Raw genomic sequence first — 1,082,124 nt, 5'->3', positions numbered from 1 at the left:
TGATGGATTGCAATGAGGAACACAACCTTGAGAAAGATCAGAAAGGGGAAAGCCTCTGATATGTTTTGAAGGGCAGTTTTTGAGACTCTGCGCAAACCAGTCTTTAAAACACATACATTAAGGATAATCCTAACAGAGGATTTGCCCCTTCCTGCTGGAAACTAACACCCCATCGTGTTTATGAATTATGATATACAGTATATACTAGCACTATATCAACTCTAGACTTGGTGTCAAAGTGTCAACAATTTAAATTTCACAATTATTTCCCATCAAAAAAACAAATGCATCAGGGGGCGTGACCGGAAGCCGAGCTGGAAGGACGCTGTGAGTGAGAGCTCTCCTCCAGCCCAGCGCTACAACGGCCTAATTCGGGGGTTATATAGCACAGCACGATGGGGAGATCGCGAGCCACCAGGTCCTCGTCTGCCCGGGGATCATCCCAGCCACCCCCGGGCCCGTCATCCTCCCTGAAATCATATTTCCAGCCGCCCGTGCTCCCGCCGGGCGAAGGCCGCAAGATGGCGCCGGACGACCCGACCACGATGCCGCGGGACCTCCCACCGCCGCCGCCGCTGATGGGCGAACGCCGAGCGGCGCACCTGCACCCGTCTGCCGTGGACCCCCCTTGGGAGAGGGAAGACCTGGGACACCCCCCGTGTGAATCCGGCCGTAGCCAGGCCGCAGGTGTGAGCGGGCCGCGATCCGGCCTAGGCCGAGCGGACGGCGTGGAGCCTGCAAGCCTGGAGGCCCAGCGCAGGCACACAGAGCCTCTTTACCCTCCTGGCCACACGGGTTCCTGGGATGGCCGGAGAGCCCAACAGGAGCCTCTGCTCGCTGCATCTGCACAAGGGGTGAGTCAACAGCCTTCCCCCCACGCCTCCTCCCCCACCTCTCCAGGGACTCATACTGCCACCCTGCAGCCCCACCTGCCCTTCACACAATGCTCAGAAGCATTCCCCCGTCTGTTGAGAACGGCCTCGGACCCAGAGATGAGAGGGTCCCTCACCCCCGTTTCCTCAGGAGCCACAGGAGATCCCCATGGCCTCCCCAGCCGAGCGGTAGCAGCAGCTCTCCCCCTCTCTGATGTGGGGCCCCGAGATGCCTTGAGGCTGCTCGCTCCCCCCAAGGCCCAGAGACAGCCCCGCTCCCGGGAATCCAGCGCAGTCAGAGGCCAGGACACTGCCCGTCTTTCTTATGCCCAGGCAGCCCACCCCCGCTCCCCACGGTCCCAAGGGGCCTCTCCGGACCCTATGACCCTCTCTCCCCATGCTACATCCTGGCCGGACCACGGACACCCTTTGTCCCCCTGGCCCCCCTCCACGGCCTCGGGACCCCCGCAGGGAGGATCCCCCCACCGTCCCCCCCAAGGTCCTGCGAGTCCCCGCTTCCCCACGGAGCGACAAGGGGATGGACACCCCCCCTGGCACGCATATTTGACCGCTATCCCAACTAAGGACGACTTCAAACAACTGGTGGCAGACGTGAAAGCCACCTGCCGAGCTGAAATCCAGACTCTGCATGCTGGCCTTAAACACCTAGCTGAAAGGGTCGAGATGGCGGAGGAAGAGATTCAGGAGACTAAAATGGCTGTACACCGCACCCAACTGGAGAACTCGGATCACCGCCTCCTCCTGCGGGACATGCAGCGCCATGTAGAGGACCTGGATAATAGAGGTCGCAGGAACAACATTCGAGTTCGGGGACTCCCGGAGACAGATGGACCCGAGGACCTACAGACATCCCTGCAAACGCTATTTAACTAAATGCTGGGAGAGGACCCGGCCAAACATATTGAGATGGACAGAGCACACCGGGCCCTACGTCCTAAAGGCCCTGCTTCCAAACCAAGAGATGTTGTTTGCAGGATACACTCCTTCCCCCTCAAGGAAGACATTATGTCCAAATCCCGATCAATTCGCAACCTCATGTTTGACAACGCCCCGATCCAGGTGTACCCGGACCTCTCCTGGATAACCCTCCAAAAACGTCGGATGCTGCAGCCTCTCCTCCGCACCTTGCAAGACAGGAACATGCCATACAGATGGGGTTTCCCCTTCTGCCTCACGGCCAGACATCAAGGGAAATCGGCCTCCCTTCGCTACCCAGAGGACCTCGACTCCTTTTGTGACACCCTGGGCATACCGGTCCCTAAACTCCCGGCCTGGGACTTGATAGCCTCCCCGCCACCCCCGCCAGTGCTCTGGCAGAAGGTACCCTCGGCCAAGAGACACAGAGGACCGGACCCGGATCGCAGATCGCCTACGCACAAATGACATGGATTCCCCCACCGGTGGAACTCCCTGCAGTTTATTTTTGACCCGCTTTCCTCCTTTTTTCTTTTTTGTCCTCCCCGGAGTGCTCTCTCTCACTTTTTTCTCCCCACATAGGGTCTGCTCCCCATTCCCTCCCCCGAGGGCCTGAGCTTTACAAGGTTTCTACTTGGAACTGTCTTTTACCTAGGGCTGGACTAGGAAGAGTCCGAGACCAGTTCGACTCCCAGGTTACTGATCCCCCCCGTGGTTCATTCCACCCTTTGGTTCCTCCAAAGACTATTAACTGTTGGTGTCTACCTGCCCGGACCCCCCCCTCCCCCCTTTTTTTTTTTGGTGTTTCCGGGCCAGGAGACCTATTGGAACCGCTTAGGCTCGGTGTCCCTGTAGGGCACCCGGACCTAGCATATGTTACAGCTAATGCTGGTTATGTTCTTTGTCTGTGTTTCTCTCTTTTCTTTCTTTTCTAGGTCTTCTCTCTACCCCGCCCTCTGTGTGGATATCGCTCAGAAGTCATCTTGGTCGCCAGTCCTTCCCCGACGGTCGCCTCTCTCCCCGGGACATTCGTCGCTTCATCGGTATCAGCTAAGTATGACTACCCCCGACCACCCCCCTGATTATGGCTAAAATACTGTCACTCAATGTCCATGGGCTAAACTCCAACAAAAAACGCCATCTTGCGCTTCGGGAATTCCGGCAATCCGGGGCGGACATAGTGATGGTCCAGGAAACTCACTTTAACCAGGGCGATTCCTTTAAGTTTGCCTCTAGACATTTCCCCCAGGTCTTTCAGGCCTTCAGTATACGCAAGCGGGCGGGGGTGGCTATACTTGTCCGGAAGGGTTCCCCCTTTACGTGCACGTCGACATACCTAGACCCAAAGGGCCACTATGTCATACTCCGAGGTACCTGGCACACGCAGGCCCTCACCCTGTGTGCCCTTTATGCCCCTAACGCACGCCAGCACCGTTTTCTGTCCGGAGTTTTGTCCCGCCTTTTTAAAACACACTCCGAGCTTCTGGTGATAGGGGGGGACTTCAATCTTGCTCAGTCAGTCCCACAGGATCGCCATGTGGGAAATCCACAGGCGCCTCAGCCCAGAGTCCTGAGGGACTCCAAGTTGTTCCGCCAGATCACCAGAAGACGAGCCTTGTTTGACGTTTGGCGAACCCTGCACCCCCAAGCCCGCCAATATACGTTCGACTCGGCCCCCCACCGCACTCACTCACGCATTGACCACTTTTTTGTAAACAATCACACGTTGAGGGCTGTCCGCTCCGCACACATCCTACCTATTTCCTGGTCTGACCACGCCCCGATAACCATGACGCTAGACATTGGGGTCCCGCTTCGCAAGCCTTGCAACTGGCGACTGAATAATTACTTATTGCAGCATCTCCCGTCCAAAGCGGAGCTGGAGTCTTCACTCCAACTGTACTTCGCTGAAAATGACACTCCAGACGTTACCCCCCCCCCACCTTGTGGGCTGCCCACAAAGCCGTTATAAGGGGTCGCTGCCTTGCCCTCTCCTCGGCACTGAAGAGAGACGCACAGGCCGCCAGGCTGCTGGCTGAAGGTCGATTGAAGACCCTCGAGGCTAAGCTCCAAGGAGCCCCTTCCCTGACACTGATTAAGAAAATCGTACAGACGAGAATGACTCTAAGGGATCTTGCTCTGGGATCAGTGGAGAAGGCGCTTGTCCGTCTGCGACAGCTCTATTATGATAAGGGGAATAAAGCACAAACCCTGCTGGCTAGGAAACTGGCTGATCAAACACAAGCCTCTACGCCTTCCCAAATCAAAACCAATAAAGGGGACCTTCTGTCTCATCCACAGGCCATCGCGGACACATTTGCGGCCTTTTACACTGATCTCTATAACAAGCAGGATATACCCCATAATCCACCCTCCCCCGCATTGACTGCCCGCATTAACAGTTACCTGGAAAATATGACACTGCCCCGACTGAAGGACTCGGACCTTCACGACCTTAACGCCCAAATTACAGATGAGGAACTGCTGGAGACTGTAAAAGCGCTCCCAGCTCACAAATCCCCAGGCCCTGACGGATTCCCATACGAGTACTATAAGACATTCCTACCTATCCTGAGTCCCTACATGACCAAGTTGTTCAACTCCTTCCTAGCGCGCACCCCGGCCCCGACTGAGATGCTGGCCTCCTTTATCTCTGTCATTCCGAAGCCAGACAAGGACCCGACTCTCTGTGCCAGCTACAGGCCTATTGCTCTATTGAATTCAGATTTGAAAATTTTTACAAAAATTCTAGCGAATCGCCTTAACGCGATTCTTCCGGCTCTGATCCATAAGGATCAGGTGGGCTTCGTACCTTGCAGACAGGCGGGTGATAACACTAGGAAAGTCATCGACCTAATAGATGTAGCTAATAAGACTGCTCTCCCCTCCCTGGCCCTGAGTTTAGACGCAGAAAAGGCATTTGACCGCCTGAGCTGGCCTTTCATGATGGCGACTTTACGCCACATGGGATTTCAGGGTCCTTTCCTGCAAGCAATACGGCACCTCTATACCACCCCCACCTCGCAAGTTAAAACGCCGTATGCTACGTCTCCAACCTTCTCTATTGCCAATGGCACCCGCCAGGGCTGCCCCCTTTCTCCTTTGCTGTTTGCTCTCTGTGTAGAGCCCTTGGCGGAGGCCATTAGAAGCAATCCAGACATCAGGGGCATTTTAGTTTGGGATAGGGAATTTAAAATATCTTTATTCGCTGACGATGTCATCCTCACCCTGACTCAGCCTAGGACATCCCTGCCCATCTTGAGTGCGGAGCTGCAGCGATACGGGGAGATCTCGGGTTACAAAATCAATGCCTCCAAATCAGTGGCCCTCCCGATTAATATGCCAGCGACGGAAGAGGCTCACCTACGAGCGGTGTTTCCCTACAGATGGGAGAAATCCTCTCTTAAATACCTGGGGGTTCTCATTACCCCCTCCTTCCGCACCCTCTACCAGGCCAACTTCCCCCCCCTCTATAGGGAGATCAGGGCACTTCTCCATAAATGGAAGGCTCACCAAATATCGCTCTTAGGGCGGCTCGCTTCTATTAAAATGGTGATCCTCCCCAAACTTCTTTACTTATTCCAGACGCTCCCAATCCCGATCCCTTACGCGCACCTCCGTATGCTCCAGAGGGACTTATTGAAGTTCCTATGGAACTATAAAAAACATCGGGTTCCCGCCTCTGTCATGATTGCCTCGCGCTCAGATGGGGGTCTGGCGTTTCCCGACCTGGTTAGGTATTACCAAGCGACGCAATTACGGGCTATAGTCTCATGGTACACGCAGTGGTCATACAACAAATGGTCGGAGATAGAGAAGCTATGGTTAGCCCCGATGCACCCGAATAGCCTCCTCTGGGGCACGGACACACAGGTTGATACGAATCGCCTACTGGGGCCGATGGTCCAGCTTAATCAGCTCTGGAGGAAAATCTCCCGGGAACACAGGCTCCACTCGGAGGCATCCTTGCTAACCTCGTTTCTTTGTAACCCTAAACTCCCGGACGGCCTTACCCACCAGATGTCTTGGCCCTGGGCGTCCCGGGGTCTATTTCATCTGGGACATCTAGTGGACCCCAGATCGAGAAAACTGCTGTCTTTCTCGGACCTACAGACTAAACACGACCTCCCCCAACGGACGTTCTATAGTTATCTACAGATCAGACATTTTGCGCAAACAATAGCTCCGAGACTCCAATTTTCCCCACCCACCCCCTTTGAACTGATCACACTTGAGGGACGGAATCGTCGGGGCATCATATCAGATATATACCGCATCCTTAACGCGCACCACTTTCCCACAAAGGGCAAGCACAAGTATATGCTGAGATGGGAAAGAGAGCTGGGTGAGGAACTCCCCCTCGAAGCTTGGCAGGGGGTGTGGAGGCAGGCGGCCAAATCCTCCTTGTGCACACTTTACAAGGAAAATTTTTATAAAATTCTCTACCACTGGTACCAGACCCCAGCCGTGCTCCACAAAATCTATCCCTCTGCCTCTGATCGATGCTGGCGCTGTCTACAGGATAGAGGTACCCTACTCCATATATATTGGGCTTGCCCTTTGATTGCCCCATTCTGGACATCAACCCAACAGCTCCTTGGCCGGGTATTTGAGGTGCCTATCCCGTTTACGCCCAAGTTCTATCTCTTTGGCCTGTCCCAACCGCGGATGGCTAAGCCGTCGCGGCAGCTCCTGCGGCATATCCTTACTGCAGCTCGTTGTCTAATAGCCCTTAACTGGAAGAGTCGACTGGCCCCATCTATGGAGGCCCTCTACTCCAGGATTAAGGATGTAGAATTAATGGAGAAGATGACGGCCAGACTGAGGGACAGGCTGGAGGAATTTGACCGAATATGGGAGAGATGGCGACTGCGGGAAGACTAGGGGCGAAACGGGTGAGGTATGACGACCTGGATTTCTGGCACTTTCTCCTCTTTCTTTTCTTTCTTTTCTTTCCCCTTTCTTGGTTTTTCTTTCTCATCTCTCCAGTTTTTATAGCGATTCTCACTTGCTATGCATTTTATGTTTGGTTTAGGCCACTTGGCAGCACGTACTGGGTCGTGGGGGCTATGGGGTGGATGGCTGATTTTTGGTGCCTCCCGCCCCGTGACACTCCATCGCCCGAAACACTGGACTCTATTGCACAGGTCTGTGCTCCGCTGTTGCCTGTCACATATCTATGTTTACTTTTGTATAGCCCTATATGTGATTGTCTTCTATTGCACTACTGTACTGTTTCTATGCCTCTGTTTTCACTGATGGTGAATAAAACGTTATTTGATAAAAAAAAAAAAAAAAAAAAAAAAAAACAAATGCATGAAGTCAGTGGAAAAAAAGAACAAAAGACTCTAACCAGTCTGTGTTCAATGCCACCACTTTAATTCCACCTTTGTGCTCTTATCTGATAGAAGTAGATGACAGGCTCACCGGATTCTCGTGACCCTTTTATAGCCAAGTGAGCCATGAAACGGTTATCTTCCATGAATGTAGGTGGCAGGACATCAGAATTGTTGGATTCTGCCCAAAAAGCTTTTTCTGGATTGAAAGTTCCTGGTCTCACAGCAAAGAAAACCTCCATGAAGAATGGTAGATCTTACAAGAAGTAGATTTCCTAGCTGTCACTATTGTGGGAATCAACAATTCACATATGCCCCGTCTCTTAGAAAGTGCGCTTCAGCAGCCATGCCGTTAAAGCCAACAACTGTGAAGTTGGATGGACTTTGAGACAACATCTGGAAGAACAAATGGGGCATCTGCCAGGAGTTTCATCAGGTCAGAGTACCACATCCACCTGGGACAATTTTGGTGCTACTAGAATAATTGAGACACCCGCCACCTTGATCCTGCAGAGCAGAATAGAAAGAAGTTTAGGTGGAGGAAAGGCATAGATCAGGCCATACTTATCCCACAAGAATACCAGAGCATCCGCTGCTTCTGCCAGATGATCACAGTACCTGGAGACAAACTGTGCTTGACATTCTCTTCCAGTCTGGGAGTAAGAGCGGATGCCTGTGGCTTCTCAGGTGTGTAAAAAAAAAATTATGAACTCAAGGAGCTCAACATCCTGTTAAAGACTTAAAAACTTGTCCCATGATGGCATAATTTTTATGTTGAAGGGGTTTGGAGTGAAACTAAGCAAACAGGATTGCCTACAAGATCCCTGGAAGGCTATCATCAGCCCCAGGGCTCTCATGCAGGATTCAAGAGTCGGTAGACTGCTGGACTGAAGAGTGAGTCTGCGGACAGAGAATTTGAGGTTTCTTATGGAAGAGAAAAGCTCAGACTATGGTCAAGGGGTGATTCTTCCCAGCCTGAAATCTAGCCTTCTTTTTCTGAGGAATATGAGTACTCTTGTCACTGGTGAAATCCTTGATGAGGTCTTCCTGGGCAACCCCCAAAAGGTGTTGTCCCTAAAAGCAAGTGCTTTCTCCATGTGGCCCCACACCCAAAAATTCAAATGAGAGATGAGGCAAAACTCTTAACCTGTACATGCTGTAGTTCAAGGCTGCCTGCATGAGTTCCAAATGCTCGTTTACAGTTATACGGTCAACTGCTGTAATAATCTGTTATAGACCCTAGACCAGTCAACTAGTGTTTGACAAATTGGGTCACGGCAAAGACCAGTTGTATTTTAAGAGCTCGCGAGGGAGAACAGAGCTCTAGCAAGGGCCTCCAGCAACTTGGTGGCCCCTTATAAAAATCTAAATGCCAGAGGTGTTTCCTGTGTTTCTCGACCATGTCACTACTGTGACTAGCTGTAAAAGTGATCACACGATTGGGAGTTCAACTGCCTCCTGATTAATTGACCAGAAACTGTCGATGACAACAAAGTCACAGGGCGGAGGGTTATGTGATTGAACATGCTGTCTGTACAAAACAGCAATGTTGGATATATATATTATGCAGTTTGGGGTTGAAGCCCACTATCATGCTCATGTAAAAGTGTGCAGTTGGTACAAGACCGGTACATTCTCCACAGCACATGGTACAAGGCTGATGGAATGCGTGGGAGGTACAAACATCTTGCCAGGACTTATTCAGTCTCCATAAAAGATGTCAAACAGTGGGTTCACCGGAAAGGTCCTTTCTGCCTTAGGACCCCTAAAGATCCGTTGTTGTCAGGCATCTCGGAAGGCATTTTAAAAGGTAGTAGATATGCACACTGCAAGGCAAAAGGCAATGCAGCTCAGGGAGCAGAGCAAGGCCTTGTGTGCTTATGAACCCAGCTGCTTGGGTAGCAGATTCAGGGTCAGGCAGCCAATGGTGACCAGGTCACAGTAGACTGATAGCAGAAATGAACTGAGAACCAGAGGTCCACAAGTCTCTTGAAAGCAGGGGCAGCAGCAAGAAGATGTTTCTTTAGGGTTGAATGGTGGGAAGAGAGCATACATGTGACACTCCACCCAGAGGATGACATCAGTGCGCAACCTCTCAGCATTAATCCTTTCTTTTACAAAACTGTCAACGATATTGCTGATGTGAAGAACTGGAAAATGTCCAGTGCATGAAGGCCACATACCAGACTAGCCTTGCGTCCAGTCCATCAGGGTCTGGGTACAGCACTCTAAAGTCAGGTTTAGAAAAAGGCCAATCTGGATAGCTGCATATAGAGACCACTTCGCCAATTATGGAGCAGGAATCTTGATTTGAAGAAGAAGAAAAAAAATAGCAAAAAAATAACTATGAAAAGACATCCATACTTCTACACTAGCAAAAATTTAGGCTTGCTGGGAGTAGTTGTTTGCCAGTACCGCCAACAGTACAAGACGTTCTCAATAGACATGAAAGAAATATATGTCACTTCTGGGATGACATTTTGAAAAGGTAAGTTTAGGGGGGTTGTCAGAGCTTTCACAGACTTTTAGGCCCAATTAAAAAAAAGTTTAATAACCACTCAGACTGCATCTTATGTATAATTTCTGTACAAAAAGTATCTATATTGCCCATAGCAAGCAATCATCTTCATTGTTGCACACTGCATATCACAAAATTAAACTATTTGAGGGCAAAACAGGTCCTTTTGGACAATCAAACATTTTTTTTTTTAGGATAATGTCAACTGGTTTTCCAATTCACAATGAGCAAACACAAACCTTCCCTTAACACTCCTCTTTATTGGTCCTGAAGTAAAAAACATGGTTGGCTTTAAAGCAATGCCACCATGTTATAAAGAAGAAGAGATAAAAGCATAATGAAGTATGTTTATAAAAAAATGTGAATCAGTGTGCCCTCCTCCTCTCCACAGCGCCAGCACTGGTCAGAGGAGGAGGGAAAGCACCTATGAAGTCTGGAGGGTGTCAGGTACCAGCGGGTGAGGAGTTTGAAATTTGATTCTTGTATTTTAGTGCAAAGGGAAGTTTTAAGTGCTAAAGTGATAATAAGCTGACTCTATGCCGGGGAAAACGTGCACCCTAGATCCTTTTCCCACTTGGAGAGGCAGGGTAACTGTAACTGAACTGGAGAAGTGTTCAGGAGGGAGTATGTTTGGGAGAGGGTATGTGCTAATGGGTCTGTGCCCGTACAAAGGTCTTCAAACACCGTCTGTTGTCGTAAAAAGTCCTGGGGATTGGGAATGGAATGTAGGAAGTGGTGCAACTGCACCGCTCTCCAAAAGGGTAACTTAAAGGTCCCCATTGAGTCTGTCAAAGCTGTTATGGAAGGCCATTTCCCATCAGTTACAACCCCAGCTGCACGTTCTAGATTGGAGTCTCTGAGAGAAGTATATTCTGAAGGGAGCAACCCTGGTTCAAAATTCGGGTGACCAAGAATGGGGAGCAGAGGAGAGGTAGAAGTCGTAAGGGAAGCCTGGCTCACCACTAGGAAGCTGTGTTTCAGGGTGGTCCCTATGGTCGGGTGAGTGTCTGGGTTAAATCCCTAAAACACTGCAGGGCGCTTTTCAAGGGTATGCACGTTTTGAGGTTGCTCAACTTGCACCCAAAGTTTAGAAAGTTTGTTACGATTCCACTCAAGAATGCTGCCGAGGTGGGAGGCAAGGTAGTACTGGCAAAGGTCAGGTAGTGTCATTTGTGAGCATTTAAGTCTGTCTTTTTTATGGGCCCAAACAAAGCAGGTAAAAAGGGCCTATGCTCGCTTAACGTATGAGACTGGTATATGTATCGGTAAGGCTTGGTTGAGTTAGATGAACTTGGATAGTATGCTCATTTTAATGAGATTGCACTTCCCAAACCAGGAGTGAAGACCTACGTGACACTTCTCTAGTAAACTACGTGTCTTAATCAGCGGGGGGGTCGTTCAATTTAAATGTATGTGAGATCTCTGTTGGAATGACTGTACCCAAGTATTTTAATTCCGTGGTGGTCCATTTAAGGCAATGATTAGATTGTAAATCCCGTAGCATTTGAGGGGGGATTGTGACTGCCATGACCTCTGATTTAGAAAGATTTATTTTTAACTGGGAGAGAGTCCCATAGGATGTGAATTCTCTGAGAAGATTTGGAAGGGAGATTCTGGGTTTTGTTAAGGAGAACAACATATCAGCGTAAGCCAAAAATTTTCAGTGTATGGTACCCACCTAGAGACCAGATATATCTGGGTTCAGCCTTATTGTAGAGAGGAAAGGTTCCAGTGACAGGGCGAATAGGAGGGGGGACAGGGGACATCGTCTGGTTCCATTCCCAATAGTAAAGGGATGAAAGCGCTCCATTTGCTTTTACTTGGGCCGAGGGTCTCGAATAGCTATTACCTATTCACTTCATCATTCTGTCGCCCAGGCCAATATGCCTGAGGACTAAGAACATGAAGTCCCAGTTCACACGGTCAAAAGCCTTTTCAGCGTCTGTGCTCACAAAGACACAAGGGGTATGTGTGGATTTTGCTACATGTAGGAGATTAAGCACTTTCGCCGTGTTGTCTCTTGCCTCTCTGGTGGGTATGAAACCGACTTGATCTAGATGTATAAGGGACTGAAGGTGCTGTGCAAGTCTAGTCGTTAAGATTTTGGAAAACCACTTCAAATCTAGATTTAGGAGGGAGATGGGCCTGTAGCTCCCACAAAGGCCTGGGTCTTTCCCTTCCTTGTAAATCAAGGAAATGTGGGTGTTTCCAGGAAAACTCCTATCTGTACCTAAGGCGTTGAAGAGTGTCACCAGGCGTGGTCCAAGGATGTGGATGAAGGTCTTGTAATATTGGACTGTAAAGCCATCTGGGCCGGGGCTTTACTGAGCTTCAGTGATCCTATTGCTCTCTGCACTTCTAAAGTAATCGGCCCGTCCAAGACTTCCTGGGTCTCTGGGGGAAGTGAGGGAAGATGGGAGTTGGCAATGTAGTTGTCTATGTCTTCTTGTTTGGTACCTGAGGACAATAGGTTGTAGAGATTGGTGTAAAAATCACCAAAGCTTCTTGCTTTCTGTGCAGGGGTAGAAGCTTTGTCCCTTCGGGTCCACAATCTAGGGAATGTAGGATTTAGATTTAAAGCCTTTGACTGAATTGGCCAAACTTTTCCCGCATTTATCCCCAGACTTGTATGTCATTTTGTGGCAGAATTGTAGCTCCGCCTTTGCTTTGTAATGTAACAGATCTTTAATCTGTGCACGTAAAGCCTTTAACTCTAGATCTAAGGGTTGCGAAGGAGCGTGTTTGTGCTTTGCTTCTAGTGAGGCCAATTTAGAAAGTAATGCAGCAAGTTGCTCATTTTGAGTCTTTTTAATGTGTTCCCCAAGCTTAATGAGGGTTCCCCGGATGACACATTTATGGGCCCCCACACAATCACAGGGTCGCTTCCTTATGAGTAATTTTCCCGAAAATAGAGGTCTAGTTCTTTAGACACTTCTGTTAATACATCAGGTAGTTGGAGGAGGCTTTCGTTAAGGCTCCAGAACATGGATCTAGGTGAAGGGTTGGCAGATGGTGTATAGGTGAGGGAGATGGGTGCGTGGTCGGACCATGTAATTAGCCCAATGGCGGGAGAGCTCACAAAATGTAGTTGATCGTGTGGTATCAAGAAAAGATCTATCCTCGAGTACAGTTTGTGTGGCGGGGAATAAAAGGTGTAGTTCCTTTCTCCAGCATGTAGCAAGTGCCAAATGTCAACTAACTGGGCTCTAAGAAAAGATTTCGCTATACCCGTTATGTTCGCCATGGGAATCGAGGAACTATCCATGGAAGTGTCTGAGGAGGGGGTCATAGGAACGTTAAAATCCCCTCCCAGGATTAAGTGGCCTGTCTTGTAATCTATCTAGAGTGGCTCTGATAAATCTGTCTTGATGGTCATTGGGGGCGTAGATTGAGGCAAATGTGAACTGGGCGTCCCAAATCTGGCCTTTTAAGAAAGGTGTAATGACCTTCAGGGTCAGCTAATATGCCTTGGCAGTGCCAGGGTAGTCTATTAGAGATCAAGATGGAAACCCCTTTGGTCTTAGATGAAGGGTTAGTGGAGTGATATGGTTGAGGGAAGAGTCTGGTCGAAGAAGGGGGAGCTTGTCATTTTTAAAATGTGTTTCCTGAATAAAGGCCACATCGGTATGCGATTTCCTAAGGTCCTGTGGCAACATGCGTCTTTTCAGGGATGTTCAGCCCCTTAGCATTAAGGGGGGGTCACTGTAATAGAGTCTGCCAATGCGTCTCAGGGAGGGGGGGTTTAGGGATCAGGGGAGTGGGAGTACAGCTGTTAGGGGATAGTCGTGGTCTAGGAGGTGGGAACGGGGGAGGGTAAAGAGAGGGACGGTATTAAAAAGGAAGAAAAATGGGAAAAGCAGGAGAGGTAAAGAACGTGGGCCACAGACCCGAAGGAGAAGAACAAGGGTTAGAGTGCCAACACGGGGAAGTGCAGCTAGAACAGTACTATAACAGTAATTATCTGCTTATGCACTCACCAGTACGCTACCGGGTATAGAGTGCGGTCCTTGTGGGACGGTGGATAGACAGGGTCGAGAGGCGAACCCCCGGACCTCCCCATCCGCCCCAGGCAAACACATATGTCATATAATGCAGCGGTACGCCAAAAATTAGAAAGGGAAATAAACACAACATTTGTCAACTAATAACTTGAGCCTTTTAAAATGTATGCATAGGAAAAACTAGCCCAAACATTAATTTCCAGCCACCTAAAACAAAGAAGACAAAAAGCAAGATGGAGAGAAAGGCAACTAGCATTTGCATGCATGTTATGCAATAAAAACCCTCCCTCCACCTCACCACCCCGCAACGCCCGCAAGATTTTAGTCCCCCAGGGCTAAAAGATCCCCTTCATCAACGTGTATACTTGGCCTTAGCATCAGCGTAGAGCCATAGCTGGGTTCATTCTTTGCCAGGTAGAAAAAATGTGGGTAACGATCCCCCTCCCCTCACCCCGGGCTCCTCAAATGTAGACCCTATTTCCTCGGTCTCTGTAAAGGAGATGGAAATGTCACGTGCCTCCGCTCTCTCCCAATTAACCAGGGGCAGTGGCTGTCCCGCTAGGAGACCCGTGGTGCTCCCCAGCCTCCTGGTGCAAAACGTATAACATCATGGCAGTATCCCAGAGAGTGCAGACTGAGCCCCAGGAATATAGCAAGGGTCAGAACACCACCGGGCTCGAATGAGCATCAGGACCGAGGTAGGCAAATCCATTAGTCTGCACTGGCCCGCTGAAACGTCAGAACTATAGCTGTGAGGATTAATAAATGAAGACCCAAAAACTCAAGGGGGAAGGGGGGGAGGGTAGTGAGGTTGCATCAAGGGCTACAAAAGTACTTGTTCAACCCGCCACCGCTAGAATAAAGAGAGTACAAACGGCTCTGTAGAATGTGCCCTGGGGATGGGGAAAACTTTTAGCAGATTGGCGGGTGATGGTGGGCAGGGGTGGAAGGTATAGAGGTTACTCACTCTAAGCATCTCTTGAGGCCTATCGCCGTCTCCGTCCTGCTCTCTGTTGGCAGTGAGGAAGTGGGCCACGGATCAAAAGGAGCCCTGTCTGCCAGTTGGGTGGGGAAGAATCTGCAGCCAATCCAGGATTGGGATTGGGTCAGTGTCCAGGAACCGAAAGAGGGCCGGTAAATCCGAAGGGGTCTGCAGAATGTAACCATTGGCTTCTTTTCAGAATGTCACGGAAAGTGGATACCCCCAGCGGTAGGTGAAGCCTCTCTGCTTTGCAAGATCCAGGAGGGAGCAAAGTAAAGCCCTGCGTTTAAGAGTCGCCCTGGACAGATCCGGCAGGAGTTTAACCTGCGCACCCTCCACGTCCACATCCCCATGTTCCCATGCCCGGCGCAGGACATTTTCTTTTTGGGAATAGCGATGGAATCTGCACACCACATTGCAAGGTCTACTTGGGTCTGCTGACCTCAGGCCCAGAGTTCTGTGGACTCTGTCCAGTTCAACAACCAGCTCCGGATCGGCTACTACCGTTCGAAAGATGCCTAGCACCATAGCCCCCAGGTCCACCATCTCCAAGCTGTCTGGGATCCCATGGAGCCGCAAGTTATTACGGCAGCTCTGATCTTCAATATCCTCTAGGTGGAGCTGAAGAGCGATGGCTGGGTCCTGGTGCTGGTCTCTCGCCTGTTCCAGTGCCAAAACCCGACCTTCCAGGGAAGAGACAGAGGCCTCTCCCGTCGATACCCGGTTCGCCAGATTTGAGACCTCACCCCTCACTTCCTGGATATCCCTCCGGTGGGTTTCTTCAAGGCGGAGAATCAGCGCCTCGATGTCAGACCGGGTGGGGAAGAGCCTGAAGTAGGGCCCTAATGTCCCAGTCCATCTCATTCTGTTTGGGAGGAGGGGTAGAGGCCAGCATTACCTCCGGGGTGCCCTCCGGTAGTTTCTTAGAGTTGTCATGTGGGGAAGAAGGGTTAGGCAGTGTAGCTCTAGTGTGCTGCTGACGGGTCCTCTGATCGGTGTCCCGCATGGGGGCCTCGAGGAGCCGTAACTATGGCTCCTGACGAAGCGCCCCGGATCTGCTTAAAAAAGCAATGAATTTCGCCCGGATTTCTGGCGGCAGGCATCCCCCACATTGCTGCTCTCGTTCTATGCTTTTTGGCAGGAAGCATACCGTTTTTTAGAATAATAAATGCCGAGATAGGACGGCGAAGCCGGGAGCTCTGGAAATAGTCTACTTCACACGGCCATGTCCAGGCAACGCCCCCTACTTTTTCTGATTTTTATTGTGACTTGCATAGTCTTCTGTTAAATGAACTCATAAGCCGCAATTAAATCAATGGTGCACATTGCACAGATCTGAAGCTTTAAAATTGTGCTAAAGTAGCACGATTTCGAAGCCGCACCAGTGTGAACCAGGGCTTATTGTTCATTTAGAAACAGGAAAAAAAATATAGTACCTTACTGTACCTTTTCTCCCAGGCTATGCTAACAAGCCATGACTTTTACATAGGGAACAGACACATAATTTAGTAACGCCTTAAAAGAAAGTTTTTCTGACATCACCTAGGGCAGTGATAGTCAACCTTGGCCCCCCAGATGTTTTTAAACTATATTTCCCATGAGGCTCATGCACTCTGCAGTGTAGTTGAGCATCATGGGAAATGTAGTTCGACAACATCTGGGGTGCCAAGGTTCTCCATCACTGCCCTAGGGTCTTTAAGTAAAAGTAAAGTCCTAAAAAACACAGGATGTATCTTGGCAAAACAGAGGGCAATACACATTACTACTTTTTCAGTAAAGAATGACCAAGGATTTAGTTTGTAATTTCTGAGGTACATTTTCTGCAGAGAGATGTACCAGTGAGTACTGATGCACTTGTTTTGCCCAAAGAGATCGGAGATTTAGACTAAGCTGAACCCTGAAGATCTGTCCCTAACTAAGCTCATCTCGCGGTGGTACCTTGATGTTCATTACCCTCCTCTTCAAAGTAAGCAAGCCTTCTGAAACAACCCATCTTTGGTGTAATGTGGAAAGTGAACACTTTCTTCACCAGTGACAGCTTGGCGACTAACAGTGTCACATGAGAGGCATGCTTACAGTGTAAGTTCACCCCACCTGCCCATGCAATTCCAGATCCCATAAGTAGTACATACCAGCAGACTCATTTAAAAATGCTGCTCCTGCTTTCTTTTATAGATGCAACCATGAGGGCCTTTCTGCAGAAACTTCTGGCCCTTCGAATCCCCTCTGTCATGCCATTTGCTAGACACTACAAGTACGGGCCTCCTAGCTGAAGTTCCTGCCCACTCAAACTGCGTTTCTAGCTGCAGTGGGCGAGCCCAGACACCACACCTAGAGAAAGAGAAAGTACACTGCATACTTGCACAAAGAATGAGCTGGATGGGCCGTTAGGGGGCACACACTTGTAGCAGCCAACCCATCCTGAAAATAGAAAAACAGGGAGGGGCTGGCAGTTTTTGTGCAGAACACCTCCCCCCCCCATATGTGAAAGAAAGGAGAAGCAGCATTTTAAAATGAGGGCCAGTGGTATACTGTATACCATTTTTCGGGAATCTGCAGTTACACAGGGGAATGTTCATAAAAAAGTTACTAAAAGTGAATTTTACATTTTTGGATCTTATAAATACTGGCTTTCAGAAAGTCAGTGTCTATAAAGGAACGTCTGAAGACTATCGACTCGACTTGAAGAGGTGACACCAAACATGGAACTACCTTATTGTCTCCACTATCCTGTGCTAAGCTTTGCTGATCATGTTTCTTTATAATAAAGGAATACTATAGGGTGACCTTTTGACACTGTTAAAAATATAGCATCATTTTAGAATATTGTTGTTCTTTTTTCTTTTTTTTAAAATAAATACACAATAACAGCATGTCTGATATCACTGTTTCCTCCCAACTCATCAATTCAGAAATGATAGTGGTAGACTGACAAAATTCATCAGATTGCACACCAGCCCCTTGGTACAGTCTCTACTAGGTGTGGTTATTAACCCTTTCATTTTCAGGGAACAGTGGACTGTAAAGTGTAGTCATACAATAATATGCATATATTTATTTGAAACTGTTACTATCAAACTGTACATACCACAAACAAATATACAGTTACTTTATTGCAATGAAAATGATCTTGTTGGCATTGATGCATTAAGAGTAAAACAATGGCTAAAATATTTATCCTGCACAAAATGCTGCTACCAGTTCCCTTCAATGCTGGTCACATGTTTGAAGGCCTAGGCCAGAGATGGCGAACCTTGGCACCCCAGATGTTTTGGAATTACATTTCCCATGATGCTCATGCACTCTGCAGTGTAGTTGAGCATCATGGGAAATGTAGCTCCAAAACATCTGGGGTGCCAAGGTTTGCCATCACTGGCTTAGGCACTTGGTTATGTAATCTCTGTTGAAAGGGACAGAGTTCAGATTTGTTGGTCTTCCTGTTCCATACAAACAGGTGGAGCAGAACTTCATCCAGAAAAGGTATGTATTCAAGCCCTCTTGTCACCCATCTATCTATCTATCCTAACAAGACTATGTTAAGATTGTGTTATCATTTCACTATAGGCCAATTTTATTGTTTAATTCCTGGATACCACAAAAGCTGAAATTAAAAGCTTACATTTGCAACTGAAGTTCACATTGGCCTATTATGGTGCAACACATCTCCAACCTGGAAACCAGTGTGTTGCTGGTGGTGCACTTTGCTTATTATATTTAGGTACTAAAATCATTAAAAATTAACTTTGTTCACGTATGTTTATGCAAATGTAGCACAAAAGTGTAAACCATATACAGTATATCATGGTTTGAAATGAGGAAGTTAATTCTAGAATCTCTAATGCAGTATCATGTCAACTGGTAGATAAAACATTTTAAAAAAGATGGAAAAGATAACTACAGCATTGTATTCTAATGCCTACTAAAAAGTCTATATTACTCAAAAGATGTATGTTAAACTGGAGAAGCTGTCGATGAGCTTTTAGGTCCTTCTGGAAGTGTGAAGATCTGTTTGTACATAGGTGGCCGGAGCTGTTTTTTAGGGGTTTTTTCCCATTGGATTTTTCTCTATTTGTTCAATTAATCAAAAAACGAATTCTCGAAGAGTATGTAACTATACAAAAGGGAATTCATTCCTTTCTGTATCTGTTGTCCAAAGGCTTTGTCCATTGTAATACATGATCTGTAAAACAAACATACACTGTTATCATTCCTGTTGAGGTTGGACAGTTGCACAAGTTAATAACTGACTGATATAAGGGGGTAATAAACAATCTATGCTGTTGTATTACTGGGAAAGTACAGTTTAAAGTCTGTAGTCTTGATATCAAACCTGGTTCCTATTTTTTTCCCAAGCTATTAAGGTTTTGGTGTATTTAATAAAATGTATGTTGCTTCAGACATCCAGTTATAGTGGCAAGAAAAAGTATGTAAACCCCTTGAAATTAAAACAGTATTAAACCCAAAAGTAAACATTATATTGCAACTTGCCAATTATTAGATGTGATGGCTGCATTTGTTTTCAAAAGAACTAGCTCTCTTGCATATGTACCAGTTACAAGGATGAGACAAACGATTTAACACTGAGAAGTGCTTACAATAGTCAGCTTTTTTTTAATGTAAGACCTTTATCCCAACAGGAAAACACAGTTGCTCTAACTGCTTATAAGGAGTTAGCTGGAATTTGGCTTCAATGTGTTAGCCCCTGTACACACGGTCGGACATTCTGCCAACCAAATCCGTTGGATTTTGTCCGACGGATTGTGTCCGAAACTGTTGTATACACACGGTCGGACCAAGTTGTCGGAAAATCCGATCATTCAGAACGTGATGACATTATTTCATTACGATGGGACTATGTTCAGGCTAGTAGCCAATAGCTTTGCTGTAGGAATTTGATCTGAGCATGCGTGGCACTTTGTCCGATCGGAATTCTCTACACATGAACGGAGTATGTCCGATCGGACCAGTTTGTTGTACAATATTTCCAACAAGTTGGAAAATTGGGTCCGACGGATATTCCGACGGAATCAGTCCGATGCATACCACACACAGTCGGATTATCTGACAAACACGGTCGATAGTACACATTCCGACGGATTCTCCGACTGTGTGTACAAGGGCTTAGCGTGTTTAAATCTAAATCCTCTCCCCCAGACTGACAATGCTACTGTCCAAATGTGCCCCTGTGCGCCTTCATCCAGAGTTGGAGCACTCTTACACAGGAGGTGTTACTGATCAGATCACCAGGTGAAAGCAGAGGGAAAAACACCTAAAAAAAGATGAATGCAGCCAACACATATAATGATTGGTAAGCAGAAATATACTACATTTCTGGTTTTGTGGTTAATGCCACTTTAACTGGTTTTCTGCAGTAATTTGCCATAAAATGTGATCTGATCCTCCTCTAATTCCCAACAATAGACAAGCACAATGTTCTTAAAGCAGCACTTCACCCAAAAGGGGAAGTTCCGCTTGTATGCATTCTCCCCTCCCCCTACACTGCCACTTTTTGGGGAGGTGGAGGGAGTGGGTACCTTGTTTTGACAGGTTCTTGTCCCCACTTCCGGGTCACATCTCCGTGGCGATCTACGAAGATGTTCAGCCCCCTCCTCCTTCCCCTGCAGCCTTCTGGGACACAGACAGGTGACCCAGAAGACTGCAGGACCATTCATGAAGCCCAGCACGGATCGTGCATGCACAGTAGGAAACTTTCTGTAAAGCCGGAAGGCTTCACTGCCGGTTTCCATTACCTAAGATGTTGGCGCCTTCACACAAAGCCGATTAAAGAATTGGCTCGGGTGTGGATATCACTGGATCCCTGGACAGGTAGGTGTCCTTATATTAAAAGTCAGTGATTACAGTACTTGTTTTAGGGGAAGACTGGAGCTCCTGCACTGTCCCTCACTGGCATTCAGTGCCCCACATGCATCCGGGACTGGTATTGTGAAACAGGGAACCTATGAATCATTTTTTGGTACTAAGAGAGAGAAAAGTAGACCCACAGAGTTAACGCTGTTCTATATTGTCCCTGGACATGAGGTGGCAGATTATGGTTAAGCTGGTGAAGCGGGACACAGGCCCTGCCGTGTCCCCTCAAAATGCTGCATTCGGGAAGGAAGGTGTACAGTGTCAAGGGAAGAGTGCTCAGTGAATTAAGGGTTTCTGTGCAAAGGGGAACGGCTTTAATGCTGATTTTCACATAACCATGGCCTTTGCCTATCTCCCAGGCATTAGCGCATCAGCGAAGGGTTCCTGCCTAGGGAAAGTAGGCCCCTACCACACGATCACCGCCAATTGCGGGTGTAAAGCTTTGCAGGCTCCTATAGGAACAAATAATAAATGCAATTTTTTTTCTCCTGCACAAAGATGTACATTAATTATTTATGTATATGTTACACAGTTGGCATGAGATTACCTAGTGATGGCCATAAACTACTTTAACAAACCGGGATTAAAAACCTGACACATGTTCTAACCCTTCCACATAAGTTTTGGCTTTAGATACACTTTAATTCGTATAAAACAACGGAAGCATTTTTCAATGGATGTTATCTCAGTTAACTAAACTAGTATTAGTAAAAATAGCCATTTCAAACTGTAAATCCATTTTGTTTCATGATACAGCTCTGATTGATAAACACTGCTGTGAATGCCAAGACAAACTGCCAACTCTACAGAGTCTGTGTGTTCACCACTCCTTCACCTATTGTTTTACCTTACAAAACAACTTTACCTGGCCGTAGCTAGAACAGTTTTCTCTTTCAAACCAACTGTTAAATCGTAACAGTAGGAGATATATGGCATGACCTTCTATTGTAAATGCTGCCTGCCTCTGACTTCAAATTTGTTACTAACATTTTTTTTTTCTTTTAAATAACAAACAGGTTATACTCACCTCCTCTTCTCGGGTCCTCTGGCGGCGATCTTGGCTCATCCTCTTCTAAGTGTCCCCATAGCAAGCTGTTTGCTATGGGGAACACGTTGTCCACGCGCTCCCACTTCTTCACTGTTGTGGGTTTAGTAACACTTTAAAAAGGACTTGTAAAGTCTCAAGGTATTTCACCTTAATGCTGCAGCAGCCCCCCCCCCCCCCAGAGCTCCCCTTTTTCTTACCTTAACCGGCTCCAGGCACTGTCTCTGTCCTCATTAAAAAGATTGAAAGCAGCGGGAGCCATTGACTCCCAAGAGTGCCCCCAGGGAATATGGGTCTCTGTGGGGCACCCAATGAAGAGGAGAAGCCAGGAGGACCAACAGGACACCCCAGAAGAGGAGGATCGGGGCTGCTCTCTGCAAAACCCTTGCACAGAGCAGGTAAGTATAATGTGTTTGTCATTTAAAAAATAAAACCTTTACAATCACTTTAAGGCTTCATTCACACGGCTGTAAAAAAAAAAAAAAAAAAAAAAAAAAAAAGAAAGAAAGAATAAACAAGCATTTTTTGATTACAGATCTGTATGTAGCTGCATTGTTTTTAATAGAGCCGTTCACGCAGGTCTGTACACATGAGCTGCTTTTAGATCCGTAACGCAGAATCCAAAAATCTGCATCTAAGAAAATGCGCTTTACACATGTATATGAGTTTGTAGTTGTGTAAATTAAGTATAAACAAAGGGGAAGAATAAATGTATCATTATGTACACTTGCCTGTCTTTACACGTTTATATATACCTGTACATCTATGCGCAAGTATTTTGCTGATTATTACACAGGAGCTTTTCTCGTAAAAAACACGTGTAATAACATTGGTAAAATTTGACGGCCCTGTGAATAAAGCCTAATGCCTCGTACACACAATCTGACTTTCCGACAACAAAACCGTGGTTGTTGAAGGTTGTTGGTTCCAACTTGTCTTGCATACACATGGTCACACAAATGTGGGCCAATATTTACGTACGTAGTGACGTACAAGACGTATGGCGAGCCAATAAAAAGGAAGCTCAATAGTCATGTGATATCTCCATTACAAGCGCTAGTTTTAGAAGACCGAGCGCTGCCAGCTCATACATGATTGTACTTTGGACTTTTGCCTGACAGACTTTTGTACACACGATCGGATAGTCCGACAACACACATTTGTTGGCGGAATATTTGAGAGCATGCTAGCCAACATTTGTTGGTGGAAAGTCCAACAACAATTGTCCGATGGAGCATACACATGGTTGGACTTAGCGCCAACAAGCTCACATCCAACATTTCCCGTCGGAAAATCTGATCGTGTGTACATGGCATTAGGGTACTTGCACACTGTACTATTATATGGACATCAGACATTCCTGGCAGAAAAAAATGTGAGGATGGGCTGTATAGCACTTGTGCCTATTTGTGGGTATACTTGCACACAAGCATAAAAATTCTTCTAGCTTTATTTTAATGATAAGATAACAGTAAAGTTATCCCACTTTTTTTTATACTAGTTGCATGTTTTTCGTTACAGAGGAGGGCTAGGGCTAGAACTATTGCTCGCGCTCTACCGATCGTGGCAATACTTCACATGTGTGGTTTGAACCCCGTTTTCATACGTGGTCATATGCTTCTGGACGGGAGCTCGGCGGGACAGAGCGCGTTTAAAAAAAAAAATAAAATTCCCTTATTTATTTCACCTTTTACTTTTTATTTTTACACTGTTTAAAAACAAAAAGAAAAATCTGTCACTTTTATTCCTATTACAAGGAATTTAAACATTCCTTGTAATAGAAAAAAGCATGACAGGGCCTCTTAAATGAGATCTGGGACAAAAAGACCTCAGATCTCATATTTATACTAAAATGCCATACAAACATTTTTTTTCGTCATTTAAAAAAATGGAAAAAATAAAATGCCCCTTTAAGTTCTATGGGCGGAAGTGACGTTATGACGTCGCTTCCGCCCTGCAGTGTTATGGAGACAGGGCCTCTTAAATGAGATCTGGGGTCAAAAAGACCTCAGATCTCATATTTATACTAAAATGCAATCCAAACATTTTTTTTCGTCAAAAAAAATGGAAAAAATAAAATGCCCCTTTAAGTTCTATGGGCGGAAGTGACGTTATGACGTCGCTTCCGCCCTGCAGTGTTATGGAGACTGGTGGTGGCCATTTTCCCCTCACTCATCTCCATGTCAGCCCAGGGGACAGACGCGATTGCCTCCGCTGCTGCCGACAGCTCTGGTAAGTGATGGAGGGTACTAGATCGTGGCGGTAGGGGTGCCCCTCTCCCACCATAGATAAGTGATCTCGCAGCGAATCCGCTGCAGAGAACACTTTTATCTTGTACCTGACCACCGGCCGAACACAGGGATACTAGGGTTATGGCAGCTAGCTGCTACCATAACAACGATATCTGTCCCCAAAGGGACGTACATCAGCGTGCTGTGGTCCAGAAGTGGTTAAAAACTACGGGATAATGGTGTTGTGGTAACTTGCACCAAAAAATAAAATAACAAGCATAATAATATTATTCTTAATATCACTAGAAAAAAAAAGCCTTTGAAAATTTGTTTGCCATAACTCCATCAGTATCACCAGCAAAGTAGCTTCATTATTATCCCATTGACCACTGGGCACTTAAACCCCTTTCCTAACCAGATCAATTTTCAGCTTTCGGTGCTCTCACACTTTGAATGACAATTACTCAATCATGCAACACTGTACCCATATGAATTTTTTGTCCTTTTTTTCTACACCACTGGGTTTTTATTTTTTGTGCTATAAATCAAAAAATACAGAAAATTATGTATATAAAAAAAAAAAAGTCTGAGTTTCTGTTAAAATTTAGCAACTTTTTTTGGCCAAAATTTATACTGCTACGTATCTTTGGTAAAAAAATAATCAAAATCGGTGTATATTATTTGCTCTGTGTGAAAGTTATAGAGTCCACAAGCTATGGTGCCAATCTCTGAAAATTGATCACACCTGAAGTACTGATCTAATTTCTTGAGACCCTAACATGCCAGGAAAGTACAAATACCCCCCAAATGACCCCTTTTTGGAAAGTAGACATTCCAAGGTATTTCGAAAGAGGCATGGTGAGGTTTTTGAAGTTGTAATTTTTCCCACAATTCTTTGCAATATCAAGTTTTCTTTTTTTGTTCACAAAATTGTCATGTTATCAGGTTTTTTCCTCACACACAGCATATGCATACCACAAAGTAACCCCCAAAATACATTCTGCTACTCCTCCTGAGTATAGCAATACCTCATGTGAGACTTTTACACAGCATGGCCACATACAGAGGCCCAACATGCAGGGAGCACCAGCAGGCGTTGTAGTGGCATACATTTCTTATTACACATTGAGGCACTGTTGTAGCATGGATGTAAACTGATGTGGCATGGATGTGGATGGCTGGGTGGGTATGGCTGAGTGTGGGTGGGGTGGCTGAGTATGGATGAATGAGTATTGCAGAGTATGGATGAATATTCCTTAGTAGGGCAGAGTATTGCAGAGTATTTCAGGGTATTGCAGAATATTGGCAGAGTCAGAGTATGGGCAGAGTATGGATGTGGCTGGAATGGGCACTGAGCAGCACCGTGGGCACTACACATCCAGCCCACAGCGCTGCTGTTAACAATCTCTCCCCTCACACTGTACTGATCGGTACAGAGAGGGGAAGAAGGAACCTGACATGACGCCAGTCTGTTGTAATTGCTCCATCATTTGACAGAGTGATCACGTGGTAAACGGCTGATATCAGTGGCCATTTACCGTGATCCATTATGCACTGAGTCTTCTGGACCCGGCGGTCACGGATGTTTCCGGGTGCGCACCCCAGGGGGCGCGCAGGAGCAAGATTCTGTGAGGACGTCCATAGACGCCCTCCCAGAATAAGCCGACCATGATGTAGCCTTCTTTCGGCTATGGCCCGGGCAGCGTGTGGCTAAAGAAGAAGAGAATGTGCGCTGCATTTGGAGATTTCATAATTTGCCATGTCATGAATGTTAATTCTCCATTACAAACTAGTTTACAAGACCAACCGCTTCTGGCTCATCCTTGTTTCCGAGGATGCGTGCTTGTACTTTGGACTTTTGTCTGATGGACTTGTGTACACACGATTGTAAAATCCGACAACAGATATTTTAAAGACTGCCATCCAACATTTCAACAACAATTGTCCAATGGAGCATACAAACGGTCGGATTTTCCACCAACAGCCTGTCATCACACAATTCCTGTCAGAAAATCCGATCGTGTGTACGAGGCTTTAGAGCAGGGGTCTCAAACTGGAGGCCCTCCAGCTGTTGCAAAACTACAAGTCCCATCATGCATCTGCCTGAGGGAGTCATGCTTGTAACTGTCAGCCTTGCAATGCCTCATGGGACTTGTAGTTTCGCAACAGCTGGAGGGCCACCAGTTTGAGACCCCTGCTTTAGAGCATATGCCTGTAAACTCCTGAAAAAGCCATAGTGAGCATAAACACATTGGCCAACATAGAGGGGAGTTTCCAGACAGAAAAGCTTTAAAGGCCTGTAGGAGCAGCTTCTTCGAGATGCAGTGTGCGTGAGCCCAACAGTTTCAGGTCAGTGACTAAAAATGTACAGTAGTAGGCAATGGGGGTCAGCATGGCAACCAAGGAATTAGCAGTCTTTCGAGGAGAGATCAACAATGACCTTTTCGGAGGGTGTTTTATAGGCAGTGAGAAAGCGTTATGTTACCTCCCCACCACTTGTTTTACCACTAAAAACCTGCACCACCACACCACAATGAGGTTGTAGGCCAGTTACGGCATGGCTCTATTCAGTTGGATGGGTTGCATTCAACAGGTGGTACTATTCCCCAAAGGGGGATTATTTTTTCCATTTTGCACTGTTGTCACAGCATGTGCACACACTATGCACTGCATTTTCAGCTGAAGTGGTTGGGGGTCATAAAAATGCAGCTCATGTTTTTACCGGCCCCCCAATTGCAAGTGTGAACTGCAGCAAGCGGCTACATACACTGATGAAATACATACTGCATACTGTAAGGCCTAGTTTACACTTGTGTTCGAGGTGGGGCAGTAAAAATAAAATATGGTTTTACTGCCCTCCGACTGCCCCCATAAGCTGTAGAGGCAGCTGGATGGGGCTGTATACATTCCATGGCTGCAAAGCAAAGTATACCCTTTCAGCTGGCAACCCCTACTCATTCAGCTGGCCACCAGCAAACGTGACTCATTCATATTACGATAGGAAGCTAATAGTGCTTTCATGGAAAAAGTCTGCCCCTCTGACTATTTCAGCACGGAAGGCTCTTGTTAACAAAGCTGCCCCCTTATACTAGGCTACTTACACTAGCAGAGGAATACCACATAAGTTTGATAAAGTGTGAGGTAGTTGGATGAACATTACATCCACAGTGTCTGATTAAGTGCCTATTTTTTAAATGACAATGTTGTTGGTATATTGAAGGAAGGGGTTGTATATTGGATGGCTGAAGGAAATATTTACTCTCTTACTACGATTTATGTATTGTACATGGGAGTCTTTGATCTTGTTCTTATATCCATGGGTATTGGTCACGGGGTTATACAATGAGCCCAATGCTGAAGAAGTGTATGTTGAGTTCTTGTGTGTGGCCCATTTGGGCTATTTTTTCCATTGTATTTGTAATTGTTATTGCAAAACTTGGAAAAAAAACACAATACGACCTATTCAAGTAAGTGAGGCCCTGCCACAATGGTACCTTGTTGCAGTGTGGGGTTGCAAGTTTTTGAGGGTTAAAACTGGCAGTGAGGAAACAACAGCTGCCACATCTGTAAACAAGCTGTAAGGTCTTTTAACTGCTTTCTATTTCTGTCCATCCAGTTGTGAAATTTACACAGCTCTGACACATAGCACATCCCTCACTGGCAAGAGAGTGGACCTGACCCTTCTCTGCTATAGCTTCACTTTCACTTACAAGTCTAACCCCTCATATCCGGAATTCCTTAACAAATGGGAGTCCGACTTGAACTCTCACCTTTCTGATGAACAGAGAGATAAAATATTACAGCTTGCTCATGTTTCTTTAATTTCCTCTAAGAAAGCCAAAATGAACTACAAGTTGTTGACAAGATGGCACTATACCCCAGCTGGAACAAATTTAAAAGTTCTGCTAGATACAAGGACATTATGTTTGTGACCCCTGAAAGTGCATAACCAACCCCTCCCTCTTAACCATTTAGTCTCTAGATATGTAGACTTAGCTCATTGTTATGCAACCTTGCTAGAGTTGTGATGCCATGCGAAGTCCATCGACTACCAGCCTCTTATATTCTTTTCTTCTTATTTCCTCTCTTTCTGATCTCACCCTTTCCCCTCCATTTGTTCTTTTACAATTCCTCATATCCCTCCTCTTCTTATATCTATCTCCCTATTCCCCCAAAATCTTCAACTGTTCCCTTCATTTATACGTGAAATTGCACTTGCTAACCTCCCACCCTCCTAGACGCAGGTCAATACTCAGAATTGTATGTTCTTTAATATCTGTTTTTTTCCATTCCTGTGTGTCTCTGGACAATGTTTACTTTATACGTTCATGCATTTGTTTTTCTACTTTGCAACCTTCATGTCATACATTTTGTTTGCCTTTTTCTTTGATCATTAAACACTTACAAGTCCCCAACCCAACCCTGTGACTGGACATTGAAAGGAAGAGCAGCACACTGATTAACTCATCTCTCTGTTACTTCTCTCTCCTCTCATAAGAGCATGTTCCTTGAACTGTAGCACACTCAATTGTCTACTGTTGCTGATTCTCCCTCCTCTCTCTAAGCTCCGCTGTAGAGATTATACAGTATACTGAAAGAGGCTGATACTTGGTCAAATTAAGGTACACTGCTTACAAAAATACATTTGATAATGTATTAATTATCAAAGAGCTGCATTCATTAGTGCCCTTTTATATCTACCATGTGTTCAGCTATAAACGCTTGTCTGAGCATGGTTCCAAGATTCTGAATCCAGTCCCAACATGTATAAGCCTTAATTATTACATGTACCCTTTCCATGTGCTAATCTATAATGTATGGATGCAAAGAATGTTCCTGCAGATGTATGCACATTTATTACTGCACATGTGATTAGCATTTTTATTGTTGTGCGATAGTAAAATGGCAAGAATTGTCTGAAATGCTGCAATATAAAAGGTTATTGTTTTACATGAACATAACTTACCAAAATTCCCCAACTATATGTGTATCACCTGAATCCTAGTTTCCTGGAAATACTGATAAAGAAAATGGTTTAATTAATTACTGTAGGTCACAAAGAAGGTTTTCTAAGTCCTCAAAACTGCATATAAACAGAGAATGAACACCAGCATAGCAATGTCCGTAAAGCATTTGAAAAGTAATGAGCTGAACATACCTGGGTTCGGAGAACATGCCTAAGGTTTGGGCACTGAAGCTAAATCCCATTGAAGTCAATGGGAACCAAATGTTAAAAAACAGTAATGCACAAATTTCTAGGCTAATCGTCAGGATGTCAGGAGATTGAAAAAAAAAAATGGAACGAGGGCTGAGCACCGCCCTGGGGAACATGGACCAAAGGAAAAACAAAAAGTTAAAAATCAGTTTGGCAAGGAACATCAGTTTTAGTAATGCTTTAACTAGATAAAAATAAAGATGTAGGCATGATAAAGGGAATCTATGCTGATATATTTGCTGCACTGCTGACTTCCCCTTTTGGCTCCAAAAGGTTCCATATAACTGTCCCGGAACAAGTATACAGACAAGGAGTTCTGTGTTATCTCTGACTTCCCAGGCAAAACTTATTTTGAGTCACTGAGGTTGATTTACTAAAGGCAAAGAAAGTTTGCAAGGGATTTATTCCCAGAACTTGGGGCTGGTGCAATCTGCATCAAAAATGCATGCAGTGTTTTCCATGTATTCCAATGACCCTCGTTCACACCAGTGCAGTGTGTTCTGGTACAGTCAACAAAAGTAAAACATTTTTTTCTGCATGGAATGCATCTGGAATATGGCAAAACACATCAAAAACCAGGGTGGATAATAATCGATTATTTAAAAAAAAAAAGTTTTTTTTGATTTAAAACAGATTTTTTTTTTATTTTATATCCAATGTATTTAAATAAAATGCTTTTGTAGTTTTTTTTTTTTAATTTAAGGTACATTATTAATTTAGATTATTCAGCATGAAATGAAGCTTAGTTACAGTATGTAGCATGAGGCTGTATATTTGAGGCTGTATATTCTGCAATATTTACTTTTTAATTTTTTTTATTTGCATTTTTGGTAAACTTATTCACTGCATTAATACATTTCACAGTAACCATGACATAAAACAAAGTTCAGGATTATTCCTTTATCCTATTGTTTTGCAAATCTATGTACACTACAAACAATAATGTGCGCTCAAACAAAACAAACAAAAGAAAATCCAGGAAAAAACATATGTGACTATATAAACCTAGGTGGCCCAAGGTATAAATGAATATATGGTGGATGAACAATCACTGACGTGAAAATGTAGAATAATAAAAAAAGGATGATAAGTGTAATATAGGTGAAAAAAAAATTAGGCAATGTTCGAAGTTACTCAAAGTTCATGACTGAACATCATAGGTAGTGCATCATAGAAAATAAATCCCATAAGGTGAATGAAAACGTGATCTTTAAAGTGCAACCACAAGTGATACGGTTTGCATGCATACCAGAAATGGTGGACTTATATACTGTACAGCATGTGAGTCAAACAGGCAATCATGAGGGAAAACCTCAATAGGATCCAACCCGGAACAGTCGATGTTTAGAAAATGAACCCCCTCTGTTATTTATTGTATTGTATCCTTCAATTATATGGGCAAATCACTATGACTCTACGAGCATCACTCCACGAGCGATTTGCCTTTACAATTACAGATGCAATCGTATTTTTATTGGTAGAAAAATAATACCCTAATTATACATTAAACCTACCATACAGTGTTACACTATGTGCGGCTGTTTGTTTTTATATATATATCTATCTATATATATATATATATATATATATATATATATATATATATATATATATATATATATATATATATATTTATATATCATTGCCAAACACTGCAACATCTGACAGGGTCCACCGCACTTCTCCTGCCTTCTAATGTTGGAACCTCTCTCTCAATACCAGATGGGGCTCATTTTCTAAACATCGACTGTTCCGGGTTGGATCCTATTGAAGTTTTCCCTCATGATTGCCTGTTTGACTCACATGCTGTACAGTATGAGTCCACAATTTCTTTTTTTAAATCAGAAGAAGGTTTTTATTGACAAAACAGTAGCGTATGTATGCTATGCATTACATTGTAACATGTTGCACTGTCGCCAACACACATTACCCGCAAGTAACTTATCGACAATAGGTTAAATGATAACTTATTGATGAAGCATATAAGAAATAATCATACACATCTTCATGACGTTTGCTGTGTATCTATGTAAAGATATTCGATGAAAAAAATAGAACCTCTAAAAACAAACAAAAAACAAACATCTATACCTATTAAAATAACTTTTAGAAGATAGATACATATTTTCATGTGCCAACCTTTCTCTAACAAGATAATTCCTTGCCATCTATTGCTCAACCCTCCAATAATCTATCTAACACTAGTTGATATGGCGCAAGCCCTGCAATGTCTAGCCATGTGTCAGGGCTGGCTTAGCCCTTCCTCCTCTGGGCTGGCCACTCAGCTGTCGGCTAATTGCCAGCTCTCTTCTCTTTCCACAGTTACCAGCTGTTCCCGATGATGCTTGTCTGTCCTGCCTATTTAAAGCCTTCCAGATCACTCTTTCCTTTGCCTTCGCGTTGGTCACATCACAAGGAACCATCTCCTGCTGTTTGTTTCAAGACTGGTTTGCTGACATCCCTCCTGGCTTCTTATCCTGCTTGCAGTTGCTCTCCTTTGATCCCTGACTTCTGGACTGGCTGATTACCCGTCCTGGTTTATGAACTTTGGACTGGCTGACTACCCGATCTGGCTACTGGACTCTGGCTATGCTTGACAACGCTTTTTTCTATTTACCTTTTTATTTTTATTAATAAACAAATGTGATTTGATTGTACTTCTGTCTCAGTATGTTTCATGGTTCCTGACACCATGGCTGCCATATGGAAAAAAAATTTGGAGATTTTCTATGGAGATTAATGGAGGTTAATTCTTCTCTAATAATCATGGAATTGGGGGGCGTGGCCTGAGGCTGCATGAGGTAAGACGTTCCTGAGCTGAGCTCCGCTGGAGAGATCCTGATTCTATGATCCTGTCCCTCTTTTTTGTAGAGCTAATCACCTGGTACTTTACCTGCAGTGCCTCGGGGAACCCTGGAGAGATGTCACTGCCTCGCAAACAGGCGACACAGTCACAAAACTTGACAGATTCCGCCGTCAGGGCGGAGACACATAGGCTAAAGATGGCGGCTCTCCCTCCTCCTGTTCTACCTCCCGCACTACTGTTAAGGCAGAAATCCTGGAGGCGAACGCTACCTGCCAGACCTTTCTCACTACGAGGATTGAAGAAGTGAAGGTGGATATCTCCCTACTTCACCAGGTTATGCAGTGTTATATTCTTAATATCTAAAATTTAATTTGGCTTTATTATACTTTATTTAGAATATGAATTCTCCATAATTGTGTGTATGGTAACTCTGAATCAATTAATCTCCATATTATGACTTGCTGAAACTGAAGTAAACATTTAAAACTTGTCAGGATTTTGATGAATATAGTAAATCTTATATATGCTTTTAAAGACATATTCCTATGTAACTGATATTTTGTTTAAAGTCTAAGATTCTGCTTCCCCCACTTCCTGTCATTATAATAGTAGTCTGTATGTCTGAGTGATACCAGATGTTAAATAGCTATGGTAACCACTCCTTAGCATACACCCTTGGGAGGGAGTGTTAATTAGAAGGGTGGGTTTATTCTTTTGGCGCAAATTTAGAAGCTTTGAGTTGATATAAGCAAAAGCTAGTTCGAAGACGGTCCTTCTGCACCTACACTCAGCTATGAATATATCCATCTATTTCAGCACACAGACTTTCAGCTACTCCTCAGCATACAAAGGGTTATTCCACCATTTGTAAAAGGGAAGACAATAGAACACATGGTCTAACTTGAAGAACTCTTTTTATACCTTTTGAAACGAATGAACAATACTAGAATTTTATCATTGTACTATTTTTGTAAGTTTTTTTTTTTCTATTTTGGTGTGTACAATAAAACACACATTTTGATTTACGCTGACTCAGAACTAATTAATAAAATTCGTCTCACAATCACAAGTTTGTCTTATCAACGATATATATATATATATATATATATATATATATATATATATATACACATATATATATATGACACTTTTTACATGCAGCACCTGCGGGAAAGAGTTGGTGAGTCGGAGCAACATCTGGGACGCGTGGAGGAAACCCTCCTGCATGAGTCGGCAGATCAGGCACACCGCTTCATTGCCCAGTTTCAGCAGAAACGGGATTATTTGGAGAATCGCCCAAGGTGGAACAATCGTCACTTCATAGGCCTCCCGGAAGGTCAAGAGTGTAATAACCCGTCCACATTTCTGGAAGATCTGCTCATCAATACCTATGGCAAGGAGGCCTTCTCGCAATCGTTTGTTGTGGAGCGCGCTCATTGGATGCCTTAAAAAAAAACACTTCATGGAGCGCCTCCATGTGTCTTTATTGCCAAGTTTCTAAACTACAGAGATTGTGATGTTATCCTACGCCTAGCCAGGGAAAAGGGTAATATCCCCCTGTACAACCATCAAATATTTGCCTTCTCCACGGAAGTGCAGAGAAAATGCAGTCAGTTCACCTAGATCAAGCAGCGTTTGCAAGTCCGCCACCTGAAATATGCCATGCTATTTCCCGCTCGTCGCCGCGTGGTCGGAGAGGACCGCATCCATTTCTATGAGGAACCAGGAGCTGCCTTAGACTGGCTCGATCAATTAAATCCTGCTTGAGCCGTGAGTACTGTGCAATCACCTGCTTTGAATTTCCCCTACCTACTTACAGTGGTGTGAAAAAGTGTTTGCCCCCTTCCTCATTTCCTGTTCCTTTACATGTTTGTCACACTTAAGTGTTTCGGAACATCAAACCAATTTAAACAATAGTCAAGGACAACACAAGTAAACACAAAATGCAATTTGTAAATGAAGGTGTTTATTATTAAAGGTGAAAAAAAATCCAAACCATCATGGCCCTGTGTGAAAAAGTGATTGCCCCCTAAACCTAATAACTGGTTGGGCCACCCTTAGCAGCAACAACTGCAACCAAGCGTTTGCGATAACGTGCAATGAGGCTTTTACAGCGTCCTGGAGGAATTTTGGCCCACTCATCTTTGCAGAATTGTCCTAATTCAGTTACATTAGAGGGTTTTCGAGCATGAACGGCCTTTTTAAGGTCATACCACAACATCTCAATAGGATTCAGGTCAGGACTTTGGCTAGGCCACTCCAAAGTCTTCATTTTGTTTTTCTTCAGCCATTCGGTGGTGGACTTGCTGGTGTGTTTAGGATCATTGTCCTGCTGCAGAACCCAAGTTCGTTTCAGCTTGAGTACACGAACAGATGGTCGGACATTCTCCTTCAGGATCTCTTGGTAGACAGCAGAATTCATAGTTCCTTTTATCACGGCAAGTCTTCCAGGTCCTGAAGCAGCAAAACAGCCCCAGACCATCACACTACCACCACCATATTTTACTGTTGGTATAATGTTCTTTTTATGAAATGCAGTGTTCCTTCTACGCCAGATATACTTGGACACACACCTTCCAAAAAGTTCCACTTTTGTCTCATCGGTCCACAGAATGTTGTCCCAAAAGTCTTGGGGATCATCAAGATGTGTTGTGGAGAAATTGAGACGAGCTTTGATGTTCTTTTTGCTCAGCAGTGGTTTTCTCCTTGGAACTCTGCCATGCAGGCCATTTTTGCCAAGTCTTTTCCTGATGGTGGAGGCATGAACGCTGACCTTAACTGAGGCAAGTGAGGCCTGCAGTTCCTTGGACGTTGTTGTGGGGTCTTTTGTGACCTCTTGGATGAGTCGTCGCTGCGCTCTTGGGGTAATTTTGGGCGGCCGGCCACTCCTGGGAAGGTTCACCACTGTTCCATGTCTTCGCCATTTGTGGATAATGGCTCTCACTGTGGTTCGCTGGATTCCCAAAGCTTTGGAAATGGCTTTATAACCCTTTCCAGACTGATAGATCTCAATTACTTTCTCTTTCTCAATTGTTCCTGAATTTCTTTGGGTCTCGGCATGATGTGTAGCTTTTAAGGATCTTCTGGTGGACCTTACTGTGTCAAGCAGCTCCTATTTAAGTGATGCTTTGATTGTGAACAGGTGTGGCAATAATCAGGCCTGGGTGTGGCTAGAGAAATTGAACTCAGGTGTGGACAACCACAGTTATAGTATGTTTTAACAAGGGGGGCAATCACTTTTTCACACAGGGCCATGATGGTTTGGATTTTTTTTCACCTTTAATAATAAACACCTTCATTTACAAATTGCATTTTGTGTTTACTTGTGTTGTCCTTGACTATTGTTTAAATTGGTTTGATGTTCCGAAACACTTAAGTGTGACAAACATGTAAAGGAACAGGAAATGAGGAAGGGGGCAAACACTTTTTCACACCACTGTATATGATGCTGCCCACAACCCCTGTTTACCAGTTTCTCGTTCACTGGGGGCACTGAACTTGTGTGTGTTTTTTTAGCCCCTGATATGGTGCATATGCTACTTTTCTTTTATTCTAGTGTACCCTACTTATTAATACTTCTGGGCAGCTTATTGACCGGGTTGCAACATCTTTAACCTATAGAACCACACTATAGATATCATCCTTGGCCGCCGGCAGGCATGGAACAGCTCTAGGTTTGGATTTGCATCTCAAATCTGCTCGGGAATAGGGTGCCTTTGTCCTTCCTTACGCTTATACTATGGCCAGGCTGAAGTTTCTCACGTGGAATGTGCATGGTCTACGTGTTAAATTGAAACACACTGCTGCTCTGTCCTTTGTAAAGATACAACATGCAGACATCATAGTTTTTCATGCAGCAGGCACTGCGGCAGCCCTGGATTGGATGGGCATTTCATGCCACGTGCACATTCTTTTCCAGGGGTGTCTGTGCTCATGGCCAAATCAGTGTACTTCGAACTTCACACAGTGGTGTCAAACCCCCAGGCCAGATATATTTTCTTGCTTGCCAAGATGAAGGGTGATTTATTGCTATTATTAGCATGGTATGTTCCACCTTATAATTCCACTATCCTCAGAGAAGGTTTTTCATTTATGGCCAAGTATCCATCTATACCAGCTGTCTGCCTGAGAGACTTTAATATGGTTGCAAATCTGTGTCTGAACCGAATGTCCCAGGGGCTACAGTCTCAAATGCCAGCCCGTGACACCAGGTTAAATTGCCTATTGACTAGTTTTAACTTGGTTAATACTTGCCAATACTTACATCCCACCCTTCAGGCTTATTGCTGCTTCTCTAGCTCACACTCCTCTATGTCTCATATAGACTTTATATGGCTGTCCCATACTTTAAACCCCAGGTTGCGGGCTGGCGCGAATACTATCAGATCATTCCCCGTATTGGATAGAATTATCCTCATATACTGCCCCCCATCCTTGAATTGGAAATTGAATCCATTCTGGCTAACTATTCTCCCTGATAGTGACAGATTGGCCCTGGAGTGGACAATCTTCTTCAATAACAATGCAGATACAGCCTCTCCTCAAGTGATCTTGGAAAACTTTAAGAAACATGTTAGACTACTACTTACTGAATCCATCTCTAGGTTTAAACTAAATTCTAAGCCTGATTATGTTAATGCCGTGACTCAGTTGATGATGTCGGAGGACCGATATGCCTCCTCGCCATCGCCTGACTCCTTGGCACAATTGAAACTGCATACCAGGGTGGTGGATCAGCTGTGTCAGGAACGGCTAAACATGTTGTTTTTTAGCAAAATTAAGATCTTTGAACAGGGAGAGCGCCCTGATAAACTACTGGCCTATCTGGCGCATCTGGACTCCAGACCCCCAGTGGTAATTACAGTACACTCAGACATGGCAGGTGACATTACAGACCCCGCTGCTATCGCCAGGGAATTTGTGCACTTCTTTCAGGAAGTCTACACGTCTAAAGTGCATTATCCCCACAGGATCTCTAGAACTTTATTGAGACACTAGATCTCCCCAAGTTAAATGCTAAACAAGTGGATGTGTTGGAGGCTCTGATCTCAGAGGATGACATTACCCTTGCCCTAGCTCAGTTTACAAAGGCTAAAGCTCCTGGCTCTGATGGCCCGCCCATTGAATTCTATGGCCATCTTTCCGATATCCTGGTCCCTAGACTTCTAGCCCTTTATAATGCTATATTTGAAGCTGCTACCCTTCCTGAATCTATTCAGGAAGCTGTCATAGCCCTTATCCCTAAACCAGGTAAGAACCCCCATCACCCAGAATCTTACAGCCCCATTCCCTGCTCCAAACAGACATTAAAATCTTGTCCAAAATCCCAGCTCTACGCTTAAATAAGGTTATTCTTTCATTGATACATTCCGATTAAACAGGCTTCATGCCGGCAAAAAACACAGCACTCAATACCAGACACCTCTTCATGAACCTAGGCTAGGGTGGTAGCAAATGGTTTGACGTCTGGCGCTTTCCCACTTTCAAGGGGGATGTGGCAGGGCTTCCCCATATAGCCCCTTCTATAAGCACTGGCTGTGGAACCCTTGGCGGTGGCCCTTAGGGAGCCCCCTGATGTTAGAGGGTTAAGATCTGGATCTGTGGTGGAAAAGGTAGGGCTATATGCAGACAACATGATCCTTTACCTGGCTGACTCTGGCCCCTCCCTTTCAACTGCGTTACAGATCATAGAAAACTTCAGTAGATTCTCAAGCCTTAAAATAAACTGGGACAAGTCCCAGATTCTCCCTATGGATATGTTTCCCCCATCTGAAGACCAGGCTAACATGCCCTTACTCAGAGTTAGCACTTTTAAACACTTTCAGCAACACACAAGTGGACATGCCCACACACGACCAGACTTTTCCGGCGGACTAGGAGCGGCGGACAAACCACCGGACTATGGCGGGAGTCCGCCAGACTTTTGAAATGAACGGACTTGCCCACACACGGAGGAAAGTCCGTTCATTTTGAACGCTGCTCCAGGTAGACGGAACTAGCGGAGGAAGTCAATGTTGCCACCTTCGGTCGTTGGCCCCGTCACCTGGTATGGACTTAAAGGGGAAGCCCTACGCCAAAAAAACGGCATGGGGGTCCCCCCAAAGTCCATATGAGACCCTTATCCGAGCATGCAGCCTGGCCAGTCAGGAAAGGGGATGGGGACAAGCGAGCGCCCCCCCCCTCCTGAGCCGTACCAGGCCGCATGACCTCAACATAGGGGGGTGCTTTGGGGAAGGGGGGCCCTGCAGCCCCCACACCCCAAAGCACCTTGTCCCCATGTTGATTAGGACAAGGGCCTCTTCGCGACAACCCTGGCCATTGGTTGTCGGGGTCTGCAGGCGGGGGGCTTATCGGAATCCGGGAGCCCCCTTTAATAAGGTGGCCCCCAGATACCGGCCCCCCACCCTATATGAATGAGTATGGGGTACAATGTACCCCTACCCATTCACCTGGTGAAAAAAGTGTAAATAAAACACAACACAAGGTTTTAAAATAATTTATTGCACAGCCCCGGTGGTCTTCTGTCTTGGTGGTCTTCTCACCGGACTCCTCTGCTATCTTCTGCTAGCTCTTTTACTAGCGGAGGAGCCCGGCTTTCTTCTTCGCCACCGCCGCTGCCGTCTGGGGGTCTTCTTCTGACTTCGGGGGTTTTGTCCCCAGCTTCGGTTCTTCTTGCCGGGCCTCTGCTTCCTTCTTCCAGCTCTTTTACTTGGGGTGGCCCGGTCTTCTGTCGCCGCTGTCGCCGCCTTCTCTTCTTCTTCCTTGAGATGTTGACTCAACGCTGTCTCTGGCCGCAATGACAGGGACGCGTTGTGCGGCGACTTATATAGGGACAAGGGGAGGGGTCACCGGGTGATGTCCCCGCCCCTTATGATGTCACAGTCCCGGAGGATGCTGGGACTGTGACATCATAAGGGATGTCGTAAGGGATTCCGATAAGCTGTCCGCAGACCCCGACAACCAACGGCCAGGGTTGTCGGAAAAAGGCCCTTGTCCTCATCAACATGGGGACAAGGTGCTTTGAGGTAGGGGGGGCCGCAGGGCCCCCCCTTCCCCAAAGCACCCCCCCATGTTGAGGGCACGTGGCCTGGTATGGCTCAGGAGGGGGGTGCTCACTCGTCCCCACCACCTGCTCGGACAAGGGTCTGATATGGACTTTGGGGGGACCCCTACGCTGTTTTTTCAGAGTGGGGCTTCCCCTTTAAGTCCATAGCACGATGGGGCCAGCGACGTGTCAATCTCGCCGTTGACTTCCTTCGCTAGTCCCGTCTACCTGGAGCCACATTCAAAATGAATGGACTTTCTTCCATCTGTGGGCAAATCCGTTCATTTCAAAAGTCTGGCGGACTAGCACACACATGGGCAGATTGTCTGCCAGATAGTCTGATCGTTTGTACGTGGCATTAGGTGTTCAGGTTTCTAGGGATGTAGCTGATTAGGTCTCACTGAATGTGGAGCCCCTTCTTCTGATTAAAGCTAAAACACAGACGTTGGCCAAATTGCCGTTGGGAGTTATGGGCCGATTGGGACTAGTCAAAATTATACTTTTACCTAAAATTCTTTATGTACTATGGCACTCCCGGTTTACATTCCTCTTAAATACTTTAAAAACTATGGACGCTTTGTTACAATCTTTCATTTGGCGGCCCAGTAGACACAAACTATCCTGGAAGGATCTTCAGATCCCAACTTCCCTGGGGGGCTTTGCAGTTCCGGACTTCGAATCATATTACCTGGGGGTGCAGCTCTCTCATTTTTATCATATTGATAAGACTGACAAATGTAGCTTTGGTATGTCACCCAGCGGACGATTTTCACAACCATTTTGTATGCGACCTGCTGTGTGGCCTGCATGGCTCATTGGAGCTCCAGACCGCTCTGGCCTTTTATTTCAGCTACGGATCTGGGATCTGGCAGTGTCCAAGATGGGGAAAGACCGGGTTCCATGTTAATACTCCCTTGTGGTACAACAATAGACATGTGCAGACTGAAATATTTTGTTTTGGAATTTCATTTTCGTCCAAAAAATACATTTATTTAGTTACTACCGAAATTCATTTTTATTTATTTTGTTTTTCGTTAAAAAATTGCATTCGTTCGAAAATCCAAATGGATTAAGGTCGAATCTGTCACTGAAGGCTTATGGTGTCTGTCGAATGTTTAAAGAAGATTCGGTGGAGCAGCGAAACTCACATTCCCGGTCGAATATTTTGACTACAAGCTATAGTAGGATTCTAATGTTGTACGTCTTCTATGGTTTTTTTAAGGCTATTTGCATTGCACACAGGTCATGTTAGCATTAAGAAAAAAACAAAATTAAGAAAAAAAATGCGTGGGGGTCCCCCGAAATTCCATACCAGGCCCTTCGGGTCTGGTATGGATATTAAGGGGAACCCCGTGCCAACAAAAAAAATGGCGTAGGGGTCCCCCTCAAAATCCATACCAGGCCCTTCAGGTCTGGCATGGATTTTAAAGGGAACTCCGCTCCCCAAAAAAAGGTGTGGTGGTCCCCCTCAAAATCCATACCAGACCCTTATATGAGCACGCAACCTGGCAGGCCACAGGAAAATATGGGGAACGAGAGAGCGCCCCCCCCTCCTGAACCATACCAGGCCACATGCCCTCAACATTGAGTGGATTCTTTGGGGTCCTCAAAGGGACAAGGGCCTCATCCCCACAACCCTGGCGGGTGGTTGTGGGGGTCTGCGGGCAGGGGGCTTATTGGAATCTGGAAGCCCCCTTTACCAAGGGGACCCCCAGATCCCGGCCCCCCCCCCGTTATGAAATGGTAAGGGGGTACAAAAGTACAAAAAAGTGACAAAAGTGTTAAAAATGACAGGAGACGTTTTTGACAATTCCTTTATTAAAGTCTTCTTTCATCTTCATTCTTCTGGTCTTCTTCCTTCTTCCTTTCTTCATCCTTCGGTTTCTTCCTCCATCTTCTTCTTCCTCCGATCCTCTTCTTCCTCCGATCCGTGTCTTCTTGCTCCGGTGTTCTCGTCCGGCATCCATGGCGTCTGTTCTTTGTTGTCGGGCCACTCCGCGCAATAGGAGGCTCCCGCTGTGTGACGCTTCTCTTCTTATATAACGGAGGGCGGGGCCATCCGGTGACTCCGCCCCCTCTGACGCACAGTTCCTAGGTTTATATATTCACATATGTTTTTTCTGGATTTTATTTTTGTTTCAGCATTTGAGCACCACATTATTGTTGTTTATGTTTTTTTGCACTATATGTCTAGTGGAGTGTTGGCAGCTTATCAGCCTCTAAGCGTAGTTTTTCTACTTTTTTATCTCTATGTACACTACAAACTGTAATTTTGATTGAATCGGCTATGATATCGCTGTGTTACTAACCTGACAGCTTATTATTCTAAATAGGAAACCTTCATTTTGTTTGCAAATATTAAAGATTCAAACTACAAAATAAGAATGATTCCTTACATTTAACCACTTAAGGACCGGAAGAATTTGCCCCTTAATGACCTGACCATTTTTTGCGATACAGCACTGCTTAGCTTTAACTGACAATTGTGCGGACACACAATGCTGTACCCAAACAAAATTAATGTGCCTTTTTCCCTACAAATAGAGCTTTCTGTTGGTGATATTTAATCACCTCTGAGGGTTTTTTCCCCACTAGAAACAAAAAAAAACAACAATAATGAAAAAAAAACAATATTTTTTACTTTTTTCTATAATAAATATCCACCCCCCAAAAAATGCAAAAAAAAAAACACAAAAAAAATGCAATAAGCGTACATTGATGTGTTTGCACAAAAGTTATAGTGTCTACAAAATAGGGAGTTTATTTATAACATTTTTATTATACATTTTTTTTTTACTAGTAGATCATCGATTTTTAGCTAGACTGCGACATTGCAGCAGACAGATCAGACACTTTTGACACTTTTTTGGGACCAGTGACATTTAAACAGCGATAAAAATAGCCACTGATTACTGTATAAATGTCACTGGCAGGGAAGGGATTAACACTAGGGGCAATCAAAGGGTTAAGTGTTCCCTAGGGAGGTGTTTATAACTGTAATCTGTCTCTCCTCCCCTGACAGAAAGAGGATCTGTCTGTTTACATTGACAGATCACCATTCTGTCTCTCCCAGGAGCGATCATGGGTGGCTGGCAATCATCGCGGCTGAGCACATCGGCTCCGGGGTCGCGCTGTGTGTGCGTGCCCCCTAGAGGTCTTACAGGCGTCAATGTATAATGATGGTGATTTGCCCAGGAGAGCCAACCTGCCACAGTACAACTGCAGCGGTTGGTCTTTAAGTGGTTAAAGAGCATCTGTAATTTCAGACCCATCATGGCAGCGCCTGTTAGCGAGCATCCACTCACCTGCTGTCGCCACGTCCCTCCCCTTGTTGTGTCACTGCCGCATCACCAGCTGTCCCATTAAAGTGAATAGGACTATTGGCGAGTCAACAGCAAGTTAGAGGAGGAGCCGCTGCGGGACAGAGATGACAGTTGTCCCCAGAGATTTAAATCGATTTGATTTAAATCAAGCCTTTTTACTAGTGAATTAAATCGAGTTGATTTAAATCAAATCCACCCTGTCAAAAACGCATCAAAAAAGCACATGTCCTGAATTGAGAAAAAAAAAACACCAGAATGCTTTAAAAACAAGCATGCAGAAATGCACCCAGAATGCAGAAATGATGGTGTGAACTGACCCTTAGTGAATGAAGTGAAGTGCTGCTGACTTCCATCATTCAACCATTTGTAAGCAAAAATTATGTCTTTTATTTTCCTTAGGATCTATGCACACTGGCTTAAAACATTTTTTGTTTCTACAGGAATTCTGCATACCTCCCGACTTTTTGAGATGGGAACAAGGGACACCTATAAGCAAAAGTATGTAGGCATAAGACACATCCCTGCCACACCCCTTTAAAGAAGGATTATATACATCAGGCCAAAATGAGGAACAAATAAGGATAAAAGTCCCTCTAATTCAGAGACAGTTGGGAGCTATGGTTTTGTGTTTTGCCTGTAGAAGCAGCTCAATGTTATCCTATGTGTCCATGCACATTAGGGTGTTTAGAGGCATATTTTAAGCTCAGTGTTTAGGGGCAGGAAAAGAAAACCCTTCTGGTTTGCGTTTAAGGCATTTTCTTGCAGAAAGAAACGCTGAATGCTCCTAAACGCCTGTACAAAAACACTCTATATGAGTGTTTTTTATCTGCCAAGGTGTGCATGGACCCTGAATGGGATCGGGTACTCTTTGCAGAGTGAAATTTTACCCCATTTACTGATATCTATGGAAAATTCCCTTGCAAAGTGCAACTTGCCTTGCAAAGTGGACAACCTATTTGTCTTTAGTAAATCAACTCCAGTGAGCACATAAACCCAAAAAGGCGGCTGGTGTATTGATTAATGCATCCACAATATACAGATCATAAAAATCATGTAATTAAAGTTCTACAATGTAGAAAAGGGGCGATCCTGTAAATGTTTGGTCTCGGTATATGTATCGTGACATTTATCAGTACATGGTAGAACTTGGCTTACATGTTTTTTATGTTCTTTATATTGTAGATGCATTAACCAATTCACCATCTGCCTTTATTTGGTTTTATGTGTATGTTTAATAAAACTTACATTGTGATTTTATACTTCTGTCAGTATTATATTCAACTATATTTCTATGTTGTACTCATTTACTCGGCCTAAAAAGTCCCGTCAGGGTTTTTTTTCTTTGATCTCTTGTTTGTTGTGGGATGTTGGCCTACCTCTTCTCCTGACCTGATTCCTTCCTTCCCCCTAATACACTCAGAATGGAAGAGAAACAGGGATACCCTTGGACAGCAGCATCGTCGGTCTGGGGTGAGGTTAATTAAAGTGATTGTAAATGCAACTTATTTTTTGTTTTTTAATAACAAACAGGTTTATGCTTACCTGCTCTGTGCAACAGAATTGAACAGAGCGGCCCCAATCTACTCAGGTCCCTCACTGGACCTCCTGGCTCCTCCTCTTAAATGTCCCACCATTGGAAGCAGCTGTCTATCTCGTGATACACCTGCAGGCTGGATCCCGAGCTGTGCTTTCTCTGTTCATAGACAAAGACAGTACGGCATGGTACCACCCCTTGCTCCTGTGTCCCAGGATTTGACTGGCAACAGCAGGAGCCAATAGCCCCCAATGTCTCAGCAAAGTCTGTGAGACCGGGAAGTGAGAGGCTAGAGCCTCTGCACATGGGCACAGTGCTGGATTGAGTGAGAACTCGGGCAGGTATTGTAAGTATTACCAATTCTAAAGGTGGTTCGTTCTAATTTACATGATATGGTCCCAGGGCTGGCTTCAATGTAGAGGAGATTTACAATATATTGGCTTAATTTACCACAAACCAGCCTGTATCAATATGTCAGGAATCAGCAGCAAAGATGGCCAGATCTGCGTGGCTACACTCAGGAAACTGGGACCAGACGGTATGCTTTATTTACAGTAAGACAAAATCCTTCCAAACAGCATCACTCAGCGAACATGAAAATATAAGTGAACCAAAAAACCCAGTGACAGAATACCTGACTAATAACTAGTGAGTAGAAGCCTAACAACTATCTATATTAAGTTTACCGAACAAGGTATGTCTTTTTGCTAATGGAAGATTGGTCGAAGGAGTGGAAACTGCAGTTCAGTATTTCTAACTGCAAAACAACACACTTATGGGAAAATAATCCCCCAACAGTACAATATTGGGAGAACAGAAGATTGTAAATGAGCAAATGGAGTGTGGTCAAGCAGTGGACAAAGCAAATAGAATTCTGGGGGTGCTACCATCAGGATTACCAGAAGGAGGAAGAAGGTCCTAATTTCCCTATACAGATCTCCGAAAACCTAATTTAAAAAGCAGTCCAGAGATTGGCAATCAAAAATGATGAGGTCTGAGGGATATAACATAACTGGAGAGACTTTAGGAACGTAAAGGCCCATACACACGATCAGACTTTTTGACAACAAACATGCAAATTATCTGTTTTGAAGCAACATCCAACCGTGTGTATGCTCCATCGGACAAACTTTTTCAGTTTTCATTGGACTTTTGTTGGCTGTGCGAACGGACAAACTTTCTGGCAACAAAAGTCCGATGAAGCAAAGTCCGATCTTGTGTAGAGAAAACCATAGGACTTTTGTACAAAGTACAAACATGCATGCTCAGAACCAATGCAAAAGATCAGACAACAATACAGAAGTTGACCAAAGGTGACGGTAAAGAGCAGAAAAACCACATGATTTGGTGAAAGTTAGCTGAAAAAGTCCTGCCGTGTGTATGCAATACAAATTCACAGCCGACGCCCTTTGTACAAAAATCCACAGGAAAGTTTGCACAAAGTCCGATCGTGTGTATGAGGCTTAACAGTTGTTATAATCCTTCTCCACTCTATCCAAATATACAAAAAGGTTTTACCTTTAATTATATTTTACATTGGGCCATATTGTATAAAGTAGCATAATTTTGTTATGCTTCACAGCCTTAACAAAGTCATTATGGTATTTTAAATAGGTTAGATTTTCTACTTGTCACCACATGCAGTAAGTAATTCCCCTAAAAAATGTCATTCTAAATGTGCATGCAATTAATGTACTTATATAAGAAGAAGAAAAAACAAAATCACCATTCACATAGGCGTTTTCCCTTCCACGCTGTGCTGGCACAATTTTGTCTATAGACAATTGGTTCAGTAAGTTTCTTACATTAGACTGAGGATTTGTCTTCTTAGTTTCCACTTTAACAGCATAATCTGTAAGGCAATAATAACGGGAAATTGGAAATGTACATGTGCCCATTCAGATATACCAGAATCTACCAATTTGAACTAAATGTATAGTAAATTAAGAACACCATTTTACTAATGAAAAAAGATTATTGTGTTAAACTTAGGAGCTAGCCTATCTTACCCCTTTCACTACTCTTGCACTATTAGAGATACATTTTTTTGTTATGTAAAATAAGGTCTGGCATGTATTCATTTATTTATGGATTTATTTGCACCCTATCTATCACTGCTGAGCGGTCAAAAAGCGGCGTTCGATAACAAATCTTTCATTCACTGCAGATGTTGACATTGCTTTATCACCTCTACATAAAAGTAATATTGGGGGAAATAACCAAACATTAACTAAAATATATGCTTTCAAATGTGCTTCTAAACTAAAGCCATATACTCCCAGGTCTATAAAAACTAAACTAAATATGTTTGCATCTTAAATAACCACATAACAACCCAAATAAAAAATAAATAAAAAATAAAAAGGAACACAGAAGTTGTAGACAAATGGGTTATACTGCTAACTAAAGGAAGTTGGGACACTGGCAAACAAAAATTGTCAAGCCAAGCCCTTGTATAATGTCACTTCCAGACACCATGCCTCAGCTTTTGTGAGCAAGCAGTACATAAGGCAAATAGGCAAATAATGTGGGGGGGGGGGGGGGGGGGGAGCGGGATCTGTGTCTTTGAAGGGAAATTGGGACATCCAAAAAAACAACTGTTTGACTGAGGGGCGGCAACAGGCACTGAGGCGAAAATCGTACTACCGTATATATATATAGTATAGACAAAATCAAACCTTAAAAGAAGGCTGGATACTAAAGAGCCTTTTCAAATGGAGAAGTTCTGACTAAAAGATAAAGCTCAGAGGAGAAAATGCAGCTATGACTCAGAACAGAATATAACTTCAAGGGGGAAACTGCACCTAAGAACTATGGGGGTAAAACATGAAATGTACAACCAAGAGAAGCATTCCACCAAAAATATAGGTAGGACAGTAGAACTCCTGGTACAGTAGGTTGATTTGTTTGTTTATAAAGCTGATTTTTTTGGGGGGCTTGTGAATATTTGTAAAATATACAGTGTGGCCTTGTATTGAAAAGTTTGGAGATCTCTGCTCTGGATGCATAGTAGAGTGTACTGAAATCAGTCAGGTTGGAAACAACAGCTTGCAAGTCTGGGTAGGCTGTAAAGACTCCAACTTTGAGTCAGCAATGTTAATATAGGCCTCAGGCACAATGAGAGATGAACGCCTAGTAAGGCGAGAGATGGACTGTGCCCTGGGTGGCACTGGAGCACATTTATGGCGTCTGTGAGCAGATTTCTGTATTATTTGTGCACAAATCAACAAAATCTGCAGTGGATGTAATAGGCCTTGTAGACATAGTTTGAAGTTCAGGCTCATTCAGCTGAGCTATAAATTCCACTGATTAGGATGACCCTATAGGGAAAGGGGTCCTTGGATCCAAGTTACAGGCATTGGATTCCTTCTCAAGATACCAAAGAGTTACCTCCAGAAACAGTAAGAAAGTAATGGATAAGGTTACCCATTACAGCGGACTGTCCTCAGAGTTTCTAAGAAAAGACACCACATAGCAGAATTACAGCTAGTGCCAAAGTGAGATCTGAAAAGTCTGATAAATGCCATAAAGCAGAACTCAGGTCTATCTACCATGCTATGTTTGCCCTAGAGTTTCAAGAGACACACTGAGACTGTGCCATAGCTCTGGGCCTTAAAGCTCCCTGCAGCTAATTAACCCAGTACACTAAGGTTTAGACAGTGCCATTTTGCAAAGTCTAGTGCCCGAAGGTCACATTCAAGGCTAAATCTTTGGACTGGCACGGTCCAGTTACAAGCTCTAAAGCTATTGCTGAGGGAACACTGCTCCAGGTAACCGGCGTATAGAAAAAACTCAAACAGTGTAACAGGTATTTTGATTGTGGAAAAAAATACCTGGAGAAGTGAGCATGTTTTTCTCAACAGAACTGAGGAAAAGGCACCCAACGTCCTAGGACACTAGCAAAGAACTGATGTCTAACAGTTGGGGGCAGGGTTATACAGGGGGTGGCTTAACATTTTTGGTTTGCCATTGCCCCAACCTGCTGTAGGTGGGAATATCACCCATAATCTACAATACTTGTGTTCCTCAATGGATGTTAAAGAAACATAACCTGTGCACAAATACTTTGCAGTTATGGTTTTAAATGGCTACTTCATAAGGAACATGTGGAAGAATTAAAAAAAATGGCTTATGTATGTAGTAATTCTCCTACAGCATATCACAGATAAATAGGTGTACATCAGGAACTTCCATTCTGTACTTTATTTTATTATTACAGGTGCTCACTTTATGCTTGGCTGTTTCAAATAGCTAACTTTTACAACATACAGTATCTCACAAAAAAGAGTACACCCCTCACATTTGTTTAAGTATTTTATTATATATTTTTATGTGACAACATGAAACAATGTAAAGTAGTGAGTGTACAGCTTGTATAACAATGTACATTTGCTGTCCCCTCAAAATAACTCAACACACAGCCATTAATGTCTAAACCACGGGCAACAAAAGTGAGTACACCCCTAAGTGAAAATTTCAAAAATTGGGCCCAAAGTGTCAATAATTTGTGTGTCCACCTTTATTTTCCAGCACTGCCTTAACCCTCTTGGGCATGGAGTTCACCAGAGCTTCACAGGTTGCCACTGGGGTCCTCTTGCACTCCTCCATGACGACATCTCGGGGCTGGTGGATATTAGAGACCTTACACTCCTCCACCTTCTGTTTGAGGATACCCCACAGATGCTCAGTAGGGTTTAGGCCTGGAGACATGCTTGGCCAGTCCATCACCTTTACCCTCAGCTTATTTAGCAAAGCAGTGGTCATCTTGCAGGTGTGTTTGGGGTCATTATCATGTTGGAGTACTGCCCTGTGGCCCAGTCTCCGAAGGGAGGGGATCACGCTCTGCTTCAGTATGTCACAGTACATGTTGGCATTCATGAACTGTAGCTCCCCAGTGCTGGCAGCCCTTATGCAGCCCCAAACCATGACACCCCCACCACCATGCTTGACTGTAGGCAAGACACACTTGTCTTTGTACTCCTCACCTGGTTGCCGCGACACACTCTTGACACCATCTGAACCAAATACATCTATCTTGGTCTCATCAGACCACAAGACAGGGTTCCAGTAATCGGTGTCCTTAGTCTGCTTGTCTTCAGTAAACTTTTTGAAGGCTTTCTTGTGCATCATCTTTAGAAGAGGCTTCCTTCTGGGACAACTGCCCTCCCTATATAACCCCTCCCACTGGTGGGAGTACCTCAGTTTTTTCGCCAGGGTCTAAGGTGTTGGCATAAGTGAAGATGTGCTGTTCTGAGCTCCACTGGAGCAATCCTTGCTGGGGCTAGCCATGCTGATGGATCCATTCAAAGTGTCTCTTTTGGCTGAATTGAATGGTATACGGGCCTTATAACTGATAAAAACAAGGTTTTGCCTGTGAATGCTTCTCTTTTAGAGAGCTGGACCCTGGGATCCAATACTTTTTGGTAGTGAGGCCATAAAGTTTTTACTGGTAGGGTGCTGTTGCAGGCCCAGGATAGTGGGTTTCCTCTAGGATCCCCAGCTCCTGAAGGTTTATCGGAAACCACGTGAAGGGTGAAGATTTGGTCTGTTGGTTTACCACAAAAAAACATGCGGCGGGAAAGGTGTGTAGTTTTCTAAGAAATTAAAATTTGTTTTATGAATGCCTCCTTTAAAATTGTTAATGTTGTCATGCCTATGTAATCACCACTAGAGGCTGTATTGAGCACTTACTTGACTTATGTTTCTCAGAAAGCCACGATGTGATTCAGGAAGCAGAAAGTTCTTCCTCCTCCGAAAGGCAGCGAGTCCTCCTGTACACCCCATGTGCAGCCTGTTTTCTCCCCCTCTTCTCCGGGGGAAAAAAACGGCATTTAAAAAAAAAGGAAGAAAAGAAATGGCACGAATAGACGCCGCTCGGAGGCTTCCCTTTCCTCCCTCGCCATGCCTGCCTCTGCCTGGGATCCTCCATAGGACCAGCAGCGTGGAAAAAGCTTGCATTTTTTTAAAAACGAGGGGGGCTGTAGATGCTGGGGTGGGGCTTAGCACTGCGTTGGTGTCCTCCAACATCCAGCGTGGGAAGGGAGGCTTTTAAAGGCTTTTACCATTGTGTCTGTTCATGCTGCTGGAGGGACACAGGAGCAGAGGTGGTTTTTAAAAGGTTTGGTGACACAGGCATTCCCTTTGACACATTTACGGCATCAGGCTGAGCATTAATAGCAGCAATTAAGCTGGACTATTGTTCATGCAGTTGATGCACTGCTTCTGGTAGTACCTCTGTTTTGTGCATCAGGCTATGAGAGGAAGGAGGGTAAAAAACACCTAGAGTCACATGGCAGCCTAGAAATATCTAAAAAAAGATGTCATCGTCCCCTGAGAGTGATATGGCTGATCAGAGTGATCTGAGTGAGCTATCAGGAGGGACAAGTGTCACAGCTGTTCTTGATGCTGCAGCCCCTATGTATATTACCCAGGTGGTTTTTTCTTCAACCATTTCAAGCTTTGAGCAAAAAAATTGATGCTTTGTTTGCATTCCAGACTGGGGCTAAGTGTAGCAGGTCCCCGTCCATTGCTCAGGACCCTCATTCTGAGGAGCAAGGAGCAAGAGAAGATGATAGCCTTCCAAGGACCTGGAAGAGGCTAACATCTCTGCATCTGAGGAACCTGATACAGAAATATCAGGTCCGCAGGAAAGAGTGTTGGTACAATCTCTCACTGGGTTGGTCTGCTCTACTTTTTCACTGCCAGGAGCGCAGTCACTAGATGAGCCCACGTCTGGTTTTGGTTCACTAAAGCCTCCCCAATCTGATCATTCTTTTCCTATTCATTCGTGGCTAAGGAAGTTTATGTATTCTGAATGGGAGCATCCAGATAAACAATTTTCCCTCCAAAAAAGTTTTATATGCTTTATCCTATGGAGGAAGACTTTTATAAAAAAATGGGGAATTCCAGCAATTGACGCTGCTATATCCTCTGTGAATAAAAATCTGACTTGTCCAGTTGACAATGCTCAGATGTTAAAGGATTCAACAGATAAGAAGTTGGAATTCCTTTTTAAGAACTATATTTCACTCGCAGGTTCAGTTGTTCAACCTACGCTGGCAGCGATCGGAGTATCTCAGTCCTTAATGGACCAGTTTACAGATGTACTCAAAGTTATTCCTGATCAGCAGGCCCAGGATTTGGCTGGTATATCAGAAGCATTGTGATTCACAGTATACGCTATGAGAGATTCTATTCTCCAGACCTCACGCCTTATGCTTGGGCTGGTACATGTGCATAGAATCCTATGGTTGAAAAAGTGGTCAGCTGAAGTGCCACGCAAAAAGCTCTTGGCCAGTTTCCCCTTTTATGGTGAACGATTGTTCAAGGATGATCTGGATAAGTATATCCAAAGAATTTCTAAGTTCCCTTTTACCAGTTAAGAAAAAGTTTAAACATTTTACTTTTAAACGTACTTCTTCAGTGCCAGGGGCAGCTGCCTCCAAGCAGTCTCGACAGCCTCCATCGTCAGATTCTAGAGGTAAACCTCTTGGTCAGTCCCAGGGCCAAAAGAGGACCCGGGGGAGGAAGCTCACAAAACAAAATACTAAAGCCTCCTTATGAAGGGACGCCCTCCGTTCGCTCGGGTGGGGGAAAGGCTTCTGCCGTTTTCAAGAGTCTGGCAGGAACATTGTCAAGACAGATGGGTGGCTTCCTCAATTTCTCTAGGTTACAAACTAGTTCCGAGAGTTCCCGTATGCTTGTTTTCTCAGATCAAACATACCCAAAGATCCAATGAAAAAGAAGTCTCTCTTTCTAGCTCTGGATCATCTCTTATCTCAAGGGGTGATTTTGGCGGTCCCTTTGGAAGAATGAGGTTTGGGTTTTTATTCAAACCTTTTCATAGTTCCAAAACCAAACGGGGATGTCAGACCCATTTTAAATTTAAAACATCTAAACTGGTTTTTAAACATCCGTTCCTTTCACATGGAGTCAATCCGATCTGTAGTCTCCTTCCTACAAGGTAGAGAACTTCTGGCGTCAATCGACATCAAGGATGCTAATCTCCGTGTGCCGATTTTCCCTGCGATTTTCCCTGCTCAACAGAAATTTCTACAATTCAAGGTAGAAAATCATCACTTTCAGTTTGTAGCTCTACCTTTCGGACTGGCTACTGCACCTCAAGTGTTTACAAAGATCCTGGCTCCTCTTTTAGCCAGGTAAAGGGTCAAAGGTATAACAATACTAACCTACTTAGATGATCTACTCTTGATAGATCAATCGGTAGCCCGGTTAAACCAAACTTTGGTCACCACAGTCAACTACCTGGAAGACCTAGGTTGGATTCTCAACCTAGAAAAATCCTCCTTAAAGCCATAAAGGAGTTTGCAGTACTTGGGGCTGATCATAGATACAGCTCAAAAGAGGGTCTTTCTGCCCCAGGAAAGGATCAGTTCCATAAAGGAACTGATCCAGGTGGTCAAAGCAAAGATGAATCCTTCTAATCGCCTTTGCATGAAATTGCTGGGAAAGATGGTGGCTTCTTTCAAGGCCCTTCCTTATGCGCAGTTTCAATCAAGACTGCTACAGTATCCTATCTACTTGGAACAAGAAGGTCCATGCTCTGGACTCTCCAATGCATTTATCCCCCAGTGTGCCAAAGAAGTGGCCTACATCAATCAGCAAAGGGGCAGGAGAAGTCGTGCGGCACAGGGAGAGGTGAATCATATTCTTTCTTGGGCAGAAAGCAACATTCCTTCTCTATCAGCAATTTTCATTACAGGGATAGAGAATTTGCAGGCGGACTACTTGAATCACCAACAATTTTTCCCGGGAGAATGGTCAATGGTCCCTTCATCCCGACATGTTTCTGTTAATATGTCAAAAATGGGGAGTTCCAGATGTGGATCTGTTTGCGTCCAGGTTCAACAACAAGATCGACAAATTTATTTCAAGGACAAGGGATCCGATAGCATGTGGAACAGATGCCTTGGTCTTTCCTTGGGATCAGTTCTCACTGATCTATGTGTTCCCTCCTGTTCTGCTGCTTCCACGGCTTCTTTGCAGCATCAAGCAAGAAAGGAAGGAGGTGATTCTTGTGGCCCACTGCAATACTCTGCCAATACTCTGCAACTCTGAAATATTCTACCAATACTCTGCCAATACTCGCCAATACTCTGCGATAAATTTTAACAGAAAGAAAGATTTTTTATTTATTTTTTTTTACCAAATTTTCAGTCTTTTTTGATTTATAGCGCAAAAAATAAAACACCCAGCGGTGATTAAATACCACCAAAAGAAAGCTCTATTTGTGTGAAAAAAGGACAAAAATTTAATATGGATACAGTGTTGCATGACTGAGTAATTGTAAGCTGAAAATTGGTCTGGTTAGGAAGGGTGTTTAAGTGCCCAGTGGTCAAGGGGTTAAAGCACACTCAACCAGGGCTGTTAGTGCTTCTTGGGCAGTGCATAACCAAGCCTCCATGGCTTAGATCTGCATGGCCGGCAACTTGGTCTTCAGTCCACACATTTACCAAATTCTATCAAGTAGATGTGAGAGGTCATGAGGATGCCTTTGGGCGCAGTGTACTGCAGACTGCAGTATGAGTTCTCTGGTCTCTTGGTGCCCTACTTTTGTTGTGTCTCGCTCCCTTCAGTTGGCATTGCTATGGGACATCCCACATAGTAAGTACTATGGCTCTGTGTCCCGTGATGTAGGATAAGAAAATAGGATTTTTAAAACAGCTTACTGTAAAATACTTTTCTCTGAGTTACATCACGGGACACAGAGGTCCCTCCCTTCTTTGGTATACACATGTATTGCTTTGCTACAAAACTGAGGTACCCCCACCAGTGGGAGGGGTTATATAGGGAGGGCATGTTTTAAATTAGGGCGTGCCAGTGTCCAGCACCTGAAGGTGGCCTATTAAACCCACATAGTAAGTACTATGTGTCCCGTGATGTACCTCAAAGAAAAGGATTTTACAGGTAAGCTGTTTTAAAATCCTATTTTTTTCAGCTCCTCAGAGAGTTCTTTGCCATGAGGTGTCATATTGAACTTCCAGTGACTGGTATGAGAGAATGAGAGAATGAGAGCGATAACACTATATTTAACACACCTGCTCCCCATTCACACCCGAGACATTGTACCACTAATGATTCACATGACACCGAGGAGGGAAAACAGCTAATTGGGCCCAATTGGGACATTTTCACTTAGGGGTGTACTCACTTTTGTTTCCAGCGGTTTAGACATTAATGGATGTGTGTTGAGTTATTTTGAGGGGACAGACAATTGACACTGTTATACAAGCTGTACACTCACTACTTTACATTGTTGCAAAGTGTAATTTCTTCAGTGTTGTCACAAGAAAAGATATAATAAAATATTTACAAAAATGTGGTGGATGTACTCACTTTTGTGAGATAATGTAACTAGTGTAGCAATAGGACTACAGTATCTCACAAAAGTGAGTACACCCACCACATTTTTGTAAATATTTTAGTATATCTTTTCATGTGACAACACTGAAGAAATTACACTTTGCTATACTTCTTCACTTGCTTAGACAAGTGGCTGAAAGCAATATAAAAAATGTACAAAATGATCATCACAAACATTTATCCAGCAGTAAAACATTAGACACCATCTCTCAGAGTCAGGAAAATGCATTTTTCCCCCCTTCTTTTTATTTCTTAATCTCCCCCCCCCCCCATTTTAGCCCAATCCCAAAGAAGGGCAACAGGCCCCAACCTCAATACATAAATCAATATACAAAAAAAAAAAAAGAATGAAACCAGGACAACCATCAGAAAAATTTAAACCAGGGAAAGTATACCCCGGCCCCTTAATTCTAGCAAGTGTGCAATACCATACCCCCAGCAAAGACCACTCAGACAGACATATCACATCTTGGGTCCATGTATATATCTCATATAGCCACCTCTCCTTCTAATTAGGGATGAGCCGAATACCCCCCGGTTTGGTTCCCAGCAGAAAATGCGAACAAGCAAAAAATTTGTTTGAACAGTTAAAGTATATGGGACACGAACCTGAAAAAATATAAAGTGCTAATTTTAAAGGCTTTTATGCAAGTTATTGCCATAAAACGTGTTTGGGGACCTGGGTCCTGCCCCAGGGGACATGTATCAATGCAAAAAAAGTTTTAAAAACAACCTTTTTTTTCGGGAGCAGCAATTTTAATAATGCTTTAATTGAAACAATAAAAATTAAATATTCCTTTAAATATTGTGCCTGGGGGGTGTCCTTAGTATGCCTGTAAAGTAGCGCATCTTTTCCATGTTTATAACAGTGCCACAGCAAAATGACATTTCTAAAGGAAAAAAATGCTTGCGGCTGTAATGTATTGATGGAAACCGGCAATATAGATAAAAACTACCAAAAATACCCCCAGAATTGGCGTGGATGTCACCCCCTTCGGGTCTGGTATGGAAATTAAGAGGAACCCCTCACCCAAATTTTTTTTTTTAAATGGCGTGGGGGTCCCCCAGGCACTATATACTCTGAACATCAGTATATATACTATACGGCCTGTCCTATATACGCTATAAATTGGGCCTCAGGTGTTTGTGGTATCAGAACACTGTAAGCCCTCACAGTTACTCTTGTTGGGCACAGGAACAGGCCCTGCTGTGAAATATTAGATCAAAAATTGTAATTACATGCCCCTGTTAAACATGGGCAGAAAAACTGGGCCTTGAATGGTGGTGGTGTGCCCTAAACCAAAAATATTGTTGGAAGCTAGCATGATCAAGATTGAGGAGGAGTAGGTTAGTCAGCATAGACAGTCTTCAAGGGATCCAACATCCACAGCAAATTCAATCAGTTACATCAGCATCAGGTGCTTGATACCTGCTGATCCAAGACTGATTAATTTTTATGAATGTGATCCTATCAATGGAGTCTGTTGACAGGCGCATTCTTTGTTCCATTGCAAACCCTCCAGTGGCACTTGTGCATTCAGAAAGCACTGGATGCAGGATAGGCCAGTAGCTCAACTGCATATTAAGCAAGTTCTGGCCAGTGGTCCATCCTCAAGATCCAGTAACCCAGTGGATGCTCTGTTGGAATGGTCTCCAAGTCTGCTCTTGCTCCTAGATATTCCTGCACCATGTAATGCAGATGCTGGCGATGGTTGCTTGAACCGCTCAGACCTCAGCGCTGAGGACTGAAAAATTCTTTAAAAGGCATTGGTCATCCGGCCAACTTCTCCACCACTCTTCCTCTGACTGAATGAAGCCTCAGCAACACGTTGTCCAGTACCAGGAAATTGTAGCCTCCCAGGGTCTTGAAATGCATTGCACAAACCTTTCTTCAAGGCCTCATGAAGATATTTCATCCTCTGCTTCCTCTGCGAAGGCAGGATGAGTTCTGCAACCTTACCCTTGTAACGTGAATCAAGAAGGGTTACCAGCCATTGATGATCCCTTTCCTTGATACCACAAATCCTAGGGTCCTTTTGCAAGCTTTGCAGAATCAGGGAGGACATGCAGGGTAAGTTTGCAGAGGCATTCGAATTCTGAGTCCTCTGGATCACTAAGGAACACATGATATGTAACTAACTCCCCCCAGTCATGTACAACTGATTGGGTTTCTGGGGACTGAAAACCTCCAGATTGGCTGCAAGTACTTGGGATACCTATTGCTATACCTTCATTCCTCTCAGTGCAGGTTTTTTTTTTTTTTTAGCAGGGTTGGAGATCCCAGATGAGGAGCAAGGAGAAGTCCGCCTTTTTCTTTGATGTGGATCTTTCGAGTGCTGTTGCCAACGGACTGCATTGCAGGTCGTCATATGTCTGGTCAAGCATGTGGTGCCCAAGCGGCTGCTGTTCTGGCCACCCTTGATCCGCTTCAGACATAGGTTGCAAACAGCAATGATGTGATCTGCTGCACACGTGTCGAAAAAGGCCCACACCAAGGAACTTTTAAAAGTCAACGGGGAATTGGCAGCACCCTGCACCTACGGAGCTCTGCGGTGTGATGCAATAGGGTGGCTGCCCTTAAACTGCCCCCTAGAGTTCATCCTACCTCATTGGATTTGTGCCACTTCCTCCTCCTCCTCCTTTCTCCTTTCAGGCACCCAAGTACAGTCAGTGACCTCATCATCCCCTCCCTCCTCGTCACTGGAGCAAACTTGGAAGTATGCTGCAGCTGGGGAACATGACTGCCAGTTTTTTGTCCTTCAGGGAGGAGGAGCGACGCACTGACGTCACTGCTACGCGCTGAGTCCTGGAAGCAACGGGCTTACTCAAGCCCTACTGGCTCGATGGTTTTTATATGCTGTTCTTATCTACATCAATGTAAGTGCGCATTTGTTATATGCTCAGTTGGAATAAATGTTAAAGGTTTTACACTATTGTGAGCTTTTATTATTATATGGGGATCCTATTATCATGCTTGATCTCATCTGTATGGAGCGTCTGTCTCTCCTTGGTGGCCTTCCAAACATGATGTATTTTTGTTTTGCAACACCACACTACACTACACTGTATTAGGCACTACACCTTCTGTACCATCTTCAGGGGTGTACAGCACTTAGCCGCACGGGGAGTCCTCTCGGCACTTTGGCCTCCAACCAGGTATGTGACAGGTAGAAACTGTACACACTGTATTAGATACTGTGTAAACCACCAGAAAAGTAGTAGAAATTGTACAAACTGTATTTGAAACTGTACACACTGTATTAGATACTGTGTACTAGGGATGAGCTTCGAGTTCGAGTCGAACTCATGTTCTACTCGAACATTGCCTGTTCGCCTGTTCAGCGAACAGTGAACAATTTGGGCTGTTCGCAGCAAATTCGAAAAGCCGGAACATCCTATACAAGTCTATGGGAGAAATCTAAAGTGCTAATTTTAAAGGGTAATATGCAGGTTACTGTCCTAAAAAGTGTTTGGGGACCCGGGTCCTGCCCCAGGGGACATGGATCAATGCAAAAAAAAGTTTTAAAAACGGCCGTTTTTTCAGGAGCAGTGATTTTAATAATGATTAAAGTGAAACAATAAAAGTGTAATATTCCTTTAAATTTCGTAGCTGGGGGGTATCTATAGTATGCCTGTAAAGGGGCGCTTGTTTCTGCTGCTTAGAACTGTCCCTGCACAAAGTGTCGTTTGTGCAGGAAAAAAAGTATTTTAAAATCACTTGCGGCTATTGTCGGGTCCCGTAATACAGAGAACACTCAATGAGTGTTCTCTGCATTAGCCGACAATTCATTCATTCATTGATAAAAAAAAAAAAAAGCGTGGGGGTTCCCCTAAATTCAATTACCAGGCCCTTCAGGTCTGACATGGATATTAAGGGGAACCCGGTGTCAAATTTTTAAAAAAAATTGACGTGGGGTCCCCCTAAATATCCATAACCAGACCCTTCAGGTCTGATATGGATATTAAGGGGAACCCCGCATCAAATTAAAAAAAAATTGACGTGGGGTCCCCCTAAAAATCCATATCAGACCCTTTATCCGAGCACGCAACCTGGCAGGCCGCAGGAAAAGAGGGGGGGACGAGAGAGCGGCCCCCCCTCCCTCCTGAACCGTACCAGGCCACATACCCTCAACATTGGGAGGATGCTTTGGGGGTCTGTGACCCCTCAAAGCACCTTGTCCCCATGTTGATGAAGACAAGGGCCTCATCCTCACAACCCTGGCCGTTGGTTGTGAGGGTCTGCGGGCGGGGGGCTTATCAGAATCTGGAAGCCCCCTTTAACAAGGGGACCCCCAGATCCCGCCCCCCCCTGTTTGAAATGGTAAGGGGGTACAAAAGTACCCCTACCATTTCACAAAGAAAGTGTCAAAATGGTTAAATAAGACAAACACACTTTTGAAAAAAAAAAAAATTCCAGCGGTGCTAATCCACTCTTGCTATCCAGCGACGGGTCTCCGGGGTCCAGCGATGGATGATCATATCCAGCGATGGGGGATCTCTCAGTCCAGCGCTGTCCATATATCCGTCTTCTGTCTCCACTCCGGAGACACTGCAGAGAGCCCAGCGCTGACGTTTCTTATATTAGGAGGGCGGGGCCACCCGTCACCTGACCCCGCCCCTCTGACGCTGGAGAGAGAAGCCAGGGGTTCCCCAGTGACGTGTGGGTGACCCCACCCCCTCTGATGTAACGCAGGTTTCCGTTACATCAGAGGGGGCGGGGTCACCCATACGTCACTGGGGAACCCCTGGCTCCCTTCACCAGCGTCAGAGGGGGCGGGGTCAGGTGACGGGTGGCCCCGCCCTCCTAATATAAGAAACGTCAGCGCTGGGCTTTCTGCAGTGTCTCCGCAGTGGAGACAGAAGAAGAATGTATGGACAGCGCTGGACTGAGAGATCCCCCGTCGCTGGATATGATCATCCATCGTTGGACCCCGGAGACCCGTCGCTGGATAGCAAGAGTGGATTAGCACCGCTGGAATTTTTTTTTTTTTTTTTTTTTTTTTAATAAAGGAATTTTTCAAAAGTGTGTTTGTCTTATTTAACCATTTTGACACTTTCTTTGTGAAATGGTAGGGGTACTTTTGTACCCCCTTACCATTTCAAACAGGGGGGGCCGGGATCTGGGGGTCCCCTTGTTAAAGGGGGCTTCCAGATTCTGATAAGCCCCCCGCCCGCAGACCCTCACAACCAACGGCCAGGGTTGTGAGGATGAGGCCCTTGTCTTCATCAACATGGGGACAAGGTGCTTTGAGGGGTCACAGACCCCCAAAGCATCCTCCCAATGTTGAGGGTATGTGGCCTGGTACGGTTCAGGAGGGAGGGGGGGCCGCTCTCTCGTCCCCCCCTCTTTTCCTGCGGCCTGCCAGGTTGCGTGCTCGGATAAAGGGTCTGATATGGATTTTTAGGGGGACCCCCACGTCAATTTTTTTTTAATTTGATGCGGGGTTCCCCTTAATATCCATATCAGACCTGAAGGGTCTGGTTATGGATATTTAGGGGGACCCCCACATCAATTTTTTTTTTAATTTGACACGGGGTTCCCCTTAATATCCATGTCAGACCTGAAGGGCCTGGTAATTGAATTTAGGGGAACCCCCACGCTTTTTTTTTTTTTTTTTTTATCAATGAATGAATGAATTGTCGGCTAATGCAGAGAACACTCATTGAGTGTTCTCTGTATTACGGGACCCAACAATAGCCGCAAGTGATTTTAAAAGACTTTTTTTCCTGCACAAATGACACTTTGTGCAGGGACAGTTCTAAGCAGCAGAAACATGCGCCCCTTCACAGGCATACTATAGATACCCCCCAGCTATGAAATTTAAAGGAATATTACACTTTTATTGTTTCACTTTAATCATTATTAAAATCACTGCTCCTGAAAAAACGGCCGTTTTTAAAACTTTTTTTTGCATTGATCCATGTCCCCTGGGGCAGGACCCGGGTCCCCAAACACTTTTTAGGACAGTAACCTGCATATTACCCTTTAAAATTAACACTTTAGATTGTGAACGTTCGAGTCCCATAGACTTTAATAGGGTTCTAAAGTTCACACGAAGTTTAGGTCTGTTCGCAGGTTCTGGTGCGAACCGAACAGGGGGGTGTTCGGCTCATCCCTACTGTGTACGCAACCAGAAAAGTAATATAAACTGTACACTCTGTATTAGATACTGTGTACACTGCCTGGACTGTATTAGCAACTGTACAACGGCTGCACTGTATTGTATAAACCACCAGAAGTGTAGTAGAAACTGAACACACTGTATTAGATACTATGCACACCACCTGCACTTTATTAGAAACTGTACTACAGCTGCACTGTATTGTGTACACCACCAGAAGTGTAGTAGGAACTGTGCACACTGTATACACCACAAGAAAAGTAGTAGAAACTGTACCACGGCTGTACTGTATTGTGTACTGTCTACACCACTAGAAGTGTAGTAGAAACTGCAAACACTGTATTAGATACTGTGTACACCACCAGAAATGTAGTAGAAACTGCACTGCGGCTGGACTGTATTGTGTACTGTGTACACCACCAGAAGTGTAGTAGAAACTGTACACACTGTATTAGGTACTGTGTACACTGCCTGCACTGTATTAGAAACTGCACAATGGCTGCACTGTATACACCACCAGATTTGTTACGTCACTTGGCTGACTCTTCCAACTCACTCAGTGTTTGTGGCTTTCGGTTCTGTGTTCGTGTTTTTTTTGTAGATCAAGTCTTTCTCAAACTGGTAGGATTCATATATCATTTCACGCATCATTGTTTGCTAGGTACCTCGTATCACTGAAACCCCACCTCGAAACTTATGAATCAATCATTTTTTAATTCTCCGTATGCAGGCTTTTTAGCCTCGTGCTGAGTATACAAACTCGTGGTTCAGTTTGTGAACACAAACACAGAGCCGTTTTTCATTGGTTTCATTTGTACTTTCTCGTACGTTGTTGTTTGATGCCACAGTTGGCCCATTTCACTTAAAAAACACTGTCTATCATTTCAGTTATTTTAGTTCACATTACCCTACACTCCAGTCTGTATCCAGTTGCATAAGTGACTCACTGTTCTGTCCCGGCTAGTTTTGTCATCACATGCCATGCTCTGCAATTTGGTTCACAATCGCGGTACACTGATTCGGGTCTCTGTCATAGCATCCATTGTTTTTTCGCATACCTTTCACTCCGGTTCAAATCCAGTCGCATCTGCAATGCACTGATTCGGTTTGTTCTAGCCGTTCCATCTCATTCCTTTCCATGCTCCGGTTCATTGTCAGTCGCAATTGCGCCACACTGATTTGTGTCTCTGTCATGGCAAATTATTTCATTTATTATTTCCCATACCCTTCGCAATCTGTGACGCACCAATTCATGTTGGCTCATTCTAGTCGTTCCATCTCATTCCATTCCATGCTCCACAGTCTGGTTCATTATCAGTCAAAAATTGCAGCACATCGATTTGTGAAACTGATTAAAGAAAATTGTAGGTGTGGCGCTGTTCTGATTAAAAAGTGCTTAGGTGTTTGGTTTAAACCTATTGTAGTAATACTTCTGTGTTGCACCCTCTGCAGGTTGCAATCTTAGAAACTTTAAAAAAACAAAAATTAGAGAATAATGGGAATTGAATATACACTGGCTTGGTGTGCCAGTAATCAATATATATATCCTCTGCAAGGTGCGATGTCTAATGACTTATATGCTGGTAATCAATGTGTTATAACCTCTGCTGGGTACAACAAGTCAGAACAGAGGCCTGTGGAAGAGTAATTGGTAATATCACTTAATGAGATGAACCAAAGTGGTATAAACCAGAAATTAAGGGAGTGCAGCGCCTATAATGTGGATGTGCTACTGTTCTACACCCTCTGTATGAATGCCGTGTGTTTAGTCTTAAACCCCACGTATTTCTGGTGAACGAAACTTTAATAGCAGATGGTGTAAGTGTTATACCCTCAGCCTATCTGGAGTATACTGAAGAAATAAAAATAAAATAAAATGTGTTTTTCAATAAAACTAATTTATAAAGGTATTGCACTTACAACCGTGAAAAGATAACAATGATAAAAGTATGCTAATGTGAATTAAATAAGTGCTAGTGCAATGAAATTGTTAGAATTGTCATTTCATGTGTTACACCCTCTGGCAGGTGTTTTTCACAAAAATTTATTTTGCAGCCAATTGAGAAAATATTTTATCCAAAAGGATTAGGTGCCTGTGCTGTGGTAGTTATAATTGGCTTGGCAATGCAAATGATGAGGTAATAAATATATACAAATTGCTTGTGACAATATAAAATTCAATATAAAAGTCCAGAAACAAACAAAGTGACTGGTGCTCAAAAAGTGTCCAGTGCATGCTGAGAAATAATTTCTCAAAAAACTTCTTATTTAGGTGACAGCTGGTGTTGGTGATTCTTATCCATGCTCCTATTATGAATGCACTCACCAAATAGCCTCACCCCTCCAGGGGTACTGCGCAGTCACAGTATATGCCACTGTGTAGCAATACTTGGAACCCCTGGTGCGTGCTTCAATGATATTGGCAGTATTTCACTCATTTGCCATATGGAGAAGAGAAGGGATGCATAGTGTAAATCCGTATTAAAAATTTCATAAAAAATAAAAAATTCACCAGGTGAATGAATAGGTGTACATTGTATCCCATACTCATTCACATAGGGTGGGGAGCCGGTATCTGGGGGCCCCCCGCCCGCAGACCCCGACAACCAACGGCCAGGGTTGTCGGGAAGAGGCCATTGTCCTCATCAACATGGGGACAAGGTGCTTTGGGGTGGGGGGCCTCATGGCCCCCCTTTCCCCAAAGCACCCCCCCATGTTGAGGGCACGCGGCCTGGTACGGCTCAGGAGGGGGGACGCTTGCTCGTCCCCACCCCCTTTTCTGACCGGCCGGGCTGCGTGCTCGGATAAGGGTCTGATATAGACCTGGGGGGGACCCCCACGCCATTTTTTCGGCGTAGGGCTTCCCCTTTAAGTCCACACCAGGTGACGGGGCCAGCGACTTGTCAATCTCGCCACCGAAGGCAGTGACATTGACTTCCTTCGCTAGTCCTGGCTACCTGGAGCCGCGTTCAAAATGAACGGATTTTCCTCCGTGTGCGGGAAAGTCCGTTCATTTCAAAAGTCCGGCGGACTAGCACACACACGGCCAGATTGTCCGCCGGACTGCAATTTTTGAGTCAAAACTACTTTCTAAGTAGTTTGGGGAAAAAAAGTCAGTCGGAGCCCACATACGGGCGGATTGTCCGGCAGCCTCTGGTCTCTGGTCTCCTAGTTTGATCGTGTGTACATGGCATAAGTGGAACCTGTCCTGTTAAACCTCTGTATGGTCTTGGCCACCGTGCTGCAGCTCAGTTTCAGGGTCTTGCCAATCTTCTTATAGCCTAGGCCATCTTTATGTAGAGCAACAATTCTTTTTTTCAGATCTTCAGAGTGTTCTTTGCCATGAGGTGCCATGTTGAACTTCCAGTGACCAGTATGAGAGAGTGAGAACGATAACACCAAATTTAACACACCTGCTCCCCATTCACACCTGAGACCTTGTAACATTAACGAATCACATGACCTTGAGGAGGGAAAATGGCTAATTGGGCCCAATTTGGACATTTTCACTTAGGGGTGTACTGACTTTTGTTTCCAGCGGTTTAGACATTAATGGCTGTGTGTTGAGTTATTTTGAAGGGACAGCAAATTTGCACTGTTATACCAACTGTACACTCACTACTTTACATTGTAGCAAGGTATCATTTCTTCAGTGTTTCTCACATGAAAAGATATAATAAAATATTTACATAAATGTGAGGGGTGTACTCACTTTTGTGAGATACTATGTATGTGTATATATATATATATATATATATATATATATATATATATATATATATATATATATATATATATATATATATACACATACATACATACATACACTGCCACTAACTGAATAATCTGCCTGCTTAATCTAAATCAAGCTCTCTGTCCAAGCCAACAACACTACACACAGCGGCCGTGTAAGCAGCCTTATATATTGTGGGGCGTTTGGCCTATTATGGCTCTCTTAGCAGAGGGCGCTGCGATTGGCCAAAGCATGCAGGTCAGGTGCATACTTTGGCCAATCATCCTACAGCAGTGCACTGCGATCTCACGTTGCATTCCGCAGTGCTCAAATTTTCCAAGAATGCCTCATAATGTTCACTCTTCGGCGAACGGGAGAACACCCGATGTTCGAGCCAAACTTATGTTCCACCGGAACATCAAGCTCATCCCTACTTTTTTTTTTTTTCAATTATTTGTTCAAGGAACACGGTTAAAGACAGACATCCGGGCAATCACAGTTTGTTATCTTACAACAAATTGCATGTATACATTATATATGCAAACATTTTCTTACATCCAAAGGGCAACATAACATTTTACTCAACTGAAGCGTCTCTTCATTTTATGTGCTATGTGCTAAAAAAACAACTTCTTGGTACTGACTGTGCATAGGGCAGTAAAACTATTGGTGCAAGTGTGTTGCCCTTTAGTGGGTCCCAAACCGGTCTATGCCGGTTTTTGATTGATATACTAGCAAAGTTTGGATCCTGTTAATTTGGGTCGATAGAGCCAAGAAACAAGTATAGAAAGAAAGGATTGTTAGATGTTATATAGAGGAAAAGAGGAAGGAGAAGGAGAAGTCAGAGAAGAGGGGTTGAGGGGGGGAGGGGTAAGGGACAGGTGGGGGGTGGGTGTCTGGAGGATAATTCTGTGTGAGCCACCTACTCATCCCTACGTCTAATGTATCCATGGAGTCTACCCACAGAAACCTTCCTGAACTTTTTGGGGGGATCCTCGTGCCTCATTTGTCATATGATATAGCGCAATATCAGCATTTACAACTTTCATCCACATCCCTAACATCAGCCTTAAAGTGCCAAGTCCTGAGTACCCTGACCTGCCCTTGCAGCTGCTCAAAAGTACATAGTCTACCCTCTGGAAATATGTGATGTATGTATTTAATTCCATAATGGGCCCACAGAAAACCATCCTGCAGCTTAAAATGTATTCTAGGGACACATTAAACCATATGGGATTATTAGGAGATAAGGAGCTGTCACCAACAATTCGGGAGCAAAAAATCTTCCTAGGGAGAGCCATCACTGAATCCACTTCTCTACCAGGGACGCCACCCCTATAGAGCATATTAAGTAAAGCCTCAAAGGACGTGGTGACTGCTACCTACCACAGAGTGATCGCATTTGGGTTCTGTGGGGAAAAAACGCCAATGAACCAAAATCAGGTGAGAGGCAAAACAATATGACCAGGGATGATGCATTGCCAGTCCCCTCCCCATGGCAATAGGTAATTTCAGAACAGCCAGTGAGAGCCTGGAAATATGCGATCCCCACAGCAGACCAATGCTGATAGTCTATACCAGTGATGGCGAACCTTGGCACTCCAGATGTTTTGAAACTACATTTCCCATGATGCTTAACTACACTGCAGAGTGCATGAGCATCATGGGAAATGTAGTTCCAAAACATCTGGGGTGCCAAGGTTCGCCATCACTGGTCTATACCCTTAAAAACCCTTTTTGCTACATATATAGGAGAATTGGATAAGACACAGAAATGTAGAAGGGAATATAATTTTGAATAAATGTATGTGCCCCATCAAGGTGAGTGGTAATGCCTGCCATTTGTGCACCCTAAACGCCCCTATGGGTCAAATTTAGAGATTGGGAGCTGAATTTAAATCCCCAGATATCAAAAATAGCTGGTCAGTGGAATGGGGCAGTCCCCCGATACTGTTGAGACTACATCAATAGGGCATAAAAGAGGTTTTGGACCAGTTCATACGGAACCCAGAATAATTTGCAAACTCCTGAATCAGGGCGAATGCAGCAGATATTAAGGGGCCCAGGTCTTTTAAATACAGGAGCATATCATCCACATAAAGTGACACAAGTTCCTTCATTTGACCCAAGCGAAAACCCATAAAGGATGTACTCGAGCATAATTTGGCAGCCAGAGCTTGTCAATTGTTTTTGCTGTCTGTGCCCTCGTTAAGGAGATTCACCCCCTCTATTTGTCCTGTTTACCATTATCATTGAAAGTGAAAGGAAAGGAAAATCCCACATTTTGGGTTTTCCCCAAAAAAGTAATAGAGGGGAAATCTTCCAATGAGGACACTAGTTCTGGTGACTTAGGGGTCCCTAAGGAATTACCCTAATTTTCAGGAATTTCCTCTAACTTCCTGTTTGGTTATGGGACAGGAAGTGAAGAAAAATCTCTACAATGGGACACAGATGGCAAAAAAACATCTGACGAGGTTATAACCCTCCCTTGCTCTAGCAAAAATGAAAAAAAAAGTTTTGCCTATAGTTCTACTTTAACCACTGGGTGGTCTTTAACGCCAAGAGGCCACCCTTTTTTTAAAACATTTTCTGTGCTGAGAGTGTGCACCCTGTGAGCTTCGAGCACCGTCGCAGATGGGGACCAGAAAGCTGCTGATGTATACTTGCGATAGACATGGAACTACTTTATGTCATATATCAAGTTAGCATAAAATCTCTTATTAGCGTGCTCCCTTGCATGTTTATATCATTTACTAGAAACAGATTCCATTTGATCACCTGCCAAACCAAAAGTAATGTTTTCTAAAGTTTCTATGCTGTGTAAAATAAATTGTGTGTGCTCTGTCCTGTGTATCCACTGTATCCTCTTGTGTTTGTGCTCTGTACACGTGCATGCATGCATGCGTGTGCATTTTCCCACTCTTATGCTGTACATGGGCCCAACCTTCCTAAGCTTACAATCACTCACACAGTTAGTGCACCCTTTTGGGAACAAAAGAAGTAAAGTCAGCTTATCCTCAAATAATGTGACCTAAATGGGATTCCTAGCCTCTGTGAACTAGGACTTTACATGTGCTAGTTCAATTTAGTTGTAATTAAATAAAAATAAATACTGAATAACGAACAACAAGAATAAACTTTACCTTTAACAAATATTTGTTTTGCCGAAAAGGGCAAATATAAAATGGCACCCAAAAAGTCCCAGTCCCTTGGGTTTTCCCTTTTTGTTTATCCTATAATGATATATTGTTAAGCTCATACAACCTGAAAGGTAGGACACCACACCTAGAACACAAAATTTCACTGGTAACTTAGCACAGTTTTGATAACATGGCTCTGATCTTGTCTATCAGGGCTATTTATACAGTGGGGAAAATAATTATTTGATCCCCTGCAGATTTTGTAAGTTTGCCCACTTACAAAGAAATGAAGGGTCATAGGTGTATTTTAAATGACAGAGACAGAATATCAACCAAAAATCCAGAAAGAACGCATAAAACAAATGTTATAAATTGAGTGGTAGTTCAGTGAGTAAAATAAGTATTTGATACTCAAGCAAAACATGACTTAGTACTTGGTGGAGAAACCCTTGTTGGCAAGCACAGAGGTGAGACAGTAGTTGGTGGCCAGGTTTGCACACATCTCAGATGGGATTTTGGTCCACTCTTCTTTACAGATCTTCTCTAAAGCCTTAAGGTTTCTTGTCTGTCTCTTGGCAACTAGAAGTTTTAGCTCCCTCCATAACTTTTCTATGGGATTAAGGCCTAGAGACTGACTAGGCCACTCCATGACCTTAATGTGCTTCTTCTTGAGCCACTCCTTTGTTGCCTTGGCTGTATGTTTTTGGTTATTGTCATGCTGAAAGATCCATCCATGATCCATCTTCAGTCTTCTGGCTGAGGGAAGAAGGTTCTCATCTAAGATTTCACAATACATGGCCCAATCCATTGGCTCCTCAATACAGTAAAGTTGTCCTGTACCTTTAGCAGAGAAACAGCCCCAAAGCATCATGCTTCCACTTGTGGTGTGCTTGACTGTATGGATGGTGTTCTTAGGGATATAGTCATCATTTTTCTTCCTCGATACATGGCGAGTCGAGCTAATGCCAAAAGCTCAATTTTGGGCTCATCTGACCACAGCACTTTCTCACAATCCTTCTCTGAATCATTTGAATGTTCATTGGCATGACTGTACATGTACCTTTTTGAGGGGGGCGATTCGCCGTATTTGGAGGAAGAAAAATGCTGACTATGACCCTAAGAACACCATCCCTGCAGTCAAGCATGGAGGTGGAAACATTAAGTTTTGAGGCTGTTTGTCTGCTTAAGGTACAGGCCAACTTTGCCGCAATAAGGAGCCAATGGTTGGGGTCATGCATTGTAAAATCTTGGATGAGAACCTTCTCCTCCATCCAGAACACTGAAGATGTGTCTTTCAGTATAACAATGACCCAAAACATACCACCCAGGCAACAAAGGAGTGGCTCAAGAAGAAACACATTAAGGTCATGGTGTGGCCTAGCCAGTCTCCAGACCTTAATCCTATAGAAAATTTATGGAGGGAGCTGAAACTTCAAGTTGCCAAGCAACAGCCAAGAAAGCTTAAGGGTTTGGAGAAGATCTGTAAAGAAGAGTGGACCAAAATCTCTCCTGAGATGTGTGTAAACCTGATAACCAACTACAAGAAACGTCTTACCCCTGTGCATACCAACAAGGGTTACTCCACCTAGTATTAAGCCATGTTTTGCTTGGGGATCAAATACTTATTTTACTCACTGAATTGCAACTCAATGTTTTACATTTGTCTCATGTGTGTTTTTTTCTGGATTTTTGGTTGATATTCTGTCTATCATTTAAAATACACCTATGATATAAATTATGGATCCTTCATTTCTTTGTAAGTTGGCAAACTTACAAAGTCTGCAGGGGATCAAAAAAATATTTTCCCCACTGTACCATTAGGCACAATAAGCCTGGTCAGATAGGTAAAAAGGAGGTTTTCTTATCTATTTAGTATCAGCCACACATATTTTCTTATGAGCAGTAGAAATATAGTCATCTCATAGGGTTATTTACCCACGGTATTCAAATTGGGGTTAGGGATGGTAAAATAAATAGTTCTGGGTAAAGGGGGAGATCCTAGCAGAGAAGTTTTGCATCAGTCACCAAAATAGTGTTTTTTTTTCCATGTCAACATGATTAGTAGATCATATCTGGATAATAAAGATGTCATACCAATATTTGTGTCATATATGTTTGAAACATATGGTTTCAACTTTCCTCTGGTTTCAGTAATAAAGTGATTCACAACATCCTCAAGGTTGTTCAATGTGACCTAGAGAAGGAAGAAAATGCTATGTTTTAACTGAAACATAAAGGTGGCTTTTACACAAAATTTATAAAATTACATAATAGACACATTGACCCTGGCTTCCTAAAGGACTAGAGCATGTTCACTTTCAAAGTGTTCACTTATCTATATATAAATGCGATGAAACAATGTGAAAATTCATTTTGCAAAGAATATCCCGTGATGTGCAAGGAAAAATAAAAAATGAAAACAGGATTTTTACTTGTACATGATCAGACGATTGAAGTCTGATCATGTGCAATGAGGATTGAACATAACCTCATTCACTAAGCTAAGTGAAAATTTATTTTCTGAGAGAAAATTCACTTTTCCCTGAGCTAGTTCACACCTTAGCAAATTAAATGTCGCTGGTGTGCAGCTTTTGACATTGACATTATGATCAATGTATATTTATCAGCTTCCCAGAAGTATGTACTTCTAATGCCGCGTACACACAATTTAATTATCCGGCGGACCAGAGTCTGCCAGGACAATCCAGCCACATGTGGGCTCCGGCGGACTTTTTCTTCCCAAAAGTCTGGCGGACTTAGCAAGAAGTTTTGACTCAAAATTGTCCGCCAGACTGCCGATCCACCCGTCTGTGTGCTAGTCCGCCAGACTTTTGAAATGAACGGACTTTTCTCCGTGTGTGATTTTGAACGTGGCTCCAGGTAGATGGAACTAGCGAAAGAAGTGACTGTCGCCGCCTCCATCGGCGAGATTAACACATCGCTAGCCCCGTCACCTGGTATGGATTTAAAAGTCAAGCCCTACGCCGAAAAAACGGCATGGGGTCCCCCCAAAGTCCATAGCAGACCCTTATCTGAGCCCTGCGGCCCCCCCTACCACAAAGCACCTTGTCCCCATGTTGATGAGGACAAAGGCCTCTTCCCGACAACCCTGGCCGTTGGTTGTAGGGGTCTGCAGGTGGGGGAGTTAACAGAATCTGGGAGCCCCCTTTAATAAGGGGGCCCCCAGATTCCAGCCCCCTAACCTATGTGAATGAGTATGGGGTACATTGTACTCCTACCCATTCACCTGGTGAAAAAAAGTGTACAGAAAAAAAACACAACACAGTTTTTTAAAATACTTTATTAGACAGTTCTGGTGGTCTTTTCTTCTTCCGTCTTCGGGGGCCTTCTCGCCGCTATCTTCTGCTCTTTTGCTAGCTCTTTTACTAGCGGAGGAGCCTGGCTTTCTCCTTCATCGCTGCCGTCCGGGGGTGTTCTTCCGACTTCGGGGGTCTTGTCCCGCTCTTCAGTTCTTCTTGCCGGGCCTCTGCTTTCTTCTTCCAGCTCTTTTACTTGCGTTGGCCCGGTCTTCTGTTTCTTCTTTTTCTTCTTCCTTCTTCCGATGTTGACATGACGCTCTCTCTGGCCGTAATGCTGGGGACGCGTTGTGCGGCGACTTATATATGGACAAGGGGCGGGTCACGGGTGATGTCACAGTCCCAGCATCCTCCGGGGCTCCCAAGAATCCTTCCCTCCTGCACAAACTTATACTGTAGCACATTGATTTCTTGTCACATCTTCTTCTATATGCAAAAGATCCCACTCTGAATACTCTCTAATGCTGACTCTGGTTGCTGCTACTAGGCCAGTAGTTTAATAGCATGTGCTGAATGATGGACTACTGTTGCCAGCTAACCCAGCTTGCAAATCCTGCGCCCTCGGGCCACATAGATTTGACACTATTCCCCACAGTCTCTCTTCTGGTCCAGGACTTCTCATCAGTGACCCTGTAATGATGAGGACTTCACCAATGACCATGTAAAGCTGAAGTTCCCTCACAGACTTCCTGGCATGTCTCCACATCCAGCCCTCCACTGTGGTATATTTACCGACCTTCTTCTGCCCCGAGTCCAAGGTGAAGTTCAGACAGCTTCTCCTGCCTCTCTGCTCCAGGAATTCCTCATCAATGACCGTGTAATGATGAAGACTTCACCCATGACCATGTAAGGGTGATGTTCCCTCGCAGCTCTCCCGTAATCAATGCACCCCCCCAGATGGGGGTGCTCTCCTGCTGCTGTCTAGTACTCCATTCTACACTTCTCCCGACCGACAACTGCTCCCAGTGGCCTGTTACCTCAGCTTATGTGGGAGGCCTGCCCCCTGCCAATACTCCTCACATGAGCTGCCTGCCACTCCAGTTCCAGGCCCTGTCCCTCTTCCAGAACATTCTCCCTGGAAGCAGGGGAGGCGCCTCAGTACTAAAATACAGGTGGTCACACCCACTGCTACACTAATCACTCCCTGCCCCCAGATAAAAAGCATAGGCCTGCCTAAATTTACCTGTGCTGACAGTTTCCCTAACAAAACTCCTATGCTAGCACCTACCGATGGTAGAGGGTGCTACATCTATATACAGCAAAGTGTTGAGTGTGGTAGACTATGCATATTGTGCTTGGTTTAATAAAGCTGGAGAATGTAAAATCTGGTGCAGCTCTGCATTGAAACCAATCAACTTCCATTTTTATTTTTTTGTCAAAGCTTAATTGAACACACTGAAGTTAGACGCTATTTGGCTACCTTGCACAGCTGCACCAGATTTTGCACTCTCCAGTTTTAGCAAATCAACCCCACTGTGCTGTATGTAATATGCTGGCATCTTTTTCTACCCCTCTATGCCCACTATACACTGTATACACCCCTCCTATCTTCACACTACATTGTCCATTCTGCATTAGTCCACTTTCCGCACTGCGTTGTACAATGTACAGTATACTCTATACCACTCAAGTGACTCCACTGCTATACATTCCTAAATTCACACCATTTCACTTTGTACTCTGTGCTATACACTTTACACTACCACACTCCTGTACACTGTGTACATTCTATACTTCACACTGTTCCATTCCACACAGTGCACTGTCCATTATATGCTGTACACCACACTATACTATGTTCAGTGAACTGTGGTGTACATTTTGTAGTGCAGCTCATGACATTAATTTCATGCACCTTTCAAATTGAATTTGTTGTCTATAATCCCCAATAGTATTAGTAACATTGTATGTAAATTCCTAGGAGCATTTTGCAATACTGTTAAAGAGGAAGTAAACCCTGATGGGTTTACTTCCTCTTTCATTCCCTGCAAAGGCAAAGCATAATGGACTACTATGCATCGCATAGTAGCCCATTATGTGTCACTTACCTGACACAGGAGCCAGCAATGTCACCGCTGTCCCCTGTAGTCCGGCGCATCCATCTTTTCGGTGGGGTCTCGCAGCTCCGCCGCTGTCATTCGGCGGAGCCGCGATGACGTCACTCCCGCGCATGCGCACGGGAGCCGACACGCGCGGCAGCTCCATTGTTGGAAATGCCGCGCTCAGTGCGCCGCTGTCTACGGCGCATGCGCCATAGACAGCGGTGCCTGTCTTTCGGCAAATATCTCCTAAACCGTGTAGGTTTAGGAGATATTTCTTGGACCTACAGGTAAGCCTTAATCTAGGCTTACCTGTAGGTCAAAGTGGTTTGTAAGGGTTTACAACCGCTTTAATAATACTGATGCTTTCTTCTCATTTCTTTTATTTACACTCACATGTCTCAGTCAATTTCGATAATCATCCAGGATTAGTAAGCAGTCACTGTTATTACTAGGTACTGACAACACATTCCATATGATGATGTAACATTGGATATTGGGTTCGCACTATTGCAATATCAGACATTGCATGTGATTCGCAGCGCATTGCTGTGCAGATCACATGCAATGCCTGTGCGATGCAAATTCAGCCAAACAGGTTGTATGGCTGAATTTGCATTGCATTTGGATCAAAATGGTGCAGGACCCTTTTTTTAGATTTTTGGAAATCCTGCACCATTTCACAGTTTGCACTGCAATCTGCAAACCGATCTGGGGGTGTCATTAAGTTTGTATTGACACTTGCAGCGGTTCACATAGGGCAGTGTGAACTGCCTGCAAGAGACATACCAGGAACCCGCACAGGAATTGCGCTGGTTCCCACATCACATATGTGTGAATCCAGCCTTAATCTATATTGCTAGAGACAAACAAGACTATAAACTTTCATGTGGTCTCTGATTTTACCTTGAAGTAGAACTAAAAGGCAATTTTTTATTTTTTATTTTTTTGTATAGAGTAAGGAAGGGTTTTAACCCAGGTGAGTTATTTTTGCTATCTGTGCCCCATTGGGGAGATTTCCCTTCACTTCCTGTCCAATAGCCAAACCAGGAGAGGAGATCCCTCCACCAGGGTCACCAGAACTAGTGTCCCCATTGGATGATTTCCCCTCTATTACTGTTCTGGTGTTAAACCAAAATTTGGAATTTTGATAATAATAAACAGGACAAATAGAGAGGGTGAATATCCCTAACGTGGACACCGACAGCAATAAAAAAAATGTAATCCCTCTCCGCTCTGTGCAAAACTGAAAGAAACAAAAAGAAAATAAATCAAAAAATCAAATTGAGTTTAGTTAAACTTAAAGAGGTGTTCCCATTATAAAAAATAAATAAATAAAAGTCAGCAGCTACAAATACTGCAACTGCTGACTTTTAAAAATCAGACACTTGTCCCAGGGTCCAGAGATGTGGGGGGATCGAAGCCCCGCTTGTCTCCCCCTCTGTTCAGCGGTGCTGGCATTGTAACTGTGCCAGGTGCCCACTGTGTATTGTCATGTCACGTATCCCAGATGATTGACAAGAGGGAGGGGGCAGAGCTGAGTCCTTCCTGCCCCGAGGGGAAGTGCCGTCAAGAGCCCAGGCACTGAAGGAGGCAGACTACGAGGGATCCCCTAGCAACAGCCATTTAGATGTAAGTAAAAAAAAAATCCCAAATGTTTATTTTTTTTTTAGGCACATTCATGCATTTTTTTGGGGGTGGAACACAACTTTAAATTTCTCAAGCTCAGGCAGTGCTAGCTGTTTTGTGGCCTTGACATACAGTAAAATCTATAAACACTAGCTATACTTACAGGCTTGTCCAGTTCAATAGTGAAACCATGGTCTGTTTTAAGAACCCTGTAATGTTTGACTTGGGACCTGTTTGTTGGAAAAAAATACAGATGTATGTATCAATAATCAATTCATGCCCGAGTGCTCTGCTTGCTTTAAATGAGATGCCATGTAGTATAATGTTAAAGAAGTACAATACCTGCAGATAAACCATTTAAATGAATTATGTAAGATCATGCAAGAATATCAGTTAGAGTGATAAAAAAATGTACGTGAACCCCTTGGAATTACCTGATTTTCTGCAGTAATTTGTCATAAAATGTGATCTGATCACAACAGACAACAAATTTACTTTACCAGTTCAGTTCTGGAAGGTTTTACCCCCTTCATGACCAGGCCATGTTTTTCTTTGCAGCACTGCACTACATTAATTGAAAACTCAATCTCTGTATTTGCGGATGATACTAAGCTAAGCAGGGCAATAACTTCTCTGCAGGATGTTGAAACCTTGCGAAAAGATCTGAACAAATTAATGGGGTGGGAAACTACATGGCAAATGAGGTTTAATGTTGAAAAATGTGAAATAATGCATCTAAGTAGAATCTAGGATGGAAAAGGACCTGGGGGTCCTAGTAGGCTCAGAAATGGCATGCAATGCCAAGCTGCTGCTAACAAAGCAAACAGAATAATGGCATGCCTTAAAGTGGTTGTAAACCCTTACAACACACTTTGACCTACAGGTAAGCCTAGATTAAGGCTTACCTGTAGGTCCAAGAAATATCTCCTAAACCTACACGGTTTAGGGGATATTTGCCGAAAGACAGGCACCGCTGTCTACGGCGCATGCGCCGTAGACAGCGGCTCGCAGGCGCACTGAGCGCGCCGTGGTCAACGGCGATATGCCGCGAGTGGCGGCTCCCGTGCGCATTGCGCGGAAGTGACGGCTTCGCCGAATCACAGCGGCGGAGCAGCGAGACCCACCGAGAAGATGGATGCGGCGGACTACAGGGGACAGCGGTGACTTCGCTGGCTCCTGTGTCAGGTAAGTGACACATAATGGGCTACTATGCGATGCATAGTAGTCCATTATGCTTTACCTTTGCAAGGAATGAAAGAGGAAGTAAACTCATCAGGGTTTACTTCCTCTTTAAAAAGGTGATTAATTCCATAGATAAAAAAGATAATTCTCCCGCTCTACAAGACTCTGGTCCGGCCACACCTGGAATATGCTCTTCAGTTCTGGGCACCAGTCCTCAGGAAGGATGTACTGGAAATGGAGCAAGTACAAAGAAGGGCAACAAAGCTAATAAAGGGTCTGGAGGATATGAGGAAAGGTTGCGAGCACTGAACTTATTCTCTCTGGAAAAGAGACGCTTGAGAGGGGATATGATTTCAATATACAAATACCATACTGGTGACCCCACAATAGGGATAAAACCTTTTCGCAGAAGGGAGTGTAATAAGACTCGTGGCCACTCAATAAAATTAAAAGAAAAGAGGTTTAACCTTAAACTACATACAGGGTTCTTTACTGTAAGAGCAGCAAGGATGTGGAATTCCCTTCCACAGGTGGTTGTCTCAGCAGGGAGCACCGATAGTTTCAAGAAGTTATTAGATAAGCACCTGAACGACCACAACATACAGTGATATACAATGTAATACTGACATATAATCACAAACACAGGTTGGACTTGATGGACTTTTTTCAGCCTCACGTACTATGTAAAACTGCGTGGTCATACAATGTTGTATCCAAACAAAATTGATATAATTTTATTTTTACACAAATAGAGCTTTCTTTTGGTGGCATTTGATCACAACTGGGTTTTTTATTTCTTTATTATATAAATGAAAAAAGACCGACAATTAAAAAAAAAAAAAAAAAAAAAAATGTTTATTATAAAACATATCCCATACAAATCTAAAAAAAAAAAATCGAATCTCTTAATAAGTTTAGGCCAAAATGTATTCTGCTACATGTCTTTGATTTACGTGAAAGTTATAGCATCTACAAACTATGGAGTATATACTGGAATTTTTGTTTATTTATTTATTTCTGTTATGCTAGTAATGGTGGCGATCAGCGGTTTATAACGGGCCTGTGATAGTGCGGTGGACAATCTGACACTAACTGACACTGGGGGGAACTAACTGCCACGGACATTATTACAATGATCAGTACTAAGAATATGCACTGTCACTGTACTAATGATACTGGGCAGGAAGGGGTTAACATCTAGGGTGATCAAAGGGTTAAATGTGTACCTAACAAGTGCTTGTGTGTGTTCTGTGTGCTGCTTTTATTGGGATCTAATTATTTGCTTAGCAAGGAATGAACAAACAACGGGATCCCCTTTTACTGAACACAGCTCTGTGTTTACATTCACAGAGCTGTGTTTGGGGAAAATCATAGCCAATCATTGGCTTGGACCCAGTGATCGGAATGTGCTGTGTGACAAGTAACAGCACAGACGGGCGGGCGCCCCCTACCCGGAAATGCATATGTGTGTGTGTGTGTATATATATATATATATATATATATATATATATATATATATATATATATATATATATATATATATATATATATATATATATATATAATATGTGATTCTCTGCAGCCGGCCTGCACTGTAGCAGTAAAACTACATGGCTGGCAAGTGCTTAAGATGATAACACACAGTCAATTCTTTTTTTTTTTTTTTTTTTTTTTTTAACATAAAGTTTTTATTACATTTTTCACAGTACATGTCAGAACAGTGTTACAATCTCAACAATGATAATTATAGCAGTTTACAGCGGTACATCAAGAGAAAGAAAAAGTCAAATTTGGGCTAAGCAGCATAGCAACATATCTGATTACAGCATACAGTTAGGCAGTGTTTCCAATAAGCCAGAATTGTACTCAGAGAGCAAGATTCGTGGGCTACACATCATCACAGGTGGGATACCAACATCTATATCAAACACAAAGCATTCCTACGCAACTGAAAGGGCATACAGCGGTCTGGGGAGTAGTAAGCTCGGTGGATAAATCTAAGTTGTGTATATCTGTCTTTAGAGGAGATCATGAGGGGTAGATATTGCTGGACACCCTCCTCCCAGTCATCCTCCGCTAATTCCGGTATATCCCGCTGCCATCTGGTGAACAGCCGGGAGACAACAGATGTATCAATACTATTTAGAACAGCATATAGGGTCGATAGCGTTTTTTTTCATTCGGGAGGGCCAGAATGGTCTCCACAGGGGTCGCCTGCAGAGTAATAGCACATGGAAACTGTGCACGGTAGGCATGCCTGAGCTGTATGTATCGAAAAAACATGGAGTTAGGTAGCCCGTGCCTACATTTCAGTTCATCATATGAAAGCAACCCCTGCGGGTAGGAAACATCCGCCAAGGTTTTGATACCACTCGGGGCCCACAGCATCGGGTCCGGAATGGTTCGAAAGTGGGGCAGCCGCGGGTTCCCCCACAGCGGAGTATCGGGGGACCAACTATGCGGTTTCCCTATTCTAGCCCTAACTACATCCCAAACCCTCAGCGTGGTGCGCATCGAGGAGGTAACCCCAGGATTGGACTTAGGGCCTCTGTGGACCAGACTCCGGAGTTCGGAGTAAGAGCCCAAGAGTGGCGCCTCAAGGGTTCGCCGGCTCATCTGACAGCCACCACCGCACCGTTACCAAGACTGCGGCCCAGTAGTATTTCACAAAGCACGGTAAAGCCAAACCCCCCAAAGAGAGCGGAAGCTGAAGCGTGCTCTGCGCTATACTCATGGTGCCGCCGTTCCAGATAAAGGAAATAATCAGACTATTTAAATATAAACAAAAAGTACTAATGCGCTCCACCTAACCGATATAAATACTAACTATCTAAGGATGTGGAAGCTGCCAGCATAAATAGTGATCTCAGCACCAATAGATAAATAAAAATAAAAATATATATGCGGCGCTACCTAAGCTATTAAATACAAACCAAATAAAATAATTTACTAAAGTGCGAAAACTGCAATAAGTTGCAGACCAAAAGTGCAAAAGTGTATCCACCTCACTATAGTGGTATAATGTGCAATAATATGCCAATAAATATAATACATCTAATATAGAATAATATAATGAATGAAAAGTCAATAATCATATACGTGCATAAATATCCAAAAATCCATATGTGAAACACATTACAAAAAATAAAAAAATGAAGATGCTTAGTAAGCAATAATGTGCCAAATACAATAATAAATAGTGATCATCAAGCAAAAGTCCATGCAGGTAAGTAGTGACCATAAAGCAAAGTCCATGCAAAAAAATATATATAATAGCTTCCAATGCGTGACACTCCACCACAAACTTCAGTGCTCAACTTGTGCACCACCAGTTTCCCCCAGCCTCTCACCTCAAATATATAGCATTAAAGCGCTGTATATACACAGATGCCACTCCGTCCTTATCCGTCCAGCCTCAGATCTATAACGCTGTACGTGTATAGGTATCACTTCCCCAATTTCTCCACATGCATCCAGTTAATAAAATGGTACATAGGGAATGGAAGAAAGACAAGGGGGGCTCCCATGTGAAGTATCAAAACACAGCTTTAATAAAACAATATCCACACTTACATGTAGGCAGATAACAGCGAATTCGTAGCAACACCGACTTCCGGTCTCGGCCGCGACCGGAAGTAATATGTGTAACACCTAGCTCCTTCCCTGACGCGTTGCGTCACAACCTCGTGACTTTATCAGGACCGTCATCTAACTAAGTTAACTCTACCCACTGGCGAAAGAGGCAAAGTCTTCCAGCCCGAGCACTGTCGCGTCAGTGAAGACAGAACCGGGTCAAGGTTAAGGGGTATGAATCGGGACAGGTCTCTGTGAATTATTACCCCCAAATATTTAAATTGGGTGACCAGTTGAAGTGGGGCGCTAATCGGGAGCCCAGCCTCCGAGGGGTGAAGAGCAAACAGGACAGACTTGTCCCAGTTTACTTGGACCCCTGAGTACCTGCCAAAGGTATCGATAAGGGAGAGGGCTTCCTCCAGTGACGTGGACACCTCCCGGAGGTACGAAAGGGTATCATCAGCATAAAGGAAAATTTTCTCCTCCACAGGGCCCAAGGGGATGCCACGGATCGCCGTGGAAGATCTAATCATAATGGCCATTGGTTCTATAGCTAACGCAAAAAGCGCCGGGGAGAGCGGGCATCCGTGCCGAGTACCCCTGCGAAGGAGAAAAGGGGGAGAGATGACCGATCCTGTGCGCACTCGTGCCCTAGGGGCACCGTAGATAGCCTTTACCCAGGAAACAAATCTGGGGCCAAAGCCAAAGCGGAGCAGAACCTCCCAAAGATTCTCCCACTCGACAGAGTCGAATGCTTTTTCAGCATCCAGGGAGGCTACTGCATCCGCCGGGGCCAGATGGGCATCAGATCCCAGAACCGTGTATAACCTCTGGAGGTTGATATCCGTACCCTTGCCCGGCATGAAACCCGACTGGTCCTCGTGAACCAGGGTAAGGATAACCTCATTTAATCTCCACGCCAAGATTTTAGTAAGCGCCTTGGCGTTGGCATTAAGTAAGGATATAGGGCGATAGGAGGAACACAGCTCCGGGTCCCTACCCGGTTTGGGTATAACCACTATAATCGCCTCCACCATGGACGCCGGTAGGGCCTCCCCCCGAAGAGACTGGACTATCATAGAGTGCAGCTTGGGGACCAACTCGTCCCCATACTGCCTATAGAATTCCGGAGGAATCCCATCGAGGCCTGGAGTTTTCCCCGCCTGGAGTTCCCCCAGCGCCCACCAAACCTCCTCTTCCACTATGGGGGCCTCCAAGGAGTCCCGGTCCTCAGGAGAGAGAGTAAGGAACTGTATACGGTCTAGGAACCGGTCAAGGTCCGCTTCGGAGTAGTCTACTCGAGAGCTATAGAGATCGCTATAGTAGGAGGTGAACCGGGCATTTATGAGTGAGGGGTCCACCAGCACCATGCCATCCGGGCCCCTAATACGGGCAATAGAGGTGGTAGGCTGTTGCTCTCTAGCCAGCCAGGCTAGCAAACGGCCGGTTTCCCCCCCTGCTCAAAAATGCGGTGCGTCTGAGCCAATTGTTGCTTGTTCGCCCCCGCCACCCTAATAAGCATCACCTCCCTGTAGGCTGTTTGCATGTCTAAATAGGTAACGGGGTTCTGGGTGGAGGCGAAACAAGCCTCCAGCTCCCTGGCAGACGCCTCAGCCTCTGCCAAGGTAATCGCTGAGTCATGCCGGGCCCTGGCTATAGAGGATTGGTATGCCCCCCTAATATATGCCTTAAACGGATCCCACTCAATAAGTGTTGAGGTCGAACCCGCATTTGTCAGCCAATAGGTCTGAATATGTTTAGAAATCTCTATCTCCACCAGTGGATCAGAGATCCAGTATCTGGACAAGCGCCATATTCTCTCCGTGGGTGGAGTCAGCATTTGAAAGGTGCATAGCATGGGGGCATGATCCGAGATTCGTCTCGGAAGCATGTCCACCACCCACACCCGTGAGAGCATCCCGCCACTAACCAACACCAGGTCAATCCGTGACATAGCTCTATAAGATGTAGAGTGACATGTGTAGGCCCTCTCCCCCGGGTATCGCCACCGCCAAACATCAGTAAAGCCATACAAGTCCGCCCATTTTGATAGCGGGGAGTCCACTCCACCCCCCAGGGACAGCCTATCCAGTGCAGGGTTTGGAACCATGTTAAAGTCAACCGCGATAATAATGTTATCAGTGGGGTAGCTAGAGATAAGGGGGACCAAAAGCTTCAACAGGGCAGTGGCAGCCAGTGGTGGAATATAAAGGCCCACAATTACCATTTCCACCGTGTCTATAACAGCATGTAGGATGACATATCTGCCCCCTGGGTCCAGCTGCACATTTAATATTTCACACGTCAGGGATTTATGTATCAATATGCTAACCCCTCGGGTGTAACAGGAATAAGTGGAGTGATAACCCCTGCCCACCCACTGCCTCCACATGCTCAAGATCCTACCCCCATGAGATGTGTTTCCTGCAGGATGCACACATGTGGGCTATGCTGCTTAAGATAGGCCCATACCAAGGAGCGTTTCAATTTATCGTTCAAGCCCTGGACGTTCCAGGACAGCAGCCTCATCTGAGTCATAGTGAGACTTGCCGCAGATGAACACCAGGGGAACACTGCATCTCTGGACCCGAGTGGAGACAAGTGTCACTCCGCCCCCTCCCCGGCACCAGCCTGGAAGCCCAGACCGCCAGCAGCAACCACTGCCAACGGTGGGGGTCCCACCCGAGAAAGGTACCACTATGAAACCATTCCAACATGTACAGTAATGTAAAACAAAACAACCCAAACCCCCCCTCCCCCCACCCTGCACTGCCGTTGGGGAACTCGGAGTGCCCATTCCCAGAACCAAAACTCAGCTCAACCAGAGCAAATCAGGTATTACTCCTGCGGGGGCGCAGAGAGAACTAAGAGGGGTAGCCCGAGGTGGAGCTGTGAGCCAAAATTTGCACGGTCGCTGACGTCTGCGCGGCACCAGCCCCAGCCCGGGAGACCAAGAACAAAAGACCAGCATAGACAGACTCATGAATCGGGATCACTTGACCAAAGTCAAGGGCACACACTTAAAAACATTACAGTAAATTAAGGCATAGAACATTAACTGCAGCATAGCGCTCCATTTGCATGAAGACTCCGTTAACGTTGAGTATACCCCCCCACCACCCCCCAGCAGTGTCCAGGACCCCCACCGGGAATCGAGTCCAGTCAGCTCCTAGGCCCAGCACTAGTAGAAGCCAGGATCCGGGGAGGGAGAGAGGGGATGAGCCATGATGTCTCAGGCAGGGGGACAACCAACCCAAGTAGTAGAGCTCAAGGCCCACACACACCGGGGCCTAAGGCACATAGTCCTCCTCGGTAGAATGGTACAGCAGAGGAATCAGTAAATAAGGGGGGAGGGAAAAAAGAGCAGGAGACATCATGGAACAACAGTAAAAGCGTAGGTTGTAAAGGGCACCATAGTTACCGGGGGCCTGGGTAGAGTGTGCAGCCATTGTGAAGCCTCTTCCGGCAAAGTAAAGTAGCGGGTGGACTCCCCATCGATCACCCGAAGGCGGGCAGGGAACATCATACCATATTTGATGTTTTTCGCACGTAACTGGGCCTTGACATGGTCAAAAGTCTTCCTCTGCCGCTGGGTCTCTACGGAGTAGTCCGGAAACAGCATGAGACGGGCATTGGCAAACCGTAGTTCAGGGATTTTCCGCGCCTCGCGGAGGACCAGATCCCGATCCCTGAAGTTTAGTAATCGCATAATAAAGGTGCGGGGAGGGGCACCAGGCGGTCCCCGCATGGATGGCCTTCTGTGGGCCCTCTCCACCGCACAATGGGTAGAGAACGCTGCTGCTGGTAAGAGAGTGTGGAGAAGATGCTCAGCAAAAGATGCAGGGTCTTGTCCCTCCTCCCCCTCCGGTAGGCCCACCACGCGGAGGTTGTTCCTTCTACTCCTATTTTCACTGTCCCCTGCTTGGGACTCTAGCGCCCGCACGCGCACCTGAAGAGTATGGCGGGAGGCACGATGGTCTCTGAGGACATCTTTGGTGTCACCCACCCTCCGCTCCACCTCCCCCACCTGCTCCCGGAACTTTTCCATATCGCGATGCACCAACCCCACATCCGTCTGCGGGAGGTCAATTTTTGCTGTCAGGGTCATTTTGCACCCTGAAATAGCCTGCATCAGCGCTTGAAATCTGTCCTCCTCCACGGTGGCCGGGTCTTGCGGCGGGGTTTGAGTCGCCATGTTGGCGCCAACAGGCGGGGGTTGCTGCTGATGCACGTGCTGCGGGGACGGTACCGGGGCAGAAAAAAGTCTGGAGTTATGCTTACCCCCTCTCATGCCCAAAAGGCCAGTTCAATGGTGCCAGGACTCAGATGTGGACAGAGGAAGACAGTACAGCATTGGTGGAACACAGATGCTAGTATAGGGAGGCAGTTCAGTATCGCTATGTCACAGGCAATAGCGCAGTGAGGCAGTTCAACAGCTCTGTGGCACAGGTGGAAGCACGGAAAGGCAGTTCAGGATAGCTGTGGCACAGAGCATAACACAGGGAGGCAGGTCAGTACCTGGGTGCAGTTCAGTAAAGCTGTAGCAGAAATAGCAGTACAGGGAAGCAGTTCAATATGGCTTGTGCACAGATGGTGACATGAGGCAGACAGCCCAACACAGCTGAGGCTCAGGGGGTGACACAGGGGAGGCCAGTGCAGAGGTGGTGGCTATGGGGGAACAGGCTCGACAAGCAGAAGCAGAGTACCTGAGGTCTTCCCGGTCACAGTAGGCCACAAGATGGCGGCGGGCCTCAGACGTCGGAAACTGGCCGCCACGGGGCCGCCAGCAGCCGATGGGGGCCCCCACAGCTCACAGCATCTCCCGGGGGATCACCGCCAACGAGATGCCCAGGATGGCGCCGCTCGGTCCGCTGATCGCGGCACGCGAGCCCGCGGATGGCGGAGGCCTCGTAGGCCTCAAGATGGCGGCGGGTCTCCGCCGTGTAGTAGCTCTCCGGTGCGGCCGATCCGGACGATTTCTGGTGGGACAGGAGCCCGGTCTGTCTGGCAGCTGATGTGGAGGGTTTGGAGGGTCTCCCGGTCAGCGGTGCCGAAGGATGGCGGTGGATGGAAGGAGGATCAGCGGAGCTCCCCCCCCCCCACACACACACAGACAATTCTAATTTGTTTGTTTTTTCTACCCACCCATTAAACATTAACAGTGCTGGAGGAAAAAGTAAACCCATAGACTAATTACTTCAATGAAATCTAATTGGAGTCAGTAGTTTGCACATCTGAAGTCCAATGAATACAGTTAGTTTGGATATGTGGTTTGAAGCTGAAACTTTTTAAGATTGCTGTTCATAAGAAGCATCAGCTTCATCAGCAAATGTGCTCTCTGAAGACATACAATATAGAGCAGTTGATTTGTGTAAAGCTGGGAAGGGATAAAAAGCAATTTCAAAATGTTTAAGCATCCATCAATCGACAGATAAATTGTCTATAAAATGGAGACAGTTTAGTGCTGTGGCTACTCTTTCTAGAAGAAGTAGGGACCCAGCCAAGATGACTCCCAAGGCACAACACAGAATACTCAATGAGGTAAAGAAGAACTCAGGAGTTACAACTAAAGGCTTAAATACATCACTTGAACTGGCAAACATCTCTGTTCATGAGTCTACATAAGTCTGAACAGGCAGGATGTCTATGTCAAAACACCACGGAGCAAGCCGCTGCTCTCCAAAAAAAACAATACTGCGCACCTGAAGTTTGCCAAAGAGCACCCTGAATATAGAATATAATAAAAAAAAATATTTTAAGTTATACTTTTTCATACCTATGTTCAGAAGGTTCTCGAATAGTTACAGCATAGTTCTTGCTGTCTGCCCCAGGCCGCAGAATTAAGTTGCCATTGCCTTCGTCCTTCATGAGCATTTCTGCAGCTTCTGAACGTGTCACTTCGTAAAAGCATCTGTACAAGATTGAAGATCAATGTAATCACAGAATTTTGCAAGATATTGTACAGTGCATGCATAGCTACATGTATATAGTACAGAGCCATATATCTCAAAGAAATTCCTTGTAGTGCTGGGACACCTGTTCTACAGAGCAGGATGAGGTGAATATGCATTAGAACAGTGTTGTAGTGTTGGGGTAATTAGGTGCTAATGCTAAGGGTTAGGTTCAAGTTTGGGAGGGGGAATATGTTAGGAGGGTTTAGGTGAAAACGTAAAACATATGAAAAAAAAAATAGTTGCAGCACATCTCTAAGGCCGCGTACACACGCGTGGACTGTTCGCCCAACTTTGTCCGTCCAACAGTTTCGGCAAACAGTCCGCTCAAACTTAGCATGGACGGACATGGCCACACACGACGGACGAACAGTTTGCTGAAACCGTGCGCGATGACGTGAACGGCACGTACGACGGGACGAAAAATACGACGTCCTATACACTGCATTATAGCTTTCGGCGTGAAAATCCTTTCTGAGCATGCGCGCAACTGTTTGACGAACAAGCCTACACACGGGCGGACTGTTCGCTCAAACAAGGTTTCAGCGGACAGTTTTTCGGAAATTCCGAAAAACCTTGTCCGTCCAACTGTCCGCTGAAACTGTCCGCTGAAAGCCCACACACGAGCGGACTGTCCGCCCAAACACTGTTCAGCGGACAAAGTTGGGCGAACAGTCCGCCCGTGTGTACGCGGCCTAATTCATGCACATTTCACAGTGTTTTTGCCCTTTAAAGACACCACAACTACAGAAAAGTACTGGTGGATCTGCAAGAAATGCAAGCAACTCCTCAATTCCTATTGTGGGCTGACAACACATTTTTTTTTGACTGAGGAATGTCATCCCTGCCCAGTTTTCTTTTGCTAAACTACTCAAATCATTCCACTATCTTCTTCAAAGCACAGGCATGAGTTCCCTGATAGCCCCAAGAGTAAAACATTTAAACTCTTAGGGCCGGTTCACACAGCGGGCGATGCGAGGCGACACGACTCGCCTCGCCTCGCTCCCGCAAGTCGCCCCCGTTCTGTACAATGGAACCGTTCTGAGAGGAGCGACTCGAGTCGCTCCGACTCAGAAAAAAGGTTCCTGTACTACTTCTGGGCGACTTCGGGGGCGACTTGCATTGACTTCTATACAGAAGTCATCTGCAAGTCGCCGCTGAGGTCGCCGCAGGTCGCGGCGAGGCAAGTCGGAGACGCCTCGCCGCGCCTGCAGTGTGAACCGGCCCTTACGGATAACACAAGAAGTGTGCACAGGACAAGGAACAGCTCTGTATTTTTGACAAGGTCAACAGTTTGTTGTACTTATAAAAAAAATACATAAAATGAAATTAATACAATAAACAGTAACATTATTTCAATTGTATATTTAGGAAACCAATAATGGCGCAAATAATAGAAGTTGTTTAAAGCGGTTGTATACTCTTTTTTTTTACTGTTACCTACAGGAAAGCCTATAATAAGGCTTACCTGTAGGTAAAAAAAATATCTCCTAAACCTGTACGGTTTAGGAGATATTCCCCTCGGTATGCGCCGCTGACTGCAGCGGCGCATGCACACAAGGGGATTCTCTGCTGAAAGTCCGGCAGAGGCCGGACACGGCCGGGATGAAATCTCCCGCGCGCAGGCGCGGGAGTGACGATATCGTGGCTCCGGCCACTCACATCGCCGGAGCTGCGATACCCAGAAGAAACGCTGAGGGAGAATGTCAGCTCCCTCGGCGTGGATCGGGCCAGATGTCGGGGCCTCGTTCTAAGGTAAGTATTTCATAATGAGCTAGTATGCTGTGCAGAAGTTGCTAGGGGTTCCTTCAGCATTGGGCTATTTCTGCCACTCAGATAAGTTTCCACTGACACCATTGATCTTTTTAGCTATCTGTAAGGAGGTAATTCTTCCCAATGATCACAAGTGTAAGGACCATTCTTCCCACTGACCATCACACTAATGTATCATGAGTTGTAGATTTCTAATATTTAGCAGGGGTTCCCCGAGACTGGACAACTCAAGGGTTCCTGTGTTGAAAAGGTTGAGGAAGGCTAGTTTAAGGGCTCACTTTATGGACTGTTATGGACCTATGTGTTAAATGTTCCCTTAGATTAGATGGAATTAATGTACATGTATAGTAAAACTTTTTTTTTTTTAAACTGAACTCTAGGATGAAAAGAACCCCTCTGCAATGGTTAAATGCTTGTTAACTCTAATGCCCCATACACACGATCGGATTTTCCGACAACAAAACCGTGATTTTTCCTGAAGGATGTTGGCTCAAACTTGTCTTGCATACACACGGTCACACAAATGTAGGCCCAAAATTCCGAACGTGGGAACGCGGTGACGTACAAGACATACAACGAGCCGAGAAAAAGGAAGTTCAATAGCCAGTTCAATAGCCTTCTGCTTGATTTAGAGCATGCACAAACTTTTGCGTGACAGACTTGTGTGCACACGATCGGACTTACTGACGACAAAACTTGGAAAATTTGAGAAACTGCTCTCAAACATTTGTGTGTGGAAATTCCACAGCAAATGTTCGATGGAGCATACACACGGTTTTGACTATCTGACAACAAGCTTACATTGAACATTTCCTGACGGAAATTCCGATTGTGTGTATGCGGCATTAGGCTGTTCATATATTCTTCTTTTTTTTTTTTTTATCGTTCAGCCAATGGGCTGAACAAGGTGGAAAGAGGAATCCTCCCTGTTGTTCAGGGCTCCCCCTCTGTCGGAACACACTGATTGACAAAAGTTTTCCAGCATTCTCATACTATTTTTGTCAAGCGGGAATGGCTATAGATGGATCGAAATGCGACTGGCCCCTGATAAACTATGGCCAGCTTAAAGTGGTTATAAACCCTTAAGGTTTTTCACCTTAAAGTGTTAGTAAACTTCGTTGACTTGTACCTACAGAAAAGCTGTGGCGGAGCCGCCACGCGTGGCATATCGCCGTTGACGGGTGCCGCGCTCAGTGCGCCTGCGCGCCATACACAGCGATGCCTGTCTTTCGGCAAATATCTCCTAAACCGTGTAGGTTTAGGAGATATTTCTTGGACCTACAGGTAAGCCTTAATCTAGGCTTACCTGTAGGTCAAAGTGTCTTGTAAGGGTTTACAACCACTTTAAGGCTTGGTTCACACTGCTGCAATTGGAAAGTCGCACGGCCTAAAAGGCGACTTCAGTGCAGTTTGCTAGCGACTTCATTAACAGATGTCAATGGAAGACGCTCCAAAGTAGTGCAGGAACCTTTTTCAAATTAACTGTGACTCGAGTCGCAGCGATTATAACGGTTTGATTGCAGTTATTAGGGTGTGACTTGTCATGCAACTTTGAACTCACAAGACACATGACAAGTCACGGCAGAGTGAGCCAAGCCTTAGTGCAATAGAAAATGTGTTTTGTAATTGATTACTGAATAAATTATACAAATTATACCATGCATACATACACACTAAGGCTCCAGTCACACAAGCGATTATCACCCCCTACAGATTACTGAGTCTGGAATGACCGGTATGTGTAAATAGCTGCGAACGCTCAGCCCATACAATGCAAATGAGAGGCTGACAGGTGACTGTTCACACAACCAGTAATTACTTACAGTGATCCTGGCTGGATGCAGGTTGTGACCAAAAGCTGCATGGGCTGAATGGCTGCAGTTTTTAATACACACCTGTCAATCCAGAAATCACCAGTCTGCAAATGGGTATAGTTATTTTTTTTCCTGGATTTGGACAAGTTGTAACTGATTATTTTTAAAATGAATTAGACAAATTATACCCCACTCATCTAATTTATTTGCAAACAGATTACCAGTTGGTAAAGTGGATATAAGTTTTTTAATTCCCGATTACAACAATAGTTTGTTTTGTGAGTAAGCAGGTTGCTCCGGGAACAATGAACTTACAAAGGCATTTGATCTGGATCATTTAGTTTGTCACATTCTTCATAAGTTCCAGGGACAGGCATATCCCCAGAAAGTCTTATAGGTGGAGACACAGGACTTTTTTCTTCTTCTGCTCTCCTGGCTGTTTCTTTTTCTAGAATTTCTTTTAGCCTAATGAGTTGTCCGGGTAACAAAGTCAACCAGCTTGGAACAGATTGCTATATACAAAAAGAAACAGATATTTAAACAAGGTATTCGGATATGGCAACTATTCAAACCTGCACCTTTGCTTCATTCATAAACATAATGTTGAGAGGGAATTGGGTGGAGAGGTCCATACTTTTATTGTTAGCAGATACGATATAAGGACATAGCTTCTCTTTCTACAAATACTGTATAAGGACATAGAGAAGCTATCTACATCACGACAATACATTGCTAACTCCAAAACTACAGCTGTCATTAAATAAATCTGAATATTGTACATGACATAAAAAGTTTAGTTTTGTTAGTACAATGTCATACAGGTTACCCAACGAATGCAGAACTGACTTGGGCAGGGGGCTTGTGGAACCCAGGTTACCTAGAAGAGCGCTGGAAGCTCCCTGTCCAGCTCCCCCAACCCCTCCTATGTGTAAGTCACCCTGTGTCTATTATGGGCACACTGTGACCGAGAACCCCAGTTTGACCTCAATAATATACAAGATAAAGTACACCGTTCATCAGAGACCACTGCTAGATGGTTTGAGGTGAGGTGGGGGTTGCTATGTGTTTGTTAGGTGTGGCTGTATCCCATTGTTCTATTGTGTCTGTCTGCCTTGTGAGCAACCCATTATGGGATGTATATGTCAATGTAGATTAGCTGTGAAAGGGGAGGGGATTCCCCCAGCAGCTCTCCCTGCTGATTGGAGAGTCTACTGCTGAGAAGTTTGAATATCTCTGTGTGCATGTGTTCAAATAAACAGTTCCATGTTCCAGCTTTGCAACTGAGCTAGTCTCTCCTTTTTTTTTTTTTTAATACAATATATGGCTGTAAGATCTGATATCTATATTCAGACTGGAAGGCTGGAAGCACTCAAGCGGAGTGTGGTACATTTCGTTACATTGGTGACAGCACAGTTGGAGACATCCAAACCTCCACCGGGATCCAAGATCAGCATAGCAGACTTCGGTCACCCCAGGGGAGATATAGATCTGGCATCAGGGTTCCCGGGGCTGCTGTGGATCATCCTTTCAGCATACTCCAGGACTGTGTCTGCAGATGAATACCTGGAGCTCAGGCAGATTCGGATAGAGCTCTGGATTGGAGCCCTCCAGGTCGCTGGTATGCAACAGGGCAAGTGCTTTCCAACCCCAGAGCAAATGGAAAGTGACCAGCGGGTGTTGCGGATGGCATTCCTGGGAGAGCGGCCCCAGGAGTAATGGGTGACTGAGTTGGACAGGCCGGTCCAGCAGGAGATCGAGCTGGACAATCATTCTCGGGCTCTGCAATGGTACGCAGAGCAGGAATATTTAGGGGAGACAACAGAATGCTCTCTGGGAGGGATATGACTTTGGCAGCTTGGATTACTGTGGGATAGCCTTACAGATCGTTTTTGTGTTTGGCGATGAAGAGGAACCTACCCTTGAGGACCTGCAAGAATACAGAGAGGCTATGCTTAGTCTTGCAGAGTCTCAGAGCTTAGACCCAATCTGGACTATTTGATAAGGAAGGAAAAGCATCTGGAAAGGCCATACAAGAAACTGCTAGAACACGTTCAGCAGCATGCAAGAGAAATGCCAGTGGAAACTCTGGAGATTGCCGTATCCAAAAGCTGAAGTGCTGACAATAGGGCAGAGCTCTGCTAACCTTTGCCCAGCACCAATAACATCTTCTTGGTTCTACCGACAGGAGATGTTGAACCTCTATCCCCAGACACCAGTTCCAGAGACTGGGGATTTAATAGATTTCTCTGCTGAGGAAGGACAACCTGGTGAGCCTACAGCAGAAGAGCTGGCATCAGGGCCAATTATCACTGAGCTCTGCCCAGCACCAACAGCAGCTTCAGCCTCCCCGAGAGAAGGGGCAGTTGGCCTTTCTCCCATAATACTGACAGAGCTGTGGGATTTTCTGCCAGCAGTATCTGGAGTTACCAGAAATGTCTCCAGCTGAAGTGCTGGCAACTGTACAGAGAGTCCAAGATCTCTACCCCACACCTGCAGCAGTTCCGGAGGCCCAGGGTGAGAAGGAGATGGTCACTTCCCAGCTACAGATTGATATCCAGGGGGAAAAGGGAGAGGAGGTGTTCATCCTCCCTTCCCAACAGTTGGCCAGAGTGGAGAAAGCGATCTTTCCTCCCCAGCAAAGATCAGTGCACCTGGGAGACATGTTATCCCAGCAGTCAGATGAGGATAAGGGAGTTAAAGCAGCTGGCTTTCCTTCACAGCAGCAGATGGCAACCCAGAATGATGCCACCAATGCAGGAATTCCTGTGGTAGTGCATGGGACTTTGATCTCCACTGACCCAACCCCAGAAAAAGTTCTTACATTGGGATAGGAGGATGTCAGCCTCGCTCTGCAAACACTGGGGGATGTTCATCTAGTAACAATGGAGGGGACTTCAGTCTCCACCTGTATACCCCAGGGATGTTGGGCAGTCGGCCCAGATCCCCAACATCCTGATAGAATAAGCCCAGTCACCCTGTCTTCTCTCTTCCTCTGAAAGGACTCTAGGGAGAAGGACCAGTCCGTCATTCTCCCCAGTGGTGGTTATGTTTAACGAGAGAGGCAGAGGTTGGCTGGGTGAGTAATGTTCTGTTTGGGACAATTTGTTTGGGGAACTGTGTGGGTATGGGCATTGCGCGATTGAAACTACGGATTAACTTCAAAGTCAACCCATGTGGGATGTCCTCCTGTGCTAGTCCCATTGTTTTGTTCTATTGTGTCTGTCTGCCTTGTGAGCAACCTATTATGGGATGCATATGTCTATGTAGATTAGCTGTGAGACACATACATACACATATACACACATACATATATACATACATACACAGTTTCTCACAAAAGTGACATTTTTGGAAATATTTTATTAGATCTTTTCATGTGGCAACACTGAAGAAATGACACTTTGCTACAATGTAAAGTAGTGAGTGTACAGCTTGTATAAGAGTGTAAATTTGCTGTCCCCTCAATAACTCACACAGCCATTAATGTCTAAACCGCTGGCAACAAAAGTGAGTACACCCCTAGGTGAAAATGTCCAAATTGGGCCCAATTAGCCATTTTCCCTCCGTGGTGTCCTGCGACTCGTTAGTATTACAATGTCTCAGATTTGAATGGGGAGCAGGTGTATTAAATGTGGAGCTATCGCTCTCATATACTGGTCACTGGAAGTTCAACATGGCACCTCATGACAAAGAACTCTCTGAGGATCTGAAAAAAAGAATTGTTGCTCTGCATGAAGATGGCCTAGGCTATAAGAAGATTGCCAAGACCCTAAAACTGAGCTGTAGCACAGTGGCCAAGACCATGCAGTGGTTTAGACATATGAGTGCTGCCAGCATTGCTGCAGAGGTTTCAGGGGTGGGAGATCAGCCTGTCAGTGCTCAGACCATACACTGCATCAAATTGGTTTGCATGGCTATCATCCCTGAACAAAGCCTCTTCTAAAGATAATGCACAAGAAAGCCCGCACACAGTTTGCTGAAGACAAGCAGACTAAGCACATGGATTGCTGGAACCATGTCCTGTGGTCTGAGACCAAGATAAACATATTTGGTTCAGATGGTGTCAAGCGTGTGTGAGGTGACAATGAGTGAGGAGAACAAAGACAAGTGTTTCTTGCCTACAGTCAAGCATAGTGGTGGGAGTGTCATGGTCTGGGGCTGCATGAGTGCTGCCGGCACTGGGGAGGTACAGTTCCTTGAGGAAATCATGAATGCCAACATGTACTGTGACATACTGAAGAGCATGATCCCCCCTCCCTTCAGAGACTGGGCTGCAGGATTCCAACATGATAACGACCCCAAACACACCTCCAAGATGACCACTGCCTTGCTAAAGAATCTGAGGGTAAAGGTGATGCACTGGCCAAGCATGTCTCCGGATTTAAACCCTATTGAGCATCTGTGGGACATCCTCAAATGGAAGGTGGAGGAGCGTAAGGTCTCCAACATCCACCAGCTTCTCATCATCTCATCATGGAGGAGTGGAAAAGGAATCCAGTAGCAACCTGTGAAGCTCTGGTGAACTCCATGCCCAAAAGGGTTAAAGCAGAAGTAAGCTCATCCATTTACCAGTTTCAAAAAACTGTTTCATTTCCAGCATGTGCCGGAAATGTAAGACTCCCATTGTTTGTGCTCTCAACCAAACTGTCAAACCCTCCAATGGCTGGTGTCATAACTGAACACATGTGCAGCATCATGGCAGTTGTAGATTAAACAGAGGCAAAGATGGCAGCTTCCTTGGCTGAAAACGGTAGGGGGGGTCTACTTACACTTTAAGGCAGTGCTGGAAAATAATGGTGGTTACATTATAGCAAAGTGTAATTTCTCCAGTGTTGTTACATGAAACTATATAATAAAATATTTACAAAAATGTGATGGGTGTACTAACTTTTGTGAAATACTATAAAATTATATATATATATATATATATATATATATATATATATATATATATATATATATATACACACACACACACACACACACACACACACGCACACACACACACACACACACACACACACACACACACACACACTGTATATAGCAGCAATAATTTTAACGAGCAGACAGATAGTAAGAGTGCCTGCCCTGACCAACTTTTGTAATAAGGAAGCAAGGTGAGACAGGGATTTAAACAAGACATAGGAGGTCAAAAAGTTTATTGTTTGGAAAACAACACTGAGACTCCCTAAAGAAATCATTGTAGCTTTGGAGAATTGGAGTCTCTTTTGGATAAGTAACGCCAAGTACATAACCAGAATTTAGGGCTTAATGGCAGTAGGGCTGAACAAGAAAAACTGAAAGCTCAGGAGGATCTGCTGTACTAACTATCCCAAGTTAGTACAGTGATCTCCCCTGCTGTTTTATTGTGTTTCCACCCCAACCCCCCCAGCTAGAACACTCGGTCAGCACTCTCAACCATTGGCTTCTGTTGGGCCGACTCAAGTACACGTGGGCCGAATGTCAGCCGGTTTCTATTTAACCAGCCAATACTACCCGGCATTCGACTCGTGTTTACTAGGCTTAAGTCATACAAGTAATAATATAATAAAATTAAAAAGATACAGGTAAACAGTGGTCAGTCTAGTCACTGGAAAACAGGGACTTTGTTATCGATTGGAATCCCTCATAAGGAGGCATGAGTTTTAATAATGGATTGAAAAAAATATTTTTTTTAATTGTACCTCAACCACGGTCAATATAAAGCCTTTCCACTCTTCAGCATCTTCAGCAATTTCTGTCTGCAAGATAATTCAAGTAAAAAGAAAATGCCTTTTATTTAGCATTAACAACTTATTGTCACTTTATTTAGCATTGTAGACATATTCAAAAAAGCTTACAGCTGTAGAAAGAAATGATCCAATGTCTGCATTTATTAGTGGCAGTATTGTTTAGGTCCATGTCACACCAGTCTTCCTTTCAATAATGTCAACTTGCTTAGGGAGCACTTATTTTTAAGGCCGTGTCACACTAGTCATCCTATCACTGGTGCCACTGACATCAACCTGCTTTGAGAGCATTTACCTGCTCCCACGGCATCACTCCTTCACTATATATATTCTTTAGGACCATGTCACACTAGTCAACCTATCATTGACCACAGCTGCCATTACAATTCAGCAACCCAACAGCTCCTATCATAAGCTTCTTCTAGGGAACTGATAGGCATTACAGGAGAGTGATACTGAACCACAGGGAGAGGAAAGAGCCAAAGGCCGACTCTGCTGGGCCCAGGTCCCCCTGGTGACCCAAAGGGGCCTGGAACCAGTATGAGAGGACTGACAGTACCCTCCTATTGACAGCCCAGACACTGACTTGGTAAGAGATCAATAACTGGCTCCTACATCATCACTACAAACCAGCAAGATGTCAATCCAGTTCTGCTCCCTCACTGGCAAATACAATTTTGCAGTAATTTGGCATGGTAGTAGCAGTTGAAAGGTCTCTTCGGCAATGCTGCTGTTGGCAAGTTGCCTCCAGTGACAGGTTTGCTAATGTGGCATTGGTCTTGAAAAGCACAGTAGTGATATACAGACAATCATATACAGACAAGTTCTACAGTATTTGAAATACAATTTAAGATTATGTTTGAGAATACAGTGCCTTGAAAAAGTATTCACACCCCTTTAAATTTCCCACATTTTGTCATGTTACAACCAAAAACGTAAATGTATTTTATTGGGATTTTATGTGATAGAGCAACACAAAGAGGCACATAATTGTGAAGTGGAAGGACAATTATAAATGGTTTTAAATTTTGTTTTTTACAAATCAATATCTAGAAAGTGTGGTGTGCATTTGCATTCGCCCCCCCGAGTCAGTACTTTGTAGAACCACCTTTCAGTTTACAGCTGCAAGTCTTTTGGGGATGTCTCTACCAGCTTTGCACATCTAGAGAGTAAAATTTTTGCCCATTCTTTTCAAAATAGTTCAAGCTCTGTCAGATTGGATGGGGTGCATCTGAACAGCAGTTTTCAAGTTTCAGGTCTTGCCACAGATTCTCATTTGCATTTAGGTCTGGACTTTGACTGGGCCAGTCTAACACATGAATAGATTTTGATTCTAAACCATTCCATTGTAGCTCTGGCTGTATGTTTAGGGTCGTTGTCCTGCTGGAAGGTGTCTTTTTGCAGACTCTAACAGGTTTTCTTCTGTATTTGGCTCCATCCATCTTACCATCAACTCTGACCAGTTTCCCTGTCCCTGCTGAAGAAAACCATCCCCACAACATGATTCTGCCACCACCATGTTTCACTTTGGTGTGTTCAGGGTGATGTGCAGTGTTCGTTTTACACCACACATAGGGTTTTACGTTTAGGCCAAAACATTTAAGTTTGGTCTCATCTGACCAGAGCACCTTCTTCCACATGTTTGCTGTGTCCCTGTCAGGGCTGGGCTCATCCCTTCCTTCTCTGAACTGGCCACTCAGCTGTTGGCTAATTGCCAGCTTCTATCTATCCACAGTGACTCACCTGTTGATGATATCCTGCTTGTCAGTCTTGCCTACTTAAACCGTCCATCCCAGATGATCTCTGCCTTCTCCTTGGTCACATCTCTGGAGATGCTCTCCTGTGTTCCTGTTAAAGACTTGCTTGGCTGACATTCCTTCTGGCTCCAGATCCTGCTTGCTGTTCTATTACGCTCATCTCTGGCTCCCTGACGTTTTGGCTTGTCTGACTATCTGTTCCGGTTCCTAAACTCTGGCTATGTTTTGATTATGTTTACTCTGTTTACCTTTTATTATTATTAAACAAGTGAGATTTAACTGTACTTCTGTCTCAGTCTGATTTATGATTTCTGACAGTCCCCCACTTGGCTTCATGCAAACAAGACTTCTTATGGCTTTCTTTCAACAAGGACTTTCTTCTTGCCACTCTTCCATAAAGACCAGATTTGTGGAGTGCATGACCAATAGTTGTCCTGTGGACAGATTCTCCCACCTGTGTTCCCACCTGAGCTGTGGATCTCTGCTACTCCTCCAGAGTTACCATGGGCCTCTCGGCTGCTTCTTGATTAATGTTCTCCTTGCCTGGCCTGCCAGTTTAAGTGGACAGCCATGTGTTGGTAGGTTTGCAGTTGTGCCATACTCTTTCCATTTTCAGATGATGGATTGAACAGTGCTCTGTGAGATGTTCAAAGCTTGGGATTTTTTTTATAACCTAACCCTGCTTTAAACTTCTCCTCAACTTTATCCCTGACCTGTCTGGTGTGTTCCTTGGCCTTCATGATGCTGTTTGCTCACTAGGGTTCTCTAACAAACCTCTGAGGGCTTCACAGAACAGCTGAATTTATACTGAGATTAAATTACACACAGGTGGACTCTATTTACTAATTAGGTGGCTTCTGAAGGCAATTGGTTCTACTATATTTTAGTTAGGGGTATCAGAGTAAAGGGAGCTCAATACAAATGCACGCCACACTTTTCAAATATTTGTTTGTAAAAAATGTGAAAACCGTTTATCATTTTCCTTCCACTTCACAATTATGTGCCACTTTGTGTTGGTCTATCACATAAAATCCCAATAAAATATGAATGAACATCAGTGTGAACCAGGACTCATTCTCTATAGTTGTAATGTAATGATAAGATAGTAAGTGGTAGGGTATAGGTCAGTTCAGATCTGAACTCCAAAACAGGAAGTTAAAGATGTAAGAAGTTTCAAACATACTCCACACATCTATATTTTTGTTAAAAATAAAAAATAACATTTGACTCTTGTGCGAACCAAGGCTTGCATAGGGGCCTGCTTGACAGGTCCTATATATGAAGTATTTCTTATGCCGCGTACACACGAGCGAATTGTCTGGCGTACTTAGTCCGGCAAACAATCCGGCGGATAGTCCGGCGGACTTTCTACCGAACGGACTTGGCCACACACGGATACAAAGAAAGTTCGGCGTTTGCTAGCGCGATGACGTACAGCACGTACGACGGGACTAGAAAAAGGAAGTTCAATAGCCAGTAGCCAATAGCGTCCTTTTCGTACTTGCTTCTGAGCATGCGTCATTCTTAGTCCGCCGGACTAGCATACTGACGAACGTATTGTCCGCTGAAACCCAAGTCCGCTGGAAAAGTCCGCTGAAGCCCACACACAATTAAATTGTCCGTTGAAATGCGTTTCGGCGGACTAAGTATACCGGACAATTTGATCGTGTGTACGCGGCATAAGGTTTCCAGTGCTGACAAAGGTGATGAAGCAACAATGAAGTGGGGAGTCAGGACCTGGAGCTGTCAGCGTTGATCATCTTGATAAATTTTACATCTATTTCTCATTAAGTTTATTCATACCATTTGCACCACAGCTTATGATTTCATTTAAGAATACAAAAAAGAATAATGCCATTATTTTTGTTCATTAAGCAGAAACAGAAATCATTCATTTCAGCATGAGTCAATATTATTTGCTGTCTGCTTATGTAATTAAACTCACCTTTATGATCACTTCCTCCTTGTCCAAGGTCAATATAACTTCAGCCCATTGTTTCTGATTAGCAGGTCCATCATTTATAGTTGACATGTTTCGCAATTCAATGCTGTCCGTGTACTATTACAAGCAAGATATATTGTTACGTATACATGTTAAAACGTTCATGACTATTTTCTCATCAGTCTAGGTAAGGTGAGAAGAACAATAGTATTAAAAAAATTGTATTGTTTTATATATTGCCTTGCTCATGCACACCTTTCCCTCTTTGCTAGTTTTAAATTGATCACTGCGTCTGCTATCATTGCTTCAGCTGCCGATGAACCTTTGGTGTAAGTACATTTTCTGCAAGCACAGAAAAATACCTGTTGATTCTATTAGAAACCTTGTGTTCTTGTAAGATGTATGTGGCCTGAGCTGAAATTTTAATCAAAGCAAACCCTCTGTATGTGTGGGGTGGGGGGGTGGGGGGGTTGTATTGCAAATAAGAAGAGCAACCTAGGGTGACAGTGCTGCTCCTCCATAGATACAGTATGATTAACAAGCGTAGCCTGCCTAGGACAACAAGTGTGTTATTGGCAGGATCACCATGTGGAAATGAAGCAAAAGTAAAAAGCCTGAAAAGTAGCAAACAAATAGAAACACAACATCCAACCGATTATCTGAGGATTTGGGGATTTACCCCCTTCCTGACCAGAGCACTTTTTGCGATTTGGCACTGCATCGCTTTAACTGACAGTTGCGCAGTTGTGCAACGTGGCTCCCAAAAAATTTACATCCTTTTTTTCCCACAAATAGAGCTTTCTTTTGGTGGTATTTGATCACCTCTGCAGTTTTTATTTTTTACGCTATAAACAAAAAAAGAGCGACAATTATAAAAAAAAAGCATTATTTTTTTACTTTTTGCTATAATAAATATCCCCCAAAAATATATAAAAAAACGTTTCTTTTCCTCAGTTTAGGGCGATTTTGTATTCTTCTACATATTTTTGGTAAAAAAAAATCGCAATAAGCATTTATTGATTGTTTTGCGCAAATGGTATAGCGTCTACAAAATAGGGGATAGTTTTATGGCATTTTTATTAATAGTTTTTTTTTTTTACTAGTAAAGGCGGCGATATGCAATTTTTAGTGTACTGCGACATTATTGCGGACACATCGGACAATTTTTACACATTTTTAGGACCATTGGCATTAATACAGCGACCAATGCTATAAAATTGCATTTATTACTGTAAAAATGTCACTGGGAGTGAAGGGGTTAACACTAAGGGGCAGGGGAGAGGTTAAGTGTGTCCTAGGGTAGTGTTTCTAACTGTCTGGGGGATGGGCTGTGTGTGACGTGACACTGATCGCTGCTCTCGATGACAGGGAGCAGACGATCAGTGTCCTGTCACTAGGCAGAATGAGGAGATGCTGTTTACATCTGCATTTCCCCATTCTATAGCTCCATGACATGATCATGGGTATCCCAGCGACGATCGAGTCACGGTCATGGAGATTGCAGCAGGCGCGCGCATGGCGGGAAATTCAAAGTAACGTACAGGTACGTTACTTTGCCCAGCCGTGCCATTCTGCCGACGTATAATTGCTGACATCAGTCGGCAAGTGGTTAAACAGACAAACATTAGATCTTGATTCAAATAGTGCCTAAAGATAAAGGTAATTTGCTTAAACAAAATGACATGAGCTTCCTCCTACACCCCATGTGACATCACATGCAGTATAAAGCAAGGCATGGGACAGCATTACTGCAGTCTTATCAGCTGAAGCTGATAAGACTCACACAGGCAAACACTAAATAATCAGCACAAGTAAATACTATGAAATAAAACAAGTCAGCTATGAACACTGAAGTAGGGTTGCCATAGAAAACGTTGGATTGAGAAGGAGACTTGTTTAACAGTACAGGAATTGCTCAATGTAAGGACGGAAATGCACTCCACTGTGGACTCAGAAAACAATACTTAAGATGGTGCTGCCTAACCCCTGGAAACAAGTTTTTTTTAAAGTTTCTTTAAACAGTAAGTAATATGCAATTTGGGCTGGATTACAGTGGCTATAGTTTGATAATTGCTTATTATAATGGATTAAATGAAAAGAAGCATCAGAGTGGGAGAGTTTACTTCCTCTTTAACCACTTCCCGACTGGTGCACGCCGATGTACGTCAGCAGAATGGCATGGGAAGGCATATAGGTGTACGGGTACGTCCATTTTTAAATGCGCCCTGCCATCGGGTGCGCGCCGCCGGCGGCGCTCTCGCGTGCCGGTCGGGACCCCCGTGAGTCCCGCGATCGTCTAACGGGGCGGCTGAACGAGGAGATGCCATTATAAACGGCATCTCCCCATTCTGCCTAGCAACAAGTGACCCTGATCTCTGCTTCATGTGATTGGAGCAGAGATCAGTGTTCTCTAAAACAAAGCCCAGCCCCCCACAGTTAGTAACACGCCCCTAGGAACACTTAACCCCTCCACTGCCACCCCCTGGTTAACCCCTTCACTGCCAGTGTCATTTACACAGGAATCACTGCATTTGTGTAGCGGTGATTGCTGTATAACTGACAATGGTCACAAAAATGTGTCAAAAATGTCTTTATGTTGCAGTCACAATAAAAATTGCTGATCGCTGCCATTACTAGTAAAAAAAAATTATTAATAAAAATGCCATAAAACTATCCCCTATTTTGTAAACGCTATAACTTTTGCGCAAACCAATCATTAATCGCTTATTGCGATTTTTTTTTTACCAAAAATATGTAGAAGAATACGTATCGCCCTAAACTGAGGGAAAAAAATGTTTTTTTATATATTTTTGGGGGATATTTATATAACAAAAAGTAAAAAATAAAGCATTTTTTTCAAAATTGTTGCTCTATTTTTGTTTATAGCGCAAAAAAGAAAAAAAAGGACGTCAATTTTGTTTGGGAACCACGTCGCACGACCGCGCAATTGCCAGTTAAAGCGGCGCAGTGCCGAATCGCAAAAAGTGGTCTGGTCTTAAGCCAGCAAAATGGTCCGGTCTGAAAGTGTTAAAGTGCTGCACTATCAAACAATCCCAATGCGCAAAGAAAACTATAGTGACATCAAGCCAATGCAAGTATTTTTATGGTTACAACATTCAGATATTCAGAATTTAACTATTTATGGTGCACTGTGGACCAACAATAGGTCTTTCCATGCATCAGTCCTTCTTTGTCAAACAGTGTAAAAATGACTAACTCATTAATCTTCACTGAAACTCCACTGTACCAGTGAAAGGAATTCCACTACCAGAAGGCAAAGGATGGCTGCTCACCATATAAAAGGTCTGCACCCACTTCCGGGCAGACCGCCGCAGACCCCCGCAGACGCCCCACCTCCCCCTGTTGTGTTCTGGGAAACACACAGTTCCCAGGACACAGCGGGGGACCAGAAGAGACGCGCAGCACGACTCGCGCATGCGCAGTAGGGAACCGGGCAGTGAAGCCGCAATGTTTCACTTCCCGATTCCCTTACAGAGGATGGCGGCGGGGGCAGCAGCGAGACGAGCGATCGCTCGTCATCTTCCGCCCACATCGCTGGACCCTGGCACAGGTAAGTGTGAATTTATTAAAAGTCAGCAACTGCAATATTAGTAGCTGCTGGCTTTTAATATATTTTTTTTAGGTGCAGAACCACTTTAAATATAGAGTACTGTCCTATATTTACGTCCTAGACACTGTACCTATGTCCCACCCCCCTTTTTTTTCTTTCTCCCCAACTCCCCCCATCGTCTCAATATTTAACAATTTCTGCATTCACCCACGCAAGGTTCATGTTATTTTTGGTACTGACTGTAATTTTGAGGACTGTGTTACAGATGTATATTTTTATGTCTAGTATTGTATGCTTAATGGTATTTGTTTACCACTGCTCTCCCTTCCCTTTTTCTTTAATTTGTATCCCCTATTGCTTTACTTAAAAATGATTAATAAAAAATATCCTCAACCTTAAAATCCGCTCCCTTCAATTTCAAGGTTAGAAAATGCAGCTCAAAAAAAAATATAAAAAAAAGACTAAATAGTGCTATCTGTGTAAAATACTAGGTCTCTTTTGTTCAATATCAAAACTGGACTTACAAAGCAAATTGAAATGAATGCAGGGCATGTAATCACAGAGCAGGATCAGAGTCGTGGCTCGCCATTGGCTGGAATCTCTGGCCGACAGCTCAGATGTGAACACAAGATGGGCTATGGCTGGACAGAAAGAATCATCTGATTTGGATCATAAAGAAAAGCATAAAAAAAGGCTCTGCCCCATGAGTTACATTGGAAAACAACTTATTCAAAGAATTTGACATAGAAGGACTGATGCATGGAAATACTTGGTTCACAGTGCACCATGAATTGTCAAATTCTTGGATATTTGTTATCACCACAAAAAAAATTCACATTGGTTTGATGTCACTTTAATTTTGTTTGTACATTGGAATATTTGATAATGTGGAACTTTATGGTATAGTTATGATTAGAACCTCCTTAGGGATCATAAATCTAAAGGGAGGTTACATAGTAAGTGAGGTTTAAAAAAGACACAAGTCCATCAAGTCCAACCTATGTGTGTGATTATGTAGCACCCTGACTTGACTGGGCTGGTCTTCCCTTTCTCCTGCCAGGTTATATAAACTAGGGGTGGAACTAAGTGTAGGATGGATGGGGACAGTGAGGCCATGGGGAACGCCAAAGACTAGTGGTAAGCTGGCCACATGCTCCTCTCAGTAGGCTCCCTGCTTTGGGCCCAACCAACTCAGTAAATTGGAGTCTATCCAAGAGCATAGCCCAAGGCAGATTGGAGAGACTTTGACCATGGGCCATTTACCTCTGAGAAGGACTGTTTATTATACTGATGAGAGACAGTACTGTACCCTGAACATGTTTAACCACTTGAGATCCGCGCTATAGTCAATTGACGGCTACAGCGCGGATCTCCTTTTCCGGGACTTCTATTGACGTCGTCCCGTGCACGAGCGGCCTGCGTGCGCCCTGAGGGGCGCGCGCAGCGCGCTCTGTGATCGGCGAGTCCATGAGACTCGCCTGATCACCGATCCGTGCAAGGGGTCGGTCCCGACCCCTTATCACGTGATCAGCTGTCAGCCAATGACAGCTGATCAGGTGACATAACGGAGCCGGTAATCGGCTAGTATTCCTCCTCGCGCTGACAGCGCGAGGAGAGAAAAAAAAAGCCGATCACCGGCGGCCGCTGTCAGCGCGAGGAGAAAAAAAAAAGCCGATCACCGGCGGCCGTGATCGGGACATCAGTCCCGATCACGGCCAGCAATGCAAGCGCCCACCTGCCCCCTGCCAGTGCCCACCTGCCCCCTGCAGTGCCACCCTAATTAAAAGTTAGTGCCCCCCGTCAGTGCCACCCAGCAGTGCCCATAGTGCCACCCAGCAGTGCCCACAGTGCCACCCAGCAGTGCCCACAGTGCCACCCAGCAGTGCCACCCACAGTGCCCACAATCTGCCTCAAAGGTGCTGCACCCCAGTGCTGCCCATCAGTGCCCAGCAGTGCCGCCCATCAGTGCCCAGCAGTGCCGCCCATCAGTGCCCAGCAGTGCCACCTATCAGAGCCACCTATCAGTGCCACCTATCAGTGCCCATCAGTCCCATCTATCAGTGGTACCTATCAGTGCCCATCCGTGCCACCCATCCGTGCCACCCATCCGTGCCACCCATCCGTGCCATCTTATCTGTGCCCATCTTTGCCCATCAGTGCCGCCTTATCTGTGCCCATCGGTGCCGCCTTATCTGTGCCTATTAGTGCCGCCTTGACTATGCCTATCAGTGCCCACCAGTGCAGCCTATCAGTGCCCACCAATGCAGCCTATCAGTGCCCACCAATGCAGCCCATCAGTGCCCACCAATGCAGCCTATCAGTGCCGCCTAATCAGCGCACTTCAATGAAGGAGAAAAATGACCCGTTTGCAAAATTTTATAACAAACTATTAAAACATGATTTTTTTTTTTTTTTTGCATCTTTTTTTGTTTGTTTAGCAAAAAATAAAACTCCGAGCTGTAACTAAATACCACCAAAAGAAAGCTCTATTTGTGGGAAAAAAATTATAAAAATTTCATTTGGGTACAGTGTTGTATGCCCGCGCAATTGTCATTCAAAGTGTATCAGCGCTGAAAGCTGAAAATTGGTCTGGGACTGAGGGGGGTTTAAGTGCCCAGTAAGCAAGTGGTTAATGCACTGCCATTATTCAGATTCTGTTTATTTATTTAGTAAAAAGCCAAAAAGGAGGGTGTCAGGCTGAACATTCTATTACTGCCCAAGTTGGGATGTGTGTGGTGCAGTGTATGGTGTGAAGGGTTTATTTGCCTATGTACAGTGAGGACAAGTATACTGGTAACTTCCCTGTGGCCCTCAGGGTGTCAGGCAGAGCAAAGAGGATTCAGCTGCTGTTAGGGATATAAAAAGAGAGCAAGAGAGACTGTCCTGTGGATGCTTTGTGCACATTAAGTCTCTATAATTATACAGGTAAAGCACCTATGGACTGTGAGGCTGATTGTCATTCTGGGCCTTGTGGCCATCCACTACCTGCCAGGACCCAGAGGTCATATACAGTAGTGGTGATGAGTACTCCAGCTGAAAGGAGAAGACGGTCCAGACCCCTTGTACACAAATTTTACAGTAGGGCCCCAACAGTATTTGCTAGAGGTTGCTACAAGCAGGTGCAACTTGTTTTATTTAAACATCGGACTTCTGGGTTCTGGTGTTCTCTTTGGTATTAAATAAAATCAACAATAGGTGCGCTGTCACTTGAAACCCACAAATATCTGGCAGCTGAAGGAATTTAGCAGTCAAAATGTCAAGGAGTTGATAGTGGGCACTTATACAATATACCTACAAGACATAATTTCTTCTACCAGGGGGCAACACCAGCTTTTTTGCTAATGCCAAAGACATACTTTTTTCCACTGTAAACCATTACATGTATTGGAATTTTTGTTAAATAACAGATTGCAAATGTAACATTTTCTTGTGTTCCTATTTAAAACATATCATCTTTACCTGTAAGCACTGTTTGAATAAAGATCTAATGTTTGTGTGTTCAAATGTACCGAAAAAGTCAAGAATTTTTATTTGGCATACATACAGGCTATACTGTATATGGTCAAAATGTAAAATCATATATTAATTTCCACATTGTATTTGAATTATTTCTAGCCTACTCCTATTAACCACTTGCTTACTGGGCACTTAAACCCCCCTCAGTCCCAGACCAATTTTCAGCTTTCAGCGCTGATGCACTTTGAATGACAATTGCGCGGGCATACAACACTGTACCCAAATGAAATTTTTATCATTTTTTTCCCACAAATAGAGCTTTCTTTTGGTGGTATTTAGTTACAGCTCGGAGTTTTATTTTTTGCTAAACAAACAAAAAAAGATGCAAAAAAAAAAAAAAAAAAAAAATCATGTTTTAATAGTTTGTAATAAAATTTTGCAAACGGGTCATTTTTCTCCTTCATTGAAGTGCGCTGATTAGGCGGCACTGATGGCTGCATTGGTGGGCACTGATGGGCTGCATTGGTGGGCACTGATGGGCTGCATTGGTGTGCACTGATAGGCTGCACTGGTGGGCACTGATAGGCATAGTTAAGGCGGCACTAATAGGCACAGATAAGGCGGCACCGATGGGCACAGATAAGGCGGCACTGATGGGCAAAGATGGGCACAGATAAGATGGCATGGATGGGTGGCACGGATAAGTGGCACGGATGGGTGGCACGGATGGGCACTGATAGGTACCACTGATAGATGGGACTGATGGGCACTGATAGGTGGCACTGATAGGTGGCTCTGATAGGTGGCACTGCTGGGCACTGATGGGCGGCACTGCTGGGCACTGATGGGCGGCACTGCTGGGCACTGATGGGCGGCACTGGGTCGCAGCACCTTTGAGGCAGATTGTGGGCACTGTGGGTGGCACTGTTGGTGGCACTGCTGGATGGCATTGTGGGTGGCATTGTGGGTGGCACTGTAGGTGGCACTGTGGGCACTATGGGCACTGATGGGGGGCACTTACTTTTATTCAGGATGGCACGGTGGTGGGCAGGTGGGCACTGGCAGGGGGCAGGTGGTCAGCTGTATTGCTGGCCGTGATCGGGACTGATGTCCCGATCACGGCCGCCGGTGATCGGCTTTTTTTTTCTCTCCTCGCGCTGTCAGCGCGAGGAGGAATAATAGCCGATTACCGGCTCCGTTCTATCACATGATCAGCTGTCATTGGCTGACAGCTGATCACGTGATAAGGGGTCGGGATCGACCCCTTGCACGGATCGGTGATCAGGCGAGTCTCACGGACTCGCCGATCACAGAGCGCGCCGCGCGCTCCCCTCAGGGGGCGCGCAGGCCGCTCGTATCCGGGACGACGTCAATAGACGTAGTCCCGGAAATGTAGGTCCGCGCTAATGCCGTCATTTGGCAATAGCGCGGATCTGTAGTGGTTAACCTAAAAAATATTGAAGTTTGTAAACTTACTTTGTGACGATCCCCACACATTTACTTCCCTGAATTTTGTGACACATACTACTATGCCCTGTCAGGGCCGGTGCTACCATTAGGCAAACTAGGCAGCCGCCTAGGGCGCACTGCTGCCTAGGGGCGCCCGGCCATGGGTGTCCCTACGCTCTTCTCTCTGAAGCAAGCAACTAAGTCTCAACATCAGCAGGCAGCCACCGCTTCATTCGCACAGTGTCAAAGGCACAGCAGAGGCGGAGGACTGTGTTTGTGTCCTGACTCCCAAATTAATGAAAGCAAGCAAACATTCATTGATGGGCGCTGGTGTGGCTGCATTTGATGGGCACTGGTGGGCTCCATTTGATGTTCACTTCATTAAATAGGTGGGGTATACATGGGCAGGGTAAAGGGGATGGAGTCAGGGGTGGAGCCGATGGGGGCGGCAAAATGAGGTTTCACCTAGGGTGCCAAAAATCCTTGCACCAGCCCTGTGCCCTGTAGATAGCCAATGCTGTGTCACAGAATTCATAGAGCCTGCCTTCTGAACTATAGAGGTGCTGAGAGGAGGAATTTCAGGAGGCGGGGACAGTACAGGATTCACTGCTTGCAGGCAGCAAGGTACCATAGGATATGTAGTCCTATGAAATACAAAGTAAACAGCAGAGGAGAAACTGCAAAGCATGCAGAGAATAAGGATGAGCCGAACACTCCCCGGTTCAGTTCACACCAGAATCTGCGAACAGACCTAAACTTCGTGTGAACTTTAGAACCCTATTAAAGTCTATGGGACTCGAATGTTCAAAATCAAAAGTGCTAATTTTAAAGGCTAATATGCAAGTTATTGTCCTAAAAAATGTTTGGGGACCGGGGTCCTGCTCCAGGGAACATGTATCAATGCAAAAAAAAAGTTTTAAAAACGGACGGTTTTTTCGGGAGCAGTGATTTTAACCCTTTCATGACTAAGGCCGCGTACACACGGGCGGACTGTTCGCCCAACTTTGTCCGCTGAACAGTGTTTGGGCGGACAGTCCGCTCGTGTGTGGGCTTTCAGCGGAAAGTTTCAGCGGACAGTTTGACGGACAAGGTTTTTCGGAAATTCCGTAAAACTGTCCGCTGAAACCTTGTTTCAGCGAACAGTCCGCTCGTGTGTAGGCTTGTTCGTCAAACAAAGTTGCGCGCATGCTCAGAAAGGATTTTCACACCGAAAGCTATAATGCAGTGTATTTTTCGTCCCGTCGTACGTGCCGTTCACGTCATCGCGCACGGTTTCAGCAAACTGTTCGTCCGTCGTGTGTGGCCATGTCCGTCCATGCTAAGTTTGAGCGGACTGTTTGCCGAAACTGTTTGACGGACAAAGTTGGGCAAACAGTCCGCGCGTGTGTACGCGGCCTAAGCCTATTTTTGGCATTTGGTGTTTACAAGTTAAAATCCATATTTTTTGCTAGAAAGTTACTTGGAACCCCCAAACATTATATATATATATATATATATATTTTTTTTAGCAGAGACTCTAGAGAATAAAACAGCGATTGTTGCAATATTTTATGTCACGCGGTATTTGCGCAGCGGTGTTTTAAACGCAACTTTTTGGGAAAAGGGACACTTTCATGAATTTAAAAAAAACGAAACAGTAAAATTAGCCCAATTTTTTTGCGTAATGTGAAAGATAATGTTACGCCGAGTAAATAGATACCAAACATGTCACACTTTATAATTGCACGCACTCGTGGATTGACGACAAAGTACGGTACCTAAAAAATCTCAATATGTGACGCTTTCATTTTTTTTTACGGTTACCAGGTTAGCGTTGCAGAGGAGTGCTAGTGCTAGAATTATTGCTCTCGCTCTGACGATCACGGCGATACCTCACATGTGTGATTTGAACACCGTTTACATATGCGAGCGCGACTTCCGTATGCGTTTTCTTTGCTTCGCGAGCTCGCAGGGACGGTGGGCGCTTTAAAAAATTTTTTTATTTTATTTTATTTATTTAAAAATTAATAAATTGTTGTAAAAAAAAAAAAATTTATCACTTTTATTGCTGTCACAAGGAATGTAAACATCCCTTGTGACAGTAATAGGTGATGACAGGTACTCTTTATGGAGGGATCGGGGGTCTAAAAGACCCCCCACCCCTCCTTTACTCTTCAAAGTATTCAGATCGCTGAAAACAGCGATTCTGAATACCGTATATCTTTTTAAAACCGGCGCCATTGGCAGCCGAGTAAATGGGAAGTGATGTCATGACGTCGCTTCCGTGTTTACTATGAGGAGACTGGAACGAAGCCACTTACGGAACATGAATTCGACTCGAACTTGAAGCTCATCCCTAGCAGAGAATATAGGAAGTGGTGGAAAGAGGTAACCAGTAGACAGGAGGAACTCACAACATGAAAGGAGATTTTTTTTTGAGTAAGCGTATGTTTGATTGTGAAAAATAACTATTGTTTGTATTAGTATTATAATGCTGATATAATAAAATAAAAAGGTATGCTGTAACCAGGGCTGCTGATAAGGGGGTACCACTGGTCCCCTTGTACTGGGCCAGGCACACAGGGGGGACTGGGCAGCAGGGGAAATCTCATGTGGGCATGATAGGAAGGATGATCGGCAAGGGAATCCCCTGTGCAGCGCTCTGCAACAGCTGAAAGCCGGCTTCTCCCCCTCCCACTGGCTGCTAGAGGGAGAGACACATAGGGCATCTTTCCTGCAGTTGCTCCCCCACCGCACCAATCTCCCTCCCTGTCCTGTTCATATCTGATTCCCATGTTTGCTGTACCCAGTTTATCCCAGTATATCTCAGTAAATCCCCAGCTGCTTTGTATCCACACCAATCAGTGGACCAGGGAGGGAATGTCAGCCGGGGGGAGGCACAGAGAGAGGGAGGGATACCTTCTAGATGGCTAAAGGAGTTGAAAGTCAGGAGGATACAGGGGGAGTCTGGAGGATGGTAAGGGATGGTCGTCACTCAGGATGACATCCAAAAAAATTTTATTTCTTTATTAAGTAAACATGTACAATGCTGTTTGGATGTTAGTCCTTAGTCATGACTTAGTTGCCTGAAACAGTTATTTCAGGCTATCTGGCTACCATCAGTACAGTTTGAAATAAATAATTCTATAACATTAGACCGTATTTGCACTACACAAAACAAGATGATGAAGGGTCCACTGATAGCACCTCTACCATGAATGTTAAAAAATACAGACCGGGTGCCGTTCACCCACAGGGGGTGTTGCTTGCTGCCGTAGCCAAGCATACTGAACCAAAACAAAAATTGGGAGAACCCTTCAATGGGGGAATCCCAAAGAGTAAAGCGGCTACCAAGGTGGCAAAAGGCAATACTGGAGTCTGGTAATGAAGTGCAAAAATGTATTTATGAATTTTTAAATAAATAAAAACATTGCTGAGATAGCTTGGATAGGAGTGTGGCACTTAAACATACATAATGGACATACAACCAAGTAAAGAAAAACGAACAAAACAAATAACAAAAGGTTCGGACACCAAATTACCATACCCAGTTTGGTAATTTGGTGTCTGGACCTTTTGTTATACGTTTTGTTCGATTTTCCTTACTTGGTTGTATGTCCATTGTTTAAGTGCCACACTCCTATCCAGCAGTGTGGATCTTAACAAGCTATAACCAGTGTGGATATGAATTGTCTCCAAACAATCTCAGCAATGTTTTTATTTATTAAAAAATTCATAAATACATTTTTTCACTTCATTACCAGACTCCATTATTGCCTTTTGCCGCCTTAGTGGGCGCTTTACTCTTTGGGATTCCCCCATTCGTGGGTTCTCCTAATTTTTCTTTTGGTTTTCATATTTGCACTATACACCATGGAATGTGCATCCAGCCAATGGAGCATAAAACAATGATTTTAATGACTCCACCAACTTTCCTAAAATGAAAGATATGTAAATATGTTTTGTTTTAAGAAGCCTTTAGTGTGCAAGACACTGAATAGAGTGAGGACTATATGTTTGCTTTAGTGTCTTTCCCCCCATAACATATACTTAGTAATGCAATCTTTCTTCAACACCTTGGTCAGGATTGCCAGCTCACCACTAATTTAACTAATTAATAACATATGACATTTTGCTGATTAAATGTTGCCAGTATTCTAAGAGGAACTAAAGGCAAAACACAACCGGATGTATACTGATGTTAAAAGCAGATGCATTATTTTGTATGTTCTTCCTACTTGCCTAATAAAAATCTTTATTGGAAAAAAAAAAAAGCCAAAAAGCCAAAACACTTTCCTGACAGACTCCATGGCAGCCACCGTGTGGTTTAGTCCCGCCTCCTTTACCCTATAGGACAATACTCCCATAAATCTTTGCTCCCTGCCAGAGGCCGTGTTCTTTTTTTGTCCTCCTCCTAAGGACCTAGCATGTGTCTTTTTGTACCCTGAAGACTTGCATATTTTCCTGCAATGCAGACCGGCTGAGCAACTTGGAGTCGCATATTTCCAATAAGCTCTAGCTACTAGCGGAGTATGGAAAGGGGCATATGGAAGAGGCGCTGAAGAGGTGTATTCCTGGTCACTGACAGGTTAAACCGCGTTCTAGTCGTGAGCCTAGCTACTAGCAGGTGACTACCGCCCCCCCCAGAAGTCCAGCATGTGTTTGGGGACCTACCTCGGCTGGTGTCCGTGTACAGGAGTGAGGAGCTTTATTTCTCTTTCCATGGCAGCCGTTCTCTGTTGTTCTGTGCCTATTGTTGTTTCCCTGTGTTTTCCCCATACACCGTTCGTGCGGTGTGTCTGGCAAGCTGGGCAGCTGGTTTCCTTGTGTTCCAGCCACCCAGCTACTTCCTCGTTCACTGCTCGGTCTTTCTGCGCATGCGCTGGACCGGCGTGAGGACAAGGCTTGGTTCGTGCATGCCGTTGCGGGCTTCGCGCATGCGCACTAGCATTTTTATGGCGTAATTGATTACGTCATTTAGGCGCCAGTTTTAAAAACAGAGAACAGCTTGCAGAGCTTCTGGGATGCTTGTAAAGCCTGCAGTGCCATTCCTGAGTCCTGATTACTTCAGCAATAGGTATGTGTCTGTGGGGGAAGGAACATACTATCTGTTTTTTTCCCTAGCTGTTCTCTGTGTTTAACGGGGGCTGTTTTATTCCAGCCCTGATGGACCCTTACAGAATTTTGGATTCCTCGCCGCCTGCTAGTGGCCAGCCCTCTCATAGCAGGTATTTTGTTCCTGGGTTTACCTGCCGGGGGGGTAGTGGAACATTAGTGTATGTTCCGCTAACACAGTTGTTTTTTTTCCTTTTCACCCCTTCTAGGTCTACCCAATGCCGGAGTTCTCACGGAGGAAGTGATTCATCTAAGTCCCACCACCGGCATTCCTCTTTCAGATCCAGACGTCATGGTTCTCCTGCGAGAACTAGTCACCCTGGCCGTGAACCATCCCGCCCTTCCACGGCTTGCTCCAGTCATGCAGCTGAAGGATTATGTTGGGGGTGTGGGACGCATGTTCCTGCTGACAAGTCCCTTCGTGATGCCTGCTATGTCAAGGCCGATGGGCGAAAGGAGTGACTCTGACCAGCAACTGAAGTCTCTGGTTGAGAAGTTAGTCAAGGACAGTTTAAAGAAATTTGAAGCCCCCCATTTGTCTCCCGTAGAGTCTCCAAGGTCTCCAGGGAGGGATGTTCAGGCCCAGGACACGTGGGATTCCTCTTTGCCTAGCCATCCGTCTGCTGTCCTCTCAGATAGTGAATCCGAGGAAGAAGAGACTGGTTCTGGTTTTGACTTTTCCTTGCTCCCTCCTTTGGTCAAAGCCATCAAGGAAATGCTGAACTGGGAAGAGCCGGTAGTGGCTCCGGCAAAGCAAAGCTAATTTTTTAACCAACTAAAGAAGGAGCGTATTAGCTTTCCCTTTCTCTCAGAGTTGGGGGAAGTGATCTCGGATGAGTGGAACAAAGTAGAGAAAAAGAATTCTCTTCTATCCAAGATTCAGAGGCTTTACCCTTTCAAGGAGGAAGAAGTTAAACATTTGGAGTCTTCCCCTCTGGTGGACGCAGCAGTAATGAGACTGGTCAGACATGTGACCCTTCCTCTAGAGGATACAGTCTCTTTCAAGGACGCTCTGGATAGGAGAATTGATTCTGATCTGAAAAGGATCTATCTTACGGCTGGCATGGCCTGTAAACCAGCTCTGGCCTTAGCTGCTCTATCTAGAGCAATGGAAGTTTGGTCTGATAGTGTTGATGAGACACTTAGAAACGTCTCGGAAGACCTTGCCAAGGGTTCTCCCATTCAGGAACTGAGGCTGGCTTTGGCTTTCTTGGGGGAGGCCTCGATTGATATTATCCGGCTGGTGGCTCTAGTTATGCTTTCCTCTGTAACTGCCAAGCGTGCCCTGTGGCTCCGTCATTGGCTAGCTGATCCCGCTTCTAAGCAGGTCTGGTGCCGTATTCCCTTTGATGGTTCTTCCCTTTTCGGCAATAAGCTGGTTAGTGCCAAAATTTGGGCCACTGGGGGTAAGTCGGGGTTTCTCCCCCAGGACAGGCGTCTGCAGAGTCAAAGGAGATCGTTTCCAAGAAAGCAGGGTCAAGACCGTGCCAGGAAGGCACGCAGTTACAGGCCTGGACGGGAATTCTCCAGATCTTGGAGGTCCAGACAGACGTCTCTCAAAAAATCTGCAAAGGTCAGTTCGATGGGGGAAAAGGAGCCTACCAAGTCCTTTTGAGATCGGGCCCGCCCAGACGATCCGGGTAGGAGCTCGTTTGTTCCACTTTCGGCACGTCTGGGCGGCCTCGATCCAGGTTTTTTGGTCCATCAGGACGGTCTCTTTTGGGCACACTTGGACGTTCAGCAGTGTCCCCAAACTCAAATGTGTCCCCACATCCATTCCAATGTCAGAAGAAAAAAGGCAAATTCTGTTAGCCTACATAAAATCTTTGTTGAATCAAGGTGCCACTATTCCCGTTCCAAGCAACCAACGCGGCATGGGAATATGTTCCCCTCTTTTCTTGGTCCAGAAGAAGAACAGCGCATGGAGACCTGTAATAGACTTGACGCATCTAAATCGCTTCATTAGAAAGGAGAAGTTTAAGATGGAAACTCTGTCCACGATCCAACAGTCAGTGCAGCCAGGGGACTGGCTTGTCTCAATAGATCTCAAGGACGCCTATTTCCACATCCCGGTGGCAACAGAGTTCCAACAATTTCTTCGTTTCTCCATAGGCCAGCTTCATTTGCAGTTTACATGCCTTCCCTTCGGTCTGTCAACTTCTCCTCGTACATTCTCAAAGGTCCTGCTAGCAGTCATAGCATTATTAAGAATCAGGAAAATCCAGATTCATCATTACCTGGATGATCTGCTTCTTCTGGCTCAGGACAGAGATTGTCTCTTGGAACACAGGGATCAGGTCATCGCAACCCTCAAGAAATTCAGGTGGCTCCTGAATTTGGAGAAAAGCCAGTTAGTTTCTGCGCAGTCTCTCGTGTTCCTGGGAGCTCTTTTCGACACGGCAAGAGGTACCATCTCTCTGCCCGAGGAGAAGGTTGCAGTAGTGCGGAACAGGGTTCGCCTGGCTCTCTCTTCTTCTCATCTCAGTGCTCTTCATTGCCTAAAGATCATAGGCACCATTGTGTCCACCATACCGATGGTGAAGTGGGCACAATGGAGGATGTGCCCTTTTCAGATGGGCTTCCTTCGCCAATGGTCGGGAGAGAAAGTCCAGTCCATCGATATCACTCCTCTGGTGGCTTCGTCGAGAGAACCTGCTGAATTGCCACTCTCTTCTTCCAATCAAATGGATCACAGTGAGGTCAGATGCCAGCAACAAGGGTTGGGGGGCGCATTGTCTGATGGAGGTGGCCCAGGGCATTTGGGACTTTCCCTCTCGGGGAATAGTGTCAAATGTTCTAGAATTACGTGCAGCCTTTCTAGCATTGTTGGCCTTCCCGCATCTGATAGTGGGAACATCCATAGTCCTCAGGCTGGACAATACGACTGCGGTAGCCTACATAAGGAAGCAAGGGGGCACCAGAAGTCGGTCTCTGCTGCGGGAAGTAGATCCAATCATGCGTTGGGCCCAGAAGAATTTGGCCAACTTAACGGCAGCCTATGTGCCTGGAGTTCTCAACGTCCAAGCGGACTTTCTCTCACGAGTCCACTTGGACAACAACGAGTGGGCTCTTCATGAAGATGTCTTTCAGTGGGTTCTAACCTTGGGGATTTCTCCAGAAGTGGATCTCTTCTCCTCCCGTTACAACAGGAAGCTAACAAAGTTCTATTCGAGGTTCAAGGATCCGCAAGCCTACGGGATAGATGCCCTAACAGAGCAGTGGTGGTTCCACAAGGCATACACCTTCCCTCCAATCCCGATTGTCTTTCAATTTCTGAGGAGACTCAGATGGGAAGAAGTAGAGGTAATAGCAATAATTCCGCATTGGCCCAACAGGCCTTGGTTTCCTCTCCTATCTTTCCTCGGTTTCCAGGATCCGGTTCCTTTCCCATCCAGATGGGATCTGCTCTCCCAAGGCTCGATTCTCCATCCATGTCCGGCTCACCTACAGTTGAGGGCCTGGTTCTTGAGAGGGAAGGTTGGAAGCACTAGGGTGTCCTAAGGAGGCCATTCCTACTCTCTTAAGTGCAAGGAGACAAAGCACTAATAAAGTATATGAATGGATCTGGGCTAAGTTTGTATCCTATATGTCCTCCAGAACTAATTCCTACGCATCACCTACAGTTCAAGATGTTTTGGGTTTTCTGCAATTAGGCCTGGACCTACCCTTGTCTGTTAGTTCCCTTTGTGTTCAAGTTTCCGCTATCTCCGCATTCACAGGGATCTCGTGGGCCAAGCACGCCCTTATCCAACAGTTCTTCAAAGGCGCAGTGAGACTGAGACCCCAGAGGAAACCCAGGTTCCCTAAATGGGACATACCACTAGTTTTGGACTTTTTTTCCCATTTTGATAAGTCTCTTTCTATCAGAGAACTCACCATGAAAACTGCCTTTCTGGTGGCGGTCCCCTCGGCAAAGAGGGTATCAGAGATCCAGGTTCTAGGAGTCAAAGAGCCTTTTCTAACAATCTTCCCGGACAGGGTGGTCCTAGTTCCAATGTTGGGGTCAGGAGATCTCTCTTCCCACATTCAGGTCCTCGGGTTCCTCGGATGTTCATCCGCTTGATGTTGGTCGCTCATTAAAGCTATACCTGGAAGCTACAGCTCCATTTTGTCAGTCTGATTTCCTGTTCGTTCTGTTCTGTGGGAAGAAAAAGGGCACCAGGGCGTCAGTCAGATCAATTGCGGCATGGATAGTTCAAGCAATCCAGTGGGCATACAGAGAAAAGGGCTTGGCTCTTCCTCAGGCGGTAACGGCGCATTCAACCAGAAGTCTTTCTACCTCGTGGGCGGCCTCTCACCATGTGGCTCCTGACATTATCTGCAGGGCGGCTTTGTGGTCTTCAATCCACTCCTTTATGACTCATTATTGTGTTGAGCCGACGGCTCTATCCTAAGTTGACTTTGCTGTTAAAGTTTTGTCGGTTGACGGTGTCAAATAAATCTTTGTTTATTCAGCATTTTTCCCACCCGGGTGTGTTTTGGCGAGTTATTTCCCACACGTTGGCTGCCACGGAGTCTGTCAGGAAAACCGAAAATTTATGTCAAAATACTTACTGTAATTTTCCTTTCCTGATGGACTCCATGGCAGCAGGAGTTCCCTCCCAAATGTCTGGAGTAGGATAGTTACCGAACACGGCCTCTGGCAGGGAGCAAAGATTTATGGGAGTATCGTCCTATAGGGTAATGGAGGCGGGACTAAACCACACGTTGGCTGCCATGGAGTCCATCAGGAATGGAAAATTACGGTAAGTATTTTGACATAAATTTTCAGGTTTTTTTATTTTGAGTAAGAGAGGATTATAACCAGTCAGTTTTCTTTTTTTTTTTTTTTTGCCACCTGTGTCCCATTGGGGAAGATTTCCCTTTACTTTCTGTCCCATAGTAAAAACAGAAAGTGAGAGGAGTGAGGGAATACCATAATAACAATATGGTGACAGCCAAAAATTAAGGATTTTCTTTTACTCTTGGTGACAACAATAAACAGGACAAATAGAGAGGGTGAATCTCCCTAACAGGGGAACAGACAGTAATAAAAACCTGACATGGGTTCTAATCCCTTACTGCATCAGTTTTTGTATGTAGTAGTGCCATATTGAAATAGTAAATCGTAAAATATGGAGAGACAATTATATGGTGAAAAATTTAAACATAATTGATATTTTACCTTTTCTTGTTTTTTATCACTATAAAGAAAGAGTTTTGTTCCTCGTAGTTCAGTCCAATACTTTGCTTCCTGTGGGTAAAACAAACATTTTACTTAGTCATTTAAAAAATGAATTATGTAATATAAAGAAAATATATAATATATATATATAATAAATAATATAAAGAAACAAATTAAAGTAAGAATATGCAGTATACACCAAATTCTAGTGTATATGGGCACCCTGAGTAGGTGGCCCCAGTCTCCTGAGTTAAAGGAAACCTAGAGATATAAACTGTAGATTGTCTTATTGATTGTCATGGTGACTCTCTTATGCCGCGTACTCACGATCGGATTATCCGGCGGACTTGAACTCGGCAGTCTGGAGGACAATCCGCCCGTCTGTGTGCTAGTCCGCTGGACTTTTGAAATGTCCGTTCATTTTGAAGGTGGTTCCAGGTAGACTGGACTAGCGAAATAAGTCAATGTCGCCACTACCATTGGCCAGATTGACACCTTGTGAGCCCCGTTGCCTGGTATGGGTTTAAAGGGGAAGCCCTACGCCGAAAAAACAGCGTGGGGGTCCTCCCAAAGTCCATAGCAGACCCTTATCCGAGCATGCAGCCTGGCCTGCCAGGAAAGGGGGTGGGGACCAGCGAGCGCCCCCCTCCTGAGCCATACCAGGCCACGTGCCCTCAACATGGGGGGTGCTTTGGGGAAGGGGGGCCCTGCGACCCCCCACCCCAAAGCACCTTGTCCCCATGTTGATGAGGACAAGGGCCTCTTGCCGACAACCCTGGCCTTTGGTTGTCGGGTTCTGCAGGTGGGGGGCTTATCAGAATCCGGGAGCCCCCTATATGAATGAGTATGGGGTACATGGTACCCCTACCCATTCACCGAGGGGAAAAAAGTGTACATAAAAAAAACACAACACAGGTTTTTAAAATACTTTATTAGACAGCTCTGGAGGTCTTCTCTTCTTCCGTCTTTAGGGGTTTTCTCGCCGGACTCCTCCCCTATCTTCTGCTAGCTGTTTTACTACCGGAGGAGCCCGGCTTTCTCCTTCGTCACCGCTGCCGTCCGGGGGTCTTCTTCCGACTTCGGGTGTCCTGTACCGCTCTTCGGTTCTTTTGCCGGGGATTCCCTTCTTCCAGCTCTTTTACTAGCGTTGGCCGGGTCTTCTGTCGCCATTTCCACCGCCTTCTGCTTCTTCTTCCTTCTTCCGATGTTGACACAACGCTCTCTTCAGCCTCAATGGCAGGAACGCATTGTGCTGCGACTTATATAGTGACAAGGGCGGGGTCACCGGGTAATGTCACATGGTGACCTCGCCCCTTATGATGTCACAGTCCCAGCATCATCCGGACCTAGTGTGCCAGAAAAGTCCGGTTGTGTGTGGGCAGGTCCGCTCATTCGGAAAGTCCGGCGGACCTCCGCTGCAAAGTCTGGTGGGTTGTCCGCCGGACTAAGTCTGCTGGATAGTCCCATCGTGTGTACGCGGCATTACTCTAACCCAGAATAAGTATGCCGATTAAAGCTTATTACTCTGAATTTCCCATATTGACTATGGTTAAAGTGTAGTCAATTCAAAACTTTTTTTAAAAAAATTTTTGTAGACAGACTGTGGAAGGCTTTAAAACTCATATTCCTGCATTTTTTATTTTTTTTTTGCTTCCTGTGTCCTACTGGGGAGATTCCCCCTCACACCCTGTTCTGGGAATGTAACAGGAAATGAGATGAAATCTTCCTAAAATGAACGAAATGTCCATCCTAAAGAATTGTCACAGGACCAAGTGTCCCCATTAGATGATTTTAACTCTCCTCTTGTTTTAATGACAACTCAAAGATGTTGGGATTTCCCCTCACTTTCTGTCTCCATGATGATGGTCACTAGGACAAACAGACAAATCTCCCCAATGAGTATATACACAGCAATAAAAACCTGACAAAGAATCTAACATTTCTCTATTCTACCCGAACACAAAAAAGTTATCCTTTATGGAGAGTGAGAGCAAGATTCAATCTGTGATTGCATGAAAAGGCCCCATTTACACTATTGTTGTTTCTCCTGTGTCTGTCGTCATGCCGCCATGCACCACAATGGAAATCGCATTTTTTATATGGTGCCCATTTTTATTTATGCAATACAGTGTAGTGCAACTTTTGGAAAAGTGCAGATATAATTTTTGGTGCAGTATAGTGTGTTTTTGGAACCATAGACTTTAATGGGAGTACATGTAAAGCTCATAAAATAATGCATGTGTAGTACCCTCCTAGCATAGCATGCTAGGCAAATGTCGTTTTTGTTTCCTTCTCTAGTCAAGAGAGCAGTGATTGTTTGTTCTGGTCTGTTCAGAGTTTAACAGGCTGGCAGTTTGATTGCATCCCCTTGCCTCTGTAAGAAGCTTCCAGAACAAAGGGAGGGAGATTCAAATGAACATTCTGAATATTTATCATGGCCTGGCCAATCCTTGGAGATGAGAGTCCAGAAGGTGGCTGGGAAGGTGATAAATAGCCTGAAGCTCTGGAGAGATTGTGCTTTCTCCCCAGGAGGGTTTTTGTGGGGGAAGGGGAGCTGCTGCCCCTTTAAGGGTAGTCAGTGGACTGTGCAGCTGTTCCTGAGGCCTCAGCAGTGTCAGGGCTGAGGGCCTGGATGGATCTTCCTGAGGAGCTGGCTGTGGAACTTCACCATAGGGATTGGTCTGGAGAAGGCTTGTCCCCCTCAATAGACCATGTCTGGAAGTGCAGCTGTCCATGGAGGGGAGGGAATACTCACACATACTGGGAAAGGGGGGTGGTCATATAAACAAAAATAATCTGTGTTGTGACGGGGCTGCTATGGCTGACCTGACCCCCTTCTAGAAATATGTATTGTCTGGTTTAAAGGGGAACTCTGCAGACTCTGGGGTAAAGGGGAACTCTGATGTAAGTGGGATCTCAGTGGACTCTGTGGTAACCAGAAACCCCCTCACATCAGAGCCCCCCCCCCCACATCACAGTCTGAAGAGATCCCCTTTGTGTCAGAGCCCCCCTTACAGTGTATATAAAGTGTATATAAAGGGAGACTCTGGGTCCCTGATATAAGAGGAAATGCTGGGGACTCTCGTGACCAAAGACCCCTTATATGAAAGTTCCCCTTTACACCAGAGCCCACAGCATTCTTTACATCAGGTTTCCCAGCTTAAAGGGGAAATCTGGGGACTCTGATGTAAGGGGGGAACTGTGATATAAGATGTAACTCTGTTGACTCTGCTGTAAGGGGGAATGCTGTGGACTCTGATGTAAAGGAGGACTCAGATTTGAGGGGAGAACTGTGGTATATGTAGGGTAACATTCACAAATGATTTGATTTCTTAAGAGTGATCCTCAAACAAATTCACTTGAATGGGTCACAGTTAGCAGGTGCTACACCTGCTGAAAGCAAAAAGGGGTATAACTGCAGCTGAGGCATGTAAACATGCCCAGCCGCTGCCTCTACAGCTAAAAGGTGGTAGCGGTTAAGAGGTGGTAAAAGAATGGCTCAGCTGCAGAGTTTTCCTGCTCCTCAACCACTAGTGTAAGCAATTAAATGTTTTAATAAGTTAAAAAAAATAAAGTGTTTTTAAATGTTTTAATACATTTTAAAATGTTTGTTCACATTTATTTATGAGTGCGTTTGTATATGTGTGTATATATTTAAAAATATATATATACACACACGTGTGTGTGTTTGAGCTTTGGGGTGCACACCCTAATGCAATAGGCTGCGCACGCCTATGCTTACAACAGAAAAACGTCCAAAAACTCCTAAAGCCTCGTACACACGATCGGATTGTTGGCCAACAAAACTGTGGAATTATGTCTGAAGGGCGTTGGCCCAAACTTGTCTTGCATACACACAGCACACAATTGTTGGCCAACAATCACGAACGTAGTGACGTACTACATGGTTTTTCAGCTCTTTAGCACCACCCTTTGGGCTCCTTCTGCTAGTTTTGTGTTAGTAAAAGTTTGGCGAGTGTTGATTCGTGCTTTTCTTTTTGCGATTTTCATTTAAAGCTTTTCAGATTGCGCTTTTCATTTTGTGCTTTTCAGTTAGTTTCTGAACGGCCATTGGTAAACCAGACATGTTGCGGAATCCGCGGAGATAGCGCGTTATTTATTATTGGCCTTGGAGTTATTGCTTTGACATTATTTTTTGGTTGAATAATGATTTGATTTGGTATATTTTCTATATTTTTGGATGCATATAATGCACTTTTTGGTTAAGTTCTATTGGCAGATAGCATGTCTAATTTTTAGGGCTGTTACTGATTAAAATTTTCATTAATCGTTTTTTTATTTTTATTGATTAATCAAATAATTTTGATTAATTATAACGCACATACAGATTCAACTACTTTTAGCTGATCTCCTTGCATTGCAACTCTGCATTAGTCAGTGGTAAATGGGGTATACGCTATATACAATCACCAGACACTAGTTAGTTTCCACAATCCATGACTTAACTTCACAGTTCACACAAATACATTTTAAATTCAAACTGTAGCACTGACGTAAGTCTTTTTTTTTTTCCACAGTAGCGTCAGCCCTTGTACACACGGTCGGAGAATCTGTCGGAATGAGTCTTATCGGACCGTGTCATCAGATAATCCGACTGTGTGTGGTATGCATCGGACTGATTCCGTCCGAATCTCCGTCCGATCCAAATTTCCAACATGTTGGAAAGATTTCCCGACCAACTGGGCCGGACGGACCTAATCCGATCATGTGTACAGCATTTTCATCGGACTAAGTGCCACGCATGCTCAGATCAAATTCCTACATCAAAGCTATTGGCTACTAGCCTGAATGTAGTCCCATCGTAACGAAATTACGTCATCACGTTCTGAAAGATCGGATTTTTCGCCAACTTGACCCGACCGTGTGTATGCAACAGTTTCGGACACAATCCGTCGGACTAAATCCGACGGGCAAAATCCGACGGATTTGGTTGGCAAAATCTCCGACCGTGTGTACGTGGGCTGACAATCCCTCCACCTCCGGTCTAACTAATCATTCTCACCTTATGGCATGAACCCCTGTGTAAACAGGTATCAAAAGGGTTAACACAGACCATAAACTTCTCTCACGTCTCCTTAGATCTCAGCAAGGACACCAGGTCATAGGTAGAAAGAAAAGATCTAAGTGCTCACCAATTAAGTATAAGATTTCATTTTTGTGTTCAAACACAAACTACTCACATAAAGATGATAAAAACACAGCATGTAAAGCGGACAATCTTGTTAGTTCCGTAGGGCAGGAGCGGATGAAGTCATGCGTAGCCCCTCCCCCGTACGTGTTACGTTCAATCAGAACTTCAACGTCACCGGACTCCTCCCCCTTCCCTTCGTTAGCAAACGGAGGCACTTGGGGAAGGGGGGAGGAGTCCGGTGACATTGATGTCCGGGACGTCACCGGATCTCCGACGGAACTCCCTAAAGACCCGGAAGCTGGCAGAGAGATGAATACCGATCAAAAGAATTTTGATCGCTCAAAAAAACGAATCTTTAATTTCCACAGCCCTACTAATTTTATTTGTTTTCTTTTTTTAATGTTTTAAAAAAAGGCAAAAAAGTTCCAAAAGAGTAGGTTCTTTCTAGCTTAAAGCGGGAGTCCGCCGGGAGTCTGACGTTTTTTTTTTTAAAAGCCAGCAGCTACAAATACTGCAGCTGCTGACTTTTAAAATAGTGACACTTACTCGCCCAGCGTGCCTGCAATGTCGGCACCCGAAGCCGATCTCTCGATTGTCTCTCGGGTGCTGCCACCGCCATCTTGGGTATGGGAATCAGGAAGTGGAGCCTTTTGGCTTCATTTCCCGGTTCCTTACTGTGCATGCGCGAGTCGCGCTGCGCAATAAGGATGGTCCCCGCTGTCTCTGGGATCTGTGTGTTTCCCAGCAGGCAGCGGGGGACTTTTGGAAAGGGGCGTAGATTCTGCGGAAAGGGGCGTACCTTCTGCAGAATCTACGCCGGAAGTGGGTGCAGATACCTGTACTGTACAGGTACCTGCACCCCCCTCCCCCCTGAAAGGTGCCAATTGTGGCGCCGGAGGGGGGGGGGATTCCAATGAGCGGGAGGTCCACTTTAGGGTGGACCTCCGCTTTATGCAGCGCTCAAAAAACAAAACTCATAAAATTATAAATAAAAATTTATTAAAAGAACGTATGAGCAAAAACAAACTATTTAAAATTATAAAAATTGTGACGGTCCTGGTGTTGAGTAATTTCTCATATTAGAAAGCAGTTCATATCACTGAAGAGATGTTCCAACGTCACCACACCATGTGAATCCGCTCCCAATAGGAATTGCACTCACCGAACTCCTAAAAAAAACGATTGCCTTAATGGATGAATCCAGATTTAATCTCAGCAACTACAGGATATCAGCATGGGAATTCAGTAACGATCAACCCAACAGATGAATGACATCCTGATCCTGACCCAGGGGCGTAACTATAGGGGGTGCAGCAGTCGCGACCGCAACTGGGCCCTGTGCTGCAGGGGGCCCATGCAGCCCCCCTCTACATATGGCCGGCAGCAGTGAAGGGGTTAACCAGTGGGTGGCAGTGTAGGGGTTAAGTGTTCCTAGGGGCATGTTACAAACTGTGGGGGGCTGGGATTTGTTTTAGTGAACACTGATCTCTGCTGCAATCACATGGAGCACAGATCAGCGTCACTTGTTGCTAGGCAGAACGGGGAGATGCTGTTTACAACGGCATCTCCTCATTCAGCCGCCCCGTGAGACGATCACGGGTATCCCCGTGGCGATCGAGTCCGCGGGACCCGCAACCGGGCTCGCGGGGGTCCCGACCGTCATGCGAGCGCGCCGGCGGCGGCGCACATTCGATGGCAGGGTGGCATTTAAAAATGGATGTACCTGTACACCAATATGTCTGCCCGTGCCATTCTGCTGACGTACATTGTAGTGCGCCGGCCGGGAAGTGGTTAAAGAAGAAGAGAATGTGCGCTGCATTTCGAGATTTCATAATTTGCCACAGCACGAATGTTAATTCTCCATTATGAATGCCAATTTACAAGACCGGCCACTTCTGGCTCATCCTTGCTTCTAAGCATGCGTGTTTGTACTTTGGATTTTTGTCCGATGGACTTGTGTACACACGCTTGGAAAATCTGCCAACAGGCATTTGTCCCCGGGAAAATGTTAAAACCTCCAAAGACATGCTGGTAGGTTAATTGGATTCTGTCTAAATTGTCTTTAGTATGTATGAATGTTTATTAGGGACCTTAGATTGTAAGCCCCTTGAGGGTAGGGACCAGGGCCATCTTTAATATTGATTGGACCCTGGGCAAAATTTTTCTTAGGGCCCCCCTCCCCCCATGCAATTTTGCTCTCCACCTTCTCTGAGACATACAATAAATAGCAGCTAGACTTAAAATCAGATGTATCAAGATGCTGTATCAGATCAGGCAGCGATTGCAATTGGTTGCCAGAGGTTACAGCATATCATTACTGCTTACTGACTGGTTGCTAGAGGTTACAGCATACATTACGGCTCACTGATTAGTTGCTAGAGGTTACAGCACATTTCTGCTTATTGATTGGCTGCTAGAGATTACTGTACAGTAATACTGCTCACTGGTTGCTATAGGTTACAGCACATCTTCTCCTCACTGCAGGGGGCATGATATAGCTATGAATGCTGCCTTTATTTACATGTCAATGCTGTTGGCCTCAGCTATTTACGAATGCATGTCACTGCTATTTACATATGAATGCCAGTATTTACATGTAAACACAGGGTCTGCAGGTGAGTCATCTGTACACAACAATAGGGCAGAGCTGGGCAGCATTAGTAGCAGCACAGGACTAAAACTTCAAGGGACAAGGGAATGTAAACTGGGATAGTTGGCAAGTATGAGGCAGCTTCTTTGGGCCCCACAACAATGACAGGGCCCAGGGCAGCTGCCCCCTTTGCCCTGCCTTAAAGACGGCCCTGGTAGGGACTGATGTGAATGTGCAATGTATATGTAAAGCGCTGTGCAAATTGACGGCGCTATATAAGTACCTTAAATAAATTAAATAAATAAATAAAACCTGCCATCCAACATTTGTCTGCGGAAAATCCGACAATTGTCTGATGGAGCATTCACATTTCAGCAGCCTGACATCACACGTTTCCCATCAGAAAATCCGATCGTGTGTATGTGACTTACATGTGACTGGAGCCTCAGAGGAATATTATGAGCTCCACGCTTAGAGGCAGAAAAAAAAACCCTTCTGGTTCACATTTCTGATTGGAGCTTGGAGGCAGAAAAAACGTAAAACTTTCCTAAACTCGTTTCAACTTTGTACAAATAATGCTCTATATGAGTGTTTTTTTACTTTCTGAGAGAACAGATGTTTTTTTTAAGCCCAGTGTGCATGGAGCCTAAAAAAGCATTATTGTAGCAGGGAATTGGGTCCAATTGGAGGGTGTGACCATAGGGACCATGCCTGTGCATGTGTTGTCAGAACTTCTTGTATTCACCACTAGGGGCTGATTGAGGAGTCCAATTGGGAGGAGCGTTCTCATCCATAACAGGAAGTCCCTGAACAAGAACCCTCATGACAGGATCACAGGGAATCAGCAGATTTACCAAGAGGGAAAACAACTAACGTTACCACGTTCCATCTTATGAGGGCACTGAGGGGGGTGGCTTTCGAACCACTTTAACCCCTTCAGATCCACGCTATAGCCAAATGACAGATACAGTGTGGATCAATAGACGTCCTACCCTTTGCACACTCTCCACATGCCCCCTACAGGGCGCGTGCTGTGATCGCCAAGTTAATGAGACTTGGGTGATCACAGATCGGAGGAAGGGTTCGATCCTGGGCCCCTTACCACGTATTCAGCTCTCAGCCAATGACAGCTGATCATGTGATGTAAACAGAAGATCGGTAATTGTTTTTTTTTCTCCTTACGCTGACAGCACGAGAACTAAAAAAAGCTGATCACCGGCTTCTGTGCAAGGGACCTCGGTCCCGAAGAGAAAAAGCTGCCTCATCTGTTCCAACCAGTACTGCCTGCCAGTGCCCACAGTGCCACGAATCAGTGCCCACCAGGGCATAACAATGCCAGCAATCAGTGCCACCTATCAATGCCCACTAGTGGTGCCAATCAGTGCTGCCTATCAGTGTCACCTACCAGTGCCCATCACTGCCACCCATCACTGCCAGCTATCAGTGTCACCTATTAGTGCCCACCAATGCCACCTCATCAATGCCCACCAGTGCTGTCTATTAGTGCCCATTGGTGCCGCCTTATCAGTGCCCATCTATCTGCTTTTTTAACAACAAAAAAACCCCAGAGATGATCAAATACCATCAAAAGAAAGCTGTATTTGTGGGGGAAAAAATGATAAAAATTGAATTTGGGTAGTGTTGTATGACCGCGCAATTGTCGTTTAAATAGTTACAGCACTGAAAATTGGTCTGGGCAGGAGGGGGTTTAGGTGCCCAGTAAGCAAGTGGTTAAATAATGCAAGTTCTAGTGTTCTGTACTGTGAACCCTCAGAAGGAAGTAGGTCTCTGAATGGGGCACACTTAGCAGCTGCGTGTTTATTTTTGTATTGTTCTTCATTATTGCCTTCTTGTGTAAACTGGGGGGGCGAGTGGATGGGGCTGTGAGAGAAGCGGCGCTGCAATACTAAAGAGTGAACGGGGCCGAGAAGGAAAGGCTTCACAATGCGCGGGAAATGAAAGGGAGTGGGCGGAGCTGGAAGGAGCGTCGTCGTGAAGATAGGGCGGAGAAGGGGCGGAGCAGGGTAGGAAGACGCATGGCATAGAGAGAAGAGGCTGCGCGGAGGAAAGTCTATCGATTTGTGCTGGGAAGTAAGTGTAACACCTAATGGATGATTGGTAGAAGTCTTGATTATTAATATACTATAATACTGACGTTTAGGTATGGATAGTTACGTTGGATCAATAGAAGTAAGTGTATATTATACTGTGTGCTATACATACTAGAAGCAACAAATCCCTCTGATAGGCAGGGAGGCCTGCTTCAGCCATTCAGCACGAGTTCTAGTTGTATGTTTTCAGTGAATGCAAGGCATTCTCTGATTGGGCAGGGTGACATCACGACTCCCCCCTCATCCAATCAGAAAAGACTTGAATTCATTGAGTAAATGCAAAGAGATCTCTGATTGGCCCCTGTGCTGAGTGGCCGACCCCCTCTGCACACTAAGCAGCCGTGTAGCTGTTTGGGACAGGACCAATAAGTTAAGTTTTTTTTTTTTTTTTTTTTGCGAATAGGCACTGCGTCACTTTAGCTGACAATTGCGCAACGCTGTACCCAAACAAAATTGACGTCCTTTTTTTTCCCCACAAATAGAACTTTCTTTTGGTGGTATGTTTTTTTTTTTGCAGAAAATATTTTTATATTATATAATCAATTTCTATATTATATAATCAATTTTTTTAATGATATGATTTATTGGTTTAGTCTAGTGTTTTTTACACCGTTTGTTGGTACTGATTCAGTATCGTTAATTTTAGTGATGCACCGAAATTTCGGCCGCCGAAACATATCGGCCGAAAATGCCCTTTTCGGCAATTTGCCGAAAGAGAAAAACAGCCGATAATGGAGCCGAAAATGGGGCGTGGCCTGGGTGGGGACGGGGCCCCGCCCCTGGTGACGCCCATCATGGGGGGTGCATAGTGCAGGAGAGCCGCCTCCGTCGCCTGTTTGATCACAGCGCCGGGAACATCACAGCTTTCATTTCAATAGCTGTGTGTTCCCGGCCACGCGCCGTCACACACAGCCCCTCCCTCTTGTCCGGACACTTAGATAGACAGATCATCTGCAGGATTGGACGGATGATCTGTCTATCAAAGTGCCCGGACAAGGGGGAGGGGCTGTGTGTGACGGCGCGCGGCCTGGGGAACACACAGCTATTGAAATGAAAGCTGTGATGTTCCCGGCGCTGTGATCAAACAGGCGACGGAGGCGGCTCTCTTCCCTGCACAGGCTGGCTGCAATGGGACACACTTGGCTGCAATGGGGGACACACTTGGCTGCAAAGGGGGACACACTTGGCTACAAAGGGGGACACACTTGGCTACAAAGGGGGACACACTGGCTGCAAAGGGGGACACACTGGCTGCAAAGGGGGACACACTGGCTGCAAAGGGGGACACACTGGCTGCAAAGGGGGACACACTGGCTGCAAAATGGGACACACTGGCTGCAAAGGGGGAGACACTGGCTGCAAAGGGGGAGACACTGGCTGCAAAATGGGACACACTGGCTGCAAAGGGGGACACACTGGCTGCAAAGGGGGACACACTGGCTGCAAAATGGCACACAGGCACACTGGCTGCAAAGGGGGACACACTGGCTGCAAAGGGGGACACACTGGCTGCAAAGGGGGACACACTGGCTGCAAAATGGGGCACACTGGCTGCAAAATGGCACACTGGCTGCAAAATGGCACACTGGCTGCAATGGGACACTGGCACACTGGCTGCAATGGGGGACACTGGCCTGCAATGGGAGATGGCGTTCTCTGACCATCTTCTGTACCATGTCCCCAGTCTGACCATCTCCTGTACCACGTCCCCAGTCTCTGACCATCTCCTGTACCACGTCCCCAGTCTCTGACCATCTCCTGTACCACGTCCCCAGTCTCTGACCATCTCCTGTACCACGTCCCCAGTCTTTGACCATCTCCTGTACCACGTCCCCAGTCTTTGACCATCTCCTGTACCGTGTCCCCAGTCTTTGACCATCTCCTTTACCGTGTCCCCAGTCTTTGACCATCTCCTGTACCGTGTCCCCAGTCTCTGACCATCTCCTGTACTGTGTCCCCAGTCTCTGACCATCTCCTGTACCGTGTCCCCAGTCTCTGACCATCTCCTGTACCGTGTCCCCAGTCTCTGACCATCTCCTGTACCGTGTCCCCAGTCTCTGACCATCTCCTGTACCGTGTCCCCAGTCTCTGACCATCTCCTGTACCGTGTCCCCAGTCTCTGACCATCTCCTGTACCGTGTCCCCAGTCTCTGACCATCTCCTGTACCGTGTCCCCAGTCTCTGACCATCTCCTGTACCGTGTCCCCAGTCTCTGACCATCTCCTGTACCGTGTCCCCAGTCTCTGACCATCTCCTGTACCGCGTCCCCAGTCTCTGACCATCTCCTGTACCGCGTCCCCAGTCTCTGACCATCTCCTGTACCGTGTCCCCAGTCTCTGACCATCTCCTGTACCGTGTCCCCAGTCTCTGACCATCTCCTGTACCGTGTCCCCAGTCTCTGACCATCTCCTGTACCGCGTCCCCAGTCTCTGACCATCTCCTGTACCGCGTCCCCAGTCTCTGACCATCTCCTGTACCGCGTCCCCAGTCTCTGACCATCTCCTGTACCGCGTCCCCAGTCTCTGACCATCTCCTGTACCGTGTCCCCAGTCTCTGACCATCTCCTGTACCGTGTCCCCAGTCTCTGACCATCTCCTGTACCGTGTCCCCAGTCTCTGACCATCTCCTGTACCGTGTCCCCAGTCTCTGACCATCTCCTGTACCGTGTCCCCAGTCTCTGACCATCTCCTGTACCGTGTCCCCAGTCTCTGACCATCTCCTGTACCGTGTCCCCAGTCTCTGACCATCTCCTGTACCGTGTCCCCAGTCTCTGACCACCTCCTGTACCATGCATGCAGTCTCTGACCACTTCCTGTACCATGCATGCAGTCTCTGACCACTTCCTGTACCATGCATGCAGTCTCTGACCACCTCCTGAACCATGCATGCAGTCTCTGACCACCTCCTGTACCATGTCCCCAGTCTCTGACCACCTCCTGTACCATGTCCCCAGTCTCTGACCACCTCCTGTACCATGTCCCCAGTCTCTGACCACCTCCTGTATAAAAATATTTTTTAAAAACAGTCATTTTCGGTATCGGTGCTGTTTCGGTATCGGTTTCGGTTTTCGGCCTAGTGTATTTTTCATTTTCGGTATCGGTTTCGGCACCAAAAAACCCGTTCGGTGCATCCCTAGTTAATTTCTACATACTATACTTACACCGTCATCTTGATTCACTTAATAAATTGATATTTAATATACTTTTATATATCGTTTCATCACTTGTCATATCAATGGTAATTATTTGTCAGCGCTGCTACATTTTGTCTACGTGTTTTTGTGTGTATCGCACTTCTAGCAGCTGTTTGTTTTTTTAATTTTAATTTTATTTTTATTTACGTTTTTGGTTTAGGGTTAGCGTGGTATTCACCTTTCTGTTTCATTTTTTGCGCTATAAACAGAAAAAGACAGACAATTTTGTAAAAACAAAAACAAAAAAAACTATATATTTTTACTTTTTTGCCATAATAAATATCCCCAAAAAAAAAAAATATATTTCTTCATCGGTTTAGGCCGATATGTATTCTTCTACATATTTTTGGTAAAAAAAATTGCAGCAAGCGTATATTGGTTTGCACAAAAGTTATAGCATCTACAAATTAGGGGATAGATTTATGGCATTTTTATTATTATTTTTTTTATTAGTAATGGCGGTGATCAGCGATCTTTAGCGGTGCTGCAACATTGTGGCGGACAGATCGGACACCTTTGCCACTTTTTTGGGACCAGTGACGTTTATACAGCGATCAGTGCTATAAAAATGCACTAATTACTGTATACATTACACTGGCAGGGAAGGGGTTAACACTAAGGGGTGATCAGGGGGTTAAGTGTTCCCTAGGGAGAACGGGGATCTGTTTGTTTACATTAACAGATCCCCATGCTGGCTCTCTGTGGAGCAATCGTGGGTGGCCGGTGGACATCACAGCCACCGGCCCCTGGTGACACGATATGCATGCATGCCTGATATAGCCTTTATAGCCTAGCATAACTGCGGCAGCTAGTTGGCAAGTGGTTAAGGTGTTAGTAAAATCAGTCTGTATATGCAGTAAAGTATGTGTATTATACTCACGGTGGAACCTAAGGGGTTAAAGTGGTTGTAAACCCTTACAAACCACTTTGACCTACAGGTAAGCCTAGATTAAGGCTTACCTGTAGGTCCAAGCAATATCTCCTAAACCTATATGGTTTAGGAGATATTTGCCCGAAAACGGGCACCGCTATCTACGGCGCATGCGCCGCAGACAGCGGCGCAGGCGCACTGAGCGCGGCATTCTCAGCGACGGAGCTGCCGCGCGTGTCTGCTCCCGTGCGCATGCGCGGAAGTGACGTCATCGTGGCTTCGCCGAATGACAGCGGCGGAGCTGCGAGACCCCACCAACAAGATGGATGCGGCGGATTACAGGGGACAGCGGCGACTTCGCTGGCTCCTGTGTCAGGTAAGTGACACATAATGGGCTACTATGCGATGCATAGTAGTCCATTATGCTTTGCCTTTGCAGGGAATGAAAGAGGAAGTAAACTCATCAGGGTTTACTTCCTCTTTAATCCTCTGCATTGTGTAAAAAGGCTGTTTGATCCTGTCTTCTTTGGTCCTCCCCTCTTCCAAAACATGTCCAGATAAGACTAATGCCCTGTACACACGGTCGGAAATTCCAACGGGAAAAGTCAGATTGGATTATGTTGTCGGAAAATCCGATCGTGTGTGCGCTCTAGCAGGCAGGACTTTTTCTGATCGTCTGTTTAGAATTCCAACGCCCAAAGTGCCACGCATGCTCAGAATAAATTTGGGGTCGAAAGCTATTGGCTACTGGCCTCTATGTAGTCCCGTCGTACACGTTTTACGTCACCTCGTTCAAAACGATCGGAAACGTGTATGCAAGACTAGTTTTGGCCAAAGTCCGTCGGAAAAAATCTGACGGATTTTGTGGTCGGAATGTCCGACCGTATCTACAGGGCATAAGTTACTGGAGTCAGGCTGCACATGCTCAGTTTAGTGTGTATTGTTAGAGAGTTTTTTATTTTCTCTTTTGTTCACTGAGGCCGCGTACACACGGGCGGACTGTTCGCCCAACTTTGTCCGCTGAACAGTGTTTCAGTGGACAGTTTCAGCGGACAGTCTGACGAACAAAGTTTTTCGGAATTCCCGTAAGACAGTCCGCTGAAACTTGGTTTGAGCGGACAGTCCGCTCGTGTGTAGGCTTGTTCGACAAACTAAGTTTTGCGCATGCTCAGAAAGGATTTACACGGCGAAGGTTGCATTGCAGTGTATTGGACGTCAAATTTTTCGTCCCGTCGTACGTGCCGTTCACCTCATCGCGCACGGTTTCAGCGGACTGTTCGTTCATCGTGTGTGGTCAAGTCCGCTCATGCAAATTTTGAGTGGACTGTTTGTCGGATTGTTTGACAAACTAAGTTGGGCGAACAGTCCGCCCGTGTGTACGCGGCCTGACTGACACAGCTCCATTAATCTTGACCATGGGGTTGTTACCCAACCTTTAGGAGAGGACTAGGCAGAACATGTTATACATGTGAAAAAACAGAACTTTACAGTTCTGCCCAGGGGGCGGTCCCTCTAGTAACATCCCCGCAGCCTGCTTCCTGCAGCTCAGTTTTTTTTCTGCCTAGTGAAGGAGATGGACCTAGGAACCCTGCGGGACCATCGGTCCGTGGATTTTTTTGCGGAAGTTTGCCTTTTTGCGTAAGATTTTTGGATCCTGTGATCTACTATCAACAGCCGGCTGGGTGACAGGTTGGATATCCTTATAGTCTCCCCAGCCTGGCCATCGAGCGCATGCAGACCATAGCTACGCACTGGGCCGACCACGACATGCTCCTCAGGCTCCAGGGGCGGCCGGTGAGTGCAACGCTCCGAGGCACACATATGACTGGACTACTGATGACTTTGTCACAGTGTGCCATGGCCAGCAGCCACCCCGTACTGATCTGAGAGTGGGTCTGCCATGGGATGTCCCCAGCTCGTCCGGATGGTAAGTACAGCTCTCCCTGCCTCGGCGGGATGGAGCAGCTGGGCATTCCCTGGGAGGTCGGTTCGGGGGGCCCTCTCCTCCCTCTCTTCTCTCCCTGTCCCTATTTTCCCTCCTCCCCCGTGGGGGATGCTGCATGATGGGCTGCTGAGTGGTGTGTGTGCCTGTAGCCAGGGGTCCCCTTGGGGGCTCTCACCTTGGATGGGGGGCTGCACTGGGTGGCTGTGTCCCTGGGTGTCTGTGGTCTCCCCGCTAGGTGTAGAGGTCTGCATGTGCTGATCGTCATAGCGCTGTTCTGCCGCCATTTTCACTGTCCTTTCTCTGCGTACAGTTGTTTGTCGGACATTTTTTTGTGTGCCTCAGTGGAAAGCATGGTCAGGGGACATTTTGCTGTAGTTCGGCGGCCATTTTCCCTGTGAGTATGTCCCTTATACTGGGCGGCAGGCAGCCATTTTTTTGTAGCCCAGCACAGTTTTTATGCTCAGCACTGGTCCCTGATGCTCAGAACAGCTCGCTTTCTCACTCAGGACACCTGGGAGCTGACACAGGATGCAGCCACTTGTAGCTGAACGGCGCAGAACTCTGTCAGGGTGGTGAGTCCTGCGGTGGGGGCCCCTCAGTCTACATCAGCTAGGAGGGTGGGACTGTGCACCTGTCCTAAGTCCCCAAGGGTGGCAGACAGGGTGGGTCAGCATGGCTTCAAAAACTGAGGTTTCTTCCCCTGAACTCCCTGCAATTGCAACCGGCTCATCTGCAAACAGTGCAGTGCAGTGCCTTTGGACGCTTCCTTTGGGCGGTCCTTAAAATGTTTGTTGCCAGGGTGGACGCGGTGTGCAGGCGCAAAGGTGGTAAAAAGCGGCCTCTGTCCCCTCCGTCCCCTGGGGAGAGCTCTGACGCATACTCGGGCCCCGCTGAGACTGGCGGCCCCTGCTCTGTGTTTCAGATGACTCTGACCAGGACCGATCGGACAGTGAGGATGAGTCCTCTGTCCGGGTCCGCGCAAGAAAGGTGCTAGTTGGAGCACTTATCACAGCTGTGCGTGATACCCTGAAGATTCAGGATACACCAGGTCCTTCTGCTGAAGTTCTTTTTGGAACCAGCTCGTGCTTCCCCGTGCTTCCCTAAGGTGTTTCCATATCTGACTTATATCGACAAGTTCATATACAAGGAATGGGGGCGACCAAAAAAAAGCATGGCGGTGTCTTACCCCTTTGAGGAGAGCCTTCTTAAATAATGGTCGGCTCCTCTGGTCGTGAACCCCCCAGTATCCAGGTTAAATAAAGTAACCATGATCCTGGTAGAGGGGACTCCTGTGTTTGAGGACTCCATGGGCAGGAAGGCCGAGGCAGTGACTCGTACCTTGTTTACGGTTGTGGGGGTCAGCAATACGACCAGTACTGGCCACAGCACTTGTGTCGCAGACACTTAGGCCGCGTACACACGCGGGGACTGTTCGCCCAACTTTGTCCGTCAAACAGTTTCGGCAAACAGTCCGCTCAAAATTAGCATGGACGGACATGGCCACACACGACGGACGAACAATTTGCTGAAACCGTGCGCGATGACGTGAACGGCACGTACGACGGGACGAAAAATACGACGTCCTATACACTGCATTATAACTTTCGGCGTGAAAATCCTTTCTGAGCATGCGCGCAACTTTGTTTGACGAACAAGCCTACACACGCGGGGACTGTCCGCTGAAACAAGGTTTCAGCGGACAGTTTTTCTGAATTTCCGAAAAACCTTGTTCAGCGGACTGTTCGCTGAAACTGTCCGCTGAAAGCCCACACACGAGCGGACTGTCCGCTGAAACTTGGTTTCAGCGGACAGTTTCAGCGAACAGTCCCCGCGTGTGTACGCGGCCTTACTGTTTGGTCAAAACGTTTGCACCGTGAATGGAGAAGCAGCAGGCTACTCCCGTCTGCGTGGAACTAGCAGACCAGTTAGTGCACGGCCTTAAGTACATTTGCGACGCAGCTCTGGATACACTTCCTCTGCTAGCCAGGGCTTCAGTGTCAGCAGTGGCGCTGAGGCACCTGATTTGGCTAAAATGCTGGTCTGCGGACCAGGCATCTAAAAAAGCCTTGACGGATCTACCCTTCCTTGGTGAGTGGCTCTTTGGAGCCTCGTTGGAGGACATTTTTTAAGAAAGTCACAGGTGGGAAGAGTACCTTGCTCTCACAGGCCGGGAAGACTAAGGAACCATGCCGCAGGCAAGGGCCCTCATTTTCCGCTCAGAGGTTTTTTTGTCCGTCCGGGACTTCGACTAAATGCTCCCAGTCCAACAGGACAACCTCTCACGACAAAAGCGTCCCTGGAACCACAAGCCTAAAAAGCCTGCGAGAAAAAGTGCTACGTCATGAAGGTTTGTCCCTGCCCGCCATACGGGTGGGGGGTCATCTTCGGGACTTTGCAGCCCAATGGGCCCCTCGGCTATCTGACCAATGGGTCTGCGAACTGATTTCCTCTGGCTACAAGATAGAGTTCCTCTCTTGGCCACCAAACAGATTCTTCCCCTCCAGCATACCCTTATTCCTGGCTCGCTGGGAGGCCCTTTTGGGGGCAGTATGGGACCTGCTAAGCCACAGGAATAGTGCCTGTTTTGGGCTCGGACAGGTTCCAGGGGTTCTACTCCAATCTGTTTGGACGTACCCCTTCCTTTTTTGGGGACTACAATCTTGGACCTAAAAGCCTCAATTGCTTTGTTAAAGTACAGAGGTTCAGAGTGGAATCAGTTCGCTCAGTAGTCGCTGCATTCTATCAACGGGACTCCCTGGTGTCTGTGGACATCCAGGATGCGTACCTGCACATACCCATATGCCTCAGGCATCAGAGGGTTCTGCAATTTGCAGTTGGGGAAGCCCACTACCAGTTTGTGGCTATCCCTTTTGGCTTGGCTTCAGGTTACCTGGACGATCTCCTTCTGAGAGCAGCTTCCACCTCAGAATTAGAGGAGGTGGTGATCACCATGCAAACCCTGCAGGAATTTGGGTGGCTGTTGAACCTAAAAGAGTTGGTGCTCATACCGATTCAGCACTTGGAGTACCTAGGCTTACGAGACTCTATGGAAGCGAGAGTTTTCTCCCTTCAGACAAGCTGCAGACTCTCAGAGTCACGGTAAAAGTATTGCTGAACTGCAGGTGGTCGTCGCTGCGCTTCTGCATGCGAGTTCTGGGCCTCATGGTTGATTCCTTCGAGGTGGTACCGTACGCCCAGTTTCACACCAGATTCTTGCAGAAGGAGATATTGACATAATGGGACAAATCTCCGTTATCCCTGGATCGGCAGATTCGGGTGAGCCAGTCAGTCAGGGACTCCCTGATCTGGTGCCTGAGGTCCCCGGCACTTCGGTCCGGGAAGTCGTTCCTACCTCTACATGGACTGTGATCACAACATGCGGTAGCCTGACTGGCTGGGGTGGAGTACTGGGAGTACAGTCGACCCAGGGCCTCTGGTCGGGGGAGGAATCCAGGTTGCCAATCAATGTGCTTGAACTCCGAGCGATCAGGCTATGCCTCTCCACATGGTCGATGAGACTACGAGGGCATTTGTCAACCATCAAGGAGGAACAAGAAGCTTGGCTGCAGCATGGGAGGTTGCTCACATCCTTCAGTGATCAGAGCGACATGCATCGGCCTTGTCGGCCATTTACATCCAGGGAGTAGAAAGCTGGCGGGCAGACTACCTAAGTCGCCAAATGCTGGACCCAGGTGAATGGGCGTTGCATCCAGAGATGTTCAGGCTACTGTACTGTGTGATTTCAACTATGTTGAGGACATGAAAATCTTCTTCTCGGAAGATATACCATCGTACCTGGAAGGCCTACATCTCCATGTATGAGGAGATGGGGTGGTGTTCGTGCACCTATTCCGTTTCCAGGATCCTGCTGTTCCTACAACGAGGGGTAGACCAGAAATTGGTCTTAAGCATCATTGAGGGACAAATTTCTGTTTTTTTCCAATGACCCCAGGCGTCTCACTCTCTAGTGACCACTTTTATTCAAGGGGTCCGGCATGTAGTTCCTCCGGTGTGTCCACCTTTACCCCCATGGGATCTGAACCTGGTGTTATCGGCACTCAGGAACCGCCGTTTGAGAACATCAGGGAAATCCCCTTGTTGACTCTTTCTCAGAAAGAGGTCTTCCTAGTGGCCATTATTTGGCCAGGATGGTTTCGGAACTGGCGGCCTTATCTTGCAAGTCGCCCCATCTGGTTATCCATAAAGATAAAGGGGTGTTGCATTCGCAACCTTCTTTTCTGCCGAAGGTGAGACATCAATGAAGACATTGGTTACCATCTCTGTGTCCTAAACCAACACATCCTAAAGAGGAGGCCCTTGATTCCCTGGACGTGTCCAGGGCTCTAAGGGTGTATTTGTCTGCCACGGCTCCCTTCTGGAAGTCAAGACTCTCTGTTCATTTCGGTAGCTGGTCCGAAAAAAGGTATAGCGGTCTCGTCGGCCACCATTTCTAGGTGGATCAGACAAATTGTGGTACATGCCTACGCCTTGAAGGGGCAGGTGTCCCCCTTTAATGTCACGACCTATTCCACCAAGGCAATTGGAACCTCTTGGGCTTTCGACATCAAGCGTCAGTTGCTCAAGTGTGTAGGCGGCGGTTTGGTTGTCCGTTCACACTTTAACCAAATTCTACAAAGTGGATGTAAGCGCATCGTCTGATGCCTGCTTTGGCAAAATTTCGCAAAGTTTTTGCAGGCAGCCATGTAATTTTGCAATTCTGCACTCATTTTTCTGTTTTAAAGGAAATACAGTTACTTTGAGTATAATACATTGTGGCATTGTTGACCGCAAGTCCTGATGCGGCTAGATAAGGTGGTGACTCCCTTGTTAGGGAGCACTTCTGGTTGTGGGTGAAGTTTTGTTATGCTGTTCCCACCCCTCGTTATGACACTGCTTGGGGACATCCCTATGGTCAAGATTAATGGCGCTTTGTCAGTCAGTGAACGAAAGAGAAAATAGGATTTTTGTACTCACTGTAAAATACTTTTCTCTGAAGTCCACTGACTGACACAGCACCCGCCCCTGCCATTGTTTTAAGTTATACTACTTGTTGACGTACTGAGCTGCAGGAAGCAGGCTGTTGGGATGTTACTAGAGGGACCGACCCCTGGGTGGAACTGTAAAGTTCTGTTTTTTCACATGTATAACATGTTCTGCCTAGTCCTCTCGTAAAGGTGGCGTAACAACCCTATGGTAAAGATTAATGGAGCTGTGTCAGTCAGTGAACTTCAGAGAAAAGGATTTTACGGTGAGTACAAAAATCCTATTTTTCCTTGGGAGGGTGCATGTGTTCAGCACAGGGCCAATCAGCACTGTCCAGACAGGATCAGGGATCCTGCAGCCTCATAGGACAGTCAGAGTAGAATGAAAACCCCTACTACAAGCTCAGACACTGATAGAAGTCACAGGACTATATATACTGCTGATGAGAAAAGGTATTTAGCAGTTTAAATATACTAAAATAATAGCATTTCCTTGTTCTGTGTACAGTGGAAGACCAGATATAGTGAATTCAAGGTCCTGGTTTTCGTAACACTTTAGGCCCCTTTCACACTCCTGTGAATTGTCCTGCGACTTGGGACTGCAAAGTTGCATGAGAAGTTGCACTTCATGATTTCCAATGAGCACCATTCATATCTGTGCATTTTCAAGTTGCAGCCACTTCAAAATAATCCCTGCATTACTTTGGTCCGACTTCCATAGACCTCAAGATTACGCAGGCATTGCTTCAAGTCACAACAAAGTTGCGCGACTTTCAGGTCACACAAGTGTGAAGGGGGCATTAGCCCCCTTTCACACGTGCAGACAGTATGTCCGTATTTCATCCATCCGTTTTCAGATGAAATACGGGCATACATGCATCCCTATGGGATAGCGGAGTGGGTGTCAGCAGATGAACATTATCCGTCCCTGCTATGGTCCGATTCTGCAGGCGGAGGAAAATCCTATTTTTCTATCCGTCTGCAGAGCGGATCGGATGAACACGGACAGATGGTCCGGTCCATGTTCATCCGATCCCACCATGGGGGAGAGCGGAGATCTGACAGGGCGGTCCCTGCACAGTGTGCAGGGACCACCCTGTCATCCACCGGCTCAGCAGGGATCAACGGAGCGATCCCTGCTGAGCAAGAGGATGTTCACGGGCGGATCATCAGGAATCCGTCCCGTGCGAAAGGAACAAATGGCATACCTGGCATTCAGCTTTAACCACGTAGCTTTTTTTTTTTCATTTTATACACATATTTTAAAATCCGCACTGGAAATGACCATCAACTCCACAAAAAGTATACATTTTTTGAAAGCAGAGGCCCTGGAGGTAGTTACAGTTTTATGTCGCATGTTATTTGTGTGTGTGATCTGCAAATAGTACAGTAAAATAAATTTTTTGAAAAACATACACAATGTAATACCCAAATTTTTTTTGTAAAAGATGGGATTGCGTTGAATAGATAAATACCAAACATGTCAAATAAAAAAATTGCGCACACCCATGGAATCGCAAAAAAACCCAACCCAAAATTCTCTATAGGCAACATTTTAAAAGCCTGCACAGGTCATCTGTTTAGAGTTAAAGTGGTTGTAAACCCTTACAAACCACTTTGACCTACAGGTAAGCCTAGATTAAGGCTTACCTGTAGGTCCAAGAAATATCTCCTAAACCTATACGGTTTAGGAGATATTTACAAAAAGACAGGCACCGCTGTCTACGGCGCTTGCGCCGTAGACAGCGGCGTGCAGGCGCACTGAGCAGGCCACAGATCCCGGCGATATGCCGCTCGTGTCGGCTCCCGTGCGCATGCGCAGGAGTGACATCATCGCGGCTCCGGCGAATCACAGCGCCGGAGCAACGAGACCCGGAAGTCACTCCGGGATACATGGCAGCGGCAAAGATGAAGAAGGAGGACCGATTTGGGGGCTTCGTTCTCAGGTAAGTTATTCATAATGAGCTAGTATGCTATGCATACTAGCTCATTATGCCTTTGCCTTGCAGGTTGCATTTTTTATTTAAAAAAAAAAAAAGTTCCTTCCTCTTTAAAGTGTTACTAAAATCACAACAGTAAAATCAGTCTGTAAATGCAGTAAAGCATGCTTGTTATTCGCACTGTGGAACCTAAGGGGTTAATCCTGCCCGTTGTGTAAAAAGGCTGTTTGAACCTGTCTTCTCTGATCCTTCCCTTCTTCCACTGTCCCCAATTCATCTGCTGATAGAACAGAGCCCTGGAGGCACTCTGTACCTGCACAGTTTGGTGTGTATTGCTAGAGAGTTGTTTTTTTTCTAAATTTATTCTGGGAGAGTGCATGTGATCAGCACAGTGCCAATCAGCACTCTCCAGACAGAAAGTCAGGGATCATGCAGCCTCAGAGCACAATGAAAACTCCTCCTACAAGATTTACCAGTGCTCGAGCAGACACTGATAGAAGTCACTAGACTGCTATATACAGTATTGCTGATAAGAAAAGGTATTTAGCAGTTTATATTTAAAAGATAATTGCATTTTCATGTTCTATTTAATGTGGGAGACCAGATATAGTGAGTGCAAGGTCCTGGGTTTAGTAACACTTTAACAATGAGCTATGGCCCTAAAATTATTGCTCATCTACGTTTGCATCGATACCTCACATACAGTGCCTTGAAAAAGTATTCATACCCATTGAAATTTTCCACATTTTGTCATGTTGCAAACAAAAACGTAAATGTATTTTATTGAGATTTTATGTGATAGACCAACACAAAGTGGCCCATAATTGTAAAGTGGAAGGAAAATTCTAAATGGTTTTAAATTTATTTTACAAATACATTTCTGAAAAGTGTGGTGTGCATTTGTATTCAGCCCCCTTTACTCTGGTACCCCTTAGGCCCCTTTACACTTGTGCGACTTGTCCTGGGACTTGGGACTGCAAAGTCGCATGACAAGTCGTACCCCATGATGAACCATTCATATCTGTGCGAGTTCAAGTCGCAGCGACTTCAAAGTAGTTCCTACACTACATTGGTCTGACTTTGATGCATCTTGAGGTCCATAGACATCAACATTACACAGGCATTGCTTCAAGTTGCATCAAAATCGTGGCAAAATTGCAAGACTTTTAGGTCACACAAATGTGAAAGGGGCCTAAATAAAGTGTAGTGGAACCATTTGCCTTCAGAACTCACCTAATTAGTAAATAGAGGCCACCTATGTGTAATTTAGTCTCAGTATAAATACAGCTATTCTGTGAACCCCTCAGAGGTTTGTTAGAGAACCTTAGTGAACAAACAGCATCATGAAGGCCAAGGAGAACGCCATGTTTAAAGCAGAGTTAGGCTATAAAAAATATCTCAAGCTTTGAACATCTCACAGAGCACTGTTCAATACATCATCTGAAAATGGAAATTATGGCACAACTGCAAACCTACCAAGACATGTCTGTCTGCCTAAACTGACAGGCTGGGCAAGAAGAGCATTAACCAGAGAAGCAGCCAAGAGGCCCATGGTAACTCTAGAGGAGGTGAAGAGATCCACAGCTCAGGTGGGAGAATCTGTCCACAGGACAACTATAAGTCATATACTCCACAAATCTGGCCTTTATGGAAGAGTGGCAATAAGAAAGCCATTGTTGAAAGGAAGCCATAAGAAGTCTCGTTTGCAGTTTGCAAGAATCCATATGGGGACACAGCAAATATTTGGAAGAAAGTGCTTTGGTCAGATGAGACCAAAATTTTACTTTTTGGCCTAAAAGCAAAACGCTAGGTTTAGCAGAAAACTTAAGCCCCATACACACCATCAGATTTTCTGCTGATTTTTGTCTTCAGATTTACCAAAACCATGTAGTGGAAGGGCCTGCCTGATTGCATACACATTGAAACTCCTAAGGTTTGACCTTATATTATATGGTTTTGGTAAATCTAATGGAAAAAATCAGCAGAAAATCTGATAGTGTGTATGGGGCTTAAAGAGGAAGTAAAGCCTGATGAGTTTACTTCCTCTTTCATTCCCTGCAAAGGCAAAGCATAATGGACTACTATGCATCGCATAGTAGCCCATTATGTGTCACTTACCTGACACAGACACTCTCCATCCAATCTGACAGAGCCTGAGCTATTTTGCAAAGAAGAATGGGAAAAAATATCACTCTCTAGATGTGCAAAGCTGGTAGAGACATCCCCAAAAAGACTTACAGCTGTAATTGCAGCAAAAGGTGGTTCTACAAAGTATTAAATCAGGGGGGCTGAATACAAATGCACGCCACACTTTTCACATATTTATTTGTAAAGAAATTCGAAAACCATTTATTATTTTCCTTCCACTTCACAATTATGTGCCACTTTGTGTTGGTCTATCACATAAAATCCCAATAAAATACATTTATGTTTTTGGTTGTAACATGACAAAATGTGGAACATTTCAAGGGGTATGAATACGTTTTCAGGGCACTGTATGTGGCACAGTTGATGTTTATATAAATATTCTCACCCTATGCTGTGCTTGTGTGGAGGGGTGCTTTAGAAAAATGTTTTAAAATAGTTTTTATTTATTTTAGGTGAATGGTCTCCAAACTGCGGCCTGGGTGCCAGATGAAGACCCTTACTTGTCTTAATCTGGCCCTCGGGCCACTTTTTCTCCCCCTGAAACAAGACATTATTCCTCACACTAACACCAACAATAGGGCTATATTCTTGCTAATGACATCAACAACGGGCACTATCCTTTTTTACTGACACCGATGTTGGGGCACTATTCAATCCACTGACACCAACCAATAGGCACTACTCCTCCCACTTACACCAACAACTTTGCACTCTTCCTCCCACTGACACCAACAACGGTGCACACTCTTTTGCCGCGTACACACGATCAAACAAGCAGGTGGAAAAGTCCGGCAAACTCAAGTCCGCCAAACAATCCCCCCGTGTGTAGCCTCCGGCATACTTTTTTGACCCGAAAGTACGGCGGACTTAGAATGTAGTTTTACACTCCAATCTTCCCGCCGGACTCGCATTTCGACAGACAATCCGGCCGTGTGTATGCCAGTCCGCCGTACTTTTGAAATGAACGGACTTTTCCCGCCCGGAGAAAAGTCCGCTCATTTCGAGCGGGTCTCCAGGTAGGCCCGCGAAGGAGACGTCGCTGGCCCCGCCGCCTGGTATGGACTTAAAGGGGAACCCCAACGCCGAAAAAAATTGGCGTGGGGGTCCCCCCAAAGTCCACAACAGACCCTTGTCCGAGCACGCTACCCGGCCGGCCAGGAAAGGAGGGCGAGCGAGCGCCCCCCCCCCCCCTCCTGAGCCGTACCAGGTCGCGTGCCCTCAACATGGGGGGTGCCTTGGGGAAGGGGGGGCCGCGCGGCCCCCCCCACCCCAAAGCACCTTGTCCCCATGTTGATGAGGACAAGGGCCTCTTCCCGACAACCGCCAGGGTTGTCGGGGTCTGCGGGGGGCTTATCGGAATCCGGGAGCCCCCTTTAATAAGGGGGCCCCCGGATACCGGCCCCCCACCCTATGTGAATGAGTATGGGGTACAATGTACCCCTACCCATTCACCTGTAAAATAAAGTACAAAAAAAAACACAACACACAAGATAAAATAATTTATTGCACAGCTCCGTCTTCGGGGGTCTTCTCCCTGGACTCCTCTGCTGTCTTCTTGTAGCTCTTTTACTAGCGGAGGAGCCCGGCATTCTTCTTCGTCGCCGCGGCCTCTTCTTCCGACTTCGGGGGTCTTGTCCCCCTCTTCGGTTCTTCTGCTGGGCCACCGCGCCTTCTTATAGCTCTTTTTCAGGCGGTGGCCCGGTCTTCTGTCGCCGCCGCCGCCTTCCGTTCTTCTTCTTCTTCTTCTTCTTCTTCTTCTCCTGGAGATGTTGACTCGACGTTCTCTCCGGCCGCAATGCCAGGGACGCGCTGCGCTGCCACTTATATAGGGACAAGGGGCGGTGTCACATGGGTTGATGTCACATGGGTTGGTCACATGGGTTGATGTCACATGGCGACAGTCCCAGCATCCTCCGGGACTGTGACATCGTAAGGGGGCGGGGTCACCATGTGACACCAACCCATGTGACATCAACCCATGTGACATCGCCCCTTGTCCCTATATAAGTGGCAGTGCAGCGCGTCCCTGGCATTGCGGCCGGAGAGAACGTCGAGTCAACATCTCCAGGAGAAGAAGAAGAAGAACGGAAGGCGGCGGCGGCGACAGAAGACCGGGCCACCGCCTGTAAAAGAGCTATAAGAAGGCGCTGTGGACCGGCAGAAGAACCGAAGAGGGGGACAAGACCCTCGAAGTCGGAAGAAAAGGCCGCGGCGACGAAAAAGAATGCCGGGCTCCTCCGCTAGTAAAAGAGCTACAAGAAGATAGCGGAGGAGTCCGGCGAGAAGACCCCCGGAGCTGTGCAATAAATTATTTTATCTTGTGTGTTGTGTTTTTTATTGTACTTTATTTTACAGGTGAATGGGTAGGGGTACATTGTACCCCATACTCATTCACATAGGGTGGGGGGCTGGTATCCGGGGGCCCCCTTATTAAAGGGGGCTCCCAGATTCCGATAAGCCCCCCGCCCGCAGACCCCGACAACCAACGGCCAGGGTTGTCGGGAAGAGGCCCTTGTCCTCATCAACACGGGGACAAGGTGCTTTGGGGTGTGGGGGGCCGCGCGGCCCCCCTTCCCCAAGGCACCCCCCATGTTGAGGGCACGCGGCCTGGTACGGCTCAGGAGGGGCGCTCGCTCGCCCTCCTTTCCTGGCCGGCCGGGTAGCGTGCTCGGACAAGGGTCTTTTGTGGACTTTGGGGGGACCCCCACGCCGATTTTTTTTCGGCGTTGGGGTTCCCCTTTAAGTCCATACCAGGCGGCGGGGCCAGCGACGTCTCCTTCGCGGGCCCCGCCTACCTGGAGCGCGCTCGAAATGAGCGGACTTTCCTCCGCGTGTGTGGGCGAGTCCGTTCATTTCAAAAGTAGGGCGGATAGTACGGCGAACTTAGTACGCCGTATTAGTCCGCTGAAAAAGTGCATGTGTGGGCAAGTAGCCCGTTCGGAAAGTCTGACGGACAGTCTGGCGGGAAGTCCACCAGACTAAGTACGTCGGACAGACGACTACGTGTGTACGCGGCTTTTCTCCCACTGACACCAACAACTTTGCACTCTTCCTCCCATAATTAGTAATATTTTGATACATTCTGGCTAGAAAATTACATAGAACCCCAAAACATTATATTTTGTTTAGCAAAGACCCTAGAGAATACAATGGCGGTCGTTGCAACTTTTTATCTTGCACGGTACTTGCGCAACAATTTTTCGAATGTGTCTTTTTGGAAAAAAAACTGTTTTGTGCTTTACAAAAAACAAAACAGTAAAGTTAGCCCAATGTTTTTGCATAATGGGAAAGATGAAGTTATGCAGAGTAAATAGATACCTAACATGTCACTCTTCAGAATTGCACACGCTCGTGGAATGGCACCAAACTTTGCTACTTAAAAATCCCCAATTTTTTACTGGTTACATGAAGAGGTCTAGGGCCAAAATTATTGTTCTCGCTCTAACGTTTGCAGCGATACCTCACATGGTATGCAAGCACACGGGACAGGGGTGCTTTAAATATATATATCTTTTTTTATTATTGTTCATTTTACCTTATTTTATTTTGATACTTTTTCCCCAAAAATAATTTTTTTGATCACTTTTATTACTATTACAAGGAATGTAAGCATCCCTTGTAATAGGAATATGGTATGACAGGTCCTCCTTACAGTGAGATATGGGGTCAATAAGACCCCGCATCTCACCTCTAGGCTGGAAAGCCTGAAATTAAAAAAACAAAAAACAATCTTGGCTTTGATCGTAGCGGTGAGTCGGTAGAAGCAGCAGAGGACGGCGGGGGAACAGCCGTTATGATCGTTATGGTGTAGGGAATCGCCGGCTGAAAAAGCTGATATCTGAATGATGCCTGTAGCTGCAGGCATCATTCAGATTTCCCCGCACAAAGTCAAGGACGACATATGACGGCCGGCAGGCGGCAAGTGGTTAAAACAAATTTTTTTTCTTTTGACACAAAGTTGTCCATTTATACAATATTTCTAACACATAGCATGTACATACCAAAAACAACACCCCAAAATAGATTCTCCTACTCCTCCTGAGTACGGCGATACCACATATGTGAGACTTCCACAGCCTGGCCACATACAGAGGCCAAATACAGCCGGGTATGGCTGAGCATGGCCGAGTATGGCTGGGTATCGCTGAGTATGGCTGGGTATCGCTGAGTATGGCTGGGTATCGCTGAGTATGGCTGGGTATCGCTGAGTATGGCTGGGTATCGCTGAGTATGGCTGGGTATCGCTGAGTATGGCTGGGTATCGCTGAGTCCGGCTGGGTATCACCGAGTATTGCAGAGTATGGCTCGGTATTGCAGAGTATGTTTGGGTATCGCAGGGTATTGCAGGGTATTGCAGGGTATTGCAGCGTATCGCAGGGTATTGCAGCGTATCGCAGGGTATTGCAGGGTATTGCAGGGTATTGCAGCGTATTGCAGGGTATCGCAGGGTATCGCAGGGTATTGCAGGGTATCGCAGGGTATCGCAGGGTATCGCAGGGTATCGCAGGGTATTGCAGAGTATCGCAGGGTATTGCAGAGTATCGCAGGGTATTGCAGAGTATCACAGGGTATTTCTGAGCATGGAGGGATGGCTGAGCATGGATGGATGTATGGCTGGATGTGACTGCAATTGTCACAGAGCAGCGCTATGGGCACTATAGATCCATCCCACAGTGCTGCTGCCATCCGTTTACAAGTGAAATGCTCCGTCATTTGATGGAGCGATCACGTGGTAAATGGCCGACGATCACAGATGTTCTCGGGTGCGCACCCCAGGGGACGCGCGAGAGTGGAATTCTGGGAGGACGTCATAGTACGCCCTCCCGGAGTTAAGCAACCACCCTGTAGCCGTCATTCGGCTATGGGCCGGTTGCTAAGTGGTTAAAGTGATACTAAAGTTTTTTTTGTTTTTCACTTAAAAATAACAAACATGTTATATTTACTTGCTCTGTGCAGTGGTCTTGCACAGAGCAGCCCAGATCTTCCTCTTCCCGGGTTCCGCGCCGCAGCTCCTGGTCCCTCCCTCCTGCCGAGTGCCCTCACAGCAAGCAGCCGAGCCGCTGCTCTGTGTGTCCATTCAGACACAGAGCCGTGGCTCAACCCCGCCCCCTCTCTCTCCTCATTGGCTCACTGACTTTGTCTCAGCTACTGAGAAGGTAGAGTCCCGGGCAGCTGAGACTCTCAGGAAACATCGCTGGATCGAGCGTGTCCCCATCTTTCTAGAACATAATTTCCTGCAATTTCAGTTTGTGGTCCTTATTGAGTCTCTCATATGCACCTTGGGTGGGATAGCTAGATAACCTCCTGTTGAGGGAACAGGAGATGCAAATGCTATAATGAAATATGACTCCAGACATTATTGGTTCAGATGGATGTCGAAGCTTGGAAAATCAGTACTGGAAATAACGTATTGTTTTTAGTATCTGAGGCTAGTTCCCTAGAAACTTCAGATGCTCCGATCTCAGACTTCTGTCCTTCAATACAGGTTTTGTCCTACTTTCCACTTTTGTATGAGAGTCCTGAGTCTAATTGTAACTTCATTCAGGGCAGTCCCATTTGCCCTGTTTCACTCTAGACCCCTAAAACACAATATTCTGTCATTGTGGGACAAGCCAGTCTAGTCCATGTGGCCCTATCATGCCAAAGACCCTTTCTGTTCTTGCACAGGAACAAAGTGGCTTTGAGGCCCAGGGCTTCTTACCTAAGCGTGTTTCAGCCTTTTGCCCCAACCAGGACATTGTTTCTCCATTCCACTGTCTGGCTCCAGTTCACCCAAAGAAAAATTCCCTCCATTTTGTGAGTGTGGTTCAGGCTGTGGTCTGTGGTTCAGGTTGTGAGTGTGGGTCTATCCTAGCTACTGCTCCCTTCAGACGGACTGATATGCTTTTGGTCATCCCCGATAGTCCCTGCAAGGGGGCACAGCTTCTCGTTCTGCCACCTCTAGATGACTGACAGGTCATTATTAAAGCTTATGGCCTCCAGGATTGAGTTCCACTCTTTTCTGTCAAGAAGCACTTTACTAGATCTGTGAGTGCTTTTGGGCTTTTCTACATCAGGTTACTGTTTCCTACATTAGCAAAGCTGCCACCTGGTCTTCTACAGATGTTCTCTAAGTGTACCATGTGGATGTTCAAACCTCATCTGTTGCCAGCTTTGGGTGTAAGGTCCTTCAGGCAGATTTTGAGCTGCAGCCTGTTCCCAGTTCTTTTTTATTTTTTATTTTATTAAAGCTATTAGCATTTGTTTGCTGTGTTGCCCACAATAAAGGTCGATTTGAATTACAGAAGCACTGTAAATGTAAATATTTTGTTCTTTACCAAGGTGATTGGAAAGGCACTAAAATCAAAAGTAATCGAGGGAACAGTTCAGACAGGTCAAAAATAAAAGTAATAATTTCCAACAAAAAGCCTACTAACTACAGATTTGACAACAAGCCAAGTGGCTCATTGCGCCAAATTAATAGTTTCAGACAATTTATGCAAATCATTTGTTAAACACTTTACAGCATAATTAAATTTTAAGTGGCAGGCATAATTTTATTGAAGCATTACAGGACTGATAATACTAAACAGAATAGAGAATACACTCAAATTAAATGCTGGCAAAATGAAAACTAAAGAAAACAGACACTAGAAAATGGGCATTTTTTATCATTTGTTGAAGGCCACAGAAATTCTATTACAGTTGGAGTTATGCTGCCGCATACAGGAAGTTGGGACACTGCCAAGTCAGCTCTTCCATAACCCCTTCCCTATACAGCATGTGTCAGTTTTTTTGTAGTCATAGGATATTGGCTTCTAACTTTGGTGTGGAGGCTGTATCTGTACCCCACTGGACGAGTGCAGGGGCCAGCCTGAAATGTGACCTGGACTTTGTGTTTGTCACTTTCCAGACCCAAGTGCACTGGTTAGTTAACTGTGGAGTGTTATAATGCCTTTCAGTTTTTTGGGGGCAGAGGTAATAAAAACATAATAAGTGTTCTAATCCCTCTTCATGCTATCCAAAACTGGAAAAAAAAGTTTTGCCTTTTAGTTACACTTTATTTGCTGGTCTAAATTAGTTTCCTGTTTGGTTTGGTTCTACAGTATTTGTGTTTCCCTCATGGTGAATGTTGGCTTTTCCTCCATTTTGTTGGTAAAGGATATGGGTCTTTTCTGTCATAAAAAACCCTGCCCATCAGTGGTCCTATGTACACCTACTGTGGCAGGGCGGCCACTGTGTGCTGGATCACTTATCTACGTGATCTGTGCTTCCAGGTAAGGTGTCCTGCTGCCCTGGCTCCGCTGTGATTTGTTACAACACAAGCCGGTCAGTGGGTCCTGGCCAATGATTGATCGTTGGGACCTGCTGATTGGTTCCATCATTCACAAAAGATAGCTCTGTGTTGGTAAACAACACAGAACTCTGTACACTGATGCTGCGTACACACGATCAGACTTTTTCTTTCCAAAAGAAAAGAAGAAGTTTTGACTCAAAATTGTCCACCGGACTATTCGGTCGTCTGTGTGCTAGTCTGCAGGACTTTGGAAATGAACGGACTTGCCCACACACGGAGTAAAGTCCATTCATTTTGAACGCAGCTCCAGGTAGACGGGACTAGCACAGGAAGTCAATGTCGCCGCCTACATTGGTGAGATTTACACCTTGCTAGCCTCGTCACTTGGTATGGACTTAAAGGGGAAGCCCTACGTCGAAAAAATGGCTTGGGGATCCCCCCAAAGTCCATATCAGACCCTGACCCGAGCACGCAGCCCGGCCGAGCAGGAAAGGGGGTGAGGACGAGCAAGCGCCCCCCCTCCTGAGCCGTACCAGGCTGCGTGCCCTCAACATGGGGGGGTGCTTTGGGGAAGGGGGGGCCCTCCGGTCCCCCCACCCCAAAGCACCTTGACCCAATGTTGATGAGGACAAGGGCCTCTTCCCGTCAACCCTGGCCGTTGGTTGTCGGGGTCTGCGGGCGGGGGGCTTATCGGAATCCGGGGGCCCCCAGATACCAGCCCCCCCACCCTATGTGAATGAATATGGGGTACATTGTACCCCTACCCATTCGCCAGGTGAAAAAAAGTGTACATAAAAAACACAACACATGTTTTTAAAATAATTTATTGAACAGCTCCAGTGGTCTTCCGTCTTGGGGGTCTTCTCACCGGACTCCTCCGCTATCTTCTGCTCTTTTACTAGCGGAGGAGCCCGGCTTTCTTCTTCATTGCCGCCACCATCCAGGGGTCTTCTTCTGATTTCAGGGGTCTTGTCCCCCTCTTCGGTTGTTCTTGCCAGGCCTCCGCTATCTTCTTATAACTCTTTTACTAGCGGTGGCCCGGTCTTCTGTCACCGCGTGCTTTCTTCTCTTCTTCTCCCTTGCGATGTTGACACGACACTCTCTCTGGCCGCAATGGCAGGGACGCGTTGTGCGGTGACTTATATAGGGACAAGGGGTGGGGTCACTGGGTGATGTCACATGGTAACCCCGCCCCTTATGATGTCACAGTCCCGGAGGATGTTGAGGGCATGCGGCCTGGTACGGCTCAAATGGGGGGGGGGGGCGCTCGCTCGTCCCCACCCCCTTTCCTGTGTGCTAGGATAAGGGCCTGATATGGACTTTGGGGGGACCCCCACGCCGTTTTTTTTGGTGTAGGGCTTCCCCTTTAAGTCCATACCAGATGATGGGGCTCGCCGATGGAGGCAGCGATAGCGATTGACCTCCTCCGCTAGTCCCGGATACCTGGAGCCGCGTTCAAAATGAACGGACTTTTCTCCGTGTGTGGGCAAGTCCGTTCATTTCAAAAGTCCGGCGGACCTAGCCCCCCGGAAAAGTCTGGTTGTGTGTGGGCAGGTCCGCTTGTTTGGAAAGTCCGGCGGACCTCCGCTGCAAAGTCCGCCGGATAGTCCGATCGTGTGTACGCGGCATGACAGGCAATTTTGCTGTTTTTTAATCCCTGCAGGGAAAAAGCAGGGAAAGCAACAAGTTTCCCAATATTATACACATCACACATTGTAAGGCAGTTAACCCTTTGATCGCCATAGGGAAAAACAAAAACAAAAAACAAGCCATAACAACCATTGGCAAATTTGTAGGGATTTGCAGACACGAGGACAAGTTCAAATGTACCAGCGTATAGAAATACAAAAATACAAGCTATCAAATTAAAAAAGAAAAGGATATAACACAACCACTGGAGGGCTAACTCTCAATTGAGCCAGAATCAACCCTGAAGGCAGGCATACTGACCTAGCCATATAAAAGTCCTGACAGGTAGATCCAAGAGCCAAAATAAGCAATCGAGGGAAGCCCAATGCTAAAATAGCTGCAAAGTGGTCCCACTGGCTTCACTGTTGGTGGAGAGGGGTCACAAAAACCTCCATCAAACCTCCTTCAATAGGTCACCATATCGGGGGACAGACATGAACCTGTACAGGACAAGAACCTTGATTACTTAGCAGAACATTAGGTCAGAATGCTACAAACGACAGGGTGGTCAGATGTGAACAAGGGCTACTGAAAACAATGGGTTTTTGCTTGTTGAGCATTTTTGATCTTTGAAAAGCCACAAAATTCTCAAGTATGAACGGGGGCCTCAAAGCGTATTTTGATGAGCCAGATTATATTCACAAAAAGTATGGCCAGCTTTAGACAGCTGTCTCTAAAGCACATCTTCATTGGAAGATTTTATTTGTATCCCTGCTCCAGTGACAAGTAGAGGGGACATGGACAGCAAATTAAAAAAAGAAAAACTTTGGTTATAACCACTCCCACTCTATTCAAAATGTCCTGACATGTTAATACTTATGGGCACTCCTGTGCCTACAGTCTCATAGCTGTATATATGTGATGTAGTATATCCCCTTAGCACCGACCGTACGCACATATGTGGCCTCGGCTTTAAGGGGTTATACTGGGGTGATGCCTGCAGCTGCCATTTTTTTAGAGTGGACGGTCAGCTCTTCAGGGATAACAACCAATGTGGCTAAAAGCCGCTCGTCTGTTATCCCAGAGGAGCGGGAGGGGATGCCCCCCCTCCCACTGCCTTCCGCCACTCTTCCTGTCCCACCGGGAGACTCGATTCACGATCCGGCACTTCTGCCAGCTAGAGTGAGATTGGAGAGAAGCCAGAAACGGCTTCCTTCCAGTCTCCTATGTGTAAACACGAAGCAACGTCACAACATCACTTCTGGTTTACTTGGCTGCTAATGTCGCTGATTTAAAAAAAAAAGACAGTATTCTGAATCGCAGTTTTTGGTGATCTGAATACTTTCAAGTGCAAAGTAGGTAGTTACAATGTTTATAGTTATGTACCAGTAGACAATGTTGTGAAAAACTTGGCAGACTGCCTGTTTCTTTTTCTTTTGACAGCTGAGTGAGCAGAAAACTCTACACTTGTTAAATGAATGAATCAGGAAATTCTGCATAGAGATTGTGAGGGGGGGTTGAATCGAGATTGCGATTTTTTAAGGGTTAATTGTGCAGCTCTAAAAAAAAAAAAAGCCTATCGCCGGCTTCTGTGCAAGGGACATCGGTCTTGAAGACAAAGATGCACAGCCATCTCGTCTGTGCCCACTAGTGCCACCTGCCAGTGCCCACAGTGCCACGAATCAGCGCCCACCAGTGCATAACAGTGCCAGCAATCAGTGGCACATATCAATGCCCACAGGTGCCACCTATCAATGCCTCATCAGTGCCACTTACAGTGTCTATCAGTGCCCATCACTGCCACCCATCAGTGCCCATCACTGCCACCTATCAGTGCCAGGTATCAGTGCCACCAATAAGTGCCCTTCAGTGCCACCTATCAATGGCCTTCAGTGCCACCTCATCAGTGCCACCTTATCAGTGCCCATCAGTGCCGACTTATCAGTAGCTATCAGTGCCCATTAGTACATCCTATCAGTGCCCATCACTGCAGTATTCTCAGCGTACATCAATGGGGAAAAATTACCAGTTTGAAAAATGTAATAACAAAATATGAAACAGATTTGTATTTTTATTTATTTTTTTAATCGGTCTTTTTACATTTTTTAAGAAAAAATAAAAAATCCAGAGGTGGTCAAATACCACCAAAAGAAATTTCTATTTGTGAGCAAAAAATTTCATTTGGGTACAGTGTTGTATGACCGCGCAATTGTCGTTTAAATAGTGACAGCGCTGAAAGCTGAAAATTGGTCTGGGCAGGAGGGGGTTTAGGTGCCCAGTAAGCAAGTGGTTAAATAATACATGTTCTAGTGTTCTGTACTGTGAACACTTAGAAGGAAGTAGGTTTCGGTGCCCAGAAAGCAAATGTTTAAGTATAAAGCCGTTTAAATTATTGGGTAAGGTTTTGGACTTTTTCTAATCTGCTAACAGGGTTATATTTACCTTCCCCTTGCTCCCCTACCAAACCAATCTGCTGATATTGCTCCCCAAAGTCTTGCTTTACTTTAGGCTGGGTTCACACCATAGCGATGCGGGAACGCCGCGAATCCGCTGCGTTTTCCCGCATCGCATGCCTCCCGCCGGCAGTTCACACTGCCCTATGCGGACTGCTGGGAGTGTCAATGAAATGTTAATGACACCCCCAGATCCGTCCGCATATCGCAGTGCGATCTGCACACTCGCACAGGAATTCCGATTCTGGAAGTCCGATTCTGCTGCGGACCAAAAAAAGGGTCCCGTGCGAGTTTGCGGCGGGAGCGATGCGAATTCAGCCATACTATCTGTATGGCTGAACTCGCATCGCTACGGAGATCGGATGTGATTTGCACTGCAGTGCGGTGCGAATCACATCCGGATCTCTCACCCGCAGCGGTGTGAACCGGACCTTAGAGTGTCATAATTTACACAGCTGTGTACAGTTCCCAGCTTCCCGCTTCCTCCAATCTGACTGCTCTCAGGCCTTGGAAATGGCTGTTCATGCATGGAGCACTGCATAGTGGAGTGGCAAGCGGGGTGCCGTATATGTTTTGCTATACCTAAAAGAACTAGGTATTTCTCCAGGTTCCAGCTGCGGATACTTGCATTGGCAGAACATGTGGATGAAAAACATAATCCTCTTAAGATCCCAAAAGTAAACTAATATTGTTATTGTTGTTTACCTGTAGCTATGCATGTTTATCAGCTAAAACTGTACTTCTGTATGTAGTATGGGGCATGAAAAAAATCCCAGTATCCAAGCCACATGGTTAATATGAATTACAGCCTGTCTTGCAGAACGTTTGGAGTTTAAAGTGATACACTTTATTGGCCAAACTTAAAGTGGAACTCCAGATGAAAAGACTATTATTGATGTTTGCCAATTCTTGGTATGTCATGGCCAGAGGGATGCTGGTGACTCTTAGAATCTTAGATGTATTTTTACTGGATACTACTATTAGCTTTAATCTTCTGGCTCATCTACTGTGAGTGCTGCTGCTTGTACAATGATGCTGGTGGGTTACTCACCCTCCGCCTTGTCTGTTCAGAAAATATCCTGTATTCTTTTCATAGAATACAAGATGCTCTGTGATTGGACAAAGGCATATTGTGACATTCACAAGACCCCTCCTGTCCCTTCATCCATTTAGAGTGTTGTGTATTCTGTGAAAAGAATACAAGATGTTTTATGAGCAAACAAGATGAAGAGCGAGTCACTCACTAACATCGCTGTACGAGTGTTGGAACTCAAAGCAGCATAACCGGAAGATCACAGCTGACAGTGAAAAAAATGTGTAAATCTCCTGCGCTGCCAACACCAATAATGCCCTGTACACACGATCGGACTATCCGGCGGACAATACACCGGTGTGTGGGCTCCGGTGGACTTTTTCTTCCCAGAAGTCCGGCCGACTTTGAAAGAAGACTTGACTCAAAATTGTCTGTTGGACTCCGGCTTTCCGGCGGAGAATCCGTCCATCTGTGTGCTAGTCCGCCAGACTTGGCAAATGAACGGACTAGCCCACACACGGACTAAAGTCCGTTCATTTTGGATGTGACTTCAGGTACGACGGGATTGGCGAAGGAAGTCAATGTCGCCGCTTTCAACTGCGAGATTGACACCTCGCGAGCCCCGTCTCCTGATGTGGTTTTTAAGGGTCCCCCCGAAGTCCATACCAGACCTTTATCTGAGCACGTAGCCCGGCTGGTCAGGAAAGGGGGTGGGGATGAGCGAGTGGCCCCCCTCCTGAACCGTACCAGGCCGCGTGCCCTCAACATGGGGGGGCTGGGCTGCGCGCTCGGATAAGGGTCTGATATGGACTTTGGGGGGACCCCACGCCGTTTATTCGGCGTAGGGGTTACCCTTAAAACCCATACCAGGTGACGGGGCTCGCAGGGTGTCAGTCTCGCCGATGGAGGCGGCGAGATTGACTTCCTTCTCCAGTCCCGTCGTACCTGGAGTCACGTTCAAAATGAACAGACTTTAGCATGTGTGTGGGCAAGTCCATTCATTTGGAAAGTCCGGCGGACCTCTGCCAAAATTCCGGCAGATTGTCATTGTCAATGGAAAAGTCAGTTCGTGTGTGGTCGTGTGTGGGCAAGTACGCTCGTTCTAAAAGTCCGGTGGACCTCTGCTGGAAATTCCGGCAGATTGTCCTCCGGACTAAATCCGCTGGATAGTCCGATCGTGTGTACAGGGCAATTCCTTTATTTTTCAAAGAGGATGCGGTTTACAACCCGAGTAAATGACATAAAACATATAATACGATCATGTAACAGGAACAATAGGGTCACATCAGCAAATGTACAAGTCAATCGTCCCAGCAATGCCCTAATCAGGTGGGCACATAGGATACCTGAACAGCAGGTAGAGCTGGGGGAATCCACAAGCAACTATAAGGGGGACCCTAGCATAAAACATAAATGTCAAGCTGTGCTTGAAAATAAGATTTAAACAGTATCGGGATGCTGAGCTTCCCAATGGCCAGTTGGATTACGATATAACATAAAGTTAACATAAAAATAAAAATAAAGGTGGATGCGGATATAAGTGTAGTGCACTACTCCCGTAGGAGCTGCTGGTTTAGTTGTAATATCTGCCAATCACCCCTAATGCCATACACATCGCAACCTATAGAAATTGAGACAGTCCGTATAGGAATTTTATACTTGGTTTTATTTGCATAACTTGAACTTGGATAGGAGGAGGATTGTTTGAGATGCTCTTTTGCTGCTTATCAATTCTTCCCTTGACTTCTTGTGCAAATTCTTAGTGCAATGCTGTGATAGAGTCACTCTGAATAAGTCTTTACAGATCGACTTTAGTAGAATTATCTCTGAGGATACACAGGTTGGATAATAAAGAGTCACTCTGAATCACCCTTAACCCGTAGACCTTTTCCTTTAGAACAATTCTGTGCCCCCTCCAGTCATACTTGCTGATCTACCTCCGCCAGCTGACCCTTACTTCCGTTTGTGCAGCACTCCCAAGTTAAACAAAAGGGGATTACTCTGAGTAATTCCCTCCTGCCCGACAGAATATATTTCCTTGGGTGTTGAACCTAAAGCCACAGGCCATCACCGCCTATTTCCATGACTCACGTGCCAACATCCCTCAGTCTTTGGAAGTACTGTTATGTAATTTATACCGTGGTCCATAGATTCACAGTATGTATCTCCATCCTATAAAGAACATGGTTATACAAAAAGTTGGTGATAGGCAAGTAGCGTTACACTGGTTTATAGCATACAAAGCCAACAGTGGTATCCAGCATGCTGGATTTTAATCACGTTATCTCTATTTCATAGAGGACGAAGAGATTAATACTATGCCTAAGAAAAATATGTTTGTTTTACCCTCTGTGCAAGAGCAGAAAGTGACAAGGACACTGCATTTCTGCCAAGATTAGGAATGTTTTTCTGTACTTTGTGAAAATGTTCTGAAAATTAGAAACCAATGTAGCCACCGCATCTAAGGACAATTAATCATATTTAAAATGTTTCTTTTTTGTTTTAGTTATTCTTTAACCACTTGCCTACAGTGCACTTTCACCCCCTTCCTGCCCAGACCAATTTTCAGCTTTCAGCGCTCTCACAGTTTGAATGACAATTACTCAGTCATGCAACACTGTACCCAAATGAAATTTACGTCAAATTTCACACAAACATAGCTTTATTTTGGTGGTATTTAATCACTAGTGGGTTTTTTTGTTTTTTTGTGCTATAAATAAAAAATTTGGTGAAAAAATGCCTTTTTCTTTGTTTCTGTCATAAAATGTAGCAAATTAGTAATTTTTCTTCATAAATTTTTGCCAAAATGTATACAGCTACATATCTTAAAAATAACCCAAATTAGTGGATATTATTTGGTCTTTGTGAAAGTTATAGTCTACAAGCTGTGGTGCCAATCACTGAAAATTGATCACACCTGATGTACTGAAGGCCTATCTCATTTCTTGAGACACTAACAAGCTAGGAAAGTAGACATCCCAAGGTTTTTGGTAAGTCACATGGAATGTTTTTGAAGTTGTATATTTTTTCCCACAATTCCTGGCAAACTGAAGATTTGTGTTTTTTTTTTTTCGTTTACAAAATTGTCATATTAACAGGTTATTTCTCTCACACAGCATATGCATGCTTGCAACTACACAGCAAAACACATTTTGCGCCTCCTCCTGAGTATGGCGATACCGCTTAGGTGAGACTTTTTCACAGCCTGGCCACATACAGAGGCCCGACATGCAAGAAGCACCATCAAGTGTTCTGGGAACATAAATTACACATATAAGTTCATGACGACCTATCACACTTTTGAAGGCCCTGGGGCACCAGGGCAATGGAAACGCCCACAAAATGACCCCATTATGGAAATCAAACATCCCAATATATAATCTATGAGGCATAATGAGTCTTGTGAACGGTTCATTTTTTCACAGAAGTTTTTCGAAAATGTGGAAAAAATATGAAAACGCATTTTTTTTTTACACAAAGTTATAAATGTATAATATATTTCCAGCACATAGCATGTACATATCAAAAAATTACACCCCAAAATACATTCTACTACTCCTCCTGAGTAAGGCGATACCACATGTGTGAGACTTTTACACAGCCTGGCCACATAGAGAGGCCCACCATTGAAGTAGCACCTTCAGGCGTTCTACAAGCATAAATTACACATCCAATTTCCTGACAACCTATAATTTTTGAAGGCCCTTCGTAATTCTAACACATAGCATTTACATACCAAAAATTACACTCCAAAATAAATTCTATTGAGGAAAGGGGGAAAATAAAAAGTATTACCTGTGGTTTTAGTAGTGTCCACAGAAGAGAGAATTGGTCCAGGCAGCAGGCAGCAGGCAGGGATGTGCTTAGCGACAACAATAGTAGTTATCCAGGCAGCAGGCAGGAATATTGTCTATAGTCAGCACAATGATATTGTCAGCATAAGGATATCATCAGCGCAGCCAAAGCATTTGTCCATATAAATTGTCCAGACAGAGACACTCATTGTACTACTCGCCAGCCCTTCATAAACATACTGCCTCTTGCTACAGTTAATTATTTGCATAGTCCAGAGGCATGATGGCAGTAAGTCAGCAGCAGGCCGAGGGCTGCAATCAGGTAAAACCTGTGCACTGGGGCACAGGTTTAGAGGCTTCACCCACCTTATGAAGCCTGCGGACTCCAGACCCTAATCTGAAAATTCCAAAACCTGGAGACAATAAACAAAAATTGTTCTCTCCATCAAAAAAAACATTTCTGGAGCCCCTCAAATGTGAGACCCCTGTGTACTACAGTAGCAGGGCAACAGACCAGTCCAAGCGGTAAGCAAAAGCATAGTCCATAAAACAGGCCAGGGTCAGTTCACATGCAAGCAGTCCAAGCAGTGTGCAGAAGCGTAGCTGATAAAACAGGCCAGGGTCAGTTCACTTTATGGAAGCAGTCCAAGCAGTAGGCAGAAGCGTAATTGATAAAACAGGCCAGGGTCAGTTCACGTGGAAGCAGTCCAAATGGTAGGCAGAGGCATAGTCAAAAAACAGGCCAGGGTAAGATCACGTGGAAGGCAGTGACATGGTTATTTGAGGAAGCATGGTAAATGGTCAGCACAAATTATGAAAATGGGGAAATGGTTAAGAATATGGGCTAATATTTTAGGGATGTGTGATATAGTTGGAAGCATTCACCAATGCAAAGGCCTTGTTCAAAGGGACACTGGGGACAATGGTAGCTGGCATCTCTTTAAAATCCTCTTTTTCTGCATACTCAACATCTTTTCTTCAGCCTGCTTCAGATGGTGGAATGTTGTCTGGGAAATGGTGCTCAAGAAGTTTGCTAACAGCATCAGAGTGAAGGTTTTCGGGGGGGGGGGGGGGTCTCTGTTGGTGAATGAGGACCACCTTATTAACAAATAGTGCTGAAGCATTTGGTCGTTGAAATCCCCCCCCCCCCCCATGTAGAGATTGTAATCTTGAACACATGTTGGCTTTTCAGTAGGAACTCATCTTCTCTGAACTTCAACTGTAGTGTCATCATGGATGGTGGACATCATCTACACATCCCTGGTATCCCTCTATCTCAAGGCCAGCACTTCATTGCATCTCCAAGTTGCTCTTTCTCCCCTTCGCAGTTTTTTATTCACTATGGCTTTTTATTCACTGTAAGCCCTTACTATTCTTTCTGGAGGTTGCGCGGGTCAGGGTTTCTGCGAGGTATAGGTGTTTGAAAGGGGGCAGGTTGGCGAACAAGTTATCCAGGTATATGTGGTGACCTTTTTTCAGCAGTGGGTATGCCAGGTCCCATACAGTTTTACCAGTTATGCACAAGTAGGCCGAGCACTCGGGGCTGAAGCTGGGAATCTCTTCCTTTGTATATGCATAACGCAAACAGATATTCCGTGACTCTCTCGCTTATAAAATTTCACTCCATATTCCTAGCCTCTTCCTTTGTATATGCGGAATGCATACAGATATCCCGTGACTCTCTTGCTTATAAAATTTCACTCCGTATTTGGCACTTTTGCTAGGAATGTATTGCTTTATTTCTAGCCGGCCTGAAAAGGGTACCAGAGACTCATTTATACATATATGCTGATCAGGGACATTGAGTTCTGCAAATTTTTGGGAAAAGAAATTTATGAGTGGGCAAATTTTATATAACTTATCGTAATTTTGATGATTGCGGGGAGGGCACTGGGTGTTGTCGCTGAAATGAAGGAAGCGCATAATCACCTCGTATTGGGACCTGGACATTACTGAAGAATAAATAGATATGTGGTGGTTGGGTTTGGTGGACCAATAGGCATGTCCTTCATTTTTTTGTAAGCCCCATGTTTATGGTGAGGCCCATAAATACTTTGAACTCTTCCAGAGTCAAATCCTTCCACTCAGACAGGCGTATGATGATTGGGAATTTGTTGCCAATATGCTGCTGGGAATATAAATTGGTCTGGTCCACGATGAATTTCAGCAAAGTGTCGGGCAAAAATAAAAACAATCGATTTCTGGAAAATTTGGGGTATTGGCCTGCACACCTGGCTGTGTGGTAAAAGGGGGAATTCTTGCTGATCCTGACTCGGAAGGCAGCCATGTGTCGGAAACCATGAATGAGACTGAGGCAGAAGTACAGTTAAATCACACTTGTTTAATAATAATAAAAAAGGGTACACAGAGTAAATGTAGTCAAAACATAGCCAGAGTTCAGGAATCAGAATGGATAGTCAGACAAGCCAAAATGTCAGGGAGCCAGAGAACAGCGTAGTACAACAGCAAGCATGATCTGGAGCCAGAAAGAATGTCAGCCAAGCAAGTCTTTAACAGGAACACAGGAGAGCGTCTCTAGAGATGTGACCAAGGCAAAGGCAGAGATAATCTGGATGTGAACATCTTAAGTAGGCAGGACTGACGATCAGGATCATGAACAATTAGCCGACAGCTGAACGGCCAGCTCAGAGAAGGAAGGGCTGAGTTCAGCCCTGACACCATGTTGGGTTGGCAAGACCAGATGGAAGATGTGTAGCAGCCCTTGCTCTTCAGGGACATGGCACTCCAATGCCGGTAGTTGGGGGATTTGAATTTCCTGTGCTGGCATTTGGGTGTGATGCTGCAGCAGCGCTGGTACTGGGCCTGGGCAGTTCTTTATCTCTTTCCCTGATAGTGGGCCTTTGATTTTGGGGTCTGTCGCTGGCGGCAGCTCTGGTACTGGACCTTTGTCCTCGGGGTCTATTGCTGGCGGCAGTGCTGGTAGTGGGCCTTTGGTTTTGGGGTCTATCGCTGGCGGCAGCTCTGGTACTGGGCCTTTGTTCTTGGGGGCCTATTGCTGGCGGCAGCGCTGGTACTAGGCCTGGTAATTTGATCCTGGGGTATATTGATGGTGGCTGCCTGGTTTCCAGAGCACAGTGCCCTTTTAGAAGGGATCCATTCTTCCTCTGATTCATTTGCCGATCCACTACTATCTGTATTGGTTCAAATGCTGAATTTGATTCAGAATCAGAATTGGCATTTGACTCTGATGAGAACTCCCCGCTGCTCTCATAAGTCATGGAGAGGATCTGGAACGACTCCTCACTGGTATATACTCTTTTGGACATTTTTCTAATGGGCTGTGCGACGGGTGGCAGGTGACAGTCACTGATGGGCTGTGTGACGGATGACAGATTGGTGGCTGGTGGCGTTCACTGATAGTTGACAGGTGACACGTGATGGCTGTTTACCCTTGTCAATGACAAGCAGTGTTCCTGGGAACACGCCCCCACTGACATGACAGAGCTGCATGTACCCGATCGTGCGCATTCATGGTCTTAGGAAGGGAGTACCCTTTGTGATCGGCCATGATGTAATTGCGGCTGATCACATGGTAAACAACCATGCCCAATGGCTGTTCACCCCTGTCAGTGACACGCGGTGTCTCGCGGACACACTGACTGCGCGCCTGCGATCGCACACATGCCCTGTTTGAATGAACCGCCGTCATATGACATCGGCCCAGAATGAGAGCTGCCCCACCGTCATATGACAGTGGGGCAGGCAGAAACAGGTTAAAGTGGTTGTGAAGGTAAAAGGCTTTTTTCTACCCTAATGCATTCTTTGCAAAAGAAAAACCTTACAATGTGAGCTCCCCCCCAGTTCCGCCTAAATATTTATTTGAGCCTGATCTCGGTCCAGCACTGTGTAGTGCTGCTATTCTCTCCCCTCTCTCACAGGTAGCTCGTGGCAGTGGGAGCCATTAGCTCCTGCTATCAATAAAATACAGTGAGGAAAGAGCAGGGCTGAGCCACAGTGTGTGTGTCAATAAACGCACATAGTGCGGCTCGGGGTCAAGCTTGAATGGTGAACGAGTGTCTTGATAACAAGCGGGTTGCTATGGGGGCACTCAGAGAGGAGGAGGGGCCGTGACTGCCAGCAAGGGACACCAAAAAGAGAGGATAGGGGCTGCTCCGTGCAAAACCACTGCACAGAGCAGGTAAGTATACAATATTTGTTATTTTTGAAAAAAAATTATAAAATCAATGCTTACAATCTTTTTAATGTATCAGTCTTTATCATTGTTATCACTGAATGAAGCTCATGCTTTCTGAAAACCCTGCTCAGCACTTATTTATAATTCTAGTGATTTCATGGGTTTAACATGTTTCCTGAAAAAGCAGAGAGTAATGGAGATAACCTAGAATGTTCTGCTGGATATTACCTGACATGAACTGAATTGTAGACATGCATAGCTATTTAAAAGAATGTATTTCAAAGGTATGCTTGCTGTTTTGTGAACACATTCTTCTGTGTATAGACATCTTTAGCAGAATACCTTTTGAGGTAATTCCTGTAAAGCTGGCAATCGTCCCACAGTCCTCTTGTATTTAGCTTGTCTTTTTTGATTCTTAAAGTGGTATTAACCCTTTCATGACTAAGCCTATTTTTGGCATTTGGTGTTTACAAGTTAAAATCCATATTTTTTGCTAGAAAATTACTTGGAACCCCCAAATATTATATATATATTTTTTTTTTTTATCAGAGACTAGAGAATAAAACGGCGATTGTTGCAATATTTTATGTTGCGCGGTATTTGCGCAGTGGTGTTTTAAACGCAACTTTTTGGGAAAAGGGACACTTTCATGAATAAAAAAAAAAAAAAAAAAAAACAGTAAAATTAGCCCAATTTTTTTGCATAATGTAAAAGATAATGTTATACCAAGTAAATAGATACCAAACATGTCACACTTTATAATTGCACGCAGTTGTGGAATAAAAACAAACTACGGTACGTAAAAATCTCAATAGGCGACGCTTGAAATTTTTTTATGGTTACCATGTTAGAGTGACAGAGGAGGTCTAGTGCTAGAATTATTGCTCTCGCTCTGAAAATCGCGGTGATACCTCACATGTGTGATTTGAACACCGTTTACATATGCGGGCGCGACTTCCATATGCGTTTTTTTTGCTTCGCAAGCTCGTGGGGACGGCGGGCACTTTAAAATTTTTAAATTTTTTCTTTATTTATTTTAAAATCAATAAATCGTTTTTTTTTTTTTTTTTTTACATTTTTGATCACTTTTATTGCTGTCACAGGGAATGTAAACATAGGTTGTGACAGGTACTCTTTATGGAGGGATCGGGGGTCTAAAAGACCCCCCACCCCTCCTTTACACTTCAATGTATTCAGATCACCAAAAATGGCGATTCTGAATACTGTATATTTTTTTTAAACCGGCGCCATTGGCAGCCGAGTAAACGTCATGACGTCGCTTCCGTGTTTACAATTAGGAGACTGGAATGAAGCCGCTTACGGCTTCATTCCAGTCCCTGCCCAGCAGCTGGAGGCATCCGATCGTGTAAGAGCGGCGGGAGGGGGGGACGTCCCCTCCCGCTCCTCCGGCATAATAGGCGAGCGGCTTTTAGCCGCATCGGTTGTTATGGCTGGATAGCTGATCGCCCGCTGGGAAAAACGGTATCGGGATGATGCCTGCAGGTGCGGGCATCATCCCGGTATAACCTCCGGAAGCCGAGTACGCACATCTGCGTACGCTCTGCTGGAATTGGTTACATTAGTTTTTATTGTAATTAAATGGGCCCCCTGGTGGGTGTGCTATGATGTGTTAGTATGCACTGGATAATAACACATTATGGCAGATTTACCTCTCAAATAAAGCCTTCTAGCCCTGCACTGTCACCTTTCCAGTTTGTCTCGGGTGCTTCCATCTCCATCCAGTCTTCCTTCTTTTGAATTTGTGGGCTGTGATGACGTCACTCGTGCATACGCCATTGGTGTGTAACATTTTTTGGGGGGCGCAAAACGAGCTGAAAAATTCTGAAAAATACTGAAACAAAAAAATCAATTGCAGCCACTGTACCATCAAATGCAGCCACTGTGACATCAAATGCAGCCACTCTGCTCATCATATGCAGCCAACTCTGCTCATCATATGCAGCCAACTCTGCCCATCATATGCAGCCAACTCTGCCCATCATATGCAGCCACTCTGCCCATCATATGCAGCTACTCTGCCCATCATATGCAGCCACTCTGCCCATCATATGCAGCCAACTATGCTCATCACATGCAGCCACTGTGCCCATCAAATGCAGCAAACTGTTCCCATCATATACAGCCAACTGTGCCCATATTATGCAGCCAACTGTGTCCATAGTATGCAGCAAACTATGCCCATAATATGCAGCCAACTGTGCCCATCAAATACAGCCTCTGTGTCCCATCAATTGCAGCCTCTGTGCCCATAATATGCAGCCACTGTGCCCAGCAAATGCAGCCAACTGTGCCCCTTCAATTGCAGCCTTTGTGCTCATAATATGCAGCCACTGTGCCCAACAAATGCAGCCAACCGTGCCCATCAATTGCAGCCTCTGTGTCCATAATATGCAGTCACTATGCCCAGCAAATGCAGCCAGCTGTGCCCCATCCAATAATATGCAGCCACTGTTATTGTCTGTTGACAGAAAATTCTTCTCACCCTAAAATCTTACCGTTAGTATGCTCCTTTTGACAATTGTTGTCCAACTTTCGACCAACAAATGTTGGATGACAGGCTATTAAATTTTCGGCAGACAACGGTTTGATGTCAGATTTTTGGAATGGTCAGTACACAAATTTGTTACACAAAAGTCAAAAGTACAAACATGCATACTCGGAATCAATGCTCACCAAACATGAAATTAGCAGAAGGGGCCCAAAGGGTGGCACTCAAGAGCTGAAATTCCTCGTAGTACATCACTGTATTTGTGTTTGTGGCATGACAATTGTGTACCGCTAGTATGCAAGATAAGATCCTGGCACATTCTCTTTTGACAAAGATCAGACGCTCAGTTGGCCAACAACTCTACCGTGTGTACGAGGATTAAGGCTGGTCTCACACTTATGCGAAATGGATTTGGGTTTCCCTATATCCAATTCACATGACAGGAGACTATGATTGGCTCTCAATGGAGCCGGTTCACTCATCTCTGGGATGGCTGTGAAACAGATTGCACAAGGGTCCTGTACATCTTTGGCTGTGTTTCAGGACCGAATTCAGGCAACAATCAGGGCCTGATTCATCCCTGAAATGGAGAAGAGGGATGCATTGGACCCCTGCTGTGAGCCGCATCTGATTTAAGTGTGAACGCAGCCTAATGGCCCGTACACACAATCCGAATAACGTACGATATGACTTTTCCGCTTAATAGTCGCAAGTAGAAATGGAATAGGTTGATTCAGGATGATGAACAGCGTCCTCGGTACAGTAAGCTGTTGCTCTCCCTCCTGGTGTTTTACGCCCGGAGGGAGATCCTTCGGCATTGGATATCGTCCTCTCCCCCTACGGTGGAACTGTGGGATGCTGCGGTTAATGCTGTCCTCCCCCTATACAAATTGACTTACCTGGTAAGAGGGTGCCCGCAGAAGTTTGACCGGGTATGGTTACCTTGGGTGGAACAGTTTTGATTTCTTGAAATGTTGAAGTTGAGCCTCCCTCCCCCCCCCCCCTTTTCCTCCGTACTGGTATTTTTGGAATGGGTATGTTGGGGGTTTGTATGTGAGCCTGCTGTATAGGCACACTCCTTTTTTCTTTTTCATGTGCAATTTTGCTGTTCTGGCTCATTTGTTATGTTATAGTATTTTTGGATTACTTCTGTGCTGTACAAGTCTGCTGAGATGTATGCATATTGCTTGCTATGGTCTGTCTTCTCAATAAAACCAACCGTGTTGTTAAAAAATAAAAGAAATGGAATAGGTTACTAAAGTCACGAGTACGACAGAAAAAAAAAATAGGAAGTTATGCCATCTGCTGTAATGTATTTGTATTGTATTTTTGGACGACAACTGAATAAATGAAAATCGTTGCTCTGGTATCGTACGAGGAACATTTTCGTGCTTATCCGATCAAATATCGGATAAATTGTCGTGATCGTTTCTCGAAAGCTCTGTATTAAGGATCCGATTATCGTACGTTCGCGTTGAAAGTGGTATTTCACAGGCTGGATTCACACCTATACCTTTTTTGTGCTTTTTGCATTTTGCAGATTTGCACTACAGAACGTGTTCCATAGGAAACCATGATAAATAGACTGTAGTGCAAATCTGCAAAATGCAAAAAGCACTAAAAATGCATAGGTGTGAATCAGGCCTTAAGCAGGTAAAATGGTTGCAGCTGGTTTCTTATTATAAGTGGAATGGAATGCAGTCACTGACTCATAAGCAACCAAGTTAAGCTGGCCATACATGAGTAATTATTTTTTTTTGCTCAACCAGCTGATTGAACAAAAAGAAAACTACTCGATTTTCCAGTCCACTCACTCAAGGTGGATGGGAAATCCCTTCTGCTATGCGTTTGTTTTCTGACAGCGGGGAGACTACACTGATCAGCACTGGCGGCGCTGACCAAGAGAAAATGTTTCAACGGGATTTGTACAGAAGTCAGTTGATAGATTGAGTTGAGTTCAACCAGCTTGCCCATCAATGGATTGAAATTCAGCTGGTGCCTGCAAAACTGGCCAAATTTCAATACATGTTTGGCCCGGCTTTAGTTATCTTGTGCAATCTCAGATGCCTCACCAGTAGTGTCCTTTTTTTAAGTGTTAGGATATCAGCATCTGGATTTATGTTCCCAGGCTGGTAAGTGACTGTAGTGTCACTTCTTAGGTACAACAATGTCCTTTGTAGGCTAACTGGGGCAGATGCAAGAGCTTTATTTGGGCTTCATTCACATGAATGAATGAATGAAATACTTGTATAGCGCACAATGCCAACTGAATCGCCTCTAGGCGCTATGCACACCTATGCATTTCTAGTGCTTTTTGCATTTTGCAGATTTGCACTACAGATATTGGGCCATAGGAAACCATGTTGAATGGACTGTAGTGCAAATCTGCAAAATGCAAAAAGCACTAAAACTGCATAGGTGTGAATCCAGCCTTAGTAAATAAACCTAAAAGGTGAGAAAGCTGACTTTTAACCTCCCTAGCGGTAATCCCGAGTCTGGCTCGGGCTGCAATTTCAGTACCACGAGCGGTAACCCCGAGCCAGACTCAGGATCATATCACTGGATACAGGGAGGACACAGGGAGAGTTTACTTACCTTGTCCCCTGGATCCAGCGATGTCCTCCCTGCTGTGTGTGCGAGCTCCTCCGCTCGATTCACACAGTGCCCGAGTGCCGCCAAGCTCCATTCTCTGCGACGTTATGATGCACGGGAGCAGAGATCGGCGCCAAATTCAAAAAAGTAAAAATACACAACACATACAGTACTGTAATCTTACAGATTACAGTACTGTATAAAAAAATACACACCCCCTTTGTCCCTAGTGGTCTGTGCAGTGCCCTGCATGCACTTTTATATTATAAATACTGTTTTTTCTGCCTGGAATTTGGAGATTGTCCATAGCAACCAAAAAGTGTCCCTTTATGTCAAAAGTGATTTTAGACCAACTAGAAAACAGCGATAATAAATTAGAATCACTTGCAGAATTGAGCGATAAGGATTTGTGGGGAGATCCGTCATCAAAGACTAAATCTAATGACAGCGACAATTCTGCAAATGAGCAAATTTCAGTGTTTTTGGATTTGATTACATTATTGAATCATTTGTATTATTATTTATTATCATTATTTATTATATTATAAACTTTCTCATACCCAGGATGTCTACTAGACTCTGGTTTGAACAGATTTAAGAGAGTTATTCCTAAGAATTGCAGGCCTGCAATATAAAACGCCAAATTTTCATGCAAAATAATTGTACCGCTTTCAGCACCTAAAATCAGAAATAATCATACCGCCAGGGAGGTTAAGAAACGTAACAATGACTGGAACTCATTTGAGTGGAACAAATTTGGAGATACCAGAGTCAGCTATGCTAAGTTACTAGCCTGGAGTCTCTAAACAAGACCCCAGTGACTGATCTAACCCGGAAGTCTGAACTTCTCCTAAGTGATTTCGCCAGAAATACCTTTTCGAATTGAGGTTCCTAAAAAAGTGGTCTATCCTTGTGGACCCATTTCTTGTCTTAACAAGGCACTTGACTGTCCCGGTTGAGGATACCACCGTAGCTAAAAGGCTAGAAGCCCATTCTAATGCCTTATAGTCCTTCACAGGACCTGCCCCGCAACCTGCTATTGCAACCATGTCTATCTGACAGATCTTAGCTGTCTGGTTCAAGGTTATGTCCCAAGTCCTGGATCTTCCTTAACATATTCGTCTGTCTTTCAGCAGCTGTAGCTCATCACTGCATGTCAGACACCCTCTAAAAAGTGATCCACCGCAGATCACTCCTCAAAGGGCAACATATATGGAAACAAGCCCTTTAATACCTGGTTTCTAATTTGTTTCTACTGCTGAAGGAAATGCATTTTCTTATGACTCTGTTTCCAGACTTATACATTATATGGACCAATTCATGAATGCTACATTGCTGTACCCACACTGGGTACAGTTTTGCTTACAAGTTTATATACCCTGGCAGAATTTATGATTTCTTGGCCATTTTGTCAGAGAATATGAATGATCACACAAAAAAAATTCTTTCACTCATGGTTAGTGTTTGGCTGAAGCCATTTATTATCAATCAACTGTATTTGCACTCTTTAAATGAGATATAATAACAACAGAAACTACCAAATGACCTTGATCAAAAGTTTGCATACCCTGGTGATTTTGGCCTAATAACATGCACACAAGTTGACACAAAGGGGTTTGAATGGCTATTAAAGATAACCATCCTTACCTGTGATCTGTTTGCTTGTAATTAGCTTGTGTGTGTGTATAAAAGGCCAATCAGTTTCTGGAGCCCTGACAGACCCTTGCAACTTTCATCTAGTGCTGTACTAACATTTCTGGATTCTGATTTATGGGGAATCAAAAAAATTGTCAAAGGATCTGCAGGAAAAGGTAGTTGAACTATGTAAAACAGGAAAGGGATATATAAAGATATCGAAAGAATTAAGAATGCCAATCAGCAGTGTTTAAACTCTAATGAAGAAGTGGAAAATGAGGGGTTCTGTCAGGTAGACCAACTAAAATTTCAGCCACAACTGCCAGAAAAATTGTTCAGGATGCAAAGAAAAAAACCCACAAATAAATTCAGGTGAAATACAGGACTCTCAAAACGTGTGGTATGGCTGTTTCAAGTTGCACAATAAGGAGGCACTTGAAGAAAGATGGGGTGCATGGTCGAATTGCAAGAAGAAAGCCGTTACTATGCAAATGCCACAAAGTATCCTGCTTACAATACGCCAAACAGCACAGAGACAAGCCTCAAACCTTCTGACACAAAGTCATTTGCAGTGATGATACCAAAATGTTGCTTTTTGGTCACAACAATAAACACTACATTTGGAGAGGAGCCAACAAGGCCTATGATGAAAGGTACACCATTCCAACTGTGAAACAGGGAGGTGGATCGCTGATGTTTTGGGGATGTGTGAGCTACAAAGACACATGAAATTTGGTTAAAATTGATGGCAAGATGAATGCAGTATGTTATCAAAAATACTGGAGGAACATTTACATTCATCAGCCAGGAAGCTGCGCATGGGACATACTTGGACATTCCAACATGACAATGATTAAAAACACAAGGCCAAGTCAACCTGTCATTGGCTACAGCAGAATAAAATGAAGGTTTTGGAGTAGTCACCTCAGTCTCCTGACCTCAGTATCATTGAGCCACTCTGGGGAGATCTCAAACTTGCAGGTCATACAAGACAGTCCAAGAATTTACGGGAACTGAAGGCTTTTTGCCAAAAGGAATGGGCAGCTTTACCATCTGAGAAGATAAAAAGCCTCATCCACAAATACCACAGAAGACTTCAAGCTGTCATTGATGTTAAAGGGGGCAATACAGGATATTAAAGAGGAAGTAAACCCTGATGGGTTTACTTCCTCTTTTTTTCCCTGCAAAGGTAAAGCATAATGGACTACTATGCATCGCATAGTAGCTCATTATGTGTCACTTACCTGACACAGGAGCCAGCGAAGTCGCCGCTGATCCCTGTAGTCCGCCGCATCCATCTTGCTAGTGGCGTCTCGCAGCTCCGACGAATCACAGCGGCGCAACCGCGATGACGTCACTCCCGCGCATGCGCACGGGAGTCGCGCCTCGCAGCTCCGCCACTGTCATACGGCGAAGACGTCACTCCCGCGCATGCGCACGGGAGTCGACAAATTTGGCAAATCCATTCTTGGATTTGCCGCATTTAGTGCGCCTGCGCGCCGCTGTCTACGGCGCATGCGCCGTAGACAGCGGTGCCCATTTTCGGGCAAATATCTCCTAAACCATATAGGTTTAGGAGATATTGCTTGGACCTACAGGTAAGCCTTAATCTAGGCTTACCTATAGGTCCAAGTTGTTTGGAAGGGTTTACTTCCTCTTTAAGAACTGGGGTATGTAAACTTATGAGCACAACTGTATATGCACATGCTGGTGCAAGCAGTTGGAAATGTTTTTCAACCTTTTTTTATTTTATTTTTATTTTTTTTGTTCTATGAAGTCTGTAACATAAGTATACCCTACTAGTAGTATACTGATGTTCATGTAACAAAATGTCTCATTTGACATCTTTAAAAATCTGCAACCTCAAAGTTCACCAGTGGGTAATCAGCATGCAATTATATTTATGACCATTATAAACAATGCTTGTATAACTTTAGTTAACCTATTAAAGAGGAAGTAAACCCTGATGAGTTTACTTCCTCTTTCATTCCCTGCAAAGGCAAAGCATAATGGACTACTATGCATCGCATAGTAGCCCATTATGTGTCACTTACCTGACACAGGAGCCAGCGAAGTCGCCGCTGTCCCCTGTAGTCCGCAGCATCCATCTTGTTGGTGGGGTCTCGCAGCTCCGCCGCTGTCATTCGGCGATGACGTCACTCCCGCGCATGCGCACGGGAGCCGACACGCGCGGCAGCTCCGTCGCTGAGAATGCCACGCTCAGTGCGCCTGCGCGCCGCTGTCTACGGCGCATGCGCCGTAGACAGCGGTGCCCGTTTTTGGGCAAATATCTCCTAAACCATATAGGTTTAGGAGATATTGCTTGGACCTACAGGTAAGCCTTAATCTAGGCTTACCTGTAGGTCAAAGTGGTTTGTAAGGGTTTACAACCACTTTAAGTACTGCTGTGAAATAACCAAATGTGCAGAGCTGTACAAAACCTAGAAGCTTGGTAATCAGTGCACATAAGAGATTACTATGGACTTCCCAATGTTTGATAAATGCTGGTGCTGACATCTAGGCACTGCTGATGGCATGGGGCCTTCATGCACACCATGAAAAGAGGGTCTTAGTGCAAAATGAGGTGAGTATGCAGCAGAACAAGGGTTCATTGTGGTTAGTTTTTGTTAGTGGTTGACTCTAGGATTTAGTGTTTTAGATGTTCAGTATTTTAAAGCATACTTTTTTAAAGCTTGGGTTAGGGTTTGGGGGTATTAAGACTGTATTGCAGTGGAAGAAGTGGTTAAAGGATAACTGAAAGAATTGGTTAAAGATTAAAGGGGTTGTAAAGCTTTGTTTTTTATTTTCTAAATAGGTTCATTTAAGCTAGTGCATTGTTGGTTCACTTACCTTTTCCTTAGATTTCCCTTCTAAATGTTTTTTTTTTTTTGTCTGAATTTCTCACTTCCTGTTTCTCCTCAGTAAACTTCACACCATCATCCGAGCGGTGTTTAGTCAGCCAGAACAGCTTACTGAGGAGGAACAGGAAGTGAGAAATTCAGACAAAGAAAACAAAGAAAAAAAAAAATTTAGAAGAGAAATCGAAGAAAAAGGTAAGTGAACCAACAATGTACTAGCTTAACCACTTAAGGACCAGGCCTCTTTTTCAGACTTGGTGTTTACATGTTTAAAACAGTTTTTTTTGCTAGAAAATTACTTAGAACCCCCAAACATTTTATATTGTTTTTTTTCTAACACCCTAGAGAATAAAATGGCGGTCATTGAAATACTTTTTTTCACACCGCATTTGCGCAGCGGTCTTACAAGCGCACTTTTTTTGGAAAAAACTCACTTTTTTGAATAAAAAAATAAGACAACAGTAAAATTAGCCCAATTTTTTTTATATTGTGAAAGATAATGGTACGCTGAGTAAATTGATACCCAACCTGTCACGCTTCAAAATTGCGCCCGCTCGTGGAATGGCGTCAAACTTTTAGCCTCAAAAATCTCCATAAGCGACATTTAAAAAATTCTACAGGTTGCATTTTTTGCGTTACAGAGGAGGTTTAGGGCTAGAATTATTGCTCTCGCTCTACCGATCGCGGCGATACCTGACATGTGTGGTTTGACCACCGTTTTCATATGCGGGCGCTACTCACGTATGCGCTCGCTTCTGTGCGCAAGCTCGTCGTGACGGGGTGTTTTTAAAAAACTTTTTTTTTTCTTATTTATTTTAATTGATTTTATTTATTTTTACACTGTTTTAAAAAAAAAATAAAAAAAATGGATCACTTTTATTCCTATTACAAGGAATGTAAACATCCCTTGTAATAGAAAAAAGCATGACAGGTCCTCTTAAATATGAGATCTGGGGTCAAAAAGTCCTCAGATCTCATATTTGGGCTAAAATGCAAAAAAAAAAAAAAAAAAAATGACATTTAAAAAAAATATACCTTTAAGAGGTATGGGCGGAAGTGACGTTTTGACGTCGCTTCCGCCCTCCTATGGTATAGAGACGAGTGGGGGCCATCTTAGCCTCACTTGTCTCTATGCCCAGCTAGGAAGAGGACCCGATCGCCTCCACCGCTACCGACGGCTCCGGTAAGCGGCGGAAGGTGCGGGAGGGCGGCGGGAGGGGGGGTGGCACCTCTCCCGCCGCTGATAGTGGTGATCTCGCGGCAAATCCGCCGCGGAGACCACCGTTATCGTACAGCCGACCGCCGCCTGAAGAGATGGATATCTCGGTTGTGGCAGCAGCTGCTGCCGTTACCGAGATATCCCTCTTCAAAAATAGGACGTACATCGTCGTGCGGCGGTCGGCAAGTGGTTAAAGGAACCTATTTAGAAAATAAAAAACAAACCTTTACAACCCCTTTAATGTACTTTTAGTAGAAGATTTTTTAAGAGAGGATGGGTTACATTATTGCAGCTCTGTATTTATTAATACATAAATAAAGGGTAATTGAGCATCGTAGGCCCTAAGACAGAGCTTAGACTGGGAGAGAAGAAAAGCAATAAAATGAGCCAGTCGGTTGTGCAGTACTTGTCAGTGTTCTACTTCTTATTTCACTGTTCAGTCACAGATGGGGAGGGACTCTCCTTCTGTCAGACAGGATGGTGTTGTGCAACAGAGCTGTGTAAATTAACAGTACTGAATAACAAATGCAAATACGTTTCCAGGTTAAACATCTCTGCTGAGAAAAGTCTAACCAATTTTTGCTAGCTTTTTTTCTTTAATTTTGTTATTGGATCTATTCTTTCAATGACTTAAGCTTAGAGGTTGTAACCCTAAAAAAATGTTCTCTTTATAGCATGTTAAAAAGCACAGTTCTTGTGCTGTCTAATCTGTCTCTTTCTATGCTGTAAGAAACCTGGTTAATCCTGCCTGTTCCTGTGTCCACCTATGTTTACAGACCATGGTAATCATGGCTGCTGATCCATGGTACCATGGTCAGTTTATATGCCTCTCATCCCACTGCTCTCCTCTCTCCCCCTCCCTCCCTGCCTGTCAGCTGTCTGAACGATTTATTCTCTGCCTCTCCTCTCCCCTCCCCTCCTGCCACTATTAGCAGCTGGTAGTAAAGTTAAAGAAGCATTATTGCCAGCCTCTCTGGTCTACCAATCTATTCTACATAGTGTAAATGTTTGTATAAAATTATGCCTCTAAATACCTTATTTCAGATCTGTTCTGTTCGGTCATATGACCTCTGCCCACTCTCCTCCCCAATCTAAGGGCTGCAGCGGAAGGGGCTGAGCAGACAGCACAATGGTCACGTGACCTCCTGGCTGACATCAGAGGATGATTTCAACCCCTCCCTCTGTAGCCCTTAGATCAGAGGAGTAGAGTGGCCCCGAGGTCACGTGACAGAACAGAAACAATCTGAAATAGGATATTTAGAGGTATAATTTTATACAAACATTTACACTGTGTAGTATGGCCTGGTAAAACCGAGGGGCTTGTAGTAATCCTTCTTTGACTTTACAACCACGTTAAACTTCTTCTTACAATAACTTAAGCCGATCTCTATAAAGCAGCGATCCAGATTGCCCTTTCTCAGCCTGAATTTGACACCACATGCGCATAGAAGTTAGCCTTGGAGTGCTTTCCAAATCCAGAGCCAGCAATTGCCTTAGTACTTGCTTTGTCTTTGAAGACATACTAAGTAAATTTATCTGGCTGATCTACCTGCTTTTTCACCACTAGGCTACTGCTAACTACAACTTAAAGGGTTATCACTGAGGGACTGATCATTTGTGTCCAACTGCTGGGCAGTGTCATGTGATTGCGCTCTTTTGTCCTCTTTGACCCTAACACCATAGAGGAAGCATCATCCTGTTCCTATTCCTGATTTGCAGCACACCACCAGGAACTCTTGTCTTTTCCTAGTATGTCTAGAGTGACCTAGTCACCTATGGTTGTCTTATACTCAGCCACCAACTGCCTGGGTTTGTGAGTACCTGGGGCCTTACCTCCTTGGGCCTAGTTGCATCACCACTTTCCGGTCACAACATGCCTGTTCATAGATGCAGAGGAGGCAGTCCCACTGACATGGGTAACACCAGCCCATACTTCCCTAATAATTCCAGGGACATCTACTCTGTACTCTGTAAGGGCACTTCAATCTGGAATCCAGTGACCCTGAGGTTATAAGGTCTACATTATCAGAGTCTTTATCAGCTCAGTCAGGTCAGGCTGTTGTCCCTTAATCTATGGACAGATCTCTACTGAAATCACAGAAGACCTATAGGCCAATCCATCCGGTTTCTCCTGGATGCTGACTGCAGGTTCCAAATACACCTCAGTGACTTCCCCTGCAGTCTATCTGTGACATTACTGAGGCCCAAGAACAGTCCAGGCAGCTGGTCGCTGTGAGAATCTCCGACTATGATTCAGAATCCCAACAGTCTATCTTTGAAGAGACTCCACAGTCTCTTGCTGTCATCTCATAATTGCCAGAGAATGTTTCTGCCCTTATTGATACAGTACATACTGCCCTACTTTGTCCGACGGATTTTGTCCGAAACTGTTGCATACACACGGTCGGACAAAGTTGTCGGAAAATCCGACGTGATCACGTTATTTCGTTACGACGGGACTACGTTCACACTAGTAGCCAATAGCTTTGGTCTAGGAATTTGATCTGAGCATGCGTGGCACTTTGTCCGATCGGAATTCTCTACACATGATCAGAGTATGTCCGATCGGAGCATTTTGTCGGAAAATTTTACCAGCAAGTTGGAAAACTTGGTCCGTCGGATACTCCGATGGAAACAGCCCGATGTAGACCACATACAGTCGGAATATCCGACAAAACGGTCCAATCGGGCACATTCTGTCGGAATCTCCGACCGTGTGTACAAGGGCTTAGGCTTAATGTACACAGGACATTTTTACAACTTCTCCTGAACAATTTAACTTGACAGATAGTAACCCACTTTTAAAATGTCTGTTTTGCCGCTTTTACATGCCACGTTTAGTCGTGTTTAGCCGCGTTTGCTTTTAGAAGCATTTGAAAAAAATATTTTTTTTTTTTAACCACTTGCTTACTGGGCACTTAAACACCCTTCCTGCCCAGACCAATTTTCAGCTTTCGGTGCTCTCACACTTTGAATGACAATTACTCAGTCATACAACACTGTACCCAAATAAATTTTTTGTCCTTTTTTTCCCACAAATAGAGATTTCTTTTGGTGGTATTTGATCACCTCTGGGGTTTTTATTTTTTGCGCTATAAATGAAAAAAGACCGAAAATTTTGAAAAAAAAGCATATTTCTTTGTTTCTGTGACAAAATTATGCAAATGATAAATTTTTCGTCATAAATTTTGGCCACTATTTATACTGCTACATATCTTTGGTAAAAATAACCCAAATTAGTGGATATTATTTGGTCTTTGAGAAAGTTATAGAGTCTACAAGCTGTGGTGCGCACAAAATTGATCACATCTGATGTACTGGTGGACTATCTCACTTCTTGCGACCCGAACAAGTCAGGAAAGTACAAATACCCCCCAAATGACCCCTTTTTGGAAAGTAGACATTCCAAGGTATTTAGTAAGAGGCATGGTGAGCTTTTTGATGTTGTAATTTTTTCCCACAACTCTTTGTTTTTTTTTGTTTTGTTTTTTCCACAAAATTGTCATTGTAATAGGTTATTTCTCTCACGTGGCATGTGTATACCACAAATGACACCCCCAAAAAAATTCTGCTACTCATTACAATACCACATGTGTGGGACTTTTTCACAGCCTGGCCACATAGAGAGGCCCAACATGCAGGGAGCGCGTCACATGTTCTAGGAGCATAAATTACACATCTAACTTGTTGACTACCTATTACACTTTTGAAGGCCCTGGAGCACCAGGACAATGACAAGTGTCACTGATGACAGATGGCACTGATACGTGGCACTGATGACACTTATACGTGGCACTGATGACACGTGGCACTGATGACAGATGGCACTAATATGTGGCACTGATGACAGATGGCACATTGTACGTGGCACTGATGACACGTGGCACTAATACGTGGCACTGATGACAGATGGCACTAATACGTGGCACTAATGTGGCACCGATGACAGATGGCACTAATACGTGGCACCGATGACGCCTGACACTGATGACAGATGGCACTGATAAGTGGCATTGATGACACGTGACACTGACAACAGATAGCACGTGACACTGACAGGTGGCACTGATGACAAATGACACTGATACGTGGCACTGATGACAGATGGCACTAATATGTGGCACTGATGACACGTGGCACTGATGACAGATGGCACTTATACGTGGCACTGATGACAGATGGCACTGGGGACAAATGGCACTGACAACAGGTGACACTGTTTACATATGAGATCATCTCACATTGGACACTCCGATCGAGCTGTAAATGGCCACTGTGATTGGCCGTTTACAGCGATCTGTGACTGGCTGTGTCCGAGGGACACAGCCACAGTGTCCGAGGGGCACAAAACTTCCCCGATGCGCGCTCGCGGTAGCACGCCTTGCAGAAGTAAACAGAAGGCCGTTCAGGAACGGCCTCCCGGCAGTTAGCGTCCGCTCTGCAGCCGTATTTCGGCTATAGGGCGGGCGTGAATCAGTTAAATAGCCAAAAATTTAAAATGCCTGTAAACAAAAACAATTTCACTTTGCCTCCCATGTAAAGTAGTGAGTGTACAGCTTGTATAACAGTGTAAATTTGCTGTCCCCTTAAAATAACTCAACACACAGCCATTAATATCTAAAGTTCTGGTAACAAAAGTGAGTACAACCCTAAGGGAAAATGTCCAAATTGGGCCCAAAGTGTCAATAATTTGTGTGGCCACCATTATTTTCCAGCACTGCCTTAACCCTCTTGGGCACGGAGTTCACCAGAGCTTCACAGGTTGCCACTGGATTCCTCTTCTATGATGTCATCACTGAGCTGGTGGATGTTAGAGACCTTGTGCTCCTCCCCCTTCCATTTGAGGATGCCCCACGGATGCTCAATAGGGTTTTGGTCTGAAGACATGCTTGGCCAGTCCATCACCTTTACTCTCAGCTTCTTTAGCCAGGCAGTGGTTGTCTTGTAAGTGTGTTTGGGGTTGATATCATGTTGGATTACTGCCCTGCGGCCCAGTCTCCACAGGGAGGGGATCATGCTTTGCCTCAGTATGTCACAGTACATGTTGCCATTCGTGGTTCCCTCAATGAACTGTAGCTTCCCAGTGCCGGCAGCACTCATACAGCCCCAGACCATGACACTCCCACCACCACGCTTGACTTTGTACTCCTCACCTGGTTGGCGCCACACACGCTTGACACTATCTGAACCAAGTAAGTTTATCTTGGTCTCATCTGACCACAGGACATGGTCCAGTAATCCATGTCCTTAGTCTGCTTGTCTTCAGCAAACTACGTGCTTTCTTGTGCATCATCTTTAGAAGAGGCTTCCTTCTTGGACTGCAGCCATGCAGATTCATTTGATGTAGTGTGTGGCGTATGGCCTGAGCACTGACAGGCTGATCCCCCACCCCTTCAACCTCTGCAGCAATGCTGGCAGCACTCGTATGTCTATTTCCCAAAGACAACCTCTGGATATGACGCTGAGCACGTACACTCAACTTCTTTGGTCGACCATGGCGAGGCCTGTTCTGAGTGCAAGTTATCCTCTTAAACTGCTGTATGGTCTTGGCCACCGTGCTGCAGCTCAGTTTCAGGGTCTTGGCAATCTTCATATAGCCTAGGCCATCTTTATGTAGAGCAACAATTCTTTTTTTCAGATCCTCAGAGAGTTTTTTGCCCTGAGGTGCCATGTTGAACTTAAAGTGACCAGTATGAGAGAGTGAGAGCGATAACACCAAATTTAACACACCTGCTCCCCATTCACACCTGAGACCTTGTAACACTTAACGAGTCACATGACACTGGGAGGAAAAATGGCTAATTGGGCCCAATTTGGAAATTTTCACTTAGGCGTGTACTCACTTTTGTTGCCAGCGGTTTAGATATTAATGGCTGTGTGTTTTTATTTTTAAGGGACAGCAAATTGACACTGTTATACAAGCTGTACACTCACTACTTTACATTGTAGCAAAGTGTCATTTCTTCAGTGTTGTCACATGAAAAGATATAATAAAATATTTACAAAAATGTGAGGGGTTTTGTGAGTTACTGTTTATGTGACAGAGAGGACACTGAGAAAAGGGAGAGTTTCTGGAAGGGCTGAAGTGATTTCAGAGGGAGAGGGAGAGGGAGAGGGAGAGGGGGAGAGGGAGAGAGGGAGAGGGAGAGGGGGAGAGGGAGAGGGAGAGGGAGAGAAAGAGAGAGACTAGGAGCCCAGAAAAAAAAAAGAGCTGTGACAGGACAGTGCAGAGAGTCTGAGTCGGCAGACATCCCCAGCTATTTGGGGAATCTCCTGAGTCTGCAGCGAGTTATCGGAGCCATTGTGGTGAGAGGATCGGGTGTCACCTACAGAGTCCAGAGACGGAGGGAGGCCATGCCATTGGAAGCTACTATAGTGTGGGAAAGCAGTTCTGAGACCAGAAAATATGCTGCCTGCCAGAGTCGCACTAAGCAACCTAAGCAAGTGGATGCCTGATCGGAGGGCCAACAAACAGTGTTACCAGGACCGGTGAGTGGGCCTTACAGCCATTACTTGCTACCACTGCTAGGGAATAAAGCCACTAGGAGCTACTTAACCAGTTATCCCATAGCTCTAATACTGCTTGCAGACCTTACTGATGGCCGCAACGCACACCAACTAGCTCCAACTTAAAGCGGTTTGGTACCTAAAAATGAAACTTCATGTTATTAAAATCACCAGATAGAATACTTACCTAAATGAACCCTGAAAAAAAAAATATTCTTTACTTACCTTTTATTTCAGATGTTTCTGCTGACTTCCGGGTTGTCCTCCCGTGGGAGTAGGTGTGGTTATTGTCCTCGCAATGGTCCCTGGGAAATTTCTAAGCTATTTCCCAAGAATCCATGGGGGGGACAATGAAATTGCGAAATCTCGCGAGATTTCGTTAGGACGCCGGTCACGTGACGAGGGCGTGTCCGAATTTGCCATTTTTAAAGTGGGCAGGCAGCTGTATCTGCCATTACCGCTGCTATCACTGAGCATGCGCGAGATGGAGCGGAGCATGCTGGGAGCCGAGCGTCATCGATATACAGGAAGTAAATGCCTGTGGGCTTCAGACGCCCACACTTAAAATGGAAAACGCCAGAGCACTTTTTTAAAAGTCATCCCGAGGAAAAGAATCGTCGCACCGGGGGTCAAAAAAACGCCGGACGTGGATGCTAAGCGAAGGTAGCAGTCGCCCACCTGTGACACAGGTAAGAAAAAAAAAAAAAAAGAGCAGGATCCCGCTTTAATGTAGAACCCCTGGTTGGAACTACCTTAAAGCTCCATCTGCTGGCTAGTTAAGATGGTGTCCTGCCCCTGTCTATTCATATGAGTGCACTCAGAACTAGTATAGGGCTGCTATCATTCTAAACGCTTCTAGAGTTGTTATATATTTCTTTTATCTAATGATATAGAAGTGTACTGTTCTTTTTTTTTTTATCCTTTCCAATTTTTTAATTGGGTATAGTTATTTTACCCTGTTTAGCAGCCTGTGTCTAAATTTGCCTGATCTGTTGTTTAATTCTGCTGAAATTGCAATTTATGCTAATCTGCAATCTGCATTAATAGATTAAGCAAATTAACCCTAACCTGTGTGTGTTTTTTCTCCTGGAAATACCTCACAGCTAGGTAAAGTGTATTTTACATCTGTGGTGTTACTTGTGCTCACAGAAGGTATGTCAGAGGGGCTGAGATTGCTCTTGGAGTCGAGGCATGGAACAAGAATCCCAAAATTACCAAGCGGCTCCTTTCACATTGTTGTAAATATTTTATTATAACTTTTCATGTGACAACACTGAAGAAAATACACTTTGCTACAATGTAAAGTAGTGAGTGTACAGCTTGTATAACAGTGTAAATTTGCTGCCCCCTCAAAATAACTCAACACGCAGCCATTTTTACAGCTGTTTTTTTGGGAATCAGACATTTTTATTTTTAATCTGCCTCTAAACTCCCCTGCATGTTATCTTATGTGTTTATGCATACAAAGCCATTAATGTCTAAACCGCTGGCAACAAAAGTGAGTACACTCCTAAGTGAAAATGTCCAAATTGGGCCCAAAGATTCAATATTTTGTGTGGCTGCCATTATTTTCCAGCACTGTCTTAACCCTCTTGGAGATGGAGTTCACCAGAGCTTCACAGGTTTTCCACTCCTCCATGACGACATCACAGAGCTGGTGGATGATAGAGACCTTGCGCTCCTCCACCTTCTGTTTGAGGATGCCCCACAGATGCTCAATAGGGTTTAGATCCATCACCTTTACACTCAGCTTCTTTAGCAAGCCAGTGGTCATCCTGGAGGTGTGTTTGGAGTCGTTATTTTGGAATATTGCCCTGTGGCTCAGTCTCCGAAACAGAGGGGACTATGGAGAGGCATTTTATCTAGTATGCCAGCCACTCCTCTGCTCAAGGTGGCAAGAAGTATATAGAAGATGTGACCCATGAGCTAGTAGAGCCAGAGCAGAGAGAAGGAGAACTTTATTGGGAGAGGAAGATGATGACAAGGAGGAAGCAGTGGATTCTCCAAACCAAACAAAATCCCCCCATTTATAGAAGTGGGAGGCACACCATAATGCAGAAGGCTTTTAAAGCGGTAGTAAACCCGCAAATTTTTTATTTATTTTTTTTAAACCTGCAAAGCAAAAGGCATAATGAGCTAGTATGCACCGCATACTAGCTCATTATGAAATACTTACCTTAGAACGAGGCCCCGACATCTGGCCTGATCCACGCCGAGGGAGCTGACATGCTCCCTCGGCGTCTCTTCCGGGCATCGCGGCTCCGGCACTGTGAGTGGCCAGAGCCGCGATATCGTCACTCCCGCGCTTGCGCGCGGGAGATTTCAGTCCGGCCCGACGAGCGCTGCCGGATTTTCACGGCGAGAACCCCCTTGTGCACATGCGCCGCTGCAGTCAGCGGCGCATACCGAGGGGAATATCTCCTAAACCGTACAGGTTTAGGAGATATTTTTTTTACCTACAGGTAATCCTTATTAAAGGCTTTCCTCTAGGTAAAAGTTAAAAAATTGACCATACAACCACTTTAAGAGAGGATAGCTAATCTCTTACTTCTAGCCATGTGGGCTGTAAGAGTGTCAGGTTCTGCAGACGTAGATTAAAGTGTTACTAAACCCAGGACCCTACAGTCAATATATCTGGTCTCCTACAGTACACAGAACATAGAAATGCAATTATTTTAGTAAATATAAACTGCTAAATACCATATATATATATATATATATATATATATATATATATATATATATATATATAGTAGTTGGCAGGGGGGAGTGTGGCCACTAGAGCAGATGGGAGTGCCCGGCAGTCACGATCACAGCCGAGCTCCCGCGATCGTTTGGGGCACACGGAGAATCGAGATCTGTGTGTGTAAACACACAGTTTCCGGTTCTTTGAGTGGAGAAGTGACAGATCGTCTGTTCATACAAAATATGAACAGTGATCTATCTCTTTCCCTACACAGTCCCCTCCCCCCTTCAATTACAATACACACTAGGGAACACATTAACCCCTTAATTGTCCCCTAGTGGCTAACCCCTTCACTGCCAGTGACATTTTTACAGTAATCAATGCATTTTTATAGCTCTGATCACTGTAAAAATGCCAGTGGCTCCAAAAATGTGCCAAAATTGTCCAACGTGTCACATATAATGTCACAGTCCCCAAAAAATCACAGATTGCCACCATTACTAAAAATAAAAAAAAATAAAAATTTATAATAAAAATGCCATAAAACTATGCTCTATTTTGTAGACGCTATAACTTTTGCGCAAACCAATCAATATACGTTTATTGCAATTTTTTTAACCAAAAATATGTAGAATACATATCGGCCTAAACTGAGGAAAAAACATTTTTTTTATATATTTTTTGGGGATATTTATTATAGCAAAAAGTAAAAAATAATGCTTTTTTTTCGAAATTGTCGCTCTTTTTTTGTTTATAGCGTAAAAAATAAAAAACGCAGGTGATCAAATACCACCAAAAGAAATCTCTATTTGTGGGAAGAAAAGGATGTCAATTTTGTTTGGGTGCAAGTTGCACGACCGCGCAATTGTCAGTTAAAGCGACGCAGTGCCAAATCGCAAAAAGTGCTCTGGTCAAGAAGGGGCTAAAATCCTAAATGAATAGGGGCTGTCAATTTTATGCCAAAATAAAACATTACTGCTGTGAGATCTGGCTGTACTTTTATTCAGTTTTACCTTATATATTACCTTATGTTACTGATTTTTTTTTTACTTTAAAATACACATTTGTGCAACCTCTAATATGACTTAAAGCAGAGTACCACCCAAGAATGGAACTTCCGCATTGACCCCCTGACATGCCACATTTGGGGGGGGGGGGAGCTGATACCCTCTTTTTAGAGGGTTCTCCCACTTCCGGCGCACCGTGACGCCGGAAGCAAGTTCACTCTCCCCCCTCCCTCTCGGCAATCATCTGGGACTAGTCACAGGTCCCAGATGCTTGCCCAGGCAGTCACACTGTGCCACACAGCTTGTGCATGCGCAGTGCGTGCCCGGCTGTGAAGCCACAGCCAGGCGCCCAGGGTGACAATGCCGGCACCGCAGAGAGGATGGGGAGAAGAACGGGGCTTTGTTCCCCCACATCGCTGAATCCTGGGACAGGTAAGTGTCCGATTATTAAAAGTCAGCAGCTGCAGTATTTGTAGCTGCTGACTTTTATTTTATTTTTTTTAAGTGGAACTCTGCTTCAGAGCAGAACTACACTGCATCTGAGCACTATAAAACAAAAACCCTATTTTATTCTGTTTTAATGTTCAAAGCAAACTCTCCCCATCCATCAATGTCTCCTTGCTTTACTTTGCTGAGAAATCACTTTGAAAAACACCCCCTAACATTTCTAGGCCAATTACCATCTTGGTAAATGATGTAGCATTTACAAATCCATCTACCCTTAGCTCAAACATACAGGTAGGAGGTGCTTAGCTGAGAAAACCCATCCTCCTCTCCTGAAGACTCCTGGGATGTATGACATCATTTGCCTAGGCATTGAAACCAGGAAGTAACTAAAGACATGTAAAAAAAAGGTTAAAATAAATAAATAGAATATTTTTTTATTATATTGTAATATATCTATTTACTAGTGCTAGCAGCATAAGGATTACAAATAGTCAATGTTTATTGCGAGTTTGAAGTCCTGCTTTAGATGTTCTTAAAAAGGAAATAAACCCTCTCTTAACCTCCCTGGCAGTAATCCCGAGTCGGGTTGGGATTTTACTAACAGGACCCGTAACCCAGAGCCAAACTCGGGATCGCATTGATGGATGCAGGGGAGGACACAGGGAGACTTACTCACCTTGTCCCCTGGATCCAGCGATGTCCGCTGCGCTGTGTGATCGAGCTGTCCTCCGCTCGATTCACAGTGCCGAATGCCGCCGAGCTCCGTTCCTTGCGACGTTACGGCGCACGGGAGTGGAGAACGGCGGTAAATTCAAAAAAGTAAAAAGACACAAAACACAAACAGCACTGTAATCTTACAGATTAAAGTACTGTATTAAAATTACACACCCCCTTTGTCCCTAGTGGTCTGTGCAGTGCCCTGCATGCACTTTTATATTATAAATACTGTTTTTTGGGTACTGAAATTTGGAGATTGTCCATAGTAACCAAAAAGTGTACCTTTTTCAGTGTTTTAGGATTTGATTACATTATTGAATAATTTTTATTATTATTTATTATATTATAAACTTTATCATACCCAGGATGTCTGCTAGACTCTGGTTTGAACAGATTTAAGTGAGTTATTCCTAAGAATTGCAGGCCTACAATATAAAACGCCAAATTTCCATGCAAAATAATTGTACCGCTTTCATCACCTAAAACCAGACTGAATCATACCGCCAGGGAGGTTAAAAACAAACAAACAAAAAAACACCCTGCAGAACAAAGGCATAATGAACTAGTATGCATAGCATAGTAAGTCATTATAAATTACTTACCTGAGATCGAAGCCCCCGAAGCGACCCTCATTCACCTCCTCTGTCGCTGACATGTTGACTCAACGTGTCTTCTGGATGACGTCACCCCCGCGCATGCACGCTGGTGCCGCCACTAACGGCATGAGAAATGGCACGCTCAGTGCACCTGCGCCCATCTGTGCTGCTATTTCTTCAAATACCTCCTAAACCTTTTAGGTTTGGGAGATATTTCTTGCACCTACAGGTAAGCCTTAATCTAGGCTTACCTGTAGGTTAAAAGTGGTTGTAATCGGTTTACAACCACTTTAATATTTATTAATACTTTATATTTCCCTCTTAGGTGATCACATGAAAGGTGAAAATGTTATACTAACAAAATTACAGTTAATAAAAGTTTCAAATAAGCAATCTAAAACTTTACATGATTAACTTCCCTTTTATGCATTTGTACCCAAGCATGTGTACCATACAAGAAGAACTCAAATCATGATCTTACCTTACTTCTAGGTCGTTTAATCCACAAAAACCCCTCATAATATAAAGGTAGTGATGTGAGCTTAGATCTTTGTTGATAAATCCTCCTAGGCGCTGGTTCGAGTGCTGCCATATTCACTTTTTTTGTTTAATCCACGTATCACTTTAGCTTTTATCCCTCTTAGTGAATAGAAGTACAATACGCTGTCTGTAGAAGGAAGTCAGGACATAAAAAAAGTTGTGCAGATTGTTTGTGCTGTTGTCCAGCCCAACCCATCTCTGCAGGTGGGAGGAGAGAAAGGTGTAAGATTAAAGGACAGTTCTATGTCCAAATTCCATTAATCATTAGAAGAATGCAGATTTTGCTGCTTCCAGAAATAGGACACTTCCAGAAAGAAGCAGCCATAGTCTAATAGAAATACATAAAAAGAATATTTATAATTATATTTACACAATCACTCTCTCTTACAAGGGAGAATAGCATTGTTAAGCCTAATAATAGACACTAGTGTTCTGTACAATTAGGTGATCTTCAGACCTTCCCTGCTCATACATAACTCCAACACAACTCATAGCTAGAGTTTATTGCAATGTGGTAAAATTGATGTACATGATCAACATGCATTATGTACATATTTAAACGGCAATACAGGCTATATTGTGGTTTTGCTGCATGTTTGAAAGGTGTTGTCTTGTATATGCTAGTTTTATAAAATGTGTTGTATTCGTTTCAATGAATAACATAATATATACAGTATCTCACAAATGTGAGTACATGCCCCACATTTTTGTAACTATTTTATTATATCTTTTCATGTGACAACACCAAAGAAATTACACTTTTGGGTTTACTTACTAAAGGCAACTGCACTTTGCAGCATTTTTGCTTGTTCGTGATTGGATGATAAATTCAGCAGAGCTTTCCCTCATTTCAGATCTTTCCCTCAGATCTAAAGTGACTGCACTTCCAAGTGCACTTGCAGTGCAAAGTGGATTTGCCTTTAGTAAATCAACCACTTTGCTACAAGGTAAAGTAGTGAGTGTACAGTTTGTGTAACAGTGTAAATTTGCTGTCCCATCAAAATAACTCAACACATAGCCATTATTATCGAAATCGCTGGCAACAAAAGTGAGTACACCCCTAAGTGAAAATCTCCAAATTGGGTCAAAATGTCTTTGTACTCCTCCCCTGGTTGCCGCCACACACGCTTGACACCATCTGAACCAAATACGTTTATCTTGGTTTTATCAGACCACAGGACATGGTTCCAGTTCCCTTTATAGGATTCAGGTGTATCCACTCTTCATTATAATTATTTCAAAACGAATACAATGCATTAAACAAAACTGGTGGATGCAGTTAGCATAACAGATGTGCTGCCGAATATTTACTGTATTACATAGTGTGAAGCAGCCTTAATGCACTCGTTACTAATGTTTGTATTGTTGGCTGCAGCTCTTTATTTTCATTGGCAGTATTATTAACATGAGGGAATTGTGTGGGGAAAAAAAAAAAAAGATTCAAAGTGGTAACACTGGTTTGCACAGTTGTCTAGTAATGTTGTACTGAAACCTGTTCATAGTAGCTACACCAAAAATGTAGATATCTCTGGGTGAAAGTTAATTTCTAGCATTAACAATTATGTATACTTACTATTCAAACATGTTTAGTGGAATCTTTTATTCTCCTTTTAAAAATTAGGGATTGTAAGATGGGAAGATGAGATGAGAAAAGTATTTGTAATATGCCTTTTTGTTTATTTTAACACACTTTATTCATGCGTATGTAGATATGGCTTTCCATTTTATGAATGCATCAACAAAAATATTTACAGTATGTGTGAGGTTAGATGGTAATTTCAAAGAGACAAGGCATACTCCTGGTTGATTTCTCTGAAAAAGAAAACTACAAAGTAGGGTTCTATGGTTTAAATCCTGAAAGTCCATGTGAAAAATATGTGTTAAATAAAAAATGAGTTTATTGCACTCTAGGCTGAATGAACAAAAGCTGCAGAAAACTAAAATCTTTAAATACTGCAATAAACAATTATGCAGGTGTGTAAGCTAAAAATTGGATTTTCAAAGCAAACGGTACCACTGGCGACATCCAGGTGGAGAAGGGTTAATGTCATCCAAAAGGCTTGCTGGTCAGACATGGTAAAGGGCCCCATAAGCCATGTTGAAATAGATGGAAACCTGTGAGGAGGATGGCAGTCCACTGCCTGCAAACTTGTGGTCAGACTGTACCTGCATCAAGGAAGAATGGGACAGGGTACAGAGGAACGCTGTGCCAATCACTGTGGGAACCTGAGTTTGGGGCCAGAGGAAACCAGGTCGGGTTGCGGGCGGTTAGATGTGAAAGCTGCCTTAAGATGGTGTGGACTGGGAGAGCCGAGCAGGAGCTGAATGAGCCAGGCACGCTAAGAGATGTCAGTCCCGCGCCGGAGACAAAGGAAGTAGGAAGCCCATAGTGCACAGTGGACTGTAAGAAGTGGCAATGGCAGTATTTAAGCCCATTGTGAGGGGTGGGGAGGGAGCTGCAATATCTAGCCTGAAAATGTTCATTAACCCATCTCAACCCTGTAGTATAAAAGGAGAGAGAGCTCATGAAATCATTGCACATGTTTCTTTTTTTTCTTCATCATGACCACAGACAGGTCCAATAGATTACAGTCCATCTTTGATAGCATTAATAAGTTCAGTATTTCCAACATTATAAACGTTGTAACCAATACATCAATTCCAGACAAAAACACACCTCCCCACACTAATGCCTTCCAGATCCAGATGACGAAGGCAGGATGCCAAACAGTATGAAAATGCTCAATAGTGGGATCTTGCTTTTTCCCTAAAATATTTTGATCTAGGGATTACTCCTAGGGGCCTTCACATCAAAAAGCAATGTAGCTTCTTGAATGAAGATCTCAATAAGAAGTGACGAATGGTCTTGGAATTTTGTACAATGAAATAGATCAAAATTTTTGTCCTACAGAGAGAAGAATTTAAAGGCAGCAAAGCAGCAGGTACTGGAGGGGGATCAGGCAGCCCAGATCTTCAGCTCATCCTGCCTCTTCTCCAAATGGGCACAGATTTTAGACAATAATATGAAGAAAGATGAGGACAACATAATTTTCAAAAAAAACAAAACAAGGAAGCAGAATGTGACATCACTGATTACAAAACTGGGCAGATTTTTGAGTGGAAACATTCCACTCAAGACCACCCAGATAAAACAACACAGGACTGTCATGGTTATGCAGTGATATTCCTGTGTTTGCTTACCTCCCCTCATGTGTTCAGACTAAGAGGCCAGCCACTTCTACCTGGTGGTTTTTATAACCTCTCCTCTAAGCATGGCTCCACCCCAGGCCCTATCAGGGAGCCCTATATTAACCTGTGCACTGCAGGCCATCAGGGCTGATCAACAATTGTGTATTCCTTTGTGTGTTTGGCTTCCTGTTACCTGCCGTGTGCTCTTCTGTTGTTCCGTTACCGACTTTGGCGTGTCTTGACTATCCCTGTTTGCCTGTGATCCTGACCTTTTGGCGTGTCCCTGACTATTTCTGTCTGCTTGTGGCCCCAAACCTTGGCTTTGTCCCCCCTCACCATCCCTATCCTCCTGTTGCCTACTGTGGGTGTGAGCTGGGGGACCCTGGGGGTCGCGACCTGGAGCCAGTTGCAGCCAAGTCCATCCTCACCACTCGAGGCTCTGGTGAACACCTGCTGGCTCTTAGACTCCGTGCCCCAGGGAATCTTACGCTCTAACCCCGGTGGGACCTGTCTACCGTCCGCAGCAGTCAGTCGTAGGGTCCACAACCTTGCGGTGCACTCCTGATCCCTACGGTGTGCATCTGTCACCTCGCCTCAAGGTGACCTGACAAGGACAGACATGAGGCAGGTAAACATCCAATCCGACCATTGAAAAATCTCCACAGAAATAAGAACAATAAGAAAAAAAGATAAAAATAAACATAAACCAAAATTTGCACATACATATGTGACCAGTACAATTCTGGTAACATTCAGACAGTTCGGCACAAGCTACATCTTCGGCACCTGATTCTTTGCCCACATATACAATATCATTATTGGAGCCAAATGATGGTACTTGCATATCATCCATTTTTTTCTGTTACAACATTAAATAGATACAGTCCTTTATCTAGAGACCTTGATGTTTATATTAAAGAGGGGGCCCGACCTAGAACTAATGGGTTGCCGGACCTTCATCTATAATCACAAATAATGATAATGACACATTATTCGAGGAAGAGAATTTTTTATTACACTCTCCAAAGGGAGCTCAATAACAAAAGTAGAAAAGGCAAGGTAGAAGAGGAGATAGACAATCCAAGACTAAACAAAAAAGAGAGGACAGATACAATTTAGAAGCAAGTACCATTAGGATTTATAACCTCTTCTCACATACCCTTACACCTGCAGAACTCTTCTTACTTCAAAAGGATCTTAGTTTTTCTTTTGCTGTGGGACCTAAGCAATTTGGTCTTTTTAAGGATATAAACAAATTTACTCGTCTACTCACTTTGAAACAACATTATGCCAGGAATCACATTACAAACAACCCAAGTGAGAATACAATACCGCAGGCTGCTATTGACGAGGTTCCTTCCCAGTCTCAAGATGATATTTTACAGGTCTTAAAAGATTTATGGATGAAGGGTAATGTAGAAAGTCAAACCCAGGGCCCCTTCCTGGACCCAGAGATTATACACACCAGTTTCAAGCCCCCATCCATATTTAATCCTACACAATCCAAAGGTCCATATATTGAGATTTTTTACCAGGCGGTGTACAAGGATTTCATACAACTTTATGATACCCCTGGTAAACATGGCTCTTCCAATTTAAATACAGCTGAACGCCAAGCACTCAAAGATTTAACATCTAATAAACGCATCATGCAAAGGGGGCAGTTTGGTAGTCCAAAACAAAACAAACTACCTACGAGAGGCCCATCGGTTATTGGCTGATACTGACACTTATTCCAAACTCCCTTCTGATCCCCTTACCCAGTATCAGTTAGAGCTCACAGCCCTGGTTGACATGGCCTGGAGAGAGGGGGTGCTCAACAAGGAGAGACGGTTTTTGCTTTTTGCTCCCATTGGTGTGTAGCACTCCCTATTTTTACCATCTCACCAAGGTGCACAAAGCCTTGATGGATCCTCCAGGTAGGCCGATTATGGCTAGTACCAACAATTTCACCAGTGGTCTGTCGGTCTACATAGATTTTTTGTTACAGCCTATAGTCTGCCAGCTTTCATCGTATATCATGGACTCCACTCGTGTCATTGACATTTTCCAGCACTATTCCTGGAAAGAGGGCTATATGTGGGCATCCTTGGATGTTGCTTCCTTGTATGCGTCCATACCCGACGAGATTGGACTTTCAATACTTTCTTACTAAAAATGGGGATATGAATTCTCAGCAATCAGAATTTTTGCTTAACAGTACAGATTTGTGCCTGCGATCTTTATCTTCAACTCAAGGGCACAGCCATGGTAGCAAACTTTGCCCCAGTCTATGCCAATCTTGCCAACAACCCCTTTGCAGCACATCGTCTTCTATAGAAGATACATTGATGATGTCCTGCTTATATGGAGTGGGGGCCCGGACATGTTCTCTTGCTTCGTAGCTCATTGCAATGAATAAGGTTTGTCTTTCATGCATGTGTTAGATCCCAAAGAGCTAGTCTTCCTAGATTTGCTCCTGTCTCATGACCAACAAGAAATTGTCACCAGTAATCATGCCAAACCCACAAGTGGCAACTCTTACCTTCAGTTGCCATCATCCTACCTGGAAGAAGAACATCCCCATTGGGCAGTTTCACAAGTTGAGGAGAAACTGTTCAAAGTTGGAAGACTACACGACAAGGCAAGCATATGCAGAGAAAATTTGAAGAGAAGGACTACCCCAGAGATCTGATCCAATATGATTTTGTTTCCCATATGGACATGCCATTAAAATCCAAAGACAATACTGATAGCCAATCAGACAATAAAGCTAGATTTGTGTCCACTTTTAATACTAAATATAGGACCATTTCAAAAATCATTCATAAACACTATAAGGTCTTATAGTTTGATTAATGTATGGCTCCTCTGTTGCCTCCCAATCCCCAAATAACTTTAAGAAAATGACGCACAATAAAAAATATTCTTGCTAAAAGCAAGTTACAAAGTTCCAACAAAAGACTTCTATTTGATATTAGAGCCTATTTTGACAATAGGACGGGCATTTTTCAATGTTGGAAAAGAGGTTGTCTCACCTGTCAATTTATCACCCATGGCTTCCCTGAGATTGTCACCAATAAGGGTACCACTTTCCAGATTAAGCAGTTTATTTCTTGCTCAGCTGACTTGGTCATTAATATCCTGCGGTGCCCCTGCAACCTATTGTATGTAGGTTGTAGGATACGTTCCTTGCATACAAGGGTTGGTGAGCATGGGAGGTTTATTAAAAAGGGATTTGACAAACACAGCGTCCCACGCCATTTTTCAGACACACAATAAAAATATCAAATGTCTGGAGGTATTGGCGATTTAATCCATTCTAAGGGTACACTAATGCCCCATACACACGGTCAGACATTCCGACCACAAAATCCATTGGATTTTTTCCGACAGATTTTGGGCCAAACTTTTCTTGCATACACATGGTCGCACAAAGTTGTCGGAAAATCTGATCGTTCGGAACGAGGTGACGTCAAACACGTACGTCGGGAGTATAAACGGGTAGCTAATAGCTCTCGTCTCTTAGTTTATTCTGAGCATGCGTGGCACTGTCTCCGTCGGAATCATCTACACACGATCGGAATTTAAACGTTTCGGATTTTGTTGACGGAAAATTTTAGATCCTGCTCTCAAACTTTGTGCGTCGGAAAATCCAATGGAAAAGTCCGATAGAGCCCACACACGATCGGATTTTCCGACAACATAATTCGATCTGACTTTTTCCATAGGAATTTCCGACTGTGTGTATGGGACATAACTGACAACGAGAGATTTTCCCTTCTTTGCAGGAGGGAAACCTTTTGGATGTATGTTAGGATCTCTTTCGCCTGAAGGCCTTAATGAAGATCTTGAAAATCACACTATCATGTAACATTCACATAGTTGGCACTCGGGGTCAGGTGTTATCAGCAACAGGCTTGCTCTATATTCATTGTAAACCTATCTTTTTATTTTGTTTTATTGGTTATTATTGGTGATTTTTAATTCATAATTTACTATGGATTTTTATCAGTATATATGGATGTCTATATAATATTTACTTGAGAGGCTTACATTAATTTTATCATGAATTTATTTTTGTGAGTGCAATATGTGTTTCATGAGCTCTCTCCTCCTTTTAAAGTACGTTGAGATGGGTTAATGACCATTTTCAGGCTAGATATTCCTGCCCCCTCCCCTCTCCTCACATACTGCTGTTGCTGCTTCTTCTGTGACTTTGATAAAGCGCAGATGCGTGAAACATGTAGTCGCAGCAACCCAGCAGCTTGCGGTCCACTGTGCACTACGGACTTCCTGCTTCCTTTGTCTCTGGTGCGGGGCTGATGTCACTCAGCGCACCTGGCTCCTTCGGATCTCGCTAGGCTCTTCCGGTCAACACCATCTTATGGTGGCATTCACATTTCACCGGCTTCCTCTGGCCACCAGCTCAGGTTTCCACAGTGGTTGGCGCAGCGTTTTCCTGCGTCCCACAGTCCCATTCTTCCTGGACGCAGGTACAGTATCACCATGAGTTTGCAGGCAGTGGACTACCATCCTCCTCGCTGGGTGTCCATCTATTTCAACATGGCTTATGGCGCCCCTTACCATGTCTGACCAGCAAGCCTTTTGGATGACTTTAACCCTTCTCCACCCGGATGTCACCAGTGGTACCATTTGCTTTTAAACATCATTATTTTGATTACACACCCGCATAATTGTTTACTGCAGTATTTGAAGCTTTTAGTTTTCTGCAGTTTTTGTTCATTCAGCCTAGAGTGCAATAAACAATTTTTTTAATTCAACACGTTTTTCACATGGACTTTCTGGATTTAACCCATAGAGTGCTGCTTTGTAGTTTTCTTTTTCTGTTTATCCATTTTCCAGTGGTTGGCAGCTGCACTGGGTCCCAGTTCATCAAACCTTGTTGGTTCATGACACCTTTATATGGCTGACAGTCTTAAGCGCTTTGGAAACTTATTGTCTTGGTTGATTTCTCTGTACCAACCTAGGATATGTACATGGGGCAGGCCCACTTGGTTTGCACGTGGTGGTACCTTTTTCACATGGGTGCACTCATCGATGCCCAGCACCAAGCAGGAAATTTTAAAATCGAACATTATGGCGGTTCCCTGACTTGGAGATAAGCCATAAACAGTGTGCAGCAGTAAAGGTACTTCTGTAAAAGTGCTTTCCCATGTCAGTACACATCTTCCTTGTGATATGTTGCATTTAGGAGAGACACCACTGTGTCCATGCTCTCTCCAACAGTCCAGTGTAGCTCTGCCACCACACTCAGTGACAGAATAGGCCCCGCCATGCACCTACCTTGGACCTCATGTGTGCACTTTATTAACTCCAACTCTTCGGTACCATGTGGACAGGTACTTGAGGTCTCTTTACCGCAGGTTTGCTCCCAGATACTTTTTGGAGTAATCGACTGCTAAGGGGAACCAGAACACTGATCCCCTCACCATCAGAGGACCTGTCACCTACACCAGGTACCACGCTTCATGACTGGCTGCAATGTATTTTGCACTAGTTCTTGTTTACCCATAATAATTACATTCCTCCTCCACTTGTCTTGTCAAGTAAACCTTTTGTAGTGGCTTTGCTTCATACCCCACATGTGCTTTACTGACCCTGTTCCTTCATATGCCAGAAACCTTCATACACCCCTTTGAATGACTTTAGACCAGGTTTAGAACAGTTTGACAATGTTTACTGTGCTTCTAATGACAGAATAACGAGCCTAACAAAGTCCAGTCTAAATTGACTAAGAGGGGTGGTTGCCCAGGCACACATTTACAGGTGCTAGTCCAAAGCTGGCGATCCCCAAAAGCTGAATGTGTCCATCGGAACACCAGTATCTTGTGTTGATCACATGCTGATTCTTGGGTTCTCAGATTCCCTGTACCTTGGTGCACCTTCGTTCTCAAGTTCCCACTGGACTAAGAAGGTCCCCTGAACCAAACCTTCCTCCTATTTATATATCACACAGGGAGAAAAGCCAGCCCAGGACCAGAAAGTATAGGAACTTAGCACTAAGGCCTCACGCACACTGGACATTTTTACAGCTGTTTTTTGGGGAATCAGACATTTTTATTTTTAATCTGCCTCTAAACTCCCCTGCATGTTATCTTATGTGTTTATGCACACAAAGCCATTAATGTCTAAACCGCTGGCAACAAAAGTGAGTACACCCCTAAGTGAAAATGTCCAAATTGGGCCCAAAGTGTCAATAGTTTGTGTGGCTGCAATTATTTTGCAGCACTGCCTTAATCCTCATGGGCATGAAGTTCACCAGAGCTTCACAGGTTTCCACTGGAGACCTCTTCCACTCCTCCATGATGACATCACAGAGCTGGTGGATGTTAGAGACCTTAAGCTCCTCCACCTTTCATTTGAGGATGTCCCACAGATGCTCAATAGGGTTTAGGTCTGGAGACGTTTGGCCAGTCCATCACCTTTACCCTCAGCTTCTTTAGCAAGGGAGTGGTTGTCTTGGAGGTGTGTTTGAGGTCATTATCATGTTGGAATACTGCCATGCGGCCCAGTCTCCGAAGGGAGGGGATCAGGCTCTGCTTCAGTATGTCACAGTATATGTTGCCATACATAGTTCCCTCAATGAACTGTAGCTCCCAGAGTGCCAGCAGCAATCATGCAGCACCAGACCAAGACAATAATCCCACCACCATGCTTGACTGTAGGCAAGACAAACTTGTCTTTGTACTCCTCCTGGTTGCCGCTTGACACCATCTGAACCAAATAGGTTTATCTTGGTCTCATCAGACCACAGGACATCTGTTTGTGGGCTTTCTTATGCACCATCTTTAGAAGAGGCTTCCTTCTGGGACGCCAGCCATGCAGACCAATTTGATAGCGTGTGCGGCATATGGTCTGAGCACTGACAGGCTGACTCCCTCCCACTCCTTCAACCCCTGCAGCAATGCTGGTAGCATTCATACGTCTATCTCCCAAAGACAACCTCTGGATGTGACGCTGAGCATGTGCACTCAACTTCTTTGGTCGACCGTGGCCGGGCCTGTTCTGAGTGGAACCTGTCCTTTTAAATCACCGTATGGTCTGGTCTTGTCCACCATGCTGCAGCTCAGTTTCAACGTCTTGGCAATCTTCTTATAGCCTAGGCCATATTTATGTAGAGTCAGGTTGAGCTTCCAGTGACCAGTATGAGAGAGCGAGAGCGATAACACCAAATTTAACACCTACTCTCCATTCACACCTGAAACCTTGTAACGCTAACAAGTCACATGATACCGGGGAGGGAAAATGGATAATTGGGCCCAATTTCACAGCGGTTTAGACATTAATGGCTGTGTGTTGAGTTATTTTGAGGGGACAGCAAATTTCCACTGTTATACAAGCTGTACACTCACTACTTTACATTGTAGCAAAGTGTAATTTCTTCAGTGTTGTCACATGAAAAGATATAATAAAATATTTACAAAAATGTGAGGGGTGTACTCATGTGAAATACTGTAGGCTTTTATCAACATTTTTTGCAGGAGAGTTTAATGGCAGAAAAAAAAACCTCTGCCAGTACTTTCTGGAGCAGCAGCGTTTTGGCAGAAAAAAACACTGACAGTTCCAAAATTCTACTGAACTCTGATAAACTCTGCTAAATCCAGCTACACATCTTCTAAACAGCAGAGTTTTTTTTTCCCCTTTAACCACTTTCAGACCGGACCATTTTGCTGGTAAACGACCAGAGGTCTTTTTACACTTTGGCACTGCGCTGCTTTAACTGGTAATTGCGCGGTCATGCAATGTTGTACCCAAACAAAATTTGCGTCCTTTTCTTCCCACAAATAGAGCTTTCTTTTGATGGTATTTGATTGCCTCTGCGATTTTTATTTTTTGCGATATAAACGTAAAAAGACCACAAATTTTGAAAAAAAATTATATTTTCTACTTTTTGTTATTAGAAAAATCCAATAAACTCAATTTTAGTCATACATTTAGGCCAAAATGTATTCAGCCACATGTCTTTGGTAAAAAAAAAGTCAATAATTGTATATTTATTGGTTTGCGCAAAAGTTGTCACATCTACAAACTAAGGTACGTTTTCTAGAATTTACGCAGCTTTTAGTTTACGACTGCCTATCTCATTTCTTGAGGTGCTAAAATGGCAGGGCAGTACAAAACCCCCCCAAATGACCCCATTTTGGAAAGTCGACCCCCTAAGGAAATTGATAAGAGGCATGTTGAGCCCATTGAATATTTTATTTTTTTGCCTCAAGCGATTGAATAATGACAAAAAAAAATTTTTATTTTTTTTTTTACACAAAGTTGTCACTAAATGATATATTGCTCACACATGCTATGGGCGTATGTGAAATGACACCCCAAAATAAATTCTGCTGCTTCTCCTGAGTACGGGGATACCACATATGTGGGACTTTTTGGGAGCCTAGCCGCGTACGGGGCCCCGAAAACCAAGCACCGCCTTCAGGCTTTCTAAGGGCGTACATTTTTGAGTTCACTTCTCACTACCTATTACAGTTTTGAAGGCCATAAAATGCCAAGATGGCACAAAACCCCCACAAATGACCCCATTTTAGAAAGTAGACACCCCAAGCTATTTGCTGAGAGGCATGTTGAGTTCATGGAATATTTTATATTTTGCCACAAGTTGCGGGAAAATTACAAACTTTTTTTTTTTTTTTTTTTTTCACAAAGTTGTCACTAAATGATATATTGCTCACACATGCCATGGGCATATGTGAAATGACACCCCAAAATAAATTCTGCTGCTTCTCCTGAGTACGGGGATACCACATATGTGGGACTTTTTGGGAGCCTAGCCGCGTACGGGGCCCCGAAAACCAAGCACCGCCTTCAGGCTTTCTAAGGGCGTACATTTTTGAGTTCACTTCTCACTACCTATTACAGTTTTGAAGGCCATAAAATGCCAAGATGGCACAAAACCCCCACAAATGACCCCATTTTAGAAAGTAGACACCCCAAGCTATTTGCTGAGAGGCATGTTGAGTCCATGGAATATTTTATATTTTGCCACAAGTTGCGGGAAAATTACAAACTTTTTTTTTTTTTTTTTTTTCACAAAGTTGTCACTAAATGATATATTGCTCACGCATGCCATGGGCATATGTGAAATGACACCCCAAAATAAATTCTGCTGCTTCTCCTGAGTACGGGGATACCGCATATGTGGGACTTTTTGGGAGCCTAGCCGCGTACGGGGCCCCGAAAACCAAGCACCGCCTTCAGGCTTTCTAAGGGCGTTACAGTTTTGAAGGCCATAAAATGCCAAGATGGCACAAACCCCCCCCCAAATGACCCCATTTTGGAAAGTAGACACCCCTAAATTTAGGGGTACACTAGTGAGACTAGGTAATAAATGGCGGGTGCCCTGAAACTATAAAAAAATAACTAACCAACCAGCGTCACCTGTAACAGTTATATGGTGATCACTGGTGAAAGGGTTAACTAGGGGGCAATCAGGGGGCTTTATGCGGTAGTATATGGGGGTCCCTGGCGCTATAAAAAGCTGCGGCGAACCTAAATACCTACCTGCCTAACTAGCGTCACCTGTGACACTAATACAGCGATCAGAAAAACGATCGCTTATTAGGCTGGGTTCACACTGGAGCGATGCGGGAACGCCACGAATGCGCGGCGGGTTCCCGCATCGCATGCCTCCCGGCGGCAGTTCACACTGCCCTATGCGAACTGCTGGGAGTGTCAGTGAAATGTTACTGACACCCCCAGATCAGTTCGCATATCGCAGTGCGATCTGCAAACTCGGATCGCATGGTGTGAACACCCATGCGATCCGATTCTGCTGCGGGCCAAAAAAAGGGTCCCGTGCGAATTTGCGGCGGGTGCGGCGGGTGTGGCGGGTGCGGCGGGTGCGGCGAATGGCTGAACTCGAATCGCACAGAGATCGGATGTGATTTGCACTGCAGTGCGGTGCGAATCACATTCGTTCTCATAAACCGCTGCAATGTGAACCCAGCCTTAGTGACACTGGCGACGGGGGGTGATCACGGGGTTAAACCTTTATTGGGGGGGTTAGGGGGGTACATTAGAACTAAAGGGGGCTAACTCTAACTGCCCTAACAGTTATTACAGTCACAAATGACACCAATGCAAAAAAAAAAAAAATGACATTGGTGTCACTGTGACTGGGGGGCAGGGGTAATTGGGGGGGTGATCGGGGGGTAAAGGGGGGGTGTGAGTGTGCCTGGCATGTTCTACTGTGTGTGTAGAGTGTTGGTGCAACTCACCGATCCGCTCTCCTCCGTGTCGGAACGAAAAATACCGACACGGAGGAGAGAATACATCACTTCCTCTCCTGTGTTTACATTACAGGAGAGGAAGTGATGTCACGGGGGATTTCCATTCGTCGAGAGCGATCGCGAGGGGGTGGCCATGAATGAATGGCCGCCCCCTCATCCCGGATCGCTCTCGAAGGAATGCCGACCGCCGCAGGCACCGGGGGGGGGGCCCGATCGGGCCCCCCACCCGCGGGCAGGCAGGGACTTATATATACGCCCATATGCCTGCCCGTGCCATTCTGCCGACGTATATCGTCGTGCGGCGGTCGGCAAGTGGTTAAAGTGGAGGCTTCCGACATCCTTAACAACCAGTGATTAGCTGGTTTTTAAGGGGCGGGCCAATGTTTTGTCAGACTAGGCGACCCGTCAGAATTTGTAACATAAGTGACGTTACATCAGGGCCATCTTGGTACACCCCACACTCAGCCGCAGTAATGATGCAGTGAGAAGGCCCCTAACATACATATTTTTACAGTCTTGCATTTCACAGTTTTTATCAGTAAATTGAGCTTGTGTAGTGAAATACAGTATTTAGCGTTTAGTATTCTGTCAGATTAGCAAACCTGTGAGATCAGCAGGCTTGCCATTGCTTTTCCAATTCAATATCAAAACAGACAGATTTCCAAATATTGTATTTCTCTATAGTAGCACAGTTAACTAGTAAAAATAACTGTGAAATGCAAGAGTCCGGTGGGTGTACAAATATGTCCACTTCGCTGCCTTCTAACTGTATCCTTACTGCGGCCAAGTGCAGGTTGTACCAAGATGGCCCTGACGTAAAGCCACTTCCATTACAAAATCTGACGAATCGCCTAATCTGATGAAACACCGGAAACCCGGATGAGTCATCTGATGATCCGTATCCTTTCATGCTCTGTACACATACAGAGGCTAAAATAAGTATTGAACACATCACCATTTATTTAGGTTAAAGTGGTTGTATACCCTTTTTTGTAACTTTTACCTACAGGAAAGCCTATAATAAGGCTTACCTGTAGGTAAAAAAATATCTCCTAAACCTGTATGGTTTAGGAGATATTCCCCTCGGTATGCGCCGCTGACTGCAGCGGCGCATGCGCACGAGGGGATTTTCGGCCTGAAAATCCGGCAGTGGCCGGCGGCCGGAAAGAAATCTCCCGCGCGCATGCGCGGGAGTGACGATATCGCGGCTCCGGCCACTCAGCGCCGGAGCCGCGATACCCGGAAGAAACGCCGAGGGAGCATGTCAGCGCCCTCGGCGTGGATCGTGCCAGATGTCGGGGCCTCGTTCTAAGGTAAGTATTTCATAATGAGCTAGTATGCGGTGCATACTAGCTCATTATGCCTTTTGCTTTGCAGGTGTTAAAAAAAAAATAAATAAATAGCGGGTTTACTACCGCTTTAATATATTTCTCAAGGTGCTATTGACAAGAAATTTTCACCACAAGTCAGTAACAACCCATTCAATCCATACATACAAAGAAACCAAAACAAAAAAGTTCAAAAACCAAGTTATAATAAAATGAAATGAAACAGGGAAAAAGTTTGGAACCCGCTAACTGAAATGTATTTAATACTTTGTACAAAATCCTTTGTTGGTAATGACAGCTTCAAGATGCCCCCTGTATGGAGAAATTAGTCACATCCATTGCTCAGGTGTAATTTCCCATTTTTCCACACAGTCTTCAAATCTTGAATGTTCCGTGGGCCTCTCTTCTATGAATTGTGATCTTCAGTTCTGATAGATTTTCTATTGGATTCAAGTCAGGTGATTGGCTGGGCCATTCTAGCAGCTTTATTTTATTTCTTTGAAACCAATTAAGAGTTTCCTTGGCTTTCTGTTTGGGATCATTGTCCTGCTGAAATGTCCACCCTTGTTTCATCTTCATCATCCTGGTAGATGGGCAGCAGATTTTTATCAAGAATGTCTTGGTACATTTTTAAATGTATCCTTCCTTCAATCGCATGAAGTTTTCCAGTACCAAATGCTGAATAACAGCCCCACACCATGATATTCCCACCTCCAAACTTCACTGTTAGTATGGTGTTTTTGGAGTGATGTGCAGTGCCATTTGACCTCCAACCATGGTGTGTATTATGGATTCCAAAGAGTTAAACTTTGGTCTCATCTGACCATACTATATTCTCCCAGTATTTCACAGGCTTGTCTAAATATTGTATAAGAATATGAAGAGATTTGGAAAACAAACAATCAAATTAAGCGGTAATGCCACAAGGCACTCATCCACTCACCCCATATGAGGGTGGGGCTCAATGGCTAAGCAACATAGAAAAAAAACGCTATAGGGTTTGTGGGGAAACTGGGCTCCTAGTTTAGGTTTGACCTTGAAGGCTGAAGCCTGGGAGTAACAAAAGGAACGCTTTTTTTGCCTCAGAGAAGTAGGTATTTCCTGTCGCATCATGGCAGCATACACCTATGGGTTGTGGCTCCGCCCCCGCAACCTGATAGGACCGTTTAACTATTAAATCTTGAGAGAGCCTCTGCCTCAGCATTCTCCTTTTTTTCCTCACCTGAGAAGACCGGACATCACCCCTTACCGCTATCGCCCCAGCCAGGTTCAATCCTCTCCTGGGTGGAAGTCCTACCTGTACAGCCTCTAAATGAGCTTAATGGAGGAATCCCCACTCTGATGGTCTCAGGGGTACCATTCTTATCTTTACAAATCTTAAATAGATTTATCATGCAGCGGCCTCTAACCTGTGTTTTTTTCGTATGTTCTGTACTTTTTCCCTGCTGAGCTCTGTAGTTCCTCTCTCCTTGGGCGCCAATGTTTGGACTGTTCAGCGCATGCGTTGGCGCCCAGTACCTCGCTGTTCTATTGGTTCGCCAGTTTCCAAGATGGAGCCGGACGTCGCGGGACATTTTTGCGCATGCGCGGGATGACGTCGATGTTGCGGACGGCGGTGGCACTGAATTAAAAAAAACTGCATTTTTTTCATTGTGTACTGTGGCTGCCGCTGCATTTCTAATAAGATCGTTTTGAAGTCTTTCCGATCGTTTTCCATCTTGTTTCCTTCGGATCTTAAGGTCAGTCTCTTCGTTTCTTAGGTTTTTTCTTTCTTGCAACTTTGCATATCTCCCTACCTGCCTTTTTGCACACTGACTTCCGTTCGTTCTAGGATTCACTCTTCATGGAGGCCGCTGCCCCAGCAGACCATCGCCAGCCTAATAGGTAAGTGGGGTCAACTTGGTAAGTACGAAGAGGAAAAAGAGAGCCTGTCACTAACGCTGTCTAAATTGCACAGCCCTATCAGGTTATCCAGATCATCGCACTCAAGGCGCTCAAGAAGAAGTCGCTCAAGTCATAGATGAGACCGAGACCATGGCAGAAGCCGTTCAAGGCACAGAGAGAGTGGAGGTCACAGGAGGAGTCGATCAAGGTCCTACTCTCAACATGGCCACTCCTACCACAGAAGATCCCCTACACGCAGACATTCTTCTCGCGCTCGAAGTCTCCGTCCCTCTGGGAATTCATGCTGGGTTTGTGGCGCAATAGCACTCCCAGATAAGCTGGCTTGTCGTTCATGCTTCAATGAAGCAACCAAAGACAGAGAATTAGATCCTAGTATTCCAGCTATTGAATCGCCCCTCCAAATCGCAGGGCCAGAAACTAGCAGACCTTTGCAAGGTACCACATCTGCTGCCCCTTCCTCTTCAAAGATGTCAGATCGTTTGTCAGATAATGATGACATTAACACTTCTACCGGCTTCGACTTTGCACTGGTCAAACCCTTCATTAAATCAGTGAAGGAAGCGATCGATTGGGTGGAAGAAAAACAAACTCCTCAAAAAGTGAGGAAAGATTTTCCAAATCTCAAAAAAGATCCTGAGACCTTCCCATTTATTGATGAACTAGAGGATTTGATTAAGGAGGAGTGGCAAAAGCCGGAAAAGAAGATCAGCCTGACTAACAGGTTAGCAAAACTTTACCCCCTGAAGGAGCCTAGTGTCACTCCATTAGTGACCCCGCCAGTGGTGGATTCTTCTCTGATGCGTCTTGCCAGACATGTGACACTTCCAATCGAAGATGCTGTTACATTTAAAGATGTACTGGATAGAAAAATTGACTTAGATCTTAAAAGATCTTACCTATCGGCAGGAGGCGCATGCAGACCAGCTTTGGCTCTAGCAGCTGTCGGTAGAGCCATTTCCAACTGGTCCGCCAATGCCGAGAGGCTGGTATCAGAAGGAGTGGAACAAGAGAAAGTAATCTCAGCCCTCCAGGAACTGTCTCTCGCAGGCGATTTTGTAGCAGAAGCCTCTGTAGACATAAGTAATAAACATCAAGAGCAATGCTGAGCTCAGTAATGGCCAGAAGGGCACTTTGGCTAAAACCGTGGTCAGCAAACCCATCCTCGAAGTCAAACTGGTGCAAGATTCCCTTTGATGGAGTAAATCTCTTTGGAGAGAAACTAGATTCAGCGATTTTAAAAAGTTACCGGGGGAAAATCGGGTCTGATCCCTTCAGCTGGGAGATCTAAACAGCGAAGACCTCCAGCCTCCAGACGAAACCTCCCAGACAAATATAGGGAGGCAAGATCCTACAGACCTGGCAGAGAGTATAGGAGGAACTGGAAGAACCCTCAGTCATCCTTCCTCAAGCTCCAGAAAGCCAAGACCCCTACTACAGGGGATCAAAAGTCTTTTTGAAGGTGCGTCCGCCCAACCAGGTGTAGTAGGAGGCAGGTATGGGCGGAGGCAATAAAGGATCCATGGGCAGTGGTGACTGTCCAGTTCGGCCACAAATGGAGGTTCCGAAAGCACCCAAGGGACCATTTCCGGGTAACAAAGTTACCGTCATCTCACCAAAAGAGGTTGCTACTGAACGAATATGTTCAGGGCCTCATCCAGAAACAAGCCATAAGGGAAGTTCCACTGCCACAGAGAAGGAAAGGATTCTATTCTCTTCTATTTCTGGTAAAAAAGAAAATAGGAGACTTACGTCCTGTCATGGACTTAAAAAAACCTAATCACCGAATCCTGGTGGAAACATTCAAAATGGAGAGCCTGCAGACAATTCTCCAGGCCATCAACATAGGAGATTGGATGCTCTCCATCGATTTACAAGACGCCTACCTGCATGTTCCCATTCACACCTCATTTCAGAAATTTCTCCGCTTTGTAGTAGGTCATCAACATTTCCAATTCCAAAGTCTCCCGTTCGGAATATCCACTGCTCCGAGAACATTTACAAACGTTTTACTCCCAGTAATAGCCCTATTAAGGGAACAAGGCCTGAGAGTGCACCACTATCTAGACAATATCCTTCTGCTGGCCGACAACCAAGATTGCCTCCTTCTTCATCACGCAATCCTAATCTCCACCCTGCAAAAATTCGGGTGGCTGATAAACTGGGGGAAGAGCAGTCTAAGTCCCACGCAGAGAATGATCTTTTTGGGCGCGGAACTGGATACCCGACTCAATACAGTAGAGCTCCCGGATGAGAAAATTCCCATCCTGATCCAGAAAGCAAAGAGACTACTCGTGGCCACTACCATTCCCGCCACGGAATGTCTCAGTATTCTAGGGTCATTCTCAGCAACTATTCCGATGGTACAATGGGCCCAGTGGAATGCCAGACCTCTTCAAATATCATTTCTGAAGCAATGGAATGGCGTGTCAATGACCCAGCCGATAGTCATTCGGAAAGAGGTGAAGCAATCACTATCATGGTGGACCAAACCACACAATCTGAATAAGTGCAAACGCATAGTCCTTCCCTCTCAAGAGGTAATCACCTGGGATGCCAGCATGGAAGGATGGGGAGCACACTACTATCACCACGCAGTCCAAGGTCGTTGGCAATTCAAGACACACAATGTGGTCTCCAACATATTGGAGATGAAAGCAGCATTCCAGGCACTACTAGCCTTCAGCCCATTTCTGGAGGGGAAAGAAGTCCTACTAAAGATGGACAATCGAGTGGCAGTGGCCTATATCAACAGGCAGGGAGGCACCAGGAGCCGCTCCATGTTGCAGGAAGTCCAACCAGTCTTCCAATGGGCACAGCTGAATTTAGCCAGTCTCAGGGCAACATACGTGCCAGGTGTCCAGAATCGGATAGCAGACATCTTGAGCCGAGAGTTCGTATCCAACCACGAATGGGCCCTAAGCCGTCAGGCTTTTTCTCTGATAAAGAAAATTTGGGGAGTTCTGGATATCGATCTGGCAGCAACTCCGAACAACGCAAAGTGTCAGAGGTACCTGGCGAGGATTTCCTTTCCTTAGGCAGAAGGCACGGATTGTTTACAACACAACTGGAACTTCCACCTAGGTTTTGTGTTTCCACCAACTCCAATCAGGCTTCTACTCAGACTCAGGAACTCAAGTTCCACAGTATTAGCAGTCCTGCCCTTTTGGCCAAGGAGACCATGGTTCACGACCCTGCTTCAGTTGAATACATGAATACAGCAGAACCATTGCCGCTTCCCGTGACAGCGGACCTACTCTCTCAAGGTCAACTCCTCCATCCATGCCCAGAGAAATTACACCTAACAGCCTGGAGACTGAAAGGGCTAGGTTCATAGCTCATGGCTGTTCCCACAAAGTGGTAAACACCCTTCTCCAAGCCAGAAGGGTTACCACTAATAACACCTACAAGAGAATCTGGGATAAGTTCCTCTCGATCGCACAACAACAAGCCTGGGACCCTTCATCCCCTACAGTTGCTCAGATCCTAGAGTTCCTGCAGCTAGGTCTCGACAAAGGTCTTGGATCAAATACCCTGAAGGTGCACGTTTCAGCTCTATCAGCCATAATGGAGGTGAAATGGGCTCAAGAGCCTCTTATTTCTCAATTCCAGAAGGCCTGTGTAAGATTAAGACCTCCCAGGAAACCCTCCTTTCCAACTTGGGATCTTTCGGTAGTGCTGGATTTCCTATCCCGTGATCCGTTCTTTCCAGTTGAGGGAGCTTCTCTTTGGGATCTAACCCTCAAAATCAACTTCCTGATAGCGATTACATCAGCCAAGAGGGTGTCGGAAATGCATGCTCTAATGGCAAAGGAACCATACCTAACCATCTACCCAGACAAGGCAGTTCTGAAACCTTCAGACCGCTTCATCCCAAAAGTGGCTTCCTCCTTTCATTTTAATCCGGAAATATGCCTTCCCGTTCTTTCCACAGAGCAGGGGAACCCACATCCACTTGATGTAAAATCTAACTTACTGGCCTACCTCTCAAGAACCAGTGACCTCAGGAAAGTGGAAAATCTCCTAGTCATCCCTCACGGCTCCAGAAGAGGACAGGCGGCTACTTCCCACACTATCGCAGCATGGCTGGTAAAACCATAAAGAAATCTTACTCATCTAATCAAGCTCAAATACCTGAGGGGCTTAAGGGCGCATTCTACAAGGGCGATGGCAACTTCCTGGGCAGCCTTCTGCAGAGTCTCCTCAGAAACCATCTGCAGGGCAGCCACATGGTCTTCAAAAAGCACTTTTATATCCCACTACAAAGTGGACTCCGCTAGGCTGTCCACGGTGGAATTTGGAAGAGCAATTATTCAGTCCAATTCCTCCATTCCTTGTAAATAAACTTCTTCTGCTCATACCCACCCAGCTTTGCGAGTTATTCCCCATAGGTGTATGCTGCTATGATGCGACAGGAAAACGGAAAATTGTATACTCACCTTTCCGTAATTTTCCTTTCCTGTTGCATCTCATGGCAGCATACAGATGCCCACCCGTCTAAGGTGAGGTATCTATATATTGAGAATGCTGAGGCAGAGGCCCTCTCAAGATTTAATAGTTAAACGATCCTATCAGGTTGTGGGGGCGGAGCCACAACCCATAGGTGTATGCTGCCATGAGATGCAACAGGAAAGGAAAAGAAAGTTATTAGCCCCTATTCACACAAGTATGTTTCTCCTGCTTTTGCCGTTACGCTGCACTGCACTGCAAGACAAGGGAAATTACATTATTCTATATCTATGCTGCCTGTTCACATCAATGCAGCTCTTTTTTAGAAAAGGTACAGGCACTTTTTTGGCGCAGTGCAGCACATTTTCTTGCTCCATAGACTTCAATAGAAATGCTCCAAAAACTCATGTAAAACACATGAAAAATACATGCATTTTGGTGTGTTTTCGGGAGAGTTTTGTGCACAAAATCCACTCTGTCTCCTACAAACACATGAAGCATCAAAAACACACAAAGTCACATAACAAAAACGCCCTGAAAAAACGCATCATCGAGCAGCAGCACTAGTGTAAACCTAGGCTTAGTTTATTATACAGTACATGGCACAGGCTGGATATTTATAGACCCTGGGTTATAGGCTGCTACCTTTAGGTGATTGGACACTGGCAAAGCTTTTGGACATGATTTCTGGGTGTACTCCAATAACCCCTCCCCACTCTGTGAGACCTGTCTTTTTTTCCAATGTCCAAAGGATGGACCCTTATGAAGAATCTTCTGTACTTAACCAGTTCTTTTTCATTTCAATTTTTTCAATAAATTCTTCAGTGCATTTTACTGTAACAATAGAAGCAGTGCATCTGGATCAGGGCAACCTCAGTAAAGCCCTTCTTGGAATACCTGGACTCAACACAATGGGATGGGTTTTAATGTTGCTTCAGGTACTCAATCCTGCTTGGGAGGTCACCTTGAGACTAATACCCTGTACACACAATCGGAAAATCCGCCAGCAAAAGTCCGATGGGAACTGTTGGTCGGAAATTCCGACCGTGTGTATGCTCCATCAGAGGGTGAATCTTCTTAACTGTGGCACAGAAAGCAATAAAAACCTGATGTGTTCTAAACCATCTCAGCTCAATCCAAAACTTAAAAAAATGTTTAGCCTTTAGTTATAATTTAACTTTCAAAACTTGATGGTAAAATTTCCACCATTCAGAGCTTAGTCTTAGGTGGATGACTAGGTGTTGCATCACATCACAGGCCACACTATTACTACCACTTCTGCCCAGAGCCCCTTTGAGGTACTTAGGCACTTCTTTACACCCTTTTGCTATAAGGACTTGTCTACAGGGTGATCAACATGTTGGGTGCTGTGTATATTTCTCCAGCCACTCTTACCCCATTTCAACACCTTACTCTCTCTCTTACTCATACCCCACAGGGGAATACCCTTGCTAATAGCAATGGCAGAAACCAAGTGCAAGGGAACGGCAAAAAAAAAAAATTGCTCTGCCAATGGGTTGCAAAACACTGAAAGCAGAGTAATGACTCTTCCCTTGCAATGAAGCAGGACACTGTATCAACACCAGTCTCTGCATCTGATTCTAGCTCTATCTCAGCCATGCAACAAGTGTCCTGCAAATCCGGGCTGAGTCCCACAGCAGAGCCAAGTGCCCAGAATTGACTCCACTAATCCTCCTGGCTTGTGCACGTCGCTCTGCACTCAGTGCTCAGCCAGCACAACCCCCCCCCCCCCCCCCACCTCCCTTGCCCGCTTGCTCTACATTAAGTACAAACAGAGGAGGAGGGAGGCTAGTTCTTCACCTCCTACCCCTGTCCCCCTGTGCCTGCCCACAACCCCCACCGTGCAGCCAGTGCTGTGCCTGTGAAGGGGTTGTGTGGAACTTTAAAGCAGTGCTCATGTACGAGTAAGCTCTCCCCTCTCGCTTCCTTCCATGTGCCATAGTGATCCATCCTTCCTGTCTTCCATGTGCTATAGTGACCCTTCCTTCCTGATTTCAATGTGCCATAGTGATCTCTCTCTTCCTTCCATGTGCCATAGTGATCCTTCCTTCCATGTGCCACAGTGATCCTTCCTTCCTACCTCCCATGTGTCAGTGATCCTCCCTGCCTTCCTCCCATTTGTCAAAGTGATCATTCATGCCCTCTATGTGTCCATGGTTGGTAGGCAGTAGTCCCCAGTGCATCTCCTGCTGTAGCCAAGAAGAAAAGCTTTGTGGCTGCAGCATATATAAAGGTGTTAAAACCCTGTTGTTAAGTCATGGTTTTACCAACCCTAGAACCACTAGTGTGAATGAACCCAAAGTGTTATTTTGCATATTTCTGACATTTGAGATAAAATTTCCTTCTAGTGTTCATTTGTTCAAGCAATGCTGCACTATATACAGAAACTAGGTTCCGCTTCTGTTTAATAATCTCTCTTTAAGCCACTTTGACTATTGGACCATCATTTGGTACTATGTGCTGCACCCACAGGAGTACTTATTTTTTGGCTCCATCCCAGCCGCCTCAGGTCCTTCATAATCTTCTATTTTAAGCTCTTAGTCTATTTTCAGTATAAACAAAACCAGATGTATTGGAAGTATTTTTAAAATTATTGTGTTGAGGTTTATATGTATCCCTGAGACTCCATCTTGTGGCACAGCAATCAAAGCATATTTTATAGGTACAAGGAAGCCCAGGTTTTGTTTAACCATGGCCCTTAAGCCCCTCCCACTGTCAAGTCAGGCCACACCCACTTTATATTCCCCCTGAAATGCCCCCCGTTCTCAAGTTCAAAAGTTGGGAAGGATGTATTCGGATACACGCATCCGCACTTACATGGATGTCAAATTGGCACCAGCAGCAATTAACATGAATGGGACTGCCTGCATATGGATGACCATAGTACCAGTGCATCTTGTGTGGGCAAAGACAGACTCGTCGAAAGTGTACACATTGATACACACCTTGTGAACAAGGCCCTACACTGCTGAGAGAACCAATATACCAAGCCCTATGGTTTAAGGCTGGATTCACACCTATGCATTTTTAGTGCTTTTGCATTTTGCAGATTTGCACTACAGTCGATTTAACATGGTTTCCTATGGAACTCGTTCTGTAGTGCAAATTTGCAAAATGCAAAAAGCACAAAAAATGCATAGGTGTGAATCCAGCCTTAGTGGGTCAGAGACATGAGCCAGATGATCTTTGGCTCCTGTAAGCAAGGTCATTTATGAGTACATATCCAATTAACAGGAGAGAAATGGATACGATTTGAGTTGAAGAAGAATTCATAAAAAAGTAGACTGTTCCAGTAGTAGACTATTTATTTTTGTCTATTGGTTGATCCCAATGGATTTGGCTCCTTTCACAGCCATTCTGATCAGGTCCACATGTCAATTTTTCTGGCGGACCTGATTGGATGGTCTATTCACCCCTATGGACCAGGGGGTGTAAATTGACTTATGTCCGCCTACCTGGCTGCCCATAGAGTAGAGCGGGCCCTGTGTGTGCCCTCTCTGCAGAAACTGAATGGATACGGAGCTGTCATCCACCTGCTCAGCTGTGATTAGCAGGGAATCAGCAGACAGATCACTTGCTGATCAAAACAGAAGATGTCTGTGTGAAAGGGGCCCATTGTCTTCTTTCAAGCTTTGTAACCATAAATACTGTTGTGCATCTGCCTTGTAATCATCCATGATATGACTAGCTGTCCTTATCTCATGTTTAAGTTTCTGCTCCTGTTATATTGTTTACTTTTTTTTTTTTTTTTGTAAAATCTTTTTTATTGAGTTTTTCAACAGCATAGAAAATCGCCCACACCCGGGCCAACAGTACCCACGCAGGGGCAAACTCTCCGCTACGGCTACAACCGCAGCAGGGCATATCAGGTAACACAACATGATCGGTCTGCCTCTGAGGCAACAACAGGCCTCAACCAGGCAGACCGATAAAAACAAAACTAAACGTATCTAAGCTCCCATGGGGGGAGGGTTAACAGCAGGAGAATCCGTGCTCAAAAGCATAAGTACACGATGTCAAAGCATAGAAGTACAAGTAATACCTGGGTCAGTCTATTACCATATCAGGACCTTAATGTTGGTCTAAGGGTTAGTTACTGCATCAGTCGCTATCAGCTAACCAACAAGTCCACACCTTTTCAAATTTTTTTGGGCATCCCCTACCCTCGTAGGTAGCTCTATAAAGGGGCAAACTAGCATTCACTAGACCCTTCCAGAACGTGACAGAGGGGGGAGATGATTGCTTCCAATTCATCGTGATGGCCTTACGTGCATAGTATAGTAGTAAGGATATGAGTATTTTCCTAGCTCTGTGGATTATCAACTGCTCCACCAGCCCCAGCAGACAACATTTAGGATCATAAGGAATACTAATCTTAGTAATGTTAGCTATTACCTGGAGAACTTCCTTCCAGTAATGCCCAATTGCTGGACAAGCCCAGAAAATGTGAAAAAACTCCCCTGGCTGATACGAGCATCTCCAGCACGCCGGGGAATGTGTCGGCGACATCTGGTGCATTCTATGGGGTGTGTAGTGCGCTCTGTGTATAATTTTATACTGAACAAGTTTGTCCCTGGCCGAGACCAGTGGAGAGAACGGGAACACCCAGATTTCCCTCCAATCATCATCGTCCAGTTCCGGTATGTCCCCCACCCACTTCCTGCGTAGGGAGGACAGTTCGGGGATGGCAGCAACCAACAGGGACCCATTAATCTGAGAAGTGGGTTTCTCCAAATCCTTCACCCGAAGGGTGGACTCGAGCTCCGAGTATTCCATTATGACTGGTTGACCTAAGAACTGACATCTATGGGCATGGGCGATCTGGAGATACCTGAAATGAGCCCATGCAGGCACGTTGAACTTCGTACACAATACATGAAAGGGAGCAAGCTCCCCATTGGTGATAACATGCTCCAGAGTCAGTATTTTGTATCTGGCCCAGGCCTGAGGATCCGGGATAGTGGTGAACTGTGGTAGGTTGGGATTCAGCCACAGGGGTGTGTGAGGAGACCAGGTGTTCGGCGGGGACTCTCTCAGCGCCTCCCCCACCCTCCATGCCCTCATAGTGGTGCGCATGGAAGGGGTGAGGCAATGAGGTGTTTTTGGCCCCCTGAATACCAAACCTTTCAAGGCCTCCAGAGACCCCACTATAGCTGCCTCCAACACCGTAGCAGAGTTGGTCAGATCTGGCAGCAACCACCAGTGGACAGTTACAAGCTGAGTAGCCAAAAAGTATTTGTGGCAGTCCGGGAGAGCCAAGCCCCCATCGTCCACAGGCCTGGTCAGAGTGGTATACTTGAATCTAGGCGTTCCAGATCCCCAAATAAATGAAAGGAAGAGTTGTTTAAGAGAATTAAAGAAAGTTTTATTTAGCCATTGTGGGGAATTCCTAAATATGTACATTAGTTTGGGGAGGACTTTCATTTTGAGAAGGTTAATGCGCCCCATGAGGGAGAGGGGAAGATTACCCCATGCCCTTAGTTTGGATTTAATCCCTATCAGGACAGGTTCAAGATTAAGCCGGACAAAATCCCGGCTCTCCCTTGAAATAATGATACCTAAATAGGTGAACCTATCCACCCATTGAAGCGGGGTAGAGGGGGACGAGGAGGACCTGGCCCCCGCATCCACTGGGAAAAGCTGAGACTTATGCCAGTTAACCCTCAACCCGGTGAAGGCGGAAAAATCATCCATAATTCCGAGTGCTCCCCGCAAAGAGTCACCAGCATCGTTTAAAAAAAGCAGTAAATCATCCGCATAGAGAGCCACTCTCTCCTCCAGCCAGCCCACCCTAAGGCCACGGATGTCGGCCGAGCACCTAAGGGCCTCCGCAATAGGTTCCATTGCCAGGGCGAACAAGGATGGGGAGAGAGGGCATCCCTGCCTGGTGCCCCTCCGCAGGGGGAACTGAGGAGACAAGGAGCCATTCAGTTTAATGCATGCTAGGGGACCGGTGTACAATGTGCGTAACCAGGCAATAAACTTCAGTGGAAAACCCATTCTTCTGAGCACCTCCCACAGATACACCCACTCTACCGTGTCAAATGCCTTCTCCATATCAAGGGTGGCAATAGTCCTAGTGCCTTGATTAGTATGGGGGGCATTGATATTAGAAAATAGTCTACGGATGTTGATGTCTGTGGATCTACCCGGCATAAAGCCTGTTTGGTCCGGGTCAATCAAAGATTTATACACCTTATTGAGTCTGGTGGCCAGTATTTTGGTTAGTATTTTTAAGTCACAATTCAGGAGTGCTATTGGCCTGTAGGAGGCGCACAACCTGGGGTCCTTATTAGGTTTTGGGATGAGGACAATATGGGCCTCCCTCATAGAGGACGGCAGGGAACCCTGTTGAAGGCACTCACGATACAGCTGAGCCAACCTAGGGGCAAGCAGTTCTATGTGGGCTCTGTAATATTCTATGGGTAGCCCATCTGGCCCCGGGGTCTTCCCAGCCAGGAAAGACCCGATGGCCATCACCACCTCCTCCGGAGTGATCTCTGAGACAAGGAGTAGTCTCTCTGCATCAGAGAGCCATCCCAGTGCTAACGTGTCCAACCTGGCGGTCATAGGAGTGGGATCAAAATCATCGGGGAGCGAGGAAGCATATAGGGAGGTGTAAAACCCCGTGAAGGCAAGTAGAATGTCCTCCGGAGAGGTAACCAACGCCCCATCAGCCGTGAGTATTTCTGAAATAACCACTAAAGACCTATCCTGCCGTGCTAACATCGCTAGTAGCTTACTGTTCTTATCCCCATGTTCAAAGTACTTCTGTCTACTAAGCTGTATACCAAGCCTGGTAGTGTCCGAAACATGGAGATGTAAGTCTCGCCGAAGCGATGAAAGGTGTTCAAAGTTAGATACCGTAGCTGAGTATTGCCTGAGTATATTGTTTACTTTAACAGTATTTGCATTGGTCTAATGGTCTGTGTCATATACCATTATGTTGGTTTCAAAATTTCTCTGTCAGGAAAGAGCTAACATGGCAAGCCATAATCACTTCCTTGTTTGGGTTGCATTCCTGTTGTGTGACATCAGATAGTAATGACAATGCTCACCAAAACCAGCCGCAGGTAGCAGCGGTTCATGACTTTTGCCATTTTCTGTACAGTATACATATAAATATATATACACACACATACATTCATATCGTTGTATATACTTATTCTATAGGTAGTTCAGATATAGTCTATGGACACACTCATAAATGAACAAAGTCACAACAAATATGCAAAAAAGTGATGAAGATTTAAAAAAAACATTATTGTAAAGATAATTGTAATGATTAATATACGGTAAATTGTATGATTATTTTGTGTGACCTGAGCACTTGGTAATTACCTTATAAAACTTATACTCAATGCGTAATTTAGATTGTAATTTAACCACTTTCAGACCGGACCATTTTGCTGGTAAATGACCAGAGGTCTTTTTACAATTTGGCACTGCGCTGCTTTAACTGGTAATTACGCGGTCATGCAATGTTGTACCCAAACAAAATTTGCGTCCTTTTCTTCCCACAAATAGAGCTTTCTTTTGATGGTATTTGATTGCCTCTGCGATTTTTATTTTTTGCGATATAAATGGAAAAAGACCGCAAATTTTGAAAAAAAATGATATTTTCTACTTTTTGTTATTAGAAAAATCCAATAAATTCAATTTTAGTCATACATTTAGGCCAAAATGTATTCAGCCACATGTCTTTGGTAAAAAAAAAGTCAATAACTGTATATTTATTGGTTTGCGCAAAAGTTGTCACATCTACAAACTAAGGTACGTTTTCTGGAATTTACGCAGCTTTTAGTTTACGACTGCCTATCTCAGTTCTTGAGGTGCTAAAATGGCAGGGCAGTACAAAACCCCCCCAAATGACCCCATTTTGGAAAGTAGACCCCCTAAGGAAATTGATAAGTGGCATGTTGAGCCCATCGAATATTTTATTTTTTTGCCTCAAGCGATTGAATAATGACAAAAAAATAATTTTTTTTTTTTTTTTACACAAAGTTGTCACTAAATGATATATTGCTCACACATGCTATGGGCATATGTGAAATGACACCCCAAAATAAATTCTGCTGCTTCTCCTGAGTACGGGGATACCACACGTGTGGGATTTTTTGGGAGCCTAGCCGCGTACGGGGCCCCGAAAGCCAAGAACCGCCTTCAGGTTTTCTAAGGGCGTAAATATTTGACTTCACTCCTCACTACCTATTACAGTTTTGAAGGCCATAAAATGCCAAGATGGCACAAAACCCCCACAAATGACCCCATTTTAGAAAGTAGACACCCCAAGCTATTTGCTGAGAGGCATTTTGAGTCCATGGAATATTTTATATTTTGCCACAAGTTGCGGGAATATTACAAACTTTAATTTTTTTTTAATTTTTTTTCACAAAGTTGTCACTAAATGATATATTGCTCACACATGCTATGGGCATATGTGAAATGACACCCCAAAATAAATTCTGCTGCTTCTCCTGAGTACGGGGATACCACATATGTGGGACTTTTTGGGAGCCTAGCCACGTACGGGGCCCCGAAAACCAAGAACCGCCTTCAGGTTTTCTAAGGGCGTAAATATTTGACTTCACTCCTCACTACCTATTACAGTTTTGAAGGCCATAAAATGCCAAGATGGCACAAAACCCCCACAAATGACCCCATTTTAGAAAGTAGACACCCCAAGCTATTTGCTGAGAGGCATTTTGAGTCCATGGAATATTTTATATTTTGCCACAAGTTGCGGGAAAATTACAAACTTTTTTTTTTTTTTTTTTTTTTTCACAAAGTTGTCACTAAATGATATATTGCTCACGCATGCCATGGGCATATGTGAAATGACACCCCAAAATAAATTCTGCTGCTTCTCCTGAGTACGGGGATACCACATATGTGGGACTTTTTGGGAGCCTAGCCGCGTACGGGGCCCCGAAAATCAAGCACCGCCTTCAGGCTTTCTAAGGGCGTTACAGTTTTGAAAGCCATAAAATGCCAAGATGGCACAAACCCCCCCAAATGACCCCATTTTGGAAAGTAGACACCCCTAAATTTAGGGGTACACTAGTGAGACTAGGTAATAAATGGCGGGTGCCCTGAAACTATAAAAAAAATAACTAACCAACCAGCGTCACCTGTAACAGTTATATGGTGATCACTGGTGAAAGGGTTAACTAGGGGGCAATCAGGGGGCTTTATGCGGTAGTATATGGGGGTCCCTGGCGCTATAAAAAGCTGCGGCGAACCTAAATACCTACCTGCCTAACTAGCGTCACCTGTGACACTAATACAGCGATCAGAAAAACGATCGCTTATTAGGCTGGGTTCACACTGGAGCGATGTGGGAACGCCACGAATGCGCGGCGGGTTCCCGCATCACATGCCTCCCGTCGGCAGTTCACACTGCCCTATGCGAACTGCTGGGAGTGTCAGTGAAATGTTAATGACACCCCCAGATCAGTTCGCATATCGCAGTGCGATCTGCAAACTCGGATCGCATGGTGTGAACACCCATGCGATCCGATTCTGCTGCGGACCAAAAAAAGGGTCCCGTGCGAGTTTGCGGCGGGTGTGGCGGGTGCGGCGAATGGCTGAACTCGAATCGCACAGAGATCGGATGTGATTTGCACTGCAGTGCGGTGCGAATCACATTCGTTCTCATAAACCGCTGCAATGTGAACCCAGCCTTAGTGACACTGGCGACGGGGGGTGATCACGGGGTTAAACCTTTATTGGGGGGGTTAGGGGGGTACCTTAGAACTAAAGGAGGCTAACCCTAACTGCCCTAACAGTTATTACAGTCACAAATGACACCCGCCGGGTGATCAGGGGGTTAAACCTTTATTAGGTAATAAATGGCGGGTGCCCTGAAACTATAAAAAAATAACTAACCAACCAGCGTCACCTGTAACAGTTATATGGTGATCACTGGTGAAAGGGTTAACTAGGGGGCAATCAGGGGGCTTTATGCGGTAGTATATGGGGGTCCCTGGCGCTATAAAAAGTTGCGGCGAACCTAAATACCTACCTGCCTAACTAGCGTCACCTGTGACACTAATACAGCGATCAGAAAAATGATCGCTTATTAGGCTGGGTTCACACTGGAGCGATGCGGGAACGCCACGAATCCGCGGCGGGTTCCCGCATCGCATGCCTCCCGGCGGCAGTTCACACTGCCCTATGCGAACTGCTGGGAGTGTCAGTGAAATAATGACACCCCCAGATCAGTTCGCATATCGCAGTGCGATCTGCAAACTCGGATCGCATGGTGTGAACACCCATGCGATCCGATTCTGCTGCGCACCAAAAAAAGGGTCTCGTGCGAGTTTGCGGCGGGTGCGACACGAATTCAGCCATACTATCTGTATGGCTGAACTCGAATCGCACAGAGATCGGATGTGATTTGCACTGCAGTGCGGTGCGAATCACATCCATTCTCAAACCGCTGCAATGTGAACCCAGCCTTAGTGACACTGGCGACGGGGGGTGATCACGGGGTTAAACCTTTATTGGGGGGGTTAGGGGGGTACATTAGAACTAAAGGGGGCTAACCCTAACTGCCCTAACAGTTATTACAGTCACAAATGACACCAATGCAAAAAAAAAAAAAAAAAAAAAGCAATTGGTGTCACTGTGACTGGGGGGGCAGGGGTAATTGGGGGGGTGATCGGGGGGTAAAGGGGGGGTGTGAGTGTGCCTGGCATGTTCTACTGTATGTGTGGTGTGTTGGTGCAACTCACCGAACCTCTCTCCTCGGTGCCGGAACGAAAAATACCGACACGGAGGAGAGAATACATCACTTCCTCTCCTGTGTTTACATTACAGGAGAGGAAGTGATGTCACGGAGGATTTCCATTCGTCGAGAGCGATCGCGAGGGGGTGGCCATGAATGAATGGCCGCCCCCTCATCCCGGATCGCTCTCGAAGGAATGCCGACAGCCGCAGGCACCGGGGGGGGGGCCCGATCGGGCCCCCCACCCGCGGGCAGGCAGGGACTTATATATACGCCCATATGCCTGCCCGTGCCATTCTGCCGACGTATATCGTCGTGCGGCGGTCGGCAAGTGGTTAAAAGGAAACTAAACCTTTAGATTTTTTAATAAAAGTATTATAATATAGAGCTATATATATATATATATATATATATTTTATAAAAATGCTATCCCCACCTGCTCTGAGCAAGTATATTGGACAGAGTGATAGCTTATTGACGCTTTTTCAATTACCCACCAGCGCTGGCTGCTACTCCCTGCGTGCTCCCTTAGGCCTGGTTCACACCTATGCATTTTTTAGTGCATTTTCAGTTTTGCAGAAACACACTACATTGGGGCTGAAACGATTAATCGATATTATCAATAATAATCTATAATGAAAATCGTTGTCAACGATTTTCATTATCAATTAGTTGGTCTGCACCATGTGGTCCGCAGAGCGGGCCGCGGCCTTAGGAAAGACCGTGACTTCGGCCTAGCTCCGGAGCTGGCGGCCATCTTGGTACAGCCGACGGCGGTGAGCTGACGTCACCCCCAGCGCGGCGTTCAGCCTGTGTCAACCCAAGTGAAGGAATTCTGGAGGAGTCACGCTGGATGCCTTGCCTGCCCTCATTCAAAACTTTTATGCAGGTACCACTACATTTATTACCTAATCTAACCTAATAACTAACTACTATCTATTAGATAGTAGTTAGTTATTATCTAATCCTATCTATGCCTTTCCACTTGCTTGGCACAACCACATTGTTGATTTAAATAAAAAGGCACAACACTATCTCCCCCCCCCCAATAAAATGCGGCTTATGACAAGCATAAAAACATAGCATATCACTGACGATTTGCGCCAATAGGCATCCCGGGACTCAACACGGCGGTCTGTTTGGAGGAACTTTGATCAGTGGTGAGCTTGGCGCAAAACATCAGTGATATGCTGACTATGTTTTTATGCTTGTAATAAGCTGCATTTTATGGGGGGGGGGGGCGGAGATAGTGTTATACCTTTTATTTAAATAAACAATGTGGCTGTGGGGGGCGGGGATAGTGTTATTTTTTATTTTTTGCTGATCCGATAATTGATCCGATCCGTGACTCTGATCCGAGGAACGATCCGATCCGTGAGTTTTTTGATCCGTTGCACCCCTAGTCTGCACCTTCCCCCCTGCCTGTGTATCCTCCCGTGTCCTACGCATGCACCACGTCCAAGACCACGCAGCTACGCCTGCTTGCATTCTCCACCCAGCTGACGTCCTGCCATCAACGTGCCTGCGCTGCTTTCGGCTCCTCCTCCCCCCTCTACCCAGCAGCCATCTGATAGGCCTGCCGCAGAGCGCAGGAGCGTTAAGCCCTCGCCGGGCAGTTTTCCAGTGCTGCCGTGATTGGAGGTTGTGCTCTGCACATGCGTGCATCCATCTCCCGGCTTCGGGGTGCCCTTCGCTCCATTTGGAGGAGTCGGCCGAGTCACGTGTGGGGCGGGTCCGGACTGAGACTCCGCCCCACACCATCCCGGCACACCGAGGAGGAGCCGCTGTCACCATGAAGGGGTGAGAAAACCCGAGACACCGGAGGGGGGGGGGGGGGGGGGGGGAGCACTGAGAGGAGGTGGGGCAGTGACACCATGTGAGAGGGGAGGAATGTGTCATCTATACTGGGGGGGGGACACGTGTGTGTGTGTGTGTGTGTGTGTGTGTGTGTGTGTGTGTGTGTGTGTGTGTGTGTGTGTGTGTGTGTGTGTGTGTGTGCGCGCGCGCGCGCGTGTGCGTATATATATATTTCTCCCTTTTCAGTTTTTTTTTAATCCGATTAATCGAAAAAATAATCGGCCGATTAATCGATTATGAAAATAATCGTTAGTTGCAGCCCTACACTACATACAGTCCATTTAACGTGGTTTGTAGTTCACATCTGTGCATTTTATGGAACAAAGACTTTTTTCTGGTTTTTGGTTCCAAAGACTTCAATGGATCAAAAACGTATATTGAAAAATGCAAACTGCAACCTGCATAGGTGAGGCTCAGGTCTAAGGCTGGATTCACACCTATGCAGTTTTAGTGCTTTTTGCATTTTTCAGATTTGCACTACAGAACGTGTTCCATAGGAAACCATGTTAAATGGATTGTAGGACAAATCTGCAAAATGCAAAAAGCACTAAAAATGCATAGGTGTGAATTCAGCCTATGCATGTTGCTTTTGAGCGTTTCTGCAGGGCTTTTTGCAGTGCTTGCTGCATTTTTGGACACGCGTTTTTACCATGTTTTTTGCCACGTTTAGCGTTTTTTTAAACTTTTTTATTTTTTTACAGTGTGGTTGCTTAGCAAACAGTTATTTACAGTGTAAAAAAAACGAGCAAAACGCAAATTGTGGCAAAATCGTGGTAAAAACGCGGTACTTGCGTTTTGGATGTGGGTCCATTGACTTCTATTACGTGCAAAAAGCTGCATTTTGCATGAAAAAAAGTCCCAGACCCGTTCCAAAAACGCAGAGGCACAAAAATGCATTGATGTGAACATGTTCCATAGGAACCCATGTTAACCTCCCTGGAGGTATGATTCTGTCAGGAATTTTGTACCAAAAGCGGTACAATTCTTTGTTGCATGGAAATTTGGTGTTATGTATTATAGGCCTGCAATTCTTAGTAATTACTTACTAAAACCTGACCAAACAAGACTCTAGTAGACATCCCAGATGTGATAAAGTTTGAAACACAAAATCATGAATTATAATCTAATAAATTATATTATTTTATTCAATAATGTCATGCAAAATAATGAAATTTGTCAAACAAAGAAAATTCAATAAACATCCTGAGTGTGATAAATTTTGAAGCAAGGTACAGCACACAGTCCAACATCACAATCCGGACAATAGAACCGGCTTTCTTTTCGGACTTTTTTTCCACTGCTATCTCTCTTTGAACAGCAAACCACACACATCCTGGTAGGTGCTGCCTTTTTTGCGGTTGATGGTATGTAGTCCACAAAGTGACGACCTGTTAGGCGTTCTGGGTTGGCAACGTCAACAGCACGTCGTCCAGGTCTGTTCGCAGCTCCTGATGGTGTCTGGTGTTTGACGAAAATCTGCTCAGCCACCTTCCAGGTAAAATCGGCATGAATAAGAGGATTGTCACTCTTTGCTCTGGATAGAACATATGCATTCCAAAGGCATTGTTCCAGAAGATGCTGGAAAATCTTTTTATAATATTTTCTTTGCTGTTTGCACATAGCCGGATAAAATGTCATTGCCTGATCGGCTCTGTCGACACCTCCTATAGTGCAATTATAGTCTATCACGACTTGTGGCTTCAGCACATCTTTCCCATGTTTGGTGTGGACCATGGCAGTGGAGGTATTGTGCACAGTGCTCATGAGACACATGTCCTTCTTGTCTTGCCATCGCATTGCCATCATCTTACCCTTCTGCCAGGCAACCATTTCTCCGGTTTTTAGCTTTTTCCTGGAGAACATAGATGGCATGTCACGTCGGTTAGGCCTAACAGTACCATACGCATCAGTACTGTTTTGTAGCAAAACCTCAAAAAGTTCCGGAGACGTATAGAAATTGTCCATGGTCACACAATATCCCTGGTTCAGCAATGGCTCCAGTAGTGTAAGGACTGATGATGTGGCCATCCCATAGCCACTGTACCTGGGGTTGAACTTCGTGCCTTTACCGGTGTAAATGACCGAATTCCAGATGTAGCCGGTGGATGATTCGCAGAGCATGTAGGATTGTATGCCAAACCGTGCTCTTTTGGATGCCATAAATTGTATCCAGCTCAGGCGTTCCTTGTAGGCCATCAAGCTTTCATCCACGCAGATGTCCCTTTCTGGCACGTAGGTCCGCTGGAAATTGGTCACAATAATTTGCCATACCTCCCAGATTTTTTTTAGTTTTAGTGCAGGATGCGTGACCTCATCAAATTCTTCATTGTTTGTGAAGTGGAAATATTTCATGATGAGGGAAAAACGGTATTCGGACATCACGGCGCCAAAAAACGGAGTGGCCAGTAATTTATTGGTGGTCCAGTACCATTTCTGGAGCGGTTTCCCCACCACCCCCTGAAGAATAATGAGTCCCAGGAACTGCCAGATGTCCTCTTTGGTCACTGGTTCCCACTTTCTGCTTTGGGAAAACCTGGCATGCAGCGGTTTCCCCACCACCCCCTGAAGAATAATGAGTCCCAGGAACTGCCAGATGTCCTCTTTGGTCACTGGTTCCCACTCTGCTTCGGGAAAACCTGGCATGCAGTGTAGCGGATTGCTGTTCTTGGTAGCGATTTGTCTCTGTGACAATTTTTTCAATTACATCCTCAGTGAGGAATAATTGCAGGTATGCCAGAGGGTTGTCACGCTCGACATCTACCTTCATCCCAGATAATCCAGTGAAGGAGAATCTTGGCGGCGCTACCTGGTCTGTATCGCAGTCGATAGGCACCAATTGCGCACATCGCTGAGGTCAGGTGCAGGATCATCACCGCTGTCACTTGTCAGATCCATGTCAGTGTCAGACAACAATTCTCCCCACGACTCACTATCACTAAATTCTGCGAGCAACTCCGTGTCACTGCCGCTGTCACTCAGCTGGTCCAATGGCGGTTTTGTAGCGAAGTGGCGCTTTTTTGATGCCATGTTAGATTTTATTGGCTATTTTATTGGAGGCAAGGGGCACTGTACAGTTATCAGTTAGATAAAGAGATGATACAGTGTAATCCTCTCAGATTACAGTGTATCACCTCTTTTTATGTGTTTGTGTTATGTTTTACTTTTTGAATTTCCCGCCCAGTTCCGCTCCCATGCGCCGCTGCTGCTCGCAGGGAACGGAACCAGGATGTGAGATGCCGGTGATCTCGCCGGCGATAGCGTCGGCGATCACAGCGGAGGATAGCGGAGCTGGAGCGCCAGGAGAAGGTAAGATCTCCGTTGGCCGCTCTGCAATGTTACCCTGAGCATGACTCAGGATTACTGCTTCTACAAGAAAAAAACAAACCCGAGTCATGCTCGGGGATACCACCAAGGAGGTTAAAAAATTTCCCTGCATTTCTGCAAAATGCAAAATGCATCAAAAAACGAATTAGTGTGAATCAAGCCTAAGCAAGCAATGTGCTAGGCTGTGTGTGTTCACAGACGCACACAGTGCAAATCAGCTCCCACCTCCACCCCAACAGGTTTTGACTGCTGCTCTCAGTGGGGTTGATTTACTAAAACCGGAGAGTGCAAAATCTGGGGCAGCTTTGGAAAGAAAACAATCAGCTTCCAGGTTTTTTGTTTTTTTGTTAAAGCATAAGCAAACTACAAAAAACAAAAAAAAAACTTCTCCCTGTAAGTTAATGTCATAATGTGCAAGTATACATCTTATACTAGCATATTATGAAAGACTTACCTGAAAAGGAATCCCTCCGGTGGCGTGCTGTCAATACTGATAGGGCTTCCATCTTCACCCGGTCTTCCTTCCGGTTGGCCGAGCTGTGATGTCATCACTCCTGAGTATGCACACATGAGTCACAGCGAGTGGACAGCTATCAATGGACAGATGGGCAGCACGTCGTCCACGGAAAGCACAGTGTGCATGCGCCGGTGACATCACCAGCACTGCTTAAGTAAATATCTTTTTAAATGGTAGACATACATGCCATATATAGACTTTACCTGTAGGTATACATCAACAAAAACACCTTTACTACCACTTTAACCTCCTTTCCGGTTTTCCCGAGTGTGGCTTTGAGGTTAAATTTCAGTACCATTAGTGGTAATCCCAAGCCACACTCGGGATTGCATTACAGGATCCTGGGGCAGGTTACTTACCCTGTCCCCAAGATCCTGTGATGTCCCCCCACTGTGTCCACAGGCTCTGGCTGATGCCTCTGTGTGCTGGGCTCCATTCCCTGCAAGCGCTGCGACGCATGGAGGTGGAGCCCGGCGGCAAATTCTAAAAAATAGAAAATTCATAACACATACAGTACACTGTAATCTTACAGATTACATTGCTGTATCAAATGATTTCACCTCCCTTTTGTCCCTAGTGCTTTGTCCAGTGCCCTGCATGCAGTTTTATATTATATATACATACTGTTTCTGCATGGAAACTTGAGATTGTCCATGGAAACCAAAAAGTGTCCCTTTTATGTCAAAAGTGGTTTTAGATCAACTAGAAAACAGCGATAGTAAATTAAAACACTTGCAGAATTGAGCGATAGTGAATCGTGGGGAAATGTATTTTATTATTATTATATTCTTTTTTTTATAAATATTTATAGTTATTTATTATATTATAATTTATGACTTTGTGTTTCAAATGTTATCATACCTGGTATGTCTACTAGACTCTTGTTTGGACAGATTTAAGTGTGTTATTGCTAAGAATTACAGGCCTGCAATATAAAATGCCACATTTCTATGCAAAACAATTGTACCGCTTTGACACGCAAAAATCTGACATAATCATACCACCAGGGAGGTTAATCAAGCTGAAGTTAGAAGCTGATTGGCTACCGTAAACAGTTGCACCAGATTTTGCACTCTTCAGTTTTAGCAAATCAGCTGCGGCTCGGCTTGCTGTGGGGGCACTCGACAGGTGGAAGGGGCCAGGGGTGCCGGTGAGGGACCCGAGAAGTGGAGGATCCAGGCCGCACTGTGCAAAACCACTGCATAGAGCAGGTAAGTATAACATGTTTGTTATTTTTAAAGAAAAAAAAAAGAGACTTTAGTATAATTTCAAGGTAAAAAAAACTAAAAAACTTTAGAATCACTTTAAGTTATTTCCATTTTAACTACTCCTGGCATATTTCTATGCAAGACTTTTGCAAATTCCTAGTCACTGACTTTAACCGATTCCGAACCAGCCGCTGCAGTTTTACTGTGGCAGGTTGGCTCCCTTGCGCGAAACCACATTACTGTGCATGGTCTCGCAGGGTCCGGATAGCAGGCACACACGCCGCCCACTGCTGAGCGGGGGTGCCCATGCTAATGACCGCCGAGAAATCGTGACCAGGAGACACAGAACAGGGACGAGTGTGTGTAAACACACTGTTCTGTTCTGACAGGAGTGACAGATCGTGTGTTCCTATTAGCTAGGAACCATGATCCATCACTTCCTCTAGTTAGTCCCCTCCCCTTCAGTTAGAATCACCTCCCTGGGAACACCGTTAACCCCTTCACCGCCCCCAAGTGTTAACCATTTCACTGCCAGTGACATTTTTACAGTAATCAATGCATTTGTAATCGCATTGATCGCTGTATTAATGCCAATGGTTCCAAAAATGTGTCAAAATTTTCCGATGTGTCCACTATAATGTGGCAGTCATGATAAAAATCAAAGATCGTTGCCATTACTAGTAAAAAAAAAATAATAATAAAATGCTATAAATCTATCCCCTATTTTGTAGACGCTATAACTTTTGCGCAATCCAATCAATATACGCTTATTGCGTTTTTATGTACGAAAAATATGTAGAAGAATACATATCGGCCTAAACTGAGGAAAAAAATTGTTTTTCTATATATTTTTTGGGGGTATTTTTTATAGCAAAAAGTAAAAAATATGTTTTTTTTTCCAAAATTGTCGCTTTTTTTTGTCAATAGCGCAAAAAATAAAAACCACAGAGGCGATCAAATACCACCGAATGAAAGCTCTACTTGTGGGAAAAAAAGGAGGTAAATTTTGTTTGGGTACGACGCCGCACAATGTCTGTTAAAGCGACGCAGTGCCGAATCGAAAAAAGTGCTCTGGTCAGGAAGGGGGTAAATTCTTGGGGGATTGAAGTGGTTAAAGACAGCACCTTTTTATTGGGTAACTATGCCAATATGAGTTTCACCTTTCAGCTGATTAAGTATTTCCTCCAATAGTATAATGTAACCTAAGTACTTTCTACTCTGTTGTTAAGAAACAGCACCATCTAGAGGTAACTCATTAATGCTGCTTTTAAGAATGTCAATACCTTACAGACACCTCATTTACTGAAGAAGTGAAGTGCAATGACCTACAGTGATCCTGGGCAAGATTTAAAGTGATCTGCAATTAACTTCAGATATCCAGTAATGAATAATAAAAAAAATATTTTTGTTTTTTAGGTCCCTTACAAATAATTTGATATTTGATGTGAAAAAGTCATTAATTAATTTAACTCATCTGGTACAGTTTACTACACTTCAAACTTTTGAAAATTGGTTCTACAGCATGTCCATGTTCACATTCATGGATAATAACGGGATACGATTAGATAAAAGGGATAATACACTACTTCTAATTTCATTCCATCATATATACTAGGGAGAGTACAACTGGGGGAATCCATAGTAGAGAAGGATCTGGGTGTTCTGGTATATCATAAGCTTAATAATAGCATGCAATGCCAAGCTGCGGTTTCCAAAGTGCGCAAAGTCCTTTCTTGTATTAAGAAAGGTATAGACTTCAGAGAGAGACATAATTTTGCCCCTGTACAAATCATTATTAAGACCTCATCTGGAATATGCAGTTCAGTTTTGGGCACCAGTTCTCAAAAAAGATATCGGGAACTGAAGAAAATGCCTTCATAAACGCCAAAGCTGAATGACGCAACAGCGTGGCTCGATAACTCTGGGAGGGCGTACTATGCATCCTCACAGAATCTTGCTCCTGCGTGCCCCTCGGGGTACGCAACTGGGAATATCCGTGCACCACGGATCACGGTAAAGGGCCGATGACAGCGGCCCTTTATCACGTGATCGCTCTATCAAATGATGGAGTGATCAGTTTTAAACAAGCTGGCACATGTCTGGCTTAGCTCTCCCCCTCCATGCCAATCGGTACAGTGCGAGGGGAGAGGGGAGACATTGGTTGCAGCAGCGTAGTGGGCTGGATCTGTAGTGCCCACAGCGCTGATCTGTGCCCACTCCTGCACTTATCCATCCATCCATACTCAGCCATACAGTCCATACTCAACCATCCCATCTATCCTGTATGTGGCCAGGCTGCGTAAAAGTCTCACACATGTTGTATCGCCATACTCAGGAGGAGTAGCAGAATGTATTTTGGGGTGTCATTTTGCAATGTACATGTGTTAGAAATATTGTATAAATGGACAACTTTGTGTGTAAAAAAAAATGTGTTTTTATTTTTTTCCCACATTTTCCAAAATGCTCCCTGCATGTTGGGCCTCTGTATGTGGTCATGCTGTATAAAAAGTCTTACACATATGATATTGCCATACTCAGGAGGAATAGGAGAATGTTTTGGGGTGTAATTTGTGGTATGCATATGTTGTGTGTGAGAAATAACCTGTTAATGTGACAATTTTGTAGAAAAAGAAAGAAAAGAAAAACAAAAAATCTTAATTTTGCAAAGAATTGTGGGAAAAAATTACAACTTCAAAAAACTCACCATGCCTCCTACTAAATACTTTGGAATGTCTACTTCCTAAAAAGGGATCATTTGGGGGGTATTTGTACTTCCCTGGCTTGTTAGGCTCCATGCACACTGGAGCTCATAAACTGACGTTTTTTGGAGTTTGGGCGTTTTTTTTTTTAAAAGCCCTTAAACTCCACTCTATGTTATCCTATGTGTCCATGCACACATGGACGTTATATAAAGGGTGTGATGCCTTATGAGGGGTTAGAAATGTAATATATAGATTGGTATCCTCATCCTGATTAGGTTAATGCAAAGGGGTGGGTTAGCATGGGCTACTTCATATAAGTTACCATGCAACACCTGTGGTGATTAAAGGACTATCTTGATACCCAATAATTGAACACAAATAAGTAAAAAGATAATACATACATTTTTATTTATAAAAACAACAAATAAAAGGATTTAGTAAACAACCGATCAAAGGTTGTTATATCATCATTACATAGACAATTTGCGTTTTGAACAATTTTCATCCCCCCATTAAGTGGAAAGGGGGGGACTGGTGCAAAAGCTAACAATGTCCTCTACTAGTTTTGTGACTAAGTCGCTTCTTCAGGAGGTATCTCGATGCATCTAAAATGAAATAAATACAGTCTCATAGTTATATGCTTCACAACTGAATTGCTACAACATATTTACAATACAATCTAACAGCATTAGATAAATGGAGTAAATTACATAGATAACAGCGCAACTTACCACCAAAGTCCCCAAAGGAAGCCCACAAAACAGGCACGGGTTGCACCTCAACAAGGGTGTCACAACCCCGGGACCCCCTTTTCCCCCCTTCCCCTCTCCTCCCCCCCTTCCCTTTCCATCCCTTCCCCCCCTTTCCTTCCTCCCTTCTGCCCCCCATTCCCCCTTTCTCCTCCCCCCCTTTCCCCCTTCTCCCCCTTTCCCCCCTGAAAGGTTTCAGGTATTCTACTCCAATCTGTTTGTAGTCCTAAAGAAGGAAGGGATCCCTCCGGGCCTGGATCTCAAGGCCCTCAACAGCTTTGTGAAAGTACAAAGGTTCAGGATGGAATCAGTTTGCTCCGTGGTCGCTGCTCTCGATCAGGGGGATTTCCAGGCGTCCCTGGACATCAAGGACACATACTTGCATGTCCCCATATGGGTCAGGCATCAGAGGTTTCTGCGATTTGCGGTCAGGGAAGACCACTACCAATTTGTAGCTCTCCCTTTTGGCCTGGCGTCGGCACCAAGGGTCTTCACCAAGGTGCTAGCCCCATTTTTGGCTTTGCTAAGGCAGCGAGGGTTCGCAATTGTGGGTTACCTGGACAACCTCCTTCTGAGAGCAGCTTCCGCCTCAGAATTAAGGGAGGATGTGACAATCACCATGAAAACGCTTCGGGAGTTTGGCTGGGTACTGAACCTCCAGAAGTCGGTGTTGGTGCCGAGTCAACACTTGGAGTACCTGCGCTTTCTTCTGGATTCTTCAGAGTGCGAGAGTCTTTCTGCCTTCGGGCAAGCTGCAGACTCTTCAAGCTGCGGTGAAGTTGTTGGTGTCTCGCAGGTGGTCGTCACTGTGTTTTTGCATGCGAGGCCTGGGTCTCATGGTAGCCACTTTCGAGGCGGTACCGTATGCTCAATTCCACACTCGAGTCTTGCAAAAAGAGATCCTGTCCAAATGGGACAAATCTCTGTTATCTCTGGATTTTCAAATTCGGGTAAGCCAGTTAGTCAGGAAATTCCCTGCTCCGGTGGCTGAGGTCTCTGGCCCTTTGGTCCGGGAAGTTGTTTCTTCCTCTTCATTGGACAATGATCACAACGGACTCCAGCCTGACCGGTTGGGGGGAATTTGAGGCTTACAGTCGGCCCAGGGTCGCTGGACGCAGGAAGAATCCCGCCTGTCGATCAATTTGCTGGAACTTTGGGCGATCGGGTGGTGCCTGATCGCTGCAGGGGCATCCGGTCAGGATCCAGTGAGACAACTCCACGACGGTGGCATATGTCAACCATCACCATCGGCTGCAGCCCTGGAGGTCACTCACATCCTGTGGTGGGCAGAGCGGCGCGTGCCGGCTCTGTCGACTGTGTACATTCTGGGCGTAGAAAACTGGCAAGCAGACTACTTAAATTGTCAGATGCTGCACGAAGAGGAATGGTCATCTTCTCGGAAGATTTATCATCGTACGTGGAAGGCTTACACCTCCATGTGTGAGGAGATGGGGTGGCGTCCGCGTAAATATTCAGTTTCCAGGATCCTGCTGTTTTTGCAGCACGAAGTGGATCAGAAACTTGTCTTAAGCACCATTAAGGGGCAGGTATCAGCTTTGGCTGTCTATTTTCAGTGACCCTTGGCGACTCATTCGTTTTTTTTTGTTTGTTCAGGGTGTTCGACATGTGTACGTTTGTTCAGGGTGTTCGACATGTGTACGTTTGTTCAGGGTGCTTGACTTATGACCCCTCCGGTTCGACCACTGCTCCCTCCATGGGATCTGAATCTGGTGCTCTCGGTGCTTAAGAAACCGCCGTTTGAAAACATTAGGGAGATCCCCTTATTGACACTCTCTCAGAAAGTAGTCTTTCTAGTGGCTATTACATCTGCCAGGAGGGTTTCTGAGTTGGCGGCCTTGTCATGCAAGTCTCCCTATTTTGTCCCCCACAAGGATAGGGCAGCCTTCTTTTCTTCTAAAGGTGGTTTCTGCCTTTCATCTAAATGAGGACATTGTGCTTCCATCCTTATGTCCTTGGCCGTCACACTCCAAAGAGGTTGCTTTGCATTCCGTGGACATGGTCTGGGCTCTGCAGGTGTATCTGTCTGCTACAGCTCCTTTTCGGAGGTCGGACTCGCTGTTTTTATTGGTCCGAAGAAGGGCTTGCCGGTCTCGTCTTCCACCATTTCTCGGTAGAACAGACAGATCGTGGTTCAGGCTTATGCCTTAAGGGGGCGGGCGCCCCCCTTTCCTGTTGCGGCGCATTCGACCAGGGCAATTGGTGCCTCCTGGGCTTTCCGACATCAAGCGTCAGTTTCCCAGGTGTGTAAAGCGGTGACCTGGTTGTCCGTTCACACTTTCACTAAATTTTACAAGGTTGATGTGAGCGCATCTTCGGATGTTTGCTTCGGCCGCAACGTTTTGCAGGTGACTGTTTAAGGTTGCAACCTCTCCATTGAGGAGCTCTGGTTGTTATGAATGGAGTTATTTTCTTGCTGTTCCCACCCCTCCTTTTTTTACACTGCTTGAGGACATTCCTAAGGTCAAGATGAAGATGCTGTATCTGTCAAGGAACAAAAGAGAAAAAAGGATTTTTGTACTCACCGTAAAATCCTTTTCTCTGAAGTCCCTACTGTATTGCCATGAATGCAGCCCCCACACTGACATGAATGCAACCCACATATTGACATGAATGCAGCCCCCACACTGACATGAATGCAGCCCACACATTGACATGAACGCAGCCCCCACACTGACATGAACGCAGCCCCCACACTGACATGAATGCAGCCCTCACCGTATTGCCATGAATGCACCCCCCACGGTATTGCCATGAATGCAGCCCCCATACTGACATGAATGAAGCCCACATAGTGACATGAATGCAGCCCCCACACTGACATGAAAGCAGCCCACACATTGACATGAATGCAGCCCCCACACTGACATGAATGCAGCCCACACATTGACATGAATGCAGCCCCCACATTGACTTGAATGCAGCCCCCACACTGACATGAATGCAGCCCTCACCTTATTGCCATGAATGCACCCCCCCACGGTATTGCCATGAATGCAGCCCCCACACTGACATGAATGCAGCCCACACATTAACATGAATGCAGCCCCCACACTGACATGAATGCAACCCACACACTGACATGAATGCAGCCCCCATACTGACATGAATGCAGCCCCCACACTGACATGAATGCAGCCCCCACATTGACATGAATGCAGACTCACCATTGCCATCAGTGCAGCCTGATTCATGTCCATCTGCAGCCTTGGAGGAGACAGGGAGGGGGGCGGGATGAGCGCCGACAGACATACAGGAGAAAAGCCTGTTTTTATTGACGGCCTCTTTAATTGAAAGTCCTGCCTCCTATGATGGACAAAACAGTTGTCCAATGGCAGTGCAGGAGACGGGACTTCATTTTACACAGGACGCTGTGTAAACAGGAAATACTCCTGTATCCTGTATGCACGGCACTCGTCCCGCCCCCTCCATGGCAGCCAACATATCTATCTTTTATGGCCCCCGATGCTCGGGGATTCGTTGGGGGCCATAAAAGATATATATATATCAACATTAATAGGTGGGCTGTCCAAAACCGGAACGATTGGCCCACGGGCCGGACTTTGGACATGCCTGCCCTAAGGTCAAGATGAAGATGCTGTGTCCGTCAATGAACTTCAGAGGAAAGGATTTTATGATGAGTACAAAAATCCTATTTTCTCTTTCGTTTGTATTTTTTTTTCTCACAAAATTGTCAGCTTGGAAGATTTTTCTAACACATAGCATGTACATGGCTAAAATGACACCCCAAAATACATTCTGCTACTCATCCTGAGTATGGCGATACTCCATGTGTGACAATTTTGCACAACCTGGCCACATACAGAGGCCCAAATCCATATACCACCATCAGGCGTTCTAAATGCATAAATTACACATTTCATTTCCTGAGTACCTATCACATTTTTGAAGGCCCTAGAGCACCAGGACAATGGAATTACCCACAAAATGACTCAATTTTGGAAAGAAAACAACCCAAAGTATATTCTATGAGGCATAATGAGTTTTTTGAACATTTTGGAGAATATGGAAAGAAAATTAAAACCTATTTTTTTCTCAAAAAGTTGTCAATTTAGAAGATCTTTCTAACACATAGCATGTACATAGCCAAAATGACACCCCAAAATACATTCTGCTACTCGTACTGTGTATGGCGATACCCCATGTGTGAGAGTTTTCCACTACCTGGTCACATACAGAGGCCCAACATGCAAGTAGCCACTTATGTGCCACTTTGGGGGTTATTTACGAAAGGCAAATCCACTTTGCACTGCACGTGCACTTGAAAGTGCAGTCGCTGTAAATCTGAGGGGTTGATCTGAAATGAGGGGAAGCTCTGCTGATTTTATCATCCAATCATGTGCAAGCTAAAATTCAGTTTTTTATTTTACTTGCATGTCCCCCTTAGATCTACAGTGACTGCACTTCCAAGTGCACTTTCAGTGCAAAGTGGAATTGCCTTTAGTAAATAACCCCCTTTGTGTTGGTCAATCACATAAAATCCCAATAAAATACATTTGCGTTTTTGGTTGTAACATGACAAAATGTTAAAAATGTCAAGGGGTAGGAATACTTTTCAAGGCACTGTATGTGTATTTTCATTAATTTCCATAGTCTTCATTAGGCCTGAAAACGCGTATAAATTCTTGTAAAATTAGACATGCCACATTTGTAACAACACGCATATGAGAACTATCTCATTGAACTGTATTGTTGTGACTTTTTTATGCTGTACAAAACACACATAAAACAAATATATGAACTAGCCCTTGAAATGTTTCTAATGCCGCATACACACGATCAAACAATCGGGTGGAAAAGTCTGGCAAACTCAAGTCTGCCGGACAATCCCCCCGTGTGTAGCCTCCGGCATACTTTTTTGACCCGAAAGTACGGCGGACTTAGAAAGTAGTTTTGCACTCCAATCTTCCCGCCGGACTCGCATTTCGGCGGACAATCCGGCCGTGTGTATGCCAGTCCGCCGTACTTTTGAAATGAACGGACTTTTCCCGCCCGGAGAAAAGTCTGCTCATTTCGAGCGGGTCTCCAGGTAGGCGGGGCCCGCGAAGGAGACATCGCTGGCCCCGCCACCTGGTATGGACTTAAAGGGGAACCCCAACGCCGAAAAAAACGGCGTGGGGGTTCCCCCCAGGTCCACATCAGACCCTTGTCCGAGCATGCTTCCCGGCCGGCCAGGAAAGGGGGGGACGAGCGAGCGCCCCCCCCCCCCTCCTGAGCCGTACCAGGCTGTGTGCCCTCAACATGGGGGGTGCCTTGGGGAAGGGGGGGCGCGTGGTCCCCCCACCCCAAAGCACCTTGTCCCCATGTTGATGAGGACAAGGGCCTCTTCCCAACAACCCTAGCCGTTGGTTGTCGGGGTCTGCGGGCGGGGGGCTTATCGGAATCCGGGAGCCCCCTTTAATTAGGGGGCCCCCGGATACCGGCCCCCACCCTATGTGAATGAGTATGGGGTACAATGTACCCCTACCCATTCACCTGTGGAAAAAAAAGTACAAAAAAAAAACACAACACGGGGTAAAAATAGTTTATTGCACAGCTCCGGGGGTCTTCCGCCTTCGGGGGTCTTCTCGCCGGACTCCTCCGCTTTCTTCTGCTAGCTCTTTTGCTAGCGGAGGAGCCTGGCTTTCTTCCTCGCCGTCGGCCTCTTCTTCCAACTTTGGGGGTCTTGCCCCCCTCTTCAGTTATTCTGCCGGGCCACCGCGCCTTCTTATAGCTCTTTTACAGGCGGTGGCTTTGTCTTCTGTCGCCGCTGTCGTCGCCGCCACCTTCTGGCCTTCTGTTCTTCTGTTCTTGTCTTCAGATGTTGATTTGTCGCATGCTTCGCTCACAATGGCTCAGACGCGATGCACGGCGACTTACATAGGGACATCACCGGATGATGTCCCCGCCCATTATGGTGTTACAGTCCCAGAGGATGCTGGGACTGTGACATCATAATAGGCGGGGACATTCCGGTGATGTCCCTATATAAGTCGCCGCGCATTGCGTCGGAGCCATTGTGAGCGAAGCATGCGACGAGTCAACATCTGAAGAGAAGAACAGAAGGCCAGAAGGCGGCGGCAACGACAGCGGCGACAGAAGACCGGGCCACCGCCTGTAAAAGAGCTATAAGAAGGCACGGTGGCCCGGCAGAAGAACCGAAGAGGGGGGCAAGACCCCCGAAGAGGGGGACAAGACCCCCGAAGTCGGAAGAAGAGGCCAACGGCGAGGAAGAAAGCAGGGCTCCTCCGCTAGCAAAAGAGCTAGCAGAAGATATCGGAGGAGTCCGGCGAGAAGACCCCCGAAGACGGAAGACCCCCGGAGCTGTGCAATAAACTATGTTTACCCTGTGTTGTGTTTTTTTTTTTTGTACTTTTTTTCACAGGTGAATGGGTAGGGGTACATTGAAAGTTTTTAACCTTCTGCTTTCTGTGCATGAAGATAAAAAACCTTCTCTGTGCAGCAGCCCCCCCCCCCCCATACTTACTCGCTATCCAGCGATGTGCACAAGAGCCTCAGTTATCCGGGGACTCTCCTCTTCATTGGCTGAGACAGGGGTGGAGCCCTTTGTCAATCACAGCCAGTGAGCCAATGAGGAGAGAGGGATGGGCTGAGCAGCGGCTCTGTGTGTGAATGGACATGCAGAGCAGCAGCTGCTTGCTTTGGGGGCACTTAGAGGGAGGGAGAGGCCAGGAGCACTAGAGGGGGACCCAATACGAGGAGGATCCGAGCTGCTCTGTGAAAAACCATTACTTAGAGCAGGCGTGTATGACATATTTGCTATTTTTTTTTTTTTTAAATGCCTTTAATATCACTTTAAGGCCTCTTGGCCACTGCAGCTTGAAAAAACTCAGTACAGCACAGCATTTTTTTTTTTTTTTACTGAGCTAAAATGTAGCCCATTATTTAAATTGTGCCTGTGCACACAGGCGCGTAAACAAGCACAGAGTATGTGTTCCCGGTCAGTATCTTGTGCAAATATGCTCACAGATACGCGCATATGAGCATAAATATGAATTAATTTCCCTAGGAAGGTATTGTGCGTGCAAACGCACATAAGTATGTGCAAAACAAGCACCGGAAATTACGTCCAAAAAAGCAGAAGCTCAAACATCAGTATCATGTGCAAGAGGCCTAAAGGCTAAATTCACCTTTAGGAACATGTTCCTAAGCAGACTCACACCACCCCCAGACACACCTCTTTCCTCTGTGACAGCCGGCATGTCTTCTTTACTGCAACTGTGGTCAGATTTAAAATCAGCAGTGCATCATTCATTCAAAGGGATTTGTGAATGAATAATATACAGGTCCCGACTGTACCTCCACAGCAGTTCTCAATGGACTGACTATGCATAGTTGGCAACATTGTAAAAAAAAAAATTCGTGACACTTTTTTGGCAGTAGGCGGAGTTGTATTATAATTAGGAGGCGGGGGCATGTGGTTATAGGTGTGGCATAGGGAAAGGTGAAAATGCGTCACGCGCAGGGGCAAAATATGGGCGTGGTTTACGTAAAATAGTGGGCGTGGCTTACATGGGCTATGGCTCAAAGGGGTGTGGTTAGTGTCTGAGATGAATGCGGGATGGAGAGGGAGGGGGGGAGGGTGGAGGGATGGAGGGACAGCAGCCCCCCGATCCTACACCACAATAGCAATGTGTTTTCCAGAGTTTGACAATCAGCAGATAAAGATACTCCAAGTACCTGGTGTTAGCGCTTCAATCATCCCAGCGCCATGATTGTTATGGTGCCAGGATGATTGAAGCGCATTATTTCTATTATTACATTGTAATATGAAATGAAATCATTCAACTCACCATAATGCAGAATCAGTGGGAGCCATGAGCGCGTCACTAGCCATGTTGCCTACCACCAGATGCCATCAAGTGCCCCCAGCAGAGTCCCTCCTTACATCAGGTGCCCCATCAGAGGTACCTTCCTCACATCTGTGTCCATCAGAGCAGCCATCCTCACATCTGGTGTCCATCAGAGCAGCCTTCCTCACATCTGGTGTCCATCAGAGCAGCCTTCCTCACATCTGGTGTCCATCAGCGGAGCCCCTCCTTACATCTGGTGTCCCCATCAGTCCTCCTAACATCTGGTGCCCCTCTGACATCCAGACTCTGCGCCCCTCTGACATCCAGACTCTGACTGCGCCCCTCTGACATCCAGACTGGCCCCCTCTGACAACCAGAATGGCCCCCAACATCCAGACTGGCCCCCGAAATACACAGACTGGCCCCCGACATACACAGACTGGCCCCGACTTCCAGAGACTGGCCCCCGACTTCCACAGACTGGCCCCCGACATCCACAGAATGGACCCGACATACCACTGGCCCCCGACATCCACAGACTGGCCCCGACATTCCACTGGCCCCGACATTCCACTGGCCCCTGACATCCACAGACTGGCCCCTGACATACCACTGGCCCCCGACATCCACAGACTGGCCCCGACATCCACAGACTAGCCCCCGACATCCACAGACTGGCCCCTGACATACCACTGGCCCCCGACATAGCACTGGCACCCGACATCCACAGACTGGCCCCCGACACCCCGTCGTTGCCGCGCAAGAACTTTGAACTGTGGCGCCGCCCACTGCACTTCACACACACACTGGCAGCGGGGGTGGGCGGCGCCACAGGTTCTCTATTGAAGACCAGCTTCTGGTCTTCTTAAAAATTGAATGTCTCTGCCGGCCGCGGACCTCTAGCGGCCGGCGGTGAAAAACAGGAAATTTGAATTTCCCGGGACAAACCGAATTTCCCGGGACAAAATTAATTTGGGACAAATGTCCTAATCCTGGGAATGTCCTGGGAAATTCGGGACCGTTGGCAACTATGACTATGATGATCTGCGCGCTTTTAGTCCAGAGAACATTCTTACAGCTTTCTAACTGAAAGCCCTTACAGAGATACAGGCAATGGTGTATTTTGGTTTTGTGCTGCCCTAGGCAAGGCTAAAATCGGATGCCCCCCATCCAGATGTGTTCCACCCCTTCCTCTGTAAACTCCACCCCTTCCTCTTTAGGCTCCACCTAAAGTGGAGTGAGAGAGAAAGTGAGAGTTGGAGAGAGAGTGAGATCACACAGGGATCCGGTAGAGGAGGGTGTAAGTTGCAATCTCTATAAACAGATTAGGCACATCACTTGCTGTGTTCAGCTATTCAGGTCGGACTCACCTCAGTGTTGGGGTGTCCAGTGCTTGTAGCTCTTCACCCCAGGGACTCTGTCCACTTTAGGATCCGTGACACCACATACCACCCGATAATCACTCTGGACATACCCCGCACACCACCTAATGCAAGGTGACCAGATTTTTTAAATGAATTCCGGGGACATACTTATATTTTTACCAGTAATGGCAGCAATCAGCGACTCATAGCAGGACTGCGATATTGCGGTGGACAAATCGGAAACTAATGCCACGCACACACGACTGGTTTTCCCATTGAAATAAACTCTGAAGGTTTTTCTGACAGTTCCGACAGAGTTCCACTGAAACTGTCTTGGCTACACACAATCACACCAAAGTCCAATCATCTAGAATGCAGTGACGTGCAACATGTACGACGGGACTAGAATAAGGAAGTTCAATAGCCAGTAGCCAATAGCTGCCGTCTCGTACTTGCTTCAGAGCATGCGTCATTTTTGGTCCTTCGGAACAACATACAGTCGAGCAGTTTTCGAACATGTTCTATTTCTAGGTCCATCAGAATTTTTCTAAAAAAGTCAGATGAGCATACACACAATCAGAATATCCGATGAAAAGATTCTGTTGGACTTTTTCTGTCGGACATTCCGCTCGTGTGTACGCGGCATTAGTGACACTTTTGATAGTTTGTGGGAACCAGTGACACTAATTTGGTGATCAGTGCTAAAAATATGTACTGTCACTGTACTAAAGATACTAGCTGGGAAGGGGATAACATCTAGGGCAATCAATGGGTTAAATGTGTGCCTAACAACAGGGCTGTCTTTAATATTGATTGGACCCTGGGCAAACGTTTTCTTGGGCCCCTCCCATAAGATTTGACTCTACACCTGCTCTGAGACATACAATAAATAGCAGCTAGACTTAAAATCAGTTTACTGTATCAGATCAGGCAGCGATTGCGATTGGTTGCCAGAGGTTACAGTGTGTCATTACTGCTTACGGACTGGTTGCTAGAGGTTACAGCACACATTACAGCTCACTGATTAGTTGCTAGATGTTACAGCACATGATTTCTGCTTCTTGATTGGTTGCTAGAGATTACTGTACATTAATACTGCTCACTGATTGGTTACTAGAGGTTACAGCACATCATCTCCTCACTGCAGGGGGAATGACATACATATGAATGCCACCTTTATTTACATATCTATGCTGCTGGCTGCAGCTATTTACATAGGAATTCCGGTTATTTACATGTAAACACAGGGTCTGCAGGTGAATCATCTGTACACAACAATAGGGCAGAGCTGAGCAGCATTAGTAGCAGCTAAGATATCAGGACACAGCAAGGGACTAAAACTTCAAGGGACAAGGAATTTAAACTGGGATGGTTGGCAAGTATGAGCCAGCTGCTTCGGGCCCCACAACAATGACGGGGCCCAGGGCAGCTGCCCCTTCTGCCCTGCCTTAAAGACAGCCCTGCCTAACAAGTGTTTTCTCACTGTGGGGGAGGTGCTTTTACTAAGGGAAGACATAGACCCCTTTACTTGCTTTGCAGGAACACAGGATCAATGTCTTCCATACTGACAGAATGGCAAACTGCCTTGTTTACATAGGCAGACCACTAGGCGAGTCCGCCAGATCCGCTGATTGGCTCTGACACCCAGAAATGCAGGATCGCGTATATAAGTGATCCTGCGCAGCGTGACCACACTGTAGCAGTAAATCTGCTATCAGGCGATTGGAAACTGGATAAGATCATCAGCATTATGATAACTCACAGGCAGTCTATCATGGCTCTGGCTGGCTCTGTCACAGTGTGTCACATCACATGGCTGCTGGGGCTGGCTGTGTCACAGTGTGTCACATCACATGGCTGCTGGGTGCTGATTTTGTGAACTTCTGACCAATAAGTGCTGCTGCCTGTGAGTTCTGATACCATCCATCATTCCAGAGAGACAGACACAGTGCAATGTAGTCTATTCACAGACACCCCTAAAGCACACCTGTGTTGAAGCCTTGAAGGCACTGGCAGCCCCAGTAAACAATACACCCCCTAAGCTAGTAGGAGCAGGGGTGTGTAATTCAGATTATTTTTTCATTCTGCACTGACTATCTTTGAAAATTGCCCCAGCTTCTGTTGAAGTCAAATCCGGGGACAAAACCGGGGACAGAATTGGTCCGGGGACAGTGTCCTCAATCCGGGGACTGTCCCCTGAAACCGGGGACATCTGGTCACCCTAACCTAATGTTCTCTGAGGACCAGACAGGGATCAGACTGGTGGTGTGTCCGGTGTGACCTGTGTGCCGCCACCTCTTCCCCCTTCTGCTTGACATAGCCTCTTCCCATCCCTACATGTGGGCAGGGGTGTCACCAGGTTTGGTGTCACATGGTTCAGTAAAGCATGGTGTCATCACCCCCCATATCATGGTGCTTGGCCTTTTAAGGAACCCTGGATCTGGACCCCCCTTTAAAGAACCAGTAGATGGTTTCATCTTCTGGTGGGGAACCCCTAATCTGGACCCCCCTAAAGAACCAGTATATGATTTCCCCCTCTAGGGAACACCCACCTGGACTCTGGATTCCCTCTAAGGAACCAGTACAACATTCCCCCTTCTGAGGATCCCCTGATCTATACACTGGACCCCACTTCTGAGGAACTCCTAATCTCAACTATGAACCCCCATCTCAGGAACCCCATTCAACCATACAATGACCAATGGTTAAAAGGACATATAAAACATACTACACGAATATACAAAAATAAGACAATATACACAAGTTACAAAAAAAGTAGTTGTTACTCTCCGGTATATAATGATCTCCGGTACCCGACACGTTTCTGGTTCAAGCACTTTCGTCAGGGGTATTAGATTAGAGTATATGCAGGACATTATAAAAAGTCCTGCAAGCAGCATCTTTGGAGCGGTGTATATATACACCGCTCCTCTACCGCCCCTGCCCATAGAAATCAATGGGCACCGCTGCCGAATCGCCTGCAAAGCTTTTCGGTTAAAAGCGTGATAAAACAATGGTAAAGTGCCACTAAAACTAGCGGCACTTTGCCGCTAACGTGGCAGCACTGTGAGTGTGAAAAGGGTCTAATTTTCTCTTTGTAGAGGAAAACAAATAAAAAAAAGCCAGGTCACCTGAGCCAGCTGGCCTATCTATTTCTCTCAGGACTGTTTTTTTCCCATAAATATGGTGTTGTATACAAATAATTCCTAAACCATTCCCCTCTCCAGCTAAATAAAGCGTGCTAAAACAGTGCACATTCCATTGCGTGTTGTAAGTTCTCTGACACACTATGGAAGCCGTGCTGTTCTCAGGGAAGGTGACACAGAGCCACACCACACTCCTATCCTTTCCCCACTGTCACAGGCAGTAAGTGAAGTGTTCTGTCAGATTTGGCGACCCTGCAGAATTGGTAACTGCAATGACGTTCTGTCGCCGCCATCTTGCTACACCCCGCACTCCTCTGCAGTAACAATACACCGAGAATGGGGTGTTTTGTCACATTCTGCTACCCATCACATTTTGCTACCCACTGAATTGCGTATGCAAGACGCCGCCATATGCGTTCCAATACTGTTGTAAGACCACTTTGCCACAGGTCCCCGCGGGCTCGCAATGCTTCAGGCACGACAAAATGATAATTTATCTCTATGTCCACTTGGATGGTGGGCTTGAACCTGGACTCAGGGGTGTGGCCAAAATTCTGCGCAAGCTCAGATCGCCACAGTGTTGGAACACATATGGCGGCGTCGCACATGTGCAGCCCAGCGGGTAGCCAAATGTGATGGGTCGCCATATGTGAGGATACGGGGCAAGTGGACATCTTATTACACCCACCGGAGTTTTGTATTTCACAGTTATTGTTACCAGGAAACGAAAATGATAAGATGAAATACAGTATTTAGAAATTGGGTGGACTTTACATGTTGAATTTTAAAAGCAGCAGCAAACCTGCTGATCTCACAGGTTTGCTAATGTGACAGAACACGGCTGCTTTTATAATTCAACATGTAAACAGTCCGATGGATTTCCAAACACTGTCTTTCACCATATATGTTCCGTTTACTGTTAAAAAAATAACTGAGAAATGCAAAACTGCGGTGAGTGTAACAAGATGTCCGCTTGCCCCCTTCTCGGTATATTGTTACTGTGGAGGAGTGCAGGGTGTAGCAAGATGGCGGCGACGATACGTCACTTCCGTTACCAATTCTGACGGTAATCTGACGGAACAACGGCAGTACAGGAAGGCGTGATCGCACATGCGCGGTGTGGCGCCGTGTAAACTCAGGAAACTAGCAGGGCAGTTTGAGTTTCTCAGTAGCGCCACTGTAGGCTTACGTTGTCGGACAGTCTATGGTTCGCACTTCAGCGGCACAACGACCATGGGGGACAGCATGACTCTGGTAAGCTGTAAGCGCCTTTGGAATAGAGGAATAAAGCGGACTTTTATTTCTTGTACGTAGTGTGTAACTGAAGCCGACCTAGCTTAGGCATAGCGCTCACAGATGCAGTGGAGCATCAAGTTGTAAGGTGCGTGGACAAAGGGTTAAGGAATCTAGTGTCCTATTGGGTAATTAGATGCAATAACCTATAGCAACCAATCAGACGTTCTCACACTGTGGGATGCACCCCATCACATTGCAATGTCAGCCAGGCTCCTGGAGATAGTAAAGCCCACCTAATGTGGGGGGCTCACACTTGCAGTCAGGGGGTGCTACTACTAGGTGATTGAGCCACAGTTTTACAGTCCGTTTAAGCTGGAGGGTCCCAGGTTGCCAACCCCTCTTACTGTAAACCCAGAGTAGTGACTGCAGCAGGCACAAAATAAAGCATTCTTTCAGATTTTAACTTCTGTTGCATTTGACAGCAGAACTGCAAATGAGTGGGGTTGTGCTGCAAACGTGAGGCCATGGTATTCCCATTCACAAGCCCTGAACAGAGTGGGGAGGTTGAAGGAGTCAGTCAGGCAAAGAGCATGCTGTTAGGAGGAGAGAGCTCCTTGCTGTCCAGTCGTGGGGGGTGGAAGAGACCTGTAAGTGGAACAATGGCAGAAAAATTGAGGTCTAGCTTGCTAGACAGGGCTGCGTGGTTTGGCAGATCTGTGTAAATCTCTGGACTAGTTTGACAATAATATATATTGTAACCCCAAAAAGTACAGCGCTATTCTTCAATAAATTAGTGATAAATGAAAATATATATGAAAAAAGAAATTTATATCGTGAATGAAGCAGCAACTTATTATGTGAGATACCCACAAACCAAATCCTAGTTAATTTTCAAAAAAGCTGCGCTGAGAATGATCCAAAAATTATTCGTGAAAAATAAAGTGCTAAAAAAACAATATTATACCAACTCTAATTAAAGAATGTGTATATTCAAAAAATAATTCGAAAAAAAATAAAATATTAATTATATTAATTTTCCATATCACCATCTACACAAAAAAGAGTTCATTTCATATAGAAAAAAATAATAATAGATCCTCTTTGATTGTAGTTCCCACCGTGAAACACACCACACCGGTAAAGGGAAAAGGGTGTCCTCAAAGATGCAGAAAACAGAACTCCACCACCAATATCACTGCCGCTTACCAGCTAGACTGGTCCCATCACAGAGACCAGATATGGCCACACATAAGAAAACACTCCTTCTGCACATGGACCACCAGGAGGATACAGCTCTGTTCAGGCGTTTGGACTGATCATACGGCTACACCACTCATTGCCCGGTACATACAAAAACAAGAAGGGTCGCCATAGTGTAATAAATTCTTAGGTTTAATAAATAAATAAAAGATTGCACTTACATCCAATTAGGAAAATAGGTCGCTGTATAACAAGTAACAATATTGCCGGCCGGCTTCGTGAACGCTGCCCGTTGCTTCCGGGTTCAGCGTGGAACGCGATGACGTCAATACGCCACTCCTCCCTACGCCGTTTCGTCACAACTGACGTCTTCCAGGTGCCCCTGGAAGACGTCAGTTGTGACGAAACGGCGTAGGGAGGAGTGGCGTATTGACGTCATCGCGTTCCACGCTGAACCCGGAAGCAACGGGCAGCGTTCACGAAGCCGGCCGGCAATATTGTTACTTGTTATACAGCGACCTATTTTCCTAATTGGATGTAAGTGCAATCTTTTATTTATTTATTAAACCTAAGAATTTATTACACTATGGCGACCCTTCTTGTTTTTGTATGTACCGGGCAATGAGTGGTGTAGCCGTATGATCAGTCCAAACGCCTGAACAGAGCTGTATCCTCCTGGTGGTCCATGTGCAGAAGGAGTGTTTTCTTATGTGTGGCCATATCTGGTCTCTGTGATGGGACCAGTCTAGCTGGTAAGCGGCAGTGATATTGGTGGTGGAGTTCTGTTTTCTGCATCTTTGAGGACACCCTTTTCCCTTTACCGGTGTGGTGTGTTTCACGGTGGGAACTACAATCAAAGAGGATCTATTATTATTTTTTTCTATATGAAATGAACTCTTTTTTGTGTAGATGGTGATATGGAAAATTAATATAATTAATATTTTATTTTTTTTCGAATTATTTTTTGAATATACACATTCTTTAATTAGAGTTGGTATAATATTGTTTTTTTAGCACTTTATTTTTCACGAATAATTTTTGGATCATTCTCAGCGCAGCTTTTTTGAAAATTAAATAATATATATTATTTGGCTAGTAAAACAGCTCTCCTAGATCTATTTATTCTGTGCCTTACTTGCTTAGAGTTCAGCTTTAAATTTAAAGGGGAGCTCCAGCCTCGTAAAAAATAAGTCAGCAGCTACAAATCCTGTAGCTGCTGACATTTATTAACCACTTACTGGGCACTTAAACCCTCTTCCTGCCAAGGCCAATTTTTCAGCTTTCAGCGCTGTCACTCTTTGAATGATAATTGCGCGGTCATATAACACTGTACCCATATGACATTTTTATCGTTCCCCCCCCAAGAATAGAGCTTTATTTTGGTGGTATTTACATTTATACTGCTGGGTTTTTTATTTTTTGCTAAAAAACAAAACAAAAAATTTTTTGGGAAAAAAATAACATTTTTTTTTTTTTTATAGTTTGTTAGAAAATTTTGCAAACGGGTAATTTTTGTCCTTTGTTGATGTATGCTGATGGACCGCACTGATTGGCACCATTGCTATGCACTGGCAGGCAGCACTGATGGACACAGATACTCGGGTTATGTCTCACCCTATTCGGGACTGCTGTCCCTCTGACACAAGCCAGTGAGCATTTTTTCTTCTTCTGCTCACGCTGTCAGAGTGAGAAGGAAAAAAAAGCAGATTACCGATCTTTTGTTTACATCACGTGATCAGCTGTCATTGGCCGACATCTCATCACATGGTAAGGGCCTGGGATCGGCCGAGTCTCGTTGACTCCGTGATCACAGAGCACGCCCCGCAGGCAGCTCATGCATGGGAAGACGTCTGTTGATGGCCTCCCGGCAATTAAGGAGCACGCTGTAGCACTATAGCGTGGGCGCAAAGCGGTTAAAGAGATGCTTAACTGGATTCAGCAGTGTCCTCGCTTGGGCCAGTCCTTCGTCAGGCCTTTAGATCCCTGGTGCCCCATGTAGATTGTGGGAAGCTGGCTGTGACTCCCTGCCGCTTCACGATTGTCTCCCCACTGCACATGGGGAAGCCACTCTGCTTTCTGAACGATTACACAGCCTCCTGGGATCTGTGACGTGTCCTAGGAGGTTGCAGGCAGCTGAATTTCTGATCTGCTCGCCTAGGCTAGCCACGTTTAACTTATATTTAACAGCTCAAAAGAGAGCAAATGAGAAGGTAATTGTTAGGCTTTGCCTACACTTTAACTGCAGCAGAGAGAAATCAGGTCTTCTGCTTTACCAGGCAAGTAACTGGATGGATGGAGATACAAATCCTTATCTATTTGGCTGGAGTACATCTTTGAGATCCTTACATTTTGCATTGTAGACCTATGTATAATGCAGTTGAGCCAAAGGTTATAGCGGGAGTCTTCAAACTTTTTAGTTTGAGGGGCCCATTGTGTATTTTACAAATTTTTGCAGGCCGGAAAAATCATTTATAAATCCACAGTAGAAGAATAGAATAGAATTTGCTGACAGTGGGGCTGGATGGTGCTCCTGTGTTCTTTGCTGGCACCTAAATGCTGGAGAATCATTAGTCTCTCAATATATCTGTGTCCCCACCAGTCTCTCCATACATTTGTGCACCCATTACTCATAGTATCCATGCTAATTGGTGTCCCCATTAGAGCCCCTCCGTGTTTGTGTATCCATCAGTCTCCCAGCACATTTGTGTCCTTATTAGAGCCCACCCCACCTGCATTTCTGTGTCCCCATCAGAGCCTTCACTTCCCCCCGCATATTTGTGTCCCCATCAGAGCCATCACCTTCGTCTATTTGTGTTTCCACCAGAGTCATGCTCCCATCAGAGCTATCGGGACCCCCCACCTGTTTGTGTCCCCATCCGAGTGATCAACCCCCCCGAGATGTTTGTCCCTCCCCATCAGAGCCACCAGCTCCCCTCACATATTTGTGTCCCAATCAGTGCCACCAGCCCACCGTATGTCTGTGCCCTCATCAGTGCCATCTGCCCCCCATATGTTTGAGTCCCTATCAGAGCAATTAAACCCACCCCCAGCACATTTGTAACTATTTCACAGCACCTCAATGGTTCCCAGGATGCCAGTGGTCAACACAATGAGACGCCGGGAGGGGGTGCAGGACTTGCGCTGCATACTGTTGGGGGTGAATATTTAGCGCAGGTTCCACAACCGACAGACTGTTCCTGCAGTGAGGCTGAGGATTCCACTCTCATATAAATGCATAGCAGTAGGCTCTCTCCTTGTAGTCCTCTATTAGATAGAGCAGCGATGTTCACAGGTACAACCAGGCATTTCCATTTAAAACATAGCTATCTCCTCCACTTTTTACCACCAAGGCTCACGTGTAATGAAAATAGGTCTCCATGTATAGTATTCCAGTAAAATCATTTTTTAAAAATTTTACCCACTCACATGTAAAAAAAACAGTCAACAGTTTTCTTGTGTATCAGGGACTTGCGGTCTCGGCCAGAAGTGATGTTCACCCGTCTGCTCCCTACGTGCTACGTCACCATTCACATGACTTCATCAAGGGTATGGAGTCAGGTGAACAAGGCTGCCTTAAATACAATCCTTTGTTGCCATAACAACAATCTACCTCATATAACATATATAAATACCGCTCTTAATAGCGGGGACATCTAGTGGTAAAAATGGTCAATGACAGGGTTGTAACCACACTCTCTCAAATCAGACATCTAGTGGTGAAACAATGACAGGTATAAATTGGTAGCTACTATTGGGTATTGATTTGCGTATTAGTATATTCTTTTTATCATTTATTACCTTATCCTTATTTCACTTGTGTAGCAACCATGGATATTTTTGGGTTCTTAGAAAATAGGACCATAGATTTAGATAATATCGTTGAGAAACGAGATTAATTTAGTAGGAGTTATTGAAAATAGTTTCAGAAAAATGGGACACCTATTGGAGAAAAAAAAATAATAATGCATGGTGGGATATTGCTGCCAATGAAAAATATATTAAGGACAAATTGATATCGAAGACTAAGATGGGTTGTGCCCATTAATGATGGTTTGATGGATAAAGAATCAAAAGATGAATGGTTTAATTTTTTTTATGAATATAAACAATGAGAACATATAAACCTATATATATATATATATATATCTATATCAATGAAGTGGTGCAAATCTTCTATATAGTGTTCCTCCAACACCGTGCCTTTTTAAGAACTTGCTTACTGGGCACTTAAACCCCCCTCCTATCCAGACCAATTTTCAGCTTTCAGTGCTGATTTATTTTGAATGACAATTGTGCACTGTACCCAAATGAAATTTTTAGCATAGAGCTTTCTTTTGGTGGTATTTGATCACCTGTGCAATTTTTATTTTGTTAAAAAAAAAATGTAAAAAGACAGAATTCTTTAAAAAAAAAATATTTGTTATTAAATATATTTTTTTATTTTGTTATAAAATTTTAAAACGGTTAATTTTTGTCCGTCATTGATGTACACTGGTGAGGCGGCAGTGATGGGTTCTGATCGATTACACTGATAGGCAGCACTTTTAGGTGGCACTGGCACCACTTGTGGGCATTGATAGGTGGCACCTGTGGGCACTTTCAGGTGGTAATTATAAGGCATAATGCCTCTTACGTTTCGGGACCGATGTCCCTTTAAGGTGAGCCGGTGATCGCTTTTTTTTTTTTTTTTCTCTTCACGCTGACAACGTAGGAGGGAAAAAAAAGCCGATCACCGAGCTTTTGTTTTGATCATGTGATCAGCTGTCATTGGCTGACAGCTGATCACATGGTAAGGGGCCCGGGATACTCAGATCGGTGATCACCCGAGTCTCATTGACTCGGTGATCACAGTGCGCGCAGGGAGCGTGCACAGGGGAGGCCATCATATGACGGCCTCCTGGGAATTCACATCCGCGCTGTGGCCATCATTCGACCATAGTGTGGATGTCAAGTGGTTAAAGTACAATGTGCTTAAATCTTCAAAATCGTGCTTCATCAGAAGTGACATATAGATGTACTCACCAGATATCTCTGGCCACAGAGTGACCACTAGGCATATAATGGAGAGAATTCTTTCACATTTAAATCAAACTTTCCAAGCCACATGCGATTCTGATCGACTGTTTCCACTCTACTTCAATCATGAATTTATAAGAAATCTTCCAACTAGTACATTCTAGGATCCACAGCTCCTTCCATAGAAATCTGTGAATTTGGGCTCCCCAAAAACGAGTCACAGAGAGGCAATATGGTATAATATTGTCTTTAATAAAAGCACTTACATACATATGTAAAGCACAAGTAGATAGATGTAGTGCCTTACGTATGTATGTGCTTTTATTAAAGACAATATTATACCATATTGCCTCTCTGTGACTCGTTTTTGGGGAGCCCAAATTCACAGATTTCTATGGAAGGAGCTGTGGATATGCATCCTAGAATGTACTAGTTGGAAGATTTTTTGTACATTCATGATTGAAGTGGAGTCTGATTTCTGGAAACAACCGATCAGAATCGCATGTGGCTTGGAAAGTTTGATTTAAATGAGAAAGGATTCTCTCCATTATATGCCTGGTGGTCACTCTGTGGCCGGAGATATCTGGTGAGCACATCTATGTCACTTCAGGTGAAACACGTTTGATTATTTGAAGATTTAAGCACATTGCACTTTAAAAGGCACAAGATAGTGTGTATGGGGCTTTAATGGGGGAATGGTTGTAGGAAAGAAATTCCCACCCTCTATATGGCCTTCTTTAGATTTCAGTTTACCATAGGAGGGTCACTGTATTTTGCTCCTCATTGACTTAAAAAAATTTGTTTTTAATTGAGGGAAAATGTATAGTGTGTTTTTTTTTTTTTTTTTTTTTTTTAAGCAATGGTTTGCTAAATGCTCTCCTCCATTTCGTGAATTGCTTCAAACAGATTGGAAACTTGAAAACTAACTCATATTTCTTTATACAGGACCAACTTAAAACCCAATATAGAATACGATTTTATCGGGATAGGTAAGTGTGTTCATTTCCATGTTAAACATATTAAAAAGTTAAGTTCACTTTTTGATTAAAATTGACTGTGCAGTCAAGGGGCCCCAGTAGAATAAAAAGCATCATGCAGCTTTGAAAAATCTTCCCATTTTTAATGCCATACCAGTAATTCATCAGTGCCACCCCTGAAGTCTGGGCGAATATCCCCTACATCCTACCTAGAAGCTAAGACACTCCACACACTAAGCGCTTGCCTCCAGCCTCCTTACAGTAATAAGTGGTCTCTGTTTAAGTGCCGGTTCACACTTGTGCAAGAACACTGTAAATCCACTGCAGATTCCCACATCGCACCCGACAGACAGGGCAGTTCACACTGCCAAATGCGAACTGCTGGGAAGTGTCATTATATGTTAACGACACCCCCATTTCAGCTCGCGTATCGCACTGCGAACTGACAGTTCGGACATGAATCTGATCACATATGTGTGAACACACATGCTATCCGATTCTGGTGCAAACAGACAAAAGGGTTCTGTGCGTGCTTGGACTGAATGCGGTGCAATATCAGCCATACTATCTGTATGGCTGATATCGCACCGCACAGACATCACATGTAATGTGAACAGCAGTGCGCTGCAAATTACATGCAATGTCTGGCATCGCACAAGTGTGAACCGGCCCTAAAACCCATTCCTGTGCAGTTCTCTCTTACTCCCCCTATAGCAACAAGGCTGGTGCCTCCTAGCTTTTAGGCAGAATGGGGCTGATTGCTTAAAGTTGGGATTTATGTGACTAGACTTTGGGGGTGCCACTCATGGTCTACAGGTACAGAAAGTTGAGATCTGCATATGTTTCCCAGGTCCCCTTATTTCCTAAACACTAATCTGGAAAGTGTACTCATCTGCATTTAACCACTTCGCCCCTCACACCTGTAAACCCCCTATGGACCCAGAGCAGTTTTTACATTTATGGTATGAACCTGTTTATTCAGCGATTTTCTTTGTAATCCCCAAAGATAACAAGGTAATACAGATTGTGTGTTTTTTATTTATTTATTTATGTTTATGGGCGAACAAGGCTTTCTTTTAATGATATTGTCTTGCAACAATCATGATTATTTTTATTATTTTTGCAATCTTTTGACAATAAAATGCAAGAAAACTAGACAAAATGCATTTTTTATTTTTTGCGTTTATAGCAATGTTTGTTTAAAAAGAAATCGTGCTACTGCAGATACAGTGTGCCATTTTATTCTGTAGTTTGTCCTACCACTTACTGCCTGCCCACAGTACATTTACAACAGCAGCACTTTGATGTACTGGTACATTGCAGCATACATGCGCAGGGGTGTGATCCTGTGACCACTGCAGATCAAAGCACTCAGCGGCTGTGCATGGTCATATTGATCACAGGATACCCCAGCCAATCATAGTGATTTCAAGATTACGTATAAACAAAACCGTCATGAATGGCTTAAATTTATGACCACTTGCTTAATATTGTGATGCTGTGATTGGCCCACAGCTTTCACATGTATCTGGCACCCTGTACCATCTGGCTGTTGCCAATCACAGATCACAATAGTAAGCAAGTTGTCATTCATGGCAGTTATAGCAGTATTAAACCAACAGAAAACTTATATTATATTGCAGGTTACCAATTCTTAGATGTGTTGGCTGCATTCGTTTTCTGTTTTTTTAGCTTGCTTTCTTTCTTATACTTTTTGTCTGCTGATTCAGCCAGCAATAGCCGCTGTCTTCAGAAGTTCAAGCTCTTCCAGCAGAGTATATCTGCCTACATGGTTGAGACCATCTATTTACCACTGGCAGGAGTGAATAAAATTAACAGCTTTTATTTATTCATGCAAAACCTTTATCCCAAATGGGGAAAAAAAAATGTTTGCTGTAACTGATTCTAAAGTGTTAGCTCTGTCTGTTTTCAAATCAGCTAATAAATTTAACACTCCCGTTACCCCCCCTCCCCCTCCCGGACTGGGTGGTGTCTCATTAAGCCCTGTGTGTGTGTGTGTGTGTGTGTGTGTGTATATACAGTATATAGAGCTGCACAATTAATTTTAAAGAATCGTTATAGCAATCTTGACTAAAGTGTTTCACAATTCTTTATGCAAAGCATTCTCTCTGCTCTTCTGAAGCCCCAGCCCTCAAAAGAAAGGAAGAGAAAAATTGGGCAGTCTGCCAAGAATCAAAATATTCTTTATCAGTTGAACTTAAGTATAAACATTGTAACAGTTAGTGCCCGTTCACACAGGGGCGACGCGACTTGCAGCGCGTCTCACAGACGCGACCTGCACACGACTTCAACGGCAACTTGCAAAATGACTTCTGTATAGAAGTCAATGCAAGTCGCCTGAAGTCGCCCCGAAAATACTACAGGAACCTTTTTCTAAGTCGGAGCGACTTGAGTCGCTCCTATTAGAACGGTTCCATAGTACAGAACGGAGCGCGACTTGTCAGGCGGCTAAGTCGCCTGACAAGTCGCGGTAGTGTGAACGGGCACGTAGTCAACGGAATAGACTGTGTGTAAGTGAAAAAAGTTTAACTACTTAAACACTAAACCTTTTTCTGACATTTTGTTTGTTTCAAGTTAAAATAATTATAATTTTTTTGCTAGAAAGTTACTTAGAACCCCCAAACATTATATATATTTCTCTTACATTCACCGACTGACACAGCTCCTCTTAGACCATTGGGTTGTTACGCCACCTTCAGGAGAGGACTAGGCATAACGTGTAATATAAAAACTAGAGCTTTCTAGTTCCACCCAAGGGGGGGTCCCTTAGGTAACAACCCCACAGCCTGCCTTGCAGCTTCAGTTTTTTTTCTGCCTAGTGAAGGAGAAGGACCTATGAACTCTGCGGGCTCATCGGTCCGTGGATTTTTTTTTGCTTTTTGCGCAAGATTAAAGATCCTGTGATCTGCTATCAACAGCCGGCTGGGTGACAGGCTGGATACTCTTATCCTTGTAGTCTCCCCAGCCTGACCAGCCAGTGTGTGCAGACCAGAGTTCCGCGCTGGGTTAGCCACGACATACCTCAGCTCCAGAAGCAGTCAGTGAGCGTAAATGCTCCGGGGCACACATGACCGGACTACTGATGTCTATGTCACAGTGTGCCGGGCCAGCAGCCACCCGTACTGATCGGAGAGTGGGTCTGTGAGTACAGCTCTCCTTGCCTCGATGGGGCTGAGCAGCTGGGTATTCCCTGGGAGGTCGATTCGGGGGTCCCTCACCTCCCTCTCTTCTCTCCCTGTGCCTATCTCCCCCCCCCCCCCGTGGGGGATGCTGCATGGGCTGCTGAGCGGTGTGTGTGCCATATACAGGGGCTCTCCGGGGGGGGGGGGGGCTCTCATCTGTGGGGGGGGGGGGGGGGGACTGCGCTGGCTGGCTGTGCCCTGGATGTGTGTAGGTCTCTTCCCCTGAGGTGTCTAGAGGTTGTATCTGTTCGCTGTAGCGCGGTTATGAGGGTGGGACCATCACTGTCCTAAGTCCCCATTAGGTGGCAGAAAGGGTAGGGTCAGCATGGCTTCAGAAACTGGTGTTTCTTCCTTCGAAATCCAGGCAATTGCAACCGGTTCGCCTGCAGACAGTGCAGTGCCTCTGGACACTTTGTCGGCGGTCCTCAATTCGTTCGTTGCCAAGATGGAGGCGGTGCGTGGTCGCAAAGGTGGTAAAAAACAACCCCTGCCCCCCCTCCTCCGGGGAGAGCTCTGACGCAGACTCAGGCCCCGCTGAGGCTTGTGGCCCCTGCTCTTTCGTTTCGGATGATGCTGACCAGGACCGATCGGACAGTGAGGATGAGCCCCTGTCCGGGTCTGTGTGCGATAAAGCGCTTGTTGGAGCACTTAGCACAGCTGTGCGTGATACCCTGAAGATTCAGGAGCCAGCAGATCCCTCTGCTGATGTAGCGGTCCCTTTTGGGTCCCGTAAGTCAGCCCGTTCACCTAAGGTGTTCCCATATCTCACTTATTTTGACAAGTTCATTTACAGGGAATGGGGTCGACCAGAACGGACCTTTTCGGTCCCCAAATATATGGCGGTGCGTTGCCCCTTTTGAAGAGAGCCTTCTCAAAAAGTGGTCGGCTCCTCCGGTCATGGACCCTCAAGTATCCAGGTTAAACAAAGCAACCATGATCCCGGTAGAGGGGACTCCTGCCTTTATGGACCCCACGGACAGGAAGGCTGAAGCAGTGGCTCGTTCCTTCTTTATTGTTGTGGGGTCAACTATGCGACCAGTACTGGCATCCACACTTGTACCTCACACACTGAGTGGGTAAAACTTTTGTGCTGTGAATTGGGAGAGCAACAGGCTTCTCCTGTCTGCGTGGAACTAGCAGACCAACTAGTGCAAGGCCTGAAGTACATTTGTGAAGCAGCCCTGAATACCCTTCCTCTGTTATCCAGGGCTTCAGTGTCAGCAGTGGTGCTGAGGTGCTTGATTTGGCTAAAATGCTGGTCTGCTGACCAGGCATCCAAAAAAGCCCTGACAGATCTTCCCTTCCTTGGCGACCTGCTCTTTGGAGCCTCATTGGATGACATTATTAAAAATGCCACAGGTGGTAAGAGTACACTACTGTCACAGGCCAGGAAGGCTAAGGAGCCACGCCGTAGGCAAGGGCCCTCATTCGGCTTTTTTGTCCGCCCGGGGCTTCAACCAAGCGTCCTCAGGACGACCTCTGAAGGACCGAAGCATCACTGGAAGCACAAGCCTAACAAGCCTGCAAGCAAAAGTGCTACCGCATGAAGGTTTGCCCCCGCCCGCAACACGGGTGGGGGGGGTCGCCTTTGAGAGTTTGCAGCCCGGTGGGCCTCTCGGCTGTCCGACCAATGGGTCTGCGATCTTATTTCCTCAGGCTACAAGATAGAGTTCCTTTCTTGGCCACAAAACAGATTCTTCATCTCCAGCATACCCGTACTCCGGTAAGGGGTCGGCTGAGTCACGGGGTGATAGTACCTGTTCCAGAATCGGGATTACAATCTTGGACCTGAAATCCCTCAATTACTTTGTAAAAGTACAGAGGTTCAGAATGGAATCAGTTCGCTCAGTAGTCACTGCACTCCATCAAGGAGACTCTCTGGCGTCCTTGGACATCCAGGATGCGTACCTGCACATACCCATATGCCTTCAGCATCAGAGGTTTCTGCGATCTGCAGTCAGGGAAGCCCACTACCAGTTTGTGGCTCTCCCTTTTGGCTTGGCATCAGCCCCCCGAGTCTTTACCAAGTTATTGGCTCCTGTTTTGGCGTTGCTGCGGCAACATGGGATCGCGATCGTGGGATACCTAGATGATCTCCTCCTGAGAGCATCTTCCACCTCAGAGTTACAGGAGGATGTGGCGATCACCATGCAGACCCTGCAGGAATTTGGGTGGCTGTAGAACCTATAAATGTCGGTGATCGTACCGACTCAGCATTTGGAGTACTCAGGCTTACTGCTGGACTCTATGGAAGCGAGAGTCTCTCCCTTCAGACAAGCTGCAGACTCTCAGAGCCGCGGTAAAGCTGTTGACCTGCAGGTGGTCGTCGCTACGCTTCTGCATGCGAGTTCTGGGCCTCATGGTGGCCTCCTTCGAGGCAGTACCGTATGCCCAGTTTCACACCAGAGTCCTGCAGAAGGAGATTTTGACAAAATGGGACAAATCTCCGTTGCCCCTGGATCGGCAGATTCAGGTGAGCCAGTTAGTCAGGGATTTCCTGCTCTGGTGGTTGAGGTCCCTGGCACTTCGATCTTGGAAGTCGTTCCTACCTCTGAAATGGACAGTGATCACTATGGATCCCAGCCTAACTGGCTGGGGTGGAGTAATGGGAGATCAGTTGACCCAGGGCCTCTGGTCGGTGGAGGAATCCAAGTTGCCGATCAATCTGCTCGAACTGAGAGCGATTTATTAGGCAATGCCTCTCCACATGGTCACTTCGAGGGCATCCGATCAGGATCCAGTCAGACAACGCCACGTCGGTGGCATACGTCAATCACCAAGGAGGAACAAGAAGCTCGGCCACCGCACGGGAGGTTGCTTACATCCTTCAGTGGGAAGAGCGTCATGTACTGGCCCCGTTGGCCATTTACATCCTGGGAGTGCAGAACTGGCAGGCGGACTACCTAAGTCGCCAGATGCTGGACCCAGGAGAATGGGCATTGCATCCGCAGGTGTTCAGGCTACTGTGCCTGTGATGGGGCACACCAGACGTGGATCATCTGGCCTCCCATCTCAATCAGAAAGTGCATAGATTCATGTCTAGGATGAGAAATCCTTGGGCAGACGCGCTGGTGGCTCCGTGGGATCAGTACCAGCTGATCTATGCATTTCCTCCGCTGAAACTGTTACCACGTCTGCTCTGCAGAGTGGGGGCCGAAGGGATTCGAGTAATACCGATTTGCCCCAGTTTGGGCGCAGCATCCCTGGTACGCAGATTTAGTGCGCCTGGCGGCAGACGCCCCATGGCGACTGCCGTTACGAGAAGACCTTCTGTCTCAAGGTCCGATTCTCCATCCTGCTTTACCATGCTGGTTTTAACGGCATGACTATTGAGAGCCAGTTTTTCGGGAACTGGGCTCTTTCAGACTCGGTGATCCCAACTATGCTGAGAGCATGGAAATCTTCTCGGAAGATATATCATCGTACCTACACCTCCATGTGTGAGGAGAAAGGATGGTGTCCATGCTCCTTTTCTATATCCAGGATCCTGCTGTTTCTACAGCAAGGAGTAGACCAGAAATTGCCTTTAAGCACCATTAAAGGACAAATATCAGCTTTGGCTGTCTTTTTTTCAGCGACCCTTGGCATCTCTCTCTAGTGAACACTTTTGTTCAAGGGGTCCGACATGTAGTTCCTCCCGTGCGTCTACGGTTACCCCCATGGGATCTGAACTTGGTGTTATAGGCACTTCAAAAACCGCCATTTGAAAATATCAGAGAAATCCCTCTATTGACTCTTTCCCAGAAAGTGGTCCTTCTAGTGGCCATTACTTCTGCCAGGAGGGTTTTGGAACTGGTGGCCTTGTCTTGCAAGTCACCCTATCTGGTTATCCACAAGGATAAGGTGGTTTTGCGTCCAAAACCTTCTTTTCTGCCGAAGGTGGTTTCGTCGTTCCACATCAATGAAGACATTGTGTTACCATCTCTGTGTCCTAAGCCGACACATCCTAAGGCGGTGGCCCTTCATGCCCTGGACGTGGTTCGGGCTCTGAGGGTGTATTTGTCTGCTATGGCTCCCTTGTTTGTTTTGGTGGCGGGTCTGAAAAAAAGGCATGGCGGTCTTGTCGCCCACCATTTCCAGGTAAATCAGATTGTAGTACAGGCCTACACCTTGAAGGGGCAGCCCCCCCCCCCCCCCTTTCCGGTCACGGCCCACTCCACAAGGACAATCGGAATGTCTTGGGCCTTCTGACATCAAGCATCTATCGCTCAAGCGTGTAAAGCGGCGACTTGGTCGTCTGTTCACTCTTTTACAAAATTCTACAAGGTAGATGTCAGTGCATCGGCTGATGCCTGTTTTGGCCGCAAAGTTTTGCAGGCGCCTGTATAATTGCAAGTGCACTTTTTTTTATTTTTTTTTTACTGTTTTTTGGTAAAAACGCAGTACCTTTTTAAGTAATGCACTGTTGCATTTGTTATCGCAGTTCTGGTGCGGTTTGGAGGTAGTGCCTCTCAGTTGAGGAGCACCCTGTTTTTTGTGGGTAAAAAAGTTTTTTGGGTTATTCCCACACACTGTCTTTTTTCTGGGTAAAGTTTCTACTAGTTCCCACATGCCATTGTGGGTGAAGTTTTATGCTGTTTTCCCACCCCTTGTTTTGGTACTGCTTGGGGACATCCCAATGGTCTAAGAGAGGAGCTGTGTCAGTCGGTGAATATGAGAGAAAATATTTTTTTTTTTGTACTCGCTGTAAAATCCTTTTCTCTGTAATTCACCGACTGACTCAGCACCCTCCCCTCCTATTTTTCTCTACGTTATACTGCTTTTTGACATACAAAAGCTGCAATGCAGGCTGTAGGGTCGTTACCTTAGGGACCGCCCCTTGGGTGGAACTAGAAAGTTCTAGTTTTATTATTATTACATGTTAATATGTTATGCCTAGTCCTCTCCTGAACGTGGTGTAACAACCCAATGGTCTAAGAGAGGAGCTGTGTCAGTCAGTGAACTACAGAGAAAAGGATTTTACGGTGAGTACAAAAAATCCTATTTTTATCTTGGGTATAGAGCTGTGTTATTTATAGACACTGATTCGGACTACTTTTTTGACAGGTGCAGCTGCTGACACCTTCTCTAAATGCACAGCAACCCAGGGTTTGTGTCATGGTTATGCAGGGATCTTCCTGTGTTTGCTTACCTTCCCTCATGTCTTCAGACTAAGAGGTCAGCCACTTCCACCTGGTGGTTTTTATAACCTCTCCTCTAAGCATGGCTCCACCCCAGGCCCTATCGGGGAGCCCTATATTAACCTGTGCACTGCAGGCCATCAGTGCTGATCAACCATTGTGTATTCCTTTGTGTGTTAGCTTCCTGTTTCCTGCCGTGTGCTCTGCTTCTGTTTTCCGTTACCGACTTTGGCGTGTCTTGACTATCCCTGTTTGCCTGTGATCCTGACCTTTTGGCGTGTACCTGACTATGCTTGTCTGCTTGTGGCCCGACCTTGGCTTTGTCCCTCACCATCCCTATCCTCCTGTTACCTACTGTGGGTGTGAGCTGGGGGACCCTGGGGGTCGCGACCTGGAGCCAGTTGCAGCCAAGTCCATCCTCACCACAAGAGGCGCTGATGAACACCTGCTGGCTCTTAGACTCTGCACCCCAGGGAAGCTTACGCTCTAACCCCAGTGGGATCTGTCCCCCGTCTGCAGCAGTCAGCCGTAGGGTCCACAACCTTGCGGTGCACTCCTGATCCCTACGGTGTGCACCTGTCACCTCGCCTCAAGGTGACCTGACAGTTTGATCAGCCATGGACCCGGCTGACGTGCCGCTTCCTGCAGATGATCCATTGCAGAGCTTAGTTTGGCGACTTGAGACCCAAGAATCGCATCAGACCCAGGTGATGCGATTCCTTCAGGATTTGGCATCCCCCGGTTCAACAACCTCAACCGCTATCTGCTGCTGCACCTATCGCATCAGTCGCAGCCACACATTCATTACAACTACCAGTTCCGGTCCGTTTCTCTGGGGACCCCAAGGCTTGCAGGGGATTCCTTAGCCAGTGCACAATTCATTTTGAACTTCAGCCCCAAAACTTCCTGTCCGATCGGGCAAAAGTCGCATATATCATATCCCTCCTGTCCGGCGAGGTGTTAGCTTGGGAACTGTATGATCCAGTGGTTTCTAGCCTGTCTGTCTGATTTCTTGAAACTTTTTCGGAATATCTTTGAGGAACCGGGTCGTGTCTCCTCAGTGGCTAGCACTCTTTTATGTCTCCGTCAAGAGTCTGCGTCTGTGGGACAGTATGCTCTTCAGTTCCGTATCCTCACAGCTGAATTGAGCTGGAATAATGAGGCCCTAGTTGCAACCTTTTTACATGGCCTCTCTGATAGAGTGAAGGATGAATTAGCAGGAAGATCCCTTCCTGCTGGTCTGGACAGTGTCATCACCTTGTGTAACCAGATCGATATTCGCTTTCAGGAGAGGGCCCTGGAAAAAAGACGCCAGCACTCCCCGTTCTTTAGGCAGTCTGAGCCCCCAGTCCCTTCTCTTCGATCCGAGGAGCACCCCCTGCCTGCTGAGGAACCTATGCAGTTGGGCTGGACTAAATTATCTCCCGAAGAACGTGCTAGGCGCAGAACTCTGGGCCTATGCCTCTACTGTGGGGCCAAAGGTCATTTCCGTGATACTTGTTCTCTTCCGGAAAAACGCTCAGGGCTAATACATCTGGAAGGTGGAGTATTAGACCCTGAAATATCACCATCACCTTCTCGTCTTCTCCTTTCCGTGTTGCTTCATGTCGGTGTTTCCTCTTTTTCGGTCTCAGCATATCTGGATTCCGGGGCCGCTGCCAATTTCATGGATTGGGAAACTGCATCCTCCATGAGACTTACCCTTTTGCTCCTTACAACGCCATTGGTGGTCTTGGCGATTGATGGCACTGTTCTCCCAGGGGGCCCTATCCGCTTCCAGACTCTTCCTGTTAAGATGTCAGTAGGGACACTCCACCAGGAGTGGGTATCCTTCCTTGTCTTACCTAAGGCTTCATCTCCTATCATATTAGGTCTTCCTTGGTTACGGCTCCATTCTCCACACGTCGACTGGTCTGCTGGTCAGATCCTCGCTTGGGGTTCCTCCTGTTCCTCTTCCTGCTTACATAAGGGTACCCCAAAAGAAACTTCCTGTTACCACCATCCCAGTATCTTCTGCTATTCCCACTTTATATAGCGATCTCTGGGACGCGTCCTGCAATAGTTGGACTGATGCACTCTCTAGGTCATGTGGTACTCTGGATGAGGAGCCCACCTATCAACCTGAGTCGATCATTCACTCCAGTTTGCATGGCCATTTACCTTTTGCCTGTCCCTCATCTCCCTTGGACGCACAGCCAGGCTAACTTGTCTGCAAGTTCCACAGTTGCTATGCCCTGTGAGGCGATTGAGATGGTCGCTACGCCTGACAATACTATTCAGCCGGCCTCTGCACCAGTTATGCCAGTCCAGTCCAGCCCATGCCCAATGAGCTTCCTGCTTCTTATTCAGGACCTTCTGTGACCTGGCCTCACCCTACTGCTACTATGTCCGTTCAAACCCGTTTAAGAGGTTCAATCCATCCTTTGGATAGAATACCTCATTCGGCCAGGAGGGGTTTTCAATCTTTTTCTCAGGGTTCTCTGCATTCTGTTTGTGTTGCAGCTATCCAGCTTGACTCTTGTGACATGTCACTTTCTAACCAACATGACCTCAGGGATCCACTGACCTCTGCCCAGTCTGGTGGTCCTGTAATGGATGCCCAGCTCATCTTTAAGGGTGTGGGGGACCCTGCTCAGACTCCTGATCTTCTCATGCCCTTACCCATTCCTAAAAAGCCTTTAGTCCTCAAGTCCTCTCGTCCTCTCCCTACCTCTGTTTCGGTCTCTGAGGATAATCTAAAATACGAGGTTAGTCAAGTTTTGGATTCCCGGCTCCGTAAAGGCATTCTTCAGTACCTCGTACTTTGGAAAGGGTTGGGTCCTGAGGAGAGGTCTTGGATCACTGCATCTGAGGACTTTTCTCCCCGAGGTTCCATCGGGAGTTTCCCTTTAAGCCTGGACCCAGGCGGGGGAGGGGGGAGTCCTCATAAGAGGGAGGGTACTGTCATGGTTATGCAGTGATCTTCCTGTGTTTGCTTACCTTCCCTCATGTCTTCAGACTGGAGGCCAGCCACTTCCACCTGGTGGTTTTTATAACCTCTCCTCTAAGCATGGCTCCACCCCAGGCCCCATCAGGGAGCCCTATATTAACCTGTTCACTGCAGGCCATCAGTGCTGATCAACCATTGTGTATTCCTTTGTGTGTTAGCTTCCTGTTTCCTGCCGTGTGCTCTGCTTCTACTTTGGCGTGCCTTGACTATCCCCCGTTTGCCTGTGATCCTGACCTTCTTGTCTGCTTCTGGCCCTGACCTTGACTTTGTCCCTCACCATCCCTATCCTCCTGTTGCCTACTGTGGGTGTGAGCTGGGGGACCCTGGGGGTCGCGACCTAGAGCCAGTTGCAGCCAAGTCCATCCTCACCACAAGAGGCGCTGGTGAACACCTGCTGGCTCTTAGACTCCGCGCCCCAGGGAATCTTACGCTCTAACCCCAGTGGGATCTGTCCCCCGTCTGCAGCAGTCAGCCGTAGGGTCCACAAACTTGCGGTGAACTCCTGATCCCTACGGTGTGCACCTGTCACCTCACCTCAAGGTGACCTGACAGTTTGATTAATCAAAGTCGACAATTGCTGTATAATGGGAGGTGGCGACCCCAGCAGCAGTGCAGAGACACTGGATGTGGGTGTGTCCTCACCCTATGTCTGGATCTAGTTATGCAGCTAGCCCAAACTATTGTGCTGATTCAACTGAAGTAGATCAAGATGACCATGGCATGTGATGTTCTGGCTATGCATGATGTTTCCTAACCATTGCGTAACACTGTATCCTCGTAGACTCTTCAGCCAAAAGCACACAGGATGGCTTGCCAGCTAATGGTCTGCATTCAGCAACAGTTGTAAGAGGGTCTAAGTGTCCTATTGCTTCATGGACAGTGTATTAATGCATATAACCTACTTTGATATTTTCTTACAGATCTGAAGGTTTACCTGAATTTCAGCCTGGGACTAATGTATTGTCTGCAATAAAGGATTATTTTCATGATACAAGTAAGTTGCATAACCAGTTAGTGCATGTAAAGGTGTACAAATTGTGTAATATGTTGTGTGATATATAGAAAATATCAGGCAATATAAACGAGAGGTTTTAAAGTATATGTATGTAATTCAACTCCTTTATTTAGGGAAGTAAAAAGCCAAAATGTTTTGGATAGAGTGAAGATTTTTTTGATTATTTTTTTTATTTTTATTTTTTTTGCTGTGTCCTGGAGGTACCACAGAAATTAAGAGGAAATCTTTTGCTGGATAGCTTCTAATAGAACTGGTATTGCCATTAGATTTCTGCTAAACTCTTCTGCTAATGACTGTGACATTTTGGATTTTCCATCACTTTCTGTCCCATTGACAGTGGTCCACAATACCAATAGAGAGGGTGCCTCTCCCCAGTATGGACACAGACCAAAGCAAAAACCTAACCGGTTTTATTTTAACCATTCCCTGCTCAATCCAAAACTTAAGTTTTCACTTTATATACTTTTTAGCATTTGAGTTTCCATGCTATACATGCCTGTTTTTTTGTTTCGTCGTAGGTTTACTGTATATAAACCAAACTGTTTTGAAAAACAGATGGTGTGGTTGGACAGCTCTCTTTGGTGTAGTACAAGCACACCTTCTATATCTTTGAAGTGCAAGCTACTGGCATTTGGCAGAAATCCAGAAAAAAACAACAAAACAAAAAAAACAAAACGAGGGCAAATCCAGACAAAATTAGCACCACATCCCTAAAGTACGAATGCACAAACAAAAGGGGACAATGGGGTCCATAAACCCCGGGACGTTAAAGGTGTTGAGTAATTTGTAGTGGATTAAATCAAATCAAAAGGAGCATGTAACATATACCATATACATTTTTTATTTATAAACAATAAAACAATGTTTAACAATTTAGGTTAAAAATAGGTTTGTGTTGTCTACTACATCCAGTATATTGCACCATACAGTACTACACAAATAATTTGTTATTGCAAGATATACCACTCGACATGTTTCACTGGGTTGAGCTTCATCAGGAGTATTACGGTACACTATATGAATGAACCAAAAATACAGACACAAACAAAATCAATCAAGGAAAAATATATACAATGGACATGATTTTATATTTATATATTTTCCAGTGAATTAGTGAGAGACTCTGCTCCCAATATAATTCTAATTAAAACAGATCCAATCATTTATTAAATACATACATTATAAATGTAATTTTAAATTGTGTATAGTATCAATTCAATAGGTCTATATAGGATCTTACCAAAAACGTGCCAAAAATTGCATTACATCTCGACCAATCAAGATACTGGCCAGAAAGTTGTGTATTAATTTGATTTCTGAATCCCCAAGCAATGATGTGCGCCTATATAAATGGACCAAAGGAAGGCTGCTAGCATAGATAATGAACCTAGAGAGACAATAAGTAATCATAGTAATGGGACATAGATTTTATGTATATATATATATCTCTCTATCTATCTATCTATCTCTCTCTATATATATATATATATATATATATATATATATATATATATATATCTATCTCAGCAAAGGCTCAAAATAGGTGTAGAGTAATAATATACTATGTATGCCTCAGTTGGTAAGTGCTGAAATTGAATCCGATAAATCCTATAATGCGGAAAAAATAATCAAACTGTAGATTGAGCCAATACCAGGACATGGAGATAAAGCTAGTCCAAAAAGGGGGGGGTCTGGAAAAAATTTAGAGAAAATATATTTTATATGCCGAACAGCAAGGCCATAAGTCGGTAATTGATGTATGTTTTAAGTCCCATGCCTTACTGAAGGTTCAGAGATAGTTAAAATAAACATACCTTGAATAGTATGAGATTAGGGCAAACAAAGCAACGGGTGGTCGATAGATACACTCTGGTATACGCCGAGAGCCCGACAGAACCATGGCGGTGAAAACACTGCACTTAAGTAGCCCTCCCAGACCGGCGGTGTTTGACGTCACCGGCGGGCTGGGGGCGCTTACAGGGATAGGCTCGCTAGAATAGCTGACCCCCTCCTTTGAGGTACGTGACGTGTATAACGTCGAACAGGGAGCCATACGCGCATGTGCTCGTTCAGCCGTCAAGCAGTGAGAGACTTCCAGGAGTGACGCATCCAGCGTCAAAACAACCCGGAAGACACGCGCGCAACGCTCATAGGGGAAAAGGGCAAAGGCAATCATAAATTTATCACTAACTCGCACCATCTTCGATACTGGAAAGTTCGGTTATCAAAACCAAGCTCTACAATAATGTGGTGCAACATAATTAATTTTGGGTAATGTAAATAATATAGATAAAACTATAAACGAGCCGGAAAACCTGTTATATGAGGCATAGGGAGAACAGAACGACTGATTTTTTCCTTCCAATCCTACTATGCCCCGGGCGCCTGTGTGGCCCTCCATCAAACGAAAGATGGATAATAGGCCCATCATGCAAAGGGATCCATCCATATCAATAAAATTAACATAAAAATTTTGTTTCATATTAGGCACATGGTATAAGGAATCTATACAAATGGGAAAAATATATATATATTTTTGAAAAATTAATTTACAAAAAACATTTTATAGATAAGATCCTATATAGACCTATTGAATTGATGATACTATACAAAATGTAAACATTTATATTTATAATGTATGTATTTAATAAATGATTGGATCTGGTTTAATTAGAATTATATTGGGAGCAGAGTCTCCCACTAATTCATTGGAACATGTATGTATAATCATGTCCGTTGTATATATTTTTCCTTGATTGATTTTGTTTTTGTGTTTGTATTTTTAGTTCATTCATATAGTGTACCGTAATACTCCTGAGGAAGCTCAACTGAGCGAAACATGTCGAGTGGTATATCTTGCAATAACAAATTATTTGTGTATTACTGTATGGTGTAATATACTGGATGTAGTAGACAATACAAACCTATTTTTAACCTAAATTGTTAAACATTGTTTTATTGTTTATAAATAAAAATTTATATTGTATATGCTCCTTTTGATTTGATTTAATCCATTACAAATTACTCAGCACCTTTTAAAGTCCCGGGGTTTATGGACCCCATTGTCCCCTTTTCTGGTTGGCAGAAATCCAGGTTCAGCATCTTGGGAAGTAATATAGTCAAAAGTGGCCACAACAGCTTTTGGTTGTGCGCAGCCTTTTCTTAAGTGAAAAATTGGTCTATTAAGTATTAAAAATGACCATTTAAATTTCTAAAGTGGGAATGCTTGTTTAAGGAGTTAGTGTTACTAAACCCACAACAGTAAAAATCAGTCTGTTTATGCAGTAAAGCATGCTTGTTATGATCACTGTGGAACCTAAAGGGTTAATCCTCTGCATTATGTAAAAAGGCCATTTGATCTTGTCTTCTCTGATCCTCCCCTTCTTCCACTGACTCCAAAACAGGTGTGGATAAGAGCGAGTCTATAGAAGCACCCTGCACATGTTAAGTTTGGTGTGTATTGCTAGAGAGGTTTTTGATCGGACATTTACCTGTCCCGAGGTGAAGCCACAAAAAGTCAGCAGCTGCAGTATTTGTAGCTGCTGACTTTTATTTATTTATTTTTTAGTCAGAACTCCGCTCTAAGAGCATGGTTTGACAGCACTACACGTGTACGTTATTGTGAGAGCTGCTGTCAGTCACAGATCATCCGTGTTGTTTATATAATTTTATTTACTTTTTACGCACTAAGCGCAATATCACGTTTACTATACATTGATAATGATGAAGGATGATAGAGCATGCTCTGCGAATGCACGAGCCGCGCTGTGCCGCTGTGACTGGCCGGGCAATCATCTGGGACCTGTGACGTGTCCCAGATGATTGCCAAGAGGGAGGGGGGAGAGGTGAACTTCCGGTGCCATGGTGCCTCGGGAGGAAGTGAGAGCTGGAACCCTCTAAAAAGAGGGTTTCCGCTCCCCCCCCAAAAATGACATGCCAAATGTGGCATGTTAGGGGGTCACCTTCCCTTAAAGCGGAAGTTTCATTTTTGGGTGGAACTCCGCTTTAATGATTAAAGTGCAAAAAATATCTAATAAATGCAATAAAGATGAAAACGTGAAAAATGAAAAAAGAAAAATTAATAGTCCAAGTGTCCCAATTTCACATCCATAAAATGAACTCAAAACGTTCTGATCCAATGTTCAATTGGTGTAGACACCCGGTGCTCCCCACAGGATAAGAGTAAGTATATCGGCTTACCAGATTTTTAGACCCTCCAGGCTCTATATGCGCATTTAGTTAGCTTTTCATACCTCACGATGGCCTCAACCGTATCCACTACCCAGCCTGCTCAATTGGATTCCACGGATGTATACCCCACTGTCAATCAGTCAAGGAAACTTCAGAGTCCGGTCACACATTCCCTATCTATCCTGTGGGGAGTTTTGAGTTCATTTTATGGATGTGGAATTGGGACACTTTGACTATTAACAATTTTTATATTTTTTTTTCATTTTTCAAGTTTTCATCTTTAGTGCATTTATTAAACCAGTTTTGCACTTTAATCATTAAGGGCATGGTTTGACAGTGCTACATGTTTTTCATTATCAATGTATGCAAGTAATGTAATCACCTGAATCTGACTTGGCATCAACCAAGTTACTGGATAGTAGAGCTGTAGTGTGAGAAGGAGAAGCAGCACAAGGAGCCAAGCAGTTAATGTGGAATTCCAGTTGAAGGGTAACTCCACTTTCGTGGACAAAAAAAATGGCAAAAAAATAAATAAAAATATATTGTAATCGAATGTTAATAAAAATTACCTCCCCCCCAAATCTGCAGCTCTGTGATTTTCTGTGGCATGCAGTGCAGTATGGCTCTCTGGAGATGTCCTGTATGTGTACAGAACACACCCACGAAACATCATTTCCTGTTTAATTGGCTCACTGATTTTTCTCAAAGGTCTGCACTAAGATAAAATGTCTTGTATCCCCTGTAACAAAATGGCATTTTTGGTAATATATACTTTTAATAGGAAATCACATCTAAAGGGATGCAAGCCCTGCAATTTTCCTCATTAAAGCTTTGGTGCAGCAGCTTTATTGATGAAGAAAACACTCCCATTAGACCCACTTTCCCACATGAAAGCAAACACAGGGATTTCTTCTGAATAACAAAAGGCAAAAATCTGCAACATTTTGTCAAAAACCTTGCAATGTACAAAGATCACCCAGAAGAGAATGTTGTTGTTTTTTTTCCTCAACAAAAGTGGCGTTTACACTTTGAATTCTTAAGAAGCCTGAGCCTCGGTTCACACAGGACGCGGCACGACTTGCAGCGCCACGACCTGCCGCGACCTGCCGCGACCTCAGCGGCGACTTGCAAAACGACTTCTGTATAGAAGTCAATGCAAGTCGCCCGAAGTCGCCGCCAAAGTAGTACAGGAACCTTTTTTCTAAGTCGGAGCGACTCGAGTCGCTCCTATTAGAACGGTTCCGTAGTACAGAACGGGGGCGACTTGTCAGGCGGCGAAGTCGCCTGGACAAGTGGCCCCTGTGTGAACCGAGCCTAAGTAGTTTGAGTGTTGCTGACCATTAGACTGATGACATCCATTGGCAGAAAAAAATACTGTGTAGGAAATCTCTGGATTGAAGGTGAATAAATGCAGCAAAAACTGGTGGTGTTTTAGCTTTTATTGGGCTAATAATTTTTTTGGCTGCTTTAACCCCTTGCCGCCGAGCGTACGCAGATATGCGTACTCGGCTTCCGGGGGTTATACCGGGATGATGCCCGCAGTTGCAGGCAACATCCCGGTACTGTTTTTCAGAGCCAGCGATTGGCTTTTCAGCCATAACCACCAATGTGGCTAAAAGCCGCTTAGCTGTTATGCTGGAGGAGCGGGAGGGGACACCCCCCCCTCCTGCCGCTCTTACCGGGGCTCCCATTCCATCGGGAGCCACAATGAACAAACCGCCGCTTCTGGCGGCTAGGGACAAACTGGAATGAAGTCGTAAGCGGCTTCATTCCAGCCTCCTAATCGTAAAAGAAAACACTTAGGCACTTTTACTTTTTACTCAATCCGGAGTGCGGCTATCCAGAGTTTTCTCCTAATCATAAACACGGAAGCGACATCACGATGTCGCTTCCGGTTTACTCGGCTGCCTATGGCAGTGAATTTAAAAAGAAAAAAAGGTATTCAGAATCGCCAAAAATGGCAGTCTGAATACTTTGAAGTGCAAAGGGGGGATTGGAGGTCTTTTAGACCCCCGATCCCTCCATAAACAGTACCTGTCACCACCTATTACTGTCACAAGGGATGTTTACATTTAAAAAAAACAAAAAGCAATTTATTCATTTTAAAATAAATAAGAATTTTTTTTAAAGCGCCCCTGTCGCCGCGAGCTTGCGCAGCAAAGAAAATGCATATGGAAGTTGCGCTCGCATATGTAAAAGGTGTTCAAATCACAATAACACAATAATCACATGTAAGGTATCGCCGCGATCATCAGAGCGAGAGCAATAATTCTTGCACTAGACCTCTGTAACCCTAACCTGGCAACCGGAATTTTTTTTTTTAAAACTTCGCCTATTGTGATTTTTAGATGCCGTAGTTTGTCATCATTCCACGAGTGCGTGCAATTATAAAGCGTGGCATGTTTGGTATCTATTTACTCGGCGTACCATCATCTTTCACATTATACAAAAAAATTTGGCTAATTTTACTGTTTAGTTTTTTATAAATTCATGAAAGTGTCCCTTTTCCCAAAAAGTTGCGTTTAAAACACCACTGCACAAATACTGTGTGACATAAAATATTGCAACAATCACCATTTTATTCTCTAGATTCTCTGCAAAAAAAAAAAAAATATATAATGTTTGGGGGTTCCAAGTAATTTACTAGCAAAAAATACGGATTTTAACTTGTAAACACCAAATGTCAAAAGTTGGCTTAGCCATGAAAGTGTTAATACATTCATTGATTCATTACGTACGCAAATTTTTTTATATAAAACAGATTGCAATATATTGATATAAAGTAGGATCATTTGCATAATTCTAACGTTTTCATCTGTAGGTGGTGAAGAATCGCCTGGTAGTAGGTCATCATTTTTTGCAGACAGTGAAACAAATATTAACATTCCAGGAAGTATGATGGTAAGACAAAATGTGTGTGTGTGTTGTGTAAAATGTATGTTTTTGAGTGCGTAATATAGCTGTTAGAATACTGGATGCCAGACAATGTGCTCAAATGTGTGTTTTTCTTAGTTTTTTTTTTTTTTTTTTTGTTTTTTTTTTCTGAGCATATTGGGAGGAGAAAGTATAGCGGCCAAATGATTGCACTACACTGCAGGAGCATTTCTTTAATCGTACATCATGGGACACAGAGCCATAGTAATTACTATGTGGGTTAGAGTCCACCTCCAGGTGCTGGACACTGGCACACCCTAAACAGGAAGTTGCCTCCCTATATAACTCCTCCCACTACTGGGAGTATCTGTTTTTTCGCCACTGTCTAAGGTGTTGGTCACGAGTGAAGATGTGCTGTGCTCCTCTGGAGCAATACTTGCTGGGGCTAGCTATGCAGCTGGATCCATTCAAAGTGTCTTTTAGGCCGAATTGAATGGTACCTGGGACTCTTGTCTGAAGAAACGAGATTTTGCCTGTAAAAGCTTTTCTTTTTAGAGAGCTGGACCCTAGGATCCAGTACTTTTGGTATTAAGGCCATAAAGTTTTACTGGCGGAGGTGCTTTTTAAAGGTCCAGGATTGTGGGTTCCCCGAGGGTCCCCGGTTCCTGAAGGTTTGTTAACGGAACCCACTGTGAAGGGTGAAGATTGGGTCTGTTGGTTTTACCACAGAAAACCCTGCGGCAGGAAAGGTGAGTGGAGTTTTTCTAAGAAATTTTTACATTTTCTTATGCAATGTCTCCTTTAAAGTAAATGTTGTCATGCGTAAGTGTCATCACTGGGGGCTGTATGGAGCACTTACCGTCTCATGCTTTGCTCAGAGATCACGCTGTGTCACAGAAGCAGCAGGTTTTTTTTTTCCCTCCGTTGGGGATTTTGCTTCCTCCAGACACCCCCACCTGAGCTCCCCTCTTCAAGAGGCTGAGTATAAAGGAGAACTAAAAACGATCGCCAATTCCAATTTTTCACCTCCCCTACACGGCTTCCAGGTCTCCTCCACGCCATCCTTCCCTCACTCGGCCGATCCCGTCTGATTGGAGGCCCCTGCTTGCGTGGGAAAACTTAATTTTTTTTAAAAGAAAGGGTGGGGGCGGGGCTTAGCATTGTGTTGGCGTCCTCCAATGCAGCAGTGTGTTTAACCACTTGCTTACTGGGCACTTAAACACCCTTCCTGCCCAGACCAATTTTCAGCTTTCGGTGCTCTCACACTTTGAATGACAATTACTCAGTCATGCAATACTGTACCCAAATTAATTTTTTGTCCTTTTTTTCCCCACAAATAGAGCTTTCTTTTGGTGGTATTTGATCACCACTGTGGTTTTTATTTTTTGCGCTATAAATGAAAAAAGACCGATTTTTTTTTAAAAAAAAAAGCATATTTCTTTGTTTCTGTGACAGAATTATGCAAATTATTAATTTTTCTTCATAAATTTTGGCCACAATTTATACTGCTACATATCTTTGGTAAAAATAACCCAAATTAGTGGATATTATTTGGTCTTTGTTAAAGTTAGAGAGTCTACAAGCTGTAGTGCGAATCGCACAATCTCGCTTCTTGTGACCCGAACAAGTCAGGAAAGTACAAATACCCCCCAAATGACCCCTTTTTTGGAAAGTAGACATTCCAAGGTATTTAGTAAGAGGCATAGTGAGCTTTTTGATGTTGTCATTTTTTCCCCACAATTCTTTGCAAAATTAAGATTTTTCATTTTTTTTCTCCACAAAATTGTCATTGTAATAGGGTATTTCTCTCACATGACATGTGTATACCACAAATGACACCCCCCAAAAAATTCTGCTACTCCTCCTGAGTATTACAATACCACATGTGTGGGACTGTTTCACAGCCTGGCCACATAGAGAGGCCCAACATGCAGGTAGCGCCATCATGTGTTCTAGGAACATAAATTGCACATCTAACTTGTTGACTATTTATTACACTTTTGAAGCACCAGGACAGTGACACGTGACACTGATGACAGATGGCACTGATACGTGGCAATGATGACACTTATACGTGGCACTGATGACAGATGGCACCAATACGTGGCACTGATGACAGATGGCACCAATACGTGCCACTGATGACAGATGGCACCAATACGTGGCACTAATACGTGGCACTGGTGACACTAATACGTGGCACTGATGACAGATGGCACTAATACGTGCCGCCGATGACAGATGGCACTAATACATGGCACCGATGACGTGTGACACTGATGACAGATGGCGCTGATACGTGGCATTGATGACACGTGACACTGATGACAGATGGCACGTGACACTGATACGTGGCACTGATGACAAATGACACTGATACGTGGCACTGATGACAGATGGCACTAATACGTGGCACTGATGACAGATGGCACTAATACGTGGCACTATGTGGCACCGATGGCACTATGTGGCACTGATGACAGATGGCACTTATACGTGGCACTGATGACAAATGGCACTGGGGGCAGGTGGCACTGGGGCAGGATGGCACTGCTGGGGGAGGATGGATGGCACTTTTTTTATTTTTTTTTATTTTTTTTTAATCAAAGCAAAGCAGAACGGCTGCCGCTGCAGCTGTTCATCTCTCCCCTCTCACACTCTGTCTGTGTGAGGAGGGAGAGCGGCGCTGAGAGATGATCTCTGTCTCTGACGCCCCTGTGATTGGCCGTTTTACAGCGATCTGTGTTTGCCTGTCCCCAGGGGACACGGCGAACACAGAACTTCCGCGATGCGCGCCCGCGGCGGCGCGCATTGCGGAAGTAAACATTAGGGCGTCCAGGGACGGCCTCCCGGACGAATGCGCCTGCTCTACGGCCGTCATTCGGCTATAGGGCGGGCGCGAGGTGGTTAAAAAAAAAAAAAATACATTTATGCTGGCTGCAAAATTGTCGGAGAGTCATGAGAGCAAAGAAAAGCATTAAAGAGGTTTTGGTGATGCAGGCATTTCCTATTTGCTTCAGGTTGAGCATTAATGGCGACAGTGGCTGGCTATTGCTCAAGCAGTGGATGCAATTTCTTCTGGTAGTGCCTCTGCTTTGTGCATCGGGCTATTGGCAGAAGGGGGGATTGAAACCCCCCCCAAAAAAGAGCTAAAAGGGTCTCCCTCAAGCTCTGGAAAGCCTACTCATCTCTACAAATGACATCCTCCCCTGAGTCAGAGTGAGCATCGGGGCCATGAAATGTCTGCAACTGTTTTTAACACCGCAGCCCCTGCTTTTATTTTATGACATTTAAAAAAAAAAAAAGTTTAGCAACTTTAATCGCATCCCAGTGTGGATCAAAATGCAAAAGGTTTTCTTCCATTGCACAGGACCCTCAAACTGAGGAACTAGGGGCAGGAGAAGACTAATTCCCTCAGGGGGCCATGGTGAGGCTGATGAGTCCTCTTCTGAAGTGTCAAATGCAGGAGAATCAGCTGTTCCAATCTTAAGATTGGTGGTGCAATTTCTTGCTGAATGATCGCTCCACATTTTTGTAGCCTTATCTGAATGTTTGGGTTCACTAAAGCCTCCTCAAGCTGTGCATGCCTTTTCCTGTCCATTCATTGCTGAAAGTTTTTTTTTTGTATCTGGAGGATCACCCAGATGAGCATTATTCTCCTTTCATAAAAGTTTTCACACTTAATCCTAATGTGGAGAAAATTCACTAAGTAGGGTATACCAGCAATTAACGCTGCCATATCCTCTGTGAATACGTTTGACCTTTCCGGCAGACAATGCTTAAATGCTTAGGGATCCAAAGGATAAAATGGTGGAATGGTGGAATTCCTATTGAGAAAAAAGCCTGTGCTGAAGTAATTGCTTAATCATTGAGAGACCAATTTAAACAGGTGTTCAAGGTTATCCTGCTTTTTTTTTTTTTATATGGAGTCAATTCAGATCAGTTATCTCCATCCTACAAGGAAGAGAACTTCTGGCGTCAATCGACATCAAAGATGCATACCTCCATATGCCTATTTCCTCACTCACTAGTGATATCTACTTTTCAAAGTGGAAAATTTCCCGCCCGCCGACAGGCCGAGCCAGGTACCGCATGGAAGGTTTGGAAGCCTCGAGCCCGGGCTCCCCTCAGGGTAATTTTCAGGTCCAGCTACTGCACCTTGAGTGTTTACAAAGGTTCTGGCTCCTCTTCTAGCCATATTAAGGGCCCAAGGTATAACAATTATGTTTTCGTTGACAGTGCATCACCAAGCCTCCATGGCTCAATTCTGCAAGGCCGCAACTTCTTCAATCCATACATTTACCAGATTCTATCTGGTGGATGTAAAAAGACATGAGGATATTGCGTTTTGGGCGCAGTGTACTGCAGGCAGCAGTATAAATCCTCTGATCTCATGGTGCCCTACTTTGGTTGCGTCTCCCTCCCCTCACTTGGCATTGCTCTGGGACATCCCACATAGTAATTACTATGGCTCTGTGTCCTGTGATGTACAATTAAAGAAAATAGGATTTTTATAACAGCTTACCGTTAAAATCCTTTTCTTTTGAAGTACATCATGGGACACAAAGGTCCTGCCCTTCATCTAGTATACACGTGTATTGCTTTGCTACAAAACTGAGATAATCCCAGTAGTGGAAGGGGTTATATAGGGAGGCAACTTCTTGTTTAGCGTGTGCCAGTGTCCAGCACCTGGAGGTGGACTATAACCCACATAGTAATTACCAATGGCTCTGTGTCCCGTGATGTAAGAAGAAGAAAAAGGATCTTGCAGGTAAGCTGTTATAAAAATCCTATTTTTACCATGCTGGTCGGGAACTATTAAAACTACTTTCGGAGGTTACATGGTAGCTATTGGTTCTTATCCTGAGTTTTGCACTATACTAAATTATTTTAAACTAGAAAATACACTCTCTGAACTAACGTGCTTAATTTTTGCATCAGCTAACACTATGCAGTATTTTAACTGCTTGCCGACTGCCTCACGCTGATATACGTCGGCAGAAGGGCTCGTACAGGCAAACTAACGTACCTGTACGTGGCCCTTTTAAGAGGCGGTCAGCGGGTGCACCTGCTGCAAGCTCCATGAGGCGGGTCCTGCAGACCCCATCGCCGTGGGGATACCCGCGATTGCCTCACATAGAGGAAGAATGGGGAGATGCTAATGTAAACAAGCATCTTTCCGTTCTGCCTAGTGACAGTGTCACTGATCTCTGCTCCCTGTGATCAGGAGCAGAGATCAGTGACGTGTCACACGTAGCCACGCCCCCCCCCACACACACTTAGAAACACTTCCCAGGGCACACTTAACCCATACACTACCCCTAGTGGTTAACCCCTTCACTGCCAGTGTCATTTTCACAGGAATCACTGTGTTTGTATAGCACTGATTGCTGTATAAATGACAGTGGTCCCAAAAATGTGTCAAAAATTTCGCAGTCACAAAAAAAAAATCACTGATTGCTGCCATTGCTAGTAAAAAAACAAAAAATGGCATAAAACTATCCCCTCTATTGTATACGCTATAACTTTTGTGTGTTTTATCCCCTCCCCCCCCAAAAAAAAAATATGTAGAAGAATATGTATCGGCCTAAACTGAGGGGGAAAAAAAATTTGGGGAATTTTTGGGGGGATATTTATTATAGCAAAATGTAAAAGAAAAAAAAAAACTTCCCAAAATTGTCGCTCTTTTTGTTGATAGTGCAAAAAATTTAAACCGCAGGGGTGATCAAATACCACCAAAAGAAAGCTCTATTTGTGGGGAAAAAAAGGACGTAAATTTTGTTTTAAAGCCACGTTGCACGACCACGCAATTGTCAGTTAAAGCAACACAGTGCCGAAACGCAAAAAGTGTTGTGATCAAGGAGGGGGTAAATTTTTCCGGGGCTGAAGTGGTTAAGAAAACACAGGAGAGTGTCATGTTGTGCTGCAGGAAGTACACTCTAAAGAGTAGCCGTAAAAATGTGATTCAGAGAAGAATGTCAAACTCGGGATCATATAGGAGTGTAAAAACCTTAATGAGAAGCCCAATATTAAAGAAATTGTACTATCATTAAATTTAGCCTAGCAAGCCATACTAGTGGTTGTATCATAAACATTTTCCAATCATCATACATACTTTTTACTTTTTTGTTTAGAAAAGAACAGCTTCTTCAACAAATCCACGGATTTCTAAATTGAATCGGCCCTACTCTACAGGTAGGTAATTATAAAGTCCACATTTTCTCTTGATGCACTGTCCCAATTAATTGAGGATTGCCAATAAGGGCTTGATGTCTTGTTATAATGCTCAGTATATAAAATGGTTAATTTTTAGTGTAATTTTCCATAAAATACAGCTTCTTTTAAGGGATTGTAAATGCTGTGTTTTTTTTATTTAAATAAGTGGGTGGAATTTCACTTCTTGTTCCCCCTCTTCTTGGTGTGCAACAATAGGAAGCCACTTCCTATCATGGCACACATGGGGGGCTTCATTCCAAGCCACGCTGCCTGCGCCCATAGACAGACAGCGCAGATTGGAACCCGCCCCTGCTTCCGACTCCCTCGTCAAAGGATTTGACTGATAGTGGGAGTTAGTGGGCTTTGTTTGTGACACTTTCCATGTCTGTAGTGATTTGGTCACCTCTGGCTACCTGTCGCTCTTATCCGCACCAGCTGCTTGAGTGTTTGAGTACAGAAAGCCTTGCCTCGCTTTGGGCTTGTTTTGTGCAACATGTCTGGAATAATACACAAGTACAGTCCTGCAACTTCAGGTGGCCTCAGCCCATATTCCTCATTGTTGGTAGGAGCTTTTATTTTTTGGTTCACCCAAAACGGACCTAATCCTGTATTAATGATCCTATTTCTTTAGATTTGCACTTCCTGTTGCCATCTACAGTTCCTTTTAAATTTGGCTTTCAATAGCCACTTTGTTTGTTTTTTGCTTTTTTTTTTTTTTTACTAGTCTGTACACAATTTTGAACAAATGTCAAGAGCAGGGGTCTCCAAACTTTCTAAACAAAGGCCCAGTTTATTTTCCTTCAAACTGTAGAGAGGCCATACTGTTGCCAGCAGGAGTGGAAATTTTTCCTGGCATCAGTTGGAGTAAACCTCACATTTGGTATTAGGTGGAGGAATAGTTCCCCATCGTTGGTATCATTGGAAAGGAATAGTGACCTGTTGCTGGTGTCATTGGCAGAAATGGTACCACATTGTCAGTTGGCAAAATGTCTCTTCTCAGTGGTAGGAATAGTGTCCAAGGGCAGGATAAAGGCCAAGCAAAGGGCCGCATCCGATCGCTAGGTCGCAGTTTGATGACTAGTGATGGACAAACTTCCGACGGGATGTTTCGCGAACACGGACGCGGCCGATAGTTCGCGAACCGTAACGTTCGCGGCGGGCCCCATTGACTTCAATGGGAGGCGAACTTTGCAAACCTACAGGTCAAATTTGCAGCCACAAATTAATTACTAGCTGTGCAAACGTAGTCCCACCACATGGCCAATGACATAACACATGTATGAGGTGAATCTGGGATCGACAACTACAAGCATTCTTTTTTTATATGTGAAATTCTTGTGACAGTTCAGGACTGTGGAGCGCATGAAGGCAATGGAGGAGAGGGAAGGTCAAGGTAGGCAAAGAAGAGGGTGCAGGAGATGATCACCAGCACCGTGATATAGAGCACTGACACCTGCACCGTGATATAGAGTGATCTGACACCAGCACCGTGATATAGAGTGATCTGACACCAGCACTGTGATATAGAGTGATCTGACACCAGCACTGTGATATAGAGTGATCTGACACCTGCACCGTGATATAGAGTGATCTGACACCTGCACCGTGATATAGAGTGATCTGACACCTGCACCGTGATATAGAGTGATCTGACACCTGCACCGTGATATAGAGTGATCTGACACCTGCACCGTGATATAGAGTGATCTGACACCTGCACCGTGATATAGAGTGATCTGACACCTGCACCGTGATATAGAGTGATCTGACACCTGCACCGTGATATAGAGTGATCTGACACCTGCACCGTGATATAGAGTGATCTGACACCTGCACCGGGATATAGAGTGATCTGACACCTGCACCGTGATATAGAGTGATCTGACACCTGCACCGTGATATAGAGTGATCTGACACCTGCACCGTGATATAGAGTGACCTGACACCTGCACCGTGATATAGAGTGACCTGACACCTGCACCGTGATATAGAGTGATCTGACACCTGCAGCACCGTGATATAGAGCACTGACAGCAGCAGCATCGTGATATAGAGCACTGACAGCAGCAGCATCGTGATAGAGAGCACTGACAGCAGCAGCAGCGTGATAGAGAGCACTGGCAGCAGCAGCGTGATAGAGAGCACTGGCAGCAGCAGCAGCGTGATAGAGAGCACTGACAGCAGCAGCAGCGTGATAGAGAGCACTGACAGCAGCAGCAGCGTGATAGAGAGCACTGACAGCAGCAGCAGCGTGATAGAGAGCACTGACAGCAGCAGCAGCGTGATAGAGAGCACTGACAGCAGCAGCAGCGTGATAGAGAGCACTGACAGCAGCAGCAGCGTGATAGAGAGCACTGACAGCAGCAGCAGCGTGATAGAGAGCACTGACAGCAGCAGCAGCGTGATAGAGAGCACTGACAGCAGCAGCAGCGTGATAGAGAGCACTGACAGCAGCGTGATAGAGAGCACTGACATCAGCAGCAGCGTGATAGAGAGCACTGACATCAGCAGCAGCGTGATAGAGAGCACTGACATCAGCAGCAGCGTGATAGAGAGCACTGACAGCAGCAGCAGCGTGATAGAGAGCACTGACAGCAGCAGCAGCGTGATAGAGAGCACTGACAGCAGCAGCAGCAGCGTGATAGAGAGCACTGACAGCAGCAGCAGCAGCGTGATGGAGTGATCTGACAGCAGCAGCAGCAGCGTGATGGAGTGATCTGACAGCAGCAGCAGCAGCGTGATGGAGTGATCTGACAGCAGCAGCAGCAGCGTGATGGAGTGATCTGACAGCAGCAGCAGCAGCGTGATGGAGTGATCTGACAGCAGCAGCAGCAGCGTGATGGAGTGATCTGACAGCAGCAGCAGCAGCGTGATGGAGTGATCTGACAGCAGCAGCAGCAGCGTGATGGAGTGATCTGACAGCAGCAGCAGCAGCGTGATGGAGTGATCTGACAGCAGCAGCAGCAGCGTGATGGAGTGATCTGACAGCAGCAGCAGCAGCGTGATGGAGTGATCTGACAGCAGCAGCAGCAGCGTGATGGAGTGATCTGACAGCAGCAGCAGCAGCGTGATGGAGTGATCTGACAGCAGCAGCAGCAGCGTGATGGAGTGATCTGACAGCAGCAGCAGCAGCGTGATAAACGGCACTGACACCTGCACCGTAAGCAGCCCCAGGAGTTAGCATAGCACAGGGATGGTGGGAGCCCCTCATAATATGCACAGCAGAGGTACAGCCCCAGGAGGACCCTCAACCCTATATACTCTAGTACGCTATACCTTACCAGTCCTTAGAAGGACCTTTGTGGAACTAGTAGGTTGTGATTAGCAGACTGTACCTCACTCAACCCTATATACTGTAGTACACTATACCTTACCAGTCCTTAGAAGGACCTATGTGGAACTAGTAGGTTGTGATTAGCAGACTACCTCAGTCCCTATACTGATAAAGGACTGCTGCAGAATAGGGCAGCAGTCAGCAATAGTGCACCTCAACCCTATATATTATGGACCTATACTAGTCCTTAAGGATTAGCAGACTGTACCTCACTCAACCCTATATACTGTATTACACTATACCTTACCAGTCCTTATAAGGACCTTTGTGCAACTAGTAGGTTGTCATTAGCAGACTGTACCTCAGTCCCTATACTCATAAAGGACTACTGCAGCAGAAGGGCAGCAGTCAAGTATAATATTCTTTCTATATAAGGAAGAAGGAATATTATAAGTGTACAAGCCTATTACCATACCAGTCCTGAAAAGAACCTTTGTGGACCTAATAGTAACAGCTACTGATTAAACTGACTGTCCCTCACTGCCACACACAGCTTCCTGTCTGTCCCTATTTAAACTGACAAAACACAGGCTGCTGCAACAATAACTTGAATAGCACTCAAAACTATATCCTGTACTACTTTTACCATACCAGTCCTGAAAAGGACTTTTGTGGACCTAATAGTAACAGCTAATGATTAAACTGACTGTCCCTGCTGCACACAGCGTCCTGTCCATCTCTCAGCACTGACAAAAGACAGGCTGCTGCAACAATGACTTGAATAGCAGTGCCTCAAACCTATATCCTGACCTGAACTACACCTATACCATACCAGTCCTTAAAAGAACTTTTGTGGACCTAATAGCTAGCGATTTGGGTCACTGCAGTCTCTCCCTGCTCCACACAGCAACCTCTCCCTATAGTGACATACGAAAGAATGTCAAATGGCCGCCGGATCAGGTCTATTTATAAGTTAGGGGGAATGTCCAAGTGTCCATGTGCTGTAATGTCTCAATTGGCTGTCCTGTACCCCATGATGGATGTGTCACCATAGGTCAAAGTTCTTTTACACAGTAAACACGTAAGTCCGCTGGGCGAACAGCGGCAATAGTCCGCCGATAAGGCGGACCGCGAACAACCGAAAGTCGCCGCGAACCGACTGCCCGGCGAACCGTTCGGCCTTCCCTATTGATGACCACTATTCTAGAGTGCTGTGTTATAGCTGTGATGTTCACTTGCAAGCATGTAAGCTTGTATCTTGCATGGGCATAATGTCTGTCCATGTTCATAGGACGCTTTGGCTTTATGCTTGGCACACTGAGGATTCCTTTAAAGGAGCATTTAATTTATTCACCTTTTAAGGGTAGCTGTCTCTGTGGTTCTGTCCTTGGCAGTATCATTCCCGTTACCTCTGTTAATCAGAGTGTACACCTACCTCGGTGGTGAAGGTCTGCAGATGGAGTGAAACAACCACATTCACAGTCTACTTCCTACTCAAACGGTGGATCTCAAACCTAAAATCCTCTGTATATTCTGCTCAACCTCTTACATGAAGGTACATTTCACTTCACTTCACACAGAATCACTTATCCTATGGTGGACATAGCCTATCCTTGGCTGCACAAAATAGCAAGGCAAGGATTGAATAGCAAGGCAAGGATTACAAAACATAAATGTGCACAGCCAAATAAATAACAGATTTGTTTTGTGTTCAAAAAATTAAAACAAAAACCTTAAAAAGCATGCACTTTAAAAAAACATTAACCATTTGCCAACTGCCCAATAGCAGTACAGAAGACATGGATATTGTGTTTCTGTGAAGCAGAAACACTGATCCATGTCTTCCAGTAGTAAAAGCACCTCCCTCACAGTAGTAAAATACTAAGCTAGGCACGCGGTTAACCCCTTTTCTGCCTGTTTTATTAGTACAGTGTATAGTTTTAGCACTGATCACTGTAATGATGTCACTGGTTCCCAAAAAAGTGTCAGGTGTCCAATTTGTTTGCCGCTATAAGTTGCTGATCGCCAGCATTACTAGTAAAATAAATAAATAAAATAAAAAATCCTATAGTTAATATACACTTTATTTTTATTTACCAAAAATATGCAGCAGAATGCATATTGGCCTAAATTGACGAAGAAATTTGATTTCTTCTTCTTTTTTGATTTTTTTTGTTTTTATAGTGCAAAAAAAAAAAAAAAAAAAAAAAAAAAAATATATATATATATATATATATATATATATATATATATATATATATATATATATATATATATATATATATATATATATATATATATATATATATATATATATATATTGTGTGTGATCAAATGCTACCAAAAGTAAGCTCTGTCTGTGGGGAAAAAGGACCAACATTTTATTTGGGTATAGTGTCACACGATCGCGGAATTGTCAAAGTACATTTTGAAGAAAAAAAAAAAAGGTTTTCTTAGCTTGTCAGGAAATTGTGTAAAGAAGTAATTTTTCCCCTTCAATGATGCGCACTGAGAAGGCGGCACTGATGGACTGCACTGATGAGGTGGTACTGATGGGAATTGGACAGCACTGATGAACAGGCACTGGTGGGGACTAAAAGGCAGCACTGACTGGGCACTGGTTGGTGGCACTTCTGGGCCTTTACTGTAATCGGGTCACTGATGATTAGTGCCCTGATTACATGACCAGTTCTTCCCTGCAAGGAGTTGCAACCGATCGTCTCTCCTCGCCGCACACTCTGTCAGTGTGAGGCGATGAGAGCCGATTACCTGCATTTCCTGTAGTTACATGTGACTGGCTGTGATTGGACACAGCCGATCACACGGATAATCACTTTGGCTCTCACACCTGTTTTATCCCCTATGGACCAGACCATTTTTCACATTTCTGCTATGTGTCTGTTCATGAGTCTATAACTTTGTATTTACTTATGATAAAGAATTGATGCATATAGTTTGTGACCCTAAAGTCCTCTGAGAATTGTCATTTTTTTTTCCCCTTAAGATGCAAATAAAGTAAAAATCTTTTTTTTTTTTCATCAGTAATATTTTGAACACGTACCATTAATATGAGGAAAACATACATTTTATGCTGCTGCTTCTTCTATTTACTGCAACATTATAATACATTTTTTGGTACAAAGCATGTTAAAGTTATTCACCAAAGAAATCTTTTTTTTTTTTTTTTTTTGCATACATTTCATTTTTCTCATACATCAGTAATTTATAGTTCTTACTGATTTTTAATATAAGACAGATATACCCTAAACCACATATTTTTAGCAGTAAATCCTTAACGATAACAATGTATATATGTGCTTTATAAAAAATGTTTCTTTTACATTCACCGACTGACACAGCTCCTTTCTTAGACCATCGGGTTGTTATGCCACCTTCAGGAGAGGACTAGACAGAACATGTTAAAATGTTATAATAAAACTAGAAATTTCTAGTTCCGCCCAAGGGATGGTCCCTTAGGTAATAACCCTTCAGCCTGCTACTGCAACCTCAGTTTTTTTTTTCTGCCTAGTGAAGAAGGACCTAGGAACCCTGCGGGCCCATCGTTCCGTGGATTTTTCTTCAGAAGTTTTGCTTTTTGCACAAGATTAAAGATCCTGTGATCTGCTATCAACAGCCGGCTGGGTGACAAGCTGGATACCTTTATCCTTGTAGTCTCCCCAGCCTGGTCAGCGGGCGTGTGCAGACCAGAGCTCTGTACTGGGTTGGCCACGACATACCCCCAGCTCCAGGAGCGGCCAGTGGGCGTGGTTCCCCCAGGACACACATATGACCAGGCTACTGATGTGTGCGTCACAGTGTGCTGGACCAGCAGCCACCCCATACTCGTCGGAGAGTGGGTCTGTGATGGAATGTCTCCCAGCTCTTCAGGACTGGGAAATACATCTCTCCCTGCCACAGTGGGGCTGAGCAGCTGGGCGTTCCCTGGGAGGTCGATTTGGGGGTCCCTCGCCTCCCTCTCCTCTCCCTATTCCCCCCCCCCTTCCCTGTGGGGGATGCTGCAGGGGCTGCTGAGCGGTGTGTGTGCGCCATAAACAGGGGCTGTCCGGGGGGGGGGGCTCTTACCTGGGGGGGGGGGGCTGCGCTGGATAGCTGTGCGCCCTGGATGTGTGTAGGTCTCTCCCCTGAGTTGTCTGGAGGCTGTGTCTGCTGATTGCTGTAGAGCTGTTTTACTGCCATTTCTCTTCCTGTCTTTTCACTGTTCTTCATTGCATACAGTGCTCGGCAGCCATTTTTGTTGTGACCAGGGAGCAGTTTGCTCTGTCTCCATTTTCCTGTAGTCCGGCGGCCATTTTCCCTGTGATTATGTCCTTTTATACAGGACGCCCAACAGCCATGTTGTTGAAGCCTGAACACGTTTTTCAGCTTCAGCGCTATTCAGAACAGCTCAGCACAGCGCGGTTTGGTCTCTTATGCATATGGGAGATGACACAGACACACTTAGCTGGACGGCGCAGAACTCTGTCAGGGTGGTGAGTCCTGCGGGAGGAGCCCCTCAGCTAGCAGCAGTTAGGAGGGTGGGACCATCACTGTCCTAAGTCCCCAACAGGGGGCAGACAGGCTAGGTTCAGCATGGCTTCAGAAACTGGTGTTTCTTCCTCCGAAATCCAGGCAATTGCAACCGGTTCGCCTGCAGACAGTGCAGTGCTTCTAGACGCTTTGTCGGTGGTCCTTATTTCGTTTGTTGCCAAGATGGATATGGTACGTGGGTGCAAAGGTGGTAAAAAACGGCCCATGCCCCCCGTCCTCCGGGGAGAGCTCTGACGCAGACTCGGGCCCTGCTGAGGCTGGCGACCCCTGTTCTGTCATTTCAGATGACGCTGACCAGGGCTGTTTGGACAGTGAGGATGATTCCCCGTCTGGGTCCGTGCGAGATAAAGCGCTTGTTGGAGCACTTAGCACAGCTGTGCGCGATACCCTGCCCTGAAAATTCAGGAGCCAGCAGATCCCTCTGCTGATGTAGCGGTCCCTTTTGGGTCCCGAAAGCCAGCCCGTACACCTAAGGTGGTTCCGTGTCTGACTTATTTAGATAAGTTCATATACAAGGAATGGGGTCGACCGCAACGGACCTATTCGGTCCCCAAATACATGGCTGTACATTACCCCTTTGAGGAGAGCCTTCTCAAAAAGTGGTCGGCTCCTCCGGTCGTGGACCCCCCAATATCCAGGTTAAATAAAGTAACCACGATCCCGGTAGAGGGGACTCCTGCCTTTTAGGACCCCATGGACAGGAAGGCCGAGGTAGTGGCTCGTTCCTTGTTTACAGTTATGGAGTCAGCAATGCGACCAGTACTGGCTACTGGCATCCGAACTTGTGTCACAGACACTAACCGAGTGGGCAAAACGGTTGCACCGTGAATTGGGGGAGCAACAGACTTCCCCTGTCTGCGTGGAACTAGCAGACCAGTTAGTGCAAGGCCTTAAGTATGTTTATGACGCAGCCCTGGATACCCTTCCTCTGTTATCCAGGGCTTCAGTGTCAGCAGTGGTGCTGAGGCGGCTGATTTGGCTAAAATGCTGGTCGGCTGGCCAGACATCTAAAAAGCCCTGACAGATCTACCCTTCCTTGGCCAACGGCTCTTTGGAGCCTCATTAGGTGACATTATTAAAAATGCCACAGGTGGTAAGAGTACGCTACTCCCACAGGCCTGGAAGGCTAAGGAGCCACGCCGTAGGCAAGGGCCCTCTTTTTCTGCTCACAATCGGCTTTTTCGTCCTCCCGGGCTACAGCTAAGCGTCCCCAGACTGACAGGACCACCTCTAAAGAAAACAAGTGTCCCTGGAACCGCATGCCTAACAAGCCCGTGAGCAAAAGTGCTACCGCATGAAGGTTTGCCCCCGCCTGCAACACTGGTGGGGGGGGGGGGGTTGTCGTCGGGATTTCACAGCCTGGTGGGCCTCTCGGCTGTCCAACCAATGGGTCTGTGATCTGATTTCCTCAGACTACAATATAGAGTTCCTCTCTTGGCCACAAAACAGATTCTTCCCCTCTAGCATACCCGTTCTCCCGGCTCGCCGGGAGGCCCTATTGGGGGCGGTAAGGGACTTGCTGGAGTCGCAGGGTGATAGTAGCTGTTCCAGAGTTGGAACGTTAACAGGGGTTCTACTCGCCATGCAGACCCTGCAGGAATTTGGGTGGCTGTTGAACCTAAAAAAGCCGGTGATTGTACTGACTCAGCGTTTGGCGTAGCTAGGCTTACTGCTGGACTCCGTGGGAGTGAGAGTGTTTCTCCCTTCAGACAAGCTGCAGACTCTCAGAACCATGGTAAAACCGCTGATAAACCCCAGGTGGTCGTCACTACCCTTATGCATGCGAGTCCTGGGACTCATGATGGCCTCCTTCGAGGCAGTACCGTATGCCCAGTTTCACACCAGAATCTTGCAGAAGGAAATTTTTGACAAAATGGGACAAATCTCCGCTGTCCCTGGATCGCCAGATTCAGGTGAGCCAGCTAGTCAGGGATTCCCTACTTTGGTGGCTGAGGTCCCCGGCACTTCGGTCTGGGAAGTTGTTCCTACCTCTGAAATGGACAGTGATCACGACGGATGCCAGCCTAACTGGCTGGGGTGGAGTAATGGGAGTTCAGTTGACCCAGGGCCTCTGATCGGCAACTTGGATTCCTCCTCCACCCAATCTGCTCGAGCTGAGAGCGATCAGGCTATGCCTCTCCACATGGTCGATAAGACTTCAGGATCCAATCAAACAACTCCATGGCTGTGGCATACGTCAATCACCAAGGAGGAACAAGAAGCTTGGCTGCCGCACGGGAGATCACTCACATCCTTCAGTGGGTAGAGTGACATGTACCGGCGCTATTGGCCATTATCATCCTGGGAGTGGAGAACTGGCAGGCGGACTATCTAAGTCGCCAGATGCTGGACCCAGGAGAATGGGTGTTGCATCCGGAGGTATTCAGGCTACTGTGCCTGCAATGGGGCACACCAGACGTGGATCTTCTGGCCTCCCGTCTCAATCGGAAGGTGCCAAGATCAGGACAAGAGATCCTTAGGCAGACGCGCTGGTGGCTCTGTGGGATTAGTACCAGCTGATCTATGCCTTCCCTCTGCTGAAACTGTTACCACATCTGCTCTGTAGAGTGGAGGCCGAGGGGATCCCAGTAATACTGATTGCCCCAGATTGGGCCCAGTGTGCCTGGTACGCAGACCTAGTGCACCTGGTGGCGGTCGCCCCCATGATGAGTGCCATTACGAGAGGTCCTTCTATCTCAAGGTCCGATTCTCCATCCTGCTTTACCATCGCTGGTTTTAACGACATGGCTATTGAGAGCTAGGTGTTGAGGAACCGGGGTCTTTCGGACTCGGTGATTCCAACTATGCTGAGAGCATGGAAATCTTCTTGGACGATATATCATCATACCTGGAAGGCCTACATCGCCATGTGTGAGGAGCAAGGGTAACACCCGAGCTCCTTTTCTATATCCAGGTTCTTGCTGTTTCTACAGCAAGGAGTAGACCAGAAATTGCCGTTCAGCACCATTAAGGGAAAAATTTCATCTTTTGCTGTCTATTTTCAGCGACCCCTGGCAGCTCATTCTCTCGTGAGCACCTTTGTTCAAGGGATCCGACATGTAGTTCCTCCGGTGCGTCCACAGTTACCCCTTTGGGATCTGAACCTGGTGTTATCGGCGGTTCAGAAACCGCCATTTGAAAATATCAGAGAGATCCCTCTGTTGACTCTTTCTCAGTGTTTTTTCTAGTGGCCATTACTTCGGTCAGGACGGTTTCGTAGCTGGCGGCTTTGTCTTGCAAGTCACCCTATCTGGTTGTCCACAAGGATAAGGTGGTGTTGCGTCTGCAACCTTCTTTTCTGCCGAAGGTGGTTTTGGCATTCCACATTAATGAAGGCATTGTGTTACTATCTCGGTCCTAAACTGTCACATCCAAAAGAGGTGGCCCTCCATTCCCTGGACCTGGTTCGGGCTCTGAGGGTGTATTTGTCTGCTACAGCTCCCTTTCGGAAGTCAGACTCCTTGTTTGTTTTGGTGGCTGGTCCAAAAAAAAAAGGCTTGGTGGTCTCATCGACCACCATTTCCAGGTGTATTAGACAGATTGTAGTACAGGCCTATGCCTTATAGGGGCAGGTGCCCCCCTTTCCGGTCACGACCCACTCTACCAGGGCAATTGGAACGTCTTGGGCCTTTCCGACATCAAGCGTCTGTCGCTTAAGTGTGTAAAGCGGTGACTTGGTCGTCTTTTCACACCTTTACAATATTCTACAAGGTAGATGTCTGTGCATCGGCTGATGCCTGTTTCGGGCGCAAAGTTTTGCAGGCGGCGGTGTAATTGCAAATGTACTTAATTTTTTTTTCCCCTGGTTTTTGTTAAAAACACAGTACCTTTTAAATAAATGCACTGTTGCATTTGTCACCGATAATTCTGAGGCGGTTTGGAGGTAGTGACTCCCAGATGAGGAGAACTCCTTTTTTATTTTTTTTATTTTTTTTTATTTTTTTTTTATTTTTTATTTTTCTGGGTAAAAAAGTCCTTGGTTATTCCCCCACACTTTTTTTGTGGGTAACGGTTTTTATACTAGTTCCCACATGCCATTGTGTGTGAAGTTTTTATGCTGTTTTCCCACCCCTCGTTTTGGCACTGCTTGGGGACGTCCCGATGGTCTAAGAAAGGAGCTGTGTCAGTTGGTGAACGTAAGAGAAAATAAAAAAAAAATTTTGTACTCACCGTAAAATCCTTTTCTCTGTAGTTCACCAACTGACACAGCACCCTTCCCTCTTTTTTTTTTTTTTTTTTTTTACGTTGTACTGATTGTTGACGTACTAAGGCTGCAGTAGCAGGCTGGGAGTTTGTTACCTAAGGGATTGCGTCTTGCGCAGAACTAGAAAGTTCTAGTTTTATTATAACATTTTATCATGTTCTGCCTAGTCCTCTCCTGAAGGTGGCGTAACAACCAATGGTCTAAGAAAGGAGCTGTGTCAGTCTATGAACTACAGAGAAAAGGATTTTACGGTGAGTACAAAAAATCCTATTTTCCAGCAAATGATTTAAAATAGAAACATGATACAGGAGATGAAACAGTTAAGTAATGATTATACAGGTTCATCTAATGGGGTTAAGTAGAAAAAAAAGTTTGCCCTGGTTAATTAAGAGTTATCTCACTGTGTGTGCAATAAAATCTTTCCTCTAAGTTGCAGCTCTCTCACTCATAAATCTGTCTGACAGAATGCAGGAGATATAATAGCTACTGTTACTTGTTTGTTAGTATGGCCTAAAATGTTGTATTGAATTCTCACTGAGATTCTGTCAGTGATTCTGACAGCTCCCAATCATAAGATTTCACTGGCTGTGCACATTAGCTGAGCAGAAGGAGATCAGAAAAGATAAGATAAGATGGTCCAAGGTGTACAAGACACATCCTGTATACAGAGGGAGTTTTATGGACGTTTGTAAGATGCCCAAGGTAGGCAATTGGATAAAGAGCCACGATCACCCTGCTGCACGCCCCTGCAGACTCAAAGGAGCAGCCGTTTGGGTGCGCCGTCCTATGACGTCCACCCAGAACGAGAGCCGCACCGTCCTTCTGTCATTTGACAGTGGGCAGGCAGCAAGTGGTTAAAGAGTAACTTCACTTTTGTTGAGAGAAAAAAAAAATCCTCTCTGGGGTCTCTATGTACTTTGCTTACATTTTAAGAAATGTTGCAGATTCCTACCTTTTCTTATTCTGTAGAAATAGCAGTTTATCTGTGTCCATGTGCTAAGTGAATGTGAATGGAAGTGAATTTATAATTCTCAATTAGCTGCTGCATATGTTGGGTTCAAATGAGGAAATGGCAGGGTCTGAACACCTTTTTAGACATATTCTCCCATTGGGAGTATTGCACAAAAACATTTTACTGCAGAGGATACCCAAAATCTGACTTGTATCTTGGTGCAGACTTTGGCAAAATCGGTAAGCCAATCACAAAAGCAAGAAAGGACATTTCCGGAGAGGCATTCCGTACACCATCTGTGTACAGCATGCCTCCAGGTTGCCATATTGCTTTGAATTTGAAAGAAAATTTATAGTGCGTCAGATTGAAAAGGAAAGAACTTTTAATGATCGTCAAATGCAATCTGTTTTATGTAGAGATTTGTATATGCTATATTATGTTTTTTTATTTTGTTATTTCTTCCCATGAAAGCAGTTACCCTTTAACCACTTCAGCCCCTGAAAAATGTATCCCCTTCCTGACCAGACCATTTTTTGCGATACGGCACTGTCGCTTTAACTGACAATTGTGCAGTCGTGCGATGTACCCAAACAAAATTGACGTCCTTTTTTCCCACAAATAGAGCTTTATTTTGGTGGTATTTGATCAGCTCTGCGGTTTTTATTTTTTGCACTATAAACAAAAGAATAGTGACAATTTTGAAAAAAATTTTTTTTTACTTTTTGCTATAATAAATATCCCTCAAGAATATATAAAAAAGCATTTTTTTCCCCTCAGTTTAGGCCAATATGTATTCTTCCACATATTTTTGGTTAAAAAAATAAATAAAAAATCGCAGTAAACCTATTGATTGGTTTTCGCAAAAGTTATAGTGTGATTTTTAGCATTTTTATTATTCATTTTTTTTTTTTTTTTTTTTTTTAATTAGTATTAGCGGCAATCTGCCATTATCGGGACTGCGACATAATGACAGACACATCAGACATTTTTGACACTATTTTGGGACCATTGTCATTTTATACAGCGTTTGATGCTATAAAAATGCATTGATTACTGTGTAAATGACACTAGCAGTGAAGGGATTAAGTGTGTCCTAGGTAGTTAGAATTACTGTGAGGGGGCTGGACTTTAACACACAGAACATTGATCACTGCTCTCAATGAGGGTGCTGTGATCACTGTCCTGTCACTAGGCAGAATGGGGAAATGGTTTGTTTACAAAAGCATCTCCCCGTTCTTCCTCTCCGTGTAACGATTGCGGGCACCTGGCGCATGCGCTCACGACACCGCTTCTTAAAGGGGATAAACCTGTACGCCCTTTTGCCTGCATGTGCCATTCTGCGGACGTAAATCTGCTTGCACTGGTCGGCAAGTGGTTAACTTTCACAGGCTGCTGGAGGCAAGGACCTAAATAAAGACTTTCAGTTTAGCATATTGTGATATTTATGCATTGTATTTTAAGCAATTGTTTGCAGACATTAACACTATGCTTTATGCATTTGTAATTTTAGGAGAGATAAATGAAACCAAAACGAAAGCATCTACAAGTTCTGCAGCTAATGAAAAATGGAAAATTAATAATTTTAATAACTTTGATGATAAAGTTGTTTCTGAGGAGGAGGTGGATGACTGTGACTCCGATATGCCACTTAATCTGGTTGTTGGAAGAGATAAAGAAACTGAAATTGTTCGTTCAGTAAGAAGTGTGTCAAGAGATCGAATTTATAGCTTTGATAACTCTGTTGTTCAAGGACCTCCTAGCCCAGCTTCTAAATCCTCTCCACAAAAACGGTATGAGTTTTATTTTAAAAAGTACAATTGATTTTATTACTGTTGAATAATAGTTTCTTAAAAGAGCAGTATGGATTTTGAAAAAGAAAACAAATAAATGATACTCTCCTAGGTTAATGCAGCTTCAATCCAATGCTGCATCTGTCCCCCGCTGGCTCTGCAGTAAGAAATGAGCAATCGAACACCGCTGATCTGTTTTCTCCTCTGAGCAGAGAGCCGTGACTGCCAGTCACAGGCTCTCTACTTTGCCCCTCCAGTGCTCCCTGGAGTGCTGAGCTGTGGAGGGGGTGTGAGGAGCTGGCTCAGGCTTTCAGCAGATTGCTGAGGCGCTGAGCAAGCTACTGGTCCAGGCATCTGGATAGATTCTGACCATATGGCCGGGTTCTTTTCCAAACCTGGGCAGGCTCTGTGATGTTAGCCCACTGTCAGCTGAAAACTGGTCACAAGGGTACAGAGCTAAGTACAGTCCTGTGACCTACAAAAGAACTATAGCCAAAATAGCTTTGGCTATACTTTTCTTTTAAAATGCATTGGTCCTGTGTCTCTCAAGTTCAAGAAAAAACTATTTTGACTTTTGGTTCTTAAAAAATGTAATTTCTTTTTCATACATCATGGGACACAGTCAGGCCAATATTCATTACCTGCTGGGTTATACTTCATCATTAGGTTAAAGGACACTGGTAGACCAAAGGTCTTCAGACAGGAAGTGATCCCCTACATAACCCCTCCCATACAGGAAGCACTTCATTTTTTTTTTTTTTTTTACCAGTGTCTGCAAGGTGGGTGGCATGTTTTTTTTGAGCTCTCTGAGGTCCAGGTCTCTAGTCCCACAAACGGTTCCAAGAATGAATCAAGGGATTGACCGATCGGATCCATTTGATACAGGCTTTTAAGCTTGGCTAAATGGTACCCGAGCCTCACAAAGAAGACTCCAGATCCTGCAAGGTTTTGCCTGTAACGTGGTCTTCAGGCGCTGGACCCTGCGGAGTGGAAATCCTGGACCACACGGCGCCAAGGCATTTCCTGCAGGGTGCTGTACAGGTCTAAGGGAGTGGACCCTAAACATGAAAGGGTACCCAGTCCTTGAAGGTTCTAGTGATAGGGACCCACTGAGAAGGGTGAAGATTGGACCCTTAGTTTCTAAGTGGCCTTGCGCCTGAACGGGTAAGCGAAACCCCTTTATTTTATTATTGTGGGGTGTCCCAGTGATTGTAGCAATCAGTCAAGCTAGCTAAAGGCTGGATACCTGTGTGTGGTGACCATATGGGGGAGTTTCTGAGCTAGCTGTGGGTGTTTGCAAAGTGTACCTTTTTGTTCTTTTTTTTTTTTTTTTTTTTTTCCCTTTTGCTTGTGTCTGGCTGTTTTTTTACCTGTATGATGGTGCACCACGGTGTGCCATTTTTGCCTTGGTCCACCATGGCGCATGTGCGTTCACAAGAGCGCCGCTAGGCTCAGCAGTTTGTTTGGCGGCCATGGCGCCCCGTGGCTTTGCCCGAACATGCACTGTAGCCTTTATCTGGGCACACGATTCGGTGATCACTTGTATAAATATATCCAACGGATTTCCGGAGGGAAGAGGTCTCTACTTCCTGTGAAGAAAACCACCAAACGTCCCTCGTTTAAAAACCCAGGGACTGCTTCCTCAAATGTCTCAGCGGTTCTGCCGCCAACAGGGTGTTAGGGCCAGGGGCAAGCTGCAAGGCCAGGACCAGAAAAGGTCCTGGGTCCAAATTTCTTCTAAACCCAGCACCAAGCCCTCCTTTTGAGGGGACGCCCCCACTCCATTAGATGGCGGGAAGGCTGCTGCACTTTTTGGACATTTGGAAAACAACAATTTAGGACGAGTGGGTCACCTCAATTATATCTCGCAGTTACAAGCTGGAGTTACGAGAGACTCCCCCTCAGGTTTTTAAGATCCAGCGTTCCCTCGGATCCTCCAAAAATAAACTTATTGCTTCAGGCACTACATCTAGTGCATCAAGGAATGATTGTAGAGCTTCCAGTATCCGAAAGGGGCACAGGGTTTTACTCAAACCTATTTACAGTTCAGAAACCAAACAGGGACACAAGGCCCATTTTGGACATAAAATCCCTGAACAAGTATCTTTTTGATACAGTCCTTTCGGATGGAATCTGTCCGCTCAGTAGAAACCTCACTCCAGAGGCTTTTTAGCATCCATTGATATAAAGGACGCATACCTACACACACCTTTCTTTCAGCTTTATCAGAGATTCCTATGTTTTGCAGTAGAGGAACGTCATTTTCAGTTTGTGGCTCTACCCTTCGGGCTTGCTACGGCTCCCCGGTTGTTCACAGCGGTCTTAGCACCAGTACTGGCTATTTTAAGGGCCCAAGGGATCCTGGTGCTCAGGTATCTGGACGACCTCCTGCTCAGAGATAACGCAGTACAGGCTCTAGAATAGAGCATTATATATCTGTGCCCTGAAAGATCAGGTGTGTCAGATAAGCACCATACAACCCTCCATTCGGCTCTGTATGACCCTTCTAGGGAGGATGGTATCCTCCTTTTGAGGCAGTGCCCTATGCCCAGTTTCATTTCAGGCCTTTACAACAGGACATCTTGTTGGCTTGGAACAGAGGAAGAAAAGCCCTGGATTTTCCAATGTGCTTATCTCCTCAGGCATGCTTAAGCCTAAACTGGTGGTTGCAGGATCAGAACTTGCGAAAGTGAAAATCCTTTCCCCCGGTAACTTGTAGTAATGACTACAAATGCCGGGCTCACAGCTCAGGTGAAATTTTCAGGGACAGAGCAGACCCTGCCCATCAACATCTTAAAATTACAGGCAGTACATCTGGCCCTACGATCCTGGACGGTGGAGCTTCAGGACTGCCCCATCAGGGTTCAGTCCTACAGTACTACGGCAGTGCATGTGGCAATTATATTGGCAGTCCGTGTCTCGGTAATGGAGAACTGGAAGGTAGATTTATCTCGGCCGCCAGCAGATCTTCCTGGGGGAATGGGGCCTACACCCAGAGCTATTCCAATTTGCCAACGGGATGGCCAGAGGTCAACCTACTGGCATCCAGGTTCAACAACAAGTTACAGCATTGGCTATTGGAGCAAATGCTGGAGCCAGTACTCCCTGGTTTATGCGTTCCCTCCAATCCCTCTCCTCCCACATTTGTTGTGCAGAATTCAGACAGAGGGGATTCCAATCATTCTAGTGGCACCAGCCCGGCTCAGAAGGCCCTGGTTCCCGGAGATTGTGAGACTGACATAAGACGGGCCATGGACGCTTCCACCTCGCCCCAATCTGTCTCAAGGTCCTAGACAGTGGTGCAAAAAAGTATTTAGTAAGCCACCAATTGTGCAAGTTCTCCCACTTATAAAGATGAGAGAGGCCTGTAATTGTCATCATAAGTATATCTCAAATATGAGAGACAAAATGTAGAAACAAATCCAGACAATCACATTTGTATGATTTTTGAACGAATTTATTTGCAAATTATGGTGGAAAATAAGTATTTTGCCAATATCAAAAGTTCATCTCAATACTTTGTTAGATATCCTTTGTTGGCAATTAAAGAGGTCAAACGTTTTCTGTAAGTCTTTGCAAGGTTGTCGCACAATGTTGCTGGTATGTTGGCCCATTCCTTCATGCTCCATGCAGATCTCCTCTAGAGCAGTGATGTTTTGGGGCTGTCGCTGGGCAGCATGGACTTTCAACTCCCTCCAAAGGTTTTCTATGAGTTTGAGATCTGGAGACTGCCTAGGCCACTCGAGGTCCTTGAAATGCTTCTTACAAAGCCATGCCTTCGTTGGCCGGGCGGTGTGTTTGGGATCATTGATCACGGTCATGCTGAAAGACCCAGCCAAGTTTCATCTTCAATGCCCTTGCTGATTGGAGGAGGTTTGCACTCAAAATCTCGCGATACATGGCCCCATTCATTCTTTCATGTACACGGTCGTCCTGTTCCTTTTGCAGAGAAACAGCCCCAAAGCATGATGTTGCCACCCCCATGCTTCACAGTAGGTATGTTGTTCTTTGGTTGCAACTCGGCATTCTCTCTCCTCCAATCACGACGAGCTGTGTTTCTACCAAACAGTTCTACTCTGGTTTCATCTGACCATATGACATTCTCCCAATCCTCTTCTGGATCATCCAAATGCTCTCTAGCAAACCTCAGATGGGCCAGGACGTGTATTGGCATAAGCAGGGGGACACGTGTGGCACTGCAGGATCTGAGTCCCTGGCGGCGTAGTGTGTTACTGATGGTAGCCTTTGTTACGTTGGTTCCAGCTCAATGCAGGTCATTCATTTGGTCCCCCTGTGTGGTTCTGGGATTTTTGCTCACCGTTCTTGTGATCATTTTGACTCCACGGGACCCCAGATCGAGGGAGATTATCACTGGTCTTGTATGTCTTCCATTTTCTAATCATTGCTCCGACGGTTGATTTCTTCACACCAAGCTGCTTGCCTATTGCAGATTCAGTCTTCCTAGCCTGGTGCAGGTCTGCAATTTTGTTTCTGGTGTCTTTCGACAGCTCTTTGGACTTCACCATAGTGGAGTTTGGAGTGTGATTGTTTGAACTTGTTATCAGTATAAAAGACACCTGTCCACAACCTCAAACAGGTGCCATTAATACAGGTAGTGAATGGAGGACAGAGAAGCCTCTTAAAGAAGATGCAGGTCCGCGAGAGCCAGAAATCGTGCTTGTTTGTAGGTGACCAAATACTTACCGTATATACTCTAGTATAAGCCGAGATTTTCAGCCCCTTTTTTTAGGCTGAAAGTGCCCCCCTCGGCTTATACTCGAGTCACCGCCGTCTGCCTACCCAATCAGCATGTCGTGCAGACAGACGGCGGCCATTCCACTATTCAAAAGCCGCGCCTCCCTGTCTGTGATGGGCGGAACACTCAATTTCCCAGCAGTCAGTGGTCCGCCTATCACGGACATCCGCTCATCCTCATACTACGGACGAGGATGAGAGGATGTCCGTGATAGGCGGAACACTGACTGCTGGGAAATTGAGTGTTCCGCCTTTCACAGACGGAGGCGCGGCTTTTGAACAGTGGAATGGCCGCCGTCTGTCACAGACGAGGAGAAGAGGTGCGGCGATCCTGGCATGGCCACCGTATGTTTTTACATGCAGATCGCTGCAGAAGGACACAGGCTGCAGAAGGACAAAGAGGCACAGGACACAGGTAGGCTGGACACAGGTAGGCTGGACACAGGTAGGCTGGACACAGGTAGGCTGGACACAGGTAGGCTGGACACAGGTAGGCTGGACACAGGTAGGCTGGACACAGGTAGGCTGGACACAGGGATGGACAGGCATGTCTCACCCTCGGCTTATACACGAGTCAATAAGTTTTCCCATTTTTTTTGTGGTAAATTAGGGGCTTTGGCTTATATTCGGATCGACCTATACTCGAGTATATACGGTTTTTTCCACCATAATTTGCAAATAAATTCTTTCAAAAATCAGACGATTGTCTGGATTTGTTTCCACATTTTGTCTCTCATAGTTGAGGTATACCTATGATAATTACAGACCTCTCCTTTTTAAGTTAGAAAACTTGCACAATTGGTGGCTGACAAAATACTTTTTTGCCCCACTGTATTTCACCCTATTATAGAGTCTCTAAATTTGACGGCATGGCTATTGAAGCCAGGGTGTTAAAGGACCGTGACATTTTGGGACCAGTGGTAACTACCCTAGTGAATTCTAGAAAAGTGGTCACTAGGAAGATTTATCATAAAGTCTGAAATAGAGGTCGACCGATATATAGCGGCCGATTATTTGCTTTTTTTTTTTTTTTTATAAACTATTTCTTTTTATGGTACATACAGAAAAAATAAAGGTTGTCCACATCAAAATTTATGGTAGTCTCAAGTTCACTCATCATACATAATGTATATACATGCCTCGCATAGATATTCAAGTCAGTACATAATTTTAGAATTATTACCGGAGCCATACAATCCCTCCAGAAAAGCACCCACCCCCCCCATCCCAACCCGCCCATGCCCGACTCTTCTGCATTGTCCTATCAAATAGTACCAAACAATACTCATCTACAGACAGACTAAGCTATGCATGTTGCAGAGTTTTTAAGCCACCTGTCCCAGATCTTCTCGTATTTGGAGGGGCATCCCCTATGAATGTATAAAAGTTTCTTAAACGGCAAGACTCCATTAATTTCCCCAAGCCATTGGGAGACCGTTGGAGGGTCAGGTCTCATCCAGACTCTGGCAATAATTTTCCGTGCAGAAAACAGGGTTTCGTGTAGAAATATTTTAGTGTATTTATTCAAAGCAGGGTCCGTGAATATACCCAGAAGACACAGCTTTGGCTGAAGTGTGACGGGGGAACCTATCGTATCATGTAGAAACCTCACTACCTGGGACCAATACGCTTGAATTTTAGGGCATTCCCAGAGAAGATGAAAAAAGGTGCCAGATGCACGCGCACACATGGGGCAAGTGCTGGAACATGTGCGCCTGTACCTGGAGACCATAAGCGGCGTGAGATACGCTCTGTGTGTTATAAAAATTTGAGTCAGCCGGTCAGAAAGTTTGGGCGAAACTAGTTTACAGGTTTTCAATGCATCACTCTTTCGTCATCTGTGATAGGCCCCAACTCCCCCACCCACCTATTTTTAAGTGTATAGGCAGCCACGGTCATGGAAGGAAGCGATAACATAAAACTGTGAGATTAATTTTTTGGGGTCTGTATTTTTAATTGCTGCCATCAATGGGTTGGGGGGTTCAGATGGGTCATCTAGGGGGAATTGGGCACGGTATGCATGACGAAGCTGCAGGTATCTAATAAAAGTGATTCGGGAGCCCGTATTCCGCCTGTAGGGCAGTAAAGGATTTCAGTTTGCCACCAGAAAGCATGTGGGATAAATAAAATATGCCCTTCCCGCACCATAATCCGCTATCCACAATCCGTCTAAATTCTGGGATATTCCAATTATGCCATATGGGGGTGTATTCATGCAGGGGTGGAAGGCACAGCTTCAAAGAGGCAATATGCCACACCTTCCTATACTGATAAAGAGATGTGTTAGACACCCTCCTCCCTTTCCCCTCCGCCCCCCAAACAATCTCCACCATCGGGTCTACAGTAGGCCTGATCCATGGCGGGCACAAAATGTAAGAACCTGTCTCTGTCTGTTTTATCTATATGGAACATTTGCGACAGCTGAGATGCTAAATATATATTAAAGTCCGGCATTGCCAATCCCGCTAGGTCAGTGGGTTGTTGTAATTTTTGCCATGCGAGTTTGTGCCTGCTATTACCCCACACAAAGGGTTTCAAAAGAGCTTCCATTATCTTAAAATGTTTGAGGACCAGGTAGACGGGGGCGTGCCAAAGCATGTACAAAATTTTAGGAAGGACCATCTTAATCAGATTTGTAAGCCCCATTACCCCCAAGGGGAGGCGTGCCCAAAGCTGCGTCTTTTGTTTAATCATGTCAATCAGAGGAGTTATGTTAAGTTTAATATAATCTGACGGGGATCTGGATGTCATGATTTCAAGATATTTAACAGTGTCCACCCTCTGTAAAGGAAGCAGGGCCCTGTCTCTTGGGGGCGGAAAACTGTCCAGGGGTAGAATCTGTGACTTGTCCCAGTTAATTTTAAGACCAGAGAACTTGCCAAATTCTTCTATCAGTGCCAAAGCAAGGGGGAGTGATTGATCTGAATCATTTAGGTACAGTAGAGTATCATCGGCATATGTGCTGATCTTCTCCATTATCCCACCTCTACACAAACCCACTATGCCCACGTGCTCATGTATTGCCATAGCCAGTGGCTCCGCCGCCAGAGCATACAGCAAAGGCGACAAGGGGCACCCCTGCCAAGTACCTCTAGACAGGGGGAACTGCTCCGAGGGCCAGCCATTCGCCAAGACCTTAGCCACCGGATTCTGATAGAGCAATTGGATCCACCTAATAAATTTAGGCCCTATACCAAACTGAGCCAGGCAGGTCCATAGGTATCTCCACTCAACAGAATCAAATGCCTTGGACACCGCCAAAGCAACTATTATCCTAGAGTCGGGGTCGTCATGGAAAGTCTGGAGGTTAATAAATAGCCTCCGGAGGTTAAACGACGTATTTCTACCGGGCATAAATCCCGCTTGATCCGCATGGATCAGCGAAAGGATTACTTTAAGTCGGGTGGCAAGAATCTTAGCAAGTATCTTGACATCTACCTGCAGCAAAGAGATAGGGCGATAAGATTCCGGGATGTGTGGGTCCTTCCCAGGTTTAGGGATTAACACTATAGTGGCCTCCGTCATGGTCACTGGGAGTTTGGAGTGCTTGAATATGGAGTTATAGATTGCAAGTAGCTTAGGGGCCAGTAGTTCTATGCAGGTAGAGTAGAATTCTATCGGTAAGCCATCTGAGCCCGGGGCCTTGGATGATGGGAACGTAGCAATAGCTGAGGCTATTTCGTCCCGAGTCAGAGGTGCCTCCAGTCCTGAGATCTGTTCCTCAGTCAATTGGGGGAACTGCAATCTGCTCAAGAAAGATTCCATCAGGAAGGGGTCGGCCGAGGCAGTAGAGGTGTAGAGAGAGGTAAAGAAGTCACGAAACATCTCCGTGACCCGTACAGGATCAGTCTCAAGTACACCCTGTGACGAGCGGAGGGAGATCACCACAGGGGGTCTCTCCTCACCATGAACTAAATAAGCCAATAGTTTCCCCGCTCGCTCACCACGCTCAAACGACTTCTGCCTGAGAAAGAACAGTTTCTGTTTGGATTTTTCATAAAGCAATTGGTCCAGTGTTCTGGAGCAGAGTCTAAGGCTATCTGCCTTTTCTGCCGAGGGGTCACGCATAAAATCCTGTTCCATTGTCTGGAGAATATGTGTTGCCTCAGCTATATTTGCAGCAGAGGACCGCTTTACCTGGTTGATTTGAGTCTGTAAGGTCATTCTGGCATGTCGTTTAAAAGCCTCCCAGAAAACGTGTGGTCGGGCCGATCCCTCATTGGTCTCAAAAAAAGCCTGCCAGCCCGATTCAAGGTCACTTTCTTTGGGGAGGAGAGTTAACCAAAAGGGGTTAAGGCGCCAAGTCGTCAAAGGATGAGTATGTCGTAGGGAGATCGTCGCCCAGTAGGGACAGTGGTCGGAGAGCGATCTGGGAAATAGGCCCACATCTACGAGTCTAGGTAGGAGGGATGTGGAGAAAGAGAGAGTATAAGGTCTATGCGGGACATAGAGTGGTGAGTAGCAGAGAAGCATGTGAAAACGCGCTGAGTTGGGTGCCTAGTTCTCCACCAGTCCACCAGGTGGAAATCGTGGAGAAGTCTGGCAAACCTAGTCAGAGGGGGGCTCGGGGTGCCCCGAGAGGGGTCCGCCATCCTATCTAGGGATCTGTCTAGCACATTATTAAAGGTCCCCCATCCACACCACTGAAGCAGCGGGATGAAGAGCCATATAATTAAAACCCTCTGACAGCACACTGAATTGGAATGGTGGGGGTACATAAAAAGCCATTATAAGAAACATATCCCCATGTAGCTTTGCCTTTTATAAATACAAATCTACCCAGTGGGTCGATGACCGAATCCTGGAGCTCAAAGTGCGTGTGTTTGGCAATCAGGAGGGAGACTCCCCTGGAATGGGTAGTATGTACGGAGTGATACCCCCAGCCTATCCAAGGACGTCGAATCGCTCTAAGCATGGGGCCCTCGGCATGTGTTTCCACTAAAGCCACTACATCTGCCTTAATTTTTTTAAGCTGCCCAAAAACAGCTGACCGCTTAATAGGGTCCCCCAATCCCCTCACGTTCCATGAAAGAAATTTCAGTGCGGCTATGGGTGCATAGTAGTCAGTGGTGAGACTCCAGGAGACAGATCAACCCGCAAGGTCAGAGCAGCTAAAACCCGCCCCTCCCAAACGGAAGAGGGCTCCGCCCTCTTTGCCAGACATACATTGTACCATAGAAAACAATCATAGAAAAACTCAAAAAAAACTTGTTTACCCCAGGAAAACCATACATCTCCCCGCCCTGCGCTGGCTCCAATTAGTGCGGGCATTAACACCTAACTGCCAACAGGGCATAAACAGTTTCCAACTTGGGAAGGAACAACACTGCAATAAGGAAACACCCATGGAGGCGGCAGGAGAAAAGAGCAAAGTGTTATGCCAGTTGTTCCAGCCCAAGAGGTGCATAATAAAACGTTGGGCGAAACTTCGCTGTATTATGTGACACTATAGGACTGTGCTCACAAAGCAAGGTGAGCTTGCTGATTGGTTGTTCCCCCCTGCCGGCCAGGAGGGCGCAGTACATTGCTATAATAAGTAGGAAAAACAAAGTTAAAGTTTCACCACAGACATTGGGAAGTTCAGCTGCATTACGCAATTAGATAACACCGGGCCCCGTATAAAGCAGGGCACTCTTTCCATCTGAGATGTCAGTCAGGGTAGCCATAACAGCCCCATCTCCATCCTGCATGGTAGGCCAAACCAGAGTCAGGAGTTCCAGCACACTTGGGGTGGGGGATTCAGCCACCATTCTCTTAGGCGTCAGTAGTATCCAATGAGCGATGTGCTTAGGCAGTCAGGTGCCCCGTCACAGCACTGTTGGCCCAGCTATGCGTGCATGCCAAAGAGGTTGTTTAAATCACATGGAACAAAATGGGGACAGTCAGTACCTCAGCATTTTGGGCCTGAAAGTAATGTGCCTAGTAAGGAGAACTGGCAGGCAGTTGCGCACTCATTAAGGAGGTGCAAGGAGACGGGGCTCCCAGTCCAGGGAAACAAACATAGTCAAGAGTGAGGAGGTGGAAAAAGAAGGGGCATTTCCAGAAAGCATTCGTGCACATATACTCATCTGCCAGCATCCCGGCGCTCCAGCCATGACAGCGCTGTCTCAGGATCCTCAAAGTACGCTCGGTCTGTTCCTTCCACACGTAGGCGAGCAGGAAATAGCATGGCATACTTTGTTTTTGATGCGCAGGCGTCTTTTCACTTCCATAAAACACTTGCGTTTTTTCTGGACTTCAGAGGAAAAATCAGGGAAGACTGCTACGGTTTTGTTTTCAAAAGGGATATTCCCCTTTTCCCTGCTGAGACGAAGGATGGTGTCTCTATCCCTGAAATTTAGGAACTTGGCAATAAAAGTGCGGGCAGGCGCCCCCGGTGGGGGAGGCTTACCCGACAGCCTATGTGCGCGTTCCACCGCAAACATGGGGGAGAACGAGTCCCTTCCATATGTGTCCACAACCACAAGTAACTTTTCCAAATGGGGGGGGGGGGGGGGGTCTCTGCCCTCCACCCCTTCAGGCAGGCCTATAAAGCGCAGGTTACATCTGCGAATCCTGTTCTCAATATCATCCTGCTTCTGAAGGATTTGATTCACTTGGTGCTGCATGGCCTCTGAGGAGATCTGCAGGGGGGGGGGAGTCTTCTACATTACTCAGGCGGGTTTCAACTTAAGTAACTCTCTCTTAGTTTCTGAAAGTCTTGCCTAACCAGCGATATATATACTTTTACCTCTTCAATCCTGGCTGTGAGGTTGGTCTGGCAGTTCGTAACCGCTTCCTGGCAAGCTGTAATGGCATTGAGGAGCCTGGTTGTGTCTGCACTCCGAGCGTCCTCCTCCCCCTGCATGGCGGCGCCATCTTGGTCTGCGGGGCCTGCTTCATCATGCCGGAATTGTGACAGTCTGGCGGCCGCTGTGTTGTTCCGTTTCATTGGCGACATATGTTCTGTGGTTGCCCGGTCAGCGGAGCGGTCAGAACGGAGAAAAAAAAGGCAGTCTGCGTCTCAGGATTAGTGATCAGGATATGCGGCCGGCGGAGCTCAGCTCACATGCGTCCTATCTCATGCCGCTCCAGGCGACACCCCCCATTTGCTGTTTTTTTTAAATTAATTGGCATCGGCCGATTGTGCTGATAAAAAGGCAGATTAAAACTACAGTGCGACTTCCAAATGACTTCTGTAATAGAAGTCAATGCAGGTTGTCTGAGTCTTCAGAGAAGCGACTTGTTTCCTCTCTGGGCAGGTTGCCAAGAAAAGAGTAAAGAGATGCAATGTATACACTTCAGAATAAACTCAACTCGGTGTGTAGGAGTTCTCGTTTGAACCATTTAAAGACTAAATCTTTTGTGACACTTGTTGCTTACAAGTAAAAATCCTGTATTTTCTGCCAGAAAATCATAGAACAAATTATATATATTTTTTTAGCAGAGATCGGTCGACCTCTAGTCTGGAAGACTTATATTGCTTGGTGTGAAGCTAGAAAATGGCATCCTCAGAGATTTGTGATTGGGAGAATTCTCTCTTTTCTACAGTCAGCTGTGGAAATCAAATTGGCTTTGAGTACCATCAGAGGTCAAGTTTCGGCCCCATCTGTATTCTTCCAAAGGCCTTTAGCTTGCCATTCACTGATCCGAACCTTTATGCAAGGGGCAACTCGCTTGCTTCATTCCATTAGGTCACCTATGTGTCCTTGGGACCTGAACTTGGTGCTGTCTGTGTTACAGAAACAACCATGTGAACCTATTAAGGAAATTCCATTAGACTTGCTGTAGCGCCAGCTTGCCTTCCTGATGGCTATCACCTCGGCTAGAAGGGTGTGGGAGTTTGCGGCCCTTTCATGCAGGGAACCGTACTTGATCCTTCACGACAACAGAGTCATGTTATGACCTGTTCTATCCTTTTTGCCAAAGGTGGTGTCGGCCTTTCATTTAAATCAGGACATTATTTTGCCTTCTTTTTTCTCTCGTTCGGCAGAAGGGAGACGACTGCAATCTTTGGACGTTGTCCGGGCAGTTAAGGTTTAGTTGTCTAGATCTGCGGAAATCTGACTTTTTGTTTTACCAAAAGGATCCAAGAAGGGGCAGGCAGCTTCCAAAGCTTCCATTGCCAATTGGGTCCGTCAATTGGCCATTCAGGCCTACGGTCTGAAATGTAAAGCTCCTTTCTTTAGGGTGAGAGCTCATTCTACCAGGGGTGTAGAAACCCCCTGGGCTTTTTACCATCAAGTATCTGGCTCAGATTTGTATGGCTGCCACCTGGTCTTCAATGCATACATTCACAAAATGTTATCAAGTGGATGTTCGAGCAGTTGAGGATTCAGCTTTCAGCTGCAGTATAATGTGGGCTGCTGTATAAATTCTCATGGCTATTGTTTGGCAGGGTGTCTCCCTCACCTCAAGGCTACCCTGGGACATCCCAGCAGTTAATGAATATTAAAAAAATAATCCTATTTCAGGGGATTCGACATATGACTCCACAGGCGTGGTCCCCTCTACCACCGTAAAAATTGAAGTGAATCTAGTGCTTTCGGTTCTACAGAAGCCTCCTTTTGAGAATATTCAAGCAATTCCCCTGCTCACTCTGTCTCAGAAAGTGGCCTTCTTGGTGACTATCACTTCTGCTCGCAGGGTGTCAGCGTGTACGACAGGATAACGCTGCCAATCCCATCTGGTGGTCCACAAAGACAAGGCGGTTCTTCGCCCTTGTCCTTCGCTCCTTCCTAAGGATGAGGACATTGAATGAGGACATTGTGTTACCTTCCCTGTGTCCCAGGCCGCAACATCCGAGGGAATTTGCCTTGCAAGCCCTGGATGTGGTTGGGGCAATCGGATTGTATTTGACTGCCACTGAGTCCTTTCGGAGGTCAGGCTCCCCTTTTTTGTGCTTATGGACGGGCCAAAAAAGGGGCTGTCCACTTCCTCTGCAACCATTTCTAGATGGATCAGACAGATGTTGACTCAGGCCTATTCTATCAGGGGTTTTGTTCCTCCCTTCCTGGTTAAGGTGTACTCAACTCGGGCCTTTATTGCCTCCTGGGCCTTCCGTCAGTGTCAGTGCGTCAGTGACAAATTTGCAAGGTGGCCACCTGGTCGTCGGTGCACACGTTCACCACATTTTACAAAGTGGATGTGCTGGCATCTGCGGATGCCTCTTTTTGCCGCAAGGATTTGCAGGCTATGGTCTAGGGCAGGGATATGCAATTAGTAGACCTCCAGCTGTTGCAAAACTACAAGTCCCATCATGCCTCTGCCTCTGGGTGTCATGCTTGTGGCTGTTAGTCTTGCTATACCTCATGGGACTTGTAGTTTTGCAACAGCTGGAGGTCGGCTAATTGCATATCCCTGGTCTAGGGGGTCTATCCCTCTTGAGGTTTTTTTTGTTCAGGTGGGGCTCCAGTTGTTCTTGTTGAGCTCCTGTTACCTGGTTGGCCTGTAATTTTGTTGGCTGTCCCACTGCTCATGTTTTGGCTCTGAATAGGGAAGCACTGTGTCTGTCAATGAGCGAAAGAGAAAATGGGATTTTTGACTTGAGGTAAAATCGATTTCTGAGTTCATTGACAGACACAGCATCCACCCCTCTAAGGAGTTTTAATACTTCTGACACTGCTTGTTACTAAACTGAAGGCCTATAGCAAAGACGGGGGTGTATACCACCTAGGACTGCCCATAAGCGCAGTCTTTTTTTCTGCCTAGTGTCCTACTCCTGTTGGGGCCATATATCCAAATGGTTCTGAATAAGGAAGCGTTGTGTCTGTCAATGAATTTGGAGAAATGGATTTTACGGTAAGTAAAATATCCCATTTCTTTCCTCCTTGGCGTGGAAGGATGGTGCAGTTGATCGCACACTTCCTGGTTGACACATTTCCAAGCTACCTTTATCTTCTGAAAACACATACAGGTTGTTGCTACAATCCTACTGCCATCTTATACAGAGACACAGCCCCAGGAACACAAAACCTACATGCGGACATTCAAAACCCCATCCAATCCACACTGCATCCCTTAAGTACCCCACTGGAGATCCCTTCAGTGGTGGATCACAAGTGCAAGGGAGCTGGGACAAAAGACCCTAATAAATTCATCAAGAAAGTCGCTGGGGAAAATGTAAAGATGAAAGAAAAAAAAGATTGCACATCTCATAGTGCAGTAACATAGGGAGAGATTTATTGGATATATAGGAGAATAAAAAAATGCACTCAAACAAGTGGGAAAGGGGGTGCGGTACGAGGTAGGATGCTAGAGCTGATGTGAAGTCCATGTGAGGGATGTCTGGCTCACTGCTGTGGCCACAGGCTGGGGAGAGACAATGGTTGCTGCTGGAGGATCTGACGCTGCAAGGAGAGATGGAAAAAGCTGACAGGGTCCATGAACCACGCTAGAATGTCACCTGCTTTACACTGCAATGCTCCCCATGTTTTCAGGAAAGTGTTTCAAAGCAATTCAGCTGAGGTTGACAAAGAAGCTGAATTGCTCACGCAGCAGCACTCTCATTGCTCAGCATCCAGAGGACTGATTTTTTTTGCCTTACCCTTTTTTTTTTGTTTTTGTTTTTTTCATTTTTTCAACTACCTGCAGTTAAATGTTTTACTCTTACTCTTTAGTTTTTTCAGTGTGACATTATTGTTTTTATGCATGATAGTCTGTTTATGGTATATTTCCAAGCCAATTGGCTTCCCTGCGTGGCACATGGCTGACTATTTACCAACACTCCTCCTGTGGGCGAGAGCAGTGTAGTCCACATGTTTTCCTAGTGGCTCTTTCTAACTGGAGAAAATGTGCTCTTACCCCACAAAAAAATGAAAGAAAGGTCTGGTGTCACCAGTAACACACCTCCATCTTTAATAATACAATAGAAACATGGATGTCGCCCTTGGGACTTTGAGGTGTGCACATTTGGCCGATAAAATTGAAAAATTTAAATACAGTAAAGTATTTATTACAGAAATAGTCACACATAAAGTAGCATACAAAAGGCAAAGCCAATACAATATTGCACATAGTTAAAGATTGCAATGTATTTAAGCTTCGTCGGCTCCCTTCCCAAGCATATATTGCTGCTATCCTTGTTAAACCTAGGCCTTGCTGATTGGTGAGTATGGGGTCTTTCTTTTTTTTTTTTTTTCTGTGAGGCCCCTCTTACCATTTATACATCATTCACTCGTGTTACATTACTTTTTGATCATTTCCAGATATATCCCACATGCATCCACCCCTGAAGAGCGAGCCACATCTCGCATAACGCGTTGGGTGTTATAAATGTCATGTTTACTCATGTACTTTAAATGCAATGCAATATTTAACTATGTGGAATATTGTATTGGCTTTGCCTTTTTGTATGTTTGTTTTTTTTTTTTTTTAAATTTAAAAAAAATTTTATTTTATTTTTACGTGCTTTACAAAAATGTATACAATCGGATATATAGCCACATTCAGGCCATCAACATTTTCTTATAACTTTTCTATTAGTTCTTTAACCACTTTCAGACCGGACCATTTTGCTGGTCAATGACCAGAGGTCTTTTTACAATTTGGCACTGCGCTGCTTTAACTGGTAATTGCGCGGTCATGCAATATTGTACCCAAACAAAATTTGCGCCCTTTTTTTCCCCCAAATAGAGCTTTCTTTTAAAGGTATTTGACTGACTCTGCGATTTTAATTTTTTGCGATATAAACGTAAATTTTGAAAAAAAATGATATTTTCTACTTTTTTTTGTTAGAAAAATCCAATAAACTCAATTTTAGTCATACATTTAGGGCAAAATGTATTCAGCCACATGTCTTTGGTAAAAAAAAAAAGTCAATGAGTGTATATTTATTGGTTTGCGCAAAAGTTGTCATGTCTACAAACTAAGGTACATTTTCTGGAATTTACGCAGCTTTTAGTTTGACTGCCTATCTCATTTCTTGAGGTGCTAAAATGGCAGGGCAAATGACCCCATTTTGAAAAGTAGACACCCTAAGGAAATTGATAAGAGGCATGTTGAGCCCATTGAATATTTAATTTTTTTGCCTCAAGCGAGTGAATAATGACAAAAAAATAAAAAAAAAATTGTTTTTACACAAAGTTGTCACTAAATGATATATTGCTCACACATGCTTTGGGCATATGTGAAATTACACCCCAAAATAAATTCTGCTGCTTCTCCTGAGTACGGGGATACCACATGTGTGGGACTTTTTGGGAGCCTAGCTGCGTACGGGGCCCCGAAAACCAAGCACCGCCTTCAGGCTTTCTAAGGGCATACATTTCTGATTTCACTCCTCACCACCTATTACAGTTTTGAAGGCCATAAAATGCCAAGATGGCACAAAACCCCCACAAATGACCCCATTTTAGAAAGTAGACACCCCAAGCTATTTGCTGAGAGGCATGTGGAGTCCATGGAATATTTTATATTTTGCCACAAGTTGCTGGAAAATTACAAACTTATTTTTTTTCACAAAGTTGTCACTAAATGATATATTGCTCACACATGCCATGGGCATATGTGAAATGATACCCCAAAATAAATTCTGCTGCTTCTCCTGAGTACGGGGATACCACATGTGTGGGATTTTTTGGGAGCCTAGCTGTGTACGGGGCCCAAAAAGCCAAGCACTGCCTTCAGGCTTTTTAAGATCTTATGCAGGGTCTCCACGAGGACGACAGAGTTCATTGTCGCTGAAGTGCATGAACCGATCAGGCCCCCCACCCGCGGGAAGGCATGGGCGTACCTGTACATCAGCGTGCGGCGGTCGGCAACTGGTTAATTACTCCATCCCCTTCCTTTCCCTTCTCCCTCCCCCTCCCCACCCTCCATTTACTGTCCTATTATGTATTTTATTAGACTCTTTATTTCAGGGGGCTTCCTACCTTCCTCCTGCTCTATACCTTTATATGGGATAACCCAGCCTCTCCACATTCTTACGAATTCCTTGTAGTTCCCTCTTTTTGTGTATGCTACCTTTTTCCCTCCATACCGTTTTTGTTATTGTATTGATCCATTCTTTTACTGAGGGGGGGGGGGGGGGGGGGTTCTCTGTTTGCCACCTCTGGGCTATTATTTTCCTGGCCTCGAAGAGGCATCTTATCACTACTTTGGTTACATTTGTTGTACCACATATTTCCTCCCCAGCCCCAGAATACACAGCCTTGGGTCCATTTCTAACTTGATATTATATTTAAGGTATCAAGAACTCCGGTCCAATATTGGAATCATTTCGGACATCTCCAATCCACATGTAGCAGGTTCCCTGTATCCTGACATCTTTGGGCAGTTGGCATCAATTCTCCACCCAAACTGGAATAGTCTCTTAGGGGTGTAATATGCTCCCTGTGTATTAGCATCAGACCTGAGATTTTATGTGCATGAGATGCCGATACCAAGTGCCCCCTCTCTACCATCTATACCATCCTTCATTGCTCTTCTGTAATTTCCCCTAGATCTTCTTCCCATTTTCCCTTACTCTTGAGTTCTTGTCCTTCAATACTTCCACTACATATATATGGGTATATTTCCGATATAAATACCTTTTTTCTTGGACGTGGCCTGCGAGCGCATGGAGTAGGACGCATCTCACAGAGCTCCGCTCGGTTATCCTGCTATCCGCAACATCCTGCACTCTATAGCCGGTAAATACTCGCGCTACTTACCTGACTGCCTTCCCGGTAAGCTAAGCTCTATGTCGCCGTCAAAATCTCAGAAAGCCGCAGCGGTGAAATTGGCACAGTACCGCCATAGAGAATCGGCTGGGCCTGGGGAAGATGGCGACGGGGAGCAGGAGGAGGAGGCGCAGCCTGCTGGAGATACTGCTCTACTCCTGGAGGCCATCACCTTATGCCGCACTTCGCTCACCTCGCAGATTGAGGTGGTTAAGGTGGATATATCTCACCTCCGCCAGGACTTCCACAAGCTCTGTGACCGGGTGAAAGCCGCTGAGAATCGCCTGAGCGCCGTGGAAGATGCGTTACAGCCGCTGCACACCCAGATTGAAGGCATGCAACAGCAGATACAGCAACTGTTCTCCAAACATGATGAAATGGAGAACAGGCTCAGGAGATGCAATTTGAGACTCATTGGCTTGCCTGAGGGTGCTGAAGGGAAGGACCCGGCTGGGTTCTTAGAGCAATTACTTATTGATACTTATGGCAGAGAGTCATTCTCCCCCATGTTGGCGGTTGAGAGAGCCCACCTCATGCCGGCTAGGCCGCCACCCCGGGGGGCCCCACCACGCACGTTTATAGCTAAGATGCTTAATTTTAAGGACAGAGATACAGCACTGAGGCTAACCAGATTGAAGGGTAATATAGAATTTGGCAACGCCAAACTTGCACTTTTCCCTGACTTCTCCTCAGAGGTCCAGCGCCACCGCCACACATTCCTGGAGGCTAAGCGTAGATTGAGGATTCATAACTACAAATATGCCATGATCTTTCCAGCTAGGCTGCGTGTGAAACATGATTGGAAAGTGTCCTTTTTTGATGCAGCAGAGGAAGTGCTTACTTGGCTGGAACATCGCACAGCGGTGGCGAGGAGAGACTGAAGCCGAAGTGAGTATGTGGTTCTCCCCCATTTTTTTACAGTTGGGCTGTGTGACTTGCTGTATATTGGAACTCTGTGCCCAGCCTGATGGCCACTGAACTTTTCCCCCTTTGGAGTTTTTGGATGCGTGGGGGAGGGGAGATGGTAAGGACTGGCATTACATACTGATGTTGTTTGCTGTCTTTTTTGCACGTGCACAACTTCCCCTGCTCACGCCTTATTATATGGTGATTTTACTGCAACATCCTTATAGGTGCAATACGGTTTCCTGTGAATGTTACTACACTCATTGTAGTCCTCTTGGGGTCCGGATGCTCTACCTTCTCATATCTGTGACGGGAGCCGTGAGAATGTGAACGTCCTAACTGACTTGTGTGTTACGCAGAGCAATTTACCCCCGCTTACAACCTGGATCCTGCTTTTTATTGTTAGTGGATGTGGCGGAATTCTCCTTCTCTTACATCATCCGTTCTGTTGGAACCCTATGATCCAAAACAACAATGCTTTACTAATATCAATATAGAAAAAGTGCATTTTGGGACTTTAAACGAGGCCAGCATCAAAGGGACGCCAGCCTCCATCCCTGTCAGTAGTTTATAAAGAGAGGAGAGAGATGGGACTTTGAGTGAAGCACACAGCAGTAAATGGATTGGTCAAGTGACTAAGAAAATTAAATTTATTTATATTTCACAAATCATACATTGTTTGCAAGTATTTTGGGCAACAGGCCTCTAAAAAATACTTGGGGCAACATGCCTCGTACAGTATAAATCACAATTCCAAAAATAAATAAACATGTATTGAGTAGTTTTGAGACCTTAGCTAGTAAATAAATTAACCAAAAATTCAGATTATATAAAAACTTGATATTCCATGATTGCAATAAAAACAAGGTAATAATTCAAGACTCTACGCGTTTCACGGCACTATAGCCGCTCATCAGGAGCAGGGACCATGGAATAGATCTAAAAAAGAAAAAAAAACTTGTTTACAATTCATATTTTTATATTTTATTTCACTTAGGTCCCCTTTGGGGTTTCTTTCAATCATTAAATTTACATCACACCCATTGCACTCACCGACTCTGGAGGTGTTCTTGGCGGTTGCGACCATCCATGCAGGCTACTGTGCTACCTGGGGGCTTCACATTGCGGTCTTTTTTTGGCGATCCTTGATGCCACCCAGATGGTGTGCGGATGCAAATGTAAGTTGGATGCACAGTTTTTTTTTTTTTTTTTTTTTTTTTTTTTTTTTCCCACATGGACCAACACCCATTTTTAGCTTTTTTATTTTTTTTATTTTTTTTATTTCTCCCTTTTATTATTTTTTGCTATTTTTCTTTTTTAGATCTATTCCATGGTCCCTGCTCCTGATGAGCGGCTATAGTGCCGTGAAATGCGTAGAGCCTTGAATTATTACCTTCTTTTTATTGCAATCATGGAATATCAAGTTTTTATATAATCTGAATTTTTGGTTAATTTATTTACTAGCTAAGGTCTCAAAACTACTCAATACATGTTTATTTATTGAATTGTGATTTATACTGTACGAGGCATGTTGCCCCAAGTATTTTTAAGAGGCCTGTTGCCCAAAATACTTGCAAACAATGTATGATTTGTGAAATATAAATAAATTTAATTTTCTTAGTCACTTGACCAATCCATTTACTGCTGTGTGCTTCACTCAGTCCCATCTCTCTCCTCTCCTTATAAAATGCTTTACTAATATTCCTTATTGTACTGCAAGAAACCCGTTTGGGACTGCATGGGTTCTGCCACTACACTCCGTTTCAGAACTTTGTTTTTTTATTGGACCTGGGGTCGGTTGTATTTGTTTGGTTTGGGGTTGATGCCTGCATCAGTTTGGGAGGATGCAGGGAGGGGGGTGGGGGTAGTTATACTAAGGATTCAGACGGTTAAACTGATATGTATGATACAAGAGGCACAGACTGGGTATTATTTTCAATGGTATGGTACACCCAGCTGGGTGACCCCGAGAGTAATGGTAACACTAATGTGGGTGCATTGGGCTTGTAGCACTGGGGTCCTTCCTGATGCGGGTTACTCAAAGTTATTATCTGATGACCTGTTTTTTGCTATGTGTTTGGTATAGGGTATGGCGTCATTGAAGTTTCTAACATGGAACGTGAGGGGGTTGCGCGATAACATTAAACGCGCGGCAGCCTTCACAGTTCTTAAAAGGTGCAGAGTGGACGTGGTAGTACTGGTCGAAACCCACGTGGAGGGGAGGCTTCAGATGGTGCTACGACGCCCGTGGGTGGGTTGGGGATATCATTCAACCTACACTTACACTCAAGGGGAGTGTAGGTGTTGATAGCCAAAACGGTTCCTTTTGAACTGGGGGAAATTGAGACTGACCCACTTGGTCGCTACGTCTTTCTACATGCAAAGTTTTATGGTGAGCCCATGCTTGTGCTAGCCTGTTATGTGCCTCCTCCATTCTGCACCTCAATTCTCTCAGCGGGTTTCTCCTTTATGTCAAGATATGCCACAACACCAGCTGTGTGGTTGAGGGACTTTAATGCTACTATGAATAGTTCCCTGGATAGATTGCATTCCTCCCATGTTAGGCCTACTCCGTCTGGAGGTAGTACATTATCTAAATTAATGACTTCCTTCCGGCTGGTGGACACGTGGTGGCACAAGTTCCCTTCAGCTCGTGCCTTCTCATGTTTCTCCTCCTCTCATGATACTCTGTCCAGGATAGATTATATTTTTGTCTCCCAGATTCTTACCCCGAGACTACTTGATGTATCCTTTGGCCCTCGAACTTTATCGGACCACAGTCCCTATCAGATCACTCTGTGTACCACAGCGTAGACCTCTGCGGGCGTGGTGCTTGAATCCCTTCTGGCTCACTCTCTTGCCTGAAGACGATGAGATTGGGTTGGAGTGGGATGCATTTTTTGCTGATAACGATCACTCAACTAATCCCTCAGCTGTCTGGGTGGCCTTCAAGCTCCACGCACGTGCTACCCTAATCTCCCGTATAAACAAGATTAAGGACAGGGCTATAGAAAGCTTGGAGGTGGAAGTGGGGAGGGTAACTGAGGCAGAGCACAATCTTATGCAGGATCCTTCGCCCGCTAATGCAGCACATCTTAGGCTTCAAACTAGAGTGAAGAAACCATACAATACGAAAAGGCTAAACAGAAAAAAAAAATTCTTCGGCAATCGTTTTTTGAACATGGGGAGAAGGCAGGCAAACTACTATCGTACCTGTCCCGTGGGAAGGTTAGATCCCCCGTAGTAATCTCCTTGCATGGCCTGGGTGGCACTCTGTTACAGCGGAACAAGCCTCTATTTTAGAGGCACCGCTGACGGTGGATGAAATTACAACGGCCATTGCGGCCTTTGCACGCTCCAAGGCTCCGGGCTCGGACTGTTTGCCAATAGAATTTTACGCCCAAACTTCTGAGTTACCTGCATCTATGAGAGAAGCCACTATAGTACTGATACCCAAACCGGGAAAGGATCCACTACTCCCGGAATCTTATCGTCCGATATCGTTGCTACAAGTAGACATTAAGATATTGGCAAAAGTCCTCGCCCTGCGCCTTAATCGGGTTATATTTTCACTTATACACCCTGACCAAGCGGGCTTTATGCCGGGACGCAACACGTCCTTTAATTTTAGCAGGCTCTTTATTAATCTACAGGCGGTACATGAAGAAGTGGGTACGCGAGTAGTTGTGTCTCTTGACACAGCGAAAGCATTTGATTCCGTAGAATGGCCCTATTTGTGGAAGTGTCTACAGTGTTACGGGTTCGGTCCAAATTTTCTTAAATGGGTACAGCTCCTTTATCATGCTCCGAGGGCTAGAGTGGTGGCAAATGGTTGGCCGTCTTCGATCTTTAGCCTGGATAGAGGCACGAGGCAGGGCTGCCCGCTATCCCCGCTTTTATACGCCCTAGCGGCAGAGCCTTTAGCAGTAGCTGTTAGAGCAGACCCAGAGATTAGGGGACTGAAGGTGGGACATGTTATAGAGAAGATCAGCCTCTATGCCGATGATGCGTTACTATACCTCGCTGACTCAGACTCCTCACTGTCCATTGTATATCATTTTCATCCACCTAATGAAATGATGGCCAAAGCCAAATTCCTTCAATACCCGCCAGATATACCCCCACTCCACTGCCTTTTGTATGTTACTTTATGTGACTATTTCTGTAATAAATACTTTACTGTATTTACATTTGTCAATTTTATTGGCCAATTGTGTGCACCCCTCATTTAAAGTCCCAAGGGTGACATCCATGTTTCTTACCCCACAAAAAGAAACCTGACTCTCCCTACTTGTACGGTCTACTCAGCATAAGGGCTCTGTCCATTCTCCCAGACATCAACCTCAAAACCAAGGCTTTAACACTCGCTTTCATTGAAAGCTCAGAAAACCTCTTCACAATGCAGGTATGCCCCAACTTATTGGAGTGGGGAACATCTGCTTGATATTTGTTCCAGTATGCATCTGAACCATCCCAGACCTCTGGGTCCAGTCTTTTTTATTTCAGCGAGGTACAAATTAGATCTTCCATTGTAGAGAAGACAAGACCACAGATAAACAGGTGCAACTTATGTAGGAGGATTTATTTATTTTCTGCATATCACCGGGGGCTAGTCATTTCACTGTGTATATGGAAGGGTTTACAACCACTTTAATAACCATCTTGCACAAAGGTCTCAACTTTTTAAATAATGGGCCAGTTTACTGTTCTTCAGCTTTTGGTGAGGCCAGCCTGTAGCTAGAAAATGTTGTGATGTCAGTGATGATAAACAGTGCCCCATCACGGGTTTTAGCAGGTGGCATAAGGGCCACTGTTTGAAGTCCACTGCTGAAGAAGAATGCTTTTAAGGTATTACCGTTTTGCTGTGTGACAGCAACACTTTTAATTTGTAGTACTACTATTTATGCTCTTCTCTGCACCCTAAGTATTGTCAAGAGTGCTTGCCCTGCCTCTTCTACAGACCCAGGGCATTTATATCACGGGTACCTGGACAATGTGCTGCTGAAGGACTTCTGAGCCACAACTTTGCCAATGTTCGGCAAATGATTATTCCTTTCAGCTTGATAATTAACTTTCCAAAGTCCGTCTTGTCTGTTGTGTGAGTCTCCCTCACACCATCTGGTTTACTAGGGACTAATCTTGGACACCGTACAAGTCAGAAGTTTATTTTTTCAGGAAAAAGTTGCTTCCCTAAGGTCCCATGCAGATCCAAATCGCACCTCTCATTTTACTTCTGCATGAGAGTTTTGGGTTTAAAGCTACCCTTTGAGGCAGCTCCCTTTGCCCAGTTTCACTTCAGACCTCTTTAAGCTAACATCTTCACTAGGTAAAGGAGGCAAATCCAATTCCAGGGTTGTCCAGTGCTTTTGTCTAGCTGGACAAAAACTGCCACGGCATGGTGTTTTTTTCTCCCTTCCCTGTCAGTGCTCATTCCACCAGGTCTGTTGGTGTCTCTTTGGGCTTTTTAGCATCTGTATCTCAGCTTTGCAAGGCCGCCAACTGTAGTCATCATCGTTCTATCAGTTTGATGCTCAGGCCTCAGCCGATGCAAGCTTTGGCCACAAGGGGCTTCATGCTGTCATGAGTTGTTGTTGTTTTTTTTTTTTTTTTTTAAACCCTTGTATTGTGTGGGTCTCTTGGCAGTTCTCTTTGCTGTGTTACCCACTCCTCAGTTTATTGCTTGGAGATAGTCCTATTTTAACTTGTCAATTCCTTATTTTGGAGCAGAATACAGGAAACAAGCCCCTCTGTCCTTTTTGACCACTTTATTTGCTGGCTAAAAAATTGGAGTCTCCTGTAGTGGACTGGGTTATGAGTGCACTCTAGGGACAACCCTACCAAGTTTTTGTCGGTGTCACTTGAAGGTAGCCTGCATATAACGCATGGACTATGAACACATGTCCTGTGCTATAGCCCAAGATAAGGAATTTAGTTAGGTCACAATTTATTTTTGTTCACTTGAGGAAAGATTATAATGGTTCTAATGGAATGTCCTATGTGACCATTTTAGGTAGAAAGACTGCTTAGTGTCAAATTGCTGAGAGCTGATATTTTAGCCTTATGTTCACTCCAGCAGCAGATTTCACTTGCTGGCTCTTGGTATCCTTGAGTCTCCAATGGTCAGTGTGTTTCCATGACAGGGATATCCTCATAGTGAAATTAAACCCCCATTTATCTGTTTATGCTACATTTATGGATAATCCATTGAGGAAGGTTTTTTTTTTTTGGGCTTTATATTGATCACTGAAGTGGGAATTTTGGTATGATTATATTCAGGGCCATCTTTAATATTAATTGGACCCTGGGCAAATCTGGTTTTGGTGCCTCCTCATGCTATTTTACCCCCCCCCCCCATCATTACACAGGACTCCCTCCCCCATACTACCCAAATAACTAAGACCCCCATTCAACCCCCATAATTAACCCATGCAGAGATGGATAGAAAGGAGAAAACATTCCCTTGAAATATAAGGGATTGGGGCCCTACAACAATGAATGGGCCCTGGGCAGATGTCCCATTTGCCCTATGTTAACCACTTGCAGACCGGACCATTTTGCTGGTCAAAGACCAGACCACTTTTTGTGATTCGGCACTGCGTCGCTTTAACTGACAATTGCGCGGTCATGCGACGTGGCTCCCAAACAAAATTGACGTCCTTTTTTTCCCACAAATAGAGCTTTCTTTTGGTGGTATTTGATCACCCCTGCGGTTTTTATTTTTTGCGCTATAAACAAAAATAGAGCGACAATTTTGAAAAAAACGCATTATTTTTTACTTTTTGTTATAATAAATATCCCCCAAAAATATATAAAAAAAACTTTTTTCCCTCAGTTTAGGCCGATACGTATTCTTCTACATATTTTTGATTAAAAAAAAATCGCAATAAGCGATTATTGATTGGTTTGCACAAAAGTTATAGCGTTTACAAAATAGGGATAGTTTTATAGCATTTTTATTAATAATTGTTTTTTTTTTTTTTTACTAGTAATAGCGGCGATCAGCGATTTTTATTGTGACTGCGACATTGTGGGGGACCCATCGGACATTTTTGACACATTTTTGGGACCATTGTTATTTATTCAGTAATCACTGCTATATAAATGCAGTGATTCCTGTGTAAATGACACTGGCAGTGAAAGGGTTAACCAGTGGGTGGCAGTGTAGGGGTTAAGTGTTCCTAGGGGTGTGTTACTAACTGTGGGGGGGTTGGGCTTTCATTTAGTGAACACTGATCTCTGCTCCAATCACATGGAGCAGAGATCAGCGTCACTAGTTGCTAGGCAGAATGGAGAAATGTTTACACAGCATTTCCTCCATTCGGCCGCTCCGTGAGACGATCGCGGGGATGCCCGCGGCGATCAAGTCCGCGGGGCCCGCGACCGGACTCGCGGGGGTCCCGACCAGCGCAGGGCGGCATTGAATATTGGACGTACCTGTACGCCAATATGCCTGCCCGTGCCGTTCTGTCGACGTACATCGTCGTGCGCTGGTCGGGAAGTGGTTAAAGATGGCTCTGAGTATATTGCTTCTAGACTTCATTTATATGACGATGGTATGTGTTTTCAGCTCACTAGGAGCTGTGGAATTGTGAGTATATCTTTATGTAATGGTGTTGAAAATATATGTATAGTGTTGAAAATATATCTAAAACATTTGCATGAAAAATGTCTTTATTTAAATACAGGTTGTGTTTCAGTGATGCTGTAGTTAAAGACAAAGAGAGCTTTGCAAGTGTCTTTGCCAGCAGATATGAAAGAGGTCCAGCAGAAGATGTTCAAACAATGCAGATGCATGAATCTGTGAGTTATGCTGGCAACAAGTCTGATCCAAGATCTGCACTATATGTGGCCAAAGTGTATGTATTGTCTTGTCAGTTCATTTGAATATTCTTATTTACTAGTAAATGTAATTTTCTGAAATAACAGATGATGAATTACTGTGGGAGTTTTAATAAGTATGGTGTTGAAGGATTAGGTGTGACAGGCTGCGCCATCATGCATAATATCCGACCATAATATCAAGTAATGCTATTCACTTAAGCAACCTATTCTCCCTACAGCTTCTGCTTTCAAAAGGAGTAGTGAGGCAAACTTGTATACTGCCAAAGCTAAAGTAAACCTGTCACATCCTTAAAGTGGTTGTAAACCCTTACAAACCACTTTGACCTACAGGTAAGCCTAGATTACGGCTTACCTGTAGGTCCAAGAAATATCTCCTAAACCTACACGGTTTAGGAGATATTTGCCAAAAGACAGGCACCGCTGTCTACAGCGCATGCGCCATAGACAGCGGCGCGCAGGCGCACTGAGGTGCCCTGAGTGGCGGCTCCCGTGCGCATGCGTGGGAGTGCCGTCATCGCAGCTCCGTAGAATGACCACGCCGGAGCAGCAAGACCCACCAAGAAGATGGAGGCTTCGTACACAAGGGGACAGAGGTGAGTTCGCTGGCTCCTGTGTCAGGTAAGTGACACATAATGGACTACTATGCGATGCATAGTAGTCCATTATGCTTTACGTTTGCAGGGAATCAAAGAGGAAGTAAACCCATCGGGGTTTACTTCCTCTTTAAGCCTCTACATGCAATGACAATATCCGAGGAATGATTCTGTTTTTTTTTTCAAAAATGAAGAGGTTACGAAAATTCTCGTAAGACAGAATACAACTTCGAAAGTGATGTAATATCATGTATTGTAATGTATTCTGTAGTTTCCGAGCATGCATGGTCTTTTCCGTTTTATTTATTTTTTACGAATACTGTTCTGATTAAATGAATATCCTACAATAAAAACTTTTGTGTTTTGTCCCTTCAGGTAATTTATTTCCCACTGTCGTGATCGGTTTTCAAAAGCTGTGCTATCGCACAAAAGCAGTATTTTTCATCCAATTTTCTGTTCGTAGGCATTAGGAGATTCATATATAGGCTTTTGATAACTTCTGGAATTTTACAAAGCTGTTTGTAAATCCCGTTCTGTCCTTTTAAAGTGATAGGATGCTTTTTTGATCAGCTTTTTTTGTCTTGGAGCTTGGGAAGGAGGCAAAAACCAAGCTTTAATTTTACTTCTATTATTTCTTTGGTCTGTTGCTCTTTATTGATCATATTGACGTATTTTTCCTGGACGTAACCTTTGCTTGTGCATGTTTTTTTTTTTATTGTGCCTGTCTGAGGTGCTTACATTTGCATCACGTTTACTGTAAATTATTAGTGCACTTATTTGTTTATATTTTTGACAGTGTGGATTAGAAATAGCTGAAAGTCAGTCATTTGCGTTTCCCTCTCAGGGGGTAATGATGAAATGGGAAGACAACATATAAACAGATTAAATGTTATCTTTAACATTCTGTGGCATGCTTTAAAATAATACAAGGGCAGTATCTATATTTTCAACCTTTTGTTCAGATATCATTTGCTCTGATACTAACTTGCAAGAAATACTGAAATGTTATTGAATGCTGACAAGAGCTAAACTATGTTTGTTTGTTTTTTTTCCCCCAGGGGCGATGATGAATTTGTAATAGAAGATGAAGATAGTATTAATATGTGTTTCTCCTTCGTAAATAAAATGTCATCACTTGAAGACTCTAAAGAGGAAAGATCAGCAGCATCCAGCAGTGAGTAACAGATAAAATTGCTGCCAAGTTGGGGGGAAGTTGTCATCAGCATAAAATACGCATACTTGTTCCATATGGTCCTAGGGTTCTGCCCAGCTTAAATTGTGCTATGTCTGTTTTTCATGGCATTTCTTCTATGCATGTAAATTGTGTTTCTCTTATGTTCTTTATAAGACACAGATTGATCTTTACTGTTCTATTAACACCTGCATGAGTAGGGCATCAGGTTAAAAAAATAAAAATAAAAAATCAGTCATTTGCTGCTGCAACAACCAACTCAGTTTTAGGCTGGGTTCACACTGCTGCGGTGATGAGATCGGATGTGATTCGCACCGCACTGCAGTGCAAATCACATCCGATCTCTGTGCGATGCGAGTGCAGCCATGCAGATAGTATGGCTGAATTCGCATTGCATCCGGCCCAAACTCACACAGGACCCTTTTTTTGGTCCGCAGCAGAATTGGATCGCATGGGTATTCACACCATGCGATCCGATTCCTGTCCGAGTTTGCAGATCGCACTGCGATATGCAAACTGATCTGGGGGTGTCATTAACGTTTCACTGACACTCCCAGCAGTTCGCATAGGGCAGTGTGAACTGCCGCCAGGAGGCATGCAATGTGGGAACCCGCAGCGTTCCCGCATCGCTGCAGTGTGAACCCAGCCTTATACCTATCACATGGGACCTTTATTTTCTACTGCTCGATAGTTCCTTTTTTTTCCCCCCTTTAGCTGGATTTTTTTGTTCTACATGCAAGTTGCTGTGTGACAGACTGGACATATAAATCTTGGTTGTCCCCCATTTCCATTGGTGTCCTCTGCAACAGTTGTGCATCTGCAGGGAGGCCCGCAAGGGTATTGACCCTTTTTGTTGTGCATATGATTGATCTGACTGTTTCTGATAAGTCACTGTTTTACATCTGGGACTGCAGCCCTCCAACCACGGTCGGAGGCGATCTGCCTTTCCCCTGAGGGGTTTCCTTGGTCGTTTTCCCCCTCTGTATGGGAAGATGTGAAGATGCTACATGCTTAGAGTTTACTTTATGGGACTACATGTCTCAGTATGCTTCCGACTGTGAAGGCCCCTCGGCAGGTTGGAGCGCATTGGCTACCCCAGGAGATTCTTTGCCCCGCCAGATCATCTGCACTGCCTCCCTCCACATGTTGACAAGTTTTGTCTTTCCCAGCCCTACTTGTGATAACAGCTGCAGCTCATGTGTGCAGTGGCTGCCATGTTTGCTTTGGGTTCCTGGAATTTTCAATAATTTTTTCCTGCCTACTGTCACGTGAAAGCCTGGAAGCTGGCAAGTGAGGTGGTCCTTTTTAAGCTTGGAGTGTGACAGCAGCATCTTCAGCTAGCAGCTTTGGATCTCTCAAGCCACACAAGTTGTTTTTGCCTGGAATATGTTGGTGCATGCAGTCTTTTTCACAACTGAGACCAGACTCTCTCACTGTGATGACCTACTTGGGCATTGATTGCATGGGAACTATGCTGGACGCTAGGCAGGCCGGTTGCCGGATGACTAAGTGCTTTGTGGACAGGGTTTCCCTCATTCCCTGTGAGAGTTGTGGGCTATATTTGATGTCTGCACTAGTGAATCTCTCTGCCCTACCAGGAAATCATCCTTTGGATAGTAGAGCCGCACAATTAATTGTTAAAAGATTGCAATCTCGATTCACCCCCCTGACGATCTATATTGCAGTGTTTCCCGATTCTTTCATGTAACAAGTATAGAGAGTTCTCTGCTCACTGCAAAACCGGGCAGTCTGCCAAGTGTTTAACAACATTGTAACTCTTTGGCTTAGATCAAAGGGATGAAACTTCTGTGTGAATATGCAGGAAGTTTAACCACTTAGTCTAAACCGTTTTCTGATAATTGTTTCTTAAGCCCCGTACACATGATCCGAAAATCGTACGAACAATGCCGCATTTGAATCGATCGTACGGTAATCGAATCGTTGGTACAGAGCTTTTTAAGACAGTTTTATCTGATTATTATTAGAGGTCGACCGATATGGGTTTTTCTCTGGCCGATGCCGATATTTAGAAATCATGGCGGCCGATAGCCGATATATGATGCCGATTTTTTTGGGCCGATGTTAGGCCGATTTTATTTTATTTATTTATTTTTAATCCCCCTTGATCTAACACACCTTTCCCACTGGGGCGTTTTTTAAGGCGCTTTTGGGCTAAAAATAGCGCCTGTAAAGTGCCTGCAAAATGGCTCCCCTGCAGTCTGTGTGAAAGACAGAGTGCTTTCACACTGAGGCGATGCGCTGGCAGGATCTTAAAAAAAAAGTCCTGCAAGCAGCACGTTTGGAGTGGTGTATACTGCTCCTCCACCACTCCTGCCCATTGATATGAATGGGCACCACTGCCGAAGCGCATGCAATGCGATTTGGCAGCGGTGCTTCACGTGCGCATTTAACCTCTTCCTTGGCCGCTAGCTGGGTTATATGTGCCCCACTAGCAGCCAAATAGCACCGCTAAAATGATGGTAAAGAGCCGCTAAAACTTGCGTTTTACCATCAACGCCTGCCCGCTCCAGTGTGAAAGCAGTCTTCATAAGTGATACAGAAAATTTCTTACACTTAAAGCGGAGGTCCAACCTAAAATGGACCTTCCGCTCATCGGATTCCTCCCCCCCTCCGGCGCCACAATTGGCACCTTTCAGGGGGGAGGGGGGAGGGGGGTGCAGTTACCTGGATAATCCAGGTAACTGCACCCACTTCCGGGCTAGCTCTCTGCGGAAAGGGGCGTACATTACGCCCCTTTCCGCAAGTGCCCGCCCCCTTCCGCAAGTGCCCTGCTGCCTGCTGGGAAACACACAGATCCCAGAGGCAGCGGGGACCGTCCTCATTGCGCAGCGCGGCTCGCGCATGCGCAGTAGGGAACCGGGAAATTAAGCCGAAAGGCTCCATTTCCTGATTCCCATACCCAAGATGGCGGCGGCGGCAGCACTCGAGTGTCGATCTAGAGATCGGCTTCGGGTGCCGACATCGCGGGCGCGCTGGACAGGTAAGTGTCACTATTTTAAAAGTCAGCAGCTGCAGTATTTTTGTAGCTGCTGACTTTAAAAAAAAAAAAACAAAAAAAAAAAAACGCGGAGTCCCGGCGGACTCCCGCTTTAAACATTTATTAAACAAAACAAACCTCCAATCAGTTTACTTGTATGTATGATCTAGATAAAAAAAAAAAAAAACCTATATATTAAATAAAAACAGGTAGTCAAAACTTTTGGACAAAAAAAAAAATAAAAAAAAATGGGATAACTTTACTGTTTTTATTTTATTTTTAAATAGTGTATTTTTTTCCCAAAAAAGTGCATTTGAAAGACCTCTGTGCAAATGCCGTGTGACATAAAATATTGCAACAACCGCTATTTTATTCCCTAGGATCTCTGCTAAAAAAATATATATAATTTTTGGGGGGTCTAAGTGATTTTCTGGCAGAAAATACAGGATTTTTACTTGTAAGCAACAAGTGTCAGAAAAGATTTAGTCTTTAAATGGTTAAACTGAGAACTTCTACACTGAGATGACTTCATTCATTCAGAAGTGTAAACATTGTATCTTTCTGTTCTTTTCTTGGCAGCCTGCCCAGAGAGGAGGAAAGTGTTGCTATGACGACTCAGGCAACTCACACTGACTTCTTACAGAAGTCATTTCAAAGTCCTGCTGTAGAATCGGCTTTTTATCAACACAATCGGCCGATGCCGATTATTTAAAAAACGGCAAATATCGGCCGATATATCGGTCGACCTCTAATTATTATTCTATCGGACATGCACATCCATTTTTTACCTATGATGCTAGATCGTACGACTTTCGTTTAAGCAGTACAGTTGTCATTCAAAAATGCAATACAAATGCATTACCAACACATGACATAACTTTCACATTTTTATTCTGTTGTAGGAGAATTTTCGACTTTAGTAAACTCATCAGATTTGATGTAAGATTAGCATGCAAAAAAAGAAAAAACGATAATTCGCCCGATAATCAGATCGTGTGTATGGGGCATTACAGTTAACCTCCCTGGCGGTATGATTCAGTCTGGAATTAGGTGATGAAAGCGGTACAATTATTTTGCATGGAAATCTGGCGTTTTATTTTGTAGTCCTGTAATTCTTAGGAATAACGCTCTTAAATCTCTTCAAACCAGAGTCTAGTAGACATCCCGAGTATGATAAAGTTTATAATATAATAAAGAATAATAAAAATTATTCAATAATGTAATCAAATCCTAAAACACTGAAAAAGGGACACTTTTTTGTTGCTATGGACAATCTCCAAATTCCAGGCAGAAAAACAGTATTTATAATATAAAAGTGCATGCAGGGCATTGCACAGACCACTAGGGACAAAGGGGGGGTGTATTTTTTAATACAGTACTGTAATCTGTAAGACTACAGTGCTGTGTGTGTTTTAACTTTTTTTTGAATTTGCCGCCGTTCTCCGCTCCCGTGCGCCGTAACGTCGCAGGGAACGGAGCTCGGCGGCATTTGGCACTGTGAATCGAGCGGAGGACAGCTCGATCACACAGCGCGGGGGACATCGCTGGATCCAGGGGACAAGGTAAGTAACTCTCCCTGTGTCCTCCCTGCATCCAGCGATGCGATCCCGGGTCTGGCTCGGGGTTACCGTTCCTGCTAGTAAATTCCTAACCCGAGCCAGACTCGGGATTACCGCTAGGGAGGCTATAATCTGATTTTTTTTTTTTTTGCTAGAAAATCACTTGGAACCCTCAAACAATATAATATATTTTAGCAGGGGCCCTAGGGAATAAAATGGCGATTGTTGCAATATTTTATGTCACACTGTATTTGCACAGTGGTCTTTTCAAACACAATTTTTTGTGAAAAATACACTTCAATGAATAAAGAAAAAACGAAACAGTAAAGTTAGCCCAATTATTTTGTTTAATGTGAAAGATGTTACGCTGTGAGAATCGTGAGAGAATTGCGATCTATCTTCTAAGTAAAAAAAATAGCGATTCTCATTTTAGCCAGAATCGTGCAGCTCTAATGGATAGAGGGCCCTACTGCATATTTAGGCTCTTTGCATGAAGCTTCAGGACCTCCAGGATCTGTATTAGCCCTTGACTACTTTAAAACCACCATGGACAGCTTTGTTTTAAGTAGCGAGAGAGCTTTATTGCAGAACTCCTCCAAGAAATGTCCTCCTTTTTTCCATCCCCACCTGAGGTTTCTGATGAGGCTGCTAAGCCTGATCTTCACCATTCAGTAATGGCAGATATGGTACTGCACCCTTCTGGTAGCAAGAATGATGTGCCGTCGCTCAAGTAAGCACAAGAAAAGGAGCTTATTTCAGCTTTATCAAAGAAGTGACAGAAACACTTCAAATTAGACCAAGGCCTCTTTTAAGGGCTCTGCAGTGCTGATTGGCACTGCAGTTGCAAACAGTTCACTAAGGCCTTTCCTAACAATTATTTCTTTGACTATGTGCAAAGATCACTCACCCCAGTTGATCTCACCTGCTGTCTTTGGTCTCCCATGCCGGCATCTTCACTATGGGCACCCGGCTGTGACAGCTTGTGAATTCACAGCAGGGTGCCCACTGTGCGCTTTGTGAGTGGTGGATGCAGTCTTCTTGGAAGACAGAAGACTGCAGGGGGGGTGGGTTGGAGGAGAACTCCCATTTCCGAGTGCTGTGGCCCTAAGAACGGAAGTGGAAAGCCGATACCTTTCAAAATTGGGTACCTGCTCCCCCACTCCTCAAAAGTGCAATTTGTTCAAGAGGAGCAGGGGATGTGTCCTTAAAACGGAACCTCGCCTTTTGGGTGGCACACCGTATTAAACAACGGTCCTCTCCGCCAGTTGTAAATTCTCAGAATTCCAGGTTTGATAATGCCATTATCATTCTGTTGTGGAATCCTCTTCTTTCATAGACCAATTGATTAGGCAAGCCGAAAGCATTACTTGTGCTGGCCTCTTCCCTGGTTACACAAACACCAAGGTTCCGCCATTAGTAGTGTCCTTATTAAGACTGCAAGAAGTATCTGGATGATTTCTTGTTTGTGCATATTCTAAATTTGACCTTGAACTCAATCGGTCAGTCACAGTTTAGACTCTGGAAGAGTTTGGGTGGATCTTGAAAATTCCATGGTCCGTAGTGTCAACTGCTCGTTTGGAGTACCCTGAGCTGATTTAGACACTGTGACTAGGGTCTTTCTCCCCCCCAGATAAATGTCAGAAACCCCAGTCTCATGTGCAAATTCTGTGTTTTTACTGAACGTTTTCCATTCATACATCCGTGTAATTACTGGTTTTTATGGAGATGGTGTCCTATGCTTATCAGCATACCATTATCCTGCAAAAGGCGGTTATTTCCAAATAAAACAAGCTTCTCAGGTTGTTGGACAAGATGATTTGTCAGTCCTGTTGATGCCAGCCATCCCTGGCTTTGTGACGTCATTCCCTAATGTTACTGTTTGGGAAGTTCTTCCTGTCTCTGTGTTGGGAGATCATCTTGAGTAATGCCTGCCTGTCTGGCAGGGGGGGAGAGGGGGGGTAATATTTTGCCATTTATCAGCTCGGAGCCTGTTGGCGAAGGGGGAATCCAGCCTGCCCATCAGTGTTTTGGCGCTACAAGCGATTTGGCTATCCCTTCTGCGATGGAGTGATCTCCTCAATGGTCACCCAGTCCGAGGGCAGTTAGACAAAGCCCTTGGCCATTGTATACGTTTGTTATAAGGGAGGCATAAAGAGCACAACACTAGTACAGGAGGTGGTTCGGACTCTTTGCTGGTTGGGAAGTCACTTTCCATCCCTGTCTTCCGTTCACATTCCAAGGGTGGAAAACTGTCAGGTGGACTATCTGAGCTGTTGGGGTCTGGATCTGGGGAGAGTGGTGGCAAACATCTTGATGAAGAAATCAATCTGTCTTCGGCGTGGAGTCATGCCAGACCTTGATTTTCGAGCATCCATGTTGAACCTGAAAGTATCCAGGTCCATGGCTAGGATGAGCGATCCTTGGGAGGAAGTGATAGGTGTGATAGTAACACTGTGGGACAGTTACACCTTGATTTATGCCTTTTCTTCTCTGAAATATTTACTCCGGTTGTTGCAACGAATGTGGTTTTAGTAATTCCAGACTGGCTGCATCAGCCCTTTTACGGAGATTACATTCATCCCAGATGCCCCCTGGCGATTGCCGTTACATCCGTATACTCTGTTGTAGAGCATGGTCTTCCATCCTGCTTTTCTGTAACAGGCTGATGGCACGGCAGTTGAAGGCCAGAAATTGAAGGATAGGGGTCTCTTTTGTGGTGATCTTTTTCATGCTGAGAGTTCATAAGTTCAGTTCCCAGATATTTTACTGGATGTGGAAGACCTATTTTGCTTGGTGCGTGTCTTGGGTTGCTCAGCCTTGCCAGTTTTCCATTGCCAAGTGTGTCATTTCCCCAATGAGGGTGGACTGACATTTGGCTCAAAGTACTGTCAAGGGTAAGGTTTCCACCTTGGCTGCTCTCTTCCAATATCCTTTGGCTATGGACTCCCTGTTTCTCACTTTCAAAAGGTTTTACTCAAATTGTTCCCCTGAGAACTCTCTTTACTCTGTGGGACTTGTTTGCTGCTTTTGGGTCTTCAAAAACATCTGAGAACATCTCAGGCTTTCTTATCTACTTTTGTGTCAGCCAATTAAAGCAAGACAAAATGGGATGGGGGGGGGGGGGGGGGTGTAGTTCCAGTAGGGGCCACTCTTGGGTTGTCTTTTCTGTATAAGAACAAAAGAGGGCGCATAGGCCTTGTGCATTAACCATGACACCTTTTTATTTAACCACTTCAGCCCAGAAGGATTGACCCACTTAATGACCAGGCCATTTTTTGCGATATGGCACTGTGCCACTTTAACTGATAGTTGTGTGGTTGTGCAACGTTGTACCCACACAAAATTTATGTCCTCCATTCCCCCCCCCCAACAAATACAGCTTTATTTTTGTGGTATTTGATCACCTCTGCAGTTTTTTTATTTTTTGCACTATAAACAAAAATAACCAACCATTTTGAAAAAAAAAATTATTTTATTTTGTTAATACATAATCCAAAAAAAGTAAAAAAAAACTAATTTTCGTCAGTTTATGCCAAAATGTATGCTACATATTTTTGATGAATAAAAACGTATGTAATATATGCCTGTTTGTTGGTTTGTGCAAAAGTTATAGTGTATACAAAATAGGAGCTAGAGTCGGGGACTTAAAAAAAAAAAAAAAAGTTTTTACTGGTCATGGCGGCGATCTGTGATTTTTATCGGGACTGTGACTTTGTGGCTGACTAATCTGACCCTAAGTGACACTTTTTGGGGACCAATGACACCAATATGGTGATTAGTGCTATAAACAAATTAACTGATCAATGTATAAACGACACTGGCACACTAGGGGCGATCAAAGGGTTAACTGTCTTCCCTCAGTGTTTTCTAACTGTGGGCTCACTGGGATAACACAGATCGCTATTCCTGCTTTACTAGGATCTCAGTGTTGTCCCTGTCAGAACGGGCTTCGGGCCTTGTTTACAGACCCCAGTTTTGCCTCTGTATCGCGATCGCAGGTAGGGGTGCAACGGATCGTCACCGATCCGTGATCCGAACGGGTCACCCCGCTCGGATCGGCACATGCTGCGATTCGCGATCTCGGCCTTAGGAAAGGCCGTGGCTTCGGCCTAGCTCCGAAGTGGCGCCCATCTTTCTACACCCAGGCTGTTTACACTGTGATCACTCCAACAGAGCAATCGCTTGTAAACAAATGATTCCTCTCTCCCCTCTCTGTACTCATCTGTACAGTGGAGGGGAGCGATCCAGAGATGGAAGCAGCCATCCCTCCATACCCTGCCAATACTCTGCGATACCCTGCCTGCCAATACTCTGCGATACCCTGCCTGCCAATACTCTGCGATACCCTGCCTGCCAATACATTAGCCATGCTCTGCCGTACCCAGCCATGCTCTGCCGTACCCAGCCATGCTCTGCCGTACCCAGCCATGCTCTGCCGTACCCAGCCATGCTCTGCCGTACCCAGCCATGCTCTGCCGTACCCAGCCATGCTCTGCCAATATTACAGTGGGGGAGATTGTGGATATTACAGTGGGGACTATATGGTGGCTGCATTTGATGGGGCACAGTTAGGCTGCAATTGATATGTTTTTTTCCAGTATCTTTCCCATTTTGTTTGCACTCCCCAAAAAATTTTGAGCACCAGCTGCCACTGGTGTGTGTGTGTGTGTGTGTGTGTGTGTGTGTGTGTGTGTGTGTGTACTGTATGATCAATGTGTGCCCACTGCTGCTCAACAGAAGTCACTCTAACAATCCCATGCCCGTGTAAAATGCACTTGTTGCCATTTGGGGCCATCTGAATGGTGAACTGCTGAGCTTGGCCTTGGATCAAGCAGCAGAGCAGGTCTGGGTGCACACCTGTACGGTGTTATCCTGGCACACATCAAGCATGGCTTTTGTTCACACGCTCCACTGCCCGATCTGAGGCCAACCAAAGCATTTCACTATTCCGCTGGTTTTACGACAAGCTTGCGCAGTTCAGAGGCTTCAACAAGTGGATATTTTTTAAAAGCCCTTTCCCGCCAGTTACTTAACACACCAAGCACCAAGGTGCAAAGGTGTGTGTAAGGGGACACTGATGGAAGGTGACATTGGGGGCTCTGCTACAGGGTGGCACACTGGGGGGGGGGGGGGCTTTGCTGCAGGGTGGCACCCTGGGGGGGGGGGGCTCTGCCGCAGGGTGGCACACAGGCATGGTGGCCATCTCTAAGGCTGAGGGCCCCATAATCTCCTATTGCCGGGGGCCCCATGAGTTGCAGTCCGTCCCTGCTGGAGACAAAGGAGAATTTAATACATTTATAAAGTACAGTGCTGATTGATCCAGTATGTTCGGTTGGTTGTTTTAATACTTTTCTTTCTGGGCTTATGCTAATATGCAGGTACTCATGGGAATCAAAAACTGGAAGCTGAAGCTTCTGAGGTTATTGCAGGACAATCGCCCATTTCTCAAAGAAAAAGGTATGTGTTTAATTTTATTTTCAGTCCATTTTTGTAAACATATGTCAATAATATTAATCCAGTATAAAAAAAAAGTCTATGTTGTCAAGTTGCTTACACTCTTTACCACACCTGAAAGATATTGATGTGAATTAAAATGATCCAGTGTAGCCATCAAAGGAGCTCTGTAATCTTTTATGAAATTTGTTTTCGTATAAATATTTTAAATATGACAATTTTCTTTCTTTATTAACTCCCAAAATCCTCCTTTGCAAATTATTACCATTCTTTTTAAGGAGCAGTCAAACTAGGAGGGGTTCTAATGTGAACAGAAAAAGCACCACTGATGAAGGAAAAACTATTTTAAATAGTGAAGGATCAGAAGAAACAAAGCTGACGCCATCAAGTAGTAAGAGCCAAACAAGTGGTAAGATCAGATGGAACAATTTTTAAATTGTTATTGGCAGTGTTTGGCTAGAATTATGTTTTTCTCATCCATTGAGGGAGACAGGATGTCCTATACTGTCAAGTGTAATACCACCTCCAGGGTTGGACACTGGCAAACAAATACATCTGTAGTCCAGGCAAGTATAAGCTCTCCTGCAACCAACATGTCTCAGTTCTAGAAGGATGGGCTTCTTTTCTTGCTATCCTTTATTTTATTTTACCAAGGATTCTTCAGTTAACCTCAATTAGGAGTCCTCGTTATGTTCACTACACTGGTCACTACATGGCAGCTATCCATATCGGTCTTTATTCAGCTTGCGGAGTTCTGTACCGAGACCCTGCTGGACTGAACCTTGTGATGCCAGCTTGGACGTGACCATCTAGCACTGTGTTCCACTTGAGGAGCAAAAAGGATTGGCTGGCTGTCAGATTTTTATTTTTTATTTATTTTTTGCCAGTGTCTTGTCCTCCTGTAGGTAGAGCTATAATCCAACAGTACTTGACTTCCTGTGTCCTTCAATAGATTCCCAAGAAAAGTATTTTATGGTGAGTAGATTTATTTATATATTTATGTTTTCTCCATCCATTGAGTGACACAGGCAGTGATATACTGTTTTTGCCATGACTGTCTTAAAGTGATTGTAAAGTCTTTGTTCTTTTTAACTTAAACATATACTTACCTGCTCTGTGCAGTGGTTTTGCACAGAGCAGCCCAGATCCTCCTCTTCTCGGGCCTCTTTTTCAGCGTTTTTGGCCCCTCCCTCCTATTGAGTGCCCTCGCAACAAGCAGCTTTCTATAGGGGCACCCATGCCGAGCCACAGCTCCCTGTGTTCATTCAGACGTGGAGCCGTGGCCTGGCCCTACCCCCTTTCTCTCATTGGCTGACTGACTTTGACAGCAGCAGGAGCCAATGGTGCAACACTGCTGTCTCAGCCAATGGGGAGGTGAGGCAGCTGAGACACTCCTGCAACATCGCCGGATCTAGACGTACCCTCAGGTAAATGTGAGTGGGGCTGAGGGGGGCTGCTGCACACAGAAGACCGTTTATCCAAATGCAATAAGATAAAATACCTTCTGCCTTTACAACAACTTTAATTCGTTTTTGACTTGCCTTCTAACTTGGATTTTTCATCGGTGACTTCAATCAAAATCCTTGTTACATCACAGAGATATTTTCCCCAGTGATTTCAGTCAAGATTCCATGCTACACCTCTGCTTGAACTAGTGTCAAAATAGAATCCTTTTCACTGTATTCAATGAAGGACACCACATTTGCACCCAATTTTGTGTCTATGTCCTGTTTTCCCTTATCCTGAGTACTTCTTGCTCTTGAGTTGGTTGCTATAGTAGTTGGTGTGGGGTGTAGTTCCAGTAGGGGCCACTCTTGGGTTGTCTCTTGTCCGTATATAAGAACAAAAGAGGGTGCACCAGCCATATGCATTCACCATGATACATTTTATTATTATTATTTTTTGTTATCAAAAGTAACGTTTATTGAGCATAAAGAGTTTAGTAACATACGGGTGAAAAAAGTGCAATAGGCACTATATACAGAACTATCTTGATGACATACGTTGCATCTCGACAAGTGGCAATAAATCTAGTATGTTACAATCAGTTGAATAGTATGGCTGTGTAAACCCAGTAGGGGAAGGTGGGAGAGTAGCAGGGAGAGCCAATGGGGGTGAGCAAGGGGGGATGTCCCTAGTCATCGTTATTGTAGGTGGAGGTATCTTCCAGCCATCTGTACCATATTTTATGGTACTTATTCGGGCAGCCCCTATGATTATACAACACCTTCATGTATGGGAGGTTGTGATTCACAGCTCTGATCCATTGTTGCAACGTGGGAGGGGAACCTCTCAGCCACAGTCTGGCTATCTGTAGTCTGGCCAGAAATAGTGTTTCTTGCAGAAATATGTTTAAGTATTTCTCGTTTTCAGATAATGAGAGGAGTCCCAACACACGTTGCTGAGGGCATAAGGTCAGCGGGGAACCCATGTGGTTGCGGAGGAACTGGACCACCTGAGTCCAGTATCCTTGTATGGATGGGCAGGTCCAGAGCAAGTGGTAGAAGGAGCTGTTGGGGTGATCACATCTGGGACAGTTGGGATTTTGCCCTGGGTTGTATTTGGAGATGCAGTGAAGTGTTAAATACGACCGTGCAAGATGTAGAGGTGAGTGAGGCGGTCAGACAGTTTAGGAGACGCGGTCCTCAAAGTGGCGAGTGCCTCCTCCCAGTCTTCATCCGATATGGTGCCCAGGTCGGGTTCCCAACGGGATTTCAGTTGGTAAGCTGTCGTAGTGGCCATGGGTAGCATGAGGTGGCTATAGACTTGGGAGATACATTTTTTGGGGTCTCTATCTGAAAATGATACATTTTATTTAACAATAAAGTGTTATACTCACAAAATTTGCTTCAAGCCCAACACAAAGTTCCAATATCAGCCAGTACTGGTTTTGAAAATCCTTGCTTGTTTCGAGAGTGCCCCTTCTTCATCAGAGCAAAACTTGAAGATGCTCTGATAATATGTGGGCACCTTTTGAAACATGTAAGTCTGCAGAACTCGGTGACATCATTGCGGTGCATCTAGAGGGGTGCTTCGAGTTCTAGTTAATCTGTTGGAAATTTGCATTGGTCTTGAAATTTAATGTTTTGTGAGTACAATACTTTTAATTCGTAAATAAAAGATGTCATGGTTAATACACAAGGCCGGTGCACTTTTTTTTTTTTTTTTTTTCATTTTTGTTCTGTGTAGTGTTTATGGATCCCCCAGCCATAGGTGGGTAGCAAGGCCTAGTGGATGCTAGAAGACTGTAACCTGGATTGTGTACTAGAGATGCCTGGAACCTAGAGAGAGTCTCTTCATAAAGGACTGGTGCCATACATTAGCGCAGAAGTGATGCTGTTATATATTTTGTGTCTTTTGTTTGTACCTATCATCTTACTCCTGTAGATGCCCAGTGGTCAAAATGTGAAGCGCTGTCTGAGTCCATCAATGAATGTATAGTCACTTGCTAACTTTTGCGAAGTCATGTGCAGAAGGGAAATACCCATTACTGCTTTCAGTTCAGCAATATTTTACACATGCCCTTTATAGCGAAGTACCAAAACCTGTCTGCAAAAAAAATAAAAAATAAAGTCCTTAAATTACTGACTGCTGTGCATCCATAACCTGGCCATAGATGATAGGTTTTTCTTTTCTGAAACCACACTTTGCAGGAAAGAAAATTGCTTGATTTCCCCATCAACACAGACACTGTTGATAGGGGATTCCTTCCTGTAGAGCTATTATGTTTCTCCCAGTGGGGGAAGTGTAGGGAGCCATCCTGGCCAGTAGAACACAGTGATTACTGCTAGGTGCTATGGCCGCTGGCAATAATCGCATGCCAAAAATCCGATATGCTGGTTTTTCCCAAGTCAATTGATGTTTGGTGCTGTCAATGTGGTCAGCTGAAGACAAAGGAGAATTTAATACATTTATAAAGTACAGTGCTGATTGATCAGTATGTTCAGTTGTGTGTTTTAATACTTTTCTTTCTGGGCTTATGCTAATATGCAGGTACTCAAGGGAATCAAAAACTGGAAGCTGAAGCTTCTGAGGTTATTTTTGGACGATCGCCCATTTCTCAAAGAAAAAGGTATGTGTTTAATTTTATTTTCAATAAATTGTTGTAAACGTATGTCGATATTAATCCAGTATAAAAAATCTATTACATTGTCATATTTCTTTCACTCTTTACCACACCTGAAAGCTATTGACATTAGCAATTAAAGTGATCCAGTGTAGCCAACAAAAGAGCTCTGTAATTTTTTATGAAATTGTTTTCGTATAGCTTTTACATATGACAGTTTTTTCTATTACTTTATTCACTCTCAAAATCCTCTCTTGCATCTTATTACCTTTGTTTTTAAGAAGCACCCAAACTAGAAGGAGGGGTTCTAATGTCAAAAGAAAAAGCACCACCGATGAAGGCAAAACCATTTTAGGTAGTGAAGGACCAGAAGAAGCAAAGCTGACACCATCAAGGAGTAGTAAGATCCAAACAACAAGTGGTAAGATCAGTTAGTACAAATTTTTAATTGTTGCAGTGTTTTGCTAGAATTTTTTTTTCTTTTTATCATCTATTGAGGGGCACAGGAAGTCATATACTGCCAGGTATAATACCAACTCCAGGGTTGGACACTGGCAAACAAAACATCTGGATCAAAATCCAGGATAAGCCCTCTTGCAACAAACATGTCTCAGTTCTAGAAGGATCGGCTTCTTTTCTTGCTATCCTTCTTTTTTTTTTTTTTTTTTTTTTTTTTTTAACCTAACTTAAGATTACTCATTATGTTCACTACACTGGTCACTACATGGCAGCTATCCATATCGGTCTTTATTCAGCTTGCGGAGTTCTGTACCGAGACCCTGCTGAACTGAACCTTGTGATGCCAGCTTGGACGTGACCATCTAGCACTGTGTTCCACTTGAGGAGCAAAAAGGATTGGCTGGCTGTCAGATTTTTATTTTTTATTTATTTTTTGCCAGTGTCTTGTCCTCCTGTAGGTAGAGCTATAATCCAACAGTACTTGACTTCCTGTGTCCTTCAATAGATTCCCAAGAAAAGTATTTTATTGTGAGTAGATTTATTTATTTGTTTTCTCCATCCATTGAGTGACACAGGCAGTGATATACTGTTTTTGCCATGACTGTCTTAAAGTGATTGTAAAGTCTTTTTTTTTTTTTTTTTTTTTTAGTTAAAAAGAAAAAGCATACTTGCCTGCTCTGTGCAGTGGTTTTGCACAGAGCAGCCCAGATCCTCCTCTTCTCGGGCCACTTTTTCGATGTTTTTGGCCCCTCCCTCCTATTGCGTGCGCTCTCAACAAGCAGCTTTCTATAGGGGCACCCATGCCGAGCCACAGTTACCTGTGTTCATTCAGACGTGGAGCCGTGGCATGGCCCTACCCCCTTTCATTGGCTAACTGACTTTGACAGCAGCGGGAGCCAATGGTGCAACACTGCTGTCTCAGCCAATGGGGAGGTGAGTCCCAGGCAGGTGAGACATAGTGATGGACGAACTTCCGACGGGACGTTTCCCGAACGCGGCCGATAGTTCGCGAACCGTAACGTTCGCGGCGGGCCCATTTACTTCAATGGGAGGCGAACTTTACAAACCTACAGGTCATATTTGCAGCCACAAAATAATTACTAGCTGTGGGCACACAGTCCCACCACATGGCCAATGACATAACACATGTATGAGGTGAATCTGGGATCGACAACTACAAGCCTTCTTTTTTTATATGTGAAATTGTGACAATTCAGGACTGTGAAACGCATGAAGGCAATGGAGGAGAGGGAAGGTCAGGGTAGGCAAAGAAGAGGGTGCAGGAGATGATCACCAGCACTGTGATATAGAGCACTGACACCTGCACCGTGATAGAGTGATCTGACACCAGCACCGTGATATACAGCACTGACACCAGCACCGTAAGCAGCCCCAGGAGGAAGTCAGCATAGCACAGGGATGGTGGGAGCCCCTCAAAATATGCAGCCCCAGGAGGAAGTCAGTACAGCACAGGGATGGTGGGAGCCCCTCATAATATGCACAGCAGAGGTACAGCCCCAGGAGGAAGTCAGCACAGCACAGGGATGGTGGCAGCCCCTCATAATAAGCAGCCCCAGGAGGAAGTCGGCACAGCACAGGGATGGTGGGAACCCCTCATAATGAGCATAGCACAGGGATGATGGGAGCCCCTCATAATATGCACAGCAGAGGTACAGCTCCAGGAGGAAGTCAGCACAGCACAGGGATGGTGGCAGCCCCTCATAATAAGCAGCCCCAGGAGGAAGTCGGCACAGCACAGGGATGGTGGGAGCCCCTCATAATAAGCAGCCCCAGGAGAAATATGACACCGCTCAACCTCTTCAAACAGGAGGGTACGGGCATATAGTACGGTGTGCTTTTTTTTTTGTACAAGGAAGTGAGCCAAATGAAGAAAGAAGGTCTTTGTTCTCGTTTAAAAAAAATCATTTATAGACATATACATGGTCTACTGGTCACATGTGTTGAATTCCTCCGTGATCCATGCCTCATTCATTTTTAGAAATGTGAGGTAGTTAACACTGTCGTGAGCTAGGCGAGTACGCTTATCGGTCACGATCCCCCCTGCTGCGCTGAACGTCCTTTCGGACAGGACACTGGACAAGGGGCAAGCCAACAGTTTCGATTGCAAATTGGGCAAGCTCTGGCCAGAGGTCAAGCCTGCCCACCCAGTAGTCCAGGGGTTCATCACTCCTCAGAGCGTCCACATCGGCCGTTAACCCGATGTAGTCGGACACCTGACGGTCTAGGCATTCTTATGCTGGATCCGGATGACACCTGTCGATGGGTCGGCTGAAAGAATGACCTCATATCCAAAGTCACCAACACATCTTCAAACTGGCCTCTTCTTGCAGGCGCTGTTGGATTGGCACCTGCAACTCCTTCTCTGGGAGTGGGAATTGCTCCTCTGCCAGCGCACGCAAAGGCAGAATGCAGCATTTCTCGAAGCAAGGCCTGGAAGTGCTCCATTCTGACAGCCCTCTGTGACGGCGGTAACGTTTCCGCCATTTTGTGTTTGTATCGGGGGTCTAAGTACGTTGCCACCCAGTACTGGTCCTTGACCCTTATGCTTTTTATACGGGGGGTCCCTATTAAAACACTGGAGCATGAAGGCACCCATTTGCACTAAACTGGAAGCGGTGTGGTGGCCTGGCTCCTGCTCATCATCCAGGATAATGTCGTCCTCTTCATTCTCCTCTCCCCATCCACGCACAAGAACAGGGATCCCAGAAAGGTTTAAAGCATGCTCTTCTTGCTCCTCCTCATCCGCCCCGACACCATCCTCCTCTGACTCCTCTTCAGACTCCTGTTGTTGACTTGTCTCAGATAGAGTAGCCCCCCCTGGGAATTCATCCAGCATTGCGACTTCCTCATCTTCCCGCTTCTGCTTCTCCACAGCTTGATCAATGACACGGCGCAATGCACGCTCCATAAAGAAGGCATAAGGTACCATGTCACTGATGGCGCCATGGCTGCGACTGACCAGTTTGGCGATCTCCTCAAATGGCCGCAGAAGTCTGCATGCGTTGCGCATGAGCAGCCACTGGCGCGGTGAAAAAACCCCAGCTCCCTAGAACCTGTTCTGCCGCAGAGTTCATACAGGTAGACGTTAACTGCACGTTTCTGCTGGAGCAGCCTATCGAGCATATAGAAGGTTGAGTTCCATCGCGTCGGGCAATCGCAAAGAAGACGTCTGACCGGCAGATTGTGTCGCCGCTGAATGTCAGCAAGGCAAGCCATGGCCGTGTAAGATCTTCTGAAATGGGCCGAGATTTTCCTTGCCTGCCGCAAGATGTCCTGGACCCCAGGGTATTTGACAACTAATCCCTGCACGACCAAGTTTAAGACGTGTGCCATGCATGGCATGTGCGTAATTTTGCCCTGTTTCAATGCCCTAAGCAGATTGGCACCGTTGTCACACACCACTTTACCAACTGTCAAATTGAGCGGTGTTAGCCACTGATCTGCCTGTGAACGCAAAGCTGAAAGGAGTACCGGGCCAGTGTCGCTCTTGGCTTCCAGGCACAACAGACGCAGCATGGCAACGTCTCACTTGGCATGTCGAATAGGTTCTGGGGAGCTTGGGCGGCGCAGCGGAAGAGACGCTGGCAGCGGAAAAGGAGGAGTCGGCCGAGGAGGAGAGGGAGGAGGAGGAGAAGAGCCAGGCCTGCATGCAATCCGTGGCGGTAAAACCAAATCTACACGGGTTACATGCTTGACGGCCGTCAGAAGGTTCACCCAGTGGGCAGTAAAAGTGATATACCTTCCCTGCCAGTGTTTCCTAGACCACGTGTCTGTGGTCAGATGTATCTTGGCACCGACACTGTGTGCCAGAGATACAATCTCTTGCCGCTGAACATGGCCATATAGCTCTGGTATTCCCTTCTGTGAGAAATACTTCCTTCCTGGGACCTTCCATTGTGGTGTTCCAATGGCCACAAATTTGCGAAAGGCCTCCGAGTCCACCAATTTATATGGCAGTAGTTGGCGGGCTATGAGTTCTGACAAGCCAGCCGTCAACCATTGGGCAAGAGGGTTATCCGGCGTCATCATTTTTTTACACTCGAACATTAGGCCCACGGAAGCCTGCCTTTTTGCAGAAAAGCGCGAGCTTGGCGTAATGGAAGGTGGAATGGAGGACAATTGTGAGGAGAGAGGAGAAGGAGAAGTAGAAGACGAGGCTGGACAGTGAGAGCCTGGAGTGTGGCTTTGTGTGTTCCGTTGCTCCCACTGGGCTCGGTGATGGCAGCTCATGTGCCTTCTTAAGGCGGTCGTCCCTAGGTGAGTGTTGGGCTTACCGTGACTAATGCGTTGACTGCAAAGATTGCAGATGGCAACACTATTGTCAGCAGTGGACACATTAAAAAAAGCCCACACTGCGGAGCCATGAGCCGGCGTCCTGGGAGCGCCAGATGTGACCGTACATGGTCGATGACTCGCTCCTGATACATTAGCAGTCTGCTTTGTCCCTTCTGTGCAATGTAAGTTATTCCTGCTTCTCCTCCCTATCTGCTGGTCCATATCTCCCTCTGAACTCCCCTCCTCTTCCTCTCTTGTGGGCACCTACGTGACATCACTAGACACGTCATCGTCGACGTCACCTTCCCCACCGCTATAAGTAGAGATCTCAGAGTAGGCAGCAACACCAGGGACCAACCTCCTCCTTGGGCTGGTCTGGGTACTGTCGTCAGACTGCTGAGTGGCGGTTGTTGCTACCTCCTCTTCCTGATCCAATGCCAAGAGTGGCTGCGCATCAGAAATGTCTTGATATGGATCGGAAAATAATTCCTGTGACTCAAGCGGAAGGTATGTGGTGGTGTTGTTGGTGGTAGTGTCTTTGGGGGTGCACATAGCAGAGAGTGAAGAAGAGGGTGCAGATTGAGAGGATGAGGAGGGTGCAGAAGAGTAAGGCTGAATGAGCCAGTCAACCAATTCTGGTGCTTCCTTTGACGTAATCGCACGCGCCTTCTGCAATTTCCCACTTTGGCTCAAGCCTGTTGCTCCTGCCCTACCCCTACCACCCCTGCGGAAGGGCCTGCCTCTTCCTCTGCCTGTCATTTTTTAAATGACCCTGTGACAAAACTCAGTCCCTATACTGATAAAGGACTGCTACAGAATAGGGCAGCAGTCAGCAGTAGTGCACCTCAACCCTATATATTGTGGACCTATACCAGTCCTTAAGGATTGGCAGACTACCTCACTCAACCCTATATACTCTAGTACGCTATACCTTACCAGTCCTTAGAAGGACCTTTGTGCAACTAGTAGGTTGTGATTAGCAGACTGTACCTCAGTCCCTATACTCATAAAGGACTACTGCAGCAAAAGGGCAGCAGTCAAGTATAATAATCTTTCTATATTTGGAAGAAAGAATATTATACGTGTACAACCCTATTACCATACCAGTCCTGAAAAGTACCTTTGTGAACCTAATAGTAACAGCTAATGATTAAACTGACTGTCCCTCACTGCCACACACAGCTTCCTGTCTGTCCCTATTTAAACTGACAAAACACAGGCTGCTGCAACAATAACTTGAATAGCACTCAAAACTATATCCTGTACTACTACACCATACCAGTCCTGAAAAGGACTTTTGTGGACCTAATAGTAACAGCTAATAATTAAGCTGACTGTCCCTCTCTGCAACACACAGCGTCCTATCTGTCCCTCTCTCAGCACTGACAAAAGACAACCTGCTGCAACAATGACTTGAATAGCAGTGCCTCAAACCTATATCCTGAACTACACCTATACCATACCAGTCCTTAAAAAAACTTTTGTGGACCTAATAGCTAGCGATTTGGGTCACTGCAGTCTCTCAGTGCTCCACACAGCAACCTCTCCCTATAGTGACAGTAGAAAGAATGTAAAATGGCCCCCGGATCGGGTCTATTTATAAGTTAGGGGGAATGTCCAAGTGTCCATGTGCTGTAATGTCTCAATTGGCTGTCCTGTACCACATGATGGATGTGTCATCATAGGTCAAAGTTCTTTTACACAGTAAATACGTAAGTCCGTCGGGCGAACAGCGGCAATAGTCCGCCGATAGGGCGGGCCACGAACCGACCGCCGGGCGAACCGTTCGGCCATCCCTAGTGAGACACTCCTGCAACATCGCCAGATCTAGACGTACCCTCAGGTAAATATGAGGGGGGCTGCTGCACACAGAAGACTGTTTATCCAAATGCATTAAGATAAAATACCTTCTGCTTTTACAACAACTTTAATTCGTTTTTGACTTGCCTTCTAACTTGAATTTTTCATCGGTGACCTCAAACAAAATTCTTGTTACATCAGAGATATTTTCCCCAGTGATTTCAATCAAGATTCCATGCTACACCTCTGCTTGAACTAGTGTCAACATACAATCCTTTCACTGTATTCAATGAAGGACACCACATTTGCACCCAATTTTATGTCTGTCCTGTTTTCCCTTATCCTGAGTACTTCTTGCTCTTGAGTTGGTTGCTATAGTAGTTGGTGTGGGGTGTAGTTCCAGTAGGGGCCACTCTTGGGTTGTCTTTTTTCCGTATATAAGAACAAAAGAGTGTGCACCAGCCATATGCATTCACCATGATACATTTTTTTTTTTCTTTATTATCAAAAGTAACATTTATTGAGCATAAAGAGTATAGTAACATACAGGTGAAAAAAGTGCAATAGGCACTATATACAGAACTATCTTGATGACATACATTGCATCTCGACAAGTGGCAATAAATAATTCTAGCATGTTACAATCAGTTGAATAGTATGGCTGTGTAAACCCAGTAGGGGAAGGTGGGAGAGCCAATGGGGGTGAGCAAGGGGGGATGTCCCTAGTCATCGTTATTGTAGGTGGAGGTATCTTCCAGCCATCTGTACCATATTTTATGGTACTTATTCGGACAGCCCCTATGATTATACAACACCTTCTTGTATGGGAGGGTGTGATTCACAGCTCTGATCCATTGTTGCAACGTGGGAGGGGAACCTCTCAGCCACAGTCTGGCTATCTGTAGTCTGGCCAGAAATGGTGTTTCTTGCAGAAATATGTTTAAGTATTTCTCGTTTTCAGATAATGAGAGGAGTCCCAACACACGTTGCTGAGGGCATAAGGTCAGCGGGGAACCCATGTGGTCGTGGAGGAACTGGACCACCTGAGTCCAGTATCCTTGTATGGATGGGCAGGTCCAGAGCAAGTGGTAAAGGGGCTTTGTTTGTACCTAGCATCTTACTCCTGTAGATGTTGATATAACCCAGTGGTCAAAATGTGAAGCGCTGTCTGAGTCCATCAATGAATGTATAGTCACTTGCTAACTTTTGCCGAAGTACCAAAACCTGTCTGCAAAAAAAAATAAAAAAAAGTCCTTAAATTACTGACTGCTGTGCATCCATAATCTGGCCATAGATGATGGGTTTTTCTTTTTTGAAACCACAGGTTGCAGGAAAGAAAATTGCTTGATTTCCCCATCAACACAGACACTGTTGATAGGGGATTCCTTCCTGTAGAGCTATTATGTTTCTCCCAGTGGGGGAAGTGTAGGGAGCCATCCTGGCCAGTAGAACACAGTGATTACTGCTAGGTGCTATGGCCGCTGGCAATAATCGCATGCCAAAAATCCGATATGCTGGTTTTTCCCAAGTCAATTGATGTTTGGTGCTGTCAATGTGGTCAGCTGAAGACAAAGGGGAATTTAATACATTTATAAAGTACAGTGCTGATTGATCAGTATGTTCAGTTGTGTGTTTTAATACTTTTCTTTCTGGGCTTATGCTAATATGCAGGTACTCAAGGGAATCAAAAACTGGAAGCTGAAGCTTCTGAGGTTATTTTTGGACGATCGCCCATTTCTCAAAGAAAAAGGTATGTGTTTAATTTTATTTTCAATAAATTGTTGTAAACGTATGTCGATATTAATCCAGTATAAAAAATCTATTACATTGTCATATTTCTTTCACTCTTTACCACACCTGAAAGCTATTGACATTAGCAATTAAAGTGATCCAGTGTAGCCAACAAAAGAGCTCTGTAATTTTTTATGAAATTGTTTTCGTATAGCTTTTACATATGACAGTTTTTTCTATTACTTTATTCATTCTCAAAATCCTCTCTTGCATCTTATTACCTTTGTTTTTAAGAAGCACCCAAACTAGAAGGAGGGGTTCTAATGTCAAAAGAAAAAGCACCACCGATGAAGGCAAAACCATTTTAGGTAGTGAAGGACCAGAAGAAGCAAAGCTGACACCATCAAGGAGTAGTAAGATCCAAACAACAAGTGGTAAGATCAGTTAGTACAAATGTCTAATTGTTGCAGTGTTTTGCTATCATCTATTGAGGGGCACAGGAAGTCATATACTGCCAGGTATAATACCAACTCCAGGGTTGGACACTGACAAACAAAACATCTGTTGTCCAATCCAGGATTAGCCCTCTTGCAACAAACATGTCTCAGTTCTAGAAGGATTGGCTTCTTTTCTTGCTATCCTTTTTTTTTTGCCTAAATTAGGAGTCCTCATCATGTTCACTACACTGGTCACTACATGGCAGCTGTCCGTATTGGCCTTTATTCAGCTTATTATTTTTAATCATTTTATTTTACCATGGATTCTCCAATCAACCTCAATTAAGATTCCTCATAATGTTGCTCCTTGAGCTGGTCACTAGATGGCAGCTATCTGGATCAGCCTTTCTTCCTCCTGTAGAGTTCCGTAACCAGACCCTACTGGACTGTACGTTGTGATGCCACCTTGGAACTGACCATCTAGCACTGGGTTCTGCTTGAGAAGCAGATGGCATTGGCTGGCCGTCTATTTATTTATTTATTTTTTGACAGTGCCTAGCCCTCCTGTAGGTAGAAATATAACCCAACAGTGCATGTCTTAATGTCAAGGTGGGTTTGATTTAAATCAAGTCGATTTAAATCACTAATAAAAAGGCCTGATTTAAATCCATCTAAATTTAAATAATTTTTTAAAGAGCAACTGTCGTCTGTCTCGCAGCGGCTCCTCTTTTGACCCGCTGTCGACTCATCGACAGTCTCATTCAATTTTATGGCACGGCTGGTGATGCGGCAGTGACACAACAAGATGATTGCCATGATGGGTCTGAAATCACAGGTGCTCTTTAAATGTAAGGACTCATTCTTGCTGGTAGTTAGAATCTTTAATATTTGCAAACAAAATGAAAGTTCCTTTTTTAAATAATAAGCTGTCAGGTTAGTACAGCAGGGATATCTAAACCGATTCAATCATACAGTTTGTATTGTGCATAGATTTGCAAAAAGGTGGGATAAAGGAATATTCCTGAAATTTTTTTTTTCCTCATTGTTACTGTGAAATTGTGTGAATGCATCAATGCAGTGCATGTTATATCAGCTTGCAGAGCTTGGATTCATTGAATGAGTTTACCAAAAATGTAAATTTTGCAGAATATACAGCCTCATGCTACATAACAAAACCCCATTTCATGCTTAATAAATTAAATTGTTAATGAATCTTAAGAAAATTATCTTTAGATTTTTACTCCACAAGCATTTTATTAAAATTTTGATAAAAACAAAAAAATTTGATTAAAATTATAAACAGGTGATCACAACATTTTTTTTCCATCTAGAACAGAAAGGAAATTTGTGGGACTTTGAATGAGGCGTGTCACTGTTACATATATTGCTGATAGATTCATATTGTGGTCATTATCTTGGTACACCATATGCAACCGAGGTGCTATAAAAACAAGGGAAGATGCACATTAATAATTACATAGTACTCAATACATTTTGAATATATAATGGTATATATGCGCCAGTAAGTTGCTAATGAGCCAGACTTTTCTGAGCACGTGTTGCATGCCTTATGCCATTCATCAGGAGTTGGGTACAGAACTCCCTAAGTGGAGAAAAAAAAAATCGTGGGGAGAAGGGGGGGGATCTATATTCACAGGTTGGTTAAAACACTGTGCTTGGCTAGCATTGAGGAAGATGGAAACCCAAACTGATTGTCGGGGACACTGCACTGGATAGGCTACGCACTCGGAGCATCTGTTTCTTCTACTGGCCTCTACAAGCTAGAAGTGGGGGGGGGGGTGGGTGGGGGGCGAAGGATGAGGCACAGAGCGCGTAGCCTATCCAGTGACGTAATTTCTGTGTGTTCCATGCTAGTTTTGTTGGACTTCCTGGTGGCCACAGGATGTAATCAGGATGCACTACAGACCTCCCGCTACCCCTACAGCCTGTGGAAACAGTGCAAGCATGTTAGGAGAGACCGGTGTAACACTTCACTACAGATGAGCATATTTTAAACTTTTATCCTGTGAGTGTTTTGCATCTTTGCTATTAAATTGTTTACACTAATACTACACTCAAGTGGCACTTTCTATCTTTCATTCCTTTTCTTCAGTCTACAGAGCTGGCTTTCTCTGAGGATAGCCGCCGCTAAATATTCCATTACATGGACTCCAAGTTCAAGTTTTAGTAGTACTGCTTATGAACTACAGTATTGTCTGTTGCAAATGTGTCTATTATACAAATCATTATACAGGTATACCGTATCTCACAAAAGTGAGTACACCCCTCTCATTTTTGTAAATATTTTATTATAGGTTTTCATGTGACAACACTGAGGAAAAGACACTTTGCTACAATGTAAAGTAGGGAGTGTACAGCTTGTTTAATAGTGTAAATTTGCTGTCCCCTCAAAATAACTCAACACACAACAGCCATTAATGTGTAAACTGCTGGCAACATAAGTGAGTACACCCCTAAGTGAAAATGTCCAAATTTGGCCCAGTTAGCCATTTCCCTCCCTGGTGTCACGTGAGTGGTTTGTGTTACAAGGTCTTAGGTGTGATTGAGGAGCAGGTGTGTAAACTTGTTGTGATCGCGTTCTCTCTCATACTAGTCACTGGAAGTGCAACATGGCACCTCATGGCAAAGAACTGTCTGAGGATCTAAAAAAAAAAGGAATTGATGCTCTACATGAAGATGACTTGGGCTAAAAGAAGATTGCAAAGACTCTGAAACTGAGCTGCAGCATGGTGGCCAAGACCATGCAGCAGTTTAACAGGACCTAGTTCCACTCAGAACAGGCCTGGCCATGGTCAACCAAAGAAGTTGAGTAAATGTGCTCAGGTCATAGCCAGAGGTTATGTTTGGGATATAGACGTACGAGTGCTGCGAGCATTTCTGCAGAGTTTGAAGGGGTGGGGAAATCAGCCTGTGGGTGGGTGGGGTGGGGCTCGGCTCAGACCATACGCCACACACTGCATCAAATTGGTCTGCATGGCTGTTGTCCCAGACGGAAGCCTCTTCTAAAGATGATGCACAAGAAAGCCCGCAAACAGTTTGCTGAAGACAAGCAGACTAAGGGTATGGATTACTGGAACCATGTCCTCGGGTCTGATGAGACCAAGATAAATGTATTTGGTTCAGATGGTGTCAAGCGTGTGATGGAAACCAGGTTAGGGGCACAAATAAGTGTGTCTTGCGTATAGTCAAGCATGGTGGTGGGAGTGTCCTGGTCGGAGACTGGGCCGCAGGGCAGTATTCCAACATAACGACCCCAAACACCTCCAAGACAACCACTGCCTTGCTAAAGAAGCTGAGGGTAAAGGTGATGGACTGGCCAAACATGTCTCCAGACCTAAACCCTATTGAGCATCTGTGGAGCATCCTCAAACGGATGGTGCAGGAGCACAAGGTTTCTAACATCCACCAGTTCCGTGATGTCATGGAGGAGTGTAAGAGGACTCCAGTGGCAACCTGAAAAGCTCTGGTGAACTCCATACCCAAGAGGGTTAAGGCAGTGCTGGGAAATAATGGTGGCTGCACAAAATATTGACACTTTGGCCCCAGTTTGGACATTTTCACTTAAGAGCGTACTCACGTTTGTTGACAGAGGTTTAGACATTAAGACTGTGTTGAGTTATTTTGAGAGGACAGCAAATGTTACACTGTTATGCAAGTTGTACACACCTTTACATTGTAGCAAAGTGTAATTTCTTCAGTGTTGTCACATGAAAAGATATAATAAAATATTTTTAAAAAAATGTGAGGGGTGTACTCACTTTTGTGAGATACTGTATATTGTTTTTGCACCAGCAGTTACTGTATTTTCAGTAAAGTTGGCCATGAAATTCAATGTAGATGGACTAACAGATTTAAATGCACTAACAATTTAAAGTTAAACTCCAGCCCGGTTCATACTAGTGCGATGCCAGACATTGCCTGTTAGCACGCGTTGCTGTGCACATCACATGCAAGGTCTGTGCGATGCTATTTAAGCCAATACAAACTCTGTGGCTGAAATCGCATTGCATCGCATTCACACCAAAACGGTGCAGGACCCTTTTTTTGGTCCACACTGGAATCGACAAACTGATCTGGGGGTTTTGTTAACTTTACATTGACAGCTGCAGCGGTTCGCAGAGTTAAGCGTGAACCACTGTGCGATTCAGGTGCGATGCGGGAACCCGCACTGGATTCACAGGGTTCTCGCATTGTACTAGTGTGAACTGGGTCTGATACTTTATAACACCTTACAGCAAACAGTTTTCCTTTTGGGATAAAAGTATTACATACTTTATGAATATAAAAAGCATAAAAGCTAATCTTTGTAAGCACCCCCGCCAGTGTTGGTGGTCGTAAAGGCAGAAGTTCTTTTTTTTATCTTAATGTATGCCATACATTAAGATGATAAGCCTTCTGTGTGCAGCAGCTCCCCTCAGTCCCCCCCCAATACTTATCTGAGCCCCATCTCTATCCAGCGATGTCCACGAGTGCCTTAGCCATCCAGGATTCTCCCTCCTTATTGGCTGAGACACAGCAGCGGCACCATTGGCTTCCATTGCTGTCAAATCAAATTTGGTCAATCATGAGAGAGAGGGTGGGGTCAAACCCGCAGCTCCGTTTCTGAATGGATTCATAGAGCTGCAGCTCGGCTCGGTGGCCCCTATAGCAAGCTGCTTTTCTGTCAAAAAACCTAACTAGTCAATCTCCAACTACGTTACTTCCGGTGTCTCCAGCAGAAGATTGGGATGAGTTGGCTCTACTGTGCATGTGCACCCAAAAGAATAACCCAGTCAGATCTCCCAATCACCGCAGTGCTTAAAGTACGTCACTAACCTTTTTTGAAAACTCTGTTTGAAACTAATTTTCTGTTATTCTGTTGGGCGTACGCGCACGCATAGGCAGTAGAGCCAACTCGTCAATCTGCTGCTGGAGAGTCACTGGAAGTGATGTCATTGTAGATTTCGACGGGTTGGCTATTTCGACAGAGCTTGGGCACTAAACAGGCGAATGGTGCCAGAAGCTCCAGCCAGGGACCCGATAAGAGGAGGATCTGGGCTGCCCTGTTCAAAACCACTACACAGTGTAGGCAAGTATGGCATGTTTGTTATTTTAATTAGAAAAAAAAAAAAAGAGGAGACTTTACAATTACTATAAATGGTTTATCTGATCCCTAAAACTGATCTATCCCTAAGAGAGTTCTTTTGAAAAACTACTGGCTAAACTAAATGAAAATAAAAATAAAACCAAAAAAAAGAAAATAAATGCAACCATCACATCTAAGCTTTGGTAAGCGATTCAGTTTGCATTGTGCGCTATACAAGTATTTAATTCATTCATTGATTATATAATACATGTTTTCTTTTAAATACAGCTTTAAGTCTGGTCAGGCTTAAGCACCGAGAGCTACCTTGCTGCCACACCATTGGAATTTATTTTAAAATTCTTGTTACTGCTGGTTCACTGCATTAAGGGTTAAAGCTGAGGGATTGAGTGCAAATGACATCCCTTGAATGGAATGCTGCATACTCTGTCTTTCACTCACTCAGCCTAGAGAAAGCATCATTCTGCTCCTACTCCTGGAGCACCAATGTGGATCTCCAGTTTATCTCTGGTGATGTTGCATTCAGTTTCCTGAAGTAGACCCAGTTTTGCAGGGTGTTGTCTTAATTATTCTTCACTTTGAGGATCAGTTTCCTGTTCATGGAGTAGCTACAGCATGTCTGGAGCCTGGTGCTTCAGTTGTGATAGATTATTGGAAGCATAAAACATGTTTTGCTTGGGCCTGATATCTGTACAAATGCACAGAAGAGTCTAGCTGTGTGCTTGGTATGTTGGCGAGGATTCCAAAGAGCATCTGATATGGTTACCTTTTTGAGGGACATTGTCTTTGGACCAGCTGTTGATTCTGTTATTAGTAATGCCTCAAGCGGCCAAAGCATGCTCCTGCCTCAAAAAAGTTGAGTTTTGAAAGGGGCAGATGCGTACTTCCATGGTCCTATTCTGTTGGGGCTCTCTGCTTGGAATAAGGGCTCCTCGGCACTCCTTATTCCCTGCTTGGTAGGAATTTTCATTGAATGGCCCTGTGCTCCTTCCAACTGTCAGCAGGCTGAACATGCTTGGATTTTGCTGTTGGCAGCTCCTAGAGCTGCACAATTAATCATTAAAGAATTGAGATTCTACCACCTCGTGATCTTAACAGCATTTTCCCGATTCAGTCTAGAAAGTACTCTGCTCAAACCAACAGCTGTCAAAAAAATACAGGCAGCCTGCCAAGTTTCTCACAACATCTTAGGGCTCCTTCACACATGTGGACCGTTCGGGTCCGCCTGTCAGTTTTTCAGGCGGACCTGAACAGATGCTCCATGTGCCTCCTATGGTGACATGTCACAGCTGACATTCGATCCACTAAATCCAGTAGGATGGAATATTTATTTTCCATCTGTCTGGCTGATTGGATCAAAACGGACAGGCGGATCCGTTTTCATCCGATCCCCATAGAAGAGAGCATGGATCTGACAGGTCTGTCGCTGCACCTGACCAGAGCACTTTTTACAATTTGGCAGTGTGTCACTTTAACTGGTAATTGCGCGGTCCTGAGATGCTGTTTCCACAAATGGAGCTTTCTTTTGGTGGTATTTGAATACCTCTATGGTTTTTATTTTTTTCGCTATAAACCCCCCCCCAAAAAAAAAAACAGCTACAATTTTTTAAAAAAAACATGTTTTTTACTTTTTGCTATAATATCCCCAAAAATGTTTTTGAAAAACAAATTTCTTCATCCCTTTAGGAAAATATATTCTACATTCTTAGTAAAAACGAAATCACAATAAGCGTATATTGATTGGTTTGCGCAAAAGTTATAGCGTCTGCAAAGATTTATGGCATTTAAAAAAAAAAAAGTTTTACTAGTAATGCCGGCGATCTAAGCTTTGTATTAAGATTGCGACGCACAGAACGGACACTTTTGACACATTTTTGGGTACCATTGTGCTATAAAAATGCACTGATTACTGTGTAATTGTCACTGGTAGGTAAGGGTTAACACTAAGGGGTCGATCAAGGCGTTTAATGTGTGTTTTAACTGTATGGGGATAGGACTGCGTAAGAGAGGAGACCTATCGTTGTTCCTTTTTACTAGGAACAAATGACATGTCTCCTCTCCCCTGACAGCACAAGGATTTGTTTACGCACCCAAAATTCCTGTGCTGGCGCTCGTGCACGCTATTTCGCCTGCCGGCCACTCATCGGGTTCCCTGCTGTGTAGTGGGCGCATGCGCCCTTTGGCGGCTCTTAATTGGCTGATGTACGTAAGTGGTTAAAGACTAAACCTTTTTATGACACGCGTTGCTTACAATTTAAAATGTGTATTTTTTGCTAGAAAATTACTTGGAACCCCCAAACATATTTGCGCAGTGGTCTTTCAAATGCAATTTTTGGGGAAAAAAGCTATAAAGTTAGCCCAATCTTTTTGTATGTTGTGAAAGATGTTACACCGCGAGAATTGTGATCTCTATTTGGAAAAAAAAATAGTGCTTCTCATTTTATACAGAATCGTGCAACTCTACTAGCTCCTGGTGTGGAGTATGCCCTAAGGCCTTTGTAGGACCTGATAACTAGAAGATAAATTATCTTCCTGTGACTGATGTGCAGCCTATTGAAGTTTTTCCAGACGACTTCCATGTTCCTGTCCTAATTTGGTAACATCAGTGTGGCTAACATTTCCTCCACTTACTGCTCGGCTGAGGATTCTTAGTAAGATTGGGGCAGGCCAGATGCTTTTTAGAACCTTTGAGGTCGGTGGGAATGTATAGTTCATTTGTCATATCCAGAAACCTCTCTGGTGTTTAGCCTGATGGTGTTCATCCTTGTGTTCTTTTGGTGTTTTGTGTGCACTTGGTTGAATTGCTGTGTGTTTTTCTCCCTGCCTGACCTTGTGTGGGTGTCTGCTTACCCTTCAGTCAATCTGACTTGAGGGGGGTTACCCTTGTGTTTTTTTTTTTTTTTTTGTCCTATAAGCTTTTAGAGCTGATTTGCTAGCTATTACAATGTGTTGTGAGCGCTCTCAATTATGATTGATATCTTACCCTGGCATGTGGTATCTGCCAGATCCAGTGACCTCTGCTCTTATTGTGTAACCTCTTTCTAAGGGCTAGGATTATGAGGCTTGGGTCTTCTCGCGTACACCTGCCAATCTTTTTCTCTTGAATCTGTTTTCAAAGTTTCCTGTGCGGATATTATTCTGGGACAATACCATTTTTATTTTTTTACAACACCTTAAATTTGGTTTTGTTACCCATTTTTGTTGGTTATGCCACCTGTTTTTGGTGTGTCTCACCCAGCATGATACGTCCTCTGTCTTGCTAAGGCTCTCCTCTCTCTTGTTTTTGACCTGGGCGCTAGTCCTTCAGGTACCTTTTTTGTGTTCTAGATGGTTGGGTCTGTGAATGTTAACCACTCCTCAGTTAGACTGCTTTTCGACTATGGACAATAAAGAAAATACGATTATTTTCCCTGCAAATTCTTGATTTATCTTAAGTCTGCAGTACAGGACATAGGCCTTGTAATCTTAGACCATGGGTTATTTGTCGCTACTTTCAAGTTATTGGGTACTCGTAAAAGCTTTGCCGGGGACACCCTCCAGTTTACTTTCAAATAACCCTGTGGGACTCTGCCATCGTGTAATGACCGAAATGTGATCGATTTTAAATCTTTCAACTGGCATAAACTAATACATTTTTGGTTTTGTTACATAAGCCCAGTGCAAACTGTTTGGGTGAGAAACATATTAACCTTTCAATTTATCGTCTGTTCTGCCATGGTTTTATAAACTTTTCCTTCGTTTTTTTTTTTTTTGGCTCAAAAACGTCACAACCGATTTTTGATTTGTCCATTAACTAGATATATAATCAAACAAACTGTGCAAATGACTGATTTTCAAACGATTTTTTGGCCAATGTATGGCCACCAATAAAGTGCTCTTCTGCCTATCCACCACCTGAATCTGTTCAGGAATATGATCCCGATCCTCCTAACCTCTGAGGCAGGTGAGACCGACACAGAAGAGGAACCTGCCGAGGATCTTTCACCTTCATATTTTTTGAGACAAGCCAAAGTTTCACACCATATGCTATCTACTGTGAGCTCACTTATTTATGCTGTGTGTAGCAGCGCTTGAATCTCCTCAGCCTAAACAAGTTTTTATGGGCACAAACCGACTATGGATATCTAAAAAGACTTTTTCGCTGCACACACACGTTTAGCTGTACTTTGCAGGAGGATTGTCCAAATCCTGATGAGGTATGCTTTCTTCCAAAACACTTTACGTTTTATCCTTTTGTAGAATGGATTTATGAAAAAAAATGGTCCCAGCAGCAAATCCTTCCTTTTTGGTTTTCAGCAAGCTTCTTACTGTCCCTATTGAAGACGTTTCCTCCTTCACCCTTTCATGCCTAAGCCTAATTCTGACATTTGTGGCTTACCAGTTAAAATTCATATTTTTTGTTAGAGAATTACTTAGAACCCACAAATATATATATATATATATATATATATATATATATATATATATATATATATATATATATATATTACACATTTATTTATTTTGTTTAGCAAAGACTAGAGAATAAAATGGTGATTGTTGCACTATTTTATGTCACACTGTATTTGTGCAGCGGTCTTTCAAATGCAATTTTTGGGGAAAAGACACTTTCATGAATTAATTAAAAAAAATAGTAAAGTTAGTCCAAAATTTTTCGTATAATGTGAAAGATGATGTTACACCGAGTAAATGGATACCTAGCATGTCATGATTTGAAATTGCGCACACTCGTGGAATGGCCACAAACTATGGTACCTAAAAATCTCCAACACCGTCTCTGCTATAGGCATCCAGTCATTATGCCTAGTATCTTCTGGAGTATGGGTGTGTTGTTTTTCACTGGGACTTGTGGTCTCACAGCTCCCCCCCCCCCTTTTTTTTATGGAATTTTGGCTTTTTTCCTGCAGAGATCTTCTATCCACAAACGGGCTTGGCGAGGGCTAGATAATCTAGATCCAGTGGTCACACCAGTCTGACCAGCAAGCGAGCACAGACTGTTAGCTCAGCACTCGTCGGCCATGACGATGCCCTACGGATGGGGCACACACCTTGGGTGGTTCCTGAAACTCAGGAAATCTGTGTTGACTCCATCCAAGGACTTGGAGTTTCTGGGGCTGAGCCTCAATTCGGTGCGTACTAAGGCAAACTTCAGAAGCTCAGGTCTGCGGTCTGGCAGCTCTTGGCTTGCAGGTGGCCTCCCTGTTTTTTGCATGCAGGTTTTAGGCCTTTAGGTTAGGTTTTAGGCCTGATGATGGCTACCTTTTTGAGGCAGTTCCGTATGTGCAGCTCCATATGAGAACACTGTAGAAGGCAGTCCTTTCTAAATAGAACAGGTCTCTAACTGCCATTTTCATTTGGATTCACTTTGAGTGGTCGATGAGGGCCTCCCTCTCTCTTCTGGTGATTGCGGTCTCCTGCCCTTAGGAATGGAAAGTCCTTCCTTTCGCTGTAGGAAATAAGGGGGTAGGTGGATTTGCCGCTGCTAGTGATAAATGTGCTAAAATATGTCACAATATATATCATGAAGAAAAACAACGTGGCAAAGTGCTAGGTGCATGTAATAGGTGCTTTAAATTATAATCCTAATTAATAGACATCTGTAGCAGCTATAATTGTACAAAGTGCTAACGCGCAAATAATTATTGATATTAAAGTGCTTTGGTAAATAAGTCCATTAGTGATCCTGTATACATGATTCAATAAACACAGGTGTTACAATCATGAAAGGAAATCAAAGATGATATAAGTTTAAATTGATGCTGTCAAGGTACATGCAATTAAGCAGTGTGTCCATGTCTCACTTGTGCCCCCCTTTCTTGCTGTACTCACCGGATAAATCTCCCCACTAGGGGGTAACCAGCATTCACAGTACCACTGACTTCCAGAGCAGATGGGTCAGAGTACCCTGGTGTAGTTGACATTTTGGGCACAAGGGCAGTCTGCCCTACCCCACTTATATATCTGTACACTCTGTGAAGGATAAAGAAGTGTGACAACTTCTGAGCCGCAGAAACCAAAACTAGAAGACCAGCCGCCAGTATCTGTTCTCAGCTATCGCCATCTATAGGGCCAACATCTGATTCCCATTTCTCCCTGAAGGGTAACAGGTCTGTTAGCAGGCAGGCATATATGCAAGAAATAATTCCCTTTTTATCTGGCGTATTAAATATAGAGGGAAGGAAATTGGAATAGTCTAGATGCATAACAGAGCGTCTACCCTGCATTATCATATAGTCATGCAGCTGTAAGTACATATAGTAATAGTTTCATAGTTAGTAAGGTTGAATAAAGACACCAGTCCATCCAGTTTAACCCGAGTGAGTGTCTACAGTTGTCCTTGTACATTGCACACTCACATCGGTCCCTACCCTCAAGAAGCCCACAATCCAAGGTCCCCATTCATATACTAGGGCCAATTTTGGAAAGAAGCCAATTAACCTACCTGCATGTTTTTGGATTGTGGGAGGAAACCAGAGTACCCGGAGGAAACCCACGCAGGCACAGGGAGAACATGCAAACTCCTGACAGGTAGTGTCGTGGTTGGGATTCAAACCAGTGACCCTTCTTAGTGCTAGGTGAGAGTGCTAACCACTACACCACTGTGCCTTCCTCTAAATGATTATGTAACAAAAGCAACTCTGCACACAACTGACCAGAGGACTTTACCACAATGCCCAGAAGCCAAGTGCACTATTTGCGCAAAAAAGCATTGGTATACGGAATTGCGCTATGGACATTTTTTTTGTTTAGATCACTGGGGAAGAGGAAACCAAGGAGACATCTGTTGACATAAGGATTTGTGAATGCTGGTTACCTTGGCAGCACTTTTTTTCCCATGTTGTACCACTGTAATATCATTATTTGCACATTAGAACTTGGTTCAAGTATAGCTGCTCCAGGTATCAAAATCTGGCAAGCAGATTACCTCCGCCGTCAAATTCTGGATTGAGACGGGGATCCCTACACAAGGAGTTGTTCCATCAGCTCTGTCTTTGCTTAGGGACACCGGATGTTGATCTCCTAGTGTCCAGCCTCCACAGGAAGTTTCCCAGGTTTGTGGCAAGATTGGATCCTCTGGCGAGTGCGACAGACACTTTAGTGGCGCGGTGGGATTTGCTCAATCTCATCTATGCCGTTCTGCCCCTCCGCCTAATATCTCATCTTTTGTGCAAAATAGAGGCCTAAAGGATTCCCGATCATCTTGGTGGCTCCAGACTAGCCTTGTTGCCAAACGGTGGCGTGGTTGGTGGTGGGTGCTTCTTCGAGAGGACCTGCTGTCCTAGGGGCCATTTTTCCACCCTGCTTTACTGTTGGCTCTGATGGGGTGGCTGTTGAAAGCCAGGTTCTGAAAGATGGGGTTGTCTGCTTTGGTGATCCCACCTCCTTTGAAAGCTCTGGAGTCTACCTTACAAAAGATTTTTCTTACCTGGAGACCCTATATTGTTTGGTGCGAAGCTCTGGGGTTCCATCCTTGCTTTTTCTTGATAGCTTGGGGGAGGCCTTACTGCATTGTGGCATAGATCAGAAGCTTGCTTTGAGCCTTATTAGGATCCAGTCTCTGCTCTGGCTGTTTTCTTTGGCATCCTATGGTCCGCACTTTCATTCAGGGGGTTTATCATGTGGTGCCCCCTGTACGTTCTTTGTTGCCACCGTGTGCCTTAAATTTGGTGGTGTTGGCTCTGCAGAAGCCTACCTTTGAGAGCATCTGGGATATTCTCCTTCTCAGACTTTGGCAAAAAGTTGCCTTTCTAGTCGCTATCCTATCAGCACAGAGTTTGTCATGGTTGGTGGTTTTGTCCTGTAGGCCTCTTTCTCTGATTTTGCAAATGGACAAGGGTAGTGCTTTGGCCAAAGCACATAAACCCAAGGTAAGTATAGTAGCAAGTCCTAGTTGTAATCTCAGAAAACACCCAATAAGAGGATATGCGACTGATCTAAACTACGTGGCATGTTCAATGCCAAGAGCGTAGCGGGCAAGATGGGTAGAGATACTGTTGTACAAGGAGGATTTGGATTTTGTGGGAATTTCAGACACCTGGTTCAACAGCTCTCATGGTTGGCTGGCAAACATTCAAGGGTATGCCCTTTTTCGCAAGGATAGAGAGGGTAGAAAGGGGGAAGGGGTATGCCTATATTTCAAGAATAATGTACAAGTGAATGCGAGAGGGGGCGTGGTCTGGAGTGGCATGTGCTAGGAAGCTAGAGACCTGAGCTCCGCCGGCTGAATATCCTAAACCACAAATGCTGTGACCCCAAACGGCTTTTAAAGCCTGCCGACCACCACAGCAAGGGGAATCTGCCTGGAACATGTCCCCTCCCAAAAAAAGCCACAGATGCAGCAGCTAAACTTGGGAAATACTGCCGTTTGAAACAAGAAGCCCCAGACCAAGATGGTGGCGACCCGCTGGAGGAGGACACATCTCAGAGGTCAGATACTACTAAAGTGCTTGATGCATTCACAGCCTGCCACGCAGCAGTCACTGCATGTCAGACGAACATTACCACAAGATTTGAAGAGGTGAAGGTAGACATATCATTGGGGAGACAGGACTTTCAAAAACTAAGAGAGAAAGTCACAGGGGCAAAAGCCTGCCTCAGCGGCATGGAGGATCCCCCCCCCCCCCCTCCCCTCCAGAACTCCAGATGCCATATAGCTGCAGGTGAACTAGATCCTAGAGAAATAAGATGACATTGAAAATAGACTCCACAGATGTAATCTCTGGTTCATTGGTATGCCAGAAGGGGTGGAGGGGAGGGAACCTCCCCTACATTTCTGGAAAAGCTGCTTTTATGATAGCCTTCCTCCCATAGGTTTCTCCCCCACATTTGTCATCGACCGTGCACACCGCATGTCAAGCAGACCTCCACCGGCTGGAGCACCACGAACCCCCCCCGCAGCTTTATTGCCAAATTTCTACATTTTAGGGATAGAGATGCCTCTCTACGCCTCAGCAGGGCGAAAGGAAACATCCCATTTGGAAACAAAACAATTGCCATATTCCCCGATTTCTCTGTAGAGGTCCAACACAGACGTAAATCCTTCACTGAAGTAAAGAGGTGCCTTCGCATTACAAATATCAAGTTTGCCATATTGTTCCCTGCCAGACTGCGTGTGGAAGGAGAGGACAGAGAACATTTTTTTGAAGCCACCCTGGCATCTGGCGTGGATCGAACAGATAGAGACATGCAGATAAGTATCTGTACAGTGCCGGTCCCATTTCACATCACCTGAACGGACTACACCTCCCTTACTACAGCCAACTCATTGAGCGCTGCAATTCTTGCAGTATTGACTCCCTAAGCACAGCGCTGAAAATTTTCACACGAATGCGATATCTGCCATTTTGCTTGCCCCCACACTTGATCTACCCTGGATTAGAACGCCCGGTAGTATGTTCAATTAATAGCAAGTATTGCAGGCACCTGAACTATGCCTCTACCTCCAGATATTTACATCCTAGATAGCACCGCGTCTACTACTCTTACCTTGGACCTGTTTGTTTCCTCTTTATTTTGATTCTCTATTACTTTAATAACAACCGCCATCTATAGCCTGGCGGACGACAGCACCCCCTAGAGGGCTTACTGAACACAGTGAGCGAAGTCCTTCATTATGCATCGTTATGCAGCGAAGTTTCGCACTGTTCCATTACTCCTGCAACCTGAGTGGGATAAGGAAGACCAGCACCAAGTTGCACATATTTTCTGTAAATGGCAGTACTTCTATTATACTGATTCTAGGACCACACCTGCAATTGCTGTCAACTTCTGACTTTTCCTCCACAGGTTGGACAATGTTCATGCCATGTTGGCAGTTATGGGTACATGCCCGCACAAGTTTGGGTCAGTGCAGGGAGGGGGCTTGTAAGCTTATTAATGCTAAGAGACCAGTGCATATATTATGTTATAGAGTTCCTCTCATGTTACAATGACAGACCACCTTTATTGTTTAAATGTAACCTATACTACTTTAACCTGCTGGAGCTGTTGAGTTCTGGAGCTCCAGGAAATATTTCCCATCTGCTACTATGGCCTCCTTGAAGTTCCTTACCTGGAACGTTCGAGGCATGAGGGATCCAGTTAAGAGATCCGCCATGTTCTCATTGCTCAAGAAAGAGCGGGCTGATGTAACGGTTTTGGTGGAGAAACATGCTGAGGGTCCAGTGATATGGGCATTTAAAAGCCCATGGATAGGCTAGGCCTTCCACTCAGTACACACAGCCCAGTCTAGAGGAGTGTCAGTCCTTATCTCAAAATTTGCACTTAGAGCTCCAGGACTCGGTGATTAACCCAGAGGGTAGATACATGCTCTTGAAAGTCAAGATGCATAGGGATATGCTACTGTGCCTTTTATATACCGCCACCGTTTAATTCCACCATATTATCCATTGGGTTTGACTTTATGGCTATGGATCCCTCAACTCCAGCATTATGGGCAGGTAATTTCAATAATGTCCTCGATCCCAATATGGCTAGACTGTGTAGAGCCGCAACTTCACCACCTACCCACCAGACTTGATTCCCCAGAATGCTCCTGGACTTCAATCTGGTGGATACCTGGAGGACCAGAAATCCCACAACCAGGTCATATTCTTGCTTCTCTCCCTCCCACCACTCCATGTCTCGTATAGACCTAATTCTCATATCCCAGTCCCTCCAACCAAGACTTATAGAAACAGTGTTCTTTCCTAGATCACTCTGACCACTGCCCCCTACTGGGCTAAGCTGTCCCTACCCCATGAAAAACCACCAGTTACCTGGAGACTAAACTCCTTCTGGTTGACTCTGTTCCCAGAAGATGACGACATAGACTGGGAGCAATACTTGACCCTAAATGAGGGCACTGCAACACCACAGTCTGTCTGGGATGAATTCAGACGGCATGCTCGCTTGACTCTCCCAATGCGCATCAACAAGATCAAAAGTACCTCCACACAAGCCATTGACAAAGCGACAGAGGACTTGACCACAGCCTAGAATGAGTATCTTAGAAAACCCACAATTGAAAAAGCTCACGCTATTAAATTAAGATCCAGGGTGGTAGACCAAATAAAAAATCTAAACGCAAAATGTTTTTCCACAAACAAAACTCATTGGAGCATGGGGAAAGGGCAGGGAAGCTCTTGGCATACTATGTACATTGTGAGGATGACCGCCAGTGGTGATGCCACTGTACTCTCCTGGCAGTGCCCTAGTGACGGAACCCAGAGGGGTAACAGCGCAATTCAAAGACGTTTACGCCAGACTATAAACCACTCAAGCCCCAGGAAACACATCTGTGATGGACTCGTTCCTCTCCGACCTGCCTCTCCCACAGCTTACGGAGGAGCAGGTGGAGGAGCTAGAGGCACCGCTCAAAGCGGATGAGATCACTACAGCTGTAGCACACTTTCCTAGGTCCAAGGCCCTGGGCTTGAACGGCCTACCAGTGGAATTCTATTCCATCTATTCGGAAATCTTAGTCCCCAGATTACTATCATTATATAACTCTATCTTTGAAACGTCTGAACTCCCAGCTTCTATGTGTGAGGCCACCATAGTATTAATTCCAAAGACAGGCAAGGACCCTCACCTCCCTGAGTCGTATCGGCCCATATCCCTTTTATAAGTGGATGTTGCGAAAGAGTCGTGCTTGCTAACTGCCTCAACAAGGTCCTACTTTCACTTGTACACGGGGACCAGGCGAGCTTTATGCCAGGCAGGAATGAATACCTCTTTCAACATCAGACGACTCTTTATCAACCTTCAATCGACACACGACAATTCTGGATCCCGGATAATAGTAGCTTTAGACACGGCTAAGGCATTCGACTCGGTTGAATGGGGCTACCTTTGGATCATCCTGCATGGATTCGGACTAAGCCCCAAATTTATAAAGGGGGTACAGTTGTTATACCAGACCCCTATGGCAAAAGTGATTGGTAATGGATGGCCCACCAAATGCTTTCCCCTCTCTAGAGGCACTAGACAGGGATGCCCCCTTGCGCCACTATTCTATGCCCTGGAGGCTGAACCATTGGCGGTGGCTACACACACACACACACACACACACACACACACACACACACACACACACACACACACACTAGGACTTGCTAAAGGAGAGGTAACTGAAACTATCAGTACTTACGTTGACGATACACTGCTCTACCTGGAGGACTCTGAGGTCTCCCTCTCCACGGTCTTATCCTTGAACACATTGGAACCTTGTCTGGGCTCTGCATTAACTGAGATAAGTCCCAGATACTCCCACTTGACAGTTACCCACCCCCCCCAGAGACAGAGCCGAACTTCCCTTAAAAAGAGTTGATAGCATCAAATACCTCAGTATCCGAACCACTAGAGACCCGAATGATTACATAGCACTGAATGGTACTCCACTTTTATTAAATGCTTAAGAAGAAAAAACTCAGACCTCGGCCTGCCTCTCTTTGGGTGTAATGGGCCGAATAAATCTTGTAAAGATGGTTCTGTTGCCAAAACTTCTTTATATACTATGGCACTCACCAGTATACCTAATACTCGGGCATTTCAGATTGGAGGCCATACTCAAACCCTTTATCTGGGGCAATAATAGACATAAACTACCTTGGCATAAACTCAAAAATCCCACTGACCTTGCAGGAACCGCCCTACCCTATTTTAATCAATATTATCTAGCGGCTCAGCTTTCCCAACGCTTCCACATTGATAAGGTGGATACAGATAGATTCCTAGGCCTTCTCTGCCCAGGGTGGACTTGATTCACCAAAGACCCCCTCACGATAATTTCAAGTAAAATGGGAGGGATATGTAGAGTAAATGAACGCAGGCCTCTGCTGTAACAGCACCCCTTTATGGCACTATACAGCCCTACCAGAACTTGATTCAATACCGGACAGTGATGTGTGGAGCTCCATGGGTATATTTTATCTCTCCCACATTGAGGATGGAACACTAAAATCCTTTTATAGATCGAAGTCTGATTTTGAGCTACAAGTGAATGCGAGAGATGACATCACTATGGGAGCTAGGGAGGAGGTGGAATCCTTATGGGTAGAGCTCCAAAGGGATGGCTAAGCTAAGGGGAAAATACTTGGAGTATGCTATAGGCCCCCTAACCTGAGGAAGGAAGGGGAGACAGATCTCCTATCACAATTCGGATTAGCAGCAAGGATGGGAAGTGCTGTAATGGGGTCGGAGGGAACCGCACATTCATCTAAGGCTCACCAGTTCCTAAATGTCTTGCAGGGCAATTTTTATGGGTCAGATGGTAGACGCACCAACTATAAATAAAGCGTTACTGTATCTACCGATTACCACAACAATACAGACCTGATCACGGATGTGGAAATACGGGGGAATTTAGTTAAGTGGCTTCAGTATAAATCACACAAATAGGAAACCTAAGGGGAATACAAAGACTGAATTTCAAAAGAGCCAACTTCCCTAAACTACGAGCCTTGTTAGAAGGCATAAATTGGGTTAACATCTTAGGAACAAAGAACATGGAGGAGAGATGGGTTTGCTTTAAGACCATATTAAATAAGGGCATTAGCCAATGCATCCCATTAGGTGATACATTTAAAAGAGCGAACCAAAGTCCTTGATGGCTTAACTCCAATGTAAAAATGCATATAAAAGCAAAGGAGAAGGCCTTCAAAAATACAAGGTTGAGGGATCATCATCAGCATTCAGACTTTATAAAGAATGCAAGAGGAAATGTAAGGGTGTAATAAGGACAGCTAAGATGGAACATGAAAGACACATAGCGGAGGAGAGCAAAAAAAGAAAATCAGTAAAAAAGGGTGGACAGATCATATTAGCCCATAAAGAATGAGGTAGGACATCTGGTTACAAAGGATGGTGTGATGGCGAAGGTATTGAATTTATTCTTCTCAGTCTTAACGAGGGAATCAGGGGGGCTTCAGTAACCAAAACTGCAGTGTTTATTCCTATGACACATCACAGAAAGCACCTCCATTGTTAACAGCGGACAGAATTAAAATTAGACTTGGGAAACTTAACATTAATAAATCACAAGGACCAGAGGGCTTGCACCCGAGAGTACTTAGGGAACTCAGTCAAGTAATTGTAAGACCATTATTCCTAAATTTTTTTACTGACAGTCTACTGACTGAAATGGTACCTACCAGCTGATTGGAGAAAAGCCAATGTAGCACAAATATTTAAAAAGGGCCAAAAATACATCCCTGGGAAGACCAGTTAGCCTAACATCAATAGTATGTAAACTCGTAGAGGGGATAAGGGACTATATACAAGATTTTTGTAATGAGAACGGTATCATTAGCAGTAATCGGCATGGATTCATGAAGAATCGTTCTTGCCAAACCAATCTATTAACATTTTATGAGGAGGTGAGTTGCCATCTAGATAAAGGAAGGCCCATAGACGTGGTGTATCTGGATTTTGCAAAAGCATTTGAAACAGTTCCCAGTAAACGTTTACTGTACAAAATAAGGTCCGTTGGCATGGAGCATAGGGTGAGTACATGGATTGAAAACTGGCTACAAGGGTGAGTTCAGAGGGTGGTGATAAATGGGGAGTACTCGGACATGATCAGGGGTGGGTAGTGGGGTCCCCCAGGGTTCTGCGCTGGGACCAATCCTATTTAATTTGTTCATAAGCGACCTGGAGGATGGGGTAAATAGTTCAATCTCTGTATTTTCGGACAATACTAAGCTAAGCAGGGCAATAACTTCTCCGCAGGATATGTAAACCTTGCAAAAAGATCTGAACAAATAAATGGGGTTGGCAACAATGTGGCAAATGAGGTTCAATGTAGAAAAATGTAAAATAATGCATTTGTGTGGCAAAAATATGAATGCAATCTATACACTGGAGGGAGAACCTCTGGTGTAATCTAGGATGGAAAAGGACCTGGGGGTCCTAGTAGATGATAGGCTCAGCAATGGCGTGCAATGCCAAGCTGCTGCTAACAAAGCAAACAGAATATTGGCATGCATTAAAAAGGGGATCAACTCCAGAGATATATTGATCGTTCTCCCGCACTACAAGACTCTGGTTTGGCCGCACCTAAAGTATGCTGTCCAGTCCTGGGCACCAGTCCTCAGGAAGGATGTACTGGAAATGGAGCGAGTACAAAGAAGCTCAACAAAGCTAATGAAGCGTCTGGAGGATATTGGTTATGAGGAAAGGTTGCGAGCACTGAACTTATTCTCTCTGGAGAAGAGACGCTTAAGAGGGGATATGATTTCAATATACAAATGCCATACTGGTGACCCCACAATAGGGATAAAACATTTTTGCAGAAGGGAGTTTAACAAGACTCATGGCCACTCATTAAAATTAGAAGAAAAGAGGTTTAACCTTACTACGAAGAGGGTCCTTTACTGTAATAGCGGCTAGGATTTGAAATTCCCTTCCACAGGCGGTGGTCTCAGCGGGGAGCATCGTTCGTTTCAAGAAACTATTAGAAAAGCACCTGAATGACCACAACATACAGAGATTTACAATGTAATACTGACATACAATCACACAGATAGGTTGGACTTGTCTTTTTTTCAACCTCACCTACTATGTAACTGTGACTTTCTCCTTCCTTTTTGCCGAAGGGGTGTTGGATTTTCACTTGGAGGACATTGTTCATTCTTCTTTGTCCTCAGCCGTCATGTCCTAGGGAGGTGGCCTTACACTCCTTGGATGTGGTTTGCACAATTCACGCGTACCTTCCAGTGACGGCTGCTTTTCAGATTTGACATTTGATGTGGCAGCTGGTTGTACAGGCATATACCATTAAGGGGCGGGAGCCTCCTTTCCCTGTTGTTGGCCTCTACATCAGGGCGGTTTAGTGCCTCCTGGGCGATCCATCAGCAGGTGTCTGTTTCTTTGGTTTGCCCAACCCTTGTGGCACTGCTTGGGGACACACTTGTTTGATAATGGATAAATAAGAAGCAGCTGTGTCTGTCAATGAACATACAGTGCCTTGCGAAAGTATTCGGCCCCCTTGAACTTTTCAACCTTTTGCCACATTTCAGGCTTCAAACATAAAGATATAAAATTTTTATTTTTTGTGAAGAATCACCAACAAGTGGGACACAATTGTGAAGTGGAACGAAATCTATTGGATTTTTGAAACTTTTTTAACTAATAAAAAAATGAAAAGTGGGGCGTGCAAAATTATTCGGCCCCCTTGTGTTAATACTTTGTAGAGCCACCTTTTGCTGCGATTACAGCTGCAAGTCGCTTGGGGTATGTCTCTATCAGTTTTGCACATCGAGAGACTGAAATTCTTGCCCATTCTTCCTTGCAAAACAGCTCGAGCTCAGTGAGGTTGGATGGAGAGCGTTTGTGAACAACAGTTTTCAGCTCTTTCCACAGATTCTCGATTGGATTTAGGTCTGGACTTTGACTTGGCCATTCTAACACTTGGATACGTTTATTTGTGAACCATTCCTTTGTAGATTTTGCTGTATGTTTGGGATCATTGTCTTTTTGGAAGATAAATCTCTGTCCCAGTTTCAGGTCTTTTGCAGACTCCAACAGGTTTTCATCCAGAATGGTCCTGTATTTGGCTGCATCCATCTTCCCCTCAATTTTAACCATATTCCCTGTCCAAGCTGAAGAAAAGCAGGCCAAAACCATGATGCTGCCACCACCATGTTTGACAGTGGGGATGGTGTGTTGAGGGTGATGAGCTGTTGCTTTTACGCCAAACATATGGTTTTGCATTGTGGGCAAAAAGTTCGATTTTGGTTTCATCTGACCAGAGCACCTTCTTCCACATGTTTGGTGTGTCTCCCAGGTGGCTTGTGGCAAACTTTAGACAAGACTTTTTATGGATATCTTTGAGAAATGTGTTTCTTCTTGCCACTCTTCCATAAAGGCCAGATTTGTGCAGTGTACGACTGATTGTTGTCCTATGGACAGACTCTCCCACCTCAGCTGTAGTTCTCTGCAGTTCATCCAGAGTGATCATGGGCCTCTTGGCTGCATCTCTGATCAGTCTTCTCCTTGTCTGAGCTGAAAGTTTAGAGGGACGGCCAGGTCTTTGTAGATTTGCAGTGGTCTGATACTCCCATTTCAAAATGATCACTTGCACAGTGCTCCTTGGGATGTTTAAAGCTTGGGAAATCTTTTTGTATCCAAATCTGGCTTTAAACTTCTCCACAACAGTATTACGGACCTGCCTGGTGTGTTCCTTGGTCTTCATGATGCTCTCTGCACTTTGAACAGAACCCTGAGACTATCACAGAGCAGGTGCATTTATACAGAGACTTGATTACACACAGGTGGATTCTATTTATCACCATCAGTCATTTAGGACAACATTGGATCATTCAGAGATCCTCGCTGAACTTCTGGAGTGAGTTTGCTGCACTGAAAGTAAAGGGGCCGAATAATTTTGCATGCACCACTTTTCAGTTTTTTATTTGCTAAAAAAGTTTAAAATATCCAATAGATTTCGTTCCACTTCACAATTGTGTCCCAATTTTTGGTGATTCTTCACAAAAAATAAAAATGTTATATCTTTGTTTGAAGCCTGAAATGTGGCAAAAGGTTGAAAAGTTCAAGGGGGCCGAATACTTTTGCAAGGCACTGTAAGAGAGAACCTGGATCTTTTTTTGTTACCATAAAATCCATTTCTTTAAGTTCCTTGACGGACGCAGCACTCTCCCCTCTATGGAAATTCTCCTTTGACACTGCTTGTGACTGACTGGAGGCCTTTAGCAGAGAGGGTTTTATGCCTAGAGAATGAGGACTGCCCATAGGAGATTCTGATTCTTCTTCTTTTTTTTTTTTTTTCTTCTTCTGCCTAGTGTCCATTCCTGTAGGTGGGGCTATAAAACCCTGTTTGGTAATGGATAAAGAATCAGCTGTGTCCATCAATTAGCTCCTAGAAAGGGATTTTACGGTAACCAAAAAAAAAATCCAGTTTTTACATATGCCTTTCACTGGTGGAGAAAGTACTTCTTCCTCAAAAAAAATAAAGAATACAAAAAAAAAACTACCTAAGCATACTACTTCTATAACTACTGCTGTCTCTCACTAAATAGGGCCATTTTACTTCACCCAGGCATCCTCCTCGAAGTCAAAGGTAAGTCCATATTTTGGACTTGCAAGCCTTGGACTTCAAAAAACTCCAAACTTACCCAGAAACCCTATTCATAATAAATGGGAACCCCCACTCGCTGGAGCAGTGGGATGTCTGTTGGCGTCTGAGTCAGTCTGGATTAGAGATGTCCGAGACCTCTGAATCCAGTCTGTAATTTCCAGGGCTACAAAATCCTTGCTGCCGCCTCCTCGGTTCCTATCCTCCAATCTGCCAGCTTCACCAAAGACCTACAAATCTAGGGACAGCCCTAATTCCACTTCAGGCACAAGTAGTGGTAATCTCAGTTCCCACAGGACTGGGATTGGTAATGCCCTTGTCCCTTAAAACATATCTATATGTTGGCTCTAGCCCCACCCCCTTTTGAAGCCCAAATTATGGGCAGGTACAGCCAGCACAGAGCCTCACTCCCCTCCAATCTGAGTGATCTGCCACTACTATGAATTACAAAATCGAATAATGAGAATAGTAAAAGATCATTCAGAGCTCTGTGTAAAGTATTTGTCAGTATGTGTAAATGCAGCTGCAGATACAATATGCAGAGAGCTGCAGCTCTGATTAATCTTATTCTGTTATGAATTAACAAACAGTGCTGCTCATTCATTCACAACAGGTCGGCCAGAGCTACGGCTCCCTGTTTATCAGAGCTGCTTGTACAGATACACAGCCTGGCCATTGGATCACAGAGCACTGCGGTATTGTGTGAACTTTCACTATATGTGAACGAGCAATTTAGCAGTGTCGGCCTGGTGCCTTGTATAACAAAGCTTGACAATCGCTTATTCAAAAAAATGACAGCTCACAACGCTGTGTCATCCATAAGCAAGGCTGTGTATCTATTAACCGCTTCGCACCCGCCCTATAGCTGAAATACGGTTGCAGAGACACGTAATCACAGATCGCTGTAAACGGCCAATCAAAACAGCCGTTTACAGCGCGATCGCAGCTGCCAATGGGAGATGATCTCAAATGTAAACATATGAGATCTCTCATTGCCCTGTCTCTCCCTCCTCACACAGAGACAGCGTGTGAGGAGAGAGGGGATCTGTGAGTGTTATGCCGCGTACACACGATCGAACTGTATGACGTACTTAGTCCGTCATACAATCCGACGGACATTCCGCCGTACTTTCCACTGAACGGACTTGACCACACACGGATACACAAACAGTCTGACGAAAGCTTGCGCGATGACGTACAGCACGTACGACGGGACTAGAAATAGGAAGTCCAAGACACAGCAAAGCCCTGTAAATCCTTTCTGAGCATGCGCCATTCTTAGTCCGTCGGACTAGCATACTGACGACCGTATTGTCCGCTGAAACCAAAGTACGACGGAAAGATTTTTGGGCAAACCGAAATTCTTAGTACTCCGGACTGCACGCTGAAAAAGTCAGCTGAAGCCCACACACGAGCGGATTGTCCGTTGAAATGTGTTTCAACGGACTAAGTAACGTCATACAGTTCGACCGTGTGTACGCAGCATTACAGTGTTAGTTTGTGAAATCTGCCAGCCCCATCTGCCAGAGCAAATAGCCAGCGCCATCTGCCAGTGTCACGTGTCAGTGCCACGTGTCGTCAGTGCCACCTGCCACGTCAGTGTCACCTGTGATCAGTGCTACCTGTTAGTGTCACCTGCTAGTGTCACTTGCCACATCAGCGTCACCTGTCAGTGCCATTTGTGATCACTAAAAATGTCACAGGTTATATTCAGCCGAGGAGGCATACTGATATTCTTGCAGCCGACGAGAGCAACGGGGATTCCTCCTCATATTCAGATTGTAAGTCTGACGTGGACTACGAGCCTGTCCTCAGCAGCGGTACAATGACAGCCTCAGAGGAGGAAGATGAGAGTCCGCCCGTCAGACGAAGGCGTACTGGTAAGGAGGCGGTACCGTCCACCAGCACCGCAGAGCCATCCACCGGCAACGCAGTGCCATCCACCAGCACCACACAGTACCTCGGCAAAGGCCAAGTACCAGTGTGTCAACTCAGCCCCAAAGGATTAGGTCCCGTGCCAGCCTTCCCTATTCCCTCCAGAACCCCTTGTGGCTTCCTCCTAACTCAGGAGAAGCTAGCGTTCCCCCTTTCACGGCCAACCCAGGAGTCCAGGTGGACACGCACAATTTTTCTCTGATGGACTTTTTCCACTTCATTTTTACAGAGGACATTCTTGAATCGATTGTGGTCCAGTCCAACCTATATGCCCAACAATTTATTGCAAGCAACCCAACGTCCTATTATGCCCGTCCCTACGAGTGGAGAGCCCTAACAGTGGAGGAGTTTAAAAAATTTTTGGGCCTCACATTTTGTATGGGACTAAACAGAAAAAATTAAATACGTGCATATTGGTCATCCCGCCCCATCTATCACATGCCCGTCTTCCTCAATAATGCCCCGGACCAGATATCTCATGATAATGAGATTCCTACACTTTAACGACAATACCCAGTGCTTTCCCCGAAATGTCCCAAATTTTGATAAACTTTATAAAATTCGGCCGGTAATAGTTTTTTTTTTTAATTTTTTTTTTTTTCCTTTTAATTTTGTTTCAAATCTTCTTTTTATTATTATTTTTAGAAAAATTCAATCATAATACATACTAGTTCATTTACACCAATATACATAAACCACACTCTATATTCCATATTTATTAACATCAACAAACCCCCAAACACACCCATAAAAAAAATAAAAAGAACCCCACCTTAACCTTCTCTCTCCTCTTCCCTCTCCCCCCTCTCCACATTATAAATATTCCCTCAGTCCATTTGAGAACCTAAACTCTTCCCACTGCTTCCATACAATTGTTAGCTGATTATTTATATATCCTTCTTCTCTTATTTGTTTTTCCTTGAAACATATTTCGTTCAGTTCACATACCCATTCCCAAACTGTGGGATTCATTGTTTCTTTCCATTTACGTGCTATTATTGTTCTAGCTGCTGTTGTCATATGTTGTATTATCCCATTTTTCATACTATCCACTGTATCTGATGTAAGAGAGAATAATGCTACCTTCACATCTGGAGCCAGTTTTTTTTCAGTCACTTTTTTGATATATCTCAAACACTTAACCAAAAGCTTTTTACTTTCTTACAACTGAACCAAATATGTTCCATTGTCCCTTTTTTCTATCCCACACCTCCAACATTTCTCTGTATTTCCTTTATTAATTTTTTTTAATGTCACTGGACTCCAGTATCACCTCATTGTCACCTTATAATTACGTTCTTGATGTTTTAGTGCCGTTGAAGTTTTATGTATTATTCCTAAAAAAAATTTCCATTCTTCTTCTGTAATTATCTCTCCTAGTTCTTCTTCCCACTTTCTTATTCCTATTAAATCTCTAATATCTCCTGTGGGTAACAACGATACATATATTTTAGATAGTTTATTCTTATGGTTCTGCTCTTTTAATATTATCTGCTCAAATTTAGTTAATGGTCTATTTATTAAACTTTTGTTTATTTCAACAAATGTTTCTAATTGATGATATTGTAACCAGTGTTTTTTTACTTCTAATCCGAGATCAGTTAAACTAGGCATATTTCCATCCACCAATATCTGGACCATTCTTATATTCTCCACCTTGTTCAATTTCAAATAACTAACGCTTTCCAATGCTGGCTTAAATTCCGGGTTGGACATCAATGGAGACAAGGGTCCAGTCCTGGAGGATAGCTTGCCTTTTTTCAACATTGCATCCCATATTTTTAAAGTAGTTCTTGCAAAGATTGGCAATTCCCTTTTTTTCCCCCTTAATTCAGGTTTTATCCATGGCAAAAATTTTAGCTGTGTCCCGCAACATCTTCTTCTAAAACTACCCATTGTTTATTTTTACTATCATGTTGCCAGTTTATAATTCTAACCAGTGATGCCGCTTGCATATATTTTAAAAAATCAGGTAATGCTAAACCTCCATTTTCTTTTGTTCTAATTAGTGTTTCTCTTTTTATTCGGGAGTTTTTTTTTTTTTTTTTCATATATAACTACTTATGGCCTTCCTTAAATCTATCATTATCCTCTTAAGTGGAGCGATGGGTAATGTTTGGAAAACATATAAAATCTTTGGCAGTAGAACCATTTTTATTATATTTATTCTCCCTAACAATGAATATGTTATATTTTCGTATTTTTGCAGTTGTTTTATTACTTTACGTATAACCACATTATGATTTAATTCCTGTATCTGTTTCAAATCTCTCGGAATCATAATGCCCAAGTATTTAATCGCCTCTTTCTGCCATTTAAACGGGAAATCTTTTTGTAAAAGTATTTGCATTTCTTCTTTTAGAGTAATATTCATCATTTCTGATTTATCGTAGTTTACCCTGAAGTTACTTAATTCCCCAAATCTATCAAGTTCTTTTATTATATTAGGGATTGTTATAATAGGGTTTGTTATATATAGTAACAAATCATCTGCGTATACTGCCAGCTTGTATTCTTTATCCTTAATTTTAATCCCTTGTATATCTTTATTTTTCCTTATTGCATTGATTGAATGTTCCATTACTATTTATAATAAAGGGGATAGGGGATACCCTTGACGGGTCCCGTTTGACACTTTTATATACTCTGAGAACATCCCATTTATTCTTACTTTGGCCCTTGAATTGGCATATAATGCCATGATCCTGCCTAACATTCTAGGACCCATTCCTGTCTGTAGTAATGCCTCTTCTAAGAACCGCCATCCCACCCTATTGAAAGCTTTCTCAGCATCTATAGTTAGTAAACAGGCTGGGATGGCGGCCCTCTGAACATGCTCAATCAACGTGCATGTTTTTATTATATTATCCCTGGTTTCTCGCCCCTTTATAAACCCCGTTTGATCTAGCTTTATATATTCCGGCATTCTTGGAGTTAATCTATTGGAGATAATTTTTGAATATAATCTAATATCAATATTTGTCATTGAAATAGGACGAAAGTTTTTACTTAATGTATGATCTTTTTCTGGTTTTGGGATAAGTATAATATGAGCTTCCGTGCTCTGTGGTACAAAAGTTTGCGTTTTAGTTATGGAATTATATGTTTTTTTAAGTAAAGGTATAATTAAGTCTTGAAATTGTTTATAAAATCTTGCTGTGTAGCCGTCTGGTCCTGGGCTCTTTCCCAGGGCCATTTCGGCTATTGCCTGTTGTATCTCCTCCCCTGAAATGTCTTCTTCCATTTCCTCAATTGCTTCTCTAGGGAATCTAGGCAAAGCTGTTTCGTTAATATATTTTCCAATCTTTTCCGCCCTTTCCTCTTTTTTATTTTCCTGTTGTATTTCTATATTATATAATTTATCATAGTAGTTTTAAAATGTTTTTATAATTTCAGTTGGATCGTATGTTATATCCTCATTTGTTTTTAGAATCTTTACTATAGATGATGTGGGCTGTTGTCCCCTTAATGTTTTTGCTAATATTTTCCCCCGTTTTATTTCCGTGTTGGTACCATTGTGTTCTGTTCCTGTCCCTTATACGAAGAGACTCTTCATCAAGCATGGTTTGCAACTCAATTCTTTTGTCTTTTAGGAGTATATTATCCTCTGACTTCATGTTCTGTTTTTGTTTGCTTTCCAATCTCCCAATTTCCAGCAACAATTGAGTTTTCCTTTGTTCTTTTTCCCTTTTTAACCTACATCCATGCTTGATGAACAGCCCCCTTAGCACACATTTTAAAGTTTCCCACTGCATGGGGAGTGAGGTATCATCTTTATCATGAATTAACTGAAATTCCTTTATCACTCGCTGAATATCCTCCACACATTTATTTTCTTTAAGCAGATTATCATTCAGACTCCACCTTCCTTTTGTTTTTTTTTATATTCCGTTATCTCTAATTCTAGATATATCGGTGCATGGTCGGACCACAAAAATCCTCCTATATTTGTTGTTGGATTCATCAATAGCCCAGTTTGATTTAAAAAAAAATAGTCTATCCTATGATAAGAGTCATGAATATTAGAGTAGTATGTGTAGTTTTTTTTCCTTTTGGTGTTGTACCCTCCATATGTCAATCATTTGATATTTATATAATAGTTCTTTAAATTCTTTTAGTTGTTTATTTCTTTGAGAGTTGGCATTAGTGGTCTCCCTTTTCATATCCATTATAAAATTCAGATCTCCCCCAATTATTATTGTTCCTTCTGCACTGTCCAATGCGTCCCTCAGGATTTTTATCCCTGTCTTTAATTTGTTCATAGTTTGGTAAATAGAGATTAATAATTGTAACCATCCTCTCAAATAGTTTAACCTTTACAACTACAGACCTTCCATCTTTCCCCTTATATTTCTGAACTATTTGATGTAACATATCTCTGTGAAACGCATTTGATACCCCTCTTGATTTGGAGTATGGGAATGTATCATGAATCCAGTTAACATAGTTCTTATTAGTTAATTTCGGAATGTGATCAGAACGAAAATGCGTTTCCTGTAGTAGGACTATTTTTTATTTTTTTTGTAAAATCTTTTTTTATTGAATTTTCGGTGACATACAAAATCGCCCACGCAGGGGCCAAACATTTCCCACACAGGGGTAAGCTTCCAAATGTGGCAACAGGCCACAACAAGGCACATTACAAAACATATATCCTGCCTCCTATGCGGCAACCGACCGCAACAGGGCAAATGAACACAAACATAAACTTATCTATCTATACCCCACTGTGGGGAGAAGATATTGTAGGATAATTCGTGCTAAGTATTAAAATGACCGGATAAGGTATCATAAGAGCAGGTGGGTCAGCCTATAACCGTACTACATCCATAACGAACTATGGGTTATTCACTACATCCGTTGCCGTAGTGTTATCATCCAGCCAGCAGTTCCACACCTTCTCAAATTTCTGTGGGCAACCCCTGTTCAAGTAGGTGGCCCTATAGAGGGGTAAGCTAGCGTTCACCAGGTTTTTCCAGAATTTAATAGAGGGGGGAGACTATTGTTTCCAGGTCATGGTGATGGCCTTGCGTGCATAGTAGAGCAACAGGGATATGAGTGTTTTCCTAGCCCTGAGGATCGACATTTGTTCCACCAGCCCCAGCAGGCAATATTTAGGATCGTAAGGAATATTAACCTCAGTGGTCTTAACTATCACCAGGAGAACCTCTTTCCAAAAGCATACAATCGCTGGGCAAGCCCAGAAAATGTGAATGAAGTCTCCCGGCTGATAGGAGCAGCGCCAGCACTCCGGGGAGCGCGTCGGCGACATCTTGTGCAGTCTGTGGGGCGTGTAGTGGACTCTGTGTACAATTTTGTATTGGACCAATTTGTCCCTGGCTGAAACCAAAGGGGAGAACGGAAAATCCCAAATCTCCCTCCAGTCATCGTCATCCAGCTCCTGTATGTCCACCACCCATTTCCTGCGGAGGGAGGACAGCTCGGGGACGGCAGCAACCAGTAGGGACCTGTAAATCTGAGACATGTGTTTCTCCAGGTCTTTTACCCGAAGGATGGACTCAAGCTCAGAGTACTCCAGTACGACTGGTTGTCCCAAAAATTGACAGCGATAAGCATGCGCGACTTGAAGATAACAGAAGTGGGCCCATGTAGGCACATTAAATTTATCACGCAGGATATGAAAGGTAGTAAGTTCCCGTTGGTAACGACATGCTCGAGCGTCAGTATTTTACACTTGGCCCAGGCCTGAGGGTCCGGGATGGTATTAAACTGCGGAAGGCTAGGATTCAGCCACAGGGGGGTGTGAGGAGACCAGGAGTTCGGCAGGGACGCCCTCCAGGCCCTTAAAGTGGTGCGCATAGAAGGGGTGAGGCAGTGAGGCAATTTTGGCCCCCTGAAAACCAACCCCCTTAAGGCCTCCAGAGACCCCACTATAGCTGCCTGCAGGACCGTTGCAGCATTGGTCAAGTCCGGCTGCAGCCACCAGTGGACGGTTACAAGCTGGGTAGCTAGAAAATATTTGTGACAGTCAGGAAGAGCTAACCCTCCACTGCCCACAGGCCTGGTGAGCGTGGTGTATTTGAATCTGGGGGACTTGGGTTCCCAGATGAAGGAGAGAAAAAGTTGTTTCACAGAGTTAAAGAAGGCTTTAGTCAGCCATTGTGGGGAGTTCCTAAATATGTATGTAAGTTTGGGAAGGACCTTCATTTTAAGAAGGTTTATGCGGCCAATAAGAGAGAGGGGGAGATTGCCCCAAGCCTTTAATTTGGACTTGATTTCTATCAGAACAGGTTCAAGATTGAGCCGGACAAAGTCCTTGTTCTCTCTTGAAATGACAATACCCAAGTAGGTAAACCTATCCACCCATTGAAGCGTGGTGAAGGATGGTGAGGTCCTGGCCCCCTCGTACACCGGAAAGAGCTGAGATTTATGCCAATTCACCTTCAACCCAGTGAAGGCAGAGAAGGCATCCATGATTCCAAGTGCGCCCCGCAGAGAGTCACCGGGATCTAAAAAAAGCAGAAGATCATCCGCATAGAGGGCCACTCTCTCCTCCAGCCAGCCCACCCGAAGACCACGGACCTGGGCCGAACTCCGAAGAGCCTCAACAATAGGTTCCGTGGCTAGGGCAAACAAGGCCAGGGAGAGAGGGCACCCCTGCCTGGTGCCCCGCTGCAGGGGGAACGAGGGTGACAGGGAACCATTCAGTTTAATGCATGCCGTAGGACCGGTGTATAGTGTACGTATCCAGGCAATAAACCGCAATGGAAAACCCATTCTTCTAAGGGCCTCCCACAGATACACCCATTCCACTGTATCAAATGCTTTCTCCATATCAAGGGTGACAATGGCCCTAGTACCTTGATTATCATGGGGGGCATGAATCTTAGAAAACAATCTGCGGATATTGATGTCAGTGGACCTACCTGGCATAAAGCCTGTTTGATCGGAGTCAATCAGAGATTTGATTACTGTATTGAGTCTAGTGGCCAAAATTTTAGTCAATATTTTTAAATCACAGTTCAGGACTGCTATCGGCCTGTAAGAGGCACATTGCTTAGGATCCTTATTAGGTTTCGGAATGAGAACAATATGGGCTTCTCTCATAGAAGCCGGCAGGGAGCCCTGTTTAAGACAGGCTCGGTACATCCGAGCCAGCCTGGGGGCAAGCAGCTGCGCGAATGGCTCTGTAATACTCTATGGGTAGTCCATCCGGCCCCGGGGTCTTCCCCGCTGGGAAAGACCTGATGGCTGTCAGGACCTCTTCTGGTGTGATCTCTGAGACAAGGAGTAGTCGCTCCGTGTCAGGGAGCCATCCCTGTGCCAGCGTATCTAACAACGAGGTCATTGGTGTGGGGTCAAAGCTGTCAGGGAGTGAGGAGACATACAGAGAGGAGTAAAACCTGGTGAAGGCAGTCAAAATATCCTCCGGAGAGGTAACCAGTGACCCTTCTGCCGTGAGTATTTCTGGTATAACCGCAACAGGCCTGTCCTGCTGCGCCAGCATAGCCAGCAGTTAGCTGTTCTTATCACCATATTCAAAGTATTTCTGTCTGCTGTCTTGTATATCAAGCCTGGTAGTGTCTGAGACATGGAGGTGCAATTCCCGCCTAAGTGATGAGAGGCGCTCGAAGTTGGGGACCGTTGCCGAGGCCGAGTACTGAGTCAAAGCCTCCTCAACTTCGTACTGCAAATCACACTTTGTCCCCAACTTCTGCTCTAACCGCCACCACTGCAGAGATATACTGCCCCCTACCATAAGCCTTAGAGGCATCCCATGTCACCCCCAAGGAGGCTGACCCCGCATTGTGCAGCCAGTAGTCCTGCAAGGAGGGAGAAACTCTATCTTGGACTGCCGTGTTATTAATCCAATGGGGCTGCAGCCTCCAGAGGGCTTTATTCTTAAACTTGGTGGTCCTAACAATCAATTTAAGGGGGTGGTGATCCGATAAGCCAGAGGGAAGGTAGCTAGCCTCCTGGACGTTAGCCAGGAGGAGGTCGTTAGCAAACGCCAGATCAATACGGGAGGATGTTTTAAACGTGGATGCAAAACTGGAGTAGGTTCTATCCTGGGGATGAAGCCATCTCCACACCTCCCGAAAGTCCGCTGCCTGGGCCCAGACACTAAGATCAGGATTAAAAGTCGATTGTGGGAAGGGCCTATCTAGATATGAGACAAGGTGGCGTTGAAGTCTCTCATAAACAGGACACACGCCGGGCAATGCGGAGCCAACCTCTCATATAAGCTATACAGGACGTGAATCTGGCTCGGAGGAGGCAGGTAGACATTAACAATGACATATTTCTTATTATAAATGCTCAGTACCACCATGACAAATTTCCCCTGGGGGTCCAGATTAACCTCCTGGAGCACGCAAGGCACTTGCTTACTAATCAGTACAGATACCCCTCGAGAGTACGAGGAGTAGGTCGCATGTAGCGCCCTTTGCACCCAGGGTTTTTTCAAAGCTAGAACCTTGCTGCCGGTGAGGTGTGTTTCCTGCAGCAGGACTATGTGAGGGTTATGTAGTTTTAAATATTGAAATAACAGAGACCGCTTATATTTTGAGTTGAGTCCCCTGACGTTCCATGATATAATAGTCAGCGACTCGGTATCTGAGGGAGCCATCATGGAACCTCAGGGGGGAACAAAATCAGGATGAGCTTAGATAACCAGGAGGTGCAGGCCAACCCAAATTCAGTACACATATTCTGCCATATTTGAGCAGCACTAAATGTAAACTTAGCTTTTAAGGAAAAAATCCCCTCCCCACAAAACATAGAAAACATAAAAAACCCTACCCCAACATCATACGAACCAAGGTCAATGACCAATACATTCGGCCATCGAGCCATACAAACCGATGCAGGGTTTCTTCCCAAAACGTCAAAATCTTCAGATCACTGAGACCCCTGTATGGTGGGTCACAGAAGAGTACAGTCCTTCCCGGTAGAATCCGTATCAATTCCGGAAGGGGGAGTCCGATCGTGGGGGTGGGGGGGGGGGTCTGAGGGAAGGGGAGTAAACAGGGGGTGTGTCTAACCAAAAAGTGGGGTAAGTCAGTGGTCTGCAGTGGAGCTCCTCAGGCAGGAGTAACGGCAGGTTATCCCGCAATGGAAAATAAGTGGGCAATCAGTAAGGGCAAACTGGGACCCAATGGGGAGGAAATGGCTGGGGACAAAGAGCAAATGATGCCAGGGGTTCACTCGAGTCAATTTTGTAATGAAGAAGAGGAAGATCTGGCCACCTCCCGTCGATCACGTTCAGCTACTCCTTCTTCCTGACCACATATGGTCAACGGGCATCCAGCCATGCTGCCGCAGCCTCCGGAGTGTCAAAAAAAACGGGTGTTATCACCGTCAGAGATTCTTAACCTGCTGGGATACAGAAGACCAAAACGAATTCCCCTCTCTCTGCGCTTGCGTCTGACATCCGTGAAGGACTTGCGTCTCTGCTGTACTTCCTGAGAGAAATCCGGAAAAAAGAGAAGTTTGGTGTTCTCATATTTGATTTCAGGCATGGTGCGAGCCACTGCCAGGATGTGGTCCCTGTCACGGTAATTCAACAGCCGTAGCAGAAAGGGGTGCGGAGGAGCCCCAGGCCTCGGAGGGAGTGGTGGGACCCTGTGGGCTCTCCACCACAAAGGTGGGTGGCATCTCCCCCAGGTTGAGCAGGGTGGACAGGAGTTTCTCAGCAAACTCAGCGGGTCTGGGGCCCTCAGCCCTCTCAGGCAGTCCAAGTATGCGGATATTATTTCGCCTGAGGCGATTTTCAGTATCTATCGCACGATCTTGTAGCGCTTTCACTTGGATCTGCAAGGCCTTTACCTCTCTGGAATCTGAGCGGACTGTATCCTCCACCGCAGAGAGTCTATCCTCCACCTCAGCAACACGCGAGCGGAACTTATCCATGTCCTGGCGGATGAGGCCAACATCTACACTCAAGAAGTCGATCTTTGCTGTCAAAGTTTCTTTACAGGATGTTATGGCTGCTAGGATCTTTGCACCCATGGGGGTCTCCACCACCCCCGAGTCCGCGCCCACCTGTGAGCCAGAAGCCATCACCGCGGTGGACCGCCTTGAAGATAAGGCAGTAGTCGGCGGAGGGACACTAGGGGAGCTGGAGCCGGACTTGGAGCAGCGGGTCTTAGGTCGGCCCATCCGAGGCACCCCCGAGATGTAAGAGGGTCCTGGGAAGTCTTCCAGCCGAGAGCTGAGAGCCTGCGCCACAGCAACAAAGTAGGGGCTGTAGCGGTGGTGGTGGGCTTGGTCAGGAGCAATGTCTCTCCACCAAAGGGCAGCAGTCCAGTGGGTGGGTGCCGGGCTTGGGGCAACCTACAGGGGGGTAGTCCACTTGCCACACAGGAATGGGGTCTTCAGCAAAGCACGGCCTCCACGGGGGGACACAGGGAGGGAGAGAGGTGGTTCCAGGGCCCAGGATGATACTCAGGAGGGCAAAACAGTATCTCAGCCTCAGGATGGCACCTGTGAACAGTTGCAATAATACCCCCCAGTCCCAGACCAACCTTGTCCCAGGGTCCCCCGACAGGGATACAGGAGTCTGATGCCTCTTCACCTACAGATGGGAGCTCCGGAGCTCAGTGATGGGGGAAGACAGAGCAGGCCTCAAGATGGTGGTAGGCCCCGGGAGTGGAGATCCAGCCGCGACCCCACAGCAAGCAATCAGACGGCCAGGCTTCACAATTTTAGGTGGGGCGGCTGCAGCCGATGCCCATCTGCCCCTAGGATGGGTCCGGAGTCCCCTCAGGTTCAAGGGAAGGGAGGATGGCTCCGGATTGTCCGGCCTCAAGATGGCGGCAGCCGCGAGCTCCCGGGGGTAAACAGCTCTCCTCCCCGTCAATCCTCAAAGCCTCCTCACCTCTCCGTGTCCCCCAGAGGGGTGGCAGCCGATCCGGATGGTGGCGATGCTCCCTGATGCGCCGCTCCGCGGATCGCGGCACTCGAGCCCGAGGATCGCGGAAGCGATGTAGGCTGCAAGATGGCGGCGGATCCACAGGACAGAGAAGCAGCCACAGCCCTGCAGAGCTGCAATCGGTCGGCCGGGCCAGGCAATATCCACTGGGATTTGTGCAGGAGGGTAGTCAGGCTATATATGGAGAGTTTGGAGACTCTCCATGCGCTAGAAAGGCAGGATGGATGCGGATGATGACAGGATCAGCGGAGCTCCTCTAAAGCACGTCCTTTCTCGGCTACATCCGGACACGCCCCTAGTAGGACTATTTTTACCTTTTGTTTATGGAAGAAGTTTAGGATTTGATTTTTTTGAGGGAGAGTTAAGGCCTCTTGCATTGAAAGAACAAATTTTTAACCCCTCCATTTTAAACTTCAAGGAGGAGATGTATTATTCTCCGAGGGGATCCTATCTAGTATCGAAAAAGTAGAGCGAAGGATAGAGGGAAGAGAAGAGAGAGAGAAAAAAATAAATAAAAAATGTTTCTTTATCTTTACCCCCCCCCCCCCTAAATCTCTTCTCCACTCACTCCCCACCCCACTCACTCCTTCACATTCACTACCCTATAACTAATGACTTCAATAAGTCTAACTTGCTTAATAAGTAAAGTCCCTATTAGGGGGGGAAATATCGGAACCACTGGTTTAGATTAGCCGACCGTCAGTTTTTCCCATACCACTTATGCCGCCTATCTATTCACCTCTAGTTCCGTATATATGGCTAGTATTGCTAATCAACTTATCCCTTATTTTATATCCCTAGGCCTCACCCCTTTTCTCTCCTGCCCGTAACCCCCAGTTATAATCTGGGGTCTGATGGCACAAGGATGGGGCGAGGGGGAGAGAAAGAAGAGGGGGGGGGGGGGAAACTACTTTTTTTTTAAAGTTCTATACATATATATATATATATATATATATATAATTTTATTAATCGTGTTTTATATAAATTTCATTTACTCTTTAAATTACACCCGCCCCCCTTTATTTAGTCTTTTACCTGTGAAGAAAAAAAAACAAATAAATAAAAAAAAAAAAATTCCTTTATTTTTATTTTTTTATGAGTTCTATATCTGTGTGTACACCCATATATATATATATATATATATATATATATATATATATATATATATATATATATATATATATATATATATATATTATTACTCGTGTTTTATATCAATTTCAGTTACTCTTTAAATTATACCCGCCTATTTAGTCTTTTACCTGTGTCAAAAAAAAAAAGTTTTCATTTAAATTTTTTCTTTTCCTGTGTATACCCGTATATAAATATATACACATATTATTACTTTTATTAATCGTGTTTCATCTCTACCTCAATACTCTTTAAATCACCCCCACCTCCCTATATTTAATCAGTTAACTATGAGAGAAAAGGAGGAAGAGAGAGAGAGGGAAAAAAAAATAAAAAAATTACAATACTTCAGCATATCAAAAACCTCCTCTTCCCCTTTACCCCTAAATGTGAAGAAAGAAAGAAGAAGATAAAAAAAAAAAACAAAAAAAAAAAAAAAACAACCAAATAGATAAATAAATAAATAATGATAAAAACCTGCTCACCCATTTCATCCCTTATTTATAGTGAAGAAAAAAAAAAAAAAAAAATATTAATAATAATTAAACCTTAAATTAACAGTATTTCAATGTAATAAAAACCTGCTCACCCCTATTACCCCTAAAAAAAAAAAAAAAAAAAAAAATGGAAAGAATAAAATTTCTTTCCCCCTTCTTTTCTCTCTTCTTTAAAATAACAGTTCTTCAACATATCAAAAACCTGTTCACCCTAAAAAAACTAAAAAAAAAAAAATATATTTTTACAATACTTCAACATATTATACCCTGCACACCCTTTTAACCCCTTATTTATAGTGAAGCAAAAAAAAAAGGAAAAAAAAAATTGATAACCGTAAATCACAAATTAGCTCCCCCTCCTTAATCCCCCCCTCCCCCCATCCAGTTCCCCAAATCCCTATAAGCCTTTTACTCATTTTCTATAGGGTTTTGCCCATTTTGGTAAATTACTAGTGAGAGACCAAGAGTCTTTACAAATTCCGGTAAGTCTTCTAGATTCCTAATTATTTTTCTGAGATCTTCCCCCAGTTGTTTACCCCAGACCAACACATATGTGTGGATGAGTCCCTGATCAAATTTTCTGGCAGGCTGGGCCTAACACAATTTATTCCCTCCAAAAGGGCCCGCTATGGAGTGAAAATTTATAAATTGTGCGACCGAGCCACAGGGTATAAATATTCCTTCATGGTATACGAAGGGGACACCCAGCTACATCCCCCTAATTGCCCTGAATACATCGGATCGAGTGGGAAAGTTGTTTGGGAACTCATAAACCCACTCCTGGAGAAAGGCTACCATCTCTATGTGGACAATTTTTACACAAGTTTACCCCTGTTCCGCAACCTCCATAGAAAGAACACTCCAGCATGTGGCACCATAAGGACCAACCGGAAGGGTTTTCCTCAAAGCCTCGTCAACGAAAAGTTAAGAAAAGGTGAAGCGCCGAGTAACGAGGAAATTTTGGCTGTGAAGTGGAGGGACAGAAGGGATGTGTACATGCTTTCTTCGATCCACAACAATACATTCTTTGAGATCACCAGGAGGAATGGCCCAATACAAAAGCCAACTTGTATCCATGAGTACAACATGTTCATGGGGGGTGTCGACTTCAACGACCAGATGCTCGAACCCTACCTTTCCACAAAAAGAACATACCAGTGGTATAAAAAAATTTCAATTTATTTCTTTAATTTGGCCATATACAACACGTATGTAATCTATTGAAAATCCACAGAAAGACCCATACCCTTCCTTGGCTACCAGGAGGAAATCGTCACTGCCCTTATATACCCCAACGGCCCACCAGAAAACATTCGATCCGATGTAATTAGCAGACTCTCCGAACGCCACTTTCCTGATAAAATCCCTCCCAGACCAACAGGCCGAAGACCTCAGAAAAAAATGTCGGGTGTGCAGCAAACGAGGATTGAGAAGAGACACCACTCATCATTGTGCCCAATGCCCTTCCCAACCAGGCCTCTGCATAGGTGACTGTTTCCGCCGTTACCATACTTCAGTGAATTATTCGTGAAGTGTGGTAACCATAACCCTCACTTCCTGCCATTTACCTTCACACCCCTTATGCCTCTGCTTGCTCTCTAACTTACCCTGGCTTGTTATTCGACCACGCTTCTGCCTACTGATTCTGTACATACCTCTGTCTGATCTGGAACTGATCCTGGACTGTTTGATCATGCCTCTTGCCTGCCTCTTGGACTGATCTTGTACCCTCCCAGTGGACTAGTGGGATTCATAACAGGGGTCTCACATATGTGAGGGGCTCCAGAATTGTTTTTCTGGATGAAGAAGACAATTTCATTTGTTTTCTCATTCCTAGATTAGGGTCTGGAGACTCGGAGGCTTCAAAGAGATTTGGGTGGGAGAAGCCTCTACCCCTATCCCCATTCTGTCCTGAATGAGGCCCTACTTCTGCCTGCTGCCTGTAGGACCTATACCATCATGCCTCTGCTTGTCGCATGAACTGACCACACCACATGGATGGACCATGTTCCTGCCTACTACCAGGACCAATATTTTGGCACTGCTGACAATCTCTGCCTGCACTGACCTTGGACGGTATATGGACAGTATCCCTGCCTGCTGCCTATATTGACTATGGACAGTATACCTGCTTGTTGCCTGGAAAATTGTGTTTGCTTTTCCTGACCAAGTCCCTGCCTGCTGCCTGGACCAGTGCTATCATCCTGTGGACAACTGCGCTGCTAAAACCATAGGTAATCTTTTGTTTACTCTTTGCTCAGCAGAATGTATTTTGGGGTGTAATTCTTGGTATGTGCATGCTATGTGTCCCTGGAACACCTGATGGTGTTCCTTGCATGTTGGGCCTCTGTATGTTGCCAAGCTGTGTAAAAGTCTCACACATTTGGTATTGCCATACTCAGGAGGAGTAGCAGAACGTGTTTTGGGGTGTCATTTTTGCTATGTACAGGCTATGTGTTGGAAATATCTTATAAATGGACAACTTTGCGTAAAAAAAAAAATGCGTTTTCATTTTTTCCCCCCCAAAACTTCTGGAAAAAAAATGAACCATTCAAAAGACTCATTATGCCTCATAGATTATACGTTGGGGTGTTAGCTTTCCAAAATGAGGTCACTTTGTGGGAATTTCCATTGTCCTGGTGCTCCAAGGCCTTCAAAAATGAGATGTGTAATTTATGCTCCTAGAACACCTGATGGTGCTATTTCAATATTGGGCCTCTGTATGTGGCCAGACTGTGTAAAAGTCTCACACATTTGGTATCGTAATACCCAGGAGTAGCAGAATGTATTTTGGGGCATCATTTGTGGTATACACATGCCATGTGAGAGAAATAACCTATGACATTGAAAATTTTGTGAGAGAAAAAATAAATAAATCTTCATTTTGCAAAGAATTGTGGGAAAAAAATTGACAACATCAAAAACCTCACCATGCATCTTAGTAAATACCTTGGAATGTATACTTTCAAAAAAGGGGTCATTTGGGGGGTATTTGTACTTTCCTGGCTTGTTCTGGTTGCAAGAAATGAGATAGGCCACCAGTACATCAGGTGTGATCATTTTTTTATGATTCGCACCACTTGCTTGTGGACTCTCTAACTTTCACAAAGACCAAATAATATCCACTAATTTGGGTTATTTTTACCAAAGATATGTAGCAGTATAAATTGTGGCCAAAATTTATGAAGAAAAATTAATAATTTGCTAAATTTTATCACATAAACTAAGAAAAATGTGTTTTTTTCCCCCCCCCAAATTTTCGGTCTTTTTTAATTTATAGCGCAAAAAATAAAAAAAACTCAGAGGTGGTCAAATACCACCAAAAGAAAGCTCTATTTGTGGGGAAAAAAGGACACAAAATTCATGTGTGTACAGTGTTACATGACTGAGTAATTGTCAAAGTGTGAGAGCACCGAAAGCTGAAAATTGGTCTGGGCAGGAAGGTTGTTTAAGTGCCTAGTAAGCAAGTGGTTAAACCAGCCCTGACAGACACAGCATTGCCAGCTGTATGATTTGTTTTTTTAATCTCTGATCACTGGAGTTGCCCCTGCTGCCAGAGACAAGCGCTGTTGATCACAAATCCATTGCCTTCCTAGCAGCATTGTCATGCAAGTAGGAGGGACACTTGTCCATCCACGCTTTTAACAAACAAAGGGGTGGATTTGAACAGGACCAAGAACTTTATGGAATTTGTTGTCATGTAAATCCCTCACTTCGACCTCGTTTTATTACCTTGGATCTGAATCTGGTACTTTCAGGTCTTCATATACTTCCCTTTGAACCAATTCAGGATATCCCATATAAAGATCTCACCAGTAAAAGGGCCTTTTTTTGGTGGCTATTGCCTCCATCAGGCGTCTCCCACTTGGCAGCTATTTCTTGTAAACATACTTATCTTTTTTTAGAGATGATGTGGTCTTCAAACCTTCTTTCCCAAGGTGCTCTTTTCCTTTCACCTCAGTGATGATGATATCATCCCTTCCTCTGGCTTCACTTGTCTTTCCCTGAAGCACACCAAAGAGATTTCACAAAAAATTGCCTAGATGCAAAGGATATTTCGCCTGGTGATTGCCTAGATGTGGTCAGAGCAGTTAGGGGTTACCTACATGCAGCATCTTGTTTCAGAAAAACTGATTACATTTTTGTCCTTTCTAGAGATCCCAAGAAGAGAAATCCTCCTTCCACTTCTACATAAGTAGGTGTATCAGGCGGTTTATTTCCAGGCTAAATACCCCTTTCCTTTCAGAGCCCATTCCACCAGACCTTCAGTGTTTCATGTGTTTCATGTACCTTTCACCATAAAACATCCAGTTTGTAAGCCTGCAATGCCTCCACCTTGTCTTCTGTTCATACCATCTCAAATTATTACCAGGTCGATCTTCAGGCCTCTGCTGATGTAAGCTTTGGCCTCAAGGTGTTTTGGGTGTGTTTTTACCCTTGTGTCTCGTGGACCTGCTTGCCATTGTTAGCTATAGTGTTGTCCACCCCACAGTTGACAATGGTAAGTTTAACTTGACTGTAAATTCCAGTTCAGGGAGTGTTTTTCTTACTGCTTTCTTCAAAACTTGAGTCTCAGTCTGGGTAAGGTTATATGAGGGTGCACTGGGGAAAGGGTGGGGGAGGGGGGGTGGCATTCTGTCAAAGCTTCTGCCAGTGCCCAGTAACCTAAAGGTAGGGGCATAGAACTCTAAGATATTGAATTTACAGGCAAGTCAAAATTCCCATATTCTTTATGTTCTTTAATCAATATGTTCACCTTTTTTTATATAGTAAATTAGCTCATACATACAAGAGACCACAGTGGCTGAAAATGCATTCTGCCATTTGCAAACTTGTTTAATGCAGATGCCACAGCTGTAGGTGTTTTTCCATAATGTCTCACTAAAATACTCCCAGTGTTCTTATTTCTCAATCCTAGATGGGCATGATGCACATGTGCAGTGTGCACTCTTCCTCCCACCCCCCATCTCAGCAGCAGCTGAGCTCAGCATTACTGGGATAATGGAAGAGAAAGCACAATGCACATGCACAGCTTTTGAATCTGGATGTATACTTACTCCTTTGATGTTGGGAGTGCTCATCCTCTGCCATGTTCTAGAAATAAGCCAATAAGCATTGGGAGTTAGCTTGCCCAGATTTTACAGGTGATGGAAAAGGCTTACACGTATGGGTGGGGAGGGGGGGGTTTATTGAGCCATCCGGCTAATATAAATTGGATATGTCTGGCTTAAAGTGGTTGTATACTCAAAATTTACACGTTTACCTACAGATAAGCCTATAATAAGGCTTACCTGTAGGTAAAATTAATATCTCCTAAACCTGTACGGTTTAGTAGATATTCCCTATGCACGCAGCCGCTCACGTCAGCGGCGCATGCGCTCTGAATGCCCCAGCTAAAGGACCGGCAGCATTGCCAGACCTTGCCTGGAAGTAAACTCCTGCGCGTGACGTCATCATAGCTCCAGCCACTCAGTGCCGGTGCTGCGATTCTGGAAGACACGCCGAGGGCTAGATGTCAGCTCCCTTGGCGTGGACTGGGCACTGTTTGTTTTTTTTTTTGTTTGTTTTTTTTCATTTAATGCGCAGGTTTACTACCGCTTTAAGCATCGGTCCATGCTATGACATTGCCTTTTTTTTAAACATATACTGGCTACATGTTATGCATACTATGCCTTAAAAGGGCTTTCCAGGTTTTTGCCGCTTACTGTGACATAACATCTATTATCCAACAGATTTGCAATATGCCATCTTTCAGGGTTTTTGCTTGGTATGGTTTGTAAAATTATATATAAAAGAAAAGCGTAATGTATATTTGCAAGCATGCATGTACAGTTGTGCTCATAAGCTTACATACCCTGGCAGAATTTGATTTCTTGGCCATTTTTCAGAGAATATGAATCACAAACAAACATTTCAGGCTGGGTTCACACTGGTACGACAAAATGCTCCGACATTGGCAGCTCATGTCGCATGATGTGTGAAAATCAATGTTTCCCTCTAGGAGCTGCTTTGAAAATGCTTGCTGCACTACTTTGGTCCTACTTCGATTCTACTTCAGTCCATTGACTATCATTGAAGTAGGATCAAAGTCGGTTTCTTGTCCTTGGCATCAGACATTGTGTTATTTCCAGCCCCCTGCTGTAGCCCCTCCCGTTGTGTGTTAGTACAACTTGTCCTTTGACCAATCAAAACTATCTGAAAAGTCAGATCAAAGTAGTATCCTGTTCATGAAAGTCGGATGGATGTAGGACCATTGTAGGACTGATGTCGCAGAGCAAAGTAGGATTAAAGTCGTACTACTGTCGTGTAGTATAGTGTGAACACGGTCTCACTCATGGTTAGTGTTTGGCTAAAGCCATTTATTAATCAACTGTGTTTACTCTTCAAAAGTTGACATACCCTTGTGACTTTGGCCTGAATACATGCACACAAGTTGTCTCAAAGGCGTTTGAATGGCTATTAAAAGTAACCAGCCTCACCTGTGATCTGTTTGCTTGTAATTAGTGTGTGTGTGTGTGTGTGTATAAAAGGTCAATGAGTTTATGGACTCCTGACAGAACCTTGCATTTTTCATCCAGTGCTGCACTGATTTTCTGGATCACGGGGAAAGCAAAAGGATTGTTAAAGGATCTGCGGGTAAAGGTAGTTTAACTGTATAGAACAGGAAAGGGGTATTAAAGGATATACAAGGAATTGAGAATGCCAATCAGCAGTGTTCAAACTCTAATCCAAGAAGTGTAAAATGGGGGGTTCTGTTGAAACCAAACCACGGTCAGGTAGACCAACTAAAATTTCAGCCACAACTGCCAGGAAATTGTTCAGGATGCAAAGAAAAACCCACAAATAATTTCAGGTGAAATACAAGACGCTTTGAAAATGTGATGTGGCTATTAGAAGATGCACTATAAGGAGGCACTTGAAGAAAGATGGGCTGCATGGTCGAGTCTCCAGAAGCAAGCCATTACTACTATGCAGATGCCACAAAGTATTCCCATTACAACACGCCAAACAGCACAGAGACAAGCCTCAAACCTTCTAGCACAAAGTCATTTGGAGTGATGAGAACAAAATTGAGCTTTTTGGCCACAACCATAAACACTAAATTTGGAGAGGAGTCAACAAGGCCTATGATGAAAGGTACGGAGGTGGATCGCTGATGTTTTGGGGATGTGTGAGCTACAAAGGCACAGGAAATTTGATCAAAATTGATGGCAAGATGAATGCAGTATTTTATCAAAAATTCCTCGAGGAACATTTGCATTTATCAGCCAGGAAGCTGAGAATGGGATGTACTCCATTCCAACATAATGATCCAAAACACAAGGCCAAGTCGACCTGTCATTGGCTGCAGCAGAAAAAAAGTGAGGGTTCTGGAGCGGCCAGACCTCCATATCATCGAGCTACTCTAGGGAGATCTCAAACGTGCAGTTCATACAAGACAGCCCAAGAATTTACAGGAACTGGAAGCTTTCTGCCAAGAAAGAAGCATGAGCAACTTTACCATCTAAGAAAATAAAGAGCCTCATCCACAAATACCACAAAAGAGTTCAAGCTGTCATTGATGTTAAAGGGAGCAATACACGGTATTAATAACTGGGATATGTAAACTTTTGATCAGGGTCATTTGAGTATTTTCTGTTATGATTTAAAAAAATTAAACACAATTGATAATAAATGGCTTTAGCCCAACACTAACCATGAGTGAAAAAAGTTTATCATTCATATTCTCAGAAAAATTGCCAAGAAATCATAAATTCTGCCAGGGTATGTAAAGTTATGAGCACCACTGTGTGCGCAATTTTTCTCTGACAATTTGAGTGTATTAAAAAAACATATTCACATATCAAGAGCAAAAGTGGATATGCTCTCCATGATGACCATTCTGATAACTTCCCCAGATAATTAAAAGTTAGTCTATTTGCATATTTCTGTGACTTTGGTCTTTAATTCTTATTGGCTGTCATGTAAAGCAACTTTTTTTGTTTTCCTTTTTTTTTTTCTTCTTTCTGCGGTTTTTAAGTTATAGATTCCTTTAAGTAATTACTATTAAGCCCCGTATACGGGGCTGAATGTTGGGAGACATTGGCCTGGGTCCAAAAAAAACACAACAGCTGTTGTGTCAGAACCGCTCAGCAGGGGAGATCGCTATAATAAATTTGCATAGTTAGTACAGTGGCTCCGACAGGAGCTGACCATTTTTTTGTACCAGGCTTAACGACAACCACTCATGCAGATTATAGTCTTTGAATTCCTGGTACTCTTGCACTTGTATCTTTTGTGGTAATTTGTATTTAAATAATCGTTCTGTTATTTGACGTTTTGATTTGTAAATAACACTTAATGTTTTTTCCCTTTTTTTCCGTATGTATCCCTAACACTGTATTAGCTACGTATGAGTCTCCGGTGTTCCCCACTAAACTCAAGGCCATGTTGGCACAGTCACTCAAGTATGCCAAATCTATGTAAGTTTTTTATTTTTTTTTATTTTTTTATTTTTTTTTCATAAAGTTGTTGAGATGCTCTTCCATAATTGCAAATCATTATGGAATTCTCCAGATGTGATCTTGTGAGTGATTTTCCATATGTTTGTAGTTGACCTTTATTAGCCCCCCTACATCTTAGTGATATTTTGTCCTATGGTTTTTGTTAACAGACAACGGTCAAATAAACACTTAGAAATGTCTGAAGAAAATTTTGATATGATTTGCGATACCAACAGTGAAAGAATACCGATTTCAAGAAATCCAAAATCGAAAGCAGAACGATTAAAATCATCCAGTGGTGAGTTAGATAAAATTTAACATATACCTAAAAGTTCTAAAGTTTTGTTGTCTCTTGGTGCTGTAAGTACCTTTTGTAATGTCTTCAAATAATTTCCTGTGTCTATGCGAAGCCTCCATGGATCCTGGGCCCACTGTAAACACAAGGCCTCATTGTCCTCTTTTAGACAAGCCCTACCCTTCTTAATAATAAGCCCAGTAGAAGCTCTGGCATTCCTCAATGAGTGGTATCTGTGTCACTTATCATTGAAAAATAGGCGCTTTAAGAATTAATCAGGGCTCTTTGTGTAGCCTGGGCCTAGTATCTATGTGGCGCTATGGAGTCACAGAGAATGAATTGAAAATGAATGCAAGAATACGCCCAGGATTTTTTTTTTTTTTCGGAAGTGTGCATTATGGGACACGGGATGACGTATGAAGGGACATGACACAAGATGAAGCATTTGTACTGTATGCCCTTTGATGAGAAACTCTTTGGCGCATCCCTGGACATTTAATGAAGCCATCGGGTCGAAGAGTACTATTTTGCCCCAGAAAAAAGGAGGCAAAATCTTCATCTTGAAAGTCTGTTACTCCCTAAGCTAAAAAGAGTTGCTTTCATTTCTCTCAAACTTCCATGTCAAAGGCAAAGCCTCAAACTTGTTTAATCCGTAAGCCCTGGATCCCCCAAATCTGCAAGAAGGTCCTCCACTCAGTCCCTTGTTAGAGTGTGGTGACGTTTTGTTGGCCTTCATGGCTTTTGGTTCCAAAACATTTCAGAATGTAATATCCAGAGGCTATAAACTGGAATTTCAGTATCTGCCGCCACCTTGCTTCATGATGTCAGACTTGCAGATTTCTCCTCACAAATTGGCAGTCATTTGCGCTGCTTTAGTACAGCTTCTTTTGCAAGCAGGCAAAAAGCCATTGTCCCAGAATAGGATAGATTTCAGGGTGTCTTCTATTTTGTTCACTGTCCCCATAGCAAAAGGGGGCATCTGCCCTGTACTGGATCTAATGGTTCTCAATAACTGTTTGGAATATCTGGGCCTAATCTCATACATGACTCTGTCCAAAATTTTCCTTTCCTGGGACAAGCTCAAGTCTCTCCAATCCCATGTTCAGACATTCACAGACCAGTAGCCTGTCAACCCTCTACTTCTGCATGTGGGCCTGATTGTATCCTCCTTCAAGGCTGTTCTATATGCCCAATTTCATTCAAGATTGTTGCAGTGTAGAACACAAGGGTGCAGTCTCTGGATGATTCCATAAACCCGACAAGCAGGATCAGGCTTTCCCTGGTGTGGTGGGTCAAATGTTTGACTATGGAGTTGGGGAAGATCCTTCTAATGGAAGGTGCATACAGTGTATTCCAATCTGTTGAATTCTACCTGCCCTGTAATAGGGACTTTGTCATCCAGAGGAAGCTTGGCTTTCAATCATTTTTGGGAACTCGGGCGGTTCAACAATTGTATTCAAGCAGGATTCCCTCAGACAATGCCATGGTATTGGCTTACATCAATCATTAGGGAGGCACCAGAAATCCCACATCTCAAAGAGAAGTGGATTTAATTTTGACTTGGGTAGAACTTTTATGTGCCAGTGCTGTCAACTATGCATATTCCAGGTGTGGAGAACTGGTAGTGATCAACAACTGGGCTTCAGAAATTGTTCTCGTCACCCAGAAGTTTTTCAAGACCTCTGTCACAGGTAGGGGGTGCCAAAAATGGACCTCATGGCTCACAGTTTCAAAAACAAACAGCAGGTTTGTCTCCAGCTCCAGGTATCCTCTAGCCTTCACATTGGATTTGGCTTAGCTGTTCTTTTTCAATGACCGCTTGTATCTTATTCTTTAGTGAAGGACTTCATACATAGTGTTGCTTATATTGTGTTCCTCTTGTACAGAGGATATAAAAAATCTACACACACCTGTTAAAATGTCAAGTTTCTGCGATGGAAAAAAAGAGACCAAGATAAATTCAGAGCTTTTTCCGCCTTTAATATGACCTTTAAACTGTACAACTCAGTTGAACAACAAACTGAAATCTTTTAGGTGGAGGGAAGTAAAACAAAAAAACTAAAATATGGTTGCATAAGTGTGCACACCCTTAAACTAATACCTTGTTGAAGCACCTTTTTGATTTTATTACAACACTCAGTCTTTTTGAAAATGAGTCTATCAGCATGAACTTGGCAATATTTGCCCACTCTTTGCAAAAACACTCCAAATCTATCAGATTGCAAGGGCATCTTCTGTGCACAGCCCTCTTCAGATCACCCCACAGATTTTCAAGTGGATTCAGGTCTGGGCTCTGGGTGGGCCATTCAAAAACTTTAATCTTCTGGTGAAACCATTCCTTTGTTGATTTGGATATATGCTTTGGGTCGTTATGCTGAAAGATGAAGTTTCTCTTCATGTTCAGCTTTCTAGCAGAAGCCTGAAGGTTTTGGGCCAATATTGACTGGTATTTGGAACTGTACATAATTCCCTCGCCTAAGGCCCCTCTTCCAGCTGAAGAAAAGCAGCCCCAAAGCATGATGCTGCCACCACCATGCTTCACTGTGGGAATGGTGTGCTTTTGGTGATGCGCAGTGTTTTTGAGCCAAACATATCTTTGGGAATTATGCCCAAAGACCATAACACGTTTTCCATAACACGTTTTCCCACATTCTTTTGGGAAACTTCAGATGTGTTTTTTCGTTCATTGAGGGACACAGGTCCTTTAATTCTTGACCTTAGGGTTATCACGCCACCTTCAGAAGAGGACTTAGCAGAACATGTAACACATGTAAAAATAGCACTGCACGGCACTGCGCAATGGGCGATCCCTCTGGCTATAACCCCCTCATTCTGGTTCCTGCAGCTCAGTTTTTGTCTGCCTAGTGTATAAGGACCTGGCTCCCTGAGGGGACCATTGGTTCTGGAATTTTTTTCATTTTTTCTACAATTTTTGGTCCTGTGATCTACTATCAAAAGCCGGCTGGGTGACAGACTGGCTAATATAGATCATTGTAGTCTCCCCAGCCTGGCCATTGAGCGTGAGCAGACCCTAGCTACGCGCTGGGTTGGCCATGACATGCCCCTTCTGCTCCAGGGGCGGCCGGTGAGCTGTATGCTCGGGGGAACACACATGACCGGGCTACTGCTGTCAGTGTGCCGTGGCCAGCAGCCACCCCGTACTACTCAGGTGATGTCTCTGTGGTGGAATGCGTCCAGCAATCCTGACAGGAAGGGTAAGTTCGGCTCTCCCTGCCTCGGCAGGATAGAACAGCTGGGCATTCCCTGGGAGGTCGACTAGGGGGTCTCTTACTCTCCCTTTCCTCTCTTCCTAGCCCTCATTCCCTCCTGTGTGACTGGGCATGAGGTGCGATGTATGTACCTAGGCCGGGGTTACTCCAGGGGGGCTCTGAGCTTTGGCAGGGCTGCGCTGACTGTTGGGGTACGTTTTTGCTTTTCTGCCACTTTTTACTGCGCTAAGAGGTGCTTGATTAAATTTACCCCAGACAAGGCCACCCCATTTTTCTGAGGCCGCTTCCATTTTCCTGTAGTCTTATGCAGTGTATGGCTGTTATTGGCTGGCCATATTCTAGAAGGTTCGGCGGCCATTTTCTTGGTGATTTTTGTACTAAGAGCGGCCAACGGCCATTTTCTTATAGCCTCAGCGTGTTTTTACTTCTATTGCTAGGTCTGTGTACCTGAAAACAGCGTGGTTTTCACTCTGAGCACTTTGTGACTGAAACAGGGCAGAGTGGTCAGCAGCAGCGCAGCACTTGGTCAGGGTGGTGAGTCCTGCGGAGGGGCCCCTCAGTCTGTGAGCAGCTAGGAGGGTGGGATTTGTGTACCTTGCCTTAAGTCCGTAACTTGTGACAGGCGAGTGAGGGTCAGAATGGTGTCAGAAGCTTGCATGTCTTCCCCAGATATCCCTGTTATTGCAACCGGCTCACCTGCAAAAAATGCGGTGCCTATGGATTCTTTGTTGGCGGTCCTGGCGACCTTTGTTGCCAGGGTGGAAGCAGCGTGCGGGCGCAAGGGGGATAAAAAAAAACGTCCCTCCCCCTCTTCTGGGGAAATCTGATTCAGACTCGCGTCCCGCAGTGACTGGCGGCCCCTGTTCTGACATATCAGAGGATGCGGACCAGGACCGTTCAGACAGTGAGAATGACTCTGTTTCCAGGTTAGTGCAGGAAAAAGCACTAGTAGGAGCACTTATTACTGCGGTGCGGGATACCCGGGAAATACAGGATGCAGCAGGAACCTCTGCGGAGTTGGTGGTCCCTTTTGGGTCCCGCAGGCCTAAGGTGTTTCCGTATTTGACTTATTTTGATAAGTTCATCTACAAGGCATGGGGAAGTCTGCAATTGGCCTTTTCAGTCCCAAGAAGAATGGCGGGGCATTACCCCTTTGAGGAGCGCCTCCTGAAAAAATGGACGTCTACTCTGGTCGTTCACCCTCCGGTATCCAGGTTTCATAAAGTAACCACAATTCCGGTAGAAGGGACTCCTGCCTTCAAGGACCCTGCTGATAGGAGGGCCGAGGCAGTGGGCCATTCCATGCTTACAGTAGGGGGTCAGCGTTTTGACCTGTGCTGGCCACGGCCTTGGTGTCGCAGACATTTAATGAATGGGCAAAGTTGTTGCACCGTGAATTGGAGAAGCAACAGTCTGTGATCCGGCCCCCTGCTCTCTAGAGCATCAGTATCAGCAGTGGTGCTACGGCGCCTGATTTGACTGAAATGCTGGTCTGCGGACCAGGCATCTAAAAAAAGCACTGGCGGATTTGCCCTTCCAATGTGATGGGCTTTTTGGAGCCTTGCTGGATAACATTATTAAAAATGTTACAGGTGGGAAGAGCATGTTGCTCCCACAGTCCAGGAAGGGTAAGGAGCCACGCCGTAGTCAAGGGCCCACTTTTTCCACTCAGAAACTGCCTTTTTGCCTGCCTGGGTCGACAGGTAAGCTTTCCCAGTCTGACAAGGTGCCTGCTGAAGGACAAAAGCACCCCTGGTTTCGCAAGCCAAACAAGTCTGCGAACAAAACTGTTACCGCATGAAGGTTTGCTCCCGCCCAACTCTGGGCTGGGGGGGGGTTGCCTTCGGGAGTTTGCAGCTCGGTGGACCTCCCTGCTGTCTGGCCAGTGGGTCTGCGAACTGGTTTCATTGGGATACAAGATAGTTCCTTTTCTTGTTCACCAAACAGAGCTTGGTTGGGTGCTGATCCTAAAGAAATCGGTGTTGGTGCCTACTCAACACCTGGATTACCTGGGCTTGCTGTTGGATTCCTCAGAAGGGAGAGTTTTCCTCCCTTCAGACAAGCTGCAGACTCTTCAAGCTGTGGTGAAGTTGTTGGTTAACCGCAGGTGGTAATTGCTGCACTAGTCCTTGGCATCATGGTAGCCACTTTCGAGGCGGTACCGTATGTTCAATTTCACACTCCAGTCTTGCAGAAGGAGATTTTGTCAAAATTGATCAAATCTCCATTATCCCCGGATTGTCAAATTCAGGTGAGCCAGTTAGTCAGGAATTCCCTTCTCTGGTGGCTGAGGTCTCTAGCCTTTCGGCCTGGGGGATTGTTCCTTCCTCTTCATTGGACGGTGATCACAACGGACACCAGCATGACCGTTTGGGGGAGGAGTACAGTCGGCCCAGGGCTTTTGGTTGTGGGAAGAATCCCAACTGCCGTTCAATGTGCTTGAGCTTCAGGCGATCAGGCTTTGCCTCTCCACATGGTCAATGAGGCTACAAGGGTATCTGTCTGATCAGGATGCAGTTGGACATTGCCGCGGCGGGGGCGTACGTCAAACATCAAGGAGGAACAAGGAGCTCAGCTGCAGCACAGGAGGTTGCTCACATCCTCCAGCGGACTACCTAAGTCATCAGATGCTGGACTCAGGGGAATGGTTGTTGCATCCGGAGGTATTCAGGCTCCTTTACCTAAGGTGGGGCACACCAGATGTGGACCTCTTTGCCTCTGGGCTCAGTCGGAGGGTGCAGAGGTTTGTGTCCAGAACAAGAGACTCCTGGGCGGATGCGTCAGTCACGGTGGCTCCATGGGGGCATTATGGGCTGATTTATGCCTCCCCCCCCCACTCAAACTTCTACCACGTCTACTGCGCAGAGTGGAGGCCCAGGGGATTCCAGTAATTCTGATTGCCCCAGATTGGCCTCTGCGTCCTTGGTACGCTGACCTAATACGACTGGTGGCGTATGTTCTTTGCGGCTACCACTGTGAGAGGACCTTCTTTGTCAAGGTCCGATACTTCAGCCTTCTTTACCGTCACTGGTTTTAACGGCATGGCTCTTGAAAACCAGGTGCTAAGGGACCGAGGTCTGTCAGACTCAGTAATTTCCACTATGCTGAGAGCATGGAAGTCTTCTCCGAATATTTACCATCGTACATGGAAGGCTTACATCTCCATGTGCGAGGAGATGGGGTGGTGTCCACGCACTTATTCAGTTTCCAGGATCCTGCTGTTTTTGCAGCGAGGAGTGGATCAGAAACTTGCCTTAAGCACCATCAAGGGACAGATATCAGCCTTGGCTGTCTTTTTTTTCCAATGCCCCTTGGCGACTCACTCATTGCGTACCTTTTGTGCAAGGGGTTTGATGCGTAGTCCCTCCGGTTTGACCACCGCTATCTCGGTGGAATCTGAATCTGGTGCTATCGGCGCTTCAGGAACCTCCCTTTGAGAACATTAAGGAGGATTTTCTTGTTAACTCTCTCAGAAAGTAGTCTTTTTAGTGGCTATTACATCTGTCAGGAGGGTTTCCGAGTTGGCGGCCTTGTCATGCAAGTCCCTACCTGGTCATCCACAAGGATAAGGCAGGGGGGTACGTCCGCAGCCCTCTTTCCTTCCAAAGGTGGTTTCGGCATTCCATCTAAATGAGGACATTTTTGTTTACCATCCTTGTGTCCTAAGCCGACACTTGCGAAAGAGGTTGCCTTACATTCCCTGGACGGGCTCTATGTGTGTATCTGTCTGCTACGGCTCCCTTCCGGAAGTCAGACACACTGTTTGTCTCAGTGGCTGGTCCGAAAAAGGTCTAATGGTTTCCTCCTCCACCATTTCTTGGGGGATCAGACAGATCGTGGTTCAGGCCTATGCCTTAAAGGGGCGGGTGCCTCCTTTTCCTGTCACGGCTCATTCCAGTAGAGCAATTGGAACCTCCTGGGCTTTCCAACATCAAGCGTCTGTCTCCCAGGTGTGTAAGGCGGCGACTTGGTCCTCCGTTCATACTTTCACAAAATTCTACAAAGTTGACGTAAGCGCATCTTCGAAGGCTTGCTTTGGCTGCAAGGTTTTGCAAGCGGCTGTGTAAGATTGCAGTTTACACTGTCTTTAAGTTACAAGTTTTGTTGCAAACACATCTTTTGATGCATAAGCTGTCTGCTGGTTTTGATGGCGGCTGCTTAAGAGGATAAGGAAAGGGATATTTTCTCAGAAAATTCTCCTTCTATGTATAGTGTTGTCATGCCTATGTGTCACCACTGTGGGCTGTATTGAGCACTCACCGTCCTGACGCTGAAAACAGCAGAAACCTTCACTCTCCTCTCCTCCAGCCTGAACAGACCCTCTGGTAAGAAAAGGGGGGGTCTGGTCTCCTCCTGCAACCCCAAATTGGCTTTATTCCCCTTCGGGGACATGCCAGAACAGTTGCCTCTTTTCTGTTGAAAAAAAATAAAACATTTTTTTTTCAAAGGGCAGACCGTGGCCGCTCAGCAGAGCATTTACCCTCCCCCGCCATGCTTACAGGTCCACAGGATGCCGTTAAGCAGGGGGCCGCAATTCGTGGGGAGCGGGGCGTGACTGACTGCGTCAGACGCTGGCCACACATGGAGGAAGCTGGTCTCAGTGCTGTATGTGTGAAAGCTGCTGCTGGCTGTGGAGGGACAGAGCAGGTGGATGGCTTGGTCAGGTTAGTGTACACAGGCTTACTCCTTTGGCACATTATACTTTACTGTAGCTAGGGTTAATAGCAGCTAATGGTGCTGAACTATAGCCTAGCAATGTACATTTTTTGCATAGTGCCTCTGCTTTATGCTTCCGGCTATGAATGGTACCAGGAACTTCTCCAAAAGTTAATTTGTTTTACACTGTAAACTAAATGCATTTTCAAAGAATGTTATCCTCCTCTGAGAGGGATACGGCTAGTAAGATTGAGCCGTCAGGGGTAGAACACTTCAGTCCCTATATATATCATACAAATGTGTTTTTTTTCTTCTACCAATTAAAATTTTGAAAGAAGATTAATGCTATAATGTCTCCATATTCGGACTAAACATAGCAGATTCCCATCTAGTCCTCAGGGCCCCTTTGTTGAGATGCAGGAGGCTGCGGATCAGGTAGCTCTTCCCAAAAATGGGAAGATACTTATTTTTCCTCTTCGGAGGATCCTAGTTTGGAAGGAGTAGCTTCACAAGTCAGGTGCTTGTGTACTCCCTTAACCCTTTTGTTGTCTGCAGCATAGGCTCTAATTAGGTTCATTAGAACCTCCCCCACCTGGGGATGTTTTTTCCTATTCCTATAGCTTATGTATTCTGAATATGAAAATTTCTATGAAGAAAATGGGGAGTTCCAGCAATTGATGCTGCAATCACCTCAGTGAGCTGAGTCTCATATGTTCATTGGATAATGCACTGATGTTAAAGGATCCAGCAAGTTAAAGTTGTAACTTTCTTTTAAAGGCAAGATGTTTCTTAGCAGCTGGTTCTTGATGCAATTGGGGTATCTCAGTCCATTAACCCTTTAACGTCTGCTCCACCATTTTGGTGGAGCACATTGAGTCACGCTAACTCATTGAGAAATGTGGACTTCAAAGGGTTAAGGAACAGTTTGTGGAGATACCTGAAATTCTGCCTGATCAGCAGGCCCGGCACTAGGCTGGTGTATCTGACTGACAGAAGATGCTATGAAAGACTCTATCGTTTAAGCCTTATGGCTTATGCTTGGACTAGTGCATTCTCGCCGAGTTCTGTGGCTGAAATATTGATCAGCCGAAGCACCATGTGAAAGCTCTTAGCCAGTTTGTTCCCCTTCCTGGGGTAGGGCTATTTAGAGTGGATAAGTACATCCAAAAGGGTAAAGCCTCTCTTTACCAGTAAAGAGAGGTTCAAACGTTTCTCCTTTTTATCGTGCTGCCTCTCCTATGCCTGGGGCATCTGCCCCTCGGTAGTCTCGACGATCTTAATCATCGGGTTCAAGGGAAAGTTCCCAACGGCAGCACCAGGATCTTGGGGCAGAAAGTCCACAAAGCAGAATGCTAAAACCTTCTCACGAAGGAGCACCCCCACTCGTTTGGGTGAGGGGAAAGGTCCTACCATTCTCAAGATCTGGCTGGAACAATGTCAAGAGCAGAGGGATTTCTACAATTTTTTTCTCTAGCTTACGACTAGAGTTCCGAGAGCCCGGATGGCTCATTCGGCTTTTGATCTGAGGGTCCGGGGTTCAGGTCCCTGTTTGGGTGCTGCCTGTGGGGTCATTGGGCTTCTGATGGGGCAGTCTTTATGTAAACGTTTCTGTCCTCTCTGAGAATGTTCCTAAGGATCCAGAGAAAAAATAAGTATTTTTGGCCTCTGAATCAGCTGTTATCCCAGTCGGTGATATCAGAGGTTTCCTTTGTGGAACAGGTTTTTATTTTTTATTTTTTTCTGGCTCAAACCTTTTAAGGTTCCAGAACCAAACAGAGAGGTAAGACCCATTTTAGATCTCGAAGATCTGAATTGGCACTTAAACATCCGATCCTTTCATAATTCGATCGGCTGTGTCCATCCTGAAAGGAGGGGAGTCTCCATGTGCCAAATTTTCCCGCTTACCAGATATTTCTGCGGTTTGAAATACAAAATGATTTTTTCAGTTGTGGCCCTGCCATTCGGCTTAGCCACAGCACCACCAGTTGCTAATTAGAAAATGTATCTCACACAGAGTGGTGCTGTGGATACATAGAAGTATAACAAGTGCCACGTCCCAATTAATATTTTACAAAAAAGACAAAAGATGGGGCATCTGGACTTTTTAGGCACCATTATATAAAATAACAATCATAGAATAAAGATAAAAATCAACATTTTATTAAGAACATATTATTTTTTCCATTGTACTAGACAACAGAGATTGCTAAAAGAACATATCATCACAGCAGGACTCGTATCCTCCATAATATACAGACTATACCGCCATTTCACATTTTCACTTTTGAAAATAGACAGTAAACATTTGATACATAATCTTCAGAAATATGATTATTCTACTCGCGGTATTATTAATCAATCATACAAAAATATTATACAACATCACATCCCTAACAGAATAGGTACTAAACAACATAAGTCAACATATGATATACTGCAGATTAATAGCAGGAATGGGGATCACATTGTCAAAACCAGGGGGAGGCCAACAGCGTATATATAGGTCACCATGGGGACATGTAAAACATAATAACTACATTTAAATAGTAAAAAAGGGTAAAAAAAGAAAGAAACGAAAACTCACTCAAAAGAGTAGGTTCAAAAAGAGGGACCCCACAAGGCTGATTCCCAATCCTATAGAAGACTGCTGCAGTTTCAATGTTCAAATGGTTATTAGCACCTAAAAGCAAGCATCAATGCCTCCAGTTCAGGAGAAAGTTTTTTATTTTATTTTATCTTGTTTTGCTTTTTGGCCATGATATCCTAAAAGTAGGAGAGCCACCAATTATTTAATAAATCACAAGGGCAATCATAATAAAATAAAATATGTTGTATTAGGAGCACTCACCACACCATAAAGTATGGCCTCTCCTGCAAACATCTAGTGTTTGTAAGCCTGAAATCAGGAGACTGTATAAATCGGTAGTTGTCTCAAACCGTGTGCAACATCCAATTCAGACATGAAAGTTTCCCTGTGTAGTTGCACCAGAGCCAGTAATCTGTAACAGTGGGTGTAATAAGGTTAAAAACTTGGAGGCTCTCTCCAGGTATTAAAGGAAAAAATTGAGATGTGGCCAGACGCTTACCTCTGCAGTCCTCTAAAGGTTTCAGCCTAGTGTTTGTTTCCCAGATCAGTTGTGCAAAGTAAGTGCAGAGCATGCTAGTTAATAAACCGTTTTAATTGTCTCATCATTCAACAGCTGTGCCGAGCTTGCACAGGGCCTGCTGGTAAGAATACATGCCCCACCTTGTGGTCATCAATCGAATCTCATTCGACGTGACATCATTCAAGTTGGCCGAATGGACACTGTGCAGACGCTAGGTCAAAAAATCCGCCGAGCGTCCTATGATTGGCCGGCGAAGAGACACAGGAGACCGCTTCCCCTCCCCGCAGGCCAGCGGAAGCCTAGGCAACGCACCTTCCCCAGTGTGTAATACACGTCGGGGAGCCAGGCAGCCATAGCCAAACAGGGCAAACGAGGGACCGGAGTCCGACGCATCCCCCCAGACAATCAAAGCTCCATGGCTGACACGGGAAAAACATTTTTTTACCCAGTCAGTCACGGCGCGAGCGGCCGCATGGTGCCAAAACGCTGTGTCCCCACCCCAAGTCGGACAGCGACCCCCAACTCTGACCCTCTACAATCACCATAACCCAAAAAAAAGATAAAGTATATAATAACATAACAGCATCATAAATATAAGATCTAAATCAATCATCAAATCAATACCCCTGAATGGAATATTAATACTGACCCTAAGCTTACTAGGGTATTTGAATCGCATTCAATTGTTGTTTTTTATTTGTTTTTTTTATTCTCACTTTTACTGAATTAACATTACAATAGGTGGTAATGTTAATGTATGGACAGTTGGAAAACGGGTAATGTCAGAAGATTTTACATCTTTATAGTTATTATTCCAATGGCAAAAATAGGTTAGCTACTTCGAAAACTACACCTAGCTGTCTACTTATGTTTTTACCTGAAAAAAACAGACAAGGAGGTCACTATAGAAAGGGTTTATAAGACTGGGTCTCGTTGATACCTGGAGGCTGTGTTGCATTTAGATGTTCTATCCATATAGTCTCCTTACGCAAAATTTGTCTATCCCAGTCCCCTCCCCGGGGGTTTCGAGGGATTACAGCCAGAGCTATAAACGATACCACTGAAGTGTCAAAATTTGTGATATAGGCCTAAATGCCCACTCACTGAGGTAACCATCTTGCCTTCTGAAGAGTAGTAAACATGATCCTTTATCTGCGCACGGAAGCATCTGATGGTCTTGCCAACGTAGAATACACCACATTGGCAGAGCATCAGATACACTACCCCTTGTGTATTGCAGTCAGCATGAAATTTGGGGATAAACAGTTCCCTATTAGGAAGATAGAATCGAGTGCCCACATTAATCCAAGGACAAAATGCACAGTTGCCACAAACCTTGGGGGATAACGATATGGGGCAACTGTGCATTTTGTCCTTGGATTAATGTGGGCACTCGATTCTATCTTCCTAATGGGGAACTGTTTATCCCCAAATTTCATGCTGACTGCAATACACAAGGGGTAGTGTATCTGATGCTCTGCCAATGTGGTGTATTCTACGTTGGCAAGACCATCAGATGCTTCAGTGCGCGGATAAAGGATCATGTTTACTACTCTTCAGAAGGCAAGATGGTTACCTCAGTGAGTAGGTATTTAGACCTATATCACAAATTTGACACTTCAGTGGTATCGTTTATAGCTCTGGCTGTAATCCCTCAAAACCCCCGGGGAGGGGACTGGGATAGACAAATTTTGCGTAAGGAGACTATATGGATAGAACATCTAAATGCAACACAGCCTCCAGATATCAACGAAACCCAATCTTATAAACCCTTTCTATAGTGACCTCCTTGTCTGTTTTTTCAGGTAAATACATAAGTAGACCGCTAGGTGTAGTTTTGGAAGTAGCTAACCTATTTTTGCCATTGGAATAATAACTATAAAGATGTAAAATCTTCTGACATTACCCGTTTTCCAACTGTCCATACATTAACATTACCACCTATTGTAATGTTAATTCAGTAAAAGTAAAAATAAAAACAAATAAAAAACAACAATCAAATGCGATTCAAATACCCTAGTAAGCTTGGGGTCAGTATTAATATTCCATCCAGGAGTATTGATTTGATGATTGATTTAGATCTTATATTTATGATGCTGTTATGTTATTATAAACTTTCTTTTCTTTTTTTTTTTTGGGTTATGGTGATTGTAGAGGGTCGGGGGTTGGGGGTCGCTGTCCGACTTGGGGTGGGGACACAGCGTTTTGGCACCATGCGGCCGCTCGCGCCGTGACTGACTGGGTAAAAAAATGTTTTTCCCGTGTCAGCCACGGCGCTTTGATTGTCTGGGGGGATGCGTCGGACTCCGGTCCCTCGTTTGCCCTGTTTGGATATGGCTACCTGGCTCCCCGACGTGTATTACACGCTGGGGAAGGTGCGTTGCCTAGTCTTCCGCTGGCCTGCGGGGAGGGGGAGCGGTCTCCTGTGTCTCTTCGCCGGCCAATCATAGGACGCTCGGCGGATTTTTCGACCTAGCGTGTTGTGCGCTTGCATGCGACGCGGACGACGAATCTGCACAGTGTCCATTCGGCCGACTTGAATGACGTCACGTCGAATGAGATTCAATTGATGACCACAAGGTGGGGCATGTATTCTTACCAGCAGGCCCTGTGCAAGCTCGGCACAGCTGTTGAATGATGAGACAGTTAAAACGGTTTATTAACTAGCATGCTCTGCACTTACTTTGCACAGCTGATCTGGGAAACAAACACTAGGCTGAAACCTTTAGAGGACTGCAGAGGTAAGCGTCTGGCCACATCTCTATTTTTTCCTTTAATACCTGGAGAGAGCCTCCAAGTTTTTAACCTGATTACAACCACTGTTACAGATTACTGGCTCTGGTGCAACTACACAGGGAAACTTTCTTGTCTGAATTGGATGTTCCACACGGTTTGAGAAAACTACCGATTTATACAGTCTCCTGATTTCAGGCTTACAAACACTAGATGTTTGCAGGAGAGGCTATACTTTATGGTGTGGTGAGTGCTCCTAATACAACATATTTTATTTTATTATGATTGCCATTGTGATTTATTAAATAATTGGTGGCTCTCTTACTTTTAGGATATCATGGCCAAAAAGCAAAACAAGATAAAATAAAAAAAACCTTTCTCCTGAACTGGAGGCATTGATGCTTGCTTTTAGGTGCTAATAACCATTTGAACATTGAAACTGCAGCAGTCTTCTATAGGATTGGGAATCAGCCTTGTGGGGTCGCTCTTTTTGAACCTACTCTTTTGAGTGAGTTTTTGTTTTTCTTTTTTTACCCTTTTTTACTATTTAAATGTAGTTATTATGTTTTACATGTCCCCATGGTGACCTATATATACGCTGTTGGCCTCCCCCTGGTTTTGACAATGTGATCCCCATTCCTGCTATTAATCTGCAATATATCATATGTTGACTTATGTTGCTTAGTACCTATTCTGTTAGGGATGTGATGGTGTATAATATTTTTGTATGATTGATTAATAATAATTTTTTTCTTTCTTTTGTTAGTTTACTAGTCGCACAAATCTCTCGCTGCAGAAGAAACGTGTTAAAACACGCAAAACATGTAGAGCTTTCTCCTTCTCAGGCAGTACACCTAATACCGCGAGTAGAATAATGATATTTCTGAAGATTATGTATCAAATGTTTACTGTCTATTTTCAAAAGTGAAAATGGGAAATGGCGGTATAGTCTGTATATTATGGAGGATATGAGTCCTGCTGTGATTAGATGTTCTTTTAGCAATCTCTGTTGTCTAGTACAATGGAAAAAATATGTTCTTAATAAAATGTTGATTTTTATCTTTATTCTCTGATTGTTATTTTATATATGGTGCCTAAAAAGTCCAGAAGCCTCATCTTTTTGTCTTTTTTGTAAAACAGCACCACCAGTGTTCTGAAAAATTCTGCCACCTCCTTTAGCCAGATTAAGGGCTCAAGGCATAGCGGTCCTAGCCTATTTAGAAGATCTACTTTTAATAGATCATTCAGTCTCATGTCTAAAACCAGAGTGTGATCTCAGCCGTAAATATCTGAAATCTCTAGGTTGGATACTCAACCTAGGATGATTCTCCTTACAACCATCAAGGAGATTACAGTACACGTGATACTGTGCTAACATGGGATTTTTGCTAGAGAAACTGTCAGCACAGGTAAATTTAGGCAGGCCAATGCTTTGAGCTAGGCCTGTTTGTTTTTGATCTGGGGGCAGGGAGTGTTTAGTGTAGCAGTGGATGTGACCACTTATGCTCTAGTTCTGAGGCACCTCCCCAGCTTCCAGGGAGAATGTTCTGGAAGAGGGGCAGGGCCTAGAACTGGAGTGGCAAGCAGCTCATGTGGGAGCCATGACCAATCCCCAATTGGTATTGGCGGAGGCGGGCCTCCTATATAAGCTACGTTAACAGGCCACTGGTTAGGAGTTGTCGGACAGGTGAAGTGGAGAATGGAGTACTAGACAGCAGCAGGGCATTCCCATTGGGGGGATTAATGTGCGCTGATGGCAGGAGGAGGCCCGAGGCGGGGGGGGGGGGAGGACTGTGAGGGAACTTCACTTTTACACGCTCATTAGTGATGTCCTCATTATTTCATGGTCATTGATGAGGGACTCTTGGAGCAGAGGGGCAGGGGGAAGCTGTTGGAATGTACAGTCCGGTTAAGTTCTCCATCAAGGACTCAGGGCAGAGAAAGGTCGGTGAGTGTACCACAGGGGAGGACTGGATGTGCCAAGAAGTCTGTGAGGGAACTTCATTTTTACAAGGTCATTAGTGAAGTCCTCATTACACAGTTATTAATGAGGAGTCCTGAATCAGAGGAGAGACTGGTGGGGAGTAGTGTCAAATTGATTTGGGCTGAAGGCACAGGATTTGCAAGTTGAGCTAGCTTGGTACAGTAGTCCACCATCCAGAACATGCTTTTAAACTACTAGGCCTTCGGGGAGAGGTACTGCAGGCCTCTGGCCTAGTAGCAGCAAGCAACCAGAGTCGGCCTGAGAAGCTATTCAGTGTGGACTCTTTTGCTTACAGAAGAAGATATGACAAGAAATTAATATGCTACAGTGTAAGTTTGTGCAGGAGAGGATTTCTGGGAACATCATCCTTACATGGTCAAGGGTGATGTCCTCATCTTTACACGGTCATTGATGAGGAAATGCTGGAAGCAACAGTCTGCAGGAGTTACGCAGAGAAGAAGTAATAGTCTGCATGGTGATGCAGGGAAAGACTTGTAGCTGTTACATATGTGCATCATTCCTTCAGGCTCAAATTATGTGCTAATTTATTAAATTTCTAAATATGATGGCAAAAGTGATCTGTTCTATGGACATCCCATATACCCCTTTCCCCCAACCAAGTTGTACCCCTCAATAAACAAAAACAAAACACAGCAAATTACTTTTCATGGTCTGTGCAAGTGATATATGGGAGTCTGGCAGCGGGGAGATATTGTGGATGTTTACTAGTGGCAACTACACCGCTACATAAAATATGCAAAGTGGTTGGAGGAAAGCTTCAGAATGGCAAATATGTTTTTAATACAATTTATGTGAGCAGACTGCAGTTCTTCATTAACAAAAAAAAAACACACAGAAGGTAAAAAGCCTTCAGCCTTTAGAACCACTTTAAGATGTATTAATAAAATATTTTAAGTAATATCTTTTTTATTTCTGTGCATATCTACTAGTTTTACACCAAGTGGAGGTGGAGATTGAACCTACCAAGACAGTCTTTGAACAGTCAACTGGGCAGTCCCAAGCTGTGTAAGTGTTTTTTTTTATTTTATTTATTTATTTATTTTTTTTGACAAAGGCTCATTTACAATAAACAGTGTATACAGTTTGGATTACTTTCGCAAGCATTCGCTACAGATTTCAGCCGTATCTTTTTACTTTCTTTTTAGGCCCCTTTCACACTGACGGACTGGTCAGACTAGCCATTGCTCTCTATGTAGCGGCGAATGTCAGAAAATCTGTGTCTGCTGACACCCGCCGATATCTGATCCTGTCCACTAAAAACAGACAGATGGGGATACGTTATCCATCCGTCTGGCGGATTGAGTTATAGTCGGATGGAAACGGACAGGTGGTCTGTTTCCATCCGACTGCCCATAGAGGACAATGTGCTGTGTCTGTCTCCTCTCTAAATCAGCAGAGCGAATACGGACCTGTCTTACTTCTGCTTTGGCTTTGGTTATACTTAGTCTTTTTGTTTTTATTTACTCAAAATTGTTGCATTAACAAGTAACGTCTCCCACACAGCACATGATGCATAATTGCAATTGCACCCCAAAATACATTCTGCTACTCCTCCTGAGTATAGCGATACCACATGTGTGAAACTTTTACACAGCCTGGCCACATACAGAGGCCCAACATCCAAGTAGCACCTCCAGGCATTCTACGATAAATTGCTTTCGAAAATAGACCTGCTGCTCCAGGGCCTTCAAAAGTAAACACCACAACGTATAATCTGTGGCATAATGAGTCTTTTAAACGGTTCATTTTTTTCCTAGAAGTTTTTGACAAAAGGGAATACATTATTTTTATTTATTTTTATTTTTTTTACACAAAGTTGCCCATTTACAAGATATTTCCAACACATAGCATGTACATAGCAAAAATGACACCCCAAAATTCATTCTGCTACTTCTCCTGAGTATAGCGATACCATGTGTAAGACTTTTAAACAGCCTGGTCACATACAGAGGCCCAACATCCAATTAACACTGTCAGGCATTCTAGGAGCATAAATTACACACACATTCCTGCCAACCTATCACATTGTTTAAGGCCCATCATATTTCGAACACATAGCAAGTACAAACCAAAATACTTTATGCTGAGCAAAGGGTAAACAAAAGATTACCTGTGGTTGTAATAGTTCAGTAGTCCACAGAGGAGAGCATCAGTCCAGACAGGAGCGTCGACAGCGACAGCAAATCAGGCAGGAACACTGCATAGTATAGCTAAATATATTGTTAGTACAGCCAAAGCATGGTCCAGGTCGCAGGCAGGGATGTGGTCAGCAGTACCGAAAGGATCATCCATGCAGCAGGCAGGAATACTGTCCATAGTGCAGGAATTGATATGGTCAGTACAGCCAAAGTATTGGTCCAGGCAACAGGTACATGGCCCATAAAAAGTCCTGGGTCAGTGCAGGCAGAGATATTGTCAGCACAGCAAAAGTATTTGTCCAGGCAGCAGACAGAACCATCAAGCTTAGGGCCTCAGTCAGGAAAAAATGGGGACAAGGGTGGAGGCTTCTCCCACCCAAATCGCTTTGCAGCCTCTGGACTCCAGACCCTGTTATGGTAATGAAAAAACAAAGGGAAAACCTAAAACTGGTTTTCTCTTACATTCACTGACTGACACAGCTCCTTTATTCTTGACCATTGGGTTGTTACGGCACCTTCAGGAGAGCACTAGGCAGAACATGTTAACATGTACAAAAAAACAGAAATTTCTAGGGGGGCGGTCCCTTCAGTAATAACCCTCCAGCCTGTTTCCTGCAGCCTCAGTTTTTCTTCTGCCTAGTGAAGGAGAAGGACCTAGGAACCCTGCGGGCCCATCGGTCTGTGATTTTTTTTTTTTTCTGCAGAAGTTTGCCTTTTGCTCAAGATTAAGATCCTGTGATCTGCTTTCAACAGCCGGCTAGGTGACAGGCTGTGGATACCCTTATCCTTGTCTTCCCAGCCTGTCCAGCGAGCGTGTGCAGACATGCCCCTCAGTCTCCGGGGCGGCGGGTGAGCGTAATGCTCCGGGATACACATATGACTGGGCTATGTCTGCGTCACAGTGTGCCGGGCTAGCAGCCACCCCGTACTGATCAGAGAGTGGGTCTGTGATGGAATGTTCTCCAGCTCATCAGGACTTGTAAGTACAGCTCTCCCTGCTTCGGTGGAGCTGAGCAGCTGGGCATTCCCTGGGATTTCGATTACGGGGTCCCTCACCTCCCTCTCATCTCTTCCTATCTCCCAAGCCCCTCCCCTCCGTGGGGGATGCTGCATGGGCTGCTGATCGGTGTATGTGCCCCATGGACAAGGGGCCCCCTGAGGGGCCTCTCACCTTGGGTGGGGGGCTGCGCTGGGTGACACGGCCCTGGATGTCTGTTGTCTCTCCCCTGGGTGTCTGGAGGTCTGTGTCTGCTGATCGATGTAGCGCTGTTTGCCGCCATTTCCTCTGCCTGTGTTTCATTGTCCCTCTCTGTATACAGTGCTCGGCGGACATTTTTGGTGTAACCATGGAGAAGCATGGTCAGAAACCATTTTTATTTTCTCTCACAAGCATCTGGAAGCTGACACAGGACACAGGCACACATAGCTGGACAGCGCAGAACTCAATCTGGGTGGTGAGTCCTGCGTTGGGGGCCCCTCAACCTGCAGCAGTTAGGAGGGTGGGACCATCACTGTCCTAAGTCCCCAACAGGTGGCAGACAGGGTAGAGTCAGCATGGCTTCAGAAAATTGTGTTTTTTCCCTCGAAATCCAGGCAATTGCAACCGGTTCGCCTACAGACAGTGCAGTGCCTCTGGACGCTTGTCGGCAGTCCTTAACACGTTCGTTGCCAAAATAGAGGCGGTGCGTGGGCGCAATGGTAGTAAAAAGCGTGCCCCCCGTCCTACGGGGAGAGCTCTGACGCAGACTCGGGCCCCGCTGAGGCTGGTGACACCTGCTCTGTTGTTTCAGATGATCCGGGGTCGCATGGGACTAAGCGCTTGTTGGAGCACTTATCACAGCTATGCATGATACCTTGAAAATTCAGGAGCCAGCAGATTCCTCTGCTGAGGTAGCGGTCCCTTTTGGGTCCCGTAAGCCAGCCCATACACCTAAGGTGTTTCCGTATCTTACTTATTCGATAAGTTCATTTGCAGGAATGGGGGCGACCGCAACGGATCTTTATAGGTCCCAAAACGCATGACGGTACGTTACCCCCTTGAGGAGAGCCTTCCTAAGTAAGGGTCGGCTCCTACGTTCTTGGACCCCCAGTATCCAGGTTAAATAAAAGTAACCACGATCCCAGTAGGAGAGGTTCCGGTGTTGTAGGACCCCACGGGCAGGAACCGAGGCAGTGGCCCATTCCTTATTTACGGTTGGTGGGTCAGAAATACGACCAGTACTGACCACAGCACTTGTGTCGCAGACACTTTCGGAAGGGCAAAACTTTTGCACCGCAAAATGGAGAAGCAGCAGGCTACTCCCATCTGCATGGTATTAGCAGACCAGTTAGTGCATGGTCGTAAGTACATTTGGAACATGTCTCTGGATAAGTTTCCTCTTTTATTCAGGGTTTCCGTGTCAGCAGTGGTGCTGCGGCGCCAGAATTTGATTGAAAGGCTGGTCGGCGGCCCAGGCATTTGAAAAAGCTTTGACAGATTTACCCATGCTTGGTGAGTGACTCTTGGGAGCCTCGTTGGATGACATTATTAAGAATGTCACAGGTGGGAAGAGTACCTTGCTTCCACAGGCCAGGAAGACCAAGGAGCCACACCACAGGCAAAGGCCCTCAATTTCCACTCAAGAGGCTTTTCCGTCCATCCGGGACTTCGGCAAAACGCCCCCAATCCAATAGGATGACCCTTTGGGACGAAAGCGTCCCTGGAACCGCAAGGCCAACAAGCCTGTGAGAACAGTTTTAGCACATGAAGGTTTGCCCCCGCCCATCATACGGGTGGGGAGGTCGCCTTCGGGATTTGCAGCCCGGTGGGCCTCTCGGCTATCTGGCCAATAGGTCGGCGAACTGATTTCTTTGGCTACAAGATAGAGTTCCTCTCTTGGCCAACAAACAGATCTTCCCTTCCAGCATACCCTTACTCCCGGCTCACTGGGAGGCCCCATGGGGGCAGTATGGGACCTGCTAAACCTCAGGGTGATAGTGTCTGTTCCGGTGTCGGAAAGGTTCTAGGGGTTCTACTCCAATCTGTTTGTAGTCCCCGAAGAAGGAAGGGGTATGTCCAATCTTGGACCTAAAAGTCTCAATTACTTTAAGTACTGCGGCTCAGTGGAATCAGTTCGCTCAGTAGTCGCTGCACTCCATCAAAGGGAGATACCCAGGATGCGTACCTAGACATACCCATATGCTTCAGGCATCAGAAGGTTCTGCGAAATGCAGTCGGGGAAGCACACTGTCAGTTGTGGCTCTCCCTTTTTGACTTGACTTCAGCACCCAGAGTCCTTGCCAAGGTATTTACTTCAATTTTGGCGTTGAGACAATGCGAAATCGCACTCGTAGTTACTGGGACGACCTCCTTCTGAGAGCAGGTTCCGCTTCATAATTAAAGGAGGATGTGGTGATGCAAAAACCATGCAAACCATGCAAACCCTGCAGGTATTTGCGTGGCTTTTGAACCTAAAACAGTCAGTGCTCATACCGATTCAGTACTGGAGTGCCTAGGCTTACCGCTGGACTCCATGGAAGCGAGAATTTTCTCCTTTCCGACAAACTGCAGACTCTCAGAGCTGCGGTAAAACTATCGCTGAACCGCAGGTGGTCGTTACTGCGTTTCTGCATGCGAGTTCTGGGCCTCATGGTGACCTCCCTCGAGGAAGTACTGTACGCCCACTTTCCACCAGAGTCTTGCAGAAGGAGATATTGACATAATGGGACATATCTCTGTTATCCCTGGATCGGCAGATTCAGGTGAGCCAGCCAGTCAGGGACTCCCGTCTCTGGTGGCTGAGGTCCCCGAAACTTTGATCCGGGAAGTCGTTCCTACCTCTGCATTGGGCTGTGATCACAACAGACGCCAGCCTGACCGGCTGGGGTGGAGTTTTGGGACTACAGTTGACCCAGGGTTGCTGATCAGTATGCTCGAACTCTGAGCTCAGGATCCAGTCAGACAACGCCATGGTGGTGGCATATGTCAACCATTAAGGAGGAACAAGTAGCTCGGCTGCAGCATGGGAGGTCGCTCACATCCTTCAGTGGACAGAGCGACAGGTACTGGCCTTGTCGGCCATTACATCCCGGGAGCAAGAAACTGGCAGGTGAACTACCTAAGTCGCCAGAAGATGGATCCAGGGACTGGGTATTGCATCCAGACATGTTCAGGCTATTGTGCCTGTGGTGGGACTCACCAGGCGAGGATCTCCTGGCTTCTGGTCTCAATCGGTAGGGCCGAGATTCGTATCCAGGATAAGAGATCCTTGGGCAGACGCACCAATCACGCTGGTGGCTCCATGGGATCAGTACAGACTCGTCTACGACTTTCCCCCACAAAAACTACTACCACGTCAGTTCCGCAGAGTGGAGGCCGAGGGGGTTCCAGTAATACTTATGTCCCGGAATGGTCTTGGCGTCCCTGATGCACAGACCTAGTACACCTTCGGTGTCGAGGTCCCATTCTCCATCTTGTTTTACCATAGCTGGTTTTAATGGCATGGCTGTTGAGAGCCAGATACTGAGGGTACCGAGGATTATCGGACTCGATGGTCTCAACTATGTTGAGAGCACGGAAATCTTCTTCTCGGAAGATATACCGTCATACCTGGAAGGCATACACTTCTATGTGTGAGGAGAAAGGATGGCATCCGTGCACCTATTTATTTTCCAGGATCCTGCTATTTCTACAGCGAGGAGTAGACCAGAAGTTGGTTTCAAGCACCATTAATGGACAAATATCAGCCTTGGCTGCCTTTTTTTCAGCGACCCTCGCATCTCGCTTTCTAGTGAGTACTGTTGTTCAGGGGGTCCGACTTGTAGTTTCTCCGGTGCATCCACCATTACCCTGTGGGATCTGACCCTGGTATTATCGGCGCTTCAGAAACCGCCGTTTGAAGAATATCAGAGGAATCCCCTTGTTGATTATGTCTCAGAAAAGGGATCTTTCTAGTGGCCTTACATCGGCCAGGAGGCTTTTGGAACTGGCGGCCTTGTCTTGTAAGTCGTCCTATATGGGTAACCATAAGGATAAGGTGGTGTTTTGTTTGCAACCTTCCTTTCTGCCGAAGGTGGTTTTGGCGTTGCACATCAATGATGATATTGTGTTACTATCTCTGTGTCCTAAACTGACACACCCTAAGAGGTGGCCCTTTATTCCCTGGACGAGATCAGGGCTATAAGGATATATTTGTCTACCATGGCTGTCCTTCGGGAGTTAGATCTCGGTTTGTTTCGGTAGCTGGGCCGAAAAAGGGGTATGGCGGTCTAGTCGATCACCATTCCTGGGCGGGTCAGACAGATGTGGTACAGGCCTTCACCTTGAAGGGGTAGGTGCCCCCATTTTCTACCATAGGCCGTTCCACCAGGACAATGGGGCCTCTCGGGCTTCCAACAGCGAGTGCCTGTCGCTCTGATGTGTAAGGCGGCAATTTAGTTGTCCATTCACATTTTTACCAAATTCTACAGCGTGGATGTAAGCACATTGTTTGATGCCTGGTTGGCCGCAAGTTTGCGGGTGGCCTTGTAATGTTGAAATTCTGCACTACTTTTTCTGTTTTAAAGAAAATAGTTACCTTTAAGTATAATTCACTGTTGCATTGTTACTGCAAGTTCTGATGCTTTCAAAGTGGAGACTCCCTTGTTAGGGAGCGCTTCTGTTTGTGGATGAAGTTCTTGATGCCTTTTCCCACCCCTCATTATGATACTGCTTGGGGACGTCCCAATGGCCAAGAATAAAGGAGTTGTGTCAGTCAGTGAATGTAAGAAAAAATAGGATTTTTGTACTCGCCGTAAAATCCTTTTCTCTGTAGTTCACTGACAGACACAGCACCCTCCCCTCTTATTGTTTTACGTTAAACTGCTTGTTGACATACTGAGGCTGCAGGAAGCAGGCTTGAGGGTTGTTACTGAAGGGACCACCCCTTGGGCAGTACTAGAAAGTTCTGGTTTTTGTACATGTTAACATGTTCTGCCTAGTCTTCTCCTGAAGGGGTCGTGACAACCCAGTGGTCAAGAATAAACGAGCTGTGTCAGTCAGTGAACTACAGAGAAAAGGATTTTACGGTGAGTACAAAAATCTGTGTTTTCTCAACTCGAAACACCATTCTGGAGCCCCTTACATATGTAAGACCCCTGTGTAGCAGGATGAAAGATCAGTCCAAAGGGCAGGCAAAAACATGGTAAACAGGCTGCGGTCAGTGCCGGTAAAAGGCATAAATGGACAGTAGGCTGAGACATAGTCGATAGTCCAGGGTCAGTTTGCGTGAAAGCCAGAAACATGGCGGATAAACAATGCAGGCAGAGGCATAGTCGATAAACAGGCTAGTGTCAGTTCACATGGAAGGCAGTGGTATGGTTGGTTGAGGCACCAGGGAAATCAACAAAGAAATTGAAAATGTCAGTCTTAGAAATATAGGCTAGTAGTTTACGAGTGTGTGATGGTGTCTGAAGCATTTTTCGATGCAAAGGCCAGGTTGGAAGGGACATTGGGGGACAAAAGAAACGGGTGTCTTTCCTAACTCCTCTTTTGGTGCACTTCTTCCGGTTGCTGATGGTGGAATATTGTCAGGAAAATGGCGCTCATGCAGTCTGCTGACACAATCGTAGCGAATGCTTTGGGCAGGGGTTCTTGTTGATCAGGGCAGTGACAATGTCTTCAATACATTTTAGGAAGGTGTTGGGTGTTTGTCGATTTTTTGATAGGTGATGAATTCACTGTAAATGGCAAAATGGAAATTTGCAATTATTTTTTTTTTTTTTTTTTTATACACCAGAAGAGGGACTTTCGTGTTGATAGGGCTGCAACATTTGATCATTTTCAATTCTTCTCTCTCCCCCCATGAATTTATTGTACTCATGGATACAGCCAGACTTTCGAACCCCTTTTGGAAGAGTGGGAGGGCCAACTCCCAGACATTTTTCCCTTTTATTCCCATGTTCGGTGGGCACTCAGGGGGCTGGAGATGGGAGCCTTTGCTTTCGTACACACGAAAGGCATGCACATATCCGGTGGATCTTTCACAGAGCTTGTTGAGCTTCAATCCGTACCTGGCCCTCTTAATTGATATACTTCATTCCCAGCTGGCCTGTGAAATGGACCATGGATTCATCCACAGAGATGTTCTGGTCAGGGATATAAAGTTTAGCAAACCTCTTGGAGAAAAAAAATAAATTATGGGGTAAATTATTTAATTTATCAAAGGCCGGGGACTGAGTTATCACTGAAATGCAGGGACCACATGATCATGTCATAGCGGGACCTGGACATCACAGCTGAAAAAATGTAGTGGATGCGGTTGGTAGACTAATATGCAAGCCCCATGTTGATTGCATGGCCTAAAAACAATTTAAAAATATTAAAAGCCAGCAGCTACAAATATTGCAGCTGCTGACTTTTAATAAATTGACACTTACCTGTCCCAGGGTCAAGCGATGGCGGCAGATGACGAGCAATCGCTTGTCTCTCTGCTCCTCCCCTGCCGCCATCCTCTGTCAGGGAATCGGGAAGTGAAGCATTGCGGCTTCACTGCCCGGTTCCCTACTGCGCATGTGCGAGTCGCGCTGCGCATCTCTGCTGGTCCCAGCTGTGTCCTGGGAACTCTGTGTTTCCCAAAACACAACAGGGGGGGCGCATCTGCGGCGGTCTTGTCCCGGAAGTGGGTGCAGATACCTGGATTATCCAGGTAACTGCACCCCCCTCCCCCTGAAAGCTGCGGATTGTGGCACCGGAGGGGGGGGGGGGGGGGGATCAGATGAGCGGAACTTCCACTTCAGGGTGGAGGACCGCTTTAAGCTCCTCCACTGTTAGGGGTCTCCATTCGAATGGGCAGGGCATAGCTTGAGCTGGGGTTGTATTCTATAAATTTGACGGTCACAAAGTTTGGTTTGTTCCACGATGCCTTGAACTAATTCATCAAGGAAAAATAAATGTAAAAAAAAATCAATTTCAGAGAAACCTTCGGTGTTGACCTGCACACCTGGCTGTACTGTGAAAAGGGGGAGGGGGGAGATTGTGGCTGACCCTGTGCTAGAAGGCAGCCACAATGGGTTTTCCAAGGTATCCGGAGGCTGGGTTTGGGCCATAATTATTTGCCGTGAAAATTCAGCGCTTTTACTGGGCCTTGCCTTCTGGGGTCTAGCACCGTTGGCATTTGACGATTGCCCATTGGGGTGTCTGGTGCTGCTGGTAGCTGCCTGGTCTTCTTTTGGGACAGACTACTTCCTCCTCTTATTCAGATGCCCATGTACTGCCTTCAATGGGCTCATATTCCGAACCAGAATCTGAATTGGAATCAGAACTGTATCTGAGCGGTGAGAGCTCCCCAATGCTCTCAATTGGACAGACTTTGTATTTAATATTCCTCTTCTGTAGTGTATACTTTTCTGGACATGGTGGCTGTGTTTTACGAGTGACACAGATGGGCTGCATGACAGGTAGGGTGACACTTGGTCCCATATCTAAAAACACTCTCCTGTGTTCCTGTTAAAGACTTGCTTGGCGGACGTTCCTTCTGGCTCCAGTTCCTGCTTGCTGTTCTACGCTAATATGTGGCTAGCTGACGTTTTGGCTTGTCTGACTATCCATTCCGGTTCCTGAACTATGGCTATGGCTATCTTTTGACTACATTTACTCTGTTTACCTTTTATTTATTATTATTATTAAATGTGTGGGGCATGTACCCTTGACGGGCTCGCTCAGGGGGCATGTACCCTTGACGGGCTCGCTCAGGGGGCAGGTACCCTTGGCGGGCTCGCTCGCGGGACAGGTACCCTTGGCGGGCTCGCTCGCGGGACAGGCACCCACTCTTGACGGGCTCGCTCGCGGGGACAGGCACCCACTCTTGACGGGCTCGCTCGCGGGGACAGGCACCCACTCTTGACGGGCTCGCTCGCGGGGACAGGCACCCACTCTTGACGGGCTCGCTCGCGGGGACAGGCACCCACTCTTGACGGGCTCACTCGCGGGACAGGCACTCTTGACGAGGTCGCTTCTCGCCGCTACTGCCGGGTCCCTCAGCTCTTTACCCTGATCAGGGAGGTACTGTGTCCTGAGGAAGCCTGCAGTAGTGGCAAGAAGCCTGGGAAGGTAGGGAAGTGGTTAAAGAACATGTGAACAGAGGACCCAAGGATAGGCTTGCAAATCTGGGAAACCATTGCTTAATGTTGAAAAGCCCATGAAGCACTCAAAGATCTAGTTGATGGATTCTTTACAGGATTGGGTTGAACCCGAGGTTAAGATGCTTGGATTATGGTCTGTTTGAGGCACCTATAGATGGGGATTGTCCTGATAACAAAAAAGCAATGGGTGAGCTTGAACAACATCCAGATAAAGAATGGAAATTTTATTTTTGGTGAATTGGCAGTCAGAGGGACATTTTTTTTTAAATTTATTTTAAATGTCTTTTTAGTAATTTTCAAAAAAAGAAACTCACTATTGCATTATCATCCATAGACATCAGGCATGAAATATAGATTATGATAATAGTTACAGTGGTACAGTTCACTGGGTCACGAGATGCTATTCTTAGTTGTACATGCTATGGGAACACATTATAGATTTATAATGTGTCCAGGCATGGGGCTCGGCAATTTATAGATGTGCTCCAGGGTTGGATTTAGCCAAAGGGGCGCATTGGGTGAGATTGCCTGTTGAGGGTATTTTTGTATTTTGAGAACTGCCCCCATGCACACAGCGTGGTGCGCATGGAGGGTGTCAGTGAATAGGCGGCCCACGGGCCTCGAAAGAGCAAGAATTTGAGTGCCTCTAGGGATCCCAGCACTGCCGTCTCGACCTGGGTAGCTGTGTTGGAGATGTCCAGATTGAGCCACCAAGCAGCCGTTACTTGTTGGGTGGCTAGATAATACTTATATAGATCCGGACATGCCAAGCCACCTTGGGAGGTCGAGCGTATCAGTGTGGTCCAGCTGTATCTGGGAGATTGGGATCCCCATATGAAAGAGGCGATGTAGACAAATGAAAAAAGATTTAGGAATCCACTGCGGAGAGTGGTGAAATAAGTATGTGAATTTAGGTAGTAATTTCATTTTGAACAAATTTATACGTCCCAACAGCGAAAGAGGCAATAATTACCATGCCTTCAGCCATTGCCGAGCCTCCTCAACTACTCAGGACAGGTTTAGGGGTAAGTAGTCAGAAGCCTGCCTGGAGACCACCATCCCCAGGTATTTAAAATTCTCGACCCATTGTAAAGGGATGTCAGTGGGAGCTGTGGCATGGGCCGCAGGGTCTATAGGGAACAGGATCGATTTTGTCCAGTTGACCCTGAGGCCCTGGATGGAGGAAAAGGAGTTAAGGACCTGTAGGACTCCCTCGAATGATGGACCCGCACCATTGAGGAAAAGTAGGAGGTCGTCTGCATACAGGGTGACCCTCTCCCCCAGCCAGCCAACCCGCAGCCCCCTAAAGTGAGAAGAGGTGCGAAGGGCCTCCGCAAGTGGCTCCATCGTGATGGCAAATAAGGCTGAACAGAGAGGGCAGCCCTGCTGCGTGCCTCTGGACAGATCGAAAAACTGATAGGCCCCCTCCCAGCTTAATGGCCGAGGTGGGGTCAGGGTAAAGGACCTTCATCCACTCAATGAAGATCAGGGGGAGACCCCATCCTCCGGTGGACCTCCCAGAGATAAGGGCACTTGACCGTGTCAAAGGCCTTTTTCAATGTCCAGGGAGGCCACCACCCTAGATCCCTCATTGAGCTGTTGCGCATGTATGTTGGTGAACAGGCGTCTCCAAGTTTGTCTGTTGCCCTGTTGGCCATGAAACAAGTCTGGTCAGTCTCAATGACAGATGGTAGTAGAGGCTGTAGTCTCGTGGTTAGTAATTTGGTGAGGATCTTGAAGTCTGTATCAAGTAGGGCAATTGGCCTGTAGGAGGCGCAGGATGTGGGGTCTTTAGATGCTTTATAGATGAGAACGACGTGGGCATGTCCCATGGCACCATCAGCCAAACATTGGGAATAAAGCTGGGCCAGTTTAAACAGAGGGACGCTTTATCATGGTTGAGGTGAAAGGCAGCAAAAACTACCTTGTCCCTATGCAAAACCAGGAAGGCTTTGCTGCAGGATAAGGCTGCAAGTGCTAACCATGGCCTTGCAGAGGTGACAACTTAAATGGATTATACTACCTTGAGAGAGGACAGAGGGAGAGGGAGGAATGTACCTAATAGGTTCAAATGGCTGTTTTTGAAGTGCAGAGGAAACAAAATTCAGATCCAGGGAGTCGCAGGGAAATGAACGGGAGGTAGACTCTCTGTACTCTCTGTACAAAGGTCTCAAGAGATGAGAGGCAGATGGTCTCTAAAACAAGATACAGCAGATAGCTGTCCTTTTTGATAGTGGTGAGTGCTAAAATCCTGTTCAAATCCAGCTGTAAAATAACAGGATTCGTCCCATAGAAAAACTTCTAGGGTGGAATCTGAGAGACTCACCCAATGAAAATATGCCTTCCATGTCCAATGATGGCTCCCTATTCTGAGATACATGTGTCGATCAGGACCTGGGCTTCAATAGCCCTGCTTTCAAATACGACGACTATGAAGCAGGATGGTAAATTTTGTTCTTCAGTGAGAAGATCCGGCATCCTGGGTAGAGCAAATGAAATGTCCGCCAGGAGTTGTACCAGGTCAGAGTACCACATTCACCTGGGTCAATCTGGAGCAATGAGGATTTCTTCCATTCCAGTAAGGATGAGCTCCGACGTGTTCGCACAGCTCATGTGCAGAGCCCGCCAGGAAGTTGGTGCGCTAATCACAGGCAGTGAGACATTTTCCAATGTGCGGCTGCAGAGATCGGGAAATGTCTCACTGCCTGTGATTAGTGCAGCGCAGTGTCCACTCTCTGGCGGGCTCTGCACGTGGGCTGTGGAAACACGCCAGAGCTCATCCTTGCATCTCAGTCCTGTAAAGCAGACAATGACTAAGATTCAAGGGAGGAAAGGCATTGGTCAGGATGTACCCTTTATGTCACAGCAGGACTTCCTTGTTCATGTACACCACTGCCATGGGATTTTTCTACTGAATTCAGATTGGATGGCACTCCTAGAGGCTGGCATTGATAGAATCTTCTTAAAGAAATGAATGAGAGCATCTTGATTCAATCAACTCAGTGCCAAGGAGATTGATTTTTACTAGGGAATTGAATGTCTTGTCCTACAATGACAGTATGTTGTGTTGTAGAGGTCTGGAGTGAAACTGGGCAATTGATCTTGCCTCCAAGGAGACTGGCATCAGATCCAGAACTGCTCCATCCAGTGTCTCATTTTCTAGCTTTAATGGCATGTCTTAAAGGATTTTAACTTTAAACAAAGAAACACTTCACAAAGATCTATTATTGCACCTAGAAATCTTCCTTTGTACGGTGTAATCAGACACTTTAACCACTTTCAGACCGGACCATTTTGCTGGTAAATGACCAGAGGTCTTTACAATTTGGCACTGCGCTGCTTTAACTGCTAATTGCGCGGTAATGCAATGTTGTACCCAAACAAAATTTGCGTCCTTTTCTTCCCACAAATAGAGCTTTCTTTTGATGGTATTTGATTGCCTCTGAGATTTTTATTTTTTGCGATATAAACGTAAAAAGACCGCAAATTTTGAAAAAAAATGATATTTTCTACTTTTTGTTATTAGAAAAATCCAATAAACTCAATTTTAGTCATACATTTAGGCCAAAATGTATTCAGCCACATGTCTTTGGTAAAAAAAAAGTCAATAATTGTATATTTATTGGTTTGCGCAAAAGTTGTCACATCTACAAACTAAGGTACGTTTTCTGGAATTTACGCAGCTTTTAGTTTACGACTGCCTATCTCATTTCTTGAGGTGCTAAAATGGCAGGGCAGTACAAAACCCCCCCAAATGACCCCATTTTGGAAAGTAGACACCCTAAGGAAATTGATAAGTGGCATGTTGAGCCCATTGAATATTTTATTTTTTTGCCTCAAGCGATTGAATAATGACAAAAAAAAAATTTTTTTTTTTTTTTTACACAAAGTTGTCACTAAATGATATATTGCTCACACATGCTATGGGCATATGTGAAATGACACCCCAAAATAAATTCTGCTGCTTCTCCTGAGTACGGGGATACCACATATGTGGGACTTTTTGGGAGCCTAGCCGCGTACGGGGCCCCGAAAACCAAGAACCGCCTTCAGGTTTTCTAAGGGCGTAAATATTTGACTTCACTCCTCACTACCTATTACAGTTTTGAAGGCCATAAAATGCCAAGATGGCACAAAACCCCCACAAATGACCCCATTTTAGAAAGTAGACACCCCAAGCTATTTGCTGAGAGGCATGTTGAGTCCATGGAATATTTTATATTTTGCCACAAGTTGCGGGAAAATTACAAACTTTTTTTTTTTTTTCACAAAGTTGTCACTAAATGATATATTGCTCACGCATGCCATGGGCATATGTGAAATGACACCCCAAAATAAATTCTGCTGCTTCTCCTGAGTACAGGGATACCACATATGTGGGACTTTTTGGGAGCCTAGCCGCGTACGGGGCCCCGAAAACCAAGCACCGTCTTCAGGCTTTCTAAGGGCGTTACAGTTTTGAAGGCCATAAAATGCCAAGATGGCACAAACCCCCCCCCCAAATGACCCCATTTTGGAAAGTAGACACCCCTAAATTTAGGGGTACACTAGTGAGACTAGGTAATAAATGGCGGGTGCCCTGAAACTATAAAAAAATAACCAACCAGCGTCACCTGTAACAGTTATATGGTGATCACTGGTGAAAGGGTTAACTAGGGGGCAATCAGGGGGCTTTATGCGGTAGTATATGGGGGTCCCTGGCGCTATAAAAAGCTGCGGCGAACCTAAATACTTACCTGCCTAACTAGCGTCACCTGTGACACTAATACAGCGATCAGAAAAACGATCGCTTATTAGGCTGGGTTCACACTGGAGCGATGCGGGAACGCCACAAATCCGCGGCGGGTTCCCGCATCACATGCCTCCCGGCGGCAGTTCACACTGCCCTATGCGAACTGCTGGGAGTGTCAGTGAAATGTTAATGACACCCCCAGATCAGTTCGCATATCGCAGTGCGATCTGCAAACTCGGATCGCATGGTGTGAACACCCATGCGATCCGATTCTGCTGCGGACCAAAAAAAGGGTCCCGTGCGAGTTTGCGGCGGGTGCGACACGAATTCAGCCATACTATCTGTATGGCTGAACTCGAATCGCACAGAGATCGGATGTGATTTGCACTGCAGTGCGTTGCGAATCACATTCGTTCTCATAAACCGCTGCAATGTGAACCCAGCCTTAGTGACACTGGCGACGGGGGGTGATCACGGGGTTAAACCTTTATTGGGGGCGTTAGGGGGGTACATTAGAACTAAAGGGGGCTAACCCTAACTGCCCTAACAGTTATTACAGTCACAAATGACACCAATGCAAAAAAAAAAAAATGACACTGGTGTCACTGTGACTGGGGGGCAGGGGTAATTGGGGGGATGATCGGGGGGGTGTGAGTGTGCCTGGCATGTTCTACTGTGTAGTGTCGTGTTGGTGCAACTCACCGATCCTCTCTCCTCGGTGTCGGAACGAAAAATACCGACACGGAGGAGAGAATACATCACTTCCTCTCCTGTGTTTACATTACAGGAGAGGAAGTGATGTCACGGAGCATTTTCATTCGTCGGGAGCGATCGCGAGGGGGTGGCCATGAATGAATGGCCGTCCCCTCGTCCGGGATCGCTCCCGAACGAATACCGACCGCCGCAGGCACCGGGCGGGGGCCCGATCGGGCCCCCGACCCGCGGGCAGGCAAGGACGTACATGTAAGCCCTTATGCCTGCCCGTGCCATTCTGTCGACGTACATCGTCGTGCGGCGGTCGGCAAGTGGTTAATCACAGAGGATACTGCTTACCTTACATTCTGGCTCTTCTGCAATCAGGGCTTGACCAAATCTTGGTTCTGAACACTCTGAAAAGACAGGTTTCAGCCTTGCCCATTCTTTTACAAAAACCTCTGGTACCACTCTCACTTGTCAGGTCCCTTTTAATTTTTTTCTCTCTGCCCTGCAGAAACCACACTTGGACCCATCCGGGTTATCCTATTAGACAATCTTGCCTTCAAAGTAGCACGTCTGATAGATGTGTCTCTGAGCTAGAGGCCCTCTCTTGTAAGGAACCATTCCTCATTCTTTGCAAAACAAGGTAGTCTTATGCCTAAGGCCACCTTCCCTCCCTGAGGTGGTATCAGTCGTCTACCTCAGCAAAGACATTGTAGGGTCATCTTTGTGCCCTTGTCTGAAGGAACCCAAAAGAAACTGTTCTTCACTGCCTTGATATGCCTGGATATGGTCGGAGCCATCAGAATTATTGTCAAAGCTATGGCTTTTACCAGAAAGATGGACTCACTGTTTGTTCTACCCTCAGAACCTCATGTAGAACATTTTGCTTCACAATCGACCATCACTAGATGGATAAGACAACTCCTCTCAAGAGGTTAAACTCTAGAAGGAAAAGCTCCTCTATCACTCACATCTTCTAGTAGGTGGGAGTTTCCTGGGCTTTTAAACATCAAGCCTCTGTAGCCCAGCTTTGTAAGGTCAACACCTTGTGTTTTGTTCTACCTTTTAAAGTTCTACCAGGTTGACTTCTAATCTTCTGCAGATGCAGCCTTTGACCTCAATGTTCTTGCAGCAGCAGTCTGAAGTTGGAGCTGTTAACTCCTGTTGTCTTTGGGTCTATTGGCACAGTTCTTCTATTTGCCTAGTAGTTGCTCACCCTCCTCATTCATTGCTTGCGGTTGTCCCAAGGGCTATGTATAATCAGCCCCTCTCCTATACTTGTAGGATTACAATAAAAGGAATTTTGCATTTACTTTTAAATGCCATACCTTCGTGAACAGTACAGGACACAAGCCACCCTCCCTTCTATTTCTATGTTGCTATGCATTGCTTGCTACAAAAATGGGGACACACACAGTGGGTAGAGTTATGGAGGGGCACCCAGGGAGCATATTCTCAAAAGTTTTTCCAGTGTACAATCTGACGGTACAGGGTTATATTCCATTGTCTATGAATATTCCGCCTGTGTTTTATTGAGTGCATGTTTTTACATTTTGATATTTAAAAGCTTAATATTTTAGGCATGCCTAAAACCATTGCTTTATAGTGTTAGACATTCTGTTCGACCCCCTCACATCTCTTTCCCAACTGGGGTGCCACCTGAGGTTGTCAGGGGTGCCACGGCATCCTGGTTGAGAAAGGTATTTAGATCAGACCGAGCTCTCGCTCCCCTGTCGGACCTGTACTTTAACACAGTGTGAGCTCAGTCCGTACCGAGACAAGTAGACCAGTGGAGGGCGGAGGAGTCTTCTTGAGTCCTGACCTCTCTGCTTCCCCCGGCAGTGCGGTGCTGGTACAGTACTGCAGTTTTTAAAAAGGCTGTATGTGTATGTATGTGTGTTTTTGTATGTATGTGAGTGTGTATGTATTTACTTTTAATCTTGACCTCTAATCCTGTACTGTCAGAACTGCTTTTAAGGGCTCGTTCTTTATAGTAACAAGAACTGCAGATTATTTGAATTATTCTAGTGGCAATTGTTAGAAGGCATTTTTCTCCCTTTGGAGAACTATTCTCTCACTTCCTGTTACTTTAGGACTGAAAGTAGGTGAAAATCTCCCAACTGGACACAGATAACAAAAAAATATTGCCAAGAGTTTTCCCTACACTTGTCAAAATGGAACAAAATAAAACATTTTGGCATCAGAAATACTTTAACCACTTGCCGACCCCGCTATAGCCAAATGACGGCTACAGCATGGTCGTCTAGTTCTGAGACGCCGTCCTATAACTTCTTTCCATGGTCAGGCCTGCTTTTGAGCGCGAGCGGCGTGCTGTGTGATCATAGTGTCCTCTGAACACTGCTGATCACAGATTGGCTCTTTACCTCAATCAGTGGCTCTTTACCACGTGATCAACTGTGTGAACATGAGGACAGAAGAGAGCTGATATCCAGCTTCTCTAAAAGGGACATCTACACTGATAATCGGGGCACTGATTATCTGTGTCCTGATTATCCGTGCCACCCATCAGTGCCGCCTCAGCGCAGATCAATGAAAGAGAAAAATTACCTGTTTGCAAAATGTTTTTTTTTTTTTTTTGCAAATGTTCTGTCTTTTTTTGTTTACCAAAAAATAAAGCTAGTGGTGATTAAATACTATCAAAAGAAAGCTCTATTTTGTGTGAAAAATTTTGTTTGGTTAGTGTTGCATTACCGCGCAATTGTCATTCAAAGTGCGACGACGCTGAAAGCTGAAATTTGGCATGGGCAGGAAGTGCCCAGTAGGCAAGTGGTTAAAGTGTGCATGTTGTAGGTTTCCTTACGTGACTGTTTTCTTTAGATATTGTCCAAAATAAGTAATGCTATTATGTGATTTTATTGTTCAGAGGAAACGCCTTGAAAGATGAAAAAATAAATAAACCGAAAGATTCATTGTGCAGTGATGATCGTTTTCCATCTCATCTTGCCAGATTTGCAAATATTAAGCCTCCAATAACAAGGTATGTGTGAAGATTTTTAATTTTTTGGGCCATCTTAACAATTTATTGTACTTTTGTGTTGTTTTTTTTTTGCAAATGAGAATTTATATTTTACAAAGGGGAAAAGGGTACTTTTTTAAATTGTATGTCACAGGAAGCATCACAGAGGACTTTATACACATGAGTACTTGGGTTATGCTGCCACCTTCAGATGAATGTACACTTGCCAAAAAAACAGGAATCCTTGTCAAGGCATAAGTCCTTCCAGCTCAGCTAAGCCTCAGTTTTGTGCTAGTGTCTTAAGATGATGTGCCTCCCTGTTTCTCTATTAAAGTGTGTGTGTATATGTGTATATATATATATATATATATATATATATATATATATATATATATATATATATATATATATTACATCAGGGGACAGAGCCATAGTACTTACTATGTGGGTTATAGGGCCACTCCCTATATAACCTCGCCCACTACTGGGAGTCAGTTTTTTCGCCAGTGTCTAAGGTGTTGGTCACAAGTAAAGATGTGCTTTGCTGAGCTCCACTGGAAGCTTTCCTGCTGGGGCTAGCCATGCTGACCGTATCCGTTCTAATGTCCTTTCATGGGCTAAATGGATGGTACCCGGGCCTAGTTTCTGAAGAAACAAGGTTTTGCTTGCGAACGCTTCTCTTTAGAGAGCTGGACCCTGGGATCCAGTACTTTTTGGTAGTAAGGCCAAAATGGTGTCAGACACCGGCCACACGTGGAGGAAGTGTTAAAGCGTTGTGTATGTGTAGCTGCTGCTGGCTGTGGAGGGACAGAGCAGGAGGATGGCTTGTTCAGGTTAGTGACAGTCATTCCCCTTTGACACATTATACTTTACCAGGCTAGGTTTAATAGCAGCTTACAGCGCTGGACTATAGCCTAGCAGGGTACATTCTTTTGCTGGTAGTGCCTCTGCTTTATGCTTCAGGCTATGAGTGTTAATGGGACCAGGAACTCTAAGGGTTCTAAAGGAGAAAGAAGATTGATGCTATGTCTCTCCATAGTGGGGCTAAACATAGCAGATTCCCATCTAGTGCTCGGGACCCTTCCCATATAGTGCTCAGGACCCTCTTATGGAGGTACAGGAGGCTGGGGATCAGGTAGATCTTCCCAAATATTTGGAAGATACCTTTTTATCCTCTTCATAGGATCCTAATATGGAAGGAGTAGCATCACAAGACAGGTTGCTTGTTTACTCCCTTATGCAAACTTTTTGCTGCCTGCAGCGCAGGCTCTTGAGGAACCCACCTCTAATTGGGTTCATTAGAACCTCCCCCATCTGGGGATGTTTTTTCCTATTCATGCATGGCTAAAAAAGCTTAAACGCTTAAACAATATTATCCTCCAGAGATATTCTCCACACTTTATCCTATGGAAGAGGATTTCTATGAAAGAAAATGGGGGGTTACAGCAATTGATGCTGCAGTCGCCTCAGTGAGCAAGAATCTCACATGTCCTGTGGATAATGCACTGTTGTTAAATGCAACAGATAAAATTTTGGAACTTCTTTCTAAAAACAATATGTCTTTAGCAAGTTCAGTAGTGCAGCCAGTTCTTGCTGCAATTGGTGTATCTCAGTCTATTAAGGAACAGTTTGTGGAGATACTTAAAATTCTGCCTGATCAGCAGGCCCAGAAATGGGCTGGTGTATCAGGCGCACTGTTTCACAGTAGATGCTATCAAAGACTCTCATTTAAGCCTCATGGCTTATGCTTGGTCTAGTGCATTCTCGCAGAGTTCTGTGGCTGAAAAATTGGTCAGCCGAAGCACTGTGTAAAAAGCTCTTATGCAGTTTTCCCTTTAGTGGTGAACGGCTATTTAGAGACGATCTGGATAAGTACATCTAAAGGATCTCTAATGGGAAAAGCTATCTTTTACCAGTAAAAAAGTAGCTCAAATATTTTTCCTTTAATCGTGCTGCCTCTCCTGTGCCAGGGGCATCAGCCTCTAGGCAGTCTCAACGGCCTGAACCATCAGGTTCAAGGGGAAGTCCCCAAAGGCAGAACCAGGGTCAGAAGAGATGTTGGGGCAGAAAGCCCACAAAGCAGAATGCTAAAGCCTCCTCATGAAGAGGGTGCCCCCGCTCACTCGTGTTGGGGGGGAAGTCTCCTGCAATTCTCAAGATCTGGCAGGAAAAATGCCAAAACAGATGGGGGGCTCTGCAGGTTACGACTAGAGTTCAGAGAGTTTCCGTCTCCTCGGTTTTTTCTATCATCTATTATCCCAGTCAGTGATATCAGAGGTTCCCTTAGTGGAACAGGGCTTGATTCAAACCTTTCAAGGTTCCAGAACCAAACAGAGAGGTAAGACCCATTCTAGATCTCAAAGATCTGAATCGGCACTTAAACGTCTGATCCTTTCGCACAATCCGATCAGTTGTGTCCATCCTGCAAGGAGGGGAGTTTTTGGCTTTAACCACTTTCAGACCGGACCATTTTGCTGGTAAATGACCAGAGGTCTTTTTACAATTTGGCACTGCGCTGCTTTAACTGGTAATTGCGCGGTCATGCAATGTTGTACCCAAACAAAATTTGCGTCCTTTTCTTCCCACAAATAGAGCTTTCTTTTGATGGTATTTGATTGCCTCTGCGATTTTTATTTTTTGCGATATAAACGTAAAAAGACCGCAAATTTTGAAAAAAAATGATATTTTCTACTTTTTGTTATTAGAAAAATCCAATAAACTCAATTTTAGTCATACATTTAGGCCAAAATGTATTCAGCCACATGTCTTTGGTAAAAAAAAAGTCAATAATTGTATATTTATTGGTTTGCGCAAAAGTTGTCACATCTACAAACTAAGGTACGTTTTCTGGAATTTACGCAGCTTTTAGTTTACGACTGCCTATCTCATTTCTTGAGGTGCTAAAATGGCAGGGCAGTACAAAACCCCCCCAAATGACCCCATTTTGGAAAGTAGACACCCTAAGGAAATTGATAAGTGGCATGTTGAGCCCATTGAATATTTTATTTTTTTGCCTCAAGCGATTGAATAATGACAAAAAATTTTTTTTTTTTTTTTTTTTTTTTACACAAAGTTGTCACTAAATGATATATTGCTCACACATGCTATGGGCATATGTGAAATGACACCCCAAAATAAATTCTGCTGCTTCTCCTGAGTACGGGGATACCACATATGTGGGACTTTTTGGGAGCCTAGCCGCGTACGGGGCCCCGAAAACCAAGCACCGCCTTCAGGCTTTCTAAGGGCGTTACAGTTTTGAAGGCCATAAAATGCCAAGATGGCACAAACCTCCCCCAAATGACCCCATTTTGGAAAGTAGACACCCCTAAATTTAGGGGTACACTAGTGAGACTAGGTAATAAATGGCGGTTGCCCTGAAACTATAAAAAAAATAACTAACCAACCAGCGTCACCTGTAACAGTTATATGGTGATCACTGGTGAAAGGGTTAACTAGGGGGCAATCAGGGGGCTTTATGCGGTAGTATATGGGGGTCCCTGGCGCTATAAAAAGCTGCGGCGAACCTAAATACCTACCTGCCTAACTAGCGTCACCTGTGACACTAATACAGTGATCACAAAAACGATCGCTTATTAGGCTGTGTTCACACTGGAGCGATGTGGGAACGCCACGAATGCGCGGCGGGTTCGCGCATCGCATACCTCCCGGCGGCAGTTCACACTGCCCTATGCGAACTGCTGGGAGTGTCAGTGAAATGTTAATGACACCCCCAGATCAGTTCGCATATCGCAGTGCGATCTGCAAACTCGGATCGCATGGTGTGAACACCCATGCGATCCGATTCTGCTGCGGACCAAAAAAAGGGTCCCGTGCGAGTTTGCGGCGGGTGCGACACGAATTCAGCCATACTATCTGTATGGCTGAACTCGAATCGCACAGAGATCGGATGTGATTTGCACTGCAGTGCGGTGCGAATCACATCCGTTCTCATAAACCGCTGCAATGTGAACCCAGCCTTAGTGACACTGGTGACGGGGGGTGATCACGGGGTTAAACCTTTATTGGGGGGGTTAGGGGGGTACCTTAGAACTAAAGGGGGCTAACCCTAACTGCCCTAACAGTTATTACAGTCACAAATGACACCAATGCAAAAAAAAAAAAAAAAAAAGCAATTGGTGTCACTGTGACTGGGGGGGCAGGGGTAATTGGGGGGTGATCGGGGGGTAAAGGGGGGGTGTGAGTGTGCCTGGCATGTTCTACTGTGTAGTGTAGTGCTTGTGCAACTCACCGATGCTCTCTCCTCGGTGCCGGAACGAAAAATACCGACACGGAGGAGAGAATACATCACTTCCTCTCCTGTGTTTACATTACAGGAGAGGAAGTGATGTCACGGGACATTTTCATTCGTCGGGAGCGATCGCGAGGGAGTGGCCATGAATGAATGGCCGTCCCCTTGTCCGGGATCGCTCCCGAACGAATACCGACCGCCGCAGGCACCGGGCGGGGGCCCGATCGGGCCCCCGACCCGCGGGCAGGCAAGGACGTACATGTAAGCCCTTATGCCTGCCCGTGCCATTCTGTCGACGTACATCGTCGTGCGGCGGTCGGCAAGTGGTTAATCAATATCAAAGATGCATGTTTCCATATGCCAAATTTTCCCGCTCACCAGAGATTTCTGCGCTTTGAAATATAAAATCATAATTTCAGTTGTGGCCCTGCCATTCGGTTTATCCACAGCACCACGAGTGTTCTGAAAGATTCTGGCACCTCCTTTAGCCAGATTAAGGGCTTAAGGCATAACAGTCCTAGCCTATTTAGACGATCTACCTTTAATAGATCATTCAGTCTCGGGTCTAAACCAGAGTCTGATTGCAGAATCTCTGGCTTGAATACTCAACCTAGAAAAATCCTCCTTAAAACCATCAAGGAGATTACACTACTTGGGGCTGGTTATGGATACCGTAGAGAAGGAGGTATTCTTACTCCAGACGAGAATCAGTTCCATTGTAGAACTAATTCAACTTATCAAAAGAACTAAAAATCCTTCCATGCGTCTGGGCAGGGGATTGTTGTGGGAAATGGTGGCCTCCTTCGAGGCCATCCCTTACGTGCAGTTTTCACTCAGGACTGCTTCAAAACACCATCCTGTTGGTCTGGAATAAAAGGATTCAGGCCTTCGTTTTTTCCCAAGTATGCTTGGCTCCCCACGTAAGGCAAAGCCTAAATTAGTGGTTGTTATCCAGCAAAAGGGAAAATCTTTTCTACCTGTATCCTGGAAAGTGTTAACAACAGATGCCAGCCTTCTAGGCTGGGGAGCAGCCCGGGAAGAAGATTCTGTCCAGGGGAGATGGTCCAGGTTAGAGGACCTTGCTTATCAACATTTTGGAAAAATCGGACAGTACGTCTAGCCCTAGAATCTGGGACGGTCAGACTACGAGACTGTCCTGTCAGGATTCAGTTTGACAAGGCCACAGCTGTGGCTTACGTCAATCACCAGGGGGGCACGAGAAGTCGTGCAGCCCAAAAAGAGGTGAATAATGTTCTAGCTTGGGCAAAACACAACATTCCTTGCCTATTGGCAACTTTCATTCCAGGAATAGATCTTGGCACACGGACTAAAGTCACTATCAATTATTCCTGGGAGAATGGTCTCTTCGCCCCGACATCTTCCTATTGGTATGTCAGAGATGGGGTGTTCCGGACATGGACCTATTCGTCCAGATTCAACAACAAAGTCGACAACTTTGTGTCGGGAACAAGGGATCTGCTGGCAGGCGGAACATTAGTCCTCCCATGGGATACGTTTTTTTACTGATCTATGCGTTGATGGCAGTAGGCAGTAGGAGTCCTTTGGACCATAATAGCCAGACTTTCTCGCACAAGGTCAGGTATTCCATCCTACCTTATGGATGAAAAATGTAACTGGTTTGACTGTTGAATCCCACTTTATAAAGGATTTTGGGTGATCTCATTCAGGTAGTGTCTACTTTGATTAATGCCAGCAAGCTGGCTTCTAGAATCATTTACTATAGAGTCTGGAAGGCATATGTTCCTTGGTGTGGATCCAAGGGTTGGCAACCCAGGAAGTTTGTCATAGGCGGGATCCTTGATTTCCTGCAAATGGGATCTGAAATGAAGTTGGCCTTGACTTCCATCAAGGGCCAGATCCAGGCCTTGTCAGTGTTTCCTTTCAATGGCCTCTTGCTTCCCAATCTTGGTGTGTAGCGTATTCAGGGGGTAACAAGGATTAACCCCCCCTATCAAGGCACCACTAATCCTTGGTCTTATCTGCTTTGCTGAATCAGCCATTTGAGCCTGTGACGGAACCTATCCACCACACTCCGCTTGAGTGCTTCTGTCAGTATACCGCTTCCTAAGTACTGGAACACACGTCCAATGGATCTGGCTATAGGACACACATTACCATAAACATCAACACAGGGTTAATTAGCACAAACAACAATGTGTGGACTACAAGCCAGACGACTCATTTATCCCTGGGGTATACAAGTGGAGACTGAAGTACCATCCACTGATATCAGCTCAAGCTGCAGTTGTGTGTAGGGGCCAGTAGTATTCTGCCCTGTTAGCACTTCAGCTGAGGACCCCACATCATCCACTCCAGCTGACTGTTTGGGGATGAGGCCGACCATCCCGGCTCCCTGGAACTCTGCAGAGGTTGGTAGCACTCTGCCCGGTTGCCAGCGCTTCAGCTGGGTTGGTGTCATCATTCTGGGGTGCCGTCTGCTGTTGGAACTCCCTTTCACTGGTATTGTCTCCCAGGTACAAGAACCCTTGTTGGGGAGGGAAAATGGCTACTTCTCCTCCCTGCATCTCTGAAATCCACTGGGAAAGAGGAACCATCACCCTCTCACCTTGGGCCTCTGAAACTGCCACGGGTGTGGAGCAAGGGTCTGCAGTATTCTGTCCTGCAAGTACTTGAGCAGGTGATGCACAATCTAGAACATCCTCTGATGAACAGTCCATACATTCTGTAATCTGTGGCTGGAGAGATGAGCCGACTGCCCCATCTCCCTGGATCTCCACAGTTGCTGCCGATGCTGGGCAGAGTTTGATAGCACACTGCCCTGTTACCAGCACTTCTGCTGGGGACTCCACATCCTCCGCTCCGGTTAACCATTGGGGCAGGAAGCTGGATTTCTCCACTCCCAAACTGTGTAGCTGCCATTGGTGAGGTGGGCTGGCTGCTTCCCTTTCCGTTCCCTCATCTGGCTGCTGGAATGACATGTCTATGGTACTGTCTCCCAGGTGCATGGATCTTTGCGGGGGAGGAAAGACCGCTTTCTCCACAGATAATGCTGTTGGTGCTGGGCAGAACACAGTCATGTTTGGCCCTAATACCAGCTCTTCGCTCAACAGATTGTTTTTCCTCACCCTGTCCTTGCAACTGGTGTCTGGGGATAGAGGCTCGCCATCTCCTGTCTATGGAACCCAGAAGATGCTATCAGTGCTGGGCAGAGGTTAGCAGAGCTCTGCCCTGTTGTCAGCACTTCAGCTTTGGGGGTGGCAATCTCCAGATTTTCCACCGCTGATTCTCTGTCATGCTGCTGGACAGGCACATTCCTCCATCCAAGATCATCCCATGTAGAAACAGGATCATCAAGGTCAGTCAGCACTTGCTGCATCTGCCATAAGACCTCCACGTCCATAGCTGTGGGGGCAGGTTGGCAAAGCACACTGTTACTCTGCCACATTGCCGACTCTTCAGCCAGGATTTCAGAGTTGTCAACAGCTATTTCTTGATAGTCCCAGGCAAAGGGAGCCCAGCCCTGGCACTGAGCAGAGTCTAGCAGCTGTCTGTAGGCGATCTCCAGCTCCCATTCCTGAACAGCTAGAAACTCTATATATTCCAGTGCACTTCCGAGACGTTCAGTATCCCTTTTCTGAAATCCATGATTTCGTCCAACTGCCACTCCAAATCACTCCCAAAATTAGTCCCCTGTCAGCTTCACATACAAGAGTCCCAGGCCTCTGTAGCTTAAGCCTTGGGCTGTGATCCGCTATCCAGCGACATGTTTGGGATACATGCCACCGGAGGGCTCTGTAACTCTCATTCAGCTTCATCTCTGCCCAGACTAGCCTGCTTATTTCAGCTGTCTGCTCCTTGTGCAGGTTTTTCTCCCAAAAACAGCACCCACAATCCATACTGCCACCCGTACCTTTCCTGGTTGGAGTAGAGAACTTTTCCCTGGTGATGCTGCTCACGGGCTAGAGCTTCCTTTCAGAGTTTGCAGCGAATAGAATCAAACCATCCCAGTATGATCTCCTCTGATACTGGTCCTCTGTGCTGTAGCTGCATCTCCCACAACCTCCTTCTGAATTCTTCCATGGTGCCTGGTATCTGTACCTCTCCGCCTCTCCTGCTATCCGGACCTTGGATCCAGGTGGAGGTTTGGATGTCCCAGAGTGCAGGAAGAATCCCACTGCTTGCCACCAATGTGACGGAACCTATCCCCCACACTCTGCTTGAGTGCTTCCGTCAGTATACCGCTTCCTAAGTCCTGGAACACGAGTCCAATGGATCTGGCTATAGGAACCGCCCAAGAACTAGACAACACCAGTCTTGGAGTACATCAGGAATAGTCTTTTATTTGAGATCTCACACAAATATATACAGCAGGATGACTAAAACCTAACCTAATTTGCATGAGCTAATTATCTAATCATTGACCCAGACTAGTTGTCTGAAAGATGAGACTTTTCAGGGTAAGACTTTGTCTCCTAGCTCACTGACTGACTATTCAATACACATTACCATAAACATCAATACGGGGTTAATTGGCACAAACAACAATGTGTGGAATACTCTTACAAGCCAGACTAGACTCATTTACATAACAGACAGGTGGCTGGAGTTGATGACATTAGCATCTAACAGTTTGTGTCCCAACAGTGTGATTCAGTCACTATTGCTAATATGAAAAAAAAAGAACAAGGGGCCTCTGGAATTTTTAGGCACCATAGACAAAACAATAACCGTGAAATAAGATCATAAACTTTATTTAAAAATTTCTCATTGTATCGTATTTTATACAACAGTATTTTAAAACCATATATCAAAACAATACTCATAAACTTTGTTTATATAACATACAGTACATACCGCGACTATACTTTATACATTTTCAAAAAAATTTCAATAAACACTATGCATTTATATTGGTAATCTTCTAAATAGAATTTGTACTCGCGGTATAAGGTGTGCTGTTTAAGGAAAAGGTTCTACGTGTTTCGCGTGAATTAACACGCTTCTTCTGGAGCTTGTATTAATGTGACTGGTGAAGCAATAGAAAATAAACATAAACAACAATTATAGACATAGATAACACACATATTTGGCATATTATACAAAAATACAGATCCAAAGTGTAAACCTACTTATAAGGTGTCAAGGATTCAGTAGGGCGTCAAGGGCCCACTAACCAAAAACAAGAGGCATGGAGCAATATGGTCACCATGGGGACGTATATAACATGATGCCAAGGGTACTAAAAACATTCAAAAATTAGTTTTTCAAACATACTCGGAAAGCTGCTTTCATATAGGGGCTGTTGAAGGCTGAACTACACCGCGTAGAGGAATGCTACATATCGTCATCAATTTTAGCAAAAAAGGTTTAGTAATTCTCGAAGCAGGCCATAGCCCAAAGTAGGATTAAATCCCAAAGAGGCCTACAGATAAAAAAAGGTTTGGCAATTATTGATGTATAAATTTTAGAAAAAAAAACTCACCACAGGTACAAGATGTGGTGTAGCCTATATATCTTTAAGCTCTGTAGCGCTAAATTGATGGAATTTGTGAATTGACTAGCAGCGATATGATATGTAACAGGAGGAATGACCTCCACCAGGGGACAGCTCTGGGTGGTTACTGGAGAGCCAGCCAAATCTGCAATCCTATTATACAATAAAGTTAAATACTACTGCCATAGTGTCATAAAAAGATCAAGGTAGAACAGTAACATGCCCCAGCGCTCACCCGTGCAATCGTCCAGGTAGTGTCAGCCATGTAGTATAGCCTTCTAATGATCAGCTGTGCAGAGCTCGCGCAGAGCGTGCTGTTTAATATACCTGCCCCATTCATAGTGTAGTATAGCCCAATAGACATCAGCTGTGCAGAGCTCGCGCAGAGCATGCTGTTTGGTATATACGCCCCACTCATAGTCACCAATCGGCTTACGAGCCGACGTCACATCATCCGAGTCGGCCGTGTAGACACTGCGCATGTGCCCCGCTGATGCCGTGCGCATTGCAAGCGACATCGCAAACGGGCGGGCAGCACCGAAGTGACCACAGATTGGCCAATGAGGCCGTCAAGCTCCGCCCTGGCCAATAGTAGTGTGACGCCCACATGGGTACCCACCTCCCCAGCATGATGCGTAGCCACACATCACGCTGGAAGACTAGACCCAAGTAGCGTCACACGGCACTTACGGGGGAGACCCACACCGCCCCTAATGGGACAATCAATGCGCCATATCCACAGTGGAAGGTACCTTCCTCGCAGGTTGTGGGGCTGAGCGGCCGCATGGTGCCAACCCCAATGCCTCCCATAGTAGCGAGTGACAGCCTCTGGCACCAGGAATCCGAAACACCACAACCATTAACTCATTTTATAATACTGTATTTAAAATATAACGTACAAAATTATATACATTTATTCAATCATCAGAGAAAAAAAATAAAATAAAATAATTTTATTTTACTACAAGTATACAAACTTTTTAGCACATCATAGAACCAACATGATTTCTATTTTGTTAAAAAATAACGGAAATTGAGGACTACTTAGAAATGGACTAGGATAGCAAAATTAACCATTAGAATGACCAATAGCCCACTGAGCCTGCTAGTTTACAGAAGATGATATATCCCTAAATAGATATTAGTTAAAGGGATTGTAAAGTTAAATTTTTTTTTTTTTTTAAATAACAAACATGTTATACTTACCTCCACTGTGCAGCTCGTTTTGCACAGAGTGGCCCCGAACCTGCTCTTCTGGGGTCCCTTGGTGGCTGTCTCTGCTTCCTCCCACAGGTACTTCTCACGGTCATGCGAGCTCCCTCGCATGGTGAGAAGCACCTGCGGGCACGCTCCCGTGTTACAGTCGGCGGCTATAGCCGCTTGCTGTATCACACGGCCCCGCCCCACGGCGCTCCGCTTCAGTGGATATGATTGACAGCAGCACGAGCCAATGGCTGCGCTGCTTTCTATCCATCCACTCCAGCCAATCAGCGGCCAGGCTGAGTGGTGAAGAGGAAGTTGGGGAGGAGCGCGGGACTTTCGAGGGGTGAGCTAAGTAAACGGGGGGGCTGGGGGCGCCGGCACTGTCAGATGTTTTTTCACCTTCATGCATAGAATGCATGAAGGTGAAAAAACATTTACCTTTACAACCCCTTTAATTAGATAAGTCATTTAAAGGGTGAGGCGTCATTAATTACAAAAATGGTTTATATGACTGGGCTTCATTAATGCCCGGGGCCTGTGTTGCATTCAAAAAGCTCTATCCATATGGTCTCTTTACGGAGAATTTGTTTATCCCATTCTAGGACAAGGATAGCAAAATTAACCATTAGAATGACCAATAGCCCACTGAGCCTGCTGGTTTACAGAAGATGATATATCTATCCTTGAGTGTTACAATCTGCATGGAATTGGGGATAAAAGTTTCACCATTGGGTAGAGTGAACCGTGTACCTATATTTAGCCAAGGGCATAAAGCACACCTGCCACATCTAGTTATACCGCAAGGTCGAAGTATTTAACAAGGATAGGGTCCCTATATAGTAGGGACCAATGATTAGTAAGAATGGTTCGTACTTCCTGATGTTGTTTTGAATATTTAGTAATGTATCTTACTGTTTCCCTACAATTCACGGTTTTAGTTTTATATAGCAAAGAATTCCGTGATTGACGGAGAGCTTTGTTATAGGCACTACGTAAGATAGTTTTACTATAGCCTCTGGCTTTTAATCGGTCACGAAGTAGATTGGCTTGTAATTTGAAATCATCAGTGAGTACAGTTGCGTCTCAGTCTTAAATATTGAAGCATTCCGTATGCGCAATATTTAAGACTGAGACGCAACTGTACTCTTAAGGATTAAGGAATCAGCACTGTTGAAATTGTGGAAGTATAATTTTTGTACCATATGCTCCATGGTTCCCATAGTTGTTGTTCCTTAACCACTTCAATACCAGGCACTTAAACACCTTCCTGCCCAGACCAATTTTGAGCTTTCAGCGCTGTCGCACTTTGAATGACAATTGCGCGGTCATGCTACACTGTACCCAAATGAAATTTTTATCATTTTTTTACCCACAAATAGAGCTTTCTTTTGGTGGTATTTGATCACCTCTGCGGTTTTTATTTTTTGCTAAACAAATAAAAAAATACCGAAAATATGTTTCAGTTTCAAAACTTTGCAAATAAGTAAGTTTTCTCCTTCACTGATGGGCACTGATGGGGTTACACTGATGGGCACTGATGGGCACCGATGAGGTGGCACCAATGAAGTGGCACTGATGAGGTGGCATTGATGGACACTGATATGTGGCACTGATGGGCGGCACTGATGGGCGACATGGATGGGCACTGATAGGTGGCACAAATTGGCACTGATAGCTGGCACGGATTGGCATGGATGGGCATGGGTTAGTCGGCACAGGTGGGCATGGGTTAGTCGGCACAGGTGGGCATGGGTTAGTCGGCACAGGTGGGCATGGGTTAGTCGGCACAGGTGGGCATGGGTAGGCGGCACAGGTGGGCATGGGTAGGCACTGATAGGCGGCACAGATGGGAACTGATAGGCAGCATTGTATTATAATATATTGTACTAATGGATGCCAATCAGTGCCAATCAATAATGCATGCCAATCAGTGATGCCCATTGTGGGCACTCATTGGCATCCATTGTGGGCACTGATTGGCATCCATTATGGGCACTGGTTGGCATCCATTATGGGCACTGATTGGCATCCATTGTTGCACTGACTGGAATCCCTGGTGGTCTAGGGTGGCATACCTTGTCCTTGGTGGTCTGGTGGCGTCTCTGGTGGTCCAGTGTGGGCATCCTCGGGGGGGGGGGGGCTGTGCTGATAATCGATCAGCACAGACCCCCCCTGTCAGAGGAGCAGCAGATCGGCTCTCCTCTACTCGCGTCTGACATACGCGAGTGAGGAAAAGCCGATCACCGGCTTTTGCTATTTACACTGATCAGCCGTGATTGGACATGGATTATGCAACCACTTTGCCACCGTCTATTTGCTATAGGGCGGGCGGCAAATGGTTAATATAGAGGAACTTGTCGTTAAGGACTATCAATTCATAGGAGTGGTGGAGTTGGGTTAATTCTATAACTTCCTTCATAGTAGGAAGAGAGTCAGTTTTCCATTATCTAGTTATGGATAGTCTCGCAGCTAAAAGTATATGTGTTACCACTTTACAATATTTTTTGGGAATCGTATGCATATTTATATTCAGAATGGCTAGTTCTGGTGAAAGTTGAAAGACAATACCTGTAACCGAAGTAAGTAAATGGGAGATTGCCTGCCAGTAGTTATGTAAACATGGGCAGTCCCACATAATATGAAATAGTGTCCCTATTTGGGTACAATTTCTCCAGCAATCAGGTGAAGAGTTCCCCTTGAATTTTGCTAGGATATGTGGAGTCGGGTATTGTCTTTGAACAATTTTTTGTGCCAATTCCCACAATGTAACACAGGCTGTGGCCCTGTAAATGCTTTGTAGGGAAGCCGTCCATTGTTTAATTGAAAATTCTTGCCCCAAATCTTGTTCCCATTTAAGGAAGGTAGGTAGTTTGCTGGGTATGTTTTTTTCCCCTAAAATTGGGTATATTGTTGCTACTCCTTTCTTTGATGTGGTATGGTTGTTGAGGAAAGACCATATTTTAACTGGGACTAAAGCTCTGAGTTGTGGATTGTGATGCAGACAATTATCTATTTGATTATATGTGGATCGCTCAGATTTTGGAAGCTGTAATTCATTACTTAACTGAGAAAAAGATTGTAATGAGCCCTGTTGGAAGAGGGATCCAATTTTGATATCCCGACCCAAATTCCATTCATGTATGTATAGGCCAGGAATTAATGTTGGTATTATTTTTAGAGGAGGGTTCAACATGGTGGTTGGAGTTTTTTCCCATTTGTATGTGATGATTCTCTGCCAAGAGTGTAACGTCGCTTTCACCGTTGGTGGGTATTGAGCTGTAATAGTTGACCTAATTTTCCTACTTAGCAACCAGAATTGCATATTAGGTTGTCGCGTGATGTCTTTCTCAATTTGTCCCCATAAAGTTTTAGGAGTAGGTAAGAACCATTCTTGCATTTGGGTCAAAATAGTTGCGTCATAGTAATCCTGTAGATCAGGTGTGGTCGATCCACCTATGTTTCTATGTTTAATTAGTATATGGTATGCGCAACAGGGTTTTTTGCCATTCCATAGATATTTTACCAAACTGCTTTGTAAGGATTTAAAGTAGTATTTAGGGATACATATTGGAAGGGACCTGAGTTGATAAAGGAATTTTGGTAAAGTCATCATTTTGAAAGCTGCCAGGTGACCAGCCCATGTAAATTTGAATTTACTAAGTGTTGTCAGATCCGTTTCAAAATGTTTCTTAAAAGGTAAAAAGTTTGTTTTAAATAAATGTTTTGTTAGTGAGAGTGATTCCTAAGTAAGGAATTCCCTCATCCTTCCATTGATAGGGGTATTTATTAGTCAATAACTTCCTAGTTGTGTTATCTATTCCTAGGTCTAAAATATGGGACTTGGTTTAGTTGATTTTATAATAGGATGCTGCTCCAAATGTCGTTAGTATATTTTGGAGATTCGGGAGAGATGAAATAGGATCAGACACTATAAGTACTATGTCATCTGCGAACAGACTTATTCTATTATCTATTTGCCCAATTTTTATTCCAGAGAGTTTTGTGTCAGATCGTATACGTTCTGCTAGAGGTTTGATGGCTAAGTTAAATATTAAAGGAGATGAGGGGCATCCTTGTCGTGTTCCATTCAAGATGCCAAAGGGCCTAGACATCATATCATTTGTGTAGACTCTCGCTGAGGGGTTTTTATACAGTGCTAAAATTGCAGATAAAATATTTCCATGAAAGCCAAAATTTTAATAGCACTGTCTGTAAGTAGCCCCAATGGACCCTATCAAACGCCTTCTCTGCATCCAAAGAAAGGAGCACAGAAGGCGTTTGATGCCGCTCAGTGAAGTGTATAATATCAATCAGACGTCTTGTTGCATCTGAAGATTGATCCTTGTGAATGAGATCTGGTATGTAATTCATCAGTCGATTCGCTATTGCCTTGGCGTATATTTTGATGTCAATGTTCAATAATGAAATTGGTCTGAAATTTTGGGGGAGTGTTGGGGTCTTTGCCTGGTTTCGGCAATGTTGACCAAGGCCTGAATTATCTCAGCAGGAAATTCTGATTTAGATGCTGCTTCGTTAAAAAGAGCATAAGTGGGGAGCTAGTATATCGCCTATCATTCCATCTGGACCCGGGGATTTATTGTTGGGCAGGGAGTCTATAGTTCTAGCAATTTCTTCTACTGAAATGGGACGTTAAGGTCAGAGATTTGATTGGTAGTTAATGATGGGAGACTAATAGTGTCTAGGAAATCGCTTATTATCTTTGGGGTAGGTGTGGGAGTGTGAGAATCTTCTTTAAGATTGTAAAGGGAGCTATAATAACAGCTAAATGCATTCGCTATGTCTTGGGGGTCTTGCAGTTTTTCTCTACTAATAGGGTGGCATATATATGGAATCTTTGATTTGGAATATCTGCCTTTGATCCGTAGTGCCATGTTTTTTCCTGCTTTGTTGCTAGTGTGGTAATATTTAGCTTTACGTTTTCTAATATGTTTTTCATATGTATCCAATTAAGTCGTTCTAAGTTCCTGTCGTAATATTTGTAATTTCGTTTTCAGTTGTTGTGAAGGATGAGACTGGTTTTGGGAATCTAGTGTTTTAATTTCAGCAGTAAGTTTCTGGATGAGTCTCGTTTTATTTTTCCTGAATTGAGCATTCATTTGAATAAGGATTCCCCTACTAAATGCCTTGTGAGCATTCCATAGGGTAGCGGAGTCTGACACCGATCCCATGTTATATTTAAAGAATTCAGTTATCTGGTTCTGTATAGCTGTAGCATAGGTAGGCATTTTAATAAGATATGCGTTTGTTCTCCATAGGAAGTGGGTCGTTGCAGAGTGTTTAGGTAGAATAGTCATACTAATTGGGGCATGATCAGTCCAAGTTATGGGTGCAATGTCAGACTCCCTCACCCGCTGCAATAACCACTTATCCGTAAAAATATAATCGATACAGTATAGGTATTATGCACCTGGGAATGATATGTATATTCACGATCTCCAGGATGATGGCATCTCCATACATCATAGAGATAGCTTTTATTAAAAAAAAATTTAAGTGCAAAGTTGGTTCTGGTTTTGGGATTAGAAGTGTCTAGTTCTTGTTCATGTATCGTGTTGAAGTCTCCACAAATTATTAAGGTACCTTTCCGGTATTTACCTATTTTTCTTATTAGGCTATTCAGAAAATGGGATTGCCTCTTATTAGGTGCATACACATTTACCATGTAGTAAGTGTATTATTAATGGTACATATTAATATGAGGTATCGTCCATTGGTATCTATAATAGATTCATGTAATTGAAGATTTACCGAATGATGTATGGCAACAACTACTCCTCTTTTCTTCTGCTGGCCTGAGGCTGTAAAGATGTGAGGAAAGATCTTATGTGTACATGTGGGAATAGTGCCCGTTTTAAAATGGGTTTCTTGTATACACAATATTTGACAGCGCTGGGTGTTAGCCATTTGCCACATCGACGCTCTTTTTGCTGGATGGTTAAGACCATTTGTATTCAAAGAGAGTAAATTTATACTCATAAAAGGATATTAATAAGATGGAAAGAGTAAGTACATACTAGACGGACAATAGCTTTAAACCTTACATTCCAAGTGAACAATTTGTAGTCTGAAGTGACTATGAATGTTCAAAATGTAGTGACTGAAAAATTTTGATTCAAACTTTGTAGATTCACAAAATGCCTGTCACTTTGAACGCTATGAGCTGTGTAGAAGATACTGTGGAGCAAAAAAAGAAAAAAAACAAACCAAAATATAACCAAACATTAAACTTAAAGTGGGGTACCCCCTAAAAAAAAAAATTAAAAGTCAGCAGCTACAAATACTGCAGCTGCTGGCTTTTAATAATCGGACACTTACCTGCCCCAGGGACCAGCGACGCGGGGAAATGAAGCCCCCCCCCCTCGCTCCCCGCTCCGCTCGTGGCGCCGTCATGCATACTGTGGGCACCCGGCTGTGGCTTCACAGCCGGGCACCCACTGCGCATGCGCGAGCGGCGCAGGGTGCCGTGATACGCCGTACAGTCACCTGGGACACATGTGAATGTGAGGCGCGAGGGGAAGTGATGTCACCAGCCCGGGCAATGAAGAAGGCAGATTACGAGGGACCCCCTAGCAACCGGTATTTAGAGGTGAGTAAAAAAATGTTTTTGCCAATTATTTTTATTTTATTTTTTTTACGAATTTTAAGCAGCTTTTAATTTTTTGGTGGCAACACCACTTTAACTTGCAATGGTAAACATTTCAATGTATACGGCAACATTAGAATGGGAAATTAGTTCAAAGGTCAGCTGTTACAAAGATTTACTGTCTCACCGTACGGCAGGCATGCTGATAGATCGGTTTCCTATAGGCAGGATTGTAGTTTGTCCGGATCTAGACAATGAATGTTAATGCCATTGTGGTGTAAGTTTCTCAGGAGTCTTCCTAGCTCCAATGGGTGCAGTTGGTTTGGGGATAATACCCCATGTGTGAAGTAACTTAATGCCTTGTTCCACAGAAGTGATTGTGTGGGAGATGTCATTCTTTTGTACCAGTAGTTTGGATGGTTGTTTCCAACGGTATTCAATTTTATGATTACGCAGAGCTTTTGTAATTGTGGAAAGTTGTCTTCTCATATCTAGGGTATGTTTAGACAAGTCGGCATAAATCTGGATTGTGTTATATGATTGTGGAAGTTGTCCTAGATGTCGCGCTTTATATAGGATTTGTTCTTTAACGTGGTAGAAATGTACTCTTAGTAGTACATCACGCGGTATTTGTGGAGGGAGGAATGACGGTTTCGGTATCCGATGGATACGATCTATTGTGAGCTCTAAGGCTGGTATAGCTGGCAGCAAGTTAGAGAATAATTCAGTGGCATATGTTTTAAGATCAGACTGCTGTATATTTTGAGGGATACCCCTGATTTTGAGATTGTTCCTCCTTGAGCGGTCTTCTAAATCTGCGATTTTAAATTTAAGCCACTCTTTTTCAGCCTTATTTTCTTCATGAGCATCTACTAAGTCATTAATAGTGTTGGTCATGTCTCCCATAGAGTTCTCAATAGTGTGTACTCTTTCACCTAGGGAGTTCACTTCTCTGGAGAATTGTTTTGTGAGTTGTAAAATATCCGTATGAAGCGAAGTATGTAGAGTTAATAGCATTTCTTTTAATTGGGTGTCCAGAATAGGCTGGTTATTAGTGGGGAATGCAGCTATAGGCGAAGCTATAGGAGATATGTCTGTGTCTTCTTGGCTAAGATGAGATATTTTATGGCTTACCTCCTGGCTTGTGAAATCCAGCTTGATACGAGTCTTAGCAGTGCTGCGACAAGTAGGGCTGAGGTAATCTTCCTCATGAGGAGATTCCAGATGTGCTTTTTGAATTGTCTCCTCTGGAGCAGCATCACGCATATCTGTGTAGTGCTCTCTCCCTTAGAAGGCCGTTGCTGGTACAGCTGCTGTGAGAGGATCAGCACCATCTTTTTTCCTCCCCCCTGCTGACTGAGAAGAGATCGTCGTTAGTTTTTTCATTTTCCGTTCTTTTCGCTTTTTCGACATCACCCTCGGACTCAGGAGATCTTCCGTCGTCTGTTCGTATCTTATTTACCGATATTCGCTGTTATATGTCGCTAATGTGCCCGTTCGTATCACGGAGCTCTCTCACAGAGCTTCCATTCGGCTCGCGCGCTGGCCACGCCCCCCTGCTTCACCAGTCACATTCAAGCTCCAGAAGAAGTGTGTTAATTCACGTGAAACACGTAGAGCCTTTTCCTTAAACGGCACACCTTATACCACGAGTACAAATTCTATTTATAAGATTACCAATATAAATGCATAGTGTTTATTTTCAAATTTTTGGAAATATATAAAGTATAGCCGCGGTATGTACTGTATATTATATAAACAAAGTTTGAGTATTGTTGTGGTATATGGTTTTAAAATTCTGTTGTATTAAATACGATACAATGAGAAATTTTTAAATAAATAAAGTTTATGATCTTAGTTCACGGTTATTGTTTTGTCTATGGTGCCTAAAAAGTCCAGAAGCCCCTTGTCATTCTTTTTTTCATGTTAGATTGGGACGTGGTACATATTATACTCCTATGTATCCACAGCACCACTCTGTGTGAGATACATTCATTCAAAATGTTTTACTATTGCTAATATGGCAAATACATATCCAGAGTCTGTGCATCTTGGGGGGAAGACACGGACCTGAATCCAAGTAACACCACCTCAGGGGTCCCCACGCATACAACTCGCAAAGAGCACCATTCCCCCAAATGCCAGGGTCCATAATCGGTGGGCAAGAGGCTTGCATTCAGTCCCCTCCAAAAGCCTTGGTCCCGGCTAGGTCTGTCACATTTATGAGAAATTCCCTTGGTCCTTTTTGACAAGAAAAATAATCTTTCTGATTGCCATTTCTTCTGCTAGAAGAGTATCAGAACTAGCAGCTCTGTCTTGTAAAGAACCATATTTGATCATGCACAAGGATGAGGTGGGTTTTATGTCCTCATCCTCATTATGTCCTCATCAACTAAAAGTGGTAACAGGTTTTCATTTAAACAAAGATATTATTCTTCCTTCTTTCTCTCAGAGCCTCAATCTAGGGAAGAGAAGGCACTACATTCCCTTGATTTAGTAAGAGTGATCAGAATCTATTTAAGGGTGACCGCTCAGGTTCGCAAAACACATGTTTTGTTTGTACTGCCAAAGGGTCCAAAATGTGGACAGGCAGTGTCCAAATCCACTATTTTCCAAATGGATTCGTCAAGTGATTGTTCAAGCTTCAGCTTAAAGAAAAATTCTTCCTTCTCATGTTAGAGCACACTCATCCAGGGCAATTAGTGCCTCTTGGGTGGTGCATCATCAGGCCTCTATGGCTCAGATCTGTAAGGTCGAGACTGGGTCTTCGGTTCATACCTTTTATCAGATTTTATCAAATCAATATTAAAGGTCATGAGGATATTGCCTTTGAGGGCAGTATACTGCAGGCTGCAGTATGAGTCCTCTGGCCTCCTGTTTTTGTTGCCTCCCTCCCTTCAGTTGCCATTGCTATGGGACATCCCACATAGTAAGTACTATGGCTCTGTGTCCCCTGATGTAAGAGAAGAAAATAGGATTTTTATAACTGCTTACCTGTAAAATCCTTTTCTTTGATGTACATCAAGGCACACAGATGTCCCTCCCTTCTTGGTATACACTTGTATTGCTTGGGTACAAAACTGAGGACTCCCAGTAGTGGGAGGAGTTATATAGGGAGTACACTTCTTGCCCTAGGGTGTGCCAGTGTCCCCTGATCTACACCAAAGAAAAGGATTTTATAGGTAAGCTGATTTTAAAATCCTGATATAATTTATATATATATATATATATATATATATAATAAATATCCATCCTTTTTTTTTTTTTTTTTCTCCCTACATGAGGATTAGACATTGGGAAAAACAATAATTGTAGGCCAGTCCAGGATAACCCCGCCTCTCCCCAGCATGTCTGTTTTTTGCTAGTGTCTCAAGAGGATGTACAGTTTTCTCTTTTTCCACTCTGCTGAAAAAAAGTCTATCCAAAAATCCCCCCCATTTTATTTTTAAATTTACCCTTCTTTCTTTGACTTCAATCAAGATGCCTTACTACACTGCTGCTTGATTTGCTGCTTGCTACATGTCGGCTGTCCATAGTTGCATGCTGGATTGGATGTGTGGGGTCAGCCTGGAATGTGACCGTCTAGCACTGGGCTCCTCATTTATGACTGTTCCAGACCTGAGTGTATTGGCAAAAGTTCATTGTAGAGTGCTTTCCAGGCCCAGAGCCTCAGTGCTTGCCCTGTCTCTGAAGACTGACTGTGGTGAGTTGGCTGTTTGAACTCAGCACTGGGAGAAACCTTGTTTTCATTAGTTCTCTTCCTAAAATTTAGTGTAGAGGAAGCATTGTCCAGTTGTTGCTCCTTCTTGCCAAAGTACCATATGGAACTCCAATCTCTAGTGTGTTGTCTTTCCTCCTACAGTGACTTGGCCAATTCCTGCAATCTGACACTTATTGGTCACCAATTTATTTTGTCAGATTGCAGTAAATGGAATCAGATGAGTAGTGATGGGCTCGGGCGTGTTTGGATGAATCCTGCCAGGAAGCGTTCACATGCCAGTTATAGTCAGTGAAGCATTTCCCAACCAGCAGCTACACATACACACGCTGCCTCTGATTGGGGTGTGACGTGCCGGTTTCCTGTCAGGCCCAATCCAAACATGCCGAGCCCATTGCTACAGCTAGGCAACGTTAAACTGAGAACTTTTTTTCACTTGTTCAGGAGTGGATGGGTCAGTACAGATGTAAAGGACCGTTTCCGCCTCCCAGCTCATGTTGAGACTCAGAAGGCGAACTAACAAATCTCCAGACAGAACAAATAAATTACCGGTCCCATACCGAGCGTGTGTGTGTGTGTGTATATATATTTTAAAAACACCCCGTATATGTGTGTGGCAAAATGATGTACTAAATCTGAAAAGTGCTCGCTAAATGTATACAATGCATCTGGATATTCACAGCTCTTCACTTTCTCCACATTTTGTTATATTTGCAGTCTTATTCCAAAATGGATTGAACTCATTATTTATTTTCTTACATCAGGGGCCACAGAGCCATAGTAATTACTATGTGGGTTATATTGGACCGACAGGTGCTGGACACTGGCACGCCCCTAAAGGCATGTACTGCCCTATATAACCCCTCCCATTACTGGGAGTCCTCAGTTTTTTCGCCAGTGTCTAAGGTGTTGGTCACGAGTAAAGATTTGCTGTGCTGAGCTCCATGGGTAGTAATCCTTGATGAGGGCTAGCCATGCTGACCGGATCCGTTCTGATGTCTTTTCATGGGCTAAATGAATGGTACTCCGGCCTCGTATCCGAAGAAACAAGGTTTTGCTTGCGAACGCTTCTCTTTAGAGAGCTTGGCCCAGGGATCCAGTACTTTTTGGTAGTGATGCCATAAAGTTTTACTGGCAGGGTGCTGTCGCAGGTCCAGGATTGTGGGATAACCTTAGAGGTCCCCGGTTCCTGAAGGTTTCCTATAAGGTCTCGTAGCCTACCGTGAAGGGTGAAGATTGGGTCTTTATCTCTGATAAAACCCTGCTGTGAGGATAAGGTAAGGGAGATTTTCTTAGGAATCTCTCCTTCTATGTAGTGTTGTCATGCCTATGTGTCACCACTGGGGGCTGTATTGAGCACTCACCGTCCTGATGCTGAAAACAGCAGAAGCCTTCACACTCTCCTCCAGCCGGAACAGACCCTCTGGTAAGAAAAGGGAGGTCTGGTCTCTTCCTGTGCCCCCAGATTGGCTTATTCCCCTTTGGGGACTATGCCAAGACAGTTACCTCTCTTTTGAAAAAAAAAAAGAAAGAGAAAAATAAAGGGAAGACCGCGGCCGCATCAGAGGAGGATTTACCCCCCCGCCATGCTTACAGGTCCACAGGACGCCGCTAGCACGGGAAAACGGGGGCGGCGACTCTGGCCACACTTGAAGGCAGCTGGTCTCAGCGCTGTATGTGTGAAAGCTGCTGCTGGCTGTGGAGGGACAGAGTAGGTGGATGGCTTGGATGGCTTGGTCAGGTTAGTGTACACAGGCTTGCTCCTTTGGCCAATTATACTTTGCTGTAGCTAGGGTTAATAGCAGCTAATGGTGCTGAACTACATTCTTTTGCATAGAGCCTCTGCTATGAATGGTAATGGGACCAGGATCTAATCCAAAAGGTAATTTGTTTTGCACTGTAAACTAAATGCATTTACAAAGAATGTCATTCTCCTCTGAGAGGAATAAGGCTAGTTAGATTGAGCTGTCAAGGGTAGAACACTTCAGTCTCTGTATATATCATACAAATGGGGTTTTCTTTTATCAGGGGACACTGGCACGCCCCTTAAGGTGTGAACTTCCCCCATATAACCCCTCCCACTACTGGGAGTCCCCAGTTTTTTTCGCCAGTGTCTAAGGTGTTGGGCATGTGTAAGGATGTGTTGTACTGAGCTCCACGGGCAGTAATCCTTTGAGGGGCAGCCATCCTGACCAGATCCATTCTGATGTCTCCGTAATGGACTAAATGAATGGTACCCAGGCCTCATCATCCGAAGACGCAAGGTTTTGCTTGAGAATGCTTTAAGAGCTGGGCCCTGGGATCCAGTACTTTTTGGTAGTAAGGCCAATCAAAGTTTACTAGCAGGGTCTTCTTGCAGGTCCAGGTTTGTGGGATAACCTGAGTGTTCCCCGCTTCCTGAAGGTTTCCTTTTAAGGTCTCGGAGCCTACAGCGAAGGGCGAAGATAGTTTTATTTTTTTTATTTTTTTATTTTATCTCTAATAAACCCTGTTGTGAGATAAGGTAGGGGAGATTTTCTCAGGAATCTCTCCTTCCATGTATTGTGATGTCATGTCTGTGTGTCACCACTGGAGGCTGTATTGCGCACTCACCATTCTGACGCTGGAAACAGCAGAAGCTCTACTCTCCGTTCAAGCCAGCTCAGACCCTCAGGTATGAAGGGGGTTCTGATCACTTCCTGGGCCCCCAGATGGGCGATTTTTGTCTGATTGAATGCCAGCCAGCTGCCTTTTTTTCTTTCACGAAAAAAAAAGTTTTTTTTGGAAAGCCGCGGCCGTTAGCTGAGCGGAGAATTTACCCCGCCGCCCGCCATGATGCCTGCGCTCACGCGGGAGATTCAACTTCCCTGTTTGAAAGAGGAAAGGGAGGCGTTTCCGTGTGGGGGGCATGGCTAAGCGGCGTAAGATGCCTGCCACATGTGTAGGAAGTAGTTTAGAGCTCTGCAAGAGATGCTGCTGCCTGGCGGTGGTGGGACAGAGCAGAGCAGAGTGGTTGCTGGTCAGGTTTGGTGACACAGGCATTTCCCTTTTGACAACATTGTACTGTATAGCTAGGATTAATAGCAGTTATTGTACTGTACTATAGCCTAGCAAGTGAAACAATCTTTTTCTGGTACTGCCTCTGCTTTGTACTGTAAGCTATGAGTGACAAAGGAACCAGGAACTCCTCTAAGGGTTCTAAGGGTTAATGGTACACAACAAACTAAAAACCCTTCCAAAGGAATGCCTTTCTTCCTCCCCTGAGAGGTAAAAAGAAAAATTCGGCCAGTCAGATGAGCTGAGGGTAGAACACTTCTGTCCCTGTGTATTTCATACAAACAGGTTTTTTCTTCTACCATTTAAAAGATTAATGCTATGATGTCTCTCCATAGTAGGACTAAACATAGCAGATTCCCATATAGTCCTCTGGGCCCTTTTGTTGAGGTGCAGGAGACTGGGGATCAGGTAGATCTTGCCAAATATTGGAAGATACTTATTTTTCCTCTTCGGAGGATCCTAAAAGGGAGGGAGTAGCCTCACAAGTCAGGTGTTTACCTACTCTCTTACTTAACCCTTTTGTTGCCTGCAGCACAGGCTCTTGAGGTATCTACCTCTAATAGGGTTAATTTGAACCCCCCCCCACCTGGGGATGTTTTTCCTATTCATGCATAGCTATGTATTCTGAATGGGAACATTTCTATGAAAGATATATGGGGGGTTCCAGCTATTAATGCTGCAATCATCTCAGTGAGCAGAGTCTCACATGTTCAGTGGATAATGCACTGATGTTAAAGGATCCATCAAGTTAAAGTTGTAACTTTCTTTTAAAGGCAAGATGTTTCTTAGCAGCTGGTTCTTGATGCAATTGGGGTATCTCAGTCCATTAACCCTTTAACGTCTGCTCCGCCATTTTGGTGGAGCACATTGAGTCACGCTAACTCATTTTTAAAGACAAGATGTCTTTTACAGTTCTGGCTGCAATGGGAGTAGCTCAGTCCATTAACCCTTTAACGTCTGCTCTATTATTTTGGTGGAGCACATTTTGTGTCACACCAATGCTTTGGAATGCGGCCTCCAAGGGGTTAAGGAACAGGTGTGAGATACCTGAAAGTTCTGCCTGATCAGCAGGCCCAGCAAGGGGCTGGTGTATTTGATGCACTGTGTCCTACAGATTCTATGAAGGACTCGATCGTTTAAGCCCTATGGCTTATACTTGGATTGGTGCATTTTTACAGAGGTCCGTGGCTGAAATATTGATCAGCCGAAGCACCAGGTGAAGACCCTTAGCCAGTCTGTGTCCCTTCCTGGGGTATGACTATTTAGAGTGGATAAGTACATCCAAAAGAGGTAAAGCTCTCTTTACCAGTAAAAGGAGGTTCAAACAGTTCTCCTTTTAATCGTGCAGCCTCTCCTATGCCTGGGGTATCTGCTTGTAAGCAGTCTCGACGGTCTCAATCGTCAGGAGAAAGTTCCCAGGGGCAGCACCAGGATCTTGGGGGGCAGAAAGCCCATAAAGCAGAATGCTAAGGCCATCTCATGAAGGAGCACCCCGACTCGTTTGGGTGAGGGGAAAGGTCCTGCGATTCTCAGTCTGGCAGGAACAATGTTAAGAGGGATTTCTGCGATTTTTTATTTTTATTTTTCTCTAGGTTACATCTAGAGTTTCAAGAGCCCAGATGGCCCAGTCGGCTTTCGATCTTAGGGTCCGGGTTTCGGGTCCCGTTTGGGTGCTGCCTGTGGGGTCCTTGGGGCTGCTGATGCGGCAGACTTTATGCAAGAGTGTCCATCTCTTCAAAGAATGTTCCTAAGGTTCCAGAAAACAAAGAGAAGTCTCTCTTTCTGGCCTCTGGATCAGCTGTTATCCCAGTCGGTGATATCAGAGATTCCCTTAGTGGAACAGGGTCTTTTTGGCTCAAACCTTTTAAGGTCCCAGAGCCAAACAGAGAGGTAAGACCCATTCAAGATCTCGGAGATCTGAATCGGCATTTGAGCATCTGATCCTTTCATAATTCGATCGGCTGTGTCCATCCTGCAAGGAGTGGAGTTGCATATCTCCATGTGCCAAAGTTTCCCGATTACCAGAAATTACTGTGGTTTATAATATAAAATTTTTATTTTTTCAATTGTGGCCCTGCCATTTGGCTTAGCACAAGCACCACGTTCTGAAAGATTCTGGCACCTCCTTTAGCCAGGTTAAGGGCTCAAGGCATAACGGTCCTAGCCTATTAGAAGATCTACTTTTAATAGATCATTCAGTCTCAGGTCTAAAACCAGAATCTGATCTCAGCTGTAGATATCTGAAATCTCTAGTTTGGATTCTCAGCCTAGGAAGATTCTCCTTAAAACCATCAAGGAGGTTACTTGAGGGCTGGTTATAGATTGCATACAGAAGAAGGTATTCTTACCCCAGTCGTGAATCAGTTCCATTGTAGGACTAATTCAACTCATCAGGATAAAGGCAAATTCCTTCATTCGGCTGCAGGAGATTTTTAGGGGAACTGATGGCCTCCTTCAGGGCCGTCCCTTACGCACAGTTTTATTCAAAGCCTGCTTCAAGACACCATCCTGTCAGTCTGGATTAAAGAGGATTCAGACCTTGTTTGCTTTCAATACACTTGGGTCCCAACATAGGTCAGAGCCTAAATTGGTGGTTGTTATCCAGCAGGAGAGACAATCTTTATCCTGCAAGGTGTTAATAGATGCCAGCCTTCTAGGCTGGGGAGCAGCCCTGTAAGAAGATTCTGTTCAGGGTCCGTTCACACAGGGGCAACTCCGATCCGACTTCAGGTCGCCCCTAGTCGCCTCAGGTCGGACAACATTTAAAAAGCAATGTAAGTGAATGAGAGCCGTCTTAATGCACACTACTCAAGTCGCTCCGACTTCAGAAAAGGTTCCTGTACTACTTGAATCCGACTTGTAGGCGACCGGTACCCATTGATTTCAATGGCGGTCGCCTCCAAGTCGGATCTCCGTTTATACGGAGGCGACTCTGACAGAATTATCAGCTCTCAAGAGGGCACTCCACGCCAAATTTATGAAAAAAATTTGGCGTGGGTTCCCCCTCCGAGAGCATACCAGGCCCTTAGGTCTGGTATGAATTCCAAGGGGAACTCCCTACGCCGAAAAAACGTCGTGGGGGTCCCCCCCAGATTCATACCAGACCCTTATCCGAGCACGCTACCCGGCCGGCCAGGAAAGGGGGTGGGGACGAGCGTGCGCCCCCCCCTCCTGAGTCGTACCAGGCCGCGTGCCCTCAACATGGGGGGTGCCTTGGGGAAGGGGGGGCCGCACGGCCCCCCCACCCCAAAGCACCTTGTCCCCATGTTGATGAGGACAAGGGCCTCTTCCCGACAACCCTGGCCGTTGGTTGTCGGGGTCTGCGGGCGGGGGGCTTATCGGAATCCGGGAGCCCCCTTTAATAAGGGGGCCCCCGGATACCGGCCCCCCACCCTATGTGAATGAGTATGGGGTACAATGTACCCCTACCCATTCACCTGTAAAATAAAAGTACAAAAAAAAACACAACACAGGGGTAAAATATTTTATTGCACAGCTCCGGGGGTCTTCCGTCTTCGGGGGTCTTCTCGCCAGACTCCTCCGCTATCTTCTTGTAGCTCTTTTGCTAGCGGAGGAGTCCGGCTTTCTTCCTCACCGCCGGCCTCTTCTCCCGACTTCGGGGGTCTTGTCCCCCTCTTCGGTTCTTCTGCCGGGCCACCGCGCCTTCTTATAGCTCTTTTACAGGCGGTGGCCTGGTCTTCTGTCGTCGCCGTCGCCTTCCGTTCTTCTAATTCTTCTTCTTCTTCTCCAGGAGATGTTGCCTCGACGCTCTCTCCGGCCGGAATGCCAGGGACGCGCTCCACTGCCACTTATATAGGGACGATGGGGCGGTGTCACATGGCTTTATGTCACATGGGTTGGTCACATGGGTTGATGTCACATGGGACTATGACATCGTAAGGGGGTGGGGTCACCATGTGACCAACCCATGTGACATAAAGCCATGTGACACCGCTCCATTGTCCCTATATAAGTGGCAGCGGAGCGCGTCCCTGGCATTCCGGCCGGAGAGAGCGTTGAGGCAACATCTCCTGGAGAAGAAGAAGAACGGAAGGCGGCGGCGACGTCGGCGACAGAAGACCGGGCCACCGCCTGTAAAAGAGCTATAAGAAGGCGCGGTGGCCCGGCAGAAGAACCGAAGAGGGGGACAAGACCCCCGAAGTCGGGAGAAGAGGCCGGCGGCGAGGAAGAAAGCCGGACTCCTCCGCTAGCAAAAGAGCTACAAGAAGATAGCGGAGGAGTCCGGCGAGAAGACTCCCGAAGACGGAAGACCCCCGGAGCTGTGCAATAAAATATTTTACCCCTGTGTTGTGTTTTTTTTTGTACTTTTATTTTACAGGTGAATGGGTAGGGGTACATTGTACCCCATACTCATTCACATAGGGTGGGGGGCCGGTATCCGGGGGCCCCCTTATTAAAGGGGGCTCCCGTATTCCGATAAGCCCCCCGCCCGCAGACCCCGACAACCAACGGCCAGGGTTGTCGGGAAGAGGCCCTTGTCCTCATCAACATGGGGACAAGGTGCTTTGGGGTGGGGGGGCCGTGCGGCCCCCCTTCCCCAAGGCACCCCCCATGTTGAGGGCACGCGGCCTGGTACGGCTCAGGAGGGGGGGGGGGCGCACGCTCGTCCCCACCCCCTTTCCTGGCCGGCCGGGTAGCGTGCTCGGTTAAGGGTCTGGTATGAATCTGGGGGGGACCCCCACGCCGTTTTTTCGGCGTAGGGAGTTCCCCTTGGAATCCATACCAGACCTAAGGGCCTGGTATGCTCTCGGAGGGGGAACCCACGCCAATTTTTTTTTCATAATTTGGCGTGGAGTTCCCTCTTGAGAGCTCATTCTCTGATTGGCCGCGGCAAAAGTCGCCTGGCCTGGGGCGACTTAAAGTCGTGTTGTAAGTCGTGTTCAGGTCGTGTCCAAGTTGCCTCCAAAAGTCGTGTTGAAAGTCGTGTTGCCCCTGTGTGAACGGACCCTCAGGGGTGATGGTCCAGGTTAGAGGACCTTGTCTATCAACTTTATTGGAAGTTTCAGGCAGTACATCTGGCCATAGAATCTTGGCGGTCAGATTATGGGACTGTCCTGACAGGATTCAGTCTGACAGAGCCACAGCAGTGGCTTACATTGATCACCAGGGGAGGCACGAGAAGTCGTGCAGCCCAAAAAAGAGAGGTGAATAATGTTCTAGCTTTGGCAGAACACGACATTCCCTGCCTATCGGTAATTTTAATATTTAGGGGTACTACTTGAGACGCCAACATTTATTTCCGGGAGAATGATCTCTTCACCCCAACATCTTCCTAGCAATATGTCAGATGGGGTACTCCGGACATGGACCTATTCGCGTCCAGATTCATTAATAAGGTCGACAACTTTGTCAAACAAGGGGTCCGCTAGCAGGCGTAACAGACGCATTAGTCTTCCCAGGGGATCAGTTTTCACTGATCTATGCATTTCCCCCAGCTCTGCTACTTCCGTGCCTTCTCCGCAGGATTAAGCAGGAGCAGAAGGAGGTGATTCTAGTGGCCCAGCCGGGTCCCAGAAGATCTTAATTTATCGAGATCATAAAGATGGCAGTAGGAGTCTTTTGGACTCTGCCATTATAGCCAGACCTTCTTGCACAAGGTCCGGTATCTCATCCTACTTTACGGACAAGGAGTTTAACAGGTTTGACTGTTGAATCCCACTCTATAAAAGATCGTGGGTGATCTCCTTTGGTAGTTTCTGCTTTGACTAATGCCAGGAAGCCAGATTCCAGAATCACTTACTATAGAAATCTGGAAGGCATAGGTTTCTTGGTATGGATCCAGGGGTTGGCATCCAAGGAAGTATATCAATAGGCAGGATTCCTGCATATGGGATCTGAAATGAAGCTGGCCTTGACTTTTATCAAGAGCCTAATCCAGGCCGTGTCAATGTCTTTTCCTATGGCCTTTTGCTTCCCACTCTTGGTGCGTAGCTTATTCAGGGGTAACACTGTTCCCCCTATCAGGGCACATCTAAATTCTTATGATTCAAGATTGGTCTTATCGGCTTTGTTAAATCAGCATTAAATCAGCCGTTTGAACCTAACGAGAAATTCTCTTGGTTCTTTGACAAGAAAGATGATCTTTTTTGCTTGCTATTTCTTCTGCTAGAAGAGTATCGGAACTAATGGCTCTGTCTTGTAAGATCCATATTTCATCATGCATAAGGATGAGGTGGTTTTATGTCCTCATCCAGAATTCCTACCAAAAGTGGTAACAGTTTTTCATTTAAACCAATATAATATTCTTCCTTCTCTCTCCCAGAAGCCTTAATCTGGGGAAGAGAAAGCACTACAGTCTACTGATGTAGTAAGAGCGATCAGAATCTACTTAAAGGCGACCGCTCAGATTCGCAAAACGCACGTTTTGTTTGTACTGCCAGAGAGTCCAAGATATGGACAGGGTCAAGATCCACTATTTTCCAAATGGATTTGTCAAGTGATTGATCAAGCTTCAGCTTAAAAAAGAAAATTCTTCCTTCACAGATTGAGCATACTCATCCAGGGCTATTAGTACCTCTTGGGTGGTGCATCATCAGGCCTCTATGGCTCAGCTCCGTAATGCCGCGTACACACGATCGGACTATCCGATGAACTTAGCCCAGTGGACAAACCTCCAGACTTTGAAGCGGAGGTCCGGCAGACTTTTGAAATGAACGGACTTGCCCACACACGGAGGAAAGGCCGTTCATTTTGAACGCGGCTCCAGGTAGACGGGACTAGCGCTGGAGTTCAATCTCACCGCCATTGGAGGCGAGATTGACACCTCGCTAGCCCCGTCACCTGGTATGGACTTAAAGGGGAAGCCCTACGCCAAAAATAACGGTCGTAGGGACCCTAATCCGAGCACGCTGCCCGGCCGGTCCGGAAAGGGGGTGGGGACAAGCGAGCCCCCCCCGAGTCGTACCAGGCTGCATGCCCTCAACTACCGCAAAGCACCTTGTCCCCATGTTGATGAGGACAAGGGCCTCTTCCCGACAGCCCTGTCCGTTTGGTTGTCGGGGTCTGCAGGCGGGGGGCTTAATGGAATCCGAAAGCCCCCTTTTTAATAAGGGGGCCCCCCCACCCTATGTGATTGAGTACCCCTACCCATTCACCAGGTGAAAAAAAGTGTAAAGAAAAAAACACATCTTCTGCTAGCTCTTTTACTAGCGGAGGAGCCCGGCTTTCTTCTTCGTCTGCGCCACTGTCCGGGGGTCTTCTTCCAACTTCGGGGGTCTTGTCTCTCTCTTGGGGTCTTCTTGCTTTCTTCTCCCAGCTCTTTTACTAGCTGTGGCCCGGTCTTTTGGCGCCGCCTTCTCTTCTTCCTTGAGATGTTGACTCGACACTCTTTCTGGCCGAAATGACAGGGACGCGTTGTGCGGCGACTTATATAGGGACAATGAGTGATGTCACATGATGACCCCGCCACTTATGATGTCACAGTCCCAGCATCCTCCTGGACTGTGACATCATAAAGAGCGGGGACATCACTCGGTGACCCCGCCCATTGTCCTCACCTTCCCCAAAGCACCTCCCCATGTTGAGGGCACGTGGCCTGGTACGGCTCAGGGGGGGGGGGGGCGCTCGTCCCCACCCCCTTTCCTAACCGGCTGGGCTGCGTGCTCGGATAAGGGTCTGATATGGACCTGGGGGGGACCCCCCACGCCGTTTTTTTCGGCGTAGGGCTTCCCCTTCCATACAAGGTGACGGGGCCAGCGAGCGGAGACATTGACTTCCTTTGCTAGTCCCCTCTACCTGGCACCACGTTAAAAATGAACGGACTTTCCTGCGTGTGTGGGCAAGTCCGTTCATTTCAAAAGTCCGGCGATCTAGTGCACAGACGGCCGGATTGTTATACTGCCGAGTCGGCGGACAATTTTGAGTCAAAACTTTTTTCTAAGTCCGCCGTACTTTTGGAAAGGAAAAGTTGGCCGGAGCCCACGCATGGGCAGATTGTCCGCCGGATAGTCTGATCATGTACGGGGCATAAGACCGCAATTTTGTCTTTGGTTCAGACGTTTATCCCATTTTATCAAATCAATATTAAAGGTCATGAGGATATTGCCTTTGGGCACAGCATATACTGCAGGCTGCAGTATGAGTCCTCTGGCCTCCTGTTTCCCTGATTATGTCCCCATATACTCCCCCCCCCCCCCTTTCAGTTGCCATTGCTATGGGTCATCCCACACAGTTGGTTATTACTATGGCACTGCAATTGGTGTATTTCAGTCCATTAACCCTTTAACGTCTGCTCCACCATTTTGGTGGAGCACATTTTGAGTCACACTAACTCATTAAGAAATGTGGACTTCAAAGGGTTAAGGAACAGTTTGTGGAGATACCTGAAATTCTGCCTGATCAGCAGGCCTGGCAATGGGCTGGTGTATCTGATGCACTATGTCTTACAGTAGATGCTTTGTAAGACTATATTGTTTAAGCCTAATGGCTTATGCTTGGACTAGTGCATTCTCGCATTGTTCTGTGGCTGAAATATTGATCAGCCGAAGCACCATGTGAAAGCTCTTAGCCAGTTTGTTTCCCTTCCTGGGGTACGGCCATTTAGAGTGGATAAGTACATCCAAAAGTAAAAAGAGGTTCAAACATTTCTCCAGCACCAGGATCTTGGGGGCAGAAAGCCCACAAAGCAGAATGCTAAAGCCTTCTCCTGAAGGAGCACCCCCACTCGTTTGGGTGAGGGGAAAGGTCCTGCGATTCTCAAGATCTGGCAGGAACAGTGTCAAGAGCAGAGGGATTTCTGCATTTTTTTTTCTCTAGGTTACGACTAGAGTTTGCTTTTGATCTGAGGATCCAGGGTTCGGGTCCCTGCTTGGGTGCTGCCTGTGGGGTCCTTGGGCTGCTGACGGGGCCGTCTCCTCGGAGGGGAGTTGCATATCTCCAAGTGCCAAAGTTTCCCGCTTACCAGAAATTTCTGCGGTTTGAAATATAAAATAATTATTTCAGTTGTGGCCCTGCCATTCGGCTTGGCCACCTCACCACCAGTGTTCTGAAAGATTCTGGCATCTCCTTTAACCAGGTTAAGGGCTCAAGGCGTAGCAGTCCTAGCCTATTAGAAGAGCTACTTTTAATAGACCATTCAGTCTCAGGTCCTAAAACCAGAGTCTGATTCTTAACCCAGACGAGAATCCCTTCCATTGTAGGACTAATTCAACTTATCAAAACACAGGAAAATTCATTCGTCTGTGCAGGAGATTTTTAGGGGAAATGGTGGCCTCCTTCAAGGCCGTGCCTTGCGCACAGTTTTTACTCAAAAGCTGCTTCAAGACACCATCCTGTGGGTCTGGAATAAAAAAAGATTCAGGCCTTATTTGTTTCCAATAGGCTTGGCTCCTGACATAAGTCAGAGCCTAAATTGATGGTTGTTATCCAGCAAAAGGGAAAATATTTTTTCTGGAGGGTGTTAACAGATGCCAGCCTTCTAGGCTGGGTAACAGCCCTGGAAGAGGATTCTGTCCAGGGGAGATGGTCCAGGTTGGATGACCTTGCCTATAAACTTTTGTGGAAGTTTGGGCAGTACGTCTGGCCCTAGAATCTTGGACGGTCAGACTATGGGACTGTCCTGTCAGGATTCAGTCTGACAAAGGCAACGGCGGTGGCTTACATCAATCACCAGGAGGGCACGAGAGGTCATGCAGCCCAGAGAGAGGTGAATAATGTTCTAGCTTGGGCAGAACACAACATTCCTTGCCTATCTGCAATTTTTCCATTTTCAGGAATAGGGAATTGGCAGGTGTACTACTTGAGTCGCCCACAGTTATTTCCGGAAGAGTGATCTCTTCACCCCAAAATCTTCCTAGCGATAGGTCAGAGATGGGGTATTCCGGACATGGACCTATTCGCATCCAGCTTCATCAACAAAGTCGACAAATTTATGTTGAGAACAAAGGGTCCGCTAGCAGGCGGAGCAGACGCATTAGTCTTCCCATGGGATCAGTTTTTACCGATCTATGCGTTTCCTTCAGTTCTGCTACTTCAGCGCCTTCTCTGCAGGATTAAGCAGGAACAAAAGGAGGTGATTCTGGTGGCCCCAGTGATTTGTGTCATATAAAATTAATAGGCACAAATCGCACTGCAAAGAATTGCATGTGATTTGAAGAGGAATGTGGTGCGATTTTTCTGAATTGCATGCGATCCCCCTGCTCGTTTGTGTATACATTTATAGAAAGGGAAAGCACCATCTAGTGAGTTTATTGAAAATGTTGGAACTCACGTTAAGTACAGTTCAAATGCAAAATCTGCATAGCTGTCCCTGTTCTGCCAATGATAGAAAATCACGTCCGCTGGATTTGCTCACAGAGCTGGAGGAGAAGTATAGGCAGTCTTCCCCCAAGCTGACATCACTTCTGCCCTATACCCATGAGGTCCTGGAACTTCTCCAGCCCTGAGAGGGCCTCCAGCAGGTGTGATTTTCTATCATAGGCAGGACCGGGACATGTATGCAGATTTTGCATTTTGAACAGATATCTATTAACCACTCCCGGACCGCCCACTGCACATATACTGTACCCTTATGGCGGTCCATGCATTTTATACAGCTGGCTTGCGTGTGCTGCAGGAGCTCGTCTGTGGGTTCGGCGGACTCTATGTCCGCCACCCACCCATGATCGCGGTAAAGAGGCAGAATGGGATTCTGCCAATGTAAACAAGGATCACCGTTCTAACAGGGGGAGGGGAGAGAGAGAGATCAGCTGTTACTAGGAACAAGATCTCTCTCTACTCCCAGTCAGTCCTTTACCCTGACAGTTGGAAAGCACCTCCCTATGGAACATTTAACACCTTAACCACCACTAGTGTTAACCCCTTCCCAGCCAGTGGCATTTCTACAGTGATCAGTTCATTTTTATAGTACTGATCACTGTATTGATGTCACTGATCACTAAAAAGTGTTACTTAGGGTCAGATTTGTTCACCGCAATGTTGCAGTCATGCAACAAATCGCTGATCCCTGCCATTACTAGTAAAAAAAACAATTAAAAAAGTCCCTAAATCTTTCCTCTCCTTTGTAGACGCTATAACTTTTGCGAAAACCAGCAAATATACACTTATTGCGATTTATTTTTATTTTTTTACCCAAAATATGTACCAGAATACATATTGGCCTAAACTGATGAATAATTTTTTTTTTTTTTTTTGGATATGTATTATAGCAAAAAGTAAAAAAATATATATTTTTTTACTTTTTGCTATAATACATATCCAAAAATAAATAAATAAATTATTCATCAGTTTAGGCCAATATGTATTCTGGTACATATTTTGGGTAAAAAAATAAAAATAATTCGCAATAAGTGTATATTTGCTGGTTTTCGCAAAAGTTATAGCGTCTACAAAGGAGAGGAAAGATTTAGGGACTTTTTTAATTGTTTTTTTTTTACTAGTAATGGCAGGGATGAGCGATTTATTTTTATTTTTTTGCGTGAATGTCACAGCCAGGTACCCATAGTCAAGATGCTGGCGCTGCTGAGGGAGATCATAGGGAGATACCAGCTGGGGTGAATGCACTGCTGGGTTGTCGGACATGGGATTGGCTGTTTACCGCTTGCCGCCAGCCATATAGAAATATGACTTCGGCAAAATAGTTTAGTTATCCTGATCGGACGTCATATGACGTGATCAGGATAACAAGCCGGAACGCGCCTGCGGGGGCCTGCAGTGCGGTGATTGGCGGTCCTGTGTGTCAGTCTAACGCACCGCGTCGCCGATCGTGGTATGGAACCTCTGACAGAGCGTTCTTTCCATGTGATCAATTGTGGCCAATCACAGCTTTCCTCGGTTCACGCTGACAGGGAGAGCCGATCAGCAGCTCTCCCTGTCGAAGAGGGGGTCTGCACTGATAATCAGCACCTGGATTATCAGTGCAGCCCCCATCGTATGTGCCCATCACCTGCCAGCCTGTGCCGACAAACAACGCCTACCATTGCCCATAAAATCTGTGCCTCATCAGTAATGCCTGTCAGTGCCCTTCAGATGCCACTCAGTAATGCCTGTCAGTAGCTCCTCATTAGTGGTGCCTATCTAGTGCCACCTATCTGTGCCCATCAGTGGCACCTATCAGTGCCCATCAGGTTTTTTTTCAAAATTGTCTGTCTTTTTTTATTTATAGCGCAAAAAATAAAAACAGCAGCGTTGATCAAATAACACCAATTTGTGGGAAGAAAATTATAAAAATTTCCTTTGGGTACAGTGTTGCATGACCGCACAATTGCCATTTAAATGTGACAGCACTGAAAATTGTCCTGGGCAAGAAGGGGGGAAAGTTCCTGGTATTGAAGTGGTTAACAGTTTTTGTAGCTGCTGACTTAATTTTCACTGAAGAGACTGGAGCGCTGCTTTAAGGCCTTCCCACTTAGACAAGTGAACACCTGTTTTGTTTATGGTTCCTTCACGTGACCTGTTCCTTCTAGACCGCATCAAGAAGTTGTGTGCCTTTCATCCCTACACGTCCCTACTTGTTCTACAAGTTTTGACCCTATCCAGTTGATCAAGTTGATGGTCTCCATCTGGTTGTGTTTGCAGGCTGCTCTGTTCTAAAGGACAAATGGCCAATATCAGATTTAGGTATTGGTCCCTTAGGTTGCTCTTGGGCCACAGGCAGTCCTCTGTTTTGTTAGGCCTCTTTGCGGTTGTTGTTGCGCTGCCTACCTGCTTTTGGGTGTTCCGACATTATTTGATTTCCTGTGTACCTCCAATGCACTAGAATGAGAAAATAGGATTTATGTAAAATCTTTTTCTTGGAGCCTGAGGGACACAGGTCACACCCCTCTGTGTTTGATGCTCTCCGTACTGCTTGTACAAACTAAGGCCTGTTCTGTAGAGGAGGGAATATCCTGGGGTGGCTTACAGTTGTTTTGTTTGCCAGTGCCCAATCCTCATGTAGGCAGTAACAGTGTCTGAACCAACCCCCCCTCAAGGTTTTTTTGATTGAGAAATATCAGCCCTTCATTCTTAACCCTAAATGCAGAATGTACATCCACCTCCTGGGCACGATGCTGAAAACAAGCTGTTGTGATGGATAGGCTGACTGCTTGTATAGTCTGACGTTATGGTGTTGTGCTATTGCAGTAGGGTAACCATACTTCATGTGCATTTAGCTATTAAAGCTAATTAGATTACATATTCTGCAACACAGGTGTAGTTTGTTAGAGTGTGTGTGTATATGTATGTGTATGTATTTATGTATATATAATTATATACACACTATATAATAGAGAGAAATGTTAACATTATTATTATTCTGGATTTATATAGCGCCAGCAATTTACGCAGTGCTTTACAATATAAAAAGGAGACAATACAGTTACAATACAATAAAATACAAGAGGATTAAGAGGGCCCTGCTCAGAAGAGTTTACAATCTAATAACATCTTTTTGTGTGCTTGCGTTGTAACACATATATGGCTGTGTTCTTTACTATTAACAGAAAAAAAATCGTAATTTGTCTTTATTGTGACAGGATTGATATCTCTGACCTTCCATTGACGGATGAAGATGAATTTGTCATTCATGAGAATACAGATTTTGAAAATGATCCTAAAAGCTGCAAAAAGAAAACTGTAAAAATTTCTAATGATGGCAAAAAGAATAATACAAGGAAAAAGAATGTTGCATGTGAAGTGTTTAATGTAAGTGATTGCTCTACTCTATTTGTTCAGTGGAGGGGGTGGGACATGTCTATAAGGCAGGGGTTCCAAAATTTTTTATTTAAGGACCCAATTTTTACTGTACTGGGACCCAAGAAGAGAATTATGTCAACAATATATAGAAAGCCAGAGAACTACTGTATGTTCAAATTGAAAGAAAAAGAAAGACACGCACATACTAGACGTATTTGTTTCCATTCAAGTATTGTTCTATTTTTTCTTTTTTTTATACCCCGGCACTATAGTTTTTAAAATTGTCTGTCTACTTTTTCACTTCTGCATTCCTTTTCCTCCTCTTACCTCCTGCACTACTTATTCACTGTTCACCTCCACCACTGTTCACCGCGGGGGGAATATTTGGGAATAACTTATGCGCTGCTATGTGAATAAACCTAATTAATGTGAACACTTAACTAGGAACAGCTGCTACCATAGTAACGTCACCTCACAATCAATAAAAGTGTATTATCTACTTAAGGACTGCCTCATGTACAAATACGTCGGTACTTTGAAGAGGGATATCTCGGTAACGGCAGCAGCTGCTGCAACAACCGAGATATCCCTCTTTACAGAAGGCATTCCTGTGTGATAACAGTGGTCTCCGCAGCGGGTTCACCGCGAGATCACTGTTATCGGCGGTGGGAGAGGTGCCACCCCCCTCCCGCCGCTCTCCCGCACCCTCCGCCCCTTACCGGAGCCGTCGGTAGCGGCGGAGGCAATCGTGTCCTATCGATGGCTGGGTATGGAGACGAGTGAGGCTAAGTGGCCCCCACTCGTCTCTATACCATAGGAGGGCGGAAGCGACGTCAAAACGTCACTTCCACCCATACCTCTTAAAGGTACATTTTTTTTTCAATGTAATTTTTCCAAATGACATTTTTATTTTTTATTGCATTCAAGTCCAAATATGAGATCTGAGGACTTTTTGACCCCAGATCTCATATTTAAGAAGACCTGTCATGCTTTTTTCTATTACAAGGGATGTTTACATTCCTTGTAATAGGAATAAGTGATCCATTTTTTTTTAAAAGTGTAAAATAAATAAAATCAAGTAAAATAAATAAGAGGAAAAAAAAATTTTTTCTTTAAAACGCCCCGTCCCGACGAGCTCGTGCACAGAAGTGATCCAGCCCTAGACCTCCTCTGTAACGCAAAACATGCAACCTGTAGAATTTTTTAAATGTTGCTTATGGAGATTTTTGAGGATAAAAGTTTGACGCTATTACAGGAGCAAGTGCAAAAAATGGGCTAATTTTACTGTGGTCTTATTTTTTTATTCAAAAAAGTGCGCTTGTAAAACCGCTGCTCAAATACGATGTGAAAAAAAGTATTACAATGACCGCCCTTTTATTCTCTAGGGTGTTAGAAAAAAATATATATATAATGTTTGGGGGTTCTAAGTAATTTTCTGGCAAAAAAAAAAATGTTTTAAACTTGTAAACGCCAAATCTGAAAAAGAGGCCTGGTCCTTAAGTGGTTAAATAGGTCTATACAAGTGCATTCACAAGTCCATGAACATATAAAAAGAATCCAGAAAAAATCTAAAAAATTAAAATAAAAACTTCAAACAAAGTGAGCAAAAAATCCCTCTGACAGAAAAGTGAAAATCCAATATGTGCTCGAATACAAAATGTAGTCGTCACCACCACCTTTAAGTGAATTGGCCACTCGCCTCAAGAAAAGACCTACCCGGGTCTATTCAAGACCTTTTTTTAAAATGGGAAGATCCTCTGCAATCGGGAACGGCAGCTCCAATATCGCACACTCTCTTTAGATTTAAAATTTTCTCCAATAGTGCTTTAATAAACTGTACTCTTCCATCAAATATGACTACAGGAAAAAAGGCAGCTGAAGTCACCTCTTCTCCTCTGGCTTGCCAATTGGATAGTGAAGAAGTATTAGCACAGAAATTGGGTTTTCTCTGTGATCTCTGCCTAGTGTCACCTTGCAGGGGATTTTAACTTTTTAGTGTTTAGCTCACTTTCTTTGAACTTTTTATTTTCATTTTTTTTCTGACTTTTTTTATATGCTCATGGACTTAATGCATGTGTATGGACTTAAATAATACACTTTTATGGATTCACATGTGGAATATTCAATCTTTGAATATTCATTTTTTTTTTATCAATTTGAAGGTTGATTGAACAAGTGCACCATTATCTGTTTTTTAGGGTTTTGAAAATAACAAAAAAAAAATGTCTTAAAGTGTATTTTGACTTGCAGTCAAATTTGAGAAAATGTTTCTCTTACGTTCACAGACTGACACAGCTCCTTTCTTAGACCATCGGGTTACGCCACCTTCAGGAGAGGTCTAGTTTCGCCCAAGGGGCAGTCCCTTAGGTAACAACCCCCCTCAGTTTTTTTCTGCCTAGTGAAGGAGAAGGACCTAGGAACCCTGCGGGCCCATTGGCCTGTGGATTTTTTTCTGCAGAAGTTGCCTTTTGTGCAAGATTTAGATCCTGTGATCTGCTATCAACAGCCGCCTGGGTGACAGGCTGGATACCTTTGTCCTTGTAGTCTCCCCAGCCTTGCCAGCGAGTGTGTGCAGACCAGAGCTCCGCGCTGAGTCGGCCACAACATGCCCCCCAGCTCCAGGTGGACGGTGAGTGTAATGGGGCACACATATGACCGGGCTACTGATGTCTGCATCAGTGTGCCAGGCCAGTAGCCACCCTGTACTGATCGGAGAGTGGGTCTGTGATGGAATGTTTCCCAGCTAGTCAGGACTGGTAAATACAGCTCTCCCTGCCTCGGTGGAGCTGAGCAGCTGGGCATTCCCTGGGAGGTCGTTTCGGGGGTCCCTCACCTCCCTCTCTTCTCCCTGTCCCTATTCTCCCCCCCCGTGGGGGATGCTGCATGGGCTGCTGAGCGGTGTGTGTGCCATAGACAGGGGCTCCCTGGGGGGGGGCTTTCAACTGGGGTGGGGACTGCTCTGGGTAGCTGTCCTGGATGTCTGTAAGTCTCTCCCCTAGGTGTCTGGTGACTGTATCTGCTGATCGCTGTAGCTCTGTTTGCCGCCTTTTCCTCTGCCTGTTTTCACTGTCCCTCATTACATACAGTGCTCGGTGGCCATTTCTCTTATTTTCACCGACCGACACAGCTCCTCTCTGTAACTAAATGGGTTGTATAGCCTGCCATTAGGAGAACTAGGCAAAATTGTTACACAATACACAGAACTTTAGTCCCGCCCCAGGGGGGTGGACCCTGTGCTATCAACCCTCCCCACTGCTCCCAGCAGATTCAGTTTTTATTTTGCCTAGTAAGGAGAGTGACCTAGGAACCCTAGGAACTCTTGGTCCATGTTTTTGCTGCAGGTTTGATTTTTTTTTTTTTTTTTGCACACCAACTCAGCGTCTGGAGTTCCTGGGGTGGTTGTTGGACTCCAGGGAAGCAAGGGTTTTTCTCCCCTCGGACAAATTACTGACTCAGATCTGCGGTTAATCTACTGATAAAAACCGCAAGTGGTCGTCACTTGGCTTTTGCAGGGACTCATTCGAGGCAGTACCTTATGCCCAGTTCCACACCAGAGTCCTGCAGAAGGAGTTATTGACAAAATGGGACAAATCTCCGTTGTCCCTGGATCGGCAGATCTAGGTGAGCCAACCAGTCAGGGATTCCCTGATCTGGTTGTTGAGGTCCCCGGTGATTCAGGCCGGAAAATCGCTTCTTCCTCTGAAGTGGATGGTGATTACTATGGACGCGAGTCTGTCCGGCTGGGGTGGAGTGATGGGGATTCAGTTGGCTCAGGGCCTCTGGTCGACGGTAGAATCCAAGTTGCCGATCAATCTGTTCAAATTGAGAGCGATCAGGCTGTGCCTCCACACGTGGTTGTCGCGTCTTCATGAGCGTCCGACCAGGATACAGTCAGACAAAGCCACGGCTGTGGCGTACATAAATCACTAAGGGGGAACAAGACGCTCAGCCGCTGCTCGAGAGGTCACTCACATACTTTGGTGGGCAGAGCGACACGTTCCGGCCCTGTCAGCCATATACATCCCGGGGGTGGAAAATTGGCAGGGGGACTATCTGAGTCGTCAGATGCTGGACCCAGGAGAATGGGCTTTGCATCCGGAGATATTCAGGCGGCTGTGCCTGAAGTGGGGCACACCAGATGTGGATCTATTGGCCTCCCGTCTCAATCGGAAGGTGCCAAGATTTGTGTCCAGGACGAGATCCGTGGGCAGACGCGTCAGGTGCGCTGGTGGCTCTGTGGGATCAGTACCAGCTGATCTACGCCTTTCCTCCCCTGAAACTGTTGCCATGTCTGCTTCGCAGAGTGGAAGCCGAGGGGATTCCAGTAATCCTGGTTGTCCCACATTGGCCGTAGTGGCCCTGGTACGCAGACCTGGTGTGTCTGGTGGCAGGCACTCCCTGCCAGCTGCCGTTGCGAGAGGACCTCCTATCTCAAGGTCCAATCTTTCACCCTGCTTTACCATCGCTGGCTTTAACGGCATGACTATTGAGAGCCAGGTGTTGAGTAACTGTGGCCTTTCAGACTCTGTGATCCCAACTATGTTGAGAGCGTGGAAATCTTCTTTTTGGAAGATATATCACCGTACCTGGAAGGCCTACATCTCCATGTGTGAGGAGAAAGGATGGCATCCGCGCTCCTTTACTATATCCAGGATCCTGCTGTTTTACAGCGAGGGGTAGACCAGACATTGGCCTAAAGCACCATTAAAGGACATATCAGCCTTGGCTATATTTTTTTCAGCGACCCCTGGCGTCTCACTCTCTCTAGTGAGCACTTTTGTTCAAGGGGTCCGGCATGTAGTTCCTCCGGTGCGTCCACCGTTGCCCCCATGGGATTTGAACCTGATGTTATCGGCGCTTCAGAAACCGCCATTTGAGAATATCGGAGAGATCCCTCTGTTGACTGTTTCCCAGAAAGTGGTTTTCCTAGTGGCCATTACATCAGCCAGGAGGGTTTTGCAACTGGTGGCCTTGTCTTGCAAGTCACCCTATCTGGTTATCCATAAGGATACGGTGGTGTTGCTTCTGCAACCTTTTCTGCCGAAGGTGGTTTCTGCGTTCCACATCAATGAAGACATTGTGTTCCTAAACTGACACATCCTAAAGCGGTGACTCTCCATTTCCTGGACGTGGTCCGGGCTCTGAGGGTGTATTTTTCTGATACGGCTCCCTCTTTGGAAGTCAGACTCCTTGTTTGTTTCAGTGTTTGGTCCGAAAAAAGGCATGCTGGTCTCGTCGGCCACCATTTCCAGGTGGATCAGACATATTGTAGTAAAGGCCTACACCTTGAAGGGGCAGGTGCCCCCCCTTTCTGGTCACGGCCCATTCCACCAGGGCAATTGGAACGTCTTGGGCCTTCCGACATCAAGCGTCTGTTGCTCAAGTGTGTAAAGCGGCGACTTGGTCGTCTGTTGACACCTTTAAGAAATTCTGCAAGGTAGATGTAAGTGCATCGGCTGATGCCTGTTTTGTCTGCAAAGTTTTGCAGGCGGCTGTGTAATTTGCAATTGCACTTACATTTTTTTCATTTTTTTTGGGGGGCGAAAAAGTTACTTTTATATAAATGCACTGTTGCATTTGTTACCGCAAGTTTTTGATGTGGTTTGTAAGGTAGTGACTCCCAGATTGAGGAGCACTCTGTTTTTTTTTTTTGTGGGTAAAAGTTCTATGCTGTTCCCACATGCCATTGTGGGTGAAATTTTATGCTGTTTCCCACCTCTCGTTTTGGCACTGCTTGGGGACGTCCCAATGGTCTAAGAAAGGAGCTGTGTCAGTCGGTGAACGTAAGAGAAAATAGGATTTTTTGTACTCACCGTAAAATGCTTTTCTCTGTAGTTCACTGACCGACACAGCACCCTCCACTCCTATTTTTTGTTTTACTGCTTGTTGAAGTACTGAGGCTGCAGGAAACAGGCTGTGGGGTTGTTACCTAAGGGACCGCCTCTTGGGCATAACTAGAAAGTTCTGGTTTTGTTGTAACATGTTAACATGTTCTGCCTAGTCCTCTCCCGAAGGTGGAGTAACAACCCGGTGGTCTAAGCCCTTGTACACACGGTCGGAGGATCCGTCGGAATGTGTCCCATCGGACCATGTTGTCGGATAATCTGACTGTGTGTGGTATGCATTGGACTGATTCCGTCGGAATATCCGTCGGATGCAATTTTCCAACATGTTGGAAATATTTTCCGACCAACTGGTCCGATCGGACATATTCCGATCATGTGTGGAGAATTCAGATCGGACCAAGTGCCACGCATGCTCAGATCAAATTCCTAGACCAAAGCTATTGGCTACTAGCCTGAACGTAGTCCCATCGTAACGAAATAACGTCATCACGTTCTGAATGATCGGATTTTCCGACAACTTGGTCCGACTGTGTGTATGCAACAATCCGTCAGACAAAATCCGACGGATTTGGTTGTCAGAATGTCCGACCGTGTGTACAGGGGCTAAGAAAGGAGCTGTCAGTCAGTGAACTACAGAGAAAAGGATTTTACGGTGAGTACAAAAAATCCTATTTTTCTCTTTCAGAACCTACCAAAAAATTAAAATGTTTTTGGTATGATAAAAAATTCAATAAGCGTAAAGTTATTGGTTTGCGCAAAAGTTATAGTGTCAACAAACTATGGTAGAAACTATGGTAAATTTACTGGAATTTACATAGCTTTTACTTTCTGACTGCTTATCTAATTTCTTGAGCTGGAAACATGGCAGGGCAGTACAAAACCCACGAAATTACCAATTTTTGGAAAGTAAACACACCAAGTAATTTGCTGAGAGGCATGTTGAGCCCATTGAGTAATTTATTCATTGTAAGCGATTGAAACATTGCAAAAAGGTTGCATAAGTCAGATCGTTCGTGCAGGTCACAGCAAAGAGCTCCTTGGACACAGTTGACTACCTTGCCAGACTTTAGATCACAGAAGGCTGTTAGTCACAATTGGCAGCATCACCTTCGTTGTGGGACTACAGGTCACAGCAAGTATTTAACCACTTCTGCCTCGGAAGGTTTTACCCCCTTCCTGACCAAAGCACTTTTTTGCAATTTGGCACTGCGCTGATTTACCTGGTAATTGCGTGGTCATGCAACGCTGTACTACCCAAATTAAATGTGTAATTTTTTTCCCCTGCAAATAGAGCTTACTTTTAGTGGCATTTGATCACCACTGGGATTTTAATTTTTTGTGATATAAATGAAAAAAGACTGAACATTTTGAAAAAAATTAAAATTTTTGTCATAAATTTAGGCCAAAATGTATTCGGCCACATGTCTTTGGTATGAAAAAAAATTCAATAAGCGTATAGTTATTTGCGCAAAAGTTAGTGTCTACAAACTATGGTAAATTTACTGGAATTTACATACTGTATTTGCTGGCGTATAAGACTACCTTTTACACTTAAAAAAAATGCCCAAAAATTGGGGGTCGTCTTATACGCCGGGTATACAGGTATACAATGCTGCCCGATGGATGTCAGCCCCCAAATGTCTGCTAATACTGTATGTGGCTTCAGCAACAAACAGTATACGCCGTTGAGCCAATCCCGGCGAGTGATGTATTCTATTAATGAATACAGAGCCTGCTTGGATTGGAGTAACAACCACTGCCAATCCGAGCAGGCTACATAGAGTAGCCTGCTCGGATTGGCTTTGAGAGAGAGAGAGAGAGAGAGAGAGAGAGAGGGAGAGAGAGAGGGAGGGAGAGGCAAGGGCTGATGATGCTACAGCCTCTGCCAATCCAAGCAGGCATTGTATTCATTAAAATAATACACCGCTCACCATACTTCCCTGGGTAAATCCATTCACTGATCTCCTACTACTATACATCCTGCTATTTGCCTTTGAGGTCCCAGGCACCCAAGAGGGACAGGTAAATCTGGGACATATGACAGGGGGGTTATTAAATGCATTTTGGTGGACAATTCCCATAGAATGTAACCCAAAAGTGGTATAGGTTTGGTTAGTGAAAAATTCTACTTTCCAGAGTTGTGGCATTCAATAGATCTCTGTTTGTGTTATTATTGTTTGATTTACTTTATGACATAACACAGAATGGCGGATGAGTAGTTGGCATTCTTGCTTTGTATTTTTTAATCGTTCTAATGTTTTTTTTAAATGGTGTTGCCTCAGAAAGGGGGTAGTCTTATACCACGAGTATTGCCCAAAACCTATGTTTTCACTTGAAAAATAGGGGGTCGTCTTATACGCCCAGTCGTCTTATACGCCGGCAAATACGGTAGCTTTTACTTTCTGACTGCTTATCTCATTTCTTGAGCTGCAAAAATGGCAGGGCAGTACAAAACCCACTAAATTACCAATTTTTGGAAAGTAAACACACAAAGGAGTTTGCTAAAAGGCACGTTGAGCCCATGGAAAATTTTATGTTTTGCCTCAATTTTCGGTAAAATTACATTTTATGCATTTTTTTTTCTTTTTTTCACAAAGTTATGACCTAAATAATATGTTGCTCAAACATGCTATGGGTATATGTGAAATTACACCCCCAAGGTATTTGCTAAGAGGCATGGTGAGTATTTTGCAGCTCCCCTCCCCTCCCACTGCTTGTAAAAGCAGTCAAGTGCCTAATTAGAAAACTATACCAAGATGATGCCTGAATGTGCAGGCATCATTCCGTTATAACCACTAAAAGTCCAGCAACATACCAGTACGTGGCTGGTCCTTGTTGGGCATATTTTTTTTTCTTTATCGTACATCATGGGACACAGAGCAGCCATAACTAACTGTTTTATATGCCACCTATAGGTGAATGGACACTGGCAAACCAAACAAAAAGACAGGGAATCCTCCCCTATATAACCCCTCCTACACGGGAAGTACCTCAGTTATTTTGCCAGTGTCTTCAAGGTGATGGTCCCGCTTTGAAGAAGCTTTCCATGAACTAGCTAAGAAGAGTGTCCTGGAACAGATTATGAAGGCTTTAAAAGGGCTATATAATCGGATCCATCCAAACTATGATGCACTAAAATGGATGGTACCCAAACCTTGTTACACAAGATTACGAGGTATTGCCTGTAATGTGACCTTTTGGGCACTGAACCCTGTGAGATCCGGACCTTTGTTAAGAAATAAAAAATCCCAAAGGATTTCCGGCAGGGTGCTTTACAGGTCCAAGGGAGTGGCCACATATTCAAGGGGTCCCGGTCCTTGAAGGTCGTGGAGACTGAGATCCGCCGTGATGGGTAAGATTGGAATCTAGCCTTTAAGCTACGGCGGGATTGGTAAGTGTTTTAAAAGAACCTTTCTTGCACTTGTGAAACCATAAATTGTATTTCCAGTCATCTTTTTTGGAATTTTTAAAAAAAAAGTAGGTGTTGTGTGGTCAGTGGAGCTTCCAGCCAGGTTGATTCTATCAGGAGGCGGCGGTTATTTAGGATTCTCCCGCCCCTGTGCACCTGGTTCTCACGTCCGCGCCTTTGGTGGCCCTTTTTCACTGCTATTTATGGTCAGAGGGGGCGCGCGCGGGAACAGCGCAAAAAACGTGCATGAGGGTTGTGCACGTAGGAGGGGCGTGAGAGCGGCACAGAACGCCGGACATGTGCAGTAGGGGTGAAATTAGCCATATTAGGAACGGTCCTAACCCTAGACTTCTGTAAGCAGGGTGGAGGGGACACAGAGCGATGTCAGCTGGGCACGTGAATCACTGTGGGTGGATGGACCAGGGCACCACAGGTTCTGCAAGAGCTGTAATACTTACAAGAGCGGTTGAAGTGCATAAAGGTGGGGTTGTTTTTACTTAAAACAATATTTTGTCTCAGGCATGTCTTCCCGAGATGGGCTGATCAGGTTTCAAATTACCACCTGTGGAAGTCCCTGAAGTTTCCTTTTCTTCTTTAGGATCTCTGCAGCCTCCACAGAGTTCAAAGGCTTTTCCCTTGCATCTGTTACTAGAGCAGATCATGTATGCTGACTGGGATCACCCAGATAAGCTGTTTATTCCTCCTAAGAGGTTTCCGCTTTTATACCCTATGGAGGAAAAAAATGGAGCATGCCATCCATTTTTTCATTTTGTCCAACCATTTTTTCTCTGAATAAGAGTCTCACCTGTCCACTAGATAATGCTTTGGTGTAATTTGCTATTTCCAGGACTGCTGTACAATCAGCAGTAGCAGCTGTATGTATCTGTCAGTCTTTAAAGGACCAAGTGAAGCGGGTAACCAAGACTGTTCCTGATCAGGGGGTACCTGTGGAGGATTTGGCAGAATTACCTTGGGCCTTATGTTTCGCGGTGGATGACCTTATAGATTCCATACAACAGATGTCTCGGTTGGCCTGCTATCAGTACATATGCATAGGATTCTTTGGTTAAAGAGCTGGGCTGCAGAGTCACCCTGCAAAAAATTACTGATTTTCCCTTTCACAGGGAATGGCTATTTGGAGAGGACCTGGATAAATATATCTAGAAGATTTTAGGGGGTAAGAGTCCACTTCTACCGGTCAAGAAGAAGTGCAGACAACCCTCCTTTAAGGGGCCTAGTGCTTCAGTACCCAGCATTTCTCATTTCAGGCAGTACCGATGGCCTCCGCCGTCTGGTTATAGGGCAAAGCCTCAAGGCAAGGGGCAGAAAAAGCCCTGGGCCCAGAGACCCCCTAAGATCAGTCCCAAGCTTTCCCTATTAAGGTTCACAAAATCCTGGGAAGAAGTGATCCGTGACAAGTGGGTTATTTCCACCATATCTCAGGAGTACAAAATAGAATTCCGATCTTTTCTTCAGGCAAATGGAGCAACTAAAGTTACAAGGAGTAATTTCAGAGGTTCCAGTCTTCAAAAGATTCAAGGGTTTTTACTCAAATCTTTTGATAAGCCCAAAGCAAAATGGAGATGTAAGGCCTATTCTGGATCTCAAAGCTCTGAATCAATTTCTGGCCATTCGTTCTTTCTGAATTGAATGAATTTGTTCGGTGGTAGCCTCCTTACACGGGGAGGAATTCCTGGCGTCCACAGACATCAAGGACGTGTACCTACATGTGCCAATCTGCAAGTCCCATCAAAGGTTTCTGCGATTCGCGGTGGGCAATTTTCAGTTTGTGGCACTACCCTCTGGGTTAGCCATGGCACCCTGAATATTCACAAAGATATTGGCTCCGGTATTAGCCATTCTAAGATCACAGGTAATATTTGTTACAGGGTACCTGGACGATCTACTATTGATATAGCAAACGGTTCCAGACCTGAGTCAAAATGTAGCTTGGTCAGTTCAATTCCTGGAACGTCTGGGTTGGGTTCTGAATTGGTCAAAATCGGCCTGGTAGCTGGTTCAACGCCTAGAATATTTGGGGATAATACTAGACACAGTCAAGGCAAAGGTATTCTTACCGCTAGAGAAGGTCAGGGTCATGAAAAACCTCTTTCAGGTCATAAAGAAGAAAAGATATCCTTCCATTCGCCTGTGTGTGAGGCTACTGGGGAAGATGGCGTCCTCATTCGAAGCAGTCCCTTATGCACAGTTTCAGACAGAGCATCATTCTGTCTGCCTGGAACAAGACGGTCCAGTCTCTGGACTGGCACATAGTTCTTTGGATAAGAGTGCGTCAGAGTCTCAGTTGGTGGATGTTAACCAGGAATCTAGTAAAAGCCCCTTTTTACCCATGGTCTAGAAGGTGGTGACAGATGCCAGCCTCTCTTGATGGGGGGCAATCCTAGAGGAGGCTACCGTCCAGGGAGAGTGGTCCTGGAGGATGAGGAGCTTCCTCATCAGTGTTTTGGAGATTTGGGCAGCTCACTTGGCTCTAAACTTCGGGACTCCCTGGCTACAGGGATGTCCTTTGTGAGTGCAGTCGGACAATGCCACGCCTGTGGCATATATCAATCACCAGGGGGGTACCAGGAGTAAGACAGCCCAGGAGGAGGTGGATCTCATGCTGACTTGGGCAGAAAGATTTGTTCCATCCCTATCGGCTGTGTTTATTCCATGAGTGGAGAATTGGCATGCGGATCTTCTGAGTCACCAGCAGATGTTACCAGGAGAGTGGTCCCTAAATCCTGAGACCTTTGCATCAATCTGCCGCAAGTGTGTGTGTGTGTGTGGGGGGGGGGGTATCCGGATGTAGACCTGCTGGCCTCCAGGTTGAACAGAAAATAGACAGTTTTGTGTCCAAAACCAGGGACCCACTGTCATTAGGGGCAGATGCCCTGATAATTCCATGGGATCAGTTTTCCCTGATATATGCCCCCCCCCCCAAACAGGCTGTTGCCAAGGCTACTATACAGGATTTGGGTAGAGAGGAAGCCGGTAATCCTAGTAGCTCCTGGCCTGGCCCAGAAGGACTTGGTACACACAGATTGTAAGACTGGCGGTGGGAAATCCCTGGGTTCTTCCACTGCGTCTGGATCTGCTCTCACAGGGTTCAATATTCCACCCTGCTTTACAGTCTCTAAGTTGAACGGCTTGGCTATGGAAACCAGTATCTTAAGAAACCGGAGCATTTCTGGATCCGTATTATCTACCATGACAAAAGCTTAAATCGGTGTGCCTCAATTGTGACTGACAACGAACCAGACTGTGGAGCATGGAATGGAATGACTAGAACGAGCCGACATGAATCAGTGCATTGCAGATGTGACTGGATTACAATCGGAGTAAAGGGTATGCGAAATAACAATGGATGCCATGACAGAGACCCCAATCCGTGTGTTGCGATTTGCAACTGACAGCGAACCAGATTGAGGAGCATGGCATGAGATGACATGACATAACTAGCTGGGATGACTCGGTGAGTCGCTCATGCGACTGGATACTGGAGAGGGTGATGCGAACTAAAATAACTGAAATGATAGACTGCTGTTTGTCGACCAATTTCACTTAAACACTAATGCCATACACACGATCGGAATTATGGTCGGAAAATGGTCTGATGGATTTCCCGATGGAATTCCGCTCAAGCTGTCTTGCCTACACACAGTCACACCAAATTTCAACCGTCAACAATGCAGTGACGTACAACACGTATGACGGGATTAGAAAAAGGAAGTTCAATAGCCAGTAGCCAATAGCTTCCGTCTCATAGTTGAATCTGAGCATGCGTGAGTTTTTGTGCATCAGAATTGCATACACACGATCAGAATTTCCGATAGAAAGTTTTCCCTCAAATTTTTGCTGGTAGGAATTCGGCCAGCTAAATTCCGATTGAGCCTACACACGGTCGCATTTTCCATTGAAAAGCTCTCATCGGTCTTTTGTTGAATGTATGAATGAAACCGATGAAAAACAGCTCGGCGTTTGTGCTCACAAACTGAGCCACGTGTTCGTCGTTTTGCACCAGGCTAAAAAGGCTGCACTGGGCACTTAAACACCCTTCCTAACCAGACCAATTTTCAGATTTCGCTGCGTTCAGATTTTGAATGACAGTTACTCAGTCATACAACACTCTATCCATATGAAATTTGTGTCCTTTTTTTCACACAAATAGAGCTTTCTTTTGGTGGTATTTAATCATCATTGTGTTTTTTATTTTTTGCACTTTAAAAGAAAAAAGACTGAAAATTCTGTTAAAAAATGCATTTTTCTTTGTTTCTGTTATAAAATTTAGCAAATTAGTAATTTTTCTTCATACATTTTGGTCAAAATTTATACTGCCAAATATCTTTGTTAAAAATAACCTAAATCGGGGTATATTTAGTCGTGAGAGTCCAATATCTGAAAATTGATCACACCTGAAGTACTGACAGCATATCTTAATTTCTTGAGACCCTAACATGCCAGAAAAGTACAAATACCCCCTCCCAGATTACCCCTTTTTGGAAATATGCATGGTGAGATTTTTGATGTGTTAATTTTTTTCCCACAATTCTCTGCAATATCAAGATTTTTTCTGATTTTTTTCACAAAATTTTCATATTAACAGGATTTCTCACACACAGCATACCACAGATTACACCCTAAAACACATTCTGCTATTACTCCCGAGTAGGGATGAGCTTCGAGTTTGAGTCTAACTCATGTTCGACTCGAACATTGCCTGTTCACCGAACAGCGAGCAATTTGGGGTGTTCGCTGCAAATTCAAAAAGCCTTGGAACACCCTGTACAAGTCTATGGGAGAAATCTAAAGTGCTAATTTTAAAGGCTTATATGCAAGTTATTGTTCTAAAAAGTGTTTGAGGACTTGGGTCCTGCCCCAGTAGACATGTATAAATGCAAAAAAAGTTTTAAAAACCTGACGTTTTTTCGGGAGCAGTGATTTTAATAATGCTTAAAGTGAAACAATAAAAGTGTAATATTCCTTTAAATTTTGTACCTGGGGTGTGTGTATAGTATGCCTGTAAAGGGGCGGATGTTTCCCATGCTTAGAACTGTCCCTGCACAAAGTGTAATTTCTGCAGGAAAAAAAAAGTCACTTAAAATCACTCGCGGCTATAATGAATTGTCGGCTCCCCGTAATATAGAGAGTAGTCATTGATAAAAAAAAAAAAAAAGTGTGGGGTTCCCCAAATTCAATTACCAGGCCCTGGATATGGATCTGGATATGGATATTAAGAGGCACCCCGAGTCCAATTAAAAAAAATTACGATGGGTTCCCCCCCAATATCCATACCAGACCCTTTATCCGAGCACTCAACCTGGCAGGCCGCAGGAAAAGAGCCCCCCCCTTCCTGAACCGTACCAGGCCACATACCCTCAACATTGGGAGGATGCTTTGGGGTCCCCCCCAAAGCACCATGTCCCCATGTTGATGAGGACAAGGGCCTCATCCCCACAACCCTGGCTGGTGGTTGTGGGGGTCTGTGGGCAAGGGGGCTTATCAGAATCTGTAAACCCCCTTTAACAAAAAAGATTCCAGCAGTGGTAATCCACTCTTGCTATCCTGCAACAGATGATCATCATCTCTCCGGGGTCCAGCGATGGCTTTAAGCATTATTAAAATCACTGCTCCTGAAAAAACATCCATTTTTAAAACTTTTTTTGCATTGATACATGTCCCCTGGGGCAGGACCCAGGTCCCCAAACACTTTTTATGACAATAACTTGCATATTGGCCTTTAAAATTAGCACTTTTGATTTTGAACGTTCGAGTCCCATAGACATTTATATGGTTCTAAAGTTCACACGAATTTTAGGTCTGTTCGCAGGTTCTGTTGCGAACCGAACCGGGAGGTGTTCAGCTCATCCTTACTCCCGAGTATGGCGATACCACATGTGTGAGACTTTTACACAGCATGGCCACATATAGAGGCCCAACATGCAGGGAGCACCTTCAGCCATTCTGGAGCACCCAGGACAATTCTGACATTTCTCTCCTACGTGTAAAAATCATCATTTGTTTGCTAGAAAATTACATAGAACCCCAAAACATTATATATGTTTTTTTTAGCAAAGACCCTAGAGAATATTTTGGCTGTTGTTGCAACTTTTTATCTTGCATAGTATTTCCACAGCAATTTTTATAATTACTTTTGCTTTAAAAAGAACAAAACAGTAAAGTTAGCCCAATGTTTTTGCATATTGTGAAAGATGAAGTCTAGTAAATAGATACCGAACATGTCACCCTTCAAAATTGCACATACTTGTGGAATGGCACCAGACTTCGCTACTTAAAAATTCCCATGGGCGACAATTTTTTTTTTTTTTTTTTTTACTGTTTACATGTTTTGAGTTACAGAGGAGGTCTAGGGCCTAAATTATTGCTCTTGCTCTAACGTTCACAGCGATACCTCACATGTGTGGTTTGAACACCGTTTTCATATGTGGGCGGGGCTTGCGTATGCGTTCGCTTCTGCATGCATTGTTCATTTTACTTTATTTTAATTTGACACTTTTTTTCCTAAAAATACATTTTTTGATCACTTTTATTCCTATTACAAGGAATGTAAACATCCCTTGTAATAGGATATGGCATGACATGTCCTCTTTACAGTGAGATGTGGGGTCAATAAGCCTGAAATGTAAAAAAAAGCGACCCTGACTTTGATTATAGTGGCGATTCCGTAGAAACACCGGAGGGTGGCGGGAGGGGGTGGGGGGATGTCCCCTCTCGCCTCCCGTAACAACGATCATGCAGTGGAACAGCCGCTATGATCACTCTTATGGTGTAGGGAATCACTAATTGAAAAAGCTGATATCTGAAAGATGTCATAGCATAGCTGGGTACGGCTGGATATCGCCGAGTATGGCTGGGTATGGCAGGGTGTTACTGAGCATGGATGGATGGATTTGACTGCAGTTGTCACAGAGCAGCATTGTGGACACTACAGATCCAGCCCACATCGCTGCTGCCATCCTCTTTCCTGCTCTCCGCTCACACTGTACCCATCGGTACACAGAGGGAAGAGAGGTTTGTTTACATGTGATCGCTTCGTCATTTGACGGAGCGATCTTGTGGTAGACGGCCACTATTAGCGGCCTTTTACTGTGATCCGTGATGCCAGGGGGTGTGCGAGAGCAGGATTCTGGGAGGATGTCCCTGTACGCCCTCCCAGAGTTATGCAACCTCCCTGTAGGCTATGGGCCGGTTGACAATCGGATAACGCGAAGCTCATGTGCAGAAGCAAACACATACATGAGTAGCGCCCGCATATGAAGAAAGTGTTCAAACCACACTTGAGGTATCGCCATGATAATTCTATCGTTAGACCCCCTCTGTAACTCAAAACATGCAACCAATAGACATTTTTTTAAATGTCTCCTATGGCGATTTTTTAAGGTAAAAGTTTGTCCGCCATTCCACAAGCGGACGCAACTTCTTTGAAGCGCCACGTGTTGGGTATCAATTTACTCGGTGTAACATCTTTCACAATATAAAAATATATTGGGCTAACTTTACTGTTGGCTTATTTTTTAATAAAAAAAATAATTTTTCTAAAGTGCGCTTGTTAGACTGCTGCTCAAATACGGAATGACCAACAGTATTGCTACGACTGCCGTTTTATTCTTTAGAGTGTTAAAAAAAGAAATATATATATATATATATATATATATATATATATTTATTATGATGTTTTGGGGTTTCAAGTAATTTTCTAGCAAAAGAACTGTTTTTAAAGTGGAGGGCCACCCTGAAAACAAAAAAATATTAAAAATAAAAAAAAAATAAAAAAAAAAAAAAAATGAAAAAAAATTTTTTTTTTACTTACCAGAAATGCCTGTTGCTAGGCACATAATTCTAATCTTCCTCTTCCTCCTCCGCGGAGATCTTCTGTCTTCTCTCCTCGTCGCGGCGTCTTCTGGGTAATGGGTCGCGCTGTGTTCTGGGAACTGTGTGTTCCAGAACACAGCGCGTCCCATTCAGAAAGTGCTGCGGGACTCGCGCATGCGCAGTAGGAAACGGGCAGTGAAGCCATAAGGCTCCACTGCCTTTTTCCCTTAGAGGGAATGGCGGCGCCGGGAGCCGAGGGGCGGGTTGGCCTCGGGCGGCCGACATCGCGGGCGCCCTGGACAGGTAAGTGTGTTTATTAAGTCAGCAGCTGCAGTGTTTGCAGCTGCTGACTTTTTTTTTTTTTTTTTTTTTAAACGGTCCTCCTCTTTAACTTGTAAACACCAAATCTCAGAGGCTCAGTCCTTGGTTAAAACAATAAATGGCTTCTCACCTCAAACAAATAGACCCTTATGCAATAAAGGTGAAGAGCTTGTGATTCCTTAGAACTCTTCAATAATCTTTTAATGGTCTCTTGATAAGTTATAGTGAAACTACCACTTTTGAAAAATAGTCCACCACCACCATATAAAATGTCCGCTCAATTAAAGTTAAAGGTCAACAGACACGGTCCGATGGGACACATTCCGACGGATTCTCCGACCGTGTGTACAAGGGCTAAGACTGAGAACCGAACGCTCGGTTCTTAGGGTTTCCTGAGCAGAGACCTGGTAAATGTCAATCAGCAGCTCTCTGCTCTGCTCCCCCAAGCTCACTGGAGAACTGGGCTGTGAAGGGGGCAGGAGCGGCCCGACTCAGGCTCTCAGTTGGTTGCCAGTCCAGACATGTGGGTGGATCCCGATCATTTGATGGAGATCCTTTCCAAGCCTGGACTGGCTCTGTGACATCAGCCGACAGCGGGCTTAAAGAGGAAGTAAACCCTGATGGGTTTACTTCCTCTTTCATTCCCTGCAGAGGTAAAGCATAATGGACTACTATACATCGCATAGTAGTCCATTATGTGTCACTTACCTGACACAGGAGCCAGCGAAGTCACCACTGTCCCCTGTAGTCCGGTACATCCATCTTCTCGGTGGGTCTCGCAAAGCCGCGTTGACGTCACTCCCACGCATGCGCACGGGAGCCGCCACTCGTGGCATATTGCCGTTGACCGTGGCACGCTCAGTGCGCCTGCGGCCTGCTGTCTACGGCGCATGCGCCGCAGACAGCGGTGCCTGTCTTTTGGCAAATATCTCCTAAACCGTGTAGGTTTAGGAGATATTTCTTGTACCTACAGGCAAGCCTTAATCTAGGCTTACCTGTAGGTCAAAGTGTGTTGTAAGGGTTTACAACCACTTTAGGCTCGCTGTCTGCTGGAAAACAGGTCACAGGAGTGCAAAACTAACTGCACTCCTGTGATCCACAGGAGAAGTAAAGCCAAATGAGCTTTTGCTGTACCTATCCTTTTAAAGCAAACAGGTTCAATATTTATATTTCTTTACTTTCTTTTATAATTATATACCCTATATTCACATTTATTTGTGGTTTTATTTTAGTGTGATAATTGTCTTGGAGCACAGCACAGTTGATATTTGTGGTGTTCCCCCCCCCCCCCCACATTTAAAGTTTATTTAACCACTTGAGGACCGCCACATGTAATTATACGTCGGCACAATGGCATGGACAGGCACAAGCACGTACACATACGTGCCTGCTTTCCAGCGGGTGGGGGGTCCGATCGGACCCCCTGGCGCTGGCTGAGACGGTCCGTTTCGCTTCAGGAGCGTTGGTTTCTGGCCGTCCCCTCGCGATCAATCCTGGCTTATGAGAAGCTTCCCCTGCCTGTGTAGTATAAACACAGGCAGGAGGAAGTGATGTCACTCTCCTCGTGGCGGTCTTTTTAACCGGACGGTGAGGAGTGAAGACATCATAGTAAGTGCACCAACGCTACACTGACACGTAGGTACACATAGGCACACTTTCACCCCCTGATCTCCCACCCGATCGACCCCCCTCCCAGTCACAGTTTCACTGATTGCAGTGATCATTTATTTACTGATCACTGCATTTAGTGTCAGTTGTGACTGTAAAAAGTGTCAGGGCAGTTAGTGTTAGGTCCAGGGTAGCCCCCTACCCCCCAATAAAGGTTTAACCCCTTGATTGCCCCCCCAGGTAACCCTTTCACCCCCTTTTGCCAGTGTCACTAAGCAATAATTTTTCTGATCGCTGCATTAGTGTCACTGGTGCCGCTAGGTAGCTAGTTAGTTATTTTTTAGGTTCCCCGTCAGGTTTTTGTATAGCGTCGGGGACCCCCATATACTACCTAACAAAGGTTTTAACCCCCTGATTGCCCCTCGTTAACCCTTTCACCTGTGATCATCGTATAAGAGTTACGGGTGACGCTGGTTAGTTAGTTTGCTTTTTATAGCATCGGGGCACCCACCATTTAATACCCAATAAAGTTTTAACCCCCTGATCACCCGGCGGGTGATATCAATTAGGTTTTAGCGTCAGATAGGGTCTGCGTCGCCCCAGGCAGTGCTAGGTTAGTGCCAGTACCGCTAACACCCATGCGCAAAGCATACACCTCCCGTAGAGGTATAGTATCTGAACAGATCAATATCTGATCTGATCAGATCTGTACTAGCGTCCCCAGCAGTTTAAGGTTCCAAAAAAACGCATTGTTAGCGGGATCAGCCCAGATACCTGCTAGCACCTGCGTTTTGCCCCTCCGTCCAGCTCACCCAAGTGCAGTATCGATCGATCACTTTCGCTTACAAAACACTAAACGCATAACTGCAGCGTTCGCAGAGTCAGGCCTGATCCTTGCGATCGCTAACAGTTTTTTTTTGGTAGCGTTTTATATTTAAATCCTGAAGGCGGTGCTTGGTTTTTGGGGTCCCGTACGTGGCTAGGCTCCAATAAAGTCCCCCACATGTGGTATCCCCGTACTCAGGAGAAGCAGCAGAATGTATTTTGGGGTATAATTTCACATATGCCCATAGCATGTGTGAGCAATACCGTATATACTCGAGTATAGGTCGATCCGAATATAAGCCGAGGCCCCTAATTTACCACAAAAAAAATGGGAAAACTTATTGACTCGTGTATAAGACGAGGGTGAGACATGCCTGTCCAGCCTACCTGTGTGTCCAGCCTACCTGTGTGTCCAGCCTACCTGTGTGTCCAGCCTACCTGTGTGTCCAGCCTACCTGTGTGTCCAGCCTACCTGTGTGTCCAGCCTACCTGTGTGTCCAGCCTACCTGTGTGTCCAGCCTGCCTGTGTCCTGAGCCTGTGTGTCCAGCCTGCCTGTGTCCTGAGCCTGTGTGTCCAGCCTGCCTGTGTCCTGAGCCTGTGTGTCCAGCCTGCCTGTGTCCTGAGCCTGTGTGTCCAGCCTGCCTGTGTCCTGAGCCTGTGTGTCCAGCCTGCCTGTGTCCTGAGCCTGTGTGTCCAGCCTGCCTGTGTCCTGAGCCTGTGTGTCCAGCCTGCCTGTGTCCTGAGCCTGTGTGTCCAGCCTGCCTGTGTCCTGAGCCTGTGTGTCCAGCCTGCCTGTGTCCTGAGCCTGTGTCCTGAGCCTGTGTCCTTCTGCACATACGGCGGCCATGCCAGGATCGCCGCACCTCTTCTCGTCTGTGACAGACGGCGGCCATTCCACTGTTCAAAAGCCGCGCCTCCGTCTGTGATAGGTGGAACACTCAATTTCCCAGCAGTCTGTGTTCCGCCTATCACGGACATCCTCTCATCCTCGTCCGTAGTATGAGGATGAGCGGATGTCCGTGATAGGCGGACCACTGACTGCTGGGAAATTGAGTGTTCCGCCTATCACAGACAGGGAGGCGCGGCTTTTGAATAGTGGAATGGCCGCCGTCTGTCTGCTCGACACACTGATCGGGTAGACAGACGGCGGTGACCCGAGGGGGGCACTTTCAGCCTAAAAAAAGAGGCTGAAAATCTCGGCTTATACTCTAGTATATACGGTATATCATTTAGTGACAACTTTTTGTAAAGTTCTTTTTTTTTTTTTGTCATTCAATCACTTGGGAGAAAAAAAAAATATTCAATGGGCTCAACATGCCCCTCTGCAATTTCCTTGGGGTGTCTACTTTCCAAAATGGGGTCATGGGGGGGGGGGGGGGGTGTTTGTCCGGCCCTGCCATTTTAGCACCTCAAGAAATTAGATAGGCAGTCATAAATTAAAAGCTGTGTAAATTCCAGAAAATGTACTCTAGTTTGTAGACGCTATAACTTTTGCACACCCAATAAATATACGCTTATTGGCATTCTTTTTTTACTAAAGACATGTGGCTGAATACATTTTGGCCTAAATGTATGACTAAAATTGGGTTTATTCGATTTTTCTTATAACAAAATGTAGAAAATATCTTTTTTCGGTCTTTTTCCATTTATATCGCAAAAAATAAAAATCGCAGAGGCAATCAAATACCATCAAAAGAAAGCTCTATTTGTGGGAAGAAAGGGACCCAAATTTAGTTTGGGTACAACATTGTATGACCACGCAATTACCAGTTAAAACAGTGCAGTGCGAAATTGTAAAAAGACCTCTGGTCCTTAGGCTGACAATTGGTACGGGGCTTAAGTGGTTAAGAACATGGAAAAATACAATACAGGGTATACAATGTATTCCAAAGTGTTCATAGAAAGTCCATACACAGATGTATTTAAGTTTCACATGGAAATAGCATGTTTAGCTGTAATTATTGCAGTTAAGCTGAATAGGATATTTGCCTTTTTAAAAAGGGTTGGAAACTTTGTGTGGCTCTTCTAATTATTCATATATTGTTTTCACCATAGGAAATGGGTAAGGTGGGAGATTTTGTTTTTAATTTATTTTGTGACGTGTTTCTTGGCCTTGTGGGAGGAACTTTACTCTCATGGGCTGTTTTCCCACCAGTACAATTTGTCATGCAATTCGACAGTTCAAAATTGCATGACAAGTTGCATCCAATTGCCGGCAATGGAACCGCTCAAATCGTTGCAACTTTGAAAAGGTTCCTGGACTATTTCATGTGTGACTTGCATTGACATATTGTGTTAATGAAGTCACACATGAAATCGCAACGATCAGTGTATTTGAAATCACACTAAAGTAGCGCCATTTCAAAGTTGCACTGGTATGAACTTGGGTTAAGTCTTACATGTTTTTCTCATTCCATTTAACTTGAAATACCCATTTTTACTTCATAATATTTCAGTGCAGAGTATACATACTCGGAACTCCTCTACCTTTTAGTAACTTAAAGTTAGTTTAAGCTGAAGAGTTTGTAAAGATATATAATTTTGTTTAAATAAATTAGCTAACATGTTATTACCTGCTCTGTGCTATGGTTTTGTACATAGCAGCCCAGAATCTCTTCCTGGGTCTCCCACTGGCGCTCTTGGCTCCTTTTCTTTTTGTACCCCCATAGCAAGCTACTTGATGTGGGGAAACCCCTTCGGGGGTTGATTTTGAGATGGGCTGTATGTGTTCTGTGCTTACAGAATTTGATTGCTAGCAGCAGGAGCCAATGGCTTCTGCTACTGCCCTAGTGAGAAGAGGGAGCACCTGTAGAGTAGAAAGGGGGGTGAGGGGTTGATATAAACACTAAGACATTATTTACCTTAAAGGGGTTGTAAAGGTAAATGTTTTTTCACCTTAATGCATTCTATGCATTAAGGTGAAAAAACATCTCACACTGCCGGCGCCCCCAGTCCCCCCGTTTTACTTACCTCACCCCTCGAAAATCCCGCGCTCGCCCCCGCCGTCCTCTTCGCCGCTCAGCCTGGCCGCTGATTGGCTGGAGTGGATGGATTGAAAGCAGCGCAGCCATTGGCTCGCACTGCTGTCAATCACATCCAATGACGCAGCGCGCCGGGGGGCGGGGCCTTGTGATACAGCGAGCGGCTATAGCCGCCGGCTGTATCACGGGAGCGCGCCCGCAGTGCTTCTCACCAATGCGAGGGAGCTCGCATTAACGTGAGAAGCACCTGTGGGAGGAAGCAGAGACAGCCGCCGAGGGACCCCAGAAGAGCAGGTTCGGGGCCACTCTGTGCAAAACGAGCTGCACAGTGGAGGTAAGTATGACATGTTTGTTATTTTAAAAAAATAAAAATTTTTACTTTACAGCCCCTTTAATGCTGGGAATGCATTAAAATGGAACAATGCTCCGCTCAGCTTCAGCGATGCAGTGCCCTTGAGCTCCCCACGCAACCACTGACATTTTTGGGCGGCCGACTTTCTGGTCTTGATCGCTGGCTGCTATCATTGACCAGGCGGCGATGACATCACTCCCACGCATGTGCGGGAGTTCAGTAAGATTTGGCTTTGTCAAATGTGTACAGCGAGCTGCGCATCTGCCGTTCACTGCACAAGGGCAGACAGGCAGGTAAGTAGTTTTAGTGCAGAAAAGACAAAGCATGTCTTTTCTGCATTAACCACTCCAATACCGGGCACTTATACACCTTCCTGTCCAGACCAATTTTCATCTTTCAGCGCTGTCGCACTTTGACAATTGCGTGGCCATGCTACACTGTACCCAAACGAAGTTTTAATAATCTTGTTCTCACCAATAGAGCTTTGTTTTGGTGGTATTTGATCACCTCTGGGATTTTTTTTCTGCTAAACAAAAAAAAAGTTAAAACATTTTGAAAAAAGTTTTCTTTTTGTTTCAGTTACAAAACTTTGTAAATAAGTGTGTTTTCTCCTTCACTGATGGGCACTGATGGGGCTGCACCAATGAGGGAGCACTGATGGACGGCACGGATGGGCACTGATGGACGGCACGGATGGATGCCAGTCACTGCCAAACAATAATGCCTGCCAATCTTGTGGGCACTGATTGGCATCCATTGTGGGCACTGATTGGCATCCCTGGTGGTCTAGTGTGGGCATCCTCAGGGGGACTGCGCTGTTAAACGACCAGCACAGACCCCCCTGTCAGAGGAGCAGCCGATCGTCTCTCCTCGTGTCTGACAAACTCAAGTGAGGAAAAAACCGATCACCGGCTCTTCCCGTTTACATTGTGATCAGCCGTGATTGGACACTGCTGATCACGTGGTAAAGAGTCTCCGTCAGAGACTCTTTACCTAGATCAGTGTTGTCAGACTGACACACAGCAACAACGATCGCTGACGTCATATGAGTCTGGTCAGTGTATTGAAACCACTCTGCCACCGTCATTTTGCTATATGGCATGCAGCAAGTGGTTAAAAATCCTGCCTGTCCACTAATTATAATAAGTTATCCTAAAGTTCCACTTTAAGGTAAAAAAAAAGTTTTAAGCTAAACACCGTACAAGCTGGGGTCTGTAGTAAACTTGCTAGTTTGACCAGATTCCACTCTTTGTTCTTCATTCAGCTTTGGGAGAAGTCTGATAGAACTGTAAGATGGACTTGAATTCTTGAAGAAATGCATTAAGGCAAATGTCATGTTGCTTTTTTAATTAGTAGCAAATTATTTGTTGCTAAAAGGAAGGAGAAAGTTTGGGGGACTGCTGCAAACTCCTTTAGCCTAGGTTCACACTAGATGTGGTGCGAAATCGCTACGGATACGGCACGTATCAAAATCGCAACCCATCCATGCAAACCGTTTGTGAAGTGTATGTTAACGACACCCCGCAATTGGTTTGCAAGATGCAGTCCAATTTGCAGAATCAGATGTCCTGGATGTGCATCTGTTTGGTGGGGATGTAATCTGAGCAATACAAATCCATGTCTCAAATCCTCCCTCAGAGATATCATATAAATCGCACAGGAATTTGCTGCAATTCCTGTGTGATTTACATGCAGTATCTTGCACCACAGCAGTGTGAAACCAGGTTTAGGAAACGGCTGACTCCCATTATATAGAAGGGACTGTATGAAAGGTGTCGTGGCAGGATTTTGTGGCAAGAACTGAAACTACCTCGATGAATTGGAGCCTGTTAGAACAAAGATTAGGCCATAAAAGGACGTTTCAGAAAGGTGTAACAGGTTTTGTGTAGGTACCTGTGCCACCTCCCTCACTCTGCAGCTACAGTATTTGGGGCTGGTATGCTTTGCAGGCACTGCAGCGCTAAAAATAGTACCTGCAAAGCGCCCTGAAAGAGCCACTCCTGTGTCTCCAATGTGAAAGCCCCGAGGGCTTTCAACCTGGAGAGGTGCGCTGGCAGGACGCTAAAAAAAAAGTCCTGCTAGCAGCATCTTTGGAGCTATGCTGCAGCAGCGCTTTGCAGTGGTTTTAACCCTTGCTCGCCTGCTAGTGCGGGGGGGGGGGTGAAAGTGCAAGCTAGGGGCCGAATAGCGCAGCAAAATTAACAGTAAATCGACTGTAAAAATAGCGTTTACCGCCTGCGCACCCACCGCCCAAGTCTGAAAGGGGCCTAAAATTATCACATCAAATTAGTACCTCAGAACATTAGCAATAAAACAAATACAGCATGTTCTAATCAAAATTTTCATCCCAAATAGGCTACTTATACTAATGCAATCAAGAGTGATAATACTACAGATTCAAGGAGGAGCCACAATGATGGAAGAACTTCATCTTCTCTGTTAACAGGTAATTAATTGTCTTTCCCATTCATTAACCACTTGCTTACTGGGCACTTAAACACCCTTTCTGCCCAGACCAATTTTCAGCTTTCGGTGCTCTCACACTTTGACAATTACTCAGTCATGCAACACTACCCAAATGAATTTTTTGTCCTTTTTTTCCCACAAATAGAGATTTCTTTTGGTGGTATTTGATCACCTTTGGGGCTTCTATTTTTTGCGCTATAAATGAAAAAAGACTGAAAATTTTGAAAAAAACGCATATTTCTTTGTTTCTGTGAAAAAATTATGCAAATTATTAATTTTTCTTCATACATTTTGGCCACAATTTATACTGCTACATGGCTTTGGTAAAAATAACCCAAATTAGTGGATATTATTTGGTCTTTGTGAAAGTTAGAGAGTCTACAAACTGTGGTGTGAATCATACAACATTGATCACATCTGATGTACTGGTGGTCTATCTCATTTCTTGTGACCCGAACAAGTCGGGAAAGTAAAAATACCCCCCAAATGACCCTTTTTTGGAAAGTAGACATTCCAAGGTATTTAGTAAGAGGCATGGTGAGCTTTTTGATGTCATTTTTTCCCCCCAATTCTTTGCAAAATTAAGATTTTAAATTTTTTTTATTTTTTTCCACAAAATTGTCGTTGTAATAGGTTATTTTTCTCACATGGCATGTGTATACCACAATTGACAACCCCAAAAAAATTCTGCTACTCCTCCTGAGTATTACAATACCACATGTGTGGGACTTTTTCACAGCCTGGCCACATAGAGAGGCCCAACATGCAGGGAGCGCCGTCACATCTAACTTGTTGACTACCTATTACACTTTTGAAGGCCCTGGAGCACCAGGACAATGACACGTGGCACTGATACGTGGCACTGATGACAGGTGCCACTAATACGTGGCACTGATGACAGGTGCCACTAATACGTGGCACTGATGACAGGTGCCACTAATACGTGGCACTGATGACAGGTGGCACTAATACGTGGCACTAATATGTGGCACCGACAGATGGCACTAATACGTGGCACCAATGACACATGACACTGACAACAGATGGCACGTGACATGACAGGTGGCACTGATGGCAAATGGCACTGATACATGGCACTAATGTGGCACTGATGACAGATGGCACTATGCGGCACTGATGACAGGTGACACTGATGACAGATGGCAATTATAAGTGACACTTATGACAGATGGCACTGATACATGGCACTAATGTGGCACTGATGACAGATGATACTATGCGGCACTGATGACAGGTGACACTGATGACAGATGGCACTGGGGACAAATGGCACTGACAACAGGTGGCACTAACAGATGGCACTGGGGTGGATGGGACTTTTTTTTACTTGTTTTTTTTTTTTTTCTTACGGCCGCTGCAGCTGTTCATCTGTCCCTTCTCACATGCTGTCTGTGTGAGGAGGGAGAGCGGCACTGAGAGATGATCTCATATGTTTACATATGAGATCATCTCTTATTGGATAGGCCGATCGCGCTGTAAACGGCCGCTGTGATTGGCCGTTTACAGCGATCTGTGACTGGCTGTGTCCGAGGGACACGGCCAGCACAGAACTTCCCCGATGCGCGCTCCCGGGAGCGCGCATTGCGGAAGTAAACAGGAGGACGTCCAGGGACGGCCTCCCGGCAGATAGTGTCCGCTCTGTAGCCGAATTTCGGCTATAGGGCGGGCGCGAATCGGTTAAAAGAGCCAGGATTCATAATAAATTGTTTATACTACTGCTTACAGGAGGATTTGGACACTGGCAGCTAAAAGAAGTTTCCATCATTGTACAACCCCTTAGAGGTCTCAGCACGCCTCAGATTTTTTTTCGGACGGTGTTTATTTACTAAAGGCAAATCCACTTTGCACTACAAGTGCACTGGAAGGGCAGTCACTTTAGATCCGAGGGGGACATGTGAGGAGAATAGAAAACAGCATTTTAGCTTGCACATGATTGGATAATAAAATCCCCTCATTTCAGATCTACCCCTTAGATTTACAGCGATTGCACTTTCAGTGCAATTTCAAGTGCATTTGTAGTTTGTACTTGTAGTGCAAAGTGGCTTTGCCTTTCATAAATAACCCCCATAGTGTCCTAAAAGGATGGGCATCTTTTCTTTATTATGGAATGTTTACCTATTTCTACTAGCCATTTTCTCTTTCACATGATTTTTTTCTTTGATCAAGACATATCTACAGGTGCGTCTCATGAAATTAGAATATCATCAAAAAGTTGATTTATTTTGGTATTTCAATCCTAAAAGTGAAACTCCTATATTCTATATGGCTCCCCAAATTACTCTGTGTAAACTTCACACTGGACCTCATGCAGCTTGGATTGTATGTCTTGTGCTTTTTAAGGACAGTTTCCCGCACAGTATTTATTAAGTAATTTTTAACTAAGATATTTTTAAGATACAAAATCAATCTATTTGACACAGTCTATACATGTGAACCTTATTCACGGATATAAGTGAGCATACAAAATAGTTACATTTATTGGTTGACAAAAGACAAATATTTACATGAAATTAAAATATCAATTGCGTCACATGAACACCTTGACAATTAATGGAAACACCCACAAAATGGGAGTATAGTACTTTGGACTTAATTATCACCATTATCACTTCTCGGTAGAATCAATAACCTTTTGACAATTAAACAGAATGTCTCTATTTCACACGTCCAACCGTTACTATACTGCAGGTAAGTAAGTGGTTAACAATGTGAAATAAATTAGACGTTTGTCAATAAAATTGGCAACTATGCAAAAAGAAATTTATAATGAAAAATTTAATTTAGATAAAAATTTAAAAGGTGGTTATTGATTCAGGAGAATGATTTTCAATAGTAGAATATTCAAAACATCAATATTTAAGAGAACATAGAAGATTCCAAATGGCTACTAGTCTGGATTTTTGGTTACCAGGATTTTTAAGATGGCAGCCGTGGCTTTCAACATGGATTCTCTTACAGAGGAATTACTTTGTGTGACCTCTGAGTTCCAAGGAGCAGGGATCTTCGTGAATGTAAAAATATGTATTCATGCATGGTGCATGAGTGTCAGTTTGTCTGGGGGTCTCCCAGTGTCCCCCCAGGGTATGTCCCCGAGCTCTCTCTATGGCATCTTTCTTGTTTCTTAAATATCCTCTTAAACAAAAAGATCATACAATTATACTGTTCTGCCCAGAAGGTATGTGTTCCCTCCTCATTGGCAGGCAACATGTAATGGTTAGCTTTCCCAGGAGTCTAATGATTTTAAGGTAATAGCACCTTCAACCACCAGGTGTCTCACATGTGTTTGGTTTTTATCTCTTTGACCACTTAAGGACTGCCGCATGGCAATGTACGTCGGTGCAATGGCACTGACAGGCACAAGCACGTACATGTACGTGCTTGCCTTCCAGCGGGTGGGGGCTCCGTTCGGACCCCCTCCTGCTGGATGCGGCGGTCCGTTTCGCTTCAGGAGCGATCCTGGATGGAAACCGACGGCCATCCCCTCTCGATCACTTCTGGGGAATGAGAAGCTTCCCCCGCTGTGTATTGTAAACATAGGCAGGGAGGAAGTGATGTCATTCTCCTCGGGGCGGTCTTTTTGCCCGGACTGCAAGGAGAACAGAGAAAGTAAGTGCACCAAACACTACACTGACATGTAGGTACACATAGGCACACAAACCCCCCCCCCCCCCAGTCAGTGTCACTGATTGCAGTGATCATTTATTTACTGATCACTGCATTTAGTGTCAGTTGTGACAGTAAAAACTGTCAGGGCAGTTAGTGTTAGGTCCAGGATAGCCCCCTGCCCCCCCAATAAAGGTTTAACCCCTTGATTGCCCCTAGAGTTAACCCTTTCACCCCCTTTTGCAAGTGTCACTAAGCGATAGTTTTTCTGATCGCTGCATTAGTGTCACTGGTGCCGCTAGGTAGCTAGTTATTTTTTTAGGTTCACCGCCAGGTTTTTATAGCGCTAGGTACCCCCATATACTACCCAGTAATGGTTTTAAACCCCTGATTGCCCCTAGTTAACCCTTTCACCAGCGATCACCGTACAAGTGCCACTGGTGACGCTGGTTAGCCAGTTAGTTATTTAGGTTCCCTGTCAGGTTTTTATATAGCGCCAGGGACTCCCATATACTACCTAATAAAAATTTGAACCCCCTGATTGCCCCTAGTTAACCCTTTCACCAGTGATCACCCTATAAGTGTTACGGGTGACTCTGGTTAGTTTGCTTTTTATAGCATCAGGGCACCCACCATTTATTACCCAATAAAGGTTTAACCCCCTGATCACCCGGCGGTGATATCAGTTAGGTTTTAGGGTCACAGGGTCTGCGTCACCCCAGACAGCGCTAGGTTAGTGCCAGTACCGCTAACACCCACGTGCAAAGCATAAACCTCCCGTAGTGGTATAGTATCTGAACAGATCAATATCTGATCTGATCAGATCTATACTAGCTTCCCCAGCAGTTTAGGGTTCCAAAAAAAACGCATTGTTAGGGGGATCAGCCCAGATACCTGCTAGCACCTGCGTTTTGCCCCTCCGCCCAGCCCACCCAAGTGCAGTATCAATTGATCACTGTCACTTACAAAACACTAAACACATAACTGCAGCGTTTGCAGAGTCAGGCCTGAGCCCTGCGATCGCTAACAGTTTTTTTTTGGTAGCGTTTTATATTTAAATCCTGAAGGCAGTGCTTGGTTTTCGGGGTCCCGTACATGGCTAGGCTCCCAAAAAGTCCCCCACATGTGGTATCCCCGTACTCTGGAGAAGCAGCAGAACTTATTTTGGAGTGTAATTTCACTTATGCCCATAGCATGTGTGAGCAATATATCATTTAGTAACAACTTTGTGCAAAAAAATAAAAAATTGTAATATTCCTGCAACTTGTGGCAAAATATAAAATATTTCATGGACTCAACATGCCTCTCAGTAAATAGCTTGGGGTGTCTACTTTCCAAAATGGGGTCATGGGGGGGGGGGGGTTGGGTTGTGCTATTTTGGCATTTTATGGCCTTAGAAACTGATAGGTAGTGAGGAGTGAAATCAAAAATTTGCACCCTTAGAAATCCTGAAGGCAGTGATTGGTTTTCGGGGTCCCGTACGTGGCTAGACTTCCAAAAAGTCCCACATATGTGGTATCCCCGTACTCAGGAGAAGCAGCAGAATATATTTTGGGGTGCACTTCCACATATAACTATGGCATGTGTGAGCAATATATCATTTAGTGACAACTTTTTGTAAACTTTTTTTTTTTGTGTCATCATTCAATCACTTGGGACAAAAAAATATATATATATTCAGTGGGCTCAACATGCCCCTCAGCAATTTCCTTGGGGTGTCTACTTTCCTAAATGGGGTCATTTGGGGGGGGGGGGGGTTGTACTGCCCTGCCATTTTAGCACCTCAAGAAATGAGATAGGCAGTCATAAATTAAAAGCTGTGTAAATTCCAGAAAATGTACTCTAGTTTGTAGACGCTATAACTTTTGCGCAAACCAATAAATATACGCTTATTGACTTTTTTTTTTTTACTAAAGACATGTGGCTGAATAAATTTTGCCCTAAATGTATGACTAAAATTTAGTTTGTTCGATTTTTCTTATAACAAAAAGTAGAAAATATCTTTTTTTTTTATTTTATTTTTTTCTCTCAAAATTTTCGGTCTTTTTCCATTTATATCGCAAAAAATAAAAATCGCAGAGGCAATCAAATACCATCAAAAGAAAGCTCTAAACCCAAAAATCCAAATGCTCTAATTACCAATTGGAGGCCGCAATGGTCCACCCCTACTCTCTAACAGCCCTTCTCCACTGTAAGTGGAAATCTCTACCAACACCATATCAACATAACCTTCTGCTGAGAGACACTGCTATAGCATGGCGGGAGGTAAGGCAAAGCCTCCGGCTCTCTCCTTTCATCTCAAAATTTCTCCCGATTCAAGGCAACCCGAGCGTCTCTCCAGGTCTGGAACATAATTCCTATGACTCCTGGCGGCAAAAGGGTCTCTCCACCTTCTTCTCCCTTTGTGATCCTGCTACTGGCCAGGCTCTACCTTTTCATACTCTAGCTACTCGATTCTCCCTCACCGCAACCTCCTCGTTTCATCATGGCCAATGTCTCAGCTTTCTCCGCAACACCTGCAGAGATGCATCCACAAGATTCACATCGTCATTCCTCGAGACACTTATACAGAAGGACTCATACAAAATCTCGGATATCTATAAGCCTCTACTCATCCAAACGACGCCTCCCTTGGATTCCTCATCAGTGTCTAATTGGGCAAAAGACTTCCCGAACGATGATATGGTGGACAAGATCCTTCAAGGTCTTCGCACAGTCTACAATTTGGTTCCCAATGAATTCTGGAGGGAAACACAACTCAAAATCGCTCACCGGGCACACATCCCCTTTCTCCATGCCAAACAACCCCACTCCACTCCGTCTTCACTATGCCCTCTATGCCAACAACCTAAGCCCTCTCTCGCGCATCGTTACTGGACTTGCTCCTTTATCTCGGCGTTCTGGGACCAAATCCTGCCTTTCATCTTTAAGAACACACTGCTGAAGCTACCCAAAGACCCTTTACTTCTTATTTTTGGATATTGGGATGCCACACTACTTCCCTGGTCGAAAGTTTCTGGCCCACGAGACAAAGAATGGGCCTTGATATGCCTCCTGATGGCAAGACGGGCCATACTAGCCAATTGGACATCTTCTGTTCCACCCTCAGTCATGCAGGTTCACAGAGATCTCCTACATCTCCTATTCCGTGACAAAATTAATGCTAATCTAGCCCACAAAAAGGCCGTTCAGTGCTTCCACAGCACATGGGACTCTTTTGTGAAATCGCAACTAACTCCTCAGGAACAAGCTTACCTTGATGAACACTCTTTTATCTACAATGGCCAATGGCCCACCGCAACCCCCTCCACCACTGGGTAGCTACCCACGACAAGACTGCACTTACGCCCCCCCCCCCTCCCCCCCAATCAGAGCCCTCTTGATGATATGATATATATATTGTTCTTCTTCCCGAGGTTGAGTTAGTGTCTAATTGTTCCATGATCCATCCAGTTATTGCTACCTCGTTTCTATTTGACTGTCAGGGAGAGTGATACTCTCCACTATGTGATTTATGGGACGGTGCCATGGCACCAATTGTTGCTCAATATATTGCTATTATATAGCCTGTGCATTTTCAAAATGAGAAAAATTTTGTACGTACTGCTCACCCATTTGTAATGTACCCTTTTCTTTTCTCAATAAAAATTTTTTGAAAAAAAAAAAAAAAGAAAGCTCTATTTGTGGGAAGAAAAGGACGCAAATTTCGTTTGGGTACAACATTGCATGACCACGCAATTACCAGTTAAAGCAGTGCAGTGCGAAATTGTAAAAAGACCTCTGGTCCTTAGGCTGTCAATTGGTCCGGGGCTGAAGTGGTTAAGTTAATATTTTTTTAAATATGCATTAATTTTTATATATGTTCTAACGAATCTATCTCTAGTGTTCAGGAATCATAGTAACCGATATAATAGATCATTTGCTTAACATCATTTTGACTAATCCCCATTGTATAAAATGGTTATATATATATGTATAGCTATTAAATCTTTAGTCCATTTAGAAAGGACACCGGTTATATATATATATATATATATATATATATATATATATATATATATATATATATCAATCAAAATCACATACATTTATTAGCTATATGGATACATGTATAATTCGGGTATCCAATCAATATTTGTTTATCTAGACATAGGTTCAATTCTTATACATTTATAATCTTGATTATATGTTTTTCATAATACTAATTCGTTGCTAAAACACTTCTACTTATGATACACTTTCATATATATTTTCTTCATGACAAAGTTCTTTAGATCATTATATACTAAAATTATAATATCTCTTTTGTGACCTACAAATATCACATATAATTTGACTTTTATTCACGGTATGAGTACTTTTAAAATATGTCTGACTTGCATATCCCTCTAACACCATGTCTTGAGATGGACGTTGAGCAGTCCAATAAATGTTTAGATGGCTTAGCTGTGCCCTAAAATTCACACAATAAGTTTTGTTGGACAAGGTGTCAGCTATTAAATTTTGTCTTCATGGTTGTATATTGTCCAAATAGTCTTCACTTGCGCACAATGGGTTTTCTAGTTAAGGGTTATTTCCATGTGATCATTCCCTATGCAAGTTTGGTCTTCTCAATCTAACCAACAAAATAAGTACACATCTTTGTTGACAAAAGCTACCATTGTTCCAGTCTCTTGTTTCAACACAGGGTTTGTAAAAGTTACAGATGACTAATCCCCTGCACATTTGGAAAAACAAAAAGTGTGAGTGAATATATTTTGTTTTAAAGGTCTCCAAAAGGGTAACAGTTCAATAATATCAGGATTATAGTTCATCCACTTTTTCAGGCCTACTGAAATCTCTCATCTCTGACAGTGAATATTAAATGTATTTCTTCATGAAGTCACAACATTCTCTTCACTCTTCCTTGACTCTGGGACCTTGCTTTCCAAATGAAATGCAAAATTTTCCACAGTCCGTGATGATTTGGGGAGCCATGTCATCTGCTAGTGTTGGTCCACTGTGTCTTATCAAGTTCAAAGTCCGCACAATCCTTTACCAGAAAATTCTAGGGCACTTCATGCTTCCCCCTGCTGACCAGCTTTATGGAGATGTTGATTTCATTTACCAGCAGGACTTGGCACCTGCCCACACTTCCAAAAGTACCAATACTTGGTTTAACTGCTTCCAGACCGCCTAATGCACATTCACTGCGGCAGGGCGGCCCGGCTGCACAAAACCGCATACCTGTACATTGTTTCAGCCTCTGGATCGCTTGGACGTCTCCAGCAACCCACTCCTGCTGTTATTGGACACTGCTGGAACCAATCAGTGGGTCTCGCCGATCGTTCACTACAAGGCAGACCACCGTTCCCTCAGAGAGGAAGAGAGAGATCTTGTCTTCCTGCTAATCAGGAGCACAGATGTCTCTCTTCCTCCAGTTCAATCATCCCCCACACAGTTAGAAATCACTCCTTAGGAGCACGCTTAACCCTATGATCGCCCCTTCCCTGCCAGTGTTATTGTGCAGGGACAGTGCATTTTTTGTTAGCACTGATCATTGTATTGGTGTTACTGGTCTCCCTCTGACATCACTCGGGAGAGGAGAGCGGGAGCCAGCCTATCTTGTGATCTCTTTAAAATGAGGTATAGTAGACTTTATTTTATTTTTTATAAATCACTCACACAGGGGCACACTGGATTAAAACAGAAGGGATGGTATGAAGATGTGAACGTTATTTGAGCAGCAGGAGTTGAGTGGGAAGGCACTGTCACAAGCTGACAGGCAGAGAGGGGAGGGGGAGAGAGCACAGAGGAGAGAGCAGGCTGCAGATGGTGGAGGCATGTACGGTTGAATCCGGTGTCAGGGCTCAACAGCTCTGATATATCAGAGTCTGTGTACAGGGGGGAGGGTATAGCCAGGCAGGATCAGCCAGGTATTATAGGTGTTACAGGGGGCGAGAAGACAGCACAAGCACTGTGCTGTATAAAATGCTCCAAAGGAACAGGGTCTTTTTTTGGGGGGGGGGGGGGCGGGGGGCTGTTAACAAATTCTTTAAAGCATATTGTTCACTTAGTTTTGGTTATTGTGGAGTCTTTTTGCCATGTATATCTCGGCAGTTATGAGTCTTCACAGCTGCAATCAGATACCCAGCCTTCCGTCTAGATAAATCTCCTACGGAACCAAAATATTTTTCAGACCGTTAGATTTAAACCAGTGTCAGTCACTTGCAATAGCTGTGCCTTCATGACTTTGCTCTAGAAATAGTTATTACCTTGAAAATGGTACATTCAAGAACTTGCCCTTGCAATATCTTTTCAATTAGACCATGTTCATTGATCATGTCTGCTTGTTTATGCTATGGGTTTTATAAGTTAAACAAAACCCAGTTACCGCCTTCTGTAAAGGGGATATTGGCCCCACACAGTGACCGCCAGTGCTGCTAACCAGTGTCACCTACCAGTACCCTTCATTACTCCTAACCGCTGCCGATCACTGCCGCGTCATCAGTGCAGTCTTATCAGGACACGTCAATGGAGGAGAAAAATTGGCTGCAAAATTTTATAACAAACTATGAAAACTTTTTTTTCCCTCAAAATTTACAGTGTAGCATGGCAGGGTATATGTGCCCAGTAAGCAAATGGTTAAGTACATATTTGACTCAGCCACCCTCCCAGTCTCTATGAGAGAAGCCCTGATGGTTCTTATACCTAAACCGCGTTAAGGATCTCTCGTTTCCAGAATCGTATTGCATTATTTCACTCCTATAATTGGTTTTTAAAATTTTGGCCAAAATTCTAGCTCTATGGCTAAATAAAGTGATCCTCCTCTTGATTCATGTGGATCCAATTGTATTCATGCCTAATAAAAATACTTTCTGGATCTGCAAGTTACCCATGATTCGTTATGGCTTCAGCTTTTATACCAAGCTTCTGTTTCTAGGATCCAGGTAACTGCCAGGATTTCTGACTCTTTGTCCCTGAGCAGGCCTTGGCGGGGGGAACCACTGGCAATAGACATGAGAGAGCACCCGGATATTACAGGCTTTCCATCTGAAACTATTAGCTTGTATGCAGGCTATATGCTTCTGTATCAGGGAGTGGCCCGCATCTTCCAATCAGTAGCCTTGCATCTCATCAAACATTTTGGGGAATTCTTCCTACAAATAAATTGGGGTAAGTCCCAAATCCTCCCCTAGTTCTTGGGGCCCCAACTGTTCAAGCTTCTCTCCCCTTGATACTTGCAAGTCAGATTAAATATTTGGGTGTCCAGGTCACTCTGTCCCCTGAAGATTATATTAGACTTAATGTGTGATCTCTATTTGCAGCACTCAAAACCAAAACTTAGACCCCATCAGGGTTATGGAATGTATAAACCTAGTCAAGATGATCTTGGTGCCCAAGCTTCTGTATATTTTTTGCTTACGGTACCTCTCTGCATATTTAAATCTATGGATTCTATCCTCAACTCAATAATATGGGGTAAATCCTGTAAAAAAAAAAATGTCCTGGTGTGCTCTAGAATCCTACAGATATGGGGGGGGGTCATCAGTCTTCCGCAATGACTTCCGGACCGGCTCACGGAGCTGCCGGTTGTGGCGGAGACTATCAGGTCCTCTTCTCTGCTTGGCTGGCTGCCGAGTGAGGGGAAGATAACACCCACTCTGCTCGATAGCATTGACTGGCAGAAATGTCACTTCTGCCCAATGCTCTTTAACCACTTGCCGACTGGCACACGCCGATGTATGTTGGCAGAATGGCACGGACAGGCAGATGGGCGTACAGGTACATCCCTTTAAATTTGCAGCTGTGGCATCGCACTGTTGGAACCTATGTGAGGCCTGACGTGGAGGAAGAATGGGGAGATGCTAAAGTAAACAAGCATCTCCCCGTTCTGCCTAGTGACAGTGTCACTGATCTCTGCTCCGTGTGATCGGAACAGAGATCAGTGACGTGTCGTAGACAGCCACGCCCCCCCCCCCCCACAGTTAAAAACGCCCCTAGGACACACTTAACCCCTACACTGCCACCTAGTGGTTAACCCCTTCACTGCCCGTGTCATTTACACAGGAATCAGTGCGTTTGTATAGCACTGATTGCTGTATAAATGACAATGGTGCCACAATCGCCGATGTGTCCGCCATAATGTTGCAGTCATGATAAAAATCGCCGATAAAACTATCACCTATTTTGTAAATGCTATACCTTTTGCACAAAGCAATCAATAATCGCTTATTGCGTTTTTTTTTGTTTTTTTTACCAAAAATATGTAGAAGAATACGTATCGGCCTAAACTGAGAAAAAGTTTTTTTTTTATATATTTTTGGGGGATATTTATTATAGCAAAATGTAAAAAAATGTTTTTTTTTTCAAAATTGTCACTCTTTTTTTGTTTATAGCGCAAAAAATAAAAAGTGCAGGGGTGATCAAATACCGCCAAAAGAAAGCTCTATTTGTGGGGAAAAAAAGAAGGTCAATTTTGTTCAGTTAAATCGACGCAGTGCCGAATTGCAAAAAGTGGTCTGGTCTTTGGCCTGCAAGATGGTCCGGGGCTTAAGTGGTTAAAGGAGACATTTTTTTTAATGGATTTTTTTCAAATTACATTTTTTTTTTAAATTATTGCATTATATTATATATTTTTTTTAATTTGAAATGTTAGAGTTCAATAGAGAAAAAGTAATTTAGAGACATTGCCAAATAAATATGATAAATAAATATGAAATCGCAGGTCTTTTTGAGCCCAGATCTCATATTTAAGAGATCCTGTCATGCTTTTTTTCTATTACAAGGGATGTTTACAATCCTTGTAATAGGAAGAAAAGTGAGCCAAAATGTTTTTTTATATAATTTTTTTTATTTGAAATGTTTATTAGAGTTCAATAGAGAAAAAGTAATTTAGAGACATTGCCAATTGGGCATACCCTGGCGTCAATGTGCATATATAAGAGGGAAATGTTAACAAGGAATGAGGCATGTTAACATGTAGCATCTAACTAGTTACATCAAAACTTATGGGGTTGATTTTGGAGAGACATTGTTAAACAGAAAACGGACCTGCAAATAGGCACAAGATATCACTATAATGAACTGTAGGGGTACTGTGCAAGATATTTAAGATGGATTAGGGGAGTGGAGGACTTGCTCCAGGGAAAGAAGGAAATCTAATATAATGGTGCACTTCTAGAGTTAGTGATCCAAAGCTCCCAGGTTTTAGTAAATCAGTTTATGGAAAAGTTAGCTTTGGCAAAAGCAAATTCCATTAGGAAGTTCTGGTTGAGTATTTAAATGGCGTCTTTCAATAGAGGGGGGGTTTGTCGATTTCCATTTCCTCGTGATTGCTAGTCTTGCTGCAATAAGAATGTGGGTCACCAGAGTCTGTAGGTGTTTAGGCCAGGTAAGAATAGAGAGTCTCAGGAGTAGGTCAAGTGGGGACATGGGGAGGGTTATACCACGTAAGGAAAAGATTAGATTCTTCACTTTGTGGCAGCCAGGAGAAGTTTAGGGTTTGTGAGTAGTATGGTGCCTTCTATTTGCTTCCAAGTTATGTGGCACTTGTCTGACCACCAGGCCTTCAGTTGATCTAAGATAGACACTCGGTAGTAAGCCTTGATGTCTGCTACTCCTAGGCCACCATATTGGACTGGGGTCAAAAGTGTGTCTCTTTTCACTCTGGGGCGTTTCTGTTGCCAAATAAAGCTGTTGATAATTTCCTGGAGTTTTTTGATCTGATTTTGTACCAGTGGAAGAGGTATAGTTTGAAAAAAAAAAAATATAAGACATGTGGAAGTAAATACATTTTGGCCTGAGCTATCTTTCTGGCCCAAGAGGCTGGAACTCAGCTCAGTTCTTTTGTAAATTTGCCCACAAGGTCTTCTGGGTTGGTTCTGAGTATTATGTGGCTTGGGGATGTCAGATGGATTCCTAAATATGGAAGAAAATAGTTGGGGGCCCAAGCAAAGGGGGAGTTAGAGGAGATGGTTTTAAACATTTTGTGTTCTAGGCCGAGATTAAGCATAATGGATTTACTGTGGTTCAATTTGTACATGGATATTCTGCTGAACTTTTCTAGGACTTTTTGTACTGCTGGTAGAGACACTAGGGGGTTAGTCAGGGCTATGATCACGACATCAGCGTAGAGACCTATTTTATGGTCAACATATCCAATATTTATACCTGAGATCGATGGATCAGATCTTATGGATTGTGCTAGAGGTTCCATTACCAGGGTAAAAAATTAGAGGGGATAATGGGCACCCATGTCTGGTGCCATTGGTAATTTGGTAGGAGTGGGAGACAACGCCCGAGGTCCAGATGCGTGCTGATGTATGAGTGTATAGACCTAGTATGGCAGTGAGAAAGGTACCCGATATGTCAAATTTACGGAGTACTGCTTCCATATATGGCCAGTATACCCTATCGAACGCCTTCTCTGCATCCAAAGATAGTAGGAGAGAAGGCTTTGTAGTATGTTCCGTCTATTGGATTAGGTCAATAAACCGTCTGGTTCCGTCTGATGATTGTCTGCCGGGCACAAATCCAACTTGGTCAGGGTGTATAATTTGGGGGATGACAGAGGAGAGGCGTTGTGCAAGGAGTTTAGCATAGATTTTTGTGTCCGTGTTTAGGAGAGCGATTGGACGGTAATTGGCAGGGTTGTCTGGAGCTTTTTTACAGTTTAGGGATGGTGACCGCTAAGGCATCGAGGGATTCCCTAGGGATTGCACCGGCAATGACAAACTGGTTGTACATGTCGCATAGATGGGGGACTAAGGGTTGGACAAATTGTTTTTAATATTCATTGGGGAATCTGTCAGGGCCTGGGGCTTTATGTAGTGGTACATTTTGGATCAGTTTGTGAATTGAGCTGCTAGGAGGTAAAGTTGTTCTGGGGAGATGGAGGGGAGGGATATGGAGGATAAGAAATTGGATATGTCCGCTTGGGTAGGTGATGGAAGGGGGATCTGAATCTGAGAGGTTGTAGAGTTTTCTGTAAAAGTTGCTAAACTCATTTACAATATCGATTGGATTCGTTAGGCGCTTACCTTGGGAGTTAGTGAGATGTGTGATTTTTTTTTTTGTTAGTGAGTTGCTTCTTGAATTGTTTGGCCATATAGGCCCCTGGTTTATTGGTTGCTGTGTAAGTTTGTAGTCGAAGTCTCTTTATATAATAGTCAAAATTTTTGCAAATGTGGTCGCTGAGCTGGAGTCTAAGGGTTTTAAGTTCTGAGGAGATAGTATTCGAGGGGGATTTTTTGTTGGTGAATTCCAGTGTACGGATCTGTTTTAAGAGGGTTTCTGTGATGTAGGAGTGTTTTTTCTTTGCTTGGGACACAAGTTTAATGAAAATACCTCTTAGGCAAGTCTTATGAACATTCCATAAAATGGCGTGATCAGTTGAGTTTACATTTTTGTTAAAAATAAGTCTCAATCTCTAGACTCTTTGGGTCTCAAAATGGGGAGTGTTGAGGAGAGAGATGTTTAATCACCAGATCGTATGTCTAGGAGTTTGGCATAGGGAGGCTAGCTTGATTGTGACTGGAGCATGGTCAGACCAGGATATTGTACCTATGTGGGAGGCCGTAATAGATTGGAGTAGATGTTTGTCTGTGATGAATAGATCGTGTCCGAAGAAACAAGGAAACAAGGTTTTGCTTGGGAATGCTTCTCTTTTAGAGAGCTAGACCCTGGGATCCAGTACTTTTTAGTAGTAAGTCCATAATGTTTTTAATGGCAGGGTGCTGTCGCAGGTCCAGGATTGTGGGTAACCTGAGGTTCCCCTGTTCCTGAAGGTTTCCTAAAAGGTCTCAGAGCCCACCGTGAAGGGTAAAGATTGGGTCTTTAGCTCAGATAACTCTGCTGCGAGGAAAAGGGAAGGGAGATTTTCTTAGGAATCTCTCCTTCTATTTATAAGACCGCCGGCCACAACAGATCCTCCGGTAAGAAGGGGGGTCTGGTTCTCCTCCTGTGCCCCAATATTGTGGTTTTTTTTTCCCTTCGGGGATAGGATGCCAAAGTAGTTTCCTTTGAATAAAAAAAAAACGGACCGCGGCCGTTCAGAGGATTTACCCCCCCTCCACCATGTCTGCAGGTTCCACATGATGCGGTTCACGCGGAAAGCACTTTCCTTTGAAAGGAAAGGTGGGGGGTGTAATTTGGGCGGGGGCGTGGCTAACGTTGTCAGACGCCGGCCACACGTGCAGGAAGTGATTTAAGAGCTGTGTGTGTATAGCTGCTCCTGGCTGTGGAGAGAAAGAGCAGGAGGTTGGCTGGATCAGGTTTGGAGACACAGGAATTTCCCTTTGACACATTGTACTTTAATAGGCTAGGATTGATAGCAGCTATTGCTCTGGACTATAGCCTAGCAGTGTACATTCTTTTGTTGGTAGTGCCTCTGCTTTGTGCTTCAGGCTATGAGTGGCAAGGGGACCAGGAACTCCTCTAAAGGGTCAATGGTTACACAACAAACTAAAACCATTTCCAAAAGAATGTCATCCTCCTCTGAGAGTGATGTGGCTGTTCAGATTGAGCCATCAGGGGAATCTAGTTGCAGCTACGCAAAACGTTTCTGTTAGGTGCGCCCCTCCTTGATTAACTCGAGCTGGACTTTAGTGCTCACTGGAAAGCCCTCTCAATCGATTGGGTAAGTCAGACAACAATACGCGTTGTGGATTATCATGACTGCGAGTTCTTTATTTCCTGCATACCACTTTTATGTGCTTCAAACATTGCATTGTCAGCCAATCAGGATTAGACAAGAAATTCAAGACATGACCAATCATAAAACATCGACATTAGTGCGTCATACATTAAGCCGATTTTTTAGGGGAATTTTTGATAAAAGGTCCCCAGACATATATGTATAAAAATATATTTCATGACCTTTAAAACTGTCTATAATAATTTGAACATAAAACCACAAAATTTCATTTCACCTTATGAATGTTTCCTACTTCCTATACAATTCTAAAAGCTAGCTCTGACCACAAAATATATCCTGTTTTCAGAGCAATTCCGCACTTCAAAAATATCTTGCAAAAGCTTTGCAGGCGTAATTTTGTATATATCTTTGCAAGCAGTTCCTAGTATAATAAAATGCCTTTTTAACCCCTAAACCTCCTTACCCTTATATATTTCTAGTATAAGCTTAAAGCGTGACTCTCCCTACCCTTACAGTTTCAGCCTCTGAGTATATCACACGAGAGGTTTTGTTTTCTGCCATTGCTGGCTTGGAAAAGAAGATTGATGCTATTTTATCCCTCCATAGTGGGGTCAAACGTAGCAGATCCCCATCTAGTGCTCAGGACCCTCTTATTGAGGTGCAGGACGCTGGGGATCAGTTAGATCTTCCCAAAGATTTGGAAGATACTTATTTATCCTCTTCTGAGGATCCTAATATAGAAGGAGTAACATCACAAGGCAGGTTGCTTGTGCATGCTCTTACTAAATTGGTTCATTCAACCTTTTTGCTGCCTGCGCTCTTGATGAACCCACCTCCAATTTGGGATCATTAAAACCTCCTCCATCTGGGGATGCCTTTTCTATTCATGCATGGCTATGAAGGCTTATGTATGCTGAATGGGAACATCCGGATAAAGAATATTATCCTCCTAAGTTATTCTCCTTACTTTATACTATGGAAGAGGACTTCTATAAGAAATGGGGGGTTCCAGCGATTGATGCTGCGATTGCCTCAGTGAACAAGAATCTCACATGTCTGGTGGATAATGCACTAATGTTAAAGGATACAACAGATAAAAAGTTTAAGCTTCTTTCTAAAAGCCATATGTCTTTAGCAAGTTCAGTAGAGCAGCCGGTTCTTGCTGCTATTGGCGTATCCCAGTCCATTAAGACAGTTTGAGGAGATACTTAAAATTCGGCCTGATGAACAGGCCCAACAATGTGCTGGTTTATCAGACGTACTGTGTTTCACAGTAGATGCTATGAAAGATTCTATCATTCAAGCCTCACAGCTTATGCTTGGACTAGTGCATTCTCGCAGGGTGCTATGGCTGAAAAGTTGGTCAGCCGAAGCACCGTGTAAAAAGCTCCTAGCCAGTTTCCCTTTTCTTGGGGAATGGCTATTTGGAGATGATTTGGATACATACATACAAAAGCTCTCTTTTACCAGTAAAGAAGAAATTCAAACATTTCTCCTTTAAGTGTGCTTCCTCCTGTGCCAGGGGCTTCGGCCTCTAGACAGTCTCGACGGCCTCAACCGTCAAGGGGAAGGCCCCAAGGGCAGCACCAGGGTCAGAAGAGATCTTGAGGCAGAAAGCCCACAAAACAGAATGCTAAAGTGTCCTTATGAAGGGGCGCCCCCGCTCATTCAGGTTGGGGGAAGGCTCCTGCTATTCTCAAGGATCTGGCAGGAACAATGTCGAGACAGATGGGTGGCTTCCGCTGTTTCTCTAGGTTACAAATTAGATTTCCGAGATTTTCCGTCTCCTCTTTTTCTAAGGTCAAATATTCCAAAGGACCCAGAGAAAAAGAAGGCTCTCCTTCTAGCGCTGGATCATCTGTTATACCAGTCGGTTATATCAGAGGTCCCCTTAGTGGAACGGGGCACAGGTTTCTATTCAAAGCTTTTCACAGTTCCAAAACCAAGCAGAGAAGTAAGACCTATTGTAGATCTCAAAGATCTGAATCGGCACTTGAACATCTGAATCCTTTCTCATGGAGTCAATCCGGTCGGTTGAGTCCATCCTGCAAGGAGGGGAGTTTTTGGCTTCTATCGATATCAAAGATGCATATCTCCATGTGCTAATATTTCGCACTCACCAGAAATTTCTGCGCTTCGAAATAGATAATCATCATTTCCAGTTTGTGGCCCTGCCATTTTGTTATAACCACAGCACCATGGGTGTTCTCAAAAATGTTGACACCTCCTTAAGCCAGATTAAGGGCTCAAGGCATAACTGTCCTAGCCTATGTAGACAATCTGCTTTTAATAGATCATTCAGTTTCAGGTCTAAACCATGGTCTAGTCACAACTGTAAACTACCGGGAATCTCTAGGTTGGATTCTCAAGCTAGAAAAATCCTCCTTAAAACCATCAAGGAGATTACAGTACTTGAGTCTGGTCATAGATACCATACAGAAGAAGGTATTCCTGCCCCAGTGAAGAATCCGTTCCATTATAGAACTAATTCAACCCATCAAAGCAAAGAAAAATCCTTCCATTCGGTTGTGCATGAGATTATTGGGAAAAATGGTGGCCTCCTTCGAGGCCGTCCCTTACACGCAGTTTCATTTAAGAATTCTACAAAACACAATCCTGTCAACCTGGAACAAAAAGGTTCAGGCCTTGGATTTTCCAATACGCCTGGCTCCCGACGTGCATCAGAGCCTAAATTGGTGGTTTGTATCCAGCAACCACCAAAAGGGAAAATCGTTTCTACCAGTCTCCTGGATAGTGGTGACAACAGATGCCAGCCTTCTAAGCTGGGGAGCAGTCCTGGAAGAAGATTCTGTCCAGGGGAGATGGTCCCAGTTGGAGAGGATCTTGCCTATCAACATTTTAGAGATTCTGGCAGTTCGTCTGGCTCTAAAGTCCTGGACGGTCAGACTAAGGGATTTTCCTGTCAGGATTCAGTCCGACAATGCCACGGCTGTGGCTTACATCAATCACCAGGGGGGCACGAAGAGTCGTGCAGCCCAAAAAGAAGTGAATCATATTCCGGCTTGGGCAGAACACAACATTCCTTGCCTATCGGCAATATTCATAATAGAATAGAAAATTGACAGGCGGACTACTTGAGTCGCCACTAATTATTTCCAGGGGAATGGTCTCTTCACCCCAACATCTTCCTAGCAATATGTCAGAGGTGGGGTACTCTGGACGTGGACCTGTTCACATCCAGATTCAAGGTCGAGAACTTTGTGTCGGACAAGGGATCCGCTAGCTTGCGGACACATTAGTCTTCCCAAGGGATCAGTTTTCTCTGATCTTTGCATTTCCTCCAGTTCTGCTACTTCCGCGTCGTCTTCACAGGATCAGGCAAGAACAAAAGGAGGTGATTCTGGTGGCCCAGAAGATCTTGGTTTGCCGAGATCATAAAGATGGCAGTAGAAGTCTCTTGGACTCTGTCATTATGGCCAGACCTCGCACAAGGTCAGCTACTCCATCGTACCTTACAGACGCTAAATTTAACGGTTTGGCTATTGAGAGCCACATTCTAAGGGATCGTGGGTTGTCTCCTTCGGTAGTGTCTACCTTGATTAATGCCAGGAAGCCAGATCCAGAATCATTTACTATAGAGTCTGGAAGGCATATGTTTCCTGGTGGGGATCCAGGGGTTGGCACCCCAGGAAATATGTCATAGGTAGGATCCTTGATTTTCTGCAAATGGGATTAGAAATGAAGCTGGCCTTGAGTACTATCAAGGGCCAGATCTCAGCCTTGCCAATATTTTTTCAACTGCCTCTGGCTTCTCACTCTCTGGTGCGTAGCTTTGTTCAGGGGGTAACACAGATCATTCCCCCTATCAAGGCACCTGTAAATTCTTGGGATTTAAACTTGGTCTTATCGGCTTTGCAGAAACAGCCTTTTGAGCCTTTACATGAAATTCGCTTGGTTCTTTTGACTAGAAAGATAGTCTTTCTGGTTGCCATTTCTTCTGCTAGAAGAGTATCAGAACTAGCAGCTCTGTCTTGTAAAGAGCCATATTTGATCATGCATAAGGATAAGGTGGTGTTACGTCCTCATCCTGATTTCCTACCAAAGGTGGTGACAGGTTTTCACTTAAACCAAGATATTGTTCTTCCTTCTTTCTTCCCAGAGCCTCAATCTAGGGGAGAGAAGGCACTACATTCTCTTGATTTATTAAGAGTGGTCAGAGTGTATTTAAAGGTGACCAATTACCAAATCCATTTCCAAATGGATTTGTCAAGTCATCATTTAGGCTTATGGTTTAAAGAAGAAATTTCCTACTTTTCATGTTAAAGCGCACTCAACCAAGGGTGATTAGTGCCTCTTGGGTGGGGCATCATCAGGCCTCTATGGCTCAGATCTGTAAGGCCGCAACTTGGTCTTCAATGTTAAAGGTCATGAGGATTTTGCCTTTGGGCGCAGTATACTGCAGGCTGCAGTACGAGTCCTCTGGCCTCCTTTTTGTTTTGTTTTTTGTGTCTCCCTCGCTTCAGTTGCCATTGCCATGGGACATCCCACATAGTAACTACTATGGCTCTGTATCCCCTGATGTAAGAAAAGAAAACAGGATTTTTAAAACGGCTTACCTGTAAAATCCTTTTCTTTGATGTACATCTGAGGGCACAGAGGTCCCTCCCTTCTTGGTGTACACTTGTATTGCTTGGCTACAAAACTGAGGACTCCCAGTAGTGGGAGGGGTTATATAGGGAGTACACGTCTTGCCTTAGGGGCGTGCGAGTGTCCATCACCTATCAGTGGTTCATATAACCCACATACTAACTACTATGGCTCTGTGTCCCCTGATGTACATCAAAGAAAAGGATTTTACAGGTAAGCCATTTTAAAAATCCTGTTTTCCTCGTCACTTGTTCTCCTGCTCTTTCCTTCCCCCGCTCTCCCCTTCCCCTGCTCTCCATCCTGTCAGCTGCCACGGAGAATCTAGATGAAGAGTGGACGGTAGGAAAGAGCAGGAGAACGAGTTCCGGGGAAGGATATATTACAACTGTGTGTGACTGCCTGTCATTTTGATCATGTGATAAGCTTCTCAGTGCCGACTTCTGAGGACCATGTTTATATTCAGCCTATCTACATACTGCACAGCTAACAAGGGAGAGAACCACGCCCGGGACACATGCGCCACTCCTAGTTTCAGCTCTGTGCCAAATAATTACATTTTAGTCTCATCTGACCAGAACACCCTTTTCCATGTGGCCTCAGAATCTTCTAGGTGAGTTTATGGTGGGCAAATGAGACTGAAATTTCCTCCATAGGGGAAAGAACCAGAAACCAATTGAGTGTTGATTTACATGTATAAGCTACCTCTTTCGCTGTGTATATGTAAACATAAATCACTGTTAGTTTCCCATTTTCCCTTTCGCTTTTTTACCATTTGGTACTGGAGTTAATTGTATTGCTCCTAACCTTTTGTGTACCTTATTTTTTATTCAATAGAGTTTTTTGAAGAAAAAAAAAGAAACAAAGGGCTTGGATCTGAACAAAACCAAGTATTAAGACCTTTATAAAATGCGTTGTCATGTAAATCCCCCACTTCAGCCTCCCTTTATTTCTTTGAATCTAAATTTAGTACTTTCGGTCCTTCATATACATTACTTCCCATTGAATTGAGTCATGATATCCCATATGAGGATCTCACCAGTAAAGTGGCCTTTTTGGTGACCATTGCCTCCATCGGGTGTGTCTCCCACTTGGTGGCTATTTCTTGTTAACATCCATATCTTTTATGGAGATAAAGTAGTACTCAGACTCTCCTTCGTTTCCAAGGTGGTCTTTTCCTTTCACCTCAATAATATTATCCTCCCTTCCTCTGTCCTTCCCTGAAGCACACCAAGGAGATTTCACAAAACGATTGCCTATATGCCAGGAATATTTCATAAGGAGATTACCTAGATGTGGTCAGAGCAGTTATGGTTTACCTACCTGCAGCATCTTGTTTCAGAAAAGCTGATTCTATTTTTGTCCTCCCTTAAAAAAAAAGCCTTCTTTCACTTCACCATAAGCAGGTGGATCAAGTGGCTAATTTTCAGGGCATATGCCCCTTTCCTTTTAGGCCCACTCCACCAAATCTGTCCATGATTCTTATATCTTTCAGAATTAAGCACCCAATTTTCAGGCCTGAAATGCCTCCATCTGGTCTTCTGTTCATACCTTCTGAAACTATTATCAGATGTATCTTCAGGCCTCTGCTGTTGTGAGCTTTGGCCCCAAGGTGCTTCAAGATCTTCTTTGAGTGTTTTGGGTGTGTGTACCCTTGGTTCTTGTGGATTTGCTTGCCAGTGTTTGCTATAGTGTTGTCCATCCCAGTTTATTGCCTGGGGATGTCCTATGGTTTGACTGCAAGTCCTGTCTGTATGATTAAGATAATGGTTATTATAACTTGCCTGTAGATTGCATATCTTGGAGCACAGTAGATTAGGACACAGGTCCCCCCTCCTGTTTTTCATATTGCTTGCTTTAAAATTGCAGTCACACAGAAGGGGTGAGGTTATATGATGGTGCACGATGGGGTGATGGCATTCTGACAAAGCTTTTGCCTATGCCCAGTAACCTGAATGTAGTGGCATATAACTCCAAGATATTGAAAATGCACCATGCTATTTGCAAAATTATTGTTGAATGCAGATGCCACAGCTGTAAGCATTTTTCCGTAAAGACTGGCTGAAATACTCCCAGTGTTTTCGTTTCATTTCCTAGATGGGCATTATGCAGATGTGCAGTGTGCACTACTTCCCCCATCTCAGCAGCAGCTGAGCTCAGCATTACTGGGATAATGGAAGAGAGAGCACAGTGCACATGCACAGCTTTTGAATCTGGATGTACGTACGCCTGTGATGCTGGGAGCAAGCATTATTGAGCCATATGACCTAATATAAACTGGATTTGTCTGGCTTACGTATTAGTCCATGCTATGGCCCTACTATTTGTTTTAACATATACTGGCTACATGTTATGCATACCAGGCCTTAAGAGAGCTTTCCAGGTTTTTGCCTCTGTAACATAACATCTGTTATCCAACAGATTTGCAATATGCCATCTTTAAGCAAATCGACTCTTTACGTCCAAAGAGTGAACCTTTGATCACACACTGATGGCTGCGACCGGCCTCAAAACGAAGTGATGCGACAGCTCCATAGCTGCCGTCTACTTTCACACACCCGGCTGAGCGATGCCTCCCCTCCTGTGGTTCTGCCGGGGGGGAGGAGGGGGGAGACTACAGTGAGACTTAGGCAAATCCATGCCTTGATCTCACGTGCAAACAATGAAACCGGAAGTAATAATATATCCGGTTTCATATGCACACTTTCCTAGCCAGTACAGCCAGAGGACAAATCTAACCAAGCTGTTCTGTGCTTGGTTAGATGGTGTGAAGGGCAGGGGTGACATTGAGGTCTATCAGACCCCTAATGTCTACAAAAAGAGTATCTGTCACCTGGCCAATGCTATTACATAGGTGTTTATTAACCCTTTGTGATAGCAATCACGTAAAAATCAAGAAAAAAAGAAAGCAGTAATCCGCGGTTGCACCACACATGTGACAGGTTGCCACGAACGTTAGAGTGAGAACAATAATTCTAGCACAAGCGTGCCTAGTTAAAGCGGAGTTCCGGCTGAAATATGACTTAAGATAAAAATACCCCTAGAATACTCATGCAATTTAACAAAGGTATGCTGTAAATGATGCCCAGTTTTCTATCTGTGCAGCATTGTTTTCTTTGTGAAGTTTCTGCACAGCACGGACGTCTCCAGTGTGGGCATCTGAAGCCACAGTGTCCTTCCTGGATTCTGTGCATGCTGACTACCCAGCATACACCTGCCAATCTTGCACATGTGCAGTGCAATTTTGATCAGCTTGGCATGGCACAGCTATGCCTAGCTGGCCATAATTTTCCATAGACACCATGCCAAGGTGACCAAGATCACCCAGGAGCCAATGCAAAACCAGAAATTACTACGGCGCCGTGGCCCCCTAGAGGAGGAAGTGAAATTAGATATAGGCATAAATAGGGTAAGTGAACAAAAATAAATAAATTGCCAATTCGTCTTAAGGATGCACACTAGTCCTGCATGGTGAGGAGTGAAAAATGTCAGTGGAACTCCGCTTTAACTCTAAATTGATGAGATGTAATGGCTTTTAACGACGTCAGCCCCGGAAGAATTTACCCTCTTCCTGACAAGACCATTTTTTTGCAATACGGCATTGCGTCACTTTTACTGAATTGCGCGGTTGTGCGGCATCGCACCCAAACACAATTTACGTTCCTTCCCCCCCACAAATAGAGCTTTCTTTTGGTGGTATTTGATCACATCTGCAGTTTTTATTTTTTGCGCTATAAACAAGAGTGAAAATTTAGAAAAAATATATATATATTTCTCTTATATTCACCGACCGACACAGCTCCTCTCTGTAACTAAATGGGTTGTTAGCCCTATCACTGTAGATACTAGGCAAGTTGTAATACAACACTTCAGAACTTTTAGTTCCGCCTATGGGGCGTTCCCTAGGGCACAACCCCACAGCCTGCTCAGGCAGAACTCAGCTTTTTCTTGCCTAGTGAAGGAGATAGACCTAGGAACCCTGCTGGCCCATACGTCCGTAGTTTTTTGATGCAGAAGCTTGGCTTTTTGCGCAAGATGAATGATCCTGTGATCTTCTATCAACAGCCGGCTGGGTGACAGGCTGGTTCACTTATCCTTGTAGTCTCCCCAGTCCGGCCAGCGAGCATGTGCAGGTCGCAGCTACGGCTCAGCAGGCCACGACATACCTCAGCTCCAGAGGTGGTCAGTGAGCTTTTTTTTTTTTTATAATTGGTATTTTATTGTTATTTTCAAAATTGAACAAAAAGAAAAAGAAACAACACAAAAAATCAACATACATAGGGTAAGTAAGGGGAAAAGATAAAAAGGGGGGGGGGGTGTTCCATGGGGGTGGGGGGATACATACAACCTAGTCAAGTTACATGTAAGCTTACATGGTGGCAGAGAGTTACTTCCATTCAACAAACCCAGGGCGTCACCCCTCCCTCTCCAGACATTTGATCCACATGAGCAGGTCCCTCTCCCATCCTAGAAGAGGGTGGGGTGCCCCCTTAACACTGTTAAAGCTTTACAATGGACTCCTACCGCATAGTAAAAAGGGAAGAGCATATTAAGTCAACCAAAACCAAACATCTTCCATTAGAGTATGTATAGAGGCAAAGGGGAGACGGAAAGAGAAGGGAGTTGGGATGGGGTGGGAAAGGAAGTGTACACATCATGTCTCACCGGATTCAGTGTTCAACTCACCAGCAGAAGGTGCGTTCGGAGGAGGAAGGTTCGCCTCGACAAGTCTCCCAAATTCAGGGTCTGCTAGGGCAAGAAGCGCGGCATCTAAACTGGATGTAACCACAGTTGTGGTCTGGACATGGGCCTTCCATGGTGCCCACGTATGCTCAAATTTCTCCCTGGTGTCCCTACAAGTGGCTATCCAGCTCTCAGCTTCCATTATCTCCCCCACCTTCCCCAACCAATCTTGCTCGCTTGGAATTTGCGAGCTCTTTCAATATAGTGGTACTAAGCGTTTGGCTGCATTGAGGAGTACACTCTTTTTATATCGTGATGGAGGCATAGTGGGTATGTTGAGCAAGAAGTGCTTAGCCAGGGCTGGGATATCAATACCCAGACTGTCTGACATGTGTTTGCGAACCATATTCCAGAATGGCGCTAGCACAGGGCACTCCCACCAAATATGAGGGAAGGTGCCTTTCATTCCACACCCCCTCCAGCATACATCCGGAGTGTTTGGGAAGATTCTAGCCAGGGTGACGGGTACCCTGTACCACCTGGATAAAATTTTATAGTTATTTTCTTGAGTCTTGGAGTCTATCGAGCTGGTATGTGTCCAGGCTGACCTTCCCATCCCGTGTCCACGAACCGAACGCGGCCATCTGTTCCCCTGGGGGAAACCACGGGTACCCACTCACCGGTGTCAGAGGGGATAACTGTGGTGCTAGTGCAAAGCGTGTGTTAACCCTATCTCAACGTTTCCAGGGAGTGGACTGTAAGTGGGGAAACCCACCCTGAGAGCCCTCTGTCCCCCGCCGGGGCCCAGGGTGCGTAGGCCAGGTCTCTGCCCGCCATAGTCTTTTCCAGAGGGACCCATAGCTTATGTAGATGGAACTTCCAATTTAAAATGCGTTGTAATGCGATCGCTTGGTAGTATTGGAGTATGTTAGGTATGCCCAGGCCACCGTTCAGCTTAGAGCATTGGAGCGTCGCTATGGCCAAACGCGGCTTCTTCCTGCCCCACACGAATTTAACAAAAAGGCTACGTAGGTGCAAGAAAAACCCTTGCGGCAGATGTATCGGTATCATTTGTAGGAGAAACAAAATGCGAGGTAGTATCGTCATTTTCAAAATATTTGTTCGTCCCACCCAGGTAAAAAGTGATTTGTCCCAAGTGGATAAATCCGTTGAAATCTTCTGCATTAGGGGCAAATAGTTGTGTGCATACAGGGAGTCAGTACTATCCGTGAGCTGGACACCTAGATATTTCAAGGAGGGGGCGGCCCATGTGAACGGAAATTAGCCCTTCAAGGTGTCCCCCCAAAGCCGGGGGAACGGTCATCGGCAGTATCTCTGATTTGGAATAATTAATCCGAAAATTGGATAACTCTCCGTACGCCTGTAGTTCTCCCATCAGATTTGGCAACGAGACCAGAGGGTCCACCACATGAAACAATATGTCGTCCGCATAAGCAGAAAGTTTGTGCTCTAAGGAGCACGCCATCACCCCCTTGACACTGGGATTTTCTCTGACCCTCTGTAGTAATGGTTCCAAAACCAGTGCAAATAGAAGGGGCGAGAGTGGGCAGCCCTGTCTCGTGCCGTTACGAATAGGGAACGATGAGGAGAGGCCACCATTCACCTTAACCCGGGCCGTAGGAGACGCATAAAGAGCCGAGATCTATCGCAACATGCGTGGGCCCAGCCCCGTACCCCTAAGCACTGCGTTCAGAAATTCCCAGTCCACGCGATCGAATGCCTTCTCCGCATCTGTAGACAGCACCAGGTATGGAGGCATCCGACCGCGTGTACGTGCCCAGTGGATAAGCTGAACAGCTCTATTGGAGTTGTCCCTAGCTTCTCGCCCCGTTATAAAGCCTGTCTGATCAGCGTGGATCAACTCCGGTAATAGTGGTTTCAGGCGGTTGGCAATAATTTTGGAAAAGATTTTAAGATCCGTGTTCAGGAGGGGGATTGGGCGATAACTTTGCGGTTGGGATGCGTCTTTCCCTTCTTTCGGGAGCACCGTAATATGCACCAGCGAGGTCTCTTGTGGCAAGAGACCGCCTGGGGCGAGGAAGTTGAAGAGGGCACATAAAGGGGATTGCAGTTTGTCAAAGAACTTTACATAGTAGGCCCTGGTAAAACCATCAGGGCCGGGGCTCTTGCCTGTAGGCATGGACTGAATCGTAGCTAAGATTTCTTCCCCTGTAATTGGGCATTCTAAGTCAGTTGCCTGATCTGTAGTAAGGGTGGGGAGTCCTACGGAGGAGAGGTATGACTGTATGCGTGTCTTCCTAAGGGCTATGTCGGCCGGGGAGGAGGCCTGGTCTAAGTGGTATAGGTTTGCATAATAATCGCGAAACATAGAAGCTATCTTGGATGTGTGCTGTGTAGAGTCCCCAGTAGGAGAGCACAATTTATGTACATGGGCCAGGAGTCTCTTCTTGCGAATCGCTCGGGCCAGTAGCCTGCCGCACTTGTTGCTGTGTTCGTAGTAAGTGTGGGCCAGGTAGCGCAGTTTCCTGTTAATTTTCCGGTCCAGCAGTTTAGAAAATATTTGTCTGAGTTCTGTCAAACGCCTGAGCTCCGTAGAGCCCGACGTTCTTTTATGTGCAAGCTCAGCACGTTGCAGCTCCTGCAACACCCTCAGGAAGCTCGCCCGCCTCTCTTTGTTAAGTTTAGCTCCCAGTGCAATAAAGGTGCTCCGAACCACGGCTTTATGTCCCTCCCAGAGAATGCCCTTGCTCACTTCCCCATTATCATTCTCCGCAAAGTAGTGTGTCAGAGTCTCCTGCACCCCCGTCACCACCGCCAGGTCATCTAACAAGTTCTCGTTCAGTCTCCACGTCCTTGCTTTAGTCGAGGCCTGGGCCAGTGAAAGCGTAAGCGTCACCGGGGCATGATCAGAAATTGTTATGAGGTCTATGGTTGCTCCCAGGATAAAATCCAAGGTGTCCTGGTCCACTAACAGCAAATCAATTCTAGTGTACACCTTGTGTACTCCAGAGAAGTAGCTATAGTCCCTTTCAGATGCGTGTATTGCTCACCAGCAGTCCACCAGGGCATATTCCTGGAGGGATCTGCGGAAATGTCTCAGGAAGGCATGGGAATGTGACGATCTACTTGCGGAGGTGTCAATTGTGGGGTCTGGGCTGACATTAAAGTCCCCTCCCAGGATTAATCTACCTTCCCTAAAGTCCGCCAGTGTAGAGAGGGTTTGATCTATAAATGTAAGTTGTTGGGTGTTAGGGGCGTAGAGCGTAGCCAAGGTGTACGTCTGTCCAAGGAGGGTGCCTTTCAGGAACACATAGCGTCCCTGGGGGTCTACCTTGTGTTCCTGGGGTTGGAACGGGCAATTTTTGTGAATGGCTATAGCCGTGCCCCTGGATTTGGGCATAGGCGAGTTTCTCAGGAACCATTGCGAGAATAGGTGTGAGGGCAATTTAGGGAGAGAGGTATCGGTAAAGTTGGTCTCCTGTAAAAACACCACTTGTGCCTCCAGGCGTTTCAGTTCTAACCATAGCCTATTTCGCTTGTTAGGGGAGCACATACCCCTCACATTATAGGACACTACCTTAAGCGTAGCCATGTTGTGTCTGGGTTCCGTCCAGGCGACCTTCCTAGTGCTGCGGTGTCCGGCGAGACAAGATTCCGGTAGCTCCAACCTATCAGGGAGCAACAAGGTAGGCCGGAATGAGGGGAAGCAAGAAGGGGGGGGGGGGGGCAGGGAGGTGGACGGGGACAAAAAACAGAAAAAGTTAAATGAGGGAAAGAAAAAGGAGAGCATTAGCACACTGTATAAAACAAATAACATCCTGTGGTCTAGGTCCACCTGCGCCACAAAAATGCAGCACAGGGGTATCAAAAATTACAGGGGAGCAGCCAGCGCCCGGCAAAGCGCCCAATCCTGGGCTATTACCCAATACGGATAGTCCTACGTGGGGAACGTAACTGGACATGGACAACTTGGAAAACCCCGCCCCTCACTACTAAAAACGCTGCAAGTGTCTGGGGGGTAAAAAAACCTTTTAAGTCACTGATATGCCATAAAACTTGTAGTGCACAATAAACAACTGTGATCTCTCACGGCAGTTACTTCGGCCTTGTGCCGTGCAAATTCTGTAGAAAGTGCTGTCAGCACCCCCCAAAAAAAGGGGGGGAAAAAAAAGGAAAAATAAAACTGAAAATAGTACTGACAACTAGAGGAGCCGCAGACTAGGCAAATAAGGCACACTTCGCCACTGCGTATACTGTTGGTAGCTCTGCCGTAAGCTGGGGGCTCTTGGTCAAAAGTCATCCAAGGGTTAACATGAAGAAGATGGCGTCAAGTGGAGCGCCACTAATTCCCTGCCATGGGCTCTTGTCGCGTAGCCGTCGAGGATGAGCGTTTGCGGTGCCACGGAGGTCAGTTGGGTCGGGCCTGCTGCCACGGTGGGGGAGCTTGCACTGTCTGTATATTCATGGAGAGCCTCCAGTCAGAAAAGTCCACGGGGTCCAGGTTCAGTTGCAACAGGAAACGCTGAAGGTCGTCCTTAGTATGCAGAGTGGCCGACTTCCCATCTCGTTCAGCATGGAGGCTAAAGGGGAACCCCCATCTATAAGTAATGCCTGCTGTGCGGAGGGAGTCCAAGAGAGGGTGTAGTGCCCTGCGCTGCATTAAAGTGCGCCTGGACAGATCTTGATAAAAGAACAGGCGTGCACCATCAAAGTCAAAGTAGGGGCGTTTGCGCATGAGTTGCATTATATGGTCTTTCACCGTGTATTTATGCAATTTGCAAATGATATCCCGAGGGTTATCAACATCTTGTGACGGGGGGCGAAGGGCCCTGTGTGCCTTGTCGATTTCCACGGTTGCTGTGGGGGGGAGGCCTAAGAGCTCTTTAAAGATGCCTTGCAAGGTGGGGACAATGTCCTTAGCTCCTGTTGCCTCTGGCAACCCCCGTATGCGGATGTTGGACCTGCGGCTGCGATTCTCATAATCATCAATTTGTGAAATCAGTGCTGCTATCTGTTGATCCTGTGCTGCGCACTTGTCCCTTAACTGTGTTATCACAGGCAAAGCTTCCTCCACTGTCTGTTCAAGGGTTTCCAGCCTATTCCCCAACTTAGTTGTGTCCTCCTTCAATTGCTCTATGTTCTGCTTAAAGGCCTTCTCCACTCTAGTGGCAAAGCGGTCTAGGTCCTCTCTTGTGGGGAGAGACCAGATATGCTGCTTCAAGTCCCTATCGCCCATCAATGCTGAGGCTTCAGAGTCCTGATCTAGAGAGGCCGAAGAGCCAGGGGAGTCGGGGAGAGTGGTATCTCTTACCAGCTGCGGTGTCTGTATAGGAGACCTGGCCGACTGTGGCTGAACACATGCCTCCGCCATAACGTTCGTTCCATATCCCTTCCCGGCCACCATCTTGGGAGACTTGTGCTGCCCGCCTTTGCTGCCGAAATATGCCCCTATGGAGCCGCTTCCAGGCTGCGAGGTACCCCGATGTCTGGAGGAGGCCCTCCAGCGCTGGTACATGCCAGTGAGGATGGTTGTGGGGCGATATATCCGCCGGAACAGGATAATTTAGCTTCGGTGTGTGAGGAGCTCTGGGATCCTGATTCCTCACGCGGCCATGCCCAAGCCATGCCCCCCGGTCGGTGAGCTTTTATGCTCCGGGACATACATATGATCGGGCTACTGATGTCTGCGTCACAGTATGCCGAGGCCAGTAGTCTTCCCTGTACTGATCAGGAGCTGACTACCGTGGAATGTCTCCCAGCTTCAGGACTGGTAAGTACAGCTCTCCCTGGGGGTTTTAGCTGTGCTAGGTGCCTTGGTCCTGAAGCTTAGTCCCGCTGGATGCCTGTGTAGTCATGCCCCTGTGTTGGTGCAGCGCTGTGCCTGCCACATGTTCTCTCTAGTCTTTCTGCGTGGAACTAGCAGACCAACAAGTGCAAGGCCTTAAGTACGTTTGTGATGCGGCCCTGGATACTCTACCTCTGTTATCCAGGGCTTCAGTGTCAGCTGTGGTGCTGAGGTTCCTGATTTGGCTAAAATGCTGGTCTGCTGACCAGGCATCTAAGAAAGCCCTGATGGATTTTCCCTTCCTTGGCGACCAGCTCTTTGGAACCTCGTTAGATGACATTATTAAAAATGCCACTGGTGGTAAGAGTACTCTACTCCCACAGGCCAGGAAAGCTAAGGAGCCACTCCGCAGGCAAGGGCCCTCTTTTTCAGCTCACAAGCGGCTTTTTCGTCCGCCCGGTGCTTCGACAAAACGTCCCCAGCCCGACAGGACGCCCACGGACGGTCAAAAACATTCCTGGAACCGCAAGCCTAACAAGCCTGCCAACAAAAGTGCTGCCACATGAAGGTTTGCCCCCACCCATGTCTCTGGTGGGGGATCGCCCATGGGAGTTTGCAGCCCGGAGGTCCTCCCGGTTATCCGACCAATGGGTCTGCGACCTGATTTTTTACAGGCTACAAGATAGTTTCTCTTTTGGCCGCCAAACAGATTCTTCTCCTCCAGCATACCCCTCTCCCCGGTTCGCCGGGTGGCCCTGTTGGGGAAGATGAGGGACTTGCTGAATCGGGGTGATTTTACCAGTTCCCGGAATGCTTCCAGGGATTCTACTCTAATCTCTGGTTCCCTAGAAGGAAGGGGTACGTCCGTACGTCTTGGACTTAAAAGCCCTCAATCACCTTGTAAAAGTTCAGAGGTTCAGAGTGGAATCAGTTTGCTCAGTAGTCGCTGCACTCCATCAAGGGGACTCCCTGGCGTCCTTAGACATCCAGGATCCGTACCTGCACATACCCATATGCCAGGGGTTGACAAATTTGCTTTGAATTTAGGAGCCAGTTAAAAAAGTTAGGAGCCAGTTTTTTTTCCAGCTCCCGGGGTAAGGCCTCTCATTTTCACCCCCTATCCCTAACTCACAATGGAGCACCCAGTCAATAACTCCATTGAAACGCTGTTACATCAGGGGTATGGGCTGACCAGAAAGAGTAAGGCTGGCAACAGATGGAACTGGCTGGCACTGGCAGGTGGCACTGGTTGCCACTGGAAGGCACGTGGAACTGCCAGATGGCACCGACAGGTGACACTAGTTGGCATTGGCAGGTGACACTGGTTTGGAACTGGCAGGTGACACTGGTTTGGAACTGGCAGGTGACACTGGTTTGAAGCTGGCAAGGGGCACTATTGGCACTGACAAGTGGCCCTGGTTGGTGATGGCAGGTGGCCCTGGTTGGCGATGGCACTAGTTGTCACTGGCAGATGGCACTGATTGGCGGTGGCACTGGTTGGTGTTGGCAGGTGGCACTGGTTGGTGGTGGCATTGGTAGGTGGTGGCAGGTGGCACTGGTTGGCGGTGGCACTGGCAGGTGGCACTGATTGGCACTGGGTGGTGGCAGGTGGCACTGGGTGGTGGTTGCAGGTGGTATTGATTGGCGGTGGCACTGGTTGGCACTAGCAGGTGGCACTGATTGGCGGTGGCAGATGGCACTGGTTGCCGCTGGCAGGTGGCACTGATTGGTGGTGGCACTGGCAGGTGCCACTGGCACTGATTGGCGGTGGCAGGTGGCACTGATTGGCGGTGGCAGGTGGCACTGGTTGGTGGCAGGTGGCACTGGTTGGTGGCAGGTGGTATTGATTGGCGGTGGCACTGGTTGGCGCTGGCAGATGGCACTGATTGGCACTGGTTGGCGGTGGCACTGGTTGGTTGCAGGCGGTATTGATTGGAGGTGGCACTGGTTGGCACCGATTGGTGGCAGGTGGTACTGATTGGCACTGGCAGGTTTCACACGGAGCACTCTGTTACTGAAATGTAACAGAGGAGCTGTCGGGACCCTGCCGGGGTGTGAAACTGACAAGTAACAGAGAGGTGGATATGTCAGATTTCAGCCTGATGTCGGGGTGGGCGGGACCCGGCCGGGGTGGGTGGGGCCCGGCCGGGGTGGGGGCGGGGCTCAGCAGCTATCAAACACCAGCCAACGATTGGGCTGCTTAAGAAAAGGGGCGGGCCACATACACGTAGCGGCCCGCCCAGATCCCATTTTCTGGTGTTTGATAGCTTGCTGGGTCCCGCCCCCACCCCGGCCGGGTCCCACCCACCCCGACATCAGGCTGACAGATCCTCCTCTCTCCATTGAGCGTCAGTTTCACACACAGCGCGGTGCTGCAGAGTGTGAAGGAGGGAGGACGACGGCAGTCAGTGTTAATGCTGCTGCATGTCTGGGGCATCGATAGTGAGTCGGCTGGTGGCAGCTTAGGCTCCAGGTCGCGATTTCTGGTCGCGATTTCTGGTCGCATTGGCGACCTGGCGCCTGGGGTTTGTCGAGCCCTGCCATATGCCTTCGGCATCAAATATTTCTGCGTTTGGCAGTGGGGGAAGCCCACTACCAATTTGTGGCTCTTCCCTTTGGCCTGTCATCAGCCCCCCCCGAGTCTTTACCAAAGTACTTGCTCCAGTATTGGCGTTGCTGCAACAACGTGGGATCACGATCGTGGGCTACCTGGACGATCTCCTCCTGAGAGCATCTTCCGCCTCAGAATTAGAGGAGGATGTGGCGATCACCATGCAGACCCTGCAAGAATTTGGGTGGCTGTTGAACCTAAAGAAGTCAGTGATTGTGCCGACCCAGCGTCTGGAGTACCTAGGTTTGCTATTGGACTCCAGGGAAGCGAGTTTTTCTCCCTTCAGACAAATTGCAGACTCTCAGATCTGCGGTCAAACTACTGGTCGTCGCTCCACTTTTGCATGTGAGTACTGGGACTCATGGTAGCCTCCTTCGAGGCAGTACCTTATGCCCAGTTCCACACCAAAGTGCTGCAGAAGGAGATCTTGTTGAAATGGGACAAATCTCAGTTGTCCCTGGATCAACAGATCCAGGTGAGCCAGCCAGTCAGGGACTCTCTGATCTGGTGGTTGAGGTCCCCGGTGATTCAGCCTGGAAAATCGTTCCTTCCTCTGAAATGGACGGTGATTACTACGGACGCCAGTCTATCTGGCTGGGGTGGACTGATGGGGATTCAGTCGGCTCAGGGCCTCTGGTCGACGGAAGAATCTTAGTTGCCGATCAATCTGCTCGAAGTGAGAGCGATCAGGCTGTGCCTCCACACATGGTTGATGAGTCTTCAAGGGAGTCCGATCAGGATATAGTCGGACAACGCCACGGTTGTGGCGTACACAAATCACCAAGGGGGAAAAAGAACCTCAGCCACTGCTCGGGAGGTCGCTCACATACTTCGGTGGTCAGAGCGACACGTACTGGCCCTGTCGGCCATTTACATCTTGGGGTGGAAAGTTGGCAGGCGGGCTATCTGAGTCGACAGATGCTGGACCCAGGAGAACGGGCATTGTATCCGGAGATATGCAGGCTGCTGTGCCTGAAGTGGGGCACACCAGATGTGGATCTATTGGCCTCCCGTCTCAATTGGATGTGCCAAGATTCGTGTCCAGGACAAGAGATCCGTGTGCAGACGCGCTGGTGGCTCCGTGGGATCAGTACCAGCTGATGTACACCTTTCCTCCACTGAAACTGTTGCCACGTCTGCTTCGCAGAGTGGAAGCCGAGGGGATTCCAGTAATGCTGGTTGCCCCAGATTGGCCTCAGCGGTCCTGGTACGCAGACCTGGTGCATCTGGTGGCAGACGCTCCCTGGCGACTGGCGTTGCAAGAGCACCTCCTATCTCAAGGTCCAATCTTTCATCCTGCTTTACCATCGCTGGCTTTAACAACATGGCTATTGAGAGCCAGGTGCTGAAAAACCGGGGCTTGTCGGACTCATACCATCATACCTGGAAGGCCTACATCTCCATATGTGAGGAGAAAGGGTGGCATCCGCGCTCCTGTTTTATATACAGGATCCTGCTGTTTCTTCAGCAAGGAGTAGCCCAAAAATTGGCGTTAAGCACCATTAAGGGGCAAATTTCAGCCTTGGCTGTCTTTTTTTCAGCGACCCCTGGCATCTCGCTCATTAGTGAATACCTTCGTTCAGGGAGTACGACATGTAGTCCCTCCGGTGCGTCCACCATTACCCCCATGGGATCTGAACCTGGTGTTGTCGGCGCTTGAAAAGACGCCATTTGAAAATATCGGGGAGATTCCCCTGTTGACTCTTTCACAGAAAGTGGTCTTTCTAGTGGCCATCACATCGGCCAGGAGGGTTTCGGAATTGGCAGCCTTGTCCTGCAAGTCTCCTTATCTGGTCATCCACAGGGATAAGCTGATGTTGCATCCCCACCTTTCTCCCGAAGGTGGTCTCGGCTTTTAATATCAATGAGGACATTGTATTACCATCATTGTGTCCTAAGCTGAAGCATCCCAAAGAGATGGCCCTTCACGCTCTCAACGTGGTTAGGGCTCTGAAGGTGTATTTGTCTGCCACGGCTCCCTTTCGGAAGTCAGACTCACTGTTTGTTTCAGTGGCTGGTCCAAAGAAGGGTATGGCGGTCTCATCGGCCACCATTTCTAGGTGGATCAGACAGATTGTAATACAAACCTACCCTTAAGGGGGCAAGTGCCCCCCTTTCCGGTCACGGCCCACTCTACAAGGGCAATCGGAACGTCTTGGGCCTTCTGACACCAAGCGTCAGTCGCTCAGGTGTGTAAGGTGGCGACCTGGTCGTCTGTCCATACATTTACCAAGTTCCACAAGGTAGACGTCAGTGCATCTGCTGATGCCTGTTTTGGCTGCAAAGTTTTGCAGGTGGCTGTGTAGTTGCAATTATATATGCAAATTCGATTTTTCCCTGTTTTTTTTCCCGATAAAAACGCAGTACTGTTATGTTATTGCACTGTTGCATTACTTCCGCAAATGGTTGCTGTTTTGGGGATATCTCCTGTTGAGAATATCCGTTTATGTGGTGGTGTTTTTTCCATACACTGCTGTTTTTTTTGTGGGTTTAGTTTCACTAGTTCCCACTTGCCATGGTGGTTGAAGTTTTATTGCTGTTTTTCCCAACCCTCGTTTGGCAATGCTTGGGGACGTCCCATTTAGTTAAACAGAGGAGCTGTGTCGGTCGGTAAATATAAGAGAAAATAGGATTTTTGTACTCACCGTAAAATCCTTTTCTCTGTAATTCACCGACCGACACAGCACCCGCCCCTCCTTTTTCTCTTTACGTTTTACTACTTGTTGACGTACTGAGTTCTGCCTGAGCAGGCTGTGGGGTTTTGCCCTAGGGACCGCCCCATGGGCGGAACTAAAAGTTCTGAAGTGTTGTATTACAACTTGCCTAGTATCTCCAGTGATACGGTTAACAACCCATTTAGTTAGAGGAGCTGTGTCGGTCAGTGAATTACAGAGAAGGATTTTATGGTGAGTACAAAAATCCTATTAACTTTTTTCTATAATAAATATCCCAAATGTAAAAAAAAATATAAATCAGTGTAGGTCAATATGTATTCTACATATTTTTGGTAAAAAAAAAATCGCAGTAAGCGTATATTGAGTAGTTTGCGCAAAAGTTGTAGCATCTACAAAATAGGGGATTTATGGCATTTTTTTTTTAAACTAGTAATGGTCGGTGATCAGCAATTTTAAAAAAAAATTTCTTCCAACAAGAAACAAGTTGTTTTATTGAGAAGAGTAAAGGCAATTTAAAATACACATTTCGTTATGACATCGTTAAATACATGCTCATTAAGGTGAGGCAACACCAATGGTACTGATGCAAATTATTTTCCACATACATCGTTACACATTATAGACCAAATGGGTGCAAATATAGGCGCAATACAAACAACCAGTATGTCAGCTGGCGTGGGCGAAGGGCACAAACAGCAGATACCATTTAGAGTGTCATTCAGCAATTTCATTACAAGTAGCAACATTACCTAACCATGGGTCCCATATCTTGCCGTACTTGGACGGGCAGCCTCTGTGGGCATAGATTTCTTTTTTGTATGGGAGAACCCTGTTAATTGCAGTCATCCATTCTTTGAGTGTCGGGGGGGGGGGGGGGGGAGAGAGAGAGATTTTCAAGATTCTTGAAGGTATTATTTTATGAAATTTGTCGGGGTTCGGGAATATCCCCAGTAAACACTCTTTAGGGCAGACTGTCAGGGGATCCCATTTCATCATGAATAAACTTCACGATATGTGTCCAGTAGTCATGTATAGCCAGGCACGACCATAAAATGTGAAAGAATGTACTATGAGGACTGCTGCATCTGGGGTATAGTGGATTATGATTGGGCCTATACTTAGTTAATCGGATCGGGGTCAGAAAGGTCCTGTGTAATATGTACAGTTTTGTGTAAGGCGGTCAGATAACTTGGTGGATACTTTTTTGCAAGCATCCAGAACATCCTCCCATTCATCATCCCCCAGCCCACCCACGACTCCAGACCAGCGGTCTCTCAGCTTATATGCAAGCGCTACCGCTGAAGGACGGAGGAGGGAGTTATAAAATATTGATATTAGTTTCCCGTCACGTTACATAGAATATCCAGGCATTCTGTATTAGGGGGGCGTCAGGAAATTGTATCTGGAGAGCGTGGCGGAGCTGTAGGTAGCGAAAGTGCATGGAGTTAGGGAGGTTATAGTAGTCTTTAAGTTGCTGGAATGACTTTAGAACATTACCATGGTACATGTCTGATAAGAATCTCACCCCATGACTAAGCCAAATAATGTGATCAGGTATAGTTAGGAGTTCCCGCAAGCCCGGATTGTCCCACAGAGGTGTGTGAGAAAGGGGAATGGGCAAGTTAAGTCTGCGTCTCACTACTTCCCATATCTTGCAGTGGTGATATAGCAATCCCCCCCGGTCTCCCGTCCTGCCTATGTCAGTAGAGTCTTTGATATCTGTATAGTCTATTTGGTCATGCCTGGCCTGTAGATTTATATGGAGCCTCCTTAGATTATACACCGTGTTTTTAGCAGGCATAAACTCCCCACTGATCAGGGTGGGTATCACGGCCTTTAGGCATATTGTAAGGACCTTGGCCAGGATCTTGATGTCAAGCTGGAGTAAGGAGATGGGGCGATAGGACTCGGGGAGTTCTGTGTTTTTGCCGGGTTTGGGAATAAGTACGTTGGCTTCACTCATAGAGGGGGGGGGGGGGGGAGAGATCCTGATTCGAATATATGTGTGACTAACTTGTGGAGCTTGGGGACTAGGGTATCTATATATGTTGTGTAAAATTCTAGGGGAAGGCCATCCGAGCCTGGCGCTTTAGAATGGGTTAAGCAAAGACATTGCCTTCACTATCTTGTCTCTTGTAATAGGGGCCTCTAGCATCTCGACGTGGGCTTGTGAAAGCCTAGGTAAATCTGTATTGCTTAGTAGATCTCCTCTCTTTGGCCATTAGCAGTGGATGAATAGAGATCCACAAAGAATGTCCTGAACTCCCGGGCCACCTCCTCAGGGTCAGTAAGCAGGGACCCATCGGCGGTGCGGAGAGCGACCACTGTTGGGGGTCTATGGTCCCTATGGGCCAAATATGCCAGCAGGCGCCCAGCTCGCTCTCCACATTCATATGCCCTCCGTTTGTTGTAGAATATTTTTCTTCCCGCCTTTTCAAAGTGGAGTTTGTTTACTACCCTGGTTTGTAATCTCAATTGGTCTGCCGTGGCCAGGGATGGGTTCTTGGTGAATTCTTGTTTTGCATATGCCTGGGACTGTTCTGCCTGCTTGACTACTTGGGAGGACGTTTTGCGGTATCTGGCTACGTGTTGGGACAGGTACTTCCGCGCATGGGATTTGAAAGCATCCCATACTAGATCAAACGGTCTTTGTTAGTTTGGAAGAAAAATTCCCATTCATTACCAGAATCTACCAAATCTGGGACCACCTTCAGCCAGAAGGAATTGAGTTTCCAGGAATATGGTGTGCGGGACGTGTCGAGCTGAAGCTCTATCCAGTACGGGGCATGATCAGCTAGGATGCGGGGCTTAAAGCCTACATTAGATGGGGAAGGAGAGAATGTGAGATCAATATGAGGTCGATACGTGACATTGTGTTATATGTGGTAGAGAAGCATGAAAACTTATTTTCCAAGGGGTATTGGTGTCGCCAAGTATCGATAATGGATATGTCGGTGAGAAATCTGCCAAATCTAGTGTACAATTGGGAAGGAGTGTCAGGGGTGTTTGTCGTGAGTCTATCTAAGTAACAATATTACGAATAGAGAAAGTCCCCTAGCCATATGGCAGGAACAGTGGGAAATTGGGCCAAAATTGCCAGTCCTTCATTCAGTACTGCAAATTGAAAAGGAGGGGGAATATATATTGCCATAATCAGCATCTCCAGGCCATATACCTTGGCGTGCACAAATAGGTACCTGTCCTGCGGGTCGGATTTGAGTAGTAGTAGGGTGAATTGCGTCTTTTTAGCTACCGGTGTGGCAACTCCTCTAGAGTTGGATGTTTGTGGGACTTGGTATACCCATCCCACCCAGGGTTTCTTCAATGTTAACATTACTTGGCCCGTGAGGTGAGTCTCTACTAATACCATGAGGTCTGCATTCTGTGCTTTAAGGTGTGAAAGAACTGCATTTCTCTTAGGTTTGGCTCTAAGCCCTCACATTCCACATTATGCATTTCATGCTAGACAGCTGCCAAATATAAATATCAACATACCAATGTGGGTAGCTGCCAGGGGGGACTTCATCACCAGGGGTGACCCCTGGCTGCATCCCCGACTCCCCTGAAAGCCGGGGAGTGTGGTTATAGCGTGCAGCACATGATTTGCAATACTTTGTTAATGTTTGGTAATGATGTGCAGTGTGGGGAAGAACCAGGGGAATGCCATTACTCTTCAGCAGTAAATAAACAACTGTAACGTTAGAACAACAAAAAGAAAAAAAGAACCTAATACATCCTGACACTCTGGAATGGCCGCCCCGGCAGTGACATGCGCTAAAAATAGTGTCGGTGCACCAGAGCTGGACAGACCAGGGAAACTTGGCTTGTGCGTTATAAACAGTGTAGTCCTTACTTGACATAACCAGGCCCACACAACTAAGGGAGCGATTATTCACTGTATAACTGGCAACGGCATGAGGGGTGAGACCCCCAGGTTCGGCTCTCCAGGATAGTCCACAAGAGGGGCATGGTAGGATATAGGTGGTTGGTTACCTGTCCTGGGTATCATGGTGGGCCGTAGCTTGCCACCTCAGATGTCATTGTGGGGCTAAGGTTCGCGGCTGGCATCTAAGAAAAGAGCCTTGGCACAAAGTCTAGGGATGGAAGGATGGGTTATGAGGAAGTATGGACGGGGAGTATCTGTATGAGAGAGCTCTGAAGTAGGGAAAGGTCTTTGGATGGGTGAGCAGTTCTCTCGTTCGGGGGGATTTATGCGTGACGGATTATAGGAAAAGAGGAAAGTAGTCACTGATTAAATTTCACGGAGGTTCCGACTTGAGCAAGTCCAAGGGTCGCTTTCGGCATCTAGGGCCGGGTGTTCTCCAGTGGCTGGTGTGCATCGCCTTAGGTGGGTTTGTGGGGGGGGGGGGCGCCCTGTTCTCCATGCAAGTGAATACCGCCTCCGGCGTGTCAAAAAAAAATGCTCTGTATTCTCCAGCAACGCGGAGCATAGCTGGGAAGAGCGTGGCATATGAATAGTTGCGGGTTCTCAGCTGGCGTGTGGCTTCAGTGAAGAGAGCCCTTTTTCTGAACCTCCACCGAGAAGTCCGGAAAGACTCTGATTTCACCGTTCTTGTAGGGGATGTTTCCTTTCAGCCTAGTTAGACTGAGAATGGTGTCAAGGTCTCGGTAATTCAGCATTTTGGCGATGAATGTCCGTGGTGGTGCCCCCCGGAGGGGAAAGTTTGCAGCGAGTCTGTGAGCCCTCTACACTACGAACGAAGTGGAGAATTCCGCGTGGCTGAAGGTTGTGACAAGGAGTTTTTCCAGGAATGAGGGGGGGTCTGGTCCCTTCCCACCCTCCGTAAAGGCCAACAAAGCGCAGGTTGCATCTCCTGAGACAATTTTCCACATCGTCCTGCTTAGCCATAACGGAGGAGAGTTGATGCTGTAGGCGCTCAGTAGCAATCTGTAACGGCGGTATCTCATCCTCCACATGGCTAATCCGAATCTCCATCTCCGTTACTCGTTCCCTGCGTTTGCTGTAGGTAATGACGCAGGAGGGAAACGTCTATCTTCAAAGGCCGTAAATTTTATGAAAAAAATGCCTTTTTCCTTTTTTTCATCAACATTTTTTGCAAATTAGTAATTTTTCTTCATAAATTTTGGCCAAAATTTATACTGCTACATATCTTTGGTAAAAAGAACCTAAATTAGTATAAATTATTTGGTCTTTTTTAAAGTTATGGAGTCTACAAACTATGGTACCAATCACTGAAAATTGATCACATCTGATCAGGCCTTCAGTATATCAGGTGTATCTCATTTCTTGAGACACTAACAATTCAGGAAAGTACAAACGCCCCCCAAATGACCCCTTTTTAGAAAGTAGACATTCCAAGGTATTAAGTAAGTAGCATGATGATTTTTTTTGACTTGTAATCTTTTCCCACAATTCTTTGCAAAATGGCATTTTTTTTTTTTTACAAAATTGTCATATTAACAGGTTATTTCTCTCACAGAGCATATGCATACAACAAATTACATCCCAAAATACATTCTGATACTCTTCCCGAGTATGGTGATACCACATGTGTGGGACTTACACAGCCTGGCAACATACAAAGGTCCAACATTGAAGAAGCATCTTCAGGCGTTTTACGAGCATAAATGACGCATCTAATTTCTCAACCACCTATTTCACTTTTGACCGCTCTGGAGCACCAGGACAATGGAATTGCCCCAAAATTACCCCATTTTGGAAAGCAGACACCCCAACGTATAATCTATGAGGCATAATGAGTCTTTTGAAGGGTTTATTTTTTTTCCAGACGTTTTTGGAAAATGTGGGAAAAAATGAAAACACATTTTGTTTTACACAAAGTTGTCTATTTATCAGATATTTTCAACACATAGCATGTACATAGCAAAGATGACACCCCAAAATACATTCTGCTACTCCTCCTGAGTATGGCAATACCACATGTGTGAAACTTTTACACAGCCTGGCCACATACAATAGCCCAACTACCAAGTAGCACCATCAGACGTTCTAGGAGCATAAATGACATATAGTTTCCTGGCAACCTATCATTTTTGAAGGCCCTTCATATTTCTAACACATAGCATGTACATACCAAGAATTACAATCCAAAATAAATTCTTTCAGCAGGCAGGGATATGCTTAGCAACAGCAATGGTAATTATCAAGGCAGTCGGCAGGAATATTGTCTATAGTCAGCAAAAGGATATTGTCAGCATGGCAGTCTATAGAAATTGTCCAGGCAGAGACAGCCAGCACAGCCATAATATTGGCCCTGGTACACTGTTACCTGCAGACACTCATTATCGCACCGCTCTCCAGCCCTTCATAAACATACTACCTCTTGCTACTGCTAATTATTTGCATAGTCCAGGTAGCGGTGTGGTCCATTCACGCGGCAGCAGAGGCATGGTGGCAGTAAGTCAGCGGCAGGCTGAGGGCCGCAATCACGTAAGACCTGTGCACAGGGGTAGAGGCTTCGACCCACCCAAATCTCTAAGAAGCCTCCGGACTCCAGACCCTATTCCGAAAACCGGAAAAAACAACAAAAATTGTTTCCTCCATCCGGAAAAACATTTCTGGAGCCCCTCACATGTGAGAGCCCTGTGTCCTAGAGTAGCAGGGCAACAGATCAGTCCAAGCGGTAGGCAAAAGCATAGTCCATAAAACAGGCCAGGGTCAGATGACGTGAAAGCAGTCCAAGCGGTAGGCATAAGCGTAGTTGGTAAAACAGGCCAGGGTCAGTTCACGTGGAAGCAATCTAAACGGTAGGCAAAGGCATAGTCACAAAACAGGCCAGGGTCAGTTCATGTAGAAGCAGTCCAAACAGTAGGCAGAGGCATAGTCAAAAAACAGGCCAGGGTCAGTTCATATGGAAGGCAGTGGCATAGTTATTTGGGGAAGCATGAAAAATGGTCAGCACAGATGATGAAAATGGGGAAATGGTTAAAAAATATGGGCTAATATTTTAGGGATGTATGATAAAGTTTGAAGCATTCACCAATGCAAAGGCCAGTTTGGGAGGGACACTCGGGACAATGGTAGCTGGTATCTTTTCGAAACCCTTTTTTGTTGCACACGCAACATTTTTTTTTTGCCATCTTCGTTTCAGATGGTGGAATTCTGAAGGGGAAGTGGCGCTCAGGAAGTCGGCAAACAGCCTCAGAGCGAAGGTCTTCTGGGGGGGTCTTTGGTGATAGATGAGGGACATGACAACTTCTTCGATGAATTTTAGGAAGGGGACGGGGCTTTCCATGGATTTGGTGTAGACTACGTAGGAATTATAAATGGCCAAATGGATTAGATTGCTACTTTCTTGTACCAGAATCTGGACCTCCTTATTGACCAATAGGGCTGAATCATTTGATCGTTGAAATCCACTCCCCCCATGTAGAGATTATAATCTTGGACACACGTTGGCTTTTCAGTGGGACCTTGTCTTCTTTGAACCTCAATTGTAGTGTCCTCATGGATGTTGGACATCATGTACACGTCCCTTTTTATCCTTCCACCTCAAGGCCAGCACTTCGTTGCATCTCAGTGATGCTCTTTCCCCCCTTCGCAGCTTTTTGTTTGCCAGTGATTGTGGGAAGCCCTTTCTATTTTTTCTGCAGGTTCCGCAGGCCAGGGTTTTTGCAAGGTATAAGTGTCTGAAAAGGGGCAGGCTGGTGTAAAAGTTATCAAGGTATATGTGATATCCTTTGTTCAGAAGTGGGTATGCCAGGTCCCATACAATCTTTCCAGTTGTGCCCATGTAGGCCGGGCACTCAGGGGGCTGGACCTGGGAATCTCTTCCTTCATATATGCGGAACGCATACAGATATCCCGTGGCTCTCTCACACAGCTTGTATAATTTTATTCCATATCTGGCCCTTTTGCTAGCTATATATTGCTTTATTCCTAGCCGGCCTGCAACGGGTACCAGGGACTCATCGACACATATATTTTGATCGGGGACATAGAGTTCTGCAAATTGTTGGGAAAAGAAATTTATCAGTGGGCGAAGTTTACATAACTTGTCATAATTTGGATGATTGTGGGGAAGGCACTCGGTGTTGTCTCTAAAGTGAAGAAAGCGCATTATCTTCTTGTATCGGGACCTGGACATTTCGGCAGAATAAATAGCCATGTGGTGGATGGGTTGGGTGGACCAATAGGCATGTCCTTCATTTTTTTTTTGTAATCCCCATGTTCAGGGTGAGGCCCATAAAAATTTTGAACTCCTCCAAATTGAGATCTCGCCACTCAAAGGGACAGGCATATGATGAGTGGGGGTTATTGGCAATATACTGCTGGGCATATAAATTTGTCTGGTCCACAACTAATTGCAGAAATGTGTCGGGCAAAAACAGATGAACAAAATCGATCTTTGAAAAATTTTGGGTGTTGGTCTGCACACCTGGCTGTGCTGTGAAAGGGGGAATAATTGGTGATGCTGAGTCAGAAGGCAGCCATGTTGGGTTGGCAAGACCATCTGGCATTAATGTAGAGGCCCTGGCTCTTGGGGGATGTGACACTAGTAGTTGGATTGGAATTTCCTGTGCTGGTACTCAGGCGTGATGTACCAGCACTGGTACTGGGTCTGGGCAATTGTTGGTGGGGCCCATCGCCGGCTGCAAAGCTGGTACTAGGCATTTGTTCCCGGGGCCTAACGCTGACGGCAGCGCTGGTACTGGGCCTGGGAATTTGTTCTTGGGGCCTATTGCTGGCAGGAGCTCTGGTACTGGGCCTGGGATTATAATCCTCGTTTTCAGAGGGCCTTTCCCTTTTAGCAGAGACACATTCTTCCTCTGAATCATTTTCCGATTCACTATTTGGATTACATGCCGAATTTGATTCGGAGTCAGAATCGGAATTGGAATCTGAGAATTCCCCGTTGCTCTCATCAGTCATGGAGAGGATCCATCACTGGTGTATACTCTTTTGGCCATGACGCTGATGGCTGTGTGACAGGTGACATTCACTGATGGGCTGTGCGATGGGTGGCAGGTGATGACGGTATGACAGGCCACGGACTGTGACGGGTGATGGTCACTGATGGGTGATGGTCACTGATGGGTGATGGTCACTGATGGGTGATGGTCACTGATGGCTGGCGGTAACTGATGGCTGGCAGTCACGATGGGTGGTGGTTGATGGCTGGCGGTCACTGATGGGTGACAGGTGACGAGTGATGGCTGGTGGTCACTGATGGGTGATGGGTGATGGCTAGCGGTCACTGATGGCTGGCGGGTGATGTCTGGTGATCACTGATGGGTGATGGGTGACGTCTGGCGGTCGCTGATGGGTGACGTCTGGCGGTCGCTGATGGGTGACGTCTGGCGGTCGCTGATGGGTGACGTCTGGCGGTCGCTGATGGGTGACGTCTGGCGGTCGCTGATGGGTGACGTCTGGCGGTCGCTGATGGGTGACGTCTGGCGGTCGCTGATGGGTGACGTCTGGCGGTCGCTGATGGGTGACATCTGGCGGTCGCTGATGGGTGACGTCTGGCGGTCGCTGATGGGTGACGTCTGGCGGTCGCTGATGGGTGACGTCTGGCGGTGGCTGATGGGTGACGGCTGACAGTTGACGGTCACTGGTGGGTGACGGCTGACAGTTGACGGTCACTGGTGGGTGATGGCTGACAGCTGGTGGTCACTGATGGCAGTCTCCTATGTGACAGGTTCACTTTATTGGGTGACTGTGGTGACTGTTGGGTGACAGATGACAGTGGGGGGGGGGGGAGTATGGGGGCGATCTGATCAGTGTGGTGTTTGTGCAGACACTACAGAACACAGATCGATAACTCACTGCTCCAGGCTCTTCTCTCCTCACACTGGAAACGGTGTGTGAGGAGAGAAGATCTGGTAAGTTACCGCTCTGTTTGCATTTAGTGATCGGCTGTGAAAGGTTCACAGCCGATCACATGGGTAAACAGCCAGCCAATGGCTGTTTACCGGCGTCAGTGACGAGCAGTGTTCCCGGGGAACACGCCACCACCGATGTGAACAAGCAGCACGCTCCCGATCCCGCGCATGCGCCGTTCACACAATACTAGCACTAGCTGTGATCGGCCGTGACTTCATCACGGCCGATCACGTGGTAAACAGCCATGACCAATGTTTACCACCCTGAGGAGAACGGGGATGCGCGCGCACGATCGCGCGCATTCCCTGTTTGAACGGGAGGCCGTCATATGACGGCCTCTCGCCACAAGAGCTGCACCGCCTGGCCGTCATTTGACAGCCGGCGGTCAGCAACAAGTTAAAGGCGTACACAAAGGATCATTTGATACTCAGAACTTTATGATAATCTTGCACCATTTTGCACTATTTAGTGTTTATTCAATTATTATTTAATGTTTAGCATCTGATGATGATTTGCATGATTTTGCACTCTATTAACTGTTTGTTTTAATTATTTGCATAGCAGTAGCTATTTTATTCACTTTATGAATATATGGTAATGTGTTGAGCATTTTTTGAAAATAATTAATTTATTTGCGTAGTTTGCATAGTAGCAGTTTGCACAGCAGCTAAATCGCATGTACAGCAAATAATTTATTTGCGTAGTTTGCACAGTAGCATTTTGCACAGCAGCTGAATTATTGTATTCACAGCAAATGATTTATTAGCGTAATTTGCACAGTAGCAGTTTTGCATAGCAGCTAAATAATCGCATGCACAGCAGCAATTTGCATTAGGATTCATCAATAGTATTGATCTAATTATTGATTTATTGCACTTTATCTATGAAGTAGAATACATATCAAACAAGGATTTTCCATCTTTGTAGTAATATTTGGTATATAGTTTGCGCTGATCACCTTTTTTATTTATTGTTGATCAAGGGGTTAATTGTGTGTTCCTAGGTGTGCTCTAACTGTGAAGAGGATTGGACTGACTGGGGGAGGAGACATATCGTTGTTCCTACTTATTAGGAACAGACTATCTGTTTCTCCTCCCCTGACAGAATAGGGATTTGTGTGTTTACACACACACATTCCCGTTCCTGCTCTCATGCCTGCAATCGCGGGTGGCCAGCACGTGCCTGCTATGGCTCTCAAAGGAGCCGCAGTGTTTAAACGGCGATTTGCGCAGAAGAGCCATTCTGCCACCTTATATAAACAGGAGCCGGTTGGGAAACGGTTAAAGCATTTTTGGACACCATCGTTTTTGGCGATATCGCAGGCACACTACAAAACATGGAGTGTTTGGTATCTATTTAATCAATGCCCTGTTTCCCCCAAAATAAGACCTAGCATGAGTGTCGGTGATGGCTGCAATATTAGCCCTACCCCCCAAATAAACCCTACCCTCTTTCCCCAAAAATAAGCCCTACCCTGAGAATAAGACATAGAAGGACTTTAACTAGGGCTTATTTGGGGGGTAGGGCTTATATTGCAGCCAACGTCGACAATCACGCTAGGTCTTATTTTAGGGGAAACAGGGTAGAACCTCGCTTTTTATATTTTAACCAAAAATTTGTATTTTATGGCGTGGTTTTGCACTAAAATAAATGTGGTTATAATTTTTCCGGGGAATTCACATTTATTAAACAGTTGCACAAATATCACCTGGAATAAAAATTTTCAATTGTCACCTTTTTTATTCTACAGGGCCTCTGCTTTCAGAAAATATATAATGTTCTGGGGGTTTATGCAATTTTATTGCCAAAAATTAGGATTTTTACATGTATGCGAAAAAGAAAAAAAATTGCTCTTGAGCCGAACTGGTTAAGGACATTTGAGGTGTGCATTTTATTGCATCTGGCATGTTGCATGGAATACGTCTATAATCACACTGACCCATGCCCTGAAAAGCAATCCTTGGTGTTGTCAGGTGTTTTTTTTTTGTTTTTTGTTTTCTGAGACCAGTGACAATCTAAAATGAATGGTGATGCTCTGTGATTTGAATGGTCAGTTTTGCAGTGTTGTATTTTTGTAGGGCTTTGCATTTGCTGCAAGTGAATAGCCTTTTCTGGCTGTATTTTAGACTTTGGGTGCGGGGACGTAAAACAGAGGTTAAGCCGTCTTTACTGCCCCCTGGCTGCCTGTATGAAAGAGGTTCAATTGTCATCCTTTCCGATAGTGAATTCTGTTGCTTTAAAATATATTTAGTAATTTTCTCACAGATCTGATCATTAGATGCCAGCTGTGATTCTGCATTCGTATTATAAAATATTACAACAAGACTAGACTAGACTGTTCTACGGCTGTCTAGCAACAGAATTGCTGTGAAAACGGACATTTTCACAGCAAACTATGTATCTTGATGAAGATGATCCCTGTCTTTTCATAGATGTGTAACAAAACCACACAAGCCCATTTTGACTGGGTTTTTGTGGCAGCAGTTTTTTCTTTTAACTTAGAGTGTTTGTTACCCTTGAAAAAAAATTAATTGATCCTGTTTCCTTAGGCATGTTATACAGCACAGTGCTTGTGCTGTGAAATTTGAACCCTGCATCACCTAAAAAGAAAAAAACCCTGGCTGATACTCCCTGGCTATGCCCTCTTCCCCTGTAATCTGACCACAGTTTATCATGGCTGTTGAGCCCTGACACCGTGGTCAGTTTACGTGCCTCTGTCATCCACAGCTCTCCTGTCTGCTCGCCTCCCTGCTTCTCAGCTCCTTCCAGTGCTGCTATCATAACACAACCTTGCAACAATCCCCTCTGCTATGTTAAATAATCTCCCTAGTGCGTTTGTTTTTTTTTAAATGCTGCTGTGTTCCTCATTTCAGAGCGCCGATGACCGGGTGCGCCTCTCCTCCTCCTTGCTGACGTCAGCGGGAGTTTCTCAGCCCCATCCGCTTTGTTGTCTGTTTGAGAGAGGTGACCGGTCACGTGAGCGCCGATGAGATGCCGAAATCAGTCACACAGCAGCATTTAAAAAAATAAAATGCACATTAACATAGCAGAGGGGATTATTGCAAGGTTATTACATGGCTTAACAATCACTTTAATATCTAAATCATGATTAAAAGCAACACACGCAAGTGCATTGGAGTGCTGTCCTTGAACAGCTTCAATTTAGGGAAAGACTGGAAACCAAGAATGAAATCGGCTAACAGTAACAGGCTGTGTGTTAAAATACCTTGTCCATATCTAGCATGTGAATTGTTATCCACATAGCAAGTTTTCAAACTTTTCACTTGAGATAAATGTATCAAAGGATCCACATCCAGTATACATAAACACATTTTCTCTTATATTCACCGACCGACACAGCTCCTCTCTGTAACAAAATGGGTTGTTAGCCCTATCACTAAAGGTTTCTAGGCAAAGTTGTAACACAACACTTCAGAACTTTTAGTTCCGCCCAGGGGGCGGTCCCTAGGCTACAACCCCCACAGCCTTCCCTAGCAGACTCAATTTTATTTTGCCTAGTGAAGGAGAGGCATCCAGGAACCCTGTGGGCCCATAGGTCCCTGCTTTTTTGATGCAGAAGCTTGGCTTTTTGCGCAAGGTGAATGATCCTGTGATCTTCTATCAACAGCCAGCTGGGTGACAGGCTAGTTCACTTATCCTTGTAGTCGCCTCAGTCCGGCCGTCGAGCTTGTGCAGGTCGCAGCTATGGCTCGGCAGGCCATGACATACCTCAGCTACAGAGGTGATCGCTGAGCTTTATGCTCCGGGGCATGCATATGACCGGGCTACTGATGTCTGCGTCACAGTATGCCAGGCCAGTAGTCTTCCCTGTACTGATCAGGAGTTGACTAACATGGAATGTCCCCCAGCTCTTCGAGACTGGTAAGTACAGCTCTCCCTGTCTCGGCAGGGTGGAGCAGCTGGGCATTCCCTGGGAGGTCGATTCGGGGGCCCCCTCACCCTCTCTCTTCTCTCTCCGGTCCCTAACTCCACTCCTTCCCCCCCCCCCACGATGGGGGGGCCATGATGCTGAGCGGTGCGTGCGTGTGCCCTGGGCTCTCACCTGGGGGTTTAGCTGTACTGGGGTGCCTGGGTCCTGCAGCTTAGTCCCGCTGGATGCCTGTGTGGTCTGCCCCTGTGTTAGTGCAGCGCTGTGTCTGCCACATGTTTTCTCTAGCCTCTCATAGCGCTGATCGGCGGCCATTGAAGTATGGGCAAGAGTCAGACATGTTTCTGGATTCAAGCGGCCATTTTCCTAGTGATTCTCTATTAGAACACTGACGGCCATTTTCTTGTAGCCGGACCGCGTTTTTTGTGCTCTACCCCTCTACGCAACCCCTGTGCCCTCAGCTTCCTGTTTGGTCATCACAGAGCGCTGGGAGGTTTATCCTGTGATTCTGGACATGTGTATCCCACCACCGACACAGTTTTGCTATCTCTGCATCTGGGCGCGCTGAGGATCGACAGGCACTGCTGTAATGCAGAGCGGAACTGCTCAGGGTGGTGAGTCCAGCGGGTTAGAGCCCCCCTAAGTCAGTGGCAGCAGGAGGGTGGGACTGTCACTGTCCTAAGTCCCCTTCGGGTGGCAGACAGGGTAGAGTCAGCATGGCTTCAGAAACTGGTTTCTTCCACCGAAATCCAGGCAATTGCAACCGGGTCACCTGCGGACTGCGCTGTCCCTATGGACAGCACAGTTCATTTACAAGGAATGTGGCCGCCCGCAACGGACCTTTGCAGTCCCCAAATACATGGCGGTGCGTTACCCCTTTGAGGAAAGCCTTCTCAAAAAGTGGTCGGCTCCTCCTGGTCGTGGACCCCCCCCCCCCCCCCCATTCCAGGTTAAATAAAGTAACCATGATCCCGGTTGAGGGGACTCCTGCATTCAAGTATCCCACGGACAGGAAATCAGAGGCGGTGGCTCTTTCCTTGTTTATGGTTGTCGGGTCAGCTGTGCTACCTGTACTGGCATCCGCACTGGTGTCGCAGGCACTGACTGAGTGGGCAAAACGTTTGCACCGCAAATTGGGAGAGCAACAGGCCTCCCTTGTCTGCGTGGAACTAGCAGACCAGCTAGTGCAAGGCCTTAAGTACTTTGGGACGCGGCCCTGGATACTCTCCCTCTGTTATCCAGGGCTTCAGTGTCAGCTGTGGGCTGAGGCACCTGATTGGGCTAAAATGCTGGTCTGCTGACCAGGCATCCAAGAAATCCCTGACGGATCTTCCCTTCCTTGGCGACCGGCTCTTTGGAGCCTCGTTAGATGACATTATTAAAAATGCCACCGGTGGTAAGAGTACTCTACTCCTACAGGCCAGGAAGGCTAAGGAGCCACGCCGCAGGCAAGGGCCCTCTTTTTCTGCTCACAAGCAGCTTTTTCGTCTGCCCGGTGCTTCGACAAAACATCGCCAGCCCGACCGGACGCCCATGGACAGTCAAAAATGTCCCTGGAACCGCAAGCCTAACAAGCCTGCCAATAAAAGTGCTACCGCATGAAGGTTTGCCCCCTCCCACATCTCGGGTGGGGGGTCAACTTTGGGAGTTTGCAGCCCGGTTGTCCTCCCGGTTATTCGACCAATGGGTCTGCGATCTGATTTCCACAGGCTACAAGATAGAGTTCCTCTCTTGGCCGCCAAACAGATTCTTCCCCTCCATCATAAGTCCCTGTTGGGGGCTGTAAGGGACTTGCTGAATAGAGGGGTGATTGTACCTGTTCCGGAGCCAGAACGCTTACAGGGATTCTACTCAAATCTGTTTGTGGTTCCCAAGAAGGAAGGGGTACGTCCGATCTTGGACTTGAAAGCCCTCAGTCACTTTGTAAAAGTGCAGAGGTTCAGGATGGAATCAGTTCGCTCAGTAGTTGCTGCACTCTATCAAGGGGACTCCCTGGCGTCCTTGGACATCCAGGATGTGTACCTGCACATACCCATATGCCTTCGGCATCAAAAGTTTCTACATTTTGCAGTCGGGGAAGCCCATTACCAATTTTTGGCTCTTCCTTTTGGTCTGGCATCAGCCCCCTGAGTCTTTACCAAGGTATTGGCTCCAGTATTGGCGTTGCTGAGACAACGTGGGATCGCGATCGTGGGCTACCTGGACGATCTCCTCCTGAGCACATCTTCCGCCTCAAAATTAGAGGAGGGTGTGGCGAACAGCATGCAGACCCTGCAGGAATTTGGGTGGCTGTTGAACCCAAAGAAGTCAGTGATTGTGCCGACCCAGCGCCTGGAGTACCTAGGTTTTCTAGTGTACTCCAGGGAAGCAAGAGTTTTTCTCCCTTCAGACAAATTGCAGACTCTCAGGTCCGCTGTGAAACTGCTGATGAACCGCAAGTGGTCGTCGTCCAGTTTTGCATGCAAGTACTAGGACTCATGGTAGCCTCTTTCGAGGCAGTACCTTACACCCAGTTCCACACCAGAGTACTGCAGAAGGAGATCTTGTAAAAATGGGACAAGTCTCAGTTGTCCCTTGATCGACAGATCCAGGTGAGCCAACCAGTCAGGGACTCTCTGATCTGGTGGTTGAGGTCCCTGGGGGGTTCAGTTGACTCAGGGCCTCTGGTCGACGGTAGAATCCGAGTTGCCGATTAATCTGCTCGAATTGAGAGCGATCAGGCTGTGTCTCCGCACATGATCAGTGAGTCTTCAAGGGCGTCCGATCAGGATTCAGTCGGACAACGCCACAGCGGTGGCATACATAAATCGCCAAGGGGGGAACAAGAAGCGCAGCCGCTGCTCGGCACAGGGGTGCTTTAAATTTTTTTTTTTCCTTTTTTTTGTTTTTTTTATTTTTTTTTTTGTTTTACACTTAAAAAAAAAAAAATTTACTTTTATTCCTATTACAAGGAGTGTAAACATCCCTTGTAATAGGAATATGGCATGATCGGACATATTTACAGTGAGATATGGGGTCAATAAGACCCCATATCTCACCTCTAGGCTGGGAATAATAATAATTTAAAAAAAATGATCCTGGCTTCCTAGCCAGATCGGCGCCGTTAATTTGAATACCGAGGCCGGGCGTGACGTCATAACATCGCGCCCGGCCTCTGAACGATCATAGAGACTCCGGGGACAATCTAGTCCGCCGGAAATCTCTATGGTTACTTGCTGGGGCCGGCGGATCCTGTGACCGACTCACCGATGGAAACGGTGAGTCGGTAGAAGCACCGGCGGGAGGGGGGGGTGTCCCCTCCCGCCGCCCGTAAGAATGATCAAGCGGCGGAACAGCTGCTATGATCGTTCTTATGGTGCAGGGAATCGCCGGCTGAAAAACCGGCAATATCTGAATGATGTCTGTGGCCTCAGGCATCATTTAGATATAACCACTGAAAGCCCATGACGTCAATAGACGTAGTGTGGGAACCAAGTGGTTAAAGAGGTCTATAGCACGTAATAGGTTTCCTCCAATGATCACGAAAATCATAATCACGCTGCTGCACCTCAAAGCACTTTGCACATCATGTGCGTCCTCAGGAAGCCAGCAGCGCCATCTTATCAAAGGTTTAAATACCCCAAGTTTCCAATCTCTCCTCTCAGTGTAAAGCTGGGTACTGGAAATGCTAAACCCACCATTTTATTATTTGGAAAAGACGCCCAAACCCAACTCATTTTAAATAGCGGTGTAATAATTGCTGGATGAATTTTTATTTATTTTTTTGCCAACGAAGGAAATTAAAGTGGGGTACCCCCTAAAAAAAAAAAATTAAAAGTCAGCAGCTACAAATACTGCAGCTGCTGGCTTTTAATAATCGGACACTTACCTGTCCCGGGTTCCAGCGATGCGGGGGAACGAAGCCCCCCCCTCGCTCCCCGCTCCGCTCGCGGCGCCGTCATGCATACTGTGGGCACCCGGCTGTGGCTTCACAGCCGGGCACCCACTGCGCATGCGCGAGCGGCGCAGGGCGCCGTGATACGCCGTACAGTCACCTGGGACACGTGACAGGTCCCAGGTGAATGTGCGGCGCGAGGGGAAGTGATGTCACCAGCCCGGGCAATGAAGAAGGCAGACTACGAGGGACCCCCTAGCAACCGGTATTTAGAGGTGAGTAAAAATTTTTTTTTTTGCCAATTATTTTTTTTTGATTTTTTTTAAGATTTTTAAGTGGTTTTATTTTTTGGGGGGCAACTCCACTTTAAAGTGGTATCAAATCTTTGTTTAAAAAGAAAAAAAAAACAACTATTATTTACCTCTTCTGTGCTGTAGTTTTGCACAGGGCAGCTCCCATCCTCTACTTTTTGGGTCCTCTGCCGGCGCTCCATGCTCCTCCCTTTTGAGTAGTGCCCCCAGAGAAAGCTGTTTGCCCTAGGGGCACTGCTGTGTGCTCGCGCCCCAGCCACTGCTCTATTTGTCAATAAGACACTGAGGAAATGAGGAGGGAGTGTCCTTGGATGGCCGATGTCTATTATGAAAATCGCGGGATCGGAGGGAGCTCAGGTAAGGAGGGGGAAGGGGGTGGTGTGGACTGCAGGGCACTGCACTCAGGTTGTTTTTTTTTTTTTAGAACCACTTTAAGATTTATTAATAAAATATTTTAATTAATTAATATCTTTCTTTTTTGTGCATCTCTGCTAGATTCACACCAGATGGAGGTGGAGATTGAACCTACCGAGACAGTCTCTAAGCAATCAAGTGTGCAGTCCCAAACAGTGTAAGTTGTGTTTTTATTTTTCTTTTATTTTTTTTCCTTTTTACAAAGGCTTAATTAAAGTAAATGATGAATGTAGTTTAAATTATTTCACAAATATTCTCTATAAAATTCAGCTTTTTTTATTTTTATTTTTTTACACTTTCTTTAGGCCCATTTCACACTGGCAGATCGATCAGAACATCCATTGTTCTCTGTGGAACAGCGGATGTCAGTGGATGTGTCCGCCTGCACCCGCCGACATCTGATCCGATCCTGTCCGCTAAACACAGATGGGGATCTATTCTCCATCCGTCCGGTGGAACAGGTGACCGTCGGATGAAAATGGACAAGTGCTCTTTTTCTATCCGACAGTCCATAGAGGACAATGAACTCTTGTCCGTGTCTGCTCTGAATCAACAGAGCGGATACGGACCTGTCATCCGTCTGCTCATTGGGAATCAGTGGAGAGATCCCCTGCAGAGCGAGCAGGTTCTCTGGTGGACTCCGCCAGTGTGAAATGGGCCTTTACCTTGTAGGTATGAAAGATGTTTCATATTTTGATGTTTTTGATTTTCAATTTCTTTCACACAATACCTTGCAAAAGTATTCACCCCCTTGGCATTTTTCATGTTTTGTTACCTCACAACCTGGAATTAACATGAATTGTTTGAGGATTTGCATCATTTAATTTACACAACATGCCCAAAACTTTGAAGATTTTTTTTTTCTTTAATTATTGTGAAGAAAACAACAAATAGGACAAAATAGCAGAAAAAGTCAATGTGTATAACTATTCACCCCCCTAATAGTCAATACTTTGTAGAGACACCTTTTGTGGCTATCACAGCTCCAAGTCACTTTGAATAAGTCTCTATGAGCTTGCCACATCTTACCCCTGGGATTTTTGCCCATTCCTCCTTGAAAAATTGCTCCAGCTCTTTCAAGTTGGATGGTTTGCACTTGTGGACAGCAATCTTTAAGTTTGACCACAGATTTTGTATTGGATTGAGCTCTGGGCTTTGACTAGGCCATTCCAACACGTTTACCTGTTTCCCCTTAAACCACTCAAGTGTTTCTTTAGCAGTGTGTTTTGGGTCATTGTCCTGCTGGTAGGTAAACCTCCGTCCTAGCCTCAAATCGCATACAGGTACAGGTTTTGCTCAAGACTATCCCTGCATTTAGCACCATTTATCTTTACCTCAACTCTGACCAGTTTCCCAGTCCCGACTGCTGAAAAACATCCCCACAGCATGATGCTGCCACCATCATGTTTCACTTTGGGGATGGTGTTCTTTGGGTGATGTGTTGGGTTTGCGCCAGACATAGCGCTTTGTTTGATGGCCAAAAAGTACCTTCCTCCATACATTTTGGGAGTCTACCACATGCCTTTTCGCAAACTCAAAACGTGCCATTTTGCATTTTGCTGAAAGTAATGACTTTCTTCTGGCCACTCTGCCATGAAGTCCAGCTCAATGGAGCATACGGCTTATTGTCCTCCTATGTACAGATACTCCGGTCTCTGCTATGGAACTACTCCAGGGTTACCTTGGGTCTCTCTGCTGCCTCTCTGATTAATTCCCTCCTTTGCCGGTCTGTGGGTTTTGGTGTGCGGCTGTGTATTTGCAGGTTTGCTGTTGTGCCATGTTCTTTCCATTTGGTTATGATAGATTTGATGGTGCTCCTGACTAGGGATGAGCTCAGGCGTGTTCGCATGGAACACGTGCAGAGCCCGCCAGGAAGTTGGTGCAGCGCTCGCTAATCACAGGCAGTGAGACATTGGCTGATCTCTGCAGCCACACATCAGGGCAATGTCTCACTGCCTATGATTAGCGCAGAGCTGCGCCAACTTACTGGCGGGCTCTGCACGTGTTCCATGCGAACACGCCTGAGCTCATCCTAACTCCTGGCTTGTACTTCTCAACAACATTGTCCCTTGTTTGTAGAGTTCCTTGGTCTGTAATTGGTTGCACCAGAGATTTTTATGGGCTTCATAACAAAGGGGGTGAATACATACGCACATGCCAATTGTCCATTTTTTATTTCTGAAAAATAGTTTTATGTATATATTTTTCTAATTTTACTTCACCAACTTAGACTATTGTGTTCTAATCCATAACATAATTCTGATTATAAAAACATTGAACTAAAGGCTGTAATGTTACAAAATGGGTAAAAAGCCAAGGGGTTGAATGCTTTTGCAAGGCACTGTATGTTCTCTGGTTGACCTTACTGTAAATTGCTTTCTAAAACACATTTCCCAGCCAAGTGGCATTGACCTCTATGTCGTGTAATCAAGGGAGTTGTAACTGTAAATTTAGCGAGGTTTATTTTATTATAATGAACTTTTTGCATGCCTTCACCCTTGCTGCATTAACCAATTAAATGAGTTGTAAAGGCAGAAGGTTTTGTATCTTAATGCATTCTATGCATTAACATAAAAAAAACTTTTGTATGTGGCAGCCATTGAGTACCCCCTGATTACTTACCTACTTAACTTAATTACTTACCTGAGCCCCATCTCCAGCGATTTCCACGAATGTCTAAGCCATCCCGAATACTCCTGCTGATTGGCTGAGACACAGCAGCGGCGCCATTGGCTCCGTGGCTGAGAGTCAGTCAGCCAATCCGGGGAGAGAGGGGGCAGGGCCAGGTCGAGGCTCCATGTCTGAATGAACACACAGAGCTTTGACTCAGCTCCAGTGCTCCCATAGGAAGCTGCTGACTGTGGGGCACTTGATGGGAGGGGGAGGCCAGGAGCAGAAAAGAGGGACCTGAGAAGAGGAGGATCCGGGCTGCTCTGTGCAAAACTAGCTGCACAGAGGAGGTAATTTTGTCGCATTGTATTTGTTCAGTGGTCTTTATAACACAGTTTTATTTATTTTTTATTTTATTTTTTTAACCACTTACAGACCGGACCATTTTGCTGGTCAAAGACCAGACCACTTTTTGCGATTCGACACTGCGTCGCTTTAACTGACAATTGCGCGGTCGTGCGACGTGGCTCCCAAACAAAATTGACATCCTTTTTTTCCCCACAAATAGAGCTTTCTTTTGGTGGTATTTGATCACCCCTGCGGTTTTTATTTTTTGCGCTATAAACAAAAATAGAGCGAGAATTTTGAAAAAAACACATTATTTTTTACTTTTTGTTATAATAAATATCCCCCAAAAATATATAAAAAAACATTTTTTTCCCTCAGTTTAGGCCGATACGTATTCTACATATTTTTGGTAAACAAGTTATAGCGTTTACAAAATAGGGATAGTTTTATAGCATTTTTATTAATAATTTTTTATAATTTTTTTTTTTTACTAGTAATGGCGGCGATCAGCGATTTTTTTATTTTATTGTGACTGCGACATTGTGGGGGACCCATCGGACATTTTTGACACATTTTTGGGACCATTGTCATTTATACAGTAATCACTGCTATATAAATGCAGTGATTCCTGTGTAAATGACACTGGCAGTGAAGGGGTTAACCAGTGGGTGGCAGTGTAGGGGTTAAGTGTTCCTAGGGGTGTGTTACTAACTGTGGGGGGGTTGGGCTTTCATTTAGTGAACACTGATCTCTGCTCCAATCACATGGAGCAGAGATCAGCGTCACTAGTTGCTAGGCAGAATGGAGAAATGCTGTTTACACGGCATTTCCTCCATTCAGCCGTCCCGTGAGACGATCGCGGGGATGCCCGCGGCGATTGAGTCCGCGGGTCCCGCGACCGGACTCACGGGGGTCCCGACCAGCGCGGGAGCGCGCCGCTGGCGGCGCCCTCCCGATGGCAGGGCGGCATTGAATATTGGACGTACCTGTACGCCAATATGCCTGCCCGTGCCATTCTGTCGACGTACATTGTCGTGCGCTGCTCGGGAACCGGTTAAATACACTTTTGTGAGTAAAAAAAGAAAAAACAAAACAAAGTTAGCTCTATTTTTTGGTATAATGTGAAAAATGATGTTTCATCGAGTAAATCGATACCTAACTTGTCATGCTTTAAAATTGCACACACTCGTGGAATGGCGACAAACTACAGTACCTAAAAATAGCCATAGGCAATGCTTTCAAAATTTTTAACGGTTATCAGTTTAGAGCTACAGACGAGGGCTAGTGCTAGAATTTTTGCTCTCTCTCTCTGATTGCAACGATACCTCACGTGTGGTTTAAACAATGATTACATTTGCGGGTGCGACTTGTGTATGCGTGTGCTTCTGCACGAGCCCAGAGGGATTGGGGGGATGTTACATTTTGGGGTTTTTCTTATTTATTTTTTACAGTTTCCCTTTAACCACTTGCCGACCGCCTAACGCCGATGTACGTCGGCAGAATGGCACGGGCAGGCATAAGCACGTACATGTACGTGATTTGCCTCCCGCGGGTCGGGGGCCCGATCGGGCCCCCGCCCGGTGCCTGCGGCGGTCGGTTTTCGTTCGGGAGCGATCCCGGACGAGGGGACGGCCATTCATTCATGGCCACCCCCTCGCGATCGCTCCCGACGAATAGAAATCCCCGGTGACATCACTTCCTCTCCTGTAATGTAAACACAGGAGAGGAAGTGATGTATTCTCTCCTCCGTGTCGGTATTTTTCGTTCCGACACGGAGGAGAGCGGATCAGTGAGTTGCACCAACACATCCCACACACAGTAGAACATGCCAGGCACACTCACACCCCCCCTTTACCCCCCGATCACCCCCCCAATTACCCCTGCCCCCCAGTCACAGTGACACCAATGTCATTTTTTTTTTTTTTTTTTTTTTTTTTGCATTGGTGTCATTTGTGACTGTAATAACTGTTAGGGCAGTTAGAGTTAGCCCCCTTTAGTTCTAATGTACCCCCCTAACCCCCCCAATAAAGGTTTAACCCCGTGATCACCCCCCGTCGCCAGTGTCACTAAGGCTGGGTTCACATTGCAGCGGTTTATGAGAACGAATGTGATTCGCACCGCACTGCAGTGCAAATCACATCCGATCTCTGTGCGATTCGAGTTCAGCCATTCGCCGCACCCGCCGCACCCGCCACACCCGCCGCACCCGCCGCAAATTCGCACGGGACCCTTTTTTTGGCCCGCAGCAGAATCGGATCGCATGGGTGTTCACACCATGCGATCCGAGTTTGCAGATCGCACTGCGATATGCGAACTGATCTGGGGGTGTCAGTAACATTTCACTGACACTCCCAGCAGTTCGCATAGGGCAGTGTGAACTGCCGCCGGGAGGCATGCGATGCGGGAACCCGCCGCGGATTCGCGGCGTTTCCGCATCGCTCCAGTGTGAACCCAGCCTAATAAGCGATCATTTTTCTGATCGCCGTATTAGTGTCCCAGGTGACGCTAGTTAGGCAGGTAGGTATTTAGGTTCGCCGCAGCTTTTTATAGCGCCAGGGACCCCCATATACTACCGCATAAAGCCCCCTGATTGCCCCCTAGTTAACCCTTTCACCAGTGATCACCATATAACTGTTACAGGTGACGCTGGTTGGTTAGTTATTTTTTTATAGTTTCAGGGCACCCGCCATTTATTACCTAATAAAGGTTTAACCCCCTGATCACCCGGCGGGTGTCATTTGTGACTAATAACTGTTAGGGCAGTTAGGGTTAGCCCCCTTTAGTTCTAAGGTACCCCCCTAACCCCCCCAATAAAGGTTTAACCCCGTGATCACCCCCCGTCGCCAGTGTCACTAAGGCTGGGTTCAGATTGCAGCGGTTTGAGAACGGATGTGATTCGCACTGCAGTGCAAATCACATCCGATCTCTGTGCGATTCGAGTTCAGCCATTCGCCACACCCGCCGCACCCGCCGCAAATTCGCACGGGACCCTTTTTTTGGCCCGCAGCAGAATCGGATCGCATGGGTGTTCACACCATGCGATCCGAGTTTGCAGATCGCACTGCGATATGCGAACTGATCTGGGGGTGTCAGTAACATTTCACTGACACTCCCAGCAGTTCGCATAGGGCAGTGTGAACTGCCGCCGGGAGGCATGCGATGCGGGAACCCGCCGCGCATTCGTGGCGTTCCCGCATCGCTCCAGTGTGAACCCAGCCTAATAAGCGATCGTTTTTCTGATCGCTGTATTAGTGTCACAGGTGACGCTAGTTAGGCAAGTAGGTATTTAGGTTCGCCGCAGCTTTTTATAGCGCCAGGGACCCCCATATACTACCGCATAAAGCCCCCTGATTGCCCCCTAGTTAACCCTTTCACCAGTGATCACCATATAACTGTTACAGGTGACGCTGGTTGGTTAGTTATTTTTTTATAGTTTCAGGGCACCCGCCATTTATTACCTAGTCTCACTAGTGTACCCCTAAATTTAGGGGTGTCTACTTTCCAAAATGGGGTCATTTGGGGGGGGTTTGTGCCATCTTGGCATTTTATGGCCTTCAAAACTGTAACGCCCTTAGAAAGCCTGAAGGCGGTGCTTGGTTTTCGGGGCCCCGTACGCGGCTAGGCTCCCAAAAAGTCCCACATATGTGGTATCCCCGTACTCAGGAGAAGCAGCAGAATTTATTTTGGGGTGTCATTTCACATATGCCCATGGCATGCGTGAGCAATATATCATTTAGTGACAACTTTGTGAAAAAAAAAAAAAAAAAAAAAAAGTTTGTAATTTTCCCGCAACTTGTGGCAAAATATAAAATATTCCATGGACTCAACATGCCTCTCAGCAAATAGCTTGGGGTGTCTACTTTCTAAAATGGGGTCATTTGTGGGGGTTTTGTGCCATCTTGGCATTTTATGGCCTTCAAAACTGTAATAGGTAGTGAGGAGTGAAGTCAAATATTTACGCCCTTAGAAAGCCTGAAGGCGGTGCTTGGTTTTCGGGGCCCCGTACGCGGCTAGGCTCCCAAAAAGTCCCACATATGTGGTATCCCCGTACTCAGGAGAAGCAGCAGAATTTATTTTGGGGTGTCATTTCACATATGCCCATGGCATGTGTGAGCAATATATCATTTAGTGACAACTTTGTGAAAAAAAAAAAAAAAAAAAAAAAGTTTGTAATTTTCCCGCAACTTGTGGCAAAATATAAAATATTCCATGAACTCAACATGCCTCTCAGCAAATAGCTTGGGGTGTCTACTTTCTAAAATGGGGTCATTTGTGGGGGTTTTGTGCCATCTTGGCATTTTATGGCCTTCAAAACTGTAATAGGTAGTGAGAAGTGAACTCAAAAATTTACGCCCTTAGAAAGCCTGAAGGCGGTGCTTGGTTTTCGGGGCCCCGTACGCGGCTAGGCTCCCAAAAAGTCCCACATATGTGGTATCCCCGTACTCAGGAGAAGCAGCAGAATTTATTTTGGGGTGTCATTTCACATACGCCCATAGCATGTGTGAGCAATATATCATTTAGTGACAACTTTGTGTAAAAAAAAAAAAAAAATTTTTTTTTTGTCATTATTCAATCGCTTGAGGCAAAAAAATAAAATATTCAATGGGCTCAACATGCCTCTTATCAATTTCCTTAGGGGGTCTACTTTCCAAAATGGGGTCATTTGGGGGGGTTTTGTACTGCCCTGCCATTTTAGCACCTCAAGAAATGAGATAGGCAGTCGTAAACTAAAAGCTGCGTAAATTCCAGAAAACGTACCTTAGTTTGTAGATGTGACAACTTTTGCGCAAACCAATAAATATACAATTATTGACTTTTTTTTTACCAAAGACATGTGGCTGAATACATTTTGGCCTAAATGTATGACTAAAATTGAGTTTATTGGATTTTTCTAATAACAAAAAGTAGAAAATATCATTTTTTTTCAAAATTTGCGGTCTTTTTACGTTTATATCGCAAAAAATAAAAATCGCAGAGGCAATCAAATACCATCAAAAGAAAGCTCTATTTGTGGGAAGAAAAGGACGCAAATTTTGTTTGGGTACAACATTGCATGACCGCGCAATTACCAGTTAAAGCAGCGCAGTGCCAAAGTGTAAAAAGACCTCTGGTCATTTACCAGCAAAATGGTCCGGTCTGAAAGTGGTTAAATTATTATTTTCTCTTTCGTTCACTGACTGACACAGCTCCATTAATCTTGACCATAGGGTTGTTAAGCCACCTTCAGGAGAGTACTAGGCAGAACATGAACATGTTATAGTTCTGTCCAGGGGGCGGCCCCTTCAGTAACAACCCCCCAGCCTGCTTCCTGCAGCTTCAGTTTTTTTCTGCCTAGTGAAGGAGATGGACCTAGGGACCCTGCGGGCCCACCGGTCCGTGGATTTTTCTGCAGAAGTTTTGCCTTTTGCACAAAATTAAGATCCTGTGATCTGCTATCAACAGCCGGCTGGGTGACAGGCTGAATACCCTTATCCTTGTAATCTCCCCAGCCTGGCCAGCGAGCGTGTGCAGACCAGATCTCCGCGCTGGGTCGGCCATGACATGCCCCTCATGCTCCAAGGGTGGCCGGTGAGCGTAATGCTCCGGGGCACACATATGACTGGGCTACTGATTTCTGCGTCAGTGTGCCGGGCCAGGAGCCACCCTGTGCTGATCGGAGAATGGGTCTGTGATGGAATGATTCCCCATATCATCAGGACTGGTAAGTACAGCTCTCCCTGCCTCGGTGGGGCTGAGCTGCTGGGCATTCTCTGGGAGGTCGATTCTGGGGTCCCTCACCTCCCTCTCCCTGTCCTTATCTCCCCCCCAACCCCCACCCCGTGGGGGATGTTGCATAGGCTGCTGCACGGTGTGTTTGCCACATGGACAGTGGCCCCCTGGGGGGGGGGCTCTCAACTTGGGTGGGAGGGCTGGGCTGGGTGACTGTGCCCAGGATGTCTGTTGTCTCTGCCCCTGGGGGTCTGTGTCTGCTGATCCCTGTAGCGCTGTTTGCCGCCATTTCCTCTACCTGTGTTTCACTGTCCCTCTCTGTATACAGTGCTCGGCTGCCATTTTTGGTGTGACCAGGGAGAAGCCTAGTCAGAAACCATTTTTTTGTAGTTCGGCGGCCATTTGCCCTGTGATTATGTCCTTTATACTGGACGCTCGGTGGCCATTTTGTTGTAGCCTAAACAGGTTTTTCGTGCTCAGTGCTGTTCCCTGAGGCTCAGTACAGCACAGTTTTCTCTCACAACCATCTAGGAGCTGACACAGGCACACCTAGCTGGACAGCGCAGGACTCGGTCATGGTGGTGAGTCCTGCAGTGGGTCCCCTCAACCTGCAGCAGTTATGAGGGTGGGACCAGCACTTTCCTAAGTCCCCAACAGGTGGCAGACAGGGTAGGGTCAGCATGGCTTCAGAAACTGGTGCTTCTTACCCTGAAATCCAGGCAATTGCAACCGGTTTGCAGACAGGGCAGTGCCTCTGGACGCTTGTCGGCGGTCCTTAACATGTTTGTTCCCAAGATGGAGGTGGTGCGTGGGAGCAAAGGCAGTAAAAATCGGACCCCGTCCTACGGGGAGAGCTCTGAGGCAGACTGGGGCTAGGGACCGATTGGACAGTGAAGATGAGTCCCCGTCCGGGTCCGCACACAACAAAGCGCTTGTTGGAGCACTTATCACAGCTGCGTGTGATACCCTGAAAATTCAGGACACAGCAGATTGCTCTGCTGAGGTAGCAGCCCCTTTTTGGTCCCGTAAGCCAGCCCGTACACCTAAGCTGTTTCCGTATCTGACTTATTCGATAAGTTCATTTGCAGGAATGGGGGCGACCGCAACAGACCTTTTTAGGTCCCAAAATGCATGGTGGTACGTTACTCCCTTGAGGAGAGCCTTCCTAAGTAAGGGTCGGCTCCTCCGGTCGTGGACGCCCCAGTATCCAGGTTAAATAAAAGTAACCACGATCCCGGTAGAAGAGATTCCTGTGTTGTTGGACCCCACCGGCAGGAACCGAGGCAGTGGCCCGTTCCTTATTTACGGTTGGGGGGTCAGCAATATGACCAGTACTGACCACAGCACTTGTGTCGCAGACACTTACTGAAGGGAAAAACACTTGCACTGCAAGATGGAGAAGCAGCCGGCTACTCTGATCTGTGTGGAACTAGCAGGCCAGTTATTGCACGGTCATAAGTACGTTTGGAACGTGTCTCTGGATAAGTTTCCTCTGTTATTCAGGGTTTCAGTGTTAGCAGTGGTGCGGAGGCGCCTGATTTGGCTGAAAGGCTGGTCAGCGGACCAGGCATTTGAAAAAGCTTTAATGTATTTACCCTTCCTTGGTGAGCGGCTCTTTGGAGCCTCGTTGGATGACATTATTAAGAATGTCACTGTTGGGAAGAGTATCTTGCTCCCACAAGCCAGGAAGTCTAAGGAGCCACGCCGCAGCATAGGCCCTAATTTTCTGCTCAAAAGAGGCCTTTCCGTCCATCCGGGGCTTTGGCAAAACACTCCCAGTCCAACAGGACGACCCTTGGGGACGAAAGCGTCCCTGGAACCGCAAGCCTGTGAGAACAGTGTTACCGCATGAAGGTTTGCCCCCGTCCGTCATACGGGTGGGTAGGTCACCTTCTGGAGTTTGCAGCCTGGTGGGCCTCTTGGCTATCTGGCCTATAGGTCTGTGGACTGATTTCCTTGGCTACAAGATAGTTCCTCTCTTGGCCAAAAAACAGATCTTCCCTTCCAGCATACCCTTACTCCCGGCTCGCTGGGAGGCCCCATTGGGGACCTGCTAAACCTCAGGGTGATAGTGTCTGTTCCGGTGTCGGAAAGGTTCCAGGGGTTCTACAATCTGTTTATAGTCCCCGAAGGAGGAGGTACGTCCAATCTTGGACCTAAAAGTCTTAATTGCTTTGTTTAAGTACAGAGACTCAGTGTGGTATCAGTTCGCTCAGTAGTCGCTGCACTCCATCAAGGGGACTCCCTGGCGTCCCAGGATGCATACCTGCACATACCCATATGCTTCAGGCATCTGAGGGTTCTGTGAAATGCAGTCGGGGAAGCCCACTACCAGTTGTGGCTCTCCCTTTTTGACTTTGACTCCGAGTCCTTATCAAGGTATTGAAGTCAATTTTGGCGTTGAGACAACGCGAGATCGCACTCGTAGTTACTGGGATGACCTCCTTCTGAGAGCAGCTTCTGCCTCAGAATTATGGTGAACACCATGCAAACCCTGCAGGTATTTGGGTGGCTGTTGAACCTAAAAATCAGTGCTCATACCGATTCAGCGCTGGAGTGCCTAGGCTTACCGCTGGACTCAATGGAAGTGAGTCTTCTCCCTTCAGACAAACTGCAGACTCTCAGAGCCACGGTAAAACTATCGCCGAACCACAGGTGGTCGTCGCTGCGTTTCTGCATGCGAGTTCTGGGCCTCATGGTGACCTCTCTCGAGGCAGTACTGTATGCCTACTTTCCTTGCATAAGGAGATATTGACATAATGGGACATATCTTCATTATCCCTGGATCGGCAGATTCAGTCGAGCCTGCCAGTCAGGGACTCCCCTGGTGGCTGAGGTCCCTGACACTTCGGGGGAGCCGACCACCAGCCCTTCTGTCCAGGAAGTCGTTCCTACCTCTGCATTGGGCTGTGATCACAAGATGCCAGCCTGACCGGCTGGGGTGGAGTACTGGGAGTACAGTCGACCCGGGGTCTCTGGTTGGGTGAGGAACCCAAGTTGCTGATCAATATGCTCGATCTCCGAGCGGTCAGGTTTGCCTCTCCACACAGTCGATGAGACTACGAGGGCTCAGTCGGATAACGCCACGGCAGTGGCATATGTCAACCATCAAGGAGGAACAAGTAGCATGGCTGCAGCACAGGAGGTTGCTTGCATCCTTCAGTGGACAGAGCGACAGGTACCATCCTTTTCGGCCATTAAATCCCAGGAGGAAGAAACTGGCAGGCGAACTACCTAAGTCGCCAGATGTTGGACCCAGGAGACTGGGCATTGCATCCAGTCGTGTTCAGGCTATTGTGCCTGCGGTGAGACACACCAGACTTGGATCTCCTGGCTTCCCGTCTCAATCGGTAGGGCTGAGATTCGTATCAGGATGGGAGATCCTTGGGCAGACGTGGCAATCACGCTGGTGGCTCCATGGGATCAGTACCGACTGATCTATGACTTTCCCCCGCAAAAGCTACTACCATAGTTGAGGTAGAGGAGGAAGCCTCGGCGTCCCTGACACGCTGACCGAGTACGCCTGTTTGCGAAGACTCCCTGGCGACTGCCTTTGCGAGAGAACCTTCTGTGTCAACGTCCGATTCTCCATCTTGTTTTACCATAGCTGGTTTTAACGGTATGGCTGAGAGCCAGATGCTAAGCTACCGAGGCCTATCGGACTCGGTGATCTAAACTATGTTGAGAGCGCGGAAATCTTCTTATCGGAACATATACCGTCGTACCTGGAAGGTATACATCTCTATGTGTGAGGAGAAAGGATGACATCCGTGCACCTATTCTGTTTCCAAGACCCTGCTGTTTCTACAGCGAAGAGTAAACCAGAAGTTGGTTTCAAGCACCATTAAGGGACAAATATCAGCCTTGGCTTTCTTTTTTCGGCGACCCCTGGCGTCTCGCTTTCTAGTGAGTACTGTTGTTCTTGTAGTTCCTCCAGTGCGTCCACCGTTACCCCGTGGGATCGGAACCTGGTTTTAACGGCGCTTCAGAATCCACCTGTCAGACTTTGCGTACCTGACTGATGAGCCCGAGATAGCGGCCCCCTGGTAGTATGGACAGGAGGCATGGGAGCACAGACTGGTATGAGAGCCTGGCGGGTTAGATGCAGGTGAAGAGGGCCTGATGCAGAAGGGTCTGAGGTCCCCAGGCAGATGGACGTTGGCAGCAGATGCAGAGCAAGAGCTGGTGAGGCAAGTCCAGTCATAGGCACGGTCGACAACAGGCAGGTGGTGCAGTACAAGGGATCAAGCAAGTTCAAAGTCCTGGTCACAGGCAGGGTTGGCGACAGACGGGCAGCGCGGTACAGTGGAGCAGGCAGGTGCAAGGTCAAGGACAGGCAGCAAGCAGGTCGATCCAAGGGTCAAGCCGGTTAGTCAGGAGATAAGGGACTTCAAGCAAGTTTACGGGTACTAGGGCACAGGGAACTGCAGATCAGACAGCACCAAGCACACTGCAGGGAACACCTAAATAGGCCGCTTGACGCCAAACACCATGCGCGCATGCCGACGCTCACACCGGTGCACCGCAGAGCGCCCAGTCGCACGTCCGTTATGGGCATTTTCCTGACACCGCCATTTGAAGTACATCAGAAGAATTCACTTGTTGACTTTCTCAGAAAAGGGGTCTTTCTAGTGGCCTTACATCAGCCAGGAGGATTTCGGAACTGGCGGCCTTGTCTTGCAAGTCGTCCTATATGGTTAACCATAAAGAGAGGTAGTGTTGTGTTTGCAACCTTCCTTTCTGCCGAAGGTGGATTTCCGTTCCACATCAATGATGATATTGTGTTACCATCTGTGTCCTAAACTGACACATCCTAAGAGGTGGCACTTTATTCCCTGGATGTGATCAGGGCTATAAGGATATGTAATAATAATAATAATACATTTTATTTATAATACACTTTCCATCAAAAGACCTCAAAGTGCTACATAATTACAATAAAAACAAACAAACCGCTTAATTTACAAAACATTTGCTAAAAAGAAAAGTCTTCAACCCCTTTTTAAAATTTTCAGTAGACTGAGAAACCCTCAAACTATCAGGCAAAGCATTCCACAGATGTGGGGCAGCAGAACAAAAGGCCCTATCTCCCATGGTTTTCAACCTAGTTTTTGGAATCTCTAAACAATTCAAATTAGTTGAGCGAAGGGAACGTGGTAGATTTTGCAATCTAAGAAGTTCCTTAAGGTGGAGCTTGTCCATGTATGCATTGATGGACAAGAAGAGAGACCTTATACTCAATTCTTGTAGAGACCGGCAGCCAATGAAGAGATTTTAAAATTGGAGTGATATGATCATGCTTCCGCACTCTCATTAGGATCCTCGCTGCAGAGTTTTGAACGTATTGCAACCTCTGCATGCTCTTTCTCGGAATCCCAATGAGAAGTGCGTTGCAATAATCCAGCCTGGAGGAGACAAAGGCATGAATCAACCTTTCAGCATCGGAAAAAGAAAGGATAGGACGAAGTTTAGAGATATTACGAAGGTGGTAGAAAGAAGTCTTGCATACTTGATTTATGAGCTTCAAAAGTGAGCTGGGAATCCATTTTTACACCAAGATTAGTGACAACAGACGCAACTGGAATTTTAGAGCCTGAAAAGGCAATACTTGTTATCAGGGATAATTTAATCTGGTAAAACGTTCCAATCATAATAAACTCAGTTTTGGAGCTATTTAGTTGCAAGAAATGTTGTTCCATCCACTCCTTTATCTCCTCCAGACAGGCGGTAAGGACTGAAAGGGGCGACTGCACTGAAGGAGTTTCAGCTGCAGCTTTTACATAAAGCTGTGTATCGTCAGCATAACAATGGCAAGAAATATTATAACGATTTATAATATGGCCCAAGGGAGTAAGATATAGAATAAATAAAATCGGGCCAAGCACTGACCCTTGGGGAACTCCGCAGGTAACCACATGCGGTTTAGATTTAAAATGACCCAATGTAGTTTGTTCTATCCTATCTGTAAGATATGACTCGAACCAACTGAAGGCTAAATTTTGTACCTAGTAAAAAAGGCGCAAATGCCACAGTACCTCAATATTTTAAAAAAGTTCCTTGTATAGTCCAATATGGTGTGGAAAACAATACGGTATGGGAAACAATGTCTGTGTGGCCCATACACATATAGTGATCAGTCAGGGCTGCCGTAAGCAGTACCAGAAGCCAAGTCCAGTAGAAGCTGACAACAAAAACAGGAAAAGACAGGCGCCTCTGAGTATATATCAATAAAAAATTTATTAAAAACAAAATATCCGCTCACATGAAGGATTGCAGCGAAGCATTCACAGGGAAGAACTACTAGTCCCAGCCAGTCTCTTGTATAGTAAGAAGGCTTTGTCTCCAATCCTGGGTGACTGCAGCTGCTGGGTAGTAAGGAAAAAACTTCTCCGGATAAGCTGCATAAAGAAGTATATCATCAGCTGGATCAACACAGTGAGATATATGTGACCGGCTGCAGGTTCAGGGAAAGGGGCTGACGCTCATCTTTGTGGGTGGAAACACTTGCATGCCGTTTAAACAGCACTCATTCAGTCTCTATAGCCATGAATGGGGTATCTTGAATGAGGCTTGGAACGCACCATGGCGCAAAGTTGATGACGTCATAGGTTATGCGACATGTTTCCGAGTATACAAGCCGTAGATGGAAGCACGGCGGCACTCCTGTATCAAGCATCTATAAGGATATATTTGTCTGCCACGGCTCCCCTTTGGGAGTTAGATCTCTGTTCGTTTCAGTAGCTGGGCCGAAAAAGAGGTATGGCGGTCTAGTCGATCACCATTTACGGGTAGGTCAGACAGATGTGGTACTGTCCTTCTTTAAAGGGGCAGGTGCCCCCCTTTCCTACCATGGCCCATTCCACCAGGACAATTGGGGCAATCTCGGGCTTCCGACATCAAGTGTCAGTCGCTCTGGTGTGTAAGGTGGCGATTTAGTTGTCCGTTCACACTTTTACAAAATTCTACAGAGGATGTAAGCACATCGTCTGATACCTGCTTGGCCGCAAGTTTTTTCTACAGAGTGGATGTAAGCGCATCGTCTGATGCCCGCTTGGCTGTAAGTTTGCGGGCAGCCATGTAATGTCGCAATTCTGCACTACTTTTTCTGTTTTGAAGATGATACCGTTACTTTTGAGTATAATGCACTTTTGCATTGTTACCGCAAGTTCTGATGCGGTCAGATAAGGTGGTGACTCCCTTGTTAGGGAGCACTTCTGTTTGTGGGTTAAGTTATTTTATGCTGTTTCCCACCCCTCGTTATGCTACTGCTTGGGGACGTCCCAATGGTCAAGAATAAAGGAGCTGTGTCAGTGAACGTAAGAGAAAATAGGATTTATTTTCTTACATCAGGGGACACAGAGCCGTAGTACTTACTACATGGGTTATATCGGCTTAGGTGCTGGACTCTGGCACGCCCCTTAAGGCATGAACTTCCCCCATATAACCCCTCCCACTACTGGGAGTTCTCAGTTTTTTTGCCAGTGTCTAAGGTTTTGGGCACGTGTAAGGATGTGTGTACTGAGCTTCTGCAAGGCATCTCTCCTTCCATGTATTATGTTGTCATGTTATCTCTGTGTCACCACTGGAGGCTGTAGTGAGCACTCGCCGTTCTGACGCTGGAAACAGCAGAAGCTTTCTCTCTGAGAAAAGGAAGGTACTATTGTGCACAGCCTTTTACTAATATCCTAACCCCACCTACCCAAGTGAACAATTTTTTTTTTTTTCCCAATAAATTTTTTTATTCAAGTTAAATCACATAACAGGCTTAAAATATCACAGTATGCAATGTAAGAAACAGATAGTGCATAGCAAATATACTCAGACTTATAGATACATATATAATTATAAATGTCTTCTGGTAGCTATAATGTAACTGGGACTCAAGGTCCGGAGCGGCAATTACAGCTTCCGTGAAAAGAATGAGTACTCAACAAAAAGAGAACAATGTCACAGCATCTAATTTAAACAGTATAGTATCCTGTGAGCAGATAGTACAACTGATCTGTAAGGTACATGTTTTAACAAGGGGGAAGGGGGGGGGGGGGGTGGGTGAGCTAGAGGGGAACAAAGGAGGGTGATGAGAGAAAAAGAGAGAAAAGGTAGAAAAGAAATAGAAATAAGTAGTCAAGGAGCAAGACTGCGATGAAGGCAGTTTTCACACAGAGATCCACATCCGCACTTGCTGAAATAGGGCAGCAAACACCTAAATAGTCGGTCCAAAAAGATCAGGGAACTCATCAACCTGTGGATAAGCTAGCAAATGAGTCTGAATATTTAAACTGGACCCATGGGGACCAGGTGCTATGAAATTTTTCAGAGGATTCGTTAGCTGTGGCCAGCGTCTCTTCCATTGCGAACATTCGGTTAACCTCCCGTAACCATTCCCCTACTGACGGGACTGAGGTCGATTTCCAGTGTCTAGGGATCAGGGACTTAGCGGCAATAAGGAGATGCTTTGACAAAGATCTTTTATATTTGCCAAGAGGCCAATCAGAAATATTAAGCAGGCAGCAGGCCGGTGTCAGGGGTAGTGTCGTATCCGTAATGCGTAAAATCAGGTCACATATCTTGCCCCAGAATTCAGAAATCCGGGGGCAATTCCACCATATGTGCAACATGTCTCCTTTGGCCTCACCGCACCTCCAACAGAGGTCCGTGGAAGCGGGGTACCATCTCTTTACTTTTTCTGGAGTGGCATACCATTGTGACAACAATTTATAAGAATTTTCTTGTAGCCTAGTACTAATAGAGCACTTATGGGCCAAAATGCATGCGTTTTGCCACTGCAGATCAGTAAAGCGAGTCTGGAGTGACGATTCCCATTGGTCTCTAAAACGTACCGGATCCCCACTCCCCTGCTGCTGAAGGCAAGTGCACATAAGTGAGGTCGTCCTCTCCACCGGCCTGCCTTCCAAGCAAAGAGTTTCAAAAGGGGTAGGGTCTCTCAGCATCTCCTTCCGTCTCACGGGTGCCATGACATAGTGACGTGCCTGTCGGTAATTCCAGAAGGAGAGCACCTGGGGTTCGGGGCCACTCAGCAAATCGTCCTGAGAAACAAACTGTCCAGACTGAGTCAAATGTAGAGCCAGAAGGGGTAACGACCCCTTCCAGGCGAATGTACCTGTATCCTCCCCCGGAGGGAAATCCGGATTGTTCAGCAAGGGGGTCAAAGGTCCCGGTGAAGTAGCAATTGAATACTCTGTAGAAGATTTATGAAAGGCTTGTAGGGTTGCCCTAATAAGAGGGTGTTGAAGGAACTCTGGGGGACAGCTAGCCCAGGGTATCCACGGGGAGAATTTTAAAGGAGTGTGGGAGCCTGCTTCTTCTAAAGCTACCCAGTCTTTGTTTTCAGAATGGCAATGCCAATCTATAACTCTGGCCAAGTGCGCGGCATAATAATATAGCTTAAAATTCGGGAAGCCCAAGCCTCCCGCTGCCTTCGGCCTCATCAACAGGCGAAGGCCAACACGCGGCCTCCTGCCCGCCCAAACAAATTTCCAGAGTACAGACTGTAATTGCTTAAAAAAGCTGACCGGTACCGCGATTGGTAGGGTGCGAAAAAGATAAAGCAATCTAGGGAGTACCACCATCTTTATTATTGCTGCTCTCCCAAACCATGAAAAGAATTTAAAGGACCACTTTGCTAAGTCAGATTGGATCCGCCTCAGCATAGGAGTAAAATTGCTAGAGAAAGCTTTGTCAAGTTGAGAGGGCAGCAAAATTCCCAAGTACTTAAGCGTATTCACTTCCCAACGAAAGGAATTGTTGGTCTGGGCCTGATCTAAAACCTCGGGCGGGAGAGAAATATTCATGGCTTCCGACTTAGCATAATTAATTTTTAAATTAGAAACATAGCCATAGATAGAGAATGCCTTTAATAGATTGGGGATAGAAGCATGGGGCTGAGTAAAAAAAAAACAGCAGATCATCAGCGTAAGCTGCTGTTTTGTAGGATTTAGAGCCGATCTGGAAGCCTGTAATATCAGGGTTTTGGTTAACTACACGGATAAAGGGTTCTAATGAGATTATAAATAGAAGGGGCGACAGGGGGCAGCCCTGTCGCGTCCCATTTTTAATGGTTACCGGTTCTGAAAGGGTTCCATTGATTTTTAACTGAGCCGTGGGGTTCATGTACAGGGAGGAAATCCAGGACATCATGTGGGATTTCAGACCTATGTGGGCACAAGTAGCCAACAAATAGTCCCACGCGACCCTGTCGAAGGCCTTCTCCGCATCAGTAGACAGGAGAAGGCCCTCGAGTCCCAATCTGCGGCAGTGGTATGACAAGTTCAGGGCCTTAATCACATTATCTTTGGCTTCCCTCCCCGGCATGAACCCAACCTGTTCTGGACCGATTATGTGAGGCAAAAAAGGGCGCAGGCGGTTTGCGATTATTTTGGCTAGAATTTTTAGATCTAGGTTGAGAAGAGAAATGGGCCTGTAACTTGCGCACTCCGATGGGTCCTTGCCTGGCTTAGGGAGCACCGTGATATGAGCTCCCAAGAACGTGGCAGGAATTTGGTGAGGGTCCATAAGAAAGTTAAGGATTTTTAGAAGTGGAGCCTCCATAACGGTCCCGAACGTCTTATAGTAAAGGGCCGACAACCGTCAGGCCCTGGGCTCTTTCCGGGCTTAAGGTTTTTGATGGTAAGCGATAACTCTTCTGGAGAGATCGGTCGTTCCAGAGACTCCGCATCCTCAGGGGAGAGCGATGGTAGGTCGCTCTGCCTCAAATAATCCTGAATAATTTGGGCCCTGTCACCCCCCAACTCCCCCGGTTTGTGCTGGAGGGGAATGTCATAGAGTTTGGAATAAAATTGGTGGAAACTCTCCGCAATCTCGTCCGTTCTATTTGTTAGCAGGCCGTCACTGGTTTTAATCGCCATAATGTTGTTAGCTAATGAGGCCTCTTTTAGCGCCCTCGCCAAAAATTTCCCCCCCTTATCTCCGTGCTCGTAATAAAGTTTGTGCTTAAGGAAAATCGCGCGTTTACTGCGAGCTTCCAAGATATCTCGGAGCTCGCCGCGTGTCGCCAAAAGTTCTTGGGCTTTTTTGAGCGTCCAGGGATTGTTTATGCTGGGCCTCCAGACCGGCAATTTTGTCTGAAAGGGACTTAATCTGTTTTTCGGCTTCCCGCTTGCGGGCAGCTCCTACTCTAATGAGCTCCCCCCTCATCACGCACTTGTGTGCTTCCCAAATTGTTAAGGGGGAGAGATCATCAGAGCTATTCTCAGAAAAATAGTGGCGCAAAACGTCAGTCAATTTTGGCAGTAGCTCAATATCTAACAACAAGGAAGAGTTTAGACGCCACATGCATGGTTTCGGCCTGCGCTCGGTTCGCTTAAGACAGAGAGAGGTGGGAGCATGGTCTGAGATTGATTGGATACCTATGTGTGCCTCACTTAACACCGGCAGATCCTTCTGTGTAATAAAAATGTAATCGATACGCGCATATTTATCATGGGGTGCTGAGTAGCAAGTAAAATCTTTACCGGACGGCTTCAGGGTGCGCCACGAATCTACCAACGTTACCGAGTGCAAAAGATTCTTGATACACTTCAAAGCCCCATAAGTCACACTGGATTTGCCCGAAGACGTATCTTGGGAGGGGTTTAGCGGTATATTGAAATCCCCCCCGAGCAAAATACCACCCTCAGCAAAACCCTTGAGTTCCTCAATAAGGTGTCTGCAGAAAGTTATATGGGCCCTGTTTGGGAAATACACGTTAGCCAACGTCAACGGGACCGTTCTACTAGTTGTTGAGTGACCTCGAAACCCGCCGCTTTATGCAGCAAAATCGTGACTCCCTTGGTCTTAGCCAAGGGGTTTGTGGCATGATATGCCATAGGGAAATTTTTATGTCTTAGGGTAGGACTTTTAGTGGACTGGAAATGCGTTTCTTGTAAAAAAACAAACATAGGTTTTACCTTATTAAGTTCTCTGAGCAAGTAAGAGCGCTTCTCCGGGGTATTCAGACCGCGGATGTTATGAGATATCAGGGTAGGACCGTGGCCCAGCCCTGAGTACGCCATTGTGAAGGCACTACCCCCTCTTCTCGCCGCCTTGCAACCTGAAAGAAAAAGACACAGAAAAAGAGGGAGAAGGCAAAGAAAGAAGAGATTAGAGGAGGGAAAAAGGGGGAAGGGAAAAAATGAGGGGAGATAGGGAACTAGCCCGTGGGTTCAGGCTATATATCTGGGGAAAAAGAAAACAAGAATCTGCCTGCAGTACACAAGACTGCAAGCTTTATAATAGAATGTGAGCAGTACCCGTGCGCGTTAACGGCACGACACTACTCACTTGCGGGGTAAGTGGGAGGAACTCCGAGCAGAGAATGCTAGGGCACGTCTGTACTATTTGTAGTCTGCAACGAGTACCAAAGCAATCAACCAAACTGAAATCCATATAGGAGAGCTGGAATCAGAAGATCCCGCAGCCCAACAAATCTGAACATGAAAACACAAATAAAAGTTCCTTGGCAGTATATAAAACAGGACTAAATTAAGTATAAATGATCCATAAAACCGTAAACGGGTCAGAACAAAAAAATAAAAATTAGGATATCAACCGGGGGTTTGGAAAAACTTCAGGCCGAGTCCCGATAGGCAGTCAATCAGCCGCACAAACTATAAACTAAAGGCCTCAGCCAGCAGCCTCCGGCTCCCAGCCCATCCAACCCGGGTTCTGCAAGCGGGGATAGTAGAAGAGTGCCAACTAGGCATCAGCGCAGCAGTGGAGAGAGTCCTTAGCAGAACAAGGGAGAAGAAAAAAAAAGAAAAAACCAACACGAACCGCAGTTACCATGCGGTGACCACAGTATAGGGTAGCAAGGACCATCTCATTGAGTCGAGCAAGTTGCTCAGGGGCAGTCACGCTGTCTAGGAGGGTGAGCCGAAAGGGACGAGCGGCTCGGGCCTTGGCCTCCAGATTTTCCCACCTTGCTTCTCTTAGGCGGGGGTTTAGCAGGGGATGCGTGGGGTGTGTTCTCAGGACTGCAATCAGTCGGGGGAAGCCTGAACTCCACATACCAGTCTGGTAGCTCCGTGAACGGTATGTTTAGGGCATTACAAAAGTCTGGCAGCTCTTCTGGCATCCGCAAAACGAAGTGCCTCCCATCCAGCGTGGCCTGCAAGGCAAAGGGGAATCGCCACTTGTAAACAATCCCCCTGTTCCTGAGAGCTTCTAGGAGTGGGCGCAACGCCCGCCTGTTGCGCAAAGTGATAGGTGACAAGTCCTGGAACAGGGAGATCTCACTGTCATTAAAGAACACATGTTCATTTTTCCGTGCTTGATTTAGGATCTCCTCCTTAAGTGGGAAGCTTTGGAGGCAGCAGACAATATCCCGGGGGGGTGCGGAGTCCGAAGGTTTCACTCTCAGGGCCCTGTGCACTCGCACCAGGTCTATGGGGGTATCAATCGGGTTCTCCAATAGATTGTTAAAGATTGATCTTAGGGCGGAAGGTATTTGTTCGGGGCCCACCGACTCCGGGACCCCCCTCACCCTTAGGTTGCTCCTCCTGCCTCTGTTGTCGAGGTCCTCCAAATGACGGTTAATTTCAATCAAATGGGCAGAGTGGGATGCAGCAGTGGCTTCCAGCCTGACTATGGCTCTATCTCTCCTGCCCTCCGCCCTCTCCAAAGTAGTCATCTTCTCAGTCAGCGACAATAAGTCCGCTTTTAAGTCAGTAATTGCAGAAAAGAGAGTAGTTTTAATGTCTGCGGCAATGGAGGTCATGTCTCCTAATGTGAGAGGGTGATTGGGATGCCCCGATCCGCTTACCGCGTCCTCCGCCGCTGACTGGGACCCGTCGCTGAGTTCTTCCTCCTCGCCTCGAGCCGGCGCCATCTTGGTCGGCGTGTTGCGGCCTGAGCGGGTCTGGGTGGCGAAGATATCCTGGATGCTGCGGGCGCATGAGGGAGCCGAGGGCCGGCCTGATCTAGTCCCCGTGTTGTGGCGCCATGATTTGCTCATTTTCAGCTGCGGTACTGCCAAGGAGAAGGCTATAGGACTGCGGGTCTCCCGGAGCTCTGGTTTCAGGCAGCCATTCTCCGCGCGCGCCAAGCCACGCCCCCAAGTGAACAATTTTATACTAATCAAATAAAGGAAGCTGCCAACATATATAGTGATCTCTGCACTAGTGAGTGAATAATGATAAATAAATTATGTGGCGCTACCTATCTAAATAAATTAATAAATAATTGAAATAAACATAAAATTAAATAAACATACAATTAAATAAACATACAATTAATCAATCAATATGTGCAAAATATAATAATAAAGTGCAATAATCAAAAAAGTGCAATGATAAAGTGCACATTTTTTAACATGCAAAGACCTGCAGGAAAACAGTGCTATAAATGTATCCAGGAAAAAAAAGGTGTATAATATAATCAGAGAGTCCTTGGATAAAATCAAGCAAACATGCTATTCAAAGTGTAATGGTTCCAATAGTCCAAATCCATATACTCCTTCTTGCAGTAAAAATCCAAATAACAGCATCCACCGAAATTGTGACCATCCACCACTAGCAATAAACTTCAGTGCTCAGTGCACCCCTTATTTCCCCCAGCCTCTCACCTCACATATAGACCCCACAGGGTCATATAAGGCTGTGAATGAACTGATACTGTTCCCAATCTTCGTTTCCTCCGCTCAGCAATATAATCACCACAAAAGCTTTCTCTCTCCTCTCCTTTCAAGCCAGCTCAAGTATGAAGGGGGGTCTGATCACTTCCTGGACCCCAGAGTGGCGATTTTTGTTCCTTTGTATGCTAGCCCGCTGCCTCTTTTTTTCTTAAAAAAATGTTTTGTCTTCTGGGAAATCGTGGCCGTTTTTACCCCCACCAAACACCCAACCCGCCAGCCACCATGTTGCCAGCTCTCATGCACTTCCCTAGTTGAAAGGGGAAGGGGGGCCCGTTTTTGCACGGGAGGGCATGGCTAAACGGCGTCAGGCGCCGGCCACATGTAAAGGAAGTATTTTAAGATACACAGGCAGAGCTGCAGTCTGGCGGTGGAGGAACAGAGCAGACTGGTTGCTGGTCGGTTTTGTTGACACAGGCATCCCCCTTTTGTTAACATTGTATTGTATAGCTAGGACTAATAGCAGTTATTGTACTGTACTAGCAAGTGTTGCATTCTTTTGCTGGTAGTGCTTTGTACTGTAAGCTATGAGTGGCAAGGGGGCCAGGAACTCCTCTAAGGGTTCTAGGGGGTCACAACAAACTAAGACCCTGTCCAAAAGAATGTCCTCCTCTTCTGAGAGTGTTGCGACCGGTCAGATTGAGCTGTCGGGGGAAGCTGTTATTGCAGTCGCTCAAGATCCTTCAGCCCCTGAGTATGTCACACGTGAAGTGTTGTCCTCTACCATTGCTGGCTTAGAGAAAAAGCTTGATGTGATTTTATCCCTTCAGAGCGGGGTTAAACGCAGTAGATCCCCTTCAGTTGCTCAAGATCCTCCTCTGGAGGTTCAGGATGCCGGAGATCAGGCAGATCTTCCTAGATATATGGCTTATATTCTGAGGATCCTAACACGGAAGGAGTATCATCCTGCATGAGAGATTGCGTGTGCACACTCTCACTGGTTTGGTTTGGTCAACATTTTTGCTACCTGCAGCGCAGGCTTCTTATGATCCCATCTCTAAGTTGGGATCATTAAAATCTCCTCCGGCTGGAGATGCCTTTCCTATTCATGCTTGGCTAAGAAAGCTTATGTACGCAGAGTGGGAGCATCGGGATAAGCAGTTTTATCCTCCTAAGAGGTTTGCCAAACTGTATCCTACGGAAGAGGATTTTTATAAGAAATGGGGGATTCCAGCGGTTCATGCTGCGATTACCTCCGTAAAATAAGAATCTCACATGTCCGGTTGATAATGGACTCATGTTGAAGGACTCAGCGGATAAGAAGCTGGAGCACCTTTCTAAGAACCAGATGGCTTTAGCAGGTGCAGCTGGTTCTGGCCGCAATGGGTGTATCCCAGGCCCATTAAGGAACAATTTGAGGAGATGCTTACATTTTTACCTGTTGAACAGATTCAGCAGTACGCTGATTTAGCAGACTCACTGTGTTTCACAGTAGATGCTATGAGAGATGCGTCCATTCAGATTTCACATCTGATGTTGGGACTAGTGCATTCTCGCAGAGTTCTTTGGCTTAAGAGTTGGTCAGCCGAAGCACCGTGTTTCCCTTTTCATGGAGAAGATTTGGATAAATATTTACTGGCAACAGAGAGCTTTTCCCATTGGAAATCTTTTGTAAAGGAGAAATTTAGACATTTCTCATTTAAGTGGGTCTCTTCTTCTGTATCAGGGACATCAGCCTCTAGGCAGTTTCGATGGCCCTAGCCGTCAGGTTCAAGGGGGAAACCCCAGGGACAGAACCAGGGTCAGAAAAGATCTTGGGGAAAGAAGCCCACAAAGCAGAGTACTAAAGCATCCTTATGAAGGGGCGCCCCGCTCGCTCGGGTGGGGGGAAGGCTCCTGCAATTTTCAAAGGTCTGGCAGGAGCAATGTCAGGACAAATGGGTGACTTCTGCGGTGTCTCTAGGTTACAAACTAGAGTTCAGAGTTTTGCTGTCTCCCCAGTTTCTAAGGTCAGGGGTTCCCAAGGACCCAGAAAAGAAGAGGGCTCTCCTTCTAGCACTGGACCATCTTCTAGCCAAGGCAGTCATATCGGAGGTTCCCTTAGAGGAACAGGGCACAGGTTTTTATTCAAACCTCTTCACGGTCTTGAAACCAAATGTAAGACCTATTTTAGATCTCAGAGATCTAAATCAGCACTTGTGCATCCGATCCTTCCAAATGGAATCAATTCGGTCTGTAGTAGCCATCCTCCAAGGAGGAGAATTTTTGGCTTCAGTCGATATCAAGGATGCCTATCTTCATGTGCCAATATTTCCCGCTCGCCAGATGTTTCTATGCTTTGAAGTAGAAAACCGTCACTTTCAGTTTGTGGCCCTGCCATTCGGTCTAGCCACAGCTCCTCGAGTATTCTCAAAGGTTCTGGCTCCTGCTTTAGCCAGATTAAGGGCTCAGGGCATAAAAGTCCTAGCCTATTTGGACGACCTACTCTTAGTAGATCATTCGGTTTCCAGGTTAGACCACGGTCTGGTGACAACGGTAAACTACCTGGAATCTCTAGGCTGGGTTCTCAACCTAGAAAAGTCGCCCTTGAGGCCATCAAGGAGAGTACAGTACCTGGGACTACACATAGATACCAGGCAGGGAAAGGTATTTCTACCTTCAAAGAGAATCGGTTCCATTGTAGAACTAATTAATTTCTTCAAGGCAAAGAAAAAGCCTACAATTCGGTTGTGCATGAGATTATTGGGGAAGATAGTGGCCTCCTTTGAAGCTGTCCCTTACGCACAGTTTCATTCAAGATTGCTACAAAGTGCAATCCTGTCAGCCTGGAACAAACAGGTTCAGGCCCTAGCTTTTCCGATTCAGCTTGCTCCCGAAGTACGTCAGAGCCTGAATTGGTGGCTGATATCCAGCAACCTTCAAAAGGAAAGGACATTTCTGCCTTCCACCTGGAAGGTAGTAACCACAGATGCCAGTCTTTCAGGCTGGGGCGCGGTCCTGGAAGAGGATTCTGTCCAGGGAAGTTGTCCAGGTTGGAAAGGACCTTGCCTATCAATATTTTTGAAATTCGGGCAATCCATCTGGCTTTAAGAGCCTGGAAGGCCAGACTGAAGGGCTGTCCTGTCAGGATTTAGTCCGACAACGCCACGGCTGTGGCTTACATCAATCACTAGGGGGGCACGAGAAGTTGTACAGCCCAGAGACAGGTGAATCACGTTTTGTCTTGGGCAGAACACAATGCTCCTTGCCTATCGACAGTGTTCATTCCCGGGATAGAGAATTGGCAGGCGGACTACTTGAGCCACCAACAACTGTTTCCAGGAGAGTGGTCTCTTCACCCCGACATCTTTCTTGCAATATGTCAGAGATGGGGTACTCCGGACGTTGACCTGTTCGTGTCCAGATTCAACAACAAAGATGACAACTTTTGTGTCAAGGACAAGGGATCCACTAGCTTGCGGAACAGACGCATTAGTCTTCCCATGGGATCAGTTTTCTCTGATCTATGCATTTCCTCCAGTTCTGGTACTTCCGCATCTTCTTCGCAGGATCAGGCAGGAACAAAGGGAGGTGGTTCTCGTGGCCCAGAAGGCCTTGGTTCGCCGAGATCATAAGGATGGCAGGAGGAGTTCCCTGGACTCTGCCATCATGGCCGGACCTTATTTTGCAGGGTCCAATATTCCATCCTACCTTACAGACGCTAAATTTGACGGTCTTGCTATGGAGACCCACATCCTAAGGGGTCGTGAGTTATCTCGTTCAGTCATATCTACCTTAATGCCAGGAAGCCAGCTTCCAAAATCATCTACTATAGAATCTAGAAGGCATATGTTGCCTGATGCGGATTCAGGGGTTGGCACCCCAGGAAATATGTTATAGGTAGAATTCTTACAGAAGGTATTAGAGATAGACACCCCTAAATCCTTGGGATTTGAACTTGGTCCTGTCAGCTTTACAAAAGCAACCTTTTGAACCTTTACGGGAGATTCCCTTGGTTCTGTTGACCAGAAGAGTTTCTGAACTAGCGACTCTGTCTTGTAGGGAGCCATATCTGATAATGCATAAGGATAAGGTGGTTTTATGCCTCATCCTGAATTCCTGCCAAAGGTAGTGACAGGGTTTCACTTAAACCAAAATATTGTTCTTCCTTCATTCTTCCCAGAGCCTCAATCTAGGGAAGAGAGGTTGCTACATTCCCTCGATGTAATAAGGGCGGTCAGAGTGTATTTATTTAAAGGCGACCGCTCAGGTTTGTAAGACAGATATTTTGTTTATTCTGCCTGATGGTCCAAAGAAAGGACAGGCAGCATCTAGATCCACTATTGCCAAGTGGATTCATCAAGTCATTGTGCAGGCTTATGGTTTAAAGAGGAAGATTCCTTCTTTTCATAATAAGGCACACTACCAGGGCGGTGCATCTTCAGGCCTCTGCGGCTCAGATCTGTAAAGCTACGACAGGGTCTTCAGTTCATACATTTACCAGATTTGATCAAATCGATGTTAAGGGTCAGGAGGATTCTGCCTTTGGGCGCAGCGTACTGCAGGCTGCAGTATAAGTCCCCGACTTCCTTTTTTGTTGTGTCTTCTCCCCCCCCCCCCCTTCAGTTGCCATTACTATGGGGCATCCCACGTAGTAAGTACTTCGGCTCTGTGTCCCCTGATGTAAGAAAAGAAAATAGGATTTTTAAAACGGCTTACCTGTAAAATCCTTTTCTTTGATGTACATCAGTGGACACAGAGGTCCCTCCCTTCTTCTTATACACTTTGATTACTTGGCTTCAAAACTGAGGACTCCCAGTAGTGGGAGGGGTTATATGGGGGATGTTCACGCCTTAAGGGGCGTGCCAGTGTTCAGCACCTGATAAGCCTATATAACCCATGTAGTATATGTACATCAAAAGGATTTTACAGGTAAGCTGTTTTAAAAATACTATTTTTTGTACTCAACGTAAAATCCTTTTCTCTGTAGTTTGCTGACTGACACAGCACCCTCCCCTCTTATTGGTTTATATTATACTGCTTGTTGACTTACTGAGGCTGCAGGAAGCAGGCTGGAGGGTTGTTACTGAAGGGACCGCCCCTTGGGCGGAACTAGAAAGTTCTGTTTTTTGTACATGTTAGCATGTTCTGCCTAGTCTTCTCCTGAAGGTGGCGTAACAACCCAATAGTCGAGAATAAAGGAGCTGTGTCAGTCAGTGAACTACAGAGAAAAGGATTTTACGGTGAGTACAAAAATCTTATTTTTTATGGTAACCATATCTGCTGCAAGAAGGGTATCAGAATTGATACTCTTTCTTATAAAGAGCCATATTTTTTATTCACAAGGATAAAGGTAGTATTGTATCCTCATCCTAACTTTTTACCAAAGGTAGTATCAGGTTTTTATCTAACCCAGGATATTGTTCTACCTTAATTTTTCCAGAACCCTGTTCTTGGAAGAAAAATCACTCCATTCTCTTGATGTGGTGAGAGCAATGTCTACTTAAAAGCGATTGCTCTAATTCAGGAAACGGATGTTTTGTTCATGTTGCCTGAAGGTCCTAAAAGAGGACAGGCAGCATCGAAATGTACTATTCTAAATCGATTCGATAAGTAATTGTTCAAGCTTATGGTTTAAAGGGGTAGATTCCACTCTCAAATCAAAACACTCCTCTGAGGCTGTTAGTGCTTCACGGGCAGTGCATCACCAAGCCTCCATGGCTCAATTCTGCAAGGCCACAACTTGGTCTTCAATCCATACATTTACCAGATTCTATCTGGAGGATGTAAAAAGGCATGAGAATGTCGCCTTTGGGCGCAGTGTACTGCAGGCTGCAGTATAAATCCTCTGTTCTCATGGTGCCCTACTTTGGCTGTGTCTCCCTCCCCTCAGTTGGCATTGCTCTGGGACATCCCATAGTAATTACTATGGCACTGTGTTCCTTGATGTACGATTAAAGAAAATAGGATTTTTATAACAGCTTAGCTGTAAAATCCTTTTCTTTTGAAGTACATCACGGGACACAGAGCTCCTGCCTCTCTTTCTAGTATACACGAGTATTGCTTTGCTACAAAACTGAGCTACTCCCAGTAGTGGGAAGGGTTATATAGGGAGGCAACTTCCTGTTTACGGTGTGCCAGTGTCCAGCACCTGAAGGTGGACTATAACCCACATAGTAATTACTATGGCTCTGTGTCCTGTGGTGTACTTCAAAAGAAAAGGATTTTACAGGTAAGCTGTTATAAAATTCCCATTATTCTCCACTCTATCCAAAACTTTAAAAAATGTTTTTGGCTTTGGTTATACTTAGTCATGTGAAGGTCTTTTGTTTTCATCTGTAGGACATGCTTTCAGGTCTAAGAAATAAGAAGCTATTTATTCTCACCATGAAATCCTTTTCTTGAGTCAATCGAACAAGAAAAATAATTAATCTGTGAGTTGTACTGCTACCTACAAGATGAAAGGAAACTGGACAACAATACATTGTGTTTCTCAATGAACACTATGTAAAGGATTTTATGGGGGGTATATTGAGAGGCTTTAATTGACCTTTGGGAGGTCCAAAAGTAGTCAAATTGAGGATTGGGCAGCACCGCAAACAGCAGAAAACCTGAAACCACCTTCTGCTCAAATTGCCAACTGAAGGTCCTTGAGCCTGAAGCTGACATCAGATGAGGCCTCAACATCCACTAGGTAGAACTTAAAGAACGTGTATTATCTTTTGGCACTGTTATAATCCCACAAAAACCTTCTTCCAATATATTTGACTCTTTAGGATGAGGTGTCGGATGCTATGTGGTTACCCGGGTCGGAACAAATACATAAATGTGAACAGAGGACCAGGGGGAGCCTTGCATATCTGGGAAACCATTGCATAATATTGAAAAACCCCAGAAGCACTCAAAGATTTAGTTGAGGGCTTCTTCATAGGAAAGGTTTGACCTCGATCCTTGGACCATGATGCTCAGATTATGGTCTTTTTGAGGCACCTATAGATGGGGACTGTCCTGAATGGAAAGAAAAAAAGAATTGGTCCTTCTTAAAGAAGCAATCGCTGAGCTCGAACAAAACATCCAGATAAAGGATGGAATTTTTCCTTTTTGGTGAATTTGGAGTCAAACAGAGGGATGCAACAGTCGCCTCTTAGAGGTGATGAATTACAAGGATTATACTACCTTGTGAGGGTGTTTTGTTTGCGTCTAACTAGCATGGTTACTTTGCAGTATAAGCAAGGAAGCTCGGACCTCTGCAGTGTATAAATGTGCTTTTACTGAACAAAAAATGCTGTACATACAAAACTATTACAATATTAGGAATACAGTACAAGACTGACAGAAATATCAAGCAAATGCCTAGCAAATGAGCAGAAACTATGGTCTGTAACAGTAGAAATACACTTAAAAGTTGCTTAACTCAAGTTACTGTGTGTTCATGATTTCTGTTGACAACAAGGACTCAGGCTTCTTAAGCAGTTGTTGGAAATCGGGCGAAAGTGTCTTTATTTAATGACTGGTTGCTGACTGTCCTTGGTGTTTAAGGCATGATAAGTCCTTGTCTATATGTCTCTGCTGCTGGCTTTTATTTGGCCTTTTGTTGAAAATGGTTACAAACTTGTTTACCTTAACAGCCGACTGTTCAAACTGTCAACAGTTCCCATTGTTTGAGGACAGGCTGTGTACTTGTTACCAAGGCATTCGTTTGAGAAGCATCCTCAAACAAACTCGACAGTAACCTGATTTCTTTTTTTATGTCAACTACTGAACAGACTGTCCCATGTAATGTTATGTCTGATTAATTTAAAAAAAACATTATTTATCAAATGCAACACAGAGGGAGAACAGAGAGTGAGAGGAATGTCCCTAATGGGTTCAACTGGAGGTTTCTGAAGTGCAGAGGAAACCAAATTCAGATCCAGAGTCACAGTGACGTGAACAGGAGGAAGACTCCCTACATAAAGGGCTCAAGGGATGTGAGGCAGATGGTCGCTAAAGTAAGAGCGGAAAGCTGACCTTTTTAATAGCTCTTACCACTAAAATCTTCTTCAGATCCAGCTGTATGAAGAAGATGGAGATGGATGGAGAAACTTTTAGGGTGGAATCCCTGTGACCCAAACCCCAGGAGGTTTGCCTTCCATCTCCAATGATAGGTCTTCCTAGCTTTTAATGTCTTTAGCGTTCTCTATTCTGAGATACCCTTGTCCGTCAGAACCTGGACTTAAACAGCCCTGCTTTTAATGACAGCAACTGTGAGGCAGGTTGGTAAATTTGTCCTCGAGACAAAAGATCCGGGCAACCTGGTAGAGCAAATGTCTGCCAGGCGTTTTACCAGGTCAGAATACCACACCCACCTTGGTCAATCTGGAGCAATGAGGATTTGCTCCATCTCAGTCCTGTAAAGCAGACAATGAGGAGGTTTCATGGGAGGAAAGGCATTGATCAGGTTGTACTGATCCCAATGAGTTACCATAGAAGCCACAGCTTCTGCTAGAAGATTCCTGTACCTGGAGAGAAACCTATATATTTTTTTGTTGAACCTAGAAGCCAGGCGGTCCATATTCGGCAACTCCTACCTGTGACAGGTGCTGGAGCACTCCCCCAAGCCTGGACATTGCACCGTGAGGAAGTCTCCCTGCCCAGTCGTCTGTGCCTGTAATATAAACAGTGGACAAGTGAAACCTTGAAGTTTTGCCTATGACCTAATGTATCTCTCTCGTCGTAGCAGGTCTTTTTGTTCCTCCCTTATGGTTCATGTACACCACTGCCATGGGGTTTATCTACAGAATTCAGCTTTGATCTCCCTCCAGCAGAATAATCTATTGCTGCCAAGATAGCCAATTTGACTCAAAATTCCAGGTTGTCTGGAGATGAGACTCCACACACCATCAATTCCCCCTACACTGAGAGGGTGCCCAGGGCTCCGTCCCAGCCCAAGAGGCTGGCATTGATCGACAGGATCTTCCAAAAGATATGAAGGAGAACTCGATTCAAGATCCAGATTTGAGCCGCCAAGCCGGGAAAAATCTGGCCCTCGGTGTCAAGCAAATCGGTCTTATTAGGGACTGGACTGTCTTATCCTACAATGACAGTATGTTGTGTTGCAGAGGTCTGGAGTGCGCAATCGGCTTGCCTCGAAGGAGTCTGCCATCAGACCCAGAGCTGCTCCACCCTGTGTCTCATTTTCTAGCTTTAATAGCGTGTCTTAAAGGACATTAACTTTGTTACAAGCAAGATAACACACTTCAAAAAGCTCTATTACATATTACGTATTTCATATAGGGTCCCTCATTAATCTTGTTCTCTCTGCCCTGCAGAAACCACACTTGAACCGATCAGGGTTATCCCCTTAGTTAATTTCTCCTGTAAAGTCGCCTTCTTGGATGCTATCACGTCTGCTAAACATGTCTCTGAGCTAGAGACCCTCTCTTGACCCTCTAGAATGACAAGATAGTCTAAGGCTATCTTCCCTCCCTGAGGTAGTCTCAGGCTTCCACCTCAGAAAAGGCTTTGTACTTTCATCTTTGTGCTCTAGTCTGAAGGAACCCAAAAGAAACTGCTCTTCACTGCCTGTATATAGTTAGTCACGTCAAAGCTATGGCTTTTATCAGAAAGATGGACTCGCTGTTCTACCCTCAGGACCTCATCAGGAACATTTTGCTTCAAAATTGACCATCACTAGATGGAAAAGACAACTCATCTCTAGAGCTTACAGTCTAGAAGGAAAAGCTTCTCCATCACATCTATATCTTCTGGTAGGTGGGACTTTCCTTGTCATTTAAACATCAAGCCTCTGTAGCACGGCTTTGTATGGTCACTACCTTGTCTTCTGTTCTACCTTTTTAAAGTTCTACCAGGTTGACTTCTAATCTTCTGCAGATACAGCCTTTGACTGCAAGATTCTTGTAGCAGCACTCTGAAGTTGGATCTGTTAACTCCTGTTGTCTTTGGGTCTTTTGGCACAGTTCTGTTTTGCCTAGTAGTTGCCCACCCTCCTCATTCATTGCTTGGGGATGTCCCAGGGTCTATGAATAAATCAGCATTTGTCCTGTACTGTACGATTAAGATAAAGGGAGTTTTTTGATTTACTTTTAAATTCCATACCTTAAAGAATAGTATAGGACACAGACCATCCTCCCTTCTATTCCTATGTTACTCTGCATTGCAAAAATGGGAACACATAAAGGGGGTAGCATTATAGGATGGCACCCAGGGGGAGTATCCTCAAAAGTTTTGCCAGTGTCCAATCATCTGAAGGTACAGTCCTATATTCCATAGCCTATGACTATTCAACCTCTGTTTTTTTATTGAGTGCATGTTTTTACATTTTATATTAAAAGATTAATATTTTAGGCATGCCTAAAGCCATTGTTTTATAGTTTTTAGATGGAGAGGTGAGGGGTCGAACAGTCTTTCTCAACTGGGGTGCCACCTGAGGTTGTCAGGGGTGACATTGCATCCTGGTTGGGAAAGGTATTCAGATCAGACTGAGCACTCACTCTGACAAACTGTACATTAGCACAGTGGGAGCTCGATTGGGATCGAGACATGTAGAGCAGTGGAAGACAGAGGCATCTTCCTGAGTCCTGACATCTCTGCTTCCCCCAGCAGTGCAGTACGGGTACATTACTGCAGTTTTTAAAAAGGCTGTGTGTGTGTGTATACAAGTATGTATGTGAGTGTGTGTATGTATTTACCCCCTAATCCTACACTATCAGAACTGCTTTTAAAAGGGTTGTAAAGGTTTGTTTTTTATTTTCTAAATAGGTTCCTTTAAGCTAATGCATTGTTGGTTCACTTACCTTTTCCTTCGATTTCCCTTCTAAATGTTTTTCTGGCTGACTAAACACAGCTCCGATGATGGTGAGAAGTTTACTGAGGAGAAACAGGAAGTAAGATATTCAGACAAAGAAAAAAAACATTTAGAAGGGAAATCGAAGGAAAAGGTCAGTGAACCAACAATGCAGTAGCTTAGAGGAACCTATGTAGAAAATAAAAAACAAACCTTTACAACCCCTTTAAGGTCTCGTTCATCATAGTGGCAAGAACTGCAAATACTTTGAATTATTCTAGTGGCAATTGTTAGAGGGCATTTTTATTACTTTGCAGAAGTATTCTCTCACTTCCTGTTGTTACTATAGGACTGAAAGATAGATAATCTCCCCACAGGACACAGATGACCAAAAAAAAAAACTGCCTACACACGCGAAAATGAAACAAAATAAAACATTTTGGCTTTAGGTCTACTTTAACAACTTGCCAACCGTGCTATAGCTGAATGACGGCTACAGCGCGTTCGTCTAGTTCTGGATCACAGCTGATCATGGTGGTAAACAGATGCCGGTTACGGGCACTCCTTTCCTCATGCTGACCACATGAGAGGAGGAGAAAAGAGCCAATAACCGGCTTCTCTAAAAGAGACATCTACACTGATGATCAGGGCAGTCCCACCAGCGCTGCCAATCTGTGCCCATATGTAATCATCAGTGCAGCTTCATCAGTGTCGATCTGTATGCATCAGTGCCACATCTGCGGGGAAAAAAAAGACTCACAATTTTCTTTCTGTATTTTTTGTTTTTTGCTTTTTAGTTTATTTATCAAAAGATAAAAAACCCAGTGGTAAGTAAAAATGCCACCAAAAGAAATCTCTATTTGTGTGAAAAATATTAAAATTTTGATTGGGTACAGCGTTGCATGAACGCACAATTGTTGTTCAAAATGCGACAGCGCTGAAAATTGGCCTGGGCAGAAAGGGGGTAAAAGTGCCTAGTAGGCAAGTGAATTAATGTGCATGTTGTAGGTTTCCTACATGACTGTTTTCTTTTAAGCATTGTCCATTAAAAAGTAATCATATTTATGTGGTTTTATTGTTCACAGAAGAAACACCTTGAAAGATGACAAAACAAATAAATGGAAAGATTCATTGTGTAAAGATAAGAATAGCTTTGCATCTCATTTAGGGAGAATTCTAAATATTCGGCCTCCATTAACAAGGTATGTGTGAAGATTTTTTTTTTTCTTAAATCTGTGGGTTTAACAAATTACTGTACTTTTTTTATTTTTATTTTTGGAAATGAGAATGGTTATATTTTACAAAGAGGAAAAAATTTACATTTTGTATAATTGTACGTCACAGGTTGCAGCACAGATTACTTTATATACATGACTACTTGTGTTATCCTGCCACCTTCAGGTGGATTTACACTTGCCAAAAAAAAAAAACCGGAATTCTTGTCGAGGCTTAAGTCCTCCCAGCACAGCTAAGCCTCAGTTTTGTGCTAGTGCCTGAAGATGATGCCCTCCTGTATCTGTATATTATTATTTTTTTACTGCCTATATGAGGCTTAGACATTGGGGAAACAGAAATTGTAAAAAACACGGTCACTTCCAGTGCTAATAGGTCTTCCAAGGTGTTGAGTAGCAGATGCCAGATCAAATGGTGGTGTGAAAGGTATATATGGTATCCCAAAACTAGGTGGAATGCTGCCTTCCTCAGATTGGGTAATCCGAAAGTAACTACAGCTGAAAAGGGGCCCCCGAAACACGTTAGTGTACCCTGTGTTCTGTGCATGTCCATGCACTGTGTTTTTATGGCCTTTTGTCAGTTGCATTTTGTGAGTACCACTTTTATACAAAAATTTCTTATTAAATTATCTCTGGTAATGCACTAGGTGTGCACGTGCCTTCCATTTCTGTTTTTTCTTGTAAAATAAATTTTTTAGGCCAGTCCCCCATCCTCTACCTAGTATGTCTACAGTTTTTTGCTAATGTCTCAGGGGGATGGACAGCTTTCTTTTTTTCCCCTCTCTGCTTAACCACTTTCAGACCGGACCATTTTGCTGGTCAATGACCAGAGGTCTTTTTACAATTTGGCACTGCGCTGCTTTAACTGGTAATTGCGCGGTCATGCAATGTTGTACCCAAACAAAATTTGCGTCCTTTTCTTCCCACAAATAGAGCTTTCTTTTGATGGTATTTGATTGCCTCTGCGATTTTTATTTTTTGCGATATAAACGTAAAAAGACCGCAAATTTTGAAAAAAAATGATATTTTCTACTTTTTGTTATTAGAAAAATCCAATAAACTCAATTTTAGTCATACATTTAGGCCAAAATGTATTCAGCCACATGTCTTTGGTAAAAAAAAAGTCAATAATTGTATATTTATTGGTTTGCGCAAAAGTTGTCACATCTACAAACTAAGGTACGTTTTCTGGAATTTACGCAGCTTTTAGTTTTCTCATTTCTTGAGGTGCTAAAATGGCAGGGCAGTACAAAACCCCCCCAAATGACCCCATTTTGGAAAGTAGACCCCCTAAGGAAATTGATAAGTGGCATGTTGAGCCCATTGAATATTTTATTTTTTGCCTCAAGCGATTGAATGACAAAAAAAAAATTTTTTTTTTTTTACACAAAGTTTTCACTAAATGATATATTGCTCACACATGCTATGGGTATATGTGAAATGACACCCCAAAATAAATTCTGCTGCTTCTCCTGAGTACGGGGATACCACATATGTGGGACTTTTTGGGAGCCTAGCCGCGTACGGGGCCCCGAAAACCAAGCACCGCCTTCAGGCTTTCTAAGGGCGTTACAGTTTTGAAGGCCATAAAATGCCAAGATGGCACAAACCCCCCCCAAATGACCCCATTTTGGAAAGTAGACACCCCTAAATTTAGGGGTACACTAGTGAGACTAGGTAATAAATGGCGGGTGCCCTGAAACTATAAAAAATAACTAACCAACCAGCGTCACCTGTAACAGTTATATGGTGATCACTGGTGAAAGGGTTAACTAGGGGGCAATCAGGGGGCTTTATGCGGTAGTATATGGGGGTCCCTGGCGCTATAAAAAGCTGCGGCGAACCTAAATACCTACCTGCCTAACTAGCGTCACCTGTGACACTAATACAGCGATCAGAAAAATGATCGCTTATTAGGCTGGGTTCACACTGGAGCGATGCGGGAACGCCACGAATCCGCGGCGGGTTCCCGCATCGCATGCCTCCCGGCGGCAGTTCAACTGCTGGGAGTGTCAGTGAAATGTTAATGACACCCCCAGATCAGTTCGCATATCGCAGTGCGATCTGCAAACTCGGATCGCATGGTGTGAACACCCATGCGATCCGATTCTGCTGCGGGCCAAAAAAAGGGTCCCGTGCGAATTTGCGGCGGGTGCGATGCGAATTCAGCCATACTATCTGTATGGCTGAACTCGAATCGCACAGAGATCGGATGTGATTTGCACTGCAGTGCGGTGCGAATCACATTCGTTCTCATAAACCGCTGCAATGTGAACCCAGCCTTAGTGACACTGGCGACGGGGGGTGATCACGGGGTTAAACCTTTATTGGGGGGGTTAGGGGGGTACATTAGAACTAAAGGGGGCTAACCCTAACTGCCCTAACAGTTATTACAGTCACAAATGACACCAATGCAAAAAAATAAAAAAATATGACATTGGTGTTACTGTGACTGGGGGGCAGGGGTAATTGGGGGGGTGATCGGGGGGGGGGGGGGTGTGAGTGTGCCTGGCATGTTCTACTGTGTAGTGACGTGTTGGTGCAACTCACCGATCCTCTCTCCTCGGTGTCGGAACGAAAAATACCGACACGGAGGAGAGAATACATCACTTCCTCTCCTGTGTTTACATTACAGGAGAGGAAGTGATGTCACGAACGATTTCTATTCGTCGGGAGCGATCGCGAGGGGGTGGCCATGAATGAATGGCCGCCCCCTTGTCCGGGATCGCTCCCGAATGAATACCGACCGCCGCAGGCACCGGGCGGGGGCCCGATCGGGCCCCCGACCCGCGGGAAGGCAGGGACGTACATGTACGCCCTTATGCCTGCCCGTGCCATTCTGTCGACGTACATCGTCGTGCGGCGGTCGGGAAGTGGTTAAAAAAAGTATGCAAAAATTGGTAGCCCCCCCCACACCATTTTATTTATTTATTCTACACTTCTTTCATTGACTTTAGTCAATTCTCCTTATTTCACTGCTACATGTCATGCTGGATTGGATGTGTGGGGTCAGCCTGGAATATGATCTTCTAGCACTGGGCTCTTCATTTATGACGGTTTCAGACCTGAGCGTATTGACAAAAGTTCGCTGTAGAGTGCTTTCCAGGCCCAGAGCTGTGGCATTGCCTTAGTGCTTGACTTGTCTCTGAAGAAAAATTTTGCTGAGTTGGCTGTTTGGGCTCAGCACTGAGAGGAACCTTGTTTTCATTACTGGGTGCCTTTCAAAATACCTCTATTACCACAGAATCTACCGCAGAACAAGTTTATGCTACAGGACTATTCGTTGACTTCATCCACTGTGTGGAGTCTTGCATGCTCTCTGTTCTCTTGCTTCTGATATTTAGTGTAGAAGAAGCATTGTCAAGTTGTTGCTCCTGCTTGCCAAAGTATTATGTGGAACAATCTATAGTGCGTTGTCTGCCCTCCTACAGTGACTTGGCCACTTACTGCAATCTGACCATTATTGATCACCAATTTATTTTGTCAGATTGCAGTAAATGGTATCAGGTAGGCAGTGTAAAACAAAAACTTTTTTCACTTCCTCAGCAGTGGATGGGTCAGTACAGATGTAAAGGACCATCTCTGCTCCCCAGCTTATGTTGAGAATCAGGAGGCAGACTGATAAATCTCCAGACAGAACAAATTGCATGTCCCTCGGCAAGCATATATATGTTTGTGGCTGTCAAAATGGTGTAGTAATAACAAATCCGAAAACTGCTTGCTAAATGTATGCAGTATATATCGGATCATATTAGAGCAGCACATCTGATTAGCACTGACGGCTGATATCTCTTTTATAGGGCATTCCAATTTCCCATGTTGCACTTTTACTTGTCATACAAATTGCCTGATATACACCATACATGCTATCTTACCACTCATAAATTTAGCAAAAATATTATATAAACAATCCATAAAACTACTCTGACTTAAATTATAATATATTGCTTACTTACTATAATATAATGTTTACTTTTAATTCCTTATTCTGACCCCCATGAACTAGTGACGTTCCAAAAAGGTCTCACAGTAACATGCTTGTGGGACCATGGGTTGCAGGAAAGAAAATTGTTACTTCAACACCATCAGTGTTGCTGAGAGGTGTTCACAGGGCTGGAGGAAAAGTATTGGTGGTCTACCCCAAGCCAACACATCACTTCTGTCCTATACCCATGTGGTCCTGGAACTTTTCCTCCAGCCCTGTGAGCCCCTTCACAGTGGCTGTGATTTTCTATCATCGGCGGCACAGGGACACCTATGCAGATTTTGCATTTGACCAGATATGTATTAATGTCAGTTGTAATGTTTTAATAACTTGCCCACTAGATGGCACTTTTCCCTTTCTATACACACAAGCGGTGGGGAGATTGCATGCGATTTGACCAGGTTTTGTTTAGTTAAGCTCGTTTGTGGTAGTTGCTGCGCTGACTACCTTGAGTTGGTCTGCTTTTGGGTGTTCTGTCTCCCTTAATGTGCACCTCAATGTGTGATAATGAGAAAATATGATTTTTGTACGCTGTAAAATCATTTTCTTGGAGTCTGAGGGACACAGGTCACACCCCTCTGTGTTTGCTTTATGCTCTCAGTACTGCTTGTACAAACTGAAGCACGTTATGTAGAGGGGGGATATCCTGGGGTGCAGAAACAATCTCGGTAGGTAACCTAGAATGTTCTCCTCCTAAAGATTGCTACCTCTAGGGATTATAACAGTAGACTAGGTTTAGTCAAAAATATAAAATGTCTTTTTCATACATCATGGGACACAGAATTAGGCTAATATTCATTACCTGCTGGTTATACTTCATCTCCAGATGAATCAGTACTGGTAGACCAAAGGTCTTTAGACAGGAAGTGATCCCCTATATAACCTATATATACAGGAATTACTTTTTTTTTTTTTTTTTTACCAGTGTCTGCAAGGTCGATGGCACGTTTGACCTCTCTGGGCTCCAGGTCTCTTGTCCCACAAACGGTTCTTAAATTAGTGGATGGACTGATTGGATTCCATTTGACACAGGCTCTATATGCTTTGATAAATGGGTACCAGAGCCTCGCAATGAAGACTCAAGATCCTGCAGGGTTTTGTAATGTGACCTCCGGGGAGCTGGACCCTGCGAAGTGAAATTCTGGAACCACATTCCTGCAGGCTGCTGTACAGGTCCATCCACTGCTGAGGAAGTGAAAAAAGTTTTTGTTTTACACTGCCTACCTGATACCATTTACTGCAATCTGACAAAATAAATTGGTGACCAATAATGGTCAGATTGCAGTAAGCAGCCAAGTCACTGTAGGAGGGCAGACAACACACTTTAGATTGTTCCACATAATACTTTGGCAAGCAGGAGCAACAACTTTACAAAGCTTCTTCTATACTAAATATCAGAAGCAAGAGAACAGAGAGCATGCAAGACTCCACACAGTGGATGAAGTCAACGAATAGTCCTGTAGCATAAACTTGTTCTGCGGTAGATTCTGTGGTAATAGAGGTATTTTGAAAGGCACCCAGTAATGAAAACAAGGTTCCTCCCAATGCCGAGCCCAAACAGCCAACTCAGCAAAATTTGTCTTCAGAGAGACAAGTCAAACACTGAGGCAATACCACAGCTCTGGGCCTGGAAAGCACTCTACAGCGAACTTTTGTCAATACGCCCAGGTCTGGAACCGTCATAGTGAAGAGCCCAGTGCTAGAAGGTCATATTCCAGGCTGACCCCATACATCTAATCCAGCATGACATGTAGCAGTGTAATAAGGAGAATTGATTAAAGTCAATAAAAGAAGTGTAGAATAAATAAATAAAATGGTGGGAGTGGACCCTAAACATGAAAAGGGTAGCCAGTCCTTGAAGGACTTCAAGTGACAGGAACCCGCCGTGTTGGGTGAAGATTGGGCTGTTAGTTTCTAAGCTGCCCTGCGCTTGAACGGGTAAGTGAAACCCCTTTAATTACTTATTGTTGGGTGTCCCAGTGATTGTTACAATTAGTCAAACTAGCTAGAGGCTGGACACCTGTGTGCGGTGACCATATGAGGGTTTTGGGCTAGCTGTGGGTGTTTGCAAAGTCTACCTTTTTTTTTTTTTTTTTTTTTTTTTTTTTTTTTTTTGCTTGTCTCTGGCTGTTTTTTACCTGTATAATGGCGCACATGTGTTCGCAAAAGCTAAGCAGCTGGGCTTAGCAGTTTGTTTGGCGGCCATGCCGCACATATGTCGTAACCTTTGTCTGGGTCTAAGAAGATTTCCGTCATACGCGAATATAGCCACGCCCATTCGCTGGGACCGTGTGTTTTCCGGCGCATTGCCAGCTTATTTAGGCTGTGTATGCCAAGCATGCAGTGCTTCCAGAAGGCAGCTGTGAGAGACAGAGCAGGCTCATAACCAGGTATTTGCAGCGGTTAATTTCTGCTTACCTGGGTAACGCGAGTCACCAGGTGTTGCTTGGCAGGCTAAAGATGCTTAGCAGGATTGTTGCATAGGGGCTTGGTGAGCCTTAATAAAGGACCTCCCTTCTGAGGTGTTTTAATACTACACCCAGGTACTTTCTTTTTGTGGCTAGTAAATGTCTTAAAAAAAGACATTTACAGGGAAGGGCACACCTATGTCATCAGTAGTTCCTGATGAACCTAGTCGTATCCCTAGTGTTGTATCCCCTGAAGGACCAGAGGCTTCAGGGCAATCTGAGCCACTGCGCATATCTGGTATTGTGCCTACAGTCAACGCTGTTGCGTCACCCTTTATTACCAAGGATGAACTGTCCTCGGCCCTAGCTGGGGAAAGCACAGGATTGCTGGCATGATTAACTCCAACCTGCAGGGGGCAGCAAGAAGCGTGGCAGACCCACCTCCCTGAACCTCCTAGTTTGGAGCAGGAATGGGTTGAGGATGGGGAGGAACTAAAATTTCAGGATTCTGTGGAGGGCTTGATGGATGAGTCTGCTTCCGAGCAATCTGGACAAGAAGATATCTAGTTACATAGTAGGCAAGGTTGAAAAAAAGACACAAGTCCATCAAGTCCAACCTATGTGTGTGATTATGTGTCAGTATTACATTGTATATCCTTTTATGTTGTGGTCGTTCAGGTGCTTATCTAAAATTTTTGTGAAACTCTAGATGCTCCCCGCTGAGGCCATCGCCTGCGGAAGGGAATTCCACATCCTTACAGTAAAGAACCCTCTACGTAGTTTAAGGTTAAACCTCTTTTCTTATAATTTTGATGGCCCCGTGTCTTGTTACATTCCCTTCCGCAAAAAAGTTTTATCCCTATTGTGGGGTCAACAGTAACGGTATTTATAAATTGGAATCATATCCCCTTTAAAACATCTCTCCAGAGAGAATGATTACAGTGCTCGCAACCTTTCCTCATTACTAATATCCTCCAGACCCTTTATTAGCTTAGTTGCCCTTCTTTGTACTCGCTCCATTTCCAGTACATCCTTCCTGAGGACTGGTGCCCAGAACTGGACAGCATACTCTAGATGCAGCCGGACCAGAGTCTTGTAGAGTGGGAGGACTATCATTTTATCTCTGGAGTTGATCTCCATTTTAATGCATGCCAATGTTCTGTTTGCTTTGTTAACAGCAGCTTGGCATTGCATGCCATTGCTGATCATCTACTAGGACCCCCAGGTCTTTTTCCATGCTAGATGCCCCCAGAGGTTCTCCCCCAGTGTATAGATTGCATTCATATTTTTGCCACCCAAATGCATTATTTTACTTTTTTTTTTTTTTTACATTAAACCTCATTTGCAATGTAGTTGCCCACCCCATTCATTTGTTCAGATCTTTTTGCAAGGTTTCCACATCCTGCAGAGAAGTTACTGCCCTGCTTAGCTTAGTATCGCCCGCAAATACAGAGATTGAACTGTATTCCATCCTCCAGGTCGTTTTCGAACAAAATAAATAGGATTGGTCCTAGCACAGAACCCTGGGGGACCCCATTACTCACCTCTGACCATTCCGAGTACTCCCCATTTATCACCACCCTCTGAACCCACCCTTGTAGCTTTTTAAATCCATGTACTCACCCTATGGTCCATGCCAACGGACCTTATTTTGTTCAGTAAACGTTTATGGGGAACTGTCTCAAATGCTTTTTGCATAATCCAGTTACACCATGTCTATGGGCCGTCCTTTATCTAGATGGCAACACACCTCCTCATGGCGAGGTTAATAGATTGGTTTGGCAAGAACGATTCTTTATGAATCCATGCTGATTAATGCTAATGATACCGTTCTCATTACTAAAATCTTGTATATAGTCCCTTATCCCCTCCATGAGCTTGCATACTATTGATGTGAGGCTACGTGGTCTGTAATTCCCAGGGATATATTTTGTGCCATTTTTAAATATTGATGCTACATTGTCTTTTCTCCAATCACCTGGTACCATTCCAGTCAGTAGGCTGTCAGTAAAAATTAGGAACTATGTTCTGGCAATTACTTGACTGCATTCCTGCAGTATCCTCGGGTGCAAGCCACCTGGTCATGGTAATTTTTTAATGTTAAGTCTAATTTTAATTCTGTCCTCTGTTAACCATGGAGGTGCTTCCTGCGATGTGTCATGAGGATAAACACTGCAGCTTTGGTTACTGAAGCCCCCCGATTCCCTCATAAAGACTGAGGAGAAGAATAAATTCAATACCTTCGCCATCTCCCCATCCTTTTGTAACCAGATGTCCTTCCTCATTCTTTCAGACCAATATGGTCTGTCCTCCCTTTTTTACTGTTTGCAAACGTAAAGAATTTGTTAGGATTTTTTTTTTGCTCTCCTCCGCTATTTGTATTTCATGTTCTATCTTAGCTGCCCTAATTGCACCTTTAGATTTCTTGCTGCGTTCTTATAAAGTCTGAATGCTGATGATGATCCCTCAACCTTGTATGTTTTTGAAGGCCTTCTCCTTTGCTTTTATATGCATTTTTACATTTAAGTTAAGCCATCCAGGACTTTTGTTCTCTCTTTTAAATTTATTACCCAATGGGATTCATTGGCTAATGCCCTTATTTACTATGCTCTTAAAGCAAACCCATCTCTCCTCCGTGTTCTTTGTTACTAAGATTTTATCCCAATTCATGCCTTCTAACAAGGTTTGTAGTTTAGGGAAGTTGGCTCTTTTGAAATTCATTGTCTTTGTATTCCCCTTATTTTTCCTATTTGTGTGATTTATACTGAAGCCAATTGACCTGTGATCGCTGTTTCCTAAATTGACCTGTATTTCCACATCCGTGATCAGGTCTTTTTTTGTTTGTAATCAGTAGATCCAATAACACTTTATTTCCAGTTGGTGCGTCTACCATCTGAAGCATGAAATTGTCCTGCAAGACATTTAGGAACTGGCGAGCCTTAGACGAATGCATGGTTCCCTCCGCCCAGTCTGGATAATTAAAATCCCCAATTATGATAACAGGTTCCCATTCTTACTGCTAATCCAACTTGTGATATATCTGTCTCCCCCTCCTCCCTAAGGTTAGGGGGCCTATAGCATACTCCCAGTAATATTTTTTCCTTAGATTCATTCTTTTGGAGTTTTTTTTTTTTTTTTAACAAAAGTGAACTTTATTCAAACAAAGCATACATGTCAGCCTATAGCGTACAGTCCGTCAATAGAATATCCATGTACATACATCAATCAGAATACAAATCTCCTCATAATGGGCATGTGCAAGAAACGTGCATAGACATAGTCAACTTCTGCGCCAAATTGCACGGCGTTTGGTAAGGGGAGTGGGGGGGTGGAAGCGGGGAAGGGTACCAATAGGGAAAAAAAAAGGGGGGGGGAGAAATAGTACAGGGTTCCAGATGCAAAGAGAGACATTACCAGGGAAGGAGAAGTGCGGGGAGGGGGGGGGGGGGGTCGGGAATGCAGGAGAGGGGCAAGGGTGAGCCAAAGGCCCGACAAAGAGAAGGGGGGACAGGGAAAGGGGGTCATCCGGAGAACAAGTAACAAACACCAAATGCACGTCTCTTGCTTCCCGCCGTTGAATCATCAATTCCCATCTGGGTCAAGGGGAGACACCTCCAACGACAGCGAGCCCCACGAGTCTATCCAAGAGGACCAGATTTTGTCAAATTTTGGACAATTTCTATTGATATATGTAATCGTATACAGCGGTAAAACACTATTCAAGGTATTTCTCCAAGCAGTGACGGTGGGCGGGAGCTCAGACCTCCATTTCAACAACACCTCCCTTCTAGCGTAGTATGTAGCAAAGGCCACAAACAGTCTCCCATATTTCCCTACAGCATGGTCATCCACCACATTCAAAAGCTTAAGTTCTGGCTTCAACTGGAGAGAGCTTTCAGCAGTCTGATTAATCAGTCAGAACCTGTTCCCAAAACTCTTGTAGCGCCAGGCAGGACCACACCATGTGCATAAAGGTGGCCTCCTCACTACCTCATCTAGCACAGGTGGGGGACCTATCCCTGTAAATAGTCGCCAATCTCTGCGGCGTGTCAAAGTCGAGACATAAGAGGAGACACAGGACTCCCAATCTTCCACCCCCAGGGACGGCATGTCCCTTTTCCATTTAGTGTATAGCCGGGGCAGTTTGGGGCGACTTAGAGGCTGTCAGGTGAAAATAAATTGTGGATAGGGGAGCCAGTACAAGCCTAGCAGTCAACAGCGTCTCAACCAGATCTTTCCAAAGTACCACCCCACCCGGGAATTGATGCTGAAGAGCATGCCTCAGCTGTAGAAATCGAAAAAACATCCAGTTCGGCAGATCAAATTTAGCCTTAAGTTCCGGGAACGTACCCAGCCTACCCCCCATCACTACGTGTTTTAAAGTCACAATCCCCTTCCTGGCCCACACCTGCCGGTCCGGGATACTCTGAAAATGAGACAGATTCGGATTACCCCACAGGGGCATATGGGGGGAGACCACACCAGGAGTCCGAGGGATCGTCCTAGCCCGGCACCACACCCTAACAGTTGTGCGCATCAGGGTAGTAATGTTGGGGTGCGCTCCGACACCTCGATAAAGCAAATTACTTAGAGCTGCGTAAGACCCCAGAATCGCGGCCTCCAGGGTCACCGCTGGGTTGTCCCTCGGCTGTGAAAACCACCACCGGGCAGTAACCAACACCGCCGCCCAGTAGTAGTGCTGGAAGTCGGGAAGGGCGAGCCCGCCCTGCCCAACCGCCAGCTGCAGGGTGGACAGTGCCAAACGTGGCACCTTGCCCAACCATACAAAGGAGGTGACTATAGACTTTATCTTGTTAAAGCGGGAGTCCGCCGGGACTCCGCGTTTTTTTTTTTTTTTTTTTTTTTTTTTTTTTTTTTAAAAGCCAGCAGCTACAAATACTGCAGCTGCTGACTTTTAAAATAGTGACACTTACCTGTCCAGCGCGCCCGCGATGTCGGCACCCGAAGCCGATCTCTAGATCGTCTCTCGGGTGCTGCCGCCACCATCTTGGGTATGGGAATCAGGAAATGGAGCCTTTCGGCTTCATTTCCCGGTTCCCTACTGCGCATGTGCGAGTCGCGCTGCGCAATAAGGACGGTTCCCGCTGCCTCTGGGATGTGTGTGTTTCCCAGCAGGCAGCGGGGCACTTGCGGAAAGGGGTGGGCACTTGCGGAAAGGGGCGTAATCTACGCCCCTTTCCGCAGAGAGCTATCCCGGAAGTGGGTGCAGATACCTGTATTGTACAGGTATCTGCACCCCCCTCCCCCCTGAAAGGTGGCAATTGTGGCGCCGGAGGAGGGGGGTTCCGATGAGGGGAAGGTCCACTTTAGGGTGGACCTCCGCTTTAAAGTAGGCCACAGGGATCACAATCGGGCTATTTCTAAATGGGTAGAGAAACTTCTGCAAAAAAAACATTTTAATAAGGTTCACTCTACCAACCGGAATCAGGGGCAGCGCCTTCCAGTCCATGCTTCGCTTGGAGAAGTGGGTTCAGGTTAAGCTCCATATACCTAGACGTTGGACCACCCATCCAGATCCCCAAATACTTAAAGCTATCCACCCAGACCAGCGGGTTCTGCATAATGGGCCTAGGCCCGGTCGGGCTCAGAGGGTAAATTTAAGGACTTCTCCCAGTTGACCTTAACACCCGAGTATATCTCAAAGTCATCGACTAACTGTAGGGCCGCAGGGAGCGAGGAGGAGACATCAGCCAGATACAGAATAGTGTCATCCGCATACAAGGATATCTTCTCCTCTATTACTCCCACTCGAATTCCCCGAACCGCGGACGCATCACGAATTTTGGTGGCCAGAGGCTCCACCGCCAGGGCAAAAAGCCCAGGCGACAGCGGGCATCCCTTTCGGGTACCCCTCTTGCGGGAGAGGGAGTTGTTGATGTACGCCTCGCCGACCGCTCGTATACGCACCAATTGCAGCCACTGAATAAACACAGGTCCAAAACCAAATTTGCGAAGGACAGCCCAGAGGTAATCCCATTCTACTGAATCAAAAGCCTTTTTGGCGTCCAAGGACACCACCACCCCCAGGCTGTCCTCCCGTGCTCTATCCATATGCGTCAGCAATCTGCATATGTTGATGTCAGTCCCTCTGCCCGGCATGAACCCGGACTGGTCCGGGTGAACCAAAGCTGTGATTACCGTGTTCAGGCGGCCCGCCAGAACCTTTGCCAGGATTTTCAGATCTACATTCAGGAGAGATATGGGCCGGTACGAGGAACACAGTTCAGGATTCTTGCCAGGCTTAGGGAGGACTACAATAACCGCCTCCGACATTGTCCCAGGAAGTACCCCACTGTCCCGCGCTTTCAACAGGACCTCTCTAAAGATTGGTAGAATATCTTCCGCATAGTGTTTAAAAAACTCCGCGGGGAACCTGTCCGGACCTGGCGTTTTCCCCCCCTGCAATGATTTGACAGCTCTTTGGACTTCTGAAAGTGTCAGGGGACTATCTAGAGCTTCCCTCGCCGCGTCGGTAAGACACGGCAGGTCCACTTAATCCAAGTAGAGACTCAGTTCCTCCTCTGTATACCGGGCTCTAGAGCTATAAAGATCCTGATAGTAAGAGGCAAATCTAGCATTGATCTGAGACGGATTGGTTAGAACTTCCCCATCAGATGACTGAATACACGATATCGAGACTGGGGAGGAATGCTCTCTGGACAACCATGCCAACAGTCTACCATTGCGCTCGCCCTGCTTAAAAGTTCTCTGGCTCTGATGGAGCAAACGGATTTTTGTAGCGGAGGCTCGTAGAAGGTTAACGTCTCTCAGAGCTTCCCTGAAACAGGATTACGCCTGAGGCGTACGATCACTAACATATCTAGACTCCGTAAGTCGAACCCTATCCTCAGCTTCCAGAAGGCCTCTCCTAGCTTCCCTACGAACCCCACCAATATGAGCTTGAAAGTGCCCGCGCATACAAACTTTGAAGGCATCCCATGTATCCGGAATGGGGACATCTCTATCCCGCATGTTCCAGAAAGCAGCAATAGCCGCCTTACCCGGTATAGCTATCCGTGGGTCAGTGAGCCAAAACCTTGAGAGACGCCAAAGGCTGTCTGGGGGGGGGAGGGGGGGCAGGATAATTCCAGTGTCAGGGAGACTGGGGCATGGTCCGAGATCCCCATGGGTAAAATGGAGATGTCCCTCACCTTAGAAAGGACAGGACCCCCCGAGTACACCAGGTCAATCCTGGAAAACGTCTTGTATGTCGCTGAGTGGCAGGTAAATGCCCTCAGCTGGGGGTGTCACCAACGCCAGACGTCGGTGAGATTAAAAACTTCAGCCCAGGCCCTCAGCGCTGCAGTAGTGCTAGAGGACTGCGACAGTCTGTCCATTGCGGGGTCCGGGACCATGTTAAAGTCCCCCATCAGCAGGATATTATCCGTGTCATATTGCATGAGTTTTGTCACAATCTGGTACAATGAAGACACCAAGGCCGGTGGAGGTATGTACAAACCCACCAACACCACCTCCAGGGACATATTAGCATGGATGATGACAAATCTCCCCATCGGGTCCACCTCCAGGGCCAAAAGTTGAAAAGATAGAGACTTACGGATAAGAACACTCACTCCCCTCACTAGGTTCGAATAGGTCGAGTGATAGGAGTGGCCCACCCAATTTCTGCGCAAACTCATAACTCTGCCCCCTGTGAGGTGTGTCTCCTGCAAAATACAAACGTGGGGTGAGTGCTTTTGCAAGAACTGGAACACCAGTGACCTCTTAATCTTAGAGTTCAGGCCCCTGGTGTTCCAGGATACAATTTTACAGGAAGACATTGAGCTCCACATACCACTCCACAGGTCTAGATTGAGCTCCCACCACACCGCCACCTCGTACCTGCTGTAATACAGTTTTAATGGAAGACATAAAACAGTTATGACATATACCAAGCTGACTCACACAAACGCCAACATGTTGGAACAAAACAAAATCCCCCACCCCTCCAGGACCCCCAAACAAACAGGATAACAGGAGATGTCTAAGCGGCTGGCAGAGTGCCTACCAAGTTCAGCGTGCAGAGCAAGGGCGACTAACTTGACAAGGGAGATGAGAAGGCCTGGGGGGCGCTCGCCCACAAGGCAGCATCCATGTCCAGTTCCGCAGTTCCAAAGGGACGGGGGGCACAGCAGCACCGGGGGCCCCGTGAGGGCAACTGGCTCAGCAGAGCAGGTGGCGTGGTCCAAAGAGGGGGGGGAATCCACAGGTTTCAGTCAACTTGCCCCCCACCCCACCAAGTTCCCCAAGCAAACAGGGTATCGGGATATGACCAAGTGGCCAGCTGAGTGGCAACAAAGTTCAGGTTACTGGTAGGTCAGTGCCTCCGCACTGTTTCAATCCACGAGGAGGCCTCTGCCGGGGAGGTAAAAAATCTCACCATCTCCCCATCTTCCACTCGCAGCCGGGCCGGGAAGAGCATACTGTATTTCAACCCCCTGGAGCGTAGCTTGGCTCGGACCGCATCAATTGACTTGCGTTGGTGCTGTGTCTCCATGGTGTAGCCAGGGAATATCATTAGCCTCGCATTTTCAAACTTAAGTTCCTGAAGCGCCCTAGCCTCCTGCAGCGCCACATCCCTGTCCTTGTAATGCAAAAGTTTAAAGATAAAGGTGCGGGGTGGAGCGCCTGGCGGGCCACGTGTAGCCGGCATACAGTGAGATCGTTCGACCGTAAAAAAGGGAGAGAAATGGGCCCTCGGCAGGAGCTCCTTAAGCGGACGTTCTATAAAGGTAACATGGTCATTACCTTAGGAGCCCGCCGGAAGGCCAATCGTTGTCAGCGTCCTCTGCACGGGTCTCCAGGGCCTTGACTCTGGCCTTCAGGGTATGGAGGTCACTAGCATGGTCCCGCACCGCATCCTCCATCGTCGATACCCGCTGCTCCACCTCTGCAACTCGGCCGCGGAAGGAATCCAGGTCGCGGCGAAGAAAATCCACGTTGGTCTGCAGGTGGTCCATTTTATCCATCAGCACTGCCTGACCCGTGGCTATAGTCTGCAGAGCTGTGGCGATGTCCGCCGCGGGAGGGGGGTCCGTGGCTTCCGTCTGAGACGCCATGTGGCTCGAGGATGCGGCCCAGCCTCCAGCCGGGGCCTTGTCCCGTGCGGCTGTTGGTTGCGAAGTTCTTCATGACCAGCCTCTGGGCATGGCCCAGGAATCCCCACAACTGACAGAGTGCGCTCCACCACCCAGTGGCACTCGGATGCCGCCGCAATGGCCGGACTCCGGGAGCTCTGTTAATGAGCATCCTCTCCCAGCGCCATCTTGGACACGCCCCCTTTTGGAGTTCTACCCATAAGGATTCCCCCTCCTCCCTAGCTCCCTTAGTGATGTCATCTCTCACATTCACTTGTACATTATTCGTGATATATAGGCATACCCCTACCCCTTTTTTTACCCTCTATACTTGCTTAAAGGATATACCCTTGAATGGTTGCCAGCCAATCATGAGAGCTGTTTGTCTGTCTGCCTCTCCGTCCCAGAGGCTTTTGATCCTGACTCTTAACAAAATGGTTCCTTCTGCCTTTAAGTTGCCTCTTGCAGAGGTTACTGAGCCCCCCTGGTCCTCTTTGGGTTTCCTGAGGCCTTTTCAGGCCGCACAGGCTTTCCCCTTACACCTTCTGTTGGTAAAAGCAGTGTATGCTGATTGGGAACATCCTGATGGATTTTTATATCCCATGGATGAAAAGTTTTTTAAGAACTGGAGCATGCCAGCCATAGATGCAGCAGTCTCTTCCTCAAACAAGAACTTAACTTGTCTGGTAGATAATGCACAGGCTTGAAAGACCCTGTTGACAAGAAATTGGAGTCATTATGAAAAGCTTCTTTTCTTTGGCGAGTCCAGCCAGCTGTTGCAGCAATTGGTATCTGCCAGTCTGTAAAGGATCCGATCAGACGGCCTGACAGGCCTAACCGGGAGGATGATCTGGCTGAAAATAAGGATATTCCTCGAGGGCTGTGTTTTGCTGCTGACGCCTTAAAGGATTCAATACAGCAGGTTTCTCATTTGGCTCTCTTGTCTGTACATATGCGCAGACTTTTGTGGCTTAAGAACTTGTCAGCTGAGCTTCCTTGTAAAAAGTTATTGGCAGGTTTCCCCTTTCATGGGGAACGTTTATTCGGTGATCATTTGGACAAATATATCCAAAAGATTTCCGGAGGGAAGAGTTCTCTACTACCTGTGAAGAAAAGCACAAGGCATCCCTCGTGTCAAGGAGTGATTGTAGAGGTTCCTCTATCTGAAAAAGGCACAGGGTTTTACTTGAACCTGTTTACGGTTCAAAAACCAGACGTGGGCACAAGGCCCATTTTAGACCTAAGATCCCTGAACAAGTATCTACTTATACAGTCCTTTCAGATGGAGTCTGTCTGCTCAGTAGTAGCCTCCCTCCAGATGGGAGACTTTCTAGCCTCCATCGATATAAAAGACACGTATTTGCACATGCCTATCTTTCAGCCTCATCAGAGGTTCCTACGATTTGCAGTAGAGGAACATAATTTTCAGTTTGTGGCTCTACCCTTCGAGCTTACTACAGCTCCCCAGTGTTCACAAAAGTCCTAACACCAGTATTAGGTCTTTTGGACATTGTGGGCAATAAATTTATAGGTACCCAGTGACACTCACAGGTAAAAAAAAAGCACCTAGTTGTCAGGCACTGCTTGAACCACTACAAAAAAATTTAACTGTTAGTGCTAGCAGAGATCAGGCCTGACTCTAACTCTGCGGTTTTGTGTGCTATGTACTGTAAGTGGCAGTGATCTGTTGATACTGCACTTGTTTGGTTGGGCTTGGCGGAGGGGATAAAGGCAGTTGTTGGCAGGTGTCTGGACTGATCCTGCTAATGCTGCTTTATGGGAATACTAGACTATTGGGGACGCTAGTATAGTTATGGTCAGATCAAAGATATTGATCCGTTCAGACACTATACTAGTATTGAAGGTATATAGTGTGTGTGTTAGTGTTACTGACAATCAAAAGGTTAAAATCTGATGCTGCCTGGGATTGACGCTAACACTAACTGCTGATGCTAATTGGCATCACCCGTGACACTAATACAGTGATCAGAAAAAAAGATCTGTACACTGTACTAATGTCATTCTGACAGGGAGTAAAAGTTAACTGAGGGTGATCAACGGATTAAATCTTTATTTGGGAATATATGGCGGGTACACTAAGCCTGGGACGTGAAATATGTGCCTACGTGTCCTGGTGTCAGTCTAGTGCTTGTGTACTCTCTTGTTGATGCTGTCTCCTCACACTCTGAAACCGAAAAGGGCTCCAGGAGGGGAGATGACATTGTTTTCTGTGCCTATGTTTACATTACACAGGCATAGGACGTTCTCTCATTTGCCAGAACTGATCAGCAGGTCCAGACCATAAATCATTGGCCTGAACCTGGCAATTGATCGGTTCTGTAAAAAATCCAATTGCTGCCGGGTCGGCGGGCACGCACCTACCCGCAGGCACAAGCGATGTACAGGTATGACGGTTTGCACAGCCGTGCCACCTTGCCACAGTACAACTTAATATTTTTGATTAAACCTGGTCTACTCCGTTTTAGTCTCTAGAGGTAGCCACTTTTAGGGAGTGAACATTCTAGTTTACCTACCGAGAGTGGGGCTACACACACTGGGTTTGATTTACTAAAGGCAAATCCACTTTGCATTACAAGTTCAATTGGAAGTACAGTTGTTTGCTTTAGATCTGCGGGGAAGATCTGAAATGAGGGGAAGCTCTATTGATTTTATCATCCAAGCATGTCCCCCCCCAGATCTACAGTGACTTTACTTCTAAGTGCACTTGCAGTGCAAAGTGGATTTGCCTTTAGTAAATAAACCCCAAAGTGTGTAATACAGATTGCAGCTATTTGACTGCTCCCCGTTGTTTAATAACTTTTTGTCTTGAATATCTTGGGCTGGCCTACAATTGTTTTGTTTGCCTGTGCCCAATCCCCATGTAGACAGCAGTATAACCCTACAATATCTGAACCTTCAAACCTCCCCCCCCCCCCCCCCCCAAGTTTGTTTTGTTTGAGAAAGATCAGCCCTTCATTCTTAACTCCAAATGCAGAATCTACATCCACCTCCTGGGCATGATGCTGAAAACAGAAGCTGTTGTGATGAATAGATAGGCTGAGTGCTTGTATAGTTGACACAGGCTGGTCTTGCGCTATTTCAGTTGGGCAACCATACTACGTGTACATTTATCTGTTATAGCAAATTTGTTTACATATTATGCAACACAAGTGATATTTCCTTAGAGAATATGAATATAAAAATATTAGGGGTGCACCGAATGGAAATATTGGTGACGAAACTGCAGAATGTTCTTTGCCAAAAAGACAGCCAGTTTTTTTTCTATATCTTTATTTTTATATATAATTGTATTATATTTAACTTTTTAATTAATATAAACTTAAATTAATATGAATTTATTGTTTGCCATTATTGGCACTTTTAGTGCACGAAAGGTCAAGAAAAATGCCATCTCTTGTATCATGTCTGCAATCTCCTACCTTAAACGTAAACACGCTGCTAATAGTATTAGTAAAATTTCTGTTTGGTGCTCCTCTAACAGACATGATACAGGAGATCATCAGAGACTGCAGATGTGATACAAGAGATTAATCCAGCCTCACCCGTGCCTGTCGGATGCAGCCTCGCCAGTGCCTGCCTGCCAGTACCCGTCAGATGCAGCCACACCAGTGCCCGGATCAGAGCAGCGGTCTCCCGCTGTGTCATTTGAATTTGAATGTGGATTTGAATTTCCCAGCAGCAAGAACAATGTCCCGCCTCCTGTGATCACATCACACTGATTCATTGTCCTGCCATTGGATCAGTGTGCCATCTATCACAGGAGATGAGACATTGTTACTGCAGCCGCCCACACAAGTCAGCTCTGACCCACAAATTTTTGTGCAACACTAATATACATATACACACATACATATATATATATACACACACACACATATATATATTTAAAAATACACCACTAATAAATAAATATAAATATAAATATATATATATATATATATATATATATATATATATATATATATATATATATATATATATATATATATATATATATATATATATATATATATATACATGGATGTTTGTTCGTCAGCATTAAAAGAAAAAAAAATACTTAATTTGTCTTTTTTTTTTTTTTGATAGGATGGATGTCACTACTGACCTTCCAGTGGTGGATGAAGATGAATTTGTCATTCATGATAATACAGATTTGGAAAATGATCCTAAAAGTTGCAAAATGAAAACTGTAAAAAATCCTAATGATAGCAAAAAAAATAAAGAAAGGGGAAATACTGCTGCATGTGAGGTGTTTAATGTAAGTGACTGCTGCTCTTTATTCACTGGAGGGGGGTGGGTGCAGGACTCAAAGGCAATGGTTCTTGAACTTTTTATCTAAGGATCAAAATTGGTTTTGTTGGGGTTTGTGGTAAACTTGCTAGTTTGACCAGATTCCACACTCTGTGCTTCGTTCAGCTTTGGGAGAAGATGGACCTGAATTTTTGAAGAAATACATTAAGGCAAATGTCATGTTTTTTAGATAGTGTAAGCAAATTGTTAGATTCGGTGGCTAAGAGGAAAGGGAGACCATTTGGGAGACTGCTGCAAACACCTTTAGGATACAGCTGAATCCGAGGCTTTATTGTCAGGCAAAACTATGGCATTTCTTGTTAATACTAAAACTTGCCTATCCATTACTGCATCTTTCCTTTCTCTGTTGTCCAGTGTAGTTACTATATTTAAGGGTCTATATGAAAGGTTTTGTGGCAGGAACTTAAACTACTTGGGAGAATTGTAGCGTGTAGGAACTATCTTAAGATTAAGCCATAAAAGGAAGTTTCAGAAAGGTGTAAGAGGTTTGTGTAGGTACCTGTATATGCCTTTTCTCTATCGTTCATTGACGGACACAGCAGCTCTTCTTGACCCCTTTAGGAGAGGACTAGGCAGAAAGTGTTAAAAACAGCAAGACTTGCACAATACCGCCCAGGGGGTGGTCCTACTGGCTATAAGCCCTCACACTGCATCCATCAGCTCAGTTTTTTTCTGCCTAGTATAGAAGGACTTGGCTCCCAATGGGATTATTGGTCCTGGGAATTTTTCAACAGCCGGGCTGGGGGATAGGCTGGATAATATAGATCCTTGTAGTCTGCCCAGCCTGGCCATCGAGCTTGAGCAGGCCCTAGTTACGCGCTGGGTTGGCCACAACATGCCCCATCTATTCCAGGGGCGGCCGGTGAGCTGTATGCTCTGGGGCACACATACGACCAGGCTACTGCTGTCTGAGTCAGTGTGCTGTGGCCGGCAGCCACCCCGAATTGCTCGGGTGGTAAGTCTGTCTGGGGCATGCGTCCAGCAGTTCCTGCAGGAGGGGAGGCAAGTATGGTTCCACCCATCTCGGCAAGATGGAGATGCTGGGCATTCCCTTTCTTCTCTCCCTGTCCTCTCCCTCCTCCCCATGCTATGTTTGACTGGGCACATGGGGGTGCGGTACACGTACCTGGCCAAGGGTCTCCCGCAGGGGGACTTATACGCCAAAATCATTATTTTTTGGGGGAAAAAAAAGGCAGACAGCGTGGCCGCTCGCCGGTGGATTTACCCCCCCCCCCCCACGCCGCTGCTGTATCAGCTGTTCGCAAGGCGCCACTCACACGGGAAAGCACTTTCTTTTGAAAGAAAGGGGGAGCGTGGCTAACGGCCACACATGGAGGAAGTTGTTAAAGCACTGTGTATGTGTATCTGCTGCTGGCTGTGGAGGGACAGAGCAGGAAAGAGGGCTTGTTTCAGGTTGCTGACACAGGCATACCCTTTGACACATCATACTTTACCAGGCTACGTATTAATAGCAGCTATTAGCTCTGGACTATAACCTAGCAGTGTTCTTTTGCTAATGCCTATGCTTTGTGCTTCAGGCCATGAATGGTAATGGGACCAGGAACTCATCTAAGGATTCTAAAGGGTCAATGGTTTCACAATATACTAAATCCATTTCCAAAAAGAATGTCATCCTCCTCTTAGAGGGATGTGGTTGGTCCGATTGAGCCGTCAGGGGAATCTGTTGTTGCAGCTGCGCTAGACACTTTAGTCCCTGTATATATCACACAAGAGGTTTTGTCTTCTACCATTTGTAATTTGGAAAAGAAGATTGATGCTATGATGTCTCTCCATAGTGGGGCCAAACAGCAGATCCCCATCTAGTGCTCCGAACCCTCTTATTGAGATGCAGGAGGCTGGGGATCAGGTAAATCTTCCCAAAGATTTGGAAGATACTTATTTATCCTCTTCCGAGGATCCTAGTATAGAGGAGTAGCATCACAAGACAGGTTGCTTGTGCGCTCTCTTACTAAATTGGTTCGTTCAACCTTTTTTGCTGCCTGTAGCGCAGGCTCTTGAGGAACCCACCTCTAATTTGGGATTATTAAAACCTCTGCCATCTGGAGATGCTTTTTCCTATTCATGCTTGGCTAAAAAAGCTTATGTATTCTGAATGGGAACTACCGGATAAACAATATTATCCTCCTAAGAAATTTTCCACACTTTATCCCATGGAAGACAATTTCTATAAAAATGGGAGGTTCCAGCAATTGATGCTGCAATCACCTCAGTGAACAAGAATCTTATCCGTTGGATAATGCGCTTTTGTTAAAGGATCAAACAGATAAAAAGTTGGAACTTCTTTCTAAAAGCAATATGTCTTTAGCGAGTTCAGTAGCGCAGCTGGTTCTTGCTGCAATTGGTGTATCCCAGTCCATTAAGGAACAGTTTGTGGAGATACTTAAAATTCTGCTTGATCAGCAGGCCCAGCAATGGGCTGGTGTATCAGACGCACTAAGTTTCACAGTAGATGCTATGAAAGATTCTATCGTTCAAGCCTCGCGGCTTATGCTTGGACTAGTGCATTCTCGCAGAGTTCTGTGGCTGAAAAATTGATCAGCCGAAGCACTGTGTAAAAATCTTAGCCAGTTTCCCCTTTCATGGTGAACGGCTATTGGAGACGATCTGGATAAATGCATCCAAAGAATCTCTAATGGGGAAAGCTCTCTTTTTACCAGTAAAGAAGAAATTCAAATATTTCACCTTTAAGCATGTTGTCTCTTTTGTGCCAGGGGCATCAGCCTCTAGGCAGTCTCGACGGCCTCAACCGTCAGGTTCAAGGTGAAGACCCCAAGGGCAACACCAGGGTCAGAAGAGATCTTGGGGCAGAAAGCCCACAAAGCAGAATGCTAAAGCCTCCTCATGAAGGGGCTTGCTCAGGTGGGGAGAAGGCTCCGGCAATTCTCAAAGATCTTGCAGGAACAATGTCAAGACAGATGGGTGGCTTCTGCAGTTTTCTCTAGGTTACAACTAGAGTTACAAGAGTTTCCGTCTCCTCGTTTTTTCTAAGGTCAAATGTTCCCAATGATCCAGAGAAAAAGAAGTATCTCTTTCTGGCTCTGGATTATCTATTATCCCAGTCGGTGATATCAGAGGTTCCCTTAGTGGAACAGGGCACAGGTTTTGATTCAAACCTTTTCGGAGTTCCAAAACCAAACAGAGATGTAAGACCCATTCTAGATCTCAAAGATCTGAATCGGCACTTAAACATCCGATCCTTTCACATGGAGTCAATCCGATCGGTTGTGTCCATCCTGCAAGGAAGGGAGTCTTTGGCTTCAATCAATATCAAAGTTGCATATCTCCACGTGCCAATATTTCCCGCTCACCAAAAATTTCTGCGCTTTGAAATAGAAAATCATAATTTTCAGTTGTGGCCTTGCCATTCGGTTTAGCCACAGCACAGTTCTCAAAGATTCTGGCACCTCTTTTAGCCAGATTAAGGGCTCAAGGCATGATGGCCTAGGCCAGTGATGGCGAACCTTGGCACCCCAGATGTTTTGGAACTGCATTACCCATGATGCTCATGCACTCTGTAGTGTAGTTGAGCATCATGGGAAATGTAGTTCCAAAACATCTGGAGTGCCAAGGTTCGCCATCACTGGCCTAGGCTATTTAGACGATCTACTCTTAATAGATCATTCAGTCTCAGGTCTAAACCAGAGTCTGATCACAGCTGTAAACTACCTGGAATCTCTGGGTTGGATACTCAACCTAGAGAAATCCTTCTTAAAAACATCAAGGAGATTTCAGTACTTGGGGCTGGTTATAGATACCATACAGAAGAAGGTATTCTTATCCCAGACAAGAAAGTACGCCTGGCCCCAGAGTCTTGGACGGTCAGACTACGGGATTGTCCTGCCAGGATTCAGTCCGACAAGGCCACGGCTGTGGCTCATATCAATCACCAGGGGGTGACGAAGTCGTGCAGCCCAAAGAGGTGAATCATGTTATAGCTTGGGCAGAATACAACATTCCTTGCCTATCAGCAGTTTTCATTCCCGGCATAGAGAATTGGCAGGCGGACTACTTGAGTCGCCAAAAAAATAATTTCCGGGTGAATGGTCTATTCACCCCGACATCTTCCTAGTGATATGTCAGAGAGTGGGTATTCCGGACATGGACCTATTCGCATCCAGATTCAACAACAAAGTCGACAACTTTGTGTTGAGAACAAGTGATCCGCTAGCAGGTGGAACAGATACGTTAGTCTTACCATGGGATAATTTTTTTTTCTGATCTATGCGTTTCCTCCATTTATGTAACTTCCGCACCTTCTCCACAGGATCAAGCAGGAACGAAAGGAGATGATTCTGGTGGCCCCAGCGGGGCCCAGAAGATCTTGATTTACCGAGATAAAGATGGCATTATAGCCAGACCTTCTCGCACATGGTCCAGTATTCCATCCTACCTTAGGGACTAAAAATTTAACAGGTTTGGCTGTTGAATCCCACTTTATAAAGGCTCATGGATAATCTCCTTCAGTAGTGTCTACTTTGATTAATGCCAGGAATCCGGCTTCCGGAATCATTTACTATAGAGTCTGGAAGGCATGTTTCTTGGTGTGGATCCAGGGGTTGGCACCCCGGAAGTATGTCATAGGCAGGATCCCTGATTTCCTGCAAATAGGATCTGAAATGAAGCTTGCCTTGAGTTCTATCAAGAGCCAGATCCTGGCCTTGTTAATGTTTTTTCAATGGCCTCTTGCTTCCCACTCTTGGTGTGTAGCTTATTCAGGGGGTAACACGGATTAATCCCACTATCAAGGCACCTCTAAATCCTTGGGATTTAAATTTTATCTTATCGGCATTGCAGAATCAGCCGTTTGAACCTTTACGAGAAATTCCCTTGTTCTTTTTGAGAAGAAAGATAATCTTTCTGGTTGCCATTTCTTCTGCTAGAAGAGTATTGGAACTAGCGGCTCTGTTTGTAAAGAGCCATATTTGATCATGCATAAGGATGAGGTGGTTTTATGTCCTCATCCTGAATTCCTACCAAAGGTGGTAACAGGTTTTCATTTGAACCAAGCTATTATTTTTCCTTCTCTCTCCCCAGAGCCTCAATCTAGGGAAGAGGAGGCACTACATTCCCTTGATGTAGTAAGATTGATCAGAGTCTATTTAAAGGCGACCACTCAGATTCACAAAACGGATGTTTTGTTTGTACTGCCAGAGGGTCCAAAATGTAGACAGGCAGCGTCAAAATCCACTATTTTCCAAATGGATTCGTCAAGTGATTGTTCCAGCTTCGGCTTAAAGAAGGAAATTCTTCCCTCTCATGTTAGAGCACATCCAGGGCGATTAGTGCCTCTGGGGTGGTGCATCATCAGGCCTCTGTGGCTCAGGTCTGTAAGGCCGTGACTTGGTCTTTGGTTCATACGTTTATCAGATTTTAACAAATCAATATTAAAGGTCATGAGGATATTGCCTTTGGGCGCAGTATACTGCAGGCTGCAGTATGAGTCCTCTGGTCTCCTTTTTTGCCCTACTTTTTGTGGTGTCTCCCTCCCTTCAGTTTCCATTGCTATGGGACATCCCACATAGTAAGTACTATGGCTCTATGTCCCCTGATGTAAGAAAAGAAAACAGGATTTTTATAACCGTTTACCTGTAAAATCCTTTTCTTTGATGTACATCAGGGGACACAGAGGTCTCTCCCTTCTTGGTGTACACTTGTATTGCTTGGCTACAAAACTGAGGACTCTCAGTAGTGGGAGGGGTTATATAGGGAGTACACTTCTTGCCTTATGGCATGCCAGTGTCCATCACCTATCAGTGGCCCTATAACCCACATAGAAAGTACTATGGCTGTGTGTCCCCTGATGTACATCAAAGAAAATGATTTTTACAGGTAAGCTGTTATAAAAATCCTGTTTTTTGCCTTCAGCCATTTTCTAGTAGTTTGGCGGCCATTTTCTTGGCGCTCTCAGAAGCCTATGGACTCTGTCGCCGGTCCTGGAGGCCTTAGTTGCCAGGGTGGAAGCGGTGTGCAGGCACAAGGGGGTAAACGCCCCCCACATCTTCTGGGCAAAGCTCTGATTCAGACTCGGGTCCTGGTGGGTCTGTGAACTGGTTTCCTCAGGGTAAAAGATTCTTTCTTGTCTGCCAAACAGATTTTTTTCCCTCCAAGCTTCATCTTCTTTCGGCTCATCGGGAGGTCCTGTTAGGGGCAGTACAGGACCCGCTGCTGCGTGGGGTGATAGCACCTGTACTGACACGGGAAAGGTTTCAGGGATTCTACTCCAATCAGCTTGTAGTCCCAAAGAAGGAAGAGGTCCGTCCGGTCCTGGACCTCAAGGCCCTCAACAGCTTTGTGAAAGTACAAAGGTTCAGAATGGAATCAGTTTCCTCAGTGGTCGCTGCACTCCATCAGGGGGATTTTCTGGCATCCCTGGACATCAAGGACGCATACTTGCATGTCCCCATATGTATCAAGCATCAGAGGTTTGTGTGATTTACGGTCAGAGACGAGCACTACCAATTTGTAGCTCTCCCTTTTAGCGTGGCGTCCGCACCAAGGGTTTTCACCAAGGTGCTATCCCCAATTTTGGCTTTGCTGAGGCAGCGAGGGATCGCAATCATGGGTTACCTGGACGACCTCCTTCTGAGGGCATCTTCCACCTCAGAATTAAGGGAGGATGTGGCAATCCCCATTCAAACTCTTCGGGAGTTTGGTTGGGTAATGAACCTTAAGAAGTCGGTGTTGGTGCCGACTTAACGCCTGGAGTACCTGGGCATGCTTCTGGACTCCTCAGAGGCGAGAGTCTTTCTCCCTTTGGACAAGTTGCAGACTCTTCAAGCTGCGGTTAAGTTGTTGGTGTCCCGCAGGTGGTCGTCGCTGCGTTTTTGCATGCGAGTCCTGGGTCTTATGGTAGCCACTTTCGAGGTGGTACCCTATGCTCGATTCCACACTCGAGTCTTACAAATGGAGATACTGTCCAAATGGGACAAATCTCCGTTGTCCCTGGATTGTCAAATTTGGGTGAGCCAGCTAGTCAGGGATCCCTCCTCTGGTGGCTAAGGTCGCCAGCCCTACTGTCCGGGAAGTTCGTTCCTTCCTCTAAATTGGACGGTGATCACAACGGACGCCAGCCTGACCGGTTAGGGGGGAGTTTGGGGCGTACAGTCAGCCCAGGGTCGGTGGACCCAGGAAGAATCCTGCCTGCCGATCAATGTACTAGAGCTTCAGGCAATCGGGCAGTGCCTCTCCAGATGGTCACAGAGGCTGCAGGGGCATCCGGTCAGGATCCAGTCAGACAACGCCAAGGCAGTGGCATATGTCAACCATCAAGGAGGAACAAGGAGCTTGGCTGCAGCACTGGAGGTGGCTCACGTCATGCGGTGGGCAGAGCGCCGTGTGCCGGCTCTGTTGGCCATGTACGTTCTGGGCGTAGAAAACTGGCAAGTAGACTATGTAAGTCGTCCGATGCTGGACCAAAGGGAATGGTCGCTACATCCAGATGTATTTTGACTCCTTTGCACACCAGATATGGATCTCCTGGCTTCTTGACTCAATTGGAAGGTACAGAGGTTTGTGGCCAGGTCAAAGGATCCCTGGGTGGATGCGGCAGACGCATTGGTGGCTCCATGGGGGCATCATGGGCTGATTTATGCCTTTCTCACACTCAAACTTCTACCTAATTCGTAGAGTGGAGGTCGAGCGGATTCTGGCGATTCTGATTAGCCTCGGCGTCCATGGTACACCAATATAGTACGAATGGTGGCGGATGTTGCTTGACGACTGCTGATGATGCGAAAGGACCTTCTGTCGCAAGGTCCAATACTTCATCCTGCTTTACCGCCACTGGCTCTAACGACGTGGCTGTTGATCAGAAACTTCCATTAAGGGGCAGATATCAGTTTTGGCTTTCTCATTTCAGTGACTCTTGGCGACTCATTCATTGGTGAGTACATTTGTTCAGGGGGTTCGACATGTGGCCCCTCCGATTCGGCCACCACTACCTCCCCAGCACCCACCCTTCCTATTTCTGTTTGCACTGCTTTTGACTAACTGAGCTGCTGGGTGCAGTGTGAGGGGTTATAGCCAGTAGGACAGTCCCCTGGATGGTACTGTGCAAGTGTTGCTGTTTTTAACACTTTCTGCCTAGTCCTCTTCTAAAGGGGCGATATAACCCTTAGGTCAAGAAGAGCTTATGTGTCCGTCAATGAACTTCAAAAAATGGATTTTATGGTGAGTACAAAAATCCAATTTTTTTTTTTTAATATACCTGCAACACTTTGACCTCATATTCCCCAGTGACAGTCTCTTTAAAATTATCACGTGTAATTCAACAGGACATCAGAACATTACCAAGAAAACAAAGCATTGTTTTAATGAAATGATTCCCTCTTTAATAGGCTACTTATACCAGTGCAAGGACAAATGACAATAATGCTACAGATTTAAGGAAGAGTCGCAATGATTTAAGAGTTTCATCGTCTCCATCAGGTAATTCCTTTTCTTTCCTGTTCATTAAAAGTCAAGATTCAGAGTCAATTGAGTTATACTGCTGTTTAAAGGAGGATTTGGGCGCACGGCAGCTAAATTAAGGTTTCAGCCTGGTAGACCCCTGTAGGTCCCAGCTTGCCTAATTTTTTTTGCTAGTGTCCTAAAATTCACGTCTTTTCTTTAAAGTGGTTGTATAGTCAAATTTGGGACTTTTACCTACAGGAAAGCATATAATAAGGCTTACCTGTAGGTAAAAAAAAAATCTCCTAAACCTGTACGGTTTAGGAGATATTCCCCTCGCAATCAGTGGTGCATGCGCACAGGGGATTCTCGGCTGGAAGCCCGGCAGACGCCAGACACCGCCGGAGAGAAATCTCCTGCGCGCATACGCGGGAGTGATGATATTGCGGCTCCGGCCACCCACAGCGCCAGAGCCGCGATACCCGGAAGAAACGCAGAGGGAACATGTCAGCTCCCTCGGCGTGGATCGGGACAGATGTTGGGGCCTCGTTCTAAGGTAAGTATTTCGTAATGAGCTAGTATGCGGTACATACTAGCTCATTATGCCTTTTCCTTTGCAGGTGAGCAAAAAAAAAATTCAGCGGGTATACAACAGCTTTAAGGGAAGTTTACCTACAGCTGGAAAGAACCGATTAAAGGCCGGCCACAATCGTTTAACGGTGGCACAATGGCTCTCCTGTGCGAAGCGCCATAGGTGGATGGCGGCTCGTGCAGGCGGTGCGAGCTCGGTTGGACCTGCGGGTCCGGAGCACTTGATGTCTTCCGGCGGCCCCCGATTGCCTCTTACACAGGAGACATGACCGGGATCTACTGTTTCCAGTGATCAGGAACAGTGATCGCTGTCATGTTCCAGTAAGCCCACCCCCCCCCAAGTTACAAATACTCATAGGGAACATTGTTAACCCCTTGATCGCCCCCTAGTGTTAACCCCTTTCCTGACAGTGACATTTAGACAGTAACCAGTGGATATTAATAGCTCTGATCACTACGTAAGTGTCGCTGGTCCCAAAAAAGTGTCCAATCTGTCCGCTGCAATGTTGCAATTATGCTAAAAATCGCAGATCACTGCCATTACTAGTAAAAAAAAAAAAAATCAAAATGCCATAAATTGGCATAAATCTATTCCCTATTTTCTAGACGCTATAATTTTTGCGCAAACCAATCAATATACGCTTATTGCAATTTATTTTTTACCAAAAATATGTAGAAGAATTTATATCGGCCTAAGCTGATGAAGAACTTTGTTTTAAAAAAATAAAATAAATGTGGGATATTTATCATAGCAAAAAGTAAAATTTATTTTTAATTTTTTTCAAAATTGTCGTTCTTTTTTTGTTTATAGTGCGAAAAATAAAAGCCACAGGGGTGATAAAATGCCACCAAAAGAAAGCTCCTAGTGCCGATTCCCAAAAATTGCTCTGGTCATTAAGGGGGTAATGCCTTCCGGGGCATGAAGTCGTCAAACACGTCACAATTTTCTAGGTAAATATATTTCTAAAGGTGCTATTGACATGAAATTTCACCACATGTCAGCACAACCCATGTAATCCATATACACAAAGAAACCAAAACAAATTGTTTAGTAAAGTTGAATGACACAGGGAAAATGTAGTGAACACATTAACTGAAATGTATTTATTACTTGGTACAAAATCCTTTGTTGGTAATGGCGGCTTCAAGAGACATCCTGTATGGAGAAACTAGTCACATGCATTGCTCAAGGGTGAGTTTGGCCCTTTCTTCCACACATTTTTAAATCTTGAAGGTTGCGTGGACCTCATCTATGAACTATGATCTTTTTAGTTGTTTCCATAGATTTTCTATTAGATTCAAGTCAGGTGATTGGCTGGGCCATTCCTGTAGCTTTATTTTCTTTCTTTATATCAATTGACCACTGGGCACTTAAACACCCTTAATAACCAGACCAATTTTCAGCTTTCGGCGCTCTCACATTTTGAATGACAATTACTCAGTCATGCAACACTGGACCTATATGATATTTTTGTCCTTTTTTTCACACAAATGGAGCTTTCTTTTGGTGGTATTTAATCACTGGTCGGTTTTTTATTTTTTGTGCTATTGTTTCTGTTATAAAATTTAGCAGATTAGTAATTTTTTCTTCATAAATTTTGGCCAAAATTTATACTACATATCTTTGGTAAGAATAAGTACAAATTTGTTGATATTGTTTGGTCTTTGTGAAAGTTATAGAGTCCACAAGCTATGGTGCCAATATCTGAAAATTGATCACACCTGAAGCACTGACGGCCTATTTCAATTCTTGAAACCCTAACATGCCATAAAGTTACAAATACCCCCCAAATGACCCCTTTTTGGAAAGAAGACATTCCAAGGTATTTAGTAAGAGGCATGATGAGTTTTTTGAAGTTGTCATTTTTTCCCACAATTCTTTGCAAAATCAAGATTTTTTTAACTTTTTTTTTTTTTTCACAAAATTGTCATATTATCAGTTTATTTCTCACACACAGCATATGCATACCACAAATGACACCGCAAAACACATTCTGCTATTACTCCCGAGTACGGCGATACCACGTGTGAGACTTTTACACAGTGTGGCCACATACAGAGGCCTAACATGCAGGGAGCGCCATCAGGCGTTCTGGAGCACCCAGGACAATTCTGACATTTCTCTCCTACATGTAAAAATCATCATTTATTTGCTAGAAAATTACAAAAAAATTCCAAAACATTATATATGTTTTTTTAGCAAACACCCTGGAGAATACAATGGTGGTCGTTGCAACTTTTTATCTCGCACGGTATTTATGCAGAAATTTTTCGAATGCTTTTTTTTGGAAAAAAAAGTTTTGTGCTTTAAAAAAAATAAAAAAAAACAGTAAAGTTAGCCCAATTTTTGCATAATGTGAAAGATGAAGTTACGCTGAGTAAATGGATACCTAACATGTCACTTTTCAAAATTGCACACGCTCGTGGAATGGCGCCAAACGTCGCTACTTAAAAATCCCCATAGGCGACGGTTTAATTTTTTTTTTACTGGTTATATGTTTTGAGTTACAGAGGAGGTCTAGGGCTAGAATTATTGCTCTCGCTCTAACGTTCGCAGCGATACCTCACATATGTGGTTTGGACACCGTTTTCATATGTGGGCGGGACTTGCGTATGCGTTCGCTTCTGCGTGCTTTAAAAAAAAGGGGTGCTTTAAAAAAAAAAAAAATGTTATAGTTCGTTTATTTTAGTTTGACTTTTTTTCCCCAAAAATAAATTTTTTGGTCACTTTTATTCCTATTACAAGGAATGTAAACATCCCTTGTAATAGGAATATGGCATGACAGGTCCTCTTTACAGTGAGATATGGGGTCAATAAGACCCCACATCTCACCTCTAAGCTGGAAAGCCTTAAAAAAAAAAAAGATTCTGGCTTTGATCGTATTGGTGAGTCGGTAGAAGCACCGGAGGGCGGCGGGAGGGGGGATGTCTATGGCTGGGTATTGCAGGGTATCACCGACTATGGCTGGGTATCTCAGAGTATGGCGTTGCAGAGTATTGCGTTGCAGAGCATTGCATGATATTGGCGGGTGTTGCAGGGTATTGGCGGGTGTTGCAGGGTATTGGCGGGTGTTGCAGGGTATTGGCTGGTGTTGCAGCGTGTTGCAGCGTGTTGCAGGGTATTGCAGGGTATTGCAGAGTATTGCAGGGTGTTGCAGGGTGTTGCAGGGTGTTGCAGGGTGTTGCAGAGTGTTGCAGGGTGTTGCAGAGTGTTGCAGGGTATTGCAGAGTGTTGCAGGGTATTGCAGAGTGTTGCAGGGTATTGCAGAGTGTTGCAGGGTATTGCAGAGTGTTGCAGAGTGTTGCAGAGTGTTGCAGAGTGTTGCAGAGTGTTGCAGAGTGTTGCAGAGTGTTGCAGAGTGTTGCAGAGTGTTGCAGAGTGTTGCAGAGTGTTGCAGAGTGTTGCAGGGTATTGCAGGGTATTGCAGGGTATTGCAGGGTGTTGCAGGGTGTTGCAGGGTATTGCAGGGTATTGCAGAGTGTTGCAGGGTATTGGCAGGGAATTGAGGGGTTAAATTTCGGTGAGCAGCGATGTGGGCACTGCAGATGCAGCCCACATCGCTGCTGACACTGATCTCTTCCCCCTCCGCTGTTCCGATCGGTACAGAGAGGGGGAGGGAGGAACCGGCGTCGTAACATGACGCTGGTTTGTTTACAAGTGATCACTCCGTCATTTGACGGAGCGATCACGTGGTAAACGACCGCGATGAGCGGGCGTTTAACATGATCCGTGATGCGCCGGCTCCTGTGGCCCCAGGGGGCGCGCGAGAGCGGAATTCTGGGAGGACGTCATATGACGGCCTCCCAGAGTTAAACAACCGCCCTGTAGCCGTCATTCGGCTATGGGCCGGTTGTTAAGCGGTTAAGAGCTTGGCTTTGTGTTTGGGATCATTGTCTTGCTGAAATGTCCACCCTTGTTTCAAATTCACCATCCTGGTAGATTTCAGCAGATTTTTATCAAGGCTGTCTTGGTACATTTTTACATTCATCCTTCCTTCAATAATATGAAGTTTATAAGTACTGTATGCTGAAAAACATCCTCACACACCATGATGTTACAACCTCCAAACTTCACTGTTGGTATGGTGTTTTTGGGGTGATGTGCAGTGCCATTTGACCTCCAAACATGGTGTGTATTATGGCATCCAAACAGTTCAATTTTGGTCTCATCTGACCAGACTACATTCTCCCAGTATTTCACAGACTTGTCTAAATAGTGTGCAGCAAACTTTAAATGAGCTTCAGCATGCTTTTTCTTCAGCAGTGGAGTCTTGCATGGTGAGCATGCATACAGGCCATGGCGAGTTGAGTGCATTACTTATTGTTTTCTCTGAAACCATTGTGCCTGCTAATTCCAGGTCTTTCTGAAGCTCTCCACAAGTGGTCCTTGGCTCTTGGACAACTCTTCTGATAATTCTTTTCACGCCTCTGTCAGAAATCTTGCGAGGAACACCTGGTCGTGGCCAGCTAATGGCGAAATTATGTTCTTTACATTTCTGGATAATGGCCCCCAACAGTGCTTACTGGAACATTTTAGTAGTTTAGAAATCCTTCTGTAACATGCCATCAGTGTGTTTTGCAACAGTAAGTTTGCAAAGGTCTTGAGAGAGATCTTTGCTTTTACCCATCATGAGATGTTTGCTGTGTGACACCTTGTTAATGAGACACCTTTTTAGAGGCCATCAGTTGAGACTGAACCAGCTGGTGATATTTTGCACTGACAAGGGGCAGGGGGATTACTTTCTAATTACTTATAGATTCCAGATGGTGTCTTTGCTTTCCATGCCTTTTTGCACCTCCCTTCATGTGTTCAATACTTTTTCCCTGTGCATTCCATTTTATTACACATAACTTAATTTCTGAACATATTTGTTTTGGATTGCATGGGTTGTTACCGACATGTCAATAGCACCTTTAGAAATATATTTATCCAGAAAAATGGTGATATGTTCAATACTTATTTTTCTTTTTCATACATCATGGGACACAGAGTCGGGTTAATATTAATTACCTGCTGGGTTATACTTCATCTCCAGGTGAATGGACATTGGTAGACCAAAGGTCTTTAGACAGGAAGTGATCCCCTATATAACCCCTCCCATACAGGAAGCACTTCAGTTTTTTTTTTACCAATGTCTGCAAGGTGGATGGTACAGTTTGAGCTCTCTGAGCTCCAGGTCTCTACACACAAATGGTTCCAAAAATCAAGGGATTGACCGATCGGATCCGTTTGACACAGGCTTTAATGCTTAGATGAATGGTACCCAAGCCTCTCAAAGACTCTAGATTCTGCGATGTTTTGCCTGTACTATGGCTTCCGGACGCTGGACCCTGCGGAGTGGAAATCTTGGACACTACAGGGCTAAGGCATTTCATGCAGGGTGCTATACTGGTCCAAGGGAGTGGACCCTAAACATGAAAGGGTACCCAGTCCTTGAAGGTCTAAGTGACAGTAACCAGCCGTGAAGGGTGAAGATTGGGCCCTTGGCTTCTAAGTGGCCATGGGCCTGGACGGGTAGTTATTTTTGGGTGTCCTAGTGATTCTAACAATCAGTCAAGCTAGCTAAAGGCTTGGACACCTGTGTGCGGTGATCATACGGGGAGTTCTGGGCTAGCTGTGGGTGAGTGCAAATTGTACCTTTTGTGCTTGTGTCTGGCTGTTTTTTACCTGTACGATGGTGCACTACAGTGTGTGTCATTTCGCCTTGATTCGCCATGGCGCATGTGCATTCGCAAGAGCTTGGCCAGGCAGTTTGCTTGGCGGCTGTGACGCATGCGAATTTGCCGTACATGTGCTGTAGCCTTTATCTGGACGCACGAAGATACACAAATAGTCACGCCCACTCACCAGGACCTTGTTTCGGTGCACACCTAGCTTATTTAAGCTGTGTATGCCAAGCATGTGGTGCTTCCAGAAGGCAGCTGTGGGACACAGAGCAGGCTCTGAACAGACACAGTGGTTAATTTCTCCTTACCCGGGTCACGTGAGTCAACAGGTGTTGCTTGGCAGGCTAACGGTGCTTGGCAGGATTGTTGCATAAGGGCTTGGTGAGCCCTATTAAAGTACTCTTTGTTTGCGGCATTGAATGTCTTCCAAAAAGAGGAGTGGGACTAACAATACAGAGAAGGGCACACCTATGTCACTAGTTCCTGATGAACCTAGTCGTATCCCTAGTGTTGTATCCCCTGAAAGACCAGAGGCTTTCAGGCAATCTGAGCCGCTGCACCTATCTGGTATTGTGCCTACAGTCAACACTGCTGCTTCACCCTTTGTCACTAAGGGTGAACTGTCCACAGCCCTAGCCAGGTTAGAGCACAGGATTGCTTGCATGATTGCCTCCATCCCACATGGTGACAGGAAGCATGACAGATCCCCCTCCCCGGAGTCTCCTTGTCTGTAGCAGGAATGGGTTGAGTATGGGGAAGAGCTTAAAGCTCAGGATTCAGTGGAGTGCCCAGCTGATGAGTCTGCTTCTGAGGAATCTGGACAAGAAGATATCCTCTAGATGTCTGCCTCTCAGTTGCAGAGGTTTTTGATCCTGACTCTGACCTCAATGGTTCGTTCTGCCTTTAAGTTGCCTCTTGCAGAGATAACTGAGCCCCCCTGATCTTCTTTGGAATCTCTGAGACCTTTTCAGGTCGCACCGACTTTACTGCTACACCTCGTGCTGGAACAGGTGGTGTATATCCCATGGATGAAAAGTTTGTTAAATAATTGAGCATGCCAGCCGTAGATGCAGCAGTCTCTTCCTTAAATAAGAACTTAACTTGTCCGATAGATGATGCACAGGGCTTGAAAGATCCTGATAAGAAATTGGAGTTTAATAAAGGCTTCCTTTTCTTTGGCCGGTTCAGCCATTCAGCCAGCTGTTGCAGCAATTGGTATTTGCCAGTCCGTAAAGGATCAAGTCAAATGGCCGGATAAGCCTAACCAGGAGGATGATCTGCCTGAAAGTAAGACAGATATTCCTTGAGCGCTGTGTTTTGCTGTTGATGCTTGAAAGTATTCAATATAGCAGGTTTCTTGGCTGGCTCGCCTATCTGTACATATGCACAGACTTTTATGGCTTAAGAACTGGTCAGCCGAGCTTCCTTGTAAAAAGTTATTGGCAGGTTTCCCATTTCATGGGGAATGTTTATTCGGTGATAACTTGGACAAATATATCCAAAATAAGTCTACTTCCGGTGAAGAAAAGCACCAAACGTCCCTCGATTAAAAACCTAGCGACTGCTTCCATCAGGGCGGTTCCGCCACTAACGGGGCATTAGGGGAAAGCAGCAAGGCCAGGGCCAGAAAAAGCCCTGTGTCCAAAATTCTTCTAAACCCAGCACCAAGCCCTCCTTTTGAGGGGACGCCCCCACTCCATCGGGTGGGGGAAGGCTGCTGCACTTTGTGGACATTTGGAAAACAACAATTCAGGATGAGTGGGTCACCTAAATGATATCTCGCGGTTACAAGCTGGAGTTGCGGAGGTTTCCCCCTCGGAGGTTTCTAAGATCTGGCATTCCCCTGTATCCGCCAAAAAGAAATGTATTGCTTCAGACACTACATTATCTAGTGCATCAAGGAGTGATTGTAGAGGTTCCTGTATACGAAAGGGGCACAGGGTTTTGCTCAAACCTGTTTATGGTTCAGAAACCAAGCGGGGACACAAGGCCCTGTTTAGACCTAAGGTCCATGAACAGGTATCTATTGATACAATCCTTTCGGATGAAGTCCATCTGTTCAGTAGTAACCTCACTCCAGAGGGGAGCCTTTCTAGCCTCCTTCGATATGAAAGGCGTATTTACACGTACCTATCTTTCAGCCTCATAAGAGGTTCCTATGTTTTGCAGTAGAGGAACGTCATTTTCAGTTTGTGAATCTACCATTCGGGCTTACTACAGCTCCCCCTGGTGTTCACAAAGGTCCTAGCACCAATACTGGATCTTTTAAGGGCCCAAGGGATTCTGGTGCTCGGGTATCTGGATGACCTCCTGCTCAGAGATCACTCCGTACAGGCTCTATAACAGAGCATATTATACACAGTGCGGCATTTGAAAAGCTTAGGCTGGATCATAAATACCGAAAAGTCAGCCTTGAGATAAGCTCAAAGTCTAAAGTATTTAGGCCTGATCCTAAACACGGCCCAAACAAGAGTATTCTTGCCACCTGTAAGGATCTGTGCCCTGAAGGATTAGGTGCATCAGATAAGGGGCACCAGGCAACCCTCCATTTGGCTCTGTATGAGTCTTCTAGGGAGGGTGGTATCTGCCTTCGAGGCAGTGCCCTATGACCAGTTCCATTCCAGGCCCTTACAATAAGACATTTTGTTGGCTTGGAACAGAGGAAGAAAAGCCCTGGATTATCCAATGTGCTTATCTCCTCAGGCATGTTTAAGCCTAAACTGGTGGTTGCAGGATCAGAACCTGCAAAAGGATTTTCCCTTTCTCCCGGTAACTTGAAGAGTACGGACTACAGAGGCCAGTCTCTCTAAGGCTGGGGAGCAACCCTAGACGAGCTCTCAGCCCAGGGGAAATGGTCAGGGACAGAGCAGACCCTGCTCATAAACGACCTAGAAGTACGTCTGGCTTTACGGTCCTGGACATTGGAGCTTCAGAACTGCCCCATCAGGGTTCAGTCTGACAGTGCCACAGCAGTGGCCTATATAAACCACCAAGGCAGTACCAGGAGTCGTTCAGCTCTGAAGGAGGTGAACTACATAGTAGTCTGGGCAGAGGGACATGTGGCAATTATTATATCAGCAGTCTATATCCCGGGAGTAGAGAACTGGAAGGCAGATTATCTCAGCTACCAGCAGATCTACCCGGGGAATGGAAATCATTGGGGATGGACAGAGGTCGACCTACTGGCATCCAGGTTCAACAAAAAGCTACAGCAGTTTGTGTCTTGAACAAGAGATCCTCTGGCAATTGGAGCAGATGCTCTGATAGTTCCATGGAGCCAGTACTGGTTTATGCTTTCCCTCCAATCCCTCTGCTTCCACATTTGTGCAATATTCAGAGAGGGACTTTGCAGTCATTCTGGCCCAGAAGGCCCTGGTTCCTGGAGATTGTGAGACGGACAATGATGGGCCACGGACGCTTCCACGTCGCCCCGATCTACTGTTTCAAGGTCCTAAATTCCACTCCAATTTACAGTCTCTAAATGTGATGGCATGGCTATTGAAGCCAGGTTGTTAAAGGACCGTGGCATCTTGGGACCTCTAGTGAATGCTAGAAAAGCTGTCGCTAGGAAGATTTATCATAAGGTCTGGAAGACTTATCATAAGGTCTGGAAGACTTATATTGCTTGGTGTAAAGTAGAGCTGCAATCATTAAAAAACACAATCTCGATTCACCCCGCTAACGATCTCTCCTGCTGAGAGTAGGCGATTCTTTCATATAAACAAGTGGAGAGATTATCTGCTCACTCAGCTGTCAAAAGAAAGCATCCCGGGCAATCTGCCAAATTTAGAACTTGAAATATTGTAACCAACACTTACTACTTAGATCAAAGGGATAGAACTTCTTGTGTAAACAAATAATCTGGGCAGTCTGCCAAGCATTCAAGTGTAAATGCAGGAAGTTTAACCACTTAGTCTAAATCTTTTTCTGACACTTCTTTGTTAAATGTCACACTGTATATCACACTATTTGCCCAGCAGTCTTTCAAATGCATTTTTTTGGGCAAAAATACACTTCAATAAATAAAAAAACAGTAATGTTAGCACAATTTTTTGTTTTATTGTGAAAGATGATGTTACGCCACGAGAATCGTGATCTATCTTCTAAGCAAAAAAAAATCTTGATTCTCATTTTAGCCAGAATCGTACAGCTCTAATGTGAAGCCAGAAAGTGGCATCCTTGGAAATATGTAATTGAGAGAATTCTCTATTTTCTACAGTCAGCTGTGGAAATCAAATTGGCTTTGAGTACAGAGGTAAAGTTTTGGCCCTATCAGTATTCTTCCAAAGGCCTTTAGCCTGCCATTCAGTGATCCGAACCTTTATGCAAGGGGCAACTCGCTTGCTCTCTCCCCCCCCCCCCCCCCCCATTAGGTCACCTATGTGTCCTTGGGACTTGAACTTGGTGCTGTCTGTGTTACAGAAACAACCATTTGAACCTATTAAGGAAATTACATTAGACTTGCTGTCACGCAAGCCTGCCTTACTGATGGCTAGAAGGGTGTCGGTGGCCGTTTTATGCAGGGAACCGTACTTGATCCTTCACCATGGCAGAGTAGTGTTTCGACCTGTTCCATCCTTTTTGCCAAAAGTGGTGTCGGCCTTTCATTTAAATTGGGACATTATTTTGCCTTCTTTTTTCTCTCAGCCTTGTTCGGCGGAAAAGAGACTACTGCATTATTTGGACGTCCAGGCAGTCAAGGTTTATTTGTCTAGATCTGTGGACATCCAAGGATCAGACTTTTTTTTTTTTTTTTTTTTTACCCAACAAGGGGCAGGCAGCTTCCATTGCCAATTGGGTCCATCAATCGGTCATTCAGGCCTACGGTCTGAAACATAAAGCTCCTCCCTTTAGGGTGGTGCTGGTATGCAGCAAGCAGTAGCAGTGTTGTGGTGTCTGTCAGAGTCTTAGGGCCACAAGAAGAACCAATCTAGGAACTTGAGGCTGATATAAGTGATAACATAGCAGAGTTGCCTTGGGCTCTTTATTTTTTTATGAATGCCCTGAAGTATTTAATTTCACACTTGGGACCTTTCAGGATTTTTAGCTGAAAGTACAGGTCAGCAAAGTTCTCTCGTAAAAGCTTTCCTTGAGGCAATTTTTTTTATCACCCACAGGGCTCATCCTCCAGAGCAAAGCCTTAGCCCCAGTTCCACAAAAAAAACTTGGTTCTCAAAGGGTCAGATTCCAGGTCTCCCACTGTATGAAGACGTCCTAATTTGGGTGGATGTTTGCAAAAGAGGGTGTCCCTCTTGTCTCCTGTTTGTTAAAGGTAGTAATCGTGCCACTTCCAGAACAGGAAGGGTTTCCCAATTTTCATTTCTACCAGTTTATGGTTCCATGCCAAATTGAGCTGACCATTAAATTTTTGGATTTGAAGAGTCTCAGCAAATGTCCTCAAAGTATGGAGGTTTTGAATGGCGTTGCTCCAACCAGGGAAATTACTGCCATTATTGGATGTAAAGGATGCCATACCTACATGTTCCCGATCTCGTTTCTTATCAGACATTTTATACGGTTTGCAATATAAAATTTGGTTTTGAGTCTCTGGGGGTGCCCATTTTGGTTACTTGGACGATTTGCTAATAGGAGTTATTTCCTTTTTCAGCTGGGGCACAATTTATCTCTGTTTGCACCCTGCAGAGGTTGGATGGGTTCTTAATGTTAGAGGTCAACATTGATTCAAACCCTTTACCACGCCAGCAATTAGAGGTAATTTAGAGGTGTGCGTATATGGAATTCCTACAGGAAATAGTCTAGGCAAAGGCAGCTCTTGCTCTAGGGGCCTCTGCAGCTTTGAGAGATCAGATGTCTTCCTTCAGAACTCTGAGGAATCCCTTTATGCGTATCTGCATGAGATTATTGGGGAAGGTGGTTGCGACGTTTGGGGAAGTTCCTGTTGCCCAATTCCACAGCAGGCCTCTACAACAGAATGTCCTGTATAGGGACTTGGTTGTTGGATTCTCTAATGTCTCCAGATCCCAGCACTCTACGACCTCTAGAGTGGTAGATGGCTCCAATGAGATTGGAGACGAGGAAATCTTTTCTACCCTTTTTTCCCTGGCAAGCACTAACCACAAACACCAGCTGATTAGAATGGGGAGGAAATAACTTTACCTATTAATATGCAAGAACTTTGGGCTATGGGCCTAGCTCGCATGCACTGGTCAGACCAGCTGAGGAGAATCCTGGAAGAGGTCCAGTCAGACAGTACCATGGGTGTGGCATATAGCAATCACCAGTGAGGTACCAGGAGCCATGCTTATCAGGTGAATCTCTTCCTGTCCCTGGCAGAGCTTCATGTCCCCTCTCTATCCTCAGTTCACATTCCAGGGATAGAGAAGTGGCAGGCAGATTACCTCAGGCATTGGCACTTGTCTCCAAGTGAATGATCCCTCCATCTGGAGGTGTTTAGTGCATTCTATTGACGAGGGGGCAAGCCCTGAGTGGATCTGATAGTTTTCAGGTTAAATGCAAAGCAAGATAAGTAGAGGTCGACCGATATGGGTTTTTCTCTGGCCGATGCCGATATTTAGAAATCATGGCGGCCGATAGCCGATATATGATGCCGATTTTTTTGGGCCGATATGTTAGGCCGATTTTATTTTATTTCTTTATTTTTTTCCTTTATTTATTATTATTATTTTTTTAATCCCCCTTGATCTAACACACCTTTCCCACTGGGGCGTTTTTCAGGCGCTTTTGGGCTAAAAATAGCGCCTGTAAAGTGCCTGCAAAATGGCTCCCCTGCAGTCTGTGTGAAAGAGAGAGTGCTTTCACACTGAGGCGATGCGCTGGCAGGATCTTAAAAAAAAGTCCTGCAAGCAGCACGTTTGGAGTGGTGTATACCGCTCCTCCACCACTCCTGCCCATTGATATGAATGGGCACCACTGCCGAAGCGCATGCAATGCGATTTGGCAGCAGTGCTTCATGGGCGCATTTAACCTCTTCCTTGGCCGCTAGCTGGGTTATATGTGCCCCACTAGCAGCCAAATAGCACCGCTAAAATGATGGTAAAGAGCCGCTAAAACTTGCGTTTTACCATCAACGCTCCAGTGTGAAAGCAGCCTTCATAAGTGATACAGAAAATTTCTTACATTTAAACATTTATTAAACAAAACAAACCTCCAATCAGTTTACTTGTATGTATGATTTAGATAAAAAAAAAAAAAAAAAACCTATGTATTAAATAAAAACAGGTAGTCAAAACTTTTGGACGAAAAAAAAAATGGGCTAACTTTACTGTTTTTATTTTATTTTTAAATAGTGTATTTTTTTCCCCAAAAAAATGCATTTGAAAGACCTCTGTGCAAATGCAGTGTGACATAAAATATTGCAACAACCGCTATTTTATTCCCTAGGACAGTGATGGCGAACCTTGGCACCCCAGATGTTTTAGAACTACATTTCCCATGATGCTCAACTCCACTGCAGAGTGCATGAGCATCATGGGTAATGTAGTTCCAAAACATCTGGGGTGCCAAGGTTCACCATCACTGCCCTAGGATCTCTGCTAAAAAAATATATATAATTTTTGGGGGGTCTAAGTGATTTTCTGGCAGAAAATACAGGATTTTTACTTGTAAGCAACAAGTGTCAGAAAAGATTTAGTCTTTAAATGGTTAAACTGAGAACTTCTACACACAGAGATGACTTCATTCATTCAAGTGTAAACATTGTATCTTTCTGTTCTTTTCTTGGCAGCCTGCCCAGAGAGGAGGAAAGTGTTGCTATGACGACTCAGGCAATTCACACTGACTTCTTACAGAAGTCATTTCAAAGTCCTGCTGTAGTTATAAATCTGCTTTTTATCAGCAAAATCGGCCGATGCCGATTATTTAAAAAACGGCAAATATCGGCCGATATATCGGCCGGCCGATATATCGGTCGACCTCTAAAGATAAGTTTGTCTCCAGGACCAGGGATCCTCAGGCATTGCAGTAGATGTCCTGGTTATGCTGGGGGACTAGATCTCTGATTTGGGCCTTTTCTCCGTTACAGCTTATTTCACACTTGTTACGCAGAATTTGGTTATAAGGTATACTGGTGACTCTAGTAGCACTGCCTTGGCCCAGGAAAATCAGTTAAACACATAGTAAACATGTCAGCGGGTGAGCCCTGGCCTCTACTGGCTCAGCCGGACCTTTGGGCCCAAAGTCCATTTGTCCATCTTTCTTTACGGTTGCTGACTTTAACGGCTTGGCTATTAATGCTGTATACCTGAAGGATAGGGAAGTGTTGGAGGCAATCATTCACACATTTTTGAGGGCCAGGAAGGCTACTTCAAGAAAGATTTACCATTGGGCCTGGACATCTTTTGTGGCATGTTGTGAGGCTAGTAAACTGCTTCCTTGCAAGTATATTGTGGAGCCGGAGCTTGGCTTTCCTCCAGTCTGGAGTAACTATGAAGCTGGCATTGGATATGATCATAGGAAAGTTTTCATCCTTGACTTTTTTCAAAGCCCAATTCTTTACTCTCTTTGGTGCATACTTCTGTTCGAAGGTTGTTTCAGCCTCTCGTCTTATTCAGATGCCTTCTTTTTTTTCCCTCAAAGCCTCAATCACTGGGAACTGCCCTTCACGTGTTAGATGTGGTTCAGGCTGTCAAAATGTATTTGGAAGTGTCTGCTGCAATCAGGCAGCTGGGTTCATTGTTTATTCTTCCTGCAAATGCTGGTAAGGGTTAGGTGGTTACGAAGTCGACCATTTAATGGTGGATTTGTCCACTTATTGCACAAACCTATGGCTTTGAAGGATAAGGTTTCACCCTTTCCCCTGTCATCAGTCATGGTGCATACCTTTTACAAGTTTTTTTTTTTTTCTCTAGGTGAATGCAAGGGCTGCAGAGGATACTGCTTTTGTCTGCAGTGTTTTGCAGGCTGCAAAGTGGTTTCTTTGGGCCAGACAGTGGCTACTGTGTCCTCCCATCATATACATTGCTTTGGGACATCCCAGGTAGGTCCTGGGATGTAAAAAAAAAAATCTAATTTTTGTACTTGCCTATAAAATTCATTTCTTGGAGTACATCATGGGACACAGAGATCCCACCCCTCTCTGGGATTTTATTGCTTGCTACAAAACGTAAGTACTTTCTGTGTGGGAGTGGTTATGTAGGGGAGGACTTCCTGTATGTCTGTTTCTACCAGTGTCCACTCACCTATAGGTGGTGCATAACTCAGGTTGTTATAATTTATAACCTGCTCTGTGTCCTGTGAGCATTCAACTCCAGTTTGTAAATGTTGAACACAGATCCTAATGGGAGTGTTGATTGCCACTTAAAGTGGTTGTATAGTCTACTTTTGAACTTTTACCTACAGGTAAGCCTATAATAAGGCTTACCTGTAGGTAAAAAAATAACTCCTAAACCTGTGTGGTTTAGGAGATATTCCCCTTGCAATGAGCCACTGACTGCAGCGGCGCATGCACACAGGGGATTCTCGGCTGAAAGCCCGGCAGACGCCGGACCTTGCCGGAAAGAAGTCTATCGTGCACATGCACAGGAGTGACAACATTGCGGCTCCAGCCACTCACAGCGATGGAGACATGATACCTGGAAGACACGCCGAGACAACATGTAATCTCCTTTGGAATGAACCAGGTGAGATACTGACGCCTCGTTCTTAGGTAAGTATTTCATAATGAGCTAGTATGCTGTGCATACTAGCTCATTATGCCTTTTGCCTTATAGGGGTATTAAAAAAAAAAAAAGTGTCAGCGGGTAAGAAAGCTGCTAGCATGCTTCAGAACTTTTAAAAACCTGCTAGCAAAATTTTTTTTTAAACATTTAAACGCCTAGTCTGAAAAAGAGGCCTGGTCCTTAACCACTTTCAGGCTGGACCCTTTTGCTGGCTTAAGATCATACCCCTTTTTGCGATTCGCCACTGCGTAGCTTTAACTGACAATTGTGTGGTCGTGGGACGTGGCTCCCAAACAAAATTGACATCCTTTTTTTCCCACAGAGCCTTCTTTTGGTGGTATTTGATCACCCCTGCGGTTTTTATTTTTTGCGCTATGAACAAAAATAGAGTGACAATTTTGAAAAAAACGCATTATTTTTTACTTTTTGTTATAATAAATATCCCGCAAAAATATATAAAAGAAAATTTTCCCTCAGTTTAGACCGATACGTATTCTACACATTTTTGGTAAAAAAAAATCCCAATAAGCGATTATTGATTGGTTTGTGCAAAAGTTATAGCGTTTACAAAATGGGGGATATATTTATGGCATTTTTATTAATAATTTTTTTTTTTTTTTACTAGCAATGGCGGCGATCAGCAATTTTTATTACGACTGTGACATCATGGCGGACACACCGGACATTTTTGACACATTTTTGGGACCATTGTCATTTATACAGCAATCAGTGCTATACAAATGCATTGATTCCTGTTTAAAAGACACTGGCAGTGAAGGGGTTAACCAGGGGGTGGCAGTGTAGGGGTTAAGTGTTCCTAGGGGCATGGAACAGAGATCAGCGTCACTTGTTGCTTGACAGAACGGGGAGATGCTGTTTACAATGGCACCTCCCCGTGAGACGATCGCGGGTATCCCTGCGGCGATCGAGTCCGCGTGAACCCGCGACCGGACTCGCGGGGGTCCCGACTGGCGCGCACGCGATGGCAGGGCGGCATATAAAAATGGACATACCCGTACGCCAATATGCCCGACCGTGCCATTCTGCCGACGTACATCTGCGTGTGCCAGTCGGTAACATGTATGGTGATAATCTGTTGATTTTTAACCCTAGATTTATTTTATTTTTTTCAGCTTTTACAGATAAGAAAAAATCAAGACCCACTGAATTAGACAGATTAGTTTTGCAGAAATATTTGCAGGCTGATGTTGATAACCAAAGCGAGAGCATCTCCTCAAGACCCAAGAGAGCGTCTGCACCACCATCTGATTGGTGGGTAGTAAGACGAGCTGAAAGGAATTCTACATTTGATGTGGAGGAAGACTTGCCACAATCTTCACCAAAAAGCAAACGTATGTCACTGTATATGTTAATAAAAAAAAAAAAAGAAGTTAATCGCTAATTTGTTTTTAACTAGTATTTAAATTCATGATGAGATTGTTATAAGATCATCCATTTGTACACAGAGCAGGGAGATGCTTTAGAGCTGTTATGTATCTGTTAAGGGCTGCGTGGTTTTGTTTCTTAGGTGTAGATATTTACCATTAGCAATGACAGAAGGCATTGTGAAGTGGCGAGTACTAATAAGCAAAATTAGCTTGTTTTTGGTAACCACAAATTTGAGAAAATTTGACTATTTTTATTGGAACTTTGCCATTTCAGAAAAACGCATTTGTATTTGGAGTGTGGAAGGTGAAATAATGACAATATAAATAGGAACTTCACTTGCTTTTTTTTATTTATTTTTTAAATCCCTACTTATCGGTCATGCAGCATTGTCCTTGATTCAGGTATTTAACTGCCCAGTGAATCCAGCATTTTCCTGCTGCAATCAACTTATCAGGTACAGCAGCCCAGGTTCCACACCCCTATCTTTGTTTCTCTCAGTCATCCGATGCCAATTGCCTTGTCTAGGTTCAGGCAGCTGGTCTCTGATTACATAAACCAGTTCCACCTGTTGGCTGTTGTCCTCACTCCTGCAGCTTCCTAGGATTTACTACCTTAATGCCCTGTACACACGATCCAAAAATCGGATGAGAGATCGACCTTTTTGCTTGCTAGTCCCAAGTAGAAATTGAAGAAGTTACTAAAGTTACGAAAATTCTCGTAAGACAGAATAAAAATTTGCAAGTGATGTAATGTGTTGTAGTGTATTTGTATTGTATTTTCAGACGACAACTATAATGATTAAATGAATATCGTATGATCTAGTATCGTACAAGAGAAATTTTCATGCTTGTCCCATTGGATAATATCAGATTAACTGTTGTGATCGGCTATCGAAAGCTAAACATCAGATTATCGTATGATTATCGTATGATCGCTTTCAAAGCAGTATTTTTGTACAATTTTGCGATCGTGTGTACGGGCCATAAGACAAGCTTAATAAATTAGGCTTGGTAAATTCTTGGCTTTTTGTAAATCAAATATGTATCTGTGCGCCAGTCTGTTATAGAACTGCTGCAACCCAAATCCTGGACAGGACTAAAAACTATACAAAAAAACGATTGTTCCTATGAACTAATGAATTTGATCGTGTATAAGGAGAATACATAAAATACATGAATCAATCTAATGGAATAGGTGAATTGACCAAATGAAACCGGTAAATCAATCCAACCAGATAATTCACCTGATGGTGATGAGTGTATGTGGGTTGACTTTGCTCTCACATAAACCATAAAAAGTGTCCAAAAAAACTTTCAATCAAAGATATGAACCAGTTTGCTTATGCCCTGACCTACACGCTCCTGCTGCCTTGTGTGGACATTTGCTCACACAGCCTACTGGGTTACTGTCAAGACCCGAACACTGAGTTAGAGATGCCTTCCCTCCCAAAGCACTTTGGAGTCTCCAAACTCCAGCCCCTGATTCCAGAATTACAAAAGGTAATGTGAGGGGAATCACCCGTGGAAATGTGAGGGGAATTGAAACTGAAACTCTTGCAACTGAAATTTTTTTAATGGAGGAGTGGTAAAACAGAGTCAACGCCATAGACTGGTGGGCAGTTATGCAACAAGATGACATTTCTACTAAAAGGGGGCAGTACCAGCTTTAGATGCGTAAATGATTGAAAATACATAATTTCCTTATTATTTTTATTGCTGTATTTCACCTTTATCTGTAGGGCACTGTTTGAATGCAGACCTAAAGTTTGCCTGCTTAAAAAGTAACTTTCTGTGGAGTGTACTAATTTTCCTGACTGTAATTATAGTGGCAAATATCACCTGAATTTGGGACAAAGTTAATGGGATGCCAAGAAATGGCAAATAATTTTTACTCTTGCGTTCACCGACTGACACAGCTCCTTTCTTAGACCATCAGGTTACGCCACCTTCAGGAGAGGACTAGACAAAACATGTTAACATGTACAACAAAATCAGAACTTTCTAGTTCCGCCCAAGGGGTGATCCCTTAGGTAACAACCCCCCAGCCTGCCTCCTCTGCCTAGTGAAGGAGAAGGACCTAGGAACCCTGCAGGCCCACCGGTCCGTGGATTTTTCTGCAGAAGTTTTGCCTTTTGCACAAGATTAAGATCCTTTGATCTGCTATCAACAGCCGGCTGGGTGACAGGCTGGATACCCTTATCCTTGTAGTCTCCCCAGCCTGCTCAGTGAGCGTGTGCAGACCAGAGCTCCGCGCTGGCTTGGCCACGACATGCCCCCCAGCTCCAGGGGCGGCCGGTGGGCGTAATGCTCCAGGGCACACATATGGCCAGGCTACTGATGTCTGCATCAGTGTGCTGGGCCAGCAGCCACCCCGTACTGATCGAAGAGTGGGTCTGTGATGGAATGTTCCCCAGCTCGTCAGGACTGGTAAGTACAGCTCTTCCTAGGTTGGGCTGAGCAGCTGGGCATCCCCTGGGAGGTCAATTCGGGGGTCCCTCACCTCCCGCTCCCCCCTGCAGGGAATGCTGCATGGGCTGCTGAGTGGTGTGTGGGCCATAGACGGGCCCCCTGGGGGGCTCTCACCTGGGGTGGGGGCTGCGCTGGGTAGCTGTGCCCTGGATGTCTGTAGGTCTCTCCCCTGGGTGTCTGGAGTGTGTGTCTGCTGATCGCTGTTTGCCGCCATTTCCTCTGCCTGTTTTCACTGTCTCTCCTTGCATACAGTGCTCGGCGGCCATTTTTGGTGTGACCAGGGAGTAGCATGGTCAGACTCCATTTTACTGTAGGCCGACGGCCATTTTCCCTTTGATTATGTCCTTTATACTGGATGTTCGGCGGCCATTTTGTTGAAGCCTGAACATGTTTTTCATGCTCAGCACTGTCCTCTGGGGCTCAGCACAGCACGGTTTTCTCTCACAAACATCTGGGAGCTGACATAGGCATACCTAGCTGGACAGCACAGAACTCGGTCAGGGTGATGAGTCCTGTGGGGGGGGCCTAAGCCTGCAGCAGTTAGGAGGGTTGGACCATCACTCTCCTAAGTCCCCAACAGGTGGCAGACAGGGTAGGGTCAGCATGGCTTCAGAAACTGGTGTTTCTTCCCCTGAAATCCAGGCAATTGCAACCGGTGTGCCTGCAGACAGTGCAGTGCCCCTGGACGCTTTGTCGGCGGTTATTAACACGTTCGTTGCTAAGATGGAGGCGGTGCGTGGGTACAAAGGTGGTAAAAAGCGGCTCCTGACACAGACTCAGGCCTCGCTGAAGCTGGTGACCCCTGCTCTGTCGTTTCAGATGACGCTGACCAGGATAGTGAGGATGAGTCCACGTCTGTGCGCGATAAAGCGCTTTTGGAGCACTTATCACAGCTGTGCATGATACCCTGAAGATTCAGGATATAGCAGATCCCTCTGCTGATGTAGTGGTCCCTTTTGGGTCCCGTAAGCCAGCCCATTCACCTAGGGCAGGGATATGCAATTAGCGGACCTCCAGCTGTTGCAAAACTACAAGTCCCATCATGCCTCTGTCTCTGGGTGTCATGCTTGTGGCTGTCAGAGTCTCGCTATGCCTCATGGGATTTGTAGTAGAGGGGACTCCTGCCGTTTAAGGACCCCACGGACTGGAAGGCCTAGGCAGTGGCTCGTTCCTTGTTTACGGTTGTGGGGTCAGCAATGCGACCAGTACTGGCATCCGCACTTGTGTCACAGACAATGAATGGGAAAAACTTTTGCACCACGAATTGAGGGAACAGGCTTCTCCTATCTGTGTGGAACTAGCAGACAAGTTAGTGCAAGGCCTTAAGTACATTTGTGACGTGGCTCTGGATACCCTCCCTCTGTTATCCAGGGCTTCAGTGTCAGCAGTGGTGCTGAGGTGCCTGATTGGGCTAAAATGCTGGTCGGCTGACCAGGCATCTAAAAAAGCCCTAACGAATCTACCCTTCCTTGGTTAGCTGCTCCTTGGAGCCTCATTGGATAACATTATTAAAAATGCCACAGGTGGGAAGAGTACCCTACTCACAGGCAAGGAAGGCTAAGGAACCACGCCGTAGGCAAAGGCCCTCTTTTTGGGCTCACAAGCGGCTTTTTTGTCCGCCCGGGGCTGAGGCTAAATGTCTTCAGCCCGACAGGACAATCCCTGACGGACAAAAGCGTCCCTGGAAGCGCAAGCCTAACAAAAGTGCTACTGCATGAAGGTTTGCCCCCACCCGCAACACGGGTGGGGGGTCGCCTTCGAGAGTTTGCAGCCCGGTGGGCCTCTTGGCAGTCCGACCAGTAGGTCTGTGATCTGATAGTACCAGTTCCGGAGTCGCAAAGGTTACAGGGGTTCTACTCCAATGTGTTTGTAGTCCCCAAAAAGGAAGGGGTACGTCCAATCTCTGACCTAAAAGCCCTCAATCACTTTGTAAAAGTACAGAGGTTCAGAATGGAATCCGTTCGCTCAGTAGTCACTGCACTCCATCAAAGGGACTCCCTGGCATCTTTGGACATCCAGGATGCGTACCTGCACATACCCATGTGCCTTCGGCATCAGAAGTTTCTGCGATTTGCATTTGGGGAAGCCCACTACCAGTTTGTGGCTCTCCCTTTTGGCTTGGCATCAGCCCCCCGAGTCTTTACTAAGGTACTGGCTCCTGTTTTGGCATTGCTGCTACAATGCGGGATCGCAATCGTAGGTTACCTAGACAATCTCCTACTGAGAGCATCTTCTGCCTCAAAATGAGAGGAGGATGTGGCGATCACCATGCAGACCCTGCAGAAATTTGGGTGGCTGTTGAACCTAAAAAAGTCGGTGATTGTACCGACTCAGCGCTTGGAGTATCTAGGCTTACTGCTGGACTCCATGGAAACGAGAGTTTTTCTCCCTTCAGACAAGCTGCAGACTCTGAGCCGCGGTAAAACTGCTGATGAACCGCAGGTGGTCGTCGCTGCTCTTCTGCTTGCGAGTCCTGGGACTCATGGTGGCCTCCTTCGAGGCTGTACCGTATGCTCAGTTTCACACCAGAGTCTTGCAGGAGATCTTGACAAAATGGGACAAATCTCCATTATCCTTGGATCGGCAAATTCAGGTGAGCCAGTCAGTCAGGGATTCCCTGCTCTGGTGGCTGAGACCCCTGGCACTTTGGTCCGGGAAGTCGTTCCTACCTCTGAATTGGACAGTGATCACAACGGAAGCCAGCCTAACCAGCTGGGGTGGAGTAATGGGAGTTCTGTCGACCCAGGGCCTCTGGTTGGAGGAGGAATCCAAGTTGCCGATCAATGTGCTTGAGCTGCGAGCGATCAGGCTATGTCTCTCCACGTGGTTGATAAGACTTCCAGGGCATCCCATCAGGATTCAGACAACGCCACGGTGGTGGCATATGTCAATCATCAAGGAGGAACAAGAAGCTTGCCCCCCGCATGGTAGGTCGCTCACATCCTTCAGTGGGCAGAGTGACGTGTACTGGCCCTATCGGCATTTACATCCTGGGAGTGGAGAACTGGCAGGCGGACTACCCAAGTTGCCACATGCTCACCCCCCTGTTGCAACATTTGGCATCTTTTGGGGGGGGCAACTCAGCCGGACGTTCAGCCCCCCTCCTCCTTCCGAAAGTGCAACATGCTTAGCCAATGCGCAGTATGGAACTGGCTGTGGAGCCGCAAGGGTTCACTGGCAGTTAACTTTAGTGCAGATGGCAGCGGCACCTGATAGCCGATTGAAAAATTAGCTCTGGTGATTCCTGGACAGGTAAGTGTCCTAACAGCCAATCCTTGCAGAGGAGCAGAAGGAGTGGGGGGGAATTAAAAAATAATGCATGTCTCAGGCTAGTGCACGAGATATGTAAATCACCTGTCACTCACAGCAAGGGGGAGGATTTTGACAAGGTTTTTCTCTGTCAAGGTTGATCTCACTGAACGAAAAAAGAGGATTGCTCAGAGCTGGATTAACGCTTTGTGGCAAGAGTGGGCTCAAATGATAGTAAATCGTATACTCTATTATGACATAAAAAAAATTGAATGGCTTGACAGATACTTTTCACCAGATCTCCAAGATCAGCCTCTTCTCTGTCCATATGCTTAGAACGCTTTGGCTTGAATGCTGGTCAGCTGACCTGCCCAGGGAGAGGGATAATGCCTGTTTGGTCACTCCTTGGATAAATAAATCAAGAAGATTACAGGGGTAAGAGTGCTCTCCTACCCCAGAAAAAGAATGCCTGTATCTCTGCAGGTAGACTTGCAGTCTGTCTGTAACACACTTTTCTCTGAAGATGTGGCCTTCCAAGTCTAGCTTAAAGTCCTCTTCCCAATGGAAGTGGCGTATATACTGTTTATTTTCTGGTCCCAAGAAATCTCAGCTGTTTAGGTCCAGAGGGCCATTTCCAGGGGCTACAAAATGGAGTTTCCTCTTTATCTGCAAAGATGCGATATCAACAATATCTGCATTTTTGTTGCAGGCAATAAGCTTCATCAATTTGTTGCACTTACCTTTGGCCTTTGCCCTAGCTCCTAACCCTGCTCCTTTCCCATGCAATACACCCATAGGTTACCTGGATCATCTTTTGCTAATCATCTGTCTACTCTTGTCAGCCAATGTCCAGCGAACAGTGACCAATAGAGATTTGGTTGGATCCCCCACTTGCAGAAGTTAGAGTAATTGGGCCTGCCTTTGGATGCCTTGTCCAGGATCTTCCTACCCTGGGACAATCCTCTGTCCCTTCGCTCTCGTGCCTGGGCCTTTCAGAGTCGATCCTCAATTCATGCATGAATGTGGGTCTTTCAGTCTAGACCAGGGGTCGACAACCAGCAGACGGCCACTGCTAAATATCTGGCCCGTCAGTGCCCGTGATTCACGGCACCTGACCCGTGGACAAGTGGTTTGTTTAATAATGTCATCTGCAACAGTATCTGTGTTTTATAATAAATTTGCAGCTATAAACCTCATTAGGAGCGGTGCTCAGATGACTCGACACCTTTTTCTTCCCACCTGACTGACGTAATTCTCAGCCCCGCCCGCTGCAATTGTCAGACGAGAAGGAGAGGCAGCGGGTCATGTGAGCGACGCTCTTAAAGGGGTATATAGCTGCAATTCTCCTGTCCACAGCCACCTCTGTACACCCCCCGTCCACAGCAATTTTTGTACCCCCCCTTATCCACAGCCACCACTGTACCCCCCCTTATCCACAGCCACCTCTGTACACTCCCCCCCATATCCACAGCCACCTCTGTCCCCCCCTTATCCACAGCCACCTCTGTACCCCCCCTTATTCACAGCCACCTCTGTACCCCCCCTTATTCACAACCACCTCTGTACCCCCCCTTATTCACAGCCACCTCTGTACCCCCCCTTATTCACAGCCACCTCTGTACCCCCCGGTCTACAGCCGCCTCTGTACCCCCCCCCCCCCCGGTCTACAGTCGCCTCTGTACCCCCCCGGTCTACAGCCGCCTCTGTACCCCCCCGGTCTACAGATGCCTCTGTACCCCCCCCCCCGGTCTACAGATGCCTCTGTACCCCCCCCCCGGTCTACAGACGCCTCTGTACCCCCCCGGTCTACAGACGCCTCTGTACCCTACTCCCCCCGGTCTACAGCCACCTCTGTACCCTACTCCCCCCGTCTACAGCCACCTCTGTACCCTACTCCCCCCGTCTACAGCCACCTCTGTACCCTACTCCCCCCGTCTACAGCCACCTCTGTACCCTACTCCCCCCGTCTACAGCCACCTCTGTACCCTACTCCCCCCATCTACAGCCATCTCTGTACCCTACTCCCTCCGTCTACAGCCACCTCTGTACCCTACTCCCTCCGTCTGTACCTCACCCGGTCCACAGCCACCACTGTTGCCCCCCCCTCCATAGCCATCACTGTTGCCCCCCTCCTCCATAGCCATCACTGTTGCCCCCCTCCTCCATAGCCATCACTGTTGCCCCCCCTCCATAGCCATCACTGTTGCCCCCCCTCCAGAGCCATCACTGTTGCCCCCCCTCCAGAGCCATCACTGTTGCCCCCCCTCCACAGCCATCACTGTTGCCCCCCCTCCACAGCCATCACTGTTGCCCCCCCTCCACAGCCATCACTGTTGCCCCCCCCTCCACAGCCATCACTGTTGCCCCCCCCTCCACAGCCATCACTGTTGCCCCCCCTCCACAGCCATCACTGTTGCCCCCCCCCTCCACAGCCATCACTGTTGCCCCCCCCTCCACAACCATCACTGTTGCCCCCCCCCCTCCACAGCCATCACTGTTGCCCCCCCTCCACAGCCATCACTATTGCCCCCCCCTCCACAGCCATCACTATAACCCCCCTCTCCACAGCCACCACTGTAGGCTCCCCGTCCACAGCCACCTCTATATCCCCCCCACCTTGTCCACAGCAACCACTATAACACCCCTCTCCACAGCCACCTCTGTACCCCAGTCTACAGCCAACTCTGTATCCCCCCTCCACCCACAGCCATCACTGTACCCCCTCTCCCCCCCTCTATATCATCCCCCTGTCCACAGCCACATCTACCACCTCTGTATCCCTTCGTCCACAGGCACCACGGTATCTCCCTCCCCCCATCCACAGCAACCTCTGTATCCACCCCTGTCCACAGCAACCTGTTTCCCCCCTGACCACAGCCACCTCTGTACCCCCCCATTGAGCCACCTCTGCACCTCCCCCCCCTCTACAGCCACTTCTGTAAAACCCCCCCCTCCCCGTCCACAGCCACCTCTGTAGTCCCCCCCCCCCCATCTTGTCCACAGCCACCTCTGTATCCCCCCTGCCCACACCAACCTCTGTATCCCCCCTGTCCACAGCCACCCCTGTACCTCCCTTCCCCACTGTCTACAACCATCACTGTTCCCCCCTCCCGTGTCCACAGCCACCTTTATACCCCCCTCCCGCGTCTACAGCCACATCTGTACCCCCCTGGTCTACAGCCACATCTGTACCCCCCTGGTCTACAGCCACCTCTGTACCCCCCCGGTCTACAGCCACCTCTGTACCCCCCCCCCCCGGTCTACAGCCACCTCTGTACCCCCCGGTCTACAGCCACCTCTGTACCCCCCGGTCTACAGCCACCTCTGTACCCCCCGGTCTACAGCCACCTCTGTACCCCCCGGTCTACAGCCACCTCTGTCCCCCCCCCCGGTCTACAGCCACCTCTGTCCCCCCCCGGTCTACAGCCACCTCTGTCCCCCCCCGGTCTACAGCCACCTCTGTCCCCCCCCCGGTCTACAGCCACCTCTGTACCCCCCGGTCTACAGCCACCTCTGTACCCCCCCCGGTCTACAGCCACCTCTGTACCCCCCCAGTCTACAGCCACCACTGTACCCCCCCCCCATCTACAGCCACCTCTGTACCCCCCCCATCTACAGCCACCTCTGTACCCCCCCATCTACAGCCACCTCTGTACCCCCTGCCCCCCGGTCTACAGCCACCTCTGTACCCCCCCTCCCCGGTCTACAGCCACCTCTGTACCCCCCCCGGTCTACAGCCACCACTGTACCCCCCCCCCATCTACAGCCACCTCTGTACCCCCCCATCTACAGCCACCTCTGTACCCCCCCATCTACAGCCACCTCTGTACCCCCCCATCTACAGCCACCTCTGTACCCCCCCATCTACAGCCACCTCTGTACCCCCCCATCTACAGCCACCTCTGTACCCCCTGCCCCCCAGTCTACAGCCACCTCTGTACCCCCCCCGGTCTACAGCCACCTCTGTACCCCCCCAGTCTACAGCCACCTCTGTATCCCCGCCGGTCTACAGCCACCTCTGTACCCCCCCCCCCCCCGGTCTACAGCCACCTCTGTACCCCCCCCCCGGTCTACAGCCACCTCTGTACCCCCCCCGGTCTACAGCCACCTCTGTACCCCCCCCGGTCTACAGCCACCTCTGTACCCCCCCCCGGTCTACAGCCACCTCTGTACCCCCCCATCTACAGCCACCTCTGTACCCCCCATCTACAGCCACCTCTGTACCCCCCCATCTACAGCCACCTCTGTACCCCCCCATCTACAGCCACCTCTGTACCCCCCCCCCCCCCGGTCTACAGCCACCTCTGTACCCCCCCGGTCTACAGCCACCTCTGTACCCCCCCGGTCTACAGCCACCTCTGTAACCCCCCCGGTCTACAGCCACCTCTGTACCCCCCCCCCCCCCCCGGTCTACAGCCACCTCTGTACCCCCCCCGGTCTACAGCCACCTCTGTACCCCCCCGGTCTACAGCCACCTCTGTACCCCCCCGGTCTACAGCCACCACTGTAACCCCCCCGTCTACAGCCACCACTGTACCCCCCCATCTACAGCCACCTCTGTACCCCCCCATCTACAGCCACCTCTGTACCCCCCCATCTACAGCCACCTCTGTACCCCCTGCCCCCCGGTCTACAGCCACCTCTGTACCCCCCCCCGGTCTACAGCCACCTCTGTACCCCCCGGTCTACAGCCACCTCTGTACCCCCCCCATCTACAGCCACCTCTGTACCCCCCCATCTACAGCCACCTCTGTACCCCCTGCCCCCGGTCTACAGCCACCTCTGTACCCCACCCCCCCCTCCCCGGTCTACAGCCACCTCTGTACCCCCCCGGTCTACAGCCACCACTGTAACCCCCCGGTCTACAGCCACCACTGTACCCCCCCGTCTACAGCCACCACTGTAACCCCCCGGTCTACAGCCACCACTGTAACCCCCCCGTCTACAGCCACCACTGTACCCCCCCATCTACAGCCACCTCTGTACCCCCCCCATCTACAGCCACCTCTGTACCCCCCCATCTACAGCCACCTCTGTACCCCCTGCCCCCCGGTCTACAGCCACCTCTGTACCCCCCCTCCCCGGTCTACAGCCACCTCTGTACCCCCCCCCGGTCTACAGCCACCTCTGTACCCCCCGGTCTACAGCCACCTCTGTACCCCCCATCTACAGCCACCTCTGTACCCCCCCCGGTCTACAGCCACCTCTGTACCCCCCCAGTCTACAGCCACCACTGTACCCCCCCCCCCCCCCCATCTACAGCCACCTCTGTACCCCCCCATCTACAGCCACCTCTGTACCCCCTGCCCCCCGGTCTACAGCCACCTCTGTACCCCCCCTCCCCGGTCTACAGCCACCTCTGTACCCCCCCCCGGTCTACAGCCACCACTGTACCCCCCCCCCATCTACAGCCACCTCTGTACCCCCCCATCTACAGCCACCTCTGTACCCCCCCATCTACAGCCACCTCTGTACCCCCCCATCTACAGCCACCTCTGTACCCCCCCATCTACAGCCACCTCTGTACCCCCCCATCTACAGCCACCTCTGTACCCCCTGCCCCCCAGTCTACAGCCACCTCTGTACCCCCCCCGGTCTACAGCCACCTCTGTACCCCCCCAGTCTACAGCCACCTCTGTATCCCCGCCGGTCTACAGCCACCTCTGTACCCCCCCCCCCCCGGTCTACAGCCACCTCTGTACCCCCCCCCCCGGTCTACAGCCACCTCTGTACCCCCCCCGGTCTACAGCCACCTCTGTACCCCCCCCCGGTCTACAGCCACCTCTGTACCCCCCCGGTCTACAGCCACCTCTGTACCCCCCCATCTACAGCCACCTCTGTACCCCCCATCTACAGCCACCTCTGTACCCCCCCCGGTCTACAGCCACCTCTGTAACCCCCCCGGTCTACAGCCACCTCTGTACCCCCCCCCCCCCGGTCTACAGCCACCTCTGTCCCCCCCCGGTCTACAGCCACCTCTGTACCCCCCCGGTCTACAGCCACCTCTGTACCCCCCCGGTCTACAGCCACCACTGTAACCCCCCCGTCTACAGCCACCACTGTACCCCCCCATCTACAGCCACCTCTGTACCCCCCCCATCTACAGCCACCTCTGTACCCCCCCATCTACAGCCACCTCTGTACCCCCTGCCCCCCGGTCTACAGCCACCTCTGTACCCCCTGCCCCCCGGTCTACAGCCACCTCTGTACCCCCCCCCTCCCCGGTCTACAGCCACCTCTGTACCCCCCCCCGGTCTACAGCCACCTCTGTACCCCCCCCGGTCTACAGCCACCTCTGTACCCCCCCCATCTACAGCCACCTCTGTACCCCCCCCATCTACAGCCACCTCTGTACCCCCTGCCCCCGGTCTACAGCCACCTCTGTACCCCCCCCCCCCCTCCCCGGTCTACAGCCACCTCTGTACCCCCCCGGTCTACAGCCACCACTGTACCCCCCCGTCTACAGCCACCACTGTAACCCCCCGGTCTACAGCCACCACTGTAACCCCCCCGTCTACAGCCACCACTGTACCCCCCATCTACAGCCACCTCTGTACCCCCCCCATCTACAGCCACCTCTGTACCCCCCCATCTACAGCCACCTCTGTACCCCCTGCCCCCCGGTCTACAGCCACCTCTGTACCCCCCTCCCCGGTCTACAGCCACCTCTGTACCCCCCCCCGGTCTACAGCCACCTCTGTACCCCCCGGTCTACAGCCACCTCTGTACCCCCCCCCATCTACAGCCACCTCTGTACCCCCTGCCCCCCGGTCTACAGCCACCTCTGTACCCCCCCCCCCTCCCCGGTCTACAGCCACCTCTGTACCCCCCCCCCCCGGTCTACAGCCACCTCTGTACCCCCCCGGTCTACAGCCACCTCTGTAACCCCCCCGGTCTACAGCCACCTCTGTACCCCCCCCCCCCCGGTCTACAGCCACCTCTGTACCCCCCCCGGTCTACAGCCACCTCTGTACCCCCCCCCCCCCGGTCTACAGCCACCTCTGTACCCCCCCCGGTCTACAGCCACCTCTGTACCCCCCCCCGGTCTACAGCCACCTCTGTACCCCCCCCGGTCTACAGCCACCTCTGTACCCCCCCATCTACAGCCACCTCTGTACCCCCCCCATCTACAGCCACCTCTGTACCCCCTGCCCCCCGGTCTACAGCCACCTCTGTACCCCCCCCCCCTCCCCGGTCTACAGCCACCTCTGTACCCCCCCGGTCTACAGCCACCTCTGTACCCCCCCGGTCTACAGCCACCTCTGTACCCCCCCTCCCCGGTCTACAGCCACCTCTGTACCCCCCCGGTCTACAGCCACCTCTGTACCCCCCCCCCCCCCCCGGTCTACAGCCACCTCTGTACCCCCCCCGGTCTACAGCCACCTCTTTACCCCCCCCGGTCTACAGCCACCTCTGTACCCCCCCCGGTCTACAGCCACCTCTGTACCCCCCCCGAGTCTACAGCCACCTCTGTACCCCCCCCCAGTCTACAGCCACCTCTGTACCCCCCCCCAGTCTACAGCCACCTCTGTACCCCCCCGGTCTACAGCCACCTCTGTACCCCCCCATCTACAGCCACCTCTGTACCCCCCCCCCGGTCTACAGCCACCTCTGTATCCCCCCCCGGTCTACAGCCACCTCTGTATCCCCCCCCCCCGGTCTACAGCCACCTCTGTACCCCCCCCCCCCCCCGGTCTACAGCCACCTCTGTACCACCCCCCCGGTCTACAGCCACCTCTGTACCACCCCCCCGGTCTACAGCCACCTCTGTACCACCCCCCCCCGGTCTACAGCCACCTCTGTACCACCCCCCCCGGTCTACAGCCACCTCTGTACCCCCCCCCCCCCCCGATCTACAGCCACCTCTGTACCCCCCCATCTACAGCCACCTCTGTACCCTACTCCCCCCGTCTGTACCCCACTTTGTCCACAGCCACCTCTGTAACCCCCCCCCACCTTTTCCACAGCCACCTCTGTATCCCTCTCCACAGCCATCACTGTTGCCCCCCCTCCACAGCCACCACTGTAGGCTCCCCGTCCACAGCCACCTCTATACCCCCCCACCTTGTCCACAGCAACCACTATAACACCCCTCTCCACAGCCACCTCTTCACCCCCGTCTACAGCCAACCCTTTATCCCCTCCCTCCACCCACAGCCACCACTGTACCCCCTCTCCCCCCTCTATATCATCCCCCTGTCCACAGCCACATCTGCCACCTCTATATCCCTTCGTCCACAGGCACCACTGTATCTCTCTCCCCCCCCCCCCCCCCCATCCACAGCAACCTCTGTATCCACCCCTGTCCACAGCAACCTGTTTCCCCCCTGACCACAGCCACCTCTGCACCTCCCCCTCTACAGCCACTTCTGTAAAACCCCCCGTCCACAGCCACCTCTGTAGTCCCCCCCCCCCATCTTGTCCACAGCCACCTCTGTATCCCCCCTGCCCACACCAACCTCTGTATCCCCCCTGTCCACCGCCACCACTGTACCGCCCTCCCCCTGTCTACAACCATCACTGTTCCCCCCTCCTGCTGTCCACAGCCACCTTTATACCCCCCTCCCGCGTCTACAGCCACCTCTGTACCCCCCCGGTCTACAGCCACCTCTGTACCCCCCCGGTCTACAGCCGCCTCTGTACCCTACTCCCCCTGGTCTACAGCTGCCTCTGTACCCCCCCGGTCTACAGCCGCCTCTGTACCCTACTCCCCCCGGTCTACAGCCGCCTCTGTACCCCCCCGGTCTACAGCCGCCTCTGTACCCCCCCGGTCTACAGCCGCCTCTGTACCCCCCCGGTCTACAGCCGCCTCTGTACCCCCCCGGTCTACAGCCGCCTCTGTACCCCCCCGGTCTACAGACGCCTCTGTACCCCCCCGGTCTACAGACGCCTCTGTACCCTACTCCCCCCGTCTACAGCCACCTCTGTACCCTACTCCCTCCGTCTGTACCCCACCCGGTCCATAGCCACCACTGTTGCCCCCCCCTCCATAGCCATCACTGTTGCCCCCCCCCTCCATAGCCATCACTGTTGCCCCCCCCTCCATAGCCATCACTGTTGCCCCCCCCTCCATAGCCATCACTGTTGCCCCCCCTCCATAGCCATCACTGTTGCCCCCCCCCTCCATAGCCATCACTTTTGCCCCCCCTCCATAGCCATCACTGTTGCCCCCCCCTCCATAGCCATCACTGTTGCCCCCCCCCCCCTCCACAGCCATCACTGTTGCCCCCCCCTCCACAGCCATCACTGTTGCCCTCCCCTCCACAGCCATCACTGCTGCCCTCCCCTCCACAGCCATCACTGTTGCCCTCCCCTCCACAGCCATCACTGTTGCCCTCCCCTCCACAGCCATCACTGTTGCCCTCCCCTCCACAGCCATCACTGTTGCCCTCCCCTCCACAGCCATCACTGTTGCCCTCCCCTCCACAGCCATCACTGTTGCCCTCCCCTCCACAGCCATCACTGTTGCCCCCCCCCTCCACAGCCATCACTGTTGCCCCCCCCCTCCACAGCCATCACTGTTGCCCCCCCCCCTCCACAGCCATCACTGTTGCCCCCCCCCTCCACAGCCATCACTGTTGCCCCCCCCCCCTCCACAGCCATCACTGTTGCCCCCCCTCCACAGCCATCACTATAACCCCTCTCTCCACTGTAGGCTCCCCGTCCACAGCCACCTCTATATCCCCCCCCCCACCTTGTCCACAGCAACCACTATAACACCCCTCTCCACAGCCACCTCTGTACCCCAGTCTACAGCCAACTCTGTATCCCCCCCTCCACCCACAGCCACCACTGTACCCCCTCTCCCCCCCTCTATATCATCCCCCTGTCCACAGCCACATCTGCCACCTCTGTATCCCTTCGTCCACAGGCACCACGGTATCTTCCCCCCCCCCCCATCCACAGCAACCTCTGTATCCACCCCTGTCCACAGCAACCTGTTTCCCCCCTGACCACAGCCACCTCTGTACACCCCCCCCCCATTGAGCCACCTCTGCACCTCCCCCCCTCTACAGCCACTTCTGTAAAACCCCCCGTCCACAGCCACCTCTGTAGTCTCCCCCCCCCCCATCTTGTCCACAGCCACCTCTGTATCCCCCCTGCCCACACCAACCTCTGTATCCCCCCTGTCCACAGCCACCACTGTACCTCCCTCCCCTCTGTCTACAACCATCACTGTTCCCCCCCTCCCGTGTCCACAGCCACCTTTTTTTCCCCCCTCCCGCGTCTACAGCCACCTCTGTACCCCCCCCCCCCGGTCCACAGCCACCTTCTGTACCCCCCCGGTCCACAGCCACCTCTGTACCCCCCCGGTCTACAGCCACCTCTGTACCCCCCGGTCTACAGCCGCCTCTGTACCCTACTCCCCCCGGTCTACAGCCACCTCTGTACCGCCCCCGGTCTACAGCCACCTCTGTACCGCCCCCGGTCTACAGCCACCTCTGTACCCCCCCCCGGTCTACAGCCACCTCTGCACCCCCCCCCCCCCCCCGGTCTACAGCCACCACTGTACCCCCCCCCCCGGTCTACAGCCACCACTGTACCCCCTCTCCCCCCCTCTATATCATCCCCCTGTCCACAGCCACATCTGCCACCTCTGTATCCCTTCGTCCACAGGCACCACGTTATCTCCCCCCCATCCACAGCAACCTCTGTATCCACCCCTGTCCACATCAACCTGTTTCCCCCCTGACAACAGCCACCTCTGTACCCCCCCCATTCAGCCACCTCTGCACCTACCCCCTCTACAGCCACCTCTGTAGTCCCCCCCCGTCTTGTCCACTGCCACCTCTGTATCCCCCCTGTCCACAGCCACCACTGTACCTCCTTCCCCCCCTGTCTACAACCATCACTGTTCCCCCCTCCCGCGTCCACAGCCACCTTTCTGTACCCCCCCGTGTCTACAGCCACCTCTGTACCCCTCCCCCCGGTCTACAGCCACCTCCGTAACCCCCCCCCCCCCCTGGTCTACAGCCACCTCTGTACCCCCCTACCGTGTCTACAGCCACCTCTGTACCCCCCCGCGTCTACAGCCACCTCTGTACCCCCCCCACGTCTACAGCCACCTCTGTACCCCCCCGCGTCTACAGCCACCTCTGTACCCCCCCGCGTCTACAGCCACCTCTGTACCCCCCCGCGTCTACAGCCACCTCTGTACCCCCCGCGTCTACAGCCACCTCTGTACCCCCCCGCGTCTACAGCCACCTCTGTACCCCCCCCCCGGTCTAGAGACACCTCTGTACCCCCCTCGGTCTACAGACACCTCTGTACCCCCCCCCCTCGGTCTACAGACACCTCTGTACCCCCCCCCCCCTCGGTCTACAGACACCTCTGTACCTCCCGCCCCCTCGGTCTACAGACACCTCTGTACCCCCCCGGTCTACAAGCACCTCTGTACCCCCCGGTCTACAAGCACCTCTGTACCCCCCCCGGTCTACAGACACCTCTGTACCCCCCCCGGTCTACAGACACCTCTGCACCCCCCCCCCCCCGGACTACAGACACCTCTGTACCCCCCCCGGTCTACAAGCACCTCTGTACCCCCCCGGTCTACAAGCACCTCTGTACCCCCCCCGGTCTACAGACACCTCTGTACCCCCCCGGACTACAGACACCTCTGTACCCCCCCCGGTCTACAGACACCTCTGTACCCCCCGGTCTACAGACGCCTCTGTATCCCCTCCCCGGTCTACAGACACCCCTGTACCCCCCCCGGTCTACAGACACCCCCTGTACCCCCCCCGGTCTACAGACACCTCTGTACCCCCCCCCCCCCCGGTCTACAGACACCTCTGTACCCCCCCCCGGTCTACAGACACCTCTGTACCCCCCCCCCGGTCTACAGACACCTCTGTACCCCCCCCCCCCCGGTCTACAGACACCTCTGTACCCCCCCCTCGGTCTACAGACACCTCTGTACCCCCCCCTCGGTCTACAGACACCTCTGTACCCCCCCCTCGGTCTACAGACACCTCTGTACCCCCCCCTCGGTCTACAGACACCTCTGTACCCCCCCCTCGGTCTACAGACACCTCTGTACCCCCCCCCTCGGTCTACAGACACCTCTGTACCCCCCCCCCCCTCGGTCTACAGGCACCTCTGTACCCCCCCCCCCCGGTCTACAGACACCTCTGTACCCCCCCCCGGTCTACAGACACCTCTGTCCCCCCCCCCCCCCGGTCTACAGACACCTCTGTCCCCCCCCGGTCTACAGACACCTCTGTCCCCCCCCGGTCTACAGACACCTCTGTCCCCCCCCGGTCTACAGACACCTCTGTCCCCCCCCGGTCTACAGACACCTCTGTCCCCCCCCGGTCTACAGACACCTCTGTACCCCCCGGTCTACAGGCACCTCTGTACCCCCCCCCCCCCGGTCTACAGGCACCTCTGTACCCCCCCCCGGTCTACAGACACCTCTGTACCCCCCCCCCGGTCTACAGACACCTCTGTACCCCCCCGGTCTACAGACACCTCTGTACCCCCCCGGTCTACAGCCACCTCTGTACGCCCCCCCCCCGTCTACAGCCACCTCTGTACCCCCCCCCGGTCTACAGACACCTCTGTACCCCCCGGTCTACAGACACCTCTGTACCCCCCGGTCTACAGACCCCTCTGTACCCCCCGGTCTACAGACCCCTCTGTACCCCCCGGTCTACAGACCCCTCTGTACCCCCCGGTCTACAGACACCTCTGTACCCCCCCCAGGGTCTACAGACACCTCTGTACCCCCCCCCCCCGGTCTACAGACACCTCTGTACCCCCCCCGGTCTACAGACACCTCTGTACCCCCCCCGGTCTACAGACACCTCTGTACCCCCCCCAGGGTCTACAGACACCTCTGTACCCCCCCCCCCCGGTCTACAGACACCTCTGTACCCCCCCCGGTCTACAGACACCTCTGTACCCCCCCTGGTCTACAGACACCTCTGTACCCCCCCCCCCCTCGGTCTACAGACACCTCTGTCCCGTCCCCCCCCCCCCCGGTCTACAGACACCTCTGTACCCCCCGGGCTACAAACACCTCTGTACCCCCCCGGGCTACAGACACCTCTGTACCCCCCCCCCCCCGGGCTACAGACACTTCTGTACCCCCCCCCCCGGTCTACAGACACCTCTGTACCCCCCCAGTCTACAGACACCTCTGTCCCCCCCCCCCCCGGTCTACAGACACCTCTGTACCCCCCCCGGTCTACAGACACCTCTGTACCCTACTCCCCCCGTCTACAGCCACCTCTGTACCCTACTCCCCCCGGTCTACAGCCACCTCTGTACCCTCCCCCGGTCTACAGCCACCTCTGTACCCTCCCCCGGTCTACAGCCACCTCTGTACCCTCCCCCGGTCTACAGCCACCTCTGTACCCTCCCCCGGTCTACAGCCACCTCTGTACCCTCCCCCGGTCTACAGACACCTCTGTACCCTCCCCCGATCTACAGACACCTCTGTACCCCCCCGGTCTACAGCCACCTCTGTACCCCCCCCCCCCCCCGGTCTACAGCCACCTCTGTACCCCCCCCCCGGTCTACAGCCACCTCTGTACCCCCCCCCCCGGTCTACAGCCACCTCTGTACCCCCCCGGTCTACAGCCACCCCTGTACCCCCCCTCTGTCTACAGACACCTCTGTACCCCCCCTCTGTCTACAGACACCTCTGTACCCCCCCTCTGTCTACAGACACCTCTGTACCCCCCCTCTGTCTACAGACACCTCTGTACCCCCCCTCTGTCTACAGACACCTCTGTACCCCCCTCTGTCTACAGACACCTCTGTACCCCCCCTCTGTCTACAGACACCTCTGTACCCCCCCTCTGTCTACAGACACCTCTGTACCCCCCCTCTGTCTACAGACACCTCTGTACCCCCCCTCTGTCTACAGACACCTCTGTACCCCCCCTCTGTCTACAGACACCTCTGTACCCCCCGGTCTACAGCCGCCTCTGTACCCTACCCCCCCGGTCTACAGACACCTCTGTACCCCCCCGGTCTACAGACACCTCTGTACCCCCCCCCGGTCTACAGACACCTCTGTACCCCCCCCCGGTCTACAGACACCTCTGTACCCCCCCCCCCCCGGTCTACAGACACCTCTGTACCCCCCCCCGGTCTACAGACACCTCTGTACCCCCCCCGGTCTACAGACACCTCTGTACCCCCCCCGGTCTACAGACACCTCTGTACCCCCCCGGTCTACAGACACCTCTGTACCCCCCCGGTCTACAGACACCTCTGTACCCCCCCGGTCTACAGACACCTCTGTACCCCCCCCCCCCCGGTCTACAGACACCTCTGTACCCCCCCCCCCCCCGGTCTACAGACACCTCTGTACCCCCCGGTCTACAGACACCTCTGTACCCCCCCGGTCTACAGACACCTCTGTACCCCCCCCCCCCCCCGGTCTACAGACACCTCTGTACTCCCCCCCCCCCCGGTCTACAGACACCTCTGTACCCCCCCCCGGTCTACAGACACCTCTGTACCCCCCCCCGGTCTACAGACACTTCTGTACCCCCCCGGTCTACATGCCCCCCTCCACAGCCGTCACTGTTGCCCCCCCCCCCCTCCACAGCCATCACTGTTGCCCCCCCCCCCTCCACAGCCATCACTGTTGCCCCCCCTCCACAGCCATCACTGTTGCCCCCCCTCCACAGCCATCACTGTTGCCCCCCCCTCCACAGCCATCACTGTTGCCCCCCCCTCCACAGCCATCACTGTTGCCCCCCCTCCACTGCCATCACTGTTGCCCCCCCTCCACTGCCATCACTGTTGCCCCCCCTCCACAGCCATCACTGTTGCCCCCCCTCCACAGCCATCACTGTTGCCCCCCCTCCACAGCCATCACTGTTGCCCCCCCTCCACAGCCATCACTGTTGCCCCCCCTCCACAGCCATCACTGTTGCCCCCCCTCCACAGCCATCACTGTTGCCCCCCCTCCACAGCCATCACTGTTGCCCCCCCTCCACAGCCATCACTGTTGCCCCCCCTCCACAGCCATCACTGTTGCCCCCTCTCTACAGCCACCTCTATATCCCCCCCACCTTGTCCACACTAACCACTATAACACCCCTCTCCACAGCCACCTCTGTACCCCCGTCTACAGCCAACTCTGTACCCCCCCCTCCACCCACAGCCACCACTGTACCCCCTCTTCCCTCCCCCCCCTCTATTTCACCCCCAGTCCACAGCCACATCTGCCACCTCTGTATCCCTTCGTCCACAGTATCTCCCCCCCCCCCCATCCACAGCAACCTCTGTATCCACCCCTGTCCACAGCAACCTGTTTCCCCCCTGACCACAGCCACCTCTGTACACCCCCATTCAGCCACCTCTGCACCTCCCCCCCTCTACAGCCACTTCTGTAAAACCCCCCGTCCACCGCCACCTCTGTAGTCCCCCACCTTATCCACAGCCACCACTGTATCCCTCCTGCCCACACCAACCTCTGTATCCCCCCTGTCCACAGCCACCACTGTACCCCCCCCCTGTCTACAACCATCACTTTACCCCCCTCCCGCGTCCACAGCCACCTTTATACCCCCCTCCCGCGTCTACAACCATCGCTGTACCCCCCTCCCGCGTCCACAGCCACTTTATACCCCCCTCCCGCGTCCACAGCCACCTTTATACCCCCCTCCCGCGTCTACAGCCACCTCTGTACCCCCCGTCCACAGCCACCTCTGTACCCCCCGTCCACAGCCACCTCTGTACCCCCCCGCCCACAGCCACCTCTGTACCCCCCCGTCCACAGCCACCTCTGTACCCCCCCCGTCCACAGCCACCTTTTTATCTCCCCCGCTACCTCTATCCCCCCCTGCCCACAGCCACCTCTGTACCCCCCTGCCCACACCAACCTCTGTATCCCCCCTGTCCACAGCCACCACTGTACCTCCTTCCCCCTGTCTACAACCATCACTGTTCCCCCCTCCCGCGTCCACAGCCACCTTTATACCCCCCTCCCGTGTCTACAGCCACCTCTGTACCCCCCCGCGTCTACAGCCACCTCTGTACCCCCCCCCGCGTCTACAGCCACCTCTGTACCCCCCCCCCCCCCCCCCGCGTCTACAGCCACCTCTGTACCCCCCCCCCCGGTCTACAGCCACCTCTGTACCCCCCGGTCTACAGCCACCTCTGTACCCCCCCGGTCTACAGCCACCTCTGTACCCCCCCGGTCTACAGCCACCTCTGTACCCCTCCCCCCCGGTCTACAGCCACCTCTGTACCCCTCCCCCCCGGTCTACAGCCACCTCTGTACGCCCCGGTCTACAGCCACCTCTGTACCCCCCTGCCCACACCAACCTCTGTATCCCCCCTGTCCACAGCCACCACTGTACCTCCTTCCCCCCTGTCTACAACCATCACTGTTCCCCCCTCCCGCGTCCACAGCCACCTTTATACCCCCCTCCCGCGTCCACAGCCACCTTTATACCCCCCTCCCGCGTCCACAGCCACCTCTGTACCCCCCCGCGTCTACAGCCACCTCTGTACCCCCCCCCCGCGTCTACAGCCACCTCTGTACCCCCCCCCCCCCCGCGTCTACAGCCACCTCTGTACCCCCCCCCGCGTCTACAGCCACCTCTGTACCCCCCCCCCCCGGTCTACAGCCACCTCTGTACCCCCCCCCCGGTCTACAGCCACCTCTGTACCCCCCCGGTCTACAGCCACCTCTGTACCCCCCCGGTCTACAGCCACCTCTGTACCCCCCCGGTCTACAGCCACCCCTGTACGCCCCCGGTCTACAGCCACCTCTGTACCCCTCCCCCCCGGTCTACAGCCACCCCTGTACGCCCCCGGTCTACAGCCACCTCTGTACCCCTCCCCCCCGGTCTACAGCCACCTCTGTACCCCCCCCCCCCGGTCTACAGACACCTCTGTACCCCCCCTCGGTCTACAGACACCTCTGTACCCCCCCCTCTGTCTACAGACACCTCTGTACCCCCCCTCTGTCTACAGACACCTCTGTACCCCCCTCTGTCTACAGAACCTCTGTACCCCCCTCTGTCTACAGACACCTCTGTACCCCCCCTCTGTCTACAGACACCTCTGTACCCCCCTCTGTCTACAGACACCTCTGTACCCCCCCTCTGTCTACAGACACCTCTGTACCCCCCCTCTGTCTACAGACACCTCTGTACCCCCCTCTGTCTACAGACACCTCTGTACCCCCCTCTGTCTACAGACACCTCTGTACCCCCCTCTGTCTACAGACACCTCTGTACCCCCCTCTGTCTACAGACACCTCTGTACCCCCCCGGTCTACAGACACCTCTGTACCCCTACGGTCTACAGACACCTCTGTACCCCCCCCCACAGACACCTCTGTACCCCCCCCGGTCTACAGACACCTCTGTACCCCCCCCCCCCCACAGACAACTCTGTACCCCCCCGGTCTACAGACACCTCTGTACCCCCCCACAGACACCTCTGTACCCCCCCTGTCTACAGACACCTCTGTACCCCCCCGGTCTACAGACACCTCTGTACCCCCCCGGTCTACAGACACCTCTGTACCCTACTCCCCCGGTCTACAGCCACCTCTGTACCCCCCCGGTCTACAGACACCTCTGTACCCTACTCCCCCCGTCTACAGCCACCTCTGTACCCTACTCCCCCCGTCTACAGCCACCTCTGTACCCTACTCCCCCTGTCTGTACCCCACCCCGTCCACAGCCACCTCTGTAGGCCCCCCACCTTGTCCACAGCCACCTCTGTATCCCCCCTCCACAGCCATCACTGTTGCCCCCCCCCCCGTAGCCATCACTGTGGCCCCCCCGTAGCCATCACTGTTGCCCCCCCGTAGCCATCACTGTTGCCCCCCCCCCCTCCGTAGCCATCACTGTTGCCCCCCCCCTCCACAGCCATCAATGTTGCCCCCCTCCACAGCCATCACTGTTGCCCCCCCTCCACAGCCATCACTGTTGCCCCCCCTCCACAGCCACATCACTGTTGCCCCCCCTCCACAGCCATCACTGTTGCCCCCCCTCCACAGCCATCACTGTTGCCCCCCCTCCACAGCCATCACTGTTGCCCCCCCCCCTCCACAGCCATCACTGTTGCCCCCCCCCCTCCACAGCCATCACTGTTGCCCCCCCCCCCCCCTCCACAGCCATCACTGTTGCCCCCCCCCCCCCCCTCCACAGCCATCACTGTTGCCCCCCCTCCTCCACAGCCATCACTGTTGCCCCCCCCCCCTCCACAGCCATCACTGTTGCCCCCCCTCCTCCACAGCCATCACTGTTGCCCCCCCTCCTCCACAGCCATCACTGTTGCCCCCCCTCCTCCACAGCCATCACTGTTGCCCCCCCTCCTCCACAGCCATCACTGTTGCCCCCCCCTCCTCCACAGCCATCACTGTTGCCCCCCCTCCTCCACAGCCATCACTGTTGCCCCCCCTCCTCCACAGCCATCACTGTTGCCCCCCCTCCTCCACAGCCATCACTGTTGCCCCCCCTCCTCCACAGCCATCACTGTTGCCCCCCCCTCCTCCACAGCCATCACTGTTGCCCCCCCCTCCTCCACAGCCATCACTGTTGCCCCCCCTCCGCAGCCATCACTGTTGCCCCCCCTCCGCAGCCATCACTGTTGCCCCCCCTCCGCAGCCATCACTGTTGCCCCCCTCCGCAGCCATCACTGTTGCCCCCCTCCGCAGCCATCACTGTTGCCCCCCTCCGCAGCCATCACTGTTGCCCCCCTCCGCAGCCATCACTGTTGCCCCCCTCCACAGCCATCACTGTTGCCCCCCTCCACAGCCATCACTGTTGCCCCCCTCCACAGCCATCACTGTTGCCCCCCTCCACAGCCATCACTATAACCCCCCTCTCCACAGCCACCACTGTTGCCCCCCTCCACAGCCATCACTATAACCCCCCTCTCCGCAGCCACCACTCTAGGCTCCCCGTCCACAGCCACCTCTATATCCCCCCCACCTTGTCCACAGCAACCACTATAACACCCCTCTCCACAGCCACCTCTGTACCCCCCCCTCCACGCACAGCCACCACTCTACCCCCTCTCCCCCCCCTCTATATCACCCCCAGTCCACAGCCACATCTGCCACCTCTGTGTCCCTTTGTCCACAGTATCTTCCCCCCCCCCCCCCCCCCCCCATCCACAGCAACCTCTGTATCCACCCCTGTCCACAGGAACCTGTTTTCCCCCTGACCACAGCCACCTCTGTACACCCCCATTCAGCCACCTCTGCACCTCCCCCCCTCTACAGCCACTTCTGTAAAACCCCCCGTCCACAGCCACCTCTGTAGTCCCCCCCTCCACCTTATCCACAGCCACCACTGTATCCCCCCTGCCCACACCAACCTCTGTATCCCCCCTGTCCACAGCCACCACTGTACCCCCCCCCCCGTCTACAACTATCACTGTACCCCCCTCCCGCGTCCACAGCCACCTTTATACCCCCCTCCCGCGTCTACAGCCACCTCTGTACCCCCCTGTCTACAGCCACCTCTGTACCCCCCTGTCTACAGCCACCTCTGTACCCCCCTGCCTACAGCCACCTCTGTACCCCCGTCCACAGCCACCTCTGTACCCCCCGTCCACAGCCACCTCTGTACCCCCCGTCCACAGCCACCTCTGTACCCCCCCCGTCCACAGCCACCTCTGTACCCCCCCCGTCCACAGCCACCTCTGTACCCCCCGTCCACAGCCACCTCTGTACCCCCCGCCCACAGCCACCTCTGTACCCCCCGCCCACAGCCACCTTTTTATCTCCCCCGCTACCTCTATCCCCCTGCCCACAGCCACCTCTGTACCCCCCCCGTCCACAGCCACCTCTGTACCCCCCCGTCCACAGCCACCTCTGTACCCCCCCGTCCACAGCCACCTCTGTACCCCCCCCGTCCACAGCCACCTCTGTACCCCCCCCGTCCACAGCCACCTCTGTACCCCCCGTCCACAGCCACCTTTTTATCTCCCCCGCTACCTCTATCCCCCCCTGCCCACAGCCACCTGTACCCCCCTCCCCTGTCCACAGCCACCTCTGTACCTCCCTCCCCTGTCCACAGCCACCTCTTTTTCACCCCTCTTGTCCACAGCTACCTCTGTATCACCCCCCCCCCCTTGTCCACAGCCACCTCTGTATCCCCCCTTGTCCACAGCCACCTCTGTATGTATCCCCCCTTGTCCACAGCCAGCTCTGTATGTATCCCCTCCTGTCCACAGCCAGCTCTGTATGTATCCCCCTCCTGTCCACAGCCAGCTCTGTATGTATCCCCCTCCTGTCCACAGCCAGCTCTGTATGTATCCCCCTCCTGTCCACAGCCAGCTCTGTATGTATCCCCCTCCTGTCCACAGCCAGCTCTGTATGTATCCCCCTCCTGTCCACAGCCACCTCTGTATCCCCGCCCACAGCCACCACTACACCCCCCCCCCCCCCCCCCCCGTCCACAGCCACCTCTGTATCCACCCCCGTCCACAGCCACCTCTGTATCCACCCCCGTCCACAGCCACCTCTGTATCCACCCCCGTCCACAGCCACCTCTGTATCCACCCCCGTCCACAGCCACCTCTGTATCCACCCCTGTCCACAGCCACCTCTGTATCCACCCCCCCCCCCCCCCCTACAGCCACCTCTATAACCCCCTGGTCCACAGCCACCACTGTGCCCTCCTCTCCCACCTCTATAACCCCCCCTTCCACAGCCACCTCTGTATCTCTCCTTGTCCACAGCCACCCCTGTACACCCCCTGTCCACAGCCACCACTGTAACCCCCCTCTCCATAGCCACCAGTGTAGGGCCCCCCGTCCACAGCCACCTCTGCATCCCGCCACCTTGTCTACAGCCACCTCTGTATCCCTCCCTCTGCCCACAGCCACCACTGCACCCCTTCCCCCCCCCCCCCCTCTCCTCCATATCACCCCCACAGCCACCTCTGTACCCCACCCTCCGGTCTAAAGCCACCTCTGTACCCCACCCTCCGGTCTACAGCCACCTCTGTACCCCACCCTCCGGTCTACAGCCACCTCTGTACCCCACCCGGTCTACAGCCACCACTGTAGGCCCCCCATCTTGTCCACAGCCACCTCTGTAAGCCCCCTGTCCACAGCCACCTCTGTATCCCCCCACCTTCTCCACAGCCACCTCTGTATCCCCCCCACAGCCACCACTGATGCCCCCCCCCACAGCCATCACTATAACCCCCTGTCCACAGCCACCCCTGTACCCCCCTCTAGACCCCAACAAACACTGTACCCTCCTCCCCCCACCTCTATAACCCCCCCCCCCCCCCCATCCACAGCCACCTCTGTATCCCACCTTGTCCACAGCCATGTCTGTACACCCCCTGTCCACAGCCATGTCTGTACACCCCCTGTCCACAGCCACCACTGTACACCCCCCTCCTGTCCACAGCCACCACTGTATCTCCCCTCTCCACAGCCACCTCTGTATCCCCCCCACCTTGTCCACAGCCACCTCTGTATCCCCCCCCATCTTGTCCACCGCCACCACTGTAACCCCCCTCTCCATAGCCACCACTGTAGGGCCCCCTGTCCACAGCCACCTCTGTATCCCCCCCTCTGCCCACAGCCACCACTGCACCCCCTCACCTCCATATTACCCCCTGTCCACAGCCTCCATCCACAGGCACCACGGTATCCCCCCCCCCCCCCCATCCACAGACACCTCTGTACCCCCACCCCCCCCCCCACAGACACCTCTGTTTCCACCCCTGTCCGCCACGTCTGTACACCCCCTGTCCACAGCCACCACTGTAGGGCCCCCCGTCCACAGCCACCTCGGCATCCCCCCCCACCTTCTCCACAGCCACCTCTGTTCCCCCATCTACAGCCACCCCTGTACCCCCCCCCCCCGCCCACAGCCACCACTGCACCCCCCCCACCTCCATATCGCCCCCTGTCCACAGCCACGTCTGCCACCTCTGTATCCCTCCATCCACAGGCACCACGGTATCCCCCCCCCCCCCCCGTCCACAGCCACCTCTACTCCCACCGCCCACAGCCACCTCTGTACCCCCTCCCCTGTCCACAGCCACCTCTGTATTCCCTCCCCTGTCCACAGCCACCTCTGTATTCCCTCCTTGTCCACAGCCAGGTCTGTATCCCCCCCTGTCCGCAGCCAGGTCTGTATCCCCCCCCTGTCCGCAGCCAGGTCTGTATCCCCCCCTGTCCGCAGCCAGGTCTGTATCCCCCCCCTGTCTGCAGCCAGGTCTGTATCCCCCCCCCTGTCCGCAGCCAGGTCTGTATCCCCCCCCTGTCCGCAGCCAGGTCTGTATCCCCCCCCCTGTCCGCAGCCAGGTCTGTATCCCCCCTGTCCGCAGCCAGGTCTGTATCCCCCCCTGTCCGCAGCCAGGTCTGTATCCCCCCCCTGTCCGCAGCCAGGTCTGTATCCCCCCCCTGTCCGCAGCCAGGTCTGTATCCCCCCCCTGTCCGCAGCCAGGTCTGTATCCCCCCCCTGTCCGCAGCCAGGTCTGTATCCCCCCCCTGTCCGCAGCCAGGTCTGTATCCCCCCCCCCCCCTGTCCGCAGCCAGGTCTGTATCCCCCCCCCCCCCCTGTCCGCAGCCAGGTCTGTATCCCCCCCCCCCCCCCTGTCCGCAGCCAGGTCTGTATCCCCCCCCCCCCCCCTGTCCGCAGCCAGGTCTGTATCCCCCCCCCCCTGTCCGCAGCCAGGTCTGTATCCCCCCCCTGTCCGCAGCCAGGTCTGTATCCCCCCCCTGTCCGCAGCCAGGTCTGTATCCCCCCCTGTCCGCAGCCAGGTCTGTATCCCCCCCCCCTGTCCGCAGCCAGGTCTGTATCCCCCCCCCCCTGTCCGCAGCCAGGTCTGTATCCCCCCCTGTCTGCAGCCAGGTCTGTATCCCCCCCTCCCCAGCCACCACCGTACCCCTCCTCCCTCCACAGCCACCACCGTACCCCTCCTCCCTCCACAGCCACCACCGTACCCCTCCTCCCTCCACAGCCACCACCGTACCCCTCCTCCCTCCACAGCTACCACCGTACCCCTCCTCCCTCCACAGCCACCACGTACCCCTCCTCCCTCCACAGCCACCACCGTACCCCCTCCACAGCCACCACCGTACCCCCTCCCCGCTCCACAGCCACCACCGTTCCTCCTATCCTGTCCACAGCTACTACTGTACCCCCATCCTGTCCACAGCTACTACTGTACCCCCATCCTGTCTACAGCCACCTCTGTATCCCCCCTTGTCCACAGCCACCTCTGTATCCCCCCCCTTGTCCACAGCCACCTCTGTACTCCCCCTGTCCACAGCCACCACTGTACACCCCCCTCCTGTCCACAGCCACCTCTGTATCCCCCCCTTGTCCACAGCCACCTCTGTATCCCCCCCTTGACCACAACCACCTCTGTGTCCCCATCTACAGCCACCTCTGTACCCCCACTGCCCAGAGCCACCTCTGTACCACCCCCCCTCCCCCGGCCTTTAGCCTCCCATTTGCTGGTCCGAACCTTTATGCAGGGGGCAACTCATTTGCTTCCAGCCATTAAATCACCATGTGTGTTACAGAAACAACCATTTGAACCTATCAAGGAAATTACATTAGTCTTACTGTCACGCAAGCTAGCTTTACTGATGGCGATCACCTCGGCTAGTAGGTTGTCTGAATTGGCGGCACTTTCATGTAGGGAACCATACCCAATTCTTCACCACAACATCCATCCTTCTTGCCAAAGGTGGTGTCGGTGGAAGAGAGACTGTATTCCTTGGAAGTTGTCCGAGTTTTTGTCTAGATATGCGAAGATTCAGACTCCTTTTTTGTTTTACCAGAAGGACCCAATTGGGTCTGCCAGTTGGTCTTTCAGGCCTATGGTCTGAAACGTAAGGCTCCTCCTTTTAGGGTGAGAACTCATTCTACCAGGGGTGTAGCAACCTCTTGGGCTTTTCGCCATCAGGTATCTGTGGCTACAATTTGTAAGGCTGCTACCTGGTCTTCAGTGCATATGTTCACGTGATTTTATCAGGTAGATGTTAGAGCAGCCGAAGATTCTGCTTTTGGTCGTAGTGTACTACAGGCTGCTGTTTAAAGTCTGATGGCTATTTTTGTTTGGCAGGCTGTCTTCCCTCCCCTCAAAGCTATTGCTCTGGGACATCCCAGTAGGTAATGAATATTGGCCTAACTCTGTGTCCCATGATGTATGATAAAGAAAATAGGATTTTTTTTTTCAAACTTACCTGTCAAATCCTTTTCTTTGGCTGCATCACAGAACACAGAGGTCCTTCCCCTTCTTTTGAGGATTCGGTGCTTGCTACAAAACGGAAGTACTTCCTGTATTGGATATATAGGAGATCCCTTCCTGTCGAAAGACCTTTGGTCTACCAGTGTCCATTCACCTGGATACGAAGTAAAACCCAGTAGGTAATGAATATTAGTATGTGTCCCGTGGTGGTGTATTCCAAGAAAAGGATTTTACAGGTAAGTATTATGAAAAAAATCCTATTTTTTTTATATTCATTTTGGATAGAGCTGACAGCCATTAGAATACCTGTCAGGTTTTAATTGAAGAGATTCGACCTTTTTATTTTTGCTGTTTACAGTTATCACTGAAATTTATAGAAAATTCCAAATTTTTGTTTGTTTCCAATACAATTATAGAGGTGCTTCTTTGCTTTTCAGCGTCGGACATCTTTTTCTCTGATTTACTCTTTATCAGGCAGAGGATCACGCCTTCTCTGATACTAGTTTTGGATGTAAGGTGCTACAAAATGCCTGCTTCGACTGTTTGTCACTTGGACCTGGATTTGTTGCTGTTTGCAGTGTTGCTCACCTCCCAGTTGGACTGCGTTTGGATCCCCGTGGTTAAAGGCTAAAGATCATGTTTCCTGTAAAACTAAGAAAATAGTATCCCTAGTAAAATCAATACAGGACAAAGCTTCCTCTCTTCTTTATGATCTCCTTACTGCTTGCCACAGAACTTGGGCTGGCTGGGAGAAGGTTGGATTATATTGGTGAGGTCTCTGCAGTTTTTTGCCAGTGTTAATCACCTAAAAGTAGCTGCAGATCCCCTTAGGTATTGACTAAAAATCCTGTGTCTTGTACTGTACTTCAATCCAAAAAAGGGATTTTTCTAGTTATGGTAAAAAAAAAAAAATTTTCTCAATCAATTTACAACATAGAAGGAAGTATTGGTTTTCTAAAATGATATACTTTGTGTAAAGTTTAAAAGGACAGCATTGTCGCAGACTGGACAATACATTTTTTTGTGTATATTTCAGGAAAGGCTTCTGCTGACTCAAAGGAGCCTTCAGAATCACAAAAGAATAAGGAAGAAATATCTGAACTGAAAGAAAGCGGACCACGAGATCAGAATGAGGAGAAAACCTTGAATGAAAGTGATGAAAAATCTCCAAAGACCTTAAATACTTTAAAAAGAACAAAAAAAACAAAATATGTTGACAGCGAGGAACCGCCAGGACCATCAAAAGCGAAAAGACCTAAAAACTACAACAATCGTAAAAAAACACAAACATTTCCCAGAAAAATAAATAAGTCTACCAAACTCCAGAGGCAACTGGAACAAGAGACACAGGATGTTGACACAAAAGGTCCTCAGGAAAATTATTTGAATGTGCCTGATTTGTCAAACGAAGCTGATAGCTTCTCAATGGCACCAACACCTGAAAGTCCAACAAGGAGTGAACCAGTGTGTCCATCTCCATGGAAGCATACACCTGTTTTAGATGAGTCTTTCAAGAAATCTCCAGCTTCTGGAAATGGCATTCAACATACATATTTGAAGAATTGGAAGCACACAAAAGAGAGAGTGCCACGTCCACACGATAGGTATTTTTATCTTTGTGACCCTTTTAACCAGTTTTGCTTTAAAGCCATTTCAATTTTATTGGTAGTCATTTTTATAGTTTTATTGTGGTGGTATTGAGACACTGTTACATTCCCCATGCAAGAGATCCCTCTACTCTTAAGAGTTGAACCCCAAAAGAAAATAAATTATATTGCAGGTTACCAATTCTTAATTTTGATGGCTGCATTCGTTTTCTTTTTAGACTTTTTTTTTATATTTTAACCTGGTGATCCTGCCAGTAAGTCTGTTGTTTTAGTAGCAGATAGAGGGATGAGATAAACTATTTAAAACTGACAGAGGTGCTTACCATGGTCAGCTTTTATTGATGTAAAAAGGAAAAACATTGTTGCTGTAACTGCTTATAAAGCGTTAGACGTTGGCTTCAATTTGTTAGTATTTAAATCTGCTAGTCCATTTAATGTCCAAAGGTGTCTCTTTGCGCCTTCAGAGTAAGGGGGCTTTAATACAGGAGGTGTGTTACTGGCCAGATTGCCAAGTGGAAACAGAGGGGGAAAAAAGCCAAAGAAAACTGATGCAGCCACCACATCTAATAATTGATTGGTAAGTTGTCATATATTACAAATTGTGCCCCTCCCCCTAAATTTTTTTATTTTGGGTTTAATACTGCTTTAAACTTGCCTCACCTTTGCTCCCTCACAGCTCCTTGCTCATCCTCAGCCAGTGAGAATAGCCAGCACTTAAAGTGTTTTTTTTTTTTTTTTTTTTTTTTTAATCAATAGTTTTTATTAAAGTTTACATTTTTATCAAGACAAATGACAGAAATTATGACTAACAGATCAGTTACAGTATTTAGATACATAGATAATAGTATCCAAAAATAATAAAACATATAATATAAAGAAAACCATATTAATTATCTCAGTTATAATAAGGATAATAAAGGTAATGATCGGGAGGTTATTAATACATCCATTGTGGAGACAATACACAAAAGTAATATAAATATTATCTTCATAAATTTATATACTGCCAATTCAAGTAATTCAAAGATGATGAACCTAAATATATTCCCGAACACCCCTATGGGTGCTAAACTGTGTTCGGGACAGTAATAGTAACCTGTTATTTAATAGATACAAAACAAAGATTAAAATATTAGAGTGGGGTAAGTAATTTTTTAATTCAAGTTATCTAGGAACAAAGAACTTGTGCAATGTTTTGGGGACTAGCCCATTTTAACCATGGCTGCCATATTTTATTAGTATGTTCTTTTTTGTGAGGTCGAAGAGCTAGAATTGATTCATAAATGTAATGAGTTTGAGTCGATTCTATCACTTCTTTTATGGAAGGAGGATCAGGATTTTTCCAGCTCCTCGTTATACTGATCCTGGCTGACAGCAAAATATGTGTAAACACATTTCTAAACTGGATAGGATATCGATCAAGATCAATGGATAATAGAGCCAGTGAGTGATTTGGAGGAATGATTCTTTTGGTAATTTCAGACATAACTTGAAAGATTTGTTCCCAATACTTCCCAAGTTTAGGGCATGTCCAAAATGTATGTAACATATCACCCTTTTTTACACAAGTTAGTCAATTTGTGTCCAGAACAAGGGATCCACTCACATATGGAACAGGTGTGCTGGTAACTCTGTGGGATCAGTTTTTCTGTTATCTCAACTTTAATCAATGCAAGGAAACCAGTTTCCAGAGCAGTATATTATAGAGTTTGGAAAGCTTAAGTTTCCTGGTGTGAATCCAAGGGTTGGCACCCTTGGAGATGTAGAAAGGCAAGGATTCTGCCTATGATATTATTGGGCGTAGAGATGAAGTTGGCTCTAAGTATTATAAAGGGCCAAGTCTCAGCCTTATCGGTTTTATTTCAAAGACCGCTTGCTACGCATTCTTTAGTCTGGGGTTTTATGCAAGGGGTGATGCGAATTAATCCGCCAGTTAAATCACCTTTAACCCCTTGGGACTTTAAGTTAGTTTTGTCAGTGTTACCAAAACCACCAGTTGAACCATTACAGCATGTTCCCTTAGTCCTTCTGACTAGGAAGCTGATATTTTTGGTTGCTATATCCTCAGCAAGGAGGGTTTCAGAATTGACTGCTCTTTCTTGTAAAGAGCCATATATTTTTTTTTAATTTAATTGTTTTTTATTGAAAAAAGAATTTCACTTATACATGCATAAATAAAACTTAGTTTTACATACATAGAGGGGGTATACATGTCAGCCAAAAATACCGAGTTTTTCTTCCAAAGAGACTGCTTAACACCAATGACATAGTCATATCTATCCCTCTAATTATCGCTAACGCCCCTGTAGGGCTAACCCCTCCTCCCCCCCTTACCCCTGTTCTTCGAACACACGCTGCTAAATCCAAACAAGCTTATCTGGATAGCCGATAACGAAGTGGCGAATCCATTCAGGGACAGAAATAAGGAGCTTCCAGTAGGCTCCCAGGCCGCCCCCGGCCTGAGACCGATAGGTGCACTCTAGGTCCCATCCTCCACTATCTCATCTAGGGGGAAGCCGATGTCCCTCAACCATGGATTCCATAGCAGCTTGAATTTTTTAAGGTTATTTTGTCTAATATACATTGCCCGTTCGCACCAAATTATGGAATTGATGGCATTTATCCATGCTTGCAGTGCTGGAGGATTCTTTGCCTGCCAATTCATCGCGATTAAGCGTCTGGCCTGGTACAGGCATCTTAATGTTTTTGTTGCAGCAGAGATTCCACCCCTTTCCATAATCCCTAATAGACAAGTCCTAGCTTCAGGTTCTAAGGTGGTATTAAAAATTCTATTTATTCTGTGCACAATTTCTATCCAGTACCGATACAGTTTTGGGCACTTCCATACCATATGGAGCAGGTCTCCTGGTGCTCTACATCTAGGGCACTACCCGTTGGACCTATTGCTTATCCTCCGCATTTTTTTGGGGGTATAGTATGCTCTATATAAAAAAAGCTTATGGGACATACGCTGCGATGGGGAGATAGACACCAAATTCCCCTGTGCTAGGATCTCATCCCATTGTTCCTGCTCAATTGGTCCCAGGTCTTCCTCCCATCCCCTCCTGCTCTTGTCCGGTCCTTCTCCATTCAAAACTTTATCCCTGAGTTTTGTATACAAGCTAGAGATCTGGCCCTTTGTTTGTCCTTGCTCAAGAAATCTCTGTAACAAGGGGTTCTTTGTCCTCTCGATAGTAAGTGTGCCAAACTGTGAATGTATCCCATGCCTCACTTGCAAATATATATAAAATGTTTTATTGGAGATGTCGTATTCCTGGCGGAGATCTTCGAAAGATTTCATAGTGTTCCCCTGGTAGAGATGCACCAGTCTTCTAATCCCCCCTCCTCTCCCACTCCTGGGACCGGGCTATACAGTTTAGTTCAGCCAGTTCTCCGTTGTTCTATAGGGGGGTATACTCAGTTACCCCCCCATAGGCCAAGAGTTGCTTAGCTATCTGCCATACTTTCCTCGCCAAGGTATTGGTGGGACATTTACAAGCGAATGAATTAGCCTCTAGAGCTTCAACTAGAGTTCTATGATATGCCTTATTAATCATCAATTTATGATTTGGACAGCCACCCTCTTCCAGTCCAGCCCCAGTCAAATGCTGGAGCTGGGCTGATAGAAAGTATGTTCTTAAATGTGGCAGCGCTACTCCTCCCTTTTCCACCGGGAGCTGCAGCGTCCGCAGCCGAATCCGAGGCTGTTGCTTTTTCCATATTAATTCTCGAATTAATCCCTCCAGTCTGTTAAACCATTTCTGGTTGATCCAGACCGGGGAATTGTGGAGGATATATAGAATCTGTGGCTGCCAAATCATTTTTACTAAATTACAACGCCCCGCCACCGACAGGGGGAGGCGACACCAACTATTAACCTTCTGTTTCAGCTTTGCCAATAATGCTACCAGATTCTCCTCAACATACTGGTCTATCTCTCTGGAAATCCAGACACCCAAGTATTTCAGCTTGGGTACCACTTCTAGTCCCTCAACTATAGGCGATGGTGGGGGAAAGCAAAGCGCTCGAGTTTCAAGGCCGCAGAGGCTTGATTTAGCTTTTCTTTGGCAGCATGTGTTTTTTGATTTCCCTCTCCATGGGATGGATCTTCTATCGCTCTTTTGCTAAGCATGGTAAAGTCCACGTAAAGGAGTCGCCAAACCAGCGGAAGGTAGTAATAAAGCAGTTTGTATCGCTAAATCAATTCTCCCAGCAAAAAGGCCCGATTTTTCTGCAAAAGGACCTTGAGGGAGGGCCAGTCAATTCACCAAGCGCGCGGCACCTGGATCCTAGATTAATTATATTTACATTTATGGGGTAGACTTGCTTCAGCCAGCGTTTATCAGAGGTAAAGCAGATAGGGAGAGGCAAACATTAAGAAGTAACCAAGTCTCTACTACACAGGTTCTTAACTTTCATCCCACTAAGTTATATAGCGTTTCTCACCACACTGCAACCAAATTTCTTTCATCCATAGAGCTGGCGGATATCTCCGGGAGATTTGCTCGGCCGAGGCGATCGTAGTGCTCTCTCCGCGTGCCCTCATGCGGCGTTGTAAGCGTTAGTCTATCCTCGGATCTCTGGTCGGGTCTCCGACCGGGCTCCCGCGGTAGCAAAACCTAGCGCGGAGTCCTCCTCGGGTTCTTCCAATGATCTCCGTCCGTGCTGTGCAGCCGTCGTGATAACGCACGCTCCAAGTCAATCGTTCGTTACGCAGCTACGATAGAGGGAGCCAGGGAGCGGCAGCTGTATCCACCAGCGAGCTACGTTCCTCGCATCGCAGGGCGGAGGCTAGGAGCTCGGACACACTCGCACTCCTGCTCACTCACTCACGCCCATCTCCATCCGGCCATAAAGAGCCATATTTGATTATTCATGAGAACAGAGGGGTTTTACACCCTCATCCAGGTTTTTTTTGCCAAAAGTGGTTTCAGGCTTTCATCTGAATGAAGATCTTGTCCTGCCATCTTTTTTTCCAAAATCATGTTCCAGGGAAGAAAAGTCACTACATTGTCTTGATGTAGTGAGAGCAGTGAAAATCTATTTAACCACTTGACCACTGGGCACTTAAAGAAGGATTCCACCTAAAAAAAAAATATTAAAAGCCAGCAGCTATAAATACTACAGCTGCTGACTTTTAATAAATGGACACTCACCTGTCCCGGGTTCCAGCGATGCCGGCAGCCGAGGCTGATCGATCGCTCGGCTCTCGGCTGCTGCAGTCACCATTCTAGGTGAGGGAATTAGGAAGTGAAGCGAATCGGCTTCACTTCCCGGTTCCCTACTGCGCGAACCGCGCCGCGCAATAGGAAATCTCCGCGCTGTCACTGAGACCCGTGTGTGTCCCAGCAGACAGCAGGACAGGGAATGGCGTAGACTCCCACGGGAGTCTATGCCCGGAAGTGGGTGAAAATACCTGTCTTTGACAGGTATCTCCACCCCCCTCCCCCCTGAAAGGTGTCAATGGTGACACCGGAGTGGGGGAGGGATCCGATCAGCGGAGGTTCCACTTTAGGGTGGAATCCCGCTTTAACCACTTGCTTACTGGGCACTTAAACACCCTTCCTGCCCAGACCAATTTTCAGCTTTCGGTGCTCTCACACTTTGAATGACAATTACTCAGTCATGCAACACTGTACCCAAATTAATTTTTTGTCCTTTTTTTCCCACAAATAGAGCTTTCTTTTGGTGGTATTTGATCACCTCTGGGGTTTTTATTTTTTGCGCTATAAATGAAAAAAGACCGAATTTTTTTTTTAAAAATGCATATTTCTTTGTTTCTGTGACAGAATTATGCAAATTATTAATTTTTCTTCATAAATTTTGCCTACAATTTATACTGCTACATATCTTTGGTAAAAATAACCCAAATTAGTGGATATTATTTGGTCTTTGTGAAAGTTAGAGAGTCTACAAGCTGTGGTGCGAATCGCACAAAATTGATCACATCTGATGTACTGGTGGCCTATCTCGCTTCTTGTGACCCGAACAAGTCAGGAAAGTACAAATACCCCCCAAATGACCCCTTTTTGGAAAGTAGACATTCCAAGGTATTTAGTAAGAGGCATAGTGAGCTTTTTGATGTTGTCATTTTTTCCCACAATTCTTTGCAAAATTAAGATTTTTCATTTTTTTTTTCTCCACAAAATTGTCATTGTAATAGGTTATTTCTCTCACATGGCATGTGTATACCACAAATGACACCCCCCAAAAAATTCTGCTACTCCTCCTGAGTATTCCAATACCACATGTGTGGGACTTTTTCACAGCCTGGCCACATAGAGAGGCCCAACATGCAGGTAGCGCCATCATGTGTTCTAGGAACATAAATTACACATCTAACTTGTTGACTATTTATTACACTTTTGAAGCACCAGGACAATGACACTGATGACAGATGGCACTGATACGTGGCAATGATGACACTTATACGTGGCACTGATGACACGTGGCACTAATACATGCCACCGATGACAGATGGCACTAATACATGGCACAGATGCCGCGTGACACTGATGACAGATGGCACTGATAAGTGGCATTGATGACACGTGACACTGACAACAGATGGCACGTGACACTGACAGGTGGCACTGATGACAAGTGGCACTGATGACAGATGGCACTAATACTTGGCACTGATGACAGATGGCACTGGGGACAAATGGCACTGACAACAGGTGACACTGGGGGCAGGTGGCACTGGGGGCGGATGGCACTGGGGTGGATGGCACTGCTGGGGGAGGATGAGGATGGCACTTTTTTTTTTTTTTTTTTACTTTTTTAATCAAATCAAAGCAGCCGCTGCAGCCGTTCATCTCTCCCCTCTCACACTCTGTCTGTGTGAAGAGGGAGAGCGGCGCTGAGAGATGATCTCATATGTTTATATTGCGGAAGTAAACATTAGGACTTCCAGGGACGGCATCCCGGACAAAAGCGCCTGCTCTATGGCCGTCATTCGGCTATAGGGCGCGCGCGCGAGGTGGTTAAACACCATTAATAACCAGACCAATTTTCAGCTTTCGGTGCTCTCACATTTTGAATGACAATTACTCAGTCATGCAACACTGGACCTATATGAAATGTTTGTCCTTTTTTTCACACAAATGGAGCTTTCTTTTGGTGGTATTTAATCGCCGCTCGGTTTTTTATTTTTTGTGCTATAAAAGAAAAAATACAGAAAATTCTGTAAAAAAATGAATTTTTCTTCGTTTCTGTTATAAAATTTAGCAGATTAGTAATTTTTTCTTCATAAATTTTGGCCAAAATTTATACTACTACATATCTTTGGTAAAAATAAGTACAAATTGGTGGATATTATTTGGTCTTTGTGAAAGTTCTAGAGTCCACAAGCTATGGTGCCAATATCTGAAAATTGATTACACCTGAAGTACTGATGGCCTATTTCAATTCTTGAGACCCTAACATGCCAGAAAAGTACAAATACCCCCCAAATGACCCCTTTTTGGAAAGAAGACATTCCAAGGTATTTAGTAAGAGGCATGATGAGTTTTTTGAAGTTGGCATTTTTTTCCACAATTCTTTGCAAAATCAAGATTTTTTTAACTTTTTTTTTTTCACAAAATTGTCATATCAGTTTATTTCTCACACACAGCATATGCATACCACAAATTACACCCCAAAACACATTCTGCTATTACTCCCGAGTACGGCGATACCACATGTGTGAGACTTTTACACAGTGTGGCCACATACAGAGGCCTAACATGCAGGGAGCGCTATCAGGCGTTCTGGAGCACCCAGGACAATTCTGACATTTCTCTCCTACATGTAAAAATCATCATTTATTTGCTAGAAAATTACATAGAATCCCAAAACATTATATATGTTTTTTTAGCAAACAACCTGGAGAATACAATGGTGGTCGTTGTAACTTTTTATCTCGCACAGTATTTGCGCAGCAATTTTTCGAATGCTTTTTTTTTAAAAAAGAAAACAGTTTTGTGCTTTAAAAAAAAAAAAAAAAAACACAGTAAAGTTAGCCCAATTTTTGCATAATGTCAAAGATGAAGTTACGCTGAGTAAATAGATACCCAACATGTCACTCTTCAAAATTGTACACGCTCGTGGAATGGCGCCAAACATCGCTACTTAAAAATCCCCAAAGGCGACAGTTTATATTTTTTTTACTGGTTATATGTTTTGAGTTACAGAGGAGGTCTAGTGCTTGAATTATTGCTCTCGCTCTAACGTTTGCAGCGATACCTCACATGTGTGGTTTGAACACCGTTTTCATATGTGGGCGGGACTTACGTATGCGATCGCTTTTGCATGCGAGCACATGGGGACAGGGGCGCTTTAAAAAAAATTATAATAATGTATTGTTCATTTTACTTTATTTTAGTTTGACATGTAAACATCCCTTGTAATAGGAATATGGCATGACCGGTCCTCTTTACAGTGAGATATGGGGTCAATAAGACCCCGCATCTCACCTCTAAGGTGGGAAGCCTGAAAAAAAAAAGTTTCTGGCTTTGATCGTATTGGCGAGTCCATAGAAGCACCGGAAGGGCGGCGGGGGGGGGGGGGATGTCTATGGCTGGGTATTGCAGGGTGTCACCGACTATGGCTGGGTATCTCCGAGTATGGCTGGGTGTCTCAGAGTATGGCGTTGCAGAGCATTGCAGGGTATTGGCGGGTGTTGCAGGGTATTGGCCGGTGTTGCAGAGCGTTGCAGGGTATTGGCGGGTGTTGCAAAGCGTTGCAGGGTATTGGCGGGTGTTGCAGAGTGTTGCAGGGTATTGGCGGGTGTTGCAGGGTATTGGCGGGTGTTGCAGAGTGGTGTTGCAGGGTAATGGCAGGGAATTAAAGGGGTTCATTTTCGGTGAGCAGCGATGTGGGCACTGCAGATACAGCCCACAGCGCTGCTGACACCGATCTCTTCCCCCTCCACTGTACCGATCGGTACAGAGAGGGGGAGGGAGGAACCGGCGTCATAACATGACACCGGTTTGTTTACAAGTGATCACTCCGTCATTTGACGGAGCGATCACGTGGTAAACGTCCGCGATGAGCGGCCGTTTACAGGACCCGGCGGTCACGGATACTCTCGAGTGCGCGCCCCAGTGGGCGCGCGAGAGCGGAATTCTGGAAGGACGTCATATGATGTCCTCCCAGAGTTAAACAACCGCCCTGTAGCCGTCATTCAGCTATGGGCCTGTTGTTAAGTGGTTAAAGAAAACTTCTCAGATTCCTAAGACTGATGTCTTATTTATTCTGCCAGAGGGTCCTGAAAAGGGACAGGCAGCGTCGAAATCCACTGTTGCTAAGTGGATTCAGCAAGTTATAATTCAAACATATGATTTAAGGGGTAAGATTCCCCCTATTCAAGTTAAGGCGCACTCTACCAGAGCAGTTAGTGCTTCTTGGGCAGTGCGTCTGCAAGGCCGCAACTTGGTCTTCTGTCCATACATTCACAAAATTTTACCAAGTGGATGTAAGAAGGGATGAGAATATCGCTTTTAGGCGCAGTGTACTGCAGGAAGCAGTATAAGTCCTCAAGGTCTGGGGGTGCCCTATGGGTTGTGTCCCCTCAAGTAGCATTGCTATGGGATGTCCCACTAAGTAAATACTTAAGCCTCTGTGTCCTATGATGTACGATAAAGAAAATAGGATTTTTATAACAGCTTACCTGTAAAATCCTTTTCTTGGAGTACATCATAGGACACAGATGTCCCCCCCTCTTCTTTTATAGGATTTAAGTATATTGCTTGGCTACAAAAACTGAGGTATTCCTGGGAGGAGGAGGGGTTATATAGGGGAGTCAACTTCCTGTATTGGGTGTGCCAGTGTCAACACCTGAAGGTAGCTATAACCCACTAAGTAAATACTTAAAGCTCTGTGTCCTATGATGTACTCCCAAGAAAATGATTTTACAGGTAAGCTGTTATAAAAATCTAATTTTTCTTTGTCTCTGTTATAAAATTTAGCAAATAATCTTTCTTCATAAATTTAGGGCAAAAATGTATTCTGCTACCTTTCTTTGGTGAAAATAACCCATATCAGTGTATATTATTTAGTCTGTAGGACAGTTATATAGAGTACATAAACTATGGTATATACACTATATTGTCAAAAGTATTGGGGCACATGAACTTTAATGGCGTCCCAGTCTTAGTCCATAGGGTTCAATATTGAGTTGGTCCCCGCTTAGCAGCAATAACAGCTTCAACTCTTCTGGGATGGCTGGCCACAACAGCAAATTAACCCTCGCAGTGTGTGTGTATGTACGGCAAGGCATGGTCTTTACAATTTTTAGAGCTGACTAGACTTTAGGCTGGATGATACCAGTATGTTAAAAGCACATGCCAGCTAAGTTAGCTCTGCCTTAAGATCTGTTGATTGGAATTTTATTGACATAATCAGTTTAACCACTTCCATACCATAGGCCATCATATGATGTCCTTGGCGTTCAGTGAAGATATCTGAATGATACCTGCAGCTACAGGCATAATCCAGATATGTGTTTTTTTTTAGAGCCGGCGATTCTGAGCACAATAAGAATGATTTTAGCAGCTGTTTAGCCGATTGATCATTCTTAGCGGCAACACAAGGGGATGTCACCCCCTCCCGCCGCCCTCGGGTGCTTCTCCTGGCTCTACTGTGCGATCGGGGACCCGGAGAACAAATCGGCCGGCACCGGAAGAGAGGCATAGAGATTTCCAAGGAACAGATGGTCCCCGGCAATCTCTAGGATCCTCGGAGGCCTGGGCGCACAAGTATTCAAAGCCGAGATCTTGGCTAGAAAAGCATTTGATCGTCGTCTTTTTTTTTTTTTTTTTTTTTTTATCTGATGCTTTCCAGCCTGGAGGGGAGATGTGGGGTCTTACCCCACATCTCTCCATAAAGATGACCATTCCTATTACAAGGGATGTTTACATTCCTTGTAATAGGAATAAGGCTCCATGCACACTGAAGCTCAAAAAAGCTATTTCTGGACGCCAGATTGCTGGCAGAAAACGCTGGTTGAAAAACCTGCTTTTAACAGCGTTTTATACTAGCGTTTATGAGCGTTTTACAGCGTTAGCGTTAATGGGCGTTTTTTATAAAAATACACAGAGGACACTCCACAAATCCCACAATGCATTGAAAAATAGAATGCCGAACACTAATGAACGAGCGTTTATGAGCGTTTACAAGCGTTTATGAGCGTTTATCAGCGTTTGTCGTTTTTTGGCGCTAAAAAACGGCACTTTGAACGCGAATTTCTGCCGTTCAGAAAAAAGCCCATAAACTCCAACTGCAGTTTATCAGCTTCAGTGTGCATGGAGCCTAAAAGTGATTAAAAAAATTGTTGAAGGGAAAGTGTAAAAATAAAAAACAATAATAAAAAAAAAAATGTAAGTGCCCCCGTCCCCGCGAGCTCGCACGCAGAAGCAAATCACGCCCACATTTGTAAACTATGTCCAAACCACACGTGAGGTTTCACCGCGAATGTTAGATCAATAATTCTAACACTAGACCTCCTCTTTAACTCTAAACAGGTAACCTGTAAAATATTTAAACCGTCTCCTATGGAGATTTTGAAGTACTGAAGTTTGGTGCCATACTATGAGTGTGCGCAATTTTAAAGCGTGGCGTGAGGTATCTATTTACTCGACATAACATCGTCTGTCACATTATTAAAAAAAATATGGGCTAACTTTACTGTTTTTTTTTTTTTTTTTATTATCATTTGTGAAAATGTTTTTGTTCCCATTAAATCTCTTTTGAAAAATTGCCACGCAAATACCGTGTGGCATAAAAAGCTCCAATGACCACCATTTTTATTCCTTAGGGTGTCTGCTAAAAAAAAAATTATGATTTTTACATGTAGGAGAGAAGTGTCAGAATTTGTGCAGTATTGAAGTGGCTAAAAAATGACAGATACAGCTGTATGCAATATTGGTTAGATTAGCTCACTTTCAAAGCAGGAAAATACAAATGTTGAGTTATAATCCCAAAGTTAATTTGTTTACCTCAATGTATTAAGAGTGTTTTAAAAGTACAATAGTCCAAAAAAAGACAGCCAGGCAACCAGAATTTCCTGTTCATTGAGAAAGACAGTTTGAATGAAGATCAGTTAATCAGTGGTATATGTTGCCCATTTCCAGAAGAACAATGCAAGGTGCAAAAACACTAAACAGGCAGATTTCTTTGGTGGCTTAACCTCACAACGTCTCTCGTTCACTTAGCATAGCGAATTAAGGACCTGTTAGTCTTCCAAAACAACTTCAGGAGCTGAAGAAAATTTCTTCTATCAAGTAACTAGTAGATTATTCTAGCTGTAGTTTTGCACTTATGCATATGACAGACAGGTTGCATTGGTCTTGCTTGTTACGGTGTTTCCTATGTAGGCTCCAGGGCCCCGGATTTCGAAATCCTTGAGGCTATTTTTGCTGTCTGGTCCTTAACCACTTCAATACTGGGCACTTAAACACCTTCCTGCCCAGACCATTTTGATCTTTCAGCGCTGTCGCACTTTGAATGACAATTGCGCGGTCATGCTACACTGTACCCAAATGAAATTTTTATAATGTTTTCCCCACAAATAGAGCTTTCTTTTGGTGGTATTTGATCACCTGGTTTTTATTTTTTGCTAAACAAATAAAAAAAGACCGAAAATTTTGAAAAAAAATTTTTTTTTTGTTTCAAAACTTTGTAAATAAGTAAGTTTTCTCCTTCACTGATGGGGCTACACTGATGGGCACCGATGAGGTGGCATTGATGGGTACTGATAGGCGGCACTGATGGGCACTGATAGGCGGCACTGATGGGCACTACTGATGGGCACTGATAGGTGGCACTGATGGGCGACACGGATGGGCACTGATAGGTGGCACAAATTGGCACTCATAGCTGGCACGGATTGGCATGGATAGGCGGTACAGATGGACATGGATAGGCGGCACAGATGGGCCTGAATAGGCGCCACAGATGGGCCTGAATAGGCGCCACAGATGGGCATGGATAGGCGCCACAGATGGGCATGGATAGGCGGCACAGATGGGCACGGATCGGCGGTATTGTATTATACTGTACTAATGGATGCCAATCAGTGCCAAACAATAATGCATGTCAATCAGTGATGCCCATTGTGGGCACTGATTGGCATCCATTGTGGGCACTGACTGGAATCCCTGGTGGTCTAGGGTGGCATACCTTGTGCTGGGCATCCCTGGTGGTCTGGTGGCGTCCCTGGTGGTCCAGTGTCGGCATCCTGGGGGGGCTGTGCTGATAATCGATTAGCACAGACCCCCCTGTCAGAGGAGCAGCCGATCGGCTCTCCTCTACTCGCGTCTGACAGACGCGAGTGAGGAAAAGCCGATCACCGGCTCTTCCTATTTACACTGTTATCAGCCGTGATTGGACACGGCTGATCACGTGGTAAAGAGTCTCCCTCAGAGACTCTTTACCGAGATCGTAGTTGCGGGGTGTCAGAGTGACACCCCGCAACAATGATCACCGCGATGCGCACCCCCAAATCCTGATCACGTCATATGACGTCCAGTCAGGATTTTGAAACCACTTTGCCGCCGTGTTTCTGTTATAGGGCGGGCGGCAAGTGGTTAAAGTGGTGTTCCACAGAAAAAAAAAATTATTAAAATTCCTCGAAAGAAAGAAAAAAAAACAATTGGAATTTTTTTTTAAACTCACCTCTAAATGTCTGTTGCTAGGGGGTCCCTCGTAGTCTGCTTCCTTCAGTGCCTGGGCTGGTGACATCACTTCCCCTTCGGAGCAGGAAGGGCTCAACTCTGCCCTCTCCCTCCTGTCAGTCACCTGGGACACGTGACAGGTCTCAGATGACTGCGTGGCCAATCACGCGCGTTGCGTCACTCGCGCAGTGGTGCCCGGCTGTGAAGCTACAGCTGGGTGCCCAGTTAAAATGCCAGCGCCGCCGAGCGGAGGGGGGAACGAGCGGGGCTTTGTTCCCCTGTATCGCTCGACCCTGGAACAGTTAAGTGGTGGCACAGTGGTGTAGTGGTTAGCACTCTTGCCTAGCAGTAAGAAGGGTCGCTGGTTCAAATCCCAACCACGACACTACCTACCTGGAGTTTGCATGTTCTCCCTGTGCCTGCGTGGGTTTCCTCCGGGTACTCCGGTTTCCTCCCACAAACCAAAGACATGCAGGTAGGTTAATTGGCTTCTGTCCAAAATTGGCCCTAGTATATGAATGGGGACCTTGGATTGTGGGCTCCTTGTGGGCAGGAACCAATGTGAGTGTAAAATGTACAGGGATAGGGACAATTATAGACACTAAGGTTGAACTGGATGGACTGTTGTCTTTATTCAACCTTACTAACTATGAAACTAGTTAAGTGTCTGATTATTAAGTCAGCAGCTGCAGTATTTGTAACTGCTGATTTTTAATTTTTTTCTTTTTTTTTTTTAAGGAGTACTCCTCTTTAATATCTATACTGTTGGCTCCACCTTCCTATGCTGAGCGCCAGTGTATTTCTCTTTTTGTTTATTTACACTGTTACCTGGTAACTAGTTGCAGTGCTTGACCCTCTGTCTGCACAGCCACATCTAACACTCTCTTCCTCTTTCCTCTAAAACTGTTGCTGTGTTTTTTTTTTTGTGGTCATACTGTGTAGGCATGTGTGACAAACGCGGATGTCAGATCCCTGCCCTCCTCGCTAACTGGCGACAAAGGACCGGCCAACCTCACACCCCGCTGTCACTTATGTAACAATGCCACACTCAGCTGCACCCAGCACAAAGATTTTCCAGCTTGCGGGACCACAATCTAGGTGCGGGCAGCCTGAGAGCGATTGTCACTGGGCTAATTACACAATTAACCCTTTAACTGCCACCACCCCCGTTTAAAAGACAGAGCCGGGGGGACTCGTAATTTTAGCAATACCAATTATAAGTTTACAATAAGCGCCTGCAACACACACTGCCACCACAGACAGGTCTGCTCAGTGCCTTACTCTACCACAGTAGCGCCCTTTTAAGAGACAGGTTCGTTTATAGTTTGCATCAAGAGCTTTAAAGACAAGGTTAACACTTTTCAACATAAGGATTTATTATGAAAAGGTCAAGGTTGGTGTGAATAAAACATTTACAGAAAAAGGATGTTTCAAAAAATAAAGACAATATACAGCCACAAAGAAATAAGGTAGAATTGAGAAGGAAGAATACTTGCAATTAATGTCCGAGGGTTGATCAGAGTTCGATCGATGAGCAAAGGTAATCGGTTCTCAAACTTGCCAGATGTTCCTGCTTGGATGGTAAAACGAGAACTGACCATTGCCTTGGCCTCTCCTCTTTTCTGTCAAATCAAAGGGGGTGTTGACAGCGACCAGTGACCAATCGTCTGGTCATCTTGTTTAGGGGTTGGTTGCTGGGAGGTGTCTACACTCATGACGCTGTCCCAGGTACACTTTATGATACATATTCATATCTCTGCCTCTCTATTGTTTATAGACTGCAGATATCCATTTTAGTGATCAGCATATTTGCTTCAAAACAAGTCCACACATGACAGGTTTCCCATTTCAGGGTTACCTAGGAGGAGTAAGGGGTCCCAGTGGCTTCCCATATGACCTGACATAGGGGTGTTTGGACTTGAAATGTTAGAAATTATCCAAGGAAACTAAATATATCCATATTATGGCTGTGCTATGATGGCTTTGAAAGTTATAAAAATGTTGAAGTTTCAAAACTTTACTAATCTTTCTGTAGTCTGTGGTTGGAAGTATTTACGACGGGTATCTGTTGGTTCTCTGCATGGAGAGGGTGACAGTTTTACGACAGGCCGGAATATCTTGCCAGGCAACTTGAGCCTTGTTTATTGACCTAGCCTGGTTCTGTTTTCTCTGCTAAGATAACCTTTCTTCCCTTTTGAAGATGTTAAAAGCTTTGGAATTCCTAAGACAGGGGGGGGGTTTAGAGTCTTCTGTAAGTTTACAAGGTAGCCAAGCTGTCATGGCTGCGTTCCAAACAACATGGTGACTAGTTGCAATATATCCTGGCTCAGACGTGATATCGTTACAGCATGGACTTTTTTTTTTTTCCTTTGCTGCACAATCCTTCAAATATTGTTTGGGTCTTGGAACCAGTGGCTTTAGACTCAGTGATGCAGTAAGTGTCCTAATAATAAGTCAGCAGCTACAGCATTTGTAGCTGCTGACTTTTATTTTTTCTGAAGGTGCCAAGAGCTTTGCTCTAAGTAGAAGCAAGGTGCTAAAATATTTCCAAACTACTTGGTTTGATGACCAGAACGAAAATAAACCTCCTAATAAGGTGTTTGCACTGCCAGAATGTATTTTTGTCTATCCCTTTTTTGTTAGAGCAATCACTGTTTTCCAAGATTTGCTATGAGACACAGAACCAATTTGTGCTTCTTGCCTTCAGCCTTGCCACTGCTAAGTATTCACAGTGGTCTTGGCTCCTGTTCTTTCTCTGAGGATACAGTTGGGCAACACCACGGAAATGGCATATGTGAATTGGCAAGGAGGAGCGACAGCAGAGGTGTTTGTTGTTCTACTGGTAGTTTTCATTCTGGGTGTGGACAGTTGGCAGCTGGTTTATCTCAGGCCTTAAAGAGGAACTGCAGTCTGCTTACGTAATCTGTAATAAAAACATCTTTGCCATTCTGAAGCTTCTCTCCAACCACTTTGCATATTATTGTATATATACTGTGATTCTGTACTTGACAAACATGCTTCCAAAATCTCCATCCACTGAGTCTGGCTGCAACCATTTTAACTGTGGGCAGCTGAAGCCGCTGCCTGTTCACTTTCTGGATTTACACAAACACACAGAGGCACACCTCCAGCTCTGCAGCTCTTATTGGCCCTCTTATGACCCCCCTTCTGGCAAACTCTCATGAGAGTGAGAGAGAGAGCTGTGCATGATGTAATAAGCCTAGGCTTTTTACCAGACAAAAAACAGGAAGTGTGCTGTATAAGGTATTTACTGTCGGAAAAAAAAGATTTACTATCCAAAGTTAACAGCAAGGGCAGAAGATTTTATAGATGAAAAGATGAAAAATTACTGAAGTTCCGCTATGGGAGTCTGGACCACAATCTCCTCATCCAGAAGTGTTCTGGCTGGTATGCGCCGGGTGAGGAACTCCAGATGTGGAAGCCTTAGTGAAGCTGTGGGGTGAAATTGCTCTTATCTACATGTATCATCCTGTATGCCTTCTACCCAAACTTCTTTGCAGGAGTTGGAAAGAATTCCAGTGTTTTTTTTTTTTTTGTTTTTTTTTTGTTTTTTGTAGCTCTAGATTTGGTCTGGAAGGGCTTGCTACATACAAGCTAGCAGACATGGCATTGCACCTTCTGTATCCAGATCCTGTCTCAAGTCTTCCATTCTATTTCCCAGTCGCTGACTTTAAGAGGTATGGCTGTTGAAACCCCAGGTGCTGAGTGACAGGGGTCTGTTTGAGACTGTAACTTTTACTATTTCACAGGATAATAAATCATATTTGTGCATGATCTACCAATAAACTTGGAAGTCATGCTTCTGATGGTGTGAGTGTTTGTGCAGTCCTTCTCTGGATCTTTTGGCAAGTAGGATCCTTTCCTTTTCACAAGGTACAATGAAAGGTCAGCTTTCGACCTTGTTTTGTTGTATGTCCTTTAGCAGATCATTCTTTGATCTGTACTTTTATTCATAGAATAACTCGTATTGCTTCTTCTGTCATACCTCTGCTATTTTTGTGGGGCCCATATTTAATTATTTCAGTCTTGCAAAGACCTCATTTTTATGGGGGGCTGTGTGATTTTCTTTGTGAAGTAAGGGCTTTTTTTTGTTTTATTATTGTGTTTTCTGCCCCCCCCCCCCCCTCTTGGGTACTGCTTATTGATGTCCCACTTGTTCTGACTGATGTTAATGCAAACCTGCGTCTCTCAATGAATGTAAGAGAAAATAGATTCTTATGTTGTACAGTATAGGACACAGGGTAGGTAGTACTAGATTATGGTTATATACCACTAGCTTCAGGTGAAAGGACCCTTGCAAAAGCTTTGCTGGAAACACCCCCAGTGTCCTTAGGTGATGGACATCTTCTACTATAAAGAAGTTTTATAAGCCATTCTTTATTTTTCTTCCTTACATTGACAATCTTATCCAGCTGCTTTTTGCTGGCTGTCTGCTGTTACAGAGACAGTGAAAGAATATTATTGATGTCTAATATTCTTATATCTCAGAGGCGTTTCCGGGTGAATAGCATTGATAGTCAAACTGACTTAAAGCAAAGTGTGAGTTTATTTGTCACACAGTTGGCATCATAAATACATAATAATAATAGAATAGTCATAAAGCTGTAATAAGCTTATGAAAGCATGTGTGACCTCCAAGAAGAAGCAGGAAATGACGTGCTTAGACTTCTGGCAGAATTCATCTGTCCCAATTCATCAATCTCTTTGTGAATATGTCAGTCATCTCTTCAGTGGGTGTGTGTGTCTCTGTGAGTGTCCATCTTCAATCTGGAAACGTTGGCTTATATGTTACATGTGAACGTCATAACCTCGCAAACTTGGAACCTTGTATGGCACACATTCATTTCTGCTAACTTCAGCAATATGCAATACAAAAGGAGATACTAACTCAGATAGTCATATGGAGCTTGATTGACAAGCCCACATGTAACACTCCATACTTGACGTAATGTGCTGATCATGTAATGTCCTATAGTCAAACATTTACATAATATGAACACATATTAGCAACTTTACATTACCGTATATACTCGAGTATAAGCCGAGATTTTCAGCCTCTTTTTTGAGGCTGAAAGTGCCCCCCTCGGCTTATACTCGAGTCATCGCTGTCTGCCCGCTCGATCAGCGTGTCGAGCAGACAGACAGCGGCCATTCTATAATTCAAAAGCCGCGCCTCCGGCTCCGCCTTCGCCTGTGATAGGCGGAACACTGAATTTCCCAGCAGCCTGTGTTCCGCCTATCACGGACATCGTATCATCCTCGTACTACGGACGAGGATGATACGATGTCCGTGATAGGCGGAACACAGGCTGCTGGGAAATTCAGTGTTCCGCCTATCACAGGCGAAGGCGGCGGCGCAGCTTTTGAATTTTACAATGGCCGCCGAGGCGCCGACGAAGAGGGCACGGGACGGAGGCAAGGCACGGCACGGGACGGGACGGAGGCAAGGAGGCAAGGCGGCAAGGCAAGGCACGACACGGGACGGAGGCAAGGCACGGGACGGAGGCAAGGAGGCAAGGCACGGGACGGAGGCTCGGGACAAAGGCTCGGGACACAGGTAGGCTGGACACACACACACACACACACACACACACACACACACACACACACACACACACACACACACACACACACACACACACACACACACACACACACACACGGATGGAGACACACACACACAGGGATGGATGGATGGAGACACACACACACAGGGATGGATGGATGGATGGAGACACACACACACAGGGATGGATGGACGGACACACAGGGATGGACGGACACACAGGGATGGACGGACACACACACAGGGATGGACAGGCATGTCTCACCCTCGGCTTATACACGAGTCAATAAGTTTGCCAGTTTTTTTGGGGGTAAATTGGGGGCCTCGGCTTATATTCGGGTCGGCCTATACTCGAGTATATACGGTAAGTAACTATATACTAATATGTATTAATATGACTGAGACTACTCTAGACGTATTTTAACAGGATATAATCCACAATGTATTAATGCTTCAGCTACATAGACGCAAGTCTATTTTTGTCTTCTCATGACGTTCTGTACCAAGATACCATATATGTCATACTCAAATTGGCTACATCAGAAACTTATTACTAACTCTGCTTCAGATGAGGACATTTTTCACTGAACACTTGATCAAGGTCATTCACACATACTATTTATTATGCTTAATCATAAAACCAAATGGGTTTTGCAAACTTGCCATGAATATATTATAACACCTATAAGTGCTGAATTATGAATTTGGAATAATATTCTAACAGACAGTCACAGGACAAGCTAAAAGCATTACGCCATATGCATTCTACTGTAAGCTCACTTGTTGACATGGCATGTACTAGGCTTTGCCTGAGACACACCAGAATCTCCTCAGCCTAAACAAGCTCCTGTTTTCACTAAATGGTTGGTGAAGTCTTTAGCTTTGCACACACAAATTAATTGTGCTACTATGGAAAAGGAATTTATGAAAAAATGGTCTGTCCAGATAGTGTCACCTGCCATATCAGTTCTCAATGAGCATGTCAGTGTGTATTGAGGATGTTCCCTACTTTAAGGATTTCTGTTGATAGATCCTTTGAAACTCTATTGGAGGCAGCTTTTGCTGGTCATACTTTACAACCGGCCATTGCGGTTATATCAATTTATCAAACTGTTGCTAACTGGACATGAATCTGTCTTTAAAGGGAAACTATTTTGCTGAAACAATTGCAGCTCATTCCTTGGCACTACTATTTTTTATTGTACTGGAGTGATGTCTATTGACACTTGTGCCGTTTTTTGGATCAGAGATTTCTGGACTTCTGGGACAACCTGTCATTTTTCAGAAGCTAAAAAATCTAATTTGGATCCCTGCCTCCTCCGCAATTCCTACCTGTCCCTGAATCAACTTCAGGCACAAGAAGTTCTAATCCTAGTTCCAGTAGAGGAAAGGATAAAGTTTTACTTCAACCTATTCATAGTCCCAAAACCTATTGGAGGCATTTGCCCCACATTGGGCCTGAAATTTCTAAACACATCCTCATGTCCCCAAATTTTACTTGAAGCTAACAACATATATCATCACTTTTTAGATGAGGGTAATTTCTAGCATCAGTGGAAATTATCTTTCCATTTCTATCTTCCCTGCACACCAATGCACCAAATCTTTCAATTTGTCTTCCTGCATTTCGGGCTGTCCTCTACCAAGAATCTTCACAAAAGTGCTTGCTTCACTCCTGGCCCTGCTAAGAACTTAGAGCGTTCATGTGACGGGATACCTGGATGACCTTCTACTGAAAGTTTCTTCAGCTATGGTCCTATCTTCCAAAATCCAGAAGACAATCCAGTTCTTTTTAAATGTTTGGATGGCTGATCAACTTCGTGAAGTCTGCACTCCAGCCTTCCTATCGCTTGGAGTATTTGAGACTGGTCCTGAATAAAGCCCAGGTCAAAATTTTCCTTCCGCAGGAAAAGATTGCTTCTCTGAAGTCTAATTGTATTGATCAACCAGGCTTCCATTTGAATGGTTGTCTTCGAGGAGGTTCTTTTTGCGAAGTTCGACTCAAGGTCTTTGCAGCTCAACTTTCTCACAATGTGGGACAAGTATTTCCTTTCTTTGGATCACCCACTACTGTTATCCTGCCTAGCGAAAATTCCCCTGGTATGGTGGATTTCCAGCTCAGACCTAGAAAATGTGTTTCTTCCCCATACAGGATATCTTAGTGGGGTATCTCATTTGGGTTGTTTGGGCCAGTTATGTTTTTAATATATTGTACTGTAAAAAAGTCTTAGGCAGGTGTGAAAAAGGCTGTAAACAACGCTTTCAGAAATAGAAGTGTTAATAGTTTATTTTTTAATCAGTTAACAAAATGGAAAGTAAATGAGCAGAAGAGAAATACAAATCATTTAATATTCTGGTGTGACCATCCATTGCTTTATAAACCGAATCAATTCCTCAATTCTTCTAGGTACACTTGCACACAGTTTTTGACAGTACTCAGCAGTTAGGTTTTGCCAAACATCTTGGAGAATTAAAGCGAAGGTCCACCCTAAAGTGGAGCTTCTGCTCATTGGGACCCTCCCCCCCTCCGGCGCCACAATTGGCACCTTTCAGGGGGGGGGGGGGGTGCAGGTACCTGTACAGTACAGGTATCTGCACCCACTTCCGGCGTAGCTTCTGCAGAAGCTACGCCCCTTTCCGCAGAATCTACGTCCTTTTCCGAAGGTCCCCCGCTGCCTGCTGGGAAACACGGATCCCAGAGACAGCGGGGACCATCCTTATTGCGCAGCGCGACTCGCCACTTCCTGATTCCCATACCCAAGATGGCAGTGGCAGCACCCGAGAGACGATCGAGAGATCAGCTTCTGGTGCCGACATCGCGGGCGCGCTAGGCGGGTAAGTGTCATTATTTTAAAAGTCAGCAGCTGCAGTATTTGTAGCTGCTGGCTTTTAAAAAAAAAAAAAAAACGGCGGACTCCCGCTTTAATAATAGAGCTTCTGTGGATATAGGCTGCCTCAAATCCTTCTGTCTCTTCATGTAATCCCAGACTCAAGGATGTTAAGATTAGGGCTCTGTTAGGGCCAAACTATCACTTATAGGACTCCTTATTTGTCTTTAGTATAAAGATAGTTCTTAATTACATTGGCTGTATGTTTGGGGTTGTCCTGCTGCATAATAAATGTGAGGCCAGTCACGTGCCTTCTGCCTGTATTTCTCATCATTGAGGACACCAATGATACTGACCAAATCTCCAAGACCTTTTGTAGAATTGCAGGCCCAAACTTGCAAGGAACCTCTGCCATGCTTCATTGTTGCCTTCAGACACAATATTGTACCGTTCTCCAGCCCTTTGTTGAGCAAACTGCTTCCTGCTACAGCCATTTATTTCAGATTTTGACTCCTCAGTCCCGAGTGACTGTTGTCGTTTTTCTGCACCCCAGTTCCTGTATTTTCCTGCATAGTTGAGTCACTTAGCCTTGTTTCCACATCCTATGAACAAAAACATAGGAACTAGAGTGCAGAAAAACTGCAGCAGGTACTCTGTGTATTTTATATTTTTATTCATACTGCTTGCTTCTACCTGTTTTTTGTCTTGTTTTTTGGAAATGGGCAGCACACCCCAGTAGTCTTGATTATCTTCGGCTGTCTCTCAATTCAGGAAAAAAAAATTGTGGCGAGTACAAAAGATTAACTTTTTTTTTTTTTTTTTTTAGAAGATCAACAGTAGCAGGTTATATATTTTTCACTTGGCGGGTGGCTTCTATGCAATGAAAGTTCACTTATGTTTAGAGAGCAATATGGCTAGACTATATTAGTCATCATTTAGTCTTGTGCTCAAAAAATACAAACCATATTTATGGAAACCTGTAGTAAAGCCAAAGGCGCAGGCCAGTATAAAAAATGTTTTAAAAAGTTTTATTTTTACTAATCTGTGTTTCTAAGATAACCATTGGATTTCTTTTTTAGGCTTCCACATCAAAGCTGCACGTCACCTGCTAACAATTCTGCTAAGTTAACATTGTAAGTAATTGATTTGCCCTTAAAGGGAGGATGGTAGAAGTTATATATAGTTCCTTAAGCTGTCCGCTTTAAATAGAGGCACATTTGATGTGCATAAATCTGTTCTTTGGTGTAATGAGGTAAAGATGACTAATGTAAAGCTATATTTACTTTCAATTTTATTGGGCATTTATGCATGGCATGTGAATACATCTGTTTTTTTTTGTTGGGGGGGGCTTTAATCATTCAGTCTGTACTGGTTTTTAGACTTTACTTCTGTCACAAAGAAGTTGGGGATAAGCCTGCATTGTAATGACAGACCTGTTTCCTAATTACAAAATGTTTTGCCTCTCTGAGAGTCTTTAACCCCGGAAGATTTTACCCCCTTCCTGAACAGAACACTTTTTGCAATTCAGCACTGCATCGCTTTAACCAACAATTGTGTACAACGTGGCTCCCAAACAAAATTGACGTCCTTTTTTTCTCTTATATTCACCGACCGACACAGCTCCTCTCTGTAACTAAATGGGTTTGTTAGCCTGCCACAGGAGAACTAGGCAAAATTGTAACGCAATACACAGAATTGTCAGTACCGCCCTAGGGCGAACCCTGTGCTAACAACCCTCCCTGCTGCCCCTGTGCTAACAACCCTCCCTGCTGCCCCAGCAGCCTCAGCCTCAGTTTTATTTTGCCTAGTGAAGGAGAATGACCTAGGAACCCTGCGGACCCTTTGGTCCATTTTTATGATGCAGGATTTATACTTTTGCGCAAGATGAAAGATCCTGTGATCTTCTATAAACTGCCGGCTGGGTGGCAGGCTGGTTGCGTTATCCTTGTAGTCCCCCCAGTCCAGCTATCGAGCGTGTGCAGGTCGCAGCTAAGGCTCGGCAGGCCACGACATACCTCAGCTCCAGAGGTGGTCGTGAGCTTCAATGCTCCTGGGTATACATATGACCGGGGTACTGATGTCTGAATCACAGTATATTGAGGCCCGCAGCCACCCTGTAACTGCGCAGGAGTGGGTCTGTGATGGAATGTCTCCCAGCTCTTCAGAATTGGTAAGTACGGCTCTCCCTGCTTCGGGGGGGGGGGGGGTTGAGCAGCTGGGCATTCCCTGGGAGGTCGATTCAGGGGCCACCTCACCTTCTCTTCTCTCCCAAGTCCCTATCCCCCCCCCCCACGGCTGCTGCATGTGCTGCTGGCGGTGTGTGTACTGGGGTTCGTTGGGTCTCCCACCTGTAGGGGGTCTATGCGGTTAGTGATGGTCCTGGTCCCGGTGTGGGGGGTCCCAAAAGGTGTCTGTGGAGGTATTTTGGCTGGTTGGAGGCAGCACTGTTCTGTGATTTATCTTGTCACTGCATGGCGCTGTCTGGTGGCCATTTTGGATTAGAGCAGAGCAGGTTCCCCTCGTGAGCTTAATCGGCCGTTTTCTGTGAGATTTCCTAATAAGATCATTGGCGACCATTTTTTGGAAGCCTGAGCGCTCTTTTCACCGCAGTTCTCTTGTGACCGCATGCCATGTGCTATCACACACTGTTTTCTGTGTTCCCTGTGTATACAGGACGCTGGATGGCCATTCCCTGAACACTGGTACAAGCTCTGCAGATCGTTTCACTGCTCTTTTCTACAGCTGCTGCCGACACAGCTTCTTCACTCTGCACTTGGGTAACCTCCTGGGGACTACAAACACAGCTAGTAACCATCACAGAATGCCCCAGGGTGGTGAGTCTGGCGCTAGGAACCTCCTCCTCCCCCCCCCCCCAGACAGCGGCAGCAGGAGGGTGGGACCTTCACTGTCCTAAGTCCCCTTTCAGGTGGCAGACAGGGTAGGGTCAGCATGGCTTCAGAAACTGGTGTTTCTTCCCCCGAAATCCAGGCTATTGCAACCGGGTCACCTGCGGATAGCGCTGTGCCCATTGACACCCTGACGGCGGTCCTTAAAGTGGAAGTAAACCCTTCTATCGTTTTCAGTCAAGGAAGCTGCCATCTTGGCCTATAATAATTCTTCAACTGCCATAATGCTGCACATGTGATCAGTTTGACACCAGCCATTGGATGGTTTGAAAGTTTGGTTGAGAGCACAACCAATGTGAACGTTAGCATTTCCGGCATGCCGGGAATGTAAGTGTTTTTTTTAAACTGGGTTTACTCCCGCTTTAACTCTTTTGTTGCAAAAATAGAGACGGTGCGTGAAAGGAAAGATACGCGTAAAAGCCCCCCCCCCCCCCCCCCCCCCCCCGTCGTCTGGGGTGAGCTCTGATGCAGACTCAGGCCCTGCTGCGGCTGGTGACCTTTGCTCTGACCTATCAGACGAGGCTGACTAGGACCATTCAGGCAGCGAGGATGATTCCCCGTCCGGGCGCGACAAGGCGCTGGTTGGACCACTTATCACAGCTGTGCGTGATACCCTGAAGATCCAGGAGCCAGCGGACTCCTCTGCTGATGTGTCGGTCCCTTTTGGGTCCCGCAAGCCAGCACGTTCACCTAAGGTGTTCCCGTATTTGACTTATTTTGACAAGTTCATCTACAGGGAATGAGGTCGCCCGCAAAGGACCTTTTCGGTCCCCAAAAACATGGCTGTGGGTGCATTACCCCTTTGAGGAAAGCCTTCTCAAGAAATGGTCGGCTCCTCCGGTCGTGAGACCCCCCAGTATCCAGGTTAAATAAAGTAACCACGATCCCCGTTGAGGGGACTCCTGCATTCAGGGATCCCACGGACAGGACGGCCGAGGCGGTGGCTCGTTCCTTGTTTACGGTTGTGGGATCAGCCGTGCGATCTGTACTGGCATCCGCACTGGTGTCGCAGACACTGACTGAGTGGGCAAAACGTTTGCACTGCGAATTGGGAGAGCAACAGGCCTCCCCTGTCTGCGTGGAACTAGCAGACCAACTAGTGCAAGGCCTTAAGTACGTTTGTGACGTGGCCCTGTATACTCTCCCTCTGTTATCCAGGGCTTCAGTGTCAGCTGTGGGCTGAAGCGCCTGATTTGGCAAAAATGCTGGTCTGCCAACCAGGCATCCAAGGAAGCCCTGATGGATCTTCCCTGCCTTGGCGACCGGCTCTTTGGAGCCTTGTTGGTGACATTATTAACAATGCCACTGGTGGTAAGAGTACACTACTCCCACAGGCCAGGAAGGCTAAGGAGCCATGCCGCAGGCAAGGGCCCTCTTTGTCCGCTCACAAGCGCCTTTTTCGTCCGCCCGGTGCTTCGACAAAATGTCCCCAGGCTGACAGGACACCCATGGACGGTCAAAACATCCCTGGAACCGCAAGCCTTACAAGCCTGTGAACAAAAGTGCTACCGCATGAAGGTTTGCCCCCACCCACATCTCGGGTGGGGGGTCGCCTTTGGGAGTTTGCAGCCCGGTGGTCCTCCCGGTTATCCGACCAATGGGTCTGCGACCTGATTTCCACAGGCTACAAGATAGTTTCTCTCTTGGTCGCCAAACAGATTCTTCCCCTCCAGCATACCCACATTCCCCGGTTCGTTGGGAGGCCCTGTTCGGGGCAGTGAGGGACTTGCTGAATCAGGGTGATAGTACCGGAACACTTCCAGGGGTTCTACTCAAATCTGTGGTTCCCAAGAAGGAACGGTTACGTCCGATCTTGGACTTAAAAGCCCTCAATCACTTTGTAAAAGTGCAGAGGTTCAGAATGGAATCAGTTCGCTCAGAAGTCGCTGCACTCCATCAAGGGGACTCCCTGGCGTCCTTGGACATCCAGGATGCGTACCTGCACATACCCATATGCCTTTGGCATTTCTGTGTTTGGCAGTCGGGGAAGCCCACTACCAATTTGTGGCTCTTCCTTTTGGCCTGGCATCAGCCCCCCGAGTCTTTACCAAAGTACTGGCTCCAGTATTGGCGTTGCTGCGACAAAGCGGGATAGCGATCGTGTGTTACCTAGACGATCTCCTGAGAGCATCTTCCGCCTCAGAATTAGAGGAGGATGTGGCGATCACCATGCAGACCCTGCAAGAATTTGGGTGGCTGTTGAACCTAAAGAAGTCTGTCCTGCAGAGGGAGATTTTGACAAAATGGGACAAATCTCAGTTGTCCCTGGATCGACAGAGCCAGCCAGTCAGGGACTCTCTGATCTGGTGGTTGAGGTCCCCGCTGATTCAGTGCGGAAAATCGTTCCTTCCTCTGAAATGGACGGTGATCACTACAGACGCCAGTCTATCCGGCTGGGGTGGAGTGATGGGGATTCAGCCGGCTCATGGGCTTCTGGTCGACGGAAGAATCCGAGTTGCCGATCAATCTGCTCGAATTGAGAGCGATCAGGCTGTGCCTCCACACATGGTCGATGTGTCTTCAAGGGCGTCCGATCAGGATACAGTCGGACAACGCCACTGCTGTGGCGTACATAAATCACCAAGGGGGAACAAGAAGCTGAGCCGCTGCTCGGGAGGTCGCTCACATACTTTGGTGGGCAGAGCGACACGTTCCGGCCCTGTCGGCCATTTACATCCCGGGGGTGGATAATTGGCAGGCAGACTGATCTGAGTCAACCGATGCTGGACCCAGGAGAATGGGCATTGCATCCGGAGATATTCAGGCTGCTGTGCCTGAAATGGGGCACACCATATGTGACTCTATTGGCCTCCCGTCTCAATCGGTAGGTGCAGAGGTTAGTGTCCAGGACAAGAGATCCGCGGGCAGACGCATCAGATGCACTGGTAGCTCCGTGGGATCAGTACCAGCTGATCTATGCTTTTCCTCCGCTAAAACTGTTGCCACACCTGCTGCGCAGAGTGGAATCCGAGGGGATTCCAGTAATCCTGGTGGCCCCAGATTGGCCTCGGAGGCCCTTGTACGCAGACCTGGAGCGTCTGGTGGCAGACGCTCCCTGGTGACTGCCGCTGCGAGAGGACCTCCTATCTCAAAGTCCAATCTTTTCACCCTGCTTTACCATCGCTGGCTTTAATGGCATGGCTATTGAGAGCCAGGTGCTGAGAAACCAGGGTTTGTCGAACTCGGTGATTCCAACTATGTTAAGGGCGCGGAAATCTTCACGGAAGATATACCATCGTACCTGGAAGGCCTATATCTCCATGTGTGAGGAGAAAGCGTGGCATCCGCGCTCCTTTTTTATATCCACGATCCTGCTGTTTCTTCAGCAAGGTGTAGACCAGAAGTTGGCGTTTAGCACCACTAAGGGGTAAATTTCAGCTCTGGCTGTCCTTTTTCAGCGACCCCTAGCGTCTCATTCATTAGTGAGTACCTTTGTTCAGGGGGTACGACGTAGTCCCTCTGGTGCGTCCACCGTTACCTCCATGGGATTTGAACCTGGTGTTGTCGGCGCTTCAGAAGCCGCCATTTGAGAATATCAGGGAGATTCCCCTGTTGACCCTTTCACAGTAAGTGGTCTTTCTAGTGGCCATCACATCGGGCAGGAGGGTTTTGGAATTGGCAGCCTTGTCCTGCTAGTCGCCTTATCTGGTCATCCACAGGGATAAGATGGTGTTGCGTCCGCAACCGTCCTTTCTACCAAAGGTGGTCTCGGCTTTTCATATCAATGAGGACATTGTTTTACCATCATTGTGTCCTAAGCCGAAGCACCCCAAGGAGGTGGCCCTTCACTCTCTCGACGTGGTTAGAGCTTTGAAAGTGTATTTGTCTACAACGGCTCCCTTTCAGAAGTCAGACTCCCTGTTTGTTTCGGTGGCTGGTCCAAAGAAGGTTATGGCGGTTTCGTCTGCCACCATTTCCAGGTGGATCAGACAGATTGTAGTACAAGCCTACGCCTTGAAGGGGCAGCTGCCCCCCTTTCCGGTCATGGCCCACTCTACAAGGGCAATCGTAACGTCTTGGGCCTTCCGACACCAAGCGTCAGTCGCTCAGTTGCGTAAGGCGGTGACCTGGTCGTCTGTCCATACGTTTACCAAGTTCTACAAGGTAGACGTCAGTGCATCGACTGATGCCTGTTTTGGCCACAAAGTTTTGCAGGCGGCCATGTAGTTGCAATTGAGAAATTTTCCTGGTTTTTCGATAAAAACGCAGCACCATTGTTAATACGCTGTTGCATTACTTCCGCAAAAAGGTTGCGGTGTTGGGGATCTCTCCTATTGAGGATACCCTTTATATGGCGGTGTGTTTTTCCGTACACTGCTGTTTTTTTTTGTGGGTTTAGTTTCACTAGTTCCCCCTTGCCATGGTGGATGAAGTTTTAATGCTGTTTTTTCCCACCCCTCGTTTGGCACTGCTTGGAGACGTTCCATTTAGTTACAGAGAGGAGCTGTGTCGATCTGTGAATATAAGAGAAAACAGGATTTTTGTACTCACTGTAAAATCCTTTTCTCTTTTCTACTAAAGCCCGCTGATGGCTGACATCAGAGCCTGTCTAGGCTCTGCAGTAAAACCGAAAATGATGGGATACTCCCGGATGCCTGACATGAAGCATGCTCAGCCTCTCAGTGTGCCACTGAGAGCCTAAGCCAGATGCTCTTGCACCCTTAAGAGGCCAGCATTCTAGTGAGTGCTGAAGGAGTAGAGAGCCGATGGCCCTCAGTTCTCGGTTTGGAGCCAGCAGATTGATACTGCAGCCAGGAATGTGAGTATGCATGTTTTTTTTTTTGTTTTTTTTCCAATACCGCACTTCACCTTTTAAGGAGTTTTTAATTTAAGGCACTGGTCCACCAACTGTTGTCCTTTGCTACAGGTGCCCCAGGGAAGTGGGTAAGAACTTATCACAAGGAGAAGCTAAAATTCAATCAGTGGGTAGCCCATTCACCTGACAAGCTTCGATAAAAAGTTCAGTTAAACAGTGCCTGCATTATACATTTTCTGATAGCTGGTGATGCCTACTGTCAGAATACAATATTTGCGGTGTCAAATTCATTCATCCACGCTATATCTATAGGTGACACTTTGAAAGCGTTTACAGGTTACCACTTTATATTTACACATTGGGTCTGGTGCTAGAATTACTGCTCGTGATCTGACATTCACAGTGATACCTCAGATGTTTGGGACGATTAATTTTAAACTGTCCCTCCTCTGTTAAAGGCATTTGATCAAAGCAAGATCAGTGTGATCATATGCCAGTTTACCCTTAGTTCCGGTTTACCGTTTCATCCGGGTAAAATGGAAGTAATGCAAGGTCATTGCTTCTGGGTTACTAAGACCAGATTAGCTTTGTTCGGTGCTGTGATCATCCAGCGGAAGCACTTGCTGATGATCGATTGGGACTTCCAGTGGCACATGAGATCTTGGTAAAGCATGTCCCCTCCTGCTGTTTGTAAAAGCAATCCAGTGGCTAAATAGCCATTAGGATTGCTTTTACAAGAGAGCGAACCGCCAGCTCTAAAAAAAAAAAAAAAAAGAAAAGAAACCTGTAATGGGAGCTGCATGCATCTTCCCAATATATAACCACTTGAAGTCCAGTGATGTACGAGGTATGTGACTGGTTGGCAAGTGGATAAAAGTCGTGCTATAGTTATTCATCTTAAATGTAACAGTAATAACGTGCTATAGAAATATATTGATTACAGTAATTATATTTTCTTTATCGTACATCACAGGACACAGAGCTGGTTATTAAACCTACTTGGGTTATACGCCACCTATAACCCAAAAAGATCAATCAGAGCAAAAAAACAGGAAATCCTCCCCTATATAACCCCTCCTAAACAGAAAGCACTTAATTTTTTTGCCAGTGAGTGTCTGTGAGGTGGTGGTCACTGATATGATACATGTGCTCTTTGAGCATAATTGGAGGTCTGGACAGTTCTAATTAGAATCATGGACTTCATTAAAATCCATTTGAAAGAGCTGTCAGCCAAAATGGATGGTACCTGAGCCTTATTGGAAGGTTCCTCGAGGTTTTGCCTGTAATGCAGCCTTATGATGCTGGACCCTGCATAATGGAACCCTGTGCAGTGTTTGTTCTGACCAAGGTGCTTTCCTGCAGGATGCTAAACAGGTCCACGGGAGTGGACCCCACATTAAGTGGACCCAGACCCTGAAGGTCTTTTATGACAAAGCTCACCGTGATGGGTGAAGATTGGACTCCTGTTATGTTCAGAGTCCTGCAGCAAGAATGTTAAGTATGCATTTGTTTGCAGTTTCTCTTTATAAAAAGATCTAAAATGGTGTTCTTTCAGTAGCCCCTAGGGGCAGTGTGCTGTTTGAAACATGCTCTGTGTGTGTACTACTTAGGAGTATGGGCTGCCGTTTCTCCTCCAGCAGGGCACAGGGGCCTATTTCTATAATGGCAGGAAGTGGAAGGGTGGCCATGTTGGCCACGTGCTTGGCAGATTCAGCTGGCCCTCTTGAGACATAAACAGCAGCCCATGGCTACTAGTGAAATGTGAGTACTTACTAGGGGAGAACTGTGTGGCGAAACAAGTCAAATGATTATATTCTGCATACTTGCTGCTTAATCCAGTGAAGCCTGTACATCTGTAAGTCGATACACCCCTAGTAGTGCACTTTAATGTGGTGTGTCTCCAGAATAATGTGCATTTGACACAAAACTACTATAGTGCAGTTGAGCAGGTGCAAGCTTATGTTGCCAAAAAGTTTACAAGCGTTTAAAAGCGCATGGTTTGCTAAAAACATGTCTGCATAAGCCGCATAGACTCAACTCATGTCTGGGTAAAACACATGACACATGTCGCATAGGCTCATGTCTGGGTAAAACACATGACACATGTCGCATAGACTTATGTCTGTGTGAGGCACATGACACATGTCGCATAGACTCATGTCTGCATAGGCACATGTCACATAGACTCATGTCTGCCTGAGGTACGACACATGTCGAATAGACTTAAGTCTGCGTAGACACATGTCACATAGACTTATGTCTGCATTGGCACATGATACGTGTCGCATAGACTCGTGTCTGTGTATGACACCTGTCGAATAGAATTTGCTGTGCTAAATAATTAAACAAAAATAGCTGCTAGCAATAATTTGCTGGAAACAATAAATGTGATGAGGGTAAAATTGGTGTTGGCACTCAAAATAAAATGTAAAAAAGAAGAAATAAAGTTCATAATATAAAGTTAAAGAGGAAGTAAACCCTGATGAGTTTACTTCCTCTTTCATTCCCTGCAAAGGCAAAGCATAATGGACTACTATGCATAGCATAGTAGTCCATTATGTGTCACTTACCTGACACAGGAGCCAGCGAAGTCGCCGCTGTCCCCTGTAGTCCGCCGCATCCATCTTGTTGGTGGGGTCTCACAGCTCCGCCGCTGTCATTCGCCGAAGCCGCGATGACGTCACTCCCGCGCATGCGCACGGGAGCCAACACACGCGGCAGCTCCGTCGCTGAGAATGCCGCGCTCAGTGCGCCTGCGCACCGCTGTCTACGGCGCATGCGCCATAGACAGCGGTTCCCGTTTTCGGGCAAATATCTCCTAAACCATATAGGTTTAGGAGATATTGCTTGGACCTACAGGTAAGCCTTAATCTAGGCTTACCTGTAGGTCAAAGTGGTTTGTAAGGGTTTACAACCACTTTAATATAGAATATTTAGGCTCAGAAAATAGCTTGATCATCGTGCAAATACATGGACAGAAAAGAACACTCGTTGCGCAAACTTTAAAATTAATTTAACTTTAATTTATTAGGTATAAAAGAGAATAAAATACACTCACATTTACAGGAGTTAATAAACCCTTAAAGTAAGAAGTGGAAAAAACGTTTCAAAAACGGCGCCACAACCCTTGTTAACTACCTTAAATATCAATAATGAATGTGAATGAGTTAATATAGATCACATTAAATATCACATTAAATACACATAAATGAATAAGATAACATCATAGGTCACAGTTAATCAACCTAAAAGGGAAAGAATAAACAGGGCTTGTAAGATAAAGTCCTCTATTGCAATTCTTTCCAGGACACCGCGGTGAATCCCTCAATGGGGACCAGTTTATCTATAGGGACCGGCCAGTTTATCATTTATACAGATGATTTAAAGGGCAAAGTAAAGTTTTTTTTCTAGAGGGAGATCCTCTACCAGATGTGTGGAAGTATTTTGGGCCATCCATCATCAGGTGTCAGTGGCCCAGGTGTGCAAGACCACTATTTGGTCTTTGGTTTATACATCTACAGGATTTTTACCAGGTGGATGTCAATAACGTGGAGGATAGGTCCTTTTCTGGTGGTAGTTTCTGTGATGGTGTCTCCCTCCCCTCAAGCGTATTGCTTTGGGATGTCCCAAGTAGTTATAATAACCGGCTCTGTGTCCTGGGATGTACAATAAAGAAAATAGGATTTTTTCATCATACTTGCCTATAAAATCATTTTCTTTGAGTACATCACAGGACACAGAGTTCCCTCCCCTCCTTTGGGAATTTATTGCTTGCTACAAAACTGAACTGCTTCCTGTGTAGGAGTGTAACGGAGGACTTACTGTTTGATTGTTCTGATTGATCTACCAGTGTCAATTCACCTATAGGTGGCGTATAACCCAAGTAGTTATAATAACCAGCTTTGTGTCCTATGATGTACACAAAGAAAAGGATTTTTACAGGTAAGTATGATGAAAAAAACTTATTTGTGTGCAAGCTACAGTGGGGCAGAAAAGTATTCAGCAACCATTTGTGCAAGTTCTCCCGCTTAAAAAGATGAGAGAGCCCTGTAATTGTCATAGGTATACCTCAGCTATGAGAGACAAAATGGGGAAACAACCCCAGACAATCACATTGTCTGATTTTTGAAAGAATTTATTTGCAAATTATGGTGGAAAATAAGTATTTGGTCACCTACAAACAAGCAAGTTTCTGGCTCTCACAGACTTGTATCTTCTTTAAGAGGCTCCTTTGTCCTCCACACATTACTTGTATTAATGGCACATGTTTGAACTTATCAGTATAAAAGACACCTGTCCACAACCTCAAACAGTCACTCTCCAAAGACCAAAGAGCTGTCAAAGGACTACAGAAACAAAATTGTAGACCTGCACCAGGCTGGGAAGACTGAATCTGCAATAGGCAAGCAGCTTGGTGTGAAGAAATCAACTGTGGAAGCAACAATTAGAAAATGGAAGACATATAAGAACACAGATAATCTCCCTCGATCTGAGGCTCCACACAAGATCTCACCCCGTGGGGTCAAAATGATCACAAGAATGGTGATCAAAAATCCCAGAACCACACGGGGTGACCTAGTGAATGACCAGCAGAGAGCTGGGACCAACGCAACAAATGCTACCATCAGTAACACACTATGCCGCCAGGGACTCAGATCCTGCAGTGCCAGACGTGTCCCCCTGCTTAAGCCAGTACATGTCAGGGCCCACCTAAGGTTTGCTGGAGAGCATTTGGATGATCCAGAAGAGGATAGGGAGAATGCCATATGGTCAGATGAAACCAAAGTAGAACTGTTTGGTAGAGAAACAACGCGTCATGTTTGGAGGCGAGAGAATGCTGAGTTGCAATCAAAGAACAACATACCTACTGTGAAGCATGGGAGTGGCAACATCATGCTTTGGGGCTGTTTCTCTGCAAAGGGAACAGGATGACTGATCCGTGTACATGAAAGAATGAATGGGGCCATGTATTGTGAGGTTTTGTGTTAAACCTCCTCCCATCAGCAAGGACATTGAATATGAAACGTGGCTGGGTCTTTCAGCATGGTAATGATCCCAAACACACCTGGGCAACAAAGGAGTGGCTCCGTAAGAAGCATTTCAAGGTCCTGGAGTGGCCTAGCCAGTCTCCATATCTCTACCCCATAGAAAATCTTTGGAGGGAGTTGAAAGTCCGTGTTGCCCAGCGACAGCCCCAACAATCACTGATCTAGAGGAGATCTGCATGGAGGAATAGGCCAACATACCAGCAACAGTGTGTGACAACCTTATGAAGACTTACAGAAAACGTTTGACCTCCGTCATTGCCAACACAGGATATATAGCAAAGTATTGAGATGAACTTTTGATATTGAGAAAATACTTATTTTCCACCATAATTTATAAATAAATTCTTTAAAAATTTGGACGTTATTGTCTGGATTTGTTTCCACACTTTGTCTCTCATAGTTGAGGTATAGCTATGATGACAATTGCAGGCCTCTCTCATCCTTTTAAAGCGGTAGTAAACCCGCAAATTTTTTATTTATTTTTTTAAACCTGCAAAGCAAAAGGCATAATGAGCTAGTATGCACCGCATACTAGCTCATTATGAAATACTTACCTTAGAACGAGGCCCCGACATCTGGCCTGATCCACGCCGAGGGAGCTGACATGCTCCCTCTGCGTTTCTTCCGGGTATTGCGGCTCCGGCGCTGTGAGCGGCCGGAGCCGCGATATCGTCATTTCATTCCGGCCGGCTACTGCCGGATTTTCAGGCCGAGAACCCCCTTGTGTGCATGCGCCGCTGCAGTCAGCGGCGCATACCGAGGGGAATATCTCCTAAACCGTACAGGTTTAGGAGATATTATTTTTTACCTACAGGTAAGCCTTATTATAGGCTTTCCTGTAGGTAAAAGTTAAAAAATTGAGCATACAACCACTTTAAGTGGGAGAAATTGCACAATTGGTGGCTGACTAAATACTTTTTTGCCCCACTGTAGCGATTAGCCTTCATGGTTGTGCCACGTTACTATTTATTTTTACATTGTTCTTGGATTGTGTAAGTGTTTTTTAAACAAAATCTTTTCTTTAGCCAAAGTGGGCCTGTGTTGAAGACGAGGGCAGTGCGATACAACAACCGGATGGATTCTGTTGTTCGAAACCTATCCACTGCAGGTTTGATTTTTTTTTTTTTCTTTAGTGTATTGTCTAATGGTCATTTGTAAACATTTTCTTTTCTAATATTCCACTTAAAAAGGTTCTCTACTTTGGGAAAAAAAGTTAGCAGGCAAAAAAATACTATAGCTGCTGACTTTCAATGTAAGGACATGGATCCAGCGCCATCCTCACCTGGGCTAGTTCTTCACTAGTCTCATTATTTCCAGAACTGGCATGTATAGTGTGGGAAGCTGTCTCTGACTGCTTGCGGCTTCACAGCCAGCTTCCTACTGTGCATGTACCTATCAAACACCCCACTCAGAAAAAAAATTGCATGTTAAATGTGTAAGAGGAGGGGGAGGGCAAGGAAGACTTAGTGGAGCTTCCCTATTTGGGTGAATTTCCACTTAAGGTATAATATAATTTGCACAGATGTGTTTTATGTTTATGGCAAGTTGGTAACTTATGCTTTGAGGAATAGGAATAAGCATAATGGGGTTGATTTAGTAAAACTGGAGAGTGCAGAATCTGGTGCAGCTGTGCATGGTTAGCCAATCGGCTTCTAACTTCAGCTTGTTCAATTAACCGGTTCCCGACCAGCCGCCACAGTTATACTGCGGCAGGTTGGCTCCCCTGGATGAGCCGTCGTAGCTGTACATTGACTCTTTAAGAAGCTGTAGGAGGCACATCCCCGGGGCCAATGTCTGTGCCCAGCAATGACTGCCATGCACCCGCGATTGCTCGTGGCAGAGCAAGAACCGGTTCTGTCAGGGGAGAGGATCGGTCTCTTCCCCTAGTCAGTCCCATCCCCCCACAGTTAGCACCCACCTATGGAACACAGTTAACCCCTTTGATCACCCCCTGGTGTTAACCCTTTCCCTGTCGGTGACATTTATACAGTAATCACTGCATTTTTATAGCACTGATCACTGTACAAGTGTCCCTGGTCCCAAAAATGTGTCAAAAGTGTCAGATTTTCCGCCGCATTAATTGCAGATCGCCGCCATTATGCACTGGTGAGCTCAGCAACATAAAAAGGCCTTGATGGTCATGGAAGACAACAGTGGCTGATAATCACAGGATCCTCTCTATGATAAAGAAAAACCCATTCACAACATCCAGGCAAGTGAAGGACACTCTCCAGGAGGTGGACATATGATTGTAGACTTTGACAATCAAGTAATGAGCTCCGGCGTGTTCGCACAGCCCACGTGCAGAGCTCGCCAAGAAGTCGGCACTACTCTGCGCTAATCACAGGCAGTGAGACATTTCCCAATCTCTGCAGCCGCGCATCGGGCCAATGTCTCACTGCCTGTGAGTAGCGCAGTGCCGACCTCCTGGCGGGCTCTGCACGTGGGCTGTGCGAACACGCCAGAGCTCATCCTTACAATCAAGAGAAGACTTAACGAGAGCAGATACAGAGGGTTCACCACAAGGTGCAAACCTTTTACAAGCATGAATAATAGAAAAGCCAGTTTAGACTTTGCCAAAAAACATCTAAAAAAATCCAGACCAGTTCTGAAATAGCTTTCTTTGGAAGGATAAAACCAAGATTAATCTGTACCAGAATGATGGGAAGAAAAAGAAGGCTTGGAACAGCTCACGATTCAAAGCACACAATGTCATATGTGGTCACATGGTGTAGCTTGCATCGTGATGGCATGGGCATGCATGGCTTCCAATGGCACTGGGTCATTGGTGTTTATTGATGATGTGTCAGAAGCAGCTGGATCCAATTCTGCAGTGTTTAGAGAGATACTGTGAGCCCAGATTCAATCAAATGCAGCAAAGTTGATTGGACGGCGCTTCACAGTACTGATAGACATCCAAAACACACTGGAAAAGCAACCCTGGCGCTTTTGAGGGAAAAGAAGTGAAATATTCTGCAATGGCCGAGTCAGTCACCTGATCCCAATCGAATTGAGCATGCATTTAACTTACTGAAGGCAAAATTAAAGGGAGAAAGACCTACAAACAAAGAACTGAAGACAGCTGCAGTTGGAGCCTGGCAAAGCACCAGAAAAGAGGAAACCCAGTATTTGGTAATGTCCATGGGTTCCAGACTTTAGGCAGTCTTTGCCAGTAAAGGATTCTCAACAAAATATATCAAAACATTTTATTTATGATTATAAATATATCAAAACATTTTATTTATGATTATATTTATCCAATTACATTTGAGCCGTAAAAATTGGGGGACTGTGTATAAAAATGGTTGCAGTTCCTAAAAGTTGATCTTGATATTTATGCTCAACCCCTTGAATTAGCCACTTACCCACTGGGCACTTAAACCCCTTTCCTAACCAGACCAATTTTCAGCTTTCGGTGCTCTCACTTTTTAAATGACAATTACTCAGTCATGCAACACTACCCATATGACATTTTTGTCCCTTTTTTCACACAAATAGATCTTTCTTTTGGCGGTTTTTTGGTTTTTGATTTTTTTTGCGCTATTAACCGGTTCCCGACCGGCGCACGCCGATGTACGTCGGCAGAATGGCACGGGCAGGCATATTGGCGTACAGGTACATCCAATCTTCAATGCTGCCCTGCCGGTCGGGACCCCCGTGAGTCCGGTCGAGGGTCCCGTAGTCTCGATCACCGCGGGCATTCCCGCGATCGTCTCACGGGACAGCTGAATGGAGAAATGCCATTGTAAACAGCATTTCTCCATTCTGCTTAGTGACGCTGATCTCTGCTCCATGTGATTGGAGCAGAGATCAGTGTTCACTAAATGAAAGCCCAACCCCCCACAGTTAGTAACACACCCCTAGGAACACTTAACCCCTACACTGCCACCCACTGGTTAACCCCTTCACTGCCAGTGTCATTTACACAGGAATCACTGCATTTATATAGCAGTGATTGCTGTATAACTGACAATGGTGTCAAAAATGTCCGATGTATCCGCCATAATGTCGCAGTCACAATAAAAATTGCTGATCGCCGCCATTACTAGTAAAAAAAAAAAAAATTATTGATTATCCCTATTTTGTAAACGCAATAACTTGCGCAAACCAATCAATAATCGCTTATTGCTAATTTTTTTACCAAAAATATGTAGAAGAATACGTATCGGCCTAAACTGAGGGAAAAAAATGTTTTTTTTATATATTTTTGGGGGATATTTATTATAACAAAAAGTAAAAAATAATGCATTTTTTTTCAAAATTGTCATTATTTTTGTTTATAGCCCAAAAAATAAAAACCGCAGGGGTGATCAAATACCACCAAAAGAAAGCTCTATTTGTGGGAAAAAAAGGACGTCAATTTTGTTTAGGAGCCACATTGCACGACCGCGCAATTGTCAGTTAAAGCGACGCAGTGCCGAAGCGCAAAAAGTGGTCTGGTCTTTGACCAGCAAAATGGTACGATCTGTAAGTGGTTAAAGAAAAAAGACAGAAAATTCTGTTAAAAAAAAAAAGAAAAAAGCAATTTTTCTTCATTTCAATTATTACATTTTGCAAATTGGTAATTTTTCATCATAAATTTTGGCCAAAATGTATACTGCTACATATCTTTGGTAAAAAATAACCCAAATTGGTGTTTATTATTTGGTCTGCGTGAAAGTTCACAAGATATGGTGCCAATCTCTGAAAATGTATCACACCTGAAGTACTGACGGCCTATCTCATTTCTTAAGACCCTAACAAGCTAGGAAAGTACAAATACCCCCAAAATAACCCCTTTTTGGAAAGTAGACATTCCAAGGTATTTAAGAGGCATCGTGAGTTTTTTTAAGTTGTATTTTTTTCCCACAGTTCTTTGCAAAATAAAGATTTTTTTTTTCTTTTTCTTTTTTTTTTTTTCAAAATTGTCATATTAGCAGGTTATTTCTCACACACAGCATATGCATACCACACATTACACCCCAGAACACATTCTACTACTCCTCCTGAGTATAGTGATACCACATGTGCAAGACACTTGCACAGCATGGCCACATAGAGAAGCCCAATTACACATATAATTTCTTGACTACCTCATGCACTTTTGAAGGACTTAGAGCACCAAGACAATGGAAAACAACCCAAAAATGACCCCATTTTGGAAAGTATAATATATGAGGCATAATGAGTCTTTTGAACATGTCATTTTTTTCTACACGTTTCTGAAAAATGTGGAAAGAAAATTGATTTTTTATTTTTTTACACAAATTTGTTCATTTATACAGTATTTCTAACACATAGCATGTACATACTAAAAATGACACCCCAAAATATATTCTACTCCTGAGTATGGCGACGCCACATGTGGGAGACTTTTCTACAGCCTGACCACATACAGAGGTTCAACATGCAGGGAGCACCATCAGGTGTTCTAGGGGCATACATTTCAAATCTAATTTGACTAACTATTACACTTTTGTGAGGCACTGTAGTGGCATGGATGAGCATTAATGGGGATAGATGAGCCGTGGATGGGGATGATTGAGACATGAATGGGGATGGATGGGATGACTGAGCATGAATGAGTATGGCTGAGTATTGATGAAAAAAGAACGCTGCCCTATAACAATCCTAGTGCTAATAATTTAAATCGTAAACACTCTATTGGGTACCAAACACATATATATATATTCTCTAATGTCTCTTTTTAGTCTCTGCTGTCTCTCGCTCAGTTTTCCCAGCTTTCTCTCTTGCTCTCTGAATTCTATGATGCATCTCTCTCTCTTTTGTTAACATATACAGTGCCTTGCGAAAGTATTCGGCCCCCTTGAACTTTTCAACCTTTTGCCACATTTCAGGCTTCAAACATAAAGATATAAAATTTAAATTTTTTGTGAAGAATCACCAACAAGTGGGACACAATTGTGAAGTGGAACGAAATCTTTTTTAACTAATAAAAAAATGAAAAGTGGGGCGTGAAAAATTATTCGGCCCCCTTGCGTTAATACTTTGTAGAGCCACCTTTTGCTGCGATTACAGCTGCAAGTCGCTTGGGGTATGTCTCTATCAGTTTTACACATCGAGAGACTGAAATTCTTGTCCATTCTTCCTTGCAAAACAGCTCGAGCTCGGTGAGGTTGGATGGAGAGCGTTTGTGAACAGCAGTTCTCAACTCTTTCCACATATTCTCGATTGGATTCAGGTCTGGACTTTGACTTGGCCATTCTAACACCTGGATATGTTTATTTGTGAACCATTCCTTTGTAGATTTTGCTGTATGTTTGGGATCATTGTCTTGTTGGAAGATCTCCGTCCCAGTTTCAGGTCTTTTGCAGACTCCAACAGGTTTTCATCCAGAATGGTTCTGTATTTGGCTGCATCCATCTTCCCCTCAATTTTAACCATCTTCCCTGTCCCTGCTGAAGAAAAGCAGGCCCAAACCATAATGCTGCCACCACCATGTTTGACAGTGGGGATGGTGTGTTGAGGGTGATGAGCTGTGTTGCTTTTACGCCAAACCTATCGTTTTGCATTGTGGGCACAAAGTTTGATTTTGGTTTCATCTGACCAGAGCACCTTCTTCCACATGTTTGCTGTGTCTCCCAGGTGGCTTGTGGCAAACTTTAGATGAGACTTTTTATGGATATCTTTGAGAAATGGCTTTCTTCTTGCCACTCTTCCATAAAGGCCAGATTTGTGCAGTGTTGTCCTATGGACAGACTCTCCCACCTCAGCTGTAGTTCTCTGCAGTTTATCCAGAGTGATCATGGGCCTCTTGGCTGCATCTCTGATCAGTCTTCTCCTTGTCTGAGCTGAAAGTTTAGAGGGACGGCCAGGTCTTGGTAGATTTGCAGTGGTCTGATACTCCTTCCATTTCAAAATGATCGCTTGCACAGTGCTCTTTGGGATGTTTAAAGCTTGGGAAATCTTTTTGTATCCAAATCCGGCTTTAAACTTCTCCACAACAGTATTACGGACCTGCCTGGTGTGTTCCTTGGTCTTCATGATGCTCTCTGCGCTTTCAACAGAACCCTGAGACTATCACAGAACAGGTGCATTTATACAGAGACTTGATTACACACAGGTGGATTCTATTTATCACCATCAGTCATTTAGGACAACATTGGATCATTCAGAGATCCTCGCTGAACTTCTGGAGGGAGTTTGCTGCACTGAAAGTAAGGGGGCCGAATAATTTTGCACGCACCACTTTTCAGTTTTTTATTTGCTAAAAAATTTTAAATTATCCAATAGATTTCGTTCCACTTCACAATTGTGTCCCACTTGTTGGTGATTCTTCACAAAAAATGTAAATTTTATATCTTTGTTTGAAGCCTGAAATGTGGCAAAAGGTTAAAAAGTTCAAGGGGGCCGAATACTTTCGCATGGCACTGTATGAAAAAGAGCACTACCCTAAAACATTCGTAGTGCTAATAATTTAAAAATAGTATACACACTATTGAGTATCAAACACATATATAGAGCAGCTGATGAATGAGCGTACACACCTAAGGGGAGCATGGACCGCACCTGAATTTGTTTACAGCACTTGGCGCTTTCTTTGCACAACACAAGTTTAATCCCAATTAGTTAACGAAGATTGATAAAGATGGACATTTATGTGGATGCGGATATCTAATGCATGATGTATATGTGTTTGATACCCAATAGTGTTTTTAGTATTTGATGTATTCATTCTTACAAGGAATCTGATGCATGCTATATATGTGTTTGATACTCAATAGTGTGTATACTATTTTAAATTATTAGCACTATGAATGTTTTAGGGTAGTGCTCTTTTTCATATATGTTAACAAAAGAGAAAGAGATTGGAATACAGAGTGAGAGACAGCAGACACTAAAAAGAGACATTAGAGAATACAGAGAGAGAGAACCCATAGAAATTTATGATTAGGTGGGGGGAATAGTGTGATGTTACGTCTCTGTGAAGTACTGTAAGGGGAAGTAAGGTTAAATGGATTGTAGTGCGTTTCTGCAGATCTGCAAACGCACTAAAAAAACACAGATATGAAAATAGAGTTAAGCCTAGGTTCACACTGATGCAGGTTTGAAATTGTGCAAGTTCTGGAGGGGACTGCGCGAGGCTTTCTGAGCAGACATGGCTGCTTAGAGCTCCGCTTCTCCCGGACATTACGGCCTTGTATCACCGATTCCCTAACGAATATTGCAATTTCATGGTAATATCTTGGTTCCTTATACTATTGGGCACAAATTGATATGATGTATGCTGTGAGAAAAACTAAACTTATGCCCACAAAGAGTCAAGAAATGCACATGAAAGCTGCAGCTAAAATGACAGCAGCATCATCATCATCCCGCTCTAATTTACCTCACACACAGAAACAGACAAGGAATGATACTCCTTCCTCACAGTATCTAAAACCTGATTCTGAATTTTATATGACTCCCATCTCTCGCCAAAATATCCCTAATGGCTCTGACCTTATTAGTCAATTTGAATGGGTTCTCCAAAAAGCACTTCAAATCACCTCAGATACTATAACTGAGAAACTGACCCAGGAAATCCGTGAGGTGGGACACCGCACAATTATATTAGAACACAGAATGGATGAAATAAATGACATTAGTAATACTGACAATGAGGAAATAGAAACACTCGGAGACGAAAATTCATCCCTTCCCACCTGCATTGAAGATTTTGAAAACGGGGCCAGGACATCTAACCTGAGAATTTGTGGAATACCTGAAACAATAATAGATCTCCATTCTACAATTACAGCTCTCTTCCAGGAACTTGCCCCATCTATCCCTATTGAAAGACTGGAGATGGACAGAATTCATAGAACCCTGGCCCCCAAAAAAGATGGGCCCCCCCCCCCCCCCCCCCCAGAGATATTGTCTTGAAATTACATTATTTTCGTACCAAACTACAAATAATGGAAGCTGCTCAAAGGAAAGACATTTTATCTTTCCAAGGATATCGCTATCAAATATTTCAAGACCTCTAGCAACAAACTCTCATTAAAAGAAGACCGATACCCCATCTACAAATTCTCCAACATCATCACATTCCATATCGTTGGAGTTTCCCATTATCCATCCGATTCTCTGATAAAGGTGCCTCTTATACCTGTAAAACAGTGAATGACCTCTCAACAGTGATTTGAGATCTTCGCCTGTCAACTCCAGATAACTCAACTGAAGGTTCCAAACATCGAGCATTGTCAAATTCTCCAACAAATCGAAAAGATGAAACTGACCAACAAGCCCATCCAAGCATCCACAAAAGGAGTCCCATAGCATCGACACAACCAGATCCTGAAGATCAAATGGACTGAATTTTTCTTCTTGATGACCCTACAAGTTAAATTTATAGTTATTGACATAACATTTAGAATGACAAAATATATGTAATCCTTAAATGGGAATATATTCTCTATTCCCCAATTGTTCTTTAAATTTAGGATACATAAATAAGCTCTTAAAATTGTTATTACTTTCCACACATAACAACAGATTTGGTGTTGAGATGTCATGAGCTTTACTTTATTTTCCTAACTCATCGTATCTAAATAAAGTACAATCCTTTGTGAGGTATTTATTTTTATTATTTTTTCAGCAATGTTAACAGCCACCTGCACATACACTGATTTATGTCATCCCTCATAAAAATGGGGATCCATACCTTCCTTAAATACTATCCCCTCACATCTCCTATATATCTTTAGTGTAAAGATCACTTTGCGGTCATTTACTTTATTTTATTCTATATATTTATTTCTTTATTTTATCTTGATACCGTGATATTTGTACTAGGGATGCACCGAATGGATTTTTTGGTGCCGAAACCGATACCGAAAATGAAAAATACACTAGGCCGAAAACCGAAACCGATACCGAAACAGCACCGATACCGAAAATGACTGTTTTTAAAAAATATTTTTATACAGGAGGTGGTCAGAGACTGGGGACATGGTACAGGAGGTGGTCAGAGACTGGGAACATGGTACAGGAGGTGGTCAGAGACTGGGGACATGGTACAGGAGGTGGTCAGAGACTGGGGACATGGTACAGGAGGTGATCAGAGACTGGGGACATGGTACAGGAGGTGGTCAGAGACTGGGGACATGGTACAGGAGGTGGTCAGAGACTGGGGACATGGTACAGGAGGTGGTCAGAGACTGGGGACATGGTACAGGAGATGGTCAGAGACTGGGGACATGGTACAGGAGATGGTCAGAGACTGGGGACATGGTACAGGAGATGGTCAGAGACTGGGGACATGGTACAGGAGGTGGTCAGAGACTGGGGACATGGTACAGGAGGTGGTCAGAGACTGGGGACATGGTACAGGAGGTGGTCAGAGACTGGGGACATGGTACAGGAGGTGGTCAGAGACTGGGGACATGGTACAGGAGGTGGTCAGAGACTGGGGACATGGTACAGGAGGTGGTCAGAGACTGGGGACATGGTACAGGAGGTTGTCAGAGACTGGGGACATGGTACAGGAGGTGGTCGGAGACTGGGGACATGGTACAGGAGGTGGTCAGAGACTGGGGACATGGTACAGGAGGTGGTCAGAGACTGCATGCATGGTACAGGAGGTGGTCAGAGACTGGGGACATGGTACAGGAGGTGGTCAGAGACTGGGGACATGGTACAGGAGGTGGTCAGAGACTGGGGACATGGTACAGGAGGTGGTCAGAGACTGGGGACATGGTACAGGAGGTGGTCAGAGACTGGGGACATGGTACAGGAGGTGGTCAGAGACTGCATGCATGGTACAGGAGGTGGTCAGAGACTGCATGCATGGTACAGGAGGTGGTCAGAGACTGCATGCATGGTACAGGAGGTGGTCAGAGACTGCAGGCATGGTACAGGAGGTGGTCAGAGACTGGGGACACGGTACAGGAGGTGGTCAGAGACTGGGGACACAGTACAGGAGATGGTCAAAGACTGGGGACACGGTACAGGAGATGGTCAGAGACTGGGGACACGGTACAGTAGATGGTCAGAGACTGGGGACACGGTACAGGAGATGGTCAGAGACTGGGGACACGGTACAGGAGATGGTCAGAGACTGGGGACACGGTATAGGAGATGATCAGAGACTGGGGACGTGGTACAGGAGATAGTCAGAGACTGGGGACGTGGTACCGAAGATGGTCAGACTGGGGACATGGTACAGGAGATGGTCAGAGACAGAGGACGTGGTACAGGAGGCATCCCCCATTGCAGCCAGTGTGTCCCCATTGCAGCCAGTGTGTCCCCATTGCAGCCAGTGTGTCCCCATTGCAGCCAGTGTGTCCCCATTGCAGCCAGTGTGTCCCCATTGCAGCCAGTGTGTCCCCATTGCAGCCAGTGTGTCTCCATTGCAGCCTGTGTGCCATTTTGCAGCCAGCCTGTGCACTGTGTGCAGGGAAGAGAGCCGCCTCCGTCGCCTGTTTGATAACAGCGCCAGGAACATCACAGCTTTCATTTCAATTGCTGTGTGTTCCCGGCCGTGCGCCGTCACACGCAGCCCCTCCCCCTTGTCCGGGCACTTTGATAGACAGATCATCCGTCCAATCCTGCGGATGATCTGTCTATCTAAGTGCCCGGACAAGGGGGAGGGGCTGCGTGTGACGGCGCACGGCCGGGAACACACAGCAATTGAAATGAAAGCTGTGATGTTCCCGGCGCTGTTATCAAAAAGGCGGCGGAGGTGGCTCTCCTGCGCTATGATGGGCATCACCAGGGGCGGGGGGCGGAGCCCCGCCCCCACCCAGGCCACGCCCCATTATCGGCTCCATTATCGGCCGTTTTTCTCTTTCGGCAAATTGCCGAAAAGGGCATTTTCGGCCGATATGTTTCGGCGGCCAAAATTTCGGTGCATCACTAATTTGTACCCTATTTGTTCAAATACCAGTTCACAAATATATCTAATTGATAAGGTTTTATTTTTATTTTTAATTTTTTCCTCTTTAAATAGTGAATTGTTAATTTTATAATTACTAAGTTCTTTTTAAAAGAGGCTGTCTATTCACGAAGACAGTTCACTATCTATTCAAATAAAACTTCTCTTTTTCTGCCTTAACACCTGATAATATTTATATTCTGAATCTACATATATCTCTTCCCTCAAGTTTAGACTCCCTATTTACCTTCTCCCCCTCCCCCTAGAAATTCTAGCTCATTCCTAGGTAAACAACTTGGTATCTTATATTTTCTCACATACTAGTCAATGATGTCATTGAATGTGATCATCCATAATGTCCAAGGTCTCAATTTCCCTCCCAAAAGAACTAAAGCTTTTCATTCATACTCTACATGCTCTGCACATATTGTTTGCTTGCAGGTAACACCTTTCTCCTTACAGTCCTCCCCAAACATTTTTAGTCGTCAATACCCTCAGGTCTATAGGGCTTTGGCCTCTACTAAACAAAGAGGTGTCTTAATTGCATTTCATCGCACTACTCCCTTTACCCTACACAAAGAGATCAAGGATTCCGAAGGGCATTATATCTTGCTCACAGGCCTGCTGTTGGATGATGAAATAACCATAATCTCATATAATGCCCCCAACAGAAATCCTATTTCATTTCACTCACTTCTATTTTCAGTTGTGGAATCACATAAACAGGGTACCCTCATAATATGTGGTGACTCGAATCAAGAAATGTATCCAATTCTAGACTAATCTCCAACTCCATTACAGACCCAACGTCCTGCATATCGACAACTCCTAGATCAATACTCCTTACTGTATACGTGGCGGGAACAAAATCCAAGAAGAAAACAATTTATACACTACTCTCACCCCCACAAGCCGTTTTCCCGTATAGATCACCAATTTGTACATGTGAATACCTCCCCTTGTATATGGAATTCTTCTGTAATCCCAAGTGCTTGGTCGGACCACAATGCGGTCATGACTACCTTCTCTTTAATCCCAAAATCTAAACATAGATCTTCGTGCATTAATGACAATTTATTAGCAAATCCAACTTGCAGACAAACTTTAGAAACTACCATTCAAGATTATATCTCTAATAATTCATCCACAGACACTAATCCCCTAACGTTATGAAAGGGTCTAAAACTATTCGGGGAGTCTGTACAAGTCAAACATCTCATCATCATAAAACAAAACGACAACTGCATAAACAACTTGAAGATGCCTTCTATAAAGCCTCTGAAAATTTCCAAAATAAACCTTCTTCATCAGCTAAACTTAATTATGATAAAGCTAAATTAGAACTGGATCTCTTTCTAACGGATTCGGCAGTGCAGGTCCTTAGGAAATCAAAACATAGCCTTTACATGAAGGCAAACAAACCAAACACACTCTTAGCCTTACAACTACGGAGAACTGAACACATTCCAAAACCAATAAGACTTAAAATAAATGCAAATACTTATACTAGTAACCCACTGAAAATTCTCAAAAAATTTCACAGGAAACTCATAACATTATATAAAAACACACATCAATTTGATCAAAAACAATTTGATACTTTACTATCATCCATTCAACTTCCTACCCTCCCCACTACCCATCAAGAAATACTAGATAAACATATAACTGATTTGTAAGTCAAAGAAACAATTAACACCCTTAAATTACACAAACGCCCAGGCCCTGACGGCTTTTCAGCCGCCTACTATAAACGATTTATTACCCTACTCTCCCCATTAATGACTGCCGCTTTCAATTCTCTCTTGGAAGGAAATTCCTTCCATACAGAATCATTATAAGCATCTATAGCTATGATTCCTAAACCACATTCTGACGATTCATCCTGGTCCAATTATAGACCAATCTCAATATTAAACTTGGATGTCAAAATACTAGCTAAGATCCTTGCTAATCGTCTAAATCCAATTATAGGAACCCTAATACATAAGGATCAAGCTGGGTTCTCATTCCCTCCACACACACAGGTGACAACATTCGTCGTGCTACCATACTAACCCATATAGCCAGAAAACGCTGCATCCTGCTTGCTTCCTCTGAATCGACATACAGGAGGCATTGGATTCTCTGTCATGGCCTTATCTTGATGCTATTCTTCACAAATGGGGGTTTGGAGCGCAGTTCCTGACATGGGTATTCTCTCTTTATCATAACCTGAAAGCATACATATCCTACTTGGGATTTCGCTCTGACCCCTTCAATATTGAAAAAGCAACTAGGCAGGGATGCCCCTTGTCCCCTCTTTTTTGCCCTGGAAATGGAATCCCTTGCCCAACTTATAAGATCCAATACAAACATAAAAGGCCTTGAATTAGGAGGACACCAACACAAATTATGTCTATTTGCCGATGATGTTTTGATATTCCTTACATTTCCACTAATATCATCCCCAAATCTCATTGATACATTTAATAAATTTGGTTCAGTATCAGGCCTGAAAATGAATCCACATAAATCTAAAGCCCTGAATATTTCACTCACACCCGAATTACAAACCGCTACTAAACTCCCTCCCATTTACTTGGGCAATGATGCACATTTATTTAGGAGTCTCGCTCAAAGCTAATCCTGACATCTTATTCTCAGCTAACTACCCAGCCATGCTAGCTCATCTTTCCTCTTTACTGAAAAAATGGTCATCCTTACCACTGGCTTGGTTGGGTAGAATCTCTGTGGTAAAAATGTCAATATTGCCTAAGATTTTTTACTTATTTAGAGTGCTCCCTATCCAGGTTCCTGCACATTTTTTTACGACTCCTCCAACGCAAGACAGCTCAATTTATTTGGGGCAAACTTAAACCTCGTTTACCACAACCTACACTGTATATGCCCTGGATTAAAGGAGGTCTGAGTGTTCCAAACTTTTCAAAATATTATTACGCCTCACAACTTGCTCAATTGCCCAGATTTCATGCTACTAAAGAAATTCCACTTTGGGTAGCAATTGAATCAGTTGAATGTGATCAACTTTCTGTATCAAATTTACTTTGGCTTACACCAACTCAACGACGTACAATCACAAATCCCACTACTAAACATAGCCTCTCAATTTGGGATAGATTTAAAACACGTTTTGGTCTCCAATTTCCACATAACCCACTTCTTTCTTTCCTGAATAATTCCTCCTTTTACCCAGCTTGGACCTCTCCATCATCCCCCTCCGCCTGGCTTAATGCTGATTTTACGCGAGCCCATCACTTTTTTTGTATCTGACAAAATCACACCCTTTTCTACACTTTGTAATACCCACAATTTACCACATAATGAAACTTTTAGATATTTACTAATTTAAGAATTTCCTGTCACAATATTCTCCCTCAAATTTAACATCTAATTTTACAATCTTTGAAAGATCTTGTACAACAGACCCCCATAGACGAGGACTCATCTCAGATTTACAGTGGTGTGAAAAAGTGTTTGCCCCTTCCTCATTTCCTGTTCCTTTGCATGTTAGTCACACTTAAGTGTTTCGGAACATCAAACCAATTTAAACAATAGTCAAGGACAACACAAGTAAACACAAAATGCAATTTGTAAATGAAGGTGTTTATTATTAAAGGTGAAAAAAAATCCAAACCATCATGGCCCTGTGTGAAAAAGTGATTGCCCCCTAAACCTAATAACTGGTTGAGCCACCCTTAGCAGCAACAACTGCAACCAAGCGTTTGCGATAATGTGCAATGAGGCTTTTACAGCGTCCTGGAGGAATTTTGGCCCACTCATCTTTGCAGAATTGTCCTAATTCAGTTACATTAGAGGGTTTTCGAGCATGAACGGCCTTTTTAAGGTCGTACCACAACATCTCAATAGGATTCAGGTCAGGACTTTGGCTAGGCCACTCCAAAGTCTTCATTTTGTTTTTCTTCAGCCATTCGGTGGTGGACTTGCTGGTGTGTTTAGGATCATTGTCCTGCTGCAGAACCCAAGTTCGTTTCAGCTTGAGTACACGAACAGATGGTCGGACATTCTCCTTCAGGATCTCTTGGTAGACAGCAGAATTCATAGTTCCTTTTATCACGGTAAGTCTTCCAGGTCCTGAAGCAGCAAAACAGCCCCAGACCATCACACTACCACCACCATATTTTACTGTTGGTATAATGTTCTTTTTATGAAATGCAGTGTTCCTTCTACGCCAGATATACTTGGACACACACCTTCCAAAGAGTTCCACTTTTGTCTCATCGGTCCACAGAATGTTGTCCCAAAAGTCTTGGGGATCATCAAGATGTGTTGTGGAGAAATTGAGACGAGCTTTGATGTTCTTTTTGCTCAGCAGTGGTTTTCTCCTTGGAACTCTGCCATGCAGGCCAGTTTTGCCCAGTCTTTTCCTGATGGTGGAGGCATGAACGCTGACCTTAACTGAGGCAAGTGAGGCCTGCAGTTCCTTGGACGTTGTTGTGGGGTCTTTTGTGACCTCTTGGATGAGTCGTCGCTGCGCTCTTGGGGTAATTTTGGGCGGCCGGCCACTCCTGGGAAGGTTCACCACTGTTCCATGTCTTCGCCATTTGTGGATAATGGCTCTCACTGTGGTTCGCTGGATTCCCAAAGCTTTGGAAATGGCTTTATAACCCTTTCCAGACTGATAGATCTCAATTACTTTCTTTCTCAATTGTTCCTGAATTTCTTTGGGTCTCGGCATGTGTAGCTTTTAAGGATCTTCTGGTGGACCTTACTGTGTCAAGCAGCTCCTATTTAAGTGATGCCTTGATTGTGAACAGGTGTGTCAATAATCAGGCCTGGGTGTGGCTAGAGAAATTGAACTCAGGTGTGGACAACCACAGTTATAGTATGTTTTCACACAGGGCCATGATGGTTTGGATTTTTTTTCACCTTTAATAATAAACACCTTCATTTACAAATTGCATTTTGTGTTTACTTGTGTTGTCCTTGACTATTGTTTAAATTGGTTTGATGTTCCGAAACACTTAAGTGTGACAAACATGCAAAGGAACAGGAAATGAGGAAGGGGGCAAACACTTTTTCACACCACTGTATATACTCAGCTACTCTCACACACAACATCCTCCCCCCATCCTGCACATCTAAATGGGAGAATGAGTTAAATCTCCAACCTGACACATTAGATTAGACTCAAATTTGGCTGGCTACAAAGTCAGCTTCTCCAAACATTGTAGCCCTTGAAACGAACTACAAGGTTTTTACTAGGTGGTATCTAGTTCCTGCAAGAATATCCAAATTTATTCACCAATATCCCTCCCAATGCTTTCGAGGCTGTTGTGACCCTGGTTCCCATATTTATATTTGGTGGACCTGTCCCATTGTTCAAACCTTTTGGTCAAAAATATTTAATATACTTTCTACGATGTTTGCAATAAACATATTACCTGATCCACTGGTGGCCCTTTTAAACAGCAAACCATCTAATCAAACACACCTTAAATTCAAGCTTCTACTGTATGTTACAACAGCTGCTAAACAATCCATAGCAGAGGCTTGGAAATCAAATACACTTTGCGTTGTGTCAAACAGCGTGTAACACAAGCCATGATTCATGCCAAAATGGAAGCGACCTTACTTGATAATATTGCTATGTTTGAAAAAATTTGGTCCTCCTTAAAAACAATAAAAATCTACCACCAGGACTTAATACACTCCTCTTACCTTGAGATCGCTTGATATTCACCCCCATTACTGCTATATGATCCATAACATCATTGATTCTTCTGATGATCCCTCTCCCCCTCTCTTACTTTACATTAAACTCTTTAATTCCATCTTATATTATTCAACCATATAGTAGATTATAGATTTATATTTTCTACTATAGATAAAGTTACATAAGACATCCTTGGGACAAACCAGGCCAATAGCTGGAACCTTGCCCCGTTTAGATGGACTCCTTTCCTGACGGACCCTAGATAGGTGATCTGTCATAAATAGACAATACTTTGTTTAATCAATCTTTATAAATATTGTACTATTATTCTTCTAGTTTAATCTTAACCTCACCAAGTATTGTACTAACAATAATAATTATAATTTGAAAAGTGCAGAAAGGTTTATACATACTCATACCTTATTTATTTTTATTTTTTTTCCATCAATATACAAAAATAGTAAGAAACACATTATTCCCATTTACAAACATTTCTTAATACTTTCTTAATTTATACATGCTCCCTCTGAACCTTAAATACCCTTCTATCTTCCCCCGCCCTCTCCCTTCCCACCCTCCTACCCTTCCTTGCAAGTTTCTCGTGGGGTTCATAATTAAATCATCTTTTTCTAACAGGAGTTGCTTATCCTTAGTGCTATTGTGTTATTTCCTCCACGTATCTCCATGATTTTTTAAATTTTTCCCAGGGTTCCCATTTCACAACACCACCCTCTTTTACTGTTAATTCCTCTCCCCCTTCATTAAAACTTTCCATGTGTTGTATTTAATTTACTCGGAAGATCCAATCCTGTATTTTAGGGCTCTCCTTCTCTCACCATTTCTTTGGAATTAAGCCTTTTGCGGTGTCAAGCAGTATGGGGATCAACGTGGATCTATATTGTTTTATTGGTTTGTCTGTCCCATGGAATAAAACAATCCATGGGTCTTCTCTTACTTCTTTTTTTGTTACAACTTTTATTATGTCAATAATCCTCCTCCAATATTCTTTAATAATGGGACAGTCCCACCAAATGTGGCCCATATTCCCAGTTTTCTTACATCCCCGCCAACAATCCGAGGGTTGTTCGACTCCAAACTTGCTCAGTTTATCAGGGGTGGCATACCACCTTGCTATGCATTTATAATTCGTCTCTATCAGTTTATTATCCCCCACCGCACAGTGAACTAATTTAAGTATTTTCTCATTTGAGTGCTACAATGTGACCCCAGCTCGTTTTCCCATTTTTTGATAAACGCCGGGTCCTCCAGTTCGTCCCCCTCTGAGAGTATTTTATATATTCTGGCTATGTTATTTTTTGATTTTACTCTGACAAAGCCGTTCAAAGGGCGTTAGTTCTTCTTCACTTCGTACTGGTTGGGGAAGCTTTGCGACGAACTGACGTAACTGGAGGAACCGCCAAGCATCAATCCTCATAAATTCAGTATCCTCCCTTAGTGCTTGAAAAGTGACTAGTTTCCCCTTAACTAATATATCTTTTAATTGTGCATTATTTTTTATTATCCAATTTCCCCCTATTTCTTGTTTTCCAGGTAAAAAGTAATCATTTTCTTTTAAAAAAATCAAAGGTGAATTGTAACCCCATTTATTTTGTGTATGGATTCGATCCCAGGTTGTAAGTGCATATCGTGTTATTTCATGTGTGTTAGGACCTATTGTCCTATGTTGTGGAGGGTTCCATATTATTCTCCCTAATTGTGCTTGGCATATTGCATTCTCTAAACTAACCCATCTCTTGTCGTTTACATCTTTCGCCCACTCCACCACCCGTGAGAGAACCACTGCATTATGATATCTTTTCAAGTCCGGAACCGCCAACCCCCCTTGTTTTTTCCCCCTCAACACCGCAAACGCAACTCTCGGCTTTTTATATTGCCATATGTACTTAGAGATTAATTTTCTTAATATTTCAAAGAAGGCCAAAGGGAGTGAAATGGGCAACATTTGGAACTTGTATATGATCTTCGGGAACAAAATCATTTTAACCACGTTTATCCGTCCTAACCACGAGAGAGGGCTGGTTGAGATTTTTTTTATTTCTCTTTATTTCATCTAATAATGGGATGTAATTATTCATGTATATTTTCCTAATAGTATCTGAGAGGAGAACTCCCAGGTATTTGATCTCCTTACGCCAGGGGAAGTGAAATTCTGCTCGGAGTCTCACCTCTTCCTGATTGCTGATATTGATGTTTAAAGCTTCGGACTTGCCGAGGTTTATCTTCAAATTTGATATTTTACCAAATTTTTCCAGTGTCCTTAGCAAGTTCGGGAACGTTATCCTAGGGTTAGTGATGAAAAAAAGCACATCATGCGCGTATGCTGCGAGTTTGTGCTCATCTTCTCCCACCCTAATCCCCTTTATATCTGGATTGTTTCGGATCGAGGCCAGTAATGGTTCGAGAGATAGCGCAAACAGAAGGGGTGATAATGGGCACCCCTGTCTGGTGCCATTTCCCATTTGAAGCTGTGCAGATGTTTCTCCATTAACCTTTACCGCAGCCTGCGGACGGTTGTAGAGTACTTTAATCCATTGGATCAGCCTCGGGCCCATACCCATCACTTCTAAAGTTTCTAACATGAGTCCACAGTCTACCCTGTCGAATGCTTTCTCTGTGTCCATTGACAGGAATAGACCTGGGGACCCATTGTTTTTTAGGACCTGGAGAAGGAGCAGTGCCCTCACCCCATTATCCCTACCTTCTCTCTCGGGTATGAATCCGACTTGATCCGGATGTACCAGTTCTGTCATTTTTTTCCTTTAGTCTAGATGCCAAAACTTAGCGTATAGCTTTATATCTGTATTCAATAAGGCTATCGGCCTATAATTAGAGCAGAGCAAATGGTCTTTGCCCTCCTTCGGGATCAACGTTATTGTAGCTCGCAGGGCTTCTCCTCCCATTTCGTATTTTGTACCTAATCCATTTATATATTTACAAAGTTGAGGGACCAAGATTTCCTTGTATTTTTTATAATAGGAGATCGTATACCCGTCTGGGCTCGGGCTGTTACCTAATGCCGTTTCTTTTCATGCATTATGGATTTCCTCTTCTGTGATGGGTCTATCCATATTCTGCCTATCACAATCTAGTAATCGCGGTAGTTTAGCTTTATACAAAAATTCTTTGATTAAAATTAATATTGCTTAAATACTTCCGCAATTTCCCTAGTTGTGTGGACGATCTTCCCATTCTTATCCTGAATTTTTTCAATAAAATTAATCTCTCTTTCTTTTCACCTGTCTCACTAAATATTTACCGTTTTTATTTTCCCCAAAGTATCTCTCTCTGGCTCTCCCCTCTAATACCCTTCTTGCTTCCCGATCATACATGTCTTTAAGTTCCTCTCTCTTATTGATCAATTGATGAAAGAGTTCCTGTTGTCTGCCCTTTTGTTTTTTATGTTCCTGCTCCAATCTATGGACCTCCTTTATCAATTTCTCCCTTTTCTCTATTCTTTCCTTTTTTTTTTCTTGCCCCTATGGAGATGAGGATACCTCTAAGAAAGGCTTTATGTCCCTCCCATAGGGAGGCACCTGTCGCCTCACCAGTGTCATTCGTCGAAAAATAAAATTCTATTTCTTTCTGTATTGTTTCTGCGATTTTATTATCTTGTAAAAGGTTCTCATTTAGCCGCCAGGTAAACGGATGTCTATGTATTCCAGGTATCCTCATCTTCATTGTCACCGGGGAGTGATCTGACAAGGATACTATTCCTATCTTTGTTTCCAACACGGTCTCCAACAGTCTATGATCAACCATTATGTAGTCCAACCTAGAATGCGTCCCATGCACCGGGGAGAAAAAAGTGTTATCTTTTATTTTTTCATGTTGTATCCTCCAGGCATCTGTCAATTGATTTTGTCTCAATCGGAGTTTGTTTTCAAGCTCTTCCCACTCATCCCCTTTGCACGAGACGTACTATCGAGAGGTGGATCCATGCAAAAATTAAGATCACCCGCCAATATTATATCCCCTGTTTTGAAATCTGCTAGTCTCCTCAGGATTTGTTTCAAATATCTTACAGGATTTTTATTTGGACTGTATATATTTGCTAGAGTAAAGGTCCTATCCCCAAGTTTTCCTTTCAGGAACAAATATCTGCCCTCAGGATCGGTCAGCCTGTCGATCACCTTGAACATTGTACATTTCTCAAACCCAATCACCACTCCTTTGGCCCTCCTTATTGGTGAATCCCCGTAAAACCAATTCGGGAAGTTATCGGAATACAGTTTAACATTTGTGTCTTGAGTTATGTGGGTCTCTTGCAGAAACACCACTTCTGCTTTATATTGCTGTAATTCCTTTAAGAGTTTATATCTCTTATCGGGGGAGTTTAGACCCTTTACATTATATGACACAAACTTTATCTCTGTCACCCGAGACTACCCGAGGAGATGCTTAACCACTTCCCGACCAGCGCACGACGATGTACGTCGACAGCATGGCACGGGCAGGCATATTGGCGTACATGTACGTCCAATGTTCGTTGCCGCCGTGCCATCGGGAGCGCGCCGCCGGTGGCGCGCTCCCGCGCTGGTCGGGACCTCCGTGAGTCCGGTCGCGGGACCCGCGGACTCGATCGCCGCGGGCATCCCCGCGATCGTCTCACGGAGCGGTGGAATGGAGGAAATGCTGTATAAACAACATTTTCTCATTCTGCCTAGCAACTAGTGACGCTGATCTCTGCTCCATGTGATTGGAGCAGAGATCAGTGTACACTAAATGAAAGCCCAACCCCCCCACAGTTAGTAACACACCCCTAGGAACACTTAACCCCTACACTGCCACCCACAGGTTAACCCTTTCACTGCCAGTGTCATTTACACAGGAATCACTGCATTTATATAGCAGTGATTACTGTATAAATGACAATGGTCCCAAAAATGTGTCAAAAATGTCCGATGGGTCCCCGACAATGTCGCAGTCACAATAAAAATCGCAGATCGCCGCCATTACTAGTAAAAAAAAAATAATAAAAAATTATTAATAAAAATGCTATAAAACTATCCCTATTTTGTAAACGCTATAACTTTTGCGCAAACCAATCAATAATCGCTTATTGCGATTTTTTTACCAAAAATATGTAGAAGAATACGTATCGGCCTAAATTGAGGGAAAAAAATGTTTTTTTATATATTTTTGGGGGATATTTATTATAACAAAAAGTAAAAAATAATGCGTTTTTTTCAAAATTGTCGCTCTATTTTTGTTTATAGCGCAAAAAATAAAAACCGCAGGGGTGATCAAATACCACCAAAAGAAAGCTCTATTTGTGGGAAAAAAAGGACGTCAATTTTGTTTGGGAGCCACGTCGCACGACCGCGCAATTGTCAGTTAAAGCGACGCAGTGCCGAATCGCAAAAAGTGGTCTGGTCTTTGACCAGCAAATTGGTCCGGTCTGAAAGTGGTTAATCTACACCTTTTAATCTTACAACTCATTTGAACCCCCTTTTCTTTTTTTCCCCTTCCCCTCCACTGCAAGAAATATCTTTTCCCCCTTTTCTCTCCTACCTCCCCCCCCTCCCCTCCCCCCCCCCCCCGTCCCTCTCCATTCCTCCGGCCCATTCCTGGCCTTTGCTTTGCATTGTGAGATCAACTCCTTCTGCAAGCACTGTCTACCGGGGTATGACCCTGACTGCAGCGCCCCCCTTCTGTACTCCCACTCCCCTTCACCCCCAGGGAGAAGGGGTCACCCTCTACAGACTAGGAGTGATGGAGCCAAGGCCCCACCTAATCCCTCCATCGATCCGTCCCCCCCTACACCCCCCCCCCCCCCCCCCCGTCAGTAGAGAAGAAAAAAGAACGAGACGATCCTCGTACTCTCCCCCCGTCACCCGTCATCCATTGTTATTACATTTCACATGGATCTAGAGGGATCTTGGGGGTTGGTATTCCTATTTTATTGCAAAAAGCCTCCAGTTCGTCTAAGAACTTTAGCCTAATAGTTCTTCCCTCTTTCTGAACCAAGAGGGCTGCCGGGAACCCCCAGCTATATCTTATATTTGCTCATCTCATTTGTTCCAATAGAGGTCTTAATGTTCTTCTACGTGCCAAAGTTCCCGAAGACAGATCTGTAAAAACCTGTAACGTTACCCCTTCATATTGAACTGGTGATAGTCCTCTGAGTTTACTCCAGATCTTGGCTTTATCTTCATAGAGATGGAATTTTATGATCACATCTCTCGGTACCTCTTCTTTTAATCCAGGGGGTTTCCTCACTCTGTGCACCCGATCTATTTTTAACTCTGCACCTTCTTCTCTTCCCAATATAGGGTTAAATATCTTTCCCATTTTTACTCCTAAATCTTCCCCCTGTTGTTCTGGTAGGGCTCTGATCCTCAGGTTTTGGCGTCGATTTTGGTTCTCCTGTTCCTCTATCTTGTATAGGATATCCCTGTGTGCCTCTTGCATTTTTTTTTTGCTTGCATTTTTAAATCCAATATTTCCTGGGCCTGTCTTCCTGTTTGGTCTTCTACTTCCTCTACTCTCCCTAGCAAATGCCCCATATCCGTCCTTACTGTTAAGATCTCAGCTTTAATTGTATTTTCTAGTTTCATAAACATTTCTTGCATTTCGCCTTTTGTTGGTATTTGAGAGGTATCCCTCAGCTCCCTTCTTCTGCTCTCCAGGTCTGAGTCCATCTCCTCCCCGGAGGTATCTCCCCGTATCCCTTCTGGTTTTCCAGTATCTCTCTTCCTCTCTCTCACCCCTTGTTGTTTTCTTTCTAAGCCGGGGCTTTTTTGACTTGTTTCCTTCAGATATTTCTGAATCGTGCTTGTGTTTAAACTCTCCCTCGAAGCTTTAGGGTCATTCGTTTTGGGGTTTCTTCCCCTCATATTGTCTTTTTTTTTTTCTCTTCCCCAGGGTTCCCCTTTATATAGGAGGTAAAAGAGCGGGCAAAAGGGGCGGAGCTACTCCTTTCTAGTTATCTTCCCAGAGACATATATAAAAGTCTTTGGGGGTCAGTTTCTGAGGTCCTCTCCACCAGCATATAATCATAAATATTCAGCTGATATCTCAACGCATATCACCTGCTGTTCCCCACTACTCAATACTCAACCCTTTATATCCAGGCCTATTACACTTTAAATCAAAATATATAGTGCAATAGTGTGTCCCGCTGCTGATGTATTGTTTAAGAGAAATAAATCACTCAATACTGCTCAATACTCAATACTGCATGTCGTTCAATCATCGTGATTTTATAACCAAAAGCAATTCAGATTTTCATCAACCAGTGATCCTTCTTTCCCCTTTTTCAAAGTCAGCATCACAGCTTATATTATATTATATATTATATAATATATTGAATATATAGACTAGAGTGCAGGCCCCTTTAAGCGCACCTTTAAGCGGAGTAATATCCCTTTAACTAGACTCAGTAGATTTCAAGGCAATTCAATAATAGGAAGAAAGGCAGCAAGAAAAAGGGTACAGTTCATATCCTGTTAAAGATCATTTCGGAGCCTCACATCACAGGGAGAAAAAAAAGAAAAAACTTCTCATGCGTTCTGCACCACTCCTTCCTGAGTCAGGGCTCCAGGCTCCAGTTAGTGTGTTTATTATATTTCTAATCTTCTTCAGTTATGTTAATTTAATTTCAACCGTCTCCTATGTTAATAGTCCATTAGCCCAGATATTCAGGGTGAAAAGAGAAAATCATAATCTGACCTGTCTTTGGCTCCTTTCCTTCCTCTTTAAGCTCCTCAATTCCACCGCTCACAGGGAGATCACCGCCTAGGTGAGCAGAAGGGGGGGGGCCCGGGGGGACTCCGCAGGCTCCGGTGGGATCCTCTGCACCATCCGCCGACAGAGAACGTTTCTGGGTCTCGCTAGCAATCTTTCTCGGTTGTTCCCGGCTTACGTAGCACGTGCGGGGGAGCGTGGTCAGCGGGGTAAGATTAATTTCATTGCACAGCGTCGCGCTCTCACTGCGCTCGGCTCCAGCTGGCTTAGCGGGACCTCCTCCATCCGCTCGTGAGAGCGCCGCTGTCAGGCCCCTCCCCTCTCTCACTTACGCCGCATCTCCCGCGGCCCAATGTTATTAATAATTATTTTTAAGACCTGAATTTATTATTTTTACTCTTATATGTTTATTTGAGACTCTATTCATATTATATATCGTATTTTATTGTAAAATATGTACTAATATGTACTGTATTATCTTCAATAAAATGTTTAAAAAGAAATTGTGCAAGTTCAGCTTTCAAACCGACAATGCAGTCTGACTTCAGGGGCGAATTGACAGACATCTGTGTGGTTTCATGCACAGATGTCTATTCAAATCGCCCCACCCCCCGAAGCCGCCAAAAGTAGTACATGAACTTCTTTTGGGAATCGGTGTAGTGCCGGAAAGTCGGCATCACACCGAATCGGACAGTTCCATTGCTGGCAATAGCCGCCAATTTGACATGTCAAATCGTATGCCAAAATGGCTCAATGTGAATATGGGCTAAAGGGGAAATTAACTGTCTCTGTGGAAGCAGCCACCTTGGTAAAGGCAGGGCTTTTGCTTCCTTATGTCAAATCCGCTAGTGAACAGTAAGCATATAATAATGACATCACCAAATCTGAGAATAGCAGTCAGAGGAAGCAGTGACTTAGATCTCAGATATATGGTTATGAGGCTGTAGGCTCAGGAGTACCTAGGCACCCTCACATAGTATGAAGTGCACTGCTGTTTTGCAGAAGGAATTCCAGACAATAGATACATTTTTCAGGGCACTGCATTAACATTTCTAATTTTTTTCAGTTCCACTTTAACCCCTTTTCCACACACATATTTAAAAAAAATAACTTTAGGCCTGAAGATTACATAAAGCCCCCAAAACACATATTTTATGAAAGCCGAGACCCTAAAGAATTAAAATGGTCGTAGTTCCATATTTTTATGTCACGTGGTATTGGTGCAACAGTTTATCAAGTGCAACATTTCAGCAAAAAATATACTAAAGTTCTTTTTAGGACACAAAAACATAATATATTACCCACGCTTTTGTAAGATATAAAAGATGAGGTTGCACAGAGAAAATAGATAACCTAACATGTCAAATCCCAATATTGTGTGCACCTATGAAACTGCGTCAAACTAAAAGAGGAACTGTAGTCTGCTCACCTAATTTATGATAAAATCATATTTGCCATTCTGAAGCTTCCCTCCAATCAGTTTGCATATTATTTTATATATACTGTGATTCTGTACTTGCTAAATATGCTGCAGAAATCTCCCTCCACTGGGTCTGGCTGCAACCAAACCAATAAACCTTCAGCCTTTACAACCACTTTAATTATACCATACAGGACTTGTATTTTTAGACCATAGGTTAGATGCAGCTAGACTTGTTTTTTCTAATCATTCAATGTTTTTCTGAAGCTTCTGTCATGATCTTACTGCCTTGGGATATCTTCAGATCAGTTTAACTTGGTGTGTACCTTGGAGACCCTGCCCAGATCCCACTGTGTAGGGCCAGCCTGTAATGTTTGCTTTGGGCACAGGATCCTGCGGCACCTAGTGCAACATGCGCAGTTGCCCCATGGTGGTATACGGGTCCAGGGCCATGGCCCATTTCTGTGGTTCCCAGACTGTGATAGGTGAAGCCTGGATCTCTAATAGCTTCAGCATCTTGTATAAGGTATGATGGGAATGCCCTATGTATTTACACCAGTTACTGGCTTTTACCAAAACAGTCTGCAGTGCTTAGCACATTTTGCGGTACTATAGGCATAGGATGGGGGTGTTGTTCACTTTGTGGTAGCCCGTTACCTCTAACAGTTCTCAACACTATTAATTTAAACTTCGGGGACACTCAGGCTGTTAGACAAATAGCTGGCTGCTTAGCAGTGAGCCAGGAAGCCAGCCACCATATCCTTACCAACCGATGACTCAACTGTCTTTCCCGCTCACAATGAATTGCAAAATAAAAACAGGCAATTAAAAAGTATGAAAGAAAAACAGCGGAGGTCCCTCCCCTCAGAAAAGGGGTGGGGGAGATGAGCGCGCGTGTCGCTCTTGAACCATACCAGGCCCCCAACATGGTGGGGGGGCCTCTTCCCAACAACCCTGGGTGGTGGTTTCGGGGGCTGCGGCCAGGGGGCTTATCGGAATCTGGAGTAGGTCTGTCATGGAATGTCTTCCAGCTCTTCAGGACTGTTAAGTACGGCTCTCCCTGCTTCGGTGGGGTGAGCAGCTGGGCAGTCCCTGGGGGTCAATTCGGGGGCCACCTCACCTCCTTATCTTCTCTCCCAAGTCCTTATCACCCCTCCTTCCCCCCTCTGAGGGGGGTGTCTGCATGCGTTGCGGGCGGTGTGTGGGTGGGTCGCTGTTTCTCACCTGTGGGGGCTCTGTGTGGCTGGCGTTAGTCCTGGTCCAGGTCTGGGGGTCCCAAAACAAGGTTTGTGGAGGTTGTTCTGACTGTTAGCAGGTAGCACGTTTTTATTTTTTGCTCCGTCACCGCATGGCGCCGTTCCGGCGGCCATCTTGGATTTGGGAAAGCTATAAATTCCCCTGGTGAGCTTCAGCAGCCATTTTCTTTAGGATTCCTATTGATTACATTGGCGGCCATTTTCTTAAAGCCTGAGCGCTTTTTTCACCGCTGTCCTCTTGTGGCAGCATTAGATGTGCTTTCACTTTCTGCTTCGTGTGTCCACTGTATGTGCAGGACGCTGGATGGCTCTTTGCTGAACGCTAAAGCTGCTCTGCAGATCGTTGCATCACTGGTTGGGGCTGCTGCTACTGACACAGTTTTTTTCCTCTGCAACTGGGAACCTCCTAGGGACTACAGGCACTGCTGTGGCTATCACAAAACGCCCCAGGGTGGTGAGTCTAGCGCTAAGTATCCCCCCCATGAGGAGGCAACAGGAGGGTGGGACTGTCACTGTCCTAAGTCCCCTTGCAGGTGGCAGACAGGCTAGGGTCAGCATGGCTTCAGAAACTGGTGTTTCTTCCCCCAAAATCCAGGCTATAGCAACCGGGTCACCTGCAGTTAGCGCGGTGTGCATGGACACCCTGGCGGCAGTCCTTGACTCCTATGTTGCTAAGATAGAGGTGGCACGTGGCAGGAAAGGTGCATGTAAGAGGCCCCTGCGCTCCCCCCCGGTCCTCTGGGGAGAGCTCTGATGCAGACTCGGGCCCTGCTGCGGCTAGAGACCACTGCTCTGACCTATCAGACCTGGCTGACCAGGACTATTCGGACAGTAGTAAGAATGATTCCCCGTCCAGGTCCGGGCGCGACAAGGCGCTTGTTGGAGCACTTATCACAGCTGTGCGTGATGCCCTGAAGGTTCAGGAGCCAGCGGATTCCTCTGCTGATGTTCCGGTCCCTTTTGGGTCCCACAAGCCAGCACGTTCACCTAAGGTGTTCCCGTATTTGACTTATTTTGACAAATTCATTTACAGGGAATGAGATCGCCCGCAACGGACCTTTTCGGTCCCCAAAAATTTGGCGGTGCGTTACCCCTTTGAGGAAAGCCTTCTCAAAAAGTGGTCGGCTCCTCCGGTCGTGGATCCCCCAGTATCTAGGTTAAATAAAGTAACCACAATCCCGGTTGAGGGGACTCCTGCATTCAAGGATCCCACGGACAGGAAGGCCGAGGCGGTGGCTCGTTCCCGGTTTACGGTTGTGGGGTTAGCCATGCGACCTGTACTGGTATCCGCACTGGTGTCGCAGACACTGACTGAGTGGGCAAAACTTTTGCACCGCGAATTGGGAGAGCAAAATGCCTCTCCAGTCTGCGTAGAGCTAGCAGACCAACTAGTGCATGGCCTTAAGTACGTTTGTGACGTGGCCCTGGATACTCTCCCTCTGTTATCCAGGGCTTCAGTGTCAGCCGTGGTGCTGAGGTGCCTCATTTGGCTGAAATGCTGGTCTGCTGACCAGGCATCCAAGAAAGCCCTGATGGATCTTCCCTTCCTTGGCGACCAGCTCTTTGGAGCCTCATTGGATGACATTATTAAGAATGCCATGGGTGGTAAGAGTACGCTACTCCCACAGGCCAAGACTAAGGAGCCACGCCGTAGGCAAGGGCCCTCTTTTTCCGCTCACAAGAGGCTTTTTCGTCCGCCCGGTGCTTCGGCAAAACGCCCCCAGCCCGACAGGATGCCCATGGATGGTCAGAAACGTCCCTGGATCCGCAAGCCTGGGAACAAAAGTGCTACCGCATGAAGGTTTGCCCCCACCCATGTCTTGGATAGGGGGTCGTCCTCGGGAGTTTGCAGCCCGGTGGACCTCCCGGTTATCCGACCAATGGGTCTGCGATCTGATTTCCACGGGCTACAAGATAGTTTCTCTCTTGGCCGCCAAACAGATTCTTCCCCTCCAGCATACCTGTGTCCCCAGTTCGCCCGGGAGGCCCTGTTAGGGGTGGTGAGGGACTTGCTGAATCAGGGGGTGATTGTACCAGTTCTGGAATTAGAATGCTTCCAGGGGTTCTACTCAATTCTGTTCGTAGTTCCCAAGAAGGAAGGGGTACGTCCAATCTTGGACTTGAAGGCCCTCAATCACTTTGTGAAAGTGCAGAGGTTTAGAATGGAATCAGTTCGCTCAGTAGTCGCTGCACTCCATCAAGGGGACTTCCTGGCGTCCTTGGACATTCAGGATGCGTACCTGCACATACCCATATGCCTTCGGCATCAAAAATGTCTGCGTTTGGCAGTCGGGGAAGCCCACTACCAGTTTGTGGCTCTTCCTTTTGGCCTGGCATCAGCCCCCTGAGTCTTTACCAAGGTACTGGCTCCAGTTTTGACGTTGCTGAGACAACGCGGGATCGTGATCGTGGGTTATCTAGACGATCTCCTCCTGAGAGCTTCTTCTGCCTCAGAATTCGTGGAGGATGTGGCGATCACCTTGCAGACCCTGCACGAATTTGGGTGGCTGTTGAACCTAAAGAAGTCGGTGGTGGTGCCGACTCAGCATCTGGAGTACCTGGGGTTACTGTTGGACTCCACGGAAGCGAGGGTTATTCTTCCCTCAGACAAATTGAGGACTCTCAGGTCGGCGGCCAATATACTGATGAGCCGCAAGTGGTCATTGCTCTGCTTTTGCATGCGATTACTGGGGCTCATGGTTGCCTCCTTCGAGGCAGTACCTTATGCCCAGTTCCACACAAGGGTCCTGCAGAAGGAGATTCTGACGAAGTGGGACAAATCTCTGTTATCCCTGGATCGACAGGTCCAGGTGAGTCAACCAGTCAGGGACTCCCTTATCTGGTGGTTGAGGTCCCCGGCGGTTCAGTCCGGGTAGCCGTTCCTTCCTCTGATATGGACGGTGATCACTACGGTCGCCAGTCTGTCTGGCTGGAGTGGAGTGCTGGGGATTCAGTCGGCTCAGGGCCTCTGGTCGACGGAGGAATCCGAAGTTGCCGATCAATCTGCTCGAATTGAGAGCAATCAGGCTGTGCCTCCACACGTTGTCGATGACCCTCCAAGGGCGTTCAATCAGAATACAGTCAGACATACATAAATCACCAAGGAGGAACAAGAAGCTCAGCCGCTGCTCGGGAGGTCGCTCACATACTTCGGTGGGCAGAGCGACATGTGCTGGCCCTGTCGGCCATTTACATCCCAGGGATGGAAACTTGTCAGGTGGACTATCTGAGTCGACAGATGCTGGACCCAGGAGAATGGGCTATGCATCCGGAGGTATTCAGGCTGCTGTGCCTGAGGTGGGGCACACCAGATGTGGATCTACTGGCCTCCCGTCTCAATCGGAAGGTACCGAGATTAATTTCCAGAACCAGAGATCCGTGGGCAGGCACGCTGGTGGCTCCGTGGGATCATTACCAGCTGATATATGCCTTTCCTCCGCTGAAACTGTTGCCACATCTGCTTCGCAGAGTGGAAGCCGAGGGGATTCCAGTAATCCTGATTGCCCCAGATTGGCCTCAGCGGGCCTGGTACGCAGACCTGGTGCGCCTGGTGGCAGATGCTCCCTGGCGACTGCCGTTGCGAGAGGACCTCCTATCTCAAGGTCCAATCTTTCACCCTGCTTTACCATCGCTGGCTTTAACGGCCTGGCTGTTGAAAGCCAGGTATTGAGGAACAGTTGTCTGTCGGACTCTGTGATTCCGACTATGCTGAGGGCGCGGAAATCTTCCAGGAAGATATACCATCGTACTTGGAAGGCCTACATCTCCATTTCATACATCTCTCTATATCCAGGACACTGCTGTTTCTTCAGCAAGGTGTAGACCAGAGGTTGGCGTTGAGCACCATCAAGGGGCAGATTTCAGCTCTGGCTGTCTTTTTTTTCAAAGACCCCTGGCATCTCACTCATTGGTGAGTACCTTTTGTACAGGGGGTGCGACATGTAGTCCCTCCGGTGCGTCCTCCGTGGGATTTGAACCTGGTGTTGGCGCTTCAGAAGCCGCAGTTTGAGAATATGAGGGAGATTCCACTGCTGACCCTTTCACAGAAGGTGGTCTTTCTAGTGGCCATCACATCGGCCAGGAGGGTTTTTTTGAACTGGCGGCCTTTTCCTGCAAGTCGCCTTATCTGGTAATGCACAGTGATAAGGTGGTGTTGCGTCCGCAACCGTCCTTTCTACCAAAGGCGGTCTTGGCCTTTCATATCAATGAGGACATTGTTTTGCCATCATTGTGTCCTAATCCGAAGCACCCCAAAGAGATGGCCCTTCACGCTCTCGATGTGGTTAGAGCTCTGAAGGTGTACTTGTCTGCCACAGCTTCCCTTCGTAAGTCAGACTCACTGTTTGTTTCAGTGGCTGGTCCTAAGGGCATGGCGGTCTCATCGGCCACCATTTCCAGGTGGATCAGACAGATTGTAGTACAAGCCTATGCCTTGAAGGGGTAGGTGCCTCCCTTTCCAGTCATAGCCCACTCTACAAGAGCAATCGGAACGTCTTGAGCCTTCTGACACCAAGCGTCTGTCGCTCAGGTGTGTAAGGCGGCGACCTGGTCATCTGTTCATACGTTCACCAAGTTCTACAAGGTAGACGTCAGTGCATCGGCTGATGCTGGTTTCGGCCGCAAAGTTTTGCAGGCGGCCGTGTAGTTGCAATTGAGTTTTTTCCTGGTTTTTCAATAAAAACGCAGTACTGTTTTGTTAATGTTCTGTTGCTGACAGGCAGGGAGGGGAGAGGAACACAGGAGAGCAGGGCTGCAGATGACTGAGGCACGTAAATTGACCACAGTGTCAGGGTTTAGCAGCCATTATAAACTGTGGTCAGTTTACAGGGGGGAGGATATAGCCAGGCAGGATCTGCCATGTATTTCAGCTGATATGGGGGGGGGGGGGGGGGGGGGGCAAATTACACAGCACAAGCACTGCACTGTATAACATGCTTTAAAGGAACAGGATCTTTTTTTTTTTTTTTTTTTTTAAGGATTTTTATGCAGTATTTACCGGCACTTTTTCAGTCAATGCGTAATTTTTTTATTTTTTGTGAATTGGAGTTCGTTTACTCCATGCAATAATTTATGCAAGTGAGTAACCTGATACCCTTATAGCATGCAGTAAACATTAGGGAAAATTTCAATTCAAAAATGTTCAATTCACTATGTCTCAGAAAAATTTGGTAATCACATTATGCCTCCCTGATGATGCCTTCCTGCATGTTTTTTTGCACCAAGAATGCACAGCACATTGCTGCACTTCTGCTGCCATCTTCTACAGAGATGCAGACAGCCTACAGGAAACTCTATCCACCGCTTAGGATGATAGCTGTTCCCTTGTCCCTGGACAAAGTTTTAAAGTGTCTTATTGTGATACCACTTCCATGAGGCCTTTTGCAGCAGAGGTTGCAGAGAATTTTCCCTTTTCATTTTTTGATGTACAAGCTGCAACTTCACAGCAAATACCAAAGAGATACTGTGAACACACTTAATTGACTAGGTGCGCGCTAACAGCACCGACTCTCCACAACCTAAACAAGCCTCTATGGGTACTAAATAATTATCTAAGTACATAATGACTTTTCCAATAACACAGACAGATTGGTTGTGCAATTTGAGGACTGTCCCAATCCTGAAAGGGTATCCACTCCTAACATTTTTTATGAGATTTACCCTATGGAAAAAGATTTTAAAAAGTAATGGTATGTTGCGGTTGTGGATTCTGTCATTTTGGTTCTCAGTAAACAACTAATTCTGCGTACACACGACCGGAAGTTCGGCAGACTAGGCCCGACGGACTTACGGCAGAGTTCTGACGGACTTAACGAACGGACTTGGCCACACCTATGAACATGATGACTCAAGACGGGACTAAAAAGTGAGGGTCAGTAGCCAATAGCTGCCCTTGCATCGTATTTGGTCCGTGGGACCAACATACAGACGAACGAGTTTCCCGATAGTCCATTGATTTGAAACATGTTCTATTTCTAGGTCCGTCTGATTTTTATTTTTAAACGAAAACGATCGGATTAGCCCACACATGATCAGATTGTCCGGACTAATTACATCGGACCTAGTCTGCCGTATAGTCCGGTCCTGTGTACGCGGCATTACAGATCTTTTTGAGAATGTTCCCTGCTTTACCAATTCTATTGGTGTCCGGAAGCCTTGATAAATGCTTTATTTGCTCTATATGCGCTATATCCATTTGGTAGACTTATTGCCAACTGGACAGGACATATGAATAATCAATATTATACTACTTTTTAGGACTCTGCTTTCTTAGAACAATTACAGCTGATGCCATCAGCCTTGTTTTGTCTTGATCCTCTTGAGAAGTTGATTCGCCAAGTCTCTGAAGTATCCCGTATCTTTGTGTGTGTGCATATGAAAGATTTTGTGTCTAAGACCCCTTTCACACCGAGCCGCGCCGGGCGCCAGCTTTACCGTTGTTTTACCGGTGCTCTTCGGCTGCTAGCAGGGGCAGTTTTAACCCCCCCGCTAGCAGCCGGAAAGGAATGAAATCATTGATTTCAGTGGGGAAGAGCGGTGAGTTCGGTGAGTGTATCTAAATCCACTAGTACAGCTAACACTCCTTTCTTAATATTCTGCACTACAAATGTGTCTCTGTGCGCCTTCATTCAGAATGTAGGCTCTCTAATACAGAAAGTGTCACTGGCCAGATCACCAGGTATAAATAGCGGGAAAAAGGCCTAAAAAAAACAAATGCAGCCATCACATCTAATGATTGGTAAGCTGCAATGTATTACCGTTTTGGGTTTAATGCCACTTTAAGTCTCACGAGATGGGGCACTTTAACCACTTCAGCTCCGGACCAATAAACACCTTAAGGACCAGAGGTCTTTTTGCAATTTCGCACTGCGCTGCTTTAACTGGTAATTGCGCGGTCATGCAATATTGCACCCAAACGAAATTTGCGTCCTTTTCTTCCCACAAATAGAGCTTTCTTTTGATGGTATTTGATTGCCTCTGCCTTGCGATATAAATGGAAAAAGAGCGAAAATTTTGAAAAAAAAAGATATTTTCTTCTTTTTGTTATAAGAAAAATCGAATAAACTAAATTTTAGTCATACATTGAGGGCAAAATTTATTCAGCCACATGTCTTTAGTAAAAAAAAAATGTCAATAAGCGTATATTTTTTGGTTTGCGCAAAAGTTATAGCGTCTACAAACTAGAGTACATTTTCTGGAATTTACACAGCTTTTAATTTATGACTGCCGATCTCATTTCTTGAGGTGCTAAAATGGCAGGGCAGTACAAATCCCCCCCAAATGACCCCATTTTGGAAAGTAGACACCCCAAGGAAATTGCTGATGGGTATGTTGAGCCCATTGAATATTTATTTTTTTTGTCCTAAGGGATTGAATAATGACAAAAAAAAAAAAAATGATATATTGCTCACACATGCCATGGTTATATGTGGAATTGCACCCCAAAATATATTCCGCTACTTCTCCCGAGTATGGGGATACCACATGTGTGGGACTTTTTGGGAGTCTAGTCGCGCACGGCACCCCGAAAACCAATCACCACCTTCAGGATTTCTAAGGGTGCAAATTTTTGATTTAACTCCTCACTACCTATCACAGTTTCGAAGGCCATAAAATGCCAAAATAGCACAAAACCCCCCCAAATGACCCCATTTTGGAAAGTAGACACCCCAAGCTATTTACTGAGAGGCATGTTGAGTCCATGGAATATTTTATATTTTGCCAAAAGTTGCGGGAATATTACAAACTTTTTTTTTTTTTGCACAAAGTTGTCACTAAATGATATATTGCTCACACATGCTATGGGCAGAAGTCAAATTACACCCCAAAATAAATTCTGCTGCTTCTCCCGAGTACGGGGATACCACATGTGGGGGACTTTTTTGGAGCCTAGCCACGTACGGGACCCCGAAAACCAAGCACTGCCTTCCGGATTTAAATATAAAATGCTACCAAAAAAACCTGTTAGCGATGGCAGGGATCAGGCCTGACTCTGCGATCGCTGCAGTTATGTGTTTAGTGTTTTGTAAGTGACAGTGATCGATCGATACTGCACTGGGGTGGGCTGGGCAGAGGGGCAAAACGCAGGTGCTAGCAGGTATTTGGGCTGATCCCGCTAACAATGCGTTTTTTTGGAACCCTAAACTGCTGGGGACGCTAGTATAGATCTGATCAGATCAGATATTGATCTGTTCAGATTCTATACCACTACGGGAGGTGTATGCTTTGCGTGTGGGTGTTAGCGGTACTGGCACTAACCTAGCGCTGCCTGGGGCGACGCAGACCCTGACCCTAAAACCTAATTGATATCACCCGCCGGGTGATCAGGGGGTTAAACCTTTATTGGGTAATAAATAGTGGGTGCCCTGATGCTATAAAAAACAAACTAACCAGAGTCACCCGTAACACTTATACGGTGATCAGTGGTGAAAGGGTTAACTAGGGGCAATCAGGGGGTTCAAATTTTTATTAGGTAGTATATGGGGGTCCCTGGCGCTATATAAAAACCTGACGGGGAACCTAAATAACTAACTGGCTAACCAGCGTCACCAGTGACACTTATACTGTGATCGCTGGTGAAAGGGGGTGAAAGGGTTAACTAGCAGCAATCAGGGGGTTAAAACCATTATTGGGTAGTATATCGGGGTACCTAGCGCTATAAAAACCTGGCGGTGAACCTAAAAAAATAACTAGCTACCTAGCGACACTGATGCAGCGTTCAGAAAAATTATCGCTTAGTGACACTGGCAAAAGGGGGTGAAAGGGTTAACTAGCGGAAATCAGGGGGTTAAAACCATTATTGGGTAGTATATCGGGGTACCTAGCGCTATAAAAACCTGGCGGTGAACCTAAAAAAATAACTAGCTACCTAGCGACTGTAGCGACACTAATGCAGCGATCAGAAAAACGATCGCTTAGTGACACTGGCAAAAGGGGGTGAAAGGGTTAACTAGCGGCAATCAGGGGGTTAAAACCATTATTGGGTAGTATATCGGGGTACCTAGCGATATAAAAACCTGGCGGTGAACCTAAAAAAATAACTAGCTACCTAGCGACACATGCAGCGATCAGAAAAATGATCGCTTAGTGACACTGGCAAAAGGGGGTGAAAGGGTTAACTCTAGGGGCAATCAGGGGGTTAAATCTTTATTGGGGGGTGATAGGGGGCTACCCTGGACCTAACACTAACTGTCCTGACAGTTTTTACTGTCACAACTGACACTGAATGCATTGATCAGTAAAGAAATGATCAATGCAATCAGTGACACTGTGACTGGGGGGCGGGGGCGATCGGGGGGGGGGGGGGGGTTTGTGTGCCTGTGTGTACCTACATGTCAGTGTAGTGTTGGTGCACACTTACTATTAGTCTTCTCCTCGTAGTCCGGTCAAAAAGACCGCCCCGAGGAGAATGACATCACTTCCTCCTTCCTGTGTAAACAATACACAGTGGGAGGAAGCTTCTCATTGGCCAGGAGCGATCCAGAGGGGGTGGCCGAAAACCAACGGCCATCCCCTCATCACGGAGCGCTCCTGGAGCGAACCGGACTGCCGTAACCAGCGGGAGGGGGTCCGATCGGACCCCCCACCCGCTGGAAGGCAATCACGTACATCTACGTGATTGTGCCTGCCTGTGCCATTGTGTTGACGTACATTGGCAATACGGCGGTCCTGAAGTGGTTAATGCACAGAGACCACATATAGGCATCCTAAATGTAAAGGTTTCTGCTGAGAGTGTGCTCCTTGTGCACTCCCAGCACAGTTGCCAGTGGGGATCGGAAAGCTCCTGATCCATACTTGCGATCAGGATTTTTCCGATCATGTGACTGCTGTGACAGCCAATCATAGCAGTCATATGACCCGAATCTCCACCTCCCGGCATATAGAAGCTCTTAAAGGGCTGGGAGGCAGCAGCGGGAAGGGGTTTAGGTAATAAAAAAAAAACCTTCAGCTTTTAGAACCAGGTGCTCTGTTTCTAATACAAATGTCTATATCTGTCTATATATTTTTTTTTGTATAGAGGAACTAATGTACTCAAATCTGTTATGGTCATTTTGCAGCGTCCCTTAACCCTGGTGATATGGCACCCTTAACCATTGTGCTTGACCCAGACGCGGACTGCGATGTCATTTCAGGTATGTCATCAACTTTCTAGGTTTCTGGTTTGAAAAGTTCACAAATCACTATTGTAGGAGACGAGACAGATGTTCAGATGTCTCACGGATGAATATACAATATTTAGATTGGCCAGCAGGACATTTTGTCCTGATGTGTAATCTGAAAATCAAAAGCTGTTTGCATATTTTGGTATTTAAAGTCTAATATTGGAGTGCAGTTTTAACTAATGAAAAAAGAGAAAATTAATTTGTTCTGCCACTAGCAGTGTATTGTGTAAACATGGGCTGCCTGCTGATACCAATGCAAAATTGAAGAGTACGAAATAGAACCATCTTCTATTGCAGCCACTGTGAATACTTAAAGCGGAGTTCCACTGTTTTTCAGTTTATTAAAATTCAGCAACTACAAATAGTGTAGCTGCTGATTTTTGACCACTTACAGACCGCCCGCTGTCATTTTACGTTGGCTGGTTGAAGAGGAATACCATTGTTAAACCCTGTTATCCTCTTCATCAGCGGGGGATCACTTATCGGGGGTGGGGGAATTCCCCTCCCCCCGCTACGCTTCGGTGGTCTCCATCGCTCACCTGACCATCGGAGACAATCGGGTCCTGTTCCCTGACAGGCATAGACCCAAGTGAGGGAAAGATGGCCCCACTCGGCTCCACGCCATTGGATGGAGGAAGCGACATCAAAAGTCACTTCCGCACAGTGGTCTTAAAGGGGAAATTTTTTCTTGCAAACAAAAATGACATTTCATTTTTCTTATCGTACATCACGGGACACAGTGCTACAGTAGTTACTATTTGAGTTATAGGCCACCTTCAGGTGATGGACGCTGGCCCGCCCTAAATTAAAAAGTGCACCTCAGTGTTTTCGCCAGTGTCTAAGGTGTTGGTCACGAGTAAAGATGTGCTGTGCTGAGCTCCACTGGAGCAATCCTTGCTGGGGCTAGCCATGCTGACTGGATCTATTCAAAATGTATTTTTTGTCCAGATTGAATAGTACCTGGGCCTTGTATCCGAAGAAACTAGGTTTTTGCCTGTGAATGCTTCTTTTTAGAGAGCTGGACCCTGGGATCCAGTACTTTTTAGTAGTACGGCCATAAAAGTTTTTACTGGTAGGGTGCTGTTGCAGGTCAAGGATTGTGGGTTTCCTCTAGGATCCCCTGCTCCTGAAGGTTTAACGGAACCCACTGTGAAGGGTGAAGATTGGGTCTGTTGGTTTACCACAGAAAACCATGCGGCAGGAAAGGTAAGTGGAGTTTTGTAAGAATTTTTATATTATTTTCTTATGAATGTCTCCTTTAACATAAAAATGTTGTCATACCTATGTGTCACCACTGGGGGCTGTATTGAGCACTCACCAACTCATGCTGGAAACAGTGCTATGTCAGAGAGCCGAAATGCTTCCTTCTCCTCCAGCCGAACATCAGATCCTTCGGTAAGCTCAAGGGGGGGTGGTTTGTCTCCCACTTATCATCCCCCATACTGATACTCTCCCCCTCGGATTCGTTCTTTTTTTTTTTTTAAAGAAAAATGATCAGCACGCCACTCTGCTGCTTGTAAACCCCCCCCACGCCATGCTTCTTTCTGTAGGTCTGAGAGGACCTCTTGTCCACTGCTCGCGTAGGAAAACCCTTCTTTTAAAAATAGGGAGTGGAGCCGTAGGCAGCGCAGGGGGTGGGGCTTGTCGGCGTTCTCCGACGCCAGGTGCATGAGGCGGCAAGTTTTAAAAAAAAGCACACTGTGTGCTGCTGCAGGCTGTGGAGGGACACGAGCAAAGAGGTGGCATTATCAGGTATTTTCTTTGACACATTGTTACTGCTACATCAGTCTGGGCATTAATAGCAGCAACTGTGCTGAACTATAGCTCAAGCAGTACATGCATTCCTTCTTGTAGTACCTCTGCTTTGTGCATCGGGCTATGGTAGAAGGGGGTAAAAACATCTCAAAGGGCTCTAGAAAGACTAGTCACACGGAAGGCCCTGTGCATATTGCTAAGAAGGTTTTTTCTTCAGCCATTTTAAGCTTAAAGTAAAGGTTTGATGCTTTAATCTCATCCCAGAGTGGGACTACACGTAACAGGTCCCTGTCCATTGCTCAGGACCCTCATATTGAGGAACAAGGAGCGAGAGGTGGTGAATTTTCTCTCTAGGGCTAGACTAATGTCTCCTTTTCCGTAGAACCTGATGCGAAGTATCGAGCTCGCAGGAAAGGTTGTTTTCAGTCACTCACTGAACTGGTGGTCTGCTCCGCATTTTTACTGCCAATAACGCAGTCAGTCGATGCTTTGGGTTCACTAAAAGCCCCCCAATCTGTTCATGCTTTTTCTATCCATTCATGGCTAAGAAAGCTTATGTATTCTGAGTGAGAGCACCCAGATAAACATTATTTTCCACTGAAAAAGTTCTCAATTCTATGGAGGAAGGGCTTTATGGGGAGTTCCAGCGAATTAACACTGCTATATCCTCTGTAAACAAAAACCTGACTTGTCCAGTAGACAGCGCTCATATGCTAAAGGGTCCAACAGATACATCACCCTGAAAGGGCCCGATCTCGTCTGATCTTGGAGGCTAAGCAGGGTCAGCCCAGGTTAGTACCTGCATGGGAGACTGCCTGGGAATTCCATGTGCCGTAGGCTTCTAGGACCAGTTTATAGAGGTACTCCAAAGTTATTCCTGATCAGCAGGCCCAGGATTTGGCCGGCATATCAGAAGCGTTCTGTTTTACCGTTATCGCTATGAAAGATTATATTCTCCAGGCATCATGGCTGGTACATATGCATAGAATCCTATGGTTTAAAGATGGTCAGCCGAAGCGCCATACAAAAGTTCTTGCCCAGTTTCCCATTTTTATGGTGAGCGGTTATTTGGAGACAATCTGGATAAGTATAAATTTCTAATGGGTAAAGTTCCCTTTTTTCCGGTTAAGAAGTTTAAGTATTTTTCTTTTAACCACTTGCCGACCGCCGCACGATGATATACGTCGACAGAATGGCACGGGCAGGCATATGGGCGTACCTGTACGTCCCTGCCTTCCCATGGGTGGGGGCCCTGATCGGGCCCCCCCCCCCCCCCCCCGGTGCCAGCGGCGGTCGGTATCCGTTCAGGAGCGATCCGGGATGAGGGGGCGGCCATTCATTCATGGCCACCCCCTCGCGATCGCTCCTGACGAATGGAAGTGAAGCGTGACATCACTTCCTCTCCTGTAATGTAAACACAGGCAGAGGAAGTGATGTAATCTCTCCTCCGTGTCGGTATTTTTCGTTCCGGCACCGAGGAGAGAGGATCGGTGAGTTGCACCAACACGACACTACACAGTAGAACATGCCAGGCACACTTTCACCCCCCCCAATCACCCCTGCCCCCCCAGTCACAGTGACACCAATTGCATTTTTTTTTTTTTTTGCATTGGTGTCATTTGTGACTGTAATAACTGTTAGGGCAGTTAGGGTTAGCCCCCTTTAGTTCTAAAGTACCCCCCTAACCCCCCCAATAAAGGTTTAACCCCGTGATCACCCCCCGTCGCCAGTGTCACTAAGGCTGGGTTCACATTGCAGCGGTTTATGAGAACGGATGTGATTCGCACCGCACTGCAGTGCAAATAACATCCGATCTCTGTGCGATTCGAGTTCAGCCATACAGATAGTATGGCTGAATTCACGCCGCACCCGCCGCAAATTCGCACGGGACCCTTTTTTTTGGTCCGCAGCAGAATCGGATCGCATGGGTGTTCACACCATGCGATCCGAGTTTGCAGATCGCACTGCGATATGCGAACTGATCTGGGGGTGTCATTAACATTTCACTGACACTCCCAGTAGTTCGCATAGGGCAGTGTGAACTGCCGCCGGGAGGCATGCAATGCGGGAACCCGCCGCGGATTCGTGGCGTTCCCGCATCGCTCCAGTGTGAACCCAGCCTAATAAGCGATCGTTTTTCTGATCGCTGTATTAGTGTCACAGGTGACGCTAGTTAGGCAGGTAGGTATTTAGGTTCGCCGCAGCTTTTTATAGCGCCAGGGACCCCCATATATTACCGCATAAAGCCCTCTGATTGCCCCCTAGTTAACCCTTTCACCAATGATCACCATATAACTGTTACAGGTGACGCTGGTTGGTTAGTTATTATTTTTTTATAGTTTCAGGGCACCCGCTATTTATTACCTAATAAAGGTTTAACCCCCTGATCACCCTGCGGGTGTCATTTGTGACTGTAATAACTGTTAGGGCAGTTAGGGTTAGCCCCCTTTAGTTCTAAGGTACCCCCCTAACCCCCCCCAATAAAGGTTTAACCCCGTGATCACCCCCCGTCGCCAGTGTCACTAAGGCTGGGTTCACATTGCAGCGGTTTATGAGAACGGATGTGATTCGCACTGCAGTGCAAATCACATCCGATCTCTGTGCGATTCGAGTTCAGCCATACAGATAGTATGGCTGAATTGGCGTCGCACCCGCCGCAAACTCGCACGGGACCCTTTTTTTGGTCCGCAGCAGAATCGGATCGCATGGGTGTTCACACCATGCGATCCGAGTTTGCAGATCGCACTGCGATATGCGAACTGATCTGGGGGTGTCATTAACATTTCACTGACACTCCCAGCAGTACGCATAGGGCAGTGTGAACTGCCGCCGGGAGGCATGCGATGCGGGAACCCGCCGCGGATTCGTGGCGTTCCCACATCGCTCCAGTGTGAACCCAGCCTAATAAGCGATCGTTTTTCTGATCGCTGTATTAGTGTCACAGGTGACGCTAGTTAGGCAGGTAGGTATTTAGGTTCGCCGCAGCTTTTTATAGCGCCAGGGACCCCCATATACTACCGCATAAAGCCCCCTGATTGCCCCCTAGTTAACCCTTTCACCAGTGATCACCATATAACTGTTACAGGTGACGCTGGTTGGTTAGTTATTTTTTTATAGTTCCAGGGCACCCGCCATTTATTACCTAATAAAGGTTTAACCCCCTGATCACCCGGCGGGTGATATAAGTTTGAGGGTCAGATAAGGTCTGCGTCGCCCCAGGCAGCGTCAGGTTAGTGCCAGTACCGCTAACACCCACGCACGCAGCATACACCTCCCTTAGTAATATAGTATCTGATCAGATCTATATTAGCGTCGCCAGCAGTTTAGGTTTCCCAAAACGCATTGTTAGTGGGATCAGCCCAGATACCTGCTAGCACCTGCGTTTAGCCCCTCCGCCAAGCCCAGACCAGCCCACCCAAGTGCAGTATCGATCGATCACTGTCACTTACAAAACACAACACACATAACTGCAGCGTTCGCAGAGTCAGGCTTGATCCCTGCGATCGCTAACAGTTTTTCTTGTAGCGTTTTGATACAGTCGCTGACAGCCTAGGTGCTTTTTTACCTGTGAGTCTCACTAGTGTACCCCTAAATTTAGGGGTGTCTACTTTCCAAAATGGGGTCATTTGGGGGGGGGGGGGGGGTTTGTGCCATCTTGGCATTTTATGGCCTTCAAAACTGTAATAGGTAGTGAGGAGTGAAGTCAAAAATGTACGCCCTTAGAAAGCCTGAAGGCGGTTCTTGGCTTTCGGGGCCCCGTACGCGGCTAGGCTCCCAAAAAATCCCACACATGTGGTATCCCCGTACTCAGGAGAAGCAGCAGAATTTATTTTGGGGTGTCATTTCACATATGCCCATGGCATGCGTGAGCAATATATCATTTAGTGACAACTTTGTGAAAAAAAAATTAAAAAAAAAAGTTTGTAATTTTCCCGCAATTTGTGGCAAAATATGAAATATTCCATGGACTCAACATGCCTCTCAGCAAATAGCTTGGGGTGTCTACTTTCTAAAATGGGGTCAATTTTATGGCCTTCAAAACTGTGATAGGTAGTGAGGAGTGAAATTAGAAATGTATGCCCTTAGAAATCCTGAAGGCGGTGCTTGGCTTTCGGGGCCCCGTACGCGGCTAGGCTTCCAAAAAGTCGACCATATGTGGTATCCCCGTACTCAGGAGAAGCAGCAGAATGTATTTTGGGGTACAATTCCGCATATAACCATGGCATGTGTGAGCAATATATCATTTAGTGACAACTTTGTGTAAAAAAAAAAAAAAAAAAAAAAAAATTGTTGTCATTATTCAATCGCTTGAGGCAAAAAAATAAAATATTCAATGGGCTCAACATGCCTCTTATCAATTTCCTTAGGGTGTCTACTTTCCAAAATGGGGTCATTTGGGGGGGGGGGGGTTTGTACTGCCCTGCCATTTTAGCACCTCAAGAAATGAGATAGGCAGTCATAAACTAAAAGCTGCGTAAATTCCAGAAAACGTACCTTAGTTTGTAGATGTGACAACTTTTGTGCAAACCAATAAATATACAGTTATTGACTTTTTTTTTACCAAAGACATGTGGCTGAATACATTTTGGCCTAAATGTATGACTAAAATTTAGTTTATTGGATTTTTCTAATAACAAAAAGTAGAAAATATCATTTTTTTTCAAAATTTGCGGTCTTTTTACGTTTATATCGCAAAAAATAAAAATCGCAGAGTCAGTCAAATACCTTTAAAAGAAAGCTCTATTTGTGGGAAAAAAAGGACGCAAATTTTGTTTGGGTACAACATTGCATGACCGCGCAATTACCAGTTAAAGCAGCGCAGTGCCAAATTGTAAAAAGACCTCTGGTCATTGACCAGCAAAATGGTCCGGTCTGAAAGTGGTTAAATGTGCTTCTTCTCCAGTGCTAGGGGCATCTGCCTCCAAGCAGTCACAACGTCCTCCACCGTCAGGATTCAAGAGGTAAACATCAGGGTCAGTCCCAGAGTCAAAAGAGGACCTAGGGGAGGTAACCCACACAACAAAATACTAAAGCCTTATGAAAAGATGCCCCCCCGTGCTCAAGTGTTGTCTTCTACAGCTTTCAAGGGTCTGGCAGGAATGATGTCAGAGTTCCAGTCTCCTCGTTTTCTCAGATAAAAATGTTCCCAGAGATTCAGTGAAAAGAAGTCTCGTTCTAGCTTGGATTATCATCTCTTATCGCAAAGAGTTATATCGGTGGTCCCCTTGGTAGAGCAAGGATTCGGGTTTTTTCAAACCTTTCCGTTTCAAAACCGTACGGGGATGTCAGACCCATTTTGGAGCTCAAAGATCAAAACCAGTTTTGAATATCCATTCTTTTTGCATGGAGTCAATCCAATCAGTAGTCTCCATCTTACAAGTGGGAGAACTTCTTTCATCAATTGATGTCAAGAATGTCTTTTTCCATGTGCCATTCTTTTTCCCCCACTCACCATAAATTTTACGCTTCAAGGTAGAAAATCTTAATTTTTAGTTTTTAGCTCTGCCTTTCGGTCTAGCTACTCCACCCCGAGTGTTTACAAAGGTTCTGGCTCCTCTTTTAGCCAGGGTAATGGTTCAAGGTATATCAATGCTAGCCAATTTAGCTCTTCTCTTCATAGATCAATTTGGTAGCCCGCTTAACCCAAACTTTGGTCACCTCAGTTAGCTACCTGGAATACCTAGGTTGGATTCTCAGACTAGAGAAATCCTCCTTAAATCCATCAAGTAGATTGCAGTACTTGGGACTGATCATTGATACAGCTCAGAAGAGGATGTTTTTTTTTTTCCCAGGAAAGGATCAGTTCCATAAGGGAACTGATTAAGTTACGCAAGTCAAAGAAGAATCCTTTTATTGGCTTTGCATGAATTTGTTGGGAAAAATGGCTGGCTTCATTCAAGGCCGTTCCTTATGCGCAGTTTCATTTAAGACTGCAGCAAAACAGTATCCTGTCAACTGGGAACAAGAAGGCCCATGCTCTGGGCTTCCTAATGTGTTTATCCCCCAATGTGTGTCAAGAGCCCCAATTGGTGGTTAATATCCAAGACTCTTCAAAAAGAGGAATCCTTTCTACCAGTTACCTGGAAGGTGGTAACAGACACCAGCCTTCTGGGCTGGGAATCAGTCCTGGAAGAAGCATCTGTCCTAAGGAAATGGTCCAAATCAGTGATGACCTTTTCCATCAATATTTTAAAGATTCAGGCAGTACGCCTGGTCGTCGAGGCCTGGATGCTCAAACTACGGAATTGTCCTATCAGGATCCAATCTGACAGTGCCACAGCTGTGGCTTTTATCATTCACCAAGGGGGCATGAGAAGTCATGAGGCCCAGAAATAGGTGAATCATATTCTATCTTGGCAGAAAAAAAAATTCCTTGCCGATTTACAATTTTCATTCCATGAATAGTAATTCACAGGCGGACTACTTGAAGTCGGCAACAGTTGTTCCTGGGAAAATTGTCCTTTCACCCGACATGTTTCTGTTGATATACCAGAAGATGGGGAGTTCCGGATGTGGAACTTTGTGTCAAGTACAAGGGAGCCATTGGCATACGAAACTGATGCCTTGTCTCTTTCCGTGGGATCAGTTTTTTACTGATCTGTGCGTTCCCTCCTATTCTTCACAGGATCAAGCAAGAAGGGAAGGAGGTGATTCTTGTGGCCCAGGAAATATTGGTTTGCCGACATCGTAAAGATGGCGGTGGGGACTCTTGGACCCTAACACTATGGCCAGACCTTTTCTCGCGAGGTCCGGTATTCCATCCTACCTTACAAACGCTAAATTTAGCTGTTTGACTATCGAGACCAACATTCTGAAAGATCGTGGGTGATTAGCCTCAGTAGTTCTACTTTGGTAAATGCTAGGAAGCCGGCCTCCAAAGTCAAGAATCTGAAAGGCATATGTCTCCTGGTGTAGATCCAGAGGTTGGCACCCCAGAAAATATGTCATAGGTGCGATCCTTGAATTCCTATAGATGGGATTAGAATTGAAGCTGGCCTTGAGTACTATCGATGCCCCGATATCGGCCTTATCTGTCTTTCTTTTCATCAACCACTTGCTTCTCTGTCTCTGGTTCATAACTTTCTTCAGGGGGTAATGCAGATTAATCCTCCAGTATGGTCACCCCTGAACCCTTGGGACTTCATTTTTACCCTGTCTGCTTATAGAAGCAGTCTTTTTTCGGCTCCAGTACGAGATATCCCCTTGGTCCTCTTGATGGGGGATAAATAATTTTCTTGGTTGCCATATCTTCTGCAAGAAGAGTATCAGTGTTGGCTGCCCTTTCTTGTAAGGAGCTGTATTGGTTATTCATAAGGATGAGGCTGTATTGCGGCCTCATCCTGAATTTGTATGGTAGTAGCAGGTTTTCATTTAAACCAGGATATTGTTCTGCCTTCATTTTTTCCCAGAACTTCATTTCTGTGGAAGAAAAGTCACTACATTTTCTTAATGTGGTGAGAGCGGTCAGGTTCTATTGAAAGTGACCGCTCAGATTCGTAAAAGGTTTTGTTTTTGTTGCCAGAAGGTCCTAACAGAGGACAGACATCAAAATCTTCTGTTGCTAAATGGATTCAAGTGATTGTTCAAACTTATGGTTTTAGGAGGAAAGTTCCTCCTTTTCATATTAAAGCGCACTCCACCAGGGCTGTTAGTGCTTCTTGGGCAGTGCATCACCAAGCCTGCATGGCTTAAATCTGCACGGCCCGAATTTGGTCTTCAGTCCATACATTTATCAGATTCTATCAAATAGATGTAACAGGCATGAGGACATCCCCTTTGGGCACAGTGTACTGCAGGCTGCAGTATTAGTCTTCTAGTCTCTTGGTGCCCTACTTTTGTTGTATCTCCCTCCCTTCAGTTGGCATTGCTATGGCACATCCCACATAGTAACTACTATGGCTCTGTGTCCTGTGATGTACGATAAGAAAATAGGATTTTTTTAACAGCTGACCTGTAAAATCCTTTTCTTTGAAGTACATCACGGGACATAGAGGTCCCTCCTTTCTTGGTATACACAGTACACGGGTATTGTTTTGCTACCAAACAGGTACTCCCACAAGTGGGAGGGGTTATATAGGGAGTGCACTTTTTAATTTAGGGCGTGTCGATGTCCATCACCTGAAGGTGGCCTATAATCCACATAGTAACTACTATGGGTCTGTGTCCCATGATGTACTTCAAAGAAAACGATTTTACAGGTAAGCGGTTATAAAAATCCTATTTTATTTATCTATTTATTGCTGCATTTTAATGAAAATGTGAGATCTAAGGTCTTTTTGACCCCAGATCTCATTTAGGAGGTCTTGCCGTGTTTTTTTTCTATTACAAGGGATGTTTACATTCCTTGTAATAGGAATATAAGTGAGCAAAAAACATTTTTTTAAAAGCATTGTGTCAAAATAAAAAGTAAAAAAAATATATATTAGAGCGCCCCGTCCCGGTGAGCTTGCACGCAGAAACCAACGCATACATAAGTCACTCCCGCATATGAAAATGGTGACCAATTCACACATGTGAGGTATAGCCACGATCGTTGGAGCGAGAGCAATAATTCTAGCAGTGGACCACATCTGTAACTCAAAATTGGTAACCTGTAGACATTTTTTAACTCGCCTATGGAGATTTTTAAGGGTAGAAGTTTCTTGCCATTCCATGAGCGGGCACAATTTTAAAGCGTGACATGTTGGGTATCCATTTACTTGGCCTAACATTATCTTTCACAATATAAAAAAACATTGGGCTAACTTTACTGTTGTCCTAATTCTTAAATTAAAAAAGTGTATTTTTTCCCCAAATTTTTTTCTTGTAAGATCGCTGCGCAAGTACGGTGTGACATAAAATATTGCAACGACCACCATTTCATTCTCTAGGGTGACTGGAAAAAATAAATAACACAATATATGTGTGTGTGTATGTATGTTTTGTACTGCTGACGCACTCCCCTACAGTCTCCACTCCCAACTTCCTAAGCTCCTTATGCAGCTGAAAACAGAGGTCATGTGATCACTTGTAAAATCTAAAAAAGGGTATTTCTAATGATTTATTTTATATATATATATATATATATATATATATATATATATATACATACATACATACATACATACATACATACATATATGTATAATATATATCTCAATCAATCTCACAAAAGTGAGTACACCCCTCACATTTTATAGTTTATAAAATAGTTTATTATATCTTTTCATGTGACGACACTGAAGAAATTACACTTTGCTACAATGTAAAGTAGTGAGTGTACAGCTTGTATAACAGTGTAAATTTACCATCCCCTCAAAATAACTCAACATACAGCCATTAACGTCTAAACTGCTGAAAATGTCCAAATTGGGCTCAACTAGCCTTTATGCCTTTCTGGTGCCATGTGACTCGTTGGTGTTACAAGGTCGCAGGTGTGTTAAATTTGGTGTTATCACTCTCTCTCATACTGATCACTGGAAGTTCAACATGGCACCTCATGGCAAAGAACTCTCTGAGGATCTGGACAAAAAAGAATTGTTGCTTTACGTAAAGATGGCCTAGGCTATAAGAAGTTTTTCAAGACCCTGAAAACTGAGCTGCAGCATGGTGGCCAAGACCATACAGCGGTTTAACAGGACAGGTTGCATTCAGAACAGGCCTCGCCATGGTCGACCAAAGAAGTTGAGTGAATGTGCCTAGTGTCATAGCCAGAGTTTGTCTTTGGGAAATAGACCATTGCTGCAGAGTTTGAAGGGGTGGGGGGTCAGCCTGTCAGTGCTCAGACCAAACGCGGCACACTGTATCAAATTGGTCTGCGTGGCTGTCATCCCAGAAGGAATCCTCTTCTTAAGATGATGCACAAGAAAACCCCCAGTTTCCTGAAGACAAGCAGACTAAGGACGTGAATTACTGAAACCATGACCTGTGGTCTGATGATGTCAAACGTGTGTGGTAGTAACCAGGTGAGGAGTACAAAGACAAGTGTGTCTTGCCTACAGTCAAGCGATGGTGGTGGGATTGTCATGGTCTGGGACTGCATGAGTGCTGCTGGCACTGGGGGCTTCTGTTCATTGAGTTGAACCATGAATGCCAACATGTACTGTGACATACTGAAACAGGGCATCCCCTCACTTTGGATATTGGGCCACAGGGCAGTATTCCAACATAATGACCCCAAACGCACCTCCAAGATGACCACTGCCTTGTTAAAGAAGCTGAGGGTAAAGGTGATGGACTGGCCAAGCATGTCTCCAGACCTAAACCCTATTTAGCATCTGTGGGCCAGCCTCAACCGAAAGGTGGAGAAACGCAAGGTCTCTAACATCCACCAGCTCCTTGATGTCGTCATGGAGGAGTGGAAGAAGACTCCAGTGGCAACCTGTGATGCTCTGGTAAACTCCATGCCCAGAAGGGTTAAGGTGGTGCTGGAAAATGGTGGCCACACAAAATATTGACACTTTGGGCCCAATTTGGACATTTTCACTTAGGGGTGTACTCACTTTTGTTACCAGCAGTTTAGACATTAATGGCTGTGTGTTGAGTTATTTTGAGGGAGCAGCAAATTTACACTGCTATACAAGCTGTGCACTCACTACTTTAGATTATAGCAAAGTGTAATTTCTTCAGTGTTGTCACATGAAAAGATATAATAAAATATTTTCAAAAATGTGAGGGGTGTACTCACTTTTGTGAGATTATGGGAGGTTATTTTGAGAGGACACAAAATGTACAGACTTCTACAAGCTGTACACCCAATACCTTACATTGTAGCAAAGTTTAATTTCTTTAGTGTTGTCGCATGAAAAGATAAAATATTTACAAAAATTAGGAGTGTGAAAATACTGTGTGTGTGTATATATGTATATATATGTGTGTGTTTTGCTTTGCATTTCTATTTTAAAAGTAAGGGTTCACATATATTTTAACTATTTTGGTGATATAATATTTATTTTTATTTTTTGCAGATTGTGTACAGAACTCCAGAGAGGCTAATCCTTCACTGGTGTGGAGGTGCTTCAACAATGCCATCTTCAGCGCTGGCAAGATGGTGCTTAAGCCAACAGAGGAGGATATGAGAGATACCCCTAAGTGTGATATTTTGGTTGGTATAAAGATTTTTGATTATGACTGATCATACATGTATGCTATATCATGCTAAGACACAATTCACACGAAAGTCATGCTGCAAATCCCAGTGGCCAGAATCTACTGATTTCTGCGGCTGGGGTTGACCAATGGCTCTGCAAACTGTGGCCGCCGACAGCCTGTCATTAAACTGTATGGGCTTGCCGGCTGCTGCTATGTGTGTGGAGCTGTCAATCAGTAGAATCTTGCTGCTGGGATTCGCAGTGTTTCACAGTGTAGCTCATGACAGTTGAGGCTAATAGATTTATTTGTCTGTTACATTTGCCTTTAACAAAGTTGCTAGGTCTTCTAAAAGATTTTACACACCCACACCTGCCCACCAATCAGCCTGGAGTAAGCAACATCACCCTACTGCTCCTGCTGTTAAAGTACTACGTGGCTCTCCAATCTGTTCCATTACCCGCCTACAGTTACTTTGTCACTTTGGCTGCCTGAAACCCTCATCAGCACCAGCTTCTCTGGTTTGTGAGTACTTAAAGGCTTTGCCTCACTTTGGATGCAGCTGCATTACAGTTATACTGAGACACACAGTGGATAGTCCTGCTGGCACAGGCAACTCAGTCCATATTCTTAGTGGTTCTGGGGGCATTACCCAGTATCCTTAGCAGAACCAAACTCCCATAATCCAAAACCAGGGTTCTCCATTATAGAATTGTCCTGATTAGAGGCTAACTTAGCTCCAATTTAGTGTGATCAAGGCCTCCCCCATGTCCACATAACCCCCCCCTTGTCCATTTTTGACTTCCTGTCTGCTTATACCCAGGAACTGGGGGATTCTGCCCCCAAAGGTTCTGAGTGTGATCCAGCATCATTCCCTTCAGAGTCTGACTTTGAGCTTTCAGGTTGGACCCTGTTCCGACCGTGAGTTCAGTTTGTCCGACCAGTCAAAATTACAAAATAATGATCTAACCTATACTGTGGTTAATCCTATGCTTGAATGCTTGGAATGGATGACTAGCATTACTTTTCAGCTGTAACGGATTTCTGAAAGCCTCTTGTCTTATCTCTTGCATTTGCCTTTGGTTGGTTCATACTGTATATGTAGGTCACTTTGGCTTAAGTGCTGTACTGCAGAACCTTTGTTTGTGAATTATTTAATTTGCATGACCTTTGAGAGACGTCTCTTCAGACGAACTCTTGATTATATCACCAAGGATGCTGCTGGTGGGGGCGTGTCCAAGATGGCGATCTGAGAGGTTGTGGCTGCCAGAGCTCTGCTGTTCAATTATCCTGATTTCCAACTCCTTCCACCTATTTTCGGCTGAACGCTGCACCCCGGTGCTCCGGATGTCCAGCAGAACATGCCGAAAGGGGAAAAAGCTTCATTTCCCAGATCCAGCCCCGATACTGAACGTGCAAGCCGCGGTCACAGACAGAGATGGAGGACCAGGCGGAGGACGCCGTGATCGGTTTTCGTGAAGTGACGGCGGCTATTGCTACGTGTCAGGTGGCGCTGACTAACAAGATAGAGGCTGTACAGCTGGATGTGGGTCTCGTCCGTCAGGATCTTGACAAGATGCGATCGCGGGTTTCGGAAGCAGAGCAGCGCATTGGGCTGACGGAAGACCTTACCTCAGACCACGTGGAATCCATCCGATCCCTTCACATGTGCGTACGGGCCCTGAAATACAAGGCTGACAACGCGGAGAACAGGAACCGGAGGAACAATCTCTGAATCGTCGGCCTGCCGGAGGGGGTTGAGGGGAAGAACCCTACCGTTTTTGTCGAGGAGCTGCTGCGAAGTCTGTTACCCGAAGCGCAGTTCTCCCCTTACTTTACGGTGGAGAGGGCGCACCGCTTTCCCCCCACCCTGGGGCCTCCTGGAGCGCGAGCGCGCACCCTGATCTTCAGGCTCCTGCAATTTTGGGATCGGGACGAGGCCCTGCGAACCGCCAGGCAGTTAGGGGAGCTGCGATACCAAAACGCTACTATTATGATGTTCCCGGATTATTCGCTGGAGACGCAAAAACTGCTTAGATCCTTCGACCAAGTGAAAGCGGGTCTTCGGGCACGTAACATTAAATATAGCATTCTCTTCCCCGCCCGGCTGAGGGTGCAAGATGGCGACACTGCTCGGTTCTTCACTGACCCGCGTGAGGCTGCTGCCTGGCTGGAATCTCTGCCTTCACGTCGGTAAGGCCTGGATATGACTGTACTGTTCCTTCGTTACACACTGTCCGATGGCGTTGTGATCAGATTGGTATGGCCTCCTCCTTCTTTCTCACCTATGCTATTTCCCTGACGGCAGGGATCCCTGAAGGATTTATGTTTGGGGTGGACTGTCTTACTCCTGGCTTGCCCCTAGGGATCGGCTGCAGATAAGTGTGACCTGGTGGCGATGGTCCGCTGCTTACCGGCTACATACATGTTGGGTGGACGGGTCATGTCGCTGTAGGATATTGACACAGTGCTTTGTTATTGTTGGGACTTGCACTGACTTGCATATGTCGGTATTACGTGCCTGCATGGACACGCAACGCGCGGAATAGTGGTCTATGGGGGATAATAACTCTCATCGGAGGGGGGTGGTATCGACATCTCTGGGGGAGACTGATTGCACACAATGTGCCCCCCTGTGTCGCCTGGGCTGCTGTTCGATCCCCGGCTGAGGTTTTTTCTGTTGATCTTGGCGAGGACCATACTCAGACTACATCTAACCGTGGATCTGTTTGCAACTATGTTGATACCCCTAACAGGAGTTGGGAGACTTGTTCTTTATTTTTTCAGCAACTCTATGGCTCACTAGTGCCTTTTGGGCAAAACCTCCGGCTATGAACTCACGCCCTCCATAGCGGATGTGTTGGTTACCTTTTTGGGGGACTGAGGCGCCGCCGGGTGGGGGGTGCGGGGAGGGGGGATTCTTGCGGATGGGGTGGTTTTGTTGTTTCATGTTTTTTTTATTTTTTGGAGTGGCTTTATGGTTGGGGGGAGTGTGTTCACTTTCAAATACAGTCTTGTACAGGTATGTTATAGAATTGCTTGGTTCTGTGGTGTCTCCGGGTGGGGTCTGGGGGGAGGGGGGGGTGCCTGTGGATCCAGCTGCGCTTTACGTACAGTGGATATGATGGATGATATCTCAATTATTTCCTGGAATGTCCGGGGCCTTAATTCGGCTACCAAAAGGTCCCTGGTATTTAAATTCTTGCAAAGGTACAACCCTCAGATTTGTATTTTTCAGGAAACTCATCTGATTGGCTCGCGGATACTTGGTATTCGGAGGGCTTGGGTGGGTGCTCACTATCATGCCAACTATTCTACTTATGCCAGAGGCGTCAGCATTCTGATCCACAGGTCTCTCCCGATGCAGATCAGGGTGGTATGGACTGATCCCGGGGGCAGATTTGTGATTTTACATGTATCTATATATGAAAAAGATGTGGTGCTGGTGGGGTTATATCTCCCGCCTCCAGCGAATGGACAGTTGTTGTATGATATTATGCACATAGTTTTGGGATTTCACGCACAAGAGGTTCTAGTCTTTGGAGATTTTAATCTGGTGCCCCAGCAGGACCTGGACAGACTCTACCCCATGTCCCGGTCTAGTAGCAGACTCCAGGCTTGGGTGGACACCTTTGCTCTGGCTGATGTCTGGCGTCACTATCATCCCTATGAGCGCGAATTTGTGCCATTCTGCCACCCATCGGGCGCTGTCTGGCATTGACCTGGCCTACGCCTCTCCTGGGGCCTTGCGTTGGTCCAGGTCTGTGCGACACTTGCCCTGTGGGATCTCGGATCATGCTCCGCTCATGCTTTCTTTATCTCTGGTACAGTCCCTAAGCTCTAAATTGTGGCGTCTGTCCAGGTTCTGGGCCATTGCTGTGCGGTTGCAGGAAAGGACTGAGGAAGCGGTCTGTAATTTTTGGCAACATAACGGTGACTCCGCAGGGGGCACTATTGTGTGGGACACATTCAAAGCTACAATTTGGGGCCACTATATTTCCAACATTGCCTCCCTACGCAAGGCAACAGCTAAATCTATTACAGATCTGGAGGGGGAGAGTGGGAGACGGGAGGCGGATTATGTCCGGACAGGGGATGTTGATGCCTATCGAAGATGGCAGGAGATCCTTAGGGAGGTATCCCTCCTCAATGTGACTCAGACTCAGCAGTCTGTTATATTCCAAACAGAGGCTTTTTGAATACGGAAACAAAAATGGTAGGTTGCTGGCATGGTTGGCAAGGGTTCAATCGGCCTCCACGCACCTAGCCAGCATTAGAGACGCCCAGGGCCAAGAACTTACCTCCCAAGTGGATATAAATGGTAGATTTTATGAATTCTTTAAGGGGGTGTATGCATCCCTAACGCATTATTGGGCCGCAGAGCTACAGGGTTATCTGGCAGGAATCCCCTTCCCAGTATTATCCAGGGAACACAGGACGTTGCTGGATGGGGATATTTACTTGGAGAAGATCCAACTGGCGATCGGGGGCCTTCAAAATGGTAAGGCCCCGGGCGCTGATGGCCTGCCCGCCGAATTCTACTCCCAGCAAGATGACCTGGTGGCCCCCAGATTTAAAACACTCCTTGATGGGCTCGGGAGGGAGGACTGCCTCCCGGAGTCTATGGGGGAGGCCATCATTGTTTTAATCCCCAAACCAGGCAAGGATCCCCGGGATTGTGGGTCATATCGTCCTATCTCTCTTTTAAATGTGGATGCCAAATTGCTAGCTAAAATCTTGGCCACCCGATTAAATTCAGTGATTTCTACTTTGGTCCATGCCGATCAGACGGGCTTTATGCCCGGCAAGGGCACAGATATCAACATCAGGCGCCTGTTTCTCAATCTCTCTATCGATCACGAGGTGGTGGGGTCCCGGGCGATTGCCTCTCTCGATGCCAAGAAGGCATTCGATTCCGTGGAATGGGACTTCCTTTGGGGGATACTCCAATGCTTTGGGTTTGGCCCTAAGTTCACGAGATGGGTTAGGTTGCTTTATAGGGCTCCCAGGGCCAGGGTGCGCACGAATACCTGGCTTTCAGAACCTTTCTCTTTGCAGAGGGGCACCAGGCAAGGGTGCCCTCTGTCGCCTGGATTGTTCGCTCTGGCCCTGGAACCCCTGGCTATTCTAATCAGGGAGTCACCTGATATACGGTGCCTCAGGACAGGTACCACAGAAGAAAAGATCTCCCTATATGCCGACGATGCCCTACTCTATTTAACCGATACGGGTCCGTCCCTTTCAGCAGCACTCACAATATTTAATAGGTTCGGATCTTTCTCAGGTATACATATAAATTGGTCCAAATCCATCCTTTCCCATGGATGTCGGAACACCTCCGCCGTCTGGCACTGTGCAGTTGCACTGGGCCACCGAATTTAAATATTTGGGAGTGTGGGTGTCTAGGGACCCCAGTAAGTATTACAGTCTAAACGTGCTTCCTCTCCTCCGCCTCCTGCGAGAGAAATGTCAATCCTGGTCTGGGCTCCCATTGAATTTGTTAGGACGCATTAACATCTTTAAAATGGTGCTTTTGCCCAAATTGAATTATGTATTCCGGAACTGTCCGGGCTGGATTCCGGGATCATTCTTTCGGGAGGCGAACAAACACATAGGTTCCTTTATATGGAATGGCTCTGCCCCTAGGCTGGCTAAGTCTACGTTGCAGTCCCCGACGAGCGTTGGGGGTCTCGCCCTCCCCAACCTGCAGGTCTATTACTGGGCTGCTATGCTAGTTACCGTCTCTTGGTGGTTTGCTGCGCGAAGTTCGAATGTGGCAGTATGTTTGGAGGCGGCTGTATTGGGCTCCATGCAAGACCTGCAGGTCTTGGCCTACAGGGGGTTAAGGGCATATGCGGTTCTCCCGTGTCCCACGAGGGTGTCACTTAGGGTGTGGAGGGTGGTCGGGCGTAGATTTTTGTGGTCGGCATGCTGGTCCCCGGCTCAACCCCTGTGGGTTAATCCGAACTTGCCACAATTTAGGACGGTTCCGGATCCACAGGTATGGGTGAGATTTGGGGTACAAACGCTGGGAGACATCATGCCATCGGGTAGCCTGCTTTCATTTAATCAACTGACAGCCTCTCATGCATTGCCCGGTTGGATGTACTTCAGGTACGCCCAGCTGCGCCATGCAGCCAGAGCCCAGTTCCCTAACCCCCCCCCGACCCTACAGGCCACTTCGCTGGAGGAACTGTTCACGGGAGACTGCCCGACAAAACCGCTCTCCGACGTGTATCGTGTCATATTCCATGTTGCTCTTTCCAAACTGAACTCTTTAGTAGTAAAATGGAAAGCAAATATTTCAGCGTTGGAGAGGGATGACTGGGAGGGATGCTTGGAAAGGGGTTCTAAATTGGTTATATCCGTGGGAGATAAGCTTATCCAAACCAAATTTTTGCACCGGGTATACCACACTCCCGTGTGACTGTCCAGAATCTATCCTGCTAGAGACCCTCATTGTCCCAGATGTAAAACAGAGATTGGGACATATTTTCACATGTTCTGGGAGTGTAGAAAGCTGGCTGGTTTTTGGACCGAGATATTTGACCATTTAAACGCCCGGCTGGAGTTGGGTGTCCCCAGGACTCCTGACCTGGCTCTGTTGGATATATATGCTGATGAACAAACACCCTACCATACTAAACTGTTGATTTCATATCTTCTTTTCTACGCCAAAAAGGAAATTATATGTATTTGGTTTTCACCTTCTCCCCCTAGCGTGGCCCTGTGGGAAAAAAATGTGAATAGTGTCCTGCCATTATATAAATTAACGTACCACAATCGAGGCTGTCCATGGAAGTTCAACAAGATCTGGCTCCCATGGACCTCTGGCTAGGTGCTCATGTTTGATCATGGAGGCCTTCTTCTCCCTCACCTGCTCGGGAGGCTTATGTATGGGTATACCTACTTAATCTGGGCAATGTCTTCTATGATTGATAACATGATGGGAATTCTACTAAGACTGGGTGTTTGCTTGTATGGCACTCTGTATTGTATTATGTAGAAATTTTCTATTTTCTGTATCCGACTGTGATGTGGGCTACTCCCCTGTCTTTTGTTTTACTATTCTGTATACTTGTATTTGACAATAAAGCACTCCTGTTTAAAAAAGCAATGCCGGTGATGTCACCGGCACATGCGCACTGAACTCAATGGATGTGCACCATCCATATAGAGAGCGAGCCACGGCCGTGACTCCTGGGTTACCTGCTGTTACTGCTTTCATTGAAGGTAATACAGAATACTGATCTGGCTTTTTCCATATTGGCTATACAAAGGATTTTTCAGAGCCTGCGTATTGATCTTTCGGGTATCCTATGCCCTAACCTTCTCTCTCTCTGGAATTTATGGACCTGAATAAATGCTATTAACTGTGTAGAATTACTGTCCATCACAGCATGTTAAAGAGGATCTTCATCTTAGAAAGAAAAAATTTTAAATCAGCAGCTACAAATACTGTAACTGTTGACATTAAATAAAATTACACTTACCTGTCCAGGAATCTTCCCTGTCCTCACCAAGTCCAGTTCTTTGGGTCCCCAGCACTGGCATGTTTACTGTGGTTGGCCAGTAGTGACTCCTTGCACATGTGTGCTGCCCTTTGTGACTGGTCCTGTGGCCTTCATGGACCTCTAACATTTCCCAGAAGGCTGTGGGCAAAGAGAGGGGGACTGAACTTTTGCTCTAATTGCATAGACAATCCAAACAGAAGTGGAAGTGGGTACCTGCCCCCCCCCCCCAAAAAAATATAATGTGTCAAATGTGGTAGAGGAGGGGGAGGAGGACATAAAGCAGAACTTCCCCTTTTAGGTGAATACTGTATAATATAATTACACAGTACTGTATTTCCTATGCTATTATGTTTCAGAGTAGACACTCCAATTGCCTATACATTCTATTCTGTTTTAATGATAATTTTCATTATCTTAAAAATAAACTCCAGGAATTGTCTGTACTCGGGGGGGGGGGGGGAAGGATGCTGCTGGTGGCAAGAGCACTCATAATTTCTAAACCCCCGTACACACGGTCGGAGATTCCGGCAACCAAATCCGTCTGATTAATTGTGGAAGAGGTCCGGAAGTGATGTTGCGTACACACGGTCGGACTCAGTTGTCGGAAAATCCGATGGTACGTAACGTGATGACGTTATTTCATTACTACGGGACTACGTTCAGGCTAGTAGCCAATAGCTTTGGTCTAGGAATTTGATCTGAGCATGCGTGGCACTTTGTCCGTCGGAGTATGTCCGATCGGAGCATTTTGTCAGAAAATTTTACCGGCAAGTTGGAAAAAGTTAGTCCGTCGGATATTCCAACGGAAACAGTCTGATGCAGACCACACACAGTCGGAATCTCCGACTGTGTGTACAAAGGCTTACAGGAGAAGCCTAGGAAGCAGACTGCAAAGGCCTTTCCCCCTCATTGCCTTTCAAGAAACAGCATTTTAGTTTTACTCCCTCGGCCTCAGCCTAGAGCCCCCTCCAGCTTGGCTCTCAGTCAATTCTGAAAGTTTGGCACATAATCGGACAAGTCTTCCTTCGCATGAAGACATCGGTTTACCTTTGCGGGTGCTTAGCTTGCAATTCAGATACCTGGGTGCAGGAGATGCTGTTGCATGGCTTCAACTTGGAGTTCAATTCCCTGCCCTTTCCTCAGTTTCTCACTTTCAACAGTCTTGTGTCTCCATACAGACTAGTAGATTTCCATCGTGACCTCTTGGGTCTTCTGAGTCTGGGTGTCACTGTCGCAGATGCTGTTTTCAGCAGTATAGCGTTTAAGTACCAAAGTTTGGCGCCATTCCACTAGCATGCACAATTTTAAAGTGTGACAAGTTCGGCATCTATTTACTCGGCATAACATCATCTTTTATATCCTACCAAAAAAATTGGGTTCTGCATTTTTTTTCTTTTTTGCATTAAAATTCTTATGTATTTATTCCAAAAACCACATTTAAAAGATCTCTGCACAACAGCAACACCCACCATTATATTCTCTAGGGCCTCTGCTTTTATATAGCGCTGTCAATTTACGCAGCACTTTACATATACATTGTACATTCACATCGATCCCTACCCTCAAGAAGCTTACAATCTAAGGTCCCTAACTCACATTCATATACTAGGGCCAATTTAGACAGAAGCCAATTAACCTACCAGCATGTCTTTGGAGTGTGGGAGGAAACCGGAGTACCCAGAGGAAACCCACGCATGCACAGGGAGAACATGCAAACTCCAGGCAGGTAATGTTGTGGTTGGGATTTGAACTGGCGAGATTTTTACCACTAGGGGAGAGTGCTACCTACTACACCACTGTGTGTGTGTGTGTATATATATATGTATGTATATATATATATATATATATATATATATATATATATATATATATATATATACACAGAGCCATAGTAATAACTGTGGGTTATATCGGCATATCAGGTGCTGGACACTGGCACGCCCCTTAAGGCGTGAACTTCCCCCATATAACCCCTCCCATTACTGGGAGTCCTCAGTTTTTTTCGCCAGTGTCTAAGGTGTTGGGCAAGTGTAAGGATGTGTGTACTGAGCTCCACGGGCAGTAATCCTTTGAGAGCCAGCCATCCTGACCGGATCCGTTCTGATGTCTCTGTAATGGACTAAATGAACGGTACCTGGGCCTCGTCATCTGAAGACGCAAGGTTTTGCTTGCGAATGCTTTTAAAGCTGGGCCCTGGGATCCTGTACTTTTTGGTAGTGAGGCCAATAAAACTTTTACTGACAGGGTCTTCTCGCAGGTTTAGGATTGCGGGATTACCTGAGTGTACCCCTGTTCCTGAAGGTTTCCTTTCAATGTCTCGGAGCCTACCGTGAATGGCAAAGATTGGGTTTTTTATCTCTGATAAAGCCCTGCAGCGAGGAAAGGTAGGGGAGATTTTCTGCAAGGAATCTCTCCTTCCATGTATTTATGTTGTCATATCATTACTATGTGTCACTCACCATTCTGATGCTGGAAACAGCAGAAGCTCCACTCTCCTCTCCGTTCAAGCCAGCTCAGACCCTTAGGTATGAAGGCGGGTCTGATCACTTCCTGGGCCCCAGATTGGCGATTTTGATCTATTTGAATGCCAGCCAGCTGCCTCTTTTTCTTTAAAAGAAAAAAAGTTGTTTTTGGGCAAGTCGCGGCCGCTTGCGAACGGAGGTCCCCGCTGCCGCCTGCCATGATGCCGGTGCTCACGCGGAAGATTCGCTTCCCTGTTTGAGACAGGAAGGGGGCATGGCTAAACGGCATCAGATGCGAGCCACACGTGTAGGAAGTAGAGCTCTGTAAGAGAAGCTACTGCCTGGCGGTGGAGGGACAGAGCAGAGTGGTTGCTGGTCAGGTTTGGTGACGCAGGCATTTTCCTTTTGGCAACATATTGTACTGTATAGCTAGGACTAATAGCAGTTATTGTACTGTACTATAGCCTAGCAAGTGAAACATTCTTTTGCTGGTACTGCCTCTGCTTTGTACTGTAAGCTATGAGTGACAAAGGGACCAGGAACCCCTCTAAGGGTTCTAAGGGGTTAATGGTATACAACAAACTAAAAACCCTTCCAAAAGAATGTCTTTCTTCCTCCCCTGAGAGGTAAAAAGAAAAATACGGCAAGTCAGATGAAGCCGTCAAGGGTAGAACACTTCTGTCCCTGTGTATTTCATACAAACAGGTTTTTCTTCTACCATTTAAAAGATTATTGCTATTATGTCTCTCCATAGTAGGACTAAACTCAGGTAGATCTTCCCAAATATTGGAAGATACTTATTTTTCCTCTTCAGAGGATCCTAACAGGGAGGAAGTAGCCGCACAAGTCAGGTGTTTGTCTACTCCCTTACTTAACCCTTTTTTTGCCTCCCGCAGGCTGTTGAGGCATCTACCTCTAATAGGGTTCATTTGAACCTCCTCCACCTATATTCTGAATGGGAACATTTCTATGAAATAAATGGGAGGTTCCAGCTATTAATGCTGCAATCACCTCAGTGAGCAGAGTCTCGCATGTCCAGTGGATAATGCACTAATGTTAAAGGATCCAACAAGTTACGGTTGGATTTTCCTTTTTAAAGACAAGATGTCTTTTGCAGTTCTGGCTGCAATTGGAGTAGCTCAGTCCATTAACCCTTTAACGTCTGTTCCACTATTGTGGTGGAGCACATTTTGAGTCACGCCAATGCATTGGAATGTGGACTCCAAGGGGTTAAGGAACAGGTGTGAGATACCTGAAAGTTCTGCCTGATCAGCAGGCCCGGCAAGGGGCTCGTGTATTTGACGCACCGTGTCTCACAGATGCTGTGAAGGACTCGATCTTTTAAGCCCTATTGGTTAAACTTGGACTAGTTCATGTTTGCAAAGGTCCATGGCTGAGATATTGATCAGCTGAAGCACCAAGTGAAAACCCTTAGCCAGTCTGTGTCCCTTCCTCGGGTACGACTATTTAGAGTGGATAAGTACATCCAAAAGGGATAAAGCTCCCTTTACCAATAAAGGAGGTTTAAACAGATCTCTTTAATCATGCAGCCTCTCCTAATGCCTGGGGTATCTGCCTTTAGGCGGTCTCGACAGGGGCGGCGCCGGGATCTTGGAGCAGAAAGCCCATGAAGCAGAATGCTAAGGCCTTCTCATGAAGGAGCACCCCCACTCGTTTGAGTGAGGGGAAAGGTCCTGTGATTCTCAAGTGATTTCTACGATTTTTTTTTTCCTCTAGGTTACATCTAGAGTTTCAAGAGCCCCGATGGCCCAGTTGGCTTTCGATCTGAGGGTCTTGGGTTCGGGTCCTGTTTGGGTACTGCCTGTGGGGTCCTTGGGGCTGATGATATGGCAGTCTCTATGCAAGAGTGTCCGTCTCCTCAAAGAATGCTCCTAAGGTTCTAGAAAAAAAAATACAGAAAGAAAGAAGTGAAGTGTCTCTTTCTGTTCTTTGGATCAGCCATTATCCCAGTCGGTGATATCCGAGATTCCCTTAGTGGAACAGGGTTTTTTGGCTCAAACCTTTTAAGGTCCCAGAGCCAAGCAGAGAGGTAAGACCCACTCTAGATCTCGGAGATCTGAATCGGCATTTGAGCATCCTATCCTTTCATAATTCGATTGGCTGTGTCCATCCTGCAAGGAGGGGAGTTGCATATCTCCATGTGCCAAAGTTTCCCGCTTACCAAAAATCTGTGGTTTGAAATATAAAATTATTTTTCTCTTATATTCACCGACCAACACAGCTCCTTTATGTAACTAAATGGGTTGTTAGCCCTATCACTGGAGATACTAGGCAAGTTGTAATACAACACTTCAGAAGTTTTAGTTCCGCCTATGGTGCGGTCCCTAGGGCACAACCCCACAGCCTGCTCAGGCAGAACTCAAGTTTTTTCTTGCTTAGTGAAGGAGATAGACCTAGGAACCCAGCGGGCCCATAAGTCCTTGTTTTTTTGATGCAGAAGCTTGGCTTTTTGCGCAAGATGAATGATCCTGTGATCTTCTATCAACAGGCGGCTGGGTGACAGGCTGGTTCACTTATCTTTGTAGTCTGCCCAGTCCGGCTAACAAGCGTGTGCAGGTCGCAGCTAAGGCTCGGCAGGCCACGACATACCTCAGCTCCAGAGGTGGTCGGTGAGCTTTATGCTCCGGGGCGTACATATGACCGGGCTACTGATGTCTGTGTCACAGTATGCCGAGGCCAGTAGTCTTCCCTGTACTGATCTGGAGCTGACTACCATGGAATGTCTCCAAGCTTCAGGACTGGTAAGTACAGCTCTCCCTGCCTGGCAGGGTGGAGCAGCTGGGCATTTCCTGGGAGGTCGATTCCTCACCCCCTCTCTTCTCTCCCCTGTCCCTAACTCCCTCCTTTCCCCCCAAATGGTTGCGGTTGTGGGGATCTCTCCTGTTGAGTATCCCGGTTCTGTGGTGGTGTTTTTTCCATACACTGCTTTTTTTTGTGGGTTTAGTTTCACTAGTTCCCACTTGCCATGGTGGATGAAGTTTTAATGCTTTTTTTCCCACCCCTCGTTTGGCACTGCTTGGGGACGTCCCATTTAGTTAGAGAGGAGCTGTGTCGGCCGGTGAATATAAGAGAAAATAGGATTTTTGTACAAAATCCTTTTCTCTGCAATTCCCCGACCAACACAGCACCCGCCCCTCCTTTTTCTCTTTACGTTTTCCTGCTTGTTGATGTACGGAGTTCTGCCTGAGCAGGCTGTGGGGTTGTGCCCTAGGGACCGCCCCATGGGCGGAACTAAAAGTTCTGAAGTGTTGTATTACAACTTGCCTAGTATCTCCAGTGATAGGGTGTTCTGAAAGATGCTGGCACCTCCTTTAGCCAGGTTAAAGGCTCGAGGCATAGCGGTCCTTGCCTATTAGAAGATCTACTTTGAATAGATCATTCAGTCTCTGGTATAAAACCAGAGTCTGATCTCAGCTGTAGATAGCTGAAATCTCTAGGTTGGATTCTCATCCTAGCAAGATTCTCCTTAAAACCATCAAGGAGGTTACTTGGGGGCTGGTTATAGATACCATACAGAAGAAGGTATTCTTACCCCAGGCGTGAATCCGTTCCATTGTAGGACTAAGTCAACTTATCAGGAAAGGAAAATTATTTCATTTGGGTAGCAGGAGATTTTTAGGGGAAATGGTGGACTCCTTCAAGGCTGTCCCTTACGCGCAGTTTTATTCAAAGACTGCTTCAAGACACCATCCTGTTGGTCTGGAATAAAGAGGATTCAGGCCTTGTTTGTTTCCAATATGCTTGGCTCCCAACATAGGTCAGAGCCTAAATTGGTGGTTGTCCAGCAGGAGGGAAAATCTTTATCCTGCAAGGTGTTGACAACAGATGCCAGCCTTCTAGGCTGGGGAGCATCCCTGGAAGAAGATTCTGTCCAGGGGAGATGGTCCAGGTTAGAGGACCTTGCCTATCAACTTTGGAAGTTTCAGGCAGTACATCTGGCCATAGAATCTTGGTGGTCAGATTTGGATACAGTATACTTTAACCACTTAAGGACCAGGCCTCTTTTTCACTCGGTGTTTACATGCTTAAACATTTTTTTTTGCTCGAAAATTACTTGGAACCCCCAAACATTATATATTGTTTTTTTTTTTTTTCTAACACCCTAGAGAATAAAATGGCGGTCATTGCAATACTTTTTTTCACACCGTATTTGCGCAGCGGTCTTACAAGTGTACTTTTTTTTTGGAAAAAAATTCACTTTTTTGAATAAAAAAATAAGACAACAGTAAAATTAGCCCAATTTTTTTATATTGTGAAAGATAATTTTACGCCGAGTAAATTAATACCCAACATGTCACGCTTCAAAATTGTGCCCACTCGTGGAATGGCATCAAACTTTTACCCTCAAAAATCTCCATAAGCGATATTTAAAAAATTCTACAGATTGCATGTTTTGCGTTACAGAGGAGGTCTATGGCTAGAATTATTGTTCTCGCTCTACCGATCGCAGCGATACCTCACATGTGTGGTTTGACTACCGTTTTCATATGCAGGCGCTACTCACGTACGCATTCGCTTCTGCGCGCGAGCTCATCGGGACGGGGTGTTTTAAAAATGTTTGTGGTTTTTTTCTTATTTATTTTACTTGATTTTATTTATTTTTACACTGTTTAAAAAAAAAAAATGGATCACTTTTATTCCTATTACAAGGAATGTAAACATCCCTTGTAATAGAAAAAAGCATGACAGGTCCTCTTAAATATGAGATCTGGTGTCAAAAAGTCCACAGATCTCATATTTGGACTTAAATTAAATAAAAAAAAAAAAAAAAGTAATTTGAAAAAATGTTCCTTTAAGAGAGTCAAAACGTCACTTCCGCCCTCCTATGGTATAGAGACGAGTGGGGGCCATCTTAGCCTCACTCGTCTCCATATCCAGCAACAAGAAGGACCCGTTTGCCTCCGACGGCTCCGGTAAGCGGCGGAGGGCACCTCTCCCACCCCCGATAACAGTGATCTCAAGCGAACCCGCCGCAGAGACCACCATTATCGTAAACAAGGCCGCCTCCTGTAAAGAAGGATATCTCGGTTGTGGCAGCAGCTGCTGCCGTTACCGAGACATCCCTCTTCAAAGTACCGACGTATATATACAGGATGCGGTCCTTAAGTAGTAAACCACATCAATACTGGGCACTTTCGCCCCCTTTCCTTCCCAGACCATTTTTCAGCTTTCAATGACAATTGCGCGGTCATGTTACGCTGTACCCAAATACATTTTTTTATCATTTTGTTCGCACAAATAGAGCTTTATTTTGGTGGTATTTATTCACGACTCCGTTTTTTATTTCTTGCGATATAAGCGAAAAAAGCACAGAAATTGGGGGAAAAAATTTTTTTTTCTTCTTTCTCCTTTAAAAGAAATCCAATAAAATCTTATTTTGTCATAAATTTAAGCCAAAATGTATTCTGCTACATGTTTTTGGTAAAAAAATTCCATTAAGTGTATAATAATTGGTTTGTGTGATCATGGACATATGTACGCAAATGATCATGTACAGATGTGTGCAGGTGATCATGGACATATGTGTGCAGATAATCATTAGGACATGTGATTTTAGTGGGACATATGTGGGGAGGCAGGTGTTTTTATTTGGGGACGTGTGCTTTACGTTTGTGTTTACACTAGACTGGCAATCAGTGAGTAAAAAGCTGTGAAAAACAGCTCATACTCACTGATCACCAGCCGGCTGCAGTGATCCGCTCTCCTCAGCGACAACTTCCGTATGAGGAGAAAGGGAGCCGATTGCCTAGCAACCAGCTGTTTGTTTACATCACATGATGGCTGTGATTGGACCCGGCCATCATGTGATCAGGAGGGCCAATCCTGCCGATAGGAAGATGCGCCGTGTCCCAGTGACACAAGCGCATCAGGAGTCAGAAGCAGAGAGCCCCCACCCAGCCGTATATGTACATTGGCCGGGTGGGAAGTAGTTAAAATATCAGAGCATGTGTGCTGAAAGAGCAAAGTGTCACTAACCTATGCATGTTCTCAAAAATGTTTTTTTCTCTATTTTTCTCAGGTATTCTACGTTGTCAGGGGGAGAATCGTGCTGAAACTACACAAATCATTCTACACTTTAGAGAGTGGCGACTTCTTTTACATCCCCCCATGTAAGTGACTAAAGAGTTAATAAAGAGAAATCCAAATTATTTTCAGCTAAAGTAACTCAGTGGCTACTTTTTTTTTTTTTTTTCTCTTAAAACCGACCGACCGACACAGCTCCTCTCTGTAACTAAATGGGTTGTTTAGCCTGCCATTAGGAGAACTAGGCAAAATTGTTAAAAAATACACAGAACTTTAATGCTGCCCCAGGGGGGCGGGCCCCGTGCTATCAACCCTTACCACTGCTCCTAGCAGCTTCAGTTTTTTTTTGCCTAGTAAGGAGAATGACCTAGGAACCCTGCGGGCCCTTTTGGTCCATGTTTTTGCTGCAGGTTTTTATGTTTTTTGCGCAAGATGAAAGATCCTGGGATCTTCTATCCACTGCCGGCTGGGTGGCAGGCTGGTTAATGATTATCCTTGTAGTCTCCCCAGTCCGGCCATCGAGCGTGTGCAGGCCGCAGCTAAGGCTCGGCAGGCCACGACATGCCTCAGCTCCAGAGGTGGTCGATGAGCTTCAATGCTCCAGGGTGTGCATATGACTGGGCTACTGATGTCTGGATCACAGTATACCGGGCCAACAGCTACCCTGTAACTCCGCAGGAGTAGGTCTGTGATGGAATGTCCCCCAGCTCTTCAGGACTGGTAAGTACGGCTCTCCCTGCTTCAGTGGGGTGAGCAGCTGGGCATTCCCTGGGGGGTCGATTCGGGGGCCACATCACCTCATCTTCTCTCCTTAGTCTCTATCTCCCCTCTGAGGGGGGTGGCTGCATGCGCTGCGGTCGGTGTGTGTGTGGGGGATTCGCTGGGTCTCACCTGTGGGGCGGGGTGCGGCTAGCGTTGGTCCTGGTCCCGGTCTGGGGGGTCCCAAAAAGTGTCTGTGGAGGTGTTCTGGCTGTAGGCAGGCAGCATTGTTCTGGGTTTGTCCTGTCACCGCATGGTGCTGTCCGGCGGCCATCTTGACTTTGGGAAAGGCAGGTTTTCCTTGTGAGCCTCAGCAGCCATCTTCTATGGGTTTCTCCTATTAGTTGCATTGGTGACCATTTTCCTGAAGCCCGAGCGCTCTTTTCACCGCAGTTCTCTTGTGACAGCTTTACATGTGCTCTCACAGTTTCCTGTGTCCACTGTGTGTACAGGACGCTGGATGGCTCTTTGCTGAACGCTGAAGCAAGCTCTGCAGAACGTTTCACCCCTATTATAGACGGCTGCTGCCAACACAGTTTTCTCCACTCTGCATGTGGGTAACCTCCTAGGGACTACAGGCACGGCTAGTGGCATTCACAGAACACCCCAGGGTGGTGAGTCTGGCGCTAAGTACCCGTCCCCCCCACACGGCGGCAGCAGGAGGGTGGGACCTTCACTGTCCTAAGTCCCCTTGCAGGTGGCAGACAGGCTAGGGTGTCAGCATGGCTTCAGAAACTGGTGTTTCTTCCCCCGAAATCCAGGCTATAGCAACCAGGTCACCTGCAGATAGTGCGGTGCGCATGGACACCCTGACGGCGGTCCTTAACGCTTTTGTTGCTAAGATAGAGGCGGCACGTGGAAGGAAGGATGCACACAAGAGGCCCCTGCCCCCCCCCCGTCCTCTGGGGAAGAGCTCTGATGCAGACTTTGGCCCTGCTGCAGCTGGTGACCCCAGCTCTGACCTATCAGACGAGGCTGACTAGGACCGTTGGGACAGGGAGGATGGTTCCGGGTCTGGGCACGACAAAGCCCTTGTTGGAGCGCTTATCACAGCTATGCGTGATACCCTGAAGATTCAGGAGCCAGCAGATCCCTCTGCTGATGTACCGGTCCCTTTTGGGTCCCACAAGCCAGCACGTTCATCTAAGGTGTTCCTGTATTTGACTTATTGTGACAAATTAATCTACAGGGAATGGGGTCGCCCGCAACGGACCTTTTTGGTCCCCAAAAACTTGGCGGTGCTTTACCCCTTTGAGGAAAGCCTTCTCAAAAAATGGTCGGCTCCTCCGGTCGTGGACCCCCCAGTATCCAGGTTAAATAAAGTAACCACTATCCCGGTTGAGGGGACTCCTGCATTCAAGGATCCCACAGACAGGAAGGCCGAGGCAGTTGAACCTAAAGAAGTCGGTGGTTGTACCAACTCAGCGTCTGGAGTAACTGGAGTTACTGTTGCACTCCAGGGAAGCAAGGGTTTTTCTCCCCTCAGACAAATTGCTGACTCTCAGGTCTGCTGTCAATCTACTGATGAACCGCAAGTGGTCGTCGCTCCGCTTTTGCATGCGAGTGCTGGGACTCATGGTGGCCTCCTTCGAGGCAGTACCTTATGCCCAGTTCCACACCACAGTCCTGCAGAAGGAGATATTGACGAAATGGGACAATTCTCCATTGTCCCTGAATCGGCAGATCCAGGTGAGCCAACCAGTCAGGGACTCCCTCATCTGGTGGTTGAGGTCCCCGGTTCCCCATGCCACGCTACTATACTGTTACATAGCTAGTAAGGTTGAATAAAGACACCAGTCCATCCAGTTCAACCTGAGTGAGTGTCCACAATTGTCCCTATCCTTGTACATTGCACACTCACATCGATCCCTACCCTCAAGGAGCCCACAATCCAAGGTCCCCATTCATATACTAGGGTCAATTTTGGACAGAAGCCAATTAACCTACCTGCATGTCTTTGGAGTGTGGGAGAAAACCGAAGTACCCGGAGGAAACCCACGCAGGCACAGGGTAGAACATGCAAACTCCAGACAGGTAGTGTCATGGTTGGGATTTGAACCAGCGACCCTTACTGCTAGGTGAGAGTGCTAACCACTACACCACTGTGCCGCCCTAAAAGGTCCCCGGTGATTCTGTCTGGAAAATAGTTCCTTCCTTTTAACTGGACGGTGACCACTAGGGACGCCAGTCTGTCCGGCTGGGGTGGGGTGATGGGGATTCAGTTGGCTCAGGGCCTCTGGTCGCGGGAGGAATCCAAGTTGCTGATCAATCTGCTCTAATTGAGAGCGATCAGGCTGTGCCTCCACACTTCGTCGATGAATCTTCAAGGGCGTCCGATCGGGAGGTCGTTTACATAGTTCGTGGGCAGAGCGACACGTTCCGGCCCTGTTAGCCATTTACATCCCAGGGGTGGAAAATTGTCAGGCGGACTGAGTCGTCAGATGCTGGACCCGGGAGAATGGGCGTTGCATCCGGAGATATTCCAGCTGGTGTGCCTGAAATGGGGAACACCAGATGTGGATCTATTGGCCTCCCGTCTCAATCGGCAGGTGCTGAGATTCGTGTCCAGGACAAGAGATCCGTGGGCAGTCGCGTCAGATGCGCTGGTGGCTCCGTGGGATCAGTACCAGCTGATCTACGCCTTTCGTCCACTGAAACTGTTGCCACGTCTGCTTCGCAGGGGAAGCCAAGGAGATTCCAGTAATCCTGGTTGCCCCAGATTGGCCTCAGCGGCCCTGGTACACAGACCTGGTGCGTCTAGTGGCAGACGCTCCCTGGCGACTGCCACTGAGGGAGGACCTCCTATCTCAAGGTCCAATATTTCACCCTGCTTTACCATCGCTGGCTTTAACGGCATGGCTATTGAGAGCCAGGTGCTGAGGAACCGGGGTCTGTCAGATTCAGTGATTCCAACTATTCTGAGGGAGCAGAAATCTTCACGGAAGCTTTACCATCGTACCTGGAAGGCCTACATCTTCATGTGTGAGGAGAAAGGGTGGCATCCGCGCTCCTTTTCTATATCCAGGATCCTGCTGTTTCTTCAGCATGGAATGGACCAGAAATTGGCATTGAGCACCATCAAAGGGGCAAATTTCAGCCCTGGCTGTCTTTTTTCAGCAACCCCTAGCATCCCACTCATTAGTGAGTACCTTTGTTCAGGGGGTACGACATGTAGTCCCTCCGGAGCGTCCTTCGTTACCCCCATGGGATTTGAACCTGGTGTTGGCGCTTCAGAAGCCGCCGTTTGAGAATATCAGGGAGATTCTCCAGTTGACCCTTTCACAGAAGGTGGTTTTTCTAGTGGCCATCACATCAGCCACGAGGGTTTCGGAATTGGCGGCCTTGTCCTGCAAGTCGCCTTATCTGGTCGTCCACAGAGATAAGGTGTTGTTGCGTCCGCAACTGTCCTTTCTACCAAAGGTGGTTTTGGCTTTTCATATCAATGAGGACATTGTATTACTATTGTTGTGTAAGCCGAAGCATCCCAAGGAGGTGGCCCTTCACGCTTTCGATGTGGTTAGTGCTCTGAAGGTGTACTTGTCTGCCACAGCTCCCTTTCGGAAGTCAGGCTCACTGTTTGTTTCGGTGCCTAAGAAAGGCATGGCGTTCTCGTCGGCCACCATTTCCAGGTGGATCAGACAGATTGTAGTCCAAGCCTACGCCTTGAAGGGGCAGGTGCCCCCCTTTCCAGTCATGGCCCACTCTAAAAGAGCAATCGGAACATCTTGGGCCTTCCGACACCAAGTGTCTGTCACTCAGGTGTGTAAGGTGGCGACCTGGTCGTCTGTCCATACGTTTACCAAGTTCTACAAGGTAGACGTCAGTGCATCGGCTGATGCTCATTTTGGCCGCTAAGTTTTGCAGGTGGCCTTGTAGTTGCAATCGATTTTTTTTTTCCTGGTTTTTCGATAAAAACGCAGTACTGTTTTGTTAATGCACTGTTGCATTACTTCCGCAATGTTGCGGTCTTGGGGATCACTCCTGTTGGCGATATCCGGTTATATGGTGCTGTTTTTCCACACACTGCTGTTTTTTTGTGGGTTTAGTTTCCCTAGTTCCCACTTGCCATGGTGGATGAGGTTTTTATGCTGTTTTTTTCCCACCCCTCGTTTGGCACTGCTTGGGGATGTCCCATTTAGTTACAGAGAGGAGCTGTGTCGGTCGGTGCATATAAGAGAAAATAGGATTTTTGTACTGACCGTAAAATCCTTTTCTCTGTCATTCACCGACCGACACAGCACCCACCCCTCCTTTTCTCTACGTTATACTGCTTGTTGACGTCCTGAATCTGCTGGGAGCAGTGGGGAGGGTTGATAGCACAGGGTCCACCCCCCTGGGGAGGGACTGAAAGTTCTGTGTATTGTGTAACAATTTTGCCTAGTTCTCCTAATGGCAGGCTAAACAACCCAATTAGTTACAGAGAGGAGCTGTGTCGGTCGTTGAATTACAGAGAAAAGGATTTTACAGTGAGTACAAAAATACAATTTTTTTTAACAAGGCTTTACGTTAAATATGTTAATTCTAACCCTCCCTGTTCCATCACTTCTCTATTCAATTACTACACTTGTTTCGCCAGCTCATATAGGACATGTTTATTGATTGGTGGTCCATTTAAATGACAGCAGCCTTGTTTTTATTAGTTTTTATGTGGTGTTCTAGTAAAAATTACTATTTTATGCATTTTTTATTTGATGCCTAAAAAAATACTATTTCTTTTTTTCCAATTGCTTTAAAAATGACATTCATATGGGACGTGACACCCTGGCCTACCTGAGACGCTATTATATAAAGGTATAGCAGCAAAATCTGGGTCCCCTAGCCACTCGTTGGGATTCGGATTTTTAAAATACCTGTCTGCCTATCCAGTAGGCAAACTAAAACTTCCACCCTGCGCCCCATAGAAGAGAGGGAGTAGCATGGCAGCTTGAGTTTGCCTGCGGGGATCGGAATGCAAAGGGATCCCATTTGGTGAGCTGTTCCCTCTGCAGCTAAAGGGGGAGAAGTTGGGGGTGGTAAACACAGCTTAACCTTGTAGTTTTACTGCCCCTCCAACCTGACATGTGAACAAGCCCTTGGTTCACATCTGTGTGGCTGGGTGCTGCGTGTAGGGAAGCCCATTCATTCCAATGGGCTTCCCTACCCACAAAAATGCAGGGAAAGAAGTCCCCAATCTTTTTTTATTTTTATTGAACTGCACCAAAAGCACCCTACGTTTCCCAATGTGTGTAATTCTTAATGGTACCCCTAAAGAGCAGAGGCAAGAGAATTCTTGCTTGGCAGTGTATTAGTGCTTGAACAAACACACAGACAGAATTTTAATGGTTCAATGGTCGGCCCTCGTGTGTGTTCACTTCATCAAATCTGGCCCTCTTTTAAAAAAGTTTGGACACCCCTGGTATACACACTCACACCTTTCTCCTTGCCCCGACCGTTGCCTATGTTATAAAATACAGCAGGGAGCAGCCAAAAGTGATCATCATTATCATCATGATGATCAAACAGTACAGATGCTTTGATCCACAGAACTTGTTTTGTGTCATTATTGTGATGATGATCATTGAAGGAAGGACAGTGAAATGCATCCTTAAGCTGGCCATAGATCACATTTTGAATGGTTCAGCAGGGACCACCTGCAATTGGAAACATCTATAGGCAGGCTGATTGTACCTTTGCTTGTTTATATACTACCCTAGCCTGTCTGTATACTTCCCTAGCCTGTCCGTATACCTGTGGACCATGGCTGGCGTGAGGCAGCGAGCCAGTGGCGCCACTATCTATCTTTAAGCCGCATCTAGAGGCACAGATGCAGGCCTGCAGACCACGCCTGAACAATCAGGTGGAGAGAGGCGCCACAAAAATCTCCACCCCCGTCACTGTAGGCAGGGGTGGAGTTGGGTGGAGCCAAGGAGGTGTCAAAAATTAGGTTTTGCCTAGGGTGTCAAAAATCCTTGCACCAACCCTGGTTGCACTGTCCATGAGTACGTAGACAATTCTAGTTTTTCCTTCCCGCAGGTTTGATGAATAGTATCTATGCTAACATAAGCAGACACTTCTTTAGAGAACTTTCTAGGAATTGTGGTTTAGGTAATAATGGAAATTCATTTATAAAAACCAGTTTTGCCAGTTGTTTATAAGCATTCAATGAAAATAACGATGTGCGTTTTCTGTTTTATTCAGGTAACACATATCATATCCAAAACTTTGGCACTGAAGACGTGGAGCTTGTTTTCACACAGCTCAAGACTACAGCTAAATGAAAAACTGATTTCACCCTTAAAGGGAACAATAGGATGTTTTTGTTTTTTTACAGTTACATGCCACATCATAACACCAAAATAGTTGTGCTTCTGAAGTTTACTAAATTTGACGAGAAAGATACTCTGCTCTAATTGCCCACATACCTTTTTGGGGTGAATTGGGCAGTCGATAAGAAAGCCCATTCTTATATACCTACTCAAGGTGACTGCTGCAGGGGCTTATGAGAGCTCTAGAGTTATGATGGTATTTAGAATTTCTCAGCAAATAGGAAAATCAGACTCTGCAGCCATTCAGCTGATTGCACAGTTGAAAAACACGTAAACTATTTTGCACATTGCGCAGTCGGGCAGGTGATATGCATGTTACTTGTTAAGCTTTGTTATATCTTGTGTAATATGTCTGCGAATTGGGCAATTAATCTTCAGTTGGCAATGCTGTATTGCTGCTTGATAAACAGGTAGGTGGCACAGGGAGATTCAAAGTTAAGCTTGTGTTAATAGTTGAAGTTGATCTGTATTTAAAAAAAAAAAAAAAATCTCTCTGCTGTGCACCCACATTTGCCACCTTGGTTACCCTCCATTACTCCAAATACCATCAGTGTTTGTGAAAAAATTGACATTGTATGAAAGTCAATTTGTGTGCTATGCTATGTGCACCCAAGGCATGGCATTTGGGCTTGGCCACTGGCCCTATAAGCGCCAAGCTCTGCATTGGGGGGGGCATGCATCCTGTACCTGAAAGTACCGGAATTGTAAGCTGGGTATGGTTGGCGGTTGGAGCAGTAAGTATAGCACTAGTAAATGCATGTTGAAAAATGGGAGGGAATGTTTATGTAACTTATATATGCTTTTAGTTGCCTGATGTTTAGCTTATTTGCAAGAAAATACAGAAACCATGCCAAAATATTTTATTGCTTTTTGTGTTTTTTTGAGATTGCAAACCATATTCTCTCAAGGTTCAAATCTTAATAAGTGTGTCACTTATTGCAGGACAAACTGTACAGAATTTAAATCCTGAAAAATTGACCTGAAGTTGCGTTTAACTAATTGCGCCTAAGCAGTAAATGGTCTCCTGCAAGATCACTCTGGTTGTAAAGGGTGGATTTGCTAGCCACATAGTGAGAACATGGCCTTGCAACCAGGATTATAGGGATTGGAGGGATACCAATAGATGGAAACCAGAAAAAGCATATTGGATTGTTTGCAACATGCATAGTTTGGCATTACTTTCTTCACAACTAGCTCAGTAACAGAGAAAACTGGTCCCTTCTAGAGCTGGATCAGTCCACAGGGTTAGAAATGATGCCCTCTGCCAAAGGCTACAAAGGACCACCTACATTGTCATACTATTTGTATAATAGGTGGGGTGTAAAATGCACAGTTGCATTATTTTGTTCCAATTATGTCTTCTATTGTATACATAAATATTTAACCGTATCTGGCAAAATGGTAAATGACCTATAGTGAAAACCAGTTTGAGCACCTTCTTATACAAAAACTTGAAGGAACCATAAAAAAAGATCTGTGGAGTCCACATTTGTTGTATCTCGGTAAACTATAAACAGCTAGCGTGTGCTGTTCTAACAGTCTTTACTGAAATTTAAGTTTTGGAAGTAAATGGAAGAAGTTCACAGTTGTAAAAAACAAAACAAAAAAAAAAACACACCTGCCGACTCTAGGCACCTTACCTAATCTACCGCAAAACCATCTTCTAGCATCTCTGTTAAAGTTTGTATGTATACAATCTCCTTTAGTTTTACCAAATTAAGCTTACTACATAGTTTTTGGTAAATATGAAGGAAATTGTAAAATTTGATTGTATAGGGCATGGTCTCTTAAGTTTATAGGGACATACTAAAGAGTAGCAACCAGCACTGAAATAATATACAGACCAGAGCAAAAAAAAAAGAAAAAACTGCCATCACTGTGCAAAACAAAGCTAAATAAGTTGTCTGGTTTTAATTAGGTTTGGGGGCAAGGTGGGGGTGTTTTTTTTGTAGGAATGTAAACTTGTCCTTTAAGAAACTGTTAATATTGTACATGTTTTGAGTTTTAATTCTGTATCTGGACCTGTTAAATTTTTTCATGTTGGTGTAGTTGTATTTAAAAGTTACTCACGTTGGTGTAGTTGTACTTAAATTTTACTTGTGTTTGTAGATTGGAACGGTAATGTAGTATTTTCAGCATTGCATTCTAAATCTATGTAAATTAAACACAGTTTTGCAACTTTGTGTAATTTTGTTTTATTTTGTTAATTTGTGTTAACAGTATTGCTTCTCAATGAGTGCCCTAGTTTTACTGTATATACACCAGCTACATGTAAGTACATGCTATTACGTAAGGTCCAGCTGCATAGGGCACTTATGTTTACATTTCCAGCATTCACCTAACTTGGAAAGCTAAGGGTTGCAGCAGCATTTCCAACATATACAATGGATATAAAAAGTATACAAACCCCTATTAAAACGTCAGATTTCTGTGATGTAAAAAAATGAGACCAAGATAAATAATTTCAGAACTTTTTCCCACCTTTAATGTGACCTATAAACTGTACAACTCAATAAAAAAAAATGTTTTTTGGGGGGTGGGGGGGAGTAAAAACTAAAATGTGGTTGCATAAGTGTGCACACCCTCTTATAACTGGGGAGGTAGCTGTGTTGAGAATTAAGCAATAACATTAAAACTCATGTTAAATAGGAGTCAGTACGCACCTGCCATAATCAGTGCCTCTGATTACTCCAAATTAAGTTCAGTTGTTCTAGTAGGTCTTTCCTGACATTTTCTTAGTCGCATCCTACAGCAAAAGCCATTGTCCGTAGAGAGCTTCCAAAGCATCAGAGGGATCTCATTATTAAAAGGTCAGAAGGGTACAAAATAAATTCCAAGGCATTAGATATGCCATGGAACACAGTAAAGACAGTAATCATCAAGTTGAGAAAATATGGCACAACAGTGACATTATCAAGAACTGGATGTCCCTCCAAAATTGATCAAAAGACGAGAAGAAAACTGAGGCCTACAGCAACATTAAAGGAGCTGCAGGAATATCTTGGCAAGTACTGGCTGTGTGTAGGGCAGAAAAAAACGAATCAATTAATCGACAACTAATCTATTATGAAAATAGTTGTCAACTATTTTCATAGTATGCAGCTTGCTATTGAGGCACTCTGAAGGCAGTAGGAGGACCCCAGAAAAGGAGAATTAGGGCTGCTCTGTGCAAACGTTCTTAAAATATATATATATATATATATTTTTTTAAGGAAGACATTGTTTTTGTATGGCCAGCATAAGTGACAGCAGGCGTAGGTAGCTTTTATCAAGCCAAATGCCTATGACAAGGGAGTCTGTCATACATTGTATATATTACACTTCTGTCTAAAAATCGACAAAACTGTCTTTAATTTTTTTTTCTTTAAATAAAAAAATTGCTCTCTGAGTCTGATCATTACCAGATTCAACTCTAATAGTATGTACAGTATATCTCTTCTATCTGTTATTAAGATTTAATACTGCATATAGCTATTTAAGAAGAAATTGCCTTTTATTTTAAACTTTACATATTAACTAATTTATACACAACACTTTTTTTTTTAAGGTTATTATCCGATTAATCGAAAGAATCGGCCAACTAATCGATTATTAAAATAATTGTTAGTTGCAGCCCTAGCTGTGTGGTACATGTGACAACAGTCTCCCATATTCTTCATATGTCTGGGCTATGTGATAGAGTGGCAAGACGGAAGCCTTTTTTTGAGCAAAAACATCCAAGCTTGGCTAAATTTTACAAAAACACATCTGAAGTCTCCCAAAAGCATGTGGGAAAATGTATTATGGACTGATGAAACCAAGGTTTAACTTTTTGGCCATAATTCCAAAAGATATGTTTGCCGCAAAAATACTGCACATCACCAGAAGAACACCATACCCACAGTGAAGCATGATAGTGGCAGCATCATGCTTTGGGGCTGTTTTCGTTCAGCTAGAACAGGGGCCTTAGTCAAGGTAGAGGGAATTATGAACAGTTTCAAATATTAGTCTATATTGGCACAAAACCTTCAGGCTTCTGCTAGAATGCTGAACATAAAGAGGAACTTCATCTTTCAGCATGACAACGACCCAAAGCTTACATCCAAATCAACAAAGGAATAGCTTCACCAGAAGAAGATTTAAAGTTTTTGAAATGCCCAGACCTGAATCCGATTGAAAAGATGTGGGGTGCTCTGAAGAGGGCTGTGCACAGATGTCCTCACTGAAAGATTTGGAGTGTTTTTGCAAAGAAGAGTGGGAAATTATTGCCAAGTAAAGATGTGCCATGCTGACAGACTCATACCCAAAAAGGGCTGTAATAAAATCAAAAGGTGCTTCAACAAAGTATTACTTTAAGGGTGTGCATACTTAGTGAGGGGACAAAAGTATTTCACCCCCTGCTGATTTTGTATGTTTGCCCGCTGAAAAAGAAATGATCAGTCTATAATTTTAATGGTAGGTTTATTTTAACAGTAAGACAGAATAACAACCAAAAAATCCAGAAAAATGCTTTTCAAAAATGTTATCAATTGATTTGTGTTTTAATGTGTGAAATAAGTATTTGATCCCTTCGCAAAACATGCTTTGGTACTTGGTGGCCAAACCCTTGTTGGCAATCACAGAGGTCAGACGTTTCTTGCAGTTGGCCACCAGGTTTGCACACATCTCAGAGTTTTGCCGATTCACATATTTCTCTATCATTCATTGACTGAGACAGCAGCTCACCTTGACCTTAGGGTTGTATCGCCCCTTTAGGAGAGGACTAGGCAGAAAGTGTTAAAACAGCAACACTTGCACAGTACCGCCCAGGGGGAGGTCCTTCTGGCTATAACCCCTCACACTGCATCCAGCAGCTCAGTTTTTTTCTGCCTAGTGTAGGAGTAGGGCCTGGCTCCCAGTGGGACCATTGGTCCTGGGAATTTTTTCCTTTTTTCTGCATTTTTGATTCCTGTGATCTACAATCAACAGCCGGACTGGGTGACAGGCTGGATAATATAGATCCTTGTAGTCTCTCCAGCCTTGCCATCGAGCGTGAGCAGACCCTAGCTATGCGCTGGGTCGGCAACATCAAGCCCCGTCTATTCCAGGTGTGGCCGGTGAGCTATATGCTCCAGCGCACACATATGACGGGGCTACTGCTGTCTGTGTCACAGTGTGCAGTGGCCGACAGCCACCCCGGACTGCTCAGGTCATGGGTCTGTCTGTGGAATGTGTCCAGCAGTCCCTGCTGGAGGGGTAAGTATGGTTCCACCTGTCTCAGCAGGATGGAGCAGCTGGGCATTCCCTGGGAGGACGACTATGGGGTCTCTCACTTTCTTCTCTCCCTGTCCCTTCCCTCCTTCCCATGCTATGGGCCGCTGTGTGACTGGGCACATGGTGGTGCAGCGCACGTACCTGGCCGGGGTCCTGGGAGGAGGTTGCATTGGAGGTCCGCTTGCCCTCTTCCCTGTTTCTGTGCCACGGTGAGGTGTTTGTGCTGTGTGTGACGTGGGGAGGCCACCACGTGCTCCGCGGCCATTTACCTGGGGCTGCGGCCATTTTTTTGTAGCCACAGCCAGTTTTTTGCCTTTCAGCCATTTTCTAGTAGTTTGGCCATTTTCTTGGCGCCCTCAAACATTTTTGCATTGGACTTTGTGTGACTTGCCTTAGGTCCCTAAGTGGTGACAGGCGAGTGTGGATCATCAAGGAAAGATGGAAAAATCTCCAAATGGCATCAAATTACAGATTAGACATTCTTATAATATGTCAAAAAAAGTTAGATTTTATTTCCATCATTTACACTTTCAAAATTACAGAAAACAAAAAAATTGTGTCTGCAAAAGTTTGGGCACCCTGCAGAGTTAATATCTTGTACTGCCCCCTTTGGCAAGTATCCCAGCTTGTAAACACTTTTTGTAGCCAGCCAAGATTCTTTCAATTCTTGTTTGAGGTATCTTTGCTCATTCTTCCTTACAAAAGTGTTCCAGTTCTTTGAGATTTCTGGGCTATTTGTCACGCACTGCTCTTTTAAGGTCTATCCATAGATTTTTAATAATGTTGAGGTCAGGAGATTGTGAAGGCCATGGCAAAACTTTCAGTTTACGCCTCTTGATGTAATCCCCCGTGGATTTTGAGGTGTGTTTAGGATCCTTATCCATTTGTAGAAGCCATCCTCTCTTTAACTTCAGCTTTTTCACAGATGGCATCAAGTTACCATCCAAAATTTTCTGAAATTTTATTGAATCCATTTTTCCTTCTACTCGTGACATGTTCCCTGTGCCACTGGCTGCAATACAACCCCAAAGCATGATTGATCCACCCCCATGCTTAACAGTTGGACAGAGGTTCTTTTCATTAAATTCTGTGCCCTTTCTTCTCCAAGCGTACCTTTGCTCATTCCGGACAAAAAGTTCTATTTTAACCTCATCGGCCCACAGAACTTGTTTCAAAAATGCCTCAGGCTTGTTTATATGTTCATTTGCAAAGTTCAAACGCTGATTTTTGTGGTGAGGACGTAGAAGAGGTTTTCTTCTGATGACTCTTCCATGAAGACCATATTTGTACAAGTATCTCTTTATAGTGAATAGTGTACCACAACTCCAGTGTCTGCCAGATCTTTCTGGAGGGATCGTGCAGTCAAACTTTTTTTTTTTTTTTTGCAAATTTGTGTTTATTAACGGTTTTCAACACATGTAATACAAAACATATGCTCCACATCCCTCCCTCCCCCCCCCCCCCCCAAAAACCTCTCCCGCGCAGCCCTCCAATAACACCAAATCACATACCATGTACACCAGCTGTACCCCTCAGAAAGCTTACTACCCATCAGTAATGGTGTTCCTGACCCCTGGAGAAAAGTAAGGAGCCAATAAGACTTAGAGCAGCACCCTGCCCCCTAAACCAGCCAGTTGGTTGGGGGGTCACCCGCCCCACCTAGGAATTTAATTCAAAGTGTCCTTGTTATCCAACCAGCCCTGCAACACTTTCTCAAATTTATTGGGGCATCCCCTACTTAGATATGTAGCCTTATAGAATGGTAGTGCTTTATTTATCAAGCTTTTCCAATATGATACCATAGGCGGTTCAGGTTTTTTCCAACATAACAGAATAGCTTTGCATGCATAAAATAAGGACAAGGAAATCATAGTTCTCTGCGCCCTACAAGGCGCTAACTCCTCTACCAGCCCCAGCAGACATGCCACAACTGTAAGAGGAATCGGCACCGAGAGTACTGTTTGTATGGTGTGCGTCACTCCCTTCGAAAAGTCCCCGATCTGCTGGCACTGCCAGAATATATGGTCAAAGTCAGCGTGATCAGCTGTACAGCGCCAGCATCCCGCCGATCCCGTACCATACATCCTAGCTAGTCTTACAGGGGTATAATACACCCTGTGGAGAATTTTGAATTGAATAAGTCTGTCTCTGACTGATACCAGGGTTTGAAATGGGTGATCCCACATGTCGTCCCAGTCCTCCCCCCCCCGAAGTCTGTCACTAGGGCGCTCCAAGTGTCCCTACATTTTTTCACCGGTTTTGGCCTGTCTACGAACAGCTCTTTATAGACTGCAGACAGGGGCTTCAGCAAGTCCTCCGTCCGCAGCAACCTCTCTAGTGGAGACCACATCAGCTCCAGCACCTCAGAACCGAACTGCGAGAGAAAGGCATGCCGCAACTGGAGGTATCGAAAAAGGTACCAATTTGGAAGGTTATATTTAACTTTCAGTTGGTCAAACATAAGTAGTCCCCCCCACTACATGTTTCAGTTGTTTAATGCCAACCCTGGCCCAGATCACTGGGTCAGGGATTGCACCAAAATGTGGCAGTCTAGTATTAAACCAAAGAGGGGTGTCTGGTGACCAACTCTCTCCACTGTGTGCTTCATCAAGACCTGTGCCTTTTCCCAAGCTCTCACCGTTACTCGCATTGAAGCCATCAGAGACTGTGAAGCCCGTGGGCCCCTGTATACCAAGTAGGATAGACCTTCGCACGATCCCAGAAGGGCTGCCTCTAGAACCGTTGCTGAGTCCCCGTCATCCCTTGCTAACCAGCGCCTGGCGACCACCATCTGCCCAGCTATGAAATACTTAAAGAGATCCGGCAGTGTCAGGCCGCCTTGACCCCAGGGCTCCTGCAAAACGCGGAGACTTATTCTGGGTTGTGCAGCGGCCCACAAAAAGGAACTGAACATGCTGTTAACTCTCCGAAAAAAAAAGAGCACGGGATCCACATTGGCGAATTTCGTAAAAAATACAAAAAAATCGTCAAAACTTTCATTTTCAGCAAGTTAACTCTGCCAATTAGGGATAGGGGTAGATGTTTCCATGCATCCAGTTGTACCTTAACTCTGGTCAGCAAGGGAAGGAGATTAAGAGACAGATAATCCCTCACCCTCGGCGACACTCTCACACCCAGATACTTAAATTCCTGTACCCACGCAATGGGAACTCTGGTGGTCGCCAGAGCGCGGGCCTCCGTGTCAATAGCCATCGCACTGGACTTCTCCCAATTAACTTGTAGCCCGGAAGAACTCTGCAAATCTGCCAAGCACCCCGAGCACTGCTTCCAAAGATGGCCCTGCGTCTCTCAAAAAAAGAAGCATGTCATCCACATATAATGCTATGCATTCCCTGATACCCCCTATCTCCAATGCTGCAACCTCAGGTGATTTCTGGAGGGCTATAGCCAAGGGCTCTATCGCTAGTGCAAATAAGGATGGAGATAACGGGCATCCCTGACGCGTGCCCCTGCCCACTTTAAATTGGGAAGAGATCGAGGTGCCTATTTTTATAACAGTCTGGGGGTTACTTATAGCAAGGATATCCACGTCACGAAAACCTCTCCGAAGCCCATGTGCCGCAGGACTGCGAGCATATACTGCCAGTCTACCGAATCAAATGCCTTGGCCATGTCAAGTGATACCACCACTCTAGTTCCCACCATGTCATGTTCAATCTGTAGATGAGCAAACAACCTGCGTAAATTGGTGTCCATAGATTTTTGTGGGATAAAGCCCGTCTGATCTATGTCCACCAATGAGGTAATAACTTGGGACAGTCTAGTAGCCAACACTTTTGTTAGGATTTTAAGATCTTGATTCAGTAGTGCTATTGGTCTATACGATGAACACGACAGGGGGTCCTTGCCTGGCTTCGGCAGCAAGATCACCTGCGCTTCCAACAGTGAGTCTGGGAGGCACTTGTGTTCTAGACAGTAACTATACAGAGTCCTTAATCTAGGCACCAGATCCTCCAGATGTAGCCTATACCATTCGACGCATAAACCGTCAGGCCCGGGAGATTTATGAGGAGGGAAGGACCGGATGGCTCTCTCTATTTCTTTGTCAGTTATGTCTGCTTCCAAAAAGTCCCTGTCCGTCGCAGACAGCACAGGGACTTCCAAAGACGCCAGTAACCTATCCAAATCTAGGGGATTATAAGTCGGAATGGGAGCATACAATGTCTTGTAATACTCCACAAAGGTGTCAAGAATAGCCGTTGGGTCCGTAAGAACGTCCCTCTGATCATTTTTAATGCAGGGTATGTTGGTCTGTACTCTCTGCTCTGCCACCAAGATAGCCAGCAACTTACCATTCTTATCCCCCTGCTCAAAAAGGGATTCAGCCAGCTTTGTTCTGGATGTGTGAGTTAAATCAGTATAATGTAGTGCTAGTACCCGTCGTGCTTCCAGCAATTCCCTATATGTGACATCAGCCTGGTTGTTTGCATGTGCTAAAGCACACACCCTCTCCTTATCCTGCAATTCCTGTTCTTTCTTATTATGAGACCTGCGGGCCTGTTTGATGGCCGAAATATAATGACCCCGCATACAGGCCTTGAATGCGTCCCATACTATGGTAGGGTCGGCGGACCCCACATTATCGTCCCAATAATTGCGAAAATGTGGTGCAACCTGAGAGGACACCTCTTCCACCTCCAACCACCCTGGGTTCAACCTCCACCCCCCCCCCCCCTTAGAAACCGAGGTGTGACCGATATGTACCAGCAAAGGCGTATGATCTGAAATACCACCTGCCAAATACTTAGCCCCAGCCACTATCTGTAACATTGATGCATTGACAAACGCCAAGTCTATCCTCGAGGAGGACCTGTGCGTTTTGGATAGGTGTAAGTAGCCTCTAGTGGTGGGGTTCTTCCAACGCCACAATTCCATCAGGGAAGCTGCAGCCGCCCAGGCAGAGAGGTCAGCCGAAGCCACCCTAGATGCGTTGGAGGAATCCAGAGTGGTGGAAAGTATGGCATTAAAGTCCCCGGCTATAAGGAGAGGAAGGTGCATGTAAGGTGCCAATTTACTCAACAGGTCATACAAGATCTGAATCTGGAAGGGAGGTGGAACATAAACATTAACTAAAACTATCTTGCATGTGTATATATCGGCAACTACAACCAAAAACCTACCTCCCGGATCCGAAATCACATGGTGTATGGTGCAGGGTACCGCCTTACTGATTAGAATCGATACCCCCCCCCGGAGTAGGTGGAGTATGTTGCATGTATCGCCCTCTGAATCCAGGCTCTGCGTAAGGCCAGCACTCTGCTCCCATCCAGATGCGTCTCCTGCAAGAACACCACATGGGGACTGATCGATTTTAGAAATTGGAACATTAAAGCTCTACGGAATCTGTCATTTAGGCCTCGGACATTCCAGGAGAGCACATTAAACATTGATCCCGCCATCATCTCTTATTACCCTTTCAGATAGGCATCGAAGTATAAACCATAACATAGAGAAATACAGTAGATCTTTCCGGGCAAACATGTAGCTATGCATATAAAAGGTAATAATACTATTCTGGAGGGCTGTATTTACTAAACACCCCACCCCTTGAACCCCATAAATACCCTGCTGCCGTGTGGCAAACCAACAAAACAGGCACACGCAGCTTATCACCAAACCTTGTCCAAAAAAAGTCCTGGAAGGCATGACCGGTGAGGCCAGAAGGACCTTCAGACAAAAAACAAAAATTTGAATCAAAAAGGTGTAGAAAAACAAAAACTAACTGTAGTTGCTAACGATAAAACGTCTGTGTGCCCGGAGCTCTAACTCCGCTTCCGACCCGTCAGTCCTTGCTGTAGGTAGCCAGACAGTCCGTACACCTCAGTCCCCACCATCTGCTGCGCCCAGTTACATATAGGCACATAGGATGCAACAGAGGGCGGTACAGCCCAACATCAGGGTGCCCACAGACACGTTGGTAGGAAGAAGGGGCACCAGCCACCAAACTTCCCCTCCCCACCCCCAACCATGAGCAGGTGGAACTCGACAGCGGCATAACGGGTAAGACTCAGCCCGCAGGAGCTAAAATAGCCGAACTCCGGCAAGCAGCCGAGGAAAACAAAAAAAAAGACAAAACCAAAAGAAAAAGGGCAAAAAGGAGAGAATAAGGACTTCAAACTCGCCCTAAAGCAACCATGTATGCCTCATCTTTCATATCATAGTGAATGTAGCCAGGCATCTGCTTCTGCAGGGGAATCAAAGAACTTCACCGAACCCTCATGTTGTACCCGCAGCCGACTAGGATAAAACATGGAGTACTTCAGATCCCTTTCCCGGAGCCGTCTTCTGATGTCTGTAAAGGTCTTGCGTCGTCTCTGCAGGTCAGCCGAGAAATCAGGGTAAAGATGCACCGCCGTATTCTCGAAGGGCAGGGTCTGGTGTTTGCGAGCCTCCCGCAGGATACGGTCCCGGTCCCTAGAATTCAGGAACCGTACAAGGAAAGGCCTAGGAGGAGCCCCGGGAGGACCCCGGCTAGTTGGGATCCTGTGAGCCCTTTCCACCGCATAGGTTGGTGGAACCTCAGTCAAGTGAAGGAGTGTCTTAAAGAAGCCCTCCGCAAATTCAGCCGGTTGCTCCCCCTCCGCCCCCTCTGGAAGGCCCAGGACCCTGACATTATTCCTCCTTAGGCGATTTTCTGCGTCATCTGATTTAGCCACCAGATTTTGAACAGTACGTTGTAGATTGTGGATGGCTTCATCATGGCGGTGAGTAACGTCCTCTGCCGCTGAGATGCGCGATTCGGTTTCAGAAAGTCTGCCCCTAAACTTGTCCAAGTCTGCTCTTATGAGATTGCATTCCTCCGCCAGATGGTCTATGCAGACCAGCAACGAGGTTCTGCTTTGCTTAATTGCCGCTAGGATAACAGCAGTATCATTCGCTGGAGGGTTTGCCAGCACGGGCGAAGCCATCGCCTGAGGCGCCGCCTGCTCATGTCCGCCATCAGCGCCTTAAATTGATTCAAAAAGTCACTTGGACACTGCGCAGGCTGCGGCAAAGCCTTCTTAGCGGCAGACTTGCCTTTGGAGGGCATGAGGGGTTATACAAGCAGGCTAAGCTTGTGCAAGGTGGGAAGTGGGCAGGGAAGTGTACCCCTTTAAAAGTTTCCAGCCACAGGATGACAAAACAGTCAGCAGGGATGACTGAGGGCACAGCTCTAATGTTTCCCTGGTGGCAAACTGCTACTGAAGGACTAGAAAGGGAGCAAACAGAGTCCGGTAGTATGTAGAGTGAGCAAGGTATTCCCCTTTAAAAGTGTCCAGCCACAGGATGACAAAGTAATCAGCAAGGATGACTGAGGGCTCAGCACTAATAGATCCCTGGTGGCAAAATGCTACTGGAGGGCTTGAAAGAGAGCAGACACAGTCCGGCAGTATGTGGAGTGAGCAGGGTATTCCCCTTTAAAAGTGTCCAGCCATATACACACAGGGGGGAGCAAGCAGGGATGGTAAAAAAGACTGTGGCCAAGCTCAACCGCACTCCCCCCAGCCACCAGGCCTCAAAGATGGTGGCTGGTCACAACAATTCAGCTAGGCCGCAACCAAACAGGCCCGCAGAGTACCCCCAATCTCCGGAATAACAGGCCTGGCCGGTCCCTGGGATGTCCTGGGGTGAGGAGGGAAGCCTTTCAGCGTCTCTGGGTCCTTCAGCAGAGAGGATTGCACAGGATTGTAATCAGGATTCCTGGAGCTCTAACAGCACATGTCCTCCCTGTATCACATCCGGACACGCCCCCCCGTGCAGTCAAACTTTTTGAATTGCTTTTCTCACAATCCTGCGAGCTGTTCTGTCTGATATTTTTCTTGGTCTTCCAGATCTTGCTTTAACTTCCACTGTTCCTAATGACTGCCATTTCTTAATTAGATTCCGAACAGAGGATATTGACATCTGAAAATGCTTTGCTATCTTCTTATAGCCTTCTCCAGCTTTGTGAGCGTCAACTATTTTCAGTTTGTTTTCTAGACAACTGTTTAGAAGAACCCATGGTGCTGATTGTTGGGGCAAGGTCAGATGAGTGTGGCCATTTAAAACCTTTGAGATTGACTTCACCTGGTCTTCCCGGACGATGATTGAGAACAATCCATGACACTGGCAGGTCTCAGCTTTTCAAAGGGGGCAGTGCATGCTATAAATTCTGCAGGGTGCCCAAACTTTTGCAGACGCCATTTTTTTGTTTTCTGTAATTTTGAAAGTGTAAATGATGGAAATAAAATTAACTTTTTTTGACATATTATAAGAATGTCTAATCTGTAATTTGATGCCATTTGGAGATTTTTCCATCTTTCCTTGGCTTCGTTATGCACATTAATACACATTTTTACCTGGGGTGCCCAAACTTCCGATCCCCACTGTCCAAGGAGTGGGGAAAACAGCAGCTGGCCTTTTCAGTCCCAAAACGCATGGTGGTGCGTTACCACTTTGAGGAGAGTCTCCTGAAGAAATGGACATCTCTGATTGTTGAACCCCCGGTATCCAGGTTAAATAAGCGAACCACGATACCGGGACATCAAGGACGCATAATTGCATGTCCCCATATGCATCAAGCATCAGAGGTTTCTGCGATTTGCGGTCAGGGACGAGCACTACCAATTTGTAGCTCTCCCTTTTGGCCTGGCGTCGGCACCGAGGATCTTCACCAAGGTGCTAGCCCCAATTTTGGCTTTGCTAAGACAGCGAGGGATCGCAATCATGGGTTACCTGGACGACCTCCTCCTGAAGGTAGCTTCCACCTCAGAATTAAGGGAGGATGTGGCAATGATCATGCAAACTCTTCGGGAGTTTGGTTGGATACTGAACCTACAGAAGTCAGTGTTGGTGCCGACTCCACGCCTGGAGTTACCTGGGCCTGCTTCTGGAATCCTTGGAGGCGAGAGTCTTTCTTCCTTCGGACAAGCTGTAGATTTTTCAAACTGCAGTGAAGTTGTTGGTGTCCCGCAGGTGGTCGTCGCTGCGTTTTTGCATGCTAATCCTGGGTCTCATGGTAGCCACTTTCGAGGCAGTACCGTATGCTCAATTCCACACTCGAGTCTTGCAAAAGGAGATCCTGCCAAAATGGGACAAATCTCCATTGTCTCTGGATTGTCATATTCGAGTGAGCCAGCTAGTCAGGGACTCCCTGCTCTGGTGGCTGAGGTTGCCGGCTCTTCGGTATGGGAAATTGTTCCTTCCTCTTCATTGGACGGTGATCACATGGATGCCAGCCTGACCGGTTGGGGGGGGGTTTGGGGTGTACAGTCAGCCCAGGGTCGGTGGACCCAGGAGGAATCCTGCCTGCCGATCAACGTGCTGGAACCTCGGGCAATCGGGCAGTGCCTCTCCACATGGTCACAGGCTGCAAGGGCATCTGGTCAGGATCCAGTCGGACAACACCACGTCGGTGTATGTCAACCATCAAGGAAGAACAAGGAGCTTGGCTGCAGCACTGGAGGTCGCTCAAATCCTGCGGTGGGCAGAGCGGCGCGTGCCGACTCTGTGGACCGCGTACATTCCAGGCGTAGAAAACTGGCAAGCGGACTACCTCAGATCATCAGATGCTGGACCAAGGAGAATGGTCACTACATCCGGATTTATTTCAGCTCCTTTGCCTAAGGTGGGACACGCCAGACATGGATCTCCTGGCTTCTCGACTCAATCGGAAGGTACAGAGGTTTGTGGACAGGTCAAAGGATTCCTGGGAGGACGCGTCGGCTCCATGGGGGCATTATCGACTGATTTATGCTTTTCCCCCACTCAAACTTCTACCACATCTGCTTCGCAGAGTGGGGGCAGAGGGGATTCAGGAAATTCTGACTGAGGAAAGCCTACATCTCCATGTGTGAGGAAATGGGGTGGCGTCCACGTACATATTCAGTTTCCAGGATCCTGCTGTTTTTGCAGCGAGGAGTGGATCAGAAACTTGCATCAACTACCATTAAGGGGCAGCGTTCCTTGACGACTCATGCATTGGTGAGTACATTTGTTCAGGGGGTTCGACATGTGGCCCCTCCGGTTCAACCACCGCTACCTCCATAAGATTTGAATCTGGTGCTCTCGGTGCTTCACAAACCGCTGTTTTAAAACATTAGGGAGATTCCCTTATTGACACTTTCTCAGAAAGTCTTTCTAGTGGCCAATACATCTGCCAGGAGGGTTTCTGAGTTGGCTGCCTTGTCTTGCAAGTCTCTCTACTTGGTCCTCCACAAGGATAAGGTGGTGCTACGTCTGTAGCCTTCGTTTCTTCCAAAGGTAGTTTTGGCCTTTCATCTAAATGAGAACATTGTGCTTCCGTCCTTATGTCCTCGGCCGTCACACCCCAAAGAGGTGGCTTTGCATTCCTTGGATGTAGTCCGGGGTCTGCGGGTGTTTCTGTCTGCTACGGCTCCTTTTCGGGGATCGGACTCCCTGTTTGTATTGGTGGCTGGTCGGAAGAAGGGACTGGCAGTCTCATCCACCCCCATCTCTCAGTGGATCAGGCTTATGCCATAAGGGGACTGGCGCCCCCCCTTTCCTGTCACAGCACATTCTACCAGGGCAATTGGTGCCTCTTGGGCTTTCCGACATCAAGCGTCTGTTTCCCAGGCGTGTAAGGCAGTGACCTGGTCGTCCATTCACACTTTCACTAAATTTTACAAGGTTGATGTGAGCTCATCTTTTTACGCTTGCTTTGGCCGCAAGGTTTTGCAGGTGGTTGTTTAAGGTTGCAATTCCTCCGTTGAGGAGCTCTGGATGTTATGGGTGGAGTTATTGTTTGCTGTTCCCACCCCTCGGTTCCTTGACACTGCTTGGGTGATGTTCCTAAGGTCAAAATGAGTTTCTGTGTTCATCGAACGATAAAGAAAGTAGGATTGTATTCACTGTAAAATCCTTTTCTCTGAAGTTCATTGACCGACACAGCACCCACCCCTCCTATTTATGTTTGTACTGCTTTTGACGAGCTGAGCTGCTGGATGCAGTATGAGGGGGTTATAGCCTGTAGGACCGCCCCCTGGGTGGTACTGTGCAAGTGTTGCGGTTTTAACGCTTTCTGCCTAGTCCTCTCCTAAAGGGGCGATACAACTCTAAGGACAAGATGAGCTGCTGTGTCTGGTGAGTACAAAAATCCTATTTTTCCTTGGGAGTAAGGTCTGAGGACTGGATAGGCTACTCCAGGACCTTAATGTGCATCTCCTTGAGCAACTCCTTTGTTTCCTTGGTCATGTGTTTTTGGGTCATTGTCATGCTCGAATACCCATCCATGACCCATTTTCAAAGCCCTTAGGGAAGGAGGTTCTCACTCAATATTTGACGATACATGGCCCCGTCCATCGTCCCTTTAATACGGTGAAGTTGTCCTGTCTTCTTAGCAGAAAAACACCCCCAAATCATAATGTTTCCACCTCCATGTTTGATAGTGTTCTTGGGGTCATAGGCCGCACGCCGCCTCCTCCTCCAAATACGGTGATTTCAGTTGATGCCAAAGAGCTAGATTTTGGTCTCATCAGACCATACACTTTAATCCATGAATCATTCAGATGTTCAGCAAACTTCAGACAGGCCTGTACATGTGCTTTCTTGAGCAGGGGGACCTTGCAGGCACTGCAGAATTTCAGTCCTTCACCTTGTATTGTGTTGCCAATTGTTTTCTTGGTGACTATGGTCCCAGCGACCTTTGAGATCATTGACAAGATTCTCCCATGTGGTTCTGGGCTGATTCCTCACCGTTCTCATGATCAGTGAAACTCCACAAGATGAGATCTTGCATGGAGCCCCTGAGGGAGATTCACAGCTATTTTGTGTTTTTTCCATTTGCTAATAATCGCATCGGCTGTTGTCACCCTCTCACCAAACTGCTTGACGATGGTCTTGTAGCCCATTCCAGCCTTGTATATGTCTTTGTTAACTATCATGAAGCCCTTTGCTTCCAAGAAGCATCATAAGTGTCAGGGGACTTCATTAGAACAAAAAGAAAAAACACTATGTGATCTAAATAATAAAAATAAATAAGCAGCCCTCAAATTTTCCACTCGCCTACGCGCATTTTGCGAGTGGAAAATGAGGGCTGGCAAGGAGCTGGGCTGCCTGTGGGGGGGGGGCACCGCCGGCGGGCGAGGGGGTTGATCCGGAGCCATTCTCCTGATGGAAGAGTGCCATGTACTTAGAGGAGAGCCGCGGGATCACTGAGCAGTAAAATAAGCTGTAACAGCTAACATTGAGACTGTCTCCACTCTGCTTACTCACACTACCCCTCCTCCTCCTATGTGATATGATATAAACATCAGATATATAGTGGTCAAAATTCCAATATATTTTTTGTTCTGAGAAAGTATTCACCTGTTGTCAGACTATCAAATGCTACAGAATATTTGAACTGGACCCAGGCAGACCATGTTTTATATAACTTGTCGGAAGTTTAATTTGCTATGGCGATTGTTTCTTCCATTTCCAAAATGTAATTTACTGTGTGAGCCCATTCTCTTAGGGAAGTAGTTGTCAAAATTTTCCAATATTTGGGGATCAAAGATTTTGCGGCAATCAGAAGGTGTTTGGTCAGGGATCGTTTGGATCTACCCAAAGATAAGTTAGAAATATGTAAAAGGCAACATGCGGGTGTAAGTTTAACCACTTCAATACAGGGCACTTAAACACCTTCCTGCCCAGACCAATTTTGAGCTTTCAGCGCTGTCGCACTTTGAATGACAATTGCGCGGTCATGCTACACTGTACCCAAATGAAATTTTTATCATTTTTTTCCCACAAATAGAGCTTTCTTTTGGTGGTATTTGATCACCTCTACGGTTTTTATTTTTTGCGCTACAAATAAAAAAATACCGAAAATTTTGAAAAAAATATGTTTTTTTTTGTTTCAAAACTTTGTAAATAAGTACGTTTTCTCCTTCACTGATGGGCACTGATGGGGCTACACTGATGGGCACTGATAAGGCGGCACTGATAGGCGGCACGGATGGGCGACACGGACGGACACTGATAGGTGGCACAAATTGGCACTGATAGCTGGCACGGATGGGCGGCGTGGATAGGCGGCACAGGTGGGCATGGATAGGCGGCACAGGTGGGCATGGATAGGCGGCACAGGTGGGCATGGATAGGCGGCACAGATGGGCACTCATAGGCGGCACAGGTGGGCACTCATAGGCGGCACAGGTGGGCACTCAGGTGGGCACTCATAGGCGGCACAGGTGGGCACTCATAGGCGGCATCAGTGTTATACTATAGTAATGGAGGCCAATCAGTGCCAAACAATAATGCATGCCAATCAGTGATGCCCATTGTGGGCACTGATTGGCATCCATTATGGGCACTGATTGGCACCCATTGTGCTGACTGGCATCCCTGGTGGTCTAGGGAGGATTATGACCTTTATTACCTTTTTCCCTGGTGTTCTGGTGGCGTCCCTGGTGGTCCAGTGTGGGCATCCTCGGGGGGGCTGTGCTGATAATCGATCAGCACAGACCCCCCCCTGTCAGAGGAGCAGCCGATCGGCTCTTCTCTACTCGCGTCTGACAGACGCGAGTGAGGGAAAGCCGATCACCGGCTCTTCCCATTTACACTGTGATCAGCCGTGATTGGACACGGCTGATCACATGGTAAAGAGTCTCCGTCGGAGACTCTTTACCGAGATCGTAGTTGCCGGGTGTCAGACTGACACCCCGCAACAACAATCGCCACGATGCGCGCCCCCGGGGGCGCGCAGCAGCTCATAATCCTGATCACGTCATATGACGTCCGGTCAGGATTATGAAACCACTTTGCCGCCGTCAATTGCCTATAGGGCGGGCGGCAACTGGTTAACCTTAGTGTCTGTGATGCGAAGGATAAATTTGCAGATTTTGCTCTAGTAAGAAGCTATTTTAGGGCACTCCCACCAAATATGAAGCGCATCTCCTGTGGTTTCTCCACATCTCCAGCACAGATCCGAAGCCAACTGGTACCATTGTTCTATCTTTGCTGGTGTTTTGCGTACCAATGTGAAAATAGTTTGTAGTAGTCTCATGCTAATTGAACATTTATGAAGCTAAACTGCATGCCTTTTCCCATTGGGAATCTGTGAAGTGTGTTTAAAGAACTGATTCCGTAGCGTCAGCCTGCTGGAGATGTGAGTGCAATAGGGAGGTGTTTTTTTTCAATCTGTTCGCATGCCTAGCAAATAGATTCAAAGTATCTTAGATGTCTAGTAAGATTGCCTATTTTACCAGTAAAAGAAGGTAATTGTGTAGTTGTCTATAGTTCCAATGTGCAAAGAGGCCACTCAGCAACTTTTCATATGTTAAAATCCTGCCTTGGTCTGTACATTGTGAGGCCAGTAGGGGGGCAGCATCTTTTGTGGTAAAAGCTACCAAATCTATGCGGGGGGGGGGGGGGAGAAGCCTGGGTTGTGGAGGAGCGGTGTAAGTGGCCCTGGAGATGTGGATATATTGTGTGTCAGGGCGAGTTTGTGAAAGATTTTTAGGGTTGCTTATTATTGGATGCTGTTTGACATTAAGAGGGTATTTAGACCAAGGAATCCAAGGAGAGAATTTTAGAGGGAGCTTTGTAAAACTATCTTCTAAAGACATCCAGTCTTTATTTGCAGCATGGCAATGCCAGTCTATAATTCTGGCCAAGTTTGTTGCATAATATAGCCTAAAATTTGGGATGCCTAGGCCTCCGACAGCCTTAGGTTTCATGAGTAGTCCTAAATTGATACTTGGTTTCTTAGGCATCATGCACACGAGACGCAGGTGAAAACTCTGCTCAAAAAAACTGAAACGCGCGTTTTGCCGCGTTTGCATGCCGCGTTTAGCTGTGTTTAGCCGTGTTTGCTTTTATAAGCGTTTATAAAGATAACATCATGTAGACCCTCCCCAAGCTCAAATTTGGATATGTTGTAGTGCTAATTCCACAGTGTCTGCATACCGAATTTGGGGTTCCTAGCAATAAGTGGTCCCAAGATATGGGCCCCCAAAGTCGGGTCACAAAATGTCATTCTCAGATCATATTTCTGAGTTTTCAGATCCAAAAAATTGGGTTCCCTTAAAAACGCTTATAAACGCAAACGCGGCTAAGCGCAGGTGCCGCGTTTAGACGCATTTTGCGTCTGAAACGCGGAAATTTTTGCTTCGGGAAAAACGAGGTTAAACGCAACTGCATAAAAACGGCCAAAAACGAGACTGTGTGCATGGACACATAGGATAACATTGAATGAGTTCAGGGGCAGTTGAAAAAAAGTGTCCAACTGCATCTGAACACGCGTTTAACAGCGTCTCGTGTGCATGAGGCCTTATGTACCCAAAGAAATTTCCACAGTACTGTTTAAAAAAAACTAGCTGGTATGTAAATTGGTAACGTGTGAAAAAATATATAAATGCCGCAGAAGTGTGGTCATTTTGACGATGGCTGCTCTGTTAAACCAGGAAAAGTGAGCCACCAATTAGATCCTGTTCTACCTGACGAAGCCTCAGTTTGGAGTTATGTGTGCAAATATTGTTTAGCATGAGTGTTGGCCAAATACCTAAGTATTTGAGCGCATTTGGCACCCATTTAAAGGAATTGTTCTGTTGTGCATATCCTAACGTGCTCGGGGATAGGGTGAGATTCACAGCCTCTGATTTGCCGTAATTGATCTTAAGGTTGGACAAGTAGCCATAGATGGTAAAAGCCTAAAGTAAATTAGGGATAGAGGTGTGTGGTTGTGTCAAACAAAACAAAAGGTCATCTGCGTATGCAGATATTTTGTAGCTTTTCGTGTTAATCGCAAAGCCTCTAATTGATTTGGTCATGTTGACTGTGCGGATAAATGGCTCTAATGTCAATATAAATAACAAAGGTGAAGGGGACAGCCTTGTATAGTGCCATTTTTAGTGAAGATCGGTTCCCACAGAGTGCCATTGACCTTCAGCCTGGCTACTGGATCTTGATACATCGATGAAATCTAGGTAAGCATATGTGCTTGCAAGCCTACTTGAGAGCAAGTAGCCAGTAAAAAGTCCCATGACACCCTGTCGAAAGCCTTCTCTACATCAGTTGACAGGAGAAATCCTTCAAAACCAGCTCTGCGGCATCGATGCATCAAATTAAAGGCATTTGCTACGTTTCCCCTTGCCTCCCTTCCCGGCATGAACCCAACTTGTTCAGGACCTACTAATTGTGGAAGAAATGTACGTAATCGGTTATCAACAATTTTGGCTAGTAGTTTCGGATCGAGACTGAGCAAGGATATTGGTCTGTAACTGGAGCATTCTGTTGGGTCCTTACCTGGTTTGTGGAGCACTGTCATATGCATCATTAAGAATGTGCTTGGTATTTGTCAGGGGTCCATTAAGACGTTTAGAGTACATAGTAATGAGGTTTCAATAATATTGTTAAACGTCTTATCAATCTTCAATAAAATCCACTCGCCTGCTCGCATTTTGCGAGTGAATTTTGAGGTCTGGCGAGGAAGGGCTGCCTGGGAGCTGGAGGGAGAGCCGGCAGCCTGTGTGGAATGGGAGTCTTTCTCTTATATTCACCGACCGACACAGCTCCTCTCTGTAACAAAATGGGTTGTTAGCCCTATCACTGGAGATTACTAGGCAAAGTTGTAATACAACACTTCAGAACTTTAGTTCCGCCCAGGGGTGCGGTCCCTTAGGCTACAATCCCCCACACTCTCCCCTAGCAGCCCCAGTTTTATTTTGCCTAGTGAAGGAGATAGACCTGGGGGCCCATAGGTCCGTGTTTTCTTGATGCAGAAGCTTGGATTTTTTGCGCAAGATGAATGATCCTGTGATCTTCTATCAACAGCCGGCTGGGTGACAGGCTGGTTCACTTATCCTTCTAGTCTCCACAGGCCGGCCATTGAGCGCGTGCAGGTCGCAGCTACGGCTCAGCAGGCCATGACATATCTCAGCTCCAGAGGTGGTCGGTGAGCTTTTATGCTCCGGGGCATACATATGACCTGGCTACTGATGTCTGCGTCACAGTATGCCGGGCCAGTATCCTTCCCTGTACTGATCAGGAGTTGGCTACAATGGAATGTTTCCCAGCTCTTCAGGACTGGTATGTACAGCTCTCCCTGTCTCGGCAGGTTTGAGCAGCTGGGCATTCCCTGGGAGATAGATTTGGGGGCCCCCTCACCCCCCTCTCTTCTCTCCCCTGTCCATAACTCCCCTGTGCATGGATGCTGAGTGGTGTGTGTGTACCCCTGGATTCTGACTGTTCTGGGGTGCCTGGGTCCTGAGTGCTTAATCCCGGGAGGTGTCTGAGGGTTGCCCCTGTGTCGGTGCAGCTCTGTGTCTGCCACATGTTTCTTTCTGCCTCTCATGGTGCTGGCTGGTGGCCATTTTAAGTGTGGGCAAGGGACAGCATGCTTCTGGGCTTCAATCGGCCATTTTCCCGGTGATTCCCTATTCAGAACACTAGAGGCCATTTTCTTGAATCCGGACCACGTTTTTTGTGCTCTAGCAGCAGCTTCCTGTGCCCTCAGCTTCCTGTTTTGTCATCATAGAGTGCTGCCAGGCTTTTTATGTAATTTGGACACCTTTTTCAGATCGCTCAGTGATCTTTCACCGATCGTTCTGACGGGCTGCCACTGACACAGCTTTGGTCTCTCTGCATCTGGGAGCTCTAGGGGGCTACAGGCACTGCTGTATACAGCGCGGAACTCCTCAGGGCGATGAGTCCGGTGGGTTAGAACCCCTCAGTCAGCGGCAGTCAGGAGGGTGGGACTGTCACTGTCCTAAGTCCCCTTCAGGTGGCAGACAGGGTAGGGTCAGCATGGCTTCAGAAACTGGTGTTTCTTCCCCCGAAATCCAGGCAATTGCAACTGGGTCACCTGCAGACTGCGCGGTTCCCATGGACACCCTGCATGGGAAGAAAGGTGCTAAAAAGCGGCCCCTGCCCCCTCGTCCTCTGGGGAGAGCTCTGATGCAGACTCGGGTCCTGCTTGAGGTCGGTGACCCCAGCTCTGTCTTGTCAGATGACGCTGACCAGGACCGTTCGGACAGTGAGGATGAGTCCCCGTCCGGGTCTGTGCGTGACAAAGCGCTTGTTGGAGCACTTATCACAGCTCTGCGTGATACCCTGAAGATTCAGGAGCCAGCGGATTCCTTTGCTGATGGCGTTCACCTAAGGTGTTGCCATATCTGACTTATTTTGACAAGTTCATTTACAAGGAATGGGGTCGCCGCAACTGACCTTTTCAGTCCCCAAATACATGGCGGTGCGTTACCCCTTTGAGGAAAGCCTTCTCAAAAAGTGGTTGGCTTCTCCGGTCGTGGACCCCCCAGTATCCAGGTTAAATAAAGTAACCACAATCCCGGTTGAGGGGACTCCTGCATTCAAGGATCCCACAGACAGGAAGGCCGAGGCAGTGGCTCGTTCCTCGTTTACGGTCGTGGGGTCAGCCGTGCGACCTGTACTGGCATCCGCACTTGTGTCGCAGACACTGAGTGGGCAAAACGTTTGCACCGTGAATTGGGAGAGCAACAGGCTTCCCCTGTCTGCGTGGAACTAGTAGACCAACTAGTGCAAGGCCTTAAGTACGTCTGTGACACGGCCCTGGATACTCTCCCTCTGTTATCCAGGGCTTCAGTGTCAGCTGTGGTGCTGAGGCGCCTAATTTGGCTAAAATGCTAGTCTGCTGACCAGGCATCCAAAAAAGCCCTGACGGATCTTCCTTTCCTTGGCGACCGGCTCTTTGGAGCCTCGTTAGATGACATTATTAAAAATGCCACTGGTGGTAAGAGTACATTACTCCCACAGGCCAGGAAAGCTAAGGAGCCATGCCGTAGGCAAGGGCCCTCTTTTTCTGCTCACAAACGGCTTTTTGTCCGCCCGGAGCTTCGACTAAACGTCCCCAGCCCAACAGGATGCCCACGGACAGTCAGAAACGTCCCTGGAATTGCAAGCCTGCGAATAAAAGTGCTACCGCATGAAGGTTTGCCCCCACCCTTGTCTCGGGTGGGAGTCGCCTTCGGGAGTTTGCAGCCCGGTGGTCCTCCCGGTTATCCGACCAATGGGTCTGCGATCTGATTTCCACAGACTACAAAATAGTTTCTCTCTTGGCTGCCAAACCGATTCTTCCCCTCCAGCATACCCGTATCCCCGGCTCCCCGGGAAGGCCCTCTTGGGGGCAGTAAGGGACCTGCTGAATCGTGGGGTGGTTGTAGCGATTCCGGACTCGGAACGCTTCCAGGGATTCTACTCAAATCTGTTTGTGGTTCCCAAGAAGGAAGGGGTACGTCCAATCTTGGACTTAAAAGCCCTCAATCACTTTGTGAAAGTGCAGAGGTTCAGAATGGAATCAGTTCGCTCAGTAGTCGCTGCGCTCCATCAAGGGGACTCCCTGGCGTCCTTAGACATCCAGGATGCGTACCTGCACATACCCATATGCCTTCGGCATCAATAGTTTATGCGTTTTTGCAGTTGGGACGACCATTACCAATTTGTGGCTCTTCCCCTTGGTCTGGCATCAGCCCCCCCGAGTCTTTACCAAGGTCCTGCCTCCAGTATTGGCGTTGCTGCGACAATGTGGGATTGCGATTGTGGGCTACCTAGACGATCTCCTCCTGAGAGCATCTTCCGCCTCAGAATTAGAGGAGGATGTGGCGATCACCATGCAGACCCTGCAGGAATTTGGGTGGCTGTTGAACCTAAAGAAGACGGTGATTGTGCCGACCCAGTGTCTGGAGTACCTAGGTTTGCTGTTGGACTCCAGGGAAGCGAGAGTTTTTCTCCCTTCAGACAAATTGCAGACTCTCAGATCTGCGGTCAAACTACTGATGAACTACAAGCGGTCGTCGCTCCTTCGAGGCAGTGCCTTTCACCCAGTTCCACACCAGAGTTCTGCAGAAGGAGATCTTGTCAAAATGGGACATATCTCAGTTGTCCCTGGATCGGCAGATCCAGGTGAACCAGCCAGTCAGGGACTCGCTGATCTGGTGTTTGAGGTCCCCGGTGATTCATTCCGGAATATCGTTCCTTCCTCTGAAGTGGACGGTGATCACTACGGACGCCGGTCTATCTGGCTGGGGTGGAGTGATGGGGGTTCAGTCGGCTCAGGGCCTCTGGTCGACGTAAGAATCCGAGCTGCCGATCAATCTGCTCGAATTGAGAGCAATCAGGCTGTGTCTCCACACATGGTCCATGAGTCTTCAAGGGCATCCGATCAGGATACAGTCGGACAACAGCCCGCCTGTGGGGTACGTAAATCACCAAGGGGGAACAAGAAGTTCAGCCGCTGCACGGGAGGTTGCTTACATACTTCGGTGGGCAGAGCGTCACGTACCGGCCTTGTCGGCCATTTACATCCCGGGAGTGGAGAACTGGAAGGCGGACTATCTGAGTCGACAGATGCTGGACCCAGGAGAATGGGCATTGCATCCAGAGACATTCAGGCTGCTGTGCCTGAAGTAGAGCACACCAGATGTGGATCTACTGGCCTCCCGTCTCAATCGGAAAGGTGCCAAGATTCGTGTCCAGGACAAGAGATCCGTGGGCAGACGCATCGGACGCGCTGGTGGCCCCGTGGGATCAGTACCAGCTGATCTATGCCTTTCCTCCACTGAAACTGTTGCCACGTCTGCTTCGCAGAGTGGAAGCCAAGGGCATCCCAGTAATACTGGTTGCCCCAGATTGGCCTCAGCGTCCTTGGTATGCAGCCCTGGTGCGTCTGGTGACAGACGCTCCCTGGCAACTGCCGTTGTGAGAGGGCCTCCTATCCCAAGGTCCAATTCTCCATCCTGCTTTACCATTGCTGGCTTTAACGGCATGGCTATTGAGAGCCAGGTGTTGAGGAACCGTGGTCTGTCGGGCTTAGTGATTCCAACTATGTTGCAGGCACGGAAATCTTCTCAGAAGATATACCATCGTACCTGGAAGGCCTACATTTCCATGTGTGAGGAGAAAGGATGGCATCCGCGCTCCTTTTCCATATCCAGGATCCTGCGGTTTCTCCAGCAGGGAGTTGACCAGAGATTGGCATTAAGTACCATCAAGGGGCAAATCTCAGCCTTAGCTGTCTTTTTTCAACAACCCCTGGCATCGCACTCCTTAGTGAGTACCTTCGTTCAGAGGGTATGATGCGTCCCCCCGGGGATCAAATCCCCCATGGGATTTGAACCTGGTGTTGTCGGCGCTTCAAAAACCGCCCTTTGAGAATATCAGAGAGATTCCCCTTTTGACTCTTTCCCAGAAAGTGGTCTTTCTAGTGGCCATCACCTCGACCAGGAGGGTTTCGGAATTGGTGGCCTTGTCCTGCAAGTCCCCCTATCTGGTTATCCACAGGGATAAGGTGGTGTTGCGTCCGCAACCGTCTTTTCTACCGGAGGTGGTCTCAGCTTTCCATATCAATGAGGAAATTGTATTACCATCGCTGTGTCCTAAGCCAAAGCACCCTAAAGAGGTTAGGGTTTGGACGTGGTTAGGGCTTTGAAGGTGTATTTGTCTGCCATGGCTCTCTTTCAGAAGGCAGACTCATTGTTTGTTTCGGTAGCTGGTCCAAAAAAGGCATGGCGGTCTCGTCGGCCACCATTTCCAGGTGGATCAGACAGATTGTTGTACGAGCCTACGCCTTGAAGGGGCAGGTGCCCCCCTTTCCGGTCACGGCCCACTCCACAAGGGCATTCGGAATGTCTTGGGCCTTCCGACACCAAGCGTCGGTCACTCAGGTGTAATTTGTATATCTCTCACATATTGGTAAACATAGATAAATGGTATAGAAATTTGGTATTTATGGGGTAATATTAGAGAACATTAGGCTGTTTTCTCTGATATATAACCTCATTATCGGGGTTTAGATATCACTCACTTTTCTTGGTTAAAATAGTGAGGAATTTTTTAGTCCATTCACATCAGTTGGTATAAAGTATTTAGATATCACTTATTTTTCCTGGTTAAAATAGTGAGGAATTTTCTAGTCTAATCACATTAGTTGGTATAAAGTACTAAACACAATCTGGATATATTTTAGGCCTTAGGGCCAGCAAATGGTGATTTAAATAATTTTAATATTTTGAATATAAATAAGCTTGAGGTAGCGCCAGTAGCCCACATTAATTACTGGGTGTGTAAGGGGACCATCTGGTCGTCTGTCCATACGTTTACTAAATTTTACAAGGTAGACGTCAGTGCATCGGCTGATGCCTGTTTTGGCCGCAAAGTTTTGCAGGCGGTCGTGTAGTTGCAATTGAATATGCAACTGGTATTTTTTCCTGCTTTTTCAAAAAAACGCAGTACTGTTATGTTAACCACCTCAATACAGTGCAGTTACACCCCCTTCCTGACCAGACCAATTTTCAGCTTTCAGCGCTCTCACAGTTTGAATGACAATTACTCAGTCATCCAACACTGTATCCATATGAAACTTGCGTCCTTTTTTCCACACAAATAGAGCTTTCTTTTAGTGGTATTTAATCACTAGTGGGTTTTTTATTTTTTGTGCTATAAATAAAATAAAACGTAAATTTTGTGAAAAAAATGCATTTTTCTTGGTTTCTGTCATAAATGTTTGCTAATTAGTAATTTTTCTTCATAAATTTTGGCTAAAATTTATACTGCTACATATCTTTGGTAAAAATAACCCACATTAGTATATATTATTTGGTCTTTGTGAAAGTTATAGAGTCTACAAACTGTGGTGCCAATCACTGAAAATTGATCACTTCTGATGAGGTCTTCAGTACATCAGGTGTACCTCATTTCTTGAGACACTAACAAGTCAGGAAAGTACAAATACCCCCCAAATGACCCCTTTTTACAAAGTAGACATCCCAAGGTATTAAGTAGCATGGTGAGTTTTTTTAAGTTGTCATTTTTTCCCACAATTCTTTGCAAAATTAAGATTTTTTATTTTTTTTTACTAAATTGTCATATTATCAGGTTATTTCTCACACACAGCATATGCATACAACAAATTACACCCCAAAATACATTCTGCTACTCTTCCCGAGTACGGCGATACCACATGTGTGAGACTTTTACACAGCCTGGCCACATACAGAGCACCAACATTGATGTAGTACCTTCAGACGTTCTACGAGCAAAAATGACGCATCTCATTTCTCAACCACCTATTACACTTTTGAAGTCCCTAGAGTACCAGGACAATGGAATTTCCCATAAAATGACCCCATTTTGGAAAGCAAACACCCCAACGTATAATCTGTGAGGCATAATGAGTCTTTTGAATGGTTAATTTTTTTCCAGAAGTTTTTGGAATATGTGGAAAAAAATTAAAACACATTTTTTTTTTACACAAAATTGTCAATTTATAAGATATTTCTAACACATAGCATGTATATAGCAAAAATTACACCTCAAAATACATTCTGCTACTCCTCCCGAGTATGGCGATACCACATGTGTAGGACTTTTACACAGCCTGGCCACATAGAGAGGCCGAACATTGAAGTAGTACGTTCAGGCGTTCTAGGAGCATGAATGACACATCTCATTTCATTCCTACCCATCACACTTTTGAAGGTCCTGGACCACCAGGACAGTGAAATTACCCACAAAATGACCTATTTTGGAAAGCAAGCACCCCAACGTATATTCTATGAGACATGGGCTGCAAATAGGTACTCGGGTACTCTGATGGCCTGGTGACAGGTACTCGGGTACTCTGATGGCCTGGTGACAGGTACTCGGGTACTCTGATGGCCTGGTGACAGGTACTCGGGTACTCTGATGGCCTGGTGACAGGTACTCGGGTACTCTGATGGCCTGGTGACAGGTACTCGGGTACTCTGATGGCCTGGTGACAGGTACTCGAGTACTCTGATGGCCTGGTGACAGGTACTCGGGTACTCTGATGGCCTGGTGACAGGTACTCGGGTACTCTGATGGCCTGGTGATAGGTACTCGGGTACTCTGATGGCCTGGTGATAGGTACTCTGATGGCCTGGTGACAGGTACTCGGGTACTCTGATGGCCTGGTGACAAGTACTCAGGTACTCTGATGGCCTGGTGACAAGTACTCAGGTACTCTGATGGCCTGGTGACAGGTACTCTGATGGTTTGGTGACTGGTATTTGGGTACTCTGAAGGGCGGTGACAGGTACTCATATGGACTGTGACAGGTACTCGGGTACTCAGATGAACTGTGACAGGTACTCGGGTACTCAGATGGACTGTGACAGGTACTCGGGTACACAGATGGACTGTGACAGGTACTCGGGTACACAGATGGACTGTGACAGGTACTCGGGTACCCTGATGGACTGTGACAGGTACTCGGTACTCTAATGGACTGTGACAGGTACTCGGTACTCTAATGGACTCGGTACTCTAATGGACTGTGACAGGTACTCGGTACTCTAATGGACTGTGACAGGTACTCGGGTACTCTGATGGACGGTAACAGGTACTCGGGTACTCTGATGGCCTGGTGACAAGTACTCAGGTACTCTGATGGCCTGGTGACAGGTACTCTGATGGTTTGGTGACTGGTATTTGGGTACTCTGAAGGGCAGTGACAGGTACTCATATGGACTGTGACAGGTACTCGGGTACTCAGATGGACTGTGACAGGTACTCGGGTACTCAGATGGGCTGGGACAGGTACTCGGGTACTCAGATGGGCTGGGACAGGTACTCGGGTACTCAGATGGGCTGGGACAGGTACTCGGGTACTCAGATGGGCTGGGACAGGTACTCGGGTACTCAGATGGGCTGGGACAGGTACTCGGGTACTCTGATGCGCTGGGACAGGTACTCGGGTACTCTGATGGGCTGGGACAGGTACTCGGGTACTCTGATGGGCTGGGACAGGTACTCGGGTACTCTGATGGGCTGGGACAGGTACTCGGGTACTCTGATGGGCTGGGACAGGTACTCGGGTACTCTGATGGGCTGGGACAGGTACTCGGGTACTCTGATGGGCTGGGACAGGTACTCGGGTACTCAGATGGGCTGGGACAGGTACTCGGGTACTCAGATGGGCTGGGACAGGTACTCGGGTACTCAGATGGGCTGGGACAGGTACTCGGGTACTCAGATGGGCTGGAACAGGTACTCGGGTACTCAGATGAGCTGGGACAGGTACTCGGGTACTCAGATGGGCTGGGACAGGTACTCGGGTACTCTGATGGACTGTGACAGGTACTCTGATGGACTGTGATTGACAGGTACTATGAGGGGTGGTGACAGGTCCTCTTTATTGGGGGGGGGCAATCAGTGTGATTGGTGTACACTGTATGCGGTAACGAGATGTTACCGCAATCTCCTCCTCACACACGATCGGTGTGTGAGGAGGAGAACCCGGTAACATCCCGTTACCGCGGTTTGTTTACATTTTAGTGATCGGCTGTGAAAGGATCACAGCTGATCACGTGGGTAAACAGCCGGCCAATGGCTGTTTACCAGCGACGGTGACGAGCAGTGTTCCCGGGGAACACGCCGCCACCGACGTGCACGCGCAGCGCGCTCGCGATCATGCGCCGTGCACGTTCGGGGTGTGACCATCTGTGATCGGCCGTGACTTCATCACGGCCGATCACGTGGTAAACAGCCATAACGAATGGCTGTTCACCCCCTTCGGTGGCGAGCGGTGTCTCCGTGACACGTCGCCACCGAAGAAACAGGGATGCGCGCGCACGATCGCGCGCATTCCCTGTTTAAACGGGAGGACGTCATATGACGTCCTCCCGCCACAATAGGTGCGCCGCCTGGCCGTCATTTGACGGCCGGCGGTCGGCAACCAGTTAATGCACTGTTGCATTACTTCCGCAGTTGGCTGCGGTCTTGGGGATCACTCCTGTTGAAGATACCCTGTTGTTTTGTGGTGGTTTTCCATGCACTGCTGTTTTTTGTGGGTTTAGTTTCACTAGTTCCCACCTGCCATGGTGGATGACGTTTTTATTCTGTTTTTCCCACCCCTCGTTTGGCACTGCTTGGGGACGTCCCATTTTGTTAGAGAGGAGCTGTGTCGGTCAGTGAATATAAGAGAAAATAGGATTTTTTTTGACTCACCGTAAAATCCTTTTCTCTGTAATTCACCAACCGACACAGCACCCGCCCCTCCTTTTTTCTCTTTACGTTATACTGCTTGTTGACGTACTGAGGCTGCTAGGGCAGAGTGTGGGGGATTGTAGCCTAAGGGTTCGCCCCCCTGGGCGGAACTAAAGTTCTGAAGTGTTGTATTACAACTTTGCCTAGTAATCTCCAGTGATCGGGCTAACAACCCATTTTGTTACAGAGAGGAGCTGTGTGGGTCGGTGAATTACAGAGAAAAGGATTTTACGGTGAGTACAAAAAATCCTATTTCTTTTCTTACATCGGGGGACACAGAGCCATAGTAATAACTATGTGAGTTATATCGGCATATCAGGTGCTGGACACTGGCACGCCCCTTAAGGCGTGAACTTCCCCCATATAACCCCTCCCATTACTGGGAGTCCTCAGTTTTTTTGCCAGTGTCTTAGGTGTTGGTCACAAGTAAAGATGTGCTGTGCTGAGCTCCGCTTACTGGGGCTAGCTATGCAACCGGATCCATTCAAGGTGTCTTTTCCAGGCCGATTTTGATGGTGCCCGGGCCTCGTGTCCGAAGAAACAAGGTTTTACCTGTAATGCTTCTCTTTTTTAGAGAGCTGGACCCTGGGATCCAGTATTTGTTTTTTTTCAGCCATATTCCTGGCAGGGTGTTTTATGGGCCCAGAACTGCGGATCCCCCTATATAAGGGGGCCCCAGTCTCTGAAGGTTTTTTCCTAACGGAGCCCACCGTGAGAGGTGAAGATTGGGTCTGTTATTCAGACCTTGCAGCTGGATAAGGTAAGGGAGACTCCTCAAGAATTTTTCTAGTTCTAGTAGTTTTTCTCCTTTTAAGTAAATGTATGCTATGCCTATAGTCGCCACCGGGGGCTGCCAAGAGCACATACCTTTTCATGACTTGCCTGTCTGCTGCTGTCTACACTATGCTTCTCTGGCCATGCTCCAGGAAGGATGAAGGTAAGGGGTTTTTTTTCCTTCTGGGATTCTCCCTCCACGGATTGCGGGGCTGAGATAGGGCTGGGCAGAGAGTGGTAATATACCCTGCCGCCATCCGCCACCGACATTACAGCGGCCTCACATCCACCGGCCTTCCCTCTCTGTCCCAGCCTCCCCTCCATGCTTGCAGCAGGGTTGGAGCCTCTGCTCACGCGGAAAACGTTCGTTTTTAAAAACGAGCAGGGAGGGGGCGGAGCACTAGGGGCTACAGGCTACAAAAGTGCACTCTTTTTCAGATGCGCAGAGCCTATGGAGGGACATAGAGCTGACAGGCGCATGCGAGTGTGGGGGAGACAGGCATTCCCAGGCAGCATTTACTTAGGCACCAGACTGAGTCTTAAATAGCAGCGGCAGTTGCTGAACTACAGGGCTCAGCAGTCAGTGCATTTTTTGTGTGGTACCTCTACCTTTTGTTGCTTTGCACTATGGGTAAAAGCGGTACAAGTACCCTGAAGAATAGGAGCGCTAAAGGGTCCCCTTCAGGCTCTAAGGACCCCTCCCCCCCTCTGCAGCACCTTCCCCCCCCGTAGGACCCAGGGAGGCTGGCCAGGGAGAGCCGTCGGGGTCAGGGGCTGCAGCTGCTTCTGGCACTTCAGCCCCTGTGTACACTACACAGGAGCTTTTTTCCTCAACCATAAACGGTTTAGAGGAAAGATTAGTGGCCTTAATCGCATCTTCACTCAGTGGAAGAAAACACACTAGGCCCCCCTCTGTCACCCAGGACCCTCAGATTGAGGAACTCTGGGATAAAGGAGAGGAATCCCCCCTCAGAGGATCAGGAGGAAACTGATGATTCCACTTCTGAGGAATCTAGTGGAGAAGGGCCCTCTTCAGCTTCTCAGGATGAGAAAATGTTCAAATTCCACTTCAGGGGATCCTAACAGAGAGTAGCCACAAAAGTCAGGTGTTAGTCTACTCCCTTACTTAACCCTTTTGTTGCCTGCCACAAGCTCTTGAGGTATCACATGGGAGTCCATTCAACATGGTATCCTATGGAACAAGTTCTGTATTGCAAATCTGCAAGATGCAAAAAGCACTAAAATTGCATAGCTATGTATTCTGAATGGGAAAATTTTTCTGAAAGAAATGGGGGGGGGGGGGGGGTTCCAGCTATTAATGCTGCAATCACCTCAGTGAGCAGAGTCTCACATGTCCAGTGGATAATGCACTGATGGTAAAGGATCCAGCAAGTTAAGGTTGGATTTTCCTTTTAACCACTTGAGACCCGCGCTATAGCCGAATGACGGCTACAGCGCGGACCTCCTTTGCGTCTGTTGACGTCGTCCCGTGCACGAACGGCCTGCGCGCCCCCTGAGGGGCGCGCTCTGTGATCGGCGAGTCTATGAGACTCGCCTGATCACCGATCCGAGTAAGGGGTCGATCCCGACCCCTTATCACGTGATCAGCTGTCATCCAATGACAGCTGATCATGTGATACAACGGAGCCGGCAATCGGCTATTATTCCTCCTCGCGCTGACAGCGCGAGGAGAAAAAAAAGAGCCGATCACCGGCGGCCGTGATCGGGACATCAGTCCCGATCACGGCCAGCCCTGCCAGTGCCCACCTGCCCCCTGCCAGTGCCACCCAGCAGTGCCCACAGTGCCACCCAGCAGTGCCCACAGTGCCACCCAGCAGTGCCCACAATCTGCCTCAACAAAGGTGCTGCACCCCAGTGCCACATATCCGTGCCCATCAGTGTCATCTACCAGTGCCCATCAGTCCCATCTATCAGTGGTACCTATCAGTGCCCCTTAGTGCCACCCATCCGTGCCATCTTATCTTTGCCCATCAGTGCCGCCTTATCTGTGCCTATTAGTGCCGCCTTAACTATGCCTATCAGTGCCGCCTCATCAGCGCACTTCAATGAAGGAGAAAAATGACCTGTTTGCAAAATTTTATAACAAACTATTAAACATGATTTTTTTTTTTTGCATCTTTTTTTGTTTGTTTAGCAAAAAATAAAACACCCAGCTGTAATTAAATACCACCAAAAGAAAGCTCTATTTGTGGGAAAAAAATGATAAAAATTTCATTTGGGTACAGTGTTGTATGCCCGCGCAATTGTCATTCAAAGTGCATCAGCGCTGAAAGCTGAAAATTGGTCTGGGCATGAGGGGGGTTTAAGTGCCCAGTAAGCAAGTGGTTAAAGACCAGATGTCTTTTGCAGTTCTGGCTGCAATTGAAGTAGTTCAGTCCATTAACCCCTTAACGTCTGCTCCACTATTGTGGTGGAGCACATTTTGAGTCAAGCCAATGCATTGGAATGTGGACTCCAAGGGGTTAAGAAACAGGTGTGAGATACCTGAAAGTTCTGCCTGATCAGCAGACCCGGCAGGGGGTTGGTGTATTTGACGCACAGATGCTATGAAGGACTCGATCATTTAAGCCCTATGGCTTATACTTGGACTAGTGTATTTTTGCAGAGGTCCACGGCTGAGATATTGGTCAGCCGAAGAACCAGGTGAAAACACTTAGCCAGTCTGTGTCCCTTAATCATGCAGCCTCTCCTATGCTTGGTGTATCTGCCTTTAGGCAGTCTCGACGGTCTCAATCGTCAGGTTCAGGAGAAAGGTCCCAGGGGCAGCACTAGGATCTTGGGGGCAGAAAGCCCATCATGAAGAAGCACCTCCATTTGAGGGGAAAGGTCCTGCGATTCTCAAAGTCTGGCAAGAACAATGTTAACAGCAGAGTGATTTCTGTGATTTTCTTCTCTGGTTACATCTAGAGTTTCAAGACCCCGGATGACTCAGTCGGCTTTTGATCCGAGGGTTCGGTCCTGTTTGGGTGCTGCCTGTGGGGTCCTTGGGGCTACTGATGCGGCAGTCTTATGCAAGAGTGTCAATCTCCTCAAAGAATGCTCCTAAGGTTCCAGAGGAAAAAAAGAGAGAGAAAGAAGAGAAGAGTCTTTCTGGTCTCTGGATCAGCTGTTGTCCCAGTCAGTGATATCAGAGTTTCCCTTAGTGGAACTGGGGTTTTTGGCTCAAACCTTTTTAAGGTCCCAGAGCCAAGCAGAGAGGTAAGACCCATTCTAGATCTCGGAGATCTGAATTGCCACTTAAACATCCGATCCTTTCATTGATCGGCTGTGTTCATCCTGCAAGGAGTGGAGTTGCATATCTCCATGTGCCAAAGTTTCCCGCTTACCAGAAATCTCTGCTATATAAAGTGTGTGTGTGTATGTATATGTAATAAATATATATATATATATATATAAAATTATTTTTATCAATCGTGGCACTGCCATTCTGCTTAGTCACAGCACTATGAGTGTTCTGAAGGATTCTGGCACCTCCTTTAGCCAGGTTAAAGGCTCGAGGCATAGCGGTCCTAGCCTATTAGAAGATCTACTTTGAATAGATCATTCAGTCTCAGGTCTAAAACCAGAGTCTGATCTTAGCTGTAGATAGCTGAAATCTCTAGGTTGGATTCTTAGCCTAGGAAGATTCTCCTTAAAACCATCAAGGAGGTTACTTGGGGGCTGGTTATAAAGACCATACAGAAGAAGGTATTCTTATGCCAGACGTGAATCAGTTCCATTGTAGGACTAATTCAACTTATCAGGAAGGAAAATTCCTTCATTTTGACTGCAGGAGATTTTTAGGGGAAATGGTGGCCTCCTTCAAGGCCGTCCCTTCCCGCAGTTTTATTCAAAGACTGCTTCAAGACACCATCCTGTTGGTCTGGAATAAAGAGGATTCAGACCTTGTGTTTCCAATACGCTTAGCTCTCGAAATCAGAGGGTTAAAGTCCTTTGGACTCTGCCATTATAGCCAGACCTTCTTGCACAGGGTGCGGTACTTCATCCTACTCTACGGACAAGGAGTTGAACAGGTTTGACTGTTGAATCCCACTCTATAAAAGATCGTGGGTGATCTCCTTCAGTAGTGTCTACTTTGACTAATGCCAGGAAGCCGGCTTCCGGAATCACTTACTATAGAATCTGGAAGGCATAGGTTTCTTGGTATGGATCCAGGGGTTGGCACCCCTGGAGGTATGTCAATAGGCAGGATTCCTGCATATGGGATCTGAAATGAAGCTGGCCTTGACTTTTATCAAGAGCCAGATCCAGACCGTGTCAATGTCTTTTCCTATGGCCTCTTGCTTCCCTCTCTTGGTGCGTAGCTTATTCAGGGGGTAACACAGTTTATTCCCCCTCTCAAGACACCTCTAAATCCTTAGGATTTAAAATTGGTCTTGTCGGCTTTGTTAAATCAGCCATTTGAACCTTATGAGAAATTCTCTTGGTTCTTTGACAAGAAAGAGAATATTTTTTGCTTGCCATTTCTTCTGCTAGAAGAGTATTGGAACTAAAGGCTCTGTCTTGTAAGAGCCATATTTCATCATGTATAGGGGCGAGGTGATTTGATGTCCTCATCTTGAACTCTTACCAAAAGTGGTAACAGGTTTTCTTTTAAACCAAGATATTTTTCTTCCTTCTTTCTCCCCAGAAGTCTTAATCTGGGGAAGAGAATGCACTACAGTCTCTTGATGTAGTAAGAGTGATCAGAATCTATTTAAGGGTGACCGCTCAGGTTTGCAAAACACAGGTTTTGTTTGTACTGCCAGAGGGTCCAAGATATATACAGGCAGCGTCAAGATCCACTATTTTCCAAATGGGTTTTTCAAGTGATTGATCAAACTTCAGATTAAAGAAGAAAATTCTTCTTTCTCATATTAAGAGCACATTCATCCAGGATGATTAGTGCCTCTTGGGTGATGCATCATCAGGCCTCTGGCTCTCATCTGTAAGACCACAACATTGGTCTTTGGTTCCGATGTTTATCCGATTTTTTTTTTTTTTAAATCGGTATTAAAGGTCATGAGGAGATTGCCTTTGGGCACAGCTTACACTGCAGGCTGCAGTATGAGTCCTCTTGCCTGCTGTTTCCTTGATTCTGTCTCCCCCCCTTCAGTTGCCATTGCTATGGGGCATCCCACATAGTTATTACTATGGCTCTGTGTCCCCTGATGTAAGAAAAGAAAATAGGATTTTTAAAACAGCTTACCTGTAAAATCCTTTTCTTTGATGTACATCAGGGGACACACCTTCTTCTTATACACTTTGATTGCTTGGCTACATAACTGAGGACTCCCAGTAATGGGAGGAGTTCTATGGGGGAAGTTCACGCCTTAAGGGGCGTGCCAGTGTCCAGCACCTGATATGCCGATATAACCCACATAGTTATTATTATGGCTCTGTGTCCCCTGATGTACATCAAAGAAAAGGATTTTTACAGGTAAGCTGTTTTAAAAACCCTATTTTTCTCCCAGCGATCATGGAGGGGAAGAGAGAGAGAGAGACCCGCCCAGGTGTGTAGAGTGCAGTGTGCGGAACACAGCGTTAACATATTTAATTTCAATAGCCACGTTGCTCGCTGTCAGATACAGCCCCCCCTGGTCCCGGGACTTTGATAGACAGATCACCGGTCCAAGCCCAGTGGTGGGTGATCTGTCAATCAAAGTTCCCCCGGCCAGGGCTGTATATGAAGTTGTGCGGCGGGAACACGGCTATTGAAATGAAAGCTGTTATCGATGTGTTCCCTGTGCTGCGATCTGAACACCTGGGCGGCTCTGCTGTTCCTCTCCTCCACTACTCAGGTAGGCTGCATGGTGGGCACAAAACTTCATAGTGGACACAGGCTGAATGGTGTGCATACGGCTGCTTTGGTGGTCACAAGGCTGCATTGATGGGCACGGATACAGTTGTTTATTTTTATAACTTCATTCTGTATAATATATTTAAGTGTAATTTCATGAGAAAATTTATGAGGGCGTGATTAGGGGTGGGGCAACTGGTGGCAAGTAATCCTTGAGGCCTGGCTAGTAGCTCAGGACTTGAAATTTTGAGCCGTGGTCTAATACCATCTGGTTCTGGGCTCTTTTTCTGGGCTCTTTCCAGGTTTTGAGGGTTTTTATAGTGGACAATAATTCCTCTGAGGATATCAGTGTCCAAGGACTCTTCATTGGAAAGGGTAGGCATGCTGCTTTGTATCAAATAGTCTTCAATTACTTGTTTCCTATTAGCCTGTAGGGCTAATGGTTTGGGCATGTGGGGGATATTGTAAAGTTTAGAATATTTTTGAAAACAGTCTGCAATTTTGTCTGTGTGGTTATGTAGAGTACCGTCTTCTGATTTAATCGCCAAAATATTAGACACTAATGAGGCTTCTTTTAGGGCTCTAGCCAAGTATTTTCCCCCTTTGTCCCCATGTTCATAATAGATCCTTTTTTTTTTTTTTTTTTTTTTTTAAGGGAACGTTTGGCCTTAAGGTCCAGTGAAGCCTGAAGGCTTTGTAGCTCTTTCAGGAGTTCCGCCGCAGATTTCTTCCCCAAGGAGAGCTTGTGGAGTGTCTCTAATTTGGCTATCTTCGTAGCCAATATGGCAAGTTGTCCTGATTTACGTTTGCGTTGGGCCCCTATTTTCATTATCCTCTGAGGACACACTTGTGTGCTTCCCAGGTTGTTAAAGGGGAAAGATCTTCTGTGCAGTTTTCAGAGTAGTTATGTAGGGTCTCGGTCCTTTTTTTTGGAGCAAGTCAGGATCTGTTAATATGGATGGGTTCAATCTCCACATACAAGATTTGTTATGAGATTTAGGAGAGGTCAAAGTGAGTGAGAATATAAGTATGTTTGGGATGCATTGCTGGAGTTTGTTTATGGAAGCTTTCCAGGACTAACTTTCAACAGCTTTCACCAGTCCTCATCCACTCACATGTTCAGATGGGCCACTTTGACATATACCTGGTTTTCCCTCCTTATCAACATTCTAGAACAGTGATGGCGAACCCTGGCACCCCAGATGTTTTGGAACTACATTTCACATGATGCTCATGCACTCTGCAGTGTAGTTGAGCATCATGAGAAATGTAGTTACAAAACATCTGGGGTGCCAAGGTTTGCCATCACTGGTCTAGAGGCACTGCACTTTATTGATATATTGTGTATACCATAGCTGGATCAACCTTACTTCCCATACTGGCTATGGTGTTCCAAACTCCCACAGAATGGGCAAAATTGCTGCGTCAGGGCCTGGGTAATGAGGAGGTGTCTCCTTTTAATGTGGAACTAGCAGACCAGCTAGTCCAAGACTATAAGTATGTTTGGGATGCATTGCTACAATGTGGACTCTGATTTCCAGACTTTGTCTTGGCAGTAGTTCTGCATATAATTCCCTGGCTTAAGTGTTGGTCAACTAACCAGACTTTAAAAAGGCATTTTTTTTCTTTCTGGGGCCTGTCTCCTTGATGCAACCCTTGACAACATTATCAACAACCTGAGAAGTGTAATAAGTACTTTTCTCCCCAAGTATAGGAAGCCATGTCGCAAGCAGATGCAGTCCTCTTCACTGAAGTACATTTGTCAGTCTACAAAAACCCGGAACAAGAGCTCTAAGCCGAGTTGTCACATCCCTGACAACTGGGTCTGCAAACTGATCGTGCCAAAATACAAATTTCTTTATTATCCACTGGACAAGTTCTTTCCCTTCAAAAACATTGTCTCCCCATCTTGGCTCTGCAACCTGGCGGTTGAGGGGTTGCTCAGTCAGTGATCGATTTTCTTCCTTTCAGAGGTTCTGGGATTTCTATTCCAAGCTTTTTACAGTACCAAAAAAGATGAGGTTTAGCCAATCCTGGATTTCAAGGTATTCAATGTCTTTATAAGGGTTAAAAAATTCAGGATGTTATCTATTTGCATGGTGTTACTTATTTTCATCAAGGGGTTTTCTATGTGTCTCCTTTGTGTGGAGTACCAGTGGTTTCTTCTTTTTGCTATAGGGGACAACCACTTTCTGTCTGTGGCGCTCCTGTTTGGCCTCACCTCAACACCCTGAGTCTTTACAAAGGTACGGGCTCTAGTTTTGGCAGTGCTGAGGCAGCAGGGTATCCTCATTGTGGGCTACTTGGATGCCCCATCTAACCAGGCAGACTCCTGTTTCTCCTTGCAGGACAATCTGGATATCACCATTTGCACCTTGGAGGGGTTTAATTCTGAAATTCAAGATGTTATCTCTGGCTTCCACTCTGCTTCTGGCATATCTGATCTTGAATACAGTCCAGTGCAGGCCAGGGTGTTCATCTGAAGAACTTTCCTGGGCTGTAAAATCATCACCCCACTCCTACTACTGTACAGTGCCTATTGGGATCTGTAGTGTGGCCATTATATGACAGCTGTCTGAAACGACAACTCCCAGGATTCTCAGCACTCTGCAAAGAAGTCTATGGACTTGCTTGGCTTTATCTCTGCTCCTGATAGCCAGAGGAGATGCAGTATAACATTGGTATTTCAGTAGTGAGAGAGAAGAATAAAGGGCAATATCTCCATCGCCCTGTACCCCAGCACCTGGTTACACCACTGTGGAGGTATTATAAACTGCAATACTTACAAAAGTTATATCGTACTCTTGCGCAGAAAATTTGTTGCTGTCACATGTAACGGGTGGCTGACTTCAAATACTTGATTTCGCTGCATTTTTTTTGCATTATATGATGTCATCAGAGCCTCTGCTGGCTGTTTGCAAGTGACAGCAGTGATCAGCTAAACTGACCATGCAATTGATTGTGTCTGGAATGACAGTTCTGAATAAGGCACAATCTAACAATAAATGGGGTTCCAGAGGCTTCCCTGTGATATTCTCAGCTGCCAAAGAAAAATTCTAGGTCTGCAAACTGCAAGTAGGAGAGAAGAAGATGGTGCCACTTCCAGAAAGCAAAAACAGCTTGTAGATCGTGCATAGGAATAAAAGAATGCCACACACACACTCAACCCACAGGGGGTCAGCAGACATGTTTCACACTCCTGTGCTTAATCATTGCTTAACTACAAAAGGAACCCACTGCTCCTCATCCCTGATTCCACAACTGGGGCCCATGGCAGCTATGTACTGTAGTTCCACCAGTCCAGATGCCAAAATTAGTGTTCCAGCCCCTAACATCAGAGCATGGGGTGAGAGATGGGTCTGCAGGAATCTGGGGCTTAATTCAAATCCTGGGGCAGGATGGAATGTGTGTAAAGTGAGAGTGCGACACCACCAGGAAGTACAGGGGGGCTCTCTCTGTCAAAAACAGGCAGCATTTGGCAGTAGGAGAGCGGAAAGAGAGCTGCTGCAGGTATGTGTAAGTAGCTCTAGATATCTGCCAGCAGCTGTTTTTTTTAGTTGCATTCAAGTTCATTTTGCTCAAGGAAACATGCAAAAAGACACATCGGAAAGAAACTCAACAGCCTAACTATATGATGAAACAAATGTGCTGTCTGTGGCTGGTCAGCCAATGGAAGGTTTGTTTAATGGGCGGCACAGTGGTGTAGGGGTTAGCACACTCACCTAGCAGTAAAAAGGGTCCCTGGTTTGAATCCTAACCACGACACTACCTGCCTGGAGTTTGCATGTTCTCCCTGTGCCTGCGGGGGTTCCCTCCGAGTACTCCGGTTTCCTCCCACACTCCAAAGACATGCAGATAGGTTAATTGGCTTCTGTCCAAAAAATTGGCCCTAGTATATGAATGGGGACCTTAGATCGTGGGCCCCTTGAGGGTAGGGACCGATGTGAGTGTGCAATGTACAGGGATAGGACAATTGTAGACACTCACTCAGGTTGAACTGGATGGACTAGTGTCTTTATTCAACCTTACTAACTACCGTATATACTCGAGTATAGGCCGACCCGAATATAAGCCGAGGCCCCCAATTTACCCCCAAAAAACTGGAAAACTTATTGACTCGTGTATAAGCCGAGGGTGAGACATGGCTGTCCATCCCTGTGTGTCCGTCCATCCCTGTGTGTGTGTCCGTCCATCCATCCCTGTGTGTGTGTCCATCCATCCATCCATCCCTGTGTGTGTGTCCGTCCATCCATCCCTGTGTGTGTATCCATCCATCCATCCCTGTGTGTGTGTGTGTGTATCCATCCATCCATCCATCCCTGTGTGTGTGTGTATCCATCCATCCATCCATCCCTGTGTGTGTGTGTGTGTGTCCATCCATCCATCCCTGTGTGTGTGTCCGTGCAGCCTTGTGTGTGTGTCCAGCCTACCTGTGTCCCGAGCCTCCGTCCCGAGCCGCCGTCGTCCCGAGCCTCCTCCGTCCCGAGCCTCCTCCGTCCCGTGCCTCCTCCGTCCCGTGCCTCCTCCGTCCCGTGCCTCCTCCGTCCCGTGTCGTGCCGATGGATCGCCGCTCCAGGATCGCCGCTCTTCTCAGCGGCCATTCTACAATTCAAAAGCCGCGCCTCCGCCTGTGATAGGCGGAACACTCAATTTCCCAGCAGCCTGTGTTCCGCCTATCACGGACATCCTCTCATCCTCGTCCGTAGTACGAGGATGATAGGATGTCCGTGATAGGCGGAACACTGACTGCTGGGAAATTCAGTGTTCCGCCTATCGGAGGCGGAGAAGGAGGCGCGGCTTTTGAATTTTAATGTCCGCCGTCTGTCTGCTCGATGCGCTGATCGAGCAGTCAGACAGCAGTGACTCGAGTATAAGCCGAGGGGGCACTTTCAGCCTCAAAAAAGAGGCTGAAAATCTCGGCTTATACTCGAGTATATACGGTATGTAACTTGGTGTTGAAACAGAGCGTATGACCACGGGGCCATATATGCATGCTCATGAGTGTGACTTCTGATATAAACAATGCATTTTACAGTATAAATATGTACACACAGAGAGGGACCAACTTGGAGCAAGAGTGAGAATAGGTAAATGTCATACTCCTATCTTACAATAGTCAAGAATGCCATGGGTCCCAAAATATGTCTTTATGGCCTTATGCACACTGGACCTTATAAAAATGCTAGTAATGTTAGCTGTAAACATTTATTTGTCATTTTTTTTTTTTTTTTTTTTTTAGTCAGCCAGAAAACGCCCTGACAAAAATTCTGATAACAGCCCATGTGTGCATGGATACATAGGATAACATGCTGGGGAGTTTACTGGCTGCATAAAAAACTGCCTGAAGCCAAAAACAACAGCTATAAAAATGTCCAGTGTGCAGCTTATAGTTAGATATAAGAATTTCTGAACAATACTTGTTTTACTTGCAGCATTTTTTGATGCCACTAGAGGTCACCAAGACTCCTTGATACAATTTTAGCTCTTCAAAAGATGAAGCACAAATTTTATGTTTTGTAAGTAAAACAGCCGAGTACTTCTTTATAGTTCATTTTTTGGAATGCTTTTGAGAAATCCACTCTCTACATGCCCAAGCAGTAATAATAATTATAAGGAGGGGGAGAACCTCTGGTGGAATTGAGGATAGAAAAGGATCTGGGGGTCCTAGTAGATGACAGACTAAGCAAAAGCTGCAGCAAGCAGAATATTATGCATTAAAAATGTTATTTACTTAACAGATAAAACGAATTCTACTGTGTTACAAAACTCTCTGGTTTGGCCACATCTTGCCGCCCACCTTATTACAAAATGACGGCGTCAAAGTGGTTTGAATATCCTGCCTGGACGTCAAATGACGTCAGCCAGGATGCGCCGCTATTGCACTCCCCCGGGGGGGCCCACCACGGTGATCGGGGATGAAGCTTGGCCCTCAGACACATGAAATTGGCTGTTTACCATATGTTCGGCTGTGTCCAATAACAGCTGGTCACATGTCAAAACAAATTGTGTTTGCGCCTAATGTGCGCTGCCGTGGCGCGCAGCATGCCAATCGGAGATGGCGCGCGTCCCTTGGACATGGCCTAATCCCAATCAGGCTAAACAGCCAATGAAATGGCTGTTTACCCACATGATCGGCTGTGTCTAATCACAGTCGGTCACAAGTATAAACATTGGGGCATTTTGCAGGGATCTCTCCTTCTCTCTCCTCGTACACCGATCATGTGAGGAGAGAGAAGGAGAGATCTGATATCAGTGAGTGAAACATTTTATTACATTTACTGTCTGCACACACCCTCCAAAGAGAATCTTTCACACCTCATCAGAACTTGTCACATCGGTACCATCTGGATCTGATTGCCCATCTGTCACGAAGGCCACCATCAATACCGACATCAGTACTTCCATCGGTACCATCTGGATCTGACAGCCCATCAGTCACAGTGGCCGCCATTGGTATCATCTGGATCTGACAGTCCATCTGTCACACAGGCTGCCATCAGTACCACTAAGGGTACCGATATTGGTACCGCCATCGGTACCATCTGAATCTGTCACAGCGTCCACCATCAGTACCACCATCGGTACCATCTGGATCTGACAGTCCATCTGTCATACAGGCCACCATCAGTACCAGTAACAGTACTGCCATCGGTACCATCTGGATCTGAAAGCCCACCTGTCACAGTGGGTGTCAATTGGATCTGACAGCTCATCTGTCACACAGGCCTCCATCAGTACCACTAACGGTACCGATATCAGTACCACCATTGGTGCCATCTGGATCTGACAGCCTATATGTCATGGCCCATCTGTCACACAGGCCCGCCATTACTACCTCTGCACAGTCCCGCCATAAGTACTGTGACACACGGCATCAGTAACCTGTCAGTACCATCACACAGGCCCACCATGTCAGATGGTGAGAGCAGTGGGGGAGCTCTTATTATCCGACTGGTTCGGAATACGAGCCAGTGGAGGATCATGGATCAGAGTCAGAGGAGGAAACCGCCCCTCCTAAAAGAGTAAGGAGATCAGCACCAAGATCAGAACACCTGCCTACCACCAGCAGCACCAGACCCAGAAAGAGGTGCCTAGTACAAGTACTGGAATTGCACATCCAGCCCAAAGAATCCAGACCCAGTCCTACCTTCCTGATGCCCTGGCAAACCCCTTATGGTTGCCTGCCAACTCAGGATCCACTACAATACCCCTTTCACTGCACAGCGAGGTGTGCAGCCCAACACTTCAAATTTTTCACAATTGGACTATTTCTGTTTGTTTCTCCCCTAACATTTGTTGCAGTACATGGTGGACCAAACACATCTCTATGCAGAGCAATTTATTGCTGCCAAACCCAATTCGTCCTACGCCCATATGTTTAATTGGCGACGTCTCTCACTAGACAAATTCAAATTGTTTTTGGGCCTTACTTTTAATATGGGGCTTACAAAGAATAACGAACTGCATGCCTACTGGTCCATCCACCACATGCCCATATATTCTTCTGTCATGTCCAGGACACTGTACGATATGATTATGCGTTTCCTACATTTCAATGACAATTCGCAGTGCCCATGCCCTCATCTCAACCACGACAAATTATATAAGCTTTGCCCCCTAATAAATTATTTTACCAAATGATTTTCTGAAGTGTTTATCCCTGACCAAAATATTTGTGTAGACTAATCCCTAATCCACTTTATTGGCCGGCTGCAGTTCAAGCAGTATATCCCAAGTATGGGGGCCAGGTATGGGTTGAAATTGAATTTCGTATTTATGAGGGCTCCCAGCTCCATCCCATGAGTGCCCCACATATATAGGAACCAGTGGTAAAATTGTGTGGGACCTTGCATACCCCCTGTTCAGAAAAGACTACCACTTATATGTAGATAATTACTACAGCAGCTTGCCCCTTTTCCGTCACCTGTATCGTGAAAAAAAACCCTGGCCTGCAGTACCTTCCGAAAAAATAGGAAGGGCGTCCCACAAAGTTTACTATCAAAACGGCTACAAAAGGGGGAAGCCGAATTCATGAGGCACGAGGAGGTGTTGGCCATGAAGTGGTGGGACAAGAAGGATGTTCACATGATGACTACCGTTCACAATGATACCTTGATGGAGGTTCAGAGAAGACGTGGGCCTGTAGTAGTCTGAATGTGTCCATGACTACAATCTGTATATGGGGGGAGTGGGTTTAAATGATCAGATGCTACAAACATATTTTTCAACCCGCAAGTCCAAGTATTGGTTTAAGAAAGTTGCATTTCATCTGTTTCATGTTCAATTAATTTGTCTGCTATCAAAAATCACCTGAAAACCAACCCATCACCTACCTCAAATATATTGAAAACATTGTCACTCCCCTTATTTACCAGCAAGGACCCACCCCAGGAAGCATTCACTCCGATAGTGTGAGTCGACTTCATGAGCAACATTTTGCCCTATAACATTCCCACTGCAGAATCCGGAAGAAGATGCCAAAAGAGATGTTGTGTATGTGCAAGTGGAGGAGCTAGAAGAACTACAAGTTATTATTGTCCCCAATGTCCCTCCCAACCTGGCCTGTGTATCGGTGATTGCTTCAAAAATTATCACACATCCATCAGATATTAGTTCCCCTTATTAGTAACAGACTGCCATTTCCCCATTTCAGTTACCTGTGTGGATTATTTGCCTGCCACCATGTTTCTACCTTCAATGTTAACTGACCCTGGCCTATTTACCGTCAATGTCTGTCGTTTTAACCACGTTTCTGACTTCCACATACACCAACCTCAGCCTGTTTACCGACTTTGCCTGCCGCTTTAACCACGTTTCTGACTTCCACGTGTACAACCTCAGCCTGTTAAATGGATCATGTTTTTGCCTGCCACTTGGACTGATCTTTTGCCCTTCTACTTCAGTAGACAGGGGTCTCACATATGAGAGGCTTCAGAATAGCGTTCTGAGTAGAGAAAAACTGTTTTTGGTTTTCTGTGTTCCCAGAACAGGATCTGGTTGCCCGGAGGCTTCAAAGAGATTTGGGTGGGTCCCCCTGGCCCTAAGCTTGATGGTCCTTCCTGCTGCCTGGACCAATACTTTGACTGTACTGACCATATCGCTGCCTGTAATGACCCAGGGCTTTATGGACTGTTTCTTTTGGCTGCCTGGACCAATACTTTGGCTGTGTTGACCATATCTCGGCCTGCTGCCTCTATTGACTATGGACAGTATTTCTGCCTGGACATCTCTGCCTGCTACCTGGACGTTGGCTGTGCTGACAGTATCTCTACCTGTACTAACTATGGACCGTATTCCTGCCTGCTGCCTGTACGATTGCTTTTGCTGTCACTGACCACATCCCTGCCTGCTGCCTGGACCGATGCTCTCCTCTGTGGACCACTGCACTACTAACACCACAGGTAATCTTTTGTTATTTGGTATGTACATGTTATGTGTTAGAAATATGAAGGACCTTCAAAAATGTGATCGGTAGTCAGGAAATGATATGCGTAATTTTGCTCCTAGAATGCCTGGAGGTGCTACTTGGATGTTGGGTCTCTGTCTGTGGCCAGGCAGTGTAAAAGTCTCACACATGGTATCGCCATACTCAGGAGTAGCAGAATGTATTTTGGGGTGTCATTTTTGCTATGTACATGCTATGTGTTGGAAATACAGTGGTGTGAAAAAGTGTTTGCCCCCTTCCTCATTTCCTGTTCCTTTGCATGTTTGTCACACTTAAGTGTTTCGGAACATCAAACCAATTTAAACAATAGTCAAGGACAACACAAGTAAACACAAAATGCAATTTGTAAATGAAGGTGTTTATTATTAAAGGTGAAAAAAAATCCAAACCATCATGGCCCTGTGTGAAAAAGTGATTGCCCCCCTTGTTAAAACATACTATAACTGTGGTTGTCCACACCTGAGTTCAATTTCTCTAGCCACACCCAGGCTTGATTATTGCCACACCTGTTCACAATCAAGGCATCACTTAAATAGGAGCTGCTTGACACAGTAAGGTCCACCAGAAGATCCTTAAAAGCTACACATCATGCCGAGACCCAAAGAAATTCAGGAACAATTGAGAAAGAAAGTAATTGAGATCTATCAGTCTGGAAAGGGTTATAAAGCCATTTCCAAAGCTTTGGGAATCCAGCGAACCACAGTGAGAGCCATTATCCACAAATGGGGAAGACATGGAACAGTGGTGAACCTTCCCAGGAGTGGCCGGCCGCCCAAAATTACCCTAAGAGCGCAGCGACGACTCATCCAAGAGGTCACAAAAGACCCCACAACAACGTCCAAGGAACTGCAGGCCTCACTTGCCTCAGTTAAGGTCAGCGTTCATGCCTCCACCATCAGGAAAAGACTGGGCAAAAATGGCCTGCATGGCAGAGTTCCAAGGAGAAAACCACTGCTGAGCAAAAAGAACATCAAAGCTCGTCTCAATTTCTCCACAACACATCTTGATGATCCCCAAGACTTTTGGGACAACATTCTGTGGACCGATGAGACAAAAGTGGAACTCTTTGGAAGGTGTGTGTCCAAGTATATCTGGCGTAGAAGGAACACTGCATTTCATAAAAAGAACATTATACCAACAGTAAAATATGGTGGTGGTAGTGTGATGGTCTGGGGCTGTTTTGCTGCTTCAGGACCTGGAAGACTTGCCGTGATAAAAGGAACTATGAATTCTGCTGTCTACCAAGAGATCCTGAAGGAGAATGTCCGACCATCTGTTCGTGTACTCAAGCTGAAACAAACTTGGGTTCTGCAGCAGGACAATGATCCTAAACACACCAGCAAGTCCACCACCGAATGGCTGAAGAAAAACAAAATGAAGACTTTGGAGTGGCCTAGCCAAAGTCCTGACCTGAATCCTATTGAGATGTTGTGGTATGACCTTAAAAAGGCCATTCATGCTCGAAAACCCTCTAATGTAACTGAATTAGGACAATTCTGCAAAGATGAGTGGGCCAAAATTCCTCCAGGACGCTGTAAAAGCCTCATTGCACGTTATCGCAAACGCTTGGTTGCAGTTGTTGCTGCTAAGGGTGGCCCAACCAGTTATTAGGTTTAGGGGGCAATCACTTTTTCACACAGGGCCATGATGGTTTGGATTTTTTTTCACCTTTAATAATAAACACCTTCATTTACAAATTGCATTTTGTGTTTACTTGTGTTGTCCTTGACTATTGTTTAAATTGGTTTGATGTTCCGAAACATTTAAGTGTGACAAACATGCAAAGGAACAGGAAATGAGGAAAGGGGCAAACACTTTTTCACACCACTGTATCTTATAAATGGACAACTTTGTGTAAAAAAATAAAAATAAAAAAATGCGTTATTTTTTTTTTTACCCACGTTTTCCAATAACTTCTGGAAAAAAATGAACCGTTCAAAAGACTCATTATGCCTCATAGATTATACATTGGGGTGTTTACTTTCCAAAATTGGGTCATTTTGTGGCTGTTTCTATTGTCCTGGTGCTCCAGGGCTTTCAAAATTGAGATAGGTCGTCATGAAATTATATGTGTAGTTATGCTCCTAGAATGCCTGGAGGTGCTACTTTGATGTTGGGCCTCTGTATGTGGCCAGGCTCAAAAGACTCATTATGCCTCATTATACATTGGGGTGTTTGCGTTCCAAAATGAGGTCATTGCTTCTTTAGCTTTGGACAACAACTTAGATGTGCAGGATCCTAAAGTTGTTTAAATACTCCTTGAAGTGGGTGTTGGGACTGATTAAATTGTCTGAACAGCTGTATTAGCATAAGAACCTGTGCCTGAAACACTACTAATGTTCCCGCTCCGGCCCTCAGCTCAACAGATGGAGCTCTGAGCCACAGTGCGGTCCCAGATCCAGGCAGCAGGATCATGTGTCCGGGTTCCAGGCAGCAGGAGCCCTGGACATGTGATTCAAAATGACTCTAAACCCGTACTGTCTGGGTGAATCCTGGACAGGTGGCAACCCTCGTTTTCAGGGATCGTCTAAAAGCAAACAGAGTAGAAGATAATCAGACAGATTGTGTTAGAGAGTTCCATAGGATGGGAAAGGCTCAGGAAAAGTCCCGTAGGCGAAAATGTGAGGTGACAAGGGGGCTAGGGAGCAGGAGGTCTTGGGAGGAAAGAAGAGAACGATTAGGTTGGTATTTTGAGACTAGGTCAGTGATCTAGCTGGGAGCAGAGTTGTGGATGGCTTTGGAAGTTGTTGTTAATATCTTGAATTTAATTTGTTGGGTGAGTGGGAGCCAATAGAGAGAATGACACAAAGTAGTAGACACTGAGCGTTGGTAAGGTGGATGACCCTGTCACCAACTTCGGCTTGTCCCCTGACCTCAGCTTCTCTCTGCTTCCCTTCCTTTGCTCTTGCTTTACTGATCGGTTCCAGACTCGGCGTGTTTAACATGCTATTCAACTTTTTTTGGGGGAAAAGTGGGGCGTTATTTGATAAAAGATATGGATATGTATAATTTATTACGTTTTTACAGAAATATTAAAAAGTAGAATAGATAGACCTGTCATTAGTAATAATAGGTAAAGACATCTGACTGAGATTGGAATCACACTTTATGGTGTGTTTCATTGCCAATTATTTTAAATGGAATGGCAATGCACTAAGGCAAAGCAGCTCTGATGCACGTGTGTAGCAACGCACTGCAATACACACAAATGCACTACCATGCATTGTGCTGTGCTGCATCAGAATGAATGTGACATGTAGTATTGAAAATGAATGGGCAGCCTTAATGCAACACACACATTAAAGTCGAAGTCCAGTCAAAAATTAACATTTTTCTATTATATGTAAAATATCTTTATCTTTGACATTATTAATTTTCTGTATAGCTGATTGCCAAGCTTTGAAGAAAGTAATCAAAGCCAATCAGCTTCTTCCTGTTCTTCAGGGACAACCTTACTTCCTTATTTCTGAATCCTGCATGGGGCCGCTCACTTCCTGAAAATGCTGTCCTTCTCTTCTACACAGGCATGCCTACTGTTCATTTTAACCACCCCTGTCTTGCCCAGCCCCACCCCATCCCTCCTATCCTTTTTAGACAGATATGCCTAGACCTGCCCAGCCCAATCCCACCCCCACCCCCATCCCTTCTCTCCATCTCAGATCTCCTCCTGTCTTCATAGCCTCCTTTTTGTCAGCAGTTTCTCCTGAGAGAGGGGGTGGAGGGTAGCCTTTGGAAGTCTGTTCTGTTTGTTAGAAACTGTAAGATAGATTACAATGCAACATGCTCCAGATTTTCTACAGTGTACAACCACGTGGTTGTTTCTAAATGGCACTGTGTGTATGGTGTAGCACTGTGATGGTATGGTGTGGCACTGATGGGCACTGTGTGCATGGTGTGGCACTGTGATGGCATGGTGTGGCACTGATGGGCACTGTGCATGGTGTGGCACTGATGCGCACTGTGATGGGCACTGTGATGGCATGGTGTGGCACAGATGCACACTGTGTCCATGGTGTGGCAGTGTGATGGCATCTTGTGGCACATGTCCAGCTGAGAGAGCTACATGTGAGTAGTGAGTTTAAGGCTCCGTTTCCACTAGTGCGACTTGTCATGAGTAGTGATGGATGAACTTCCGACGGGACATTTCGCGAACGCGGCCGATAGTTCGCGAATCGTAACGTTCGCGGCGGGCCCCATTGACTTCAATGGGAGGCGAACTTTGCAAACCTACAGGTCAAATTTGCAGCCACAAAATAATTAATAGCTGTGCAAACATAGTCCCACCACATGGCCAATGAAATAACACATGTATGAGGTGAATCTGGGATCGACAACTACATGCATTCTTTTTTTATATGTGAAATTGTTGTGACAATTCAGGACTGTGGAGCGCATGAAGGCAATGGAGGAGAGGGAAGGTCAGGGTAGGCAAAGAAGAGGGTGCAGGAGATGATCACCAGCAGCGTGACATACAGCAATGACACCTGCACCGTGATAGAGTCATCTGACACCAGCACCGTGATAGAGAGTACTGACATCAGCAGCGTGACATAAAGCACTAACACCAGCACCGTGATATACAGCACTGACAGCAGCACCGTGATAGAGAGCACTGACATCAGCACCGTGATATACAGCACTGACAGCAGCACCGTGATAGAGAGCACTGACATCAGCAGTGTGACATACAGCAGTGACACCTGCACCGTGATAGTCATCTGACACCAGCACTGTGATAGAGAGCACTGACATCAGCAGCGTGACATAAAGCACTAACACCAGCACCGTGATATACAGCACTGACAGCAGCACCGTGATATACAGCACTGACACCTGCACCGTAAGCAGCCCCAGGAGGAAGTCAGCATAGCACAGGGATGGTGGGAGCCCCTCATAATGAGCATAGCACAGGGATGATGGGAGCCCCTCATAATGAGCATAGCACAGGGATGGTGGGAGCCCCTCATAATGAGCATAGCACAGGGATGGTGGGAGCCCCTCATAATATGCACAGCAGAGGTACAGGAGGAAGTCAGCACAGCACAGGGATGGTGGGAGCCCCTCATAATAAGCAGCCCCAGAAATATGACACCGCTCAACCTCTTCAAAGAGGAGGGTGCGGGTATATAGTATGGTGTGCTTTTTTTGGACAAGGAAGTGAGCCAAATGAAGAAAGAAGGTCTGTGTGCTCGATTAAAAAAATTGTTTATAGACATATACATGGTCTACTGGTCACATGTGTTGAATTCCTCCGAGATCCATGCCTCATTCATTTTTAGAATTGTGAGGTAGTTAACACTGTCGTGAGCTAGGCGAGTACGCTTATCGGTCACGATCCCCCCTGCTGCGCTGAACGTCCTTTCGGACAGGACACTAGATGAGGGGCAAGCCAACAGTTCGATTGCAAATTGGGCAAGCTCTGGCCAGAGGTCAAGCCTGCCCACCCAGTAGTCCAGGGGCTCATCACTCCTCAGAGCGTCCACATCGGCCGTTAACCCGATTGTAGTCGGACACCTGACGGTCTAGGCGTTCCCTGATGCTGGATCTGGTTGACACCTGTCGATGGGTCGGCTGAAAGAATGACCTCATATCCGAAGTCACCAACACATCTTCAAACCGGCCTCTTCTTGCAGGCGCTGTTGGATTGGTACCCGCAACCCCTTCTCTGGGAGTGGGAATTGCTCCTCTGCCAGCGCACGCAAAAGTAGAATGCAGCATTTCTCGAAGCAAGGCCTGGAAGTACTCCATTCTGCCAGCCCTCTGTGACGGCGGTAACATTTCCGCCATTTTGTATTTGTACCGGGGGTCTAAGTACGTTGCCACCCAGTACTGGTCCTTGACCCTTATGCTTTTTATACGGGGGTCCCTATTAAAACACTGGAGCATGAAGGCCCCCATTTGCACTAAAGTGAAAGCGGTGTGGTGGCCTGGCTCCTGCTCATCATCCAGGATAATGTCGTCCTCTTCATTCTCCTCTCCCCATCCACACACAACAGGGATCCCAGAAAGGTTTAAAGCATGCTCTTCTTGCTCCTCCTCATCCACCCCGGCACCATCCTCCTCTGACTCCTCTTCAGACTCCTGTTGTTCACTTGTCTCAGATAGCGTAGCCCCCCCTGGGAATTCATCCAGCATTGCGACTTCCTCATCTTCCCGCTCCTGCTCCTCCACAGCTGGATCAATGACACGACGCAATGCACGCTCCATAAAGAAGGCATAAGGTACCATGTCACTGATGGCGCCATGGCTGCGACTGACCAGTTTGGTGATCTCAAATGGGCGCAGAAGTCTGCATGCGTCGCGCATGAGCAGCCACTGGCACGGTGAAAAAACCCAGCTCACCAGAACCTGTTCTGCCGCAGAGTTCATACAGGTAGATGTTAACTGCGAGTTTCTGCTGGAGCAGCCTATCAAGCATATAGAAGGTTGAGTTCCATCGCATCGGGCAATCGCAAATAAGACATCTGACCGGCAGATTGTGTCGCCGCTGAATGTCAGCAAGGCGAGCCATGGCCGTGTAAGATCTTCTGAAATGGGCCAAGATTTTCCTTGCCTGCCGCAAGATGTCCTGGACCCCAGGGTATTTGACAAGGAATCGCTGCACGACCAAGTTTAAGACGTGTGCCATGCATGGCACGGGCGTGATTTTGCCCTGTTTCAATGCGCTAAGCAGATTGGCACCATTGTCACACACCACTTTACCAACTGTCAAATTGAGCGGTGTTAGCCACTGATCTGCCTGTGAACGCAAAGCTGAAAGGAGTGCCGGGCCAGTGTGGCTCTTGGCTTCCAGGCACAACAGACGCAGCACGGCATGGCAACGTCTCACCTGGCATGTCGAATAGGTTCTGGGGAGCTTGGGCGGCTCAGCGGAAGATACACTAGCAGCGGAAAAGGAGGAGGAGAGGGAGGAGGATGGAGTAGGAGGAGGAGAAGGCCTGGCCTGGCCTGCATGCAATCCGTGGCGGTAAAACCAATCTACACGGGTGCCACGGGTTACATGCTTGACGGCCGTCAGAAGGTTCACCCAGTGGGCAATAAAAGTGATATACCTTCCCTGCCCGTGTTTGCTAGACCACGTGTCTGTGGTCAGATGTATCTTGGCACCGACACTGTGTGCCAGAGATACATTCACTTGCCGCTGAACATGGCCATATAGCTCTGGGATGCCCTTCTGTGAGAAATACTTCCTTCCTGGGACCTTCCATTGTGGTGTTCCAATGGCCACAATTTGCGAAAGGCCTCCGAGTCCACCAGTTTATATGGCAGTAGTTGGCGGGCTATGAGTTCTGACAAGCCAGCCGTCAACTGTTGGGCAAGAGGGTTATCCGGCGTCATCATTTTTTTTACGCTCGAACATTAGGCCCACGGAAGCCTGCCTTTTTGCAGAAAAACATGAGCTTGGCGGGATGGAAGGTGGAGTGGAGGACAATTGTGAGGAGAAGGAGAAGTAGAAGACTAGGCTGGACGGTGAGAGCCTGGAGTGTGGCTTTGTGTGTTCCGTTGCTCCCACTGGGCTTGGTTATGGCTGCTTATGTGCCTTCTTAAGGCGGTCGTCCCTAGGTGAGTGTTGGGCTTACCGTGACTAATGCGTTGACTGCAAAGATTGCAGATGGCAACGCTATTGTCAGCAGCGGACACGTTAAAAAAAAAAAAGCCCACACTGCGGAGCCATGTGCCGGTGTCCTGTGAGCGCCAGATGTGACCGTACATGGTCGATGCCTCGCTCCTGATACATTTGCAGTCTGCTTTGTCCCTCCTGTGCAATGTAAGTTATTCCTGCTTCTCCCTATCTGCTGGTCCATATCTCCCTCTGAACTCCCCTCCTCTTCCTCTCTTGTGGGCACCCACGTGACACCACTAGACACGTTATCATCGACGTCACCTTCCCCACCGCTATAAGTAGAGATCACGGAGTAGGCAGCAACATCGGGGACCAACCTCCTCCTTGGGCTGATCTGGGTACTGTCGTCAGACTGCTGAGTAGCGGTTGTTGCTACCTCCTCTTCCTGATCCAATACCAAGAGTGGCTGCGCATCAGAAATGTCTTGATATGGATTGGAAAATAATTCCTGTGACTCAAGCGGAAGGTATGTGGGGGTGGTGGTGGTGTTGGTGGTAGTGTCTTTGGGGGTGCACATAGCAGAGAGGGAAGAAGAGGGTGCAGATCGAGAGGATGAGGAGGGTGCAGAAGAGTAAGGCTGAGTGAGCCACTCAACCAAGTCTGGTGCGTCCTTTAAAGTAATTGAACGCACCTTCTGCAACTTCCCACTTTGGCTCAAGCCTGTTGCTCCTGCCCTACCCCTACCACCCCTGCGGAAGGGCCTGCCTCTTCCTCTGCCTGTCATTTTTTTAAATGACCCTGTGACAAAACTCTCAGTCCCTATGCTGATAAAGGACTGCTGCAGTATAGGGCAGCGGTCAGCAGTAATGCACCTCAACCCTATGTATTGTGGACCTATACCAGTCCTTATAGAATAGCAGACTGTACCTCACTCAACCCAATGTACTGTAGCACCCTAGACCAAGTTACCAGTCCTTATAAGGACCTTTGTGGAACAAGTACGTTGTGTGTGACTGATTAGCAGACTGTACGTCAGTCCCTATACTGATAATGGACTGCTGCAGTATAGGGCAGCGGTCAGCAGTAATGCCCCTCAACCCTATGTATTGTGGACCTATACCAGTCCTTAAGGAATAGCAAACTGTACCTCACTCAACCCTATGTACTGTAGTACCCTATACCTTACCAGTCCTTATAAGGACCTTTGTGGAACAAGTAGGTTGTGACTGATTAGCAGACTGCAGCAGAAGGGCAGCAGTCAAGTATAATATTCTTTCTATATTTGGAAGAAAGAATATTATACGTGTACAAGCCTATTACCATACCACTGATACCAGACCTGAAAAGAACCTTGTGGACCTAATATAGTAACAGCTACTGATTAAACTGACCCTCACTGTCTCACACACAGCTTCCTGCCTGTCCCTATATAAACTGACAAAACAGAGGCTGCTGGAACAATAACTTGAATAGCGCTTTTGTGGACCTGATAGTAACAGCTAATGACTAAACTGACTGTCCCTGCAGCACACACCGTCCTGTCCCTTTCTCTAAACTGACAAAAGACACTCAGGCTGCTGCAACAATCAGTAGCACAGCAGTGCCTCAAACCTATATCCTGAACTACACCTAACACCTATACCAGTCCTGAAAAGAACTTTTGTGTACCAAATAGCTAGCGATTTGGGTCACTGTAATCTCTCCCTGCTCCACACAGCAACCTCTCCCTATAGTGACAGAAGAAAGAATGTAAAATGGCCGCCGGATCGGGTCTATTTATAAGTTAGGGGGAATGTCCAAGTGTCCATGTGCTGTAATGTCTCAATTGGCTGTTCTGTACCCCATGATGGATGTGTCATCATAGGTCAAAGTTCTTTTACACAGTAAACACGGAAGTCCGCCCGGGCGAACGGCGGCAAGAGTCCGCCAATCGGGCGGACGGCGAACAGCCGAAATTCACTGCGAAACGACCGCCGGGCGAACCGTTCAGCCATCACTAGTCATGAGACTTTGGACACATAGTCGTATGCCAAGTCACGGCCCATTGATTTCAAAGGCAAACATTCCCATCTATACGACTTTGAAAATCAACGACTTTGAAAAGGTGTCTTCACTACCTTCACTACTTTGATGCAACTTTTAATGCGACTTTGATCCAGAGTGTAACTTTGCACTCTAAATCGCACAGCTTTGGAGTTACACTAGTGGAAATGAGCCTAAGACTAGAGTGTGACTTTGATGTGACTTTGAGTGTATCTTTGATCCAACTTTGCACTCTGGATCAAAGTCGCATCAAAAGTTGCATCAAAGTAGTGCAGGTACCTTTTCAAAGTTGCTGATTTTCAATGTCGCATATATGGGAATGGGTGAAATTTAAATCAATGGGCCGTGACATTTGGCTTTATGTGTCCAAATTCGCATAACAATTCATACTAGTGGAAACTGAGCCTTAGTCTACGTTTGCACTATTGCAACCCCAAAGTTGCAGGATTTAGAGTATAACTTTGATGTGACTTTGAGTACAGCTTTGATCCAACTTTACGCTCTCTGGATCAAAGTGACATCAAGGAATTGCGGGTATCTTTTCAAAGTCGCTGATTTTCAAAATAATCAATGGACTTTAACTTGTCAGTCAACTTTGTGTCCATCCAAAGTTGCATGACAAGATGCACTAGTGGAAACTGAGCCTTAATGTGATTGCCTGTACTATGATCATTGTAGACTGTGAGCTGAGACCCCAGAGCACTTCCAGCCACACTGAGAGTCCCGCCCCCCCCCCCCGTTTAGTTTCCTTCCTTCTGTGCACAGCTATACTGTATATGTGCACTGCACCTCCCATCGTCCTGTGTAGACAGGGCTTTTTATTTCTTTATTTTCTCATAATTAGGATGTACAATGAGAGAACACTAGGCAGGAACCTATGATCAGCTCCTCCCATCCTGTATATGTCCACTGGGTACACAGGAACAGTGTCCCTCCTAGGAAGTGATGTCACTAGCTTTCAGTAATCGCACCCATTGGCTGATTTTAGTCTCAGAAGGAAGTAGAATTGAAGTCATGTGACGGCACTGGATTCTGCAAAACAAAGGTAGAAAAACTGGGATTTTTTCATTTTGAGATATAAGGCTGAACTTAGCTCACATTAATAATTGCAGGGGAGAATTTAAGTGTTAGGATGGACTTCCACTTTAATGCACGACATAGCACACATGGACACAAAAAGCAAAGTATCAATGGGCCCTAACCCTTCGTTCACACCTATAAATTGTTTAATGTGTTTTGCAGTTTACAGAAACGCTCTACAGTGGATTTAACATGGTTTCCTATGGTACCAGTTCACATCTGTGCATTTTGCGGCATTGCGTTTTTTGGAAAGGGTCTGGGATTTTTTTCCCATTGCAGTTTGCATTTAGCATGTAATAGACTTCAGTGGAACTGCACCAGAAATGCATGCGGTGCATTTTTGATGAGATTTTGATGTTTTGCAGTTTCTTATTTTACCACTGTATATAGCTGGTTGCTAAGCAGGGGTCGAGAAGCCGGATGCCGCGGCCTTAACCAATGAGTCATCAGCTGTCAGCAGCTGATGCACAGATGCCGACCAATGATAGCCATCAAGAGGAAAGCTGTCTATGTAAACTCAGAAGGCTTCTGTGCATACAAGTGACAGCAGGGAGCAGAGGACGAGAGCCATCATGCCTGTTCCATCACGTTCCAGCTGAAAAAAAGCCCTGGGTGCGAGGCCATATTAAATGGCCTGGAGAGCCCGCAGTGTGCGTTTGACACATGCAGTAAGGAAGACGTACAGTAGATGGTGGAATGGGAGACTCCCACCCCAAAGCACCTTGCCCCCATGTTCAGGACAAAAGCCTCTTCCCAACAACCTTAGCCGGTGGTTGTCAGGGTCTGCGGGCGGGGGACTTATTGGAATCTGGAAGCCCCCCTTAGAGAAGGGGACCCCATGATCCCACCCCACCCTAAGTGAATAGGTATAGGGTACATCATTACATCAGGGTGCGTTCGCTCCTTCCCTCCCTTTCCTAACCTGCTGGGCAGCATGCTTGGATAAGGGTCTGGTATGGATTTGGGGGGTCCACACATTGTTTTTTTTCACACATTGTTTATTTGCCAGCAAATTAAAAAAAAAAAATTTACATTCAGCTTTCAGTGGGGAAATATTTAAATTTGGGCTACAACTAGGTACTTTTCAGTATGACTCTAATGATATAAGGTTTGGCACTTATAGCTACTTACTGCTGTAAAGAAGACCATGGTTGAAGCTACATGGCTAGAATGAAGGAGGGTACAAACAAATGGCCACTATCCTCACCTATAACTGGCCTTCGCAGCAAGGAGCACATGGAAGGGCAACCCTCACTTCTACTGCATTATATAGATTGACTGGACCCTATTAAGGATGAGTGTCTGATGGCTGTGTTGCAGGTTGGTTGTACTAGTGCTGGTAACATTGCAAGTGATCTGAATGGCTCTGTTAACGCTATATGAGATCCTAACCTGAGTGAATGGTATAGTACAGGGGTGCCAAGCTCAATTTCATCAAGGGCCATATCAGCATTATAGTTTGAATCTGTAAGACTATATAAATTCAGCCACAGCTTTTTTTTTTTTTTTTAATCGGCGAATAGGTGCAGGAACTCAACCACGCCCCCCCCCCCCCCGTCGTCGAACTGCATTGAATGGTGGACGTGGTCAAATTGCAATAGTGGGAGGATATTATTAGGGCAATAAATACCAGGAGTGCATTATGTGTGGCTTTAGGGATGTGCTATGTACACATGTGCTATGTACACAGATGCCGACCAATGATCTCCCTGCAAGTTTGAGAGAGATTTCGAGTCGCATACACTTCTGGGAGGTACTAAAGCCTGACGGTAGGTTAGATGTGAGGAAGCTTTTGGGGGGGAGGTGGGGAGAGTTGAGCGCTGTGGAAGGAGGTGTTTACAGAGGTAGGGGATGGGGAACAGTGATGTAGAAGTCAGAGCCAAAGAGGGGTGGAAGTGAGATGTTGACAGCCTGTGAAAGAGAGCTAAGCCTTTCACACCTCTAAACCCTGCACTCTGTACTGTATGTAGCACACTCCTTAACCCTGCACTCTTTACACAGTGCACCCCGGAGCTCTGCACTCTGTACTTAGTGCCCCACTAAACTATGCACTCTGTGCATAGGGATCCCTGAAGCTGCACTCTACATAATGCACCCCTGAAAAGTGCCCTTGGTACATAGTGCACCACTAGACCCTGAATTATGTACGTAACTCACCTCTGAAACTGCACTCTGAACATAGCGTACCCCTTAACTCTGTACATAGCACATCCCTAAAGCCACACATAATGCACTCCTGGTATTTATTGCCCTAATAATATCCTCCCACTATTGCAATTTGACCACGTCCACCATTCAATGCAGTTCGACGACGGGGGGGGGGGCGTGGTTGAGTTCCTGCACCTATTCGCCGATTAAAAAAAAAAAAAAAGCTGTGGCTGAATTTATATAGTCTTACAGATTCAAACTATAATGCTGATATGGCCCTTGATGAAATTGAGCTTGGCACCCCTGTACTATACCATTCACTCAGGTTAGGATCTCATATAGCGTTAACAGAGCCATTCAGATCACTTGCAATGTTACCAGCACTAGTACAACCAACCTGCAACACAGCCATCAGACACTCATCCTTAATAGGGTCCAGTCAATCTATATAATGCAGTAGAAGTGAGGGTTGCCCTTCCATGTGCTCCTTGCTGCGAAGGCCAGTTATAGGTGAGGATAGTGGCCATTTGTTTGTACCCTCCTTCATTCTAGCCATGTAGCTTCAACCATGGTCTTCTTTACAGCAGTAAGTAGCTATAAGTGCCAAACCTTATATCATTAGAGTCATACTGAAAAGTACCTAGTTGTAGCCCAAATTTAAATATTCAATGATATATAAAAACAAAGACCTTTTGTTAATAAATTGCCGCTATGATTTTACATTTGTTTCTGTCCTAAAAAAAAATGTAGTATGCATAGTACTGGCAATTGTGTCTTCAACAAGTTAACAGATTACAGAGTAGTTTGAAATTTGTTTTGGGGTATGTTGCATTTTACAACTATAATATTCACACTCCAGCAACTGTTGTAAATATTAATATTTTCAGCATTAACATACTTATTTTTTGCCTTTAGCAATGTGCTATTGACTTTGAATGTGTACTGATGTATAACCGATGTTTTTCTGTTATGTAGTATTATATTGTTTTTCTGATTACATTATAACTGTAAAGCAATTACAATTCTGAAAAATGAAAATGTTCTAGTGATATGTGAACTGAACCACAGAACTAAAACTTCTAAAGACTGATTGAAAAGCAGAGCTGAAAAACAAAGATAAAACAAGGTTGTGCTGCTGTACAATTATATATGACTTTAAACTTGCCAAATCAAAAGTTCTTAAATACCAGCATACTTGATTTTTTATTTAGCTGCAGGAAAGCATGCAGGTCATATTTTTTTCACATATCACATAGTTGAAACCAATTTGAATTTTATTTGTTGGTCACAAACAACCAACTTTTTTTATTTTTTGGTAAGTGATCAAAAATAAATCAGTACTGCCATACTTTATGAAATCATGTGACTGGTCTAAAGGTCCTTTCACACCGATTGGTCAGTTTTTCTTCAATTTTTTGCCTCACCAAAAGCAGAAGAAAATTGCATGACCATTAAATCCTATGGAACTCCTCACACCAGTCAGTTGCAGCTCAGTTGCAGTTTTAAAAGTCCTGCATGCTGCATGTTTTGGTGTGGTTAAAAATGCACCTGACCATTGAAATGAATGGAAAATGCATCAAAAATGAACCTATTTTTGAGTCATGTCCTTTTTTCACAGGTGCAAAATTCACCGGAAACACGAAAAAAATGCATGTGCATTTTTACTGCGTTTTTGCAGCAGAGCAGTGTGACAGCAGCCTGACATTGCATTGTACAATAATCCACAGTATATAGAACCCAGAGAATCATTTAGCTTGAATTTAAAGGATAAGTGCACTTTTTCTGGAAGAATTTCACTTTTCGTAAGGCTGCTTTCACACTGGGGCGGTATTCAGGCGTTACAGCGCTAAAAATAGCGCCTGTGTAACGCCTGAAAAAAACCAGCCCCTTTAACTCCAGTGTGAAAGCCGGAGGGCTTTCACACTGGAGCGATGCGCTGGCAGGACGGTGAAAAAAGTCCTGCTAGCCGCATCTTTGGAGCGGTGAAGGAGCGGTGTATTCACCGCTCCTAAACCGTTCCTACCCATTGAAATCAATGGGACACCGCGGCAATACCGCCGGCAAAGCGCCGTTGCAGCGGCGCTTTGCGGGCGGGTTTAACCCCTTTTCGGCCGCTAGCGGGGGTTAAAACCACCCTGCTAGCGCCCGCACACCGCCGCTAAAACGACGGTAAAGCGCCGCTAAAAATAGCGGCACTTTACCGCCGACGCCGCTCCCGCTGCAGTGTGAAAGCAGCCTTATAAATAGCTTTTTCTAATGCCATTTCTGGCCCAGCGATCCCAATGTGCTTTTCTTTCACCTGCCTTATCCACAGCAGATTTAAAATCTTGTCCGTTTATTTGTACTTTTGAAATGATTTTCAGATTTCATTCCTTCCTGTAGCTTGTCTCCCAGCATTCACTTCCTGTAGGTCATCTCCCAGAAGCCTGCACTTCCTTGTTGCATCACGGAAGAGGGCATGATAGGGTGTTTTTACCACTCTGGACCACACCTCCCTCATTACAAAACCACCTTCCACCCACTTCCTATACAATCTGATTGTACAATCTCCCATCAGCTATGTAGTACAAGGGCCTGTCTGATTTGATACAAATTGAATGGATTGTTCAGGTGGGTCCACCTATTCCATAGTTCTGGTACATCTAAAGAAAGATGTACAGAGATTGTACAAACAGATTGAATAGTGTATGCCCATCTTTATACAAGTACACAGGGGGGAGTGGATGAAGACACATCTCCACATAGGGAAAGCTCACTTTCCCGCATGCATTGTATTTTTGATGTTTTGGAGTGGTTTCAATCATCTCGCATAGGGCAGCCCGTTCACTTGATTGGGCTGCTCTACGCATGACAATGGCCCCAGAGAAGCTCCAGAACTTTTTTTGGGAGTGATGCATGATATGTTACTGCAATTTTTAGTGTGTTTGCTGCACTTGGGGAACCTATAACATGTAATGACAACACAAACACGATGCACATTTGCAGAATTTCTGAAACAAATGTAAAGGAAGCGCTTTCTATGTGGTTTGCCATACATTTGGAAACACACAGATGTGAATGGATACTCATTGTTCTTGTGTAAATGCACCAATTTCACTTTCAGGCCCCCTTTACACCTAGAATAGGGAGATCGCATGTTTTTTGGCTTGTTTCTTTAGTGACACACATAGTGCAGCCAGTTGATTTCAATCGGCTGCACTACATGTGGCAAAGTAGCTCATGGGACATTTTGGCGTGGTGCGAGTTTTTTTACTGTGCGTTTTTCACCCGCTTTTTCATGTGGCAAAATGTGCATTTGCTTTTGTTTGGTGTGCCATTAACAATTAATGACACTGAAAGTGCAACTAGGTAATTTTAAGTGTATAAATGGGGCCATATACTATACAATCTAATTGTACAAGCTCCTTTAGATTTACCAAAATTATATAATAGCAGGACACACCATCTATCCAATCACCCTTGCACTACATTAGAGATGTCCTGTGGGCTGCATGCGACCCCAGGGAGTTTAGCATGTGGCCTGAGCCTGTCTGGAGGAAGACTGGGGAAGCCAGGCAAAAAGCACGCAGGGAGGAATGCCGGGGATGCTGTGTAAACATAGTTGATGGGTAAAGGGTGCGTACTTATGAGGTCAGCTGGTAAGCTACTTCCTGTGTCCTACTGGTTTCTCCATCCCAAATCTATATACAAGCAAATGATGAAGCTTTCTAAGAACTACAGCTAGGGCTAAGGTAAGGCCTCGTGCTAAAAATAACAGCTTTTATTTTTCTGCAACCAATGTATATTAATGGTACATTGGTACATAGGGGAGCTGGATTTTAGAAAATTTTAATTTCATTAACATAAACTAAAACAGCAGCGCTACCAAAAAGAAAAAATAATTAAATAAAAATTAATTAATGAAAATATGCAAATTTAAAGTCCAAAACAATAAGTTTCCAAGGTGAAGTTAAATATAACTTTGATAATGTTAGGAGCACAATCCAAACCAACATGTGTTCAAGTGCTGACAAAGACCACCTTGTATCAACAGTACACCACTACCACATATATATAATGCGTTTACCAGAGGCAAGCTAGGAAAAGCCTGTGACTAAAACCCAGCCAGGGCCTTTTCAATAGGGAGTTGAGTCACACCACCGATAAAGGAGAGGCCTGGACCACACTTTAATATGGCTCAAGGATCAAATAACGGACAGGAATTAAGAGGGATAATGCCCAAAAAATGAAAAGGAAAACTCCATAGTGTAGACTGAACCACAATTAATTTAATATAGAAAAGGTAATGCATTTACATGTGTGAAGATAAAAACAGACATAATGGAAAACGGCCGGCCAACAAGCGAACACCTGTCACTGAGAGCGCGACAATGTCAGTACGTCTACCTCCCTACATGCATTTCGTCATAAAAAGATGTCTCGGGATCAGGCGACACACTGAGTCATCACATCTAAATAGCAAAAAAACAGAACCAAGCCTTGATATGAACTGGAAGTAACAGGAAGCTGGAAAACGGAAGTCAAAACTAGAACCAAGCCTCAATGTGAACCTTAGGAGGCAGGAACCCGGAAAGCTAAAATCAATATCAGCTAGAAACTTTAATAATAATAGTAAACAAGAGGACCAAGGGTGGTATAATTCATCCAATCATCAAATAATTGGAATGAATTAACTTGCATTAGAGCTCTAAGTATTTAATAACTAAAAAATAATGAACAAACACATATATGTATGTATGGAGAACACCATATATATCACTATCAATACCATATCGATAATATAACTGGTTGTGTCCACATATGAAAGGAGACAATCAGCAAAAATGAATTAAACAATTGAGCCAAGGGAAAAACAAATACAGACTACCCAAGGTTCACATCAAGTGTACAATCCAGCTGTATACACAAATACATTAGCATATATGACATACTAGAAAATAATACAAAAAAAAACGAATTAATAAAAAATACAGGATAATAAGAAATATGATAAGAAACATCAAGAGTTGTCTATAAACGCATTGACATCAATATCAACATTGAGCCCAAATAGGGTGTAACATTTAATTCTATGTATCCACGCCATTTCGAGCCTGCTGATATCACGCACCAATGAACTGCCTCGCCACTTAGGGCGAAATTTGACAATGCCCAAAAACAAGGTCTGGATCTCTATCATGGATCAAAGAGTAATGCTTGGAAACTGAATGCTTCTGGAAACCATTTTTAATATTGGTAATGTGCTCATTAAGGCGCACAGAGAGGGTGCGTTTAGTCCTACCCACATATTGCAGGCCACAAGGGCACTGCAGCAGGTAGACTACCCCCTTTGTGCTGCAAGTAATGAATGGTCTAATTTCATATTCAATGGAAGTACTAGTAGAAAGGAATTTTGTTGTCCTTCTACGGTTACAACAATTGAAAGAGCACACCCTACAACCCCCACACTTTTATAATACCCAGAAAAAAAAAACCCTCTTGATGGGGGGAGGGTCTAAAACATTGGATGCCACACTGGCTCGTATGGCAGGTGCTCCTTTATAAATAACCTGAGGCCTATCAGGCAACAATGGTTTCAAAACCTGATCATTGCCCAATAAATGCCAATGTTTATTGATAAGTTGTTTAACTTTCTTATGCTGAATGGAATAGGTGGTTCTAAAAGGTATTGATGGCACCCCATCTGTACAGGGAGGCTTTTGTTTTATTAAGGCACTTCTTTCAATAGTTGTAACCTCTTCGAGGGTATGTCCCAAGAATTCGCATACCCCTTTTCTTCAAACCGTGTAATTAGTAACCTGGCTTGTACCATAAAGTCATTATGATTAGAACAATTGTGTTTAAGTCTTATAAATTGGCTTCTCGACTGGAGCCATGAAGCGTGATGACAACTGTCAACAGGGATAAATGCGTTCCTATCGGCGCTCTTAAAATAGGTTTGGGTGTTAAATACTCAATATTTGATTTTGATGGTAAGATCCAAGAAATTAATCTCAGAATGGTTGGCCTCAAAACTAAGGACTATGCCTCTAGTATTATTATTGAGACCCTCAGTGAAGAGATCCAAGTCTGACTGACTACCATCAAACAGGAGGAGGATGTCGTCAATGTACCACCCCCAAAACATTAGCTGCGGGTGCAATGTTGATACAAGTTAGTCTTTGTCACCACTTGTACACATGTTGGTTTGGATTGTGCTCCCAACATTATCACAGTTATATTTAACTTCACCTTGGACACTTCTTATTGTTTTGGACTTTAAATTTGCATGTTTTCATTAATTCATTTTTATTTTATTTTTGGTAGCGCTGCTGTTTTAGTCTATAGTATTTGATGTATGTGTATTTCATAGTTACAGTAGCAGCTTATTTATTCACCTATGCACTTTAGCGTGATATTTTCTTTATTGCCTTTAATTTAATTAAAGGGGAAGTAAACCCGCAGCAAAAAAAACAAAAAAAAAAAAAAACTGCAAGAGAAAGGCATAATTAGACAGTATGCATAGCATACTAGCTAATTATGTATCACTTAGCTCAGATCGAAGCCCCTGCATCGGTCCACGTCTTCCCCTTCGACTGCCGACATGTTGTCCCAGAGTGACTTCCGGGTACTGCGGCTTCGGCGCTGTGATTAGCTATAACCACGATTATGTCACTCCACGGGGCACGGGAATGCCACAGTACAACTGAAGCAACGGCATATAGCGCCATTGCTTCAGTTGTTTCAGGTGCGCATGTGCCCGCATGGCGTAGCCACATGCAAATACAGGGATATCTCCTAAACCATATTCTAGGTGTAAAGGGGGCCTGAAAGTGAAATTGTGGCATTTACACAAGAACAATGAGTCTCCATTCACATCTGTGTGTTTCCAAATGCATGGCAAACCACATAGAAAGTGCTCCCTTTGCCATTTGTTTCAGGAACGCTGCAAATGTGTATCATGTTTGTGTTGTCATTACATGTTATAGGTTCCCTAAGTGCAGCAAACACACTAAAAATTGCAGTAACACATGCTCCGCTCCCAAAAAAAAGTTCTGGAGCTTCTCTGGGGCGATTGTCATGCGTAGAGCAGCCCATTCAAGTAAACGGGCTGCACTATGCGTGATGAGTGGAACCACTCCAAAACACCAAAAATACAATGCATGCGGGGAAAGTGAGTTTTCCCTATAAGAGATGTGAAGAATATATATTGGCCTAAACTGATGAATACATTTGTTTTTTTATTTATTTTTTGGGATATGTATAATAGCAGAAAGTAAGAAATATTGTTTGTTTGTTTTTTCCATAATAATTGTTTTTGTTTATAGCGCAAAAAACAAAAATCGCAGAGGTGATCAATTACCACTAAAAGAAAGCTCTATTTGTGGGAAAAAAGTACGTTTGGATACAGCGTTGCACGGCCGCGCAATTGTCAGTTAAAGGCGATGCAGTACCATATCACAAAAAATGCTCTGGTCATTAAGGGGGAAAATTCTTCCAGGGCTGAAGTGGTTAAACTGAAAGTTCACTTGCACTTTAAGTGGTTCTAAAGTTTCTATAGTGTTTACCTTAATTGATTGTCTCTGACATGTGCCTGCTGTACCATGTACTTGTGTTGAAAAGTATCTTGTTGTCTTTGCATTGCTTCCATTTTGTGTGAAATACCTGCTGTTCCTGCCAGTCCTCCTGCTCTTTTATTTCAAACTGACCACACCAGGCATGAGAACACATCCATCTCATTGTGGTCAGTTCTATAGCTACGCCGGGAGATCACCCTGTCTGTCATTCAATGATCAGACTTCTGCTGACATGCCCCCTTACACAGCCACTCTGCGCAGGCCATTCAAGTTGCTCCACCCCAAACTTGCTTATCCATGTCTTTATGGACCTTGCTTTGTTCACTAGTGAGCACTCATGTTGTAACAGGAAGGGGCCATCCCCATACTGTTTCCACAAAGTTGGGAGCATTAAATTGTATGGTATGGTGATGCCTTAAAAGTTCCCTTTACTGGAACTAGGAGGCCAAGCCCAACCCTGAAAAACAACCCCACACCATAATCGCAACCAAAACATGACCACAATCAAAATGAGCGCTGTGTTAAAGAGTGTTTTTTGGGAGTAAAAATCGGTGCTATTATAGTCCAATGCAAGCTTTAGCCATTGATTCTAATGGTACATATGTAACTTCCCCAAACAAATCATTTTAATAAATTTTCCTTGCAACATTGTTGCTTCTACTTAATCTATTTTGTTTTCAGGAAGAGTGTGGAGGAAATCCCAGGGACAGGGCCTGCTGCTAGCCTGAGGGTCGGGTGTACCAAGATGGCCACCGGCCTCCGTGCACAGGCCAGAGCCATGGACCGTCCTGAGGGCAAAAAACTGACAGAGTGCTCACCTCTCTGCTCAGTCTGTGGGCAGAGGAAGCCCAGGAGGGAAAGGAGAAAGACAGTGTCCACAGGCCCAGCAATACCCCCGAGAAAGGGTGTCCCAAGATGGCCGTGGACCTCCGCAAGTAGGCCGAAGCCGAGGACTTGCCTAAATGCGGCCGCCGAGCGGGATGATCGCGGCCGCGATCCGCCCACTGGGAAACCTGGGAGTAAGCAAATTGTGAAGAGGGTCCCCAGAGGAGCCAGCCACCCGCGGGGTATGCTTATTGGAGTGGAGAATTTATTTTTATTTTTTTAGAAGGATTAATGTACGGAGCTCTGGTCATGCAGGACCTACTCCATGCTCCGTCAAGCCACGCCCCCAAGAAGAATAACTCTAGTAATGTAATTCCACCACCTGTATGTCCAATGAAATGCAGTATCTATGTGTATTTATGTGTAGGAGGTTTTTACATGTAGCAGTTCCGTGGCTTAGAGGTTAGAGCTTAGCATCCCCGAGCATCTGGGTTTGAATCCCAAACATGCTGCTTCATGTACAGAAGTCGTCTCATCTCCCAGGTCCTAAAACTATGTATAAATGTTGTATTTGTGTAGGAGGGTTCCACCACCATTGTAAATCTTGGCAGATACACTATCTAGCCAGAAGTATTGGGACGTCTGCCTTTACACACAGGAATTTTAATGGCAGCCCAGTCTTAGTCCGTAGGGTTAAAATTTGATTTGGCCCACCCTTTGCAGCTATAACAGCTTATGGGAAGGCTAGAAAGGCTGTCCACGGTTTAGTGTGTCTATGGGAATGTTTGACCATTCTTCCAGAAGCGCATGTGTTAGGCCAGGCACTGATGTTGGATGCTCACAGCCTCTGCTCTAATTCAGCCAAAAGGTGTTCTATTGGGTTGAGGTCAGGACTCTGTGTGGGCTAGTCAAGTTCCTCCACCCCAAACTTGCTCATCCATGTCTTTATGGACCTTGCTTTGTGCACTGGTGTGCAGTCAAGTTGGAACAGGAAGGGGCCATCCCCAAACTGTTCCCACGAAGTTGGGAGCATGAAATTGTCCAAAATGCCCTGGTATGCTGATGCCTTAAATGTTCCCTTCACTGGAACTAGGAGGCGAAGCCCAACCCCTGAAAAACAACCCCACACCATAATCCCCCTCCACCAAATCATTTCAACCAGGGCACAAAGTCGCACATCTCAACCAGATAGAACACCTTCGGGATTTATTAGAGCGCAGACTGTGAGCCAGACCTTCTCCTTCAACATCAGTGCCTGACCTCACAAATGCGATTCTGGAAGAATGGTCAAAGCTTCCCGTAGGCGCACTCCTAAACCTTGTGCACAGCCTTCCCAGAAGAGTTATAGCTGCAAAGGATGGGCCAATGCAATATAGAACCCTATGGACTAAGACTGGAATGTCATTAAAGTTCATGTGCGTGTAAAGACAGGTGTCCCAATACTTTTGACAATATAGTGTATAGATGCCCACACGCCGCCTAATTTGCCCATACTGCAACCTCGATGATTTGCCGGGACCACCCTGCATTCTCGACCTGGAGTCCCGGCGAATCAGATTCCCGCAATGCCCACGGCTTGTGCGGGTGTCTCCGTTCCCTCACGCCGCAAGCTCCACTCCATTGTGCATTGCAGCTGAGCCGGCATCTCTCCCCAGCTGCCTGCCACACACATTGCTGAGCAGGGCGGAGCGAACTGAACCCGCGAGGAGGAGGGAACGAGTCACGCAACTGTACCGAGAGGTGCGCTGGTCTGTGTAATCTAAAAGTGAGTCTTGGAGGGGAGGAGGGCATGAAGAAAAGGGCGAAGGAGGGGGGACAAGCAAAAGTTTACTTGGAGTGATTTGGGGGAGAGGATATCCATCCATCCTCCCCATACCATCCCGGCTCCATACACCCCACCCCAATACCATCCCAGCTCCATCCATCCCCTGATCCAATCCCAGCTCCATCCATCCCCCCATACCATCCTGGCTCCATCCACCCCAATCCCATCCCAGCTCCATCCATCCCCCCGATCCAATCCCATCCCCATCCACCCGATCCCATACGAGCTCCATCCATCCCCCCATACCATCCCGGCTCTATCCACCCCACCTCAATCCCACCCCGGACCCATCCATCCCACCTTAATCCCAGCCTGACTCCATCCATCCCACCTTAATCCCATCCATCCCCCTGATCCAATCCCAACTCCATCCATCCCCCCATACCACCCCAGCTCCATCCACCCCACCCCAATCCAATCCTGGCTCCATCCATCCCCTCGATCCAATCCCGGCTCCATCCACCCCAATCCCATCCCGGCTCCATCCACCCCACCCCAATCCTATCCCGGCTCCATCCACCCCACCCCAATCCTATCCCGACTCCATCCATTCCCCCGATCCAATCCCAGCTCCATCAATCCCCCCGGTCCCATGCCAGCTCCCTCCATCCCCTGATCCCATTCTGGCTCTATTCCCCCCTCAATCCCATGACACCATGTTCTACCGCACCAGGTGGCACCAACCCTAGTGACACCACTGTGTGCTAGGGGGCTCTTTAGGACTTGTGCTACAAGGGAGCTTGGATATGAAATCCACCCCCCAGCACATGTCTTCTCCCCTCCCAAAGCCCCCCTAGCACATATCCTCCCCCCAATCAAACAGATGCTGTCTGCCACAAAGGGGATGGCATCCATTTGATGGGCACAGTGGCTGCATTTGATGGGCACAGTGGCTGCATTTGATGGGCACAGTGGCTGCATATGATGGTCACAGTGGCTGCAATTGATGGGCACAGTGGCTGCAATTGATGGTCACAGTGGCTGCATATGATGGTCACAGTGGCTGCATTTGATGGTCAGAATGGCTGCATTTGATGGGCACAGTGGCTGCATTTGATGGTCAGAATGGCTGCATTTGAGGGGCACAGTGGCTGCAATTGATGCTTTTAGAATTTTTAATTTTGTTAGCACCCCCTCCCCCCCAAGAATTGTGAGCACCAGCCGCCACTGATCTCTTGCATCATCTCTGCGGTCTCTGACTCTGACCATCTCCTGTATCATGTCTGCACAGTCTATGACCATCTCCTGTATCATGTCTGCAGTCTCTGATAATCTCCTGTACTATGTCTACACAGTCTCTGACCATCTCTTGTATCATGTCTGCAGTCTCTGACCATCTCTTGTATCATGTCTGCAGTCTCTGACCATCTCTTGTATCATGTCTGCAGTCTCTATCCATCTCTTGTATTATGTCTGCAGTCTCTGACCATCTCTTGTATCATGTCTGCAGTCCCTTACCATTTCTTGTATCATGTCTGCAGTCTCTGACCATCTCTTGTACCATGTCTGCAGTCTCCGACCATCTCTTGAACTATGTCTGTAGTCTCTGATCATCTGCTGTATCATGTCTGTAATCTCTGATTATCTCCTGTATCATATCTGCCGTCTCTAATCATCTCTCGTATCATGTCTGCAGTCTCTGATCATCTCTCGTATCATGTCTGCAGTCTCTGACCATCTCTTGTATCATGTCTGCAGTCTCTGACCATCTCTTGTACCATGTCTGTAGTCTCTGATCATCTGCTGTATCATGTCTGTAATCTCTGGTTATCTCTTGTATCATACCTGCAGTCTCTGATCATCTCTTGTATCTTGTCTGTAATCTCTGATCATATCCTGTATCATGTCTGCAGTCTCTGACCATCTCCTGTATTATATCTGCAGTCTCTGACCATCTCCCGTATCATGTCTTCCATCTCTGACCATCTCCTGTATCATGTCTGTGACTCTTACTCTGCGGAAGGTACTCCAGAGCCCCCTCCACATTAGAGTTTCCGTTTTAAATGCAAGTTGGAACTCTGTGATGTAAAGGGGAATGCAGTGGACTCTGATATAAAGGTAATCTGTGGTCACCAAAGCTCCCCCTCCCTAAGATTAGAGTTCCCCTTTACACCAAGGTCTGCAGCATTCCCCTTTATATCAGAGTTCCCTTACACTGTAAAGGGGAATCCTGCAGACTCTGATATATGGGGGAACTTTGTGCTGGCTGGGTTATATTAACCTGACCATCATGTAAATGGATAAATATGCATGTAATATATATATTTTTGATTAAAGAAAAATTGGTTAGAGAAAATTCTATAAACGGTGAATTCATAGTTCATAGGATTTAAAACTTTTAATATTTGCAATTTATACAGTTAATTTGTATCGCATGAATTATTTTCCCCATTATGGATGTGAATGGGGCCTCATGTCTCAGATTTGCCTAAGGCCTCACAAAGCCTAGATCCGCCTCTGACCAGACAAGAAACAAGAAGTGGGCTGTATAAGGTATTTACAGGCAGAAAAAAAAAAGTTTTACTATCCAAAGTTAAAGCAACAGGAGCAGATGATTTAATAGATGGAAAGATGAAAAAATGACTGAAGATCCGCTTTAAGTCCTCTTCCAGCTTAAATGATGACCAGTGTTATTTAACCCACTTTCTGTAAGCAATAGGCACAATGTGTGGGGCTGGTCACTTTTATTGGCCAGGGCTCACAGTTTAGCAGGAGATTTTGGTTTAATACTCTGGTTGCTCTGAACTAATAGGAGACAAAAGCTGATTGATTTTATTGGTACTGCACTTTGCACAGCCTCATTACTTTTCACTGCCTTATTAAACACATAATTGTATATCATTTAATCAGCACTTTTGAATTTTAGGTCAAAATAATAATTCACAAATAACATTTTAAACATAATTTTAAATATATGAAAGGATAAAATCATTTTTTTCCCCCAAATTAAGCCAGCAATAAAGATGCTTGCAGGTACTGTATCTACTTTTTTCTTCTAGCAGAATATCAAGAACAACCTACAGCCAATACAGCATTTAAAGGGTAAGTTTACCTTTGTTCACTTTTTTTCTTCTAAGTTTCAGCCCCCCCTATGTACCAATATAGAATTCATGTATTTTTTTTTTTTTTGCAAAAATATCAACGCTTTCCATTAATTCTACATACACTTACTTTACTTGCCTCATCCATGTTTCCAGATGTAACTATTTGTAATGTTAGAAAACACAAAGAATCCTTCAAGCCACCACTGACCAGATGCCCATTAAATGTATAGAGAAAGAAAAAGCTGCTGGCGTTAAACACATCTCAATTCGTGCAAACATAAACGAGTAAATACTATGCCGCGCTGTAAATATGATCTCATAAAAAATATAAAAATATGTAAAAGGTAATAAGATCAAAAAGAAACGGCAGCTAAAATCAGAACAAATTGTAAAATAAATGAATTGAAAAGTGCTGTGCGATGTAAAATGCACTATACACCCAATAATTGGATACCAAATGTGTATGTATATATAGAGATATATATATATAACACACAAATATTGGCCAATGGTGACGTGCCAATAAATAAAAAAATATAAGGGAGTGGAAACTAAAATTCATACAGTTTGTAGAAGTCCATAAAATATATGCAAGGAAAGAAAAACGGGGGGGGGGGGGGGGGAAATCAGGGGGAAAAAAAAAATTCTATTCCCCCTGAAGTAGATACAAATTCCCTTTATCGAATACGCATTGGGGAGGGAACAGGACAGCATGAGGAGAAATCTACCTGCCATAGGAGGAAAATCACATCACCGGTATCTAATCTTATTGGTTATTGCTGGCAATAGAGTGGTGCACTAGACGCATTACACCACCACCACCCTGAACCATTGATACAAGGCAGGATGGATCCATGCTTTCATGTTTACGACAAATTCTGACCCTAACATTTGAATGTTGCAGCTGAAATTGGGACCAGCCAGTGGTTTTTCCAATGTTCTATTGTCCCATTTTGGTGAGCCTGTGTGAATTGTAGCCTCAGTTTCCTGTTCTTACTGTAGCTAACAGGAGTTGAACCCAGTGTGGTCTGCTGCTGCTGTATCCCATTTGCTTCAAGGTTCGATGTGTTGTCTGTTTGGAGATGGTAATTTGCATACTTTAGTTGTAATGAGTGGTTATTTGAGTTACCGTTGCCTTTCTATCATCTTGAACCCATTCTCCTCTGACATCAACAAGGTATTTTTGTCCACACAACTGCCGCTCTCTGGATATTTGGATATTTTCTATTTTTTTGGACTATTCTCTATAAACCTTAGAGATAGTTCTTTGTGAAAATATCAGTTGATCAGCAGTTTTTTTACATACTCATATTAGCCTATTTGGAACCAACAACAGCACAGTGGTGTAGTGGTTAGCACTCTCACCTAGAAGTAAAAAGGGTCGCTGGTTCAAATCCCAACCACGGCACTACTTGCCTGGAGTTTGCATGTTCTCCCTGTGTCTGCGTGGGTTTCCTCCGGGTACTCTGGTTTCCTCCCACACTCCAAAGACATGCAGGTAGGTTAATTGGCTTCTGTGCAAAATTGGCCCTAGTATATGAATGGGGACCTTAGATTGTGGGCTCTTTGAGGGTAGAGACCAATGTGAGTGTGCAATGTACAGGGATATGGGTAGACACTCACTCAGGTTGAACTGGATGGACTGGTGTCTTTATTCAACCTTACTAACTATGAAACTATGACTATGAAACAACCATGCCATGTTCAAAGTCACTTAAATTCCTATTCTTCCCCATTCTGATGCTTGGTTTATACTTTAGCAAGTCATCTTCACCATGTCTAGATGCCTAAATGCATTGAGTTGCTGCCATGTGTTTGGCTGATTAACAATTTGTGTTACCAAGCAATTGAGCTGTTGTACCTAATAAAGTGTCCGGTGAGTGTATATACACTATATTGTCAAAATTATTGGAATGCCTGCCTTTACACGCACTTGAACTTTAATGGCATCCCAGTCTTAGTCTGTAGGGTTCAATATTGAGTTGGCCCACCATTTGCAATTATAACAGCTTCAACTCTTCTGGGAAGGCTGTTCACAAGGTTTAGGAGTCTATGGGAAAGTTTGACTACTCTTCCTGAAGAGCATTTGTGAGGTCAGGTACTGATGTCTCAGCTCTAATACATATCAAAGATGTTCTATTGGGTTAAGGTCAGTACGTTGTGCAGGCCAGTCAAGTTCCTCCACCCCAAATTCGCTCATCCATGTGCTTATGAACCTTGCTTTGTGAACTGGTCCAGATCATTTGGTGGATGGGGATTATGGTGTGGGGTTGCTTTTCAGGGGTTGGGCTTGGCCCCTTAGTTACAGTCAAGGGAACTCTTAAGATGTCAGCATACCAAGGCATTTTGGACAATTTCATTCTCCCAACTTTGTTGGAACAGTTTGGGGATGGCCCCTTCCTGTTCCAACATGACTGCATACCAGTGCACAAAGCAAGATCCATAAAGACATCAATGAGTGAGTTTGGGGTTGACAGAGTCCTGACCTCAACCAGATATAACACATTTGGGATGAGTTAGTGCGGAGACTGCAAGCTAGGCCTTCTCATCCAACATCAGTGCCTGACCTCACTAATGTGCTTCTGGGAGAATGGTCAAACTTTCCCATAGACACACTTCTAAACCTTGTGGACAGTCTTCCTAGAAGAGTTGAAGCTGTTATAGCTGTAAAGGATGGGCCATCATAATATTGAACCCTATGGACTAAGACTGGGATGCCATTAAAGTTCATGTGCGTGTAAAGGCAGGTGTCCCAATACTTTTGGTAATATAGTGCATATTTAAACTTAAAAATATAAAGGGACTCTGCTGTAGTAAAAAGATGTCCGAAAGGAAGAAGGCCTGTAATAAAAGATATACTAAACTGTGGGTTACTAAACCCACAACAGTAAAATCTGTCTATATATCCAGTAACGCAAGCTTGTTATACTCACTGCGGAACCTTAGGGGTTCATCCTGCGTATTGTGTAAAACGTCTTCTCTGGTCCTCCCCTTCTTCCACTGTCCCCAATCTATCTCCTGATTAGTACCGAGCCTTGGAGGCACACTCTGCACATGCTCAGTTTGATCTGTATTACTAGAAAAAATTTTTTTTAGAGGGTGCCCCTGTGCCTATCAACACTGTCCAGACAGAGGGTCAGGGGTCCTGCAACCTCACAGGACAGTCGGAGCAGAATGAAAACTCCTCCTTCAAGCTTTAACCAGACGCTGATAGCAGTCACAAGACCGCTCTATACTGCTGATGAGAAAATGTATTTAGCAGTTTATATTTACTAATATAATTGCATTTCTATGTTTGTGTACTGTGGAAGACCAGATATAGTGAGTGCAGGCTCCTGGGTTTAGTAACACTTTAAACTGGCTACTAACCTACAGATGTGTTCAAGCAAGCCTAGCTAGCAATTTCAGTGGATGAGATATTTAAAGTAGTATTAAATCCAAAAAGCAAACATTTATTATATTGTAGCTTACAAATTCATAGATGTGATGGCTGTATTAGCTTTCTTTGTTAGGCACTTATGTAAAAACATAAGCCCTACAACAGAAGGTATCAGTTTACATAGAAGAGACAACCCACGTAACACTGGCAGGGGTGCTTACAATGATGCTGGAGTTTGGCTTCAATTTGTTAGGGTGTCTAAGCCCAGGTTCACATTGGTCCGATTTGGTATGTGATTTGACATGTCATATCGCATGCCAAATTAGCAGCTATTGCCGGCAATGGCACCGTCCAAATGGGTGTGGAGCTGTACCAGTTCCCAAAAGTAGTTCCTCTACCACTTTTGGTGACGTCGGGGGGGATTTGCATAGACATCTGTGCGGGTTCTGTCAAATCGCCCCCAAAGTCGGACTGCATTGCCGGGTTGAAATAGTGCGAGTTCAGCTGAACTCGTAATATTTCTAACCTGTGTCAATGTGAACCTGGGCTTTATCTGCTAATCCATTTAACAGGCTAATAGGACCACTATACTCTTTTAACACAGGATTAAAAAACCAAGTGTCCTCCCTTGCTTGCGGGTTTCAACCCAGTGTGGGCCTTAATCATAGGCCCACCCAGGGCTGAAACACACAGACAAGGAAGGGCGCTGTTTTTTTAAAATCCTGTGTTAAATACAGGAATATTGTGTTCCCACTAGCGTGTGCCAGTCTCCAACTAGGCTGTTAAGAGCCTTCCCAGCACCTGAACACTTGCACTGAACCTAAATGAGTATATATGAGCTGCTCTAATAATCAAAATTGCAAAAGTGAAAATCTGTGAATCACTCTTCAAAGTGTGTGGATCACTTTTCAGCTTCCTCAATTAAACAATACATTTATAGTGAATACATTTATGCAGTTGGGTAAACCACTATTCAAAGGCCGCGTACACACGGGCGGATTGTCTGTCCAACTTAGTCCGCTGAACCGTGTTTCAGCGGACAATCCGCTCGTGTGTGGGCTTCAGCGGACTTTTTCAGCGGACTGTCTGACGAACAAAGTCTTACGGAATTTCCGTAATTTTGTCAGTTCAAACTTGGTTTTGTCCATCCAAACTTGGTTTCAGCGTACAGTCCGCTCGTGTGTAGGCAAGTTGGACGGACTAAGTATGGCGCATGCTCAGAAAGGATTTACACGGCCGAAGGTTGCATTGCAGTGTATTGGACGTCGTTTTTCTAGTCCCGTCGTACGTGCTGTACACGTCATCGCGCACGCTTTCAGCGGACTGTCTGCTCATCGTGTGTGGTCAAGTCCGTTCATTCAAATTTTGAACGGACTGTCTGTCGGATTGTCTGACGAACTTAGTTGGGCAGACAATCCGCCCGTGTGTACGCGGCCAAAGGGTAACATGAACGAATAAATAAATGGAAGAAAAACAAATCTGTGAATTGCTCTTCTAAGTATGTGAACCACTCTTCAGAATCCTCTTAAATACAAACATCACAATAAATAAATAAAAAAAAAAAGGAGATACTTTTGTGAATCTCTCTTCAAAGTGTATGAATCACTTTTCAGAGTGAATAGATCGCTTCATGAATCCTCTCAATGTGACAATGACTCACAACACGACAATCCCTCCACCACATAAATTTCACACTTACCAGACAGTAAGCTGTATATTATGGATAAAAACCCAGCCTGGACCTTTATTCACCGGTGGGATCAAACGGCAACTCTCATCCAGGGGCCACCTATGATGGAGCCAGACAGGTGATGTTGGACTTGAAGGCAAATCCCAGGAGGATCAATCTCAGTCAAGGATGGTACTCAGAATGACCCAAAGAGAAAACAGACTCGCCATAGAGTAAAACAAGTGGACCAATTTATTAGTAAAAAAGTAATGCACTTACTCAAGGAGCTTAAAAAAACAGCATGAAGAAAACAAGCCGGCCGGCTATAGCACAGGCCCATCCCTTTGTGGTAATGCAATGACGTTAGCACATACCTCCTCCCGAAGAGTTTCTTCACAATATGACATTGTACTTGCACTGATCTACATGGACTTTCAGGGTAAGTGGCAGCTATTATCTAGTTGTAATACAAATGTTGTCCAACTCCAGCCAAAACCTTTTTTCACTGTTGTATTGACTTGGAATATTGCTGCCCATGCCCTTGTTAAAGAAAATTTTACTTACTTCCTGTTTCTCTGATGACCGATGACTGCCTGTGACAGCAGTAAGGAAAATGAAGGGAGCAGTTGTCACCAAAACATGATGCCACGGACAGTAATAATAACCTAACAGAGGTAACAATTCTTCCTCATCTTACTAAAAAGAAATGTGTGTCATTGCAGTCTTTGTTTCTATGAGAAAGAGTTCTCTTGACAGGGAAATTTCCCCAAATGACAACACAGACGGCAATAAAAACATCTGTATAGTAATAGGAAGCTCTTGATGCATGCCGACTGTGGTGGAGTGTTAATTTAATTGACTAAAATGACTAAAACATTTTAGTCGACTAAATGAATACTATTATAGTCGACTAAAATTCAACTAAAACTAGAACAATTGAGATGACTAAAATGGGACTAAAACTAAAATGGCATTTTAGTCAAAAGACTAAAGCTAAATTGAAATGTGACTTCAATATTAACACTGGTCTGTAGTGCATGTTCATACCTCAATATGATAAATAATAACATATTAGATTTTTCACTCCAGCAGTATATAATGAGTTTGGAAATTGTAGAGAAATGTTAACTAATGCATTACAATTTAATTACACCCATTTGATTTTAGACGACTAAAATGTACTGGAGATTTAGTCGACTAAATACGACTAAAACTAAAACAATTGCAGAAGACTAAATCTAAAATGCCATTTTAGTCCTAAGATTAAGACCAAAACTAAATCAAAATTTTCTGCCAAAATTAACACTGCTCTGGTGAAGTTTTCATCAAATGCTCTGCAAAAAGGCAACTGCTGTGGCACTTTTTGCTCTAATCACATATGGTATACAGGTATACTGCCACTGTGCAAAAGGCAGCAGCAGGAATATACTGATCCTTGCTGCTGTTTTTTGGCAGGTAAATACAGCAAGCTGCAGCCCCCAAGCCTGTATACATTAATTACAGGTTGTCCGTGATCTACAGTGATTGCTGCTGGATACACTTTGAGGATGGGAATGTGTGCTCAGTAGAGAAAGAGGGCTGACATTTGTTCTCTGTGGGGGAATAGGGGGCGGGGGGGCACTATTACTCTTTGGAGATTGGAGGGGGTACTTATGCGCTTTGAATGGGGTATTGATGCATTTTGTAAGGAGGGGAGGCACAAGTGCTTTATGGTAGGAGAGATCTGTGGAGCACTAATACTCTGCAGAGAGGGGGGAACAGTGGTACTATATGAAGGTTTGAGAGGGGGCACTGATGCTTAGTGATGTTAGGTTGGAGCATTGGGGGAGATTTACTAAAACTGGTGCACTCAAAATCTGGTGCAGCTGCGCATGGTATCCAATCAGCTTATAACCTCAGCTTGTTCAATCGCTTCCCGACTGCCTCATGCAGATATACTGCGGCAGAAGGGGACATACAGGCATATTAACGTACTTGTACATTGCCCTTCAAGAGGCAGTTTGTAGGCTTGCGCGCACGCGCCGGGAGCTCCGTGTACCCTCAATCGCTTCACTGTGAGGGAAGAACGGGGAGATGCTAATGTAAACAAGTTCTGCCTAGTGACATTGTCACTGATCATAGCTCCCTGTAATCGTACACACGATCGCACTATCTGGCGGGCAAACCGCCGGACTTTGCAGCAGAGGTCCGCCGGACTTTGCAGCAGAGGTCCGCCGGACTTTGCAGCAGAGGTCCACCGGACTTTGCAGCAGAGGTCCGCCGGACTTTGCAGCAGAGGTCCGCCGGACTTTGCAGCAGAGGTCCGCCGGACTTTCCGAACGAGTGGACCTGCCCACAAACGGATAATCCGCCGGACTATGGTGGGAGTCCGCCGGACTTTTGAAATGAACGGACATGCCCACACACGGAGAAAAGTCGGTTCATTTTGAACGCAGCTCCAGGTAGACGGGACTAGTGAAGGAAGTCAATGTCACCTCCTCCATCGACGAGATTGACACCTCGCTGGCCCCGTCATCTGTATGGACTTAAAGGGGAAACGGTGTGGGGGTCCCCCCAAAGTCCATATCAGACCCTTATCTGAGCACGTAGCCCGGCCGTCCAGTAAAGGGGGTGGGGACGAGCGAGCACCCCCCCTCCTGAGCCGTACCAGGCCGCATGCAGAAGATGGCGGAGGAGTCCAGCGAGAAGACCCCCCAAGACGGAAGACCACCGGAGCTAATAAATCATTTTAAAAACTTGTGTTTTTTTTATTTACACTTTATTCCCCAGGTGAATGGGTAGGGGTACATTGTACCCCATACTCATTCACATAGGGTGGGGGGGGTATCTGGGGGCCCCCTTATTAAAGGGTGCTCCCAGATTCCGATAAGCCCCCCCGCCTGCAGACCCCGACAACCAACGGTCAGGGTTGTCGGGAAGAGGCCCTTGTCCTCATCAACATGGGGACAAGGTGCTTTGGGGTGGGGGGGCCGCAGGGCCCCCCTTCCCCAAAGCACCCCCCATGTTGAAGGCACGTGGCCTGGTCCCTACCCCCTTTCCTGACCGGCTGGGCTACATGCTCGGATAAGGGTCTGATATGGACTTTGAGAGGAACCCCACGCCGTTTGTTTTGGCATAGGGCTTCCCCTTTTAAGTCCATACGAGGTGTCTATCTCGCCGCTGGAGGCGGCGACATTGACTTCCTTCGCTAGTCCCGTCTACTTGGAGCCACGTTCAAAATAAAAGGACTTTACTCCGTGTGTGGGCAAGTCCGTTCATTTCAAAAGTCTGGCGGACTAGCACACAGATGGGTGAGTCAAAACTTCTTTCTAAGTTCGCCGGATAGTCTGATCGTGTGTACGCGGCATTGGAATCACTCCCTAGGACACACTTAACCCCTACAGCACCCCCTAGTGGTTAACCCCATTCACTGCCAGTCACATTTACTCAGTAATCACTGCATTTTTAATTGCACTGATCGCTTTATAAATGTGAATGGTCCCAAAATCGCGCTAAAAGTGTCCGATGTGTCCACCATAATGCTGCAGTCACGATAAAAATCGTTGATCATCGTCATTACTATTAAAAAAAAAATTATCAATAAAAATGCCATAACCTATCCTCTATTTTGTAGATGCTATAACTTTTGCACAAACCAATCAATAAATGCTTATTGCGATTTATTTTTTACCAAAAATATGTAGAATACGTATCAGTCTAAACTGAGGAAAAAATGTTTTTTTATATATTTTTTGGGGATATTTATTATAGCAAAAAGTAAAAAATAATGCGTTTTTTCTAAATTGATGCTTTTTTTGTTTATAGCGCAAAAAATAAAAACCTCAGAGATGATCAAATACCACCAAAAGAAAGCTCTATTTGTTGGGGAAAAAAAGATGTCAATTTTGTTTGGGAGCCACGTCATACGACCACGCAATTGTCAGTTAAGGCGACGCAGTGCCGAATCGCAAAAAGTGCTCTGGTCTTTGGTCAGCCAAATGGCCCAGGGCGGAAGTGGTGAAGCTTTGCAATAAAACCTGGAAGATGATTGGTTCCTATGCAGAAGTGAGCCTGATTTTGCATGCTCCAGCTTTAGTAAATAACCCCTGTTGCGTCAGTGTGAGAGTCATTGGTGTTTAGTGGCTTACTCATACCTCCCAACTCTCTCTGATTTGGAGCAATATCCCTCATTCCTCCTCATTTGTCCCTCATTTTGGTCTGATCTATATAGTCGTATATAAAATGCACTTTTTATCTTTCAAAAAGTGTTTCCCAGCGTTAAACCTTTCATCCAATTTCTAAATTGCCGCATTTGTACATTTTAAAGGCCAATATAAAGGAATAGTAGTGGTAAAAAAAAGTCTTTGTGGATTTAATTAACCTTTTTTTTTGGGGGGGGGGGGGTTATTTCTGTGCCTACATACATTTGCTAGTAGGTGTCCCTCATTCACATCTCAAAATGTTGGGAGGTATGGCTTACTTACTTTCCTGCTTTGCTGCCTCCCTCTGGTAGAACTGTAATGCTTGTGTCAGGCAGAAGATTACTCCACCCGACAGAACGGCAAAGGAGCCGATCCTCGGTGCAGGAATAAGTGTTGGACTATTGTTAAAATCCTGAGACAAGTCCCAGGAAATCTGGGAGTGTTAGGAGGTTTGCTGGTTAACATTCAGCTCTCAAAAGCGCGAATTACAGAATAACCTAAAATGACCATGCTTTTTGTTGGCTTGCTCCCTTTTTGTCTTTTGTGCAAGTTGGTCTTTTTTGCTGCGTACTTTGATATTGCTGCTGAAATCTCTCTGAGAGTGTAAAAGCAGTTATAATATGTTTGCCTATAATGTCTCATATTATATGTCTGTTGCTAGCATTAGGAAATGTAACCACTTCAGCCCCAGAAGGATTTACCCCCTTCCTGACCAGGCCATTTTTGGCAATACGGCAATGCATAATTTTAACTGACAATTGCGCGGATGTGCGACGCTGTACCCAAACAAAATGTATGTCCTTTTTTTCACCACAAATAGAGCTTTCTTTTGGTGACATTTGATCATCTCTGCGGTTTGTTTTTTGCACTATAAACAAAAAAAAGAGAGCGACAATTTTGAAAAAGAAAAAATATTTTTTACTTTTTGCTATAATAAATATCCAAAAAATGAAAAATGTCTTCCTCAGTTCAGGCCAATATCTATTCTTCTTCCTATTTTTGCCAAAACAAATCCTAATTGGTGTATATTGATTGGTTTACGCAAAAGTTATCGCGTCTGCAAAATAGGGGATAGCTTTATGGCATTTTTATTATTATTATCTTTTTTACTAGTAATGGCGGTGATATTTCTTTTTTTTTTTTTATCTCAACACTGTGGTCAGCGATCTTTAGCAGGAATGGGACATTGCGGCGGACAGATCGGGCACTTTTGACACTTTTTTGGGGATCAGTGACATTTATACAGCGATCAGTGCTATAAATATGGGGACAATCAAAGGGTTAAATGTTCCCCCAGGGAGGTGTTTCAAACTGGGGGGGGAGTGGACTGACAGGGAGTACATAGAGACCGCTATTCCTAATCACTAGGAATAGGCGATCACTCTGAACTGACAGAACAGAGATCTATTTTGTTTACACTGGCAGATCCCTGTTCTGCCTTTCTGTGGAGCGATCGTAGATGGATATTGAGCCCGCCAGACCTGCTGATTGGCTCCCCCACTAGCGAAAGAGCGTACGTGCTCCCACAAATCGCTGTGTACGCGACTGACCTACACCTACGCCAATTCACGCAGCCGAGAGTATAACTGTGGCAGCTGGTCGGCAAGCAGTTAAAGTTGACCAACAGGTTGACACATTCTAACACAGGGCTGTAAATGAAAATCTGTGTGGGTTCATTTATTTGGCAAAAAGTATTGACACAAAACGCTTAAAAAAAATCCTACTGTTCTACATACCTCCTAACCTTTTGAGATAGGAACAAGGGACACCTATTAGAAAAGGTATTTCGGCATAGGGCACACCCCCTTAACCACTTAAGCCCCGGATCAATTTGCAGCCAAAGGACCAGGCCCCTTTTTGCGATTTGGCACTGCGTCGGTTTAACTGACAATTGCACGGTCTTGCGACGTGGCTCCCAAACAAAATTGCTGTCTTTTTTTTCCCACAAATAGAGCTTTCTTTTGGTGGTATTTGATCACCTCTGCATTTTTTATTTTTTGCGTTATAAACAAAAATAGAGCGACAATTTTGAAAAAATTCTATATTTTTTACTTTTTACTATAATAAATATCCCCAAAAAATATATTAAAATTTTTTTTTTTTTCCTCAGTTTAGGCCGATTCGTATTCTTCTACATATTTTTGTTAAAAAAATAAATTAAAAAAATCGCAATTAGCGATTGATTGGTTTTACAAAATAGGGGATAGTTTTATAGCATTTTTTTTTTTACTAGTAATGGCGGCGATCAGTGATTTTTATTGTGACTGCGACATTATGGCGGACACATCGGACATTTTTGACACATTTTTGGGACCATTGTCATTTATACATTAATCAGTGCTATTTAAATGCCCTGATTCCTGTGTAAATGACACTGGCAGTGAAGGAGTTAACCACTAGGGAGCAGTGTAGGTGTTATGTGTTTTTTCTTTATTGTGGGGGGGCATGGCCTGGCATGTGACAAAACTGATCGTCCTTCCCTATAAAAGGGAACAGACGATCAGTGACAGCCACACTAGTAAGCACAGGGAGAGGTTTGTTTACACAGACCTCTCCTTGTTCTTCAGCTCTGTGACCCGATTGTGGGACACCAGCGGCGATTGTGTCTGCTGGTCCCGCGGCCACGGTCACGGAGCTCAGGACTGGGTCGGGAGCCGGCTGGGCACTTAAAAAGCAACGTACCGGTACATTTTTGAAAGATAAAAAGTGCATTTTCTATACAACTATAAAGATCAGACCAAAATGAGGCGGGAAGAGGGACAGAGGGACTTTGTTCCAAATCAGGGACAGTTGGGAACTATGTGTTCTGTAATAAAAAAAAAAATGGAGCTGCAAATTCTGATTACTTTACCACTCACCTTTGAAAAGAGATGTCACTAGTATATAAATGTGTGCATACGCTTATTACTTTAATCTGCATGTAATCATTTAGCACTAATCGCGGTGTATACATTACATGCTGGCTATTTACAACAGTGCCTTAGAAAGGTACTTAGAAGCACTGAGAACTATGAGCAAGATGGGCTGCTTGCACTACTTTTATTGCTTATGAATATTTTTATTTTTCTATGTAAGACACAATAAAGTAGCAAAACACAGCCAGCATAGCAACATTAGATAAATGCTTCGTTCCCTAATGCCGCGTACACACGATCGGAATTCTGGCCAGAAAAAGACCGATGAGAGCTTTTCCTCGGAAAATGCGACTGTGTGTATGCTCCATCGGAATTTAGCTGTCCGAATTTCCGTCAGCCATAAATTGATAGCATGTCCTCAATTTTCCCGACAGAAAAACTTTCTGGCCGGAATTCCGATCGTGTGTATGCAATTCCGACACGCCAAAAATCACGCATGCTCAGATTCAACTACGAGACAGAAGCTATTGGCTACTGGCTATTGAACTTCCTTTTTTTAGTCCTGTTGTACGTGACCGTGTTATAAACAATTGGAATTTGGTGTGACCGTGTGTAGGTAAGACAGCTTGAGCGGAGTTCCGGCGGAATTCCATCGGGAAAACCATCAGAGGTTTTTCCGGCGAGAATTACGATTGTGTGTACGCTGCATTAGATGTTTTATAGACCTACTCTGCACAGATGTGTATGGGACGGGCCCTCTTTTAATAGCTTTCTGATGTTGATTTCTAATGTTCACAGTGCTTTTAGGTAGGGCAGAAATGTTGTATTTGCTTCTGAAACCTTTATGGCAGTGGTCATCAACCCTGTCCTCAGGGCCCACTAACAGGCCAGGTTTACAGGATAACTAAAATACATCACAGGTGATATCATTTGCTGCTCAGTGATTGCAGTATTCTAGTCTGTATCTTCCCAAGGTAATACATAAAACCTGGCCTGTTAGTGGGCCCTGAGGACAGGGTTGATGACCACTGCTTTATGGAATAGAAATGATTCAAGATATAGGAAAATGTATATGTAAGCATAACATGGTTTTGCATTAGTGCTAAGTGTTGTCTCCAGAATATACAAAAATATCAAATTGAACATAATGGAGTGTTCATGCAGCCCTCAACTTTCCCAACATAAATATCCAATCTTTTCTTTGTAACCAATGAGAGCATCACAACTGCCAAAAATAGCATGCTTATTGGCAGGGCCGTCTTATAATATTGATTGGACCCTGTGCAAACATTTTCTTGGGCCCTCTCAAATCCACTTACCAACTATTTGCAGGCAGTTTGGGCTCAAGGGGAAGCTGCCTAGGGCCCCACAACAATGACTAGGCACGGGGCAGCTGCTCCTTTTGCCCTGCATTAAAGACGACCCTGCTTTTTGGCCAGAAATGTCCCAGTGGGACAGGGTGTAGTGAGGGAAAATCCATGCTTATGTAACTTATTGCATCATTTGTCCCCTTTGAAAAATGTATGCTCATTTACTTGTTTGGTAACATTTTGTTTTTTACCAGAAAACAATGAATATTTCCAGGGGGAACACATTCAAAAATAGAAATCAAACAGAGCTTTTAACTGTGCTCTACTAAAAGCAAAATGGAAAAAAAGAAAATTTTGCCTAGAGATGCACTTTAAATGCTGACATAACTCTTACACTGCCCTGAAAAGACAAATAAACATTACTACCAGCTACCCAAAGCCCAGTGTCTCCAGAAATAGACAGTCAACAACCCCCTTAGCAATCCACAGGCTATAATATTTTTACCTGAACTATGTATTTAAAGGCAGCGCCTCAAAAAATATTCCCAGTCTTGGCCATGGGCCAGCTGCACAAGTGAGACTGCAGACTCATATTTTCCTATGGCTGGGTCTGTACACCTCTACATGGCTTGGCTGCCATGAGTATGTACAAGACATAGGGATAAATGGGATAGCAATGCTGTTTCGTCGGTGCAGGACTTGGCTGGCTCTGGGCAGGGCCACATATTGGAAATCTCCAGGGCATGGCTAATGTTATTTTATTATGTTGGCAACATCGAAATCTGTAAAAGACAACTACTATAAAAATAAAGTTGTTCTTTAAAGTAGTTGTAACGAGTGGCGGCTGGTGGTATATATTTGAGGGGATGGCAAACAATCCACCTGCTGCTACTCCCCCGTCGGTCGATAACCAGCCCACACACTTACCCCATCTAGGTCGCCTTCTCCTGGTGCTTCACGGTGGCTTCCCCTGCGTCTTCTCCTTTCCTTTGTCACCCTGTTTGTACTGGCCACGGTAATCAGCTGATCCCTGATTGCCGTGGTCAGTTTAAGTGCCTCCATTAGCCTCCCTGCGTGTCAGCTCGGGAGTATGTAACAAAACTAGTGAGAAATCCTGTAATCCACTCTGCCATAGGATAATATAAGGTGCAGCGTGTGTGTTTGTTTAAAATGATTGCATAACATACCTTAGGGTACCATCCCACTGTAGTTCTTGGAGTGGGGAAGGAAAGCTCCAGAAGGTCACGTGAGCACCTGGAGGAGCTGTAAATAAGGTAATTTTAAACAAACACACACGCTGCATATTATATTATAAAGTGACAGCAGATTACAAGATTTCTCTCTAGACTTTACAATAAGGGGTTCTACTTAACAGGTTTAAAATATGTATTTTAAATCAATGGGTACATTTATTAATCATTCATTAAGGGACACTGGCTCAAAGGTATCTCTGGATCCACCAATTCACCAAACACTCAGGACCACCCAGGAAAATGTTTCCTTCCATTGGTCTGGCAGATTCTCACAATGGATGCAAACCTAACAGACTGGGGAGGAGTCTTGGGCACCATTTCGGTTCAGGGGGACTTGGTCACAGGAGGTGTCTTATCACCTGACCCTGTGTCCCTTCATGAACTCCAAGAAAGAATTTTGTCGTAAGCCAAAAATCCTATTTTCCATCTAAAAATTTAACCCCTTTTTAAATAATAAAAAAAAGCCTACACCCAGAAGGTTCCTGTTTTTTCACAAATTATATCCTGAATCTTACAGATTGCTGAAGGAGGAGGTAGTTTTTTTTGTTTTGTTTTTTTAAATTCATTAATCTCTAGTAAACAGTTTAAGTTGACTGTTAATAGCATCTAAAGTACATTTTATTCTGCAGTGCTCATTATAAAGGTATTATTCATTGAAGTCAGGAAGATTCTTATGTGATTTTTATATGTTGCTAGCTGACAGAAGAGGTGTATACTATACGTGATTCGATGGTTTAAAGCGGAGGTCCACCCTAAAGTGGACCTTCCGCTCATTGGAATCCTCCCCCCCCTCCAGCGCCACAATTGGCACCTTTCAGGGGGGAGGGGGTGCAGGTACCTGTACAGTACAGGTATCTTCACCCACTTGCGGCGTAGATTCTGCAGAAGGTACGCCCCTTTCCGCAAGTCCCCCGCTGCCTGCTGGGAAACACACGGATCCCAGACACAGCGGGTACCATCCTTATTGCGCAGCGCGACTCACGCATGCGCAGTAGGAAACCGGGAAATGAAACCGAAAGGCTCCACTTCCTGATTCCCATACCCAAGATGGCGGCGGCAGCACCCAAGAGACGATCGAGAGATCGGCTTCGGGTGCCGACATCGCGGGCGCGCTGGGCGGGTAAGTGTCACTATTTTAAAAGTCAGCAGCTGCAGTATTTGTAGCTGCTGGCGTTAAAAAAAAACGGCGGACTCCCGCTTTAAGTATTCTGTTAATTGGCCTATTGCTGAAATGAATAATAGAATAACAGCAAACTTGTATTTTAGCTGCTCAACCTCTTTTATCTTTGTGTGTATTCTAAGGGCCGGTGCACACAGCGATGCAAGTCGGAGACGCCTCGCCGCGACTTGCACGGACCTCAGCGGCGACTTGCAGAGGACTTCTGTATAGAAGTCAATGCAAGTCGCCCCCGAAGTCGCCCCAAAGTAGTACAGGAACCTTTTTTCTGAGTCGGAGCGACTCGAGTCGCTCCTCTCAGAACGGTTCCATTGTACAGAATGGGGGCGACTTGCGGGAGCGAGGCGAGGCGAGCCGTGTCGCCTCGCCTCGCGCCGCAGTGTGAACCGGCCCTAAGCATACCCACACTGGACAATTATCAGGAATCTGGTATCAAAGATGTTCTAAACAAATACTCTGTCAGAGCTGGGAACATAAATACAAAAGAAGACTCTATACTATGTAGCTAATAATATCCTGTAACTTGTAATATAAATATTTCCACATTGTGGAAAGCGATGAAGAATGATTTTTATTAGATATTCAAAAATGTATTAGCAATTCTAAAATTTGTAAATATATGAAAGAATTCTGTTCTGATAATCTGCATATAAAGTACGGTGGAGTAACCCTTTAATTCTCTGCACATACGTTTTTTAAGCTTTGTGACTAATCTGGATTACACATATCTTTGCATTTAAGCCATGTGGGTAAAAGACAAGATACTGTGAATAGATTGTATGCATTGAATGCAGAATTTCAAAAAAAGTCAGGGATTTTAATGTAAAGTTGGCAATGGTGAAGATAAGAAATGTTTCCAAGGATAAATGCTCCAGACATCTGCATAGTGAAAACAGCCTCACACTTTTGTAAATCAGGCCTATGCTGTGGGGGTTATTTACTAAAGGAAACGCCAGTTTGTAGGTTTAAAGCTAACAATTTGTAGATATTTATGTTAAGTAATAAAACTATGGGGTCCATGTACAGAAACTTTGCTTTGCAAATTTCTTATTTGCATGAAGGTCATAAATACCCATAATTTTTAAAGGCAGTATGTGTGTAATGTAAATTTTTATTTGTTTTTTGCTGGGCAAAAATAACATTCCCTAACGTTTAATCCTAGTGAAAATGGCTATAAGAACATTTGACCATAAGAGTTAGAAAACGTTCAACCAATAGAGAAAATAGCTTAACACTATAGGCTTAGACGTCCATAAGAGGAAATAAAATGAGCAGACCCTTGCTCTGGGTTCAACGTGTACAGAGGTTGCTGTGTGCACAGCCAAATGAATGGGTGTTAGAATGAACGAACCTCCATCTGCAATAGGAAGTGAAACATTTAGCAGCAGTAATACTACCAATACTAATACTACTGCTAAATGTGATAGCTTCCTGTTCAGGGCTCTTGGTTGTTAGGAAGCTGGCACCCACCAGTGTCCTAACAACCAGTGACTCTGTTGGTCCTCATCCCCACAATTCTGGCCCAGTAGTTGTGGGGATCTGTGGGTAAGGGGGTTGTGTGGACATGGAAGACCTCTTCAAAAATGAAGGCGCCCCTAGATACAGGCCCCACCCATAGACAAATGAGTAAGGGGTATGTAGTACCCCTACTTATTCACAACAAAATGTCAAGAAGAAGTCCTCATCAACATTGTGACACAATATTTTACAAGGGAAGTCCCCCTTGCAAGGTATCACCTATGTTAAGGGTATGTGGCCTGGTATGGTCCAGGGGGTAGGGCACACACTTGTGCCCCCCTATCGTGGCCTACCAATCCTATGCCGTTTTTTTCAATGACATTTATCTGTATTGCCCGGACCCGACAATTCATTATAGCCACGAGTAGTTTTAAATTACCTTTTTTTCCTTTAGAAATGTCATTTTGTGCAGGGACTGTTCTAAACACGGTAAAAATGTGCTACTTTACAGGCATACTACAGACACCCCCAGGTACAAAATTTAAAGGAATATTTCACTTTTATTGTTTCACTTTAAGCATTATTAAAATCGCTGCTCCCAAAAAAATTGCAGTTTTTAAAACTTTTTTTTGCATTGATACATGTCCCCTTTTTATGACCATACCATGCATATAAGCCTTTAAAATTAGCACTTTTGATTTCTCCCATAGACTTTTAAAGGGTGACTTTTAAAAATTGTTCGCTATTCGGTGAACAGTTGAACACCCAATGTTCGAGTCAAACTTACGTTCAACTCAAACATCTGTCTCATCCCTACTGTGTAGGTGTACATGTGCCAGTTTCAATAAAATATCTTTGCTAAGCTTATGATAGCTTTGCTTTTTGTTTGATAAATAATTGCCTGCCTTAAAAGTGACCAGAATCATGCTTGATATACAAAAAGAAAAAAAAAACAGAAGGTAATAAAAAATATTAATGTATGTTCTTGTTTTTTTGTTTTTTGTTTTTTTGTTTGATTTTTTTACAGTAGGAAAAAAAGTGAAAATGTATCATTTAAAAAATGTGAAGAAGCAGTATTTGTGCCTTTTTTTTATTTTTGTGAATTTTATTGTTATGTTACAAGATGATCTTGGGTGTACTGTACCATTTTGTAGATATTTATGTGAAGACTTGTCTCCTCTTAAGTGCTAAATATGAGCATCTGATATCAGATTACGAAGATCCTCTTGCTAAGCTTCGCTCTTGTTGATAAATGATTGCCTGCATTGGCTGTGATCAGAATGTTGTTGTTTGACTTTTTGTAAAAGAGTAGAACACAAAAATAGGATTTTTTAAACAGCTTACCTGTAAAATCCTTTTAAGTGCATCATGGGACCCAGAGCCATAGTAGTTACTATGGGGGTTATAGGCCACCTTCAGGTGATGGACACTGGCATGCCCTAAGATAAAAAGTGCACTCCCTATATAACCCATCCCACTACTAGGAGTATCTCAGTTTTGTAGAAAAGCAATGCACATGTATACCAAAGAAGTGAAGGACCTCTGTGTCTCGTGAGGTACTTCAAAGAAAAGGATTTTACAGGTAAGCTGTTTTAAAAATCCTATTTTCTTATCGTACATCATGGGACACAGAGCCATAGTAGTTACTATGTGGGATGTCCCATAGCAATGCCAACTGGAGGGAGACACAACAAAAAGTAGGGCAATAAGAGACTAGATGACTAATACTGCAGCCTGCAGCACCCTTTGCCCAAAGGCGATATCCTCATGACCTTTTACATCAATTTGATAGAATCTGGTAAATGTATAGTCTGAAGACCAAGCTGCGGCCTTACAGATTTGAGCGACGAAGGCCTGGTGATGCACTGCCCAGGAAGCACTAACAGCCCTACATGAGTGTGTTTTGATTTGAGAGGATGGAATCCACCTCTTTAACCATGAGCTTGAAAGATTACCTGTCGAATCTATTAAGAATAGTAGATTTCAATGTTGCCTGTCCTCCTTTAGGACCTTCAAGCAACACGGATAAAAACATAAATTTTTCGAATCTGAGCAATTGCCTTTAAGTAGATATTGACTGCCCTCACCACATCAAAAAAATGTAGTGATTTTCCTTCCAAAGAACAGGGTTCTGGAAAAAGGACGGTAGAACAATATCCTGGTTTAGATAAAAAATGGATACTACCTTTGGTAAAGGTTAGGATGGAGACGCAATACTACCTCACCCTTGTGAACAACAAAAATATGGCTTTTTACAAGAAAAGAACAGCCAATACTGATACCCTTCTTGCAGCAGATATGGTTATCAGAAAAAATAGTTTCCTTGTCAAAAAAAGGACCAAGGGAATATGTTGTATCGGCCCTAAAAAGGCTGTTTTGTAATGCTGACAAAACTAAATTCAAGTCCCAAGGGTTCAGGGGTTACTTAACCGGAGATTAAGCCAAGTTACACCCTGAATAAAGTTATGGACCAAAGAATGCAAAGCAAGTGGTCATTGAAATAATACCAATAAGGCCAAGAACTGTCCTTAGAAAGCACTCAAGGCCATCTCTATTTCTCACCCCATGTGCAGAAAAAAAGTCAAGGACTCTAACTACACTTATTTCCTGGGGTGCAGCTCCTGGTTTCTCACCAGGAGACATATGTTTCCCAGACTCCATAATATGTAACCATAGAGGCCGGCTCTGCATAAACCAAGGTAGAAAACTACTGAACCTGACAGCCCATGCTTGTGTGGGCCTCAATAGCCAAACCGTTAAATTTAGCATTTGTAATGTAGGGTGGAATACCGGACCTTACGAAAGAAAGTCTCGCTGTGGTGATAGGGTTCATGGGTCCCCTACTGTCATCTTTACGATCCCTGCATACCAAGTTTTCCTGGGCCCCGCTGGAGTCCACAAGAATCACTGATTTCCCTTCCTGCTTGATCCTGCAAAAAAGTTGTGGCTGCAGGCTGAATAGGAGTTAATGCACAAATCAGTGAAAACCAATTCCACGGGAATAGCAAGGCATCCTTTCCTCATGCTAGCGGATCCTTTGTTCTTGACACAAAGTTGTCAATCTTATTTGTTGATTCTGGACGCAAACAGATCTAGGTCGGGGATTCCCCATCCTTGACAGGAAGATATTGGGGTGAAGAAACCATACTCCCAGGAAAAGCTGCTGGCGACTCAAGTAGTCCACCTGCCAATTTTCTATTCCTAGGATGAAAACTGCCAATAGGCAAAGTACATTGTTTTCTTCCCAAGATAGGATATGCTTCACCTTTTTCTGGGCCGTACAACTTCTTGTGCCCCCTTGGTGATGAATATAGGCCTTTGCTGTGGCATAAACTGATTGACTCCTAGCAGGACAAACTGAACCTTCAGGCCTCAGAACCAAGTGTTCTGCCTGTATTTTTAAAATGTTAATAGGCAAGGCCATTTCTGATCTAGGCCACTTCTCCTGGACAGCTGCATCTTTCAGGACTGTCCCCCAACCTAAACAAAAAAAGTTTGGTATATGTTGATACTATAGCAAAGAAAACACAATGGGAGATGGAAGAATGCTGCTCACCCTGAAAATACAACACAAGGGAGAAAGGTTCCCCCAAAGTAGGGTTTTTAGGCAGCAAATTGAAAAAAAATTGTCAATGTTGTATGAAAAAGTTGTTTATTAGTAGTACCAAAGGGCATAACATGATAGTTAAAAAATGATCTCCACTAGGAAAATTAAAGCTAAACCAAATATACACTTGCAGACAGGAGTTTCATAGCAACATTAATGATAAAATATCGTCAGTATGAAAGATTGGCCTGACGCGTGTCAATCCATATACCAAGGGTCTTCTTCAGAGGATCAGTCTGCTAAGAAAAATATATATATATATTGTGGGTATACATGTCAAAATTATATACGCACAATGGAAAAACAATAAATGCCATACAGTGCAAACATGTAATATAATTACCCAATAGTATATGTTCAACAAGGAAAAGACTTTGTAAATGGAGATCTTTTAAATCCTTTTTTCTCTCCCCAGGTGGTCCCAGAGCACCCCACAGTCCCAAAAACCGAGTCGGGACAATAATCCAGAGATATGGCTTATGAAAAGTCACACTGAGAATGACCACCCAACAAACAGACAGTGGTCGGACAGAGGTTGGCTCACACCTATGGCAGAAATCCAGGGTGAATTAGGTGACCTGCCCATAGTGTACGTGAGCAGTCAAACAACAAATTCACATGGTAAAAACACCCAGTTACTTAAAATAGAGGATGCAACAAAATAAACACATATATACATATATATAATATAATACAAATGCATATATGGGTCTCTGGTCATTCAGACAATATGTGCATATGTTGATACTATTTCCCAAGTAACTGAAAGTAGGATTTTCCCCTTCGCAGATTTTTGGATGTTAACCATAAACTGAGGCTCGGACGCACTCAGCCTACAGCACCTGGTATTTCCAGGTGGTCTTTCATCCGGGTACTGACCATACTTTTGGTCTTAGCCGGCTACCGACTGGTCTAACAAGAACAGATCGACTAAGTAAATCATAATTGTTATACCTTGGGCCCTCAATCTGGCTAGAAAATGAGGCGGAACCTTGTACTTGAGGTGTAGTAGCTAGATCAGAAAGCAGAGCTACATAGTGAAAAAGAAGAAAATATTACTAGTGAGCGAGGAAATAGACATATGGAGATATGCATCTTCATGCAAAAAAAGGGAGAGATTATATTTAGCAATTGAATTTCATATTTTTGAGATCTAGACTGTCCATTTGGATTTAACCAAATCCCAATCTCTGCTCTTACATGGGGCCACTATGAACACTTTTTGCCAAAATATGGTCCAATGCTAGAGAGAGAGATTTATTTTTTCTCTGGATCCTTGGGAACGTTTGATCTGAGAAAACAAGGAGACGGAAACTCTTCGAACTCAAGTTTGTACGTTGGAGCTATTGAGGAAGTCCCCCATTTGTCTTGATATTCCTTCTGCCAGATCCCTGAGAACTGTAGAAGAATTCTTATATATTGAGCACCTCCTCATAAGGAGGCTATAGTATCTTGTAGGCTTCCTCCCTCAAGACCTCTTTTGTTCCTGGGGTTAACCCTGAAGATTACCATTTGAACCTGACGGCGCAGGCCGTCATGACTGCTGGAGGCTGATGCCCCTGGCACAGAAGAAGGAACTTTGACATAAAAAACACAATTAGTCCTTCATTTAAAAGGCAAAAGGGGTATCTTTCATTTAGAAATTCTTTGGATATATCCAAAATATCCCCAGATAGCTGTCTTACCTCATAAGGAAAGACTAGCCAGGAGCTTTGCATGACGCTTAGCGGAGGCGCAATCTGTCATAGCAACTATTGCAAACATAAAGCTGCCTCCTGGACCTGCTGACCAGGATACCTTAAACACCTGTTAAAACTGGTTAACCAATTACTCTCAGCGGAGGCTGAGACACTCAACCTGCCAGAGAAAAGAGTGTTTTTTTTTAATAGGAATTCCAACCTTTTATCCATTGGATCCCTAAGTATTTGAGTATTGTCTGCTGGAAAAGTCAAACTTACTCACAAATGATATCGTAGCATTAATTGCTGGTATACCTTGCTTAGTGAATTTTCTCTACCATAGGATGAAATGTGAAAAACTTTTTAGAATGGAATAATGCTTATCTGGGTGATCCTTCAGATACAAAATTTTTTTCCCAGCAATGAATGGACAAGAAAAAGCATGCACAGCTTGAGGAGGCTTTAGCAAACCCAACATTCTGTTAAGGGTACATAAATGTGGAGTGGATCATTCAGCAAGAAATTGTACCATCACTCAAAGATTGTGAAAGCTGACCCTCCCGAAATTGACACCTCAGAGGAGTCAATCCTGCCACGGTCCCCTGAGAGAATCATTGTCTCCTGCTCGTAGTTCCTCAGTCTGAGGGTCTTAGGAAAATTGAAGAGAACCTGTCGCATCTTGACCACACTGGGATGCGATTAATGCCGCTAAACTTCTTTTAAAAACCTACCATGGCTGAGGAAAAAGAGTAAAAAGAACAGGGCCTGCAGTGTTGAAAACAGTTGCCAACATTTCATGGCCCCAATGCTCACTCTGACCAGCCACCCCCTCTCGGGAGGATGCCATTTGTAGAGTAGACTTTCCAGAGCTTGAGGGAGACCCTTTTAGTTCCTTTTTTGAGGGTGTTTCAACCCCCCCTTCTGAATATAGCCTGATGCACAAAGCAGAGGTACTACCAGAAGAAATCACATCCACTGCTTGAGCAGTAGTCAGCCACTGCCACTGCTGTTAACGCTCAGCCTGATGCAATAGTAAATGTGTTCAAAAAGAATGCTTGTGTCACCAACCTCCTACATGCTCCTCTATGCACTTGTGTCCCTCCGCAGCTTGCAGCAATAACACTAGTGCTTTTTAAAAACACTCTTTCCTGCGCTGGGCTTTGAAGGACACCAACGATGTGCTAAGCCCTGCCCCCCCCCCCCCCCCTCCGCCGTCTATGGCCTCCCTCCTCTCTTTTAAACAAAGAGTTTTCCCACACTAGCGCGAGTCACTGATCCTATGGGATCTTTCAGTTTGGTGGGAAGAAAAAACCCAACCAGACTTACCGGAGGTCTGCTGCTGGCTGGAGGAAAGGAAACTGCTTGTTCCGGACACAACGTGAGCTCTCTGAGGAAGCGTGAGAAGGTATGTGCTCCATACAGCCCCCAGTGGTGACACATAAGCATGACAACATTTACTAACTTAAAGGAGACATTCATAAGAAAATTCAAACATTTCTTAGAAAAACTCTGCTTACCTTTCCTGCTGCAGGGTTTTCTGTGGTAAAACCAACAGACCCAATCTTCACCCTTCCGGTGGGTTCCGTTAAACCTTCAGGACCTGGGGATATTCGAGGAAACCCACAATCCTGGACCTGTAATAGCACCACTGCCAGTAAAACTTTATGGTCTTACTACCAAAAGTACTAGATCCCAGGGTCCAGCTCTCTAAAAAGAAAAGTATTTACGGGCAAGACCTTGTTTCTTTGAATACAAGGCCTGGGTACTATTCAGTTCGGCCTAAAATACACTTTGAATGGATCTGGCTGCATGCCTAGCCCCAGCAAGGATTGCTCCCAGTGGAGCTCAACACAGCACATCTTTACTTGTGACCAACACCTTAGACACTGGTGAAAAAACTGAGATACTCCCAGTTATCTTAGGGTGTGCCAGTGTCCATCACTTGAAGGTGGCCTATAACTTGCATAGTAACTACTATGGCTCTGTGTCCCGTGATGTGCGATAAGAAATGTATTTGTGCCTTTACCTTATTTTTTGTGAATTTTATTATTAACCACTTAACAACCGGCCCATAGCCGAATGATGGCTACAGGGCGGTTGTTTAACTCTGGGAGGTCGTCATATGACGTCCTCCCAGAATTCCGCTCTCGCGCGCCCCCTGGGGCGCGCACTCGAGAGCATCCGTGACCGCCGGGTCCATAGGACCCGGCGCATCACGGTAAACGGCCGCTCATTGCGGCCGTTTACCATGTGATTGATCACTTGTAAACAAACCGGCGCTATGTTATGACGCCGGTTCCTCCCTCCCCCTTTCTGTACCGATCGGTGCAGCGGAGGGGGAAGAGATCGGTGTCAGCAGCGATGTGGGCTGCATCTGCAGTGCCCACATCGCTGCTCACCGAAATTTAACTCCTCAATTCCCTGCCAATACTCTGCAATGCCAGCGAATACTCTGCAATGCCAGCGAATACTCTGCAATGCCAGCTAATACTCTGCAATGCCAGCTAATACTCTGCAATACCCGCCAATACTCTGCAGTACCCGCTAATACTCTGCAGTATCGTCCAATACTCTGCAGTACCCGCCAATACTCTGCAGTACAATTCCAGCCAGTACTCTGCAATACCCTGCCAATACTCTGCAATACCCTGCCATAAATTGCCATACCCGGAGATACCCAGCCATACTCAGAGATACCCTGCAATACCCAGCCATACTCAGTGATACCCTGCAATACCCAGCCATAGACACCCCCCCCCTCTTGCCGCCCTCCGGTGCTTCTACCGACTCGCCAATACGATCAAAGCCAGAATCTTTTTTTTATTTATTTTTTATTTCAGGCTTCCCAGCTTAGAGGTGAGATGCGGGGTCTTATTGACCCCATATATAAAATCAAACAAATGGTGTTGCGCTACCTCATAAAATTAAACTATACTATAATCTCTTATACCTAAAATATATATTAACCACTTGCCGCCCGCCCTATAACAAATTGACGGTGGCAAAGTGGTTGCATAATCCTGATCGGACGTCATATGACGTGATCAGGATTATGAGCCGGGTGTCAGTCTGACACCCGGCAACTACGATCTTGGTAAAGAGTCTCCGACGGAGACTCTTTACCACGTGATCAGCCGTGTCCAATCACGGCTGATCACAGTGTAAATAGGAAAAGCCGGTGATCGGCTTTTCCTCACTCGCGTCTGTCAGACGCGAGTAAAGGAGAGCCGATCGGCTGCTCCTCTGACAGGGGGGGTCTGTGCTGATCGATTATCAGCACAGCCCCCCGAGGATGCCCACACTGGACCACCAGGGATGCCACCAGACCACCAGGGATACCCAGGACAAGGTATGCCACCCTAGACCACCAGGGATTCCAGTCAGTGCCACAATGGATGCCAATCAGTGCCCATAATGGATGCCAATCAGTGCCCACAATGGGCATCACTGATTGGCATGCATTATTGTTTGGCACTGATTGGCATCCATTAGTACAATATATTATAATACGATGCCGCCTATCAGTTCCCATCTGTGCCGCCTATCAGTGCCCATCCATGCCACCTATCAGTGCCCATCCATGCCCACCTGTGCCGCCTATCCATGCCCACCTGTGCTGACTAACCCATGCCCACCTGTGCCATCTATCCATGCCAATCCCTGCCAACTATCAGTGCCAATTTGTGCCACCTATCAGTGCCCATCCTGTCGCCCTTTAGTGCCGCCTATCAGTGCCACATATCGGTGTCCATCAATGCCACCTCATCAGTGCCACTTCATTGGTGCCACCTCATCGGTGCCCATCAGTGCCGCCTTATCATTGCCCATCAGTGTAACCCCATCAGTGCCCATCAGTGAAGGAGAAAACTTACATATTTGCAAAGTTTTGAAACTGAAACAAAAAAAAACATTTTTTTTTTCAAAATTTTCGGTATTTTCTTATTTGTTTAGCAAAAAATAAAAACCGCAGAGGTGATCAAATACCACCAAAAGAAATCTCTATTTGTGGGGAAAAAAAATGATAAAAATTTCATTTGGGTACAGTGTAGCATGACCGCGCAATTGTCATTCAAAGTGCGACAGCGCTGAAAGCTCAAAATTGGTCTGGGCAGGAAGGTGTTTAAGTGCCTGGTATTGAAGTGGTTAAAAGTTGTGCTAACAAAGATGCAATTTCTGCCTATTAAGTGGGTATAGTATACCCTAAATTAAACAATTATATATTGCACAGTGTATCCAAAATAATTCCAACTATATAAAGTGCCTCAGACAAATACAGTCGTGAATAATCAAATAAGTGAATATAAAGTGTCCAGTGCTTAAATTAAATAGCAGCAATAAATATCAAAGTGTCTTGTGCATACAAAACATCTCTAAAGTAATTCAATCAGAGAACTGTGTAAATTCCAAGCGTGGCACACACCGTGCAAAATCAACAAATTGAAAGAAAAAGCAAACAAAAAGAAACAAAGTAGCTCAATAAATAGAGTCTATATGTGAACTTGGGGGGAATAAAGTGACCAGTGATTAATTCAGTGCTTCTCCAAAGGGTTGCCAAAAAACGTGTCTAGTCCTTATTCTCAGTGTTTTCACGGCACATCAGGTGAAGTGGCCCCTTACCTTACTGCTGTAAGGTAAACAGCAGAACAACCCAATAGAAAAATCCAGGGATTGTATCCCCTTTCCTGGCAGGTAAGTACTGGCCCCCACGGTTGATGTTTTCTATTTCTATAGTTTCCACAGAGGTCTCATTGACAGTGGAAGATAAAAACAGCTTTCAGACACAAACAAACAAGCGTTCCACTCGTAATATGAACGTCACTTCCGGTATCCAAATTCCGACGCGTATCGTCACCGATCACGTGACTTCCTCAGGGAAGCTGTTTTTTAAAGCACCCCTGTCCCCATGTGCTCGCATGCAGAAGCGAACGCATACGTAAGTCCCGCCCACATATGAAAACGGTGTTCAAACCACACATGTGAGGTATCACTGCGAACGTTAGAGCGAGAGCAATAATTCTAGCCCTAGACATCCTCTGTAACTCAAAACATGTAACCAGTAAAAAAAAATTAAAGCGTCGCCTATGGGGATTTTTAAGTAGCGACGTTTGGCGCCATTCCACGACCGTGTGCAATTTTGAAGAGTGACATGTTAGGTATATATTTACTCGGCGTAACTTCATCTTTCACATTATGCAAAAATTGGGCTAACTTTACTGTGTTTTTTTGTTTTTAAGCACAAAACAGTTTTTTTTTCCAAAAAAAAGCATTCGAAAAATTGCTGCGCAAATACCGTGCAAGATAAAAAGTTGCAACGACCACCATTGTATTCTCCAGGGTGTTTGCTAAAAAACATATATAATGTTTTGGGGTTCTATGTAATTTTCTAGCAAATAAATTTACATGTAGGAGGGAAATGTCAGAATTGTCCTGGGTGCTCCAGAACGCCTGATGGTGCTCCCTTCATGTTGGGCCTCTGTATGTGGCCACACTGTGTAAAAGTCTCACACATGTGGTATCGCCGTACTCAGGAGTAATAGCCGAATGTGTTTTGGGGTGTAATTTGTCGTATGCATATGTTGTATGTGAGAAATAAACTGATAATATGACAATTTTGTGAAAAAAAAAGAAAGTAAAAAAAATCTTGATTTTGCAAAGAATTGTGGGAAAAAATGACAACTTCAAAAAACTCATCATGCCTCTTACTAAATACTTTGGAATGTCTTCTTTCCAAAAAGGGGTCATTTGGGGGGTATTTGTACTTTTCTAGCATGTTAGGGTCTCAAGAATTGAAATAGGCCGTCAGTACTTCAGGTGTGATCAATTTTCAGATATTGGCACCATAGCTTGTGGACTCTATAACTTTCACAAAGACCAAATAATATCCACCAATTTGTACTAATTTTTACCAAAGATATGTAGTAGTATACATTTTGGCCAAAATTTATGAAGAAAAATGACTAATCTGCTAAATTTTATAACAGAAACGAAGAAAAAAATCATTTTTTTACAGAATTTTCAGTCTTTTTTCTTTTATAGCACAAAAAATAAAAAAACGAGCGGTGATTAAATACCACCAAAAGAAAGCTCTATTTGTGTGAAAAAAAGGACAAAAATTTCATTTCCTGACAGGCTCCATGGCAGCATACGTGTGGGTTAGCCCCGCCTCCATAATTACCCAATAGGACCTCTACTCCCATAAATCTTTGCTCCAAGCTGCTATCCGTGTTCCTTTTTTGTCCTCCTCCATAGGACAGGTGTTTCCTATCTGAAGAGATCTTCACTACGATCAAGTCGGCCGACTATCAAGCTTTTGTTCCTCCGATAGGCCCTGTCTGTTAAGCATGGGTATGGAGTGTATGGCAGAGTAGCGCTGAAGGCTTGGTTTGTCCGAAGATAAAGTGCGCACGGCTTATTACCTGCTATGTAAGGTGGCCATTATCTGCCCGGTGGATCGGTGGTGTGTGCTTGAACCTGTTCGGCCAGACGATCGTTGGTGGAGTGGTGAGCTGTAAAAATTCAGTTTTTCATGGCAGCAGTGTTTATGTGTTTTCTTTTTTCTACCTGTGTCTTTTTCATATGCCAACTGGTTCTTGTGCATAGGCGCTGACGCTTCCGCGTTCCAGCAGCCTTTCTCCCCCTGTTTCTGGGTCCAGCGCTGCGTTCTGCGCATGCGCGGACCCAAATCCAAAGCGAGGCTTGGTTCCCGCGCATGCGCGCGGGCATCTCGCGTCTGACGCCGCTGATGACGTCATGGGCGCCATATTTAAAACACAGTGAGAGATGTCAGAATTTGGGAATGATTGCAGGAAATTCAGCGACTTCCCGGGGCCATTCTCTGGTTGGTGTAAGGTAGGTTATGATCTGCTCTGATGTATTATTGCTCCTGTGTTTTGTATGGCTGCTTATGAGGGTCTATTGTTGTTACAGTCAGCGTTCTTAGTCATGGATGCCTCACTGCCTACTAGTGACCTGCCCGCTTGTAACAGGTATGTGCATGGCTGGATTGCTGTGTATATGTGGAGTATTTCTTAGCATTTGATACCAGCCTGGTCTGTATCTCTCTCTCTTTCTTGTATATTTCCTTATAGCCCTTCTAGGTCTGAACCGCATTACAGTGCGCATAGTCGCAGTGGATCGTCAAAATCGCACCACCGCAAATCATCGTCAAAGTCTGGTTACCGCAGGTATTCCAGATCTGGACAACGCAGTGGTCACTCGCACTCAAGCAGAGGACCAGATAATTCATGTTGGGGCTGTAAGATGCCCATTTCATCAGACATATCGCTCTGTGATCATTGCTTCTCTAAAGTCGCAGATGAAAGAGATGGTGCAGATCAACGCTTGGAATCTATGGTGAGAAGAGTGGTAAAGGAATCCCTGCAGCAGAGGGAAGCTCATCACGCTATGGAATCCCCCTCAGACCCATTATGTCCTTCAGGAGGTGAAGGGCTCTTACAAGAGACTGGGGAATCTTCTCAACCAAGCCACCACTCTGTGCTCTTGTCTGACAGCGAATCGGATCCAGAGGATCCAGGAGTAGGATTTGATTATGCTTTAGTACCTGCTCTTGTCAAGGCAGTGAAAGAAGCTTTAAAATGGGAAGAACCCACTACTTCTCCCCTCCCCAAACAAAGAAAGTTTTTCAAACAACTCAAAAAGGAACGGCAACATTTTCCTTTCCTATCTGAATTGGGAGAAATCATTACTGAAGAGTGGAGCAAGATTGATAGGAAGAGCTCCATGCAATCAAAGGTGTCTAAATTGTACCCCTTTAAGGAGGATGATGTGAAGCACCTTGAATCAGCTCCTCTGGTAGACGCAGCACTTATGCGTTTAGTTAAATACGTGACTCTCCCTTTGGAAGACACGGTATCCTTCAAAGATCCGTTAGAGAGAAGAATTGACTCAGATCTGAAAAGAATTTATCTAACTTCAGGGATGGCTTGTAAACCAACTTTGGCATTAGCCGCAGTCTCAAAGGCTATTGAAACATGGGCCGACAATGTTGAAGAGTTCTTGAGAGGTATCTCAGTGAATACGGCTAAAGACTCTCCTATTCAGGAGATCAGAATGGCATCAGCTTTTTTGGGGGAGGCATCTATTGACATTACCCGCCTTCTGTCTCGGGCTATGTTGGCAGCAGTCTCGGCACGCCGTGCTTTGTGGCTCCATCCCTGGTTGGCGGATCCAACATCTAAGCAGGCATGGTGTCGTATACCATTTGAGGGTACCTCCTTGTTTGGTAATAAACTAGATAGCGCCATATCCCGGGCCACGGGTGGGAGGTCTGGGTTCCTCCCTCAAGACAGACGTCTTCAAAACCAAAAACGTATTTTCTCAAGAAGGCAGACCTCGGATCGCGCTAGAGAAGCGCGCAGTTATAGGCCCGGCAGGGAGTTCTCTAGATCTTGGAGGTCCAGACAATCCTCCCTTAAGAAAACCTCAAAGGGGGCTTCCGCAGGTAATCAAGATTCTACCAAATCTTTTTGAAATTGGGCCCGCTCAAACATGTCAGGTGGGGGCTCGCCTTCTTCACTACCGACATGTTTGGGCGGCCTCAATTCAAGATTATTGGACCGTCAAGACGGTTTCCTCGGGTCACAAGTGGACTTTCATCAACACTCCGAGGTTAAGGTTCATTCCCACAACAATTCCAGGCTCAGAGGAAAAGAAACAGGTCCTATTGACCTACGTAAGTTGTTTGCTGGATCAAGGTGCAGCCGTGCCCGTGCCAGAAGACGAACGTGGCGAAGGCATGTATTCTCCTCTGTTTATGGTTCAGAAAAGAAATGGCGCATGGAGGCCGGTGATAGATTTGACCCCCCTCAATTCCTTAATTCGCAAGGAAAAGTTCAAGATGGAGTCTCTTCTTACAATCCAACAGTCAGTGCAACTAGGGGACTGGTTAATCTCAATCGATTTGAAGGACGCATACTTTCATGTGCCAGTAGCAAGGGATTTCCAGCAATTTCTCCGTTTCGCAGTTGGCGATCAACACCTCCAGTTTACCTGTCTCCCATTCGGGTTGATGACATCTCCTCGGGTCTTCTCCAAGGTACTCCTAGCGATAGTAGCTCTTTTACGAGTCAAAGGAGTTTGTCTCCATCATTATCTGGACGATTTGCTCCTATTATCTCAGGACAGAGATCAAATTCTGGAACACAAGAGTTTAGTCATCTCCACTCTGCAGACGTTTGGTTGGCTCCTGAACCTAGAGAAGAGCCATCTGGTTCCAACTCAAGTGATCGTGTTTCTAGGGGCTCAGTTCGACACATTAAAAGGCACTATCTCCCTGCCGGAGGAAAAAATCAGTGTGATCCGGGACAGGATTCACAAGGCTTGGGAATCATCTCATCTTTCGGCTCTACAATGCTTGAAAGTGATCGGCACAATGACGGCCACCATCCCTATGGTGAAGTGGGCCCAGTGGCACACTCGTCCCTTCCAGAAAGGGTTTCTGCAACAGTGGGACTCGTCCAATCAAACACAGCGCATACGCCTTACACCAGCGATGAGGATGTCTCTCCTCTGGTGGCTTCAAGGGAAGAATCTACGCAACCATCATTCGATAGTCCCCATTTCCTGGATAATAGTAACCTCAGATGCCAGCAACAAAGGTTGGGGCGCCCATTGCCTTACGGAAGTGGCTCAGAAGAATGTGGTCAACATTTCTGCTGTATACATCCCAGGAGTCCAGAATGTTCAAGCAGATTTTCTGTCAAGGGTCAAAATAGACAACAACGAGTGGTCCCTTCACAGGGATAGATGCTCTCACGGATTGTTGGAAGTTCCAGAGAGCCTATGCCTTCCCTCCAGTTCCTGTAATCCTACAGTTCCTTCGGAGGCTCAGAGGGGAGAAGGTGGAAATCATTGCGATAATACCATTCTGGTCCAACAGGCCTTGGTTTCCTCTGCTGTTGCTCCTCAGCTATCAGGACCCAGTTCCCCTGCCTCTCAGGCCAGATCTACTGTCTCAAGGCACGCTGTTACACCCGTGCCCATCCTGTCTACACCTCAGGGCATGGTTCTTGAGAGGGGAAGGCTAGAAGCTCTAGGTTGCCCAGAAGAAGCGATTCCAACCCTTCTTAGTGCCAGACGGAAGAGTACCAATAAAGTGTACGAACGTATATGGGCCAGGTTTATGGGCCACATGTCTTCTAGGTCAAATTCATATAATTCTCCGGCAGTTCAAGATATCTTGTCTTTCCTTCAGTCAGGGTTAGACTTGTCTCTGGCAGTTAGCTCTCTTAGAGTACAAGTTTCAGCCATTTCAGCCTTTACAGGAGTTTCGTGGGCGAATCACACCTTAATTCAACAATTCTTTAAAGGAGCCATCAGGCTTAGGCCTCAAAAGAGGCCCAGGTTTCCCAAATGGGACCTTCCGTTAGTATTGGACTTTCTTTCTGATCTTGGGAAAGGTTTGGATGCTCCCCTGTCTTTAGGAGATCTCACTATCAAGACGGTGTTTCTGGTGGCAATAACTTCAGCCAAAAGAGTGTCGGAAATTAGGAATCTTGGGTCAGTTGAACCATTTCTAACTTTCTTTCCGGACAGAGTGGTCCTGATCCCTATGCTTGGATCAAATCCAAAAGTCACATCAGTATTTCACGAAAATCAGGAGATCGTGCTACCTACGTTTAAAATGTCAGACAACCAAGAGATTCATCCCCTGGATGTTGGTCGCACCTTGAAAAAATATCTGGACGCTACAGCCTCGTTCAGACGAACAGACTTTCTTTTTGTCCTTCTTCATGGCAAAAATAAAGGGATGCGAGCATCAGTAAGATCAATCTCATCTTGGGTGGTCCAAATGATTCAAAGGGCATACAAGGCAAAGGGCATGGTTCCTCCTGAGGCAGTGACGGCTTATTCAACTCGGGGCATCTCGACCTCTTGGGCAGCAGTTCGACATGTCGCACCAGAAGTTATCTGTAGAGCAGCTTCCTGGTCTTCAATTAATACCTTTGTTTCCCATTATTGTGTAGAGCCAGCTGCGCTTTCTTCTGTTAATTTTGGTTTACAAGTATTGTCAGTGGACAATGAAAAATAAAATTCTAGTTTCTTTGCTCAACATTTTTAGCCCACCCGGGTGTGTTTGGCGAGTTATTTCCCACACGTATGCTGCCATGGAGCCTGTCAGGAAAATGGAAAATTTATATCAAATACTTACCGTAATTTTCCTTTCCTGATGGGCTCCATGGCAGCAGGAGTTCCCTCCCAAATGTTGGAGTAGGCTAGTTACGGAACACGGATAGCAGCTTGGAGCAAAGATTTATGGGAGTAGAGGTCCTATTGGGTAATTATGGAGGCGGGGCTAACCCACACGTATGCTGCCATGGAGCCCATCAGGAAAGGAAAATTACGGTAAGTATTTGATATAAATTTTCCATTATAGGTCCAGTATTGCATGAGTAATTGTCATTCAAAATGTGAGAGCCCCGAAAGCTGAAAATTGGTCTGGTTATTAAGGGTGTTTAAGTCCCCAGTGGTCAAGTGGTTAGAAAAGTACAAAAAAACAACAAAAAAAGAAAGAAAGCAATAAAATACGCAAAAGGCAAAAACACAAATACAGCATGTCTTTACATTTTTATGTTTTTTTTCATACTATGAAAAACACATTAAATTACAACAAAATATGCACAAAAACTCACCAGGGAGAGATTTAAAGCTCAGTGCAGCCTTAAAATCCACCTTTAATCACATCAAACCAACTTAATTTCATCTTCCCCACTAACTCCAAAGAATTTTGCCAAAATGGTGAAATTAAGGTGAAATTTCACTCATTCTTATCAGGGCTTACTAATTAAAGCAGAACTTGACAATCTCAACAACGATTTTTTTCTAAAAGCACATGATTGTTACTACTTGTACAGCAATAATTGGCTATTGTTAAAAACTGTATTCATACCTGTATTCATATCTATAATCGATCACACAATCTCATCAGCAGGCAGGGGCCATGGTGGATGTGGACATTTGAAGCCCGATCCTGTTTATTTCCGGGATTCAGTGCAGTTGGCTACTCAGCATGCACCTCCTGATCTCGCACCTGACATGCAGGCGCAGTTTGTTAACTGCAGAAGACAACCTGGAATTCAGCTGTGTTCGGGAGAAATAACGTGAGATAGACGATAGATGACACCTATTTCCCAGGAGTCCAAGGGAATCGTCTTATGATGACATTGCCTAGGCGGCCAGACTGGAACGTACTCCATACACAGATAAAAATAAGGTTTTCATAAAAAAATAAAAAAAATAAGATTATCCATTTATGAATGCACTGCGGGTGGGCATGTGGATGAAAGCAACATTTAAAAATGGGTGAAACTGTTTTAAGGAACAGAGGATTGTACAAGGTTCAATAAATTACAGTGAACACTTAGAATTCATTTTTTTACTGCATTAATTGGTAAAAAAATGCTCTCAGGGTTACTAATTGGCATTGGTTACTGTTTTTTGCACATTCTTTGCTTCTTGTCTTGTACCAATTTAGTGAATAATGATGGATTTGAAATATTCATATAATTATATAATGTTGCTTCAGGAACATGGAATCTTTTATTGCACTCTCTAATTAGATGAATAATCAAATCACTTGGCAGAGTATCAGTTGCAGGCTGCGGTATGGCTTTGTATTTTGTGTTAGAATAGGCGGGTTTAAAGGGTAACTTTATATTAATTAAAATCCGCAGCCTGGTAGGGATGTGACCACCTCCATCGCAATCACTGAGAAGGAACGGAAGTTCCCACCCCTCTACTGTGAAGTTACAAACCGGAAGTGAGCAAATCCCAGTTAAAAGTCTCTTACCAGCCAGTGAAGTAGCTGAACTGGCTGCTTTGGTGGTCAGAGGAGAAGTCTGGGATCTAACAGACCATAGATCTTTCCATAATAAGGGCCTGTCACTGCTCATGCTAACAGCAAGGATCCTGCCTTGTAATACCAATAAAGTTGATTAAAAAAAAAGATGTACAGTTTAAAAAAAAAAAATAAATAAAAAAAAAAAATATATATATATATATATATATATATATATATATATACAGTGCCTTGCGAAAGTATTCGGCCCCCTTGAACTTTTCAACCTTTTGCCACATTTCAGGCTTCAAACATAAAGATATAAATTTTTTAATTTTTGTGAAGAATCACCAACAAGTATGACACAATTGTGAAATGGAACGAAATCTATTGGATTTTTGAAAATTTTTTAACTAATAAAAAAATGAAAAGTGGGGCGTGCAAAATTATTCGGCCCCCTTGCGTTAATACTTTGTAGAACCACCTTTTGCTGTGATTACAGCTGCAAATCGCTTGGGGTATGTCTCTCTCAGTTTTGCACATAGAGAGACTGAAATTCTTGCCCATTCTTCCTTGCAAAACAGCTCGAGCTCAGTGAGGTTGGGTGGAGAGCGTTTGTGAACAGCAGTTTTCAGCTCTTTCCACAGATTCTCGATTAGATTCAGGTCTGGACTTTGACTTGGCCATTCTAACACCTGGATATGTTTATTTGTGAACCATTCCTTTGTAGATTTTGCTGTATGTTTGGGATCGTTGTCTTGTTGGAAGATAAATCTCCGTCCCAGTTTCAGGTCTTTTGCAGACTCCAACAGGTTTTCATCCAGAATGGTCCTGTATTTGGCTGCATCCATCTTCCCCTCAATTTTAACCATCTTCCCTGTCCCTGCTGAAGAAAAGCAGGCCCAAACCATGATGCTGCCACCACCATGTTTGACAGTGGGGAATGAGCTGTGTTGCTTTTACGCCAAACATATCGTTTTGCATTGTGGGCAAAAAGTTCGATTTTGGTTTCATCTGACCAGAGCACCTTCTTCCACATGTTTGGTGTGTCTCCCAGGTGGCTTGTGGCAAACTTTAGACGAGACTTTTTATGGATATCTTTGAGAAATGGCTTTCTTCTTGCCACTCTTCCATAAAGGCCAGATTTGTGCAGTGTACGACTGATTGTTGTCCTATGGACAGACTCTCCCACCTCAGCTGTAGTTCTCTGCAGTTCATCCAGAGTGATCATGGGCCTCTTGGCTGCATCTCTGATCAGTCTTCTCCTTTTCTGAGCTGAAAGTTTAGAGGGACGGCCAGGTCTTGGTAGATTTGCAGTAGTCTGATACTCCTTCCATTTCAAAATGATCACTTGCACAGTGCTCCTTGGGATGTTTAAAGCTTGGGAAATCTTTTTGTATCCAAATCCGGCTTTAACCTTCTCCACAACAGTATTACTGACCTGCCTGGTGTGTTCCTTGGTCTTCATGATGCTCTCTGCGCTTTCAACAGAACCCTGGGACTATCACAGAGCAGGTGCATTTATACAGAGACTTGATTACACACAGGTGGATTCTATTTATCACCATCAGTCATTTAGGACAACATTGGATCATTCAGAGATCCTTGCTGAACTTCTGGAGTGAGTTTGCTGCACTGAAAGTAAAAGGGCTGAATAATTTTGTACGCACCACTTTTCAGTTTTTTATTTGCTAAAAAAGTTTAAAATATTCAATAGATTTGGTTCCACTTCACAATTGTGTCCCACTTGTTGGTGATTCTTCACAAAAAATAAAAATGTTATATCTTTATGTTTGAACCCTGAAATGTGGCAAAAGGTTGAAAAGTTCAAGGGGGCTGAATACTTTCGCAAGGCACTGTATATAAAATAAAATTCTAAAATAAAACAACCACCCCCCCCCCCCCCCCCGGCCAGCTCGCTGTCTGATGGTCGACCCTGCACGGCCGTGTGTCTTCTCCCCTCCTCCTAGGCATCTAATAGGATCACCTGTCCTTTCAGCCAATCGGGTGACAGGTGTCAAAACCCGCTTGCTGATTGGCCAGGAGGAGGATCAGTGCTACAATAGTGAATATTCATTCTCTGCTCCCTGAGCCCACCCTATTTTGAAGCCTATTCGAGCCTCTGGCTCTAGTAAGGTGCTTAAAAGAAAAAACACCCCCCCCCCCATTGGAATGAATCTGGCATCCTGAAAAGAGCCATATGCATCAATAGAGGGGGTGGCGCCCATGAACCCTTAATGAACCGGCCAACAATAAATATATTATTATTAATATATTATTATATACAATAAATGTAGGATACACGTTCAACCCCATCCTCCCCACCCTACTAAATTTGATATACTACATCACAACGTGCCTAGATCAGAGTTACTGACAGTCGACATCGACATGTAAAAAGGTAATACAATACACAGGAGCATTAAGACAAGTAAGGATATTCAGGGAATGGGGTCACAGCCCTAACTTTTTATATGCTTGACTCTGTTGTATGTATGTAAGCTATAAAACTGTATTCTGGTATTTTTCTTGTATAGTACCGTTTTACTTATTAAAACTTTAATAAACAGATTGGAAAAGACAAATAAGGAGAGCTAAGTAATGTGTCCCTTATAACCTCCAAAAAGCAATTAACCTCAATGTGAGGAATTTAAAGAGAGCTACCCACCACAGACTTTGTCAAATTTATGAAATGCACTTCTACTGGAATATGTGGCCTTATAATAGGGGATACTTCTAATTCGCTGTTGTTTTTAACATACGAAAATCAATATCTGAGGAAAAATTAATAACAAATTAAGGAGGGTGCATATAACATTCGTGGGGGCCAGGAAATTCACTAGACTAAACAAGCAAACGTTAATGGAAGGAGCTAAAGGAATAGTCATAACCAAAGTAATGCAAGCCAAGATATCCCTCTAGAATTGTTGTGAAGTAAAATATATATCAAAATATATATATTATTTTATATATATCTATACATATATACCAAAATATGTGTAGTAAATCAGCATAGGTAGAGGAACAGCACCAGCAAGAGGAAGATTAACTCTTGTATATCGTAGTAAGCCTGGCTGGAGTAAAATATATCATATGGTAAAATTTATAGTGAATTAAGTGGTCTCTGGCAGACTCTAAACGGGTTAAAAGAACCTCCAAGATATCATCCCAACCATCTGTATATAATCCAGGAGCAGCAGCATCATCCCAAAAAGACATGTGTGGTTGTAGGAGAGTGGTGGTTCCTGGGAATAAACTTTTGTAAATATGGAAAGCATTTTAGTCTAAGAATCATCCCTCAACAGTTACTCAATGTCACTAGATTGCATTGTAACTCCAGCACTAAATTGGGAATGAAAGGCCTGCCAAAATTGCAGGTATCAAAATAACTGGGTCCCCTGCCTAACCACCTGCTGAATTATTTTTATTCTGAACTTGGTTCAGACAACTGGATCAGGATAAGAATAAAAGTGGCCTAAGGTATGGTTTTCCATAGGGGGATAGCATGAGAGGTGCTCAAGATTCATGTTATTCACTCCATCCTAAGGTAACCCCATCCTGAGCCATCATAAGGTAACCCCATCACTGATGAGTAAGCAAGTCTGTGTGAAACGCGTCCACTGAGCACCTTTTTTGGATTGTTTGTCATGTTCGCTTGATTTTATGGACTTTCAATAAATTCTTTTGATTTTACCTCTGGATGTACCGCCATTCTTCTTTGTTTAAATTGGATTTCCCTGGCGTCTTACCAGGCAGGCACACGGATTTCTTTAGCAGATCATCAGATCCTCACAGATGACTTTGAGCAGTGTGTTCCCAGCTCTTTCTCTCATAAGGTGACTCCCAATACAGATGTCTTCAGCTTGTGAGCACCTGCCTGTTACTTCACAAAGAAAGCAGTTGATGTCTAATGGGGTAACACCAGTACAGACTATGAAAATAAGGAGTCTTCTCTGCTCCTATTGCAATCCTTTTTAATGGCAATTGAATGTATGTATGTCAGATATGCATTTTTGTTAGTTCTCAATTCTGTTCTAAAAAATCTCAGCCATATAACAGGCCATGATCTGAACACCACTAGGTAGCTGCTTTCTCTTAAGTGTACAGTTGTCCTTTTTAAACTAGCAACATAACAACTTGTGATATAGTAGGGTAAAATGTGGGTTTTTTGAGGCATTACTAAGTGAATTTAAACAGCTAGCTATTACACTGTTGCAGTACTTTAGAGATTATTTTTATAGGCAAAATATGGCAGTCACCACTAACTGCTCTGTAAATAGCCTGTGCAGTCAACTGACGAATTGATAAGAAGGGAAATGATGTTCTTCTCATGACCTTTATATGGTTTCTTTCTCACTTTTGCTGCTTCATGGGCTGCTCACTGATGGTATTCAAGATGGGTGAAAGCAGTCAGAGGTTGAAAAATGTGACCACATTTTGCAATACACCCAAGAAATGACTTTGCTGTAAAGTAATTTCTTGCTCTGAATCCTATGTAATTTATCTATGCATCTTCAGCCAAGCATTTCATTGAAACCTTTTGTTCCAGATGCACTATAGTAATGGTTTAATCCTGTCATTGCAGGAGAAGCCCACTGAAAAATTGCAAGGTCATTTGAGGACTACATTTAAAAAAACCTTTGCAATGTTTGCCCTGCAACCTTGCAGTGTCCTTTGGCCAATGTGATAATTGTCTGCTTTGGAAAATGATAGATTTGATTCATTTTATTAGAAATGAGCAAACTCTTGGATGTCATTGCTTATATAGAGGCTTGCAATTGTTGATTTGGATGGAGCTTAGCTAATAAATATTTTTTTCTCTACAGCTTTAGTTACATTACTTACATGTAATGAAGGATGTCCCACTATGTTAAGGCTGCTGGATTTTGTACACTGACATCTTCACTGCAGGGCTGCCCTGTCCTCTTCCTGCTGCTGTACCTCCAGCACATCTTCAGGGCTCTGGGCTCAGCTGCACTAAAGATAGTCTGACATAAACACACCCCTTTCCTGCCCTCTCCTCCATTTGAGATAAGATATTTCATTGATTACACTCCCTGTAACACAATCTGTGAATGGGGGAGACAATCATATTTAGGTAGCGTAATCAGTGAAAGGGTTTTCACTGTCGGGGGGGGGGGGGGGGGGGCAACATGTCTCCATCAGATCATCATCAGTGCGGCTGAACCCAGAGACCCAAAGTTATTAACCTCCACAGCTCTGGACATTCAGCATTAGGAAGAAGACAGGGCAGCCCTGCAGTGCAGATTTCTACAGAATCCATCAGCCTGAACATTGTGGGACATCCTTCATTACAGGTAAGTAATGTAGCTCAAGCTGTAGAGATTGTTTTTTTTTTCTCATGAAGCTTTAGGGTAAACTAAGAAAATAGCCAACTTTTACAAGTTTTTAAAAAACATGGCATTTTTAACAGCTTTAATTGTTCTAGGGACCTTTAAAATAAACTATAGTCACCTAAAAAACAAATAGTTCCCTTAACCAATTGCCGACCAGCTCACGCCGATTTACGCTCTTCTGCGCAATCGGACGTACCTGTATGTCAGTTCGTAAAAGCAGTATAGAGATCACATCGAGGAGAGGCAGAACAGGGGAGCTGCCTATAGTTGTGCTCGTAAGTTTACATACCCTGACCGAATTTATGATTTCTTGGCCATTTTTCTGAAAATAGGGATAACACAAAAACTTTTCTTTCACTCATGGTTAGCGTTTGGCTGAAGCCATTTATTATAAATCAACTTTGTTTACTCTTTATAAATCGTAATGAAAACAGAAACTACCCAAATGAACCTGATCAAAAGTTTTCATACCCCAGTTCTTAATATCGTGTATTGCGCCCCCCCCCCCCCCCCCCCCGACAGCTTGCAGTCTTTTTTGGATGAGGCTCTTTATCTTCTCAGATGGTAAAGCTGCCCGTTCTTCTTGGCAAAAAGCCTTCAGTTCCTGTAAATTCTTGGTCATAGTAGTGCACAACAAATTGCACTCCTGTGACCCAGAGGAGAAGCCCAGTCTAAAAAGCTCTGGCTGGACTTCTCCTTTAACCCCTTGATTGCCCCTTAGTGTTAACCCCTTCCCTGCCAGTGTCCATTTTACATCGATCAGTGCATTTTTTTAGCACTGATCAATGTAATAATGTCACTGGTCCCCAAAAAGTGTCAGATTTGTCCCCCGCAATGTCACAGTCCCACTAAAAATCGCAGATCGCTGCCATTACTAGTAAAAACAAAAAAATTAAGTTTAATTTAGTGCTTTTTGCATTTTGCAGATTTGCACCACTGAATGGGTTTCATAGGAAACCATGTTAGATGGACTGTAGTGCAAATCTGCAAAATGCAAAAAGCACTACAACTGCATAGGTGTGAATCCAGCCTTAGTCCAAAAGCACATTTGTGAGGTCAGGCACTGATATGGACGAGAAGGCCTGGCTTGCAGTCTCCGCTCTAATTCATACCAAAGGTGTTCTATCGGGTTGAGGTCAGGACTGTGCAGGCCAGTCAAGTTCCTCCATCCCAAACTCGCTCATCCATGTCCATATGGACCTTGCTTTGTGCACTGGTCCAAATCATTTGGTGTGGGGTTGTTTTTCAGGGGCCTACTCCCTTAATTCCAGTGAAGGGAACTCTTAAGGCATCAGCATACCAAGACATTTTGACAATTTCATGTTCCAAACTTTGTAGGTACAGTTTGGGGATGGCCCCTTCCTGTTCCAACATGACTGCGCACCATGACTGCATGTTCTCATCCAACTTCAGTGCCTGCGCACCATGACTGCATCTTCTCATCCAACTTCAGTGCCTGATCTCACAAATATGCTTCTGGAAGAATCGGCAAACAGTCCCATAGAAAAAAAAAACAATCCCATAGACATACTCCTAAACCTTGTGGACAGCTTTCCCAGAAGATTTGAAGCTGTTATAGCTGCAAAGGGTGGGCCAACTCAATATTGAACCCTATGGACTAAGACTGGGATGGTATTAAAGTTCATGTGCAAGTAAAGGCAGGCATCCCAATACTTTTGGTAAAATTGTGTAAATTTAAACGTAAAAAATATAAAGTAACCCTGTTGTGGTAAAAAATATGTTCGAAAGGAAGAAGGCCCATAATAGAAGATATTTATACTCACCTCTCTGATGTCCTTTGTCCCCAACCTTTCCTCCTTTCCAGAGCTGCATTAGTCTTTTTAGCATCTTTCCAATGCCATCACGTATCAGTAGACCTATATTGTATGTGAGGACACCAAGGGCCCACTCACATCCCAAAAGCATCAGACACTGGAGGAGTGCACTGGCTGCTGAAAGGGTGAGGAATGGGGTAAGTTATTCATCTTTCCCAAGATATTTCCCATCCTTATTCATCTTTCCCAAGATAAAACAAGCAGTGAACTTTGCAGTGGGTCCCCCTCCACACTGCACGGGTAAATTTGTTCCAGCCAAAAGGTTCAGCTTTCATTTTTTGTTTATACATTTAAGAATTGGATTTTGATTTGCCTTAAAGTGGTTGTAAACCCTTACAACCAACTATGACCTACAGGTAAGCCTAGATTAAGGCTTACCTGTAGGTCCAAGAAATATCTCCTAAACCTATACGGTTTAGGAGATATTTGCCCGAAGACAGCCACCGCTGTCTATGGCGCATGCGCCGTAGACAGCGGCGTGCAGGCGCACTGGGGCAGGCCGCAGAACGTGGCAATATGCCGCGAGAGTTGGTTCCCGTGCGCATGCGCGGGAGTGACGTCATCGCTGCTCCGGCGAATCACAGCGCCGGAGCCGTGAGACCCGTAAGTCGCTCCGGGATCCATGGCAGCGCCGAAGAGGAAGACGGAGGACTGCTTCGGGGGCTTTGTTCTCAGGTTATTCATAATGAGCTAGTATGTTATGCATACTAGCTCATTATGTCTTTGTCTTGCAGAATTTATTTTTTTCAGGATTTTTTAAAAAGGGTTTAACACCACTTTAAAGAGGAACTGCAGTCAAGGTGGCCTAATCAAAAAAAAAAAACATCTGTATGCAGATTAATAATTGTACAACATAATTTGTACATAGTAGTAAATGTCAGCTCGCTATTGTGTCCAAATAGTTTTTTTATCTCTCTCTCTGTTAGGTGTTGTGAGCGGCCATTTCTAGTGAGGGCAAATAAAATACAAGCCGCAGTGTCCCTGGAATAATGCAGACTGCTCCGCCTCGTTGGACTAGTAAATCTCGCGCATGCATTGTAATATAGCAGTGGCGGCAAGCTGCTATAGTAACATGAAGGGCTTGGCTTGGCCTGGCCACGCCTACGCAATACAGACAGAGCTTTCAGGCATTTGTTTGCTATGGCAGCGGAAGTTCGCCACAGCTGCTAGATGAAACCTCCATATAAAACATAGAAAGGCAATCCTCCTTTCCCTGGCCGTAGATCTCTCCTCTCTGTGTTAAAGCACATTGACCCTTGCAGTCTTCTCCTCTATCCCCTCCCACATCCAGCCACCTCCAACCTTTCCAGTCACTCCACCCAGCCCTGCTCCACTCTTCTCACCCCCTCCCCTGCTGTCAAAATCTCATGAGAGTGAGAAGAATTATTTTTTTTAAAAAGAACACTGCTTGGAGATCTGACGTTTATCTCCCAGGAGTCAGTGCAAATGCAGGAAATGGCGTCATAAGCCTAGGCGCTTTACAAGTAGAGAAAGAGGAAGTACAGAAAAAAAGGTATTTACTGCCATCAAATTAGATTTTTTATTCTCAATATGTGCACAGCAGAAGATTTATTTGAATGAAAAAAGAAAAAAAAATTACAGTCCGCTTTAAGAAGTCAGGCACTATTAGCAAAATATGAAATGTTCATAGATGTAAATAAGATGACTTTTTTATACATCGTTTCTCTTTTTTTCTGCTTTGGTGTGCTGGTATTTTTTTGCTAAAATAAACTGACATTCTAAACTCTGCTAGATCTCACCTTGAAGCTCTTGCCCTTGCAAATTGCTTACTAGTCTTTATTCATATTATGGATCAGTGATTCTTAAAAGAATACATCAGATGGTTAAAAATGACCCACCAGTATCATCTATGTCATTTCTTAAAGTGTTATGAAGCTCTGTACTGTCAAATGTCTATTCATTACTCACTGCACGCACATACACATACTACTAACCAGTCAAGGCACAGTAATACAGATGGCAGTGCTATTTTCACTCTGGCAGCAAATGTACACAGACATATACTCCTTGCATACATGTTAATATTATCAATAAAACACCAGAGTCAAGAAGAAATAACAAAAAGGCTGTATATACAAATTGGTTGTGTTTACTTGTTAAATGCAGTCAAAGCCAACCCTGTACTTTGCCCATTCAGGGCAAAGAAAAAGGTTAAAGTGTCAGTTCACCTTTACAGAAAAAATGTAAAGATGAACCAATAATGGGCACCCTCCCCACACCTTGGTTCCCGCTGTACTTACCTCCTGGGTTGCTGAGCTTGCACATCTGGTCAAGTGGTCCGAGCATTTGAAAGCCCAGTAACTCTGCCTAGACTGAGATGGTATCATCCATACCTCCCAACAGTTCCCGATTTGGCAGAACTGCCCTGTAATGTCAAGGAAATCCTGGGGTCCCATGAACCCCAGGATAATCCCAGTATGTCCTGATTAAGTATCACCACTTGCAGCAAAAAGATATGCCTACCACTTGGCATGTACTGGCAGCTGACACACCTGCTTCCCAGCGCTGCCTTTTAAAATCCACCTACATGATATCACTATATAGGCAGAATTCAATGAGAAACCGCTGTCTGACTGTTAGATGTCAGAGTGAGAGGAGCATTGGGAGAAGGCTACCTACAAGTGAGATTCCAGTTAATAGGGACTGTGATGACCCCAGGCAAAGGAAAGAGGGCAGTGTCAACATGGTACCATCCTGCAAGGGACTTTGTACTTCAAGGACCTTTATACACTGGGTGGGGGCTTCTTTATTAGGCTGTGCTGGTCAATTCCAAGAAGCAGCGTGACCTGGTGGCCCTCAAAAACGATGTAAAAAATAAAATAAAGTGACTGCATGAGCTGCATATTTTGAGCAGCCACTCATTTATGTACTAAAATCATTCCTATACAGTAAATGGCAACTGTGAACGCAAGTGAACTGAAGTGTTATGCACATGGTCTGCAATTCTGTGTCAGTGTCTAGAGACTGAAGAACAATTTGTGCAAATAACACAACTGTGCAATTCATAATAAACAACTCATTTAATGTGCAAATATCATAAATAGTGCAAATAAATAAATAATTCATCAATACAAATCCTAAAGTAAAGTTAATTCCATAATGCGCAAACACTGCAATATGTGCAAATAGTGGTGAGATAAAACTCTGTAGTGAGCAGACAAATTCCTCTGTGGGTTGTATGCAACTCCTCCACCACACAAATACCAGCCTCTTACCCAAGTGATAGACCCCAGGTTATAAGGTTATTGTTCAATAAAGGCACTCCTCTTTGGACTGAGCATTGGGAACCACAGGCCTCACCAGAAGGCATGTGTGGTGGGCCTGAAAAACATATATCACAAAGGCTGCATAGTGTAAAACGGCATACACCACTTTAACTTAGAAAGATACTCAAAATATACAAAGCAAACAGAGAAGCATTACAAACGGACCCAGCCACGGATCCTGGAGTGTGATGATGTCAGCTTTAGCCCTGCACCAACGCGTTTTGTTGTAGGAAGACGTTCTGAAGAGGATCCTGGTCCATTTGTAATGAAATTCTATTGGGGCATCTCAAAAAAATTGAATATCATTAAAAAGTTAATTTATTTCAGTAATTCAATTTGAAAATGAAACTCATATATTTTATATAGATGTGTAACACACAGTGATATATTTCAAGCGTCTCTTTTTTTTAATACAGAGATGTTGACTTACTGAAAATTATGTCTATGTATGGTATAGAATGCACTATACCTGGATTCTTCAAACTTTTTTAAACAAAGTGCCAGTTTACTGTCCTTCAGACTTTAGGGGGCCGGGCTGTGGCCCACAGGAATAGAACATTTTTCTGCTATCAGTAGCCCCATCTTTGGTATTAGGAGGAGGAACAGTGACCATTGTTGGCATCACTGGGAGAAATAGCTCCCCATAGATGATATCAGTGGCAGGAATTATGCCCTATTTTTGGTGTCAGAGGGCACAATAGTGTCTCCTATCAGTGTGATGAATAGCACCCCAAGGGCCAGATAAAGGGAAGCAAAGGGCTGTATCTGGCCCTTGAGCCGCAGTTTGGAGACCCCTGCACTATACTAATACTTGCTCGGGGCTTCTTTTGCATGAATTACTGCATCAGTGCGGCATGGCATAGAGGTAATCAGCCTTTGACACGGCTGAGGTCTTATAGAAGCTCAGGTCGCTTTAATAGTGGCCTTAAGCTCGTCTGCATTGTTCAGGGCTGGCGTTACCATTAGGCGGGACAGGCAGCCGCCTAGGGTGCCAGGATGGAAGGGGCGATAAAATCCTTGCAGACACAGTGACCCTGCACTGCTCACTGCTTTTACACACACTGAACAGATTGAAGCTCTATTGCGGGATGCAGGGTGACAGGCCAGAATATGAGCCGGACCCGGGATGAGGATAAACAAGAGCCGGCGGAGCAGAGGGCTGAGTCTGTGTGGGCAGCTGTGGGAGGAGCGTCCTCTCCCTCAGGCACCACCAGTGTGGAGATCGAGAGTGGCTATACCTCGCTAGTTCTGGCACTCCACAGCCTCTGGCAGCCTGTTATAGTGACACAGTGAAAGCGAGTAGTTACATAGTAGATGAGGACGAAAAAAAGACACAAGTCCATCAAGTCCAACCTACGTGTGTGATTATATGTCAGTATTACATTGTATATCCCTGTATGTTGTGGTCATTCAGGTGCTTATCTAATAGTTTCTTGAAAATATCGATACTCCCCTCTGAGACCACTGCCTGTGGAAGGGAATTCCACATCCTTGCCGCTCTTACAGTAAAGAACCCTCTACGTAGTTTAAGGTTAAACCTCTTTTCTTCTAATTTTAATGAGTGGCCACGAGTCTTGTTAAACTCCCTTCCATGAAAAAGTTTTATCCCTATTGTGGGGTCACCAATACGGTATTTGTAAATTGAAATCATATTCCCTCTCAAGTGTCTTTTCTCCAGAGGAAATAAGTTCAGTGCTCGCAAACTTTCTTCATAACTAATATCCTCCAGACCCTTTATTAGCTTTGTCGTCCTTCTTTGTACTTGCTCCATTTCCAGTACATCCTTCCTCAGGACTGGTGCCCAGAACTGGACAGTATACTCCAGGTGCGGCTGGACCAGAGTCTTGTAGAGCGGGAGAATTATTTTATCTATGGAATTAATACTCTTTTTAATGCATGCCAATATTCAGTTTCCTTTGTTAGCAGCAGCTTAGCTCTCTATATACTTCTCTAGCCTGTCAGTACACTGCTCTAGCTTGTCCGTATACTGCTCTAGCCTGTCAGTATACCACCCTATCCTCTCTACATACTGCCATAGCCTATCCGTATACTGCCCTAGCCTGTCTATATACTACCTAGCCTGTCCATATACTACCCTAACCTGTCCATGTACTACCCTAGCCTGTCCGTATACTACCCTAGCCTGTCCGTGTATTACCCTAGCCTGTTCGTATATACTTCTCTAGCCTGTCTGTATACTGCTCTAGCTTGTCTGTATACTGCTCTAGCCTGTCAGTATACCACCCTATCCTCTCTACATACTGCCCTATCCTATCCGTATACTGCCCTAGCCTGTCTATATACTACCCTAGCCTGTCTATATACTACCCTAGCCTGTCTATATACTACCTAGCCTGTCCATATACTACCCTAACCTGTCCATGTACTACCCTAGCCTGTCCGTATACTACCCTAGCCTGTCCGTATACTACCCTAGCCTGTCCATGTATTACCCTAGCCTGTTCGTATACTAGCCTAGCCTGTCCGTATACTGCTCTAACCTGTCTATATACTACCCTAGCATTTCCGTATACTACCCTAGCCTGTCTGTATACTGTCCTAGCCTGTCTGTATACTACCCTAGCCTATGTATATAATGCCCTAGCCTGCCTGTATACTACCCTAGCCTGTCTATATACTATCCTAGCCTGTCTGTATGCTGCCCTAGCCTGTCAGTATGCTGCCCTAGCCTGTCTATATATTGCCCTAGCCTGTCTGTATACTACCCTAGCCTATGTATATACTTCTCTAGCCTGTCCGTATACTGCTCTAGCTTGTCCGTATACGGCTCTAGCCTGTCAGTATACCACCCTATCCTCTCTACATACTGCCCTAGCCTGTCCGTATACTGCCCTAGCCTGTCTATATGCTACCCTAGCCTGTCTATATGCTACCCTAGCCTGTCCATATACTACCCTAGCCTGTCCATATACTACCCTAACCTGTCTATGTACTACCCTAGTCTGTCCGTATATTACCATAGCCTGTCCGTATACTAGCCTAGCCTGTCCATATACTGCTCTAGCCTGTCTATATACTACCCTAGCCTGTCCATATACTACCCTAGCCTGTCTGTATTCTACCCTAGCCTATGTATATACTATCCTAGCCTATCCGTATGCTGCCCTAGCCTGTCTATATGCTATGCTAGCCTGTCTGTATGCTGCCCTAGCCTGTCTGTATACTACCCTAGCCTATGTATATACTACCCTAGCCTGTCCATATGCTGCCCTAGCTTATGTGTATACTATCCTAGCCTGTCTGTATACTGCCCTAGTCTGTTCATATACTACCCTAGCCTGTCTATATACTACCCTAGCCTATCTGTATACTACCCTAGCCTGTCTATATGCTATCCTGTCAGTTCTTATATAGGTAAGGGCGGGCCACCTGGCGATGTCATCTGGTGGCACCGCCCTCCTTCTGACGTCACGGACCGGTCCATGCTGGGTTGGTGCCACCAGGTGACATGAAGGTCTGGTAGGTATTGGGGGGGACCCCACGCCATTTTTTTTTTTACCGGCAATTTTTTTTTTTCAACTGTCAGCAGGGAAGCCCATTGACAGCTGATGACTCATCGGTTGTTAACGATGCCGCGGCCAGCTTCCAGGTCCTGCTCCTTTACAAACAGCTTTTACTGCGCCCTGATTGGGCAAAGATTTTTCCTAATCAGGGTGCAGAATGCACTGTGCAGTGCAAATTCTTGTGTTCCCCGAATGGGGTGAACAGCCAATGTTCGACCAAAACTTATGCTCGGACCAAAATGTTTGCCCAAATATATACTGACAGGGGGAAAATACAAGTAAATAAACAATGGAGAATACTATGGTGTATTTCTTATATCCAGTCAGTAGAAGACATGTTTATGAGCAACATATGTGCACAAGAGCTGTGATTTGAAGCAATCATTCATCAGAATTGGTTATTTGTGAGTATTAGGACCCATTCACACAGTAGGGTTGATTTAATAAAGGCAAATAGGAGAAAAAAAAACAGCATTTTTGCTTGCACATGATTGGATGATAGAAATCAGCAGAACTTCCCCCAGATATAGTACAACTGCACCAGGAGTGCACATTATATTTGCCGTTAGTAAAATGTAACCTCAATGCATTGTGTTGCCAAGAATGCCAAGAAATCTGTATGCACAAGTTTTGTTCAGTTGTGGTGCATTTAAATGCATGCAAATGGATGTTAATGCAATGCATGACTCAGCACAAAGGAATGAATGAACTGGGGTAAATGGGCCCTTATTATGAAATGATATTCCCTCATCTCTCCCTCACAAAATGTGCTCTGTAATTACTGCAAGTATATAAGTGGAGCTCTCATTTAAAAATGAAACCATTTTGATTTCAATACCCGCTGTAACTTTGGTACTTCAATAATATATTTACTCTTATTTGTATTCAATAATTTAGTAATGAATGTCTATTACACTTCTTAGATCCAGTTCCATTGAAAAATGCATCTTTTTTTGTGAGCTAACACTGAAAAATGATGTTATGGAGAGATTAATAAGATTTCATTGAAAGTCCATTAGTTAAACGTAATTGCATTTCTCGATACAACTAATTTAGAATGCTTGAGTAAGTAATGTTTTGTTATAATGTGGCAGAGTTTCAATTTTTCATGAAATGTGGGTAATTTGTCAACATGCTTTCCTCAAAAGACTCTTTAAACATGCAGCTTAAACATAATTGTTAAATATAAAAACAATACTTTTAATGTGCTTAAAATAAATTATCTGGAGAAATAATTTGTTTGATACTTGCAGTTTTTATGACAAGAACAATACCATTTAGAAAATAATCCTTTACAATAATTACTTATTTGGTAACATACCGTAGTCCATAGGGCATTTATGAACAATTACTCAACAAAATGAATCAAATACTAGCTTTTGCTATCAGACACTTCATTACCATTAAAGCGTATCTAAACCCCATAACAAAAATGTAATAAATACATATATATATTATTGCAAGACTGAGAACTAGACATGTGCAGAATGAAAAAAATTGTTTAATTTCGGAGAGATTCGCTATGTTACTAATTTCATTTCATTATAGAATTTGCTTAGTTTAGTTTTCATAAAATTTTGTTTAGTTTTCATTAAAATTTGTTTTGTTTATTAATTTTCAGAACTATTCAAATTTGGATCGGTTGAAAAACAATTGACCGATTCGTATTCTGTGTTAAGAATAGCTGGTTGTTAAGCAGCGGGTTGGGAAGCCAGCCGCTCGCGTCCATAACCACTTGACCACTGGGCACTTAAACACCCTTAATAACCAGACCAATTTTCAGCTTTTGGTGCTCTCACATTTTGAATGACAATTACTCAGTCATGCAACACTGTACCCATATGAAATTTTTGTCCTTTTTTTTCACACAAATAGAGCTTTCTTTTGGTGGTATTTAATCACCTCTCAGTTTTTTATTTTTTGTGCTATAAAAGAAAAAAGACCGAAAATTCCGTGAAAAAATGAATTTTTCTTCGTTTCTGTTATAAAATTTTACAGATTAGTAATTTTTTCTTCATAAATTTTGGCCAAAATTTATACTACTACTAATCTTTGGTAAAAAGAAGTACAAATTGGTGGATATTATTTGGTCTTTGTGAAAGTTATAGAGTCCACAAGCTATGGTGCCAATATCTGAAAATTGATCACACCTGAAGTACTGATGGCCTATTTCAATTCTTGAGACCCTAACATGCCAGAAAAGTACAAATACCCCCCAAATGACCCCTTTTTGGAAAGAAGACATTCCAATGTATTTAGTAAGAGGCATGATGAGTTTTTTGAAGTTGTAATTTTTTCCCACAATTCTTTGCAAAATCAAGATTTTTTTTTACTTTTTTTTTTTCCACAAAATTGTCATATTATCAGGTTATGTCTCACACACAGCATATGCATACCACAAATTACACCCCAAAACACATTCTGCTATTACTCCCGAGTACGGCGATACCACACGTGTGAGACTTTTACACAGCGTGGCCACATACAGAGGCCCAACATGCAGGGAGCGCCATCAGGCGTTCTGGAGCACCCAGGACAATTCTGACATTTCTCTCCTACATGTAAAAATCATCATTTATTTGCTAGAAAATTACACAGAACCCCAAAACATTATATATTTTTTTTAGCAAAGACCCTGGAGAATACAATGGTAGTTGTTGCAAATTTTTATCTCACACTGAATTTGCGCAGCAATTTTTCAAACGCGTTTATTTGGGGGAAAAAACAGTTTAAAAGTTAGCCCAATTTTTGCATAAAGCGAAAGATGAAGTTATGCTGAGTAAATAGATACCTAACACGTCACTCTTCAAAATTGCACATGCCCGTGGAATGGCGCCAAACGTCGCTACTTAAAAATCCCCATAGGCGACGCTTAAAATTTTTTTTACTAGTTACATGTTTTGAGTTACAGAGGAGGTCTAGGGCTAGAATTATTGCTCTAGCTCTAATAGCTCTATACCTCACATGTGTGGTTTGAACACCGTTTTCATATGTGGGCGGGGCTTATGTATGCGTTCGCTTCTGCATGCATGCACATGGGGACAGGGGCTCTTTAAAAAAAATTTTTTTTATTGTTCATTTTACTTTATTTATTTTAGTTTGACATTTTTTTCCCCAAAAATAAATTTTTGATCACTTTTATTCCTATTACAAGAAATGTAAACATCCCTTGTAATAGGAATATGGGATGACAGGTCCTCTTTACAGTGAAATCTGGGGGTCAATATGACCCCACATCTCACCTCTAGGCTGGGAAGCCTGAAAAAAAAAAAAAAGATTCTGGCTTTGATCGTATTGGCAAGTTGGTAGAAGCACCGGAGGGCAGTGAGGGGTGGGGGGGCATCTATGGCTGGGTATTGCAGGGTATCACCGAGTATGGCTGGGTATCTCCGAGTATGGCTGGGTATTGCAGGGTATCTCCAAGTATGGCTGGGTATGGCAATTTATGGCAGGGTATTGCAGAGTATTGGCGGGGTATTGGCAGGTATTGGCGGGGTATTGGGGGTTATTGCAGAGTATTGTCGGGTATTGCAGAGTATTGGCGGGTATTACAGAGTATTGGCGGGTATTACAGAGTATTGGGGGGTATTCCAGAGTATTGGGGGGTATTCCAGAGTAATGGCAGGGTACTGCAGAGTAATGGCAGGGTACTGCAGAGTAATGGCAGGGTACTGCAGAGTAATGGCAGGGTACTGCAGAGTATTGGGGGGTACTGCAGAGTATTGGGGGGTACTGCAGAGTAATGGCGGGGTACTGCAGAGTAATGGCAGGGTATTTCAGAGTAATGGCAGGGTATTGCAGAGTAATGGCAGGGTACTGCAGAGTAATGGCAGGGTACTGCAGAGTAATGGCAGGGTACTGCAGAGTAATGGCAGGGTACTGCAGAGTAATGGGGGTACTGCAGAGTAATGGCAGGGTATTGCAGAGTAATGGGGGGTACTGCAGAGTAATGGGGGGTACTGCAGAGTAATAGCAGGGTACTGCAGAGTATTGCAGGGTATTGGCAGGAAATTGAGGGGTTAAATTCGGTGAGCAGCGATGTGGGCACTGCAGATGCAGCCCACAGCGCTGCTAACACCGATCTCTTTCCCCTCCGCTGTACCGATTGGTACAGAGAGGGGGAGGGAGGAACCGGCATCATAACATGACGCCGGTTTGTTTACAAGTGATCACTCCGTCATTTGACGGAGCGATCATGTGGTAAACAGCTGCTGTTTACCGTGATGCGCCGGGTCCACTGGACCCGGCGGTCACGGATGATCTCGTGTGCGTGCCCCAGGGGGTGCACGAGAGCAGAATTCTGGGAGGCCGTTAATTAACGGCCTCTCAGAGTTAAACAACCGCCCTGAAGCCGTTAATCGGCAATGGACGGTTGTTAAGTGGTTAACAACCATGACTCATCATCTGTCAGCTGGCTTCCCGACTGACAGATGAATGTAAAGAAAAGAATGCCTGCAATTGCCCGGCAATAGTAAAATGTTTAACCACTTCCCAACTGGCGCACTCTGATGTACGTCGGCAGAATGGCACGGGCAGGCAAATGGGCGAACCTGTTCGTCCCTTTAAATTTGCCACCCTGCCATAGCGAGCGCACCGGTCGGGACCCCCATGAGTCCGGTCACGGGTCCCGCGGACTCGATCGCCGCGGGCATACCCGCGATCGTCTCACGGGGCGGCTGAACTAGGGAATGCCGTTGTAAACAGCATCTCCCAGTTCTGCCTAGCAACAAGTGACACTGATCTCTGCTCCATGTGATTGGAGCAGAGATCAGGGTTCACTAAAATAAAGCCCAGCCCCCAACAGTTAGGAACGCACCCCTAGGAACACTTGCCCCTACACTGCCACCCACTGATTAACCCCTTCACTGCCAGTGTCATTTACACAGGAATCACTGCATTTGTATAGCAGTGATTGCTATATAAATGACAGTGGTCCCAAAAATGTGTCAAAAATGTCCGATGTATCCGCCATAATGTCGCAGTCACAATAAAAATCGCTGATCACCGCCATTACTAGTAAAAAAAAAAATGATTAATAAAAATGCCATAAAACTATCCCCCATTTTGTAAAAGCTATAACTTTTGCGCAAACCAATCAATAAATGCTTATTGCAATTTTTTTTTACCAAAAATATGTAGAAGAATACGTATTGGCCTAAACTGAGGGAAAACATTTTTTTTTATATATTTTTGGGGGATATTTATTATAACAAAAAGTAAAAAATAATGCGTTTTTTTCAAAGTTGTCGCACTATTTTTGTTTATAGCGCAAAAAATAAAAACCGCAGGGGTGATCCAATACCACCAAAAGAAAGCTCTATTTGTGGGAAAAAAAGGACGTCAATTTTGTTTGGGAGCCACGTCACACAACCGCGCAATTGTCATTTAAAGCGACGCAATGCCGAATCGTAAAAAGTGGCCTGGTCTTAAGTCAGCAAAATGGTCCGGGGCTGAAGTGGTTAAATAAAATGTGTGCCCCCCCAGTCCCTACCAGGTCCTTCATTGTGGGGTTCACCTAAAATCAATAACAGATCCTTATCCGAGCATGCAGCCTGGCATGTCAGGATAGGGGCGGGGAGCCCCTCTCCTGAACCATGCTAGGCCACCATGCCCTCAACATGGGGGGTGGGTGCTTTGGGGCAGGGGGGCTCATCCCCACATCCATGGCTAGTGTTTGTGGGGGTCTGCGGGCAAGGAGCTTATCGGAATCTGGAATCTCCCTTTAACAAGGGGGCCCCCAGATCTCAGCCCCCCCATGTGAATGATTATCAGGCACATAGTAACTCTACCCATTCACCAAAAAAAGTGTTTTAAAAGTAATAAAAACAGACTTTTTGACACTTTTTTGGTGAATGGGTAGGGTTACTACGTACCCAATACTCATTCACATAGGGAGGGGTCGGAATCCGGGAGCCCCCTTGTTAAAGGGGGGAGTCCAGATTCTGATAAGCCCCCTGCCCGCAGACCCCCACAACCCCCGGCCATCAAGATGGGGACAAGGTGCTTTTGGGTTGGGGGCAGAACCCCCCTGCCCCAATGCACCTACCCCAATAAAGTTAAGGGCATGTGGCCTCCACTTTAAATGGATGAAAAAAAAATGAAAAATTCCTTTAAGAATAGCGCCATCAGTCTGCCTGTAAAGTGGAGCATTTGTAGCATGTAAAAGACATGCTGCAGCAAAAATTACATTTATAAAGAAAAAAAAAGAAAAAAATTATTTGCGGTTGCAATTGCCGAGACCCGGCTATTAAAAAGAAAAAAAATTACAAAAAAATTTACAAAAATATGCCCCTCCCCCAGTCCATACCAGGCCAAAATGAAAAAAAGAAAAATAGTGTGAGGCCCCCCCAAAATTTATACTGGACCCTTATCGGGGCATACAACCTGGCAGGTCAGGAAAGGGGGAGGGGGTGAGCGAGCGCCCCCTCCTGAACCACATTAGGCCACATGCCCTTAACATGGGGGGTGGGCCTCATCTCCACAACCTTGGCTGTTTTATTTTTTTTATTTTTTTACTGCTCCAGTAGTTAATTCAAGCTCAATGGATGTATCTATACATGTCGTCTTTAAACCATTCTCTCTTTTTTTTAAAGGAAATTATACAACTGTACTAACAACATTTGCATAAAAAACACATTTGAGAACAGTTTGATTTGACTTTTCATTTTTCAAATAAAACACTGTTGTATTTCATGAATATTATATAATCCATGATGAAGTTTAGCAACTGTGCAACTTTCACGCTTCTGAACATAAAAAGTAGTGTTGAGTTCTGTGATATTTTTTTTTAAAGCTAATCACCAGATGCTCTTACTTTGCCACAACACATGAGCCTGTGACAAGTATAAAGTTGCTGTTTTCATTAATGTCTCCGTTGTGATTAGCCTATCATATTATTCTGTCCTGTCAGCGACAGCATATGGCGCCAACATCCTTCCTTAGACAAGTTGAGAGCACCATATGTATTTTGAATGGTTCTTTACACTAGATAAGTAGAAGACGACAGGCGTGCTGCTGCATTAAAATCAAATTATATTCCCAGATATGCTCATACACCCCTCACCAGCTTAAAATGTTTCAAGCTTCAAAGCCTGCCTTCACAGCCCAAGAATTGTCCTTTGCAATATTTGATTACTTTGCTAATGAACTGTATAAGAGGAAAACCAAGACGAACCATGATTCATACAGAATAAACAACAGGACTTTCAAAGAAGTATACGTGGTATGGTGTTATATGATGTTTACTAGCCCTTTACCAATCAAAACTTTTGTGAATTTCCTGTAATTTAAACAGGTATTCGTGTGTAGGGTGGGAAATGTTGTTACATTTAGAGCTAAAGGAACTCATAGATAGTTGACCTGTGACTGTAGTTTCAACAGCATTGTGCAACACCTTGTGTGAAGAACTTGCAATTGTAGCAGATCTCCATACGTAGGGATGGGAAAGTCTATTATTTTCCATAGCAACAATCTATTGGTTAGAAAAATCTATTACTTTATCTATGAAAACCTAGAAAGTAAATGTAGTTATCTTTGTCTGACATCCTGATATTCTTCCAAGATAATGGTGCTGTTGAGGGTGTCTGATGCCGCGTACACACGATCAGACTATCCGGCGGACTTAGTCTGGCGGACAAACCGCCGTAAAGTCCCCTGGACTATCCAAACGAGCGGACCTGCCCACACACGGGACTTTTCCGCCGTACTTTTGAAATGAACGGACTTGCCCACACACGGAGGAAAGCCTGTTCATTTTGAGGCTCCAGGTAGCCGGGACTAGCAAAGGAAGTCAATGTCGCTGCCTTCGGTGGGAAGATTGACACGTCGCTGGCCCCATCACCTGGTATGGACTTAAAGGGGAATCCCTACGCTGAAAAAATGGCGTGGGGGTCCCCCAGGTCCATATCAGACCCTTATCTGAGCACGCAACCCAGCCGGTCAGGAAAGGGGGTGGGGACAAGCGAGCATCCCCCCCCTCCTGAGCCGTACCAGGCCGCTTGCCCTCAACATGGGGGGGTGCTTTGGGGAAGGGGGGGTCACGAGCACGCGGCCTGGTACAGCTCAGGAGGGGGGGGCACTCACTCGTCCCCACCCCCTTTTCTGACAAATTTTGATGCAAAACTACTTTCTAAGTCTGCCGGACTTTTGGGTAAAAAAAAGTCCGCCGGACTTTCCCCCCCGTATGTGGGCTTTTTTTACCGACGGATTTTCCTGCCGGATTGTTTGATTGTGTGTATGCAGCGTGAGGTTTATTTACCCATGCAAACTTGTTGGACTTGTGTGTGTTGTTATAGAAGAAAGATCATCATGAATCATGCATTAACTTGCAACTTGTAAACTTTTGAATGAACGAACACGCCCACACACGGCACTTTTTGAGCGGACAAATACGGCAAACTTTGTTCGTCGTACTAAGTCCGCGCAACTTTTGAAATGAGCGGACTCGCCCACACACGAGGCAACAGTCCGCTCATTTCGAGCGCGTGTCAAGGTAGGCGGGGCCCGCGACGGAGACGTCGCGGGCTCCGCCGCCTGGAATGGACTTAAAGGGGAACCCCAACGCCGAAAAAAATCGGCGTGGGGGTCCCCCCAAAGTCCACAACAGACCCTTGTCCGAGCACGCTACCCGGCCGGCCAGGAAAGGGGGGCGAGCGAGCGCGCCCCCCCTCCTGAGCCGTACCAGGCCGCGTGCCCTCAACATGGGGGGTGCCTTGGGGAGGGGGGGGGCGCGCGGCCCCCCACCCCAAAGCACCTTGTCCCCATGTTGATGAGGACAAGGGCCTCTTCCCGACAACCCTGGCCGTTGGTTGTCGGGGTCTGCGGGCGGGGGGCTTATCGGAATCCGGGAGCCCCCTTTAATAAGGGGGCCCCCGGATACCGGCCCCCCACCCTATGTGAATGAGTATGGGGTACAATGTACCCCTACCCATTCACCTGTAAAATAAAAGTACCCAAAAAAAAAACACAACACACGAGATAAAATATTTTATTGCACAGCTCCGGGGGTCTTCCGTCTTCGGGGGTCTTCTCGCCGGACTCCTCCGCTATCTTCTTGTAGCTCTTTTGCTAGCGGAGGAGTCCGGCTTTCTTCCTCCCCGCCGCCGGCCTCTTCTCCTGACTTCGGGGGGTCTTGTCCCCCTCTTCGGTTCTTCTGCCGGGCCACCGCGCCTTCTTATAGCTCTTTTGCAGGCGGTGGCCCGGTCTTCTGTCGCCGCTGTCGCCGCCGCCTTCCGTTCTTCTTCTTCTTCTTGTTCTTCTTGTTCTTCTCCAGGAGATGTTGACACGTCGCTCTCTCCGGCCGGAATGCCAGAGCCGCGCTGAGCGGCCACTTATATAGTGACAATGGGGCGGTGTCACATGGTATATGTCACATGAGTTGATGTCACATGGGGACTATGACATCGTAAGGGGGCGGGGTCACCATGTGACCAACCCATGTGACATATACCATGTGACACCGCCCCATTGTCACTATATAAGTGGCCGCTCAGCGCGGCTCTGGCATTCCGGCCGGAGAGAGCGACGTGTCAACATCTCCTGGAGAAGAAGAAGAAGAAGAACGGAAGGCGGCGGCGACAGAAGACCGGGCCACCGCCTGCAAAAGAGCTATAAGAAGGCGCGGTGGCCCGGCAGAAGAACCGAAGAGGGGGACAAGACCCCCGAAGTCGGGAGAAGAGGCCGGCGGCGGGGAGGAAGAAAGCCGGACTCCTCCGCTAGCAAAAGAGCTACAAGAAGATAGCGGAGGAGTCCGGCGAGAAGACCCCCGAAGACGGAAGACCCCCGGAGCTGTGCAATAAAATATTTTATCTCGTGTGTTGTGTTTTTTTTTTGGGTACTTTTATTTTACAGGTGAATGGGTAGGGGTACATTGTACCCCATACTCATTCACATAGGGTGGGGGGCCGGTATCCGGGGGCCCCCTTATTAAAGGGGGCTCCCGGATTCCGATAAGGCCCCCGCCCGCAGACCCCGACAACCAACGGCCAGGGTTGTCGGGAAGAGGCCCTTGTCCTCATCAACATGGGGACAAGGTGCTTTGGGGTGGGGGGGCCGCGCGGCCCCCCCTTCCCCAAGGCACCCCCCATGTTGAGGGCACGCGGCCTGGTACGGCTCAGGAGAGGGGGCGCGCTCGCTCGCCCCCCTTTCCTGGCCGGCCGGGTAGCGTGCTCGGACAAGGGTCTGTTGTGGACTTTGGGGGGACCCCCACGCCGATTTTTTTCGGCGTTGGGGTTCCCCCTTAAGTCCATTCCAGGCGGCGGAGCCCGCGACGTCTCTGTCGCGGGCCCCGCCTACCTGCACACGCGCTCGAAATGAGCAGACTTCCCTCCGAGCGGGAACAGTTTGCTCATTTCGAAAGTGGCCTACACACGGGCGGACTGTTCGCTCAAACCAAGTTTCAGAGGACAGTTTTTCGGAATTTCCGAAAAACTTTGTTCGTCAAACTGTCCGCTGAAACTGTCCGCTGAAACTGTCCGCTGAAGCCCCACACACGAGCGGACTGTCCGCTGAAACACTGTTCAGCGGACAAAGTTGAGCCAACAGTCCGCCCGTGTGTACGCGGCCTCACACTAACAAATGACCACTAATGCACTGGCTTCCATGAAAATGAGGAGTTCTGTGTTTGACTATGTAGGACAGATTATGAATAAGTAAGCAGGTGTAGTTTGTCCTCCATCTAATAAGTGACGCTGTTTCGCTGTACAAATGGAGTGGAAGCTTAAAGGAACATTGTTCCTCTACAGCAGGGGTAAGCAACCTCGGCCCTCCAGTTGTGTTGAAACTACAAATCCCATCATGCTTCTGCCTCTAGGAGTCATGCCTGTGATTGTCAGCGTCTTGCAATGTCTCATGGAACTTGTAGTTTCAAAACAGCTGGAGGACCGGGGTTGCCTACCCCTGCTCTACAGAGTCTATGGGTGTCTCAGGGAGAGTAGCTGACTGATTGGATGGTGGAATCTCCGGTGACCTTCTGAGGCCATCTAGGGTGGAGTGGTGCTAAATAGAAGTGCCCTGCTGGGTTTGGGCTTATTTGGTGAGTGGTGAGGATAGGGACAGGTTCCCTGCTTGTTAGGGAGAGAGAGAGCACAGGGAAGAGGTTCCTGCTTGAGGAGGGACAGAATAGGGACACTGCTATATGCTTCCAGTATATGCCGACCACCAGAGCAACTTCTGCCAGCCTAGAAGAGTTGTTAGCTGAATTCTACTAGGCAGCCACCCCTCCAACTGATGCCGTTCCTAAAATAGTATCTCACTGTGAGCCTGTGAGATTTACTGCCTCATTCCTGTGTCAGTGCTAGATGACATACTGGTACAAAAAGTAAGTTCCTAGGTTCCTTATGCTGCCACATATGCCATTATGTTCTTAGGCTGTTGTAATGTCTGGATCTGTGCTGTGTCGGAGTAGAGTAATAGTCACAAGTATTCAGGGCCTATAAGGGGGTAACACCATTCCCTCTATATGGGGCCTGGGCACTATCTGTTCACGGGGGGGGGGGTTGAACGGTGCAGCAGGTGGGGGAAATTACTGGAACTGATCCCCCCTGCATGAGGGAAGGAAGGAGAAGCTGGCTTTCAGCTGCTGTAGGGGGAGGGTGGTTCCAGTAATTTCCTCCACCTGCCGCACTGATCACCCTCTCTGTTCACACCCTTTTCCCCCTACTGTGTGGGTCCTCTGCTGTGTGCTCCCATGCTGATTTCCCCTTCCCCCCTGCAGCACTGTCAACTTACCTCGTCTCTCTCTTGCCAACTACACACAGGGGGGCTGTTTCAGAATGGAGACATCCGTTGCACCAAACAAAATACGCATAGGGTAGGCCAGTGGCATATGATGTTGTTCAACTGCTGTTGATCCCTGGTGTGTTGTGTTTTTCTTGTGTTACTCTTTGTGTAACCTTTGTAAGTATTGATGCTTTTAATAAACCATGTGGTTTTAGCATACTACTCTACTCGCATATGGTCTTTTGGTCTTTCTCCTACCCATTATTACTCTGAGGTGCCGCCTTTGGAAAACCAGTGAAAGACCTTGGAGGAGTCAGTAGTTCCTTGAGTGGATGATTTCTGCACTGTTGATTGCTTATCATTTGGAGATCATTATCATTTAGTAAGGGAACTGGCACACTTGTCTATGAGGTGGTTTGGGATTCCTACATGTGGATTCTCATCATTTTCAAGATTTCATATTTGGACTTTTATATATTTTTCTTTGAAGTTTACCCCTTTTATTATGGATTTACTTCCTCTTTGTCTCCCTGCAAAGGTAAAGCATAATGGGCTACTATGCATCACTTACCTGACACAGGAGCCAGCGATGTCACCGCTGTCCCCTGTAGTCCAAAGCGTCCATCTTCTTCTGGATATCACTGCTCCGGCCACTCACAGCGCTGGAGCAGCGATGACATTACTCCCACACATGCGCACGGGAGCCGCCACTAACGGCATATCGCAACATGCTGCTAACGGTGATAGTGCGACTGCGTGCTGCTGTCTACGGCGCATGTGCTGTAGACAGCTGTCACTGTCTTTTAGCAAATATCTCCTAAACCGTGTACGTTTAGGAGATATTTCTTGTACCTACAGGTAAGCCTTAATCTAGGCTTACCTGTAGGTCAAAGTGGTTTGTAAGGGTTTACAACCACTTTAAATTCTATGGGCACAAGTCAGATAGAAGTAGCCTTGAAGTAGTACAGGAACCTTTTCTGAGGTCGGAGCGACTTCAGTAGTGCTAATTAAGACAGCTCTCATTGACTAACATTTCATGTGACATGGGACTTGGGGTCTCACAATTTGGATCCCAAGTTGCTTTGTCCTACCCTTTTTATACAGTACTCAGTGGACTAATTCATTTAAAAGGTGTGCAAAATCAATATCTCTGTAGAGATTAATATAAAATTATATGCGTAAAAAAATAAAAAAATGACAATGTGCATTACATAAATGGTGAAATAAAAATCATCAGGGTTTACTTCCTCTTTAATAGAAGTCATCTCCAAATCAGATCCTTATCTATGTTGATGTGATTTGGAGCTGACATTAAAGGAAGATTACCCAGGTGGGTAGGTTGTGGTAGCAACAAGAAATATATAGCTAGGTTTAAAAAAATAAAATCTATTTTGGGACAGTTTTCCTTTAATAATAAAAATCAGGTGGTATCCATAACCATTTACTACCAAAAGAAAGCCAAATTTGTGTACATAAAGAAAAAGATAAAAATCACTGTGTCATCTCCTCCGCTGGAGATATAGAGGAGGGTATCCTATAAGGAATCAGATACCTAAAACTCTCTAAAAATCGAATCGCCAGTAGTGTATTTAGGATTTGTGCTGCCCTACGCATGACTAAACTTGTGTACCCCCTAATTTAAATATGACCCACCACTTCCTGTCAAAGCCACATCCCTTGCTGTTTTACCTGCCCTGACATTTTCGAGTGGGGAAACTAGTTCTGAGGGCCGGGGGGGGGGGGGGGGGCAATGGATTCCCTTAATTTGCATAGATTTCCTCTCACTTCCTGCAATGGGACAGGAATGGTAAAAAATAAACTGATGGGCTATAACCCTCCATTACTCAATCCAAAATGAAAAAAAAAGTGTTGCCTGTAGTTCTACTTTAACCACTTCTCAACCAGCCGCTGCAGTTCTACTGTGTTGGCTACCTTGCGTGAAACCAAGTAACTATACGCTGCGGGGTCCGGATAGCAGGCGCATGTGTGCCACCAGAGGCGCGCGCCCACTACACAGCGGGGGTGCCAATACTCATGGCCGACGTTCGCGATGACCGCCGGCCACAAGTGATCGTGACCAGGAGAGACAGAACAGGGACGAGTGTGTGTAAACACACACTTCCCTGTTCTGTTCTGACAGGAGTGACAGATCGTCTGTTCCTATTAGCTAGGAACCATGATCCGTCACTTCCTCTAGTTAGTTCCCTGCCCCTTGAGTTAGAACCACCTCTCAGGGAACACAGTTAACCCCTTCACTGCCAGTTTAAATTTTTACAGTAATCAATGCATTACTCGCCGTATTAATTCCAATGGTTCCAAAAATGTAGAAGGATAAATATCGGCCAAAACTGAGGAAAAAATCGTTTTTTTATATATTTCTGGGGATATTTATTAGAGAAAAAAGTAAAAAATAATATGTTTTTCTTCAAAATTGTTGATTTTTTTTATTATAGCGCAAAAAATAAAAACCTCAGAGGCGATCAAATACCACCAAAAGAAAGCTCTATTTGTAGGAAAAAAAGGATGTCAATTTTGTTTGGGTACAACGTCGTATGACCGTGAAATTAAAATCGGTTAAAATGACGCAGTGCTGAATCGCAAAAAGTGCTCTGGTCAGGAAGGGGGTAAATTTTTCCGGGGCTGAAGTGGTTAAGCACAAATTTCTGATAATTTTATGGAGCGGACTAAGAAGATGTAACCATGCCAATGGTGCAGCAGAAAACATAGCACAGTGAGGAAAGTTTGTGGTCCAGGACGGTAGGACAGTCAAAATTAGAAGTGGCGCCCTCCCCCACAGTTGCGGAATGCCGGCCGCCCGCATACCGCAGTGTGGCCGCTTTATGGGAGCGCTAGACTAATTTGCCTTGCAGTCCAGTCCACCCCATAAGACTTGCGCTACACTAACATTGTAGCGCAAGCCGGCGTACACTCTTTCCGTGCTGCCCCCCTGCAAAGTGCTGCCCTAGGCCTGTGCCTTGTCGGCCTAGGCCAGGATACAGCATTGCTCATCGCCCCATACACAGTCAGATCATCTCCATACAATTATAACAGGGAGTTGATGGTAGCGTGATCCTCTAGATATATAAGCATATATTTAAGGAGGACTAGACTAGACCATGTATACTCCCACACCTACATTATCTACCTGTGGACCAACACTGCACATACAAAGCGGCACAAACGAAGAGTGCTCTGGTGAACTACCTCCATGTGGATTCTGTGCATGAGGTATTAGGAACCTTCAGCATGGTTGGGGAGGGGTGAGATCTCACTGACTTACTTTGTGTATACTATCCATAGGCAGGGCCGTCTTTAATATTGATTGGGCCCTGGGCAAACATTTACTTGGGCCCCCCAACAGCTCTTAGAAATATAACAAATAGCAGAAGGACTCAAAATCAGTTTACTGTAGCAGATCAGGCAGCAATTGCAATTGGTTACCAGAGGATACAGCATATTACCGATCACTGACTGGTTGTTAGAGGTTACAACACATAATTTCTGCTTTCTCATTCATTGCTAGAAGTTACTGCACATCATTACTGTTCACTGAGAGAAGTACTACAGGAGATAACCAGAGACTACAAATCTAGTACAGGAGATAACCAGAGACTGCAATTCTAGTACAGGAGATAACCAGAGACTGCAATTCTAGTACAGGAGATAACCAGAGACTGCAATTCTAGTACAGGAGATAACCAGAGACTGCGGATCTAGTACAGGAAATAACCAGAGACACTGGATCTAGTACGGGAGATAATCAGAGACTGCGAATCTAATACAAGAGATAACCAGAGACTGCGGATTTAATACAGGAGATAACCAGAGACTGCAGATCTAGTTCAGGAGATAACCAGAGACCAAAGTAACCATTTTAAAATTTTACCCATTAGCAGTGTACAGTTATACTGTTCACAAACAGGTCAGGGTTAGGATTACCAGAGACTGCGGATATAATACAGGTGATAACCAGAGACTGCAGATCTAGTTCAGGAGATAACCAGAGACCAAAGTAACCATTTTAAAATTTTACCCATCAGCCGTGTACAGTTATACTGTTCACAAACAGGTCAGGGTTAGGATAACCAGAGTCTGCGGATATAATACAGGTGATAACCAGAGACTGCAAATCTAGTACAAGAGATATCCAGAGACTGCGGATCTGGTACAGGAGATAACCAGAGACTGCGGATCTAATACAAGAGATAACCAGAGACTGAAAATCTAGTACAAGAGATAACCAGAGACTGTGGATCTAGTACAGGAGATGACCAGACACTGCGGATCTAGTACAGGAGATGACCAGAGACTGAAAATCTAGTACAGAAGATAACCAGAGACTGCGGATCTAATACATGAGATAACCAGAGACTGCGGATCTAGTACCAGGGATAACCAGAGACTGCAGATTGAGTACAGGAGGTGATCAACTAAGTAACCATTTTAAAATTTTACCTATCAGCAGTGTACAGCTATACTGTTCATAAACAGATCAGGGTTAGGATAACAGTCAAAAAGCAGTCTATGGGGAGAAGGACCTACCTAGCCAGCCAGGCTCACCACCCGCTCTCATTGATCCAGTGAAGATGCTCTCAGAGGTACAGCTGCAGGGCCCTCAGGGGTACAGGTGCGGGTTTTTCAGAGGTCCAGGTGCAAGACCCTCAGACGTCAAGGTGCGGGGACCTCAGATGTCCAGGTGCGAGGCCCTTAGATATCCAGGTGCGGGGCCTTCAGGGGTCCAGGTGTGGGGCCCTCAGGGGTCCGGAAGCAGGGCTTGCAAAGGTCTAGGGGTGGGACTCCCAAAGGTCTGGGGGCAGGACTCGAAAAGGTCCAGAGGCGGAGCTCTCGGCACTCCTACTCCGACCTCAGCTCCGAGCATACAGGCTACATGGGGCGGAGTCAGAGCGGCAGTGGAGCTCCCAACCCAGGCCCCCCCCTGCTGGCTGAGGAATACAACGATCCATCGGTGGTGTTATCATGGGACCTCAATTTGAGAGCAGCATGGGCTCAAGGGGCAGTTGCTTTGGTGGGCTCTCCGTCAATGACAAGGCCCAGGGCAGTTGCCCTTTTGCCCCGTGTTAAAGATGGCCCTGTCCATAGAATACCTACCCACTTACAGTCCAGCTTTACACAGCCAGGTTTGCTGTTTGGCTACCATTCAGTATATTGGTGCAGAGACTCTTTTCAGCCTTTACCTGTACCTGTACCTCTGGCTATGCTATGCAAATGCACCACTGATTGACTCTGTTTCAGCGAGCTTGGCCATCCATCCCTCATATACTCCACATCACGTCTGGCCCTGTACGACCGTTGAAGTTATATGCCCTGTACACACGGTTGGACATTCCGACGGAAAATGTGCGATCGGACTGTGTTGTCGGAAATTCCGATCGTGTGTGGGCTCCATCTGACTTTTTTTGTTGGAATTTCTAACACACAAAGTTTGAGATCTGGATCTAAAATTTTCCAACAACAAAATCAAATCATTTAAATTCTGATCATGTGTAGACAATTCTGACTCACAAAGTGCCACGCATGCTCAGAATAAATTACCAGATGAAAGCTATTGGCTACTGGCCTCTTTATAGTCCCATCGTATGTGGTGTACGTCACCTCATTCTGAACTATCGGATTTTCCGACAACTTTGTTCGACCATGTTTACGTAAGATAAGTTTGGGCCAAAATCCGTCGGATTTTGTTGTCGGAATGTCCAACCGTGTGTACAGGGCAATAGACTGGCTAACTGTGGTTAAACCACATTATACTCTATCTGCAGTCACTTGCACGAGTGCCTCTTTGACTCAACCATCGGACTGGCTGAGTGTGTTGTGGATGTGTGATTTGTGTGGGTGTCTGCAGCTGCTTTCTTGTCTGGTTTTGACAATGTTGTCATTTTAACTTTTTGTTATGTCCGAGGTTTTTGCAATTTTTTCCTGTTCTATTTTCACTAAATATACGTTAATAAATCTGTTTATAATTGACCGATTGACCCTCTTTGAAAATGAAAGCCTAATTTGTCCTGAAAAAAAAACAAGGTATAATCTAGCTGCATGCACAAAATAGTAGTGATGATATGTACGGTTTTACTAACATATGTCAAAGTTGCAAAATTGTGCTTAGGCATTAGGATTTGTTTTACCCTTAGGCATGAAGGTGTTAAAGACACAACTGCATAGAGAAGGGTAGCTACATAGAATTAATAGGCAGAGATCAATAGTATGCATTCAATTACATGCTGAGAAAGAAGGCGTTCCTAAATGTTGCCTGTTTCCTGATCTATAGAGTGACTTTTAACTCTTCTAAGCAGTTGCAACAGCTTGTTCCCTTTTACTTTGGAGTTGAGTATACATGGATTATATTCCTTTCACACACTATATGGTTAAAGAGGTGCTCTAATGACTCCTGGCTGGTCACTGGGTAATAAGAAGGATAATATCTTTCGCCTTCTGTCAGGGCTGGGCTCTCAGCCCTTCCTTCTCTGTGCTCAGGTTGTTCAGCTGTTCGCTAATTGTGAGTACTCATCTTTCCACAGTGGCTCACCTGTTTATCATCTCCTGCTCGTCAGTCAATCCCACAGCTAGCCCCTTTTGGCTATTTAAACTGCTTGGGTCATTTCTTCAATGCCTTCGTCTTGGTAAACATATCTAGAGACTCTTTTGCTGTGTTCCTGCTGAAGACTTGCCTGGCTGACAACCCTTCTGGTTCCTGATCCTGTCTGCTGCCTCTGACTATGCTGATCTATGGCTTCCTGATTTCCTGGCTGCTGCCTCTGACTATGCTGATCTCTGGCTTCCTGATTTCCTGTCTTGTTCTGACTACCCAAATTGGTTACCAAACCCTGGCTATGTTTTGACTATGTTTACTAGTTGTACCATTTTATTAAAAGGTGTGATTTTTACTGCATTTTCTGTTTCTGTCTGTTTCGTGGTTCCTGACACCTGCACAGCAACAAGTTTGTTTCAAAGTGCAAGTGTCTTTATTCTCGAATGATCACATAGAAAAGCATGTTTCAGGACCATACCTTTCCTCCATTCTGTGACAGGATTAGCAGGTAAAAATAAAAGAGAGACACACCTTCAATAAAAAAAAGAAAGCAATACCAATGCAGCCACCGCATCTAAGAATTAGAAAACAGCAATATATTTCATTTTTATTTTTGGGGGTTTAGAGATGTTTTAACTGCACCAATTCTCCAATGTCGGGATATAGTTAATTCTACCTCCAAACTCACTTACTTTGGTGATTTAAATCAGGGCTAGTATTCCAACTTACATATTATACAATATTTTACAGGAAAATGTTCCTAATTTTACTGGTTTGTTAATCATTGATTGCACCATTGTGCATGCAGATTTTGACAGGGCAGGGTTTTACTGAAGTAATTAAACGCCATCTGCTTATCTATCCCAGACTGAATCAAACATCACACAACTGGGTTAACACATATGTTCATATACAAATTTATGTTTCACACGTTCTACAGATGCCGAAGTTTTACATTTTGTGTATAAATATTACCTGAAAACTTCTTCTGATGGAAAATAAAATAATAAACGCTCCTATTAGTCACAGTGGTCAGTAGACCAGCTACAAAAGGTGCTATAGAATGACAGGCAATGCATAGGGTGAGGTTTTGTGTGCAGGCACAAGTTTATTCTACCTATCTTACTCTGCAGTACAGCAACCGGCTGTCATGTTGAATTAAACAAGAAAAAAAACGTGGACATTTTCAGATATATAAATTCTGTTGTGTTCAGGGCCCTTCGTGAATGCCCTTTCTTCCCCCTTTTATACTAGCGATGCTTAACATTTAAAAAAACAGCCATATGCAAAACATCAGTAAGTATCTAGAATGTTAAATATAAGATGACTTAAATACACATCAAGATGGACCACATTTCTTTTTTTTTTTCTCCTAAAACTACAGTAGAGAGAAAGAAGGGTCAAAAAACACTTCAAGATATTCTACTGTCATAAGCACTTTGTGGCCAACCTGCCATTAACAAAGCAATTACATTACATCTTTAGCCACAGAACAAAGGTTGCTCATGGTTTCAGATTTCTTTGCCACCACTATTAATATCATATTTACTCCTTTAAGTAGATTAATGGATAGACTGAAATATTAGCTTTATGGCAAAGTCAAATAAATAAGACAATTCAGCATAATGTGAATAAATGGACAGGCAAATGTTGCAGAATATTTTTTAGAGATTGGTCTGATTTCCCCTTATATACTACTTTGCAAGAGTTTTAGGCAGGTGTGAAAAAATGCTGTAAATTAAGAATGCTTTCAGAAATATAAATGTTAATAGTTTATTTTTTATCAATTAACAAAATGAAAATAAATGAACAGAAGAGAAATCCAAATCGAATCAATATCTGGCATGGGCACCCTTTGCCTTCAAAACAGCATCACATCTTCTAGGTCAGTGATGGCGAACCTTGGCACCCTAGATGTTTTGGAACTATGTTTCCCATGATGCTCATGCAGTGTAGTTGAGCATCATGGGAAATGTATTTCCAAAACACCTGGGGTTTCCAAGGTTCGCCATTACTGTTCTAGGTATACTTGCACACAGTTTTTGAAGGAACATGGCAGGTAGGTTGTTCCAAACATCTTGGAGAACTAATCACAGACATTCTGTGGATGTGGGCTGCCTCAAATCCTTCTATCCCTTCATGTACGTCAATAATGTTAAGATCAGGGCTTTATGGGGGCCAAACCATAACTTCCAGGACTTCTTGTTCTTTTGATGATGCTGTCAATGGTGAAATGCTTTGGCTGGGGCCTACGCACAATTTCTGATCACTGAACTGATGGTGTTTGCCACACAGGGCTAATTGCGGAGATTGTTTTCATGCTTTCGTGAGTGTGCACTTTTTTAAAAATAAAATTATATTTTTTAAGCAATGTTTTCCCTATGGAGGTTGCCTTCTCTTTTATTGAATTTATGGGGCGGAATTTTGACATCTGATTTTAGGATGTGTGATGGCAGTTTTTTTGTCCGGATGCATACAGTGTATTGGAGCCATTCACCCTTTGATGCACACTGCATATTGGAGCCATTAACCCTTTGAATGCTATACTATATTGGGCTTGGTGATTATTTTTTATCAGATAAGCAGTTTGTGAGCATGAAGGGGAGCACTGTTCTCTGTGTTTGGACACTTTTTCTTGGTGTTTGAAGATTTCAAGCATTTTGTCACTTATATGAACTGTTCTCATATGTGACACTAAAAATACTGGGTGGACCCTCTACACACTTCTATACACTTTCAAGCAAACTTTGCTTGAAAGGGTATAGCAGTATGCAGAGGGTTCATTCAGTATTTATAGTGTTAAGATATGGTCGCACCCCTTTAGCACCTGGTAGATTATTTTCATGTACAAGCTATTGGGATCTGAGCACAGGTATACCTTGTATATGAGTTTACACTAATATATTTTCTTTTACACACTGTTAATTTTGTATGTTTTTGAACTATAAAGATTTATTTTGTTTTTCTTAAAGTGCTGCAGGCAGGGGCGGACTGACAACTCATGGGGCCCCCGGGCAATAGGAGATCATGGGGCCCCCAGGCAATCGGAGATTATGGGGCCACACAGTAGACACAAACGCACACACACAGTATACAATCACACAGTATATACAGACATGTTTCTATTGACTGAGAATGTACTGGAGAGGTGAGGCAGCTATAATCTCAGGATTTTTAGACCAAAAGGATGTCAGTAAGGGGCATTTCAGAGACAGATGTAAAAAATAAAAAAAACACAAATTTTTACATACTGTCCCTGGTTTTACTGAGGCCGGCAACCCTGATGGGGCCCCCTAATGGCATGGGGCCCTCGGGCAGTGCCCGAGTGGCCCAATAGTCAGTCTGCCCCTGGCTGCAGGTTATATAATATATTTCTCATTTTGGTATCACAAGTGTGTCCTGGCTGCTCTTGTACATTCCCTGAGCACAGTAATATTTCACATCTATCTAGAGTGCTTTGACATCTTTGCCTGTTAGGAACCTTGCTGATGCAGTATTATAACTACTTTGTGTCTTGTTGCTGTACTCCGTCTTACCATGATGCATGACCTGTGCCATGAAACTGTAATCTACAGCCTCACCTTAGCAACTGTTCCTCACCCAGTTTTAAGCCTCTTACACAGCTGTTTCTGTTTCACTTAATATTTCAACCTACATATGACATTGATGATCATTAGCACCTGCTTAATATAACTGATTAATCATACACCTGATTCTAATCCTACAAAATTATTAACTTTGTGCAAGTGTAGGAATTGATGTGGGTTTGAAACCAAAGGGTAGTCACACCAAATATTGATTTTATTTAGATTTTTCTTCTGTTCACTCACTTTGTATTCTTTAAACTGATAAAAAATAAACAATTCAAAAATATATTTTTTAAAGCATTCTTACTTAACAGCATTTCCTCACACATGCCTAAAACGTTTGCACATTTCTATCTATCCATTGTGTGTGTGTGTGTGTGTGTGTATGTATATATATATATAAACAGGTGGACTTTGTGGGCACATATGACAGGAGAACTTGATTATAAATTATAAATTTTATTACAACATGATTAAAAAACTTGGAAAAACATCCAATCAACACCCTGTATGGGCAAAGTTACCCAATAATGCAGTTATGTAGGTTGGATCTAAATATATCAATTATTTTAATAGTGTATTTAGTGGAGAGGATTGATCCGATGATGCCTTCATACTCACTCATTGATGCGTTTCAATAGATATTAGGACAAATACTGGGTAAGTGCTCGTGAATCTGTATCCAAAGGTATAGGGGGGATTCCACAGGACTAGGCAGACATTCAAGGAGCCAAAACTTCAAATATATCTGCCGAACGATGCATATACATAACACATTATAGTGAACCCAGTGGGTAGAAAAGAGAAGACTATAGGTCATTGTAAAGCCAAATTCAGTCATACACATTTCTAATATATAGTAATAAATGCACCAACCACAATGTAGCAAAAACAGAGTCAGAGCCCATAATAAAAATATATTCCCATACAGTACGGCATAACCCGTCAAATAACAAGGCAGCGAAATCATAACAACTTGACCCTGAAATGCTCTGGCTAGATATCAAATAAATGGAGAACGGTCTCCAAAAAGAGGGGGACAGGACGACATCTATATCATCTGAGTATGGCAGATATCCCAATTGGGGAGGCTGATGAAGGGTCCATAAGACCTGCTCCAATGTGTATAGATGTCCTCACAATGTGTGTATATAGATGATACAGATGTCGTCCTGTCCCCCTCTTTTTGGAGAATGTTCTCCATTTATTTGATATCTAGCAAGAGCATTTCAGGATCAAGTTGTTACTATTTTAGTTACTTTGTTATTTGACGGGTTATGCCCTACTGTATTAGAATATATTTCTATTACAGGCCCTATTACTATTTTTGCTACATTGTGGTTGGTGCATTTACTACTATATATTAGGAATTTGTATGACTGAATTTGGTCTTACAGTGGCCTATAGTCCTCTCTTTTCTACCCATTGGGTTCACTACAGACAAAGTGTTATGTATATGCATCGTTTGGCAGATATATTTGAAGTTTTGGCTCCTTGAATGTTTGTCTAGTCCTGTGGAGTCCCCTCTATACCTTTGGATAGAGATTCACCAGCACCTTCGCAGTATTTGTCCTGAGGAAGCTAATATCTAGTGAAATATGTCGACTAGTGAGTGTGAAAGCATCATTGGATCAAACTTTTCTACTAAATACACTATTAAAATAATTGATATATTTAGATCCAACCTTCATAACTGCATTATTGGGTAACTGGTAACTGTGTCCATATAAGGTGTTGATTGGATGTTTTTCCACGTTTTTTAATCATGTTGTAATAAAATGTATAATTTTTTAGCAGGTTCTCCTCTCATATGTGCCCACAAAGTCCATCTATTTTTTTTGTCTCTCAATCCTTGTATAGATATTGTATTATAGATTGTATTGTATTATAGGTTTTATATTTATATATATATATATATATATATATATATATATATATATATATAGAGAGAGAGAGAGAGAGAGAGAGAGAGAAAGATCTATATTATAAATCAAACATGCTATATATTCTTTTTTTTTTTTAATGCAGTATCCTGCAGTACATACATGTTAACTAACCACACGAAAAAGTAATGGGTTGGATTTGAAAAGCATTTTCATGCAGTAAAGCATTTTCATGCAGTTATTTAGAGATTCTGATGTGTCCGAATCTCGATATTACAATAGTAACAAATTTTAACGGCTCCAAAATAATTACAAATACAACAAATTCCTTTGTATTCATTAGTTTTTGACTTCACCCTTCAGAGGGTTTTGTAAGTTCAAATATACGTGTCATACTCTGTATTGTTATGCTTGGCCAAAGCCAAAGATGGAAAACACCAAAGTCGTAAGAAAGTTGAGGGGCAAGTTGCCATGCAAAGTTGCACTGAAAGACTTTGGGGTCCCAGCAGTGTAAACCAAGCCTTAATGTTTGAAACATCCAAAATAACGACATAACGAATTAATCAGAATCTTCCAAAATACGAATCAATTCGGGGAAACTAATATACAAAACATATTCCCGAAAATGAATCATTCTAACCATAATAAATATGAAGAAACTAAGTGTTTGACTTAAAATGATTGTAAAGGATCGTTTTATTTTTGTTTATAAGTAACAAACATGTCATACTTACCTCCACTGTGCAGCTAGTTTTGCACAGAGTGGCCCCAAACATCCTCTCCTCTTCGTGGGTCCCCCGGCGGCTCTTGCGGCTCCTCCCTGCATCAGATAACCCCCTAGGAGAAGCACTCTCCTGAGGGGGTTACCTTGGGGGTGCGCTCCCGAGTCCAGTATTTGCGTCCACAGACATGAATGCCGGACTCCCCCCCCCCACCCCCAGCACACACGTCATTGGATTGGATTGACAGCAGTGGAAGACAGTGGCTGCGCTGCTATCAATCTATCCAATCAAGAGCTGGGACCCTGTGGAAAGAGTGCATCCCCGCCGTAGAGATGAAGGGGCTCAGGTAAGTAAAACGAGGGGCCTGTGACTTTCAGGTGTTTTTTCACCTTAATGCATAGCATTACAACCCCTTTAACCTATTAATCTGAAATGAAAAGAGACCATTTTTTCCTTTATGCACATCTCTGGTGCACAAACAGATAGTGGATATGTTATTCCCCCACTGTGGCCAATTCCTTACTGGGAACATGGTGAAGTGTGCAATTTTTGTAGACATGGAGAATGAATTGATATGGAACCTGCAATTAGGAACATCTGCGGTAGACCCAGGGAGCTTAATACAGTGTAGCATCTTATGTGATAATGCAATGTAAACTCTAGTATCTGATAAGGAGTTGTATTTTAGTGATTGGCTGCATAAAAGTGCAACCTGGGATGTATCCAGGACAATTATTAGGGAATACATATACATCACTCCTGTTATCATGCAATTACCTTTTGAAGTCTGAGTCCTTTTGTCCCCTAGTCCCAGTATATTTGGTCCATTCTCTTTTACTTGTGGAATGCTATTCTCAGTGGGTTAAACCACATTGTACTGCCCCACAATGGGGAGGGGCTTATAATTACCTAACATTGACCTCCGAATATTTAAAAGCAAGCGGTTGGGTCAGCAAGTTAGCTCAGAGGTAGAGGGCTTGTCTCTTGAAACACGTCAGCCTTCTTGCATTTTTTACATGTTGCTGCACCATGCTAAAGATGTTCTGTCCATTAATCACAGAGGTGTTAAGAAACCCTGATATTGGATTTGATATACATTATCTCCAGTGTTGGTCATCTTACTTTAAAAAAGTAATTAGTTACGTTACAAATTACTTCTCCCAAAAAGTAATTGCGTTAGTAACTCGGTTACTACATTGGAAAAGTAATTAGTTACTCAGCAAAGTAACTTTGACAGGGGTGGCAGTGGTGGCATTTGAGGGGGTGGCAGCGGTGGTATTTGAGGGGTGACAGCAGTGGTGATTGAGGGGGTGGCAGTGGTGGTGGTGTACTTGGGGGGGGTGGCAGTGGTGGTGATGTATGGTACTTGGGGGGGGTGGCAGCGGTGATGTACTTGGGGGGGTGGCAGGCAGCGGTGGTGGTGCCATCCTCTCCCACCACCACCTCTTACTGATCCCATCCCCCACCGCCACTGATCTCATCCCTACCGTATCCCCCCCCCATCACCTCTGTTGTAGAAGTGATGGTGGGTGGGTAGGGATGGGATCAGTAAGAAGCAGAGGTGGTGGAGGACTTGGGATGGATCGATTGCACTGCAATTCAAATCGTCAGACAGTCACTTACTTGAATGCCTCCAGGGATGCTGTTCCTCATGGGGAGAGAGAGACACCCTCTCCTTCACTCAATTGGTGTCAGCTGACTTCATTTTTCAGTGTCCGCCCCACCTCCCTACATTCTCTCTCTCTGGATAGGCAGGACGGGATGGGGCGGTCCAGACAGTCTCTCTGAGTCTCAGCCTCTTCTCAGCTCAGTGGGCGAAAGACCCCCTCCCTGCGGAGGAACGAACGGCCAGGCAGCGCGGTCACGGTGGGCCTCCCGGGCGGTAGATGTAATTGCGGTAACTCTGCCCAAGTAATGGGAACTGAGTTACCATGAGGGGAAGAGTAATCAGTTAGATTACTTGTTACCCTCTAAAGTAACTGCGTTAAGTAACTCCGTTTATTTTAACTGAGTTACTTACATCACTGATTATCTCACAAAAGTGAGTCACCCCTCACATTTTTGTAAATATTTTATTATATCTTTTCATGTGACAACACTGAAGAAACTACACTTTGCTACAATTCAAAGAGTTTGCAGCTTGTACAACAGTGTAAATTTGCTGTCCCCTCAAAATAACTCAACACACAGCCATTAATGTCTAAACCGCTGATAACAAAAGTTTTGATGTTATGTTGTGATTGCACATAGCAAAAATTTATTTGATCATTAAATAGCGCTGTGTTAAAGGTTGTTAATGCCCCTGTAGTGTTCCAAAATCTTGTCAACGAGATTTTCAGGGACCTGTTATACAAGTTTGTTGTGGTTTATCTTGACAATATCTTTGCATTTTACAAAAATCTGGTTTCCCACAGAACTAATGTCAGAAACCATGAAATCAGACTGAGAAAGAAGTACAGTTAAATCACACTTGTTTAATAATAAAAGTAAAATCAACAAACTTAGTCAAAACATGGCCAAAGTTCAGTAACCAGAATGGATAGTCAGCCAAGCCAGAAGTCAGGGGTCAATGTAGTGGAACAGCAAGCAGGATCTGAAGCTAGAAGGGATTTCAGAAAAGCAAGTCTTTAAACAGGAACGCAGAAGAATGTCTCTGTGATGTTGACCAAGACAAAGGCAGAGATCCTCTAGACTGGATGGCTTAAGTAGGCAGGACTGATGAGCAGGAAATCATTAACAGCTAAATAACTGTGGAGAGATAGGAGCTGACAATTAGCCTACAGCTGAGCGGCTAGCACTGAGAAGAAAGGGCTGAGCCAAGCCCTGACAGTACCCCCTTCTCAACAACCCCTCCCCCTCGGAAGACCACCAGGTTTGAGGGGGAAAACATCTATGGAAATCATGGAGGAGGACAGGGGCATGTACGTCAATCTTCAAGGATGAGACCCAAGAGCGTTCCTCCGTACCATACCCCTTCCAATGCACCAGGTACTGTATGTGCCCACAGAACCTACGGGAGTCAATAATGGACTGTACTTCATACTCCTCATGGTTCTCCACCTGTACAGGGGGAAGACTTGGCACAGAGGGGGTAAAGCAGTTGTAGGCCAAAGTTTTTAATAAAGAGGCATGAAATACATGACATACATTTGAAATACTCATAATAGAAGGAAGGTCTAATGCGGAAGCCACTGGGTTAATCCTGCGAAAATTAGGGAAAGGCCCAATAAACCCAGGTGCGAACTTCAGTGAGGGAACACGAAGTCGGAGGTTGCAAGATGACAGCCAGACCCTGTCCCCAACCTGGTAGAAAGGTGCAGGCAGGCGTCTGCGGTCAGCATGGAGTCTGTAACTATCATTAGCATGTCACAAAGCATCCTGAATTTGTGCTCAAGTGGAAAGAAGACCACGGAGATGCTCCTCTAATGCAGGAATACTCTGCAGAACAAATGTGTCAGACAACATGGAAGGTTGGAAACCATAGTTCGCCATAAATGGGGACAATTGGGAAGCAGAATTCAAGGCACTTTTGTGAGCAGACTCTGCCCATGGTAATAGGTCTGACCAGTTGTTGTCGGTCAGAAATATAGCAATATTGGAATTGCTCCAAGGACTGATTGGCTTGTTCTGCGGCCCCATTAGACTGCGGGTGTTATGCAAAGGAAAAGGCAATCTGAATTCCCAACTGTGCACAAAAGGCTTGCCCGAACCGGGACACAAACTGACTACCCCTGCCGAAACAATCCCCTTGGGTAGCCCATGTAAGCAAAAGATCTCCTGAGCAAAAATGGAAACCAGTTCCTTAGAAGTGGGCCACTTCTTAAGTGGAATACAATGAGACATTTTTGAGAACTGGTCAACCACCATAAGGATAACTGTGTTGCCCTGGGAGTCGGGTAACTCCACAATAAAATCCATAGACAGGTGGGTCCAGGGCCTCTCTCCATTGGGTATGGGTTATAGGAGGCCCACTGGAAGATGTTGTGGAGTCTTAATCTGAGCACACATGGAACAGGCAACTACGAAGTCATGTAGACTAGGCCACCAGAATTGTTGGAAAATGGCCCAAAAGAGTTGATTCTTCCCAGGGTGGCCACAGTGGGAGATTCCAGGTGAGCCATGTGACTCAGAAGCGTTTGTAATGGCAGGCCAAACTGATCCATGCGGCAATCTAGTTTATCCAATTTGGAAAAATTATTACCAACAAGTGGACTGACTGCATCTTCTGAATTCATGGCCTTTGCCTACTGTCAGAAACTATAAAATCAGACTGAGACAGTACAGTTAAATCACCCTTGTTTAATAATAAAAGTAAAAAGAACAAATGTAGTCAAAACATAGCCAAAGTTCAGTAACCGGGAACAGATAGTCAGCCAAGCCAGAAGTCAGGGATCAATGTAGTGGAACAGCAAGCAGGATCTGGAGCCAGAAAGCAAGTCTTTAAACAGGAACACAGGAGAATGTCTCTGTAATGTTGACCAAGGTGAAGGCAGAGATCCTCTAGACTGGGCGGCTTAAGTAGGCAGGACTGATGAGCAGGAAATCATCTTTAGCTTTATTGTCTTTTCTGGCGTTGGACTTTTTATATCAACTTATTTACCGCATGTTTTTATTTAGCGATTTTATAAATGCATAAAGACTGTAATTATATCATGGCACTTTAAATAGCAAGCAGCACTTTTTCACTAAGATATTGTCATTCCAGCACTTTTTCATGAGCACTGTGCACTTTATAATGAATGTTTTGCACTAAAGTATATTAGAATTTCCATACGTGTAATAGGGCTTTTATAATACCCTTGCGCATATTGGCAGCGATTTATACTTGCAGAATATTTGTTGTGCGTTTTTTTCATACATCATAGGTTACCTTATATTTATATTGGTTAATTATCGGTTATTAGAATGTTTTCATAATTTCACGCAAGTCATTATCACGTAGACATCTTTATGTCACACTTTTTATTCTCCCACACTTTTACACAGAATTTTGCAAATATATAATATATTGAATAGCAGGTGCCCGCAACAAGTACAATTAATAGCAGGTGTGCGCTGGTACTACCACCTTTGATATATACTCACGTTATTCACCTTTTGGGTGAATTTAAATGGTAGTGGCAGCCCCTTTCTTTTACCACTAGGGTTTTATTTTTATTTTATTTTAATTTTTTTTCATTTTCTGTAGTTTGGGTTGTTCACCTCTAGGTGTAGTTTTATTAATAATCTAGGGTCCATAGCGCACCTTTACCCCTTCTTCCTTTTTTCAATTTGAGTAGCATATTTGTCCTCTTGTCAGGTCCCATCAGTGTGGCTTCCTCCTCCTGCCCAGCTTGCAACCTGAGCAATGCTTTTGCAAGCTAGCTGCCAAGCCCCTGGTGAGTCTTCCTGATATCCAGCCTGCATCCTACCCCTTGATTTCTATGTTTGATGGACTGGTGAATATCAACTGGATCTTAGACTATGCACCTTGGAGTATCCTGCATCATCTGTTTTCCTGAGTGAGCCCCATACCAATCCAGTATGATTCTGTTCCAGTTCTTCCATTTGTGTGTGATCCAGTGTTCTTTCTCCTTTGCAGATTTTGTGCCCAGGTCATAACTTATTCTGTAGTGTATCACCATACTGAAAGTCAGTTGTAGGTCTACAATTCTCAGGTACGTCTACTGCCTTTCATTGACTATCCCATACAATGTAGCGGAAGAGTCTATGTTAGTGCAGTTATTTCCTGACACAAGCTATGAAATGGAATCTAGGTTTTACACTTGTGTGTTTCACAGCTCATGACAGGCAATCAGCTGTGCATTGCAGTGCTATGTCATTTTGAACGACAATGTACATTGCAAAACACTAACATGTGTTGCAGTACACCATAACACACAAAATGGGAGTCATGTGTGCATTGTGGTGCATTGAGGGAATATAAAATGGTCCTTGTCTCGTTTTAGGTTTATTGTGGTGCAATGGCAGCTCATTCAAAAATAAATTGGCTGCTGCAATCCAGTTTAATGCACAGCATACCTCATGTATTTGTGCAGTAAAGTGCTACAATGCATTGTACAGGTGTGAAGGTGCCCTTAAAAGTCGAAATTGTTGGTTGACTGATCAACTTGTTAATGAGAATTACCTATTTTAGATGCAAATAACTTTATAAATGTATTTAGGTAATCATGCCTCACTTGCAGGAGCACAAAGTGACGAGTAAGTAACATTTAGCCTTTGAAATCATGCTTCTTGCAACAGAAAAAAAGTTGTGCGCAACACAGAGGAAAGATAAGGAATATATTTTGATATGCAAGGCTTGATTTCAATTAAGGCAACAAATATTTTGAAACCAAAAAGTTGTGTTGCTTCTAGGTTGAATTTTATGCAGATTAACCCAGGAAGCTTCAGGTGTCCTTCAAATTATTGCTCCAGCAAAGGCATCTACTTACAATTTTATGAGCAGCTCTCAGAGGTAGAGCAATTTGATTCTGAGCTCTAAAACAGCACCTGAAAGTAATTTGTTTTGCAAAATACAGATAAACAGCAACGAGAATTTCTTAATGGCAATCACATTTCTTCTACAAAATGCATGTGGCAGGTGTTAACCTAGAGGTTATTTTACATGTGCACAAGGATATGCATTTTTATGTATGAATGCATGCATACTTATTTACAATTTTAAGAAATATTAGAATACAAATACAGAGCATGAATATGGTAATTTTCACTAGAAAATGTGTAGGACAAAAAGCAACTGTTTTAGTTGTAGGACTAGCCACAGGAACAGAACACGTAAAAGCACTAACACATATAGTTTATTTTATCTTCTGGTAAGATAAAAATGCTGTACAGACACAAAATCAGGTTTAAAGCCTAAATCCTATGATTTTGCAACACCCTCTCTTCACTTCCTACATTGCTTTCTCAGAGTACTAAAAGCCAAGGCTGTCATAAACATAGCCAGAATATTTTAATGAAATGTCAGACCTTAAAGTGGATGTAAACCCACTCTCATCCTTTCTAAACTACTGCAATATTGGTTATCTAGAAGGATATAGATGCCTCCTGCATGTATACTTATCTGCCAAATGTCTCCCCTCTGTCTGCTAGGAGACCCGAAAAACTGCCGATTTTGTGGGTGGGTCTGTTTTCCAGGGCTCAGTGGGTGGAGTCGTGATGTCAGTAGACTCCCCACCCACCTCTACACTACCCTTATCAACATGCATTTTCTCCTGTGTATTTCTTACACTGAACTTCTGCTATGATCACTAACATCCAGTCAAAACTCAGAAAAGTCCCCACATGACTTCAGCATGCCAAATCATGCTGAGGTGTGGAAAAGCCAATCCTTGCAGAACAGCAGAAGAAAGGAGTGGGAGGGAATTAAAAAATAATGCATGTCTCTTAGGCTAGTGCACGAGATATGTAAATCACCTGTCGCTCACAGCAAGGGGGAGGATTTGACAAAGTTTTTCTCTGTTTGTCAAGATTTATCTCACTGAATAAAAGAGGATTGTTCAGAGCTGGATTAACTCTTTGTGGCAAGATTGGGCTCAAATGATAGGAAATCTTATACTCTACATTATGACATCATTTTTTTTTCGGGTTTACATCCACTTTAAGGCAATATTAACAACTTGCCACCCTGCACAGTATAATTACTAGACATGTGCACACTGAAATATTTTGTTTTGGAATTTTGTTTTCTTCCGAAATATACATTTATTTAGTTACTCACGAAAATTTGTTTTTATTTATTTCATTTTGATAAAAAAAGGAATTCATCCAAAAAGCCAAAATAATTAAGGTCGAATCTGTAATTGAAGGCTTATCATGTCTGTCGAATGTTCTAAGAAGATTTGAAGGAGCAGCTAAACTGTAAGACGCCGCAATCGTACATTTCCGGTCGAATGTTCCACCTACAAGCTATAGTAGAATTCTAATGTTGTATGACACTAGTAATTATATTTATTATTTATTATTATTATTAGTCAACCAACATTAGAATTCTTCTATAGCCTATGGGTGGAGCATGTGACCATCAATGTCCACTCGCGGCGACTGCTTCGTCGAATCTTCATGTCTATTCTTTTCTCTCTATGTAGAATAATCTTGAACTAATAGAGCTAAGGTTAGGCACATTTGACCACAGGTTCGATGGACACAGATCGCTATTGTCAGTGTCATGTCGAATCTCCTATCTTTATCGAACTGTTGCAACGGAAACTAAAATAAAGCATTTGCTTATGTTGGGTCTTTTGGTTTTTGGATTCTGCACGTTCATTATCGTTTGTGAAAATGATAATGAAAATACCTGAAATTCAGACAAAAATGCATTCGGACGAAAACAAATGCACATGTCTAATAATTACTGCAGCAGGGCAGCACGGACAGGCTCAGTCACGTTATGATTATGCCTCTTCTGGGTTAGGGGCACACAGCAAACTCTTGTGACCCTTGTGTCCACCAAACACAGCGGATTACTGTTACCAGTAACTGGTAAGCGGTCATTGTGATCACAAGATAATAATGTAATACAAATAAAGATAATAATGTAAACAAACTGTCATGAAGGCCCCTTGAACCACCTTTAGGGAAAGGGAGCCTTGACTGCTGGAAGCATGGCATCATGGCAACCTAAAAGGAAAATTAAGTAGCTCCCTTAGGATTGGCTACAAAGACCTGAGGTGACTGAGTGGAGGCTGAACTCTAGGAAAAGTTTACGCTGAGGCACATCCAACTGCTTTTGAGGAGATTCAGCTGTCACAAGAGTTGCCCACCCTCCCGCTCGTTGTGATATTTTGTCACAGTTTTATTGGCGGTTTTGACCTTGCCAGCAATTGATGTTGCTTTATGGGCTATGCCCTCAAGTTAAATTCTGGGCTCAATCTAATGCCTGTCTAAGGACAAGCCTCTTAGACTATGAGTTTTATGTTTTATGGGTGCACATGGTATACTGTGGCTGGCATTGTTGTTTGGTACATTTGGAAAGTTGTATAAAGGTGGTGGCCTTGCCCTATTTCCAACTTAATCAGCTTCCATATTTTTTTTGGGGGGGAGGGCAGGGTATTAGTTATTAGTTGGTCATAAATGTGCCTATGCTTCTCAGCAGTCATGAATAGCTTTCTATTCATGAACAGCTTGCTTACTGTTGTGATCTATGATTGGCCCAAAGCAATCACATGGTACCTGGCTACCTGCACCATGTGATTTAGCTTAGCCAATCACATATTACAACCATAAGCCAGCTGTTCATGAATGGTTAACCCATTAATAACAGCTAAACGTATTGCTTATACAGTGATCATTGCTCTATAAGCAATAACAATGTAAAGAAAAATCCCTGATCATCCCCAGATTATTAAAGTGCCATTCTGGTGACACTGAGCTACTCTGATCACAGAATGTAAAAAATAAAAATAAAAGTTTAAAAAAAGATTAAAAAAATGTTAATAAAAAAATTATTATTATTATTATTTTTTGCATACACGCAAAAATCTTAATTTTGGCAATAAAATAATTAAACCCCCAAAACATTGTATTTTTTTCTGAAATCAGAGGCCCTGTAGAAAAAATGCATAGAGTAAATAGATAAACATTCCATGTCCTAAAATTGCGTGCACCTACGTTATCACTAAAAACAATGGTGCCCAAAAATTCCCATAGGTAAGGATTTAAAAGCCTTTACAGCTCATCAGTTTAGAGTTAACTAGTAGCTCTTGTGCTAGAATTATTGTTCTCACTCTGACATTCCAGATGATATGCCATGCATATGGTGTGACTGCGGTTTACATTCGTGTGCACACCCTGTGCTCACGTTTGCGCAGGTGTGCGGGGCTACAGGGGTTTTTGGCAATTTTTTTAAAATTTTATTATAATTTTAGCTTTTTTCTTTTATTCCTATATTTATTTTTACTTGATTGCTATCACAAGGGGTTAATAAATCCCTATGTGATAGCATTAGGCAGGTACTCTTTATAGAGACAATAGGGGTCCAATAGACCACAATGTCTCCCCTACCCTTCACACAATCTAACCAAGCACAGATCAACTTGGTTAGAAATGGAGGAAAGGGTGCATCTGAAACCAGAAGTGAAATCACTTAAGGTTTCACTATTTGAAAGTGAGATAGAGGCCTTGGTCTCACTGAAATCTCTCTCCCCTAGCCACTGGCTGTGTTCCCGGGCATGGGTGGATGCAGGACAACCTGGGAACCACGAATGACACAAATACTTGCACACAACACAAGGTGCTAGAATTCCTGCACTGAATTAATAATTTTAGACCAGGCACTACTTTCATTAAAGCTATGACCTTAAAGTGGTTGTAAAGTCAGAAGGTTTTTCATCTTAATGCATTCTATGCATTAAGAAAAAACCTGTGTGCAGCAGCCAGCTTCCAGCACCCCCTAATACTGACCTGAGCCCATCTCTCTCCAGCAATGTTCACAAGTTCATGTCCGGGACTCTCCTCCTGATTGGCTGAGACACAGCAGCTGCCCCATTGGCTCCTGCTGCTGTCAACGTCAGTTAGCCAATCAGGAGAGAGGGGGTGGAGCCAAACCGGGGCTCCATGTCTGAATGGACATGGGGAGCTGTGACTCGGCTCGGCGACCCTATGGCAACCTGCTTGCTGTAGGGCCTTTTGACAGGAGGGAGGGGCCAGGAGAGCCAAAGAGGGACCAGAGAATAGGGGGATCCAGGCTGCTCTGTGCAAAACCACTGCACAGAACAGGTAAGTATAACATGTTTGTGTAGCACCATGATGTTTAGGCATGGTTGCTATCAATTTTAGTTGCCAGACGATAGTTCCCTTGGCCAATTGTTAGGAGATTAACTGATTCCTCTCTACATCTGGACTTGTTGCACCCTTTCTTTTCTGTCACTAGGTAGCACTATGCTGGTGACATTAGATAAGACAGGGGCTTTGCAAGCTCAGACATGAATGGATTGGTGTCTCAGCCAATGGGCAGAGAGCAGCGTAGGGTTGGGACTGGTGGCTTGCAGTACAACCAGAAGTAGCGGTGGTTGGAGGTAGAAAGGGAAGCTATTGCCACTAAGGGACCATCTACCTTGTTACCGGAGACCACTGCGAATAATCTGAAGTCAGTACCTGAGCAGACTTCTCACGAGGCCGGGAATGGTGAAGAAGTGCCAAGCCAGGGACCCGGCTGGACAGCAGAGGTGACACTTGCGGAGCATCAGTGGGTGCTAAGCCAGGGACCTAGCGGGTCAGCAGGGGTGACGCTTGAAGAGTATCTGAGTGCCAAGCCAGGGACCCAGCAGGGAAGTGGGGATGATGCTTGAGGAAGATATTGAGTGCTAATAGTGGAAGAGCTCAGTAGATCCAGTGGCTATTGGATCCGAAGTCTAGTGAAAGACTGGTAATTCATTGAGTGAAGATCCACAGTGAGTGATTGTGGAGTGAACAGAGAACTGTTTGCATTGCCAATAGTTGACTATACTACTGTTAGTAACTACTACAAGACTGCCATAGGAGACAGTGGTCCTACCTATACAATGTTGGGTTTCCCCCTCACTTTGGGGAGACTGCTCACTTCCTGACATTTCAACACAAAGTTTTTTCTGGATTTCTAAATGAAACGCATGTCTAAATCTAACATTTCAGTTCTTTCTAGATGAGGACTGAATCACACAAGCAGTTTATTTTATCTTTTAGAGAATAATCCAGTAATTAGTGTTGGTCTGCAAAGCCAGAAATTGCTTCACATACCGTATAGTTTACTAGATGTTTTCCAGTGAGATAAAAGAGGTTGGTGATGAGCAAACTATTCCCCTTTTGATTTTATTTCACAGACAATCTGCCAAACAATCCAACATTTGTTTGCTTTTAGCCATGGCAATTGGGGGCATATGCTATGAAATACAATTTTGTTTGAAATGAAGTTTTTAACTTCCTTTTACTATAAATAATTGGTCCTAGAAAATAGTTTTTCTCAACAAAAGGGAAGTTTTACTTTAAATGCTCCAGTAAATCCTCTATATCCTCTATATGTTTACTATTGCTAAACATTGGAAATGATCAGTGGTGCCACTTGACTACATTAAAAACAAATTGAATTGGATCATGGCTTGCCTGCATACTTCATAATAATAATACAAAGTTTAATAAAACGTGGGACCCGTGCATTCAATACTTATCTGTCCCCTAGCAGGCCCTTGGCTGACCCTCTTCCATTTCATTAACAGGTTTTGATAGAAGAACTTTGGGGGTTATTTATTAAAGGAAAATCCATTTTGCACAACAAGTGCACTTCGAAGTGCAGCCGCTGTAGATCTGAGAGGGGCATGCAAGGAAAATAAAAAACAGCATTTTAGCTTGCACATGATTGGAGGATAAAATCAGCAGAGCTTCCCCTCATTTTACATCTTCCCCTCAGAGCTACAGCAACTGCACTTCCAAGTGCACTTGCAGTGGAGAGTGGAGTTGTCTTTAGTAAATCAACCCCGCAATGTCTGCTGGCAACCTGCGATCGCTCCCCAGAGAGCCAGAACGTGGATCTGTCAATGTAAACAGACAAAGGCAGTAGAGCCTGACTTGTAGGAGGATACCTCTCTTACAGCCCTGGCTCAGGAGCCACTGGAGTTGGAACAGTGCCCTCGAGAGTGCAGTGAGGTAGGAGTGCCTATGAGATCTGTGGTAGCTGGCACAGATGGGTGGATGATGAACCACCAGGAAGGACTGGGAGGCAGATGCAGGTCAGTGACCCGATGAGCTGTATGGTGCAGGATCAGCAGCAGGCTGGAGCAGGGTGAGACAAGCCGGGTCAAACACAGGTAATCAGACAGAGCAAGGTAGCTGGCTGGAGTGGGGTCAGATGAACAGGCAGTGGTTGGCAACAGGATATCAAGCAGAAAGTCTTTAGCAGAGTCAAGGCAAGACAAGGTCAGGATTGGAGATATCAGGTAGGTCAGCAGAGTCAGGTCCATACACGTAATGTTACATAGTTAGTAAGTTGAATAAAGACACCAGTCCATCCTGAGTGAGTGTCTACAATTGTCCCTATCCCTGTACATCGCACACTCACATTGGTCCCTACCCTCAAGTAGCCCACAATCCAAGATCCCCATTCATATACTAGGGCCAATTTTGGACAGAAGCCAATTAGCCTACCAGTATGTCTTTGAAGTGTGGGAGGAAACCAGAGTACCCGGAGGAAACCCACACAGGCACAGGGAGAACATGCAAACTCCAGGCAGGTAGTGTCGTGGTTTGGATTTCGAACCAGCAACCCTTTTTACTGCTAGGCAAGAGTGCTATCCACTACACCACTGTGCTGCCCTAAATCAGATGGCAGATACAGGTCTCAGGACACGGTAAGCTGCAGATCAAACAGCACTGCACACGTGCAGCTGCTGTTCTTTTAAAGGCTCATTGGTGCCAAGCAGGGTCTAGTGGGCGAGCATGCACATCTGGCACATGCAGACACACGCTGCTGCCCAGTTCGTTGGATTGGAACTCGTGTGTGCATACGCCCACGCATGCACATATGTCTTGCTGCAGTAAGTCCCTGACATCACCGTCCTGTCAGGGAAATAGAGAGAGATCTGCTGTTCCTAGTGATCAGGAACAGCGATCTCTCTCTACTCCCAGTCAGTCCACTCCTCCCACAGTAAGAAACACCTCCCTAGGGAACACTTAACCCCTTGATCGCTCCCTAATGTTGACCCCTTTGCTGCCACTGTCATTTATACGGTAATCAGTGGCTATTTTTATCTCTGATCGCTGTATAAATGTCAATGGTCCCAAAAAAGTATCCGATCTGTCCTCAGCAATGTCGCAGTCCTGCTAAAAATCACTGATTTTATAATAAAAATTACATTAATATATCCCCTATTTTGTAGACGCTATAACTTTTGCGCAAACCAATCAATATGCGCTTATTGTGTTTTTTTGTTTTTTTTACCAAAAATATGTAGAAGAATATATATTGGTCTAAACTGATGAAATAATTTTTGGGGATATTACATAAAAAAAGTAAAAAACATTAGTTTTTTTCAAAATTGTCGCTCTTTTTTTGTTTATAGAGCAAAAAATAAAAACCGCAGAGGTGATCAAATACCACCAAAAAAAAAAAGCTCTATTTGTGGGAAAAAGAAGACATCAATTTTGTTTGGGTACAACTTTGCATGACCACGCAATTGTCAGTTAAATAGACGCAGTGCCGTATTGCAAAAAATTGTCTTATTAGGAAACGAGTAAATCCTTCTGGGGCTGAAGTGATAGTTATAACTTCCTTATTACAAATGTATCCAGAAAATATTACATAACTTCAAAGATGACAGGCTGAAGAAGAGTCAACACGTTTCACAGAATTGCTTCCTCAGGACCTTGGTATGCCTTCCAGGAAGTGTAACCTAACTAAAGAAATATATGTTAGATACATACAATACACATTATCCAGGAGATTACAGTCCCACACAACTATGCACTTACATGTTCCTACAGAACATATAAAAAAAAAAACTGGTGGCAACTACTGGCAGGACAATGAGCCCAGGAAATACAAATATGGTATGCAGGTCAGTGTAGTCCATTATAAATAGAACCATAGCTCTATGTACTTCCAATAGCAATCACTAGAAAATAAAAAGAATGCAATATTGTTATACTAATCAGCTTATACTGACATAAGACTTACTTAAAATCATATAAGGGTCGTTATCCAAACACCACCAATAAAAGAGCGTGTGTCATAAAAGGAGGAAGTCTCAACAGGACAGATGGGTGGCCAGGCAACAACCAATAGCGTGCTATTCAATAAATATTTCAATACAATTCTTTTTTCATACCCTTATTTTACTTCTTATCCTTTCCTCTGTCCTATCTTCCCCCACTCTGCTCTCCCAATACTTATGCCCCCTACCACTCCTAACCTCTCTACTCCTTACCCCATCAGCCTCCCATTGCTTTTCCTTCTCCCGAAACAATTAACCATTGGCAATTTTTTTAAAAATAGGACTTTTTGTCTCATGGCGCACACTGAGTTATATTAGGCAGAACTACTAATAATACTACTGGATGATTTTTGCTCCTTTGCTTAAATACAGCACATGGTCTTATGCTACAGACTTCAACCAGAATGCTGTAATTGTGAAATGAATAGTCTTGTTGCCACTACTGGACTTCTTGTAAGCACTCTTTGAAGATGCTTCCTGTGTGTTTGTACCTGTACTACATTTTCAATCAACCATACGTACCGTCACAATATCATTGTGTTAATCTTAAAGCGGAGGTCCACCCTAAAGTGGACCTTCCGCTCATTGGAATCCTCCACCCCTCCGGCGCCACAATTGGCACCTTTCAGGGGGGGAGGGGGGTGCAGGTACCTGTACAGTACAGGTATCTGCACCCACTTCCGGGATAGCTCTCTGCAGAAAGGGGCGTAGATTACGCCCCTTTCCGAAACTCCCCCGCTGCCTGCTGGGAAACACACAGATCCCAGAGGCAGCGGGTCCATCCTTATTGCGCAGCGCGACGCGCATGCGCAGTAGGGAACCGGGAAATGAAGCCGAAAGGCACCACTTCCTGATTCCCATACCCAAGATGGCGGCGGCAGCACCCAAGAGACGATCCAGAGATCGGCTTCGGGTGCCGACATCGCGGGCGCGCTGGACAGGTAAGTGTCACTATTTTAAAAGTCAGCAGCTGCAGTATTTGTAGCTGCTGGCTTTAAAAAAAAAAAAACGCGGACTCCCGGCGGACTCCCGCTTTAAGTAAAGAACTTAACTAAACTTGCAGATCTTGATTTTTTTTTATTTGTATTTATCCATTTTATATATTTTGGCGGTACCATAGATGAGTGCTTTTAATAATATCAATAGCATTGTTGGTTGTTTAACCACTTGCTTACTGGGCACTTAAACACCCTTCCTGCCCAGACCAATTTTCAGCTTTCGGTGCTCTCACACTTTGAATGACAATTACTCAGACATGCAACACTGTACCCAAATTAACTTTTTGTCCTTTTTTTCCCACAAATAGAGCTTTCTTTTGGTGGTATTTGACCACCTCTGGGGTTTTAATTTTTTGCGCTATAAATGAAAAAAGACCAAAAATTTTGAAAAAAAAAAGCATATTTCTTTGTTTCTGTGATAAAATTATGCAAATTATAAATTTTTCTTCATAAATTTTGGCCACATACTATACTGCTACATTTCTTTGGTAAAAATAACCGAAATTAGTGGATATTATTTGATCTTTGTGAAAGTTAGAGAGTCTACAAGATGTGGTGCGAATCATACAAAATTGATCACATCTGATGTACTGGTGGCCTATCTCACTTCTTGTGACCCAAACAAGCCAGGAAAGTACAAATACCCCCCAAATGACCCCTTTTTGGAAAGTAGACATTCCAAGGTATTTATTAAGAGGCACTAATACATGGCACTGATGACAGATGGCACTAATATGTGGCACCGATGACGCGTGACACTGATGACAGATGGCACTGATAAGTGGCATTAATGACACGTGACACTGACAACAGATGGTACCTGACACTGACAGGTGGCACTGATGATAAATGGCACTGATACGTGGCACTGATGACAGATGGCACTAATATTTGGCACTGATGACAAATGGCACTATGTGGCACTGATGACACGTGCCACTGATGACAGATGGCACTTATACGTGGCACTGATGACAGATGGCACTGGGGACAAATGGCACTGACAACAGGTGGCACTGGGGACAGATAGCACTAACAGGTGGCACTGGGGACAAATAGCACTAACAGGTGGCACTGGGGGCAGGTAGCACTGGGGAGGATGGCACTGGGGTGGATGGCACCGGGTCAGATGGCACTGGGGTCAGATGGCACTGGGGCGGGTGGCACTTTTTTTTACTTTTTTTTCCCCACTTACGGCTGCTGCAGCCGTGCATCTCTCCCCTCTCACACGCTGTCTGTGTGAGGAGGGAGAGCGGCGCTGAGAGATGATTTTATATGTTTAGATATGAGATCATCTCACATTGGACACGCCGATCGCGCTGTAAACGGCCGCTGTGATTGGCCGTTTACAGCGATCTGTGTTTGCCTGTCTCTGGGGGACACGGCAAACACAAAACTTCCCCGATGCGCGCCCGCAGTGGCGCGCATTGCGGAAGTAAACACGAGGACGTCCAGGCACGGCCTACCGGACGAGAGTGCCCGCTCTAAAGCCGTCATTCGGCTATAGGGCGGGCGGGAAGCGGTTAAAGAATAACAAAATTAAGTCTCAATCAAATTTACAAAAAGAGTTAGGACAAACACCCCATACACACCAGGGAATACCAACAAATACATGACTTTATCGCAAACAATCAGAGACAAAAGCATTTTATTAGATTCTTAACACCCTTTGAAACTATATGTTTCATGGCTACCATGACCACTAAGAACATTTCATTAACATATACCTGGTTGCAGTCCTATGATTTACAGGAACCGAACAACTTTCTGGGAATCAATCCTAAACAGATCCTTTACAAGAGATCAACGGCTACAAGCTCGCTCACAATTGTGCAATTAGTGTGAGATTGCAAGAAACATCTTTTAAAATCTTAACAAATTGGTACATAACACCAAACAAATTACACAAATGGTTTGACAGTTTCTGGGCATTGTTGACGCTGCAAACCAAGAAGAAGGTACACTCTACCATATCTGGTGGGAATGTTACTTGATTAAACCTTTTTGGAACCAAGTAATCAAGATTATAAAACACATTACTAAAACGAAAATCCATTTAGACGCTGCTTGCTGTCTTATAGATATCACCATTTGCACCTTGAGAAAATACAAAAACCTCCTTGACCAAATTCTTAATCACAGCAGCAAAAACAGTGATACCGAGTCACTGGAGAGACATCACTGCACCCACAATCAAAGAGTGGCTGAAAGAGATACATCTCCTCAAAGGCATGGAGGAGATCAGGGCAACAACATAAGGGAATACAGAAAAATTCAATACATTATGGCAGCTGTGGATCATCTTTAAATACTCTGACTCTTTTGCCACTTTCACATAGAGATAGATCTTTAAAGTATAAAGAATTGTGAACAATCAATATTCTTCTCCCATTTTTACTTATTCTTCTCTCCTTCTCTTTCCTTTCATTTCTGTTCTATACTTTTAAGGGCACTTCTCAGAGGCCCACAATTGTATTTCTAAATAGACCATCGATGTAATGATTGGCTGATCACAAAGCCATTTTGTTGGTTTTACTAGTAAAATACTCTACCACTGAACTCAATTATACTTTATTATATTTTAATATGATACTCCTGTACAAATGTTAGTATTATTGTACAATTGTTATATCTAAGAACCAATAAAAGCTTATTGTTTAAAAAAAAAATAGCATTGCTGGTTATGAATAGTAAAATTCATATTACTGTATATTCTATTTTTTCCTTTTCTTCTGTTACTTTAGTCTTCCTTTTTTTCTGTGACTTTAGAACAACAAGCTCATATTGCTAATATTAGTGTATGTATGGAGTACAGGAATAACACTTTCAGAGCAGGTGAACAGACATTTCAACCTTTTGAGCTCATTAGCCTGTGAAATGTATTGTAGTTGTATTACTCTTCCAAATATAAAACTGCAGGTGTTAAGCAAGTGGCAAAAACATAATTATCCAAAATACAATAAAGGCTGAAATGAATTCCCCCATAAAAGTCTGCCTCTTGTAGCTCAGGGAGCAATGGAATAAAATGCATTAAATATTTTCTTTTAGGTTGGCTAATAAAATGAAAACTAGCTGCCTCTCAAAGCATGAAACACAACTGAATAGAAATATATACAGTAGATCCTATAAAAAAGGAAAAAAAAAAAACACCTGATTTAACTGGAGTTTTATTTTTATTTTTTATGCATTTGCCATCAATCTCATTGCTTTAGTAATCTTTAATAAAAGTGATTATTGTAAATTATTACTGCTGATGTCTGCCATGCATATTAACTGTTGTACACTATTCAATTGCTAAAATTAGGCTAATATTTAAATATTATTTTTGCAGATTTTTGTGTACCTTTTAAAGTATAGTATTTGAAGCCCAGCAGGCTGACATATTTCTTTGGCTCATGGGTTTTCTATGTTCTAAATTGGGGCTGACATATTATTTTCAGCAATAAGTAGGATCAGGTTAGATTATCAGCGATATTACACCATTAATTGGTTCTGACAGCATGCCTCAGTAGCAACATGGTGTCCTACTGAGGTTGAACCAAGGACATCTATCAATCTGAAACAATGGCAGCAACCAGGGAAATCTAATTGAAGAGTTATTGAAGCTTTAATGATGTGAGAGCGGAAAAAGGAAGCTTCAGGGGTTTTCTTTTCCTTCTATCTTTCTACCTTTAGATGAGAGGAATAAGTAATATAGCCAAAGGCCATTTTTTAACATTATAGGCAAAAAACATTGTAAATGAGCCTGGTGCACTGGGAAATATACTATTACATGTTTATTAGTCTATGCCAAATGTGCTTGTTGTTGATACAAGCAGGCTAAACTTTTACACAGACCTAAAAAGAGATAACAGCCTAACAGTCTATCCTATCAGGAAAAAGTAATTTATCAATAATGTCAAAAATGTTGGCTACCATAGCTTACCCTTTATAAGCAGGCTGGTAGCCTAGCTGTCATGCTGCTCCAGTAGCTTACATTCAGAGTTAACTTACTTTCCCCAAAACCAGCAAACGTTTTTTGTATGCTGCAAAACCCCTTAGGCCCCTTTCACACTGGGGCGGTTTTCAGGCTCTACAGCGCTAAAAATAGCGCCTGTGTAGCGCCTGAAAAAAAAACGGCCTCTTTCACTCCAATGTGAAAGCCGGAGGGCTTTCACACTGGAGTGGTGCGCTGGCAGGACGGTGAAAAAAGTCCTGCTAGGCGCATCTTTGGAGCGGTGAAAGAGCGGAGTATTCACCTCTCCTAAACCGCTCCTACCCATTGAAATCAATGGGGCAGCATGGCTATACCGTTGGCAAAGCGGTACTGCAGCGGCGCTTTGTGGGCGGTTTTAACCCTTTTTCAGACGTTAGCAAGGGTTAAAACCACCCTGCTAGCAGCCGCATAATGAAAAAAACGACGGTAAAGCGCCGCTAAAAATAGTGGTGCTTTACCACCGACGCCCGCACCGCTCCAGTGTAAAAGGGGCCTTAATAAATCCCCCGCATCTAATCAAATACGATATGCAATACTATTTTGTTAAAGATGAATTTAGCTGTAATGCATAGCTCACATCTGATAAGGCGGGGGGGGGGGGTGTTATATGTGGCACTATCTATAGTAAAACTACCTGTGTCTACTTATAAACTATAAATGACACAATACAGTACAAACAAATGTGCAAATAGTGCCGAATAATAAAGTGCATAAAATATCCGTAATAAAGTGCAAAGAGATAAATATCAATATACTAAATGACATCCAAAAATCAGTCCATGCAAAAAAAATTAGCATACCAAAATTGAAAACAAATGTTCAAGGAAAACAAACTAAAACAAATAAAAATTGTATATATCCAGTGAAGCGTGTAAAACAAAGTCCACTCCAGTAATGTGCAATCCGTCAAAACGGCTAGTCTTAAACCGTGCAATGTGAATAAGTAAAGTGCAATCTATATCCTTCTTCCAGGCTTCAGTGCTCAACATGCACCCCTCATTTCCCCCAGCCTCTCACCTCAAATATAGGTCCTTAAGGACCGGATGCCGCTCAGGGGGTGGTTGGTAGAACAATCTTCCACCTCTTAACAGTATACCTCCGGGACCCAGACTACGTTCATCCACTATCAGCACTCCGGATTCATATTCAAAAGAGTAAGGGGGGCCGCCAATGTGTAGTACCATTAAAACACTTTATTTAATAAAATTATCCACACTAAAATTAAAATACCGAAATACAGATGAAAACACTGATGCTTCCGGTCTTGGCCGCGACCGGAAGTGACGATCGACACCTTGACTCCTCCCTGACGCGTTGCGTCACGTATCACGTGACTTTCTCAAAGGGTGATAGCTCACATCTGTCCTTGTTTTTTTAGGGACTGTCTCTGATTTGGCACAGAATCCCTCTGTCCCTCTTTCTTCATCATTAGTCCCTCATTTTGGCCTGATCTATATAGTTGTATATAAAATTAATATTTTATCTTTCAAACAAATGTTTCCCAGTGCTAAACCTTTCATCCATATTCTAAATTGCTGCATTTGTAAATGTTAATCACTTCGCATCCCGTGTATAGTAATGTGATGGCTGCAAGGTGGCTCTCTCATCCTGGGTAGCCACCATATGATGGCCTCAGGTTCCCATCTGTCTAGGGGGTGCGCACATGTGCCTGCCACCTCATTCGAGAGCCAATGCTTGTGCCCGGTGGCCGCGATGTTCACTGGGCACCCGCAATTGATTGTCACAGAGCAGAGACATAGATCTGTGTGTGTAAACACACAGATCCACGTCCTGTCAGGGGAGAGGAGACAGAATGTCTGTCCCTTGTATATAGGGACACTGATCGGTCACCTCCCCCAGTCAGTTCCCTCCCCCCTCACTCCCTAGATAACACATTTAACCCCTTGCCCACCCCCTAGTCTTTTCCCCTTTCCTGCCAGTGACATTTATACAGTAATCAGTGCATATTTATAGCACTGACCACTGTAATATTTTGTCACTAGTCCAAAAATAGTGTCAAAAATGTCCAATTTGTTTGCCACAATATCACAGTTCTGACAATCGCAGATCGCCACTATTATTAGTAAAAAAAATATATAATAATAATAATAAAAATGCCATAAATTTGCCCCCCATATTTTATAGGCGCTATAACTTTTGAGCAAACAAATCAATATACGCGTATTGCGATTTTTTTTTACCAAAAATATGTAGAAGAATACATATTGGCCTAAACTGATGAAGAAATTAGTTTTTTTTTATTTTTTTAAATTGGGATATTATGGCAAAAAGTAAAAAAGTTTTTTTTTCAAAATTGATGCTCTTTTTTTGTTTATAGCTCAAAAAATAAATACCACCAAAAGAAAGCTCTTCTATTTGTGGGGAAAAAATGATCAAAATTTCATATGGGTACAGTGTTGCATGACCGCGCAATTGTCATTAAAAATGTTACAGCACTGAAAGCTGAAAATTGGTCTGGGCAGGAAGGGGTGTGCCCTGTATTGAAGTGGTTAAAAACCAGGATAAAGGAATAGTAGTGATGAAAAAAAACACTTTTGGGTTTAACTACTAATTTTTTTGGTATAATTCTCCTTTAAGGGGGTGTGGCAGTGCATGTGTCCTGTGCTTATATACTTTTGCAAATAAGTGTCCCTCGTTCCCATCTCAAAAAGTTGGAAGGTATGGTAATGACCGTGATGGATCCTCTCTTATAATTTCAGTTACATTAAAGGGCAAATATTCTCTTATATTTGTAGGCACCCAAATCAGATTCCCTTCTTCTTATGTGACCTGCCAGAGAACTGCTGTGTGCCGAACCAGCAAAGGAAACCCAAAATATAGTCCTGCAGAAATAGTACATCATTCGCCCAGAATGCTTTTCTCAGGAAGACTTTGAGAGAATGTGCCTGGAACTCAAAAGTCCACCTGTCCAACTGGCAATCAAAAAAGCTGTTTAAAAAAATAAATAAATAATTGAACATAATTCTTTGGGTGTTCTTTGCAAAATAGCATTTCATACACTAGCTGTGGTTAGGGCTATTAGGATTTACCTACAAGCTACTTTGTGTTTTAGGAAAACAGACTCACACTTGGCACAGATGGTCTCGTAAAAGAATGCTCATCTTCTACTATCATCTCGCAGGCTTATGTGCTTAAGCATATGGAGCCATATTTTCTAATAAAAACGTATCCATTAGGACAGATTTTTTTTTTTGGGTCTTTCCTCATTAGGCCTCAGTGTCACAGGTACTTAAGAATGCAGTCTTGTGTTCACTACATACTTCACAAAATTTAAAAAAGTGGATGTGGCTGCATCACTGGGTGCTAGCTTTGGCTTTAAGGCCTTGCAGGCAGCCATATAAATCATGTTGTTGGGTAAAGGTTCACTTTATTTGCATTATTTCTGCTTACCCATGCCTCAATTTTAAGAAGAGCTTGTGGATGTTCAACTTGTTTTTGTTGTTTCTGGTCAGTCCACGATTATGTCTCTCAATGACTGATAGAAACATTTGAATTGTGCTTACTGTACAATTCAATTTTCTGAATTTATTGTTGAGAGACACAGCTTGTAATCCTCTGTTGACGTTTTTGTTGGGCCTGATGCCCATATTGCTTGTTTTTTTGTTTTTTTTTGCGTACTGCTTTCTACCACTTGTTTCTGCTAGATCTTCTATCAATGGCAGTGTCTCCCAATGTGGTAAATAATTTTAATGATGAGTGCAGAAATTCTATTGTTTAACATAAAAACTATTTGGAAGAAAGAGCACACGAACATGTAAAACTTTTTCTTCACTGGAGAGTTTTATCCTTTTTGGAGTTCACTGTTGTAACATAAAAACTAAACTTTTCCCCGTTTCAACTTTTAATGACTTTTAAACACAAACATATATAGTAAAAGCAATGTGAGAATACATCTGGAAGCACCATGGGTGGTTGATGAGGAAAATAATATAAGCACAGGATGAAACAAAGTTATGTTGATGCACGTTTTCAAGATACAATGTGATTGATTTAGGATTCTGCTTGGAAATGTTTTGGCAATTCTTCATGGTAACGCTTTGAGAGTTGTGAACTGTGGAAACAGTCTCTGTTGAGTAATTATCTGTAACTTAGGGGAAACTGTAATTTTTAACTGTCCAGATATATATTCATAACATCTTGTAGTGTAACATTTATACTGCCAAAGTGACAAACAGAGACTAAAGGCCCTTGATACACATCATTTATTGAGGAACTTTTACAGGATATTACCTTGTATTGAAAGCCATTTATATAAGAATTGCCTAACTGTGGCTATGAAGAAAAATGAGTACTATACTAATGATGGCTCTTCAAAAATGAATGTCACACAAAACAATGTGTGACAAGTTATCTATATGGAATTCATAAATAAATGCTTGCCTCATTTCTCTTTACTTGTACTTGCTGATTTGGAGAATGGAGCAATGGCTTTGAAACTTTGAACTTATATATAGTTCGGAAATATAATTTTTACAGCTTTCGCCCCAAGGAAACCAGATAATTGTAATTGTCAACTTGGGAATAGCTTTGCAAGAAAGTGCTACCCTGTGCTCTGTCAAAACATATTTGGAGTTAATGGAGAGTTTTGAATGATTTCAGTGAACTTGCTTAAGGCTTAGAGGGTAGGTGTCAAGCTCCCTGATAGTGTACAAGATTGCAGCTAAGCACATTTGTGTTTGCTTTTAATATCAATAAGCTAAATAGCAGTGGCGGCCCGCCCATAGGGGGTGCCCGTGCGCCGCCCCCCCTCCCCCTAGGTGTAAAAAAAAAATGGGTTGATGTCACATGGGTTGGTCACATGGGTTGATGTCACATGGTGACCCCGCCCCCTTACAATGTCACAGTCCCGGAGGATGCTGGGACTGTCGCCATGTGACATCAACCCATGTGACATCAACCCATGTGACACCGCCCCATTGTCCCTATATAAGTGGCAGCGCAGCGCGTCCCTGGCATTCCGGCCGGAGAGAGCGTTGAGTCAACATCTCCTGGAGAAGAAGAAGAACGGGCGGCGGCGACAGAAGACCGGGCCACCGCCTGTAAAAGAGCTATAAGAAGGCGCGGTGGCCCGGCAGAAGAACCGAAGAGGGGGACAAGACCCCCGAAGTCAGAAGAAGAGGCCGGCGGCGAGGAAGAAAGCCGGGCTCCTCCGCTAGCAAAAGAGCTACAAGAAGATAGCGGAGGAGTCCGGCGAGAAGACCCCCGAAGACGGAAGACCCCCGGAGCTGTGCAATAAAATATTTTAACCCTGTGTTGTGTTTTTTTTGTACTTTTTTTCACAGGTGAATGGGTAGGGGTACATTGTACCCCATACTCATTCACATAGGGTGGGGGGGCCGGTATCCGGGGCCCCCTTATTAAAGGGGGCTCCCGGATTCCGATAAGCCCCCCGCCTGCAGACCCCGGCAACCAATGGCCAGGGTTGTCGGGAAGAGGCCCTTGTCCTCATCAACATGGGGACAAGGTGCTTTGGGGTGGGGGGGCCGCATGCCCCCCTCCCCCAAGGCACCCCCCCATGTTGAGGGCAGGCGGCCTGGTACGGCTCAGGAGGGGGGGCGCCCGCTCGTCCCCACCCCCTTTCCTGGCCGGCCGGGTAGCGTGCTCGGATAAGGGTCTGGTGTGGATCTGGGGGGGACCCCCACGCCGTTTTTTCGGCGTAGGGGGTTCCCATTGGAATCCATACCAGACCTAAGGGCCTGGTATGCTCTCGGAGGGGGGAACCCACGCCAATTTTTTTTTCAGATTACATAAGGGGCGTTGTTTATGATAAGTGGGAGGGGCCAAAATGATGGGCGGGGTCATGATGGGCGGGGTCTGGCGCCCCCCATCCAAAAACTTCACCAGCCGCCACTGCTAAATAGGTATTATTATTGTTATTGTTGCTAGTATTATAACCTTCACAATAAACCCCAGCATGAAAGTAGATCTTTCACAATTCCATAACAAATGCTGACGCTTTATCGTGTGTAGATTCTCTTGCTAATAGCTTTTTAGCTGGTATGTGTAGTAAATGGAGTCTCATCTGGTCTAAAATGTTTCTAAGGACCTTGTAGCTCCTGCAAGTATCTGTGTTAGTCTTCAAGTCAATTTCGGTGTCTCTTTGAAGCCTCCTTAAAATACATGCCTGGACTGTACATGGGACCATTACTTCTGTCCAATGACAATAAGGGCCATGTCACACTAGCGATACTGTAGCAGGTGGGAACTAGCCAGCAACAGGATCACTTAGAGGGTAGAGAGATAACTCTTCTTCTACTAGAGTGTCACCTTCTTCCTGGCTAAACCAGCAACGTGTTCCTATGTTGCTGCTATTGAAACAGTTGAGTTCTTTCTGTAGTAATACTGTTTCTGTTAAGCTGACATTCTCCCTTCCCTTCCTTTAGGTCCAACCCCCTTTTATTCAACTGCCAAATGCCAGAACCTTTACAGACAATAAAGTTCACAAGGTGCTTCACTTCTCATATTAACACCACTTCAAGTATACAGTATGTTAACACAAAAATTTCACCTTTTTTGGTCATATTTTTCTGAAGTAGTAGTGTCCTTTAAAAATGACCATTTCTCATTTAGATTTATTATGCCAGAAAGTACTGAGATTTAAAAGAAAAAAATATACAATTTTCCACAGTAAGTCCTACAGAATTTTGCAAACAGTCTTATTTGCTGCTCTTAAATCATTTTTTTTTGTCTTGATTATACAGATACCAAATATGTAGGGGTTATTCACATTTTGTGTTTCATACTAGGTCTCAAAATAATCATGCATATTTTCCATTGTAGAGTGTTTCCATTTTCAGGTCTTTACCCTATATAGAAAGACTCTACACTGAAAATTCACCATACACTTGCAAAATGCACCTCATTTACAATAGCAGACAAATATGTTAATTTTTATATATGCACCATCTATTTTTTTTTTCTTGTACAAAAAAACAGAAAATATATTTTTCCATTTGCTTAAAGCCCATTTGAAGTCACAACAATAGATAAGCAGTCAGTTAGATATTATAATAACACCCTCCATTTTCATACTTTGTCTTGCTAGAGTTGTACAAGGTGCATTTAGGTATGAATGTGAAGTTTAACAATCACCAATGTGCACTCAATAGTCAGAACTCAGTAACATAAATAGCCTGTTATATCCCCTCTCTTCCCCTGCAAAGCAGGTCTGTGTGAGGATACATATATTGAGGGATGTAGCTTTTACTCAGCTATGCCAGCATAGAGAACTGGAATGGGGATGCAGAAAACAATGCTTTACTTAAAAAAAAAAAAAAAAAAATAAGCTATCTCTAAGCACAAATCAGTCACAAATCATAGCATGTATGGAGAGAGGACTAAACAAAAAACAAAAAAGAGATAAAACGGTGTGAAATTTCAATTAGGCTTCATAATCTATAAATTTAGCCTACAATATAGAGATTTCTACCTTGTGTGAAGTGATCCAGCATGTGTGTTAGACTTTACCAGTACATCTCAAATAGTAATAATAATAATGAAAAATATATTAGTTTCCAGGGGGCAGTTTTCCATAGCTGGCATTCTGACTTCATATTGTAATCTGAGACGGTCCAAAATCTGAAGCTGTCCATTAGAGATGGGCAAAATGACCCCCCTTTAGTTCACGCCAGAACTCTTGAAAATTGAGAAAGTTAGGAGCCAAATAACGAACCTCATTGAAGTCTATTGGACCTGAACTGGAAAAATCAAAACTTCCCAGTTTGAGGGTTAAGATGCAAGTTGGTTAAGATGCAAGTTTTTGGGCATATAAAAAGTATGAGGGTCTGTGTATCAATGAAAAAAAGTTTGTAAAAAACATCATTTTTAAATGAGCAGTGATTTTCTGATGCCTAAAGTAAAAAAATAAAAATGAAACATTCCTTTAAACATAGTGATTGGGGGGTCCCCTTAGTCTGCTTGTAAAGTGGTGCAGCTGTTCCATGTATAGAACCTGCAGCAAAACTGACATTTATAAAGGCAAAAAAAATTAATTTACCCTGCAAGCTCTCTTTATTTTATAAACAATGGCTTGGGGAAGTAAGTCTGTATAATGAGGCCACAATTTAGTGCACTCAGAACAAGATTAGTGTCTGTTTTGCGGACTTTGGATAGAAATAACAGGTGAGGAAACATTGGGCTTTGGGTGTTGGTGGTGTATTCACATTGTTACCCTATAGAGGGTCTGTTGATGAATTAAGTAATACCTGTACATCGTCAAGGAGCAAGTGGCTGACGCTGTGTTCAAATAACTCAGCTGACTTCTCCATTCATGATGCCGGGGCTATGGCCAGAGTAGCTGTGGACAAGGAGGCAGAATAAGCCACTCTGCCAGCTGTAGTGGACTGTGCACTAGTTTGTTTGAGTGGCATGAGCATGATTTAGTAAGCCAGTCCATCACCTCCTCTGCATGCTGTGGCTGGATAGCATGGGCAACATCATTAAACTGAAGAAATGGTGCCATGCCTGAGAACAGATCATGTCAATCCTTTGCCTGTGACACATACGCTCCTGGCCCCCTTGCAGTGCCATCGGAATGTCTGTCTCTCATTGTTGGCCTCCCAGACATGATGAGGGGGGCTTATTACTGAAATATAATAAAGAAGAGGAAATGTGTACTTGGATGCACTTTAATCAATAAAAAGTGGTGTTTGGTGCACTTTAACTTGAGTACTGACTACAGACATGCTCCAACAACATACTCCCGTAAAAGTGTACTGACACACTTCAATATGCAGCAGTAAACATGCACTAACATACTTCAATATACTGCAGTAAAAGTGCACTAAAGCACTTAAATATACCACAATAAACAAACATGCACTAAAGCACTTCTTTATACTGTACTGCAGTAAACGTGCATTAATGCAAGTCAATATACTGCAGTAAAGGTGCACTAATGCAGTTCACTTATGTGAATAAGGGGTTAAAAAACCCAGAACCAGAGCAAAGTAGAAGAATAATTACCGTAGTGCAACTAAAACAGGTGAAAGATGGTAAGGAGTAGCACATTGTATAAAAGAAAAATGGATAAGTAAAAATCAATACTAAATTAACTAAACTGCGCTCCTTCCCTAAGTGCAAACATGCAAAAGTGGTTTTAACTGAGCACCAACATGATAATATAATAATATGTGTATAAAAAGTCCAAACACAAAATAAATTTGGTAGTGCAAATAGTGAAAATTCAAACAATGTATCAAAGTCTTTAGACAATGTATCAACTTCTTCAGATATTGTACACAATCTTCAAATCTCTGCTGAACAGCAGGTAAATTTGACTGAAATATCTTCCGCCTCCATCACACATTCTACTCACCAGACTTCCATGACCCCTATTACAGGCAGTCATAAAGCACATATGGATATATCCAGCAAGAGTTTTTGCACAATCCCAATGTTGATCCCAGCGTTTAACAGACCTCCAGGACATACACACACCAAAGTGAATCCAGATCGTTTGAGCACGTTACCAGGAACAAAACAATTTGAAGGGAGTTGTCCAATAGTTAGTGGGAAAAATTTAAAAGGGCTTCCATAGTGAAGTATGTCACAGTTTTATTCCAAAAAAACTGATAAAAACAAGATAAAAACAGCAAATTCTTGCAGCTTAGAAATCCATGTGCATGGAAACGCCATGGTGTGTTCCAGCTGCTCTTCAAAAACAATGGAGATGATGTATCACAATCAAGCACACCTAATGCAGTTCAATAGAAAAAGATTCCTCAGAAATGGGACTTTAAATGAACATCAGGCAGTAATGAGTATAAAAATTACAAAATGTATTGGGCAAATATACATTACAACATGAAAAACATAGCCAATGACAAAAATATGTATGGGAGGTAAGTATGGAAACCAGCTGGAGGAAGGAGGCTCGCAAATGGATGTCCGATGTGTTTCAATTACACATATACAGTGTATATCTTCCTCAGGGACCATGCAGCCTTCAACACTCCAAATGCTGTGATTCCCAAACGTAAAAATGATTTCACCAGCAGCAGAAAGACATTCAAGTATTGGGATTGAGGTATCCAGGCAGATCGGGGGCGACAACCCAGATATTGTAGATCAGTCTGTGCTCCCAAAGTTTCTCTTAGTCATTAGCCCCCGTACACACGGTCGGACATTCCGACCACACTGTCCGAAACTGGTGTTGGATACACACGGTCGGACAAAGTTGTCGGAAAATCCGATTGTTCAGAACGTGATGACATTCGTTCAATATGACGGGACTACATTCAGGCTAGTAGCCAATAGCTTTGGTCTCATAATTTGATCTGAGCATGCGCGGCACTTTGTCCGATTGGAATTCTCTACAAATGATTGGACAAAGTCTGATCAGATCATGTTGTCAGAAAATTTTATATCCAGCTCTCAAACTTTGTTGGTGGGACATTCCAATGGAAAAAGTCAGCTGGAGCCCACACATGGTCGGATTATCCGACAACATGGTCCGATCGGACATTTTCCGTCGGAATGTCCGACCGTATGTATGGCGACTTAGGAAGGATTAAATACAGTGGTTTGCGTCCAACTTATCTTTGAATAAAATATGTCTCATGGAGGGTATAGCCAGCCAGAGCAATGTTCCCGTATTGTGCGATGGAGCCGTGTCCAAATGAGATCATATTGGAAACTGCCCTTTTATTTTTCATCCTCATGGCCACTGTCATTGTAAGTGGAACAGAGATGTGAAGTCTGTCAGCTGCAATGCTGTTTTTCATGTTGTCATGTATGTATTGCACAATACATTTTGTAATTTTTATACTCATTACTGCCTGAAGTCCATTTAAAGTCCAATTTTTGAGGAATCCTTTTCTATTATCTGTTTCAGAATGGGACACACAGGCAGTATAGTCATTTAGATGAGGCAAAACCCCTTTTTCACATAATGCAGTTCAATATACTGCAGTAAACATGCACTAACGCACTTCAATATACTGCAGTAAACATGCACTAATACAATTCAATATACTGCAGTAAACGTGCACTAACACACCACAATTTACTGCAGTGAATGTGCACTAATGCAGTTCAATATACTGCAGGAATGTGCACAAACGCACCTCAATATACTGCAGTAAACCTGCCCTGGAACACTAAACTGACACTAAAGTAAACATGAATGGTCACACTACACTCACACTGCACTATCACTATATTCACACTACACTTACACTCTACACTAGAATCACAGAATCACTATAGCACACTTTAGCACACTAACATGCTAGTAGCAATGAACAGAGCCCTGTTCTATCTATCTCAACTCCAATATCACACTGCAAATGGCTGCTCTGGGAAAAATCCTTTTATAGTGGGGGTGGGTCTATGAATAATGAGCCATGATTGGGCATAGTCATCATTACTTTCCCCAATCATGGTTCGGGCAGTGTTCTGTGCCCTGATTGGGCAAATCCTTCATTGCTTCAGCCAATCAGGGCTTCCAATGCACTGTGCGGCGCTCAGCGAACCAAACAGTTGAATGGCCAGACAATTCAGGTGTTCGCCGAACGAGCGAACATCCAATGTTCGGTCCGAAGTCATACTCTGTCCAAATCGTTCGCTCAACACTACTGGCCATAAAGTATAAAGGATAAAGTAGATTTTGGAATGAACATTCATACTAAGAAATTGGATGACTCGGTCAATGTTGTTTGAAAGTACTTTCAATTTTCTTTTCTTTTCACATTCGATTTGGGAATGAATTAACTTTCCCAAATGAAAATTGCATTCATTGTAAGAATTTAATGTTTGAGAATAATTTTCCATCCCGCTTCTTTAAAAAATTTCTCATCACTACAATGGAAGGCGAAATTTTATTTGACTTCAATAATTTGAAAATAGAATGAACGTTCTTAAAATGAAAAATTTCTAACAAAATTCTACTAGTGTATGGCCAGCTTTAAAAACACCCCACATTTCAGTGCATCTAGAAAAGAAAATGCTATTTATTAAGGAGTAGAGGCAAAAAAAAAAAAAAAAAAAAAAAAAAAAAAACTGGAGACCACCATAAACCAACCCTACCAAAACCCTATCAAGGAATAACTTTGACTGAGGCATACAAATTAGAGCTTAATAGAAGCCAATTTTAACAGAATTTGAAGCCAATAAAATGTAAAGAATTATCATGGGGATGGCATTCTCAGAAAAAGTGTTAGTCCAGCTTCATTACAAGGCATTTCACAGCTTGCTGTAGTTCAGCTTTATAGTAGTTGTTTGGAAACTAACTGTTTTTGAACTAAAAAATGTAAGATTAAATAGGTATTATTTTCACAGAACATTCATAATAATATAACCAGCTGGTACATTTTCCATAAACTTTAATATCAAACTGGATATAAGACATTCCATTTCCCCTAAGAACATATTATTTTGAATATTGCAACAATGATGAATTAAAAGAAAGCATTGTGATAACTCAAATCGGAAATAAAAGTTAGAAAATCTGAGCTAGTATAAAAAAGTATATTCAGTGGCTTTGAGCAATTTCAGAGAAAGTATAGGAACAAGAATTGTTTTTCTTTCATTGGCAGTTATTGATCTAGGAATTTGCTGGTCTATCTCATTAACACTTTTATTACCCTGTCAATCACACCAGCACTTGTGCTTACCAAAGGCTGAAAGGATTTACAGTTATTAACAAAACTGCTCACTGCCCGGGGATGAAGCGAAACCAAGAAGTTCTGAAGGAAAAAAAAAAACAGAATTGTAAAGTTTTAACTTAAAAATACATTAAAAAGCCAGAAGGCAATACAGTTTTAGCTGTTATTTGTATTTTCTAATTTGTCAGAGGGGAATCCGAGGAAGTAATTTATTTTGTTTTATGGTTTAAGTCTAACTGAAAGCCAGGAATGAAAAGAACTTTATGTTTCACTGCTTTTCCAGGAAAGTGCAATTAAAACAGGTGTTACCTTCATGTTATTTTATGACGAGTCTCTTGCAAGCCTTTGAAATACAGGTTAATTATGATATGGGATATATACTGAAAGAACTACAGATGAGATAACCATGAAAATCTGATGGTTTTGAATGTGATCACTGAAAGATCATTCTTGTGAAAGATCCTTTCATAAACATAAATCTTCATATCCTCCAACACTGTATAATTATGCCCCTAGAGGTGGCATGTGGGGGCTTGTAAAAAAAAGTATTTTGTGTGTTATACGGAAACCCCCTGGACACATGTAAAATCATTTCCTACTACAACCATACCTATCTGCATTGGATTAAATATGGTCCCATAGAAGTCAATACTAAAGGCATAGGGAATATTCACTTTCAAACTGAACTTATACTTTGCAAAGTGAATATTCATTTATCGTCATCAATTTGCAAAGAATACCCAACCATGTGCAAAGTATTTAAAAACAGGATTTTTTTTCTCTGTTCCCATGCTATTGACTTCTATGGGACGCCCCCTTCCCTCTTTTTGCTTTTTTTTTGTTGTTTTCAGCTGCATTACCCCTTTCTTGTTATTGCTTGTTATGTTCTGTGAGAAACAAGAGTTTCCTGGATCCTGTATGTATGACTACATTCCCCACGTAGGGTTACTCCATTTGGGTACACACCCCATTGGGGTCACCATTCCTTACCCAGTTTATCCTTTTCTGGTTGGGCTCCCTTGGTCAGGCATGCAGTTTTTCACAAGCCTGCTGTCGGCTGTTGATGCTGTCGGTGGCCCTGTTTTTCTATTTGTGAGGTTTCTTTATATTGTTCTATGGAGATCGGAGATCATGGAAGCAGAGGAATGGGTGGCCACATGCAAGGGAACTTGTGAGCGCTTCGACTCAATCTGGGCCTCATAGCGGAGCCATACCTCTGGACAGGCCCCAGTCTCCTCTAGTCTTGATATTGCTTTGTTAACTGGCAGATCCTGCCTTTGGGCAACTTGTGCAGGCAAACAAGACCCTGATCCAGAATTAGCATTGATGTTCCTAGTGTAGCTATATCCCATCAGCCAAAGTAGCAGGTGTGTATGCCGATTTATAAAGGCCTTAGCGGTACTTGTATATAAATTTTCTTTTGTGTAAAAAAAAAAATATATATATATAATATCATGTCTTCTATGTTCCTACTTTGCTTTATGTGAGCCTAAGGTGCTCTAAGGCATCTGCTTTGATTCATTGAGTGAGCCCTCTCTCCTCCCCTCAAAGTGTGGGGGGAATGCCCACTTAGATCAAAAATCTAGGACAGGGATGGGCTCATACTAGTAATAGTTATACTCATGGTGTAATGTATTATGGCGCTACCGATATCAGTATTTGTCCTTGAGATGCATTTTGCCTTCCTTTGCCCTTACCCTTTTGTCTGTACATGGTTTTGTATGGCTTAAAATGTAAAATAAAATAAAATTTATACAAAAGAAAAAAAAAAAGAACACATCGATTAGACCCCATTAACCATTACAAAATCAAATGAATGTTCTGAAAACAAAGGTTTATGGCCAGCTTTAGTAACCTTATGTCTATTAAGAGAAGAATTTATTGAGTCATGAAATGTACAGAACCTATGTCTATCTGCCCAGATCTTCAGATTTCTGTCCAGGCACAGCTGAAATGCACAAGACCACCCTAGTCTATAAAATGCCTTATTGATAGCAGCATTGTGGAACATTATCACCTATTGGCTTTGTAAATGCTAACAGGGTATTCTTCATTTTTCCCACTATGCTCTAATTTTCTTAAGGACTGAAATGGATATTTTGATGATAGGCAACTCCTATCCTCATATTGCTTAGTGGTTCCAAATTAATAACTACTGCAGTAGGGAACAGACACAAAAGATACGCTCAGCATCTTTCCAAATAACCGTTCTCCTTTATTTGAAGGCTTTTATACACATGATTACGTAGGTATCACATTAATATTACAATTGTACATTTATGGTAACAAGGGGCGTTACATAGGCAGACTTATTCTGATTAGAACTCGAAAGAATGCAAAACATGTACTGAAAACATTATTAGTGCCGTGTGCACAGTGAGGGCATTGTGCAATACATATAAAATAGAATACAAATTATATACAGAACCTACAAACTTCCATTACAGTCTCCTCTCTTTTGATCAATATTTTGATCACTAACCATACCTGCTATCACCTTTAACCTGGAACCTCCACACGCTTAGGTGGAGGTAGTCCTGGCCAAAGAGGCAAAAACTCCATTGTGGAGAAAATAATAGCTGAGCAGCTTTTTTCATTACAAAACGACTTTTCACTGTGAAAAACAAATGATTGATAAGACATATTTACAGAGTACTGGCTGTACACTCCTGTGGCCAGAATGGCCTTCTAGCTTAATTGCTGGTATGCTGACTTATCAGCATATGTAAACACAGACAATTCTACATAAAATGGAAAAGGTACAAAAGACAAATATGACTTCAACATGGCTAAACTACTTTTCAAATATATGTATCCCTTACAATTAAAGTAATTGAATCAAAAAATACCCTAGTCTGTTATCGCAAGAGGGAAACAAATCAAACACAGAGATTTCTTTCATTTAGTCATATTACAGTGTCTGGTATGGATTTGGGTGACTTTTCCTTCAAGTTTTGCAAAACTGTACATAAAATAGATGCTGTATTGTGTCTCCAAACATTTCCTTATATATAAATGTCTCTTAACAATCCACAAGTCAACTGGCTTTAGTTTTAGATCCTTCCAAACTTTTAGGATCTGGAATTGGGGAGAAAACACATAAATAAGTTTGTCAAAAACCTTAAAAGATCAGCAACATTCTCTGTGAGATCCGAATGGAGGACTTCAGCTGCTGAGACAAAATATAAGCAAGTGAGTAACACACTCCCCAACCAAATCCCATAGGGAGAGAGTCCAACATCCCCCTACGGGCTTGATAAAATATAATAAAACATTCAGGCAAAAGTTTTCTAGTGTCTTACTCTACTTTGTCCACTACATTGTAGACAGTAGGGGGTGTAAAAATAAAACCTCAAAACTTCTAGTAAGGACTCTCCTATAAAAATGATTTCCTCTGTTACTCTCTGTAGATTCTGCACTCTGTACTTAAAAACTACTTCTGATAACACTTTTTTACTGTGGCCGTTGCAGTAGCATTTGCCACTGGACATCCAGAAAACATGTCCATACAACCAAAATACATACTCGTAACATCCTGACTTGGGCATTTGGATATATCTTTTTGTTATCTCTGGAAGGGATGTTCAGCTTTTGGTAACACCTTTGGTAACAGGTAAAACAAGAAGTGGTATGTTATAAAAACAACTGTGGAGAACCCTGGCTCTATCCCACGCTCATTTACTAAGGCAGCCATAACTGCTTGTGACTGATGACACGGTCCACGTGTCAAGCTGAAGGGAAAAGAGTGTCTGGCAAACATAAATGATCACCTTTTCCAAAGTCCTGTTTCGTAAGAAGTTGCCCTCTGTGGACCACTTGTGCTTCTCGTTCTGGGGTCCTTAAAGTTGAATTATTAATCCCAGCTATACTGGGCCAGAACTCGGGTGGAATCTGTGAGTTGCACAGACCCAGCAAGTGTCCGGGGCTGTAAATGTAGCATCCTTAGAGTCACCTGGTCTGCTTCCATATGTGAGTTTTACTGTTAGTATGGCTACCTCAGTAAGAACCTGGAAGGCTGAAAACAGCCGATTAAATTAACTTGGCATGCTTGATTGGTTTACCTGCCGAAGTAAAAACAAACTTCTGGCCCTTCAAATGGAACCAAAAGCTCTCTATATCTTGACTATCTATATAAATATATACTCTTTTTATAGCTCACAGGCTTTTCTAAAACATGGAGCTCTGCTTCTTGAGCTGGGGAAAAAGGATCCAATGACTCTGAATACAGAGTATCCTTCTGGGTGATAAACTTCATCCTCGGTATAAAACCAGGAATAACACTACAAAAAAGTAAATACTCGGGTCTTCTGGGAGTGTGTCCTGCACTGGGCTCACAGCTGCTGATTCCCACGTCATCAATTTAACACATGTGTTTTTTCTTTGTCTCCAGCCTCCTCCAATAGAGGCAATAAGGTGGCTGGATTCAAATGTACACATTTTTCATTGTTAGATTTGTACATAAACACACAAAACAAATTCATATTTTGAACCTTTCATTAGACAAACACTTAGCTATATATTTGCTGTGCAGAATGTCGGACTATTAAAAATTAAATATTCAACCAAAATAATATCTGTAACTTTATCTAATAGCAACTTTGCATAAAGCTACAGCTCTGATACATCGGAGTGAACCCTTCATTACTGGGTCCAGCTTGCATAAATATAACAATAGCTTTTTCCTATCATGCTGTTTGTGTAAGAACTCCTGTTTCATGTTTCAAAAAGACAACTTTTTCCTAGCAATATTATAATAAATGATAAGAATACCCTGCAGTCATGCAGAGATGTCCATAAATCCAAAATATTCTTCTACTTATACCCACTGCACTTACAAGGAAAAGGGGCACATCATTTCACAATCCACACATTCTGCTTTGGATTTCAAAAATAAAAATACATAAAAACAAAAGGACCAACAATATGTATGACGGACCAGAAAGCACTTGGCCATCAAAAACTATAAACCAACTGGCTGCAGACAGCAGCTATCCTAACAGGGTGTGTGGACTTGATGTGATGGGTCTGTTACAGTGGTGTGAAAAAGTGTTTGCCCCCTTCCTCATTTCCTGTTCCTTTGCATGTTTGTCTCACTTAAGTGTTTCGGAACATCAAACCAATTTAAACAATAGTCAAGGACAACACAAGTAAACACAAAATGCAATTTGTAAATGAAGGTGTTTATTATTAAAGGTGAAAAAAAATCCAAACCATCATGGCCCTGTGTGAAAAAGTGATTGCCCCCTAAACCTAATAACTGGTTGGGCCACCCTTAGCAGCAACAACTGCAACCAAGCGTTTGCGATAACGTGCAATGAGGCTTTTACAGCGTCCTGGAGGAATTTTGGCCCACTCATCTTTGCAGAATTGTCCTAATTCAGTTACATTAGAGGGTTTTCGAGCATGAACGGCCTTTTTAAGGTCATACCACAACATCTCAATAGGATTCAGGTCAGGACTTTGGCTAGGCCACTCCAAAGTCTTCATTTTGTTTTTCTTCAGCCATTCGGTGGTGGACTTGCTGGTGTGTTTAGGATCATTGTCCTGCTGCAGAACCCAAGTTCGTTTCAGCTTGAGTACACGAACAGATGGTCGGACATTCTCCTTCAGGATCTCTTGGTAGACAGCAGAATTCATAGTTCCTTTTATCACGGCAAGTATTCCAGGTCCTGAAGCAGCAAAACAGCCCCAGACCATCACACTACCACCACTATATTTTACTGTTGGTATAATGTTCTTTTTATGAAATGCAGTGTTCTTTCTACGCCAGATATACTTGGACACACACCTTCCAAAGAGTTCCACTTTTGTCTCATCGGTCCACAGAATGTTGTCCCAAAAGTCTTGGGGATCATCATGATGTGTTGTGGAGAAATTGAGACGAGCTTTGATGTTCTTTTTGCTCAGCAGTGGTTTTCTCCTTGGAACTCTGCCATGCAGGCCATTTTTGCCCAGTCTTTTCCTGATGGTGGAGGCATGAACGCTGACCTTAACTGAGGCAAGTGAGGCCTGCAGTTCCTTTGACGTTGTTGTGGGGTCTTTTGTGACCTCTTGGATGAGTCGTCGCTGCGCTCTTGGGGTAATTTTGGGCGGCCGGCCACTCCTGGGAAGGTTCACCACTGTTCCATGTCTTCGCCATTTGTGGATAATGGCTCTCACTGTGGTTCGCTGGATTCCCAAAGCTTTGGAAATGGCTTTATAACCCTTTCCAGACTGATAGATCTCAATTACTTTCTTTCTCAATTGTTCCTGAATTTCTTTGGGTCTCGGCATGATGTGTAGCTTTTTAAGGATCTTCTGGTGGACCTTACTGTGTCAAGCAGCTCCTATTTAAGTGATGTCTTGATTGTGAACAGGTGTGGCAATAATCAGGCCTGAGTGTGGCTAGAGAAATTGAACTCAGGTGTGGACAACCACAGTTATAGTATGTTTAACAAGGGGGGCAATCACTTTTTCACACAGGGCCATGATGGTTTGGATTTTTTTTCACCTTTAATAATAAACACCTTCATTTACAAATTGCATTTTGTGTTTACTTGTGTTGTCCTTGACTATTGTTTAAATTGGTTTGATGTTCCGAAACACTTAAGTGTGACAAACATGCAAAGGAACAGGAAATGAGGAAGGGGGCAAACACTTTTTCACACCACTGTATATTTAAATGTTATTATTACTCTCACATCATGGACCGCACATTAAGTTATTATCAGACTTTAAGATTTAATTTCTGTAGAAAAACTTCCTTATGTATCCCATTCATCTTGGCTTTGTTAAACATTATTGCAGCTGTATTTAAATTAACAACCTCATCTTAATCTAAACTAATTCCATTTTTACCAATTTCCCCATTACCTGGATTTCATTTCCAACCAAAGGTTGTCTAAACCAGTTTCAATTTTTCTATATTTATTAATAAAATTGTTAAACTCATATTAGAAATTAATACTCATATGATAATTTCAATATCACACACTAATATATATGCACAGATAAATGTCCTTAAAGGGGGACATATTACTTAATTTTACTCAATTTCTCTCTCTTTTTTTTTTAATGCACTGTTTCCACTATCACAGGATATTCAATTAGTGTAAGACACGGTTAATTTGTAACCTTCAATTTACCATGTTTGGAAAACAGATTCAAAAATAATTGTGTACACATTGTTTATCATTAGATTCGTTAACTCGGCACATTTTGTTATAAATGTTTTGTCTAAAAAACTGAAATTGGCATGGTGTCCTCCCAGCTTATCACCAATCTCTCATGTCAGCCACATTCTTTCAGGAGAGCACAAAGGAGGGGGTCACATCTGCGTACATGACACAAGCGATAGAACTACAGGTTCCAGCATTCACAAACATACACAAGTATCGCTCTAAAATCGCTTACATTATTCCCATTTGTACACAACACATGCATTTCATTCTCTCTTTATTTTAACGCTTTTTGAATACTTCCTTGCTTAAATTTCTGCTTTCTTTATTTTGTTCTGATATCCTTTGCATCCAATGTATTGTAATTCCATACTTCACATACTGTACCTTCTATGATCAGACGGGCAGCTATAGTGCTCGTCCCATCTTCCCTCTCTGACAACATATAAAGCATTCTGTTTTAACTCTCATTACTGTTTCTTGACTTTACTAGTTGTAGTGCCTGACCCCAAATTCAGCCCACAACTTAACATCAAAAAGTCCCTTTCTGTCTAGTGTTAATGTCACTCTTGATCCATCCTGCTCACATAAATAGCTGTTTCTCTAGCTGTATACTCTGCATGATTCTTTTTCCCTGTGGACTTTGGTGGTAACCCAGTTACCCTTTGTGGATCCCTGTCCACTTTAACCATTAATCTAGGGGCTCAGTTAAGGCGGAACCACATCTTCGGTTCATATATAGCGCTCCTCTTGCGCTGGACATTTTTGAGGGTCTCTTACCCGTCATTCCCTTACTTAATTTAATGCCCATAATGACTGGCCAGTCTTCTCTACGTGTGCCTATACCCTTTTGCCTCTAAACTACTTTATCTAGCAGATGTACTACATATACCTGTGAACAGCACTATTCTTCCCTTTCTCTATAACACTCTGATGGACAGTAGACAGTGACAACATAACATATAACCACTAATCAATACAGTTCGATTAAGGGGAGTAAAATAGGTACCCTTTGTCCCGAAAATGCCTTACCGATCAAGGAAGTCTGATAACTCAAATGTAAGCAAAAGGCTTACCTCAGCCGGCTGATTATCAGAAATTCCCGGATCGTCTCAAGCTCCTCGTTTCGGATACTCAGGGCCACCTGATAACCCCTGCTGGGCTGGCTTCGCCACCTGAGATGGATATTTTGATGATAGGCAACTCCTATCCTCATATTGATTAGTGGTTCCAAATTAATAACTACTGCAGTAGGGAACAGACACAAAAGATACGCTCAGCATCTTTCCAAATAACCGTTCTCCTTTATTTGAAGGCTTTTATACACATGATTACGTAGGTATCACATTAATATTACAATTGTACATTTATGGTAACAAGGGGCATTACATAGGCAGGCTTATTCTAATCAGAACTCAAAAGAATGCAAAACATGTACTGAAAACATTATTAGTGCCGTGTGCACAGTGAGGGCATTGTGCAATACATATAAAATAGAATACAAATTATATACAGAACCTACAAATTTCCATTACAGGACTAAACATGTCATCATGATTTCAGTCCCAGCACCATCCATCTCCTTGATACATGTATCCTGAAAAGATACCAAGATTGTGTCCCAGGAAACTTTGCCTGGAAGGTAGAACACTATGTGATTATGAATCATGTTCTGCTTGGATAGCGTTCTTCTATATGAAACTCAGTAGGTTTGCCTTTGACTGATGAGATGGTATAATTTTACCAAGAACTTTGTTACACACAACCTAATGTGTTCAGAGCAATTCTCATGGGAAAGGTACATTCATGGGACTTAACAACTTCAGTACAGGAGTATGGGGCAGTGATGGCGAGAAAGATACAAACATACCTCATGGCTTCTGTAGCCACACAGATGCGGACCCGACACCCTAGTGGAAGATAGACCTAAAACAGAGATACAAAGTGAATATTGTTGTAGTCACTGGCCAGATGGATGCCGCTAGGGAATGGATAAGGGGGGCCAAGAATACAATTGGAAATTCTCTGAACAATATAAGCAAAGTGTAAGTACCACAGAGTCAGAACACTGTAAGGGCCTATGCTAGTAGGCTTTGGGCTCCTGTTGATAACATCAGTTTGAGACGCTTCTGAAATCATTCTCAATTCATTGGCAGGTGCATTTTCATGAGATCAGTTTGAATACATTGGCAGGTGCACCTTTTTCTAATCTGCATTTGACCTGCTTCAAAAGAGTTTAGCAATCTCAGAGATTTGTATGGTAATAAAAAAACATTTAATGCAAACAAAAGGCCAATGACAAAAGCCCTAAGCACCACCCTGAGCCCCAAATAAGGGACATCACTGCATGACTACATTTATATATATTTAAATGTAAAGTAAAAGTTATAAGAAAACAGTTGCCCACATTGTGTTTAATATGATTGTGGAAACCAAAGAAAAATTATATCAAGCCTTCTGGCTTTCTCCTGCAGTAGCTATGCTCAGGCCTCTAACTCAGGCCTTTGATCTGGTTCCTCAGAACATCTCTTATCACCACTGTGCTTATGTGCAATGTTGCACCTCTCTCCTTGCTCTCTGTTCTTCTCTTGCAGGTTCCTGCTGCTTTGGCTCACTTCGTGGCCACTGGGCAGGGACCTGCTGTCTTTTGGATGGAGCCCTGAATCACTGTCATGCCCTTGAATATGAAGCCTGTGCACATAAGCAAGCCTCTAGTTACACTTGGACCCAGGGTTAGAGGGCTTTTCCCTCCCACAGCTCTTCAAAGCCCCTGGACTCCAGAACCAAATCTGAGTGTTACAAAACCCAGAGAAAAATTTTTCTTTGCTCAGAACAGATATTCTGGAGCCCCCCTGAGAGAACCCTGTGTGCCATTTACCTCTTCTAAAACAGTGGCAAGGCCTAGCACTGTCACTATATACTGTATATCTACAGTGCCTTGAAAAAGTATTCATATCCCTTGACATTTTCCACATTTTATCATGTTACAACCAAAAACGTAAATGTATTTTATTGGGATTTTATGTAAAGTGGCACAGAACTGTGAAGTGGAAGGAAATGATAAATGGTTTTAATTTTTTTTACAAATAAATGTAAAAAATGTGATGTGCATTTGTATTCAGCCCCCCTGAATCAAAACTTTGTAGAACCACCTTTGCTGCAATTAAACCTGCAAGTCTTTTTGGGTATGTCTCTACCAGCTGTGTACATTTTTGCCCATTCTACCCACAACATGTTGCCACCACCATTTTTCATCATGGGGATAGTGTGCTCAGGATGATGTGCAGTGTTCTTTTTCTGCCACACATAGCCTTTTGCTTTTAGACCAAAATGTTCAATTTTGGTCTTATCTACCAGAGAATCTTCTTCCACATGTTTGCTGTGTCTCCCACATGGCTTCTCGCAAACTGAAAACGGGACTTCCTATGGCTTTCTGTCAACAATGGCTTTCTTCTTGCCACTTTTTCATAAAGGCAGGATTTGTGGAGTGCATGACTAATTTGTCCTGTGAACAGATTCTCCCACCTAAGTTGTGGATCGCTGCAGCTCCTCCAGAGTTACCATGAGCCTCTTGGCTGCTTCTCTGATTGGCTTGGTAGGTTTTCAGTTGTGCCATACTATTTTCGGATGATAGATTGAACAGTGCTCCGTAAAATGTTCAAAGCTTGGGATATTTTATTTATAACCTAACCCCAATTTAAACTTCTCCACAACTTTATCCCTGACCTGTCTGGATTTCATGATGCTGTTTCTTCATTAGGGTTCCCTAACAAACCTCTGAGGGCTTCACAGAACAGTTGTATTTATACTGAGATTAAATTATACACAGGTGGACTCTATTTACTAATTAGGTGACTTCGGAAGGCAATTGGTTACACTAGATTTTAGTTAGGGGTATCAGAGTAAAGGGAACTGAATACAAATACATGCCATAGTTTTCAGATATTTGGAAAAAAAATTGGAAAACCATTTATAATTTTCCTTTCACATCACAATTATGTGCTACGTTGTGCTGGTCTATCACAAAAAATTCCAATAAAATGAGGAGCATGCGCGGAAGCTCCCAAGATGGCCGCTTAAGCCCGGAGATCCACGTTTCACTGTCACAACAGCCTTCCCACCCCCCTGGAACACGAACAGCAGCACACCCACTGCTAATGGCATTGAGTCCCCGGGCACACGCACATGCCAGGAGGTATGGTCCGCCGTGACCTCGGACCCCAGTTTTTGTCTGAGGACGATTAAGCAGGCTCCAAGATGGCGGCCACCGCACAGCCACGCAACCAGATCACAGAGGGACTGTCCAAACCGAGGCAAATGATAGCCCCAGCTACCTTTACCCCCTGATGGCTAGTGGCAACCCTCACACCCAAACTACGACCCCAGCCTCAACAGTATCACTCATTGAGCAGACAAGGAAGACCTATGAAATGTCCCCATTGGCAGTAACCTCTGCATGCCCAGATCCTCTGTCCGCCTCAGGGGGTTCAGACCTGGCTATTCCCCTTAATGCAAATTACTTCTTCACTAAACTGTCAGAGCTACTAGACAGAGGCCTGGCACAAACAGCTCATAAAATCACAAATTACATTCGCTCACACTTCCAAAACTTGGGCTCAAGAATGGAAGCAAATGAACATAAATTTGATATCACGGTCTCTAGGGCCAACCAAAACACAGACACAGCCACCTTATCCAAGGCCAGCTTGATATAGCCCTCTCCAGAATTAACGATCTTGAAAATCAATCGAGGAGGGATAATTTCAGGATCAGGGGCCTCCCAGAGTTCATTACAGATATCATAGGACCTTATTAAAAATCTTATCCCATCCATCCCCTTTCATAAATTGGAGCTGGAGAGGGCCCACAGATGCCTGGGTCCAACCAAGAAAGATGGATCCCCATGAGATGTAATGGTGAAACCCCATTTCTACACTGTTAAAGAAATAATGAAAAGGCCCTGTCAACAGTCAAAATTGATGTTTCAAGATCAAGCAGTCCACATTTTTTTGTCGACTCATCCCTCTCCACAATTCAAAGGCGAAGATATCTGAAACCTCTCCTGGCAATCCTTACCCAAAGAGATATTAAGTACAGATGTAAGGAAAAGACAGGGAGGGGGAGGTGCCGACCTGAATCTAGTATTAAAATGATGAATTTAATAGGATACGATTAAAAATAATTACAAGATGATAGAAGATGCATGCATTGCTCAATCCTTTCCAGCTATCTGGAACAGCGGTGGGACCTACAGAGCCATTTGGAATGCCAGGACTGCACTTTACTTTGACAAGCATGCATCTTCTATCATCTTGTAAGTGTTTTTAATCTTATCCTACTAAAATCATAATTTTAATACTATACTCAGGTCAGCGCCAGAGTTCTGGACACACTCTGAAGGATGGCTGCCTTCCTTTTCAACCCATACCCAACCTATGGATACATCACCATCCAGCTATTACAGCCACAGTCTATACCCCTAAGGATTACTCCATCTGGAGTGCCAGATAAACACTGACTATACTGCTATTAAGTACAGATGGGCTTTCCCTTTTGCTCTGAAGTTTTCCTTTTAAGGATAAATCTTACACCTTCTCAAGCTTCCCGGAAGGAGAGCAAATCCTCCTCAACCTCAAGTTTATCTTGCAAGATCCAGCAATGGACACTTCAAATCCTCGATCAGGATCCTCCAAGCGTCCCACACCTACGAGCCCAGTTTCCCCCAATATGGAACACCACCAAGAGCAAGCGAGCGAAGGACAACAAGCTCCCCTGATTTTCGTGAACTAGTGGATTACAACTTACTCCTGGTCAATGTTGCCATCCTACCAGATTGAAATTTACTGACAAAACACCCAACATTTACTGGCAGACAAGTTTTTAGTGGCACTTCCAAAAGTTATTACATTTTTAAGGGCAAATTAGAGTATTTAGGCTACAAACATATACAATATGCAATTAGCATTATGATTTAAAGTAGATAAGGCAAAAAACATATTTCTTATTTTATTTTTGATATAGTAAGTAGCTTAGAGACAGGACTTAGGAGGGCAAGAAATTAGAATGGGCGGCACACATACATAAAATGGACTCTCACAGTAACACTGACAGCAGTGTGCAGCAGCACAGATGAGGATATGACCTAACTGATACAATACGCCCCCTCCTGAGTCACAGTGACAGTTTCTCTCCAAGCCAAATGGTGCCTTCAGTCCACTCCAGTCTAAACAGCACTGATGGTCCCAGTCTGTCTTGCTTCCATACCGCAGACCTGCACACAAGGCTCTGGCTGCTCTGCTTGGCTCCATTGCACCACCTCCACATCACACTGTAGAAGGCACTTGGATGGTCTCAGCCGGCTCTGGACCAAGCTGAGCGTCACAGCCATATTACTGGCAACCTTTTACTTTTAATGGCATTTACTGGCAGGAGAAAATGTCCTGTTTTTTACTGGCTGCCAGTAAAAATACTGACGTTTAGCAACACTGCTCCTGGTTTTTCCGGGCCTTGGATCTGACGGAAAAGTGTTTTTGCTTCCCGTGGTAACTCAGGTCCCTAATGTTTCCTCACGGAACTCCAGTTGATCTTACATGATGAGATCTACAAAAGAGCTACCACTCTGCTGGCTGTATGTTTTTTGCTGCAATGTTTTATGTTATAGGATTTACACTTGAGAAAGTATGCTCGGGTGACTAGACTCTCAAGGGAAATCCACGGCAGGTCCCCTTTAAGTTAGGGACCTGACTGGAACTTGTCGATGATAACGCTAATTAAGTTAACTGGTCAAAGTTTGGGGGTCAGCCCTCTGTTAGGTCGATGAATACATTCGTTCGTCCAAACCCTAGGCCATTCCCCTACCTCCTCCCTACTCCTCTATTTTTCTCCCTCCCTACCTACACTACCTTCCTTTATCTCCCCCTCCCCCCTTATCAAGTTGATGATCTGTTGGTTTTGTTCCTGCAAATTAATAGGTGCAGAAGGTTTATTGTTTTAAGGTTGGCTGCAGCCGGAACAGTTGCTGTACGCCTCCCCCTGCCCCATGGACATGGTTCTCACATGCCCAGGCATCTTGTCCTTACAAAGGGCTATGACAAAATTAATTTTTTGAATGACTGGGGGAACCTTTCCTCCCCCTCAGGGGCATACCAATAGGGGTGCGGTCTGCCCCAGGTGCCACACTTTGGGGGGTGTCAGTGGCCGAGTGACTTTGCTATGGGGGTGCGTTCCGCACCCGAGTCGGGGTGGCACCATCAGATCATCTCAATGGCATCCCTGCTGTCTCTGGTTGCTCATTTTCACTTTAGTTTTTTTAGAACACCCCCCAGCGCCGTGGCCGCAATGGACTGTTCCAGACTGTTCAGTGAGCAACTGTATTCCCTCCTGCTAGCTCCGCCTCCACCCACCACTGCTGCAGCCTGTGTGTGTCTGTCATCTCTCTCTGCTGGGGTGGCTGCTTCCACACAGTGAATACAGAGTCCTCCCTAGCCAAGACTGAGAGCCAGAGGTGGTGAGCAGAGGGGGGGGGGGGGGGATTGATGTAAGAAGAGACTGCAGCCTACAGAATTGTGTCTACCCCTGTGTTGGTCTAAGGTGGGGGGGTCAGTGACTGTGATTGCTATGTCCACCACTCCCTCCCCTTGCCATGTGTATTGTGTAGCTGTCTGACCTGATGGGGGGGGGATTGATGTAATAAGAGGCTGGATGAGTGTGTCTACCCCTGCCATGTGCTGGTCTGAGGGGGGAGGTCAGGGTGATTGCTGTGTCCCCCTCCCCCTGCCATGTGTATAGTGTAGCTGATTGGGGGGGGGGGGGTTGATGTAAGAAGGGGCTGGAGTATTGTGTCTACCCCTGTGCTGGTCTGAGGGGGGGTCAGGGTGATTGCTGTGTCCATCACACCCTCCCCCTGCCATGTGTATAGTGTAGCTGACCTGGGGGGGGGGGGGGGGGGTTGCAGAATGCAGATATGTGCTATATACAAGGTGCAGAATGCAGGCGTCTGCTGTATACAGGGTGCAGAATGCAGATATGTGTTATATACAGGGTGAAGAATGCAGATATGTGCTGTATACAGGGTGCAGAATGCAGGCGTGTGCTGTATACAGGGTGCAGAATGCAGATATGTGCTGTATACAGGGTGCAGAATGCAGATATGTGCTATATACAGGGTGCAGAATACAGATACCCTGTTTCCCCAAAAATAAGACCTAGCGCGGTTGTCGGTGATGGCTGCAATATAAGCCCTACCCCCCAAATAAGCCCTACCCTGTTTCCCCAAAAATAAGCCCTACAAGGACTTTAACTAGGGATTATTTGGGGGGTAGGGTTTATATTGCAGCCATCACCGACACTCAAGCTAGGTCTTATTTTCGGGGAAACAGGGTATGTGCTTTATACAGGGTGCAGAATGCAGATATGTGCAGAATCCAGGCGTGTGCTGTGTACAATAAATATTCTTGAGAAAATGGAAAATAAATAGTGGGTGTTTTTTCATTTAAAAGTTAGGGGGGGGTGCCAGATGTAGGATCCCTGCTCCCCCTTTCATTCCAGGCCTATATTAGGCCTTCATGTTCTGATTTCTCTTTTTCTCCTTCATTCCTTCTCTAACCCTCTTTCTTTTCTAGCCGGTCTCTGGGCGTCACCCTTTCCAGAAGCTCCATCTGAAACCCCAGTATCCAGTCGATTCTCCCTAAGCTCCTGGATCCAACTCAGTATAGAGGTGAGGGATGATGACATGGATATTTGCCTAACCTGCTTGCTCCATGGCTGGTGACATAACACCTACAAAACAAGAAAGGAAGGCGCACTGACCTAGTGTATTACCATAAAAAAGCTTTATTTAGAACAGAACAAATAGCAAAATGGCTACTCACAAACGAGTATTGATAAAAGGCATGATCAATACAAATGGATCCATTGCACCAAACATCGACACATCCAGATCTGATGTCAGCTAGATTGATTGATGAATACCCCAATGTAAACGGCTGTAAACGCTGACACGTTTCGGGGGAGAACCTCTTTCTTCAGAGCCAAAACAAGCCCTGCTATTTGTTCTGTTCTGAATAAAGCTTTTTTATGGTAATGCACTAGGTCAGTGCGCCTTCCTTTCTTGTTTTGTTTTTCCAGTATTTGAATACCCAATATTCTAAGGAGGGCTGCAAGACCTTTTGACACTACCATCTTAAACTGTCGGTATCACACTTTGATCACACGTTGTCTTTTTCTTGACATAACACCTACCCCTCCCATCCGTATAGTTTCTCACAACACGCAGGGTCTAAACTCCCCAGTAAAGAGAAGGAAAGTCTTCCAGGAATATCAGTCACAAAAAATTGAAATAATGTTACAACAGGAAACCCACTTCCCAAAACCGTATACATGCACAATACCCCCAGTTTTTCCTAGCAAGTGCGGAGGATAAAAAGAGGGGTGTCGCCATCCTGTTCTCCAAAAATTGGGATTTCTCCTAGTCAAGGGTATTATAGATGACCAACTATACTCCATTGTCTCATACTATGCCCTCAACTGGGGACAGACTGACTTCTTCAGCACAATGTTCCAAACTTTCGGACCACTGGTGGGGGGTATCACAATTTACGGAGGTGATTCTAATATGGCCTTTGACCAGGGCTTAGATAAAACCAAACCCCCAACTCACAGCTCATTCCCCACTTTAAAGGAAGCTCCAAAATAGCTAAACTGATATACCAACAAAACCTGGCTGACATTTGGCGAAAATTGAACCCATCCAAATGAGATTCCCATTTCTCGAATCCACACCAATTGTACGCTAAGATAGACCATATACTCATTTCCACATCACACATCCCTTTAGCTCTTAAATCCACCATAAAGGATATGGGTATGGTCAGCTCATTCTATGATCCTTCTCTCTCTGCGTAATAATTTGACAAAAACGCAGATCTCCCACTGGAGACTCAACAAATCACTTCTTAGCGACACCATCAGAGTGACGAAACCTGAAAAGGCCCTTAAAGAATACTTCCTCAATGATTCAGAGGGAATCTCAGCTGAGATTCTTTGGGCAGCACACAAAGCGACGATCCGAGGGAAGTTAATTCAAATAGCAACCCAGTTAAAAAGGGAAAGGCAAGTTGACATCCAAAAACTCGAAAAGGAGTTCTATCTCTCCAACACAAGAAAGACCCATCGAAGGCCTCTATCTCCCAATTAGACGCATCTCGTTTAGCCTTAAACTTAGTACTCACAGTAAAGGCTGAAAGGAGCATTAGATGGGGAGGGGCTAATTTTTACCAGCATAGAGACAACATTGGGCCCATGCTTGCATCTAGACTATCCCCAAAACCTCGCTCATACACTTTACCAAAAATGCAGATGCAAGATGGATCGTCAACCTTAAACCCCTCACATATAATGAATTCCTTCCATGCTTATTACATTAAATTGTATAAGGCTGACACAAAATATTATACATCCAAATTAACTTTATTCTTGAATGAACTCCCACTTTCCACACTGGGTGAGGAACACAGGAACAAACTTGAAGCACCCATCATGGCAGAAGACGTATTAGAAGTCATCAAAAACCTGAGAGGGGGCTCTGCCCCAGGCCTGGATGGCTTCTCTGTCCCATATTAAAAAACATTTGCAGAAACACTTGCCCTGTTTTTGGCTAGGTTCTATAACTCAAAAAGAAAAGGTGACCCCCTTAGAAAATGAACTGAATTCAGCGTTAATTTTGATTATTCCTAAACCTGAAAAAGACACAGGGTATGTGGAGAACTACAGATCCATATCTTTGATTAACAACGATATGAAGATCCTGACCAAAATCCTAGCTAATAGAGTAGCCTCCTTTATCAGTTGATACATACACAAAGACCAGGTAGGTTTTATACCTGGATGACCAGGCCGGATCAGGTACGGAGAGCGATAGATTTAATCTTGATCGGTCAGGATGGGCTAGAGGCACACCCCAAGAGGGAATGCTCCTCTCACTAAATCTCCAGAAGGCCTTTGACTTGGTCTCCTGGCCATATCTTTTCGAGGTATTGCAAGGCTGGGGCTTTGGTCTGAACTTCATGGGGCTCATGACGGCTCTATACTCTGGTCCAGAAGCTAGGATTAGATTTCAGGGCTACTACTCTAAAACAATCAAGATCGCCAGGGGCACTTGTCAGGGCTGCCCGCTTTCACCCATAATCTTTGCTATAGCGATCGAATCACTAGCAATAGTGATCCAAACCCATCCAGACATTAAGGGGATACTGTGAGGACAGACTTCTCACACGTGTGCACTGTTTGCAGACGATTTACTCCTATTTATCACATCCCCGGTTATTCAGTGTCTCACAAAAGTGAGTACACCCCTCACATTTTTGTAAATATTTTATTATATCTTTTCATGTGACAACACTGAAGAAATTACACTTCGGGGGGTCATTTACGAAAGACAAATCCACTTTGCAGTGCAAGTGCACTTTCAAGTGCAGTCACTGTAAATCTAAGGGGTAGATCTGACGATCTGATGAAGCTCTGCTGATTTTATCATCCAATCATGTGCAAGCTAAAATGCTGTTTTTTTATTTTCCTTGCATGTCCCCCTCGGATCTACAGTGACTTTACTTCCAAGTGTACTTTCAAGTGCACTTGCAGTGCAAAGTGGATTTTCCTTCAGTAAATAACCCCCTTTGCTACAATGTAAAGTAGTGAGTGTACAGCTTGTAAATTTGTTGTCCCCTCAAAATAACTCAACACACAACCATTAATGTCTAAATCACTGGCAACAAAAGTGAGTATGCCCCTAAGTGAAAATGTCCAAATTGGGCCCAATTAGCCATTTACCCTCCCCAGTGTCATGTGACTCGTTAGTGTTACAAGGTCTCAGGTCTATTGGTGTTATTGCTCTCACTCTCTTATACTGGTCAAAAGTTCAACATGGCACCTCATGGCAAAGAACTCTGAGGATCTGAAAAAAAAGAATTGCTGCTCTACATAAAAATGGCCTAGGCTATAAGAAGATTGCCAAGACCTTGAAACTGAGCTGCAGCACAGTGGCCAATACCATACAGTGGTTTAACAGGACAGGTTCCACTCAGAACAAGCCCAGCAATGGTGGACCAAAGAAGTTGAGTGCACATGCTCAGCATTATATCTAGAGGTTGTCTTTGGGAAATAGACGTATGAGTGCTGCCAGCATTGCAGCAAAGATTAAAGGGGCGGGGGGTCAACCTGTCAGTGCTCAGACCATACGCCGCACACTGCATCAAATTGGTCTGCATGGCTGTTGTCCCATAAGGAAGCCTCTTCTAAAGATGATGCACAAGAAAGCCCGCAAACAGTTTGAAGACAAGCAGACTAAAGACATGCCCATCCCAGTGCCCTAGAAATCGTCCAATCTCCCTATTAAATGTGGGCATTAAGATTTTTACAAAAATACTCACTAATAGATTATAGAGCCATATTTCCTCCCTAATACATCCCGATCAAGTGGGCTTTGCCCCTGATAGAGCAGGTAGAGAGAATATGCAGCGAGTCTTGAGTGCCACACATTTCTCCCAAAGTCAACATAAACCCCTAGTCCTAATATCCACAGATGAGGAGATATTTTTGAAAGCCATGTTTCAAAATATATGTCTGGGGAACGTGATGCAGAGCTGGTTTACAAGCTTATATTCTGCACTGAATGCCAGGGTCAAAATCAATGACAGAATAACAGATCCATTTTCCCATACGTAATGGGACATGCCAGGGCTGTCCTTTATCACCCATCATCTTTATTCTTATGAAAGAACCCTTCTTAAGAGCCGTCCATGCCAATCCAAATATCAGGGGTATTCCAACAAAGAATGAGGAACATGAGCTTGCTGCTTACGCAGATGATTTGATTTTTTTAACTACCTCTTCAGTCATATCCCTCCCATCCCTGCTGTTGGAGCTATGCACATATGGTGTGCTGTAAAATTTCAAGGTGAATTATGGTAAATCAGAGGTGATGGGGGTGGAGATGAATGCGCCACTGCAACATCAGATAACTATTCAATTCGACTTTAGATGGACAGACTCCCATATAAGTTACCTAGGGACCAAAATACTGAATAAACTAAATAGCATATTCAAACTTAATTTTGCCCTGATGGCAAGACAGTTTAAACTTGACTTGCAGCGATGGGATAGGGAGGTTTTTACATGGTTTGGTTGGGCAAATATCATAAAGATGAACGTGATGCCAAGGCTTTTGTATTTACTTCAGACCTTACTTATTAAGATCTCCCCAGGTTTTCTTAGAGATTTCCAACTGAGATTTTTGAGGTTTATCTGGGCCGGGAAACCAGCGAGGGTGCGCAGGGCTATCCTGATGCTCCCTAAGGAAAGAAGAGGAATTGGATTTCCCAACCCAGTTAAATATCATGAGGCCTAGCATCTGGTATGTGTAGTGGACTGGTGTGTGCTTAAAAAGAAGAATCCTTGGGTCCATATGGAACAGGCGACGATTGATATACCCTTGGAGGAGCTTGTATGGTTTCTGTATGCAGACATCCCATGGGCTGTGAGGAGGCACCCAACGGTGGGTGCCAACCTATGATCTACTAAAAGGATGTTTTAAAATACTGCTATGTTGTTATATGCGAGCCCTATGATTCCAATTTTGGGTATACCGGCTTTTCAGCCGGGTTTAACAAATCCGTGCTTTAGTACTCTGCGGCGGAGATGTAATAGTAGGCTCTTATATTTTTCAGCAAGCAATTGCCTGATGACAAGCAGGAAGATTGAACATGATTCTTCATTAGATCTAGATTTCCTTCGGCAGACCCAGCTCAGTGCTTTTCTTGGATCGATGTCAACAACACATACTGCAGTACAGGCACCCTCTATGTTTGAGCAAGTATGCCTAATGGGGGAGCCCCAGAAACATTCACTTTCATATCTCTATGCCTTATTAATTGGATTGGAAGCTCCACAAGAACTTGATTTCCTACAAGTGTGGGAAAGAGATATGGGGGGTCACATTCTCTCAGGTTCAGAAGGATAGGATCTTACTGTTTGCTCACAAGGCGCCCTTGGTGAGTAGGTATCAAGAAGGAGGATATAAAAGCCTTACCAGATTGTATAGAACACCAGCAGTATTGCATCGGATATTTCTGCAGGTATTGAATGTTTGTTGGTGATGTCAGGAGTCGGAGGGCACAACGTTACATATGTTTTGGGAATGTGCGGGGATTTGCCAGAATTACAGAAATCCAACAAATGGAAAACTTTACTGTGACGTTGAAAGAGCAAAACGAGAAATATCAAAAAGTCTGGGGCCCTTATCTTGCTTAAAGGAAACAGATTTTCCTAAACTCTCAGGAGTAAGCGATCCACTAACTGGTTCTGGGATGGGTGTACTTAATGGAGAATGGATAGAGGTATGGATGGTTGCGTTTGTGGTTCGGGGAGGGGGTCTATGTTTTTGCCCGTACTTCGTTTTGTTTTGTGACTTCCTGATGTTAACCAGGGATCACCATGGTTAAAGAGAAATTGCGTTGTTTTCTATTGATTACAAAGAAAGTTTGATGAATTAATATATTGCTTAAGATAATGTCATCTGGCAATAATTGTAATAGTAAATCTTAGTGGCCATGAGATGGGCAGGCGTTATAATAGAGGTAATGTTATATTGGTGAGATGCTTGTTTCTGTAAAATGTAACACGATTAATGTCAAGATAAAGAATTTATAAAAAAAAAAGTTAGACCTGATTGGGTGAAAATTGAGAGACAAGCAACTCCGACGTTCATGCTGGACTCTCCTTATGGGACAATATGCTAAATCTTCCCTCACTGGTCTCCAAAATCCAACTACTAGTCCACATTTTTCACAATCCTCAATTTATTCCAGGCATGGGCATAAAATGCTTCAAATGGTGGCTAAACAAGGGCATGTACTGAATTGGACACTTATTTTCCTGATGAGAGCCTCTCACACTCAAACACTGTGAAACTAAACTATAACTACCCAGCTCCAAAAAATGTAGGTTCCCTCAAATCACACACTTTCTACACAATCTATGGAAGACCAAACCTAATCCTCCATCATTCACGGATTATGAATGATGGAGTGGCCAGGCCATGGAGCAAAAAGGAGGCATCTCCATAATCTATTGATCGCTAGCCTGGTGAAATACCAAACTTCCATACATGGAGACATGGGTGAAGGACCTACAAACTGAATGGGACCTGGAGGACTGGCACTTATCTTTCTCAAGATCCTTTAAAGGGATATCCAATTCATCTCTAATAAAGGCCAACCTTAAGATCATCACTAGATGGTATCTAGTCCCCACAAGGCTGGCTCGCATCTGCCCCTCCTCCTCCTCATTATGCTTCAGGGGATGCTGCATGATGGGCACCATGATCTACGTTTGATGGGAATGCCTGGAAATTAGGGATTATTGGAACAAAATCTTTTACCTCACCCATAGAGTCACTGGTTACTCGATTCCGATGAACCCAATAATTGCTCTAATCAACCATCCCATCCCAAATATCCCCAAACATGCCCAGAAATTAATCTTGTTTATACTTCTGGGAGCCAAATTATCCATAGCCAGTGCCTGAAAAAAAACCTGCGGGTCTTTGTGTGTATCTGCCTGGTGTGGAGTGAAGCATTTGAATGGGGAGCACTGCATGTGGGTTTTTTATGCTGTTATTCATTGAGAAAAAAAAATCCCAATAAAATACATTTAAATTTTTGGTTATAACATGATAAAATGTGGAAAATTTCAAGGGGTAGGAATACTTTTTCAAGGCACTGCATATAGTTACAGCAATGACGCTGGATGATTTGGATGCCAGTTGCTTTTACTCTGCACACATAACCCCTGTCATGCTTTGTTTGCCCTCTTTCCCACTGGGGAGATTTCCCTTCACTTCCTGTCCTGTAGCCACAACATGAAGTAAGAGGAAATTCCTTTAAAGGGAGGGAATCCCTTGTTGCCACTAGAACTAGTGTCCCCATTTGAAGATTTCGCCTCTATTCCTTTTCTAGTAACAACCCAAAATGTAAGATTTTCTTTCATTTTCACTCTTTGCGATAATGATAAACAGTACAAATTGGATGAATCTCCCTAACTGGAGTACAGACAGTAATAAAGACCTAAGAGGGGTTCTAATCCCTCTCTACTCTACCTAAAGCTAGAGATAAAATTGGGAACAATACAGGAAAATACTTTTTTTAGTTTTTTATTATTTTTTCCAAAAAAATAAAGTGCCATCCTAAGAAAATTAACATGCAGAACCAAAATATCACTGAAACAAAGGAATGGCTCTGGGACTTAAAGTGATTTAGGAAAAAAGGCCTCGGGAATCAAGTAGTTAAATAGGTTTGAATTAACAATGGTATTAAGTCAGTCTCTGCTCATCTCTATTGCCTAGTTATTGTACATTTTTACACTTTTTTAAAGTTCCTTATCCAAAAAATAACATGCAGACAATGGGCCCAAGTAAATATTAAAAAACTTTACAGCGTTGTAAAATGTTCATTATCATTTATGTCATACCATTAGGCCATTTGGGTCCTCCCAAAAGCATGATCGAAAAACTTTCAGTGAGCAATCCCCATGACTTGTGTTATTGCAAGGAAGTGAAAACCATTGGACTCTAACTCCCCAATTTTAGCATTAAAGAAGTGAAAACCAACGATTTTCACAACCTAGCAGCAATGCAAGGCATTGGGGTTGTTACCTGGGAGATTTTCAGTAACACTTCTGGAGAAATCCAAATGGCCTACAGGTATAACAATAAAATAATAAACCTTTTGGAACCCTTTTGTAAACCTCCGCCAAGTGAATGAGTGGCATTTTCTGCATCATTGTGTTGGTCCTTGTTTGTCCTTCATAGGTGCGGTATGATTACCAAGGATGTCCCAAGACATCCATCCGGCGCGAAGTGGTTTTAAGAAAACTAATTCTAAACATTAATTTTCCTTGAATTCAACGCCTCCCATATTTCTGTCATTGAGAAGTGTTTCAGTCTTTAACTAAAAAGTTCATTAGAAAGTCCATTCTAAAGTTCTTTAGAAACAAGTCCAGACTTGTAATACATCAAAGGCCTTGCTCTCCACAGCTCTTGCGATCTTCTGTCATTCTTTCCATCATGTAACCACTTTTCTCTGGTCTTCCTGTGGATCAAATCGGAGACAGCCTGTGGAGTGGAAAACAATGCGGATTATCTGTTCCTTCTAATAATACATAAACAGTATATCTAGGCCCTTCAGCTAAAATCTCCTCTAAATGGCTTACTGTCTGGATATCTGACTAACACTTTGCTCCCTGCCTGTACCCACTTCTGACCCTCCCAAAGAACATCAATGGGGAGGAGAGGAAATATATTGATATTTCCCAGAAGATCACAGCTGTTTATTTTGGAAGGGTTGATGTTATGTGGCCTCACTTTCCACTCTTGCTGAAAAGTATCCACTAGCCAGAGTCCCAGCTACTGTCTTGAAGCTCATCTGCCAATGCAAATATAACTTCAAACCTTACTGCCAGATTCCCCTTCATTCCTAGATAGGCTTCAGCTTCAGACATGTCACTCTTGGTTTCTATGTCATGGGAAGCAGTAACATGGTATCTGTTAAGCCCTGTTCTTTCAGGAACCTTACATAAATACTGAACTCTGCACTCCAGCACTGCTGTACTGTTGATCCGGTGAAGTGTGAGCCGTTATCACTTTGGACTTGTTTGGGACAACCAAGTGACGACAAGTTTCTGGAGCAGTTGAAGCGTCGCGGCTTGATCTGCATATTTGCAAGGAAGAACAAGCATAAGTCCTGAATAGGTGTCCACTGCAGTGCAACAATATCTCAGTCCATTGTTTCCTGGGGCAGGGGACTGATGAAGTCAATCTGCCAGATCTCAGCCGACCTCTAACCCCTCTTAATCAACCCAGTGGAGTACTTTTGCAATGGCCATTGTCGCACTTCTCCACACACTGTACAGTTCCTTATTATAGTCTTAATTCAATCTTATTTTATTGAGATAAGAAAAAGACATGGTAGAAAAAAGAAAGGAGTACATAATAATCAAACATATTTGTTTCACCGTGATACATAGACAGATAAACAGAAAAATCCAACTCTGCTACAATGGGGTCAAACCATCTCTATGTTAATAGGAGTTCTTGGGATTCGGTTTGGGTAGTATGATGTAAGAGCCTGTAAGCCCACAGTGTCTATTACAAGGTAAAGTGAATATGTGCGCACCATTATCCTCTCAACGAGTGATGCCCACTCATTACAGTTAGGCTAGGGCTGTTGTTCCTATTCTGTCACGTCCCCTCTTGGGGGGAGCACTGTATGTGCCACCATCCTGGTCTAATGAAACTGGAGGTCTTGAATTAAGTAATCAGGTGTTGTTGCCCCATGTATAAGGGAGGGAAGAAAGGGGGAAGAGAGTAAAGGAAGAGGGGTCAGGACAGTAAAGAGCGTTAGGGTTAAAGAAATAGACATTCCACCCTGGTCACACAGGTGTATCGGTAGAATCCTCTATGGCCCACAAGATAAATTCTGAGGAATGTCGAAACATAGACCACGAGGTCCAGGTCTTGGAAAATTGATCCTCCCTACCCATTTCCTGCGACAACATTCGTTCCAAACTATTAATTCGGTCCACTTCAATTGCCCAATCCCCCAGGGAAGGTACGTCCGTCGACCGCCAATGTCTGGGCAACACCATTCTAACGGCCACCAAAAAGTGGCACAGAACGTCCTGTTTGATTGACTTAAGTGGTCCCGGGAGCAGAGATAGCAGAACTAGCTCAGGAGAGGGTGTGATTGAGGTCACCATGAGTCTGCAGTACAAGTCTAGGATTTTTTGCCAGAACTTCCTCACAGGGGGGCATTCCCACCAAATGTGAAGTAAGGTTCCCCTAGATGACAAGCAATGCCAGCAAGTATCCGGAAGCGCCGAGTTCATCCAGTGCAAAGTCAAAGGGCACCTGTACCAACGGGTCAACAGCTCAAACCCCTTTTCCCCTTGAGAGTTGGAGACTGGAGACATTTTATGAGTCAGTATGAAGCACTTTTGCCAGTCTACAGATGAGATGGAGTGGCCCAGGTCTTCCTTCCATGCCTGTGTGTAAGGGGGAAGGTCAGGATTATAAGCCGTTTGCAAAAGAGAATATATTTGAGAGACTACATGTGCAGGAGGGGTGGCCTGGAGCAGCATGTCCTCCAAGTCCGTTAAGTCAGTGAGTATATTGGGTAACGATGGGAAGGTGCGAATGAAGAATATCACCTGTTGCCTCTGCAACCAATGCGTTGAGGTATGAGCAGATGAGTCGGGGGGAATGTCTTGAGTCAGAGAAGGGTCTGAGCATAGGACTTGAGTAAGTTGCCTATGGTCCTCCTTACACCAAGGTCCAAAATTCGCTCCCCTTAGGGCCGGTGGAAAAGCCGGAGTCCCAAACAAAGGAGTCATGGGTCCCTTCAGGGGAGACAGGGTCTTGGAGGGATTCATTCGGGTCCATATTTGTATGGTTTGTCGGGTGAGGTCGCTCAGGGGTTCCTCCCCTTGCAGGAATTCAGTAGGCGTCCACGGCAACGCACAGGGATCTATTGGGTTAATATGGCTCTCTATCTGCACCCACAATTTGGAGGAGGAATGATGAAACCATTTAAGTATACGCGTGAGCACAGCTGCTCTATAGTGCATGGAGGCGTCTGGAGCTCCTGCTCCGCCATGAGACTTGGGGAGCGATAAAGTCTCATAGCGCATCCGGGGACGAGCCCCTCCCCAGATAAAAGAGGAGAATAGTTGGCAGAGCTTCTTAAAAAAACAGGAGGGTATGGAAACGGGAATTGTTTGGAACAGATAGAGAAACCGAGGGAGGACGTCAATTTTTAGGACATTCACTCTTCCTAGCCACGATAGGCATTTTTTTGCGCAGTTCGAGAGATCAGTCTTGGTTCTAAGCAGGAGGGGTGCATAATTCAGAGAAAATAATTGGGATCTCTCCCTGGGTATTTGGATTCCGAGGTAGCGGATGGAGGTAGAGCCAGTTTTAAATGGATACCTATCGGAGACCTGATGGAGGACCACCTGGGACAGTGAGATGTTCAGGATTTCTGATTTAGTATGGTTTACTTTAAAATTGCTCAACCTGCCAAACCTTGCGAATTCCTGCATTCTATGTGGTAATGATATGTGGGGTTGGGTTACAAACAATAGCAGGTCATCCGCGAAGAGCGCCAGCTTAAAATGAGTGGGACCTATCGATACACCTGAGATGTTGGGGTTATTGCGTAAGGCTATTGCTAGGTGTTCCATGACAAGGACATAGAGAAGGGGGGATAGAGGACAGCCCTGTGGTGTCCTATTATGAATGGCAAATGTAGGAGACAGTGAACCATTTACCCGAATTCTGGCGGAAGGTGAGGAGTAAAGGGACATTATTCGGGAAAGCATTTTAGGACCCAGACCTATCTGTTGCAGGGACATCTGAAGGAATTTCCAATTGACCCCATCAAAAGGCATAGAGGGATTTCACGGGTGCGGGCATAGTCGGTAAGAAGCAGTGTTTTCAGGGTGTTATCCCTTGCTTTGCGCCCACTAACAAAACCCACCTGGTCCAGATGTATAAGGTGGGGGAGTAGTGGTTGAATTCTAGTAGCTAATATTTTGGCATATATTTTCAGGTCCACTCCAATTAACGATATGGGCCTATAATTTGAACACAAGGTAAGGTCTTTGTCTGATTTTGGGATAATGGTAATGTGGGCTTTGAGCGTTTGTGGAGGAAACGCAGAGCCTTCCGATAGGGAGTTAAACACCTTAGCCATAAAGGGGGTCAGTAGAGGAGCAAATGTCTTGTAGAATTTAGGGGTAAAACTATCGGGTCCTGGGCTTTTACCGGAATGGGTGGCCGCTATTGCCCCTACTATCTCGTCCGATGTGATTACTTGCTCTAGCTCTTCTATAGTATCACCATCTAATCTAGGGAGCTCAGTTTCCTTGATATAGGACTGTCCGTCAGGTGCAGGGGTGCAGGATGGGCTAGAGGTGACGTTGGACGGTAGGTTGTACAGTGTTTGGTAGAAATCTCTGAATGTTTGCGAGATCATGGAGGGCTCATTAAGCATTTCTCCAGAAGGGGCCCGAATATGGGGTATAAAAGTGGAAGACGTGTTTGAGTGAAGGGTGCGGGCCAATGGTCTACCGCATTTGTCTCGGAATCGGTACTGATGTAGAGCCAGTCTGTCCGTATAAGTACTAGCTGAGGCCTCATACAGGTCCTTGAGTTGGGACCGGGCCAACAAGACCTCCGTCAGAGACACCAGCATAGGGGCTCGTTCATGTTGGGTCTTAAGGTCCCGAATGCTTTTGTGTTGCTGCGGTTATTGCAGCTGAACGACTATAGGAGTGATGGACCTGTGAGAAGTGGGTATAATTACGAGTTGTAGGAAACAGTACCTGCCAGACGTTGATTAAACGGAGGTCGTACATAGCCCGTTTAAAAGCCCTCAACTTAGTAAAGGATATGTATGAGCAAGAGGTGGACGAGTCTAGGAGAGGGTCTAGGGGGGCGTTAAAATCCCCGCCCATGATTAGTTTACCCTCTGCGAATTCTGACAAGATCTTCATGTATTGTAGAGCAGTCGAAATTTGGTTAGTGTTTGGTAGATAGAGGTTGGCTATAGTGAATTTGGGGCCCCATAAGGAGATCTTAACGAACACATACCTTCCCTGAGGGTCCGACAGCTGGTCTATCAGGGCAATCGGGAGTGTTTTGTGGAAGGCAATAGAAACGCCTTTAGTTTTCTGAGAGGAGTTTGTACTGTAGAACCATCTGTTAAAGTACCTGTTGGAGCAGGAAGGGGTGGAGTATGTGTGGAAAAGTGTTTCCTGTAACAGTAATACGTTGACCTGTTGTTTATGCATTTGGTACAAGATTTGTCCTCTTTTGGATGCAATATTGAGGCCATTTACATTGTACGAGCAACACTTCAGGCAAGGACGAGATAGTACTGTGTGGGCCATAGTGGAATGAGGATAGGAAAATCAGGGCATAGACTGAGGGGTGGGGGATGGGGAGGAGGAGAACGGTAGGGGGAATTTAAAGGGTAGCAGAAAGTATCTTAGTACAGAATTAAAGAGGGAAAGAAAAAAAAAAAAACCTAATGAAGGAGGGCACCTAGAGAAAGGAGCCTGGCAAATCTAAAGGGTCCACGAGAAGGGGACACCAAGTGAAAATTCACGGAAACAGGCACTATTCGTGCCCGGCCTATTGAGGGTGAGGGGTCGAAGCGGAGAATCTGAGCCGTGGGCCCAGTAGCACGACAGGCATGTAAAACTTCACTGAGGCACATCAGTAGAACAAAACATTAATACAGAGCACACAACGGGTCCTCCATGAGGGGGGCAACAGACCGCATGGGCAAATAGCTCCACGCCGGCCCAGTCCCCCCCCCCACAGAGGAGACAACAGTCCGTGAGACACCCCACGAGAAGGGAGCAAACATTTTTAACATATATTAACCACTTATCCCAACAGGGGGTCCTGGAATCGATCCGTGTAATACTACTGAGAGCGTGGTAGGGTAAAATTATCCGGTGTGTAAGAAACCATGACTAGATACCTATGGAAGCCCACGTTGGATATTGGCATGAGACCGTGGACCCGGCCGGTCCATCTGTCGCCTCTCCATCCATATCCAGGTGGGCCTCGACCGCTAAACATTCGGCAAGTAGACCTGTACAGTGAAGTATATTAGAAACACAACCTTGACATATCAAGAAGAAACATTAGCAACCTGCCATTCTATTGCCTCTCCCGAATCCCAGTTAGATCCAATACACTAACAAAGGGCAGGGAGAAGGTCCATCTCTTTGCTGCACCAGCTATATTGAGGCATTAATGTATGCAACCGACCACTCCATCTCCCATCGTGGCATATCCAACAGGTTATATGGAGGCACAAGTAAGATGAGAGGAGGGGAGAAACAGCAAAAAAAAAAGAAAAACTGCCCCAAAAAGGAGAAATGTGGCCTGTCCAGGAGACAAGGGGTAGGCAGGAAATTGAGATGGTGCTAGTCACAATATGGGCATGGAGATAAGTCTAAAAAGTTTCTTGGAGTTACTTTAGTCTTCCGGAGAGGTAGGGTGACGTGGTCCAGGATCGACAAAGTGCGATGCATACCTCGGAAGTCTGCGGCGTTGCGGAAGAGGGTCACGTGTTTGTACCCTAGTGCGGTCGTCTGGCGGGTCCAGCCAGTTAGGTACATCAGTTGGATCTTGCTCCATAAAATTGAAACAAACGAAGGACAAAAGGACAAAGGACAAACTTATGCTCGGCCCTGGTCACCTTGATACTGAAGGGGTGTCCCCAGGTGTAGGTTGCTCCGGCTTGAAGTATCAGGTCTGGCAGTGGGCGGACCATTCGGCGCATGTGGAGGGTGTTGCAAGAAAGGTCTGGGTATAGGTGGATAGCCAGAAAGTCCACAGGGCCCAGACCCCATGCTTTGCTCATAATTTTTTCTTTCAAGGTGAAATAGTGAACCCTGCATAGGACGTCGCATGGGCGGTCACTGTGTTCCCTCCTGGGCCCCCCCACTCTGTGGACCCAGTCTATCTCAATAGGGGACAAGGCTTCCCTCCCCAGGACTAGGTTGAGGATGGCAGTGACAGATGGCTTCAAGTCTGTACCCGCCGTGGCCTCCGGTATGCCTTGTAGTCGTATATTATTCCTGCGGCTCCTATTCTTCCCGTCTTCTATGCGCAGTTGATGTTGACGAATACGGTGCAGGTGGTCCTTGGAGGCCCGCTCAAGGGACATAATGCGGGCTGCATGATCAGCTTGAGTATCACTTAGGGCAGAGATTGCTGTCTGATTAGTGGAGACCTGCTGTTGGATGGCCTGAAGGTCCCTGTGGAGTGAGGACTCCATTTTGACCACTCAGGACTCAAACTCCGCTCGCAAGGCCGCTAGAAGAGTCGAGGCTTCAGATCTAGGTAAGTCTCCTGTCATTGGAGGGGCCACAGCTCCAGGGCCTGCATCTGGAAGCGGGACAGTAGATGTGCCAGATCTGGACGCTACTCTGGAAAGGTCCGAGTGCTGGGTCGGGGGGTCCTTATTACAGTCTTTATCATGTCCATGGATATAGGCAATCCTCTCTGCTGTGCCCATTCATATGTTGCTGTCACGTACCTGGTGGTTGTGCGCACTTATGCAGGGAGCAGCTTCTCGTATTCCTCTGGCTCAAGAACCCCTGATAGAGCAGACAGGGGCTCAGGAGTGCAAAGGGACACAAGTGCCTGACAGGTCACAGATGTAAGGGCTGGTCCGGACTTTGGTGAGCTGAGAAGAACCCAGATGCAGACTGGAGCTGGGACCAGCGGAAAGCAGGAACAGCAGGAGAACTCAGGCTGGACCGGAGAGGGAGGTGCACCATAGTCCAGAAGTGGAAACCGGAAGCCGAAGATGGTAGACAGCAGGAAGGAAGCCGAAGGCAGCGGCAGTCGGGAGGTGTCTTGTAGTTCAGGACACAAGCAGATCTCAGGCAGGCCGGGTCGAACCCTGGCGGGCAGGATCAGTACCAAAGCAGCAGGCAAGGCGTAGTCATGAAGCAAGCCGGGTCATACACTGGCGGACAGGAACGATACCAAAGTAGCAGGCAAGAGAAACTTCAAGACAAGCTGGGATCAGAGGCTGGCAGCAAACAGGGAATGGTCAGAGACAAGCCAGGTAACAGGTATCAGATCAGCAGATAGAGTAACAGCAGGGGAACTCAGGAATGCTGTAGACTGGTCAGCAGGGAGGCAAAGTGACAGGTTCCTTTAAATAGCCCCTTTGGCGCCAAGTCCAGTCATACTGCACGACCGTGCGCACGCACGCACAGTCGTGCGCACGCGTGCATACTCGTGCGCATTCGCGCGTTCCTATCGCATGCGCTCGTTGGTGTTATCACGCACCTGCGTGTGCCCATTTGTGCCCTTGCCCCCTGCATGCACCCGTTTGCGTTAACGCACACCCGTGTGTGCCAGTTGGCTCCTCTGTTAGGGAATCTGCAGGCAGGTCTTCCACTAAAAGCTGGGTTGCCAGAACGTCCTTCTTGACAGTAGCTTTCTGCCCCAAATGTCCAGATTGCTTGTGGGCCCAGTTGGCCAAGTTCATCAAGACAGGATCAATTGGCGCAATTGCCTTCACTTTGGCGATTTCATCTGCAACTCTGTTATAGTTCTCAAAGTCTGGGACTAGGGGCACATGTGCATCAACATGCCCCATTTTTATGGTGGCTGCAGTATTTTGTTTTAGTGCCCTTTGCACAGTGTGCACCTAAAGCTTTACCTGAATACAATTGCCGGTGTTCTCATACTAATAATACTACAGGCAGGCAGTTGATTCTGCTAGCTGCAGTATAATCAGTATATATATATATATATATATATATATATATATATATATATATATATATACGTCCCAGCTTTGTGCGACTACGTCTCCCTGCAGGCCATTAGTATGTCTGGAAGGTCAACACAGAGAGGCAGACAATCACAAGCCAATAAAAAAGGGCAAGCAGGCTCTGTGTCTAGAGTCAACAGTGCTGGTTGTGGACACGATGCATCCTCATCAGCCTGTGGCCGTGGGACATGCTCGTCCTTTTTTTCGGCAGCTGGCCGCGTTGAGCCGCAACACGCTGAAGACTTGGTAGAGTGGATGACCAAGCCATCCTCATCCTCCTCATCCTCTCTCACCCAGGCTCAGGGTACTTTGTCTGCCAACGCGGTCTCTTCCCTCGGCTCAATGGCATCAGTCCCTTCCCTAGCCCCACCATATCCTCCTGAGGAGTCCCCCGAACTGTTTGACCACAGAGTTGGGTACATGCTCCAGGAGGATGCCCAGCGTTTTGAAGGCTCTGATGATGGTACCCAGCTAGAGGAAGGCAGCAACATGAACCCAGAGAGAAGGGGTGCCCAAGAAGGACAGCAATCTGGCAGTCATGTTCCCCCAGCTGCAGCATAATGCCAGGTTTGCTCCAGTGATGACGAAGGAGGGAATCATGAGGTCACTGACTCCACGTGGGTGCCTGATAGGATAGAGGAGGAGGAGGAAGAGGAGGAGGAGGCACATCTACAATGAGGCAGGATGCCCTCCAGGGACCAGCTTAAGGGCAGCACACCGACTGCATCACACCGCAGAGCTCTGCATGTGCAGGGCACTTCTGTGCATGTTATTCCAAAAGTTCTTTGGTGTGGGCCTTTTTTAAAACGAGTGCATTAGATTGCACCACTGCTATTTGCAACATATGTCTCAAGCGTATCTCGCATGGCCAAAACATCAGCCGCTTGGGCACCACATGCTTGACCAGATATATGTCGACCTGCCATGCAGTTTGTTGGCAAGCGTACCTTAAAGACCCACACCAAAGAACAAAGCGGACCTCTCCCTGCTCCTTATCTGCTGGGATCTCCAATCCCACTATACCTTCAGTCCTCTCTGAAATCTGCACTGAGAGGAATGAAGGTGTAGAATTAGGTGTGTCACAGCCAAGTACTTGCGGGCAATCTGCTATCGGTACACCGACGTCAGATTGTACCAGGCAAACTTCCCTGCTGCAGCTGCTGGACCGCCAAAAGAAATTCACTCCCAGCCATCCACATGCCCAGCGGTTGAATGCTAGCTTGGCTAAATTGCTAGCACTTCAACTGCCGCCTTTTCAGTTGGTAGACTCTGCCCCCTTCTGTGACCTTGTGGAATGTGTGATTCCTCAGCAGGATCCCAAACGCCACTTTTTCGAATGGAAGGCAATTCCGTCTCTCTACCGGCATGTGGAAGGCGATGTCTTGGCCTCGCTGGACAGGGCGGTCAGCGGGAAGGTGCATATTACCGCTGACACATGGTCCAGCAGGCATGGACAGGGACCTTGCCTATCTTTCATGGCGCATTGGGTGGCTCTGCTGGCAGTTGGGAAGGATGCAGGACAAGGCACAATAGTTTTGGAGGTTGTTCCACCATCACGACTCTAAAATGCTACTACTGGTGATTCTGACACACCTCTTAAGCCAGGAATGGGGGTTTGCAGCAATGGCACAAAACTCCTCTCCATCCTCTGACAGGGACAACTGACCCATGTGCCCTGTTTGGCTCAGGTCCTTAACTTGGTGGTGCAGCGGTTCTTGGGCAGATACCTGGGCTTACAGGATGTACTGGGGCAGCCAAGGAAAGTCTGTGTGCATTTCCGCCAGTCATATAATGCCAGTGCTCGACTGGCTGACCTCTTAAAGGAATTTAACCTGCCCAAGAACCGCCTAATCTGTGACATGCCCACCACGTGGAACTCAACGTTGGTCATGCTGCAGCGGCTGCACATGCAGCAGAGGGCCATCAATGAGTACCTGTGTGACACTAGGACAGGGTCAGGGGAGCTTGGTTTTTTCCCCAGGGATGCATGCACTGTCCTGTCACCATTTGAAGAGGCCACGAGGATGGTGAGCAGTGACAGTGCAGGCATCAGTGACACTGTCCCTCTTGTCCACCTGTTGGAGTACACGCTGAGTGGAATAATGGACAGGGCACTTGAGGCAGAACAGAGGCAGGAAGAGGAGGACTTCCTTACCTCTCAAGGCCCCCTTTATCCAGACAATGTTCCTGCTTGCCTGCCGATCACACAGGAAGAGGACGAGGAGGAGGAGGATTGTGTCAGCATGGAAGTGGAGCCTAGAACTCAGCATCTGCAGCAGCCTTTAAGGGATAATTTACAGTCCCAAGAAACCCATGGACTTGTACGTGGCTGGGAGGAGGTGGCAGCAGATCATGTCGTCCTTAGTGACCCAGAGGATTCCGGACCAAATGCCTCAGCTAACCTATGCTGCATGGCCTCCCTGATCCTGCAAAGCCTGTGGAAGGATCCTCGTATTTGTCGGATCAAGGAGAGAAATCATTACTGGCTGGTCACTCTCCTTGATCCACGTTACAAGGGTAAGGTTGCGGACCTTATCTTGCCTCGCAGAGGGAGCAGAGGATGAAACATCTTCGGGAGGCCTTGCAGAAAGGTCTGTGCAACACGTTCCCAGAGCCTGGGAGGTAAAAAATTCCTGGTCCTGGACAACGTGTTGCTGAGGCTTCGGTCAGTCACAGAAGGAGCGGTGGAGAAGGTGGCTGTCTGACCGATGCGTTCAGATAATTTTTTAGTCCGCAGCGCCAAGGTATGATCGATTCCAGCAACCATTGCCAGTGTCTGATTTACATGGTACAGGAATACCTAGGGGCAAGATCAGACTTGGACACCTTTTCCACCGAAAATCCTCCGGTTTACTGGGTCTTGAGGAAGGATCACTGGCCAGAGCTTGCACGGTATGCAACTGAGCTACTGGTCTGTCCTGCATCCAGCATTCTTTCGGAATGCACATTCAGTTCTGCTGGAGGCTTTGTAACTGATCATAGGGTGCGCCTGTCCATCGACTCGGTTGATTGACTGACCTTCATAAAATGAATCAGTCTCGGATCACCACCAGCCACCAAGCACCTGGTACTGATGTAACCGAATAATTTTTTTTTGAAATGTCAGATCCCTTCAAGACTGCCTATGCTGATGCTAAGTGACTATCCTGTTATGCTGAGTGACTATCCTCTTCCTCCTCAATGATCATGCTGATATCTTGTAAGAACATTTTTGGTTCTGGGCATTGCCACCAGTGGCTAAGGCCCAATTTTTCTGCCCGTGTAATTACCCGGGCGTGTAATTACAATTTTTGATGCAATATTTTCCAGGAGGGTTTGTTGCTGCACTCAACTACAATATCTGTGAGGGGTTGCAGTGTTGTGGCACCAGCACCAGTGCCTAAGGCCCAATTTTTCAGCCCCTGTTTAACAGGGGCATGTAATTACAAATTTATATGCAATACTTTGGAGCAGGGCTCATTACTGCGCTCCAACTAGAGTTTCTGTGAGGTGTTGCAGTGTTGTATCACCAGTGCCTAAGGCCTAATTTTTCTGCCCCTGTTCAACAGGGACATGTAATTACAATTCTTGATCTAATATTTCACAACAGGGCCCATTGCTTCGCCCACCAAGAGTAACTCTGAGGGCTTACAGTGTTGTGGCAACACCACCACTGCCACCACCACCAAAGGCCCAATTTTTCTGCCCCTGTTCAACAGGTGCATGTAATTACAATTCTTGATATAATATTTCACAGCAAGGCCCGTTCCATCGCCCACCAAGAGTAACTGTGAGGACTTACACCAAAGGCCCAATTTTTCTACCACTGTTCAAAAATGGCATGTAATTACAATTCTTGATATAATAGTTCACAGCAGGGCATTCCAGCACCCACCAAGAGTAACTGTGAGGGCTTACAGTGTTGTGTCAACACCAACACCTAAAGCCCAAATTTCTGCAGAGCATATAGGGCAGGCCCCTACTTTGAAACATCCAACTTACAAACAACTCCTACTTGCAAATGGACAAAGACAACAGGAAGTGAAATTAAATCTACCCCTAGGAAGGGAAATTCTCTCCTGTAAGATTTGATATGGGAAAAACGTGTCTCCTCTCCACTGATGCTTTATCACCAATCCTTGTTTCACTAAAAACCCAACATTTTCAAAAACCATTTGTCATTGGGACAGAAAGTGAGCTGAAATCTTCTGAAGAGTTGCACAGACAGCAAAACAAATGTTACAGGGGTGATAACCCTTCCCTATGTTTTCCAAAAAGCTTAAAAATAGATTTTTTGGCTTGAGCTACACTTTAAAAATGTACCAGTTCAAAATTAAAAACAGATTCTACATAACAACAAACCTACAGTCCTTGTCTTGTTTGCACGCCTGTATACTGCTGTTCAGAGTATATAGGGCCTGGGGCCCCACGCCTTTCCTTTTTTAATTTGGGTGCAGGGTTCCCCTTATCCATACCATACTCAAAGGGCCTGGTAATGGACTGGGGGGTACCCATGCCGTTTGTCTCACTGATTTTTATCCATATTGCCAGGACCAGACATTACATTAAAGCCGCAAGCAGTTTTAAATTACTTTTATTCCTTTAAAATTTTAGTTTTGTGCAGGGACTGTTCTAAGCATTGGAAACACGCGCCAGTTTACAGGCATACTATAGACACCCCCCAGGTACAATATTTAAATGAATATTTCACTTTTATTTCACTTTAAGCATCATTAAAAATCACTGCTCCCGAAAAAACCTCAGTTTTTAAAACTTTTTTTGCATTGATACATGTCCCCTGGGGCAGGACCCGGATCCCCAAACCGTTTTTAGGACAATAACTTGTATATTAGCCTTTAAAATGAGCACTTTTGATTTCCAAAGTTCGAGTACCATAGACTTTAACGGGGTTCTAAAGTTCATACGAACTTTTGGTCCGTTCGCAGGTTCTGGAGCGAACCTAACCGGGGGGGTTGTTCGGCTCATCCCTAGCCACCAGATACTCAGCCATCTAGTGACAGAAGAGAGAAGTGCAGCAATTCCTGAGTTAGGGTGAAATCAATTGATCTCCTATTAATTGGCCAAAGCAACTATCACTTGGCAAATACATTTCCTAGCAACCCTGCCTAAACAACAGGGTGCTACATTACTTTAAAGTGTTACCAAAGAACAAACTTTTTTTTCATTTTGGATACAATATTGTAATATATATATGTAATGATATGTTTTACCTGGTAGAATATCCTTGAACCTAGTACATGGGCACCCCTGAACAAGTACGGTAAAGCCATATGTACAAAATGCATTGGGTGCATAGGCATTTTCTTTATCACGGTCAAGGTCTCTTGATTATGTATATTGCAATTGTTTTGGATTTTATATTTTTTACATTTTCACTAATACAATTGTATATATATTTTAAAAAAATGCAATTAATACCTTTGCCTTTAATAATCCCAATCAATAGAGGACATTTCTTAAAGGGATAATGGCACCCCCTTTGCACTCTATCACAATTTTGGTCACTGAACTGTAGAAGTCAAGTCTCTGTACTCTTGAAGGCAATTGCGTGAAAACAGAAGAGAGAAGAATTCTTGGCTTCTCTCTAGGAGGGATTTGAAGCCTCAGACTGATTAATGCATGCCTAGCACACTGCCTAGCATGATAAATATACATCCATTTTATCCTGAATACAATCATAAATGGCTCTCCTATTATTATGGATAAAGCATATCATAGATTCCATTGAGTACTGAGATTAATTAACCTATGATCCTCCAGAAATGCTGTACAGTCTTGAGATCATCAAAGTGTGTTAACAATATTAATGACTTCATTTCAGTCAACACCATCTTTCCTGGCACAGAAACAATTCAAATATTACTTTGGATGATACTTAGGTATGCTTTCAATTCTTAATTACTCAATGCTAGGTAGAGATGCAGCTAGCAGTTTGTGTTACCTGTGCTTTAAATATTGAATTAGGTTTCTTAAGCTACAAATGAGAAATTAATTAAGTCTAGCATGATACATATGTATGAGTCATTATTATCGCTTATCAAGCATCATTTTTCCTTTGTTTCTTAGGCTGAATGTAGCAATATAAGTATTATACATTATTGTGCAATATTTTATATTATTAGGAAAAAAATGAACATTTATGTTTTGTTTCCAAACCTAATAAACACGAAATATACACAAAATACTCCCTTTAACCTTCCCGACCGCTCTTTTTAGCTGCAGGGTACAAAGTGAGAACGGCCACTGTAAATTTCACTTGGTGACCAGACACTTGTGTTGTCTGAGAACCCTCATGTGACATTACTGAGACATTCACTAAGCTTTCAAGTTACTGTACATGAAAGCACAGGCTATATCTCTGAAAATGAAGTAAGGTCTAATAACCTATTTAGTGTAGCAATACAAAATTTCTATGCTGAATATGGTATCAAAACTTATTTAAGTCACAGCAAACCCCAGAAATTTCTTTCTCAAGACTTGTCTACACCTTTAAGACCTCCCAGGCTGATCCCAGGCTGGGGTGATAGGAAGTCAACATCTGTGTTCATCTTTGTTTATTCTGGTTTGGATTGAAAGCCTTGCGATTGCGATGGTGTTACTGAATATTGTTGATGAAATGGCAAGATGGTCACTTAGAACAAAATGGCTTCATTATGAAAATATTAATCTGAGCTTATTTCTTATCTTACATGTACACTGGTATGCAGCATAAATAATTCTGATGACTACTGAAACATGTGATTTATATTTGGAAAACATGTGGCAAAGCAAGTCAATGGAAACCAAACTAGATGGCTGACTGTTGAATGATATCCAAAAGCCACAAGAAATAAACATCCTTCAGTGGTGACTTCTTTATGAACCATAATCACAAGATGAATAACTCGCTTGCTGTAGATCTTATTAATCTTTCATTGGTCAATTTATATCCTGACACATCCTACCTTACATACATCATTTTATGTATTTAATTTGAAACATCAAAAAATAAAGCAGATCAACTTACTCAAACTTTCTTGACTCTGTCTGCTCTCTATATAACTATATACTACATATTATAACTACCTTGAATTTGGTATAGTTTGGGAAAAGATTCCACGGCAGTTTACATATTACTGGTTGCTTTGTGTTACATATTACCTACGGATGTTTTAACCACTCACTGCACAGTCACATACATGCAGGTCATGGTGTTCAATCAGGGCCAAGGTCCAAGACTGGAACTGTCAGCCATAACCCTGGTATAATTTTTTTCAGCTAGCGATGCCCTACACTGCAAAAGTGATCCTAGCAGCTAATTGGCTTTTACAGGCAGTGGAAGGGGTCATACTCTCCCTCCCGGCTCTCTTCGGTGCACGTTTGTTTTTTTCTGGGCTCCTCTGTCCCCTGCAGAGCCGGGAATCCAATCTGGCAGTTTCTGCTGGTAACAATAGTGGTGATTGGGGACAGAAATGCCCTCAATCATCTCTATGGTCTAGGAGACCGGAAGCTACAAGCATTTGGTCACTTCCGGTTAGGGAAAAATTTAAACAGGGCCATTTTTTTCTTAAAAACATGAGATCAATATATTTTTTTTCTATGTCATGATTTCAAGGGTAGAAGAGAGATCTGGGGTTTTATAGACAACAAATGTCTCCAAAAAGAAGACCTGTCATGCTTTATTGCTATCACAAGGGATGTTTATTTTTCTTGTGATAGCAACAAAGTGATAAAATAAATAAATACAAAACAAAATTAAAAAAAGGTAAAGTGCCCCTGTCCCCCCATGCTCATGCACAGAGGCAAAACATAAGTCAGTGTTGCATATGTAAAGGTGTTCACAACACACATATGAGGTATTACCACAAACGTTATAGCAAGAGCAATAATTTAGCTTCAGACCTCTTTTGTAACTCTAAACTGGTAAACTGTAAAAAAAAAAAATTAAAGTGTTCTATTTACTCGGCTTAACATAATCTTTTTTATCTCACCAAAAAGTGAATTTTTTCTCCAAAAATTGTCTTTGAAAAATCACTATGCAAATTCTGTGTGACATAAAAATTGCAAGAACCACCATTTTATTCTCTGGGCCCTCTGCCAAAAAAAAATAAATAATAATGTTTGGCGGTTATAAGTAATTTTCTAGCAAAAAAATACAGATTTTTACATGTGGGAGGGAAGTGTCAGAATAGGCCTGGTGTTCAAGTTGTTAATAAAGGTCCTTACTCGTTTTAAATGTGAATTATTATCCCATTCACGTGTGTATGAGGAAATACATTTTAAGGTCCTGTGATATTGTTAGTCAGCCATGACTAGGGCCTCTTTATAGGCTGAAACACATTAGAAAGTATGAATGATCAAATTTCGTTTTTTTGTTTTTGAATAAAGGTTATTACGAAATACCTTTTGCTGTGTGCCTGAAAAAAGCAATCCCAATCCTATCATTCCTAGTTCAGCAGTGCAATGTCCCAGAAAATATAATTCTTCATTTCCTGGCTCAGCAGCAATGTGTCTCTGAGGATATTACACATACCACCCTGGCTTAACAGTGCACCTGGATGTATTTTCCGATCTATGGCACTGCAGTGTCCCTAGGAACATCCCTTGACTCAAGAATGCAATACCTCTGGAAATATCTAGCAATTGCATGTGTGTTTGTGGTCACCAAAACACATGGTACCCCAATACTATGTGGTTTGGTGCATACTGGTGTACTTTTTGCCAGTGCCTGCGCTTTTGGCATCCCATTGAAATGAATGGGCTGTCAAAAGTGCTTCACATAGAAACATGCAAGAACACTCATATTGTGCTGTGAATCAGACCTAACAGAGGAGAAGGAATAAATAAATCAGTAGATAAAAAAATTATATGGCAGATTAGTAAACAGAAGGATGTAGATGAGGAGTGGTTCAATTAAAGTATAACTAAATTTACCTCCATGTAATGCAACATCTCTCCTAGTCTTCTTGTAAGTAGGATATCATGCATGCACCTGGGAGTTCATTTATCCTGGCATCAAGGTATGCCAAGAGTGTATACTAAGCTGCCTATGCACAGCTCAGTGTACAATTTGAACAAGTTTGGGAGCAGGAAAACAAGAAGTATTTACTGCCTATGCACAGCTCAGTGTACAATTTGAACAAGTTTGGGAGCAGGAAAACAAGAAGTATTTACTGCAGAAGAGACATAGTATGTTTATTATGCAAAAAAAAAAAAAAAAAAAAATATCTGCTAGAATTTTTAAAGTAAGGTTTTGACTTAAAGTGGAAGTAATCTTGATTTATGAAATTTGAGCTGGGCACATATAACTGCAGTGTTTTCTTATCTCTCTCTAAAGCACTGTGTCCCATAGCTGTCTCTAGCTCCGTAGCTCTGTTATCCGCCTGATAACTTCTCACATGTTCTCCGAGACGGGAGATAGAAGTGTGTGTTGCGGGAGGTAGCTATAAATAGATTAGCAGTCAGCTTGCCGTCTAAGAGCAGAGCAGAGGGGGTGTGTGCCTTTCCTCCAATCAGCTGTCTTGGCTGTGTGCCAGTAATCCACTCCCAGTGCTAAACAGGAAGAGAAAAACTTTAACACGAAGAGCACTTTCTAAAGGATATATACAGATGAAGACAGCATACATTTAAAACTTATATAGGGAGATTTGTTTCATCCCTGTGTATCAACTGAGGCTGTTCATTTCACTGGGTATATGTGAGGGTTTACATCTATTCTAAGTCCTATTTCTGCAACAAGCTACATAATAGAAGTATCAAATATAATCTACTCTTAGTAAAAGGCAGACCCTAGATAGTCAAGACTGCAACTGTCATTCTTGATTTATATATCGGATTTGGCTGCTTAATAATGTTCACATACATTTATGTTCCTAAGCTGATGAAAACTGTTAATTGTCTAATCAGTTGTGTATTTCCTAGGTGAACTCTTCTAAATAGAGCCTATGCTTGATTTGTGTGTAGAGGAAATGGTTTAAAATTCACAGCATGTAATTTTATGCTGCAGAAAACCTACATAAATCTAAGAAACAGATGGAAACAAGGCTTACAAGAGGCCAACGAATTTCTCAACAATGCTGTAAACAGAAATAATACATTTCACCAAGATAAAATATGGTATTAGCAAAGAGGGAGATTTCACAAATAAAACATAATTACAATGATTTGACCAGCAAAGCTTTGTATTGGTTCAACATATATTAATCAATGTAACCTTGTGTTGGCTTTGATCATTGTTTACAACAGAAACATACTGTATAGCATCAATGCAATATATAAACCTAAACCAGTTGAAATCCATTCCATGCCCCAATATTTTAGTTAGAATTTAAGTATGATACCATGTATTGGCTAACTAAATAGATTGCAGTGCAAGCTTTTGAAGCATACTCGCCTCTTCATTACACTGTTCTTAACCCCTTCATGCCTAAGCCTTTTTTCTGACATTTGTTGCTTACAAGTTTAAATCCGTATTTTATTATATATATATATATATATATACACATATACATTAGCAGTGACCCTAGAGAATAAAATGGGGATTGTTGCAATATTTTATATCACGTGGTATTTGCTCAGCGGCCTCTCAAACAAAATATTTTTGTCAAAAAGACACATTCATGAATTAAAAAAAAACAAAAACAGTAAAGTTAGCCCAATTTTTTTGTATAATGCGAATTATAGAAAATTAGAATTATGTGTATAATGTGTCATTCTTTGAAATTGCGCACATTCATGGAATGGCGACAAACTACAGTATTTTAAAATCTCCATAGGTGACATTTTAAAAATCTCTACAGGTTACCAGCTTAGAGGTACAGAGGAGGGCTTGAGCTATAATTATTTCTCTCACTCTAACGATCGCGGCGATTTCTCATATGTGGCTTGAACACTGTTTACATTTGTGGTAGTGACTTACATATGTGTTGGCTTCTGCCCGCGAGCACGGACGGACGGGGCTCTTTAAATTTTTTTTCTTTTTTCATTTTCTTTTTTTTTACACTGTCTCTTTAACCAGCCCCGGACCATTTTGCTGGTCAAAGACTAGACCACTTTTTGCAATTCAGCACTGCGTCAATTTAACTGACAATTGCGCGGTCGTGCGACGTGGCTCCCAAACAAAATTGGCATCCTTTTTTCCCACAAATAGAGCTTTTTTTTGGTGGTATTTGATCACCCCTGCGGTTTTTATTTTTTGAGCTATAAACAAAAATAGAGCGACAATTTTGAAAAAAACACATTATTTTTTACTTTTTGTTATAAATATCCCCCAAAAATATATAAAAAAACATTTTTTTCCCTGAGTTTAGGCCGATACGTATTCTTCTACATATTTTTGGTAAAAAAAAACGCAATAAGCGATTATTAATTGGTTTGCGCAAAAGTTATAGCGTTTACAAAATAGGGGATAGTTTTATGGCATTTTTAATAATAATTTTTTTTTACTAGTAATGGCGGCGATCAACGATTTTTATTGTGACTGCGACATTATGGCGGACACATCTGACATTTTTTACACATTTTTGGGACCATTGTCATTTATACAGCAATCACTGCTATATAAATGCAGTGATTCCTGTGTAAATGACACTGGCAGTGAAGGGGTTAACCAGTGGGTGGCAGTGTAGGGGTTAAGTGTTCTTAGGGGTGTGTTATTAACTGTGGGGGGCTGGGCTTTCATTTAGTGAACACTGATCTCTGCTCCAATCACATGGAGCAGAGATCAGCGTCACAAGTTGCTCGGCAGAATGGGGAAATGCTGTTTGCAATGGCATTTCTCCGTTCAGCCGCCCCGTGAGACCCGCGACCGGACTCACGGGGGTCCCGACCGGCGCGCTCGCGATGGCAGGGCGGCATTAAAGATTGGACGTACCTTTACGCCAATATGCCTGCCCGTGCCATTCTGCCGTCGTACATCAGCGTGCGCCGGTCAGGAACCGATTAAAAAACAATTCTGATCATTTTTATTGCTGTCACAAGGAATGTAAACATCCCTTGTGACAGTAATAGTCAGTGACAGGTCCTCTTTATGGAGGGATCTGGGTTCAATAAGACCCCAAATCCCACCTTTTCACTTAAAAGCATTAAAAACGCAAAGTTTGGCAGTTTTGAATTCTGTCATTTTTTAAGATTTGCCACCTTTAAGTCTTCAGTAAACCAGAAGTGATGTCATGTAATAATTACCGGGTTACCAGATCCGAGAACCGATCAAAGCATACTTCGGGTCTCCTGCCAGTCGGCGGATGTGCTGGCTTCTGGTGGGATGGGAGAGCCTGGGGGAGCCCTGGAAGGCAGCAGAGGGGGGTCATCTCCTCCCGCTCCTTGGGATAATGGCTCGGTTGCTATCCCAAGAAAGCCGACCGTTTGTTCTAAAAAACAGAACTGGGGTAATGCGTACAGCTGCATGCATCACCCCGGTACAACCCTTTCAAGTCGAGGCTGTATATTTGCATACGGTCGTCATGAAGGGGTTAAGAAAGGCCAGCATACCTCAAATACTCTACACTACAATTTATACCTCAAATACTCTACACTACAATTTATTTAGTTAGCTGCGTACACATGATTGAACATTCCGACAACAAAATCCATGGGATTTTTTCAGACGGATGTTGGCTCAAACTTGTCTTGCATACACATGATCACACAATGTTGTCGGAAATTCCAAACGTCAAGAACGCAGTGACGTACGACAAACCTAGAAAATTGAAGTTCAATAGCCAGTGCAGCTCTTCTGCTTGATTCCAAACAGGGATAGAACTTTGTGCGTTGGAATTGAGTACACACGATCAGAATTTCCGACAGCGGATTCTGTTGTCGGAAAATTTGACATCCAGAGCTCAAATTTTGTGTGTCAGAAATTCCGATGGAAAATGTCTGATGGAGTCTACACACAGTCAGAATTTCCAACAATAAGCTCCCATCGAACATTTTCCTTTGGAAAATCTGACCGTGTGTACGCTGCCTTACTCTCTACTGCTGCTACTTAGGGATGGGCGAATTGTTCGGCCTGATAATGAGCTTGGGTCGAATATTAGCTGTTCGCCCATTCGATGAACACCCGAATTATTGGGGCATTCAGCCGTTTGTTCAGCCCGCCAAATGACCACAATGCACTGCGCCACCACACGGTGCACTGGAATCCCCGATTGGCTGAAGAAATTAAAGCTTTGCCCAATCAGGGCACAGAGCACTGTCAGAGCCATGATTGGATGCTCTTAGTCCCACCCCCACTATAAAAGTATTCTTTCAATAGCGACCATTTGTACTGTGATATCGGCGTGGAGAGAGATAGAGTGATAGTTCAGTCATTGTGAGTATAGTGACCATTCATCTTTACATTAGTGTGAATCTAGTGATTGTTCAATGAGTGTGAGTGTAGTGAGGGACCATTCATTTTTACTTTAGTGTCGCTTTAGTGGGAATCTAATGATAGTTCACTCAGTGTAAGTGTAGTGACCATTCATTTTTACATTAAACTTTGCCAGTTTATTTTGTCAGGGCAGGGTTACTGCAGTATATTTCGCGGCATTTCAGTGCGTTATGTGACGTTTAACGCAGTATATTTCTGTGCGTTATGTGCCGTTTAACGCAGTATATTTCAGGGCATTACTGCAAGTTTAACACTGTATATTTCAGTGTGTTACATGCCATTTAATGCAGTATATTTCAGTGCGTTATGTGCCGTTTAACGCAGTATATTTCATTGTGTTACTGCAAGTTTAACGCTATAAATTTCAGTGCGTTATGTACCTTTTAGGGCAGTATATTTCAGTGCATTATTGCAAGTTTAATGGCGTATACTTCAGTGTGTTACGTGGCATTTAATGCAGTATATTTTAGTGCGTTACATGCTGTTTAACGCTGCATATTTATATGGGTTACATGCCATTTAACGCAGTATATTTCAGTGTGTTACTGCAAGATTAACACTGTATATTTAAGTGTGTTACATGCCATTTAATGCAGTATATTTCAGTGCATTACTGCAAGTTTAACACTGTATATTTCAGTGTGTTACGTGCCATTTAACGCAGTATATTTCTGTGCATTAGAGCACATTTAACACAGTATATTTTAGTGCGTTGCTGCAAGTTTAACACAGTATATTGCAGTGTCAGTGCAGTTTTACTACACTATATTATAATGTATTAGTGGAGTGTGTCTGTGTGGTGAGTACTCAAGTTAAAGTGTACCAAACACGACTTTCTGTTGAACAAAATACATCCACGTACACATTTCCACATCTTTATTACATTTTGTTATTAAGCACCCCCCTATCATGTCTGGGAGGACAACAAAGAGAGGCAGACATTCCCATGGCACTGTGATGGGGCCAGCAGCGTATTTGTCCACAGGTTGTGGTCAGTCCTCAGGCAGGGCATAATTTCCTCTGTTTAGTGATGTTCCCTGTGCTATCTAACCACAGCATGCAGAGGAGGGGGTGGACTGGCTTACTAAACCATCGTCATACTCCTCATCCCCCGTCATCCAATCAGAAACTAGCGCGCAGTCCACTACAGCTGCCAGAGTGGCTTTTTTAGCATATGTGCAGCCGATCGCACTGTTGCAATTTTCAAACATTGTCTCAATTACATCAAGTGTGGAAGAAACACCAGCCATTTAGGTATCACATGCTTGACAAGGCATTTAACCTCCCACCACTCAGCCCACTGGCAAGAGCACCTGAATGTCACCAACAGGGATGATGGTATAGAGCAGGGTGTCCCAGGTCCTTGCAGCACATCTGCCAGTAGCACACCTCGAGCTGTAGACTATAGCTGGCAAATTTCTCTGCCTCATCTCCTGCAGCGAAAAAGATAATACAGTCATTGCCACCCACATGCCCAGCATATAAATGCAACCTTGTCAAAACTGCTGGCACTACAACTTCTGCCTTTCCATCTGGTGGATTCTGCTTACTTCTGTGAATTTGATGAATGTGCTGTATCACAATGGCAGGTTTCCAGTCGCTATTTATTTTCACGTAAGGCCACTACAGCTCTGTACCTGTTAGGACCTGGGCTTGAACCTGGGACCTCTGGTGTGTTTGGCAGTGACTCTGCTTGCTGAGCCACCCAGAATGCTGGACAGCTCCTTGGACAGCTCCTTGGACAATTCCTTTAGTGATCTTGTCTTGAATCTTGTTTGCCTTGAACCATGAACTTCCTATATAAGCCATGTCTCTGCACTTCCTCCTTGCCAGAATATTGTGCCATCTCCAGCCTGTATCTAGCTCCCGTCTTCTCTGCTGCCGCTTATATTTACTACTGCTCGTTATCGACCCTTGGCCTGTTCCACGACTACGCTTCTGCCTGATCCCAATCTGCAACAACTCGTTACCGACCTTTTGGCTTGCTTACTGACCACGCTTCTGTTTAATCCTTACCTGCTCATCCACTACTGAACCCCGGCTTGCTCACCTCTTGGTGGGGCGATCCTGAGGACCGCGACCTGGTACTAACTCGCAGCTAAATCCATCTCTACCATCTGGAGCTCTGGTGAAGACCGGTTAGTACTTAGACTCCGCACCTCAGGTGAGCCTGTGTCATCAGCCAGGGTGACCTGTGTGAATATCTGCTCTGCTGCTATAGCTATTGGTCTCTGAGCCTGACTCCAGATCGTGACATAATATTCTGGCCAAAAACATGGAGGCCGCTATAGCAAATGCCGTGGCTCCGCTCAGGCAGCAAATTGCTGAGCTGCAGCAAGAAGTCCGCTTGTTTAGAGGCACAGTACATCCAACCCCGGAACCGGTATGTCCAGAACCGTTTGTCTTGATGCCTGAGAAATTTGATGGTAATCGTGCATCCTTTTTTTGTTTTAAGATGGATTGTGAGCTGTTGTTTTCCCTTAAGCCTAGGACCTATGCCACTGACTTTATTAAGATTCGTGCTTCCATCAACCTGCTCACTGGACAATGCAAAACATGGGCTCATCAGCTTTTACATGAAAGGAGTCCAGTCTTGGATAGCTGGGAGGCATTCATGTTTGCTCTGGACTCTTACATTCCTGTTTCTAAGAAAACCAGAGTTCCCAAGTCTGCTCTTTGCTCACGTGGCCTGCGGGCATCCAGGGACAGGAGTACCTGGTACAGATATGACTCCATGCCATCACAGTATGTTCCAAGCCATGAAGCTGAAGTCCTTACCCCACAAAGCCTAGACGCTCCTAATGTCACACGCACACCTTCCCTGGGAGACGTGGAACCCATGGAGATCGGGGCCATCCGGCCCAAGCTATCTCAAGGTGAAAGAGAGCGGAGGAGAGACTGTGGTCTTTGTTTTTACTGTGGGGGGAGAGGGCATCTTATCTCTGTCCAATTCGCCCACCTCGGCCAAAGGTTCTCCAAGTGGGTACTTCTAGGATCCTTCCTGCTGTCCCTGAATCTCTGCCTGCTATCCAGCTCGAAGTTCCAGTGTCGGTGTCCCCAGTCGCAGTTCCAGTGTCGGTGTCCCCAGTCGCAGTTCCAGTGTCGGAGTCCCCAGTCGCAGTTCCAGTGTCGGTGTCCCCAGTCGCAGTTCCAGTGTCGGTGTCCCCAGTTGCAGTTCCAGTGTCGATGTCCCCAGTCGCAGTACCAGTGCCGGTGACCCCGCTTGAAGTTCCTGTGCCGGTGACCCCGCTTGAAGTTCCTGTGCCGGTGACCCCGCTTGAAGTTCCTGTGCCGGTGACCCCGCTACCTCCTGACTGTACATATGCCTCAAATGGCACCATAGTCCGTAAGCAGGACCTGAAGACTTTCGAAAGAGCCTTGCGAGCGATGAAAGTCTCAACAACTGGAACTTCTAAAACTAATAAAGCCCAAAGGAAATAGAATGTTAATGCACCTAGATTAACAAGAGAATTCCACCAGAGGTTCCCTCACTAACCGGGCCCTAAGACGTCCAGTGGACGTCTTGGGAGGAGGGGAGTACTGTTAGGACCTGGGCTTGAACCTGGGACCTCTGGTGTGTTTGGCAGTGACTCTGCTTGCTGAGCCACCCAGAATGCTGGACAGCTCCTTGGACAGCTCCTTGGACAATTCCTTTAGTGATCTTGTCTTGAATCTTGTTTGCCTTGAACCATGAACTTCCTATATAAGCCATGTCTCTGCACTTCCTCCTTGCCAGAATATTGTGCCATCTCCAGCCTGTATCTAGCTCCCGTCTTCTCTGCTGCCGCTTATATTTACTACTGCTCGTTATCGACCCTTGGCCTGTTCCACGACTACGCTTCTGCCTGATCCCAATCTGCAACAACTCGTTACCGACCTTTTGGCTGGCTTACTGACCACGCTTCTGTTTAATCCTTACCTGCTCATCCACTACTGAACCCCGGCTTGCTCACCTCCTGGTGGGGCGATCCTGAGGACCGCGACCTGGTACTAACTCGCAGCTAAATCCATCTCTACCATCTGGAGCTCTGGTGAAGACCGGTTAGTACTTAGACTCCGCACCTCAGGTGAGCCTGTGTCATCAGCCAGGGTGACCTGTGTGAATATCTGCTCTGCTGCTATAGCTATTGGTCTCTGAGCCTGACTCCAGATCGTGACAGTACCATCACATGGCAATGTTGTGGCATTGTTGGGTAAGGCAGTCAGCTGCAAAGTCCACGTTACTGCTGACACATGGTCTAGCAAGCATGGTCAGGGATGATATATTTCATTCACAGCCCACTGGGTAACTCTGCTTGCAACTCGGAAGGATGCAGGACAGGGCTCAGTACTTTAGCTTGTTGTGCTGCCATGTCTCCATACAGCTAGTCAACTCTGCCCCCTCCTCCTCCTCCATGCCCTCCTCGGCTGAATTGTCCTATGAACCACAAGTACCCCCTAAGTGTTCAAGGGGCTTTTAAATAAGTCAGGGTAAAAGCTGTTATGCAGTGCTTCAGCTGGTGTCTCTACAGGACAGGAACCACACCGGAGCAGAGATTCTTGCAGCTCTGCCGGGGCACAGGTGGATCACGCCACATCAGCTGGAGCCAGGAATGGTGGTGTGCGATCATGGCACAAACCTCCTGTCTTCCCTTAGACAGGGTAAGTTTACAAATGTGCCATGCCTGGCAAATGTCCTCAATTTGGTTGTGTTTCTTAAAAAGGTACCCAGAGTTGGAAGATCTGCTAATGCAGGCCAGAAGAGTCTGTAGCCATTTCAAGCAGTCATACACAGCCAGTTGGCTGAAATTCAGCGAGAATTCCACCTGGCATAAACCGTTTGATTTGTGACATGTCCACCAGGCGGAACTCAACTTTGGCAATGCAGCAGAGGGCTATCTGTGTGAGTATGGCACAATGACAGGCTCAGGTTGGCTCGGCTTTTTTTCCCCACGCCAATGGCTGCTTATAAATGATGCATGCACCCCCCTGTACTGTCACTATTTGAAGAGGCCACAAGGATGGTGAGCCGTGACAATGCATGACGCAATCCCTGTTGTGTTCCTGCTGGAGCAGACTCTGCGTGGCATTATGGACAGGGCACTTGAGGCAGAGCAGCAGGAGGAAGAGGAGGACTTCCTTTCCTCTCAAGGCCCACTTTATGGAGACATTATTATTCTTACACCACAGAACACACAAGAGGAGAGGGAGGAGGAGGATTCTGGCAGTTTTGGATGCATTGAAGCAGAGGAAGACATACATCAAACAATAAGCGCCCGTACACACGGTCGGAAATTCTGACCACAATATTTTTTCCAAAACTGGTGTTGCATACACACAGCCAGACAAAGTTGTTGGAAAATCTGATTGTTCGGAATGTGATGATGTTCATTCATTCTGACGGGACTACATTCAGGCTAGTAGCCAATAGCTTTGCTCTCGTACTTTGATCTGAGCATGCGTAGCACTTTGTCCGATCGGAATTCTCTAGAAATGGTCGGAAAAAGTTAGATCGGATTTTGTTGTCGGAAAATTTGAGATCCTGCTCTCACATTTTTTCCATCGTAATTACCGATGGAAAAAGTCAGATAGAGCCCAAACACGATCGGATTTTCCGACAATATAATCCGATCGGACCTTTTCCGTCTGTGGCATAAAGGAGAAGGATTACTATTGGTTGGAAACCGTCCTTGATAACTGTTACAAAAGGAATGTTTTAGAACTCATCACTTCCCCACAGAGAGTGCAGAAGATGAAATCTCTTGAGGACACCTTAAAGAGGAGTTTATCTAATGCTTTTCCTGACTTTGGTAGGTTACAGTGTCGTGGAAAATGTAGTTATTGAGGCTTCTGTTGGTCAAGAGAGGAGCAGTGGAGAAGGTGTTCGCCTAAGTAATGCATTTCACAATTTTTTTAGCCCTCGCCACCCAGGGCTGTCAGCTTCCACATCCCATTGGCAGCGTATGCTGATCGTGATAATAGAACACGTCTGTCCACAGACTCTCTGGACTGTCTGACATTTATCAAAACGGGGATGAGCTTGATGTTCGGGTTGAAGAACTCTTTGGGGCGAAGAACTAACATTATGGTCCATTTACGGGAAATTCGAGTGCCCTCGCAAGGCCCCATAATGCACTTCAAGATCGCAGTGCATTGCTTTATGATGATTGGCCAAAACATGCACCTGACCTGCATGCTTGGGCCAATCCCAGCGCCCTCTGCTAAGAGAGCCATACAGAGGACAAATCTGCAGAAAAGGCCATAGAGGAAGAAGAAGAGGAGATGGCGGAGGAGTGATCTGTGGCAGAATCACCACTAGCTTTTTGGGGGCATGGTGGCAGAACAAGCTCCAAAAATACTGAACCCTGCCCTGCATCCTTCCCAGTTGCCAGCAGAGTTACCCAGTGCGCCATGAAGGAAAGGTAATATCCCTGCACATGCCTGCTAGACCATGAGTCAGAGACACCTTACAGCTGATCGCCCTGTCCAACGAGACCAAAACATTGTCTTCCATATGTCGGTAGAGAGCCAGAATGGCCTTCTGTGAAAAGAAATGGCATTTTGGAACCTGCAACTGAGGTACAGCACATTCCACAAATTCACAAAAGAAGGCAAAGTCTACCAGCTGAAAAGGCAACAGTTGCAGTGCTAGCAATTTTGGCCAAGCTAGCATTCAGAGGCTGAGCAAAAAGTTAATAACAGAGGTATGCATTGTATTTAATTTAATTTCTTCCATGTCCTTGGGTCTAGCAGTATATAGATAGGTGGACTTATTTAATTGTGATTGTTTGAGAATACACCAGCCAGTGGGTATAACACAATTGTGTGCACGGATTTGCCAGAGGACTCGGCACATCCCTTAAGGGTATACTTGGATCCCTGCATTGCACTAACACCTACTTATTAAAGTCACTTTTCCCTTTCTTCAATGAAGGTGCAACATTTTTAATATTTTTTGAGATCAGTAAATCATTTTACCCAGAAGGAAGTTTTTATTATCCCCTTTATTATTCATAAGTATCATCCAGCATAGCACATATTCACACTTCACACCAGCACAGGATATAACACACTATCATGAGACAGTAAAGGATTAGTCATATATATATATTTATTTTTCCACTGGTATTGGGATAACATCACAGGTAATCTCACTGCTTGGAGACACATTATGCCGAGGGTGTAACACATTAACACAATGTCTAGAAACATGTTGTGCTGAGGGTGTAACACACCAGCATATATTTTTATTTTTCTGTTTGGCATAGATACTATTGATTTTATATCACTTGTCTCTGTATAGCATTTAGTTTAAATAACCCCAGGAGGGTGCAACACATTGATTAGAAACTGAAACACCAGAGGGTGCTACACATAGAATAACAATTTATATACTAAAAAAGAGTGCACCCTGCAGAGGGCGCAACACAACACTACTCCATTAGGTATAAATTTGAACATCCAAGGAATTTTTCTTTCAGAACAGCGCCACACCTACACTCTCTCTCTCTACCAATCTTAGTGTACTTCACCTAGGTAATAGTATATTTATAGGGGCAGCAGTTCTTTTTGAGGCTTATTTGTTTGTACTTTCTCCCTGCGTGGATTTACCCAAATACTGTTTTCACTTAGCATTTGGATGGCTGGGACCGAATTTCTTTTCATGGTTTAGCAACTGGGGTAGGGAAATTTGCCTGCTAAAATCAGATGCTGGTGTACTGCTAGCAGATTGGCTGCAAGTACTTGGGACACCTATTGCTATACCTTCATTCCTCTCAGTGCAGGTTTTTGAGTGGACTGGAGGTATAGTAGGGTTGGAGATCCCAGATGAGGAGCATCTGCCTTTTTTTTTGATGTGGGTCTTTCAAGTGCTGTTGCCAATGGAATTGCTACCTTATGAGTTTATGTGAAATCTCAATTAATAGCTGGAAAATATTGTAATTATGATTATATTTCATTTAGCTTGTATCTATGTAGGGCAGAACATATTATCTTCACAGAGTCGGTGCCTAGGCTTGTGTATACAAACAATGGGACCCTTATTGTTTTACACATACTCACTTCAAAGGATCCCATGCTGGAATATGCAATGAAGGAAATCCAACTCGTAATCAATACTAAACTTCCCAGGAAAATTCAAGTTAATCTCCTGCTCAGAATAGTCACACGGACCTGCATTAGGGGGTTGACTTATGTAAAGTATAGGGATTGGAGATGTAGCCAGTCCTTAACCACAAATAGGAAAGCTCACCAATCAGAGCCACGCTATGCCAACCAATGAGGCATCAGCCTGTAATGATATACACAGACTAAATGGGAGGGAAACACACACTTTTATGGGAGAGCAGCCATCAGAATGGAACCTTGGTGCAAAAGGTAATTATGGGAAAGGTCTGCATTTTACTTGTAACTAAATTTAACCCAAATCATATCTGAGAGATATTAAATCTCAAATATAGTATACGGGAAACAGACTGCATGGGAGGTTGTCATATGTCTGGTCAAGCATGTGGTGCCCAAGCGGCTGCTGTTCTGGCCACGCTTGATCCGCTTCAGATATAGGTTGCAAAGAGCACACATGTCCAAAATCTGCCGCACACGATCTGCTGCACACGTGGCCAAAAAGGCCCACACCAAGGAACTTTTCAAAATAAGTGGGGAGTCAGCAGCACCCTGCACCTGCAGAGCTCTGCATTGTGATGCAGTAGGGGGGCTACCCTTAAGCTGCCCCCTAGAGGACATCTTGCCTCGTTGGAGTTGGAGAAAACTTGACACTATGCTGCAGCTGGGGGAACATGACTGCCAGTTTCTTGTTCTTCTTGGGCACCCCCTCTCTCTAGGCTCACATTACTCCCTTCCTCAACCTGGGAACCAACAGCAGAGCCTTCAAAGCGCTGCGCATCCTCCAGCAGCATGTGTCCCGACACTGTGGTCGAATAGATTGGAAGACTCCTCCGTGCATGATGGTGGGGCTGCAGAAGGAGTGACTGTGGACAAGGAGCCGGTGGACTCTGAGCCTGGGTGACAGGATGAGGAGGATGAAGATGGCTTTGTTATCCACTCCACCAACTCTTCTGTATGTTCTGGTTCAACAACAAGGCCAGCAGCAGAGAAATAGGACAAACGTGCAGAGGATGCACCACGTCCACGACCAGCACTGATGACTGAGCCTGCTTGCTCACTTTTAGTGGCCTGTGAGCGTCTGCCTCTTCTTGGTGGCCTTCTGGACATGAGGTATATTTTGTTTTGCAACACTGCACTACACTGTATTGTGTACTGTGTACACCACCAGCAAACAACTCCCCTACAGCTGCACTGTACTGTGTATATCACCAGGAAAGTAGTAGCAACTGCACTACGGCTACACTGTATTTTAATTACAATTCTTGATCTAATATTTCACTGCAGGGCCAGTTCCTGTGCCCACCAAGAGTAACTGTAAGGGGTTACAGTGTTGTGGCATCACCACCTAAGACCACATTTTTCTGCCCCTGTTTAACACGGACATGTAATTACAATTTTTGAAATACTATTTAACAGAAGGGCCTTTGGTGGTGGTTCCTGCGCCCAACAAGAGTAATGCCCCATACACGCGGTCAGATTTTCCAACGGAAAATGTGTGATCAGATCACGTTGTTGCATGGATTTTCTGATGCACAAAGTTTGAGAGCAGGATCTAAAATTTTCCGACAACAAAATCCGATCATTTAAATTTCAATCATGTGTAGGCAATTCTGACAGACAAAGTGCCAAAGTGCGTGCTCAGAATAGACTAAGAGAAGAAAGCTATTGGTTACTGGCCTCTTTATAGTCACGTTGTATGTGTTATACGTCACCACGTTGTGAACGATCAGAATTTCATACAACTTTGTGCGACCGTGTGTATGCAAGACAAGTTGGGCCAACATCCGTCTGAAAAAATCTGACGGACGTGTGTATGGGGCATTACTGTGAGGGGTTACAGTGTTCTGGCACCACCATCACCTAAGACCCAATTTTCTACTGAGTATATAGGGCAGGCCGTATAATGTGTATACTTCTGTTCAGAGTATATATGGGGGCCCCCATGCCATTTTTTAAACATTTTTGGGTGTGGGGTTCCCCTTAATATACATGCCAGACCATTGTAATGGGCTGGGGGGTGGACCCATGCTGTTTTTCTCAATGATTTTCATCTATATTTCCGGGACCCGTCAATACCTTACAGCCGAAATTGGTTTTAAATGACTTTTTTTCCTTTAGAAATTAAATTTTGCTGTGGTATTGTTCTAAACATGGGAAAACTGTGCCACTTTACTGGCATACTATAGACACCCCCCAGGCACAATATTTAATGGAATATTTTTCATTTTTATTGTTTCACTTTAAGCATTCTTAACATCACTGCTCCCGAAAAAAACAGCTGTTTTTAAATCTTTTTTTTGCATTGATACATGTCTCCTGGGCAGGACCTGGGTCCCCCAGCAGTTTTTGGGGCAACAACTTGCATACAAGCCTTTAAAATTAGCACTTTTTCACGTTCGTGTCCCATAGACTTTAACAGTGTTCGCGTGTTCAAACAAACTTTTTTGCATGTTGGAATGTTCTGGTGCAAACTGAACTGGGGAGTGTTCAGTTCATCCCTACCCTTGATGCCGATGTCACTGATTAAGTGTTTTTGGGATGTGGAATCTCTGCAGGACTTCTAGGCTGCCTAGCATTGTGGGTGTTGATTCGTTTGGAGTATTTTTTTTATGTACGTTTCATGGGCACAATTAACACCTAAAGACCAATATTTCTGCACCTATGTATGATAGGTGCATATCATTTACATTTTTGACAGCAAGGCCAATTCTTGCTTTCATCAAGAGTACCTCTATAGGGTTACGGTGTGAAGTTGCCACCGACACCCAAAGACCAATTTTTCAGCAACTGTTACTTCTATCCAAAGTCTGTGGAAGAAACACCAGAATTTATCCAAAAAATCTCTCATCTTGTTCCCAGTGCGCTACATTGTGGCCTCATCATACAGACTGGCTTCCAAGCTGTTACTTACAAAATAAAGAAAGCTTGCAGGGAAAATTTAATTTTTTGGGCTTTATAAATACAATTATTGTTCCAGCAGCTTCTATACACAGTACAGATGTGTCACTTTACACGTAGACTACAGGAACCCCCAAGCACTATATTGAAAGGATTTTTTCATTTTTATGCTTTCATTTTAAGCATCAATAAATCACTGCTCATCTAAAAATTAAGTTTTTTACAAACTTTTTTCATTGATACATGTCCCCAGGGCAGTACACAGACCCCCATAACCATTGCATGCCCAATTACCTGCATACAATGCATCCGGAAAGTATTAACAGCACTTCACTTTTTCCACATTTTGTTATGTTACAGCCTTATTCCAAAATGGATTAAATTCATTATTTTCTTCAAAATTCTCCAAACAATACCCCATAATGACAAAGTGAAAGCAGTTTTTTTTAAATCTTTGCATTTAAAAAAGAAATAAAAAACAAAAAATGATCACATGTACATAAGTATTTACAGACTTTGCTCCATACTTTGTTGAAGCACCTTTGGCACAAATTACAGCCTCAGTCTTTTTGAGTATAATGCTACAAGATTGGCATACCTAGTTTTGGACAGTTTCTAACATTCTTCTTTGTAGGATCTCTCAAGCTCCATCAGGTTGGATGGGGAGCATCGACGCACAGCCATTTTCAGATCTCTCCAGAGATATTCAATCAGGCTCAGTTCTCGGCTTTGGCTGGGCCACTCAAAGCCCTTGTACACACGGTCGGAGAATCTGTCGGAATGAGTCTTATCGGACCGCGTCGTCAGATAATCCGACTGTGTGTGGTATGCATTGGACTGATTCCGTCCGAATCTCCGTCCGATCCAAATTTCCAACATGTTGGAAATATTTCCCGATCAACTGGGCCGGATGGACCTAATCCGATCATGTGTAGAGCATTTTGATCGGACCAAGTGCCACGCATGCTCAGATCAAATTCCTACATCAAAGCTATTGGCTACTAGCCTGAATGTAGTCCCATCGTAACGAAATTACATCATCACGTTCTGAAAGATCGGATTTTTCGCCAACTTGGCCTGACCTTGTGTATGCAACAGTTTCGGACACAATCCGTCGGACTAAATCCGACAGGCAAAATCCGACGGATTTGGTTGGCAAAATCTCTGACCGTGTGTACGTGGGCAAAGACATTCACAGAATCAGTTTTTAGCTTGTAGTTAGATTTTATGGTGCTTTATACGTATACTGCAGTATTTTTTTTCTAATGTACAGCATTAAAGAAATACATTTTTTTAAACGGTTTATCAGTTAAAAAGTAGTTTAATATTAAGATTTCATATTTACAATTTCCATCCAGCAAATGGAGCTTGAGGTTCATTTTCAGGTTCAGCAGTTAAGCCTTTACAGTCAATAAACTCCCCATCATGTTATCCTATGTGTCCATGCACACATAAGCCATTATCAGCAGTTTCTGGCTGGGGTGTTTTTTGGCTTTAAAAGTTTAGCGGGTTCTGAGAGGAGTTTTCACATGCAAAAATGCTCTAACTTAAATGCTCAAAAATGCAGCTCACCAGCAGTTTTTAAACATTTTTGATCCATTAAAAAAAAACTATATATTTTTTTAAATAAAAAAACGCTAAAAAACGCTATTGCGGATCGTGGGGGCGTGACCGGATGTCAGGGTGAGAGGTTGCGGCGGGCTCAGACCTACCGTTCGCTCCAGAGACTAATGCTGCCGAGGTAGTGTGGAGGAGGAGGAGGGAAGGAGAAGCCGGGCGTTGAGGTGCCGAAACGAGGGGACGCTGCGAAGCTGTGACGCCACCAAAGCAAGAGCAATGGTACAATTGGTTGACCGAACGGCGCTACAGCGAAGGTATGTGGGGGCCGCCACAGGAAGCTCTCCCATAGAGGAATATTGATCCCCACGTAAGAAACCCTGTGAGAGAGGGAATCAAAGCGAAGGGATGGATTGAGCGTTACCTCCCCCCCCCAGGTGGAAGAGACGTTAGGTCCGAAGGTATGACCAAGAAAAGGGGGGTGGAGGAGGCGGCCACACATAATGGATTACAAACATTACGTAGCTCTAAAGATAAGGCTGGTCACTCGTCCGGGCTGACAGGCGCTGCCGCTGCTGCCGCCGCTTCTAAACTTGAGCGATGTGCCCATACGCCTAATCAGACTCCAAACCAAACACCCAAAAAGAACGTGCAAGTTGGAGAGGGGCGGCCGCAGAGTACTGCAGCCGTGCAAACGGTCGGAAGAAAGAGCCAGGGCTTGACGACCGAAATAGAGCCGACTAGTTCAAATAAAGCAATATGTGTAGCAGTCCGGTCGGACACTACGGGTGGAATATCGGAAGCACAAGCGTCTGTAAGCATCCCCTCCATAGAGAGGGGGACCGGATGGGTCACTGAGATAGGTATAGAAGGAGAAATTTGGGCAAAAGGTAAAGAACCATCATTAAAAGAAATTCTATCTGCGGTGAATATATGTAAACTATCATTGGATGATGTATCAGATCAATTAAAGCAGATAAGAGAAGATGGGTTAATTCTTAAAAATGAAGTACAGAAAACTGCGGCTCGTATATCAGACATGGAGGAGAGAGTCAGCCAGGTGGAGGATGATGTGCTCCCGCTGAAACAGGAGATGCAAACGATGAAGGGCCAGTTAAATTTGTGTATGGCAAAAATGGACAATATGGAAAATATTATACGCAGGAAAAATATCAGAGTTTTAGGTTTACCGGAGAAAAGCGAAGGCAATGATCTTGTGGAATTTATGGAAATATGGATAAAGGATAAAGTAAGGAGTGAGAAGCTATCAAGATTTTTTGCAATCGAAAGGGCGTATAGAATTCCGTTTAGGATGGTGGAAGGAAGAAGTCATCCTAGACCCATTATCATCCAATTGCTGTCCTATAGAGATAAAGTTACTATCCTTCAAAGAGCAAGAGAACTGCGTAATCTTGAATATAATGGGACAAAGATTTCATTGTATCCGGATTTTTCCCCAGAGTTGCAAGGACAGAGAGCCAAGTTTATAGAGTGCAAAAAGAAACTGCAGAGTCTTAAAGTGAACTATGCATTACTTTATCCAGCAAAGTTGAGGGTATCAGCATTTGGGGGAAATATATTTTTTAATAGTCCAGAAGAAGTTAATTTGTGGTTGGAGGAAAATAAATGTCAGCTGCAACAGAGGGGAATGTTGTAATATGTAAACAGAAAGAAAATGGACATTATTTTTCCTTTTTTTTTTTTTTTTTCTCTTGGACTAAGAAGGAATGCCCCCATATTGCTTGTTTGTCTCCTTCCCTTTCTCCTTCCCCTCTTTCCCCCTTTTTTTTTTTTTTTTTTTTTCCTCGGCAGCAATGTGGATTATTTTTTTTGTTATAGAAATAAGGGTAATGGGAGTGGGTGGGTAGGGTGAGCAGTGGGGAGGATATATCACCCTGGGAGGTAAAATCGGTCATGTTGGAAGCCCCTTAGAAGGGCCCCAAGTGGGGCATGGGAGGGTTGGGGAGGGGAAAGAAAAAAGGGATGGGGAGTATGAATGGATGAATGAAAGTGAGAGAAAGGAGGTTGAAAGGATAGGGAAGGATATAGGTAGGCATGGTAGAGGATTGTTAATTGCACAAAAAATATTTAAGTATAAAGTTGATGTGTGGAATTGCATTAAATATGGTGGTCAGTGAAAAAGGGCACAAGAATATGAAATTAAGTGAGGCACAAGGAAATAAATTGTTCAATTTATATAAAATGTGTGAAAAATGTGTATAGGAAATATGGCAAATTTGAGATACAAAATATGTGTGGGACTAAAATTTTGGAGCACAGGGAAAAAAAGTAAGGGGGAGATCACGTGTGAAAACACATAAAAAGCACGTAGAATGGAGAATAAAAGTATGATATTGTGATTTAGGTTTTAAATATGGGAGTAAGCAGTAAGGTAGGGAATTTCACTAAAAAGGTAAAAATCTGTTCTTGGAATGTACGGGGGGTGAAGGAACAGTTGAAGAGACGTGCGTTATTTTCTATGGGGAATATGGGTAATTATGGGATGCTCTGTTTGCAGGAGACCCACCTGGACCGAGATACAATCAGTGTGCTAAGACACAGGAAATATAGGATACAATATCATTCTACATACACCTCCTATTCAAGGGGAGTGAGTGTCTTAATAGATCCTGGGTCGGGTCTAACCTGCAAGCAGAGCATCATAGATGTTAAAGGGAGATATGTGTTCCTTTTTTGTGGTATAGAGGATAGAGTATGTGTGATCGCAACTGTGTATATCCCACCGCCATTTAATGCAGAAATATTATATGAATTGTTGAAGTTTATAAAGGATAAGCCTGGAATCCCAGTCATAATAGCAGGGGACTTTAATATGATAATGGATCAAAAAATAGATAGGTTCCCACAGAAGGTTGGTAGTAGGGAGGGTCCTAATGGGTTGTTATTTCAATTCTGTGAAGAAACAGGTTTTGTGGATATATGGAGAAGGTGGAACCCCTTAAGAAAACAGTATTCTTGCCACTCTAAGACGTACTCCACCTTGTCCAGAATTGATATGGTGCTATGTAAGGAAGAGGCGCTGGGGATGGTGGAGAAGGTGGAGTACGAGCCAAGGGGAATTTCGGACCATTCACCGGTAATGTTTTTAATGACAATAGGGAGAGGAAGCAGTAGAAGGGAATGGAAGATAAATCCATTTTGGTTAGAACTAATGGATAACATGGAGGGGGTAAAAGAAAATCTAAAAGAATTTTTGAGCATAAATGTGGGATCTACGTCCCTGGGAATAATGTGGGATACCTTGAAAGCCTTCTTAAGGGGGGAACTAATAAAAAAGATATCGCAGATTAAGAAGAATGGGCTAGCAAAGGAAATAGAAGTAAAAGAAAGGGTAAGGAGGTCAGAAGAGAGGTATATAAGGGCCCCTTCAGAAGAGAGTTCTATGGAATGGGAGAAGAATCAGGCAGAATATAAAAGACTTATATGGGAGAAAGAGGAGAGGAAAAGGCAGTTCCAGAGGCAGTCCTTCTTTGGCGAAGGGGAACAAGTGGGGAGGGTATTGTCATTAATTGCTAAATCAAATAGTTCATCCCCAATAATACCGGCGATATTGGACAGGGAGGGAGGTATGAGGAAGTCAACACCTGAAATAGTGGAAGAGTTTAGAAAATATTATGAGGAACTATATAAAGTTTCAAACTCCGAAGTAGAGGGGGAGATGCAGGAATTTTTTAGGAAAATAACATTACCCAGGCTGTCGGAGGAAGATAGGGAGGGCTTGGAAGCACCATTGACCCTGGAGGAGCTGCAAAAAGTAACAACAGAAATGATAAATCAGAAAGCCCCAGGTCCGGATGGACTGCCGATAGAGATTTATAAGAAATTTGGGGAGATACTTTTACCGGCTCTCCTACAGGTGCTCAATGGGGCTTTTGAAGTGGGGCAGTTGCCGCAATCAATGTTGGAGGCCACAGTGGTGGTCCTGGCAAAAGAAGGGAAAAACCAATTGGAGACCGCATCATATAGACCTATATCGTTACTGTGTTCAGATGTTAAAATTTTGGCAAAAGTACTTACAACAAGGGTAAAAAATATAATATCAAAATTAATACATCAGGACCAAACTGGGTTTATACCAGGGCGGTCCACAAATATGAATGTGAGACGCGCCTATTTAAACATTCAGATTCCTTCAGAAAACAAAGGTAACAGAGCAGTTATGTCCTTAGATGCGAAAAAAGCCTTCGATAGTGTGGAGTGGCATTATTTGAGGAGGGTGTTGGCGGAATTTCAATTCGGTCCGAGATTTATGCAATGGATAAGAATACTGTATACAGGTCCAAGGGCGAAAGTGAGAATAAATGGGGAATGTTCAGAGGGGTTCCATTTGGAGAGGGGGACAAGACAGGGGTGCCCTTTGTCACCCCTGCTTTTCGCCCTCTCGATGGAGCCTCTGGCTATAGCCCTGAGAGAGGCGCAGGACATCCGGGGGTTTAAAAGAGGGAATGAAGAGGAAAAGGTTGCTTTGTATGCAGATGACGTACTATTGTTTTTAGGGGACACGGGGCCCTCATTGGTGGCGGCAATGACTCTGATAAAAGAATTTGGGTATTTCTCTGGACTCTAAATTAATTGGGAAAAATCTTCTCTCCTACCAGTGGATCCCCTCGATACCCCATTGCCAGTACAGGTATCCCAAATAGAAATAGTTAAACAAATGAAGTACTTGGGAGTGAATATGACGTCAGACCCAAGGCAGTATATAGCAGGGAATTTAGTTCCACTTATGTCAAAATTAAAGCGTAAAATCAGAATATGGAAGAACCTCCCCTTGTCAGTAGCCGGTAGGTGCAATTTAATTAAGATGGTGTGGATGCCTCAAATACTATATGTTATACAAAATTCACCGGTTTGGATTCCAAAATATTGGTTTAAAAAAATGGAAAGTTTGTTTAGAGAGGTGATATGGAAGAACGGAGTGGCAAGAATTAGTTTACAAGTGCTACAGAGACCAAGGGAAATGGGTGGGATGGCATTACCTAATATGAGATACTACTTTCTGGCTGCCCAATTACAGTATATGAGGGGAGGTAACTTAGCAGTAGTGACAGGAAAGGGGGGTGGCCCCCTGGGGAGGGATACACCACATAATACGGTCGCGGAAGCAGTGGAAGCCGACTCATTTAGGACAAGTTGCCCCACAGTCCAACTGATGGTAAAGTGTTGGGAGGAGGTAAAAGTAATATTGGGGTATAGAGGATATACAGATTTCTCACCAATATGGGAAAATAAAAACTTAGAGGAAATTAAGAAAATGGGGAGATTGGTAGAATGGGATCGGAGGGGCGTCCACTTCTTAGCGCAACTATATAGGGACGGGAGACTGAAAACATTTCAGGAACTAAGGGATGAATATGGGTTACCGGCTTATTACCTCCTTAACTATATACAAATTAAACATGCGCTAGAGGCACAATTTAGAGACAGGAAGCCGGAATGGAGTAAGATGCCTGTACTCAGGAGAATTATAAGCTGTAATATATCGAAAGGAGTTATCTCTGAGATCTATAGGTACCTAAAGGGAACAGAACAAGAAGGGGTAATAGAGGAGAAAAAAAAGGTAAAATGGGAAAGAGAGGTGGGCCCAATATCGGTAGAACAGTGGGAAAAGGTTCTGGCATTGGGGGCGAAAGTTTCTTTATCTCCATCACATATTATATCTCAAATGTATTTAATTCATAGGGTATATTATACTCCTCTTAAATTGTTCAGATTTGGGAATAGACAGGACGCAGAATGCCAAAGGTGTGGAGATCGAAGAGGAGACCTAATACATATGATTTGGCGATGCCCAAGATTATATAGATATTGGGTAGGAATAATAGGGAAAATTAATAAAGTGTTTGGGTTATCATTGGAAGTAGAAGCTAAAATCTGTATAATGGGATTGTTAGAAGAAGAGGAGGCACGAGGGGATATCCACACAGCTGTTATTAGATGCCTTTTTCAGGGGAGGAAATTAATTGCGTTTAAATGGCAGAGGAGGGAAGCGCCTACAGTAAAGGAATGGATGGAAAGGGTGAAAGATAACATAAAAAAGGAGGAATACATATATAGGAAAAGAGGTAATTATGGGAAGTTTGTTAAAATATGGGGAAAGTGGGGTGAGTAATGAGAGAGGGTGAGTAAGTTGTAAGTGTGATGGATGAAGGAGGGAATGAATGAGAGGTGGGGAGGGGGGTGGGGGTAGGGAATAAGTAATTTGTTTAAGTTTGATGTCATTTTAAATTTTTTTTGTATAATTGTGAATTGAATATTATCGGTGGAGGGAATGGGTAGGGGAGAGGGTTGATAGGGGGAGGGGGGGTGGGCGGGGGTGATAAGGGAAATTTGTCTGTAAGGGGAATCATTATATGTGATTATTTTGTGACAATATTTGTGAATTTGAATATAAAGCAAATAAAATAAAAAATTTTAAAGATTAAAAAAAAAAAAAGCGCTATTGCAAAAACTTAAAAAAAAAACATTGAAAAACTCACTGCAAAGCTACTGGTGTTTTTATAAAGTTATTTTAATGTCCAGTGTGCATGAGGCCTAAAGGGTAAATCCACTTTCATGAAAGAAAAAAAAAATAGCATATACAATTGCTACACAAGCCATATTGTACTTAAATGTTATTAAAAATGACCTTTTGGTTTCTGCATGTTTCTGTAAAATTCAATGAAATATGGCTACCTAGATTTGTTCCATACATCATTGGTGTACAGAATATCCTCTAAAAATTTTATTTTCTGCTTGTGTGATTAGCTCACTAATTTTCCCAGAAGTCTGCACCAAGATTCAAGTCAGATTCTAGAGAGATGATGCTCCCCAGACAATGTCACAAAATCCATAGGGAAGGGCCTATGCCCAGTGATGTCACTACGCACGTAAAAACATTATTGGATGCTCCAGACATAGTCGCTGCAAGCCCGTAGGAATGCCATCGGCTGTTAAATCTTTGTGCAAAGTTGTTGTTGCACGTTTATCATGTGAGTGCAAACTTTTTATACTTTAAGAAATTCTTGATATGCAGTTTTACACTATGGAAGTGTTTTTTATATTCCATTTTTCAGTATTATCTGGTGGTGCAACCCCTGCTGATTCCAATGGAGGAGGCTTATGGTTTGGAGAGAGACTTTAATCCCCAAGGTGCTCTATGACCATGTCGTGGAGCAGAGACACAGAACAGAGCTATGTCTATGTAAACAAGGCAGAGCTCCATCATGACAGGGGGAACTGATAGATTTTCTTTCCTTGAAAAGCACCACACACAGTGTACACAACAACTGGATAGGCACACAGTTAACCCTTTGATCACTCTAGCTGTTTAACCCCTTCCCAACCAGTGTCATTAGCACCGTGACAGAGAATATTTTTAGCGCCGATTGTTGTACACTGTATTAGTATCACTTGTTCCCACAAAGTGTCAATAGTGTCAGTTAGGGTCAGAATGTCCGCCGCTATATTGCAGTCCCTCTATAAATCGCTGATCACAGTCATTACTAGTATAAAAAAAAATACAATATATATCCCATAGTTTGCAGACAATATAAAGTTTTCACAAATCAATCAATATACGCTTATTGATTTTTTTTTTTTTAAATGTATTGAATATGTTTTATAGCAGAAAGTAAAAAATTATTATAATTTTTTTTTCAAAATTGTTTTGTAAAGTGTAAAGAATTAAAAACACAGTGGTCATCAAATACCACCAAAAGAAAGCTCTATTTGTGGGAAAAAAACATGACATTAATTTTATTTAGGTACAGCCTTGCATGATCACGCAATTGTCAGTTAAAATAACACAGTGCCATATCACAAAAAGTGGCTTGGTCATGAAGGGGGGGGGGGGGTAAATCTTCCAAAGGTCAAGTGGCTCATATTATCATTGAAAGTGAGAGTAAAGAAAATCTAACATTTTGGATTGTCCCCAGAAAAGTAATAGTGGGATAATCTTCCAACGGGCATACTAGTTCTGGTGACCTAGGGGCCCCAAGGAGTTCCCTCAATTTGCAGAGATTTCTTCTTACTTCCTGTTTGGCTATGGGACAGGAAGTGAAGGAAAGTCTCTGTAATGGGACACAGATGATGAATAAAAAAAAATGTTTGCCTATAGTTTTACTTCAATCCTTGCTTCCAAATATGTAATTGTGTTTGCGTCTATACAAGGGAAATATCACCTGATATATACCCTGATGAAGATATGATATTTCCCTTGTATCAATAGAAGAATATATAGGAGACAGGTGAGATATCAATAGGACACTTTGTGGCAGAAAAGTGGATATCTCAATGTAGCAATTTATAGGGGGGTGCCAACATCCTTAATGAATATAGGTCTTAAAAGGGATGCATAGGGGCTTTAGGACTTTTTTATATTGGTTCCTTTAAAGTCCTAAAGCCCCTATGCATCCCTTTTAAGACCTATTTCCATTGTATCGACACGAGTAGGGGAAGGGACTGGAGACAGCTACCTTATGGAGTAAGAGCACATGATCTCATCCACGGCTTGGCGCTATTAAGGCATGCTATAGAGCGGTGCACTAACGCACCAGACCCATGTGAGTACCATATAATATGGCTTTGTTTGTAGTAAATAAAATATTTTAAAACTGTATCACACTATTGAGTTTCTTTATGATATTTATATGTGAGGAGGCTACATCTTTGAGCAGTGTTTGGACCTTGCAACCTGACCTGGAATCCATTTTGATGATTCAAAAGTGTGTATTGACCAAACTTAATTGTGAGGTCACACATTCTGAGATGAGCGGCCATTATATTGGGGTGGGGAGCACCTGAGTGCAATCACTGCTGCAGATCGCTATATTCACCTTCACCTATCAAGTCATGTTTATTATTGCTGTATTAAAGACACTGAAAACTGACCCTGGATGGTCAGAGTATCACGGACACATCCATAAAGGTAGTTGAACACATATAAAGGAAAATAGAGACCAAATAGTGTAATTCCGTTTTTAAAAGAAATTTAATAAAAGGTAGTAAACTCACATGTGTACAGTAGATCAAGCGCTTTCAATAAAAAAACACGGCTGCAGTGGAGTCCCGATGCGTTTCGTCCTAGATGACGTCTTCTAGGACGAAACGCGTCGGGACTCCACTGCAGCCATGTTTTTTTATTGAAAAGCGCTTGATCTACTGTACACATGTGAGTTTACTACCTTTTATTAAATTTCTTTTAAAAACGGAATTACACTATTTGGTCCCTATTTTCCTTTATATGTGTTCAACTACCTTTATGGATGTGTATGGCTGGAGATAATCTACTGCCCAGTACACGAACGGAACGGTTACATTTGAAATCCCCTTGGAAAATGCACTGCTGAAGGAATCTGCACACAAACATATAAGCTTTTGTGATCCTCCAAATGTATATTCGCGTGGATCCAATAGATTTGGTAAGCGTACATCTCGCTTGGTGAAGGGAATACCACGTGGTGCCTGCATGATCTTTATATATAAAGAAGGAGGATGGTGATTTCTTGCACACCTGTGGATTAGACACAGACATCACATATAAGAGACTTTGCATCTCTATTTTTTGGACTTTCTCTCTGTTTGGATTTCTTTTTGCTTTATGAAAATTATTTTATGTTTATATATATATATATATATATATATATATATATATATATATATATATATATATATATATATATAGTAATTAATATATATATATATATATATATATGTGATTTATAGTGAGATTTTATAGGTCACCCCACTTTTTCACGCTGTTAATGTTTAATGAATACATATGCACAAGTTTTCACATATGAGCATATATTATTTTATGTAAGGATGGTATAATATGCCTGGTTTCTAAGCGCTACACTTTTATATAGAATTTACACCAAACACTTTAACCAGCAACAGTATGGTTGACTTTTGCGCTTAAGCTTGGAAATAGCATGGAAGGGCTTCTGTCAGAAATCGACTTTCCATTTTCTTTGAAATCTTCTTTAATCATGTGCGTCAATTTCAATAGAAATTTATACCTATGAAACTTCTTTTACCAAATGTCTTTAAAATATGTTTTATCAGCTCAAAGCGTATGAAACCAACTGCTTTCATGCGTTGGGGGATTTGTTGGATCACATAGGAATGTTTTCACTCTTTATGTTTGTAGAGTACTTTGAAGTGCTGCTATTGATTACATCCAAGGTATGGATAGCAAAGAGCAATCGAACCATCTCTTTGTGAGTTAGCCCACTTTCAGTTATTGATCCTTGAAAAAGGACTACATTGAGCTTTAATGGGCAAACAAAGGAAAAATACACAATTAAAAGGACAAAGCAGGTATCATGTTTGTAAACGTTATAGTTTGTGGATAATGTATTATATAGGTGTATTTCAAGATCATTCTGACTCAGGCAGAAGGTCATGTAGATGCTCCGCCTCTTATATCCCTCTCCGTGAAGTCAATTCATTAAGACTTAAAGTGGTTCTAAAGACAAAAGTTTTTTTTTTACCCTAATGTATTATTTGTTTTAAGGCAAAAAAAAACCTTCCACTATTTGCTCCCCCCACCCCCCTTCCTAAATACTTACCCAGGTCCTGTACCGATCCAACGCAGTGCGCATCTGCAGCAGCACTGATTCTCTCTCTCCCTTCTCACAGGCTCAGATCCATTGGTTCCTGCTGTTGTAAAAAAAATGCTGTGAAGAAGGAGTGGGGGCAGGGCGGAGTGGAGCTGCACTGTGTGCCTATAGAAAGTGCCTTCCTATAGGGCAAACAGAGATGCTGGTGGGAGACCCCATAAAAGAAGGTTTAGGGGTACTCTGTCCAATACAATGTCACAGAGCAGTTAAGTATAACATGTGTGTTGTTAAAAAAAGGTTTTATTGCTTGAACTAGATGGACCGGGTCCATGTCAGGCATGAAGAATAATGACCTATCTTGTTGCTTTCCTCCCACTGAATTACATATCAGGATCTCCACTGCTAAAGTAAACAAAGTGCTAGGGTCACCCAGGGGATGTCAATGACTAAATATGGACATTAGGGATGACCCGAACACCCCCCGGTTCAGTTCGCACCAGAACTTGCGAACGACCCCCGCGTTCGGTACGAACGTTAGAACCCCATTGAAGTCTATGGGACTCGAACGTTCGAAATGGAAAGTGCTAATTTTAACGGCTAATATGCAAGATAGTGTCCTAAAAAGGGTTTGGGGACCTGCCTCCTGCCTCAGGGGACATGTGTCACTGCAAAAAAAAGTTTTAAAAACGGCCGTTTTGGCGGGAGCACTGATTTTAATGACGATTAAAGTGAAAAAAAAAAGTGAAATATTCCTTTAAATATGGTGCCTGGGGGGTGTCTGTAGTATGCCTGTGAAGTGCCACGTGTTTCATGTGTTTAGAACAGTCCCTGCACAAAATGACATTAAACGGAAATAACACCATTTAAAACTGCTTGCGGTTTTAATGTTATATCTGGTTCCTGCAATATGGTTGAAAATCATTGAGAAACATGGCATGGGTAGCCCTCCCTGCCCATTACCAGCCTATTTGGGTCTTGTACGCATATTAAGGGGAACCCCGTACCCATATTAAAAAAAGGAAATGCGTGTGGCCCCCAGGCCCTATATACTCAGAACAGCAGTATACAGGCGGTGCAAACAAGACAGGGACTGTGTAGGTTTGTTGTGTTAAGTTGAATCTGTTTGTCATTTTCAACCGGTACATTTTTAAAGTGTAGCTCCAGTCAAAAAAACTATTTTTAAGCTTTTTGGAAAACATAGGGAAGGGTTATCACCCCTGTATAATTTGTTTTGTCGTCCATCTTTTTTCATCTCACTTGCTGCTGTCTCCTTGCGTTTGCAAGTAGGAGATGTTTGTAAGTTGGATGTTTGAAAGTAGGGGCCTGCCCTATATTATAGCGGTATGTACTGGGTACAGAGCACGTAGACAGCACTACTGACTGCAAGCTCTTTTTACTGGTTACATGTTTTGAGTTGCAGAGGAGGTCTAGGACTAGAATTATTGCTCTCGCTCTAACATTCTCGGCGATACCTCACATGTGTGGCACATGCGAGCACATGGGGACATGGGCGCTTTAATTTTTATTTTATTTTTTTATTGTTCATTTTACTTTATTTATTTTAGTTTGACATTTTTTTCCCCAAAAATATATTTTTGATCACTTTTATTCCTATTACAAGAAATGTAAACATCCCTTGTAATAGGAATATGGGGTGACAGGTCCTCTTTACAGTGAAATCTGGGGGGTCAATATGACCCCACATCTCACCTCTAGGCTGGGAAGCCTGAAATAAAAAATAAAAAAAAGATTCTGGCTTTGATCGTACTGGCGAGTTGGTAGAAGCACCGGAGGGCGGTGAGGGGTGGGGGGCGTCTATGGCTGGGTATTTCAGGGTATCACGAGTATGGCTGGGTATCTCTGAGTATGGCTGGGTATGGCAATTTATGGCAGGGTATTACAGAGTATTGGCGGGGTACTACAGAGTAATAGCAGGGTACTGCAGAGTATTGGAGGTACTGCAGAGTAATGGCGGGTACTGCAGAGTAATGGCGGGTACTGCAGAGTATTGGGGGGTACTGCAGAGTAATGGGGGTTACTGCAGAGTAATGGGGGTTACTGCAGAGTATTGGGGGGTACTGCAGAGTATTGGGGGGTACTACAGAGTAATGGCAGGGTACTGCAGAGTATTGGGGGTACTGCAGAGTAATGGCGGGTACTGCAGAGTAATGGCGGGTACTGCAGAGTATTGGGGGGTACTGCAGAGTAATGGGGGTTACTGCAGAGTAATGGGGGTTACTGCAGAGTATTGGGGGGTACTACAGAGTAATGGCAGGGTACTGCAGAGTATTGGGGGTACTGCAGAGTAATGGCGGGTACTGCAGAGTATTGGGGGGTACTGCAGAGTAATGGGGGTTACTGCAGAGTAATGGGGGTTACTGCAGAGTAATGGGGGGTACTGCAGAGTAATGGCAGGGTACTGCAGAGTAATGGCAGGGTACTGCACTGCAGAGTAATGGCGGGGTACTGCAGAGTAATGGCGGGGTACTGCAGAGTAATGGCAGGGTACTGCAGAGTATGCACTGGTATTGCAGAGTATTGGCAGGGAATTGAGGGGTTAAATTCGGTGAGCAGCGATGTGGGCACTGCAGATGCAGCCCACATCGCTGCTGACACCGATCTCTTTCCCCTCCGCTGTACCGATCGGTACAGAGAGGGGAGGGAGGAACCGGCGTCATAACATGACGCCGGTTTGTTTCCAAGTGATCACTCCGTCATTTGACGGAGCAATCACGTGGTAAACGGCCGCTATGAGCGGCCGTTTACCGTGATCCGTGATGCGGCGGTCACGGATGCTCTCGAGTGCGCGCACCTCGGGGCACGCGAGAGCAGAATTCTGGGAGGCCGTTAATTAACGGCCTCTCAGAGTTAAACAACCGCCCTGAAGCCGTTAATCGGCAATGGGCAGTTAAGTGGTTAAAGCTAGATCACTAGCTATATAGGTGAGGTGAATATAGTGGTGTATACTGCAGTCAGGGCACAGACAACAACCACTACACAGCAGCAAGATAGGAAATCAGCCAAAAACGATTGGTGTGTACTGTGTTGAAGGTACACAGAACACCAACTGCTTCAGATGCTAAGTAACACACTACAGGAGGCCGCCTCAAAGGCGGCCTTATATAGTGTGGGGCGTGCACTACACAGCCTGAGCTATGATTGGCCACAGGCAGGATGCCTGTGGCCAATCATGGCTCTCCTCGCTGCCGGCGCTGCGATTGGCCAAGCATGCGGGGTCACAGTGCATGCTTGGCCAATCATGGGGCAGCAATGCACTGCGCCACCGCAGTGCATTGTGGTCCGCGCGCGCGTCACTCGAATTTTGATGCGAACGGCCAAAACGTTCGGAATTTGCCGAACGGCCGAACAGCCAATGTTCGAGTCGAACGTACGTTCGACTCGAACACGAAGCTCATCCCTAATGGACATGTTTGGTCAATAGCATCAATGGAAACCAGCAACTCTGAGCTGGAGCTGTCACATTTAGCAGCGATAGTAATACTTGTTTCAACTCTTATTTTGTAGATTTGTTAAAACATGAGTGGCTAGTCTACAGCATTTTTTTGTGAATTGACTTTAATGCAATATTGCATTTATTTAGCAATATTTTAGTTATTTACCGCAAACGCAGTATTTAACTGTAATGAATTGACAATTTGTGTGCAATATTTAGCATGTCATGCAAATATCACACGAGATAAGCATTAGTAAATTGACCTCTGTGTTTGATAATAATGGTAAATTCATAACTGGATACTACAAGAAATGGCTTTTTTTTTTTTGTTTTTTTTTTAACTACATGTTTACAGTAGTGGAAGGTACATTAGGTAAACCAGTTTTAGATAATTTTTATGAATACAATCTTATGCCATGTGATGTGTGCACCAATTAATGATTGCAAACCAACACATGTTTACAGTTCCATAGTGCTCTGATTTTAGTTTACAAAATGATTTTTACTAGAACTTACTGGGAAAGGCAACTATTACAGATTTGTTTCTTCACAACAATTTGTTTTTCCAGCATAGCCACTTTTTTCAAAGTGTATCATAATACTTTTCAGCCATTCACAACATGAATAATATTGCTACCATTAATCATGAACAAAGTTAAGGCGCTTTTTTTCTCTTTTGGAGTTTTAGTGTAATGGCAAATATAACAAGATTCAACATAAATAAATTAGAAGACAACACACAAAATAAGAGAACCATTTCCCTTGCGTCTGCTGCTATATTAGTCAAAGGTTATACAATTAAGTAGAGACAGTACAATATATTGAGATTCTTTTGCTGAACTGTGTTATTGTCACTATTAGGCATCTTGACTATTTAAATGATACATTTTGCATCTTTAGCTGAAAGCAAGCAGGAGAAAAGATGCAGAAAAAAGTAGAAACAAATTTGGCCATGACCCCATTGCTTTGAAGAACAAAAGTTGGCTTGCAATTCAAACTGCTGAGCAAGTGATTATGTTTGCAGAGGATCAGCTATGTTCAGTTATAATGCTTGAACCTAGCTAATTTCTGGACAGAAATACTGTAAGTGCAGACATGTGTAATGCATCACAAAAATGTTCGAAAATAGAAATTACATATTGTAATTTAAAAGAGAAGTATTGATTTTAAAAACACAAACATTGCTACTCATCAACAGTCCCTTGAAAAAGTATTCACCCCCCTTGGCTTTTTACCTATTTTGTTACATTACAGCCTTTAGTTCAATATTTTTTTTTAATCTGAATGATATGTGATGGATCAGAACACAATAGTCTAAGTTGATTAAGTAAAATTAGAAATATATATATATATATATATATATATATATATATATATATAAACAATTTTTCAGAAATAGAAAACTGACAATTGGCATGTGCGTATGTATTCACCCCCTTTGCTATGAAGCCCATAAAAAGCTCTGGTGCAACCAATTACCTTCAGAAGTCACATAATTAGTGTCTATCTGTGTGCAATCTAAGCATCACATGATCTGTCATTACATATACACAGGAATGTTTGTAGGAGGAAAAAACTCACTTATAAATAATTAAATAGATGAGGGAAAAGGTTATATGAGAATAATATGCTGCAACTCTCATGTGTGATATCACAATAAAAGCATATATTTAAAAAAAACTAAAAAAAACGCATAACATTTGAGGCTGCATAATGTTCATACACATATCAACATATATATATTTGCAACATTAGAGTCCTTGCTAGAACAGCTGAAAAAATATATGGATATCCAATATGATACAGTCTTATGCAGTGAAAAAGAGACAGATGCAGGACCAGGGTAGTGAAAGGATAGAAACGTCACACTCCTAAATCCCAGTCAGGATTTTGAATGTGTGGAGTGCAGCTATGAACCCTGACTGGGATTTAGGAGTGTGATGTTTCTATCCTTTCACTAACCTTGTCCTGCAGCTGTCTCTTTTCCATTGCATAAGACTGTATTATATTAGATATCCATATATTTTTTCAGCTGTTCTAGCAAGGACTCTAATGTTTCAAATATATATATGTTGATATGCTTGGCTTTTTTTCAGCTGGAACTTGGTGGAACTCAGTTCCACCACCTCTACCTCAGGCTCTCTTCTCCCTGCTCACCACTATCGCTTGTCAACACAGAAGTCCGGCTTCTATGTTTACCAATGATGGTTCGTCTCCCAATGGCTCCCACAGATCTGATCTCCTGAGCAGCTCCCTCTGAGTGGAGGAGGGTAACAAGGAAGATGCAGGTGCCTGGGGTGCATTGCGGATGCCGACACCCCTACTAGATTATCTCCCTGCAAGTGAGAGAGGAGGAGTCACCTACAGTGTGCGGGGAGGTACTAGTGCATGCTGGGTGCTTCAGATTAATACAACAACAAAAGTAAGCTATGTGGAAGATGGTGGATCTTTTGGGGGGGGGGGGTGGAATATGGGTGAAGTGAGGAGGGATTTGCATGCAGAGGTCAGAGCTGAAGAGGGATGAAAGCAAGATGTGGATGGGGGATGCAGAGGTAAGCAGCTGTAGACGAAGCCTAAACTCTGCACTCTACATAGCACACCCCTCAACTCTGCATGTAGTGCATCCCTAAAATTTGTACAATGTACCAAGTGCACCCTGGAACTCTTTACATAGCAAACCCCTAAACTCAGTACTCAGTACCAAACGCACCCTGTTCCTGCACCTATTTTCTGAGAAAAAAAAGCCCTGTTGATATGTCTATGAACATTATGCAGTCTCAAATGTTATGCTTGACTCAGTTTTTTTTAATTACATATACACATCTTTTTGAAAGGCCCCAGAGGCTGTAACACCTCAGCAAGAGGCACCAATAACCAAACACTGCCATGAAGACCAGGGAACTCTCCAAACAAGTAAGAGACAATTTTGTTGAGAAGTCAGGGTTAGGTTATAAAAAAAATCCATATCTTTGATGATCCCTAGGAGCACCATCACATCTATCATAACCAAATGGAAAGAACGTGGCACAACAGCAAACCTGACAAGAGATGGCCACACACCAAAACTCACGGACAGGGCAAGGAGGGCATTAATCAGAGAGGCAGCACAGAGACTTAAGGTAACCCTGGAGGAACTGCAGAGTTCCACAGCAGAGACTGGAGTATCTGTACATAGGACAATAAGCCATACGCACCACAGAGTTGGGCTTTATGGCAGAGTGGCTAGAAGAAAGCCATTACTTTCAGCAAAAAACAAAATGGAATGTTTCAAGTTTGCGAAAAGGCATGGTGGGAGATTCCCAAAATGTATGGAGGAAGGTGCTCTGTGTTGTGATTAAAATGGTATTTCTATATACCTGACAAAGACCAGCTAGATATAATTACGGCAATTACCACACTTACGAAACCCGCTCAGCACTGTAGCACCAAGGAGACAGTATTTTTCTGAACACAAGAAGAGATGAGTCAAAGTTGGTGTTCAACGCTTATCTGGTTTAATTCTGGGCGGGTCTACAACTTATATGCGTTATTATTAGCCAATCATTGCATAGAACATGGGTGTGGTTAATACAGAGGTGTACATTACATATCATTAATTATGTCATCTGCTTCCATGAGTCACAGTCATGAGTCCTGTGGCCCAGACATATTGAGACACACTTTATTTATTTAGACAATACAGAATAAAACTGCTTATGCAAGCTATATTTTCTTATATGTATGCTTTATAGGAAAACCACTACAGTCTGTAAATACAGAGTTTAAACTAACTAACAGGTTAACCCAAGTTAATCTTATATGAACTTATAAGGATGGAGTCACTCCGGTTCAGCCATATCACAACACTCTGGTCTGATGAGACTAAAATTTAACTTTTTGGGCATCAAGCGTTATGTCTGGCACAAACCCAACATATCACATCACCCAAAGAACACCATTCCCACAGTGAAACATGGTGGTGACAGCATCATGCTGTGGGGATGTTTTTCAGTAGTCGTGACTGGAAAACTGGTACAGGTTGAGGGAAAGAAGGATGGTGCTAAATACAGGGATAATCTTGAGCAAAATATGTACCACTCTGTGTGTGATTTGAGGCTAAGATGGAGGTTCACCTTCCAGCAGGACAATGACCCCAAACACACTGCTAAAGCAACACTTGAGTGGTTTAAGGGGAAACATGTAAATGTGTTGGAATGGCCTAGCCAAAGCTCAGACCTCAATCCAATAGAAAATCTGCAGTCAGACTTAAAGGTTGCTGTTCACAAGTGCAAACCATCCAACTTGAACAAGCTGGAGCAGTTTTTCCAGGAGGAATGGGCAAAAACCCCAGTGGTAAGATGTAGCAAGCTCATAGAGACTTATCCAAAGAGACTTGGAGCTGTGATAGCCGCAAAAGTGGCTCTACAAAGTATTGACTTTAGGGTGGTGAAAAATTATGCATAATTACTTTTTATGTTATTTTGTCCTATTTGTTGTTTGCTTCACAATAAAAAAAAAAAATCTTCAAAGTTGTGGGCATGTTCTGTAAATTAAATTATGCAAATCCTCAAACAATCCAAGTTAATTCTAGGTTGTGAGGCAACAAAACACGAAAAATGCAAAGAATACTTTTGCAAGGCACTGTATGTAGATGTAGCATTGATCCAAATCTGCAGCCGCCTCCCTCCAGCTCTACACTGAGAACTGAGTGATCAAAGACCACTGATCGCTCAGTTGCAGGTCCGCTCTGAACACAGATAAGTAACTATCAGTCATTGCTCTGTGCTCTGCCTTTCCAGCACTCACTGAAATGCCAGACTCTGGAGGGAGTGGGAGCGGCTGGCTCAAGCTCTCAACTGTGCATGAGAAGCTAAGCCAGCTGCCGATTGGGCATCTTGGCAGATCCCAACATTATTGTTGGGATCCCTGCAAAGCCTGGACCTGCTCAGGGACATCAGATGATGTCCCATTTAATAAAATCTGCAATCATTGAATGCAATCACCTAAGTTATTAGGGGTGATAATGGATTCCTCTGGATTTTTATGTGTGTTATTGTACTTATGGAGGTCTTTCAAGCCTAAACTGGAGAGTGGATGTAATGAGAGAATTAACCTAAATGGCACACAAGTCAATTAATTGGCAGCTATATATGTAGTGCCACCCCCGAAGGAGCCGCTTGGTGAATTTGTGAATTTGTGAATTTGTGAATTGGTGAATTTCTCTGATCACCGCCTCAACTCCAAGAATGACCTCAGCCCCTCTGACACACCTGGTTAAATAAAATTACTGCAAACACATTTAAGGACACATGTGGTAAATACTGTTATACTGGCTGTAGATTATCACCAAAAATAGACACACACCTAGTAGTGATTAACAAGTTGAATATATTAGCACGGTTTAAAGCATATGGAAACTTACCACACTGTTAAACCATGCTACATATAACTAATACATTACAAAAAACAACTTTCAATGTTTAACAATTGCAGGTATAGAAAGGGCGGTAATTTATAGGCCCTTAACCCAGGCGCTGAGAGGGAGGAGAGAAGACTTGTCAACTTCTCAGCTCCTTCTGTGCCGCAAATACCTTTGAGAGGCAAACACACAACGAAAAGAAAAGAGTTACACAAGTACAGTAAGCACAGTTCTGTAATGTTGAAGGCCCTGAGGTGAAGAATACCAGTGTCTTCTGCTAGAAAATAGTGGGGCTCATGTTTTAAGAGAAGGTTTAAACAAGCTTGTGTAGCGGCGAGCTCCTGAAGAGCATGTGTTTTCAAAATTAAACTTTGCCTAAACTGCAGTTAGGTTTGGGTTTATTTGTCTAAATTTCGACTTCTGTGTCAGTCTGACTGGACTGTGAGATGTTTAGCCTGGCCACAGGGGGCACTGTCTCTAGTGGCAGGCGTGGAACTATGGTCTGGTCAGGCGCTTAAGTTACTCTCTTTTGGAGCCAGGTCAGGGGAGTGGCCCTCTCGCTGCGCCCTCTGGGAGAGGGTATTTAAGATGCGGACATCAAGTGGTTCAGGGTTCCGGTCCAGTAAGATGTGCTCATTAAATGGTCCTGGTCCTCCTGACCAGCCCCCAGGAAGGCTATGGCCTGGGGTGCGGATCCACCCGACTTTAACGCCTCGGGGCTGACTAGCCCAAGACAGGGAAACTAGAGGAGGATTCTGAGGTGGATGGGGGCCGTCTCCGGTTCGGGAGAGAACCAGTGTGCTTCAAGCATTCCAGGGGAGGACTCTTTAGAAGAACACCAGGTACAGGTTGGTTTTCTTAACAAGAGCCTGGAAGGGCTGAAGTTACAGAAAGAATCCGGTCTTGTGGATATCGCCAAGAAGGCTGAAAGATTCAGGTATCCTACAAGTGTTCTACAGCTTAGTTTTCCTACGTGTTCTGCAACAACGTCTGTGACAAAGACTTTGTTCCTGAGTAAGCACCTTGTTGGCTGCTAGGCCTTGTGAGAGAGGGACTGTCCAACCTGAGTGTTCATCCAGCTGTGAATGGCTATTCTCTGGATGCAGTCAAAGTAAACGAGTTCTTTAATGTTTTTGGACTTTGACATTGACAGTACCTGAACTTCCTTTTCAACCCTCTGATCCCAAGTTAAAAGACTGTTCAATGGTTTGAGTTTTGCAAATAAAATCCATTCAAGTGGACCTATTGTCAGTCTCAAGTTACTGGGTCATCTACCATGGGACATCCCCTAGATGTGTCACAAGGAGAACGGAAAGTAACGGTAAGCCCAAAAGTAACCAGCAGCTCCTTCGGGGGTTAGTGCTACACTTGCATGGAGCAGTAATCCTCTAGAATGTTCCATTAGGTAGAGATTTAAAAGTGCAAACTACTAGAGATGGCAGCTCCAAACAAGCATCCCATGACACTAAAAAGGAAAATCTGTATCTACAGGCAGTGGCAGTATGGAGTCAAGAAGGATGTTGGGTTTACACCCACTTACCAGTCCTCTGTGCAATGACACAACAATAGTCCCAGGTGCTGGTTTAGGCTCCTGATGCTCCTAGCGTCGTTGTAAGGCACTGGATCTCTTGCTGATGGCTGATCGAGATGACTGGTAGCGAAACTCGCAAGATGAACAGTCAGCGGCCAACCCAATACCCGGATGGGTATCTCGACTCCTGAAAGGCGTGGGTCATCTCTGCTGAGCTGAGTAGTGCTAGGCTGCTGAGTAGGGTCCCTGGACTAAATAGTAGTGGACCACGTGGCTGTCTCTGCTCCTGGCTCCCCCCAGGCTTCCCCACTGCTCCGTCTCCAGGTAACACTCTCCTGGAAGTCTCTGAAAAAGATTGGCTTTCTCCCTCTCTGATACTGCCAGAGTCTCTCTCTCAGTCTCAATCTCAGTGGTCTTCCTCACACCTGTCACCTCACCACACTCTCTCTCTCTCTTCAGACCACTCTCCTTATTCTCCTCACAGACTCTTTTTTTCTGGGCTTAAGGATATCCCTCCTCCTCTGTTGGGGCACACAGTCCCTGGTGTCAGTGTGTGTCTCTCTCCTCACTCTGGCACCTCAGTTCCTTCCCCTCACACACTCCTCCTCTCCTCACTGTTAAATGTCACTGTGTCCCAACATAGGACATTTTGAGCCTTGGTATCTTCCTCTCTTTTAAGCAATCTCCTCTCCTCCGTCTCCTGACAGCACCCTCTCTCTCCTTTACCTCAGTACTTCTCTCTCTTGTGTCCCCTCAGCACTTTCTGAAACTCCCCTTTTCCCCAGTCTTCTCTCTCTCTCTCAGTTTCCTGGAAGGACCAGTCAGCAGCTCTCTGTCTCCATCTTGTGGCCAAAAGGAGAAATTGCATTACAACATGCCTGCTACATATAGTTTAATAGAGACAGGGTAATATGGTCCATTAATATCTATAAAGAGTTAAAACACTTGAGGTTGTTTCTTGGAGACTGAAGAAATATCCGTGAATAAATAAATTAGCACAGAGGGTGCCAATCTGGATGTATGTCAGAAACCATGAATCAGACTGAGACAGAAGTACAATTAAATCACACTTGTTTATTAATAAAAATAAAAAGGTAAATAGAAAAAGCGTAGTCAAGCATAGCTAGAGTCCAGTAACCAGATCGGGTAGTCAGCCAGGCCAGAAGTCAGGGATCCAAGTAGAGCGACAGCAAGCAGGATAAGGAGCCAGAAGGGATGTCAGCAAGCCAGTCTTTAAACAAACAGCAGGAGATGGTTTCTAGTGATGTGACCAAGGCAAAGGCATAGGTGAAGTGAGCTGGAAGGCTTTAAGTAGGCAGGTCAGACGAGCATCATCAGGAACAGCTGGTAACTGTGGAGAGAGACGAGACCTGCCAATTAGCCGACAGATGATCTGCCAGCTCAGAGAAGGAAGAGCTAAGCCATCCCTGACAGTACCCCCTCCTCAATGACCCCTCTCCCTCGGAGGGCCTCCGGACTTGAGGGGAAACTGTCTATGGAACTCGCGGAGGAGGACAGGGGCATGTACGTCAGAGGATGAAACCCAGGAGCGTTCCTCTGGATCATATTCCTTCCAATGCACCAGGTACTGTATGCGCCCACGGAACCTACGGGAGTCAACAATGGATGGCACCTCATACTCCTCATGGTTCTCAACTTGAATAGGGTGAGGACGTGGCACTGAGGTGGTAAATCGGTTACAGACCAACGGTTTCAATAAGGAGACATGAGAACACATTTGAGATGCGCATACTAGGAGGAAGATCCAACGCGTAAGCCACTGGGTTAATCCTGCGAAGGATACGGAAAGGCCCAATAAACCGAGGTGCAAACTTCAATGAGGGAACACGAAGCCAGAGGTTGCGAGATGACAGCCAGTCTCTGTCCCCAACCTGGTAGGAAGGCACAGGCATGCGTCTGCGGTCAGCATGGAGTCTGTACCTATCATTAGCATGACACAAAGCCTCCTGGACTTGTACCCAAGTGCAATGAAGACCACGGAGATGCTCCTCTAATGCAGGAATACTCTGCAGAAACAAATGAGTCAGGCAACATGGGAGGTTGGAAACCATAATTCGCCATAAATGGAGACAATCGGGAGGCAGAATTCAAGGCACTGTTGTGAGCAAACTCTGCCCAAGGTAATAGGTCAGACCAGTTGTTATTATGGTCAGAAATATAGCAACGTAGGAATTGCTCCAAGGACTGATTGGCTCGTTCTGCGGCCCCATTAGACTGCGGGTGATACGCAGAAGAGAGCACAAGCTGAGTTCCCAACTGTGCGCAAAAGGCTCGCCAGAACCAGGAGACAAACTGACTGCCCCTGTCCGAGACAATGACCTTGGGTAGCCCATGTAAGTGAAAGATCTCCCGAGCAAAAATGGAAGCCAGTTCCTTAGAGGTGGGCAACTTCTTAAGTGGAATACAATGACACATCTTTGAGAACCGGTCAACCACCATAAGGATAACTGTGTTGCCTTGGGAGTTGGCAACTCCACAATGAAATCCATAGACAGATGAGTCCAGGGCCTCTCTCAATTGGGTATGGGTTGTAGCAGGCCCACTGGAAGGTATCGTGGAGTCTTAGCCCTTGTACACACGGTCGAATATTCCGGCAATAAAATCCGTCAGATAAATTCCTACGGATTTAGTCCGGAAGTGGTGTTGCATACACACGGTCGCACTCAGTTGTCGGAATTTCCAGTTGGCAAGAACACGGTGACGTAAGCCACGTACGATGGGACTAGAAAAGGGAAGTTCAGCACCACGTCCGGCACCCTTTGGGCTCCTTCTGCTGATCTCGTGTTTATCGCGTGTTAGTAGAAGTTTGGTGAGAGACAATTTGCGCTTTTCAGATTTGTGCTTCAGTTCGTTACTGCTCTTCAGTTTGTGCTTGTTGTTGCTTATCTGCTTATCAGTGCGTGTAGTCAGTAAACATTTGTTTCTCATTGTGGACTATATCTTGGTATAGTATGCTTTGATTTGCATTTCTTATTGTCTGCTCGTTTCTGCTTTTCATGTCGTTCTTTCAGGCATTGCTGTTTATCGGTGCTTTCTGTTGTCCGTTCTGACCAGCCGACCGTTTTAAGCCATGTTTCGTGTATGTACTCATCGTAGAGTTTGTGCTGTGCAGGGGCTTGGTGTTGGGCTTTTAGCTTTGACACAAGCCCGGCCCATGAACAGGGCGAGGAGGAGTTTGTGGATCAAGAATTGGTTGCGCCAGCGTGACCAGTTCTCGCACATGCCTTTGCTCCGTGAGATCTGGGAGAGTAATCCTGATGATGGGGGGGTGATGACTCTGATAAGGGGACCTTATACTTTAGGCTTTAAATACTAATTTCCCAAAATGTTATACTGATATTGTCCAAAAATGTTTGTGTCTAATCTGCTTGCAATGTTGATGTGCCAAATTACTAATTTTTTTTCTTGTTTCACTCCACAGTTTCCTTCAACACCACAGGAATGGCAGACTGTGGCCTCCCACTTTGCCAGCCGTTGGGACTTTCCCAATTGTGGAGGTGCAATTGATGGGAAACACGTCCACATCGATCCACCCCCCAACTCGGGGTCGTACTATTATAATTACAAGGGGTTTAATAGTATTGTGATGTTGGCGGTGGTGTCAGCGACCTATGACTTCCTTTATGTGGACGTGGGGCAAAATGGCCAGATGTCGGATGGTGGAGTGTTCGCATGGACGGAATTCTACTGGCGTCTCCAGAGTGGCAGTCTGGGCTTGCCACCTCCAGAGGAGAATCTGGAAGGACTCCCGTTCATTTTCGTCACGGATGAGGCATTTGCTCTGTCAAACCATCTGATGCGGCCTTTCCCGATGAGGACCCTCACCCTGGATCAGAGGATCTTTAATTTCTGGCTGGCCAGAGCCAGAAGAGTGGTGGAAACACTTTTGGAATACTGGCCAGCCGGTTCTGCCTATTTTTGACGCCAATCCACATGGCGGAATATAAACAAAATCACATTGTGCTTGCCTGCTGCGTTCAGCTAACTATGTGGTCTCAGTTGGCCCAGTTGCAGACTTGCCGGAAAATGACAACCTCACGGCCCTTGAAGCTGCTCGTCCTGGCTTGCCCCCCCAAAGTGCCCACGAGGTCAGAAACCAATACATGGAGTTCTTTGTGGGTAGGGGGGCCATTGATATGCCAGACAATGTCTGAGAGGCATTTTTTAAATAATTTTTTCTTTGAAACCCCAATAACCTTTGTTTTCATTTACTGCTTGGCTTTGTTTTAGGTGTCTCATAGGTATTTTTTCAGTTTTTTTTGGGCCTTTTTTAACAACAGTGCAAACCCAAGTTCTGAGCAAGATGAGGTGACAGTCTCTTCTTCAGATAATCTTATTATGTTGTGGGTCTGCTACACACACACCTTGTTTTTGTTGCTAATGTATGTAGTGCATTACTGACAAAAATATTGCTCATTTTCAGCACCATGGCTGAAATATGTGGGGTCATGAAAATGGCGTGATTGGGGAAATTTAAACATCACTGTGGGTGTTATTTACTAAATCACATCCACTATGCACTACAAGTGCACTGTAAAAGTGCACCTGGAACTGCACTTGGAGTACAAAGTGGATTTGCCTTTAGTAAATAAAATCCATTGCCACAGAAAACAACAACTTTACTCCAAATACTGCTTTTGCGCATTGAAAAAGGAAGCCACACATTGTTGATAATTTCACTTTTTACTCAAAGCACATTCACATGTGCGTTTAGAAAAGGGTTTTACAACAAACCAACATATTTGGTTTATAGAAAACATTATTTTTGGTAACATTTTTATAACTTGGTGTTTTTGTGTAAACAGGCATGTATCAAAGCATACAGTACGGGGGGCGTGGCCTGGACATGGCTGAGGACAGACGTGCTTGAGTGGAGCTCCCGGCTGAACCCTGCTTATATCAGCCATACTAGCTCCTTGGACTGCAATATGATCTCCAACAAGAAGCGCACTTCCAGAAAACATAGAGCAGCATACGCGGGGAGCCCCAACACATCCTCGGCTAGCAACATCCAGAGGTTGTTCCAGCGTGGCCTCCAAGGTACTCTGGAACCTAACATGACGGCGGCTCCGCACGTGACGGAGCGGGACAGTGCCTCAGAGCCGCCATCCCCAGTGGGATCGCAAGACTCGCAGTTGTTTCCATGCTTCCCGACTGACCCGACCTCCAGAGGGATCGGCACCAGCTCCTGGGCATCACTAGACAGTCGAGGAACTAAAGGACATACTTAAAGCTCTACCGACCAAGACTGACATTGAGGCCCTGTTGGGGAAGGTGGAGGCGGCACATTGTAAGGAGTTACAGATGGTCCGACAGGAGGTGCAGTCCCTTTCCACCAGGGTGGCAACAGGAGGAACTTCTATGTCGGCCCTAGATGCCAGAGTAGCGGCACTTGAAGCTCACCGAGATTTGCATTCCGAGAGGGTGATGGAATTACAATTGTCTATGGAGGAAATGGAGGATAGGAGCCGCAGGAATAACTTGCGGCTCCGAGGCCTCCCAGAAGCTACGAGCCCGGCGGACTTGGCAGATACTGCGGCGGACGTCTTCCACAGGGTGGCGGGCGAGCAACTGCAAGGTCGCCTGGAGTTCGACTGCATCGGAGGACACGGCCCACCCACGAGATGTCATCTGCCGCCTCCACTATTACGCCCACAAAGAACTTATCGCGTGTAAGGCCTGGGAGGTGTGAGACCTTGAGACCTTGAGCTGCATGGCGCCCCTCTAACCATTCTGCCGGATATATCGAGGGCCACGCTACAAAGGAGAGCGATGCTGACGCCGATGCTGGACTTAGCCAGAAGACGGAACATTACATACCACTGGGGGTTCCCCCTGTTGGTCACCTTTAAGAGAGACCAACGATCCTTCATGCTCTGTTCCCCGGACTCCCTACCTGCTCTTTTGGCCTTTCTGGGCGCGGAGCCCATACAGGTACCGAATTGGCTGGGGTACCTAGCGAAACAGCAGGGACGCAGACCCGCTGCGGGATCAAATGGAAATCAACCCTCCAGACCACCGCGGAATGGCAGATGCGCCAGGGAGGAGTCACCTGGAGAACAACGCGAAGCCTGAGCACATGCAGTCATATAGCTTCCCCGTTGCCTAACTAACTTGACTTTTTAGCTACCGCACCAGCGTACTTCATCCCAGATACGGAGCGACACCATCACCGATTCCTCAGCGTTCAGGAGAGTGGTTGCTGAAGTCCCCTGACATCCGCAATGGCTTTTTTAAGGGCTTTGGCCCGAGAAAGACCCCCCCGTGGAGTGTGCACTGAGCCTGACTGTGACCCCGCTGTGCCCAGGCTGATGGAAGCTGCCCGGTGATGCTCTCCTACACCGCATGAGCTGGCAATTGTCCACATGATCTTTGCTGTCGGCGGGTGGTGAGTCTGTGGGGGTTCAGGGGGACTACTCTTGTGGGCTAGCCAGAGGGAGGTGGGAGGACCACTTGGTACCGTGACTATTGCTTCCCTAGCTACCTCGGCTACGCAGTGTCCCTAGGTATATACTCTAACTTCTTGCCGGGAGAAGGCGGGAACAGAATCTATTTGTTGAAGTGCTCCCGTTACCCTGGATGGAGTGACAGGTACTGGGCCCTGACCTGGCCTCCCCTCCGGAAACATCTGTATCGTGCTGAGAATGACGTTTTGCTCTGCCTTCAGAGTCATCCCATACCTTACAGGGCAGGTACTGCAGTGATAACGATTCCGCAGATGGGAGGCCCCGGAGCTGAGGGAGGGCAGTGAGCAGGTGGACAATGGGAGGGATGCCATCTGGAAAAGGGAGAATACTTTCGCCCATATTTCTGCTACAGCCGGGAGAGCAGGAGGACACCTAATGAATGTTGGGGGGGACTATGGTGGGCAGAGTAACTGTCATACTTTCAACCTAGCGGGGGGACAGGAGCTACGGAAGACAGCACACTCCCTCTCGTTTGATGGGTAAATTTATGTGGAACTGCTGGGGAATAATGGTGCGCTATATACGGCGGGTAGGGGAGCATGGGGAGGTATTCGGGTATGTTTATAGTTCCTGAAGTTTATGTTGTAGATGTTCTTTGATTTCTGTTTCAAATAATGTTTGACTGCTACCCGCGGAGGTGGCCACAACCCGTGCTCTGACTTGGCAATGATGAGATCGCGAATAGCGCCGTGGAATTATCTCACGAGAATGGTTGGGCTGATGATGCCAATGTAATTACCATGGTAAACAGATGGGCTGTGGCCACTTGATAGCACTCAAGTAGCACTTCTAGATTCCAAGTAGGTGGCTGGGAGGGGGGAAGCCGGGACTCCCTTACTTGACCAGATTGAACCCGGACCACCCCCACTTAGGCCATCACACCCTCTCCCGGGAACTGGGAGGAGAGGTGTTAGTTCAAGAAATTTCTTGACCCTTTAGCTAATAGTCCTGGTAGCAGGACTGTCCACGTAGTTGACCCCCCCTTATTGCGGACCAGGCTACTTACTGGTACCGCTAGTTAACTTATCCCCCTCTTTCTCTCTTCCTCGAGCCCTCCTTACCTGTTCCCTCCCCCCATCTTTGAGTTCCCTCACCCCTCCCCATTCCCTATACCCTTATTTCTACTTCAAGCAGGTCCCCGGCAACCAGGGCGATGGACTCTCTCAGAGTACAGACACTAAACGCCAAGGGGCTGAATACGCCTGAAAAAAGACATATGTTAATGAACAATCTCAGGAAAGCACGTGTAGATATTGCCTTTATTCAAGAGACACACTTTAACCACTTGCTTACTGGGCACTTAAACACCCTTCCTGCCCAGACCAATTTTCAGCTTTCGGTGCTCTCACAATTTGAATGACAATTACTCAGTCATGCAACACTGTACCCAAATGAATTTTTTGTCCTTTTTTTCCCACAAATAGAGCTTTCTTTTGGTGGTATTTGATCACCTCTGGGGTTTTTATTTTTTGCGCTATAAATGAAAAAAGACCGAAAATTTTGAAAAAAAAAACGCATATTTCTTTGTTTCTGTGACAGAATTATGCAAATTATTAATTTTTCTTCATACATTTTGGCCACAATTTATACTGCTACATGTCTTTTACATGTCTTTGGTAAAAATAACCCAAATTAGTGGATATTATTTGGTTTTTGTGAAAGTTAGAGAGTCTACAAGGTGTGGTGCGAATCGCACAAAATTGATCACATCTGATGTACTGGTGGCCTATCTCGCTTCTTGTGACCCGAACAAGTCAGGAAAGTACAAATACCCCCCAAATGACCCCTTTTTGGAAAGTAGACATTCCAAGGTATTTAGTAAGAGGCATAGTGAGCTTTTTGATGTTGTCATTTTTTTCCCACAATTCTTTACAAAATTAAGATTTTCATTTTTTTTTCTCCACAAAATTGTCATTGTAATAGGTTATTTCTCTCACGTGGCATGTGTATACCACAAATGACACCCCCAAAAAATTCTGCTACTCCTCCTGAGTATTACAATACCACATGTGTGGGACTTTTTCACAGCCTGGCCACATAGAGAGGCCCAACATGCAGGTAGCGCCATCATGTGTTCTAGGAACATAAATTACACATCTAACTTGTTGACTATTTATTACACTTTTGAAGCACCAGGACAATGACACATGACACTGATGACAGATGGCACTGATACGTGGCAATGATGACACTTATACGTGGCACTGATGACAGGTGGCACTGATGACAGATGGCACTAATATGTGGCACTGATGACAGATGGCACTAATATGTGGCACTGATGACACGTGGCACTTATACGCGGCACTGATGACACGTGGCACTAATACGTGGCACTGAAGACACGTGGCACTAATACGTGGCACTGATGACAGATGGCACTAATACGTGGCACTAATACGTGCCACCGATGACAGATGGCACTAATACATGGCACCGATGACGCGTGACACTGATGACAGATGGCACTGATAAGTGGCATTGAAGACACGTGACACTGACAACAGATGGCACGTGACACTGACAGGTGGCACTGATGACAAATGGCACTGATACGTGGCACTGATGACAGATGGCACTAATACGTGGCACTGATGACAGATGGCACTATGTGGCACTGATGACACATGGCACTGATGACAGATGCACTTATACGTGGCACTGACGACAGGTGGCACTGACAACAGGTGGCACTGGGGGCAGGTAGCACTGGGGGCAGGTAGCACTGGGGTGGATGGCACTGGGGGCAGGTAGCACTGGGGTGGATGGCACTGGGGGCAGGTAGCACTGGGGCAGGTAGCACTGGGGTGGATGGCACTGGGGCGGATGGCACTGGGGCGGATGGCACTGGGGCGGATGGCACTGGGGAGGATGGCACTGCTGGGGGAGGATGGCACTGCTGGGGGAAGATGGCACTTTTTATTTTATTTTTTACTAGAGGCAGAACGGCTGCCGCTGCAGCCGTTCATCTCTCCGCTCTCACACTGTCTGTGCGAGGAGGGAGAGCGGCGCTGAGAGATGATCTCATATGTTTACATATGAGATCATCTCCCATTGGACACACCGATCACGCTGTAAACGGCCGCTGTGATTGGCCGTTTACAGCGATCTGTGTTTGCCTGTCCCCGGGGGACACGGCGAACACAGAACTTCCGCGATGCGCGCCCGCGGCGCCGCGCATTGCGGAAGTAAACATCAGGACGTCCAGGGACGACCACCCGGACGAACGCGCCTGCTCTACGGCCGTCATTCGGCTATTGGGCGGGCGCGAGGTGGTTAAGCAAGAAAAATATCCTCTCCTTAGGAATAGGTTTTTATGACGGTCTATCATTCTACCAATCCAGTAGCCAAGACCAAAGGAGTTTCCATCCTGATATCGAGTAGAGTGCAGTGGCATTGTCAGGAAGGGATGGGGGACTCAGAGGGCCGTTATCTATTTCTTAAGGGGACAGTAGACGGAACTCCGGCGACACTTGCCTCACTATACGCACCTAATGACCGTCAATACTCCTTTATCGAACAAACGATAGCAAAACTGACTAAGTTCGCCATGGGCCACCTACTACTAGAGGGAGACTTTAATGTACCTTTGATCCCCTTGTCAGATACGCCCTCGGGACAATCCTCGCTCCTCCCGTCGCATGGAAAACGCATATCGACATCTCTCCACAAAGCGCAACTAATAGATGTTTGCCGACTAACGCACTCAGGCGAACGGGACTATACTTTCTACTCCCACACACACAAAAACTATTCCAGGATAGACTATTTCTTGGTACCCCATGTCCAAGTTCGATCTGTAGTAAGGGTGACCATAGGAAACATTACGTGGTCAGACCATGCCCCGGTTACCCTAGAATATGCCTTCACGGACCGATTGACAAGGCGCTCGAGTTTTTGGCGCTTGAATGAGAGCCTCCTCCAGACCCCGGAAATTCTGGCTGAAGTGACAAGGGCTTTACCTCTCTACTTTCAGGAAAACGACACCCCAGACTGCGACCCGGGGATTTTATGGGAGGCTCATAAGGCGGTGATTAGAGGACTGCTTATCAGCCATGGAGCTCGGGTTAAGAGGGAGCGCTCGAAACAACTGCTTAAACTCTTAGAGACTCTTTCTTCACTGGAAGCGCGACATAAACATGCCCCCTCACATGCCCTTGAAAGTGAACTGGGACTGATCCGTAGACAAATCACGGACTTACTGCAATATAGAGCTAAGGCGGCGATACAGAAATGTCGGCAAACGATGTATGAATCTGGGGATAAATGCGGGAAGGTCCTAGCCAATGCGGTGAGGGAACAAAAACAGGCAGCGTACATCCCTCATGTCATAGATGCAGGAGGCCACAAGACTACAATGCCCGATCAGATATCTGCAGTGTTCAGGGATTTCTACGCGAAATTATACCGGTTACCCGCAGTGACGCCCTCTCGACCACACATGGCATAATATGTGAGGGCCTTGCAGATGCCCTCGCTTCCTTCTGACCTGAGGACAGATTTAGAATCGCCCATTACGGCTGAGGAATTACTGGCCGCTGTTAAATCCATGAAGCCAGGCAAAGCCCCAGGCCCGGATGGCTTTACCATGTATTATTACAAAACCTTTTACCAGACCTTAGGCCCCCACATGTTGAAATTCTTCAATAGCTTGGGCGAGGGTACCCCCATCCCCAGGGAGATGTTAGAGGCGCATGTTTCTCTGATCCTGAAAGAGGGGAGAGACCCACGATATGTGGAAATTACAGGCCCATCTCGTTACTTAATGTTGACCTCAAATTGTTTTCTAAAATTCTGGCGGTCCGCCTAGACCAGCATCTTCCATTTTTGGTTCACCTGGATCAAGTAGGCTTTATCCCAAATAGGTAAGCTAGAGATAATTCAATTAAAGTCCTTAATTTACTGCATGTTGCGACCGCTAGGAACTCCCCCTGCGTGTTTCTGAGTACGGACGCGGAAAAAGCATTTGACAGAGTGAATTGGGACTTTATGTTTGAAGTCCTCCGTCACATTGACTTAGGGGACAGGATGCTGGGCTGGATAGGCAAATTATACTCCAATCCACGGGCACAAGTGAAGGCGAACGGTTTGCTGTCACCGCCTTTTCCTATTTTTAACGTCACAAGGCAGGGGTGCCCTTTATTGCCCCTACTCTTTGCGCTTTCTCTTGAACACTTCCTGTGCAAAATTAGACGCAATCCGGACATTCAGGGGCTCCTAGTGGGGAAAGTAGACTGTAAGATTGCAGCATATGCTGACGACTTACTATTTACCCTGACAAACCCACGGATCTCCCTGCCGAACTTACTTAAAAAATTTGACGTATATGGGGCACTGTCCAATTTAAAGATCAATCTAACTAAATCTACTGCAATGGGACTGGCTATGTCGGCGACAGAGGTGGGGTCCCTATACCCAAGTTTTCCTTTTAAGTGGACTGACACTGCGCTTCCATACCTCGGTACACAGATCTCTGTAGATATTAAAAACACCTTTGCGCTGAACTTTCCACCTGTACTGACAAAAGTACGGACACTGTTGGAAAAATGGGGTTCAGGCCTGCATTCTTGGTTTGGTAGATGCAATCTCCTTAAAATGTGTATCCTACCCAAATTTTTGTATCTGATTCAAGCTCTACCCATCCATGTGCCAACTTCCTTTTTTAGGCAACTACATGCACTATTTACCCGATTTGTTTGGGCCAATAGAAAGCCACGTCTAAATAGGAACCTGATTGCATTGCCAAAACAACACGGAGGCTTGGCGTTGCCAGACGTCAGGAGGTACTATTTCGCTGCACACTTGGGCCGCATTTTGGATTGGCGGAACAATGAGACATCAAAACTATGGGTAAAGGTGGAACAGGCGCAAACAGCGATCATGCTGAAAGGGGCTCTGTGGTGCTATGACTCTCTTCCCAAGGCCCTGAAAACCCACCCACTGATAGGGAACTCGTTATTGCAGAGTAGGAAGGCGGCGAGGCAATTCGCCCTAACTACGGATGAATCCCCTCTTTCCCTGATTTTGGGGCACCCAGACTTTACGCCAGGCCTCCCCACCACGAGCTATGCAGACCTGAGGAGCTCGAACTGTGACTATGCCACCAAGTTCAGGCAACATGGTCGTTGGCCACTAATAACTGAGCTGGTAGATCCGACGGGAGAGTTCCGGCTTCCTTTCTGGAACGCAGCACAGCTACATCATTTCTTGTACTCACTGTCAAACTCCAGTAACTTTGACAGGCCTCTGCTACCTTTCGAGGACCTTTGCTTGGACACTAATATGACTGTGAAGTTCCTCTCAAAAATGTATGCTCTGGTTAACATACCCGCTACACCAACAAGATTGCCCTACCTAGAGAGATGGGAGGAGGAGCTTAACTGCAAATTCTCAATAGCTCAACGACAAACAATTGTAGATCGCGTGGCCCACTCCTCAATATGCAATAAAACAAGGGAAACTAATTACAAGATCATGACCCGATGGTACCTCACTCCCTCCAGACTTCATAAGTGCTTCCCCGACACCTCGGACTGCTGTTGGCGATGTACGGAGGGGGAGGGGACGCTCTTGCATATGTTCTGGACCTGTCCTAGACTGAGTGTCTTCTGAAGGGAGGTCCGACGTATCATGCAATCGTTCACAGATTACGACATTCCCGAAGAGGCAGCTTTTTTCCTCCTTCACCTATCGACAATGTCGATGAAGAGATACAAAAAGTTTTTGACCCGTCATCTATTAAATGCAGCTAAGGCATGTATCCATGCTAGGTGGAAGCAGCAGTGCCCACCGACGGTGGCGGACTGGCTGCGTAAAGTGGAGGAAATCCGCAAACTAGAGGACTTAAGCCCCATACACACGAGAGGACTTATGTCCGACAGACTTCCGAAGGAGTTCAGTCGGAGTTCTGCTGGAATTCCGACGGAGTTCTGACAGACTTTTCGGCTGAGCGGACTTGGCCACACACGATCACACTAAACTCCGACGGATTCGAACGTGATGACGTACGACTCGGCTCGAATAAGGAAGTTCATAGCCAGTAGCCAATAGCTGCCCTAGCGTCGGTTTTAGTCCGTCGGAGTAGCATACACACGAGCGGATTTTTCGAAGGAGACCGGGTCCGGCGGAGTTCCTTCGGAAAAATTTGAAGCATGTTCCATATTCTAAAGTCCTTCGGACTTTGGCGAGTCAAAAGTCCGTTGCAGCCCACACACGATCGAATAGTCTGACGGACTCAGTCCTTCGGACTTTGGATGTTGAAAAGTCCGCTCGTGTGTACGCGGCATTAGTCCTCACAGCACAGCATAAACACGAACTATATTCACAGACATGGGCGGGCTGGAACACCTTTATTTACTCAGCAGAGGGGAACTCCCTCTTACACTCATGATCGAGAAGTCAGTATATTTAGATGACCTAGGCCCTTGACGGGCAAGGTCAGACGGAACCTCGCCCTGGCTGCTGCGTCCCCCCCTCTCCCCCCCCCCCTCCCCATGCTCCCGATCATGACCTTCCCCTTACTTTTCTTTCTATTTCTAAGTCCATCTATCCCACTGCCCTGATTTTAGTACCCCTTCCCCACCCACGTTTACATAGGATAATTTAATCTCCTGACCCCCGTATTTATGGTCTGTAAGAGGAAAATGGAAAATTGGGAAGAGAGACTGGTCACTAAGATCCCAGTATGTACTGATAGGACCCCTGGGGACACTAGGGGTGGATTGATGTGATTGTGGATGTTAGTCTGATAGTTTAAGTTTGTTTTTCTTTTTTCTATTGTTATCCAACATCACAGTACTAACAGAAATTGGTACAATGCATATTCTCTTTGTTACTGCTGTATAACTGGTATTTTCTTCCCTGTGATGGAGATGAATAAAATTTTTATATTTGAAAAAAAAAAAGCATACAGTACACAGGAACTTACAAAGTTCAACTTTGAAAAGTGAAGACAATATCAGACATGAGTATGTACAAACTGTGCTGATATTGCCTTCATCGGATGGGGTGTCACTCCTGGAAAAGCCAAATTTGGAAGATGCACACACATTGAGAATACAAAAGTGGCCATTTTCCTCCTGATCCCATGCCTAAAGTCAACATGTGCTATCTCCCATCATGGGGTATCAATGTACATGTTTTGGGGGTGCAACCCCTTTATCTCAGCCACTTTCCACAAAACACGTACATTGATCCCCCATGATGGGAGATAGTACATATTGACACACTGTGTGCATCTTCCAAATTTGGCTTTTTGAAAAATATAAAAGTTTTTTGAAAAAAAAAAATATGCTAGCTAGTTTGGGGTGTTTCAGACTCTCCCCAAAACATCAATGATGTTCTTCATTTTCTGTTGAACATCATTGATGTTTTTCTGTATATTTTCTAAATCGTGATTGCACCCCATTATCTCCCCATGAGGATCTGGGCACTTTCACTGGTAAAATGTTATTCTTCTTCCACATCACCTAAAAAATAAAAAATAAACACACCATGTATTATAAATATGCAGACATACATTGATTAGCTTACCGGAAGCTGTGGTCTCCGACACTCACCTGTTGTGGTGACAATTTTTCCAACTTCAACAATCTCTCCTTCCTCCCCTTCCTCTGCTTCTGGTGTTGGAATTTCCCCTTCTTTGGGAGGTGTGGGGTTCCTGGTGTCCTCAGACTTCCTGGGTCTTCTCTCCCCTATGAGAATGTAAAAAAGGAATTCTTAGCACACAGAGGGCAGAAATAGGAATATGAAACATTGCTTGGAAGTGTCGTACAATTGTGTTTTTTGGCTGAGTTCAAAGGTGAAAACATTATTTTGGACACTTTCTAAAGCTGGAATACTTACCTGCAGTGTGAACAAATGTAGTGAAGTGTAATTTGGGAAAACATTGTTCTTGGAGTGGACTAATGAACAATGTTTATTACGAACGATTGAACCCATGAACATGAAAGTGACCATTTTAAACTGTACAACATTAAATGAAAGCACATGGAGCAGTATGCAAGCAATAATAATCATATGAACACACGACATCTACTTACTCGCTTGATCCTTCTGTACTGATCGTGCTCCCTCAGTCTCAGGTCTGACCAGCGTTTTCTCAGTTGATCCTTGGATCGTCGTACCCCAAAATTCTTCTGAAGACTCTTCACAACTTTAGTCATGATCTTGGCCTTTCTGATATTTGGGTTTGGGTAAGGTCCATACTTCCCATCATAGTCGTTCCTCTTCATTATGTCCACCATCTCCAACATCTCTCCAAAAGACATATTTGTGGCCTTAAATCTTCTCCTCCAGGATCGGGACGTTTCAGCCTCTGGGCTTTCTTCGCCCTCCTCCTTGTTAGTGGAGCTATGATTGCGCACCTGCGTTGTCTCCGCCATGTGCTCTCCCCACTACGATGAAAGAGAAGGGGCGGGGAATAGTCTAGAAAGAACGTCAGGGGTGGGCGGAGTTTCACGCATGCGCACTGTAGATAAAGCGCAACACGCACGTGTCGTACGTACGATCTGTGAGTAGAGGATCGTTCACACGAAGGTATAATTTTAACTTGGTACATCACTAGCCTATACTGCTTCTAGATTGAGGCCTATATTGGCACAAGATTATAGAGAGTTTAGCCTGACATTATTAGGTTTAATCTTGTGTTGTGTATTGCAGACAAGATGGATCCCTTAAAGGAACCCCATTTTCTCAAGCTAATCATTGATATGCTCAGGGAGCTGCCCTGCCTGTGGCAGAGGAACAACCCCCTTTCTAAGGACAAAAAAAGAGGAAGGCAGCGCTGGAGAAAGTACTTGGTTTGGTTAAGATCATGCTTCCCACGTCAGACATGACCTATGTGATGGCCAAAATTGGTTCCCTGAGGAGTACTTATCTCAGGGAGCACAAGAAGTTCCAGGGTTCCCTGAGATCAGGAGATCCAGATGCCATTTATATCCCCAGGATGTTGTACTACGAGAGGCTGCATTTTCTGGCAGACCAGAGGGAACCCAGGCCACCACTCTACAGTCTTCCTTCAAGGCTTACTTCACCCCCAGCTGAGGCTTCCGATGTCCAACCTGGGCCTCCCAGGCAACAACATGTGGAGGGGCCCAGCTTGAGACAGGTATAGCATTGTTGAACATATTTCTTGTCGTACATTTAATGATGTTAACTAGATGTTATTATTGATTAGTAAGTTGTGATTTAACAAAGTGGTTTACATCTCAATAGACAGTAGTGACCAAAAATGATTGGGAGAAGAATGAAAAATGCTGGGCTCAGAATGATAGTTTGTTCTATTTGGTAACATTCAATTTGCAACAGTCATAAGCACAAAATTGTGTGATTGATGATTAAAAAAACTATGTCCCATTTTCATACACAGGAAGACCTCAGCCGGGAGGAGGCTGTGGCAAGTGGCAGCCGGGAGGAGGCTGTGGCAAGTGGCAGCCGGGAGATCCACCATCGCCCTCCTCTTCCTGTCACAACTATAGGAGCCGAGCCACAGCCTGGAAGGAAGCCTGGTGGGAAGTGCCTAAGGAAGACTAGAGAGTGATGGCCTGGGTTCAGTCTGGTCTGACAGAAGATGCAGCCTCTTGTAGAACCACAGCCTGGGGACATAGATGGCATCTGCTCTTCCTGATCTCTTGGACTTCTGGACCAGACTGCTCTCCCTGAGATATGTACTACTCAGGCCACCAAGTTTTCATTTTCAAATTAGTTCATGTCTGCCCTGGGGGCCAAAGGCTTTGCCAAATTGACCATTTTCTCCAGCGTTGTCTTCCTGTTTATTTGTTTGACACCTAAATAAAGGTTTTTTTTGGTTGAAGAAATACTTGCGTATGTGTTTTACTTCAAAAAGGACAGTTTATTTGTGAGTAGGCATTTCAAAAATACAAAGTCAAATTAATAACAAGGGGCACCAATACCATACAACCTCCTGTAGATTAAAAAACAATAAATTAAAGATAATAATGGTGTTATGGTAAGTTGACACACAAAACACACCAAAAAAAAATGCAAAGATGAGCAAACTGTCAAAAAAGGAGATGGTGATTAACAAAACCAACCACAAAAAAAAAAATGATTGGGGAGATGTGACGAATTAAAATATTGTATTGCTGAAATGCGTAAAAAGAATAAAGAAATACGTTTGGGAGAAGTGTGTGTGAATATGAGTATCAAAACAACTTCATTCTTGTAGCATTGTAAATAAAAAGAGAATGCGCTGCGTGAAAGAATTTTTAACATTGCAGCGGGACGAATGTGCTATATCGATTATGAGCAGTAGTTTTACCTGAGCGAGCGCTTCCGTCTCAGAATTTTATTGTGAGCATGCGTGGCACCTTGCCCATCGGACTAGGCTACACACGATCGGAACTGACGTGATCGGATCATGTTGTCAGAAAATTTTATAACCCAGCTGTAAAACTTGGTCCGTCGGATATTCTGACGGAAACAGTCCGATGGAGCCCACACACTGTCGGATTATCCGACAACACGGTCCTATCGAACATTGTCCATCGGAATATCCGGGCTAACTCTGAGCACACACGGGACAGGCAGCTACGAAGGCAGTAACATCAGCCCGTAGACGAGGCCATCAGAATTGTTGGGAAATGGCCCAAATGAGTTGATTCTTCCCAGGATGGCCAGCTGCCTTCAGAGAATGGTAAGTCTGGAGCACAGCAGTATGGAGACTCTCTGGGACAAAGCAGCGGTCACAAGGTTTATCAGGAGGAGCATGGACCTGAGCAGCAAGAATTTTGTCACCCAAAGAAGAAGTAAGACTGGTGCGAACTGTAGCCAAGATACGATCAGGAGGAATCATAGGAACCGGAACCGACTCCAACTTGGAAGTGGAGGAAAATTGTCATGACAAGGCATCAGCCCTTACATTCTTAGTACCGGGTAAGAATGAGACAATGTAATTAAAGCTTGGCAAGAAAAGAGCCCATCGTGCCCTTCTGGGAGAGTCGCTTAGCCTCAGACAAGAATGTAAGATTCTTATGGTCAGTAAGAATAAGAACAGGCACAGTGGTACCTTCAAGAAGATGTCTCCATTCTTTCAGGGCTAAAATGATCGCCAACAGCTCTCTGTCACCAATCTCATAATTGCACTCAGCAGGTGACAATTTCTTGGAAAAGTAGCCACACGGATGCATAGCGCTCTCAGAGTTAGGACGTTGAGACAAAAGGGTGCCAACTCCAGTCTCAGAAGCATCAACTTCTAGGATAAAAGGCAACATAGGATCGGGATGTGCCAACACAGGAGCAGAAACAAAGTCAGCCTTGAGAGTCTCAAAGGCCTTAATGGACTCCGGAGACCAACTCTGTGGGTTACCGTCCTTTCTGCTCATATCAGTCAGGGGCTTGACCAGAGACGAGAAGTTACGAAATAAACTTCCGATAGTAGTTGGCAAAGCCCAGGAAACGCTGCAGAGGACATAAACCCACAGGTCGAGGCCACTTTAGGACTGCCGAAAGTTTCTCTGGGTCCATCAAAAAAAATGACATAGCCCAGGAATGTAACCTGCTTACGATGGAACTCGCACTTCTCCAGTTTACAATAGAGATTGTTCTCTCTTAGTTTCTGAAGCACACGACAGATATCTGTGTGGTGGCTCTCCAGGGACTTGGAAAATATGAGGATATCATCGAGATAAAACACCACACACAACTGCAACAAATCTCGGAGGACATCGTTAATAAATTCCTGGAAAACTGCCGGGGAGTTACAAAGGCCAAAAGACATTACCAGGTATTCATAATGGCCTGTTCTGGTATTAAAAGCAGTTTTCCACTCGTCGCCCTCCTTAATGCGCATGAGATTGTATGCCCCTCTCAAGTCAAGCTATGTGAAAACTGTTGCTCCCTTGAGAAGGTCAACTAACTCTGTAATCAATGGAATCGGGTAGGCATTCTTAATTGTGACACGATTGAGACCCCTATAATCTATACAAGGTCTCAGTTCACCGCTCTTCTTTTTCACAAAGAAGAAAACAGCATTAACAAGAGATGAGGATTTGCGGATGAAACCTCGAGAAAGTGCGTCAGCAACATACTCCTCCATGGCCTTATCCTCCAAGAATGACAAACCCACAAGGAGGTATGGCACCAGGTTGAAGGTCGATTGTGCAATCATAAGACTGGTGTGGAGGCAAACTACTGGCTTGACCTTTATCAAAGACATTGCTAAAATCATAGTACTCCTCCGGCAGGGAGGGGAGTGAAGAGGTGCACAGGACCTTGGATACCTTCAGGAAGCATGTCTCATCGCATTGTGGTGACCAGGAGAGAACCTCAGCACGGAACCAATCAAAAGAGGGGTTGTGCCTCTGTAACCAAGGATAACCAATAACCAGCGGAAACCTGGGTGAGGAAATAACTTGGAATTGGATTATCTCATGGTGAAGAGCCCCTACGGCCATGGACAACAGAACCGTCTCATGAGTCACATGGGCAGGGAATGTCACGCAGCTGCAGAGGAATAGAGTGCTGCGAAACAAATGCAGCATCAATGAACAGGCCTGCACTCAGCCCAAGAAAGGGTGACCAAAACCAGGGGCTTATCCTTCTGGATAACTGGTGACAAAACAACGCCACCTAAGGTCTGTCCATGATAGGACCTCAAGGTTTGGGCGTTCCCTGGATGGGTAGGACAAGACTTCAAAAAGTGACCTGCCTGGCCACAATAAAGGGACAATCTCTCCCTCCTCCTAAAGGCTCTCTCATCCGCAGAGAGACACGTGAAGCCCAGGTGCATGGGTTCATCTTCACTGACCAACTCGGTACCAGGAGGCATGGGAGGTGAGGGAGGCATGGGTGGGACTACAAAGCTCGGAGGCAAACATACCGGAGGCTTCCCCAAGCGCTCCTTAAGAGAAAGTCTTTCTCTGAGTCTGGAGTCAATGAGGATGGCAAATGAGATCAAGCTCTCCAGCTCAGTGGGTATATCTCGGGCTGCTATCTAATCCTTGATGGAATCCGAGAGACCATGAGAAAAAGCAGCCTTGAGGGCCTCTATGTTCCAATCAACCTCTGCTGCCAGAGTACGGAATTCAATGGCGTAGTCGGCAACAGTTTGTGGGAACGTCAAATACCCTTTTAAAAGAGGCCACAAACTGAGGATAACTCAAGACAACAGGTTTTTGCGTCTCCCATAGAGGGTTAGCCCAGGCCAAGGCTCTCTCAGAAAGCAAAGATATCACGAAACCTACTTTGCTTCTGTCCGTGGGAAATGCCTGGGGCAGCATCTCGAAGTATATCTCACCCTGATTGAGAAACCCTCTGCATTGAACTGGATCGCCCCCAAATCGCTGGGGAAGCGGAGCAGAACCCGACATACCTCTTATCGAGGTAATACTCAAGGCGGGTGCCTGCACAGAGACTGGAACAGCAGCAGGGACAGCCTACGACTCAGGTTGTACCGGAGCAGCCACCGTGGGGGATTCCAGGTGAGCCGTGCGATTCAAGAGCACTTGTAGCGCTATGAAAAACTGATCCATGCGGTGATCTTGCTCATCCAATCTGGAAAAAATATTACCAACAAGTGGATTGATTGTATCTTCTGAATTCATTGCCTTCGCCTACTGTCAGAAACCATGAATCAGACTGAGACAGAAGTACAATTAAATCACATTTGTTTATTAATAAAAATAAAAAGGTAAATAGAAAAAGCATAGTCAAGCATAGCCAGAGTCCAGTAACCAGATTGGGTAGTCAGCCAGGCCAGAAGTCAGGGATCCAAGTAGAGCAACAGCAAGCAGGATAAGGAGCCAGAAGGGATGTCAGCAAGCCAGTCTTTAAACAAATAGCAGGAGATTGTTTCTAGTGATGTGACCAAGGCGAAGGCAGAGGTGAAGTGAGCTGGAAGGCTTTAAGTAGGCAGGTCAGACGAGCATCATCAGGAACAGCTGGTAACTGTGGAGAGAGAAGAGAGCTGGCAATTAGCCGACAGCTGAGCGGCCAGCCCAGAGAAGGAAGGGCTAAGCCAGCCCTGACAATGTAGTAATGCACAAAACTTTAATTAATAAAAGCAAAGTGGCAACTCACATGAAGCAGTAGAAATGAGCGCATATCACAATTATGTCACCAGTGGCTGGAAACTCTGCACAAAGTTATGGTGGGTATCATGGGCGTTCGCAGCAGGGGGCAAGTGGGGTCAAGTGTCCCCCCCTGGAATCTCCAAGGTGTTGCAGCAGCGTCTGCCATAGCCGCAGCCATGCTGCCTTTTTTTCACTGAGTCTGCTGGCGGCTGCATCCTCCGCCCTCTCCTATGGATCACAGCGCTGGCTGGCTCTGTGTTCGGCGGCCGCGCTGTAACATGGTCCTTCCCCCCCAAGACCAGCTTGTGTGATAGTAGAGAGATTCAACGTTCCGCCTATCACATGAGCCGGTCTGAGGGGGCGGGGCCATGTTACAGAGCGGCCGCCGAACACAGAGCCAGCCAGTGCTGTGATCCATAGGAGGTACAGCCCGCCCTGTGTGCCACAGTGCCTGGATAGGAGGATCGAAGGGGTGGGGGGGGGCTGATTCTCCTATCCAACTTATTTTACTGTCTCCAGTTCACCTTGTGCTCCCTGCCCCCCCCCAGTGCTCTCCTCCACCACCACACTCTCCTGCCCCCCCCACAGTTCTCTCCACCCCTGTTCTTGCTGCCCCCCCTGCCCCCCCTGCTCTCCAGCTCTCCCCATCCTTCTCTAGCCACCATCCCAGTGCTCCGCCCCAGTGCTCTCCCTCCATGTTCCCCCCCAGTCCTCTCTCCTCCGTGCTCTCCCCCCCGTTCTCCTCCCCAGTGCTCTCCCCCCTGTTCTTCCCCCCCGCGCTCTCCCCCCTGTTCTTCCCCCCCAGTGCTCTCCACTCCCTCCAGTGCTCTCCCTCCAGTGCTCTCCCCCCTGCCCCCCACAGTGCCCTCCACTCCCACCTGTTCTTTCTCCCCCCGTGCTCTCCACTCCCCCCATAGTGCTCTCCACTCCCCCCTAGTGCTCTCCACTCCCCCAGTGCTCCCCCCGTGCTCTCCCTCCTGTTCTTCCCCGCCACCAGTGCTCTTCAGCTCTCCCCATCACTCTCCAGCCCGCACCCCAGTGCTCTCCAGCCCCCCATTCTCCCCACCCCTGTTCTTTCTGCCCCCCCTGGTGCTCTCCACCCCCCAGTGCTCTCTCACCTCCGTGCTCTCCACCCCTGTTCTTTTTGCCCCCCCCAGCACTCTCCACTCCCCACCCCTGTACTCTCCACTCCCCCTGCATTTTGCCCCCACCCATGTGCTCTCCAACCCTACCAGTGCTCTCCACCCCCCATAGTGCTCTCCAGTCCCCCGTGCTTTCCACCCCTGTTCTTTCTGGCCCCCACTAGTGCTCTCCACTCCCCCCTGCTCTTTGTACCCCCCCAGTACTCTCCAGCCCCCATGCTCTCCACCTCTGTTTTTCTACCCCCCCAGTGCTCTTCACCGCCCCACACTCTTAGCCCCCCAGTGCTCTCAGCCTACCGTGCTCTCTACCCCTGTTCTTATTGGCCCCCCAAGTGCTCTCAAGTTCCCCGCCAGCACTCTCTGCTCCCCACCCCTGTGATCTCCACTCCCCCTCGCTCTTTGCCCCCCACCCATGTGTTCTCCAACCCTGCCAGTACTCTCTGCTCCCCCCTCTCTCTCCGACTCCCACCCAGTGCTCTCCACTTCCCCAGGACCAGAGTGCAGGCTGACTGGGGCCGGAAAATGAGGATGGCTGAAGGTGCAGGTGGCCAGGGACCACTCCATCTCACAGCAAACAGATCCTCTGGAAGGAGCACCATACCCATCCAAAACGAGAACAGACCCTGCCTGCTGCTGTCCATCATGGATATCCTGCTGGCATGCAAGGTACCGTACCGAGCATCAACAACACACCTTCCCATAGACAGGGACTGCAGACTGGGACATGGGGCACAGGAGGGGCTGCAATGATGGGCACAGTGAGACTGCATTCACTGCACAGTAAAGCTGCATTTGATGGACACAGTGAGGCTGCATTGTTGGGCACAGTGAGGCTGCATTGGTGGGCACAGTGAGGCTGCATTGATGGGCACAGTGAGGCTGCATTGATGGGCACAGTGAGGCTGCATGTAAGGGGGGAGTGAATACGATAATGTAAGGGACACTGATATAAAGGGTTTCCTCCTTATATATATATATTTTTTTCACGGTGAATACATTTTGCTTTATTGATACTTGACACACAGGTTACAATCCAGAAAAAACAGTGTTAAAACATACAGCAAGAAAAGGAATAGGAATACAGTATACTCCACGTGAAATACAAGATTTTTTGTACAAACTTCTCCGACATTAACCAGGTGAGGCCAGTGGACACCAAGATACCGCAGAACAGTCAATGTAACAAGGTAGCCACTGTACCCCCCATCAGACCCTGCAAGGGGGGAAGGGGGGAGAAGGGAGGGGGGCGGGTAGGAAAGGGGAAGGCAAAGGGAGAAGGGGAACAAGAGTAGGAGCATGACAAGGGAAAGAAAAGGGAGAAGGGGGAAGGAAGGGGGGAAGGGAGGGAGACCATCCCCTACGGACCCAGCAGTAGCAGTTCTGATTTCTATATACCCTCTCTATCTCCTCCCGTCCAGGGCAACCATATCAAATTTCTTAGGACACTTCATGCTTATATATGTCATTATGTATAACGGTAGGGCCTTATTAATGATGTCATCCCACAAAGCCACCGACGGGGGGGAAGCAGAAGTCCAGCGAAGGAGAATGGCCTTCTTGGCATAATAAAGCAAAAACGCTACCAGGAGTCTGGAGTAGCGAGACCGCTGGTCCTCCTCTTGAATGCCAAGAAGAGCCAGCTCCGGGGACCAGGGTAAGGACAAGCGAAGACGCTCATGAATGGTGTCAAACACGTCAGTCCAGAAGCCGGCCACAGCCGGGCAGCTCCAGAATATATGGAAGAACGTTCCCATATCCGTTTTGCACCTGGTACAGGCAGGGTCTCTTTGCTGGTACAGTCTGTGCAGCCGCTGTGGTGTATAATAAACTCTATGTAGAAACTTGGTCTGAATACTTTATCCCTAGATTAAATCACCAGGCCTAGGCTATCCTCAAAGCAGTCATTCCAATCCTCTCTCGCCAGGGAAGGAATATCCCTCTTCCAGGCCTCCCACAATTTCTCCATCTTAGGAGAGTCCACACGAATTAGCGAGATGTATAAGGACGAGAGAGGCTTGGAGAGCTGGTCCTGGGTCAATAGCTCCTCCATGGGGTCCATAGAGAGGCACGTGACTTCTGGCAGCTGCGCCCTGGCTGCATGTCGCAGTTGGTGGTAGCGGAAGTACATCCACCCGGGCAATTAAAATTTGGTGGCGAGTTCCCCATACGACCCCAATCTTCCATCCATGATAATGTCTCCTACCGTCTTCACTCCGTAGCGCACCCACACCATTGGGTCAGGTACAGTCCGAAAATGTGGGAACACAGGGTTCTCCCACAGCGGCTGCCGGGGAGACCAGACCCCTGGCCTAATAAACCGTCTCCTGGCCAACCCCCACACCCTAAGTGTCGTCCTAGTCGGCAGTGGAAGCCCAAGGCGTGCGCCAGGCCCTCTGTACACTAAATCGGCAAGGTTGTCCAAAGAACCCACTCCAGCTGCCTCAATGCAGACCGCGGCATTTGTCCTAGAACGGGCAAACCACCAACGGACCAACACGAGGATCACTGCCCAGTAATAGACCCTAAAGTTGGGTAGGGCCAGCCCTCCACAACGAACGGGTAGACACAGAGTGGATCGTGCAAGTCTAGGGGGGGAGCCCCCCCAAATAAATGACCCAACACAACTATCTAGATCAGCAAAAAATACACCCGGGATCAAAACGGGGGAGTTCCTTAATAGATAGATGAATTTGAGGAGGAACACCATTTTCAACAGGTTGATGCGACCCAACAAATTCAGGGGAAGCTTCCCCCAGGAGTAGGGATGAGCTTCGTGTTTGGCTGTTCGTCCGTTCGGCGAAATCCGAACATTTTGATCTGTTCGCGTCAAATTCGTGTGCGATGGCGCAGTGCATTGCTGGCTCATGATTGGCCAAGCATGCACTGTGACCCCGCATGCTTGTCCAATCGCAGCGCCAGCAGCGAGGAGAGCCATGATTGGCCACAGGCAGGATGCCTGTGGCCAATCATAGCTCAGGCTGTGTAGTGCACGCCCCACACTATATAAGGCCGCCATTGCGGCGGCCTCGTGTAGTGTGTTGGCGTCTGAAGCAGTGGGTGTTCTGTGTACCTTCAACACAGTGCACACCGATCGTTTTCAGCCGATTTTCTATCTTGCTGTTGTGTAGTGGTTATTGTCTGTGTGCCCTGACCGCAGTATACACCGCTATATTCACCTCACCTATATAGCTAGTGATCTATCTTTTATAATAGAGCTTGCAGTCAGTAGTGTTAGGAGATAGTGCGTGCTGTGTTAGAGTAGGATTTTGCAATATCAATCAATTGGATCGCTCTGCAAATGCTGTCTCATGTACCCCTTAAATGGACAAAGCCTACTTGATCTTTATGCGCAGCCACTGTGCCTATCAAGCGCAGCCACTGTGCCCATCAAACGCAAGTACTGTGCTCATTAAACGCAGCTACTGGTGCCACTAGCGGCTGGTGCTCAAAATTTTTGGGGAGGCGCAAACAAACTGAAAAAAGAAAATCAATTGCGGCCATTGTGCCATCAAACTAAGCCACTGTGCCCATCAAGCCCAACCACTGTGTCTATCAAACGCAGCCACTGTGCCCATCAAGCGTAGCCCCTGTGCCCAGCAAGTTCAGCCACTGTGCCCATCAAATGCAACCACTGTGCCCATCAACCACAGCCACTGTGCCCATCAATGTCCACCACCGTGCCCATCAAATGCAACCACTGTGTCTATCAAACGCAGCCACTGTGCTCATCAAGCGCAGCCACTGTGCCCATCAAATGCAACCACTGTGCCCATTAAACGCCGCCACTGTGCCATCAAACGCAAGCCACTGTGCCCATCAAATGCTGCCATTATGCCCATGAAACGCAGCCACTGTGCCCATCAAAGGCAGCTACTGTGCCCATCAAGAGCAGCCATTGTGCCAACTACCATACCTATCAATTGCTGCCAGTATGCCCATCAATTTCTGCCAGTGTACCCATCAATTGCCGCTCCTGTGCCCCATCAAATGCTGCCAGTGTGCCCATCATTTGCCGCTGCAACTGTGCCCCATCAAATGCTGGCAGTGTGTATCACCCCGGCACTTGCCTGTCTCACAGCGGGTCAGTGGCGGTGTCCTGCGTGCTAATTGATGTCTTCTTCCGTCCTCTCTATCAGGCGTCCAATCACAGCGTCTGATGTTTCAGCCAATCAGGTAACAGATAACAGACCCGAGCACCTGATTGGCTGAGAGGTGGTTCAGTGTTAGCAAAGTGAATTCCTTCGCTTTGCTAACAAACAATTGAGTGAGCAGCAAACGCACAGCATTGCACCCGCTGTTCACCTTTTTGGGTGCCTATTAGAGTCTACGGCTCTAATCAGGTGCTTCCAAAAAAAAACCCATCACTATAATTCAGGTGCCCAGCGCCAGAAAATGGGCCAGACACCTGAATAGGGGGTGTCAGCGGGGACTATAAATAGATTCATGCAAGGCATGAATCTATCTATGGTGATAGAGCGGTGACAGAAGAGAGGGGGCAGCGCTCCTGCGCCCTTTACGGACGCACTGCCACTGTATGTTATACTTTTCATTTAAAGCCCCTCTCAGAGATAAAATCCACACCCCTGCCTGTTGTAGCCACTTCCTATTGGATGGGCTATGGTAAAAAAAAAAGGTGGACGTCAGCAGAGAGGATTGGAGGAGACTGGTGGTCCCCTGGGTCGGTGGTACTCCTAACAGTGGGGATGTGGGATCTAGTTTGGGGATTTACGTGGGTATATCTGGCTTCACACAGTAAGGGGGAAAAGGCCTAATAGAAAAAGATAGTGGGTATTTAAGTCAAATAATGAAGAGGTAGAGAAAACATTTTGGGAGCCCAATGGATCCAGCAAATTATGCATTCTAATTATTTTCCTATTGCATTCTTCTTTCTTTTCTCCAGTACCACTACATTAAACTCCCACTTAAATTAATATTTTATTGCTTCATAGGCAGAACAAATGTCATTTGTAATTATATGGCAGAGGTTGCAGTGTGGTGGCACCAGTGCCTAAGGCCCAATTTTTCTGCCCCTGTTTAACAGGGGCGTTTAAGTACAAAAGGGCTAATTCCTGCAATAAAACTAGAGTATATGGAAGAGGTTGCAGTGTGGTGGCACCAACACCTTGTTTCGCCATTTCTGCAGAGCATATAGGGCAGGCCCCTACTTTCAAACATCCAACTTACAAACATCCCCTACTTGCAAACGGAAGGAGACAACAGCAAGTGAGATGAAAAAAGATGGACGACAAAACAAATTATACAGGGGTGATAACCCTTCCCTATGTTTTCCAAAAAGCTTAAAAATAGTTTTTTGGACTGGAGCTACACTTTAAAAATGTACCAGTTGAAAATTACAAACAGATTCAACTTAACACAACAAACCTACACAGTCCCTGTCTTGTTTGCACCGCCTGTATACTGCTGTTCTGAGTATATAGGGCCTGGGGGCCACACGCATTTCCTTTTTTTAATATGGGTACAGGGTTCCCCTTAATATGCGTACAAGACCCAAATAGGCTGGTAATGGGCAGGGAGGGCTACCCATGCCATTTTTCTGAATGATTTTCAACCATATTGCAGGAACCAGATATAACATTAAAACCGCAAGCAGTTTTAAATGGTGTTATTTCCGTTAAATGTCATTTTGTGCAGGGACTGTTCTAAACACGGGAAACACGTGGCACTTCACAGGCATACTACAGACACCCCCCAGGCACCATATTTACAGGAATATTTCACTTTTTTTTTTCACTTTAATCGTCATTAAAATCAGTGCTCCCGCCAAAACGGCCATTTTTAAAAACATTTTAGGCATTGACCCATGTCCCCTGGGGCAGGAGCCAGGTCCCCAAACCCTTTTTAGGACAGTATCTTGCATATTAGCCGTTGAAATTAGCACTTTTCATTTCGAACGTTCGAGTCCCATAGACTTCAATGGGGTTCTAACGTTCGTGACGAACGTGGGGTCCGTTCGAAAGTTCTGGTACGAACCGAACCGGGGGGTGTTCGGCTCATCCCTACCCAGGAGGCACATCTAGCCTTCAGCTGAAGGAGGGCAGGCTTCAAGTTAAGGTCGTAATAGGTCGACGGGTCACTGCCCACCACCACTCCGAGATACTTAAATTCATTGACCCACTGGAGTTGGGTATCCGCTGCAGCCGCTCTCGACCCCAGGTCCAGAGGAAACAGGACAGATTTGGTCCAGTTTATTCTGACCCCAGAAAAACGACCAAACTCGTAAAAAATTTCCAGAGCCGCTCGTAATGAGGAGTCCACGTCCTTCAAGTAGAGCAGGGCATCATCGGCGTAGAGCGACACCTTCTCCTCAAGGGAGCCAATTCTCAACCCCTCCACCCTCGAGGACGACCTCAGGGCTACCGCCAGAGGCTCCAACGCCAGCGCAAATAACGAGGGAGAAGGGGGGCAGCCCTGACGGGTACCCCTCTCCAACTGAAACCCCTCCGATAGCCTACCATTAATCCGCAACCGAGCTCTGGGTCGCCTATAAAGCAGCTGCAGCCAACTCAGGAAATGGAGACCAAACCCATATCTGTGCAATACCGCCCATAGGTATCCCCATTCCACTGAGTCAAATGCCTTTTCGGCATCCAGTGAGGCAATGACCCTGGTCCCAGCATTATCATGGGGGATAGACAAATTAAGAAACAGACGCCGTAGATTAATGTCGGTGCCCTTACCAGGCATAAACCCCGTCTGGTCAACATGGACAAGCTCCTCCAGGACCTGCGCCAGCAATTTGGCGTCGACATTAATCAAGGTTATTGGACGGTAGGACGCACAGTCCTCGGGATCCTTACCTGGCTTGGGCACCAACACAATAATCGCCTCTGACATGGAATCGGGGAGCAACCCCCTCTCCAGAGACTGGGAAAACAGATACTAGCTTAGGAGCAACCGTCTCCTGATAAGTGGAATAAAATTCCACGGGAATACCATCCGCCCCCCGGGGACTTCCCCACCTGCATTTGGGCCATTGCCACCTGAACCTCCTCCAACGATATGTCCCGCTCCAGGTGGTCCACTGCCCCCCGGGACAGAGTAGGAAGTTCCACCCCGTCCAGGAAGGCCAGCAGCGCCGAGTCATCGTAGTCTACCCTAGTGGAATATAAGGCACTATAATAGCGCACAAACAGAGACAGGATCTCTTCCAGGTCCGGGATAGGGGTCCCCCCCTCGTCTCTGACCCTGCCAATATGGGCGCTGTTAGAATGTCCCCTGGCTAACCACGAGAGCAGCCTCCCATTTTTATCCCTATACTCAAAGATTTTCTGAGCAGTGCCCAGCATAGACTTCTTAGTCATGTCTATCCTGTGCAGCTCGACCGCCCTAAGTGCCATCTGCCATTCCTGATAGCTGGGTCCGCCACGTGTCTACTCTCCTTTTCTCTCAACGACCCCTCTAATTTCTCCAGCAACCGCACAGACCGTTTGCGACACCTGACAATTTGGGAAATGTATTCACCCCTCAGCCAGCCCTTGAACGCATCCCAGACCACCAGGGGTTCGGTAGAGTCTGCATTATCCAACCAGTAGTGACACAGGACCTCCAGCATATCCTCCTGAACCTCAATGTTCGCTATCCAATACCCCGACAGCCTCCACAGTCCCCTCCGCAAAGGGAGCCCAAGGGACACCCCAAGGAGAAGGGGAACGTAATCAGACACCCCCCTGGGCAGAATCCGCACGTTCGCCACTCGCTGCAGCATAGCCTGCGAAACATACCCCAGGTCTATACGGGAGAAGGTGCGAAACGTGGAGGAATGGCAAGTAAACTCTCTGCCCGAGGGGTGAAAGTGGCGCCAGACATCCATCAACCCAAAAGTATCGGCCCAACGTGTCAGACCCGGCGCCTCACGCGAGGACCGGTGGAGCCTATCCAGCTCTGAGCACTGGGCCATGTTATAATCCCCTATCAACAGAACATTCTCTACGCCATACCTTATAACTAAGTTCATAATGACAAACAAAAGGTCAGTATCCGCAGGGGGAGGCAGGTATATACCCACCAGGACATAGTCCACATTTGCGATGGTAGCATGCAGAACAACAAACCTACCCAGGGCCGTCTTTAATGTTGATTGGGCCCTGGGCAAACATTTTCTTGGGGCCCCCAACTGCTATTAGACATATAACAAATAGCAGCAAGACCCAAATCAGTTTACTGCAGCAGATCAGGCAGCAATTGCAATTGGTTGCCAGAGAATACAGCATATTATTACCGATCGCTGACTGGTTGCTAGAGGTTACAACACATAATTTCTGCTTCCACATTCATCGCTAGAGGTTACTGCACATCATTACTGCTCACTGAGAAACGTAAGACAGGAGATGACCAAAGACTGCGGATCTAATACAAGAGATGACCAGAGACTGCGGATCTAATACAAGAGATGATCAGAAACTGAAAATCGAATACAGGAGATGATCAGAGACTGCGGATCTAATACAGGAGATGACCAGAGACTGCGGATCTATTACAGGAGATGACCAGAGACTGCGGATCTAATACAGGAGATGACCAGAGACTGCAGATCTAATACAGGAGATGACCAGAGACTGCGGATCTAATACAGGAGATGACCAGAGACTGCGGATCTAATACAGGAGATGTCCAGTGACTGCGGATCTAATACAGGAGATGACCAGAGACTGCGGATCTAATACAGGAGATGACCAGAGACTGCGGATCTAATACAGGAGATGACCAGAGACTGCGGATCTAATACAGGAGATGACCAGAGACTGCGGATCTAATACAAGAGATGATCAGAAACTGAAAATCGAATACAGGAGATGACCAGAGACTGCGGATCTAATACAGGAGATGACCAGAGACTACGGATATAATACAGGAGATGACCAGAGACTGCAGATCTATTACAGGAGATGACCAGAGACTGCGGATCTAATACAGGAGATGACCAGAGACTGCGGATCTAATACAGGAGATGACCAGAGACTGCGGATCTAATACAGGAGATGACCAGAGACTGCGGATCTAATACAGGAGATGACCAGAGACTGCGGATCTAATAGAGGAGATGACCAGAGACTGTGGATCTATTACAGGAGATGACCAGAGACTGCGGATCTAATACAGGAGATGATCAGAGACTGCGGATCTAATACAGGAGATGACCAGAGACTGCAGATCTATTACAGGAGATGACCAGAGACTGCGGATCTAATACAGGAAATGACCAGAGACTGCAGATCTTTTACAGGAGATGACCAGAGACTGTGGATCTAATACAGGAGATGACCAGAGACTGCGGATCTAATACAGGAGATGACCAGAGACTGCGGATCTAATACAGGAGATGACCAGAGACTGTGGATCTATTACAGGAGATGACCAGAGACTGCGGATCTAATACAGGAGATGATCAGAGACTGCGGATCTAATACAGGAGATGACCAGAGACTGCAGATCTATTACAGGAGATGACCAGAGACTGCGGATCTAATACAGGAAATGACCAGAGACTGCAGATCTTTTACAGGAGATGACCAGAGACTGTGGATCTAATACAGGAGATGTAGAGTTAAAATTAAGCTTTGGCGCTAAAACCCTTCTTATCGTGCATCTGAGTGCAAAGAAATGAGTGTGTTTTTTTATAAAATCTATGTATTGTTAGACAATTTTATTCAGTGTTGCTATTAGGTAGCTTTTTTGCGTTTTATTTATGTGTGTGTGTGACAACCAAAAAAAATATATTAACCAAAAATATATTATTCCTATATCCACCGTGAGGTAGTACTTGCCAAATATCTGTATGAGTACTGCTTACAACTCCGTGATAGTTTCTATATATTCATTAATAAAATACCCAAAGTGAACAACCAAAAAATATAAAAAATAAATAATACACGACAAAATTATTGTGCAAAAATTGCTAGTTAGTGATCTAAACTCAATATTCTGCAACTACGAGTCCCAAAAGTGACGGTACAGAATAATCATGAAAATGACAAGAAAAAGTCCTTCAATATCCAAAAGAAATTTTCCAAAATCGCATCTATAAATTGCTAAAAAATCGCATGTGCTAAGTCTTTAAAACAAATAATAAGGTAAGGTGACTAGTGCAGGAAGATTAGGAACATTCCTCTCTGGTGCGCCACTCAGTGTTGAAGAGATATAATTGCGCTCACCAGAGAAACTACCCTCAGAAGGGTTAGCCGAGCCTTCACAGTATGAGCCACTGTGCTGCTTGCTTTAGACTCTGCTCCTGTTGTACTGGGGGAATATTCACCCTTTACTTCCAGGTATGTTCCATTATTAAGTACATAGAGGAGGAAACAAAAGTATATCCATAGTGCAAAACTGTATTTTAACCTTTTTATTCAATATAGAAGAAATTTACTCACAATGTCTTTAAAAACAAATCGCGTGTGTGACGGCTTCGCCGGCTGCTGCTGCCTGTTAACAGTGTGAAGGTGCACGTCCCTGGCCACGCCCTACGCGTTTCGTCAGAGCGACGTCATCTGGAGCGGCCATGTTGGTGCACCTTGACGCTTATGTAGGGTGCAGCGCTCCACTGCGCTTGCGTGACGAATCCGCGCCATTTTGGATGTGGGAATGCCCTGGTTTCTATACAGCGTTGTTACTTTGGTTACGTACGGTGTACACTCTGCATCAGCGCAGGTCGCACAACACCGCTCCCTCATAGGAGGATGACACACTTGGATACCATGTAGTGTTAAACATGCACCAAGGGCACATGTAATTTCTGCTGGGGAGTTCCATATTTATATATTATTTCCTTATCGGCTCATCCCTAATCCCTAATTTTAAGTCCTGTTACTGTGGAGCACTGCAGCCTACTGTTTTTACAAATTTTCAGAACCAAGCAAACAGTAGACATTAATAAAAAATGTAAAAAAATATATATAATAAACTGTAAGAGTTACTATATGTATACATAATCTGAAAATGTTCAAACACCTTATACTCCAAAATTAAATACTTTATGATGCAAACTTATATTGAATCCCATGAATGGTATGCCCTCCCATAGAGGTGGGCATTTGGAAAAGAGGATTAAACGGCAATATGAATAAATTTGATGAAGAAATTTAAATGAGGATGGGTGCAACTGTTTTATTCTACTGAAAAAAAATATAATAAAAATAAAAAATATATAAGATAAAACGAAAATAAAAAAGGAATTAAATCTACAAGGGAAAAATGTTAAAAGAAAATACTAATATAATATCAAGATTAAAATTAAAATTACATACTCATTAGGATGGGGAGAGTGATCTACTTATTGAAATAGGGGGAAGGGGAGTCTTACTATTTAGTCCTTTTTGGGTCTAATAACATAAAAGATCTTTCCTATGGTTTTATGGGGTCGGGCCGAGAGCCTTCATTTCATATGTTTTTGTAAAGCCCATACGCAGGGTATAAATATTCAGTTAGGGTCCCACCTAACCCATATGCAGGGTATAAATATTCAGTTAGGGTCCCACCTAACCCATATGCAGGGTATAAATATTCAGTTAAGGTCCAACCTTTATATTACCCCTATATAAATAGAGACTTAGATGGTGATTGATATTCTTTCTTATTTTTCCTATTTATTCTAATGCAACATTCGATCCGGCCAATTGGAAAGGCTGGTTTAATTAATTCATGAAAACCAAAATCATATTCACGTGGTCCCTGAGTCGAATGTTGCACTGAATATAGTCTCATTCGTTTTATAGGTACAGACCCTACATTACATTCGATCCTGAATCATGTAACATGTATCCTTAAGTACAGGAGAGGAAAAATGGAATTCTTAAAATAGGTTCTCAAAAATTAGTTATCATAAATTAAAAATTAGTTAGAAAGCAGTTAAGATCCAAGTCCACATTCATTCCCCGTGGCTGGAGGGTATCTAGGTTATATATCCATTTGGTCTCATTTTTGGATATTTTAATTGTTTTAACCTCCCCTCTCCAGTGGGCTCTTATTTTATCAATTCCATAAAACACCATTTGCCCTGGGTCACGATTGTGGAAGTCTCTAAAGTGTCTAGAGACACTGTGTTTGGGGTACCCTTTTTTAATATTCCTGATATGTTCCCCTATTCTGGTTTGGAGTTCTCTCGTGGTTCTCCCTACATATTGCTTGGAGCAAGGACACTCTATAATGTAGGTAACGTAAGTGCTGTTACAAGTGATGAGCTCATTTATTTTATATTCTCTTTCGTTTGAGGTTGACTTGAAGGTGGTTCTCCTTTTTTCTGTTTTTTTACTGTTTCTACAGGGGAGGCATTTACCGCATTTGTAAAAGCCTTTTAAATTTCCTGCAATTTTTATTTGCCTTGGTGGGTCGACTGTATTTTTAACCAATTTGTTCCTCAGTGTGGGTGCCCTTCTGTAAATGAACAGAGGTTTTTTTGGTAGGATATCTGTCCGCTTTCAAGATGGGCCAGTGTTTTTTGATAATGGATTCTACATCTCTGTGTTGCCTGTTGTAACCAGTAAGGAAGGCAATTTGTAAGTTGTTAGCTTTTATCTCTCGTTTTTTGTCTTCTAGTAATTTGTTCCGTTCCATTTGTTTTATTTAATTTTTCAACTTGCGTAGGCCTTTTTCATCGTATCCCTTGTTTTTAAATCTCTCAATGATTGTTTCCGCCTGTTGTTCATAATCAATGCTTTTGCTGCAATTTCTATATAATCGCATCAATTGGCCCTTTGGTATGTTCCCCAGCCACTTCGGATGGTGGCAGCTGTTTGTGGGGATGCAGCCATTATGATCAGTGGGCTTGAAAAAGGTACGTGTGCCCAGCCTGTTTTCTTCTTTTTAAATCTGTAGATCCAGGTAGTCCACACTATGGTTATTGTAATTGCCACTGAATTTTATGTTGTAAATGTTACTATTGATTTCATTGAAGAAACCTTGTAGCTGTTCCACTGTACCACCCCACAGGATAACAATGTCATCTATATACCAACGGTACAGTTTAAGGTTCTTCCTGTGTACTCCATAAATTTGCTCGTCTTCCCATCTGTTGAGAAACAGATTTGCTACACTTGGGGCATATTTTGCCCCCATGGCTACACCTTTGATATGGTTATAGTATGTTCCTTTATACCAGAAGTAGTTGTGGTTCATTGCCATTTTTAGGCCTTCCATTAGATATTTTATCTGTTCTTGTTTCAGGTCAGATAACCGTTGCAATGCCCACTCGACGCTACTGAGCCCATCATCTTGTTCAATATTGGTATACAATGACATCACATAATTTTTACAGAATCTGTCCATAGCGCAATCTAATTTTTACAGAATCTGTCCGTAGCGCAATCTTAACGATTCATACTAATACAGGAGATGACCAGAGACTGCAGATCTATTACAGGAGATGACCAGAGACTGCGGATCTAATACAGGAGATGACCAGAGACTGCGGATCTAATACAGGAAATGACCAGAGACTGCAGATCTAATACAGGAGATGTCCAGAGACTGCGGATCTAATACAGGAGATGACCAGAGACTGCGGATCTAATACAGGAGATGACCAGAGACTGCGGATCTAATACTAGAGATGACCAGAGACTGCGGATCTAATACAGGAGATGACCAGAGACTGCAGATCTAATACAGGAGATGTCCAGTGACTGCGGATCTAATACAGGAGATGACCAGAGACTGCAGATCTAATACAGGAGATGACCAGAGACTGCGGATCTAATACAGGAGATGACCATAGACTGCGGATCTAATACAGGAGATGACCAGAGACTGCAGATCTAATACAGGAGATGTCCAGTGACTGCGGATCTAATACAGGAGATGATCAGAGACTGCAGATCTATTACAGGAGATGACCAGAGACTGCAGATCTAATACAGGAGATGACCATAGACTGCGGATCTAATACAGGAGATGACCAGAGACTGCGGATCTAATACAGGAGATGATCAGAAACTGAAAATCGAATACAGGAGAAGATCAGAGACTGCGGATCTAATACAGGAGATGACCAGAGACTGCGGATCTAATACAGATGACAAGAGACTGCGGATCTAATACAGGAGATGACCAGAGACTGCGGATCTAATACAGGAGATGACCAGAGACTGCAGATTTATTACAGGAGATGACCAGAGACTGCGGATCTAATACAGGAAATGACCAGAGACCAGTGGCGGAACTACCGCCATAGCAGCACATGCGGGCGCTATGGGGCCCGCAGTCAAATGGGGCCCGGTGAGGACAGGCGCTATGGCTCCGTGGGAGATAGCGGGCGGCTCCGCGGGTGAGAGCGGGCAGTCCGCGGGTCCGCGGGGGGCTCCGCGGGTCCGCGGGGGGCTCCGCGGGTGATAGTGGGAGGCAGATGAGAGTGGCCGGTCCGCTGGTGAGAGAGTGGGCGTGAGCGGGCTGGCCAATCAGGGAGCTGACGGACGAGGGAGACATCATCTCTCGCCGCCCTCTCATCCCTGCAGTGCAGTTCCCCCCTCACTGTGCAGGCAGCCAGGAAGCAGAGAGATGACATTATCTCTCTGCTGCCTGACTGATAATCTGCTGGCTGACTCTGTGACACAGCAGGAAAGTGGCAGAGCAAGTGACAATCCATAATGTGTGGCAGGCGACGTGGCAAGTGACAACCCAGGACGTGGCAAGTGACAATCCGTAACGTGTGGCAGGTGACGTGGCAAGTGAAAATCCATGACGTGGCAAATGACAATCCATAATGTGTGGCAGGCAACGTGGCAAGTGACAACCAGGGACGTGGCAAGTGACAATCCGTAACGTGTGGCAGGTGACATGGCAAGTGACAACCTGGATGTGGCAAGTGACAATCCGTAACATGTGGCAGGTGACGTGGCAAGTGAAAATCAGTGACGTGACAAGTGACAATCCGTAATGTGTGGCAGGTGACGTGGCAAGTGACAACCCGGGACGTGCAAGTGACAATCCATAATTTGTGGCAAGTGACAATCTAGGATGTGGTAAGTGGCAATCTGTAATGTGTGGCAATCTAGGACGTGGCAGGTGACAATCCGTAATGTGTGGCAGGTGACGTGGCAAGTGACAACCTGGATGTGGCAAGTGACAATCTGTAACATGTGGCAGGTGACGTGGCAAGTGAAAATCCGTGACGTTACAATCCGTAATGTGTGGCAGGTGACGTGGCAAGTGACAACCCGGGACGTGCAAGTGACAATCCATAATGTGTAACAAGTGACAATCTAGGATGTGGTAAGTGACAATCTGTAATGTGTGGCAATCTAGGACGTGGCAAGTGACAATCCGTAATGTGTGGCAGGTGACGTGGCAAGTGACAACCTGGATGTGGCAAGTGACAATCCGTAACATGTGGCAGGTGACGTGGCAAGTGAAAATCCGTGATGTGACAAGTGACAATCCGTAATGTGTGGCAGGTGACGTGGCAAGTGACAATCCGTAATGTGTGGCAGGTGACGTGGCAAGTGACAACCCGAGATGTGGCAAGTGACAATCTAGGACATGGCAAGTGACAATCCGTAATGTGTGGCAGGTAATGTGGCAAGTGACAATCCGGGACTTGGCAAGTGGACAATCCGCAACATGTGGCAGGTGACATTCTGCAACGTGTGACAAGTGACAATCTGCATCTGGTGGCAGGCGACGTGGCAAGTGGACAATCTGCAATGTGTAGCAGGTGATGTGACAAGTGACAATCCTTAATGTGTGGCAAGTGACAATCCAGGACGTGGCAAGTTACAATCCATAATGTGTGGCAAGTGACGTGGCATGTGACAATCCATAATGTGTGGCAAGTGACAATCCAGGACGTGGCAAGTGACAATCCATAATGTGTGGCAGGTGACTTGGCAAGTGACAATCCGCAACATGTGGTAGGTGACATTCCGCAACGTTTGACAAGTTACAATCTGCATCTGGTGGCAGGCGATGATGGCAAGTGACACGCTCAGGGATCCCACTGATTTTGCATTATGGTGAGTTGAACTATTTCATTTTATATAACAGAACAGAAATTGGTTAAAAGGCCTGGAGGTCAGCAATGGGTTCCCTTCAGGGGCTGCATAGAGTATACTGCATACTTTGTTGTTCAAAATTAATATAAGCCGTTGCCTGGGTACTGTGCCACATGGGTGTGGTAGTCTGTTGTTTAATGGCATCAGTTCATTTTTTTTGGTGGGGGGGGGGGCCCCATACAACATTTTGCTATGGGGCCCTGTGATTTCTAGTTACGCCCCTGCCAGAGACTGCAGATTTATTACAGGAGATGACCAGAGACTGCGGATCTAATAAAAGAGATGACCAGAGACTGCGGATCTAATACAGGAGATGACCAGAGACTGCGGATCTAATACAGGAGATGACCAGAGACTGCGAATCTAATACAGGAGATGACCAGAGACTGCGGATCTAATACAGGAGATGATCAGAGACTGCAGATCTAATACAAGAGATAATCAGAAACTGAAAATCGAATACAGGAGATGATCAGAGACTGCGGATCTAATACAGGAGATGACCAGAGACTGCGGATCTAATAAAAGAGATGACCAAAGACTGCGGATCTAATACAGGAGATGACCAGAGACTACGGATCTAATACAGGAGATGACCAGAGACTGCGGATCTAATACAAGAGATGTCCAGTGACTGCGGATCTAATACAGGAGATGACCAGAGACTGCAGATCTATTACAGGAGATGACTAGAGACTGCAGATCTAATACAGGAGATGGCCAGAGACTGCAGATCTACTACAGGAGATGACCAGAGACTGCGGATCTAATACAGGAGATGACCAGAGACTGCGGATCTAATACAAGAGATGATCAGAAACTAAAAATTGAATACAGGAGATGATCAGAGACTGCGGATCTAATACAGGAGATGACCAGAGACTGTGGATCTAATACAGGAGATGATCAGAAACTGAAAATCGAATACAGGAGATGATCAGAGACTGCAGATCTATTACAGGAGATGACCAGAGACTGCGGATAAAATACAGGAGATGACCAGAGACTGCCGATCTAATACAGGAGATGACCAGAGACTGAAAATCTAATACAGGAGATGACCAGAGACTGAAAATCGAATACAGGAGATGACCAGAGAGTGCGGATCTAATACAGGAGATGACCAGAGACTGAAAATCGAATACAGGAGATGACCAGAGACTGCGGATCTAATAAAAGAGATAACCAGAGACTGCGGATCTAATACAGGAGATGACCAGAGACTGCGGATCTAATACAGGAGATGACCAGAGACTGCAAATCTAATACAGGAGATGACCAGAGACTGCGCATCTAATACAGGAGATGACCAGAGACTGCGGATCTAATACAGGAGATGACCAGAGACTTAGGATCTAATACAGGAGATGACCAGAGACTGCGGATCTAATACAGGAGATGACCAGAGACTGCGGATCTAATACAGGAGATGACCAGAGACTGCAAATCTAATACAGGAGATGACCAGAGACTGCGGATCTAATACAGGAGATAACCAGAGACTGCGGATCTAATACAGGAGATGACCAGAGACTGCGGATCTAATACAGGAGATGACCAGAGACTGCGGATCTATTACAGGAGATGACCAGAGACTGCGGATCTAATACAAGAGATGACCAGAGACTGCAGATCTAATACAGGAGATGACCAGAGACTGCCGATCTAATACAGGAGATGACAAGAGACTGCGGATCTAATACAGGAGATGACCAGAGACCTTCGGATCTAATACAGGAGATGACCAGAGACTGCGGATCTAATACAGGAGATGACCAGAGACTGCGGATCTAATACAGGATATGATCAGAGTACAGGAGGTGATAAACTAAGTAACCATTTTAAAAATTTTCATAGCAGTGCACAGCTATACTGTTCATAAAAAACAGGTTAGGGTTAATATAACAGTCATCAAGCAGTCTATGGGGAGAATGACCTACCTAGCCAGTCAGGCTCACCACTCGCTCTCATTTATTCAGGGATAGGGCCTTCAGGGGTCCAGGTGCGGGGCCCTCAGGGGTCTGGAGGCAGAGTTCGGAAAGTTCTGGGGGCGGGACTCAAATGTCTGGGGGCGGGGCTAAAAGAGGTCCGGAGGCGGGGCTCTCATCTCTCCTACTCCAATGTCAGCTTCAAGCCTCCGAGCATACAGGCTGCATGGGCGGGGTCAGAGTGGCAGTGGATCTCCCGGCCCCGCCCCCATCCCTGGCCGGGGAATACAGCAATTTATTTCTGTGCTCTGCGGGGTTATCATGGCATGGTTGGGGCCCCAATTTGCAGGCAGCGCGGGCACAAGGGACAGTGCCCTGCGTTAAAGACAGCCCTGAACCTACCCCCTCAATCAGTTTTTAGCTCATGAAGCTGGAACGCGAGGGATCTGTGAATAAGTACACTCACCCCCCTAGAATAACTCGAGTAGGTGGCATGATAGTGTTGGCCAACCCACGCTCTTCTGAGGCCAAGCACTCGGGAGCCCACCAAATGCGTCTCCTGAAGGATACAGATATGGGGAGAGTATCTTTGTAAAAAATTAACCCTTTCATGACTAAGCCTATTTTCGGCATTTGGTGTTTACAAGTTAAAATCCATATTTTTTGCTAGAAAATTACTTGGAACCCCCAAACATTATATATATTTTTAGCAGAGACTCTGGAGAATAAAACGGCGATTGTTGCAATATTTTATGTCACACGATATTTGCGCAGCGGTGTTTTAAACGCAACTTTTTGGGAAAAGGGACACTTTCATGAATTAAAAAAAAACAGAACAGTAAAATTAGCCCAATTTTTTGGCATAATGTGAAAGATAATGTTACACCGAGTAAATAGATACCAAACATGTCACACTTTATAATCGCACGCACTCGTGGATTGACGACAAAGTACGGTACCTAAAAATCTCAATAGGCGACGCTTTAAATTTTTTTTACGGTTACCAGGTTAGCTTTACAGAGGAGGTCTAGTGCTAGAATTATTGCTCTCGCTCTGACGATTGCGGCGATACCTCACGTGTGTGATTTAAACACCGTTTACATATGCGGGCGCGACTTCCGTATGCGTTTTCTTTGCTTCGTGAGCTCGCGGGGACGGCGGGCGCTTTAAAAAAAAATTTTTTTTTTTATATTTATTTTAAAATGACTAAATTGTTTAAAAAAAATAAAATAAATTGATCACTTTTATTGCTATCACAAGGAATGTAAACATCCCTTGTGACAGTAATAGGTGGTGACAGGTACTCTTTATGGAGGGATCGAGGGTCTGAAAGACCCCCACCCCTCCTTTACACTTCAAAGTATTCAGATCGCCAAAAGCGGCGATTCTGAATACCGTATATATTTTTAAAACCGGCGCCATTGGCAGCCGAGTAAACGGGAAGGATATAGTCTCACAGCCCACTCCCCCTTGATGAAAACAGCCAATAGAGTGACAGTATGAGATCAATATATGACCAAAACCGATGTATTGCAATGTAAACAGATGTACATTCTCTAGGCTACATGGGCCTGGAACACAGCCGCCAGAGTAACTTCCAATACAAAGTGAACATGAATTATCTCTTATATAGCACATATGTATTACCAGTGGAAAGATTTTCATGAGATTGTCGAAAAGGGGCGGAGTATGAGCAGCCTTTAAATGATGCCCCCCCCCCCCTTGGAAAAAGTTCTGCGGACGCCCATGGTGGGTATGCTCCAGAAAATGAGGGACACCACTGCTAGCTGGATTAGACTAGAAAGCATCAGTCACCAGGAAGCCCGAAGTAGAGTCTTCAGGAAGTGACATCATGCACTGGGGCTAGCTGGGGGTGTGGCTATCTATTTCAGAGCCGCCAGCCCCTTTGTCCTTCATCTTCTGGAGCATACTTACCATAACTATGTGTATCTTTTCCAGCTGCTGACATCATTGTTATATAAGCTCGTTTTTACTACTTCATGTGAATTGCCACTTTTGCTTTTATTCATTAAAGTTTTTTGCATTACTACACTCAGATTGGCACCCTCTGGCGTTCATTTAAAATGAAGATTGCAACCTGACTTTTTTTCCAGGAAATTTCCTGGATGAGAGCACTCTTTTTTTTTTTAGTAGCTGTCATTGAACAAACACAAGGGCTTGCCCCCCTTATCTATACTATATCTATATATCTTTAAATAAAGCCCTTCAATATACAATGTGCAATTTGATTGTGTGATACCTATAAAATCTATTTTAGATTTACCAAAACTTAGTGATGTGAGAGCATACCCATAATCTGATCAGTTTCTTTCTAGTAAAAATGTCCTTGTACTGATATACTGTATAGGCCCCTTTCACACATGCGGACCGTATGTCCGTATTTCATCCATCCATTTGCGGATGAAATATGGACATACATGCATCCCTATGGGATAGCGGGAGTCTGTGGATGAACATCCGCAGACACCCGATATCATCCGCCTCCGCTATTGTCCGATTCTGCAAACGGAGGAAAATCCTATTTTTCTATCAGTCTGCAGAGCGGATCGGATGAACACGGACAGATGGTCCGTGCTCATCCGATCCCCCATAGAGGAGAGCGGAGAGCTGACAGGGCGGTCCCTGCACAGTGTGCCGGGACCGCCCTGTTATCCGCCGGCTCAGCGGGGACAACTGTGCGATCCCCACTGAGCAAGCGGATCATCACGGGGCGGATCATTACTGATCCGTCCCATGTGAAAGGGGCCTAAGTGTCAGTTAGCATCAGAATGTCCACCGAAGTATCGCAGTCCCACTATAACCCGCTGATCGCCGCCATTACTAGTAAAAAAAAAATCCCATAATTTGTCGATGCTCTAACCTTTACGCAAACCAATCAATATACGCTGATTGGGATTTTGTGTTACCAAAAACATGTAGCAGAATACATTTTGGCCTAAAAAAGAAATTTGATTTTGAATTTTTTTTTATTGGATAGGTTTTAAGGCAGAAAATAAAAAATAGTTTTTTATTTCAAAATAGTTTTTTTTTGTTTATAGCACAAAAAAATTTAATCGCAAAGCTTGTCAAATACCACCAAATTAAAGTTCTATTTATGGGAAAAAAAGGACATCAATATTATTTGGGTACAGCATTGCATGATCGTGCAATTGTCAGCTAAAATAGCGCGTTGCCGTATCGCAGGTCATGAAGGGGGATAAATCTTCGGGGGGGGGGGGGAGGGCAAGTGGTAAAAGGAGTTTGTACAAGCAGATTCTAATGTGTATAGTCAGGTTTACAACATTAATGACACATTTGGATAGTGGGCAACTGCTACATAGAGAGAAAGCACCACAAAAAATATGTGGCTTTACATGTATTATTACAATTGTTTTGTATGTTGGTATATATATATTTTATTGAACGTTATGTGTATATATATATATATATATATATATATATTTTTTATTTATTTATTTATTTTTTTTAAATACTGAGCACTGCAGTGAACTAGTTAAATCTGATCCGATGCACCATCAAAATCTGTACACCCACAAGCTATAACACGCTCTCTGTAGTGTAAAAGAAACACTAGCAGCTCACAACTGTAGCTCCACTGTGGTAGAAAGAGCATTGAACTTCATTGTTTTTCAATACAAGTCTGAAAAATACTCTTTTTGATGATTGCTGCTTCTCCTGCATGGAACCACCTGCAAAATACATCATACACTTTCATTTCGAGAACAAGATGGAGAGGTAAAGGTCCCTCCAAGAAGATTAAAGCATGAATAATTGATTTGTCAGACAGCTAACATTAATAAGCTTCTTGCTTCTGTAACTTCTGAAGGATATGTTCCATCAGTTGTTCCACAGTGAAGACTCGGATGAGCACTACGTTTCTCCCCGTGCAGAGCTAGTTATAAATTTTACAAAGTGTTGATATTTGTGCGAAAATGGGAGAATCAGAGATTACAAAGCTGAATGATAAAATATAAAACAAAATCATGAGATAATGATAAAGTGAAAGATATACAGGAAAATATCATCATCCCTAACCAGCTGTTTACAGTGAGTCATCTGTTCTAGCTGTGTACAATACACAAAAATATTAAAACAATATTTTAAATACAACATATGAAAAGTATCAGTTTCATTTTACTGCATTTTCGCTTGTGATGTTGTACTGCAGAGGGAAGAATGTATCTTTGCAATTGATGTAGGGCAGGGGTAGGCAACCCCTGGCACTGGTGCTGCAAGCAGAACACAAAGCCTCTTTTGCTGACATTTGACTCCCTCCTCATCAGCAGAGCAGTGCAGATGTGCAGGAGGCACAGTGGTGGGAGGAATGAGAAGGGGGTACAGCGCTGGGACAGTAAAGCAGGGGGGTACAGTGATGGGACAAATAAGCAGGGGGTTACAGTGGTGGGACAGATGAGCAGGGGGGATATCGTGTTGGGCCAGATGATAAGGGGGTTACAGTGGTGGAAAAGATGAGCAGGGGGGTTCAGTACTGGGGCAGATGAGAAGGAGGTTCGGCAGTGGGACAGAAGAGCAAGGGGTATAGTGGTGGGGCAGATGTAAAAGGAGGTGCATTGGTGGGACAGATGAGCAGGGGTTTACAGTGGTTGGGCAGAGGAGCAGGGGGTACAAAGGTGGGGCACATGTATAGGGGGGTACAGGGGTGGGGCAGAGGATTAATGAGGTACATTGGTGGGACAGATGAGCAGGGGGTTACAGCGGTGGGGCAGAGGAGCAGCAGGGTACAGAGGTGTGGCAGATGTGCAGAGGGGTGCAGAGAGAAAGGAGGTACATCAGTGGAACACATGAGCACAGGGTTACAGTGGTGGGGCAGAAAAGCAGGGGGAACAGAGGTGGGACAGATGTGCAAGAGGTACAGTGGTGGAGCAGATGAGAAAGGGGGGTTAAAGTGGTGGGGCTGATGAGCAGATAAGTTCAGTGTTAGGACAGATGAGAAGATGTTTCAGCGGTGAGACAGAAGAGCAGGGGGGTACGGCGGTGGAGCAGATGTGCAGGGAGGTACAGTGGTGGGGCAGATGAGAAAATGGAGAACATTGGTGGGGCAGATGAGCAGAGGGCTACTTTGGTGGGACAGAAGAGCATGATGGTACAACGGTGGAGCATATGTGCAGAGGGATAGAGTGGTGGATCAGATGAGCAGGGGGGTACAGTGGTGAAACAGATTTGCATATATATATATATGTATATATTTATTTTTTATTGCAAATGTATTCAATTGATATTTAAAAATAAGAGGGATGTAAAACATTTCTACATGCAGGGATTTTACTGTTTGAAAGCCGCTGCGTGCTTCTCTAATGAATAAATATTTAATTCTGTTTTGAGTATTGGGTTTGCTAAAATGTACCTCTCTGTGGTTACAGGTACCTAAGCCCTTTAAAACATCAGTTTATCAGCTTAAAGAGGAGCTCCAGTCTCCCCACTATTTTTTTTTTAAATCAGCAGCTACAAATACATTTACCTTTCTAGGGATCCATCGATGTTTGGCACCCGAGCTGATTCTTAATCGGCTTTGGGTGCAGGTGCCGGGCATCTTAGGTCAAGTAAACTGGCTGTGAAGCCTTCCGCTGCATTTTGTGAATGGTCCGCAGTCTTCTGGGACTTGTGTGTGTCCCAGAAGGCTGCGGGGGAAGGAGGAGGGGCCAGAAATCATCGAACATTGCCGTACCGATCTGACCCAGAAGTGGAAGAGGGAACATGTCAAAACCAAGTACCTGCTCCATCCTCCCCCAAAAAATGCCAAATGTGGGTGGAGTTCCGCTTTAAGCAGCTTTCGGGAAAACAAAATCCCTGTACAGTGATACTTCAGTTTGCGAGTAATGCAATATACAAGCTATATATTTTTTTAAATCCTGACTTGATTTGCGAGCGCTGTCTCGCAAAAGACAAGCAGGACTCAAGCTGCTGGTGTATATATGTGGTCAGAGGTCCGGGGGCGCTGGAGAACTCGAAAACACTCCCAGCTGAGTGGAGTAGGCGTAATGTGTGTCGGAGCACCCGAAAGTGTCAACAGTTACCGAGTGTCTCCGAGCGTCGCCAGCGCCCCTGCACCTCTGACCACATACAGTACTGCATACACCAGCAGTGGTTGTGGAACATATCCCCTGAGTTTCCATTATTTCTTATGGGGAATCTCGCGTTTGATATACGAGTGCGTTGGATTACAAGCATGCTTCTGGAACAAATTATCTATATTATATATTTTATATATATTAGTAAATTGATATTACTGTACTTGTAAAAGCCTCCCTTGTGTATACAGTATATTTGAAAGCCCTAAGACTTCTACTGGGTGCCGCCTTGACTATGATGCCATTATCCCAAACAGACTCAGAACTGTCACTCAATTGAAACCACATGGTATTCCACTTTTCATCTCTTCAGCTATGTAATAGATCATGCAGGGAGGTGAAAAGAGTAGGTGCTTAGCTAGCACAGACAATAATTCGACACTCCTAAATTAGGAGAGGGCTGTGGCAATTCCTTGATTACAACATACCATGACCTGACTTTGGATGCATTTTTGACATGTTTTGATGCATTTTTGCTGTGGTTTTGATGTGTTTTTGATACTACTGCATTTTTTGGTAGGGGAAGGAGACTGGATGCTGGTTGTTAAGGAGCCGGCATCCTAACAAACAGTGACTCATCCCTGCTTTTAGCAGCACCCACTGACATCTTAACAACCAGCATCAGAATCCTTGCTGTCAGTAGCAGGGATGAGCCATTGGTTGTTAATTACCTACCATCCATTGGCATCTTAGCAACAAATGACTACTCCCTGCTGTCAGACAAATCACCTTGTCCCCATGTTGATGTTGATGAGGGAAAGGGCCTCTTCCCCACAACCCTGGTCCAGTGGCTTTAGGGGTCTGTGGACACAAGGCTTATCTGAATCGAATAGCTTGCTTTAACAATAAGGGGGCACCCATATCTGAGCTCCCCGTTCTAAATGAGTACCCTACTCATTCACCAAATAAATGACAAATGTAAATAAAAACACAAGGACAACATTTTTCATAAGCTCTTTATTAAAAAAAAAAAAAAAACTCCCCCCGATGTACATCCATCATGAATCATATCTTCCAGTGATGTACAGTAGGACCACATCAGTCATGATGAATGACAGCTGCCAATTTGCAATACGCAATACGCATGGCTTATGCCTGCTGCTGACAGCACCTTAACAACCAGCAAAAATACAACACAAAATTCAAACAAGCATGTACATGTGTTTTGGTGCATTTCCATTGAAGTCTATAGGACTAAAATAGCAGCTCCATCACACCAAAGTAGCACAGGATCCTTTTCCAAAAACGTGCCATGCTGTGATACATTAATGTGAACAGGCACCATAGTATAATGTGATTTCCAATGTCATGTGAGTCTGTGCGACTCAAGTCTCATCTGAAATTGCAGTAGTGTCAACCAGACCTATGTAAAAGTCAGCAATAAAGTTACATTCCTAATATACAATATGACCAGGCTTCACAATTGGAAGCACCCAACGTGAAACCAAATCTGAACCAGAGTATGTGATTGCTAATGGATGCTTGTGCAGACTTGGTAAAAAATAGCTGCTATTTTTTAGATATGTTTGATTGATTTATTAATTGATTCTTTTTTTTCTGTTGAGAATATAAAGGACGTGATAAATTTCGCACTCATGGGCTGTCAATTAGAAATCTGGAACTCCCACGACATCTTTCTAGTTTAATTTCAAATCATATCTATAGCATGTTAATTTATAGCGCATACTTCAAATATGCAAAGGCTAGTTATTTATGCTCTCCCTGCTTCTAAACAATACACAACTTGGCTTATACAGTAATATTTTATATCCTTTACAATCAACATGACCATTATGGTAAGTGTCCCTCACTTTCACCTCTCCCTTTTGCGTAATCTTTCATATAGGCAGGTGCTGTCGTCTGATTTTGATGAGCTATCAGATGAGAGATATGTGATACTGCAGAATGGATACCTTACTTGATACCTTGATTTAGGCATTAGATCTAAATCTGGCCCAGAGCACTGACTGTCTGAGCGAAGTGGTTTGGGAAGTAATCAGGAAAAAATTCCTGATTAGCTATTTTGGGTATTACTTTTCTTATTGATTTCCAATTGACTTGTCTTCTTAGTATTAGTAATCTCCTAACCTTGTTGTAATTTGGCTTAGATCATGGTTACCATTGGCTGTGTGGCATGTGTCTGATCTATCTGGTTCCTTGACTATATGGCCTGCACTGAACCTTAGACTGCACTCAAAAATAGTTTGGTACTAGGTCTTACCACTAATCTGATAACTAAGATATAAAAAAAAGGTGAGCAATTGTATATATTTTTCCAAGGATTGGTGTAGACTCGCTTTATTTCAGTGGGTACACCATCTACCTAAATTCATACTTACAAAAAAAAAAAAAAGAACAAATGGATGGTAGGTAATAAGTACACTGCTAATACCAAACCATATAAAACATAATACATTCTATTTATCAAAAATCTAGTTTATAAATGTAGTAGAGAAGTTGCCTGAAAGCAAAAAGGGCTACTAAAATCCCAACACCTCATACAGACACCTAATTCCAACATAATAAATACAAATTGCCACTAATCTAACTTTCAGCTGTCAAAAGGGTGACCAAGAATAATGTTCTTTTAGTTGCTTTGCCCATTCTATCCCTCTTTGTTGGCAGCAGGAGGACTGGGTAGTGCTAATTCTCTCTGACTTAGCATGGGCAAGAGAAAATACAATTGATATATATGACAGTAAATTCTGTCATGTGTATTGAAACTTTGGCCATGGTGGAATTAGTGTGCTACTACTTTAGAACACACATGATATTTTCGATATATCCCTTTATCAGGGATGCTTGATAAGAGAAGGACCTACTGCCTTCTTTATTATTATGATTATACTGGATTTATATAGCGCCGACAGTTGGTGCAGTGCTTTGTACAATTAAATACAGGAAGAATCAGAGGGCCCTGCTTGTTAGAGCTTACAAACGTTTTCAGGGATCGCCTAAAAGTAGATTTGGAGATAATCTGACAGATTGGATTAGGGTATTCCAGAGGATGGGAGAGGCTCGTTAGAAGTCCTGAAGGTGGATATGGGAGGAGGTGATGAGGGAGCTAGAGAGCTGGAGGTCTTGGGGGGAATGAAGAGGATGATTAGGATGGTATTTTGAGACTAGACTAGTGATGTAGCTGGGGGCAGAATTGTAGATGGCTTTGTAACTTATTATTAGTTAGCAGAGGGGTAACAGATGTTGAGTGGTTTGTAAGGTGGATGAGTCTGGCAGCTGTATTCATGATGGACTGAAGTAGGATAGTCTATTGAAAGGTAAGCTTATTTAAAGGTAAGCCAATGAGGAGGGTCTTTATAAAAAAGATAAAACAAAATAGTCTATCCTGAACAACTGTTTGCTTCTTGTTGTAGAATATAATTTTTGTTGGATTCTGGACTGAAACACTCTGGAACTCCTCAGTGGCATTGAGCAATGCTGTGCTTTTGGTGTGTTTCTGTACTTTTAAGTAGTAAGGGGCTGCCTCTAGGTAAAACTGCTTAATTTTGCATTACCATATACTCACTGTATGTCCCACAGTTGGGGACCATATTTGTTAGAGATGACTCAATGCAACAGTATGGCCGCGTACACACGCGGGGACTGTTCGCCCAACTTTGTCCGTCAAACAGTTTCAGCAAACAGTCCGCTCAAAATTAGCATGGACGGACATGGCCACACACGACGAACGAACAGTTTGCTGAAACCGTGCGCGATGACGTGAACGGCACGTACGACGGGACGAAAAATACGACGTCCTATACACTGCATTATAACTTTCGGCGTGTAAATCCTTTCTGAGCATGCGCGGAACTTAGTTTGACGAACAAGCCTACACACGAGGGGACTGTTCGCTGAAACAAAGTTTCAGCGGACAGTTTTTCGGAATTTCCGAAAAACCTTGTTCAGCGGACTGTTCGCTGAAACTGTCCGCTGAAAGCCCACACACGAGCGGACTGTCCGCCGAAACACTGTTCAGCGGACAAAGTTGGGCGAACAGTCCCCGCGTGTGTACGCGGCTTAAGGCTTTACAGTTATTTTCAAATATGTTCAAAAACTTTTGTTTATAGTCTACAATAGTTGAAAGAGTGTTTCGTTTTTTGCTGGCTAGCTGAACAACTATAACCACAGTCCCTAAAACATGTCTTTTTAGGAACTGCACAATCTAGAGGTGGTATGACTAGCTGCCTGTATGAATGGAAATATTGTTATTTTTTTTTTTGTGTAGCAATAACTGAATCAGCAAAAGCACTAGTAGCAAGTGGGAAGGAGGACCAGCATAAAGATCAATGACTCATCAATTAAAGAATATGTAACCCCAATATGTCATATTCCTGATATGTGCCTGCTGTACCATGTACTTGTATGAAAAAGTATCCTGTTCTCTTTGTATTGCTTCCTTTATGTGAAAACTCTGGTGTTCCTGCCAGTCCCTCTGCTTCCCTAATAAAAACTGACCATGCTAGGCATGCAAGCACAGTGTAGTCAGTTTTATGGCTGTGCTGGGAATTTTGCCTCACCAAGAAGACCAGTATGCTGCTGCTTTCCCTCCCCTAACTCTCTAAGCTCCTAATGCATCTGAGGGTATATGTGAGGATATGCGATCACTTACAAAAAAGGTATATATATATATATATATATATATATATATATATATATATATGAAAAAGACAGGACAACTGTTCCGATGCAATAATTTCCTTTTACTTCAATATCTTGTATCAAGCATAACATCAGCAACAGCTACTGTACAGTTACGAGTGAAGACGCTCTTCCTCAGGCTTTCTCTGGCATTGTGTAACATATCACTATAAAGCTATCATATAAATACACAGATCAAGGGAGCAACACACAATTATCCCACCCAAATCACCAATCGATGTTAGAAGAATGAACCCCAACGGCATAAAGTGTATCCAATCATTTAAGATCATAATACACATACAATAAATCGTTCCAATTAATGCCGTTGGGGTTAATTCTCATTCTTCTAATTGCATTGATTGGTGATTTGGGTGGGATAATTGTGTGTTACTCCCTTGATCTGTGTATTTATATGATAACTTTATAGTGACATGTTACACAATGCCAGATAAAGCCTGAGGAAGAGCATCTTCGCTCATAACTGTACAGTAGCTGTTACTGTTGTTATGCTTGATACAAGATATTGAAGTAAAAGGAAATTATTGCATTGGAACAGTTGTCCCGTCTTTTTCCTGAATGATTACTGGTGGATTATTGAAAGCTCCACCGGACGCTGTTCTGAACACCCACACGGATCAACAGGAGAGTAACCTTCCCAAGGTTTGAGATGCCATGATTTTCCATTATTTCTGAAATATCCACCCTACCCTGTAATTCCCCCTTTAACAGCTTCCCGACTGCTCCCCTGCTGCAGGGTGGCCCTTCAGTGCAAAATCAAGTACCAGTATGTGATTTCGTTTCCTGGGTCTGGGGCACATGCGCCACCAGCAACCAGCTCCCGCTGTGATTGGACACAACAGGAGCCAATCAGCGGGTCTGGCAGACCTGATATCCTCTGGGACCCACAGATCATTCCTGAGGCAGACAGAATGGGGGTCTGCCTATATAAACAAGGCAGATAGCTGTTCTGTGACAGGAGAAGACAGAGATCTTGTATTTCTGCTAAGCAGGAACATGGATCTCTGTCTTCTTACAGTACAAGCACCCCACACTTCCAGGGAACACATTTAACCCTTTGATTGCCCAATGTTAACCCCTTCCCTGCCAGGGTCATTAGTACAGTTACAGTACATATTATTTAGCAAGGATCACTGTACTGGTATCCCCAAAAAAGTGTCTGTTAGGTGTCCAATTTGTCCACCGGAACATTGCAGTCCCGCTATAAGTCGCTGATAGCAGCCATTACTAGTAAAATAAATAAATAAAAATTCCATAAAAATATCCCATAGTTTGTAGAAGCTATAACTTTTGTGAAAACAATCAATATACGCTTATTGGGATTTTTTTTTTACCAAACATATGCAGCAGAATACATATTGGCCTAAATTGAAGAAGAAATAATATTTTAATTTTTTTTTTTATTGGATGTGTTTTATAGCAAAAAAGTAAAAAATACAGTTTTTTTCCCAAAATTGTTGGTCTTTTTTTGTTTATAGCGCACAAAATAAAAACCACAGAGGTGATTAAATACCACCAAAAGAAAGCTCTATTGTGTGGAAAACAGGACATCAATTTTATTTGTGTACTGCGTTGCACGACCACGCAATTGTCAGTTAAAGTAACGCAGTGCCGTAACGCAAAAAATGGCCTAGTCATGATGGGAGGTAAACCTTCTGGAGCTGAAGAGGTTAATTTATGTTGATGATGCAGTTGTTACTCTAGAAACCAGCAAATAAGTGGTTTGCCATGCTTGCAACAATATCCACTGGAAGTCTTCATCAGTGGATCAGTTTATCCAAATCTGGATCTGAAACAATCCACAGAGCAGATAGCAAGCAATTGAACTGTAAGTTTGAAAATGACTTGCTAAACTATTGATAGACTTGCCAGGCTTCACACATTTGTTGCACAATTGCAGCAGGTCCGCATAGCATGACTGCAGTTCAACTTTCTCTGCAAACATTCTGCAAATCTGCTGCAAGTTCTGGTTCAGTTATATTGTGCAATAGTCATCCCACCACAGAGGTGACTGTGACTGGCAGAGCTCTTGCTGTAGACTTACCACTGCGACTTTGCTCTAGATCAGTGATGGCGAACCTTGGCACCCCAGATGTTTTGGAACTACATTTCCCATGATGCTCATGCACTCTGCAGTGTAGATGAATATACTGGGAATTGTAGTTCCAAAACATCTGGAGTGCCAAGGTTCGCCATCACTGCTCTAGATAGAGACTTGCCACGCAAATGTGGTGCAAATTGGAAAAGTGTAAACTAGAGCTTGTGCTTCAAGTGCTCTGCAAGTGTACAACTTTCCAGTGAAAATATGCAGCACGTTAACAAGACTTATGCCCTGTACACACGGTCAAACATTCCGACGACAAAATCCAATTTTTTCTTACGGATTTTGGCCCAAACTTGTTTTGCATACACACGGTCGCAAAAAATAGTCGGAAAATCCGATCGTTCAAAATGAGGTGACATACAACATGTACGATGGAACTAGAGGCCAGTAGCCAATAGCTTTCATCTCGTAATTTATTCTGAGCATGCGTGGCACTTTGTCCGTCGGAATTGTCTACACACAATCGGAATTTAAATGATCGGATTTTGTTGTCGGAAAATTTTAGATCCAGCTTTCAAACTTTGTGTGTCGGAAATTTGGACGGAAAAAGTCAGATGGAGCCCACACACAATCAGATTTTCAGAAAACACGATCCCATCGCACATTTTCCATCGGAAAGTCCGACCGCGTGTACAGAGCATTACAATTCCATACTGCAAAGAATTTGTGGCAAGTTATCCTTGCTACCTGTGAGTGTGTATATTTGAATACATTACCAGCACAGTTCCATATTAGAGAGTCCATGAAGGGTAAAGTACAGGCATACCCCACTTTTAAGTACACAATGGGGTTTATTTACTAAAACTGGAAAATGCTAAATCAGGCTCACTTCTGCATGGAGACCAATGAGCTTCTAACCCCAGCTTGTTCAATTAAGCTTTGGTAATAAAACCTGGAAGCTCATTGGTTTCTATGTAGAAGTGAGCCTGATTTTGCACTTTCCAGCTTTAGTAAATAAACCCCATTGTGTACTTAAAAGTGGGGTATGCCTGTAGCAGGTTTGCCTTAAAGCTTATCTCTGGGAATGAAAAAAAAATTTTTTTAGTGGGCTCCTCCACACTGCAGTGGTAATTTTTTATTAAGACTAAGGGTAGATGAATACACTGTTATGCCGCATACACACGGTCGGAAATTCTGACGGAAAAAGTCAGATCGGATTATGTTGTCGGAAAATCCGATTGTGTGTGGGCTCTATCGGACTTTTTCCATCGGAATTTCCAAAGCACATAATGACACGCTTGCGCAGAAAAAATTTGGAGACAAAAGCTATTGTACTGGCCTCTACATAGTCCCGTCGTACGTGTTGTACGTTACCTCGTTCCGAACGATTGGATTTTCGGACAACTTTGTGCGACCGTGTGTATGCAACACAAGTTTCAGCCAATATCTGTGTGAAAAAATCTGATGGATTTTGTGGTCGGAATGTCCGACCGTGTGTATGGGGCATAATACTTACCTTATTCTTCTGGTGCTTACCTCTTCTCTCCAGTGAGCGGACCCTTGCTAACCAGATGCACAATGCAGGACTATTGGTCCTGTATTGTATGTGATGATGTCACAGTGGGGTTGGTTTACTAAAATTGGAGAGTGCAAAATTTAGTGCAAGCTGTGCATGGTAGCCAATCAGCTTCTAACGAAGCTAGTTCAATTAAGCTTCGATACACCAGATTTTACACTCTTCAATTTTAGTAAATCAACCCCAGTATGATCACCAGCTGATGCGCCTTAGAGTACAGACTGTGATGGCCTGATTGTACAGCATTTTCTATCTGCACTGTTCACACCATATACAGTATGTCCAGTGGTATGCAGAAATATGGAGCTCAATGGACATGGTGTAAACAAGCCTTTAGTCGAGTGGTAAAAATCAAAGCTGTAATAATAATTTTACCTGCAGGCTAATATGTGTGAAATATATTTCTATATGTTTTATAGGAAGAATTTTTAGACTTTAGAATTTTTTGTCATTAGACACCAGCAGTGCAAATGCAGGCACTATTTTTTACTCAATAATAACATCAATAATTATTTGTTATTACTTTACATTTTTATTGGTTACGAAAAGCACAGTATATACCTCATATACAAAGCATAAAGTACAGAATTGTATTTATTGTGAATACAAAGGATATACAATTCCAGTAAATAAGCAAGTTCAGAACATTAGAACCACATCGTAACACCTCATGGAGTTCAATCCTGCCACCCCAAAGAGATCAGACTGTGGGCAGGATGCCAGCCCCCCCCCCCCCCCCCAAGGTATTCCGACGATTGGGACTCAACTAGTTCCTAAACAAACCAAATAACTGCAGCCAGACGTCAGTAGTCATGGGCAAACATAGGCCAGGGTAGTGGGTTCACCCCTGTGTAGATTTGGAAATAGACATAGAAAGATATTTTGGAGATAACTTTTATTCTATCCCAGAGCATTATTGTTTCATCAGTCAGATAACAATTCCTGAGGATGTCCTAACCAAGGCAACAAGTTATTAGGAAATGTATGAGTCTTCTGCTCCTTATAGGTTAACATTTTCTTGTACTGGCATTGTATATTTAATCTGGAGTTTACCGATGATAAATTAGGCAGTAATATCGATTTCCAATTTTTACTAATGGTCATTCGAACAGCATATAATGTGTGGGCTACTACTGTGCGAAGGGATGGAAGCTAGGCCTCCAGACCCAGACTTAGAAAATTTAAGGCAGGAGTAAGTGGGATAGTTATTTCCATTATTAAACACAGAAAGGTTCAAATTGAATTCTAAATGCTTAGTGTATTTGGGCACTGCCAGAAAAAAATGAAAAAGATTACCAACCAGTTGACATTTTCTCCAAAATAGTGGAGATGACGTAGTACTTTATTGTTTTCTAAACAAGATGTATGGGCATAGCTATCAAGACAAAGAACAATGTTCAAAATGGAGCAGTTGACAGAAAACTGCTAACTGACTGGCTTCTAGAGATTAACGTACATTCGTTATACGTTATACATTCATAGGTAAATACTATCTTGTTGAATAAACTTTGTAAATTATGTAAAATATAATGCATCTGCAACAAAAACTTTTTTACTTGCTAAAATAATGTAGGATATAGAATAAATGTTCTGTGAGCCTGCAACCAATAAAGCTTTTTCCTAAAATATGACATTCAGATCTAGTAGCTGGGTCTTGTAGGTGTATGAAACAAGAATCTGAATTCAAGGCGACCTAATTCTGCTAAACTTTCCAGGACTTAATTGGCTATTTTACACTTCGTCCTTTTCTCCTTGACCTTATAACGGAGCAGTCTGGCTTTTTTTTGCCCAACTTAATGAATTAGAGAAAAATACCTGGTGTAAAATGTGCCTGTTATATGACATGTGATGCAGCATCCATCATAATTAACCCAAACGCCTTTGTTACAGCGAAGGGTTGAGACCCCATCACATCTGGCTTCTTGTAGGAAAAATCTTATGTAGGTTTAGCTGATAACTGTGCTTTGAGTGATCCCAAGGGAAAAAGGAAGTGGCAAAAAGATGAATTATCTGTCACTCAGAAGAAATGCTTTAGCTAGGAAAATAATCAGACAATACCACACCATGCCTTTTGTTTAATATTATTTATTTATTTTTTTCTCCATTTTTTGTATTTTTGTGAAATTGGTTTTGAGATTATACCTTGATTCAATGTTTGGTGAAAGCGCTGTAAGAAATAACATCAAGATGGAAACCTGTCCTTCCCTTCATGAACAGATTGTTAAAATGTATTTCAGCTCTGTTTATCTCAGTCTCTGGAATGTTGCTATGCAGTGTAATAACCTAGATGTTATGTTGTGAACTTGGTAGAGTTCAGGTATGATTTTTAATTTTAGTTCTGTGGTTTGGGTCATAAAGGTTGAAATATAAATCTACAGTATATGCCCTTGCAAACAGCAATTTAAATGCTCAGGACTGTTGTTATCTGAATGAATCTAATCAATAAAAGAGCAATGACGACTAGCATCTGGCCACAACTAAACAGAAATTAAAGTGGAACTTTTGCAACACATTTTCTAGTTTTGGAAGTTGCTAGGAAAATTTAGATCCATCTGACAGGTTATTATTGTTGTCTGTGTTCCCATTATGGAGATTTCTCCTCACTACCTGTTTCGGAGACACAGCAACAGGGTAAATGTCACCTTTGGCAGTTTTCACCAAAACAGGTGTCCCCATTGGTGAACATTCCCTTTACACACTGCAAGTCTGGTAAAAACTGTAAAAAATATGTCTTCCCCTCTCTTTTCTGTTTCTATGGAAAGGGTCATCTGGAAAGAAAATTCGATCAAATCTCCTAAAATGCAAGTTTCTAAACCTTCTCTATTCTACCCAAAGCTAAAAAAATGTTATCTATATTTATTTGACTGGGGATTCAGAGGAGAACATTTGCCTATATTCTCACAATAACTTTCAGTATCTCACAAAGGTGAATTACACCCCTCACATTTTTGTAAATATTTTATTCTAACTTTTCATGTGACAACACTGAAGAAATGACACTTTGCTACAATGTAAAGTAGTGGGTGTACAGCTTGTATAACAGTGTACCTTTGCCGTCCCCTCAAAATAACTAAACACACAACCATAAGTGAAAATGTCCAAATTGGGCCCTATTAGCCATTTTTCCTCCCCAGTGTCATGTGACATGTTAGTGTTACAAGGTCTCAGGTGTGAATGGGGAGCAGGTGTGTTAAATTTGGTGTTATTGCTCTCAATCTCTCATATTGGTCAGTAGAAATTCAACATGGCACCTCATGGCAAAGAACTCAGAGGATGTGAAAAAAAAAATTGTTGTTCTACATAAAGATGGCCTAGGATATAAGAAGATTGCCAAGACCCTGAAACTGAACTGCAGCACAGTGGCGAAGACCATACAGTGGTTTAACAGGACAGGTTCCACTCAGAACAGGCATTGCCATGGTAAACCAAAGAAATTGATTGCATGTGCTCAGCATCATATTTAGAGGTTGTCTTTGGGAAATAGATGTATGAGTTCTGCCAGCATTTCTGCAGAGGCTGAAGGGGTGGGGGAGACCACACGTCACACACTGCATCAAATTGGTCTGCATGGCTGTCGTCCCAGAAGGAAGCCTCTTCTAAAGATGATGCACAAGAAAGCCCGCAAGCAGTTTGCTGAAGACAAGCAGACTAAGAACATGGATTACTGGAACCATGTCCTCTGGTCTGATGAGACCAAAATAAACTTATTTGGTTCAGATGGTGTCAAGCGTGTGTGGCGGCAACCAGGTGAGGAGTACAAAGACATGTGTGTCTTACAGTCAAGCATGGTGATGGAAGTGTCACGGTCTGGGGCTGTATGAGTGCTGGCGGCACTGGGGAGCTACCGTTCATTAAGGGAACCATGAATGCTAACATGTACTGTGACATATTGAAGCAGAGCATGATCTCCTCCCTTCAGAGACTGGGCCACATGGCAGTATTCCAACAAGATAATGGCCCCATACACACTTCCAAGATGACCACTGACTTGCTAAAAAAGCTGAGGGTAAAGGTGATGGACTGGCAAAGCATGTCTCCAGACCCAAACCCTATTAAGCATCTGTAGGGCATCCTCAAGGTGTAGGAGCGCAAGGTCTCTAACAATCACCAGCTCAGTGGAGAAGACTCCAGTGGCAACCTGTGAAGCTCTGGTGAACTCCATGCCCAAGGGGGTTAGGGCAGTGCTGGAAAATAATGGTGGACACACAAAATATTGACACTTTTGTTGGCAGAGGTTTAGATATTAATGGCTGTGTGTTGAGCTATTTTGAGGGGACAGCATGTTTACACTGTTATACAAGCTGTGCACTCACTACTTTACATTGTAGCAAAGTGTTATTTCTTCAGTGTTATCACATGAAAAGAAAGAATAAAATATTTACAAAAATGTGAAATGTGTACTTTTGTGAGATGCTGTATATGGAACGAAGAAAACTAAAAACGGGGAATTTGTCTCATACATAAATGTTAGAAGCAACGTAAATCAAAGTAATTCCAAAGGATAAAATACATGTATAAATATACTGCATTTACAGTAACTATTACAGGATGCCAGGAATGTGGCAGGTATGTTTCCCTGTTATTTGAGTTGCGATCCTTTTAAGCCCTTGTATACAGGGTCGGACATTGCGACAACAAAATCCGTTGGATTTTTTCAGACGGATTTTGTCCAAAACGAGTGTTGCATACACAAGGTCAAAGTTAATGGAAAATCCGATCGTTCGGAACGTGATAACGTTCGTTCCTTACGCCGGGACTACGTTCAGGCTAGTAGCCAATAGATTTGCTCTCGTAATTTGATCTGAGCATGCGTCGGACATTCTGATGGAAAAAGTCCAATGGAGCCCACACACGGTCGGATTATCCGACAACACGGTCCGATCGGAAATTTTCCATCGGAATTTTCGGACCGTGTGTACAAGGGCTAAGAGGAATAGCATAAAGAGTTGACCTGTCATAGGAGGGTATCATCATCCCTAGAATATCACATGGAACAAAAACAAAACCCCTCTTCTGTTGGGACTATGCAGGCACAAACATAAAAATCAAATCTTATGTAAAAAAATATACAAATTGTATATATACACAAAGAATTTAAAAGACCAAAATCTACAAGAAAATCATGTGGCTGAAATAACACATCTGGAAACTATAGTGTAAGTGGAAAAATTTAAGGGGATATTACTTGTATGCATTTTTGGGTATTCAACAGTTTTCACCTGCGCAGGGTGAATGGATTCCGGGGTAGTCTGTTTGGAGAGGAGAGGATTGATTTACAGTGCTCCCAGGATTGGTACGTTCTTGTTTGAAATCTGGAATTTGGAGGCTTGGAGAGAATTTTGCTAAAACCCTACAGACAAGAACTCTAAATCCTGGTATGAGACTGGTATATTGGTGCCAAGCCATTGTATTCTTTTTTCATGATACCAGAACTGTGGACTGTTTTTATATTTCTTTGCTGAAGAAATCTGTTTACTTTCGAGCCATTTCTAAATCTAGATATCAACCATACAGTATAATTTGTTATTGAATATGCTCCCAAGTATTCATTTTATTCTACTCCAGCCCTAATTTGAAAAAGACCACTAACAGCCATTTGTACCCATAAACATCAACATTATAGTATCATTTATTTTCAGACAAAATGCCCCCAGATATTTTAGTGAGTATGTTCCCTGTATTAATTTATGTGCATACAAGCCAGAATATAAAAAAGACCGGGAAAAGTAATTTGTAACAGTAGAAATTACAGTGTCATTTATTAGTAAATCAGTCACTAACTATTGTACTGAGTACATTCCCAAATGTAATTTATTTGAGCTTCCCAATTTATTTGAGCTTTTTGAGCCACCCAATTTGAATAGAACTACCAGCAACCATTTTTACAGCATCATATATTCCTAGAAAAAGCACCCTAAACATTGTATTGAGTATATTCCCAGGCTTAACTTATCTGAGCTCAAGCCCCATTTTTTATTAAAACCCTAATAGTCATTTGTAAGAGTCAATGTTCATATTTTTCCAGAAAAAAAAAAAATAATTTTTACTGAGTACATGCATCTGTAACCCATTTACTGCCACTGTCATAAGGTTTACTTTGGTTGCAGCACCAGAATTTACATAAACCCCCATTTGCTGATCCTCCCTTTGGTGAGTGAACCCAAAAGCAGCGTCTATTACATCACTTCTTGGTTCAGAATTGTCATTCCCTGACTGCTTTGGCAATATCTGCATGATCTGTGCTCCATTAGCTTCAGTGGAGAGTAGAGGGAGACATCAGCAATCTAATAGACCCCTGATGACTCCTTAAAAATAACCTGTCACTATAAATATGCTATAACATAGGGAGCTATTACCCTATATAAATAAAAAACAAACAAATTAAACAAAACAAAAAATTCCGAAGATGCTGGATATATTGTTTTGAGATATACAGTGCCTTGAATTCACACCCCTTGAAATTTTACACATTTTGTCATGTTACCTCCAAAGACGTAAATGTATTTTATTGGAATTTTATGTGATAGACCAACACAAAGTGCCACATAGTTGTGAAGTGGAAGGAAAATGATAAATGGTTTTCAAATTTTTTACAAATAAATGTCTGAAAAGTGTGGCGTACATTTATATTCAGCCCTCCTGACTTAATGCTTTGTATAACCACCTTTTTCTGCAATTACAGCTGCAAGTCTTTTTGGGTATGTCTCTACCAGCTTTGCACACTTAGCCCTTGAACACACGGTCGGACATTCTGACAACCAAATCCGTTGGATTTTGTCCGATGGATTTTGTCCGAAACTGTTGCATACACACGG

General features: G+C 45.2%; 2 protein-coding genes across 6 annotated transcripts; one reads left to right on the top strand and one right to left on the bottom strand.

Annotated features, from left to right (window-relative positions):
• Nucleotides 1–17,685: 17,685 nt before the first annotated feature.
• LOC143974587 (signal-transducing adaptor protein 1-like) lies at nucleotides 17,686–185,299 on the bottom strand. 2 transcript variants are annotated; one of them, XM_077476135.1, is made up of 11 exons: nucleotides 185,061–185,298; nucleotides 116,534–116,602; nucleotides 97,803–97,916; nucleotides 94,056–94,112; nucleotides 88,684–88,880; nucleotides 84,607–84,741; nucleotides 74,239–74,305; nucleotides 69,185–69,284; nucleotides 45,439–45,564; nucleotides 28,756–28,807; nucleotides 17,686–18,825 (listed from the first exon to the last, which is right to left on the bottom strand). In XM_077476135.1, exons 1-10 carry the CDS (start codon nucleotides 185,169–185,171, stop codon nucleotides 28,791–28,793), a joined length of 993 nt encoding a protein of 330 aa, XP_077332261.1. In that variant the 5' UTR covers nucleotides 185,172–185,298; the 3' UTR covers nucleotides 17,686–18,825; nucleotides 28,756–28,790. The 2 variants fall into 2 exon arrangements, with proteins under 2 accessions (XP_077332261.1, XP_077332260.1); XM_077476134.1 differs by lacking the exon at nucleotides 28,756–28,807 and having other exon boundaries at nucleotides 185,061–185,299.
• A 55,478-nt stretch (nucleotides 185,300–240,777) lies between these two features.
• Nucleotides 240,778–763,672, top strand: CENPC (centromere protein C). 4 transcript variants are annotated; one of them, XM_077476132.1, is made up of 32 exons: nucleotides 240,778–240,931; nucleotides 248,075–248,118; nucleotides 260,339–260,412; nucleotides 267,446–267,525; nucleotides 273,633–273,693; nucleotides 288,203–288,482; nucleotides 315,469–315,639; nucleotides 317,277–317,392; nucleotides 327,346–327,424; nucleotides 327,700–327,830; nucleotides 331,415–331,493; nucleotides 331,772–331,908; nucleotides 339,714–339,792; nucleotides 340,068–340,207; nucleotides 386,231–386,306; nucleotides 386,498–386,625; nucleotides 403,283–403,358; nucleotides 421,906–422,019; nucleotides 459,760–459,928; nucleotides 485,451–485,541; nucleotides 540,562–540,637; nucleotides 575,585–575,701; nucleotides 595,330–595,501; nucleotides 603,912–604,002; nucleotides 620,993–621,211; nucleotides 652,160–652,727; nucleotides 675,880–675,933; nucleotides 688,536–688,618; nucleotides 725,483–725,557; nucleotides 738,289–738,425; nucleotides 754,426–754,516; nucleotides 761,367–763,672. In XM_077476132.1, exons 1-32 carry the CDS (start codon nucleotides 240,788–240,790, stop codon nucleotides 761,444–761,446), a joined length of 4,032 nt encoding a protein of 1,343 aa, XP_077332258.1. In that variant the 5' UTR covers nucleotides 240,778–240,787; the 3' UTR covers nucleotides 761,447–763,672. The 4 variants fall into 4 exon arrangements, with proteins under 4 accessions (XP_077332258.1, XP_077332257.1, XP_077332256.1 ...); XM_077476131.1 differs by having other exon boundaries at nucleotides 331,769–331,908; nucleotides 340,071–340,207; XM_077476130.1 differs by having other exon boundaries at nucleotides 331,769–331,908.
• Nucleotides 763,673–1,082,124: the final 318,452 nt, after the last annotated feature.

The sequence above is a fragment of the Lithobates pipiens genome, unplaced genomic scaffold (assembly GCF_037356315.1).
Source record: "Lithobates pipiens isolate NorthernLeopardFrog02 unplaced genomic scaffold, aLitPip1_a1.2 Scaffold_13, whole genome shotgun sequence".
NCBI lineage: Eukaryota > Metazoa > Chordata > Amphibia > Anura > Ranidae > Lithobates > Lithobates pipiens.
This window is presented reverse-complemented; position numbering and strand designations above follow the sequence as displayed.

Coding starts and splice junctions, on each gene's coding strand:
- LOC143974587 (XM_077476134.1), bottom strand. CDS start 185,171: ATGGCAGCACTCGAACCAGCGCCTAGGAGGATTTATCAACAAAGATCT. Junction 74,306..84,606: donor CGAGAACCTTCTGAACATAG/GTATGAAAAAGT, acceptor TCCAACAAACAG/GTCCCAAGTCAAACATTACA. Junction 69,285..74,238: donor CTATTGAACTGGACAAGCCT/GTAAGTATAGCT, acceptor TTCCTTCTCTAG/GTCACATTGAACAACCTTGA.
- CENPC (XM_077476130.1), top strand. CDS start 240,788: ATGCGCGGTGTGGCGCCGTGTAAACTCAGGAAACTAGCAGGGCAGTTT. Junction 386,626..403,282: donor ACGATTAAAATCATCCAGTG/GTGAGTTAGATA, acceptor CATATCTACTAG/TTTTACACCAAGTGGAGGTG. Junction 403,359..421,905: donor ACTGGGCAGTCCCAAGCTGT/GTAAGTGTTTTT, acceptor TTTATTGTTCAG/AGGAAACGCCTTGAAAGATG.